This window comes from Lasioglossum baleicum, chromosome 20, assembly GCF_051020765.1.
Source record: "Lasioglossum baleicum chromosome 20, iyLasBale1, whole genome shotgun sequence".
Lineage (NCBI taxonomy): Eukaryota > Metazoa > Arthropoda > Insecta > Hymenoptera > Halictidae > Lasioglossum > Lasioglossum baleicum.
In genome coordinates, this window is record NC_134948.1 from 5,960,120 (window position 1) to 7,113,552 (window position 1,153,433).

General features: G+C 39.0%; 38 protein-coding genes, 10 long non-coding RNA genes and 2 other non-coding genes across 112 annotated transcripts in view; 29 read left to right on the plus strand and 21 right to left on the minus strand.

Moving 5' to 3' along the window:
* Positions 1-584: 584 nt before the first annotated feature.
* LOC143218581 (constitutive coactivator of PPAR-gamma-like protein 1 homolog) lies at positions 585-9,036 on the minus strand. 2 transcript variants are annotated; one of them, XM_076443830.1, is made up of 17 exons: positions 8,890-9,036; positions 7,741-8,127; positions 7,495-7,667; positions 7,308-7,421; positions 7,085-7,231; positions 6,142-6,517; positions 5,543-5,803; positions 5,061-5,441; positions 4,848-4,986; positions 4,647-4,772; positions 3,748-3,865; positions 3,366-3,666; positions 2,548-2,792; positions 2,342-2,470; positions 1,676-1,776; positions 1,303-1,585; positions 585-1,246 (listed from the first exon to the last, which is right to left on the minus strand). In XM_076443830.1, exons 2-16 carry the CDS (start codon positions 7,946-7,948, stop codon positions 1,303-1,305), a joined length of 3,102 nt encoding a protein of 1,033 aa, XP_076299945.1. In that variant the 5' UTR covers positions 7,949-8,127; positions 8,890-9,036; the 3' UTR covers positions 585-1,246. The 2 variants fall into 2 exon arrangements, with proteins under 2 accessions (XP_076299945.1, XP_076299944.1); XM_076443829.1 differs by having other exon boundaries at positions 585-1,585.
* Positions 9,037-9,390: 354 nt separating this feature from the next.
* Gp93 (heat shock protein 90 Gp93) lies at positions 9,391-13,222 on the minus strand. The gene is made up of 4 exons (XM_076443844.1): positions 13,060-13,222; positions 12,873-12,959; positions 11,891-12,497; positions 9,391-11,547 (listed from the first exon to the last, which is right to left on the minus strand). Exons 1-4 carry the CDS (start codon positions 13,103-13,105, stop codon positions 9,870-9,872), a joined length of 2,418 nt encoding a protein of 805 aa, XP_076299959.1. The 5' UTR covers positions 13,106-13,222; the 3' UTR covers positions 9,391-9,869.
* A 1,669-nt stretch (positions 13,223-14,891) lies between these two features.
* On the plus strand, positions 14,892-17,874 carry LOC143218601 (calcyphosin-like protein). 3 transcript variants are annotated; one of them, XM_076443880.1, is made up of 5 exons: positions 14,892-15,041; positions 15,883-16,039; positions 16,127-16,304; positions 16,391-16,600; positions 16,925-17,874. In XM_076443880.1, the coding sequence occupies exons 2-5, from the start codon at positions 15,885-15,887 to the stop codon at positions 17,024-17,026; spliced, it is 645 nt and encodes a 214-aa protein (XP_076299995.1). In that variant the 5' UTR covers positions 14,892-15,041; positions 15,883-15,884; the 3' UTR covers positions 17,027-17,874. The 3 variants fall into 3 exon arrangements, with proteins under 3 accessions (XP_076299995.1, XP_076299997.1, XP_076299994.1); XM_076443882.1 differs by lacking the exon at positions 14,892-15,041 and adding an exon at positions 15,583-15,716; XM_076443879.1 differs by lacking the exon at positions 14,892-15,041 and having other exon boundaries at positions 15,608-16,039.
* LOC143218608 (uncharacterized) lies at positions 17,186-19,790 on the minus strand. The gene is made up of 2 exons (XR_013011123.1): positions 19,536-19,790; positions 17,186-19,191 (listed from the first exon to the last, which is right to left on the minus strand). It is a non-coding gene; the product is annotated as an uncharacterized LOC143218608 (long non-coding RNA).
* Positions 18,513-18,583, minus strand: Trnag-gcc (transfer RNA glycine (anticodon GCC)). The gene has a single exon. It is a non-coding gene; the product is annotated as a tRNA-Gly (tRNA).
* LOC143218600 (27 kDa hemolymph protein-like) lies at positions 19,755-24,825 on the plus strand. The gene is made up of 4 exons (XM_076443878.1): positions 19,755-20,216; positions 23,037-23,522; positions 23,606-23,777; positions 23,856-24,825. Exons 1-4 carry the CDS (start codon positions 20,174-20,176, stop codon positions 24,064-24,066), a joined length of 912 nt encoding a protein of 303 aa, XP_076299993.1. The 5' UTR covers positions 19,755-20,173; the 3' UTR covers positions 24,067-24,825.
* Positions 24,826-25,181: 356 nt separating this feature from the next.
* Positions 25,182-29,373, plus strand: LOC143218595 (interferon-related developmental regulator 1-like). The gene is made up of 6 exons (XM_076443873.1): positions 25,182-25,458; positions 27,083-27,561; positions 27,637-27,890; positions 27,970-28,213; positions 28,300-28,515; positions 28,600-29,373. Exons 1-6 carry the CDS (start codon positions 25,425-25,427, stop codon positions 28,684-28,686), a joined length of 1,314 nt encoding a protein of 437 aa, XP_076299988.1. The 5' UTR covers positions 25,182-25,424; the 3' UTR covers positions 28,687-29,373.
* On the minus strand, positions 25,319-32,473 carry LOC143218591 (uncharacterized). Of its 5 annotated transcripts, none has more exons than XM_076443861.1 (6): positions 32,115-32,473; positions 31,183-31,913; positions 30,981-31,103; positions 30,746-30,910; positions 30,516-30,680; positions 25,319-29,931 (listed from the first exon to the last, which is right to left on the minus strand). In XM_076443861.1, exons 1-6 carry the CDS (start codon positions 32,152-32,154, stop codon positions 29,653-29,655), a joined length of 1,503 nt encoding a protein of 500 aa, XP_076299976.1. In that variant the 5' UTR covers positions 32,155-32,473; the 3' UTR covers positions 25,319-29,652. The 5 variants fall into 5 exon arrangements, 3 of the variants coding, with proteins under 3 accessions (XP_076299976.1, XP_076299974.1, XP_076299973.1); XM_076443859.1 differs by having other exon boundaries at positions 31,183-32,032; XM_076443858.1 differs by having other exon boundaries at positions 31,183-32,473.
* Positions 32,474-33,073: 600 nt separating this feature from the next.
* LOC143218599 (uncharacterized) lies at positions 33,074-35,233 on the minus strand. The gene is made up of 6 exons (XM_076443877.1): positions 34,921-35,233; positions 34,514-34,699; positions 34,137-34,439; positions 33,789-34,044; positions 33,239-33,436; positions 33,074-33,160 (listed from the first exon to the last, which is right to left on the minus strand). Exons 1-6 carry the CDS (start codon positions 34,983-34,985, stop codon positions 33,104-33,106), a joined length of 1,065 nt encoding a protein of 354 aa, XP_076299992.1. The 5' UTR covers positions 34,986-35,233; the 3' UTR covers positions 33,074-33,103.
* A 645-nt stretch (positions 35,234-35,878) lies between these two features.
* Positions 35,879-37,167, plus strand: LOC143218603 (NADH dehydrogenase [ubiquinone] 1 alpha subcomplex assembly factor 3). 2 transcript variants are annotated; one of them, XM_076443885.1, is made up of 4 exons: positions 35,879-36,019; positions 36,296-36,379; positions 36,444-36,558; positions 36,699-37,167. In XM_076443885.1, exons 2-4 carry the CDS (start codon positions 36,327-36,329, stop codon positions 37,101-37,103), a joined length of 573 nt encoding a protein of 190 aa, XP_076300000.1. In that variant the 5' UTR covers positions 35,879-36,019; positions 36,296-36,326; the 3' UTR covers positions 37,104-37,167. The 2 variants fall into 2 exon arrangements, with proteins under 2 accessions (XP_076300000.1, XP_076299999.1); XM_076443884.1 differs by lacking the exon at positions 35,879-36,019 and having other exon boundaries at positions 36,189-36,379.
* Positions 37,168-37,278: 111 nt separating this feature from the next.
* On the plus strand, positions 37,279-42,150 carry Rrp5 (Ribosomal RNA Processing 5). Its single transcript, XM_076443826.1, has 5 exons — positions 37,279-37,412; positions 37,489-37,554; positions 37,618-41,320; positions 41,396-41,561; positions 41,833-42,150. Exons 2-5 carry the CDS (start codon positions 37,489-37,491, stop codon positions 41,999-42,001), a joined length of 4,104 nt encoding a protein of 1,367 aa, XP_076299941.1. The 5' UTR covers positions 37,279-37,412; the 3' UTR covers positions 42,002-42,150.
* Positions 42,151-42,291: 141 nt separating this feature from the next.
* On the plus strand, positions 42,292-61,012 carry LOC143218582 (uncharacterized). Of its 5 annotated transcripts, none has more exons than XM_076443831.1 (8): positions 42,292-42,498; positions 47,597-47,945; positions 48,192-48,275; positions 51,192-52,656; positions 56,660-56,755; positions 56,933-57,285; positions 57,374-57,699; positions 58,541-61,012. In XM_076443831.1, exons 2-8 carry the CDS (start codon positions 47,695-47,697, stop codon positions 58,855-58,857), a joined length of 2,892 nt encoding a protein of 963 aa, XP_076299946.1. In that variant the 5' UTR covers positions 42,292-42,498; positions 47,597-47,694; the 3' UTR covers positions 58,858-61,012. The 5 variants fall into 5 exon arrangements, with proteins under 5 accessions (XP_076299946.1, XP_076299950.1, XP_076299949.1 ...); XM_076443835.1 differs by having other exon boundaries at positions 51,192-52,092; XM_076443832.1 differs by lacking the exon at positions 42,292-42,498 and adding an exon at positions 42,511-43,002.
* On the minus strand, positions 60,082-72,186 carry Coro (protein coronin). 6 transcript variants are annotated; one of them, XM_076443865.1, is made up of 6 exons: positions 72,044-72,186; positions 67,995-68,200; positions 66,913-67,394; positions 64,473-64,851; positions 63,636-63,872; positions 60,082-63,251 (listed from the first exon to the last, which is right to left on the minus strand). In XM_076443865.1, the coding sequence occupies exons 2-6, from the start codon at positions 68,190-68,192 to the stop codon at positions 63,072-63,074; spliced, it is 1,476 nt and encodes a 491-aa protein (XP_076299980.1). In that variant the 5' UTR covers positions 68,193-68,200; positions 72,044-72,186; the 3' UTR covers positions 60,082-63,071. The 6 variants fall into 6 exon arrangements, with proteins under 6 accessions (XP_076299980.1, XP_076299982.1, XP_076299979.1 ...); XM_076443867.1 differs by lacking the exon at positions 72,044-72,186 and adding an exon at positions 71,820-72,037; XM_076443864.1 differs by lacking the exon at positions 72,044-72,186 and adding an exon at positions 70,124-71,782.
* Positions 72,187-72,455: 269 nt separating this feature from the next.
* On the plus strand, positions 72,456-76,768 carry LOC143218592 (uncharacterized). Of its 2 annotated transcripts, none has more exons than XM_076443862.1 (5): positions 72,456-73,036; positions 73,460-73,840; positions 73,917-74,195; positions 74,463-74,956; positions 75,347-76,768. In XM_076443862.1, exons 1-5 carry the CDS (start codon positions 72,866-72,868, stop codon positions 75,498-75,500), a joined length of 1,479 nt encoding a protein of 492 aa, XP_076299977.1. In that variant the 5' UTR covers positions 72,456-72,865; the 3' UTR covers positions 75,501-76,768. The 2 variants fall into 2 exon arrangements, with proteins under 2 accessions (XP_076299977.1, XP_076299978.1); XM_076443863.1 differs by having other exon boundaries at positions 72,899-73,374.
* Positions 76,769-77,062: 294 nt separating this feature from the next.
* On the minus strand, positions 77,063-80,424 carry Tpr2 (Tetratricopeptide repeat protein 2). Of its 2 annotated transcripts, none has more exons than XM_076443871.1 (10): positions 80,098-80,424; positions 79,707-79,795; positions 79,509-79,633; positions 79,251-79,439; positions 79,064-79,182; positions 78,432-78,585; positions 78,204-78,368; positions 77,933-78,098; positions 77,689-77,835; positions 77,063-77,296 (listed from the first exon to the last, which is right to left on the minus strand). In XM_076443871.1, the coding sequence occupies exons 1-10, from the start codon at positions 80,133-80,135 to the stop codon at positions 77,097-77,099; spliced, it is 1,392 nt and encodes a 463-aa protein (XP_076299986.1). In that variant the 5' UTR covers positions 80,136-80,424; the 3' UTR covers positions 77,063-77,096. The 2 variants fall into 2 exon arrangements, with proteins under 2 accessions (XP_076299986.1, XP_076299987.1); XM_076443872.1 differs by having other exon boundaries at positions 79,866-80,422.
* Positions 80,425-80,944: 520 nt separating this feature from the next.
* LOC143218588 (phosphatidylinositol-3,5-bisphosphate 3-phosphatase MTMR6-like) lies at positions 80,945-85,327 on the plus strand. The gene is made up of 13 exons (XM_076443854.1): positions 80,945-81,116; positions 81,326-81,439; positions 81,530-81,692; positions 81,762-81,919; positions 82,216-82,341; positions 82,399-82,533; positions 82,862-82,994; positions 83,068-83,294; positions 83,786-84,036; positions 84,115-84,255; positions 84,515-84,641; positions 84,719-84,991; positions 85,067-85,327. Exons 1-13 carry the CDS (start codon positions 81,072-81,074, stop codon positions 85,208-85,210), a joined length of 2,037 nt encoding a protein of 678 aa, XP_076299969.1. The 5' UTR covers positions 80,945-81,071; the 3' UTR covers positions 85,211-85,327.
* Positions 85,328-85,446: 119 nt separating this feature from the next.
* LOC143218589 (calnexin-like) lies at positions 85,447-90,765 on the minus strand. 3 transcript variants are annotated; one of them, XM_076443857.1, is made up of 8 exons: positions 90,527-90,765; positions 89,297-89,552; positions 88,933-89,228; positions 88,206-88,865; positions 87,462-87,602; positions 86,764-86,886; positions 86,422-86,631; positions 85,447-86,341 (listed from the first exon to the last, which is right to left on the minus strand). In XM_076443857.1, exons 2-8 carry the CDS (start codon positions 89,541-89,543, stop codon positions 86,285-86,287), a joined length of 1,734 nt encoding a protein of 577 aa, XP_076299972.1. In that variant the 5' UTR covers positions 89,544-89,552; positions 90,527-90,765; the 3' UTR covers positions 85,447-86,284. The 3 variants fall into 3 exon arrangements, with proteins under 3 accessions (XP_076299972.1, XP_076299970.1, XP_076299971.1); XM_076443855.1 differs by having other exon boundaries at positions 90,154-90,761; XM_076443856.1 differs by lacking the exon at positions 90,527-90,765 and adding an exon at positions 90,006-90,147.
* Positions 90,766-92,025: 1,260 nt separating this feature from the next.
* On the plus strand, positions 92,026-101,426 carry Set2 (SET domain containing 2). 3 transcript variants are annotated; one of them, XM_076444006.1, is made up of 15 exons: positions 92,026-92,521; positions 93,041-94,664; positions 94,793-95,449; positions 95,728-95,847; positions 95,928-96,056; positions 96,140-96,341; positions 96,548-96,645; positions 96,725-96,890; positions 96,959-97,613; positions 97,688-97,745; positions 98,019-98,380; positions 98,497-98,631; positions 98,911-99,287; positions 99,383-99,718; positions 99,805-101,426. In XM_076444006.1, exons 2-15 carry the CDS (start codon positions 93,067-93,069, stop codon positions 99,958-99,960), a joined length of 5,049 nt encoding a protein of 1,682 aa, XP_076300121.1. In that variant the 5' UTR covers positions 92,026-92,521; positions 93,041-93,066; the 3' UTR covers positions 99,961-101,426. The 3 variants fall into 3 exon arrangements, with proteins under 3 accessions (XP_076300121.1, XP_076300120.1, XP_076300122.1); XM_076444005.1 differs by having other exon boundaries at positions 92,026-92,291; positions 92,386-92,521; positions 98,497-99,287; positions 99,805-101,425; XM_076444007.1 differs by lacking the exon at positions 92,026-92,521 and having other exon boundaries at positions 93,046-94,664; positions 98,497-99,287.
* Positions 101,427-102,161: 735 nt separating this feature from the next.
* On the plus strand, positions 102,162-105,319 carry LOC143218685 (activating signal cointegrator 1 complex subunit 1). Of its 2 annotated transcripts, none has more exons than XM_076444043.1 (6): positions 102,162-102,931; positions 103,002-103,111; positions 103,760-104,078; positions 104,156-104,319; positions 104,533-104,663; positions 104,750-104,905. In XM_076444043.1, exons 1-6 carry the CDS (start codon positions 102,726-102,728, stop codon positions 104,756-104,758), a joined length of 939 nt encoding a protein of 312 aa, XP_076300158.1. In that variant the 5' UTR covers positions 102,162-102,725; the 3' UTR covers positions 104,759-104,905. The 2 variants fall into 2 exon arrangements, with proteins under 2 accessions (XP_076300158.1, XP_076300157.1); XM_076444042.1 differs by lacking the exon at positions 104,750-104,905 and adding an exon at positions 104,935-105,319 and having other exon boundaries at positions 102,169-102,931.
* A 2-nt stretch (positions 105,320-105,321) lies between these two features.
* Positions 105,322-105,939, minus strand: LOC143218692 (uncharacterized). Its single transcript, XR_013011143.1, has 2 exons — positions 105,803-105,939; positions 105,322-105,717 (listed from the first exon to the last, which is right to left on the minus strand). It is a non-coding gene; the product is annotated as an uncharacterized LOC143218692 (long non-coding RNA).
* On the plus strand, positions 105,936-110,003 carry LOC143218679 (uncharacterized). 5 transcript variants are annotated; one of them, XM_076444027.1, is made up of 5 exons: positions 105,936-106,085; positions 106,760-106,939; positions 107,297-107,350; positions 108,357-108,538; positions 108,629-110,003. In XM_076444027.1, exons 2-5 carry the CDS (start codon positions 106,766-106,768, stop codon positions 109,728-109,730), a joined length of 1,512 nt encoding a protein of 503 aa, XP_076300142.1. In that variant the 5' UTR covers positions 105,936-106,085; positions 106,760-106,765; the 3' UTR covers positions 109,731-110,003. The 5 variants fall into 5 exon arrangements, with proteins under 5 accessions (XP_076300142.1, XP_076300145.1, XP_076300144.1 ...); XM_076444029.1 differs by having other exon boundaries at positions 106,023-106,402; XM_076444028.1 differs by having other exon boundaries at positions 106,028-106,656.
* A 519-nt stretch (positions 110,004-110,522) lies between these two features.
* On the plus strand, positions 110,523-115,846 carry Eif4a (eukaryotic translation initiation factor 4A). Its single transcript, XM_076444036.1, has 8 exons — positions 110,523-110,683; positions 111,638-111,755; positions 112,921-113,068; positions 113,159-113,268; positions 113,359-113,634; positions 113,753-114,204; positions 114,324-114,517; positions 115,780-115,846. Exons 1-7 carry the CDS (start codon positions 110,661-110,663, stop codon positions 114,466-114,468), a joined length of 1,272 nt encoding a protein of 423 aa, XP_076300151.1. The 5' UTR covers positions 110,523-110,660; the 3' UTR covers positions 114,469-114,517; positions 115,780-115,846.
* Positions 115,847-116,347: 501 nt separating this feature from the next.
* Sting (transmembrane protein sting) lies at positions 116,348-153,967 on the minus strand. 2 transcript variants are annotated; one of them, XM_076444046.1, is made up of 2 exons: positions 153,951-153,967; positions 116,348-121,521 (listed from the first exon to the last, which is right to left on the minus strand). In XM_076444046.1, exon 2 carries the CDS (start codon positions 121,220-121,222, stop codon positions 120,233-120,235), a length of 990 nt encoding a protein of 329 aa, XP_076300161.1. In that variant the 5' UTR covers positions 121,223-121,521; positions 153,951-153,967; the 3' UTR covers positions 116,348-120,232. The 2 variants fall into 2 exon arrangements, with proteins under 2 accessions (XP_076300161.1, XP_076300162.1); XM_076444047.1 differs by lacking the exon at positions 153,951-153,967 and having other exon boundaries at positions 116,348-120,928; positions 121,016-121,594.
* On the plus strand, positions 117,772-119,863 carry Thor (eukaryotic translation initiation factor 4E binding protein thor). The gene is made up of 3 exons (XM_076444050.1): positions 117,772-117,913; positions 119,298-119,447; positions 119,516-119,863. The coding sequence occupies exons 1-3, from the start codon at positions 117,772-117,774 to the stop codon at positions 119,563-119,565; spliced, it is 342 nt and encodes a 113-aa protein (XP_076300165.1). The 3' UTR covers positions 119,566-119,863.
* On the plus strand, positions 122,495-132,227 carry LOC143218675 (macoilin-1). Of its 5 annotated transcripts, none has more exons than XM_076444012.1 (12): positions 122,495-123,402; positions 124,471-124,612; positions 124,705-124,831; positions 124,976-125,105; positions 125,214-125,286; positions 125,365-125,575; positions 125,682-125,943; positions 126,027-126,272; positions 126,585-126,743; positions 126,974-127,252; positions 127,550-127,743; positions 128,228-132,227. In XM_076444012.1, exons 1-12 carry the CDS (start codon positions 123,323-123,325, stop codon positions 128,488-128,490), a joined length of 2,166 nt encoding a protein of 721 aa, XP_076300127.1. In that variant the 5' UTR covers positions 122,495-123,322; the 3' UTR covers positions 128,491-132,227. The 5 variants fall into 5 exon arrangements, with proteins under 5 accessions (XP_076300127.1, XP_076300123.1, XP_076300125.1 ...); XM_076444008.1 differs by having other exon boundaries at positions 122,498-123,402; positions 126,567-126,743; XM_076444010.1 differs by having other exon boundaries at positions 122,510-123,402; positions 125,214-125,280; positions 126,567-126,743.
* On the plus strand, positions 136,837-151,992 carry Ugp (UDP-glucose pyrophosphorylase). Of its 8 annotated transcripts, none has more exons than XM_076444013.1 (12): positions 136,837-137,112; positions 137,181-137,382; positions 137,472-137,626; positions 149,054-149,293; positions 149,392-149,574; positions 149,656-149,861; positions 149,931-150,006; positions 150,074-150,220; positions 150,297-150,435; positions 151,130-151,267; positions 151,349-151,515; positions 151,604-151,992. In XM_076444013.1, the coding sequence occupies exons 1-12, from the start codon at positions 137,080-137,082 to the stop codon at positions 151,814-151,816; spliced, it is 1,899 nt and encodes a 632-aa protein (XP_076300128.1). In that variant the 5' UTR covers positions 136,837-137,079; the 3' UTR covers positions 151,817-151,992. The 8 variants fall into 8 exon arrangements, with proteins under 8 accessions (XP_076300128.1, XP_076300136.1, XP_076300129.1 ...); XM_076444016.1 differs by lacking the exons at positions 136,837-137,112; positions 137,181-137,382; positions 137,472-137,626 and adding exons at positions 147,571-147,787; positions 147,888-147,924; positions 148,899-149,006 and having other exon boundaries at positions 149,082-149,293; XM_076444019.1 differs by lacking the exons at positions 136,837-137,112; positions 137,181-137,382; positions 137,472-137,626 and adding exons at positions 145,035-145,176; positions 148,899-149,006 and having other exon boundaries at positions 149,082-149,293.
* On the minus strand, positions 138,139-140,558 carry Dcps (Decapping enzyme, scavenger). The gene is made up of 4 exons (XM_076444045.1): positions 139,364-140,558; positions 139,140-139,285; positions 138,741-139,080; positions 138,139-138,662 (listed from the first exon to the last, which is right to left on the minus strand). The coding sequence occupies exons 1-4, from the start codon at positions 139,719-139,721 to the stop codon at positions 138,478-138,480; spliced, it is 1,029 nt and encodes a 342-aa protein (XP_076300160.1). The 5' UTR covers positions 139,722-140,558; the 3' UTR covers positions 138,139-138,477.
* A 201-nt stretch (positions 153,968-154,168) lies between the features above and the next one.
* LOC143218690 (uncharacterized) lies at positions 154,169-158,267 on the minus strand. Its single transcript, XR_013011139.1, has 4 exons — positions 157,909-158,267; positions 157,314-157,536; positions 156,938-157,249; positions 154,169-156,855 (listed from the first exon to the last, which is right to left on the minus strand). It is a non-coding gene; the product is annotated as an uncharacterized LOC143218690 (long non-coding RNA).
* A 470-nt stretch (positions 158,268-158,737) lies between these two features.
* LOC143218678 (uncharacterized) lies at positions 158,738-168,295 on the plus strand. Of its 4 annotated transcripts, none has more exons than XM_076444025.1 (11): positions 158,738-160,089; positions 160,184-160,310; positions 160,797-160,972; positions 161,040-161,098; positions 161,178-161,361; positions 162,174-162,346; positions 162,440-162,556; positions 162,840-163,072; positions 163,235-163,345; positions 163,425-163,547; positions 164,016-168,295. In XM_076444025.1, the coding sequence occupies exons 3-11, from the start codon at positions 160,811-160,813 to the stop codon at positions 164,426-164,428; spliced, it is 1,575 nt and encodes a 524-aa protein (XP_076300140.1). In that variant the 5' UTR covers positions 158,738-160,089; positions 160,184-160,310; positions 160,797-160,810; the 3' UTR covers positions 164,429-168,295. The 4 variants fall into 4 exon arrangements, with proteins under 4 accessions (XP_076300140.1, XP_076300138.1, XP_076300139.1 ...); XM_076444024.1 differs by having other exon boundaries at positions 158,739-160,089; positions 160,184-160,301; XM_076444023.1 differs by having other exon boundaries at positions 158,738-160,310.
* Positions 164,873-167,577, minus strand: LOC143218688 (odorant receptor 10-like). 2 transcript variants are annotated; one of them, XM_076444049.1, is made up of 6 exons: positions 167,102-167,565; positions 165,877-165,975; positions 165,699-165,789; positions 165,408-165,553; positions 165,088-165,220; positions 164,873-165,012 (listed from the first exon to the last, which is right to left on the minus strand). In XM_076444049.1, exons 1-6 carry the CDS (start codon positions 167,290-167,292, stop codon positions 164,962-164,964), a joined length of 711 nt encoding a protein of 236 aa, XP_076300164.1. In that variant the 5' UTR covers positions 167,293-167,565; the 3' UTR covers positions 164,873-164,961. The 2 variants fall into 2 exon arrangements, with proteins under 2 accessions (XP_076300164.1, XP_076300163.1); XM_076444048.1 differs by having other exon boundaries at positions 164,962-165,220; positions 167,102-167,577.
* Positions 168,296-170,595: 2,300 nt separating the features above from the next.
* On the minus strand, positions 170,596-181,684 carry LOC143218671 (tetratricopeptide repeat protein 39C). The gene is made up of 18 exons (XM_076444001.1): positions 180,775-181,684; positions 179,629-179,766; positions 179,121-179,322; positions 177,822-178,032; positions 177,410-177,610; positions 176,392-176,560; positions 176,081-176,279; positions 175,598-175,849; positions 174,960-175,168; positions 174,025-174,142; positions 173,376-173,576; positions 172,834-172,937; positions 172,641-172,761; positions 171,763-171,894; positions 171,567-171,682; positions 171,122-171,289; positions 170,967-171,059; positions 170,596-170,904 (listed from the first exon to the last, which is right to left on the minus strand). Exons 1-18 carry the CDS (start codon positions 180,928-180,930, stop codon positions 170,782-170,784), a joined length of 2,913 nt encoding a protein of 970 aa, XP_076300116.1. The 5' UTR covers positions 180,931-181,684; the 3' UTR covers positions 170,596-170,781.
* Positions 181,685-181,899: 215 nt separating this feature from the next.
* Positions 181,900-184,146, minus strand: LOC143218683 (soluble calcium-activated nucleotidase 1). The gene is made up of 4 exons (XM_076444040.1): positions 183,471-184,146; positions 182,988-183,191; positions 182,758-182,915; positions 181,900-182,687 (listed from the first exon to the last, which is right to left on the minus strand). The coding sequence occupies exons 1-4, from the start codon at positions 184,105-184,107 to the stop codon at positions 182,475-182,477; spliced, it is 1,212 nt and encodes a 403-aa protein (XP_076300155.1). The 5' UTR covers positions 184,108-184,146; the 3' UTR covers positions 181,900-182,474.
* A 688-nt stretch (positions 184,147-184,834) lies between these two features.
* Positions 184,835-763,390, plus strand: Stet (stem cell tumor). 3 transcript variants are annotated; one of them, XM_076444038.1, is made up of 11 exons: positions 184,835-184,874; positions 185,554-185,653; positions 190,609-190,850; positions 190,954-190,977; positions 191,062-191,226; positions 593,306-593,418; positions 644,709-644,826; positions 715,701-715,843; positions 733,080-733,192; positions 756,146-756,301; positions 757,567-763,390. In XM_076444038.1, the coding sequence occupies exons 3-11, from the start codon at positions 190,671-190,673 to the stop codon at positions 757,806-757,808; spliced, it is 1,254 nt and encodes a 417-aa protein (XP_076300153.1). In that variant the 5' UTR covers positions 184,835-184,874; positions 185,554-185,653; positions 190,609-190,670; the 3' UTR covers positions 757,809-763,390. The 3 variants fall into 3 exon arrangements, with proteins under 3 accessions (XP_076300153.1, XP_076300154.1, XP_076300152.1); XM_076444039.1 differs by lacking the exon at positions 184,835-184,874 and having other exon boundaries at positions 184,952-185,653; XM_076444037.1 differs by lacking the exons at positions 184,835-184,874; positions 185,554-185,653 and adding an exon at positions 186,148-187,004.
* Positions 378,102-414,135, plus strand: LOC143218661 (uncharacterized). Its single transcript, XR_013011136.1, has 2 exons — positions 378,102-399,545; positions 399,588-414,135. It is a non-coding gene; the product is annotated as an uncharacterized LOC143218661 (long non-coding RNA).
* On the minus strand, positions 465,539-541,016 carry LOC143218694 (uncharacterized). Its single transcript, XR_013011145.1, has 3 exons — positions 540,522-541,016; positions 490,366-490,505; positions 465,539-466,044 (listed from the first exon to the last, which is right to left on the minus strand). It is a non-coding gene; the product is annotated as an uncharacterized LOC143218694 (long non-coding RNA).
* Positions 610,962-616,752, plus strand: LOC143218693 (uncharacterized). The gene is made up of 2 exons (XR_013011144.1): positions 610,962-612,290; positions 612,332-616,752. It is a non-coding gene; the product is annotated as an uncharacterized LOC143218693 (long non-coding RNA).
* Trnai-aau (transfer RNA isoleucine (anticodon AAU)) lies at positions 692,356-692,429 on the plus strand. The gene has a single exon. It is a non-coding gene; the product is annotated as a tRNA-Ile (tRNA).
* Positions 763,391-783,639: 20,249 nt separating the features above from the next.
* Positions 783,640-874,106, minus strand: LOC143218673 (midasin). The gene is made up of 22 exons (XM_076444004.1): positions 873,857-874,106; positions 873,513-873,739; positions 872,885-873,124; positions 871,770-872,803; positions 868,527-871,665; positions 868,073-868,445; positions 867,667-867,984; positions 867,242-867,544; positions 866,914-867,138; positions 866,437-866,565; positions 802,798-802,945; positions 802,071-802,300; positions 801,361-801,572; positions 800,445-800,912; positions 799,613-800,019; positions 794,230-799,504; positions 792,897-794,149; positions 792,463-792,819; positions 791,583-792,372; positions 791,240-791,480; positions 789,813-791,155; positions 783,640-783,780 (listed from the first exon to the last, which is right to left on the minus strand). Exons 1-21 carry the CDS (start codon positions 873,935-873,937, stop codon positions 790,973-790,975), a joined length of 15,633 nt encoding a protein of 5,210 aa, XP_076300119.1. The 5' UTR covers positions 873,938-874,106; the 3' UTR covers positions 783,640-783,780; positions 789,813-790,972.
* LOC143218680 (uncharacterized) lies at positions 814,200-865,859 on the plus strand. 3 transcript variants are annotated; one of them, XM_076444032.1, is made up of 8 exons: positions 814,200-814,754; positions 845,775-845,976; positions 847,087-847,339; positions 855,422-855,676; positions 857,253-857,357; positions 858,113-858,295; positions 860,176-860,475; positions 862,612-865,859. In XM_076444032.1, exons 2-8 carry the CDS (start codon positions 845,789-845,791, stop codon positions 862,783-862,785), a joined length of 1,458 nt encoding a protein of 485 aa, XP_076300147.1. In that variant the 5' UTR covers positions 814,200-814,754; positions 845,775-845,788; the 3' UTR covers positions 862,786-865,859. The 3 variants fall into 3 exon arrangements, with proteins under 3 accessions (XP_076300147.1, XP_076300149.1, XP_076300148.1); XM_076444034.1 differs by having other exon boundaries at positions 862,570-862,755; XM_076444033.1 differs by lacking the exon at positions 857,253-857,357.
* Positions 874,107-874,127: 21 nt separating the features above from the next.
* LOC143218691 (uncharacterized) lies at positions 874,128-938,605 on the plus strand. Of its 3 annotated transcripts, none has more exons than XR_013011140.1 (5): positions 874,128-874,186; positions 874,747-874,873; positions 883,566-896,261; positions 917,893-928,962; positions 929,649-938,605. It is a non-coding gene; the product is annotated as an uncharacterized LOC143218691 (long non-coding RNA). The 3 variants fall into 3 exon arrangements; XR_013011141.1 differs by having other exon boundaries at positions 917,893-928,609; positions 928,748-938,605; XR_013011142.1 differs by having other exon boundaries at positions 917,893-918,073; positions 927,965-938,605.
* On the minus strand, positions 926,279-941,114 carry LOC143218684 (uncharacterized). Its single transcript, XM_076444041.1, has 3 exons — positions 940,272-941,114; positions 933,007-933,464; positions 926,279-928,858 (listed from the first exon to the last, which is right to left on the minus strand). The coding sequence occupies exons 2-3, from the start codon at positions 933,223-933,225 to the stop codon at positions 927,983-927,985; spliced, it is 1,095 nt and encodes a 364-aa protein (XP_076300156.1). The 5' UTR covers positions 933,226-933,464; positions 940,272-941,114; the 3' UTR covers positions 926,279-927,982.
* Positions 941,115-950,100: 8,986 nt separating this feature from the next.
* On the minus strand, positions 950,101-971,803 carry LOC143218810 (uncharacterized). The gene is made up of 5 exons (XM_076444268.1): positions 969,501-971,803; positions 956,780-956,856; positions 955,846-956,058; positions 952,983-953,191; positions 950,101-951,379 (listed from the first exon to the last, which is right to left on the minus strand). The coding sequence occupies exons 1-5, from the start codon at positions 969,521-969,523 to the stop codon at positions 951,203-951,205; spliced, it is 699 nt and encodes a 232-aa protein (XP_076300383.1). The 5' UTR covers positions 969,524-971,803; the 3' UTR covers positions 950,101-951,202.
* On the plus strand, positions 958,831-961,661 carry LOC143218715 (uncharacterized). The gene is made up of 2 exons (XM_076444086.1): positions 958,831-959,037; positions 959,621-961,661. Exons 1-2 carry the CDS (start codon positions 958,877-958,879, stop codon positions 961,332-961,334), a joined length of 1,875 nt encoding a protein of 624 aa, XP_076300201.1. The 5' UTR covers positions 958,831-958,876; the 3' UTR covers positions 961,335-961,661.
* On the plus strand, positions 965,652-966,611 carry LOC143218882 (uncharacterized). Its single transcript, XM_076444444.1, has 2 exons — positions 965,652-966,059; positions 966,144-966,611. Exons 1-2 carry the CDS (start codon positions 965,652-965,654, stop codon positions 966,609-966,611), a joined length of 876 nt encoding a protein of 291 aa, XP_076300559.1.
* Positions 971,804-975,711: 3,908 nt separating the features above from the next.
* LOC143218944 (uncharacterized) lies at positions 975,712-979,575 on the plus strand. The gene is made up of 3 exons (XM_076444593.1): positions 975,712-975,937; positions 976,670-976,822; positions 978,860-979,575. The coding sequence occupies exons 1-3, from the start codon at positions 975,923-975,925 to the stop codon at positions 979,100-979,102; spliced, it is 411 nt and encodes a 136-aa protein (XP_076300708.1). The 5' UTR covers positions 975,712-975,922; the 3' UTR covers positions 979,103-979,575.
* A 4,408-nt stretch (positions 979,576-983,983) lies between these two features.
* LOC143218945 (uncharacterized) lies at positions 983,984-1,079,813 on the plus strand. Of its 5 annotated transcripts, XR_013011193.1 has the most exons (5): positions 983,984-984,421; positions 984,879-985,013; positions 1,020,647-1,020,767; positions 1,064,327-1,078,312; positions 1,078,882-1,079,813. XR_013011193.1 is itself a non-coding variant. In XM_076444594.1 (3 exons), exons 1-3 carry the CDS (start codon positions 984,416-984,418, stop codon positions 985,900-985,902), a joined length of 306 nt encoding a protein of 101 aa, XP_076300709.1. In that variant the 5' UTR covers positions 983,984-984,415. The 5 variants fall into 5 exon arrangements, 2 of the variants coding, with proteins under 2 accessions (XP_076300709.1, XP_076300710.1); XR_013011194.1 differs by lacking the exon at positions 1,078,882-1,079,813 and having other exon boundaries at positions 983,985-984,421; positions 1,072,181-1,078,497; XR_013011192.1 differs by lacking the exon at positions 1,078,882-1,079,813 and having other exon boundaries at positions 983,987-984,421; positions 1,064,327-1,078,497.
* LOC143218943 (metabotropic glycine receptor) overlaps positions 1,015,101-1,153,433 on the minus strand; it is a 157,317-nt gene continuing 18,984 nt past the window's right edge. The window contains exons 2-13 of the mRNA XM_076444592.1: positions 1,129,906-1,130,089; positions 1,092,442-1,092,565; positions 1,091,931-1,092,074; positions 1,077,999-1,078,199; positions 1,046,136-1,046,204; positions 1,045,600-1,045,709; positions 1,040,025-1,040,239; positions 1,029,399-1,029,537; positions 1,026,479-1,026,584; positions 1,024,715-1,024,876; positions 1,017,944-1,018,187; positions 1,015,101-1,017,715 (exon numbers count right to left, since the gene is read on the minus strand). Coding sequence (XP_076300707.1) covers positions 1,017,411-1,017,715; positions 1,017,944-1,018,187; positions 1,024,715-1,024,876; positions 1,026,479-1,026,584; positions 1,029,399-1,029,537; positions 1,040,025-1,040,239; positions 1,045,600-1,045,709; positions 1,046,136-1,046,204; positions 1,077,999-1,078,199; positions 1,091,931-1,092,074; positions 1,092,442-1,092,565; positions 1,129,906-1,130,089 — 2,003 coding nt within the window. The 3' untranslated portion in view covers positions 1,015,101-1,017,410. The remainder of the gene's footprint in view (positions 1,017,716-1,017,943; positions 1,018,188-1,024,714; positions 1,024,877-1,026,478; positions 1,026,585-1,029,398; positions 1,029,538-1,040,024; positions 1,040,240-1,045,599; positions 1,045,710-1,046,135; positions 1,046,205-1,077,998; positions 1,078,200-1,091,930; positions 1,092,075-1,092,441; positions 1,092,566-1,129,905; positions 1,130,090-1,153,433) is intronic.
* On the plus strand, positions 1,083,274-1,091,058 carry LOC143218695 (uncharacterized). 2 transcript variants are annotated; one of them, XR_013011147.1, is made up of 5 exons: positions 1,083,274-1,083,392; positions 1,083,578-1,086,563; positions 1,087,271-1,087,386; positions 1,087,527-1,089,856; positions 1,090,096-1,091,058. It is a non-coding gene; the product is annotated as an uncharacterized LOC143218695 (long non-coding RNA). The 2 variants fall into 2 exon arrangements; XR_013011146.1 differs by having other exon boundaries at positions 1,087,527-1,091,058.
* Positions 1,092,131-1,116,268, plus strand: LOC143218946 (uncharacterized). 8 transcript variants are annotated; one of them, XR_013011196.1, is made up of 5 exons: positions 1,092,131-1,092,145; positions 1,092,292-1,093,089; positions 1,097,060-1,097,289; positions 1,114,225-1,114,554; positions 1,115,940-1,116,268. It is a non-coding gene; the product is annotated as an uncharacterized LOC143218946 (long non-coding RNA). The 8 variants fall into 8 exon arrangements; XR_013011201.1 differs by lacking the exons at positions 1,092,131-1,092,145; positions 1,092,292-1,093,089 and adding exons at positions 1,093,401-1,093,565; positions 1,096,638-1,096,810; XR_013011198.1 differs by lacking the exons at positions 1,092,131-1,092,145; positions 1,092,292-1,093,089 and adding exons at positions 1,093,661-1,093,675; positions 1,093,758-1,094,110.
* Positions 1,150,652-1,153,433, plus strand: part of LOC143218948 (uncharacterized) — a 26,936-nt gene continuing 24,154 nt past the window's right edge. The window contains exon 1 of the long non-coding RNA XR_013011203.1: positions 1,150,652-1,153,433. This exon is cut by the window's right edge and continues 4,476 nt beyond it. This is a non-coding gene — a long non-coding RNA (uncharacterized LOC143218948).

Sequence of the window (1,153,433 nt, forward strand, 5' to 3'; positions counted from 1 at the left end):
AGTAAACAATCACTCGAAATCCGACAAGCACGCTTTCTCTCTCTCTCTCTCTCTCTTTCTCTCATAGAATATATGTCACGCACGCTCTCGCTCGTCGAGCATTCACAACTTACACAGATATATTATGCTATATATCGGAAACCTCTAATCTAAATCATATATAAATATATATTTTACCTATATGAAAAGCATCAGTCTCCATTTGCTAATGAACGTCTCAGTATTCTATCCCGCATATTCTGTCCCGTCCTGTCCCTCATTGTAAAAGAACAATGTTTCCGTGAAACTCGTCGTTCGCGTGTCTCCATCCGGTTCGCGGTCGATCAGAGTACTGAGACCGTCAATGCGAGCATTTCATATAATACCGGAAAATATATATTTTCATTGTAAAAAAAATAATCACACTTCTTAAGAATTAAATACTTATTAGCAGCTGACGACGACTTGTTCTCGTTTTAGTAAAATTAGCGCACGCATACACTAATCAGTCGAGTTCTCATTCCATTGGTGATTTTCGAGCGCGGAGTACGGTTCGAAACGACGCTCGTCTAGCACAAGCACGATTTTATCTTGCGTATCTCTTGTTTTGTTATTTTTTTTTTCCTTTCGTTATTTCTAACCGTTTTCCCCATTTATTCATTTTACTGTTTTTTTGTTGTTGTTTTGTTTTGTTTATTATTTCTTTCGCGTTTTCTTTTATCTTGTTGTTGTTGTTGTAGTTGGTTGTTGTTTCGCTTTGTTTCGTATCTTACGCATTGAATGGTACGTTTTGGCAGTGAGGACATCGTATTGTGTACGTCGGAAACGGGTCACTATCCTGTGTATGTGTGTGTCGCATAGTCTCTTCGACATCGTTTAACCGATGCCTTGTCTCCTATATTAGTTTAATTATTTTGGCCCCATCAGAGCTTTAGACATTATCGAGTGATTCTGCGCGCGGACATTTGAGGAGTCTCTTCTCCGGCACTGTTGTGCAATTATAGCGACTTACGTTAAGGCGATTTTCGACGAAAACGTATCGTCTATCTGCATCTCGAACACACTCGCGAGAAACAACGAATATCTCTCTCTACCATCTCCCCATTACTCGGTAGCGTTTTTACTCGGTAAAAGGGAGAAACGAACAATGTACATACATGGATCGAGGCTTGTAAACATTGCGTTCAAATGTCGTGTGCCGCACAATCACCTCGTTACACGTATAATAAGATTTTTGATTGCAGTCTTAAGTCGTATCCGGGAGTGTCTAAAAGTCGATAAAAAGTCATGTATATATATGTTTATATATATATATGTAAATACCTAATTCTTGGCGGCGACTGCACCGATCGGAGCAACCGGAGCGACGGGAGCAATCGGAGCAACCGGAGCAATCGGAGCAACCGGAGCTACTGGAGCCACCGGAGCCACCGGTGGCACCGGAGGAACCGAACCGACCGTAGCGACGAGAGACGCATCACCCTGGCCTTTTTCTATCCCTTTGCAATTCTCGACGGCGTCTTCGAATTGGCCTGGCACCGGCACCAGCACCGGCGCCGACAGCGCTACCACATCCTTCGTCGCGTTCGTGCTCGGAATCGTATCGCTGTTCGCAACAACAACGACAATGCTCGTGAGAATAGTTCGCCCCTCAACGTTGACATAGATCGGAGCAATTACAATTACTATCACTTACTTGTAATCGGTGGTCCCATCCACACCGTTACCTCGTCCCCTGCTGTCTTTCTTCTCACACTCTTTACTCTTCTTCACGGTCGTCTTCTTCTTACCGGTCGCCTGAAAATTCAGCTCGGTGAGACTAATAGCGTTTTACCAATGCTAATCTTTTTTGAAACGTGCCTCGATGTTTTCCATATACAGCGAGCCACGAATGTATTAGAGAACGCACTTTAAAACAATATAACCTTTTTATAATTGTACCAAACAACCTGATGTTTTGTAAGCAATTAGAAGCATTGGAGCAATTAGAAGCTTTTTTGCAGATTTTGATCTGCAAAAAAGACTTTCCAAAAATCACAATTTACAAGGTTGCAGGCAAAAATGAAAAAAGCGTTTATATATTATAAACCAGCTATGTTCATGGAAAATTGATTGCTAGACCGCGGATCTTTATGCAAAATAAAAAATGTCTAGATTAATTGCAAGACACAGGAGCGAAATAAAAATTTCTTTCTTCTTTGAATTATCTGAATAAGCTGAAACCAATACGCTAATGTCCTCAATTCTTTTTTGCCGTAAATGCATAAGATCCGCAGTCTATCGATCACTCTGGCAATGAAAAAACGAATTTCGCAGTTCGGAATTGGTTTTTTGATTCGTTTCTAAAAATCCTATCGTTTACCTTCATTTGAGTCTTTTTCCCGCGTCCCGCTATTTGCGTGCGATTGCTTCCACGTGTTGGAAACGTTGATCGACCCATCGGAGCGAATCCACGTGGAAGACCGTATTTCAGACCGCCGATCGACGTTACCTAAAGCGAGACGATATGTGGTAACTCAACACCAACGTATACAATAAAAAACCAACGTATGGAATCTTTTGATCTACCTGCGGTGGAAGTCGTCCACGAGGATGGCCTTGCAACGGTTGAGGCAGACGACCGGGTTGTCCGTAGTTGGCACCCCATTGACCAACCACGACTCCAGCAATCTCCAATTGGCCGCCGCGCGACGGTATAGGTCGACGCATCAATCCGCGTTGAGGCATCGTTGCGTTTCCACGGCCGCGCATCAAACTGTCGTTGATCGTGCAACTGGCGGCTAAAATATTTTGGGGCACCGACACACGTATACCTGGGGAAACGGATCTACGGTTACGTAAACAAATCGCACAAAACGGCAGCTTATATATTTCCCTTGGGAACACCTTTGGGAACTTGTATTCAAAATTGCCATAGCTTTTTCGATTCGCTGTATGTTGTGTATGCATGTACATTCGAGGCCTAATCAAGGTGTGACGACCAGGAAGCAACATGTCAAGGTTTTTGACCTAGATTATTTGTTGACTATTTGTTCGACCTAGAATATTTCCATTCGCTATGATTCTTTCAATTTCATGGGTATGAGATCGATATAATAATTTCTATAATTATTTCTTTATGCAAAATAAAAATTTTCTAACAATTTTATTTTCTTTCTTAATGTGACCAATCGGTTGAAAATAATGTGACAGTATTTTTTAATGACACCTACACATTTCTGTCATAAATGCATAAAAAATTCGCTATCTATTGATACCAACATGTTTAATAGTGTAAACAATAGTTTGAATGATGCTACAGCAATTATTCAAATGTCAGATGTGAAAGGCAAGATCGAAAAAGCTGTAACAAAACAAAAAGAAAAGAAAAATTGATCGACAGTTACCTGGAGCAACAGGCATCGGGGGTCGTGCAAAAACAACATTGATACCCTCCAGTACAGCTTTCCTCATCCGTTCTACTTTCACAACACGTTCTATATGGCCACTGCAGAGTTCCAATAGATTTTTCGCTATCGTAGCACGGGCTAACGTATGGTGAAATAATTTACCGTCGAAATATAACCATGGGCAACACATTAACCACGGGATTGGTGCGCCACAAGCATCGTTAGCCAAAAGAGCGGTTTCGACGCCAGCCATAAACAATGTAGCTAGCTGTACTCCGCGCGATGTCACTAAAGGAAGCTACGGAGGAAATAAGGTTGATCAGCAATTTATCGGATGGAATTGACTACGTTCATGCGTCGTGTGTTGTAGCCTCGGTACCTGAAGATCTTGTAAATACTGAGCGTTCATGAGTTCCGGTGAAAATGCTTGCGCGATGAAAGCGTCTAGCTCCTGACGACGCAGTATCTTGATTACATCTGAGAATGACATGATATATCTGGAAGAGAAACAGGCCGCATTAAAGCAACACGAATCTTCGCAAGGGAAACATTCGATCGTGTCAATTGCAGGGACTTAATACCGGTATTATACCAGGAGGCTGGACCGAAACCGAAATAGTACCGAAATGGATGAAAACCGAAATCGTTAAAATACCGGTTCCGGTATAACCGATATTCTACCGAAGCCGATATACTAGCGAAACCGAAATAAATACCAGTATTTTTCGGTTTTTCAATGCAAAAGATGCCCCAAATAAAAAGGGACTGCGTTCCACTTACCCGAGAACCGTCAATAAACACAGCCACCTTAATTAGGTATACACAATATAAATACGTTCCGTCGTAAAACCCTCCGTGCGAAGGAACAGGAGCGAGTTCAGGTAATCTATCTACCGTGTCCGTCATAAAACATGAAGCCAAAGACCTTCCAGATGTACCGCTCAATGATTTTTAAACATGTCTAATAATTCTATATATTTGACAAATATATTTTATTATTATTAATAAAATTTACTGAAATTGTATCAACATTAATTATTAGTAGTACATGTGTGAGTCGCGGAATACCTCGTTTATGATCGTGAAGCAGTTAATGTATCCTATACATTGGAAAAACCGAAATTATTACCGGTAAGTGTATGCAAATATACCGATATTCCCATATTTCGGTTTCTATAACGTTTATAAAGAATTAACAGAAAAATACCGGTATGATATCGGTAGTTTACGTCCCTGTATAAGTCCCTCCCTGTATAAGTTACCTCCCTGGTTAATTACCTTAAGACACAAGCCATGACCAGCAAGTGTTGGGGTACGTAGGTCGTATTTAGCATGAGAGGAGTGTCGGACATCATGCAAGTCAAGAATCCTCTAAGACGGCGGCGTTTGTCATCGATACCTGTGCTGAAGGATGCAAAGCATCATTTTTCTGCGTGTTCGATTGATTTAAGAGATGCAACCAAGATAAAAGTGTCTCACCCAAACCACAAACGTTGAATCGTAGGAACGCCCCAACCGATTTGTTCCGCCTTGACCAATTCCGGGGCCTGATACGGATTCGATTTGGACCATACCCACTCTTTTATCAGAACGTCCGGGACTTCGATCTTTTCGCTGTCTGCGGGAGACACACCAAGAGAGCGTAGCAACGACTTCAACGAGATCGAGGAACAATCGTTCTACAATACTTACCACCTTTCTCTTTACTTTTAGCTGCTAAATACATTCGATGATGCAGATTGAACAATATCGCGTACACCATCTGCCTAACGGGTCTGTAAATCAGATGAATAGATGGGAATTCACGATGATTCTCGTCCTCCAGAAGGACCGGTAGTTTAATCTCGCCGGCGATAAGAATCTGGTAGATATGGGGAGACATTAATCCTTTCTGGTGTCTCTCGGACGCGGTGCGCATCACTTCTGGCACAGTGGTAGGAATACTAGTCGTCTTCTCAGCTTGTCTAGCAGAATCGGCCGTTGCGTGGGATGGCGATGTGGCGGAAGAACTGCTACTCGAACTCGACGAACTAATTAAAAGGTTGTGGGTACCGTTTATAGCGTGTCCATTACCTAAACAACGTTTCGTCGGATTAGAAAAACAAAACAAAAACACGGGAAAAACGCTAACCACGGTTGTTCGATCGTTCAACCGCGTTCGTATCCTCTCTTACTTTGTTCCGTTTCTTCCGCTCTAATATTATCGGCATCTCCATGACCCTGAATACCGGGTGGGTCTATCACAATTTGCGGGGCAGACTTCGCGTTCACTGTAGCCTGCTTGTACGCATTTAAACTCTCGCGTTCGCTCTCCACAGTTTCGGACGCGAATCTCGACGTTTCTAAATTCGAATCGGCATCGGAGGTTGCCGGCGTTTCGGTCGAATTCGACGTTGGGGTTTGTACAGCGTTTTGCTTCGAGTCCAATTTATGCACTGAAACACAAGTTCGTTTGCTTCACGTTACTCCACCTTACGGAATTTAGCCCTTGTGTTGTCAACCACAAACTGTATAGATTATTTAAAACCTTTCAGTATTTAACATGTCTGCACAAATTCTCATTATAAGACTATAAATTAATATATTAGCGAGTAAAGAATGGACATTCAAAGAAATTTTTGTAATATTTTTTAGAGGAACATTAACAATTGTTGAAAGAAATACAGTAAATGGGCACCGGGTTGACTACATAAGGGTTAACTGAAGAGAGAGAGATAGAGAAGACTGACTGACGATAGAAGCGACCACACGGAATTGGAGCAAAACTTCTTACCTCTGTTCTGTTTCACCGGTTTATAATGCAAGAACCCTTCTTTCGTTCCATTGATGTAGTACTGAACGGATTGTCGCAGTTTCGAACACCTTGGATCCGACAAAGTGCCGAACACTTTTTGCGCCACCACATCCAGTTCAACGGATGGAAGGTCTTTGACGAAATTGGCGATCGCTTTTATCGTAAGTTCATTTTTGTCTGTGTTCGCTTTGTTCAAGTTAGCGTTCACGTTCAGTTTCTTATAAAAATCAGCCAAATCCTGCTCGGTTAAGATATAATTTCCAAGTAGTGCAGCCAACAAGCATAATCGATCGGATGGTATGTTCAATGCTTTTAGAAGTTCGGGGAGTATGTATTCCTTCGTGTCGAGGGAGTCCTTGAAGAGAAATTTAATCTCGCTTAATCGTTCCGCTAAATACGCGAACAACAATTATCTATAGCAGTGACGAGCAACCTGCAGTGGGCCAAAAGTGGAAACCTAATAGCCGGGAAGTAACAACGATGTATCGAAAATCGTGCGGACCGCCGGTTGCTCATCACTAGACTCCGGATGTTTATGCAAAATAAAAAGTTTGTACATCAATTGCAAGACACAGGAGTTAAATATACATTTATATTCTTCATGAATAATTTTAATGTGGTGGAAATAATATATTAACCCTTTGCACTTGGAGCTATTTTATTTAAAAATATTAGAAAATTAAACATTTTTTCCTAGCTAGTATAATTCCATTCTATATGATTTTTTTCATTTTGTGGATATGAGATTAATATAATAATGTAAACAACATTTTGAACAATGGTACAGCAATTTTTAGTGGTGACTCAGAGTCACCACTCGGGTGCTAAGGGTTAACACTCTTGAAATCTTTTAATATTTTCACTGTTTTAAACTGCAAATCCGGAGTCTACTCATCACTGATCCAAAGAACCATGCCTATACCTTGTACGTCAGCTTCAACTGTTCCGACGAGAAATATCGTGGAGGATCGAATACCGCGTACTCCGCGTCATCGGCGATCAAGCCGTTGAAATTATTTTCTCGACAATAAGCAATTACTTCTTGATGATGGTCGTCCATACTGCATAACTGTTTCAACAACACGGTAAACAATGCAATGCCAAGACATATAATGTAACGAGATACTTTAAACAGTTCTACTTACAACTGTAACGTTTAAATGTCTCAAAGCCATTCGCAGACTGGTTCTTAAACAAACAGGAGGAGTCCACCAAATTTTTGGTGGTGGAGTACCTTTTATCGAAATGTGTTTCAATACCTGTACAAACGATTATCTTGGATTAAGTAGATATTCTAAGAGTTGTATCGTGTATAAATTAAAATTTGCTTACATTGTTCACTTTAATCCTGACTTGTAGTTGATTCTGTATCCAATCTGCGCGCCGGGAAGATTCGAAACATCCATTGAAGAATACAGCTAATTCCAAGCCTGACATTTCTGTTTTCTGTATGAGGACTGCCAGAAACTGTAGCATTCGGTTCCATTGTCCTCCGCAAGTCCAATCTGAAGGGCAAAAAATCGCTGGCTGATACTCGTTCGGATGCAAACAATATGGTGAACAGGAGGAAATGTGTACCTGAGAAATAGCCGCCATATAATCTATCTAAACAGCATTCTCCGTCAAGTACCAATTTCAACTTTCCAGAATGCAATTGCTGCGCTTTACCAATACGATTGTGCTGCCTTTGCGTAATGGTACGTGCGATTTTCAACAGATCGACTGGTACCGATCCTCCTTGTACGTAGTTGCTATCCAGAAAGACTTGCAAATCTTGGATGCCCATTTTGATCACGATTCAGTTTACGACGTAAAGTTACTACTTAAATGCTTAAGTATTACGTACGGTGTTATCACTCTTTTTTTGCTTATTTATTAACTACAGATGAGAGTGTTTGTTTAATGTTTTGCTTGAAATACTTTTACAACTTGAAGAAATCTGATTTCAATTTCAATAATTTCAACCTGAAATAAATACCGTTCTGTCAATAACAAGATAAAAATTTCTTTTCCAAAATAATTTTTCTGTATATGTATCTCCTAAATTTTGTTCGTTAACAGGTGTGTTTGAAACACAGCCGATACAAAGGGCAACGTTAGGAATCTATTAAACTATTTAGTATAGTTACGTCGCGTGCTCGGAGCATTAGAAACTCTGGTAAAAGAGAGCCGCTCGTTAACAAATACGTGAGAAAAGGAAAAAAGCGAAAAAACATACACGACGTGTATATAATATAAATTCCGGCAACGATATTAGATGATTTCCATCGCGTGTAAGGGAATACGTTTCTTTTAACGTAGAGCGTCCCATAGACGAGTCGGAAAGGAATGAGAAAAATACTGAATGATCGAAAATTTGTCATATTCGGAGCCGAAGTATGCCGACGCCATTTATTTTGTTTATATGTGGTGATTTGTATATCGTCGGTGAGTTCTTTATCTATCGACGGAAGATTCGATCATGTCAATGCTAAGGATGACACGCGAATGGAACAAAGACAATCGGTTTCGATTAATCCCAATGTTTCTCGACGAATTGAACGTGCCCGAAAAAGAAGGACTGCTTTATAGACCGGCATGGCGAGTAAGCTGTTCGCTGTTCAGTGGGAAACTTACACAAAGGAATTCGCACGGTTTCGTGACCAGTCTCCTTTTACAAACGACACCGCGCGAATCCCACTGTATCGAATCTACGCGATTTCATCCGGGAAACGTAATGATACTTACGTTAAATTAGCGATAATCATCGTGGCCCCAAAGAAACACAAAACACACGGGTTTTCAGAGTAGGTGACGTCGGATTCGAAAACGGAAATGAGCGCTCGGCCGCGCTCGGATATCTACGCCATTTGTCCCGGTTCCAACGGAATCCAGCATTCCCATTGGCTCATCACCGAAAGCGACAGCCATGCCGGAAACGAATAATTTTACATTGTTTTAAAATCACCGACAACAGAAATGCAAAATATAACAGAATTATTATAGATATTTCACCGCGATCGCGTACAAAATGTACTCTTGAACGCGAGCCACCGAGTCAAAAAATTTGGTATACAAACAATAAACCGTGCTAGATAAAACAAAATTTTTGCCCGTCTTTTACACAATCGTTGTTTTCGATACGTGTGCTACGCGCGCGCTTTATTTAAACTTTCGAAAGATATTTCTGTAAGAAGAAATCCAGAGAATAAAAAGTAACTCGGTAATGGTAAAGTATGAAACCATAACGATAGTGTGACATGATCTTTTAATATGTCCTTTTATACAAACACATTCATTCGCAGCGCAAACATGCTATCTTTTATTATACTCGATGAATGATCCTTCTGTTGGGTCACTATAAAAAAAAGTGAGAGAAAATTGAACGAAATAAATTACAATAATAATAACAACTATAATTCGTTATCAAAGATGTAGCCTACGACGTGTCTACAATATTGTACGCGTATTACGATGGATAAACTTAAAAAAGGAAAACGCGGATATTGTACCCTTCGAATTTGTGTCTTTGTAATAACGCCGTTATCATTACAGAACACTTTAAATGCTGTGAGAGAAGCATCGACGAACACTTCTTTCCTTTTCTGTACAATTACAAGAGTTCGTTTTCGATTGCAACGCGACGCAATCGGACACTGTGTAACCGTACATTGTACGGTTATTTATACAGTGACAAAGTTAGTCTTATGCGATACAGTTTTCATAGGTTACAGTTCCTCGTGCTTTTTCTCGTCTCTCTCTTCCTCGCTCGCGTCCATATCTATAATCTTCTCCGACTCGTCTTCCTCGTCGTTATCCATCGAAGCAGATTCCTCGTCTTGCATTTCTTCTTCTATTTCTTCTTCCGGTAGCTCATCCAGAGGAATATCCAATGTTCTCCTCATCAGTTCTTCGACGCTCTGAGCAAAGGTTGCAGTTTCCCTGAGCATATATCCAGATCGAAGAGTAGCCGTTCTGAACATCATCAGAGCAATCTCTTTCGCTGTTTCATCGGCGGTATCTGCGTGCACGCGTCGCAGCAGTTCTCTGATCAATGGATGCCTCGGATTGATCTCCAGCGTCTTCTTTTGATTCAAGTAATAAGTTTTCTGTGGGTCGTCGCTTTTCTGATGAGCGTTCGAAATCGCGAGTCTCTCCATGTTTCCGGTCCAGCCAAACATACTGGCGATCAACGCGCACGGCGAGTCCGTTAGACGCTCAGAGACTTGAGCTTTGCTGATATGATCCTTCAAGATGTCGTTCAACCATTTGATCAACGGCTCGTACGTTGTCTTCAGATATTCCATTTTCTCCTTGGCTTTGTCGCTCTCGTCAAGAGAGAAACCTTCTTTCGCCACGTTCTGGAACTTCTTGCCATCGAATTCGGGAAGAGCTGAAATCGCGTACTCGTCTACGGCTTCGGTCAAATATAGCACCTCGTATCCCTTCTTGTCCAGTCTTTCGACAAACGGAGACTTCTTCACCTCTTCCTCGGAGGAGCCTGCAATATAATAGATGTATTTCTGACTAGGCTTCATGCGGGAGACGTAATCTGCTAGAGTCGTGGTGCTTTTCTGAGTGGAGGAGTGGAAGAGCAACAGTTTCGACAGTCTAGCTCTGTTTTGAGCGTCTTCGATAACGCCCAGTTTAATGTTTGTGCTGTATTCTTTCCAGAACTTCTCGTACTCTTCTCTAGGAATCTTCTTGATCATGTCTAACACCTTCCTGATCAGTTTCTTCTTGATTACCTTGATCAACTTGTGTTGTTGCAAGTTCTCACGAGACACGTTCAGCGGCAAGTCATCGCTGTCGACGATACCGCGAATGAACGACAAATAGTTTGGCATCATATCGGTGAATTTGTCGGTGATAAACACTCGCCTAACGTATAATTTAATGTTATCGGACTTGGTGCCGTAACGATTGAAGCTATCTCCAGGTTGTACTTTCGGAATAAAAAGAAGCGACTTGAAGGTAACTTCGCCTTCTGCTACGAAGTGAATCTTTCCCAAAGGTTCTTGAGTGTCTTTCGTCAACGCTTTGTAAAAGTCGCTGTAATCTTTCTCCTCGACTTCCGATGGTTTCATGGTCCATATAGGCTTCGAATCGTTTAGCAATTCCCAATCCCAGACGGTTTTGTCGACTTTCTTCGTCTTCTTTTCTTCTTCGGCATCCTCCACCTTCGCGTCGTCTTCCTCGTCCGATACTTTATCCTCGTCTAACTCTTCTTTCTTGCTCTCGTCTTCCTTTATGGGTTTCTCGTCGTCGTCTTCTTCTTCGTCCACTTGAATAACTTTGCTGCTCCACAGATATATGGGGAAGTTGATAAACTGCGAGTACTTCTTCACCAAGTTTCTGATAGTGTCCTCTTCCAGGAAATCCAACGCTTCGTCCTTCAGATGAAGACTGCAACCACAAATCAATTAATTCATTGAATAACTTTACTTTAATATTGAAAATATAGTATTGGGTTGGCAAATAAGTTCGTTCGGTTTTTGTGATTTATTCCAATGTAAAAAACCGAACGAACTTATTTGCCAACCCAATACATAATAGCTAGACTGCAGATCTTTATGGCTTATGAAAATTTTCAAAAAATGCTAGAATATAATATTTGATAGGATTTGGGTAAATTTTTATTGGTTTTGGATCTCTACAGCTTCTTGCAACTTTCTTAAAATTTGTCTATAAAAATTGAAAATTACATAAACATCCGCAATCTAATAATAGCAAATGTTATTTTCTGTACCTGACTGTTGTTCCCCTCTTCAAGGAATCCCCTCTCGGATCCTCGACGATACTGTAGCTGGAGCTATCCGACTGCCAAATGTATTGTTTGTCGTCGTTGTGCTTGGACGTGACAACCACAGTGTTAGATACTAAGAAAGCAGAGTAGAAACCTACTCCAAACTGACCAATCATATCGTTTAGATCCTGAGTGTTCGAAGTCTCTTGCATTTTGCCCAAGAATTCAGCTGTGCCAGACTTTGCGATTGTTCCCAGATTATTAATCAGTTCTTTCTTCGTCATACCGATACCAGAGTCAGTTAGACTCAATATTTTGTTCTCTTTGTCCGATTTAATCCTGATCACCAACTCGGGATTATTGTCTAGGACATTCTTCTCTGTTAGGGATAATAATCTGATCTTATCCAAAGCATCGGAAGCATTGGATATCAGTTCTCTAAGGAATATATCTTTGTTGCGGTACAGTGAATTAATAATAAGTTTCATGATACGATTGACTTCAGTCTGGAATACAAATTTTTCAGCCTTTTCTCTCAGTTCCTTCATTTGCGCTACATTTAATCCATCCAACTTTATCGCTTCCTCTTCTCTCTGAACGGCTTGGTCATCTACGAAACACATGAGCAATTATTATTGATGTGACAAGTTAGTTTCAACAACGAGTTAACTGTTTGTAAACAGCATAAACGTGAGTTGCACAGTCTATTTAAATCTAGGATAATCGAGGGAAGGAGACATTCCTCTACCTGCTTTAACACAGTCACCAGCAATTATTATCGATGCAACAAGTTAGTTTCAACAGCGAGTTAACTACATATTTGTAAACAATGTAGACATGATTACAACGGTCCATTTAAATTTGACCAGAATAATCGAGCGAAGGGGGCGTTTCTATGTCTGCTACGAGTAACTGTGTATCAATCAAAGATTGGCGAATAAAACAAGGTGGGAAAGTAAAAAAGAAAACAGAAACTCTGTATAACCTGTTCGAGATGCTTCCCGACTGACGCCCAAATCGTTTTCCACGGTTCCAACATCTTCCTCGACTTGATCATCTGCTCTGGCGAATCCTAAACAACAACGAGCAGGAAAATTTTTATTGCGATACGGTTAACATGTAAGTCTGAACACGTTTTTCCTCGATAATTATCGTTGTACTGTGTAACGTACCTGCCAGAAGAAACAGGACCGACACCAATATTAACGCTTTTTTCATTGCTGTCGTGAAACGTTCACGAATAATCGCAGGAAAAATAGCGGAAACGTACGGGACCCGCGACAAACACTACGCTTCGTTGTTTCAACACCGACTGTCATACAATCCAGCCACGACGATGTGTTATAACAAGAGGAATCCTGGAAGATCCACCAATCGGATGGACCCACGCAATGTAGAATAACCAATCAAAGATAAGCCGGCTGCAGCTCGGTCCAAATGTCCTCATCCCATTGGCGGATAAATGCAACACATGGCATTCGGCAATTCCAGAAGTTTCTATTCTAATTCTGTTAATTTCAAATGAAATTCCTATTAACATGCTTGTTCCATTAATTTTCATTGTATCTGTTCGCTCATAAATATATAATTATCCGAAAGAAAGGTAATTAGAAGAAAGGCGATTAGATTATTATCGATTGCGCGTCGAATGGTAAGTTAGCGACTACTACTCCGTCGGTAACACAGATTACTGTAACGACCGCCGGTAATCTTTTCCCGCCAATATAATTCGTATATGAATACGAATTTATGGTTCCTTATCGTTTCACGTTCGTTCATGTCGGAAAATACATTAATATTAAATGTCCTTTGATAAGAACAAGTTGATATACGATCGATTCAACGTTACAGATCATTGATCGCCGGCAGCGATAGAAACAAGTCGTTGAGGAAGCAGATCATTTGAAAAAACAAAGACCGGATATTACCGTTGCGCGCTACAAAATGACACCAAGGATATTGAAATCCTAATAGGTTTTATTTATATTCTACATGTATATATGTGCATATGTGTACAAGTATACGTGTATTATATACATATATAGAGTCTATTATAGGATCTATTTATCCTGATCCGTCTCTTGCGTCAATTTGACACAGTTTTCCCGAAATAAGTTATACCGTTCTGTTATTTGTGGGTAAACCTGCTCGAAACATCGTGACTTTTGTTTTCTTAATACGATCGACACTCGTAACTAGACTACGGATTTTAAGCAAAATAAAAATTATCTCTCTCTCTCTATCTGTTGCAAAACTTTCAAATTGTTTTTTTCCTTTAATTATTTTAAAAGGTCAACAATAACATATCCCCACTCTTTTCAATTCTCTTAATCCTTGCACTATTTCAAACTATAGCGACTCAATTTTATTATAAATGCATAAAATCCGCAGTATAAATGTAAACTCGTCGATTTGAATAAAAATATGTACATCGAAAAATAATAACTGTTTACCATATTGTTATTTCATCGATCTTTTACCGCTGTGTCAATTTGAATCCGAGTACGCTAGGAGGTCCTGTTTAGGGTAGTTATAGCGAGTCCGAAGGAGGTCGAGCATCCATGAAATTGTTTAAATAATTGTCTATGAAAAGAGAAAGAAAAGGTCGCGTCGTTCGCACAGTACGTAGAATGATTCTTCCGAAGAGATAGAGCGAGCTGATGCATAGAGTTTTGCCCTGCACGTACTAGGGATCGTCCTATGTCCTATACTATACACTATATGTGTATATATGTATGTACGAACATGTACAACACATATATATAGCAAACCACCGATAGGAAATCGGTATTGGGAATTGATCACGCGTGAAATTTTTGCCGATACACGTGTTGTGGCTGTTTGGTCGTTATGGATACGTTCTACAGACTATTGTATGGACATTGTACACGACAGCACACCTTGTTTTCCTATGTGAGCGTGGTGTCGATCAACGTACGTACATACATGTGGTGTGATCCACTGTATGTCGTCCTATCGAATGCGACCAGCCGCGTCAAAGGGACCATCTACCGTCATTCGCCTTCCGGTCTTCTTCGGAGTAGTCACGAATTTTTCCTGCTTCTTTATCCTGATCCTCGACGGTTGTCGTTCCGTCAAGAATCATCTACAAAATTGGCGCGCATGATTCCGACTTCCTCCTCTTAGGATCGAGGTAAGTACAAAGTAAACGTATAGAAGATAAAAGACTAATTAAGAGACTTAATAACAGCTCGTAATTAGCGTTTTACAATATTTTCGGCAACGGGTGTCCACAGCGTTCTAGAACAGTATAAATATGTATAATTAACGAAAACAATTTTGGTATCTAGCTGATCACGAGAAAAGGTGCGCGCGGTACGCAGATTATGCTAATCGATCGGACGTACGACAAATTACATTAGAATCGAATCGATACTTTTTCCTCCTACTCTTCGTGCAATTGCGAAATTGAGATCCGCTCGCAGCGTTTCGTCCTTCGTCGACATTTCATTAATTAAATATAGGCCGGGTATTTGATAAAGCCAGACCATTAGCCACGCTCTGCAATCGAATAAAATGACACGTTTGTTTTACATTATTTCGCAAGAGCTCGTCAACAGGGGACACCGCGTATTCCTCGGTGATTTGAAAAAATGAAAAAAGTCGAAGCGGCAGGTGCAGTAAGCCTGGGATTAGCGTGCACATCAGAGCAAACCAGACCGATACCGCAACTCCCACTCTTCGCGTAAATCCCACCAGTTCCGCTCCCGTTATCTTTCTCTGTCTTTTTAGAACGACTGCGAATATTGAAAAGCATTTAGCAAAGGATTCGACCGTGCACCTAAATGGAACGTTCGATGGTGTAACTGTAGGTTCGCTCGATATTGCCTGTGTCGTACGTGTATTGTTTGTAGAGTAGATTAAACTACGTGGCACAATTAGCTATCTCTTTCCTGGAGATTCGGCGTCATTCTTGTCGCGTGAGTCAACGCGTCATGTTGCAACGGTGAGGAGAACGGGTTTTCCTCTTTCAGGGATGTTCTTTAACAGACCGCAGAGCGCGACGACCAGACAAGAGACTGAGATGATCAATAAGGCCCAACGGGCCATACACACAGCCACGGATTCTATAGAGAAGCTGCGTTTGCTCTGCCTGGCCAGAGGTGCCAATGGTATTCTCGGTTTGGGTAGGTGAGTTGACAATAAACTGCTGAAAGCGATCCTGAAAGCAAAAGACAGCCGACTCCCATTATTTTCACTTTTGATTTTCATTTCCAGAGCGTTTCGTCGTATGGACGACGATGGGAACAAGAAGCTGAACCTCGAGGAGTTCACGAAAGGTCTGGGGGAGACGGGCCTGGACATTTCCGAGGATGAGGTGAAAGAGATGTTCGAGAAACTCGACACCGACGACGACGGGAACATCAGCGTCGACGAATTCATCGTTGCCATACGGGTACCGGAAGTTCTAGATCTCGATGGCCGCGGTTCTCAAGGTATCGGATTGCGATCTCGACGATGACGATGCGTTTTGTTGCGCAGCCTCCACTGTCGCAGAGCCGCAAGAACGTGGTGGATCAGGCGTTCAAGAAGCTGGACAAAACTGGCGACGGTGTGATCACGATCGACGATCTCAAAGGAATCTATAACGTCAAATGTCATCCTCGTTATATAAGCGGGGAGGAGAGCGAGGAGAGCATCCTGAACAAGTTCCTGGGCAATTTCGAGCAAAACAATACCAGGGACGGCACCGTGAGGACTGTTTTACATACATTATATCCGTGGTTGCCAGGAAAAACAACGCATATCACAATTTTGAGCTTTATAATATCGGATTTACGTATTTTACCAGAAAAAAAGTCATGAAAACAAATTCGAAAGGCTCAAAGCATTAGTGAGGCAATACCTCGGATGTGGAAGTATGCGACATGCGGCGTTCTTCCTTGCAACCACAGATATATTTTCCAAACGTTCTCCTTCTTGATACATATATAGCTGCGCCTATAAGCAGAACATCTCGTACCGATGAAACATCGATCTTTGATCACCTGAAACTTAATTCCACGTTAATTTCAGGTCACCGAGGAGGAGTTCATGAACTATTACAGCGCGATCAGCGCGAGCATCGACCATGACGCGTACTTCGATTTAATGATGCGGAATGCTTACAAGCTGTGAACTTTGAACGCAACTATAGCCTACACGGAATTATCGGCTTTATCAAGGACGTTAAGCTTTCACGGTCAATGCCGACAGCAAACCTATGCAGCTTGGTTATCCGCGCAGCACACTTGTGTTCATTATTTACGAACCGAACAGTAAACATACTCGGTCCTTTCTATCTTTATTTATCTCTTTCTCCCTCTCTCTCTCTCTCGAATGCTGTAAGGCCTCCTTTATGTAATAATGAATGATTTAAAAAAGGTTAAATGCAACCCGGTTTTCTCGGGGCGCAGTTGATCGGTGATTCAGCCATTCAATAATGAGGGCACCGAGCAAATAATCTTGCAAAATAAGCTCCATTGTTCTTCATAGACGTTCGACAGCGGTTCTCAGTCGAGTCTACGAACCACGGATGTTGCTCGACAATCCGCAAATAAAATTACTCCGGGAAGCCGGCTGCACTGTGTTGATCGTGTTGGGAACCTCTGCAATTCAATTATTATCCCATTATACAATTATATGAATCATATGTGTGCATAGTGTATAAGGAACAGAAGTTGGTTACAGGGTCCAATACAGCATAAACATGTATGTATATCTACAATCTACATCGTACACTTATACTTGCTTACCTACTGGAAACGGCGAGATCCTAGAGACACACGATCGATTATACCCTTGTTAAAGTTTGATTGCTACTTCAGCCTGTGTTTTATCAAGTTCAACACGTTACACTTTACACGCCGAAAGAAGTAAAACGTGGAAACTCAAATGTACTGCTTTACATAAAATACAATTTTATTATCATTCTGATATTATATGAAACGTGAAATATTCTAATAAACGTTTATACTTAATCTTAATACGTGTACCATGTCACATAATTTGCCTAACGACAACTTATTATCGCTATTTTTTATTGCCAGCTTGCAATATAAGCTTTTACCGCTGCGCGTGCGGTTAAATATTATCGCGTCGATGCACAATCCAACGATTTCTTGCAGTTATTCAATATTTATTAGCCAGCTTGCGGTATCAGAGAACAATCTTATCGTGGAAGATAAGGAATCAAATGTCCACCTAAATTGTATCTGAAAGGTTATCGCGACAGAATGTACCTAACTAGTTAGGATATGCTTAGAGTTTATACTACACGCAGAAAATTATCCAGATGGTTTAATTAGCTTCAAAAGGCACTGAGAATATACATATGCATACGAGCTCCAGATGTTAGAGACTTTAACGATCTTCTTACATTTATGTACTTGTCGCGCGTTTGCATCTAAATCGATACGTAAAATACTTTTTTTAGGTGAATCCCGTTTACGTAATATTTATAACTTCCGTCTGTCAAAGTATTGCATACATTAGCAACGGTGACTGGATGAAATGAACGCAGACCGCGCAAAAACAAATTCTCCGTGGAGTACCTCCTACATATACGTTTCTTTATCGGATCAATACCAAATTAACTAAAAATCGGATGAAAAGAAAAAAAATTTGCATCGGCCGGGAATCGAACCCGGGCCGCCCGCGTGGCAGGCGAGCATTCTACCACTGAACCACCGATGCTTGTTGTAATCACATTCTACGGAGTACATACATCTACGCAACAATAGTTACATTTATGACGATAAAACTATTTAAAGCGACTGAATAGTTGATTACCTTCTGCTTCTACCGTATACAAACATTCGGCGTAACCTACACAAATGTTCCTACATGAACATGGCTCTTTGAAATGCATAAAAAATTTTCGGACCCAGCGCCGCGCCTTTTCAAGCATTTTAAAAGCCTAAAGCCCATTAAACTAATTACGAGCGGCCGATGAAGGTATCGGAGACCCGTAAAGGATTACACGCTTTATAAATTCCGTCCATAAAATCTTTCGAGTTATCGGAAGCGTGTAATAAAAAGCATATGTAGCATTCGCCGTCGCGTCGGTTCGAATGCAAGGACAATGAACTCGTTGTCCTTTTATCAAAACTATGCAGGTTTTGCAAAAATAAATTCTTCCCGTTCGCTCGATGACTGATCGCTGTGTACTATAAAATTCGAGGTATTCGCCGCTCCACAACTGATCAGGATTCGTTCGAAAACCAGACAATTATTTCCGCAAAATCTTCGCATGTTTTATCACTGGACAGCGGATTTTATGCGTTTATGACAAAATTCAGCACCTGCAATTTGAAACGGTAAAAATATTAGAAGATCTTAAAAATACTGTTATATTATTTTCATGTTATTAAGCATATTAACACATCACCAGCCAGTGATTATTTCATAATTTTGAAAAATCTGTGGTTCACGGCTAAACGCTTCTCAATAAAACCTTCAACAGTGACAGCAATTTTCATTGGGAACTAACAAGTCACCGTTAATAACGTCATCTAATACTTTCATTTCAGATTATAACGTAAAAGAAAATTTCTATACTTTCTTTTGGTACAACACAATTATTGAAAATTCGATAGGTAAAGTGCGTTAAGAGTTTGCTACGATTCAGGTAGAACATTATTTTTACTTTGCATAAAGGTCCAGTAGTATTCTTCCAAGCGATCTGTGTATATCTCTGGCAGATGTTTGGAATAGCGCGGCGGGAACCTGTAAAATCGAAAAGAACTTTGAAATATTTCGTCGTAAAATTGAAAGGAAACGTGGTAAAATTTCGTGCGTGCATGTGTGCGCGCACTCGAGTGGAGAGGGTAAGAGTATTCCCATCGAATTTATATAAGTCGAGCGCACGCGCTCAGCGGTTCAGTATCGGAGTAGCGTTACTGCGATCGTCCGAAGTCTTGTTGTTGCGTGCTCCGCTTCCGAATTCACGTCTTGCTCTTTCACCTTTGCCCCCCTCGTCTTCGCTGGGTTTCCGTGCGTCGTGTTACAAGTCAGTTTGTTATAGAGCTTTCATAAGAACAGAGGAAAAGCGGGCAACGGGTACGGAAACGGAAGTAATAGCGGGAACTTGGATCCGTCGAGCCAGGCGACACGCTCGTAACAGTGATGCGCATCTGATCAGTGTATATCCATCTTGCTCGTACAGCGGCACGTATTCTTTCGCCGTCGCGAGTAAACGCCGCGCCGTCTCACCTCACGGCGTTTCGGAAGATAATCTCCACGGCGAGACGTGTGCTGCTCCGTGAAAAATCAAGAGAACCTGCAATGAACAAATACTGGACAGTCACTGCTGTGGTGTTCCTTTGCGGTAAGTCTGCCCTCGGCGACTGTCTCCGCCCTCGTCCCCGTCTCCGTCCCCATCTCCGTCGACGAGAACTGGGAAACGTAAGAGAACTCACGCGTTTTTGTTTTCCATCCACGTTGACAGAGTTCAAGCTGGCATGATTCACGACACGCAACGCATCGCGATAAACAACAAAGGAAGAAAACACGCGAACGAGAGAGACAGTAGTATATCGATGGCGAATTCGATGCGTGTAAAACGATCGCATGCACAAAATCATATAGGTACCTACGAGAATGCTGTGCGATCTTTTTTTTTACGTTCGCCTCGCTCGTTGCCGGATTAGATGTCAGGGACTTCTCGTTTACGTTCGCTCAGTCAGATTCAATTTGTAATACGACCGTTTTCTGTTGCAAGCGGCTCGTTGTGTTTCGAGCTGTCCATCTATCATGGCATTGTTTCGACAAGAACGGTACTGTAAACTTGAATCATAGTCGATTCACGATTGAAAGGAACGATAGAGCGACCTTCGATCGCATTCGCATAATCGATAAGAAGCGATTGGTCGTGGCATGGAATCCGACAAGATTGAATCGAATTCTCGATATGTATATACTTACAATTAGAATGTTGCTTTTCATCAATGCAAATTCCATAAATGTTTATGAAATAAATGATGATTGTATTGTCACGATCGATTTGATCGAATCTGCTTCATTGCCGGGTGTGTGCAGTGTGCAGACATTAAGTTTGCGATGCACGTGTGACGAATGACGAATACTTAATCTGCTCGGTTTCCGTACTTTGTACCCCCTTTAGATGCATTTTGATTTGCTCGATTGTATTTCATGCAACCGCCGTGCTTAACAATGACGTACGACAAAATGATACCGATACCAGTAACGAAAGTAGATACCGAAAGCAGATATACACGGTGGAATTATTAATTTGGATCGAGACTTCTTTTGCTACGGGCTCTCGATTTCAGTGTTTCGTAACTAAAGTACTACATAGAGGTACCTGACGCGTTATATTTCCGCCTTCGTTGCGAGGAACAAACATTTATATGTATTCTAAAACGAAACTTTCGAACTTCAACAGTTTAATTCTTATTAGATCGTATTGCGGGATAAAAACACTGACCACGTGTGGAAACGAAACAAAACAGTGTATACATGTATACCACGGTGCATTATACAGGTGTGCCGACTTCCCTCAAAAAACTGAGGCAGATGAGTCGTAATTCTTTGGCCGCCGCCAGACGGCGCATGGTCCCAGGTACTGTACATGTGCGAATGAGATTGAATGAGATTGCGCTGCTGAATACACACAATCGCACTCATTCACACACGTACGGTACCTGGGGAACCATGCGCCGTCTGGCGGCGGCCAGAGAATTACGACTCATCTGCCTCCAAATTTCAGCATTACAGAGATGCTAAGTCGGCACACCTGTATAATGCACCGTGATGTATACCATATGTACACATATTAAAAATAAACACAGAAACAGAACACAACGCAATACTCTTACTTCAGTTACTTCTAACTCTGACTCTGCTGCACCCTGCACCTCGCAGGCTGGCTGAAGTTCACCACGTCACGTGTGCTTACGTGTGCTTTTCTCTCGACTGCCAAGAAAACGCGCTAAGCTTGCACCAGCTTGCACCCTCCACACACACATATACACACACACAGTTCCTGAAAACTAAACAGTCCAGTTGTCCAATTCACTGATATATACATGGTGTCCCAAAACTCCTGCAGAACCCGGAAATGGGAGGTTCCTGAGGTCATTTGAAACGACATTTTCCTCCGCAAAAATGTTGTCCGCGGCTTTGTTTAGGAGTTATTACCGAAAAACACGGACCAATCAGAGCGCGACCTAGACGCGAGTTGACACAATCAGCCAATTGACAGTTGGCGCGCCGGGCCGACTCGGCCAACACGCATCTAGGTCGTGCTCTGATTGGTCCGTGTTTTTCGTTAATAACTCCTATATATATATATATAAACAAAGCCGCTGACAACATTTTTGCAGAGGAAAATGTCGTTTTAAATGACCTCGGGAACCTTCCATTTCCGGGTTTTGCAAGACTATTGGGACACCTTGTATACTAGTGATAGTATATATATGTATATCAGTGTTCAGTGCTATATACACTATATATTAGCCTAAATTCTAAACAGTCGGGGTGTCCCCGAAATCGACACCACAATATATTACTTATGCAAACTCGGCTTCAAATAACATGCCTTCTTCTAACAATAAGATTACATTGTCTATCAAATGATGGTTGTGGGCAAACTACTATATTTATGTATTTAGAAAGTATTTAGTATTAGAAGGGAAAGGAAAATCGTCGACGTATCTCATTCTGTATAAATATTTATGGAAACTGTACATACTTTATTTTATTACTCATTCATTTTTACTTTATTCTTACAAATATGTAGTGCTAACTCATTTTGTCAGGTATAATTTAGAAACCGTGAAATTCTAATGTATGTATATTAAATAGATGTTGATAATATGAAATCTGTATTTATTTCCTCACAAATTACTTGACTTAAAAAAAAGAGTAGTAAATTTACGATATTGTCAAAAACGAATCGTTAGATATTTAGTGCTTGTTATTCCTTTCCTTTTAAATACCTCGAAACAAGAAATACACGACCAATTTCATAATTATGGGCACATATGTGGTCTAAATAAGGTTAAAATCGAAGCCGTCAAAAGGCGGCTAAACTGGCTAAACACCCCGTGCAGGGGTTCATCTTCCCTAGCGAGGCCTGTAATGTTCTGTATTGGATTACTTTTAACAAGATGAATTTTTCTTCCAGGTCTCGTTGGGCACACTAACTCTCAAGAAAATGTCGACGACGTGGTAAACAAAGTTTCCAACCTTATAGACCCGAAAAGTCTCAACGCATCCGGGATCGACTTGGCCGCTATAAATGCATCCGCAATACCGGCTCTCAATGAGGCGAAGAATTTGTTTAAACAAAAATGCGAGAAGAACGGAGGCGAAGGTGCATTCGAGAAAGCTACCAAAGCTAAAGATAAAGTGGAGGAATGCATCAAATCGTTTGTAAACCTGACGCAGCTCGAATCCGAGATGGAAAAGTATAAACCTACCGGAGACTTGGACGTGGTGTTCAGAAGATATTGCAGCAAGACCCCTAAGCTTAAGAAGTGTGTAAGCGATTTCACGGATGCAACGGAACCCTGTTTGGAAGCATCGGAAAAAGAGACTAAGAAAACACTTTTGAACATCACCGATTCTCTCTTGAATTTTGTTTGTTTCAAAGAAGGAGATCGTATTGCTCGTATGTATACGAATACTCAAATATTTCTATTCGCAGAAACTTTCTATGGAAACTCTAGCTAATATAATTCTTATTGTTTCTAGTTTTCATATCTGCTAACGGACCAGAATGTTTGCAGTCGAAACAACAAGAAATTGAAAACTGTATCAATGCTACTTTTGGCAAATACATCCCTCCTATGGATGCGAACAATGGATCTTTGATGGGATTGGATCGCATCAACCATCTTCTCGTACTTGGCAATAAAGAATGCGGGTATGTAGATGTTAAAATAGTCAAATAAAACAGAATTATGCTAATGGCAATATATTAATTCTTCCAATGTATGTGCAGGGACATTTCTACTGTCCAAGCCTGCATTGTTAACGATTTGGAAAAATGTTCGGATCCCACACCTGCCAACATCGTGGACTCTATATTCAACTTTATTTTACGAGCAACACCTTGTAAAAATGTGGTACCTGGTCTAAACGCTGCTCCTACGTCTACGATTAGTTTATTATTGACTTCGAGTCTGGTGCTCTTGTCGCTGAGACTCGTTTGAACGAACTATTTAAAATTTTGCATTGTTCACTCCAATGTCGGCAATTGCGCATGGTCGATCGTTGTTTATATTACCTTCTTCTTTTTCTTACCTTACGATTCTACGTGGTGCATCGTACGATGCAACAGCATCCTCTTTTAATGTAATATATTTGAAAGTTGTACAAAATCACTGAGAAAAATTGTATAACATATTCAAAACATAGTAAAACTCTTTCCTCTTCTTTCGTTTTTGGATGTACCGCAAAATTGAAATGTAATCGCGCTGCCTTTGATTGCCAAATTTGCTGTTCTAATGTTCCAGGTGCTTCGGAATAGACTGACATATTCATAAGCGTCCATCTATACTGTATACATAAAGAAGAATTACGGTAAAACCTAATTCTATTTTAACTTTTACTACACTTTGAATATGTTAAATTTTGTACCATAGCAATGTATTCGAACGGATTGATACAATCTTGTAATATATAGATATTATAATGTATGTATATGTTTGTATTCGCATTCATCCTTAATTTTATCATTCGATATGTATACACGTATTTACATTCTGTTTCTTTGAAATATTTAAAAGCACAGCATATTAATTATCAAATCGTATATATATACGAGATAACGAGATATCATTCATTGTTATTCTTTGACACCATACCAAAAGTGCGTCGTTCTTATGAAGAACTTAAAGAATGGTTGTTTATATTTTCGTAAATGTTGTTTTTATATTTCAAGAGTACAAAATAATAGTCGATTGTTTAAATTATTGTGTTTGATCTTCTCCTTGTACCTAATACATATTATCCTTTCTAAATAAAGTAAATCGTAATTAAAAACGCATTCATTTTGATCAGTTTCAATCATTTCATGTACGAAGGTTCAACATGATCAGGAATAATCAGGATAAAACAAAATAACGATGGCGGCAGTGTGGTCACGTGACCGAACACCGATTGGTCGATTCCGTGCATAAGCTTCTTGGAAATTCAGTTTCCCGCGCAAATTTTCAATCGAGTTCTTTCAAGGCACGTTACGAAGATTCTGATTGGTCAATTCGCAGCGACACGATCAACGGGCCGCATGCGCTGTAAACGTTTCAGGGAGTTTCGTCTGGTTTCGTCCGTGTTCGGGTACATTCGCGATTTCGTGGAAGACAGTGCACTTGAGAAAGCCCGTCGAAGGCTGTCTCGACGTGTATGTTTTGAACAGTTCGCACCATGTTAATGAGTTTCTATCAAGTTTTTAATAAAAGTTCATGTGGTGCGTTCAGTATACGAAGGAAAGCTACTAGTGCAAGACATTTACCCTCTTGATCGAGTATTTTCGTTAGTATCAATTGTGCAATAAGGAAGGTGAAGAACGATGCCAGGCAAAGGGGGTAGAAGAGGAAAATCCGGTAAAAACTATTTAATCGTTTTTTACGTTTCCTGTTCGCGTACTTATCGTTCTCGAACGAAATTAACCTTGTAAGCTTGAAATCGAGCACATGGCCCGTTGAATTATCAATCTTCGCGACAAATGAGTCATCCTGTGTGCGTATAAATTTTGCTTATTCTGTCTTACGTCACTGCTAAGTACGTTCGGTCAAACGTAACATTTTCGTTTAAACATCTGCACCGACAAACGATGTTTCGTTTATTCCCTTGGCCAAGAAATCGTCTATCGATTTACCGAGAGTATCTTTAAATATATTAAAGCGAGCCAACGTTGTATCGATACCAGCACCAGTACCACCTACCCCATGTGACTTTCATGCTTTTCTCACATGGATCTCTGGGTTAGACGCAGCAAAGGCGTTCGGGAAAATTCGATATAACGATTATCCATGCTACTTCGGCTGATATTTTCTTATTAGATTGCATTCGAAACAAACCTGATTTTCGATAATCTTGTCCCTTGGCGGACAACAAAGAAATTACAAGGTTTCGTATTACTTTCGTTTCTTTCTCCACGTTGCTCAAACGCAACAAAGGTTAGATGGCTGAATTGTTCTTTTCGCGACAACCAATCGTACGTTTTCTTCTAAATTTAGATTGTGCTGTCTCACATAGCATGAAATCGAAACTTCACCGTTTAATCAATCGTCGAGACAAATATTTAAAAGATTTCTCGTCGCTAGGTTCTCTCGTTTGCAAAAATAATTGTTACTTTCCTGTCACTTAAAACGAACAGAGATGTTTTATGATGCGTTGAACGACGATTAACGTTGCAAACACGTAATTAATATTGTTTCCCTTTCCTCATGAAGTACCAAATTGCAGGATAAAATTGTCGATCAATGGAATTACTATTCTATTCTGTTCGATAATCTCACCTTATATGTACAATAATAGTCACATATGGTACAACTATAGCTGTTTAGACTATGTAATAAGACATTCGTTTTGAACAGCTGTTACCTTTTCCTTTCACTGGATCTACAGATTACGCAAGAGTATTAATTTGTTTGGTATTAGTGCTGTCCGTTTCTATCATGTTTATATTTCGTTAACACTAGGTTTACAGAGCTCTAGAAATAACCATTTCACATTATTTTATAAACATAACAAGAATGTGTCTATCCAAATTTTTGGCCATTCTTTCTATACCCAAAGAAATAAATTTGATACATAATTCCTCAGGAAAGCATCTTTACAAACTTAATAATCGCAAATTAAGAATATTAGAACCTGTCATTTTGACGGGTCCTGTAAACCTACTGTTAAGGGGTAGCGTTTCCAGTTCTCGATAATACAAAGATGGGCTTTTTCAGTAGTCAAAAGGACTAGATGAAAGTAAACTTAAAAGCACTATTTTTACATTTACGAGCTGTAATTTGCAGCTTTATGAAAATAGCTACACACTTCAGCAGCTTTATTACATTCTGAATAATGTAAATTATGCTGCCGAATAATGCAAATTATGCCTTGTATGCGTAAAAATAGGACTTTTGAGTTTACTCCATCTTTGAAAAGATTTTTTTATTGGAAAAATATGTACATATCGCAAGAAGTCTGTCAAACAAAATGTTTCTTAAATAGGTCACAGCGGAAAAAGAGCTGAACTAACATCCGATGAAGATTCAGTTAACAACGATGCGTGCAGCGTTACCAGCAGTCAATCCGATAATCGTAGCATGTTGGACGATGTGAACGATAACGAAGTGGATGAGTTTACCCAGCAAGAAGCGTTCGAAGAAAAACTAAAAGAAGCGATAGATGGTTTAACTCAACGAAGCGCGAAGGGCAGAACAGTTTGCTTCAGCGGACTAGAGAAGATATTTGCCCTGAAATATGTTCCGGACTTTGTGGAAGACAGAAAAATGACTATCACCGATTCCATAGAACGAGGTCTGAAGAAGGGTCGTGGGGAAGAGCAGTCGACAGCAGCCAGATTGAGTACTTTGCTTTGCGTTCAATTGGGAGCATTTGAAAGCGCGGAAACGGTATGCAGAGATCTGAAAAGTACTTTGATTTTCATAATTAACGATACATCTGCGTCGACTCAAGCTCGCTCCGAGGTAAATAATAATTCTTGAATGGTAATTCTTGATACGAATTGAAAAAAAATCTTCAACGATTCTCCTGTTTTACAGTGTTGTTGGGCTTTGAGTATGAATCATTTCTTATCGAGCGACGATGCTGCGGACACTTTCGAAATTGTACAATTACTGTCTGGTATTTTCGCTGGTTCCTATTTGAAGGGAAATGGAGCTGTACCGATCATTTCTACGGAAATGGCGGCATTGCATGCGGCAGCTATTTCTGCGTGGACTCTTCTGTTAACAATTATGTCTCCAGCCGACGTGTATAATTTTGTTGCGAGCAATAGGTCCAACAGTTACATGCCGTACGTACTTAATTTTATATACTTAAATACATGTGGAAATGTCAGTACGGAACAGTAACCAGAATCATGTGTATTTTAGATCTTTGAACAGATTGCGCGAATTATTGGATTCACCGCATTTGGATGTAAGGTTATCGGCTGGAGAAGCTCTTGCTGTGATATTTGAACTTGGTAGAGGCTTCTGCTGTGATTATGAACAAAATTGGTCATTGGATTTAATCGAAGTATTGAAAGATTTAGCAACAGACTCTAACAAGTACAGAGCAAAAAAGGATCGTAAACAACAAAGAGCCAATTTTAGAGACATACTTCGTTATATAGAAGTAAGATAGAAAATAGCTAGAGAAATGAATTACATTCGATCGCTTACCACGTTAATATTAATCATTATCGTTTTACCGATTATCAGGAAGACACAGTATCAGAAATGCACGTAAAATTCGGCCAAGAAGTTCTATATTTAGAAGGATGGTGTGCACGAACTCAGTATAATTCATGCTGTAGATTATTAGGCCCAGGTATTAATATTCATCTTGCAGAAAATCAACTGTTACGCGAAATTTTCCATCTTGGTAATAAAGTTTTACCTGTTAAATTGAATCAAAAAACTACCAAATTGGAGAGGGTAAGTCCATGTTCCATAACAATACGTGATTAACTTTCACACATACTTTACGATGCTAATGATATATCGAAATTACATTTACAGACATTAATGAATGCAGCTGCATTTAAGGCTCGCACTATTTTACGCAATAAGAACAGAGATAAACGATCAGCAGCCTTGGCACCGTAATTCTTCAACTTTCTGCTTTTATACATTAGATAATTTGATTTAGGATAATGAAAAGTCGAATATACTTTTTAATTTATTATAACCACCGTTTGGTAATAAGAGAATCCATTAAATTGTGTTGGGTTTACCGCAACCAACTAGAAAAATTGTAAATAGAGATAATCATGAACAAAAAGATAATACATGAATTTCGTTTGTTGCGATGCAATTAAAAATTAGTTTTAGCCTGTTTTTTGTTAGTTGAAAACAATGCTATCATCCGATGTCATTTTGTGTTACTTACGTTTTGTATATACGAAACTGAAATGTATTGTATGTACATACTTACAACTAAATACTTGGTACAGTAACAAATTATTGTTTTCTATATACATATACATATAGTAGTAGTAAAATGATTAATATCAATGATTTTGTAAAGTTTTAACGAAGCGCAAACGTGTATGTTTACGACGCAGGAAATTGTTAACTTTACTTGCTTGTTTTATTTCAGATAAGCAACATTTTTTTTTTATTTGAAATGTACGTAAAATCATATGCTACATTTGATTGTATTAATTCGATGTAATCTCTGAGTAAGTTGTTTCATTGGAAATCTATAATGGCATTGTACATAATTACATAAGTTATGACATAGCATAGGATTCCTCATTTTATTACATAATAAAATACAGTGAAATACTTGCATTTCTTGTACTTTTATTATATAACAATCCACATGTACTTGTAAATAACTCAGTTCCCATATATATTTATATATTTAGATCACAGCTGGGTCAAATGGGTGTAAATTATTACAGTAATTGTATCGAATAACTATGCACACAATATCATTTATATCCATGTACTGTATAGAGGCACACAGTTGTTTATACTTGTATGTGTTTATGTATTTGTGTGTATATTATATATATGTAAAAAGGGGTCCGCGATGCTGATAAAGTTTGATGTAAAGCGAAAAGCTTACTACACATGTAATTTCAACGTTTGATTCTTAAATTCCTTTTCGGATAGCATGTGCCACCTGTAATTCAATATTCTCGAGACCGCTCTTTCTGTAGTCTCGTAGTTGCGACTATTCGTTTTAATCCATTTGTAATGTGCCGAGGACCAGTTCGTTACTCTCAGCCAATCCCTGTCGCATCTTTTCAACACTGCGTTTCGTCGAACATACAAGCAGCGCAAGGCCTTAGCGGTGACGACGATTTCTAGAATCGTGGCTGTTGATATCTTATCACGGATCATCTGTAGAAAAAATATTTTTCCAGTGTGAAACTCGATCTAACGATTATTCGCATTTCAACTACTGCAAACATCTCTCCACAATTCGGTAGTTAGTTCTACATTTGTATATCGCAATCGCGTTAACCATGATAAGAGAGAAAGTACAAAACATATCAGGGATATTTGGCTTTGTTAGTCTGACATCGATAATTCAATCCTCAGCCAAGTTATTAAATGTGTCATGGTGAAGTATTCGCCTCCCACTGACTGGCTTCCAAGTCATTGATACAATAATCGGTCTCTATATAAATCTGTTGCCTTGTATACTATTCACAGATCGTCGATATTGCCACACAACATATGTACATAAATAGATCTCTAAAAGGTTCGAGATGCCCTTTTCACATTTTCTACATGTACTTATTTTCAAAAGAATGGGTTACAGTTTAGTTAGATGGAACTTACGCAAACACCGACAAAGCCTTTTGTACAAGAAGAATCTGAACGCATGCCGTCACACCGTGAAAAGGTTGTTAGGATCATAGCATTTTAGGAAAGCTGTCATATAGATTATATTGGAAGTTTGTTCAAACACAAAATGCTACCAGTGTGTGAAGATTTGGACACATTCTGCAAAATTGCACCAATGCTTCGTCCAATCTTTGTGCAAAGTTCCTATGTAAAAAGTATCTTGTCAATCCCTTGAACGCGTATACTTCTATCGTTCTTTCGAAAAATGTTCCATGAGTTAAAATAGTGGCGGATGAAATCTGTAATATCGATTAAACTATTAAACGACGAACAAATAGTATTATACGCAATCGTATACACTGACCTGTGTATTCGGATTGTCCAGAACAATACTATGACATGGAATAGCTCCGTGTTCTAACAAATCGATAGGCAAAAGTATATCGGTAGGTTTGAAACTTTCCACTTCAAAATGAACTTTGAGATAGGGATTGTTCTTTCTCATTTTTATCCAACATGCTCTCTTAGGCTGAATCAAAGAAGGTTTGAAAATCAAATTTCAGAAAGCACATTCTAAGCTAATGGAATACAGCAATTACCAATCGCATTGTGGTATCCTTCGGGCTATATCGATTTTGAACAATATGAAGATGTTCCAATTTAGTGTAGCCGATTAAGTCTATCACATCCTCATGAAGATTTTGTGGACTGATGATCAACACCTTTGCAAGCCAAGTGAATACTTCAATTTAAAGAGTTCACATCTATTTTACCAAAAAGATAATTGAATTCAGAACTTACATTCAGATTAAGGAATACTCCCACATGAAGAAGGGGGCAATAATACCTTGTGGTATTGATCAGTACCAATTTGGATAATGTTTGCGTACAATTGGCGCAAATATCATCCATTAAGTGTAGAGCTTCTTTACTATCCAGCATAAGATCTATTAATTCTAAACACCGTATGTTACATAAATTGCGCATAAGTCTTTTCAGTTCCTCTAATAATTTCCCACCGGTTCCGAAGAGCCTAACATGATCGTGATCATCTCTGTTCGCCATGTTACAAGGAAATGTGAATTTCAGTCGTCTAATGTATGTACCAACTCCTGCCACTGATGTATTATCGGATCCTTGTCTTTCGGTATACCAAGATACCATATTCATAAACTCGAAAAGATTATAAAAATTCAACATTGGTTCGAAGACCAATGTTCGAAAATTTCGTCCAACTTTATTCAAACATGCAGAGGTTCTCATGTGATCCAGGACATACTGCCAACCGCTGTAATAATTAAACTTGCCCCGAGTAAGCGTGGTATCCTCCAAAGTGAAAGTGGACCAAACATTTTGTAATTTAAATGCACGATACCACGATTTGCACACCAACGATGCATAATAACGTTCACGAATAGTTAAATAGGAGAAAATTTCCTCTAGGAGTATATCAGGAGTTTGATCCCACTGGCTATATACTCTCGTTTCTTTATCTTCCTCGGTTTCTTCGTCGTCGAGGTCTACGTACAACGCTACATGAGAAGTTTCTATTAAAACACAACGATATAGGATACTTGTTCGAAACATATACCGTTCTCTAACGTAGTGTAGTCTTTGACCGGTATGTACGCCGGTAACGCATGAAATGTAACTACAGAAAAAAACGCGTATCTAAAATTCTTATTATTTCTGACACTTATCGTTTTCTAACCTATAACGGTGAACCTGCTTACCTCTGTCCTCGTTGTCGAACTTCCAACAGCCCTTACTCATTTTCGTAGCGAACTGTCGCCGATATCTTGTCAATATACAATAACTGTGCGCCCGTGATTAAGTATTTTCTATGCGATATTTCTAAAAATACATTAAAATAGGAAGGGGACGTCGCAACTGATCGAACAACTCCATGATGCAGCCCGCAACGGGATATTCTTAGATCTTAGATTCAATTTGCCGCCGTGAACTTTTATATTTTCGTGCCGGCGAATTTCTGATGCTATTTGAATCAGCCAATCAAATGTCATCAATAATGATCACAGATTACGAGAAACACCGACCTGTGCCAATGAGTATACGGATCCTTTGATGCATATGGTTGTATAGGCACGCGGGAAATTTAAATCGACTGGAAATATATGCTTAGAAGTATGGTGGAAGTATTTATGTTAATTTCACAAGATCGAAAAGTTAAAAAACGAAGAAATATAATATGTAAAATGAATCACTACAGAAAATGTATTTCAATTTTTTTTGTAATTATTACTAGACAGCGGATGTTTATACATTTATGACAAAAATGAATAGGTGTAATTAAAAAAAAATGTAAAAAAAAGAAAAACTTCCACTTCACTCCACCTTGTAGCAATGAAGGAACAAAATTTTTATTTTGCATAAACATCCACTGTCTAATTATTACAAATATGTTAGAAATAAATGATCACAGCATAGATTGAAAACATTACTTACTTATAATGTAATTTTGCTTATAATAATTTAAAGATACTACAAATATATATTATAAAATATACAGGTTGTCTCTCCCAAAACTCCTGCAGAACCCGGAAATGGGAGGTTCCTGAGGACATTTGAAGCGACATTTTTCTCTGCAAAAATTGCTTTGTTTAGGAGTTATTAACGAAAAACACGAACCAATCAGCATAATATTTGCATAAATATCTTAATAATACGAAACTGTTCTCCTTCGTTTCAATTAGAATAAGCTCTATTCGTTATTTGGTGTTCTTCGTCGTGGTCCGTCGCGAACCATCACTGGCTTGTCCTGCAACGAAATGTTCGTTCGATTGAATATTTTACAATGTAAAAAATATTGAAGCTTTGGTGTGATCTTTTTACTAACGTTGTCTTCGCTTTCTATCAACTCCTCGATCTCCTCATTTTTATCAGGTTCGTCCACCGATTTCTCAGTTTCGTCCTCCTCCGTCTCAAGTTTTACCTCAGGTTCAAACATTTCAATCTCATCGTCTTCCTGTTGCGAAGTCGCTTCCTCATTTGTTAGCAGAGGTGGATTATCTTCATCTTTCAAGTCGCACTTATCCTACGAAACGAACTAGTCAGTTTTGTACTTACTCCATAATTCGATTACTTTTTCCATTGCATGCTCTGCATCGAATAACATAAACGTCTGCGAGCAATGGAAAAGTGTGTATAGTTCTCGTTTTCTGCTCTCTAGTGCGAGAAGTAGATACTTTATGCACCGAGTGTGTAAAGTAGTTACTTCATGCACTACTAAATTGTGAGATGCTCAAAACGCCTTCTTCACGCACTAGTTCGGTAATATACTATTTTATCTGCAGAGACCTTGCTCTCAAATATTCGTAGACATTAGAATAAATATAAATTGTATACAACATTTTTAGTATTATGATTACTTTCTATAATTCACTCACTTCTAATTCCATAGATCCTTCTGTTAATCCATTTTCCTTGAAATGGTCCAACAATAACTGTAAACTTCTCACTTTCTTAATTAGTCGCCTTACCTTTTGGTTTAATACTTTTTGTTTTTTCTTATGGTTATTAAGGTGATCATTGACAGTTGTATAAGCAATATCAGAAGTGAAGTCCTCTCTTGTTAAATCTCCTAAGTAACGTGGATTATAAACACGCTTTACTGACATTAGAGATTGAGTATCGCTACTTTGTCTGAAAAAAATTAATTTTTTAAAACAGTCATCACTTATTAAGATATGCATAGTATTGTACATACGATATTTAAGTATCATATATTTAACTACCTTTTTAATGATAATTTTTTCAATATTGTTAAATCTTGTTGGTTTTCCAATGTGATATCATCATCAGAATTCTTATTTGATTTTTTGGCGACCAAGACATTTTGTTGCTTGACCTTATTAATTTCTTTATCAGAAAGTGTATTGAATTGAGATTCATGGGATTCATCCCCTTTCATACTTTCATAATTATGAGAATCGATGCTTAGATTAGTTTCTGATATCAATGACTGATCTACTTGAGGAATGGATACATTATTATTATCCGAGTTATTAGGCTTCATGGTCTGTCTTTGAACACTTTCACTACAAAAGTATCGAACAGGTTTAATATCAAAATAGAATATTATAAGCACTATTTATAGTATATATAGAAATACCTGTCAGAATGACCATGTTTCATTGGAACAGCTTTACACGATAAAAATCTTTTTACATTATCTCCAATAACTTTATAAAAAAAATCTCCTTCAACAAAATGATTGCTGCATACTCTACTGTTTTTGTGTACTTCTCGACCTATGACCGCTAACCATTTCAACTTTATCTCTTCCCTTTTAGGAATACTAAACATTAGAACAAAACAGTTTTACATTAATATTAACAGATAAATTAGTACAATAATCATACTACATGAATATAGTATAAAATAGCAAAAAGGATAAAACAAATTTTGTAAACATAGTATTTATAAGATAGCAAAAGGATAAAACAAATTTTGAAAACATAACCTATTATGAATGTAAAAGCTATTTACAAACAATATTATGTCTTTTGTTTTACTTACTTATGAAAAGAAACATCAGGAACAATTCCCCATTCAAGTTTGCAAATACAGCACGAATGTACCATTTCTAAAATAAAGAATACACTGAATACACTTTGTCCTTTGTCCCACGAGAGTCCGGACTCGTTTCGCGCAGCTTGGAAGATAATGGGGGCGCAGCGAGCCTATCATCTCTCATTCCACTACCCACTTCCCACTTTCTTGAACCAATTAGAGCGAAGATGCGCAGCGACGAACGAAGACTGGTCCAGACTGGTCTTTACGCGAGTCCGGACTCTCGTGGTACAAACATAGACTTATAGATGCTTATAGAGATAGACTGCGCGGCACTGATAAGTGCTGCGCGGCCTGTACCAGCCTGTACGAAGCAATATATCCAGCTGTATCCAACTTGATCCAACTATATCCATGGTATTTACGAGTGGTACGAAGCGTTGAAGCCTGCCATGGCGGCTGGTTGTATATTTATCTCACTCGCACACCGATAGTTGGTGGGGGCGCAGCGAGCCAGTCAACTCTCACTTCCTACGCACTCCCCACGTTCATTGGTCAATTAGAAAGAGAGCGCCTTACGACCACAACAGGTTCTCTCTCTGTCATTCTTTATATCCCGACCTATCCCAGGGTGCGTTCCGTTTCACGCTTCAACGCATGAATCGCTTAGAATTCCCTAGATCCCCACCACTTCTCGCGCATCAGCTACCACAGCTCTGAAGTGAAGTGTTTGATGCGAAGTTAGTAGCGCTAAATTTGAAAGCAGTTTTTGTCAAGCGATTAAAACAAAATGGACAATATTACTGCTACGGAATTACGTGAGGAAATTGAACACCCCAACCCCAACAAGTCATTCACGTGGCCTGATGGGGCAGTACTTCTACTAGTAGATCTATATAGAGAAAAGGAAGCCGAATTTAAAAACGGCTTGAAGAGGAACAACGTAATTTGGAAGGAGATTGCAGCCCAACTGCAGCAATGTAATTATGCTGTAAATGGGCTGCAATGTTCGACAAAATTTGCCGGTCTACGTCGCACATACAAAAATATAAAAGACCAAAACAATAAAAGCGGCAACGCGTATAGCAGTTGGGCCTTTTATTCTGTAAGTATATGCTTATGTGTATAATACGTAAAAATGTAAATCTCTACAAGTCTGATTCCGGAGCTATATTCTCTGCATGTATTATGCACACTGATACCACTGATACTTATCAGTGACTGTAATATGTATGTATTTAGTACTTCATGAGCCGACTTTTAGACGCATGCGTACTATTATGCGCATGCGTACGTAATCGTACTATTTGGTACTATTGCGTACAGGAAATATTTTCTTCTGCTTTTTCATGTTTTACCAATGAAGTTTACAATTTTTTAGCATTTAAATATTAATTAAATAAGTCAAGACAATGACCTCGAACAGAAATGTATTAGCTGTGACGCGACTACTGCAAAATTTCAGGTGAGTAGTCAAAATGTGTGCACCTTTCTATTGATAAACGATTAGAAAATTTCATTGTTTACAGGCAGTTGCATTGTTCGCACGTGAAAAATCGAGCATACGAAGGGCCTGGTAGAACAACGGCTACGATTCTTAACAGTGAATTTACCTCTAAAATTTTAATAAACAAATGTTCACCGGTACGTAATCCCGAAGGTTGTTTATGTTTACTTTATTGAGAATCTAATGGAATCCTTGATATAGTAAGCGAATTTCTGTCTGAATCTATTTTGTCTAAGCCTGTATTGTCTCTGTCTACCTGGAATTGTATGTTTTACAGATGGGATTTGTATTCAACAATAATTCTAGATTGATTGGTCCTCTCGCACTTTTCCCAAAAACTGTGTTGTGCTGGGATATTGGGTCTGGAAAGGATATCAATGAACAAACGTTATCCTTATTTCTTATCATCGAACCGAAACTAGATATATTAATTTTAGGTCTGGAAAAGAATTACGAGTACCAGAAAGTTCAAGAAATGAAAAAAATACTAATAGACAGAGGCATTAAAGTGGAAATACTTCCTGTAGATCAAGCATGCGGTATCTATAATTTCTTATGTGAAGAGGGTAGATATGTTGCAGCAGGTTTAATACCACCGTTACCAGAAGAAACCTACCAAATGAAATTGCTCAAAGAGAGTATACAAAAAATTAGTAAAGAAAGAGCAATGTTAAAAGAATGAATTGTAAATATGACTCTACTGTATATACAAATACTAAGAAATAAATAATATTAATTTATCGTGACACTGTGTGTGTGTGTGTGTATTTGCAATTGAAATAAATAATATTTATCCTAAACGTAATCTGTTTTATCATTCGAAAGAGTGGTAAGTGTAAATAATTACTGAACTAGTCGCGCACGCGCGTATGGCGCTGACGAATCCTCATATAACCTAACACATAATAGTAAATGTGACACAGGGAACATGTGCGAATGTGACACGTTTTGAAATCATTTTGTGTTTTAAACTGTTCTCTAAACTGCGAAGGTAAATTTTCTATAAAATTTAAATAATCATGATTAATGTTCTTCCACATCTTCTGAAATATTAAATATATTTTTAGATGACGTTAAAGAGCTTTCCAAGAGGAGGGAAGAAACTGCAAGAGAAAAAGCCGATAACGAATTTAGTGAGTGAAATTATTTAACTGCAAGTTTAATTGTTTATTAATATATTACTTTTATTTCAACAGCTAGGAAAGAAACATGACAAAGTCAATAAAAAGAAACGCGAGAGAGGAAACACAAAAAAAGACGAAGCAGAGGAACCCAATTTTGTGGCGAATACAGCAGAACGTTTATCATACGCTACGATATGCGAAGGATTAGTAGTACTGGGATGCATTTGCGAAGTAACGGAGTACGATCTGATCGTATCCCTACCTGGTGGACTGTTGGGTCAAGTTCGAGTTACAGACATTAGCGAATCTTACACGAATTTATTGGAAAAGCTAATAAAAAATAAGGACGATCTACCAAGCGAATTCAAGCAACTACCTGAACTCTATTCTCGTGGAGATCAAGTTGTGTGTTACGTAAAGAACATACAGCCTCAGGAAAAATGGCAAATTATGCTATCCCTTGATCCTAAATTGATAAATCATAATTGGAATGTAGACTACCTGAGCAACGGTTCAAAAATAACATGTACCGTTAGTAGCATAGAGGATCACGGTTACGTTGTGGACACAGGCTTAACGAATGCGAGAGGATTCATACCAACGAAAGATCATGTTAACGATAAGTATTCGTTTCCAGGTAGGCAGCTCCTGTGTCACGTAAAAGAAATTAAGACAAACGAGAATATGTCAACTATAAAGTTGTCTTCGAAACTGGGGCTAGTTCAAGCAGTAAGCAATATCGAAATCAAATCGTTGGACAGCTTGAGTCCGGGAACTAACTGCAATTTGCAGATAAAGAAGGTACTTTCCAATGGATTACACGTTTCCTTCGGCAATAATTATACAGGCTATATAAATCAACTGTATTTGAATGAACCTTTGTCCAAATATTCGAAGGGAACAAAAATTACTAGCAAATTGCTTTATGTTTTACCAACCCTGAAATTTGGATACTTCAGTTTATTGTCGAATAAACCTAAAGATGATTCTATAAAGCCAGGAAGTACAATAGAAGAAGCTACAGTTTTATTTAGGGAGTCTGGAGGAATCGTGTTGCAGTTAACGAAGAGTGGAATCCGAGGATTTATACCTTTGAAAAGGACAAACGTGAACTTTGACAAAATTATTGAAAAATTTACACCTAGTAGTACACATAAGTGTAGAGTCTTATCGTATTGCTGGTTGGATGGAATTTACGTTTGTACAATGCAACATTCGTTGATGCGAGAAAGATACTTCTCGCTTTTCGATTTGAAACCAGGCGATTTGGCTAAAGTCAAGATCACAAATATCAATACAGAAAATGGTTTCATTAATGTTCAAGCTGGTAAACTGCATGGTCATGTTGCGTCGGAGCATATATCGGATGCTGGAATAAGCGCACTGAAAAAATTGAAAGTCGATCAAGAAGTAGAAGCGAGGGTATTAGCTGTTGACAATGGACGAAACAAAGTATACTTTACTTTGAAGAAATCGCTCTTATCGAGCGACCTGCCTGTTTTATGCGATATTCAAACAACGAATCCAGGATCCAAACACCATGGCACTGTAATCCAAATAAATAAGAATGGTATATTGGTGAAATTTTTTGGCGATGTTAAAGGTTGGATTCCGCAGTCTGCATTGAATAAAGGAGCATCCACCGAAAACTGGAATTATTCCATTGGCCAAACAATTATGGTGAAGATCGAATCCGTTGATAAAAATTTGGGGAGGATACTGTTATCTATAGCAACCAAGGATAAAGCTATAGAAGAAACTGGGTTTGTTATTGGAGAACGTGTGGAAGGAACAATTACAGAGTCGTCTAAGGAAGGTGTATATTTGAGGATAAGTAAAAACAATGGACAAACTGTTAGCACAGGATTTTTACCCGCAGGACATATGTCGCCGTGCATAGAAGTCGCTGCTATGCAGGCATTAAAATGTATTCCTGGAGATACTCTTTCTGCCCTAGTGTTTGCTACAGCACCTAGTCTGATTTTGTCCAGAACTTTCTTGCCAGAAGAGGAATACAGAGAGTTTAGCCAATTGAAAGTAGGCGATAGTATACCTTGTTCGGTCAGAGACATAGAGCCGGATGGTGTGAGAGTTCTGTTACCTGTCACAGGATGTTCATCGCCGTTCTCGTATGTCTCTTACAGCAATGTTAGTCATTTTCAGGTTTTATACAAGCATCAAATTCTATTTGCAAAAATCATTTCCATTAATAAACAAAACAAACAATTGTTTTTATCGTTAACACTGAAGAGAATTATCGACGGGTTAACTGATCCTACGAGTAGAATGATGATAGCAGTGGATACGTTAAACTTACACCTGAACAAATTAGCAGAATTAACAAAAAATTCTTATTACGAAAGCAGGCCAATCTCATCGGTCGCTTTAGGGCAAAAAGTAACGGGAAAGGTTGAACAAACTACGGACAGCGGTGTTGTAGTTCAATTGGAAAACAATTTATTGGGAATAATACGAAAAGAGCATTGTTTTCGGATTCCAAAGGTGGGAGATACGATTTCTGGAACAATTATATGGAAAGATTATGTGCTCGAAGTTGTTGAAATGACAATGGTACGTGCTATAATGAAAGGTATAAACGAGAAACAAAATACATGCCTACAGATTCCCGAAGGAAAAGTGATCCGCGGTAAAATTTTAATGGTAACAGATTGGTTTCTTATAATCCTCTTAAAGGGTCATGGTAAAGGCTCCTTGGCGGCAATGCCCGTTCGACGACACATCAATGATATAAAACCGGACCTCTCGCCCTACGTTGTTCACGCAAAAATCAGGTGTTACGCGATATTACATTCCGGTGAATCCGATATTGTACCTATTTGCATGGTGAAATCTGCATTCGAATCGAAATACATTACAGATACGAAACCGAGCAACGCTACCTTAAAGAGAAAGAAAGAGCCAAAGCAGGATAAAGAAAGACCTGCTAAAAAGATAAAGACCGAAGAAATTCAGCCGAAAGTTGAATGCTCGACGGAAGATTCGAATAGAGAAGCTTTAAGTGAACAGCAAATTCGAAAGGAAAAGAAAAGAAAATTGAACGAAGTTAAGAAAGAGGAGCCTAAAAAACCAACGATACCAGAATGTGGTTTCTTCTGGGACGAGAAACCAGATATGAGCCTTCTTGAAAACAAAGAATCGTCCAGTGACACGGAGGATGAAGCGGAGCAACAACCAAAGCGTAAGAATAAAAAGTTAAACGCTAGCGAACGCAGAGAACAAGAGAGACAAAAGGAGCGTGAAATTCGTCAAAGGGAAGAAGCAAATGCCAGTAATCAGTTACCGAACTCTGTTGATCAATTCGATAGATTGGTGCTAGCAAGCCCGGACAGTTCCATAATCTGGTTACAATACATGGCGTATCATCTTCAGACAACAGAGATTGAGAAAGCAAGAGCAGTCGCCAGAAGAGCCGTGAAAACGATCAGTTTCCGAGAGGAGAACGAAAGATTAAACGTGTGGAACGCTTGGCTGAATTTCGAATCGAAATTCGGAACTTCGGAATCGTTGAACGACGTTTTCCAGGAGGCAGTGCGAATTAACGATGCGTTAAAAGTGTACACTCACATGTTAACTGTACACTTTGAAGCTGATAGACAGGCTGAATTAGAAAAACTAATCAATACTATGCTTGGTAAGTTCAAGCACGATCCTCAAGTGTGGATCGACTGTGGCACGGTATTGTTAAAAATGGGTTTGAAGGAAAAATCAAGACATATTATGCAAAGAGCATTGCAATCTTTGCCACCGTTGGAACGTGAGTATGTGTGGACGAGGAGTACGATACAGTGAAATAAACGGTTCTATTGTAAGTCTGATTTTTTATGTGCAGATGTCAACTTGATGACGAAGTTCGCCTTTCTGGAGAACAAATTTGGAGATAAACAAAGGTCTCAGACGTTGTTCCAGCAAATCTTGTGCTCTTATCCTAAACGCGTCGACATATGGTCGTGTTACGTGGACTCGTTGACCAAATCCAACGATGTCGATATTGCGAGGTAAACGATGCTTTCAATTAAATCCATTCGCAATCTATGTGCAGTAATCCTGCGATCTGAGCCGATTTTCAGTTCTGTGCTGTGACAGAGATCGCGACGTATCATATTTGGTATCATTTTCATTAGAAAAATGCCACGAATATGTTGGCGCAAGTTCCATAAAAAAATAATTAAAAATAAAGAAGTTTTGGAGTAGGCGAATTGGCTTAGATCGCGGGATTCCTGTATAACGTGGCGGAACATTTTGACAAGACGATTTTCGTGAACGCAGGGAAGTACTGGAGCGAGCGGTTGTTCAGACGTTGCCACCGAGGAAGATGAAGACTCTATTCAAGAAGTTCATCAGTTTCGAGGAGCAGTATGGCACGCAGCAGGATGTTGAGCACGTTCAACAAATGGCTGCCGAATATGTAGAGAAACAATGTAACAAAGATTCGTAATCATTGTAAATTGTAGCGTGTACTAAATAAATTGTTTCTAATTATGTACCTGTAAATGATTACTGAAAGAATAAATTTCGACGACACGCAACTGGTTCGATACATACTGTTGATACCAGCTTTGAATTGAATTTTCCGCGGCAACAGTTTGGCGGGCGACGCCGAGTGATTGTCAATTCGAAAGGCGCGCGCAGTGGCTGCGCAGATGACAGTACCGATAAGTCGCGCCGCGGCTCCACTCTACCACCAGGGGGATCCGAAAACGGCATTTTGATCTGCGCTAGCGCAGAATGCGGTAGTCGCGGAAGCGATGACTGTCAACGCGGAAATCGGTAACCTTGTAATCGCCATATTGTTTGCACGCACGTTGCGTTAGCGAAATCGTCGGAGTGGTGTTAATCCCGTAGTGGTGTGTAGTAAGTGTTGTTGACGCGGTGTTTTATCAAAAAAGAAACGGGGAAAGAGAGATAGAGCGTGCACAAGTGTGAAGAAGAAAGGTAATTTAATACACGGTTTACTTCGTTTAAGTTTAAGAGAAGTACGAAGCTGCAGGCGTGTACGGACGGTATTCGGCACGGTGTCAGTACGGTGTCAGCACGGTGTCGGCTGGTACGGTGTACAGGACCGTACAGGATTCTGTTAGTACTCCGACTCTAGCGTGATCGACGTAAACGTGCCCGTAAATCGATCGTGCCCCTCGAGGTTCTCGTCCCGCGACTATCTCCTCACCTCAGCTGCATCGAAAGTCTCTCGAGTATTGGTCGCAGTGACGTCACGCCGAAAGCTACGAGCTATAAGGGATGGCCTATGCCTCTCTTCTCTTTTTTCGTCCTTGTAACGAGTCATCGTAAATTTCTCGCGTGCACCATACACGATGACCGTGACGAGGAAACTCGTTCGTCGCTACCTTTTGTGAGAATCGTCGTCGCGTGTTGGTAAACTCCCGACACGACAGTCTTTCGAGTGAAACCAAGTCGCTTCTTCCACTTTCAGAACCTCTCGTGAGTATCCCATTATACTCTCTGTATTTTCTATTAACAACTCTCGGTGTACGCGGCCGAGCTGAATCACGATTTCCCTCGGATTCTTGCGAGAAATAACTTTTGAAACGCGAGAAATGCCAAAGGCCGCTCGAATCGTCGAATCTTTCTCCTTCTATCTCCTTTCTCCCCATCTTTCTCTCTCTCTCTCTTGCTCACTCTGCTCGTCCGCCCCACTCCTTTCTCTCTCTCTCTCTCGCGCGCTCTCTTTCTTCCTCGTTTCTCTCCCTCCACTCACCGCATCTGTCTTTTTCTCCCTGGCCTCGTGAGCACGGGGTTAGGTTACGAATCGGAACAGCTCGATAAAAATATTCGAAGTGAGAAACGCTTTCGTGTTGGAAATTCATTTTAGGTACGAGGAATTCGAAGGATGTCGGTCGTTTCGTGTGTGAAACATCCCGGATCGAGGCAATACGAAGAATGTTGAATCGTTACGTTTGAGCAATGTTTAAACGTGTTATCAGTCATGTTCCGGGAGATGGTAATCGAGTGCCAGTGAAGTCTTTCTACCGCGTAAGCGACCCTACCATTTTCGTTTTTCGGTGTTACGGTTCCTGGAAGACGGGCGTTACTCGTTAATCCGTTAGTCGTGAAAGTAGATACGGCGCAAGGGGGCAAAAGGGATTTCGATCACGTGACTGACGCAATTAACCGATCCGGGTGAATCGTTTTACTGATGTACTATATTTGTAGTAAAACTCGATATACATATGTATTTAGGTAGACGATTCTGTTTGAAAAGTCCGTTATCGAGATATCGTTGTGCCAACGAACATTTACAGGTAAAAACAAACAAATGTCCGAGCGACAAGGCGACTTTCTCCGTCGGTATTCGGCGTTCACCGTATTTTCACAATTGTCGCGCAGTAAACTCCGTAATTCCGCCATTCGTTTCTCGCTGGCCAGATCGAATTACAATTTCGGTAGGTTCGAGATCCAACGGTTTATTTCCTTCCAGCAAAGTAGTGTCGCCATAAAATTAGACATGATCGAGCGTGTCCTTATATTATGTAATACGATACGGTACTCACCTACTCACGCATTTGGTTGGTCGAAAGAGACTCGTCCCGCTATAGACTGAATTCGAATCGATTTTATTAATCGCGTTACTAGTGCAGTTGCACGCGAGAACGGTACCCATAGTATTTCTCGTCCACGTGCACCCATTCAGTCTTGCGGCGATTACTTCTTTACAGTGCCCCGTTCCCCGGAAATTTTTCAGCTACATTTTTACTCGAAATTCTGACCATGAGAATGGTATATCTACATCGCTTCCCATACATTTTCCATCGTGATTCAGCAGGAAACAGCAGCAAAAAATATTGTACTGAATTTCCGTTGTCCGTTGGTCGCACGTCACTGGCAACGGTTTCATTTGAATTATTAAGAAGCAGAGATTCAAAAGGAAATCCACGGTCTTGCTTTCATTGTGTAAATAGGTAACCGGCTTTCCAGGTAGTCCACGTATATAAATGCACTAATCTTCGTGATGCAATAGACGTGATTCATTCGTATCTCTGTCGTCCCGGGTACTTGAAAAAGCGGTAGTTTGTCTATATTTTGAAAAGAAAAGAATGATTAATTATTAGTAAACTATACGTTCGATGTGTGTTTTCCCGCCCGTTCCCCGTTTTGCAAATGATGGAGGGCGTCGGGAAACCAGATCCTCCGAGCTGAAACTTTCGTTGCCGGTTTGAGAAGATTAAATGGAACGGTTGACCCGCAATTTATCGTAGGTTCGCGTCACAGGATTGGTTACATAATTTCAATTGTGCTCTTTACGTTATTACATAACCTCGTTATTGACTTCGCCCATAACGCGAAACGTAAGAGATAACCCACGCGCGACGTCTTACCATAATTAGGTTGAAAACTCGGCGTGACTCGACCGTTCCGTTTCGATCCAGCCGAGAGACGGAGAGTGACCGGTTTTTCTTTTTCTACCGTTCGCTCGGAAATAAAGCTGGAACGCGTCTAAAGGCCAATCTTACGAACGATTGACGTTCGATCACGCTGTTACCCTACTACGGCATTATTAGTCGCGTGATCGTTATTTCGAACAATTCGAAATCGCGATGGCAGCCGCGCGGTGGTACAAAGGAACCACGCGACGCTCGATCGGTAAATCGAGTCGTTTCTACGTTGTTGGGCGATCTTCGGTGAAATCGAACCGTTTCGTGTATTTGTTCTGCGCGTCCGATTCCGGTGAAAACTGGGCCGTTTGCCAAACTCGAGGAAAAATGCGAATCGCGGCTGCTTTCTTGACGCCAGCTATTTGGCAAGACCGACAATTTTCCTGTTAAACGTACCGCGCGACGCCTCGTGTCGCCGAGAAGCCGTGAACCGTTGGCTCTCGTGATTTTTCGAAATCATTCGGAAACTTTTTACCGACCGCGACGCCATTTCTCGACCTAATTCAGCTACGGAACACAAACAGACGCTGCTTATTTATTAGCAAATACGTGTTATCGGGTACACTACTATATATGTATACATCAGAAATTTTTGTTCGCCTGCCCTTCTGTATTTAATCCTTGTGTAGTGAAACGGGTACCCATTTACGGTTTCTTTCAACAATTTGTTAATGTATCTCTAAAAAATGTTACAAAATTTCTCCGAATGTCCATTCTTTAATATATCAATTTAGATGGTCTTGTAATGAGAATTTGTCCGAACATGTTAAATACAGAAAGGTTTTAGATAATCTATACATTCTGGTTGACTATACAAGGGTTAAGACTAGAGATTCAGATTCGCGAGAAAGTACGTGAAGTCTCATATATGTACTTTCGCTCGAATGCACATACACACGCCCGTTGACTCATGAATGAAGTTAATTGTGTCTGGGAACGGTAATGTCGAATTGAATTCGCGCTCCGTTACGCAAGAGGTGTTGTTTGATAGTGTCAGCCGTAGTATATCCTCTAAATTTAGAACCGCAGATATCTCTTGGCTATCTGTGTGTTTTTTTCTTTCGTCTCTTCTTCGATTCGCGTAGAACGTCGATTGTGGAGGTCGTTTACACGATTGCGTTATCTGAATAGAATATTTCGCGTCCGATGACCCTAATACGTATTTAAATATCCATCTGCAGACGATCGACTGCGATTCTGTACGAGAAGATAAGATCAATCCTAGCCGCGTTCAGGATCTCTCTGGAGAACCTCGTTTCTGGATGATCGACACGATTAAAGTTACTGTCGTCCGTGTCTGAATTCGAAACCTTTTGGAAAATGGTTCCGCCTTATCGTTCGGTCGCGCCTTACAACGGTGTTAAAAGTCATGGCGTTTGTGCTGTATACAGGGTGTATCCATTCAACTGGCCCGTAACTCCCGAACGTTCTACATTTTTCCTGGCTCAAGGTTGGCCCGTTTCTTTTTTTAGCCCGACCCAGTGACCTTTGGCATTTCGTCGTTTTGTGTTCACGTTCGCGCGAGAATTGGACACGGCGGTCGCGGTAATGGTAAAACGCATCGGGTCCACAACAATCTTCTTACTTCTTTCCTTTTTATTTCTTGGCTAACGGCGATCTCGCGTCGCGAACGGACAAGCGCAGTGGATCGATACTTCCGGTTCACCGTTTGAGCAGAACTCTCGCGAAACTCCTGCCAAATCGAAGGGAAATTGAACTGTACACTACAGGGTGGTTCTTATTTTCGACTGTGAACGTCGAAGAAAAGTAACGAGACGTACAAGTTCTGTCTAACATGTTTCTCGGTAAACCGTTTCAAAGATATTCGAGAAAAACGATTTCATCAGCATTAAATTAATTATTTCGATGTTTAATCGTCTTGGGACACGTTTTCCCGTTATCCGATCCAGCTGAAACTTCTGCACAGGTTTTGTTTTGAATTATTTGGAAAAATCCTGGGGGGGGGGGTGCCGTAAAAGAAATTCAAAGAGCCACCCTACGGTACACAGTATAGAATATATATTTGACTTGATGATTCGAGTCCGAGTACTGCATTATGTTTCCCGGTTTTGGCCCGGTTTACCCCTGGTAACTTAAGAATGAAGGAAAACGTGATCAGGGCTGAGAATCGTACCGCGGCTAGGTTTTTCGCGCGAGAAAAGGGGAAAAGGGGACAAGGTGAAGTGGCGCGGCCTACTCGCGCAAGGTCGACCTCGGGAACTAAAGCTGGAACGCGACTTTTGAGCGAAGGTTCCAGCTGATGCGATGGCTGCGCGTCGTTTCCTTTCTCCTCTTCTTCTCCGGAACATTGTCGAAAACGAACTTCCTAGGGAGGGCTATCGATCGGACCGATCGAGGACAGTCTTACGGGACCTTATGAGTGAATGAGCCGGTGGCTCGGGGTGTCCTTGATACGGTGTAACACGCGTAGTAACCTCGACGATTCTTCAGATTCTTGAGAATCAGTTCGCGACGAAGTAACGCGCACGCAACGTTTTTCCGGAACGGGAAACGTTGTACGATCAGGCTACGGTTGAGATAGGCCTTATCAGTTACAACCGAGTTATACCGATATACGATAAACGATATGTATGTGTGTTATGTTTACTCACCGTTCTCTCTCCGAAATTGTTGGGATTCAGGAAGATTCGGGTCTCTAAGGGAAGATAGAGACAGAGACAGACAGAGAAATAGAAAGAGTGAGAAAGAGAGATTGAGAGACTGGTGAGCCCAGGGTGCAATGTCATATCACCGTGGGGGCCAGGCGGGCGCCGTAGCAGTCTCGTACAGCAGCAGCCCAATGACACCGCATTCTCCTAGCAGGCGATGTTCCAGCGGTAGCAGCGGAACCGGTAGCTCCGCGATCGGCAGCTCTTCCGCCAAGCTGAACACCTACCGACCCACCGGCTCGTTTTACACTTCGTCCACCAGCTCGAGCTATCGTTCGAGCTATACGTCCGAATACAGACGACCCTACTGCCCATCGAGCAGGTGAGCTCTATAAGTCTCTCTCCACATCGGGAGAGCATTCTTATTCTTATTCTTATTTTGTTTATTTTCATTTTTATGGATACTCTCTCGGGATCGGCAGCCGCTCTATTCGCATGGAATTCTATCCCCCCGCATCTTCCGTCCCAGCGGGGCTAACGTTTCTTTTCGCGGACGCTGCCGATCCCGAGCCTCGTTCAACTGGCGAATATGCAATGTTAAATAGCTCGTACTCGATCGGCCCTACAGTTACTACTCGTTAACGTCGACGGGTTCGAGCATCCGCAGGAACTACTTGTCGGACTACGGCCGTTCTCGTTACTCACCCGCAAGGTGAGAGCAATCCCTGATACACGTGGGCGCGTGTTAAGATGCGGGCTCGCCGGCTACGAGTGTCAACGGTGTCCGCGACACGCGACGTTCCCGATAAGTCTCGACAGTTTCATTTTTCAGTCTCTTTCTTTACAATTTCCATAATCCCGTTCACCGTGATCAGTGGACTATCCATAACTAATAACAATCTTCCCCCCCCCCCGCTCCGAACAATTGGCTAATGCAAGTAACACCCGAAACGCGATTAACGAATAGAGGAGGGCTAGAGCGAACGAGCTAGAGTGAAGTAAACGTTGGCTCGGCGAGTTTCGAACACCTGTGAACAGATCAACTGAATCTGTTCCCAATCCCAATCGGTTTGCTTTAACTTCCGGACTCTATAGTCCGACTGCCCTATACCATAAAAGGTCGGGGTCAAGAAAAGTTATGCATATCGGGCGCGATGGTAGTGACCCAGGGCCGATAACCTGAACTAGACACGACAAGTTCGCATTTGCTCTGATAGCGTCCAGTCATTGTATACGTGCATGCGTATACGTACGTTTTAGGCGCATCTACACACATCCGTTTTTCTAACGTGCGCTACCGGTATTGTGGTCTGAAATTCTATGGATTCAATTTCAAGCGCTCCACATTTGTTCGAACCAGGGCTTCGGAGTCGGTAGACAAAATTCTTAACTCCGACTCCAACTCCTCTCTTTTTTTTTTTTTTTTACCTCCGACGCCGATTTCGGGTCCGACTCTCCAAATTGAAAAAAATACGTACTCAAAGTAATTAAGAGTTGTAATAAAACTGAATAAATAGTTGAAATATTGTATTAAAGTCTAAGAATATGAATTTCCTATTTAGGAAATAGTTAGAAAATACTACCACCATAACTTTAACGGTTTCTTTCTCAATACTTCTATACTGTAGATCAAATATTAGCAATTTATTTATGTATACATAAATCTATTAATGATTTATAAACAAAAGTGCCAGAGTTGTAGTCGATATGTTTTTTTTCGACTCTGACTCCGACTCCGGGAGTCGATATATAGCTTTTTCTTACTCCGGCTCCGAAGCCCTGGTTTGAACAAGCTCATGTCGCATTCAATATTTGCCGCAGTTCCCCAAAGAAACCCACACTCGCCGCAATCCCATATACCGTCAGCCTCGTATGAAAATTGCCCAAGTCCAAAAACGTAAATTTTACAGGAGACGACAAAGAGAACGATTTAAAGCGAAGTTTTCAAATTCTGATATGTATTGTGTGGCGCTACCTAACAATTTATCGCTGAGCTATTGCCCTCAAACCGTAGAAATTGAAGTACCTAACACGGCGAAGCTGAAAACCCAATTTTTATAAAAAAAAAAAAGGACTTGGGCAGTGTTTTCTGTTAGGCCGACGATACGCGATCGTCAGGACATTATCGCATATCGGTCGATGTCCGTTATTCTGTCGCACGGTCGCCGCACGTTAGAAAAACGGATGTGTGTAGCGGGCCTTAGTCGGCAGCGTAGCTCGACGCGTTCATTGTACTTATTTTAGCGATTCCAAAATGGTGGATCCATCTGAAAGAGGAGAAAATGGTGGCAAACGCGTCGAGTATATCGCCCTATACGCGGTATACGCGCGAACGATGTTGCGCGCCCGATTCGTGATTCAGTAACCCTGAAGATCCAAACCCGAAAGGGATGGTTTTAGTCGGCGAGTACGCCAGCTCCATCCACCGATCCGAGCGAAAAGTTCCTAGCGATGCTTTCGCGTCGGTAAAACAGATTTCTCTTGGAATAAGATTGCCTTTTTGTTTTTTCTTTATTTATTTTTTTTTGTTTGCTACTGATGACCGAATCGCGTTACAGTTGATCTACCCGAAAAACCGCCGAGATTCTCCGTTAGAAGTACATAAAGTGGGCGTACAAAGTATTCGCACACCGTTTAAACACGAACAACTTTCTCGAAATTGGACTCAGCAGCTTGAGTTTTTGCGAGGCGTTAGGAGATGTGTAAATCATTTTTTAAAAATTATAATAATAAAAATGAAGGCGACGATCTCTAAATGTCTTGTCTGTGCCTGTAAGGAAAATTGCAAACATGTATTTTGTAAATCTAAGTCAGCTATATGCATGTACGAAGTTTCATTGAAATCGGTTCACGTATAAAAAAAACCATTGGGCATTGTAAGATGTAAAGATCTTTGAATTTTTGCTATTTTCAATCATATTTTCAAACTTTGTACACGTATATAACTGACTTACATTTACGAAATACATGTGTTGAACTTTCATTATAGGCACAGATAAAAAATTAAAAAGAAATTATTTACACATTAGCTGGTGAACCAATCCTCCTAACGTCTCAAAAAAGAAAACTCGAGCTGTTAGGTCCAATTTTGAGAAAGTACTCGTTTTTAAAAGGTGTGCGAACACTTTGTACACCCACTGTAGTTGATTCCGGTGTTCGGCTGTATCCTACGAATAATATGGATCAGAGACGAAACTCCTTACGGTCTCCTGGTCGGAGGAGAAGATTGTCGTAAAGTGTCCTAGATTGTTTTCTCCGAAACCCGCGAGATAGAGGGAGAGACAGAGATGGAACCCAAAATGTTGACGGGGACGAGTTTCGCGTCTGGTCCAGAGCGATCTGTGCCGTTACTAACATATACCCACGACGATGGCGCTGCTTTCATATTCAGGCGACACGAGTTTGTGCGCGTGCGTGTGTTTATATGCCGAACGGGTTGCGTGTATGCTCGCAATCATTGCATAACTTGAAAAAAATTAGAGAAGCGGCGAAGGGGTGAGGGAGAGAGAAGTACGAGGAGAGAGAGAGAGGGAGATAGAGAGGATGGTGTGCGGAGGGTAGCCCTTGGCCGCGGGCCCAGCCGAACGAAACGATGCTTGCAATATTCACATTGGACAAACGTTTGCAGGTCAGTTTCGTCGTCGGCGTACAACAACACGGGCAGCAGTGGCAGCTGCAGCGCGGGCACAAATGTAACAACGAACGGTACTGGCGGCGGTAGATACGGATTGTCGACCTCTTCGTCTTCCTCGAGTATCTCGATCGCCGGTTCGTCTTCGAGGGAGAGGGGATCGGCGCAGGATTCCTCGTCCTCCAGACAGTTGGAGTCGACGTCACCTACCACAGCGGAGATCATCAGCAGGTATTCGCCGTCCGGTTACGTGCCGAACATCCGGCAATCGACGAACATCACCGGATCCTCCGGTAGCAGCAGTGCTAGCGGACATCATCATTGGAAGCATCACGCAACCGGTTCCTCGTTGACCGAGCTGTTCGGCGGCGACGAGAGGGAGATAGTCGAACGGAGCAGGGACCTACGGCCCGAGTCCTCCCTCTCCTCCTCTTCGTCGTCGTCATCGACGGCTGCCGGTACCGGTGGTAGCGGCGCGACACTCTGGTCAAGGTCGAAGAGAGGAGGGTCACTGGCCAGCAGCACGGTGTTGACCAGCGGGCATGCTCGCGCGGACAATGCCGCCGCGTCCCCTGGCGAGGTAACGATTGACGAGCGCGGCACCATCCGCGATCTAGATCGAGACGAAAACAACGACGACAAAGACAATGACGAGGACGAGGACGACAATAACGATGACGATGACGACGATGACCAAGAGAACGAAGACGCGGACGCGGACGATGATCGGCACAACAACAACAGCAACGATCGCACCACCAGCAACGCCGAGGACGCATGCAGCGGATACGGCGTGAACAACAACGACCCCGACGATAACGACGAAGACGGCGACAGCAACCTGAACAACCGCCATCACCGCCAACAACGCGCCGGTGCTCATCGAACCGCCGACGAGGTCTCACTTAAGCGTAACCTCCTGTCGTCGTCTATACCCGGTGGTGTTGGCGGTGCCGGTTTGATCGGTGTTAAGCTCGATCTGCTCACTAACCTTGCCACTAATCCGAATAACACGGAACCGCTGACTAATAACAACGGCCAAAAGAAGCAGCAGCAGCAGCATTCTATCAACGACCGGATCGAAATCGTCGAGGACAATAACGAGGTAATGCGCGGCATAGAGGATGCCATCTCGTTCCTGCAGGGCGGACGTGCTGAGGATCCGGATATTTTGGACGACGCCGAACAGCCACGGAACAACCACCCATCCTCCGCAAACGCGTCTTATGATATCGATCACACCAGATTCGGGGGCGGTGCCACTCCGCCGCCCGTCATGCGGAACGGCGTGGCCGGACGACCTTCCGGTACCCACGGAGACGATCCAGCCGTCCCTTCCACCTCCAGAAGACCGGACAGTCATTTTTCAGGGAACACGAACACTGCCAGTAATCTGACCCCGTCTTCTACGGCACCATCCACGGCGCACCAGAGTCTCTACCGCGGCGTAGCCGATCAGTTTGTGAGTGTCCCAATCGTCCGGTGCCAATTCATCCAAGGTAGCTACGCGGCTAGGATAACGAGCACGCGAACAGGAGCAGGGCTATCGAATCTCAACGGTTGCGTCCCCGGCACCGATGCTTTTGGCATCGGTTCCGATCTAGTCGACTGCGTTATTGCTTCTTATATTCTTATGCTTATTATTATTCGTATTCTAGGGCAGGCATGTTCGACCAGTCCGATCATCCTAATTCAACGGATTCCAGAAACCAGATACACTTTCACTGACATGCGGTGCTCGCCCTATTAGAAATAGAGATCGCGGCTTTGAACGTATACTAAAATACACGTGTACGCGTGGTACGTGAACCGTGTAGTACGAATTTAAGGATCCGTGAATACGAATCCGTGTACCCACACGGATCTGCGAATACGGATCCGTATTCGCGAATCCTTAGATTCTTACTACACGTAACACGTACCACGTGTATTTATATACACGTGAAATAGGGATCCCTAATTAGGAGTCGCTTCGGACTTATGATCGGACATCCCTGTTTTAACGAATTTGTCCACCCTGATCTTTCAGCTGCGAACCGTATAACGATCGATAAACTACATGTTTATAACAGAAACAAAGGACATCGCGTTCGTTCGAGACCTCGGTAGCGCACGGATCAAAGGATCAATGGAAAACGGGCAATCGATCCTGCACGCGTTTTATTCGCAGCGAACACATCTGTCATCCGCCCTCGCTAGCGATCGCGCAACGTCTTCGGCTATGCAGCAACAGCTGCGTAGCTCTCGGTGTAGCGCCAAAAAAACACGCGATGTCGGAACGAGACCGTTATGTCCTCGAGGTGCACGCGCGCGCGCCATTGCAGACCTTAGAAAAATATTTGGCGTATACTTTTTCGAATTGTTCGTATCGCGAAGAGGGGGCGAAACGTGTCAAATGTTGTTGCTAGAGAAGTTTCCGAATTCCCGGGAAGTTGAACGTGTAGAGCGAAGCCGCGGGAAAAACGATACGCGTCGAGAGGTGTCTGGTTTAGTTACCCGCTCGACCTCCCGCCCGCTCGCTAGCGGTTCCATCCGTTACGAAACGCAGTTTATCGAGCCGTCTCGTGCACGCGTTTTCGTCCCTCGAACGTCTTCTTCGAGTAGTTTCGCACGACGGTCGGTTGTCGCGCCGACTGCCTTTTATTAATAGACCAAAGCTCTCTCACCGGGAGAGTGAGAGACGCGGGTCCTCTCATAACATAACGGTACCCCGTGTAACGGCAAGAAACGCGCGTGTTCGCGTTCACGCTCGTGCCCGTACGCGTACCCGTGCTCTCGCGCACGCGTTACCACACCGAGTGCATGAGCTGCCCTACTCGCGCAGCTCGTACTGGAATGTGTAGAAGCGCGTATCGTCGCCGTTTCTAATCCAGTGATCGTCGCGATCGCTTTTTCCCGCTGGCGTAGCCTTACGACGACTGACCGACCGTCCCGTGTTCCGAGGAGGTTCGCCTCGCGCGTGTCAGTTTATTAGTGTATCTCGTCGCTCGAGGGTGGGGGGAACACCGCATACTCGATTCGTGCAGTTTGGCAAAGGTGACTTTCGGGAGGAGTCAATACTCCGAGGTAACTCGGTGCCTCCTTAGGAAATCATTTCCCCAAGCGTCGTCGTATTCGCAAACACGAATCGATTTATCGATGCCAGAAACAACAAAAAAATCTGTTTGTCACGTTGATTATCTGTTTGTACGCGTTACCGTCGCGGCATATCTATTACGCAAACGTTACAAGTACATCGTATAGTAGAGGCTGTTCGAAATCCCTCTCGCGGGTCGATTTTCACTGTTCGACCACTTTGTGTACACCGCAAGCGCGCCAAATACGCAGTCTGATTGTTATTAGAGCCGGGACCTGTTCCTAGTGGCTAACCGTCTACTTTATTGTCTTTGTAACACGTCGCGGTGCGTAACCTCGTTGTTTATACTAATCGCCGCCCAGATCTTATCAACACGATCGAGTACTTCTATCGTGCAGACTAGCGAGCGGGCACCTTATAAACTCCGTATAAACTGGCTTACACCCAGTACGTGGGCTGGGGGTTGTGGTGTTTGTGGCTAGCGATCGCTCTGCTCCTCGTTTATGCGTTCGTGTTGGGTGTTTCGGCGCCTCTGACGCCCCGGAAGCATACCGTCTCGCTCGGTCTCGCTTCCACGCGGTTCTGCGGATCCGTCGTGACCGTACACGCCACTCTTCAGCCTCCGGCTAGCAGTCGCGAAAAGGTGAGTGCTCGAGGAGGGGTTTGCGAGACTCCTACTTTGTAGCGGGGACCGGCCGAACGAACCGAAAACAATGACGTCCACGTTATGCGCCGCTTCTTTCTCACGGCTGCTCGATGCCCTCGATATTTACACCGTTGTCCCTTTTATTAATATATTGTGTTGGGTGTACTTTCTGTTCGGAACTATCCACACGCTGGGGTCGAACGCAACGGGAAACGTACGTACCGTGTGTGCGTGTGTTTGTACTCGTGCGAGTGCGAGTGGATCGCTGTGATATCGAACAAGCGCCTCCGATCAAGACGGCAACGCGTACTAACGCTACTATCGTGTCTCGTGTTGAATCAAGTGCTAACCGATACCCTAAGGTCCGGTGCGGATTACCGGTTATAAGGTTCGATTATACGCGTACTCGACAATTTTATTTCTTCTATTTTTAACTAGCTTCCAGCATCCGGTATTGCTTTGATATACTCCCCTCTGGTGCAAGCCACCGCATTGTCATAAGACCGTAGACTTTTCAACTTTTAGTCCTTGAACGTTATTTTTATTTTCTGGATTTCACAAGCGTAGCGGAAACAACGATCTCTCGTGGCAACGGATTCGTGATTACAGGGATCTGCGAGAACCAGAAATTGTATCGGGTCGGGAACACGAAAGAGTCGGGATTCTCGAAATAATTTATTCTTTATATATTCGCACACATAAATATATTGTATGTTTAATATAATGTAAATATTTCATTATTGTACGTAATTCTTCTCGTTGGAAGAATGTTGTCCATCGCGAGTTCTCTTCAAGAGTGTCATATCGTCGGCCTCACATGAAAATTATCCAAGTCCAAAAAAGTAAATTTTAACTATTTCACTTTACACCGAGATTTGTTGAAACTATGTTTATATTTAGACACTAATTACAGCAGTTAACAAAAAAAGTTACCCCCAAACCGTAGAAAATAAAGTTCCTAACAAGGCGAAGCTGAAAACCCAATTTTCATAAAAAAAATGGACTGAGAGAGAGTTTTCATATGAGGTAGTATGTCATGTTCTCGAAATTTTTGGGAACCCGACCTGACTCGTCCCCGGTCATCGTGATTCCCGAGATTTTCAGTGACCAGTAGAGATTACTCTGTAATTAGCTGTCCGATCGAAAATGTTTTTGTCAGGTATAGCATGGTTTCAAGAGAGCTTTCACGTGATTATAGCAAATTTTTTGTAAAAAAATACATACAATTTTTTTGCAATTTAGTTTATGCTACGATCCTTACGGAATTCGCTTTGAAATCCTCTAACAAATAGGCGTAAAAAAATTATGGTTGTATTTGCAAAAGATTGAAGGTGACCTTAAAAAATCACGAAAAAAAGAATCCCGATTATTTCGGGAAAAAATTTCGTGTTCCTGCCCTGATATTTCGGGTTTTCGCCCGCCCTTACGAGATTGAACTTAGTTATACCGCACCGGACCTCCTTTGATTTTTCACTCCGACGTTAACTCGCCGCCTTCACTGTCCAGTATCGTCCCTCGGGAGTGTTTCCGTTAGTTCTTGTTGCAAGAGAAGTAGAGTGTTACTTGTTACTCTAGCAAGCTTTACCTCCTCAGCGCTTAAGAGCCTAACATTGTCGTGCTTTTACCAAAGAAACACGACGACATCCGACGATCTTGAAGCCCCCGTAGAAACAGTCCGTCCACTACTCCCTTTAGAGCGCGCGTGCCAGATTAGGCGAGTGCTGACCGTGATTTACTTTACAGGACGGAAGCCCGACAAACAAAGCGACGCGTAATCGGCTCCAAGCGCATCGCGACGAGCGATGTGGACTGAACGGATTGAGGAATATTGGAAACACAGTAAGTAGTGTACACTGTGTTCTTGATAATTGTCCAAAATCAACGAATACGAAGACGCTAATACGAATGGGGTCTAAAGGCCAGACAATTTGGAGACATTTATGGAGAAAACACTGTACTTGGTTTTACTCTGTGTCGCTGTAAGCAGTATACTATATGAATTTCTTTCTCTTTCAGTGTTTCATGAACAGCGTGATCCAATGTTTGAGCAACACGAGACCGTTGCTCGAATACCTACTGGACGAACAATACCTGGCGGATATCAACGTGACTACATCCAGTATGAAGGGTGCCCTGATCAAGGCGTTTAGCCAGGTGATACACGAATTGTGGGAGGTGGGCGGTGATCATGTGGTGAACACAACGGCGCTGAAGTCACAGATACAGAGATTCGCGCCGAGATTCATGGGCTACAGTCAGCAGGACGCCCAAGAATTTCTCAGATACCTGTTGGAGGGTCTCCACGAGGACGTCAACAGAGTGACGGTCAAACCGCCGCCGATCCACACGGATATCCCCGATATGTACACGTAAGGAACCGTTGCACCGACTTCGATATAATTTGAAAATTGAAAAATTGAATTTTGGCAATAAAAAGAATATTTTCCGATCGCACAGAGACAGCCAGAAAGCCGTGGAGAGCTGGAAACGTTACCTGCGCAGCGAAGACAGTATGATAGTGGACGTGTTCGTCGGTCAGTTACGCTCGTCGTTGCACTGTACAGCCTGCGACCATGTATCGGTAACGTTGGATCCTTTCTGGGACCTGAGCCTGCCGATACCGGCCCGAAGCGGTACGGTCAAGTTGAATCAATGTCTGGAACACTTCACCCGAGAAGAGGTTCTCGACGGTGACGAAAAGCCGACCTGTTCCAAGTGTCAGATGAGGAGAAAGTGCACTAAAAGCTTCAGCATACACAAGTTCCCGAAGATTCTTGTTATTCGTATCCTTTTCAAATGACCGCTAGAAAATACGGTATGCTCTTATCGTTAAGGTTGCCCGCGTGCTCGAGTGAGAGTGCGGTGGTGCACTCACACATCGCTAGATCCGCATATACGTATATGAAAGTCAGAGGGATTTTTTTCTATGCATACTGACGCTTTAAAGGGGTAGATTCGTTTTTCCAGGATTGCAAGGATGTGGGATGCGCCTTCTCATTTCTCGATAGCGCAAGGATGGGCTTTCCCAGTAATCAAAAGTGCTAGATGAAAGATCAATCTAGACCTCAGTCGCCCCCAAATTTCAAATTTAATTAATTTAGTAACTTACAATAATCGGAAGCATGCAGTAGCTATTTTTATAAAGCTGCGACAGCTACATGCTACCGAATCATGCAAATTACGCTTCGTAAACGTAAAAGTAGGATTTTTTAGGGCGATCGCGGCCTAGGATTGATCGTTTATCTAGCGCTTTTGACTACTGAAAAACCCGAACTTTGCATTATCGAGAAATGAGAAGGCGAAATGGAAAAACGAGTCTACCCTCTTGACACTAAACCTACCGAGCACTAAAAGCGATTAATATGTTTTAGTTTGAAAAAATGACTAGGCTTGATTTATTTCGATTTTCTGCAATTTTTACAACAATAAGTGCTTGGATATAGAATTTTATCCAATCAATTTCCACGTAAGCAACTTCATAATTTCAATAATTATGAAATGAAAAATATAAAACCGGTCATTTGACCGGCAATGGTAGGTTTAGTGTTAAAGGATCTTGAGCGTACCTAGACGTGGAATGTGGTTCGGGCGTCGATGTTTTCCTTAACGGAATGAATTCCGTAGATTTGAAACGTTTCTCCCCGATGGAACGATTCCGCGGCAAGCTGAACGTGACGGTGGACTTTCCATTGACCGGATTGGATCTCAGTGCCTTCGCCGCCCCCAGGGTTCCGGGCTGCACTTACAATTTGTATGGTGTCGCGAACCATTCGGGAACCACGTACTCCGGTCATTACACCGCGTACTGCAAGCATCCGTACTCAGGCGAATGGCACGAGTACAACGATAGTCGGGTGTCCGTGGTTCCGGCGCGGTCGGTGGTCACCAGCGAAGCCTACGTACTGTTTTACGAACAGCAGCCTCATAGTTCTCACTTGTAACCTTACGCCATTGCCTAGAGTTTAAACGACCATCTTGCCTCTCGATACCTCAGTCCAGCATAGCGTAAATGCAGGGGTGACGAACTTGTTCGAAGCTTGGAATCGCACGCGACCTATTATCATTCAACAGATTCCTTCATCGGTAGTCTGTCTGCTGCGTGCCTGCCTGTCTGTCTGCCTGGCCGTTATATCTGTGGTCGCCAGGAAAAACGCCGCATGTTCAAAATTTCAAAAAATATAAGTTTATGCATTACTTGAGCTTTATAGTATAGGATTTACGTCTTCACCAAAAGAAAAATCATGAATAGATTGCGAATCTTTATGCAAAATAAAAATTGTTCGCATTGTTTGCGGGGCACAGGAGCAAAATAAAAATTTTATTCTTTTAATTATCCTATTAAACCAATGCATAATCAATTAATTATCCTGAAACCAATGCATTGATGTCCTTAAATATTTAAATTGTGCGCGCCCATTTTCGTCATAAATGCAACAAATCCGCAGTCTAGTCATGAAAATAAATTCAAAAGGCTCAAAGCATTAGTGATGAAAACGTTAAACGGCAATGTCTCGAAAGTATGTGACGTACGGTGTTCTTCCTGACAACCACAGATATTTGAACCATCGTTAGCGCGCGGAATCATACGAAACGGTGAAGCTTAATTCTTTGTCATCCGTCACGCGTCTAATTTTAAGTTAAATACAGAAAGGTTTTCAATAATCTATACATTTCGGTTGACTACACAAGGAGAAAATTCGGCGGAACAGGAGAAAGAAAGTAGAGCCGGCAGGAGAGCCTCGTGCGACTTACGGGCCAGTTAGTTCGTTATCCCTGGTCTAAAACGAAATACTACTTTATCGTGCGGTATTGAAAAGCGACTAAACACTGAAACACGACGGCGTACCAGGTCATTTTCCGCATTGTGTCGAGCACAACAAGTCGGGGATTGCGTGCGCGTATGGTGAGACATTGGCGATAATCATGACCTCCTTCAACCCTCCTCTCCAACCCCTATTACCCTACCTCGAGCCGATTTGCCTTTTTCTGCGGATCCCATACCCCCTTCAGGTTCTATACCCGTCTTCTTCATCTATCATTCGATATATCTTTTTTTTTAGAAGCAAAATAACACAAGTGACGCTTTCGTGTGTATGTATAGGAGAAGGAAAATGTATGTGTGTGTGTTTGCGCGGGTGTGAGAGAGAGAGAGAGAGAGAGAGAGAGAGAGAGAGAGAGAGAGAGAGAGAGAGAGAGAGAGAGAGAGAGAGAGAGAGAGAGAGAGAGAGAGAGAGAGAGAGAGAGAGAGAAATGTGGAAACCTTGGATGTGGTATAGAGGAATGTATCGAGAGCTGGTAAAACTGTGTGTGTTGACCCAAGGTGTACTCTCCTAATTGTCGCGCATAATTTAATTGAAATTTTATTTATCTTTTGTTTTTGCTATGGAATATACACTGAAAATCGGGCAATCGCGAATCGCGCGTTCTAGAGAGCCTCGACAAAACGCGATAAACCAATGTATACATACACATATAGATATCTTGTGTATATGTATGTATATATTATGTATGCATGTACTTTGGTATTCGATGAACAAACTAAAGAATAATCATGAGTTCGCCAAAGATCACACGTATATACGGAGTAATACGCTTCGGATGTCTAGTTACTTTTGAATAGACGATATAGTAATAACATGTATCCTCGCACTTCACCTGGCAATCTACAGCTAATTTACTTTTGTAAAATATTTTGTTTAATAATATATCACAGTCAAGAGTTATTTATTTAATTTATGGAAAAGAGAAATCTGATAAAATATTAATATATTCGATATCGACAAATATATATATACATATATATATAAATAAAATAAATTATTATACGTACTACATACCAATAAAAATAACAGAGATTAAGAGGAAAAGAACAAACGAACGAAGCAAATATGTATATATAATATGTCCTTCTCATTTTTTTCCATAGCTTTAACGAAAATTTATGTCCACGTTGTTTTCCTTCCCCGATCGGAAAATACATCGAGAGGACATTAGACCCGATAAATTATTACTTCTCGTGATTAATTCAATAAAAGTCTCCTAAAACTTAGTCAACTTATTGGTCTTAATAATAAAGAATTGTGGTTGAAAATCGATTTAATTAGTTTTATTTTGTTGCATGATACTGTAACTGCTTTATGCGCATGAATTTTAACCATTATTATATACCCAGTCAGCCAGGCCTGCCTCGAGCAGACATCGAGCACAGTTTAGCGAGCAGATGATGGGCATTATCCTGTCAGAACGACGCTCGAAGCATAGGATGCTCGGAATCTGCTCGATTCTGCGGGGTAGATGGGAGGCAGCTCGATCCTGGATTCCGCCTCGCAGTAAGATGGCAGCAATGTGGCGAATTAGTGCCACCGATGAGAATAGCTCGTCTGTGTTAGCGCAACGCAGGCAGAACAGTGCTGTCAGATTGGGGAAATAGATGACCATGTACTAATGATACTAAACGTGACCAGTCTACAGTGTAGTGTGGGATGATGGAGTATGCCGTATGCTCATGGCGCTGGAATGGGATAGTGGAAGAAGGAAAGGAGGACAGAAAAAAATCGACCAGTTTTGGTCGATTCTGGCGGCACTGCACGCGTTATTGACAGGTGACAGTGGATGGTTAAATACTAAATACTCAATGAAATTGTTATTGAAGGGCTAAAAAATTGGTGGGTGTCTACTGGAGAATCATTCTGTATCTGTATTATACAATAAAGATAATTTATTCACACAAAATGAAAAATATTGGATATTCATTACAGCAGCAAATGATTCGTGCCGCTTTTCCCATAAGATGCAATGTTAATTCTGACACGAATTATTCGCTCTTAAAAAATTAAGGACACATTCATAATCGTTGATAATTGTTCATAATCGTTCATAATTGTTGAACAAGTTTGGTGTTGGACAGTGTAAATCACACAAATCGGAAACTTTCTTCCAGCAGTTCTAAAGTTTTTTCCGTGTAACATTTTGTTTATTTTCTCGTTTCTTTGTTATAATAAATGGAAGCTTAGGTTATTTTGTTGTTTTTCATTCTTTAATAAGCCCTTTTCAATTTCCCATCAGTTTTAACTCCATAAAATACTATTTTATACTTATAAAAAACATTAATGTTTTCTGTAAAATCAGTATCAATGTCTCCGATCGGAAACGTTTTGCCACGGGTTGTATAAATCAACACAAATAATTTTCTAATTATTAGACATTGACACTTCCTGTTAACACTGTCCCATTAATTTTCATTGTATCTGTTCGCTCATAAATATGTAATTATCCGAAAGAAAGGTGATTATAAAAAAGGTCACCGACGAGATCTCGTTGGTGCTTGAACGTTTTACCACGAGTGGTGCCACTATCGACCATTTACGAAACTGACACAAGTATTGTTTATCGAATAGTAACATTTATGTAAACATAAATGTAAACGTCATAGATACATACATATTATACTAATTAATATTATATTAATGTTAGAACTATTTATACAAGAAAATAGAGATTTATTTTCAATCAGTTATATATTATGTATTCACATTTTTTGTACAAAATGTATTCTTTTCACAATGTTGAAAAAACAAGTTAGTTAAATATATAATTAATACCATACATATTTTTTGTTATACTCATTATAATAGTAAAATAGCAATCTTTGTTTATTACTTTTGCGAATCGCATAATTTATATACAAAACAAAATTATGCGTCCCTTCAGAAGATATTACGTGTGTGCACACTTGACGCTATACTACGATAAAAGTCATTTTTTTTTCGTTATATTACAGTGGTATGTCTGTACAAATTAGGCACTCGTTTATCCTCATAGAGAAATATACATAGAAGTCTCGAGTACTGGATGTTAACAAAACAGCCGATATCTTAATGCTAATAAACAAAGCACTGTCACGTGTTAGATACAGTCTAATAGAAATAGAAGATGTAAAACATGATACAAATGCAAGCGATGTATGATGAATGGATGTACAATAAATAGCAAAGATCGTTCCAAAGAATCAAGACACACGATGTAGCTAAAACCTACTATTTACACAAATTGTTATATCAAAATATATGATAATTTTTTTGTTTTTATTACATTAATTAGTTATCTTTTCGTAATATTTGTCGATTTTCTCAGCTCAAAAAGTAGATTTAAAAAGTTAAACCTCGTCGGATGCAAGCACCTCGGTCGTGGCAGGCGAAGCAGCCTTCTCTTTTCTTTCCTCTTCTTTCATTTGAAGAGCAACGGCTGACTCGAGTACCCGTATCCTTCCCTCATGCTTCACGATCACCGCTTTCAATTTTCTGATTTCCTCGGTGAATTCTTTCAGCAAATCCTCCTATCGAAGAAAACGTTGTCATAGCATCGTTTAAGGGAATATGTAGCTCGTTTCCAGGATTGCATGGGTCCGGGAGGCGCCTTCTCATTTCTCGATAATGCAGAGATGGGCTTTTTCAGTAGTGACAAGCACTAGATAAAAGATCAATCTAGGCCTTGATCGCCCTCAAAAATCCTACTTTTATGTTTACGAGGCGTAATTTGCATTATTCGGCAGCGTATAGCTGTCGCAGCTTTATGCTTCCGAATAATGCAAATTAGGCCGCGTAAACGTAAAAATAAGACTTTTATCTAGCGCTTTTGACTGCTGAGAAATCCCATTGCAATCCTGGAAACGAGTCTAGAGAGCAGCGATTTCAAACAAAAACGAGTGTCAAATACGTACCGTAATTCCTGCGGACTGCGTAGCATTTTGTGCATTGGACGCAACCTTCGCTCCTTTCCCGAGTATGTTCGATTTCTTATTCACTTTGAGGTCGTTCTTGGCTACCGTTGGTTGATAGCCGTCTCGCATTGAAATTAATATAGGTTCTGCGTCTGTTCCGCTTGCCCATTCCTCTGCAGAAATCGCAGCCGTGTCACCGGAAGTATCTGGATACAAATCTTCTTGGAATAGGTCAGACTAAAAATTGATGAAAATTAACATCGATCGATAATTAACATTTCCATACGTTGACGTTGACTAACGTACTGGCAGCTACGTAATAGAATTCAGTTTTAACGAAACAAATGCTAAAGAGTCACAAGATATCTTTTACTATGTACATATTATGTTAGAAGATGAATAATTACAATATAATTAACCCTTAGCGCCACTAAACATTGCTGCACCATTATTTAAAATATTGTTTACACTATTGAACATGTTGGTATCTAATCGAATGCTAAACATTTAACCCTTAGCACTCGAATGGTGACTCTGAGATGCCACTAAATATTGGTATCTAATCAAACGTTTCAAATAAAATTTAAAACATCATAGGGAATGGAAATATTCTAGCTAGGAAGAAATGTTTAATTTTCTAGTTAAAACAGCTCCGAGCGCAAAGGGTTAAATATTGTACGAGTTATTATATTATATCAATTTCGTACCCCCATGATATTTAAAAAATCATAGAGAATGGAAATATTCTAGGTGGAAGAAATGCAAAGGGTTAACATGATTCGCATACGAGGCGGCCAATAGTCAACGCGTTAATAATCGTATTTGTATGAACTCTACCCTTCTCGGTACTGTCATAGAGATGACCTGGCAGAAGCCCGAGTTATTCAGCCGGTAGAATCTAGATATTTCACAGCTCTTAACATCGGAGCCTCGTTTTGGCATCATTCCTATGCCCCTTTGTGGATCAGGGGTTTGAAACGTATTGATATAATGAACGAAAGGAGGTTCGGGAGTAATTTCAAAATAGCGAATCACAGAATCCCCTTTCCCGCACAAATACACCAGATTCGTGTCGGGATCGTACAAAGGGAACATTACTCCGTTGCTCGTATCCAATTCTACCATAACTATGGGCTCGCCTAACATATCGGGGGCACGCAACGAATACTGCCTCTCGGACATTTTGCTGAAACCTGTAGTAAAAATCAAGCCTCCCCTGAAAACATAGTAAACCTTACGTGGATACGAAGCTTCGCTCGAATCGGATATACAGCGTGAGTATCGTAACGATCTCAAATAACTCGTAAGTTATTTTTTGTACGAAAAAATATTTCCAACAAAAGTTGCATGGTTTCCTGGGGGATATACAGTGCTCCAATCTCATTTTTATTACTTTGCCTTTTTATCGAGATATCAGGGTCACTGTACTGAAACAACTACAAAAAGAACAGAAGTTCGAACACCGCTTGAAATGAAAATTCATTTTAAGTCCCACTTTGTATAACACATTTTTACGCAGACATTCCATTTAAAAAACTGAAGGTGACCCCGATAGCTCTATAAATAAGCAAAGTAATAAAAAACCGATTAGAACAGTGCATGTCATTTTTTCGTACAACAAATAACTTACGAGTTATTTGAGATCGTTACGAGACTCATCCTGTACATGTGTGAGTACTACCGATACTCTTAAAACATACACTCATACATACTATACAAAAAACGGCCTACAACTTAATTCTAAGTATGGTATGCTTACACTATTGTAATCCTTCGTTTATAATATCGTTTTTCCAAGTTCTCTCAAGTTAATCATCAAAACCGAATAACATCCACCTTGTTACAACTTCTAGGCTGGTATTAAGTACACACATATAAACAGTATAAAGTAACACGAAGAAAGTACAGTGATGATTAAAAGAGAAAAAAACAAAACTTGTTCGTTTGTTGTTCGTCTGAAGGTCATCGTAAATCATATTTCGATGAAAAAATGTCAGTGTACCGGCTGAACACTGTGCCCGTAAATCGTATTACTCCAAATACAAAAATCACATCTGGTTGTTACGATACGTTGTTTCGTATTAGTGCAGTTACATCACTGTCCATCGTATTTATTACACATGTTCATCGATCGACGTGTACAAGATGTTATGCTTTAAGGTAATAACTTGAGATACGATACTTACTGTAACGTTTTATGAAGATGTTACACAGCGGACATCTTGATATTTGTATTTATTAAGCTGACATCCTCCTGATGTTGTATTTTCAATCTTGCGGTATTCCATTAAAAAATACCATACCTCGCGCTACACAAATTGGAAAGACCATGTGATAATAAAAAAATAAAGGTATCGCTTAACGCGCGAGTGAGAGTATATCGTTTAATAGGATCTTTATGAATGCTTCTTCTAAGAGATCTAGATTTACTTGTACGCTTCTAATTCTAATTAAACATATATCCATAGAAATATCATTCTTCTACTTGAATTCTTTGAATTTTTAATTCTCGTACGCTTATCGTGTAAAAAGGCGGATGTATACTGTTTGATGATTATTCAATGTGAAAGGTATGTTGATAGTGTATCGCATAGTAGAAATAGTTGTTATCGCTAGAAAGATGCCGACAAAAATATTTCTCCATGATCGATTCGAATCGTAGAGAAATATTAAACATGTATGTATGTGCAATTCTGTGAAGGTACCAATCGCGCACCTGTGAAATAGACGCATCAAATAGTTTTCTATACAATTTTCACAGTTGCTCGCACCGATTAGTAGCATCTAGTGGCAATCGTAATTCCTTTTCAACCCTCATCCGTCCCTCATGTCGATTTCACACAGTTTCCCCGAAATAAGTTATACCGTTCTGTTATTTCTAGGTAAACTTGCTCGAAACTCTTTGACTTTTATTTTTCTAATGCGAAACGCATATCCGAGAAACCTAAGATGTAAATGTTAACTCATCGACAGACTGCGGATCTTTATGCGCATTCATAGGAAAATTTAAAAAATTTAAATCCTCCTCTATTAAAATCATTGAGGGAAGAAATAACATTCAATTTGGTTTTTATCCCTTGTAATCGATGCAGACAATTTTTATTTTGCATAAAGATTCGCAGTCTACTCATCTATTTAGATAACAAAACGACGGACGGACGAGAGTTAATGTAACAAAGAAAACAACAAGAAAAAAACATTTGCCAAAAAAAAAAAACATTTGGTATAAGCAAGCAAAGATTAGTTAATCATACTTGGAAATATCATTGGTACGCACCTGAGAAAGATAGCACGGGTAGCTTTGCTGCCTTCGTGCGCGATAGCCTCTTCCAATATTTCTCCCGAACGTGGATCCAAGATTCGAATCTTTTTATCTTTGCACGTAGTTACCAATCTGGATCCGTCCCAGTTCCAACACGCCGAATAGATCATGTCTGGGTGACAATCTATTTGTACTATTGGTTCTCCAGTGCCGACGTTCCAAATTAAAACAAGATTGTCAGAGCCAGCTGTGAGCAGCACGTTAGAGGCAGTTGGATGCCATACGACAAGACCTACTCTACGTTGGTGCAATTGAAGGTCTACCACCGACTCTGTTAACGTCCTGGAGATCCCTCCATCAGGTATTTGCCATACTTTGACAACGCAATCTTCCGAGCCCGAAGCTATGACATTGTCGTTGTGAGGACACCACGCGATATCCAGCACCGGACCTTTGTGTCCACCAACTAGAGGATAATCTGCCGGTATTCGACCGATCTATAATAAATTCAATGTTAAACATTTTTCCTATATCAACACAAATAACATTTCACGAAAACAAGGATGTATAGTTTGTTCCACAAGGGCGTGTCTGCGATATCTTGGGAGATAAGGATAATGTAAAAAACACAGATGTCTTTAATACGCCTTGGCTGAATATTTGTCAGTTTTGTTTCTGAGTGAAAAGAACAGAGCTTTTCGAGATGACTGCAGCGTACACGAAATCATTAATTTATTACCAAATGGAAAGTGGAAAACGCCATCACCATAATAACTTTGCCATCCCAATCCCCTGATGCAAACCCAATAGAAAATGTGTGGTTCATAATGAAGAGCAAGCTGAAAGGGAAACATATTACCGAAACAAGAACTATTGTATACCATATTTGGAAGATATGGAGGTCGCTACCTATAGCATACGCCGAGAAATTAGTTGATAGTATGCCGAGACTATAATAGAGGAGATTGGACCCCTTACTAAGTAAGAGCGTATGAATGTTTGATGTATGGATTCGACTAGTATAAAGTATTTTACAAATACATGAGTATCTACAGAAATATCGTTGACATGCTCTTGTGGGGCAGACTGTAGCTTACCTTGTTATGGGGCAGAACTATGAAAGCACCACCACCAGCTGACTCCACGATGATGGCCAGAAACTTTGGGTTCACAGCGCAGAAGGTCGAGTCCCAGGAGGACTTGGATACTCTTATGTTGTCGTAGCATTGTTCACGTTTCAAAGGTGTTCCATACACGTGGCGGAACTTGCTGCTGCGCACAACACGGAAAGACATATCTGCACCTATTTTCGTTCGACGAAACGTATTCGAGCGAACAAACAAACAGAAAAGAGGAATGAGTTACGAAAAGTGACAGAGATTAACCTAAAGAGAACGGAAAGGGGTTCCTTGGTGTACCTTCGTTCGCCGGTTATTAAAGCGAGAAATATTTTGTTTAATAAATTATTATTCTTAATGTTGTTATTGTTGTTGTTATTATTATTATTACTATTATTATTATTATTATTACGTGCCCACTGTCGGCGTGGGTGTCGCGTGGACCATCCCCGTTTTATAAATAGATTCCCCACCCTCGGCGTTGAAACGAGCGCGACTCGGAATAAGAATATTTTCGAATCCCGAGACTTTTACGGATTTACAGAGTATAAGTCTTGTCCGGTTTCGAAGCGCACTAATTCTACACTACAGTGTTGCCAATTATCTCGAATATCACCGGAAAATCTCGTATAAGCCATACTTGGCGAATCGAGAAATAGATCGGATCCACCCAAAAATAAACCAGCCGCGGCTTTTATATGACGATGATTCACACCACCTCGATCGTTATAGCGTTCCTGAATTTGCATTACTCGCTTTCAAAATAGCGTTAATGTCGCTCCTTCATTTTTCGTATCGAATCCGATTCACGAGCAAACTCGACGATATACTTATTGGCGTATAGAATATAAATGTATATATGCGTTTATTCCGATATTATTATATTAGGTATATTTCGCGACTTTTATGTGGCGATGATTCACACCACCTCGATCGTTATAGCTAGACTGCGGGTCTCTAATGCATTTACGAAGACATTGGTTGGGTGAAACATAAAACAGTAAAAGATTGAAAAAATTCGAGAATATTCTAATATTGCTTTTAATGTAACAAAATCGTTAAGGGATGAAATCAATGTTTATGTTATTCCTGTTTCCCACAATCAATGCAAAACATTTTTATTTTGCATAAAGATCCGCAGTCTAGTTATAGCGTTTCTTGAATTTGCATTGCTGGCTTTCAAAATAGCGTTTAATGTCGGTCCTTGATTTATAAATTGATATAAATATATATTTCGATATTATCGTGATATGTATATTAGGCATATTTCGCTTGAACTATTCGGCCAGGATAATCGAACATCGAGGTTCCGTTTCGATCGAAAGGCGGTTTCGGTTAGGGGGCGTATCGAAATTTTAATCGCTTTACCGAAGAACGCGTTTATAGGTCAACCGCATTCAATTTAATATCTTTCACGGTGAAATTCATTCGAGTTGACTCCTCGTACGCGAACGGATGAAAGCGTACGCGCGTGTTCGCCGAAGAAAAATTACCGAACCATCTATACCTACACCAGCAAATACCAACATCCCCCTTTGACACAGATTTCCTTATTTCGGATCGACGCACCGACAAGAATAATTGAATCTCACCGACGGATGATTTTGAAATACAGAAACGCAGTTATTCGGCGTATGAATCACACGCTTCTTTAGAAAGCTGAGTAACGGAATAAGTTCTGCGGCTCGTTCTGCTATCGTCGACAGATTGACGCTGACTGTTATCCTTTTGCTCGCTAACTGTATCTAATCTACGAAACCGCATTTATGTCAATGCTGTTCACTATTCTTTTCGTAAAGTCTCCACCGTTTCCCGACTCCGTGACTCATATTACAGAAAATCTTTTCAACGCGAGTTTTTCCTTTTTCGATAAGAAAAACGTACATGTAATCTAGTTGAATAGATAGCACTCGGCAGAGTTGCACACGTTCGATCTACCAGCGTGGAAATAATTTGAACAAAGTTGAAAATATATTCACAGGCAAGCTCGCAATAAATAACGATGATGAATTAATTGTTCGAAATCGATTTTCACTATCGAGATAGAAGAAAGTTCGACAACTATGGGGAGAACTATGAAATTTCGAAATTTCAATCGGGAAAATCACCTTTCGATTCAGCTACGCCACGAGATATACCACACTTCGAACGCAGGATGCATACGCGCACAGAAAAATGTTTAAACGTATGCACGGATGTATGGCTCACGATCGAACATTACACCAGCGTACTGTTGATAAGAATGCAAGGCTGCATCCGTGACTACGTGAATACTTTTGAAAGCCAGCACTTCGGAATTTCAACGTTCCCGCCGCGCCGGCGAATATCACAGAATTTCTTCCCGAGTGTCGCGCTTTGCGACTGTTTGCGACCTCTCCGCCGTCGCATTTTCCATCCCCACTATATCGCTGCTTGTCCCACAGCGCAGCCATTCGTGCGCAACTCTTTCGAAGAAGGAAAGAGCGACGAGGGAAAAACAACGGCGACAGAAACTCGGTTTTATCCATGAAATAGGTTCGAGTGAACGAAATATTAATTTAAAAGAGCGTCGCTACTAAAAATTGCTGTACATATCATTATTCAAAGTATTGTTTACATGATTAAATATGTTGGTATCTAATCAATTACTAAACATTTAAGTATTGTATGAGGTGTTACATCAATTTCATATCCATCGAAAGAAAAAAATTCATATAGAATGTAATTATTCTATGTTGGAGGAAATGTTTCATTTGCGAGTTAAAATAGATCCGAGTACGAAGATACTGATACATACTTTGGTACTGCTGACAAATATAAATGAATAAATTGTCTATGAACATTGTGTTATTGTCTATTCAATTGCCTATGTCTTAAATATTTCGGATTGATGTGCACAGTGGGTGTACAAAGTATTCCTACATCTTTTAAAAACGAATAACTTTTTCAAAATTGGACCCAACTAGTTTACTAGCTAATGTGTAAATAATTTTTTTTTAATTGTTAGTGATCGCAATTGCGAAGGAAAAAGTAAAGGTGACGATTTTTAAATTTTTTGTCTGTGCCTGTAATAAAAATTGAAAACATGTATTTTGTAAATCTAAGTAAGTTATAGATATACATGTACAAAGTTTCATTGAAATAGGTTGACGCATAAAAAAGCTATGGGCATTGTAAGATGTAAAAGTCTTTGAATTTAGGGTTTGCGATTCATTTGAATCGCAGATTCTTACAATTTTTGCTATTTTCAATCAATTATATTTAATATAAACTTTGTATATGTATATAACTCACTTAGCCTACTAACGGTACCGTCTACATTTTCATTACAGGCGCAGATAAAAAAATTAAACCTTTATACTAGACTCAAATCTGGTTAAATAGTTTTAGTATTCTAAGGCAGATATATGTAGGTTCGTTCGAACTAATACATACTCGAAAATATTTTCAAAGAATATACGAACTTCGGCCGAGTTTATTATATAAATCTCTTATTCGGATATAGATCCGAATTTCTATCGGTAATGTTCCTTCTCGCTCGTTTTGAAATGAATGGACGCGTGACGGCCAATGAATTCGCAAAGAAAATGTTTCTCGGACCTCCCCGGCGTCGCGCTGCGCCTCCCGCGGTCGCAAGACGTTTGAGAGATAAAACCGTAACGTTTCGCGTCGTAATTCAGCCGACGATCACGTAGCGGCGCTATCGACATGAACTGGCTGGATCATTTGAGAGCACCTTATTTGGAAGCACCTGCTCCCGCGAATACCTACCCCCCGAAGCTACCGATTTTCTCACGTTATTATCACTTCCAACATGTTCTCTACCTGTAAAACGATCCTAATTATCGATCGTACGTCACCTCTCTCTCTCACGTCTTATTCCTGTATTCCCTGATAACACTTTTGCACGCACGAAACGGAAGAATTGTTGCATACGCCACGATTGGAGTCGAACGGAATCATTCGGCGAATATTACAAGGAACTCGCGCGTGTTCGTCGGATAATTTTTCTTTTTCATGTAGAGCACACTCGGCCGAATGTATCTTACCGATCGAATTTTTTCCCGATGACAGACGATGCACGCTTTTGGAAAAAGAAGTCTCCCCACCCCCCGAAGTCTCACGCGTTTACGAGAATGATAGCTGCGCGCGCTTCTTCCACGCAACATGGCGTCCCACTCGAGGAACATTTGAATGCGCTCGAGTTTCCGTAATTCTAATTTACTTCCACATTCTTTATTTTTTAATTATTGAAATTATAAAGATGCTTCCATTAGAAATTATTCAATAAATTTCTTTATTGGAGCACGTATTATCATAAAAATTGTGAACAGTCTAAATAAACGCTCAGTCTTGTAATTTTTATAAAACAATATATAAAAACAACACATTTTGTAACCGGTACGGTTAGTGTTACCCATGTTAACCTCATCCGTCCCTCGTGTCAATCTGACACGAATTCTAATTAATTACACATTAGCTAAGTAAACTAACCCTTTTAACGTCTGAAAAAAGCTCAAGCTGCTGGGTCCAATTTTGAAAAAGTTATTCGTTTCGAATACTTTGGTACACCGACTGTAAATATACTATCAGAGAGGATATTCTCTGATACTATACAATACATATATATTTAGTATAGAAGTTGTATTGTATATTCGATAAACATGTATGCAACGTGTCTTACGGACCGTCGTATACGTCGTACGAATGCACGCACGCACCACTTACCTACATACCTTTCTATCATTCGTGACGATCTTCCTGAAAGTTGCATACGGTTATATGCATGCTTTGTTGTCGTGGGCAATGTTATGTCTCGATGATAAGACAGTGAATTTATTATTACTTTAATACACGCTAGCTGGAAAGAAATGGGTAATCAAGTGGCACGTGCTGGACACGCATCCTCCAAGAAAACTGAATCCGTTGTACATACCGGCGACACCACCACCAACGCAGCTAATCTTTCGAAAAGTTCCTCGGGAACCGAATTAGAAAATCATTCGCACATGCAATTCTTTCCGATTGAGAATCTGGCGAAGGTATGAGGATGTTGCCGTATAATTGCACAGTCCTATCATGCTTATTAGATTAGTTTTGCGAGAGAGGATCGATTCGCTATTTATGACTCATGGAGGGATCTGTGAATTATTACGAAAAGAACGTTCGCGGTTCGAACAATTTCAACTCTCTCGTCTGGTTTCCGAATGAATGATTTGCAGGTCGTTTGTCGACATTCATTCTTGAAATGTCATCGTATATTGACTGTAATGTACATAACCTATAATGTTATGTATAAGTGTTCCTGATGTATGTAATCAGGAAGCAATGCAAGCATTATACAGAATGCTATATGCATTATCATATATACAGTCCCTATGTAATACATAGCTATTAGTGGTTTTGTAATGTTAACAACGAATCTTAACACGTATCTGACACTGTATTGTATATATGTTTTCCAGACCTTATCTCATTTGACGCACGACGAACAACGTATAAGTGGCATTACCAAATCTGTATTTCAACGATACCTTTTCCCTAATTATCCAGAGTTAGGTGAAAATTTGTTCAATTACCTGCACCATGCTGCCAATGTCAGCACCGCTCACATGAGTGCCAATTCTTTTAAACAACAAGCGGAGAAGTTTCTTTCTGTGATGAGCGACCAAACCGTATTAGAAAATTATGTAAAAATGTACTCTAATCTGAAAGGAGATGGAAACGTTACTCCTGAAGGTTTAAAAGGTTTATTATATATCTCCTATAAGATTGCCATGGACAGCAGCGCGACTCCCGCTTGCATTTTCGCGGAGCAAATAATGAATACGGTTGTTGTCTCCTGCGTTAGTATATTCATCTAATTATTAGGAGATCATTTTTGAACTTGTACGGTTTCATATTACATAATGCAAATTACAGTTTCATGGCAAATATATTTTGTCTGTGAGTTACGTGAGTAACTGGATCGGACAGCACTGTCCACGTATGATACATGGTCCCCATCATTATGTAGTACACGTATTGACAACTGCGTATCGAAGCGGCGCAGCTCTGTTGTCCAAAGAGCAACCGCAACCGCATTTGGAGATACCGACACCAATATTGGAACAGCCAGATTCTATAGATTTCCCACAAGTTTTACTACCTGTGAGCTATGTGTGGCTGCTGTCGAGTACACTACCCGAATGTTATCTCGAGGTAAATCTCTGATCGTGACTACTGAACTGCGGATTTTATGCATTTATAATAAAAATGGGCAGGTATAAATTTTGATAGTAAAACTAAATTATACGAAATATTATCTTTAACCTGTTAAACATATTCTGCAAGAAATTAAATATCTATTTCACCCCAGCTTGCTGCGATTCAGGTAGAAAGTTTTTATTTTGCATAAAGATCCACAGTCTAGTGATTACTGTATTTTTAACGTGTCGTTAAACACTAAAATAACGAATGTGTTTCTAGGCAGAGGAATCACCGAAGGATATTCCTCATGCTTTGATAGCAAAAAGATTAGGCAGCGTGTGCCCAAAACATTGGACGTTGCTGTATAACAGCTCAGAGCATGGCACAGGAGCGAACCGTTTTCTGCATCATGTGTTAGGATACAGAGGTCCCACCTTGTTGTTCATAAGAGCCCATAGTCCGGACAAGGACACGGTACGTCCTACATACTGCATATGCACTTCTGTGGAATGGCGTGAGAGCCACCTCTACTGGGGTGACGAGAATTCCGTGGGCATCGAGTTGTTCCCATCTTACAGAGTTATAGAGAAGGGAGCTAAAGTATTGTACTTAAATACCAACATTAGGGGCTATCCTCACGGATTACGATTTGGCAGTAATCCACGTTCACCGTACATCAGCATAGACGAATCGTTTTCATCGGTTAGTATCGCAGGTGCGCCTTATCCGCTTGCCAGCTTGGAAGTTTGGGGCTGTGGACATACGCAATTGAGGTAACTAAAATGTTACAGTCATTTAAGGAGGTAGACTCGTTTCCAGGATTGCATTGAATGCGCCTTCTCATTTCTCGATAACGTAAAGATGGGGTTTTTCAATAGTCAAAAGCGCTAGATAAAAGATCAATCTAGGCCGCAATCGCCCTCAAAAATTCTACTTTACGTTTACGAGGCGTAATTTTCATTATTCGGCAGCGTGTAGCTGTTGCAGCTGTATGAAAATAGCTACATGCACAGCTTTATGCTTCCGAATAATGCAAATTACGCCTCGTAAATGTAAAAATAGAACTTTTGGACCTCAATAGGACCCCATCTTTGCAATCCTGGAAACGAGAGTCTACGCCCTTAAGTCTACTTTGATGGTAAGCTAATACATATGCATTATAGGGAGCGTCAATTAGAAATCAAAAAATGGCAAGTGAAGGAAGCCGAGAAACAAAGGATTGTCAAGTTGAGCGCCAGCGATTGGATAGATCATCCTGATCGCTACCTGCTGGAATTGGCCGGTAGAGCATCTTATAATAACGAAACGAATAAATAATCGTAATCGAACAGATGTACGATAACGTAAAAATTAATTGCGGAGATAATAGTAAATTGTTTGTATATATGTATATATTACTAAACATACTATTGTATCAATACGTGGTACTTATGTCGTTTGCGTAAGATTTGCGGACATTTATGTTTGATCTTGAGGAATATCTTATTTTAAGCGTATGTACTTATATACGAATGCGCAACGAGTGCAAGTTTGTATTTTGCAATTTTGCTTGAATTATCTTACACGATTTTACGCATCATTTGATTTTTTTCTAACTCATGATAGAAACATTCGATGCGTCACGTCGCAAAAGAATAAGCACTAGCGAAAAATTTATGTGATGTTACACAATAACTGGAAGAGGTATTTTATTAACTTATTATTTTATCGAAGGGTGGACTTGAAGTTCAAGTCCAAGTACTTACTGAAAAGACCTAAATGCAGTATCTTTAAAATGTATTTGAAAATCGTATTTTTATGCTCAATAACATTAGGTAGTTGTAAATGATACACGAGTGAAATACTTAAAACGATTACAAACGAAGGCATACCATTTTGTGCGACGACGATTTATTCACGACACATGCACACAAACGAAAAAGTAAGAGGCAATCGAACGTTTCCGAGTGAACGAACCGCCATTAGACTGAAATTTTAAATATATTTACTCGCTGGAGTTAGATCTCGGCGAATATGTGGGTGCTGTTACATATTTTCATGTGTCTTCGCAAATATGTACATTTTGGCTACTGCGTGCCTTAACGTCCCGTGTTGTTTTTAACACAATTTCGAAGAATGCGCATAATATCTACGTATTTGCATATTCTTACATTGTTCAAGTTACAAAGATTACCGCATGCCTTATGCACATATTGTCCAGAAGCAACATAAACAAAGAGTCATCAAATGTTTAGTATTGATGCGCGCCTAAACGAACGTTTGATGCTATTATTAATACGTTTTCGAGTCTTGTCATTTGTGCCCTTGACATTGGTTTCCCCTTTTTTTATAAAATTACCAATGTTTAATAACTTATTCTAAACACAAGATTTGTATTTACATAGACAATAGAAATATGAAAAGATCTCGATTTTATTTTGATGAATAAGCATCGCGAAAATGTTGCTCTTCAAGTTGGAGAAATGAATAAGATACTTAACAAATGAATTTCCTTATTCTTCTAGATATCCTATTACAGATAACTATACACACAACAAAGGTATATACTTAATTAAATAATATATTCTATCAGTATGCTTTCCAAACATCGTATTATTTATATTATTCCTAATCGTCTATCACATTCTTTGATTCAATTGAGTACCGCAAATATGATTCAGTACTTTTTTTTAAAAAGAATTCATTTTATCTTAACGTAACGATCCGTCTACTTTTCCAATGTGGAAAAATAGGGACAACGATGTCCTGTGTGAAGGATGAGCACGATTATTGAAATAATGAAAGAGTCTGGTTATACTAACCCCGGTATAACCAAAATACTCTGTTCAAAACCAACGTTTATAAAAGGATACACGAGCCGTATCGAATAAAATACTGTGTAAAATATGCAACGCACTTAAAAATTTATTAAGATCACCAAAACGGTGCGTCAGGGTATTTGAATAACACGGTGTCGTCATCTTTGTCATATCTATTATATTCATGTATATCATGCTCATGGTCGTAGCGCGATCGCTTCTTAGGATCGGATAGAATTCCATAGGCTTCTCCAACTTCTTTGAACATCTTCTCTTGTTCTTTCCTTTCCCCTTCCGTTGCAGTCACGTGACGATCTACAATGCAATATTATCAGAAAAATATGTACTTGGCGATTTAAGGGAGTAGACTCGTTTTTCCATGATTGCAAAGGGTGCGGGATGCGCGTTCTCATTTCTCGATAATTAAAAAATGAGGTTTTTCAGTAGTCAAAAACGCTAGATAAAAGATCTAACTAGGCCGCTATCGCCCTCAAAAGTCTTATTTTTTCGTTTACTAACTACATGCTGCCGAATAATGGAAATTACGCTTCATAAACGTAAAAATAGGACTTTCGAGGCCGATCGCGGCCTAGATTGACTGAAACATCCCGTCTTCGTACTATTGAGAAATGAGAACGTGCGTCCCGCACCCTTGTAATTCTGGAAACGAGTCTACCGCCTTAAATAGTTGACTTTCGTAAACATACCTGGGTGATGCACCATTACTCTTTTTCTATACGCTTTCTTAATGTCATCGGTCGACGCGGTTTTATTGATACCTAAAATCTTATAATAGTCTTTCCTCTTCGACCTGTTCAACGCAAATTGCGCTTCCATGAGTAACCGTTTGTGTTCTGTAATGCAAATCGATATTAAAGAAACCTTGTACAATATGAACAGTGAAGCGATTTTTTCATAAAGCAGTAGAAACTTTATAATCTTTTTTTATACCTCGGATGTTGCACATTCTGCATACTTTCTCAAGATCGTGAACAGCTTTTTCGTATTCCGTGAGCGTCATGTACGTCGACGCTCTCCTTAAAAGAGCTTTCAAGTAATTTTCATCTAACTTCAACGCTTCCGTACACTCTGCGACCGTTTCTTGTAAAAGACCACACTAGAACGCATTCAATTGAATTAACGACTTTTTCCTGAAAAATTTGCCATTGGCAAAGAAAATAACTAAAGATCAAATAAAATGAAAGAGAATCACACCACATACCTTCGCGGCAGCTGTTGCTTTATTGAAATGAAGCTTTGCATTCAATACAACATTCTGGGGATCTATAGTCAATGCTTCCGTGTACAACGCATACGCCGTATGATACTGATTGTTTTTATACGCTGTGTTTCCTTCTTCTTTTTTTTTCTTCAGGTTTTTAGCTCGCTATAAAATTGCCAAACAAATATAGTAAACTACTGTAAATATTTTTGATACTGGACTCTCTACCTTGTATATCTCCATCGCTTTGGTATGATCCGGTGCCAATCTAAGCACTTGTTGAAAATGCGCGAACGCTTTCTCGATGTTCCCCTGATAATACAAACACATAGCACGGACGTATATAGCATCCAGATTCTGTTTGTCGATGTGTAAAATATTACTGAAACGGAATATAATGCACGAATAACACGCGATAACATATTAATAATATACCGGGTGTTTCGTAATTCATGGTACAAGTCAGGTCGATTCTATGGCTGGAAATAAGACGAAAATGAAGAATAACGAAATTGTGTGGGAGGCTTCGTTTTCAAGAAAATTAAATTCACACACGCGCGCGTCCTTAATAACATGTTTGTACATGGTACAATGTCAGGGTTTGTTTACATAATAAACTATTTGTTTACATGGTAAACAAGCCCTGACATTGTACCATGTACAAACACGGTCGCAATAGTTGGTCCGTTAGACTAATATTTGAATTTAATTATGTTCAAAACAAAGCCTCCCACGCTATTTCGTTATTCCTTATTTTTGTCCTATTTCCAGCCATAGAATCTCGACCTGACCTAACTTTTATACCATGAATTATGAAACACCTGGTGTATACTAAATTAATAATATGTAACAATAAGCACTTTGCGATTTCTTGTGCTTCTTGGTATCTTCCCAGAAATACTAAACATTCTGCCTTCATCAATTTGAACTTTGGACAATAAGTAGCGACATCGCAGCAACGGTCCATACAATACACAACCTTTGAAAAATGTGAAAAATGAATTATTTGTCATGTCCATAGTAATGTTGCACACATATTTCTCTCACCTTACGAAAATCCTTGTTAGCATATGCTGCATCTCCTTCCTTAATATAATTCTGTAAATGCGTTAGTTGGCTGGTTAGCGTAGGAATCGCCGTGTTGCTGGAATCCAAGAATTTCAATACGGAGATAATACCCTGAGCTGATTCAAGCGATCCCAAGATTAAATGGCATCTAGCCATTCTAACATGACTCTGCAAAAATAATTACATGAAATATGTATTTGTTTAATTTGTACATATCGAACGCATTATACAACATACTTTGTAAAACCTCGGGTTCAACTGGAGAGACTTTCGCGAGTCATTGAGAGCGTCGGAATATTTGTTAGTCATTATATAACAGGCAGCTCTATTTCCATAATGACGAAAATCATTTGGGCATAACTCTACAAAGGTAATCAAGCCACCAATTAATTAACTATTGCCATAACAGGTATTCGAATCAGAGAGAATGCTCACCGATGAGATCATTGTATTCTTTTAATGCTTCCTTATACTCTTTCGCTAAATAAAACTTCTTGGCAGCTTCGTTTTTCTGTTCCAACACTCTGAAATTAAATCTTTTACAATATATAACATCGAGACAAGTTCCAATGACATATCGAATACTCAATATACAATTAGTGTAAAACGTTGTTTACACTCTTCCTAAGTGTATAGAAAAAAATGGCTTGCTGCTTGCAGGTCGACATAATACTTTTTCAAGGAATCTTAGAATTTCATTTGTGAAATGTGTCGTGTCATTGCGAGACGATGGATCGATCGTATTAAAGAATTCAAGTACTATTCGTACACATTGAAGCGTTTCATGAAACATCTTGTTGCGTACTCGTATAATTCGCGTACTTACTCCTTGGCAGGTTTTTCCCAATTCGAGTTACTAGCCATTTTTGTTTATCGAGTTAGCGTCAACGCGTGTAAACCGTTTTCGTGTTTAATGTCGCAATTACGATCCCGTTGAAATGAGACGCACGAAGTTTGAAGCGTTCCGCTGCCCTTCGTGCGAGTGCGAGAGTTCCTTCGCCTTCGCCCTGCTTTACTTCTTGAACAGTGCCAATCGAAGGGGCCTGGTTTGTAATAATGATCTTGGGCTTGGGCTTTCCTCGCCAATCCTCGGTTGTCCATGCGTTCCGAAACGCATTTCAACCAATTTATTAAAGATTCATTACACGACGTAACTATATACATATATATATATATATATATAAGTACTTTTCATTTACAGAATACATATATCGCAATCGACAAATACGAAAAGTGTTGATTAATGATTTTTTATAATCCTCAATAGAAATACAAAAATATACAGCTAATATATAACATCTATATATTTATATACATGTATCAGGTGTTATATTCATCAACGAGTCGTTATCGTTGAATTATTATGTTCAATCGAGAAAATATGTCAGTTTAGTAATCGGATATATCAAAGTGTCAACAAGGCAAGCTTAGGCCGTCTATAGGTTTATATGGTCTATGGTCTAAAGTAAGTCTAAAGTTCAAATGTGTGTACAGCGCCATTTCGCATTTCGGCAAAACCCTCAAACTACCAGCCAAATTTACCGACAGGTATATATATATTATATATATATATATAATTGTAATTGTAGGCACAAACTTGTAGTGAGTCAGTCAGTAGCAGTCAGTAGTGAGTTGAGTACAGTTGAGCACCACTGTCCCGAAAGATTGGTCTAGAGTCTAGATCAGTCTGGATTGGTCAGTGTTGGTCAGTGTTGGTTGGTGTTGGTCAGTGTCAGTGATAACCAGTGGTAGTGGTAGCGACAATTTTCAATTTGTCAGATGTTCCGTCGAGTGTAAACAATGGCGAACGGAAAGAACAAGCTGGATAAAATAACTATTCCAAAGGTATTCCGATGTAACATTTCCTCGTTTACGCGCGGGGCTGTTTTGAACGATTGTTTCTACACGATTCGCGACACCTGTCAATGTTTTGTATTCGACCATTCTTGTTTTCGTTAGCCGTGAAAGAAAGATAAAAGATAGGAAGATTTCCGTTGTATTTAGTTATACACTCTGTGAAATCTATAGATTGATATTATTTATTGTCTTTCCAGGTGGAAAATGTAAGGATTTTAGACAAATACAGTAACAATCACTCCGTCGGAACTCTTTATTTGACTGTACCTCATCTTATATTCACCGAACGAAACGGAAAGAAGAAAATTTGGGTACGCATAAACGTTATCTCTGCTACGCATAAGCTTCTAATTTATTCTAGGTGTACTGGTAACGAATGTCAACGATATATTATATTTCAGGTTCTATGCACGCATATTTCCAGTATAGAAAAGCAACCGTTGACCACAACAGGTTCGCCGCTGTGTATTAAGTGTAAACACTTTTTCACTGTGACATTTATCATTCCGAAAGAACGAGACTGCCATAATATATATCAGACGTTATCCAAGCTGTCTTGCCTGGGTAAATTGATCGTAGAAGAGATTCTTGAAAGAATAGTCATCTTGAAACTTTGCTTTTCTTTATTTTCAGTGAATTTAGAGGACCTCTATTGTTTCTATTACCAACCAACCGAGGATACCCTACCGCAGCACGCAGGATGGAATTTTTTTAATCTACAAAGCGAGTTTCAGAGACAAGGCCTTCCCAACGAAGAATGGTCTCTGAGCTATATAAATACAAATTACGAGGTAAAAATCGAGTAAAATTTAACCCTTCACAGTCGGAATTATTTTACAACTCGAGAATTAAGCATCTCTTCTGACCTAGAATAATTCTGTTCTTTATCATTTTCTTCATTTTATGGATATGAAATTGATATAACACCTCATACAATACCTAAATGTTTAGTAATTGATTAAATATCAATATATTTAATAATCTAAATAATATTTTGAATAATGGTATCGAGTGCTAAGGGTTAATTGTAAGATTTACAACTGTAAGACATCTTACCGATATGTACTATATTTATTTATGGTTTCAGCTTTGCGATACTTATCCCAAGTATTTATACGTGCCCAGTACAAGCAGCAACGGTACTTTGATAGGTAGCGCGAAGTTTAGAAGCAGAGGACGGTTACCGGTTTTAACATATTTACACTCTAACAAGGTTTGTGCGACGAATAAACAGAATTGGGTTACATAAGCAAGTACAATTGTTCCGTAGGCAGCCATTTGTCGGTGTAGTCAACCTTTATCAGGATTCAGTGCCCGATGTCCCGACGACGAACAGATGATGTACAATATATTGTGTACGAATCCTAATTCCAAGTACATGTATGTTGTAGATACACGACCGCGCGTAAGTCTATTAACATGAGCCAAGGTATTTTCGTAATTGTAAATGTTTTCAATGTTGTGATCGAATGTCGTCGATAGACAGCAGATCTTTATGCATTTATTAAAAAAATTTTTTAATTCTGTTACATCACTTTCAACCAGAGTTGGGCAAAAATTTTATTTAAATAAAAATTTTTGCCCAACTCTGCTTTCAACCTATTAAACATATTAAGAAAGCATTTCGATTTCATTCCAGTTTGTTGCGATTCAAGTAGAAAGGTTTTATTTTGCATGAAGATCCGCTGTCTAGTAATCAGGCAAAATTAACGTTCACGATGCGATTTGCGTAGATCAACGCGTTTGCCAACAAAGCTGCGGGAAAGGGATACGAGAACGAGAATTTTTACGATAATATCAAGTTTCATTTCTTCGGTATTGAAAACATACATGTAATGAGGACCAGTCTGAACAAGTTGATAGAGCGTGAGTCTACCGTCTAATTCGATGAACGATAAACAAAACTTCGCTGTTACAAATGTACCCGATTCATGTTCAGTGCAAAGGACAACTTCGATGAACGCGTTTCTAAGTGGTTTGGAAAGCAGTGGATGGCTCAAGCATATAAAATCTATATTGGAGGCCGCTTGGTTCATTGCTCGAGCTGTGTCGAGCGGTGTTAGCGTAGTGGTGCACTGTAGCGATGGTTGGGATCGTACTGCTCAAGTATGTTCGTTGAGCGCGCTCTTGTTAGATCCGTTTTACAGAACGATCCAAGGTTTCCAGGTATAATATTTCTCTAATCAACTACTACAATGTTTTCTTGATAAGTGTCCCAAATGTCTGGCGTTTAAAGGGGTAGACTCGTTTCTAGGATTGCAAGGGTGCCTTCTCATTTCGATGATGCATGCGATGGGGTTTTTCAGTAGTCAAAAGCGCTAGATGAAAGATCAATCTAGGACGCAATCGCTCCCAAATTTCCTATTCTTACGTTTACGAGGCGTAATTTGCAATTTTCATAAAGCTACAACAGCTTATAAATAGACTGCAGATTTTCATGCAATTTTTAATTTTTGCAAGCAAAATTTTAAGAAAATGGAAACAAACAAAATATTATTTTAAGTGGTAGTAGCCTTTACAGATCTGATATAAATAAAAATCGTATGAAATTCTGTGGAATTTTATATTCTACCATTTTTTGAAAATTCTCAGAAGCCATAAATGCATAAAGATCTGTAGTCTACTTATAAAACTTATGCTATATTCTTTTCACATAGGCGTTGATCGAAAAAGACTGGTTGTCGTTTGGACATAAGTTCAGTAACCGTTGCAGCCACATCAGCTGTGATAGTAAAGAATTAGCACCAATTTTCACACAGTTCATTGATGCGACGTATCAATTGTTGCAACAGTATCCGCATAAATTTCAGTTCAATGAATATTTCCTGTTGACCCTTCATGATCATGTGCACAGTTGTCAATATGGTACTTTCATAGGGAATTCTGAAAAGGAGAGACAAATGCTCAGGTATAAAAATGATTCGTTTATTATACAGAAGTTGTAATACCCTGTACATATGAACGAGTGGAATTTTTATTGTTTCAGAGTATCGGAGAGAACGTATTCCCTATGGGGACATATGGCGAACAATATGCACGAGTACATAAATCCACTGTTCAAATGTAGTCGTCTGAACGACGAGTCTGGCAGCGTTCTTCAACCAAAGTTAGCTCCGCAGAGCATCATGTAATTATATACAGAATTACTATTCCTACCGAGCGAAGAGAAAGAATTATATCGACATACAGATATTTATTCATAGATTTATTCAACAACATATTTTCCATTCTGTTCTATTACCTTTTGCCATTTTCGAGGTAACTTCTCGTGTTATTGAATATAAACATATGAATAAATACCTTACTTTTATTTTTGATTCTTAATTTGAAAACGCTACGAACTTTCTTTCCAACACAATATATTAAATACACCGGTAACGTTGCAGTTTGTGGCGAGGGATGTATTTCCGATTCGAGAATGGTATTCACCCTAGGGAAACGTATGAAGATTACTTGCTCACCATACATGATCACACCAGTTGCCTGGAAGATCACGTTAAGCTTCTCGTAAAAGTACACAATTGTCTGATTTTTTATCATTTCTTCTTGCTCCTTGTATATTATATTTAATGTTTATATTTAATGTCCAGAGAGTAGGTGCCTTGAAATCGATGCTGAACATAAACAATGTTCAGAACAAAGGTACGCAAGGAAAACACAAGTACGATAATAAATATACGAAAGATCCTTTGTCCGAAGCGATCATAGAAAATACAGCGAACAACCACGAGGAGAAGAATAAGAATAAAATACAAATTAGTCGGTTGGAACACGAATTGAAGACGGTCGCTTTAGATTGGAAACCAGCGAGAAGTATGGATGAGTGTTTGTGCGCCACCACGTTCGATGCGTTCGACAGAAAGGTACGCGACTGCGTTCCTAATTTCGATCATTCGATTAGATTAGAGTGATTCAATAATTGAACTGCAATATTTTAGCACCATTGTTGGTCATGCGGAGAGGTACAGTGCACCAAATGCATGGGTGCACACACAGCTCTCCCTGGGCATCTTTCGCAACGCGCGGTACCGACTTGTAAGTCGTGTACTCAGAATTCCAGTATTCAGTCAACTAGTCCCTAAATCGACATTCTCTCTAAACACATTATTTTTGTGATCTACACCTAAGATGTATGTATATTAATGAGTTAAGCAACGTGTCGTTGAAGTAAATCGAACGGACGAGAATCGAAATATTACTTTTTAAATAAATGTTTCATCTTGACATTATATGTACAAAGATATACGTGTCTCGCATTGTCTCTCCCTTTTCAAGCACGTTCAACATCGGATAAAAAAGAAAAAAATATACGAGAAAGTATTAAGAATAAAAATACAATTTTATTTTAAAATTGTCAATTGTAAATCGTGTTATAATGTTGTTACTTTCCTACGGGTCCTTGTAATATATTAAATTAAATCATTTCTCTAGAAAACAAACTTTCCACAGTTTGAAAGATTCGAATTTTCTCGCGATCTATTGTAGAGAAAAGAGATTTTTATAATGTATTCTTTAATTATTCTTAAACAATTCCAAACTTAACAGTTATAAATGATATATAACATTATATGATACATAAAATTATCTCGTTCACAGTGTACACTTTATTAATGTAATGGCAAAAGTAATTAAACATATTATTTAAGAAAAATCAGTTACATCGAATAACATAAACGTCTGCGACGGTGACGATAACTGAAGATCGTTCGTTTAATTGTACGTTATTCTTTTTTTCCTCTCTTTTTTTGTTTTGTTCTTATACATAAGTCGTGAATAAAATCTATTGTATTATATTCACGTTCAATATACAATAACAAAAGTTCATCGACTACATATTATCAAGGCATAAATAGTTACACCGAACATCATTCATTACAAATTTCTTTTTTTGTTTATCTTTCTGTATGTTTTATGTATTATCATTCATACGTGGAACATGCTCAACCGTGAAAAATCATTCGCCTTCGAGTATGATTGGGGCAAATTTTGATTTTGGGGGGCAGAAAACTGGTTCCTAGTGTTATCGCATTGCATTCTATCGGGCGCTGAAAAAACCCTAACATACACAATGGCGAGTGTTGCGTGGAATGTGAAATATTTGCATAAATATCTTAATAATACGAAACTCTTTCCCTTCGTTTCAATTCGAATAAGCTCTATTCTTTATTTGGTTTTCTTCGTCGTGGTCCGTCGCCACCCATCGCTGGCTTGTCCTGCAAACGAATTGTTCGTTCGATTGAATATTTTACAATGAATAAAAATATTGAAGCTTTGTTAGGATCGTTTTACTAACGTTGTCTTCGCTTTCTATCAATTCCTCGATCTCCTCATTTTTATCGGGTTCGTCCACCGATTTCTCAGTTTCGTCCTCCTCTGTCTCAAGTTTCCCCTCAGGTTTTTCCTCAGGTTCAGACGTTTGGATCTCATCATCTTCCTGTTGCGCAGTCGCTTCCTCATTTGTTAGTAGAGGTGGTTTATCTTCATCTTTCAAGTCGTACTTATCCTACGAAACGAACTAGTCAGTTCTGTACTTACTCTATAATTCGATTACTTTTTCCATTGCATGCTCTACATTTAATAGGAGCGAGAACTGTATAATTAGCAATTTGGAAGATAGTTCATGGATTCTTTATACCTGGGAAGCAAAGCAGCAACAATATATTACTAGCATTATGGGTATAGCAGCAGCTATTATATATACAGCCCACATCCATGGATGTTCCGCGGTAAATGTGCCAATCTGACGCCATACGCTCCACTATGTAAAATAATTGTCAAATTATAAAACACAATTACGATCGTGTACACGATCAAACTTCCGGAGAGTATTTTCGTTCTATGTACTTTATAAATGCAGTTGATCGATACATATGTACATGATCTCGGAGAGTATTATCGTTCTACTTTATAAATACAGTTGATCGATACATATGTACATGATCTATGAGACTAAGACTTCCATGCTAATACGCAGGTGTATCGATATCAAATCACTTAGCCCTGGTACAACAACGATACTTTTATCAAATACTATATTATTAAGCAAGTAATTCGAAATAACCGGCAGTTGTACCTCACGGAATCGTTTGAATAAGTACCAGACGTATAATACGACTGGTACCGCGCAGTACAAGAAGTACAGTGCCCACCAGCCTGGTTTATAATTCGTAGCTTTTAAAATGCGACCCCACAGTGTTACCTGCATGGCACAGCGCACATATATTCATCAAATTTATCGCTCTCCTATTCTTCGTTTATATCCTTCTCAAACAGTATACGCGAATATGACTGGATCACACGCGATCGGTAACCAGCAAATAAAACATTACTTACACTCTCTTCTGCGATTCTAGCACGACGCACTTCAAAAGTATCGTCGGCCCACTTCTTTCCTACTTCTTCATCGTCGGTAATTAACATATTGTCGAACATTGTATCCGCGGACATAGACCAGAGTTCGAAACCAACAGCAAACTGTGAACATGGAACAACACATTCTATGCGGTGTTTGCACCATGCGATCGTCAAAATAATTGCACTGTCCAACAGCAATTTTTGCGTTTCGATAACCAGTTTAAATACTCATATACAGGGTGTTTCGTTTATCTGACAATTGAAATATCTCGTGATGCACTGAAGTTAAAAATGAAAAAATTTTGTACAAAAATGTGTACACAAAAAGTTTGTGTAACCAGATACTGCCATTGCCTACTTAAGAAGTTACAAATTTCTAATATAATATCTAATGTTTTGTAACAGTAAATAACATAATGTGATATGTCGTCGAACTCGTCTCGTGTTACGACAAAAAAAAATATATGGTTCCATTTAAAAAAATTAATTTGACTTTGAAATTTCTCCTCCCACCATTCGAATCCTGAAAAAAATTACACCATATGATTGTTCCCTTCATACCGAACAATTTTTGTAAACTAATCTTTTTCGTAAATTCAGTGCGTCACGAGATATTTCCGTTATCAGATAAACGAAACACCTTGTAGATTTGTAATGCTCGAAAAATAAAGAAAGAATTTAAATTCGTTGAATACTATTATTACACAAAAAGGTATAACATACGATAGACGTCATTCGGAATGGCTGCTCATCGTTGAAGTAATTAGGATTGTGTATCAGTCTAGGCTTCCATTTTCCTTTGTAATTGGGATTGTTGATTAGTGGCGGTGACCATTTGCCCTTGTACCGCGGGTTCTTCTTCATCTTCTGTTTGTACGGACCGCACCCCGGTGCGTCGGTACACTTTGGATTTGGTATGTCAGGCGGTTCCCATTCCCCATCCATTTCAACGTCCCAATCTTCGGGTTTAACAGAATCAGGATTAGGTATCATCGGTGGTTCATCTTCGAGCCATCCATCGGGCATAACATCGTCTTCGTCTACGATTTGTGCCGGTGCATCTTCGTCCCAATCGTCTGGTTTAACAACCGACAAATCTGGGATCTTCTCCCTGTCGTCCCAATCTTCAGGCTGATTATCGGTGGGGTCTTCGATCTCTAAAGGTGGGTTCACAGGTGGTGTGAAGTCGTCCAACAGCGAACCAGAATTCACAACCTTATTGTCGACTTTGATCTCGAAACTGTTGTCGGGACGAACGATCAAGGTGTAAAGGTGAGATTGTTTGTCTTTGAAAAAGTCTTCCAACCTCTCCCTTGGCTTTTTACAATGTTTCTCCTCCACTGAATTGTTCAGAGGATTTTTATGCCGGAATATAAAGCGCAACTGGATAAGCATAAGCAGAGATTAGTGTACAGAATGACTACAAGTAAAATAGACTTTTGCTTTTTACCTTGTGATCATTTCCACACTTGTCAGGTCCGAACATTATAGTGTAGGGAGTTTTGTCGTGGAAATTTTTCAAATCTGCGTGTTCCGGGTCCAACGTGAGGAGCTTCACATAAGCTCCACCGCATTCTTGACCCTCTTGGAAATTTACTTCGTATTGTACCACTAACGGTTTGTCTTCGAAATGGAACGGTTTAGACAACGCCTTGGACACAGCGGCATGTCTAGCTTTACTTTTTAGCACTAATCCTAGGTCACCTTCTTGCGCATGTTTCTTAGGTTCTTCTATAGACCAGATTCCTAGAACAAATGATCAACGTTTAGAATCCGTGCTTATGAGATATATATGTAACAAAGAGGAATTGTACCATCGTATTTTGCTATGTCTTCGTCTACAGAGTCTTTCTTGGCCTCCGACAACACCCACGTTTCCTTGAATTTCTCAAGATCGTCGAAGGTTTCCACTAGATACGCGAAACCGGATACCTCAGGAGTTTTGTACACTACTTCTGATACTACTACATCCTGAGGGTCGTTGTCGTTGCTTTCATTAGCTCCGATAATGGTACACAGTACGCACAAATAAATGATTCCGTTCGCTATGAGTCTGGCCATCTCATATTCCTGAAACCCAGAACAAATTTATATAAAAATTTGACTATGAATTCTATTAAATAGGCTATCCGTGCAAGTCGTACAGAGATTTTTTTATCCTACAATGAGGAAATTATTAAAAATTCAACCTGAGAAAAGAGGAAGTGGAAAATAGAAAACAAGAAAAAACAGATAGATAAGAAGTGCCAGTTTTGAGAGATTACTTGCATAGAAAAATTTGACAACGAATTCTACAGGCAACGTGTGTAAGTTGTACAGAAACTTTTTATCCTACTATGAAATGGAAAATAAAAAACAGATAAATAAGAAGTGTCGGTTTTGCGAGATAACTCGCATAGAAGAATTGAGTATATCCAATGAGGAAATCATTAAAAATTCAACTTGAAAAAAGAGAAAGTGGAAAATAAAAAACAGATAGATAAGAAGTGCCGGTTTTGCGAGATTACTCATATAGATACGTACGCATATATACAGTCGCGTGGTTTACTCAGAAATCTGATTTTTTACGATCAAACACAGCTAAGCTAAACACTGAAATTTCGTGGCGGCGGTTACGTAGGACACCCTATATGTAAGAGCCACCATAGTTATTAATGAAATGCTTTCTTACCGAATTCGTGGGAGTTCAGTCGCGGAGCATCGATTTCCGAACAAATATCGCATCCAATGAGAAAGCTACGTCTCAGGCTCGACCTAGTCGCGGCTTATTTATTCAATTAAGTAATAACAGTAATTGAATTACGCGTAAATCGACTGTCTTTGCAGGCGTGCGTTCCAAAAAGTAGCAAGAATGCCGGAAACAGGGGGCGAGCTTCACGGGAAGCACACGGGAAAACCGTGTGTGTTCCACTTATAATTGTAATTCAATTAATCGAGTTGTTGAAGGGTTCCCGTACGAGAGCTTCTCGGTTTGCTTCAGGTACCGATTTTAATGTCGATTCACTGTCGACAAGAATGTATATATGTATTATGTATTTATGTACCTCACAGTGGAGGAAAAGAAATTACTATCGAGCCTCGGAACGAATTTCGTCCGTTCGTTTATTCTGACGTGTGATATGCATGTAACGTAACGCATACATCGTTTTCCCTGAACATCGTTCCCAATAGTTGCATAAAACTCAAGCGCCAGTGATTCTCAGTTGGGTACGGCGAGAAATTGTCCACGGCTAACGCGCGAACAATACATAGAAAACAGTTAACAAAAAGTATTTCCACGATCGATTCTTGAGCAAATAATAAGATAGGCAGTTTCAAATGAAACCTCCGAACTATGCGTTGATCGATAATTGTATGTATACATATATTCTTTGGCAAACTTTATACACATTCAAGAGAGAGACAGAGGTGGTTAAGAACCACTGAACTCGAACATTGTTGCGCCATCTATGTTTGTTATCGCTACTTCCTCGTCCCGGAAGATAAAGGATTAGAGGGTGATTAGCAGTGATTAGAGCTAATTGGAAATTCCTTAGGCCTTAGACCATACAGTATAAGGATACACACCTATCATCCAACATACTTTTGCTGCTCACTTTTGTGGGGTTAGTTAACCCCATTACTATTTTCATTTCACCTATTTGCATGCAAATAAAGCGACCCAGCACGAAAAACAACGATTCAGAACAGAAATAGACTTATTTATTTATTTGTGTTACGGAGATTTTGGCATAAACTCGTCTAAATTGCGTGAAATACAAATGATAATGGGGTTACGAGGCCTCACAAAAGTGGGCCGCAAAAATACATTGGATGATAGGTCTATCCTTATACCTAGTCGATGCGAATAGGTTGGAAACAGTTGGAAAAGGCGGCACACATTCTATGTATTTAGATACGTAGATACAAATAAGTTGTGGGGCTACATTCATAGGAAAATATTTGCGAATTTTGGGAGTGATGCTTTCTGAAAAACTACCGTGCTTACTTATATACAATCTATATTTGTTCCACCTGAAAGAAACATGTTCATTTATATAAATAATAAACAATAAGTACACGGCGACGACGACCAATTAGAAATCGCGAAGAGTCTAGTTGAAAGCAAAATAGACCAATGAGAGACGGAACACGTACCGTGCGCGCGCCAAATCATGGCTAACAAAGTGTATTCGTGCTAACTCTAATACAATTTTTCGACCAATAACGATCCCCTATCATCGCACGTTTTATCGCTATTGGTCGAAGAATCGTGTTAGAGTTAGCACGAATATACTTTGTTAGCTATGATTTGGCCATCTTGGTCATGATCAGCCATGATTGGCCATGATCTGGCGCACGTAACTGCACGTAACGTAACTGAATTACGTTCAAAATATGTCCGATTTAATGAAACACAACATATTTTTGAATAGTAAAAGGGAGATTCGATAAATTCGCATGGGAAAAGAAAGTGATTGATATTCACGTTCTAGTGATAAAAGAAAAGTCTAGTAGAATTGTTAACGTAAGAGTCAGCCCTGTGTCATATCCAGCCACTACATGGCACAACAAGCAATGTTCAGAGGCAACTACTTACGCGGTTGAGATACACACTTTATCATTCAAGTATCACGCATCCTTTGCACTTCTTCATGATGCGTTCATTCAGGTGATTAATGTTTGCCTAAACAAATCTGTAAGTTGACTTGGGAAGTATTAATTGCAATAGAAATCTCGAACCGTTTCTGTCGAGAGCGATGAACGGAAAGTGAAAAACAGTCAAAGACTGGGACGGATATCTCTACATTGGCGACAAAAGTTCTATCAGTGTGTAATGTATAATTCCACATTATTGAACAGCGAAAACTCTGTAATAACGCTTAAACATTTAATGAACATAATCATTGTTGCAATGGTTTAGAACGAGTCGAGATTATGTTCACGCTTCCCCAGGAAGACTGAGATCTAGAAAAAAAAAGTGTTCATTAGAAAACTACATGAAACATCTTAAACAATGATCATCTCTAGCTTACAACATATTATTTTGAAGGCATATGGTAAGTGTTCGATCATTTTATCCTCTACAATGTGCGATTTAACCGAAATGTGTTGCAGCATGTATAACGAAGAAAGAATGCTATCCGTTTGTTAATACAAATATGTTAATGCAATATTCTTATATCCCCCATAGAAACAGTCGATATCAAAGATTTGTATATCTTTGATCTGTATATCGTTATATTTATCGAAAAGTTACAAATTAATTTTGGTTTTCAAACGATTATGTACATCCCTTAGAAAGTGGTAATATATTTTAGTATTACTTGACAAAATCATATTAAAAAGTGTATGCGCGATCTTCAACGATTGCTTGATTGCATTTTTATGAAATTATTATCGTCTGCTATTCATTATTGAAATTATAGATTGATAAAGTTATTATTTTTTTACTCTTGAATAAAAGTCTGAATTAAAGAATTAATTACAATTTGTCTGTCACATGTATCGTTGCCCCTGTGCAGTCACGATACTGTACTCTCCATCTTTCGATGTAATATTCCCTTTAAATATTACAGATTAAGAGAATATTTATGGAATCAAAATGGCACGCAGACGCAAAACTGAAATGAAAACATCGGTGAAATCGACAGTGAAATATGTACCTGTTCGAAAATCCAGTAGGCAAATAGCTAAGAAGCAATTGGAAGAGAAGAAAGTGAATGGGGATATTTTGCAAATATCTTATCCGAATGACACGGAAGATAGCAAGAGTACTGGGGACGAACAGAACCAGCTACTTCCTAGAAAGAATCAAAATTCTTTAAGGAGACCCAATAAGCATAAGCATGCCTCAAATAGTAATATACTTCTAATTAACGAGGAGAGCGAATATTCGACGTTGCAATATAAAAAGGACACTAGCGAAAGCGATAGTCAAGATGGAATAGACGCTATAATCGATCACTCCGAGAAACTTAGTCCAGAGGATGTCCACCAAGTAGTTGTTGGCAATCCTAGTAAAGATAATGTAGTGGAAGCGAATTCCAACGAGATCGAGATATGGTCGGAAGATGTGATAGAAGAAACCATAATATGCGAGGAGATGGAAGTTAAAGAAGATGTTAAAGATGATAATTATAATTTGAGACAGGAGGACGATATGATAGTGAAAGAAGTGTTATTAGTAAGCAACTCTGCATTGCAAAGAAAAAATTTCGTTGAATACACTGTGATACAAAATGAAGATGGAACAGAGTCCATGGTTGTAGATACATCTAATTCGAAAGGTACATCCGATACAGAGTACTGTCTGGAGCGGAAGGATATGTGTAACTTGAACAGAGACGAATCAGAGAATTCCCTATCAACCTTGTGTATAGACGTGCCAATGACTTCTAGCGACGCGAACGATAAATCGTGTACTTTAGAAAAATTATCTATTCAGGATAATGAAACGGCTAGCGATCAAAAAGACTTATATACAAGTAGACATACGTGCGCAAAGGAGCTGGAGGAAACTCTGTCTAAAGATGATGCATTTTGCAGAATCGACAACAGATTAGCGGATATGCAAATTAGCGAATCTTCTAAAGAAATAGAAAAGTTAGTCAATGATTTATCTAATACAGAAAGTATAACGTCTCCTATACAAATTGCCAGTAATACAGAAAAAGAGATTCCCATGAATATCGACGACGAGAGCAGTTCATCGATATTGGATAAAATAGAGCAGTTACATCATCCTAACAATTTCGTTTCTTTACCCGATAGCATTAATAAAACCACAATCGAACAGAACAAACCCACTGCCCTCAATGACAAAACGGATTATGGTAATCAGTCTTCGTTAAAATCAAAAGTTGTACAAGACAAAAAAATTGGAAATCAACAGAAATCTGCACAATCGCAAGCTAACGAATTGCTGTACGGCGATAGTGAGACAGATAATAAAATCGATGGGGAGGATTCAAAGTTGTCGAGTAGCAGTGAGAATAGTAACGACACACTATTGTCCCTCAATAATTGTAAATTAACGGAATTCGAGACAAAGTGTAATAGTAGTTCTAATGATATCGATAAAAAAGTTGAATTTAGGAGTCGAAGCGGCAGCACCGATACAACAGGTTCTGAAAGCGGATCTAACAGTTCTGGAGTCAGGAGAAGCAGTAGAATTAGATCGATCGGGTTAATGAAGCAAAGGTATGTATCAGAATTAGATTAGCGGTGTGCGAGAACCCGTCCCGATTCTGAAAAAAATTTTCGAGTTCTCGCACACCTCTGATCATGATGTCTAAACATGTGTGAGTACTTCTACTATTACGTTTTAGGTCTCGAGGACGTGGTTTGGTCTCAAAACCTAACATAGACGTATCAAAATCAAGTACTCAGCAAGAGCGCGAAAAAACGTCTAACAATGCTGCTTTAACCGCTCAAGAAATAAAAGTAGATAATCCACCAGAATTACAGTCGGACAAAGAGAATAACGTCAGCAAAACAGTGAACACATTCGATTCGTTGACACCGCTAGCGACTACTTCCAGTACCACTGGCTACGATTCAGATTCCTGCAAACCGGTTAAAGTGAAGTCTCGTTGGCAAAGGTCTAGCGAACTTGAAATGAGTGGATTGAGTACCGGATTTGGATCCACATCAACAGTCGGATCTACATTTGGCACTGTACCTGCGAATGCTAGCGAATCTGGATCGTCGATGTTTAAATCTGTGTCTGGATCCGTGATGGACGTCGGTTCTTCCGATTCTGGATCTGGATCCGTTGTAATAACGACGAATATTCAATCCGCTGTTGAAACCGAACAGACGAAAGAGTCTTCGGCTGTAACTAACACCGTCGCTGCTGTGCATATTCCAAAAACTGTAGGCGCGAAGATCTCGTTATCTATGGTTCCTGAACTAGAAGATAGAGAAATGGAGGAGAGATTAAGCCAGTTTGAGTATTTACGTGAAAATTTATATCTGACTGAAAGGTAAATAATAAGAACATTGTCAGTCGAAAGTATGAAATTACAACAATATTTCAACTAATTCACTGCTGAACACATGTCAAAAATGAGTACTATAAAATACTCGAAGACTTATGAAGTGACTTTATATTTTGTGAAACTTATTTTTTAAATTAAAATCTTCTTTTAGCTTTCTTTAAGTTTATGTAAGTTAGCGTTTGTCGTATTCTATAGTTACTGATCCCATACTTTTGACTACTATTACATGTTTATAAAATATTGACGGTAACGAGGTTTTCCAGGTATACAAATAAGGAAACCAAACGCATGGTGTGCGACTGCTTTTTAACGGAAGAGGATATGGAGAGAGGAGAATTAGGTTGCGGCGAAGATTGTCTTAATAGACTTCTCATGATAGAATGGTATAAAATGAATATATTAAAATGATCTATAAAACAATACGAAGTAATTGATGTAACGAAACATGTTATGGTAATTCTAGTGGACCTAGATGCGTGGTCGGGGATCGGTGCACGAACAAACGATTTCAGAATTGTGAATATGCTAAATGCGAGGTATTCAGGACAGAGAAGAAAGGTTTCGGCTTACGCGCCATGGTCGATCTGTTAGCGTGAGTTTTCTCGATAATACAGATAATAAGATGGAAACATGCAATAATTTATTTTGTTGATGAATCCAATTTCTAATTATTAGGGGGGAATTTATAATGGAATATGTAGGTGAAGTAGTTGATCCAAAAGATTTTCGACGTAGAGCTAAAGAGTATTCGAAGGACAAGAACAAACATTATTATTTCATGGCGTTAAAGTCCGATCAGATTATCGACGCCACCATGAAAGGGAACGTTTCTCGATTTATAAATCACAGTTGCGACCCGAACTCTGAAACACAAAAAGTATGTACAATTAATTAACACTAGAACTGCTGAGCCCTAAACGAGACTGAATAAAGACATATACTTAAAAAATTCTGTAACTTCACGAATTGTAAATGAAAAAATCTGAAATTCGTCGTTTTTACGGGCTCGGTAGTTGTAGCGTTAAACAACAGATTATAAGGAACGTATATATTCACGTATGTAAATGTCTAATGTTTGTGTAGTGGACGGTGAACGGAGAATTGAGAATAGGATTTTTTAATAAAAAATTTATAGCCGCCGGGGAAGAGATTACGTTTGATTATCATTTTCAACGTTATGGGTAAGTGTAGTAGATATGATTAAATTCTTTTATATTTAATAAATTCCTAAACATTTATATTATTTCATTGGCAAATTAGTAAAGAGGCACAGAAATGTTACTGCGAAGCTCCTAATTGTCGTGGTTGGATCGGTGAAACGCCAGAGGAAGAAAAGGAGAAGACAGAGAAGAAAGAGAAACGCGATAAAGATATGAGGAAGAAGAAGGGAGAAAAGAAACAGACTGACTATATGGAAGATGAAGATGTAGGTCATTGTAAACTTTTAATATATTTCGCTCTGGATTTGTTCACATATTTTATTTACTTTACCAGTTGGAAGAAGAGATAGACAAATTGTGTTCCGGTGGTTTGAAGAATCGAGCACACACGTTGACGTTAAGCAGACTTATGGTACGTAGCAGAGAATTGGAACACAGGACTCGTCTCTTGCGGCTCATACAAAGCGGAGAACAACCATGTCGAAGATTATTTTTGGACTATCATGGTTTACGTTTAATTTGGAGTTACGTGATGGACATTTCCACAAATGATTCTGAAGAGGCGCAACAGTTCCGATTAGAAGTTTTGAAAACGCTGAACACGCTTCCGATTCCGAACAAGACTATGTTGATGGACAGTAAGATTTACAATGTAGTAGAAAAATGGTCGAAACGTTTGTATTTCTCACCGAACGGAGACTCCCCGGAAGACGACCAGGGAAAATCAAAATTAGGCACCGAAGAATTGCAGCTCGGTTATGACAGTAGCGAAAAAAAGAGTTCCTATCAATTGAACGATGCCGAGAAAAGCGACGGTAACGTCGAGAATTGTATAGCGATCGGCGAAGTGAAATCGGACAATGCGGATCAAAATTTTATACCTGAAGTAGCTCTAAATCTTCTGGCCGAGTGGTCAAACTTGAAGGAAGTTTTCCGAATACCTAAGAAGGAGAGAATCGAACAGATGAAAGAGCACGAAAGAGAAGCCGGTAATGTCATTATAATATTAATTTCACGTGCATACACTTTTTCAATGTGAAATCAATGTGTATTTCATTTTTAGATCGTGGGTATAGAGAAGAACTAGAGAAGGAAGAAAAAAGGGGAACATCATATGACAGGTATAAACAGAGACAAAAATCGAAAATTGCGGAATTTATGCATTTATAACAAAACTGAGTGGGTGTAATTTAAAACAGTAAAGAGATTAGAAGAATTTAAAAGTACTGTTATATTATTTTTTTCAACCTATTAGACATATTTAGGAAGAAAATAAATTTCCATTTCACTCCAGTTTGTTGCAATTCGGGTAGAAAATGTTTATTTTGCATAAAGATCCGCTGTCTACTGATGAATTTTCTTTCTTCCATGCCTTAATGATTATTATTTTGTAGACATAGGTCTGACAGATATGGAAGAAACGAACCGGAAAAACGCAGCGACCGAAGACGAGGGCGTGAATCTCCAGAATCTGAGTACACTCGAACGAAGGACAAACGAATAGAAGAGAGAAGTAGCTTAGTTCCTATTCCACGAATGACGAAGTACGAGCGCAGACAACTGTTCGCTATGAAGGTCGCTAAAGAAGAAGAAGAGCGCCAACGTCGTCAGCAACAGGAATCATGGCAGGATCACGAGAATAGATGTTTGGCGTTAGGTATAGACCCTCATACGACTGCTATGGTGGATCCTCAAACAGGGTACCCTGTGTTTTATAACCCATCGCTTGGGCAGTGGCAGCATTACACTACACAGGGTACGTGTTACTTTATTCTGGATCATTCAACGTAAAATCGTACACTTCTCGGATCCGCGAAGAAAAGTGTTTTACTGTGATGAAATATTATATATATTAGATATTTGTTATTACAGAAGGAGAGATGAGTCAACAGTGCACTCCGGTCTACGTAGGGGGGCCTCAATCAGTATCTGGACATTCTCAAACGACAATACCACCACAAAACTCGCATGTTCTACCGCCGTCGATCTCTTCTGAAATATCGCCTGGTATGTCTAGCAGCATACCTTCTGGTGTACCACCGGTGGTGTATACGTTAAGCCAAACGCCTGTCTTCAATCAAACCACAACAGCCTATTCTTTACTACCTCACTGTCACCAACAATATCCCGAGAGTCAATTGCCACTGTCAAATAATTTAGTTCATAGTGGTACGCCGCCCATAGCCATTCAAACACAGCCCCTTTACGATCACGTTGAAAAGCAATCGGATCAGCAGTTCTCCGCGAAATCGTTCAAATCACCGCAACCGGAAATACCTGCCATAGATCTACCTCCGAAGTGGAAGAGTGCGACCGACGCTAGAGGTAGAACATACTACTATCACGTGAAAGAACGAGTGTCACAATGGCTGCCGCCGCCGCCGGACCACATTGGAGTTCAACCGGACTCCTCCTCGTCTTCAGAGTCCAGCGAGGACTCTAGCTCGTCGAACGAAGACGAGGAAGACATTGAAGATGATAACAACGAGGATCAGAAATCTGAAGAGTTAGAGTTAAATAATACTTTACTCGAGAAATCGTTAAATGGCTCTAAACATAATGTATCGAAAAAAGCTTGTGTTCAGAATGCGGCCGGAAGCACAGTGGCTGTCCCCGAGGGGAAGAAACGACGAGAGGGTTTGGTTCAAGAAAGGATTATCAGTGTACGTTGAGTACAAACGTTTCTTTGGACGCATTAAAAATTTTTCTTTTTATGTTAAGTTATTTGTACTTATTGTTACTTTGCTACGTTTTACAGCCACGCAGAGAAGAAGATCGTGTAGACCATAAAACGCACAAGGGTATTAAAGAGAAGTTACGCCGTCAAAAAGAGAGGGCAAAGTTCAAGGAGCACGTCGATAAAATACGAAGACATAGACGTAGCAACAAATCGAAATCACATTCGCGTCATAGCTTAAATAAATTGCAATCGCCTTCGACGGATTTATCCACGATGTCGGAAAGGAAGATCAAAGATACTTTCAGGATAAATATGGCGAACGTGATGGTACACTTTTTGAATCCGTACAGAAAGAACGATTGTAAACAAGGTAGAATAACTAACACCGAAGATTTCAAACATCTTGCAAGAAAGGTACGCTCTGAATACAGTCACTGGAATTAATACACAAAAGGTAATATTAGATTTCTACTAATTGGAAGTTTGATTTATTGTTTCAGCTAACGCATTTTGTACTTGCAAAAGAGTTGAAACATTGTAAGAGCGTCGATGAATTACAATGTAATGAGAATGTTAAACATAAAGCTAAAGATTTTGTACGTAAGTATATGAATAAGTTTGGTGCAGTATACCAGAAAAGTACAGACGACGATTAATTATGTAACTTATAACGTGAAATTGTTATTTATTACGTGAATCCTTTACCTTGAATATTGTAATATATCTAGTAGAAATATATTGAACTAATGCCTATATGTAGATATATTTGTAATTATTACTATTGTAATATAGGTAAATTTGTACATGCTTCAGAAACATTCTGATAATTTAGCCATTAAGAAATTATTAAATTTCTAACTGTACGCAATCAATGTATAAACTTAATATTTTCATTTAGTATAGAATAATATGTCTGTTCTTTTTTTGAAGAAAAAAGAAAGAATTGCATTTTATGTCTTGCTATTATGTATATGTACATCCTGCATAGTTAACTTAGATATTGACTTTCATCCCTTGCATTGGTTTCACGAGGAATATTCATTCTTACTCTATTGTTAAACATTATAACTGAACTTTCGTATATTGTAAATAGTATAATACTGTAAAAGAATTTTTAACTGTCTCGTAAAAGTAAGTTTCAATCTCTAAATTGTTTCATATACATATAGAAAAAACGAAGAACAAGTGATCTGGAAAGACAGTAAATGCACCCATAAAATTACTTTCTATATTCTTAAAAATTTCTTCTACATGGTACAAAAATTCATTCTGTGATGCATGATTTTTAAACCGAAAACAATGTACGATTTTAAATAAAATGAAATCTATGTTTACCGCCGAATCTTTATTTACTATTCGAATATGTTTATTTCTTAATTATAAACAAGCGATGAACATACAGATAATTGAAATTTTTAATTCTTCTATCGATAAATGCAAAAATTCGATTGAACATTAATGATGGAATAAAGAAACGAAAATGTCGGAATTGAATGTTATATCATTAAACTGATGCGGATGTTTATGCAATTTGCAATTTTTGTAGACGAATTTTCCGTGGTAGTAGCTTTAAATTCTGTCGTATATTTTATATCCTAGCATTTTTGGAATTTTTTGAAAGCCACATTGCATAAAGATCCACAATCTACATAGTTATCATTTTTCGCTAAGTACTTATTGTTTAATATTGTTAAATAAATTTGATTATTTTAACGTAACCATGCCAGAATTTATTGTTCCATGAAATCTTACGTCACCTGTCGCTGGAGTCACTGGTAAATATATATGGATAGTATACAGTATAAATACTATACAGTATACATATACATGATACATAAATATATATAGTATAACTGATTGTATAGAATAATAGAATAGAATCACTGATCTATTCGATTAGTTGTATCAGGATAAATGTGTGCATGCGTGAACATGGATACGTGTAATTCGTTGTTGAACATATTGTAGGATATTATGTATATATATTCTCTCGTACATGTATACAAAATACATATATTACATAAATGTATGTATATAAATATTTATTCATAAGTTATAATAGCATAATACCAACTGAAAACAAAATTTTGCGACATTATGCGGGGTGACAAAGGTACTCCATTTTAGCCCAACTTTGTACTTTACCGATGTTTACCAACCCCGACAGCACAGTCTGCCCGAGCCCACCGCCGGACCCAGCTAGCCGAGCCCCAGCCCGACACGTTACGGGCTAACGCAATGCTTGGCTCAGCGTTGAGACCAAATCAGGACGATTTAGCCTGGCCCCTGTGCACAAAAGGGCGCGATTTTCACCTGCCGGGGGCTCGAGCCCAGAGCCTGACAGCCGGGCTGGGATTCAGCCTGTTTTTGAGAGGGCAGCACGGTATCACACTAATGTGGCCAATCAGTGCTTCGATTGGGCCCAACTTTTCTCGCGCATGCGCGACACAGGGCGGGTCGCATCAATGTGGCAGTACTTTGCAAATGCGTAGCAGTCTCCCTTGTTACCGACAAAAGTATAATAAGTTAATAAATAAGACCTTTGAGGGCGATTGCTGCCTAGATTGACCTTTATCTGGCGTTTTTGACTACTGAAAAAACCCGTGTTTGTATTATCACGCAATGAGAACGCGAATCCCGCACCCTTGCAATCTTGCAAATCGGCTGAATCCTAGCCCGGCCGGCAGGCCCTGGGCTCGAGCCCTCGGCAGGCGGAAAACGCGCCCTTTTGTGCACAGGGGCCAGGCTGAAACCGAGCCGGTGTGCCGTCGGGGAATGTTTACTGACGCTAAAATCGTCGTGCATGCGCGAAAAAAACATGTGTCGGAGTCGGAGCAGTGTTCCGATTGGTTCCGATTCCGATCTAAAGCGGACCCTACACGGTCAATCGGAATGACAGTCACGTCGAAGATTGACATTCGGATTGATCGTAAAAGGCGGATTGATGAAATGGACTGACGGATTTTCAGATATTTGGAAATTCGAAATCCGAGCTTCAATCACAGGAAGTGGAGGAGAAACTATTTAACAGTCTTCAATAGGCTTTCGTCCATTCGAAAATAATTTTTATAATCATCAGAATTTGTTACCGACATCTCACGGAGCAAATTTACATGAATTTATTTTGATTGAAGTCAGGATCACAGTCAGGATTGACAGTCTGACTGTTCAATCAGACTGTCATTCCTGATTGACCGTGTAGGGGCCGCTAAAGAGTTTTGTTCCGATAATGGTGCATCTTTTCTCGCGCATGCGCGGCAATTTCAGCCACAGTAAAGTTATTAGATTCTCGATAAAATGAGATACTTTGAGCACCCCACAGAATTTTAAAAAATGAATATACATATACATTTGTAGTGTGCAGCTTCTAATTGTGTGGAAATTATTGTGAATTGTTTACATACTATTAATTTGTTAAATAATGAATGTTCTAAAGCCAGACTTAGTTTGGGTAGACGGTCGGTGCTACAGACACTTTGGGAAGAGAAACTCTAGCGATTATGCTACTACTCCATATGTTGAGGATGATGATCTTGACATTGAAAATGGAGAAGAATTTGACGACACTGATATTGAAATTGTCTCGTTCGGGTCGTCAAGATACAAGCATACTTTTTCTGTAGCAAAGTAAATTTGATTTCAATATATTATAAGAAAAATTGATACACTAATATTAATGTATGTTACGATATTTTAGATTATTTTTCCCAGTCATAATTGGTGCTAAACACTCGACGCGTAAAAAAATTGAAGCCGAGACCAAAACAACAATACAAATCCCAAAAGTAGGTCAGGACGGTGATATTGGTAAATATTTTTGTAACATTTGCTAACTATTTAATTATAATTTTTTAACTGCATTATGCCACATGTGTTTTTCATATAATTTTGTTCGACTTACATATGGAAACTAAAACATAAATTACATGAATATGTTCTATCTTGAACAAAAACAAATGTTTAAAAATATGTATTCACAGATTATTTCATGTATAACAAATGTTTATGTATTATGATTGAAAACTATGATTGTTAGCTTTTGTACATTTATTAAAGGGAAATAAAATACGTTTATTTTGTATTTGTTTAAGGGTTCGGAACATGGTTTTTTAAATTATATATCATTAATTAAACGATAAGTCATTAATTGTAATCATTTGTTGTGTTAACTCTTTCAAAGAAATCTGATTGATCAGATAAGAAAGAGTTACAACTAGACTGCGGATCTTTACGCAAAATAAAAAGGTTTTGCATTGATTGTGGGAACCAAGAATAACAAAAATTGATTTCATTCCTTAACGACTCTGTTACATTAATTTTTGAAATCTTTTGCTGTTTCATATTTCACCCAACCAATTTCTTCATAAATGCAGGAAGATCCACAGTCTAGTTATAACTATTGTATGATTCTGACAGAGAGCTTGTTTATATATGTATTTCCTAATTATTTTATAGTGATAATTGGATTCTATCATAAGGGAATAATAAGCGCACGCCGTAGAATAGATTTATTAATAGCAGCAACAAGGAAAAAACACCCTTATACACATTTCTTATCTGTTCCATTGAACGAAGACCACATAATGATGAAATTTAATGAATTTAAGAATGATATACTCGCAAACTCAGGGAAAACATCTAGAGGTGTAGATGAAACAATTTTTCAGACACCGAGCAAACTACATATGACCATTGGGATGTTAAAATTACTCGACGATGTAGAAAAAGAACAAGCTATTAAAGCCTTAGATTATTGTAAAGAGACTATTGTGATGTATGTCAAGTTTTGTGCAATCGTTAAAATTTTAAATATCTTTCGAATATTAATCATTTTTGAAAATGGAACTATAGGCCTGCAATGAAAAAGTATGGTCAAATTCCTATATGTTTGCAAGGAATTACAATGATGAACGATGATCCTGAAGAGATAAAGATTCTGTACGCAAAAGTAACTGATGGGAATAATGTTCTGCAAGAAATAGCAAATGAAATTGAAAATTATTACGCTAGCATAGGTAAAAATAAATATACATAAATCTTTTAATAACAGGTAGGGGTGTGCGAGAACCCGAAAATGTCGGGTACCATTGGGTTAGGTATAATAAAATAATAATCTGATAATTTAGAATAAAATTCTCAATCCATCCCAACCCGACATCTTCCGATTCTCGCACACCTCTGATAATAAGCTATTAATGTACATATATAATGGGAGACATATTGTTTAGGTTTAATAGTGAAATACAAGGAAAGTGTTAAATTACATGTGACGCTTATGAATACAAGGTATAAAGCAACTAAAGAAGAATTCAAAATGAAAGTACCTTTTGAAACATTCAATGGAACGGAGATATTCAAAGTAAATATATATTATTTATTTATAATTAGACCGCGTTTGTTTATGCAACTTTCAATTTTTGAAATCATGCAAAATCTTATTTTCAGTGGCAGTAATCTTTGTAGTTCTGAAATAAGTAAAAATCGTACTAAATTCTGTGGAATTTTATATTCTATAATAGAATTTTTTCAACATTTTCAGAAGCCATAAATGCATAAAGATCCACAGTCTATTTATAATCATGATACATATATATACAAATGTGAAATTCTAATATCTGGTCACTTTGCAGGTCCATGAAAATACTTGCTTCGGAGAAACAGTATTGAAACAGATTCATATATCGACCCTACACGAAATCAGTAGCAATGGATACTATCAAGCAATAGCAAAAATTAATTTAACCGAGGGCTCCTGAATAATGTGTATTATATATTCATTCACAACAATTAATTATATAGAGATAGAGTAATCGAACAAAACATTCTGCCTTTTTCCACAGCTTGAACAGCAAACACGAAAGAATCAAATTATATTATAAATTTCAACAAAAAAAAACAATTTATTTTTGGACTGAAACGATTTATATGAAACAGCCAAACTTCTGCAATTTTTTCTTCTTGATACATATAATTTTTGTATGTTCTTGGAATAAAAAATAATTGTGGGTACACATATATATGTTCCTTTTTTTTTATTGTCCTAAAGTATAAAATAGCTGTAACAAAATCTAAATACAGTACGATATTTTACAAAGTCCGTTTACTTATGTTGGTATATTCCACGCCTACACAAGTTAGGACAACTTGATCCAATATCTCATCTTCTTCTTTATGCGGCTCGATTTTGAAGACTACACCGAAAAAGTCTCTCATCCACATGCTCGTTGCACGTATCGTAACACCCAGTTGCAGGCCGTTTCTCGAACGGAATTTCAGAGTTGTAATTAACCCCGCGTTTCCGTTTATTCTTCTGCGAGACAGTAATATCAGCAGCCCTCAATTCTCTGCGCTTTTGTATGGTCTGCGCATTGGTTCTTGCCATATTTCATTACAGCGGCTTTCAGGATTTCATCCTGCAAACACACACGCACCATGTCAATTGATGTAAATATGTTTTACAATGAAAATGTAAATTCCAGGTTAGAATTTCTATCTTACCTCGGTGTTCAGCCAAACACCGCCTTTTATCATAATACGCGGCATCTTTTATGTAGCTTTTGTTGTCGTATGAGAGGAAACAAACAATTGTATTTACAACCAGTTTACCAGTGTTCCGATATCGTCCAAGATGGATGCCGCTGGTGCCAGCTGGTGGTGCTGGTGCGTGGTTACATTCATGCGCATTGTGTGATTAAAATGAGCTTAGGAAAGAGGGCCTGTCATCTCTTCTCGCCGCTGTCTGATATTGCATCGAACATGTTTCTAAGATTAAATTATCAGTGTGAGTGTACGAACAATCACACTTCAGTTTCAGTTTCCGTCTTTTATCATTGCAAAACCTCTAACCTCTCTTGCCGTAAAATAATTTTGTTTTGTTATAAAAATCGTATTATGTGTTTAATGTATTTAATCTCTATGTATACTGTGAATTAACATCTTACATAGAATAATTAATTAATCGTTTAATAATTATTGCTTTTCTATGCATCTTTAAAAGATAATAGTCTTCGACTACAACACTTTTCTTAGATAACTTATTGAACGTCATAAATTCAATAGAAAACAAATGACGAACATATTTGCTTATCTTGTCGCACAGTATGTATTATTTACATTCGTCACTCTGCATTTCATTTATTGCCTAATTCTCAAAATTATCGTTAAAGAAATTATTACTAACTTTGTACTTAATATATATTATAATCACTTTTCTCTTTCATTTTTACCATAACAATTTACATATACATATCAATCATTTCATTTGGGATAATGTTTATAATACTATAAACAAGATATCTTGTATACGGATTTTGTTAGAATAAAGAGGAAGTGAAATATATGTTACAACATAAGTAATTATTTAATGATATTTCTAGATTTAATTGTTTGTATGTATATATATTATGTATTTGTTTATTTTTATTCATACATTTAACATCTGTTTCATGATTTTAGGTAAATATGCAAGGTATCAGAAGGATATTAGTTTTCTGCATATTAACGACAATATTACCAGTTATACTTCTTATTATACCGCTGTACCTACGACATAACTTCTATGCTAATGTTGCATATACTGTGACTGAATCTGATATCTTGGAAATCACTGATGGAATTTCCTCAATATTTTGTTCTGTAAGAATCTTTCATTATATCTATAAGCTCATGTTACGCGAGTAACACTGTTAACAAGGGAAGATCTCCGACTAAAAAATTCAGATCTTCAAAGTTTTACAATTTTCTGAATTTCTGTGTGCATTGAAGATCTTTCCTTGTACGTCTTAGTATCTTAAGTATCTTTTTCATATAAATGAACAGCGTAGATAAAGTTTATAGACAATGTATAGTCGAGGACAAAATTAAGTGGACACCTTTCAAATACTAATAACTAGATTGCAGATTTTATGCTTAATCATAAAAATAGGTAGGTCTATAATTTTTGACAGTAAAAAAATTTGAAGAATTTAAACATACTACTATATATTATTTTAGGATATTCCGCAAGAGATTCAATATTTATTCACCCCAGACCTTGTTGGAATACAGGTAGAAAGTTTCGATTTTGCGTAAACATCCGCAGTCCACTAACTTTTTCTTAAATTAAACCAAACCAAGTTTTTTTGAGAGGTTGAAAGGATTAGTTCACTAAGGGTAGTTCACCACTTAGTTTGCAAATGTTTTAAACAAATGTTTCTATAGCAGAGGAAAATTTGAAAAAAAATGAAGATATAGCCCCAACTGTCCCCGTTATGTTCACGTCTTTAGAAAATCGAAAACTTTAGAATTGACGAAATGAAATAAAAGTAAAAGTAAAAGCTGCACAGCAATAAACCGTTTTGTATAGCCGGCGCGCTACGGACAGCAGCGGCTAAGCGGCTATACCTGCTATGTATTCCGTTAGACAAAGTACTTACCTAGGTATGCGAAATGTTTCCAACAATTACTATCCTCGACGAAGAGTGGGTTTCCCAATGATTTATGATGGTCGCCAAGGTAAATAAGTACATTTTATAAGAAGGGTAAGCCAGGCTAAGCGGCTATACCTGCCAATCCGTTAGACAATGTACTTACCTAGGTATGCCAAGGTATACGAAATGTTTCCAACAATTACTATCCTTGACGAAAAGTGGGTTTTTATGATTTAGGATTTATGATGGTCGCATAAATAAGTACATTGTATAAGAAGGGCAAGCCAGGTATATCCACCCAGGCCGCCAGGTATGGCCGTACAAAACTGTATATTGCGGTGCAGCATTCACTTCAAATAATTTTCATTTCGTCAATTTTAGAATGTCCGCTTTTCTAAAAGAAAGCACGTCCACAAACTTTTACATTTACTTCTCTGCTATAAAAACATTTTTATTAGATATTCTTGTGTTTCCACAAGAGATGTGAGAATCTTCGAATTTTGGTCTTACGATTGATCTAATTCGCAGTTTCTCTAATTGTCCATAGCTCATATGGCACTCTTAATTGAATGTTATACAATATGCAAGAGCTTGTTTATATTCTTCTCCAATGAATAACATATATATTATTGTTATTTACTCAGGAACACACCATACAAATGAACAGAACCTTTAATGCGTTTCAAGTGTCGCAAAAACCGGAAATAACTTCTTATAAGAAACATATACGTCTTAAAAAGAGCATGTCGATACCAGACGACACTTTAGAATATTGGGGATTTTATCTCTTGCAAGGAGCAAGTGTAGCGCTTTCTGTATGCTCAAGGTACAAATTTATAAATTCCATTAGGTATTAAAGATTCTTTCTACGAAACAGTCCAAGACTTCTAATCTAAGACATTGAAATTTCACGCAGGTTCGAAGGAGCTTCGATACTACTTGTTAAAGGAGAACGTAATCTCCGAACATGCGGTATGTTAGAGCATAATCACGGGGACCAAGTTGTAGAGGGTATATTTATGCCGGAAGCACAGGATCAAGTTAAAGTGGTATTTAAATCGGACAATGAAGATGCTACTTCCCAGGCAGATTTAACAAAAATCAACGGTTTATTAACAAGCGCGAAAAACAAATTTCCACGTAACGCCACTGTGAAAGCTGCGAACGAAGACGAGGATCTTGATAACTTTCACGAGCACGTAAAAAAGAATATATTGTCTAACAAAGAAGTTCGTGGGAATGATTCGAAGGAATCTATTCATAAAAAGAATATTGCATATAGTACAAGAAGATTGAGGCATGCGAGAAAGAGGCAGTATTCCAAAACAGCGAAGGAGAAACGGAAAAATATGCTAGAAGAAAGTAATATAAAAGACAATTTAGAAAGACACGGTGTGAATGATCCTGAAAAGTATACAGGGGTGGGAAATACGATGTTAAATAAAAGAGTCAAGAGAAGTCCGGACCTTGTTAAGCCACCGTTTTTACTTGATCAAGGCGTTAAACATGGCGGAAACGCTGTTATGAATGCAACAAACATCGACGATGCTTCTTCCGTGTCCAGCTTCGAAAATGGCTTGTTCAAATGTTACGGCGGTTCGATTTTAATTGCGCAAGAATTCGCACCTTCCGAACAGTGCACTAATGTCAGTTATCTGCTCAGCGCAAAACATATGCAAACAATCCAGAATATTGTGGAATCTGGTTACTATTATTATATCTTTTACAGCGATAACGATATTGTTTCGAACGACATACACGCGGTGTTCGATATTTATAAACCCATTCTTCAGTACGAGAACATAACAAAGTCTTGCATGAATCAAACCAAATGTTCCTTTCCAGTCAATCTACTCTCTTCTGATAGAGTGATAGTCGAAGTACCAACCAAGGATGATGTTGAATATGAAATAGATGATAGTAGCCTGCTTCTATCCGTCTGTCATCCACGAATGGGTGTTTACATTATTTTTCCTATTGCAGTATTATTCTTAATTCTAACATGTGCTTTCGTGTAATACTCTTTTCTCCTTCTTTCTATAAATGCAACGGTTCCATTGATCACATACTATGTATGTGCTACGGAACAGTAAACTTATTAAGAATTACATTATATAGAGTAATTATATAGAGTATTATACTCAATTTGTTATCGTCTTTTTAAGAGTATCCGAATGTTATTGTGACTGTATGTACCATGATTTAAATATAAATTCATCGCACATGTCACCAATCATGTGCATATATATTTTTGTTAAAATGTTTTAATAAAAAGCGAAAAGTATTTACGGTGCATACTCGTCATATTCAATCTGCATAGCAGTTTTTCGCTTACCCTATTTTCATCTTTCTAATTTACGAAATTACCATTTATTGGAATTATTAAATTATTTTCTACGATTGTATACGTTCTATATTATAACAAATCTATTTTTTACTAATACTATCTTTCTTTATTTGATCAGTTTGCGTTTCGACGCTATATTTAAAATTCTATTGTATACGCTAAACGCGCATAATAATTACAAGTAAATTTTTAGCTAATTTATTGTTCAACTGATTGAAATGGAATGAAACTAATTATTAGAACAGATAATAGAAACTTTCGTATCTGGCTTGACAATATATTCGTATTTCCCTCGCGCAACCCCACTTAGAGCTACAGGGGATTGTGGGTAATTGACGCACTTCCCTTATGCGCAATAAGCATTCGCGGCGAAAAATAATCGAAGATTGAATAAATTGTTAGAAACAAGCCGCGGGGTATTAAAACCGCGTATCTTGAACAGTTTCATTACTGTTTCGAATACATTAAACAAGTTAAAACACTTCGAAAGATTAGTGAAATTTTGAAGAGCGATCGCAGCGCCAGTCCACGGCATTCGTAAGAATATTCCTTGTGACGCAATAGGAACTCGTCCTTTCCGTCGACCCAGCGCGAGTGGAACATGTCGCATACGTCTGAGCGAAGGTAAGTTCGGTTTTTCTCGCGTAATCGCCAACGGTGTTTGCCTTTTTTGCGTTCTGCGAATTTTTCGTCCACCCCGTGGTCCATCGGATTCTCTGTTCTGCAAAATTGGACGTTCGCGGTTCGGGAATATTCAAGAAAATAGTGCCGCAATCGACGAATTCATGGACATGAGACTGACAACATGGCGTGCATTCGTTTTTGTCACATTGTTCACAAATTTAATATCAATCTCTCGTCAAGAGCAAGTTTCCTAACCTTCTATCCCGCGAAATTCGTGGCTATCGAAATTAACGACGCCCGTCGACTCTCGCCGCGTTTTTCCTGTATTTTGAACTTGATTCTCGGGGAAAAACCAGCATGTTAGCTCGACACGCAAACACGTTTTACTTTACCGCCGCAATTACGTAATAAAAAAATGAATTTCTCGGAAAATCCGATGAGAAAACGTCGATCGGATCACCGTATCCCGTGAAACACCGTGGAAAATCATCGATACGATGTCTTCCTAATTAAAACGCGCCTTACCTGTTCTACGGGCATGCTTTCGCGTGAGTCACTGTCAACGCATCCATCAAGTCATCAATAAAATCATTATCATATCTATTTAACGGTTCCTTTGTAGCTGCGGACTGTTACACGTGTACGTCATCATTGACATTTTGACGATAGTTTGCTCGATTTAAATGCTGTTCTATTAATTTTTATTTTCCGTTAAGATGGAAAATTGAAATGATGGCATCAGAATTTTCATTTCAGCGTTATCGATTCAATCGAGGTGGAATAGATAATACCGTTAAAAATTGCAATGTAATTTTGTTTATCTTCTTTTTCGAAGAATATAACTGATGTGAGAGTAAAACTTTTTTAGAATTGTAGACTGTGACACACATGCATAGATGCTTTGACATTGCGAAACATTCGAAATCCTAATGCATTGTTCTGCTTGTATTTCAGAAATGATGATCAATGGCCAGGAGACTCCAAAAATGGACCTAGTGAAAGTGAGCAATCGTCGTACGATGGTCCCTCTGGCATGGACCCGGGTGGGATCATCGAGACCAACTGGGATCTCGTAAGTTAATAATTTTATTGTTTGATGTGATTGTGTAAAGCTGATGGTTATTCGTTCAAATTGAATACGTCGACTGCCGAGCGTATCGAGGGTGTAGTTTGCTCCATGTTCACTTTAATTTATAATACTGAAAAGAAAAATGTTAACACATTTGCATTTACATTCATCATTTTAAAGCAAGATTCTAGTATTAAATACGTTCACTGCCGAGCGTATGAAGGTGGTATTAGAGTCGCATCATATAAATGTATGTTTATTTCAGTTTATAATACTAAATAGAAAAACGTTGATATGTTTGCATTTACACTCATCATTTAAAGCGATATTCTAGTATCGAGGTTGTATTAGAATCGCATCATATATAGACTGCAGATCTTTATGCATTTATAGGAAAATGGAGTAAATGTAATTCAAAATGATTGGAAAATTCTAAAAATTGAAGATGTCAATATATGATTTCTTCTCTATTTAATTATTAAGGGAAGAAATAATTTAGTTTGTCAGAGATTTGAGGCTTTCACGGCCCGGCATCATACAGTTACTTCTGTTGAGGCTTTCGGGTGTAAGCCGTGTCCTAAAGGAAGAAATTTCCCAACGTTTCGCAAGCATTGCAACTAGCTTTATCGGGGGGTCGGAAGACACACTGATACTGGTGTGTGCCTGATTTGTGCTCCACTTATATAGTGGAGGTTGCTCATGTTCTGGTTCGGTGAGCACCAATCAAAGTAGACTTTTAATTGGGCAGCCGAACAATTAAAATTGCGAAATGTTGGGATATTTCTTCCTTTAGGACACAGCTTATACCCGGAAGCCTCAACAGAAGTAACTGTAATTTAGTTTGGTTTCTATTTCTTTCAATCGATGCAGACAATTTTTATTTTGCATAAAGATCCACAGAGTCTAATCATATAAATCTATGTTTATTTCAGTTTATAATACTAAAAACAAAAATATTGACATGTTTGCATTTACACTCGTCATTTTAAAGCGATATTCTAGCATTAATTACAGTTACAAAATTATATATTGTTTGCAAACTTTGTGCATTTTTATCGTTCGGTTGCACCCATCGGCTATGACCACAATGGCAGTCAACGTGTCAGTTTGTTTATGTTAAATATTGAACTAATTACAATTTTTCTATTCATTGTTCTGTACAAATTAGGTGGTCGACAACTTCGATGAAATGAACTTGAAAGAGGAGCTCCTCCGTGGTATTTATGCTTATGGGTTTGAAAAACCGTCTGCAATTCAACAACGTGCGATTTTGCCGTGCATTAGTGGACACGATGTCATCGCACAGGCACAGTCAGGTAAATTGTTGGCAACAAATATTTGTTATTTGTCTGTTGTGTGCAGTAGAACTGGTTAACATCGATTCTTCTTTGTGCAATGTTTAACAGGAACTGGAAAAACTGCAACATTTTCTATCTCCATCCTGCAACAAATTGACACCAACGTCAAGGAATGTCAAGCCTTGATTTTAGCCCCAACTCGTGAGCTGGCTCAACAAGTAAGTGTCTTTATGAAAAGTTAGAATCACAAGAAATTGGTGTGAAATAGAATTGTGTCATTCAATTATTTTGGTATCTTCTTTTTTTAGATCCAAAAGGTCGTTATTGCTTTGGGAGATTTTATGCATGCCGAATGTCATGCATGCATTGGCGGTACCAATGTACGTGAAGACATGCGGAAACTCGATCAGGGTGTTCATATAGTGGTTGGAACACCTGGCAGGGTCTTCGATATGATTAGCCGACGTGCGCTACGCACCAACAATATCAAACTGTTCGTTCTGGACGAAGCTGATGAAATGCTTTCGCGTGGTTTCAAGGAACAGATTCATGATGTATTCAAATTATTACCTCATGAAGTACAGGTACGTTGAGTTTGCAGATACGCTTGTTTTATAAAAACATAAAACAAGCGTTCGAAATGTTCCGTATTTGAAATGAAATACGACTTTTAATGAAAAATATGAAATTATTGTTTTCCAGGTTATTTTGCTATCAGCTACAATGCCAAATGATGTGTTGGATGTGTCTCAATGTTTTATGCGAAGTCCAATTCAAATCCTGGTTAAAAAAGAAGAGCTCACGCTGGAGGGTATCAAGCAGTTTTTCGTGAACGTTGAGCGTGAAGAATGGAAGTTCGAAACTCTCTGCGATTTGTATGATACATTGAGTATTACCCAGGCAGTTATTTTCTGCAATACACGACGCAAAGTAGATTGGCTAACGGATAATATGCGCAACCGTGATTTCACTGTATCCGCTATGCATGGAGATATGGAGCAGAAAGAACGAGACCTGATCATGAGACAATTTAGAACTGGCTCATCTCGTGTCCTCATCACTACCGATCTGTTAGCACGTGGTATTGATGTTCAACAGGTTTCGCTTGTCATCAACTATGATTTACCTTCCAATCGTGAAAATTATATTCACAGGTGAGTGTACATTGCCGACCCGTAATTTTTACAGTTATGGAGCGAGAAATACCTCGTTAAAGTGTCTATGTGTCGTGAATAATTCGGAAATAAAATAATTCTTTGAAATTGTGTTACAGAATCGGCCGAGGTGGTCGTTTTGGTCGTAAAGGAGTGGCTATTAACTTCGTGACAGAAGATGACAAACGGGCCTTAAAAGATATTGAACAATTCTATAACACTCGCATTGATGAAATGCCAATGAATGTTGCAGATTTAATCTAAATCTGATTATTGGCTATAATTCATTATAATTACAAAAAAAGAAATAAAAGTAAGTGAAATACGGAGCTCTCAGCTGATCTCTCATGGTGTGTGAGTATATATAGAGTGAGTTGGTGAATTATAATCGCTTATGTAAACGCGATTTATCAAAATATTCCAACGTTCTCGTCTCAATTTCATTTTATAACAGTAGATTACAGGAATAGTTATTCGCTACCCTAGAAAAATTAGTAATATTACATATAATAATTATTACAATTATCAGTACAGATATATATATATATATAAATTATATATCATACTACTGTTTCTACCACTCTTCGCTCGTACCGCTGTTATATTACCGTTAACTGGTGTGTATACTCTTACGCTTTTTTCTTCTCATTCTGTATTTATTCCTCCATTTCCTGCTACTATTTCTATCTCGTATATATATATATATAAAACTTCTATTAATATTCCTGGTACTACCCCTCTATTACTCTGTCGCAGAAACTAAAAGTCCTCGCAATTTCGCAGAACGAATTTGTGGATTTAATCATAATCCTAATAATAATATAAATATACAATCGTTGCGATTGTTACTAGCGCAAGGTGATAAAAAGAAAAAAGTGTGGAGTCAGGCATTTCACCCAGTTCGGTTGTTTTTCACCTCTTTGCTACTACCCTTCCGAGACTTTCTATTGTCTAGATGCAACCGCCGTATTATCCCCCCCTTCTGTGTCCAAATTTAATTATGAACTTCAAGTATTTTGTCTTGAGTCATCTTATTGTTTCGCCGTTTCTTCTACGCGCCCTCTCAAATTGGATGATTCATTCAATGTTCTGTAGACCTTCTTCAACAATCCTACCACCGCGATTGCAACGTGTTCGTCTAGGCAGAGGTTTAGTTGGGTATTGGAAGGGATACTTTAATCACAAGCGTTGCCGAAGGAGATGTACAATTCAGACTTAGACGATATGAATTTTTTGTATATCCCAAATCCCACGTACATACCTTCATTAAGAAAAATAAAGTGTTTGACCTTTTAATTGTGGTTTTTGTTATTACATTCATTGATTATGCTCGAATATACACACGCGCGCGCGCGCGTTTCGCTGAGAACATTAAGATGTTCCCATATTAAGATAATAATAATTAAACAAAACTCTTCGGAAAAGAAAGGAATTAATTTTTCGGCAAGTACACGCGGCGTATATCTAAATATCGAATTTGAGTAAAGTGTTATCACCAGATCGAGTCGGGAACAAGTTCTATGAACTGTGTACATTACTAAAGAAGTTCTCACAGTTTTTTATTTGTATTTGCAGGCAATTTTGAGCAGTCCAGAAATGAGGGAGATATTTTTGGAAAATAAAGACCAAATTTCGAATAGAAGTTTTGTAAATCGATTACCTTTCTAGTTTCCTGCCTTTTGTGCAGGCTATCAGCAATATATAAATATCCATTTATTATTTATATATGCTTGCATAATTTATTCTTAAATAATCATGGAACCTTTCATATAATCATTTTATATCTTGTCAATAAAAAGCTATGAAAGTACTTTCTATCGTATTAGTTGTATATTTTTGTGTCTCGCTAGAAATAAAAACAAAACTCGAATCTGTTTCGGACGTGTGTTATGTGAGAACTTTCGTTTTTAAAATTTAATTAAAAACAATAACTATAGGAATGATTTCATCGTATCATGGTTTTCGGAAGTTTGAGTATCTTCTCATGAATTCTCGAACAGGAAGCAATGAACAGGAATTTACGAAAACTGTTCAATATTAAATCATAGAATATTACAAGCAATTCTTTAAATTGGCATCGCATTATATAAGTTTCTTCTGTTTATCCATTGTAAAATGTCAGTGATCAAATTGAACTAACAAATTATTATTTGTAAGTATTCATTGCTTCTCATTGTTCATTCCAAATACATGCAATATCTGTTCACCTTACCATTCTGTACAGTGGATTAATATGTATCTCGATATTAGCGATTATATATATACTTTTAAATGTGAGGTTTATATATTGAATGAATACACGTTTAAAACATCTGTAACTATACGTGATTTATTTTTAATGATGAAGTATAGTGATTTATAAAACAATAATTTAGGAAGACTATTCAGATCAAAATACCTCTGCTATGCATTTGAACAGTTAACATAAACATGTATTTGTACAGACATATACTTTCTTTGTTCGTCCTGTTAGGTTTTCAGTCATGAAATAGTACGTTCAACTTTTGCAATATATCTCCTCATTTATAGATTATATTATATTTGGCATATCGAAGATTGTACATTAAAATACCATAGTCGAATCTAATTTCGTTTGTCCTGACGAATCTAATGTAAGCGATAACACTGATTTATCAATTTATTTTCATAATCATTATATATATGTGTAAACAAAAAATGTATCCTTTCAAATAAGTTCATATATATTTGTATTATATTACATTTTAATGTGGTGACAATTTTGTAACAATGGAAATGTGTATAAATTCAATATTTACTGATGAAATAATCAACGAAGTATTTTCATTTTACATAATCTATAATTTTCATTACTCTAGACAGGGTTTAGTAGAGGACCCTTACAAAAGAAGAAACATTATTTTAATAAAAACTCTCATCGAAGGCCTGTCATTTCTAAAAAAAAAAATCGATACTGGCAAAATAATGACTTTAACCCCCCCCCCCTTTATAATAATTTAAATTATTATAAAGAAGAGGTTGCGATCAAAGTGCACGTTCGAATATGAAATCCTTTGAACAAAGGAGTTACCAAGCTTCAACAAGTTTGTTCTCGGATCGTTTCATAGACGTCGCTAAAAACGCTTTCAGAACATTTCCATAGTTTCTGAGAAGTTGGAGAGGGAGGCGACGTGAAATTACATAAAACAATTACTTATCGCGTGGTGTTAACGAGTCACGAAATTCTAGTGCGCGCGTGAAGGTTTGTTTTCTTAGTTGACGTGCATGTTTATCGATTGTTCAAGGTTAGAATAACATAGAGTAACTTTTGTATAGTGTTTAAAAATCGCGGGCACGGGCTTCTGTAAGATTTATTGTGGCGATTTTTGTTTTTACTTTTACCCTTGAACGATCGAAAATACATGTCCAGTTTAAAATCGGTGCGCAGAACGTGCCGTTTTACAGAAATTACGCAGTAAATACATGCATTCTGTTGTCAACAAGATAGACGTATCGTCGATAGACCGCTAATCTTTATTTCCCGTCTAAACCGATAGTATTAATTCCGTGTTTTTCTTTTTCCTCTGCGAAGAAATCAAAAAATCAAGTATGTCTGCGTCACCCATTGCAAGGCAGGCTACACAAAGCCAGAGCATACCTTTGAAGAAAATATTGTTCACCGATCCTAGTCAGTTACCTGCTGATTATTCCTCCACCCCTGGTGGAACACTTTTTTCAACGACACCTGGAGGTCAGTGATTTTGTTTTTGTTAATACGATCTCGTTCGATAGTTCGATAATTAATAGAATGTGGATGTTTATGTATTATAAGATAAAAATTGTGAGAAATTGATGAAAATATACATTTTCTCTGTCAATCCCCTTGAAAAATCGAGTATAATATATAACCGTACCTGTAAATTCTTCTTTGGAGTTTTTATTTTTGTACTTGATCTATTGACTTCTGTCAGAAATGCATAAAATCCGCATTCTACACCGCGGATCTCCTACATGAACAATCCTCTGCGAGTTGTATATTAATCGATCTATGAAGTGGCTAATAAACATTAGTATAGCTACAGAAATCTCTCTTAATTGATCATAATTGAAACTTCTATATATACGAACGTGATTTTGAAAAGATTAAACTTACAATACACGTTTTGAGTATGATAGCTTTGAGTAAGCTTAATTTCAAAGTTCCTTTACCATGGCAGGAATAAAAATTTAGATGTAATATTTGAAAAAGATTAAATGAGTTTTTATTGATTATTCTTTCATTCCGAATGTACAACTTCTACATAAAAGGATAGCTATAGTTTTACTTATGGGACAAGTAGAATTTATAACTGCAAAAAAAATTTTTTTAATTCATAAAATAAAATATGTAAGGTTGTAAATTTTAAACAAAGATTTTGAAATTTTATAACAAACACATAGAATATAGAATTATTGTATGTAGAGTAGATAGTAAAGATAAATCTTGATGAAACATTTCATAATTACAACTATACTGTTATAATTTTATAAAAGCTGCAGATGAAAGGAGAATAAAAATATTTAATGAAAATGCATATTCATTTGTGTTGGTAAGTACATATTGATTTAATTTCTATTAGATCAATGTAGAAACGCAATCACACAATTCTTTCCTGCACTCAGTTCATCATCTATACTTTTCTAAATAAATTTATATATTTTTATTATTGTAGTGTAGTGATAAAATAGACAATTGTTAGTTTAGTAGAAGAAATAGTTTTCCCAAAATCATCTTTCTCTGTAGATACATGGTTTCTATCACATTTAATATAATTAGGTATTTTTTAAATAAAAATATTATAAGTTTTGTCAATTGAAGAGGTACAATGCAGTTATAAAATTAATCTTTTACATACGAACACAATAAAAATTTAAAAATATTATAGAATTGTGCCCTGTTAAGAAAGTTTCATTATACAAATCTTCTTTGTCTAAATTTTATAACTTTTTTATGCCAACTACATCGAGTTTTTATTAATACTTATGCACTCCTCACGAGTTTTTGAGATGTATAAAGAATACAATGATTATGATTATACTTTTTAGACGATCAGACAGTGATTTTATCAATTTCAATATAAATATAAATTGTACAGGTACCCGCATAGTTTATGAACGTGAGTTTTTGATGAACTTACAAAATTCTCCCATATCACGAACACCACCACAGAATATATCTGCGATACCGGCAGAATTGTTAAAAAACACGTCTTCGAATAGTACAACACCTGTGAAAACTAACAGAGGTCAGTATACTGACATAATTTATAAAACATGACATTTTCTAATAAATTTTCTAATAAACTTATTGCAGACACACCAGCAATAGAGGAGTCTGCAGAACAATTTGAGATGGATATGTAATAAACTCTGTGATTACAATGTGTTCGCATTGCATTGGCCATTTATATGAATAGTAATAATCAAGTTAATTGAGGAAAACGTATTAGTAATGTACCCTTTTGTATAAATATACTATTGGACCTTACAGATGTAAGTCTTCAAAATAGTTTCGTTAAAATGATTAATCATGGTTGATACAGTGACAGCAATTCATCATTCTATTTGCCAGTAAAGATAAAAAGCAATTTTATAATAAATTATTTTATATTGTACTACAGGCAATGGAACCATTATCAATAAATAATATTTTGACATGACAGTCAGCTACTATATTTATTTTACATTCTTCAGGTTCAATACTTTAATTTACAATTATGTAGAAGGTAAAGATTTATGCATGAGGAATTATTTAAAAAATTTATTTCTTTGGATACAGCTCCGCAACAATATTACAAAAATAAATAGCTAACAATTTGGACAAGTACATTCTAGTTATTTTGATAAAGTAGCATAAATTAATTACTTTTAGTGTTGCATAACTTTTTTAAAATCGCTTCTCCCACTGTATCTTTCACGTGTTTGTAAGAATTACTTTAAAGACAAAATGGTTTGTCTCCACTCTTACTTTCATACCTGAGTCTAGTAATATTTTATTCTAATCAGTTGATCAGTTGTAAAGATACACTCTTTATGTTAACCTTTCTAATATGACTTTAGCAACGTTAACTTTGGTTCCGTCATCATTGTAATCCTCATAATAAATTACTTCACAAAGATCTTTACATTCCAGGTCATTGTCTACTAACTCTTTCAACTTCTGGTAAAATTTATGTATAATATCTATACGATGTTTTTTGTAGAGATTTGTTTCAGGATGAGAGTGCTTCTGAACTTCGAAGAATGTCAAGATGGGTGTAGCACCTTCTGCTACCACATAAACAGGGGTAGAGTTTGACTTTATACCGTCAGGATAAATTTTATAGACATTATTGCGATATCGTCGTCCTTTTACTCCTGCTCGGTTGCGTACTTCCTCTTCTAACTCGACTGCGCTCTCCATCCATTGATACGAAATTTCTTTAAAATCTGGTGGGATGTATGTAGACGAAGGAATTAAAATAAATAACTTATGGGCAGCTATTGTTATATTATTGCGGTCCTCAAGGTTTTCAATCTTCTCGATTAGACCTTTTTGAGCTGTTCCCGTTGAAGGCAGTACCAGTTTCAAATATCCATAGTAATAACTATAAGCCATGCCAGTTCCATAGTCTAGACCTTGCATTGCATCAACCTTAGGAACAGTTCCTTTGTTCGCATTGATGCATTTTACAAACACAATTGCGAGTATACTCCAACTTATGAGTAATAATGTAAATGTTTCCATCTTTTTGTAGAAGAGTTCGTATATGTAAGGACAAATAATTGCAAACATTATTAAATGAATAATGTAAATTTTCATAAAAGTGTCTACCTTAAAAACCTCTGTCATTGCATCTTGCAAAGTACTGTTAGAAGAACTGTCACACAGATTACGAAGAAATCTTACTAGAAGATCCACTGTCATATAAAACGTATTTAAACTCACTATCATAAGTACGAGATCTTTCCCACGAACTTCTGAATTTTTCATATCACATATATAAGCCATTGCTGATAATTTCGCTGCAGTGCAATTCATAAAGATAACCTTATCTTTTAATCAAAATCTTTTTCAATCTCTCTTGTAGAATATATTTTATATATTCCCGTAAGTATAAATATATTTACGTATGTTTTCAAACATGGTCCACACTGATCCACACCGATAGGCTGGAATAAAATGGGTGGGAACGAGTTTATAAAGTGGAGGAGAGAGAATGCCAGATCGAAGGAATAATGTGGTGGGGTAAATAGTGTAAGTGATGAACAGTGATGAATATGAACACTATCGACTAACAATAAGCAACAATAAGTCGATAGTAACTGTTACGTCTGTTACTATATATGTATATTTTCAATCGATTGGTTTTACTGAACTATCCGACTACATTCTGCAGGGGGGGGGTGGTACTATGTATTTTCAATCGAATGTTTTACTGAATTTTACGATGGTGGAGTAGTGGGAGGTCCATGAGTGGGAGTCACCCGTGGTGGGAGTATTACCATATGTATATTCAATTGTTCTACCACAAATATTCTTCTAACATATAAATAATGTATATTAATTATTAGACTGCAGATTTTATGCATTTATAACAAAAATTGGCACGTATATATAAAGTGTCAACGTATCAGTTTCAGTTTAATAAAATAATTAAAACAAGAAAGAAATTTTAATTTAGCCTCAGCTGTGTCTTGGAACCGTGCTTGGAACCGACGCAGACGCATTTTTTATTTTGCATAGAGATGTTATATTATTATAATAAACCAGCCGTTCTCCCGTGATGTCGTGACCAACGAACAGCATTTGATTTTTATTATATAGATAGACTCCGGATTGTATGCATTTATAACAAAAATGAGCAAGTGCAATTTAAAACAGTGAAAATATTAAAAGACTTTAATGAAGAATATTTTATATTTATAAGCTCTTGCGTCTTGAAATTGATGCGCAAACTTTTTATTTTGCATAAACATCCGGAGTCTAATAATAAATTTTAAAAATCAAAGAATAGTATCCCTGGCCGGATCCGTGTTTTGGACAATTATCGAGAAAACACGTATGTATATATTATATATATATATATATACGCTGTATATCATGCATGAAACTATCGACTAAATACTATATTGTCGATAGTTTGAATTTAGTCGATAGTTCCCCCGCCACGTACTGATGTAAACGCGGCTTTATCAACAATATGACGTCACGCAATTGGTCAACATTTGAATTCGAAGTGTATTGGTGTTTAGAGCAAGCTAGATTTTAAATGCGATTTATATTAAAAAGTGTTTGTGTTATATTAAAAAGTAGTGTAGTGTGTCCTGCTGAGTGTGGCGTTGGCATTGGCTGAGTCAGAATCCGTCTGGTGTAGCCGCGCTCTGATTGGTCCGTGTTTTTCGTGAATAACTTGTTAACAAAGCCGCGAAGAAGATTTTTGAGAACGAAAAAGTGACTTGAAACGATCTCAGGAATCACCCTTTTCAAGGAAGTACAATATTTTCGAGGGTGCGGTAATGTGAGAAGAAACATAACCTACAATGAAATAGAACGGCATATGAAGACGATACAGATGGCATTGGAGGTATTATGACGTATGTATAAGTAGGTAGTAGTGGTAGTGGCACAGGCGGAGTAATGGTGGTCTGGTGGGGGTGACGTAGATGCTAAGGGAAAGGGAAAAATCCCGCGAACAGGGAATTCTCCCGGCAACCCTGAACGTAAGTGAAACAAGTCGATTGACCTATGGTGCAATCGAAAGCACACACGATCGATAAAGGCTATAATCCAGACTAATCTCAAGCAACAATTCGCACTGTGAAACACGAGTTTGTTCGTCGGTACGTGAAAGAAAAGCCCGTGGTAACTTGTGAAAAAGCTTGTCGTGAAGTAAATATTCCAGCAGGTGATATTTGCTGGTGATTAGCGCCATGTCCGACAATGGACCAATCAGCTGCTTGGTAAACCGCTGTAAAACCTCGAATCTGTCCGCAGACGAATGACAACAAAAGAGTCTGATAGAAGTCGCGCGCGAGACAGTGGATTTTTTCACGAGTCCGTAGAAAATTTGCGGTTTTTTCGGTTCTGTTGCACGCCGCGAATAACGTCGCTTTGGTCGTAGTGAAAGTGTCGAGGAATATGAAGAGAAGAAATGTCGAGTGCGGTAAGCTTCGGAGGCCCTTGAAACGCAACAAGCTCACCGAGGGAATCTACGGAAGGTAAATTTTTCGCCGCCATATGTCTCATCGAAATGGCTAATTTTCAAAATAATCAGAACCCTTGCGGCACAGTTCTCTCGAGTGCTTCGAACTCGTCGAGATCAGATGCTTCTCTGTTCACCCCAATCAACCATAAGCTTTATCAATCGCCGCGATACCCTTGTGTCGGTGCGAGATTGTCGGCCGCTTTTCAGAGGCTGGCATGACATAACTTGACATTTACCAAAACTCTGACCATGTGTGCCTGTTTTCGTAGAACCAGCCAGAACATTACGTGTTTATAAACCCCCGTTCGAAATACCAAACAATTCCGATCAGTAACAATCACGAAGATCGTTCGGTACACGACAATACACTCGTCTTCGGTTTTTTACTCGTTACCGGTTCTCATTGTATATATAATTATGTAATTAAACTTTTATCAATGCAATCGCACATTCAGTTCTTTACGTTTACTCGTGTGCATGCACATTATCCGCATTCACAGCATTCGTTGTTTCTGAAACTGTGCGTTTGTAATGTTTCCACTTGTTAAAGCAGCACACAGTCGCATACAAAGAAAGATGTGTATTCATCACTGGAAGAGATGCAATAAATGATCATTCTTACATCTGGCTCTAGATCCAGATCGAATGTGTCATAATTTTTCTTTACTTCGCGGCAGGACACAGTATTTTTTCAAAATAAATGCAATTTATTTTACCATCAATTATACTTTTTCTTACCAGAAATTTATAAGCATTAAGCATTAAATTAATGATTCCTTCATTTTCATATTTTCTCTACTAACCGTTTCAGTTTTACGCAGCGCGACTGTGCTGTTCAAATTTCATGTCGATCATACTACTTCGCATTTATCAACATAGAAACAAAACAGCACGATCGCACTGTTTGGCACTATTCAACATGATTTTTGAAACAACCCCTAGCACTAAAATGATTAAATATTTTGATAATGTTTTACGAGTAGATACTGTAAACTGTTTTGGTACGCGTAATATAATTTCTCTTATATACATATACACATCCTTTTATACTGATAAGTAATAGTTTCATTTTTTATTTCAGTACATTGCTTTATCTAAAATTTCTTCTACTATGGGCCATGGTAATTTTGGCAGACTTCATTTTAGAATTCCGTTTTGAATTTTTGTGGCCATTTTGGCTACTTCTCAGAAGCGTTTACGATTCTTTCAAATATCAAGGCTTGGTAAGTAACTAGATTACATTACAGAATTTTATCCAACGTAATCAACTACATACAATTAACTTTTACAATAACGTAAATTATTATGTTTTCAGGCCTTCTCTGTATTTTTTATTTGTATCGCGCTTACATCAGATATGATTTGTTTCTTCTTTATACCAGTGCATTGGCTGTTCTTTGCTGCCAGTACTTATGTTTGGGTACAATACGTGTGGCATACAGGTAAACCTATAAAACGTAAATGAATATTTTTTTAACCTGCGGATTGGGGACGATAAATATGATCACCCAGTCTACATGTTAAATAATATTATAGCTATATCTAAATAACGATACAAATGCTAATATAATACTGTTGTTGAATAGACAAAGGTGTGTGTCTACCGACTGTGATGCTATGGTTATTATTTCTATACATAGAGGCAGCAGTTCGATTAAGAGACTTACGACATATGCCCTTCCACTTGGATCTGTGTCGACCATTTGCAGCGCATTGGTATATATTTATTTTTTTCCTATAAATAATAGGAAAACTTTATATCGTTTAATATTCTGTTGTTCCAAGGTATCGATATCAATACTGTAAAATACTGTTCGTTTTCAGCATTGGTTATCCTGTAGTCACATTAGGTTTTGGTTTTAAAAGCTTTATCGGTCATAGGATGAGAGAGGTAAAAGTAAATTCAAACTTATAACCGATATCCTACAGAGAAACAATGTTACAATGTCTACATGCTAATATTTCTTTTCACCAGAGAAAACAAAAAGATGTGGCAAAAGAGAACGAATTTTATTTACAATTATTGCAGCAAGCACTGCCTTTAGAACAACAAATTACAACAGTGCAACAAATTCAGCAAGTTCAGTCACAGTCGCACGTTAACTCATCGTTCGAGCAACACGTGAAAATACAATCTAATAAATTTTGTCCACAGTACAATCCAAGTCCCGAAAAGAGCAGAGGTAGTTTGTATTTATTTTCATTTTTCTGTCTGCGTTCTGTCTATGCGGTAGTCCTTTATAATCGAGCACTGTTTGATAATTGATAATTGATAATTGAATGCGTTTATAGGATGCAGTAATAACTCTGCGGAAGTAGGTATACAAAATGGTAATTTACATATAGGTTCACAAATTCTAGCGCAAGCTCAAACCGCTACGACGAAGAATAATCACAGAAAGTCATTAGACAAAGGTGAGAAACAAGAGGAACAACAACACAATAAACATAATATAACGAGTATATCACAGTCTGATAAAAATGACAAAAGGTTTATACATACTAACGGGAACACCGTTACACACAATGACATACAATTCATTGACAGGGTCGGGTAAGTAATCGTCTATACGCGTCTGTGAATGTAATTCGTGGTGTTCGGAGAATTGACTAAACTACAGAATATGTAAAATACAGATCTGTGAATGATTTCGATGTGAATGAAATAGAGAAAGACAAATTTGTCAAAGGTGGAAACTGTGGGCACACCACAGTCAAGTCACAGACCAATGGCTCTGTGACGGGCAAGTGGAATAACATTAAAGAAAGTCGAGAATCCTCGTCCACTGTTAATACTCAACGTGAGCGTAAAACTCGTCAGATTAAAACCCCAGTTGATAATATAAGCGAACAACAAAAACAGCAAGACGAATATTGTCAAAGGTACATCGCTTGTATTATTCAGTTATATTATGACCAAAAAAAAAAAGAGATATTACAGTGTTTCAGTTTTTTGTATCCTTCTTCTATATAATAACGAATCTTAGGATGAATCTTCGAACTTGATATACTTTTTATTTCTGATATATATACATATATATAAACACTCGACAAAAGAAGAAATTGCTATACCTAGGTTTGAAATTTTTCACTAAAGACTTCTCTCTTACCGAAATCGCAGAGCATTAAGTTTATGTCAATATTTTTCTTTAGTGTAATCTGATATCATTTAAATAGGTTACTGATGTGTCGCAGGCTCGAGGCTGACATTAAGCGCTTGAAGTCAGACTTGCAATCCAGCCGACAGCTGGAACAGGAACTTCGTTCGCAAATAAATACTCTACAGAATGGAGAACGTCAAGCTAAGGACGACATAGAGCAACTTCAGCACGACAATGATCAGTTACAAACCAAGTGAGTAAATGAATATTTAAAATTAAACACCATTCGTTGAAATGGGATTGTACAGAGTGAGAGAAAAATAATATTATCATTAATTACCATGTTCGTTAAGTTAAAGTTGAATACAAAATTTGTATATAAAGATGCATTTAGAAGACACAATACTCTCTACACATTTATAAAACAGTGTTTCAATTTTTCCAATGTATGCGCAATTTTTTTTATATTTGTGTACTTAATAGATTAAATGGATTAGTAATAGCTCGTCAATCAGATAAACAAACGATGACGTCATTGGAGAAAAGAATCGCAGAAGAAAGGAAACAGCGAACAGCTTGCGAAGCGACTTTAGTTTCCGAAAGACGAGCAAGACGAGCTGCGGAAGAGGCACGATCTGCAATTCCACCACCTCCTCCGCCGCTTATCAGACAAGAGTGTACTGAATCGTGTAAAAGTCGTAGAACACAAATGGAGCAAGATCTTAAAAATTTACGACGAGAACTTAAAACGAAAGACGAAAGGTAATTAGATATATTTCAACAATGCGCAGGCTGTTTACAAATCTCTGTCGTTCGAAATTACTCCCGAATTGTAGATGACTTATTTATTCTAGTTCATGCAATGCATATACTCATATAAATTAAGAAATGTTTCGTATCAGGAGATAACAACAATTAGAATTATGTTCTACAGCAATGCATTTTGTTCGTTTCCAAACACTCTAACTACTACATTCTTCAAGTTTCGAATTATGCTACCAACACGTTGGTCGTGTGTTCGATAATTTGATCTGTACAACATAATGATTTTGTCATCAGGTGCAGTGTACTGGAGAAGGACGTCTCACGTTGTAAGGAGAATCACAAAGAGTCTGAAATTTTACTTGGAGCACTGAATGCGCTTCAAGACAAAACTGCTCACTTAGAAGACAGTTTAAGTGCAGAGACGCGTATAAAGCTTGACTTATTTTCTGCACTTGGTGAAGCCAGGAGGCAGCTAGAAATTAAAGACAGTAAGTAACACTTGCAGTCTAGTCATAACTTTGCCATTTCAATGGATTTTAGTATCAAAGATTAGGAAAGAATTTTTAAGGTTCTATACTTTTGAAAAATCGATTTCTCGGACCAGTTACACGAGAATACCCCTTTAAGGAGTTATATACATTCGTAAATACTGAAACAATTGGTTTTCTCACACACAATTTCTAGAAAGAAAATAAAATTATATATTTATTTCCAAGAATTAACTTACCTGAGACTTTTTGCGATATACTTGCACAGGGATAAATAGCTTAGGAATATACAATAAATGACTAATAAACAAACACAAGGCGCAAAGCCGCGCTCAGCCAGATCGAATTAAAACTTTTACAGAATATTTTTTCAGAAAAAAGCATTTTTTAAAAATCTACTTCTCCAATCTTTACAAGTGTGTATAACCCCTTAAGGCAAACTGTAGGATATACATTATATATCGTACATTTTATGTTAAATCAGGTTTAATTAGATCTCAAGAAAAGGAAATTGAAATGCTAAAAACAAAAATAGCCCAAGATTTAGCTGTGATGCCACAAGACACGTTTGGTCCTGCGCCAACCTGTGCGACATCTAAGCTTCGGTTGAATAATGAAGTGCGAGTAGCAGTTACAAAAATACGTTCTAATGAAAGCCCCCGCCCAGGTTGTACAGTGTCGAACTTGGATCCAAACGCGACAGCATATACACCTAAGAATTCCCTGATAGCGTCTACCGAAGCTTAAAGAAATTGCAATCTTTTTTTGCCACAATTAAGACTTCACAAAAAATCGATTATAGATTACCTAAACATGTTTCAAGTGTGTTTCTCAATGGAGATCGAAACGCGAGCTTAGATTTTACACACACTTATTTTATCGTAATGGAAAAGAGGCAGGGGGTTTTACTTGCCACCGGATATTTCAAATTTATCTAGAAAACTTTCTTAATGCTTTTTGATAAAAGATACATATATACGTGTTATATGTTTACGTTTAATTTTTTTCAAATCTGAAAAGAAATAACAGTTTAACTGTAATGAAGCTTTTATAATTTAATCGCATACAAATTTCAACATCTAATATTGTTTTATTGATGATCAGTATGTAGTAGTTTTTGTTCATACTATCTTTCGAGTCGGATGCACGGAGATGAGATCTTTCAATGTCTTCCATGAGAGACTTCGAGAAACATGTTTGCATCTCATTTTGTCATCTCAAATGACACACACTGTTATTAACTATACATGACCATAGGGCGCGGCTACTACTGAGTTTAAAGAATATTTAAAAAGTTAGTTGCGTCCTGTTAAACAATGCTGTAGGTTGATCTTGCAGGTGCCCGTCTCATTTGTTTCATACAGATACGTGACAGAGAATTATTCGAAAGTTAGGAAAAACTGACATGGAGCAAAACAATAACATGTATACATAACCAATCATCGTAGATAATCACACTGACCTTTATATTAAACTTAGTACTTCTATGTAGATTTTATATATAAAATATTTTCTGCTGAGATCGCATTAAATATTAAACCAGTGAACGGTTCGTGAAAGAAAGAACGTGTGAAATTTCAAATTAATATACATATATATATATACACATATATATATATATATTTTATTAATTTTTTATAGTGCTTCAGTTGTATCACTTTTCAAAACACCGTAACTATAGATACAAAGGGAATGTGAAAAAAATAGCATTAAATTCGATATCAGCGTGTTAGTAGCGCTTATTTCTTACTTACTAGAAATATATATAAAAAGAAGACTAAAAGGATTTAGTATGTACGTGATCTTCCTACAGCATACGCCTAAATCTATGACGACTTGTTGTAGGCACAAATCTTTCTCAAGTCGTAATACGAAGCTAGTCCAGCATACAAACTGTATTTAATGTCTTTGGCAAGTGAAGCCATTTTAAGTCATGTGATCATCCAGAACCAGCCATTAATATACATTGAAAAAGAAAAAACACCTGCCGTTGTTCGTCATTCAAGGAGATTGATAAAAAAAAAAAACAAATGCCAGAAACGCCAAATTCATTTTGAAACGATCATCTCGTTATATATGTCGATACTCTTATTTCCGTACTTTTTTAAATATTTTTAAATGCCTATAATTTGTTAGTTTAGCGATATATATATATATATTTTTTTTTTCGTGTATTGGCTTTCGAACGGTATAAAATAAGCGTTGAAATATTTTGTAACTCGTTTTCCGAGGGTGTGTACAGTTTTTAATGTGATAACTAGACGGACTTGTAGAAAAATTGTTAAGTTAAACACACGCGGTATAAGTTTGTTTTGCGACGGAGAAAGCAAATTCGTTTTAATTCGGAAAATTGGTGGCTTAAGTGAATATTCGACTATCTTGTAAAGTATACTAGATAAATTATAGATTTAAAATTTGCATTATTTTGTAATGTCATTGGTAATCGGATTATACGGCACTTTGTTAACCTGTCCGAACGGAACAGTAAGACGAAGGATTTTCCTGTAAAACGATATATTTGCAAATGTTACGATTTACAATTGTTTTCTAAAAATACAAATTATATGGAATAAAACTTTTCACCACTCTTGACAGTGCATAGTAGTAGCAATTGTAGGATAAAATGTTTTTTATATTATTTTTATACTATAACTTTCCCTTTAAGTTTGTAGTTTTAATATCTAGTAGCACTAAATTGATATTTTTTTCTTCGTACATTTGGAGATCGACATAGAAAGCACGTGCATGTATAACAGCAATGCTTCATAGCTTTGTAAAGGTATTAGAATTTATGTTCCGATTCTTTCTTCTCACTTTTTTTAAAAACATCTAAGGGTTAACAATAACGTTACAGAGTGTGCTACTATGTTATCGTTTAAGAAATGATACGGTAATGAAAAATGAGAACAATAGAAATGGCATTACAAGTGAAAAGTTTTGTTTAAGATTATAATTCGGATTTTTGAATCCGCAAGAAAGCCAGTACCTGCTTACTTCAATGAACAATTAACGACTGGTTGATATATCATAAAAATCATTCTTCCATGATTGTATATATAAGGCACTGTCATGACAATTTACTAATAGCATAGTGGATCATGACCAACTAGTCAAATGGATTTCTATAAGCACAAATATTTATTAGGTATCTAATATTCATTTGATATTTCTGCCTTACCTGAAAAAGCAATAACAATTATTACTTTTTTCTCTCTTCTTAGGTTCCAAGCGATATTCACAAATATTTATGATTTTCTCCATTGATTAATTATCATATTTCTTGGATGATCCACATACTAACTCTAACTGCAGAATATTTATGCACCACGTAATACTTTCACAGGTATTCTTCAATTTACACGATGATTGTATTCGAAGCATAATTGTTATGTTTCATTATTTATACATTATATGATATTATATTGTTAGAAACTAAAAGACCGGCGCTTATTTTATGTTAACACGAATAACATATAGAAACGCGGAGAAACCGTTTTCGCTCGAAAAAGATTAAAGCATATCAATACAAAGGTCGTGTAACTCTGAGAAAGCCTTCGCTTCATTTTTATGTTTCACCATCGAGAAAACTATTAATTTCTCATGTTTTTTTATTTTTTTTTTTTTTAAATCATGTAAATATTTTCTTTTTTAATCTAACGATTCACCGATGTTGGCAGTTCTACTGTTGAGGGTTACTGTGCTTACTTCATTACGTCAGTGCGCCTTGATAGTTATAGTTTTGCAAAAAGAAAATAGTTCTTGAATCGTACACACAAGATTTTCTTAATTTCCTTCTTGGTTATTCTCTCACTTGATTCGGTGATTAATGTTTCATTCCTAGGCATTGTTTCTTCTTAGTTTAAAGCTTAATTGGACTGCTATCCGTGTCAACTTGTATCATTGTATGCATAAGTCCTTGATGTAATGAGACAGTGTAAATAATTACTTGAAATAGACCAAACGCAAACAAAAATGATTGAAATTGTTTGGGCACTTGCGTGACACAGTCAAAGTGCTATATATAAGAGTTGTTAATATAATTTATTGTAATAGAAAAATGCTTTCTTTTTTTTTTAATATACAATCTTGTTATTCGAAATCTTCGTTCGGTTTTCATTTACGATCGAAATATAAAATTAAGTTAAAATTAATCATTCAAAAATAATAAATGTTATACCGTTTTCGGGGTAGCGACAAAATGGTAACGCAGTATTATAATCAGAGACTGTGGACAAGCTGGAAACGTCATCATACTATATGTTTGTGTCAAATAACATGTAATAGTTCGTAAACAAAGGATGTTGTTTAAAAATGAACGTTTTCTACAACTAAACATTCTATTTGTACAAAACAAAATTCTATGCGAACTTCATTATTTACTAGATATTGTTTTATGTAACATATACATGCGATTGAGCATAATGTGTCGTTAAATGAGGAAAATGAAGAGCGTGTTTTTACATTAAAAAAGAAAAAAAGAATCATTGATTTGAGACGAATGGTTTCTTTCGAAAAAAACGACGTGCTTGCAAGTGCATGTTAAGTACCTGATCAGGGAACGCTCTATTAGTTTGTCGCTAATACAGAGTGGCTCAACAAAACATTAAATCGTTTAAACAATTCCGATTAATTTCGATGATGTGAGAAATAAAGTGTTTCTCATACGATTAAAATATATTTTAGGAGACAATATGCTGTACAAAGATTCGTTTATTAGTTAATCTCTTCTTAGAAAGCTTTGGATCATTATAGATTGGAAATCGAAGGATCATTGTTAACCAATTATATTTTATTGTATTAAGTTGTTAAAAAGAAAAAATCGTTGCATAATACTGACATACTGGCAAACATGTACTTTCTATGAAAATGAAAATAATTGAAAAATAGTAAAACAAAACTGTTTTTAATGAACTCCATTATTTGCATTTTACAATATAGTTCAAAGTCGAGCGCAGAATATTTTTTTTAATACGTTCAATGCTAAAGTTTATTTCTTTCGATGGACCATCTTCTCTATATATAATATAATCTATTCGCGGATTTAATTCGAACGTAAGGCTGGTTTCATAAACAATTTACTTTTACTATTCGATTATATTGATTCGTATTATTTGTATATTTAACTAATGTGATATTTTGAAAGCATACACACGCACACACATGTGGGCACATACACGCACACATTCATATTACATATATATATGCATATATATATGTCCACCTAACTTTCCTAGCATATACACGTACATTTAATTATATTCGCAAGAATACGAGGCAAATTATATAAAACGGTGCTTTTTACATCTATAGCATGATTGCTTACTAATTACATCTTACAATCTGTAGAGAATCTTCTGACTGTATTACTTTATACTTAAAATGTTAATAATATATATTATTTGTGTGGAAATATGAATACTGTGAGAATGATGATAATGATGACAGTTTTAAGTTGCAGAAATAAATGGTTCATACGAGAAGTAAAATATATGTAACAAATCTTTTGTTGACACTTGAAAGATTAAAAGAAAGAATTGTTTTTATTAAAAAGGACAATAGAAGAAATTTATTCGTAGATTCGAAATGAAAAGTTTTAATTGATCTGGCACGAAAGCTATTAAACTGTTCTAGGGAAATGACTATAATTAAATCATAGCATCTGAATAACTCTTGAGGCAACAAATATAACAGATGGAACAGAACGACGTAAAACCATGAATCAGAATATTGTTTCTATTACACATGCATTATACGAGTATATAATGCGTGTGTTCATGATAATTATTGTGTAAAATAGAGCCGCGAATTAATTAGGCCAAAGTTGGATTATATTGTATATTATACTTTGATGATCACATCATAAAATATCATTATCATAAGGAATATATAGATGATTATGCTGCTTCCTTTTCAATTACATACTAAAAGGATGTAACTGAAACAAATAAGTTATAAAGCAGGAAAATCGTAGTTCGGTTCTGTATTTTCATTAACGTGTATATATATAACTTTTTCTAATCGAACTTAAATGTGAACAAAGTAATTAATATATCAATTTTAATTGGTACATAATTTTAAATTAAAACTCGTTCATTGCTACAACTATACATACATACATATATATGTGTGTGTGTATATGTATAATAGTAGCTGTGTGATTCTTAGCTACACATTTTGTAAGAAAAATAATGTAATAAAAGGTATTGGATTCATTATACTTACAGTGGAATCTTGATTATGTGAACTCCAAATATATATATAATATAATATTATACAGGGTATTCACGCTACTACTAGCCAGCGTCCTTTTTTTGGAAATAATAAATATTACAAGAAAAGAGAAAAGTAATACTGTCGTTTGCATGCAACGTAATGACGTATGTAATTTTTTTGTGTTTGCGTTATTTTTTGGAAATGAAGGCGCACTTTGATTTTTTCAATGGAATGCTATATATTTTTTTGTATCGTATGCTGGCTAGTAATAACGTGAACACCTGTATACGTATACTCGTATAGATTCACTTTCTTCCTAATTTATTATTTTAGGATATTTTTTATGTCTAAAATCATGAACACCGATTATCAAAGTATATTCTTCCTTCTTATTCATATTTTTCGTCCTTGCTGATATAACTATATATATATATATATATAGTTATATCAGAGTTACTTATAAATCAGGATGTTTAGATAATCGTGGTTCTACTGTATAAAGATTTTATAAATAAATTGCTATCTAGGGAAACAGTTTCAGACTTGAAATGTTAGATATATACAGTTCACTGTGCTTTCTTGATAATGTATATAGTCATGCAATGTACTTGTATATGCACTTAAATATATACTAATGTATTTCTGTTTCTATAGTATTATACAATTTTTATTGTAATAAATTGATTACAAAATTCATTAATTTTACGTCGTAAAAATATATTTTCTGTGCCAAACAGTAATCATTTAAGCGCAGTTATAATAGGCATTCTGTTTTTATTTCAATCGTAATTATCAAATTCAATCGTAATTATGATTTTATAATTAGAGATTCTCAAGTTATCTAAACATCTTTCTGTGTTTTATAAAAGCAGAATAAATTCATTCAAGTTTTCTTGCAACAGTGTGTTAATGTACATACAGATTTCACTGTAAAAACTGTTTGTAGAATTATAAAAGTGAAGGTGCATTCATTATTGTAATATTCACACACTTTCTTTTTCTTTTACTTCATACATGAATATAGAGGAAACAGTAGAGTTGCATGTTCATCGATCCAAAATAACAATTACTCCTTCAGTGAAGATATATATTAGTTATATAAATATTTTTTCAAGCATTCAGTGCGTTCCTTTAAATGAAATTGTTATGCTTCCACCGTTTGACTTCCTGCTTACTAAAATTGTACTTTTAATTTTAACGTTAAGTAAACATTACAAAATTGAAATGATACTTTTGATCTCGTAATGTCATGACAATGCACGCAAATGCCCTTTTCCTTCATAAAAATAAACTATATCTTTAATGTTACTTTTTGTTTATCATGGCTCATAAAATTCACAGAATTTTCTTTATTTTGATTAAAGACTTGGCGCTACTGAAAATTTTCTAGTCTAACGAGTACGATATATATATAGTAAATTAATTTAATCTGTGAAACTTTTTCACCTATCAAATGATTAAAGGACGAACGATTTTATACAGAGTACAATTCTTAGTTCTTGAAAACATAATATTTAATTTACATTAATTCTTTATTATATACCAATGTGCGTACAAAACATATTCATGCATAAGTATACATACATTTCAATAATATACATGTAAGTATATAAGTACATCTTATGTCTTATGTAATATAACTATTTATTTGTTCCTTATACAGGTACTTATTTGTAATTAACCGTCTTGATCTCGAAAATGTACATGACATGAATGCATTGCGTTTATTCGCAAATTTCTTCTTCGTGTTAAGAAATAGACACATCAATTTTTGGCAGAGTGTGCGTTATTAATCTATTGTATTCTTGTAAAAAGGTTGAAAAATTACATTTTCAAGCTTTTCTTTAAGATATCTTAAATATATATTATTATTTTAATCCCTTGGTTTTTAAGTAGCAGTTCCTTTTCTTGCTATAGTTTTTAAGTTGTGCGCTGTAACTATAATTTAAATTGAAATCTCTCCCTTTTCATTTATTTCTCAGCTTTCAGACGGTTCCTGTTGTGCGCCATTGTACAATAACAGAAACAGTAACGTTAATAAACCATTACTTTTTTATATGTTCAAACTTCAATCTTCTTGTGATTAATCATTTTACATAATGTACTGTGTATCGTAATTTACGCATTACAATTTACAACTATCAATTAAAGTTAGTTTAAACTATCAGAAGATTATAATCTTTGCTCATCACTAATTTTATCATAGAATTTTTGTCCAAGTAAATACGAAAAGAAATTAGGTTGGCGAGTTCCTACGAGAGAGATTTATTACAATTACTATGATTAGACTACGGATCTTTATGCATTTATGAAGAAATTGGATGGACCTAATATAAAACAGTAAAAGATTTAAAAAATTTAAGAATGTTATAATATTGCTTTTAATGTCAATTTTTATGTTATTCCTGCTTCCCAGAATCAATGCAAAACATTTTTATTTTGCATAAAGATCCGCAACTATGATAATTGTGAATGACTCACGCCACGTGCTTCTAGAACACGTGGTGTGTGTACATATGTATTTATACATAAGTTCTCCAGACTGTTTGAGCCTTCAGCCTTCAGTAGGTTTGAAAGTGTTGAAAGTCTCGAGACTTTCGGAATCGAGACGAACGAGGTTCGAGCCTGAACGTATACCTGCAGACCGCAATCTCGAAACTCGTCCGTTTCGATTCGTCTCGAGCCAGTCTCGAAACTCGTCCGTTTCGATTCGCCTCGAGCCAGTCTCGAAACTCGTCCGTTTCGATTCGTCTCGAGCCAGTCTCGAAACTCGACGGTTTTGAATATTCGATCCGATTCGTCTCGAGTTTGTCTCGGAATTCGAGAATCTCGATTTGTCTCGAGCCAGTCTCGAAACTCGTCCGTTTCGATTCGTCTCGAGCTTGTCTCGGGATTCGAGAATCTCGATTGGTCTCGAGCCAGTCTCGATCCCATTCGGCTCGGATCGTCTCGATCTTATTCAGCTCGGTTCGTCTCGAAGATATACCACAATTTGTAAAGTATAGAATGTTTAATAAAGTGATATTAATGAGGAGAGATTGAATCAGAAGTACTCGGGTTTGGGCTTGTCTCGGGAATTATTTATTGAATCGAGCGTTGACTTTTTTTTTTGTTGCATTTTCAATGAGAAAATTTGGACTTTTGAAACAATTCAAGGTATGTAATGTGTCAGAGTATTATTATGTATATATTATTGTTATACAAGTATATTTGTAATGTATTAGATGAAAAGGTCATGGGTATGGCAATACTTCGACCAAGATGCAAACGGTGATGCGGTTTGCAGAGCGTGTAAAAAGAAATTTAGAACTAGTAGCTCGACTTCAGGGTTGATAAGACACGCGGATAAAGCGCATGGTGTGCACAAGACTACGGAGCCAGTCAAGGAAGCTGATCCGACCAATCATTCTGATATCTCATATTCTGGTAAGTATACAGTGTAGCGATGTAGTACTCTTGGAAACTAATCTTGAACTTATCGGAGCCTTAGTACATGTTCTGTTACATCTATTCAGATAGCGAGGACATCAAAAATGTGAATCTTATCGAAGTGGACCTACAACCGTTTAGTATTATAGAAGAGGTAAACTTCAAGGATTATTTCCAGAATCCTGAGTATCAACCTCCGGTAAAGAGGGTGAAAAAGAGTCATCATGAGCAACTGGAAGAGGTGAGTATACGTATTCACATCATGATGGATGCATGGAGGAGTATAATGACCATTCTTCACTTAGCGACATTGCACATTATCAATACCAGACCAATGTCAACGTGTTTACGTTATTATATGTACTTCAAATTAGGGCTGTTATTTTTCCAAAGCTTTTACTCTTCGAAGATTCAAAGGAACGAAGTGTACGAAGTTTCGAAGTATTGAAAAATCTTTCAAAATCTTCGACTTTCGAAGGAAAGTATCAGCCCTATATACTTCAAATGTAAATGTGTCCACTTATCCCTAACAGCACAGCATTGATAACCTTCCTTTCCGTTTTCCTCCTTGTAATAGAAATTAATACGTTGATATTGGTCTGGTGGACAGTCTTAAATATCAATAACTTTTTAACTATCTCTTGCCATGTTGCGCATGACTGCAATATGAAGATGACGAAGTTCAAGACTGTCTTAATTTATATATAATACCTATAAAGATATAAAAATAATTTAGAACAGGGAAAGAATGAACTATTTATTCTTCTTTTATGTTATTTATTATTTTGAAGTCTCCTATTTACTTATTGAATTAATAATAAATGATTTTAAATACAGAAATGCTTGATATTACCTATTTACTTCAAATGAAAAAGATAACAATAAATATTTAATACTCATTACAAAAAGTTTTTATAAACCATTTATATCACGATGACGAAGTACGAAATGCTTTGCAATCACAACGTTACAAATCACATAAATAATAATATTCACATTCGTATTCTCAGGATGCTATACGTGGTGTATTTCATCCCTTATATTAACATGTAGAAAATATATCGTTTGAACATGTATTACTTCCTAGCTGTACTATTTTTCAACTTCATCGGACTCAGATTTCACTTCTTTTATAATACCTTCCTCTATAAATTTAGTGCACAGAGGATCTTTCGCAGCTACCACGTACGAAAGCACAGCTTTTGTATAATAGTCAGACATTAATTCGAGATTTCTTATAACCATGGATAAAAGATGTGCTTTCTCTACGTATATACCTGCACAAAAAGAATATTCATTAATATATTATTTGAACAGCTTGTAAAAACATGCAGCCGTTTATATTTCGTATTTACCTGGAGTTTCGAACATTAGATACGCAAAATGTACGTGAAGATGATAATACGACGGTTGATAGTGCAAATATATCCTAAGCTGAGAAGGATTTATATCAAATTTTTTAGCGATTGCTTCTGTCCCAGCATCCCTAATATTTTTTAATAGTGGAAGATGAGACGCGTTCAACTCTCTTATCGATTGAATCCTTTGAAAAGGCAGTGCGATTAATTTCAAGGTGTTTTTCTGGCCATTCCATTTTAAATCATTTACTAGTACAAATCCAGTCTTCTCATCCTTATTATCCTCGAATACAACTTTGTCCTGTTCCGCCTTGTGCTCCAGAATATTATATACCCACTAAAAATTCATTCGAACAATTAGATATTCAACATTTCGTATTAAACAACCAAATATACCTGTAAAGAAAAATTGTTCGACTCTATATGCGGTAGAGTAATTTTCTTATAAAGTTCATACGTTTCATCAACAATATACAGTTCCTTCCTTTTGAATTTGTCGATATGCTTTTGCGTCGCAGGATGTATTAGCATCACGTTTAAACCTTGAACAATACGTAAATGCTTAACAAATATATAAAACGAAAATATTATGATGTAAATACATAGTCGCGACAACGTACCATTGCATTCTTTCAGTGCAAAACATTCGTAATTCCCGTAAATATCATTACTGTAAAGTTTCCGTATACTTGTGTCTTTACTGAACAATTGTTTCTGCAAAGACAGCGGGTCGTCTGAGAATTGCGACTTTTCAAACAAAATAACGCTAGAGCCTTTGTGACCCTTAAACACTCCTTCGACGCATACTTGTTTCCTCAAACAATTGTTTTGCAAGACCTTTTTTACTTCGAAGTCGCACAAACAAATGTCGGTTTCGTGTATATTGTCAACATTTTCAGACGCGTTCTCCGTGTCTACTTTGATTTTCTTTGCCGGACAACATTGGTCTCCGTCGTTGTTTACAGGCATCTCCGCCATTTTTAATGATGTCCAAGTGTCCAAGTAATAATCCTTTTACTTCTCGAACGAATTAGTGCAAAGTCTATTTCAACTGTGCGATATTACTCTGTTTATTCTTCTCAACAGAATACAGTGTAAATATATTTGATTGATCAAATTATTTTTATTCAGAAATTGCGGAGTTTAGTTTCTGAGGTTATGTTACATGAGACAAGTGGATTATTTACAGTAAAAATGTGAACATTTCCGTTCCATAGAATCGAACGTTTTCTTATTATGTGTATTTATTGAAAGTGATGTCTTGAGATGATGATTGTTTGACAAAAAACGCGTCATAAGTGTTACGTGTTATATATACATACAATACACGTGCGCATATTATCTAAGGAACTACAGGATCCGCAGATTGAGTACAACTGCCACATATAGATGTTGTACGTTGTACATACAAAATCCAAACACGGTGGCTTGGATCCAAAGCAGACACTTTATCTTTTTGTAACCTTTGCTACATTATAAAAGTCGTTACGTTAGGAAGCAACTTCTAGTGGATCTTAGTGGTTGATAACAATGCTGCAAGTAGATGATAGAAAGGTAATGCATCAATTCACTTCTTGTCCAGTACATCTGTCTCGATAAGATTAGCGAAAAACGAGTAACCGCATTATCAGTAATTTTCCATTCTCTATCTAAATATACAGTCGACTTTACTCTCCGTGTGATCCGTGAGATTTTCTAACGACATTAAAATGCTTCGTAATCGAAGCGTTATAAGTAATGTATTGTTCTTGTTAATTCATCCCCCCCTAATCCTTGCTCTCCTTATGCGTTTATATAATTTATTTTCCTGCTGTATTGAGGTTATGTATTCTTTTAATGAACAGCGTGTTATCAAGAACGGGCTACTGTGACCAGTACGATTGTCGTTTTCATTGTTTCGTCTATAAGTGTTATAAATAACATCTGTTTATTTCTTCCTTTTCCTGACGTTGCAGTAACATAGAATGTTAACATACAATTTCGTACGAGTTGTAAATAAATATGTGCATTTCATCAACATCCGATATATGTAGAAGGCCACCTATGACTGCATTATAAATACCGAAATTGAAATGTTATAAATAATGCATCGCGCACGATATGTAATATTAGCAATCGAAAATGAGTTTCGTCTGCTAATTTTAAAGTTATGAATACGACTGCTTCTATTACATCATTTATTAGTGATGATGAAACCGGATCACTGTTCGAGTTCGATTTATTCGCTCGAATTACGGCATAGTAGATCATGAATTTATTTTATTCCTCTTATTTAGTATTTTTGTCGTTTAATTTTTATAGTACAGCAGAGGGAAGTCTAAAATCCGCAGCCTCGTTGATCAGTGAAGGTCATCGACAAAATCGGTGTTTCCAAATAGTCAAGTTATTTGTTATTTCCTGCTAGAATCGTATACGTCGTTATATGCTATTATAAAAATATATATCGACTAAATATATAAATATAACTAAATATATAAACATATATCGACGATATACATAATACAGTTACGCACATAATTGATCACACACACTTTAAATCAGAATAGCTTTAAAAATGGCAGTTGTAAGCCGAAAATCATGAAAAATTGCAATTTTCACCACTTTTGATTCGTAATCCAATTAAGGAATTCCAATGAAATTTTCAGAACGTATGTAATTTATACGAGTTTACAAAAAACATCTTTGAAATTTTCGTTATTGGCCCAACTAAAAAAATTGTAAAAATCAATTTCTACTATTGTTTTTCGCAATTCCGACCAAATGCATTTTTTCAACACATTTATTAGACGTCATTTACTAAACTAATTCTTCTAGCCTTATTGAGAAATTGAAGTCATTTGGTTCATTCACAAAAAAGTTATTCTGATTTAATGTGTGTGTGTGTGTGTGTGATCAATTATTTGCGTAACTGTATATGTATACATATATTTGTATTCCTAATATAAATTATTTTTACAACGTCATATAATACTGATGACGTATACAATTTTAGCAGGAAATAAAAAATAACGACTACATATATGAAAACACTGAAATATAAAAATTAAATGATAATGTATAGATGTATATCGTCGATATATTGACGAAGTATATGGGTGGAAAATATTTTGTTTTTCCACTCGATAGGTTGTTTAAATAATATCTGCCTTCCTCGTTCCGCGTCCCACTGTTGACATAACGATAGAATAGTATTATCATCTCTTAGGAGTCTTGTTACATAACGTTATGTGGCGTAGATTGTCTGCGGTTACACTTCATTTGTCTATTGAAGATGCTTGCTTCCACAAACATAAGTGCTACACATATATCACCACTTGCCACTTGTGTACCTAAACGTACGCATCAGCAATGTATTAAATTTTGAGAATAACTGTACACGGAAAGATTAATTAATCTTCTCGAAGATATCTCGATAAGGAGTTCAAGTATTTTTACAATATTTGCACAGACAATACTACTCGAACCGAAGTTGATTGTTTCCTGAAAAATAAACCTTTGTTAGAACACGTCGTCCCTGATGTTTACGATCGTGGTCGAATCATAGCGTTCGATTTCTACATACCGATAACCTTCTGATTCAGTGATTAGTTCATTTCGGACGGTTTGTGAAACTGGCACTAGATTCGAGATCAAATAAGTCACTGTTTGTCTCATTAAATCCCTAAGATTTCGTTCGTAAATACGGCCCCTCGTTTAGAAGATTATAAATTCGATATTAAGTGACGGATGGTATTATTCCGAGCACAGCTGACGTCTTTTATACCGAAACGTCTGTTAGTATGCCGTCATTTAGCTGCTATCATTTATATCGGTCACAGTTCTCGTTGTTCATTCATTTTCTATAATTTGATATGCCAATTTCTTGGTCGATTTTACTGTTAATCAGTCAATTCAGTCGGTTTATATCATTTTATGAAATGATTGTACCATTAATTTCACGGTAAATGATGTTGTGAATTCGTGTTCGATAAGAAGCCAGTGAGGGGCTCTATGAGCGGTCCTTCCCCAACGATCTACAGATAAGTAGCCGCTAGGAACGTTCCTCGCTCACCATTCTAAATCAGAGAATAATGGTCCGCTCTATCTAAAAGCATCATTGTAAATTTAATCGATATCCACAATAAAAAATATTTTCAACAATTTGTCTTTTAGTCGCACAGTAATTTTCCCAAACATTTCTGGAGAAGCAAACAAAGTCGAAGGCTATTCTAATGTTTTCCTAAGCTCGCCCGAAGAATGCATAGTCAAGTAGATAGCGGATGCAAATTCCAACTGGGGAAAATTCAAAACACAGTACATAAAAAATACACGATCCTAACAAAATTAGCCGAGTGTGCACTTTACACGTTATATTTCTCCTTTTCTGTATTTATAGACAAAAATAGGCCATCCCCTGTGTATTTCTTAATGGCGTAGTTTCTTGGTCGCAGGATTTCGTAAAATTATCTTCGTAAAAATGAATTATGTTTCGATAACAAGTGTTTTGAAAGTGCTGATGCGCAATGCGGCGATCAATTGATAATAATCATTTGTGTTAGTACTTTAGCTGTTGGAAGCCTATCGATAGACTTTTCATACAGACTCTTTCATGGAAAATATTTTTCAGCACAATGAAATTAGCGAAAAATCTGTGTAGCATGTCGTTCGTTATCATTGCTCCCGTCATTCTTACGAAGCAATACGTGCCAGTCGCAAAAGGCTTCTGTCATGATTGCTATTGTAAATACACATTGCACAATTCTAATCGCGTCTATCTATAATGACTCGCATTAATGCTCAGGGATAACGTCTGAAACATGTGTGGATTTCGTCTTGTGTCTCTAACCGTCGGGTCCGCGACGACCCGCAAAAATATACGCATAGGCATCTCGATCAGATTTTTGTCTCGGCTCGCGTAATCGCTGGCGTGGGTCATGCGACACACCCGGCCACCGGCAACTAGTCGCGCAAGGGTCAACCCGAAGTACCGTGGGGTATTTCACGGGTGTACAAATAAAAAAAGAGCAATACCGAAACCTTATCCTTCATACCTTTAAAGGTAACTGTACCGCAACCGGTCAAATGACCGCTTTCACATTATTTATTTTTTAATCATTGAAATGATAAAGATGTGCTTTCATTAGAAATTATTCAATAATTTCCTTCATTCGAGCACGTGTTATTACAAAAATCGTGAAAAATCTAAATAAATTCAAACTTGTAATTTTTATAAAACGATATACGATTTGCACCCGGTACGGTTAGTGTTAACTACGTCGGATAATAAAAATTGTACGAGTTTTTCCCGACTTTTCGGGTCAAATAGCCTACTGCTGTGCGTCGCGTCGTTGCGAAATGTTCTCGCGCCATCTTGAAAGCGGTCTAACAAGGGTCCCATCTGTTCCATAATTAAGCGGAAGACCCTGTGTACCGATAAGAAATTCTAATGCCGTGACCTAGCGGCGATCCTATAAACTCTAACCTAATCGTTCCCGATAATAAAACGAAGAAGTTAGCCGAGGGAGCATCACGCGTCAATTGCGAAGTCACGTTGACCGATTATGATAGAGGAGCAAGCTCCCGAAGGCCGGGCCCTGATAATAATTGGAACCTCTAATGGACACGGATATAAATAGCCGTATTTTTATAAATGGCCCGCCGACGGTCCACACCAAAATAAACGATACATCTCGATCAACGTTGCTTCCGAGGTCCTAATGTTACAGAAACATTTACAGAAACATCTAGCTGACACTTTTCTGATTAAAACGAGGCCAAACACGATACAGCTTGTGTCGCGTTCACACGTTTAATCCACGATATAGTGGAGACCTCTCTTATCCGAACAGATCAGTGAAACGTGTGCTGTATTCGGGAGTTTTATTCAAGGACAAACGTACAAATTAGAGAAATCCTGGGTTTCACTTAACCTTATTCTCCAATGTGTTTTCGGAACGAAAAATTACAAAATATTAAAAAAAAAAGACTCGATGTTATTGGTTCTTGTTTCTTCTGATTTCTCAAAGCCTTCGAAGGCCGTTCGTTGACAATACGGGAGAAACAATGGTCCGGCACGCGGCTCGAGTCGCCTAGAACAGCGTGCTGATAGGCTGATAGCACAACTATGCCACATTTGATGATTTACGCGAGCGCAGCGCGTACACTTCGCGGTCAATCGTCGGCTCACGTGCCCGCGTCGTGTCGCCTGCGCCGCTTCTGGACTCTGAAATCGAAAACGAGAACTTCTCTCTCTCCCACTCTCTCTCTCTCTCTCTGTCTCTCTTATCAATCTGTCCTCTCCTTCCACTCCCTGTCCATCCCTAATCTCCCATATCCCCGTGATCACGATTTTTGGAGCCGTTCGGCGGGAAAGATCGCGCGCGCGTGCTCGCCGATTCGAAACCGATCCGAGACCGTTCAGAATCGGTTTACCCATGAGACAGCGTCGTCGAACGTAAGTGAACAGAGTGCGCGAACTGTTCGCGGAGCGAAACGATCCGATCGTCGGCCGTTCGATTTTTTTCCGCGGGCCAGTGTGACTTTTCTTCGCGCGTTTTTCCTCTCTTCTCCATTCTTTTTTCTGTCGGCGGACGAACCGTCCTTGACGCGGACGCTGTTCGATTAGCGCGAGTGCGATTAGGCTTGTTGATCAGCTAGAGAGCGTCTGTTTGTGTGCATGGAGATCATGGGCTACCGGGGTTCGCCTAACCAACGGCTGAAATTAACCGCCTAAAATTGCGTATTTTTGTTTGGGATAGAAGTGGGGACAGTGGATAATTGATCAATTTAGTGCGGAATTTCAGCGGCTGAATCTTCGCGTGACTGCTGTTTGTTTCAGCTAATTCCGATAACTTGAACATCAGGTTTATTTACTGTTGTACGAAGAGACAAGTAAAAAATACAATTTCTCCAGATACACATAACAATGGACAGAATCGTTCCAATTCGATTTTTTAAGATTTTTAAGTCATATATATATATATTTTTTTTAACGATACCTTATATTTCTTCGTAGATATTATTGTAGAGCCGAAAACGACGAATTCAACGACTACCATGACCATACCATTACGATCATTTATTCTCGAGATGATTCGTGTCTGAAAGAATGAGAACAAGTTACCTTTCAGACACGAATATCTCGAGATCGAATGATCGAAACGGTATGGTTATTATAGTCGTCGGATTCGCCTTCTCGCGCGCTACAATAATATCGAAAAAGAAACGCGAGGTTTCATTTTTAAAAGATACCAATGATTTTGAAGTTTCGTTAAAAGATGATCTTGAGAAATAATTCGTTTCACTGTTACATGTGTCTCTTGAGGTAGTACAACTTCCATAGTTGAAACAAAATTCGCACGCGTTCGAACCGCAAACAGCTGTTCAAAGTTCGGCGTGCCGAAAACTCGAATAAACATAAACAATCATTTAATCTCGTACGTCGTCTGATAATGCCACCGGCGTGGCGATATTTCGCTGGCTGATTACTATACCGAAGATCTTTATGCGAAATAAAAATTGTCTAACCATTTCTCTCATAAACGCATAAAATGATTTACTTGTACAAATCGTTTTGAAAGTGTAGAGAAATAATTGGTTAGTGTCTGATCGCATAAAACAAATACAAAACTATAGATATACTATTGTTTATTGTGTAACGAGAGAAAACGGGTACTGGCCTGAACGCCTTATCGACGGACGACTCAATATCGCGTCAAAACGAATATTGTCATCTGTTGCGAATGACGCGAAGTGCATCGGATGCATACCACGTGCACTTGGAATCTCATTCGATTGTTGTTAATATTTCTGTGCTGCCAATATTGCGGGTTTGTTTGCTATAAATTAACGCGCGAATTCATTAATTAACGGACTTACGAATTTCTTACGGAATGATAATCTTACACATTATAATGATAAACAACTGTTCGGGTCATAATTGCACGCAAATTTTTGCAATAAGGAAGACAGGATTGCATGTAATTGTTTAAAACATTAGATAACATGCGAGGACAGTGAATAAAATTATCGGGAGTGAAGTTAAAACTTAAATATGCATATTCCAAAAATATATCAAGATCGCGAATAAGTGGTTGAAGAGGCGGGTGGGGGGAGGAGGGGGGGGGGATACGACATAGAGCCTTCAAATTTTTCTAAAAATTTCGAAAATCACACTTTTTTTTCTTAATGCATAAAGATACATAGTCTAGTTTTCAATCAAGTTTAGATCGGGAACAATTGATGGTCGCGTTACGTCACGATGCACCGAGTGCTCGTGAGCAACAAACTAATATTGTTCGGTGCAAAGAAATCTGCTGGTCACCGTAATTATTAACGATGCTCCGCTGAATATGCTGGTCAGTGCGAGCCCGCGTCATTTCATGAGAATTGCCTTTACAAAGACGTAAAGATAATGGCTAACGACGGGCTGCACAACTGATAAACGTTATGCGTGGACTTTGCAATTAATTTCAAGTGCTGACTTATCCAGACAATTCAATCATCGAAGTCATACTTAAAATGAAAGACATTCCCTCAAGTACAATTAGTAAAGTAAAGTTTTGATCTGAGCCGGACGGAGCAGCACGATCTTAGTCAGTTCGCCTGCCCCTTCCACTTTACTAATCCAATTCTTCTTTGAGATTATAGAAATATAGTTGGATTAGTAATTATATCAAAATATGAGAATGATTGACGGGTTTGTTTGCCTCGTCAACGAGAACACATTCTCGTCGAATCGTACACATTTATTCAGGGCAAAATTTAATTTCAAATTCAATCAAATTATTTTCATCTGAATGGGAAAAGATACCGCAGTAATAGGTACGTTTACCCTAATTTCTGTCCAGACCTGTCCAAGCTTTGCTTGTAACACACAGAACCCTTAACCGACGTGAGCTTACAATGACTAATGTCCTCAATTGAGAAATAGAATTGATTACACGCGAAGAAGAATCGCCTAGCGTAATTCCTGCAAACATTTCGTAATGCGAGATAATACATACCGCGATTTGTCGTCATCGATGAGAGGCTTTAGGGGTTTAATCGTCACATGTTATCATCTGGTACGAACGAGATCTGTCGTTGCAATTTAAGGAAGCGAACGTCAGAATGATTTGCACACTCTGCTATCATTTTCTATTTTTCTCTTTTCTCTTCAACAAGTTCATTATCGAGCGCACGGTGGATTTTCTGAACGAAGGTTACGAGAATTCCTTTTGATATTTAAAAATTAATTTCAACTTTTGGAATTCCCTTTAATTTAAATCTTAGTTTCTGCGACATTTTGGTAATTTTAATAACCATTTCCTCAATTTTCTAAAAACAATATTCAATCTTTATTCTAATTAAGAATATAGACGGTGTTCCGATTAATTGGGATACGCATTCGAAATAAAAAAACATTACATTGAGTAATTATAATTAAGTATAACTACTCAAGGATCAGCTCGGTTCACGTTTGTCTTACATACGTACTAACATGAATATTTATGTCTAATACTTTGGGTATTATTTAATGTATCGTTTCTCGGTTTCTTTTTTTTTCGCGTAACTGATATTTGCAGCATGCGCGACGACGATAAGTTATCTCTACCGTAATTCTCCGTCCGTTATCTCGGATGAAAGTGTAGGGGGAGAAAATTTCTCGGCTAATCTGAAATTATTATACATGGAAAATTCGGAAACTCTTTTCTATGTACATTGGCTTTGGTGATAGACACGGGTGACGAACAGGAGCATCTGCGATACTTGGAGAATTTAATTATCAATTGGAGAACAACATTGTTCGATGCATATTCGAATTTGCGATAGAAATCTGTAAATGCTTTATTAATTTCATTTTTGTCAAAAAATCTACCTACTCATATGAAATAAACAGTTTAGCTAAAATTGCATAAAAAAAATTAAAAATTATAAAATAAGTTTGTAAAACGCATGAAATCCGTGTTCTCATGACTTGCTGTGTGAGACCGTGTCTCGGAGCCGACAGAAAAAAAAAAAAGAGAGAAACAATTTTCGAAGCGTTTCAAACAAAACCGAAATTGTCCGCCACGTTATCGTAATTTTGCGAAAGATTTCGTGCGTCATATCGTGAATCGCATTCTCCGACGGAAACGATTGTCCGACGACCCGTTTCGCTCCGAATTTCATCCGGGATCTGTTCTGTTTGATTAGACATCGAAAGACAAAAGCGAATTAAGCGAAATAAACCGGTTGCCATGCACGATTACGCAAAATTGAACACCGGGAACGGCGGGGCTGCGATGATCGCCAAGGGGAAAGGTATTTATCGAATTCAGATTCTATCGGCCCGCTAAATAAATTCGCAGGCACGTGGTCATCAACGCAGTCCCTCAGATACACAGGCATTTCGCGAGAGGACCAAGAGGGATGCCCTAGTCGAGCTGCAAACAGAATTGGAGAAGCTCCAGGCCACAGCAACCACCGATGAAGTCAAGGATCTATTCGAGAGGCAGCTAGACGGATTCACGCACCTGTTTAAACGGTTTCTGCAAGAAGAAGGACCTTCTCTAGAATGGGATCGCATTCAGAAGCTGCCAAACGATGCGGTGAGATTTGCTTCATCCTTTTTCCTTCATTCCATCCGATGAGAAAGTCGTTTGAGTATGATTTGAAATAATATTTGAAAATGATCTTTTATTTCTAGATCAAAGATTACAATTCTTTGCCAACCCCGGAAGGAGAAGAAGTGAAGAACCTTTTAAATAAGTTAGTCGTTATCAAATTGAATGGTGGCCTTGGAACTAGTATGGGATGCCATGGACCAAAGTCTGTGATAGCTGTTCGAAATGGACTCACTTTCCTGGACCTCACGGTCCAACAAATTGAGGTAATCTATACGTAAACTGTGCACTATTAAACGATGGTAAAGACTGTAATTTGATTTCTATCTATTTCTCTTTGTAAACAGTACTTGAACAAAACTTACAATGCCAATGTACCTCTCATCCTGATGGACTCTTTCAACACCGACGATGACACGCAAAGAATTATCAGAAAATACAAAGGGATAGATGTTGACATCGAAACCTTCAATCAAAGTTGTTATCCTCGCATTAACAGAGACTCCCTACTTCCTATCGCAAAAGATTGCGATGTGCAAGAAGATATCGAAGCGTAAGAATACCAATAATATATTTTTATCCCGTCAGTTATCATGATCGTACATTTACATTTAATTTACAGGTGGTATCCACCAGGTCACGGAGATTTCTATGAAAGCTTTAGAAATTCAGGTTTATTGAAGAGGTTCTTGAAAGAAGTACGTTTCTTTCTAACAATTTCTACCGACGAAAGTGACAAAGGTAATGACTGTTTTATTTTTGCAGGGCCGTGAGTATTGTTTCATCTCAAATATCGACAATCTTGGCGCAACCGTGGACTTTAAGATTTTAAAGTTATTGTTGGAAAAACGTGAGGCATCACCCCTTGAATTCGTTATGGAAGTTACTGATAAAACTCGCGCCGACGTCAAGGTAATGTCAGCGGTAGAGCAAGGTTTTGAACTTTCCCATCGAGCAAACGTTTCTATGGATATTTTTTCAAATTTAGGGTGGTACATTAATTAAATACGAAGACAAGCTTCGCCTTCTTGAAATTGCACAAGTTCCGAAGGACCACGTGGACGAATTTAAATCTGTGAAGACCTTTAAGTTTTTCAACACGAATAATTTGTGGATCAAACTTAGTGGTACGTATGACCGTGCTCCTTCTTGTAACCAGGGACTTCTACCGAAATGTGAAATTCTGGTCGTACCCACATAGCACAGCCTGGCATAGCTACCAACTGACCCAGCATGCAGAGCCCCTGACCTGCAGGTTACGGGCAAACACAACGCTTGGAGCTGCTCGAGGCCCAGGCAGGTCGATTTTGTTCGGGCCCCTGTGCGCACCAATGTGCCGCATATCACCTGCAAAAGCTCGAGCCCAGGGCCTGCAGGCCGGGCCGGTTTTTGAGAGGGCAGCACGGTCACACTAATGTGGCCAATCAGGCCGATGCCAGTATACAGAACACAAGGCGGGTCGCATGAATGTGGCAGAAGTCATTAACTTAAAAAAATAAGACTTTTGAGGGCGATTTGCCTAGATTGATCTTTTATCTAGCGTTTTTGACTACTGACAAAACCCCGTGTTTGTATTATCACGAAATGAGAACGCGAATCCCGCACCCTTGCAATTTTGCAAATGGGCCGATTATTACCGGCCCGGCCTGCAGGCCCTGGGCTCGAGCCCCTGCAGGCGATATCCGCGCATTGGCGCGCACAAGGACCCGGCCAAAATCGAGCCGGCGTGCTATCTGGGTACTGTCTCGTAAAAGTATTTTGTATTGTCACAACTGAAGAAAATGTTTAGCCAGCTAATGTAGACACAAATTGATTTTACAGCTATTGAAAGGGTTGTTTCGACAAATTCTCTGAACATGGAGATTATCGTGAATAATAAGACCTTCGCGAATGGTCTGAACATTATCCAGCTGGAAACAGCTGTAGGAGCAGCAATGAAATCATTTGACGGGAGTATTGGTAAGAAATGTCGCCTACACACCTTGTAGAGCTTGTCATCTGTACATTCGTTATCATGTAATTTTTGTAACTGCATTATAGGTATAAATGTGCCACGTAGCAGATTTTTGCCAGTAAAAAAGACCTCAGATTTAATGCTTGTTATGAGTAATTTGTACACTCTCCGCAATGGTTCCTTAGTAATGAGTCCTCAACGAATGTTCCCAACAACACCCCTTATAAAATTAGGCGATAATCATTTCTCCAAGGTTATTATTTTTATCATATTTTACACGAACTTTACCGATCTATCGAATAAAAGTAATTGCGAATGCCTAATGGGAAATTTTCTTCCAGGTGAAAGAGTTTCTTACCAGATTCCCAACTATACCAGATCTTTTGGAGTTGGATCACTTGACGGTGTCAGGTGACGTTACGTTTGGCAAAGGTGTCACTCTGAAAGGAACAGTGATCATCATCGCAAATCATGGAGAACGCATAGATCTTCCATCGGGCACAATTTTAGAAAACAAAATAGTCTCCGGCAATCTACGTATTTTGGATCATTAAATGATTTATATTTTTAATAGTATAATACGTTTCCTATGAGAAAACTTAATTGTGTCTTAAATGAGAGTATGCATGTTATAATTGTACATTGGAAGAAAAAACTAACATAGAAGAACCTATAGGCGAGATAATTTAAATTTATAATGCAAAAATAAAGAAATACTATTTTGATCGTAGTAATGAAGAGATAGTGAAAGTTTTAGTCAAGCGTTATGTTAAAATTTTTGTTCTTTATATTTCTTTATCCTTTATATAGTTATTTGTTTTGAGTTGATTGAATCGCAACCACAAGCTTCGTACTATATATATATAATTATATTGTATATAATTTATATAATTATTATTATATAATTATTACGTTGTACTCGATTACTTAGTAGACTAAAATTTGTTAATTGTTCCTCTTATTTTCAGAACATTGAAAATATCAATATTAAATATTGTATACCTACGTGTTCATTAACTTTATCATTTTCATTTCTCAGTACAGGGAGATTTGTGACAAGTATACAGTATGTGTTATATTTTATTCTGTGCGAGAGCTATAGAAATGAAAAAAAGTGAAATATATAGGAGAACTGTATTTAATATATATATTTGTATGTTATTATAAATGCATAAGCTTGTCCCGTTTAGAAAACAAGAAAATGTACATATTTCAGTGTTTCGTTACAGAATCTTTCGTAAAATAAAAACTCGAGTTGTATAGAAATTGGAATGTAACAAAAATATCTTATAATATCGTAGTATCATTGTTCAGTCAGAAAATCTGGAATACGGTGAGACACCCTGTATAAGTTACCCTCTCTCTCTGCCTCTCTCTGCCGGTACCGGATACCGGATCGGGCACGTGACATTGTGACACATGCATGACCTTATATAGTGTTAGATATATCACTAATCACACTGTTCAAAAATGGAATATCTCATGAGAAAATGAACATCCGACGTTGATTGGCTTCGGGAGATCTCAACGGGACGATTTCAATTTGAAAGTCATCCTATTTATCACTGAAAAACAATAAACATTTCCCTTGTGTCGAAAAAAAAAACACTAAATGACATAAACATCATAAACGATGCCGAGTCAGCTAACTAACAAGGGAAGGACCCCAAGTGTCCGACTTCGATTTTGATAATCTTTTGTGAGACGATGGTATATGGATCCCGAATGACGTCTGCAAAATATTAGGTGTAGTTACTCAATAGTTTTAAAGATACATATAAACAATTATACTCTTTATTATTTTATTAAAACAGTCGGAATCAAAAGAACCGTTGCACTAATAATATGCATACTAATAATTTATCTCTATCTACACCCAATAAGCAAGAAGTTTCACTTCTGTCGCGCGTAGACTCCACGCACACGATTTTTAAAAATTAATTATGTATTCAAGCGAGTATCTCGTCGGTGATTTGAACTCGCGTCGTTTCATAGAAATCAAGTTTGTTTAATTTCCGTTCAAATTAATTTTGATGTTATATTCAAATTGAATTGTTTATTTATTATTAATTCTGATTGTCTGTTACAGATTTCGCGGGAAAAGAATCCATCGATCGAAAAACCATATTCATAGCCCAGATCGATACTACTCGATGCTTTCGATAATCGAAAGCGTAACGTAGTGTCATGGCGCACTTTCTTCAAAGCAGGAGAGGACATGAGCGTGAGTATTTACTTACAAATTATATTTCGAATTATACTACGATATTGAACACCTTTCTTAATACCCTTAATAATAAATATTCAATTTGAATTATTTATTTCCTATTAATTCGGATTTATTCTTGTGTCGAGTCAAGGTTATTTATTTTCGATTGGAACTAATTTTGATTTTCTATTCAAAATGAATTATTTATTTATTATTAATTCGGATTTAGTCTCTGACTGTTGGTCAATTGAAATTAATGAAATTATTCTTTCTGTTACAGATTCCGCGGGAAAAGAATGAATCGTTTGAAAGAGCCTCTTGGTACATATAGATACGTTACTGCTTTGGCTGCGCATGCGGGAGAAAAGATGCACTATATCGGAACATTGGATTCAAACTGCATTGAACTGCATGTTGACCGTGTTCAGTCATCTGGAAATTACATTTTTTGGCATTTAGCATAGAAGACTCTCATATACATACCCAGCTAACCAGGCGTGCCTTGGGCAAGCCGTGCCTAGGGCACAGATCGGCAAATCCCAACCAGCACAGATACAGCTCAAAGATAGCAGAAAGATGTCTGCCGCTAGACATTCAAATGTCTGAAAGATGTCTGCGAATGTCTCCGGAAAGTCTCTACAAGGGCTCCGGAAGGTCGTTTGTTACAAAGTTGCCTGTCTTAAAGTGGTCTTGAGAATGACTGTTAGTCGTGTTTCAGGCATTGTAGAGACATGTTCCACGACTCTGTCGGGCATCTTTTAGGCGACTTTCAGAAGTCTCTTGAGCTTGTTAGAGAGACGTATTTATGCGAAAAGGGAGTGGGAGGGAAAAATCAATTTACGATAATAGTTTAAAGTAAACGAACAAATAGTTTATTATAATAATATATGTACTATTTATAAAATAAAAAAATATATAAAATAATATATATAAAACATTAAAATTAATATATTAAATTCTAATATATATTAGAAATAAAGTATTAAAATTAAAATACAATATCACGCACTTAAAACATTAAAATTAATATACTTAAATTAAAATATAAAAATTGAAATGAAATATACAGTTGAAACATCAGAATCAGTATACAGGGTGGTCCACGCAACTTGCACACCAATAAATAACTTCCAAAGTATGCGTAAAATAAAATACTACATTCAGAATAAAATATCACGCACTTAAAACATTAGAATTAATATATTAGAAATAAAGTATTAAAATTAAAATACAATATCACGCACTTAAAACATTAAAATTAATACACTTAAATTAAAATATAAAAATTGAAATAAAATATACAGTTGAAACATCAGAATCAGTATACAGGGTGGTCCACGCAACTTGCACACCAATAAATAACTTCCAAAGTATGCGTAAAATAAAATACTACATTCAGAATAAAATATCACGCACTTAAAACATTAGAATTAATATATTAGAAATAAAGTATTAAAATTAAAATACAATATCACGCACTTAAAACATTAAAATTAATACACTTAAATTAAAATATAAAAATTGAAATAAAATATACAGTTGAAACATCAGAATCAGTATACAGGGTGGTCCACGCAACTTGCACACCAATAAATAACTTCCAAAGTATGCGTAAAATAAAATACTACATTCAGAATAAAATATCACGCACTTAAAACATTAGAATTAATATATTAGAAATAAAGTATTAAAATTAAAATACAATATCACGCACTTAAAACATTAAAATTAATACACTTAAATTAAAATATAAAAATTGAAATAAAATATACAGTTGAAACATCAGAATCAGTATACAGGGTGGTCCACGCAACTTGCACACCTATAATAACTTCCAAAGTATGCGTTGCACGAAAAAGTTTTGTATACAGAAGTTGCATGGTCTGAAGGGGTACATTATGTAGTGTATTATTTTTTTACAGGTGGACGCGTAAAGGACATGTGAAGGTCAACTTAATTTTTTTAAATGGAATGAGGTATTTTTTAATACATCAATGATGCAGCTGGACCTATGTATGTCGAAAAGTTAATAGTTCAGGAGATATTTCAATTTAAATAACTCTAAAATACCATTACTGTCGTACTAAGACGTTACATAAGTAAGTAAACATTAACGTCTTAGTACGACAGTAATGGTATTTTAGAGTTATTTAAATTGAAATATCCCCTGAACTACTAATTTTTCGACATACATAGGTTAGTACTTTTTTATAATGAATGTCCAGCTGCATAATTGATGTATTAAAAAATACCTCATTCCATTTAAAAAAATTAAGTTGACCTTCACATGTCCTTTACGCGTCCATCTACAAAAAAGCTACTAACATCTGATTAATGCTTATTCAGGGGGCCTGTTTCTGGCGCCTCACCCTGTATACTAAAATTAAAAAATATAAAAATTAAAATAAAATATAAAAGTGAAAATAAAATATTACTGATAATGTCTGTAGTTGTAAGGAAAAACGCCGCATGTCACAATTTCAAAAATTCGAGTTTATGCATTCATTGAGCTTTAGACTTTAGAGTATAGGATTTACAGTAGCGGACAAAAGTTTAAGACCGCTCTAAAGAAGACGATAACTTTTTTAATATTGTACTATACGATTTGAACTTTTTTGGGAAGCTAGAGCAATTAGTTTACTAAAGGATGTGAAAAGAAATTTTTTCAAAAATTGCAATTGATCGGAATTGTTGAAAAATAACTAAAAGTTGATTTTTTAATTATTTTATGTGGGCCTATATTGAAAATTTAAAAAACACGTTTTGTGTAGATCTGTGTCAATCAAACATATCCTGAAAATTTCGTAAAAATCGGTCGACGTTGCAATGAGCTACAAACGTTTAAAGATGGTAGAAATTGCAGATTTTCACGATTTATTGCCGAAAATCTGCAATTTTTACCATCTTTAAACGTTTGTAGCTCATTGCAACGTCGACCGATTTTGACGAAATTTTCAGGATATGTTTAAATAAACAATCAACTTTTAGTATTTTTTCAACAATTCCGATCAATTGCAATTTTTGAAAAAATTTCTTTTCGCGTCCTTTAGTAAACTAATTGCTCTAGTTTCCCAAAAAAGTTCAAATCGTATAGTAAAATATTAAAAAAGTTATCGTCTTCTTTAGAGCGGTCTTACACTTTTGTCCGCTACTGTACATATTTACCAGAAAAAAAGTCATGGAAACACGTTTGGAAGGCTCAGACAACAATGCAATTTAACCAACCTCCTATGTCAAAGTATTAGCGATCGAAAGTGAAAGTATATGTGACATGCGGCGTTCTTCCTGATAACCACAGATATATTGAAATTAAAATCACTTGGTCACACTCGCTTTGTTCATGTTTCTTGCGGCTGCCGTCCACTTTGGCTTTCTCCGCTGCACCTTGAATAAGAATATCTTTGTTTATTAATTTGCACATGAATAATCATTATAATAATAATATTAAAATAAGGGTGATAATTACATATAACAAGGCTGGCCGTTCGATAATTTGCAAACGGTTTTTTGCCCTTCCGGCCCAATCAGCTATAGCAGACTGCCATGCCAGCACGTCAGTCATAATGATACCTAGACTTTCCTGGCAAAGTTGTAGCTGTTGTGCCCCCCGTATTGTGCACTTCTGCTGCCTAAAATAAAAAATTGTTATGTAGCATATCACATTCTGTTAATTTAATGAAAATGAAAGATAAACGTCAGCTATTTTAAGTGTATTTATTAAACAAGTCATTGGTCTCTTCGGCCTCCTTTGCTTTTCTTCTAGCCTTCGTGTAGCCGTCTAGAAGCATTATATAATTATTATTTTAATTATACATGTATGGTGTGTAACTACTTTAACTTACCAAAGGTACTGTTTTTGAAGATCTTTACAGAAAAGTGCTCCCACGAAGGTTGAGGCAGTTCACATTGTTGGATTGCGTTGCTCAATTTTGATTTGTGTACCGGTGGCCAATAACATTTGTCGCCTTCCAGCCAACTATTTGGCACCGCTTCTACCGTTCCGTCCGCCAAAAATTAGACAACGGTCCATGTATTTGTAGGCATCTCCATTTGTGTGTATATATTCTAAGAATTGAAAAGTATGGTAAAATTTAGAGACTAATTTAAACATATATGTAATTACGACGTAAATATATTTAATTAAAGAATATATTTAGAAAAATAGCAAATAGAATGAAGGAATGGAAATATGACCAATTTTTGTTCATTTTTTGACTTCACACTTATTTACACATTAGGGCGGTAGACTCGTTTCCAGGATTGCAATCAATTGCAATCCCGCACCCTTGCAATCCTGGAAAAAGCAGTCTACCCCCTTACAATACCGAAAGTACTTTCTTTGACTTTCTTGCCAACCCCATAGTAAACTCGAATATAGCGGAAGGGCATCAGCAAAAAACACTAACGGTAACAAATAACAGCAATGGAAGTACTTACTTTTGTAAATATACACTCGTCGGATAAATTATCACTATTACAATACACTAATACAATTAGACACTTCTCTAAACCTGGTGTCGACCGGTGTCGACCATGTGCGCCGGACCAAAAATAGTAACTTCAACAGCGCCACTCGGGGTGAACTACGAAGACAGAGAAGCAGATATGTTTCTCGCAGGAAAGACACTGACAGAGAATATATGAAACAGCTTGATTTTTTCGATCACGCGGGTAAGCCGCATTTCGCGAAGAAGCAATATTTTTTTATGCTCTTTGTGTTGAAATATTCTCTGCATTATTGCGGGGTCCCGTACAGAGCCCTTTTTTGGATTTGGCTCTTGGAACTTTGTAAACAACAAAAGTGTACATTTTTATGGAAGAACTTTTTTTCTGTACACTTTTTCCAAATGCTCTTTGCGTTGAAATACTCTCTGTATTATTGCGGATTAGCATGCAGAGCTATTTTTTCGAAAAAGTGCACAGAAAAAAGTTCTTCCTTAGAAGCTGTATCCCCCTACTCCACCCCACTCTTTACCGGCGGCGTAGGAAAAACAACGTCTCCGGAAAATGTCTCTCAGTCGCCAAAAAGATATCCTTTATGGAGACGTTGCATTTACGACTGAAATGAGACAGCTGAAAGACGTTCACCCTCTGCTGTGAAAACAACGTCTCCATAAAGATATCTTTTTGGCGACTAAAAGACGTATCTTTGGGACATAGACGTTCAGACGGGACGACGACATGAAACAGACATCTATGAGACGATGTGTGCTGGTTGGGATCATTGTCCAATCTACGCTCGGAGGTGCTCAAGTCCCGATTGGCTTAATTTTGGACGACCGTAGGACCAGGGTTTGGACATGGGCATGAGGTCGGCATCAGGTCGGCACGAATCGGCCGAATGTGCCTTTGTGGCAGCACTGTCGCACTGATGTACCGCATGCCGAATATCGTTTTACAGGTGAAACAAACAATTCCAATGCCGCTTTTGCAAAATTCACATGTTTTTCTATAAGCGAGGGTGAAACTAATATCCTAATCGCGATATGGAGCAACAAAAAATGAGTATACACATTCGGAGCTAATATCCCGTACATTACTACCGGGCCGGTATATAAGAGAAATTGGCGAAAAAAAAAATACAAATTTTATTTATTTCTCACATTTGTTATTTTTCCTAGACTGCGGATCTTTATGCGAAATAAAAATTGTCTGCATCGATTGCAAGAGACATAATCTAAAATTTGCATTGCCGTACAATTTTCTTTACAGTTCAATTTCAACTAATTGAATACACTTATATTTTAAAGATGATAAATAAAAATGATTTTATCATCTCCGCGCGAATGGCAGTACTCGATAAGTACTGTCCATCTGATTTTTCTAGACGCCCGAGGCCAATAGAAGAATATTCAACTTTTAAAGCAACCGAGTTTCGCCAATTTCTCTTATATACCGGCCCGGTAGTAATGTACGGGATATTAGCTCCGAATGTGTATACTCATTTTTTGTTGCTCCATATCGCGATTAGGATATTAGTTTCACCCTCGCTTATAGAAAAACATGTGAATTTTGCAAAAGCGGCATTGGAATTGTTTGTTTCACCTGTAAAACGATATTCGGCATGCGGTACATCAGTGCGACAGTGCTGCCACAAAGGCACATTCGGCCGATTCGTGCCGACCTGATGCCGACCTCATGCCCATGTCCAAACTCTGGTCCTACGGTCGACACTAGCTCGGCATATGCGCGCACAGGAGGTCGACCAAATTTAGATTTTTGGTTGGCTGGGTAGTTACGTTAATGTTTTCGCCGCGCATGTGCGTGCAATTTTGCACAATATCTCAGAACTGATCTCATCACTGATGCCGGGTTACGGTCACGGGTGACTCACGGATCGTGTGCCGTGTGCCGGGTCTACAAGTATTATGGTCTAAGGTGTAAGTGCACAACAGTGACAGAACGCGTCACGTGACCGGGCCGCGGCGGAAGCGCGCCGAATAGTGACGTAGAGGGAAAGGGTAGAGTGGGAAAAAAGTCTTCTTTATCATAATTGCCCGGTTTTGAACCATTTAGCCTTTATCCGAAAATTATTAGACATCGGCAATTAATTATCGTTACCGAGATTCATAAGCTTTGCATCCGCGTACACTCGCAGCTTCAGTGACCTCTATTTAGGTATCGATTATAAATACTCGGCATCGTTTATGATGTTTATGTCATTTATCTAGTTTGTTTTTTCAATGCAAGGGAAATGTTTATTGTTGTTCAGTGGTAGATAGAATGACTTTCAAATTGAAATCGTTCCGTTGAGATCTCCCGAAGCCAATCAACGTCGGATGTTCATTTTCTCACATCAGAAAATTTCACTGCGGAACATCGGTAAATAGGTAAATAATGTGAGTTGTTGCTAACTTTCGACCGGTGAGATATTCGATTTTTGAACAGTGATTAGTGATAAATATATCGAACACATTGAATTTCTTCTGCTTTCGAGTTGAATTAAAACAATATTTAATTATTAGGATCTTTATGCAAATTAAAGATATTTTGCGACAATTGCGGGCAGCAGGAATTAAATAAAAATTCGCTTCGTCCCAATAGATTGTTTACATTGAAAACATCGTAACAATATTCTTAGATTGTTCTAAACTTAAACTGTTTTAGTATACTACTGTAAATGCATAAAAATCCGCAGTCTATTAGTTATATTCAATTTAATGCTTGCGATAAACAGTAGATAACGAATGCAAGTAATCACACGTTTATATAATTTCGTTTGTCTGTAACGATTTATTAATTATATATGGAGATATATTATAGGGTGTATTTACACATGTTCAGAAACCAGACAAGAATAAACAAGATCTGCTAAAATCTTTCAGATTCAGCCAAAGGTATGATCGAGGAAAAATTATCACAATTTCACTGCGAACAGTCGCGGAACATCTTGCGCTATTTAAGGCATAGAGATATTGGACTATGCACGGTACACAAATCTCGTGCACAGATAGACTTCATAGCCGAAACACTACTTGTCTTAAAAAGACACAAAAAGTTGGTAAGTGTTTCATAATTAATTCGAATATTGGTATGAAATTAATTGTGCTGTCACTGACCTTTTAAAGAAATACAATCTACCTGGTGTTCCTAAGGCAACATTTTTAATGGTTTCTAGTCCTGATGGGTAAGAGCTATTGTTAATTTTATATATAACAATTTGAAGTACTGTCGAATTACGTTGTAAACAGAAAATCTTGTTTCAGGACCAAAATGGCATCGACACATGGGAACCATAAGATTTATATTACCGAAGTTGCGACTGGAAAACATATTAAAACACTTGTTGGTCATCCACGCACTCCATGGTGCATCGCATTTCATCCGTCTTCCAGCCAAATCTTGGCTTCTGGTTGTTTAGGTGGTCAAGTTCGTGTTTGGGACATAAACGTTAGTATTCCTCGATTATTCGTTTCGTTATAAAAAGATTTTTATGCTACAGTTTCATTTCTAATATCGCTTCTGTAAGAAAGAACCTACTTGCGGTAGAAGAAAACTTTGTATATTTATAAATAGACGGCGGATGTTTATGCAATTTTCATTTTTTGTAGAGCAATTTTAAGAAAGTGGTACCAAATGAAATCCTATTTCCATTGGTAATAACTAGACTGCGGATCTTCATGCAATTACGGCTTTTGAAAATTTTCAAAAAATGTTACAATATAATAATACGACAGAATTTAGTACGATTTTAATTTATTTCAGATCTAAAGAGGCTACTACCACGGAAAATGTGATTTTATTTGATTCGAGTTTCTTAAAATTCGTCTACAGAAACTACAAATTGCATAAACATCCGCGACATTTGTAGGTCCAAAATAATTAATAATCGTACTAAATTCTATCGAATTTCATACACCATAAATGCATAAAGATCCGCAGTCTATTTATAAATCATTTGGACAACATACGGCCGGAGACAAAATTAACTTTTAATTACTCGCATATGGCACTTAGAATCTCGTAACTTTAAAATTAGTGTTTCAAGCGTAAACAAAGGTGTCGACTACACCAGAAAATATCTATTATGCATTATAGTAGTTATTTTATTGACTGAATATTTATTTAGTCTACTCCGTTGAAAGCCAACAGCATTTGTAAAATTGGACCAAACGTCTTGAGTGTTTTTTTTTGAGATTTTAAAATGATTAACTTGAACAAAATATATATAATTGTCACTTACAATATACTTCGTTGTATAGAATGGTTGTCAACTTTGGGAAACAGAAAATCAGACAGTTATAGCTTCGCTTGCTTTTCACCCGACCAAAAGGTTACTTGTTGTTGCAACATGTAATCAAATATATTTTTGGGATTGGACTACAGCTGAACCCTATGACATAGCAAGCACTACGACCGACGATCAAAAAGTAAGGTGAGAGCTACACTAAATTATAAGTTGCTAAAGAAATATATTCATGTTTTCTGTTGGAAAATCTGATAATTACTTCGTTATATGTTCTTTCAGATATGTAGCATTTGACAATTTAGGAAGAAAGCTGGTTACAGGCATTACAAACACTCCACAAATGCGAATGCGTGTAACAAAAAGTGAAGAAAAATATGAAGATTATAGAGACATGCAGTATGTTTATGATTAGACTGCGGATCTTTATGCAATTATGGTTTCTAAGAATGTTAAAAAAATGCTAGGATATAAAATATAACAGAATGTAGTACGATTTCAATTTATTTCAGATCCAAAAAGGCTACTATCATGGAAAATAAGATTCTATTTTATTCCACTTTCTCTTAAAATTCGTCTACAAAAGTTGAAAATTGCATAAACATCCGCAGTCTTTATGACTAACGAAGATTTTCAAATGCAGCCTCAAATCCGGCTTTACGAGCAATGTTTTTCGTTTCAGCCTGCTACTTTCAGCATGCATCGGACACATAGGAAGAGTGACAGACCAACGAATAAGATGTACCAATATGTTAGTTCCTAAACGAAGTGCGAATAGTTTACACAATAATACCGAACTTAGAAATCAATCGCAAAACTCGAGTGCGGAACCTCCTGTTCCGAACGTAGAACCTTCGCGAATTTCTACGTCTCGGTCACCTGTACATATTAGGCTCGACGCGATCGTCAACGAAGGTGAACATAATAATTTATTCATGCATCTTCAAGGCAGTGAAATTATTGTTTAATAGATATCAAATGTTTTGGAACGGTTAATGGTTTGGAACAATTAATTGTGATGCACACTGTGCAACTGTTAACAGTACTGATATAATTTCTGTGTACTATACTTTGTAGATGTAGCAGATGGTTACATATCTATATTCAGACATAATCTCCATGCGGTCCAAAGGTATCGTGTACAAGCATGGGACTTTTCGAACGGAGAAACGCCTGATATTACGGACTGTGAGTATTTCTATATATACATATACATATAGAATATAGAACGTATTCAACATCTGTTCCCGACACTTGTTTGTTTCAGACAGCAAGAATATTGTTGTTCGAAATTGCGACATTCGTAACGATGCCACCATAGATATTTCTTCGGATGGAAAGTTGTTAACGGCCATAACGCCGGCGCGTATGTTACAAGTGACTACCATAGGTAAATGATTTTTGCAGACAATTTTAGAACAAAAATTATTAAAATTATTATCACAAAAATGAGTAGGTGTAATTTAACACTAAAACTACCGAGCTCTGAAAATTATTAGAATGTTTTACCTGATAAAATTGACAAGGCTCTATTTATTTAAATTTCGCGTAATTTTTTATGAATGGAAAAATGGAATCAATTTCAATAATTACAAAATGAAAAATGTAAGACGGGTCATTTGACCGGCAGTGGTAGGTTTAGTGTTAATCAGTAAAAATATTAGAAAAATTTAAAAACACTTTTTTATATTATTTTCAATCTATTAATTATATATTAAGAAGGAATCTATTTTTTTCATTTATTAAGAATTCTATTTCACTCTCCAGTTTGTTGTAATTCAGGAAGAAAATTTTTATTTTGAATAAAGATCCGCTGTCTAATAATGAACCTTCTTATTAATCTTTAATCATTTTGCAGCAGTGTACAGTTTGCAGTGGGAGACTCTAGGAAAAAGAATTTGTTCTACGGATATAGACTGCGAGTCCGCCGTTTCAGTAGCATTTTCGCCAACGCAGCAGCACCTTGTGGTGGGTGTTGCAAGAAATTGCAATTCGGCGGATGCTAATTACATGGCTCATATTTATCGATTAATAGACAATAAGGACCAACCTGAAAAACAAACACCTTACAGATATTTTTACCCATTATGCCGTTACATGGAGCATGTGACACGTGTTAGTAACAGATATAGAATGACGTCTATACGACAAATACTGCACAGTATAACGGAGCCTAATAACTCGAGTCTGAACTGCATCAGATGGCTGCCACAACCTGGACAGGGTTTGGTTTATGCCACCAATACCGGAGAATTAAATATTATTTATTAACTTGTATTATGTTAGATGTATAGACAAGAAATGATAGAATTTATACAAGAACAAAGTTTATTATGAAATGTAAATGTTGCAAAGTACACACCGTGTATCCGCGTATTCAGTTGGCGTGTATTCGAGATAAAAATTGAACGACAAAATACCGTTGGAGAAGTAGAATTGACGCGTTACAAGATTCATACGTATGCCACTTGTTGATCATTGTAATAATCATTCTTAAGAAACTCGTGATTCAAGGAACATGTACGAAATTGTGAAAGAGAAAAAATGAATATTAAATCGCAATCTACTTATCATAGACCAGTTTAGTGATTTAACAGTTTAAATGCTTTAAATGAATAAATGGAATTTCTTTTTATAACATCTGTATTGTATTATTGATAGCATGGATTTATACTTATATAATTGAAAATATAGAGTTCTTTGACACATTGCTTGAGTAGACATCGGATACTGGTTTTGTGCGATCATCGATGAATTCGATAATTATCTAACGTAAAAGTTGGCCACACAGTATTCCAAAGGTTCTAGTGAACCGAGCAGAGAAGGGTAAAATACGAAAAAGACGTGCTCATCATCTGAAACAGTCCGAGGTTCATTGTTATCCATAAACAGACACGTTTCAAAACATCATGGACGACGAAGAGCCTTACCGTCGAAAAGCCTTCGAAACATGGCGTGAACAAACCGGCAAAACTAATCTCGAGCTTGGCCTGCGCTTTTATCATCATGAATAGTATCAGTTTTTGCATCTTCGGTGGTAGACGGTACCATAACGAATCATATCTATTTATTAAAATATGAAGACAAATCATTTTTTTTAAATATTGATTCTTTCGGAAAAATTATTATTTTAATTAATTGATTCTTTCGGAAATTTTTTTTTTTAATTGATTCTTTCAGAAAAATTATTTTTTGTAAAAAGAAATTAAAAACCGGTTTTCTCGACGTTGAAATGGTAGTTCGCACTTACGTTGCATGGAGGATCTCCACACTAGTGTCCATCGCTATTTGCCCACTATAGTTGCTCCCGAATATGATCGCCAGATGCGCCAGTACCACTTGTATGTTAAACATCGTGTTATCAGTCTCTTTCACCACGGTGATGCTCACAAAAAGCTGGCGCGCACCGTGAAAAACGTAATCATTGATTTATAAATAAAAAGTTACTTAAATGAAACGTTCTGGTTCTTATTAGTACATAATTTAGTAGCAATTTGTAATTATCTCCACTGTTCTTCTTCAATATTCGAATGAAACTTACGCGGTATATGTTCACACCGAACGAGACGACAGCTACGAGTACTAATGCCAATGATGCCATCATTACTCCGTCCTGGTAGTTTTTAATCTGTCTTCCGAGCGTAACACGCAATAAAAAATATAATGATTCAGACACCGATGATACATCCGGATATCCGAATTATATTTAAGATACCAACTTGATAGCTTGCCGATGCATATCCACAGCTGAACGGATATCTAGCGGCTTCATTCGGTCCGAGGTCACTGCGTCGGCGACTGCGTTTTTTATTCGATTACTGAAAACAATTTGTTGTTTTAGATTTAAGGGCTGTGCCAAAAATCTGACGGTTTAAAATTAAAAGAATTCGCACATTACTAATTTGTATGTATTGGGTTGGCAAGAAAGTAATTTCGATACTTTAAGGTGAAATAGAACTCAATTTTTTTTATTCAAGCAATGATCTTTAATCAATAAAATATTTTCCAATTTGTTCGGTGATCTTTTGCCGTATTTTTGGTAGCTTCACAATTCCGCGCTCATAAAACTTCTGGTCCTTCTCGGTGAAAAACTAATCCAATGCGATTTCAGGTCATCATCATTTCACCTTAAAATACCGAAATTACTTTCTTGCCAATCTACTACAACAGGTCTGTCCAACTTCTTCTTCGTCGCGAGCCACACTGTCCCCACCATCAATCAGTCCGTTCCCCCACTACATACCGTGCACTTTGATGTTTAAACATGTTCATAGATAAAAAAACATTTATACTCTTATATATGTAGATATAAAAAGTTTAATATTTTCTTAACGGACGGTTAACGAAAATGTTAATATAACATTAAATTTGTGATCAGTAGACTGCGGATCTTTAAGCATTCATGGCTCCCGAAAATTTTCAAAAAATGCTAGAATATAAAATTCGACAGAGTTTAGTACGATTTTGATTTATTTCAGATCTACAAAGGCTACCACCACTGAAAACAACATTTTATTTGATTCCACTTTCTAAAAGTTCGTCTAAAAAAATTGGTATTACATTACCGGAACGAAGGAGTGGGGGAAACGGGCCGGAGTTGGACAGGCCCGTTGTACAGTAACTATTTCGGAGTATTATAAAACTAAATTAATTTTCATCTAGTCATATCAAGACGTAAAAGAATACAGACAAGTCAGTAACATTAACTATTACTAGACTCCGGATGTTTATGCAAAATAAAAAGTTTGTGCATCAATTGCAAGACGCAGGAGCAAAATATAAATTCACATTCTTCATTAATAATTTTTAATGTGGTGAAAATAATATATCGATACTCTTAAAATCTTTTAATATTTTCACTGTTTTAGATTGCACATGCTCATTCTTGTTATAAACGCATAAAATCCGGATTCTAACTATTACAAAACACTATTCTCCACGTACCTGGCGATATGCAACAGTCCACTGACATAAGTGGAAACTATAGTGAGCGTGCCTTCGGTGCATACAAACGTCAACAAACCGTACAGCGTAGCCATGGTCATGTGTAAACAAGTCAGATTGGTATGCATGCTTCTCTCGTTATAAAAATATCCTATTAACCGTAGATATCGAAGTTGTGCGTCCGATTGCATAAGCGTAGGCACCAGTAAGAATCCGCCCACCAGAAGTGTGCCTGTAGTACTCAGAGCTGGAGCCCAAGATGGGGTGTTATTATTATTTTACAATTTACATATCATTGTAGTTATTTTATGTTTTGCATTTTCTTTTACCGATGTCCACCGTGACAATGCGCTTCTGCACTATTGAATCCTTCATCAGCATCTTCACCTCGAGGGGATCGTTTAGCGTGACGAAGTCGTGTTGCAAATTGTCAAGCAAGTATTTTAGCTGAAGCCGCGTGAAAAGAAATTCTCGCGTGGATTTATTAACACTAGATGTACCGGCAATTAAGATACACCTATTTCTACCGAAATCAGTCGAAATGACTGGTCTTTTGAAAAACTGCTTCGTTATATTTACAGGGTGGCCGGAAATCGTAGTACAACCGGGCAGGGGGAGATTAAACATGCAAAAATAAGTCGACAAAAAGGAATAACATTTTTTCGTTTGACTCCTCGTGTTCGAGAAAATCGAGTTTAAAGTTCCGCCAGGTTCGTGTGCTGTAGATGCAGGAAGTAGAATTGGTTGATCATGGTCAGACGCGTCAGACGATTCCTATGCAATAGCACGTGTATTCGCTGCATTTTCCAAATCGATTCTTTCGAAAATGAAGCTTCGGATAAACAAATGTTATACCGAATTTTTTTCTTACTCTTTTAGGTAGAATCACCCCCTGCCCGATTGTACTACGATTTCCGGCCTGAATACAGGGTGAACCTCGAATCGTGATCAGTAGAGATTACTCCGTTATTAGCTGTCCGATCGAAAATGTTTTTATCAGCTTTTGCATGGTTTCAAGAGAGCCTTAACGTGATTATAAAAAAATTTTCGTCCACTCTTTTTGTAATGTTTTTTCAAGGTCACCTTGAATTTTTTGCAAATGAACATATAATTTTTTTACGCCCATCTGTTAGAGGATTTCAGGGCGAATTCGGAAACGTATTATAACAATTAAAAAATTGCAAAAAATAATGCTTTTTTAACTTTTTTTACAAAAAATTTGCTATAATCACGTGAAAGTTCTTTTGAAACCATATGTGTAGGTTTCAAAGGTAGCCGTGATACAAAATTATTTTGTGATTCTGTATAGATAAAACAAAAATAAAATTCATTATATTACACCCTTCGTTATCGCTGTGAAAGTCATCACATCGTTGCGGGGAAAAAAATGAAGTAGGAAAAAATTTCAGAATGAAATTGTAAAACCAATCATTTTGACTGGCGTGGTAGATCTAGCGTGTTAATTGCAACTAAAAAGAATTATTTGTTGTCGTACTTACGGTCGAGAACATGCAGACGGAAGAGATGTATCGTAAACAATACATCATTACCGGACAGGCGTTCGACAACAGCACAACTACATCGTACAGCGACGGCTCTATATTCCTTAGTGATAATAACTGTAAAATATTTTACTCGCTGTATTGTAGGAAAAATAGTCTATTAACGTGAAGCAGACGTGTATCTCGGCAAAAATGAAATTTTGGCGAAAAATGTTTCAGACGAAAGTGGTGAAATGGTTTCAAGGGGGACATAAAATGGTGTCATTGATTTGACCTCGGATAGTCGTTTGAAAATCACGTGAAGGTCATCTTCAATTTCTTAAATAGAACTCCCCATTTTTTATTTGCATATTCTTGTAGCTTGCTTCGAGAGCTTTCCAAAACACTATAATAAAATACTTTTCCTTAAATAGTATTCAGTAATATAATCTTGAGGACAGCGTATGGCAGCGGTTTCGAACCTGGAAGGCGCCAAAATTTTTTTGCGCCAGTATTTCTTGTAACAAAGTTATTATTATTAAAAACGTGTCTATATATTATTCTATTATATCTAATAAAAGATAGGGGGACGCGGAAAAAAAATTTCTTCTAGGGAGGCGTAGTGTAGCATAAAGGTTGGAAACCGCTGGCGTATGGGAAAGAAAGAGACGCGGATAGTCGCCGTCGCCGGCACAGTTCAAAGGCCCGCATGTTCGCTGTCCTTCCACTCCTTTGCGCCCGAAACTTTCATCGTCGATTGAACCACTAAATACAATCGAAATTATATCGTGTTTGGTGTTATTTTAATCAGAACAACGCCAGGAACAAGTTGGTGAAAGTCCCATAAAAAAAATAATGGAAAATAAAGAAGTTTTTGTACATTCGATTAGCAGTGGTTCACACCGATACGCTTCGGCCACGCGATCCGTGTTTCATGCTGTCCTTCTCCACGTTCGGCTTTCGTTTGAACTTTCGGCGCGGTAGACGCAGTCATAAAAAGATAATGTCGGTACGCGATAGTTGTCCGTGCAGAACACAGGCTGTTTAACAAGAACCGCGACTTTATTGTAAAAGTTTATCATCGAATCGAGTCACCTGGTTGATCAGACAGCTGACCAGAAGTGTAGAGAAGAAGATCCTCTTGATTCTCGCGCGGATAGACTGATCGTAGGGCCACAGTCCAAGGAGGCACATCAGAAAATAGTAGATCTTATAGTTCCCTTGGAACGCGTCCATATTACTCGAAATGTGGGAACGTCTGCAAGAACAGTGTCCGGCCATCGTCCCATTTCACCTTGTCGTCATGTTTTATTCAGCTATGGTACAACCATCATTTTCTACCGATTGCACTGTTATATTTTATTCAGCTGGACACTTTTATCTCAATTTTCTGTCCACTGGCTCGTCCTTGAGAAATTGACCATAATTCACTCCGATTGGATACAGAATTATACGATCGATCATCAGGGAAATATCAAAACGCTCTTGCAAATGCAAGTCGTGACGTGTTCTATGCATTTCCTCATGTTTTCTTAATTTTTCCAGTGAAACGAGTCGTGGGTTTTTCATTTCGGAGCAATTTTGCCTGTGCCAGTGCTACTTGACATGCAAAATCGGTCTGTCACATTTATAAACTCGATCTTGGAACCATGTTGGGGGATTAGTATTGTCCGAGACGGTGCACAGTGGTCCCAAATCGTCAAAACGTGGGTGATGCCTCAAGACGTTCTTGTATTTCATTGAAAATTTGTGATACATACAATGTTTTCAAAGCCGCCGATTACGAATCTGAACTTAGAATTTCGAGAAACAATTTCTCGAAAAATTGACGACACGATGTTATCGGGATCTCTGATTACGAATCTGAATTGAAGAATTTATTTGCAATAAATTCTGACAAGACACGATATTAAAATATGTATTCAACTAGCTCGGTATTATTCTACTAAAAATAAGTGGACACCATCTTGGAATTGGGAAGGCTAACAATCCTGACAAGATACGGTATCAAAATATATTGTAGGTCTTTATTTACTATACGATAAAGTATACATAATACATACACACGTAAATCCTATCGAAATCGATATTATATTATTGATATTGTAATACGTGGACGCCATCTTGGAACTACAATTCCCTCGGTCGCGAAAGTCATGCTGAAATTTCTACTTTATTTTCTTGATCGTTCTTTTGAAATTATCTATTCATCTGACTTAGGGTACCGTGGACCCGTATTCGATAAATGCAGGTGTATTCGTTGTTACCACTGTTCGTGTGAACCTTCAGTTCGACTATTTCGTACGGCTTTTTCGGTTCTTTCTGTAAATGAGAAAACATGTATGTGGAGAATGTTCAACAATTATTGTTGTACAACAATTCACCTGAATCTCAAAATATTGTATGGGCTGTCCAGCGTTGTCGTACATGAATTCGCCGAAGAAGAAGGGGTGTGTATCATCCACGCAATCCAGCCCCTAAGAACGAATGGTATCAGTTTCATTATTATCGTTAGTTTCCCGTCTATAGAGAAGTTTACCCAAAGTGAGAAATCCTTCGGAGCAGTGCTTGTTTCTCCTGTGGGCGATATAGATTCTGGAATGTGCTCCAGACTGACTCCGGAAACGAATACAGAGCCCAGTAACTGTATAACAACGTTGCCAGTGCTGCCTTTGAATGCCCAACACTCGCCCGGTAGAACGCCAGTCTTCGAGAAACAATTTACGAGCATAAGCGCGACATTCTTCCGATTAAAATGAGTCCAAACACGATACCATTCGAACTACAATTGCCTGTTTAATCCACGATTTAATAGAACCTCTATTATCCGAACCGTTCGGTTACTCAACTACCGAATCGTGAATTACACAGCAAATATACGTCGAACGATGTCGTGCTTGGGCTCGTTTCAATCGGAAAAATGTCACTAATAAGTTGGCGAATGTTTCATTGTATATAAACAAGTAAAACTAGCTTCTCACAACCTGAATTATAGTCTGCGGCGTGTTCTGTTGTTGACAAAGCGGGATTCCGAAGAGTTTCAATACCGGAGCACCAGCTGAATATGTTTCTGTGTTTCTCGTAGAGAGGATGATGCCTCCTAAATGTTGAAAAGTAATTCAATTTGTTTAACCCACGGCCAGCATTTAATTTATGGTTGGTACATTATAGCACAGAAACCTGAACTCTGAAGGGCATAGTCCGTTCTACCGGTTTTGTCGGCGTCGTACGTCTGCAATTCGGTCCTCACCAAATCCTTCACCATTTCCGGGGACATGGCCTTCAACAGTGCTTTCATGTGCATGTCCATTCCTATTTGCATCAACATAATTTACATCAACATAACAAAAGCCAAATATTATTTTGTTGGACATATAATTTCATTTAAAATCGTCAAACTTAATTTGCCTGTCCTAAAAGAACTTCTCAGAAGTTTTACAAAACCTGCCTGTCTTAAAGGAACATCTCTGAAGGTTTACAAAATTTGCCTGTCCTATAGAAGAACTTGTCTGATGTTTTACAAAATTTGTCTGTGCTAAAAAAAACTTCTCTGATGTTTTACAAAATTTGTCTGCCCTAAAAGAACTTTTCTGATGTTTTACAAAGTTTGCCTGTCTTAAAGGAACTTCTCTGATGGTTTACAAAATTTGTCTGTCCTAGAAGAACTTCTCTGATGTTTTACAAAATTTGTCTGTCCTAAAGGAACTTCTCTGAAGTTTTACAAAATTTGCCTGTCCTAGAAGAACTTGTATGATGTTTTACAAAATTTGTCTGCCCTAAAAGAACTTTTCCGATGTTTTACAAAATTTGCCTGTCCTAAAAGAACATCTCTGAAGTTTTACAAAATTTGCTTGTCCTAAAAGAACATCTCTGAAGTTTTACAAAATTTCCTTGTCCTAAACGAACTTGTCTGAAGTTTTACGAAATTTGTGCGTTCTAAAAGAACTTTTCTGATGTTTTACAAAATGCAGCAGTAGATATAAACAGGCTTTATTTAGGAAACTATTAGGAAATTATTAGGAATAATAATGTAGTCTAATATTGGAGACTTCAATTACCTTCGGAAATCTCGTTCCTCAAATACAGAATGGCCTCCGCCATTTTCGGGATCACGTATCCAACTTCTTTCAACTTACTCTTCACGCCATCGCGCGTTTCCATCACGTTCTGCACTTCCATCTGAGCAAAGATCGCTTGAAGATACAATTCCAGAAGTTTACAGTAATGCGTGAACAACGGTATACTAATTACCGATAGGGTATTCAAATGAGCTCTCAGATTCACCAGATCCGATCTGATCACTTTGAAGGTGTAGCTCGCGGAGTATTTGTCGCAGATATGGGACACGGACATTGCTGAAATGTTGTGTTCACATTTGTTAAGTATGGTGATCATTTAGGCAATGTTTTCCAAAATAAAAACATTCATTGTGACTGGATTGCAGATTTTGTGCGATTATTTGAAAAATGAACATAAGAAAAAACACAAAAGGGTAGCAAATAATAACAAAAATCATACATCTATTTAATCCTCAAAATATTCTTCATAATTAAACTGCAAAGAGCACACGGTGTTTTTACTAATAATGGAACATTTCTCAAATATAATAATTAAAGCATCGGTATACGACATTTTTATTCATAAAATTAAACAACCATATAATCTGTCAGGTTAAAAGAAAGTTCTGAGGAGTATAGCGATCGAGATACCGGGACAATTAGGGAATTATGATTGTGGAACGTTAGAGGGTAACGTGTACAATGTTTAATTGTTTAATCACGAGTGAGACGTACCTAATAACGACGTAATCACGCAAAATACAAATGGTTTGATGAGTTTACAGTACCAAGGGGATGGGCGAGAGGAATTTAGTATAACAGCTGGACAGGTTCCTCCATTGGCGCAGCAATGCGTGTTTCTCACGCTCATCGGATCGTCCTCATAATCAGAATGTTTAAGGACCTTATTAATTATTAACGTTGTTTCTCTCTCGGCTTTGTCAAATTAGATGGTTTTGTTAGGTTCACCGATAAACGCCTAACTTCCGGTTCGATCGATCTCGAGCCAGATTTCAGATAACTATATTGTACAAATTACAACCATAATGAAAACGAGTAATATTTTTTTGTACTGTTATCCAAACTTTCATTCTTATAAGAGATTTATAAAGTTTTTCGATAATTGTTTATTGTACACCAGAAAATATCGAAGCATTAAACCAATAAGCAAAAATATATATTGAATGTGTTTCTCCCAAATATTATTAAACTAATTATACATATTATACAATTTGGAAACCGTTACTTGGACGTATTAGTTCTAGTGTTAAACGGTTAATTTATATAGCGACGATTAGCCAGTATTTGTTCTTTATTGATTAGCGTGAGGATACTATAGTTGCACTATGTACAGAAGGGGTGACGGAGTCATTGAACGTTCATTAATCGTCATTGAATCTTCTCAGAGTGCTACGTATTCGTACGCTGAGCAGACTCTCGAAATCGTACTCTGTGTAGTCGTTCAGTGCTTTCAAGAGGACTGTTCTTCCTTCCTCGACGTTCTGGAAAGTAAATAAACAAATGTCACTATTGGCTGGGACTTCAAACAATGTAATTTTTTCATTTCACAGGACGTCAATACTGTGCAATTTTTATTAAACGTTTTCACTGAACGTACTCACTAGGGTGGCTCCTATTTTCGAGGTACCCCTCAGGGTTGTTGCAAATAATTTAAAAAAATCTTACATTAAGATAAATTAATCCAGATAGCACACGACGCGACGTTTTAAAGATGTCCACTTTACGTCTATTTTAGGTATGAAAGTCCTACGTCCTAAAAAGTCGTCTTTAAAACGTCTTTAAGACCATAAATTGCAGTAAGTATTTGCATTGGTATTATTTGTTCGAGTTAGTGTCTTTGCTTCAATTCCAATTCCAATCTCAATTTTAATTTCAATTTTAATTCCAATCTCAATTTTAATTCCAATTTCAATTCCAATCTCAATTTTAATTCCAATTTCAATTTTTATTGTGATTTTAATTGTGATTGTAATTTTAATTTCTATTATTTTGATTGTGATTGTAATTGCAATTGCTAATTTTATTACACGTTTTATGTCAATTTGTGCTATCTGGGAATGCTCATAAAATCGTTTTTTCTTGAACATTTTCTAAGCTATTTACCGCGTCGAAAAATATGTTAGTTAAACCCGTAGATCTGGACAGGTCGCGCGCGTCTTTTATGCCTTATTACTTTATTTTCGTTCGTTCAGCTCAAACTTTGCACAGATTTGTTGTTAAATTATTCGGAACAACTCTGGGGGGCTGGTGTAAAAGAAATTTTGTCAAGAATGCATAAGAGCCATCACTAATACTCACATTAGTGATGCAAAGCGCGCTACCAAGCTCGTACAGTGCAAATGCGCTAATATGTTGATCGAACAAATCATTGGACGGACTTCGTCGTCTCAGGCAATTCCGGAAACTCTCGATTGATGACTCCTTGTCTCCAAGATAAGAGTGAGCTGCACCCTCGATTAGGTCAGCTAGTCCAACCATAGGTTCGTCGGATCTGTTACCCTTGCATTCTGACAACAAATCAGCATTCCGTCAGATCGGTTTTTTACCGAGCTATGACTTTAGAAATGATTTTAAAGAAAAGTGGAGGCAGGGCCCGCTCTAGGGACGGGCAACCCGGACATTTGTCCGGGGCGCCAAAATTTAGCGCGCCATTTTGGCTGTAAATATGAGAAAAATATTGATGTGCTAAATACCCAATTAATAGAAAATTTGCTTTTATTAAAATTTAAATAAAATGATTGATTTTTATTGAAAATAAAAAATATGCACCTTTATTTTAAAAAAAATATATATATATATATATTCTTAAGGGGCGGCAATTTGACTTTTTGTCCGGGGCGATGTAACCGCTAGAGCGGGCGCTGGTGGAGGCTTCCAACTTGTTATTCGTTGTGTTAGATTTTAGAATAAAAATTGTGATTAGAAGTTTCGATTACCCAAAAGCACTTTTCGTAATGAGTCCGGAGTACAGGACGGCATAGCATTCCACAAGTAAAGCAGCTCGTACACGAGTAATCTGTAGTATAACACTGTGTACGGTTGCCCAGTTTCTTGGTCCACGAGCTTAGGCGAACGGCGCTGGATGAACAACCCTAATTGCGTCTCCCGGTTCCTTCCCTTCGCGAAATAACGAATCTTCTGATAAGTTATGTCTAGCTCGTCTAAATTACCGATTGCCCCGCAACAGACTGCGAATACAAATTAGTTCACTGAATTAATAAAAATAATGGACTAAATTCTCGCTTTGCTGGGAAATACTTTGATTAATGAAATACTAACAATCGTGTCGACGCAGACGCAGTGTTTTCGTTAATTGTATAAATTAATTTATGTTGCAACAATTTAAACGATTCCGAAGCAATATAAAATGTAGTTATTCCATCGTGGTAAGTGTATTATTAATTGTAAACTCTTTTTACCAGCTCCCAAGTAAGCGTACAAGCTCTTCGACCATCTGGACTCGTAGCATAATCGCGACAGCGACGGATAAGCTTTGTCATAGTTGAAACGGATTAGGTAACACCATGCCATTTCGTGCAGGCATAGTAACTTCACTTCTCTCTGGTTCGAAACTTCCACGGCCTTTTTGTAAGCATCGAGAGCGCCAGCGACGTTCGACTAAAAATTTGATCGATCACTGCATATATTTAACCACTACGCGCAACATAAAATTAAGAAGAAATTGATTCAAAATCGATGTTTCGATTTCAGGTTTGGTTTTCGAAAATACCTCGAGTCTTTCGATTCGGCCCGTGAAGAAGAGGAACAGTGCAGACTCGCTGAATTCAGGATGGCACTCTACAATTAATTGTTTCACAGCGTTCACGCCAGCTCGTAGGTTGTTGCCGTCAAGACCGAAAAATGGACGTACTATTGTGTGGTACCACAGTAACGACAAACTGTAATAAACAAATTCTAGGTAATAAAAAGAATTCTATAAAATCCACATTCTGTATCTTCAATCATATCTATTTCATATTAAAGCGATCCAATAAATATGGATGATTCAATAAGAGTCGATATACAGGCTGAGTCACCTAACGTTGCCACCTCGAATATCTTTGTTGTTTTTAAAGACACGTCAAACGTCTGAAGGACAAAGTTGAATGGTAAAATGGGGCTCGTACGATAGCAAAAAAATTTTTGTTTTTATGTAATTTTTTTATAGATATGAAGGTGAACCTTTATTTATTTAAATGGAATGAGGTATTTTTTAATACATCGATCAATGCAGCTGGACATTCGTTATAAAAAAAACTACTAACCTATGTATGTCGAAAAGTTAGTAGTTCAGGAGATATTTCAATGTAACTAATTCTAAAACACCATTACTAACTTTTCGACATACATAGGTTAGTAGGTTTTTATAACGAATGTCCAGCTGCATCGATCGATGTATTAAAAAATACCTCATTCCGTTTAAAAACATGAAGGTGATCTTTACATCTCTAAAAAGAATTACATAAAAACAAAAATTTTTTGTGGTCTCGTACGAGCCCCATTTTACCATTCAACTTTGTCCTTCAGACATTTGACGTATCTTTAAAAACAACAAAGATATTCGAGGTGGCAACGTTAGGTGACTCAGCCTCTGCATGTATAGTTATTAATTATTCAGCGAGCTTGTTTCGTACGACGATTTCGACAAATAAGATTGACAGATCTCTCAAGGTCTCTGGAGTTGATTGATAGTTCGATTCGAGCATGACAGTTCCTGTTTTATTAAAATGATATGCAGGAGGTCTTACGTTGCCAAAGGAGCTCGCATGTCCTCGCTGAGACGTGCATTTTCCAAGGCAGCAAGACTCGCTTCTCTGTCACCCTTGAAGCCAAGAAGATGGCTCACTTTTACCAAAGACGGTGGCAATAAGCTGACACATAACTGGTAAATACCATAGCCGAAGTTCACCGCTGACATCAATCGGGAGACCTCTGCTGGTGCCACGAATCTGCCAACAGAATTGTTTAACTGGTTTTCGAACGCTACAGAATGTTTATTTCCACGTATTTTACAATATTCGAAATGTTAACTCCTAGCAGTCGAGGGGTGACTCAGAATCACCACTAAAAATTGATGTACCGTTTTTTATTCACAATATGTATATTGTTTATCGATGGAATTATTCTAGGTCAGAAGAAATGTTTATTGAAAATAATTACGGAGTCTGCTGTTCATAAGAGAAGCCAGTGAGGGAGAAGAGCATCGACAATGTGCTTCTCAGGCTCGATGGCGAAGATACCGGCGTTAGGTTGTTCGCCGAATCATTGCATGATGATATGGACAATTCTGATGATCCTTGGCTGTAGGGACTATGCAGAGAATACGTGGAATCAATGGAGGAAGGTGTGCTGCATCTCGTGTGAACACCCGCTGAAAAATTGCAATATAAAGTTGCACATTAAGGTATGATCCGTTTCTCGGAAAAAGAAAAATTAAAAATTGATTTGTATATATCAGAGAGCCGGGGAACTGGCGCATGGCGGCACCAAGGTGGCACACTATTGATTCTCTCCCGTTTTCAGTGCCTAACAGCGTCCCCCCCATTTGACCGGTACCCTATGAAAGAAATAGCGTGGGCCCTACGTACATTGCTGAGGAGTGGGAGACCATAGAATTAATGGTGGGGATCGCGCAGCAGGGAAGAATTGCCCCGGCTCTACTGTAGGTCAGAGCCGGGCAAGTGGAGGTCAGAGTTGGGCAAAATGTAATTTCAATTACGATTACAATTACTTGCCAATTACTGTAATTTGGAATTGCAGAAATACAATTACAATTACATGTAATTGTAATTGGTAATTGCAATTACTTGACGAATCACTGTAATTGTAATTGGTAATTGCAATTACTTGACGAATCACTGTAATTGTAATTGTGGTCCGCAATTACAATTACTGGTTGAGCGAAAGTAATTGCAATTCCAATTCCAATTACATGTAACTGTAACTGTAATTGTTAGTAGCAGTTACAAGACTTACAAGTAATTGCAGCTACCGGCTACAATTACTTGTAACTGCTACTAACAATTACAGTTACAATTACATGTAATTGGAGTTGGAATTGCAGAAATACAATTACAATTACATGTAATTGTAATTGAAGATGTAATTAATTACTCATGTAATTAATTCCTGCCCAACTCTGGTGGAGGTCCGCGGGCCGTACACCGCTTCTTCCCCCACTTCTCACTGCCTACCGATGTCTCCCACCATTCGGACTTATGAAGGAAATAGCGTGGGCCCGCGGACCGCCGCGCCAGTTCCCCGCCCCTGGAAATAAAATGAAGCTAGCAAGAGTGGGGGACCAGAAAATGAATAGTGGAGCTCGCACAGCAACGAAGAAGTGCCCCGGCTCTACTGTAGATGATCCTCTCAAGGAAAAAACTGCATCGAGAGGATGCACTGTCAGAGAAATTAAGAACACTCGAGTGTCGAACAATGCGGATGCAAACTACTGCATACCGGAGGGCTTTCTGCCGAACGTGTGTTGATACAGTTGCCAGATTTGCGAATGTGCATACTGATAGACCTTCCATGCTTTACGTAACGTCCAACCACCGCGAACGTAACCAGTGATCTCTTGTTGCAGCAACGTTAGTATAGCTCTGCAGAACATCGAATCTGCCAGGACTATCAGGCTCTCCAGTCTGTTCACGTAATCCGTCTGCAATGATCAACATTTTTTTCGGCTGGTTCTATAGACCCTTTGAACACTTGGTTCATTTTTATTCGAAACGAATAAAACTTAACCAGCCTGTACTTTCAGATAAACGACATGATTGTTAGACAGCGGATCTTGATGCAAAATAAACATTTTTCATCTGAATTGCAACAAACCGGAGTGACATAGAAATGTATTTTTTCGGTTAATATATGTTTCATAGGTTCAGAATAATATAGAAGTATTTTGGAATTCGTTCATAAATATATGCATATTAAAATCCGCTGTCTAATGATTATAAATAATTACTCCTGTTTCCTCCGTTCTGAAGACTTGACTCTTCATCGACTTGAGCCATCCTATGTCCATAGCACACTCCCTTTCCATGCTTTTCAACAGTTGTATGGCTGCGTCGAGATAACCATCCTCAAATGTCATTAACGCATTCTAAAAATTATTGATTTCATGTCATCGAATCGCGTTATGTTTGTTGAAAATTATGCGAAATCTTTCGATCATTAATCTCGATTTAATCGAGCAACTATATGTATCCATAATAAGATATACCTAAATATAAATTACAATAATAGGAAAAAATGGCTTAGAATGAATAAAAATACTAGCGGATAAATTTATAACAAGTTAAATATATAAATTACGGTAGAAACAATATAAGGGGAATTAAAAATTTTTTAATAAACACGAGAAGTTTCGTTAGCTATCATATTAAAAATAGTTTAATATTAACTTGTGGAGTGTACGTGCTTCCTCCAAAATTAAAAACGAAAATTGGAGAAGAAAATATAGTCTTGTTAGGAAAAAATGACGGATACTTATAAAGAATGTGATAGCTATAATCACAATACCGAAGTGGCCTATATTTTCTATGTAAGACGTCATCAGGACAGATATTTAAATAGCTCTTTAGTCAATAACGTTAAGCCGCCTACGGTGGCACGCGATGCAGGCCTTCCTTTAATGTTTTACGCGAGCAAAAGCCATATGGTCGTGTGAAACCATGTCTCTGAAAGTCATTAGATTTATTCTTCTATAAACAAATCCAGATTTTAAATGGTCCGGTGACTTATTTTGGGACACCCAGTACACGCATCTTACATTTTCGCACCAATAAATTACGCGAAAAGACAACACAACGCTATTCTGTTTCCTCCTCATCGTGTAAATACATATATATTAAATTTCAAAATAATCTAAAAAATCTGAAACTCAAAATTGCTTAACAAAAAGCAACAAAACTTCACATCTAAAACATTTTCTAATCGACCCAGCGATCAAAATTACACGCAGCACCCTATATACGCAGACTGCCCGCAGTTCCCATGACCTTGGACACCCCCTCCCCCGGTAGCCCCTGATCACCACCGAACGAAATCCAAAAAACGCAGAGATACCTCTGCTCGGAAAAACAGAAAACTAATGATCAACATTTCGTACCATAAACGAGACGAAGCAGCGGCTGGCCCGTACATGGAAGCTGTTAGGGTATTTGCTAAACAGAGCTTTCGCCTCCTCGGTCTTATTATTCAAGAACAAGGAAATCCCTTCACGGGCGATCCTCCATTCCTGCACGTCCTCCGATTTCTTAGCCATGGCGTATTGCAATGATATAATTGATCACACGAGTTCGTTTAGATCACGGGGAGAGGTACACTATCTTCCGCGTTGTACTGATTGCCACGTGAGGGTGCGTCAGGTGGCCGTCTCTGGCCATCGACGGAAAACGTCGAATTTCTAACGGAGTGTTTAGCAATTAACAACCACGTTCCCGAATTTTCAGAGCGGTGTCAGCTTCGCGGTGCTATCATCGTGGGGTGCGAGCGATCATCCAAAGACAATGGTTTCGCGGCACACAATAGAGTGACAATGCCGGCGAAGACATCAGCCGTCATCCGGAAGAACGATCCGCGAACGAACAGGAAAGTCTTGTTTATCAGGTCCTCCCCACCAGACAAAACCACTTTCGACGGATATCAACCGCAACGTTCTACGAGGAAAGTAGCTAATATTATGTAATGTAGACTCATTCGGCTGGTGACGGACAATCCTTCGATTTTTCTTCCGGTGACGACACTGCTTTCCGAACTTGATCCTCTCCCTGCAACTTTGTTTTTCTATTGTTTCCCGTCTTTCTACCGCCTGGACAGAGTCACGTGTTCTTTTTCAAAGGTCTCGGACACCATCGAGGAGGATCGAGATTTGTTTAACGAGGGGATGTTTACGGTTAGAAATGAAAGGGAGAGGGTGCTCGGTGTCCGGGAAGGTTTGAATTCGTGTATCGAAGGAAGCCTGCTCACTATGATGCCACGAATTGACTAAATCCTCTCGGCGCAATGCTGCTGCCACCACCTCCGGTTTCCAGATGTACGTGTATATATAGATGTATCTATATGCATATATATATATATTATTGATTTTACAGTATGTACCGTGGCAGCCGTATATTTACCGCACAAGTTGCATTTTCATTCGAATCGCTGGCACTTATAAGTAATTTTGATAAGAATCTTCGAACGCTCGAGATTGTCGTTGAGGTTTCGAATAAAATAGAAGAAAGGAGTTACAAGAATAAAGTCATTTATTAGAAAAACATCGACTAGAATTGGTGTTACAAGAAAGCTATTTACCTTTGGTAAGTATATATATAGATTCGATGGAACAATGTAGCAAAGAGCGCCGATGGTGTTGCACTAACTCAACGATAAACTGAGGCGGCGAATCTTGTTCGAGATGCAATACCCATAAACGGTGTTGATCCAATTCACCGGATCCGGGGAATTATGGATCGATATATGTATATGAACCAGCGTTTAACTCTAGAGGAACTCTTAAAGATATATTCTGTCCTATAGAATAACTAAATAATTTATTTTTCGTCGCTTATCACCAATTCACAGCAGCGTGGAACTACGTAAATGAATTATTACCTACATACCAATTAAATATATTTTATATTTAATTTATATATATCAAAACTTATTACTAGTTCATTATACACAATTATGTATAGACAGTGTGTGTAAAAGATAGCGAGTCTTTTCCCGTGTGATGTTCTATAACAATGTTCAACTAGAAAATCGAATACAATATAAATAATCGTTTGTATTACAAGTGATAATCCTACGTGGAATGTTCGTCTATATAAATTCTAGACCTTCGAATTTTTTATCTATCACCCTGGTGTCCGGCATTATTATAACACCTTTAATTGTGAACGCCATAATGTACGTGGCAGTTTGGCCTAGGTATTCTTCCGTCTTCAGTGCGACGATAATTAAATCCTGCGAACCTGGCAAGAATTTGAAGCTCGAGAAGCCTCTTATTGGCACTATACTACCAATTTCGGTGACCTGCAAATGCATTGTTCAATAAACACTTGCATTTCACGAACGAATGAGTAATATCAAAATTAAATGGCACCTTAACGTCAACGAAATTCTCATCCACTGTTAACAGAACGTTACAACTCATTCTCTCATCTGTATCATCGTTATAACGTTCGCGAGAACATCGTCTGGGCAAGAAGAACCAACTTTTGTGTATGTCGCTCCAAATCCCTGATTCGTGAATCATGTAACCTGCGGAATATCAACAACCAATTTTAATACACGTAAGAACTAGAGCTGCATTCGATAGAAACAATTATATACCTGGAAATTCTATGTTGATCGCTTGCCTCAGTCGTTTGTAATTCGCAATCCAGTTTAAAGAGGATACATCGCCGCGAGGGGACACTACTTTTACCCAAAGAGGATCATTGTTCTCAAACTCTCCTGTAGAAGAGGTCCATTCCTTTCCCATGCTGCCGACGTATAAATGTTCATCTTTAACAGTGGCCCATTCAGATTTAAATCCTGTCGATAATTTAGCATGTGTAACATGAACCTTAAAACCAGTAAATACACTAATCAAAGCTGAACTGTTTTAGCACCACACAGGGCGATCCCACTGTTCAGATTTCATGTCAAATAATGCAGTGGCATAGGACTTTTGAGGGCGATAACGGCCTAGATTGATCTCTTATCTAGCACTTTTGACTACTAAAAAACTTCACCTTTGCGAATCCATCTTTTGCAATCCTAGAAACAATAGTCTAGCCCCTTAAAACGGTTCAAATCAAAACCCGAGTATACCTTTAGTGTTCTTCCCGTTGCCGTTCATTAATATAATCCAAGGGTAAACTTCCTCTCCCTCGATGGCATATACTACTCCGGTACGGTCATCGAAAGACAACAAACGTCCGTCGAAGGTAACCAACTCGGATAACTCCATACCACGCCCTTTCATAGTTAAAGACGTTGTCAAGATTTGAGTCTTGTCATCCCAAACAACGGAGATGAGCGAGGTGCTAGGATTCCACAAGAGACTTCCAGTTTTCATAAGGCTGTGCCATGTGTTTTTTTTATCCAAGATTTTTGAGTCATGATCGAGATCACTTACTATGGCTATTCTGTAGGTGATGCCTTGTGGTGTCTTTGCAGGAGGCGACAAAGGATACGTATTATTGTACTTGTAATAGCGGCATTGTGTTGAAATTTGACTCGACGAACTAATGGTTCTGTGCAATAATGGAAAACCGATTAGTAACATTGGAACAGATAACAATAGGAAAATTAGTGCCACATATTGGTTCTGAATGCGAAACGTGCTGTTCGCAACTCTGTACACGTGTGGTGCTCGTAACGCTTGTCTCCAGTCGTGTAAATATGACATCTTTAGGTTACGGTTCTTCATTCTATTTCTAACCTCCGCTTCCATCACGGATGTCATCGGTGAAAGGGGTAACGTTGACAACCGCCCGTCGCGCCATCTTTGTTGAATTCAAGATTACAGCGGTAAAAATGAAAACGGAAAATTTTCTACTTACAATTAACCCTTTTTTTGATTCCGAAATCAAGATAACTCTTACAACCCAGATCATTTTTAATCTATATAATCTGTTTTACATCGTGCACATCGAGTTGAACCTGTTTTCTCATACACACACAACAATCGAGCTTTTTACAATTTATAGAATACAGACGAATTGACTAATTTACTGTTTTGAACCAGTGCAGAGATATTGTGCAAGGTTTATCGCGCATGCGCGGCGATTTGAAATTGACTACATTGATCATCCCGTAAAATTTTTAAAAATTGTTATGATTTGATTGTGAAAATTTAATCTATAACATGTGTATTTGTGTCATGTATATTTTGTAACTCGTAGGACACGTCCTGGAGTCTTTTTGTCCGGAACAGATTGAGTTTCGGTACATTCCCGCCAATATAACTGTCTCAGGGCTCTGCTACGTCATCATTGTAATATAAATACATTACTGTTTCGGCCGCGCATGCGCGTGAAATCTTGCACAATGTCTCTGCACTGTTTTGAACAACGGTATGGCAGTTTTTAATGGCGCCTGGGAGTCACCGTTCGAGTGCCAAGTTGTGTGTATTTTTTTCGAAAATTTTGTTCGGTGATCGTTTGTAGAAACTTTTGTAAGGAATAAGTAGAAAACCAAGGGTTAGTCGACGGTAAATGAATGATAGCAAGGGTAGGTACAATTTCAAATAATGGAATTAAAGAAGATTCATCTTTTCAGTTGTTTTCGATATAGTTTTTGTTTAAAACACATTTTTATGTAATTGTTATCGCAGGTTTAGAATGATTCTAGGTATATATGACATATGGACAGTTTTCTAATACACGTTCCAGCCCCTTTCCCCATTATGGTGATTTACCCTTTGCAGCTGCGTCTATTATTCCATCTCTACTCGACTTTCGTAGTCAATTTACCCCAAACTCCACGCTTAGGGTGCACACGTTTTGTATTGCTACAAACTTAGGTCACCGTGGGACCATGGAAGTCAAAAGTCATCGTTCTTTATCACAACATCGTATATTTGTTTGTTATAAACTTGCTATCATGTTTATAGCAATAATAACTATCGATACGACGAGGTTATGTGAAAACTGTAACGAAACTGAATACTCTAGAACTACCGAACCGAAAGAACTGATTCCTAACTTTTTCTTTCACAATTATTGATATTTATTGATTATATTCATTGTGAATCACATGTTACAATAACAATTGTACAAAGTCTCAATAGATGCAGCTTCGTCTGCAAAGCGATTAGTCGCATTTATTACTTGGCCGTTCTAGCGTGAACAATTATACCAGCTAGATGTTACTTAAATGCCTGATATAATTAAAAATATTATTTTTGCAGAAATAACATGAGTTGCAGAAAATCAACGTGCGTGAGAACAGCCTCTAACCTCGTTAGCTCTCAGGAGTTAACCAAGAACAAATCCGAAACATTTTTAACAGTAAGTGAACAAATTCCAGATAGAATATCAAGATAGTATAATATTATAGTAAATAACGAGTTCCGCTAACTCCTACGTAGCTATAACCATTCTGAATACAAGTTAACAAATCCAGAATTCGCGTAGCCTGACATTTTCCCAGAAATGCCTTTCTCATCGATAGCGTTACGTAATGTTATTTTAAGCCGCACGCGATCATATAAAGGAACAGTTTTAGTCCAGGTTCGATAATGCTAGTCCACCTAGAACATCCGATGAACATCCACACCCCTGTGAACAATAAAAGTTTCTGTCCGAAAGACACCGATTCGTCTTGTGTCAATAACGATGCTTGCATCGGCCTTGCATATTCTTGAAACGTTGGGGTTGAACGAACGAGTCTGGGGTGAAACGAATCGAGGGGGTGGCGAAATGAAGGCGGAGGTAGGGATCGGGGGTGTGTGTGTGGGAGGGAGGGGGGGGATAGGGGGTGGAAGGGGAGCCCATGAGGGTGGCAAAGTGCTCCGGCAGTCGTGTAACGCGTTTCCCGCCGACAACATCGACTATATCGCCAATAATATTAAATCGCGGCCGCGTTTCCACGTTTCCACGTGCTCCTCGCGTGTCTCCGGCCCTAGCCCGATCGCCCATTGGTCGAAAACCTGTATTATCGATCGAACGCGCATTGCGCACGTTGCCGCAGTTCCCCGTGACACACCGGGGACCTGTCTACCGCACCTACGGCACTGGGCTTGTTTTGTTGTGGCGACAACCGTGAAAAATCGCCGATTTTCCGCGTCTCGTGCTGCACGCCGGTGCTCTGCGAGATTAGGATGACCTCACGGTGCCGCCACTGCGTCCACGCTGCCTGTCAAAAACGCCGTCCGACCGCCATTGTTCCGGTTCAAATCGCAACAACGAAATCTCTCGCCATCCAACCTAGACAACTCGTTCGTCTCGTGGAAAACGATACTTCGTTCGTGAACGCGCCACAGGATTTTTATAACGTTCCCTGTTCTTCGAGGATTTCGGTGTAACAAAGGCTCGAAAGTCGGCCAGCGATCACGGATCGATTTCGAAACTGTTTTATCGGTATCGCGATTTTTGAACACTCTGGCGGGAAAGCTGTGTTGTTGGTGTTTGTCAGTGTTCGAACGATCTACGTTCGATCGGCAGCAATTCGTCCTTGTAATGAAAGTTTTCTGTGCCTTCGGTCCACGTAGACGCTGCTCTCGAGCGTGTTTCTTGTGACACAAAGTTCTCGCGAGATTATGGTGTTACTGTCGTCGTTAAGTGGTTCTTGCTCTCCGCCGTTTGTGGATGGTCACTCACGGAAAACCGCCGCCGAGTCTCCGAATCCACATTCCAAAAGGTAAGTGTCAAGCTGAACTGTAAAATTAGGGACCGAAAATTTTCAACTTCTTTGAATGTAATATTATACAACTCGACGAGGAAATGATGAAACTTGAAATTCCAGTGCGCGGAGTTCACTCGTTTGAAAGTTATACGCGAGCAAAGTTGCTCGAGTTCTAGCGCGCTTTAGAGGTTAGAACGCTGCCATATTGGTTTTCGTATGCATGCACTACCGGCCAAAAGTTTGGAATCACTTGCTGATTTTTGTAAAATTCGAATATACCGATAAATTCTGAAATGATTCATCGTTATAATATCAAATATTAACTAGTTGAATAAACAGATGTCATCATTTTCTTATGTCCATAATACTCCTGTACAGTTTGTACACCCAGTGTAAGACAGTGTTAGCAATGCATGTCTGTGAATGCGTGTTTTTAATGAAAGAGCAACCGGAAAAAAGTCATGAAAATAAATTCGAAAGATATGTGGCCTAAGGGAGCGGGTACGGATTCCTCGCGCTAGAATGTCAAGTTTTATCATCTTTTCGTCGAATCGTATAATATTACGTTCAGAAAAGTTGAAAATGTTTGGTCCCCTGAGCGAAAGTTTAACCAAACGTTACATTGACTTGCAACCCGACACCTGTTCTCTCTGGATCCTTTTTTTTTTTCTCACAGGATCATCAGTTTTTTTTGGAGCTGAGTTGTTAGCTGACGTTGTAGGTTTGTTTAGGCGATCCCCTACACGTGTACCCAGTTTCGTCCAAAAAGCGCTTATCCGATTGGCGATCTCCCCTTGTTAGGGTTAACCTCTTCGGCAAACTTTGAGTCTATTTGAGGTGACCACGTTTATCAGAGACTCGAGATATTAGGTCTTGTGCATAGAAAATTGTTGGGTTGCTCACTTTAACGATTATGTCAGTCCCAGACTGTCAGTCTTAGACCAGTTTGTAGTCTGCATTAGTAATTGTTACATTAGTGATTAATTATTCTAGCTCCTATTGGGTTAGGGGATGGTGGGAACAATTGTTTCTTAATACTTGGGAAGTTTGGGGGTTACCCAGGATAGATTGAAACAGAGTTTACCCAAAGGGTAGCTAACAGCAATCTCTAAGATGGGGGTCTGGACTATCTCTGAGGCAAGAAGGGTTGCTGCAACTAAGATGTAAACAAACTAAATTTTTCAGCAGCCTTTGGAATCAAAGCTTGCACCATCCACCTAATCCGTAATGATCATCCCAAAGTCATCAGGATCACACAAGAGATAAGGTCACCGACTCGAAGATCAACACAATCGTTCGCCTGAAAATATCTCTAACTCTCGCTGCAGACGTTGAATCACAGTTATCACGGTAGCCTGCATCAATAAAGTTCCAGGTTGCATCCAGCAAACTCGGTGACATATTGACCAGCGTGTGTAAACAGCGAACTCGGTCAGAGCGATAAGGACTCGCGGTAAAAACTGTTGTCCTATTCTCACAATAGCGACCCAGAAACAATTCCGTTGATAAAACACAGCTACCATGGGGGTGGGTGAACTTATCGGAGCAAACCAATTAAAACCGGCGTTTGTTTCTGTAAATTACAAGGTGGCTCGGCCGGGCTAGCTAAGCAGCGGCCAGGGTAGACGAAAGGTAAACCTGCCGTGCTTCGCGATAAGGGGTGGGCCCGTAATCTAACCCCAAGACGAGGGTTGTAAGAAGACACCGGGCATCGTACACGATGACACGTCGTCGTCGTCGGAACGGTTCCTCAAGGTCGACGACCTTAGCGTCTCGTATGAACGGGTCTGTGCTTGCACGAGACGTAATTGTGCTTGGAAGATGGCGCGGGAGGGGGATAGATAAACGAGATGGCACATTGAGAGAGAGGAAGGAGGATAGATAAACAGAGAGAGGGGATAGCAGGCACCAAGCGTGCGTCAGGACAGGGGGTGACTTTGTGGGGTTGGTTGGTTGGTCTATTCGAAGGGGCAGGGGGTGCAGTTTCGGTGACGTTGTGCCGAAACCGAGGGCAACGAATGAGCGCTGGTGTAAAGGAGCCGCCGCGTCGGCTGGGGAAAGGGAAAGTGACTGCACGTAGGGGTGGCCGCGTGGACGCTTCGGTTGCATCGCGGTTATGGTTTCGGGAATCCTTGCGACTAGAGATATCAATTTCACGTGTATTGAGAATACACGTGTACAGGTGTAATTAATATAATCCGTGCAGAAGTCCGGATACTACTCGTATAACTGTGAACTTGAATATATACGGGTACACGTGTATTATCCGTGTATTTTGATACACGTGGGCCCGTGTATTCAAGTATTGTACACCAATCGTACATTGAAATGTGCAAAGGTTTAACATGATAGCTTTCGAAAATGAACAAACAGCATAACTTTTGTTATTATGCTATTTTATAAAATTATTTATGAAAAAAATATAATATTTTATGAAAGGGGTCATTCTGGAGTAACGACGAAAATTGATTTCATAAGAAATTGTGGAAAATTGGCGAAAGTTATTGGAACTCAAAATGGGTTACAGACGGAGACGAAAAGAGCACGTAGTCCTTGCACTGCAATTTATTTGATGAAGGTGTTAATGCTTTGGGTATACGTATGTACCCTCTATGTGCACATGTATATTTCACCCTGCGGAACCGTAATACCATTACTGGGTGCTTTTAGGTATATTCGAAGACAATACATTCTTCCCTCTTTCCCAGTACCACTTATTAGCACGTGACCGGCTTCTGCGACCACGTGTCAGTGCTTCTCAACCTGTAATTGTTAGTAGCTGAAGCCGACACCCATCAAGTTTCATATACAAGTATTAGAAGAAAAGCAAGTGTCACGATTATCTGAATTTTTGAAAGTCAAATTAGTTTACCGTCCCGGGGGGCGGGGAGGGTTTAACCCTTAGCACTCGAGTGGTGACTCAGAGTCGCCACTGAAAATTGCATTATTCAAAATATTCTTTACATGATTAAAAATATGGAATTCCTCTAGGTCGGAAGAAATGTTTAATTTTCGAGTAGAAATAGTTTCGAGTGCAAAGGGTTATAGTTTGGATACTCATTGTGCATGTATGCACAACAGCTATGTATACTTGGATGACTGGTCTGTACCCGGTCCTATCGACGATGCATCGCCATGGAAACGGCACCGTCGCACCAACGTATTATACTGCATAGTTCGCAGAAGTACTGGCGTGAAGTACAGACATTTTCAAGGCCATCGATCTATCGCCGACTCAGGCGTAAGGGTGATTTCAAGAGCTTCGAAAAATTCTAAGGGCACTCGCGCTGTCTAGAGAGAACAATTTCTTTTCAAAGTACACCTTGAACGTATATACATACCCACGTGCACGATACAAAGTGTTCAATGCAGCTCAATAAGAGCAATAAAGGAATAATAAAGAAAGAAATCTTGGTTTTTGGATACCTTGCATTTTCTGAAGTGTCAAGGCCACCTTGAGTCTTTATTTTTGAACAGAAAAGTATAATCTAGGCACTCTGAAGAGACGAATTCAATGACCTATAACATAATGACCTTCGGTTGACCTAGAACCTCAAAATTCTTCATTCTGTGACTGGTAGCTATTGATAGTGATAACGGGGATGGTATGGTGTTTCAGGAAACGGACGAAACTGGGTGGAATGAGGAGATTCATCCGGTGACCTCGTGCCACACGTGGTAATGCTACTGGCAAGCGGTGCTCCGATACCGACCATCGCCGGTGCAGTCGAGGAGGAAGAAGAATATGCACGCAGCGAGGCGAACAGCGCCCACTATGATGGCTATGTCACCGACCACACGGATCTCGCGTCCGAAATCGACATCGACGAGTCCGAGTACCGGCGGGAGCTCCTCAACGACGTAAGCAACAATTTTTCTAAACCGAAAACCGATCTGCTAGCCCTTCATAGACGGAACATATGACCCAGTTGCTAAATAATCGTTTATCTTTATTTGATTGTAGAAATGGCGAATGCTATTTGACAAGGTACGTGAACGTATTTTTCTTGGATTACTCAGTGCCAAAAGATTCGCTGAGGTACGGGGAGCTTGACTGATTCTTGTTCTCCAGTTTGATCCGGAGGGTTTTGGCGAGATACCAGTGGAAGATTTTCTGGCGGCTTTGAAAAGTTCCGAATGGAAAGCCGAGATACCGCCGAATAAACGAGACATTCTGCTCGCCAGGGCGAAGGAGTCGCGTGTTCAAGCGGTGACGTTCCAGGATTTCGTCAATGTGGTGAGTGATCGCATTTAGAACCTCACAATTCCTCCAGGTCTTTTTATTCATGCTGTGGATTAACTATATCAGCCGACGAAATGATTTTGTGCTTAATATTATATTAGCTCCCTATGTTATTACTTCATGATTGCATTGTAGAAACGCTACCAACCGATTGGAAATGATCTCTCGATTAAAACAAGCCTACACACGGCATAAATAGAATAATAATTGCCCTGAAAAGTTTTGTGCAAAACAATTTCGGAACTACTCAAGTGGCAACGTTGTATTTTGAATGCCGACAACGTTGTCAAATCTGTCCTCTCTGTCTAGATAACTTTTTGTGTTGCAGTCTTCTGTAGTTCAGTAGTTGACTCTTCCGCGTTTAGGTAGATGGCGTCAGGGACACTCTCTGATTTTTAGATGTGTCGGTATTGCAGATTCTCATTACCTCGTATGGTAATTAGTTTATTCTTGTATAGTTTGTGAAGCGATAAAAAAAAGATACATTGGGTGATTAGTCTATTCTTGTATCTTGCTTATGGTTTGTAGAGATCTTAATCTCTGTGGCCCGATTACTATTTTTTATGTCGCGTCCGACGTTACCGACACAGTAAACATTCATACGGCGCGCGAATTTGAACGATATTAGTAATACTTGCGCTTTCCACATGATTTCTACACAGTAATTATTTCCAATTATTACTAAAATATATGAAATATAAATGTTGTGAAGTTGTTGAGCACATAAATAGTTCTTTTCTATTATTTTCGTTATGTTCAAATCAATTTCAGAGGTTGCATCCTATAAAATCAAGCAAGACGAAAAATTTGTTAACTTATGATTCACCCTAAGGAAAAAACTATTAATTTGTTGAACTTGTTGCACTCAAACGTGCGCTTAAAATGTTTCAATTTCTCCACCGTTTTAAGCTTCCCCTTTACCCAAAGGTACCCAAAATGTTCGGTCTAATGACACTCGACTGAACCTCGAGTCTTTCAAGCATTCCCGAAAGTGTATCGAGATCTGTATCGTCAAAAGCTGCTAGGAAAGGTTCGCGACAGTTAAATAGACTTATTCCACTCGACGGGCAAGTTCGAAGCCGCTCATTGTCCGTTTTATTTGTCAATCGGGGGTAAATGCGGAATTCCGTTTCTCCACGGAACTGGGACGACAGCTCGTAGGCGAAGCGGTTTTAGCGACCAGCAAACTGCTAGATAAATATCGGGACAACGATAATCTCGCCATTTAAAGGCACCCTTTGTTCGCGTTCGAAACCCGCTGACAAGTTTTCGGCGGTTTTGCGACCGCCTCTCCTTTCCGGTGTGGGTATGCAGCTCTGACGTAGAGTGGCAGAAAATTGTCTGCGTACAAATCGAAATCATTCGAATCGCAGGTTAAACGACGTGTAAAGGGAGCTGCCGCTCCTGGTATCGACATTCCGCGGAGATCGTGCCACTCGCGACTGCACTCGAAAATTATCTCGGCCCCTTTGTGTTTTTGATTATGCTCGAACGACCACCGAACGCGCGCTATGTTTTACTATCGGTCAGACGAAAATCACTCGGAAATATCGCGACCAATTCAGGGAAATTTTAGAAGCGAATCATCGGGCTTGGGTTCTCGTTTTTCGTTTCCGTAGCTGTTTCATCCGTGACGCTATTCCGTTTAAAATGATACCCAACACGACCAAATTCCGATCGTATTTATAATAAATGTTTCCTCTCTATTATAAATGTTTTCCTTCTGCGATTCGATGATCCCGAACCACACAATTTATTCGAAAACCGTTTGTCTTACGAAAAATAGTAACACGACAGAAAAGACGCGGTCTGTCCAGATCCAAAGATCTAACATAATTTTCGACGCGGCAAATACATAGTTCAGATCGTTCGAGGTAAACGATTGTTATGAGCATTGAATTAATTACATTTTCTTGTTTGAACGTCTCGGGGCACGTTCCCCCGTTACTCGTGGGCCCTCAAACTTCGCACAGATTTCTTTTTTAATTATTTCGAACAACCCTCGGGGGTGCTGTAAAAGAAATTCAGAAGTCGAACCCTAATGATGATTGTTCCCATGCTTAAGAACTCTGGCCTGCTCCCGTGGAACGATTCTGCGGACTGTTCGCAGTTTAAACTCCGTGTAGGAAAGTAGTGAGACAATGGATTAGGGTGGCGCATGATGAATGACCTCGGCGATGGCGATCGCCGTTGTCCAGGCTGAAGAGCGAACCCCGCGCGCTCGCCTAGCCCGTTTTCTTCGTGGTTTGTTATCCACGGTTGAATACCAGGAATTTAGTTCTTTCGCCGTAAGAGACGACACAGGATGATAGGATTAAACCCGCAGGTGGTTAAAGGTAGACGCAATTATTCAGGAGCTTGGAATCGCAAGCATTCTCCCCACGGTAGTATGATTTACGGTCGGCGGGATCGAACGACGGAAACCAGGATTTCCGTGGCATGCGTCCCCCTCCACCATTTCGCTCTCTCTCTCTGTTCTATTCTCTCTATTACTCTCTCGCGCGTTGCACCATATACCCCTCTGCATACTTATTATTTCGCCGAGCCACGAATGAACGTGATAATCTCGTTCCTCGCGGAACGAGCACCACGTACATATATATCACCGGTGCATAGGGTCTCTCTACGATTTCAATGGAAAAACGCAAAATTTCCCAATTATCACCAATTATTTTGTCCCGCTCCTTCGTTTCTTTACTGCTCGGCTAATTAAGAACCGTCGACTACTTGCGAGAATAATCGTGAAAGCCTCGCGAAGCCATTTCACGATTCGTTTGAATTCGAAGAAATGTATTTCTCGCGATCATCGACGAGTTCGGATAGCAGAGGCCTCCAGTAGATCGTGGACTAAAGCGACGAACGTGATCCGAACAGTGCCGTGTTTGGTATCATTTTAACCAGAAAACTGCAAGGCACGCGACGATATCGATGTAAAGGGAAAATCATTACCGACAAATGTGTTATTGTCGAATTACTAATTGTTGTATATGAATCTTCGCCATCGGGTCGCAGCGTTCCCGCAGAGGAACTAGTCGAGACGAGGCTCGGTAAATGAGACATAAGAGGCCGATGGAGGGGCGCGATTGGTCCTGGGGGTTTCGCAGGAGTGGGAGGATCATTTGGTGAACTGCGATTAGCAATTAGTCCGGTCGGAGGTGGTGGTGGGTCAGTGGATGTTTGCGGAGCGGTAAACCGTCCATTAAAGAGGACCGGGTTGACGTAGGCCGAGAAGAGGAGAAGATAGGAGATCTATACTACAAGAAACCGACAGAGAGAGAGAGAGAAGAAGAGAATGAGAGTGAGAGATCGGCGAAGGTAAAAGGGAATGGAAAAGCATAGTCGGCGCTTAGGTGGCCTTTGGAGTTTCGGCAAGTCGGCGATTCTGGACACGATCTCGGTGGTCCTTCTTCGTTTTCGGTGTCCCTCGGCCTCCTCGTCCCTTCCTCTTCTTCCTCCTCCTTTCTTGGTCTGCGTAAGATAATTTTTTCCTCTGTCCGGGTTCGAAAGGACTCTCTGTCGGGTCCATTCTTCTCTCGTTTGCTCCCGCCGGATATCAATTATGTCCCCGTGGGCCTACCATGGAAGGACCCCACTGATGTGTGTCTCACCTCCGCGGGGGTGGCCACGGGTGGGGTGGGAAGCTGGGTTTCTTCAGCTTCAGCCTCGTTATCCCTCGCCGTGGGCGTCGAAATCCCTGTGTAAGGTCTCTCAGGAGCTACAAAGTGCAATTTAAGAAAATTCTCGACTCTCGTCCCGCCTCTCCTCGTCCCCCACGTCTCGTTATGCTCCCCTCTCCCTCTCATTCGCAAATCTCGACGATAAATCGCGCTACTGTCACTCAGCCGCGAGCGGACTTATTTACCGAAGCTTTGGGACCTTTTTCCCCCCCTTGGCACCCCCTCTTTCTCCCTCTCCGACTCTCCTGGTCATCCTCGCGACGATCGTGTGACATTGGTGCCACTTTCCGGCGTCCACTCCAACGGCTACGATTAATCAGACACACTTAAGAGACACCCTGTACATCGACTTACACAATCTTTTATACCGATGCAACTTCCTCGTCGCGTAAACAAACTCGCCAAAGTCGATTTCCAAAGATTATACGAGATCCTCTCCGTTGGTTCAAGTATTGCAATAATAAATACAGCAGATCGAGAGGTAAGATCCGAATGTGAAATACTTTGTTGCTAAGAATACGACAGAATATACAGTACTTTCGTTGCTTTAATATACTAGTTGGCAAAAAGGACGAATGTGTACGTCCACGTAGAAGCGAGTATAGATGTGCAGCATGTTGACCTTCGAGTGACCTTTACATGACGCGCACGACATCGATTATGTTCCATTGTTCTAGCCGAAGTGCTAGTAAGCATGCGCGCTATCATTCTATATTAAATCGATTCTATGAAACATCGGGATAGAATAGGAATGAGACAAGCTGGAAATCTCTAATCTCTTGCATAATAATAATTAGATCCCAGATGCTATGCTACCGTAAATAAGTGTTTATTCCATAAAATATACTTACTTTACTGCAAAACAAATATTTGCTAGAAACACTGAATTTATAGATTCGAGATTGTAAGTATTAAGGGTACGATATTGTATTGTTTGTGACTTATTGAAATCAGGGCCCGCTCTAGCGGTTACGTCGCCCCGGACAAAAAGACAAATTGCCGCCCCTTAAGAATATATATATTTTTTAAAATAACGGTACGTATTTTTTATTGTAAATAAAAATCAAATCATTTTATTTAAATTTTAACAAAAGAGAGCATATATTTAGAAAGAAACATATCACACGACATAACACAAATTGTTAACCATATAATTTTTTACATTTTTAAATACTATTAAAAATGTGCATTATTGCACAAACAATCAAAATTCTATTATTTTGAAAATAAAAGAAGGTAACATCGACTACGTTAAAATCACAAAAAACATTTTTTTCTTACTTTCAGTTCTGCCAGCTATTTTATTACATTTTTTAAATTTAAAAGAGGAAATAAGCAAGTCTATGCATGTTCAAAAGCTCGCGTGCTAATGCTATTCTGTTCAGAGAAGTATATGCATGTTCAAAAGTGTGTTCAAGCAGCGTCCTTTACAAATTCCGCGTTAATTTTTCAATAATAGTGTAAATATTTTTAGCTTTTAGACATAAACAATATAAATACGCTACGCACTGTAAATTCTTAGCGAACGAAACAATCGATATGTGAAATTTTCTTTTAATTGGATATTTAACACATCAATATTTTTCTCACACAGCCAAAATGGCGCCCCGGGTTGTCCCCCCCGCCCCTAGAGCTTGCCCTGATTGAAATGATGAAATTACATAAATGTCTCTGCAGCTTTTAATTCTCGCATAAAGATCCGCGTTCAAATAAATATACATTTCACGAGAGAATTTATGATTGATAAAGCATAATCTTTCGAACTTGTACAACTTTTAAAAGAAAGCAACTTCGTATGAGAAAGGAGAAACCCAGTTGATTCAAGTCGGAAAATATTTTTCCCCGACTCTGGGGGATCCTTACCGGCGTTGCTTCGCCATCCAGCCGCAGAATTATTCAGAACGCTGTGCGTTTTTGCACGTCGTAATCCTCGGCCGCGATCCCGAGCACAGCGAGCTCGCTAGACCGTCGGGTGCCGCATCTATAAATTAAGTGTAACTAGCAAGAACGTTATTACCCATTATGAAAATCCATCCGGCCGCAAAAAGGTCCTGGAAAGCCTTTGTTCCATCGGTGATCCTGCGGATCGGAAGAACAGCAAAGAAGAATTCCGCGCGAGGCGGTGCCGACCTACGACCCCATTATGCACGGCCTGGACAGGGCTCGTGATTCATAATATTAGATTCGGAGTCAGGGCCGAATAATGTACAAGGTGTGTTCGAAAAGTTCCGGGGATCCAGAACTATTTTATCCCTGATGTTACACATATTTATGTGTACCCTTCCAACCAGTCTTCTTCGGACACTGTAGAAAATCCACCTGGAACGTCGAAGCTGGAATTGTCAATACTAAGTCATTGATAGAACTGCTTTATGGCTAATGATTTTATCGCGAACCATTTACCTGAATAACCGTGACATTTCTCCGATTAAAACGATACCAAACACGATACATTTTGCATTATGTTTGCCCGTGTAATCGAAGGATTTAGTAGAACCTCGACTATCCGAACCGAGATCTTTGATCTGCTGTAGCGTAGAAAAAAATGATCGAAGAATGTCTTGATTGGGCTCGTTTTAAAGCTCGAAACCTCTACTTTCGACACACCTAATTTACATTTTGTTGCGATACAGTAGAACCGATTGTAAAAGCGTCAACTCAAGTAAACCGTTGGACAATCTATTCGTCAGCCATCAGACTGGTGCATCGCGTTCAACTTTTAGAGCACACCTTGTGAATGGCACGCGTGTAAGGGGTCCTCGGGGTGTGCAACGTTTTCAGAAGGGGACAGGTCGGAACAAGCGGAGGGGCGTCACGTTGGCGGCGAATGTAACGATGCGGCGACAACGACGAGGACGAGGACGAGTACGACGACGACGACGACGACGACGACGCCATCGGCCAGAGAAACCCTGCAGTCGCCACCCACACGTCGGACCCTTAAATCTCCATTCTCAGCCGCGCCTCGATCTCTTTGAGCCTGCTCTCTCCAACCCGTGATCGTGGCCGACGAATATACTCGCGTTCACACGAGAGAGAGAGAGAGAGAGGATGCGTTTCTATCCAGCCGACCGGTGATTTAAACTGTGGAACGCTTTTGGTTCATTTATGAGCCTTTGTCTGTTCCAGCTGGACCGGAACCGACCGTGCATTATTAACGAATCGTTGATTTTCCTGAAATATAAGCGGATGCCACCGGACTGTTATCGCTACAGTCCGAGGTTCGAGTTTGCCCCGCTTTCTCTCTCTCTCTCTCTCTCTGTTTCTCTCTCTCTTTCACGCTGTTCAGGATGATACCCGCAATCGGACGATGATACGAACGAGATCGTTCGCCGTTTACCGAGCTGCTCTCGTAACAGACGGCTTTCACTCGGTTATGGCGAACGCGTTTCGTTTATGGGGAACGGAATTAACTTCTGCCGCTGTCGAAACTCCGCTGCTGCTAACGCGATTTGCGCGACAACAATCTGCAATTTTGACTCTGCTTTATCTACTGACTCGCGTTAGCTGCGCCAATTCACTTCTGAACGGTGCCCCTTTGACGGATCAATTCACACTGATTATTATTCGGGAATTTGATACCGGCCAGAAGTCTCGTATTCGCGCGATCATGTTCCACTGATTAACTCGGATCATCGCGGTTCTGCTGCACCGCAACAAAATGTAAATTGGGTGTGTCGAAAGTAGAGGTTTCCAGCTTTAAAACGAGCCTAAGCAGAACATCCTCCGATCATTTTCTTCGAAGTTACAGCACATTGAAAAGTCTCGGTTTGGATAATAGAGGTTCTATTGAATCTTTCAATTACACAGGCAAAAATAATGCAAAATGTCATCGTGTTTGGTATCGTTTTACTTCGGAAAGTGTCACGAATATGTTGGCTACAACTCCACTAGCAAATGATTAAAAACATACGTTCTACCATTAAATTAATAGTTCATAGATATTGCTTGTGACGCAATGTTCCTCTTGCAGAGTGGGAAATACATTTACAGTGACTCGTGACCGACTTATAACAATTTCACGTTGTTCAAATAGAAAGTACCGACGGCAAGAGCAACTGATAGAACTATTTACAACAGAAATTGCTCGTAAAAATTAGATTATTTAAAAGGTACATCTCGCGGAGGCGATGTAATTCGTAGGAAAATGTATTTCCTCCCGGAAACAGCGGAAATGGAAATCCAGCGCGTCGGCTATGGGGAAACTGGCCGGCGAATTCCTAAAGAAATTTGCAAGTGAAAATTTTCATTGTGCGCAATTCCCAGTTCGTAACGAATATCAAAGCGGGCTGCTAAATATGTCGCAGCGAGTTACTTTTGTCGGACTGGCCAAGTTCTGGCGATATTTTCTGCGAACCGAGGGAAAGAGGAATTTTGCAAATTCGGAGGATTTACCAAGCGGACGAATTATTTGGTCCCTGGACGATCGATTTCGGAACTTTCTTCGACATTATAAGCGGAGAATCACGGTGAAAATTCACGTTGGAACGTACACAAATGAAAATCGATTTTTCAAATACAGATAAAGGAGGTATTTTTCGGGATCGCACTATTTTGAAAGAATGGTAATTATTTTTCTCGGCGCACAGGTTCGATCAATTTTCTACATTAAATATATCTCAAGCTACACTGCGGTGCATAACTATAGCACCGTTTAAATTTTTACCCGTTTCAGAATTCAGACTGAAAGTGCGAAAAAATTAATTGTAAAAATCGAAAGGGTATGAAAAATATTGAAGTTTAAATTAATTTTAATTTAAATTCTCCTCTTGTACAAAACGATACAAACAATAGTATGAATTTCACTGTTGCGTAACAATAGCACCACATCAATAAAAACAATGATAAACGATTTTAATATCTTGTAGGACCACCTTTTTTTGAAATTAACTCGAAAACTCTATCTGGTACGCTATCAATAAGTTTCCGAAAAATGTCTCTGCTGATTTTTTTACTAATATCGATTATGGCGCTTTTTAATTCGGAAACGTTTCCGTATTGCCGATTTTCTGCATAAACGTTCCTGACAATTATGCCCCAGATATTTTCCATGGGATTTTGGTCGGGTGAACATGCTGGCCATTTAATATTGTTAATATCGTTTGCTTCGAACCATGCCATCACTTTTCGACTTGTGTGTATAGCCGCGTTATCTTGTTGAAACGTCCAATTTGTAGTACTATTTTCTTGTAGAAAGGGTAGCAAATTGTTTTCCAAGATACCAATATATTCATCACTATTCATTTTCTTCGATGGGAAAGCTAATTGTAACATGCCATCACTGTGAAAAGCCCCCCAAACCATAAGACTTCCTCCACCGAAATTTCTTTTCGTGAAATACCGTGGTTCCTTGCGGAGATCTCGCCAGTAGGAATTGTACCCATCAGGTCCATCAAGGTTGAATTTTTTTTCGTCCGAAAAGATAGTCTAATTGTCAATAAAAGAAATTACAATAAGCTGGGTTTAGAAGATTTTCAGAAATTAACTTACGTTATGCCAGTTCCGATGCATGTTTGCTCGAGCGTATTGAAGTCTTGCAATCTTATGGCGCGGTAGAAGTTTGGGTGCAGACTTTAATTTTTGTCTCACGATGTTTCCATTTGCTTGTAAAGCTCGATGTATAGTCCACCGTGAAACATCAAGATTAAGTTCTTTTTTAATTTGGTTACAACTTTTTAATGTGTTGCTGGCCGTTTTCACAATTATTCGTTCCGTACGTGGACTCAATTTCTTCTTTGGTCCACCCGTTTTATTCTTCCCATAGTTATCTTGGTCACGTAAAAAGTTTATAACAACTTTATGTGACCTTCCTAGCCTACGAGCAATTTCGCGCATGCTAAAATCTATTTCCTTCAGGGCTAAAATTTTACCCCTCTCTTCTTCCGTTAAATATGTACCACGCGGCATTTTCAAGATACAAATTTTTATATTTACTGTGGAAAATTCTTTTTTCAATTTCTATTTTCACGGATACTTCGTTATGATACTTTGTTTAGTGAAATTAGTAAATAACAACGACGGTGCTATAGTTACGCAACAGTTGAAAATCACATTTTCGATTATATCGTCTTGTATAAGAGGGCCATTTCAATATGATTTAGTCTACAGTCCATTTTTTTCATACTTTCACAATTTCTACAATAAACTTTTTTGCACTTTTCACTTAAAGTCTGAAACTGGTAAAAATTTAAACGGTGCTATAGTTATGCACCGCAGTGTATATTCATTTAATGTAGAAATTGATCGAACCTGTGCGCCGAGAAAAATAATTACCATTCTTTCAAATACAGAGTATGAGATTCTATTCAGAATTTATTAGTAGATTGTGGATGTTACGCATTTTTCGTAGACACGAATAACATAAAAGTATGGACTCCTGTCTTTTTTTTTTTATTTTTCAATATATTAGGACCTTGAATAAGTTCTCGCTGTTTCTTCAAAGATGGCAGTAGCAGTACCCCGTTCGTGAAATTTCGAATGGTAACACACATGCAAGGCAGTAGTGTATCTAACCTTAAATTTCAGTGTATGGTAGTTCACTTTAGTGTAAACAAAGTAATTTTTTCTTAGTTCTGAAAATGTCTACTTTTGTGCCAAATAAAGTGTATTTGCGGGGAAGTTTATTGCACTACTTTATTCAAGAGAAATCTGCAGCTGAAACACATAGAATTCTTGTTGAGACTTATGGTGACAATGCTTTGTCGGATACGACATGCAGAGACTGGTTTCGACGCTTCAAAAATAATGATTTTGAACTTGAGGATAAAGAACGTTCTGGCGCACCGAAAAAATTTGAAGACGAAAAGTTTGAGGAATTACTCGATCAAGACCGATGTCAGACGCTAGCAGAACTTGGAAAAACATTACAAGTAGATGAGTCAACTGTTTCAAAACGTTTAAAAGTTTTAGGAATGATCCAGAAGCAAGGACATTGGGTACCGTATGAATTGAAGCCGAGAGACGTCGAACGGCGTTTTCTCACGTGTGAACTACTGCTTCAACGGCAGAAAAGAAAAGGTTTTTTGCACCGCATCGTGACTGGCGATGAAAAGTGGATACACCACGTTAATCCAAAGCGTAGAAATTCGTGGGGTAAGCCCGGCCATGCATCAACATCGTCTGCAAAACCAAATATCCGTGGTTCGAAGCTTCTTCTCTGTATTTGGTGGGATCAGCAGGGTGTAATTTATAGTGAGCTGCTCACACCGAATGAGACTATCACGGGGGAGCGCTATCGACTTCAATTGATGCGTTTAAGTCGAGCCTTAAAAGAAAAACGGCCGCTATACGAGCAGAGACACGACAAAGTGATTTTGCTACATGACAACGCTCGGCCTCATGTTGCAAAACCAGTGAAAATCTACCTGGAAACGCTTCAATGGGAAGTTCTACCCCACCCGCCGTATTCACCTGACATAGCCCCTTCTGATTTTCACCTATTCCGTTCGATGGCACATGGCCTAGCTGACCAGCGCTCTCATTCTTATGAAGAAGCTAAAACATGGATCGATTCTTGGATAGCCTCAAAAGACATGTCGTTTTTCCGGCGCGGAATTCATATACTACCAGAAAGATGGGAGAAAGTGGTCGCTAGTGATGGGCAATACTTCGAATGAAATGTTTTTGTTCCTTATAATTTAAATAAAGCTTTCATTTTGTAAAAGAAACAGCGAGAACTTATTCAAGGTCCTAATAAATTAAGGGGGCCGTCTCCTAGCAGACGACGGTCGCGCGTGAACACTCCCACACCGCTAGACCACGTACACGTACGCGAGAATTGCTAGGATCAGGGAAATGCCTTCTGATTTCTCGATAATGCAAAGACGGGGGTTTTTATTAGCCAAAATCGCTAGATGAAAGATCAATCTAGCGCGCTGTTTGCTTCAAAAGTCGTTCTTTTACGTTTCCGAGCAATGATTTTGCAATATTCGGCTGCATGTTGCCCGTCGGAGAGGCTAGTACGCCGGCGTGACTGCAGCGCCATCTGACGGGCAACATGCAGCCGAATATTGCAAAATCATTGCTCGGAAACGTAAAAGAACGACTTTTGAAGGAAACAGCGCGCTAGATTGATCTTTTATCTAGCGATTTTGACTGATAAAAACCCCCGTCTTTGCATTATCGAGAAATCAGAACGCATTTCCCTGATCCTAGCAATTCTCGCGTACGTATACGTGGTCTAGCGGTGTGTGAGTGTACTCTAGCGGTGTGTGAGTGTTCACGCGCGACCGTCATCTGCTAGGAGACGGCCCCCTTAACTTAAGATATATGACATTGAAACGATGCAGTCCAACAACAAATGAGCATCAGAAAACATATCGAGTACTGAAATTGAAGGTTCATCATCAAACAGACAGTTAAAACAAAATGGTGGATACCGTTGAAGGACAAGGTTCAGCAGGTAATTACCTCTAGTCTAGTTAAAAGCATTTTTAAATAGTACTTTATCTGCGAGGATCGAAGGTATGAGGATCGTTGACTTTTCCCTGGCTCGTCAGCGAAGGTCTCTGACCACCCAGACCACCAAACCCTTAAATAGGGATCGGAAGGCTCACCCTGTGTGCAGTCTAGAAGTCGAATAGACCGTGAAATGAAGAAATGCTACCTCTGCGTTATCGTGTGCTCGATCGGCTTCAGTCAAACTTCATTTGGAACTTAAAAGCCCGGGCGACTTCTAATTAGGGGACAGCCGAAACAAGACATGTCCCAATCTGGGGGACACAGGGTTTCTGAGATAGGGGACATCGGTCTGCCCAACGTTTTCTAGTTCCACGAACTGCTATCGTTTTTCCATGATGTTCCCCTTTTTGTTCACTTATCGACGTCTTTAATTTCTTAACTTGTCCAATCAATTTGGTGGTGATAGGCGTATCTTGGCAGTAGACATCTTGCTGTTCGGTTCGACTGTGTCGGCTAATTAAGGGTGCCAGTGAGTTATGCCTTTGGAGAGAGGTGTAGAATATTATTTATTATTTATTACGTAGAATGTGTGATTCCGAAATAAAAAATATGGGTTTATGATAAAAAAAGAAAGACAAAATGACCTTGAAATAACCTTGAAAACGACCACGCATTAAAAAACTAGTAGTGCCATCTCTGACTCCCCACTCGAAACACTAAAGGACGTGTGTCAGTTTGTTTCTTTTAAATCACATGTCTTCGAGATTTTTTACAATCTCAACTTATAAATGGGACACCCTGTATATCTTATTGTTATATTATTTTCTTAAATGTACCCGAGCAATGCATTACCACGTTATTTATTAAATGCATTTAATCAACGTATTACCATTGCAGACTGTAGGTTTTCATGCAAGATAAAAATATTAAAGATTTTCCTCGACGAATTCAGTATTTAATGATACTTGAATTTGAATTTCGCGCGCACGAAACGGCGCCACAATTTAAATTTAAAGCAGCTGATTCCCGCGACAACTGGTTCAGTACGTGCTGCCATCTTCTGGGTGGTTGATCGAAGTAATCACAGGGGGAAGACTGCACCGTGTCGCCAACTGACGACAGTTACGGAACTTTCGTTGAGCAACTCTTTTTCTCTCTTATTAGTTTGCAGATACTCGACTTTAAATCTTGCTATCGTTTTTCCTTTTTTATAGTCCGCGCAGGTGTTTGATCTTTAAAGCTACTAACACTAGAAGGATGCTTGCATAGTTTTAACGATTACTAAAATGTATACAAGCGGCGGTAACTTTCTTGCTCGAAAGTTCGAGCGAGGCTCGTAATTTTTTATTACGAACACAAGAGAATTATGAAATACGAGAGTATTCGAAATTTACATGTAAATTCACGTAGAGGTGAAATCGCTTTAAGTTTCAGGGTGAACTTTATACGTATAGTAGAAGTTTTAATTGAATCAGAAATCCGTCGTTTCTACCAATGACAGTACATCCAGTTCGAATTTTGCATTTTTGATAAAACAAAGAAACTCAACGAGAAAACAAATATTTGCGAAAATCGTACGAAAGTTTTCAAAATTCTCAAGAGCATCGTTTACGCCAATCCATCTTTAAGAGAACAATGAAATTTGTTGTTTGAAATTAGAAGAGAATTTTTCATCTCGTAGAGATTACGAAACAAAGAATTAATTTTATTTTTCTGCTATTTTCTTTTTTTTTACGATTGATGCAGAGAATTTTTCTTTTGTATATAGCTGGTTATGAGGATTGGTTCCAGTTCGAATTTAGCATTTTTGATAAAACAAAGAAATTCAACGAGAAAACAAATATTTGCGAAAATCGTACGAAAGTTTTCAAAATTCTCAAGAGCATCGTTTACGCCAATCCATCTTTAAGAGAACAATGAAATTTGTTGTTTAAAATTAGAAGAGAATTTTTCATCTCGTAGAGATTCTGAAACAAAGAATTAATTTTATTTTTCTGCTATTTTCATTTTTTTTACGATTGATGCAGAGAATTTTTCTTTTGTATATAGCTGGTTATGAGGATTGGTTCCAGTTCGAATTTAGCATTTTTGATAAAACAAAGAAATTCAACGAGAAAACAAATATTTGCGAAAATCGTACGAAAGTTTTCAAAATTCTCAAGAGCATCGTTTACGCCAATCCATCTTTAATAGAACAATGAAATTTGTTGTTTAAAATTAGAAGAGAATTTTTCATCTCGTAGAGATTACGAAACAGAGAATTAATTTTATTTTTCTGCTATTTTTCTTTTTTTTACGATTGATGCAGAGAATTTTTCTTTTGTATATGTATAGCTGGTTATGAGGATTGGTTCCCGTTCGAAGAAATGGCACATTGTGCGTCGAGAAACGTCTCTATTTAACGTGTTACGGTCTTGTTCCGTTTCCTTACGACACGTCAGGTCGTCTCAGGCCGAAAGTGGCCTCTCCACCTTGCAATTCACTCGGAAAGCGCGGTCAAATCGATTTTAGCCGGTCGACTGGTAATAGGAAATCGTAATAAGGTCCCTCTGAAGCAAGAGAGCCGAACCAGGGGCCATCTGTTGTCGGCGCGGGCTGCGACAAAACAAACAGCTTGCCAATTACCGAGTGATTTTCGGCCCGCTCGACATCATTTCGTCCGGCGCTGAGGACAAAGGCGGCTCGCTCCTTCCACGCCTACCGTCGTTAAACCTGAACACAAGGGGACTACCACTTTCCTATTCTTCCCTCATTTAGTATCTCTATGTACGCCCACTCACCGGCTACTCGTTCCTCTTCTAAAGAACCACCGTGCCCTCGAACGTTTACTGACAAAAATTGCTAACCTTCAGGGATCTTAATCACTAATACTAATTCAGTCAGAAAAAGCTTTATTTCATACAATTCTCAAGTAAAATCATCACCAGCATATTCGTTACATCTTTCTGTTTAAAATGATACCAAACACGATACGGTTTGGATGTTATTTACTTGTTTAATCCCTTGCCCTACGATTTATTTATGGTTTTAGAGATTAGAACCTTTTTCTAGTTCGTAACTTCCTGAAAATGGAGAAAATTTATATGTATTGTATGCCTATTATATTCTCCAATAGCTGTACATTAACGAAACCAAAGTAGAATTTTTTATTTCGGTTTAAAGAAGATAAATATACAATACAGTGGATGTACAAAATATTCGTACACCATTTAAAAACTAATAACTTTTTTATAATTGTACCGAACGACTTGATTTTTTGCACTGAATAAGAACCATTGGTTTACGAAATGATATGCAAAAAAGATTTTACAAAAATTATAATTTACGGAGTTACATGCAAAAATAGAAAAGGCACTTTTTAAAACTTTTTTGTTTCGGTCCTTAATGAAAATTTAAAATCTTCAGCATGTGTATAACTAACATAGATTTGCAAAATATATATATATTTTAAATTTTCATTAAGGACCCAAATAAAAAAGTTTTTAAAAATGCCTTTTTTATTTTTGCATGTAACCTTGTAAATTATAATTTTTGGAAAATCTTTTTTGCATATCATTTCGTAAACCAATGCTTCTAATTGATTATAAAAAAATCAGGTCGTTTGGTACAATTGGTACGAATACTTTGTACACCCACTGTATTACATTTATTAGACTCTGTTCAGAATCTTCATCACGAGTCTCACACGATATTGCAGGGCAAGGGTTTAATATTCCAAAATGCTCTTTTCTCTACGAAGTAACAACAGATCAAAAATCTCGGCTCGGATAATCGAGATTCCACTGACTCGTGAATTAAACTGGCAAATAAGCTTCAAACTATGTCATGTTTGGGTATCTTCTTAATCAGAAAATTCTTACCGATATACTGGTAAAGAATTCATAATAAAATAATTATCATGTTACAGACCTAATAATCACAATTTTCTAAGCGACTAATATGCCACTATATTATCGCGAAAATTTGATAAAATTCCAAACAATTTATCTTCGAATCTGAATAGACTGATACTTGTTTAAAAAGATTTTATTTGACATTTTAAGCGAGATACGTTTGAAGGATCGAGCTCGGGTAAATCGTTACTTCGGGCGCACAGTATATGTATACGGGAGAAGCAGCACACCGCGGAAACAGAGGGACAGTACACGAGGGAGGAAAAAAACAATGATTTTAATGGCAATGAAACTTTTACCGCCCACCGATAATTACGGGTTAACGAGGCGGCGGTAAGTGCCCACTCGTTCGAGCGATAATTGCTCGCTGATCGATTCGTACCGCGAAACAACCCCGTAGTCAGTCCGCGTACAAATGCGAAAATCTCTCGGCCGCTTCTCCGGCTGCAATTTAGAACGAGTCCGACCGACGACAGTGTGCTCCGGTTTTACAAACAGAAAATAAATAGATTTCGGGCGCGTACTCGCGTTCGATTTTTGTATTTTTTAACGACGTGCCACCTACACTCCACGGAACTTTAAAAAAAATTTCATTACGAACTTTCAAATAATCACGGCCTTTCAAAACGAGACATACATGGAGCGAAAAACTTTTGAAATATCGTCGATCATAGTAAATAGACTGCGGCTCTTCATGCATTTCCGAGTGAAGTTGGTTGGTTGAAATATATAAAACACAGCAAAAGATTAGACAAATTTAAGGATGTTCTGGAGGTATATAAAAACGCAACAAAATTTTTGAAAATTTCACAAGGTATGATTCCTACTAAATTAATGCAATTACCAAAGTTTGGGTTCGATTCACTGCACCGTTTAAGAATTATAGCAACCTAAAGTTTGCACATTTTAACACAGTCTTCTTATGGAGAATTCATAAAATTCCACTTGAAACCCTATTTAAACCTTGAAAAAACGCAACAAAATTTTTGAAAATTTCACAACGTATAATTCTTACTAAATTAATGCAATTACCAAAGTTTGGGTTCGATTCACTGCACCGTTTCAGAATTATAGCAACCTAAAGTTTGCACATTTTAACACGTCTTCTTATGGAGAATTCATAAAATTCCACTTGAAACCCTATTTAAACCTTGAAAAAACGCAACAAAATTTTTGAAAATTTCACAACGTATAATTCTTACTAAATTAATGCAATTACCAAAGTTTGGGTTCGATTCACTGCACCGTTTAAGAATTATAGCAACCTAAAGTTTGCACATTTTAACACGTCTTCTTATGGAGAATTCATAAAATTCCACTTGAAACCCTATTTAAACCTTGAAAAAACGCAACAAAATTTTTGAAAATTTCACAACGTATAATTCTTACTAAATTAATGCAATTACCAAAGTTTGGGTTCGTTTCACTGCACCGTTTAAGAATTATAGCAACCTAAAGTTTGCACATTTTAACACAGTCTTCTTATGGAGAATTCATAAAATTCCACTTGAAACCCTATTTAAACCTTGAAAAAACGCAACAAAATTTTTGAAAATTTCACAACGTATAATTCTTACTAAATTAATGCAATTACCAAAGTTTGGGTTCGATTCACTGCACCGTTTCAGAATTATAGCAACCTAAAGTTTGCACATTTTAACACAGTCTTCTTATGGAGAATTCATAAAATTCCACTTGAAACCCTATTTAAACCTTGAAAAAACGCAACAAAATTTTTGAAAATTTCACAACGTATAATTCTTACTAAATTAATGCAATTACCAAAGTTTGGGTTCGATTCACTGCACCGTTTCAGAATTATAGCAACCTAAAGTTTGCACATTTTAACACAGTCTTCTTATGGAGAATTCATAAAATTCCACTTGAAACCCTATTTAAACCTTGAAAAAACGCAACAAAATTTTTGAAAATTTCACAACGTATAATTCTTACTAAATTAATGCAATTACCAAAGTTTGGGTTCGATTCACTGCACCGTTTCAGAATTATAGCAACCTAAAGTTTGCACATTTTAACACGTCTTCTTATGGAGAATTCATAAAATTCCACTTGAAACCCTATTTAAACCTTGAAAAAACGCAACAAAATTTTTGAAAATTTCACAACGTATAATTCTTACTAAATTAATGCAATTACCAAAGTTTGGGTTCGATTCACTGCACCGTTTCAGAATTATAGCAACCTAAAGTTTGCACATTTTAACACAGTCTTCTTATGGAGAATTCATAAAATTCCACTTGAAACCCTATTTAAACCTTGAAAAAACGCAACAAAATTTTTGAAAATTTCACAACGTATAATTCTTACTAAATTAATGCAATTACCAAAGTTTGGGTTCGATTCACTGCACCGTTTCAGAATTATAGCAACCTAAAGTTTGCACATTTTAACACGTCTTCTTATGGAGAATTCATAAAATTCCACTTGAAACCCTATTTAAACCTTGAAAAAACGCAACAAAATTTTTGAAAATTTCACAACGTATAATTCTTACTAAATTAATGCAATTACCAAAGTTTGTGTTCGATTCACTGCACCGTTTCAGAATTATAGCAACCTAAAGTTTGCACATTTTAACACGTCTTCTTATGGAGAATTCATAAAATTCCACTTGAAACCCTATTTAAACCTTGAAAAAACGCAACAAAATTTTTGAAAATTTCACAACGTATAATTCTTACTAAATTAATGCAATTACCAAAGTTTGGGTTCGATTCACTGCACCGTTTAAGAATTATAGCAACCTAAAGTTTGCACATTTTAACACGTCTTCTTATGGAGAATTCATAAAATTCCACTTGAAACCCTATTTAAACCTTGAAAAAACGCAACAAAATTTTTGAAAATTTCACAACGTATAATTCTTACTAAATTAATGCAATTACCAAAGTTTGTGTTCGATTCACTGCACCGTTTCAGAATTATAGCAACCTAAAGTTTGCACATTTTAACACAGTCTTCTTATGAAGAATTCATAAAATTCCACTTGAAACCCTATTTAAACCTTGAAAAAACGCAACTAGAAACTCCAGTTTTTTTGTATATGTAGTAAAAATTACGTAATTAATTATGTTCAAAATTTATTAGGATTCACTAAACAGTTACAGAGTAAGAAAGTTATAAACTGCTGCAAAACGTCAAATTTATCGTGTCGTCTACAGAGGGTACAGTATTCGCAAAAGTTTAATGCAAAATATACTCATGAATGGGGCTTTCATTGCCATGTATTGATGGATTTCGAGTTTCTTGTACTTTTGTCTCCCATTGTACCTCCAGAACATCCTTAAGTCTATCATTTTGTACCTTTATATTTCGTTATTAGAATTCTACTTCATTCAATAAATAGATAAGTTAATGGAGCTTCGTTTCACTTCATTCATATAATGTTAAGAAAGACTAATGTTCAATAAACAAATCACATTAATCTCAAAGCGTGCTATCTCTCCGTGCCCGGAGTGTAACACTATCGGAAAGTGTAAGCTCCATTATCCCAAAAATTCCTCCGGGCTTAATAATTCAGACAATGTAGGCTCTAGTACAGTTTAAAAGTGACCAGCAACTTTTTAAGCTGAAAACACATAATCAAGTCTCGCGCGAAGTTCTTCTAATTAGCTCCCAAAGCGCAGTCAGGCGCGGTGACCATACCGTGAATATAAAATGGCCGATTACGGAACTCTTTTGTGCAGATTCTCCGGAAACGATCGGCTTCCGTCGACACCCTAACCGTGAGATCTCTTTGCTTTTCATTTGCTCAGTTTCACCACAAACACACACGAAATCAGGTGGCCATTCATAATAAATGTGATTGGTTGATTCCGTTATGATTCAATCTAGAGTTTGTCCAAGTATACCAGTTGCAGTAAGATATTCATTGGGAGACTTCGGAAGCGCATTTAACTTGCAGAAGCTTTTTCCGAGGATCGTGGGGGAGGAATACTTGGACAACTGGCTGCAGACGATGCTCAGGTAAAATGTTCGATGTTTTGTTGTCGGAGAAATCGCATGGAGGGTCCATCGAAGGTGTTTCCAACTCCATTAGAGGCGGCAGCTGGGCCACGGAGGGTCGAGGTGCTATCCTTGCACCCTCTAAACTCGGAAACCGGCTGCACCCTTTCACCTTCTCCCGGGAAAGGTGTCCCGATTGATCTATGGATGCGCACTACTCCGACGCATCGATCCAGATTTAAGATAATTTTAATTTCCTTCTTATCGATATTTATTTTTACCCATTAATGCTCCAGACACGTGGCTATTAACCCCTAGCCGTATCGTTCTCCTTACAGTTACAGCGATTAACACGTCGTTATTAAAAATGTCGTAAAAGAGAATTATGTAGAAACTGTGATCAAGTTTTATCTCATTTAAAGAGAATGAAGTGACATTCATATTTACTAGGCTTTGTTTAAAATCATCATGACGACTGTTGACTCGTTAAAATACGGCAACAGGTTAAAATAATAGGGACTTTTCTGTAGGTATCCTAAAATTAGAAAAAATCTTTTTATTTTGTTCTAAAACAATTCTGTGCTAAAGAAAAAGCCAACGCGAAAAAATCATACCGTTCGCCGGCCAATTTTGCGAGGAATAAATCCAGAAAGGGGATGCTCGTCGCCGCGAACAACACGTTGCCCCGGCAGCGTAGAAATGGCGCGAAAGAACGCCTCCATCACATGGGAAAACTCGGGGCGCAATCGATCTTGTAATCAAGGGAACGTGGAAAAAAAGAAGGCGGCGGCGGCGGCGGCGGCGGCTGGTTTGCGACAATATGCCAATATGGCAATAAAGCCAACACCCCCGCCCCGACTCCTCTCGCTCCCCACCCCCTGCCTTTCGATATAAACAGGGGGTACAATGTCGACGCAAAAGTGCCGACAGATGGGATTCTATCCTCTCTTTTCTCCTTTTTATCGGAGGCCCCCTCCGCCGGGAATTCTCTGGAGTACATGCGAGACTCCCACGAAACCACCCACAACGTTCTCTTTCATGGAATTTCATCGTTTTTCGTTAGTTTCCCCAACGCGCACGGGGGCTGTGCTGCACACCCCTGAATATCCTCGACGGAGGAGCGAGAACACATGTGCCCCGGGACGGGGATATCGATTTTTTTTTTTCTCCACCCGGGCTGGGAAAATAACAGCATGCTAAAGCGGAATAATTGCTGATTCTGGCGTAATCGTGTCTGCGATGACGGTTATGCAGTTATGCACACTGGCCATTTCGGTGTTTTATTGTGTTTCGTTGTATTTTACTATATTTTATTCAACTGAATTTTATTGGATTCTATTTTATTCTATTTCCGTCCATTTTAGCCTGTTTCGTTCCACTTTCGTCAAATCTATACCATTTTATTCGATTCTAATCGATTACATTCAATTACAGTCGATTTCATGCGATTGTATTCGACTTTATTCGATCCCATTCGATTCTGTTCGATTTTGTTCAATATTATTCGATTTTACCCGATTGTAGTCGATTTTATGGGATCGTGTTCGATCGTAGTCGATTACGTTCGATTTGTTCCGACCACATTCGATTTTAATCTATTACATTCAATTCGATCGCATACGACTTTATTCGATCCCGTTCGATTCTGTTCGATTTTGTTCAATATTATTCGATTTTACCCGATTTTAGTCGATTTTATGCGATCGTGTTCGATCGTAATCGATTATGTTCGATTTGTTCCGACCATATCTATTACATTCAAGTTTATTCGATCGTATACGACTTTATTCGATTACAATCGATTTGCTCCGACCGTAGTCGATTTTAATCGATTACATTCAATACAGTCGATTTCATGCGATTGTATTCGACTTTATTCGGTCCTATTCGATTGCGTTCGGTTTTGTTCGATTTCATCCGATTTCATGCGATTGTATTCGACTTTATTCGAACCCATTTTATTCTGTTCGATTTTGTTCAATGTTATTCGATATTACCCGATTGTAGTCGATTTTATGGGATCGTGTTCGATCGTAATCGATTACATTCGATTTGTTCCGGCCACATTCGATTTTAATCTATTACATTTAATTTTATTCGATCGTATACGACTCTATTCGATTACATTCGATTACAATCGATTTGCTCCGACCGTATCCGATGTTAATCGATTACATTCAAGTTTGTTCGATTTGATTCGATCGTATTCGACTTTATCCGGGTATTAAATCTTTAAATGTTTTCGGCGCTACGGTTCGATCCTTTATAACAATCAAAGCATTTTTGCTAATTTATTCAAAAATCATCAACGTTTCGATCCCAAGTTTGGATCTTTCTCAAGATTAATAATTTGAAATTGCGCCTGTATAATAAATGTGTTATGAAAATGTTGAAAAACAGAATCTATTTAGTGAATTGTTGTTATTGAGTAATTTGATGTAAAAAATATTTGAAAGCAAAAATGCTTTGATTGTTACAAAGGATCGAACCGTATAGCGCCGAAAACATTTAAAGATTTATTACCAATAAATACGATCGATAGACAAAAACATATTTATCCGAGTATATTCGATTTTAATCGATTCCATTGAATTTTATTCGACCGTGTTCGACTTTTTTTCGAGTTTATCGGACCAATCCAAAATCTGGAATCCGCACGAGGTGTCTCCTCGTAATCCGGACACGAAGAACTCGTGTCCAGTGGTTCTTTCGCCGAGGAAGACACAAAGCCGGTTGCTTAGCGGATAAAGTATGAGCACGCGGCGCGGAAAATGGCTCATCGTGGCACCGCAACAAGCGCCGGTGCCACCGGGCTGGTTCTTTTCCCCGTTCTTTTACCTCGCCCGGTGAAATTGTCCGTCAGCCAGCAGAAAACCCTTTTGTCGCGACGGTCCAGGCAGCATTCGCGACAGCGTAAACAGCTGCGACTGCCATTTCAATAACAACAACTAGCCCGGTCAGATAGGATTTTGGTGGCGGTCCTCGTTTCCCTTTGATCGGCCCCGAAAACCCCGCTCGTAGAATAAATTTTCGCGTTCCTCCCTCTCGACCTTTCTCTATCCTGCCCCACCAACCCTCCCCTGCTCTATGCAGCTGTCTCGCGAATGAATCTGCATGCAGCGTCTTTTAAGTCTCCCGGCTAACTCCGGTTTTCTCTCGCGTCCGACGGCCGACGCTGCATCTGACAGGCCGCTGAATGGAAAAGTCCGTTATAGCCTCTTTCGAAGACCAAAATTCGGATAGGTGATCGTGAATTATCGGTTACGGCTCAAGTGGAACTTCTAGGTCTTATTCTATTTAAAAGAAAAAACCTCTCTGACATCTCAAATATCTCCTGACCTTGATCTTGGCGTGGATGTTCGACTGCGTTAAAAAATTATTTCGTTAGAGGAGTTAATTCATTATAATTATACCCTCGCCAATATGTTCCCGTCGGTTTCCTGATTGAAACGAGTCCAAACACGACACAGTTTGGACCGCAGTTACCCGTTTAATCCGCGATACAGTAGAGCCTCCATTATCCGAACTGGTAGAATAGTTACCCACGTACACTACTTCGCCATCGCACACGTAATAGATACAGTGGCGGACCAAGGCAAGTGGGAGTCCTAAGCGGTCAAAAATTTCGGCCCCCCTCCCCCCCGCCCCAACAAAAAGTTTTAAGAAAACTCTCATTAAGTTGTAAACAAAAAAGAAAAGTAATCAGAAATTCCATACCATAAAACATTAAATAAATTTATTAAAAAACATATATACACATTTTACACATTTTTTATCTTATATGAATTTCCGTCTTGCTTTGTTTCTTGCAAATTCATGAATTATTTTGGCAGTATCAATTCGGCTGAAAATTTTCTGCTCCATATACAGTATACAGAGAATAGCCATATTATTTAGCATTTCTTCTCCCATAGTGAAGATGTGCGTGTCCGCGCATTCGTGCGCGCGGTCGTTCCTTGAATTGATGGATCGACCGCGAGCATTCACTCGATAAACCCATTAAATCGCATTATTGCTTGCTCTAACATATTTTATAACAATATCGATTTTTTTAATGGCACGTTACAGGCATTCAAAACAAAATTGCGCGATACTATATGTTAATCGTACCTGTATTTGTTTAGTTTCGCACGGTCCATTTTTATGTAAATTTTAGTTAAGACTTGGGTTAAGATTTTATGTCAAGATTTTTGTCATATCTTCTTTTTGTTATATCAGTTATACTGTCAAAACTCTACACATTTGTATAAAAGGACCTCGGTCTGTATATAATAATAATAATAATAATAATAATAATAATATTTTCTGTATTTCGCGACTAACGCATAATGAGTATAAATATACACCGCTGCAGCTTCCACACTTAGTTGTTCGCAAGAAATTCTGGAAATTGCACAAATCCCGTTCGCCGTTGTGCGCGGTTCGTCGAAATGTTCAGGTTTGTACGAGGCATTACGTTTTTTTTTTCACGAGAACATAAATATTGTAACAAAAATAATCGCATAATATGTATTTATTATTTATATTAGATTTTTTCGATTATTTTATGGAGGGTTTTTCGAACCTTTTCGGTCATTTCCAAAATCTTTAAGTTAAGATATTTTAAGAGCTCGGGGCCCCTTGGTATCCGGGGCCCCCCGCGACCGCTTAGTCCGCGTACCGTTAGATCCGCCTCTGAATAGATACAATACGCGACCCAATCGTTCGGTTCGGATAATCGAGGCTCCGCTAAAATACGATCCGAACCCTATCGTGTTGGGTATCATTTTAATCGGAGAAACGTTACGAATGCGTCGATGAAGGTTTCGCGGAGGCACGATTAGAACCGGAACCAGGTCTGCGACTTTGTCGAGTTTCCGTGCAGGTAAAGTGACATCGAATGAGTTCGTAGGGGAGCTAAAATCTGGATAGAGTATCTGCGTCGGGTGGCAGCACTGGCGACGGGCCGCGGTATTCGAAGAGATAAGACACAAAGGCGCGACACGAACGCCTTAAAAACGTTCGGAGACCTCGGGAAATGGGTAGCCGAGACAGGTAGCTTCTCAATGCACAGAGAGGCCACGTATATACATAGATTGCGGATCCCCCGCAGCGTCGTATCCCGGGTAATCCCTGAAACGACGCTGCGAGCACGCACCGCATTCTACATGGATATTCTCACGATTCCTTGGTCGCCTTCGGGTCGACCGAGGTTCCATTCTTGTGTACACCCATCCATTCGAGCCCTCGATCGTGTGTCCCCGTGTTCGCCTAGCTCAGGTGTATTCCGATTCTCTGTTTGCTCTCCCTCTGTCCCTCTCTCTCTCTCTCTTTCTGTTACTCTCTATTGCTCAGCTTTGCCCGGGGGCCACGGAACGACTGGCAACGACACCAGGTAGTCCTTCAGGATTCGCACGAGACACCCTGAATAGCCGGACGACGTTTCGGAAATTTACAAACCAACCCCCGCAAACACGATTGTCCGGCGACCCCTGTAAACCTATAATGGGCGAGTCGTGATTGGGAATAACTTAAACTGATTTTCCAGTTTCGAAACGCAGCTTTCCAGAGGTTTTGTACACCGAGATTGCACAATGGCGACTGCTGGCGTCCCTACGTGTATTACGGTTTTTCCTATGGTGATTTATGGAGTTTTATGGATTTCTGTCTTTTCTTCTGACAGAACTCTCTTTCGTCATTAATTGATTCCCTGGCGAAACTTCTACCCACGTGTTCCTGACACTTTCCTAGGTGGAAATGAGCCCAAGCACGATACAGTAATACTCTAAGAACCTCTCTTATCCGGACTCATCAGAGGGATGATGCACATTCATGTAAAAAGTATACATTTTCTCATGAATATGCTTAATCTTTCTATGAATTATGAGAAAATGTTTACTATTAATGTTCTGCATTTATTGTGGGAATAGAATGAACAAAGATATAGGGAAAAAAAAGCTTTTTGAGAACCACGCTTATATTAAAATGCACTAAAAAGGAGAAAATAATTGTTTGGGCATTAGTCGCTATAAATAAAACTACGTGGACACTCCACGCTTTTATTTATGGTCACTGATGCCTAAAAAAATTATTTTCTCCTTTTTAGTGCATTTTAATGTAAGCGTGGTTTTTGGACAGTTCTTTTATATATTTTTTACTGCACATCATTTCGTAAACCAATGCGTCTAATTGATTATACAAAATCAGGTCGTTCGGTACAATTATTCTGTTTTAAAGTTATTATTCTGTTTTACAGCTATTCTGTTTTAAAGGGCGTACGAATATTTTTTACACCCACTGTGTAATACACTTGTAACTGATACAGTGGTGGAGTTGTTGGCGTACTATATGAGTCACTAGGCTGGAGTGCAAATTGTTAGCCCTAATATGTACTGAAACATTGAATCTGTGTCTACTCGAATTAGTTTTATAAATGAAAATAATTGTGTCCATCTTGGAAGCTCGTTGAACGTTGTTGAACTTGTCGAGCACCCGGTATAAGAATTCAGAGCAGAAATTCCGACGCATTCCAGCCGGAGGATGCTCGGTAAGTATAGTTGTTGGTTCTCCGCTTCCGAAACCGGGGAAACATCTGTCGCGGGTGCGAAAGAGCGGGCAGGTTGTGCGTACACGCGGTTCTCTCGCATTTTCTCCGCCTACTTCTCTTTCTTCGCTGTTTTCTCTCCCCCTTGAACCCACCCCGGTGTCTCGTTACCGACAGCATGCGAAACCACCTGGACTGCAAAGGGTTGCGTATTAGTAGCCCCTCGCGAGCCTTTCTCCGTTGCTTCTTTTCTCCCTTTTGTCCATCTTCTTGCCTCGCAAAGATCACGCCTAAAAGTGTCCACTGTGTTCAAAGAAGTTTTCAATATTCTCTCAATGTGTGGACAAATTTTTCTCTTCGCCTTCTTTTGGGTCCTCGAGTGTTTGTATAACAGAACGGCTAACTTAGTCACAGTGCCAGGTCCAGTCTTCATTAATCTGAACAATGAATCGCGTTGTATCAAATAGAACTGTTTCATGGGGAACTCGAATGCCCCATTTTCGGGGGCAAGTGCGTCCTAGTTGTCACTTTGTACAATAACCTGTCAAAATGAAAATTTTCAAGCAAAATTAGAGAATCCTACATAATACTAACTCATCAGTAATAACTGTGGCAAGAGTTTGATTACCAAGTACGTGAAGCTTTTACATACCAGACTGAAAGTACATCAGTTTCAAGTCCAACTTTGCGAGAACTAGGACGGACTTACTCCACTCCACCTTAATGTGCGTGAACATTTTAAAAATAATTCTTCACGGATAAAAATGGCTGAATTAGTAAAACTGCGAGGACGCGAAACGTTACATCGAGAACGTACATAATAAATTTCATGCATCGGCAACCAGATGGAACGAAACACGAGTAATTTCATTAGAAAATCGTGCGACGGTCGCGAGGCACGCGACCATGGTCTCCGGAGAAGGGTTGAGCCTGAACAATCGATGCAAGAATGCAACAGGGAGCGTTATAGAAGAGGGGGAATTTTTCATCGTCCCAGCCCGGCTAGCTATCAAATTATCGGATGCATTGAAGAAGCTGGACAGAGGGAGGAGATCTCGCAAGAAAGACGAAGAGGAAGAGGAAGAGGAAGCAGAAGAAGGAAATGGGGGCACGTGTTCCTGCGGCTATCCGGTGAAATAAGAGACCGGAAGCATCTGGGGTGAAGCCGTATTGTTTGTTCGAGTGCTTTATTCGGCCAACAGCGGCGTCCCGATGCTGCAGAGAGACCGTTTTCGTTTCTCGCGTCCTCTTCTACGGGGTGACTCCACCGAAAACGAGCTCGATCCACTCGAATCCGCGCGATACCGCTTCCGTTGTCCACGAAGACAAAGCCGCGTGCAAACTTCTTTGTCCTCAGCTTACCAGCTCGATTGCCTGCCCTCTAATATCTGGTCCCTACCCAGAAGGCTATTCTATTAAATGCCGGATAACCCTGTCCCTCGACTTCTTCCACCCTTCGAATCGTCACTTTCGATATTTACGACAATGCCAGTCCACCGGGGACGTGTTAGGTCATTGTTGCCCTTTGATCGGAACGGCTCTGGCAGGTCTCAGACCTAGGATGATCTTCGCGTGTACACGTTGCATCATGGGAATGTTTTAACGTGATTTTTCATCATCGTTACGAATATTGTAAAAAATCAGTAAAGCTTGAGGTAACTGCTCCGTTGTTCGTGCGCGTTTTTATCCGTTCGGTTCGGACAATGGGAAACGTGATTCGAACTGTACCAAGTTTGGGCTCGTTTCGATCGGGAAAGCGTCACGAAGTTGTTGGTAGATGTTCCACGAAAATATCAATACACATAAAACGGTATCGTTAATGATTAGACTGCGGATTTTTATGCATGTACGACGTATAAATATTTTGTACAGTTTTTATTTGTTTTGAATCCACAAAAAGGCTGTTCCCATTAGAAATAGGATTTGATTTCATTGCACTTTCTTAGAATTTGTCTACAGAAATTGGAAATTGCATAAACATCCGCAGTCCGTTAACCCCTTGCCGACTTCGAGGCTTCGAAGGATTCGAAGGAACGAAGGGAACTTCGAAGTTTCGAAGTTTCGAAGTTCCAAAGCTTCGAAGTTCCGAAGCTTCGAAGTCTTCCAAGTGCTCGAAATTTCAAAGTCTTCGAAACGTATGAAGTTGTAACTTACGAGTTCCATACCATGTCACGATTTTTGATAAATAAAAATATTAACTTTCAGTCACCGGTGGCAGACACTGAACTTTCCGTTCTGATTTTTCGTAATTAAATTAAATCTAAAGGAGTGCATTCTATTAATAAATTTCTGGATCATATCACGAATGTACTTAAAAAATAATACTTTGCAAACAAAATTTTAATGAGTTTTATTAAATTCGGTGAAATCGGATATCGCGGACTAAATGAAAAGAAAGGCAAGACAGGCTTGGCGCTTGACAAAACTCACGTATTCAGTAGGACTGTAACTTTCCTTCGAAGGTCGAAGATTTCGAAGCTTCGAAGCTTTGAACTTCGAAGGTTCGAAACTTCGAAACTTCGGAACTTCGAAGTTTCTGAAATCGAAGCTTCGAAGCTTTGAACTTCGAAACTTCGAAACTTCGGAACTTCGAAGTTTCTGAAATCGAAGCTTCGAAACTTCGAAACTTCGGAACTTCGAAGTTTCTGAAATCGAAGCTTCGAAATTCTAAGCTTCGAAGCTTCGAAGCTTTGAACTTCGAAGGTTCGAAACTTCGGAACTTCGAAGTTTCTGAAATCGAAGCTTCGAAACTTCGAAACTTCGGAACTTCGAAGTTTCTGAAATCGAAGCTTCGAAATTCTAAGCTTCGAAGCTTCGAAGCTTTGAACTTCGAAGGTTCGAAACTTCGGAACTTCGAAGTTTCTGAAATCGAAGCTTCGAAACTTCGAAACTTCGGAACTTCGAAGTTTCTGAAATCGAAGCTTCGAAATTCTAAGCTTCGAAGCTTCGAAGCTTTGAACTTCGAAGGTTCGAAACTTCGGAACTTCGAAGTTTCTGAAATCGAAGCTTCGAAACTTCGAAACTTCGGAACTTCGAAGTTTCTGAAATCGAAGCTTCGAAATTCTAAGCTTCGAAGCTTCGAAGCTTTGAACTTCGAAGGTTCGAAACTTCGGAACTTCGAAGTTTCTGAAATCGAAGCTTCGAAACTTCGAAACTTCGGAACTTCGAAGTTTCTGAAATCGAAGCTTCGAAATTCTAAGCTTCGAAGCTTCGAAGCTTTGAACTTCGAAGGTTCGAAACTTCGGAACTTCGAAGTTTCTGAAATCGAAGCTTCGAAACTTCGAAACTTCGGAACTTCGAAGTTTCTGAAATCGAAGCTTCGAAATTCTAAGCTTCGAAGCTTCGAAGCTTTGAACTTCGAAGGTTCGAAACTTCGGAACTTCGAAGTTTCTGAAATCGAAGCTTCGAAACTTCGAAACTTCGGAACTTCGAAGTTTCTGAAATCGAAGCTTCGAAATTCTAAGCTTCGAAGCTTCGAAGCTTTGAACTTCGAAGGTTCGAAACTTCGGAACTTCGAAGTTTCTGAAATCGAAGCTTCGAAATTCTAAGCTTCGAAGCTTCGAAGCTTCGAAATCTTCGACCTTCGAAGGAAAGTTACAGCCCTACTACAAACCAATATGGCGGCGCCCTTACCTGTCAAAAACACTGCAGTTTGCTCAACTTTAAGCAAGCATAACTCCTGAACCATTGATCCTAGAGGTGCGAAACTTCGATTTGCATCCGCGCCGGGTACAAATCTACTAGATTACATACCAAATACATCATAATTCGTAGGAGAAAGGCAGAAATCTTGAGTCCGGTAAAGTAAAGGGTAGCCCTCGTAAGAATTCGGAGTTCCACGAGTAGAGTTTCGCTGAAAGGTGACCTTGTCTCTAGTCGCAATCGCGAAGATGGCGAGAGCACGGGAGAGCGGGTGTGGATAGGGACAGTCTGCGAACGTAGGAGGACAGTGTCGCGCGAACCGGGTGGAACAGGACGATGGAAGGAGGAGAAAAAAAAAAGAGAAACAGAGGAGAGAGGAAGAACGGCAGACAGGAAGCAGCTGGCCACCGAGTCGCGTGCCCCGCAGGAAACGCTAGGCTCTGATCCTGGCAAGGAGCAGTGTGTACACACACCGTCTCTGTGCCCTCCAGCATAAACACAAGCGGGGGAGGATCGAGTGGCTTACGTGGAGAGAAAGAGAGAGAACGAGGTCAGAGTCTAAAGGGGCCATTATTGCTGTACCTATACAAGAGAACCACGTCCTGACACGTGCTCCGAGGATATCTTCGTTAAACGTTTACCAACGGGACTCGTAATGGCACGCGACGACATCCTCCAGGTGGCCGGGACCGTTTCCTTCGTTTGCGTAGCTGCAATCTGCAATCCCAGAGACCCCGACTATTATTCACGATTTTTTTATCATTTATTTATTTATTTATATTTACAGTTTGTCTTAATTAACACTTTACCTACCGGGAGCCTATTAACCCATTTGCCGTAATTTGGCGAGCCGGACTCGTAATGAAGGTTGTTATTAGGTTGTAAAAGAAAGAAACGCAGGATTTAAAGCTATGTTTTTAAAGCGTTATGTAACTCGCATAAAAAACAATTTTATGAAAATTGTTAGAATAAAAACAATTATATGTATGAGAATTAATTTTGTAGAAAATTTAATATTTTAACATTCAATTATTAGGAGAATTGATTTTAATATTATCGAGGGGAATAGTATTGAAATTAATTTTACAGAGAATTTAATGTTATTTAAAAATATAAAGCTGTGCATTCGTTGACACTTCCTTCGCACCATACTTCGATGATATTCCGAGCCGTTTGTGCGGCACTTCGGCCTAGTTTGAACTCGTAGAAAATTATTTCTCCGAAACGGATAGACTTTTTAAAAAATTTTTCTTGAATAATGCATTGTCGTCCAGTTCTGAGCTACGTTTAAAATTTCAAGCCTCTAGCTCATCGGGAAGTTAGTTTAAAATCAATTGCAAAATTTGCCACCGAACAAACAGACAAACAAACAAGAAAGCGAGCTAATAAAAACGTGGTAAAAATAAATGCGAAAATCGCGTTTTGACATACTGAAATAAAAGCCAAATGATGCAATAAAAATTTGAATAAAATTAAATATCAACAGCATAATTAAATAGAGCGTAAAACAAGCTTCAAAATGTGACATACAACTCATTAAATTAAGGTAAATATTTATTGGTATAAAATTGCAATTAAAACAAAGGAACAAATATCCTGCATTTCTTTCTTTACAACCTAATAACAAAGCCTAACAAATATGAATGTTACGCGTTTCATTTTAGACGAAATAAAATTTCATTCGATTGTAATCAACATTTAAGCATTAAAATAAATGTAGCCATACAAAAAATGTAAATTTTCTCTTCTCTGTAAAAGGTACGGTAAAGGAGTTAATAGGATTTTCAATAATTGTGCTGTACCAAAAGAAAGCATAGAAATTTTCTTTTACATTGGAGAATGTTAAATGAAATTATTCGACGACGTTATTGAGGGTGGCTTGTTAGTTCACAATGAAAATTGCTGTTGCTATTGAAGGTTCCATTAAAAAGTGTTTAGCCATGTACCATAGATTTTTCAAAATAATGCAATAATCACCGCTCGGTAATGTGTTAACATGCTTCCAATTTTTCATAGACAAATTTTTAATGGGAATTGTTAAAAATCTCATTTTTAACGGGAACAGCCTTTGCAGATCCAAAACAAATGAAAATTGTACAAAATTCTATCGAATTTTATATTCTAGCCTTTTTTGAAGATTTTTTGAAGAAGTTATAACATATATTAGACATGTAATTTGTGTTTCTGATTTTTCGTTGACGTGGAAATTAGGGGTTCTTCATTTCCGAAAAATCGATTTCTCAATATTTATATTCAGAAATGTTAAATTTTGTGTTTCCCAAGGGTCTTTCTCGATCAATTAAAAGAAGTAAATGCGAAAATAGATTTATGAAGAATTTGTAGGAAAGTTAACACTGAACAGGAAGCCGGTGACCGTAAAATTTTCGTGTACGGACAAATGGTATCTCCCTTCCTGCGAGTAGTTGATGTTTTATAGTACCCCCCGTGAAATTACATTTCATTCGTAATATATAATTGGAGGCTGGGGTATCTACTCTGGGATTGATGGCAGTAAACTTTCAAACGGTGTTTAAAGTTTGATTTAACGGGCAGTCGCAAACCCTTATGGGTAACATCAAAATTTAAAGTCCAATTCAGTTTTAAGTGGAATTTCGAAGCGACTTCGGGGATAATGGTGGAATCAGCTAAAGTCTTTTTTATGATTTGGAACGTTTGCACATTCGAGTTCTCATTTTTCTGTCATTGTTATGACGATTTCTTATTACGCTTTTGATAAAACTCGATTGGTGATTTCTCTCAAAATTGTAAAATAGTCAAACTCGATTTTTTAAAAGTAAACACCGACGTACCTTGTTAACAATTTTATTCGAATAAATATTTTCATCGTCCCCATTTTGTTGTGTTGAGTACATTGTTACGGCGACAGACACAATAATTTATCTTCGACAGGCGTTCCTGTTGAACTCCATTAATTATAATAAATTCATAAATTTATTGTGCGTAAATTGACTATGCTATCTATGATACAATAGAACAATAGAAATTTAGACGGCTAATTAACACATTTTCGGATAGGAAAATAGACCATACATATATTATGTATTATCAGGCATTATCATATTTCCAACTACCTTGTGCTCATTAGCGTTATTATTATGCAATATGCTGTACTAATTAGTTTCCTGAATCGAACAGAGTAAAAGTAAGTAAATGAAAATCTTACTTACAATCAAACCTGTGTTTTCGTGCGGCAGATAGGGACCGCAGAAAAAAAACCGCACAAAAAAACGTTCACAAACTTCATAAATAGCTATAACAAATAACTTTGCACGACATATTAAAGAAAATTTTTTTACTCGGCGGAGAGGGACCTACTTGAATTGAATATTTGATTGTTTAATTCAACCCAACTAGTCTTTTTTAAATTTACCAACGTTAGATTACACAAACGTTTAATCGTAAAATATATCAATAAATTTAATCCTCTTTCACATTTTCCAAACACGAAACAACATTCTTCCTCCTTTCATATTTTCCCAGCGAAAAAAATAATTGCTTGCTTGTAAGTAAACTCCATAATGTTAATCATATGGGCGCCATCTTATGGTGCAATTCCCCCAGTTCTCCAAGAACAGCCATCGTTCGTCTTAATTGAGATGCCAGTGATAAAAGACGAGGTAACTGCAGCATAAAGAATTTAGAGTCATCATAAAATTATTTTTTAAGCTGTCCTGCATAATCTTATTTACTCGTATCTTCCGAGCCAGAGAATATAATTTCAGCTTCTCCCACGTAATTTGATTCGTTTCGATTCTTTGAAATGAAAGAAAGTAATCTAGGCTAAATAAATTGTTCGAAAGCAATCAAGACGCCATTCCAGTGGCGCGCCACGATGCAGCAGCGGCCGAGGAACAGGTCGGTTGTTTGTTTAAACGGAGATGAAAGAGGTGGAAGGTCAGGGAATTACAACGTAGGGCGATGTATATGGGGTTGAAATAATGGTGGTGGCGGTGGTGGTGTAGGAAGGCAGAAACCGCAACGTAAACCGTACAACGTAGAGTTGATGTTCGCTCTGGCACGCTCTCGTGTTGCTATTGTCGTTAGCCTGAGGGGGTGGAGCTTGCAACAACTGCCGACAGGTGGCGACACAGGTACGCTCGCGCGGCACGCGCCGCCACTTTTGACTCCGCCCCTTACATTGGCGTGGCAATCTTAACAAGAAATTCTGCTTCGAAGTCCCATGTTTGCATATAATACCAATCTTCAAAAATTTCTCTTAGCAGCACTATCAAACATTTAGAGCATCAGGATTATACACACATGTTCACGGATATTCGAAGTACACGCAGTATTTTTTTCAATTTAAAAATAACAAATATATTCTTTCGTTCGGATAATCGAGGTTCTACCACGTCGTGGATTAAACAATTAAATATGATCCGAATAGTATCGTGCTTGGGCTCATTTTAACCGGAAAAGAGTGACGAATGTGTTGGCAAACGTTTCATAAACAAATCATTGGATACAAAACAGTTCTGTTCAAGAGACAAACTAGCATTTGATTTGAACGTTCGCGAAAATTGATTTTAAAAGATTCTGGAGACCAGTGTAGTATAGTGGACAACAGAGATAATTTATTGACCACTTTCTCACAGGTTTCCGGAAGAAGAGCGCTAGGTCTGAACAGCGGTCTCTAATTTTCGTCAACGGCGTTGTAACTCGGAGGAAGCATAAATCCTCATTTGGTTACACGACATTTCAGCCCCCACTTTTCGCGGCATAATACATCGGCGAAGTTCCTAGGGAAATCTGCGGGACACTCTGTATACAATTTAACACAATTAACGCCGGGAAAGCTGTGTGGCTCCCTATTTCTTAATAAGGAAAGCCTGCGCCTTTGCGGTTGACACGAGACAAATAACAGCCTCCTCCTTACTCTCGGCTCTTCCTCCTACTGTTGCTCTATACCGGCCGTGTTCACTTTGACATAGCAGTCCATGAAAATGCGCGCCGCAAACTTGCAATTCAAACGGCGCGGCGGTATCGATTGTAGTAATTTGTAATTAACGGACCGCAACAGGCACCGTGCGTCGCGTGCATCGCGTGCGCATCGTCGCCGATGTACACACGGCGAAATCGCATTTCACCGGCGCGCGGCGGCTGTTTTCGTAGTTATCCTACGGGAAAGTCTTGCCGAGCCGGGCGTTCTTCGTTTCCGGATCTTTTAACCGGGGAAACCAGTGTGACCAGTGCAGGATTATTGTACAGGCGGTATCATAACGCGTGCACCGAAACGATCGAAAATTGTGAATACTTCTCTTACCGTTACGTTTCTCTGATTAAAAGGAGTCCAAACATGGCATAGATCGAAGAATATCGACGAGACAGTGTAATCACTTTTTTATTTATAATTATTTCTTCGTGAAATCGCATTTCACCGGCGCGCGGCGGCTGTTTTCGTAGTTATCCTACGGGAAAGTCTTGCCGAGCCGGGCGTTCTTCGTTCCCGGATCTTTTAACCGGGGAAACCAGTGTGACCAGTGCAGGATTATTGTACAGGCGGTATCATAACGCGTGCACCGAAACGATCGAAAATTGTGAATACTTCTCTTACCGTTACGTTTCTCTGATTAAAAGGAGTCCAAACATGGCATAGCTCGAAGAATATCGACGAGACAGTGTAATCACTTTTTTATTTATAATTATTTCTTCCGGAAACCTTTTTGTTGGCACATTCGCGACATTTTCCTGATCAGAATGAGCCCAAGCACGATACATTTTGCTCGATATTTGCCTGTGTAATCCACGATACATAGCGGAGCCTCGGTTATCCGAACCGCGATCTTTGAGCTGCCGTAACTTCGTAGAGAGAAGTCGCAGGATGACGAACCCGGGCACATTTTAAAGCTTTAGACCTCTACTTTTAATGTACACGAATTATAATATGGCGGCCAACGGCCAATACGATTTTCTTTCCTTTTCTTTTCGCCGTAATCAAAACCGGTGGTTCAAGTAACAAGTGATTTACCGGTCGAATTACGCTGGGCCGCGTGAAAGATCGCGGCGTTCATTGAATTTCGTGGGACAAGAACGCGTGTAAATAATCGTCCGGATGATTTCAATCGGCACAGGCCCCGTGCACAATGTATCCTCTGCTCGGTGTCTCGGGACTAATCGATCCTTTAAGGTTCCGCGGACGCAGAAATAATGCGAAACCCGGCGAGAAGACGCTAAAAACCAGCGAGGTAAAAGCGCGCCGGTAATTTCAGGATATCCGACCGCGTTCGTAAGCCTGTCCCCCACGCCATGGTAGGGCCAGGTAAACGTCGATGTGAAAAATAACAAAAAAAAGAAGAAAAAACAGGGAAGAGAGAACGGGAGGCCGAGACCTGCCAAAAATCCAAAGCGAGACCGGCGGGGAACGAACGAGCCTCCCGGGCCGCAATTTCACGCGATCGAATCGGCCCGAAGCAAATTAAAAACTAATCGTTTTCCCGCACCCTGCTGGCACGCGCTTTCGCCGTGGCCCGAGCCACGAACACCACCACGAAAAAAACAACCAGGGGAAACAGCGCATCACTGGCCTCGGGGATCAACCCAACACCGGCCGACGCTTGATCTTAGACCCTGCCCGACAAATTGTTTCACCAGTGCCCTCATACTTGTTCGTCCGACCCCTAAACCCTTCCACGAGGTTCGATAAAAAAAAATACGCGGAATTTGTAAATTTCTCGGGCTGTATAAATCCAATTGCTACAATGTTTTCTTGTCGTGTCGGCACACACAAGTTGCCGTCTTTCGACGAGCCAGACTCGTGATGGAGATTCTGAACAGATTCCAATAAAAATGTAGGGGGAGTTCCCCTAGCCCCGGACGGCACCTAGTATCGGACATTAGCTGTAGGGATTGCAATCCCGCGATGCGGGATCCCGCGTCATTAGTCCAGTCAACGAAAAATCGTAGAGGAAAATGGAAGGAACACAATTTTTAATTTTGGGACTTTGTTTGGACTAGTTAGGAGGTAAACATACTAAAAGTCCCCACTCCTAGGAGGTGAGCGGGGTGCAGGGGGCACATAGTTTCCGAAATATAAGCGGAAAACCGAAAAAGGGATCTTCTACGTGCCCCCTGCACCCGCTCACCTCCTAGGAGTGGGGACTTTTAGTATGTTTACCTCCTAACTAGTCCAAACAAAGTCCCAAAGTTGAAAATTGTGTTCCTTCCATTTTCCTCTACGATTTTTCGTTGACTGGACTAATGACGCGGGATTGCAATCCCTAATTAGCTGTATCTCAATAATCTGAAATGCAACAAAGTCGTTTTAACCGTCGAAACAAAGGAAAGGCTAAAACAAACGACGTGCGGAAATTGCACGTTTCTGTCGCGCGAACAAAGCCATTAAAATCATTCGACTGTTAGCGTTCGACGTGAAAGCAGTGTGTCGTATCAATTATAAAGTGTTATATCTATCAGATTGTCGTGTATAAAAGACATCTGATCAGTGTTATTGTAAATTCTGGCAAGTACTTTTCCATTTACTTTTTGTTTTTTCTATAAAGTGAACTGCTTTTCAGAAAGATATGATTTTTCAGTGCGTTCACTGTCCCCTAGTATCGGACAAAATATTGTCCCCTATTATCGGACAGTAACAAACTCATTATTGTATGTTCGTGTTTATAATAATGTTTATTATCTTACTTTCAGTCGTTAAAAATACACCTAAGCAACGACATGGACATCAAAAAACGAGGTTTATGGAATGAAAAGGAACTTCAACATTCGAAGTTCGTTGTGAGAAAAGTCCAAAAACATTAGACGTGCATCCACCTAGTACCTCTCTCCTGCTGATATTTATAGATCTATTTTAAAATTGTCTCCGTTGCCTGATGCAACAAAAAAGCGATCAGAATCAAGAAAAAGAAAATCAGAAAAGTGTGAAGTTCTTACTTCACAATCTCATCAATTATTGGTCGAAGAAAAAGAAAATAAAAAACGGATAAGAGAAGAAAAGAAGAATTTAAGAAGAAACTTTAAAACAACGAATTGAAAAAATAAAATAAAGAAAACTCGAGCAGTGAAACCGGAAAATACAAACGAGAAGACAGTTTGTGTGGTTTGTTTGGAAACCAATAATGAGAACTGGATACAGTGCTCAAAATGCCAAGAATGGGCTCACGAAGCTTGTGCCGACATCCCTGAATGTTTCGACGACTATATTTCTGATCATTGTAAATTATTTTAAAAGTATTATGCGTTAATTTACACATGTTTACTATGTCCGATATTAGGGGCCATTCTAGACTCACTCTAAATCAATGACCTATATTAATGTCAATGTAATTTAAATATTATAATAATGTTGGTTTGTTTGATAGTTTACTTTGATTTCTATTACTGCTATCTTGTAATTAATGCAAAAGAAATAAAGATAAATCAATATTCCTTTTATTCATTTAAGAAAAACCTTAAGTGTCCGGTACTAGGGGAACTCCCCCTATGTTAATAATTTCCTTCAAACCGAAATACAATTATACTTTGGTTTTGTTGATACACGACTATTGGAGAACATATAGGAATACAATTCATATGAATATTTCTACGAAATTACGTTCTACAAAAAAAGTTCTAATCGCTGAAACCGCAAAATAAATCGTAGGGCAAGCGGTTAACTATTAGATTTATGATATACTCAGGTAAATACTTTTTTACGCAGAATTTTCTGCTTCATCCGAGTGAAAAAAAATGAAGTTGACCTCCATATGTCCTTTATTACGCGTCCACCTACAAGAAAGCTACTAACATCAGATTAATTAACCCTGTATACAGGGTGAGGCATTTAAAACAGGACCAAACTCGCTTGGTATCGAGGGGCTGATCATCCGATGTTACCATGATAGTTTTTTCATAGGCGGAGGCGTCAAGGAGATATGAAGGTCAACTATGTTTTTTCTCTTTTAATGGAACACTATGTTTTTTTACTTACAATTCTGATAAGAGTATTTGATCGATCGCGTTCGCAATTTTTCACGCGTTTCACTTACGAAATAATGCGAGGATGTGCGACAGCATCTAGCGCGTGGCGTAAGGTTAGGTTCGGCTATTATAAAAAAAAATTGAAGGATACCAGACACGTTGACATTTCTGTGTCATCCGATCTGCCGTTACAGGTCGCGTGAGCGAGCGTTACGTGTTCCGCGCGAGCGTGTCGCGTCGCGATCGATAGCTTTGAAATTTCATTATTAAACGGAACATTAGAGTGATGTTTATTTTCCGCGGAAACGAGAGGCGGTCGAACGTATGGCGTCTCCCTCTCACATGGTCGATGGCCGTTTGTCAATGGGAAGGGGCGAGAACGTGGAGAAAGAGAACGCGATCGACGATTCGACGTTTGTTTTCCACGAGCAACTATGACGCGTTCCGAGGAAACGTACTTGCGAACAGCAGAGTTGGGCGTTATTCGAAGTTCCGAAACTTCGAAGTCTTCCAAGTGCTCGAAATTTCAAAGTCTTCGAAACGTATGAAGTTGTAACTTATGAGTTCCATACCATGTCACGATTTTTGATAAATAAAAATATTAACTTTCAGTCACCGGTGACAGACACTGAACTTTCCGTTCTGATTTTTCGTAATTAAATTAAATCTAAAAGAGTGCATTCTATTAATAAATTTCTGGATCATATCACGAATGTACTTAAAAAATAATACTTTGCAAACAAAATTTTAATGAGTTTTATTAAATTCGGTGAAATCGGATATCGCGGACTAAATGAAAAGAAAGGCAAGACAGGCTTGGCGCTTGACAAAACTCACGTATTCAGTAGGACTGTAACTTTCCTTTGAAGGTCGAAGATTTCGAAGCTTCGAAATCTTCGACCTTCGAAGGAAAGTTACAGCCCTAATACAAATCAGTCACTTTTGATGATCGGTAGGTTTAGTGTTAAATATGTCATACCCGTGTCATACACCCCTGCTGAAAACAATAAAAATGACCATAAAGCTGATAAGAGTCTGACAACTGGCGATGACCATAGAAGCACCACTAGAACTTCAGCACGGACTACAATTGACCCAGTATCGGCTCTTCACATTGTTGCACAGGTTGTTACACCGCCAATAATCTCGCATCGATACCGTTACTATCGACAAGTCATCACCGGAACGATAACTACACCTAACTATACTTCCTCGAAAGGTCACCTCGCGAGATTCGTCAAATACGATTTCAAGGCGAGGAAAGAATTATTAGAAAAACCGTGTGTCAGCGAATTTCCGTAATGGCGTATTAATTATTGCGGAAAGTGCTGGCGGAAGGGAAATTACGCGAATATTGCGCTGTTAATAAGTGCCCGAGGGTTGATCAGCTGTGAATTATAATGGTGCTCGGCTCTCGCGCTCTATTTGCACGATGACGGAGCTGTCTACGGTGCGATAAAATACGGGAAATTATTATATAGTGGCAATTATAAACAATAACGGCGAATTTATTGCGAGGGAAGCTAACCTAGGAGATTATACGAGAATTTTCGTATTTATGTTATTTTCACGGGAGTTTGCAAAATGATTGTACTAAAAAATTATAGGCTACTCTCTAACCGAATTTATAAATTATTCAAACGTTTCCCAGCGAGATATCCGTGATAGTTTTCCGATTAAAATTAGCCCGAGCACGACCTCGTGCGACGTATATTCGCAGAGTAATTCACGATTCAGTGGATAGGCAACTGAACAGTTCGGATAATCGAGGTTCTATTAAACCGTGGATTAAACAGCCAAATACGATCGAAATGTCATCGTGTTTGGGCTCATTTTAATCGGGAGAGTGTCACGAATATCCTAGCAAATGTGTCACAAAAATATCATCGGTAACAAACAAGCATTATCATTGTTAATGACAAACTTCCCTGCGTCTTTCAAATACAATAATCATAACTCACGGCCCTGTCATTTCCGTTTTATCTGTTTTCTCGAAACGACAATATCTTCTCCGTTCAATCGAACGATACGTGTCCCGATAAAACTCGTCTAATTACTTGGGTCACGACATTCCGCGCGATCCTGTTCGCCAGTGTTGGGCAAAATTTTATTTCGAATAACGAATAAAGAATAACGAATAAATCCCAGGATTTATTCGAGAATAACGAATAACGATTTTATTCGCTGGAAATTATTCGTAGCTAACGAATAACGCTTTATTCGTTATTCGTTAGTCACGAATGAATCCCGGGACTTTTATTCGTTATTCGTTATTCTAAATGACGGCAGCGAATAAGAATAAAAGCCGGAGAATATGCGCAGCGCGCAGCCGGCGACAATCGACAATCGACAATCGACACCCGACACCTCGAGGCTGAGGGCAGGGATCCTAACCGTAACCGTAACCGTAACAAATAAAAAATAATAAATAAAATATGAGGATTTATTCGTGAATGTAATAATGATTTCATTCGGTGTAAACAATTATTCAGTAGTAAATTATTCAAAAATAACGCTTGACGCCTAAATAGTAGTGGTTAGTGATTAGGTTAGTAGTGGTGACAGACCCTAGGTCCGGGACTGGGACCTTCGTTATCTTTACACATACTTTGTTGCCACGATACACATACACGTCGCTGGTGCCGACTGTCGAACCGAGCGCCGCGTGCGATGTCGGTGACGCGATGTCATTCGACACCATGATTCGCTGGCTTATTCGAATGAATCTTTATTCGCTGGGTTGTTCGAATAAATTTTTATTCGCTGGTGTAAGATAATAGCCTACTAACTAGACTATTTTAAAAGGTGTGGGCGGTAAATGATACAATGATCGACGGTGAAGCCGTCCGCAAAGGTGCGATTTATTAAAGGATTCTTTCAGTTCTCGACACTCCGAGCGTCACTGGAAGAGTGACCGCTCAGGTAAACTCTAGTCTTAAGGACACCTTGTTGCCAGCGTGTTTTCTACCTGCACCCCCAAATGTGCACTGGGTTTTTACCTGAAGGGTACGCGTCGCGCTGTCGAGCCGCACGCTGTCCGCTCTCGACATTCGCAATTTCGATATTCCTTACACTGGGTTTTTACGAATAAATTTTTATTCGCTGGGTTATTCGTATAAAAATTCATTCGGATAAAAATTTATTCGAAATAGAATCCTTCGAAGCTTCGGAAAAGTTACAGCCCTAATTTGTATAGTATTATAAAAATAACAAGATTAAATTTATTTATTGTTTGTGCGATTTTTACTATAATATAATACTGGAGTCAAAAAATATATTCAATAAATTCCTATGAAAACACCTTTACAATTTCGTTAATTGCACTGTCCAACAAATTTCAACTTTTTTTACCACGCTTATATTAGCTTGCCGAGTTGTCGTCGTTGTTGTTGTATGCATAAAATCTTGTAATCGAATTTTAAACCACCTCCCGATGAGCTAGAGACTTGAAACTTTAAACATAGCCCAGTAATGGATGACAATGCAACCGACAATTTGACAATTTGACCCTAACCTGTATCGAATGTGAAAAGTGTTGGCATTTCGTTTTCCGTATAATAATGAATATTGTATATATAGTCTATGTTTTTGTGTGGTCAACATTTTCAAGTATCGCTTATTGTATTGTTTTGTTTTTATTTCTTAGCTTTCAGTGTTTTTATACTCGGTTCATGTACACTGAGAAGAAAAAGTAGTTACTTCAATAACACGCGTGTTATTGTAATTGTTTTACTTCGATGAATATCAATGTATTCTTTTCAATATGAAAAGAGTATGAGTATTCAGTATGAAATTTGGAAGCAAATCGTGATGTATTTGAATTGTCTATCATGCAATGATTGAAAATATTATTCGATTCAATACCGTACATTATTATTTGTAATATTTCTCTTTTCCCTTCAATCAGATATGTTGTTAAAAAAAATTTGAGAAGTGTATTGAATTGGTTTGAGGCCATATCTTATTTTTTTGAAAACATTGATGTCAAGCTATCCGCTTATATGATTGGCGGAAATGAGTTTTGCTATTGAAATTCAATAGTATTAAATATTAAAATAAGTTCATATGATATTGGCACTATACAATAGTGCATCTTATTGAATCAACATATATTTTTTTTCTTTCGACAGGATTTTTTTCTCAGTGTACTTGTACTGTTTGAATGCGGAGGTAGTCTGCGAAACGGGGAGTTGAATTACTATTTACTATTTAAAATACTATTTTACCCAGCTATGAATGCTACTAGTTAGTCTGGGAAAGTTGTCTCTAGACCTCCAAATATCTCTGAAGAGTCGGGTTCGCAAAATTTCGAAAGAGGAACACATCAAGTTCTGGTTTGGCAAGGGGGCTGTCGGTCGTCGTTCTTTTTCGCAAAACTTTCTTCTCGGAGGATCCTAAGAGCCGACAGTCTCGGGTATACATCGACCCTGCAGACTGCCTTCGGCCACGGGTCAGATTATACATTGCGGAGCACGTGCCTGCACGCGACATGTTGCACGCCACGAGCTGAAGCCACGAGCTGAAGCCACGAGCTGAAGCCACGAGGCCAGTCAACCGGAGTCAAGGAGCAAAACCGGACGTCCACCTTGTTCAACCTCTCGACAGACCGATCTGTCAAAGCTTGCCAACATGCGCCGACGAAAATGAACAGGGCCCATGTAAATAAATGTCGTTGCCTGTCGCTTATCGAGCAATATGTACTCTAGCGTTCTGGGATTGATTAGGTTACCGAGTCTTGGTGGTCTTCCTGGCTTCGATAGAATAGTAGACGCCCTCTTGTCCGGTCGGTTGTCATTCTTCTACGACAGTGAACTTCTACATAGTTTTGTTCATTTTTATCCTACATATTTTTGTACGTTGGTTTGCTTTTCTTCTACATTATTTTTCGAAATTAATATAAAATGCTTATCAATGTAAAAAAGTGTTTACAGTTTGAAGAATCAGCTAAAATATTTAACATATTTCTGTTTTTCTTCTACATTATTTTTCGAAATTAATATAAAATGCTTATCAATGTAAAAAAGTGTCCACAGTCTGAAGAATCAGCTAAAATATTCAACATAGTTTTGTTTTTCTTCTACATCATTTTTCTAAATGAATATAAAATGCTTATTCAATGTAAAAAAGTGTCCACAGTCTGAAGAATCAGCTAAAATATTCAACATATTTCTGTTTTTCTTCTACATCATTTTTCTAAATGAATATAAAATGCTTATTCAATGTAAAAAAGTGTCCACAGTCTGAAGAATCAGCTAAAATATTCAACATATTTCTGTTTTTCTTCTACATCATTTTTCTAAATGAATATAAAATGCTTATCAATGTGTAAAAAACTGTCCACAGTCTGAAGAATCAGCTAAAATATTCAACATATTTTTGTTTTTCTTCTACATTATTTTTCGAAATTAATATAAAATGCTTATCAATGTAAAAAACTGTCCACAGTCTGAAGAATCAGCTAAAATATTCAACATATTTTTGTTTTTCTTCTACATTATTTTTCGAAATTAATATAAAATGCTTATTCAATGTAAAAGTGTCCACAGTCTGAAGAATCAGCTAAAATATTTAACATATTTCTGTTTTTCTTCTACATCATTTTTCTAAATGAATATAAAATGCTTATCAATGTGTAAACAACTGTCCACAGTCTGAAGAATCAGCTAAAATATTTAACATATTTTTGTTTTTCTTCTACATTATTTTTCGAAATTAATATAAAATGCTTATCAATGTAAAAAACTGTCCACAGTCTGAAGAATCAGCTAAAATATTCAACATAGTTTTGTTTTTCTTCTACATTATTTTTCGAAATTAATATAAAATGCTTATCAATGTGTAAAAAACTGTCCACAGTCTGAAGAATCAGCTAAAATATTCAACATATTTCTGTTTTTCTTCTACATCATTTTTCTAAATGAATATAAAATGCTTATTCAATGTAAAAAAGTGTCCACAGTCTGAACAATCAGCTAAAATATTCAACATATTTTTGTTTTTCTTCTACATCATTTTTCTAAATGAATATAAAATGCTTATTCAATGTAAAAAAGTGTCCACAGTCTGAAGAATCAGCTAAAATATTCAACATATTTCTGTTTTTCTTCTACATCATTTTTCTAAATGAATATAAAATGCTTATACAATGTAAAAACGTGTCCACAGTCGGAAGAATCAGCTAAAATATTCAACATAGTTTTGTTTTTCTTCTACATTATTTTTCGAAATTAATATAAAATGCTTATCAATGTGTAAAAAACTGTCCACAGTCTGAAGAATCAGCTAAAATATTCAACATATTTTTGTTTTTCTTCTACATCATTTTTCTAAATGAATATAAAATGCTTATTCAATGTAAAAAAGTATCCACAGTCTGAAGAATCAGCTAAAATATTCAACATAGTTTTGTTTTTCTTCTACATTATTTTTCGAAATTAATATAAAATGCTTATCAATGTGTAAAAAACTGTCCACAGTCTGAAGAATCAGCTAAAATATTCAACATAGTTTTGTTTTTCTTCTACATTATTTTTCGAAATTAATATAAAATGCTTATCAATGTGTAAAAAACTGTCCACAGTCTGAAGAATCAGCTAAAATATTCAACATATTTCTGTTTTTCTTCTACATCATTTTTCTAAATGAATATAAAATGCTTATACAATGTAAAAACGTGTCCACAGTCGGAAGAATCAGCTAAAATATTCAACATATTTTTGTACATTGTTTTGTTTCTCTTCCACATTACTTTTTTCTGCATTAATATAAAATACTTATTCGACATACAAAATGTTTCCACGGTTCGAAGAATCAGTCAAAATATTTAAAACCAGGAAACATGATGCCCTCGTTGATACCAAAATGAAATGATTTTTGTCGCATAATTTCGAAGTTATTGGTGAAGTTATGTGGCTCACGCTGTACACATAAATACAGCGAGCGTTGTTTACCTGCGGAGAGTCCTCTTTGTTCAGGTCGGAGAGCTATCGAAACCGCTGAGCCATGCGACGTCTCTCTGCCCAGGTATAGCAGCATCGGATGACTTTGCGGTGCCGTATCATCGGCAGTAGCTGCGAATGAACCGATGAAAGGGCGAGCGATCGCGGCTGATTGCCGATTTCAAATAGCAACGGGATCGGCGTGTTTGCCTTTCACGACGCCGGCTTCCGCTCTCCGAAATTGCCTGTTGATCCTTGCGCGCCCCCTTAGGACCGCCGATACAACCGGCGGTGTCCTGGCCCCGGGAGTACCACCTTTGTTTGAACACGTGGAAAATTATCGTTTGACAGTTTCTGTTCGCCTGACACGATCCCCTAGTCCAACGAGCGTTATCTTCTTTGCAGAGCGCTCCGGGGCTTAGGCGCGCTCAGGTACCGTTTGCAGTAGACTCGAGGACTAGTCTCTTCGATTTCGCCGAAGGATTTTCGAAATTCTCTTCGGAAATCATTAAGAGAGTTCCTTTCTCGACGTGTAAAAACAAGAAAACGAAATGTTCGTGGTGGTTCTACGGTGAGACAATACTAATTTAGTGACGTTACGCTTTTCCTTTTAATTATTCCTTTGCGTCACCTTTATCGATACATGCGCGACTCCTTGCTGGTTAAAATGAGCCCAAGCACGGTACCATTCGGATCACGCGTGCTTGCGTAATCCACGATAACGTGGGACCTCTGCTATCCGAACTGGGAAGCGTTCTGGGCTTTCAAAAAGATCTACAAAAATCCTGGAACACAGCGTGAAACATTCCGCGCGTTACGGAAGACACCATCGGCCCGGCGACGATCAACGAAAAATCCCCTCGAAAACGTCGCGGGGAACTCTTCGAAACGGGCGGCGAGGCGGGACAATGGCCCCGGAATAACAATGGGTTAACGAGGAAAAACAATGGGGGGATTTTCGAAATTCTCTTCGGAAATCATTAAGAGAGTTCCTTTCTCGACGTGTGAAAACAAGAAAACGAAATGTTCGTGGTGGTTCTACGGTGAGACAATACTAATTTAGTGACGTTACGCTTTTCTTTTTAATTATTCCTTTGCGTCACCTTTATCGATACATGCGTGACTCCTTGCTGGTTAAAATGAGCCCAAGCACGGTACCATTCGGATCACGCGTGCTTGCGTAATCCACGATAATGTGGGACCTCTGCTATCCGAACTGGGAAGCGTTCTGGGCTTTCAAAAAGATCTACAAAAATCCTGGAACACAGCGTGAAACATTCCGCGCGTTACGGAAGACACCATCGGCCCGGCGACGATCAACGAAAAATCCCCTCGAAAAAGTCGCGGGGAACTCTTCGAAACGGGCGGCGAGGCGGGACAATGGCCCCGGAATAACAATGGCCTAACGAAACAATGGGTTAACGAGGAAAAACAATGGGGGGATTTTCGCACCTTCGGGTACAGTTAGCGCGCGGACAACCGGTGACGCGTAATCGTCGCGCGGTGATCAACACCGGCGCGGCGGCGATAAGATCTCCCTGCGCCTCGCTGATAACGATCGGGAAGAGGGTGTTTGAATAGTCTTCCCAGAAGCTTATGAATCTCTCTCGCTTGGCGATGAAAGATGATGGCTTCCTGTTGGCAGCACTGGTCCTCCTCGCTTTTTGTCTTCCCTCGATTTTGAAATTCTGCGCAAACATTACCGCTACGTGCCCACGGTGGACAAACTGACCCATAAAGCTGACATTAGCGCCGATCCGTATCTCTCCAGCCACTGGGACAATGCCGAGGACGAGCGTGAGGATGATGCATGGTCGAGGATTCCCAAAAATTAGATGGGGATCGATTTTCCTTGGAACCTCGCCAGCTAATTTATCCAAACAAACAAATTTTCTTCGGAGGGTCAGACCAACACAGATTCGAAGATTGCACTTTCCCCGTTAGAATCACGTTTTGAAACTTGATGTACGATTTTTTTATCACCGACTTGTTGAATTTTTCATGGGAGGACACGAACAAGTTTTTGAAACGAGAAGGTGGCTTCGGTTCTCCGCTGTTTCGCATGATGCGGAAACGTTTCTCAAAAAATTTCATAATCTGTCTGAAAGCAGATGCTCTGCGCTTCAAAACGAGCCCGTAATGATTGCTCTACGATTTTTTCTCACGAAGTTATAATCGTTTAAATATCACGTTAAATATCAAGTTACCCCCTCTCTCTGCCAGTAGCGGCACGGTCACGTGTCACGCGCGACAGAGTGGGAACGCGTCACGTGACCGGCCCGGAAGGGTGGGGGCATTTGCGTCGGAGAAGGGGAAGTCTTAATCTGGCGACTGTGATGCGCTTTGTTAACTGAACAATTCGCGAAACGTCGTACAGGGGAAAAATACATCGTCTGCACATTTTCGAGCATGGTCGTCGAACCGAATCGTCTCGGCGCCGGTTGTCTCGCAAGTGGTGCACGTACGGGGATCGTTAAAGCGCGATGCGCCGCGGAACTCGCAATCGTTTCGACTGAATTACGTCACGTGACCTCGCCCGATGACATTGTTTGGGCGAAGAGACACGGTGCACACGGCTCTCTTATTCCCCGGCACACTTCTTAAGGCATTGTTTGAGGGGAGAAAGAGAAAGAAGAAAGGAGAAAGAGAGAGAGAGAGAGAGACGCAGACCGGAAGCACGATGCACTCAACTCCTAATCCCCGGCGCGGCGTTTTTCGAAGCAATCTTTTTCTAGCTCCATTGTCGCTTTCCGCTATTCCCCAAGTCTTCCGGGCGCGCGTATCTCGCGAAATTTAATATCTCGAAAAGCCCCGGAAATACAGGTGACATCGGTTCACGGCGCGTTCCACGAGCAGTTTCGCCCAACGTTGTCTCTCTCTCTCTCTCTCTCTCTCTCTCTCTCTCTCTCTCTCTCTCTTTCCCTTGGTTTTCTCGAGGTTCTCCTCCGAGAACGGTCGATTAAACGTACGACATCGGAACGATCGGCTCGAATCTTCATTGTGCGGAATCTTTCCACGTAAATGTGTCGTTTAGAGAACGTTCGGAGGGCTCGGCGGCAGGAATTACTTTGATCGAGAAGCGGATTAACGGTAAGAACAGGGACGATAGTCTAGCAGCTGCGTTGCTGCGCTCGAGACTGTCCCGACAGGTATTCGCTTGCCCTGGAATTTAGCGTGGTTGCTGTTTAAATGACAGTTCTCCGCCGATACCGTGCAAATTAGAAAGTTTATACTGTAGGACATGTTCTTACTGTACTGATACGTTGACAAAACTTGTTTGTTTTCAATATTTTTGAATGGAACCTCTTCAGCGATGAATGCGTGACGTTTTTCTGATTCAAACGAGCCCTGAACGTGAACATTCACACGCGACGCGCGAGCGTCGTCTGTTTGGAGTTTGGAAAGGAATTGCAGCTACCAGCTACAATTACTTGTAAGTCTTGTAACTGCTACTAACAATTACAGTTACAGTTACATGTAATTGGAATTGGAATTGCCATTACTTTCGCTCAACCAGTAATTGTAATTGCGGACCACAATAACAATTACAGTGATTCGTCAAGTAATTGCAATTCCAATTACAATTACATGTAATTGTAATTGTATTTCTGCAATTCCAAATTACAGTAATTGGCAAGTAATTGTAACTGTAATTGAAATTACATTTTGCCCAACTCTGCCACAAGCACTGTACTGAATGACTAAATTTCAAGTGATCGCACCCCCGTACGGAAATGCCGAATCGGGAAAAAACCGATGGTTTATTGACCCTCCAATATTCAACTTTTCCAGGTAACAACTCATTTTTACCTCGGATGAGTTTGACGAAATCGACTTTTGGCCAGCTAGATCGGCCAAATACCCCACAGTGCGTCGCGGTTTAGGTTCTCGGTTAGGTTCTCAATGGCCTTGCGCATTGTGGAGCTCCGGTTTGGTCCCGCGACGAAAATAATAGTATCGTTGATGAAGACAAGAGACTAATCTTGCGAGACCGGCTACGAAAACGTCAAGGAGCGAGCGTGCGGATAATAGTCGATCACCATATGGACGGGCGTTGCATCGTCGAGCTGTAATTTGCATGCGCACAGCTGATGTCTGCCGGGCTAGGCCGGTTAGTCCTCTCCTCTAGTGAAACTCGAGAGGCTTTAAGAGTCGGTATACACTCCATGGCAACACCATAAGACGCTATACTAAACCCTACGAGTGTGTACTACAAAAATTCTCCCCTTCTGTACACGTACAATATATGTATTATCCATATACATCATACTCATGGAGGCAGTGAGGGTGTGAGTAAAGTTAGGTTGTACAGTTAAGTGACCAACACAATGTGTATTTATGAACCATTTTTGAAAACAATTTACAGCATCCCGAACGATTTGGATGATTTTATAATAATTATATTTGTCATGTGAGAGTAAATTTAGGGAGTACAGTTAAGTCACCAACACAATGTATTTATGAACGATTTTTAAAAACAATTTACAGCATCCCGAACGATTTGGATGATTTTATAATAATTATATTTGTCATGTGAGTAAATTTCGGGAGTACAGTTAAGTGACCAATTCAATATATTTATGAACAATTTTTAAAAACAATTTACAGCATCCCGAACGATTTGGATGATTTTATAATAATTATATTTGTCATGTGAGAGTAAATTTAGGGAGTACAGTGAAGTGACCAACACAATGTATCTATTTGGATGATTTTATAATAACTATATTTCTTATGTGAGTAAATTTAGGGAGTACAGTTAAGTCACCAACACAATGTATTTATGAACCATTTTTGAAAACAATTTACAGCATCCCGAACGATTTGGATGATTTTATAATAATTATATTTGTCATGTGAGAGTAAATTTAAGGAGTACGGTTAAGTCACCAACACAATGTATTTATGAACCATTTTTGAAAACAATTTACAGCATCCCGAACGATTTGGATGATGTTATAATAATTCTATTTGTCATGTGAGTAAAAGGTAGCACAGGTAAGTGACTAACTGATTTTATAATAATTATATCTTTTACAATTAATAGTCTTAAATGTATCAACTTCAGCCCAGTCCATAATTATCAAATATGTTTCTATTCGACTCCCATTTGTTGTAATTTGTAACCGATAAACAGAATGTATATTTCGCACAAAGATCGACAGAGTTCGCAACGTGGATGTGTACACACCGTTTTATGCAGAGTGTCTTATAGTATTGCCACGGAGTGTACAATACACACAGCCGTGAAATCGGCCCCGGCTGGCCGAGCCGAAACCCGTATAAAGGAAAATGGCCGGTAGTTCGAATCGGCAGCTCGTTAACATGTGCAAGACGAGCGCACGCGAGCGCCTCGATTATTCGATTACTGGTATTAATGCCAGGCTCTCGCCTCGAGGTACAACCTGCGAGAGCCACGAATCGGCTCATTAAAATTGGCCGACCTGTACCCGGCTAAACCTCTAAAAACGTTCCTGCGTCTCTCTGCTCATCCCTTGCCCTTTCTCCGCCCCTCCATTTTCTTGTTTTCTTACAAAAACTTTCTGCTTTCCAGTAGAAACGTTCGTGAACCTACTCCTCACATTTTCCTGTGATCCATTCGAATAATATGTAATGCCTAAACTTTTTTGTTGTTAGTCATTTTTTTAATAAGAACAGTATCAACACATGCGCGGCTCTTTTCCGATTAAAATGAGCCCAAGAACGGCATCGTCGGACGTATAGTCGCAGAGTAATTCACAATTTAGTAACTAGGTGACCGGTCGGTTCGGATGAAAGAGGTTCTACTAAATCATGAATATACGGACTAAATACGAACGTAATTACATCGTGTTTGGACTCATTTTAATCGGAAGAATGTCGCGCACAAATAATATGTAATGCCTAAACTTTTTTGTTGTTAGTCATTTTTTTTAATAAGAATAGTATCAACACATGCGCGGCTCTTTTCCGATTAAAATGAGCCCAAGAACGGCATCGTCGGACGTATAGTCGCAGAGTAATTCACAATTTAGTAACTAGGTGACCGGTCGGTTCGGATAAAAGAGGTTCTACTAAATCATGAATATACGGACTAAATACGAACGTAATTACATCGTGTTTGGACTCATTTTAATCGGAAGAATGTCGCGCACAAATAATATGTAATGCCTAAACTTTTTTGTTGTTAGTCATTTTTTTAATAAGAACAGTATCAACACATGCGCGGCTCTTTTCCGATTAAAATGAGCCCAAGAACGGCATCGTCGGACGTATAGTCGCAGAGTAATTCACAATTTAGTAACTAGGTGACCGGTCGGTTCGGATGAAAGAGGTTCTACTAAATCATGAATATACGGACTAAATACGAACGTAATTACATCGTGTTTGGACTCATTTTAATCGGAAGAATGTCGCGCACAAATAATATGTAATGCCTAAACTTTTTTGTTGTTAGTCATTTTTTTAATAAGAACAGTATCAACATATGCGCGGCTCTTTTCCGATTAAAATGAGCCCAAGAACGGCATCGTCGGACGTATAGTCGCAGAGTAATTCACAATTTAGTAACTAGGTGACCGGTCGGTTCGGATAAAAGAGGTTCTACTAAATCATGAATATACGGACTAAATACGAACGTAATTACATCGTGTTTGGACTCATTTTAATCGGAAGAATGTCGCGCACAAATAATATGTAATGCCTAAACTTTTTTGTTGTTAGTCATTTTTTTAATAAGAATAGTATCAACATATGCGCGGCTCTTTTCCGATTAAAATGAGCCCAAGAACGGCATCGTCGGACGTATAGTGGCAGAGTAATTCACAATTTAGTAACTAGGTGACCGGTCGGTTCGGATAAAAGAGGTTCTACTAAATCATGAATATACGGACTAAATACGAACGTAATTACATCGTGTTTGGACTCATTTTAATCGGAAGAATGTCGCGCACAAATAATATGTAATGCCTAAACTTTTTTGTTGTTAGTCATTTTTTTTAATAAGAACAGTATCAACACATGCGCGGCTCTTTTCCGATTAAAATGAGCCCAAGAACGGCATCGTCGGACGTATAGTCGCAGAGTAATTCACAATTTAGTAACTAGGTGACCGGTCGGGTCGGATAAAAGAGGTTCTACTAAATCATGAATATACGGACTAAATACGAACGTAATTACATCGTGTTTGGACTCATTTTAATCGGAAGAATGTCGCGCACAAATAATATGTAATGCCTAAACTTTTTTGTTGTTAGTCATTTTTTAAATAAGAATGGTATCAACACATGCGCGGCTCTTTTCCGATTAAAATGAGCCCAAGAACGGCATCGTCGGACGTATAGTCGCAGAGTAATTCACAATTTAGTAACTAGGTGACCGGTCGGTTCGGATAAAAGAGGTTCTACTAAATCATGAATATACGGACTAAATACGAACGTAATTACATCGTGTTTGGACTCATTTTAATCGGAAGAATGTCGCGCACAAATAATATGTAATGCCTAAACTTTTTTGTTGTTAGTCATTTTTTTAATAAGAATAGTATCAACACATGCGCGGCTCTTTTCCGATTAAAATGAGCCCAAGAACGGCATCGTCGGACGTATAGTCGCAGAGTAATTCACAATTTAGTAACTAGGTGACCGGTCGGTTCGGATAAAAGAGGTTCTACTAAATCATGAATATACGGACTAAATACGAACGTAATTACATCGTGTTTGGACTCATTTTAATCGGAAGAATGTCGCGCACAAATAATATGTAATGCCTAAACTTTTTTGTTGTTAGTCATTTTTTTTAATAAGAACAGTATCAACACATGCGCGGCTCTTTTCCGATTAAAATGAGCCCAAGAAGGGCATCGTCGGACGTATAGTCGCAGAGTAATTCACAATTTAGTAACTAGGTGACCGGTCGGTTCGGATAAAAGAGGTTCTACTAAATCATGAATATACGGACTAAATACGAACGTAATTACATCGTGTTTGGACTCATTTTAATCGGAAGAATGTCGCGCACACGATGATAAAGGTTTCGCGTAGACTCGAAACACCACAGCACTATCAAGCGCCGCTATTTGTTGAAATAATCGAGCATTCGGTGGAACAATAGCTGTACTGGACAATCGATGACCTTCTGTACACTGTAACATAACCGATCGTTCGAATAACAGGTGTTCGCATAACGGAGAGCCATAATGGTCGCGCACTGTGCTTCGGGAATTGAATTTTGGCCCTGCCTTTCGCGAAATGGCGCCACCGTGCGGCGTCGTTAGTTCGGGCTGTCTCGTGAATCTCGTTCCGTCTCGTTGCGCCGAGAGCTTGGCATCTTTCATGAATAATTTCTTCCATGCATTTACATGTTGCGCCCGGGCCACGTCTTCGCCCGGTTTTCCTCCGACTTCCAGCATTTTTTCCCTCCTCTTCTCTTCTTTTTTTTTCTAAAAAGAGGGGCGGGGGCAGGGTTTTCTGTCGTCCGTTGCCTCTTCTCCGTTTCCAGACGTGCATCCACTTGCGCGTCTCTTTGTTCATTCATAATGCAACCCGATCCCTTTAAATATTTTTCGTAGTACCGTTGCCTCTCCGTCCGCGTCGCCTAATTTCTACGGCGAGTGCATCCTCCGTCGTTGTCTTTTCTGTTTTTTTTCTTGGCCCCCGGTCGACGTTGTCCTGAAAACGGCGGCCGAGAATTGCGAATTGTTGCTCGGGATTGAGGTGTGGTTTATTCACGCGGTTCTCGTACGAGCCGCGTCTTCTTCGGGTTGCGTGTCAACCCGTGATCGACACACGTTTTCAATTTTTCTTTTCTTTTGCTCTCCGAGATAGGTCTACGAACGATTTAACACGTGCCTTGCACGCTCGGGCATAATAGTCGCGAGAAACGGCTCGTGATTTTGCATGGTAGTTTTATTTCGCTCTTTCGGCTCATCGAGCGTGTTCAGAGTTTTCTGCTTCGAAATAAACACGTTGGATTTTGATAAACTTCCACCAACATATTCGCGACACTTTTCTGATTAAAATGAGCCCAAGCGCGACACCGTGCGACGTATATTCGCCGAGTAATTCACAGTTTAGTAGCCAGGTCATTGAACGGTTCGGATAGTCGAGGTTCTACTAAATCGTGGATTAAACGGGCAAATGCGACGCTGATCGCATCGTGTTTGGACTCATTTTAACCAGAAAAACGTCGCGCATACGTTGGTAGTGCCTATTACCGTCTACGAACCCCTGCAAAGTCTTGGGGCTCCTCGATGTTGATTTAGATGATCGGACGGCGTGATTCGAGCAGCCATTCGGTGGGCGATTCGATGCAACCATCGGAGACGTTCGCGTCGGGAAACTGTTTTTCGTCGCGCGTGTATCCCGGAATCGAGAAAAAGAAGATGCCTCGGCCTGATAAGAAACTACTCAAGTTCTTCGCCCCCTTTTATTTCCGCGCTAGGCCGGCTCGCCATCGTCGGCTCCATCCCCTAGAGAAAGGACCGCGCGAGGAATCGTTTAATTCGATCTTCGAGGTCACCCAGCCACCCTCGACGACGCTCCTCGAGATCCATTTATTCGGAACCCGTCCCTGGGCCCGATTCCATTTTCTCCTGGCAAGATTATCCTGAATATAAGCGGGCAGGCTGCGCGCTGTCTGGATCCCCCGGCTCGATTACTTTACTTTCTCGTGTCTGCTGCAACCGTTCTGTCTTTACATCGATCGTGTCCACCTGTAAGGACGGTTTAACACTGCCGTAACACCCTGTTCCGTCGGCTTAACAACGCTCAGGGTCGTTTACTGGAAAAGTCCATCAATTTTCCGTTATTTTCTCTTTTCCGACGTAGTCAATTTTCTGCGAAATTATAGTAACGTCTCGATACGTGTGGAAAGGGTACAGCCGGATAAGATAGTCAAAAATGCCCTTGAACCGAATTTTATCGACGATGTGCCATTTTCGATAGAGCACCGCAAGAAAAAACATACTGTGCAAAATTTCAACCCTGTATCCCGATCGCTGAGCTAACCGAGTTGTTGGAAACGTAATTGATATTTCTAGATGTAATGGTTGTACTGTAGAAATATTAATCAAGTTGATTTCATTTTTCAATTACTTCTGTGGAATGCTCAATGTTCATCGGAGCCTGATAGACTTACAGAATAAATAGAAAGTAACAATTTTAAGGTTAGCTTAGTTCTTCGCGGAAAAAACGTCGAAGAAATCGGTTTTTATTTTTTTTTTAACGACGGCGCACCAAACCGAAAAATCTGAAAAAAATTCATGAACAATACTTGTAACAATATACTGCTACTGTACAAATATAAATGTGGACACTCTAGAACTTCCATGTGAAATCTGCATTTTTTCGATTTTTTACAAGCAGGATTTCCATTTTAAAAATCTGAAACTAGTTGCAAAGTATGTATTTGGGTTCTTGACATGTGTCAGATTTTTTTCAGAATTTCTAAACGTCATTAACTAGGGAAAATAGGCCAAAAACTGATTTTTCGATTTTACCCCATAACTACCCTCCCGATCGAGATACAGGGTTGAAATTTTGCACAGTTTGTGTTTTCTTGGTGCTCTATCGAAAATGGCACATCGTCGATAAAATTCGGTTCAAGGGCATTTTTGACTATCTTATCCGGCTATACCCTTTCGGGGGGCCAAAATGTTACTTATATCGTGTACTGCAAGTGTTCCTTGGTTTCTTGGTGGCATAACTTTTTCGTTGTTAATTATTCGTTTATGAAAACTTCACCAGCACATGCGCGATACTTTTCCAGATAAAACGATACCCAACACGACCCAAGTCGAATCAGGCATACCTGTTTAATCCACGATATAGTAGAGCCTCTACTAACCGAACCGCTCAGTTACCTAGCTACTGAACCGTCAATTACACTGTAGATATAAGGCGAATAATGTCGTGCTAGGGCTCATTTTAATCGGGAAAGTATCGCGGATACGACGACGAAAGATTCATGAAGCAATAATTCGAAACGAAAGTGTGTTAACAAAATGTTCAGCTGCACGATTTTTTCCAGAAAATGTCCAAAAAAAAAAAAAAAAGAGAACACAACGAAAGCGAGTTATTGGCCCCATTCGTTGCACAGTGGATCGGATCGAAAGCAATAGGAGTCGTCTTTCAGCGAGCTCCGAGGTCCGGAAGGGAATGGAATCACTCTGATCCGAGATCGACAGATTCGGATCGGAGTCACGCGAGAATCGGTTGCTCGAAATTCGTCGATTCCGATCGGGAGCCGCGATACCCTGTTACCTTTGCGCGATCTACGATAGTTATCTCGCAGCGAGAGTTCTCTTATTCGGGAACGAATGAACGGGTGCAACGTGGGGGTGCAGTCGCCGGCACCCCGCGGTGCACGAGAATCGCCCGGAATCGACGTCAGAATGTCCCAGTCCTTTTCGAAATCCTCGTTGATGGGAATCCCGGGCCGGTATTAGTCGGGAATCCGCGTGGGCGGCCGCTTATCTGTGTTTGAGTCATTGTTCGGGGGCCGAGTGGATCCTTTTCGCGGCGACAATGTCGCTCATTCCCGCCACTTCTCTATTAGAAATCAACTCGCCACCCCCAACCGTCCGGTTTCTTGATTGGCGTCCTGTTATCGCGATTCTGGAGTCGAAACACTCATCGATCAGGCCAGTTTTATGAAAATTCTAACGTTGCTGGGGTGTGCTGGTTATAGTAGGTACTACTGATATATTCGTAACAGTTTTCCGGTTAAAATGAGCCCAAACACGACGTAATTAGGTTCGCATTCAGTCAAGTAATCCACGATTTAGTAGAACCTCGATTATCCGAACCGTTCAGTCACATAACTACTAAACTGTGAATTACTCTGCAAATATACGTCGCACGATATCGTGCTTCGGCTCATTTCAACCGGAAAAGAGTTATCTCGTTACGAGATATTTGGAAACAAAAAAGTTTTCGAGAAATTATGGTGAGAAATGGTTATTTCGAACACTATAGCTCGCCTCTGAAACGGTTGGCACCAGAGCTGGGGGAAATAGTATTTTAAATAGTAAATAATAGTAAATAGTGCTATTTATTTTATAAAGTATGTGTACAACTTTGAAAATAAAATATTTTAATGTATGCAGTAATTTTCGAAAATAAAATATTTTCTTTTATGCAGTAATTTCTGAAAATAAATTAATTCATTCGAGGCAGTAATATTTTTGGAAATAGTATTTTATTCGAAGAATATTGAAAACATTTGTATTTTGTCTTTATTTTAAATTTCAATTTTAAATATTATTATTGCTGCAAACATAATGGTTCGAATTCAATGCATTTATGAGTAAATCGTTTCTCAACGATAAGACAGACTGTATGTTTATGCGGTTTCTCAGAGTATTACAACAACGCAACAAGTAAAATATTTTATTTCGTGTTTCTGGTTGTTAAAATCGAAATATTTTATTTTCGAAATTGTATATCTTATTTAAAATACTATTTTCTTTAAGCAGACTAAAATGGAAAATACTAAATAGTATTTGAAATATTAGTTTCGCCAAATGATGCCCACCTCTGGTTGGTAGCTCGTTGAACCGAACCTAAGCACGAGCGACGCAGTATCCGCAAACCTCGGAGGGTTGATAAGCTTCCGGCAGGGAAACTATAAAACGACGTATCTACTGGTTCCCTTTACCGAATACATATTCGGCGCATCATAAATTCCAAACTGCAGACTCACGTCGCAGCGAACAGGGCGCAGTTGCATCCCCGCGGGCCCGAGAAGCGCAGTTATTCAGCGGCGTGTTACTAATCGCGCGATCGAGCCTCGGATAAACAGGTAGCAGAGTAATCCGGTAAGAGAGGGAGAGAGGGACCTCGAAGAATTTCGAAATCAATTTATTCTAGAAGACGAAGAGTAAAGAGAAAGGGGAGAGAGAGAGAGAAAGAGAGGGATAGAGAAGAAGAAAACGAAAGTAAGCACGAAACGTGGCCCGGGCCAGACGATGAAATAAAAGGACGAAGCCAGAGATCAAGCTGGCCTAGCTACCTAGCGTCGTTGCACGCGATGCGGCCGGTCCGCGCTGACGCGAACATAATGAGCCGCAGTGGCAATTTGGAGGTTTGCGAAAGACCATGTCCGACACAAGCTCACTCTCGTGCTGGACCACCTGATCGAGGCCCACGGGCGTTTCCTTTGTCCCGCGGCCCTGCACCTGATACACAGTTACCTCCTCAGCATCGTCGAACCGGAACCCGCGCCGTGTCGTTCACACAAAAAATTCTATTGGCGACAATCCTTTCTGTTTATTTTCCGCGACACCCATTTTTCCGATTCAATCGACCCCAAACACGGTACAGTTTGCGTCACGTTCACTTCTTCAATTGAACTTCTTGAATGGAACCTCCGGTATCCGAGCCGACGTGAGTTGACAGCATTTGTCTTGCTCTACAAATTTTTCACGGACTGTTCTGAACGAATTTGTTTAAAAAATGTTCCACGAACGACGTCATTAATGCACTTCGAGGAACAGTTTTCTCGCTTCACTTATTTTTCTCCCGTTTTAACTGCACACGCTCGTTTAATTGAATCAGTTCGGATACTGGAGGTTCTGCTAAATCGTGGATTAAACGAGCAAAAGCGATGAAAACTGCATCGCGTTTGGAGTCGTTTTAGTCGGAGAAGTGTCGGTCAGTATTCTAGGGCATGGTATTAATTGAAAATAGTATCGTTCTCATAAAAATCTTGATTATTGCGAGTTCGTCGAGCAGTTTCTCGTAACACCTTGTAGATAGAGGGTCGGAACAATAAGATGGAGGAGCGTAAAGGTAAAAAATAAACTGGCGGAGGTGGAGTGGAGGACGGGTGACGACAAAAAAGGACAGCTAGACGCGATTCGTCGGGAAGGGGAAACATTAAAGCGCGAGTATGAAAGAAGTCCCTTTGTGTTTCCCAGGTGAGCGTTATAAATGAGCACTCGAAGACGAGGGTGGCGAGCCAGAGGGCCGACCACACCTATGGCCTGGTCCAGGACCACCAACCAGCCGAATCTGCTACCCGACTGGAACGCATTTTTTATGCTTTTAATTATGGTGGGGTGGAACCGAGGAGAATGCGAGCTCCATAGGAAAAAAGCGTATCGTCGACTACTGGTGCTATTGTTCCCGTTATCGCTGTTGTTTGCAAATTTGCAATGAATTATACCCGCGGTTTGCGGCCCCGCTGAATCCCCGACAATCTTCTGATGACTTGAATCATCCCCTAAAAACAAAAACTCTTAACCTCTTGCCGTTATTGTCATGAAAATTTTAACAAAGTCTATCAAATATGAGTGTCACGCGTCTCTTTTCAGACAAATACAGTCAAACCTGTTTTTGCGCGGTAGATAGGGATCGCAGAAAAAAACCGCACCGAAAGAAATATTTACAAACTTCATAAATAGCTATAACAAATAATTTTTCAAAACATATTAGAGAACATTTTTTTTATGCGGTGGAGAGGGTACTCGGACATTTGTCCGGGGCGCCATTTTTGCTGTACAAGTGTGAGAAAAATGTTGATGTGTTTTTTGAATACCCAATTAACAGAAAATTTTTGCTTTTATTCAAATTTAAATAAAATAATGTGATTTTTATTGGAAATAAAAAATATGTACCTTCATTTAAAAAATATTATATATATTCTAAAGTCTTTTTGGCGATGGTACAATAAACCGTGGAGAATGTGTCCAAACAGAAATAATTCAACAAGGCTGTCAATTAAATACTTCTGAAATTAATCATGATATACAATATAACAAATTTTTGGCCGCACTAACCGCCCCGAAAGATGGCAAAACGAGGATGCAGCGAAATCCGCAATAGCGCCGAGTATAATTATCAAGGTTCCAGCTCGGTCACGAATTTCCTGGATTCCGAGTCGACTTTTGTATCGCCTTGTATTTTCCAACAGAGTCTCCTCATTATTTATAATACGCGGGGCTGCTTACTCCGCAGGCGGGAGAGTAAATCTTCATTCTCTTCCGTCCCTCTTAATTTCACGGCTCCCGTGAAAGTCGAGCCTTGGGGGCGGGGGCAGCCACGCAAATTCCCCGTGAGAAATTCCGCCTTTGATTGCGTCGCAGCCCTGGACGAGTCCGGCGGATATTTATGTTGCACGCGTGTGCCTCTTGTCACACAATAGGCCGGGAACCTCTTCGGATTCTATGAAATTTTGGTTACACATTCTCGAAAGCCCGGACACTGTGTCCCGGCCGCGCATAAATCTCGCTTAACCGTGCCAGAAACTTTTTGACAAACCCCCGAAAATGGAGACAAATGGCTGGAAAAAATTGCACTTCGTCGGAAATCGGTGTAGTTCTCGCTGTTGCGTTTGAGTGGGGGTAAGAGGTAACGTGAATCGGAGTGTACCGCGGCGAAGGATGTGCTTTCAACACTGTATTCATGCAATTTGAAAGCGATAAACCTGGTAGAACGGTTTCAAATGTGGTCCCTCGCGAATCCCAGTTTTCGGGGATTAACCGCAAAGTATGCTGTTTTAAGAATTTCTCCTGTGAAAATGATGCATCCGATGGCACTGGGACGTGTTACGTTACGTTCTCCGTAGTTCATTGTACAAATCTGTAAAATTTCAACCTCCTGTCTAGCCTGGAAGCTATTGTATCATCCGATACCCAACGGCACTCCGAGCAGTTCGGATAAGCGAGGTTCTACATTATCGTGGATTACGCGCGTAATAGTGAAGCGAATTGGACCGTGTTTGGGGTCATTTTAATCAGGAAAATGTCACGAATATGTTAATAATGTCGTTTGAAATATCGATCGCAAGATAATGAAATGTGTAATATTCAAATGTGGTCCCTCGCGAATCCCTGTTTTCGGGGATTAACCGCAAAGTATGCTGTTTTAAGAATTTCTCCTGTGAAAATGATGCATCCGATGGCACTGGGACGTGTTACGTTACGTTCTCCGTAGTTCATTGTACAAATCTGTAAAATTTCAACCTCCTGTCTAGCCTGGAAGCTATTGTATCATCCGATACCCAACGGCACTCCGAGCAGTTCGGATAAGCGAGGTTCTACATTATCGTGGATTACGCGCGTAATAGTGAAGCGAATTGGACCGTGTTTGGGGTCATTTTAATCAGGAAAATGTCACGAATATGTTAATAATGTTGTTTGAAATATCGATCGCAAGATAATGAAATGTATAATATTCAAATGTGGTCCCTCGCGAATCCCAGTTTTCGGGGATTAACCGCAAAGTATGCTGTTTTAAGAATTTCTCCTGTGAAAATGATGCATCCGATGGCACTGGGACGTGTTACGTTACGTTCTCCGTAGTTCATTGTACAAATCTGTAAAATTTCAACCTCCTGTCTAGCCTGGAAGCTATTGTATCATCCGATACCCAACGGCACTCCGAGCAGTTCGGATAAGCGAGGCTCTACATTATCGCGGATTACGCGCGTAATAGTGAAGCGAATTGGACCGTGTTTGGGGTCATTTTAATCAGGAAAATGTCACGAATATGTTAATAATGTTGTTTGAAATATCGATCGCAAGATAATGAAATGTATAATATTCAAATGTGGTCCCTCGCGAATCCCTGTTTTCGGGGATTAACCGCAAAGTATGCTGTTTTAAGAATTTCTCCTGTGAAAATGATGCATCCGATGGCACTGGGACGTGTTACGTTACGTTCTCCGTAGTTCATTGTACAAATCTGTAAAATTTCAACTTCCTGTCTAGCCTGGAAGCTATTGTATCATCCGATACCCAACGGCACTCCGAGCAGTTCGGATAAGCGAGGTTCTACATTATCGTGGATTACGCGCGTAATAGTGAAGCGAATTGGACCGTGTTTGGGGTCATTTTAATCAGGAAAATGTCACGAATATGTTAATAATGTTGTTTGAAATATCGATCGCAAGATAATGAAATGTATAATATTCAAATGTGGTCCCTCGCGAATCCCTGTTTTCGGGGATTAACCGCAAAGTATGCTGTTTTAAGAATTTCTCCTGTGAAAATGATGCATCCGATGGCACTGGGACGTGTTACGTTACGTTCTCCGTAGTTCATTGTACAAATCTGTAAAATTTCAACCTCCTGTCTAGCCTGGAAGCTATTGTATCATCCGATACCCAACGGCACTCCGAGCAGTTCGGATAAGCGAGGTTCTACATTATCGTGGATTACGCGCGTAATAGTGAAGCGAATTGGACCGTGTTTGGGGTCATTTTAATCAGGAAAATGTCACGAATATGTTAATAATGTTGTTTGAAATATCGATCGCAAGATAATGAAATGTATAATATTCAAATGTTCTCGGCGCGACGGTTCGATCAGTTTATAGGAAAAAAGCAAAATTTGCACGTTAGTTTGGAACCTTCAACGGTTTCGATCTTCATTCAGATCATTTTCAAGAAAGTAGAAAAACTGCGTCTGAAAAATATATTTTCACAATGTAAAACCATATTTTAAAGTTTCTGGTTTCACATTGTGAAAATATATTTTTCAGACGCAGTTTTTCTACTTTCTTGAAAATGATCTGAACGAAGATCGAAACGTTGAAAGTTCCAAACTAACGTGCAAATTTTGCTTTTTTCCTATAAACTGATCGAACCGTTGCGCCGAGAACATTTGAATATTATATGTTAATAATAATTGCGCAATAAAGGTATTCGGTTGTTTTTCGTTATTAAACTCGAGATCGAGGGTTTATTAAGAGATATTCTTCGCGGTACAACGAGGGAGAAGCAGCTTTCATTAAAACGTACTTCGCCGAAGATCCGGAAGTTTCCTTTTGAATTGCATTAACGAGGAGTTGCACGCGGATGTCACGATACGTAATAACCGTGTGCCCGATAAACAAGGCTCGGGGAGCCGCTTGTTACGGGGTTTCACAGCGAGCACCTCTCGTTTACGGCTCCTACAAGTGCACTTGAAGGTGTATCGTTTTTCCTGCGCGATCCTTTCATACTTGCGTATCGTATTTACGCCGGACATTAAAAGTTTCCCGGAGGATAGAGAGAAGCTGTCGCGTATAGGGAATAAAATTTTATCAAGGACAGTGAGCGGTAGAGAGAAAGGGAGGGGGAGAGAGAGAAGTTTCATGCGCGTAAACTGCGGTTTTAACGGCTAATTCGGATCACGGCGATTCTGTTGCTCACGTGACTGGAAAATTTGTCGTACGTTATGTCAGAAAAATACCAAGACATCTTAAATGAAACACACAAATTTTCAATTTTCCTCGAAATTTATTTTATCGCCTTCAAAATAGGCCAATGCACTTCTGCCACACTCTTGGGGCAGACTGATAAACTCTGCAGCTGTAATAATAGGCTACATTCCTACCAATTTCTGGAAACGAAAAATTTTTTGACAGCTCTTACGCTCTTAAATGAGGATGTCTCGGTAGTTTTTTTACAAAATGTATGGACAACTATGACAACATCGAATGCAGATGAAATGGAAAGTGGGAGATATATTTTCGGTGACCTACCCCGTATAATTTCAATTAGAAAAATCATTTCCACCCCACAGCACGTCGCCGAAGGCGATTAGCCATCTCATTCCACGTCCCGTTACTTTTTCCTGTTCGCTCGCTGACCGTACTTCGATTGAGATGTAACCCTCGTGCCGGTATGCAAAACGATTTCCACCGTTGCCAGTAAGTCGGCCGTCGGGTCCGTCAGTTTCCCCCATAGAAATTACGTAAATCGCTTCCACCGGTCCCTTCATGGCGCCTCGATCCTCCTCAGATAGAGCGAGAAAAGCTTCTGCGAACCCGAAGATCCCGAGATCGTATCCGAATTCAGATACCGTTCGAAGACGGCACTTATGCTCGACACTTTTTTGCCGATGCCTTTACCCGGACTGCATATTTACTCCCCGGAAAGCGAACGGCATATTGAATAGCTCTCCGCGTGTCCATTTTTGATCATTGTCGCCTGTAGAATACACAGCTCTTTGCGAATTCGAAACGGAGAATAATAAAATTCAAACGAGTCGGCGACGTTAAAAATATTTTTGGGTGGTTGTGACCAACGCAGATTCGAAGATTGCACTTTCCTCGTTAAAATGACGTTTCGAAACTTGATGTACGATTTTTCGTTATCGAGTTATTGAATTTTCAATGGAGGAACACCACTCAGTTTTCGAAAGGAGAAGGTAGCTTCGGTTCTCCGCTGTTTCGCGCGATGCAGAAACGTTTTTCAAATAATTAAATAGCCTGTCCGAAAGTAGATGCTTTGCGCTTTAAAACGAGCCTGGAACGATCGCTCTACGATTTTTTTCCACGGAGTTATAATTGTTTGAATATCACATTCACATATTGCAGCCGCCAGATGAGGGGAGGGAGCACGATTTGAGCACAATTTCCCTCTAAAATAATATTAACCCTATAGATTTATTTAAAAATTTTATAAATAATATAAAAAATTCATTTTTCAATAAAATTTTCATGCAAAATTAATTTTTAGTTCTAAAAAAGCTTCCTCAATTATCTATTACTTAGTGAAGTTAATGAATAAGTAAAGTTATTATTATTAATTTAAATAATAATTATTTTAAATAAAACTTCTTATAATAATTTAATTTTATATTATAAATTAATAATTTTCAAATAATTATTTATTTTATTGTATATTCCTACTATTTTTTTTCTTCATATAAATATTAAATATTATTAATTATATATATATATACATATATATATATTTGAGGGAAAACGTTACCCCCTATCTGCCAGTACCGGACTAGTCACGTGACATATACGACAGAGACTGGCCGCGTCACGTGACCGGGCCGCAGCGGAAGAGTGGGGGATAGCTTGGTAGAAGGGGAAGGTAGAGTGGGGACACAAGTCTTAATTTGGCGACTCTGATTACAGGATTCTCAGAGGCATTCGCAGAAATCAGCGGGAATTCATCGAATAGCCGAACAGCGATGGAATCGCAAGCATTTACACAATATACAATATACATATGCGTCTATACAATTTACCTTAGGTACACGCGACATGCCTCGCATAATTGATCGATACCCCGGAAATAAACTGGATCTGATCAATATTCGCAACATATTTGTCGGTTTAATGGTTAAACGCGCGGGGTGTATAATTTCTAAAATGATATCGGTTCCTCGTTGTGGGCGCACATGGCCGCGCCGCCGCATCGGTTCTCTCTGTTGTGCTCCGCGGTTCTATACTAATCGATTAGTTTCATTATCGCGCGGTGATCGCGATGGACACACTCGTACGCGGCGGCCGTCGTCCCGGGGAAAGAATTTACGCTTAGCGGAGATCCACCGAGCATTATGCTCGATTACGCCCGATGAAATCGCGCTCGATGCCTGTATTAGTTGCAAGGTAATCGCACGGTGCGGCACTCTACTGCTCCTTTATACAGGGTGTCCCAAAAAAGTGTACTCCCTTCAAAGAGTCGATTCCTGACATCATTTGAAGTGATTTTGTCCTTTGCGAAAATTTTCCCCGACGCCCCGTTTAGGAGTTATTAACGAAAAACCATGGACCAATCACAGCGCGGTGGTTTCCGGCTCGGTCAATGCCAACCCCTGGCTCAGCGCGAGCCATCGTAGCCGCGCTTTGATTGGTCCAACTGTTTTTCGTTTGTAACTTCTTAACGAAACCTCGGAGAACATTTTCGAAAAGGAAAAAGTTACTTGAAATGACGTCAGGAATCAAATTATTAATATTATTCAGACGGCCTGTATACATATGTTACTTTTTACTTAAAATTACTACAGAAAGAAACTTTTACACCACTCCTCTGGCCGGCATTCGATAAAGAGAACGTTTAGAATAATTGTTATTATTGTTTCATAGATAAATATCAAGTTTGCGGAACGCGAATTCAAACGAGCGTATACAATTAGTATATCCTGATAAATAGACTGCGGAACTTTATGCGAAATAAAAATTGTTCGCATCAACTACAACAAACAAGGGCCAAGTAATAATTTCTTTCATTCTTTAATAATGTTCATAAGCTGCAACTAATAATAGATTGATGGTCTTACATTTTTTTAATTTGTCCATTGTGTGTTTTAAATTGCACCTACCCATTTTTGTCGTGAATGCATGAAATCCGCAGTCTACTGATAAAATTTCGTTTTCGAGATCAGTAGGAGAATGGCAGTAGTTATACAGGGTGTCCCAAAATTCGTGAAAATCCCGAAAAGGAGTGGTTCCTGAGACCATTTCAAGCGACATTTTCCTTTGCAAAAATGTTATCCGCGGCTTTGTTTAGGAGTTATTAACGAAAAACACGGACCAATCAGAGCGCGACCTAGACGCGAGTTGCCACAGTCGGCCAATAGACATTTAGCGCGCCGGGCCGACTGTGGCAACACGCGTCTAGGTCGCGCTCTGATTGGTCCGTGTTTTTCGTTAATAACTCCTAAACAAAGCCGCGAATAACATTTTTGCAAAGGAAAATGTCGCTTGAAATGGTCTCAGGAACCACCGCTTTTCGGGATTTTCACGAATTTTGGGACACCCTGTATACCATGACTGACGTAGCAGTCAAAGTGTTAAACAATGGCATCCTCGATTCCTGTCGACGTTTGCCGCGTTGCGCGGAATGAAAAGGCCATTAGTAATGCAATTATGTTTTTTGGGGGGGGGGGGGGTGAATTACGGAGGTCCAGGGCGAATTGGGTCGGTCCTGGCTTGGACAAAAGCGATTAGGATGGCGGTGTTATGTGGGTCACCCGGTACATGTTACACATTTTTGTTTTGTTCTGGCGGTGCGGCAAAATGGACGGAAGTTTTGTTTTATTTCGAACGTGCGGTGAAGTGAACAGTATTTTCGCTTGGCTTCGAGTGCGAGACAAAATTAAATGTTTATTCCGGTAATATTTATTCTAACTACATTATAAAACGCAATGGTTAAATCTCGGATGAAAAAAGTAGAGAAAGCAGACTTTTCAAGTGGAAAAGTCAGCAAGCCTCGACTTGTTTGGTTAAATTATAAGAATTTTAAAAAGTGAAGGCCGATATACTATATCGAAGTCGACCAAATGGAAAAATGCCCTAAGCGTTCAGAAGGGCAACAGAGGTTCATAAGGCCATTAGTAACGCGATTATGTTTTTCGTGGGTTGAATTGCCTCTGTCGTAAGGTCGAATTGGGTCGGTCCCGGCTCGGACAAAAGCGATTAGGATGGCGGTGTTATGTGGGTCACCCGGTACATGTTACACATTTTTGTTTTGTTTTGGCGGTGCGGCAAAACGGACGGAAGTTTTGTTTTATTTCGAACGTGCGGTGAAGTGAACAGTATTTTCGCTTTGCTTCGAGTGCGAGACAAAATTAAATGTTTATTCCGGTAATATTTATTCTAACTACATTATAAAACGCATTGGTTAAAGCTCAGATGAAAAAAGTAGAGAAAGCAGACTTTTCAAGTCGGAAAGTCAGTAAGTCTCGACTTGTTTGGTTAAATTATAAGAATTTTAAAAAGTGAAGGCCGATATACTATATCGAAGTCGACCAAATGGAAAAATGCCCTAAGCGTTCAGAAGGGCAACAGAGGTTCATAAGGCCATTAGTAACGCGATTATGTTTTTCGTGGGTTGAATTACCACTGTCGTAGGGTCGAATTGGGTCGGTCCCGGCTCGGACAAAAGCGATCAGGACGGGGTTGTTATATGGGTCACCCGGTATACGTTATACGGGCAAGAGCATACGGGCTCTATCGGCCTTTGGAGACGAATTACGATCGAAGAACCGCACGCTCTATGTCATAAAGCTGTGCCCTACAAGCGGGCAGTTTGTACCCGGGCCCGAATGCTTTCAATAAGTGCTCTCGTTATCTCTATCATTGATATCGAACACAATCAAGTCGGGCCGATCTCGGGCTTCGCTACCCGAGGAGTTACGGCGTCCAAGAGATATTCTCCTTCCCTAAATTGACCTACTGCGTTTAGGGCTGGCGATTTCGCGCGGATACTTGCTCGTTAAACGGCGAAGAGACGTAGTTGATAATGTATAATACCTACAGTCTCCGACTCGAGTGCACTCCGAATACGTTTGAGCGTCTGAGAGTGACCTGAGAGACGTTGCACTTACATTCTGCCGTGAAACTTTTCATTTAAGAGTTTTTCCAGGATTGCAAAGGTGCGGAATCCGCGTTCTCATTTCTCGATGATACGAAGATGGGCCTTTCACTAGTCGAAAATCGCTCAAGTCCTATTTTTACGTTTACGAGGCGTAATTTGCATTATTCGGAAACGTACAGCTGCGCGTGCAGCTATTTTCATAAAGCTGCGACAGCTACGTGCTTCCGAATAATGCAAATTACGCCTCGTAAACGTAAAAATAGGACTTTTAAGGGCGATCGCGGCCTAGATTGATTTTTTATCTAGCGCTTTTAACTACTGAAAACCGCCATCTTTGCATTATTGAGAAATGTGAAGGCGCACCCAGCACCCTTGCAATCCTAGAAAAGAGTTTACCCGCTTAATACTAAACCTACCGACCATCAGAAGTGAAAAATTCGTAAACTTTTGTGTCATTTCGGCCGCCTCACACAGCCCACAATTTGTTCTAATAGGGTCAATCAACGTCTGGGCGCAGATCCATGTTTCGACCCATTTTTCTAGTAAGATTCTAGTTATTTGCTAGACATTTCATAATATTAACTTCATCAATCGATTAAATCAATCGCCAATTTCGATGATTTCTTCTTTTAATCAACGATTGACGATTAACTTCATCAATCGATTGAATCAGTCTCCGATTTTTCGACGATTTCTTCTTTTAATCAACGATTGACGATTAACTTCATCAGTCGATTAAATCAATCGCCAATTTCGATTTTATCTATGGTAGGTTAACGTTGGTTTGCAAGTTGAAACGATTTAAGGGGGGTAGACTCGTTTGGATGATTGCGGCTGTTCTAATGCAAAAAGAATCTGCGATCTGATGAACGACTGAAAATAACGATATTAAAGAATTGTTGAAATATGTATTGGTGTAGATATCGATGCGAGGAGTTGATTTTCCCAGGGAGGTGTCACTAAAAATTCGTCGATGCGCACAGCACTGGCCGACGCGACGCGACGCGACGCGGCGATAACTTTCATTTCAAAACGCATCCCATCGGTCACTCATCCGTGACAACAAAATCCGAACGTTTTCTCCGCAGAGGCATATATTTCCCAAAACACAAATGATCTTTCTCGTTCCCAATATGGCCGCACGTGTCCGACCAGATCCGACAACCTTGCCGAGTCGATTTATTCCTCTGCTTGATTCCGAACTGGTTTGTGACCGTACAGCGTTTGCAAAAAGTATTCGAATCGACTAGAAAATTCCTTATACTCGAATCGTTTTGATTTCGTGACAAATAATCGCACGGTCATCGCAATCTGGGCTCGTTAAAAGAATATTTTAGATCGTCGAAACATCGGAGACTGATTCAATCGATTGATGAAGTTAATCGTCAATCGTTGATTAAAAGAAGAAATCGTCGAAACATCGGAGACTGATTCAATCGATTGATGAAGTTAATCGTCAGTCGTTGATTAAAAGAAGAAATCATCGAAATTGGCGATTGATTTAATCGATTGATGAAGTTAATCGTCAATCGTTGATTAAAAGAAGAAATCGTCGAAACATCGGAGACTGATTCAATCGATTGATGAAGTTAATCGTCAATCGTTGATTAAAAGAAGAAATCGTCGAAAAATCGGAGACTGATTCAATCGATTGATGAAGTTAATCGTCAATCGTTGATGAAAAGAAGAAATCGTCGAAACAGCGGAGACTGATTCAATCGATTGATGAAGTTAATCGTCAATCGTTGATTAAAAGGAGAAATCATCGAAATTGGCGATTGATTTAATCGATCGATGAAGTTAATCGTCAATCGTTGATTAAAAGAAGAAATCGTCGAAACATCGGAGACTGATTCAATCGATTGATGAAGTTAATCGTCAATCGTTGATTAAAAGAAGAAATCATCGAAATTGGCGATTGATTTAATCGATTGATGAAGTTAATCGTCAATCGTTGATTAAAAGAAGAAATCGTCGAAAAATCGGAGACTGATTCAATCGATTGATGAAGTTAATCGTCAATCGTTGATTAAAAAAAGAAATCATCGAAATTGGCGATTGATTTAATCGATCGATGAAGTTAATCGTCAATCGTTGATTAAAAGAAGAAATCGTCGAAACATCGTAGACTGATTCAATCGATTGATGAAGTTAATCGTCAATCGTTGATTAAAAAAAAAATGCACTAAAAAGTATGAAATCATTTCCATTTAATTTATGTGAATACACACGAACTTAAATACAATACAAGATGAGATACATCAATATGTGAAAGCATGTAGAAGAATTTAAGGATTTTCGTAATTTCCAGCGTCGAAAGTTTTTAACTTTACTTCGTCTCCGAAAAGATTGTACTGCATTTAAGTTCGTGTGTATTCACATAAATTAAATGGAAATTATTTCATACCTTTTAGTGCTTTTTTAATTACAAAATCGGTTTAATTACAAAATCTATCTATTAAATACAAAAATAGTCACAATTTGCGTCATAATGAAAAGATAACCTAGAAACGTAAATATTAGAATTGCCAGCTTGATTTTTCTCGAACATGGACTCAGGGCACTTTCAAAATAAACGGCTCACTTATGTTTATCTAAATTAAATACAGAGTGTTCCAGAAATGTACTTCCTTGCAAGGGATGATTCTCGACGTCACATTTGACGTCATCAAGATCTTCTTTAATTTTGCCGAGCAAAATTAAGAAGAAAATAGGTCTCGTCGATCTGTGACAGTTGGAGAGAGGCACAGCATGAACGTTTTCTGGGTTAGGCGATACGACGAGTGCACGAACTTCCGTAGCCTATAATAGTTATTGCTCGGAAAGGAGCGGAGAGAGAAGAAGTTGTCGGCGAGCAAACAATTGTTCAATCGATTAGATCATTCGGGTAAACGGATAATCGCGGTTTTCCGAGAAGTGGTCGCGTGTTGAGAAACCGCGTGGACCGGATGGAGGTCAAAGGAAGACTCGGTGTAGGAGAAGCGATTATGCTATAGAGAATAATTTGTTCGCCTCATTGGGTAATGTCTGTCGTGGCGCCAGCCACTGACTCCTTCATACCGGGTGTCCCATTAATTTATCAATCAAACCCACCCTTACACTGTTTTACTACAACAATGATTTTATTACAGTTTATCTTATTACAGTTATTTGAGGACGTTAAAAATTAAAGAAAAATTTTAACTTTATATGCTTTCAATTATGATAATATATTTTATTTTGTTTGCGACTGTTATACAGGGTGTTTACCTACAGGTGGGAGAAAATTTTAAGGGGTTGTTCTCGACGATAATATAAGACGAAAATGAAGAATAAAAAAATTGCGATTTCGGCTTCGTTGTTTAGTTATTATCAATTAAAAATCCGCCTAAAATGCTGCAACACTTCTAACAAAAGTATACGTTGCGTACGTCACACAAATTCTGATTAAAATAAACATCGTTAGTTACGGTAATTGTCTTACGTTTTGCAAGTTAACCTCCGTAGCGTGCTTTCAATTAAACATCGAAGAACTTGGCAAATAATTACGATTTGATACGCTCGCCGGGGATAAACATAAAATATTAATTATCGACGGTCAAGTGTTTCGATAATTAGCACTGGGAATGTTTATGCATAGCGGAAACTTTTTGAAAGGCCGGTTTATGAGAGGGCAGGTTCCCGCAACGAAACTTTCTTCATCCAATTTGCGAAGTTGTTTTAGGTTAAACACAAAAGAAAAGTTTCCCGAACCGACCGAAACTTCTTATTTCATTGTATCTTCGACACTCGCGACTGCCATAAATGCAGAAAATCCTCCGTTACGTAACAAATGCTCTTAACAAGTCATTTTTAATGAAATTCCTTCCACATCCACCACAATTTCTATTCTAACAAAAAGTTATATAAAATTCTCGTCACATTGGATGATCGAGGTGATACGAGATAAAGGGGATTGACTCATCGTTATTAACATCAACTAAAAAAGTAGCGTTACAATTTATTTATCCAAAAATGAAAATACATAATTTACATTTAAATTGAAAAATTGATATATTACCCATAACTGACGAAAACGTTGGTTTAAAATACAACATTTCACATTAAGACTTGTGTCCGCACTCTACCTTCCCCTACTACGACGCTAGTCCCCACCTATCTATCGCTCGGACACGTGACGTGTTCGGTACTGGCAAAGAGGGGGAAACTCTGGCCTGAGTTCGTGCTCCCGGTGATTCTGACTCTACATTATTTATTCTTATCTTCCGTCACCCAGTTTAGCACCTTAAAAAATCCAAGCATCAAAAACCAAAGTCAATTTATCCAGTGGTGTGGTTAGACAAGCCAAGACGATCGAGTGAGATCGGAGGATCACGAGATCGAGATCGAGAGTGTTAACGCGTGAAACCGAGCCGATTTCGAATTGGTCGATCGTCTGTTCGAGACAAATCAATCCCTCCAGATGGGTTGAGGAGGGGTAGGGGCGGGAGGGGAGGGGGCGAGGCAGAGGATGCATTTAGGGGAATCGGAGCGTGGTCCGAGTTCTCCTTTCATCGTTCGCGGTAACGGTAGCGGTCTGCGGCAGATGTTTTTAATGAGACTCGGGGCCTCCCCTTCTACTATAGTATTAGTACTATATACTATAGTGTACCGCGGTGCCTCGGCCCTTGAACCACCACAGACAGCCGGTGTTTAACCACACTCTGTCGGGCGCAACTTTTATGCCACCTGCCGAGACACAGGCGATCCACGAGCCTGGATTTTCGATCGTCGTCGATCCCGCGCCGCACCGTTCGCCCCTGGATCGACCAAGAACAAAGGAAGTCGAGGTCGATTGATCGGGACACTTTTACGCAACGAATTTCGGCTTTCTCACGGTTCGGCTGACACGTCGAACGATCTTCGTTGATCAACACCGAGCAATTAACGGCGTGTTGCAGGCCTCTCCGGTGTGAAAGTGATCCGATTTTCTGTGGGCAATGACACTCCGCATGCGTCAGTGCCAGCGTGTCGTCAGATTCAGACTTGTCCCCCACTCTACCGTTCCCATGACGTAATTCCCCCATTTCCCCACGTCACGTGACGTGATGCGCGGATGCGATTCGCGTCGCGGCTCCTCACTCTATCCTTTCCCTTCCACGATGTTATTTCCCCATTTTCCGGGGGCGAGCATCCCCACACTTCCTCTATGGACCGATCACGTGACGGATGCGCGTTCTCAATTCGCGTTGCGTCTCCCCACTAGTGATGGGCACCATCGACTAAAAACTATCGACTAAATCGATAGTATTCAACTACTATTTTCAGTCGACTGATTTTTTAAACTATCGACTGAATTTAGTAGTGGTGGGGTTACTATTTCCAGTCGATTGTTTACACGTCGCCATCTTGAAATTTCAAATGTCAGTGTCAGACGATGAAACGAAAAGGGTAGAAATACATAATTATGACAGGACGTGCAAATATGCAAGTAATGAAATATGTAATAGATATTTCAATACTTTAATTCATATTGGATGTTAAAATCTTATTGCTATTTATGCAATATAAACTATATATGTGATATAAATAAATTGTGTACATTTATATTTATAACGTAGTGTATGAATTTATTATTAAATAAAGACAAAATCATTCAATCACGAAATTTAATATCTCTGTACTGTCCCATACTGTCCTACTATTCGTTTAACTAGCGAACATCGAGAATAAGAGTAAATACGAGAATAACCTGTAAACGACTGAAAACTATCGACTAAATTCAGTTACTGAATCAGTCGCTTAAACTATCGAGCTATTGGTTGAATTTTAACGGCGGATGTTTTGAATAAATTTTATAAGATTTACTATCAAATACATTCACTCATTAGCGATATCGAATAATTCGTTCAATAAGCATGTGTATTTAGCATAAATAATTATTATACTACAAATATTATACAATTATTAAATAACAATAAATACTTATATATTGCACTTATGGGAATAAAATATTAATCATAACATAATGAAAAAATAGTATTTTATAATTACATCTATCGGTATTAGATATTTTTTTAAAAAGTTCATTAACATTTGCCTTTATATTGCATTATTATTAAAGGATAAATAATAATTTATATACATTTTTAAATTATTGATTATATTTATTTATTATTTATAATTAGACTTATAGATTACAATAATTATAAATTAATGTCGAAAAGAAATTTTAAATTACAATTTTTTAACAAAAGACATATTTAACTGGAGAAAAATATGAATGTGAACCACCCCCTTTCGGGATTTTCACGAATTTTGGGACACCCTGTATATCGACTAAATTCAGTTACTGAATCAGTCGCTTAAACTATCGAGCTATTGGTTGAATTTTAACGGCGGATGTTTTGAATAAATTTTATAAGATTTACTATCAAATACATTCACTCATTAGCGATATCGAATTATTAAAAATTATAAAAAAATTATTTTTATTATTATTAATTATTTAATTATTGTCTGGTATATTTACCCCAATTTACTCTTACTGTGCCTATAATACTAAGTGAGCACTGCAGTACAATGCTGTAAGACTGAGTGAGAAATGAGATCTATACGTAGGCATAGACTATGGCCCGCAATCTAGACGTATAACCACTAAAACGAAATTTCAGTCGACTAAAAACTATCGACTAAATATTCGATAGTATGTAGTAACTAAATAGTAATTAGTCGATAGTTGAATTTAGTCGATAATGCCCATCACTACCCTGTACTGAGGGGTCCCATGGAAATCACCGACACAGATTTCTCCGACACGGTTTTCGCCGACAACATTTCTCCGACTCCAGATTTGTCCGACAATAGCTTTGGCCGACAACGCCTTTAACCGACAACGAATTTGATCGACAACGATTTTGACCGACAACGAATTTGATCCACAACGACTTGAGACACAGTATGTCCATATATTGTATGATAATACTGTATGATAATACATACTGTGGTCGTCTGAAGTTGTTGTGGATCAAATTCGTTGTCGGTCAAAATCGTTGTCGATCAAATTCGTTGTCGGTTAAAGGCGTTGTCGGCCAAAGTTATTGTCGGAGAAATGTTGTCGGCGAAAACCGTGTCGGTGATTTCCATGGGACCCGTACTGAGTTGGGGGGATATTCTTGGTCGCATCTATCGTATAGAAATGGTTGTGCCTATAGAGAATTTACTGTACTCCAGTGCTCACATAGCTTTGGATCTCGCCCACGCCTGTTCTTGTCGTATGGGTCACTCTGTCCTCTCGATTCGAGGCAATTCCCCCGATCTGGCGACTCCGGGTTGCCGCCTGCGGTAGTGATGACGGAAGCTGGGTTCGATGGTCTTTTTTTTCGGGGCGATTCCCATCGTCCCGGCTCGCGGGAGGTCGAAACCGGAAGCGGTCCAGGTTTCTTACTGGTCGATCGCAATAACCGTTCGAATTTCGGCGAGTTTTTTTCCCTCCGCGGGACCGGGGGAATCGTTCCCCTGTAGTTCTGTGTAGAGGTTTATCGTCTCCACGCGCCGGTGCAAATGGAAAGTGACGGCACGTTAAAGTTGAAGTCCCGCGGGAAAGGAAGTCGTGCGGCGTCACGCGAAGGCAGATGGAATAACGAGCATTATAATGGTGCCCGCGGCCCTTTTCGTGTAGGATCGAACGTATAACCCCGATAGGCCCCGGAGCCCCTCGATCGCGCACCGCAAAACCTTCCGACGGATCGTAAAAACGTTAAATTGGTAATCGAGATGCCTGCAACAGCTTTTTTCTACCGGCCGTCCTCTCTCTCTCTCTCCGCCCCTCGCCCCACCTCTCTTTTCTCCAGTAGTAATCTCTTCGAGGGCGCATGGACTTTCGGGTTCTCGGACCCGAATCGACTCGATAGCGATCGACTTATTAACGTTCTCGGTATGGAACGAATTAATGGGCCGAATAGGGTAAACTAGAGACGTCGAGGAGGATGTAGAGAGGGCTTTATCCTTGGGCGAGGCCTGGCCGAAATGCAGATTCGTTTGCCACCTGTCGAGCCAGACGCACGTGCCACCACCTGGAGCACTGCCATTCAGCCGACACATGTGTGGGTAATGCTTGCTGTTGGTCGGAGCCTCTTCAATGACTCTGTTCCGAGTCTTTTAAATCGGACTCTCATGCGGTAGTTCGGAGGTAGAAAGCTTTGCACTCCGAATTGTTTTTCAATTCCATTGCCAACAACTCCCTACTATTTTCAGTGTTTCATTTGAAATTTACTTCAGACGACAGTGACCTTGACTGCTACTTATTTTAAACAATTTTGTTTACTGATTATATTAAACATAGCTATCTAAAATAAGAAATTAGATAAACAAAGGAAGAACCAAACCGTTTCATTTACATTTTACCACGCTTATATTAGCTTGCCGAGTTGTCGTTGTCGTTGTTGTATACGTCAAATCGTGTAATCCAGTTTTAAATCACTTCCCGATAAGCTAGAGACTTGAAACTTTAAACATAGCTCAGAACTGGATGACAATGCAATATTAAAAAACAAATTTAAAAAAAAACTGTGCGTCTAGGAGAAAAAAAATTTAAATATTAACCGTCACACCTCGCCGCGCGACGCTCGGTAGTACGTAATCGCGTTCAGCGATCCCCACTCCGCGCGCCAGCGCTCCCTACTCCACTACGCGTTCCCACTCCGACTCATCCCCACTCCGCTGACCCATTTCGCACCGAAGGAGCTGTCAGTGTGGTGTTGTTCAGTTCATTCAGTTCTATTTCGGACAATTTCGGACTTCATCAAGAGACGTCGTCTCTCGGAGTCATCCCCTCATTCTATTTCGCGTATTCCCGTATCTTGCGTTTCTATATCTTACTATGTCATACCAATATTACTATATCTTGCGTTCCATTTAAAAAATACTAAAAGGTTTAAAATAAAAAGATATATAAAAAAAACTTTTTAAATACCACGCTTATATTAAAATGCACTAATAAGGAGAAAATCATTTTTTTCAGACATTGGTGACTATAAATAAAAGCGTGGAGCGCTAAACTATATTGACGTAATCTTCGCGGGCGCTCCACGCTTTTATTTATAGTCACAAATTATTTTCTCCCTTTTAGTGTATTTTAATATAAGCGTGGCTTTTAAAAAGTTTCTTTTTATATATTTTTTTCTTTCCCTGACGTCGAGTCACACTCGACAAAGCAGTGGCACAACAGGAGTGTAAACATCGGAGATGCATATAATGTCCCCCAATTTTGCCACACACTGTACACCCTGTCAAGTTGGATTGCGGCGATCGCGTCCCGCCAGGGGTATAGATCGTCCCGGGTGGATCCCGAGACACTTCGTCATGCTAGCTCGCGGAGTTGTGCGCTCGAGTGAACAGTAGGAATTTGACGCGGTTATGCTTCTCCCGTGGCGAGTCCTCTTTAGGAACAGGGGTTGAAGAGGAGGGGACCGTCTCCTGGCGACCTCCCACGCCGCGACACCTTCACGATCGGCAGGTGCTCCGCCCCTCATCCCTCTTCTTCTCTCTCCCTCTCTCTCTATCCACGTAATATCCGCAAAAGCCTTATCCCCTCCCCACTCTCATCTGTCTCGAATATTTTTCCTTCATCGATTATCTTCGTTTTCGTGTTCGCTGGATCCTGCGATACTCCTGACGGGACCAAATGGCGTCTCTATTCATGCATCGACGTCATGTACTGGGTGTCCACTTGGTCGCATTCTGGAAATTGCTGTCTATAAAAAAGCTATCATCTTTCCACGTCCTACAGGTCGCGTGGCTCGGAAACTTACGAGCAACTCGTCGCCATCACTAACGCCCTCACCTGATTGCAAAAAGAACATTGTTTCCTCGTTGTTAACATTGTCAATCGCATCTGTTTACATAAATCCAGCATCCTGTAGCATCTTTAAGGGCAAGTCTAACTCGAATGCAACTCGGCGCTGTCACTAGCCCTCATCTTTTTGCAAAATAAACGCTGCTTTCTTGTTGGTATCTATCCTTCAACATCTTTGGGGGCAAGTGGTTCACCAACTCGAGCGCAACTCGTCGCCATCACTAACGCCCTCACCTGATTGCAAAAAGAACATTGTTCCCTCGTTGTTAACATTGTCAATCGCATCTGTTTACATAAATCCAGCATCCTGTAGCATCTTTAAGGGCAAGTCTAACTCGAATGCAACTCGGCGCTGTCACTAGCCCTCATCTTTTTGCAAAATAAACGCTGCTTTCTTGTTGGTATCTATCCTTTAACATCTTTGGGGGCAAGTGGTTCACCAACTCGAGCGCAACTCGTCGCCATCACTAACGCCCTCACCTGATTGCAAAAAGAACATTGTTTCCTCGTTGTTAACATTGTCATTCGCATCTGTTTACATAAATCCAGCATCCTGTACCATCTTTAAGGGCATGTCTAACTCGAATGCAACTCGGCGCTGTCACTAGCCCTCATCTTTTTGCAAAATAAACGCTGCTTTCTTGTTGGTATCTATCCTTTAACATCTTTGGGGGCAAGTGGTTCACCAACTCGAGCGCAACTCGGTGCCGTCACTAACGCCCTCACCTGATTGCAAAAAGAACATTGTTTCCTCGTTGTTAACATTATCAATCGCATCTGTTTACATAAATCCAGCATCCTGTAGCATCTTTAAGGGCAAGTCTAACTCGAATGCAACTCGGCGCTGTCACTAGCCCTCATCTTTTTGCAAAATAAACGCTGCTTTCTTGTTGGTATCTATCCTTCAACATCTTTGGGGGCAAGTGGTTCACCAACTCGAGCGCAACTCGGTGCCATCACTAACATCCTCATCTTTTTGCAAAACAGACATTGTTTCCTCGTTGTTAACATTGTCAGTCGCATTTCTATACATAAATCCAGTATCTTTGAGCACCTGTAAGAGCAAGTGGCTCACCGACTCGAACGTAAGTCGACGCCATCACTAGCGCTCTCGTCTTTTTGCAAGAAAACGCTGTTTTCTTGTTTGCTAGCATTATTAGTTGGGATCTATCCAAAAAATAAAGCATCATTTAACATCTTCGAGGGTAAGTGGGTCTAATTCGAGCGCAACTCATCGCCATCGCTAGTTCTCATCTTTTTACGAAACGATCGTTGTTTCTTTGGCGAAGCAGCATTATCCGTAGATACGACTGTTGGGTCACGGTCCAGTTGGCTCGGTTAAGGGAAGCCAACAGCTTCGTAGCTTGGCCCGACTCTCTCCCAGTCTCTCCTCGTCCCTCTCCGGTCAGGAATTAGACTCTCCCCGTCGATCCTACGGATCCTAGTGGATCCTCGTTCGTTCGCTAGCCGCGGCACGCTCGCCAGCGAGGTAAGTACCTAATACAGTTTTTCAGCTGTTGTTCTCCCTCAAAATTCTATCTCCGCGGGGAACTCGATTTCCAGGTGGACCAACGGGAACAGTAGTTCAGTAGAAACATTTTTGGGAACACAAGAGGAACAAGTAAACCCAGCATGAAAAGTGAGTTGTATACAGTGGCTCACGAAAGTGTTCGAACGACTTCACTTTTTTGAGCAATTGAACGAATTGGCGAAGCAAATGATGTCGAAAAAATATTTTGGAAAAATTGCAGTTGGTAGGAATTACGTGAGAAAAGAAAAATGGCACTTCCTAAAACATTTTTATTTGCGTCGTGATTTTGTCATTGATTCGGTATGAAATTAGTGAAAAGGTGAAGACAGAAAAATGGCTCACGAGAATGTTCAAAAGACCTGACTTGTTTTGAACAGTTAGACGAATTGGTTTAGCAAATGACTTTGAATGAAAATTTTCAAAAAATTGCGGTTGGTGGAAATTACGAAATAAAAATGGCACTTTCTAAAACGTTTTTATTGGCGTCGTGATTTTGTCGTTGCAATGAATTTCGGTATAAAATTAGCGGAAAGGGGTGGAAACATACATAAAAAAGAAACAAGATAAAGTGGGGAATCGATTTTTTGGACCAATTACACGAGAACCACCCTTAGGAGCGGCCGGAAGCCGCGACCTCACCCTCGAGGAGACTCTCGACAGGAAAAAAACCCGATCTGCCGTGTAATCCGACGCTGTACAACCCTGTTAACGAACATTTTTCTCCATTTCTATCGTGCTCTCATATTCTTCTTTGTCTTTATCCGTCTTCGAGAACGTTAGCTCTTTATTTCAGGGAAATTCGTTTTCAGTTTTCGATGAACGGAGGAGCTCCCGAGACTCTCGACGCGAAACTTTCCAGGTACAATTTCGGTGTCGATGTACAAAGACCAGGCTCGTTTGCTTTGTACGAAGTACACGTCCTGCGGAGTTCATTTCCCATCGCGCGCCGCCGTGCTAGTCGCTCTTTAATACTTCTCGGGAAATTATGGGGGCTGGTGTTTCTTTCGCGAGTTTAGGGAGTAATTGTAGGAACCCTTGGAATTGAAAATATGCGTGTTATAGAAGTATTGTGAGATTGTTTATACAAAATTTGCTGCGAAAAGGTAAAATGGCCAAAAGATGACCAAAAAGTGGCCAGAATGAAACACGAGTATCGAGACCACGTGTACAAAATTTAAGGTGAAGCGAACAGTATTTGTAGAAATTAGAAACAATTCATTGCAGAAAGGTAAAAAATTGCGTTGGAAAGAAAGTTCGTAGCGTTTTCAAATTAAGAATCGAAGATGAAATAAAGGTATTTATTCATATGTTGATTCAGTAACACGAGAAGTAACCTCGAAAATGGCAAAAAGTAATAGAACAGAATGGAAAATATGTTATTAGACAAATCTCTCTATGAATAAATATCTGAATTTTAGCTTTCAATTTTAATTTACGAACGCTGCGAACTTTCGTGCCAACCCGATAGCTATAAAATTACCAAGAAGTGGCCAGAATAAAACACGTGTACAAAAAGTGGATCGGACAATATTTGTAGAAATGACAAACAATTTATTGCCAAAAGGTAAAATGGTCAAGAAATGACCACGGGTATTAGAATGCTCGTTATTAGAAATGTAGATAGTAAAAACACTAACGTTAGATCGAAACGGTAATTTATTTTCCAGTAAGTGGATAGAAAAAAAAAACAAATTTGCACCCCTAGCATTTGCATTTCCTCGCGACAAAGGCACTCTTTGATAATTCATGATTGGACAACGTTAATTGGCAATTTGTAGGCGCGAACGCGACGCACCGCGCCACCGCGATGACAGTTCAAAGTGACCAGATAATTATGCGATACCCGTCAAGGGTCGTAGAAAATTCGAACAATAACAAGTGCCGAGCGAGTGGAATTGCATTATGGTGCGTGATGGACATAAATTTTTCCTTGAACCCTTCACTGTTTAATTTATTTATTACTCGCGTATCCAATACTCTAGTAATATTTCAATAATCCATCCGACACTGTCGCGCTCGCTTTATTTTTAATCACATTCGCTAACCTGTTGTTATTTCTCTCAATATTTTAAATTTAAATAACAAGCATTTTGAATCTCCGTTCACTTCTGCTGTACCAATTATAAGACGAAGTACGGTATTCGTGTCCATTATAAACTATGGATTGCTTTCGTATGAAATGTGGGCCGTGAATATAGCGGTTCGGATAATCGAGGTTCCGCTAGATCGTGGATTAATCAAGCAACTGAGTTGCGAACTATATCGTGTTTGGGTTCATTTTAATTGGGAAAATGTCAGGAATGTTCTACCGTAGGTTTCATAAAAAAATCAGGTAATTATACAGAAAAGTACTGCCCACTCTGATTTTGATAAAATTTAAATATGTTATAGATATTGACATTTTGAACAACTTTTTCCTTTTCTAATATAGGGGGGTCGCTTTTAGTTTTCGAGATATTTGCAAAAAACTATCGCGAATACTGTATTGAAAATTTTTGCAGTACTTTTCTGTATAATTACCTGATTTTTTTATGAAACCTACGGTAGAACATTCCTGACATTTTCCCGATTAAAATGAACCCAAACACGAAACAGACTTACGTTGCAGCGCAGCGTGCAGGAATACGAAAAATTCAATACAGTATTCGCGATAGTTTTTTGCAAATATCTCGAAAACTAAAAGCGACCCCCCTATATTGGAAAAGGAAAAAGTTGTTCAAAATGTCAATATCTATAACATATTTAAATTTTATCAAAATCGGAGTGGGCAGTACTTTTCTGTATAATTACCTGATTTTTTTATGAAACCTACGGTAGAACATTCCTGACATTTTCCCGATTAAAATGAACCCAAACACGAAACAGACTTACGTTGCAGCGCAGCGTGCAGGAATACGAAAAATTCAATACAGTATTCGCGATAGCTTTTTGCAAATATCTCGAAAACTAAAAGCGACCCCCGTATATTGGAAAAGGAAAAAGTTGTTCAAAATGTCAATATCTATAACATATTTAAATTTTATCAAAATCGGAGTGGGCAGTACTTTTCTGTATAATTACCTGATTTTTTCATGAAACCTACGGTAGAACATTCCTGACATTTTCCCGATTAAAATGAACCCAAACACGAAACAGACTTACGTTGCAGCGCAGCGTGCAGGAATACGAAAAATTCAATACAGTATTCGCGATAGTTTTTTGCAAATATCTCGAAAACTAAAAGCGACCCCCCTATATTGGAAAAGGAAAAAGTTGTTCAAAATGTCAATATCTATAACATATTTAAATTTTATCAAAATCGGAGTGGGCAGTACTTTTCTGTAGAATTACCTGATTTTTTCATGAAACCTACGGTAGAACATTCCTGACATTTTCCCGATTAAAATGAACCCAAACACGAAACAGACTTACGTTGCAGCGCAGCGTGCAGGAATACGAAAAATTCAATACAGTATTCGCGATAGTTTTTTGCAAATATCTCGAAAACTAAAAGCGAACCCCGTATATTGGAAAAGGAAAAAGTTGTTCAAAATGTCAATATCTATAACATATTTAAATTTTATCAAAATCGGAGTGGGCAGTACTTTTCTGTATAATTACCTGATTTTTTTATGAAACCTACGGTAGAACATTCCTGACATTTTCCCGATTAAAATGAACCCAAACACGAAACAGACTTACGTTGCAGCGCAGCGTGCAGGAATACGAAAAATTCAATACAGTATTCGCGATAGTTTTTTGCAAATATCTCGAAAACTAAAAGCGACCCCCCTATATTGTAAAAGGAAAAAGCTGTTCAGAATGTGTTGCTGCATAACATATTTAAATTTCCACAAAATCGGAGTGGGCAGTACTTTTCTGTATAATTACCAAAAATCATTGAAGACAAGGAAGTATTTTGAACATTTACTTTTCCGAGGTTAATATTAAATTTAATTTTCCCGGTCTTGGGAGTTGAATAACTGGATACGTGCAATGTTAATGCTTCTTTTAGAGTGACCAGGTGCTAGATAAGGCACGGAACAAGGCTATAGTAATTCTTCGGGCTTCCGACTGCCTCGTACCGATCGCCATTATCGTCGATACAGAGGAGCGGTTCCTTTTCGAAAAACCTCGGGGTTTTCGGTAAAATTCAACGGGGAGAATTTCTTGCTGGGACACGTAGTACGTGTTCAGAGAGAGAGGGAGAGTGAGAAAGAGAGGTGGGGGCAAGGCAGAATACGTGACACGCGGTCCGGCTGTTTCGCGCGGGAAACGCTCGTTTCCCCTCCCCGTCGAATGTCACGCATTATTTTCGGCGTTCACCGGCTCTTGATATTCGATTTGAAAAATTCGCGGCAACGTGAGCGAAATTCGATGCCCCCCGGACCCGCGCGGCTCATTCGCCGAACGACCGGATTTTCCCTCGTATTTAACTTACAAATTTCTCATATTGTTGACGGGGCTCGATGTGCCGCCAAAAAATAGCGAACCGAAACGCGCCGGGAAATTGAACGCTTTTTTTTTTTTTAGTTTCCACTGCTGTTCTCCGATTTTTTCCCGGGATTCCTTGACGTTGATTCTCTCACTCGTCCGCTCCGGGAGAGGGGGGAATTTTCACTTGGAACGTTTCCGTTTTCAACACTGCGTTTACTTTATAGAAAAAATGTGTCTACAATATTTTTGGATTCTTTTTATAATACATTGACTACCACTAATATTCGGACACTCTTAAAAGCACCATAACTTTATTAATATTGGAATATACGACTTGAAATTTTTGGAGAAGTCAGAACAATTGGTTTGCTACAGAACGTGACAAACATTTTTGAGAAACACTGCAAGTTGTCGGAATCGCAGGGGAAATACTAAAAGTTGTATTTTTCAACTTTTTTATGTGGGCTTATATGGAGAATTTAGAAAATTTTATATACCTCCAGAACATCCTTAAGGAAGCAAGCGAATTTGTTTGGACGTTGGTGGATGTCCAGGGGCGTGCGAGTCGTCGACGTCGACAATAGGAGTAATTCAAATTGGTAACCGTCGTAGAAGGATTGAGAGCTGTTAGTGGCCTTAGGACGTGATCGTTCACGAATCACCGAGGCGTTCGATTTCGAAACGGGCTGTGCGTTGCGACGACGACGACGACGGTGGAAAAAGAAAAAAAAAAAAGACCGATATTATTGCCACCGTCGGTTCCCACGTAATCGGCTCCTTTGCTTCTCTTTCTTAATCCTGTTCCCGCTGAGAGAGTGCGCGCGCGCGCGCGTGTGTGTGTGTCAGTGGGAATTCGCGCTTGATCAACTTCCGTAGTCGCGTTATCGCGTGGAAATTAAGCGACGCAATTAACGCTCCACTCGCTCGTTATTCATCGTCAAAAGTTCTCGTCTCGCTGCGAGGACACCGGCGCTTTTGTCGACGGGACCCTGGCCTTTATTGGCAGCCTTGCGGCGGCCAACACTGACGGAAATCGGCTGTGCTTATGGCAACGAGCACTTTTATATTTGCCATTCGCTGCAGAAGTAGGAAATCCAAACTATTTAACTCCTACTATTTATTTGCTTGGTCGGAAATTAATGTCAATTTTTAAACTTGATCTTTAAAAACACATTTCGAATCGGAAGAAACTAACAAGGGAAGGACCCCCCAAGTGTCCGACTTCGATTTTGATAATTTTTTTTTTGTGAGGTGATGCTATACATATACAGGGTGATTCACGCGATTGTTACAAGTCATAACTCCGTTATTATTGCATTTACAAAAAAATGCCAAAGGAGAAAGATAAATGGTTCGAAGAGAACTACATCTGTAGGCCTTTAGATTTTTTTTAGATGCAGCAGTGCATGTGCAATTAACAATCGCATAATTTCTTTAAATAGAAATGCACATTGTTTTTTACACAGATCGATTCTTCTGTTCATTCTACTTTAAAAAATGATTAGGATACACATGGCAAAAAATTATTAGATCTCGAGATATTTTCAAAAAATGTCTTTATTGAAGAAGATGCTCAAACGCTTCTCCATTACATTCTAAACATTTCTTATAACGTTTTTTTTATTGTTTGCATAACTTGGTCTTAATGCTCTTTGATATAATTAATCAAACACCTGTTTCGGCATTTTAAAAAATTGAACCCCTAAGGGGGTGAAAAGAGGTTGCAACGTTTGTATGAGGAATATTTTGTTCGTGGTCGGATTTACTTCGTACTTGGTCTTAATGCTCTTTGATATAATTAATCAAACACCTGTTTCGGCATTTTAAAGAATTGATCCCCTAAGGGGATGAAAAGGGGTTTTGAAAACTAAGATTGCGGCATGACATAAAATCAAAACTCTATAGGGGTGAATGGGGGGTTAAAAGGTTTTATATGGAGAAACAATATCAATTTCCGAGGGCATTAAATTGTTTTATACATTAGGGCATACATTAGTTTCCTAGCAACCTAATATTTTGTAGTGATTAGAGATTCTTCATTAAAAATTTCATTGAAAAAGAATATGTTTATTGTATGCCAATGTTTTTTCCTCCAAATCGTTTTTCTGTCGATCGCCCAACTCTTGCGAATTTGTTGTACGCAAGGTCACGTGCAGCCGAATGATAAAACTTCCGGTGCCAACGTTATCGAAAGTTACATTTGATGGCGAGAAATAATGTTCGGGATAACTGTCAGTTTTGTTCCCCGTAGCAAACGCTTTTCCGATCGAGCTTCTTCGAGCAGCTCAGAAGCGGATTGTCGTCGAACCGGAAGTCCCCGTGGAAGGTCAGCTTGTCACCATGTCCCGGGGAACGTATCCGAACGGAAGAAGAAGGATTCTGGTCACGAATCCTCTTCAGGTTCGAACGAGTCACTCTCGCCCGCGAAAGATCGAACCTGCCCGACCGTTCTCGCCATTCTCAAAATGAAATTGCACGATTACCTTTCGTTTCACGCTTCTACTTCTTCTCGCACCTTGCAACGTGCCCCGTCCCCTTTCAACCCCTCCCCTCTCCCTTCATCTTCGACGTCACCGATAGAATATTTTGCAATTTCCAAGATGAAAGAAGCACGACGATTCCGTCAGCCGCGGTCGTAAAACGGTCCACGTGAACGTGTTCCTTGAAATTCGGCGGAATTCCTTTCTTATTTGCATTCCAGCCTAACTAGTTACTCGGTCCTTTATGCAAAATAAAAATTAATTATTACTTTTGTGATTTGAACACGCTGAAAACAATAGATTGGCATTCTGAAAGCATTTTAACCTTTCTGCCGGTCCTAATTCGTTTAATTGTTCGCTGTACGGTGTCATTTTTGGGGTCGGGACCGAATGCGGACACTTAACTGTGGCTTCTGCGAATTCAACAAAAAAAAAAAAACTAGCTCGACTTTCATTAGATTTTTATTTGTTGACGTGGACAATATTACCAGAAAATGTTTCACTGATCATTTTAATGCGGTGAAAATGATATTTTCACTGCTTTTATGATTTGAACACGCTGAAAATAATAGATTGGCATTCTGAAAGCATTTTAACCTTTCTGCCGGTCCTAATTCGTTTAATTGTTCGCTGTACGGTGTCATTTTTGGGGTCGGGACCGAATGCGGACACTTAACTGTGGCTTCTGCGAATTCAACAAAAAAAAAAAGAACTAGCTCGACTTTCATTAGATTTTTATTTGTTGACGTGGACAATATTACCAGAAAATGTTTCACTGATCATTTTAATGCGGTGAAAATGATATTTTCACTGCTTTTATGATTTGAACACGCTGAAAATAATAGATTGGCATTCTGAAAGCATTTTAACCTTTCTGCCGGTCCTAATTCGTTTAATTGTTCGCTGTACGGTGTCATTTTTGGGGTCGGGACCGAATGCGGACACTTAACTGTGGCTTCTGCGAATTCAACAACAAAAAAAAAAGAACTAGCTCGACTTTCATTAGATTTTTATTTGTTGACGTGGACAATATTACCAGAAAATGTTTCACTGATCATTTTAATGCGGTGAAAATGATATTTTCACTGCTTTTATGATTTGAACACGCTGAAAATAATAGATTGGCATTCTGAAAGCATTTTAACCTTTCTGCCGGTCCTAATTCGTTTAATTCTTCGCTGTACGGTGTCATTTTTGGGGTCGGGACCGAATGCGGACACTTAACTGTGGCTTCTGCGAATTCAACAAAAAAAAAAAAAACTAGCTCGACTTTCATTAGATTTTTATTTGTTGACGTGGACAATATTACCAGAAAATGTTTCACTGATCATTTTAATGCGGTGAAAATGATATTTTCACTGCTTCAAATTGCAGCTGAACGTTCTTGTCAGAAACGCATAAAATCCGGGGTCCACTTATGGTATTGTTGCTTATTTGGACACTTTGAAATAGCAAGTGTTCGCAGGATTCCCAGCATCGGCCGAACGGAATACCCCCTATCCTCCAGTCTTCCCATCGTTTGACAAAACAAACTGGTCTTCACGCCAGGACGAGCACCGACTATAATTCACCGTAGCTTTCGGCGCGGTTCAATTGTATCTGTTACGGTCGGCGTCGCCCACAACGTCCGTGGCCGTCGGTGACTCTGATTATCATAATTATATTTTCTCTGGCCGGAGCGGATGAGTCAGCGAAGAAACAGAACGTGGAGGAGGAGGAGGAGGAGGAGGAGGATGGTGGTCGGGAGGGGGTGGGGAGGTGGAAGAAAGGAGGATATCGCCATAATCGAGCCAATCCGCAGGAGATCGACCAAGATCAAGCTATAGCGGCCTGCAGCTTCGGGAAGAGAGCAGACGAAGTTTTACGCGCGGCTAACCAAGCAATTTTATCAACCGTGAAGTTAAAACTTTACTCGTTACTCCGTATTCGATTAATTTCGCCGGGGCGAAACGGCACTGTGCAACAAAAAACAAAAAAAGAAGAAGAAGAAAAGAGAACATCCCGGCCTGTCTCCCACGGTGCCCTAAACTTCATGGAATTTCCCGGCAGACTATCGCGATCTTACAATTAGAACTCTACCGATAGTGTATGGGACCTATCTATGTTTCATGCACCCATCTTGGTTAAGAATTATAAGATTTTTGTCGCTAGTCTTTAAGTAGACGTCGCAAGTTTTGTAGAAAACACTTATTAGTAGATTTATAAATTTTTTTCTGTGCGCAACCGGGACAGAACGATCGATATTCTTTTAGAGCATAAAAAGACGAATTCAACGACTACCATGAACACACCATTCCGATCGTTCATTCTCGAGATATTTGTCTTTGAAATATTTTTTTTTTAGTTTATCTAACTTTTCCAGACAGGAATATCTCGAGATCGAACGATCGAAACAGCAGAGTCATTATAGTCGTTGGATTCGTCTCTTCATGCTCTATAAGACTATCACAGAAAAACTATAAAATTTCTCCCAAAAATATATCGATGACCCCGGAATCTCCTCGAGCTGATTTTTCGTGTAACAGTGAATAAAACAGATGTTTAGCTGAAACACACTGTACAGAAACCTATGGGGCTTCAGATCTCTTTAAAAGCAGGCGTGAAAATAAATTCGAAAGGACGGAGAACTCTTTTGAGGCTGATAGGGAAGTCCCTTAATCGACACACACCCTCCGCTACCATTTTCGATCCGAGTCAATTAAACTAATGGACGTGTATTTCCGTGTTCCTCCGTATTTACGCTCCCGTGTTTGTACGTATCACTGCTCTTTAACTCCATTTAAATGGACCACGTACGGCGTGTCCTATATACCGGTCCTCGCAAAAAGTATTCGAATCGAACAAACAAGCTTCTGTCATAGTAATTATTCCCGTATTGGACGTGGAAAATATTTTTATTAGTGGCGCGGCCCCGGACTGCGACAACAAACGTCATAAATAACGTTCGAAATGAATATGGACATACCATTTCCTTTCGAAAATATTTCTCACTTTGTTTCTGAAATATCATGTCTTCTCTCTTAAAAATTGTTTATTCAAATGTTTCTAAAATAATGTTGTCCACTTGTTATTCACTGTTTAATAATTGTTGTCCACTGCACAGAGTGTTTGTTTCCAAAAAAGTGTTAACAATCAAATAACTCACCTTTTTACTTATAATTAATCAATTAATTAAACAATTCATCGTATAATTGAATTTATTTTTCAATGTTGCTTTAATACTAGGGACCAAAGCTAACAGTTATTATTGAAATTTAAGACAATGTACACAAAGCATGAAGAAAAAAATTCGAAGAAGAAAACGATTATTAAAAATATCGATTTTTATACTTTTTTCGTTACAAGTAACAGTTATTAGGGTCCAAAAAAATTGATTCCTCCTCGATAACTGTTATCGACGAAGAAAAACTGTTTCGATTGCTCAAAGCAGTTATCGATGATCGAATTTCTTTTCTCTTGTTCATAATAATTATCGATGAGAAAATTAATTTTGGTTGCTTATTTATTGAGTTGTCCACTTGTTATTCACTGTTTAATAATTGTTGTCCACTGCACAGAGTGTTTGTTTCCAAAAAAGTGTTAACAATCAAATAACTCACCTTTTTACTTATAATTAATCAATTAATTAAACAATTCATCGTATAATTGAATTTATTTTTCAATGTTGCTTTAATACTAGGGACCAAAGCTGACAGTTATTATTGAAATTGAAGACAATGTACACAAAGCATAAAGAAAAAAATTCGAAGAAGAAAACGATTAAAAAATATCGATTTTTATACTTTTTTCGTTACAAGTAACAGTTATTAGGGTCCAAAAAAATTGATTCCTCCTCGATAACTGTTATCGACGAAGAAAAACTGTTTCGATTGCTCAAAGCAGTTATCGATGATCGAATTTCTTTTCTCTTGTTCATAATAATTATCGATGAGAAAATTCATTTTGGTTGCTTATTTATTGAGTTGTCTACTCTTTTTTCGGATGGAGCAAGCCTGCGAAATTCATTGAGAAGGTTTCGTACAATAAGACGAATTAACAGACCATAAGAACAGCACAAAATCTGTTTGTTCGTCACATTAAATATTGATTGTAGCAATTAATTTTACGAGTATATTTATGAAATAATCGATTGTCTACCATTTGAAAGTTGTACTATGTAATAGCAACTATTACAAGTTTCCTTCATCAATAACTGTTATGAGCGATCGAAATGAATTTCTCTCATTGATAACTGTTACAGGTGATCGAAATGAATTTCTCTCGACGATAACATTTAGCAACAACAGAACAAATTTTCGGTTACTTATAATCCTTATTTGTAACCAATACGATTTTAGTCGATGAAATACTTGTTGTTCTATGACTTGTTCTCTTTTTGGTTATAACAGTTATGGTCCCTGTTTAATACGGTGTAAAAACAATTCTAGAATATTATTCAAAAAATTGACAAATGAGTTATTTTACATATTTACTTGATTTATTAGCTTGTGTAAAGAAAATTAATGGAAAAAATTTGGACTGTCGATTAATTGAATTATGAGATTGTCAGAAGGGAGGAGCGGGTAAAAGAGTGGAAGAGCATATAGGATTCTCGAAGACTATACTGCGGCCCTGTCAATCGCTGCGCGATTACTTTTGCTTTCGAAGGTGTAGGTAGACCACGTAGGCACCAGCGGAACTTTTGTCGTGTTACGTGGGTCGCGTACATGTCTACAATCGTATTTTTCTGCCGTACAATAATGGCCATTGTACCGGCAGCCTGTTAACGCGATACGTGAGCGAACGAAGCCACTGCGGCGAGAGCGGAATGACAGTGAGCGTAGTTTAGGGCTTGACAGCGGCGCTACCTAATCCAGCTGTTGTCCCGGACACCTTCCGCTTGGAAGATCAAGGCTAGAATTTAATCATCCAAATTTCAAAGTCCATTTACTTGAATTGATAGATCAGACACGTCAGCGCGTCGTATTAACACGATTTAAAAAAAATTGATTTTAGCAGCAGGTTTATATTTTTACGATAACAACATATTGTTACAAGTGTTATCCTGAAATTTTTTCAGATTTTTTGCTAAACAGCTTTGTTGTTAAAAAAATCATTTTGCAGTAACTTTCCCGATGCGAACGTTATTGTCACATTTTTCAAAAAACGTTTTAGAGAGAACTAGTTCAGCGACATCGTTAATATTTTTATAGTAACACTATACTGTGATAAGTATCGCTCTTGAATTTTTTCAAATTTTTTACGAAACAGTTTTGTTGTTAAAAAAATCTTTTTCAGTAACTTTTCCGATGCGAATATTATTGTCACATTTTCCAAAAAACGTTTTAGAGAGAACTAGTTCAGCGACATCGTTAATATTTTTATAGTAACACTATACTGTCATAAGTATCGCTCTTGAATTTTTTCAAATTTTTTACGAAACAGCTTTGTTGTTAAAAAAATCATTTTGCAGTAACTTTCTCGATGCGAACATTATTGTCACATTTTTCAAAAAACGTTTTAGAGAGAACTAGTTCAGCGACATCGTTAATATTTTTATAGTAACACTATACTGTCATAAGTATCGCTCTTGAATTTTTTCAAATTTTTTACGTAACAGCTTTGTTGTTAAAAAAATCTTTTTCCGATGCGAATATTATTGTCACATTTTCCAAAAAACGTTTTAGAGAGAACTAGTTCAGCGACATCGTTAATATTTTTATAGTAACACTATACTGTCATAAGCATCGCTCTTGAATTCTTTCAAATTTTTTACGAAACAGCTTTGTTGTTAAAAAAATCTTTTTCAGTAACTTTCTCGATGCGAATGTTATTGTCACATTTTTCAAAAAACGTTTTAGAGAGAACTAGTTCAGCGACATCGTTAATATTGTTATAGTAACACTATACTGTCATAAGTATCGCTCTTGAATTTTTTCAAATTTTTTACGAAACAGCTTTGTTGTTAAAAAAATCTTTTTCAGTAACTTTTCCGATGCGAATATTATTGCCACATTTTCCAAAAAACGTTTTAGAGAGAACTAGTTCAGCGACATCGTTAATATTTTTATAGTAACACTATACTGTCGTAAGTATCGCTCTTGAATTTTTTCAAATTTTTTACGAAACAGCTTTGTTGTTAAAAAAATCATTTTGCAGTAACTTTCTCGATGCGAACATTATTGTCACATTTTTCAAAAAACGTTTTAGAGAGAACTAGTTCAGCGACATCGTTAATATTTTTATAGTAACACTATACTGTCATAAGTATCGCTCTTGAATTTTTTCAAATTTTTTACGTAACAGCTTTGTTGTTAAAAAAATCATTTTCCGATGCGGATATTATTATCACATTTTTCAAAAAACGTTTTAGAGAGAACTAGTTCAGCGACATCGTTAATATTTTTATAGTAACACTATACTGTCGTAAGTATCGCTCTTGAATTCTTTCAAATTTTTTACGAAACAGCTTTGTTGTTAAAAAAAACTTTTTCAGTAACTTTTCCGATGCGAATATTATTGTCACATTTTCCAAAAAACGTTTTAGAGAGAACTAGTTCAGCGACATCGTTAATATTTTTATAGTAACACTATACTGTCATAAGTATCGCTCTTGAATTTTTTCAAATTTTTTACGAAACAGCTTTGTTGTTAAAAAAATCTTTTTCCGAAGCGAATATTATTGTCACATTTTTCAAAAAACGTTTTAGAGAGAACTAGTTCAGCGACATCGTTAATATTTTTATAGTAACACTATACTGTCATAAGTATCGCTCTTGAATTCTTTCAAATTTTTTACGAAACAGCTTTGTTGTTAAAAAAATCATTTTGCAGTAACTTTTCCGATGCGAACATTATTGTCACATTTTTCAAAAAACGTTTTAGAGAGAACTAGTTCAGCGACATCGTTAATATTTTTATAGTAACACTATACTGTCATAAGTATCGCTCTTGAATTCTTTCAAATTTTTTACGAAACAGCTTTGTTGTTAAAAAAATCTTTTTCCGATGCGAATATTATTGTCACATTTTTCAAAAAACGTTTTAGAGAGAACTAGTTCAGCGACATCGTTAATATTTTTATAGTAACACTATACTGTCATAAGTATCGCTCTTGAATTTTTTCAGATTTTTTGGTAAAGCCCCGCATTGTTAAAAAAAAATAATAATAATTAATTTTCTCGATGTTTGAGAGTTTGTTTTCCAATTAAAAGAGAACATAGCAAATATTCTTTGATGATAATAATTCCGCAGAGAAATGTTGTTTTTGGTCCACAAATAACAATCGACGAAGAATCTGCGGGAGCTTCGGTAAACGCAGAGCGTATTTGTTTATTCAATCACGCGAAAAATTGTGGGTTAATTGGACGGGGAATTTTTGAATCATGTTGCGATATTCGCCGCGTCTGACGAGCCCGGCCTATTTCGTTGCGCGATTCCGAATTCGCAGATTTGCACCGGAAATCAATCAGCCCGCTTCCACGTTCGTCGCCCGCCATTGTTTTCGCATTAACTGGGCAAATGGTCGACGGGATCGATTCGTATAGGCAAACACACACGATCACCGGCGAAAATTAAGGAACAGGGTAGTTGCTCGTGAATTGTTTAACCTGTTGGCGTTTTCATGGCGGCGCGCGTGACCCGCCGATAACTATACGCAATTTGCTGAAATAGTTCGCTGTCGCGAATTTCTACCGTTCGAATGCAAATGCCCGGTAAAAACGGGAATGATTCATTTGCGTCGCTGAATTGCGAATTTTTATGCGTGCTCACATTTTTTTTCTTCAAATTTTCGCTGACGCGCGAGCCATAAATTTACTTTTAATAAATAAGTGTCTTCTTTAAAATATGAATTATTACCAGGGGAATCTTTTTTGACGAGTCTTCAATATTTTGATGAACATAAATGTGAATTATAGTATGAATAAAATTTTGCGTAAACTTCTGTCTCGCTTGATATTTATGGTTTCTAGATTACAAATCATTATGCAAAAATTTGTATTTTTTCGTTTTTTCTTTTTACAGAGTTACGTTATTTTCATCCATTAATATTTTTATCATTAACGCATAAAATCCGCAGCCTGCTAATACTACTACTATAGTACCATAAATATAGATAAATTTTCATTTTGTTTAAGATGTATTTCTTTAAAATAGGTTCCTCAGGGTGAAGATTCCTCCATTTTCCTTTCCCGGACACCGCGAACCGTTTGTTTTCTTTCTATCTGTGTTCTAAGATGTATTTCTTTAAGATACGTGTTCCTCAGGGTGAGAATTCAGCCATTTTCTTTTTCTTAGACACCGTAAAACTTGATTTCTCTCCTTTCTCGAGCATGTTTTCCGTTCCCTTCGTTGTCTGCGTTCTAAGATGTATTTCCTTAAAATGAGACATCGGAAATAAGGTACGTTTCGCTGATTTGAAATGCAAAAGCAAAAATGGGCGATGTATTATCCCGGGATCTTTTATGCAACTGTTGCACAACTTTTATGTAACGTTTGAGACGAAAAGTGCATGGCTAATGCACCGACTCTCTCGGATACGTTGCAACTTCTTTCGAACAATGACGATCTCGAAGGAAATACGAAGAGAAATACCTACAATACATTTTGTATACATATTTCTGTAAATAAATAATTAGAAGCGACTTTCTCAACGTTCTTTCTACGATACTGTCGTACCTATTGTTCAAGCAATCATGATTATAGAGGCAACCAGTTTAGTGACGTCATTCATATTTTTATAGTGACAACATATTATCCTGATTATTGATCCTGAATTTTTTCAGATTTTTCGGTGAACCGCTTCGTTCTTAAAAAAGTAATTGACAGTGATATTTTCGGGGTTCTTTGAGTATCGTCACATTCACTTATTTTTAAAAAATCATATTTTTAATATCACCGGTCGATATTTTACCAGTGACAGCATATTGTCATGAGGATTTCTCCAGGATTTTTTCAGATATTTTTGTAAACCGCACGGTTGTTAGAAGAACAGTTAAAAGTGACTTCGTCCGACGTCTCTTGAATATTGTATGGTTTTTATATGAAATCGTCGAAAATTTGTAGCATCCTGTAGCCGGGCGGTTGGCAACGCCGGAAAGCGGCCGATTCGCGAGCCCGATATGGAGGCACCTGCGAAAAAAAAAGAGCATTTAGGCGAATCCGGCGCGCGGTTTCCACGTGGCTTGCGACTCGATAAAAGATAATGAAAACCAAACAGAGAATCCGGGCAAATTAGTTCGGCCGGTAATGGCGGCGATGCTGCTTCCCACGGGAGACCGGTAGAAACGCGTTAACGCGGATGATTAATCTGCCGAGCAAAGACAACCCTTAATTAAGCAGCCGTATTCCATCAAGCATACCTTCGTGACCGTTTCCCGGCGGAGAAATTCAAATTAAAGGGCTGGCTGGGTGAGGGTGTGGGGGTAAAAGCGAACTCTCAAGTAGATAGATAACTATAGCACCATAGCGTATCAGGACGCGTGTGTTTGGATCCACCAATGGCTGATTTGTATGCTAGTCTCCGAGGATTCATTGTAGGTGGTGTAAAATGTGCAAATAAGTCTTGTGTACCCGCCCTTAGATCAGCGAAGCTTTAAAGGTTTTCCGAACGATTGACCTCGCCGAAAATCAAGGTGATTGATTTTTAATGCTTGGATGGCGACATTTAACAAAATGTCAAGGTCGCTATAACTTTTTAATAGCAATCACATATTTATTCTTCGATATTTCTGTAGAGCGTGCAAAGGCGAATGCAACGAGTACCATGACCTTGCAGTTTCGATCATTCGATCTCGAGATATTCGTGTCTGAAAGAATTAAATGAAGAAAAAATTTTTTTTCGACACAAATATCTCGAGAACGAATGATCGAAATGGTACGTTCATGGTACTCGTTGGATTCGTCTTTTTGTGCTCTACAAGAAAATATTCAGTGTCGCACACTTGAGTGTTGTGGAGAAAACGTTTTTTCCCGTGCTGGCTTCCGACTGAATGAGAACCAGCGGTGGAAGATGAAGAGGGTAAGCATAGAGTGAGTCGTGTGTTGTAACAAGGCGCGAGAGGCGCGAGAATGTCTTCGATGAGTCACCGCGTGAACGGAGGAAACGCGTGGCGCGTAGGTGGAGGCGAAAGAGTTTCTGAATGAACGCGAAGCGGAAGCGAGCGGACACGATCGTTGGCTCGGACAGGTACGAGAGCTCTCCGAGTTACATACCTGCTCGTGCACAACATACCGGCGCTTCTGGAAGCCTGCACCTTTCCTGATCGGCGAGACGCGTTTTCCTGTCCCGACACCGGACGTCCGGTGCGTTCCACGGAATAGTAATATCACGAGGATGAGGATCAGCTTGTACGCTGCGAGTCTCACTGCGATCACCCTAATCGCGCGCGTCCTTCGACGCTGTCGTCCCGATATTACTCGATAAAAGCGAACGGCTACGTTTAGAATTGCAGTGGCACACCGGGTCACGCGATCCTGACCACTTCAGTATCCTCCATAATACACTGGGTGTCGATTTAATGCCAGTTCTACCCATCGCGGGGACTGCGGCAAGGTCTCGATATATGTGTGATGCGTGCATATATTAGATTGTTTCCTAGTGAAACCTTTATCAACGTATTCGTGACGTTTTTCCGAGTGAAACGAGTACCCACATGATACAGTTCGGATCGTGTTTGACTTCTTAATCCACGAGTTAGTGGGATCCCGATTATCCGAATTGTTATCTGAATTCCTCGTTATCCACGTGTTCAATCTAATGCGACTCAAACCACTTCACTATCCTCCATAATACACCGGGTGTCGATTAAATTCCACTACTACCAAGCGCTGAGACTGCGGTAAGGTCTCGATATATGTGTGATGCGTGCATATATTAGATTGTTTCCTAGTGAAACCTTTATCAACGTATTCGTGACGTTTTTCCGAGTGAAACGAGTACCCACATGATACAGTTCGGATCGTGTTTGACTTCTTAATCCACGAGTTAGTGGGATCTCGATTATCCGAATTGTTATCTGAATTCCTCGTTATCCACGTGTTCAATCTAAAGCGACTCAAACCACTTCACTATCCTCCATAATATATCGTGGGTGTCGATTAAATTCCACTACTACCAAGCGCTGAGACTGCGGCAAGGTCTCGATATATGTGTGATGCGTGCATATATTAGATTGTTTCCTAGTGAAACCTTTATCAACGTATTCGTGACGTTTTTCCGAGTGAAACGAGTACCCACATGATACACTTCGGATCGTGTTTGACTTCTTAATCCACGATTTAGTGGGATCTCGATTATCCGAATTGTTATCTGAATTCCTCGTTATCCACGTGTTCAATCTAAAGCGACTCAAACCACTTCACTATCCTCCATAATACACCGGGTGTCGATTAAATTCCACTACTACCAAGCGCTGAGACTGCGGTAAGGTCTCGATATATATGTGATGCGTGCATATATTAGATTGTTTCCTAGTGAAACCTTTATCAACGTATTCGTGACGTTTTTCCGAGTGAAACGAGTACCCACATGATACAGTTCGGATCGTGTTTGACTTCTTAATCCACGAGTTAGTGGGATCCCGATTATCCGAATTGTTATCTGAATTCCTCGTTATCCACGTGTTCAATCTAATGCGACTCAAACCACTTCACTATCCTCCATAATACACCGGGTGTCGATTAAATTCCACTACTATCAAGCGCTGAGACTGCGGTAAGGTCTCGATATATGTGTGATGCGTGCATATATTAGATTGTTTCCTAGTGAAACCTTTATCAACGTATTCGTGACGTTTTTCCGAGTGAAACGAGTACCCACATGATACAGTTCGGATCGTGTTTGACTTCTTAATCCACGATTTAGTGGGATCTCGATTATCCGAATTGTTATCTGAATTCCTCGTTATCCACGTGTTCGATCTAAAGCGACCCATGTTCAACACGAGCAATTCTACAAATCGGTAGAGATTCGATCTAACACTATGTAACTGTTCCCGTAGTTCGGATAATCGAGGCCCCATCTTATCGCGGATTAAACGAGTAAATACGATCCGAACGGTGGCGTGTTTGGTATCATTTTCATCGGAAAAGAGTCACGAATATGCCGGTATAAGCTTCGCAAACAATCAACAACTGTCTCTCGAGGTACAGCTGAAAACGTTTTCAAACAATTCAAAGAGAATCTCGAGATAGAAAGATTTGGAGTACAATATGGTGGAAAATTAATAATTACCGGGATAATAGCAGAGAGTGTAACATACTTATTGACTGATCCCCGTAAATACAGCGTGGCTCGCGAGTATACACCGTCGGGTCTGCAAACAACGGGCCGTGTACAATAAAAAGGGAAAACATTGGCGTAGCACGTCGATGGTAATTATCGTCGAGCGAAAGACACGGTGATTTACGAATCACGGGACACTCGTCTGCTCGCAGTTTATCATAATGCTCCCGGGGAAAGTTGATCTGCTCGTAAATCAGCTTACCGTCGAGTGTATCACTGTGATACGTCCCGGCGCTCGCTCGCGCGCGCGCGGGCGCGTTAGAATTGATTCCGTTCAACGCAAATAACACAATTTAACGAAACAATACACAAAATATCGCCGGCGTTCCGCGCCCGAATATTTACTGCGTTGTGTAACCGTTGCTGGCCGGGCATGCCGAGTCGTGAATATTAGTCGGATTTAATATTCAAATATTCAGGGCCGGAGTAATCGGGGCATCGATAATCCTAATCGAACACGGCTCGCCGACCAGCAACGTAAACAATGCGAAATGCTCGCGCATTTGATCGAGAGGATCCACCAACGACGGATCCACCTTTCTCGAACGATTTCCCCGACTGCTCGGAATTTCCTATCCGCCCGAAAATCAAGAGTTGGGCAACTTTCTGATGGCTTCTACTGGTCACGTGGACCGCAGAAGATTTTTAAAGAATTTTTCCATCTTGGAAATCCCAGTGGCACCAAATGAAAAATTTTGGGAAATTTATTGCGATCAGTCTTAATCAGTATTAGTAACATTATTAGCAGTAGGCTTGTATCCAACATAATTGATAGAGCAGTCTGTATTATAGTTCAATGATTATGTGAAAGATCAATTATGTACTGTTTATATGATAATATAAATGTTCGATATAATTGTTTACACCTACTCGAATAATCCTATTTAATTTTTTCGTTCCACATGGAACGCAGAAGATTTGTAAACCATTTTTTCATCTTGGAAATCCCAGTGGCAACAAATGAAAAATTTTGGGAAATTTATTGTAATCAGTCTTAATCAGTATTAGTAACATTATTAGCAGTAGGCTTGTATCCAACATAATTGATAGAGCAGTCTGTATTATAGTTCAATGATTATGTGAAAGATCAATTAAGTACTGTTTATATGATAATATAAATGTTCGATATAATTGTTTGTACCTACTCGAATAATCCTATTTAATTTTTTCGTTCCGCATGGAACGCAGAACATTTGTAAACCATTTTTTCATCTTCGAAATCCCAGTGGCAACAAATGAAAAATTTTGGGAAATTTATTGCAATCAGTCTTAATCAGTATTAGTAACATTATTAGCAGTAGGCTTGTATCCAACATAATTGATAAAGCAGTCTGTATTATAGTTCAATGATTATGTGAAAGATCAATTAAGTACTGTTTATATGATAATATAAATGTTCGATATAATTGTTTACACCTACTCGAGTAATCCTATTTAATTTTTTCGTTCCACATGGAACGCAGAAGATTTGTAAACCATTTTTTCATCTTGGAAATCCCAGTGGCAACAAATGAAAAATTTTGGGAAATTTATTGTAATCAGTCTTAATCAGTATTAGTAACATTATTAGCAGTAGGCTTGTACCCAACATAATTGATAGAGCAGTCTGTATTATAGTTCAATGATTATGTGAAAGATCAATTAAGTACTGTTTATATGATAATATAAATGTTCGATATAATTGTTTACACCTACTCGAGTAATCCTATTTAATTTTTTCGTTCCACATGGAACGCAGAAGATTTGTAAACCATTTTTTCATCTTGGAAATCCCAGTGGCAACAAATGAAAAATTTTGGGAAATTTATTGTAATCAGTCTTAATCAGTATTAGTAACATTATTAGCAGTAGGCTTGTACCCAACATAATTGATAGAGCAGTCTGTATTATAGTTCAATGATTATGTGAAAGATCAATTAAGTACTGTTTATATGATAATATAAATGTTCGATATAATTGTTTACACCTACTCGAATAATCCTATTTAATGTTTTCGTTCCACATGGAACGCAGAAGATTTGTAAACCATTTTTTCATCTTGGAAATCCCAGTGGCAACAAATGAAAAATTTTGGGAAATGTACAGCAATCTGTTTTAATTAATATTAGTAATATTAGTAGCAGTCTGCTGCGGATTTTTATGCATTTATGGCAAAAATGATCGATAAAGGAAATTTTTATTTTGCATAAAAAAACTGCAGTCTGTATTATAGTTCAAAGATTCTGTGAAAGTTCAAGTAAGTACTGTTTCGTTATAAATGTTCGATTTGATGGTTCATACCTACTCGAATAATTTTATTTAATTATTTCCTTAAGAGACACTTTTTATAATTTCCATAATTGTGGAGGAAAGGTGGGTCGTTTTGAAAAAAATGTTGATACTAATGGAATAACCAATGTAGACAGAAGCAGTGCATCTGTTCTTATTGTTATACCTCGTCGCAGAAGCTACAGCCATCACTTCCTGTTTTATGTGTCCCCATAAAAAGAAGTCAACTGATGTTAGATCTGCTGCACGAGACAGCACTGCCACGTCCAATCCATTTCTTTTCAAATTTTGTTTTGTAAGACTGCATCTGTATGTTTCTAGCAGTGCATGTGCTGGGGCATCATGAGTCCTGGTACCTCTTTTGTATGTAATGGAATATTTTCGAAATGCTTCGGCAAAATGACGTACTCTTTCTCTGTAACTATATTATCCAAACGCCAAATGCCATGTCCAGTAATAGTGACACAAATCTTATAAATATAATAAACAATTTCGAGAAAGTTTTATTCCATGTTTTTGGATAAAAACTAACGTAACAATTACAAGCAATTTGCTTCTACACTTTCCATTTTCACAAAATATTAATATTTGCAATTCTCAAAAAATTGAATTTTGCAAATATCAACTTCCACTTCTACAAAAATATGTTATATTCAATTTACATGTGGGTTATATAATTTGTTAATCTTTCTCGTTAACAGTACTCCTCAAAAAATTATTTAATCAACATGGAAACAATTTTTTGACACGTACCCTTCACATTTACTATAAAAAAATATTGAATACTTATACCTTAACATATTTTTATGAAAGTGTAAATTGATATTCACACAATATTAACTTTGCAATTCTCAAAATATTGAATTTTGCAAATATAAACTTCCAGTACTATAAAAATATGTTATATTAAATATTGTTTATGATTGGCATATTGGTTAAATAATTTGTTAATCTTTCTCGTTAACAGTACTCCTCAAAAAATTATTTAATCAACATGGAAACAATTTTTTGACACGTACCCTTCACATTTACTATAAAAAAATATTGAATACTTATACCTTAACATATTTTTATAAAAGTGTAAATTGATATTCACACAATAATAACTTTGCAATTCTCAAAACATTGAATTTTGCAAATATAAACTTCCACTTCTGTAAAAATATGTTATATTCAATATTGTTTATGATTGGCATATTGGTTAAATAATTTGTTAATCTTTCTCGTTAACAGTACTCCTCAAAAAATTATTTAATCAACATGGAAACAATTTTTTGACACGTACCCTTCACATTTACTATAAAAAAATATTGAATACTTATACCTTAACATATTTTTATGAAAGTGTAAATTGATATTCACACAATATTAACTTTGCAATTCTCAAAATATTGAATTTTGCAAATATAAACTTCCACTTCTGTAAAAATATGTTATATTCAATATTGTTTATGATTGGCATATTGGTTAAATAATTTGTTAATCTTTCTCGTTAACAGTACTCCTCAAAAAATTATTTAATCAACATGGAAACAATTTTTTGACACGTACCCTTCACATTTACTATAAAAAAATATTGAATACTTATACCTTAACATATTTTTATGAAAGTGTAAATTGATATTCACACAATATTAACTTTGCAATTCTCAAAATATTGAATCTTGCAAATATAAACTTCCACTTCTGTAAAAATATGTTATATTCAATATTGTTTATGATTGGCATATTGGTTAAATAATTTGTTAATCTTTCTCGTTAACAGTACTCCTCAAAAAATTATTTAATCAACATGGAAACAATTTTTTGACACGTACCCTTCACATTTACTATAAAAAAATATTGAATACTTATACCTTAACATATTTTTATGAAAGTGTAAATTGATATTCACACAATATTAATTTTGCAATTCTCAAAATATTGAATTTTGAAAATATAAACTTCCACTTCTGTAAAAATATGTTATATTCAATATTGTTTATGATTGGCATATTGGTTAAATAATTTGTTAATCTTTTTCGTTAACACTACTCCTCAAAAAATTCTTTAATCAACATGGAAACAAGTTTTTGACACGTACCCTTCACATTTACTATAAAAAAATATTGAATACTTATACCTTAACATATTTTTATGAAAGTGTAAATTGATATTCACACAATATTAACTTTGCAATTCTCAAAATATTGAATCTTGCAAATATAAACTTCCACTTCTGTAAAAATATGTTATATTCAATATTGTTTATGATTGGCATATTGGTTAAATAATTTGTTAATCTTTCTCGTTAACAGTACTCCTCAAAAAATTATTTAATCAACATGGAAACAATTTTTTGACACGTACCCTTCACATTTACTATAAAAAAATATTGAATACTTATACCTTAACATATTTTTATGAAAGTGTAAATTGATATTCACACAATATTAACTTTGCAATTCTCAAAAAATTGAATTTTGCTAATATCACCTTCCACTTCTACAAAAATATGTTATATTCAATATTGTTTATGATTGGCATATTGGTTAAATAATTTGTTAATCTTTCTCGTTAACAGTACTCCTCAAAAAATTTAAATAAATTAAATATCAACATGGAAACAATTTTTTGACACGTACCCTTCACATTTACTATAAAAAAATATTGAATACTTATACCTTAACATATTTTTATGAAAGTGTAAATTGATATTCACACAATATTAATTTTGCAATTCTCAAAAAATTGAATTTTGCTAATATCACCTTCCACTTCTACAAAAATATGTTATATTCAATATTGTTTATGATTGGCATATTGGTTAAATAATTTGTTAATCTTTCTCGTTAACAGTACTCCTCAAAAAATTTAAATAAATTAAATATCAACATGGAAACAATTTTTTGACACGTACCCTTCACATTTACTATAAAAAAATATTGAATACTTATACCTTAACATATTTTTATGAAAGTGTAAATTGATATTCACACAATATTAATTTTGCAATTCTCAAAAAATTGAATTTTGCTAATATCACCTTCCACTTCTACAAAAATATGCTATATTCATTTTCATAATAAATGCGACGGGTATGTGTCAAAAAATGATTTGCATGTTGGTTAGACGATTTGTTAATCTTTCTCGTTAACACCGCTCCCCTCGTTGTGAATTACAGCTGTACGGGCTTAACAAACAAAAACACATGTTCAACATTTGTCATTTTGCAAACAGCAAAGAATGCTCGCGAGGAACGTGATTGCAGAAGGCGCATTCGGTCTCGTTAATGCGAAACGCGCTCGCATAAATTATCCAGAAAATCTGCAAAAACAGCAGCCATGTAACCATTGACAGCGCGCGCCTTGCGTCCCTGTGCCCGATGTTTATTGCAAATAAAATGACTAACGTTGAATCAATATGCGCCGGGCGATCAATGTTTCCAGAAATGCGTTTTGAATACGAGATAATCTCGACGGAACAGATCAAATGATATTGATGACGCTCTGCGCAGACTGTATAATTATACGTATACAAATAATATGTATTTCTAGATATAAAATGCTAAACAACAAATCCCCCCTTTTAAATAATAATAATATTAACATGTCTACAGTAAATACTGTGTCATTCGATTTCTCACAATATTCTGATCGTATCAGCGGATGCGAATAAATATTGTAAATAAATAAATGCACTGAGAGACGGAGAGCCGGAAGTTGTCAAATCAAATGGATAAATATTGTTTTCAAATGGATAACTATTGCAACGAGGAATAATGCCAAATATTAGGCAGTAAACGGCGATCAATTGTTCAAATATTTATTTCGATCAAAATATTTGTTTAGAGCTAAAAATTAATACTAAAAATAATCACTTCAAAAAAGATCTTACTGGTGTAAATAATGTACTTACATATATTATTGCACACTTATATAAATGCTCTTTATACTAGAGTGTTCGTATTGCAAACGAAAATTCCACGATAACAATTCGCTCATATTTCGTCAGAGGACGTCTTTAATGGGCGAGCAGCACTCATAACCTTTGCCTTTGTGGAAACGTTGTTGCTCCGGCACAAACAATAAAGCTTGCAGGGAGCCTCGTAAATATTGACAACATAGCCGAACACATTTGCATGCCAGACACACTGGAATTTTTAAACAACACGTCGCAATTGGAACCGGCGAAATGGTATCGACTGTTTCTTACACCACGAGAGTGTCGATACAAAAGTATCTATGTATATTCATACACGGTTCGCGGCGTTTCAATAGGAATACCGAAATAGATTCGTTATAGTTGCTTTTATATGGAAAACATTCTCAATACGAGAAGTCCCTCTATTTCAAGATACAAATCATCTTCTCTAAATCAATTAACGATACTTTCAGACTTTCTTTAATGACACCCTATATATTTTCCTCGATATTCTGATAGAGCTTGGAAAGACGATTCCAACGAGTATAATGACTATACCGCTGTGACCATTCGTTCTCGAGATATTTGTGTCTGAAAGTTAATTTTTTAATACTTTCAGATACTTCAGATTTCGAACGCATATATCTCGAGATTGAACTGTACGGTCATTATACTCGTTGGATTCGTCTTCTCATGCCCTGCAATAATAAATCAAAGAAAATATACAATCTCGTCTAAAAAAATATAATTTTAATTTTCAAACAGAGTGCATTGAGAGATGTGTGTTCCCATTTAAATGCTATACCCTGTATATTTGTAGCTGACACCGTCCCGTCATTCATGCACGGGCCCCGCAGTAAACACTGACGTCATTCATCCATGAATAAATGTACGAATGACGTGTGGCGTTTAATGTGTTGATTAAGTGAACGCTCAGGAGTGTCCATTAGGGCTGTAACTTTTCCGAAGCTTCGAAGTTTCGAAGTGCTCGAAATTTCAAAGTCTTCGAAACGTATGAAGTTGTAACTTATGAGTTCCATACCATGTCACGATTTTTGATAAATAAAAATATTAACTTTCAGTCACCGGTGACTGACACTGAACTTTCCGTTTTGATTTTTCGTAATTAAATTAAATTTAAAAGGGTGCATTCTATTAATACATTTCGGGATCATATCACGAATGTACTTAAAAGATAATACTTTGCAAACAAAATTTTAATGAGTTTTATTAAATTCGGTGAAATCGGATATCGCGGACTAAATGAAAAGAAAGGCAAGACAGGCTTGGCGCAGAGTTGGGCAGGAATTAATTACATGAGTAATTAATTACATCTTCAATTACAATTAAATGTAATTGTAATTGTATTTCTGCAATTCCAAATTACAGTAATTGGCAAGTAATTGTAATTGTAATTGAAATTACATTTTGCCCAACTCTGGCTTGGCGCTTGACAAAACTCACGTATTCAGTAGGACTGTAACTTTCCTTCGAAGGTCGAAGGAAAGTTACAGCCCCAGTGTCCATTGATCTTCGAAAAATCGCATGTAAAGATATGGAATCGCATTGCCATAGAAAGGGGCCGATCGTAAACTGAAGCACAGGTGAAATAGAACACGGGTAGCTCGGCATCGTTGATGCGGAACAGCGACTGCATGCCAGTGGACGCAACGAAATTGTTTAATAACGGATGAAACTTCCGGGTTGCGTTTACAGCGCACCGGATGATCCGCAGCGGCGTTTCCGCGCCGCACGAACGCAGGAGATCCGCTCAGCCGGCGACATTGTGTAAAATATCATTGTTTGATAGTGCTGCGGACGGTGGGGGGGCAGAAGGGAGTTGGAACAAGGGGACTCTACCTATGACCTGGACATTTCCGGTTTCGTTGTGAAACGTCGAAGGGTCCGATCAAAAAATTGATGAAAATCTTTTTTCCAATTTCCAAATGTCTCAGCAAGAGCTACACCGTATCAATAATCACGTGTGACGTCGCGTCGGAAAGAATTTTTCTCCAAGGTCATCCTAATATGTCAAGGTCATATGATTTTATATGAAACCTTATTCTATTTTCCTCGATATATTCCTGTATGGTATGGAAAGATGAGTCCAACGATTACCATGAATATGCCATTTTCATCTCGAGATATTTGTATCCAAAAAATCTTTTTTGAAAGAAATTTAATTCTTTCACATAAGAACGATCGCGAAACAGAAAAGTCATTATACTCGTTGGATTTGTCTTTTCATGCTCGGCAAGAATACAGAGGAAAATACACGGTTCCCATAGTTGCAAAATTAACGGGCTACTGTTAATGGATGGTCGACTCCGTCGAATATTGAAAAAGTCGAAAAATCCTGTTTCGTCGCGATGTAACGGCTCGGTTCCAGTGCGGCGCGGGCTCGTTGTAATTTCATCGGTGCCTCCGTTGTTAATTAATCGACTCCGTCGATATTTCGTTGACCGTCACGCGGGGAAATTATTCCGCGGGCCCCGCTTGTTTCCGGTATAATCGTTATTGCCGTGTATCGGCCGTGTAAAGTTAAATACACGGGGGCCGTAACATTATTCCGTGATCGCAAATAGCACGTTGTCGAAAGCGCGGGGGTGTCGTTACGCGACTGCTGAATTATTCGCGACGCTAATGCGACTTATTCGGCGTCCGACGTTCCAAAAATTCATTGAAAACTAAAACAACTACGAAAATTACTTCGACGTTCAATCATTGATTTTCGACAAATTCTGCATATTCGAACCGCCATAACTACTGAAAAAATGATCGCACGACAATAAATCTGCACTCATATTGAAGCTCGAAGCCTCTGCTTTCGTTTCCCATCAGTCTTTTCATTTCAAGATTTTTTTACACGATATAGCAGGCGAGAAACTGAGAGCATGTTTTCTTTCTCGAAAATGGTACAAATGGTATTAATGAAAAAAGCGTGTTTGGAGCAGGGCTTGAAAACAGTTATGATATCGGTTTCGGTCCTTGAAACAGTTACGAAGGACCGATATTCTGAATAACTGTTACGAAGGCCCGAAATTTTGGTTGATATCGCTTTCGATTACGGTCCTTCGTACATGGATATCGGTCCTAGCATAACGGTCTAGGACCGTTATTTTTTCGGTCCTATATCGGTCCTCATATCGGTTCTGAGTTCTAAGTTTCAAGTTATAGCAATCAGGGCTTGAAACGGGTCCGAAAATAACTACCAACATTAAAAACGATTATATTTTGGTCATAATTCAAAGTTGTTTTATTATAACAATAAATGTATACATTATTGACTATTTTTGAAGTGAAACTTCATTTGGCAGGGTGTAGGCCTAATTCGCGTCACGGAATTCGCGATACGAAAATGCGTAACGGAAGTGGTGGGGATGGTTAGCCGAGCTAGTCTTAAATCAAAAATGGCTGTATCTCGAGAACGGTGCGTCCTACCGCAAAAATAACGAAATTTTCGAAAGGCTCAACCCCGAAGCATATAGGGTACGCCCAACCACATGACGTACGTAGTCTTTTGAATTTAAAAAAAAAACCACGTGCGGCAAAAGTGAAACTTCTTGCAGTCTAGTAATGTTTAGAAGTAAATTAAGATTGGAAATGGTAAATAATCCTAATGAAGCGACAATAAGATCAGGAGAACTCCGAAAGTTGCTGAGCTTCTCTCTAGGCTCTAGGTTTTCGCTTGCAGAGTGGTGAGTCTTGTGTCCAAGAGGATGTGTTTTGTTTTACCAGAGATCGTTCTGATTGGTATCCCCGCAAAAGCGTCGCCGATGACGTCGAGTCAACAGTCGCGTCGGCAATCGACAATAAGGTGCCGGTCTCTTTGCCACCGATTACAAAGCATCGGCCGACCCTTAGAAGTCGCTGTGCCTAAAGCATCGGCCGAGCAACAAAGTATTAGAACCGATACGAAGACCGATATAGGACCGAAAAAATATCGGTCTTAGACCGTTATGCTAGGACCGATATCCATGTACGAAGAAGGACCGTAATCGAAAGCGATATCAACCAAAATTTCGGGCCTTCATAACAGTTATTCAGAATGGTAATTATTTTTTTCGGCGCACAGGTTCGATCAATTTCTACACTAAATGAATATAGCTTGAGGGGCATGAAACGTTATAGTCCGGGTTCGAACCAAATAACGCTTCCGATTCGGTTTTGAATCAGCAAGATGCCAAATGCTATTTTATTGGAGGAAAACAAAGGTGGAGTGTTTCGTCCCAGAGAAAAATAATTACCATTCTTTCAAATAGTGCGATCGCGAAAAATACCTCCTTTAAGTTATTCAGAACATCGGTCCTTCATAACTGTTTCGATCAAGCCCGAAATGAAACAGTTTCAAACAGTTATTTCCGGGCCCGTTTCAAGCCCTGGTTTGGAGACGGTGGAAAATTTTTTACCGCGCTTATATTAGCTTGCCGAGTTGTCGTTGTTGTATGCGTCAAATCTTGTAATCGAATCGAAAGAGTTTTTTTTTATATACAGGGTGTCCCAAAATTCGTGAAAATCCCGAAAGGGGGTGGTTCCTGAGAGCATTTCAAGCGACATTTTCCTTTGCAAAAATGTTATCCGCGGCTTTGTTTAGGAGTTATTAACGAAAAACACGGACCAATCAGAGCGCGCCGGCAAGCGAGTGTCGCGGTACGCCGTGACATCGCATCGTGACGGCGCGCTCTGATTGGTCCGTGTTTTTCGTTAATAACTCGTAAACAAAGCCGCAGTTGACTTTGGTGCAAAGGAAAATGTCTCTTAGAATGGTCTCAGGAACCACCCCCTTTCGGGATTTTCACGAATTTTGGGACACCCTGTATATTTTTTTCTACCTGATATCTTCGAACGACCTTGAGCTCCATTAAAATCCTTGGCCTCCCCATTAAAAAATAACCGGTACCGTTAGCTTCCGAGTAAAAACGGTTGGAGCGTGGGCAATCGATAAACTCGCAGAGGGAAATGGAGGAGAGGTGAAAGTTGCGAGATATCGTTCTCGAAAATTGGATATCAACGATCAATCAGTCGCCACGAGGTACACGGACCCTGCAGAAGGTCTAATTGTTCCGCTCTGCTCGAGGCATCGAGATTTCCCAAGAGCGATCGGATCGTTGGTACCTCTACGGAAAAGTTCCGTCGATAATTCTGGAACTTGACCGGGAGGGCCTGGGAACTTCCGGGAAACTGGGAACACAGGGACTGGGAACGTTGGCATAACGTATTTATGACAGTCGAGCCCGGTTTTCTGCGCGGGGTAACCGGCAGTTAGCGCCACGCGGTTGTCCGCTGCGCGTCCTTTCAGCGAATTTTTCGCGTAAATATTCAACGCGTCGAAGTGATCCGCCCGAGGAGGAAAGTTTTTTAAGGGGGGTTTTTTTTCTTTTTTTGGAAGAAGAGTCTACTCGAGAGAGACCCTGTCGACAGTCTTTCTTCGACGTTCGATGGCTGATAAGAGATACCGCCCGGGGAATTTAGGTGCGAAGTTAGGCGAGAGCGGATGACGTCAGCTAGCAGACGCTTTTGTGTCTCTTCGGCGGTGAAGAAGTCGGTAGAAAGTGGTGTCAACCCCTCGACCTATAAATTAGGTGGAATTTGATGCGACCAAAGGTACTACGGTGAATATTCCATCTGTACGATCTAAGAAAAACGAATATTCTCTCGGCAGAAAGTCGGTCGAATGTGATGTCAACCCCTCGGAATATGTACTACAGTAAATATTCCATCTGTACGATCTAAGAAAAACGAATATCCCCCCTCCATTGGGATCCCCTCCACTAGTTACTGCCTTCAGAATTCAATAAAACAAATATAGTGATTACTACGATAACTCTCACCAGTTTATTCTCCTTTGAAAAGTTGTATCAATTTTGTGGTATTTTTATTTTTTATCGCAATAGACTGAGTTAAAACCTGTTATAGAAATATTTCTAGAGACGGTTTCTTTAGTCCATGCAAATATTGAAGAGGGAAAGTTGTTGTGTTCGATATAAAAAGAGCAAACGCTCGTGCAAACATGTAACGGCTTTCTCATAAACTGTGTGCACTTAAACTGATGAAAGAGCAATTGACGTCTCGCGCAAAAATTAAAACTTTGCCGAGTGACACTTCAGCGCGTTCGAGTCGGTACAGAACAGGCGGGGAACAACGATCATCAATCAACGATGAACTAGAAAAATAAAAGGGGATATGTTGCCGGCGCTGTAAAGAGATATTTATTGAGAACATATTTCAAACACGGGCTTCATTTGCAACAGCCATTGCAAATAGTTCAACCACAATTACACTTAATTAATTATACAAATCAATTAGCATCATACAGAAGCGGTCTACGATGAAAAAATTTTTAATTATTTTTCAATGCATTTTGCAACAGTAATTTTCTGATGACAGCTTCTTCTTAATTACCCAAATAATCAAAATAATATGAAAATATAAAGAAAGAACGTGAAATTGAATACAAAATTTGCACTATTTAATTAGGCTAATTAAACACGTCCTTGAATGAACCCATCCAGTTTCATATTAACCTTATAACATCACGCGAACTGTAAGAAGGAGCAAACCGTTTGGAAGTGATTATCTCGACGAAGACGATGAATAAAGTGACACCCCTTTAATCCAGTTGTTAATATATTAGATGGGCGTTGTTGAGCTGTTCTCGCTGAGCAGAACTCGCGGAAAACGCATCAATCATCAAGGGAGCAGAGAATGCTTCCTATAAAATACATATAAACGAACGTTTCCCCCCCCCCCGTATCTATTTATTTTACATTTATTGATCTTTATTTATTATTGCGAACTGGATGCCGAATCGCAGCTAACTGACGTCCGTCTATTTATTTTATTTCCATTTATCTTCGTGTTGCCGCACTCTTCGTGTTCCTTTATTCATTGAATTCGAAAATAAACCATTTTTATCCGACCGTCCGACTCGCTAGTAGTATGATCATATCAATTCGAAATTTAGTTTGTATATATACAAATACTATAAATGTACATGCGGAGTGTCCTCAAAATGTACTTCCTTGGATTCCTGACGTCATTTGAAGTAACTTTTTCCTTTACGAAAATGTTCTCCGTTGCTTGGTTGAGGAGTTATCAGTGGAAAACCACGGACCAATCGGAGCGCGGACGGATTCCGACTCGTCCAATGCCAACGCCTCGCTCAGCGCGAGCCATAGTAGCCGCGCTGTGATTGGTCCGCGTTTTTCCCTAATAAGTCGTAAACGAAGCCGCGGAGAACATTTTCGTAAAGGGAAAAGTTCCTCGGAATGACCTGAGGAATCACTCGTTTCAAGGAAATAAATATTTGTATACCGTCGACACTCGTCGATAAAAAACAAATGTTAATTTTCCCGAGACCAAACTAGGGCTATAACTTTCCTTCGAAGGTCGAAGATTTCGAAGCTTCGATTTCAGAAACTTCAAAGTTCCGAAGCTTCGAAATCTTCGACCTTCGAAGGAAAGTTACAGTCCTACTGAATACGTGAGCTTTGTCAAGCGCCAAGCCTGTCCTGCCTTTCTCTTCATTTAGTCCGCGATATCCGATTTCACCGAATTTAATAAAACTCATTAAAATTTTGTTTGCAAAGTATTATTTTTTAAGTACATTCGTGATATGATCCCGAAATTTATTAATAGAATGCACTCTTTTAAATTTAATTTAATTACGAAAAATCAAAACGGAAAGTTCAGTGTCAGCCACCGGTGACTGAAAGTTAATATTTTTATTTATCAAAAATCGTGACATGGTATGGAACTCATAAGTTACAACTTCATACGTTTCGAAGACTTTGAAATTTCGAGCACTTGGAAGACTTCGAAGCTTCGGAACTTCGAAACTTCGAAGTTCCCTTCGTTCCGAACAAAATTCCATCCGACAAAAATTCCATTTCCCTCTTTGCAACTTATATTTGTGCAATAGCGTTCACGTTAATTGCGCTACAAGTTGCATGACACGGCGAATACCAACGCAGCCGAGCGAGAGGAAGAAGAAGAAGATCCCAGAGAACGACTTCCGGATCGTAATCACCGTAAAGGGTCGACCGGGCAGCTAATTAACGGGCTGTAATTAGAATTCAGGATCGGGATGCGTAGGATGGTTGCGGGGCGCATCGCACAATGCCGGTTCGCTGGCTCGCTCGAAATTGGGTTTGAAATGAAATGGACGTATGCAGAATGCATGGCGCACTTTGTATTTCGGCGTGAACCCCTCGCCCCCACCTACCTCACGTACTACCGGTTTGCCTTGGCCATCTTTTTGATCGCGGATGTCGCCGCGCATTCCATTACTTTATGGCCGTTAAAATGTTTCCGGTAATTCGACCAAGCATTCCGAACGTTGCTTCCCTATTGTTGCCTAATTTCCTAACTTTCCGAGCACTTTGCTTCTATTTGCCGGACCAGCGAAACCGTTCCTCCTTGTTCTCCTCCCCTCCTCGACGCCATCGTTTGTTTCCTGCTCTCTGTTCGAAGAATTTCAATGGATCCTCATTCGGACGTTGACGCGTTTACATTCTGTATTTGTTCCCGTTTATTGAAGCGAATATGTGAACATAAACAATTTTAAGGTGTTCCTCTCAAAATCCGGGGAGGTGCTTTAATGGATCCACGGGAAACGGCTTCCGGTTCGCAGTTTTTCCTGGCCGAAGTGCTTTTCCCACTGGTGTTTGCGGGAAGCAGTTCTGTTTCGTTGTTTGAACGAAATGTCGATTCTATCTGGTGCCCCTGCTGTCCTACCTTGTTCACCCTGTGAAAATCGTTCTGAGACACCCTATATATTTTCTTCAATATTCCTGTAGAGCACGAAAAGACGAATCCAACGAACCCCATGAACGTACCCTTGCGACCATCCAATCTCGAGATATCTGTCTCTGAAAAATCACTTTTTAATTACTTCAGATTTTGATACTTTCACATCTAGATTTCTGGAGATTGAATGGTCGTAAGGGCACACTCATGGTACTCGTTGGATCCGTCTTTGAACGCTCTACAAGAATATCCTCCCCTATCTCGACGCCATCTTTTGTTCCCTGCTCTCTGTTCGAAGAATTTCAATCGATTCTCATTCGGACGTTGATGCGTTTAGATTCTGTATTTGTCCCTGTTTATTGAAGCGAACATGTGGACATAAACAATTTTAATCATTTATGTTTAATTATTGTAATCATTGTCAGATTTAGACTGTCTCCCCACTCTACTCGTCGTGCCTGCGTCACGATGTCACGTGACTAACCCGGCACTGGCAGAGAGGGGGTAACTTTTCCCCTCAATTCGTGCTCCCTCCCCTCATCAGGCAGCTGTAATATGCTAATGTGATATTTAAACAATTATAACTCCGCGAAAAGAAATCGTAGAGCAATCATTCTAGGCTCGTTTTAAAGCGCAAAGTATCTACTTTCAGACAAGCTAATGAATTTTTTGAAAAGCGTTCCTGCATCATGCGATATAGCGGAGAAACGAAGCTACCTCCTCCTTTCAAAAACTGAGAGGAGTCCTTCCATTCAAAATTCAATAAGTCGGTAACAAAAAATCGCACATCGGGTTTCTAAAGGTCATTCTAACGAGGATAGTGTAATCTTCAAATCTACGTTAGTCTCATTCCCCAAAAAAATTTTTTGACGTCTTCAGACTCGTTTAAATCTGATTTGTTGTTTGCTGATTGAGGCGAATATGTGTGAACATAAACAATTCTAATAATTTATGTTTAACTATTGAACGCATTGTACTTATTGAGTGTCTCCCCACTCTACCTTCCCCCTCCGCACGGTCACGTGACGCGTGTCGTGCTAGCGTCACAATGTCACGTGATTAATTCGGTACCGGCAGAGTGGGGGTAACTATTTTCAGGAAGTACGTCTATTTCTATTCAATCTTCCCGTATCCGAGTGACCTATTACAGTGCAGCATCCCTAATTCAGCTGTTCAAAGATGGCCCACCCCTACAACCGGCCTTAATCCGAAAATCCCTCGAATTTATGCGACCCAGAGTCGATACATCGCCTCTCGAACGATGATCCACGGTTCTCGCTAATTTTTCCGGCTCATTGAGCCCCTCCTAAGCCCCGAATTCCAATAAAACCCGTTTCCACTTGCAGTTTCGTTGGATTTCTATTTGGCAACGGTTTTTCCGGGATTTCCGGATTTAATAGAATTTCCTGGTGCCGGCCCCGGTGTCGATCAATTCCGAGTCAATGTCTCCGGAATGGCAGTGCCGGTTGTTCCGATATCAACTGCGAGTCTGGCCGGTGGCCAGTTAGCATCATCCTGGCCCTCGCTACCATGATCCGACTGTATTTCTATGGCTATTCCGCATTCGCTAGTTTCTCTATAAAACTCTTAAAGCGAGAGGACCAGGTGGATATCACCGACATGTCGTAATTAGCGAGCCCAACCAATCGGCCGAATCGCCGATAAAATATCGACCACAGTATCGTAATCGCGATCACGATAACGCAGCTCGGCGATCGTCATTGCACCGACCGCCTACCCCGTTTCGACGATTATCCGTGAAATTGCCTGTTTTCGCGAACTTGCCTGCTGCCAAAAGCTTGGACCCTGGCAAACGCTGATACAGTCGATCGAAAAAATAAAATTCCAACACAGTTACGATAAATCGGAAATTTAGAGTCTTCGTTTCCCCAGCTGTGAAAACATGCAAAAATTTTTCATGGTCAGATTAGTGACAGCATGTGAAAGTAGAGGCTTCGAGCTTTAAAATAAGCCCAAGTTTATCATCGTACGATTTTTTCTCACCGAATTATAACAGTTCAAACAGCATCGAACATTTTCTAGAAATCGCATATCTAATGTCTTCATTTCCCCAGCTGTTAAAACATGCAAAAATGTTTGATGGCCAGATTAGTGTCAGCATGTGAAAGCAGAGGCTTCGAGCTTTAAAATAAGCCCAAGTTTATCATCGTACGATTTTTTCTCACCGAATTATAGCAGTTCAAACATCATCGAACATTTTCTAGAAATCGCATATCTAATGTCTTCATTTCCCCAGCTGTTAACACATGCAAAAATGTTTGATGAGAAGATTAGTTGCTGTCCATGAAAGTAGATGCTTCAAGCTTTAAAATAAGCCCAAGTTTATCATCGTACGATTTTTTCTCACCGAATTATAGCAGTTCAAACATCATCGAACATTTTCTAGAAATCGCATATCTAATGTCTTCGTTTCCCCAGCTGTTAACACATGCAAAAATGTTTGATGAGAAGATTAGTTGCTGTCCGTGAAAGCAGAGGCTTCGAGCTTTAAAATAAGCCCAAGTTTATCATCGTACGATTTTTTCTCACCGAATTATAGCAGTTCAAACATCATCGAACATTTTCTAGAAATCGCATATCTAATGTCTTCATTTCCCCAGCTGTTAACACATGCAAAAATGTTTGATGAGAAGATTAGTTGCTGTCCGTGAAAGCAGAGGCTTCGAGCTTTAAAATAAGCCCAAGTTTATCATCGTACGATTTTTTCTCACCGAATTATAGCAGTTCAAACATCATCGAACATTTTCTAGAAATCGCATATCTAATGTCTTCATTTCCCCAGCTGTTAACACATGCAAAAATGTTTGATGAGAAGATTAGTTGCTGTCCGTGAAAGCAGAGGCTTCGAGCTTTAAAATAAGCCTAAGTTTATCATCGTACGATTTTTTCTCACCGAATTATAGCAGTTCAAACATCATCGAACATTTTCTAGAAATCGCATATCTAATGTCTTCATTTCCCCAGCTGTTAACACATGCAAAAATGTTTGATGAGAAGATTAGTTGCTGTCCGTGAAAGCAGAGGCTTCGAGCTTTAAAATAAGCCCAAGTTTATCATCGTACGATTTTTTCTCACCGAATTATAACAGTTCAAACATCATCGAACATTTTCTAGAAATCGCATATCTAATGTCTTCATTTCCCCAGCTGTTAACACATGCAAAAATGTTTGATGAGAAGATTAGTTGCTGTCCGTGAAAGTAGATGCTTCAAGCTCTAAAATAAGCCTAAGTTTATCATCGTACGATTTTTTCTCACCGAATTATAGCAGTTCAAACATCATCGAACATTTTCTAGAAATCGCATATCTAATGTCTTCATTTCCCCAGCTGTTAACACATGCAAAAATGTTTGATGAGAAGATTAGTTGCTGTCCATGAAAGTAGATGCTTCAAGCTCTAAAATAAGCCTAAGTTTATCATCGTACGATTTTTTCTTACAAAATTATGAGAGTTCAAACATCGTCAAATATTTTTCTCAAACTTGTATTCGAATATTTTTTGGAATCTAGTTTGACGATGTTTAAACTGTTGTAACTTCCCAAAAAACAATCGCACAACAATGAACTTGGACTTATTTTGAAGCTCGAAGATTCTACTTCCGCACTACGTCAGTCATTTTCCTCTGAAAATCGAGGATTTCATATATCGAGGATTTCATCAAAACTAGAGATTTAGTGCCGAAATAATATTTGCATCCACTGTGCAAGCTGAAGCTGTGAATATAAGCTGGCTTACGAAGTTAATTTACCAGAGTAATTGTTCCCTGATAATAATTGTTAGACCTTTGGTGAATACCCACTGCTTTAAGCTTTCGCAAATTAATAGTATTATGATATTAACTCCGCAAACGTTCCAGTAAAATGGAAATAAAAGAAAAATTAAAGGGAATTTTTGGTCCAGCTAGGGCAATTACAAAAATGTACACACACCTGCTTTGTATCTCTAGAAAATTTCGTTTGGAGCATAATCGATGATGAAATTGCATAACGTGGACTGTTTGCTGGATGAATAATTCGTGGATGCATTCAGAGAGTGGTAAATTAAATTTCTTTTCTATTAAAAAAGGCGGGCCGTTTCTCTCGAGCATGTATTTTTCGTATTAAAACGCAATCTACCAACAGAATTCCCAGAGGTCCCATTGAAAAATCGCGGGCGCCGAGGAAAGCAGCTTATCATCAAAGAACTTGTCCCTCTGATAAAGCCAAATGGGTCACGGGACCGCATTACGACCGCCATACATGCACTGTATATGGTCACAAGCACTGCGACACGTGTTGCAAATGGCAAAATATGATATTCCATTTTCTCCTAATTTTTATTATCCCCCTATTTACACGTATTTCCTCGGATTTTCGTATTCTCCATATTTTTATACACTTCCAGAAAGTTCCTACTGCTACATCCTTTTAATATTTTAAGTTGTAGAGGATCGAAGTGAAAGGTAGAATATTCAATCATGTAATTTTCTGGTCTCGACTTGCTAACACGATCCCATAAAATGTGACACAGCTTTTTTGTTTCTAACAAATTCATTACGAATTCCTGACACTTTTCCGATTAAAATGAGTCCAAGCACGACATTGTTCGACGTATATTTACGGAGTAATTCACAATTAAATAGTGAGCCGCGACTGATCGGTTCGGATAATCGAGGTTCCACCATACCGCGGATTAAACGAACAAATATGATGCGAACTGCATCGTGTTTGGGCTCATTTCGATCAGAAAAACGTCAGGAATATGTTCCCAACTGTATCCATAATACAAAAACCTTCAGTGCCTTGTAATGAGTCGTTTTACGTGTCAGTGTCGCGAAAGCTAATTTCCAAACCACCGTGTAGAATCGCGGGAAAAAATCCGCGCGTCGTGACCTGGTAGCCGAACAATTGCAGGCTGAATGGGGAGCGTCTCCGGAAGCGGAACGCCCGCTCAGATACATAATACTTCGGAATCAGGGGGAGATAAGGGCGGGGGCGTAGCAAAGTGGCGTCGAAAAAAGGAGCATTTCTCTGGCGGCGATACGGGGCGTCCCGTCTGTGAAAGGCCGCGAAAGTATGAGCGAGAATTGCTATCAGCTCGTGTGCATCGCTCGCAAAAAGTTTTCACGCGCGCGCGAGCGACCCTACTCGAACCTCCGCGATATATCGCGAAAGTAACTCTCGCGGAAGCCATCAAGCCCCTCCCACCACTCCTCCGGTGGGCCAAACAGCAGCCAGCTGGAAGACGAACGCGAATATCCCTCGGAGGGATATCTTCCAGGTGGGCGGTGTGGTTCGAGTGCATCGGACGCGGCCGAGTGTGAGACAGTTCGACAGGTGTTCCTCCAAAAATCCGGAGAGGTGGCTCGCACACGGTGTTCGTCTGTCGCAGAGTCTTTAATGGATCCACGGGAAACGGCTTCCGGTTCGCAGTTTTTCCAGGCCGAAGTGCTTTTCCCGCTGGTGTTCGCGAGAAGCAGTTCTGTTTCGTTGTTTGAACGAAATGTCGACGCCGGAGGCGGACCTACCTCACTGCCCAACTAGTTTCAACTTCAAACTGGTGCCCCTGCTGTCCTACCTTGGTCACTCTGTGAAAATCGTTCTGAGACACCCTATATATTTTCTTCAATATTCCTGTAGAGCACGAAAAGACGAATCCAACGAACCCCATGAACGTACCCTCGCGACCATACAATCTCGAGATATCTGTGTTTGAAAAATCATTTTTTAATTATTTCAGATTTTGACACTTTCACACCTAGATTTCTGGAGATTGAATGGTCGTAAGGGTACACTCATGGTACTCGTTGGATCCGTCTTCGAACGCTCTACAAGAATATCGAAAAGAATACATTGGGCGTCGATTAAAAAAATCTAAAGTTGAAAAATCTTATTCCGCCATCGTCAAATCTGTGATCCTAGTTTCCATGTTTAATACGAGTCATGTTCGTTCACTGGACAGGTCACTCTGTTCCAGATTCATTTAAACAATGGCTGCCCTCCATCACTTTTCAATTTAATCCAAAGTTTCAGCTTCCAAAAATGTTTGTGCTTGCACCAAGTTGAACGAACGTTCCACGCGGATGATTCTGCGGACCCCCTGGAACGGCGAAAATATCCAAGGAGGGAAGAAATTGCGAAATTTTGAGAAATCTTCGCGCAGCCGAACACTTTTCACTTCTGTAATATCCATCGGTCCGGAGAGGTCCAAGTGTCACGAAACTGTGGAAGTAGTTTAAGAACGATAAGCTCCTCGGAGCGGTCACTCCGGTATGGCTTAGCCTCTCCGGGGAGGGTTGCTTTCCGAATGAACCAAGTTTTAAAGTGCATCGCGAAATTGTATATTACAATCGCGAGTTCCCGAAGTGATTTCGACAATTCAACGAGGAAAGTCTCTGCGTAATAACGTCCCGAACCTCGCCGAGGACTATTGAGACCTCGCAAGTTCCAGCTTAACGTGATCGACTATATAAATATAAAGGCTGCCATTCCATCGGCGAGGCCGAATGTTTGGTCCTGAATGGCGGTGTCTGTTAGGGAAGGAAGTTTTCGAATTTCCCACTTTCTCATTTTAACGATTGGGAACGGTCCTCGAAATTCGATTATCTCTCGAAAAGTTTTTGGTCTTGGAAAAATATTTGGAACGGTCTCTCGGCATTTTTGTCGACGATCTATACCCCTTATTTTTAGGGATTGAAAATAATTCTCGTTTAACTTTCTGGAACTGAAAAATGTAGAAAAATAAATGTTCTAAAATTTTGAATTCTCAACAAAGTTAAAAAGAGGTATAATAAAAATTGCAATTGTGAAGTATTACAATTTTTTGTCGGTAATGTATACTCCGTATTTTTAGGGATTGAAAATAATTCTCGTTTAACTTCCTGGGACTGGAGAATGTAGAAAAATAAATGTTTTAAAATTTTTAATTCAACAAAGTTACAAAAGAGGTATAATAAAAATTGCAATTCTGCAGTATTACCATTTTTTGTCGGTAATGTATACTCCGTATTTTTAGGGATTAAAAATAATTCTCGTTTAACTTTCTGGAACTGAAAAATGTAGAAAAATAAATGTTCTAAAATTTTGAATTCTCAACAAAGTTAAAAAGAGGTATAATAAAAATTGCAATTGTGCAGTATTACCATTTTTTGTCGGTAATGTATACTCCGTATTTTTAGGGATTGAAAATAATTCTCGTTTAACTTTCTGGAACTGAAAAATGTAGAAAAATAAATGTTCTAAAATTTTGAATTCTCAACAAAGTTAAAAAGAGGTATAATAAAAATTGCAATTGTGCAGTATTACCATTTTTTGTCGGTAATGTATACTCCGTATTTTTAGGGATTGAAAATAATTCTCGTTTAACTTTCTGGAACTGAAAAATGTAGAAAAATAAATGTTCTAAAATTTTGAATTCAACAAAGTTAAAAAGAGGTATAATAAAAATTGCAATTGTGAAGTATTACCATTTTTTGTCGGTAATGTATACTCCGTATTTTTAGGGATTGAAAATAATTCTCGTTTAACTTTCTGGGACTGGAGAATGTAGAAAAATAAATGTTTTAAAATTTTTAATTCAACAAAGTTACAGAAGAGGTATAATAAAAATTGCAATTCTGCAGTATTACCATTTTTTGTCGGTAATGTATACCCCGTATTTTTAGGGATTGAAAATAATTCTCGTTTAACTTTCTGGAACTGAAAAATGTAGAAAAATAAATGTTCTAAAATTTTGAATTCTCAACAAAGTTACAAAAGAGGTATAATAAAAATTGCAATTGTGCAGTATTACCATTTTTTGTCGGTAATGTATACTCCGTATTTTTAGGGATTGAAAATAATTCTCGTTTAACTTTCTGGAACTGAAAAATGTAGAAAAATAAATGTTCTAAAATTTTGAATTCAACAAAGTTAAAAAGAGGTATAATAAAAATTGCAATTGTGAAGTATTACCATTTTTTGTCGGTAATGTATACTCCGTATTTTTAGGGATTGAAAATAATTCTCGTTTAACTTTCTGGGACTGGAGAATGTAGAAAAATAAATGTTTTAAAATTTTTAATTCAACAAAGTTACAGAAGAGGTATAATAAAAATTGCAATTCTGCAGTATTACCATTTTTTGTCGGTAATGTATACCCCGTATTTTTAGGGATTGAAAATAATTCTCGTTTAACTTTCTGGAACTGAAAAATGTAGAAAAATAAATGTTCTAAAATTTTGAATTCTCAACAAAGTTACAAAAGAGGTATAATAAAAATTGCAATTGTGCAGTATTACCATTTTTTGTCGGTAATGTATACTCCGTATTTTTAGGGATTGAAAATAATTCTCGTTTAACTTTCTGGAACTGAAAAATGTAGAAAAATAAATGTTCTAAAATTTTGAATTCAACAAAGTTAAAAAGAGGTATAATAAAAATTGCAATTGTGAAGTATTACCATTTTTTGTCGGTAATGTATACTCCGTATTTTTAGGGATTGAAAATAATTCTCGTTTAACTTTCTGGGACTGGAGAATGTAGAAAAATAAATGTTTTAAAATTTTTAATTCAACAAAGTTACAGAAGAGGTATAATAAAAATTGCAATTCTGCAGTATTACCATTTTTTGTCGGTAATGTATACCCCGTATTTTTAGGGATTGAAAATAATTCTCGTTTAACTTTCTGGAACTGAAAAATGTAGAAAAATAAATGTTCTAAAATTTTGAATTCTCAACAAAGTTACAAAAGAGGTATAATAAAAATTGCAATTGTGCAGTATTACCATTTTTTGTCGGTAATGTATACTCCGTATTTTTAGGGATTGAAAATAATTCTCGTTTAACTTTCTGGAACTGAAAAATGTAGAAAAATAAATGTTCTAAAATTTTGAATTCAACAAAGTTAAAAAGAGGTATAATAAAAATTGCAATTGTGCAGTATTACCATTTTTTGTCGGTAATGTATACTCCGTATTTTTAGGGATTGAAAATAATTCTCGTTTAACGTTCTGGAACTGAAAAATGTAGAAAAATAAATGTTTTAAAATTTTTAATTCAACAAACTTACAAAAGTGGTATAATAAAAATTGCAATTGTGCAATGTTACAATTACTAATTTTACTATTTTTCGTCGGTAATGTATAATGTATACTCCGTATTTTTAGGGATTGAAAATAATTTTTGTATAATTTGCTGGGACTAGAGTACGCAGGAAAGTAAATTTGTCTGAAAAATCAGAGAGAAAGTGTAATAAAAATTGCAATTCTGCAATATTCACAAATTTTGCAATTCTTAAATTTTACTATTCTTTCAATTTTGCAATTTTTCTTATCGATCTCTTGTTAATAAATTGTATAAATTATGAATAAATGTGTGGGGTGGGGGGTTGCCTAGTCCAATTAATACAATTTTAGCAGGATATTGGATTTATACCCATTTAATTCAATACCATCCATTTCATCCGCTGTTACTTTTTATCATGTTTCAATTATTTTTCACGGGACTCCATTGTTCTCGGAGTGAGCGTCTCCGGTGTGTAATGCAAGGAGATGCGACTGCACTTAATGGTGCATTGATTGGACTTTATTCCGTACGATCGACTGAGAAAGTTCGCTATTTAATTGCTCTCTAATGTTCCGATTAAAGTGCGCGTGCTACGAATCGATAAAGCTTCTTTATGGGAGAAGAATTTAATTTTCCTTACGGAGATAAGAATGTGTTGAACGTAGACTTTCGAAAAATATTTATTCTGATTTCTCACGCGGATTTGTAAAATTTTATTCAACTATTATTCTATAGTAAATAGTATAAATCAAGTATATTTTATCTGGTTCTGTTAGATGCTTTCAGCTTATATTTATACACAATATTGTTATGTATTATAAAATTACGTCATATATGGAGATGATTAATTCTTCTAAATAATACCTATTCATTCTGCTCCACGTTATTCGCTAGTGCAAAATGTAGTTCAATTACCGTGATCATTTTAATAGGACAGATTCTCGATGACACGCATGTGTGACGGCGGACTCTAATGAGAATTAATGTGTCGCATAACCTATACGCGATAAGATTGATGCGCGCTGGCGACGCTGTTAAGCACGACGCCACTCTGCTTTGCATGGATTAATATATTAACACCCAAAAACGTTATATTCGTCAAATTCTCTTTTTTCAAATTTCATATTTGCCTATAATCCTTCGATTTTTGCCAACATACATGTAACATTTTCCTGATTAAAACGAGCCCAAACACGATACAATTCGGATGATATTTCTGTGGTTTCAAGGAAAAACGCCGCATATCACAATTTCGAAATATTCGAGTTTACGCTTGTCAATACTAAACCTATCAACCATTAAAAGTGCCTGATGTGTGTACAGTAGTATTATACAAATAACAAGATTAAATTTATTTGTGTTTTCTGCGATTTTTACTATAATATACAGTTAGGAGCAAAACTGATCACACATACTTTAAATCAGAATAACTTTTTTATGAATTGACAAAACGACTTCAATTTCTCTGTAAGGCTAGATGAAATAGTTTAGCAAATGACGTCTAAAAAATCTGTTGAAAAAAGTATTTGGTCGGAATTGTAAAAACAATAGTAGAAATCAATTTTTACTATTTCCACAATTCCAACCAGATGCATTTTTTCAACAGATTTTTTAGACGTCACTTACTAAACTCATTCTTCTAGTCTTACAGAGAAATTGAAGTCGTTTTGTCCATTCGTAAAAAAGTTATTCTGATTTAAAGTGTGTGTGATCAGTTTTGCTCCTGACTGTATACTGGAGTCAAAATATATATTCAATAAATTCCCACGAAAACACCGTTACAATTGCAATAACTGTCAAATAGAAAATCTAAAATGGATGATTTCACTCCTCGTGCTGGGTTGAGTGTTAATTAAGCATTTATAGTATACAGGGTGTCCCAAAATTCGTGTAAATCCCGAAAGGGGGTGTTTCCTGAGACCATTTCAAGCGACATTTTCCTTTGCAAAAATGTTATCCGCGGCTTTGTTTAGGAGTTATTAACGAAAAACACGGACCAATCAGTGCGCGACCTAGACGGGAGTTACCACAGTCGGCCAATAGACATTTAGCGCGCCTGACCGACTGTAGCAACTCGCGTCTAGGTCGCGCTCTGATTGGTCCGTGTTTTTAGTTAAGGGGGCCGTCTCCTAGCAGATGACGGTCGCGCGTGAACACTCACACACCGCTAGAGTGCACTCACACACCGCTAGACCACGTATACGTACGCGAGAATTGCTAGGTTCAGGGAAATGCGTTCTGATTTCTCGATAATGCAAAGACGGGGGTTTTTATTAGTCAAAATCGCTAGATAAAAGATCAATCTAGCGCGCTGTTTGCTTCAAAAGTCGTTCTTTTACGTTTCCGAGCAATGATTTTGCAATATTCGGCTGCATGTTGCCCGTCGGAGAGGCTAGTACGCCGGCGTGACTGCAGTGCCATCTGACGGGCAACATGCGACGGGCAACATGCAGCCGAATATTGCAAAATCATTGCTCGGAAACGTAAAAGAACGACTTTTGAAGCAAACAGCGCGCTAGATTGATCTTTTATCTAGCGATTTTGACTAATAAAAACCCCCGTCTTTGCATTATCGAGAAATCAGAACGCATTTCCCTGATCCTAGCAATTCTCGCGTACGTATACGTGGTCTAGCGGTGTGTGAGTGTTCACGCGCGACCGTCATCTGCTAGGAGACGGCCCCCTTAATAACTCCTAAACAAAGCCGCGGATAACATTTTTGCAAAGGAAAATGTCGCTGGAAATGGTCTCAGGAACCATCCCCTTTCGGGATTTCCACGAATTTTGGGACACCCTGTAGGATTTTACGTATCTACCAGAAAAAAAGTCATGGGAACAAATTCTAAGGGCTCGAAAAAATAATGCAATTTAACCGATGTCCTATGTCAAAGCACAATAGGGATGAGAACTTCAACCACTTGTCCAAATTCATGATTTAGTGGAACGGATAATTGGAATTTATTTCTGAAATAAAATTTTTTTCACGAACAACACTTTTCACGACTCATTGAGAAAGCTGCCGATGATCGGAGTCATTGGCGTGCGGTCGAGCAAATCTCAACTTTCGAACAGCGGAACACTAGTGCTCCCGTGACGTATACACAGAAACGAATCCCCGAAATCTCGATGGAGAATGAAAAGCCGGTTGAATCTAATTTACGACGGGCTACGTGTCTCGCGGTACACGGTCTCACACGAGATCATCCGTGGCAGTCGGTGTGCACACCGAGAGACAAGGGAGAGCTCGGCAACGGATACGGAATCGCGGCCGTAATATTTCTTCGATGCGGCTTCTTTTACGATTCTTGCGGGACACCGTAAGAAACGAACGGGGTTGCTGCACGGGTATAATAAAGCGTCGCTCCTCCCCCTCCCCCGCCCCCCTACGCCGAAGGTTCCACGGTTTCCGGATTTTCTTGCTCTCTTTTCTGCCCGCTGTAACTCTCCGCCGAGAGATGCCCGGAACCCGCGGAAACCCGCCACAGGATAGAAATTGATGGAGCACATAATTTCCGCGGGAATCACGATTTTTTTTCTCGAGCAGCTGCTCGACGACTTTCTGCACCTCGGCCTCGTTCCAACCCCTCGACCCTCACGGCACCAACGAAAGTACACTTTATCTACACGTTCATTAAGGAAAATTCACTGGCTGATTGCGTCATTAATACTTTTTTCATCGACACCCCGTATATTATTGTCAATATTCCTGTAGAGCACGAAAAGACGAGTCCAACGAGTATAATGAGTGTACCATTTCGATCATTCAATCTCGAGATATTTGTGTCTGGAAAGTATTTTTTGAAAATATTTAACAATTCCGGACACAAATATCTCGAGAGTGAATGATCGTAACGATATGGTCATTATACTCATTCGATTCGTCTCTTCGTGCTCTACGAGAATATGGAAGAAAAAAGTAGAATTCATACAAAAATGGACGAGGCAGATATTTACCACTTCTACAATAAAAATGAAAATTGTTCTGCAAAAATTCCACAGACCATCGTACATTAATCTAATACCTCAAATGAATAAGCAACCACAAACATGGCCCCAGTTTCACCAAAATGGCCATGTAACGGCGCGCAGAGCTCAATTCTCGTTCAGTCACTCGACAGATCTTGACCTTGCGGGTCGCCCGGGGCTTATTCAAATTACGCAGAAAATTCTTCCGAAAACAGTTCCATTCAATTTACATTTGGCGAGGTGGCGGGGCGTTTTCCTGCTAAACGCGAGCATAAAGCATCGACCTGATCGTAAAGAGCATAAAGCCCCGGAGAAGGATATCGAAGTCGTCGTCGGGCCGGCATGGCACTCTCGCCGCAGAAATGCATCGGGGAATGATCCGATACCGTTTCGTCGGTTGCGGCAAGATACCGGCCGATATGGGAAATCGATGGGAAAAATCGGCGGCCCGTAGCGAACGTGACAAAGGTGCCCCCATACCGTCTCGCTGTTTCCACGGTCTGTCCATTTCCGCGGGCCAAGGAACCCGCATCGGGACCATCGGGATACGCAACGGTAATGCTCGCGATACGGATTTACTGCGGCATGCAAATTTATTGGTATATTATTCACGGATTTTCCTTGACCACCGTTTCCACCGCCTTCTTTCCTCCAGAGGCGCTGGCGACTATGAGTAAACTAAAATTCGACCGAAAGTGCCATTTTTCGTGTGCACCTACCGCTTATGGCACTTGGAATAACTCAAGTTGGAGTGTCTCCATGTATGTGTATAAGCTGTTTCATCTAAATGTTTTTAAATGGAGTTTTGTATTTTTTATTTACCATTCTTGTAGATTATAGAGCTTGGAGAGACGAGTCCAACGACTACCAGAACCATATGGTTACGATTGTTCGATCTCGAGATATTCGTGTCTGAACAATAAAAAAAAATTTTTCAAATATGAATATCTCGTGATTGATCAATCGTAACTATATGTTCATTGTAGTCGTTGGATTCGTCTCCCCATGCTTTATACGAATATCGAAAAAGACATATAGGGTGTTGATTAAAAAAATATCGGTCATCAAGGCGGTATACTATATAAAATTGTATAAATGAAGGCAGGAAGAGCAACGTTGTCCCGAGTGATCACGAGTTAATTGACATGCTCTGCCAAGAGAATTAGGAAAAATTAGATGCTCGTGTTGCAAGATGAACGGCTGTTGGAGTGTCTCCATGTATGTGTATAAGCTGTTTCACCTAAATGTTTTTAAATGGAGTTTTGTATTTTTTATTTACCATTCTTGTAGATTGTAGAGCTTGGAGAGACGAGTCCAACGACTACAAGAACCATATGGTTACGATTGTTCGATCTCGAGATATTCGTGTCTGAACAATAAAAAAAAATTTCTCAAATATGAATATCTCGTGATTGAACAATCGTAACTATATGTTCATTGTAGTCGTTGGATTCGTCTCCCCATGCTTTATACGAATATCGAAAAAGACATATAGGGTGTTGATTAAAAAAATATCGGTCATCAAGGCGGTATACTATATAAAATTGTATAAATGAAGGCAGGAAGAGCAACGTTGTCCCGAGTGATCGCGAGTTAATTGACATGCTCTGCCAAGAGAATTAGGAAAAATTAGATGCTCGTGTTGCAAGATGAACGGCTGTCGAGTCGTTGGAGTGGCTCCGCTGCTGGTGTTCGTCATCTTGCGCGCCTCCTAATTGCTTCTTCCGTAATTGTCGTTAATTAAACGAGTCGCCGAAGATTGTGTCCGTTGCCGTTTAATTACGGCAAGGATTCATTAACGAAAAGGTAGGTGTCTAACAAGAACAAAACAGCGTTCTGACGTCCGACAGGAGCTCATTCTGCTCGTGGTTAGCGCAGGATAGCAGAGCGTCAAAAGATCAACTGCGTGCTGCAAACACCCTTTTGAGTTTGGAACTGGCAAATTATACTAGAAACAGTTGTTTCAGTATGTTCTACCTTGTGCTACACCATTTCCATTTCCACCGTGTTATTCGACTACGGATTTTAGACGTGCGAATTTTTAATCGACACCCCGTACATTCTTTCCGATATTCCTGTAGAGCGTCAAAAGACGAATCCAACGAATATAATGAGCATGCCATTACGATCATTCGATCTCGAAATATTTGTATCTGTAAATTATTTTTTGAGAATATTAAACATTTTCAGACACAAATATCTCGAGATCGAACGATCGTAACGATACGGTCCTTATACTCTTTCGACTGGTCTTTTTGCGCTCTACAATAATATCGAAGACAAACTTGTTGAAAAATGATAACCTTCCTTCGAATTAGCCGAGGTACATCAAATTCACGGTTCTATAAAGTCCCACCAGAGTCCGTTCCGACAAACCCGTAACCAATTAAAACCGGTTGACGTACCCGTGGCGTCATATAATAAACGCGATCATATAATATGCACGCAATCGGTGGAGGATATATCCGAAATTGCCCCGGTGTCCGGGATTTCATTATTCAAGCCCTCCCCTCGTTACACACCCCCGTAGCAGCCCGTTCAGGACGTATTTTCCCCGTGCGGGCGTGCGAGCGTCACAAATAATTCCGTCTCTGCATAAATCGTCGGGACAACGTTTCCCCGGGCCTGGGTTCGAATTACACAGGATAGGCCGGTTCCGCCCTAAATACGTCGACCTTTTTGTCCCGCGCGTAAAATTCCTCCTCTGTCCCTCCCCGTCCGGTCCGTTCCGAATTTACTCTCCGTTCCTCCCGCGCTTTTCGATATTCAATTGTGTTTATCTCCGCCCCACGATCGACGGTCTCTTTCGGGCTGGCCTCTCGCTTCTGGATCGCGGAACAGGATACAGGAGGATACAAACGCGGGCCTCCCCGCCCCCCTCCCCGTCGTCCATACGGGCCCTCTCCTGGCCCGCGTTCCTCTCCCGCTTCTGTTCCACGCTCGCAGCTTTATTGCCCGAGCGAGCGAAAATCCCCGTGCGAAAATTCCTCTCGGACGTCGCTTCCGCATCCGCCGCGGAATTGGACATAAATTTACCCTGGCTCTCCACGCCCCGTGCTCCGCCAAACCCTTCTTCCATTTTGTTTCTAGTTTCTCTTTTTTTTTCGGTTTCCCGAACCGCGACGTTCGAATGGGTTCGCGCGCCAGGTTTGATTTTACGCGCGAAAACGCGGCACGTTCGTGGATTTGTGTTGGATTTGTATTTTGAGAATTTTTGTTGCAAACTAATAATTATTTAAGCCAGTTTTTAAAAAACTGTAGTTAGGTGAAGATGTGTGCGTTACCCTTTCGGTCATTTTAATGAGCAGAGAATAATTTCTCCATTTATCAGATTCGCCGTCTAATTACATACGTTTATTGTCATGACTAAATAATAAACGTTCTATTGCCTCTGTGTACGTGTACACCATTGTTCGTCTCGTGTATTTTCATATTTTGCAGATTTCATTTGAATATTTCGACATATCCCAAGCGCACGAACATCCGCTCCATCTAGTAATTACTGTGCATTAAGCTTAACAAACCATGTATAATTGTCTGTTTTCCAAGTTGCCCGATGTTTCCCCGGTATAGCGAGCGTCTCAGGAAACACGTCGCCATTAAAGGTTACTTGACAGTGGATCGCGGTGGTGATTTTGCATAAATAGGCGGATCATATGCATAAATACACGACGGTGTGCGAACACTTCCGGTCAGACAGATTGCACGTCTTTATATTCCAAACAATTTTGATCAAGCTGACAAGAAATAAAAAAAAAAGGTTTAAATAAAGATCGGAAACTCTATTGAACTTTATTAAATTTTAAATATATATTAATTATAGGAGCGACTTTAGTTAAAATTTTTAAAAAATTTTTTAATATGAGGAAAAGTAATAGAACAGAACATATATGCTGTTGTAAATAAATAACTGAACACCTTAATTTAATTTACCAATATAGAATGGTACTAAATAGAATCGAAATTTTTTTTGAAATGTGGCACCTCCGGATATTGCGTTATTAATATTGTGCGTAATTATGTTCTCGAATTTTGCACGTTTTGTTTCAGTGTTCCGACTGCTCGTATTTCAGTCGCATAAATACGCCGCAGTGTAATGTTTTTGCCAGTGATGGAACAAGTACAGTGGATCCATAAAACGGCGGGGGGTGCTGACAGCGCGTTTGTATGCCGGCGATCTAGATCCCAGGGGTGAGATCGAACGAGTGATTTTCGAGGTTCCGGGGAACTTACGAGAGGGTGGCAAAATCTAGTTTCAGGGCAGGACAATGTCTGACGTTTCAGCAATCTAGGTGGACAGGGTTGAATTTATGTTTTTTCGACTCTTGTTACTTTCTCTGCTTCGGCTACAACAGTATTTGGGAATGAAATTTGTAGCATCAGTAACTTGTTTCACGTCATTGAAAGATTTTTAAATCGACACCCTGTATATTCTTTTCGATATTCGTGTAGAGAATCGAAAGACGAATCCAACGAGTATAATGAGCATATCATTACGATCATTCGTTCTCGAGATATTTGTATTTGTAACGTATTTTTAAAAAATATTAAAAATTTTGAGACACAAATATCTCGAGATCGAATGATCGTAACGGTATGGTCATTATACTCGTTGGATCCGTCTTTTTGCGCTCTGTAATAATATCGAAGAAAAACTATAATATTGCAATGTCGAAATACCAGTGACTTTGATTGGACAGAGTAACTTTTATCGGAAAGTGATCTTTATTGAACGTTGACCATCGAACATCGAGCATCGACCATAGCCATCAGTAATCGTATCATCGATAGTCCGGTTGCAGACGGTCGGACAAATGGCTGGATAATTCATATCCGTTCGATTCCGCGCGGCGTGTGCGTTGCACCTTTCATCGGGATCCATGCAGCAGCGTCGAAACAGATCGGAGATATGGACAAAGGCATCCGTTCTGTTACGTTCTGTTGGCTACATTTTAGGTCACCGATGTCACTAGCCGGGCGTTGCGAATGACGCTCATTGTTTCGCGGTGAACGGTGTTTACGAAATGTAGGCTGCGCTATCTGCGAAAGATAATCGAGCTTCGTTTCCCTCCGAGGGCGCCGCGCCGCGCAGAAAAGATCGATACAGAACGCGATCGAGATTAGTGAACCGTGATATAAGAACACGGCTATACTACTCTCCGCGACTCCGCTTCTCGCGCCGACACGCCGATCCAATGGAATGCTATTGAAATGATGCTTATTGATGAAGCTCGGTTCCCATGACTGCCACACCGAGATCTCATTGTTTTTTTTTTCTGCTCTTTCACTCGTTTTCCCCATCGTTTCCTCTCTTTCACAAAAGTGCCACACTAAAGTTCCCCGAAAGAGAATGTCAAAATGCCTCGGAAATTTAGGGGCAAATAGCTGCACAATTTTAGGATCTACCCCCTTGTTGCACGGTATTCTGGAAATACCGTTTCGATAGAACACGACTTTATTTCACACGGGTTCGATAGAGCACGATTTTATTTAACACGGTTCTCATAGAACATGATTTCAGTTAACATGATTTTATTTTGCACGATTTTATTCAACTCGATCTTATTTTACTAGATTTTATTTAACACGATTTTATTTGACTAGGTTTTATTTTACACGATTTTATTTAACTCGATCTTATTTTACTAGATTTTATTTAACACAATTTTATTTTACTAGGTTTTATTTTAGACGATTTCATTTAACACCATTTTATTTTGCACGGTTCTCATAGAACATGATTTCAGTTAACATGATTTTATTCTGCACGATTTTATTTAACTCGATCTTATTTTACTAGATTTTATTTAACACAATTTTATTTTACTAGATTTTATTTTACACGATTTCATTTAACACGATTTTATTTAACTCGATCTTATTTTACTAGATTTTATTTAACACAATTTTATTTTACTAGGTTTTATTTTAGACGATTTCATTTAACACGATTTTATTTTGCACGAATTTATTTTACACGATTCTAATATTGGTTTCGATAGAACACGATTGTATTTAACATGGTTTCGATAGAACACGATTTTATTTAACACGGTTTTCTCAGAACATGATTTCATTTAACACACACAATTTTATTTTGTACAAATTTTATTTTACATTATTCTAACACGATTTTATTTAACGTGGTTTTGATACAACACGGTTTTCATAGAACACGATTTCATTTTGCACGAATTTATTTTACATGATTCTAATACTGGTTTCGATAGAACACGATTTTATTTAACTCGATCTTATTGTACTAGATTTTATTTAACACGATTTTATTTGACTAGGTTTTATTTTACACGATTTCATTTAACACGATTTTATTTAACTCGATCTTATGTTACTAGATTTTATTTAACACAATTTTATTTTACTAGGTTTTATTTTAGACGATTTCATTTAACACGATTTTATTTTGCACGAATTTATTTTACACGATTCTAATATTGGTTTCGATAGAACACGATTGTATTTAACATGGTTTCGTTAGAACACGATTTTATTTAACACGGTTTTCTCAGAACACGGTTTCATTTAACACACACAATTTTATTTTGTACAAATTTTATTTTACATTATTTTAACACGATTTTATTTAACGTGGTTTTGATACAACACGGTTTTCATAGAACACGATTTCATTTTGCACGAATTTATTTTACATGATTCTAATACTGGTTTCGATAGAACACGATTTTATTTAACTCGATCTTATTGTACTAGATTTTATTTAACACGATTTTTTTTGACTAGGTTTTATTTTACACGATTTCATTTAACACGATTTTATTTTGCACGAATTTATTTCACATGATTCTAATATTGGTTTCGATAGAACACGATTGTATTTAACACGGTTTTCTCAGAACACGGTTTCATTTAACACACACAATTTTATTTTGTACAAATTTTATTTTACATTATTCTAACACGATTTTATTTAACGTGGTTTTGATACAACACGGTTTTCATAGAACACGATTTCATTTTGCACGAATTTATTTTACATGATTCTAATACTGGTTTCGATAGAACACGATTTTATTTAACACGGTTTCTACATATACAACACGATGTTATTTAACACTGTTTCTGCATATACAACGCAATGTTACTTATTACCATCCCATCCACCATGCGTCGTTCAGAAGCGAAATTTCCCGAGGACAGATCGGCGGTCGCGTTTTTTTCCCGGCCCGTTTCCCGAAGATTGATTCTAAAGATCCGCCACCAAATAAAAGAAAACTCGTTACGGAACGTCGGAAGGGAACGGCAAAAACAAAGAGCGTGAGAGAGAGAGGTAGAACGTGGAAATAGCCGTCGAGGGTATTCGGGGTGAGGGGTGGGGGGGCAGAAGCCCGGCGTTGTTTCGCGTCGAGATCGACGCGCAGCTCCAATATTTTCTCGTTAGAAGTTTTCAACGTTCTATTAATTACAAGCTATCGTTTCCCGATCGTGACGAGGCGCGGAGTTTTCGTCTGGCGGGCATCGGCCGTCGGGCGTCGTTAATTCCGAACGGCGCGACTCTCTCTCTCTCTTTCTCTCTGTTTTCGAGCCGGCTCGTTGATTCGGCCATTTTTCACGCATGCCCGCGTCCTTTTCCGGCAACGTGGCCGTTTCCAGCCACGGTCGGCATCTACAGAGTGGTTCCGATCCGATGGTGCAACCGGAAGAGAGACAATATGTCGATAACCTGGAAATTTAGTCCTAGGAGGCCTCTTGGTCAGGATTTTAGGATTTTTGGATCGAAGTGTTTCTTACCGACGTATTCGTCACAGTCTCCCGTTTCCAACGATACCAAACACGATACCATTCGGTTCATTTTCACCCGTTTAATCCACGATTTAGTAGAACCTCGCCTATCCGAACTCGTGAAAGAGTTCGCAGAAACAGTTGTTCAGTTACAAAATGGATCGATCAGAGGAAAGAAGCTCGCTTAAAGAACTTGAATGTACTCTACTGCATTATTACCAAATAATTTAAACAATTTTTATTTTCCATAAAAATACACAATCTATTAACAATAAACCTAACCGAGTCTTAAAAGTAACTCAAGATTCATTTTAGTTAGACTTTGTGCAGCTCCTATTGTAATATGTGCTCTACTAAAGATATCTATGTATATATTTACAATCATTTCTTATGAAATTATTTTTATTATATCAATAATCGTAAAATAAACAAAATCTGGATCCGGTCATTTTGATTGTAGGTTTAACATTAACGTGTACAATGAGTCCTACCATATATGAACACGCTGTTTATTGAACTATTTATTGAACTACTCAATGACGAATGTAATGGAGAAACAGACATCGCGCATCGGTTCGGATAATCGAGGTTCCACAAACTCGTGTACTGCTCTAGCAAAAAAGCTCCGAACTATGCCGTGTTTGGGCTCGGTTGAATCAGAAAAATGTGAGGAATAGTTCGCTAAAAGTTTCGTTGAAGAATTAGTGATAACAAGAAAGTTCTATCAGGTTTTGTCTCAGTTAGGGCTGTCTCCAAGGACATTGCAGTAGTTCTCGCTGTGGAATCGTCGCGTTCGCGGCTCAAGGTGCCACCAGATCGGAAACAGCCTGTACCCAGTAGGCAGCAGCAACGATATCGCGTGCCTATTTCCACGAAAAACCACTGATGAAGACGAACAGCCGCGAGCAACCGGCAATGCGATAGACCGTGAACAGCCGATAACGCCTGCCGCCTCGTTGCTTCTGTCACGCACTTGCGCGCGTACTCGCGTAATTATGATTAAGAACCGTTGATAGATGGCTGGAGCATTTTCTCCTGACCGGCCAATCAACGTTGCTACATAACAAGTTCATATATATAGAACTTTCTACGTGATTACGGCCGGTAATCGTCATCTGACTAATTATATCGATCACGACACGGTTTGTTGATTTCGGCGACCTTGATGTGGGTCGCGAAGGTTAATGCTAAAAAAATGTATAAAAAAACTTTTTAAAAACCACGCTTATATTGAAGTGCACTAAAATGGAGAAAATCATTTTTCTTTAGACATTAGCGACAATAAATAAAAGCGTGGAGCGGTAAAATATATTGACGCAATCGTCGTGGGCGCTCCACGCTTTCATTTATTGTCGCTAATGTCTAAAAAAAATTATTTTCTCCTTTTTAGTGCACTTTAATATAAGCGTGGTTTTTAAAAAATTTTTTTATACATTTTTTTATTTGGAAAACAACGGAGGGGCAATAGTAGGCTATGGTGGGGGTATGGTTTAAAGTCGGTTCCATCAGAGTCCATAATTGCGGACGAACCGGTTTTCGTTCGTTCTTGCGCATCTCCCACTCCATCCGCCCCCTTCCCAATGTACAGCTTATGTACAGCCCACCACCCAGCGCCACCTCACCGACTTCCGAGATGCGCGACACAGTTATGGACTCTGATGGACTAAAGTTTAGTACCACAGTACCACAGCCTTGGCATCGGTGGCTCCTTCTATGCGAAGTGGGCCAGTGGAGTGGGGATGAGTCGGAGTGGGAACATGTAGTGGAGTAGGTAAGGCGCTTGCGCGCGGAGTGGGGATCGCTGGCCGCGATGACGTACTACCGAGCGTCGCGCGGGGAGGTGTAATGGTTAAATTTTTAATAGTTTACATCTCCTAAACGCATAGTTTTTTTTACAAAATTTGTTTTTTAATATTGCATTGTCACCCAGTTCTGAGCTATGTTTAAAGTTTCAAGTCTCTAGCTCATCGGGAAGTGGTTTAAAATTCGATTACAAGATTTGACGCATACAACAACGACACGGCAAGCTAATATAAGCTTGGTAATAAAAAGGATTTAGATGGTGGATAAATAACCAGAAATCAAAGGGAACATTTGAAATAGACATGGGAAGAGAATATAAATTCTATGTGCCGAACCATGCGCAGGGGATCCACGTCAAAACAGAGTGGAGTAGCTCTATTTCTCCAAAAGAAAAAGGTGGATGGCTTGTTCGTCTCTATTTTTGTTTAGTTTGAGGGCCGGCGACACACCGGGCATATTTATAGCACGCATAACATTATATTTCCGGTGGAAACAGTAGAGACGCGAGGGCGGCCTGGGCATATTTCAAAGGGAAAGTAAGATGTATAGACGCTTTTAAATTGAAAGGAATCGTCCGTTCGGGGATACACAAAAGTGATGGTTATTGTAAAATCGTTCGCGATGCTTATGTTTCTGCGCGATGGCTACTCGGACCACCGAAAATGTTCTACACTATACATATACGAGGGCTTGGATTAATCAGGGACGAATTTATGGTCCCGCCGCCTTTATTGTTCGCTGCATGAAAGCTGGAATATATATGGTCCGCTGGTGACGCGCCCTTATTTATAAACGACATTTATTATTATTTTTTCCAACACAATTCTTTACCGTTTTATATTCAATCCGATCGATTCGTTCGGCGAATAAAAGGCGCGAAACGTAATATTGTTTCTGAGTATAGTAAATGGAAAAACGAGTGGAAACGAGCCTTGTATTGTACGGTTTAATAGATTTAATAGATTTTGTTTTATTATTTCTGTCCGTGATTTCGAAAGTGGTGTAAGGCAAAATTCCAAATTGTTTTTATGCGTTTCGTCAATTGATTTTACCAATGATTATAATAATTGTATAACCCAGACGAGAAAGAAAAGTTGAAGCTTTTTGATTTTTCACTTCCAGAGAATATTCTGGCTACCTGGCTATCCGCGCGACATCTGTTAGATTTTTTCCGAGAGATTTCCCTTATGATTAAATAGGGTAAACAGGTCAAAGCTGAATTCACCCAATTTTTTGATGGTGTCCGATCTCTCACCACCAGGATGTTCTACTTAAAAATCTGAATTAATTACAGTACATGTACAATCAAACCTGTTTTTGTGCGATTTTTCTTATGCGGTCCTTATCTACCGCACAAAAACAGGTTTGACTGTATCTGGGTGTCCGACATCTGTTACATTTTTTCCAGAACTTTCGCTTCGAACTAAATAGGTGAAAACAGGTCATAAACCGAAATTTCCATTTCGCCCCATAACTACCCTCCCGTCTGAGACACAAGGTTGAAGTTTATGACAGTTCATCTAATCCGGCTGTACTTTATTATTATTATTACCACGCTTATATTAGCTTGCCGAGTTGTGTGTCGTCGTTGTCGTTGTCGTTGTAATCGAATTTTAAACCACTTCCCGGTGAGCTAGAGACTTGAAACTTTAAACATAGCTCAGAACTGGGTGACAATGCAATATTAAAAAACAAATTAAAAAAAACTGTGCGTCTAGGAGAAAAAAAATTTTAATATTAACCGTCACACCTCGCCGCGCGACGCTCGTTAGTACGTAATCGCGTTCAGCGATCCCCACTCCGCGCGCCAGCGCTCCCTACTCCACTACGCGTTCCCACTCCGACTCATCCCCACTCCACTGACCCATTTCGCATCGAAGGAGCTCAATTTACTTACTGAGTTGGTTAGGATTAGGTCGGGGTGGAGGGCGACAAGGACCATCCAAGGGCGTTCGTCACTACAAACCAATATGGCGGCGCCCTTACCTCAAAAACACTGCAATAGCTCCTGAACTATTGATCCTACAGAATGGAAACTTCGATTTGCAGCCGCGAGAGATGACACAATATTTTTCCTTTTACAAAAGACGGTTGAATTTACAGATCGAAGTGGTAATTAAAGTCGATTACAAGATACGTAAAGACTAAAAAGTAGAATATAAAAAAACTTTTTAGAAACCACGCTTATATTAAAGTGCACTAAAAAGGAGAAAATAATTTTTCTTTAGACATTAGCGGCAATAAATAAAAGCTTGGAGCGCTAAATTATATTGAAGCAATCTTCTTGGGCGCTCCACGCTTTTATTTATTGTCGCTAATGTCTGAAAAAAATTATTTTCTCCTTTTCAGTGCACTTTAATATAAGCGTGGCATTTAAAAAGTTTTTTTTTATATATTTTTTTTCATAATTATGACTCGTACCACTTTCATAAAATAACCATTCATTAAAACCGGTCACCACGAGCGTGCGAAAATGATCGCGAGCTAATCGCCGAAAATCAAGAGACAAGAGACCGAGGAAGCTAGACAGTCGCTCGACAACCGAGTTAGTTAACGGATCGAAGATAAAGGTCGTTTCCGGTCCGCGATTCGTTCGCCGACGCAGAGTGCGTGCGCGTGTGTGTGTGTGTGTGTGCTGTGGCCGTTCTCGGGGGTTGTAAGTTCACGTATCAGCCGTTCCGGCTGCAAGTTTCATGCCGCAGCAGCATTACGTGACACAAAGTCCCGGTCTCGTATTACGAGCGTTGTGGGGTTCGAAAAGGGTGGGGGTGGGTCGCTTGCGGGCTTATAACAGGGTACGCGTGTCCCGTCAGGCCACCCGTTGCACATTGTGCCACCTTAGACGCGGTCACGTCGGCGGCGGGCGGAGGCGACGGCTACGTTATAGTTCGAGGACCAGGGACAAAAGCACCGAAGGATGGCTTCGCGTTTTCGAAAGTTCCCTCGGAGCCCGAAACGAGCCTGAAAACCGCGGGGCCAGATCAGTGTGCCCAGATTCCACGTTTTTTTTCGCGCATGCGCGTCAAACCAGTAACGTAGCTATGTTGCGGCCGATGCGATGATGTAGCAGAGCCCTGAGGCAGCTACAGTCAGCGGCGATAATAAGTGGACACGCTTAAAAATCGCATAACTTTTTAGAAATTGGTCCAAAGGACTTGAATTTTTTTAAGATGTTAGACCGACTAGTTCGCTAGAGAATAAGTAAACTAAAATTTATTACGATTGCAATTGGTAGGAATTATACAAAATTTCAAAATATAATGTTTTGCCAACTTTTTTATCTGGGCCTGTTAACGATAATTTAAAAAATGTGTTTTATAGATTTCGGTAACTTATATGCATACTGAAAATTTCATCGAAATCGGTCAACATTGCAATGAGCTACAAACGTTTAAAGATGATCACGTTAGGGCGAAATGCCCTGGCAAGGCTGAAAATCTACGACTTTCACTCTTAAGCTCTCATCTTTAAACGTATGTAGCTCATTGCAATGTTGACCGATTTCGATGAAATTTTCAGTATGCATATAAGTTACCGAAATCTATAAAACGCATTTTTTAAATTATCGTTAACAGGCTCAGATAAAAAAGTTGGCAAAACATCATATTTAAAAATTTTGTATAATTCCTACCAATTGCAATCGTAATAAATTTTAGTTTACTTATTCTCTAACGAACTAGTCGGTCTAACATCTTAAAAAAATTCAAGTCCTTTGGACCAATTTCTAAAAAGTTATGCGATTTTTAAGCGTGTCCACTTAATATTGCCGCTGAAGAAGTCGTGTATTGAATTTGCCAAATAAAATATTTTGTTGTTCATTATTTATGTTGCTTAATTATTTTAGCACTCCTTTCCTCTTCCCCATCCTCTAAATACAATAGAATAAGTCGGAATTATATTATTATCTGAATATATATATATATATATTATATTTCAATATTTCATATGTATATACGAATATATATACAAATACACTTGTCATTCATTCGTTTTTCATAATTAGTTCCATTCGGCATGGCGCTCAAGGTGCCACATTTCCTCGCGAAGCGTACTTTATTGAGGCTGAAAAGTCGCGCATGCGCGAAAAAAAACGTGGAATCTGGGCACACTGGGCCAGATTCCGGTAATTTTATGCCGGATAGATCGTCTACCTTCTCTGCCTTCACCCTCCCCTCCCCCCCTAACTGCCACCCCCCTTTTAGAATTTTTAAACGAATTAGCCGGGGCCCCGCTCGAATTTCCAGGCGCCCTTCAAACGGTGCCGATTTATATTGTCCGGGCCCATTATCCAATTGTTGGCGACGCCGATCTCTTCATTGTCCGCGGACGCCACTGCGAGAGCCCAGGGGTGCCAAAACCTTTGTAACCCGACGGATGAATGGCCGGTGAACTGACCTAACCAATTGGCATGTTCGATTCTTCGATGTTTCTGCGTCGATTCCTCGGGGCATTGCGCCATTCTTCCGGGGATTAACGCTTTGTGCTCGGACGGGGTGGGATAAATGGCTCGTTTAGGCTAGCGAGGTATACGTCGCTGCTAGAATTACAGGTATCACTTGTAGTTTCGAGATCGCCGAGAGACGAACTGGCTTCGCGCTGCGACATCTTTTCACCCAACTTCTTTATTCACTGGGTGGGTAACACTGTCTCCGGTTGCCATTTTTCTTGTTCAGAAATCGAACGCTAGTTGTCGCGAGCAGAAGGTACCGTGGTTCAATCGTGTCGGATTACCAGGTAACATATTTGAAGTATTTATTTAGGGAAGTGTCCTCCTCAACGATTTTGGCGAGCTTGAAATGTGTCGCCGAGGTCGACATTCTGAACAGTTTTAAACAATCGAACGAATTACACTCCCAAAGAAAAAGATAGCACACGCGTGCTATCTTTGATTTCTCGCGTTATAATTATGGTACAGGAAATGTGCAAATGATACAGAAAGACTACCTTCTGCTAATATATAAACATAACTTTTAGTGACTTTTCTTCAACGAATTCTCGTCGTAAAAACAAGAAAAACCCAAATGAATACAGACAAAATGATAGCACATCTGAAAAATATTCCATGTTATATGAATTTAAAATAGACAAATATGCCGTTTGCCCGGCGCGCAAACTGTCTATTGGTCGACTGTGGCAACTCGCGTCTAGGTCGCGCTCTGATTGGTCCGTGTTTTTCGTCAATAACTCCTAAACAAAGCCGCGGATAACATTTTTGCAAAGGAAAATATCGCTTGAAATGGTCTCAGGAACCACCCCCTTTCGGGATTTTCACGAATTTTTGGACACCCTGTATAATAAAAATAAATTATATTAAATTTTGTGAAAATATTATTAATCATTTAAATGGATTCGGTATTTCATGGAGAACCAGGAAAAAAATTATTTTATCCTTTTCACTCCGTTTTAATATAAGCGCGGTTTTTAAACAGTATTTTTTACAGATATTTTTCCTTCTAGCTTTACAGAGACTACACTGTATACTCTATGAAAAGTTGTTCAGAATGAGGACCTTGACAACACATTTCAAGGTCAACGGTGAGGATCAAAGTGAAATTTCGATCCCTGTTTCTCCCAAGGCAACCCCTAACTTGACTTTTGAACTATGCCGGAGCGTACCAGGAAGGTAATCCGAAATTCCGTTGACGCGAGCCTCTCTATTGAAGCATCCTGTACAGCGCTAGTCCATTTGCGTGGCGATTATCGTTGGGCACGGCCAGTTCGAGCGTAATCAGAGACGAACCGCAGCCCTTCGGTCACTTCGCGTCTTACGTATATCGAAGGTAACGTCTTGATTCGGAGCGGCCACGTGGGCCGCGATTAAACGACGTACACCAGGGCCCAGGGAACTGGTTATCCAACTAATTGGATGGTACGTACCGCCTCCATCTTCTGCCGTCGGTGAGCGGATAGCCGGCGTGAGAATTAATCCGTTTCTCTCCTCGTTCTCTTTACGCACCAATAAAGGGACGGGCGTACTTTCATTAACTCCCTATATCCGAAATTGCTTCCACCGGATAACCGTGGAATTTCTTCTCAGCCAGATCTACCGTGCCATCCTCGAAATTATCTATTAGCGAGCTTCTGCTCCCCATGAATCCTCCGTTCTCCGCCATCGGATCGCTACTCCTATCGAACCGTGGTGCTAACGGCCTTAACGAGCATTAGTTTCGTGGCATTCTGCTGTAACCTTGCTGTATTCCATCGTAAGCAAAGATTGCTCAAAGTCGAAGGTTTTTTGGAAACATAACTACGTAATTATATGGAATCGTAGATTTTTATTCAGGCGAGTTTGTAGCCCATTTCATGGCGAGTCTATCGATATACAGGGTCATCGGTTTTTAAACGGCCAAACGTTAACCAGCTGTAGAGGACCCCAAATGGAACAATTTTTACCCCCATCACTTTTTCTGTTTCGGCCTTGATTTCCAGATAATTGCAAAAAACCATCATTTTTTGAGTTTACATAAAATTAAATATCGCAGGACCCGAATGATGAATCTTGATGGTTTTTCCTTTGTTTCGTTTAAAATAAGTAGGAGCATCTTTTTTATTGAATAAACTTTTTTGTATGACCTTCGGATCATGGTTTGAAAGAAATAAGTTGGAAAGTGGCGATGTGCCCCACGCCAAAAAAACCACGATCCGAAGGTCATACAAAAAAGTTTATTCAATAAAAAAGATGCCCCTACTTATTTTAAACTAAACAAAGGAAAAACCATCAAGATTCATCATTCGGGTCCTGAGATATTTAATTGTATGTAAACTCAAAAAATGATGGTTTTTTGCTAATTATCTGGAAATCAAGGCCGAAACAAAAAAAGTGATAGCGGTAAAAGTTGTTCCATTTGGAGTCCTCTACAGCTGGTTAACGTTTTACCGTTTAAAAACGGACGACCCTGTATAATATGTTTATCTTTGGAGGTCGTCATTTTATTGCTATAACTTTTCTGTTCTCAGTGATATTTCTATGATATTTTCACCAACATATCCGCGACATTTCCCCGATCAGAACGAGTCCAAGGACGGCGCAATTCGGGTCAGAATTACTCGTTAAATACACGATTTAGTGGAACCTCGATTATCCGAACCGTTCAGACACTTTTCTACCGAATCGTGAATTACTCGGCAAATACACGTTGGAAGTGGTTGTGCTTCGGCTCGATTTAACCCGGAAAGACTCGGGAATGTGTTGGCGAAGGTTTCACGAGGAAACCATTCGGAAAAATGAAGTTGTATTCAAAAAACGAAATTACTGTTTCGCGTGGAATAACGAAAATGAAAAGGAGGAAGTTTCTCTTTTTCTAAACAGCGTAAACACGTCGGCCCGAGTCGAAATAAGCTCGTAAACCGAAGTTTTATGAAAATGGAATTTATATCGTTCCGGTATCTAACGACAGGCCGCATGTTCTCATTCGTAGCAGAAGGGATGACTTATTCAGAAGCAATTCGGGATTAGAGGTGTCCCAACGAACGGGACACGCCGATGAATAAATAATCCATGAGTCAGGGGTCCCCAGATCCCGACAGTGATCCCGGGGTTTTGAACTCCGGGGACCCAGTTCGTAACGGTGTGTGCGGGGGAGAGTGCGTTGGACCCGCGGCTCGGCTCGGCGCGGCGGCGGCGCGCAGGGGCGTAGGAAATTGCCATAAAAGACTATTTCATAAATTCAAGCAAGTAATCGAGACAAGTTCAGACGGCCGGCGCGATGCGCCGAGACGAGGATGAGACCGAGGCGCGGGTGTTTCAGGGACACGTACGCGTGGGTCGGACCGGAACTCGCATGATTCACGTCACGGAGGAGCCGTGAGACCCGCGGAATACCGGCTCCGTTTCTCTGGACCGTATTCGTGCCCGTTCTTCTGCGCCCCCCACCCCCCTCCGTCTTCTTAACACGTCCGCTGCCGAACCCACCCACGGAAATCACGCGAAATCGAAGCAGCGAGCTCGATCTCCAACGAAGCCCACCGCCCATTTACGGTGATATTTCGATATCTGTGCAAAGTTCGGCCCCGAAATATAATTGTTATTATCCACAGACGTTATTCGTTGATCTCCGAAGGACGAGGACAGCTGGAAAACAAATTTCGATAACACAGGGTCAGCGGGACAACGATAATTTATTGATAAATCTGTTTTGTTTATGATTATTTCCGTATGGAAGTTCTAGCAGGATGTGCGTGAAGATTTTCTGATTAAAATGAGCCCAAACACGATATAGTTTGGACCACATTTTCGGCTTGAATACGCGATTTAGTGGAACCTCGATTATCCGAACCGTTCAGTGACCTACCCACTGAATCGTGATTTACTCTGCAAGTATACGTAGCACGAGGTCGTGCTTGGACTCGTTTTAACCGGAAAAGCATCGCGAATAATCTAAAATGAAAATAGAATTTTTACCGTTCCAGTATCCGAACTAATCAGTGGCGCGAACAAATTCGTACAACTTGATGTACGCATTCCAAGACGATTACGCTCCGGTGTTTGAGGAAGCAGGCACTCTCGAGGAACTCTCGTTCCTCAGCTTCGGATTCCGATACGTCCGGCAACGTCCTACGTATCTGCCTATCCGCTTATAATTTCAGCGGGACTTTTTCCCGGGCTGAAACGTATCCGCGACTACGTATCTCGTTCCCTCTTACATCAGCGCACGTCGTCCCGAAAGAGAAGACAATGGCGCGTGGGTCGAGGCGATGTATCGAGGCGTAGCCGAGTTCGTAGATACAGTGTGGGACAAAATAATAGCAATAAACCTCGAGGAATTCTTTATTTCCGCGGCTCTAAACTAGGCGGAATAATTATTTCCGATGTACGATTTTCTTATTAGCTTCGCGCCGACGCCATTGTCTCGGAATTTCGCGGCCATTTTTAATACGGCACCGTCGTGAGTCACGAGACAGCATAAATCGTCACTCCTGCAAATTAACGAATTTCATAATGAGGCAGGTTTGTATAAATGATACTAATTAAAAGACGACGAATATTTTTTTTCGGTCCGATTTCATCAAATAACAGATGAAGTTCAAATAACGAAATAATTTTGAAAATGTGATTTGTCCGCTCAAAGAAACCAATATAATTATTAAAAAAAAAAAACCGAAAGTTGTCCACCTGAATTTTAGCAAACTTGGTATGAAATTTCTTATAATAAGTTGAAAATAATACAAAAATACGTTTAAATTCTTGTAATGTTTGATTGATTTCATGTTGCTCGTTAATAAACAGCGGATCTTTATGCAAAATAAAGATTTTGTTTTGTGAATTTCAACAAATTTGATCGAAATAGAAATTTATTTGCTTTCGTAATATCTTTAATCGGTTGAAAATAATGTAATACTATTTTTAAATTCTCCTAATGTTTTTAATGTTTTAAATTACACTTACTCATTTTCGTCACAAATGCATAAAATCCGATGACCACGAGCGACATACATAGCTAGATATATTAACCCCTTGCCGTACCATTTTCTTTACAGTTACCGTGATTAAAACGAAAATTTATATTTTTAAATTAAATATGGATTACGAACGAGTCAAATTTTATTTCATCTACAAAGCAACACACAGTGTTGGGCAGATTTTATTTTATATAATAAATAAACATGTGATTTTAATCGCAAATAATAACTAAACTTTTTATTTAAATAAATTATTACTTCTTATTTGCAAATAGAAGATTTTATTTGGATTGTGGTGGAATTCAAATAAATAGTTTTTGGTCGTCTCTTATTTCTTGTATTTTGTGTATACAATGAACACGTGCGCGTTTATAAAAAAATACAATTTATTTGTATATTGACCAATTGAATATTATAATAATATTTTATATTTTATAATGATATTTGTATTGACTGTTGAAATTGTATTTGTAAATAACAATTAACCTCATTATTTTAAGTAATACATTTAGACTTGATTAACTAATAAATAACTTAATTACATTTTTATTGAAATAATTATTTACTTAAATAAATTTATTTATTGCCCAGCACTGTCAACACATAACATTCACATTTTGTTAGACTTTGTTGAAATCGTCACGGCGCACAGTGCGGACAAATGGCCTAATATTCGGCACTTCTCTAAATTTTGTTATTAATGTATATATAGGTAATTTTTTTTACAGAAAATGATATTTGTCAATATAATTAATAAATTTATTAAGAAATTAACAATTTTTATTTAAACAAAAATATATTTTTAGAAACTAACAAATTTAAAACGAAATTAATAATAAATGAACCATATTTAATATTAATAATAATAAACTTAGACAGATTATAATAGTATAAACAAAATTAACCAACTTAACAAAACGCTATTCCCTATCCGAGTCAACCTCGGTACTTTGAATGTGATCCAAAATGAATCATTCAATCCCGTGATCTTGCACATTTCTGATTAAATATTGATCAATTTCAGTAAAATCGCAACATTTGCTTTTTGTTGTCGTTTCTCGAGATATTTCAATCTCTTCAGATAAATCGTCCACCCTGTATAATTATTGCAAAATTTTATTATGCATAAAAATGATTATTATATGATTATTAATAACAATTTCCACCCTAATACGCATTTTTTGCAAAAGAAATGTATTTCATATCGTGATATACACGAGTATTGAATTTTTCTGTGGCGGACAAATGGCAAAATTTTGTACAAAAATCCAAATTTGTTTACGAATGTATATGTATTGGTAATTATTCGCAGAAAATGAAATTTAACGATATAACTAATAAATTTAAAAAGAAATTAACGAATTTTCCACAATACAACATGAGGGCAAGGTACGGGCACTTATTAAAAAGTTTATAAAATTAAGAGTAGCAGTTAGTTGCAGGCTAAACTGTGAAATTCTTAAACTACAACAAGTAATATATCAGAATATGTCAAAATCTCAGGATATTTTTTTGCCTTTCTCGAGATATGTTAATTTGAGGTTTTATACGCAAGTGATAAATAAAACCACCGTTGAAAATTTATACAAAAAATATATCTACTTTGTTAAATGTAAAAAGAATGCATATACCTCGGTGAGCATTTTCCATTATACAGAATTATTATTGCAACACTGATTTACAATTGATGTGATGTTATTTGATTTTTTGGACTCTAGAGAGTGCGACACATGGTCAAATTTTTTATAAAAATCCAAATTTGGTTACTAATGTCAATGCAATAGTAATTACTCACAACAACAACAAAAAATGTAACAGTAAAATTAATAAATTAAAAAAAAAAAAATTAACAATATTTATGCATAAAAATTATTGTTATATGATTAATAATATCAATGACCATCTAGTAAAACGTTTTGCCAGAGGAATTTATCGTACATCGTGTAGTGAGATATGCCACGTTTGTCCGCACTGTGCGACGAGTCTGATCCGTTAAAATACAGCGAGGGGTTAAACAATTTATATCGATAATGTGGCCGGTATTGGGGGGGTCGTGTGGATTAGTAGAACGAGAAACAGCGTTATCCCCATCGCTAGACGGAACGCGATCCCGCCGTGACGTAAGACGAGGGCCCCGGGTACTTAACGATCGGTGCCATTGCACGTTAAAACGATTACTTCCGGCGCGGAGGTGGAGAGATACATTCGTGGAGGCTCCTCCACTCTACTCCTAGCCCCGTGAGCTTTGTCCAGGCTGTACTACGTGCTTACGAGCCGTCCAAGAGCATCCTGGTGCCGTGGACGTGTCCCCCAAGGCGAATATATTCGAAAGCTGTGCTCGTAATGCCCGGGAATGGCCGGTTTCGGGGGCCGATATACTCGTCAGCGGCCGCGCTTTTGTCCCCTTCACCTGTGTTAGGTCCCGGGGCTTGCACGCTCGTTAAACTTACCTGTCTTTCGTAGCTTTAAACTTCCGAGGCTCTTGCGGCCCGGCTGAGTTGCGACACGGCGGATAACGTGCGACTTACCGTACCCACTATCACGCCAAAACTCGACGAAACCTCCGTTTGTACCGGGTTTCGTTTGAAATGCACCAGCAATTATTCGCCACCCTGTAGCTGGCCTGAAAATACGATTGGTCGAATCCGTTGATGTACGATATTACGAGTGGACTGCGGATCTTTACGGGTTTGTAGCAAAATTGAGTAGATGAGATTCCAAATTGTTGTAAAATTTTCAAAAATAGTTATTATTTTCCTCCTCTATTAGAATTAAACATCCGCAGTCTAATTATGACCTCCTGGAGGCCATTTGGGCCCACCACTAGCCGGTTAAAACGGATCCTCCGATAAACATTCTCGGAGTCGTTCGTCATTTTTATTACACAACTTTCTTGTTTACAATGATTTCTTCACGGAACTTCCACCATCGGATGCGTGACATTTTCCCGATTAAAACGAGCCCAAGCACGATATAGTTGTGATCATTTTTACCTTTGTAATTCGCGATTAAGCAGAACCTCGACTATCCGAACCGTTTAGTGACCTACCCACTGAATCGTGATTTACTCTGCAGGTATACGTCGCACGATGTCGTGCTTGGGCTCGTTTCAACCGGAAAAGTGTGGAGATCGTGCTAGTGGAAGGTCCACAGAGAAACGATCACGAACAAAAGAGTTCCATCAACGTTTTCACTGGGCTGAATGCGTGAGTCAATTTTTTGGCTAATCGAGCGTCTCACGGCTGTAATTCGCGAACGCGACGATTAGGCGAACGTCGCGGGTTAAAGTTTTGAGGAGGGTGGAAGCCACTAAAATTGTAGCGGACTGTGTGTGTGTGCAAACGAAACCGGGGGATGGCTCAGAGGGAGTGAGAGAGAGAGAGGGGAGAGACCATAAACCCCGCGTCTACTGCTTATCGTCGGGAACGTGAGATTTTACCGAGATTACACAGTCGGATACGGTACAGGAAACCATCGTCGACGAACTGCTGCATTGCCAATCGTAACGTCTAACGACTTGGACGTTTAGATGCCCGGAATATCGAACCCGGCCCAATCTGACAGACACAGTCGCATCTATCCTCCGCAGCTGACTGATTTTCCGGGGGATCCTGTAAATCCTTGCTGTCCAGAGTTGCTCCCTGGACTCGAAGTCGATTCCAACCTTCTCTCTCTCTCTCTCCCCCTCTACGTAGGATCTCTGACGGATACCATCACCGGGCAACGTAGCTCGCCATCGTATTCTATTATCCGTCCCGCGCTATCCTTGATAGAATGCGGCTAGTCCGCTGCAATTATTTATACCGGGTGTGTCCACGCAGACACCTTCCACCGATTCCCGTTTATGCATTCTGGACGAGAACGAGTAGATCCAAGACAAAACTAACAGTCTACTGGAAGATAACGTCGAAGAGAGAGAGAGAGTTGAGTCTCAAGGTCAGCGAAAAATTAGCCCTTTGCAGTAAGAATTATTTTTCAATTTTTTTGCCAACAACTGCCTACTGTTTGAAGTGTTTTGTGTTTGAAATATACTTCAAAGGGCAGTTCTTCGACAGAGTTGGGCAGGAATTAATTACATGAGTAATTAATTACATCTTCAATTACAATTACATGTAATTGTAATTGTATTTCTGCAATTCCAATTCCAATGACATGTAATTGTAACTGTAATTGTTAGTAGCAGTTACAAGTAATTGTGGCTGGTAGCTGCAATTCCTTGTAAGTCTTGTAACTGCTACTAACAATTACGGTTACAATTACATGTAATTGGAATTGGAATTGCAATTACTTTCGCTCAACCAGTAATTGTAATTGCGGACCACAATTACAATTACAGTGATTCGTCAAGTAATTGCAATTACCAATTACAATTACATGTAATTGTAATTGTATTTCTGCAATTCCAAATTACAGTAATTGGCAAGTAATTGTAACTGTAATTGAAATTACATTTTGCCCAACTCTGTTCTTCGACTGCTATTTATTACCACGCTTATTATTACCACGCTTATGTTAGCTTGCCGAGTTGTTGTTGTTGTTCTATGCGTCAAATCTTGTAATCGAATTTTAAACCACTTCCTGATGAGCTAGAAATTTGAAACTTCCAACATAGCTCAGAACTGGATGACAATGCAATATTAAAAAACAAATTTAAAAAAAACTGCGCGTTTTTAGGAGAAACAAAATTTTTATATAAACCGTCACACCTCGCCGCGCGGCGATCGGTAGTACGTCATCGCGTTCAGCGATCCCCACTCCACGCGCCACGTGTTCCCACTCCGACTCATCCGCACTCCACTGACCCACTTCGCACCGAAGGAGCTCGCGTCAGTGTGGTGTTCCGTTCATTCAGTTCCATTTCGGACAATTTTGGACTCCATCAAGAGACGCCTTCTCCCGGAGTCATCTCCTCATTCTATCTCGCGTATTTCCATATCTTGCGTCTCTACATATACATATATATGTTACTATTTCATACCAGTATTACTATATCTTGCGTTCCATTTAAAAAAGACTTCAGTCTTTTTACTGGAAAATGAAAAAATATATTAAAATGCACTAAAAAGGAGAAAATAATTTTTTTTAGACATTAGTGGCTATAAATAAAATCGTGGAGCACCCTCGAAGATTACGTCAATATAGTTTAGCGCTCCACGCTTTTATTTATAGTCACTAATTTCTAAAAAAATTATTTTCTCCTTCTTAGTGCATTTCAATATAAGCGTGGTTCTTAAAAAGTTTTTTTAATACATTTTTTTACATCCTAGCATTGTTTGAAAATTTTAATTCATATTTGTGGAACCTATATTTGTTTTAACGAAAAAACAAGACAATTAAATAAATACAGGAAGAACCAAACGCATACAAGAACCCGTTTTAAAGGGTTAATTTCACCAGCTGTACAGGCTGTTTCAAAATTATATGTCGGGACCGCTATAGCGAGGTTGTGCATCTCTAGATTTGTTAAAAAATGGTCTGTGACCTTGATCCTTCTTTTTCAAGGTCAATAATGTTTTTCATTTAATTTTGAAACACCCTGTACAATCTCGGCCGAGAAACTATTATACCGACGGCGTAACCACTTCGTGGACTCGCGCGGTTTATTTCAAGCGTATACAAATAGTCGAAATACAAGGTGGAATTACAATAAAGTTCCAGGAATAACTTCGAGGGTTGACAGAACCGTTGGCCGAAGTCCTTTCGCAGCGCTTGACCATCCAGGAATGATCCCCCAAAATAATCCTCTAAGACAATATATGCGTTCCAGTATTTTGATTGGGGGGGGGGGAGGAGGGGAGAACAAACTTATGGTTTAGTCGTCCTAACGGATACGGTATGCGCAGAATTCAAATTTTGACCCTTAGCACGCCCGGGTTTCGCATAGTGGTCGTGCAACGAAAGTTATTTTAGAAATTCGATTAACTGGGACCGCGACGATACATTGCTGCGTGCGAAATTGTTTACAAATTCTTAATACTTGATATGTACCCCTCTTCTACGTCTTGACAAATGTTCAACTATTCTGTCGTATTAAATAATAATGTTGTAAGGTAAACGCACCATAATTGACCTCGTATCAGTAGTTGAACATTTTTCAGGAAAACGTGAAAAATAATGTTTCTGGATTGTAATACATTTCTCATGTCAAATAGAGAGACCGTATATGCATAAAACTGCTGGCTGAACTTTTCCAATTGTGCAAGAAAGCTAACTTTTTAAAAATAATTGTCTCGTTCAAATTTTACAGACATTTCTGATAATTCAATAATTATGTCAGAAGTTGACCATCCCTGAAAACGAGAAACCTATTAATTAACCAAACGTGCATATGTGCAGATGTGCATAGTGTCAATAGGCCAAATATCAGGCAAGAATATTTTTATCCGAAGGTCATTTTTTTCAGAGTTATCAAGGTTATCGATGTTTTTTGATACATAACTACAATTTTTGTTTATTGCATCTTTTGTAACTGATCGAAAAATACATTCGGATATGTATAATAACATGGCATTGACCTTGATCTGAAGGTAAAACTTTAATTTTCGAAGATCAAGGTCGTTTCAAGGTAATGTTATTATACATATCTGACTGTATTTTTTCCATCAGTTACACGATGCAATAAACAAAAAATGTAGTTGTGTATCGAAAAACATCGATGACCTTGCTAACTCCGAAAAAAATTACCTTCGGAAATAAATATTGTTTGCAATATAATGGCTCCTTAAAAAAAAACCCCCATTCAAATAGTACACAAAATATTGTTTGTATCCCCACAATATTGGAGGAGATATTTAGGTGGACCACCCTGTATATTTATGTATATTATATTATATATAATATATTTGCTATTATACAGGGTGTCCCAAAATTCGTGAAAATCCCGAAAGGGGGTGGTTCCTGAGACCATTTCAAGCGATATTTTCCTTTGCAAAAATGTTATCCGCGGCTTTGTTTACGAGTTATTAACGAAAAACACGGACCAATCAGAGCGCGACCTAGACGCGAGTTGCCACAGTCGGCCAATAGACAGTTGGCGCGCCGGGCAGACTGTGGCAACTCGCGTCTAGATCGCGCTCTGATTGGTCCGTGTTTTTCGTTAGTAACTCCTAAACAAAGCCGCGGATAATATTTTTGCAAAGGAAAATGTCGCTTGAAATGGTCTCAGGAACCACCCCCTTTCGGGATTTTCACGAATTTTGGGACACCCTGTATATTATATATTCACGCGCAGAGAATTTTTCTTAACTCGTTAACACAATTGGTTCTTTTACCTTAGCTCCATACCAATAATCACCGGGTGAAATTCCTTCAAAGCCATCCCAGATCAGAGACACCCCCAAATTCTCCCAATTGTTCCGCGGACCGCCAGAGGGTTAACAATGTCCCAATGTTGTAGACTGCGTGGGGGCGTGTCTGTGTGTGTCTCTGTGTGTGGCTCTAGCCGCGAACAAAGTGGGCATAAATGCACGGCTGGACCGTCCGCAGGTTCGTTATGTTGCGCGGAACACTCGGAGCGGGTTGTTTCGCGTGGGTGGGGGGTTTGGCGCGTGTACCCGCTCCGCTCTACACGTGTACCCATTACCGAACGGTCGGTCGGCGAGCACACCGGCATTCCGACTGCATTCCACGACTCGACTCCCCCCTTACTACCCCCACTCTGATATCTGCCGCACCCCCTCGCTATCATCCGCCGAACTCTTCCCCCACATTGGGTAGCACTTCCAGGGGAGGCCAGTCACGTTGTAATTCATATTACAGCTATTATCGCAAATTTGCGTACTTTTCCGAATTTGTTAATTATGAATTGTTTTATATTGTTTATTTATTTATTTAGAGTTTGTTTTAACGTGGTCGCATTAACAGCGAGCTCATTAGCTACAGGGTTTACGCTTGATTATAAATAACCAGACTGCGGATCTTTATGCATCTACGAAGAAATTAAAATTTACTAGATGAAATATAAAACGGTGAAAAATTAGAAAAATGTAAAAATAGTGTTGTGTTGTTTTCAGGTGTAACAAAACTAAGGGATGAAATGAATTTTTATTTAACTCCTGTCCACACAATCGTTGCTGAACATTTTTATTTTGCATAAAGATCCGCCGTCTAGTTATAACATGTTTGACATGTTATTTGTCAAAAGTATGGTTAATATAGACTAATATATTATAGGCTAATATAGTAGGCAGTTCATACAGATTTTTTTGTGTAATCTTTAATAATTTTTCGAATGATTTTCTGTTTAATCGTGGTCCAAAGTCAAATTGTTACTTTCGTTCCCGATCTCCCCTACTCCTACCATGTACTCTGTCACCCCCTCTCTAGTTACCCCTCCCACTCCCCTTTCTTCATGTATTTCCACGGCCACCTCCTTCGATCCCGAGATCCTCTTACGAGATCCCATTGCAGCCTCTACTGATTCCTTTCCGCAACACTCCTCAGCCTTGGCCATCCTCCTTGCTCTCGTAATCCTACCAGCTATCTCTCTCTTTCTCTTTTTCGCTTTCTCTTTCCAGTCTCTTGATCTTCTGCCACTTCTTTCCCTTAAGCTGTGCTCCCGCCCCGTTCTGTAATCTTCCTCTGTTCGCGGGTCTTACGCCGACACTTGTCGGCGCGATGGACCTTCCGCCTTTCTTTTCTGCCTCTTTGCGCCGACGACTACTCCCAGCCAGCTCGCCGAGGGCTCTAGCTACGCTTCCGAGTCGATTCGGTCCTTTGGTAATGAGCAGACCAAGGATTTTAGGCGTTCCAGACGGAAATTTCTGTGGGTATCGTTGAGGTGGCCACCATTTTCTTAAATGGTGACGTAACTGTTTTGGTTTTATAGATTTTTCACGAATCTCCAACGTGTTGGTTATGTATAGACACCGATGATTTATTTACAAAATTGTTTTGTTTGTAACTATTTCTTCATGAAAGTTCTGCCAGGATATTCCTGACATTTTCCCGATTAAGATGACACCCCACACGGTACAGTTTGGATCATGTTCGCGTCTTTAATCCACGATTCAGTAGAACCCCAACTATCCGAACACTCCAGTAGTACATATATCGAGGATTAAATGAGTAAATGTGATCAAAATTGTGCCATGTGGGGTATCATTTTAATCAGGAGAGTGTCAGGAATAATTTGGTCCAATTTTAATAATAAAAAAATAATTCAGTGCAACCTCAGTTATGCGAACAGTCGTGTAAATATGATCCAAATTGTGCCATGTGGGGTATCATTTTAATCAGGAGAGTGTCAGGAATAATTTGGTCCAATTTTAATAATAAAAAAATAATTCAGTGCAACCTCACTTATGCGAACAGTCGTGTAAATATGATCAAAATTGTGCCATGCGGGGTATCATTTTAATCAGAAGAGTGTCAGGAATATGTTGGCACGTGTTTCACAAAAGAATAATTTGAAAAAAACATAGTTTAATCATTGGATTTGTTTTCGGAAAAATCATTTTGGCAGTTTGTAAGGCATGCGTGCCAGGGGATAGGTATTGGCTAACGTGTCTGTTCATGGCTGGCTGGTTCTACTTCTTTGTGTACACCAATGTGTGCTCGATTCATTTTGGAAGTGAATTTTCTGGAAAACAAAAAGCTACCTGCTCGACAATAAAATTTTGTTCTACACTTTTGATTGATTTCTTTTGTGTCCAGTGAGTCCATTCACTTCCGTATCAGTCCTGTCGTGAGCATTAGGACACCCTGTACGACCAATGGAAATATTTACAATATTCGTTCGAGGCGCGCAACATCGATCTACGCAGTGTGAAAACATAGTTGGCCTTAAATATAAATCTCATGAAATCAGTAGTTCACTGTATATTGTATACTCTTGAAAGACGAAGAAAAAACGAATTTCATGGCACCTATATTTTGTAACGCAGGAAGCTTTCTTTTGTTACACAGAAAGAATCTTAGCCGGAACAGTCTACTTTTCATACAAATGTTTTTACCTCTCGCAAACTGTTCCCAGCGGCGCAGCAATCGCCCAAACGGCGCTATCGACTTTAAGAGCTGATTGTGCCCCTTCAGCCTGAATTTCCGCAGAAAAGAAATATAATTCTCCTACGCCATAAACTCTCATTAAATTCCAAATTTTGCTTAGGGGACTCTGCTTACAGACACTGTGCAGCATCGTGATACACAGGGTGTGACGGTTGATATTGTATTTTCGTTTTGATATTCTCGTAGAGCGTTAAAAGACAAATCCAACGAGTACCATGATCATACCTTTCTGATCATTCCATGTCGAGATACTTTTAATATTTTTTTATGAACAACTTTATACTTTTTCTTCGATATTGTTATTGGGCATGAAGAGACCAGTCGAATGAGTATAATGAACATATCATTATGATCATTCGATCTCTAGATACGTGTTCGAAAGCATTAAGTTAAAAGAAAAAATCTTTCTTATATCTCGAGATTGAATGATCGCAAAGGTATGATCATGGTACTCGTTGGACTCGTCTTTCCAAGCTCTACAAGAATATAAAATGTAAAAGACGTATATTACCATATGAAAAATTATCTCTAACAGTTTTAATATAGTGCAATTTTGTCCTGAACATATATTTTTGTGGAACTAAAACTGGTGGAGGTGTTTGGCTGTTCTTATTTAATTTTCGCACCCAGTATAAGGCGAGGTACCGTCCCGAACGTCGCCCAGCGAAAATCGGAACGGACAGTTATGCAAATCGGCGGGCTACCTGTACGAAAAGTGCATAACCGCGGAAACGTTTCCGCCGTACGTCCAGCAGCGCTCCGGTCCTCCGGGAAATTGGCGAGGATCGAGGAAAGTGAGCCCCGAGGGCGCAACCGAGTAACTGACGCATTTCTCTTAAGCGGAAAACGGGCCCTCGATATTCGACTCTCGTTGCATCGATCGATACGACCACTTTTACAATCTCTTCCGACTACTTTTAAGTGGATTGGATAGGACGTTCGACGATCAACGTGCCCCGTAAAAAGAAACTCCTCATTTTCCACAGAAAGCGAATTTTTTTCAAGCTCCCCGAATATCTGTAGCAAATGCGAATCGCAAACAATTATCGACCTCAATTCCGCCGATTTAAGATCGTTACCATTTTTATCGGCCATTCTACCAAGTACGTCATCATAATATTCTTTTCATTTTATTTTTCATTTAATTGCGGGCTCTTTGTGGTGAAAGTAAAGTGAATGATATTGTTGGAAGTCTTAATTTCGCGTTCACGTGGAATAAATAAGTCAAAATATTCTTTTAGAGTGTGATAATTATTTTTCAATTTCTTTTCATTTAATTGCAGACTCTTTGTGGTAAAAGTAAAGTGAACGATGTACTTGGAAGTCTCAATTTCGCGTTCACGTGGAATAAATAAATAAAAATATTCTTTTAGAGTGTGATAATTATTTTTCAATTTCTTTTCATTTAATTGCAGACTCTTTGTGGTAAAAGTAAAGTGAATGATGTACTTGGAAGTCTCAATTTCGCGTTCACGTGGAATAAATAAATAAAAATATTCTTTTAGAGTGTAATAATTATTTTTCAATTTCTTTTCATTTAATTGCAGACTCTTTGTGGTAAAAGTAAAGTGAATGATGTACTTGGAAGTCTCAATTTCGCGTTCACGTGGAATAAATAAGTCAAAATATTCTTTTAGAGTGTGATAATTATTTTTCAATTTCTTTTCATTTAATTGCAGACTCTTTGTGGTAAAAGTAAAGTGAATGATGTACTTGGAAATCTCAATTTCGCGTTCACACGTGGAATAAATAAATAAAAATATTCTTTTAGAATGTAATAATTATTTTTCAATTTCTTTTCATTTAATTGCAGACTCTTTGTGGTAAAAGTAAACTGAATGATGTACTTGGAAGTCTCAATTTAGCGTTCACGTGAAATAAATAAGTCAAAATATTCTTTTAGAGTGTGATAATTATTTTTCAATTTCTTTTCATTTAATTGCAGACTCTTTGTGGTAAAAGTAAAGTGAATGATGTACTTGGAAGTCTCAATTTCGCGTTCACGTGGAATAAATAAATAAAAATATTCTTTTAGAGTGTGATAATTATTTTTCAATTTCTTTTCATTTAATTGCAGACTCTTTGTGGTAAAAGTAAAGTGAATGATGTACTTGGAAGTCTCAATTTCGCGTTCACGTGGAATAAATAAATAAAAATATTCTTTTAGAGTGTAATAATTAATTTCAATTTCTTTTCATTTAATTGCAGACTCTTTGTGGTAAAAGTAAAGTGAATGATGTACTTGGAAGTCTCAATTTCGCGTTCACGTGGAATAAATAAATAAAAATATTCTTTTAGAGTGTGATAATTATTTTTCAATTTCTTTTCATTTAATTGCAGACTCTTTGTGGTAAAAGTAAAGTGAATGATGTACTTGGAAGTCTCAATTTCGCGTTCACGTGGAATAAATAAATAAAAATATTCTTTTAGAGTGTAATAATTAATTTCAATTTCTTTTCATTTAATTGCAGACTCTTTGTGGTAAAAGTAAAGTGAATGATGTACTTGGAAGTCTCAATTTCGCGTTCACGTGGAATAAATAAATAAAAATATTCTTTTAGAGTGTGATAATTATTTTTCAATTTCTTTTCATTTAATTGCAGACTCTTTGTGGTAAAAGTAAAGTGAATGATGTACTTGGAAGTCTCAATTTCGCGTTCACGTGGAATAAATAAATAAAAATATTCTTTTAGAGTGTAATAATTAATTTCAATTTCTTTTCATTTAATTGCAGACTCTTTGTGGTAAAAGTAAAGTGAATGATGTACTTGGAAGTCTCAATTTCGCGTTCACGTGGAATAAATAAATAAAAATATTCTTTTAGAGTGTGATAATTATTTTTCAATTTCTTTTCATTTAATTGCAGACTCTTTGTGGTAAAAGTAAAGTGAATGATGTACTTAGAAGTCTCAATTTCGCGTTCACACGTGGAATAAATAAATAAAAATATTCTTTTAGAGTGTAATAATTATTTTTCAATTTCTTTTCATTTAATTGCAGACTCTTTGTGGTAAAAGTAAAGTGAATGATGTACTTGGAAGTCTCAATTTCGCGTTCACGTGGAATAAATAAGTCAAAATATTCTTTCATAGTATAATAATTTTTTTTTCATATAATCGCATATTCTTTGTTGTAAAAGTAAAGTGAAAGATATTGTTGGAAGTCTCGATTTCGTGTTCACGTGAAATAAATAAATAAAAATATTTTTTCTAATTCTTCTTGTTAATTGTGGCAATGTTCACGTGGACTGAATAAATAAAAATGTTCTTTTAGACGGTAATAATCATATATTTGTACATAACGCAACAATATTGTACTTCCTAAATACACCATTCGGTTGGAAGCATAAATGAATAAATAAAGGAGACATTAATCATTGTTTTGTGCAACAGAGCTCGCCAGTGCCGGAAGAATGAAAAAGAGCGGGGGAAAAAAATCGAATTCCCGAGACCACAACCACTTCCGGTAACATTGTTCCGGCGTACTCTCGCATCCATCCGCAAACGAGGGAGAGATAGCCGACTTTCTAACGCGATTTGATATCGGGAAAATCTCCGCAGTGAATTGGTACGTGGTCGGAATACATGCGAGTCCTCTTAGCTTCGAAATCTATCGTCGATGCAAAAGAAAAGATCGCGATTTTTCAAGGCTACCTCTCCCTCTCGCGACACGTTCATTTTGAAAATTTCGATTTATTCCAAAGCAAACGAATGTTCAGGGTTTGATCAGGCGAATTCCGCAAGGGCGTTAACGCGAAAGTTGCAGGCTATGGTTCCACGTAATAAGACCGATTGCAAATTACAATATCGCTCGGTAGTAGGATCCAAGGCGGGACCTCAGGTCCAGCGAATTCCCGTGTAATTACGCGTTGCGGTCAACGAAACGTTTTCATTCGGGATCGCCAGGGCCGTCTGATCCTGTAGGTACCTTGAACACTGGGTTGCGAAATTTCGCAACAAAATTTTGTACAAAATTTACCCTCTATCTTATCATTTTTGTCGAGTAACGCAAAACAAATTTTTATTGAACCGAAAACCTCGTATCCAGCTGTTCAAAATAAATTCAATCTAGATTTTGCAGATCACTTAATTTTTAAACGATTGTCAATTGAGAATATGCCTCAGCAGTTTCATTTTGATGTTCTGTGGCTGTGTTCCGCAAAATTGGAGATATTCACATATAAAATAAATAAATAAATTCTAATAAATAGTCTAAGCGTGAATTAAATTTTATAATTGAAATCTACTAATATAAAACTACAAGATGAAACAAGCTAGCTACATAAAATAAAAAGGCAAAGACCAACAAAATTAATGAAAATATAAGTGTAATGTTAAGATTCAATCATGAATTAAATATATAAAATCTATTAAGATGATCCTGCATGGAATAAAAATGAAATAAAATTATTGATGGTCTAGCTAGAATGAATTAAATGAATTAAATATATGAATCTACTAATATGATTACAGCATGGAATAAAAATCAAATAAAAATATTGATGGTCTAGCTAGAATGCACTAGCTGCATAAAATAAAAATGCAAAGACCAACAAAATTAATGAAAATATAAATGAAATGTTGTTGAGATTCAATCATGAATGAAATATATAAAATCCACTAATTTGATCCTGCATGGAATAAAAATGAAATAAAAATATTGATAGTCTAGCTAGATTGCACTAGCTGCATAAAATAAAAATGCAAAGACCAACAAAATTAATGAAAATATAAATGAAATGTTGTTGAGATTCAATCATGAATTAAACATATAAAATCTACTAAGATGATTCTGCATGGAATAAAAATGAAACAAAAATATTGATGGTCTAGCTAGAATGAATTAAATGAATTAAATATATGAATCTACTAATATGATTACAGCATGGAATAAAAATCAAATAAAAATATTGATGGTCTAGCTAGAATGCACTAGCTGCATAAAATACAAAGGCAAAGACCAACAAAATTAATGAAAATATAAGTGTAATGTTAAGATTCAATCATGAATGAAATATATAAAATCCACTAATTTGATCCTGCATGGAATAAACATGAAATAAAAATATTGATAGTCTAGCTAGAATGCACTAGCTGCATAAAATAAAAAGGCAAAGACCAACAAAATTAATGAAAATATAAATGAAATGTTGTTGAGATTCAATCATGAATTAAATATATAAAATCTACTAAGATGATTCTGCATGGAATAAAAATGAAACAAAAATATTGATGGTCTAGCTAGAATGCACTAGCTGCATAAAATAAAAATGCAAAGGCCAACAAAATTAATGAAAATATAAATGAAATGTTGTTGAGATTCAATCATGAATTAAATATATAAAATCTACTAAGATGATTCTGCATGGAATAAAAATGAAACAAAAATATTGATGGTCTAGCTAGAATGCACCAGCTGCATAAAAGAAAAATTAAGATACTTCAATCATGAATTAAATATATAAATCTACTGACATGATTCTGCATGGAATAAAAATGAAACAAAAATATTGATGGTCTAGCTAGAATGCACTAGCTGCATAAAATAAAAATGCAAAGGCCAACAAAATTAATGAAAATATAAATGAAATGTTGTTGAGATTCAATCATGAATTAAATATATAAAATCTACTAAGATGATTCTGCATGGAATAAAAATGAAACAAAAATATTGATGGTCTAGCTAGAATGCACCAGCTGCATAAAAGAAAAATTAAGATACTTCAATCATGAATTAAATATATAAATCTACTGACATGATTCTGCATGGCATAAAGATGAAATAAAAATATTGAGGGCCCAACAGAATAAAATAAAAATTAATAGAACCGATAAATAGTCCCATGATTCAGCAGGTGCATTCCTATTTTAGGGCGAGCAAGATCTCGCCGAAAGAGAAATGCGAGATGGTTAGAACAGCTTAGTTGTATAGAAGAAAACGAAAAAATTCTGAGGCGAACGGATTAAAATAATTGCGTGAAGGACGTTATAAAAATGCCTCGGGCCTTCGAGCGCTATGATGCGGCTCTGAAGTATCGTCCATCTGTTCGGGGGATCGTACACTAAAATTGCCCCCATAAAATCGTTTCTTAACTACAATGTAGCGTATAAATTGCACTTAACTTAAACCATACGCGCGCCTTTTAACATCGGGCCATGGTAATTCCAAGACGATCGTTTTCCGAAGTTACAACTTTCTTCCGTCGTGTTTTTACCGTAGAAATTTCAAGAGGAGACTCGCATCGAACTCGCCGCAACACTGCAGTCCGACGGTAAAAAGTAACATGGATAAATTCGGTGAAAAACTCGAATGAATTCTAATGATCACTGTGTTACCAGATTATTTTAATGGTCAATAAATGTTCCACAAAATGTTCTTCAAATTTAAACGATATAAATAGCAAGACGTATAGATGAAATACAAAACCGTGAATACATTACTTTCAACTTATTGCAATTGATTTCGCGCAATTTTCTTGTTACTAATAAAATAGCGTGGACCCTAATACATTATTTTTGACTATTTAAAATTGTCAAAAAAAAAAGAAACACAGTTTTATTTAATTTTTGTGCTCTTTAATTGATACGGGATATTTTTATTTTTTATAAAAATCGACAGAGTCCAATAAAGAATGTTTAATAAGAGGTCATTGAATATTTACTTGGACGTTTTCAGCATTATGCACTGCAATAAATATTGTTTGATGATGAGAAACATTTGTGTCAATTTTATAGTGAGTCTAATATTCAGTCGACTGTTATGTTTCGCAGACGAGACGCAACGGAGACCGGCCTTCGAATAAAACGTTTACTATATATATATATATATATATATGCTATCGAATTTTACTACTGGTTCAAAAAATAGCTATAGAACGGTTCTGCAGGTTGGTAACGTTTCAATGGTGAAAGCTTTTTTAGTTCCAAGGTATCGATCACGCGAACCGGAAAAGAGTGGTTTCGAGAGGATTGCTTTGAAACTTTTAACAATTTTTCCAATCTTTTTTCAAACTGTCCGGAGACCATAAACGACGATAAAATATAACAAAAAGAAAATATGTTACGGGTAAATGCGAGCGAATGAATAAGGTACAGTGAGACTCGATTTACAGCTTTTTGCATCCAGCACGAACATTTTCATTTCGAAAATGGTCCGATAAAACATTCAATGAATTATACTGTCAAATTGTTGGAAAGCATTTCTATTATTTATATATCGTATAGAAGACAAGAGAATACTGTATACAGCTGTGCATAAACATTTCTATTCAAAGAGATATAAACCGAAAAATAGTACAAAATAGTCACTGAATAAAGTGCAACAAAATATAAATAAATTACACGAGACTTGCAAGAGAATGTAGAATAAAGTTTTTTTGTGCATAAGCATTTATATTCGTACTGAATCGTTTAGAAAAAGAGTTGCGTTTTAATAGGAAGCTAAATGGTCGAATTGATGACGGAAAGAAAAATGGCCAGTTGATTCTTCCGCGTATCTCTTACTGGTTATTGGAAACGCTCTATCTGAATAATGAAATTGGCCATCTCTGCACTCCGGCAGTCCGTATAATCGCGATTTCGCCGCATTGTCCGGAATCGATATAATAATTTTTTCAGACACCGAATAAAATCTAGGTCGCATAAATCCGAGCCACATTTGCATTATTTAACTGCGTCCAATTGATATAAAGAACAAACTGGAAGGGGCCGATAAAGCAAATTCTCTTAAGTGGAGCTTGGACGCTTATGCGAATATAGATTTTCCATTATGCAATTTGTATAAATTTCAATGCAATTTCGAAACGTTTTTCCGATGAAATTTATCAGTTTCTGAGGGCTTCAAATAAAGCCAGAAAATCACGCTTAATAATAGGTTCATTTAGGTTGATAGAAAAACTCGAAATTACGTGGGGAAAATTAATAAAAATATATCGGTAATTTAGGGGACGTTGATTGGTTCATTCTATCTCGCGTATTTCCATATATCTTGCGTTTCTATATCTTACTATTTCATACCAGTATTACTATATCTTGCGTTCCATTTAAGAAAGACTAAAAAGTAGAAAATAAAAAAACTTTTTAAAAACCACGCTTATATTAAAATGCACTAGAAAGGAGAAAATAATTTTTTTAGATATTAGTGACTATAAATAAAAGCGTGGAGCACCCACGAATATTACGTCAATATAGTTTAGCGCTCCACGCTCTTTTATTTATAGTCGCTATAGTGTCTAAAAAATGATTTTCTCTTTTTTAATGCATTTTAATATAAGCGTGATTTTTAAAAAGTTTTTTTAATATATTTTTTACTGCTATTGCTAATTTATCATGAAATAATAACACGTGCAAGCATTTTATAAATCATTCTGAATACAAAGAACACATTTGCCGTTGGAAGAGGGGTCACCACAGAACCAAAGAAACTCCATCAAATCTCCTATTTTGACAAGTCTAATACAACAACCAACCCACGCAACACCTTAAAGAAAACATTCTCGCATCGACCCGTGAAGAGCAGCCCTAAACCGTCCCCTTTACACAAGCCACGACCCAGCCGAACGAAAATGATTTGTCCCGACGCACATACGGCCGAATGACCAAATTACTACGACAAAAATATGAAATGAGATTTTATTTGTCATATTCTGGTTAGAAATGCTTATAAGAAGACTGCTTAATAATAATCATCGGAAAAGTAGCTACTTAGGGTTAATTGGTGTCATAAAAAAAGGGTTAAGGGTCCATATTATTTTAATTAAAACAGAATTAAATAAATTAAAACACTAAATTATTTCTGCAGTACTTGTCACAAGAGGGTCCGAGGATACCAGCATCCAGTTAAATATGTCACTATTGGTGTTGATTCTTGAAGTTCTTCTGGAGTGATATTGTCTTAATTTCTTATACTCTTTATGGCCCGCCTCAATTACATCTTCTGACAGTTGGCCAACTGGTAGAGGTAAAGATTTTATAATATCAGCTCCGTGTATTAACAATTTATGAACACTGGCGCTCATTTTGTACCAACCATAAAGTGAAATAGCCATCTGTGCTGTTTCGAAACAATATATTTTAAACAAATCTTCTTCAATATAGTGTCCGCAAGATATAATGGAAAGTATATTTGAAAATCTTTCTATTAAATCGCTATTGATTCCAGTTATTTGGGTAACGAGCGGAGGATTCTTAAAAAATTTCCGCGCTGTATTTCCATCGTTACTATTGCCTCCACCTTGTTTAGGCTGATCCACAACGAGTCCCATTTTTTTATAAAATTCAGTCACTATTTTACTTGTTCACTTCTTAACACTTCAAATAGTTCTTTTCTCGTAATCTTTATCTCCTGTACAGCACGATCGACGCGACTACCTGTAAAGAATCCGCTCTATTGATCGAAGGGACAAAGGGGGGGACTCATTTTTTAAATTTTTTATATTAGTTATAAGCCATTTTTTCGAACTAGTAAAGAAAGATCGGGGTACTCTTTCGAACTTTTTTTGTAACTCTAGCTAAAGTAAGCATATCAATAATTTCCGAACCAAGAATAGTATATGATACAATATAGTATACAGGGTGTCCCAAAATTCGTGAAAATCCCGAAAGGAGGTGGTTCCTGAGACCATTTCAAGCGACATTCTCCTTTGCAAAAATGTTATCCGCGGCTTTGTTTAGGAGTTATTAACGAAAAACACGGACCAATCAGAGCGCGATCTAGACGCGAGTTGCCACAGTCGGCCAATAAACATTTGGCGCGCTGGGCCGACTGTGGCAACTCGCGTCTAGATCGCGCTCTGATTGGTCCGTGTTTTTCGTTAATAACTCCTAAACAAAGCCGCGGATAACATTTTTGCAAAGGAAAATGTCGCTTGAAATGGTCTCAGGAACCACCTCCTTTCGGGATTTTCACGAATTTTGGGACACCCTGTATATTAACAGTATGTACAACTTATCTTTGTGTTAACAATAATTGCAGATGAAAGTACGAACCTGACGCTTCGATATCCATGTGGAAAACTTAGCGAATTTCAATTGGAGAAAACAGGATTAACGCAATTACGTCGTCAAAATTACTGACGCGGACAACTTAGATTCACCGTCCGAACCATAGCCTAACTTTGCACAGGTGCACCGACTACTGCCTCGCGTTAACAAAAACAATTTTCACGCTACATTGTGGGCCGTTTCTTGGAGTACGTGATGATGGTATTTGAAATTAGTTTAGAGAAAATTGTTAAATCGACTTTTGTCGTCGTAATTTGGTCATTCGGCCGTAACTGCGACGCGACAAAAGAGGTAAGTGCTCATCGTCCGTTCGCAGGATCAGATTCCATTCGGAATTATTTAACTCTCTATCTCTCTTTCTCGGTCTCACTCGTTCTTTGGTGGCGAGGGCTCCTTTCCCCGGGAAAAGTATCGGTAAATTACTCGAGTCTCATAACGGGGGTGCTGGTGGGGAGATTTCTCTTTGTCTCGGCCCCTTTTTATCACTCTTCGGTTTCACGGGCTCGTGCGAATCGCGCGCGCTTGCAGTCCGCTCCCCCCAAACCCCTCTGCGGAATCTTTATTAAAATGCACAGAGGCTTGAAGGCCGGTCCCTCTCGACCTCTTTGCGGGCTTTTTCATGTCAGCCTGAATTCCGTCCGTCGTATCTCGCGCCTCTCGCTACCCGAAACTCATTATGCGATCTTCGCCACCCGTTTTCGAGTGGAGCCGCCGGGGTTGCGATGACCGTAATTCCGATTCGCGACCTTCTATCCGCTTTGCCACCTCACCGGGCCAACTTGACAAACTAAACAATGTCACACCCCCTGATACTCCATCCAACTTCGCTTATACCGATGTTCATATGTTTTCGTTTCGCAAGATTTCAAGGTGACGACTATTTTTTTACACGCGACCTTATATTGTTTCTTCGATATCGTTGTAGAGCATGACAAGCCGAGTCGAATGAGTATAATGAACGTACCCTTACGATCATTCGATCTACAGATATATATGTTTGAAAACGTCAAATATTTTTCAAAAATCCTTTCAGGCAGAACTATCTCTAGATTGAATGATCGCAAAGGTATGATCATGGTACTCGTTGGATTCGTCTTTCCATGCTCTGCGAGAATATCCGAAAATATATACAGGGTGTCGATTAAAAAAACACAATACGACTACAATACACAAATTGAACACTGAATAAATAAATGAATGGAAAGGGAAATTTCTGTATTTAAGCGTGCGGCTTCTTTTTACCGCGGATAGCAATTTGCGCGACAGTGGTTCGACGGTGCTCGGTAAAATTGGTCGAGGACAAAACCGTGGAAAAGAAAAATCGAAGGGACGAGTTCTAAGGGAACGAGGGGGGGTAAGAAGGAGAAACGGGAAATGGCAACGGGAAGACTCGTTGATAAGAATAGGATCGTCCGCGTGGGAATTACGCGAGCGTGTCTAGCCCCTGCTCGATAACGAGAGAACTATCCAAGGAGGTGGCCTGATAAAACGCTCCAGGGGAATGAGTCCCGCTTTTGCCTTTTAGAAATGCCGAATCGTCGAACAAAAGATATTTCATCGCATCCGGCCGCGGACGAGAATTCCAAAGCGACCCGCGCGCACGTCTCCTACCGTAATCCGTCCACGTTCCGACGGCGATTAGGCTAAAATTGTGGACGGTTGTTGCGAGACTTTCGAGATTTTGCGATAGAAAATCCTGGCTGTGTTTCATTGTTTTATTCGCGATTTTGAATGATACTACGTGCAAGAGTGACAGGATTCTTTTCACGAGATCTGAAGGTCATTAATATTATTTAAAATAAAAACATTCATTTTTCGTATATTCCTACAGAGCATGACAAGACGAATCCAACGAGTATAATGACCGTACCGTTTTGATCATTCAAGTTCGAGATATTCGTATCTGAAAGATTTTTTTGAAAAATATTTAGTGCTTTCGGACACAAATATCTAGAGATTGAATGATCGGAACGGTATGGTCATTATACTCGTTGAATTCGTCTTTTCATGCTCTAGAAGAATATCGACAAGAATATACAAGATGACGTTAAAAAAATATTTGATAATCTTGAAATTTATTAATAGAAATAATATCGATGCGCGCTTGAAAGAAATACATTTCAAATTGTTTGAAATACTAGCATTATCTATTGCGAATAGCAGTTGATTTTCTTTGTTGTTGTAAACAATACTAGTATTTGGTTGAAACAAATTTTACACAAAGCACGGAGGGCGCAAAAAGAGAAATAGTTTAACGCAAACTCGCCGGCAGTGATTACCATTTTATCGAGCTACAAAAGGGCCGGAATCACCGCGCGATTCAGCACGCTTCAGCGTCGAAAAGTGTGTCGTTTAAGCGGGATCGGTCGTCCATCGCATCCGCCCCTCGAAAACTCAAAGATAACACGGGTAATAGCAACGGGATCAGAGTGATAACCTCTCTATCCCCGATGCTTCAAAGCGTTACAGTTAGAAAATCGCGTTCGAGGTGTGCGGGAGAATTCAGAAACCGTGTCGAGCCGTTTGATTTTTTTCCGGGTCACTTCCATCCTTTTTTCGAGGGATGAGGGTGGATGAAAGCAGGCACAGCGCGATTCTCATTATCGACGTCTCGATAAGTGTCGGCTCGTCTTATCTGATCTTTTCATCAGATAACGTTTCAATCAAAACTTTTAAAGTCATTTACGAAACTTGAGGCTTGAGGCTTGATGATTGAGGCTTGAAATTTGAGACTTGAGGCTTGAAATTTGAGACTTGAGGCTTGAAGATTGATTCTTGATGATTGAGGCTTGAGGCTTGAGACTTGAGGCTTGATGATTGAGGCTTGAAATTTGAGACTTGAGGCTTGAAGATTGATTCTTGATGATTGAGGCTTGAGGCTTGAGACTTGAGACTTGAGGCTTGATGATTGAGGCTTGAAGCTTGAAGCTTGAAATTTGAGACTTGAGGTTTGAAGCTTGAAATTTGAGACTTGAGGCTTGATGATTGAGGCTTGAAGCTTGAGGCTTGAAGATTGAGGCTTGAAATTTGAGACTTGAGGCTTGAAGATTGATTCTTGATGATTGAGGCTTGAGGCTTGAGACTTGAGGCTTGATGATTGAGGCTTGAAGCTTGAGGCTTGAAGATTGATTCTTGGTGATTGAGGCTTGAAGCTTGAAGCTTGAGGCTTGAGGCTTGAAATTTGAGACTTGAGGCTTGAAGATTGAGGCTTGAAATTTGAGACTTGAGGCTTGAAGATTGAGACTTGAAGATTGATTCTTGGTGATTGAGGCTTGAAGCTTGAAGCTTGAGGCTTGAGGCTTGAAATTTGAGACTTGAGGCTTGAAGATTGAGGCTTGAAATTTGAGACTTGAGGCTTGAAGATTGAGACTTGAAATTTGAGACTTGAGGCTTGAAGATTGATTCTTGATGATTGAGGCATGAGGCTTGAGACTTGAGGCTTGATGATTGAGGCTTGAAATTTGAGACTTGAGGCTTGAAGATTGATTCTTGATGATTGAGGCTTGAGGCTTGAGACTTGAGACTTGAGGCTTGATGATTGAGGCTTGAAGCTTGAAGCTTGAAATTTGAGACTTGAGGTTTGAAGCTTGAAATTTGAGACTTGAGGCTTGATGATTGAGGCTTGAAGCTTGAGGCTTGAAATTTGAGACTTGAGGCTTGAAGATTGAGGCTTGAAATTTGAGACTTGAGGCTTGAAGATTGATTCTTGATGATTGAGGCTTGAGGCTTGAGACTTGAGGCTTGATGATTGAGGCTTGAAGCTTGAGGCTTGAAGATTGATTCTTGGTGATTGAGGCTTGAAGCTTGAAGCTTGAGGCTTGAGGCTTGAAATTTGAGACTTGAGGCTTGAAGATTGAGGCTTGAAATTTGAGACTTGAGGCTTGAAGATTGATTCTTGATAATTGAGGCTTGAGGCTTGAGGCTTGAGGCTTGAGGCTTGAGGCTTGAGACTTGAGGCTTGATGATTGAGGCTTGAAGCTTGAGGCTTGAGGCTTGAAGCTTGAAATTTGAGACTTGAAGCTTGAGACTTGAGGCTTGAGGCTTGAGGCTTGAAATTTGAGACCCACAGTTCCTTGGAGACTTTTGTTCCTCGCGATGTAATGAAAACAAAAACTTGAGAAATGGATCAATGTCATTTTTTAACAGATCTCCACCATAATTTTGATACAGCCTGTCCACTTTCTTCCGATATATGGCAACACAGAGAAACGAACGATGTGCTTTTCTTAACGTACGATTTTCTTTTTATTCCTTGAAACAATGCAGACTTATCCATAACATTTTCCCACGGACCAAAGAACAACGGAAGCTACAGTATTATTTCGGTAACTGTCGCGAAGATCTCTACCGTAAGTGTTCGAGCGGTAAACAGAACGCTCGAGCCAGGGAAATACGATGCTACAGTTACAGAGATACCGGTGTACACTCTTAATTTTCCGTTTCGGGTCGAATTGACCCAAAGAACAGGCAGCCAAGTAGGTGGACGATGTGCGATCGTTTCGTCGCCTGGCATAAGAGCCGCGTGCGAAAGGAGCAACGAGGTAGGATAGGAGAGAATCGTGTGCTCCGGGTACAGGGTCCAAGGGGCGCGTGAACATTCATGGACCGTCATGGAAACACGGATGTGTAACAGTAGCTAAGAAGAGTAGTATAGCTTGGTGCGGGAGGGGACGTCGGCGGGGGAGGGCAGGATGAACACGATGGTAAACTCGGAAACGCTTTGTCCGGTGGCTGAGTCTGTCTGGCGTCGTTTTCACGGCGGCTTGAGCCCGCTTTTCGTGTAAACCGCTTACGGGCAGGGCGTAAACGTAGCGGGAACGGGGTGATCCAAGGCGGGAATTAGGGAGAAGGAAATCGAGAGGCGTGGAAACGGCGCCTGTTACGTGTTACACACGCGTGCGCGTTCCCTCCACGACGTGCACAACAACCAGACCAGACAGACAGCGTGTCCCGTCATCGACGAAGTCGCAATAACCGCTCGGCAAATATTTAACCGGCGCGCCGATCCTCGAGCGTGGGAAACCCCCTGGATGCTCCGTCCTGTTTCCAGGACCGTGTACGATGTGTACACTGCGAAAAAAGACTGTGCGTCCTCGAAGCGACCATGATTTTTCCAGCCCGATACCGATCTACCAGCGCTGTTCAACCGAGATGACGACCGTTGCCCTTGTTCGTCGATACGTTCGTTCGTATAACTTCTTTGTCTGCAGTGGTACCTCCGTGGAACTTTTATTGACATGTCCGCGACATTCTCCCGAGTAAAATGATACCAAACACGATACAGTTCGAGTCGTTTTTCACTGTTTAATCCACGATTTTAGTGGAGCCTCGCTTATCCGAACCGACCGGTGAAATGTAAATATTTGGATAATGGAACTACTGTTCGAGCTAGATCAAATCTGTACTGATCTGTACAATTAACCGTGCTGCATATGTGTCCATTTATGACTGTTCGGATAATCGAGGTTCTATTAAATCGCGGATTAAAGAAGCAAACATCATCGAAACTGTGTCATGTGGGGTATCATTTTAATCAGAAAAATGTCACGCATATGATGGTAAAAGTTTCATAGATAAATTGTTGAAAAGAAATAGGTGATGTAATAAAAATTACAAACAATTCTAAATGCTTTCGTTTGCAGTAGCGAAAGATATGAATGTCTAGCTCGTCATTTCACGTAACACCGTGACCGGAAACCGCGTATTATGTCAGGAATAGTGGATATCATCGCGAAAGAGACACTATGAAAATGCTCACGATGATTTTTCCAACCCGCTGCCAATCCGAGCGCTGCCATTCCCCTATTCAACCGAGACGGAGCCGATCGCTGTCTCTGTTGTTCTTTCGGTTCATCGGCTCGCCGCTACCAATGCTACCTTTGTTACTATCCTTTGATTCTTCCCATAGAATGCCGGGCAGTCGGATGAGAAACCGACGGAACGATAGTATGTTAATTGCGGTACATTCAGCCAGGTCTGTATCTCCCTGCAAAAGGGCCTTGTGCTTCTGTTTGATTCGGTTTGAATGCAAGCTAAACATTTTCGAAGTCGGAGAGAAAATGTTTGTTTGACGATGTTTGAACACGTATCATTTCGCGAATAAAAATCGCACGAAGATAAACTTGGGCTCATTTCAAAGCTTGAAGCCTCTATTTTTCGCACACTACCACTGATTTGCCCACAAATAATTTTTTCTTGTTGTAACAGGTGCAGAAGTGAGGCACTAAATTTCCTGTTTGCGAAAAATGTTTTCGAAGTGTTGTAATTTCGTGAGAAAAAATCGCATGAACATAAACTCGGGCTTATGTTAAAGCGTGAAGCCTCTACTTTTACAGAGTGCAACTAATTCGCCCATAAAAAATGTTTGCTTGTTGTAACAGGTGGGGAAGTGAAGGCACTAAATTTTGCGATTTTTATGGATGGTGTAAGGGCTCATTGTGCACAGAGCTGCAGGTGAACGATAACTCTGGGAGGTTTTTGCAGTGATCTCTCTCTCTCTCTCTCTTTCTCTCCTCTCGTCCGGAAAGCGGCGATCGACTGTAATCGGACCGTTCGACTCTAACGTATGAAAATCGTCGGGCTTATTACGCCTGCGATATTGCCTGTGCCGGAGCGAAAGCGCGCGAAAGACAAAAGGGAGCTGGGAACCGACTCGATGGAAACACCATCGGCTCGATTTTAATTCCGACCGGAAACGAAACCCTCTCGTGATGTCTCTCCCACTCCCCGACTTTTGTTCTTTTGCTCTCACTCCCTCTCATTTTATTTTTCTCTCTTTCTCTAGCGATGCACGCGCGGTAATCGTACCGTGGAACAAGATTCCACCGGCACTCGACGCCATCCTGCCTTTTATACTCATTCTACCATATACGCCGAGAAATATTTACCGTTTCCCAATAATGCTCACTACCCGGCTCGCCTTTCTTCCAGTTCCGCTCCTTTCCGGCTCTATTCGCCTTCTCTCTAGCTGTACGTAGAGATTCGAGGGCTTCCAGCTCCTCCTGCGATCAGAAAATTCATTTTTTCTGCGCGTTTAACTCCATTTCTACTACAGTGCATTCCAAAAATGACCAGACACATTTTTCAAGGTTTTTACAGACCCTCTAATTTGTAATACGTTGGGGCAGAAAAGTTGCTGCATCATAAAAAAAATATTTTAGATAAACATGCACAACGGGTGGCGAAAGTAGAAGCTTCAAGCTTTAAAATAAGCTCAAGTTTATCGTCATACGATTTTTATTTACGAAATTACAACAGTTCAAACATCATCAAATATTTCATAAAAATCGTAAATTTAGTGTGTTCACTTCCCCACGTGTTACAACAAGAAAAAATTTTTTGTGGAAGAATTAGTAATAGTATGCGAAAGTAGAGACTTCAAGCTTTGAAATAAGCCTAAGTTTATCGTCATACGATTTTTATTTACGAAATTATAACAGTTCAAACATCATCAAATATTTCATAAAAATCGTAAATTTAGTGTGTTCACTTCCCCACGTGTTACAACAAGAAAAAATTTTTTGTGGAAGAATTAGTAATAGTATGCGAAAGTAGAGACTTCAAGCTTTGAAATAAGCCTAAGTTTATCGTCATACGATTTTTATTTACGAAATTATAACAGTTCAAACATCATCAAATATTTGATAAAAATCGTAAATTTAGTGTGTTCACATCCCCACGTGTTACAACAAGAAAAAATTTTTTGTGGAAGAATTAGTAATAGTATGCGAAAGTAGAGACTTCAAGCTTTGAAATAAGCCTAAGTTTATCGTCATACGATTTTTATTTACGAAATTATAACAGTTCAAACATCATCAAATATTTCATAAAAATCGTAAATTTAGTGTGTTCACTTCCCCACGTGTTACAACAAGAAACATTTTTTTGTGGAAGAATTAGTAATAGTATGCGAAAGTAGAGACTTCAAGCTTTGAAATAAGCCTAAGTTTATCGTCATACGAGTTTTATTTACGAAATTATAACAGTTCAAACATCATCAAATATTTCATAAAAATCGTAAATTTAGTGTGTTCACTTCCCCACGTGTTACAACAAGAAAAAATTTTTTGTGGAAGAATTAGTAATAGTATGCGAAAGTAGAGACTTCAAGCTTTGAAATAAGCCTAAGTTTATCGTCATACGATTTTTATTTACGAAATTACAACAGTTCAAACATCATAAAATATTTCATAAAAATCGTAAATTTAGTGTGTTCACTTCCCCACGTGTTACAACAAGAAAAAATTTTTTGTGGAAGAATTAGTAATAGTATGCGGAAGTAGAGACTTCAAGCTTTGAAATAAGCCTAAGTTTATCGTCATACGATTTTTATTTACGAAATTACAACAGTTCAAACATCATCAAACATTTTCGCAAACAAGAAATTTAGTGTTCGACTATTTTGGAAGTTTGACGATCTTTAACTCGTTGTAATTCCGTAAAATATAATCGTACAGCAATAAACTTCGACTCATTTTGAAGCTCCAAGATTCTACTTTCGGACACCTTTATTAATTCTTCTAAAACATATTTTTACATAATGTAGCAGAGGAGAAACTGAAGACCCATTTTCCACAAAAGTGCTACAAATTGAAACCTGTGTAAAAACCTTAAACAAATTTTTTTCTCGAACGAATCTTCCACAGATTTGAAGATTGAAGTCTCGCCTTTACAACGACACCTTAAACATTGATTTACGATTTTTTTCTCACTGTTTTATGGAAGAAAAATGTGGACCATACTAAGCCCCTACACAATTAAAGACGTGGTTTAGTGTGTACGCAGCTTTAAAGGTAGAACAGCATATAAACTCGATCTTGCACGTGGCCGCTTAAATGCATCGGTTCGATTTTAATGCCCTCCCCATTCGGTTCTAATACCTCATAGAATTTTTCTTCTACGTGGAACAGAAAAAATTCGCTCTCCCCTTGGCCGCTGGGTAGATTCCCATAAAATATCGGGGGCTTTTCGACGTAACTATAAAACCACTATAAAATTTCAGTTGATCTGGTGCGGTAGTTAAGAGAAACACGTTTTCTACTTAAATGTAATGGTTCGGACTTACAAGATATTTTTATGAATTGTCCATAAAACTTTGGACATTTTCAGATGTTGCGTGCATTTTGTGGCGTGTGCGTAACCTATTTCTACAAATGTCTTTTATTAGTAATAATTGAGATGGTCTCTGCATTTTTCTTTTATTAACAAATCTATTATTTCTCTCTGTTTCAGGTAAGTCTCTTCACAATAGGATTTATTCCGTTGACAAATTAAATCTAATTAGCCAGGTAAGTAAACCACGTCCAAAGTGATCAATATTATTAATTTTAAAAGGTCCATATATCGCATGCATGCAAAATTATCCAACAATTACAAATAATCAATATAAGCTCTCCCCCTTATTTTATATGTGTAAAGCGATTCAATTAATTATTCAAACGTTATTTAAATTTTATATTAAACACAGAGTGTTTCCAAAGAATATCATGTTTTACAATATCGGTTGTAAAAGTGTACGCAACATGAATTAACAATATTCATCCACATCAATGTTACATAATGCTCAATCAATTATACGTTAATCGTGTGTGTAACCATATTCATTATACCGTATTAAAATAATTTTATGAACCTTCGAAAAGCAAAAGCTCCAACGAAACCACAGTAAAAGTTCATGTTTTATTGCTAATATACAAGATGCAATTAACTGAATTTTCAACTGGAAAATTCTTCTACCCATTTAAATTCTCATTATTGTCAGAGTGTCGCATTAAAACGTCTGTCTCTCTGTCGACCATATTTTTAATACTTCGTCAAGATAATTTCATAACTCTTCAAAAAGCAAAAGCTCAGAAGGGCACGCATTAAAAGTTTAAATTTCATTAAGTTCTACATGCACGAGATGTGTTGTACTGTTCTGGTTCTGAAGTAAAATTTCATTCTCGTGTGTCATAGTATTTATAGCATATCCAGAGTTAATTGATAAATCTCATCAGAACAATGTTGTAATTCTCGAAAATCAGAAAGAGCAATCATCAAAACACCCAATTTTTATATATTTTATTGTACATACGAAATGCAATCAATAATTCTTATAATTTCTAAATGAAAAATCTCGTCTTACTACTTAAATTTTTATATTCCATGTTTATCAAAGAGTACAAATGCTTCTGTCAAACATATTTTTAGTAAATCTCTTCAACACAATTTTATAACTTCCCGAAAATCAGGAGGAGCAAATGGCAGTCATCAAAAACCCAATTTCTTTACTCGACTTCTAAAAATTCTCCTACTACTTCAATTTTTATTTTCCATTTTTATCAGAGAGTTAAAATGCCTCTGTTAGCCATATTTTTAATAAATCACCACGAAACAATTTTATAATTTCCCAAGAATCAAAAGCAGCAAATACCACTCGTCAAAGGCATAAATATGAATACATTCTGCATGCAGTGGACACAATGAACAACTCAAAAGCTTCAAATAAAAAATCCTTCTGTCAGGCAGCATATCATATTTTATTTTGATCAGGGCAGTAGCAGGAAAATATTCTTCTCCATCGAGTCTGAGATAGTCGGATATCTTGGCCAGTCGCGTTTTATGCTTTTTTATCCAGTATCCCAGAGATCTCGGTCCCCGGCAATATTTTCTTGTTTCACTGTAAGTGAGGAGTTTGACAAGTGTCAGTTTGATTGGCGGTAACAAAGAAAATACGATCTCCCCGGTATGAAATCGCCCGAGGGATGTGAACAAGAATGTCGGTACCATCTGCCTTCTGTTCTCATCGTCGGAATAAGCATACTGTCACCGACTGACTTCTTACCTTAATATACTATAATAAATATCCCCGGTTTTTACGATATCTTTTACTGGGCTAGAAATTACAGAGAGAGAGAGAGAGAGCGCTGCCGTTTTTATCGCTCCAACTATAAAAAAAAGGAAAATACTCTACCGAGGTCATAAGACAGTACGCACTCGACCCTTCCATGCCGATGGCTGGGTCCATTCAGACCCTGCATCAGAATTCCACTTGTTTGATAACGCTGAACTTACCACGACTGGTTATATATAAATTCTTTAATTTAAAATTATTAAAATCATACATTTTTCGAGGTCACCTCCAATAAGCTTTCACGATCATATGTTCTCTTAGATATTCTGGTAGAGCATGAAAAGACGAATCCAACGACTACCATGAACATGCCATTCCGATCACTCGATCTCGAGATATTCGTCTCTGAATGGTATAGGTTTTTGTGTTTTCAGACTCAAATATCTCGAGATCGAATGATCGGAATGCTATGTTCATGGTAGTCGTTGGATTCGTCTTTTCCTGCTCTACAAGAATGTCTAAGAAAAAATATGAGGTTTCGTGAAAAAAAAAAAAGAATTAAATACACGATTATTAATTGAGTATATTTCGTATGGTTCAACAAATCGGAAAAATTAATTCCACCAGCCAAAATTAGAACCTGCATCACAATTCCACTTGTTTGATAACGCTGAACTTACCACGACTGGTTATATATAAATTCTTTAATTTAAAATTATTAAAATCGTACATTTTTCGAGGTCACCTCCAATAAGCTTTCACGATCATATTTTCTCTTAGATATTCTGGTAGAGCATGAAAAGACGAATCCAACGACTACCATGAACATGCCATTCCGATCACTCGATCTCGAGATATTCGTCTCTGAATGGTATAGGTTTTTGTGTTTTCAGACTCAAATATCTCGAGATCGAATGATCGGAATGCTATGTTCATGGTAGTCGTTGGATTCGTCTTTTCCTGCTCTACAAGAATGTCTAAGAAAAAATATGAGGTTTCGTGAAAAAAAAAAAAGAATTAAATACACGATTATTAATTGAGTATATTTCGTATGGTTCAACAAATCGGAAAAATTAATTCCACCAGCCAAAATTAGAACCTGCATCACAATTCCACTTGTTTGATAACGCTGAACTTACCACGACTGGTTATATATAAATTCTTTAATTTAAAATTATTAAAATCGTACATTTTTCGAGGTCACCTCCAATAAGCTTTCACGATCATATTTTCTCTTAGATATTCTGGTAGAGCATGAAAAGACGAATCCAACGACTACCATGAACATGCCATTCCGATCACTCGATCTCGAGATATTCGTCTCTGAATGGTATAGGTTTTTGTGTTTTCAGACTCAAATATCTCGAGATCGAATGATCGGAATGCTATGTTCATGGTAGTCGTTGGATTCGTCTTTTCGTGCTCTACAAGAATGTCTCAGAAAAAATATGAGGTTTCGTGAAAAAAAAAGAATTAAATACACGATTATTAATTGAGTATATTTCGTATGGTTCAACAAATCGGAAAAATTAATTCCTCCAGCCAAAATTGGAACCTGCATCAAAATCGGTCAACTTTCGAAAAAATCCGTCCTGGGGGACGTTAAACATTCTGGAATATTGGATGCTCTCGGTTCGAGGGATGATCGGGCTACTCAGCGCACGCGACTATACAATCGATTATCCGCACGGACGTTAACGAGCGCGATCTCTCTTTCGTTAGCGGGTCCGGAGGCCGGGGCTCGTACTTCTCTTCACTTTCCTGCGAGCGTTGCGTAAATCTTATACAGTCCCGAGCCGTAGAACCCGGGAGTAACACCTCTCGCTCGTAGGTCGAAGCGCCGGCCATAAATTTTTGAGAGTTCGAACCGATCCTGCCCACCCGGGACGAGAGACACAGAGAGAAATGGAGAATCTTGCCGTCTCCCTCCGTAGAATTCTCTTGGATGTCCCTTATTCCCCCCTTAACGTCTCCCCCAGTCCCTCCTTTAGGTCCTGCGCTCCTTTCTGCCCACGGGGAACGTCGGGACACGCGCCCAGTCTGGACCCACGCCCACGCGTTGCATACCGTACGCCCTTTAACTCTTTTTATTCCTTTTGCCATCCACCTCCCTTTCGTCCTCTTCTTCGTCTTCCTCCTCTTCGCGCTCTACCTTAGACCCCCTTTCTTTCGCTCCTTATTTACGGCTGTAATACAAATACACCGTGTGACAAAAGAATATCTTGCATTTTTTTCAGGTTATGGAATAACAATTAGTGAATTTTCCCATATTTTTACTTGCTTTTAGCATATTCAGTCCGATTCGTAAGTAACTTCAAACAATTTCCTCGAAATAAAATTGATTTACGATTAAAGTAAAAATAAAGTTGGCTATGCAATTCCACAGATCAATACAAGTAACTTTTTCCTTTGCGAAAATGCTCTCCGCCGCTTAGTTAAGAAGTTATTAGCGAAAAACACGGACCAATCAGAGTGTGGATACAGTGAACGGGCCCCGCCTCGACGTCAGGTCCCGCCCACCGTGGCGTCGGCAGTGTTTTTCGTTAATAACTCCTAAACAAAGCCGCGGATAACATTTTGGCAAAGGAAAATGTCGCTTAAAATGGTCTCAGGAACCACCCCCTTTCGGGATTTTCACGAATTTTGGGACACCCTGTATTTATATAATCCATCTTTTACCAAAATATTCTGGTACGACATTATTAGTTTCGGTGCGACGAAACGAATGTTTCTGATTTAATGAGCATTTCGTGGGTGTCCGGCGGTTAGCGTCTTAATTACCGACATAAACCACGAAGCGGTGTGCAAGATGTGTTAAGTAACGGCTCGCTAAATACTGTTGAGCATTGTTAGAGAACAGGACTGGGCTGTGTCTCTCTCTCTCTCTCTCTCTCTGTCTCTCTGTATCAACTCGGCCGGGTCTCCATTATCCCTTCTGAGCGTTCATTAACCGCTTCAGGACAATCCAAATTAATTCGGTTCTGATGTAATGTGACAATTCCTTTATCCCGAGTTAGCTGGGTAATTAGTATTCATAGCACAGTGGGACATGAAGACCGATGTCTCCGGGAGCCCACATAGGCGAAAGCCTGATTCATAATTGGCGAGATGCTCGCTGACTTTGTGGCTGACTTAGGGGAGGTATGCCAATGTGTGTGTGCTGAATACATATGTGTGTCGATATGTTCGTAATCGAAATCGAGGCTCGCATATTGAAATGATCATGTTGATTTGTAACCATTATGCGCATTCGATATATGAAATACTATAACATTGTCAGTATGATCATTTATTAATCATTACTGTAATCAATGTATCGAATCATTACAAACATTAAAAACACCTAGGCATGTCACAAAATTGATGTTACTCAAAAATTAAGAATCACTCTAATTGAAGGGAATTATTTGAGTCATTTTTGGAACGTGTTCCGGTAGAAATCTTGAAACGTTCGAGTGCTCAAATTAAAGCTGGAAGACTGTACTTCGTGATAAGTGCATCTAAATTCAAAAACAAATACGTAGGTGTGTCGCAAAATTGATAAAACTCGGCAGTCAACTCGATTAAAAATCTCTTGAATTAAAGGACATTTTTGAGTAATTTTTAGACTGTATTACGGTAAAAATTTTGAAACGTTTGAGGGCTTAAATTAAAGCTGGAAGATTGTACTTTACGATAAGTATCCGTGAATTCAAAAATAAATACGTAGATGTGTCGCAAAATTGATAAAACTCGGCAGTCAACTCGATCAAAAATCTCTTGAATTAAAGGACATTTTTGAGTAATTTTTAGACTGTATCCCGGTAAAAATTTTGAAACGTTTGAGGTCTTAAATTAAAGCTGGAAGATTGTACTTTACGATAAGTATCCGTGAATTCAAAAATAGATACGTAGATGTGTCGCAAAATTGATAAAACTCGGCAGTCAACTCGATCAAAAATCTCTTGAATTAAAGGACATTATTGAGTAATTTTTAGACTGTATTCCGGTAAAAATTTTGAAACGTTTGAGGGCTTAAATTAAAGCTGGAAGATTGTACTTTACGATAAGTATCCGTGAATTCAAAAATAAATACGTAGGTGTGTCGCAAAATTGATAAAACTCGACAGTCAACTTGGTCAAGAATCACTGGAATTAAAGGACATATTTTACTAATTTTTAGAACGTGTTCCGGTAGGAATTTTCAAACGTTCGAGGGCTCAAATGAAAGCTGGAAGATTGCACTTTACGATAAGTATCCGTGAATTCAAAAACAAATACGTAGATGTGTCGCAAAATTGATAAAACTCGACAGTCAACTTGGTCAAAAATCTCTTGAATTAAAGGACATTTTTGAGTAATTTTTAGAACGTGTTCCGGTAGGAATTTTCAAACGTTCGAGGGCTCAAATGAAAGCTGGAAGATTGCACTTTAAGATAAGTGCACATAGGTTAAAAAGAAACACTCATTCATGTGGAAACATTCAAAATAACAACAATTATTAAATTTGTGCAGACTATAAAATGGCATTAGCTTTGTTATTCTATCAATTTTATAATACATATATCAACAATAATAAATTGATCGGAGCAAAAGCAATGGACTAAAAAATTCATGTAACGTAATGTCGCGTGCACTCTACAGATATATTTCGGTAAAATGAAATATAATGTGTGCGAGTGAACAGCGGATGTTTGCGCGAATGTGAAATTTTTATTCATCCGAAATAAAAAAAAAAAGCTAAACAGCCGTGTGGCAACGTGCGGAATTTTGTAACCATCGTTCATCAACATATGAAACCGTCACGTTCGAAATGTATATTTTTCTGCCGCCCCCGAAAGATAGTAAAAGGTTCGGCCATTTACATGCAAATATTATCATTAACTTTTCATGCACAGTCGCTGACGTTTTTCAGTGAGAGAAAATTCCCCTTTGATTGAGAGATAGGACACGCACCGGCTCCGCAAAAATGCAGATTTTTCGCGGAAATTAAAATGTAATAACCAGTAGCAACTTTTAACTTTCGTTCTTCTCCAGAAAAGAAATAATTTCGTTAAAGTATTTGCTTCGTTTGATAGATTACGAAATATGAAAATTCATTTCGTTTCTCGTTCGAGTTTGACAATTCGAGTTTGAAAAATATAATTACGCTATAATTTAATGCTCCCATTTCGAAGTAAATTGTTCGTAAACGAATTATAATTCAATGAAAATTGCGATGTACTGGCAGCCATTGTTTTAAGTGGTGTACTTTGCAGAAAACTTTACAAACGAAATAATAAAATGAAATTTATCATCGCATTTTTAACCTAAAAAAAAATCCAATTTATTAATTTTGTATGTTTGGAAACGGTATGTACATTCAAAAGTTGCATTTTTCTAACAATAATAGCTGGACAGCGGATTTTATCCATTTATAACAGAAATGAGTAGGTGTAATCTAAAACAGTACAAACATTAGAAGAATTTAAAAATACTGTTAATTTATTTTCAACCTTTCAACTATATTAAGAGAAAAAATAAATTTCTATTTCACTCCAGTTTGTTCCAATTCAGGTAGAAAGTTGTTATTTTATTTCAATAATAGCATTCAACAAAGTTAAAGTTGAAATATCTCTTAAATTAATCATTTTCGACATACAGGACAATTCTTTTTCATACAAAATGGCAAGGTGCACCGAATAGTACGCAGAAAAATTTACATACATATATTTCTATAAAAAAATTGAAGGTGACCTTGAAATCTCCTTAACCTTGTTACCCACAAAAAAGCTGTTATTGTATAATTTGGTGTACAAAATTTCTTCATATCTTCAAAAACAGCTAATGATGTGTTACTCTAAAAATCTAAAAATTTTTATAAAGCAATATAAAATAGTTAGTGCTCCGCGAACCTATCATCAACCCCTTGAATATCGTGTATGACTCGTGATAAAACTTCTGAACAGATGCTAATAAAAATGTATGTCAATAATTTCCTATGACCGAAATAAAATTCTATTTTGGTTTTGATCGGAGAACATATAGGCATACGATAGATATACAGTGGCCCATAAAAGTGTTCGTACGCCCCTTAAAACAGAATATCTTTTTTATATTTGTACCAAACAAACAGATGAAATTTTCAGTACGTGTATAACTAACATAGATGTACAACACATATATTTAAAATTTTCATTAAGGGCCCAGATAAAAACGTTTTAAAGAATGCCTTTTTTCATTTTTGCCTGTAACCTTGTGAATTATAATTTTTGGAAAATTTCTTTTGCACCTCATTTAGTAAACCAATGCTTCCGATCGCTTACAAGACATCAGGTTGTGTTTTGGGGTACAAATATAAATAAATTATTCTATTTTAAAGGGCGTACGAGAACCCCTCTCTGGGCCACTGTAAGTTTCCTCAATCTTCAGGAAATTGCGATCTACAAAAAGGTTCTGATCATTGAAACGGCAAAATAAATCGTAGGGCAAGGGGTTAAACCCGTTGCGAACGCCGCCAATCGTCAAAAGGGTCTCGCGGCGCTCGAGGTCAATTAAGAAACCATAACATCCAATAACTTAGAGAGGGTATCACGTTGTCCAAGCGTCGGGTCGCGTCGGGCCGAGGCTTTCCGAAGGAGGACAGAGCCAGTTGTACGGGGCGAGATAAAAATCATGAATCTCTAAAGAGTCTGGGAACCTTAAGCTCCCCGATTGGTAGGGTTTAAGTGTATTTTCTGTCCTTTCGCTTGCCACGGGGCCACGGTCCCGCTCCTCCTTTTTCTCGATCGAGTTTGCTTTCCTATTCGTCCTGTTGCCTGTCTCTCTATCGTGTCCATTGATTCCGAAATTCCCCGTGGTCTTTTTGCCCCGTCTGCGTTCTTCGCGGTTCAGGCGGTCGTTTGCTTTACCCTCCCCCTCCCCTCTCACTCACTCCCTCTCTCTTTCTCTTTTGTCACGGTTCTTCGTCCGATCGGACAGCGTGTTTCGAATAGAGGGAGGGGGGGACCACGTAACGCCTTCATTTCGACTGTTCGGAGACCAACGGCCTGCTACGGCCGAATATCTTACTCGACGACGGGCCCAGGCGCCGCGTCGGGCCCCGAAGAGGGAATCGAGAAGCCCGAAGCGAGACCCTGGGAAATACGCCCACGTCTCAACTCCGAGATTCTTGTACTCTTCTTACCAGACACCAACCGAGGGGGCCTGTCCATCTTCCCAGGCTGCGACACGAATCGGGACTCTCTCCTTCAGCTTCTATAATTACTTTATTTTCGTAGAACTTCTTCGGTTTTAATGATTTTTTTTTATGGAACTGTTATCAACACATTCGCTGTCTCTGTCCGGTTAAAATGATACCAGACACGATACGGCTCGGATTGTATTCGACCCTTTAATCCACGATTTAGTGGGACCTCTGCTATCCGAACTGACCAGTGAATTTTCGTACTGTACAACGATTCCGTACTCTTTTACAGTAAATCGTTTTCTAGGTATTATTGAAACATTTGTCCGGGACGCCATTTTGGCTGTAAGTTGTGAGAAAAATGTATTGATGTGTTAAATTTTTTAAGTTGTTTAAGTTGAAATTAATTAAGAACTTTTTATTTAACGGTTTGGCCATTTTGGCAGTTGAGCATGAAATTACTGATCAAGTAAAAAGACGTAATAAAAAAGTTTGCAGAACTGAAAGTAAGAGGAAAAAGTTTTTTGTGATTTTAGCGCAGTTTTATCTTCAAAATAATGGCATTTTTTGATTGTTCGTGCAGTAACACACATTTTTATAATAGCATTTAAAAATGTAGAAAATGATATGTTTCACAATTTCTGGCTAGGTACGGATATTTTTGAATTCGTTTCTACTGTTTTGTACTGCTTGATTATCAATGTTATGTTATGTTATATGTTTCTTTCTAAATATATGCTTTTATTAAAATTCAAATAAAATTATTTGATTTTTATTGAGAATAAAAAATATGTACTCTTTTATCTCTAAAAAAATATATATATTATATGTTCTTAAGGGGCGGCAATTTGTCTTTTTGTCCGGGGCGACGTAACCGCTAGAGCGGGCGCTGCATCCGGTTCGGATAATCGAGGTTCCACTAAACCGTGGATTCAACGAGAACGTTTTATCGAAATTGTATCGTGTTCGGGCTCCTTTTATTCGTAAAAATGTGACGGATATGTCAGTGAAAGTTTCACGTGGAAATGATTAAACGAAGAATAAAGATGTATGTCGCGAAGAAATTTTCCTTTCATTTTCCAGAAAATCGTCCACGACGCGGGTTTTATCCGCAGATCAAGTAATTGGTGGTGAAGAATTATCTGTCCTCGTTTCAGTCTTGGCCGCAGGAGAAGTATTCGACAAAATGTAGAATATCGAAGTTCCGTAGAAACTCAGGGGAATTCTGTCGGAACTTTACGATATCATCCCTCATTCTTATCTGTCGTGCACTGTGCCACCGTGCAGGAAATCTTCCAAGAATAGTTCAATACTGTTGGAACTTGCTTGAACAAATACTCCTGGAGACTAAAACTAGCTCGGCTGACGCAAGGCGTTTCCCCCTGCATGTCCATTTCGATTTAGTGACTCTGGAACTCGCTATACGTGCGCCGGAACACCGGCAGGTAATTGAATCATTGCACAAATTTTTATCAGCGCAGGACAATCGTCTCAAAATATTCCCTAAATACATCAAATTCATTTAGTAAGTACTCCTTCCAATTTCTAAAATTTAACCTGTAAATTAAAGTTGTGAACAATAACGTGTTCCTCATTGAATTGTATTATTAGAGAAATCATTTTATTAATTCTCTACTGAACTAAATTTTATTGGATGAAATTTATTGTCGATATATGTAGAACTATAATATTTTTATCTACATTAAAATTACTCTAATTTATAGTTAAATCCTTCTAAAATTTTATTATTATACAAATCAACTATATTTTATTAATTCCCTACTGAACTAAGATTTTATTTGATAAAATTTATTGTCAATGTAAAATTATAATATTTACTCTCATTATAATTATTCTAATTTATAGTTGAACCCCTCTAAAATTTAATCATTTTACACATCAACTATATTTTATTAATTCTCTACTGAACTAAAATCTTATTTGATAATATTTATTGTCAATATGAAACTATAATATTTACCCTCATGAAAATTACTCCAATTTCTAGTTAAACCTTTCTAAAATTTAATCATTTTACACATCAACTATATTTTATTAATTCTCTACTGAACTAAAATCTTATTTGATAATATTTATTGTCAATATGAAACTATAATATTTACCCTCATGAAAATTACTCCAATTTCTAGTTAAACCTTTCTAAAATTTAATCATTTTACACATCAACTATATTTTATTAATTCTCTACTGAACTAAAATCTTATTTGATAATATTTATTGTCAATATGAAACTATAATATTTACCCTCATGAAAATTACTCCAATTTCTAGTTAAACCTTTCTAAAATTTAATCATTTTACACATCAACTATATTTTATTAATTCTCTACTGAACTAAAATCTTATTTGATAAAATTTATTGTCAATATGAAACTATAATATTTACCCTCATGAAAATTACTCCAATTTCTAGTTAAACCTTTCTAAAATTTAATCATTTTACACATCGACTATATTTTATTAATTCTCTACTGAACTAAAATCTTATTTGATAATATTTATTGTCAATATGAAACTATAATATTTACCCTCATGAAAATTACTGCAATTTATAGTTAAACCTCTCTAAAATTTAATCATTATGCGCATCAACTATATTTTAATCATTCTTTTTAGTTATTAATTCTTTCTAAATATTTAACAAAATTGATTGTCAATACGAAACTGTAATATTTACCCACATTGAAATAATTTGTATAAACATAATTAAACTCTAAAATCTCAACGAGATCGTAAACAAAGATTAGTGAACATTCGGTAAATAAATGAAACAAGCTGTGGACACTTAAAATTTCCGAGAGTCTCGGAATAATGGCGGAGGAAATGATCAAAAGTTTCGCACTCAGCCAACAGCGAGTGGATATTACCCAGTTTGCCGGGGCGGACGTCTTAAATATTTGGATTTCCGGTCGATCGAGATTTTTGATACGACAGGCGTTCAAAAGGAACGAAGACTGAAAGTTTCTCGACGACTTACGGAAGTTTCCCGACGCAATTCCGTCCCGTCCCGTCGGCGTCGTCCCAACGGTAAGAAGAAGAAGAAGAAGAAGAAGGCGGTTTCTTCCGTTTCTCCTTCTTTTCGTCCCCGGTCTGCTTTGCTGTAGCGACTAGATTTAATTTAGGAGTTCATTTGCATCGCGCGAACGGTAACGTTCGTTGTCTTTCCGGACGACGGAGTTTCTATTGCTCGTGTTCGTTTCCTGGCCCCTTACTTTTCTTTTACCTTCGATGGAAATTCCTCGCTCATTCCAAACGAATTCTTTGTTTTAGACCGACGCCTCTTTCAATTACTCCTGCACCTCCTCGACCGCCGTTTTCTTAAAATACACGATTTCATTTCGATCATCACCTTCAGGTCAATCTTTTTTTCGCACTGCAACATATTTTTCACGAATTAGTAAATTCCCCGAGTCAATTAAAACAATATTTCTTCTTTCGACAATTTTAGTGATTGGTAAATAATTCATTAATATTCTTTAAATATGTGTGTGTGTGTCCACAACGTACACAGTGAATCCAAAAACATTTTATTGAAAACAATATAATATAACAATAAACCTAATCTCACTTTTGGATGAGTGTTAAATATGATTTAACGGTTGGAGGGGTGGAAAAACAACCCCCACAGTTGGGGTTCGGAAAATAAAATGTGTAAAATCGCAGAAATGAAAATTAAACTTCTATTTCAAGATTCCACTCTGAAATTAATTTATTGATTAGAATTAATTAAAATCTTAGCACAGACATTTTTCTACAATAAAAATTGATTTTCCATCAAAGAAATTGTTAGACCTAGATAGTCCTATAGTCATGGGCAATGTCAACATTGAATAGATGGGACACCTTAGTATAAGGTGTACACGTGAAAGGCGATCGTGCGATTTCCAACTTCGCTGACCTGATTGCAGGAGAAATATTTATGGTCGAAAGGGTTGCTCGAGATAGAAGGGGTAACGCTGGAGGCAATTAGTGTCTGGAGCATTGGTTAGCCTCGTGAAATTGACATTATTTAATCGATCGTTTACACACGAATGGTGTTTTTTTTTCAGCGTGGTACAGGGTGCAAAGAAATGTTTGCTTTTGGCTGCCATAGGCGTACACATCTTCGGGTCGATGAAGATCTGTAAAAAGAATTTCCGGCAGAATTGTCCCTGGCCTTAAATTTCACTCTAAGCATCGTGCATTTTAGTTCAAGTCCAGTAAAAATTTTTAATCGTATTGTATTCTACTCATCATGCAATAGAAAACAAATTTGACTTTGAGATTTAAGGTCAAGGACAAAATTTTTGCGGCAACCTTTCTCCACAGATCTTCATCGATCCTGAAGTGAATCGGAAACGAGCTTTGGCTATCTCGAAAATTCGTTGCGCTTGATCGTCACTCCGTAAAATCGTTTCCACGGAACAAAGCGATGGCGGCGAATTTCTCCGTGAGGGGAGAACGGCCGCGTTTTGTTTCCGATTCTGCCTCTCTTTCGTTTTCCCTATGTCTGTACAGTGTGTCGACGTGCGCGCGTGTTCAACGAGGTAAAAGGGAACTGATGCCGGGGCCCTGGAAAATGGAAAACAAGGAAAAGCGCGCGAAACAGCATCCGTGCATCACCTGCGCGCTCGGCTCAATGGATTTTAACCGCGCGAAGGAAGTAGTTCCCCCTGTCGGCATATATCATGCTCGTCCGTGTACTTTATCTAGCGGCATCCTCGCCAGCGTCTGATCCTTACAGTGGCAAAACTGTAGTTTTCTTGGTTTATCGCCGCGACCTTGGTCTTCCAACATTTTTTATTTCATTAGATTCGACTTCTCCGGGGAAAGTGAATCTAGAATTCACTCAGATTTGATTAGAGAAGTCCCGAAACTGTCGGAGTTATCTATAGTAACTTTGAATATATATTCTAGGGACATTGAAGAGTATTCGAGAATTTTTTCGGAATTTTTTCAAAACCGTGAAACAAAAAAAAATTACTTAAACGACTCCTGGTGTTAAAATACGTTCCCGTCAAATTTTGATTTATTTAAAAAGATCGAGGTTACGTAAGTTAATAAAATTTACCGGATAATATTCTAGGGACATTGAAGAGTATCTGAGAATTTTTTCGGAATTTTTTCAAAACCGTGAAACTTAATAAAAATTACTTAAACGACCCCTAGTGTTAAAGCACGTTCCCGTAAAATTTTGATTTATTTTAAAAAATAGAGGTTACGAAAGGTAATAAAATTTACCAGATTATATTCTAGGGACATTGAAGAGTATCTGAGAATTTTTTCGGAATTTTTTAAAAACCGTGAAACTTAATAAAAATTACTTAAACGACCCCTGGTGTTAAAATACGTTCCCGTCAATTTATGATTTATTTTTGAAAAATCAAGGCACCACAGGGTCATAAAAATTACTGCATAATATTCTAGGGACATTGAAGAGTATCTAAGAATTTTTCGAAATTTTTTCAAAACCGCGAAACTAAAAAAAAATTACTTAAACGACCCCTAGTGTTAAAATACGTTCCCGTCAAATTTTGATATATTTAAAAAGATCGAGGTTACGTAAGGTAATAAAATTTACTGGATAATATTCTAGGGACATTGAAGAGTATCTGAGAATTTTTTCGGAATTTTTTCAAAACCGTGAGACTTAAAAAGAATTACTTAAACGACCCCTGGTGTTAAAATACGTTCCCGTCAAATTATGGTTTATTTTTTAAAAATCAAGGCAACGCAGGGTCATAAAAATTACTGCATAATATTCTAGGGACATTGAAGAGTACCTAAGAATTTTTCGAAATTTTTTCAAAACCGCGAAACTAAAAAAAAAATGACTTAAACGACCCCTAGTGTTAAAGTACGTTCCCGTAAAATTTTGATTTATTGTAAAAAATAGAGGTTACGCAAGGTAATAAAATTTACCAGATTATATTCTAGGGACATTGAAGAGTACCTGAGAATTTTTTCGGAATTTTTTCAAAACCGTGAGACTTAAAAAGAATTACTTAAACGACCGCTGGTGTTAAAATACGTTCCCGTCAAATTATGGTTTATTTTTAAAAAATCAAGGCAACGCAGGGTCATAAAAATTACTGCATAATATTCGAGGGACAATGAAAAATATTTCAGAATTTTTTTGAAATCCTTTCAAAACCGTGAAACTAAAAAAAAAATTACTTAGTCGACCTCTAGTATTAAAATACGTTCCCGTGAAATTTTGATGAATTTATAAAAATTGAGTGAACAAAAATGTAAGGATTGGTTGAATGTGAACACGGCTTAAGGCAGTCTTCCATGATCAATGTTGAGTTAGCGTATCCATCGAGTGAATGGTTAATTATCATTTTAGGTCTGTAAACAGGCCTCGACGGATCTCGGCGAGACAAGAAACGAGGCGCGCTCGGCGTTTATCGAATTATGGACTATCGATTTACACAATTGCTCGGTGCGGTTTCGCTCCGCGGAATGAGAATGGAACGGGAGCAGCAGCGGTGGCGCGGCGCGGCGGCAGCAACGGGCGGAGAACGCAAGACAGGTGTCGCGCGACGAAGTTAAACGGATAAGGGACACACGAGACGCAAAGTAATGGAAGTGTCAGCGGCAAGTGCATTTGTCCTGTCGTTTGCAGAAAATCAATTTCGCAATGAGTGGCTTGTGTCTCTGTTACGAAACCGGTGGAAGAACAACGGGATAGGCGAACCACCCGTCATCCTATGGGGAAAACTGCGTTTCCTCAGACGGGATACGTCTTCCTCGTTTTTTTTATTTTCTCTTCTCGAAACAGTGCTCGAAATATGAAAGCGTTTCTTGTACTGCAAATTTTGAAAATCTAAAAATCCCGGTATACATTTACACTCTTTTAAAATGATTAATAAATATAAATTAATTTCATTATATAGCACAAATTTGATTGCCATAGATTTAGGTAGTATAATAAAGAATTCGAATCTGTGGGATTTTTAACTTGTACTGATAATATTATATATTTTATACTACAGTATACGTCGCAATAGCACAATCACCAAGATTATAAAATTTTGTCATCATATGTAAATTAATTTCTGCGGCAACATTGAATATTTTCTGAACTTATTGAATTCCACAAATAACAGGAAAATTAAGAAATGGCAACATACATTTACACCTGTAAAATTGTTAAAAAATATAAATCAATGATTAGCATAGATTTGATTAGTCTATCATTATATCAATGAAAATATATTTTACTACAGTATAAGTCACAATAGCAAAATAACCAACATTCCAAAATGTCGCCACCATATAAATTCATTTCTGCAGCAATGTTGCTCGATTCGATGTCGAACATTTTTCTGAACTTATTGAATTCCACAAATAACAGAATCATTAACAAAAACTTTAAAAAGGCGACATACATTTACGCTCTTGTAAAATTGTTAAAAAATATAAAATAATGATTAGCATAGATTTTTGAATAGTCTATCATTAAATCAATGATAATATATTTTACTACGGTATACAATCGCCGACATTCTAAAATGTCGCCACCATATAAAAATTAATATCTGCAACAACATCGAATATTTCTCAGAACTCTGTATATTCCACGGATCGTAAATATAAAAAAAAATTTCATTCCTAACAGATTTTCGCCGTCGTGTCAATTGGACAAGGGAAGAATTGGGTTGGGAAAATGAGAGACGGATGGGGGTTAATTTTCGAGTGCAATCTTTCGTGGCCAGGTTGTACGATGACAAAGATTCAGACGCCATTGAGCGGATAGGAGTAATGGCGGCGGCGAGGGGTCGGAAAATCTGTAACTGTAGAGGACAAGATGAGGGGATGAGGGTAGTTCTCCTTGTGGCCGCGACTTTCCTGAAAAATGATGGGATTCAATATCGCGGCGTGCTCGGAAGCGCGCGGGCAGTTAGCTGGTGGTGGGAGGAGCCTAGCTTCGCCCTCTATTTTCTTTATTATCGTCCTGGTGGCACGTGTGCGGCTGGATAGAAGGTATCGCGACCGTTCCTGAGAAAGGAAACGCGTATCTACCGCGTTCCTCGGTCCTCCAGGACCGTTCCATTGGACACGATTTCAAGGCTGACTGGTCGTGTAAAGTGAAAAAGTTTCCCTGTGCTGTAGTTGTACGTACTACATGTCCTAGAGTCCTAGAGGCTCTGTCCATCTTCAATTGCAATACTGTCGGATGTATCAATTAGATATATGTACCATGGATACAACAAATTACTATTCTCGATGAATATTGTAATTTTTGTGTAATAATTGTACTATTCTCATTTAACATTGTAATTTTTTGTGGAAAAAATAAAGAATATTAGTTACAACATATGTGTTCTTTCTTACCCCAGCTTGTACATGACTACTCGATAGAGAAAATTAGGTAGGTGTCTCCTCCTTCGCTATCATGTTCTTCTAACACAAAAATCAATTTTCGAAATTTTTGAAAATTTTCGCCAATTTTCGACCATCTGACTTGTCATTGAGTTGCACTACTGAATTTCGAATACCTCCTTCGATATGATGTTCTCCTAATACTTTTTCAATTTTTCGAGATTTCTGAAAATTTTCACCAATTTTCGATCGTCTGACTTGTCGTTGAGTTGCACTACTGAATTTCGTGCCACCTCCTTCGACATCATGTTCTCCTAATACAAAACTCGATTGTAGAGGTTTTTGAAAATTTTTGAAATAATTGAACTTTGTATTAGGCGAACATGATGTCGAAGGAGGTATTCGAAATTAAGTGGTGCAAGTCAACGTCAAACCAAACGGCTGATAATTTTTCGAAAATCTCGAAAATTGAAATTTGTATTAGGAGAACATGATATCGAAGGAGGTATCCGAAATTCAGTAGTACAAGTCAACGACAAGTCAGACGCTCAAAAAATTTCGAAATTAAGTGGTGCAAATCAACGTCAAGGCAGACGGTCGAAAATTTTTCGAAAATCTCGAAACTTGAGATTTGTATTAGGAGAACATGATATCGGAGGAGGTATTCGAAATTAAGTGGTGCAAGTCAACGTCAAGCCAGACGGTCGAAAATTTTACGAAAATCTCGAAAATTGAGATTTGTATTAGGAGAACATGATATCGAAGGAGGTATCCGAAATTCAGTAGTACAAGTCAACGACAAGTCAGACGCTCAAAAAATTTCGAAATTAAGTGGTGCAAATCAACGTCAAGGCAGACGGTCGAAAAGTTTTCGAAAATCTCGAAAATTGAGATTTGTATTAGGAGAACATGAAATCGAAGGAGGTATTCGAAATTAAGTGGTGCAAGTCAACGTCAAGCCAGACGGTCGAAAATTTTACGAAAATCTCGAAAAATTGAGATTTGTATTAGGAGAACATGATATCGACGGAGGTATCCGAAATTCAGTAGTACAAGTCAACGATAAGTCAGACGCTCGAAAAATTTCGAAATTAAGTGGTGCAAGTCAACGTCAAGCCAGAAGGTCGAAAATTTTTCGAAAATCTCGAAAATTGAGATTTGTATTAGGAGAACATAATAACGAAGGAGGTATTCGAAATTCAATAGTGCAACTCAACGACAAGCCAGACGCTCGAAAAATTTCGAAATTAAGTGGTGCAAGTCAACGTCAAGCCAGACGGTCGAAAATTTTACGAAAATCTCGAAAATTGAGATTTGTATTAGGAGAACATGAAATCGAAGGAGGTATTCGAAATTAAGTGGTGCAAGTCAACGTCAAGCCAGACGGTCGAAAATTTTACGAAAATCTCGAAAAATTGAGATTTGTATTAGGAGAACATGATATCGACGGAGGTATCCGAAATTCAGTAGTACAAGTCAACGATAAGTCAGACGCTCGAAAAATTTCGAAATTAAGTGGTGCAAGTCAACGTCAAGCCAGAAGGTCGAAAATTTTTCGAAAATCTCGAAAATTGAGATTTGTATTAGGAGAACATGATATCGAAGGAGGTATCCGAAATTCAGTAGTGCAAGTCAACGATAAGTCAGACGCTCGAAATATTTCGAAATTAAGTGGTGCAAATCAACGTCAAGCCAGAAGGTCGAAAATTTTTGGAAAATCTCGAAAATTGAGATTTGTATTAGGAGAACATGATATCGACGGAGGTATCCGAAATTCAGTAGTACAAGTCAACGATAATAAGTCAGACGCTCGAAATATTTCGAAATTAAGTGGTGCAAATCAACGTCAAGCCAGACGGTCGAAAATTTTTCGAAAATCTCGAAAATTAAGATTTGTATTAGGAGAACATGAAATCGAAGGAGGTATTCGAAATTCAATAGTGCAACTCAACGACAAGCCAGACGCTCGAAAAATTTCGAAATTAAGTGGTGCAAGTCAACGTCAAGCCAGTCGGTCGAAAATTTTTCGAAAATCTCGAAAATTGAGATTTGTATTAGGAGAACATGATATCGAAGGAGGTATTCGAAATTCAATAGTGCAAGTCAACGATAAGTCAGACGCTCGAAATATTTCGAAATTCAGTAGTGCAACTCAACGACAAGTCAGACGGTCGAAAATTGGCGAAAACTTTCAAAAATCTCGAGAATTGAAAACGTATTAGGAGAACATGAAGTGCAAGGAGGTGGCACAAAATTCAGTAGTATAAATTGACGAAAAGGCAGGCGGTCGAAAAATTTTCGAAAATACGTACTACAATTAAAATCAGGAGTACACCTCAACGACAAGTGGGACGCTTGGGTATAATTGGTGGTTCGATAAATAAGTACGCAGATTTGTATTTTTAATATCATTGTGTTTATTTATCCATTGCAAAATCATACATAAAATGACCATCATCTAACACTAATTTGTCCACAATGTCCATCTTGCATGTTTTCAGGAAATGATAGCAGGTTGTTCATTTAAGGATATATTGCACACAAAGGCTTGCATTCGTAGAATCTCGTTCCAGCTTTTTCCACGCGACGTTTTTCCATCGTATGTTTGGAGACCACTATTGTGCAGTGTTGCGAAAGCTCTTTTGAATGGGACCAAATCAGCTAAAAAAGCAATAGCAAACACTGTTATTCAATGGTAAACAACAAGGGTAACCACTTCGGGAGAGGGAGCTCGAGTTTGAGTTTCTGAAAGCAGAAACCTGTAAATGCTAAATATTACGACACCTTTTAACAATCTGTCGCTTTAAACGCGTCTCACACAATCACGCAATTGCTCGTACGTGTTTAAAACATTATGTAGAAACAGTTCTATCATTATTCAAACTGAATTACCTCGTCCTATATAATTAAAACATTTATTGGCTGTAATGTATGCGAATGTTCCACATACAATATTTAAAATAAAATTACACAGAATTTACTTTAAAAAATTATTTTACTATTTCTGAATATCAGAACTAGTGCACATATTAATAATATAATGAAACATGTAAGAAATGGATGCAAATATTGGGAACGTAATAAAAAATGTTGCTGTTATATTTTGTTGAAAGGCAAAAATTTTTAAATTGTTCTAAGTAGATGAATCTACAAACTTTTGCTTTAAAAATTACTTTTGTGTCACTCATCGAAATTAGTGTAAATATTGACAACATAATAAAGAATGTTACTCTATTATATACATATTTTGTTAAGAGGAAAACTTTTTTAAATTGTTCTAAGTAGCTGAATGTACAAATGTTTGTTTTAAATTATACTCTTATGTCACTCATCGAAATTTCAGTAAATATTGACAACATAATAAAAAATGTTACTCTATTACATTTTGTTGAAAGGAAAATTTTTTAAAATTGTTCTAAGTAGCTGAATCTGCAAATTTTTGTTTTAAATTATACTCTTATGTCACTCATCGAAATTTCAGTAAATATTGACAACATAATAAAAAATGTTACTCTATTACATTTTGTTGAAAGGAAAATTTTTTGAATTGTTCTAAGTAGCTGAATCTGCAAATTTTTGTTTTAAATTATACTCTTATGTCACTCATCGAAATTAGTGTAAATATTGACAACATACTAAAAAATGTTACTATTACATTTTGTTGAAAGGAAAATTTTTTGAATTGTTCTAATTGAATCTACACATTTTTCTTTTATAAATTACTTTTATGTCGGTCATTGAAATTAGTGTAAATATTGACAACATAATAAAGAATGTTAATATTATATTTTGTTAAAAGGAAAATTTTTTTAAATTGTTCTAAGTAGCTGAATCTGCAAATTTTTGTTTTAAATTATACTCTTATGTCACTCATCGAAATTAGTGTAAATATTGACAACATACTAAAAAACGTTACTATTACATTTTGTTGAAAGGAAAATTTTTTTAAATTGTTCTAAGTAGCTGAATCTGCAAATTTTTGTTTTAAATTATACTCTTATGTCACTCATCGAAATTAGTGTAAATATTGACAACATACTAAAAAATGTTACTATTACATTTTGTTGAAAGGAAAATTTTTTGAATTGTTCTAATTGAATCTATACATTTTTCTTTTATAAATTACATTTATGTCGGTCATTGAAATTAGTGTAAATATTGACAACATAATAAAGAATGTTAATATTATATTTTGTTAAAAGGAAACATTTTGAGAATTGTTCTAAGCAGATGAATGTACAAATTTTTGTTTTCGGTGATTTATTCTGCAGATTTCGCTCGACCAAAGCGTCGTGAAATTCGTCCGCGAAAGATGAAGGACAAAAGGGAAACAGTTGCACTGCACCGGCCGAAAATAATCCTTATCACGGTGTGTTTCTTCTGCATAAATTACGATCCACGTTCATTCTGCGGATTACAGAAGTTGCAACTTGTCCAGAGCGCGCTGGCTGCCATGCCGCTGCGCTCTTGGCAGTTGTATATTTACAGTTGTATTAAACGTACCGCCACTTGCGATATTGTTGCGTAAATTGGTTCCCAAGTTCGGAACTTCAGCACGTACCGCGGGGGTTTAATTACGACGTACAATAATAATTAACGAGTGCATTTGATTAAAATCGAACTTTGCATCGCCCGCTCTGAAACAGTCCCGTTCAAATTAAGGCACGTCGCGAGAGTCCCTCGGTTCTGCAACTACAAGACGATTACCAACCATAATCGACTACTTTCGATGCAATTAATCTTCCGTATACTCTGCTGGTCGAACGATTATACCCTGCGGCGGTTCAGTAATAAATTCAAAACGCAAAAGAGAACAAGTGCGATTTTTGGGAATTTTTTCCGAAAAAATTAATGGATCTTTTTCAAAAACCAGTGTCTTAGATGAAAGTATGTATATTGGACTACATGTAGTAATTTTTTCGTTGCCGAATCTTGAAAAATATCCGAGTAAAAGTGTACGACACTCACGTTGACTGACCAGTTCGGATAACAGAGGTTTCACTAAATCGTGGATTATAGGTATAATAGTGGACCGAATTGAACCGTGTTTGGAATCAATGGAATCGGAAAACCTTCCCGGACGTGTTCCGAAATACTTCATTAAAATCCTAGCAGTGTAACAGTAACGTAGCAATCGAATTCGGGTCCCGGGACCATTTTCGCGAGGAGGGTACGATCTGGTATCTTTGATCGTTGGTGCTGGCGTGTTCGTGAGGTATCCATAAAATATCAGCCGGAAATTCGCTCGAAGGTTCTCTGGATATCTCTCGGATCGGTAAGTAGCGAAATCGGATATATCGCATCGAAAGCAGCTTTTCTTTTCGACGAATTGTTCGCCGACGAATGTTCTGTGTTTGTCAGGAAAAATTTTCAGTTTATGCATTAATCGAGCTCTGTAGTATAGGATCTACGCATTTACCAGAGTAAAAGTCATGCAAATAAATTCGGAACGCTGCAAAATATAATTCAAATTGAAAACTTTAACACTAAATCTTCCGACAATCAAAAGTAACTAATGTGTATGGTATTGTAAAAATAACAAGATTAAATTTATTTATATTTTGTGCGAATTTTACTTTAATATATACTGGAGTAAAAAAGTGTATTCAATCAATTCCCATGGTACCTTTAGAATCAAATAATTGTCAAATAAAAAATCGAAAATGAGTCATTCGACTTCTCGTAGCAGGTTTAGTGTTAAACGGCAATACAGTAGGACCTCGATTAACCGGATCCCGATTATAAACAAATATGCGTTTAAATAAGACTATATTATGAAGGGAAATCAATTTTAAAAAATAAAATCTTTATTTTGGAATATAATGTACATTTTAATTATTTCCTCGGGAATCGATTCTCCATCGGGACATAATTTATCCGGACTGTTTATATTCCAAAATAAACTTTTCATATTCTACAATTTATTTCCCTTCATAATACAGTAGGACCTCGATTAACCGGATTCCGATTATAAACAAATATGCGTTTAAATAAGACTATATTATGAAGGGAAATTAATTTTAAAAAATAAAAATTTTATTTTGGAATATAATGTACATTTTAATTATTTCCTCGGGCATCGATTCTCCATCGGGACATAATTTATCCGGACTGTTTATATTCCAAAATAAACTTTTTATCTTCTAAAATTTATTTCCCTTCATAATACAGTAGGACCTCGATTAACCGGATCCCGATTATAAACAAATATGCGTTTAAATAAGACTATATTATGAAGGGAAATCAATTTTAAAAAATAAAATCTTTATTTTGGAATATAATGTACATTTCAATTAATTCCTCGGGCATCGATTCTCCATTGGGACATAATTTATCCGGACTGTTTATATTCCAAAATAAACTTTTTATATTCTACAATTTATTTCCCTTCATAATACAGTAGGACCTCGATTAACCGGATCCCGATTATAAACAAATATGCGTTTAAATAAGACTATATTATGAAGGGAAATCAATTTTAAAAAATAAAATCTTTATTTTGGAATATAATGTACATTTTAATTATTTCCTCGGGCATCGATTCTCCATCGGGCCTTAATTTATCCGGACTGTTTATATTCCAAAATAAACTTTTTATATTCTACAATTTATTTCCCTTCATAATACAGTAGGACCTCGATTAACCGGATCCCGATTATAAACAAATATGCGTTTAAATAAGACTACATTATGAAGGGAAATCAATTTTTAAAAATAAAATCTTTATTTTGGAATATAATGTACATATCAATTAATTCCTTCTTCGTCTTAATTTATCCGGACTGTTTGTCTCCCGCGCGATCAAGCTGGTTAATCGAGGTCCTACTGTATCTCGAAAATGAAAGTATGTGACATGTGCGGTGTTCTTCCAAACAACCACAGATTTAATAACGCCGGTTCACGCGATTTTTGGACGCAGAAGACGTTGAGCCGAGCGGGCTTGGGGGATCCATTCGCTTCGGTATCGGCCGATCATTAACCTCCTCGTAGGACCATTAGCCAGCACGTCCAGATAAAGTAATTAGCCCCGACCTTTTCGGCGGGCCCGAGCTCCTCGGGACCACGGACGGATTCTTTCGGACGGCAATTTCAGCAATTAGCTTCGCGCTAACATTGCTACCGTATCGATTCGTTTCCCGGCTGCCATTCGGACGCGAACGACTGTTATTGGCGATACAGCTCGTCCCCATTTGCATCCGGTGGGAAATAAAATAAAACCGCCGAAGCCGCTGGTTTTGTATCGTGGCTCTTACGCTTTTTTTCGAACGGCCTCTCGGAATCGGGCTCCGCCGCTCCTCGTTTTTCCTCCTGCTTCCCGACCGACAAGTTGTTTCGGCAGATACCGGCGCGATCTTGCGCGATGTTGACTCCTCGATCAACGAGAATACTGGTTTCTGCCGCAGAGGATCGCAACGGAAGGAACGTAATCCGATGGGTCATTGAAGATTGCGGATAAGCCGAGATTATTGACGTAATTCGGGACAGGATGTTCAGGGTATACTACGTTATAATACGCTCCTGTCAAATTCTTATTTATTTTAAATGATCGAGGTAAGGCAAGATGATATAAATTACTGGATAATATTCGAGGGACATTGAAGAGTATTCGAGAATTTTTTCGGAATTTTTTCGAAACCATGAAACCCAAAAAAGTTACTTAAGCGACCTTTAGTGTTATAGTACATTCCTTACAAATTTTGATTTATTTTAAATAATTGAGGTAGGGGACAAGGTGATAAAAATTACTGGATAATATTCGAGGGACATTGGAGAGTATCTGAGAATTTTTTCGAAATTTTTTCGAAACCGAGAAATCGCAAAAAAGTTACTTAAACGACCCTTAGTATTAAAGTACTTTCCCGTCAAATTTTGATTTATTCTAAATAATCGAAGTAAGACAAGGTGATATAAAATTACTGGATAATATTCTAGGTACATTGAAGAGTATTCGAGAATTTTTTCGGAATTTTGTCGAAACCATGAAACCCAAAATAGTTACTTAAACGACCCTTATTGTTAGTATTAAAGTACGTTCCTGTCAAATTTCGATTTATTTTAAATAATCGAGGTAAGAGGGGCAAGGTGATAAAAATTACTGGATAATATTCTAGGGACATTGAAGTGTATCTGAGAATTTTTCGGAATTTTTTCGAAACAATAAAATCCGAAAAAATTACTTAAACAACCCCTAGTATCCACAATAATGTTTAAAAATTCCGAAACAGTGCTGAACCTCTACACTAGCGACGCTCTATAAATAATACTAAATAATCAAAAATGAGATCCTTTCGAAATTTACTGTACCGTGAACGCTCGAAGTGTATACACGCAACAAACGAAAAGTTCAGGTTCCCTTAAGGGCGGGGAAACGCATCCGGCGAGCGTATTTATCTTAAATCAGGATTTCCATTTAAATGGATGTCGAAAGTTCTGATGGGATCCGGGGCGGGATTGGATTTCGGAAATCGGCGGGCCGTCGTTTGAAAAAACACACCGGTTGAAATTTGCCGGGATGTATGGAAGGGAATTTCGATCGGGTCTGGGTAGTACGTGCCAGGGAGAGGAGAATGTTGCCAATGGTCTCTCCCTCTCAAGGAGCGCGCTCTTTCCCTCTCCCTCTGTAGCGGCTCGAGGCGACCCGTGGGAGCCACGCGCCTGCCGTGCGCCATCTTCCCCTTCCACCGTTGCCTGTCCGCTTCTTTCCCCATAGAGCCCCCCCGTACACAGCCCATGAACGGACCTTCCTTCCGTTCGCGCCTCTTCTCACGACCTCCTCGGACCTCGCCGGTCCGATTCAGCGAGGGGAATAAGCGCCGATAGTGATGGCACCGAGACGCAAACGAACAATTCACTTCTCCAGCCAGCGCAGAAGCTTATTTAACACTCTATACACCAAATATCAATTGTAGAAACCACACCATGCCGATTTACCGAAAGGAGCAAGCGTTTGTAGTGATGGCTCCGAACTGCAATAGAACAAATAAACAGTTTAGGTGACAAAAACAATTCTAAATAAATGTTTAACCTTTGCCTCTCCTAGTTAGTGAGAGGATTGAGAGTTGCTATTGATGGCACCGAGACGCAAACGAACAATTCACTTCTCCAGCCAGCGCAGAAGCTTATTTAACACTCTATACACCAAATATCAATTGTAGAAACCACACCATGCCGATTTACCGAAAGGAGCGAGCGTTTGTAGTGATGGCTCCGAACTGCAATAGAACAAATAAACAGTTTAGGTGACAAAAACAATTCTAAATAAATGTTTAACCTTTGCCTCTCCTAGTCAGTGAGAGGATTGAGAGTTGCTAGTGATGGCACCGAGTGTCCATCGAACATACAGTTTTTCCAGGTGATATAAGCACGCTGGTTCGATGCAGGGAGCTAAAAGAGCGTTTTGTAGTGATGGCGCCGTGTGGAAATGGAACAAAAAACGTTGGTAGTGATGGCGCCGATCCGGAATAGAACAAATAGGCATTCTAGGTAACAAAAATTGAAAGAACCACCCGACAAAACCGAGTTTAAAAAAATCCCGATTCAAAATGAAGAATCTCTACAAGTGGAAAATCCTTCACTGTAGCTTTATTAGGACGAAAAACGGAGCGAAGTCGTTGATCTCTGACCGCAGACAACAAATCGTGTCGCTAATGAGTGACCGTCAAGCTAGTCGACTCGTTAATCCCATCGCAGCTTATCAGTTAGCCGTGTCATTAGACGCTTCGTTATGTTTGCACGCCTCGCTCGAACACGATACGCCTGCATAAAGGAGAGCCGCAGAGGCTTGTAACGCTGTTCGCGAGCCCACAGTACTCTAATTGTAAGTGATAATTTCCAGCAAACAGCTGCCGGCTGCGGCGACTGACGTCCAAAGGGTGTTCGCATTCCCAAAAGCAAGGAGACGATACACCAGTTACAAGACGGTTCGCTCCGGTCGAGACAGTGACGCTTGCGGGCGAACACTATGCCGAGCTCCTCTGTGACGTCGTTATGCCAGCCTCAAATGGCCTGATGAAAGAACAACACCTATTTCGTAACATGTTCACCCGGTGGCAAACACTGCGATCGAATTTTTTAATTAATATCGGGGTTTATTTATTAATTTATTTATTCAGACAAATTTTTATGACCAGAGACTTTGTTCTTCATTTCGCTATGAAACCCCTACCGTCTCGTTTGTTACATTTTTTCCGAGTAAAACGAGACCAGGCACGATGCCATTCGAATTTGTTTGTTTAATCCAGAATGTTATTGTTTATAATCCGAACCAACACACCTGGATTCTAAATTGAGACTTTGAAAAGAGACCTTGTGTTTTTCATTTCGCTATGAAACCCCTACCGTCTCGTTTGTTACATTTTTTCCGAGTAAAACGAGACCAGGCACGATACCATTCGAATTTGTTTGTTTAATCCAGGATGTTATTGTTTATAATCCGAACCAACACACCTGGATTCTAGACTGATTTTGATTGATTCAGAAGCGATCCATTTGCAGCAATATATTGACTATGCAAATCTGTAACAGCGTAGTCTTATATTATAATTACTGGAGTTCTATTGACTAGTTCGGATAACAGAGGTTCCGCTGAATCGTGGATTAATCGTGCAAAAATCATGCAAAGTGTATCGTGTTTGGTATCATTTTAACCAGAAAAGAGTCAGGAATATTCTGGTGAAAGTCGTCGTAAATAAATCATTCGAAATAAACAAATCACGTCACAGAATCATCATGGTGTCACTGATACACAGGTGTCGATATCTCGTCTCCCCGATATTATTTTCTACATTCTAGCACCAACTCATGTCTTAGCTATTTAAAAATCACTGGACAATCACGAATTAAACATTTTCTCTGAAATCATATAAATTTTGCTTACTATCCCAGTAAAGCCACTTCGGTCGCGGGTCGAACCAGCACAATTTCCCATGGCCGTGACTCAGAAATGGCCGGATGGGATGCCCAACGACCCCATACCTCAGACGACAGGGTCCAGATCCCCCGTTTTTGGATTTCATTTGCGGGCTCGTAATTTTTCCCGATTTCATAATGCCGATATTGGCTGGTCCCGGTCGGCCCAGCCGTGGTTCCTCAGCCGTCTAAAGGCTCGTCCACACTGTTCCGAATACCTGGAACCAAAACAAGCGTGAAACAATCTGGATAAATAGAATGGGATTCGTTAAAATAAAATTCCATTGGTCGGTAACAAGATTCAAGGGGGAACTATACCCTCGGATTGTAACTAGAAAATAACTAGAATCTTACTAGATTTTTGGTCGAAACATGGGTTTGCGCGCCTGGATTTTTTGTCGTTATTTGAGTATATTTTGAGCTGGGTGAGGACTCATTCTGTAGAGGAAGGTTAAATACAGGGCGCTCTTCTCATGATTTAACTAGATTATGTTTATATCTAATAATATGAGTGCCCAAAGTAGAGAAAAAGTCGAGAAAAATAACCGCAGATTTCAATGTATTTTTCTGTCTCAAAGAGACTTTTTTGACTGATATGACGAGATGAGCGCCCTGTAATGAACCCTCCTCTATCAAATGAACCTTTGTGCAGCTCAAAATATGCTCGTATAAGGTCAAAAAATCCAGGCGCGTGATTTCATTCACATTAGCATAGATTTCCCCATGAAGACAGTGGTCCTCTCTGATGCAGAGCCAGTCTAGAGCCAATTTTAGTTCAGTTCGCTTAGACGAGATGGCGCCTAGTCAGGAGGACTGTCAACCAATGCTGCGATATTGTGCAACATTTCACTGCTGCACTGCTATCAACGTGGAATCATAGCAAAACTGACACAGATGAGTTAGATATTCTCATCGGTGGCACTAATATTAGTGCGAGCTGCCCTGTGTAACGGCATTCGCGACGAGCTGAATAGAATATGGAAATAGCAAGCAACTCCATCTCGTGTTCATTAGGCAGTTGCGTGTTTAACAATGTTACCAAACTTTTTTTTTGTACAGAGGTTTATAACATTGATAAATAGTTCCTTTCTAGTTACAATCCGAGGGTATAGTTCCCCCTTAATTAACTTGCCGGCTGGTTTCTGGTGGACTTCGACAAATCGTCCGGGAGTGTCGCGATGAGAACTGGACTTTAAAGGCGCGAGGATCGAGATGGCAGGAAAGAAAGGCGAGAGAAAAGTGTTGGAGGATCGACGAGGTCGTTTGATCCCTTTGTGGAGGCGTTCCCTTTTTCCGCTCGCGTTTCATAAAGACGGATAAATGGATGTCCCCGGGAATCCTTCAGTTTTCGCGCCCGAATCTATCTCGCGGCATGGTCCACTTTCGACCCCCCGGCCTCGCAGCCAATAAACAGACGGGATATCACAGATTCCTGCACGGGAATCCTGCAGGAACGGCCCCTTGATGGACGCAGTACAGCGGAATATTAAATGCGAGGATGTCTGATCTTCGAAGAGACCGAGTTTAGGAGACGAGATTCCTCACACCGACGACGTGATTCCGCCGCTGCTGGCTGCAACGAGTGTCTCAATTGTGGGGGTTTTAGAGCCTTGGGATCTATAAAATTTTGAGGATCGCGGTGGTTGAAGACTTGAGCTGGGTGAGCACGCATTTTTAAATGTAAGGTTTGTATCGTTTAGAGCTGGAGGATTAGCAACCTTGAATTTTAGAGTCTATCTATTCCGAGGTTTATGGGCTGGGAACTTTGAATATATGATACATCTTCGAGTCCTGAAGATTTAGAATCTTTGCGTATTTAAATGCTGAAAATACAGAATTTTTGAATCCTAAAGATATAGAACTTTTGAATCTTTGAATCCTGAAGATGTAGGGTCTTCGAATCCTGAAGATGTAGGACCTTTGAGCCTTCGAATCCAGAAGATGCAGGACCTTTAAATCTTTGAATCCTGAAGTTCTAGAACTTTCGAATCTTTGAATTCTTGAATCCTAAAGATACAGGGTCTTCGAATCCTGAAGATGGAGAACCTTTGGGCCTTCGAATCCTGAAGATGGAGAACCTTTGGGCATTCGAATTCTGAAGATCTGGAACCTTTAAATCTTTGAATTCTGAAGATCTAGAACCTTCGAATCTTTGATTCCTGAATCCTAAAGATCTAGAACCTTCGAATCTTTGAATTCTTGAATCCTAAAAATCTAGAACCTTCGAATCTTTGAATTCTTGAATCCTGAAGATCTAGAACCTTCGAATCTTTGAATTCTTGTATCCTGAATGTCTAGAAACTTCGAATCTTTGAATTCCTGTATCCTGAAGATCTAGAAGCTTTGAGCCGTCGAATCCTGAAGATCTAGAACCTTCCAATCTTTGAATTCTTGAATCCTAAAGATCTAGAACCTTCGAATCTTTGAATTCCTGAATCCTAAAGATCTAGAACCTTCGAATCTTTGAATTCTTGAATCCTGAATGTCTAGAAACTTCGAATTTTTGAATTCTTGGATCGTGAAGATCTAGAACCTTCGAATCTTTGAATTCCTGTATCCTGAAGATCTAGCAGCTTTGAGCCGTCGAATCCGGAAGATCTAGAACCTTCCAATCTTTCAATTCTTGAATCCTGGAGATCTAGAACCTTCGAATCTTTGAATTCCTGAATCCTAAAGATCTAGAACCTTTGAATCTCTGAATCTTCGTATCCTGAAGCCCTAGAACCTTTGAATCTTCGGACCTCCGGATCTTTGAATGATTCCTGTTCACTATTCCCCATTTTACGAAATCGATAAATTTGTGATCCAAGTGGCTCGCTTCCCCAAGATTTTTACCTCTTCCGAAACCACTCTCAAAGTGCCCATCTGTTCGACAATGAACCGTGCGTTTCGAGTAAAGTCTCCGAACAAACGGAAACAGATAATCATAGCCGGGAAGGTTGATGGCGGGATGAGGAGAGGGGAGGAGAGGACGAGATAGAACCTCCTATAGAAGAAATAGGCGATGGTGATTCGAAGCCACGTGGGTGGTCAATGGGCGATTCGCAGCGGTCCACCGTACGAGATCTTTATGGTTTACGGTCCTGTCTACCTACAGGGTGGTCCACCTAACTTCACCACCTCGGACGTCTCCTTTATTATTGATAATTAGGTTGTGGATTTTCGCGCAGCACGAAAATCGCCCACCTCGATTGCCACACAAACGGGCGTGTCAAATATAAATTCCCCCAAAAAATGTATTTCTATATTTCAAGGTCATCGGCATTTTTCAGAAACGAGGATACAGTACTGGACAAAATAAAGTACGCACAATGTCGCATAATGTCGATAATGCAAACAGACGTCGACAACGTAAATTTCTATTGAAATATTGATTAAAAGCTACGACGTTCGTTTTTTTGTTGTATTGAAATATGACTCAAAAAGGACTTCTGGTTTTTCCCGAATTTTCCAATTTTCCGTGATACTTTTCCAATTTTTCTTATCCTATAATCTAGTTCGGACTAATACGAACATTTTAAAAAAACGTAGTAAGATTAGTTATATGTATAGAAAGATACATAGATTATACCGGGTATTTCACCTAACTTGACCACCTTGACTATCTTTGTTGTTTTTAAAGATACGTCAAATGTCTGTAGGACAAAGTTGAATGGCAAAATGGGACTCGCACGATACCATAAAAATTTTTGTTTTTATGTAATTTTTTTTTTTAGTGATATGAAGGTCACCTTCATTTTTTTTAATGGAATGAGGTATTTTTTCATACATCAATCGATGCAGCTGCACATCCGTTATAAAAAAGTGCTAACCTATGTATGTCGAAAAGTTAGTAGTTCAGGAGATATTTCAATTTAAATAACTCTAAAACACCGTACTAAGACATTAGCGTTTACTTACCAGTGCATCGATTGATGTATTAAAAAATACCTCATGCCATTTTAAAGAATGAAGGTAACCTTTATATCTCCAAAAAAAATTACATAAAAACAAAAATTTTTTTGGTATCGTGCGAGCCCGATTTTACCATACAACTTTGTCCTTCAGACATTTGACGTATCTTTAAAAACAACAAAGATATTCAAGGTGGTCAAGTTAGGTGAGATACCCGAAAAATCTTCACTATTGTATTCACCGGTGAATGTCTAACTGGTGAAAGTATTTTTCTTTTGTGGTAATTTGCCTTTTTTACTTACGTTTAATTTTCCATGCAACCGTATATTAGTAAGGATTACGGATTGCGAGATACACGCGACCCTTTTCTTCGTTATCTGTCTTCAGCCACGTCCTTCCCCCAGCATTCCCTGATGGAATCTTCTAAAGGAACGCTTGGACTTTGGCTCAACGGTGTCGTTTCGTCTATGTCCACGCCGTACACTCGGTAAATTAATCCTAGTGCGACTTCCGCTGGTTTTGGGGTCCACTGTTCTCCTCGGGTCATTTGAGATTCCTCGTTAAGTTGTTGGGCTCGTCGGATACACTGTACCGACGTATCGACATTTTTCAGTCAGGGTTTTATTTTATATACAATATTTAATCGACACTATTTTGGCTATCTCATAAGCTGAGGATCTTAGAATCTTCGGAATTGTGGGACAGTTTAATCGTTGACTCTGTTTGTACTCTGGGGCTTTTGTACTTTGATGCTTTAGTATTTTGGGGCTTTGAGGTTTAGGGGTGTTGGGACTATTGTGTTTTGAGGTTTTTGGGGGTTTTGGAAATTTAGGACTTTGGAACATTGAGGTTTTGGTGCTTCGGGGCTCTGGAGATTTAAGACTTTGGAGCTTTAAGACTTTCGTGTTTTGAGACTTTGGGGCTTTAATGCTTCACTACTTTGATGCTTTAGTATTTTGGGGCTTTGAGGTTTAGGGGCGTTGGGACTTTTCAGTTTTGAGGTTTTGGGGGTTTTGGAACTCTAGCACTTTAGAACTTTGAGGTTTTGGGGCTTTGAGACTCTGGAGTTTTAAGTCTTTGGAGCTCTAAAAGACTTTGGAGCTTTGGGACTTTGATGCTTCAGTACTTTAATGCTTCAGTATTTTGGGGCTTTAAGGTTTAGGGGCGTTGGGACTTTTCAGTTTGAGGTTTTGGGGGTTTTGGAACTCTAGCACTTTAGAACTTTGAGGTTTTGGGGCTTTGAGACTCTGGAGTTTTAAGACTTTGGAGCTCTAAAAGACTTTGGAGCTTTGGGACTTTGATGCTTCAGTATTTTGGGGCTTTAAGGTTTAGGGGCGTTGGGACTTTTCAGTTTGAGGTTTTGGGGGTTTTGGAACTCTAGCACTTTAGAACTTTGAGGTTTTGGGGCTTTGAGACTCTGGAGTTTTAAGTCTTTGGAGCTCTAAAAGAATTTGGAGCTTTGGGACTTTGATGCTTCAGTACTTTGATGCTTCAGTATTTTGGGGCTTTAAGGTTTAGGGGCGTTGGGACTTTTCAGTTTTGAGGTTTTGGGGGTTTTGGAACTCTAGCACTTTAGAACTTTGAGGTTTTGGGGCTTTGAGACTCTGGAGTTTTAAGATTTTTGGAGCTTTAAGACTTTGGAACTTTAAGACTTTGATGCTTCAGTACTTTGATGCTTTAGTATTTTGGGGCTTTACGGTTTAGGGGCGTTGGGACTTTTGAGTTTTGAGGTTTTGGGGGCTTTGAAACTCTAGCACTTTGGAACTTGGGGTTTTGGGGCTTTGAGACTCTGGAGCTTTAAACCTGAAGCTTTAGGACTTTGATGCTTCACTACTTTGATGCTTTAATATTTTGGGCTTTGAACTTTTGAATCTAAAATCCCAGAATTCTTGAACGTCCAACACATTAAACACTTATATCCCATACTCCTAGAATCTTAGAAATCCAGACCCTTGATACATTTGAGTCCGCATCTCATCCCACAAAGTGCCACTCTACACATATACGCACAATACTCTCCGCAACAAAGAAAACTGGTCATCACAATCAAACACAGTAACACAGAAACGTAATACAAACCCTCGGGCAGTCCGAATGGGACTCTATCATTACACTTTCAAGCCACTCAGCGAATTAAGATTTTTGCCTCTTAATCACCAGTTTTGTTCCTCTTTTTCCCGTCAATAATTTCGTTCCATCATCGCGCCCGGTCAGCCAAGTTACATTTCTTCGCGAATACAAAGAATTTCCCATCGAGCGTACAAAACGTCTTCCGCCGCGATGCGGCGCGGCGGCCTGTCTCTTTAATGAGCGATTCTTTTTCACCTTTGAAAGCGTCAGTCGGTCAGCCAGCTGTAATTATACCAGTGTCCTTCGCTCCTAATCGTAAACACGTCGTATCCTCGATCGTGCGATCCGACAAAGACGGGACGCGACGTCTTGCGGCGCTGCCTCTGTTAATTGCCACTCATTTGTCGCGCTTAAGGGACAACTCTCTTCCTCCCTCATTTTTTTTTTTTTTATCAACGAAACTTCTTCGTCAATCAGACAATTGCTCGACGCGATACGATCTTGTCTGAGTTGTTTGTTTTTTTTTTTTTTATATTTCAACGTGCTCCCTCGAAGCACTACACGGTCACTCTTTTTCATACGGTTTTGAAAAACCACGGTATACACGGTGGATCCAAAATAATTCTATCTGTTCAATATATAAAAGGATCCATTAAATTATATATGTGTAGTCACCTCATCAATATTATCTTATTAATGCAGAATTATTATTGCAAATGATTATATTACAATTTGACAATATTGTATTTGCATAAACAGAGGTTAGTAATTCGTAAGAATATGGATATCGAGTAAATAATTCAATAATAAACGTAAGTTGTACAGGGCGGCTCAACAGTCACTGGACCATTTTAAAATGCAACTCTATAATTTTCTTCGATATTCGAGATTATACATTTTTAAACAAATTCAAATTTTAAATTAGTAACAGTTGGCCATTTTTTAAACCATTTTACTAATCTTTGTTTATTGAAATATATTGCAATATCACAATTCTCACTAACACAGGTTAGTAGTTCATAAAAATATAGATGTCGAGTAAATAATTCAATAATAAAAGTAAGTTATACAAGGTGGCAAGAACTCTATAATTTTCTTCGATATTCGAAATTATACATTTTTACACAAATTCAAATTTTAAATTAGTAACAGTTGGCCATTTTTTAAACCATTTTACTAATCTCTGTTTATTGAAATATATAATATTGCAATATCACAATTATTACTAACACAGGTTAGTAGTTCATAAAAATATAGATGTCGAGTAAATAATTCAATAATAAAAGTAAGTTATACAAGGTGGCAACAACTCTATAATTTTCTTCGATATTCGAAATTATACATTTTTAAACAAATTCAAATTTTAAATTAGTAACAGTTGGCCATTTTTTAAACCATTTTACTAATCTTTGTTTATTGAAATATATAATAGTGCAATATCACAATTATCACTAACACAGGTTAGTAGTTCATAAAAATATAGATATCGAGTAAATAATTCAATAATAAAAGTAAGTTATACAAGGTGGCAACAACTCTATAATTTTCTTCGATATTCGAAATTATACATTTTTAAACAAATTCAAATTTTAAATTAGTAACAGTTGGCCATTTTTTAAACCATTTTACTAATCTCTGTTTATTGAAATATATAATATTGCAATATCACAATTATTACTAACACAGGTTAGTAGTTCATAAAAATATAGATGTCGAGTAAATGATACAATAATAAGAGCAAGCTATATAAATGGCACCTTATCATTCTTTTAAAAGTCAAATTTATTCTTTTATAAACAAAAATGCTAAATTAGTGACTCACAATCATTTTTCTAAACATTTTAGAAAATTTCCTTTTGTACTTTTTTCTATATTTCGTAATTGTTCACGCGAGGGTTTTAACCCTTTACTTCACCGTGAGACATCCAAGATTTTTCAAACTCAATTTACAACGAATTTGCGCCGTCCACAGGAAATTGATTTGCAACCTCGACGAACAACAAGGTAGCACGTTATCGAGACCGATCGATCCACCAAAATTGCTGTGGAATTGTCAACACGGGACACCGTGGTAAAAACTGATGGTCGGCTAGGTACCCACGGAAAGAATTAATTGTAAGGTTGACGTTGATGTACAAAATCCTCTGGCCGCAGGACGATCCTTTGATGGTAAAATGTCTGGTAGCTAGACCAAGGACAGGCCAACGTTGCTGAGTGATTGATGACACTTGTAATTAAACACGCGGGCCCGTGACTCCCCCTATCCGTGTCATTAAACGAACCATATTTTCTTCTCTGTGTTCCATTTTTTTTCCCCTGTTCACTTAATAACGAGCATTTAATAGTAACGAACGAAACCGCGGTGGACGTGTGGCATTATCGATGGGAAATGATCGACTGCTGGCAGCTGACAAATATTTACCGTCATTGGGTTATAACCAGCTCGCCGGAAATTCAGCCTATGGCAATTCGTATCCACGTAATAATAGAGATAAATCATAGTACGCGTGTTATCGTATTTTTAATCCTACAGTTGCGTCAGCTACCTTTTTATGTTGGCACATAGGCAATTTTGTATTATTTAATGACATTAATGCTATTGTTATTTAATATTTAGACACACGGAAATTTATTTAACTATTTTTTATTTGGAACGTTTAATGAGTACATTTATTATTAAATATTATTATCTATATAATTTGTATCAGCTACTTTTTTATACTGGCACATAGGTAATTTTGTATTATTTAATATATTTAACATTACTGCTATTGTTATTTAATATTTAGACACTCGGAAATTTATTTGACTATTTTTTATTTGGAACGTTTAATGAGTACATTTATTATTAAATATTATTATCTATATAATTTGCATCAGCTACTTTTTTATACTGGCACATAGGTAATTTTGTATTATTTAATATATTTGACATTACTGCTATTGTTATTTAATATTTAGACACTCGGAAATTTATTTAACTATTTTTTATTTGTGACGTTTAATGAGAATACATTTATTATTAAATATTATTATCTATATAATTTGCATCAAGTACTTTTTTATAGTGGCACATAGGTAATTTTATATTATTTAATATATTTGACATTGCTGCTATTTTTATTTAATATTTAGACACTCGGAAATTTATTTAACTATTTTTTATTTGTGACATTTAATGAGTATATTTATTGTTAAATATTATTACCTATCATTTGATATTATTTAATATCTTTAATATGGCAATCACGTTATTATTTAGTATTTAGGTACTCAAAAATTTATTCTACTGCTTTGTATTCGAGATTTTTTAAATTTGGTAAGTTGTGACGTGGAAAAATAGACGGTTTGATAATATTGAACACGACAATTGAAGGGGTGGATGGATAAAGGTGTCAAGTAACAAATTGTGAGTTTTACAGAAAAAGATACAAAAAAAGATAATAATTATCCTCATCCATCAAGAAAGGACAACATATTTTGTTAAAAACTCTTTTACAGAAAACAAACTTGACACCTTTATCCATCCACCCCTTCAATTATTTTACGATTTAATATTCAGCTACCCAAAAATGTATTTGAAATGCATTTTAAATGTATTTTATTTGAACAAATTATACATTTATACGAACCTGCAAGCGAAAGTCAGTGCTCTTCGAACCTAAGCAAGTGTCCGCTTGAAGGTGGGATGTGATACAAGATGGCGGACGAGCAAATTCTATTCCCATGAATTTTTTTTCGAAAATGTCGTATCTGCAGACAGCACTAGAAACAGCTGTTCAGTCGGGGACATCGATCCGTCTGTCGTGTCGCGACATCCGACACTGAAGTCTGAATAGAAGCCATTGTACCGCGACATTGTAACGACTCGATCGAACCAGTATCGTAACGGTCGAACGACTTTGCAATGCCAGCGACTACCGCGAGAAATTGTTTCGCAAAGTAGTTCGCACAGGTGGTGCCGGATGATTCGGTCTTGGTTCGAGGGACATTTCTATTTTCCTTGCTTCTCCCTTCTTCAGCCTCTCCCCCCTCCCCCTCTCCTCAGAATCGTCCGCGTTTCTTCCTTGTTCCCACCATTGTTTGAGAAACGCCAGTCAAACTTGATGAATCTTTCATGCGAACGGCCGAAACCTGATGGAATTTCTTATGGCACTTCGAAAAAGTTCCCGCCGACAGCCCCGGCTGTCGAACAACTGCAACACGCGAGCCAGCGGTTCCGCGAGCAATTATCGCAATTTTACCGCGAATTTCTGCCGTTAGTTTCCCCATCGACAGGTTGGACAGTTGCGAAAATTTCTAAGTGGGGATAAAAATTGTAGTATTTTTAGTTGGAAGATTAATTAATAATTTTCTGGGCAAGCTAACGCTGTGGTTTAATCGGCACAACCTTCAGAAACAATAGGATATTATCAAAAAAATAGTTTTGCGCCATTTATGGATGCTTCATTGGCATTATGTGTACCATAACTTTGTTATTGATAATTATTTTTTTATGGAACTTCGATCAATTTATCCGTGAGATTTTCCCGATTAAAATGAGCCCAAGCACGATATAATTCGAAGCACATCCTCTATTATACGAACCGTCGATTAAAAAATTTTCTACAAAAATTCCAAAGTGGGGATAAAAATTGTAGTATTTTTAGTCAGAAGATTAATTAATAATTTTCTGGGCAAGCTAACGCTGTGGTTTAATCGGCACAACCTTCAGAAACAATAGGACATTATCAAAAAAATAGTTGTGCGCCATTTATGGATGCTTCATTGGCATTATGTGTACCATAACTTTGTTATTGATAATTATTTTTTTATGGAACTTCGATCAATTTATCCGTGAGATTTTCCCGATTAAAATGAGCCCAAGCACGATATAATTCGAAGCACATCCTCTGTTATACGAACCGTCGATTAAAAAATTTTCTACAAAAATTCCAAAGTGGGGATAAAAATTGTAGTATTTTTAGTCAGAAGATTAATTAATAATTTTCTGGGCAAGCTAACGCTGTGGTTTAATCGGCACAACCTTCAGAAACAATAGGACATTATCAAAAAAATAGTTTTGCGCCATTTATGGATGCTTCATTGGCATTATGTGTACCATAACTTTGTTATTGATAATTATTTTTTTATGGAACTTCGATCAATTTATCCGTGAGATTTTCCCGATTAAAATGAGCCCAAGCACGATATAATTCGAAGCACATCCTCTATTATACGAACCGTCGATTAAAAAATTTTCTACAAAAATTCCAAAGTGGGGATAAAAATTGTAGTATTTTTAGTCAGAAGATTAATTAATAATTTTCTGGGCAAGCTAACGCTGTGGTTTAATCGGCACAACCTTCAGAAACAATAGGACATTATCAAAAAAATAGTTTTGCGCCATTTATGGATGCTTCATTGGCATTATGTGTACCATAACTTTGTTATTGATAATTATTTTTTTATGGAACTTCGATCAATTTATCCGTGAGATTTTCCCGATTAAAATGAGCCCAAGCACGATATAATTCGAAGCACATTTGCCCGTTTAATCCACGATTTCGTAGAACCTCTATTATCCGAACCGTCGATTAAAAAATTTTCTACGAAAATTCCAAGCAGGTTCAAATCAATACCTATGTGTTCGGCGACTTTTTATATCAACTTTTAAGAATCCTAAGGGTTTCAGTAAGCCAGCTTTTCGACCAGCCGAACTCCGAATCGATAAAATCCCGAGCACACGTTCGCCGTGTCGTCCCGTCTTTTGTTCAGCAGTCCGTGAAGTCTCGAAATTCGCGTAAGCGCGAAACTCGATCAATTATGCAGCGCACTGCAGCCAGGCAAGCAGGCGAACTTGGAGGATTCCGTTGGATCAACAGGACGCCCAAAGTGGCTAAGAGAAAAGCATCGGATAAAACATGGAATAGAAACCAGATTCTACAGACGGACGGACGGATTCCTGTCAGGTGAAATTCACCGTTCCCGTTGCCGAAGTTTCCCCCTATGGAAGGTAATGGCGGCGTACACACACGGGAAAACAGACATCACGCTCGGATGGATTAAGGCTTCTCTGCTTAACCAGCGGATTCGTTTGCCTGGCAAGTTTCGTCGAGCAGTTACGCTCGCCGCTCAACGCGCTTCGTCACACTGCTCTTATAGCGGTTACGGGTAACCTAAGACCAGCCGCCTAACTATGTACTATAGCTGCGGCTGCTAAGCGAAGTGTTTGAGGCCGACGTCCCCGATTCGGAGTGATCTAATCATTTACTTTTGTATCACAGAACTGTTTAACCGGACAACCTTTTCAGGCTACCATTCTTGTAGAGCACGAAAAGACGGGTCGAACGAGTATAATGAACCTACAGTTCCGATCATTCTATCTCGAGATATTAGTGTCTGAATATTTTTTGAAAATTGTTTTAGATTTTCAAACTAAAATATCTGGAGATGGAATGGTCTGAATGGTATGTTCATTATACTCGTTGGACTCGTCTTTTCTTGCTCTAGAAGAATATGGAAGAGAAGATACAGGGTGTCGTAGAAAAAAATGATGCTAATCTTTAAATCTCGTGAAACGATTGGTTTTGGGTAAAATGCAGGGCAAGTTCGTGTATTTGGAGGTCACTGAAGACGTTTTCATGTAAATCTAGTAGAAATGGTCTGACGAGATGGCGAAGCAAAAAGAAGGTGGTCAGAAACGAATGAGAGTCGTGTTCCTACAAATGATCAGTTCGCGAATGTTTTATTGGGACGTTTGAGAACAGAGAATAGCCCGGTTGTTCATGTGTATCCTAAGCCATTGAATGACTATGGTACACACAACAGGTGAACCGTTTAGCACCTGAACGAAATCGTTCGGTGGTGCCCGCGACTGCTAAGCGAAGTGTTTGAGGCCGACGTCCCCGATTCGGAGTGATCTAATCATTTACTTTTGTATCACAGAACTGTTTAAGCGGACAACCTTTTCAGGTGAACAACCTTATATGTAGTTTTCTTCGACATTCTTGTAGAGCACGAAAAGACGGGTCGAACGAGTATAATGAACCTACAGTTCCGATCATTCTATCTCGAGATATTCGTGTCTGAATATTTTTTGAAAATTGTTTTAGATTTTCAAACGAAAATATCTGGAGATGGAATGGTCGGAATGGTATGTTCATTATACTCGTTCGACTCGTCTTTTCTTGCTCTAGAAGAATATGGAAGAGAAGATACAGGGTGTCGTAGAAAAAAATGATGCCAATCTTGAAATCTCGTGAAACGATTGGTTTTGGGTAAAATGCAGGGCAAGTTCGTGTATTTGGAGGTCACTGAAGACGTGTTCATGTAAATCTAGTAGAAATGGTCTGACGAGATGGCGAAGCAAAAAGAAGGTGGTCAGAAACGAATGAGAGTCGTGTTCCTACAAATGACCAGTTCGCGAATGTTTTATTGGGACGTTTGATAACAGAGAATAGCCCGGGTGTCCATGTGTATCCTAAGCCATTGAATGACTATGGTACACACAACAGGTGAATCGTTTAGCACCCGAACGAAATCGTTCGGTGGTGCCCGCGACTGCTAAGCGAAGTGTTTGAGGCCGACGCGACGTCCCCGATCCGGAGTGATCTAATCATTTACTTTTGTATCACAGAACTGTTTAAGCGGACAACCTTTTCAGGTGAACAACCTTATAGTATTTTTCGACATTCTTGTAGAGCATGAAAAGACGGGTCGAACGAGTATAATGAACCTACAGTTCCGATCATTCTATCTCGAGATATTCGTGTCTGAATACTTTTCGAAAATTGTTTTAGATTTTCAAACGAAAATATCTGGAGATGGAATGGTCTGAATGGTATGTTCATTATACTCGTTCGACTCGTCTTTTCTTGCCCTAGAAGAATATGGAAGAGAAGATACAGGGTGTCGTACAAAAAAATGATGCTAATCTTGAAATCTCGTGAAACGATTGGTTTTGGGTAAAATGCAGGGCAAGTTCGTGTATTTGGAGGTCACTGAAGACGTGTTCATGTAAATCTAGTCTAGTAGAAATCGACTGACGAGATGGCGAAGCAAAAAGAAGGTCAGAAACGAATGCGAGTCGTGTGTTCCTACAAATGACCAGTTCGCGAATGTTTTATTGGGACGTTTGAGAACAGAGAATAGCCCGGGTGTCCATGTGTATCCTAAGCCATTGAATGACTATGGTACACACAACAGGTGAACCGTTTAGCACCCGAACGAAATCGTTCGGTGGTGCCCGCGACTGCTAAGCGAAGTGTTTGAGGCCGACTTCGCGATTCGGAGTGATCTAATCATTTACTTTTGTATCACAGAACTGTTTAAGCGGACAACCTTTTCAGGTGAACAACCTTATATGTAGTTTTCTTCGACATTCTTGTAGAGCACGAAAAGACGGGTCGAACGAGTATAATGAACCTACAGTTCCGATCATTCTATCTCGAGATATTCGTGTCTGAATACTTTTCGAAAATTGTTTTAGATTTTCAAACGAAAATATCTGGAGATGGAATGGTCTGAATGGTATGTTCATTATACTCGTTGGACTCGTCTTTTCTTGCCCTAGAAGAATATGGAAGAGAAGATACAGGGTGTCGTAGAAAAAAATGATGCTAATCTTGAAATCTCGTGAAACGATTGGTTTTGGGTAAAATGCAGGGCAAGTTCCTGTATTTGGAGGTCACTGAAGACGTGTTCATGTAAATCTAGTAGAAATGGTCTGACGAGATGGCGAAGCAAAAAGAAGGTGGTCAGAAACGAATGAGAGTCGTGTTCCTACAAATGATCAGTTCGCGAATGTTTTATTGGGACGTTTGAGAACAGAGAATAGCCCGGTTGTCCATTTGTATCCTAAGCCATTGAATGACTATGGTACACACAACAGGTGAACCGTTCAGCACCCTAACGAAATCGTTCGGTGGTGCCCGCGACTGCTAAGCGAAGTGTTTGAGGCCGACGCGACGTCCCCGATCCGGAGTGATCTAATCATTTACTTTTGTATCACAGAACTGTTTAAGCGGACAACCTTTTCAGGTGAACAACCTTATAGTATTTTTCGACATTCTTGTAGAGCATGAAAAGACGGGTCGAACGAGTATAATGAACCTACAGTTCCGATCATTCTATCTCGAGATATTAGTGTCTGAATATTTTTTGAAAATTGTTTTAGATTTTCAAACGAAAATATCTGGAGATGGAATGGTCTGAATGGTATGTTCATTATACTCGTTGGACTCGTCTTTTCTTGCTCTAGAAGAATATGGAAGAGAAGATACAGGGTGTCGTAGAAAAAAATGATGCTAATCTTGAAATCTCGTGAAACGATTGGTTTTGGGTAAAATGCAGGGCAAGTTCGTATATTTGGAGGTCACTGAAGACGTTTTCATGTAAATCTAGTAGAAATGGTCTGACGAGATGGCGAAGCAAAAAGAAGGTCAGAAACGAATGCGAATCGTGTGTTCCTACAAATGACCAGTTCGCGAATGTTTTATTGGGACGTTTGAGAACAGAGAATAGCCCGGGTGTCCATGTGTATCCTAAGCCATTGAATGACTATGGTACACACAACAGGTGAACCGTTTAGCACCCGAACGAAATCGTTTGGTGGTGCCCGCGGCTGCCGTCGCGTCGGGGATCGATGATATTCTCGGCGCGGCGCGGCGCGAGAAAGAAGGAAGCCGCTCGCAAAATATATACAAGGGGTCCGTCTCGATTGTTATCGTGATAGGGTTATGCCCCCGTCGTCCCGGTGCGGTCTCGGTCTCGATCCCGCAGCCGAAGAAGAAAAACGCGATACGATCTCGTTCCGGCCAGCAGGTCGCTCTCCACGCAGCCGTTCCTCTCTCGTAATTACGAAATTGCCTCTTTGAAAGATCCGCTCCGCTCCGCACTCGCTCTCTCTCTCTCTCTCTCTCTATTTTCTTTTCCATCGGTTGCCCGTCGTTTCTCGCCGTGTATCCCCTCTCTCACCCTCCGACATTCCTCCTTTTTCCTCGACGTCATCGCGAAATCGGCAACGCATTATCCTCCCATCCCCCCCCCCCCACCACCACGATTACCTCTCCCCCACCTCCTTCGATGATCGTCCTCCTCGTCCTGATCGTTTGATCCTCTTCCATCTCTTCTTCTCAGATTCTTCTTCTCTGCTCCCGCGTTTTTTTTTTCTTTCTAGACCATCCACCGTTCCGAAACTCCCTCGCCGATAACAGTCCATCCTTCTTTCGTCGCTCGGGTTACCGCGATGGGTAATTTTAACGCCCGGCCAGTCCCGCCGAACGACTTCATCCTCCGGAACCAGCTGATCATCTCTCTGCCTCTGATCTTCGAGATCCGCGATCGTTTATCCCAGCCGTATCCCACCCCCGCAGACGCCGATTACCGAAAGGTGTCGACCGAACAGCTTCAACCCGAGTGCTCCGGATTCGATACTTAGCACTGTTTCGATGGAATCGCTCCGGGAATGGCTATGGTCACTTCGATGAGTCCTCGCTACTGATGGAAACGTTTAGTTCGCCCCACGAACACCCTATTCGCTATCGGATGGCAGAGAATGCGATCTTCAACGCTGCCACTTGGTCCATTAGAAGTTTTATATAGAATTGTCTATAATTTACACTTTTAATCGCAATTATTTTTCCAACACTGTTTTACCAACGTATCCGCGACACTTTCCCGATTAAAATGATACCAAACACGACCCAGATCGTCCTATATTTGCGCGATTGATACACGATTTTGTAGAACCTCGCTTATCCGAACTGTTTATATTCAAGCTGTGATAACTTCGTTAAAAATGATCGTAGAACTGTGAACTTGGGCTCGTTTCAAAGCTTGAACTTTCTACTTTTGCATGGCGTTGTTTAGTTTGTTCCAAGATGTTTATCCATAACGTAGCAAATAAAAGAACCGAGGACTCTTTTCGTCTCTGCTATATATTGAATTACGATCTTTAAAATCTTCTAATGTTTAAGTTTCTCGTTTTTTATGTTGTTGCAGTTCAGTAAAAGAGTGTATTGTCGAAGCTCGATATTGTTGATGGTGTATTGTCGTCACGTCAGATTTAAATTGGAGAACGATCGATCTAATTTATTATAACATTGTACCGACCCAGCTATTATGATCGACGAATGAATATCGCAAATCTCACTAACACCGAGAGTCCAGCCGAGTTTTCAGGACGCGTTAATACTCGAAGAAGCTTACCTTGGAATCAGATGGTGATTGATTGTACATGTCATCATTATAATTCCGCTTTGAATGCACTGCTTACTGCAACGATGATGAACTGTTCTGAAAGGGTCATTCCGTTTCTTCTTTTTTCTTTTTTTGTTCTTCTGTCGTTTCTTTTTTTTCTTAATAATTCTTCGCGCGTTTTGTGCCAACATTCTTTCCTCCATTAATACGGACTGCCATAAAAGATCTATGTTACACCGAGAGACCGACTGCAGATTCTCATTACATTCGAATCGCTGCGGGGAAATAAACTCGCCCCTAAAAATCGGTAATCTCATTTGCGTTTTTATCCGACATTTAAATGGAACCTCTGCGGGCTTTTTCTGGCGCGGCAACGGGCGCGTGATGTTTTATTATTATCATTAGTGTGTAGGAGATATTTCTCTGAAAGAATTTCACGGTCGGAATACATGAAATTCGAAATTCACAAAAAAAAAATGCTTTGAACACGATTCTTCCGAATATTATTAACCAGCTTTTATCATATTACGGCACAGCGAATACTTGGAAATTTTCTTGGGATGTTTTGCCACGTTTTGTAATTTTCCAGGTGCTTCCGGACCGTTTTCGCTCACAAAGAAAATTCAGCTCTACTCTGAAGAACAGTAAAGCTCAAATAGTTCAGACAACAAAGTTATGGTACCTTCAAAGGGCACACTGCGAAGTCAAATTCACTTAGTATACGAAGTCCCTTTTAACGTCTCTGGAGAACTTGGAAAAACTCCAATCATTTTGCATTCATTTAAAGTGTGCATAAATATTCATATTTAATGATCGATTTTTGTAATAAAGATGGAGCAGCGAATATTGAAATAGAGAATTAATTGTTTATTCGGATATCTTAAGTAAGACCGTGGTAAGTAAGTGGGGTAAGTCCGTTTACGGGGCAAGTCCGTTAATTGGTCATTTTTGTTATAACATGAACGAAATTTCTCCAGCTTGTATTTATTAATGTAGTATAAGTTAGTATGAACTATTCTACATAGATGTCGCCCAAGAATAAAGGTGTTTTCCTCGCTTAAATCAACCAATGGCAAAAAGTCAAGTGCGAGGTACACGTACAACTTTGAGGTTACCCTGAACGTGCAATAGTTTACAAGTTATTAATATATTCTGTGTTATTATTTTAGATAAGTAGAAAAAATATTGATGTAGGTTTACATTAAATAAACCGTTTTTATTATTGTATTTTTTAAAATTTATTGAGAAAAACACTAAGACGCACTTGCCCCGTAAATACTACTACACGGGGCAAGTGCGTACGATCACGGTGGGGTAAGTCCGTACTGTATGGGTAACTATAAAACTAAACAATATATTTAATGTAATAAAAAGCATTTTGTAGCACTACCCACTTACTAATTGTAAGTTTTTGGAGGAAGTGTTACCACTCCCTGTAGTATCCCATATTTAACTGTGGTCAAACTATGGATAAACTATGGAGCTAGTGTTAATGTTAAAGATGGGTGAAGGAAAACAATCCCACAGTGGCTTATTTGCCAACAACACCCGGTGAACCAGGCGGTCACCCATCCAAGTGCTGATCACGCTCGACGCTGTTTAACTTCGGTGATCGCACGAGGACCGAGTCTTGCGGCGAGCTGGATAATATTAATAATGTAAATTCTTTTCTTGCCCCGTAGCACTTGAAACAAGGTTCGACAGCATTTTACCACGTTTTTTTTTTAAAACTTTGTTTTAATATCACTGTATGCCCTTTCATATTTCAGCATAAAAGTACTTGTTTGTTTAAAAATGGATGACTATAAAACTAAACAATATAATTTAATGCAATAAGAAGCATTTTGTAGCAGGCTTGATAATAATACTTTTCTTGCCCTGTAGCACTTGAAACAAGGTTCGACAGCATTTTACCACGTTTTTTTTTAAAACTTTGTTTTAATATCACTGTATCCCCTTTCATATTTCAGCATAAAAGTACTTGTTTGTTTAAAAATGGATGACTATAAAACTAAACAATATAATTTATTAATGCAATAAGAAGCATTTTGTAGCAGGCTTGATAATAATACTTTTCTTGCCACGTAGCACTTGAAACAAGGTTCGACAGCATTTTACCACGTTTTTTTTTAAAACTTTGTTTTAATATCACTGTATCCCCTTTCATATTTCAGCATAAAAGTACTTGTTTGTTTAAAAATGGATGACTATACAACTAAACAATATAATTTAATGCAATAAGAAGCATTTTGTAGCAGGCTTGATAATAATTCTTTTCTTGCCCCGTAGCGCTTGAAACAAGTTTCGAAAGCATTTTTAACTATCACAGATGGACTTGCCCCATTTTCGGGGCAAGTGCGTCCTAGTTGACACTTTGTACAATATCCTATCAAAATGATAATTTTCAAGCAAAATTAGAATCCTACAGAATACTAATCCATCAGTAATAACTGTCGCAAGAGTTTGATACCAAGAACGTTAAGTTTTTACATACCAGACTGAAAATACATCAGTTTAAAGTCGAACTTTGCAAAAACTAGGGCGGACTTATCCCCCTCCACCTTAATAAATAGTAGAAAACACAGAAAAGTAGTTCGTTAAATGAAAATAGTAGTACAAAGTGTTTATGAATGATGAAAAGGTACCTTATAGCACATCTGATGGCCTTATAAATTGTCAACAAGTTTTTACGTTAACTATAATGACTTTTTACCTAAATTGCGCTGGTACAACGGGAAATCGTAATTTTACTGCACGTCATTCGCCGTCGTGTCGGTCGCACGCCATAATAGTTTGTTAATTAGCTAAATTTAAAGGGGCTGATAAAATTAATTCACATTTAAATGGCCAATTAGCCCGAAGATTAACGCGAGCTGATTACGTCGGGCCACTCTTATTCTCTTCAAGCTCTTTCAAAATATCGTTTCCGTATTATTGGAGCATTTGTGACACGCGTCGAGCATGATCATTATATTTGTATTAATATCTTGAAAATGTTGCTGAAAAATATAGAACGGATCAGTTAAATTTGATCATTCGGAATGTCTGTAATCCATTGTCCGATTATGCGATGCAAATATAATTGTCTTATTTACATTTTACATAAAAATTTCCCAGATTTGTTTATTAACATTTACATTATTTTTGAAATGAAGACTAAAAAAGCTTGAAATTCAAATTACATAAAAATTTCCCAGATTTGTTTATTAACATTTACATTATTTTTGAAATGAAGACTAAAAAAGCTTGAAATTCAAATTACATAAAAATTTCCCAGATTTGTTTGTTAACATTTACATTATTTTTGAAATGAAGACTAAAAAAGCTTGAAATTCGAATTACATATAAATTTTCCAGATTTGTTTATTAATATTTACATTATTTTTGAAATGAAGACTAAAAAAGCTTGAAATTCAAATTACATATAAATTTTCCAGATTTGTTTATTAATATTTACATTATTTTTGAAATGAAGATTAAAAAAGCTTGAAATTCAAATTACATAAAAATTTCCCAGATTTGTTTATTAACATTTACATTATTTTTGAAATGAAGACTAAAAAAGCTTGAAATTCAAATTACATAAAAATTTCCCAGATTTGTTTATTAACATTTACATTATTTTTGAAATGAAGACTAAAAAAGCTTGAAATTCAAATTACATAAAAATTTCCCAGATTTGTTTATTAACATTTACATTATTTTTTAAATGGAGACTACAAAGCTTGAAATTCAAATTACATAAAAATTTCCCAGATTTGTTTATTAACATTTACATTATTTTTGAAATGAAGACTAAAAAAGCTTGAAATTCAAATTACATAAAAATTTCCCAGATTTGTTTATTAATATTTTTTACATTATTTTCGACATGGAGACTACAAAGCTTGAAATTCAAATTACATATAAATTTCCCAGATTTGTTTATTAACATTTACATTATTTTTGACATGGAGACTACAAAGCTTGAAATTCAAATTACATATAAATTTCCCAGATTTGTTTATTAACATTTACATTATTTTTGACATGGAGACTACAAAGCTTGAAATTCAAATTACATAACAATTTCCCAGATTTGTTTATTAATATTTACATTATTTTTGGCATGTAGACTACGAAGATTGAAATTCAAATCTGAATACTGCAATAGCATTATTAATTAATGTATCAGCCATATTTCATAAATTGTTATTAATCAGCACATTTAGGAATTTAACAGATTCAAATGTTAATAGATTTAATGTGAAATAAAGTCAGGAGAATATAACAAGTTTATACTTCATTTTTTACTTCGATCTCAGTCTCGTTTCATTCGATCGAACTGGATTCCACTTGTTTAATTAAATAATTTATTTAAATTATTATCAACCAATCAGGAACCTAGTTCAGCTTATTAATTATTGAATTATGTATTTTACGAATTCGTAATGCGTAACATCGCTAAACTGGAATCGAGACGTAATCTCGTGGATACTAATTTAATAAAAATATTGCTGTGAGAGGAAATAATTTACTATTTCAACCGTTATATTTATTAAACAAACTCGGTTTCGCGAGAGCTTCCGCAATCTTTATGAGAAATCTACCGATTTTTAAATCTACGAAAACCGGTTCGTTAACTAGAACGATTTCAAAGATCAAATCGAGATTTAACGATCTACAGTTAACCTGAAAGACGTTCTGTAACACGTTTCCGCCGTATATCCTGAAACTACCAATTAAAATCGCTATCTCGATCCTCGATCGATCTTCGAAACAGACGACGAAATCCACGATCGGAAGAATTCTTTTTCAACCGGCTCGACACATTTCGATCGTAGGGCAGATTGCATTTCTGCGTTTAATTGCTTCGAACGTCTAAATAATAAGAAAACGTATGTATACAATTATAATCCTACATGTTGACCTGAAGGGTAGTTTTTTATTAATTTTTCCTATTTGGACATAAGCGAAAATTCTGAAAAAAATCTGTCGGATGTCAAACACCCAGATACACATATTGTAATTAATTCAGATTTTTATGAAGAACATTCTAGTTGTAAAAAATTAGAAACTTTAAAAAAAAATTGGTGTGATGCAGATTTTGACTTGTTTACCCTATTTGGTCATGAGGGAAAATTCTGAAAAAAATCTGACGGATGTCAAACACCCATTCACTTACACTGGAATTAATTCAGAATTTTAAGTAAAACATATTCTGGTGGTAAAAAATCAAAAACCTAGAAAAAAATTAGAATAGTGCAAATTTTGGCTTATTCACCCTATTTGGACATAAGCGAAAATTCTGAAAAAAATCTGTCGGATGTCAAACACCCAGATGCACATACTGTAATTAATTCAGAATTTTAAGTAAAACATTCTGGTGGTAAAAAATCAAAAACCTAGAAAAAAATTAGAATGGTGCAAATATTTTGGCCTGTTCACCCTATTTGGACATAAGCGAAAATTCTGGAAAAAATCTGTCTGATGTCAAACACCCAGATACACATACTGTAATTAATTCAGATTTTTAAGTAGAACATTCTGGTGGTAAAAAATCAAAAACCTAGAAAAAAATTAGAATGGTGCAAATATTTTGGCCTGTTCACCCTATTTGGACATAAGCGAAAATTCTGAAAAAAATCTGTCGGATGTCAAACATCCAGATGCACATACTGTAATTAATTCAGATTTTTAAGTAGAACGTTCTAGTTGTAAAGGATGTAAAGAGTCAGCTTCAGTACCGTAGTTTAAGGTAGAAAGGGGAGCAATATAAGGAATCCTTCGAATCCAAGTCTCGGATTTGAGAAGATTCGCAGTGACAGAAGACGTAAGCAGTCGGATGTCGTACACACAAGTGCAGACACATAAATGGATGGCATCGGGCACGGTTGGCCATGGACGAAACTGGTCGTGAAACCTCCTGGGACGAGCATGGCTCTCCGTGGTCTGTTGGTCTCTTCGTCGTAGTCGTAGGAACCCCTCACGAGATATTCGACACTAGAAGCCATGTTACGCAGTCGGCGTCGCTGTCAGTATCGGTCGTCGTTCACCCTTCATCATCGTCAGCTTTAACCGGTCAGTGGAAGTATCGATCGCAGTATCGGGTTCCAACGAACGCCTGCCCACGCGACAACTTCCTTTCTTTCACCTCGGGTTCTTCCTGCTGTGATCAGAGTGTCTACGACCGCGTAGAAAACCCGCGACTGATATATTCCTTCCGTGTATTTAATCTATTTTAAAGACAAAACGTATCCCCGGTTTTTAATTTTTTTATGTCATGGGAAAATATCTTGGAATAAAATGAACAACGCCATGCAAAAGTAGAAGGTTCAAGCTTTAAAACGAGTCCAAGTTCACAGTTCTACGATAATTTTTTACGAAGTTATGACAGTTTGAATGTCAACAGTTCGGATAAGCGAGGCTCTACTAAATCGTGTACTAAACACGCAAACATAGACCGACCTGGGTCGTGTTTGGTATCATTTCAATCGCAAAAATATCACGGATATGATAAGAAAAGTATTACAAGGAATTCATTACTTCCAATTGAACGGTATGCCAATTTAGTCAGTAATTACGTTCACCGTTTCACGAAAGAAAACAGACAGGTCCGCTTCGAGTGGAAGAACTTGGTATCGACTGGGGTCCCTGAAGCAGTTCGAACTCGCGAAAGAGCGTCCTTATTACCAGTCCGGTAATCTCGATGATCGCGGTAATAAAACGCCACCGGGTAGAAGGGAAAAGTTTCCAGCTATTCAATTACAGCAATAAATCGCGAAGTAGCCGATGCTCCAATAAAATCGACGAATGGAGACGAGTGGCGGGCTGATCGTTGTTGGTAGAAGGTAAAAGATAGAAGAAGAAGAGGTAGAGATGGAGGAAAGGAGGGGGGGGGGGATGGGCAGGTAGCAGGAGCAAAAGGAATCAGCGACCTTGCCGGAACACGACGGAGGCCGCGGATTCCAGACAGGTCTCTGTCCCCTTTCCGTCCTCTCCCGGTCTCTCTGTTTTCATGGTGCACCACGGTGGTGAGATCGCCCCCGGCGCGAGAAAGGATCGCAGGTGATTATGGGAAGGCCCCCGGAGCCTCCGGGCCGGGAGGCAGATCAGACGTGCCGCCTTCTGCGATGACGGAGCGATCCTCGCAAAAAATCGGCCGCCGGGTCCTGTGTTCTCTTCGCGCAGCCCGGCCAAAGTATAAGGTTCGGGCCCTCTGGTGTGAGACCGAGGCCGATTAATCACCTGGCAGCTATGGAAACACGTCCACAAGACATCGGGGGCAAGTATTTTGCATCGTTCCCCCCCTTTCACCCCCTTTGCGTCGCGCTCCTTCTCTCAGCTTTGTTCGAGCCTCCAGTCAATAACCGAAAATTTATGAATCTTCGAAATGTCAACTGTTCTGCGTCGTTCCCCCCTTTGCGTCGCACTCCTTCTCTCAGCTTTGCTCAAGTCCCCAGTGAATGTGAGCAAAATTTATTTCGATGACGATTCTTCAAAATGTATTTTGCACCATACCCCCTTTGCGTCGCACTCTTTCTCCAGCTTTGTTCAAGCCTCCAGTTAATAACCGAAAATTTTTATGAATCTTCGAAATGTCAACTATTCTGCGTCGTTCCCCCCTTTGCGTTGCACTCCTTCTCTCTGCTTTGTTCAAGACTCCAGTTAATCAGCAAAATTTATCTTGATGACAATTCTTCAAAATGTATTTTGCATCCTACCTCCTTTGCGTCGCGCTCCTTCTCTCAGCTTTGTCCGAGCCTCCAGTCAATAACTGAAATTTATTTATGAATCTTCGAAATGTCAACTGTTCCGCGTCATTCCCCCCTTTGCGTCATTCCCCCTTTGCATCGCACTTCTTCTCTCAGCTTTGCTCAAGTCCCCAGTGAATGAGCAAAATTTATTTCATTGACGATTCTTCAAAATGTATTTTGCATCACACCCCCTTTGCGTCGCACTCCTTCTCTCAGCTTTATTCAAGTCTCCAGTCAATAAGCAAAATTTATATTGATGATGATTCTACAAAATGTACTTTGCATCATACCCCCTTTGCGTCGCACTTCTTCTCTCAGCTTTGCTCAAGTCCCCAGTGAATGAGCAAAATTTATTTCATTGACGATTCTTCAAAATGTATTTTGCATCACACCCCCTTTGCGTCGCACTCCTTCTCTCAGCTTTATTCAAGCCTCCAGTCAATAAGCAAAACTTATATTGATGATGATTCTACAAAATGTACTTTGCATCATACCCCCTTTGCGTCGCACTTCTTCTCTCAGCTTTGCTCAAGTCCCCAGTGAATGAGCAAAATTTATTTCATTGACGATTCTTCAAAATGTATTTTGCATCACACCCCCTTTGCGTCGCACTCCTTCTCTCAGCTTTATTCAAGCCTCCAGTCAATAAGCAAAATTTATATTGATGATGATTCTACAAAATGTACTTTGCATCATACCCCCTTTGCGTCGCACTGTTTCTCTCAGCTTTGTTCAAGCCTCCAGACAATAACCGAAATTTATTTATGAATCTTCATAATGTCAACTGTTCCGCGTCATTCCTCCCTTTGCGTCGTTCCCCCCTTTGCGTCGCACTTCTTCTCTCAGCTTTGTTCGAGCCTCCGGACAATAACCGAAATTTATTTATGAATCTTCATAATGTCAACTGTTCCGCGTCATTCCTCCCTTTGCGTCGTCCCCCCTTTGCGTCGTCCCCCCTTTGCGTCGTCCCCCCTTTGCGTCGCACTTCTTCTCTCAGCTTTGCTAAAGTCCCCAGTGAATGAGCAAAATTTATTTCGATGACGATTCTTCAAAATGTATTTTGCATCACACCCCCTTTGCGTCGCACTCCTTCTCTCAGCTTTGTTCAAGCCTCCAGTCAACAACCAGAATTTATTTTGGCGAGATGTGGCGCAATCCTCCGAATCACACCGAAACCAATCACCAAACCTCATCAAGAAAAGATCAGCCAACATTTCCTGGACCAAGTACCAACTCGGTCCGCCGCACACCCAGGATTCGCCTAATCAAGTCGGATGTAACGATCCCCAATCCGCGGGGCTCTTAAAGAGTCTCCGGGCTTCCTCAGAGACGAGATAGAAAAAGATGGAGAGCAGGTGTTGAAGCGGCTGTCAGCGCGGGGGATAAGTAGGTGTGCCAAACTAATATTTTTGCAAAGTTCGCGGCGGAACGAGCCGCCATATTTTCCGTCGCGAGTGCCTTACAGAGCATTCCGAAGAAAAAGACGGAGCTTTTGAAGAAGAGAGAAGTAGGTGGAGAGGGGCCACGAAGAGGATCTTCCGGCAAAGTGGATAGGTAATAACCTTCTTGCCTCGGTGAGAAATGATTGGCAATCAAAGTTGGTATTACACGTGGAGGCGACGACCGAACCTCGCGGACCGCGAGTGCATTCGGTCCCGTTTCCAAGAGAGACTCGTTAACCACCACCCCCCACCCCCTGGAAAACCCGAAGAACCTCCGCATAGACCTTCTAGGAGCTAGCTTTCATCCACCCCCGCGTTTTTCCGTGGCCGCAAAGTCGTAGCAGCTCGACCGGAAACTTGGCCCCCGGGCTCTTCTTGCTCCGGCGACGAGCGAAAGCCTTTTCCCGCATTTCTCCACCCCTCGCGCCTCCATCCATCCAACCATCCCCTATTCTTCTTCTTCTTCCTGCCCCGAGAATGGAAAGATCCCGCGGATAACGGACTGATCCTTTGTATCGGCGAACATTCGATCCCCTGATTGATGCACAAAGACTGAGGGACGCCTCTTCTTTGTCTTCCGCGACCCCCACACCAACCTTTTTCTTTCGACCCCTGTTGTTGGTTTCCCGTTCGAGATCTAACTCGCGACGACTCTGCCAGGCACCGAGAATGGTCTCTGAACGTGGATCTGTGTGGTTCTTGTCGAGACCGAGAGTTTTTTGAAGATCGTACATTTTTTTCGGGGAGGGGATTACAGACGTTGTCTGTGAAGAGGATGCGGCGATTTTTAAAAGCTGAACATCGACAAAAACATCTTTAAAGTGTGTACGAATATGTTATCAATGTAACCGTTGATCACCTGTGCAGTAGCGTCTCGATACACGCGAAAGAAAACCCAAAAACATCCGACATATCGATGTGACGATACTAATTTATTGACACAACTGTCTTCTTGTAAACTATTTCTTCGTGACACTTCTACTAGCATATTCCCGACACTGTTCCGCGTAAAATGAGCCCAAGCACGATATGGTTCGAAGCTTATTTCGCTGTGTAATACACGATATAGTAGAACCTCGCTTATCCGAACTAAGACATTAAATCGTGAATTACAGCGGAAATATACGTCGAATGACGTCGTGCTTGGGCTCGTTTCACCCAGCGAAACGTCACGGATATGCTGGCGAAAGTCTCGCGAAAATATGACTATTAATAACAAAGTTATGCAATTGAAAACCGAGTCCTGATCAGACCCATCGCGGTTGCAAATAAGCTAAACGTTCGGACAGATTGTCTCGCCGATTGATGTTGTCAAACGATGTCGTTAAAGCGGCCGCAAACGCGAAAATGAAAGTACTTCGGCGTTAAATGTTTAATGGTGGATTCGAATGACACGAGAGAGCGTGGTGGTGTGATAGCAGCACGCAGCACGGTGTCTTAATTGATCACGGCACACAAATCTTCTCGTTCCCCGGTCAAATGACTGTGTATTAACCGCTGCAAATGACAGAGCGAGTGTCCAAGACGGATTGAGTGCGCGATGTGCGTTTGATTGTTGACGAGCAGCGTGCAGGCGTGCGCTTGATGAACGCGCGTGTGCCGCGCTGTTTACAGGTGACTATGTTTAACTGACTGTTTACGACACTCTGTGTGACCGAAACGTGGTCGTGGAATTCCTCCAATGACAGTAATTTTCTCCCACCCCGCTCCGGAGAGTGCCCATTGGAAACCAATTAGGCCGCTCTGTTGATTATGTGTCGAATGTTACCCAGGGGGTGTAAGCTGCAATGGAAATAGGTGGTCCAGTATATGTAGTTCGGCCCTAGCAGGCCCTGGTACTGAGGTGGCGTTGATGGCATGCCAGCGCATGCGCACTGATCATGAACGACGTGACGTCACCAAGCGGAAGCCAACCACAGCCAAGGAAATAGTTGGTCCAGTATATGTAGTTCGACCCTAGTACTGAGGTGGCGTTGGTGTCGCTGCAGTTTTTGCGATACATATACCAAAATTTTCAATGCTTTTATAAGATCGTCGGTGGGCCAATCAGCTAAAGAGTTGGACTACCAAGCGGTAGACCGAGGTTCGAATCCTGTTGGGGTAAACAGTTTTTTTTACAACCGTCTACCGCTTTATATCTATATACAATACTGCCATTAGTTCGGCCCTACTACTGAGGTGGCGCTGAAATACTGGCCACTTCTTTAACACGGCAGCTTGCACCCCCTGATGTTACCTGCACAGGGTGGTCCGCAGGTCACCATGGAAACCGAAAACAGAAAATCATTTTCAAACATCTGGCCCAACAATAAATTCACATGATCAATTACGAAGTATCAGTATTTATTTAATGTGTATTATAACAGAGTTGGGCAGGAATTAATTACATGAGTAATTAATTACATCTTCAATTACAATTACATGTAGCTGTAATTGTAATTGCAATTACTTTCGCTCAACCAGTAATTGTAATTGCGGACCACAATTACAGTTACTGGTTCAGCGAAAGTGATTGCAATTCCAATTACAATTACATGTAATTGTAATTGTATGTCTGCAATTCCAATTCCAATGACATGTAATTGTAACTGTAATTGTTAGTAGCAGTTACAAGTAATTGTGGCTGGTAGCTGCAATTCCTTTCCAAACTCCAAACAGACGACCAACAGACAGTTTGCGCGCCGGGCCGACTGTGGCAACTCGCGTCTAGGTCGCGCTCTGATTGGTCCGTGTTTTTCGTTAATAACTCCTAAACAAAGCCGCGGATAACATTTTTGCAAAGGAAAATATCGCAAATTTTGGGACACCCTGTATGTAGATGAATATTAAGTATGAGTCAGGAAGGATTGGGATGGATGAGGATCGACCGGAAGAGAGGGATCGCGGTTAGGGAAGGGGGGGGGGGGTGTATGTAATAAAGTACATATAATTTTAACAATAATTTAATTAAACTATTGTATTTTCAAATTACGTTTTGTAGGCCCACTTAGTGGTTAAATATACACGCAGTCAAAAATGTTGCAATTTCCATCAACCCTGGGATCGTAGTTGTCGGTGGCTGGGTCTCACGTGACCCTGGCGACAATAAGCGACAGTCGAGATCCACATGTGTGCACTGATCAAAATGTGTGTGTTGAACCGATGAATTTGTTTTAAGGTACGTCTCGATAAGTGAGAATCGAGGGGCTCCGTCGAGATAGAAAGTGCACAGAGACGGAACTTCCATGTTTTATGGAAATAGCATGGAGCCTCTTTTTTCCATCTTCAGCGTTTCTAAGAGCCGATATAGGCACTTTCCGGAGACGCCTGCAGCGATGGCCGGGATTCTGTAAATCTTTAGGATGCGAACGACAAACTTTTTAATTAAGGTCGTTACCTCGGTGCGAGAAAGCTGCCATTCAGATTTTAATAGGGCCACCCTCGAGGCTCGAACGCCACCGAATTTCTTATGTACTCGCATAGAACTGAATGTATAACTGTATATTCTGATTGGATCGTGGACAAAGGTGGCCTTCCGACAATGATTCAATTTTCCTAGAATTTAACCCGCCGTTTTGGTCTCGTTGGAGAAATGTTTTCAACAAATTCGACAGAAATCTAATTCTCTATTAAACATACGAAGAAAGAAAATAATTTTCTATTTATTAGAACTGCATATTTTTTCTTGGATATTATTGTAGAGCATGAAAATACAAATCCAACGAGTACCATGATCATACCATTTGGTTCATTCAATTCGGAGATACTGCCGGTTGAACCTAGTGAGTAGTTCTCCCTTCAGACACGAGTATCTCGAGATTTAATGATCGTAATGGTATGATCATGGTACTCGTTGGATTCGTATTTTCCTGCTCTACGATAATATCTAATAAAAAATAGATGTTACTGTTAAAAAAATAAATGTCCTCAAAACTTGTTTCGTATAACAATAATTCAGGCACCCTGTATAATAGTATAATGATTTTTAGTTAAATCAGGATCGATAAATACTTCATGCAATTTTTCTGACCACCCGGCAACACTTTTAACGTAACGAACATAAATAATGGAACACTGCGCGATCAACTAATTCGTACAAAGGTCCGATTTTCATTTTCTCGCGTAGCCAACAGCTTTGGAAATCGTCGCGTGACAGGGCGAGCTATATTTTTCGGAAATTGGCACGCCTAATGAAATTAACGTTTGTCGTGTAATTGAACGCCGTCCCGTGCCGCCGCGTTAAAAGCTGTTTTCAATAATAGCGACGCGTGATTTATCGAAAGTATTACATTCTCGATGTAATTCCGCGTGCGACGCGTCGTTTATACTTAACGAGCGCAAATAACTTGTAATTAGGTCGAAATTTGGCAAATGTTTCGCCGGACACGTTACGAAACTGGTTACAGCTCGTACACAGTGTGTTTCGCGAAAAGTGGATCATGTCACGTTTGTACTCATTTTTAAAACTGGCGTATGTTCAGTTTTTTTTATTTATTACGATTTTTATTAATAAGACATATTTCATTTTTCTTTAAAATAGTTCTTTCAATAGCACTTTGTTATTCAATAATATTTTTATGGCATTCACTATTTAACAATAGCACTTTTAAGAGCACTTTGTCATTCAATAATATTTTTATGGCATTTATTATTATTTTAATAGCATTTTCCAGAGCACTTTGTTATTCAATAATATTTTTATGGTATTTACTATTTCGTAATAGCACTTTACAGAGCACTTTTTTATTCAATAATATGTTTATGGCATTCATTATTTAATAATAGCACTTTCAAGAGCACTTTGTTATTCAATAATATTTTTATGGCATTTATTATTTAATAATAGCACTTTCAAGAGCACTTTGTTATTCAATAATATTTTTATGGCATTTATTATTATTTTAATAGCATTTTCAAGAGCACTTTGTTATTCAATAATATTTTTATGGCATTTATTATTATTTTAATAGCATTTTCAAGAGCACTTTGTTATTCAATAATATTTTTATGGCATTTATTATTATTTTAATAGCATTTTCAAGAGCACTTTGTAATTCAATAATATTTTTATGGCATTCACTATTTAATAACAGCACTTTCAAGAGCACTTTGTTATTCAATAATATTTTTATGGTATTTATTATTATTTTAATAGCATTTTCAAGAGCACTTTTTTATTCAATAATATGTTTATGGCATTCACTATTTAATAATAGCACTTTCAAGAGCACTTTGTTCTTCAATAATATTTTTATGGCATTCACTATTTAATAACAGCACATTCAAGAGCACTTTGTTATTCAATAATATTTTTATGGTATTTACTATTTCGTAATAGCACTTTACAGAGCACTTTTTTATTCAATAATATGTTTATGGCATTCACTATTTAATAACAGCACTTTCAAGAGCACTTTGTTATTCAATAATATTTTTATTGTATTTACTATTTCATAATAGCATTTTCAAGAGCACTTTGTTATTCAATAATATTTTTATGGCATTTATTATTATTTTAATAGCATTTTCAAGAGCACTTTGTTATTCAATAATATTTTTATTGTATTTACTATTTCATAATAGCACTTTCAAGAGCACTTTGTTATTCAATAATATTTTTCTGGTATTTACTATTTCTTAATAGCGCACTTTCAAAAATAGTCTAGTATTTTCTAAAAATATTATAGCAGTTCGACATACCACATGAAGTCCTATATATGACGGAATTAAATTTATTTTTAGGTGGTAACATAATTCTAACAGCGCCTGTATAATTCATGTTATATGACCCCAATAAAAAGAAAGGCTATAGCATTAGAATTTAGTACCCATGGAATTTTTTAAGTGCTCAGAGAGGCTCTAAATTTTACATTTGTATAGTCGATTTAATGGACAGTGAATAATTGAATTCGTACACTTGATTGGTGTGAAGTGCTTGCATTGTTTATATTCCTTATAATTCAGCGTTAAGCTGCTAAAATGTTTCTAATAATTAGTGAATATATATATATGTATTCGAATATTTGCACATTTTCATTTTTCAAATTTCGGCCACGTTTCCAGAGGGGCGAGGAATTTTGGTTCCTCGGCTGTTCACCGTTTCGCAATCCTTACAGTATATTACGTCTCTTGTTTGCGGGATTATCGCGTCGTGACATCGTGTTTGTCAGAGAATACCGTAGCACGAATTGAAATTAACTCAGACTGCTACCGTTACACTGATACCTCTCTACACATTGCGAGCTATCTACCATGGAATCTGAACTACTATACAGTGTCGTGCTGAATACGGCTGACAAGTTACTGAAAGCGTTAGTCGCAGCTGCGCATCGATTCGAAAAGATAGCGATCTTCGTCCAGCTATGAAATCGTCATTTTTGCTGCAGTTGTCCGAAAACGCTGGAACTGGCTCAAATAAAACATTTGAATAGCACACTGACTCTATGCGACATTCCAAAAGTGACAGGAAATGTTCTATAAACGCGAAAATCTTTCAACGATAAACGCGAAATAAATATCCCCTCCAAACTAATACACTGACTCGGCTCGGTATATCGGTGTGAACCACTACAAACGCGACGCGGAGAGTCGCAGTCGTCGGCACAGTTCAAACGCGCCCGTGAGTCATCATAACGTTACACCAACAGTCAAACTTCTTCATTTTCCATGATTCTGTTATGGGACTTTCACTACCTTATTTCTGGCATTTTTCTGATTAGAATGATACCACACCCGATATAATTTAAGCAGAATTTAGTGGTTTAATTGACGATGAAAGTGTCGAGCGCGAGGAAGGACAGCGTATGTGAAAGAAAGAGACGCAGAGTCGCAGCTGCGCATCGATTCGAAAAGATAGCGATCTTCGTCCAGCTATGAAATCGTCATTTTTGCTGGAGTTGTCCGGAAACGCTGGAACTGGCTCAAATAAAACATTTGAATAGCACACTGACTCTATGTGACATTCCAAAAGTGACAGGAAAGTATCGCAAACAAAATATATGTATATACAGTAAATGTTCTATAAACGCGAAATAAATATCCCCTCCAAACTAATACACTGACTCGGCTCGGTATCTCGGTGTGAACCACTACAAACGCGACGCGGAGAGTCGCAGTCATCGGCACAGTTCAAACGCGCCCGTGAGTCATCATAACGTTACACCAACAGTCAAACTTCTTCATTTTGCATGATTCTGTTATGGGACTTTCACTACCTTATTTCTGGCATTTTTCTGATTAGAATGATACCAAACCCGATATAATTTAAGCAGAATTTAGTGGTTCAATTGACGATGAAAGTGTCGATCGCGAGGAAGGACAGCGTATGTGAAAGAAAGAGACGCAGAGTCGCAGCTGCGCATCGATTCGAAAAGATAGCGATCTTCGTCCAGCTATGAAATCGTCATTTTTGCTGGAGTTGTCCGGAAACGCTGGAACTGGCTCAAATAAAACATTTGAATAGCACACTGACTCTATGTGACATTCCAAAAGTGACAGGAAAGTATCGCAAACAAAATATATGTATATACAGTAAATGTTCTATAAACGCGAAATAAATATCCCCTCCAAACTAATACACTGACTCGGCTCGGTATATCGGTGTGAACCACTACAAACGCGACGCGGAGAGTCGCAGTCGTCGGCACAGTTCAAACGCGCCCGTGAGTCATCATAACGTTACACCAACAGTCAAACTTCTTCATTTTCCATGATTCTGTTATGGGACTTTCACTACCTTATTTCTGGCATTTTTCTGATTAGAATGATACCAAACACGATATAATTTAAGCAGAATTTAGTGGTTCAATTGACAATGAAAGTGTCGAGCGCGAGGAAGGACAGCGTATGTGAAAGAAAGAGACGCAGAGTCGCAGCGCGCCGGCACAGTTCAAACGTCCGTGACTCATCATAACGTTACACCAACAGTCGAACTTCTTCATTTTCCATGATTCTGTTATGGGACTTTCACTGCCTTATTTCTGGCATTTTTCTGATTAGAATGATACCAAACACGATATAATTTGAACAGAATTTAGTGGTTTAATTGACGGTATGTACATATGAAGTGACTTTAGAACATAAGAGTATGTATAGCGAGTGAAAAAGAAAGAGAAATTGCGATCTCGACGCTAGGCAAAGATTAAAAAACGAGAAAAATTACTTTATAAAATATGCTGAACTGTTTTATATTTTTATCATTTAACGTTCGGTCTCGCAAATATAAAGACGCGATGAACTATGACCGATCATGTCGCAAAACCGAACACCGTGTCAAGTCACGCGGGTCGCTCGCTCCATTACAATTTTTTGATAAGAAACAAAATTAAATAAATCTTAAGTACATTACTTAAAACAGTTGAAAAACTACAAAAAGTGTGCCTTTTCCTGACGGATGCAAACGCTCCAATTCGATAGGTTTCCTTCGATGGTATTTAAACTGTAGAGGTTTAAATGACGACGGACGTTTCGGGCGCAACGAAGGATAGCGCGTATAGAAAAGAAAGAGACGCGGAGAGTCGCAGTCGCCGGCACAGTTCAAAGGCCCGCGCGTGGTCTCGCTTTACACGCGCTGTCCTTCTCTACGTTCGGCTCGGCCTTTGAAGCTCGAAAAAAGTAGGATCACGATCGAAAAACGCGAAGAAATCCCCCCGATGCGTTCGCGTTTATAGAACATTTACTGTACAGTCAATATTATGATTAACAATAAAATAATCGTAGTTAATGTTCAAAGATTGCTTCCGAAAATTTATCAACACATTCCTGACATTTTCCTGATCAAAACGAGCCCAAACACGACATACAGTTTGCATTACACTAATTTCTACAATCCACGATTATAATAAAAGACTAGTTCGGATAATCGAGGTTCCACTATATCGTGGATTACGAGAACAAATATCATTCGAATTGCGTCGTGTTTGGACTCGTTTTAATCAGGAAAACATCGCGAATCTGCTGATAAATGTTTCCATAATATTAGAACATTTAGTGTACCTGTGTGAGTGATTTTATACGTCGGTGTCCAGAGTAGGTTAACTCGAGGAGCAGTTCCCTCGAGTCCAGCAATACAGATCTCTAAAATATCACTTCGCGGGACTATGTAGAAGGACTTGGGGCTCTTCAGGGGCGCAGATGGAGGGGGATAGAGAGTAAACAACACGTGGAGGGGGTCGGCCGAATAAAATTGCGGTGTAGCCGGTCCTGGTTTGCGACGGTGACCGCAAATTAACGACCGCGACGCTCGAGATAAAATAACAAGCCGCGCATAAAGGACCGCCGATACGTACCGATTACCTCGACCTACCTCCGCGATAGGGGGCCCCATAGGCCCCCCTGAAGCACTGGTCCCTTTCCCTCGCTCCCCATGGCTTTGTCAGCGCGACAGGATCCTCCCACGATCGCCACGGAAACGGAAGGATTCACGAGGATCGAGAAATCGGCCGTTTGCGAATTGATTTCGGCGACCGCCTAAGTATAGCTCCCCCCTCGACGACCGTGACGTGATCTCGCGATCATTCTGCAGACGCCCCTGGATATAAATGTCCGCCTTATGGCAGTCGGTCGCCTGGGTCCTTTGCGATACAGGGTGGTCCTCGCGATCCGGCTGATCGAGGGTCTTGAAGTGTGTTTGAAGTGTTTCAAAGAAGTCGAACAATCTTAGAAACGTCGATAAATTATTTCGAATTTGTGGAGATCGTTCAATTCAGAAGGAAAGTTTAACTTTAACCCCTTGCCTTGCAATATCGAGCCAGACTCGTGATGAGGGTTCTGAACAGAATCTAATAAATACAGTCAGCGGCAATAATAAGTGGACACCCTTAAAAATCGCATAACTTTTTGGAAATTAGTTCAAAGGACTTGAATTTTTTTAAGATGTTATACCGGCTGAGTTCGCTAGAGAATAAGTGAACAAACATTTATTACGATTGCAATTGGTCGGAATTATACAAAATTTTTGAAAATGATGTTTTGTCAACTTTTTTATCTGGGCCTGTAACGATAATTTAAAAAATGCGTTTTGTAGATTTCGGTAACTTGTATGCATACTGAACATTGCATCGAAATCGGTCTACATTGAAATGAGCTACAAACGTTTAAGAGGGCCGTCTCCTAGCAGATGACGGTCGCGCGTGAACACTCACACACCGCTAGAGTACACTCACACACTGCTAGACCACGTATACGTACGCGAGAATTGCTAGGATCAGGGAAATGCGTTCTGATTTCTCGATAATGCAAAGACGGGGGTTTTTATTAGTCAAAATCGCTAGATAAAAGATCAATCTAGCGCGCTGTTTGCTTCAAAAGTCGTTCTTTTACGTTTCCGAGCAATGATTTTGCAATATTCGGCTGCATGTTGCCCGTCGCAGAGGCTAGTACGCCGGCGTGACTGCAGCGCCATCTGACGGGCAACATGCGACGGGCAACATGCACTGGTGGTGAGCGCCACTGGTGACAACTCATGTCGGGCGAAGATATTTTGCTTTCTGGTTCGAAGAAAACGTCGACCATGCAAACTTCACAGGGGGGTTTCTCAAGATAAAAGTCTGCTCTTTCGCGTGGTATAGTTCAATTTTTCGCTGGACCCTTATTTTTTCAGATAAATTCGAAAATATCCGCAAAAATTGGTGCAAAAGTGGTGCATCTCCATCTTTAATCATTGTTTAAACATGTTTAAACAATCATAATGTATTAATATTGGATATCACTGTATTCGGGAAAGTCAACAGAATCTTTTGCTGTAAAGAACAATTCAATATCTTTTATAATAACATCGCAATATTTGTTTAAAGTTGAAAAATATGTCTTTTTTTTAAACTCCATTTTCTCAAAAACTGGACGTATAGGGAAAAAATTAAAACCAGATTCGGAATCAGCGCGGAAAACTCTATAAGAATCGCATAGTGGGAATCGAAATACTTTTTGGCTGTTGGACAGTGTAATTAGGGATCCATATACCATCATCTCACAAAAAATTATCAAAATCGAAGTCGGCCACTTGGGGTCCTTCCCATGTAAGATCCCTGGTCTAATAATTAATAATGTTCAAGGAGACGGAGGATTTATGCAATTTCACCTATTCGAAATAATGGATGATCCCGTTGTCATTAAGAGCGTTACAGCAATTTATACCATAAGTCGACGTCATTACATTGTTATCGCAACAATGCAATTTACTATCGCCTCGCAATTACGCTAATCATTATAATTACTGCGTACGTAGAAACGGACACACCTGAAAACAGTGCGAATCATTTAGTATGTAATAATCCGTGCATAATAGAACAATAGAATGCAAATCTGCGTTATCTGTGTCAATGTATATTAATTCGTGTGCGTTGTTATATTTCTTTAAAATAAAAACTAATATTTTCGATAAAATGATTTTGTCATTATTTCGATTACATTTTGTCACTGTAAATTGAAATTTCGGTGAAAGTGTCTGCTAGAAGTAGGAAATTTATATTAAAATTGTAATTTATGAATGGTATTAACAACGAGCTCTGTTTTAGGAGCTTTATGAATAAATTATCGAATACCGTGGTTGGTTATTTGCCGTTTTTTGGTTCTTTTTATGCAACAGTAATTTTCCCTGGCAAACAGAGGTAAAACAAATCTCAACTGTTTATGTGTGCACATCTGTCGTTCTTTTTCCAGAGGAATTGTCAAAAGATTGAAGAGCTCTGTGTCACGGAACCGCAGCTTTGCATTCAGACCGCAGGTGGCCATTTAATGCACTTCGCGTGAAGCTAAGTAGCTGTACAAAGTTGCGCTACGAAAACTGCTGTGGAGCCGGGAACTAGTGGGACATACATTCAAATAAAGTTCTGCCATTATTTCTGTACTCTATGTTCATCGTCGATACGCATTCTGTGACTTGTGGCATATCGTGTGTATGCAAACACCGATTTCTTTCATTTGTCAATTGACGATTACGAAAACTATTATATGTTATTGTGCTATTTTTTTGTAGAGGAATTGCATGAAATAACATAGACTGGCATTAAATCTTGCTTTTTAAAATGCAGTGGATTCCAATAAAATAGAAAATGGCACTAAATTTTGTTTATTAAAATACAATGGATTCCAATAGAATATAAAATGGCACTAAATTTTGTTTATTAAAATACAATGTATTCCAATAAAATATAAAATGGCACAAAATCTTGTTTCGTAAAATACAGTGAGTTCAAAGAAAATATAAAATCACACCAAATCTTGTTTTTGAAAATACAGTGGATTTAAGTGGAATATGAAATGGCGCCAATTCTTGTTTTGGAAAATACAGTATGGTCAAATAAAATGTAAAATGGCACCAAATCTTGTTTTTGAAGATATAGTGCATTTAAATGGAATATGAAATGGCACAAAATCTTGTTTTGAAAACATAGTGGATTGAAATAAATTATAAAATCGCACCAAATCCTGTTTCTGAAAATATACAGGGACCAAATAAAATATAAAATGGCACTAAATTTTGTTTATTAAAATACAATGGATTCCAATAAAATATAAAATGGCACAAAAGCTTGTTTCGTAAAATACAGTGAGTTCAAAGAAAATATAAAATCACACCAAATCTTGTTTTTGAAAATACAGTGGATTTAAGTGGAATATGAAATGGCGCCAATTCTTGTTTTGGAAAATACAGTATGGTCAAATAAAATGTAAAATGGCACCAAATCTTGTTTTTGAAAATATAGTGCATTTAAATGGAATATGAAATGGCACAAAATCTTGTTTTGAAAACATAGTGGATTGAAATAAATTATAAAATCGCACCAAATCCTGTTTCTGAAAATATACAGGGACCAAATAAAATATAAAATGGCACTAAATTTTGTTTATTAAAATACAATGGATTCCAATAAAATATAAAATGGCACAAAAGCTTGTTTCGTAAAATACAGTGAGTTCAAAGAAAATATAAAATCACACCAAATCTTGTTTTTGAAAATACAGTGGATTTAAGTGGAATATGAAATGGCACCAATTCTTGTTTTGGAAAATACAGTATGGTCAAATAAAATGTAAAATGGCACCAAATCTTGTTTTTGAAAATATAGTGCATTTAAATGGAATATGAAATGACACCAAATCTTGTTTTGAAAACATAGTGGATTGAAATAAATTATAAAATCGCACCAAATCCTGTTTCTGAAAATATACAGGGACCAAATAAAATATAAAATGGCACTAAATTTTGTTTATTAAAATACAATGGATTCCAATAAAATATAAAATGGCACAAAAGCTTGTTTCGTAAAATACAGTGAGTTCAAAGAAAATATAAAATCACACCAAATCTTGTTTTTGAAAATACAGTGGATTTAAATGGAATATGAAATGGCGCCAATTCTTGTTTTGGAAAATACAGTATGGTCAAATAAAATGTAAAATGGCACCAAATCTTGTTTTTGAAAATATAGTGCATTTAAATGGAATATGAAATGACACCAAATCTTGTTTTTGAAAATACAGTGGATTTAAGTGGAATATGAAATGGCACCAATTCTTGTTTTGGAAAATACAGTATGGTCAAATAAAATGTAAAATGGCACCAAATCTTGTTTTTGAAAATATAGTGCATTTAAATGGAATATGAAATGGCACAAAATCTTGTTTTGAAAACATAGTGGATTGAAATAAATTATAAAATCGCACCAAATCCTGTTTCTGAAAATATACAGGGACCAAATAAAATATAAAATGGCACCGAATCCTGCTTCTGAGAACACAGTGGATTGAAATAAAATACGAAATGGCACCAAATGCTGTCTCTGAAAATACACTGAAGACAAAACAACTAAAATGACATGAAACATACCTTTCCGGAACATAATACTGAACTTCCTGCATGTACTAATAATAACTAGACAGTAAACCAATAACGATAACAGACATAATTAATTGTTAACCATCCAGAGCATCGATGGCACCAATCAAACTGAGGAATAATACTCGTGTCACAGTTGCAGAGAATTTGGCAACCGAGTTAGCTTTATCGGAATAAAAATTACCGAACAGACAGGGACGATTCAAACAGCCATTCCTGTTACAGCTTACAGCGTTGCATACTACGATGTGAATTTATATGATACAACTGATGGTGTCGTAAAGTTCTGGCGTGCACGTTGAATGTGATTCGCTGTAAAATATTGGCAAATGTGATTTCAGGACAGTAACGTTGCAGATAAAAACTGGAAGTCGTGCTTGTTTCCGAGTGGTGTTCCGTTCCGGCGAGAATGCGAATGACGGTCTACCGTCGCGTAACTGTTCGGTTGATCTGTTAACGATTTCGTCAAATGGTCACATTTGATCAAGTTATAAAATTACATCTCATCAAATTATAGAATTGATGTCTGTTGATACTCTGTTATTCTACCAAAAAAATTATTATAAACAATAAATAGTAAAATTTTAAGTTCCATTTAATTAGACTGATTTGAATTTAAATTTTATATTAAATAAAAGATAATACACGAATATTATGATGAATTCAAGAACACTTAATATCAAAAACTAGTGATGCCATGGGCAATAAATAATAAATGATACAATGTAAATTTCAATTCAATACATTTTAATTTACATTGAAATTTTAATTCAATTAAATTTAATTTAATTTACATTGAAATTTTAATTCAATTAAATTTAATTTAATTTACATTGAAATTTTTCTTCAATTAAATTCGATGTAAATTAAAATTTCATATCGAATAGAAAATAATAAATGAAAATTATAATTAATTCAAAAACATTTCATGTCAAAAACTAATAACAACACATGGGCAATAAATAATAAATAATAACATGTTAATTTCAATTCAATTAAATTTAATTTACATTGAAATTTTTCTTCAATTAAATTCGATGTAAATTAAAATTTCATATTTAATAAAAACTAATAAATGAAAATTATAATGAATTCAGAAACATTTCATGTGAAACACTAGTAATATAACATGGGCAATAAATAATAAATAGAATCTAAATTTTAATTCAATTAAAATTCGACTCGATTGGGCAAATTTAATATTAAATAAAGAAAATTACAATAGATATAGCAAAAAACTAGTAATAACATGGGGACCGTAAATTTAAATATTTTTGTCACACGGTGCGGTATCAATTTCCGAAAGAGGATCGAGGAGGTTCAGCTGGAAGAATGGCGGATCGAAAAAGTTGATGGGATTCTGTTCGAGGAGCGTTGCCTATAGCGATTCCTCGGTCTCGGGACAAAGGAATTCGATAACGGTTTATAGCGGCCGATTAGAAGGTACCAGCGCACGCAGTCCGTTGTTCTAAAAGCAATAAAGGTTCGCGGGTACGAAACGGCACGTAAGAAGGCACGATGCACGATGCACAAGCATAGGGAGATGCATATCGGCCCGAGAGGGACGCGTTCTGTCCGACGAGCTGCACGTAGAAGGCGGTTTGATAGTCCTCCTAGCGGCGTTCTCCAATTCTACGATCGTCCCCTTGTATCCCCGGTGCTCCTCATGGTATTTGCAATACCGTCGTGACGGCGTTACAGTTATGACCGCGTAAAGGCGGCCCGGGAACGCTCCTCCTCGTCCCACAAACCGGAAAAAAACGCGAGAGGACGTAGATGCAGGGATGCAACGACACACCGGGACACCATATACTTTTCTTCGGGAACGAGCCTCGAAGCTCGCAATCCCCTTTCTTAACGGAGCCATTTCTCTCGCTCTTTTGTTCCTCGCGTCGATCCACCTCCTTTCCGGCGCGGCGCGGCGTATTGGTCCGACAGGGTTAGGTTTTATGTGCGGAGGTACCTTCGGTTTTTCATTTGCTACGTCGTGGGAAAGCATCTCAGGGGAAAATGAACGACGCAGCGCGAAAGTAGAAGGTTCAAGCTTCGAAATGAACCCAGGTTTGTTGCTCTGCGATTGTTTTTTGCGAAATTATAACGCGAAGTTCGTTGAATAGCGGCGCAGCCAACCAAATTTTTCCCCGTCCGGTCGCTCATGCTATTCCTCTATGGCTGCGCCAGGTCGTTAATCGCGCTCCTGGAGAACGCTTCCGAGCGCAGACACGCGTACTTGCGCCTACGTAGCTTATAAATAACGTAATTAGCCTTCCTGCCTTCCCTTCTCGCTTTCAGCTTGACCGTCTTACTTCCTCTTCGCAGCGATCCGACGCTTCCGGTCTCTCTTTCGCGATCTTTTGTAATCCTCTCTCGGCTCTCTCGTTCTCGTTTCTTCTCTCCCCTTTCTCTGAATTGTGTTCCGCAAGTCGGTGACGTAAGAATAATTATTACCGACCAGATTTTCATTGCTGTTTGCTCTGGTTCTTTTCAATCCTGCGATTTTTTAACGAAGCAGTTTTCGAGTAAACTGCGGATTAAAATCCGACCCGCAATGTGTTGTGTTTGGACTCTTTTTAACCAGGAAAATGTCACAAATATATCAGGCTTCACAAAATTATTGAAAGCAAAAATGTTTTGACGAAGAATTCTTTTCTTTTTCTTTTACACGTTCGCCGCCCGCCTCGCTCTTACTCGCGCGTCCATTCTTGCCAGGGTATTACCTGATACACCTAAATGACGGCGGTTCGGGTAATTGCGTTTATTAAAATGTTACGCGTTCTAGTTCTCGCGTGTACACCTATAGAAATCGTGGCCAGTCTACCATAAGACACCGTTAAGTCGCTATCGGGACTTAGATTCACCGTGAATATTTTCTCTATAGTGGATTAGAGTGGGGGCGACGCATTCCTCAATTTTCAATCTCCTTTGTTACATGGAATACGAATTAAACATTTTTTTCTCGTTAGACTCGATTTTTGAGGAACTTGATTCTGAAATGGAATTTTCTACTTTGAGAATTTTTTCTGCTGCAACCATAAAAGCTATTTGAACGATTCTTATTAGAATGATTCTGTACACTTTTCTGAACATAATAGTATTTTTTTTGTAGCGTTATGAACCTTTAAAATTGTTTAAATAATGTTTCTAGCCGAGGATACCAAGAATGATAAAACGAGATTTTCTCTATGGTGAATTAAAGTGAATTTCCTACTTTGAGAATTTTTTCTGCTGCAACCATAAAAGCTATTTGAACGATTCTTACGTAGAATGATTCTGTACACTTTTCTGAACAGAATAGTATTTTTTTGTAGCGTTATGAACCTTTAAAATTGTTTAAATAATGTTTCTAGCCGATGATACCAAGAATGACACAAAAGGAGATTTTCTCTACGGTGAATTAAAGTGAATTTCCTACTTTGTGAATTTTATCTGCTGTAACCATAAAAGCTATTTGAACGATTTTTACGTAGAATAATTCTGTACACTTTTCTGAACATAATAGTATTTTTTTTTGTAGCGTTATGAACCTTTAAAATTGTTTAAATAATGTTTCTAGCCGATGATACCAAGAATCACACAAAAGGAGATTTTCTCTACGGTGAATTAGAGTGAATTTCCTACTTTGAGAATTTTTTCTGCTGTAACCATAAAAGCTATTTGAACGATTTTTACGTAGAATAATTCTGTACACTTTTCTGAACATAATAGTATTTTTTTTTGTAGCGTTATGAACCTTTAAAATTGTTTAAATAATGTTTCTAGCCGATGATACCAAGAATGACACAAAAGGAGATTTTCTCTACGGTGAATTAGAGTGAATTTCCTACTTTGAGAATTTTTTCTGCTGTAACCATAAAAGCTATTTGAACGATTTTTACGTAGAATAATTCTGTACACTTTTCTGAACATAATAGTATTTTTTTGTAGCGTTATGAACCTTTAAAATTGTTTAAATAATGTTTCTAGCCGAGGATACCAAGAATGATAAAAGGAGATTTTCTCTATGGTGAATTAAAGTGAATTTCCTACTTTGAGAATTTTTTCTGCTGCAACCATAAAAGCTATTTGAACGATTCTTACGTAGAATGATTCTGTAAACTTTTCTCAACATAATAGTATTTTTCTGTAGCGTTATGAACCTCTAAAATAGTTTAAATAATGTTTCTAGCCGATGATACCAAGAATGACACAAAAGGAGATTTTCTCTATGGTGAATTAAAGTGAATTTCCTACTTTGAGAATTTTTTCTGCTGCAACCATAAAAGCTATTTGAACGATTCTTATTAGAATGATTCTGTACACTTTTCTGAACATAATAGTATTTTTTTTTGTAGCGTTATGAACCTCTAAAATTGTTTAAATAATGTTCTTCGCCTTTAGTAGCAAGAATGGCACAGCAGGGGAAGGCCATTAAAAAATGTTGTTAAATTAATTAAATTCGCCCGCGAATGGTTTCATGGACAATAGAATTTCCACAGCAGCATAATCCCGCAGGAGTCTGCGTTCGCAGGATGCAAAGCCGAGCGAAGGAAAAAATTTTTTTGGTAATTAAAGTGGTACTTTTGGAAAACTATGCTGCTCTGCAACAGCATGTTTAATATTTATTCAACTGACCGGAAACGGTACTTCTATTCATTTAACGATGCACATTTTCTGCACCAGATTTTATTCATAGATGTATAAATCACTGAAATTTTCGAAAATTCTAAACATACAATGTTCTACAGATTCTAAAGCAAATCCTTTAATTAGACTTTACCAGCGAAAGCAGGTATTATACGAATGAAAATTCTGCTGAATTCCACTTTCTTGAAATTTCTCCGGAAGTGGTAATTTGCATGAACGTCCGCGGTGTACTTATAGTATGCAAGCAGTAAACTGAAATAATGCTGGTTTATGCAAAAGGTAAACAAATATAAAAGTCGGAGATAATCGTCGTTACTCGAGTTTGGATGTTCTTGCGTGTCTAAAGAACGAAAGTCTGCAAAAATTTGCAAAATTTACTGCGAGAGAAAATGTAGAATTGTTTCATGATATTTTTAGTTCATTAAAATCAAGCAGCAGTAAAAATTGAATCTAATTTTCATCAGTTTAACATCAGACAGCTAAAAATCTACATAAATTAATTTTTTATATTTATTTCATAATTAACAGGTGCGCTAAAGTTAAACCAGCAAAAAATCTAATTTTTCATCCACGAAATGAAAGTTCTCACCTCCACGTGATAATAATGCTGAAAATAAACAGCAATATTTTCGAATAGTAAAATTAAGCGAGCAACGCAATTGAATCCAATTATATCTCGTGTTCCATTGCGTTCGCAACGCCCGCATTTGCTTAAAAATCCGCAGGCCAATTAGAGCGTTTAAAAATTTGCATTTTAATGAAAAACGTTAGAAAATATTTGCGCGAGGTTCAACGAGGAGCGTTTCAACGAACGTAAAAACGAACGACAACAAAAAAAAAAAGATTTTCGTTTGATGGTAATCAAACGCTTATGGGATCGCGCTCGGCCGGGAATGCAACGGTACAAACTGTGCGCGCACATTTTTCTTCATTTCTCAGCAATTTTTCTTCCGGGGCGTTGCCAGTTTTGCAACCGGCCCGGCTCGCAGTTTTAAAAATTCACACTTGTTGCTGCGATTCGTACGCGTCTGATTATAAGTTATACGCTCTGTATACCTATTCGTTTTAATGTACCGGTTTTTAATTTGGCCCGCCACGCCACCGGCGAATTTATTTCAGCTGACTGTGTCGTTCCCGGGGCGGCAACATTGCGAAGAATCGCGAATATTATCGTTCCTTGAAATACGGATGATTTTACGCAACACGTATTATATAAGAAAACTCCAACATAACAGTGAAATTCCAAAAAGAAATAGGAAAAAATGAATCCATACAACGTATCGCCTTGACTGTGTGGGAAACCATACCAGAACCCTTCCTGAATGTACAGTGAAAATTTCGAATTGATCGGCCCAGTACTTTCTTTTTAATCGTATCTAGAAGAAACCCTTATTTCCTCGAAATTCCCCAGTTCGGATAATAGAGGTTCCACTAAACCGTGGATTAAACGTGTAATTGCGAGCCGAATTCTATCGTGTTTGGTATCATTCTACTCGGAAAAGAGTCGCCAACATAGCAGCAAAAGTTTCACGAAAAAATATTTACAAATAGACGAGTTATGTGAACTTTTCTCCGTTCGTGTTCAAGAGAAAAAAAAATGTGAGCAACTTTTGGGTGCGGAATTTTTTCACGAGCATCGAGGCGATGCTGCACGCGAAAAATGCGTGAAATATGAATGACCGGAAATTGATAATTAATCTGGTAACAGCTATACTTTCTTAGTTTCTCAGGGCCGGGGGCGCGCGGGGGTGTGTGGCGGCATAACGGAGTAACGCGGGAAAAGAATGGCGGCGGGATAAATTCAGAATAAGAGTTTAGACAAAGGACAAGGAGAAGGGTGGCGAGAAGAACAGAAAGAGAGAGAGAGAGAGAGGGAGAGAGATTGTGGACTGCGTGTCTGGCGAAATCCGTGGCCATTATTTCGGCCGGAGCCCTGTGCACGTCCGCCAGAAATGAATATGCAAGAACCTACCGGCGAATATTTACGGGTGGACTGGTGCGCGCCTATATACAACAAGTTTCAAAAGATGAAGCCGACCAGAACCGCGGTTCTCTCGTTCTGCCTCGCTCCGCTCCGGCTGCTTTCGATGTCGGACTTCGACTCGAAACGGCGTTCCGTCGATTTGCGTTGGATCAACCGACGTTTCCGAACCGTCTCCACGGAATACTTGCCGCCCGTTGCCGTTACCCGTCGACGATTCTGGCCTGCGCGTCGCTCGAATCACGTCCCGTTCAAAATCGTACTCGGGTCCATTTTGACTCAGTGTTACGAACGTTCAGATTCTACCTTCTCATCCGAGAGTTTAAATTGCAGTCTGTTTTTCGCAGGAGAATCCTCGTACAAATTCATATTTTTGCAGGAACCACGTGCAAAAACGGGTTTTGTCATCGTACGGTCCTGAATAAAGAGTTACCACTTCGTGTGAAAAATTCCGGACCGAAATGTTGCTTATATCGTGTACAGACACGACTCTCTCTCTGATCCCTGACACGCGCGGAGAAAAGTTAACATAACTTTTTTATTTCGAATTATTCGTTCATGAAAGTTTTACTGGTATATCGGCGACTCTTTTCTGAATAGAATGATACCAAACACGATGGAATTCGGATCGCAATTACTCGTTTAATCCACGGTTTAGTGGAACCTCTATTATCCGAACTCGCGAAGAACGGTGTTTTTCAGAACGTTCGCGATTCAAATAGGGAAACCTAACCTAAAAACTGATAATTCGACCCTGCGAGGGGAGATAGGGGTTGAAACTTGGCACAAAGCGTTTCGTCTTGATAAGGCACTATCGAATGGCCAGTTTAATTTGGTCCCGGGACATTTTTAAGCCCCTTATCGGACTACATTCTTTACTATGCTCCATGACTGATGGCCCGCCGGTTTAAAATATGTTTCCAGAGGATTTAAATGCATACGGCGAACAAAAATTGTAGAAAATCTGGAATAGAAACTGCGGAGACAACGAAATCTCTAATATCCGAACAATTAGCTCTATTTTCGTGTTCGGGAAGCGCTGATATTAATAACGGTCTGTGCTAATGTTAATATCGCGCTGAGCTCCTCCAAATCAGTATTCCCGGCCCAGCCGTATCGCTTATTGTCTGCAATAATACGTGAGATCGATCGAGTTCCCGACAAAAGCTGTTTCGAGGACTCTTCGAGAGCCACCGTACTCCCAGCGATGATTAAATGTCGGATAATTACGCACTTTCGAAAACGCCCATGCTGTTTCGATGAAACGGACGCGCGTCAACCTTCTTCTTCCCGGCTACTCCACCTTTTAATTAAATCTTAGTCGACCGTCTTGACTTAATTAACATTAGCTCGCGGGTGTTCGGAAGTTCGAGCTTCGATCCTGCCTTTACTTCGCTCCGTTCTGTCCGCGGACAAAAATCGTCTTGACGTTAATTAACGACCTGCAAATGGAACGCCGCGAGCCCTGAAATTGTCGCTCGACGTGACGTCACTGCAAGTTTACGTTAAATTTTCGGCCGGACTCGCGGATCCGTGAGTTCGCTGTGTCGGCCGATAAAAAAATGTGATAACGCGAGATCCTAGATTGCACGTGTGTACTTTCAATTATTTCTTATTGTATCATGTTTAATTTTAATCGTAGATGCAAACGAAGGTCTCACCAGCATATTCCTGACATTTTCCTGATTAAAAAGAGCCCAAACATGGCAGGATTCGGTGCATATTTGCCTGTTGATTTCGAGTTCGGATAGCAGAGGCGCTACTATTTCGTGGAATTAAACCAGCTACAATGATCCGAATTGTATCGTGTTTGGACTCGTTTTAACCAGAAGAATGCGAGCAATATGGTGGCGAAACTTTTACGTGAAAAAACAGCCAGACGATAAAATATAATATAAACATATTACAGCGAGACTAAACGTTTTTACTAAATTGATACCTAGCACTGATGTCACAATTGGAAGTGAATAAAAATTGATGGGTAGTTTACACACAGTGAGTGAGGGAATTAAAGGTTGTCAGTGATTGCGTTAATTAATGGAAACCGGATAGTGAGGCGAAATCCAAGTGGAAAGGGTTCGCGCAATTGACACTGGCCGTCTCGAAGCAGTAATCGCGGTTGATGAAAGAAAAGAATGAATGAAAGAGCGAGAGAAGAAAAACTGGAGGGAGAGAGAATGGAGAGAGAGAGAGAGATAGGACGCGAGAGACAGGGTAGACAGAAACGAAGAGGAAGAGAAGGTTCTATCAGCGACCATATTGTAGTTTCTCGCCCGTGCCGGCTAAGCGTGTCGCAACTTTTTACATCACGTGCCTGCACTCGCGTTATGCCGTTATGCTTCGTCGTTCCGCGGATATATATGCATCCACACATGCATCCACACATTGTCGGGAAAGGAAACGCGAGAGCTGGCCCTCTCTCTATGAAAAATGCCTCGCGCAATTGTACGTTGTGCTGCGGGAGCCTCTTTCTTTCTTTTTTTTTAATGAACGCCCACCTAACCCCGGTTATTTTCCCAACTATAACTGGATTAATTTCGTATTCCGGTGATTCTACAAGCTCGCCAGATGGACTCGCCCGTATTGCACAGGAGAGACTCGTGTTTCGTCATACAGTTTCTACTAATTACGCGAAGCGTTAGTTACATTACCTTATCTTGGATTTCTATGCTCGTATTTCTGTTCGTGATACTTGCCTGATTAAAATGAGCCCAAACACGATACAATTCCGGTCGACGAGCGATTTTCATAGCTATACAGGGTGTCTCAAAATTCCTTCAACATCTGGAAATGGGAGGTTCTTGTTCTTCGATGATATTCCTACTTCGTTACCATTTCAATTATGCCGTAAATATTTTTGCCGCCATTAAAATTAAAGGAGATATTTAGGTGGCCTCCTTCAGCCGAGACACCTTGTATATTATAGTAAAAATCGCACAAAATATACACATCGGTCACTTTTTATCCACTTTTAATCCACGATACACAGTGGAACCTCAATTATCCGAACTGACCAGTGGAAGACGGTTGCTCAATTTCATAGAACAAGATAATCTTTAGATAAACGAACACGTCCTGGCACAATGGAGTATTTACGACAGTTCGGATAATCGAGGCCCCGCTAAATCGTGGATTAATTAAGCAAATATGCTCGGAAGTGTATCGCGCTTGGACTCATTCTAATCAGGAAAATGTCACGAATCTGCCCGCGAAACTTTCATTTACATAATGTTCTGTTGCAATTAAAAGATTGCAATTTTTCCGCACGGTCCCAACCGACTGGCCAGCGACTGCAGTGGACCACCGTGCTCTGCGCATTGACGAGAAGACGAGTCCGTTCGTATTCGTAAACGAGGGCAATAAGAAACGACTAATTAGCAACTAGCCGAAGTGGCAGCCGAAGAAAGGGCCGCGCTTCGTTGCTCCTTAGCCGTGCACTTTATTTCGGTAACCAGAGCAGAGACGAGGTACCATTTCGCGGACGGAACAAAGGAGTTCGCGATTCTTTCGGGTTCGATTTTTTATTTTGCAGACAAATCCTCGGTTCAATTACAGCGACATTGACCACAGTACTACCGGACGACCAACAGCAATGATTACTTTTTAAACAAAATTTCCCTTCGACCAAAAGTTTCAGGGTCTTCGGCCTAAATAAAGACTCGGTACAGAAATACGTGCACTTCCGGTCGGTTGCTTTCGAAATGATTTTTTTCCGGGACTCTTTCTACAGTGGACGAGTCGGGCCACGTGACGAAACCCTTCCAGTTTTTAAAATAGAAACCTCCTCGAGACGGACGAGCGGATTTTCGCGAAATTTGTTCACGTTGCCGACGAGGAGGAAAATCATTTTCGAAATCTTCGGTGAATATCGTTGCAAGGCTCTGATGCAATTTTTCGCAAGCAAAATCATGTGGCAACATGGTTCGGAACAATGGGTCGACCATCGAACGGAGCGTGCACGTCGGAAATACTTTTCCTGGCCGGCGAAGTGACGTCGCATCATAATTTCAATAGCACTTCCGCTCGAGAACTCTTAGGTCCGGTGGGTGGGGGCAAGGTAGAGGACATATCCCGAGGTACAGTTAGGCGAGGTATCTCATTAATTGCGAGCGCTATTACGCGAGATACGCCGCGCCGGTTAAAGAGCTGCCGTCGCTCATCGTGAATTTTTACGCAGCTTTTAACTCGTTTCGCTCCGCGATAAAACACCGCGCGAACAGAGAGCAGAGCTCCCGGTCTCCCTGTTTCGACGAGAGAAAGGACGCGGTTTTAATTAGGTGGAATTTTACGCGTACCTACACTGGATTACCTTCTTTTATCGCTGGAGAAGGAGCCCGGTGCCGCGCTGCACTTGTCCATCGCGCACCGAGCATTTACCGACAATAAACCATCCTTTAGGATTGAGCCATATATATTAGTTCAATTTTTACCATTAGCCAAGTTGCTAAAAAAAATTTTTTCGAGATCAATACTAGGAATTTCAAGGTCGTCGATATTTTTTTTTCAAGGACATCGTGTATATTCTTCTCGGCAGTCTTGTAGAGCTCAAAAAGACGAGTCCAACGAGTATAATCACTATACCGCTGCGATCACTTAAACTCGAGATGTTCGTGTCTGAAAAGTAATTTTTGAAAGTTACCGAATTTTTGAAACTTTCAGACACGAATATCTCGAGATCGAATGATCGCAGCAGTATAGTGATTGTACTCGTTGGATTCGTCTTCTTGTGCTCTACAAGGATATCCAGAGAAAATTGTCCAACGTGTGTGAAATAGTTATATTCAATTATTATTTATATTTTATATTAGCAGAGGCACTTCGAGGAATATGTTTGAAAGAAAATTGATAAATGAAGTCGTGAGTGATACGAGAGGTTCCCGAACAAAGAGCACGAATTTCTATAAATAATCGCGAAGCCTATTCATTCGAGGGACTAACTCCACCGTTCCCGAGGCACATTTGTCAGAAAAGAGAAATTAGTCGCAAGGATTATGATTTATGGCTGATCAGGTTGTGGGATAGCGTGTCGTAAGGGTGAAAGAGTGGAGATTCGGCGAAGGCAGCAAGGAATCAAAATGGCTGATCGTTAGCCTGACTCCTTTTACGCTGACGCTGGCAGGATAGGCTAAAACCGAGGCCTCCGAGCTCCAGGCAGGAAGCACGTGATATTTACGCGTCGTGTTTGCCTCCGCTGATTGCTGTTTGACGTGCCTTCGCTGTCCCTGCGTTTCCATGCCGGCGTCTTATGTCTTATTTCTTGTCTTTTTCCCACCGTACTAGAACACGCTACACTGTTTCCACCAATCCCTACTTCCCCGGTTACGAGTATGCGAATAAGCCGCGCACGCCCTTGCCGTTGCTGCTGCTGCTGCTCTCTCCCCTACATCTCGGGGATTAAACGCACGCGTCTACCGGGGAATTTCTGTTAATACGAGACGCTTCGAGAGGGAGAGAGAGAGAGAGATGCAAAATAGTTTCAACCCCCTCCCCCTGTGAGCCAGGAGGGATTACAATTATACTGCACTTTCAATTTCGCCTCAAAGACCCGACAAGCTCGACAAGAAATCGTCCTGAATTACCCACACCGCCGTTTGTTGCACACGGAGGAACGGTAGTCGCGTTGCACTGTTTTCTCTGATGCACAGGGCATCGTTATCTGTTGGCGTTGAGCTGATTTAAACTAATAAATTAATTTATTGTATAGAATATAGAAAATATTGAATTATTAGAGTGTACAATATAAAAATAGAATATATTGAATGTAGAATGTAAAATATATAGGATATATTGAATGTTGAATATATAAAATATAGAATATATTGTATAAAATATAGAATATATAGAAATAGAATATATTGAATATAGAATATATTGAATATATAGAATACATTAAATATAGAATATATTGAATATAGAATATATTCAATATAGAAAATATTGAATAATTAGAGTATACAATATAGAAAATATTGAATAATTAGAGTATACAATATAAAAATAGAATATGTTGAATATAGAATGTAAAATATATAGAATATATTGAATGTAGAATATATAAAATATAGAATATATTGCATAAAATATAGAATATATAGAAATAGAATATATTGAATGTAGAATATATAAAATATAGAATATATTGCATAAAATATAGAATATATAGAAATAGAATATATTGAATATAGAATATATTGAATATATAGAATACATTAAATTGTAGAATATATTGAATATAGAATATATTCAATATAGAAAATATTGAATAATTAGAGTATACAATATAGAAAATATTGAATAATTAGAGTATACAATATAAAAATAGAATATGTTGAATATAGAATGTAAAATATATAGAATATATTGAATATAGAATATATTGAATATAGAATATATTGAATATAGAATATATTGAATATAGAGTATATTGAATGTAGAGTATATAAAATATAGAGTATACAAAATATGGAGTATATAAAATATAGAATATACGGAGTACAGCCTACACTAAAATAATTAATTGAAATTCCCAAGAACGCAGCGACGAGGTTCCACTCGCATCAGCCATCAAGACCAATTGATTCCTGCCGCTTGGCGTATTAGCTAAAACGCTGAAAGCGGCAGAAATCATTTGGGCCGCGGGAACCGAGCATTTTCCGGGAATATCCGGCTCTCGTCGAAGATCCGAAAAGAACTGGCGGCGCATCTAGGCAACAGCTCCTTTCATTTCTTCAATGGACCGTGCCCTTTCCCCATGACGTCAATCTCTTTGCGCATTCTAATTTAATTCGCAAAAATGGCCACGGGAATCTCGAGCGTTTCCACGAGTCTCTCTTGCTCTTGCTTTTGCACTCTTGCTCTCTCTCTTTCTCTCTTGACACGCCCTCGAGCTTCAGCCACGTTCCCGAGCATTCACCGTTAACAACATTTTCCCCGGATCCGCGAATTTGCGTGTATATACCCGGTACCTTCGTAGTCTGGGTCCCTGGTTTGAAAAGGGGTTTTATACGTACGGTGAAACGCGCCATCAATTTGCGCCGCGCGCCGCGCCGCGTCCGTAAACTTGGCTTCGCGCGACTAGAATCGCTTTTGACCCGGTACACCCTCTAAACCCCTTCGGTGTTCTATGACACGAATAAATATGCAAGAATATCCTTGTGTACCCGGTCGGGGATTTCCGTGAAACATGCGGAAACTGAATTACAAGATGTTCTTGAGCACGTGTAAGTCTCTGGTGTACCCGATTCTACGCGGTTTCGGAGATACAGGGCGCGTCAAAACACGGGATATTTGATGGGCCTGTGGCTTGGCACAGTGCAATGAATTATTCATCAGCCGTAACGAAGTACCGAGCTTTCATAAATTTAATAGACACCCAGTAGATTAGGAAAATATTCACAATTTTATACAGAGAATATTCTACATTTTTAATTTTTCACTCTGTATTCTATATGCTAACTTTTTTTGTATCTATGTTCTATATTCGCTATACTCTTTGTGTTCTACAGGATGTCCCAAAATGTTGTACGTCCTCGAGTGAGGTGATTCCTGAGGTGATTTGTAGTAACTTTTTCCTTTCAGAAAATTTTCTCCGCGGCTTTGTTTCGGAGTTATTAACGAATTTTTGGAACTATAACTACAACTATACTTTATATATTCATATATATGTATTTTATATATTCTATATTTTAAATATTCTATATCCTATATATTCTACAATATTTTATACATATTCTATATTTCACATATTCTATATTTTATACATATTCTATATTTCACATATTCTATATTTCACATATTTTATATTTCACATATTCTATATTTCACATATTCTATATTTCACATATTCTATATTTCACATATTCTTTATTTCACATATTCTATATTTTAAATATTTTTTATCATATATAGTCTATATTTTAAATATTCTATATTTCACATATTCTATATTTTATATATTCTATATCATATATAGTCTACATTTTAAATATTCTATATTTTATATATTCTATATTTCACATATTCTATATTTCACATATTCTATATTACACATATTCTATATTTCACATATTCTATATTTCACATATTCTATATTTCACATATTCTTTATTTCACATATTCTATATTTTAAATATTTTATATCATATATAGTCTATATTTTAAATATTCTATATTTCACATATTCTATATTTTATATATTCTATATCATATATAGTCTATATTTTAAATATTCTATATTTTAAATATTCTATATTTTATATATTCTATATATTATATATTCTATATATTATATATTCTATATTTTATACATTCTATGTTTTATATATTCTATATATTATATATTCTATATTTTATATATTCTATATTTTATATATCTATGTGTATTCCATGTTCTACATTTTATATACATTCTCAATTTCCTCCGAGAAAAGTATTGGGAAAAAATTGAATATTTGGGTCAGACGTTGTTTCGAGAGAGATCGTGCCGGGCACGAGCACGGCCGGCCGATAATAATTCGCGGGCACGCGGCACGCGCGCAAACAGTATCTCCGTGGAACGTATCATCCGGCTGTTTGCTTCGAAAGCAGGTCGTACATGCGGGTACACCTGTGCAAGTCAGCTTTATCCGCGGTGTTGCGGTGCACGGTTATCGGCATTAGCCGTGATACGCGCCGGCAAACGAGGATGAAACGGGTTTCCCAGCGGTAAAAGAGTTCCCGCTTTCCGTTGCCGAATATTTCGAGCATCAATCACCAAATTGCGGATACACATCGGGCCCGTTTATTGGCCGAAGCGGCGGATTGCCCGATACCAATCCGATCGTCTGCCCCCGTTTGCTCCCTCGATCATCGATACTCGCTGAAACGGCGGATTAATGTTTTCGCTTTATATCTAATTCCTTCGAAATCCTCTAATGAATGAGATCAATTTTTCTTTGATACCGTATTCTGTCAAACTTACCCGCGCAAATGGAAACTTGCACAAACGTCCGTAATGCATCGATCACCTGGAGGCTTTCCGCGAATTTTCTGTGTCCCGTCGGTTTCTTTTTATCTTAATCAATGGGTCACCGATCCGCTGACCAGCCGGATTTTTCTATTGAAAGACGCTTCAGTTTTTCGAATGCCGAAAAATGCTGTTCAGCGCGCGCATAGTAATTTCTCCTCGTTAGCAGCCGCTCTATTCAAACCAATATTTTTATATGTTTTATTTTCTACTTTTATCGTCATCGGAAGCAAGTGTGTATTGAAAATTTCAGCAAGATTGGTCTATGGCAGGGGTCGGCAACCTTTTGAGTCGGAAGAGTAAAAAATTACAATTTACAAAATTTCAAAGCTTTTAAAGAGCCACCAAATTTTTTCTTGCCAACAATAAATAGTACTCGCATAAATAAAGTTTTTCGATGAAAAGAAAAAACTGATCTATTTATTCATAAGAAGAAACATCTGTTTATTCATAGATAAGTAGTGTTTTCCACAACAAATTAGATAATATATTAGGTTGTACCAGAAGTTCCTTCCGGAATGTGTTCCTTTAATGTTGCTAAATAAATACAAACAATGCGATAATCTTTATGTTGATGTTTTAGTACTTTCTAACATGAATTTGCATTATGTGCGTGAATCGAAAACCAACTTTTGGGACAACCTAATATTTATTTAGCAATATTAAAAGAATACGTTCCGGAAGGAACTTTTGGGACAACCTAATATATGTATATTGTATATGTATATGTACATACATAACTTTGAGAAGATAATTCGCTTCCAACTCTTTTACTTGAAACAACAAACTATACGTCACAGCCAAAGCACTGGTGAAGACGCCAAATTGTCTTGCGTCGAAAGCGAATTAAAACCTACATAGAAAAATCCGACGACGGCGTCATTCGAGAGCTTCCGACGGACTGACGACAGTGACGACGCGTGTCACGGGGGAGGGGTGCGGTGAAAAGCGAGCACAAGTGGCTGAGAGATAGAATCGGTGCCTAATCCTCGTTAATCAGTTCAGAACGATTTTTAAATGTTTTTTTTTTATATAAAATAAATAATATTTGCGTATGGAACTAAAGAGCCGCAGCATCACATCCAAAGAGCCGCAGGTTGCCGACCCCTGGTCTATGGGAAGAGGTTTAAAATTCAATTAAAATATTTGACGTATAGAACAACAATAACGCGGCAAGTTTTAATATAAAAGCGTGGCGAGAAGAAAATTACTTGGATATTTTACCATTTTTGGGGTCATCGTATTGGCAATCGTAGGACCAATAAGAGCAGCTCCATTTCCCTGTGAATCTGCTAATAAACGCAAGGAAGGCATGGCCGTATTCATACATTGCATACAACACACGTTGGAAATGTTGTTTGAAATATCGATCGCAAGATAATGAAATGTATAATATTCAAATGTTCTCGGCGCAACGGTTCGATCAGTTAATAGGAAAAAAGCAAAATTTGCACGTTAGTTAGGAACTTTCAACGTTTCGATCTTCATTCAGATCATTTTCAAGAAAGTAGAAAAAACTGCGTCTGAAAAATATATTTTCACAATGTAAAACCAGAAACTTTAAAATATCTGCGTAACCAGAATGTAACAATGTAACAAGATACTGCAATAATTTACTTACATTGCTTTATAAAGATTATAAATACGGAATTGAAATTGTCTTAGCACATGCTGCTTTCATGTCGTCAGACAGGATACTGGATCATAGACCATCAAAGTCATTAGACACAGAACGTAACTGGTCGATCGATCAAAACAAAGTCAATCGTCAATCGATGTTTGAAAATGATCTGAATGAAGATCGAAACGTTGAAAGTTCCTAACTAACGTGCAAATTTTGCTTTTTTCCTATTAACTGATCGAACCGTTGCGCCGAGAACATTTGAATATTATACACGTTGGAAATGTTGGAATCGATAAGATGCGCCCGGCCCGCGACGCGACGGCGGGTGTAGTTAATAAATTTCGAAACTGCGAGCGGGCTCAGCGCCGGGGTAAACGTTCATTCGCGACGATGCTTCATCGCCATTTGCATTATAAATGACAAAACGTTCGGTGGAAGGTTCTTAGAGCGACGGGTATAAAACGACGGGGACGTCCCGGCGACAAGTTTCGCAAAATTTATCGAGGATTTCAACGTCAGCGGACACGGTCCCGATAAATCGCGTCACGAAACACGAAGAATCGCCGCGGGAACACGAAGATTAAGTGCCCGTACGTTTAATTACAAAGGAAAACATTCGGCTACGTGCCCCCCTACAACACACATTCTTCTCGCTTAAAACCCCGCCGGACAGAGCTGCCGATCGGAAATTCAGACGTTCCCGTGCGTTCAACAACGATTTATCCGAGCTCGCGTTCCACTATTCAAATCGAGTCGCAGCTACGCCCACTGTTCCGAGTCTTTCGGCGAAATGAATGCCGTTCATTGCCCGAGAATCACGAAAACGTCTCGATACGAGCGAGAAACTCGCGTCCGAATCGTCGCTCGCATCGTGTACCTACACTAATTTTTTTATTATTATTATTAACTTTTTTATTATTAATAATTTCTTCTCGAAATCTTAAGCGACACATTCCTTGTACTTCTCCGTTTAAAACGAGCCCAAGCACGATACAATTCGAAGCTTATTTGCCTGCGTAATCCGCGATATAGTAGAACCTCGACTATCCGAACTGTTCAGTTACCCAGTTACTAAACCTCGATTTACTCGGAAAATATACGTCGCACGATGTCGCGCTTGGACTCATTTCAATCGGAAAAATGTTGCCAGTGTGCCCGTGGAGGTTCCATATAAAGAAAAAAATATATTACAAAAAACTTCTTGAAAAGCACGCTTATATTAAAATGCACTAAAAAGGAGAAAATAATTTTTTTATACATTAGTGATTATAAATAAGAGCGTGGAGCGCTAAACTATATTGACGTAATCTTCGTGGGCCCTCCACGCTTTTATTTATAGTCACTAATGTCTAAAAAAATTATTTTCTCCTTTTTAGTGTGCATTTAATATAAGCGTGTTTTTTAAAAAGTCTTTTTTTATATATTCTTTTATTTTCTACTTTTTAGTCTTTTTTTAATGGAGCGCGAGATATAGTAATACTGGTATGAAATAGTAAAATATAGAAACACAATATATGGAAATATGCGAGATATACTCTATCCAAGGAAAGAACAGTACCGTGTGAAGACCAGTTTTCGTTCGTCGCTGCGCATCTTCGCCCTAATTGGTTCAAGAAAGTGGGGAGTGAGAGATGATAGGCTCGCTGCGCCCCACATATACAATAGATATACAATAGATATACAATAGAATGAGGGGATGACTCCGAGAGACGACGCCTCTTGATGCAGTCCGAAATTGTCCGAAATGTAACTGAACGAACGGAACACCACACTGACTGAGCTGCATCGGTGCGAAATGGGTCAGTAGAGTGGGGATGAGACGGAGTGGGAACGCGTAGTGGAGTAGGGAGCGTTGGCGCGCAGAGTGGGGATCGCTGAACGCGATCACGTACTACCGAAGTGTAACGATTAATATTAAAATTGTTTTTCTCCTGAACGCATAGTTTTTTTCTGTAATTAGTTTTTTTAATATTGCATTGTCCTCCAGTTCTGAGCTATGTTTAAAGTCTCAAGTCTCTAGCTCATCGGGAAGTGGTTTAAAATTCGATTGCAGGATTTGACGCATACATCAACGACAACGACAACTCGGCAAGCTAATATAAGCGTGGTAATAATAATTAAAAAGAAAACAGTTCTGGCATTATTTGCGGTACACTTACGAAAGATTAATATAATTGTGGATTTCGACTCCAGGGGAAAATAATTTCCCGTTGATCATATTTCCCCGGAGTATCAATTAACATCGACTGTCAAGTATCGCGGCCCCAAAGGGCCTGTAATTACCATTTCCGGCGTTCTTTGAGGTTCGACGGTAAAAGAACCGTTTCTACGGTCGCCGGCTCGCCTCGGGGCGATTATGCTCTCGGAGAAATGTCAGTTTTTCATACGCAGCGAAGGAGGTTAGCTCTTCAAAGGTCACGCAGAAGGGCTGCGGTCTCGGTTGCCGTGAAAGGGGAATTGAAAACACGAGGTTATTGCGAGCTCTCTCTCTCTCTCTCTCTCCCGCCCTCTCTGGACGCGTGTAGAAGTGTAGACGCACGATTCACGCGTCCCTTGTGTACAGGTTGAAGTGGTTGAAGAGGTGGTGAAAGCCCTCAGACGCATCGGTCCCCTTCTCCTCCACCTCGCCTTCAACTTCTCTCCTTCATCCTTTCGACAAGGTAATCGCCAATTTCTTTCAGCCCCCTCTTTTCAGAACGTCTCGCGCGCTCGGTTCAGAACGCCTGCATATCGTATTCGGATCTGTCCGACGGACCCTGCCACTCAAACCTTCGGATTTTAAACGAGAGACCACCTTTCACCACCGAAAATTCGCCGGGACGCGGCGAAATTAACCCTTGAAATTTTCAAGTTCTCCACGGATGAATTTTCTCCTTTTTTGGGGGGGGAGGGGCGAGAAACAGCAATTTTTCTTTTTTCGTGATGGCTTTTTGCATGGTTAACTGGCCGTTCGCGAATGAGAGGAACGTCTATTTTTTTTTAGTGAATTTCTTAATATTTAATCACCTCAACATTTGAACATTTGCAAATTTAATGCTCGAAATAGTTTAACCATCCAGCGTTGATCTCGCGAAGGAAAGTTTTATTCCTCGAGTCGGCGATTTCGCCGGAATATTTTATGTTGCTCTCGTGTCGGATCTTTTAATGGGAATATATCAAGAGTAATTGCATCGGCATTAATCCAGGAAACTTAGTTGTTCGGAATTGTCGTAAATATAAAAGGCGGGGCCGTCTCTATTCCGTTGCACACCTGCGTGTAATGATACCTTTCTTCCCATTTAGAAAGAAATTACAACTGTCTTAGACGGCCGTTCTTAAAGCACGTGTTCTTAATGAGTGAAAAGATGTAATTATAGTGGATCGCATCCCAGAAAAATATTCCTCTTAGCTTACCCACTGTGTAGCCCTCCGGTAAAACGTTTTCAACTAAAACACGAATAATCTCGCTGTGCGCGTAAATGGAAACCGCGAATGTATGAAAAATAATATCTAATGTTACGCAAGCTCTAATTTACTGTAACGACACATATTTGAATTAATTACATTTTCCTGTTGCAGGTGAGTGTCGAGGAAATCACACTGCTGCGGCAAGCCATAAGTGGGATCAGTATGGTGCACGCGTTACAAGTAACAATTATACTATATCGTTTTAATAATTGTGATTAAAGTTTTCATAGGAAAATTATCGTAAGAATAATCACTATCTTCGTAAGAAGACAGCTGAAGTCATAATAGATGTCCACACCACTCCTATTACTTTAGGCTTAGATCATACGTGTGGGGTGGACAGCTATTATGACTTCAGCTATCTCGAAAAATTCACGATTCACTAAACGTTCTTATTATGTGTGAACGACTGTGTATATACTCAATATTTTCAGAAAATAAGACTTTTTTTAAGGTGTCTACTTCTCAATCAGAGTGTTGGGCAATAAATAAATTTATTTAAATAAATAATTATTTAAGTACAAATTTAAATAACACATTATTTGTTATTTGGGTATTCAAATAAAAAGAACTATTTAAAATAATAAAGTTAATTGTTATTTAGAAATAGTAATTTCAATTATTACTTGTATTGACAAATAATGAAAAGGTTGCTATAGCAGACAAAAAACGCGCACTTGTTCATTGTATATACAAAATACAAGAAATAAGAGAAGACCGAGAACTATTTATTTAATTTCCACCTGAATCCAAATAATAAATAACTTTTTATTCGCAAATAAGAATTAATAAATAGAACACTTTTGGAATTATTGAAATTACTTTTATTTAAATAAAAAGTCTAGTTATTATTCGCAATTAAAATCACGCGTTTATTTATTATTTAAAATAAAATTTGCCCAACACTGTTCGCAATCCTTGTAAAATGAACCATTCGCAATGGCACTTTTCGACGGAAAAGCACAAATCAAAAATACATATGCATTAAAACAAATTCACTGTGACTTTATTAAGAGAATCATTTCTCGAAACTGTTCTTCATCACAATTTCTGGCCGATCGAGAACGGAGCAACTTTTGTTGCAGGGCATATCTCTGTTGGATAACCGGAAGTGGCAGAAAAATCGCGGCGACGGTCCGTTGGTGGGGGTAGTATTTGCGATTTCATACGGGATTACTCACTTCTTAAATATCGTCGACTTATATGTACTCTTGAAGATTGTTTGCTGAATAATACATGCTCTCAGCTACTCCACTCTTTTCTGCAATCCGTGCTCCACCCCCCTCGGTGCTCCACCCACAGCCCCCGCCCACGCACCCCCATCCCCGCGCGTCTATCGCGTTCCAGGCCCCCTCCTCCCCCCGCTCTGGTAACCGTTCTCGTCCCGGGGCTCGTAAATATTTACGCACCAAGTGCTCGATCGCATTTGCATGTGGGATTCGCAGTGATTTCTAAACGCGGCCCTCGGTTATGTAGGTTGCAGACAGAATATACATACATCCGAGCGAATGATTCGCTGCGGTATCCGAGGAGAAACCTCCAGTTCGACGGCGACAATGTGCAACCTAAATTTTACATGCAACCAGCCCGTTCGTTCGATCAGCCGGTTTCTTTGTCGCCTCGGTGGGCGTGGCTCCGGCGAACTACTGAATCCCCGACGGCCGCTGTCACGGCCGCGTGACTTCGTTAAGCGATTACTTTAACGCTAAACCTAACGCTGCCTTATAAATAAGACAGCGGATTTTATGCATTTTATGGCGAGAATGAGTAGCTGTAATTTAAAACAGCAAAAACATTAGAAGAATTTGAAAATACTGTTATATTATTTTTGACCTATTAAACAATATTAACAAAGAGGATAAATTTCTACATCACTTCAGTTTGTTGTAATTCGGGTGTAGGAAATGTTCATTTTGCATAAAGATCCGCTGTCTCTACTTGTAAAAATATTATGACAAGATTAAATTTATTAGCAATGACATTAAACAAACGCAATTTCGTACCCAATGTATCCTATCCACAAATTTCACGTTTCTTGATCGTATTAAAGTGAAAAAAGATTTCTTGATCGAAACGTTTTATAAGAGTCGCATTCTAAAATCGGACATTTCGTATGCAACCAAACCTAATACAACACCTGCTCTACCAAATGCACTTATTTAATTATTTACCACGACAACATTTTTATAACTTCGATAACTGTGAAATCAAAAATCTGGTAGCCAAAAATTTTACCGATAGGTTCAGCGTTCATCATCGGACCACAAAATGGCGAGGTCCTGGGTGCTTTTGAATATCGAGATGGTGCTCTTCAAGGTTAAGTCGCGTCAGTAATAAAATGGTGGATCTAGGGAAGAGGGCCGGAGGAATCTCGGGAAAAGTTCGACCGCGGCTCTGACCATCGTTCCGTATCTTCCTCGGATTCCTCGGTCGATCTTTCGCTTCATAAATCGTCGGCGCAACGGACCGCGAAGCCATAACTCGTGGCTGCGAGCCTGAAGAGGAGGAGGAGGCGTCGGCGTCGGCGTCGAGCCGTCCGTCTCTTGGCCTCCGTATCCCTATCCGTATCCCAATCCGTATCCGTACCCACGCGACCGTACCGTGCGAGGAACAAGTCGAACTATACTGGGTGCTCGCCTTAGTACAGTAACGCCTCGCTACATGTCCAAAGATGTGCACGATATTCGATATAACTCTATCTCCTCGAACGCGAGGTCTTACACGGTACAGAATGATTTATAATCATTTTTAATTATATTTTTCATAATTACTAACGATTCTTTTCATGATCCAATTTGTACCCTGTTTGGACTCATTTCAATCAGGAGAATGTCACGAATACGTTCATATACAAATTTGTAAAAATAAACTGATGAAGATACTAATTTTCGATGTCGCTAACAAACTTGTTACTACCTTCGCCAAGGGATAAGGCTTTATCTCTTACACGGTTTATGTTTTACACGGTACAGAATGATCTTCAATCATTTTTATTCTAATTTTTAATCATTATTTTAACATGATCCAATTTGTGCCGTGTTTGGACTCATTTCAATCAGGAGAATGTCACGAATACGTTCATATATGTATAAATTTGTAAAAATAAACTTGTGAAGTTGCTAACTTTCGATGTCGCTAACAAACTTGTTACTACCACCGCCAAGGGATAAGGCTTTATCTCTTACACGGTAAAGAATGATCTACAATAATTTTTATTCTAATTTTTAATAATTATTTTAATATGATCCAATTTGTATCATGTTTGGACTTATTTCAATCAGGAGAATGTCACGAATACGTTCATATATGTATAAATTTGTAAAAATAAACTGATGAAGATACTAATTTTCGGTATCGCCAACAAGTTTGTTACTACCTTCGCCAAGGGATAAGGCTTTATCTCTTACACGGTTTATGTTTTACACGGTACAGAATGATCTTCAATAATTTTTATTCTAATTTTTAATAATTATTTTAACATGATCCAATTTGTATCATGTTTGGACTCATTTCAATCAGGAGAATGTCACGAATACGTTCATATATGTATAAATTTGTAAAAATAAACTGATGAAGATACTAATTTTCGGTATCGCCAACAAGCTTGTTACTACCACCGCCAAGGGATAAGGCTTTATCTCTTACACGGTTTATGTTTTACACGGTACAGAATGATCTTCAATCATTTTTATTCTAATTTTTAATAATTATTTTAACATGATCCAATTTGTGCCGTGTTTGGACTCATTTCAATCAGGAGAATGTCACGAATACGTTCATATATGTATACATTTGTAAAAATATAATAAACTGATGAAGATACTAATTTTCGATGTTGCCAACAAGCTTGTTACTACCACCGCTAGGGTGCTATTATATTTTCTACAGAATGCGAATATTTTCGGTAGTAACTGGAAGTTGGAAATGGACGAAAGTGCACGGACCGGAACCGTCGATTTACTCTTTTTTCCAGTGAAATCGAACGATCGGCGACAGAAATCACGCGGAGTGGGCTTACAAGCGGGGCATTTCATTGCGCAACGCTGTTGTGCCGTGTCACACCTACGTGCGCGCGCGACAATGAGAACTTACGCGAGCCGAATGTCCGGCGAAATAAAAAAAAAGTCGCTGGTATAAATAAACGCGAAAGAATCGATTCGGTTTGTTTGGCGAAATCAATCGCGGCGCGGCGCGTCGTGTCGCGCGCGCGGTGTAACGACCGAGGGAAAATCAGAAATCGATTGTGTCCGTCCAACTAGTTTTATTAACAAGTCCTTGATGTTTTTTAACCGTGTTTACACACGCAGTGTACATTCACTTTTTCCCGTCAAATTATTGACCCTTTGCAATTCCACGAACCTTCAAAGTCATTTATCCAACCCTCCGCTGATAGTATTCAGGAATATCCTGGATGTCCCATTGAATTATTTAAATTAATTCAATTGAAACATTATCACTATTATTTACCATCTTATTCGTCGCATCTTCCTGATTAAAACGAGCCTAAGCACGACATCGTTCGACGTATATTTCCTCTGTAATTCACGATTCAATATCTGCGTAGCCGAACGGTTCGGATAAGCGAGGTTCTACTATATCGTGGATTACACAGACAAATAAGCATAGAACTATATCGTGCTTGGGCTCGTTTTACGCAGAAAAGTGCAAGGAATATTTCAGTAAAGCTTTCATTAAAAAAATCATTGAAAACAAAGAAGTTTTGTCAACTTTTCCAAGTTTATGCCACCGACAAGAGATGAGTAAATGTAAATTTATACTCAACATGAGAAATTTGTTCGTTAGCTCAAGCGGAAATTACAATCGTATCGACAAGAGAGTGTGACGTGGTCGTCGGTTCGGATAATCGAGGTTTCGCTATCACGATCGGAATTGTGCCAAGTGGGGTGTCATTTTAACGAGAAAAATGTCAGCAACATGTCGATAGAAGTTTCATTGGAAAATTGAGATGGCTGTTGTGGGTGTACGAGCCTACTTTATAAGGTCAGGCTGACGCCCTTAGCGGCCAGGAACGGCACTCGCGTTTCTTCGCGGTGACTCACGGACCGCCCATCATCCCGCGGGCCTGCCATCCTGGCTGGTTCCAGGTATTATCCTTTTATCCTACGCTAAACTTACGCGCGGCTGCACCTTCACCTACTCGAAGTGCGGGAAACGTAGGCCGAGCTGAACGCGGCCGGAAAAGTGTTGGCCGGCGCCCATTCACCGGCCATTGATGCGACCGCGTTCCTCCCGGCCATTTCATCGCCGCTGCCGCCAGTCCACGCGCGCAATCTGCATTCCGCGAGTTCTGTGCAGGTGACGGAATCTCGGGGCACGCGCGCGCGTTCTTCCCGTCTTAGGGTGCGGTTACACAAGCCTCGATTAGGGTAATTAATCCTCGGATCTTTGCGTCGTACACAGTTATGACTAGACTGCGGATTTTTTATGCATTTATCACAACAATGGGCATACATTATTTGAAGCAGTGGACATGTTAAAAATATTTAAGGACACCGATGTGTATTAGTTTCAGCCAGTGTTGGGCAATAAATAAATTTATTTAAATAAAAAGTTATTTTTTATTTGGATATTCAAATAAAAAGCAAAAATAATTATTCATTATTTGAGCAAGTGTGAATGAATTATTTGAAATAATAAAGTTAATTGTTATTTACAAATACAATTTCAATTATTATTTGTATTGACAAATAATGAAAAGGTTGCTACAGCAGACAAAAAACGCGCACGTGTTCATTGTATTATACAAACTACAAGAAATAAGAGAAGACCAAAAACTATTTATTTGATTTCCACCACAATCCAAATAATAAATAATCTTTTATTTGCAAATAAGAAATAATAATATAATAGATCTTTTGGAATTATTTAAATTACTTTTATTTCAATAAAAAGTTTAGTTATTATTTGCAATTAAAATCACACGTTTAATTATTATTTAATCGTTTATTATTTAAAATAAAATTTGCCCAACACTGGTTTCAGCTTAATAGGATAATTAAAAGAATGTGTTATGACTAGACTGAGGATGTTTATGCAATTTTCAATTTTCGTAGAAAAATTTTAAGAGAAACTGGAATTAAATAGAATCTTATTTTCAGTGTGGCAGTAGCCATTGTAGATCTGGAATAAGTAAAAATCGTACTGAATTCTAAAAATTTTTGAAAATTTTTAGATGCCATAAATGTACCAATACCATACCAATAGATGCCATAAATGTAACAAAACCAATGTCATACCGCGAACACATTAAAAGGATTCAAGAATTTATGACACAAATACTTTAAAAACTATTTTCAACCATGAAACATATTTTTTAAAAATTTCTACTTCGCACCAGTTTGTTGCAATTCAGGTAGAGAATGATCGAAGGAGAAAACAAAATTTTGATTCCACCATTAATTATTAATTATTGATGTAATTATTATTTTGTAAAACTTATGTCAGCATATTCGTTACACTTTCCTGCTTAAAATGAGTACAAGCACGACCCCATTCGGATTATAATTGTCCATGTAATCCACGATATAGTGGAACCTCGAATATCCGAACTAACTGTCAGTATACAAAGAATCATGTATCAAACGAGTAAATGCGATCCGAAGTGTATCGTGCTTGGACTCGTTTTAATTGGAAAAATGTTAGGAATACGTCGGTAAATGTTCCATAAAGAAATTATTAAAAACAAAATGGTGCTCTCATTTTCTGTCTGATGTTTGGATGATTTCAAAATGTATTGGGATAAATTGGAGCAGTTTATGATAAAATAATTGTAAAAGGAGTAATGAGGAAACTTACGTACAGTGTAACTGCAGCCTTAATTCCAGCCTGTTCTTTAATGCATCGCCGGATGCACCGATGACTCTGCACAGGATGCATCAGCGGACGACGTTTCTGCGAAACCGAGGATTCTTGGAGGCCGTGTGTTTCACTCCCGAGAAAATGCAGGGTGAATGACACTTTCACTGACTGTACGAGATCATGAGATTAGACATGGGCACGCTACAGTAATTTTAATTCTAAATAGTTACTGAAATAGCAGACTAATTTCCTGGAGTTTTACAATTCCAGATTACAAGAGTTTGAAAAATTTAAATTCGTTCGATTTTGTAACAGAATTCCTGACAATAATGAAATTTGCTTGTGATAAGAAAATAATTTTAGTGCTCGAAAACAAAACGGTGTTTTCAAATCCCAGTAACCGTGAATATTCCCTTAATTAACGCGAGAGAGAACGAAAATTAAAACTACGTAATCTATTGGATTATCGGAAAAGTTTTAAACCATTTTTGTGTTTACGCGTAACCTTAATGAGGTTTAAGACTTTTCCGATAATCCCGTATTAATTATACGCGTAACGGAAAATGGTAAAATTGTTCGGTAAGAATCGGAATTTGTGTAATTATTACTTTTCGATATATTTGATGGCGCGATTTATATTAATCATGGAATCCCATTTTATCCAGTTTCGCAGATAGGAAATGTGAAAAATTATATTAAGCTCGTGCGCACAAAAATTTGTATTTTGAACATAGACTTCGTTAGCGAAATTGCAGGAATTGTAACAATTTGTCTGTTATTACTAGACAGCGGATCTTTATGCAAAATAAAAGTGTTCAAGCTGAATTGCAACAAACTGGAGTGAAATAGAAATTTAATTTCTCTCTTAATATGGTTGATAGGTTGAAAATAATGTAACAGTCTTTTTACATTCTTCTAACGTTTTTACTCTTTTAAATTACACCTACTCATTTTTGTAATAAAAATGCACAAAATCCGCTGTCCAGTTATTACAACGACAAGAATTGTGAAAAATTATATTAAAATTGACATTTTGCAAAATTATCAAAAAGTTTGCCGGTGGATAAAAAAGATTAAAAAGAAATGAAAACCGGCTAAACAAAGTTATTCATTTTTGAGCGACCAACACCTCATCAAAACATTAATTTGCTAATTTCCGCGCGAAAATTCGCAAACAACGAACCAGGGAATAATCGGTCGAGCACAAAAGCGGATTTTTTTCGGGAAGCTGTTAATTTTTATAAACAATAAATCGCGCCGGCCGCAGAAAAACCGCTGGCACGTTGAGAGGGAATAAATCAAGATAGGGAATTAAATTTGCTTGTAAAGAATAAATAATATCGAAACAATAAAAAGGACGTTGCTGTGCTGGAAACGGTAGGCGGACGAGAAAGCATCGCGAGAGCATGGGGAATTTATATTTAAAAAGGGGCGCAACTTCTGCTGAAATATATGACTGGACCGTGAAGCTAGAGATAAAGCCCTGGGAAGAAAAGGGTGCTGCGTGGGAGGACGAATTCGCGACACAAAGGGAAAAGGGCCGCGAGCATAATCGCGCGGGAAAACTACAAGACTCTAGTGAAACAACCAAAGACAAACGTAGGAAACGCCGATGATAAATCAAATAATCAACGTTTAACTCATATTTAACATTTAAAAAAAATTAAATATTTATGGTCATGTCGAGGTTTGCGATTTTCCATAAATAAATAAATAAATTGTTCATTTTTAGTTGCGGAAATCTATTGAGAATTCGTCGCGACACCTTTTAACAATTATTTCAATGGTGAACAGAATATTTCAATATAAAGACGCTATCACTACTGTTAATAAAAAAAAGTGAATAATCTTTGTCGGAAAGCCCGGAAAGACGAAAATTCGAATGTTTGCGAAGAATCGCGTCAAATATTCATAATTTCGCGTGAATGTATTTTTTCAGCGGGAACGCCGGTCGAACCTCTCGAAAAATACGGCCGACGAATGTTGCAATAATCGCGGACGACGCTGTAAAAACACTAACGGCGCGCGGTGCAGAATGGGAAACCGGTCAGAAAACGAAGAAAAATACTGCCGGGTGTGTGCGTGCGCGCGCGCGCGCGCTTTATTTTGGTAGCCGAGTAGGAAACGCGCAATTTAAATGAAAATTTTTCGTTTAGACAATGGATTATAGAACGCGGCGCGTCCGCTGCAAAAAAAAAAAAAAGAAACGCACAAAAAAAAATATACACCAGTCCTCCATGAATATTCCTGTATCGAATTTTCGCTGTTTTGTCGGACAAAGGGGAACAAATCGCTGAATTTCGTCGAATTTGTACGTCCGACTGTTTCGGGTTGTTTCGGCTATGCGCGCTCCTCGGAAATGTAAACTAGGAAACGATCGTTTGGATAACATTCGCTCGGACGAATCGTACGAATATTAATTAAGAGGCCGCGAACCAACAGAAAATTTGACCATTTCGACCGATTGCATTGGCGACGTTTTTAGGCGTGAATTGTAGTAAAAATAATGGTTGAAAATGTGCAATACAGTTTCTGTGGACCCTGTACTCTTTGTGAACAGTATTGTATTGTAAAGAAATACGGTAGAACCTCGATTATTCGAATTCTTTATCGTCTGAATACATTCCACAAAGAATTAATTTGGGATAAACTTTACACAAAATCTGTGCCTTTCTTCTATAAATTATGATGTATTTGGTATGTAATCCAGTAGATGTGTACCCAGGGCGGCTGCAGATCGAAGTTTCGATCCTGTAGTATCAACGGTTCAGGAGTTATGCTTGTTTAAAGTTGAGCAATCTGCAGTGTTAGGCAAGGGCGCCGCCATATTGGTTTGTAGTGACGACCGCGAGCCGCTTACCAAGCAAAACCGCCGGTCCTTGCCACCCCCGACATAATCATCAACCAATTCGGTAAGCGGCGCGCGACCGTCACTACCAATATGGCGGCGCCCTTACCAGTCAAAAACTCTGCAGATTACCTCAACATTAAGCAAGCATAACTCCTGAACCATTGATCCCACAGGATCGAAACTTCGATTTGCAGCCGCCCCGGGTACAAATCTACTGGATTACATACCAAATACATCATAATTTATAGGAGAAAGGCACAAATTTTGAGTCCGGCAAAGTAAAGAGCTACACAAACGCTACACGATTCACTGCACACTTCAATAAGGATTAAATCGAGCATTGAAACCATGTAATTGTTGTATTATCCGAACAATCATGTTCCACTAATTAGTACGGATAATCGAAGTTCCACTGTAATGTAAATAATTTTTCTTGAAAATTACCATCAGTACAAATTAAACACGTGGCTGTACTCACAGGAAAGGTCGTTCACCGGCAGACCTGGGCAACTGAGTGCTCGCGGGCTCCCGTCGCCCGAGCAGAGTTGGGCAGGAATTAATTACATGAGTAATTAATTACATCTTCAATTACAATTACATGTAATTGTAATTGCAATTGAAATTACATTTTGCCCAACTCTGCGCCCGAGTCGCTCCCCACTACCGCTCTTGTACCCCCACTACCACGCTCAGGCCCGCGCGAGACGGATACCTAGGACATAGAAAAAAATATGTAAAATTAATTTAAGGTATATTGACCCGAATAAAATGTCACTTGGAATTATTAGGTAGCTCGGAAAGCAATTTCGTTTTTCTACCTCATTGCGAATAAGAAACTTTTGCCTTATTTGACTAGTCTTCAGCACAATTAGTGAACTTCGAGCGCGGATATCTCGGAAACTATGCGAGATAGCGAAAAACTGAATCGAATCAATCTTGTGGCACATTTTATGAGCTTTAATTTTGCATAGAATGGTCTTATCGCTAGGACACATAGTTTCTGAGATACAAGCAGAGAACCGAAAAATGGGACATTCTACGTGCCCCCCTGCACTCCGCTCACTTCCTAGGAGTAGGAACTCTTTTAGTATGTTTACCTCCTAACTAGTCCGAACAAAGTCCCAAAGTTAAAAATTGGGTTCCTTCCATTTCCTTCCACACCCCCCCTTATGAGCATTCATTGCCCGGAAAGAATTATGGTTCAACCAGAAAAAATGTCAACACCGAAGGCGATTGTGACCTGACGTCGCCCTTTCCATTTGACCCGCAACGGTGCTCGGTAACCGATCGCTTGATCGTCAGATAATTTTCTCGCGATTGTTAGCCGTTCCGATAATTTAATAAATAACAACAATTCCCGGTCCGTGGGACGTAATAGCCCGTTCGGCGGGCGCGCGGTATATTCATAGGGTATCGTTGAAGGTAACCAGCTCTTGGAAATTACAGCACCGGGATTGCGGGGAGAACGGCGGGCATAAAATCAAATAATTAATAACGAGGAATGGATTCATAGGTAATCAGCCGGCGCATTGTTCCGTCGGGACGCGCATGCTTCCTTCTATTGTTACCGGCGATTAAGTGCTTTTGTGTACCTAGACAAATATGGCGGACGGTGAAACGTATCGCCGCCGAGCCACGCGCACCGTAAAACTCCTAGTCCCTTTCATACGGCATTACGATTCATTTCGCTGACGGCTCGCGCTCGAAACCCCTCCATTCGCTTTCCAGTTTCAACACAATTTCATTATATTAATTGCCACTCCGTCGCAATTCGTTGATATTTTCGTCACTACGCGCCCGGACTTCTTTGAAAGCAATTCTCTGAACGACTACGCGAAACGCTAATTTGTTTTTTTAATATAACTTTGTTGTTCCCGAGGTTTTTTTCATGAAATTTTCACTGACGTATTCGCGACAGTTTCCCGAATCGAATGAGCCCAAGCACGACCTCGCACGATATATAGTCGCTCTGCAATTCACGATTCAGTGACTAGCTGACTGAACAGTTCGGATAATCGAGGTTCCACTATATCGTGGATTAAACAGGTAAATATAAACCGAATGGTGTCGTGTTTAGGCTCATTTTACCCAGCGAAGCGTCACGGATACACTGGTAAAGGTTTTATAAAAAAAGGTAATTGTTAATAACAAATTGATTTGTTATATTGAAGAAGAAATTGAAAACCGAGTTGTTTTCAGGGTCATCGAGGCTGAAAATAATGCAGAATTGGTTTGAACGGTACACTGTTGTGGTAATTAGGATCTGTAAACGAAGGTTGAGCTAATGCCCCGTCCACAAGTCGGACTCGTGCGAAACCGTGGAGGCCTGGTTCATGAAACAAGGCGTGGAATAATGTTTTCGTACACGAGCGAAAGACAAACAGCTGGGGATCTTCGGCAGGCAGCCACCAATTTACCAGCAAACGAAGACACATCGAGTTCCGCGCTATCCGTGCCGCTGGAAGGACCAATTTCGCCGTTTCTCGGTCGCCCGCTGCCACGTTAATCGTTATTTATGACCGCGGCTACTTTTCGCGTGCGATGCGAGGCCACCGCACACCTTCTATTTGCTTATCGATCCCACGGACCCCGCGAGATTGCCCCTCGCACGATACACCCCCGCAGAGTTGCCTCTACACCCCTCAGTCTCGATCCTCGGTCTCGATCATCCTCGAGATCGCCGCGCTGATTTATCGCTCGCGTTCCCTGAGAAAGACGTTATTACTTCCGAGCGTGTTTGCAATAGAGCTGTGTCCGGCTTATTACAGTGAAACGTCCACTTCTCGAGATTTTTAATTTCTTTAACCCCTTGCCGCACTTTGACGAGCCAGGCTCGTCGTTTTTAACAATGTCTAACAAATATGAATGTTACTCGTGTCATTTAGATGAAATAAAATTTGATTCGTTTACAATCAATATGTAAGCATTAAAATAAATGTAGCCATGAAAAGAATATAATTCTACGACATTTTTGTACATAAAGACGTTCTAATCACTGCAACTGTAAAAGAAAAGGTATGGCGAGGGGTTAAATATGGATGCTTGACTCGAGAAATCTGAAAAATACACGTTGATAACCTGGTCACCCTATAACTTCGATACAAAATCAGCAATTTTGAGTTTCCGGAATTTTTTAAAAATCGATTTTCCCAGACTAGAATTTTGAAAAAATTCACAGACGTGTGTACGATATTAGGGAATGTTCGTGAATTTTTCGTAATTTTTATGTCGAGCAGAACAGAAGAAACACCATAATTCATTACATCATGTTCCCCCTATAAGTACCTTCTCTTACAAAAAAATTACAACAAAGTTGTAGACTTTTAAAAAAATTCTGAAAAAATTCACAGTCGTCTGTATGATATTAGGGAATGTTTGTGAATTTTTTGTAATTTTTTTGTTAAACAGAATAGAAGAAATAGAGCATAATTCATTACATCGCGTGTTCACCCTATAAATATACCTTCTCTTACAAAAAAAAAAACAATAAAGTTGTAGACTTTTTAGAAAAATTCTTAAAAAATTCACAGTCGTCTGCGTGATATTAGGGAATGTTTCTGAATGTTTTTTTATTTTTTTGTTAAACAGAACAGAAGAAACAGCATAATTCATTACATCATGTTCCCCCTATAAGTACCTTCTCTTACAAAAAAATTACAACAAAGTTGTAGACTTTTTAAAAAAATTCACAGTCGTGTGTACGATATTAGGGAATGTTTATGAATTTTTCATAATTTTTTTGTTAAGCAGAACAGAAGGAACAGAGTTGCATAATCATTGCACCGTGTTCACCCTATAAGCACTTATGAAAAAATTAGAATAGACTAAAAAAACATTCGTAAAGACCCATTGAAAAGAATGGTATTTTGCTAATGGAATCGCGTGGGGGGGGGGGGCGGCAGTTTTCTTTGGTCGAGTGTGCTTCAGCATTTCGAAAGCTGGTTGGAAATGTGAGAATAAGGTAGAGGGAGGGATTGACCCCTGTGTTCCGGTAATTGCTTGTTTTATCCGAGTAAGCGTATACACCAGCGTAGCACCAGTTACATCGTCTAACGCATCCCGTTTAATTAAAGCACGTTGCCCGAACTAAAGTGCCCGTTCTCCGCGACTCCCTCTCTCTCTCCCCCTCCCTTTCGTCGCGAGATTTTCATCTGATTCCGTGTCTTCCACTTCCTCTTTGATGCCCTCTTCCATTATTAAGTTGTTCAAATGAGTTGTAAAAAGAAAGAGGTTGTTCCATTAAATGACCGGGCTCGCTGATTAGTGCGTTCCAGTGAAAATCGTGTGTACGTGTGCGATGATTATCGCGCCTGCAGTCTGCTTCTTCCCCGAGATCCCGATCTCGTTTCGCGTTTGACGCTTCCTCCTCCGCTGATATGATGAAACTGTGGAAATCGACGTTAGGTGAATCATTCGAAAGTTTCATTTTTCTTTCGATTTTTATAGAAATATTGGCTGCTCTTTACTACAGGGTGTCCCAAAATTCGTGAAAATCCCGAAACGGGGTGGTTCCTGAGACCATTTCAAGCGACATTTTCCTTTGCAAAAATGTTATCCGCGGCTTTGTTTAGGAGTTATTAACGAAAAACACGGACCAATCAGAGCGCGACCTAGACGCGAGTTGCCACAGTCGGCCCGGCGCGCCAACTGTCTATTGGTCGACTGTGGCAACTCGCGTCTAGGTGGCGCCCTGATTGGTCCGTGTTTTTCGTTAATAACTCCTAAACAAAGCCGCGGATAACATTTTTGCAAAGGAAAATGTCGCTTGGAATGGTCTCAGGAACCACCCCCTTTCGGGATTTTCACGAATTTTTGGACACCCGGTATATCGGAGTCAAAATTTGTGCCTTTTTCCTATAAATTGTGATGTGTTTGGTATGTAATCCAGTAGATTTGTACCCGGAGCGTCTGCAAGATCGAAGTTTCGATCCTGTGGGATCAATGGTTCAGGAGCAATCTACAGTGTTTTTGAAAGTTAAGGCTGCCGCCATATTGGTTTGTAGTGACGGTCGCGCGCCGCAAGGACCGGCGGTTCTGCTCAGTCAGTGATGCCAGAGCTGTGGTACTGTGGTACTAAACCATACCCCCACCATAGCCTACTATTGCCCCTACGTTGTTTTCCAACGCGCCCGCGCGCTACACTCACCAGCGTACCTCTACGAATACAGTAGAGTGATACGCTGGTGAGTGTAGCGCGCGGGCGCGTTGGAAAACAACGTAGGGGCAATAGTAGGCTATGGTGGGGGTATGGTTTAGTACCACAGTACCACAGCTCTGGCATCACTGTGCTCAGTAAGAGGCTCGCGGTCGTCACTACCAATATGGCGACGCCCTTACCTGTCAAAAACACTGCAGATTGCTCAATTTTAAGCAAGCATAACTTCTGAACCATTGATCCTACAGGATCGAAACAGGATGGCGGTGGACATCTCTACCTCATAAGCTTCTTTTATAGTTGTTTTGTTAAATAAAAAAGAAAATTGTTACGCCGAACAATCTTCCAAATGGAAAAATGTATGAAATATTTTATGTCAAAAATTGTAAAGATTGTTCATAGTTTGTTAATATTACCTAATTATTATTTACGAAGCGATTGAATACAATTTTATAGTTGTTATCTTGCAATTTTGTTGTGTAATTTACACTGTAAATCGCTATTAATTTAGAGAAACCGAATCATATGGGAATTTATATGCTATGCTGAATAGTAATCGTTTATCTGATCATTATGACTGACAATATGGCATTTCGCTGAACAATATTTCATTATTAACTTATCTATAAAATCGTTTCATTCGATTACAATATCGGAATAATGATATGAAATTATGACCACATCGAAATAGTGATTTGGAATGATGATTGTATTAATGTGTGAAGTGACAAACCTGAATTACAGGATTTCCAAATGAACTAACAGAAAATCTCATTTTAAACAAACCTTTCTTATTTATAATATGCAATTTTTTGTACATATTTTTTCTGAAAAATTGCTGTGAAAAGATCATATTTTTATCATTAAAAATCAAAAGAAATGATTGATATATTGCCAAGTAAGAAATTGTTTTGTGATAAAAATACGAATTTCAAAATGTACCAAATTTTAAAAATTTATGCATACTGTGTGAGTACAGGGAATTTATCTAATTTACAATGAAATTTCCACGAGGGAAGTTATCGAAACGAAAATCTCCCCTTGCGAAAGTTAAATTTCCCCAAGTGATCAGCCCATCCGCAAAAAATGGCACACCTTGAATAAAACAAGAAATTCCCAGGACACAGGGCTCGTCTCCAGCACTCTCTCTCTCTCTCTCTCCCTCCCGACAATTCCAGCCGGTTTTTGGAATACTTGGCCGCGAACAAAAGACGATTCGCTATTCCATTAGTGAAAGGAAATTGAAAACTTTTACGGGCAGGTCTGTGCGACTTTCTCTGCTCTTTCGTCGGGCGTCGGATAAAGTCGCGAAAGGAAAAAATTGTAACTGCGTCGGGATAATGGTTTTTCCCATCAAAAGCTGTCTGATTGATGGACACGTGACTTACGGCCCCCGGGATCCCGTCCGTTTCGCAGAATTTCGAAAAGTTTTCGGCCATTTTGTCGCTCGTTCATCATCGAAGAATTTAAAAAATTTTTCTTTGTTACCAAACTCAATACAGTTCAATTAATTAAGTAGTTACTTCTCTGAGAATTCATTCTGCCTCTACAATATTTAGAACAATTTAGACATTTGTTCGATTAGGAATTATGGAATTATTTAATGATAAATGTCTGGTAATAATTGTAGCACAATTGTTTTAGCATTATTTGATTAAATAAAATCCATTACTGTTTAAAAAATTTTAATTATACATTTTATAGTCTAATATATTATATAATAAATTTAAAAGTTAAAACACAGTACAAATATATTTTTAAGGAAACATTATACGATCAGATCCACTGAATTAATTATAAAAATGGATCGTATCAAAAACCATGTTTCCACACAACATAAAATTAAAGAAATATTCATAAGTGAAAACGGGTGTATTAAGTGCCAAAATGGCGGCCGCCAAGGCCAGTAATTAATAAAAGCCGTCGGAGAGCTGAAGATAAAAGTTGATAATTTAGCGAATTTCTAATGAGGAATGTTTGGAGAGGAAGTTTCTATATGTTAGTTGAAAGGATAAAGGGTTTAAAGATCTCATAAAACACATATGACTGACACCGAGGTAATTAGTTTACAAATGGCGTTGTGGCTCTCGGTGTATGTATACGTGTAATTTGTAATGAGGACCGGAAGTGAGTAGGTGTCGAGCCCGTTTCTAGACACAACGAGGTCGTATCCGTGGAAGTATCCGTATTAAAACCATCCGCTGGCATGTTTCCTGCGTTGCTCACGAAACACATTAGTGTTCGTGTTAACTTGATTAATTCAATTAGGAAAATTGCGTTTGTATGGACGCGCGGTCGGCTCCTACGATGCACTTTGGTTCTTTCGCTAATTATCGTTGCTTTATTACAATCTCTTTCACCTGGCTCTGACATTATTTGACATTCTATTATATTATTCAGCCATTTTTATTATTATTAGAAAATCCTCGAAGTACATTTCCCATTATTATACTTTTTTCACTTCAACCTCCATGATTTATTTTACTGTATTTCGTGATTTTATAATTTTTATCACTGACTTGCTATCCTAAATATTAATATTGGGTTGGCAAATAAGTTCGTTCGGTTTTTTACATAGGAATAAATCACAAAAACCGAACGAACTTATTTGCCAACCGAATAGTTTACTTTATTATAGTTTTAGAATAGTTTTCTTTATCATAAGATTTTTACTATTAATTTGTTGCCGTATAAATTAAATGGCGATTTATAATTGGAAAATCAGGGAATCAGCAGTTAATATTTTTCTCATTATTTTTGTTAATTAATTTTCATTACGATCCTGTCGCATGTTCTCTTTTTTCTTAACACAGGGATTGCAATACTAAATTTTAGAATAGCAAATTAAAAGAATCTTCGATAGCAAAAATGATTTAAACTAAATAGCTGTCTAATTGTAAGCTATTTAAGCTGAATAATTTTTTTTTCATTATGTTTCTTAATTTATTTTCATTAAAATCGTTAGATCCTGTCACATGTTCTCTTTTTTCTTAACACAGGGATTGCAATACTAAATTTTAGAATAGCAAATATTAAATTTAGAATCTTCGATAGCAAAAATGATTTAAACTAAATAGCTGTCTAATTGTAAGCTATTTAAGCTGAATAATTTTTTTTCATTATGTTTCTTAATTTATTTTCATTAAAATCCTTAGATCCTGTCACATGTTCTCTTTTTTATTAACACAGGGATTGCAATACTAAATTTTAGAATAGCAAATTAAAAGAATCTTCGATAGCAAAAATGATTTAAACTAAATAGCTGTCTAATTGTAAGCTATTTAAGCTGAATAATTTTTTTTCATTATGTTTCTTAATTTATTTTCATTATAATCCTTAGATCCTGTCACATGTTCTCTTTTTTCTTAACACAGGGATTGCAATACTAAATTTTAGAATAGCAAATATTAAATTTAGAATCTTCGATAGCAAAAATGATTTAAACTAAATAGCTATCTAAGCTGTTCAAGCTGAACAATTGCTATAATGTTAAAATATGCATTTAGCTGGCAACACGGTTGTTACGAATTAATAAATAATTTTCTTGAATCACTAAAAATGGAACTATACAGCGTGCGCGCGAATGCTAATCGACACACATATTAAATTGATTATCGACTGCACTCGCCGTGTATTTAGATTGTATTGATTGCACGAAGAACAAATGCAAGTGGAAACAGTATTTCAAATATCGTGCTGCAAACATTGGCAGGCCTGTGTTTTCGAATAATTTAAATACAGCCAGTGCCTCGATGATTCGGACACTGTTTAACCGAAAGTTTGATCAATCGGATATTTGATTATTCAATGTTCGATTAACTAGACGTTTCATTATCCGAATAATGTTATTTAGAACACCGGGGACAAACGTACCGTTTTTCGTAGCATAAACGCCGCCACCGCCGCGCCGCCATGCCACCAATCCGTTCACGTATGCCAGTCCATTATCCAATTTTATTAAAAAATCTCTTTGTTTTTTTTACTTGTATGCACATATCAATTCCATTAAAATTTTCATTTCATAATTTTTTAATTTATATACGAAGTGTGTGAACATATATTATATACATATAAATAAATCATAAATTGTCTAATTAAGTACAAAATTAAAAGTAAAAATCTCTTTGCAATGAAAAAAATCTTTGTATACACATATCAATACTATTAAAATTTTTATTTCTTGATTCTTTAACTTGTATACGAAATGAACATAAATTATATATAAATAAATCATAAATTGTCTAATTAAGTACAAAAGCAAAAGTAAAAATCTTTTTGTAATTAAAAAAAAAATCCTTGTATACACATATCAATTCTATTAAAATTTTTATTTCTTGATTCTTTAACTTGTATACGAAGTGAACATAAATTGTATATAAATAAATCATAAATTGTCTAATTAAGTACAAAATTAAAAGTAAAAATCTCTTTGCAATGAAAAAAAATCCTTGTATACATATATCAATTCTATTAAAATTTTTATTTCTTGATTCTTTCACTTGTATACGAAGTGAACATAAATTATATATAAATAAATCATAAATTGTCTAATTAAGTACAAAATTAAAAGTAAAAATCTCTTTGCAATGAAAAAAAATCATTGTATATGTACACATATCAATTCTATTAAAATTTTTATTTCTTGATTCTTTAACTTGTATACGAAGTGAACATAAATTGTATATAAATAAATCATAAATTGTCTAATTAAGTACAAAATTAAAAGTAAAAATCTCTTTGTAATTAAAAAAAAAATCCTTGCATACACATATCAATTCTATTAAAATTTTTATTTCTTGATTCTTTCACTTGTATACGAAGTGAACATAAATTGTATATAAATAAATCATAAATTGTCTAATTAAGTACAAAATTAAAAGTAAAAATCTCTTTGCAATGAAAAAAAATCCTTGTATACACATATCAATTCTATTAAAATTTTTATTTCTTGATTCTTTAACTTGTATACGAAGTGAACATAAATTATATATAAATAAATCATAAATTGTCTAATTAAGTACAAAATTAACAGTAAAAATCTCTTTGCAATGAAAAAAAATCATTGTATACACATATCAATTCTATTAAAATTTGTATTTCTTGATTCTTTAACTTGTATACGAAATGAACATAAATTATATATAAATAAATCATAAATTGTCTAATTAAGTACAAAAGTAAAAGTAAAAATCTCTTTGTAATGAAAAAAAATCCTTGTATACACATATTAATTCTATTAAAATTTTCATTTCATGATTCTTTCACTTGTATACGAAGTGAACATAAATTATATATAAATAAATCATAAATTGTCTAATTAAGTACAAAATTAAAAGTAAAAATCTCTTTGTAATGAAAAAAAATCATTGTATACACATATCAATTCTATTAAAATTTTCATTTCATGATTCTTTAACTTGTATACGAAGTGAACATAAATTATATATAAATAAATCATAAATTGTCTAATTAAGTACAAAATTAAAAGTCAAAATCTCTTTGCAATGAAAAAAATCCTTGTATACACATATCAATTCTATTAAAATTTTTATTTCATGATTCTTTAACTTGTATACGAAGTGAACATAAATTGTATATAAATAAATCATAAATTGTCTAATTAAGTACAAAATTAAAAGTCAAAATCTCTTTGCAATGAAAAAAATCCTTGTATACACATATCAATTCTATTAAAATTTTTATTTCATGATTCTTTAACTTGTATACGAAGTGAACATAAATTATATATAAATAAATCATAAATTGTCTAATTGAGTACAAAATTAAAAGTAGAAATCTCTTTGCAATGAAAAAAATCCTTGTATACACATATCAATTCTATTAAAATTTTCATTTCATGATTCTTTAACTTGTATACGAAGTGAACATAAATTGTATATAAATAAATCATAAATTGTCTAATTAAGTACACACAAGTATATGTATGTATAACAATGTGTGTTGTAAAATGGAATTTATTGAATCAGCAACGAAATGAAATATTCATTTAAATTGGACTCATTCGAAAAAATCGTTCTTGTGAAATTGTTTCATCGTGTTCGATGTAAGGGTCTGTTTCTTGCAGTTCGACTTGCAGGTTTCTTTCGCGAGGTTCACACGTTCCTCGAGGCGTTGTTCTCACGTGTTTGTCGAACGGTATGGTTAAAATGTTCGGAAAAAGAAATGTAAAACGTTCTACTAATTAATTAGTACGTCACGCGGCGTCTGCCCTTGTTACATTAATCTGATCTTCAGGCTTGTTAAACGCATAATTCGCCGGTGTGTACGTGTATGTATTTCAGCGCATACCGACCGGAACAATGTTGAGTTGAACGCAGAAGCTGGAGAAAGTATATCAATTAAGCTCCGCGATACATAAAATTGCGATTAGCTCGCGAGAAGTAGACTGCGAATTCTTTCTGCGATGTTCCTCGTCCTCTTAACTAACTTGCGAAAAATGGAATAAACAAACCGATTGTTTCGCCGAGTTATTCCTCAGGGAAGAAGCGAGATTTTATGCGTTTATGGAAAAATTAAGTGGATGAAAATTAAAACATTACAAAAATTTAAGCAAGCATATTTTATTCCAACTCTAGAAAATATTTAAAGTTTCTTTATTTTTAGACCATTTTCATTTTGCATAAAAATCCGCATTTTAGTTTAATTTCTTAATGTTAATGTTTTCTAGTATTTTACAAAATTCCATTCTTAGTTGAATTTTTTGAGATAAAAATTGAATTTCGCTTTCAATCGTTTTAATAAGAAAATAATATTCCGTTCTTAAATTCGTTTGATGGTTTTATTGAGTTTTTATTTAATGAACTAATTTCTGTCATGAATGAATCAAAATCCCAGATAAATTTTTCATCGCTAAAGGATTTTCTACATTTTATTCGTCGCTAATAAATTATGTCGTATGCATTTTATATGAAACTCGAGTAGACAAGTATTAAACAGCTTTTAATGAGCAAGAAATCTTTCGAACAAGAAAGTTGTATGATATTGACTCTGAATATTTCCATCGAAGTTTTTCTTTAATATTTCCACTGCTTTGGTGGCGCATCATACTTGCATGAATTCAAAACAGCTAATATACCTCCGAGGTAGGAGGAAAACATTAAAGAAAAATCCTGGCGAATATTTTATATCGGTACACCTGCAATGACCGCTTAATAACTCTTCGTGGTGAAATAAAAAATTAGCTTCTACCAAAACGAATATTAAACCAACGAACCTGAATTATTTATTTACTTAAATTGCTCGATTTTATTCCAAAGGCAAAACTATTTTATCAGAAATATTTTTATAACACAAATAAAAATAATTTCTATTATTATTCGATTTTTCTATAGTCACAATTTTTTCTAATCATTTGGATCAATTATTTGTACTCTTTATTGAATCTTCTGTGACTATCTGTATTATGTACAGTAAGGACCATAACTGATTCACACACTTTAAATCGGAATGACTTTTATATACGAATGGACCAAACGACATCAATTTCTCTGTAAGGCTAGAAGAATTATTTTTACGACGTTTTTAGCTGGCCCAATACCGAAAATTTAAAAAATCTGTTTTGTCAACTGGTATAAATTATATACGCTCTGAAAATTTCATTGAAATTGGTTAATTGGTTTACGAATTATAAACGATCAAAAGTGGTAAAAATAGCAATTATTCAAGATTTTCGGCCTTTTTACCACTTTTGATCGTTTATAATTCGCAAACCAATTAGCTAATTTCAATGAAATTTTCGGAGCGTATATAATTTATACCAGTTGACCAGACAGATCTTTGGAATATTCGTTATTGGCCCAGCTAAAAAAGTTGTAAAAATCAATTTTTACTATTTTTTTTCACAATTCCGTCCAAATGCATTTTTTCAACATATTTTTTACACGTCATTTACTAAACTAATTCTTCTAGCCTTACAGAGAAATTCAAGTCGTTTGGTACATTCATAAAGAAGTTGTTCTGATTTAAAGTGTGTGGAATCAGTTATGCTCCTTACTATAAATCTTTGATCTGTAAAAAATGTGTAACAAAATATGTCAGAATTTCACCCAATTCGATAGATTGATGGTAGAACAAAATTTTTATTTCAATAAAACATTGGATAAAATTATTTTGAGAAATGTGCAGCGAACCACGAAAGTGTTTGAACGCACTTTAAAACGGTATAACTTATTGTTAGTTTTACTGTTTTAAAGTGCGTTCAAATAATTTCGTGGTTTGCTGTGCGTCGAGGTTGAAATTCCGTGGCCTACTATCATTTCCATGGAATTGACAAGAATAATTATGTATGTTGAGGTATGTTGTGTTTTTGCGTGGCAACGCGAACAGCTGGAAAAACCCGAGGCGCAGCTGCGGTATTAGCATTAAAACAGGAATGATACGGAATGAGTTACGGCGCAGATTAACAATTATTGATGCGTGACCAAAACCGAAAATTCCCCCTTGCAATCGTATCGGATCTTGGTGAATTACGATCAGAATACTCAGGTCGGAAATAACATCCCTCGTGAGCATTAGGGTCAGAGTATCGGTCTCGCGGAATCACCGGCAGATAATTGTAACCGAAAATGAAATCTCTCGTGTAACATTACGAGCCGAATATCGCTCTCGCCGGAATTACGGTCAGAAAATTTTCGGGCCCGGGGAGAAGGAAAATCTCGTTGGAATTACCGTTAGAAATCTCGAACGCGGAAAATGGGGAAAAATGTCTTCCATTGTTTCTGCTGCTCGGTTCTTTCAGAATATTTTCGCTTTTCGGGGCTGGCGAAAATCATTTTTACGACTTTCCTCTTTTAATGGAACGGCTAAAAGTGCACCACGAATATTTCATACAATGGCTTTGTGTAACTCTTAAACGCGAGGAACGCAAAACCTCCGAAAATTACTACGGAATCTGAATTTGAATTTCAAAAATGTGATACTTATATTTTCATGAAATATTCATGGGAATATTCGTCGCATTTTTCTGGTTAAAATGAGCCCAAACACGACATCGTTACATCAATCCAAAATTTTTTAGAACCTTGATTATACCCGAGTCATTGCGTTCGGATAATAGAAGCTCCGCTATTTCGAGGATTAAACAACCAATAATGATTGAAATTATATCGTGCTTGGACTCATTTTAACCGGAAGAATCTCGGAAACGTGTTGGTAAAACTTTCATAAATAAATAAATAAATACAAAAAAGTTATGTCACAAAATGACTATTATTCTCCAGCGGTAAGGATCAATACATACTGTTTCTACGTGAGGTAATTAGCATTTCGGGCCGGAAAATTTGAAGTACGTTGATGAATTACTGTATAAATTTTCTGTGGAGTGAAAAAGCTTCCTGGTGTTAGGAAAAAATGTCCATTTTATCGCCCGAAGGGTGGAAAAGCTTAACCAGAGGCACGAAACCGTAGACAAACGAGCTCGTAGCCCATTGTCTAACGGTCGTCGATTTACCGTATCTTTTCGGTGACATATAACAACCTTGAACGCACAAAAGCTGGCGCCAGCTTTCATTCCGCCTCGCCGAAAAAGCTCTGGTTCATTGTTCCCGAAACGCAAGTGACGAAACATTTTTCTCGTTTCTTTTATTTTTTTCGCGAGCGCGCAGCGGTGTGTTTACACGTCGCAGCTTTTTCACTTCATTCATCGTTCCTCCGGCGCGGCGGTCTTTCCTAAATGCATCCCGATGCACAGATGCAACTCGTCGCCGAGTCACATGGCGCTCATTCATGGTGTGCACGTCGGGCACGTGCCCAATCGCGGGGGTTCGGTCGAAAATAGCGGCGAAGACCAAAGAGACCGCGCCTTTATGCTGCAGACTTTTTCCCGTTTCCCTCTCGTCAGATGTTGCGGAATCCGTCATGCTAACCGGGAAAATCATTGCAGTAAATACGGTGAACCACGAAAGTATATGAACGCACTTCAAAACGGTAAAACTGTTTTATGATCGGACCAAACGACCTGACTCGTTTCGGCAATTAGAAGAATTGATTTACCAAATGGCATGCAAAGAAGATTTTGAAAAATATATAAAAAACAACTTTTTAAAAACCACGCTTATATTAAAATGCACTGGAAAGGAGAAAATCATTTCTTTCCTTGTTCTCCGTAAAATACCGAATCCAGTTAAATGATTAACAATATTTTATTTTTTCCTAAAATTCTCAGATGTTGCGGAATCCGTCATGCTAAACGGGAAAATCATTGCAATAAATACAGTGAACCACGAAAGTATTTGAACGCACTTCAAAACAGTAACACTTTTTTATGATCGGACCAAACGACCTGACTCGTTTCGGCAATTAGAAGAATTGATTTGCCAAATGGCATGCAAAGAAGATTTTGAAAAATATATAAAAAACAACTTTTTAAAAACCACGCTTATATTAAAATGCACTGGAAAGGAGAAAATCATTTCTTTCCTTGTTCTCCGTAAAATACCGAATCCAGTTAAATGATTAATATTTTTCCCCAAAATTGTAAGCAATTAGTTCAAGATTTCTTCAGGTATAAAATTAGTGTCGGAATAGATAGAAAAATTTAATATAAATTTAAATAAAATCATGACATTAGTGAGTATAAATAAAAGCGTTAATTTGATAACAGAAGAAATTTTGAACTAATTACTGAAAATTTTAGGAAAAAATAAAATATTAATCATTTAAGTGGAGTCGGCATTTTATGGAGAACCAGGGAAAAAATTATTTTCTCCATCTTATTGCATTTTAATATAAGCGTGGTGTTTAAAAAGTTCTTTTTATTATATTTTATTTTCTACTTTTATTGTCATCGGAGCAAGTGTGTATACAAAATTCTATTACAAGATTTGACGCGTACAACAACACGGCAAGTTAATATAAACGTGGTAAACAATTGCACATTTTATATATTACATAAACTAAATTGAAAAAATTAATAAATATCTGTTTTATATATAATTTAGGTGTTTTTTGGGTTATGTGTTACGCATTGAGAAAAATAAGAGTCACAAAGTTTCGGGCAAATTTCAAAATAACAGAACAGTATAACTTATTATAAGATAAAGGAGGTATTTTCGCGATCGCACTATTTGAAAGAATGGTAATTATTTTTCTCGGCGCTCGGGTTCGATCAATTTCTACACTAAATGAAGTCAAGCTATATTCATTTAGTGTAGAAATTGATCGAACCTGAGCGCCGAGAAAAATAATTACCGGTATAACTTATTTCTGGAAAACTGTGTCAAATTGACACGAGGGACGACGGATTGAGGGTTAACTGTCCAACCATTCCTCTAACGAGATTCCAGCAATTAACTCTCAATCGAGTAACTATTGTTCGAACTGATTCGATGAAAAAACGTTTCTGTGGTTGTACTTTTTGTGGCTGAAGTGTAGTCTAAATCTCATCAGCGCAGCAAGGATGCACCTGCGCCCTTTGATCTCCATTGTCCGGAGCCCGAGGCTCAGGGCCCCTTAATTGAATCGTTAGACAAACGGGGGTATCGTTCGGTGCATCCGAATCGAGAAAATTATAGCGTTTTGGCAGCGGTCTGCGGGACCGTCTGCCGCAGCTCGTCTGGTTAACCGTGTTTGTCCTGGACAGGGAACGGGAATGAGACGCGAATACGAAGCGGAACGAGTCGAGTTGAGTCGAGTCGAGGTCCGATGCACAACCTCAGATAAAGGCCTATTGGCTTGTTGTATTCTCTGGCGATCCAGAAACGTTCCACGATTTTCGGGCCGGATACCGCACACCCCGGGGCGATGCGCAACGTAAACGAGCTACAACGCCGGCCGCAATAGTTCTGCAAAGTGATCTAAAGCTGCGGAGCAGATTATTTCGGTGCGTTCCCGCGAAGCACTGACCCTCAATGTTACAAACGATATTCTCTACCGGTACGGGTCTAAAATCAATATGTACTTTACCAGGATTTTTTTTCAGTGTTTACTACACGGATACTGTGCACGATGGTACATGTGGGTTCGAGTCAGAGTTGCGTTCAATTACAATTGAATTATATCATGAATTATAATTACACAGAGTAATTCAATTTACATTGTATTCGATTATTTTGTAATTCGAAATTCAGCCACTTCGTTCGATTAAATTACAGTGTAATTTGTAATTCTGATCCCTTATTCGATTAAATTACAATGCAATTCGATTTTACAATTGAACGATTGAAACACAAAGTACAGTGTAATATGATAGAAGAAGAATAAGAGGTGGGAAAAAAGAAAAAGATTAGTAGCATTGATGAACATGGTATTACTCGTACATGCATGCTGTGTGATCGAAATTAAACTTGTTTATTACGTTCGTTTCAGAAAAAACATATAAATTGTAGAAAGGCATAGAAAATTATTACAGGAAAGAAGTAACATTATTTAATAGAATGGACCTAAAACAAGAACATTATTCGTGTGGTACTAATCACTTATGCGGTCATATTCACTTATGGCAATTGTCAGCAAGTTTGAAATTATTTTAATGAACACTCATTGTTCACACATCTTGTTTATTAATTAATGAGATACAAAGTGGAGTAAATCTTTAGATGTCTCCTATTATTATTAACACACTTTATGTCGACTTTTTTTATTTTGTTCTGGAAGAAAATTGATAAAAATATATTAATTATTCAGATCAAACTGGACGTTAACTTTGTTAAACGTCTCCCATATTGTTAACATATTTTACGTTGACTTTCTGATTCTTCTAAAATGGAATTCATAAAAGTACGTTAATTATTCAGATGCAAAATGGAGTGAATCTTCAAGTGTCTCTTATCTTATTAATAAATATTGACTTTTTGATTACTGCGAAAGAAGAATGTCAAAAACGTATTAATTATTAAGATTTAGATAGATGTAACTTTTTATATTGGCTTTTTAATCCTTATAAAATAGAATTTATAACAGTACATTAATTATTCAGATACAAAATGGAGTGAATCTTCAAGTGCCTCTTATATTATTAAAATAAACTTGGATAAGATACATTGATTGTTCAGAGCAAACTGGACGCAACTTTTTAAATGTCTCTTAAATACCTAATGCGTTTTGTATCGGCTTTTTAATTCTTCCACAATAAAATTCATAAAAGTACATTAATTATTCAGATACAAAACGGAGTGAATCTTCAAGTGCCTTTTTCGTTATTAATAGATATTATTGGACACAATATTAATCATACAATTGACACGTACAGTGACTCCCACTAATATTCGGACACTCTTAAAAACACCGTAACTTTTTAAATATTGTAATATACGACTTGAAATTTATGGAGAAGTTAGAACAATTGGTTTGCTACAGAACGTGACAAAATTTTTTGAAAGAAACTGCAAGTTGTCGGAATTGCAGAGAAAATACTAAAAGTTGCATTTTTCAACTTTTTTTATGTGGGCTTATATGGAAAATTTAAAAAACACGTTTCGTAGATCTGTATCAATTAAACATATTTTGAAAATTTCATCAAAATCGGTCGACGTTGCAATGAGCCACAAACGTTTGAAAATGGTAAAAATTGCAGTTTTTCACGATTTCCGGCCTTCAAAACTGCAGTAATTCTAAGGATTCTTAAATCTTTCAATGCCCGCCGCTTTCTCCCGCATCAACCGATTTCGATGAAACTTTCACAGTGCATATAATTGTAGTCCAGTCGGCAGGTCGAAAAAAAGGCGTCTATTCGGAAAGTATTCCGAACTTAATGAAATTTTGACACGTCATTTAGGGGTATTCTGGGGTGTCGAATCTCAGTTTTCGACCTCGAGGACCCTGTGCTAACTTGGGGAGGGGGGAAAAACCACGATTTTTATTACCTTGTTTTGGTTTTTCGCCTATTACTCAAAAACTGTGGGTCCTATGAACTTTTGTCTTCCATTTTTGGAAAGAGCATTAAATTTCCTTCAAATTTCACTAGTCAAACGTATTTTTTGATACCGAGAAACAGACGTTCAAAATTAGAAAAGGTTTCTCAAAATGTCATTTTGAGCCACACATTGTGACATTTAGCAGGAAATTGCAGGTTTTTGGCTCACAAATTTAGTTTTTCAACATACCTACATATAATCTATACATATACTATGTAGACTCTTATTTTTTTTTTTTTAAATTGAAAAATATCCTCAAATATGTGTACAAAAGTGATGCCTCTCCGTCTTTAATGATTGTTTAAACATGTTTAAACAATCATAATGTATTACTATTGCACATCACTGGATTCGGGAAAGTCTAGAGAATCTTTTACTGTAAAGAATAATACAATATCTTTTATAATAATATCATAATATCTGTTCAAAGTGGAAAAACGTGTTTTTTTTTCGAACTCAAATTTCTCAAAAACTGTGGGTGTAGGAGAAAAATTAAGACCAGATTTGGAATCAGCGCTAAAAACTGTATAAGATACACCCAACAGTTATATGGAAACATTTTTGTTGTTGGACAGTGTAATTTGCTCCGTCTTTCCCTATATTCGTCAGTTGCCACTTAAGTTCCTAATTTTGAACGCCTGTCTCTCGGTGCCTATTTGGTCGAAAAAAATGATTGACCAGTGAAATTTGAAGGAAATTTAATGCTCTTTCCTAAAATGGAAGACAAAAGTTCATAGGACCCACAGTTTTTGAGTAATAGGCGAAAAACCAAAACAAGGTAATAAAAATCGTGGTTTTTTCCCCATCCCCAAGTTAGCACAGGGTCCTCGAGGTCGAAGACTGAGATTCGACACCCCAGAGTACCCCTAAATGATGTGTCAAAATTTCATTAAGTTCGGAATACTTTCCTATTAAAAGTACCTGGCGACTGGACTATTGATACAGATCTACAAAACGTATTTCTTAAAATCTCAATATAGGCCCGCATAAAAAAGTTGTAAAGTGCAACTTTTAGTATTTTCTCTATAATTCCGACCAAATGCAATTTTTGAAAAAATTTCTTTTCACATCCTGTAGCAAACTAGTTGCTCTAGCTTCCCAAAAAAGTCCAAATCGCGTAGTCCAATATTAAAAAAGTGATGGTGTTTTTAAGAGTGTCCGAATATTGGTGGGAGTCAGTGTACGTCTTTAAAATGACGAGTATTAATTTTGGATATGATTTCGAGGATTCTCGACACGGTGGCGACGGATCCCCGACACGTTTGATCTCTTCACTAGCATTGAATAATAAACGTATGGTTGTGTGCGTCGGGGGTGTTGTCGGCGGAGGGAACGTATTCCCCTTGAGAAGCGTGTATTTTTATTTCGAAGACCACTTGAAGAGCGACAAACGGACGTGCCAGGGACGTACGATACTTATTTATAACCCTTGTCGCATGAATTTCACGATATGCAGACGAAAGCACCCCAGGGAGCGGAACGTGTTTCCTTGCCCGCGCGCGAGTACTATGTCGGGCCAACCGAGTCGATAAATAGGTATACCGCAAAACTGTCGACAGTATCCGGCCCCGAATCCTCTTCCTCTCATTTGTTATTATTAGGCTGGCGAGCGTGATCTGTCGTCTCTGACCGAGTCTACGTTTTTCGAAATTGCTACACTCTTGATCGACGCGATGAAATGTGGTACGCGAGTTACGAAACGTTTCTGTGTAACCATTGAATTACGAGGAATAGAAATTTTTACTTGAGTATGTTTCAAAACAATTGCTGTTTTACTATATTTAATACTAGCTTTTGCCCGCGGCTTCGCTCGCACAGAAAACCGTTTAATGCCCTCGGAAATTGATATTGTTTCTCCATATAAAACCTTTTAACCCCCCATTCACCCCTATAGAGTTTTAATGTTGTGTCATGCCGCAATCTTAGATTTCAAAATCCCTTTTCACCCCCTTAGGGGATCAATTTTTTAAAATGCCGAAATAGGTGTTTCATTAATTATATCAAAGAGCATTAAGACCAAGTACGAAGTAAATCCGACCACGAACAAAATATTCCTCATACAAACGTTGCAACCCCTTTTCACCCCCTCGGGGATTGAATTTCGAAATATCCTTTTTTATCCCTTGTATAGATCATAAGGGAAACCTCTGTGCAAAATTTCAGCTTTCTAAGTCAGGACTTCGCTTTTATATATATAGATAATACATTTTGTGTATTTGTTTGATTATTTTTTTAACGATTTTAAACATTTTTTTACTCTAACATATAGTGACATTTTTTGGTGTAATTTTTTAATTACAAGGAATATTTTAATTATAGTAATTTTTCCTCGAGAACGCGTTTAAAAATAGCTACTTCTTGATTATATGAAATATAATATATTTTGTATTTCTTTGATAATTGTTTCATCAATTTTTTAAATTTTCTTTCTTTAGTACTGACACTTTGTACTTGTTTAATTATGAGAAAAACAAGAAATATGTAAACAAGAAATTATATAAAAATTAAACTTTTTGATTGTACGCAATATCATATATTTTGTATTTCTTTGATAATTGTTTTATCAAGTTTTTGAATTTTCTTTTCATAAAATAGTGCTCAGTCTGTAGTACTAACACTTTGTGCTTGTTTAATTATGAATAGACTAGATATAATAGTATACTATAAATATAATAGTATGTTTAAATGTTTCTAATATTTTTGCTATTTCAAATTACACCTACTCATTCTTATATAAATGCATAAAACAGCTATTTTTTGATCATATACAATTTAATATATTTGCATTGGTATTATAATTATAATATCAATTTTTTTAATTTTCCTTCCCTAAAACAGTGCTCTTTCTCCAATGACATTCTGTTGCAATTTTGGAATTGTGAGGAATAGAAACATTTTCACTTCGAAATGTTCGGAATGTTATAATGTTTAATATATTTTCTGTTTATTTAATAGTCCGAAAGAAAAATCGCCGCGAGTATTCTGCGCGCTTATAATGTTTATTCTCCCGCGAGATAATACGAGAACGCTGCGCATAAAAACAGACGAGGACTATCCCGGCGGACCGAACGTTTTCATTCGAGCAATTATTCCTCTTTTATTTGTCGCGATTGTTTTAAATAAAAACGTCCCCAATCCTGGCAAATCCGATGCTTAGCTTCGGCGCGAGCCCGGTTCGCGTTAATCCACGATGAGGGCGGGGCGGGGGGGGAGTGGTCGGGGACGAAGAGGACGGGGGAGGGGATGAACGCGTTTAATTTCGCGATACGGCCGTTTAATTGCTCTTGCGTGTACAGAGAATATCTTACCTGCTGGTCCCTACCCGAATATCCACCGGGCTTTACGAGGACGCTCTGTTTATTGGTAGTTTTAATTACGTGCGATACCTCCCACACATACGCCACGCAATCCACACGGTAATACAATTTTTACTGATAAATCTTTTAGTGTACCCTGTCCGGTGATAATTCTCGATAATTGAGGATGGTGATAGAAGCTTACTGTACTTCCCACGAGTGCTATTGTTGGCATATATTAATTCACATCCTCCGTGGCCGATTTTTAACCCGAAAATGAAACGTTTCTTCCGTCCCAGAATATTTCCATTCCCAGCGATTTTTTTGTAGGTATGTGATATTAAGGTTTCATTTTAAATATATGAAGAATTTTTATATCAATTGAAAAAAATTTATATGAATTTTATATTTATTTAATATATAATATATAAGACTTAATTTAATATACAAATACAGGTAAAAATTATTTTCTAAAGTAATAATAATAACTTTTTTGGTGCATTAAAAACACCAAATAATAAAATATTTACATATGACATATTTAATACCGTGAACAATATTTTGAAGAGTCACCATTCGTGTGCTGAGGGTTAAAGATATTTTCTCCCACGTGAATGAAGTGATGTTTTTATAGGAAAAATGGTTAAGACGAGGTTGTAGTATTTTAAACGACACATATAACGGACAGAAGAATTTTTTCTCTAGGTTAGTACTTTTGCAAAGTTTCAAGGTCACCTTCGTATTTTTTAATGGAACAACATATTTTTTCTTTGATATTGTTGTAGAATGTGAAAAGACAAATCCAACGACCTCGATAACAATACCATTCTGATTATTCAATACCGAGATACTCGTGTCTGAAAGTGTCAAACAATCTATCTTTCAGACACAAATATTTCTGGATTAAATAATCCGAATGGTATAGTTATACAGGTCGTTGGATTCGTTTTTTAATGATCTATAAGCACGTTGAAACGGAAACACGATTTCATATAAGTAGCTACATATATAATCAGAACACTTAATAACAATAATACCGTTTCATTAAAAGAACTAATACCTTCTTATTACTACGTACAATATGCAGGTACCTAAATTAAAATAAAATGTCCCGAGCTACAGAATGAATTTCTTAAAATGCATTTATAACAAAAGTAACAACAACGGACTAATCTTTTGAGGATTATATGCGCCTGAACTATTTTCGCCGGAAATCCCGAGGCTTCATGCAAATGCCGGACCGCATTCCCGCTCGATAAAGGCGCGGATTGCGGGCTACTTATTGGCACGCTTAACAACGGCGTTTTAATGGCGCGGAGTGGGAGAGGGATAGGAGATATCGTTATAATATTCCGGGGAACGGGCAGTAACAGTCGCCAGAGACTGTAAAACGAAGTGCCGCGTAAACGACGCCGGGCGTCGGCATATTGCCACACCGTGGCCAATTCGTTCCGCGACGCCCTAAAGAATACACGGCTCTCTTTTTTCCCGTGACGCCTTTCTCTGCTGTTGGCAGACCGTCCTCCCGGTTCATTCGATTAAATCAACGGGAATCTCTGCCGTTTTTAACTGGCCGCTCGGGGAAACTGTTCTCCGCGTTTACCTCCCGCTAATTTGTTAGCGACGTTTCGCTCGACGCTTCGCCCATCCAATCGGGGACTCTGCGAACAAATCTCATTTTTTCCGCTCTATTTTTCCTACAAAAATAACCATTCTGCGAGAAATTCCACTTTCGATTTCGCCAGTCCCTTCCCTTTTAACAATTATGCGAACGGGCGACCTTTACGAATTTTTTTAAACGAAACTAACAAATGCATCGATATGAAACTTTGCAAGTTTGTTTACCAATGTTTGAAGAATACGATCACAATTTTGCATGCAAAGATAACCATTGTGTCAGAAGTGCCATTTTCGAATACTCGATCTGAACAATTATCAGTCAAAGCAGTATTTCTGAATTTTTTTAAACAAAACTAACAAATGCATCGATGTGAAACTTTGCAAGTTTGTTTACCAATGTTTGAAGAATACGATCACAATTTTGCATGCAAGAATAACCATTGTGTCTGATGTGCCATTTTCGAATACTCGATCTGATCATTCTTCAGTCAAAGCAGTCTTTCTGAATTTTTTTAAACAAAACTAACAAATGCATCGATGTGAAACTTTGCAAGTTTGTTTACCAATGTTTGAAGAATACGACCTCAATTTTGCATGCAAAAATAAGCATTGTGTCAGATGTGCCATTTTCGAATCCTCAATCTGAACAATCATCTGTCAAAGCAGTCTTTCTGAATTTTTTTAAACAAAACTAACAAATGCATCGATGTAAAACTTTGCAGGTTTGTTTACCAATGTTTGAAGAATACGACCTCAATTTTGCATGCAAAGATAACCATTGTGTCAGAAGTGCCATTTTCGAATACTCGATCTGAACAATCATCAGTCAAAGCAATCTTTATGAATTTTTTTAAACAAAACTAACAAATGCATCGATGTAAAACTTTGCAGGTTTGTTTACCAATGTTTGAAGAATACGACCTCAATTTTGCATGCAAAAATAAGCATTGTGTCAGATGTGCCATTTTCAAATCCTTAATCTGAACAATCATCTGTCAAAGCAGTCTTTCTGAATTTTTTTAAACAAAACTAACAAATGCATCGATATGAAACTTTCCAGTATTAGTTAACAATGTTCAGAGAATACTTACAAATTTTTTCATAGGGAACTGTGCACTGAATTAGCAACAGCGACGTCTTCTATCCATGTCTTGCTGCGAGAGGATATCCTATTCCTTGACGTTCCGTGTAATCCACGATCGAAGCGATTTCGAGTGTCCGGCCGAAGATCCTAAGGGGGCAGATAAGCGATTAGTCGTGGATAATTACGCTTAAGCCCACGTCGATCAGCTAGACAAGGAACGACATATCCTCCGATAGAAAACTAGGAAAAGGTATCGGCACGCAAAGTTCATATATCGTGCTCTTAGATGGTATCTACCTTCTCCTGATTCGACGTCCGCGTTTCCTGGCTATCGGGCGCTAGCTTGTCTGGAATCGACGTGAGCCTGTAGAAAGGGAAAGATTAGAGCCTGATTGCCTCTCCGTTTACTATATCCGTCGACCCTTAACCGATCCTCGAACGACCTGTCCTTCCCGCTGTAATTGCACGAAATCATTTCTCGAAATACGTCTAATTGGAAATAAATACTAAAAAGTCAGACACGTAAAAATGTCTTCGCGCTATCTTCCAAGGTACAATTTTTACCATTATTTTTAGACGAATTTTGAACAGAATTTTTTTAAACAAAACCAGCAGATTTGTTTACCGATGTCCGAAGACCACTACAAATCATAAAACAGGAGGCCGAGGTTCTATTTTCTCTCTGTCTGTGTTCGTACACCGGCAAAAAAAAAACATATTTTTGAGTTTCCAAACGGAAACACACAGCGGGAACGGTCTGAATGAATTCTCTCATAGGCGGCCGCGCGTGTAACTTTTCCCCGGGAAAATTACCTGGCCAACGGGATCGAGATCTTATTCGCCGCATTAATCTCGCGCTTTAATATCGCACCGGGGACCGAAATGAAATTTTCATCGATCATCGGCCGCAGTGGCCCGGCGGAAATAAATTACGATGGCCGGCCGAGTGTACAAACTCATCAACATTACTATCCATTGTCTCTCTATCGTTCCTAAAACACTCTTTCTCCAATTTTTATAATTTTATTTCTCGATAACTCTTTCGTTTTTCATTATTTTTTCCAGAGACTATTATCAGCACATTCGCGACATTTCCCTGATTAAAATGATCCCAAGCGCGATATCGTACGACGTATAGTTGCCGAGTAAATCACGATTTAATAGATAGGTGTCCTAGCTGTTCGGATAATCGAGGTCCCACTATATCGTGGATTACACAGGCAAATATAATCCGAATGGTATCGTGTTTGGTATCATTTTACGCAGAAAAGAGTCGACAATAAATTGGTAGTGACATTGTGCGAGCACATTGTTAATATTAATGAAAAATTTGCAATAATATCTTCGGACTGTCCAGCAGAATGTGTAAAAATCCTGTTGTTTCGTTGTCTGGACCACAATAATGACGTGATTTACGATTAATTCTTGATTAAGACATTACATTTCCGCTGATAGAAATTTGTTGCGATATTAACGGTTAAATGGGGGTTGGTCCTTTCTTCTGCATTGGTTTTCGTAGGCGCTGCATCAGGAGCGGAACGGAGAGCGTATATCTTTCGAGGTCGGGTCCCCTCCCTTCGGACGCAGTGTTTCGCCGGGCGAAAGCCCGCGAAACAGAAAGTTACCGAGAGTGACGAGTCCCCGGGGAAATTTCCAAGTTTCCTTTTAATGGAATTATAAAGAGGAGCGGGAGTGACCATGTGACAGCCGGCGGACTCACGAAAATTCCTCACGGGAGACACGCAATCCTCCGGCCCACCTCCCCTCGCAACAAATTTTTCACCCTAACGCCCACCCCCATAGCCGACGTGTTCCTCGCGTTTGATCGATCCTGTCGAATTAGCGGGACACACGCTGCCGGCTGTACAAACGAATTTTCCCGTGTACGGTTACAGCCGAATGAAATTTAGCAACTGTTTTTTTTTTTTTTTTGGACCGCTGTTTCGAGTCACACGATATTTTTTAACTGGATCGAGAAATTACGTTTCGCGACGATTGATTTTGCGGAAATTGAATCGGCGTGACGGTTCGTGGATGCCGGTGACCGGGTCTCGCGCGACCCGTACCAGTCAGTATTGTTCAAAGAGGGACAAAAAAATAATCGAGGTATACACGCATGTTGTCGGTCACCGGAGACCCAGCCATCGTCATGCGAGAGTCAATTGTGAAATTTGCATACAGCATGAGCACCACTGTTACACGAAACCCGTTACGATAACGTAAGAAAAGAAAAAAATTTATAAAAAAAATTAAACCGACTTCGAAAAAACGCACTAAAACACGTATAAAATAATTTCCATTTAATTTGTGTGAATACACACGAACTTAAATACAACACAATCTTGTCGAAGGCGGCGCAAAATTGAAAATTTTCGACACTGGAAATTAGGAAAATCCTTAAATTCTTCTACATATGCTTTCACAATATTAATGTATCTTCTCTTCCCACCTACTTTCCAATTTCCAAGCCCACCATATTCCAATGAAATCATAATCAGCAACATCTGTCATTCGGAAAATTTTTAATTTATGCGCCGCCTTCGAAAAGATTGTATTGTGTTTAAGTTCGTGTGTATTCGCATAAATTAAATGGAAATTATTTTATACTTTTTAGTGCGTTTTTTCGAAGTCGGTTTAATTTTTATTTTTTATAAAATTTTTTTTATTTCACACTTTTTATCCTTTTTAATCGAAAGCCGCAATTGATAACGGCAACGACGTCGCGTCGTTACTGTTCCTAATATCTAACATTCAGCGGAGTTCACAACGGCATCACCACCCTACATTTTCGCAAATAAAATCGTGATTAATAAAAAAATGTAAAATCTTTTTTGCACGGGACCACCCCTTAACATACTCTACAAGATGCAAAAGGTTTCGTTCCGATTGGTCCATCCATCTCGGCGTAATCGGTGAACATACATAGAAAAAAAAGGCACATACAGATCGAATTCAGTAACCTCCTCCTTTCTCGAAGTCGGTTAAAAATGGAATCGGTTCATAGATCGAGGCTTCCATTAAAAATAATGGCTACTGTGATGCGTTTAGAAAGTTTCGAAACGACTTGGCTGTACATCCGACTTCTGAAACTGTGTAACACCGAAAATTGGTACGATTCCAATGGAAATGATAATAATAATAATGATGATAATAATAATCTAGCTTAGGCGTAGGCTAGAATGAGCGTACAGTAACGCTCGTTGCGGTGATTGTCTCGAAGAAGAATTCAATGAAAAGAAACTTTTGGAACAGGTTAGTGGAGATAGCGCGGTAGTGGGGGTAGAACTGGGTACTGGAGGTAGGTGAAAAGTAATTCAGCCGCATGGCTAACGCAGTAGTGGGGGCAGAATAGGATACTGGAGGTAGCGCAGTAGTTTGGGCAGAGCAAGGTAGTGGGATTAGCTCAGTAGTGGGGGGTAACGCGATAGTGGGGGCAGAACAGGTTAGTGGGGGTAGCTCACAAGGAGACCCCGCGTATCGAGACACCCAGATCTGAACGAAATTTTGTGTGAACATAGCTTAGACATCCTCATGAACTATCCCATTGGCTTTCTCTTGAATGGGCAGCCGTTTTCGAGATAATCGATATTGAAATGCGACATGTAAGTTATATTACATGAGTGAAAGCCTCTTGTCACAGAGGTCCGTGACCGAGTGGGTTGAGCGAATGTCTACCACGAGGTTGGTCGGGGTTCGCGTTGGAACTGCCTGGCGTAGACTGTACACAACGAAGGGTAGCGTATGCCAGCCCTGCTCCCAGAAGAGGGAGCAAAGCTTCTGGTCCGTGCCCCGGTATTTATCTCCTCTTCAGGGTTATAGATCAGTATATTAGTCATTGCTGCGTCCAATATATTTCCCGTGGCAGGAGAATTGAAAGATATGGAGCAGGAGACTAGGAGCATGCTGGACACCCTGAGGACGATCAGATCCGTCAGCGGCGTTGTCCGTAGTCATTCGACATTATTCGACCAGGAGGGATCGTATTTTTCCGGGATCGAAGATCCGCCGAAAGTAATATTAATAGCACGATATAAACGGGATAATCCGCGGCGCCCGGCTCTTCTTCAGCTTCTGCTATTTATAACGATCAATACGGCACCGTTGTCCGGCAGGGTCGTTTTTCAAGTAACGGCGCTCAGCGCATTTTTCGCTCGTCTAATAATCCCGAGGTCGGTGAAAAACTGGCCGGGATACCCTCCTTGATTCATTTAAAAGGATATTCATATCGCGACGGCCGAACGACCTGCCATTTTTCACGCGCGCGCACACACAGACACAGACACACAGCCACAGAGGGTAGAATATCCTGCGCCGATCCGGTCAAAGGAAAGTGTAATTCAGCTGACAGACCATCACACGGTACACAAACCCCATTCTCGCTTCTTCCTTGCGCTGCGAAATATTGCGAATAAGTTCGCAGGGTGTGGCATCCTAGAAAGGAAAAATCCTTAAGAAAAGATGCACTAGTTCAACAGAAACATATAATGGTGGAAACATGTTTTTCCTCCGGCACTTTGTTTTAGGAGATTTCAAGGTCACCAGTATTTTTTGGAAATATTTTGTCGATTTTTTTAATATATTCTCGTAGAGCCTGAAGAAACGAATCCATTGATATAAATAACTACAGTGTTTCGATTATTCAATCCCAAGATGTTTATGTCTGAAGGCAAATTTTTTAATGTTAAATAATCAAAACGCGATAATTATGGTATCATTAATAGATGTCATTGGATTCACCTATTTACGTTCTATAAGAATATCGAAAACAAACAACAAGATTCCATTTATAATAAATCTTGATATGTTAAACATCTTATCATTCAGACACGAGTACCTGGGGATTGGATAATCGCAACAGTACGATAATGGTACTCATTTTTCTCGTCTTTTCAAGCTCTACAACCTCGCCGAAAGAAAACTGCAAGATTTCATATTTTTTAGTGCGACGTACGGAAGAGTTCTATTTTGTATTCACTGGGATCGACGCGACGTCCGGCGAGACGTATGGCCCGAAACCGTGCGTCCCCGCGAATGAAACAGACGAAATGTTTCATTTTCTTTAAGAATTGGAAAAGTGAAAAAAGTGGGATCTGTTGTAGGGCGACGTGTATGCACGAGCTCACGCACGATTTACAGATTTCCACGGCGAGGAGACGTGAAACGCGAATGGAAGCCGAGAAACTGACGGCCGTATAGTATTCCGCAACGATGGAGAAGATTTCGGGCGAGAGAGAGAGAGAGAGAGAAAGGAAGCGAGAATACGGATGCAAGAGGGGCCGTGAAAAATGCATAGCCATCGACACGAGAGAAACGAATGTTCGACCGTGCGGAAGCTGTAGGAGACGCGTTGTCGAGCGAACGACATTGTCTGCCAACTCGTACTGCGAGTTACAATAACGCAGCTCGCTTTGTCTTTAGCATGGAGTCCTGGTTTTTTTACAATTACACATTCTACAATGTACTAAACCAAATTTTGTACTTCTACCAGTCCTTGATTGAGTACACTTATTTTCGTAAAATGTCACATTTTTCGATTTGTGCATTCTTTCTGCTTCAATCGGAACAGATAGAGGGATGATTTTCACGTAGAATTATTCTGTAGACTCTCCCAAATACAATCATATATTTTTTCATCACATTATGAGTGTCTAATCACGTTCAAAAATATGTTTAAAGAAGGACACCATTAACGCCCCAATCTTGAGGGCCATTTTTAGTTTAATAATTTTTCTTGCTCCAACCGGACAAGATGGAGGGATGATTTTTACGTAGAATGTTTCTGTAGAATTTCCCAAGTACAATCATATTTTTCTTATTACATTATGAGTGTCTATCCACGTTTTAAAAAATGTTTAGTGAAGGACACCATTAACACCCCAAACTTGAGGGCCATTTTCAATTTAATAATTTTTCCTGCTCCAACCGGACAAGATAGAGGGATGATTTTTACGTAGAATTATTCTGTAGACTCTCAAATACAATCATATATTTTTTCATTACATTATGAGTGTCTATTCACGTTTTAAAAAATGTTTAGAGAAGGACACCATTAACGCCCCAATCTTGAGGGCCATTTTTAGTTTAATAATTTTTCTTGCTCCAACCGGACAAAATGGAGGGATGATTTTCACGTAGAATTATTCTGTAGATTCTCCCAAATACAATCATATATTTTTTCATTACATTATGAGTGTCTATCCACGTTTTAAAAAATGTTTAGTGTAGGACACCATTAACACCCCAATCTTGGGGGCCATTTTCAATTTAATAATTTTTCCTGCTCCAACCGGACAAGACAGAGGGATGATTTTCACGTCGAATTATTCTGTAGACTCTCCCAAATACACTCATATATTTTTTCATCACATTATGAGTGTCTAATCACGTTCAAAAATATGTTTAAAGAAGGACACCATTAACACCCCAATCTTGAGGGCCATTTTCAATTTAATAATTTTTCCTGCTCCAACCAGAGGAGATAGAGGGATGATTTTCACGTAGAATTATTCTGTAGACTCTCCCAAGTACAATCATATTTTTCTTATTACATTGTGAGTGTCTATTCACGTTTTAAAAAATGTTTAGTGAAGGACACCATTAACACCCCAATCTTGAGGGCCATTTTCAGTTTAATAATTTTTCCTGCTCCAACCGGAGGAGATAGAGCGATGATTTTTACGTAAAATTATTCTGTAGACTCTCCCAAGTACAATCATATTTTTCTTATTACATTGTGAGTGTCTATTCACGTTTTAAAAAATGTTTAGAGAAGGACACCATTAACACCCCAATCTTGAGGGCCATTTTCAGTTTAATAATTTTTTCTGCTCCAACCGGAGGAGATAGAGCGATGATTTTTACGTAAAATTATTCTGTAGACTCTCCCAAGTACAATCATATTTTTCTTATTACATTGTGAGTGTCTATTCACGTTTAAAAAAATGTTTTAAGAATAAAATCGCCATTAACACCCCAATCTTGTGAGCCATTTTCAGTTCTATACAATTATTCTGCCTCAAGCGGAAAAAAATACAGGTCCGTAGAACAATTCTGTAAACTATCGTATACATATACAGTAGTATTTGTTCAAACGCTCCCCCACGGGGAGCGTAGCATAATAAGTTACACGCGTGCCAGTTCGTCAACGCGGTCGATTAGAAAATAAACGAACGAATGCGATTTCTCGTGCGCATTGTCGCACTCGTTTGAATAGAAACGAAAATAGGCCGATGGTCCCTTATTAATGGCCGGCAGCGGGTGTCGAGTTATCGGTTTCAACTAGGCCAGCCAGTCGCGATTTTACATTATTAAATATAGCGGGACGCAAGTTTCGTCCTGATAAAGCCGCGCCTTGTTATAGTCGTGCATCACGGGACCGTACATCTTTTATTATTAACCGTGTTAGGCTGTAAAGCATTTCCACGGCGCCCGACGGTGGTTCATTAATTCCTTTTTTTATTGAATTTTAACGGCCGACGTCGTACAACAAGATGGCCGCGTATACGCGACGTTCTCTCTCCTTCTCTCTCCTGCTCGCATAGTTTCATGCTATTTGCACGCCGACTATGGTCAAGACAGGACGAAATCGACTCGCGCCGTCGTCGACGAAAGCGTCACGCCAACCGACGAGAATTACGTCGACGATTATCCTCCTTTTTTCGAAACCCGGCACGCTTTTAATAAGCGGCTGTTTTTTCCAGAAAACTGCGGCTTTAACAATAACTTTACGTTAAGCAAAAAATTTTGATGGGCATATTTTCGTTGGTTTCATAAAATTATGTAAAACAGTCTTAATATTCGAATAAACATTTTCTAAAGTGATCTTTTCCCAATAGTTTATACAATAAGTTCGTATATCATATATTCGTACATATATCTATATTTATTTAAGTTTGTGTATATTTATATTTATTTCGATTCTATACATATTTAATGGAATACCAAAATTCTGATAAATATTTTTAAAAGCGATCTTTTCCTCAACAGAGAATTTATAAATTATATATAGATTATATAATTATATAAGGATTATGACAGGATTTTATATTCATGTTCGTATGTATTTATATTTATTTCTCTATTTTGTATTTAATCGTGTATTAAAATAAACACCTCCAAAGGTGATAATTTCCCAAAGTTTTATGAAAATTGGCTGACTACAACTGATCCGCTAATCAATGAGGTTCAAGAACGGAACAAGAAGATAATTTCCAAGGGAACCCATTGTTGTCCATTACCCAAGAGCCACTCTTATTTCCCGTTACACGGGACCGCTGTTTACAACGCAATAAACCGTACACGTCGGCGCGACTGTTCGTGTAAACGGAACGTTACGGGCCGCGCGGTGTCATGCCAGGCAATAAAAAATAGTTAATGCAGAGATGCGCAGTCAGCGAGACACACGGTCAGGCCCTCGTCAACGTTCCACTTCGATAATTATCGCGAATGAAATTTATGAAAGTGTTAGAAAGGTGTAACGGCTGCGGAGAACGTGATCGATACGCACGGTGATCCGAGTCGAAGAATTTTCTATAACTTTCGAACTAAAAAAGCAATTACTTTCCAATTGTGTACGTTGCACAATATAACGTGAGAGAATTGTGACCCTATAAGAGCGTCAAAAAAATAAAACTCAATAGTATAAATACTTTTCTGATTTTTTGTTGCTGACACTATTGTATAAAAGTTGACATAACGTTTTTATTTCTAATGATTTTTTAATGCGACCTTCGTTGACGTATCCTTGACACTTTTCTGTGTAAAATGATACCAAACACGACACCATTCGGTTTATATTTGCGTGTGTAATCCACGATATCGTAGAACCTCGATTATCCGAACCGTTAAGCTACCTATCCACTGAATCGTGGATTGCAGAGGAAATATACGTCGAATGATGTCGTGCTCGGGCTCATTTCAATCAGAAAAATGTCACGAATATGTTGATAATAGTCCTTTGAAAAAATAAAAACTATTAATAGTAAATAAAATCAGTTTTAATGATCCTAATTATTTTCGGATCACTCTATTCAATCAGTGCAGCCGAAAACAGGATATCGATCGTTAGTGTTTCAGTGGCAACAAATTTTCTATAAATAACCACCATTGTGCACGCACGTTATGGCTACAATTACCCGCTCTACGAGAAACTATGCCCGAATGAAATTTGCGAAACATATTAATGCATAATTATCGCGCAAACGCGTACCAACTGCGATCGTGAGATTTAATTTGAAAGTCGATACAAGTGAAATTGTTTGCTCGAAATTCTGTTGAAAACATTTCATCAATTTTTTCGTGTTCCACTTTGAAAATCCCAGAACAATCAGAAGTAGTAAAACAACCAGAGTTACAGACGTATCTGTATTAAAATAATGTATCGAATGGCAGATCTGCAGTTTAATTTATACGCAATTTGCACAAGCAAGTAAATACGACTGCTTTCAGCGGATAAACACGAGTCACAGCAGTTTAGTGTATATACGCGGAAATGAGTCGAGAATGTAGAATAATATTTGTTTGTACGATGACTCGTTTCGATGATGATGGAATTGGAAAATTCGTCGAGCACACTGTTAGACAGAAACCGGTCAGCCTGTCTGATCATGGCTGGCCGTTTCTACTTGCTGTCGCCATTGCATGAATATCGAACTTTCGGAGTCGATTATGTCGAAAACGCACCGCCATGGGAACGAATTTTATGTGCACGTTGCTGGACTTATTCCGAAGCGTGAAATAACATTATTATAATATGTTTTTCATTACGTGTCCAGCATTCGTCAGACCCTCCGAATTTGAATATTATACAATTTCAATTCCGGATTTACATCGAAAATATTTTCAGGTTCAAAATTTCGTCAAATAATTTTTACGATTTTCCTTCTGATTTTGACGTTTAAATAATTGCAATTAAAACGAGTTAAAGGTAATTACTTTATTCTGTTAATGGTAGACACTTGTTTTTTAGTAGTTTTGAATAGTCTCAGCATCATTTTAAAATTAGAATAATTTTACGCTTGTTGTTGTATACGTCAAATCTTGTAATCGAATTTTAAACGACTTCCCGATGAGCTACAGATTTGAAACTTTAAACATAGCTCAGAACTGGATGACAATGCAATATTAAAAAACAAGTTTAAAAAAAAAACTGTGCGTTTAGGAGAAAAAAAAGGTTTTAATATTAACTGTCAGACCTCGTCGCGCGACGCTCGGTAGTACGTGATCGCGTTCAGCGATCCCCACTCCGCGCGCCAGCGCTCCCTACTCCACTACGCGTTCTCACTCCACTGACCCACTCACACCGAAGGAGGTCATGTCAGTGTGGTGTTCCGTTCATTCAGTTCCATTTCGGAAAATTAAAAAAGACTGAAAAGTAGAAAATAAGAAACATACTTTTAAAAAACTTTTTAAAAACCACGCTTATATTAAAATACACTGAAAAGGAGAAACTAATTTTTTTAGGCCTCGAAGATTACGTCAATATAGTCTAGCGCTCCATGCTTTTATTTATGGTCACTAATGCCTAAAAAAATTAGTTTCTGTGGTGGTTTTTAAAAAGTTTTTTTAAGATAATTTTTGCAAAACATTTGTCACTGAATATTATAAACGAACGTATTATAATACGATTGTCCGATTGATGCAATCGCCGACACCAGTGCCTATTTTATTACACAAATTATATATTAAATTTGCCAACAATATGCATATAAATTTCAATTTAACTACAAACATTAATTCAGCTATTATTAATTGCTCTGCAACAATGATTACGCTAACCGAATAAATTTTTCTACCGAATTAAACAGCTTTGAAGAGCGTTCTATCAGAATGCCATGCTTAAATAATTATACTGAAGATGAAATTGCGAGTTCTATTGGTACATGGTCTTCATAACTTGAAGGAGCATCAAAGTTAATTTTAATACGCTTTTAATAGAGTTCTTTCTCTTTTTCCAGCGTAATGAACAAGGGCCGAGGAAAGAATGAGTTTCTGCGAAAATTTCATTAGCAACAATTATTCCATAAGGAAGCCAATTTTCCATGGGAGGTCGCAGTCTACCGGGGCGCATGATTTCTTATTTATTATCAGGAACGCCCCGCGCATTCTAGAATTCTATTTAACAATATTACTGGAGGTATTCTCGCGTAGAAAGGGAGGAAGGATGGTAGAAGATGAAGGAAGATAGAATTGGGGACAGGAAGGAAGGAAGGAAGGAAGGAACAAGCCCCTACTGTTCTCTCCAGTCATAATGCTAGGGAACCGTGCAGTAGGAAACGTTCTTACCGACCTTAAATAATTGAAAAGGTGGTTCGCATTTATTCGACCGTGCGAATAATACACGGTACCCGTGATAAAGGAATAATAGATAGCCGGGCCAATCGTAAATCGCTGCAGTTCCTGTGCATTCCTTTCTTTCTTGAATCTCAATGCTGTCACCTACGTAATTCCGTTGTTGACAATGTAACTGTCCCCCTTATTTACATTTTATACTCATTCTAATGTTAATTGCGTTTCGTAACAGTCTGAAATATTTTTTTCACTCTCTGCATGAAAATGTTGCATTCTTAATTTATAGCTTGTATGTATTGATTTTTATGTTATATTTATATTTACTTTATATTCAAGTCTGTATGTATTGATTTTTATTTTATATTTATATTCACTTTATATTCAAGTTTGTATTTATTTTTATTTTATATTCGATTTTGTACATCTATATTTATGTTTATTATATTCAAGTTTGTATTTATTTTTATTTTATATTCAAGTTTGTATTTATTTTTATTTTATATTCGATTTTGTACATCTATATTTATTTTTATTATATTCAAGTTTGTATTTATTTTTATTTTATATTCAAGTTTGTATTTATTTTTATTTTATATTCGATTTTGTACATCTATATTTATTTTTATTATATTCAAGTTTGTATTTATTTTTATTTTATATTCAAGTTTGTATTTATTTTTATTTTATATTCAAGTTTGTATTTATTTTTATTTTATATTCGATTTTGTACATCTATATTTATTTTTATTATATTCAAGTTTGTATTTATTTTTATTTTATATTCAAGTTTGTATTTATTTTTATTTTATATTCAAGTTTGTATTTATTTTTATTTTATATTCGATTTTGTACATCTATATTTATTTTTATTATATTCAAGTTTGTATTTATTTTTATTTTATATTCAAGTTTGTATTTATTTATATTTTATATTCAATTTTGTACACGTATATTTATTTTTATTTTACATTTAAGAGTTCGTATATATTTATCGTATAAATTCATTCTTATTTTATATTTAAGTTTGCATATATTTTATTTATTTTTATTATTGTTTGTATATGTGTATGTGTGTGTCAGCTTGAGTCAGCCTCGCGTATCTGATATCACGGAAGTGGAACCGGAAGTGCGAGGAGAAACAGAGCGGTGGCCTTGATTCCTTTCGGGAAAGGGATCATTTGTTCCCGGACGAGGAAGAGGCGAGGATCAATGTACTCCTCGCGTCCAGACGCAATAAATAAATAAATAAATGCTCCAGACTTTCCTTTCGTCTCGTTTTCGGCTGCTTACACCGTGCTCCCTCGTCCGACTATTTATATTCCAAAGCCCATTGATCGGCTTCTGTTTTCGACGCCTTTCCGCGGCGCGTTCCCAGGAAAAACCACAGAGCGCCACAAAGTAGCACCGTAACTTCAAATAAGCACAACGCAAGGTGGAATCACTATTTTTAACGCCGCGAGGGCGGAGGGCTATCCAGATGGCACTGTTTACATTTTGATAAACAATCATCGAGATTTTTGTTTCGCGACAGCTTTACGAGCGCTTGGGGTACCGAATTATTAAGGAATATAAATATTTTTTTGAAGAATAAATATATCGACGGAAAAAGGAGAATTCAAGTTGGTGACGCGATGTAAATTCAATTAACCGTTCGAATTTTCTAGGGGAACGCGTCGCCGGTTATATTGCGACCGACTGCGCATTATTTCGGAATATAAATATTTTTTTGAAGAATAAATATATCGACGGAAAAAGGAGAATTCAAGTCGGTGACGCGATGTAAATTTAATTAACCGTTCGAATTTTCTAGGGGAACACGTCGCCGGTTATATTGCGGCCGACTGCGCATTATTTCGTAATATAAATATTTTTTTGAAGAATAAATATATCGACGGAAGAAGGAGAATTCAAGTTGGTGACGCGATGTAAATGTAATTAACCGTTCGAATTTTCTAGGGGAACGCGTCGCCGGTTATATTGCGACCGACTGCGCATTATTTCGTAATATAAATATTTTTTTGAAGAATAAATATGTCGACGGAAAAAGGAGAATTCAAGTCGGTGACGCGATGTAAATTCAATTAACCGTTCGAATTTTCTAGGGGAACACGCCGCCGGTTATATTGCGACCGACTGCGCATTATTTCGGAATATAAATATTTTTTTGAAGAATAAATATATATACAGAAAAAGGAGAATTCAAGTCGGTGACGCGATGTAAATTTAATTAACCGTTCGAATTTTCTAGGGGAACGCGTCGCCGGTTATATTGCGACCGACTGCGCATTATTTCGGAATATAAATATTTTTTTGAAGAATAAATATATCGACGGAAGAAGGAGAATTCAAGTTGGTGACGCGATGTAAATTTAATTAACCGTTCGAATTTTCTAGGGGAACACGTCGCCGGTTATATTGCGACCGACTGCGCATTATTTCGTAATATAAATATTTTTTTGAAGAATAAATATATCGACGGAAGAAGGAGAATTCAAGTCGGTGACGCGATGTAAATTCAATTAACCGTTCGAATTTTCTAGGGGAACGCGTCGCCGGTTATATTGCGACCGACTGCGCATTATTTCGGAATATAAATATTTTTTTGAAGAATAAATATATCGACGGAAAAAGGAGAATTCAAGTTGGTGACGCGATGTAAATTTAATTAACCGTTCGAATTTTCTAGGGGAACGCGTCGCCGGTTATATTGCGACCGACTGCGCATTATTTCGACAATCAAATATAATCAGAACACGGCGGCGGGCTCGGTGGATGAGGAACTTTCAACAAGTTCCGGCGAAGTTATCGTCGAAGTCAATTTGGTGAAGTTTGAAGGGATAGAGGCTGATAATTAGGTCATCGGTACCGGTGCGCTCCGTCATCTCGTAATCGAATGGCACTCAGCTGAGTAAATACTCGGACCATGCCATATTATAGTCTGCTATTTGGTCGTCTGAAAAGTTCATGTCCGTTTCAATATGCATGGCCACCCAGTGGCCACGGGTTGCAATTTGTATCTCGTTCATCCCTACGAAGTCGAATGCCGCATTTACATTTCAACTACCTCGTGTTCCCGAACTATTTCCTTGTCTACGTAATTTTTCATCAATATAAAAGTCTACTCTTCGTCTAATAGACATTTCACTTCACTCCATTTTTTTTTTTTTTTAAATTTAATCTCCATTCATTTATCTGTCCAGTTCAAATTAACCCCTAGCCGTAATTTAACGAGCCAGACTCGTCATGAAGGTTTGAACGAAGTCCAACAAATATGAATGTTATGCGTTTCTTTTTCAGATGAAATAAAGTTTGATTCGTTTGTAATCAATATTCAAGCATTCAAATAAATCTAGCCAAAAAATATGAATTTTCTTTTCCCTTCTACGACATTTTTGGGGATAAAGAGTTTCAATCACTGTAATTGTAAATTGAGAATGGTGAAATTTTGATTGGAAAGTATTTAAATTTATTATTATTGTATGCTGCTGACACTTTTCTGATTCGAAGAACGAGCCCAAACACGCTGCAATTCGGAGCTCATTTACTCGTTCAACCCACCCCCGATTTTCCTAACTGACCGGTTCGGATAACAGAGTTTCCAGAATATCGTGGATTACTCAGACAAATGTAGTCCTAATTGTGCCGTGTTTAGGTTCATTTTAGTCAGAAAAGAGTCGCGAATATGTCAGTATACGTTTCATTTAAAAATACATTTAATATCGCAAAAAAACTATCGAAAAAAAATGTTCCGAGTCCTACAAGGTGAATAAAAATATTGAAATGGCTGTCGGAGCAATGCACGGAAAAGTACAATTTAATCTTTTTAGAGAACGTTTTCTCGCGGAATCGCATCCAATGTCCCGGGGAAAAAAAAGAGGGGGAAAAATAGAGCGTCGTCGCCCGTTTAATGGTTAATAACGCGCGATTATAATGCGGCCCGTAACCGTAATCGTTAAACCGCATTATAAAATTAAAACAGCCGCGTTGGATAGGGGACGATGCAGTTGCAAATCGCGGGGAATAGAGTTTCGAGCGGACTGCGAAAAGCGCCGGGGAAAATGGCGTTGCCGGTGTTTAACGGGAGGGGGTGAAAGGTGGGGGGGTAGAGAGATTGGTCGACGGTTGGTCCCGTGATAAGGGGCGTAGGAGGACTCCGAAGGAACGTCCGGATGAGGTTCGAGATAAAAAGCCGCTTCCTTCCGGCGCGGCCGACTATTAAAACCGTACCATTATGGGATATGTATAGTGGTGTATCCTCGCCGACGCTTTTATTTCATTACATCGTTCGCGCGGCTAACAAAATTACCGCAATTCCGCGGCGGCGTCCCAGCCACTGAGCCCAAAGCGACCTACTCGAGACACACCGTCTTCGGCCACCCAGGTGGGGGGCAAGTTTATGGAAAACAGGACCCACCGGTTTTTATTTCAATTAACGTATTTGCCTACCAAATTCCCTGGAAACTGGTCTCTGATTGGAGTCGTGCACACTTGCACGAAATTTAAGGGATGGACCACTCCGTGGGAAAAGATCTGAGAACATTCTGCCTGCGCTTATTTCGAAAGGTCAATCTTCGTATCCCTGAACTCAATTTTTTCAAAACCTTCTCTGGCTCATTGTAAAGTCGAGAATTGAGGGGGTGGTTTGGACCACTGTAACTTCGTGGAAAAAAATCTGAGCACATTCTACGTATGCTCATTTTCAAGGGTGAATTCTGTACTTTCGTATCCCTGAACTCACTTTTTTTTAAAGTCTTCGCTGTCTCCCCGAAAAAATCGAGGATCTGTCTCTTGTATGGATCTGGAATATTCGTTCGAAATTTAAGGGGTGGTTTGGACCACTGTAACTTCGTGAATAAAAATCTGAGCTCATTCTACGTACGCTCATTTTCAAGGGTGAATTCTGTACCATCGTATCCCTGAACTCACATTTTTTTAAAGTCTTCGCTGTCTCCCCGAAAAAATCGAGAATTTGTCTCTCGTATGGACTTGAAATATTCGTTCGAAATTTAAGGGGTGGTCTGGACCACTGTAACTTCGTGAATAAAAATCTGAGCACATTCTACGTACGCTCATTTTCAAGGGTGAATTCTGTACTTTCGTATCCCTGAACTCACATTTTTCGAAAGTCCCTTCTCTTTCGCACAAAAAATCTTCTAGTTCCCCATTGACCCCGTTGCATATTCGAGAGGGTAGTTTCTTCCTTCCTGGCGAATAAAATCAATTTTTCTCGTAATCGAACTGTTCGGTAATTGCCCTGCTGTAAAAAAAAAAAACAAACGAGGAATGGTCACGGAGTTCCCGCCAGAGGAAATGAGAAAACGTCCGTCTTAACCCGGGGTGCCAGGAATATTGGACCCCGCGAGTGGACTCGTTCTCTTTGCCACGATGGCGGCTGCCACAGGCCGTGTCGATCGCTTGAATTTATTTTGGGGCGGCGACCCGGTCTACGTGACGCGAAATTTTCAATGGTGCGTGCCGCCGGGAAAAATGGCCCAGAGCGACCGAATAGACGGACGGAAACGTCTGCCGAACCGGGCTCCAACGGCAGCTAAATTAAAGGATTGTCTCGTGTCACCGGACGAAACGTGAATGCGCTCCGAACTGTTCACCGAAAGGGTCTTTGTGTAACGTTTAGATCCTGTATTTTGGATATTTATTACCTCCTGCCGATAAATCAGCCTCCGTTCCCCGTCTTTGTCACTCAATTGGCTCGGTGCAATTTCTGTAAAAAGTTCCATTTCTGTTGGTGATGGTACCAGTTCTTCTGGAATTGACGGACCTGAGCCTCTTTCGATCTTTTTGTGCCCTTATGGCATTTTCTGAATTGATACATTTTCAGATTTTTGTTCTTGTTCATAATCGAGAATTTTATAATTTTATAATTGTATATTTTAGAATTTTATACCTGAGCTTTTGTGTAATTATAAATTTTACAATTGAGCATTCTAGAATTTTATGATTTTATAGTTGAGCTTCTATAATTCTAAATTTTACAATTGTGAGCATTCTAGAATTTTATAATTTTATATTTGAGCTCTTGTAATTATAGATTTCACAATTGGGCATTCTAGAATTTTATAATTTTATATTTGAGCTTATGTGTAATTATAGATTTTACAATTGAGCATTCTAGAATTTTATGATTTTATAGTTGAGCTTCTATAATTCTAAATTTTACAATTGTGAGCATTCTAGAATTTTATAATTTTATATTTGAGCTCTTGTAATTATAGATTTCACAATTGGGCATTCTAGAATTTTATAATTTTATATTTGAGCTCTTGTAATTATAGATTTCACAATTGGGCATTCTAGAATTTTATAATTTTATATTTCAGCTCTTTTGTGTAATTATAGATTCTACAATTGAGCATTCTAGAATTTTATGATTTTATAGTTGAGCTTCTATAATTCTAAATTTTACAATTGTGAGCATTCTAGAATTTTATAATTTTATATTTGAGCTCTTGTAATTATAGATTTCACAATTGAGCATTCTAGAATTTTATAATTTTATATTTGAGCTTATGTGTAATTATAGATTTTACAATTGAGCATTCTAGAATTTTATAATTTTATATTTGAGCTCTTGTAATCATAGAGTTTACAATTGGGCATTCTAGAATTTTATAATTTTATATTTGAGCTTATGTGTAATTATAGATTTTACAATTGAGCATTCTAGAATTTTATGATTTTATAGTTGAGCTTCTATAATTCTAAATTTTACAATTGTGAGCATTCTAGAATTTTATAATTTTATATTTGAGCTCTTGTAATTATAGATTTCACAATTGGGCATTCTAGAATTTTATAATTTTATATTTGAGCTCTTGTAATTATAGATTTCACAATTGGGCATTCTAGAATTTTATAATTTTATATTTCAGCTCTTTTGTGTAATTATAGATTCTACAATTGAGCATTCTAGAATTTTATGATTTTATAGTTGAGCTTCTATAATTCTAAATTTTACAATTGTGAGCATTCTAGAATTTTATAATTTTATATTTGAGCTCTTGTAATTATAGATTTCACAATTGAGCATTCTAGAATTTTATAATTTTATATTTGAGCTTATGTGTAATTATTGATTTTACAATTGAGCATTCTAGAATTTTATAATTTTATATTTGAGCTCTTGTAATCATAGAGTTTACAATTGAGCATTCTAGAATTTTGTAACCGAGCATTTCTTACAATTAAGCAATTTTTACAATTGAGCTCTCTAATGGAGGACGTTGTTTATAGAAATGTGTATAACAGAGCCTCCTACAATAATTCATTTGTAAATAGAGGTAAACTGGGTCTCCAGTGACCAACTCCGAGGAGGATTCCCCGACACGTAGCAAACCGGAAAATCTTCACGCCCCTGGCGATGTCTCGATATCACCCTTCTTACTATCGATTGCTCGTTAACTACGGTTATTATACCGAACGGCAGAGTCAAGACGTCAGGGGAGCGATGCATCAAACGGAGACCCGAGATTTCGATAGGGAATACGAATATCACGAGGAACTTGTACTTCCCTACCACGTTGCCACGATAACTAACTTATTTTCAATCGGCCCAGTTGCATGTTAATTTAACTGCACCGTGGTCAGCGAAGCTGAAGATATGCAGGGTGTCTCGGGTATATTATACAGCACTTAACTACTGTACAGTTCCGATTATTTGATCCCCAGATGCTTGTGTCTGAAACATAAACTACTTACTGGAAATAATTATTTAATATAATTGCATTTATTTATAATAATATAGTTTCGTTCAGATATTCTCATAGAGCATGAAAAGACGAATCCAACGACTATAATGACCATACCATTCCGATCATTCAATCTCGAAATATTCCTGTCTGAAAGTTTCAAAAATTTGGAAACTCGAAAACTAACTTTTCAGACACGAATATCTCAAAATTGAATGGACACAAAGGTATGATCATGGTACTCGTTGGACTCGTCTTTCCGTGCTCTATAAGAATATCGAAACAAAAATAAAAAAAAAAAATTGTCGACGACCTAGAAATATTCTAGAAAGACCAATCTTGAGAAAAAAAAAATCTTGTTGTGTGTGCCCTTTAGATCAATTTTCTTTAATCCCGAGTGAACGAAGAGAATCCATATCTTTTCCGACAATGGGACCAGACACGGTGCCAACGTGCGCTTAAGAGACACGAATAATTATTCGCCAGTGTGGCAGTACGTTCGGAATATTCAACCACGAATGGTCTCGTACGCATCGTCGTTTCCGGTCTTGTTTTATCCTCGTCGCAATCGCCGATAAACTTAAACGGACCCCATCAAACGGTTCGTGCCAAGTTTCCCAATTCCATGTCCGTTACAATTTCGCTCACGACTTCTACTCTCGACTATTTTCTTTCTGTCTGCCGTTCGCAATTATTGTTAGAATGTAGCTCATCCGCGCATGTCTTCTAGGACGATGCAGAATTAGCTGGAGCAGAGCCGCGGATATGCTCAAAAAAAAAAAAGATGAAAAAAATTGTTCAATCGAATTGCGTTGTCGGGGAGCGAAGTTATTCGGATTTCGGGAATGATCGTGGCCGATGATTTGTGTCTCGCCGCGCTGAAAATAAAAGGACCGCGTCGCGCCGGGACGTGGAAACATCCGGCAAAGATGTTTCGCAAGACAAATCCGCGGCAATTTATCGTGCTCGCTCGTCTCTGAAAGGCACGGGCGCACAACAACGAGCGACTTCGTGGCCGAGTTCTGCCTTCGCGTCGTTCCGACGCCGTATGCATGGCCCGCATTCACGCGTTTCCCCGGAAAAACAGGCTGTACGCGGTGAAGCGTACACGCGAATGTTCTCGCCGGGACACGTTCGCCTCTCCGCTTCTGTGCTTCTGCCTCGTGCATGCACTCTGTCCGCAGTTGCATCGACGCAGCCCGGAAAATACTGCTCTCGAGAGCCTCCCTTGTCCTCGTCCTTCGACACACCGGTCGGAGCGAATCCGCCCATTATGATCGCAAGCGACCAAACGAGAGGATTTTTACGTGCTTTCTCAGAATTTGTCGTTGATATGCAATCAGTATCCAGATATTATTATTACTGACATATTCGCGACAGTTTTCTGTTTAAAATGATACCAAACACGATACAATTCGGACTATAGTTGCTTGTGTAATGCACGATATACTGGAACCTCGATTATCCGAACTGAATCATCGATTACCGATTACACGGTAAATATACGTCAAAAAATATCGTGCTTGGGCTCGTTTTAATCGGAAATATGTCACGAGTATGTTGACAACAGTCTCGTTAACAAAATGATTAAATGTTGTATAATTTGTTTGTTGATATGCAATCAGTATCCAGATATTATTATTACTGACATATTCGTGACAGTTTTCTGTTTAAAATGATACCAAACACGATACAATTCGGACTATAGTTGCTTGTGTAATCCACGATATACTGGAACCTCGATTATCCGAACTGAATCATCGATTATCGATTACACAGTAAATATACGTCAAAAAATATCGTGCTTGGGCTCGTTTTAATCGGAAAGATGTCACGAGTATGTTGACAACAGTCTCGTTAACAAAATGATTAAATGTTGCATAATTTCTTTGTTGATATGCAATCAGTATCCAGATATTATTATTACTGACATATTCGCGACAGTTTTCTGTTTAAAATGATACCAAACACGATACAATTCGGACTATAGTTGCTTGTGTAATCCACGATATACTGGAACCTCGATTATCCGAACTGAATCATCGATTATCGATTACGCGGTAAATATACGTCAAAAAATATCGTGCTTGGGCTCGTTTTAATCGGAAGGATGTCACGAGTATGTTGACAACAGTCTCCTTAACAAAATGATTAAATGTTGCATAATTTCTTTGTTGATATGCAATCAGTATCAAGATATTATTATTACTGACATATTCGTGACAGTTTTCTGTTTAAAATGATACCAAACACGATACAATTCGGACAATAGTTGCTTGTGTAATCCACGATATACTGGAACCTCGATTATCCAAACTGAATCATCGGTTATCGATTACACGGTAAATATACGTCAAAAAATATCGTGCTTGGGCTCGTTTTAATCGGAAGGATGTCACGAGTATGTTGACAACAGTCTCGTTAACAAAATGATTAAATGTTGTATAATTTGTTTGTTGATATGCAATCAGTATCCAGATATTATTATTACTGACATATTCGTGACAGTTTTCTGTTTAAAATGATACCAAACACGATACAATTCGGACTATAGTTGCTTGTGTAATCCACGATATACTGGAACCTCGATTATCCGAACTGAATCATCGATTATCGATTACACGGTAAATATACGTCAAAAAATATCGTGCTTGGGCTCGTTTTAATCGGAAAGATGTCACGAGTATGTTGACAACAGTCTCGTTAACAAAATGATTAAATGTTGTATAATTTGTTTGTTGATATGCAATCAGTATCCAGATATTATTATTACTGACATATTCGTGACAGTTTTCTGTTTAAAATGATACCAAACACGATACAATTCGGACTATAGTTGCTTGTGTAATCCACGATATACTGGAACCTCGATTATCCGAACTGAATCATCGATTATCGATTACACAGTAAATATGCGTTAAAAAATATCGTGCTTGGGCTCGTTTTAATCGGAAAGATGTCACGAGTATGTTGACAACAGTCTCGTTAACAAAATGATTAAATGTTGCATAATTTCTTTGTTGATATGCAATCAGTATCCAGATATTATTATTACTGACATATTCGCGACAGTTTTCTGTTTAAAATGATACCAAACACGATACAATTCGGACAATAGTTGCTTGTGTAATCCACGATATACTGGAACCTCGATTATCCGAACTGAATCATCGATTATCGATTACACGGTAAATATACGTCAAAAAATATCGTGCTTGGGCTCGTTTTAATCGGAAGGATGTCACGAGTATGTTGACAACAGTCTCCTTAACAAAATGATTAAATGTTGCATAATTTCTTTGTTGATATGCAATCAGTATCAAGATATTATTATTACTGACATATTCGTGACAGTTTTCTGTTTAAAATGATACCAAACACGATACAATTCGGACAATAGTTGCTTGTGTAATCCACGATATACTGGAACCTCGATTATCCAAACTGAATCATCGGTTATCGATTACACGGTAAATATACGTCAAAAAATATCGTGCTTGGGCTCGTTTTAATCGGAAGGATGTCACGAGTATGTTGACAACAGTCTCGTTAACAAAATGATTAAATGTTGTATAATTTGTTTGTTGATATGCAATCAGTATCCAGATATTATTATTACTGACATATTCGTGACAGTTTTCTGTTTAAAATGATACCAAACACGATACAATTCGGACTATAGTTGCTTGTGTAATCCACGATATACTGGAACCTCGATTATCCGAACTGAATCATCGATTATCGATTACACGGTAAATATACGTCAAAAAATATCGTGCTTGGGCTCGTTTTAATCGGAAAGATGTCACGAGTATGTTGACAACAGTCTCGTTAACAAAATGATTAAATGTTGTATAATTTGTTTGTTGATATGCAATCAGTATCCAGATATTATTATTACTGACATATTCGTGACAGTTTTCTGTTTAAAATGATACCAAACACGATACAATTCGGACTATAGTTGCTTGTGTAATCCACGATATACTGGAACCTCGATTATCCGAACTGAGTCATCGATTATCGATTATACAGTAAATATACGTCAAAAAATATCGTGCTTGGGCTCGTTTTAATCGGAAAGATGTCACGAGTATGTTGACAACAGTCTCGTTAACAAAATGATTAAATGTTGCATAATTTCTTTGTTGATATGCAATCAGTATCCAGATATTATTATTACTGACATATTCGTGACAGTTTTCTGTTTAAAATGATACCAAACACGATACAATTCGGACAATAGTTGCTTGTGTAATCCACGATATACTGGAACCTCGACTATCCGAACTGAATCATCGATTATCGATTACACGGTAAATATACGTTAAAAAATATCGTGCTTGGGCTCGTTTTAATCGGAAAGATGTCACGAGTATGTTGACAACAGTCTCGTTAACAAAATGATTAAATGTTGTATAATTTCTTTGTTGATATGCAATCAGTATCAAGATATTATTATTACTGACATAATCGTGACAGTTTTCTGTTTAAAATGATACCAAACACGATACAATTCGGACTATAGTTGCTTGTGTAATCCACGATATACTGGAACCTCGATTATCCGAACTGAATCATCGATTATCGATTACACGGTAAATATACGTCAAAAAATATCGTGCTTAGGCTCGTTTTAATCGGAAAGATGTCACGAGTATGTTGATAACAGTCTCGTTGACAAGATAATTAAAACCGAAAAAATTATTAATTTTTTCATTTCAACTATTCTTAAATATTCTCTGTACCGTTCAAGTGTATCAGCTTGTGACTTGTCGTTTGCTTTGGACCACCCAAACAGACAAATTAGAGGTAAAGCCCGGTTCATATTTGACTGGTAGAAGTCACCGGTGGCAATATCCGAGCAAGGATTAGGTGGCCGAGAGAAATAAAGCAGGATTCCGGTCCGAGAGAAACGCTTCGGATTTGGTGCGACGCGACGATGTCCACGGGCACGCGTTTCCACGGGAGCAATTTTCCCGTCGCTTCGATGCAAACGCGGGCCAGAAATGAGACTCTCGATCATCGGGGCTCGCGCGCGGCGTGTAATGGCGCTACGTGGGCGCGTCGCGAAAGAATCGCGTGCCTCTCTCCCGCCGCCACGCCAAAGAAGATTGTCTCGAGGATAAGTCGGGGCCATTAAGGAGGGACGCCTCTCTGCTCTTTCATTAAGCTGCCCCTCTGACAGGTAGCCACGAAAGCCTCTCCTTAAACGGAGACCGCGCTCGCCTTTATTCCGACCGCAATGCGGAAACGCGCGGTGTCGATGAAGTAGCTAAACGATCCCCTCTGCCCGACGGATTCGGAAAAATTACTATTACGGGGTGACGTTGTTCGACACCGATTTTCCATTTGGAATATCTAACAGGCGATTCTCATTGAAGAACAATTTAATTTAACAATTTCTTTTTTGTTAACAAAACCTGCAGACGCATCACTGTGAAACTTTACATATTGGTTTATCAATGTTTGAAGAATATTACCACAATTTTTCATGGAGAAACTTGCCTGTTTGTGGCAGATACAGAATTATTGAATTTGGACAGTTATAGAATTCGATGTGTGCTCGACAATTTAATTTAATTTAATATTTTTATTTTAAACAAAACCTGCAGACGCATCACTGTGAAACTTTACAGATTGGTTTATCAATGTCTGAAGAATATTACCACAACTTTTCATGGAGAAACTTGCCTGTTTGTGGCAGATACAGAATTATTGAATTTGGACAGCTATAGAATTCGATGTGCTCGACAATTTAATTCAATTCAATATTTTATTTTAAACAAAACCTGCAGACGCATTACTGTGAAACTTTGCAGATTGGTTTATCAATGTTTGAAGAATATCACCACAACTTTTCATGGAGAAACTTGCCCGTTTGTGGCAGATACAGAATTATTGAATTTGGACAGCTATAGAATTCGATGTGCTCGACAATTCAATTCAATTCAATATTTTATTTTAAACAAAACCTGCAGACGCATCACTGTGAAACTTTACATATTGGTTTATCAATGTTTGAAGAATATTACCACAACTTTTCATGGAGAAACTTGCCTGTTTGTGGCAGATACAGAATTATTGAATTTGGACAGTTATAGAATTCGATGTGTGCACGACAATTTAATTTAATTTAATAATTTTATTTTAAACAAAACCTGCAGACGCATCACTGTGAAACTTTACATATTGGTTTATCAATGTCTGAAGAATATTTCCCCAACTTTTCATGGAGAAACTTGCCTGTTTGTGGCAGATACAGAATTATTGAATTTGGACAGTTACAGAATTCGATGTTGCAAACATCTCGGTAACTTGGATTTTCCGCGAGAAACGAAAGTCGTGTTCGTATTCAGCATATTTAAACGAGTGGAATGACGTGTAACAGGCGCCAGTAGCTTTGGGGGTGTGGGGATTCGAGAGTCTCACCAAAAAGTCTACCCTCAGTGAAATTATGCGCCTCCCGAGGTTATACACTTTCATTGTTAGCTTCGCAGCTACCCGGTGGATCGATTTAAACGGCTCAGTCGTGCAACATTATACCGAATATTATATAATATACGCGCACAGGTCGGAGTATATTGAAATTGTCACGTGGGCTGAGTATACACAAGTGTAGGCGCACGTGAAACGCGGCAGAGCGTGAGTATGCGCCCGGGAACAGGCACAATGACAACGGGCTGCTCGGCTGACAATGAGCATGAGTGGAGACGCGCGCTCCCATTGGGCCGTCTTGACGTGCAACACTAGCATTCGGTTAATGCTCCATTGTCCTAACTGGCGAAGATGACACGAGCTACCTGGCCACGCCATACCTCCGCAAGGTGCTTCCATACAGCCAGAAACCATAACTGTTACACGAGGGTCAGTCAAATGCAAACTGGACTTTTTCCCACCACAATAATTTTCATTATTCAAATGCTAAAGTTCAAACTAGAAGATGAAGTGTTGAACTATGAAATTACATAAATATTTTGTTTCAAGATAAAATTGTCCTGATCACCTTTAGTTCGTCTCCAGAGATTATTCAAATTAGAAAGTTCGTGTTGAAATACGTCAAAGTGAATCTGTTGTTTCACTCAAGGAACGATCGATTTAATATTTGTATAGTTCAGTTTATTTATAAACCCGTTATTTATTTATTCGATGTATCGTTCAATTTCTAGCCTGAATGATTCTCAATTGGCGTGTGATATTTAAATAGAATAGACGTGTTTTCCTTGTGCTCATAGATGTGTTAATTCAATGTGTTAATAAAAGTTCAATAAGTTAATTTGTTTAATTAAATACATAATCTAATTGTTCGAATCGAAAGATGAAGTGTTAAACAATGAAAAGACGTAACAAATGTTTATTTTCAAGGTAAGATTGCACGTAGGCCTGATCAGCTTCAGTTCGTGTCCAGAGCGAGGTCAGTTTGCGAGAACTTGGTCAGCGCCCTCTAGGGTCACTCAGTGATTGCTCGAGATCATTGACGGTCCTGTAAGCTAGCATCCCTCGGTATATCGATGACACAAAAGGCTGGACACGCGGGGGATTCATTAAGACTCAAAGGCGGGTATTATGTGCGCCAATAGTGAGATCGAAGGAGGAGTGGATGGTACATCTGTATTATACAACCTCAGGAAAGGATTGTCAAGGGAAGCTGCCGTTTATCAGAAGCGGGGACGGTGCAGCTGACAAGCTATTACTGCACGTGAGATCGCCTTTGCATCGAGATTGAATAGATCAGGACTCCCGGAAAATAGGTAACGGCGGAGGCGCACCGATGCCCCGGAGAAAAACGACTGCAACTGAGACCCGTCGATCGCTAACAATCGACATAGTTCGTCGCTGCCTTCCTCAGATAACTCTCTAAACCATAGAACTTTGACGCATTCGACATACAACGTTCTGTAGCTACTATGACACACTATACTGAGCATAAACTGTGACGTAACTGTTTTGTTTTTGCTTATTTTCTTATAAAACTTGCACTGGGATATTCCTGACACTTTTCCGAATAAAACGAGTACAAACACGATATAGTTCGAATCTTATTTGCCCGTTTAATCCACGGTTTAGTGGAGCCTCGTTTATCCGAACCGCTGACCTCTAAAATGACCTCTAGTAAATGCGATCAGAAATGTGCCGTGTTTGGACTCGTTTTAATCGGGAAAGCGTCAGGAATATACTGCCACGTGTTTCGTAAACACGCTGATTACAGTTTCAATGAAACACACTATGAAATGAATTCGGGCTGCAGCGATGTTCGTCCCGTTCCAAAAATTAATTAGCCGAGCCTCGCGATCGCGAGGGCATTCGAGCATCGCGCAAAGAAGGGAAACGCTCTCCGACGAAATTCGCCAGTAAATTCGCGCCCCGGCATAACAGCTGTTAGGGGTGCAGCCGGGGGTGGAGGTGGAGGGGGGTTACAAAGGGAAAGTTGCAGGGAAACGAGGGCCTGCAAATGACACGTACCGCCCGAACCTTCGCACAGTTGGCGCATTTTCGACGACAAGGATCTATTTACCGGAGGCGTTGTGTGCATTTTCTCGTTTCGCGGAAAGGAATACCGGTCGCGGGGGGTATGCCGAAGAAAGGGGTTGGCGGGGGGTCGGACTCCGGAAGCAAGCAGCCGAAATACTTTATGCTAAACTTAGTTTATGCCGGCGAGCGTTATTGAAACTCCGAGTGGGATTACGCTACCCGACAGAGATACGAGGCGTGCTTCTTAAGGTCACTGGCGAAACACAATATCTGCACCCCTATTTATCATCCCCCGAACAACCTTCCATATTTTCTCCTCTCGGATGTTGAATTCGCGATTAACTGTCCTGCAGGATGATTAAGGATGTCTCGCAGGTTCCATGGATTTTAAGGATTTTTTGTCAGAAGTATAAATTTTCACCCCCCCCCCCCGATGTTGATTCTAGCTCTCGAAGTTTTTTTTTCAAATAACCAATTCCTTGCTATCGCATCAAGTGAGTAGTGAAAAAATACATTCGGTCTATTATGATATGACCCCCCTAAACGACCTCGAACCCTGATAATGAAGGATCAGAATGGACCCGGCACTGTGATGAAAATATTTATCAAAATCCAATTAGTAACACGCAAGAAGCAACTCAGATAAACGAGTAAACAGTAACAATGGACACTTGAAACTGGATAATCGGTATTTAATTCGATAATCAATATTTCGTCGTACATAAGCTCTGGCTAATTTTATTGACGTTACTCCGACCGTCAATTTAATATCGGCTAACAAATTGTACAGAAATAAACAAGTTTAATGATCTGCTTTGTAGCGCATTATAATTAATTGTGATTCCAATAGAAATATAATTATTTAATCTTCCATTGAAACGCGTGCAGTTACACTTGTGCTTAATTTCGTTTCAATTTTGATTTAATTGAATGAGCATTCTTGCGAACAAATAATTCATAAATTATTATATGAATGCGAGAGTTAACACGATCAAATGTGTTTGCCTCTAAAATTACCTTTATTTCTAGTAAAATGGGGACTAAGAAATATTCTACCAATTATATGGATTTTTTGCAATAGTAATAAGATATTTTAAAAATAAGAATAAAAAAACATACAATAATACTGCTAACAACGATAATAAAAAATAATATCGTCGCTAGCAGCTTCTGAAAGAAAACTACGTTCGCGTCCACAACAAAAATAAGAAAAATTGCTATGCACTCAAGAGAATTTCCCGATAATCTCCGCAGTCGCCTAGCAGGTCCGCAGTATTAAGAGTGTTCCGTTTTCTTTCGCAAAAAAGAAGGGCGAGGGATGGAAGATAAATAAACGAAGTTTAGCTAAGGGATCAGCGTAACCTAATTAGTGCGGGAGTCAAGAGCCCGTCGCCGTTTAAGTATCAACTGGCAACAACACAGAAGAGGGTGGCCTCGTGGAACCGATGCACAAGTGATGCACGTCGCACGAAACGACCGCACGTTTTGCGGAAGGTGGCTGAGTAAGTAAGTAACGAAGCATGAGTAACTAACCCTCGTAAAAGCACGAAACAACGTACGAGCCCCGCGCTCGTAAAACGACCATGCGCGTGTTCTGTTCGTGCCAGTGGCGAGCCACTAACGTCTTTCTAAAAGCTAAGACACCAAACACGACGACAGTCACTGCACAGAACCAATAAACTCCCCGTGGTAGTCCGAAAATGATCATTGAAATCGCTGAAGACACAAAGTGAGTCATTTACATGGAAATATGACAGAATAACTCCACTATTTTCGGTTTTGTGAAAAAATTATCGACACGAGGTTGCAGTGTTTCAAGGGATACGTATAATTACGGGGAAAAAATTTTCTGCAGGTCATTTTTATTATGAGATTTCAAGGTCGCCGATATTTTTCCTGCGGAATTATATGTAGGCTTTTAGATAGTCTTGTAGAGCGTTAAGAGACGAATCCAACGATATACATAAGTATATGGTTATAATTATTTAATCCGAAGATATTTGCGTCTGAAAGGTAAGTATCCTTCATAGGTTTTCAAGGTCATTGGTATTTTTTCAATCGACACCCTGTCTAAATTTTTGGACATTCTCGTAGATCATGAAAACACAAATCCAATCAGTACCATGATCATACCATTTGTACAGTTTAATTCGGAGATACTCGAGGTTAAATATATTAAGTAGCTCATTTTTCAGACGCGGATATCTCGAGATTGAATGGGCAGAAAGGTATGGTCATGGTACTCGTTGGATTCGTCTTCGCATGCTCTGCAAGAATATCTAAGAGAATGTACAAAACTTTATTCGACAAAATGTCAACTTGAAATATTCTTCCACGGTTACATGTATACCATTGTTCAAGCAGATGATCCCATTCAACTGGGACATGCTGTATGTCCATTTGTTCCACCATGAATCGGTTTCTTTTGTGAGCACTCTTCAGCAGGAAGGAGTCCCAGTGTCCTCTTCTTGCGCGACGCACATCCCTCGGTTGTCCAACGTGTTTCCCCTCCGGTTTCATTAGTGTCCGCAACGCGCTATACCACCGATTAGTTTGTTCGATTTCGACGGTGGTCGCTTTGTTGTCGCATCAGAGAACTCGTTGCTCTACTTTCGTGGGGCCCGGCCTTCGCAGTTCCACGCTTTGATGTCCCGTCAGCTGCCCTGTCCGGCGACTTCCTGTTCGAACGCCGCCGGGGAAACGGATTGGCCGGTGCTTTCCCGATCCCCTGGCTTTTACCGTGCTAGCTTCTTTACCCTGTCAAAGCCTGTGACGTCGGGGAGACAGTAATAACTGTACTGAACCGATACGCGAGGTTTTTAATGCTGGCCGAGGCTAATTTTCGAACGGAAACTCCGGATGCGTTGTGGCTCTGGATGTTTGTGCGACTTCGACTGTGTTTGGAACCATTTTTAAGAGATTGGATACACTACCGGGTCTATCAGCTCGTTCTAGATCGGGTCTCGATCCTCTATAATTTTCTACCCCTCGTGGAGCCTGGAGAGTTTTTTATTTTTAATTATTCTCCATTAAATTTTTTCATGAAACTTCTACTGACACATTCACGGCTCCTTTCTGATTAAAACGAGCCCAAACACGGCACAATTCGGGCTACATTTGGCTGTAGAATCCACGATATACCGGAATGCGTTTGGATCAATTTTTAAGAGACTTTATATAATTTTGTACTATTTATTTTCTAATGAATTTTCTCATGAAACGTCTACTAACATATTCGCTACAATTGTCTGATTAAAACGAGCCCAAACACGGCATACTTCGGGCTACATTTGGCTGTAGAATCCACGATATACCGGAATGCGTTTGGATCAATTTTTAAGAGACTGTATATAACTTTGTACTATTTATTTTCTAATGAATTTTCTCATGAAACGTCTACTAACATATTCGCTACAATTGTCTGATTGAAACGAGCCCAAACACGGCACAATTCGGGCTACATTTGGCTGTAGAATCCACGATATACCGGAATGCGTTTGGATCAATTTTTAAGAGACTGTATATAATTTTGTACTATTTATTTTCCAATGAATTTTCTCATGAAACGTCTACTAACATATTCGCTACAATTGTCTGATTAAAACGAGCCCAAACACGGCACAATTCGGGCTACATTTGGCTGTAGAATCCACGATATACCGGAATGCGTTTGGATCAATTATTAAGAGACTTTATATAATTTTGTACTATTTATTTTCTAATGAATTTTCTCATGAAACGTCTACTAACATATTCGCTACAATTGTCTGATTAAAACGAGCCCAAACACGGCACAATTCGGGCTACATTTGGCTGTAGAATCCACGATATACCGGAATGCGTTTGGATCAATTTTTAAGAGACTGTATATAACTTTGTACTATTTATTTTCTAATGAATTTTCTCATGAAACGTCTACTAACATATTCGCTACAATTGTCTGATTAAAACGAGCCCAAACACGGCATACTTCGGGCTACATTTGGCTGTAGAATCCACGATATACCGGAATGCGTTTGGATCAATTTTTAAGAGACTGTATATAATTTTGTACTATTTATTTTCCAATGAATTTTCTCATGAAACGTCTACTAACATATTCGCTACAATTGTCTGATTAAAACGAGCCCAAACACGGCATAATTCGGGCTACATTTGGCTGTAGAATCCACGATATACCGGAATGCGTTTGGATCAATTTTTAAGAGACTGTATATAATTTTGTACTATTTATTTTCCAATGAATTTTCTCATGAAACGTCTACTAACATATTCGCTACAATTGTCTGATTAAAACGAGCCCAAACACGGCACAATTCGGGCTACATTTGGCTGTAGAATCCACGATATACCGGAATGCGTTTGGATCAATTTTTAAGAGACTGTATATAACTTTGTACTATTTATTTTCTAATGAATTTTCTCATGAAACGTCTACTAACATATTCGCTACAATTGTCTGATTAAAACGAGCCCAAACACGGCATAATTCGGGCTACATTTGGCTGTAGAATCCACGATATACCGGAATGCGTTTGGATCAATTTTTAAGAGACTGTATATTATTTTGTACTATTTATTTTCTAATGAATTTTCTCATGAAACGTCTACTAACATATTCGCTACAATTGTCTGATTAAAACGAGCCCAAACACGGCATAATTCGGGCTACATTTGGCTGTACACAATCCACGATATACTGGAACCTCTATTATCCGACCCGGTCAGTTACGGCAACTGATTTAAATAATTCAAAGCAAACGATGTGCAACAATCATTGTACAAAGCAGTAGAGATTTCATCAAATCGTTTTTAGTTCAAATACCAGTTCGGATAATCGAGGCTCCACTAAATCGCGCATTAAACGAGTAGCAATGATCAGAATTATGCCGTGCCTGGTATCAAACTGGCCGGAAAAATGTCGCGGATACGTCGATGAATGTTTCAAAGTCACCTAAAAGCTTGTTGCAATCGTACAACCACGAAAGTGGGTGTAATAATTCGACGATCCTCGCTGTTCACAAGTGTCACGATTTGTCGTCGCACCCCAACGAAATCTGTGACACTGCTCAATCAGAGTGGCCCAGTTAAACAGGATGACACGGTATGTTTATAGACAAAGAGTGCGGGTAGTGTAGGTTAGGCGCGTCCCGGAAGGAGAAGGTCGCGCGACAAAAGGTCGAAGGGTAATACGTCAGGGGACGACCGGGGAAATTAGTTTTTCCCCGGCCGAGGCTGTAGGTGCTGGGATGCGGTATTAAAAGCCCCCAGGGGCCCGCGCGAGTCAGCAAAACCTTTTCGGCGATTCGTTCTCCCGTGTCCGGGCCGGGAGGCGTCGTCGTATAATTTATATTCTTTCATATTCAAGCCACCCCTTACCAGTTTACGGGGCATGGGCTGGCCACTCGCAGCCTATAAACACCGAAAGTATTCTCGTTCGCGAAACGCTTTGATAATCGCGGCCATTTATATGGGCTGCGATACGAACCTGTCCCGACACGAACTTACACCCGCGAACTCGATTAAACTCGTCGTCTTTCCCGCTTCGATTGCCCGATAATAAACAAACGTTGCTGTTTCCCGAACAGGCGACGTTGATACGAACCGTTTCGTTTATAGCCGGACGTAACGACTCCAATGTTCAATTTTTATCAGAAAATATTCGAAACTGTTATTGTTCTTTATGAAACATTTGGCAATACATTCTCGACGCTTTCCCGATTAAAACGAGTCCAAACACGGCACACTTCGGATCGCGTTTGTTAGAGGTCATTTTAGAGGTCAGCGGTTCGGATAAACGAGGCTCCACCAGATCGTGGATTAAACGGGCAAATCAGTTCCGAATTGTATCGTGTTTGGACTCGTTTTAATCGGGAGAGAGTCGCGGATATGCCAGTAACAGTTTTATGAAGAACAAAATAACAGTTCCATCAATAAATAAATAATTATTTCTCACAGAGGAAAACGGTTCGTATCAAATGTTTACGCATAATCGGCACACAAAATTGTACACAGTCACTTCAAACATCCCTGAACAGCAGCACCGCGATCACTCACATCGTTTGAAATTTATACGAAAGGGCTAAGGTTAGGGACACGATATTAAAATCTCCGTGGCGTCGATCCATTGTCGGGATACTTTGTTTTATTAACCCCGTGGCCCCGGGTTAACGTTTATCTCCGTCGTACTACATACTTATCGTGTCTCCGTCTAGACCGGCTTGTACCCGTCCGTTTCGTTTTTTTTTTCTTTATCCCCGGCATTCATATATCAACTATGCTGCCATTCATTATCTTTGTCCTGTCACCGCGCTCCTCGTTACACCGGCAACGTTCGGGTTCCTCGTCGTCTTGTCGATCCGATATCATAGAGCTCCGATGCGGCGTTGTTTTAATCGCGTCTTCAGCCCCTTTCATCTGCCGAGATCTTCCTCCCCCCCCCCCCTTCCCACTCCTCCTCCGCCTGTAATCCCGGCCCGCGTCTCGTTAATTACGAAAAGAACACGAGCAAACCCCCGTCCCGAGCGGAAAAGATGGATACCTGCTCGAAAATAATGAGGCGTTCCACGGATAAATATTGGATGCAGAATCTGAGAAACGTCGCTCCCAAAGCAAGACAGCTCGCGATTAAAACGGGACGAATCGATGAATCTGTCCCCCCGCAAGATCGAGACGTCGCCCCTGGGGTCCCGATTATGCTGAATTCGCACCTCCTCCCTTCGCGATCACAGTGGAGTCAAATATCTATTTTTTATCGTATGATTTTTTAGAATCATTTTTAATAATTGCATTGTTTTGAAGGATGGATATAATGACGAAAAGAATTTTTTCTTGAGACTTTTATACGAGATTTCAAATTCGTTGATATTTTTCCTGCGGAATTATATACGGATTTGTAGATATCGTTGTAGATCGCGAAAAGACGAGTCCAACGATGTGTGTAAGTATACGGTTATGATTATTTAATCCCGAGATACTTGTGTCTGAAAGCTGAACTACTTGATCGTGATTAATGTAGTCAGACGCGGTTATTTTTAGTAGAACCTTGCAGGTTTCTTTTGACAGTCTTGTTGAGGGTGAAAAGACGAATCCGACGAGACCATAAACATGCCATTTGGATCATGCAATTCAGAGATACTCGCGTTTGAGTATGCTAAGTAGCTTGCCTTTCAGACGTAAGTATCTCGAGATTAAATAATCAGAATCATGTGGTTATGGGGGTCGTTGGATTCGTCTTTTTACGCTCTGCAGGAATATTGAAAGAAAACGAAAATTCTGTTTAAAAAAAATACCGACGACGATTTCGTTCAAAACGGCCTTGGAAAAAATTTGTCGCGCCCAATAATCAAACATGCTCTTTCGAACAATGCAATTCTGTCCTAAATATTCTTACCATAAATCCAAAAATAATGGACTTATAAATTTATGACCTGCACCACTGGATCATTAAATTGACAAAATAAGTTTGCCATGTATGTGCATCATTTACTCGTCAGGCAAACCATCAAGAGTCGAAACTGGTATCCTGTGTGTGACGACTGTTATTAACAATTGAGGGCCTCTACACCTTCATTATGCGCTATAAACACGAGCCAGGGTTATAAACGTTTGCATAACACACGACGATGCTATCTAACTTTGTTTATATCTTTAAAATTATCGAGTAACTGCAGCTATTATTTCACATGAACTGCACGTCCCAATTTTATCATAGTTGCACTTAAAAAATAAATATGGAAAAATCCATTGGCCGAACGATTCTCCTAAAAAAAAATTGCCAAATTCGCCCTAATTTCTCAGAGACGAAAGGATGTGTTTTGCACAAAATGGCGCAGTCCTTTCTCACAAAAAGCGCAGCAACGATTTAGAATAGTTCCCTCTGTTTCCCGAGAAAACGTCACCGAATACTTTGACCGTGTGTCGCGCACACAGCGGCCGCATTTCGCGGAGCAGCAACTTGCGAAAAAGCGATCTTTTAGCGAAATGTCAATTCGCAAAATGGAAGGGGTAACCCGACACGATGTTCCCTGGAATATGTTCGCCGATGAAAGCAGCTGACCTCAATTTCGATTCAGTTTGCTAAGAGTACTCGGCGCCACATTGTCCCAGGATCTCGAGTACTCTTTGTGCTCGTCGGCCACATCCATCGTCGATATCCTCCGTCCCCTAATCGTCCTTATAGGTTGTACCACTTGTCGCGTCGCTCCTCTAATAAGAGAAAAACCTCCACCTCTAAAAAGAACTATTCGACGAGCTTGTGCATTATTTCTTGCAATTCTCTGCATCGCGTTACATTATTTTCAACGTGCAGGATTCAATCGAAATGTATTGAAAATAATGAAGCATTCAGTATTGAAAATAATGAAAGCTGTCGCCTATTTTTCTCATTTAGCTGAGACACCCGGTATACAAGATTCAGTCGAAACTTGCATTCGCTCGTATTAAAAATAATGAGGCACCCAATTTTTCAGTTAAATCATTTATTTATATCGTACCATAATAATAAAATATTCATTACATCAAGGTACCAGCTTTCCTGAAACTGATTTAATTAACTCCTTATCTAATGGATAAAAATATTTTTACATACTCTGATAAATATAATTATTACCATAATAATAAAATATTTATTGCGGCTTTTCAGCTTTCCTCCCTCAAACTGATTTAATTAACCCCTCATATAACGAATAAAAATATTCATGCATAGTCTGATAATTAATTAAATTCGATTATAAATGTATAAATGTATATGTTAAAAAATAGAAGCCGAATTTTCTGTCCTGAAAATGGAGATTCAAGCGAGCTCTGATTTAAAAAGATCGGACAGCAATAGAAAGCGTCGACTACAAGATTCAGTAACGTAAATAAAATGTGTGCATGAGGCACCCAATTTTTCAGTTAAATCATTTATTTATATCGTACCATAATAATAAAATATTCATTACATCAAGGTACCAGCTTTTCTGAAACTGATTTAATTAACTCCTTATCTAATGGATAAAAATATTTTTACATACTCTGATAAATATAATTATTACCATAATAATAAAATATTTATTGCGGCTTTTCAGCTTTCCTCTCTCAAACTGATTTAATTAACCCCTCATATAACGAATAAAAATATTTTTGCATAGTCTGATAATTAATTAAATTCGATGATAAATGTATAAATGTATATGTTAAAAAATAGAAGCCGAATTTTCTGTCCTGAAAATGGAGATTCAAGCGAGCTCTGATTTAAAAAGATCGGACAGCAATAGAAAGCGTCGACTACAAGATTCAGTAACGTAAATAAAATGTGTGCATGAGGCACCCAATTTTTCAGTTAAATCATTTATTTATATCGTACCATAATAATAAAATATTCATTACATCAAGGTACCAGCTTTCCTAAAACTGATTTAATTAACTCCTTATCTAATGGATAAAAATATTTTTACATACTCTGATAAATATAATTACTACCATAATAATAAAATATTTATTGCGGCTTTTCAGCTTTCCTCCCTCAAACTGATTTAATTAACCCCTCATATAACGAATAAAAATATTTTTGCATAGTCTGATAATTAATTAAATTCGATGATAAATATATAAATGTATATGTTAAAAAATAGAAGCCGAATTTTCTGTCCTGAAAATGGAGATTCAAGCGAGCTCTGATTTAAAAAGATCGGACAGCAATAGAAAGCGTCGACTACAAGATTCAGTAACGTAAATAAAATGTGTGCATGATGTTGTATAATAAATTCGATTTTAAGCAACACACGCGATCCCGTGCATTCGTACCGAGGATATTTGCATAACATAGACATGCATAATCACGGGGAGGGGGGAGCTGGTTCATGCACGCGTCTCTACACATGTATAATAAATCTGAAACACAATAGCCCGGCGCTCGATCCTAATAATGTTGGTCGGAACGTTTTAATAATATCGCTGAATTTAATCCACATTTTTCCGATAACCGATACACATAAGCTGCTCTGTCAGAGATTCCGGCACCGTTGGGCATTAGCATCGTAAGAATGTAGATTTTAATAACATCGACCGGTGCTCCAGGCAAAGCCAAATTAAATTTAATCATTGGATTCTGATGGCCGATGTCGTGCATTACGTTATTCAATTTCTGTCGCGTACTCGATGCCTATTTTCTCCACTCTATCAAATGTCCATTAAAATTTTCATATTTCACTGGACGCGGTCACGTAACATCGCTGTCAAACCAACACGATTTTTCTTTCACGTTTATACATGCTTCTCCGAGATTATTTTCTCATTTTTATGTTGTCCATAAAAATAAATATACGACAGTTTATCATATCACTGTGGAAAGTGACACATTGATGTTTTTAATTAGTTTGTCATTCCATCAACGCATCCGGCGCTCTTCTTTATTAATTAATTATAAGATTATAATTACTACAGTGCAAGATCAAATCTGTACTGATTTGTACGATGAATCTTCCTGAACATACAAGGTGCTCCAAAAACGTCATTTGTTAAAATTCCCATCGCTTTAGTTACCTTCTCCAAAGTTCATTTTGAGATTAGTTCGGATAACAAAGGTCCCACTCAACCATGTTTTAAACAAACAAACGCGGTCCAAACAGTGCCGTGTTTGTACTCGTTTCACTCAGAAAAACGTCGCCAACGTGAATACAAAAGTTTCCTTAAAAAATAATCAAGTTCCAACAATCTCAGATTAGTTCGGATAACAAAAATCCTCCTCTATCATGTTTTCAAAAAACAAACGCGGTCCAAACAGTGCCGTGTTTGTACTCGTTTCACTCAGAAAAACGTCGCCAACGTGAATACAAAAGTTTCATTAAAAAATAATCAAGTTCCAACAATTTCAGATTAGTTCGGATAACAAAAATCCTCCTCTATCATGTTTTCAAGAAACAAACGCGGTCCAAACAGTGCCGTGTTTGTACTCGTTTCACTCAGAAAAACGTCGCGAACACGATGACAACAGTTTCATTAAAAAATGATTAGGTTCCAACAATGTCAGATTATTTTGGATAACGAAATTTCACTCTACCATGTTTTAAACAAACAAACGCGGTCCAAACAGTGCCGTATTTGTACTCGTTTCACTCAGAAAAACGTCGCGAACACGATGACAAAAATTTCATTAAAAAATAATCAAGTTCCTACAATGTCAGATTATTTTGGATAACGAAATTTCACTCTACCATGTTTTAAACAAACAAACGCGGTTCAAACAGTGCCGTGTTTGTACTCGTTTCACTCAGGAAAACGTCGTCAACGTGAATACAAAAGTTTCATTAAAAAATAATCAAGTTCCAACAATGTCAGATTACTTTGGATAACGAAGTTTCACTCTACCATGGTTTAAACAAACAAACGCGGTCCAAACAGTGCCGTGTTTGTACTCGTTTTACTCAGAAAAACGTCTCCAACGTGAATACAAAAGTTTCATTAAAAAATAATCAAGTTCCAACAATGTCAGATTACTTTGGATAACGAAGTTTCAATCTACCATGTTTTAAACAAACAAACGCGGTCCAAACAATGCCGTGTTTGTACTCGTTTCACTCAGAAAAACGTTGCGAATACGATGACAAAAGTTTCATTAAAAAATCATTAGGTTCCAACAATGTCAGATTAATTGGGATAACGAAGTTCCACTCTACCATGTTTTAAACAAACAAACGCGGTCCAAACAGTGCCGTGTTTGTACTCGTTTCACCCAGAAAAACGTCGCGAACGCGATGACAAAAGTTTCATTAAAAAATAATCAAGTTCCAACAATGAAAGCTATTCTATAGTCAAAAATTGGTTTTAGTAAACCTGGTGTGTACACGCGAAACGTCGTCGGGCAGACGTTGGTGCGTTGATCGAGCAGATCGCGATTCCCTCGACCGCGTAAAATCAAAAAATGACCGAACGCTGTGAGTTCGTTAATCTTTCGAGAGGGAGAAATTTCCCAGCTTGCTCCTCTCCTCCCTGGCCGTCTCTTTCGAGTGCCACCTCGTCATTAATCACCCCTGTACGCTTCTTATCGAGCTCGCAGCTCGGATTCAATAACGCGGCGCGCCGTAATTTCGCGGGGGTTATTAGGGGCACAGAGAGAGAGAGAGGGCACCCCTCGAAAATCGTTAATCGAACGATCCCAAGCCGTTTCCGGAGTCCCAGTCGCCTCGGGTCCTCGCCTCTTTTTCACTATCGTGGATCCGATCGAGGATCTCGTGACGTGCTTGTACCTCGGTTCCACGCGAATAAAAAGAAACGACTTTGTTGTTCCCAGACTTTTTCCATTCTGCGCAGAGACGCTGTGGCCGAACCATTTCCCTTTTGGATCGTCGATTTCAACATGTCTCGAGGATCACCGGAAATTAAATTTTTCATTCACACACTCGAAACCTTTTCAATAATCGTAACAGGAGACGTTCCTGGAAAGTGTACGAAATTAATGAATATCTCCGCCATTTTGTGACATTTCGACTTGAAAAAATTGGAACGTGATGCTGCGAGGTGTGTTTGCGTGGCTTGAATAAAAGTGGAATTTTTCATTCAGCGATTGCCTTTTTAAAAAAATTCGTAGTGCAGGGCTCCGAGGCATTTGAAAAAATAATTTCTAAAAAATTGTGGGAGGATTAAACTAAGTGATTACATGAGAAATTACGAGAATGAAAATTTCAATACCGATAGAAATGATTTGGAACAGTGCTTGCCGCAGTAGGAAGCCAACGCAATTATTAAAAATGGTAGAACAATCGCTCGAGAACATTTTCGAGAACGACCAGTGGCGTAATTTCGCGAGAACTCCATCGCAGGAACGTCTCGAGAATGTTCCGTTCTGAGATGAAGGTGTAACTTGGTAGAGGAATCGCGTTACTCCCGGCCAGGGTCATTTCTGGCACGAAGTTGTCAACCGTTTCGAGGTATCTCGAGTACTTGGCATTGGCCCTCGTCTGGGCCGGTCGTCTCGTTTCGTTTCGTCTGGTCCTCGCCCCATTCCGTCTCGTCTCGTCTCTCCTCGTCTCGCTCTGTCCCCCCTCTCCCCCTCTCTCTCTCTCTCTCTTGCCTCGCGTTTGATACCGGAGCGTTTTCGTCGATTTGGATGGCCGCGCCGAGGCCAGTTTCGTCTCGGCTATTTCCTGTCGCATTTTCCACGAGAACAGAACACCGCGATCGTCGACCGCATTTCTCCAGGGGCCGTTTTAAACTTCGCGCCGCGGATCCACCCCCGCAAATCGACGGTGGGTCCATCTTGACCCAGAGTCTCGGTACAACATTCTCCACTACACCCTTCGAATCGTCGACGAATTCTTATTCGGCACAGTAACCAAATCAACGTTGGTTCCATGAAATTTGTCATTTGATTGTTTTTAATATTTTTTTACGAGACTGTTGTCAGCATATTCGCGACGCTCTCCCGATTAAAATGAGCCCAAGCACGATATTTTTTCACGTATATTTACTGTGTAATCGACAATCGACGATTCAGTTCGGATAATCGAGGTTCCAGTATATCGTGGATTAGACGAGCAAATGCAATCCAAATTGTGTCGTGTCTGGACTCATTTCTATCAGGAAAACGTCACGAATGTGTCAAAGTGTATAATAAATTTCGATTGTGATCATTGAATTTTTTTTAAACCATTAATTAAATATTTAATTTGTAACAATGTTAGAGATAAGTATTTTAGGGAATTGATGGCAGTGAACGATAGTATTATAACGTCCCTGTCCCAGTTTAATAACTCGTTGCACCAATCTGGCATTTCAATAGGACGTCAGAAAATCATGATTTATGTCATGTTATATGATTGTTCCAGCAAATGAGCAAAATGCGTGATAGATTGCCATTAAATTCTAAAGTACCATCGATAAATATACATTCGGAAATGACTGATAGAATTCACCGCGCGTTTCGAGAACCAGTGAAATCGTACATTCTATAATACGTATCAAGAATATTAATAAAAATGAGGCGATTCTGGTTACAATATGAGCAGCAATTTTATCGCACGATTTTTCCGATACCGCAGCCGTTCTAGTAAAATTACGATCGTTTTGGCATTGCTATTCTCTTTAACGTCTGACACATTTAAAAATATTTCTAAATGTCAACACTTAAATTGACATTATAAAATGTCACTACAATATAAAAAATGATAAAATGGTTTTTAAAAAATAACAATTCATTGTAGTGCGAATAAAAATGTTATCTAAGCACGGTAAATGAAATGTCCTCATTTTTGTATCTGTAAAATCAGTGTTGGTCGGAGAATTATGGTCGGATATGAAAACCATAAAAAGTGACACTCGACATATCAAACATCCACGAGTTAATCCACGACCGTATTAATTAATATCATATTTTACTATGTTACCTAAACGTTGCGTGTCGATGGAATTTCTTCCTCGTATAGGCGCCGTGTCTAGCTAATTAATAATTACCGTATAAAGGCGCAGGTATTAATGGATTACTGCGGTAATTAATTTCAATGTTGATTTCATTGCCGTTTTCAAACAACCCGAACGTATCAAACGAAGGGATTTCCGTGATATTACATGGCGAAGTAGACACTCTAATAGAAATGATATTAAACATTTTCTCAACAGCGATATTCAAGCACCTTCAAAAACAAATTCTAATTAGGCGACATCGAAATTAATCAACACGATAATAAAAATAGCTCCCAAGTTAAACAATTCCTGTGGGAAATTATGGAGAAACGGTCAAAAACACTGGGAAAATCGCTCAACTTTGAACATTCATAAGTTTTCAACCATTGATGCTGCGTGATCGAAACTTGGATTTCTCACATCTCCTCGCGCAAATCTACTGGGTAACATAGGAGAAAGGTACAAATTTATGGGGAGAGGGCAAGAATTTCTGGTTACCCAAGTAGAAGAGCAGCCTTTCTAACGGTTGGCCAACTAATATTGCAACAACGACCGAACAAAATGCCAATCACAGATGCTGCTAGGCAAGAGACACCCGGTAGATCGAATTCTGAGCATGTTCGCCGTGGTCGTCGGTGACGAATCACTTTTTCCGGCGGGCCGGTAACATCGTCGCGGGACACATTCTCCGGGAAACATTGAAAGTCACCGGGGCGAATTTCCATATGTAAATCGGCGTGGCGGCGTACTCGGCCTCTCTCTTCGGCTGCGAAAAGGCCGAATGGGGATGGAAAAATTCGAGAAAGCCACGGGACGGACAAGACGAAACGAGACCGGGTAGAGTGGCCGAGGGCCAATGCCAAAACCCCCGGTACACGGTTGACAACCCCGTCTAAACGAAACACGAAGAGAACGACGGGACGACGACGACGACGCCTCGCTAGAAGAAGAAGAAGACGAAGAAGAAGGAGAAGAAGAAGCCTAGCAGAAAGAGGATACGCGCGAGAGAGAGAGAGAGAGAACCAGAGAAAGTTTTAGGCTGCGTTCACTGGAGAAACGGACGGACGTCCTTCGTTGTCGCGTAAACTGCAAACGATTTCCAGGGACGGTGGACGGACGAAACAGAAGAAAAAGCACGGAGAAACGACCTTCTGAAACTTTCCTGACGTTTCCTTCGGCGGCTCTCTCTCTCTCTCTCACTCTCGAGAGAGAGAAGCGAAAAAGAACCGTTGCTCTCGCTGTCTCCGAGCGAAACGGGACGGGGCCAAGAATGGGGGCGGGAAAAAAAAAAGAATAAGACGGAAAAACGGCAGAGAGGGGCTTGGGCTTCGACCATTTGGGAAATGAAATGCTACGGAATTGGAAAAGTTTAAATGCGCCGGCGAGGACGCTTATGGAAATCGTCGCTCGTTCGGGAAGAAACAAATTTTCCTGACGGAAGTGCGTTTTGACGACGGACGCCAGCACTAAAAGTGGATCTGCTTCTGTTTTTGGCCGGCTGTCGCGCGTTCTCTCCGTGCTTTATTTATTGGTGCGGTAATGTGCACAAATCTCATCCAACGCTGCAGCAGCCAGTCTCTAAAACGCCGAGGAACTCGATTGCTGGAGAGTGCAACACGAGACTCGATCAGATAAATCGATCGTACAATATTTATCCAATGACTGAACTTATTTGTTTTGTCACTGTTATATTCGTGAAATTTTTCCGGATGAAACGATCCCAAACACGGCCCAGTTTGGATCATTATTATCCCTGTAATCCACGATATCGTGGAACCTCTACTATCCGAACCGGTCATATCCAACCTAAAATTTAAAAAATAAACTGTTCGATCTAAAAGAGAAACATACACAACATAAAAATCATAATTTTTAATTGAAACATCAGTTCGGATAATCGAGAGAGGTTATACTACAAACAAATAAATATAATCCGAGAAGGGTCGTGTCTGGTATCATTTTAATCAGGAAAATCTAACGAATGGTATGGTAGAAGTTTGTGTTAGGAATCTCAGTTCAAACAATAATAATTAAATTTTATAACACAAAGGAATACTATAGAAATATTTTATCAGAAGGTTATTTTTAATGGATTTAATAACAAGAAAATGTTACTGAGCAAGCTTTGAAATACTTCTCTTTTATTCTTGACCAGCCACTGTAGGAACTGGGTCATTGATTAATCAATATTGTTAATACTTTATATTATTTATATTTTTTGCGTATACATTATTATCTTGGCAAAAGAAGTATCAAGGAATACTAGATAAAGCGTCCGGATTATTAAGATGAATCATGGTAGAACGAATTCGTTCACAATTCGTGGATAATAAGGATTATTATGGGTCAGTAATAACAAGAAGAAGAACGTGGTTTCAACAGAAGAAGAAGTTCCCTTCTTTAAATGAGAACATAATACAGCTTGAAACTGATTTCTACGTCTTTATTGCACAGAAGATATGAAACTTAATTATTACTCATTATAAGCTCGTTGCTGGACCCAAACCCATATTTATTTCAGAATATAATATATTTATTAATATAAAATGCTTTTTAATTATACTGAACATTTATATATTTTTATTTCGTATTTTTTATGGACTCGTGTTCCAGAAATAAAATTTGAAGGAATTTTTGAAGCTCATTATGTACATAAATAAATCTTATTTAGGTTTGGGCAATTTTTTAAAAAAATTGAATAATTTTATTTTTAGCAATTTTCCAAAATTCTAGTATATTTCAGAAATAAATTGTATCGTGTTCTTTTCTTTTCAAACTGTGACAAATAATTTTTGCTAATTTTCACGGAAACATTCGAACTGTATTTCGCGAGAAGCAGAATATAAGACGCAGCCATAAGTGTTTCTAATCTGGCACATTAAACTCTGTCGCACACAGCTGTACACGTTCCCGCAATTTACCAAAACAATTAAAACGAAAATTCGCGACACTTCACTCGAGTTATGAAAAATGGATCCCTCAGGCATTTATATCCCAGTTAATCCGGCGAATGGGTTAAGCAGAAGCTTCATTTATCACGCGAAATGTGCTTGATAAGAAAGAACATGCACACGATCGGCAGAATCGCCATTAAATAAATTCACTTTTTTTATTACGCCACCCAGCGAAATAACATTTAATCGATCGAACGAAATTCCGTCTAAATATTCGTGTAATTCAAGCTTGTCTGATAACATAACCTCATTTCTAGCGATGTAGAAAAATCGAGTAAAAGGATATTTATTTTTATATTGTGCTTTTATTTGACATAAAATGAATAACATTTGATCGTGCAGAAAATGATCGAACGAAATTTTCTCTTAATATTCGTGTAATTCAAGTTTGTTTGGTAACATAACCTCATTTCTAGCGATGTAGAAAAATCGAGTAAAAGGATATTTATTTTTATATTGTGGTTTTATTTGACATAAAGTGAATAACATTTGATCGTGTAGAAAATGAACGAACGAAATTTTCTCTTAATATTCGTGTAATTCAAGCTTGTTTGATAACATAACCTCATTTCTAGCGATGTAGAAAAATCGAGTAAAAGGATATTTATTTTTATATTGTGGTTTTATTTGACATAAAATGAATAACATTTGATCGTGCAGAAAATGATCGAACGAAATTTTCTCTTAATATTCGTGTAATTCAAGCTTGTTTGATAACATAACCTCATTTCTAGCGATGTAGAAAAATCGAGTAAAAGGATATTTATCTTTATATTGTGGTTTTATTTGACATAAGATGAATAACATTTGATCGTGCAGAAAATGATCGAACGAAATTTTCTCTTAATATTCGTGTAATTCAAGCTTGTTTGATAACATAACCTCATTTCTAGCGATGTAGAAAAATCGAGTAAAAGGATATTTATTTTTATATTGTGGTTTTATTTGACATAAAATGAATAACATTTGATCGTGTAGAAAATGAACGAACGAAATTTTCTCTTAATATTCGTGTAATTCAAGTTTGTTTGGTCACATAACCTCATTTATAGTGATGTAGAAAGATCGTATTTATTCTTGCATTGCACTGGGTATCAAACAGAAGTTCATTCGATCAAATACATAAATAACATTAATAAAAGGTACTTTTTCATTAGAATTTATTCTAAAGGGAAATTTGCAAGATTTTATGTATGAAATAATGTTTTGTCTTGTGGTTTAAAAAATCCCAACCAATAATGATATCTCCATTTTTATTATATTTTCCTGAAGAGAAGAATGTTTAGATGTTGGAAAAATTTTCAAAAAATTCGGGGCTCACGGTTTACAAGATCCCGGACCAATAGGAGAATTTGCATTTACAAAGAAACCTTCTAGTTGATCAGAAGATCAAGATTGCCATCTGTTTCCCAAATGCCAGTGCAATTCGGGGGTTCACGGTGAACGTGACTTAATCTAAGGTCGTTTAAAAGCGATGACGAAGGTGGTGGTTGAAGAAACACAGAGAGAAGAGAGAAGAAAAAAAGAGAAGCGGAGCAAGTAGCGCGAGCTTCAAGACGAGGAATCCTCGTGCCTGACTCAGAATCCAAGACTAAGTCAGCAACTGTAAGCACAGATTTCTATTCCTGGCGGACTCAGTCATGGACCCCCATGGACTCTCACTTGGCGTTCCCGTTGCACGACTTTCAGCGCAGAGCCCCTTCATCTTCAGGGACTTACAGTTCCTTCAAACATTTTTTTGTAATTTCACAACACGGCGAGACGAAGTCTCTAAAAATCCTAAAAACTGGATTGTCGAGGATCGTAACGTGATTTTTCCGTGGTAAAATGTTTATCCAATGATTGAACTTATTTATTTTGTCACTGGCATACTCGTGACATTTTTCTGAATAAAATGATACCAAACACGATACCATTCGGATTATATTTGCCTCTGTAATCCACGATATAGCGGAACCTCGATTATCCGAACCGCTGAATGACCTAATACCGAATTTTGGATTGCTTAGCAAATATACGTCAAATAGTGTCGTGCTTAGGCTTATTTTAATCAGGAAAATATCTCGGATTTTATGATCAAAGTTTCTTATTAAACGTTCATTATTATCTAAAATAAATTTAATTAAAATGATTAATGTTAACTTGTGGATACAATAATGAATATAACAGTAAAGCAGAAAATAAATTTCTACAGTTCCTTCACCCGTCAATGGAGTCACGCTCTCGAAGAGATTCGAATTCGATTGGCAATCGTTCGAGTTTGATCAATGACTGCCACTTCAGCATAAGTTACACCGTCGGGTTCTGCGAATTTTATCGATAAGAGTAAGTGGCTCGAGTGTTTGGAAAGCTTCGAAAAGATACTCGAATTTCGCCGTTCTCCGCGAAAAATCAATTTGTTTAAATGTTTATCAGAATTATTGACGTCTCTCGATGCTGCAACGAACCTGAAACAGTTGAAACATTCTACTGAAATAATATCTTCGATCAATGTTGATTCCTTTCCTTTGTTGCACGATCAATATTAGTGAACATCATAATATTTAAATTTTTAAAAATTAAAATTCCAAAATTCCAAAATTCGACAATTCAATGGTTGAATGGCTCAAAGATTCAAGGACTGAAATATCTAAATTTTCAAAAATATTTCAATACCAAGTTGCATATTGAAGTGCCGAATATTTTAATATTTATCTTATTTAAAATGTTTAATATTAAACAAATTTATCAGAAAAAGCAGTAAGACTATTCGAAATTTTATCTTGCATAAAATTTTGTACATACCTCCCCGTTTATTTATCTACTTTATTATAAACAGTTTTGAAATGGAATATAACACAAAATCAAGCACACAAAATTAAATTTCAAATCTACATATTTCTCTCCTTTAAAGGTTCGAAATTTTCGAACAAATTTACATCCACCGAAAAGCATCTTCATCATTACAAACTTAATTAAGCATCCCGTGTGGTTCCGACGCATAATCAAAATACAACTCCGCGTGCATTCGACATTTTCCCCAGAAATGTGCAACTCAAATCTACGGGGAAACGTTTAAGCGTTTACGATGGGCGAGAGAGGGGGGAAGTTGGACATTTTATAGACGAATGTGGAAGTTGCTCATTAAATAATTAAGGTCGTCCCGGAGTCGATACGAGAGCAGAAGAAATCCGGATAGCATGAATATCAGCAAGGGAACCGGAAAAGCCTCTTACAAACGGCGAAGAAAGAACTGTTCCTGTTAAAAATAAACGCGAGAGGTAAGAGGTTAAGCTGGAACGTAAGCTTCGATCGAGACCAACTGCCATTGGTCGACGGGACTTGTTGAACAGATCTTTCGGTCTCGAAAACGAATAAACAAAAATACAATCTTTCACTCTCCACCCCTTTCTGCTCTAAATATTTAGGACAGGCGTAGTCGCGTTTGTGTGCTCCGGTCTTGTAATAGATGAATATGAACATGGCAGGTTATTTCAATATTTTACTGTATCTGTACTTTAGTAGTTTAATATTTCTTTCTTTTAATTATTTCTTTTAATATTTCAATACTTTCATTTTTCAATATTTTAATATTTCAATATTTTCATTTTTCAATATTTTCATTTTTCAATATTTTCATTTTTCAATATTTTCATTTTTCTATATCTTAATATTAATATCACAATATTTTCATTTTTCAATATTTTAATATTTCAATATTTTCATTTTTCTATATCTTAATATTAATATCACAATATTTTCATTTTTCAATATTTTAATATTTCAATATTTTCATTTTTCAATATTTTAATATTTCAATATTTTCATTTTTCAATATTTTCATATTTCTATATTTTAATATTTCAATATTTTCATTTTTCTATATCTTAATATTAATATCACAATATTTTCATTTTTCAATATTTTCATTTTTCTATATCTTAATATTAATATCACAATATTTTCATTTTTCAATATTTTAATATTTCAATATTTTCATTTTTCTATATCTTAATATTAATATCACAATATTTTCATTTTTCAATATTTTAATATTTCAATATTTTCATTTTTCAATATTTTAATATTTCAATATTTTCATTTTTCAATATTTTAATATTTCAATATTTTCATATTTCTATATTTTAATATTTCAATATTTTCATTTTTCTATATCTTAATATTAATATCACAATATTTTCATTTTTCAATATTTTAATATTTCAATATTTTCATTTTTCTATATCTTAATATTAATATCACAATATTTTCATTTTTCAATATTTTAATATTTCAATATTTTCATTTTTCAATATTTTAATATTTCAATATTTTCATTTTTCTATATTTTAATATTTCTATACTATAATATTTCTATATTCTAGTTTCTCTATTTTTTAATGTTTATATTCTAACATACTCGAATACATATAATTACAATAAAAAAGAACCATACAGAAAGTAATATTGTAAATTGCACCAGTCACCCTCTGCTGAAGGAGGCCTCCAACAAGGAGGCCGTAATATTTTAAGGAGTGCAAACGATACCGATCTCTTTATTTATCTAATTCCACGTGTCTAAAAGAAGAAGCAATTCGGGATTACACTCCACGAAGGACGTGCATAATGTCAGGAGTGTTCTGCGCGGGGAAACTGTTTGCCTAACCCAGTTTTCGAATCAAAAATAGCCTTGGTGTTCCCTGCTTATACGTGTGCACCACTTCGATACATATTTCCCCTTCCCAATATTTCACGAAATTTTGTCAAATATCTCAACGGTTGCCGTTCGACTGTTACCTCTTCCATTCGACGCCATTTCGAATGCTCACCGTTGCACTTGCACTTGCTGTTGCAACCCCCCTCGAGCAGATTTTCATTTTTCTTCGGAGGCGTCGCTGGGACAACGCTTCAACGATCAAAAGGGAAATATGTTTCACGCATTCGAACCGAACATTATTCGCGTTCAATTTTTCGCAATGGAATTTTTTTTATAAATCGCCATCTCGTTATTTTTACATTATATTTTTACATTGCTGACTAAATGCCCAAACACTCGATATTTCAATATTATTAATATTTTAATATTTCCAATATTTCCAATATTTGGTTCTGTAAATCTTGGAGTATTTATGTATTTGAAAGTTTGAGTCTTTGAGTATTGAGTCAGCAATGTATAGAAGTAATATGTAATAAGATATTAAAATATTATAATGTTACAGAATATTGTAATAATAAAATATTTTTTGGAATATTGGAATATGAAATATTGAAATATTGAAATAATCAAAGGTCCAAAAATTCCATCATCCATACATTCGAGTATTGACACGAAATATTTAAATATCCAATAAAAGTAAGATTAGTCTTATTAATCTACTTACCCTGTAATTTCGAAAGTGTTCAGCAACGTTGTTTAATAGGCTGGCGAACTCCGGATTGCGAAAATCGTGGACTGTGTACCTCCGCAAAACAAACCACCGTTTCCCGGTTAAGTCGTTGCCATGCTAGTCCCTTCAATTACAGTGAGTAGCGGCGAGGGATGCAGAATAACAGAGGCTGTGATGATCAAACGTGGAAGGCGCGGCCGAGTTTTTAGGAAATTGCCGGGCAGCCGCGATGCACCCACTGCATCGTCCAGTCGTTTCTGTGACAAAATCGTACAACTTTTGATGGAGTTAAGATAGAACGGTGGGACTTTTTTTAAACGACTGCTCAAATATCGTGGGATATGGGAAAAATACCGAGGAAGATTCACGGTTGCGTTGGGGGTTGGAAAAAATTTAACGAAGCTGAAAAACTTTAGTTCTCCACGATTTTAGACAATGAAATCGTTAAAGTAGAAAAAAAAAGTTTATAAATGTCGCTATATTATTTGTCATCTGTTCATTTACATTTTCAACCCGCTGAAATTATTTTAAACATATATATTAAATATCTGTACACTTTCAATAAGATGTACTATTGAATAGTGCCAATATCATATGAACTTATTTTAATATTTAATACTATTGAATTTCAATAGCAAAACTCATTTCCGCCAATCATATAAGCGGATAGCTTGACATCGATGTTTTCAAAAAAATAAGATATGGCCTGAAACCAATTCCAGTATAAATCAATACATTTCTCAAATTTTTTTTAACAACATATCTGATCGAAGGAAAAAGAGAAATATTACAAATAATAATGTACGGTATTGAATCGAATAATATTTTCAATCATTTCATGATAGACAATTCAAATACATCACGATTTGCTTCTAAATTTCATACTATTGAAAAGAATACATTGATATTCATCGAAGTAGAAAAAATTACAATAACACGCGTGTTATTGGAGTAACTACTTTTTCTTCTCAGTGTACGGTCCCCGTATGTTGCAAATAATGCAGACATTTTTTATTTGGAAGAAAAATCAGCAATTGTCGAAAAAATGTGGAGATTCGTGTTGAGCTGGGAAAAAATTGATCAAAGGCTATGCAGAGAAAGGTAAAAATTCGCCGCGCAGCGTCACGAGAACGGGACATCCGTCGAATCGTTCGGCCATTTTGTTTAGCACGTTTATATAATTTTCGGGAACACGGAGGCGCGGCGTCGACAAGCGGCCATCAAGCCCCTGTTAATTCGATTCCTCTGTTCGATTCGGATGTGCCCGTGGACGTCGCCGTGTTTCATACGCGGGATTCAACAGCCCCGTTGTCGACGACACGGCGACTTGCGTTCAACGGTAGTTAGTGGACCGTGCGGCCGTCGCATAACCTGCAGGCTGATGAGAACATTTACGTATTATACTGGGTGCCGCGTTCAAACGCGAAGCATCTCCCTTATTCTCCAGTTTCATTCGAACCACTTAACTGCACTGCTCCAAAAGGCATGTATGGTGGTAGGAAACAATTTTATCTCAGTCCCTAAGTTTTTTTCAACGGAATCATGTATTTTCTTTGAGGTGTGCTTGTAGAGCGTGAAGAGACAAATCCAACGAGTACCATGATCATACCTTTCCGATCATTCGATCTCGAGTAATTCATGTTCGAAAATCTGCTTAATATATCCGAACGCAAGTGTTTCAGGATAGAATGATCCAAATAGTACGATCATGGTACTCGTAGGATTTGGCTTGTCATGATCCACTAGAATATCCAAAAATATAGACAGGGTGTCGATTAAAAAAATTGCCGATGACCTTGAAATCCTATGAAGGACATTACCTTTCAGACGCAGGTATCTCGAGATTGAATAATCAGAAACATATGTTTATACAACTCGTTGGATTCGTCTTTTTACGCTCTACAACAACATCGCAAAGAAAATACAGGCTTGTGCTGAAAAAGTACCGAGGTTCTTGATATCTTGTAAAATAGCAAACTCACGTGAAAATTCTTTCCACCATCTTGTCTACCCTTTTGAATAACCGAACTTTGAGCTGAGTATTTTCTCTGTCAAACCAAAAAACAATGGAGATATTTCGTTGTCGGTAGTATATGGGTTATCTATTTGAATCGAGCACCCTGTATACGGGACACCGTAACACAGAACGCTCCAGTCCCAGCAGAGATAGCGCAGGTCTCTAAATTGTGGCCAAAATGCCTTCGGCTATCCGGACGATTGCTCGTCAAATCGATTCATTGGATTGCCCTTTGCCAATTCATTCCCAAACAAACTGATCGATATGAAATCTACGTTAGGTGCGCTGCAACGGAATCGACGGGGAACGTCAACGACCCCCTTTACTGATCATATTAGATAGGTGCAAAACTAATGCCAGTTTCAAGTCGGCAAATTTGAAGTAGTATACTATAGTCGGCCACAAGTTTTTGAGATTTCTCGTATATGTATTCACATTCGGTTTTAAAGCGGCTCAAGATTCATTTTTATAATGCCATTTTGCGGTTTTTCGACGGCTCTTCAACCCTTCATATGCGACCCTGTTTTGTTTGGGGTATTTTTTTGCTACATACTTTATAGTTTCGTGAACCGCGTTTAAATTTGGACAATTTTTTCAAAGATAATTTTCAAGAATCCTTAAATTCCATTTTTAGCATTTCTGCAGATATTCGAATATTTAAGCATTCGGAGACGGGAAGATTCAAATATGCATGGTGTCTCAGCTGAAGGAGAGGCCACCTAAATATCTCCTTTATTTTTAATGGCACAATTTAAATGGTATCGAAGGAGGAATATCGTAGAAGAACAGTTTCTTTTGTACGGTTATTATATCATAGTTTTTCCAAGGTCATCGTTATTTTTTTATCGGGAAAACTTATTCTTTTTTATTCCACCTTATAGCGGTTGGAAAAATACACCTGAATATGTGTAAGTCATCAACAAGATGGAATTTTAGAAAAATAAATTTTCCCGATAGAAAATAACGATGATCTTGGGAAAACTATGAAAAAATAACCGGACAAGGAAAAATTGTTCTTCTATGATAGTCCTCCTTTGATACCATTTGCCATTAAAAATATTTAGGTAACGTCCTTCAGCTGGGACACCCTGTAAAATGTTCGTGAAAATTAAATTCTACAGAATATTCTTATTTGTCCAAAGTTTGTCTACCGCTTCAAAAAATCTCGAAAAATTGATCTGCAACTTTCCAATATTAAATAAATAATTGATGAGTCAATATAAATTGATCTAGGCCGCAAATTAGTGTGCAAATTCGAAACAATTTCAGATTAGGGATCCGCACATAAATTGCTATACTTTCCATCTAATTTGGCAACGCGTGTCACCTTCTGTCAGATCCCGGAGTCGATCAGATATGATTAATTCCGATCGAACGACTCAATTTCGATCGTTATTAAAAACCAACTTGAAATTCCTCTTTGACCCGGCGTTATCGAGTATTCTACGGGGGTGAATACCGTGGAAAGAGGTTCGCCCCGAAGGCTCGAGAAAAAGGAGGACCCGAGACTAAGGGGCAAAATAGCGGGGGTTGGAAGGAAGATTTAAATTACATCGCCGGGGAAAATTTTCTTTGTCGATCGGACGCTTGTGAAGCGTGCGGAGGAAATTTTGTTTGACGGAACAGTTCTACGTCCGAGCTCACAAAGCAACTGGGCGCTTCGGTTCTTCGCGAAATTAATACATAAACACAGAGAGAGGATTTTCTTCTAATGAAAAATCTTCCTTTGATTCGCCGTTATGGCAAAAATCGGTTTTTTGGGGAATCCTTCAGTCGTGGATAAAATGTTAACATACTTCTCAGCGTTTTTAGCTAAAAAGAAGCTCCTTCGATCGAATCATTTGTCAGCCATTTTGCAACGTTTCGCAACAAGAGAATTTCTACGAACTACCCAACATGTGTACTATTAAACAACGTACTTGTTTAAAGAATAAGTCGATTAACTTTCCGAGAAAAAATGCCTAAAAATGTCTTTTTTAGCCCCTTTTTAGCCCCTTGCCATTTCCTTTACAGTTACGGTGATTAAACTATCTTCATCCCCGAAAATGTCGTGGAAGGGAAAAGAAAATTTATATTTTTTGTGGGGCTTTATTCTAATGCTTAAATGTTAATTAAAAACGAATCAAATTTTATGTCATCCGAAAGGAAACGCGTAACATTCATATTTGTTAGACTTTGTTAGAATCTTCATGACGAGTCTGACTCGTTAAAATACGGCTAGGGGTCAATATTGTTCAGGAGCTTCAGGAAAAATGGCAGGTCAGAAACCGATCACTACGGCAAGATGGTAGAGATAACGTAATGGATAGCATTAGGTACGAGAGACCCTGTTGGGTCCGAAGTGCTCGTATAAATAAATTATTGTCGTTGTTTACGGGCCCGGGGGCCGATAAACGAGCTCGTTAGCAGTCAAAGTAACAGTGTACCTTCTATATAATCTTCTTAGCTCGCCTTTCTGTTTCGCCGAGGTGTTTTCTATTGGAACATTTTCGTTAAGGGTGTAGTAAGGGTACACCGTAAATGGGGTAAAGAGAGGTACGGCCCTGTAATGGCGGTTAATTGCTTTCGCGTTTTCCCTTTGCTCGCACCTGTCATATTCGCTAATTGGGAATTTTCGACGACGTCGATCGAGCTTGCTGCACAAGGGGATTAGAGTGATATTCGGATCTACATATTGTTGTTTTATTGGCCCATTCGTTCTTTTCGCAAATTTGTCAATTTTATTATTTAATTTGCAATTTTCTGGCAGAATTTATATTAAATTAGGATCAATTTCATTCATAGACATTAGAGTTTGTTAGCAATTTTATTGAGCACCTGATTAACAATTTTTCTAAAATGATATAAAGAAAATTGTAGTTGATCAAGTTTTTCTTTTGCTACAAAAATTACACAAATTTCTAGATCTGTTTATACTTGCAAAATTCTTTAGTTTATCTTGTACGTATGTATAGTTGCAAATATGATTTCTGAAAACATAAAATGATTACTGGGTTGCGATTGGCGTGTCTGTGCAGCTACATATGTATGTAGAATGAGTTTTACAAGTTCATCTGGGTAAACCAGTTTCGAAACTGAGTTTTTAAAAGCTGACAAATCCTAACGATCGCACACTAACAAGAGAAGTTCTGTAACTGGAAAATTCCGAAAAATTGTTAAAACTTTGCAGAAATCTGGTTCATATTGTGCTGCGTACAGGAGAATTTTTTTTATATACTGGAAAATTGCCCATGGAGTGAGAACACTTTTCCAAAGAAATTTTGAGTCTCCATATTACAGTGAATATTTCGAAAACTTTTAAGTACTTTGATATATAATTAATTTTGAATATTTAAATACTTTTTATGGCGAGTACTGAAAAAATAAAACTATAGAGATCAAATAAATATAAGTCCTAATACACAACAACATATTTACTAGGAAACTCGTATAACAATTTATAATTGGTAAAATTTAAACTCTTGTCGAATGAATATTCTTTTGTGAATAATAATTAGCAACTTATTTGGAACTCCACGCACCCCTTAATGAATAATAAATAAATTCATATTTCCACCCTCATTAAAATTCATTGAAACACTAACCCTCTTGCTTATTAACTAACGAAAACCAATCTCCCTTTTTCTCTCATGCCATTAAAACATGAAAAATGTTGTTAGCAATTAATTTATAAAAATTCTTTATTAGTAACTCGCGTAACCATAAAAGAAGATTTCCATACCAGGTGTAGAAAGCTTTATACGATTCGTATACAATATCCACTTTACTAGTACGTTTATTGAAATGAAAAATACAAATACTCGTTACCTAATTGCAAAGCTTCGCTCTAAGGAAGCCTGACAAAACCAGGCAAATTAAATTCATTTAAAAACGCTATACGTGAAACTCAGTGTTGTATAACGCACGCAGAAGTCGTATGGAATATGTTGCCGGAAAATTAATTTTGGTTTCCAATTCCCATTTTCAAATCGAGATAAAATTAAATGGATTTATCAACCGACTACAAAGTAATAGAAAAAATACCAGCGATGTGAATAACAATTCAATTGATTTAACAAAACAATGAACCTTGTAATATTAATAATGTAGATAGTGCCATTTTTACTTTGTACAACCTCCAGAATTTCTGAAGAGTTAGTTTACCACATGATCTACAAAAGAATGTCTATTAAATGATGTGCAAAAGAATGTTTATTAAATGATGTGCAAAAGAATGTCTATTAAATGATGTGCAAAAGAATGTTTATTAAATGATGTGCAAAAGAATGTCTATTAAATGATGTGCAAAAGAATGTTTATTAAATGATGTGCAAAAGAATGTCTATTAAATGATGTGCAAAAGAATGTTTATTAAATGATGTGCAAAAGAATGTCTATTAAATGATGTGCAAAAGAATGTTTATTAAATGATGTGCAAAATAAAATGTTTCCACAACATTTGCATGGACATGAAGCTAAATAAAGATTTATTTCTTGTGTAAATAATTGCAATTGACTGATAGTAAAGTCTCCGCATTTTTACATTGTTTGAATACTTTTATTGTATTAAGTTTCACCTACTGATTTTTGTCATGAATGCATGAAATCCGCTGTCTATTTATAACGAGACAGCGGGTCTTTATGCATTTATGGCAAAAATTAGTAGGCGTAATTTGGAACAGTAAACATATATAAAAATTTCAAAGTACTGTTACATTATTTCAAACCTATTGAACATATTAAGAAATGAAATAAATCTCTGTTTCACTCTGGTTTGTCGTAATTCACATAAAAAAATTTTTTATTTTGCATAAAGACCCGCTGTCTATAACTAACATTAATCTACAAAACGTATATTTTAAATTTGGAACAGTAAACATATAAAAATTTAAAAATACTGTTACATTATTTTCAACCTATTGAACATATTAAGAAATGAAATAAATCTCTGTTTCACTCTGGTTTGTCGTAATTCACATTAAAAAATTTTTGTTTTGCATAAAGACCCGCTGTCTATAACTAACATTAATCTACAAAACGTATATTTTAAATTTGGAACAGTAAACATATAAAAATTTAAAAATACTGTTACATTATTTTCAACCTATTGAACATATTAAGAAATGAAATGAATCTCTGTTTCACTCTGGTTTGTCGTAATTCACATAAAAAATTATTTATTTTGCATAAAGACCCGCTGTCTATAACTAACATAAATCTCCAAAACGTATATTTCAAATTTTCATCACAGGCTCAAGAACTTAAAACTTGTCTCGCACTAAGAGTTGGGAAAATATTTTATTCAAACAAAAATTTCGAATAAAATGGGGTTTTCCCAAGTGAGTTTTAAACCCACTTTATTCGGAATTTTTATTTAAATAAAATTTTCGCCCAACTCTGGTCGCACTCTACCTTCCCCTTCCACGACGCAGTTCCCCCACGCTTCCGCCGGGTCACGTGAGGCGTTCCGCCGTGCGCGACGTCACGTGACTAATCCGGAAGAGAAAGAGGGGGTAACTTTTTCCCGTAGCGACAGTGTGCGTGCCTGGAAATAATAAACGCGTCAAAGTTAATGCTTACGATCGACGGCGAGTCGGACTAAATCGAGGTGAATCAACGCATTCCTGCCGCGAGCTTGATTTACGACTTGCTATTAGCCCGCGTGCTTTCCTTCCTCCCCCTCTCTCCATCCCTCTCTCTCTCTCTCTCTCTCTCAGCGCCGTTTATTCCCCTTTGTGTCGACTGTATCGAAAAACCGGGCGACATTTTTCATCGTCGTTTTCCCCATCCCTTCCGCGTTTTGGTATCGGCGACCGTTCCGCGGCCAGTCATCGTTTTAACTCGATAAAATGAGCACGTGGGAGCCCGCCGTAGGAGCCACGGAATGCAAATACATACTATACACGAGCCTATTGTGCCATGACGCGTGTCGGGAGCATTGGGAGAGGGGGAACACTCCGAACGAGTTTTTCTCCATCTTTGTATGTGTGCGGATCGTTTATTCGCGGTTACTAGGCGCGCCGCGACCAGACGCTTTTGCTTTTGCGCTGCTGAAGATGCGCCTCGGGAAAAGATGACGGAAGAATTTATGGCTCAGCGCCGTCTATAAGCGCTTCGTCACACTCGTTTTAGAGCGACTGTCTCTCTGCGAAACAGAGAGAGAGAGAGGACCTCCTCTCACGACGAAAATTGCCGCGCCGAGCTTTCGGAGAAAGCGATTTACACGTCTCCAAATTCTTGAGGGACTCTCAAACGAGCCGAAACGCGCATGTTAGAAATATTAAATATGTCGCGAACACTTCTGTGTTGGGAATACGTTTTTCGAAACTTCATCCGAAAAGGAAGAAAGTTTTCATTGTAATCTGAACAGGATGGTTCGAAATTGAAATTGTGGTCCCTGTGGTGGCATACATGAAAAAAATCTTTAACCGTGCACCACGGGTTTGTAAAATTTGTAATCACCGATAGGTAATGCGTTAATAGCGAAAATCAACAATTTGGAAAGATTCAGAATCTCCAAAAACGAATTACAAAAATGTTTGTTTCAATTATTCTGCTTTGTACAGTTTTAAATTACACCATTTTTGTCATAAATGCTTAAAATCCGCTGTCTTATAACAAGGAACAGGTGACTACACTTTAGCACTATCGAATGGCAACGGGGACAAATGTTTGATGTGGACACACTTTAAAAGTTCGCTCTTTCGTTCCCGTAGCTCGCCTGTACATATACACACTTTCTCTACTTAATAATTAAAAAGCAGCTAGCTGGTTACAGATTGATTCTGCAAAACTCGATAGAAACTTGGCCGGCAAATCTTTGATGGAAAGAGCACACTCGGAAACTTCGGTCCCTTGTTGCGGAGTTAAACCTCTGACGGATTCCGGATAGTTCGGGTAGGGAAACAAAAATTTTAAACTGTTCTCGATTGAACTAGATAAATTATACAATAAAACGACGTTACGTATTTATTCCATATTTATCTGTTAGTTTATTTTCGGCAACTTCAATTTCAACAATAAATAAATGTATAATATAAGTATATTAAATTATACAATATAAATAAATATATGATAGAAATATATTCAATTGAATAAAAATATTTCTAATAAATTTGCGGCTTTATTGAACACCGGCAGGTGTGTAACATTGATAAAATGTGGATCGCAGAGGGAGAGAGTCGCCTATAATTAAATAAAATTCGATGAGTGCTCGGTACGGGGCCTGACGGCACACGACGTCAGGTGACAAGAGAAGGAGTTAGGCGATCGCCGTTTGACAAGGCAGGAAATAAAAGCGGCTCGGAATCGATGGGAACCCGATGGAACAAGTCTCGGACGTGTCCGAGGGAAAAACTCGGCTCCGAGATTCCAGGGCTCGGCGGAAATTAGAATTTTCACGGCGGATGGAACAACGGGTTTTCCCGTGGCCTTCTAGGAGGGCGAATCTTGGCGGTCGGAACGAGTTTGGCGTTGATGGAACGACAAGAGGGTGGGCTGACTTTAGGTGGCCCGTCAAAACGAGAGGGAAGGACGTGGTGCTACGCTCCTGGAGCCGTCCTACCCCTAACTGCCGCGACACGATAAAGGACGAGGGGCCCACCCCTGGATAGACCTGACAGTCTGTCTTATGTGCCGACTGACGTGACGTAAATGTTGTTCCAAATAGTAAACAGTGTGTTCTCTGGTTCAACGCTTCGTAACACAATTTTTCAATTATTCGACTGAATGCTTGTAATCAGACATTTTTATACAATAAAGAACATGGACAATTAGGCATTTTCTCTTGTATGAAGTACTTGTTCAAATAATGTGACTGATCAAGCCATTATAAGTTTCCAGACGACGCAACAAGATGGTTTCTACCCACTTTGTCAGACAATCGGAAGCTTTTGTTGTAATTTTTCAATAATATTAACAAAATGCTCAGATATTGTTGTCACCACTTTGTTCCTGACGCTTTTCTGTTTAAAATGATACCAAACACGATACCTTTCGGATCAAGCATGCTCGTTTAATCCGCGATTTAGTGGAACCTCGATTATCCGAACCGCTACGGCACCTATGTATTAAATTTTTCAATAATATTAACAGAATGCTCAGATATTGTTGTCACCACTTTGTTCCTGACGCTTTTCTGTTTAAAATGATACCAAACACGATACCTTTCGGATCAAGCATGCTCGTTTAGTCCGCGATTTAGTGGAACCTCGATTATCCGAACCGCTACGGCACCTATGTATTAAATTTTTCAATAATATTAACAGAATGCTCAGATATTGTTGTCACCACTTTGTTCCTGACACTTTTCTGTTTAAAATGATACCAAACACGATACCTTTCGGATCAAGCATGCTCGTTTAGTCCGCGATTTAGTGGAACCTCGATTATCCGAACCGCTACGGCACCTATGTATTAAATTTTTCAATAATATTAACAGAATGCTCAGATATTGTTGTCATCACTTTGTTCCTGACGCTTTTCTGTTTAAAATGATACCAAACACGATACATTTCGGATCAAGCATGCTCGTTTAATCCGCGATTTAGTGGAACCTCGATTATCCGAACCGCTACGTCACCTATATATTAAATTATGAATTACACAGGAAATATACGTCGAACGATGTCGTGCTTGGGCTCGTTTTAATCCGGAAAAGTTCAGGAATATGACGACAACAGTCTTATAAAAAAAACTAATTAAAAACAAAAAGTCAAGAAATTTTTCAACATAGTTTGCTCAGCTGCCGAGCGAATCGGCGTTCGAGAGTTTCGATTACGAGCCCTATTTAGAGTTCGAGGGAGTCTGCGACCCTTAAAATGTAGGCACAAACCACGCCCCGGCGGAATTAATTAACAAACACCTCAAACGGCAAACCAGCCCCCGGCAAACATTCGGAGTGCTTCATGCCTGTGTGTGACGCTAGCAAGTCAACGCGAAACGTCCATAAACTTCTCTCTCTCTCCCCCCCCCCCCTCCCTCTCTTTCTCTCGTTATCTGTTTACCCGCGGGACACACGCATCTCGCAGCTAAGTGCCAGACTTCAGAAATTCGGAAATATTGTTCGATTAAAAACGAAAGCGCTGGGGATCGAGAGCTGCCTAAGCGGATTAGCTCCCAATTTATTAAGCCCAATTTACCTGAGGAGGTAAATTCAGTGATAAAGCTCGTTGTATATAGAGTACTGTATTTAAGGGAGCTAAATGGTCACGTTATTTTTGGTTTTATGGGAAAAATGTCAAAGTTCTTGGTATTTTTTAATATATTGGGTTTAATTTTCGGTGCTCTTGTAAAGCGTCAAAAAACGAATCTAATGACTATAATAAGTGTACGGTTATGGATATTTAGTCTTGAGATATTTGTGTCTGAATATATTAAGTAGTTTTATTTTCAGACACGAATATCTCGAAAGTGAATAATCGAAATGGTATACTTATGGTAGTCGTTGGACTGGTCTTTTCATGCTCTACAAGAATCTCGAGAATAAAATGCACGGTTCCATCAACAAAAACATTGATCATCTTGAGATCTCGTGAAAAAATGAATTTGGGAAAAAATTCTTTCCAGCATTGCATGTGTCTCCTCATATAGTGCAATTTTTATTTTATTATAGTGCAAACAAATATTTCTACACACAACACTAGCTTTCATTTTTAATATACATATACATAATTTCTATCGACTTTGATTGAATCGAATGAATCGATAAATCCGAACGTATCGTATAAAATTTATTTAAATTGTTATATCGGGAAAAAGTGATTGAGGAACTCTGAAAATTTATTCTTTCCGAGATCGACTCGGTAATGCTCCTGCAAAAAAACTCGGTAAATAAGAAATGCATAGTCTATGCATTTTAATTAAAGGCGAGGAACTGCGTCGGGTAATTGTATTCGCGAAAGTTGCAAATATATTCATCTGTCTTTGCCTTGAAAGAGAAAGTTGAAGCATCAAACGTCTACATAGCTTTTCGTCTACCCTGTTTTTCTTTGTCTTCGTTACTTCTGCTGTTCTTGCTGTAGATTCGTCTAGAAGTTCTACAGAGACAGTTAAGTGGCGTAAGGAAGTCTATCTCTTTCCAGCTTTGAATGGCTTCATAGCTTTGAACATGAAGCTTCTTCTTTATGTTAAACAGTACTTCAAAATATGTTTCAGTAAATATGCACATACATACATGTATGTAATATGAGTTCGAAAAATAAATATTTAGAACCAAGAAGTTTCACTATAAAATAATTTAATCTTATTCCATAATTAATAACGATTCCTTTTGTAACGAGTCGTGCAATAAAAGTTACTATTTTCGGTCAGATCTGTCAAAGTAAAATGTTAACGAGTAACCAAAAATATTTTTCAGTAAATATACACATACATAGATGTATTAAATATGTGTTCGAAAAATAAATATTCAGAACCAAGAAGTTTCACACACAATAACATAATTTAATCTTATTCCATAATTAATAACGATTCCTTTCGTAACGAGTCGTGCAATAAAAGTTACTATTTTTGGTCAGATCTGTCAAAATAAAATGTTAACGAGTATCCAAAAATATTTTTCAGTAAATATACACATACATAGATGTATTAAATATGTGTTCGAAAAATAAATATTCAGAACCAAGAAGTTTCACTATAAAATAATTTAATCTTATTCCATAATTAATAACGATTCCTTTTGTAACGAGTCGTCCAATAAAAGTGACTATTTTTGGTCAGATCTGTCAAAATAAAATGTTAACGAGTATCCAAAAATATTTTTCAGTAAATATACACATACATAGATGTATTAAATATGTGTTCGAAAAATAAATATTCAGAACCAAGAAGTTTCACACAAAATAACATAATTTAATCTTATTCCATAATTAATAACAATTCCTTTTGTAACGAGTCTTGCAATAAATGTTACTATTTTCGGTCAGATCTGTCAAAGTAAAATGTTAACGAGTATCCAAAAATATTTTTCAGTAAGTATACACATACATAGATGTATTACATATGTGTTCGAAAAATAAATATTCAGAACCAAGAAGTTTCACTATAAAATAATTTAATCTTATTCCATAATTAATAACGATTCCTTTTGTAACGAGTCGTCCAATAAAAGTGACTATTTTTGGTCAGATCTGTCAAAATAAAATGTTAACGAGTATCCAAAAATATTTTTCAGTAAATATACACATACATAGATGTATTAAATATGTGTTCGAAAAATAAATATTCAGAACCAAGAAGTTTCACACACAATAACATAATTTAATCTTATTCCATAATTAATAACGATTCCTTTTGTAACGAGTCTTGCAATAAAAGTTACTATTTTCGGTCAGATCTGTCAAAGTAAAATGTTAACGAGTATCCAAAAATATTTTTCAGTAAATATGCACATACATAAATGTATGTAATATGAGTTCGAAAAATAAATATATAGAACCAAGAAGTTTCACTATAAAATAATTTAATCTTATTCCATAATTAATAACGATTCCTTTTGTAACGAGTCGTGCAATAAAAGTCACTATTTTCGGTCAGATCTGTCAAAGTAAACTAATGAATTTTAAACGAGATTATTATGCATTTATATTTCGGCCATTGGCACTCTGTTATGCGAGAGTATCTTCCTTTCGGTGCAGCGACTGACAGCACAATAATTTTAATTAATCAAGTTTCGCTCGGCCAGTTTAATTATGTCGCGCGCTGCCGTAATTAAATTACAATGTACGGCGTATAGTCGGAATGCGAAAACTTAAATTAAGCCGATGGCTAGGAGCCGGGTAGACAGAAGTTTGCTGTTAATGAGAATATTTTCTAAGTGGTCGATAACCCCTCGGATCCGTGGGATATCGAACCAGGGGATGACCTTGTCAGATGGAAATTGCCTATGGCGGGGCTCGTGATAATTACGCCCGCCATAAGCTTTAAGTGTCCGAAGAGATCTAGTGGATAATTATCTCGTTCGGCCGGGATACGAAAGTATTTTCCTTCAATTTTCCTGTCGGATTAAGAGCGTCGAAAATGCCATAAAACGGCAATTTATACAGGGTGTTCCATTTCGAACGATCCCCTCGAATATCTCTGAATTTACAAACAATAACAAAAAAATATTTCCAACGAAAATTACGTGGTATCGAAAAAGATAATTCTGTAGCAGCATCTTTTTTTGTGATGGAGACGTAGAGAGCACATGAAGGTCACCTTCAACTTTTTTAATGGAATCATATAATTCTCAATACACATAAAAAGTTATTAACCTTGAAAAATAACCATTAGTCCAGGATTCTAAAGTATATGAATTGAATTAGAGTATCAAGTGAATTGGATATTCGAGGCCGCCATCTTGGACCCTCGATGTACACACAGACCGTCTCTCATTAATAGCAAGAATCTGTAAATTGGCGGTGCTACACCACCGTCAGAACTCCGTGTGTACACGCTGTAAACAAATCTTTGATCGGTGGAAGACCAGCCCAACTTTGGCCGCTCATTAATAATAAGAAACAGTTGGTCGATTACACTTTGACACTGTGGAAGCGCGAGCAAACCTTTGATGAGCCGGACGCAGTACTCTAACTTCGGTTCCTCGCGATCATTGTATGTAATAACGCCCCGTCTCATTAATAATGGATAGAGAGCCCGTTCATAGACTGGGCGCACTCTAATTAATTGGGAGATTTAATTAGTCATATAGAAATCTTATAAAATGTGTCAATTCTTGTGTCTGTGATATATTTTACTTCTTAGTCCATTCTATTTGATTTTATAAATATAACTTTTTTGCAATGACAATAAATTCTCTAATATAACTTTTACAATAATAGTAGATACCTTGACTATATAAATAGAATTCTATTTAACTGTATAAATATAATGTCTGCGATAGTAATAAATTCTTAAATTCCTTAATGTAAAATTATGAGATAATTTTATTTTATTTAATATAAAATGTTTAGGTGTAATTTATTAATCAGTATAGAAAGAATTTAATTGTGAAATAATTCGACATATTCCTCCTGCAAAATCAGAATCTCCACAGAGCTCTATCATCAACGGGTCAAAAGAGACCCGAACCCACTCACTCGGGACGTAAAAATGAGCTTAATTAGATGTAGGAGGTTCGTTAGCTTAATGTTCGATTAAAGACGCGACAGATCAAAGGTTCCGGTCAGCGATAGTGAATTAGCCTTAATTCAAACGGAAGGTGCTCTCCGTCTCCTTTGTCTCCTCTCTCTCTCCTCTCTTTCCCGTCTTCTTAACGGGCACGAGGCGTTCGCGAAAATCCGCCACTATAAATAGTGCGAACCCGTCTGACTGCGTGTCTGTAATCTCGTGAAATGTGCTCTCGAGTTCCTTGTCGAAACGGCGCGGCGCCGCGCGTCCCGACGCTGCCGAGATGCCGAGATAATTCACTGGGCCAGGCTTTTCTCGCGGCGCGACTCGTCGTTAAAATTAGCGATACGACAGATTTCGCTGAAACGGACACCGCCCGGCATTGTTCCTTTTTTTGCAGGTAATTCATGAATCAATGGGACCGCTCTTGGGAAAATGGCAACCCTCCACTGTCGTTCGACTACGGGACGAGACGATCGCAATTAACGAATGGCGTCTGGCGTTAGGCCGATTATACACTTCTGTTGCGCTCTGCACAGTTTACACGTTCATTCCAGGAGTGTTCAAGCTAGAACAGGCCTGTGAAACTGATTGGCACGAGATAGTGCCTCCGCCTCCGCGCTTTAATTCGCACGAGCTCCCGACGCTCGAGCTCCCGACGCTTGGGCGTACTCCCACCGCCGCGATCCGGCTCGCACGAGCTCTCAACGCTCGAGCATACCCCCACCATCGCGCTCTGGCTCGCACGAGGTCTCGACGCTCGAGCCAGTGTCACCAGATAGATATTCAGATGGATATCTCTTTCCTCTCCTTCTTTCCCCTTCCACTGTCCTATTCCAGCACCATGCGCACACTCCAACATCCCCCACTAAGACCTTAGATCACGGTGCCCGTGACGTAGACTGATCTGTGCATCAGAGAGGGGGTAAACTGTATTTCCCTCGATTTCTCCGACCTGGCAACACTGGCTCGAGCTCCCGACGCTTGGGCGTGCTCCCACCGCCGCGATCCGGCTCGCACGAGCTCTCAACGCTCGAGCTCCCGAGTCTGGAGTTCCCGACACTCGAGCATACCCCCACCGTAGCGCTCTGGCTCGCACGAGGTCTCGACGCTCGAGCTCCCGACGCTTGGGAGTACCCCCGCCGCCGCGATCCGGCTCGCACGAGCTCTCAACGCTTGAGCGTACCCCCACCGTCGTGCTCCGATTCGCACGAGCTCCCAACGCTCGAGTTCTCGACGCTCGAACGTACCCCCACCGCCGCGCTCCCATTCCCACGAGCTGTTTCTCCCACTATTCGCGGTCTAACCCCCACTACAGTACTCCAACGAGCCCCTACCTCCACTACCGACTCGCACGAGTCGTGATTTCGGGGATTTGCCGAATTTTAGTTATCAGATTGTAATATAAATTCGTTCGGTTGTAAATATAAATGTATTCCAACCTAAAGAAGTTCCTGAAGTAGTTCCTGACGAGATTCCAGAAGAGTAATCGTGTTTTTATTATATTTATGGAAGTTACTATTGAACCTAGCACTACCATAGACAACCGAGAAAATTCCTGAGCGTCATCAATGCCACCGCGTCGTCCTCGGCATCGCGTCCCCGCTTATTGTATCCCGGAAAATGTAGGACGCGCACTATCATCCGGCTTTGCCATACTCTCGAGGGTCTACTACAGGGTTGAGGCAGCCAGAAAGATATTAGCGACTCAATGTATCTTCGGCAACAGTCTGTAATCCGTTCCTCGGATGAAAGCAGGTTGACCAGAAAGAAAAGAAGAAAGGAAAAGACTGTCAGGAGGAACGGATGAAGAAAGAGAGACACGGATGACAGAGACAGGAGAGGAGGAAGGAAGGAAGACGAAGATTATATAGGTAGCTACACGATTTGGGTTAGCGCCAGCGTCGTTGGCAGCGACTTAGGGGGTCCGTCACTTGGCGCCGCAATTGCTATACTGCGGACCCTTCCAAATTCTAAAGGACAATCCACATCTGCCGACCTTCGCTGCGACCCTATCGTTCGCCGTACTTCGTCAACGTTGATGGGTCAACAACCCTGCAGGGACGTATAAAGTCTTTTTCCTGGAGGCCCTCTTCTTCCGGAATTGTTTTTCCGTGATATAGTATGAAAAAGTGACGTGACTTTTTTGTTCTTAATCATTTCTTTGTGCAACTTTTACTGGTGCATCCGCAACATTTTTCTGGTTAAAATGAGTCCAAACACGGTACAGTTTGCATCGTATTTGCGTGTTTAATCCACGGTTTAGTGGAGCCTCGATTATCCGAACCGAACAAAACCGATCATCTCGTTATACACATTTATACGGCTTGAATTCAGGTAACTTTAGCTGGACAATTGTTCCATTATCGAGACTATCAGTTGCTCCATTGATCAGTTCGAATAGTAGAGCTTCCACTATCTCGTGGATTAAACGATTAATTAAACGATGGAGTAACTATTGTGCCAACTGTATCGTGCTTGGACTCGTTTTAATCGTGAAAGTGTCGCCTATAAAATGGTCTACGTTTCGTGAAAAAAAATCATTAAAAACAGAAAGGATTTTTTTACAAGATGAACTGTGAAACGAAGTATGGTAACGGATACATAAAGCAAACTATGTACTATAGAATTTCGTTTCCGTTTCTCGCATTGTGCTCCGAAAGAAATCGGTGGCGCCTGCAGGAGAGACCGATAGGTCTAAAAATATCGTTATCTGTTTGCATTCTTCGATTTTAAAACAAAGAACAGCTGAAAATTTCGTTCTCCCGGATACACATAGCGCGTCCGATGATTGAAGCTTGAATTCCAATGGCGGCACCCGGAATCGCGAGGAATAAAATCACGGTCGTTAGCTACGTGGCTGCCATTTTTCGGATTTTTTTCGGAATTTTTTCCTACGCGATTTTCGGATTTTTCTGACATATTTGTCGAAATTGTTTCACTTCCTTTCTGCCCCAGCCCCTAAAACGGTATTTAGATTGCGAAAATTCCAGCTGATTCTTCCTCAATGTTAACAACAATATTAATGTTGTAAAGTACGTTGTTTCAAGCAGAGTAAGTTGTAAACGGAACATTTTTTTTTTTTTAAGCATACAGCACCATTTTGAACTACCCTATTGTCCAGTAATACTAGCTCCATAATGAAATACTTTCAGCCTCATTTAAAATGTTGACATTATATAACCTGTTCCAGCACCGTGAACATTTCGCGTCGGCATTATCATAACTACGATATAAAATCCCGGAAATTCACGTTTGTTCAAAAAGCGAAACGAACGTAACGTTGCGAATAAAAACCGTAACATTGTTATAACATGAAAATTCGAGTTTGAATTTCCGTGTGTATAACCTCGAAGGAAACTTCGTTCCGTGAGAAAAGATTTTCCACCGCTCGACTTTCAATGCCGACCGTATTTCGAGACCGGAAAAACTCTTTTCAGGCTTTTCCGAATTATATGCGGAGCAGTTATGGCAGCGATATTTCCGTACAACGCAGCGTTAATTTGAAAGGTTATTTTCATAAAAGATTTACCGTGTATCAAGCAATTGGAACTGTGCATTTACTGTGCAGCAACCACTAAAATTTGTAAAAATTGCGCAAGAAAGCTTGGAAAAATGTTGTAAAGAAATGGAAACAACACAAATAACATATGTCTAAACTGGCACATTGAATTCCATTTTTAATAGATAATTTTTTTTAATCGATCAATTTTATGTTTAAAACGACAGAATGCAAGAATAAAGTTTGCAGAAACGAATTTGCACGAACGGTACAACTTCGTAAATACTTCTCCAATTTTTGCGAGGACGATCCAGCAACAATCTCGCTGATTGTTAACGAAAGAGATGCATCAACGAAACGTTGAGCGACAGTAAGAGCGGTGGAGGAAGATTCCACCGTGTTTGACAGTTGACGAGGTGAAAAAAGGCTCGGGTCGAAATAAAAAAAAAAAAAAAGGAACGGCGGAGGGCGACAGGGATGGGGAGAGAAATCGGTGTCCATGATCGGGAGGATGCAAGCAAATTCCGTGCTGGAAATTCCGGGAATCGCAATAAATAAAAACGGCTGGGACTGGCCGGGGACATGGATTGAATGGGAGAGTACGGGCCGGTGGAAACCGCGTACCTCATGATTTTTCAAGCCCGCCGCGCCGTCGTTTACCAAACAATTCCCAATTGCCTTGTCAAAAAGTTCCGGCCAAAAATGGCCGCTGATTTATAAGCCGCGGATTTATCACCCGCGGAAGGCCGCGGCAAACAAAACGGGCGTCCGCGGAAGTAGAATGGGCTGCGCGGGACATCGGAAAAGAGAAAGTGCTGGTTCGAGTCAGAATTTCGGAGGGGGGGGGGTCACCGCGCGACTATAACGGGAGTGACACCGTCACGTGTCGCCGAGGCGGAGTCTGTCCGCTGTAGCCGCGCCCTGATTGGTCCGTATTTATCATTTAACGCGTTCCGTGCCACGTGTACCTACTTATTTGCCACGTGTGTTCATTTAATGCGATAAAGACATACGTTTTATAACAAGTTTAAGACTGTAGAATATATTTCCACCAAGAGAATGAGGCATTATAAAAAATGCAGTATAGAACAAAGCACATACACTACTATGCAGAAGAAAGAAGCACCAAGTATAATTATGAGATATCATGACAAGCAATATCTTCGTGTAGAAATTGTATTGTACAATGACTGATTTATTGCATTTAAAGTGTTAAACAATTAGAACTATTCAATTAAACAGCGGAATCGTTTTTATTAAAAACTTACTGTGTTCTTCTTTGACTTTTACGCTTTTCTATTAAATATGGCCGGGTGCTTCTTTCTTTTGCACAGCAGTGTAAGTTTACCATCATTCACTTTGTTAAAGCAAGGAAACTATTGAGCAATTGAATGCCTAGGATTGAAACTTGAATTTTCCTACTACTATCTGTCTATTACTACTACTTGGAAAATTTACGGGATCATATAAAAAAAGTGAACAATTCGTGGTCTCCTAAACCGAACAGCGGCCGATGAAAGAATAAACTATTGAAACAATGAAAGGGTATAAAAGGACCTTGTTTTCCAACAAAGACAAAAATCGATTGAAAAACAAATGAAAAATAAAAAATGTTATCTTCGTATATTTACCTATTTCTTCTTATGTTGAAAAGTTAGAATTGATTGCAGCGCCATGTGTACCGCGCATGGTACACGATCTGATAACTACTCTATCCAAGCTGATTACTTATGGATTGATGAGGTAATGAAATAAAAATTTTCTGCATTGATCGTGGGAAGCAAAAGTAAAACAAAAATTGATTTTACCTCCTAACGACTTTGGCTACATTAAAAAGAATATTACAATGTTCTTAAATTTTTATAATGTTTTGCTGTTTTATATTTCGCTCAGAAAAATTTTTCATAAATGCATAAAGATCCGCAGTCTAGTGATAATATGTATATCAATTTTTAGTCAGCACATCGAATGGCCTGAATGAACAGTCGAACAAAAGGACTTGGCACGGAACGTGGTAACACTAAACCTACCGACCATTAAAATTGACTGATGTGTATAGTATTATCAAAATAACAAGATTAAATCTATTTATATTTTGTACGATTTTAAATCAGAATAACTATTTCATGAATGGATCAAAGGATTTCAATTTCTCTGCAAGGCTAGAGGAATTAGTTTAGTATATGACGTCTAAAAAATATGTTGAAAAAATGCGATTGGTCGGAATTGCGAAAAACACTAGTAAAAGTTGATTTTTACAACTTTTTTAGCTGGGCCAATAACGAAAATTTAAAATATGTGTTTGGTTAACTCGTATAAATTATACATGTACGTTCTGAAAATTTCATTGTAATTGGTTAACTGGTTTTATTGATAAAAATGTCAATTTATCAAGATTTTCTGCCTTTTTACCACTTTTGATCGTTTATAACTCGTAAACCAGTTAAACAGTTTCAATGAAATTTTCAGAACGTATATAATTTATACGAGTTAACCAAACACATCTTTCAAATTTTCTAAAAGATCTCTAGGAGATCTTTAAGGTTTAAGAATCTAAAAAAGTTGTAAAAATCAATGTTTACTATTGTTTTTTACAATTCCGACCAAACGCATTTTGTCAACATATCTTTTAGACGTCATTTACTAAACTAATTCCTCTAGCCTTACAGAGAAATTGAAGTCCTTTGATCCATTCATAAAATAGTTGTTCTGATTTAAAGTGTGTGATCAGTTTCGCTCCTAACTGTATACTTGGAGTCAAAAAGTACATTCAATAAATTCCCATGAAAATACCATTACAATTTCAATAATTGTCAACTAAAAAATGGGTCACTTGACCCCTCGTGGTAGGTTTAGTGTGAATAACTCCTCGACAGATCAAGATAGAGCATTTTCGCAAAGGAGAAAGTTGCTTCAAATGACCTCAGGGATGTCCTGTTTCGAGAAGGTACATTTTTGGGACACCCTGTAGACGTACACATTTTTGTCCAGCGCAGCGTTAGCGTTAGCGAGAGCAGCAGCCTGTTTCGCCTATCCGTTCTATCGTGAAACACGACGAGACTCGCGATCGCTTCGTTTCCGAGAGTATTTTAAACTCTCGTCGGTCATTAATACACATCCGTTGGCCGGTGCGGAGGCCGGCGCGGGGGTGGAGAACGGCAGAGAACGCGAGTACGGTTCTGCGAATGAATTATCGCGGGAACGCGTCGCGAAATCGTTCCGGGCTCCCTTGTACGTGTGTCCCTGCCCGGGGCCCGCCTCGATATATTCGCATTTATGAATACGTAAGCGGACGAGAGACCGGCGAAAATCGTTGTAGCACTTATTCCGTACGCGCGGGTAACACGCCGCCGATGAATCATCGTCCTGGGCCTGTTTAGCGGTCCCGCGAACCACCGCCTACTGCGGAATCTTCGCGATTCTTCCGGAAACTGGCGTTACCCAAGTCGAAGGACCATTTTTGACGAGTAGGATTCGTTTGACGACTTTCAGACGGTCCGTTTGTACCGTAACACTCATTGAATTGCTTCCACCATTGTTATATTTGTTATCAATATTTGTTTATTTTTTATTATTTTTTTTATGACAGCTTTATCATCGTCTTGGTGACATTTTTCTGAATAAAATGATACCTGACACGATGCAATTCGGTTCACAATTCCCTGTTTAATCCACGGTTTTGTGGAACCTCTACTTTCCGAACTGAACAGCTGATAAGCTGGTATTTAGATAATGCAGCAATAATTTGGCGAATTTAGTGGATTAATTCTTTAGTGATTGGTACAATGAATTGTATGAGATTGAACACTTTATTGAATGCAATTTATTGCAGAATTTTTATGGTTCGGTTAATCGAGGTTGTATTCAATTGGGGATGAAACGAGCAAATATGGTTCGAACTGTATCGTGTTTGGACTCATTTTAATCACAAAAATGTCACGGATATACTAGTAAAGGTTTCATAACAAAATATTTCATCACCTTATGCTTTTCACTAGAAATTTTAGCACCCCAGGCATCTTTTTCAGTAAATGAGAGTATTATTCAGTTTTTCCAGGATAAAATATTAATGGTATTGTTTGTTTCATGGAAAATGTGTATAAACTAGGTCGGATCTATCTTTTAGAAGAGGAACGTTGAAATAGAAATTGGAATCCATAGTAAACCATGAGATCAGTTAAGGGTTGGAAGCGACACCCTTGGTCGGTATTTCTACTGCTAAAGATTTGATCAAGATAAAAATTTTCAATTTTCGCGCACAAGATTTATCGCATATTTCTAAGCGTTTTTTAATCCGACGATGTATACACCGTCGTTGCTCAAAACTTTGTAACGACTTCTATTCTTCCGGTAAATGACAGGTTTTTATATTATATTCAACTTTCGATAAATTCAATGAAACTAGAAAATGTGTCAATGTGTTTTCCCATTATTCAAGTACGAACGAAACTGTCCGATGAAATTGCTTATTTTATTATACTGTACTGCAGGATATACTTTCTACAGTGTTCACCAGCAATAGACAAAAACCAAGGCAAATTGTTGTATAATGAAATTTCAGTGACATTGATTACTGTATAAAACTCCCATGAAACTTTTAACTGTATTATACTGTGGTGCAGTACACACGTTCATATTGCATACAGCAAAGGCACCATGACACATTTTGTCATATTTTTCATCAAACAATTAACTAAAAATAAAAATGTTGTTTGAAATATCGATTGCAAGGTAGTGAAATGTATAATATTCAGATGTTCTCGGCGCAACGGTTCGATCAGTTTATATAAATATATAATTATATATAAAAATAAAAATCTATAAAATTCAATTCAATTTATTGTTTTTCAACTCAATTACTACTACCATAAAAATTCGAAAAGACAGCACCAAGAAAATACCTTGATTTATGCACACTTAATATTTAAAATAATTAATATTGTCATTTAAAAGACACCAAAGGGACTTTATTATTTTTTAACTAAACAACCAACTGGAATAAAAATTCGAAAAAACAGCACCAAGAAAATACCTTGATTTATGCACACTTAATATTTAAAATAATTAATATTGTCATTTAAAAGACACCAAGGAGACTTTATTATTTTTTAACTGAACAACCAACTGGAATAAAAATTCTAAAAAATAGCACCAAGAAAATACCTTGATTTATGCACATTTAATATTTAAAATAATTAATATTGTCATTTAAAAGACACCAAAGAGACTTTATTATTTTTGAACTAAACAACCAACTGGAATAAAAATTCTAAAAAATAGCACCAAGAAAATACCTTGATTTATGCACACTTAATATTTAAAATAATTAATATTGTCATTTAAAGGACACCAAAGAGACTTTATTATTTTTGAACTGAACAACCAACTGGAATAAAAATTCTAAAAAATAGCACCAATAAAATACATTGATTTACCCACACTTAATATTGAAAATAATTAATATTTTCACTGAAAAGGCACCAGAGAAATTCGAAAAAATACGAGCAAGAGGAGATGGCGTGAATTCGTGAACGTTTTGCTAATATTAAAGCGACTACTTCGTATTGTTAGCAAAAGGAGCCGCCAACAAAGCGTTTGCGTCGGAGCCGAGGCAAACCAATAAGAGGGAATTGTGTAACGCGAAAGGGGACGATTTGTCATATAGACTAATTTGCGTTTGGATAGGGGGACGAAAGCAGAAACTGTGGCACGTAATTAGTTCCTGCCGCGGAATGGCGACGAGATTCGGAGTCAAACTTTCCCGATCACCCGAGGCGGTCCACGGTTAATTTTGTTCATCCTGCTCCCAGAGCCGTACCCACTGTATCAAATAATGTTCGACTGAAGGAACTCGCGACGCATTCTACGCCATCCACTCTAATCCTGTTAATCCTTCGTCGCGTTATGCCGACGTGGAAAATTCCCTCTCATCTGCGCGGAATAATAAACATGCGTTACCTTTAGGGTTACAATCAATACCTGATTCTATGTACATATAGATATATCCTTCGCGTACAATACGTATTGCTTTATTTATTTAGCGGGCAACAATCCTGCCAACCCTTAAACGCTGCTCCACAAAACCAAAAAAAGCTGCTCATAAACAAGTGATCTTCGTCAATTTTTTTCTAGGAAGCTAGTAACAATATGGAAATGAACTTTTATGGAAAGTATAGGTGCATCCTTAATCTACAAGAAAACATTTTTTTAAATTACATTTGTTTATTTATTTATTTCACAAAATGCAATCATGTCGACCCTCGGCCACTGCTCCATGAAACCAAGAAGAGCTGCTCATAAACAAGTGATCTTCGTCAATTTTTTTCTAGAAAGCTAGTAACAATACGGAAATGAACTTTTATGGAAAGTATAGGTGCATCCTTAATCTACAAGAAAACATTTTTTTAAATAACATTTCTTCATTTATTTATTTCACAGAATGCAATCATGTCGACCCTCGACCACTGCTCCATGAAACCAAGAAGAGCTGCTCATAAACCAGTGATATTTGTCAATTTTTTCCCAGGAAAGTATTAACAATACGGAAATGAACTAATATGGAAAGTATAGGTGTATCCTTAATCTACAAGAAAACATTTTTTTAAATTACATTTGTTCATTTATTTATTTCACAAAATGGAATCATGTTGGCCCTTGACCACTGCTCCATGAAACCAAGAAAAGCTGCTGACAAACAAGTGATCTTCATCAATTTTTTTCTACGACACTATTAACAACATGGAAATTAACTTTTATGGAAAGTATAGGTGCATCCTTAATCTACAAGAAAACATTTTTTTAAATTACATGTGTTCATTTATTTATTTCACAAAATGCAATCATGTTGACCCTTGACCACTGCTCTATGAAATCAGGAAGAGCTGCTAATAGACAAGTGATCTTTGTCAATTTTTTCCCAGGAAACTATGAACAATACGGAAATGAACTTTTATGGACAATATAGATGCATTCTCAACCTACAAGATAACATTTTTTAAAGTTGCGTTTGTTCATTTATTTATTACCCAAATGGCACTCATGCTACCCCTTAGCCGCTACCCCATAAAATCAAGAGAAAAGCACCTCCGCGTTTAGAAGGTTGTAAAAAGGTCAAAACGCGAGATAAAATTTTCAAATCTGCTGGAGCACATTGTATACTTGAAGAGCTAACGCGGTATACCCTAAACTGTGGAGAGAGTGTCGAGGGGAGGTAAGTGTGCAAGAGGAAAGGAGAGCGCTCGCAAGGCCAGAGAGTCGGACGTCTCCCGAGTGGCTCGGGAACGGACAATCTCGAGGGTGCAGGATAATTTATGCGCGCAATTAGGCGGCGGCGAGGGCCTGTAAATTAATTGGGAAGATGGTAGTAAAAGTTAATTTGGTAGGTAGCCCGGGTACAGTCGTTTGGCTCAGGTGGCGCGGGTTGCAGCTCCCCCTGAGCAAGAACCTTAGGTGAACGGGAGAGCCTAAGTGCCTGGGAAACGGACAGTTTTGCGAAAGAACACGTAACCTCTTAATCAGAATGCGCCCGTTACCGATCCGAGTGGACCCCCACCGAGTCGTTATCAAGGATTCCCAAATACCTGGTGCCGTTTACCCTCGGATGAAACGCCCGTTTTGCCATTTTGCAACGGGATATGGCGACGTTAATGGCCGTGCACAGATTGCATCCTGGTTTACTGCTCTGCTTTACGCTTTGCAATTTTTAACGTGGCCGATAGCTGTGTCATACAAGATGCTTTATGAGTGATGTCAATGTTTGGACCTGTGAGAATTGATAAGGATCACTTGTTTGCGCGCAGCAATGTCTATGCATTCCTCTTCGTTTATAAAGGTTAAGTGTCGACAGGATTGCATTTTGTGCAACAAATAAATAAAACGGTGCAATTTAAAAAATATGTTTTTATAGATTAAAGATGCGCCTATACGTCCCGTAAAAGTTCACTTCCGTATTGTTACTAGCTTACTAGAAAAAAATTGATGAAGATCACTTGTTTGCCAGCAGCTTTTCTTGGGTTTAAAGATCAGTGGTCAAGGGTCAACATGATTGCATTTTGTGAAATAAATAAATGAAGAAATGTAATTTTAAAAAATGTTTTCTTGTAGATTAAGGAAGCACGTATCCTTTCCATATTAGTTCATTTCCATGTTGTTAATAGTGTCCTAGAAAAAAATTGATGAAGATCACTTGTTTGTCAGCAGCTTTTCTTGGTTTCATGGAGCAGTGGTCAAGGGCCAACATGATTCCATTTTGTGAAATAAATAAATGAACAAATGTAATTTAAAAAAATGTTTTCTTGTAGATTAAGGATGCATCTATACTTTCCATAAAAGTTCATTTCCATGTTGTTAATGGTGTTCTAGAAAAAAAATTGAAGAAGATCACTTGTTTACGCATTTGTTATAGAAGCACCTTATCGATTCAATTTTTTCAAAAGCATGCTGCTTCTCGTCGGGTCATCCCCGACCCCCGCAACACTTTTTACCTGTTCGTTTTGCAATAAACATCTCGGATCCAATAACAAGTTTAACGAGCAGGGGAATTTTTTTCCACGTTGTCTCCGTGGAGGCGGCATTTAAGTTTGTTTCGACAAGGCATGAATATTACCACCGGGCAAACTCTGTAATCCCGTTTGCCGGGTCCCAAGTGGCGCGTCTATAAGCAGGGAATACTATAATACCATAATCCGGGTGAACGAGTTACGTGGCTCAGACGCCGCGCCGCGTTCGAACGGCCAGCTTGCACTTTTTTCCTCTCGCTGCTGTTACAATACACAGAAAGAGTGAGAGAGAGAGAGAGAGAGAGACAAGGTGTCTATGATAGGTAGCTAACCCATCCTCGCTCCATTTCCTCATCATCCCGGGACGAACCTGAGGATCCATCTCCCGTCGAAGCATTTTTCATCCCCGAGGCTTGATGGGCGCCGGCTATATCCATTGCCGTGTCATCTTCGATCTCTCGACGGGCCAAAGAACGGGAGTTTTCTTATTTCCGGGTTATTCTCGTTTGCTTTCCACACTCCCCTTGAATGCCAGTTTTTCGAAACCGATAGTCCGTCCATTAATTTCCGAGGCCGGGCGCCGCGCACCGAATGCCAATGCAATTTCGTGTTTCATTATTATGGCGGCCGTGTTGGTCCGTATCATTGCGGCGCTTCGCTCGTGAATTTCAGCCGAAAGAAATTTCATCTTCCTATGTAAAGACACTGTTAGCATGTAACGAATATTTATTTATTTACTTTATGATCAAACTTTCTTGTTTCTAATGAGTTTTTAATGAAACTTTTACCAGCATGTCCGCGATGTTCTGCCGATTAAAAGGATACCCAACACGATGCGATTCGGTTCACATTTACTCGTTTAATCCACGATTGAGTAGCTATCCGAACTAGCCCGAGAGCTGTTCGATTTAAGTAAATCTGAACGGAATTGCACCGTGTTGGGTATCGTTCTAACCGTGACGGTGTCAGAAATATGTCGGTCAAGGTTTCACAAAGAAATGATTAAAATGAAAGCAGTACCATACAACAATACAATCTCGCAGTTGTTCGAATTTTTCATGCATGTCGTTATAGAATTATTTTCGCAGCGTTTTGTAAATCCATCGCGAGATACAGGGGCGAAAATAATGACACGTGGAGTATAATAAAACGACAGAGTGACCCCTGGTTGAAATAATTTAAAAGGCGCGAGAATTTTGCTGGGCCGAAAAAAAGAAAGGAACCTCGTGCCTCGAATCAATTAACATGTAAGAAGCGCAGCGGCGGTGAGAAACAAAAACGAACCGGCGTCGGTTGAAAAAGACAGGGAGAGATGGAGAAAAAAAAATAGAGGAAAACATGTTAATTTCAATGGTGGAAGGCGTATAATAATGACGGTCGGTTCACATTAGTCTAATGCATTTATTACGCGTTTCATTTTAATTAAGCCCGCGCGGACGGGAACAAAGGGGAGAAAAAAGCGCGGCGGGAACGAGTCAAAGCAGCAATTTTAAAGCACCGAGTCCGCGTGAAAAGCATAAAATTTATTCTTCGTTTACTCGGCCGAGCTGGCTGGCTTTGTCTTGCTGCCTAGCATTTACCAGCCGCCGGTTGGTTAGCTCCTAACTAGGACGAAACCAAAAGGCCGGCTCTTTTCCGAGGGCCAATGCCTCTTCCCGCTCGCGCGCGGATTCCGCGACCGAATCGCGAATTCTCCCGTGAAATTCGATTTATCACTTGCGAACACCCTCCCGGGACGTGTACAATAATGTCTCGAGATGTGTGAAAGAGATCTGCGAAAAATGTGCCCCCAATGCCGCAGGGTGTAGCCCTTCAGAGACCCGCAAGATTAGATTTATCGGTGAGACTCTACGGAAATTGTTAAATAACTTTTTGGTTTATAATTATTTGTTCGTGACACTTTTACTAACACATCAGCGACAGTTTCCCGATTAAAACGATACCAAACACGATGCGATTCGGTTCAGATTCACCCGTTTAATCCACGAAATAGTGGAACCTCGATTATCCGAACCGCAAGGCATCTTACCTCAAAAACTCAAATATCTCTGAATTGAATGATTGTAACCCTTTGGTTATATAGGTCGTTGGATTCGTCTTTTCACGAGCAACAATGCTGTCGAAGAGAAAATGCAATTGCAATCTTTTTAAAAATTCATTCTCGCCCAAAATCGAAGACTCAAAGGGCGTTCGGATATTAACGCGAGACGCCGCGTGTGAGGAGATCGATTTTTCAGCGGGCTGTCTGTAAATCTCTCGATCGGGAGCACGTCGGTGAACAGTGGAATCTCGTCGGGTTCTTCTTGCGGAAGTGACGCGCTTTCGAAGGTACTGAAACGCACCACTTCCTTCCGTGTCGTCGTGGACCGAAAACGAATGGAGAAAGTTCAACGCGAAATTCTGTCGTCGGATAGCACTGTGCCGGCGGCGATGGCGGGTCGGGTGGGGGGGAGGGAGGGGGTCGCGCAAAAATTTACGGGCTCGACCGCCATTGAAATCCGCCGGTGGAAAACCGCGAAATCGTTGAAATAGCGTCGCGCCGGAAATCTCGCAGAGATTCGATATCCGTGCGATCGTAAAGAAACTGCTCTGACCGAAAATTACGCGAATTCCACACGCCGAGGATTTATTATACGCTCTGTTCCTCTTGTTGTAACACTTGTTGTTCGTATTTTTCGTGTGTTGTTCGCTTTCATGTGCCTGTGTGCTTTTGTTGTTGTTTTTCACGCAGTCGATACCCATCGCCCTGCTTTTGGTGTTGCTCGATGTTTTCGGCCTCGGAAGAACGCTTCTCTGAAACGAACGGTTTTGTTTTGAATTGAACAATTGATTATCGAAAATCTTTGACGATTCTTTTCCCTGCCAAAAATGTGCGAATTTACTAAAAAATTAATCACTGAACAATTTCTCGGACGACTCCCCTCCCCTTCCAAAAATCCTGTGGGGTGGGGAGGGGCAATATGAAATTTTAGGTTGGCAACTAAATTCGTGTTTCGTTTCGTAATTCTTTTATTGTATCATTATAACCTCATTCAGTGATCATTCCTTTTGAACTGCACATCATTGGAAAGCTCTAAATTTTGCGATTGATTTGATATAAAATACTCGTGCTTAAAAAATATATATAAATGACTTTGTTTGAGAAAATGTGGAGGTCACGAACTTACACGGGACGGACCTCAATTATCCGACTTTGATTTTGATAATTTTTTGTGAGACGATGGTACATGGATACCTAATTATGTATGCAAAATATTCGGTATAGTTACTCAATAGTTTTAAAAATATAAACAATTAAAGTTACATACCTTCCATTAGCCGTGTAAGCAGGTTGCGTGATTCACAGGTATGAAACTTTAACTGTTTATATCTTTAAAGCTATTGAGTACCTACACCTAATATTTTGCATAAATAATTAGGGATCCATATACCATCACCTCACAAAAAATTATTGTTAGTTCTTAGTGCCCTTGTTAGTTGCCAACCTAATAGTTGATAGTGGGGGGGCAGCGGTACACTGGTAGTGGGAGTCCTGAAGCAACCGAGGAGGAGGAAAGAGAGAGAGTTGCCCGTTCTAAACATTGAACATTCAGGAAATAATCGGTATAATTATTTGATCGAATCGATCCGCTCGAGCGTTTAGTAAAACATCGCAGAGAGATATTCAATGAAATGCTTCGGCGCGGCGAGCGAAAACCGCCTCGAATAATTCAGGCAGCTAATTAATGTTTAATTAAATGCCTTCTCATTCGTGTTCCGAGCACCGTTTATGCTCTTCGGAAGCGGAAAAAGATACCGAACTCCGGCATCAATTTAATTTATCCTCTCCGCATTTACTTTCCGTTTTCCACCGCGGGGATCTTAAGACGCTCGCGAACTCTTTTATCCTCTTCCACCGCATTAATTTCATCCTTAGTTAATACATCGCGTTGCAAAGGCCGGGTAGTATTCCCCATCGGGAATGAAAAGTATTGAGATCGAACGGTGCATCGCTGCGGATCGCTTTTGTCGACGAAAAGAACTTTCTCAATTTTTTCTGGAGGAACTAATGAAGAGTTTCTCCCAACAAGAACGTTATTAAACAGTACATATAGTGTGCCACTTGTGGTAATTTTTATGTTCCGAAATGTTAACGAACGTCCGAGAGACAGCTCCTCTCTTAGGAGCTGTTTCCTAGATCGTGGATCAGTTCGGATAGTAGAGGTTTTACTATTTCGTGGATTAAACAGGCAAATCTGAACCGAATTGCATCGTGTTGGGTATCATATTAATCGGGAAAGTGTCGCGGATTTGTTAGTAAAAATGGCACAGAGAAGTAATTAATACTAACGCAGCTATACCACCAAATTGTTATTGTCTGAAATTGCAGCAGTGTGCAAATCGAGCAAAACGCCGCGCGAAGGCTAATTCTGCGGATTCGCGGATTATGGGAGCGGTGAAAATCGCGTCTAGTCATAGTGAAAAGTTAAGTAAACCCGTTTCGGGTGACTGATTGCGCGCTGATAGAGGGGTCGCCGCCGAAATTTCGTCGTCCACGCGTTGAAACTCGTCGCCGACTTGAGCGCAGTCACGGCCGTAAACTTTCGCCGGAGTCTGGCCCGAAGTTTCCGGAGGGGTTTACTTTGTCCCCGTCTGCGCATTTGCCACTTTCCGTGTTGTCCAAACGTAGCCTCAAAACGCCGCTAAACGAACTACCAACTATTCGAAACGGGAACCTGGTTTGCGGCTTGTTTCGCCATAACTGGATAAATCTTGGCAAACAACTCGATCCCGCTGCCGTGGCTCCTTTCTGAGACCCGCCATAACGCGTTCCCCGAGTCTTGTACCCTCGAGTCGGCTAATTATTAGCCTGACTCTCCCGTTGCTTTATCCTTTTTAACGTAATAATGCACACGCAGCTCGTTAACCCCTAACAGACATTGATCTCGAAGAGTTGCACAATGATTTTTCAACTACTTTTCAATACTTATTTCTAATATTTTATTTTTATTATTTTTCATATTAAATATTTATTTAACCGAGCTCCACGAGTTGCAGAATGATTTTTCAAAAATCCACATTGTAATATTTTATTTTTAATATTGAATATTTATTTAATTGAGCTCTGAGAGTTGCAGAATGTTTTTCAAAAAATCTTCAATATTGATTTATTTATTTTTGGTATCGAATATTTATTTAATTGATCTTCGAGAGTTACAGTATGTTTTTCAAACAATTTTCAATATTGAATTATTTATTTTTGATGTCGAATATTCATTCAATTGAGCTCCGAGAGTCGCAGAAGGACTTTCCAAAAATCCACATTGTAATATTTATTAATAATCCTCATCGCACTAAAAACTTGAAACGGGGAGAGCTACTTGAACCGTAAAACCGAAAAGAAGCAATCGCATTAATTTTAGTAATTAAGGAAGTAGCTCGCAGCAGAGACGAATTAGTTCGTTTGTTGGTGTCTGTTGAAATTTTTTCAATTCGCTTCGCGTCTCGTTTTCCTTAATTACGCGTTTTAATGCGGCCGTCCGCGCCCCTATCCTCATAATTTCCTACGGTTCAATTACCAACGATAAGCAATTTCCTATCGTAATATTTTCCTTCGATGTGGCGTAATCTTATTACCAAAAGCGCGTGTCCGAGGAGCGATGCTGGCCGCCAATTTTATTTCTTAGGCGCCCGGGGTCCAAGCCGCCATCTCGTCGAAATTACTAATATCCGGCTATGTACACGCTGCCACGGGTCAACCGATCGACTAATCAATTTTCGGTGCGACCTGCCGATTTTTTACTACGGGTCAGAGCATGAGAAACGTCGAATCATCTGATTCCGTCGATATTTGATTCTCGCGCGTTCCTCGAGGGGAGAAGCCAATTTTCTTTCCCAGAAACTGTGCGACGTTCGATTTTTCTTAATTTGCGACGTGTACAGTAATTTGTGAAGATATGTGAAACAGATCTGCGCGATATCTGTCCCCATCATCGCTGAGCGACCCATTGGAGACTCGAAAGATTAGATTTATAGGTGGGACAGCAATGATATTATTAAATAACTTTTTTGTTTTTCATTATTTCTTCATGACACTTTCACTGCCACATCCGTCACACCTTCCCGATTAAAATGATACCAAACACGATGCAATTCGGTTTCGATTTACTCGTGTAATTCGCGAGATAGCGGAACCTCTACTATCCGAACTAGTTCAATTTCGAGCTCAACTAATTCGTTCAGTGAATCGTGTACTAGTTGGACTGCTTCAGATTGATTACACTGTCCAACAAATTTCAACTTTTTAAAAGTATTTCGATTCCCACTATGCGATTCTTGTAGAGTTTTCCGCGCTGATTCCGAATCTGGTTTTAAGTTTTTCCCTATACGTCCAGTTTTTGAGAACATGGAGTTTAAAAAAAAGACATATTTTTCAACTTTAAACAAATATTACGATGTTATTATAAAAGATATCGAATTGTTCTTTACAGCAAAAGATTCTGTAGACTTTCCCGAATACAGTGATATCCAATATTAATACATTACGATTGTTTAAACATGTTTAAACAATGATTAAAGACGGAGGTGCACCACTTTTGCACCAATTTTTGCGGATATTTGCGCCACTGGTGACAACTCATGTCGGGCGAAGATATTTTGCTTTCTGGTTCGAAGAAAACGTCGACCATGCAAACTTCACACGGGGGTTTCTCAAGATAAAAGTCTGCTCTTTCGCGTGGTATAGTTCAATTTTTCGCTGGACCCTTATTTTTTTAGATAAATTCGAAAATATCCGCAAAAATTGGTGCAAAAGTGGTGCATCTCCGTCTTTAATCATTGTTTAAACATGTTTAAACAATCATAATGTATTATTATTGGATATCACTGTATTCGGGAAAGTCTACAGAATCTTTTGCTGTAAAGAACAATTCCATATCTTTTATAATAACATCGCAATATTTGTGTAAAGTTGAAAAATATGTCTTTTTTTTTAAACTCCATTTTCTCAAAAACTGGACGTATAGGGAAAAAATTAAAACCAGATTCGGCATCAGCGCGGAAAACTCTACAAGAATGGCATAGTGGGAATCGAAATACTTTTTGCCTGTTGTACAGTGTTATTTACACGTAAAACAGTGTAGAACCTGGTCAGTTCGGATAAGAGAGGTTTCGCTAAACCGTGGATTCAACGAGCAAATCCAATCCAAATTGTACCGTGCTTGGACTCGTTTTAACCGGAAAATCATCAGTAATTTATCAGTGAAACAGTCACGAAGAAATAATCAGAAACAAAAGAGTTCTACCAACTTGTACATATATCGAGGCATTACCGCACAACAATTCCGACTCACGTAACTTCTCTAGGGGTAAACGTTCGTCGCAGAGCTTCCGTTTTCAGGCGGCTCGAGGATCGCCGGTCCGTCGACCGTCTTCCTCCTAGAGAGCTCGGAATCAATGGTACTCGGCGCGAAGAAATAATGTCATCGCCTTAACAAACTTTCCGCGCGCGCGGCGTTCTCGTTTTATTTCCGCCCGTCGACAGAGGCGTCGAGCAAAACCCACGGGCTCTCTGTCGCGGACTCCGCCGTCCTTGTCTGGCTCGTGAAACAGAGAGTGGAATAAGAGAGAGCAAGAGAGAGAGAGAGAGAGGAACAGAAGTGGCAGGAGAGGAGCGGAATCGCTCGAGAGAAGAGCTCGCCAAGCTTTTACTCCGTACTTCATTACGACTTAATTCACATCCGCAAGGAACTCTTTCTCGCCTGTGTAGCATGAAGGGTGGCTCCCCCCTCCCCTCGTCCAAACTCTTTTACCCCCCTCCTTCAACCACCCCCTCGAAGGAGAGGGAAAGTGCAAAGGGAAGAAACGGGGAAAAAGTGGAACACGGTTGCAAGCTGAATTATCTCCGTGAACCAGATAAAAGTGATATTTCAAGCTTTACTTACCGTGATTTCCCCTAATTTTTCTATCTCTCATCCGACCACCCACCCCACCCTTCCACCGAGGGGCGGGGTTACTCGATTCCAGTGGTAACTCAGTTTTCCGTGATCAATTTTCAAGGTGCATCTAAGTGAGAGAGGAACGAGCTTTTTAAACTGACTAATCTCGTTTATTTACGGCTCGATTAGGCTGATTGGGGGCGTCAGAGAAATTATGCTCTCTCTCGCTCCCCGGGGGATTTTTTTACGATTTTTATTCGCCACTTGGGGAGGCTTCCAATTTAGGATTATACATGGTTTATGTGAGTTTCAAGGGAAATTCATGTATTAAATATTGTAGCTAATTCTTCTATTGTAAATTATATGTTAAAAATATTATCCGCATCAATTATAAATAAAATAACATAAATTTTTAAAGAAAGTATAATAATATGAGTAAAATAAAAATGGATGGATCAAAAGCTATAAACAGTAATGCTATAATTGACAATTATGGAAATATAAAAATTGGGATGATAAAAGTGATGCAAAATTTTTGATGATTTAGCGGTGTTCTCATTAATCGCGAAATTTGAATTCGCGGATTGCATTCGCGTAGCGAACGAATCAAATTTCACGATGGAAATTAACACCCCTCCGGCATTTTCGAATAATTTATTGAAATCAGTCTTCATTACTCGGAACGGGAATAGTCCGTTGAGAAGTTGTAAATTTTCGCGGGATCTCGTTCGATATTAACGATTTATTGGATTGTGCCAGTTAATTACTTGGAACGATTAGGTTGCGGTCGAATTCGATACGAACCGTATCGTTATTATATAAGAGGATTTTGTCGAAGCGTTCCAAACGCTGATTAAACACGAACTAATTGTAATTTAAAGCTCCCGACATTTCGCCTCTGAAATACGACGAATTAATATTATACAAGAATCCGTGAATTATTTCCGCAGTTGAATCGACGATATCTTTCAATAAACTGCACAAACAAACTCTTGTATATAAACGAACTCGGAAAAATTATTATTGCTAGTTATGTACAACTTAGATTCTAATTTTATAAATAAACTATGAAGTTTATACGATTGACCTTGATGGTATATTTCAATGTCACTGAAATTAACTGTGTTCAATTTAATTTGTAAAAAAAAATATCAACGAATATAACTCGAAGAGTGATGATCAGGGACCATAACAGTTATAACCAAAAAGAAAAAAGGCATAGAATAACAAGTATTTCATCGACTAAAATCGTATTGGTTACAAATAAGGATTATAATTAACCGAAAAGTTTTTCTCTTGTTATTTACAGTTACTAATAACTGTTATTTTTAAACAAAAAGTATAAAAATCTATTTATTCTATCTATTCTAAATATATTATGTGTACATTATCTTAAATTTCAATAATAATCAACTTCTTATTAATAATTTCTATCGCAGAAAATTTTAGAGTAACTGTTATTTTTGGTCCCTGGTGATAATTATGTATAATGTTAAATTCCGTTAAAAATAAACGTTCATCGTTGATAATAAAAAATGTGTATAATTTTCAAATCAAGCTAAACATTTCGTAATCAAACACATTCTGTGTTCAAACATTGCCCAAGTGATTAAAATGGCTTCCAGCGTGCGGAATAATAGAATTGCTACGCAAGAAAGCGTTTCCACTATTTTTGCGAGAAAAACAGCGGCAAAGGAGGCAAGAATACGCGTTAATTTCCTGTCGGCGAAAAGTTAAACACGCACCGGGTGGCAATTTGTATCGCTGCGAATTTAATTAAATTGATAATGGGATCAGAATGTAACCGCATACAGCTGTAGGTTTAGAGAGGCGACCGTAATCATGGCCGCCGTAACTTACGCTGATTCATAGTGTTGCCGAGTCCCCGGGGGAATCAAATTGTAGTTACGAAATAGGGGGGCTAACAGTAATGACAGTAATAAAAAGACGTTTTCATTGTTTCCAGTTTCCACCGCTCTGTACATAATATCAATTGTAGATTTGAAGAAAGACAAATGGCGACCTCGCCTACAAATCGAAACGCGTCGCTCCTTACATCGTACTTTCTATTCATTTGAAAATAATGCATTTTAAATGAACAATCGTAAATTCACGTAAAATTCATTGAAATAATCGTTGCAATAAAATCGAGTGCAAGTTTAAACAGCCATCGATCAAAAAATCAATTGATTGCTCTAATTTCGTCGATGGGTCCCTAAAAACGTGGAATCTGACGAAGAGCTTCAATTTTTCAAATAACACATCGGAAATGTTCGGGAAAAATAAATTTCGAAGATGCTCTTTCCAACTAAAAAATTGTACAAGTTAAATTAAATCGTAAGACACAGAGAAGTCGAATAAAAATGTATTTGCTCGTTCAAGAATTTTAATGAATTAAAAGTAATAAATATTTCATAAAAACGAATGGTTTACACATTTTGAAAATTGGCCTGTGAATCTCACACAATGCAGAGATATTTTAGAAAAGGTAGTGCCGGATATGTGTTATCTGGAAAATATTTTCCGATTTTTCGGACGTCTCTGTCTGGAAAATGGCTTCCGATCGTCTTCTAGAGCCCGGGGAAGTAACGATGTTTTCTGGCAGCGGCGTAGCGGCCGTATTCCACGAATCTCATCCGTGACAAATCTCGATCTCGTTTCTCAACCACCTGTGGAAAGTGAGGCTTTCATCCCTTTCAGAAGAAGTTGTAGAAACGACCACTTCCGGCGAACCTGGCCCGCCTTCCGATTCGATGATTCCTGCAGACACCATTTCTGCGCGTATTCCACTCGTATCTCGTTCATCGCTTCGACCTGCACCGTTAACAACAATCAAATAAATAATTCAGTTAACACTAAACCTTATGAGGCATGTGTTGCCTCATAAAAGTGACATAGAATTTATATAGATTTTCTGTGATTTTTATTAATAACATGTGCTTGGATACGAAAATGTGTATAATCATTTCCAGTGGTAAGCATCGTTGTAATGTCAACAATCGCAAAATGAAAAACGAGAAACCAGTCATTCGACCAGCGGTGGTAGGTGTAGCGTTAATGTCGGGGTATCGATAAATTAATATTCTCCTGAGGAGGATCTCAACAAAACCGATTTATATCAACTTTCATAAATTCGCTCTTTTTCTTGTCTCTCTCGCGTGGAAAATATTTATATTAACGACAAAGATAAATGCAATGACAAAACCCGTTGCATCCAGTTCACGCGCGTGCCAATAAATAAGATTGATTACACTGTCGAACAGCAATTTCGCGTTCCGATCACCAGTAAACAATTTCTTGATATCATACACCGAACGTGACACTGGAAATCATTTTTCTCCATCAGCCTCATTTTTTAGAAATTCAATATGTTAAAAAATATCGAAAATGTTTAAAATGAAAAACAGTGTAACAAAATTTCCCCTAAAATCGGCTGCAGTTCGAGAGATAAACAAAACGCGTTTATCGAGAATACTGTTGAGCAGCTCAAATATCCAACATGGCCGCCGCCGCCGCCGCGCCGGTAGCCATTAAGCCGGGTCATATAAAACCGGTGTTCGCCATATTTCATTAAATCGGGAGTATCGGGTGTATGCAACGAAAATTGTATATTTTTCAGAACGTTATCGGTTTAACGGGGCAGTCGTCACGTTAAAAATGGCGGACATGCAGAGCGAAGATAGGGCAACGTGTGAAACGGCCGAGAACGCGAGGGAGGCTAAGGCGAGGATGTTCGAAGTGCAGGGATTCGAAACTATCGTAATCCTTTGTTAGCACGGATTATAGCCGTTGAAACGTCGGTAAGCTTAAGGTAGTTCAGGCGTCAACTTGCTATCAAGATTCCGTGTAATTGTCTCGATAAGTACGTTTAATTGGTGCGATGTCCTGGCCGCACCGCGAATCCGTTCGATCGTTCTCTGTCCGCGAATACGGCTAATGCACTCTCCGTTCCAACGACTCGAATGCGCCATATTGTTCGCCGAGTTTCTGTTACAGTGCATCCTACCGGTTGCACCTGCTCACCCAATTTGTCACGAGCTGATTACTCCTTGATCCTCCGAATAAGTGAATCGGTTATAATCCTCCGTGGGCTGCGGCCGATTTGTCACGCGGCCCGGCGCGGCGCGGCGCCGCCATTCGAAACTCCCGCTGTTTATATTTATGCTAATTACCGCTATTCAGCGATCGCTAAATCTTCCCCGCGTTCATTTTCGACAAGATTTTCATGTTCCAATTGGTGGCTATTCTACAGCGCGAAATTTGCACAGGGTGTACAATGTTTAGCCCAGAGGCGGATCTAACGGTACGCGGACTAAGCGGTCGCGGGGGGCCCCGGATACCAAGGGGCCCCGAGCTCTTAAAATATCTTAACTTAAAGAATTTGGAAATGACCGAAAAGGTTCAAAAAACCCTCCATAAAATAATCGAAAAAATCTAATATAAATAATAAATACATATTGTGCGATTATTTTTTGTCACAATATTTATGTTCTTGTGAAGGATGTTTGGGAAGGATGTTCTTAAATCAGGAAGGATGTTCTTAAATCAGGAAGGATGTTCTTAAATCGGGAAGGATGTTCTTAAATCAGGAAGGATGTTCTTAAATCGGGAAGGAGTTTCTTAAATCGGGAAGCATGTTCTTAAATCGGGAAGGATTTTCTTAAATCGGGAAGGATGTTCTTAAATCAGGAAGGTTGTTCTTTCTTAAATCGGGAAGGATGTTCTTAAATCAGGAAGGATGTTCTTAAATCAGGAAGGATGTTCTTAAATCGGGAAGGATGTTCTTAAATCGGGAAGGATGTTCTTAAATCGGGAAGGATGTTCTTAAATCGGGAAGGATGTTCTTAAATCGGGAAGGTTGTTCTTTCTTAAATCGGGAAGGAGTTTCTTAAATCGGGAAGGATGTTCTTAAATCGGGAAGGATGTTCTTAAATCAGGAAGGTTGTTCTTTCTTAAATCGGGATGGATGTTCTTAAATCAGGAAGGATGTTCTTAAATCGGGAAGGAGTTTCTTAAATCGGGAAGGAGTTTCTTAAATCGGGAAGGAGTTTCTTAAATCGGGAAGGATGTTCTTAAAAAATTGTTGGATCAAATAAATTTGCAGATTGAAAAAGTTGTCGGATTAAATAATTGTCTCTTCGTTTCTGTCGACACGCAGAAGAATGAAAAGCTGAGAACATTTCAATAAAATTCCACGGTCAGGCAGCATGGTACATCTCGCGGAGAAGATTGCTCAGGTGCGAAAAGAACGGGAGGGAGCCTCGAGAGGCCTCGGTAAAGGTTCGTTTACGGCTGGCGAACTGCTCGAGATTCTATCTTCTAACGACGTCTTCCCGTTTCTTTCTCTCTGCCGGTCCCCGGCCGGGCCGTTTCCTTTATTTCTCTTTTCCCCGTCACGATGCGTGACCGGCGTCAGGATGGCACCGTTAGAAACTGTTCTCACGTGTGTTCACCCACTCGTGGTGAACACGTACCGCCGCGAAAATAAGCTTCGGGGTTAGAAACGTTCAGAGACGCGACACGACGCCTCCTCGGACCTTCTGCCGCGTTCCTCCTCGTCTGGCAACGTCTTGGCTGTCGGTGGCTCCTTTCTGCACGGTAATGACTCGGTATGGCTCCCTTATAACCGTGCAAGGAATTATTTATTGGCCCGGATTCGACCAGCTGGGAAATTTCCTGGTTCCACTGGTTCCGACGAATTATTACGATGATTTTGTTCATCTGGGTCAAATTTCTCCCAGACGAATCGTCGGAGGGTTGGAAGTGAATTTTACGCGTTTTATACAACGTTTCAACCGATTGTTGCTAATGAAAATTAGTAATTGCAATTTAATATAATACCCAAGCCGTTTTTGTTCGACTTTTCATTAAGGCCATTTGATGTTTTGACTAACAAGATTTATATACTATCACTAGACAGCATTTATGACAAAAATGAATAGGTTAAATTTAAAATATTGAAAACATTAGATGAATTTAATAATACCATTATATTATTTTCAACCTATTGAACATATTAAGAGAGAAAATTTCTATGTCACTCTGGTTTGTTGTAATACAGGTGGTAAATTTTTATTTTGCAGAAAGATCCGCTGTCTAATTATCACACAATATTTCATTACCTCATCAATCCATAAATATTAGGTTGTCCGAAAAGTTTCTTTCAATGTTGCTAAATAAATACAAACAATGCAATAATCTTTATGGTAATGTTTTAGCACTTCCTAACATGAATTTGCAGTATGTGCATGAATCGAGAACCAACTTTTGGAGCAACCCAAAAAATTTATTTAGCACTATTAAAGGAACACATTCCGAAAGAAACTTAAAAAATTTTTTTAATGTAATCCTGTACACTTTCCAAGTAGTACAGCAGTAATAGATAGATAGTAGTAAAAATCCAAGTTTCAATCCTAGGAATTCAATAGTTCAATCATTGTACGTAATTATTAATTATTGTGTACATAACAATTAAACAAACTTATGTGCTTTGTTCTACAGGGTGTCTCAAAATTAGGTCCGGAGCCGAAAATGGGAGGTTCCTGAGAAAAAAAGAAATTTTTATATGGTCCCCGTTTGTCGCAGTCGATGCTAAAAAAAATGTTATTTCGCGTGTAGTTCCGCAGTCTATTAATAACAACGTTGTAAAATAAGAAACCTGTGATGCGAGGTTTCACGGCAGCTCCAGTGTCAAGGCTGGCTATAGAGATTTCGTTTTACAACGCTACTTTCCTCGGCGCCTTTCGGTGTAAGTGCATCGTAACACGGAATTAGTCTGGAGTTCATTACATCGAGTTCGAAAGAGAGCTCTCAGGCCAGCGGATATAGTACACGGATCAGACTCTCTTTGCGTCCAAGTGTAGCCGTTCATGGTCGTTAGAAAGGGTCGTCAATTGTGCCGGACGTGGGCGCCGTCTACGTATGCCACGGGCATACGTAGGTAGCCCCGTGCAAATCATAGAAATCAGATAACAACGTTGCCCGCCTCTGCGAATTCGTCGCCGAAACCTTCTCCTTCTCTCCCTATCCGCGGTCACGTGCTCCCTGCATTACCCGCCTCCGTCGTTTACATACCACTGAAGCCATTTCAGGTTCGATTGTGTTCTACAATTGCATTAAATTTCGTATACAGAGTCGATAAAACAAGTTTCATTCACTTCTTGTGGGTAGTTATTCTTTTTCGTGAGATTTCAAGGTCGTCAACATTTTTCGACCAACGGCGTTTTGAGATTCTTGTAGAGTGTGAGAAGACGCATCCAACGAGTACCATGACCATACCTTTCTGATCGTCCATTGAGTTTCAGTATATTAAGTAGCTCACATTATTTTACATAAGTATGTCGAGATTGAACGATCGGAATTGTATGGTCATGGTACTCGTTGGACTCGTCTTGCAACGCTTTATAAGAATATCGAAACGAATTCTGTTTTTATTGAAGATTGTAATAATTTTAATCTGTCATAGATTGACACAGTTAATTTTAATGTCTGAATTTTTGGTGCTTAACAATGTGAATGTTCGTGGTCGAAATTTTTCCGTGAATTTAGAAAATTGCTCGATGGCGAACGAGCTCGTGCGCAACATGGCGGCGGAGCCGGAAACGCACATGGCACTGGCAGAAAGAGAGAGTGCGAGGGAAAGAGAGATCTGTTTGCACGCGTTAATTGTAATTGTAAAGCGGTCGAATCTCCAGGCGACGTTATATGCGGCTTCGACGACCGCGGCAGAGTCCCGGAGGTTACCGCAGCCTGGTTATCCGCTGTTCAATTAACAATTACGAATGAATATTAATTGCGAACACTTCAATTTTCGAAAGTGACGCGACAACTTTGTCAGGTTAGAAACATTCGCTTGTTCCCGATAACGAGGCACCCGCCGTTGCTGGATGCGAAACTCTGACCAACTATTACTCGATCACTATACCACCGTTAGAAAATTAAATAGGAATTAAATATGCAATGCAAAAGTTCCAGGCCAGCGATAGAAATGGATACATACAGTGGGATAGGTTTGTTCCAGGATACGACGCTTAAACGGAACCACCCAATATCCATTATTTTTGGTCTGATGAAGACAATCTTCGGGACAAAATTGAACTATTTTAAAGGCTACGATTGGTGACGGTGGAAAAAATATTTTTTGAACGTCACTTTTCGTAGAATCTCAAGGTCACAGGTGCATTTTTTAAACGAATTATATGGTTTCTACCGATATTCTTGTAGAGCGTAACAAGACGAATCCAACAAGTGCCATGATGGTACCATTTGGTTCATTCATTGCGATTGAACATATCTCGAAATTGACTGATCGGAATGGTATGATCATGGTACTCGTTGGACTGGTCTTTTCACGCTCTACAATAATATCAAAAGAAAATTTATAAAGTTCCCTGAAAAAATGGACCCTGTGTTACATAAAAAAAACGGCTATTCGCATTTGGATTAACATTTTTACTTTTTATTTTTGCTCCTTCGAGTATATCGAGATTTCTCTCGCAATCTCCAATAAAAATCCGAGGCTTCTTTTTGCACTCGACAGCCCTAGCGACTCTCAGATTAGCATTTCCTCGATTCTCTTATACACTTTCCCCGGAGATTACGGATCTCGCATAATATTATATCGAACGGCAGCGAGCGTTATCGGGGAATACGTTCGTTAGAAGACAGAAGGGAATTATTATGTAAAGAACGCCCGGCAGAAATGGACGCGAAGGAGAAAGGAGTCACGGGGAACGCTTCTCTGCGAGTAATCGTTGCATTACACCGGATAAATAATTGCCTTATTTCAATTGGTAACGGTATTCAACGATTATTGCCGATACACGGGAAAGTACTTTAATGTCGACGACGATCCTGCCTCGAACGGCCGGGAGATTTCATAAATAAAAGATGAAAAGCGGTTCGACTCGACGAAATTGAGAATCCTGCCGAGGAACAGAGCCGCCCTTTCCGCGGGATAATTTTGCTTTAACGTAAACACTGTCTGCGATTGCTTCAAAGAGTTACCCGGTGACTAATGGCGAAAGAACAAAACAAATTTGCACGAGTCCGAACAATATTTAATCATTTTTTCTATCCAAACTGCAAGTGATTATAAAAGAACGTACTTTTGTAAACGATTTTACAAATGGCAGAACTGAATGAAAAATCGAATCGTTTGTTCAATTAATTTTTATTATAAAAACAGCAAGTCTATCTGTCACTCGATAGGACGACTCGATAATCTAATTTAACGAATTCTTTCGGGATCGATGTTTAGGAAAAATCTGTTACAAAAATTGCCCATTTTTTAAGCAGCTATATATTCGCTAAGAAAATAGTGGAACAATTTTCTCAATCTATCATTCATTTTTTTTAGTGGAAGAAGTTACCTCTCCGCCATTATCGGATTAGTCACGTGACCGGGGCGTGGCTGAAGAGTGGGGAGTAGCGTCGTAGAAAAAGAACACACAGTCCTAAATAGAAGTACAGTTCAGTGACTGTAGATCCCCTGAATAATGAAACATTGAACCTCTAACAGTACGTCGAAAATGATTAGAAGCTTTTACCAGCACCTCAAATAATACATCAACATCTCGATCTCTGCAAACCAGATTAAACCGCAAGAAATTCGGCAAAACGGCTGACAGTTGGTCCGGTTAACGTTATTCGAGGTGCCAAAATTGGCAAAACCGAATCCACTTGTCTGAATTAGAGTGAAGTTAATAAAGTTCCGGCGCTAAACGTTTTAATCCGCGCTCGAATCCATGACTGATTAGACGGGTTTTGAATCAGTACTCAATTACGCGCGTTATTGCACATTTAAACACGTTCTCGAAATAAGTGATACCGTGGCCTGTCCAACATTCCCCGAGGCTCGTTAATTATACCTTCCGGTGGTCCGTCGATGGCGAAAACCTAGCGAGTTCCGAATTTTTCCGAACATTTCCACGACAGATCGAGGTGGGGTTTAATCAGATTTATAGGCCGCGCCGCGCCGGTGCAAAAGGGAAGATGTTGATCAAATTTTACGGGTTAAATCTGTCGCGAGTTGTTTATGCCCGCATAAACCAGTCCAATTATCGTGAAAGCTTGAAGCGCATCGCCTAGTAGTGGATTACTTTTGCGCGCGCGGACGTGCACGCTCGAGGAGAGCAGGTTCTCACGTCGATACGCTGGAATCCCGCCAAATCTAATTTCAAAACGGAAAAATAATACATGCCTCCTTTCGGGCTCTATCTCGAGGAAAAAACATTCGACGCTCAAAGCGAGCCGTTCCCCGTCTGTGTTCGGCTCCGGGCGGAAAAAATTCCGAGCCGCTTGAATTAAACGAAACGCGGCGCGGGCGGCGTCGAAAGTCTTTCGACTCGAAATGTCCGATACGAATGTTTTTCGTTCTCCAGCGAACCGTGCTACCGACAAATCCTGCTGGAAACTTCGGCGAAATGTCAGAGCCGACGCTTTTTTGATGGAACTGCTCGAGGGACGAGATAATTGTATTGGATCGCTGGGTTCGGAATTTTTAAACTGAATACCGGGTGTCTCGGTGAATTCGAATCGACTAGACATCTGCTTCGTTTATTATTGTGTGGGAACACTTTCCAGGGCAACGTTATAATTTCTAGAAACGTACAACAGTGGAAAGAATCTATTCTCGAGACATCAGTATTTTTTTTTTTTTAAGAAAATTGGATTTTGATTGAATCTTGTTGTAGAGCGTGAAAAGTCGAGTCAAACGAGTACCATGACCATATCATTCCAATCATTCAATCTCGAGATACTTATGTAAATAATATAAGCTACTTAATATATTCAGGCGCAATGCATGATCCAAATGGTGTCATCATGGTACTCGTTGGATTCGTCTTTTCATGCTCTACAAGAATGTCCAAAGAAAACTATAGGTTGCGTTCGAAAATTTTTCGATATGACAAATTCTACAGTTTTATAAAACCTTCGGAATCGTTATTCGAAACAAATTTTTATTCCTCCAGCTGAACATATCTACGCGCAGTGACGTCAATACAGTGTTATGCTGTCTGCAAGCTTCAACGCTCACTATGACAAGGGAAGCGTGCACCTACCCCTCAACAAAACGTCAGCCAATTAAAGCTACCTTTTAATTAACATACATTTTTTGCCTGTTCGTAGGAAATTGACAGAATAACAGTTGACAGGAAAAATATTTCAATTTGGAAATTAATGCTTTCGACGGATATGGTGCGAGCGCGTTTTACATTACGCCAGAGATGTACTTTCCAATAGCTGTTATTTAGACAACAATTAAATAAATGTAACATTTATGTTATAAATCTCTCGATTTTTGAAAAAAAATATCGAAATTCTTATGTAAGAAATATTTAATTTATGTAATGTAAATCCTTAGTATTTTACGTTCGTAGTATTCATAAGCTTAGGATGTCTAAAATTAAATAATTAAAAGTTTGCATTTTTACGATTTGCAAACTATTCGTAATTGATTCGTTTATGGTTACGAGACATTCTTGACATTCTCGACATCCTGTCAAGCATCTCGCAGAAGGTCCCAGGCTTCGTTTATAGACTTTGACCAGTATCCTCCAACTTTCCTGTCCAGGTGATCCCAAAGCACCTGTCCAATCTGCAGATAATGTAAATAGGCTTTCAAACTGAGAGAAACATCATAAACAGAGAATGGACAATGTCTACAGAACGCCCGTATACTAAGAAAGTTTACAGTCACGCACAAAAGTATTGTCACATCTAACTTTCAATAAAAAATACAAGCTTATTATTATTTTTTTTTAATTATTTGGTCCCCTCAGGGTTTCAAAATCCATTTACCAACTCCCTATCTTTCCACTTCCACTACTATCGTCTTTTCAGCGGGGCCTACAGTTTACAAAGGTGGGTTCCGAACCACCTTGGGTCACCACAGTTTTTAAAAGGCACATGGAATATTTCCAGAGGTGCCAGCATCGGGGATTGAACCTGCGATCACGCTTCACCCACTGAGCCACTGCGAGCCCTACAAGCTTATTATTTAAAAATATTAGGTTGGAGAAAAAGAAATTCATCATTTCTCCCCGCTTGAGATAACGTAAAAATAATGGATTTCTTTTTCCCCAACCTAATATAATTTCATTAAATTATTCAACACTTGTGATGTATGTCAAACCGATCAAGATTCATTGTACAAATCAATACAACGCAGCTAGACAATTTCCATTATCAAAATTATGAGAAATATATGTTACTGATCAGTTCGGATAATCGAGGCTCCACTACATCGTGGATTAAACGAGTAACAATGACCCAAACTATATCGTGCTTGGACTCATTTTAATCGTTAAAGTGTCGCGAACATGTCGGTAAATATTATTATGACCTTCGGATAACCTTGAGAACGAAAAATTCAACAGACTAAAATATTAACGGAGAAACATGGATTTTACTAGATTCTGCTAATATAGGATTTTATTCAAAGTAAAATAGAAATTAAAAAAAATATGTCGGATACACTAAACACAGGACTTTACTAAAAGTAAAATAAAAATGAAAAATGTCGGACACACTAAACACAGGATTTATTTAAAAGTAAAATAAAAATTAAAAATATCGGACACACTCGAAACACACTAAATCGAAAATCTTCGCTTCACCTTCGATCAATCCAATAAATCTTAACATTCTCCTTTCTCTCATGGACCTTTCACGCGAGAACACCGCAAGAAGAAGGGTCCGAGACGAATCCTGAAGGAACAGTCGTGAAGATAATCGCGCGTCGATCGATCGAACGATCACAAGCGAGAGAGACAAACCATACGTTAGTTCTCGGTTGTGCGGGATCGTGCCGGAGCGAATTGCAGTCACGCGCGCGGACAAAGAAGGGGGCAGCCCAGTGGTCTCGGTCACGTGTCCGTTTCATTGAGGGGTGGGGGAGGGGTGGGCGGTGTAGTAACACGTATACACGTGGGGCTGAATTTTCCAGAGCATTGTCGAGGAGCACGGCGGCGGCCGCTCTATTCGATTCCGAATCGAATCGGATGAAGGTGAAGGGGGTCTGGGGTTAGGTTTTGGACCGGATGAGCGGGAAACCGACGTTTGGCCGAGCTGCAGGATTTACCCCATTGGCCAGCCTAATGGCACGGATTTCATTATGCCAGGTTTACACGACGGCGAGCCTACATTACGCGCGACAAGTCGTCGGCCCTCTAGCCGACGATTCCGAATGCAAAACTGTTATCCGTGGCAAATTTGCTCGCCGGAGAATATTGGCCCGTCGGGAATGGCTCGGCCCTGTTGACGAAGACGACTGGCGTTTGCACCTCTGACAGATTTTATTGTAATTTTTAGCTGATGTCTTTGAGCATTCGTTATTCGATTCTTTATTGATTCGCTGAATCTACGGGGTGAACCACGGATCGTGACCAGTAAAGATTACTCCAGTGTAGCTTGCTTTCAAGAGAGCTTTCACGTGACTATAGCAAACTTTTCGTCAACTCTTTTCTTTTCATGATTTTTCAAGGTCACCTTCAATTTCTTGCAAATACACCTGTAATTTTTTTACGCCTATTTGTTAGAGGATTTCAAGGCAAATTCGGTAAGTACCATAACATTAAAAAATTGTAAACAATTGCTTTTTTCACTTTCTTTTACAGAAAGTTTGCTATAAGCACGTGAAAGCTCTCTCTCCCTATCGATCGGACTGCTAATAACAGAGTAATCTCTACTGGTCACGATTCGTGGTCCACCCCGTATACATTTATTGCTTGATTATTCTGAATTTTCACGCGTCAAGGTCACCTGAAGGTCAATAAAAAAACATATTTAGAATCTCAGCGATCCTGTGGCGGTCAAATAAACTTGATTAGCGTTCAAAGACTTCCTGCAGCGATTTAATTAGCGCGATGAAGAGGGTCAACGGGAAAAACAGGATCGCGGAAGGAGCTCGGGTTTCATAGGGTTCGCGCGCTCTCCCCCGCGGAATTCCGGATTCCCTTTGCGTTCTGCCGCTTTGATTCCTCGGTAATTTCGGGCGCGAGTGCGTTCATCAACGGTGCGTCCCACTTCGTTGACCGATCGGTGTTCCGTGGGGCCGCCGATTAGATTTGCAGTGCGCGCAACAGCGCGAAGTTAGGCGCGCCGGAGTATGAGAGGCCGGGGGGATTTCGCTGCCGGACGATCGAGCAATCCGATGATCGAGCCCTAATCGAATTAAACTGGCCCGGTTGTAGTCGTGTTTACGACGGGCTGACTCGTCGGTTTGGATTTGCAGCGTGAGCGCGATAATGGCTGCACACGCGTTCGCTCGCCCCCCCTCTCCCTCTCTCTCTCTCTCTTTGCTCCATCGGAAACCATCCTCTCTCGACACGGAACCGTTTCCCTTGACCAATCTTTGGTTATTCGATACGGATTTTGGCGGAACCGTGTTAATGAGGTGTTCGAAGATGTTCTATTTTTTAAATCGAATCCATTTAAAGCGTTATAACTGTTTTCTTTCTACCGATTTCTTTGTGGAGCCTTCGTCAATATATTCGTAACACTTTCCCGATTAAAATAAGCCCAAACACGATACACTTCGAAGCTTATCCGTTCGTTTAATCCACGATTTAGTGGAACCTCTACCATCCGAACCGATGATACTCGATTGCTTTTATTATTCGAACACGCGTTTGAAACAGCTTAATCGAAAGCGATCTATATACAAGAGGATTCATTGTAAAAACTCGTCATTTACCGTTCGGATAATGGAGGTTCTACTATGTTGTAGATTAACCGAGTACACATGTTTACCGTTCGTCCAAGCTCCGTCGAATCCAAACTATAGCTACAGCCCTTCCAGAAGCACCGGCTAAACGAATTTCCGTTCCACTGGATCTCGAGGCTGTAGCACTACGCTTCCGTTAATCGAAACCGCAGAGAATCGGTGCACAATGTCTCACCCTCCATCTTGGTCCAATCGTAAACGGGCGAACGTGCCGCGTTTAACTTTAAATATTCCTTGGCCACGGTTTTAACAGCGACGGGGACCGGATTGGATTCGTTGCCGGCCACTGTCCAGGTCTAAGTAAACTAAATCTTCAACGGGAATTTACGATCCCGTCGAGACGCTTGGATCCGCGCAGCACCGACCTGCGGCCAGGGATCGATAGAAACAGGGATCCAGGGATTTCTATCAACCCCTCACCTGTTCAACACGATTTTTAAGTTGGGACACAACTACTAAATAATTAAATAGAAAACAGTCCCATCAATTTAACGATGACGATCTATGTGCTCTCATTAGAGGAGCACGGTGACCTTGAAATTTCGAAGAACGACGGCTTCGAAGACATTATTTACTATAATTTATTAAATGAATCGAAAATCATTAGATTGCCGATATACAAATGTGTCCTAGATGGTTCCCAAACATATTGGTAAAAGTTCCATAAGAGAATCTCTAAAAACAACAAAGTTCTGCATAGTTATACAGGGTGGGGCAATAACTATGCCCACCTTGAATATCTCCGTTATTTGTAACAATATGGAAAAATGTTATGAACAAAATTTGCACGGTACAGAGGGGGACATGTTGTAACACAAACATTTTCTGCGTGGGTGGGGGCATAGAGGAGATTTCAAGGTCACCTTGATTTTTTAAGAATAGAATGTCCTATTTTTATACCATACATCGATAGAGTATCAAAGTCTGAGTATGAAAGTGTTGACCTTCATATATCCTACACCTAATAGTTAACGAGATATTGTCCAAAGAAGAACGAAAATTATTTCGATAATATCTCAACTATTAGATTTAGGACATGTGGAGGTCAATACATTTTTACTTAGAATTCGATAGTCTATCGATTCATGGTACAGAAAGTAGGTCTTTCCATTTAAAAAAATCAAGGTGACCTTGAAATCTCCTCTATCCCTCCACCCACGCAGAAAATGTTTGTGTCACAACATGTTCCCCTCTATACCGTGCAAATTTTGTTCGTAACATTTTTCCATATCGTTACAAATAACGGAGATATTCCGCTATATCGCGGATTAAACGAATAAATCGAAACCTAATTGTATCGTGTTTGGGCTCATTTTAACCGGAAAAGAGTGAATATTATGTTGGTAAAAAGTAGACATAGATATCATTGTAAACAACAAAGTTATGCAATGTTTTATACTGGCATGCGCATCGAGACCTTAGCGTTTATGGTGCGAAAATGATAATTTCCTCGTGTTTGGGGTGACTGACTCGTTAGAAATGAATGCAGATCGATGGATATAGATCAGAGGAATATTACTTTCCCGTAAATCTCTTCAATTGAATCGTGCCTGGTATCCTCACCGAAAAGATTCATCTGAACATCATTATAAACGATGACAATGTATGCGGTGCCTAAGGATCACGATGACCTTGATATTTCGAAGAACGCCGACTCTGAAGAGATTATGGCCGAACACGTGATGGTGTATCGGTCGTTAAGCGGCCAAGAAATCTGTTCCGGGGGATGGGAGAAGCGACGAAGACGAAGTCGAAGAGACGAAGACGCATAGGGTGCTCGCATACCGAGCGAAACTCACGATTCCGGAGTGGCAGTAAATTTAATTTTCTCCGTCAACTAGACGGAAGTCCCTCCTCCGGATTCTTCGATGGTGTACCCTTACTCTCTTCCGGGCTGCCTTTTGGCAATCAAACGAGCAAGAAACGCTGCGGCTTCCGGCAGCTGGTTCCCCCTGGCCAGAACTTGCTGCTAAGAAACTTCATCCCGCGGGCCCGCTGCCATAATCGCCGGGGAAATTCGTCGGGGACTCGACGCTGCTCGTTAATAGCCTGCCGATGCTCTTCCGAGCTTCCACGATGCACTCTGACGCCCAAAAGTGCATCACATAATGCTGCGAGACGCTGCACCGTTGCATTCAAGTTGTCTCGTTGAGGTATCTCATTTAACCCCCGCGGCCGCAAAGAAATTCTTTAAGTATTGTGGTTTTGAATGGCAACGTTTCAAGAAACGAGCACGCGTCGTCTAATCGCATCAAAGACTCAAGGCCGCAACCACGGTAAATATAATAGGGAGCGATCCCCTACTCGAGAGGTATAGTGATGCATCCGGGGCTCTTACCGCGGCTGTACACTATGCTGATAGAAACTGCAGCTCGTAAGACGGCGTGTTCGCCGATGTTTGTCTGTGTCACCGGCGGTATAGACTCTATGTACACGACTTAGCTCCGAAGAGGAGAGGAGAGTTTGCTATAGCGTTCTTGCTTGCATTTGCCTAACCGCGTTAACGGATCCTGATCCAAATATCAGCCGCCCGTGCCTCGAACACCGTTCAGCAGAGCCTTCTCAGCCAAGGATCGTGCCAAGAACTGGCAACCATACTCGCTCCCTTCGTCTCCCCTCCTCCTCCTCTTCGTTTCCAGTCTCCGGTTTTTCCGAAAACGTTTTCCGAAATCTCCGGAGGCGCTTGCCAGATACTTTGGGACAACAGTCGAACTTGCGTTTAGGTTTTTGCTGGTTTTTATGGAAATTTTTTTTTATTCGATGCTCTTGTAGAGCGTGAAAAGACGAATCCAACGACTACCATAAACGTATCATTGCGATCTTTCCACCTCGAGATATTAGCACCTGAAAGATTTTTTTTAAAGATATTTAATTCCTTCAGACACGAATATCTCGAGGTCGAATGATCCGAACGGTACGTTCATGGTACTCGTTGGATTCGTATTTTCATGCTCTACAATGATATCGAAGAAAAAGTACAAGGCTCCGTTAAAAGAAAATTAATTATTGCAAAAATTCATTGTTACAGATGAGTGGCAAACGAACCAGGAGCTTCAAGTGCGCGGTTCACCATCGTGACCGTGAGGTCTGCTCGGAGAACGATTTTCATCTACTCGTGCACGAGCCTCCGTTCTTCCGCAGGTAAGATTATTCGAATTAAGATCACCCTCGTTTCCTTCAAATTTTCACGTTGTCTGATCATTTTGTCAAGTAATGTTTGAAAAGAGTATTTTCCGCGATCATAATCTCTTTTTTCCTCGGTCTCGTCGGCCACGACTCGCGGATTCCGTTATCCGGAGCGTGTACACTTCGACGATCTGCTCTCAGCTATTCCATAATCGAGCATTCCGCCACGGAATTAAAAAAAAAGGAACGTCTGCATCATAACCGGGGGACATTCCGATCCAGATTCCGGGCTGCGTCGCCGATATTAGGCTGCGGTTACATTGGATGCAATTTCTGCCTCAATCAATACGCTTGCAAAATGACATTTTTACGACAAGACCATGTGCATGAATCGACGAATTTGCATCAGAACGATTTTTATATGAAACAGCGACTACACTGGATTCTTGTCATTTGTACAAAGTACAGTAGGACCTCGATTAACCGGATTCCGATTATAAACAAGTATGCGGCTGAATATGATTATATTATCAAGGGAAATAAATTTTCAAAAATAAAAAATTTATTTTAGAACATAATGTACATTTTAATTATTTTCCTCGGGTCTCGATTGTCTATCAGGCCTTATCCGGGCTGTATGACTCCCGATCAAGCCGGTTAATCGAGGTCCTACTGTATTAAATTGCAAATTAAGAACATTAAACTGTCTAAAAACAAATAGCCGGTAAATTTTCGTCCTAACATTTAAACCATTGCGATTTTTTACCACGCGTATATTAACTTGCCGTGTTGTTGTATGCGTCAAATCTTGTAATCGAATTTTAAACCTCTTCCCATAGTCCAATCTTGCTGAAATTTTGTATACACACTTGCTTCCGATGACAATAAAAGTAGAAAATAAAATGTATAAAAAGAACTTTTTAAAAACCACGCTTATATTAAAATGCACTAAAAAGGAGAAAATTCGTTTCCTGGTGCTCCATAAAATACCGAATCCAATTAAATGATTGATAATATTTTTCCCCAAAATTTTAAGCAATTAGTTCAAAATTTCTTCTGTTATAAAATTAATATAAATTTAAATAAAATCATAATATTAGTGACTATAAAAATAAAAGCGTGGAGCGCTACACTATATTGACGTAATCTTCGTGGGTGTTCCACGCTTTTATCTTTATAGTCGCTAATGTCATGATTTTATTTAAATGTATATTAAATTTTTCTATCTATTCCGACACTAATTTTATAACAGAAGACATTTTTAACTAATTGCTTAAAATTTCGGGGAAAAATATTATCAATCATTTAACTGGATTCGGTATTTTATGGAGAACCAGGAAAAAATTATTTTCTCCTTTTTGGTGCATTTCAATATAAGCGTGGTTTTTAAAAAGCTTTTTCTTAATAAACAAATACATTCGGCCTAACCATTGCTAGCAGAAACCACTTCACCGAGTTGTAAAAATACATTCACCGTAACCGCAGCCTAACCGTCGCACTTTGCGTCGATTAATCGTCCAGGCTGCGTGTATGAAAGATCGGAAAGGCGCCTCGACCGTGGTCAATTTGACTTGTTTCGTGCCACCGTTCATAAATAATTCATCGTGTGGCCGAATCGCAGAAAAAATAGAACAGAAAGAAGAAACTGTGTGGGGGGTGGAGGGGAAGAGCGAGCGAGAACGCGACGTTACCGAGGAAATATGCGATAAATGCGCACGCGATGCCAAAGAGGGGGGCGAAGCAGAGGGGGAAAATAAAGAGGAAATTGCAGACAAGAAACCACGAAACGAGGGAAATAACGTGTACGTACGCAGAGAACGAGAGAGGGAGGGACGGAGATCAAAGAACGAGATTCAAAGGAAAACAAATGGCGGAACGTGCGGTCAAGTCTTTATGCTAGTTTTTGAAATAGTTTGTGGCTCGTACTAGAATTAACGCTTTGACTTCCACTTTGATCATACACGAACAGTGCACAATCTTTTTTAGCAAACTTGAAAATCAATTTTTACTACAATTTATTGAGTGAATCGAAGTCATTAGATTGCCAAATATGTTGGTAAAAGTTCCATAAAAGAATGTCTAAAAACAACGAAGTTCTGCATAATTATATCCTCGTCTACAGACTAGTTCGGATAATCGAGGTTCTACTGTATCGTGGATTAAACGAGTAAATCAAAACCGAATTATATCGAGTTGGACTCAGTTTAACCGGAAAGGAGTGACAATTATGTTGGTAAAAGTTCCATAAAAGAATGTCTAAAAACAGCAAAGTTCTGCATAATTATATCCTCGTCTACAGACTAGTTCGGATAATCGAGGTTCTACTGTATCGTGGATTAAACGAGTAATTCTAAACAGAATGGTATCGTGTTTGGGCTCATTTGAATCGGAAAAGAGTGACGATTATGTTGGTAAAAGATTGATATAAATATCATTATAAACAACAAAGTTATTGAATGTTTTTTACTGGCATGTGCATCGAGAACTTCGCGTTTGCGGTGCGAAAATGATAATTTCCTCGTGTTTGTGGCGACTAAATCGTTAGAAATCAATGTAGATCGATGGATATAGATCAGAAGAAATGAACTCTTTTGTAGAAGGTCCCCAAAATCTTCGATCCGCGACGCACAGTGCGTCCGGAAAATCGTCGCGGTGCAAAACGGAGAGAACGCCGCGAGACTTAAGGGCTTTACTCGCGTCGAATTCCAAGCGTGCTCGCGCTACCTGCCTGGAATATCCTCTCGTTATATTTCCACCCTCTTCTCAACCCCCCCCCCCGATTCTCTCTTCTCACCCCTGTCCGCTTGACGCCTGAGCGATATTTTATTTGCAAAGAGCCTGCAGGTTGCCGCTTGCTTCTTATCTTGTGTGCACAGGAATTTCTCCCTGGTAACGTAGAGATTTCATGCTATAGATGAATGAACCAGAGAGAGAGAGAGAAAGAGGGAAGAGATATGGGGGTGTCGGTGCACCATGGCGGAGGTGTGAATCACGTTTTGTTCTATTCTTGCATTTGATTCGCGACGCCCGCCTACGGTTTGACGACGTTTTTATTCCCGGCGTCCGCTCAGTCGTTTCTCTTCCCTCTTTCAATCTTCTCAACGTGTTTCCCCTTTTTCCAAGTTTCTCGATCACGCCAAAGGGAACTTCGAACAGCTTTGATGGAATTCCGAGCGACGCTCGAGGACCCTTTGTGACACGCGACGGCCCTTTTTCATTTGTCTCCGACGAGTGCGTTAGCGGAAAATCTTTGGCACGAGTGACCCCATACAGTTCCCGACGTTTTTCCTCTTTAGCAAAATCGAAATTTCACACGTTCGCGATCTCGTCACTTTCATATGGATACATTGTACTGCTTAGAAAAGGTTTTATCCATCTCCGTATCTAAATAACCGAATATCCTCTTCGACGAGTTCGGATAAGCGAGACTCCACTATTTCGCGAATTACACGAGTAAATCTAAACCGAATTGTATCGTGTTTGGTATCGTTTTAATCGGAAGAGAGTCAGCAATGTATGTACCGCTAAAATTTTGATAAGAAAATAACGGAGGAAAATATAAAAAAACTTTTTAAAAACCACCCTTATATTAAAATGCACTAAAAAGGAGAAAATAATTTTTTTAGACATTAGTCACTATAAATATTATAAAAGCCGAAATGGAACTGAATGAACGGAACACCACAACCACACTGAGCTCCTTCGGTGCGAAGTGTGCCAGTGGAATGGGAACTCGTAGTGGAGTGGGGAGCGCTGGCGCGCGGAGTGGGGATCGCTGAACGCGATTACGTACTAACGAGCGTCCCGCGACGAGGTGTGACAGTTAATAAAAAAATTTTTCTCCTACACGCACAGCTTTTTCTTTAATTTGTTTTTTATGTTTAAAGTTTCAAGTCTCTAGCTCATCGGGAAGTGGTTTAAAATTCGATTACAAGATTTGACGCATACAACAACAACAACTCGGCAAGCTAACATAAGCGTGGCAAAAGAGCTACGTCGCTGAATTCATGTTGTCTCACCGATAAGCTAGAGTTAATTGACGATGTCCTCGCTATTCTTTTCATACAGTCGACGTTGAAGAAGAATAGTGTCTGTACATTATATAAGTTACATTTTGCAATGTTTTCATCCACATCAAGGCATTACCGTAATTGGACGGAAGATTCCCGGCAACTCCGTGGCCCATAATAATTCTAGTCCGCGTTCTCCGAGCTCCCCCATAGCTTTGGCACGCGAGGGACGTTTTTAATCGCGGTTTCCGCGGGGCGTGCACCAACCGGAAAATTTCGACGAGAAACATGGCTATTAAACGCGGATTCCTTTCTGTTCCCGGCGTCGCCGTACCGCTTTACAAATCCCGACGCGTCGGCGTCGGCAAGAGAGTTTTACACTGAACCCTCATAGAGTCTCGACTTTCTCGCGGTGGAAACAGGGTTTTCTGCGTGGGTCCCGGAACACAGACCGTCCTCGAATAGCATAATCCGCAACGGAGCCGCGAAAACAAAGATCTCAGGCCCCCCTTCGCGACGCTCAACTTCCGCTGAAACACGCCGCACGTTAACACGACCGATTTCATTCTTCTTTCACCCGCCCGGGATTTTCGCACCCTTGTGGCCACGATCCTTTTTAAGCCCGCAAAAAGCTCCGAGGTGTGATAAGGGACGATCCATCCGGCCGCTCCATCCGCGGATTAAATTCTGCGACGCTAAAGGGGGATCCTCGCGCTTTTCACCGTTTTTGACTTCATCATTTTTTTGGAAAATATCTACTAAACGAATCGATCTAAAACTTCACATACATTTTCAGTCCACTGTGGAAGAGGTACTTGAATTTTTTCAGCCCCATCCACTTAGAAATACAGCTTGCACGATCATTGTTTCTTCGAACATTGATTGTTCGAGTCGTTTAACTTTTTTGTCTGGGCAGAAATTTTTTTGGAAAATATCCACGAAACAAATCAATCTGAAACTTCACATATATGTATTTTCAGTCCACTGTGGAAGAGGTACTTGCATTTTTTCAGCCCCATCCACTTAGAAATACAGCTTGCACGATCATTGTTTCTTCGAACATTGATTGTTCGAGTCGTTCAACTTTTTTGTCTGGGCAGAAATTTTTTTGGAAAATATCCACGAAACAAATCGATCTGAAACTTCACATATATTTTCAGTCCGCTGTGGAAGAGCTACTTGAATTTTTTCAGCCCCATCCACTTAGAAATACAGTTTGCACGATCATTCATTGTTCGAGACGTTCAACCCTTTTGTCCGTGCAGAAATATTAATTAAAATACGTCTTGAGCTTCTGCTTTTTATGTAAACGTATGAAATTGATAAGAGAAGATTTATCTGGATTTTCTTAGTTCTATTTGAACCAGGATTTGATCCTGCTCTTGCAATTTCGATTACCCTGCCACGGTGACAAACCACAGGAGCCATCCTTGACACTACCGGATCCATTCTCACGTACGCATGACAAATCAACGCATGGCTGTGCTGCTCGCTATCATGAATTCACCGCCGTTGGTCCACGATTGTTCCCGCCGAAAGAGGAATCGCCGGCGATAAAGCATTCTTAGTTTCCCTTGGACTGTCAAAAACGCGAGCTCCTTTATATCTTTCCTTGGAAAATGGCTCCGGTCCCTATTGCTTCTTATTATTTTACACTTTAAAGCTGAGAAAAATTGAAGAACTAATCTCCCAATATCTTAAAAGATTTTTATGGAATATATGCCATTATATTCGTGACACTTTCCCGATTAAAATGATACCAAACACGACACGATTCGCATCATGTGTACTCGTTCAATCCACGATCGAATATAACCTCTATTATACGAACGCTCGTATCAACATAGGTGCTCCGAACTATGTCATGTTTGGGCTCATTTTAATCATGAAAACGGCACGAAGATGTTAATAACAGTTTCATAGAGAAATTATTACCGATATCTGAATGACAACAATGTAAACGGAAGAACACGCAAATGAGTATCGAATTAACATTATCAATAAAAAGATAAATCGGTACATTACACAATTGGTGCGCCGAACAATATTCAGAGGAACAACTAATTGTTTGTTTCGCGGTCCGGCGGGAAATCACATCATCCGCGAGGAATTTAAATCCCGTCGAACGTCGAGCGTCTCCCGGGCATTAAAATCATCGTCGGAAAGCACAACTGACGCAAATTGACGTCGCGGCGAATACAGTTTTCCGATCGATTGACGCAAATTGACATCGCGGAGACTTTTGCACGCGGGGGCTCATCAAAGATTCAAAAGAATCGCAAACCACCGAATTCCGGATCGCTTCTGCCGCATTGCGGAGAACCGAAGCCGATTAATAACAATTATTCCCAGCGTCTAATCAATACCATTACAACAATCTAATCATAGTTATCGGTAGACATCACTTCACAAATGAGCAACATTCGATTGCACTAACAATTGATTTACATTCAAAGAATCTTTGCAAATGGAAAAATAATGGGAGATTCCTGAGATCATTTGAAGCAACTTTTTCCTTTGCGAAAATTGTCTCCGCCGCTTTGTTGATGAGTTATTAACGAAAAACACGGACCAATCAGGACGCGGCTACAGGGGACGGGCCCCGCCCTCTGGTTCGTCATTGGTCCGTGTTTTTCGTTAATAACTCGTCAACAAAGCGGCGGAGACAATTTTCGCAAAGGAAAAAGTTGCTTCAAATGATCTCAGGAATCATCTCTCCAAAAAAGTACATTTTTGGGACAGCCTGTATAATAAACCTGTAGATTATAATAGTACTTCTCCATTAAAACAGTTCGTGAGATCCAATAAACAACCCATTAAAGGGGACGGTCTACCAAAAGAAAAAAAAAGAATCATCGCACAACTCGATATGCAAAGGTGGATCTTCGCCCGCGATTTCTGTGTTTCTGGTGGTCGTAATTTAACGCGTCGAATTAAGTCGATATCATTAAACTCTCGCAAGGCGTGCTTTTTTTTTCTCTCTCTCTCTCTCTTTTCTGGTAATCGCATCCTTCCGACAATTTCACCGAAAGCAAAGGGGAAGCAATATCAGCTAATTAGGAACAAAGGCGAATTTCCGATAATTAACTAGCAGCCAGTCGCGCTCCGCGGAACTGAATTAATTTCGCGTCGTTATAATTTTGTGGCATTACGATCCCCGAGTTCTTTCGTTTCAGAATCGTGGCCGAGGAGAGCGCAATAAAGAATGTAACCTCGTTTACCGCGTTTTACCGCTGAATGCCCTACGTCCCTCTGTTCGCGTGTTTTCCTTCACCTGTGTACGCTTAATAACCCACTTATTACCGTCGGATTCGTAATAAACGTGAAACAAGTGCGGACCCGGTACGTTATACGCGCGTAAACAACGCCGTTAAATTAATTGTAACGGTCGTAAACGCGTTCGTATTCGAACGTTTAAACGTATTAACAAATGCCCCCGATAAATACGCGGGTCACCTCTCAGGAACCGTGGCTTGGCTTCCTGGGTCTATTCTAACCCAGCTAAAATTATTTGAACATTCTACCTAGCAGCGCACGTAACCTTGAATTTTTTCCGAATTTTTCGAAGCAATATCGATTTTTTAAAAATCCCAAAACATCAAAATTAGTCGATTGTAGTAACGGCAGCTATAGGGCGAATACAGTTCTAATGTTTTATTTCTTCTGTTCTACAGGTAAAAAAATGACAAATAAATTCATGAACATTCTATCTAGCATGACTCGTGACCACGAATTTTTTCCGAATTTTTCTACGCAACATCGATTTTTAAAAAATTCCAAAACATCAAAATCGCTCGATTGTAGTAACGAGAGCTGTAGGGCGAGTACAGTTCCAATGTTTTATTTCTTCTGTTCTGCACGTAAAAAAAATTACAAATAAATCCATGAACATTCTATCTAGCATGACTCGTGATCACGAATTCTTTCCGAATTTTTCTACGCAACATCGATTTTTAAAAAATTCCAAAACATCAAAATCGCTCGATTGTAGTAACGAGAGCTGTAGGGCGAGTACAGTTCCAATGTTTTATTTCTTCTGTTCTGCACGTAAAACAATTACAAAAAAATTCGTGAACGTTCTATCTAGCAGGACACGTAACCACGAATTTTTTCCGAACTTTTCGACGCAACACCGATTTTTAGAAAATTTCAGTATCTCAAAATTGCTCGATTGTAGTAACGAGAATTTAATCAATTCTGCTCTATTTCTTACTCCAATTAATTGTCACTGAAATACAAAATGGCGGGATTAAACCCAGCAAACAGAGGCGCGAAGTACTACGGAGATCCAGGGTGCGGCCGTCAGAAAGAACATCGAATAAGAGGCAAATAGCTTGATCAGCTTAGTCGTGGCTCAAAGAGGAATAACGCTCAGAGGTTTCTGCTCCATCAAGGGCCGTCTCTTTTCACGGGAATGTTATCGAGAGAGAGAGAGAGAGAGAAAAAAAAGCGAGTGTAAGGGGGTTGGAACGCATGGAGAACTGGGCCGTGCGTTTGCAAAGAAGCACAAACCGCATTGTCGTCTCCGGTCTCTAATTTGCCGTTGCTACTTCCCGGTTCCCGACCGATCTTTGACATTACTGTGGAGAGGGCTCTTTGTGGTCCGACAATGAACAGAGGACTGTATAGATCGTCAATGATAAAGTTACCATTGGACGACAGTTTTCCGTCCCTTGTTAACGGGATCCCACGATTTTTGTCTAAATCGAATCTTCCAGTTTACTGAACATTTTTCTATTTTTTTTTGAAAATGAGTAGGTGCGACGTGAAATAGAAAGCTAAAAGCGATTTAAGAGTACCGATATATTATTACTAGACTGCGGATCTTTATGCAAAATAAAAAATGTCTACGTCGATTCTAAGACACAGAGATTAAATAAAAATTTCTTTCTTGCTTTAATTATTTTATTAAAATGGAACTGATACGTTGATGTTCTCAAATTTTTTTAATATGTCCACTGCTTTACATTATACGTACCAATTTTTGTTATAAATGCATAAAATCCGCAGTCTAATTATTACCGACTTATTGAAATAATGGAAGGAATAAATTATTTGACTGTACCTTGTAATTGTGATGCACGTTTCATATTTCCGGTGAACGTTTTTCCCGTCCGAATACATAGTAGCTGGTTTCACTGGTTCGAACCTAATCGGAAGAAACACGTCTCCCGGTGGCCGAATCCGGTCATAAAAATAGATTTGCTTCCTTATTGTTTCCCGGTCGGGCAACGCCAAGTTTCCCCGGGCAGTTTATTACAATTCCTTTTGACCTGGAATACATCACGCGTCGAATGTAATTGAATTTCCCGCGCCGCGGAGGATTGCACGTCACGGTGGACAAACGCGGTGGGTGGGGGTAAAGTGGGCGGGAGTACGTACGCGGGTGGGGGGAGGACGGAGGATGGGCGTTGAAGTTTACTCTTTCGCGAATGCGACTAGAGTTTCCGGGGCTTCATTTTCACACCGCGGCCCCGCACTTTATAGAAATAACGAGCTGGCCGAAGCAAAAGGGTAACGAAAATTAAATTCTCGGCTCTTTGATACACAGCCGCGTTAGCAGGCGCAGGCGGGATTTCTACTGAAAGAGCTGCTCGCGAATTATTCCGATACCTTTCGAGCCCCGTCTTGCTTCGCCGCCATTTATTATGCTGCTCGAAGTGCACGTCGATGTACAGGGTGCCACATAGAAACATGTCACACACAATTTTTGATTTTCTAAAGAAAACTAACCGGCTCGCATTGTTCTCAGCGCATCACAATAGACAAACATTTATTTTTGTCAATTTCCAAGGACATCGGAATTTTTTTCAACGACACCTTATATGGTTTTTTTCAGTATTCTTATGGAGCATGAAAAGACGAATCCAACGAGTACCATGATCATACCTTTCTGATCGTTCAATCTCGTGACCGAAATGTGGTCTACTTAACAGGTATCTCGAGATTAAATGATCCAAATGGTACGATTATGGTACTCGTTGGATTCGTCTTTTCACGCTATGTAAGAATATCGAAAGAAAACTATAGTGTTCCATACAAACTAAACGCACCTTAGGTGTTTGCTAACTGCCTTACCTTTCAAACGCAAGTACCTTGGGAGTGAATGATCCCGAATGGTATGATCATGGTACTCGTTGGATTCGCCTTTTCACGCTCTACAAGAATGTAAAAAAGGTTTCTGCTTTCTGCAACCACAATTTGAATAACAGAACGATACACGCATTTTTGCAAGACACATTTTTATTTATATTCCTTTCGTACAGAATTGTTCATTATTTCTACTTATGTGAGTAGTGCGTAATGAATTGTAGAATGTTTGTCGTTGAGCGTGCGTTTGTGTCTAGTAGATTTCGTGTTTAATATAAACTCTGTGTAACATGTTAATGCTAGAGCTGATTATCGCGTGAAAATTGCAAGATCAACCTGAAACCGTGACCGATTATACGTGAATTAATCTGCGAGAGATTACATAGACCTCGTTTAACATGTAAACACGGTTTACATGAATTACCGAATCCAATTTCCATACGACCGCCGGTAGCTATCAACTGTTTTACAACAAACGTTTAGTGGAATATTAATCTCATCGTGTTGACCTGTCCTCGTGCAATAATAATAATTCTTACACAGTAATACAAAAAGTGTGTAGCTTATAATTAGCATGTCAAGCATGTCCGCTGACATTTAACATTAAAGAACGTTATTATTAACAATGTTGTTATTAAACTCAACCTTGCTGTTCTCATCGAATCTATACGACTAAAAATGAAACACTGAGGGTGTAGAATAGAATAAATAAAAATAGTAATATAACTACGAATATTATAGCAATGCATACATAGTTAGAAGCTAGACTTAATTATTAATAAATTTAGCTTGCCACTTGATAATAATAATTATTTTAGATTTCAGATAGATTATTATTGTAGACTGAGTCAACTTCAATCATTTGTTATTCAATCCGTTAACTACGGAGATTGTCATAGTTTTGTAGGCTTTCACGCTTGGCGAACTGTGAAAGAAAGACCTTAGCTCACAGTTCAGAGCTTCTCACGATCAGGAAGGCCATACTTTTATAATTATGCTATCAAGTGGTAAATAAATTTCTTGCCTCGTGTTTAAAAAAGATTGTTCTTCTACGTTTTTGTCGCAGAGACGTTTCCATCGCGGCAGACAACAAAGAGAATAGTTTGCGACAATGGAAGTTATGTAACTAACAAGAAAATGTCTCGAGTATCAGTTTTCTTAACAAAAAGGTTTAAAAAAAGGAAAAGATTCTCAGCAAATTTTTGAAAAATTAATGTTCAACTCAGTGTTTGATATAAATGGTTTAAATCGATGATAATTATATATTGAAATTAAATATTAATTCTATTTCTAGAAAGAGATGCGATGGAAAAAATAAGGCAATACTTATATTATGTTAACATTAAGATACATTTAAAATTCATCATCTCATAAATTTCATCCCGTGACTCATCTCGCCCACTTGCGGTGAGTCCCACACACCAAATGACACACACAAAATCGCTTTTTTATACTTGATCGCTTATCTGGATCCTTCGTTACTAAGGAAAAATATGTTTTCTGTTTGCAGACTAAAAAATTCGCTTCGGCTATTTTTACAAGTTACGGATATTTTTCTTTTCCCATCTGTAAGCGATAAAGTTGCACAAAAGTACGCTCCGAAGAAACTCTTCAAATTTTGCAGCATCGTCATAGAGTGAATTAAAAATAAGTCGCCAGAAATATGTGATAAATTGTAAAACAAACGTTATGTAAAACAAAACAGATATTTATAAATGTTATATAACAGGTGGAACGTTCCGATAATTGTAAAACTGAATTTTCTTTAACTTGGTTTGCCAAGTTCTATCGTTATAGAAATAACGGAAATCTAATAATTATCTGATTGGAGACTACATAAATTTAGAAATCTCAAAACGAAAACTACCTTCCTAAATAAAAAGGAGAAGGGTGAAGGTGTGCTCCAAACAAAGCCGAGAAACAAGCCCAAACACAAAACAAAATATTCACAAGAATTCCCAACAAATCTATCAATTCCCTACGACAACCCTAAGTTCCGAAATTCAACAAAGTATAACCTTGTTAATTCTATAGCAGTTTGAAAGGGGGGAGATAAAGGGTCCGGTCTCGGACTCCAAATCCGAGGAAACTCGAGCCAGTCACGTAGCGGTGGAAGTTAATAAAGGACATAAAGGGGCCGTTGCGAACTACCGGCTCGTGAAAAACATTTAGGGGCCGCATTTAGGGCCCTGTCCCGCGGCACACCTGGTCACTGCTGAACGATTTGCAGGCCAGAAAGGCGAAAGAGAGCGAGAAAATTTCGCCGAGAGCACGTTTCACAGGTACACGTTTCATCGTGCACGCTGCCGGGCAATTTACTTTTTCCAAAGCGGCTGCTAACCGTCTGGGACCTGTCAGGACCTGTCCCGGAACCTGCCAGCATTTGTACCTGCGCGACACTGTCCACAGAAAAATTACGCGTGTTATACCTCCCATCGTAAATTATGGTCGAAAAACGTGCCACGGACAGAAGCATGGTTATTTAACGCTGCAGCTTCTGGATTATCACTTCCGACCAAAATAACGAAATTTTGATAATACTTGAAAGGTTTTTAACATTTCTATATCGTTCGATTCAAAGTTCAGTTAATTTCCCCCCCCCCCTTTACTTGTGATTTTAGAAAATTATTCAATGCTTCTAAAAAATCGTTAAGCAAACCAAATTATATCAAATTTTGTTGGGTCTAACATTTTGAACATCTTTAAGATTTATATTAATTAATTTTTAGCATTTAGAATTTTTTCTATGTTCAAGGTCGCCTACGATATTTATCTTCGGCTGTCTAAATTAAAACATTATATTGCACGAAGGAGCATGGAGCAACGCATGTGTTGCTTTGAAACATATTAATGACAAAGTTATTAATAACTGGTCATTCAAGTTATTAATAACTTTACGCCCCTGCTAACGTCACATAATTTACTACAAAATCCACTTATGAAAGACTAAACGGTAACGACGAACGCTCTAATATTAGACGCATTTCCGTTTATTTAAAAAAACATGTCAAAATCCCCGACCGTCCGAGTGCGCATCAACTGTTCAAATACCACCGACGCCAATTGGCGTCTTGGGTGCAGTAACCTCGGCGAGATGAATGTGAAGTGTAGAACACACTGTCGGTCGTATTTTTCAAAAAGTTCCACATATGTAATAAATAATTGTCTCAAAAATCTCACGGGTCAATGATTCCGACATCTTCATGCACATATTCTGCATAATTTACCAAATATTATATTAGATGTAAAATTGCAACACAATCCCCCCCGTCAATTAAAAAAAAATTACTCGCGTTACAAGAATTTTCTAAATAATTCTTCACATTGTGAAGATTGTTGTCGTGTCGTTTTCAGCTGATTATCCCATGCATTCAGAGAGCACGGATCTCCACTTCGAAATGAAAATAATTGTCAGAAATTATTCCAACCATTCTGTACAACATTTTACGAAAAACCAAAGTTTCATAATGAATTTTCGCACTCCACGGCTACGTAGTAAATCACCGACTAACAGCGACAGCAGTGTTAAACCATAAAAAGTTTATATTACTTTTTCCCCGCATATTAGAGGCACGCGTGCCGGAAGAACAAAAAGAAGGTTAGAACAGTCGACTGTCGAGTAAATAGTCGGCAGTTATGCCCTTTCATAATAACCGCTCGCCGCACCGCAACCACCGCGTAAAACCCGGCCGTAATAAAAGAAAATATTTTCGAGCATTACACATCCAAACTTCGAACGTAATGGCAAGAATAATCCAAAACTAGTTACACGAACCCAACAATAGCCCAGTTTGTATGAAAAGGTTAAAAAAAAAATTAGAAAACATTTTTCCAAATAAGAATTTCTACATTCCCCGACTCGTATCTAACGAAGAAACTATGTCGTGCATCACCGGGGATCAAAATAATAAAATCGATTTGAAACGAACAAGTCGGTCAAGATAAAAAATACACAAAAAGTTGAAAATTTCCATTTCAAAAACGGAAATATTTCCCGCGCTCGTACAACGAAAACGTAAAAGTTCTTACAAAAATCAGTCCCAGACTCGCAGAGAACGGTAATCGACATATTCGCTCGTACATAAACACGCCGCGTCGATCACGCACACACGCTGCCACAACTTTGTAACAATTCTCATTCACTGTCCTTACAAAATCCCCGTAGCAACCAAATCAACTGTCCTATCGAACACCACTGTTTTCTTCACTGAGCCCGTGTTTACAGAAACACGCTTCTCTAGCGAAACGTTCGCGCACGAACCACGTCCTCTAGATCGACCTCGCCATCGTAGAAATAAAACGCAGGAATTGCACCATAGAAATAAGACCAAGAAAGTTCACTTGCGTCGAAGAATTCGCGGGTTCACGATCACTCGTTCCGAACGTCCAGAACCACAGAAAACGGAACAATAAACAAAACCACTGGATGACACAACAATTTTCGAACGCGACGAATTCGATGGTTGTCAGGAAGAAAACGTCGCATATCACATTCTTTCACTTTCTAGATATTCTCTGAAGTTTTCATCACTAATGCTTCGACATAGTACATCGGTTAAATTGCATGATTTTTTCAGCCTCGAATCTATTTTCACGACTTCTCTTCTGGTAAAGACGTAAATTCTATACTATAAAGCTCAACCCAAATGTATAGATTATATGAAACCTTTCTGTATTTAACATTGTTAAGACTATAAATTAATATATTATCGAGTAAAGACTGGACATTCAAAGAAATTTTGTAATATTTTTCAGAGGAACGTTACCAAACAGTTGAAAGGAATACAGTAAATGGGTCGACTGGACAAGGATTACTGCGTAAACTCAAATTTTTTGAAACTCCGACGTGCCGCGTTTTTCCTGGCTACCACAGAATTAGCGAAACGAATGGAACGGATGAACTGACTAGAACGAACGCGAACAAAGAAAGGCGACACGCACAGCGCGGCGACTCGCGATAGAATGCTGGGGGATCGGCGAGTAGGGTTCACTCGGAGGCGCGGTGGTGCGCGGTGGCAGTTGATTGGTTGTCGCGCGCCCCACTCGAGCGGCAGGGAGGTCGTTGAGCCAATGAGCGTTGGCGATGCCCCTCTGACTCGCTGGACCGCGTGTGCACCCACGCAGGGTGGCTCGTGGCTCGTGGCTCGTGGCTCGAAGCTCGCGGCAGTCACTCAGTCAGTCAGTCAGTCACTCGGTAGGCCCGCGGTGCGCTATGAGGTGGGATCTGTGAACGAGCCACGTTGTGTGTGTGCGTGTATGTTGTTTTTTATTATAATTTTGCACCACCATATCCTGCGCGGGCCTTTATCGCGTTATCTACCAGTGCGTGACACACAGCCGGTCTTTTGATATGCGTACCCGTGCGACCCGACCAGTCGAGCATCCACGCCGGTGCACACGGTCCACTATAAGCTAGGCCTCGGATCTCGAACCATAAGTCTCGCTATTCTTCGCACGCATGATAACCGTCAAACGTAACCGCCCCCTCTCTCCCCCGTACTCGCGCGACCCTCAATCGTGACCGATATTGTTGTTTGTTGTCGTCATCGTCGTCGTCGTGGTGGTGGTGCGTCGACCGATTTTGTTTTGTTTCTCGCGTCTCTACGAAACCGGTGTTTCGCGAGGGGAGTGTGTGCAAAGCGGTCAAGATCTCTCTCTCGCTCTTTCTCTTTACGCCACCCGTCAAAGTGCGTGCTGCCAAGGTGACCGTGATACCGCGCAAGACAATGTGCGTGACAGCCACGCCGCTCAGCGCGACCAAAATACTCAAGGATAGCGCGAGACACCCGGCAAGGACTAGCATCGCCAACAACGTACAGGTGCAAGGATTCACGCCGGCACAAAACAATGCCGGTGACACCGACAGACCACAGCACACGTCGATCATGTAAATATCACTTGTTCCGATTCATTTGTTAGTCTTCTTGAGCAACGTTGTAGGCGTTTTTCTTCGGTCGTTCGGGCAGTCTACGTGAAGTGTATATGTATCAGATCGTTAAGTATGAAACTTGACAAATGAAACACGAATTTCAAACTCATTTGTCGACGACCAGATACATGAGGACTCGTATTTGATTCCATAACAAACATCCTTATTTAATAATTAAACAGCGGATCTTTGGGCAAGATAAACATTTTTTACACGAATTGTACACGGAAGTGAGATAAACATTTATTTTCTTTCTTAATGGATTTGACTGTTAGCAGTCGAGGGGTCACTCAGAGTCACCACTACAAATTGCTGTATTCACAATATTGTTTACACACATTCAAATGTATTGTACATAAAATAAAATTATATACAATGGAATTATTCTAGATCGGAAGAATTGTTTAATTTTCAAGTTAGAATAGCACCGATTGCAAAGGATTGATAGGTTGAAAATAATATAACGGTATTTTCAAAAATTCTTCTAAAGTTTTTACCATTTTAAGTTTCACCTACTCATTCTTGTCATAAATGCATAAAATTCGCTGTCTATTAATAATGCAAGAATAGAAAAGACAATTTTTCCTACGTTCTCACACCTTGTTAAAAAAAAAAATGATTGTGAAAAATGGTTCTCCTCAGCATCGAAATAAAACACGCTCAGTACTCGGAACAGTGTAGAGAAACTTGCACATTTAGGATGACATTTACAGTCTTGGCAAACTTTGTTTCCAATTTGATCGACAATAAAGTTTTAATGTCTTTCTATCAGGCAAAGTTAATGTCCCCTTACTTTCTCTATTAGTTTTTGGTGATCCCGAACAATTGTAATTTTACACATCATCCACTACATAGCTGTATTTATGTCACCTTGTGTTACATTTTATGGAAATGTCGCGTTACTTTAGTTTATTACGAACTACGTCTTCAGCGATTAGCTTATCTGAAATGTTAGCTACGGCTGCACCTCTTTGACCTTGCTTGTGTTTTCTGTTTTTCATTCTTTTTTCTGCATATTGTAACACAAGTCGCACTCCCACTAAATAGAAAAGTGACACACGTCAAAAAATGGCAATTTTGAGGTTGTCATTGAAAAATATCATCATTGATCGCCATTGATTTTTCTCAAATGCTGCACTTTTGAATTGTGTCACTTTTCTTGCGGGGGCTTTGACGTTTCTTTATTTTTATTCAATATAAATGTGTTTTACGTTTGAGGTGGGGTTAAAAAAAATTGATGAACAATTATATTAAATATTTTGAAGTAAAAACTTGTAGTAAAACTAGCATAAAAGAATGAATTTGACTGTGTACTATAAAAGACATTATAATTTCACTGAATAAAATAAGATAAAAATTTATTTTACACACACACACATCTATCAAAATAAAATACAAATTTATTTTAGGCACTAAAATAGTTCTTAGAATAAAGAAAAAATTAAAGATCACATTGCTGACTAATAAAAGAAAATCCTTGCATTTGTGGAAGTACATACTTAACTATTTACCGTCGCAACAATAACTGGAACCACTCTAACAACTTTATTCAAATTAACACTAGAACTACCGAGCACTAAACGCAATTGTGGCATTGCCTTATAATGATAAAATTGCATTTGTTTAGACCTTGTACCAGTTTTGTTTAAATATGTACTTCAATAGAGAAGTAGACTAAAAAAATTTCTTAGAAAAACATATTTATATAATTTTAATATTTCTAATAGAACAAATCAGTAGCAACTCATTGTGACTCATTCGGTAGTTCGAGTGTGAAAATGGCGGTCAACTTTGTACGGAGAAATTTGATCTGTCGACATGGAAAACAAAATCCTTATTTATCGGCCGAAGGAAATTTCGAAAATTTTCATCTCGTGTCTCGGGATCAGCGTGTGTCAGGACCATCGAAACCAGGTGTCGACGATGGAGCACGATTAATTGTATCAGCATCGCGCGGGAGTTAATTTGCCGAAAAACGCGACGCAGAGGCTCTCGACATTACGAGTGCCGTGCTCCGCGGTCGCGTTAATTGCTCGAGTGTTTCACGGTAATTATTTTTTCAATAATTGCTTGTGCCGACGTCTCACGGTAGAGGTTTGATAGAACGTTTCGTCCGAATATGATCGGACGTGACACGCGTCGATGAACCTTGGAAACGAACTCTTTGAAAAGACACTGGCCAGTACTGGCCACCCGAAAAATCTTTGATTTGCTTCCGCACAAACATGTATTCTTTCCTCTTTTCATTGCGTTTTTTTACGATTTTTCGGGAAAATTCACAGGATTTGAGCCTCGATGCTAGAACTTAGGGAATCGTCTGGGAAAAATTAGGCGTAACTTTTTTATTTTTGCATCAGAGGGGTTGATGCTTCGGGGGAGCAATGTTCCGGATTGTAGGAAGGGATGTGTGTGTGCAAAAAGCAATAATTTTACAGTTATCTTTGTTAAAAAATTAAAAAGTCGTGACTCAATTGGCTTCGAAGCTACAGATGACTTTCAGGAAATGTTCTAAAGATAACTAAGCAAAACTTGTTTATTTCTTGTTGAAAGGGGACAATAATTTAGTACAACAATCTTACACGTTCTAGGAAGAGATACGTGTGTGCAAAAAGCAGTAATTTTACTGTTATCTTTGTTAAAAAATTGAAAAGTCGTGACTCGATTAGTTTGGAAGCTAGAAGAGCTTCAGTTGGTGCCGAGGAAAGTTAACTGTAACTTTTTTACTTCTTGTTTGAAAGGAACAATATTTTAGAGAAATAATCTCAGACATTCTAGAAACAGATCTACGTCGACAAAAAATAACCTCGCTGTCATTTTTGTTACAAAAAAAAAATATAAAAAATTCGTAACAAGATATTGTAATGGACCATGGCTCGAAAAACAGTTTTTTTTACACGAGCAATAAAAAATTTGATAACAGTAACAGGCCCCAATGCATCTCTCTGTTGAGAAGCATCCGTAACAAAGGCTCCCATCGTGCTCTCTCTCTGATTTCCGATCGCTTTTCCCGTTTTATGGGGCTCGTCCCATTAGTTGCGTGTTATGCAAGCCTTTCTACGGTGAATAAACAGCGCCGAGGGCCCCTGGCGATGATGAATATTGTCTCGACGATTCCAGATGCACGGGAAAAATTGCATCATCGGCTGATCGGAGATCAAACTCGGCCATTATTCTGTTCTTTCTCTGTATCCGATTCGTGTTCTCCTTTGGTTCGTTCTTAATTTGCATCTCACCGTTTTGGTTATTGTCGAGCAACAGTGTCGCGGGGTTTTATGCAGATGCAACGACTGTGCATCGGATCCTAGAAATTGCATAAGCTGAGGCGATGGAATGAAAGGGTGAGGTGTTTCGAGGAGATTTTTTGCGCTCTATCTCGGGCAATTGTTGTCACAGCCGTGAGGATTTTATGTTTTGAATAACTTTATTTATGACCCTTTCCTGACACCTCTTTGTTTCATTTGTATGCCGAGATTGATTTCGCGTTTGGTAGTGAGCTTTTATTAGGATTTATTAATATTTTATTATTTTTGCACTGCGCAGACCTTTATGCGTTTATTATGGCTCTCACTTTGATAAATATGAGAATTGTTCGTATTGTCAGTTTCGCTGTAAATATTATTTTAGTGGAGACAAGTAAATCTTCCTTCATTCTGATGTTTAACTGAACAAGAATTTAATTTATAAAATTCACCATTAGGAAATATATTATTGTAAAGAATTTTGTGTTTCTTTAAAGCAGAAAAATCGATAGTGTTCGACAGTTTTCAAAGTTATTTAAATAAATTAGCGAGAGATATTCTCGTTGTTATTTTATGTGGCAAACACTGTCCCCAGAAAAACACGTCTGCCAGAGTGCACTTCATACTTACTATGTAATACTTCTTTTATGCGCTCACGTAAAGTCGTCATTTTCACGAATTTTTCAATAAAGTTTTTTAGAGGAGACATTTTATACATACTTTTAAAACATCGACTTTTTTAATCCGCGTATTTATAGATCCTCCTACGGCTTTCGGGACGTCCTTTTTAAAAGGATCACTCTGACATTTCAGTTTTTATATTAGAGGAGCGTTCCTTCTAGTTATGTTTTTTACTTTCTGACGTTTGCAGATGGTACAAAAAAATTCTACTGATATTTTATATCGCTATATTTGCACACAAATGCACTATTTTGGTTTGGCAACATTTATTAATATACAGTGTGTGTAAAAAGTATTCGTACACCCTTTAAAACAGAATAACTTTTTTATAACTGTGCCAAACGACCTGATCTTTTATAATCAATTATAAACGTACGAATACTTTTTACACAGTGTAAACAATTTCTAGCTAAAATTATCGATCATCATTTCTGAAAATATTCAATTTGTAAAATAAATTCAACAACATATTAAGTAGCACAAAGTGTTAACGACACTCGAATTCAGTAACAGAAATAATTTGCATAAAAAGCCACCAATTAGAATTTCTAAAAGTAGTACTCGATCCGCAACGAGGGGATCGACACACAAAGTGCAACAGAAATATTTTTTGCCGCAACGATCCAGTGTGTCCATTAGTGTCCCATTGATCCTTCGAGTATGGGGACTGCGCAGAGCTCAAGTGCGAGACAGAGAGGGCTCCTCGAGAACTTTATTTCATCCAATTGCACATGTTGCAATAAACCTGTATTTGCAGTGTCATCGTCCGATAGCTGGACCAATTTGCCGGAGATTGTGCAGAACAAGATCGTGAACAATAGTTCCACGTATTGTATTTCGTGAAATCGAACAAAATAAATTCCCCCCTAGCAGCTTTTCCTCGGTTCTGCCGACTGCGACCATAGGTCGGTTCTGAGAACATTATACCGAGAAATCGTGCTGAGATCATGAAGTACATCTCCATTCTAATCTTCGTCGGGTGGGAACATCCTCTTGAACGCCCATTTGCTCTAGAATATCATTTACAAGGGAAGGACCCAACTGTCCGACTTCGATTTTGATAATTTTTTGTGAGATGATGGTTTGTGAATCCCTAATTATGTATGCAAAATATTAGGCGTAGTTACTAAATAGTTTTAAAGATATAAACAATTAAAGTTTCATCCCTTCCATTAGCCGTGTAAGCAGGTTGCGCGAAAGTTCAATTGTTTATATTTTTAAAACTATTGAGTAACTACACCTAATATTTTGCATATACATATAATTAGGGATCCATATATCATCATCTCACAAAAAATTATCAAAATCGAAGTCGGACACTTTTGGTCCTTCCCTTGTTAGAGGCTGACTTTGGGAATTCTTTTTTGCGGATTTGGTGAAGAATTTTGCGATGAAATTTTGCATGCTTATTTGCCGTCATGTGTGGAGCATATAACATATAACTTTTTCGGGCTAAAATTCTTAATATTTTACGAGTTGTATCTTCTTGTTTGTCGCTTTTTTTTAGCTACAGAGTTTTCTTGTTTGTGCAGCTGACATAGTGTAAATTAAAATTAAAAACACAATTAGCACTTCATCAAAGCCTAACGGAATCTCGATCTTGATAATTACACTTTATTATAGAAATTACTATGAAATCGGGAGGCTCTAATCACCGTATATAACAAACCCTTTAATTCCTTTGTAATTTACCATGAGAATTCTCTGGCCTTAGAGTCAACCAATCATACGTGTACAGCTAACTGAGAAGATACGCTGGTTCCAAACCTAATAAACCGATCTGCTTGCATAGTTACAATAATATCAACAACCGCCGGCATTGTAATTATTATTATCCGTGCAACTATTGAACATTGTAACGGGATTGGATAGTCCGGGTTGCTTTCGCACATTGCTGAAGTTAGTTTGCACATAATTCTCCTGGGCGAAATGTTGTAATTTAAATGTGCACGATTTAAAATAATTAAAGAGGAAATTAAATGCCAGGAGGCCCCATGGATTCCAGCTGGAGCTTGTAAATTTTCTTTGTGCGAAAATTTAGCGGAAACGGCTGCGAAACAGTAATCACATTGTTGATTTTTATGATAATATAAATTGAAACATTTTTTAATTATTTACTTTAGCGAGTTTTAATAATAATCCGCGAATAAATAAATGCTTTCTTTCGAATTCTCATAATAATTATGATTATTGTTGTCATGATTTTATTTGTAAATTTAATTAGAGGTTGATTTTGAGAATATTCTTTCTTATGGTCGCGACTGTTTATTTTTTGATACAACGGGGAAAGGAAAAAGTGAAAAATATGTATGTCGGATTAACTTTATCAGGATTTAGCTCTCCGTTCTAATTATATTTCCCTCGCAAATAACTTTCAACTAGCGACAGACTGAAAACAATATTGCCAATTTAATATTTTCCTCTGACACAGTGTGCTCGAGGATATCATTCATTTCGCCGCCATTTTGCAGTATTTCGACCAATTTCACAGTCGAACTGTGCACCTGAAATGTAATTATTTACACAGGACATTATTATTCTAGTTTTTTGCTGAATATTTTATGTTTTCAGCGAAGAAATACGTGGACGATATTTTCAGATATTTGTAACACATAAAAATGTTTAAAACACGGAATGTAGCCCTTCTACCTTGAAATTAATGCAAAAAATTAGAAAATTAGGAGAGAATTTAAAGATTATTTCCTATAATTGATGTAGACAATTTTTATTTTGCATAAAATTCAATCATTATTTTTAGATCTTCGTCAAAGAGAAAATATAATTGTCTAACACATTTCCATAATTTTGGTAGATTATTAAAATCGGAAATGTACAGTATTTTACTCAAAAAGTGAAAATTAATTCCACACGTTTCATTTAAAAAAAATTCCTTTTTACAACTTTTGCAAGTCCGTTGGATATCATGTGTAGTTGAGGGTCCTCTATGAAAATGAGAATGCCGACATGGTTAGATTGTAGGTATTGTTTACGTTGGGACGCCGTAACTCAGCCAGCAGAGTGTTTTCGTTTCATTCGAGCCAAATGATTCGGACAAAAACATACACATCTATACATTGGAGTCTCTTTCGTGCCCTAGCGTACTCGACTTTATTTATTTTTCTTGGAACGACGCACAGAGTGAAGACATTGTAAGAACTATATTGGAACCAGCGGTTTTTAGAATTTATTTCCACGTATTTCAACGAATTAACACGTCTCTGGACGAATATTGCACACGCTCTGCAGTCTATTAATTTTGCATCATTTTTATAATGTAAATTCTTTAATTCTAATAAATTGAAGATAATCCGATTTGGGAATTTTTAAAAGTTAGTCCGTTTAATTGAAATTGATAAAATAAATCCTATTTCATTCTGTCAATCCATGAACAATTGTGATTGATTTAAACAAAGCGTGACTATAAAAAATATATTACACACAATCAAACAAAAATGGGTGCATGCAACGAGAATGATGAAAGGAGTAGAAAAATATTTGAAATTAATATGTACCGTGAACACGATATTATTTTGATTCGATGGAAGTGATATTCCATCAGAGTGATATCGTGTTCGCTGTTCATTTTACTCTCACGTATCGAATTTCTTTTTGTTTATTCTATACACGTAGATTTATATCCTCGAGATCATTTTAGGCGTTAACGTAAACCCTAAATCAATAATTTAATTACGCGAGCCCTAAGTTAATTAGCAATTTATTGTTCACTTATAGACAACATACAAATATTATTTCTTTGATTCACAAATTTAGATATATGCTTGCGTATTTTTTAAATAAACTAGGAATAGATAATTATATCAAATGTGTCAAAATTATGTTATAAATTACACGCAGGTATAAATATATTAAAATTATATATTGTAAATTACAATTTTATTTAACATTTTTCTGGAATTGATTTCGAAAGTTTTTATTTCGGATCACGATCTGCAGTTTCTAGTTGCAAAAATTAATTTTATAGGGAACGATTAGGGTGATCAGTGCGCATGTGACAATTTCGCTCTAGACCCAGCACTTGGCAAACAGAGGGGACGGTGTAAAACTATCAATAATTCCTGAAGTGTCATTAGCTTCAATGCTCAGAGACAATTCATTAGAATAGTTGAGAAACGTGCACGGTTGTCGGACGTAAATGGTACTGTTTCCGGGTGTCGTCGTTCATAGTGGACAAATGAGTATCCACCTGACGGCGAATATCATTCTAACTGCTCTTGATGAGCTTCCAGTCTAAACGTCTCGCGTGCAAGAACAAAGTCCTCCTGTCTTCAACTCACATCATTTACATAACACCATTAACTACAAAAGAACATTAAGCAACTTCAAAATTTTCTAAATTTTTTGGTGGTGCCATAATTCGATACTGAGATGGGCGATCACATCCCTTAAAAATAATTTAAAATTCATTCGATTATATAACGTAATCGACAACTTCCAAAATTAAAAGAATATTAAAACTGTGCGTTTACAATGCAACTCTATTTTTTGGTGGTGCCATAATTCGATACTGAGATGGGCGATCACATCCCTTAAAAATAATTTAAAATTCATTCGATTATATAACGTAATCGACAACTTCAAAAATTAAAAGAATATTAAAACTGTGCGTTTACAATGCAACTCTATTTTTTTGGTGGTGCCATAATTCGATTCTGAGAGGGGCGATCATTTCTTAAAAATAATTTAAAATTCATTCGATTATAACGTAATCGACAACTTCAAAAATTAAAAGAATATTAAAACTGTGCGTCTATACAATGAAACTCTATTTTTTTGGTGGTGCCATAATTTAATTTTGAGGGGTATCATCCCTTAAAAAATGTTATCGAAAAAGATTATTAAACATTCGTTTGATCATAATGTAATGGTCGTTTCACAGATATCCGTTATTATATTTATGAGTACATATTATGTATATGTATGCATGTATACAGCACATTCCTGTCCATAACTATTAGGACACCTGTTGCGTTTGAAGAAAATATGCTATCTCATAAAGACTGCATTTTTAACAATTTTTTCCCTTAACACCTTCAACGATCAATTTTTAAAAGATGCATTATCTAAAATGGATAAATAATATGGCTACACAAAATTTTAATAAACTTGGAAGTGTTAGTATTTAAATTAATTCTGAAGGCCATCAGTTTTTTGCAGATGGTTGTTTATTTCGATACAACAATGCCAAACGATTCAACCGTTATCAGTTCATCGCAGAGATTTCCATATAAACTCCCATTTCCTAGTTCTGTTTTTCTAAAATCAAATTTCGACCCACCAAAAAATCGCTTGAGGCAGAAACGAAATACGACAACTAAATAACTGTGGACCAATTTCGATAAAAATTTGCAATAACATTCTTCAAAGTAAACATCCAATTCATACTTTTTTTTTTCATTTTTACATACAAAAAACAATTCCGATCAAAAATTCACGAACTTTTGCAAAACTATGTACCACGTCCTTCCAATTGCAAATATACGACTAAAATTTTTAAGAAATATTGTTCAAACTCCATACAATAATATGTATATCTTGACTTTTCAAAGAAACATAATTTTATGTATTTAAAAAATTGTTGACTATCGGTAGAAACAAAGGTAGACATCGTAGTCAGAATAGCTGTCCACACGATTCCTATTGCTTCAGGCTTGCAATATACGCGCAGGGTGGACAGCTATTGTGACTGTGACCGTTCATCAATCAAAAATTGATTTTTCCGAAAGCGGTTTGGGCGAGTACTAGCTTATATTGTCTAGCTTAATGCAAAATTAACAAAATAATAAATTTGCAATCTTGGTCCTCTTAATAACAAATTTATAGACAAAATAAATTTTTAAAAAATACCACATCTTTAAAACGGACTAAGAAGTACAAAATAATTTTTCCTAGCCCCATACAGATTCCTAACGAGTGGGAACGCGATCACGTACTACCGAGCGTCGCGCGGAGAGGTGTAACGGTTAAATTTAATAGTTTATATCTCCTAAACGTATAGGCTTTTAAAATTTTTTTAAAATATTGCATTGTCATCCAGTTCTGAGCTATGTTTAAAATTTCAAGTCTCTAGCTTATCGGAAAGTTAGTTTAAAATAATTGCAAAATTTGTACCTAACAGACAGACAAACAGACGGACAAGAAAGCGAGCTCATAAAAACATGGTAAAATCAGAAATCGTATTTTGGCGGGATATACTAATTCGCGGTATTAGGGGTGGTTCTCGTAGTATCGCGGCGACCATACTGTCGCAATTATAGAGATATCGAGGATCGTGTTTGTAGAGGGCGGACATCGCGCGCTCGGCGATGTCGACGACTCGATTGCACACGACTTGCAGTGTTTTATCGACGCAGCCGGGGTTGTGGGATATTTGCTGTAATATCAACGGTGCACGACAAAGTCGTTGACAATCGGTAGACAGTAATAATCTATTGTGTTTATGCGCCGGGGACGATTTGTCGTCTATTCGCCGACAATACGGCAGTGGTATCGGCACAACATGCGAAACAGGTCAGAAATTATTGCGGCCACCTACATCCATCGTTACAACATCGACATTTTCGGTTTCGAGTTGTGCGAGCCCGGGAGATTGGTGAATTTTGAAACGAGAACGAAATGAGTCGTGATTCGTGCCATTTGTTTTGCAAATGTGCATTTTGACGGGCCGATTTTCGTGTAGAATCACTGTCCACGGGTAGAACGAGTCGCCTAATTATGCTTAGTGCGGTGGCAGTCGCGACAGCTGTTGGTGTTAGAACACAGGGGTGAGTTTTGGCAATATACGAGAGCTTTTGGTCTTGACAGTGACTGATGTTTATTAGTTAAACGAATAAAATTGAATTGTATATGTGCAGAAGTAGTTGAACATATTTTTTGAAAATTGTAGTTCAAAAAACTATATGAAAACTATATTCAATCTATTAAAACAAAATAAATCTAGTGACATAGAAATTGTTTTGTTTTCTAGCTCCTATGCAAGTCTACAAAAATTTGCAACCCTTAAAAAGCTCGACATAATTTTTTTTTTAAAATGATTTTCCTTTTCTAAGATTATGTTATAGCAATCTTTAAAGAGCCATTCAGTATCAAGTTTTATATCACACGACGCCTACTAATTTTCCATTAAATTTTGAATTGCAAAAATCATTTTAAAAGAATATTTTCCCCCACTTTTTCATTCAGAAACTCTAGAATGGAAATTTGAATAGAGCAGCCGATTGTTTGCAGTTCCGGTTTCGATCATCGGGCCGGGTTAATCGGCCTAATAATTTGCATCGTTAAACGGTCATCCCCCTCCCCACCCCACCCACGCACCGAAGTGTTAAGCCTCTCGTATTTAATTATCTATTCTAACAGGCCGCGCGAGCGAACGCGAACGATAAACAGGCTTTTCGGTATCCGCGATCGTTGTTAACGTAATAACGATAAATCCCGACGGGCCCCCGAAATCGCGGTGATCTCGATACAGTGAAATATCGGCAGAATATCGTCGTGAATTTTTACACCCCCCCAAAAATCTGGGAGGAAATTATTTTGAAAATTACTATAGTTCGGATTTTGTTCGACAATAAAATAAATCTTGCAGTTCTAATTAAGGTCAATTTTACGCTTATAATAAAATACAATTAATTTTTACACCCCTCTAAAAATCTGGGCGGAAATTATTCTGAAAATTACCAGTTTGGATTTCGTTTAATGTTAAAATAAATCTTGCAATTCTAATGAAGATAAATTTGCCAAAAATGATCCGTTTGAATTTTGTTTGATAAAAATAAATCTTGGGTTTCTAATTCATTGTTACGCTTTCTTCTAATGCAATAAATTGACATGAAATACTATACATAACATTGCGTATTACAAAGACGTCACTTCGCGTACTTGTCGACTCGCGAACGAATGTTTTTGCAATAAATATTCCGCAAAACGTCGGATCTACGTGAAACGCGCGATCGTGTGCACACACGTGTCAAACCAATGAAAATATTTAGTAAAATAATAATTTCATCTGTTGAAAACACACGTCCTGTATCGCGATGTCCGAGGTGCGTTTTTCGAGAGCCGAAAGTTGGTCGTGTTATTTATTATCTGTGTTTGAAACTCGATTACAGTTTCATTGCGAAATCTGCTCGCCAAAATGAAAAACAGCAGATGCGGAACGTGCGCCGCTCCGCAGTGAATTTAATCGAAATAAAATCTGTAACAAGGTAAACAGCCGCGCGATCTTTATCTGGAGACAGGAAACGCACAAATGGCTTTGGCGAATTTTCCAAAGAGGACGCAGAATATTATATTTGAAATACATAAATTTGAAATTGCACTACATCTAATGAAATTCTGTGTTATTCCAATCTTTTTCAGATTTTTCTAACCCCTTAAAAGTAGACTTTAGCAAAAATTTGATGAAATTGAAAGGTCTGTTTTGTGGCGAACGTGAATAATCATTTTGGGGGATAAAGCTCCATTTTTCGCGAGAGTATAAGCGAAAAAAGAGGGGCCTCGGGTGAAGGTAGAAATTATGGATTTGTTCGAGTAACGAAAAGAACTATTTTTCAACCCCCATTTCTCCGTATTCTTCGCCGTCTCGTCCGCAACTCCGGATAAAGTTTCACATTTTCTTCGAGACTACATCCCATAACGGCTCGCCGTCCAAATAGAATACCCGACAGACTACCACCACTGACGGAAACCAAGTAAATACGGCGGCCGAAGTGTATTCAATTTGCAAATCCCTGTCGCGCCGCGTAGTTTGCAAAGTGGCAACGACGAAATTATTACGCGGCAACGAAAAAGTTGTCGATCCCCCGGTATCTCCGTCCCGACGAGCCTTTTACTCTGCTTGTTGTCAACTAACTAATATCTCCGATGTAAATCAATTTAATTCGTCGCTTTGGAACACTATGATGAAATTTTTAATACCATCAATATTTTTTCAATGGGATCGTGCAAATTATTTTCGGTAATCTTGTAGAGCATGAAAAGACGAATCCAACGACCTCCATGACTATGCCATCCCGACAATTTCATTTCGAGAAATTCGTATCTGAAAGATAAAATTTTAACGCTTTCAGACACGAATATCTCGAGATTATGTAATCGGATTGGTGTAGTTGTATAGGTCGTTGAAACCGTCTTTTCATGCTCTACAAGAATATCAACGAAAAACAGTCGGGTTCGATTAAAAAAATGTATCTGAAAATATTAAATATTTTAGTATTTTTGCTATTATCTTAAAAATTGTTCCTGCCATCGAGAAACAATTGACACAATCAAATTGTATGTAGGAAACCAATCAAACAAACTATTTCGTTGTTTCACCTTTCACGAATGTCAATTATTTGACGACGAGCTTTCATCGGAATAAATGTTTCAGCGTTCGAAAAACTATCTCCAACGGTAAAAAATGCTTTTAATCTAGATTTCCCGGAGATCGATAACCTCATGAATTTTAATCGTTACTTCTAGTTAGGCGAGAGCTCTCGCGACGTCGCGTCCGGAAAACGAAGAACTCGAAAGTTGATGTTTACAGACTATTTCAGCGAAGAAATGAGAAGCGTTAATGGGTATTCACGACCAAATTACACGGTCCCGCGGGTAAATTGATTTTAATTTTATCGGAACCACGCCGGGGGTAAAATCGTGGGGAAGAGAAAAAAAAAGCGAAGGGAGAGAAAGGATGTGCAAGCTCGAGTCGGCGAAAAAATCGACTTCGGAAGGGACCTTCGTCGTTCTACTTATGCCGACAGCGGAATTTTTTAGCCGTCGATTTTTGGGTGATCGACGACAACCTCGAGCGCACTGCAAATATTATCGAAAGCTGATCAAACGCCATTTTTTCCTCACACCTCACTCGACAATGACAAGTCTGCCGTAACGTGCTGAACACTTTCGATCAAAAAAGATCTTCCACCATTTTTTTTTCTCAAGAACCGCTAAACTTTATGCAAACAATCTTTTTGAGGTTAGAAGAGTATATCAGAATTTTTTTTATTTCAAAATGTTTAGCTATTGAGAAGTTATGGTCGATTTTTGCGCAAAGTAATAACAAAATTTTACAATTTTTCAGCAGAAATTACCACAAGTTGTATAATTTTGCCAGATAAAATTTATAAAAACCACGCTGCTTTGATATTGTTAACCAGCTATGACCCCCTTAATATCATCAAAAACGGAATCGTTGAGCAATCAGGCGCGTTTAAACGCCATCAGCTTCACACGCGAATAATTCATTATATTACCATATTGATACAGTATTGAAAGCCAAATTTTGTTATTGAATTTTGCGAGCAAAGGCCCATCAAAACGGCCATATTTTTAAAAATGTTCGATCGGATAATCTCTGTTTAAAACGATTAAAATTTAATCAATTTCTTATGGTCGTCCTCTCTGCCGTATAATGGCGAAGCGAATCGCCATTTTGAAAGGGAATTTTATTAACAAGTTTCGAAACGTTGATAAATCGAGTTTGGAAAAATATTTTATCGGCTCTGCTCTGCTTTAAACGATTATTTTCGACGTAATTCATTGATGATCGCGGAATTTCGTTTGAATTTACGGCTTTACCCGCCAATTTGCTCCGGGAAAAATGGAGTACGATATTTTCAAAATGGTCAACTAAACAGAGAATGCGAATAATTTCAGTCGCATCGAACAAAGGTAGATTAATCGTGAAACTATGCGTTTTAAGCAATAAAAAAAGGTTCCGGTTTTTGGAGTCGTACTATACGGCCGGCAAAAATCCATCCGAGCAGAAGTCGTGCGCCAAACAAATAACGAGTTAACGTCTACAGAGCGAACACAATAAATTTTGCAAACAAAAAATTTGGGCATTTTTTGTTCTGGTGAAAATGGAAGGAGCGAGAGCCGGGCGATCAATGCTTGTCAATTAAAAATTATCCGGAACAACGTTTCACCTGGGTTTCGCGACTTCAGCTTCCGCCATTGCAGTTTTCCGAAACGTGAATCCGAGAAAAAGGAAAATTCGTGTTGCCAATTAACGCGGGGGTATGTTATACTTTCAACAAAAAGTGACGCTTCGAAGCATTTTACATTGTTTCCTTTTTTTGTAACGTAACAGTGTAGAATATTTATACAGGTTTTTTATATGCGGAGATATTCACACGAATTTGCACTATTTCAAGAGTTTATCTCGGTATCTTTTTAGAAAATTCCTTTTTTTTTATACGATCGTATAAATTCTATTCGATAATCTTATAGAGCATGAAAATACGAATTGAACGAGTACCATGATCATACCTTTCTGATCATTCAAACTCGAGATATTCGTGTTTGAAAACACGGAAAATTGTTTTTTCGAACATGAGTATCTCGAGAATGGTTGATCAGAAAGGTATGATCATGGTACTCGTTGAATTCGTCTTTTCGTGCTCTATAAGAATATCGACAGAAAACAGTAAGTTTAATTTATTTATTCAAAGTCGTATTGTAAATTTAACCATTTCATCCGTTTATATTCTTTTTGAGTAAAAAATCCGTTGTTACCATAATTATTAAAAAAGTTACAGCAATTTTTGAAAGAATGAACAAGCATAACACGTTGAACACGTACATTAAACCCGGTCAGTATTTTAGCAATCTCTTGTGGAAAGTGGATACATACAAATCTCTTTTGCTCCTCTAGAGAGCCTTTTTTCCCCTGTCAGTTACAAAAAGGTCATATTTCATCGCGCATGAAAGTCGCAGCAGGTTTTACAGAGTGCCATAAATGAGATATAGGCGACAATAAAATTTAGATACGTCTTTATAGGTGTTCGATGATATTTCTTCGGGTGGAGGAACAAGGCGCCTCGACGTCCTGGCTTTTCCGAGGGCGTCAGGTGCATACGAAATCTATTTCGAGTGCATAGATGCAGTCTGGCCTCTTGAACATAGTTTGCTTCGATCGATTCTGTCCTTTAAGGAAGGTCCTCTAACCTTGAACGAACTCATATTTCTTCTATTTTCCAATTTTACTCTCACCGAAAATTGAAAATTTGTTTTCGAAAAAATGATTACCAGGAAGGGGTCTGGTTAAATCTCGTAATGCCTTATCCAGTCTGAATTATACCACAGTTTATCATAGTACATTGTACCCTAGCATATACAGTGCTGTCCCATTTTAACTGTCGCACAATAGTCCCGCTTAGCTCATCACAGTCTTTGCTCGGTCAATTTCAATTGTTCCACTGAAATTGATACAACCTCTTCTCGCTCAACCGAGTGCATCACAGCCCGTCATATCACATCATAGCCCAGGGTATTGTTGTCTTATTTAACTGCCGCAATATAGTCTCACTTGGCCAAGCACAATCTTGCCTCACTCAATCGTCCCATGCAATATGTATAAATGATACATAGCAACCTCTCCTAGCTGAACATAGCACATCATATCCTCTCATATCACCTATCCTCTCTATCAAGCCGTCCTCAATCCTACAATCTATTTTCCACAGTTTATCATACTATTATATTTACCTTGTACCCTGGCATACAGTGCTGTCCCATTTAACTGCCGCCCAATATGTAGTCCTGGTTAGCTCAGCACAGTCTTTGCTCGGCCAATTTCAATTGTCCCACTCAAATTGATACAACCTCTTCTTGCTCAACAGAGTACATCACAGCCCGTCATATCACATCATAGCCCAGGGTATTGTTGTCTTATTTAACTGTCGCAGTATAGTCCCACTTGGCCAAGCACAATCTTGCCTCACTCAATCGCCCCATTCGATATAATTGATACATAACCGCCTCTCCTAGCTGGACACAGCACATCATATCTAACCTGTCCTCTCTATCCAGCCATCCTGAATCCTACACAATCTATTTTCCACAGTTTATCATATTATTTACATTGTACCCTAGCATACAGTGCTGTCCCATTTAACTGTCGCCCAATAGTCCCGCTTAGCTCATCACAGTCTTTGCTCGGTCAATTTCAATTGTTCCACTGAAATTGATACAACCTCTTCTCGCTCAACCGAGTGCATCACAGCTCATCATATCACATCATAGCCCAAGGTATTGTTGTCTTATTTAACTGCCGCAATATAGTCTCACTTGGCCAAGCACAATCTTGCCTCACTCAATCGTCCCATGCAATATGTATAAATGATACATAGCAACTTCTCCTAGCTGAACATAGCACATCATATCCTCTCATATCACCTATCCTCTCTATCAAGCCGTCCTTAATCCTACAATCTATTTTCCACAGTTTATCATACTATTATATTTACCTTGTACCCTGGCATACAGTGCTGTCCCATTTAACTGTCGCCCAATATGTAGTCCTGGTTAGCTCAGCACAGTCTTTGCTCGGCCAATTTCAATTGTCCCACTCAAATTGATACAACCTCTTCTTGCTCAACAGAGTACATCACAGCCCGTCATATCACATCATAGCCCAGGGTATTGTTGTCTTATTTAACTGTCGCAGTATAGTCCCACTTGGCCAAGCACAATCTTGCCTCACTCAATCGCCCCATTCGATATAATTGATACATAACCGCCTCTCCTAGCTGGACACAGCACATCATATCTAACCTGTCCTCTCTATCCAGCCATCCTGAATCCTACAATCTGAAGCGGGTCCGAAGTGACTCGAAGACAACCCTTCTGTTCGAACACGCTCGACTCGACTAGCCATCGCTAGCGGTCACACAGCAAGCAGACAACCAAGCAACCAAGCAGGAAGCAAGTCACAGCAGGCGGGGCCGGCGCTCGTTAGCGCCGGTAATTGTCACTTGTTAGGTGGCAGGTTGTCCTCTGGCCGGTAATCCCCAGTTTTGCGTCAACTACCCGCCGGTTCGCCACTCGAAAGGAGCCCGCGGCCGAGGCCAGAGAGCTTTTTCAAAAGCGCTTCACCGACCGAAACCTCGACCGAAAGCCTCTTGTTGACAAGTCCTTCTATTTACCCACCCACACGCCCACGCCCGCATACCACCCTCTATGCTATTCTTTCCACCCTCGTATACTCTCCGCATCCCCACCTCTCGCTTTTTCAAACTGACCAACCTTAGATCGAATCGAGGTGGTCAATCGAGGGTGGAAAGTCACTGTTCCACTTTTTTTTTTTCTCGAGAGGAAATTTTCGCGAGAACTCCGAGAACTCGCCTCTCAGGTTGGACGACCTCATTTCCTGCGATTTTTGACAATAGAACTGGCGCTGGTAATTGTTGGCAAGTGACTGTTGGAAGCCAGCTGTTTCTGAGTGTGCTTAGATTGTTAGTGGCGCGGCACGAGAACCATATTTCTCATCCACGTGTGACGAGTGTGTTAATAATATTATTTTGCGAGACTGCGTTAAGGCTAGTGGGTCTGTTGGACGACACTTAAAATTGAAAGCTAATGTCCATTTCGATAAATTGAATAATGGATATCTCTACACTATATCTCTACAATTTTTTAATATCATTTAACGACAATCCGAACTAAACCTTTTCCCTCGAACGTTCCATAAATTGGTTCCGAAGGGTTTTTAATACATTGAGAACGAAAAATTCACAGTAACTCGACCTGTGGGAAACGGGGGGAATAACTTCAGTGTTTCAGATTGAATGTAGAGTAAATGTTCATGCAGTCACGTAGCCTTCGCTGAAGTGAGTGACTTTCGCTCGAAAAAGTTATTCAAACTTGAGCGCGTATGAAAAGTTCGAACAGCTTTCACTGGACTGAATCCCTTTTGTTCGGATATTATAAAAGAGCTGTTCACGTCGCGAACTTTCGAAAAATCATTCCGATACTATTAATAGGCTCGCGGTTATCGATTCAGTCTTGGCGACAGAATTATTATTGTGGCATTTATTCAAGCATTTCTTTCAATTTTTCAACTCGTTCAATATATGTAGAAGCATTAGAAGACTTGAAGGAAATTTAATTTTTCAAGATCTATTTCGAGATGCCATAAGTTTAAATGTATGCAGCAACAAAAGGAAGAACTGTTGAAGAAGATGTTTTGCCAGAAACTCTGGCAAAGTGTTTCTGAAGAAATTTCGTATGAAAAAGGAAGTAACAGATAGTTCAAGACGAGCATCCTCACTGACTACCTCATTCCGCCATTTTCTCGCCACAAGCTAATTCACGTTTACCAACATATTCCTGACATTTTTCTGATTGAAACGAGTACCAACATGCCATAGTTCGGAGTACATTTTCGCATAGTAGAGGTTCTGCTTAAGCGTGGATTACTCGGGAAAATATGACGCGAGCTGTATCGTGCTTGGACTCATTTTAACCAGGAAAGTGTCACGCATATGCTAGTAAAAGTTCCATAAATAAATTATAATAAAGAAAAAAGTGATGTCACTCTTTACCATTCGATGTTAGCAGCGCAGAAGTGTCTGAATACATATACTAGTATGATTCGAAGACGTAGGCGTCGATGACACGTCAGTCGACGTGTTAACGAGTTCATTAGGCCAGGCAGACTCGTTTTGCGCCGGTGACTCTCCGAGGCATTCGACTTATGGGATTATGAGAACCTATCAACGTGGTTCTAGAGTATAGAACTGCTAGAAACTTTGGGAGGACAGGGGTAGCTTCGGAGACGATCCAAACAATGAACCCCGGCGCCGGATTCGAGTTGCCGAAGCTGACTCTTGTTTGCCGGAACCGGTGCAGGCTCGAGTTTCAAGCAGCTCGCACTTCCGGCCCGAGTTTTGGCCCGAAAACGCTCGGAGACTCGGAGACCCATCGCCTGGATTCGAACGCTCGTTGACGGCCTCTCTGGCCTTGGCCTTTATCAACGACGAGTGTCCTCGAGGCTTCTCTTCCTCCATTGTGCCCTCTTCATCTTCAACTCTTCACGATCTCCCTCTTTCGCATGCATCTGGGTCTCCATCGCAATTTTGCTGAACTCTGCGAATAAAATTCTTCGATCTCTACCGAACACGATTCGTTGTACACGGTTGTCTGTCTTCCTCCGCTGCGATATAGCCATAGGTTTTTATTGTTTTCGAAAAAAAGTTTTTTCGAATCGGCCGCATCGGAACGGAAGTTCCGAAACTGATTTCGAAACCAATGTTCTGGAAAAGTTTCTTCGAAATACACCGGCTCCAATATCCGCCGCTGGCCGAATTGCTTTGTTGCCTGGTCGATACTTCTAAAACCCGCCGCCGAATATGGTCTCTAATACTGCCTATAGCGCTGCGAAAAATTCTAGCGCCGCCAAACGAAAAATTCGCTTATTTCGAATGATTTTTTGCATTGTTTCTAGTCGGCGCGGTGCGAAATTGATTTTATTTCGACTTTCCGAAGAGATCTGCACTTTTATTCATCCTGGTTGGACTCCAAAATTAAAGAACCTGTACGATCATTCATAATCTCAAACAAAAATTTGTTTATTTCAAATACGTGAGATTTGTTGCATTGTACTAGTCGGCGCAGTGCGAAATTGATTTTATTTCGACCTTTTAAAGAGACCTGTACATTTATTCATTCTGGCTGAACTGCAAAAATGAAAGAACCTGTACGATCATTTATAATCTCAAACAAAAATTTGTTTATTTCAAATACAATATTAAAATTTAAAAAATGAAATGCAATTTTATTTTGACCTTTTGAAGAGACCTGTACATTTATTCATTCTGACTGAACTACAAAAATGAAAGAACCTGTACGATCATTCATAATATCAAACAAAAAATTAATTTATTTCGAATACAATTTTAAAATTAAAAATATAAAATGCAATTTTATTTTGACCTTTTGAAGAGACCTGTACATTTATTCATTCTGGCTGAACTGCAAAAATGAAAGAACCTGTACGATCATTCATAATCTCAAACAAAAAATTAATTTATTTCAAATACAATTTTAAAATTAAAAATATAAAATGCAATTTTATTTTGACCTTTTGAAGAGACCTGTACTTTCATTTATTTTGTTTGGACTACAAAAATGAAACAACTTGTACAATCGTTCATAATCTCTTTGGTGTACAGGCAGTTTTATAGGATTCAGGAATTACAGAGTTTCATACTGTTCTTTTACGTGGACATTGTTTGACCACGTGATCCTAGTCGCTTAAATTGAATCACCCTGTACATTACCGGAGTTCAAGGCGTGATCTGCTCGATTATATTCTTCCAAGAAAATTGCGTAATGTGTCGCACGACACGACGAAACGGAAAAACGTGTACTGCAGCAATGTTGACCCCGTTAACGGTATTCTCTACTTGTACAGGCGTCTGACTGTTTATAGGACTTACTACTTGGAATCGACTATTCAGGTATTCCAGATTCAATTAGAATTTCTTGATCCGATGCAACGCGTTCCCAACGGTCCGTTTTAGTCGACCAGACTAGTTGCTCACTAAACAAATGATTTAAAAATTAAAATAGACAATCTCTATTTCCATCTCCGAAAAGTCACTTCTATTTCCATTTGCAAAAAATATCAATTTTTATCTCCACTTCTATAAAGTAAATCTTTATATTCATTTCGAAAAAGGTCAATTTCTATCTCTATTTTCGGGAAGTCCATTTTTCTTTCTATTACTATTTGCAGAAAATCAAATTTTATCTCCACTTCTATAAAGTCAATTTTCATATCCATTTGGAAAACGTCAATTTCTATTTCTATTTTTCCGAGAAGTCGATTTTTCTCATTTCTGAAAAAAAGATAATCGCTTTTATTAAAGTTAATTTTCAATTAACTGATTTTACTTCGCTGTTTCCATAGAACATGGTGATTCGATCTAAGTAATTGTTACGCGTACTAGCAGAGTTGAGCAAAAATTTTATTTAAATAAAAATTTCGAATAAATTGTGTTCAAAACCAACTCGGAAAAAATCCCCCTTGTTTAAAGTTTTTATTCAAATAAAATTTTTGCCAAACTCTACGCACTACTATACTCGAAACCCAATTTTTGGAAAATTCGTGATTCGAGCTAGGACGGGATGCAGCAAATGGCACATCTGATTCGTCAATCTCGCAGTGCATTCCTTGCAGCATTGCCTCAATGCAGCTCGACGGAGCTCGGTCTCCTTTTTCCCGCGGCGGTCGGAATATTCGTCGAATTAATTAGCCACCCTGTACGTAATTACACGTTCACCCTGATAGGAACTTACACGCGTGCTCGAGTTCTCTCTCTCTCTCTCTCTCTCTCTCTCTCTCATTGTGGAAGAAGGTACAGGGGGAGGTTAGGGAACGACGAAGATTCCGGTGTAAGGACAAGAGGAACGTGAATTCGAGTGGGGTGTGATGAAAAGGGGGGAACGGGGTTCCCAAGCTAGAAAGAGAGAGAGAGGGAGGAGCGAGTCGTAAAGGGGGGGAAAGGACAAGACCATACGGCTGGCGTGTACCAAGGATATTGGGCTATACGTCATACGTTGCATAGCTACGCGACCCCAAACGAGCTATTGTTCCTCGCGACGAAGTGTTTCTCCACCTCCGCACGCTCTTACCCCCACTCTCCCTCTCCAGCATCCGAACCCCTCGATGCGAGCTATTTCGTGGCGTGTCATCCCGATAATTTTGGAAATTTCGACGGTCGACTCGTACTATGCCGTGACCAATTAATCGTACCATAGGATCCGAGATATCGGCGTTGCTTTCACGATCGCATCCCCATCCCTCCGGAATATCTCGAGTATCCCTGCCGTTCTGTACCGTCGCTTTTCCTTCTCTTCATTCTTCGAAGAGCTTCCAACGATTCACCTTTGTCTCGGAGATTAGATTTTTAGTTAATTCTTCCGGGTTTACTTATGCGAGCCCTTAAGGGGGGCTGTGGGTGACTCCTTGTTATTTTGGAAATAGTATTGAAGTCAGAAGCTTTTTATTAATAGACAGAGCAATCTAAGAAATTCGACGATTTCACCGTGGTTTTTCTGCATCGAGCCCTTAAGGGGGGCTGCGATCAATTCACCCTCATTTTGGAAATAATATTGAAGTAAAAAGCTTTTCATTAATAGAAGGATAAATCTAAGAAATTAGACAATTTTAGCGTGGTTTTCCTATATCGAGCCATTAAGGGGGCTGCGAACAATCCATTATGAAAATAATATTGAAGTAAAAAGCTTTTCATTAGTAGAAGGATACATCGAAGAAATTAGACAATTTTAGCGTGGGATTCCTATATCGAGCCCTTAAGGGGGGCTGCGATCAATTCACCCTCGTTTTGGAAATAATATTGAAGTCAGAAGCTTTTTATTAATAGACAGAGCAATCTAAGAAATTCGACGATTTCACCGTGGTTTTTCTGCATCGAGCCCTTAAGGGGGGCTGCGAACAATCCATTATCCATTATGAAGGACTAATCTAAGAAATTCGACGGTTTTACCGTAGTTTTTCTGCATCGACCCCTTAAGGGGGGCTGCGATCAATTCACCCTCATTTTGGAAATAATATTGCAGTAAAAAGCTTTTCATTAATAGAAGGATAAATCTAAGAAATTAGACAATTTTAGCGAGGTTTTCCTATACCGAGCCCTTAAGGGGGCTGCGAACAATCCATTATGGAAATAATATTGAAGTAAAAAGCTTTTCATTAGTAGAAGGATAAATCTAAGAAATTAGACAATTTTAGCGAGGTTTTCCTATATCGAGCCCTTAAGGGGGCTGGGAACAATCCATTATGGAAATAATATTGAAGTAAAAAGCTTTTCATTGGTAGAAGGATAAATCTAAGAAATTAGACAATTTTAGCGTGGTTTTTCTGCATCGAGCCTTTTACGGGGGCTGGAAACAATTCACCCTCATTTTGGAAATAATATTGAAGTCACTTGCGGTTTATTAATGAATGGGGCAATCTAAGAAATTAGACAATTTTACCGTAGTTTTTCTTCATCGAGCCCTTAAGGGGGGAAAGATTATTTTGAAGAATTTAGACGTAATTTAATGCTAGAATAGTAGAATATTAGAACAGATAAAAAGCAAGAATAAAGTAGCGAGAACGATGAATTCCGATGCCACGGCCGAGAATCAGTAAATTAGGGTGATGCGCCTCTGTACAGTCTCTGTAGGCCATCAAGACGACTTGCATGACCGTAATATATGGTTTTGCACGGCGACTTGGTCATTTGATTGATTGCGTTTGATTGCGTTTGATTGCGCAATGTCCAATAGCCTGTATCAAAGATCGCTTATCTGGGCGCTTATTGGCTATATCGTATCCGTGTATCAGTATGAATATAGGATCTGCGTAAATGACTTTCCGCCATTCTTTGCAATGTTCGGTATTTCGCGACGTTGCTTCAAAAATTATGATTTAAAAGCTAGAAATTTAGATCGGCGAAAAAGTGAATAAATTATTTTTACGTTCTAAAACAGTTGCTTCATAAAAATGGCTAAATATCTTAACAAACTGTGTTCATAAAATAATCTAAAACAGTCGCTTCATAAAAATTGCAAAATATCTTAACACTGAAAGCGATTAAAATGTTTTAGCTGATAAAAATGACAAGGCTCTATTTATTTAGATTTCGTGCAATTTTTATTGCAATATGCGCTTGGATAAAGAAATTTATCGAATCATTTTCCATGTAGGCAACTAAATAATTTCAATAATTAAGTATATAATTAAAAATGTAAGACAATGCTAGGTTTAGTGTTAACAAAATATGTTTATAACATAATCTAAAACTGTTCCCCTGAAGTATAGTGTGAAATACTGTTGGTACTTCCTAGATCCACGACAAAAATAAAAATATCTGGGGATCAGAGAAGACCCAACGAACCCGCCGTATTCGATCCAGTCTAGTATTGAACATTGGCGAGTGGCAAAAGCGGATTGTTTTGCGCCCGGTTAGGCAGTTTCCCTAATAACGTACAAGGGTGCTGGAACGCGCAACCATGAACGCGAACGCTTGTAAAAGAAGACGCCATTACCGAGGCAGAGGCTGGTTCAGTTAGTGCATGCGTGGTTTACCGTATGGTCGTACATCATCGGCTGGTTTGCGTCGGTTTAACCACCCTTACCGCCAGTTGCGCCGGTTATCCGAGCATGGTGAGCAAGTCAGAATGATTCAAGTGCCGTGGTCACCGCGCAGGCACACACCTACACGCGCAGGCATACTTCTCCGCGCATGTACTATGCACGCACACAACGGCACTCCACGACGCTAGACCGGGGAAAATCGAGAACAATTCCCTTCTATCGTTGCATCCGCAAAACGCGAGATTAATTTTACCTAACGTTCTCTGATCCTGCCTGGTTCCAGTGGAAACGGTCTGAAATTGGCCGGACACAATTTCAGTAGAAAGCGACGTATTGATCAGACATCAAGGGACAGTCCAAAATGATTTTCACACGATCAACAAATTATTTAAAAATATTATATTTATATCTTCTTATTCGTTAAAATATCCTGATTAAAATGAGCCCAAACTGACTAACAAGGGAACATATTCAGATGCGAAATTCGGATTTTGATAAAACTTTGATAAAATTTTGACAAAATGCTTATATTTCGATGAAACAAGCCAGAATTCCCCCACACGCCAGGTGCAAGACTATATTCCATTATGCATAATTATTGTCAAATGGCAAAAAAAAAAGAAAATCCTGAAACATGTAACCCCTATTTTGGATCAAAGATCACGCACCCAAGTTTACATTAAAATTAACTAACAATAAATAAGAGAAACTACAAAAAGAAATCAAATTTTTAATATATTGTTTAAACAAAAAACTTTTGTTAAAATTTTCTTGCGCGACTACATTGCCCATTGAAAAACACACAATTTAAAAAAAAAATCAAATTTTTCCGACCTCTGGTTTCCGAGATATCTCAAAAAGTATGGTTTTGACCCCCAACTTTGAGGGCTGTTTTCACCCCTTCAAAGTGGATGGTTGCCGATAAAAAAAATACGTGTCAAATATTTTTCAAAGAACTATAAACTCCCAAAGTTTTATCAAAATCCGAATTTCGCATCTGAATATGTTCCCTTGTAAGTAAAACTTTGTATATCGATCGATTTAGATTGAACGTCACATCCACTTTTATACACTCTATTTTAAAATTTAACGACAGCTGTTAAATAATTACATGGAACGCTATCTGCTGCGCCAGTTTTTAGATAGCCAACTGTATTTATTCATAGCAAAACAGTTCGCTGTCGTCATCGTCCTAGTGTACGAATAACATAATTATACCTCGCTGTTCTTAATTCTTTCAATCCAGATACGTCTGTCACTCATTGCTCAATTTTAACCTGCTTTTTAGTTCCATCGCTCATCGACGAAAACATGACGACGTTCTTGAAAGATCAGAACTTCTGAATCGGTCTAAAAACAGAAATATATATAAACGTTACGCTTATTAAAAATTTATTCCAGGTAAACCAAACAGCATACGGCTAAAAAAGATTCTGGATTATATCCATGATTCAGTACTATGAAGACGTCACGTTTTCCTGCAGTATGATCAAAGAGTATCTACATTAAAAGAAATCTTCAAAAATTTATTCCAGGGGAACTGAACAAGATACGACCAAAAAACTTTTTGGAATATGTTCAGCCATGATTCAACACTGTACACAAAATTTTATGTTACTGTACGTTCGACTATTATTGCAGAATAAATTTCTAAACACGTCACGTTTTCCTGCAACGTGTGATCAAAGAGTATCTACACATTAAAAGTAATCTTCAAAAATTTATTCCAGAGGAACTGTACAAGATACGACCAAAAAATTTTTTGGAATATGTTCAGCCATGATTCAACACTATACCCAAAATGTTCTACTAGGTCGTGGCATATGAAATGTCCGATCTCATTGCACGTCACTTTGAGGTACAAAGCTTACGATTTCCTTTTAAATAGATTTGATTTTAACGTCAAAATCAGTACGATTATCGCGTGCGCTTTTTGTATGTGTGGAAAAGCAGCATACTGACGATAGCATTATGTGATATTTGGTGAAAATGTGGTGACTGATCGATAGACTGCGGATTTTATGTATTTATGGCAAAAATGAATGGGTGCAATTTAAAACAATAGAAAGGTTAAAATAATTTAAAAGTGCTAATCTATTTTTCTCAGCTTGTTACAATTATTAAAGTAAGAATAAACTGTTTATGTGGCTCTCCAGTCTACTAATCAACGCATTATTCGTCGATAGCAAAAAGAACTACAAAATAGATATGATAATCTTGTAAATGAATTCTACCATAATATTGGATTGGAAAGAAAGTTTGTAGCGCTTACAAATTAAGAAGCGTTTTCAATAATTAATCGAAGATACAATTAAGGTATTTACTCATATGTTTATTCAATAACACGAGAAGTTACCTCGGAAATGGAAAAAGTAATAGAACAGAATAGGAAATATGTTATTGAATAAATCTGTGAATAAATATCTGAATTGTAGCTTTCAATTTTTATTTACAAACGCTACGAACTTTCGTTTCAATTGGAACTTCCAGTTGGAACTTCCAACCCAATACAATCAAGAAATGTGTGATTCTTTGATCAATAAGAGATAGTTGTGGTTGTTTCACGTTACTGTTAAAAATCGGACATTTCGTACAGAACGACCGAATAGTATTCTTTATTTAACTACTAGAGCACAATAAATTCCCAAAGACATCCCTAATCAAAAAAGCCCCCACAAAAAATCGTCCATTTCTTTCACATAACAACCTACCATGAAAAAAATCTATATTCCACGAGCATCTAGACACGATGTAGAAAAAACACGGAGGGTGCGAACGCGTGTTTGATCCACATCGTCCGGCAGACAGTCATTTGTCGTAGACAGAATGATTGGAGGCGAGGTCCCTCGAAGAAGAGCAGGGTCGTCGGTGTCGTTCCTCCTTAGCGTCTCGCGTCTATACGGTCGCGTGTACACACTACGGGGAAACACAGACGAACAGGCGACGAGACAGAGCTTTTTTACGAGAGAACTACGTTTACGAGCTTATGGGGACGTGGATAACGGCGCAGACAGCTGCGCGTAGTCCGGGCACGTGTCCTCAGCTGCCAGAAGTCAATTTCCTTTTCCCAGGAAAGCAGTTTCCCCGTCGGTTTCCCTCTGTTCCGACGCCTTTTTTCCGTTTCCCGATCTCCCGACACTCTATCACGTATCACCCCCCCCCCCCCTCCTACCTCTGACACCCTAATGTCGTAGGCCATCCTCCACACACCAGGCCCACCCCGGTAACTTCCGGTCAAGCTTTGTTGTCCCCTGGCAGCCGAGAGAGGAGATATTGCCGTCGGTCAGAGAATTGAATCCTCGAGTGGACGTAATCCTTTCTCTTATTCCCCCCTGGGGACAAGGCCGGTGCTCGATGGCTGTTTGTAATTGCTTCGTTAAGTTAATTGTGAACGCGGCCGTTGATGCTGAGCTGTTTATACCGACGTCTCTCTGATCGATCGGCGCTCTGTTTTGTTAAATATCAGCAGCGATGCAGGAATTGGGCGATCTATTATTTCGAATTTTCGAATGGCGTAGTATATCGGGCTCTTTGTTATAGGGGAGCAGAATTTGAATTTAGTATGCTCCCTCCCGTTGAGCCCAGAAAAATGGCGCTCGAAGGAGGATAAGCCAGACTACAATACACAGGCTGCCTCTAGAAATTTATTACGTAATAATAGTTAAACGTACAATAGCATCAAATTTTGTATACAGTGTTCAATCACGGCTTAACATATTCCAGAAAGTTTTTTAGTCGTATCTTGTTCAGTTCCCCTGGAATCAATTTTTAAAGATTTCTTTTAATGTAGATACTCTTTGATCACATCGCAGGAAAACGTGACGTGTTTAGAAATTTATTGTGCAATAATAGTCAAACGTACAGTAACATCAAATTTTGTGTACAGTGTTGAATCATGGCTGAACATATTCCAACAAGTTTTTTAGTCGTATCTTGTACAGTTCCCCTGGAATAAATTTTTAAAGATTTCTTTCAATGTGTAGATACTCTTTGATTACATTGCAGGAAAACGTGACGTGTTTAGAAATTTATTCTGCAATAATAGTCGAACGTACAGTAACATAAAATTTTGTGTACAGTGTTGAATCACGGCTTAACATATTCCAAAAAGTTTTTTGGTCGTATGTTGTTTAGATCTTCCGCAATAAATTGTCGAAAGTGGCCATTTTTTAAGAAACAAGAGCAACGTAACAAAGCACCGAGAAAATGGTCGGAATTTCGGGATTGCCAAAGTTGCTACAGGATCAGGAAAAGCATCTTGTTTCCCCGACGGACATAGCCGTGGCCCGGCCACGTTTGATTTATCGCGAAATTTCCCCTGGCCTCTCATGGGGAATACAGCGGGACGACGCCGTCCGGATATGCGCGTGCGGAGTCCTAATAATCTAATACGCCGCGACCTGAGCGCAATTTCATGCTTTCTCGGGCATGCTGTGCACCCTGTGTCCTCCTCCATATCTGCTCGATACCCCCTTACCGTCGCGATCAAACGTTCTTCCCATCCCCCTGACCCTCCGCTTCCCTGTCGCGCGTTCTCGATCTCCGTTTCACCCTCCTCCGTCTGCTTAGCTATCCCCTAAATGGAATATACTAGCCGGTTCCTGAGGTCTGCAACCATAACTCCGGACGAATTTACGAAATAAATTGCAGACGGCAGCTGAGAGACGCACCCGAGATCCCCTTTTCCTTAATATGAATATTAGATGCCCATAAGTGTATAGAACATTTGAGACAGTAGAGTGGTGTCTCGATGTTTTTGCTGTATTTTTCTTTGTTCTCAATTATTTGTTTATGAAACATCTACTAACACAACCGTGACACTTTTCTGCGTAAAACGATACCCAACACGACACCATTTGGTTTCCGCGTGCCCGAGTAATCCACGATTAAATAGAACCTCGCCTATCCGAACGCTCGCGTCCCATCAAGCAGTGCTACCAACTTCGTGAATCGAACAGGTAAATGTGCTCCGAAGTATGTCGTGTGGGTACTCATTTTAATCAGCAGAATGTCCCCAATACGATGATGTCCCTTTCACAAAGAAAGAATCACCTGATCTCTCAGCTACATCATTTAGTTATCCAGCTGTATCTTCGAAGCAGTCTCGCTTGAAGTTTTCCAAAGCCGAGGAGAGTCAATTGTCCGGCTCTCTTCTGAAATCACGGACCCAATTTGTCAAGCCACTCTAGCTGCACAACCGCGTCCAAAACGGTGACTCTAACAAGCGTTTAACTCGGAACGGTTCCCGGATCGTGATGAACGGTTTTGTGCCCGCGAAATCGTCGGATTCCTTATCCTTTTCATCGGACGTAGTTTAAGGCGCCCGGTATAAAACAGCGAACGGTTGTGTCGCGTTTAACGATCGCCCGCTTCCTATGATCGGCTTTATGCACTTTGCACCGGCACACGTATGCGGCGATCGCATAGGTATTGCATCGCATATTCTGTTCCGTCGATCGGCTCCCAATCTGCACCGGCCGATCATCGAAAGATTCGATTTCCTGGCGGCTTTGATCGCGGACGGGTAAAATCGGATTTAAGGACTACTTATCCCCGAAGGACTCCTTGCCAGGACGCAGTCTGTAGGATAAGACGTCCGACGATTCTTGCAGGAGGCATTATGTTCGCCGATATATATACATATATATATATATATATCGTGTCCTCTTGTCGGTAAATTTGTAAGGACGCGTAATCCCCCCGTGCACGGGACGACATCGTTCTACAGATCCGCTGGGTTTTTCGCGAATTTCAGGTAATTTGATCGGGAGCCTTCCGTCTTTGGACGAGATCCTTCACAAAGGGGCTATCCAGCATCTGGCCGTGAAGAAATGCAGAAGACGCTTACGCGAATGCGTTTGAATTTTACCAGCTCGATTTCATTATACGGGCAAGCTCCTTTTGGGCTCGACTTTCACGTTCAACCCTTTAAACCTTTGAAAAAATTGTTTTTTTGTTTAATTTCTTCACTACGACGCATCCGACCAAGAAATCTGACAACAATCGAGTACAATGCTTATATTAATGTTAAACTTCTTCATTTTCTACGACCAGAGCTTGCATCGGAAAAATCGGAAGAAATTCCCTCATGCGGGGCCAGGTACTCGGAATGAGTCAGATTTTTTTCGGAATTTTTAGTCGTGATTATATGGGAAAAATGGGGCCAGCAAAATCGGGTACACATACATAGTACGTCCCTGGCTCCCTGACAGCTTCGTACGCCCCTGCACAACCGAAGTTTCGAGCACTTGAGAACTTTCTCGCTATCCATAGCAGCCCACCAAATATTTTATTATTCATTGTATTCACGTTCTACAGAAAAAGAAATGAAAGACTGGCTCCTCTATTGTTCTATGATTGATACTTCAGCATTTCTCTTGAGTTACGCTTGCCGGCTATATGCGATGCGGTGCATGGAAGCTCGAACATCCATTCGTAACCTTTCCATTGAAAAAAAGCCAGGTCCATTCTTCATCCGACAAGTTACCTTTGTTTTTCGACACAGAAGAGACCTGGACGCTCATTGTCATAATAACTGTCCACCGCAGTATATGCTGCAGGCTGGAAATAGTGGGGGTGGGGTGGACGTCTATTATGATAGGGGGGATTTCCAAATATCTAAATTTCCACAATATTTTTACTATAAAAATGAATTTTCTGTCGTTGAAAAATTAAACTTGAATGAACATAACCCAAAATCTCATTGAAGTACAAGGTCATCAAGATCTCGAGAACATCCGGCCACGGATGTTGAATAATTTAACACGATTCTCCTATCTGCCTCGAAAAAAGGGGTCCCGGTAATCAAATTGGCCCCCAGGGGCCACCGGGTGGAAAGTAAGGAGCACCGGTAAGTAAAGCTACCATAACTGCTTTAACTACCGTGTCACCCTATATCTCCTTTAATTACACAGTTCTGACCCTTCGCCAACGATCCCTTCGCGAAGTTCGCCCTTCTGAACTTGAAGTGGCAGGCTCGTGTTGCCGAGCAGCTTTGCCCCACGGAGCTCTGTGTGCGCGCTCTTACGTTTGCCCTCGCGAAATAATCCTTCGAAGATTAGTTTCGTCCCCCACAGAGTCAAGATCCCTGGAAATTTTGCTTACCGTGCATAATCGCGGGATGTTGGCCCTGGGAGCGCGGAGGTTGCCCCTGGGGGCCAAGAGTTCGCTGTTAATGATGTTCGAGTGCGTGGAGCTTCTCTGTAGGTTCGGCGAAATGTAGGATATGTAGAATGGTATTTATTTTGATCTATTTTTGGGATTGATGCTCACGAGTTTGCGGAGCCAAGGAAGTGCCCCTTGGGGCATTTTTGCTACCAGGAGCTCATTAATAATTTTATATATTTTAACTTATTGTTAGATTATTATTTAATTAAAAATACTTGATTTTAGACTGGATATAATCTTGAACTTATTGTTAGATAATAGTTTTACTGTGATATTAAATTTAGATTGACCATAACCTCTATACGGTAGCCTGATCTATACACACGTAATCCTAACCTCAATCTCAGCCTCTATGTGTAATCCTAGCTTCTATATCTAATCCCGGACCCTACACTTAATCCTGGCTCCCCTATAATCCTAACCTCAACATAAACGCGACCATAACACAATTCTGTGGTTAATATGTACTCTTAAACTAGAACAATTCCAGACTGAATAAAATCCTATATTCACCACGATACCCTAAATTTATCATATCTTGTTATTTTAAATAAATAAATGGTAAACTGTTCAACTACGAGACGTTAAGGGGGGGAAGAGTAAATAATACTCGAGGAATAACGACGTAAAAGTGTTTCGCCTCTGTAAGAACGCTCTACATGAAGAAGCACGAGTTCCCTCTCCACAACAATGTCTGCACTCCCATAAGAGCATTCTGAGCTCTAAAGGAAGGCTCGAAGCATAGTCCATAAAAACCCGTACAAATTGAAAACATCAGAAGAGAACAAGATTCGAAAGTGTGTTCAAAGGCTAAACGAGTTCGTGGAGGACAAAACGAAACAGAAATCGATTGCGCTAAACGCCATGTGCTCCTGTGGGACGTTACGGGGGGAAAGTTGCAGAAAGTCGGAGAGGCGCGCGGCTAGAACGATTCCTGGCGGCAAAAAGTGAAACAAAAAGCGATAAAACTGTTAAGCCGGTTGATTTTGTCCCGCGCGACGGTACGGGGGGGAGGGGGGCAAGGTGGCACGACGGTGTAGGAGGAAGAGAGTGGTATGTCCAAGCATCCATGAAATGGAAAACTAAGCCCGAGGTTGGCGAATCAGTGAAAATGAAGACGCGGTCAGAGCCGCGAGAGATATGGTCGCGCTCTCGGGTCTGAAAGGAAGAAGGAAAGGGTGAATATCCCGAATGCAGAGTGGGTTGGCGAGCCAGCTCGGCGTAGTCGCGCACCTAATTGCCAGTGCGCGCCTCGAGACACCGTAGATCGCACGAGCGATTTCCAATTAGCGATGTGACTGATATACCCGGGTTCAAGGAAACGGGAAAGGGGTCGCGCCTGTTCCCCTCTAGCACCTTCCTCTTCCTCTCTACTCCCTCCCTCTCTCTCTCTCTCTCTCTCTCTCTCGTTTCCAGCAGAGGCTCGTGTCTCCCGCGAGCGCAGGTGGCGCGACGTCTGTCAAGAACAAGAGCGACTGAGAAATATCCGCTCGGGGGATAGATACTGATTAATTGCGGCGACTACCTATATGTCCGACCTTCATTATTAACCGACGGGGGCGTTGAAGAGCGACGCTAATTTCCCGAGCACCACGGGAATGAGCACGATAAGCTTCCAGGATGAAAAATTTAGAAGCCGATGGTGCACGAATACGGTAAAGGGTTTTGGGTGAAAGACGTCCTTTCAGGTCGAAAAATTAGGAAGTGGATAGTGTGAATGTGCCGAAACCCCCCGTGTTAGCGTGCAGAGTGCTCTTATGGGGGCGAAGAGTATTTTTGTGTGGAGAATAGGTTTTTTTCTGCCGCGAAACTCTTCCTCTCAGTACTTTCTTGCAATTTCTACACCTTCTCCCCTTAGCGTTTCGCGAGGTCAAATGACGTAGCTTTAGATCTCTTTGGAGTCCCATTTAGGGTACAGTGCGCTGTTACGGGGTTAGAGAGTAGATTTGTCTAGCAGAAACCTAAATTTGTCTATGTTGGAGAATATTTGTCCAATCAACGAAACGATCGTCATCGACGATAGTAAATTGACAGGGATTTCTGACAGTGTCCCAGGGTCGTGCGATGAATTAACGATAATTAATATCGCGGGTGACGGGACGGGGACGCGTGGCGACTGCCAGATATTGACAGGCCGGGATAATGAGGAACTATAGACGCCAGAAGTCGGCCGTAATTGCGCGAAAGCGTGTTTCTCCTTTTCTTTCCCGGCGAATTGGCGAAGTTAATTCCTCGTTATTTCGCTACCTCTGGCGACGATTAACGAGGACGCCCGGTTATCCCTTCGCGCACGAGAATCGCTCCGGGCCGATGATTAGTTCGAGAATATCTCCTGGACCCGCTGATGGATTAATTTCGAAACGTATATCTGACTGGTCTGCAGATAAAAGTTCCCCTTTGTCGCGTCCCTTGACGAGCTTCTCGAAAAATCTGTTAATCACTGTCCCCTCTTCCGAAGAAGACACACCAAGTCATAATAGCTGTCCGCTCGCTCGCTATGCTGCAAGCCTGAAATAATAGGAGCGGGGTGGACATCTATTATGACTCGAGCGTTCTTCGAGTTCAAAGAGCTGTAACTTTTGTGAAAATTAACTTTTCCCGGATAGGTTTGGCCTAGGACATGATACTGATCTTTTAAGAAAGAATAATTTTATATATACAGTCACTGACAATTTAAAGTGGACACCCTTAAAAGTCGCATAACTTTTTAGAAATTGGACCAAAGGACTTGAATCTTTTTAAGATGTTAGACCGGCCAGTTCGCTAGAGAATAAGTAAACAAAAATTTAATACGATTGCAATTGATAGGAATTATACAAAATTTTTTAAAAATGATGTTTTGTCAACTTTTTTATCTGGGCCTGTAACGATAATTTAAAAAAAATGCGTTTTATAGATTTCGGTAACTTATATGCATACTGAAAATTTCATCGAAATCGGTCGACATTGCAATGAGCTACATACATACGTTTAAAGAAGTTACCGAAATCTATAAAACGCATTTTTTAAATTATCGTTACAGGCCCAGGTAAAAAAGTTGACAAAACATCATTTTCAAAAATTTTGTATAATTCCTACCAATTGCAATCGTATTAAATTTTTGTTTACTTATTCTCTAGCGAACTAGCCGGTCTAACATCTTACAAAAATTCAAGTCCTTTGGTCCAATTTCTAAAAAGTTATGCGATTTTTAAGGGTGTCCACTTTAAATTGTCAGTGACTGTATATAAAAAAAAATTGGGGAATTTTGCTGAATTCATCAAAGGAAGATATTTAACAAATTTATGGTTTTTTTGCAGGATGGTCCGCATGATCGGCGACGAGTTCCTGACAGAGGAGAGGGACCGGAAGTACTATGCCGATCACTACACTTGTTGCCCGCCGCCCCTCTTCATCATCCTCATCACCCTCGTGGAGGTCAGTGGAAAAAAACTATGTTCGCCTTTTGCAACGCGGTCGTAAAGGCCCGCATATAATTCGTAATTTACGAGCTTTGATCCCGCGCCGCACGATCAATTTTTCATGGATCCGCACGTACACACATGCGAGGAGCACGCGTGTTCTCGGCCAGGGCCGCGAAAATGGGGGCGACCCGGGGGGGACCCGGGTTATTTATTAAAAATCCCTTTGACACGACCCGGTTCGAATACCGGCCCGTGTTGCTCCTCTACCTTGTTGTGGCCACGCGTTCCCCTTTTTTTGGCGAACGTTTTCAAACGTTTTTCACCGAATGCGTAAAATCGTAGAGCAATCTATTCGATTTTTTCATACGAATTTTTCGTGGACATTATTTTCGTGTTTTAGACATTTCAGAACGGTAGAAGTGAATGAATATTTCGTTTATCTAGCCGGACGAAATCGATAATTTATTTCCACTAAAGAATTAAAGGCACACCAGTACTTCGATTTTTATTGAATAACATTGAGAGAATTCTACCTTTTTAAAGAAACATTGTCTTATCAGTCTCCAAGTAGACTGAAAATCGTATAAAATGCACCGGGTCCAGGAATCTTGAACTGTTTATAGAGTGCACAGAATGTTTTCTCGTTTGGCGTGTTTTCGTTCGCATTCCCGATGCAGTATAAACGGAGAACGTCGTTTCTGTATCGCCTGTGTTGTTAGGAAAAACGTTCCTCTATTATGGACGACTAAAACAACATCTGCGAATGTGATTGCAGTCGCAATGTTTGCAAAAATCAATTTTACACTCGCGCCATTTTTAATATTCGCGTTTGAACTGGAGGAGTTATTAATTGCTAAAAAATATATGTAACAATCAAGTCCTTCTGGTCTCACGTATTCAGCAGAATTTTTAAGAAAATACTAAATTAAAGATACACCATTTTATACATATGTCGTTGAACATCCCTTATTTCTTAACCCCATTCAAAGGTAGACATCGTAGTCATAATAGCTGTCCATACGATTTCTATTCTACCGCTTGTAATATGTATACGGATAGGGTGGACATCTATTATGACTATGATCGTCCATCGAGTTCAAAGACCTGTAACTTTCTTAAAAATTAATTTTTCCTGTAAAATCAGCGCATAAGAGTAGAATAAGATGTACACAGAGTTGGGCAAAAAATTCGATTCAAATATGTACATATTGTTTTTTCAAAGAATTTTTTGTATGTCTAAAAAATTCCTTATTTTTTGGGGACCAGTTAGAACCATTCTGCACCTTTCTCTAAACGTAACGACACGTTCGTCGCAAAGACGGACGCCTAATTTCGCACGTCCACAGCCCAAAATTGCAAAGTCGTCCACTTTGCAGTCCTTTTGAAGGCGAGAGCTATCCAGCTTTTTGTTTTCCACCCCCTCGTTGTCGCCCGTTTAACCGCGTTATTAAATTTCCGCGTGTGAATTTGTTTTCACTCGGTCGCGCGCACTGGAATCCGTTGTGTAAAGTGTGCCCGTTAATTCTCGTTTACATTGTGCGGGCCCTGGGCTCTAGAAAGTCCCGCAAACGGGCGACTTTATGGGGAAAAGTGTAAAATACCGCGGAACTTTCTGTAAAATTGGAGTAACACGCATTACGGTACACAGCATGGTATCCGACTTCATCTTAAATTATCCCGCCTACTACCACCACCGTATGGAATTGTTGCGATTTACCTGGCCAACAAACCCCCATAATTATACGTTCCATTCAATTCCATCCTTCCTCCTCTTTTTTTTGTTCTTTATTTGAGTCACTATTTATTTTTTCTTCAATCATTATATTCTAAACCAATTTGATAGTATACTTTGAAAGTTTTCTTTCTTGTTCGCTCTTACCCATCACTACCTCGCTCGTCTCATTTAAAAACTGAAAACCTCTTTCACTCGTCAGTCTAAAATATTGTGCTTCACCATATCACAACTCTTTTTTTCTTGTTCATTCGTACCCATCATTACCTCGTTCTTAAAAATTAAAAATTTCTCTCGTACGCGAAACTAAAACATTATACGTTCCTTTAACATTGAAACATTAATTTCCAGTAGTGCACAATCATTATGAAAATCTACAATACTGTAGAATTTTTTTTTCTGTTCATCTATGTAGGAAATGCAAAGGTAGCGCGATTACGGAATAACATTTGCGTGATTAACAAATATAAAGGAGCGAATGATTAATTCAGATTGTGCTTGCGGTACGCGTTCCGTAGTAAAAGGTTACATCAACGTGATTAAAAACGGAAAAGCAAGTACTGGTTAATCGGGCCTGTCTTTCGTCTTAATACTCGCAGCGCGTCGTCAAAGAGGTTAACGATGATGGCGGCGTGCTGGCCACAATGTACCGCTTGTCAACCGACTTTCCTCATTATTTTCCCGACTTTCGTGAAAGCCGCCGCCTAATGTAATTATCCTTTGCGACCAGAGTGGCCTGTTCCACGGAAAAGCCCACGTGTGTCGGCAGTGTGTCCCTTTGATCTCGGCCGCGTAGGTGTCGGCCATGATTAATCAATTTTTAACGAATCCAATTCGACCCCCGAAGAATTTTCATCGTTAAAAAATTCTTCCCGCCCGACTCTGTCATTCTATCACCGTCGTTTTCCACTGAAAATAATTCATTAATTTCTATCGACCCCTTGCCGTATTTTAACAAAGTCTAACAAACATGAATGTTCTGCGTTTCATTCTAGATGAAATAAAATTTGATTCGTTTGTAATTATTAAATTTTCTATAAAATTAATTTTTTTTATATAACAAATTTTCTTTTCCCTTCTACGACATTTTTGGAGATGAAGACGTTTTTTAATCACTGTAATACGTACAAGCGATTTCTTTGCATTTCTAAATTAATTGAAAAATCGAAAACCGAAAGGGCTCAAAATTTTTTGATCAATCTATAACAACAATATATTGAAGAACAAAAATTCGGTAAATTTTCTTTCAACATTTCAGTAAATGATTGCGATCATTTCTCGAATATATCTTCACTTTTCCACATTTCTCTGGATTTAAATGTTCAATGATTTTGGTAATTCCTTCGGGGTTGCAGAATTTCCCGGGAAATTCGCACGTGCAGATTTCGATATGGAAGCCGGAGTTAAGATCAAAGAATTTAACGAGCACGCTCGCGCAGTTTTTCCGCGCGTAGAGAAGCGAGGAATGTGTCGCGCGAGGGGAATCGTTTCCTGCGTAGGCCGCGGAACACCTGTAAAATCCGCGCGGATTCGCCTAAGTTGGCCGTGATATTTCAATTACCGGCTGTTAGGGTACTCGTCTGGATCGGTGGCCGCACGTGTCGCTTCCGGGATTACAGTCTACAACCGCGGGATGTACCTGGAGATTTAATTAACGAGCCAGCTCGATCGGAAAGCGTCGCGTGTACACGTGTAACTGCGCCGCACCTGAGACCAGCAGCCGTGTTTCGACGCCTATTTAAGAAATTCTGCCAGCCCCGAAGCTCTCGGGACGCTTAGGCTAAAACCTGTTCCACGGAGACTCGATTTAAAAAAACAGTATAGTGCGCCATTTTATGCTAAACGTGTCTGCAAGCCGCTGTTTTAAACCGACTTCGATTTTTGCGGGGAAGTTGGAGAATTTCTTGTACCGCCCCTGGAGGACGATGTATTTTCAGTGGAATTTTTTTTTATAAAAATTGTTAAGATCCTATACATCAGGGGTGACCAAATTCTTCTCCACCAGAAGTTTTCGTTCCGTGAAAAATGATTTTAAAAAAAGATCGAATGGTGCGGCCAATATCGAATTTTGTGCGAGTGTTTAGAGCAGTTTTAATGATCTGTAAAAAAGATTTTCAACTCGATTCAATCATGTATACGGGTACCAATAATTTCTTTGTTGCTACGGTCCACATCATTTTTACCTTCCGATCAAAAATTATGCAAAGACTAACAAACTAAAATTATTCTGTGATTAATAGAAGCTGGATTCCTTTTCATGCTCGCAAATTTTCAACATCGACGTGTGCGGTACGGCATTTTTCGGGTCCGTGAATTAATAAACGATAATGGCGGGTCGAATGGCCGGTTATTATTTCCTCGTTAGAAGTGAAACGTAACGCGACCGGTTCCTTGTCATTTGTTGCGGGACCCGGTAATAAGTATTAATTATTCACGCACGTTCGATGATACCTTGGGGAAAATTACAACGTACGTGGCCGGCTCGTTATGGCGTTGATAAATCTCCAGTATAACACGCGTTTTCCAAAGAATTAATTCGCCCGGCGAACGACGTATTCGCCATTTTCCGATAATAGCACGCGCGCAAAATTTTTCCGCTTTTCAATCCCGGCTGTCGCGTTCCTTTCGAAATAAATTAAAGAGGGCCGCTCGTGAAATTTTCATTCGCCAGCAGAAAATATTCCCCGTCGCTCCGACGGTTTGTTTAACCGGTTTAAATATTTGCAATTTTCCGAGTCGCGCATATACCGACTCCCGCTTGTTTGCTTACAATTAAACACACGGATTTGTAACTTGTCCCCCTTTTCTGCCTCGCCGCTCGAAAAACCGGCTCCACTTCGAATCGCCGTTGCTGCAATTTAAAAAACAAATTCAGTCGGACAGTACACGCGTGTGTACTTAAACATCACTTATTTGTTGTTCTGATCATTTTTCTCCCTTCGTTTCCTCCCCCCCTGTATGGTGTAGCATCAATCCTATTATTGCAGATACACCCCCGATAATAATAAGTTAATTAAATCGAATTAAAGTGTCGAGTTTGAAATATTTTTGGTGAACCTGGTAGATGAACTCTTCAGGAACATCTCTGTGAAGTTTCAAATTGTTGGGTCGGCAAGAAAGTGATTTCGGTATTTTAATGTGAAATGTAACCCAATTCGTTTTATTCAAGCAATGAACCTTTTGTTCGATGATCTTTTGGGAAAAAAGAATAAATAAGAAAATATCTTATTGATTCGAGCTCATCGTTTGAACAAAGTAATTCGGTTTTATTTCACCTTAAAACACCGAAATTGCTTTTTTGTCAACCCAATACAATATTTTTCAAATTATTGTTAAAATAGCGAATAAAATATTTGCCGTTCCTGCGAATTTGTTTCGACCTTCTGGCGCCCTTCGGGGGTTGTTGAAAAGTTGACTGAAAAGGTAAAAACAGGATTTTTTACTGGATCTTGTAGATGAACCCTGCAGCATCTCTGTAAAATTTCCAGAACGTACGATATTTTCCAAATTATTGTTAAAAGTTCGAGCGACGTTTATACCACAATCAAACCTATTTTCATGTTGTTAAAACGACGTGTACACGACAACATAGTGCATTCTTTCGCAAAGAGTCAAACGCGAGAAGTGCAGTGCCCCGGAATTGATTTCCCGTCAGAGCAATCGATCGCCAATAAAACCACATGCTTGCCTACAAGGAAATCGTGCAATTTCGAAAATCGTCCGGCACGACATGACAGTCTCTCCTCGACCGTGGTCTGTTTCGGACGTTCCCCTGGCATCGTTCGAAGTAACAGAAACGTCGATGCGAGAAAACCACCTTGTATACCGTCGGCAAATATTCTTCAATAAAATTATATTTCCCGGTTTTCCCTCTGTGTTGTCACAACCCGCAATGCTCTCTCGCTTCTGTTATTTCTCGTTTCGTTCCCCGGTGCTCGGTTATTTCGTTTTGCCTCTTCCGCCCCTCTGCCCTCCCCCCTCCTCCTCGTTTTCATATTTCTGTGTCCTTGTATTGCTCCCCCATATCACTTATTTTTCATTCTAATAATTCTTCTCTAGTACTCCCTTCGTTCCCTCTTGTTCCGAGGTGCAGCGTCAACCCTTCTCCGTCCCCTACTCGCATTTATTATTGAGAGTACACCTCTGGGCAGTACTAAATTAATTAATTAATATTGTGCGAATATTGTTAGAGTCACCGGGGTATACGATCTTGAATTAATCTGGTAAATTTGGAGGGGAGGGATCGAAATATTTTTTACTGGATCTTGTAGATTAACTCTTCAGGAACATTTCTGTAAAATTTCAAGTTGAAATTTACTATAGTTTTCATGTTATCGTCAAAATATGGAGCAAGGTTCCCAGTGAAGAATATTCGCTGTTTTCGAGAATGGTCTGACCTTGTGGTGCTCTTTGGGGTTTGTTGATTGAGAAGGTAAAAAAGTGCCACATTTATCTATCGGATCTTGTAGATTGACTCTTCAGGATCACCCCTGTAAAGTTTCACGATGAAATTCACTATAGTTTCCTTGTTATCGTCAAAAGATCGAGCAAGGTTTTCAATGAAGAATATTTGGCGTTTTCGAGAATTGCTCTGACCTTGTGGAGCTTTTCAGGGTTCATTGACTGAGAAGATAAAGGGATGCAATATTTATTTATTGGATCTTGTAGATTGACTCTTCAGGAACATCTCTGTAAAATTTCAAGTTGAAATTTACTATAGTTTTCATGTTATCGTCAAAATATGGAGCAAGGTTCCCAGTGAAGAATATTCGCTGTTTTCGAGAATGGTCTGACCTTGTGGTGCTCTTTGGGGTTTGTTGATTGAGAAGGTAAAAAAGTGCCACATTTATCTATCGGATCTTGTAGATTGACTCTTCAGGATCACCCCTGTAAAGTTTCACGATGAAATTCACTATAGTTTCCTTGTTATCGTCAAAAGATCGAGCAAGGTTTTCAATGAAGAATATTTGGCGTTTTCGAGAATTGCTCTGACCTTGTGGAGCTTTTCAGGGTTCATTGACTGAGAAGATAAAGGGATGCAATATTTATTTATTGGATCTTGTAGATTGACTCTTCAGGAACATCTCTGTAAAATTTCAAGTTGAAATTATCTATAGTTTTCATGTTATCGTCAAAATATGGAGCAAGGTTCTCAGTGAAGAATATTCTCTGTTTTCGAGAATGGTCTGACCTTGTGGGGCTCTTTGGGGTTTGTTGATTGAGAAGGTAAAAAAGTGCCACATTTATCTATCGGATCTTGTAGATTGACTCTTCAGGATCACCCCTGTAAAGTTTCACGATGAAATTCACTATAGTTTCCTTGTTATCGTCAAAAGATCGAGCAAGGTTTTCAATGAAGAATATTTGGCGTTTTCGAGAATTGCTCTGACCTTGTGGAGCTTTTCAGGGTTCATCGACTGAGAAGATAAAGGGATGCAATATTTATTTATTGGATCTTGTAGATTGACTCTTCAGGAACATCTCTGTAAAATTTCAAGTTGAAATTATCTATAGTTTTCATGTTATTGTCAAAATACGGAGCAAGGTTCTCAGTGAAGAATATTCGCTGTTTTAGAGAATGGTTTGACCTTGTGGTGCTCTTTGGGGTTTATTGATTAAGAAGGTTCTTGTAGATGGATCTAGAAGATTGACTCTTCAGGAACGTCCCTGTAAAATTTCAAGTTGGAATTTGCTATAGTTTTCATGTTATTATCAGAAAAGATCGAGCAAGGTTCCCAGTGAAGAATATTCGCTGTTTCCAAGAATTGCTCTGATCTTGTGGACCTCTTCAGGGTCCGCAGTTTCGTTAACGAACGTTTCAGACAAGTTAGGCGAATTTCCTAGTATGCTGAAGATTGCTGTACGAAGATGGGAAGAAAATAGTCCTGGGGCCCCGCAGTTCGATTTTTGTGGCAAAACGCAACTGATATCGTTCCGCGAGGACGAAACACGAAACTGAGGATCGCGCATACAGCAGAATCTCGCCAGCAGACGGACAAAGACGCGATGGCGGAAAATAAGAGAGCTCCAAGGACAAAAAGCCATCGGGTTCTGCACACGGTAGTTGCGAGAGTACGGAGAAAGAGGGAGTGAGAGAGATTGGCGCTGGACACACGCTGATACATCACGCGGCTCGAGATAAAAGTTTGCTGCTCATTGCCACGAAATATGGTAGCGGACGCTTACTTATGGATGCTAGTTATCGCAGTAAACAATGTTCCCAGTGTTCCTAAAACGCTTTGGTAAACTTATAGCCTGCTCCGATGGAGATACCACCGGCAAAAATGGCGCCGGGGATTTATACAGTCGCGAAATGGGCAATCACCCCTGCTGTGGCGTTGTGATAGCAATTCTTTCGTTTATGCTTGTCGTTTGACTGATTGCAAAATCTGCATTAATATTTGAACTGTGAATAAAGCGTTCTAATTTTTCAAATTTATAATCATCTCGTTAAATTATTTTATGCTAATAGAATTATTTATTATTATTATTATTATTGTTGTTGTTGTTACGGACGTTATATGTTTTAATATTTGTTGCGCGAACTAATATTGCACCATAGGGATGCGTCGTTCACACAGGAAATGAGAAATCATCCCTGTCACGCATCCGTGACAGCAGACGGTAATGAGAATTTTTACCACACATCATCATTGTGGAAAATAATTCTCTTGTTGCCATTCTCATGCAACCTAATAATAATAAGTAGCTCTGTGTTATTTATGAAGTGGTAGAGGATGAAATTACTATTGTGTCACGCTTTCGCGATGGCGGTCCCCACCGGCAAGTCTCATTTTAGTAATTGCTCTAATTACTGGTATTGTTCCTTTTTCTTTATACATTTTCGTATCTATTCATTTTCATTGAGAAATTAACTCCTTCTTCAAAACCTAATGAAAAAATACATAACTTGTGTAAGTTTGATTAATTTTCCTTCACACAAAATCACACATGTATCTCAAATATCGATGAACATGTGTGCAAAATCCCACTGCAAAAACATTGATCATTGTATGGCCATTTATGATCATTTATTGCCATTCAGAATCATTTTATGACCATTCATTACCATTCAGGATCATTTTATGACCATTCATTATCATTCATGATCGTTTTGTGACCATTCATTATCGTTCATGATCATTCTATGACCATTCATTACCGTTCATGATCATTCGATGACCATACAATATCATTCATGATCATTATATGACCATTCATTACCGTTTATGATCATTCTATGACCATTCAGTATCATTCATTGCCATTCAGGATCATTGCATGACCATTCATTACCATTCAGGATCATTTTATGACCAATCATTAGCATTCATGATCATTTTATGAGCGTTCATTACCATTCATGATCATTTTATAGATTTTCTTAAACAATCTCCAAAAATTCAAACGGTCTCGTAAAGCACCTAACTCTTTCTTGAAAACGTACTGTACAAAAAAATACGTAACTCCTGTAATTTCGGTAATTCTTACTTGAAAAAAATCACACAAACACTTCAAATACCGATGAATATGTTTGCAAAATTTCACTGCAAATGGTTCGACAGATTTCCCGGAGAAAATTCCAAAAGTTCGTGTAAGAAGTGTTTCTAAAAACAGAATACACCCTTAGCAGCCTCCTCGAAATCTCAATCTGAAGAATACGCTCTATCAAACCAGAAGCAATCTCGCCGAATCCAATCATCATTCCTCTCCAAGTCTGTGAAATCACCAAATCCACCATCGAGTTGTTAACGCTGATGCGATCGGTTCGAATATTCGTGACTTACTATACCGAAGCCGCGGTCTCGAAATCGCGGTGTTCCCTCCGTTGCGTGCTCTCACGCAGGGCTCGAGCATTACCCGAACGGAAATGCACGGAAAATTACATTTTCGTTTACAACGTCGGCGTAATGCTCTGACGGAGCTTCGTTCGCTTGTAAAAAAAAAACGGGGGCTAGAACGAAAGAGAGAGAGAAAGAACAGTGAAGGAAAAGGGGAAACAGAGGCAGGAAATTAGATGCATATCTGCAATATCATTCCCTTCCACGGAGAGCAGGACTTTTATATTTTCTCCCAAGATTCGACATCTGCGTTATGCAACCCGTGAAACTTTTTACGCTCGCGATTTGCAATCTTACGTAAAGCCCGCCTCGACGTCTGGGAAATATGATTCCGAGAAGGCGATTGTTCGTTAATTTTCTCCCTCGGCCTGGCTCTTGAACGGCGGCGTCGCGCTCGCGTGCCCTTATGGGGGGAACTGCCTCTTTCCGTGAAAATGATTTTTTTCTGAAAAATTGAACGATGCGATTTATCTGCAATTTTGTATGGATGTTCGACGCGCTTTTAGCGATCTGTATACATTTCTTCAACTCGATACGATCATGCCACAAATTAGGATACAATAAACAATTTTTTTATGTTCTTCAGTGCGCAGGGGGGGATCTTTCAGTATAAAATAAGATTATTTATTAGTTATTCGAATCGAAATATTGTGAATTTAAGAAGAAATATTATACGTACTTTAGCCACTAAAATATTATTTGTACAATGGGCGTAGACCGTTGTTTCTACGTTTCTACGTTTAAAGCAGACGGGGGTATCGACGTGTCCTGTGGAGTCCTGGAGGAGATCGTCTTCTGCATAGAGGACCTTTCAAAATTCAATTCGAGGCCACCCGCTGCTCTCTGCCTTCGGGAATTAAATTTCCATCTGCAGCTCGATCGCAGGCAGCCCTTTCATGGAATATTTTTCGTGGATTTGTATCGGAGCTCTGGGAACCCCTTCTTCCTGTAAACATCCGCGAGTTTTTCGCACATTTTTTCAACATTTTTGAGCGTCGCGATACTTGGTGTTTTATTATTGACAGCGCCGAATTCGATTTTCCTGAAAATATCTTCTGCGTTCTTTTGTGGAAAATGATCAGACACAAATTACTCTAAATATCAGGTCCATTAAGTATTGAACTTGACAAATTAAACACAAATTTCAAACACAATTGTCACGTTTCATACTTAACGATCTGATATTTAGAGTAATTTGTGTTTCAGAAATTATTTCTGCAAAAATTGTATAGAATTGTTTGTGAATTTGTATGGTATTTTTTGTTGGAATCTTTCATTTTCAGAGTACTTTTGTCTTAGATTTTAAATAATTTTTGCAAACCGTTCGAATCGGACAATAACGCTGATATAGAAATTGTTAAACTGTTTCCGGAAGCACGTAATTCGCTTTCGCTACATAATGACGGTCGCGAAAAGCGACAGAAACCGCGTCTCAATGGCCGGAGCCTGTTTCGCACAGTGGTCCGACTATTTTCTCTTTGTAGGAGCGACTCGGGCGACTATTATTCCGCTAGCAACGTCCGGATCTACATACGCAAGTGGGTATTTGTTCGCGAACGAGTAACGGTGCTGTCAGTGCAACGCGTGCCACGCTTTTACAATGCACTCGTTAGTGCCGCCATTTTCCTAGCCCGCGAAATTGCTCATAGTATTGGCAGACGATCCGTAGACCCGTGGGATTATATCTGACCGAGAAGAAGACGAAGGACTAGATTACTGTCGACAACCGGTTGACCCCTTTCGCGACCGCGTTGTGACTAATTTAAGACTATTTTTTACCACTTTGTGACAATTGATGACCATGCGTGACCGTTTAGCATAATTTTATGACCATCCACGACAAATCATGATCATTTTATGACAATTCAATACCATTAACGATCATTTTATGACCATGTATGATCATTCGTGATCCTTTCATGACCATTCATGATAATTAATGATCATTTTAAGGCCATGTATTACAAATGACGATCATTTACAATCCTTCTTGATCATTTAATGACCAGTTATGGTCATTGTGCGATCGTTAATTATCATTTTATGATCATCAGTGACCATTTTATGGCCATTCAAGATCATTAATTATCATTCATGGTCATTTCATAATCACCCATTACCATTCATGATCATTATATGACCATTCACGACCATGATATGACCATTCATGATCATTTTATAATCACTTATTACCATTCGTGATTATTTTATAATCATTTATTTCAATCCATGATAATTTTATAATCATTAATTACCATTCATGATCATTTATAACCATTCATTGCCATTCATGGTAATTTTATGACCATTCTTGACCATTTTGTGACCCGATGGGATTTCACTGAGCCAACAATGATTTTTATTTAATTCACGATTGCCTCCATCGGTATTGAATGAAATGCATAACAAACTGGACAATAATTTTAATCGCCCACAGAGCATTAAACTGTAAGCAATTCGCGAAAGTGAATCATACATAGTCAATGATGTATTTTATTAGTAGAAATGCTGATAAAACCAAACAAAATTAATCTTCCCTTGACGCGCTAATTTCCTCTCGTTAAATTGCAAATTGCTGCGAGGGAAGGAGGGAGAGAGAGAGAGAGAGATTTCAATTTTATTTTTCCCAGTTATTACCGCACGGCGTGTAACATGAATATTTCATGTTTTCCATAAAGTAGGCGCGGATGGTCCATTGTTATCGTCCCAAAGTGTTTCGAGAGCAAATCCGCAAAATGGCATTGCAATAACCGTGCAATTTCTATCGAATGAGCTTCTTAATGCGAACACTAATTTATCCCAATTTATTCATAAAAAAACACGAAAAGAATTCCAGAATCCCTAAAGAATTACTATTACGAGTTTTATGCACTAGTGTCAATAATGCATAAATACAATGGAACATTATTAATGTTACAAGAATTTAATTTATATTATTTTGGATCTATTAATATTATCAAAAGTAAGAATTTTTTAAAATTTGTGTTTCAATATCTTTTTCTTCCAATTAATCTAGAAAATTTCTGTTCAGCAATTGTGATTTTAATGAGGATTATTAATATAACAAGAATATGATTTCTTTCGTTGTCGACCTATTTAAATTACGAAAAGAATTTTTTACAGTGCCCTTTAACTTGTTTTTCATTTATCTCCGTGCAGTTGATTTAAAAAATTAATTTTAGAAATTTCAGCGAAGCAGTAAAATGTCGGTGAGAAGCGTGTCGATCCGCTGCACCGTTTCGTCGACAGAACGTTTACAGCGTGTTCGAGTCGTAACGTTTCGGAAAGGGACATAAAAGAAAAGCGAAATGATAAACACCAGTGACGACTAAATTCATTTTCAGCAGCTGCATTGCGACAAAGTAGCTTTTAAGGCATCCCCGTCAGGCCCGGGAAACATAACCGGAAGTTCGCTGATATTTTGCAAAAGTTCTCGTAACTTTTAACGCCGGGCCACAGGCAAGAAAAAAATAACATACGTCTACTCAAAAATGCGGGAAGTTTGCGCGTTATAATGCGTTCGCCAGATTCAGCACGGTTTTACGAGTTCTTGAGAGGGTGTGGGGGCAGGCTGGCCATATTCTTCGAGAAGTTAACGTGTACACGGTTTTTTCATGATCTTAATAAAAAAATTATACAGCCGAGCCCCCCCCCCGGTTGTTGTTGCTCGAGTATTTCCGCTGCGCTGAATTCGTCGACTGTTTCCTTTTTTAGTTTATGGTTAAACTGGTACTAGTGGTGAAACAGAATTCAAATAAATTGACTATAATCGTTTGTGATTAATGGAATCTGTAGACAAAATTCCATGGCTTATTTTTAAAACTTCCGAAATTCTAAGATTTCAAGATTCTAGGATTCTAAAATTCTAGGATTCTAGGATTCTAGAATTCTAGGATTCTGGGATTCTAAAATTCTAGGATTCTAAGATTCTAGGATTTAAAAATTTTAGGATACTAGAGGATTCTAGGATTCAGGGATTCTAAAATTCTAGGATTCTAGGATTCTAGGATTCTAGGATTCTGGGATTCTAAAATTCTAGGATTCTAGGATCCTTGGATTCTAGGTTTCTAAGATTCTACAATAAAATTCTAGGATTCTAAGATTCTAGGATTTTAAAATTTTAGGATTCTAGAGGATTCTAGGATTCTAAGATTCTAAAATTCTAAAATTCTAAAATTCTAGGATTCTAGGATCCTTGGATTCTAGGTTTCTAAGATTCTACAATAAAATTCTAGGATTCTAAAATTCTAGGATTCTAGGATTCTAGAATTCTAGGATTCTGGGATTCTAAAATTCTAGGATTCTAAGATTCTAGGATTTAAAAATTTTAGGATTCTAGAGGATTCTAGGATTCTAAGATTCTAAAATTCTAAAATTCTAGGATTCTAGGATCCTTGGATTCTAGGTTTCTAAGATTCTACAATAAAATTCTAGGATTCTAAGATTCTCAGATTCTCAGATTCTAAGATTCTAAGATTCTCAGATTCTAAGATTCTAAGATTCTGAGATTCTGAGATTTAAATCCTGAAATTGTGTATTCTAACATTCTGAAATTCCAAAATTTTTAGAAATGTGCAGCGTTCACAATAAACGCATCCGTCTGGTAATGAATAGACTTCTGGGAGCTTTGTTTAAAGTAAAAATCGCGTCAAGAACCTGGACACATTCAAGTTTCTTTTAATATCGTAGTCTATTCTCTTCGCTGGAAAAATTTCTAGAAAAATCATGTTTGAGTGACACGCGTCTTACACGGATTTTCATGTAGGTAGTTGTCTCGGCGCATAAATGTTAAGTAGCAAGACGGGAAACGTCGATTCGTCGGGCTTTCTGTACGTCGTACTGCCGAATGTATTGTTTTCTCATAAAATTAAATTGAACGTCGCTCCATATTCTTTTATACCTCGCCCCTTTTGTTCAACATGATGTTGGAATTTCCTTTCCATTGTAATAATACGGCTGCATGTACATACGGGAAATTCATTTTTCCTTACGATCAAGAGGAATTTTTTCCAACCCCGCTTCTTCGTGTATAATAACCGCGGCTCTAAACGTACCAATGTAGAAAAATTCATGAATTTACCCTAATCATATATTAATATGTTGTCTGGACATTTTTGTGAAAGTATAGTGCATGGTTTTATTAAAAAATTCCCAAATTGCACGATGCGTGGGATGTTGGAAAACGCATCGCAAAACAAAAGTGCAATTCGAGAAATGAAATGGCGACATATCAGCCATTGTTTCCGGCTTGTTCGCAGTATTTTCACTTGTTCGCAGCATTTTCACTTGTTGGTAGCATTTTCACCTGTTCGATGGAGGTCGCGCAGAAAATTCGCAGTCCGGTAAGATGTTAGGCGAACCGTGTAAACGCAGCCGACTTTTCAGTAAGGCAGCTTTTAGCGCGATAACCGAGGGAACACGACGTTCGAAATGACATCCCCCAGGGCAGAACTAGATCGGATATCGGTTCAAGAGTTCGCGGCACACGTTTCAACGTTAATGGAGCTACCGATGCGCTTTCGGGGGGGGCTCCTATTACGTGTTATATAGACGGAAAGCTACCCTTAGTGCATATCCAGAGCCTCGATTTCGTTGCCGATCATTATTGTTCCCCGGAAACCGGGGATGAATATTGTCGGCGGTAAACTGCTCCCGATTCGAACCCCCTACCATTTTTAGTCGGATCTCGTAATGGCTGAAAACTTGGATAAGAATTAACAGCGTTCGAAATTTTACACGGTAATCGAAAAATTAATTTTTCTCGCAATTTTATACAGAAATCAAAGAGTTAAGATTCTTCTCAATTTTACAGAGAAATCAAAAAGAGATCATTGAAATTTTATACAGAAGTAAAAAATGTATATTCTTTCAAATTTTGTAGAGGAATGAAAAGAGCCATTAAAATTCTATACAGAAGTAAAAAATGTATATTCTTTCAAATTTTGTACAGGAATGAAAAGAGCCATTAAAATTCTATACAGAAGTAAAAATATATATTCTTTCAAATTTTGTACAGGAATGAAAAGAGTCATTAAAATTTTATACAGAAGTAAAGAATGTGTATTCTTTCAAATTTTATACAGAAACAAAAAATGAATCTTCTTTGAAATTGTATGCAGAAATCAAAAAATGAATGTTCTTTGAAATTATACTATACAGAAGTAAAAAAAAATGAATGTTCGTACATGAAATTTGGTGTAAATACTCATAAATTACATACAAATTTAAAAGCGTACAAAACCCATGGAAATCAACATCAAAGTCAAAAGGATTACATGTATGTATCCAACAAAGAGATAGATTTCTCTGGATTCATGCAAAAATGTGAAATAAAATGCGTTTAGCATGGTTTCAATAGTGACAGAGTTACCCGATTGTTACGGTACGCCATTGTCGTACAAGGTGGCATCGAACAGGCTAATCCACATGAGCGAAACTTTTTCACAGCTCGTTTCATAGTCAAACAAATTGAGTTTGAATTTTGGCCGAGCGAGCGTGTCATCGAATGGGGCTCCGCTAACGCGAAAGTTCATTATTTACCGTTTCTATTTACCATAAACGCGAATGCACGCGCAACAGGCAGATTTTCAACATGAATTTATTTCAAGAATCAGCTTATACAATATCAAAAATGTTTTACTAAAAAGATTTCGAAGAAAATGTATACTTTATTCGGCCTTGGATAATGTATAGTTCACTGTATTATTTATTTATCATATTTATTATATTATTTGTTATGTATACATACATGCATGTATCATACGAGATACAACTTAATTTGTGTTAGTCAAGTGAACTGTTCGAAAAGTGTTCGACCACTTCACAGATCCAATTTTAAATTTGAAAAAATCTCTGTAACAAACCCCTGTATCGTACCTCCAAAGATAGCATAAAAACTATCATAAATAAAATGACGAATCAATGTTTGATTTATACAAAACATACACTATTCCAAATAAGAGAAAAAAGACCAAATAAAAATAAAAATGTTGTAGAGGTTGTACATCTGAAAAATAGAGTACCAAATAAAACTTGTAGGAATAAAATGAAAGGAATAAATAAAAGGGGTTCGTGTATTTAAAAAAAACAAATGAGAAGTTTTAAGGTGTGATTGAATAAAAATGCTAACGAGATTATTCAAGCAGAAAATGCACCATTCCAAAGCTAAAGAGAACCAATAAAAAAATCCAATAAAATCAGGGTGCATACATTTGAGAATTATCAAGAGACAAACGAGCCAAAAAGCTGATAAAGTTCTCAGTCAATTTATCAGGAGTCTTAGTCTAATTCTCCAATTTTAGAAAAATGACACGTTCCCCGATGGAACTTTTGTGCGAATTCTTTCGCAGGTGTGAGAGGTTTCGCACCGTCTCGTAAAACCGTGACGGTAATGGCAGTGGAATCGCCGAGGCGGACAGAAAGTAAAGCGAATTCCCGCTGGCGTGTGCGTTGCACAGAAACGACCGCGGAACGGGAACGCGTTGCGTGCAGACGCACACAGTGTCCTGTCATCCTGATCCTACCTGGCCTCTCTGTATCGTATGCGTATGCGGTAACCACTTGAATAAACATCAATTTGATATCGTTCGCACATTGTATCGTCCGTGCGTTCGCCTCTGCCGAGGCGTCACAGCGCACATAAACGTCTGGCCGTTCGTGCTTCCACACCTGTGCGCCTGGCTCGCCTTTAGCACCCCCACCTTCCTCTTCAGTTTCCTTTCTTCCACATTTTTCATGCCTTCCCTAATTACCACGCTTATATTTTTTATTTTAATTCTCAAAACCGAAGCTTCGGTCAATATTTGCCGTTGAATTAGAATTGATTTGTATTCAAGAGTTTTCAGATGTAAAGATTGAATTTTACGAAAGTATTGTTTTATCAGAGTGAAAGTTTTCCACACCTTCGCCTTTAACACCCCCACCTTCTTCTTCGCTTTCAGTTTCCTTCCTTCCACATTTTTCTTGCTTTTCCTAATTTTTTAATTGTCAAAACCGGATTTTGCGGTCAATATTTGCTGTTGAATTAGAATGGGTTGTTTAACAGTTTTCAGATGTAAAGATTGAATTTTACGAAAATATTGTTTTATCAGAGTGAAAGTTTTCCACACCTGTGCGCCTGGCTCGCCTTTAACACCCTCACCTTCATCTTCACCTTCATTTTCCTTTCTTCCACATTTTTCATGACTTCCCTAATTTTTTAATTCTCAAAACCGAATTTTGCGGTCAATATTTGCTGTTGAATTAGAATGGGTTATTCAATATTTTCAAATATACAGATTAAATTTTATAAAAATATAGTTCCATCACAGCAAAAGTTTTCCTCGCCAATTTTCGCGATTTTATTCCGAAAATAATTGCAATTAAGAAGTTCCTTTATCTCCGTTCGAACATTTCGATTTCACAGAGACGCAACACAAGCCATTCGATTATCGCCGATCCGTTTTCACAAAGCCAGCAAACTTTTCTTGCTAATTGATCAACGAAAAACAAATTCAGATGGCCTTTAGCGAACACACAGAGCTTGTAGTGGATTGAAATGTATAAGATCGGTAGATCGTACATTGTTTTAAAATAACTAATGGAATGAGGCAGTTCAAACAGCAGAGAAATGTCGAAATTGCCTCCTTTTTTATGTATGTATAATTAGAACCAGAATCCATTTTTTTTGGAAAGTACCAATCCAGGAAAATTTTTTATTTCTAATCAACTGTTATAAAAATTGAAATAGATATGAATAAAAATAAGAACAATCTCATAGATCAACTATAGCACCTCAAGGTCAATATTGACCACCGAAAATTTGATTCTGGAAATTTTTTATTTCTACTTGACTATTATAAAAATTGAGATAGATATGAATAAAAATAAGAACAATTCCGTAGACCAACTATAGCACCTCAAGGTCAATATTGACGACTGAAAATTTAATTCTGGAAATTTTGTATTTCTAATCGATTATTATAACAATTGAAATAGATATGAATAAAAATAAGAACAATTCCGTAGACCAACTATAGCACCTCAAGGTCAATATTGACGACTGAAAATTTAATTCTGGAAATTTTGTATTTCTAATCGATTATTATAACAATTGAAATAGATATGAATAAAAATAGGGACAATCTCACAATATACATATACCTCGAATTGAATGGAGAATTTGTTTTTGGAGAGTTTCAATTAGGGATCATGTTCAGGATAAGGCCCGCAGGTTCCGTGTCCTAACAAAACCGTGTCGGATTCGAAACGTATTAAACCGGGTTCGATAACTCTGCCGTGGGAATCTGTTTATGATTAAACATCTATCAGGCTGACGTGCACGTGTACGCACCTGCAGCTGCGTGATTTGCGTCAGCGTCTTGAAGCTATGCACACGGAGCGACGCCATTGCGTAAATAGATTTCGGTAAGCTGTCGTCGGATTTGGTTAACGGTATCATGCTCAATGGGCTTTGTTGACGGTGCTTTGAGCGTCGAAAGTAAACCGGTATGCCATTTCAGAATGAAATTGAAATTAGTGACCAGCTCGCTTCGAATCGAATACATTAATAATTCGTTCATTCATAAGGAAAGTGATACAACTCAAAATATACAATGTATTTTGAATGCAGTATATCTACAATTCCTAAAACAAGTATAATAATAAATTTATAAATTGTGGTGTACTTTATAACTAACGTACATGACAATTTACCCTGTATCGAAATAACAACAAATTATTTTACATTTCTAAGTTGATTATATACAATAAAAAAAATTGTGGCAATTTTAGGTAAATGCCAATTTTCAAATGGCTCTCCTAAAATTTCCTTTTTTAACTTATGCCACTTTTCTTCTGAATGAACGATATACATATCTGAAACTGAAATATCTCGCGTTTTCAAAATTGTACTGCTTCTTTAGAGTCTACTACTTGACTATTGACCCTTAGCACTCGAAGGGTAACTTAGAGAGTCACCATTAAAAATTGCTGTACCATTATTCACAATATTGTTTACATTATTAAATATGTCGGTATTCAATCAATTATTACACTCAGTCAATTCAATAAATCCAATCAATTAAACCCTTAACACACAAAGGGTGACTTAGAGAGTCACCACTAAAAGTTGCTGTACCATTATTCACAATATTGTTTACATTATTAAATATGTCGGTATTCAATCAATTATTACACTCAATCAATTCAGTCAATCCAATCAATTAAACCCTTAACACACAAAGGGTGACTTAAAGAGTCACCACTAAAAGTTGCTGTACTATTATTCACAATATTGTTTACATTATTAAATATGTCGGTATTCAATCAATTATCACACTCAATCAATTCAATAAATCCAATCAATTAAACCCTTAACACACAAAGGGTGACTTAGAGAGTCACCACTAAAAGTTGCTGTACCATTATTCACAATATTGTTTACATTATTAAATATGTCGGTATTCAACCAATTATTACACTCAGTCAATTCAGTCAATCCAATCAATTAAACCCTTAACACACAAAGGGCGACTTAAAGAGTCACCACTAAAAGTTGCTGTACCATTATTCACAATATTGTTTACATTATTAAATATGTCGGTATTCAATCAATTATCACACTCAGTCATTTCAATCAATCCAATCAATTAAACCCTTAACACACAAAGGGTGACTTAGAGAGTCACCATTAAAAATTGCTGTACCATTATTCACAATATTGTTTACATTATTAAATATGTCGGTATTCAATCAATTATATTACACTCAGTCAATTCAATTCAATCAATCCAATCAATTATGAGGTATTATATCAATTTCATATTCATAAAATGAAAAAAGTCATACACAATGGAATTATTCTAGGTCGTAAGAAATGTTTCATTTTCAAATTAAACTAGATCCGACTGCAAAGGATTAATCCCTATAGAATGTTGTTTGTTATTCACAATCAGATTGATCGATGTTCCACGAACTAAGAGTTCGCAACGATAATTGAATATTCGGATCGCAGAAATTGCAAAAAAAGGGAACGCGATATGACGGCCATATCTCTTCCGCACGCGTAAAAATGGCAAGCGAGACGTAAACACCGTCGAAGCCGTAGCCTTTTGGCGTCTTTCCAATTCCGATAATCTCATCCCCGCTATCATTATTATGCCCATTATTGGCCTGGTTATTTAGTAGCCGGTAAATCCCAGGGAACCGCATCCATTCGGCCATCCATGGATATCGAGTGCGCGGGGGTGGAACCGGTTTATTGTTCGAGAGGGTAATACATTTCCCAGGGCCGAAAGAGTGCTAAAGTATCCCTTAAGCCCTTCCATCTCACCCTCTACCCCCTCCAATTTTTCCTCTCATTTTCTCATAACTCGTGCATGTTGCCTTTTTGTTTCACTTTGAACCAATTCGATCGCTTCCGCCATTTGCCTGCTGCCAAAATTGCGAATATGAACGTTTTGCAAATTTTCGAATTATTCATTCAGTATTCTTAGGTCACCATTAAACTGCAAATATCAACAAACACAATCTCTGAAAACGGATTTACTGAAAATGGCACCGCGTAAAAATTTATTTAATTTTTTAGGCAATTACTTTATTTGGTTTTCCATTTATTTAATTTGTTTTTAATTTCAAAATTGCATTCATTATACACTCAGTCAGTAAACAATTAAACAATCTATTATAAATTGACAGTCCAGTTTTATTTATACATTTCATTGTTTCGTATTTGCTAATCCATATTTTCGATTTTGTTCTTCAATCAGTGTACATGATTCTGCCAGAATATTGCACCGAACATTTTCTAATCTTTTAAAAAACAAATGTTCGGAAAATTGTTTGCGCGCACGGGTCGCAGGATGAAGTTTTCAGCAGCGATTGATTTCATGGAACTTTGACTGACGTCTATTTCCAGATTTCTATTTTTTCCTGTCCTGAAAAGTTATACGAACAAATATTGGAACGTGACAAATCAAATGTGTACCGGTTTTCTATCGGAATTAAATTTATTTAGATCGGATTTTTCCCCCCAGTAAAACTCGTCAGATCCTTCCGAATCAACTTAATAAAAACGAAAACGGTGCTGTGCATTCGCGAACAGTTTAACGAAAGTATTCGGGGATTTATTTGCGAAACGGATTCTCTCTAAATGCTAGCGCACGTTTCAATCGATATTCACGAATAAAAAATAAAGTAAAAATAATGTATTATGAAAAAAAAAGAACGTGAATATGAAATCGTTCTTAAAAAAGAGTCCAAAAAATTATACATTTTTCACATTGCTTTTTAAATTCTTTTTTAATGTGTAAAATGGTCCTTTTTATGTATTTTATCATTTTTAGACACGAGTAAAAGGATCATTATAAAAAAAATACGGACATGTTTTTCGATCGACAATTAAATACTCAAAAATATTTTTGTTCTAAAAATTGTGGAATCAGATAGTCAAAAAAATTGCTCCAGAAACCTCAACGCTCCCAAAAAGCGAAAGAACAATGTTTAAAATGAAGTAAAAATTGGAAAGTTAAAGTGCAAAATACGATTATTTAAAAAATCGTTAGTGTTTTTCAATCGTTAATGAAGCAGATAAAATTGTTGTTGTACCAAAAAATTGAACAGTTAGACAATAAAAAAAAATACATATGTCTGAGGTGGGTGCAAGGAAAGGTGTAGAGGCAGTTGGAACGTTTGACGGTGGTTTAAGGAAAATGGCGGTCGTTGGAGGCGGCAGCAATCCACGATCAAGAAATTTCGTAAATTGCATTAAGGCGTGCTGCTGGCCTATGGAATCGTTCGGAGTGTATAGAATGCGTGCGGAATGGTGTTCGGACGCTTAAGTTAACGTCGTCCGCCGTTACGAATATTAACGATGAGGTGAGGGCGGCTTAATTGCCGTCCAACGAGAAAACTTTCGAAAATCTAATTTCGCCCTTACAGCCGCCGCGGATACTATCCTGTCGGTTCGTAAGAAATTAACAAGCTCCGAGTATCGCTATCATCGGCGTAACCGTGCATTTATAATGCCTTGTTAGAAGGGGTTAATTTTACTAATTTCACGAACTGTCTCCCCTCACCCCCTCCATCCCACTGACTAATGAAACGTCGAAAAATTAGTGAACTTATCCACCGGACTCGAAACTTTTGCAAATTCCTCACTATTTGTTCCTAGTTGTCTCTCGTAAAATGTACAACTATCGAGAACTTTCCAACCGTCTTCGTTGCACAGTGACCTTGAAATTACCGCTGCGATCTTTATATTTTATAATTTTTTACCACGTTTTTATTAGCTCGCTTTCTTGTCTGCCGGTCTGTCTGTTAGATACAAATTTTACAATTGATTTTAAGCTAACTTCTCGATGAACGAGAGACGTGAAATTTTAAAAATAGCTCAGAACTAGGTGACAATGCAATATTTAAAAAATATTTTTTAAAAAACCTATGCGTTTAGGAGATATAAACTATTAAATTAAACCGTTACACCTCTTCGCGCGACACTCGGTAGTACGTGATCGCGTTCAGCGACCCCCACTCCGCGCTATAGCGCTCCCTACTCCACTACGCGTTCCCACTCTGACTCATCCCCACTCTACTGACCCGCCTCGCACCGCGAAAGACCCAATAGTTCTGAAATGGTCAAGAAAATTAAATCGACGAGCACATGCGATTTTTCGGAAAACACCAGAACGTTTGAAAAATGAAACACCACCAGCCGGACACCTCTAAATTGAATAGTCACCAAGGTGCGTAAAATATTTGCTCGGCGGCGCGCGGAGAACGCGTCGAATCGCGTCGAAAATATTAATTCGATATTTTCTTGGTTGTGCACTCGACTCGCATGTGGAGAGTGTACACGCAAAACAACGTAACTCTGTTTAATAATTAATCGCGAAAAATCTCCCCGGCAGATGCCGGGGGGCTCGGAGTATTACGGAGAAATGCAGAGCGGAGATTTTACCGGGAGAGCTAGTCGGAGCGACGGTCGTGAAAAATTCAAGAGAAGCATTTCATACTCCCAGCTCTCTCTCTCTCTCTTTCTCTCCCTCTCCTTCCTTTTGCTTTATTTTTTTTTTGCGAAGGACATTCATTTTTTTTTCACGCCGAACTCCGCACTTTAATCGGATGCGTGCGCGCTTCACGAGCCCGATATCCGCGGCGAATATTAGCTCGAATTGTCTCCCGTTTTCCTTCGATTAATGAGCCATGGTAATTAGGAATAATTACACCGTGCCGCACGCGAACCGACGCCTTTCAATTTCTTACCGATCCGAACACGAATACCCTCGATCTCCGACCTCGACGCGTCTCTCTTAAAGATTTAATTTGTTCATCGACTGAATTGCACAAGATTGTTTACAACAGTGTACTTTTACCGTTAGTAATCTTACTTTGTCGAAAATAGTGCGTGAACATTCTCAAATTCGTTTAATCCCTTCGCTGTTTCAGATTACACTCGGTCATTGTTGTAAAAAATGTTGTGTAACTTTTTCGTTTGTAATTATTTCTTAATGAGACTTTTACGAACATGTTCCTTAAACTTTCCCGTGTAAAATGAGTCCAAGGACGATACAAATCGGAGCTTGTTTGTCCGTGTAATGCACGATTTAGTAGAGCCTCTCTTATCCGAACCGGCCATTTCCGACTTTGCTGTGCGATTTTCGCGTTCAGTACGAGCGTAATTCAGTACAAAACGTTTCGGTAGGACAACTAGTTCGTTTATTCACAGTCCATAGTCCTTTCTTGCTTCATGTCAGGATCGCAAACAACACGATTCTCGACGGAGAGACAGGAATTTCGGTGGCGGAACGGATTCCCTAAAAATTCTAGGAGCAGAAGCAGCAGACCACGGCGAAGTTCCCGGAGAATTTCAAGTTCCGAGTTAGATTCACTTCGAAATTCCGCTTCATTACAGCGGCGGAAGGTTCCCGGTGCCTGCAGAGTCCACAGTGCGACCGCAGGAGCCGGGATTTCTCTCGCATTAAAAAGTGAAATCGTGTCGACAGTAGAGCAAACGGATTAAAAGCACATGCCGGACGCGAGGGAGAGAGAGGGAGAGAGAGAGAATTGTGGAGGAAAGGGAGAGACCGGAAACGGAAGAGGTTTCCTGTTTGAAGAGAAGAGCGAACGAGGCTGATTTTTTATCCGGGAAGGAATTTTATCTGGGAGCTAGAGGGTGGAAGGAATCCGTCGGTGGCGAGTGACGAGCCACGTGCCCCCCTCAACACCTACAATCTTATCGGCACCCGTTTATCTTGAGGGTTTAGCTCGCGTATCCTTCTTGCCCACCTTATTCGAAACCGATAAGCATGATTTGCGAGCCTAACCCAGACCCGCCGTTTGATTGTCCCTATCTGCGATGATAATTTATGCCGCAACGTGATGGAATTAAGGGGTTAACCACCGATCTGCGGAGCCACGGTACTCGAAAGTGTGTCCAGGAAGTCCATTCCGGCCCGTTCTTAACACTTCAACTGTTGTGCCGCACCAAATGGAAGCTTGAAAAATCTTCTTTTACGCAATAATCCCGAAGGTAGTCATTGGATTTTGTTATTGAGGGCGAGTTGTTGGTTTATGATTAAAATTGCTGCTATTGAGGGATTCTTTTTAAAATTCCTCAGCCATGAACCATAGACTTTCAACAATTGTAGAATAATCACCGGTAAGTATTTTATATTTTATACATATATATTATCAACATATTCTAGACATTTTTCCGATTCATTTGATACCAAACACGATATGTAGAACCTTCGTTATCCGAACCGCGAGAATTTCCGGGGGAAAAAATGACACAGCTTTTTTTCTTCTGACAATACGGTCGTGAAACCTTCATTGGCATATTCGTGACACTTTTCTGCGTAAAATGAGTACAAACACGATACACCTTGGATCAGTAAAGTCTACGACCTTCGGATGACCTCGAGCGCAAAAATCTACAATAATTGTGAGATTTTACTGGAAATTACGACTGACAGATTGACGAAGGATAATTTCTCGATTTTTGCTTCTTGCTTCTGGTGACTGGGTGAACTCGGAACTAAAGTGGGCCTAATCCAACCTAGTCGAACAAACGTTAAGCTGATCTGGGCGAACCGGGGGCAAAGTAGACAGTAAACAAGGATACGCAGGATCGAATTTGGCCGTTGAACGATGATTTACGCGATATTTAAGCGCGACCCGGGCATTTCCGTGGGGGTGTTAACATTGAAAGCTGTTGGTGGTAGCATTTAACAAGAGGCACGGCAGTTTCCGGTTTACGAAAGCTCATTTATATTACGTAGTTCACGAACAGTCTGCCAGGGGGGGGGGTAGGAAACCACCACCGGAGATAAGAAGACAAATAGGAGGCTGCGTAAACCAAGTTTCTGTTTCAGTGTTACATAGTAGCATCAGGGAGTTGGGGGTGGATGGGAGGGGCGGAGAGGGGAAATATAGATATTTTTTATACATAAGAATGATATATGCGCAAGCTTGATAGCCAATATTTATGTTATCATTAATGCAAGCTGGTCGGGAGGGTATAGGGCATCGTAAATCGGGGTCAAGCATATCTTTCAAGGAAATGTATGTATGTATACATACATCGGGACGTTCCTCATATACGTGATAATAAACCGCTCGAGATAAATAAATGAAACTGATAACACACGGAATAAACGGACCGTAAATAAACCTCCGCGAATCTCGGGGAAACGTTCCTTCCAGAATATACTACCCTTGTAATGTTTACACTTGTTTATACAAATACGGGTTACACGAGAAACCTGCTTCTCCTAGAAACGGTAGAAATTAAATGTACAATGTGCATAATTGAACGCGCGGATGAACGGCTTGTGTCTTAATAAAATGGTCACCCAAAATGGAGAATAAAAATGCAGAAATAGAAGCGTAAAGTATCGAAGATGATTTATTACATGCTTTGATAAGTTCTCCTGCTAAGCTGTTTCGTTTACAATGTACATAACACATACTAGGTGTGTAAATCAGTTCCTTCTGAATTCTGAATTCGACTGAATTCGAATTAATTCGTGCCATCTGAAAGAGCGTTCTTTTAGCTTTAAGGGTGACGGTCCGAATTTGACCTTGGCCGAACGCCAGTGTGGTAGTACCTTCACACACCGTTAGAAACTGTATACGTACACGAGGTTGCAAGGGTTTCGTAGATTCCACTATACGTCTCTATAATGCACATTCGGGGCCCGTACGTAGTCACAATCGATAGATGAAAGACCCACCATTGGTGCTCTGGTCCGAAAATGGCCTACTTTTGCGTTTTCGAGGCGTAATTTTCATTATTCGGCAGCATGTAGCGGAATTCGACAAATATTGGACGGCGCGACAGTGCTGCCACAGTCAAGACACATACACTTTCTTAAATATAGAGAGATTTAGGGTTTCTATAGAAGAAAATGAACCAGAGCACCAATTCAGGGACACATACAATGTCAATGCAACCTTTATTACGTTAAACTATACGCGTTTACACAAAAACACCGAAATCTACGAATACTGTGGAACTACATTCCTAAACGGAGGGTTTCGGCACAAGTATCAGTTCCATTTTGGCATTTTTTAGCTAGGAGCGCTAGTGTATTTCTGAAGTTTTACTCACTGTTTTACCGATATTTTACCGATACAGTGACTGAATCGGTAAAACAGTGAGTTCCATCGTACATACTTCGTAGTTTTCAAACTGTGTGTTTAAACACGTATAGTTTAACATAATAAAGGTTGCATTGACATTGTATGTGTCCCTGAATATGCGGCCAGCTTCATTTTTTTTCTATAGAAACCCTAAATCTCTCGATATTTAAGAAAATGTATGTGTCTTGACTGTGGCAGCACTGTCGCGCAGCCCAATATTTGTCGAACTCCGCTACATGCTGCCGAATAACGAAAATTACCCCTCGAAAACGCAAAAGTAGGCCATTTTTGGAGCTGACCGCAATTGGTGGGTCTTTTATCTATCGATTGTGACTACGTAGGGGCCCCAAATGTTTGAAAAGTGCGGAACTCTTGCAACCTCGTGTACGTATACAATGTCTAGCGTTGTGTGAGGGTACCATCACACTGGCGCTCGACCAAGGTCAAATTCGGACCCACACCCGAATCGCGCAAAACAGAATCGCGATGAGCGCTCTAACAAGGGAAGGACCCCAAGTGTCCGACTTCGATTTTGATAATCTTTTGTGATACTATAGTATATGGATCCCTAATGATGTCTGCAAAATATTAGGTGTAGTTACTCAATAGTTTTAAAGATATACAATCCTATGACGTCCAAAACATATGGTGCCATTTAAATAAGTCAAGGTGACCTTTACTTTTTTACATAAAAAGCATTTTTTCAGATTTAAGAATACGCGAACATGTAGCTCACCAAGTACTGAGAAACTTTTGTCTAAAACATTCTTTAATTACGCTACCGGAAATGCCTAAAAAATGGTGACATAACTTAACGGACACACCCTGTATGGACTTTGATAAGTTCTAAGCTGTTTCGCTGCTCAACAAAAGATTTCGCCGGGTCTGCTTTCATTACTTATACAATCCGTAACGTGTCGGCGGCTAGGGATGAAGAAGAGGAGGAAGAAGAAGAAGAAGCAGGAAGAGAGGAGTGACGATTTGTCGGGAGAACAGAGAGACAGGGGTAGTAACCCGGGGACCTTAATTAGACAAATGCCCGGGAAACCGTGAACGAAAAAAGAAAAGACTTACCGAGGAAAGTTCCCCGCCTTTTCACTCTTCCGTCGGGCACGAACGGAATGTCGTTCCGATAAAAACGACATCGATTCCTTTTTGAGAAAGCGGGAACACGTCGCCTTTCCGTCACGCGCGAAAAATACGAAGAGCAAAAATTGGCTGGCTCTGGCCGCCTCTCCGAGTCACAAAATTCCACAGAAGACATTGTTATTACGGTAACAAAGCATAAAAAGTTAGACGATACAGTGTTTGATGTAATTTATAAATAGGAACGTCGAATGAATTGATCGACTAGAAGAGTTCGGATAGCAGAGGTTCCCTTGTATCGTGATTTACTCAGGTAAATCAGATGCGAACTGTATCGTGTTTGGTATCGTTTTATTCGGAAAAGAGTCGAGAATGGGCCAGTAAAAGTTTCGTGAAGATATCATTCGTTGCAAAAGAGTTATATCAAAAAATACGTACTATCGCGCCGATAGATTTGACAAGTTTCCAAGTTTACATCGAGAACTTTCAATATTGGACATTATTTCTTCAATTGTCACGATAATGGTTCAATATACTCTGCAACTATGAGAGACTATCTACGCCTAAATAATCGCATTAGCTGGCCAGAATTCTGTGAAAAATGCAAATTTCCACAGCAAACAGGTCCCGAAAGCGAAGGTTCTATTAAAACACAAGTTCCGGGCTAACAACAGGGCCTCAGTCACCGGATAAGCGAGCATATAATTCACGAAATAGGAACCCGTGGCTCGCGATTCGTGGCATCTGTGATCATACAGAACGACAGGAAAGAGAGAGAGAGAGATAGAAAGCGAGAGAAAGCGAGAGAGAGCGAGAGAGAAAGACAGAGGACTCTCGATCTCTAACGGGTTCCTCTTCGTATCTCCTTCTGTCGTCCGTGTGCGCAAACTACGTGGCTCCAATAAGCTTCCGGAAACCGGCGAGCGGCGAACCGTGGCTCGATATATCCTGGTTGTACCTCGTTTGATCCTGCGATACCCGAGTTCCGAGATCATGGACCAACCACAGAGAGAATATCGGATAACGCGCCAGCCCACGTTTTGCCACCCTCGACATCGTGATCGCCGCCACCGCGAGAATACCAACCCGATGTGTCGGACCCGGGTGAAAGGTACCCGGCTGAAGTACCCGCAGAAGGAAGCCTCGAAGAGGATGGGGGCCACACCGTAGATAGAGGACGGCCCCCGGGAAGAACGGCTCCTTGAAAGTTTCGCCAATTAGGCAACCCCGTTATCGAAACGTTATTTGAGGAAATTTTGGGCTGGGTGAGGGCTCATTCGAAAGAGGAAGGTTCACCGCAGGGGGTCATGAGGTTAACGAGAATATGTTTATATCTAATAATATTAGTGTCCAAAGTAGAGTAAAAATCTAGGGAAAAAACGAGCAGATTTCAATGCATTTTTCTGTCTCCAAAAGACTTTTTGACTGATGGGATGACCAGAGCCCCCTGCGGTGAACCTTCCTCTTTCGAATGAGCCCTCACCCAGCCCAAAATTTGCTCAAATGAGGACACTAAGTGAAAACTACGAAACCCATGTTTTCGACTCAAAATCTAGTAAGAAATCTACTAAAGAAAATTTACTGTACCAAAATGGCTAGAACAGAACAACCGAAGCCCCCACTAAAATTGCTCAAAAATCATTGCAGACCTGAAAAAGAAAAATTTGATCGAAAATCGGTCGAATTGCGAAACCCGATCTCGTCGTAGTTACATTAGTGCGTTACGTGACGAACTTGCTAGATTCCCCGGCCCCCGAAAAGTGGCATAAAACGCGAAACGAAGAATGTCTCGATGAAAAAGAACGTGCGTGGAACCGGAAGCGAGACTGCTAGACCCGGAGAATGACAAAATGGTGGAAGAAAAGGCGCCGAAAGAGGCCGGCGGCGGGGGGAGGTGGTGGTGTAAAAATGGGGGAAACGGGTTAAGAGGATCGTAGTTTTAATTCGCCGAGAAAATAAAGGCCGCGGGCGAAATCGACTACTTCGCGGAGATTTTAAGCGATTGGCACCCCCCCGGGTTCCTTCTTATTGTTAGTTGGCCAAAATGGCCGCCCGCTCTAAAGAGAAGAATTAAGCTGCCGAGTTTTCCCGTCGAAAGTTTTCGACGAGAACCAACCCCCACACCCCCTCTTTCTTTTCCTTCTTCTGCTCGATGTTACTTTCAGTTTGCTCCCGGGATCTTTCTTCTCTGGATCATAGATCAACATCAAGCCATGCCGATGTTTTCGACATTCGCTTTCGCCCCGGTGGCCTCGTCCGTCTCGATTATAAAACCGAAAACACTCGCGAAATAATTTTTGTTCCATTTCGTTTTTCTTCGGCGAGCAAAAATCTTATTCTATTCCAGTTACCTAACAAGCGAAGGACCTTCGATTTTGATAATTTTTTGTGAGATGGTGGTATTTGGATCCCTAATTATGTCTGCAAAATATTAGGTTTAGTTACTGAATAGTTTTAAAGATATAAACAATTAAAGTTTCATACCATGTTGATATACCACGATTTGAGCTGTAGCTTAATTGTTTATATCTTTAAAACTATTGAGTAACTACACCTAATATTTTGCATACGTAATTAGGGATCCATATACCGTCATCTCACAAAAAATTATCAAAATCGAAGGTAGGACACCAGCCCCGGTTAGTGTTTCTAATTTTTCTCTGAATTTTGGGTGGGTCAATTATGACTCGCGGTGATTTTTTTTGTACAATTTGGTAGCAAATCATTGATATTTAATTTCGGGTTACAAACCGAACAAAAATGTATAGGGGAACAGAAGTCAAAGGGTAACGATAGCACGATAAATTTCGAGTATCGTGTTGTTTCTATCGAAATGGTTGATCGAGCGTCGGATCTCGACCGTAGGAAAAAAAAAGGTTTGGGTATTGGAAATTAATTAAAAAGAACGAATATCATTACGAAATCCATTCGCCGCGTAGAGCTGAATTCGAAAGTCTATCGCGATTTCGCTGGCCAATTTTTTTCTCGTTTCACCCCCTACTTTCTCTCTCTACCACCCCTCTCTAGCGTTGCAGATTACCTTTGAAATATCGCTGACATTTGTTCGGTTCTAGCCGCGAAAACGAGGCAGAAATAAATATAAATTTGATCATGCGTTTAGATAGTACATCCCCCCACCCCTCTGACGATTTTTTTTGCATGTTTCTTTTTCGTGTCTGTGAAACAATTTGTCTACACATTTTATTTCGTCTCGTTGTTATTGATTTTCAAGATTGGAACCGATAGAATAAACGAGTGGGTCAATTTGTTATTTAAGAAAATTTGATTGCTCGTTCAGTTTTGATTTATTTCGTAAACGTATACGTGTTGTAACTACATAATCGTTAATGCGACGTTGACGAACACAGTACGGTTTTTTAAAATAAACAACATTAATCGAAGTGTCGAGAACAGTAATTATTGGTAATATGTAATTTAATATCTCGACAAATAGACACTGCAAAATTATTTATGTTTAAACTGCGAGCTGTGCGTATTTGTTATCAATTAACAAACATAAACGATGCATATCAAATATGAAAACAATAAAAATACAAATGGACGGTGACCATTCACAGTTGTATTTAATTAAAAAATATATATATATAACATCATAAAATTCTAATTCTTACAAACGGTTTTCTATTTGTATTTTTAAATTAAAAATTGAGAACTGGTAAGAATATTCGCGACTGGAAAGTCGGGTGTTGGATCGAAGCACGGTTTGAAACATCGAAACGGAAGTTATTTGCTACTTCACCTAACATTATTGTCGTCCTGGCGTTTCTAATACAGGGTGTCACTGTAACTGATGTCGTTGGTCCTGTTATGCGCGACGGATGCGACCGTAACCGCAATCATGCGCGGAATGAACATCGCCGGAATGGGTGGGACAACCGAAAACGGATGATTCCATGCAGGATACAAATTTCACCCAGCAAGGACTCGGATTTTTTGCACACGCAGGCTTCCCGTTCGGAAAATATCGACGTCGACAGAATTAACTGGCCGGGAAAACAACAAACAACGAATTATCCACAATACAACTTTCGTTCAAAATTGTTCAATTCTCAATATTTAGACAATAGATTTTTATTCAACTCTTTCAAGATCATGGATATTTTTTTTGCACGTTACCTTATACTTTCCTTTCGATATCTTGGTAGAGCATAGAAAAACGAATCCAACGAGTACCATGACCATACCATTTCGATCATTCGATCTCCAGATATTCATGTCTGAAAGCTACCATAATTAATCCTCTCAGACACGCATATCTCGAGATCGCATGATCAAAAGTGTATCGTCATGGTAGTCGTTGGAATCGCGTTTTCATGCTCTACAAGAATACTGAAGAAAATGTATAGGGTGTCGTTAGAAAAAAAGAACCAATAGCCTTGAAATCTTGTTAAAAAATCACACTGAGAAGTTTCTCACGAAGAAACAGCAATTGCATCAAGATACTATCTTCTGACCAACGTTTTCATTAGTTCCAGACAGTTCCGGACATGTTGCCATAACTTGGCCGCTTTATCGATGATAACTGTCGATTGTAGCATTCGTAGGTAGCATCATGCGCCATTGTAATGCAATTTGGTCTGGCGCGGCCTTCGGAAAGCCGTTCCGGGACGCGACATCGACGTTTCCGCAAAGAGAACGCCTCCGAAAGTGGTCGGCGGGATGTTACGGGGGGTGCAACAACCCCTATAACAACCACCGGTAGCTACAGAACGTCGGATTATTCTCTTAAGGGCGCGAGGACGCGCCCGGAAACATAGTAAACGCCGCGTTCCTACATAGTAAACGTCAGCCGCGGCGTTCTTGCCTCGCCCGGGCACAGCGGATCCTTGGAAGTTTTGCCAATTAAGCACGGTCATTAAGTCGAACTCTCGCTTCATTAGCGAGAACATCCGGACAATTATCGATACCGAGGATGAAACGTGGCTGCGCGTTTCTTGCGCCGTTCGAAAACCGATGGAACTGCGCGCTTTATGAATACAGGATGTTCCGAACAAAACAAGCCATTTCACTGTGTCTTATTATTTTTTTTTCTATTGAATACGAGAAAGTACTCAATTCTTTTAGATTTTATTCTGCGCTGATATGGTTCGTTCGGATGATCGAGACTGTACTAAATCGCGGATTGCACGGGCATATTAGCTCCGAGTTGTATCGTGTTTGGACTCGTTTCATCCGGAAAACTGTCAGGACTATGTCAACGAAAGTTTCATTAAGAAATAAATAAAAATAAAAAAGGTATGCAATGTTTCGTGTGTACAACGATAAGCGAGTAGAGTTTGAAACGGTGAAAAGATTAAAAGAATTTAAGAATGTCACCGCACTATTTCGAATATACTAACACGTAAATCGTGTAAATTCGCATTCGATCGACAACGTTGTTGAAGGAGAGACCGTATCAGGAAGAAGTGGCGGCCATGTTTGTTCCCCGATCGGGAATTAATAGAGCCGAATGCGTGCACGGTGAAAACACAAGTCGGCTCCGTGAAAAATTAGCGAGCGCAGGGGAGGCAAACAGTTCGCCTCGCAGTCCTATTAAATCGGTTGATTGACGGAAAAATGGAATATCCGATTCTGTTTGTCCCTCAATTATTTCCAATAATCGAGAATTCTGCCGAAATTGACCGGCGAAGATTGCGAGGGCTCCCGAAACGGACGCTGAACACTTTTTTTCGCGTTGATCCTGCAACGTCGGGGATCGACGATTTTTCAATATGAAATATGAAAATAGCTCGACGAAACATCCAAGTTGTTTTTTAAGAGAACGGTTGACTCTACGAGTATATTTAGTTCCTTTGGGACTTTTGTTCTTCGCGACGAGTGCGACAGGATGCAGTGGAAAAACATGTTTGACCTTGAGAAAAGTGTCAAGGTCAGACCTGCGGTTCATTTTTTAAACAGATCCCCATAATTTTTAAACAGCCTGTACAGGGTGCAGAGAAATTATATGTCGCAGCTACCATAGGATGATTCTACACCCTCGATTTGGTTGAAGTTGAACTAAATAAGGTGTCATTTAAAATTCGATTACAAGATTTGACGCATACGACAACTCGGCAAGCTAACATAAGCATGGTGATAATAAAAGTCACAATGTTTCGGGCAAATTTACCTGCAAATAACAGAACAGTCAGGGCCCGCTCTAGCGGTTACGACGCCCCGGGCAAAAAAAAAAAAAGACAAATTGCCGCCCCTTTTTAAGCACTAAGCACCGCGCTGAACAAAATGACCTGTTTTTTTTTAGCAAAATTGTCTGGCAAGGGTAGTCTGAAATTTTCTATTAATTGAATATTTAAAACATCATTATTTTTGTCACACTTACAGCCAAAGCCAAAATGGCGCCCCGGGCAAATACCCGGGTTGTCTCCCCCCCCTAGAGCGGGCCTGGAACAGTATAACTTACATCGGGGAAACTGTCTCAAATTGACACGAGAAGGACGGGTGAGGGTTAAAATTCAAGGTCAAGGTCAATATTGCGGCACTTTCCCTAGTCCAATTTCGACCAAATCAAGGGTGCAGAATCATCCTATGGTATCCGCGACATGCAATTTCTGTACACCCTGTACATGAATACACAGCAGTTGAGCGCGCAGAAAGGTCGAAAACGCCGACTGGAGGATAGGAAGGGTGGATTCTCGGAAACACAGGGGCGCAGAAATTAAAAACGTGTAGGATCGCGTCGATAAAATTCCCGGGGGAGGATCGATCGGAATTCAATTCATCGTGCCCCGGTCCTTGCGCGGTCGCGTCATTCCCGGTGCATATTTCTTCGGATGCACCGCGCCGTCGAGGATGCAAAAGAGAGAGAGAGAGAGAGAGAGATAGTCTGCATACAATCGATTATACCACGGGGTGAGTTTACGAAAATTTGTAGGCGTCGGGCAGGGTTGAAAATTTAGGTCGATTTCGAGAGTCTCGACTAGAGAGTCTCGGCAAAAACGTCTAAATCCTGTGACCTCCGTCGTTCGAAAGGTTAATCGGCTACACGGTTATTACCCAGACACACCACCTCTCCCCCTTTCTCTCTCTCTCTCTGTCTCTCCACCGTTGCATGTTGCACAGTTCTCCCTGGAGGGCGACAAGTGCATTCCGGAAACGCTTATCGTTTTAATGGCCGACCGTCGCCGCGATTTCCTGGATCAGAGATCCGGCGAGAACCGTGGGCTTCGGTTTTACTATCAGACTGCGGATCTTCGCACGAAATCACCGTTACCCGTGGTAATTGGACTCCGGGAGTCTAATTAAAACGCTGTGGCCACTCTTACAGATTCGTCAATGTGTCCACGCCTGGCGGTTAGGTCCATCCCTAAATCAGTTGTCCTATTTCTGGGCCATTGCTTTCACACCGTCGAGAAGAACGAGGTGGAGTGATTTGGAGTTTTTCGAACCAATTTCTAATTTTGTTTGTTTATTCTACCCTTATGTAGTCTAGAAAAATATTGTATAGATTATTTAGAACCTCTTGCATTTAACATGTTTGCGCGAATCCTCATTATAAGATTGTAAATTAATACATTAAAGAATGGTACAGAATGTAGTAAAGAATGGACATTTTCAGAGAGGTTTTGTAACATTTCTAGAGGAACATTAACAAATTGCTGAAAGAAATACAGTAAATGGGTATCCGGTTGACTACACAAGGGTTAATTTTGCACTGTAGCATCGAGTCAGACTCGTGACGAATAAATACATGTATAACTACAGCACTGTACTTCACAGTATCGACGGATCAGGGGATTGAGGAGAATACAGTTACCCCCTCCCTTCTTACCGGGTCAGTCGCGACGCAGACGCAACGCGAATTGGCTGCGCGCATCACGTCACGTGACCGATCGTGGTAGGGGAAGGGTAGAGTGGGAGACAAGTCTTAATCTGGCGACACTGGTTTCATCTTACCCATTCGTTTATTTGTTATTATAATTCACTCGGGGCTCGCTGGGGAATCGAAAGCGGCTTAGGTCTCTCGAGAAAGTGATGCTGTAGCAAGTTCCCGGAGCGGACAGGTCGAAATTAGAGGATAAAGAGAGAGAGAGAGAGAGAGCCCATCGAACCTGCGGAACCAGAAAACAGCCACCTTCGTGGCCGCTGATAACGACCGCAGAGGAGGACGCGATATTTCGCAATCTGTTGACCTTTTAGTCGAGCAAAACTTCGGATCAGGGGGAGGAGGTGGTGGAGGAAAAAAGCAGCGGAGTCAGGGTCTTGGAAACTCTCCTTAAGTCCTCAACCGGATTTTCTTATTTAAGGGAATCGGCCGAGATTCGAGTTAAGGTCACCCGAGATATTTCACGAATACGAAAGAAAATGTTTAAAAAAAAAACTATTTTTTCACATTGGGATTCGAGTTACTTAATAGTATGTACAAATTCTTCTGGACAGTATCAGCATCGCCCAAACTCGCTTAAAGATGCAACAAGAAATATGGTTTGGTAGTTAAATGAAAATATTGGTTTTATCGTCTATCGGCGATTAATGTAAAAATAAATTTGACGCGTTTCGTGTAAATAGTAAATGAAATGTCAAAATGTTGTGAATCTCTGGTTTACATCACGTGCATTAATCTGGTCAAGAGCTGTCAAGAATATTCTCAAACAGCATCAGAATAATGTCTTCTCGTGGTGTGCAGTGTTCACTGATTTACAATTTCGCATACCGCCTTTGTTTATAATTATTTCTTTATGAAAAGTATATCGACACGTCCGCGGTACTTTTCTGATTAGAACGAGTCCAAACACGACGCAAATCGGATCGCATTTACCCGTGTAATCTCCACGGTTCAGCGGAGCCTCTGTTATCCGAACGGTCGGAGGATCCGTGGTACACTGAGAAAAAAAATCCTGTCGAAACAAAAAAAATATTTGTTGATTCAATAAAATGTACTATTGAATAGTGCCAATATCATATGAACTTATTTTAATATTTAATACTATTGAATATCAATAGCAAAACTCGTTTCCGCCAATCATACAAGCGAATAGCTTGACCATCAATGTTTTCAAAAAAATAAGATATATGGCCTCAAACCAATTCCAGTATAAATCAATACATTTCTCAAATTTTTTTTAACAACACATCTGATTGAAGGAAAAAAAAGAAATATTACGAATAGTAATGTACGGTATTGAATCGAATAATATTTTCAATCATTTCGTGATAGACAATTCGAATACATCACGATTTGCTTCTAAATTTCATATACTATTGAGAAGACTACATTGATATTCATCGAAGTAAGAAAATGACAATAACACGCGTGTTATTGAAGTAACTACTTTTTTTTCTCAGTGTATGAAAGAGACACGTGTCACGTCGAAGATAACCTAGGAACGTTTAGGATGGGTTTAGATGGTGGAGTGTGATCAGCCAATGATGGCCGACGTCGTTGTGAGAAATCGCGATGAAAATCGTAAGCTCGGCGAAACCGGAAGTTGGCCGACGAACCCCTCGGCCAGAGATCGGCTTTGCACGGTTCGCGTTCTCTGTTAGGGAAACAATTTTTCACACGAGGAGAGCCGGGATTGGTGCCGGCTCTAGCGGTTTTCCTGCGGGGGAAGAGGGGAGGGAGGGAAGGAAGCCGGCGAATCTGATATCACGAGATGAACGGAAGTCCGAAGGCGGGATGAAGATAAGGCCGGAGAATAACAGAGGGTAACCGCGAGGTGTCCCCGGTCGCCCTCGTGAATTATGCAAAATCAACGAGTCGGACCCGTGTCAGCGGGAAACAGTGCATCCCGAGCCGAAACTCTGGCTGCTCTCTCTGCCTGCCTGCCCGACCCTGCCGGAAGATGCCCCGACGCGCAATCCTCATCCCCCGATTTAAATTCGCCTAAAAGTCGGCCACGGCTTGTACACATCTTCGCCGAAACCCTCGTCCACGCCGTGAAACTTCGCCGACACATTTTTCCACGTCCCGCACGGCTTCCAGCCTCCAGGATAGCGTCTGCTGTCTTTAATTTCTCACGTTCTTAGATTTCTCGGCTCGTTTCTTGTCCGAGTGAGTTACGTCTAAATAAAAAAATATATTAAAGAAACTAAAACGCAGTGAAAAAGAGAAAATAATTTTTTTTAGTCATTAGTGACTATGAATAAAAGCGTGGAGCGCTAAACTATATTGACCGAATCTTCGTGGGCGCTCCACGCTTTTATTTATACGTAGTCACTAATGTCTAAAAAAATTATTTTCTCCTTTTCATTTCCTCCAAGTTTCTAGCTCATCGGGAAGTGGTTTAAAATTCGACAAGCTAATATAAGCGTGGTAAAATGGTCCCGTTTTATTAAAATTTAAATAAAATGATTTGATTTTTAGTGAAAATAAAAAATATGCGCCTTTATTTTAAAAAAATATATATATTGTATATTCTTAAGGGGCGGCAATTTGACTTTTTGTCCGTACAGGAACGATTTAGTCTAAGTAAATTGTTATTTAGTAGTAAGATTTCAGCTGAAGATCGAGCTCTCTTTACGAAAGTGGTTGCATCATATCCGGGACATTTTTCTGATTGAAACGAGTACCAACATGACATAGTTGAGAGCATATTTGCCTGTTCGATTCGTGAAGCTGGAGATCCCACTTAATCGTGATTTATTCGGGTGAATGTGACGAATATGTTGATATATAAGTTTCATAGAAAAATAGAATTATTTAAGTGTAGAATCTAACGCGAGTAAACATTCCACGTCTTATAAACAAAAGGAGCAGGAGGAAAGGGTTGGCTTTCGAGCAAAACGACCCTAAATTCCTCCCCCTCGATCCCGCAACGTTCTCTCGTCCCTCCGTTTTTTCCCGCGCCACCGAGTCTTTACGAGGCGACCTCCGTTTAAGGAGATTAGGTTTACACGGATCTTAGTTTTACTTGAATTTACGAAATCGCATCCCGCGACCGGGGGAGGGGACGCGCGCGAGAGTTTTATGCGAGTTTAAAGCGGAAAGTTCAGTTACGGGGGGGAAACGAATGGAGCGAGTGAGAGGGTTGAGGAAGAGGACTGAGGGGACACGATTGTTTTCGCTACATTTGTTTCGCGAATGCAACGCCACGAAGAAAAAATACGGTTCTCGCGCCAAGAAGATACGATCGTCCCTCCGAGTTTGCCTTTCAATGCACCGGCGGCTGCAAGGATAAACCCCTGATCCTCTTTGAGACCGGCACGAACTACCGAAACACAGTTTGTTGATTTCTCTTTGGTATGTTAATCCTCGTTACCGGCCGCTGTCGCGGATCCGCGACACTGTTGCTCACCTGCATGGCCGACACCGTGCCATTCGGAAATTGGAGAACTGACAATTTTCTAATTGTCGAGTCGAAGCATTTCTTCAAACGTGATCATATTTCAACAAGTTTTTAGAATTGGCAAATTCACCAATGTTGAGAACCAACACCTCACACGTCCACTAACTTAATCTAATAATTGGGATTATACATATAAATTACATAAAAATGAATATATTGTATAATTATAATAAAATAAGTATGTAATTATACGTATAAAAGATGGCTGGGTACAGCACAATTATTGAAAAACCTGTGAGTAGTCTTCCGGTGGATAGTGTTAATTTGTTGTATTTTAATTTAATTCATTTCTGTTTATTTCTCTATTGTGTTCAAAAGTGAAGGCGATCATATCTCAACAAGTTTTTAGAATTGGCAAATTCACCAATGTTGAGAACCAACACCTAACGTCCACAAACTTAATCTAATAATTGGGATTATATAAATCATGTGATTTATAAATGAATATATAAAATTATAATAAAATAATTATGTAAATTATACACATAAAAGATGACAGGACACAATTATTGAAAATCTAGCGAACAGTGTTAATTTGTTGTAGTTTGATTTATTCAAATTTATTTCATTTTCTCTGTTTTAATTTAATTTTTGAAACGAACAGAAAGATCACAGTAAGACAAATCTCTCCGAGCGAAGAAACCGCTAACGAATTTGTTAGAAAATTCGCCTAACGGCGACGGACTGCGCAATAATTTACTACGTTTTACAATGCAAATATGCAGCACGAGAATGAGAGAACAAATAGTTCGGGTCCTCAATCCCGCTCGTTATCGTCGAGGAGCATCGCGTTTAAATGCAATTTTGCTTCTTACCTCTTTGCAAAAACAAAAAGACGCGCGCGCCGTTTATCCCCCGCAACATGTGCCTCGGGTCGAATAAACGAGAGAAAACCGAGGGTTGTTAGTGCATACACGCGGGTGAAAGGAAGCTGGCAAAGAACAGAGTTAACGTTCTTTGTCCGACGAAGAAAGCGCGGGAAACACAGCCGCGACGCTCTTATTTGAATACACCGGGTCTGTCCATTTTGTGATTACCGTCCTCGTTAAATGCGACTCGCGACGATTTTTCCGATACGCTCAACCGACGGAAAAGACGCTGACGTACTCGATTATCGAGCTACGGCACTTGAAAAAGTATTTTTTTTAAATTTTTTATTCGTTCATTTGATGCACTGGAATTAATCTGCAGTTGATTAAATAAACAATAACTGTATCGTTTGCTGTCTCCCGTATCAGATTCTGCGAGAACACACTTTTTCCATGCTTAAGATCGCACACGAATGTTGTTGTATTTAATTGCATTTTGTTTGAAACTTCTAACAACTTATTTTATCTTATGCGCGACGCTTTTCCGGTTAAAATGATCCCAAACACGATACCATTTGCATTTCGCGTGCTTGGTAAATCCACGATTTAATAGAGCCTCTATTATCCGAACTGACGGGACACAGTCCTCAAAAATTTGATTTTAACTGCACATAATCGGTAAAATACAGTTGGTACGGAGAATGATTATACTGACAGTTCAGATCGAATTTTATTGTTAAATTCGGGCACTGTCGAAGAAAAATTTTCCTTCGAATCAATTTAATAGGAATGAATTCGGGGCTGAATGAAATTACACGTATCGCAATAATTGCCGCGAATTCGAAATGAAAATGCATGAGGGACCACCGGTAACAACCGGTCGCGCTCTCTATTGTCTCTCGTTAGAACATATAAATTCGCGAAGATCGCCGCGAGATTATAAATTTAAATATCGTTACGCGACACGTAACTCTCGGCCGCTACACCGGCTAATTATAACGTTCTCATTTTACTTCGTTAATTTCAATAGTCCCCGGCACGCGGAACAATTAATTTTCTCCGGAAGAAGGGGGAGAACGGGGTGGCAGCAAAGGGGTGGAAAAATCCGATCGGAGAACCGAAGAAAGTAATTGCCACGGGGGTCTAAACTCGGCTAGATCCGCACCGACGAAATTTACGGCCGGCGAATTTTCGCTCGAATTCGAAATCCACATTTAACGGCCATTATCTATCCTGTAGAATAAAGGGAAAAAAGGGATAAGGAGGTCCAGCGCCGGTTTAATCCCGAAGGATCACAAGCAGCGTCTCTCGTTCGACCAGGGGAAACGATAATAATTTCGTTAGGAGCTAGCGTTAAGGTATCTCTCTGTTGACCGCTTCATCCCCTTGTTACTACCCTCTCTCATCTGGTAATGCTGCACAGTTCTCGTAAATGTGGCCAAGACAATTTCCTTTTAATTTGGACGATACATTCAGTACGATTTTTAATGGATTTATTTAGTTGGAATGGCTGTTGAGTTATTGTTTTTCATCCCCTTCTTGCAATGCTATATAATTCTCTTTTGAGTGGCCAAGACAATTTTCTTTTAATTTGGATAATACATTGAGTACGTTTTTTAATGGATTTATTTAGTTGGAGTATCCGTTGAATTATTGGTTTTCATCCCCTTCTTGGAATGCTATACAATTCTCTTTAAAGTGACCAGGACAATTTTCTTTTAATTAGTACATACATTGCTTACGATTTTTAATGGATTCATTTAGTTCGAATTTCTTTTTCATCCCCAAGACGATTTTCATGTAATTAGTACAGCACATTTCTTACAACTTATGATGAACTTATTAAATAGGAATTGCTATTGAATTTTTGTTCTGCACCCCCTTGGGTTGGGCAGAAAAAAATATTTTCTTTATCCATACAAATTACCCTTTTAAAACACAGTACGTTATCAGAATTTTTCTCTCAGGCCAAAATTATAATAAACATGTTTCGCTGATCTCATTTAAATATATCACTCCACATTCGCATACATATTTTCGAATGTACATTTTCATTTCCGTTTGTCTGAAAATCTCCTGTTTGAACAACCCCCTCCCCCGCACGCTAAGCCAATCGTCTCTCGAGCGATTCGAGATCGTGGATCGTTGCGGATCAAGAGCGTAATTCGTATTTAACCGACGGAACGATAATAAGTCGCTCTTAGGTATTAAGGTATTTCCATGTTGGTCCCCTTTTTCCAGATAACACACGTACAAACACAGACCCACACATATACATACCCTTTCGAACCTCTTTTTCCTCGTTTTTCCAACGTGTTCACCTTCCTCTCCTCTTCTCGAGATAACAAGGATACGGGCTTTCTTTCCCCCTTTCAACCCCAACCCCCTGCGCGCTCTTTTTCGCCTTTTTTCGCTCCCTTGCCAAAACAAATGTTACCAGATAACCATCTCCTTCTTCCTCTTTTTCCACGGTGATCCCCTTCTTCGTGCTGCCTCGCACGAGATCCTCATCTCTTCCCCTCCTCTCCCTCACCCCTCTCTGCCTCTCTCTCTCTGTTCTATTCGGCTAATTCCACCCTCGAAATCCTTCGCAGGTCAATGACCTTCCGGTAGTCGGCTTCGAGGAGAACTCGAAGCTCTTATTTGATCTTCTCCTTCTCTTTCTACTGTTTTTTTCCCTTCTTCCTCTGTCTCTTCGATTCTCCCTCTCTCTTTCCACTATCCTACCCTCTCCCTTCTTCGTTAATGGACGAGTTTGTAGTAATGGCTGGATTACGGGTTTTCTTTATGTTTTCCCCTTTTTTCCCACCCTTCTTTCTCTCCCGTTTGTCCGGTCAGCTTTTAGCTTCCGCGGCGGTGAGCAAGGTTACGCGTGAGCGGGAACAACAGATCAGCATTAGGTCAAATACTTGTGTCTCTCGGGCTACGGCTACTTGAACGATGGAGATGCGCGGTCGAGGAAATCCCGAGGCGGATTCAACCCTGGTAACCGAAAATATTCTGACTCCGAGCGCTGCATTCGGAGAGGTTTCTGCGAGGATTGCTTCTAGAGTTACCAATTGTTTTTAATAAAGTCGGGGAGCGCAGTGTAGGTTTTTGTAGAGCACCCAATTTTTCAGCAGTAGTCGCTGAAATTCACAATCATCTACACAAGCCTTTCGTAACAATTATTTCAACGACTATTGTATCATCGAATATGTTCAAACAATTATTTAAATGACTATTATATTGTCGAGAATGTTAAAAGAATTATTTAAACGACTATTATATCGTCGAGAATGTGAAAACAATTATTTAAACGATCATCGTTTCGTGCAAAATGCAGAAACAATTATTTCGAACATTTCTAATCAGTACACTGTTAAACATATTTTCCACTTTCGTAAATAATCTACATTAATTAAGTAAAACTTTTTCCAAATACTTTCATGCATATGCATATGTATGAATAATTTAATTGTGTGTGTTTTTTTTTGTTCAAACATGTTCGATTTTATTAGAACTATTCTTGTTAGGATCAATTGTTAGGTTAAATAATTATTTCGACCATTTCCATGTTCATATTTATTCCACGCTGATCAAGTACAACTTCTCGGAAGTACTTTTGCAAATACATTCATATGCTTAAACATTCATGTGCATAAACAATTTGATCGTGTATATTTTAGTTTGGACAACTTTCCATTAAACGATTTGCACAAATTACGGAACTTTCCCGGCAGGTACAGCGTTTAGTAAGCCGTAGCGGATCTTCTTCGAAAAAGCACACCGTTGCGCGAAGTTACTAGCGAGTAAAAAGAACAAGATTAAAGAAAGAGAACTGAATAAAAAAAAAAAAACACACAAAAAGAAAGAAAAATAGAAAAAGAAAACTACGAGCACGATAGTCCGTGAATCGCAAAGAGTTTCCGAGTGGCACAAGCGTTGCTGTCTCTTCCTTCGCGCAAATAAAGTTTCTCGTAATGCATAAAACGCGCGGGCAAAAGTTTTTCTAATTGCATAAAAGCGAAAACTGAAACGGCGCAACGAGCTTGGCCTGCTGGATGCAACCCCCTGCGTAACTTTGAATGAAACTTGATAAAAATAGTATAACCATTATACGACCTGGCCGGGACTCTCGAGTGCCCTTGCTAACGAGAATAATTTATTTCCTTCGAAAAATCGTGTCACTGTCTCTATTTTTAGTTATGCGAGCCAGTTTTCAGTAGAAATTCTTTGCAATTGTTCGTTCGGTTAAGGTCATCAGTCTTTTTTTTAATGGTAAGTGATGACTTTCTTTCTGTATTCTTGTAGAGCGCGAAAAGACGAATCCAACGAGTATAATGACCATACTGCTTCAATGTTTCAATATCGAGATATTTATGATTGAAAATTTAAAAAAAAAAATATTTAATTCTTTCAGTCACGAATATCTCGAGATTGAGTGATCGAAGCGGTATGGTCATTATACTCGTTGGATTCGTCTTTTCACGCTCTACGAGAATATCGAACCAAATATACAGGGTGTCAATTTTGAAACTACCAATAATCTGGAAATTTCATAAAAATTCTTCTCACCATTATATCTGAAGTAATAGAGTTATTCCAATTCAAATTCTGCACGCTAGTTCTGCGAGCATACTTCTTTTCTCATTTTCTTCTCCATATCGTGTTTCCATCACGTTCCAGTGGGAGCAACCTTACAAACCAGTTCAAGAAAGCTCGATTTATTCTTGCTCGCGTGTCCCTTTGATTAAATCTTCGCAGTTTTTCTGAGAAACCGGAAGGAATGAGTCGGCCGCCATCTTTCCCGTAGTTTCTTTTCCATGCGATTTGCCCGGGCCTGGTCTTTGTTTTCGCGATGGTTCCACCGAATTTCGATCGTATGTGGCCCGGCCATTTCCCCCGGAGAAGAAAGTTTGTTGCCGAAGAAAGGTCAGGGTGAAAGTTCTCCGCCGGGCTCGCTCAATTTCTTTCGGCTTCTCCCCCGACGAATTTTTCTACTCGGCTTTTTCCCTCATTGTTTCCCACCGACCCTCTTCCCTGATAGTTCGCTGGAAGTTTCGCCTCCACTTCATCAATCAATCGGGGATTGCATTTTCGAGGAAGCCGTGCGGGGAGTCGTGTGAGCCCCGGCGCGCCGCGGCGCGAATTTCAAACGCGGTTATGGCCGATTCGCCTGAATCGTGGCTTTTGCTACTTTGATGCATCGCTTTATTATGAACGAACTGCCGAGGGTTTATGGAAATTTGCGATTTTCTTGCGAAAGAGAGGAAAGTTCGCAGAAAGTTTCCTTTTTCTTTCTCTGATGTTTTCATGGACATGATGAAATAAAACTCAGATGGGGGAAGCTGTTTAGTTGAGATTTATTACATCAGTAATGCTGAGATTTAGGTTGAGAAACAAACTGTGATTTTTATTTCTTCTTCGATGGTTTTAACGAATTACAAATTGTCCGTTATTGTTAATAAATCTTCTATATTTTCTGCAAGTTGTTTATACTGTTTCTAATGATCATACCATTTCTTCCTGACTATATTTTACAATAATTATTTCGTTCTGTCTGTTTCAGGTAAGTGTTCAGTTGCTATCGAAATATTACGCCGATCAATGCAAAGGTATATTTCAATTAATTTCTCTTTTCGGTCCCGATTGCTTTTGTGGCTCGCATTATCCGACTGTAATTAACATTCGGATGATAATAATAATCAACGTAATAACAATAAGCCGCAAACGATGTCATTCCCATTTTGCAAAATCTAATTAAATCAAAGGAGGAATTGTAGTGAATTTATCCACGAGATTCGTTACCGAATAACCATTTCCCTTATAACTAGTAAATAGAGTTTCGACGATAATTAACGTAACCAAAAAATACTAGAAATTACTCAAATTTTTAACCCACCCAAATTAAAAAACCAAAGGCTCCGGCGTGTTTCTTACATTTATTTATAAGTTATATCGTCTTTATCAGGGAACTACTTTTCTTCGGTCTAATTGCTTTTATGCAGATACCAAAATGCTCGCCGCGATAGTCCGTTTGACTTCCGTTCTTCCGCTCCGAAAGTTCTGTTGTTTGGCGATGTTTTTCTTTAATTTTCCCCGTAAAAGATAGATGGATCCCCGGCGTTTTCTAATATAGATTTCTCGCTCGGAAAGCGGACAGCCCCGTTGTCCGTGTTCCCTCTCAGCTTTCTTTAATTACCGGATTTTACGAATCCCCTTTCTGTCTATCTCTTTGTCTTTTTCTCTCATTTCCTTTTTCCCCTGTTGCTCGATAAGGGCCAAGACTGATGAGCCGGCCGCCATTGCTGCAGATATGCGCCATATTAACCGTTCTACTCTGTAAACGCTATTATACCGAGAACGTGTCCCGCAATCAATCATTATACACTGATTCCAGTCTTACAGTCTTTTTCGCTTCCGACCCATCGATTACACCCCCTCCAACCCCCGCGATCTGTTAAGGACGAAGTTACTCTTCTTTCGAATTCAATTAGCTTGCAATATTATTTCGCCATTTTATTCTCTCAGACCTATTATTCATTCCTTCATGTTTTTATTCAAGTTTTATATTTCATTAATTCAATGCGCTGTGTTGTTCTGCCATTTCGTTTACTCGACTTCGCTTTGTTTCTTCACGTTTGCATTCAGCTGGAATAATGTTAATGGCGAGATTAAATTCTAAATAATTTTTGCGGGAAGATAAAGGCTCATATGTTATTAACTTTATGTACATTAACATTCTGAATTTTAAATTCATCCCTTTCAGTTTTGTTTAAAAGAAAAATTGTATATTTAAATCGTCTGTACCTGTAACAATAATTAATACACATAAAAAAAAAAACAAATACAAATGTTAATTAGTATATAAGTTATAGATAAAGATTAGCTAAGACTGATAGGTTAAGTTAATGTAAAGATATGGTTGTGAGGGTCACTAAGGGACCAGGCAATAAACTCGCGTAGCTTATTCTCTATCCTGATCAATGTAATAACATCTGTATACATTGAATTTTTTAATAAAAATCTTCAAAAAAAATTAGAGCGTCGTGCTAATAACGCGAAGGTCGCGGGTTCGATCCCCTCATTGGCCAGTATTATTTTTGCTAAACTGCATATGCACTTTTCAACGAGAAATGTGCAAAGATATCAACGGTGAACATCGGCCCGTTAGCTCAGTTGGTTAGAGCGTCGTGCTAATAACGCGAAGGTCGCGGGTTCGATCCCCTCACGGGCCAGCATTACTTTTTTCGAAACTCCAGAAACAGTTATTTTGCAGTAAACATGCAACAGTAATAAAACAGCAATAAATAACAGCAACAGCGATAAATTGAAACATGTTTTATACACGGTATGTCAACTGATTGATTTCTATAAACATTGAAGTAAATCTCCTATTTTTGGCGGTGAGTAATCAGACTATCGATAATGAAAAAATCCGCTGAATCAGATTTCGTTTTAGTCTCATTGAACCGTATCAATACCGCGAATGCAAAATCATGGCCGGCCTCTTTATAATCGCGTTATCAGCTCCGAAACAGGGACCATATCGAGGAGAGCGACTGTATCGACGCCGCTGACGAGTCCAACTAATTGAAATGCAATTTAATAAAGAGTTTAATATTTTCCTGATTATGGATTCATCGTTACGCGCGCGATCGTTTATATAAATTCGCTGCGTCGGACACGAATTTGCAAAAATTACGTTTTATTACTAGTTTTATAATTCTGGTATCAATTTCATTTTTTTTTTTTTTGGAAGATTTGAAGGTCAAAGGGTCAAGTATGAAACATATTACAGCCTGTAACTTCCAAAAAATCACTGGTCAAACTTTTTTAACGATATACAGTTTGATCTATTTTTTTGTAATTCTTCACTTGTCAATTTTTAACTTTTGTTCCATTTCTTTTTTCGTTTTGAGGTTGAAACTTGCAATTCAATGTCCTGATGGAAAGTCTATCTTCAGAATTGTTATTTGTTATTTCGGAAATGTTATTATCCGAACACATCGATCAAATCGATTTATTTCTTCTGTTCCAGGTCTCGTTATGTAAATATCGCGAGCATAAATATTATCAAAGTAAACTACATTATTTACTACCACGCGTCAAATCTTGTAATCGAATTTTAAACCCCTTCCCATAGTCCAGTCTAGCTAAAATTTTGTATACACACTTGCTTCCGATGACAATAAAAGTACAAAATAAAATATATAAAAAAAACTTTTTAGAATGCACTAAAAAGGAGAAAACAATTTTTTCCCTGGTTCTCCATAAAATACGGAATCCGGTTAAATTATTTTTCCCCAAAATGCTAAGAAATTAGTTCAAGGTTTCTTCTGTTATAAAATTAGTGTCGGAATAGATAGAAAAATTTAATATAAATTTAAATAAAATCATGACATTTGTGTCTACAAATAAAATCGTGGAGCGCCCACGAACATTACGTCAGTATAGTTTAGCGCTCCACGCTTTATTTATTTTTATAGTCACAAACGTCATGACTTTATTTAAATTTATATTACATTTTTCTATCTATTCCGACACTAATTTTATGCCAGAAGAAAGTTTGAACTAATTGCTTAACATTTTGGGAAAAAATATTATTAGTCATTTAACTGGCTTCGGTATGTTATTGAGAACCAGGAAAAAAATAATTTTCTCCTTTCCAGTGCATTTTAATATACGCGGGGTTTTCAAAAAGCTTTTCTTATATATTTTATTTTACTGCGATTCGCGGATTAATGGCCGTCGGACACGCATAAATCGTTAATATAGGTAGTTCGACGTGACTTCTAACGAGGATGATGCAAACTGTATAAGGGGATCAGTTAAATATTAATCTAACTTTTATATTGGACAATTGCCATAGTCGTTCCGATTCATATGCGACCTGGTGTGACTCCAATGATAGCGAAGTTAAGAAATCAATATTCTATGTATTTTTTCAAAATTCCACTCGAGCAGGAAATCGTAGAAATATTGATTTCCGCAGATAATCGCGCTCAGTATGACATTTCGCGATTCGGAGTTCACGCGACCAGCTCCCCTAAGCGATTTCTCGCGGATTACTCCCCATTATCGCGAAACAATCGTACCGGTTCGATCGCGATTCCGATCTATCCGAGCCAGTGCGATGATAATGGCGCGCGAAATATTATACATCTGCGGAGAGAGCAATAACGTTATTGCATCGAGTGCGACGTAATTTGATAATTCGCGGGGGCCGGTCCTCTCAATGGCCAATAGCGTTAATGGATTACATTGCCGGCTGCGGTAATTCGCAACACTGTACACGACATAACTGCTCCCGTAACGCGTTTCTGCGGGTGTAACGGCCGGCCAAGAAATTTTCTCTCGACCGCCGCCGCGCCGGGAAAACTTTTACATCCGTGTTTTCCGCCTTTATACCATTGTTCCTTGTACGAGAACATCTCTGGAAAACACCACCATTGTTTTTATTATTTCTCCAACCATCAAGAATTATACAATACTTTTTTTACTGTATAATTTTTAGGTCAACTAAATCTCGTTACAAACATTCGCGTATTATTCGCCACATCTTCCCGATTAAAACGAGACCAAACACGACGCAGTTTGTTCAATTCACAATTAACACTTTCATCTTCAAGCATTCACAATAATCGCACCGAAAGATAGCATAGAAATTTTCTGTTACATCGCAATCTTAAATGAAACTATTAGATGACGTTACTGAGGGTGACTTGTTAGTTCACAATGAAAATTACTGTTGCTATCGAAGGTTCCATTAAAAACCGTTTAGCCATGTACCATAGATTTTTCGAAATTATGCAATAATCACCGATCGGTTGAATGTTAAGTATAACCACGATTTTCAATCTATGACGATCTATACAAGTCAGTGAACCCATAATTCATCACTAAACAAATTACCATTCTGTTTTCCTCCTGCCCAGGTTCGGATGGCAGAGGTTCCAGTTTATCGTGGATTAAACGAGTAAATACGGTCCGAATGGCATCGTGTTTGGTATCATTTTAATCGGGAGACTGTGGCTAATGATTACACTGTGTGTTCAAGTTCCTCTCGACTTCCCCCGTCGTGTATTTCGCAGACAAACGTCGCACAGTAGGGTATTTGGCCTGAAAAAGTGGAAAAAACTATTGTAGCGTTATTTATAGGCTCAAGGTTATAATATTGTATATCGTTGTGGATTCGCCTTAAGATCAGCTACAGCATTATGAAATTCAAAATACATTTTAGTGTTTGAAAAATCAAATTTACCTCAATTTTTTGAAAAAAAAATTTTTTTTTAAACTTTTATATTTTGAAATTTGTAGACGACTGAATACTGTTCCTCTTTTGTTCGAAACATTTTTTTCTCAGATGATCGAAAACCCCTGAAAAAGCGAGCCGATAGTGGAATATTTGCACTATTATAACTTGAAAAGTATTTAAGAAAAAAATATTTTATTATAGCGTTTCGGAAAGCTCTGAAAACAAGTTACAAGAATATGCAATAAAAAAAGAGGGTTTTCTATTTAAGAAATTGAAAGATGACCTTCGCGTGATTTTCAAACGACTATCCAAGGTCAAATCAATGACGCCATTTTATGGCCCCCTCGAAACCATACAACTTTTGTCAGAAACATTTTTTAACCAAAATGCTTAATTTCGAAGATATACGTCTGTTTCACTTTGAATGACTCACCCGGTATATATATTATAAGAACATTTTAAAATTATTACCATTAATTTTCATCCGAAAACACATCAGAAATTTCTACCTCGGATAATTACACTGTCCAACAGCCAAAAAGTATTTCGATTCCCACTATGCGATCCTTGTAGAGTTTTCCTCGCTGATTCCGAATCTGGTTTTAATTTTTTTCCTATACGTCCAGTTTTTGAGCTTTATTTTTATTTTTCAACTTTAAACAAATATTGCGATGTTATTATAAAACATGTTTAAACAATCATAATGTATTAATATTGGATATCACTGTATTCGGGAAAGTCTACAGAATCTTTTGCTGTAAAGAACAATTCAATATCTTTTATAATAACATCACAATATTTGTTTAAAGTTGAAAAATATGTCTTTTTTTTAAACTCCATTTTCTCAAAAACTGGACGTATAGGAAAAAAATTAAAACCAGATTCCTAATCAGCGCGGAAAACTCTATAAGAATCGCATAGTGGGAATCGAAATACTTTTAAAAAGTTGAAATTTGTTGGACAGTGTTATTTCTTCTTCATTTGAGGCCAAGCGTAGCCGGACATGCAGGCGTACGCGAAACGCTGCTAAACGCTTAATACTAAATTAGCTATAAAATTTGTTTTAATAATAAATACTAAATTATTTAGTATTTAGTAAATAATTTAGTATTATATAATACTAAATTAGCTATAAAATAATCACAAATCTTTACCGAATGTAATGACACCAAAAAGAGCACTCGATATCGCTTTATACTATAACAAAATTGTCAATAAAGTTTTGTAATTTTTAAAAAGCTCACAGAATGATTGGTAATATTCAAATATTAATAACTATACTAATTTAGATGATAACATAAAATAAAATCTATGGGAAAGTGCTCTGTATACCTACCTGAACAACGTTTGTAATACAAGAATTTACAGAATTTTCCTTCGAACACTTGAAAATCGCCAATGAACAGACGCGGTCTTAGAGACTGTTTAGAAACGCCCAGCGCGCCTTAAAATCTCTCGACTTTCGATGAAGTTTACTACTTCACGGGTGTACAAATAGAAAAAATAATATTGCAGCCTTATTCTTCAGACCTTTAACTACAACGAACAGCAAAAATTTTATGCCATACGCAAATATTTAGAAATTGAATTTTTTCCACTTTTTCTATATACCCCCACTCTGTGCGTCGTATAAATCGCTAAGCAGAGGCTGCTACGGGCAAGTAGGTTAAAGTCTGCTATTTCTAGGCGTGCCGCCTAACAACAGCAATGGAGGACACCCCACAGACATAGTCGTGTGACCTTCCCGGGGGTGGGTTGCAGGGAGAGGGGAATTGAAATTTTCTCGAGGAGCCTCGTGGCGATACTAATTTTACGATAACGCGTCCCGGCCTGACTCAATCGAGAAGGGAAAACGGCCAGGTCGGTGGATATTGGTCGCAACACCGGGAACAAGGAGGCCTACAGAAGCTATTCAATGCGACGTACGATGCACCTGAGGCCGGGAAAACTCCTCTTTCCTCTCTCTCTCTACCATGCAGATATCTTGGCCTCTAGACTACTCTTTATTCGAGCGCGCCTTTATCTTTTTCTCGGGGAAGGACGCCTGCAGAAATAAGGCTGATCGTAATTCGTTTTTATATCGACAGTATTCCTACCCCTTTTTTACCCTTCGCGGCTGTACCTTCCTTGTTTTATATTTCCCGGCACGTGACGGGATCCGCGCAACGACCGCCGCGGAAATCGCTTTTGGTTTTGCTGACGTTGTTTCGTTGTAACGCGCCGATCCTCTGCCGATTGCCTAATGCGATCCTCCCTCCGTGACATACTAATTGAAAGTGGACAGACGGTGTCCAATCTGCCGAGGGAATCTGTGATTTGTTGCTGGCATTTTATTTGCCACTTTGGCGTTTGGTTTTTGAAACATATTTGAGCACCCTTGGTCTCGGACTCTGTCGAGAGAGACCGCACAAATTTTATTATAACTTTTTCGGTTTTCATTATTTCTGCACGAACTTTTCGCCAATATATTCGCGACACTTTCACGATTAAAACAAGTATAAGCACGATATAATTCGAAGCTTATTTGCCCGTTTAATCCACGATTTAATAGAACCTCTACCATCCGAACTCATCTTATCGTTAAATTAGTATCGAAGGTTCAGTTAATCAACTTTTGTTATCCGAATTATGTGATCGATTGACTAGTTCGGATAATAGAGGTTGAAACCAAATTGTGTCACGTTTGGTATCGTTTCAATCGGAAACGAGTCAGGAGTATGTTATCGAATACATTTACTTGATAACTGACTGTCGAAAAATTCGATAATTGTGAAAACATTTGGGACTGATTTTCAACACACATATTCGACAGAGTGAATCGTTCGAATCCTGTGAAAGCAGATTAAATCTAGGCAAAACTGTAGAAAAATCTTCATAGAAACAACAATCCATGTTCGGAACGGTTCATTAATCCGTTGATTCCTCTCTCGAAACACGATGAAACATTTTCGAGAACGGCGTTGGAAAATTGTAAACCGACCGGCGGACCTTACCGCGTCAAAAATGTGCTGGCTGTCGGGGAATCCCGATCGGAAAGACCGTGGAGCTTCGAAAAATCTAATAATCCTCGGCGAAACAGTATATGAACCATTCGGGCCGCGTGACATACGTGTATCTATGCTGCTAACAAACACGAGTACGCGTCTGCCGTTTATACTGGGTGTACCGGTTAAGTGTTCACCGAAACGTACCCGGCACATTTCGGCCCATTTTCCTGCCACTAATTAATATAGCAGCGCATTAATTATACCTGTACAGGGAATAATAGGTGCCACTTAAGTGATGCTAATAGTGCCATTTAATAAAACAGTCGAGAGATAATCATTGTTTATTCAATACAGTTTGCACAATGACGGTAGATCATCAGAAAAGTCAAGACTAATTTAATTTGTTCGTAATAATTAAACTGCGAATCTTCGTGCATTTATTAAGAAATTTACTGGGTGAAATATAAAACAGTGTGGAAGATATAAAAAGTCTGGGACTATTGTTATGTTGTTCTTAACTTGAAAGGACTATCAGGCAATAAAATGAATTTTTATTTTGAATTAAAAAAAAGATGAACTCTACCATGAACAACAAATGTCTTGGCTTCAATTCGTAGCCAATTGGAGACTGGTTAACCTTTGTTCGGAACGTGTTCTCGTCGGGCGTCGTCTGGGAAACTGTGGTGACAGTTAAGTGGTACACCCAGTACGTGCCGAAACGCGTCCCACGCACGATGCTGTTTGCACGTCCACCTGAGAGCAATATTGACCCGACGAAAGGGGGCGGAGAGGAAATCGACGAGCGAAGAGGAGAGAAAGGAGCGTCGGTGGCCAAAGTAGGCGGTGTGAGTGGGGCGGGGGGAGGCGGTTGGTACGTGGGGGTGGACGGAAGTAACGCGCGACTCGGGTACCATATAAACTTGCCCGCATACAAATTTGCACGGGATCGCGTTAAACCGTTTTCAGTTGCGGACCGTGCGCGCGAGAGTGGCCACTACCCCCCCGCCCACCACCCATCGTCCGCCTCTCCGCGCCCCGGCCCCGCCTCGTCCCGCTTTCCCTTTCCGCCATTTCTCTAATCTCGAGTCGGACAAATCCTACAAACACCGCGCGGCTGAATTTTGCGGTCTGAGAGCCGGGGCTAACAGAAGCGGCGCGCGAGCCGTTTGTGCGGTCTCTCGCTCATCATCACGAGGAAAATATGACGACTGTATGTTTATTTCCTGGTGTGGGTTAGATTAGCTTTGAGAGTCTCCTGGTGAGTGGCTGCGTGGGCTTTGATAACTTGTAGTAGGGTAGATTGTACGTTGACACGGTTTGCGATGGGAAGAGGAGCGATTGGAGTGGGCGGGATTATTGTCTGTGGGTGGAGCGTGAGGGAGGAAGGGGTGGAGTGAGGGAAGAGATATAGGTATGGTGAAATTAGTGCGAGGGAATTGATGAATCAGACTGGAAGAGTGTTGGGGAATTGATGGGGGCAGGGATAGGGAATTGTGGGAGATAGTTGGGTTGGGCCAATGGGGCGGATCCGTGGGAGGAGACTAGGTACACTAAAGTGATAGGAAAAATTGGAACAAAACAATTCGTTAAGGAAAATGGAAGAACTTGCTTACTTAAGAAAATTAATGAGGGAAGATATGAGACGAAAATGGAAGAGAGAGAATTTTTTGGACCTGGTAGGAGGAGTTATGTAGATAGGCGGAGCTAAGGAGTGAAAATGGGAGGAGCTAAGCAAAGTAGGCGGTACAAAATGCAGAAACGAACGAAAATCTTGGAGGACTGTAACAAATTGATAGGAAAGTGATGGAAAATTGATAAATCAGTTGTTGGCCAACAATGCTCACAGCATTGTTTTGAGGAATCTTGGCGGAATAAAGTGACCGTAATTGGGACTTGCAAGATCATTCAACCTCGGGCAGACTATCGCCGGACAAGAGGTAGGTTTAGCCCGAGCAACGAGCTCGTTAACCCGGCATTATTAAAATAACAATCGATACAATCAGAGAAATAGTTGCCGGGCGGGCGTTCCCATTGATACAGTAGTTAGTGCCGATGCTGCGGCCAGACACGGTGAATCGGCTCTCGCAGTAGTCGAGTGCGTTCAATGGTCAGACCTAATAGCCGCATATTGAATGCGTTTAGCCGAGTAGTCAGGACTTTACGGTAATCGGAAGCGATCGAATTGTACATCGGCGTCGACCAGCGAATAAGAATATTCATTAGCCGATTGTGCCGCTAAACAAACAGCCCCATTTGCCGCGACTGATTTAATAAGGAAAAGGGAACCGAAATCGATACACGTTTAATCCACTTTAGGCCCATGGAACAATTTGAAAAAAAAAACAATGTCTACTCTGATCCGTAAAATATGAAAGAAATTTTGTTGCTACAGCAAATGTTTATTTTCATCCCCCGGTTTTGCTCGATCGCTTCAAGCATGCTTATTACGATAAAATAAAGAGACCTTCAATGTGGAATCGAGGTTTTACGCATTCTGCTTAATATTCCATGTTTATTGCCGGGAGATTGAAATTTTCATCAATATCGTACCAGTGTTTTTAGCATCCTCTTTAAACGAGGCTCTTCATATTTTTAATGAAAACAGGTTCCCGTTTGAATCCCATTCGTGGATGTTTTTGCTGATTACAAATAAATACGACCGTGCGCCAGAAGCGTCAAACGAATTGCAATGGAAAATGCGGACTGTAATTTTAAGCAATTCCTAAAAACATATATGTATTTACGATATTTCTTAGCTTTGTAGTCATGTTTCGCGCGCCAGCTCTCATTCGAAATTACATTTACTCGAATTTTTGGAACAACTTCTGCCACATCATTCGATTATAAATAATTATACTGTTTAATGACAATCGCACCTGTTGCGCCGATTTGGAACGCGAGCTTCGAACAAGCCAGCTGTTAATTTCCTTTTTTACAACCAAATTTTTATCGCCTTCAGCAAATATTGCTGTTCGGTTACCGAAAGCGAAAAATCTGCGAAATAAATTGAATTCTAAATCGCCGCGAGAAAAAAGAGAGAGAGAGAGAGAGAGAAGGGAAACACGCCGCGCGTACACGGTTGAACCAGAATCAGATTTGATTACAATTGATTACACGACGAAACAAAGATCGGAATTGATCGCGGCGGATCACGACAGGTGGATTACCGGAGCCGCGCGGGGAAAAAAATATTTCTGGAAACGGGATCGGTGTTTAAGCTGTCCGCTGGCAATTTTGATCCACCGTAGGCTCGCGCGGCCGATGAAAGAATAAATCCTGCATATTCGTCGGTTTACAATAAACCACGCCGCCGAGCCTAAGCTCCGAGTCGCCCACGCCACGTTGCCCGGAAATTATTGTTACGGTCAAGATAAACCATCGGCGGCCGTTCACAGGACATTAGCGGTGCATGCGAAACACCGTTGCACCCCGTGCAACGTGCACGCAATCCGCGATGCCCAATATTTCCTGCGGACGCAGAAGTCGGGGCGAAAATAACGAAATTTTTCTGCTTGTCGGATGTTCACAGTCTGGCGAATGTAACGAGTAGACTCAGGTCCCGCTCTAGGGGCGGGCAACCCGGACATTTGTCTAATTTAGAGGCGCCATTTTGGCTGTAAGTGTGACAAAAATATTGATGTGTTAAATGCCCAATTAATAGAAAATCTGCTTTTATTAAAATTTGAATAAAATGATTTTTATTGATAATAAAAGGTATGTACTCTTATTTAAAAAATGTATATACATATGTATACAGGGTGGTCCACGCAACTTGTACACACCTATACGGACTAATGAGCCGAAGGTAGAAAATTCATGGTCTTTTTGTCCGTCAATTTGTTGGAATTCAATAAATTTTCCGCAATTGGTAGAAAAGAGGATATTTCAGAGTTCGGATGCTAGAGGTTGGACTATATCGCGTATTACACACGTAAATACAATCCGAATTGCATCGTGTTCGGTATCATTTTGAACGGGAACGCTTAAGGAACATGCTTGTGAAAGTCCCATTAAAAAATGATTATAAACAGAGAAGTTATGCGATTGAATTAGTATTGTCTCACCGGTACGTTCTGCTAATTCGCAATTGTTTAGCACGTTTTACGATAGTGATGAGAGATTAATCAACTGGGTAAATTGAAAGTGTTAATCGGTATGCATCGAGAAACCGATGCACTCCGAATTATTTTTCAAATCCCGTCGTTTCTGTAAAGAAAAAATGAAAAAGTGTCTCGTGTGGCTCGACATAGTTAATAGTCATAAAATGCAGGTAGCGAACCACGCCGCCATGTTATCGGAAGGCGTCCGGCGCGGGAATTTCGAATCCTGAACGGAGCAATACGTCTCGAGCGGTGGCCGTAGAAAATCGACCGAGAATTTCGCCTTTCCCCCTTCCGCAGCCCATTTCTCCAACTCCGTCGACGGCTCCCCCTTTTTTTCCAAGCTCGGCCAGAACTCACGGAAGTTCATCAGGGCCTTTGAATGGTTTAATTTGCATACCTAACAATATTACATCGTGCGCGCGCGCTCGCGCTCCCCCACGATAGCTTTTCGAGCTACCTTCTTCGTTTTACCGTGTTGGAACTGAATTTTAAGACCAAATCGCGGGAGGATGGGGATCGCGGCAGAGAGTCTTCTGGCTCGCGGAAATAAAACCGGTCCGACGCGACGGGAAAATGTATTTTTCACGTCGGCCGGTGTCTCGGAGTTCCCTTCGCTTTTGTCGGCGCGTTTGCGTTGATTATCCCCAATTTGTCCGTCGCCTCTGCTGAGAGATGTTGTTCGACGAGGGAAAATAATGTCAACGACGGCGTAGATTTGCAAACAAGGCAATCTCGTTTGCCGGCTGCTCGGTGCTCCGCCTTCAATTTTCAATTGCTCAAAGGCAAACGTCCTCTATCGGGAAAAGGAAGCGCTCGAACGACCAATCCCGAAATTCCTCCTACGTATCGCGCCGGAGACATCAACCATAAGCTTCCGCGAGACTCTTGGAACCTGAGAGTCCTTGGAGAATATGCAGATTAATAAATTGATGCACTGGATTTTCCATTTACATGACAGTTGGCACGAGATAGGGGTCTAGTGCTTTGCTTCTTCTTTCAGCCTGTTCTAGCTTCTAGCGAGGACTGTGCAGCTATAAATAGTTCATATGATCTTTAAATGCGTCCTGGTTAACACTTTTAACTTACACAATAGATTAATCTCTCATCACAAGCGTAAAACGTGCCAAAGAATAGCGAATAAATTGAAGGTACCGGCGAGACAATACTAATTCAGTGCCACAACTTCTCTGTCTATACATAGCGTCATTCCATGCCGAATCGATCACTTTTTGCAGGCACCATCGCCGATTTTGTTCTAACTGAAATATGTTGTAGTCCATGCGAAATTAGGGGGGGTTTAAGTCATCATTTTGCCGGTTTCGAATTTTTTTAGAAATGGCAGGCCTTCAAAGTTTTCAATTTTTGCCCATTTCGGCGCAAACGGGCCTCACTTACGAATTATTATCTCAAGAACGGCTGGTCCGATTGAGCTAAATTTTTTTTTGTTTTATTCGGAAAGGATTGGGCTATTACAAAATAATTTTCTCAACCTCGACAATCAACTTTATAATGTCGAAAAATTTAAACAAATTCTTCTTTCGCGTTTTTTTTTCGATGATGGGGCCGAGTGATTTAAATTTTGAAAAAAATATGGTTATATTCCTTGAAGTTTCCCCTTTAAAATGAGCCCTTGAACAAGATGGTATCTTTAAAATTGGCATTACATTGAGCTGGTAAAGGACGCCGTGTACCTCCGTTTCCGGTAGAGGCGAGTCGAGCGCACGGCAAAAAGTGATCGATTCGGCATGGAATGACCCTATAATCATTTTTTAATGGGACTTTCACAAGCATGTTCCTTAAACTTTCCCGTTTAGAATGATACCGATCACGATGCAATTCGAATAATATTTACCTGTGTAATACGCGATATAGTCCAACCTCTACTATTCGAACTCTGAAACATCCACTTTCTCTATCAAAATTGAGTGTTCGAAGATATACTCGGTGAAGTATCCTACCATTTTAGAGGTCCTCAGCCGAGAAAAAAAATGGCGAGCGGTTCTCAGGAAGCCGAAGCGGAAGCGCCGCGAAAATCCCGTTCGCGGGAATAATATTCTCGTTCGGCCCGTCGATCCCAACGATATATTTCGGCCACGGCCTCCAGGATTTCTCCTTCGTCAGCGTGTGCGTCTAGGGTGCGGATGTGGGGTATTAGCAGGATTTATGCATTTATAGGATCGCGGCGGGCGATGGATGCGGCCTGAGGAGCGCGCCGATGTCGGGGAATCTCCCGATAATCGTCGCCGTGTAATCGCGTTTGCTCTCGAACCGACGATTTATGACCAGTCACGTCACTGCCAACCGTGCGTGTCTGCCTTCGCCAGCTGATTAATGCGAGCGGACTCCGCTGACGGAAATAGTATACAGATTTCCGACTGAGGAAAACGAGGAATTGCGAGCAACGGACCTTCGAAACTGTTTCTGAGATGATCCCGAAGAGTCTCTGGGTACATCCTGAACTCTCTACGATCAAACTCAACCATCTACGATCATCCTCAACCATTTACGATCCTCATAAACCATCTACGATCATCATGAACCATCTACGATCATCATGAACCATCTACGATCATCATGAACCATCTACGATCATCATGAGCCATCTACGATCATCATGAGCCATCTACGATCATCCTCAACCATCTACGATCATCCTCAACCATTTACGATCATCTTCAACCATTTACGATCCTCATAAACCATCTACGATCATCATAAACCATCTACGATCATCATGAACCATCTACGATCATCATGAACCATCTACGATTATCATGAACCATCTACGATCCTCATAAACCATCTACGATCATCATGAACCATCTACGATCATCATGAACCATCTACGATCATCATGAGCCATATACGATCATCCTCAACCATCTACGATCATCCTCAACCATTTACGATCATCCTCAACCATTTGCGATCCTCATAAACCATCTACGATCATCATGAACCATCTATGACCATCCTCAACCATCTATGATCATCCTCAACCATTTACGATCCTCATCAACCATCTACGATCATCCTCAACCATCTACGATCATCCTCAACCATTTACGATCCTCAGGAACAATCTACGATCATCATGAACCATCTACGATTATCCTGAACCATTTACGATCCTCATGAATCATCTACGATTATCCTGAACGATTTACGATCCTCATGAACCATCTACGATCATCCTCAACCATTTACGATCCTCATAAACCATCTACGATCATCATGAACCATCTACGATCCTCAGGAACCATCTACGATCATCACGAACCATCTACGATCATCATGAACCATCTACGATCATCATGAACCATCTACGATCATCCTCAATGATCTAGGTACATCCTGAACAATCTATATGTTCATCCTGAACCATCTACGATCATCCTCAATGATCTAGGTACATCCTGAACAATCTATATGTTCATCCTGAACCATCTACGATCATCATGAACCATCTACGATCATCCTCAATGATCTATGTACATCCTGAACAATCTATATGTTCATCCTGAACCATCTATTTAGGTGCATCCTGAACCATCTATTTAGATGCATCCTGAACCATCTAGCTTCATCCTCAACCATCTATTTTTGGGTTAGGGTCATCCTGAATAAATAACATGTGTGCGTGTGTCAATAATAAATAATAAATAATAAACGTAGTATGATAATAACTTAAATATTCTAAATGTATATTTAGAATATAATGTATAACATGATATCATACAATAATAAATAACAAATCCAGGAATAAATAACTATTGTCAGAGCGGGGGGGATACGTTGGTGCAAGTAGTGTATATTATGTATAATACGAAGAATATACATATGTACAGAGAGGGGCTGCTCTCCACTCCGTGCTGAGCTACGGAAGTTCTCGCATTATCGAACTTCATCCGTTTTCTCCTGGCGCGGCGCGCCGCCGGCGACTATAGTTTGCAAAAAGCAGCTAAGCCGAGAAAGATGGCGCGAGATCCTGGGAGCGTGAAAGAGGCTTTTTGTCGTCGACAACCGCCGACGACAACGGCGATGACGTTCACACTCTCGTCGAGATGAATTGGATGTGCTCGGGAATATATGGGGACAGGTAACCCAAGGTCGGAAATTCGCGATGGAGCCTGGCTAGTCGATTATCTTCGGTTCGCGGAAACAGAGCCGGGATTCGATTCCCTTACAACCCTGGATACTTGTAATTATCGTCAGATAGAGAACGTGGTGTGTATCAGTTGAATAGAATCGCCTGAAATCACTTCTAGACGAAATTTCAAAGTCATCGGTATTTTTTTACGACGTATTCTTGGATATTTTCTTCGATGTTGTTATAGAGCTTGAAAAGACGAATCCAACGAGTACCATGACCGTACCATTTCGATAATTCAATCCAGAGATATTTGTGTCTGAAATATCTTTTTTTAAATATTCAATTTTTTCAGTCACAAATATCTCTAGAGTGAATGATCGAAACGGTATCGTCATTATACTCGTTGGATTGGCTTTTTCGCGATCTACGATAATATCAAAGGAAAAACACAGTATCTATTTCATTTTCTGTCAAAATAACAGTGAGTAAGGCAGAGTTAATGGATTTCGTATTTGTGCCAAAGATGCAGCGAAGAGAACGCAAAAATGTATTATTCCATCGCGAATCAAATGACGGCAAAACCCGACCGGACAATGTAGTGATGGGCTCGAGGCGGGAGTTAATTAATTCCGAGGAGAAAGAAGCGTTACGGTCCCGGGGATTAACATTGGTACTCGAAAATCACAAAGAGATAATAACTTCCCAAAGGTACGGCGTCGTTCACCTGTCGCCGCTATGATACGCTGATATCACTGCGGCTCATTCGCGGTGATGAAAATTTTCCGCGAAAATTGAAAGAGCATGCAAACGAACTGCCCGTAAAGACTCCGGGAGTGTGCATTATTCCTGCGAGCATGATTTATTTGGGGCTCGTGTGTGACGGATAATACTTCGGGTACGCTTCCGTTGGCCGCGAAATGCAGGTGATACTGGCGCGGTATTATAATTAATTAACGCTGGCTATTAGTACATTGAAGTGTAATTAAATTAACAATTGGGTTGTGCTGGATTTATGTAGTACATCATAAAAATTTGTTTGGAGACATTGGAAGATTCTGATAATTTTAACAATCGATAGTAGTTCAATAAATATTAAATACTGCTCTTTAATGTATGAAGATTATTTATATTAGTCATATTTTAAAGACTGGGTAAGAAGATATATGTCGTACATTAAAATAATTAGTGACGTCAAACATAAAAATCTGGTTACAATGGTTTCGCTTTTTAAAAATTGCAGAACCGTGCACCGAAGGTCAAAGGAGAAACCCATCGAACGATTATATAAATATTTAATATTAATATCGCTTGCAATTGTGCTGCGGCGATTAATTCTAGCAGCTCTTTTTATGGACTTAATTATAGCTTCATGTAATTTCATGAGTTTAATTCGTTCTCATCCTATATTTACTGATGCACAGCGACTCGTTGATTTATTCATTGGAAAGGTTTCATATTTGCAGCTCGGCAATCGCGTATACTGTATCACGGTTTACAGAAAACTTGTGTGAACGACCGGCGATTTCTACGCTTAATTAATATTTCGAAATTACGTAAATAAAAATACCATGGGAAAGCATATTAGAAATATTTCTGCAAAAACTTCCGTGAACGCATTCTTTCTATATAGAGGTCGAAGTTATACTGTTTCGAGGCATACGTAATAATGATGGAATGAATTTTCTTCATCAAAAATATTTTTTATATGGATCATACATTTTACTTTCGATGTGCCTGTAGAGCATAAAAAGACGAATTCAACGAGTATAATGACCGTACAGTTACGATCATCCAATCTCGAGATATTTGTGTCTGAAGGAAATTTTTTTTAAATGACCATTTTCAGTTTTACCTTTCAGACACAAATATCTCGAGACTAAATAATCGAAATGTTATAATGACCGTACTGTTACGATCATCTAATCTCGAGATATTTGTGTGTGAAGGAAATTTTTTTAAATGACCATTTCCAATTTTACCTTTCAGACACAAATATCTCGAGACTAAATAATCGAAATGGTATAATCATTATACTCGTTGGATTCGTCTTTTAAAATCATATAAAAAAAGCAACTATATACTGTGCTAATACTGTTGTGACAATGTCAATATGGGATGCTAACAACAAAATGAATGACACCCACATGTGTCAGCGTAATTCGCGATGACGACATTCTCCGGTGCAAAAATCCGACACTGGCAGTATCTCGCATTTCCATGGAATCACGTACGCGTATGCATCCTCGTTACAAGAGGACCAGGGCATAATCCTGGAACGCGTGGTGGCGTCGTTACACCATTATCGTTCATCGTGGGAAAGAGAGAATGGAAAATGACAAAAAGAAAGAAGAACGTAAAAGAACAGTCTCCACGAGGGTTGCGTCGTCCCAGAATTCGGCTGGCCATGCTCTTCAATTCTGAAAAAAATTCTGGAAAGTCCCCCAAGCCTTCTAAGAGCCTGCCCACTGGTGCTCGTCCCGCGGGGAAAAAATGAAGCAATTACACAAAACACTGGCTAATGGACCTTAATAAGGGGTGCTGCTCATATTCCGCGTAGGCTTTTTCTTCTTTCTTTGTGCGGCTGTTGTTCAACCCTTTACCCACTTAGCCAGCCGCCCATGCAGCCAGATTTTTCCCTTCGAAAGAGGAAAAATCATTCTGCTCGGAAATTGGGTGGATCTCAATGTGAATTGAGCGAAGGGAGATATAATTCTATATTATTATTTTTAATGGAATTTGTCGATATTCCCATAGAGCATGAAAAGACGAATCCAACGAGTACAATGATCACACCATTTCGATCATTCGTTCCCGATATATCTGTATCCGAAAACATGAAGTATTAAAAAAACAAATTTTCAGACACAAATATCTCGGGATAAAATGATCGGAATGATACTCGTTCATGGTACTCGTTGGATTCGTCTTTTCATGCTCTACAAGAATATCGAAGAAAACAATATAAGCTACCGACTACAATAAAACATTTTGTAAAACAAATCTTTCAGACACGGATATCTTTAGAATAAGTAATCGGAATGGTATGGTCATGGTACTCGTTGGATTCGTCTTTTCATGCTCTACAGGAATATCGAAGAAAACAATATAAGCTACCGACTACAATAAAACATTTTGTAAAACAAATCTTTCAGACACGGATATCTTTAGAATAAGTAATCGGAATGGTATGGTCATGGTACTCGTTGGATTCGTCTTTTCATGCTCTACAGGAATATCGAAGAAAACAATATAAGCTGCCGACTACAATAAAACATTTTGTAAAACAAATCTTTCAGACACGGATATCTTTAGAATAAGTAATCGGAATGGTATGATCATGGTACTCGTTGGATTCGCCTTTTCATGCTCTACAAGAATATGGAAGGAAAAATGCAAAATTCAATGGTACACTAAAATACAGTGTACAATCGAACCAATCACGATCACGAATCAGTTATACATGAACGTTGGATGACAAATAGGTTTCCCATCGGTGTACCGTGGAATTATTTGCCCGATGCGCCCGTAGGACACCGTGTGCATCGCAAAGACGTATCCACCTTCGGCTAACGGTAGCACATACAGACTTGCATTCATTCCTTGAGCCGATGACGATTGCCTAGACGGTTCTTACAGCATGCTCTCTCCCACATAATAGCTATCCTAGTGAATAGCGGTCCCCGGTATCGTGTCCAACGCGCTCCGACGCATCGTGCATCGATGTGCATTATACGAGCTGCACGCCGGTGCAGTGTGGCTGCACTTTCCCAGAGAACACTCGCATCGGGGAATATACGTATAGACGACGACGCCTCTTTCCTCCTTCGCGTATTAAGTCAAGCGCGATCATTTGCATGTTGTTCACAGTCGACATAACCGAGAACGTTTGGGTCACTTTTTCCCCGACGAAATCGCGCAGAACTTTCGACAGTGTCGAGTTAGAACAACGAACGTTTTTTTTCTTCAAATAATTGTTAAAACGTTGCCGGACTAGGGAAAAATTCTATGTTCGTCGTGGTCGACGTGTTCGAGATGTGCGGGGATATTCGTGGGCAATGCGTGGAAACTTGCTAATGTTGTTATAGGACGGAGCATGTGATTAAATGCAATTGCGCTGGTGTGATTATAATTTGGGAAACTGATTCGAGTTCGTATGGTAATACCAGCTATTAGGGTAGATGCATGCAAAATTTCTAGGCGATTTGTCGATTCGTGTTTCCGTAATTCAGGAACGAATGAGTGGCAAGCGGGGCGTGCTGCCAGGAGATGGCGCATCAAATAGTTTTGATTTCATGTTTTTTGAGAGTGCTCGGAAAAATTGTATCATCAGCTACATACGCAATTTGAACTATCTTGAGCCACCGGTTGCTAAGCTACACGTCCAAAAAGCTCTCTTTTACATATCGCGAAGAAACAGTCCATCGACCACCACGATCTTCACCCAGCGTCAAAAGAGTCTCAGCAAGTGGTAACATCAATGCATGGTCCTCTATCCTGGGGCCCTCAGAGTACACAAGTGTTCAAAATCCCCAAGCATCATCAATCGACAAGAGAGGATTACTCTGACAAAAAGCAGCCTGGACAACAAAGGTTCTCAATTTTTCTTTTTTTTACCAACCCTCAAAATTCCACCTATCTCATCCTCTTTACTCAGTTGGCTATTCAGTTGGCTTCATCCTGCGGTTTCTCCTACAGTTCATCCTACGGTTCATCCTAAACAATCCAAGTTTGTCGTGAATCACCTAGGTTTGTTCTATATGTAGGTTCATCCTAAGCCACCTGGTTACATCCTAGATTCATTCTAGCTTCGTTCTGAACCATCTAAGTCTTTTTTTTTAAAGCATTTCGAACAGTTCATTAATCAGTATTAAGAACCAAACTTAAAATTAAGGCAAACATCCATAAACTAATACAAAATTGAACTATCTAGGTCTAGGTTAGGTTCACCCTGAACAATCCAGATTTACCAAAAGCAGGCTGGACAGCAAAGGTTCTCAAGTATTCCTCGAAACGATACGATATCTACAAGTTCTTTGGCAAACCCTACGCTAGCCTGCCAACCCTCAAAACTCCACCTGTCCCATCCTCCTAACTTACACACACGCGTACGCCGGTGCACTCCTCTTTCCCGGTTCAGTTGGGTTCATCCTGCGGTTCATCCTAAACAATTCAAGTTTGTCATGAACCACCTAGGTTTGCTCTATAGGATCATCCTAAGCCACCTGGTTACATCCTAGATTCATTCTAGGTTCGTTCTGAACCATCTAAGTCTTTCTTCTGAAAGCATTTCGCACAGTTCATTAATCAGTATTAAGAACCAAACTTAAAATTAAAGCAAACATCCATAAACTAATACACAATTGAACTATCTAGGTCTAGGTTAGGTTCACCCTGAACAATCCAGATTTATCAAAAGCAGGCTGGACAGCAAAGGTTCTCAAGTATCCCTCGAAACGATACAATATCTACAAGTTCTTTGGCAAACCCTACACCAGCCTGCCAACCCTCAAAACTCCACCTGTCCCATCCTCCTAACTTACACACACACACACACACACGTACACCGGAGCACTCCTCTTTCCCAAGTCACGAAGGACTATCTCTCGGTAGCATCTTCGATCCTCAGAGCCCGGCAGCTCTGTATTTATGCGACGTTGCGCAGAATTACTGAACTCTTTCGCGTCCCTAGCCAGCCCGGTAGACGTCTGTCTTTAAACGTTCGCTCTATATCCCTCGTCCTCCTTTGCGTTCCACGGCTCTTCGTTTTCTATCGTCGCCGTTGCCTCCGTCGACGTCGTCGTCGTCGTTTGATTCTTTCTCCCGTTATTTATCTTTGACTCTCCGTTTTCATTTCTTGCCATCCGTTAACCCGGCCACCCCTCCTTTTTCAAACGGGGATGAAAGACACGCCTCTCTTCTCTGTGCACGGCGACTACCTCTTCTCTCCCTCTCCCCGCCCTCTCTTTCTCTCTCTCTCCTCCCTCTCTATCGTCAGGGTAGTAGCCAACGTGGAGCAGCACGGTCCCGCGAATTTCTCTGTTCCATTAGCACAAAGGAACGCTGCCATGACAGTCACGCGCTCCTCGGAATTAAAGGACCTGCACACCCTACACCCGCAAGGCAGCTAGCTAGCAATTAAAGGGGCTTAATTGAAAGATGTACCGCGACCAGGATAATAACGAAACGCCGCCCGATAAGTTGGCTAATGTTACCCAGCACCCCTAATTATCGAGATACCATCTGGCATTAAAAAGTGCTAGGCTGATTGAAGCCTAAAAGGGGACCGCTTCTGTAAACAGGGATTCATACTAGGTTATGGCTACGGATTGCAATCCCGCGATGCGGGATCCCGTGTCATTAGTCCAGTCAACGAAAAGTCGTAGAGGGAAATGGAAGGAACACAATTTTCAACTTTGGGACTTTGTTTGGACTAGTTAGGAGGTAAACATACTAAAAGTCCCCACTCCTAGGAGGTGAGCGGGGTGCAGGGGGCACGTAGAAGATCCCTTTTTTCGGTTTTCCGCTTATATCTCGGAAACTATGCGTCCTAGCGATAAGACCATTGCATACAAAATTAAAGCTGACAACATGTGCCACAGGATTGATTCGATTCAGTTTTTCGCTATCTCGCATAGTTTCCGAGATATCCGCGCTCAAAGTTCACTAATTGTGAAAAAGAAATTTTTGCCTTATTTGTGAAGTGAACTTCGAGCGCGGATATCTCGGAAACTATGCGAGATAGCGAAAAACCGAATCGAATCAATCCCGTGGCACATGTTGTCAGCTTTAATTTTGTATGGAATGGTCTTATCGCTAGGACGCATAGTTTCCGAGATATAAGCGGAAGACCGAAAAAGGGGATTTTCTACGTGCCCCCTGCACCCCGCTCACCTCCTAGGAGTGGGGACTTTTAGTATGTTTACCTCCTAACTAGTCCAAACAAAGTCCCAAAATTAAAAATTGTGTTCCTTCCATTTCCCTCTACGACTTTTCGTTGACTGGACTAATGACGCGGGATCCCGCATCGCGGGATTGCAATCCCTAGTTATGGCTGTGTCCTTGATGTCACGGTTCTGTCAGAGTGCCTGTAGATCTTTACACACAAAGAAACGGACATCGGAATTGAATCCTACTCTTTATAATTTTAGTGCAAATAATGTACCCGCACATTTTGTGTTTTCATCGACAATACTCACAGTTCGGATGGCAGAGGTTCTCCACTATATCGCGTATTAAACGAAACAAATACGGTCCGAATCGCATCGTGTTTGGTATCATTTTAATCGCAAAAGAGTCGCGGACATTTCTGTGGAAGTTTCATTAAAAAAATTATCAGGAACAACGAAGTTCCAGCAACTTTTGTCCACGCGCTCTACCCTCTTCGCCAGCGGTAAGAACTGGAAGAATAACATCTGTGCACAACTCTACATGTAACTATACTGTATATCACGTTCAATTCTCAGTGGTTTCGATATGAAAATGATCAATATAATTGCTGCTCTACGTTGAAAACAACAGCGCCCGGGGAGCACGGCGTTCCTCTGGTTTTCAGAAACAATATGCCTAAGCGTCGCCGGCGCAGCGGCGTCGACACGATATTACAAAGCCTGATTTATATTGACCATTCACGCTCAACCACTGCCGTAATGCTGCACGCACAACCACCGAACCCCGATCCCCCTTTCTCCCTGGCTCTCACTTCCTCTCTCACCCCCGCCGTCACTTACATTCACTCGGAAACCCGGAAGTCCGGATCATTATGACGTAATAAACGTCCCAACCATGCCGTCTGTCACTCGCGTACCTTATTACGGTCCCAGCCCCGTTACCGCCACTCGGAAATACTATGGAACGATAGAGTTTCAACATTTTTTTCGCTGGAAATCCGAATTAACTCCAGCCTGATCGCTGACAACCCTAGATGCCTCAATATCAACAGCATCGCAATGTTTTCATTTATTTCATTTGTTTATGTTAGAATATAAAGGGTCCGCCAATAGGGAGGCAGTAAAGGGGTCGTCTATTTAACAGTGGCGCCATGTTTATTTTTATTACCACGCTTATATTAGCTTGCCGTTGTCGTTGTTGTATGCGTCAAATCTTGTAATCGAATTTTAAATCACTTCTCGATGAGCTAGAGACTTGAAACTTTAAACATAGCTCAGAACTGGATGACAATACAATACTAAAAAACAAATTTTTAAAAAAACTGTGCGTTCAGGAGAACAAAAAATTTTAATATTAATGGTTACACCTCGCCGCGCGATGCTGGGTAGTACGTCATCACGCTCAGCGATCCCCACTCCGCGCGCCAGCGCTCCCTACTCCACTACCCGTTCCCACTCCGACTCATCCCCACTCCACTGACCAATTTCGCACCGAAGGAGCTCAGTCAGTGTGGTGTTCCGTTCATTCAGTTCCATTTCGGACAATTTCGGACTCCATCAAGAGACGTCGTCTCTCGGAGTCATCCCCTCATTTTATCTCGCGTTTCTATATATCTTACTATTTCATACCAGTATTACCATATCTTGCGTTCCTTTTAAAAAAGACTAAATAGCAGAAAATAAAAACATATATAAAAGAAACTTTTTAAAAACATGTTAGAATGCACTGAAAAGGAGAAAATAATTTTTTTAGACAATAGTGACTATAAATAAAAGCGTGGAGCGCCCATGAAGACGCTTTTATTTATAGTCACTAATGCCTAAAAAAATTATTTGCTCCTTTTTAGTGCATCTTAATATAAGCGTGGTTTTTGAAAAGATTTTTTATATATTTTTTTTAATTTGCATTTACTTCACTGCGTCCCTATTGGCGGACTCTTTACCGATGTGTGTCTGACCGAGTGCTACTCTCGTGTAAGATATCCGCATTCTATTAAATATACATGTCCAATACACATACATATAAGCTACCGGTGTACCTAATTACTGATAGTTTAATTTATATTTAATTTTAGGTGAATGGCATCGTCGTATCAATTCATTTAGGAATTTGCTTGTACTCTAAGAAATTGTAAACTGCATGAATTGCGTTAATAATTGTTGGTTTTCCGTTTGTTCCAGCTGGGTTTCTTCACTTATTACACAGTGGCGATGGGAGAAGTGAATCCGTCGGGTCCGGTACCAATCGATAGTGTCTTCATTTACAGACCGGACAAACGTCTCGAGCTCTGGAGGTTCGCGTTCTATATGTTCCTTCATGCTGGGTGAGTACTAACTTTGAATTACGTTGAAGTTTAATCCACTCCATGGATTCCTCGAAATATTTTTTTAACGAAGTCTTGCGTTTTTCTTTGATTTCGTTGTAGAGCTTGAAAAGACGAGTCCAACGAGTATAATGACCATATTGTAACGATTATTCAGTTTCGAGATGTTCGTATCTGAAAGGTAGTGTATAGGTTAGGTCTGTATCTTACGTTTCACGCACGGATATCTCAAAGCTGAATGATTGTAACATTATGGTCATTAGACTCGTTGGATTCGTATGTTCATACTCTACAACAATATCCAAGAAAAAAAAAACAGAATATAAAAATTTTATTAAAGAATGCTCTTACATCATCCTTTTTCAAACAACAGCAAATAAAGCAAATGTTTGAACATCATTTAAAAATAAAGGAAACAAGACAGGACAAAATAAAATCGAATAGATAAAAAACATGTAATTTGCTTTTTGGAAAGGGATAGGTATATTATTAAAAAGCACAGTTTTTACGGTTTATTTGAACGTAAAATTTTTCGAATAATCTGAAAACGGAAAATAAACGTTTGCGGAGACGCATTGGTAAATAATTTCCGTAAAAAGCAATTAATATTAATTTGCAATCGCGCCCAGTGTACGTCGGAAAAGAGAACGCGAGCATGTAGAATTATTTATGGCAGAATTGGTGACGGAGCTCTGTTTTTACAAGCTTCATAAGCTGCGCCAATACTTTTTCAATGTTATGCCTACGTGTGTGTATGTTTGTTATACTCGCGTGTTGCGAAACGAAACGCGATGAATTTCGGAATACACGAGAATTGAAATTTATGAGTGATATATCGACAGTTTTAGCGTATAAATCCCAATTTGAAATGTTTGAAACGTCGATTACTGATCCTTAATGACGACGTTTTTGCGAGTTGTGTTGTTATAGCTGTTTATTAAAAGGTGAAATTATTTACTCGATACACGATCGACGAGACGTTTATTTTATTTGAAAAATGGGGATTAAATTTTAAAAATTCGACTGCAAAATCGGATTCTAAAAGAGTTCATAAAGGTTGAACACTAAATCCAAACGTTGAGACTCGAAACTGAAATAGAAAAATAAAATGAAGTATTATATTTAAAAAATACAAAATTAAAGATTAAATCACAAAAGCTTGCATTTACAAACTAAATAATTTCCTAAATCAAAAACACAAAAGCCTCTTAAAAATGCAGCAGCCCTCCAGTCTCCCAACAATTTCAATGCACCATTCAAACCCAAAAATCCAGAATCGAAATCTAGACAATAGTCGAACGTTGATCCCAAACAAATTCCGTCTCAATTGAATTTATTGAGAAGTGAAAAACCCCGTGGCCGCGATTAAACCGTGATGACGCCCCACCCATAAAAATGGCATAAAATGGCGGGTGAAAGGAAGTTCGCGATTTAAAATTCGGCTCGCGTGCCGCAAAAAAAAAAAAAATGGCCACGCGTGACAGATTGCACATTTCGCCGACCACTTTTCTCGATTGGCCCCGGCCCACGGCGTGAATGCACTCGATGCAACTGCCGCGTTAATCCTTGACGCTAATTTCGCTTTCCAACCCCACCCCTCTCTTTTGCACCTTCCCCCTTTCGCAAATCACGTTGGGATCTCCCATTGACCGACGAGGATCGAATCGAATTCAACCATTGTTCCGCTATAGTCGAACAGAATTATATGTATTTTCTCCTGATCATTTTTTAACGAGACCCCAAAGTCACCGGCATTTGTGTAAATCGTGACCTTAAACATATATTCTTAGAAATCTTTGCAGAGCATGAAAAGACGAATCCAACGACTATAATGACTCTACCGTTTCGATCATCCATTCTCGAGATATCCGTGTCTGAAAAATTGAACATTTTTTTTCAAATCTTTGAAATGCAATTATCTCGAAATTGGATGATCGAAATGGTACGGTCATGGTACTCGTTGGATTCGTCTTTCTATGCTCTATAAAAATATGCAAGAGAAAATGTATGGTTTCGACGAAAAAATATCAATGATTTTAAAATTTCGCGATTGGCTCCCGGTCTACGGCATGAACGCACTCGATACAACTGGGCCGCGTTAATCCTTGATGCTAATTTCGCTTTGCAACCCCCCTCCCCACCCTTTTACGCCCCTCCACCCCTTGTGCGAATCACGTTGCAATCTCCCTGCGACCGACGCGAATCGAATCGAATCGAATTCAACCATCGTTCCACCAGTCGAACAGAATTACGTAAATGTCCTGGCACGCGACCGGGTCCCACGCCGGAAAATACGGTTTCTTCCACCCCTTTTCCCCCTTTTCATCCCCGCTTTTCCACCCCCTCCAATGTCTACGCCATCGGCTATTTTTCCTAAAGAACTGTCTCGACGAACTTTTTACCCATACCATTCTCTCCAGCTCTTGTTTTATCACCGTTCCTCCACCCTCACTCTGAAGGGTGGGGGTCGAAGGGTGCTGAAATTTATTTAGGTGTATTGCGGATTTATAGTGATCGCTGTTATTACCATAGGGTCCGGTGGTACGTCTTAGATCGTGGGGTTGGGAGAAATATATTTATTTGCGGCCATTTTTGTGTGGGGGTTACAGCGTGGGGGGATCCGACATTTTGAATAAGGGAGTTCCCCAAAATTTAGTTCTTTGATCAGATGTTGAGGACGTTTTTATTTTTTGAGAAACGTAGTATATTTTTTATACTGCATCTGTTAAGCATATGTTCGTTAACATTAAACTAATAAAAATAATTGTTAATAAAAAATTAAATAATTAATAATAATTAAATAATTAAAATACAGTTAATAAAAAAAATTGAGTAGCATAAATAGTACAAATAATAAAAATTAAATATTATGAGTGATAAACAAGAAAGTAGTAAACAGCCATCATTCCACATTTTTGCAACTTCAAGAACAGGCGAGTAAACCGAGTTACTTTAAAATGAAGCATCGTGGAAAGTTTTTCTTATGGAAACGCGGCCGACTGTAAAGGAGTGAGTAATTTTTGTTCGCGATGCTTTACCTCGTACGGTTACAAAGTTGCATCCGAGAACCGTGAAAACGCGAAAATTTTTAAGGGATGATTTCACCCTTTCACGGTGAACTTCCGCGGCGGCGGAATGAAAAAAATGTTTTTTATCCAGCTCAACGCGCTTTACAATCCCCACGAAGCTTTATCAGCATCACAATTTTCGTGTTGCGGGCTTCCCGCGGAAGATTTTCAAATTATTTTTCGCTTTAGAATTACTGCTCGCTTGTCAGGAACACCCACACGAATATCCGATTTAACAAAATTACAAATTATTGTGCTTGTAACCTCATTTATTTACTGATCGGTCTACTCAATCATCATCATTATTATTATTATTATTCGATATTTTCACTGTTCGTTTTTTGTTTTACTATTTATAAATTATTACTGTTCATTTTGTTGTTTAGTATTTTTACCATATACTGTTCAGAGCACTCAATTTTTACTGTTCGCTATTCATTCTACTCAATTTTTTTTATTTTTACTATTTTTATACTATACTCAATTTTACTATTTAAATTATTACTGTTCATTGTTGTTTACTATTTTTACCGTTTAGTGTTCAGGGCACTCAATTTTTACTGTTCACTATTCATTCTACTCAATTTTTTTTATTTACTATTTTTATACTATACTCAATTTTACTATTTAAATTATTACTGTTAATTGTTGTTTTCTATTTTTACCGTTTACTGTTCAGGGCACTCAATTTTTACTGTTCACTATTCATTCTACTCCATTTTTTTTTTACTATTTTTATACTACATATACTCAATTTTACTATTTAAATTATTACTGTTCATTGTTGTTTACTATTTTTACCGTTTACTGTTCAGGGCACTCAATTTTTACTGTTCACTATTCATTCTACTCTTTTTTTTAAATTTTTACTATTTTTATACTATACTCAATTTTACTATTTAAATTATTACTGTTCATAGTTGTTTACTATTTTTACCGTTTACTGTTCAGGGCACTCAATTTTTACTGTTCACTATTCATTCTACTCATTTTTTTAAATTTTTACTATTTTTATACTATACTCAATTTTACTATTTAAATTATTACTGTTCATTGTTGTTTACTATTTTTACCGTTTACTGTTCAGGGCACTCAATTTTTACTGTTCACTATTCATTCTACTCAATTTTTATCATTTACTATTTTTATACTATACTCAATTTTCAGTATTTATCATTTTCATTGTTTCCCCTTTAAGATGAAATCTCTAGGAAATTTTACAAGGCTTATTTGGGAAACGCTGTCTCAAATCATGTCACTATAGGCGCCAATTCGACGCCATCTTGAACCTTCTCATGCACTCACTATTGTGCATCTTTGCTTAGGATTGCTAGATTATGTCTACTTCTACATACACCTCTGTAGGCTTCTCTGTTTCTACCTTTGTGGGTTTCCTCAAATCTGCTTTACATGTTGTCACACTTGAATCGCTAACTGCGACACGAGGACGTGTCACGGAACTCAAAATTATAATTTATAAAACACAAGAGGTCGATGTACAAAAACTTCGTATCCAACGAGAAAGCATTGAAATTTCAAGAAACGAACGAACCAGAGCTAAAAATCCGAGGGAACATCTGAATTTAAAGAATGAGGGATGGAATTTCGAATGCGAGGGGTATTGAGGGGCGTCAGATAAAAGGTTAAGCGTTCGGAGAGCGAGAGTTCGAAAAGCGATCGATCCGAGGAGGGCAAAAGAAATACGACTCATCGCATTAATAACCGGGCACGCTACAGTATCCTTTCGGCAACAAGAAAACTACTTTCACGGAAGACTGATAACGGCTGGAGAAGGATAGGGGAGCGGTGGCGATGGAACAAAGAGAAAGAAGAAAGGGATGGAAGAAAGTGTGCGCGCGGGTACGAGCAAGCGACCGAGTGAGTGGGAGAGCACACGGTCTATGGGAAAACGTCGGGTCACTCTTATCACCGTTTCCATACGCACGTAGGGAAAATGGTCGCCTTATCTGGCGTTTCCATGAATAATTTAGAGAGCTTCGCTGCTGAAAACTTCTCTCTACCGGCCTCGTTCTATCGTTCCGGCCTTTCCACCCCCCGCACACCGTCCGCGGGAAAAGAGAAAAGGGAAAAAGGCACGTCGGTGTGCAAGCAGCGAGAAGAGAGACAGAAAGAGAGAGAAAAAATAAGAGGATCGGAAAGAGGAGTCGCGAAGGTCGTGACTCTTACGGAACGAGACGGGTGAAAGTTCGTTCAACCTCCTCGGATTAGCGAGACGTAGTCGAAATAATTTCGCGTCGGCCGATTTCGTTCGATTTCGTATCGTTTCGCTAATCCGGGGAGGTAGAACCAGAGTCGACAGTTGAGGGGAGGGAGCACGAATCGAGGGGAGAAAGTCACGTGACCGGGCCGCGACGGAAGGGGAAGGTAGAGTGGGGACGAGGACGTTCACCTATAGCGCAAGGCTATTTACAATGATGGCGGATACTTTGAGTTGACAATAACGTAATATTACTCTGAAATATTTTTTATCTCCCTACTGTCTCACGTCTTACCTTTTTCCCCATGAATGTACAGGGTCATCCGTTTTTAAACGGCCGAACGTTAACCAGCTGTAGAGGACCCCAAATGGAACACACTTTTACCCCTATCATTTTTTTTTTGTTTCGGCCTTGATTTCCAGATAATTGCAAAAAACCATCATTTTTTGAGTTTACATAAAATTAAATATCTCAGGACTCCAATGATGAATCTTGATGGTTTTTCCTTTGTTTAGTTTAAAATAAGTAGGGGCATCTTTTTTATTGAATAAACTTTTTTGTATGACCTTCGGATCATGGTTTTTTTGGCGTGGGGCACACCGTGGAACCTGAAAGAAATAAGTTGGAAAGTAGCGGTGTGCCCGACACCAAAAAAAACCATGATCCGAAGGTAATACAAAAAAGTTTATTTAATGAAAAAGATGCCCCTACTTATTTTAAACTAAACAAAGGAAAAACCATCAAGATTCATCATCGGAGTCCTGAGATATTTAATTTTATGTAAACTCAAAAAAATGATGGTTTTTTGCAATTATCTGGAAATCAAGGCCGAAACAAGAAAAAAATGATAGGGCTAAAAGTTGTTCCATGTGGGGTCCTCTACAGCTGGTTAACGTTTGGCCGTTTAAAAACGGATGACCCTGTATAAAAATATGAATGACAAAAGCGAATGGGTCCAACACAAAGAAGGAGAAATATTTAAAGGATTTAAAAATCGTTGTAATGTTTTCAACTGTATAATTAAGAAATGTAATATGCACATGTCTGTGTAGCTCCTGTGATTTTTCTCTTGCATGGAAGTCCCCAGTCTATTGATCACAAGAGGGACACGTTTGCTCGAAGTCCACGCGGAGTAATGGCCGATCGAGGAACGTCAGAATAAAGGTGTAGTTTCAGCAAGTTGACTCGAATGTTCCGCAGACGCGGGTAAGGTTGTCAGCCGTTCTAACTACTTTCCAGTTGTTAATTACACCCCGAAAACTTCTTACTTATCGTACGAACCGTGGGACCAGTTTGTCGAGCTTGATGTCTCAGCGTTTCGCGGGTCCAATAACGAACCGATTCCACCGTTCTCCGCGCGATCGGCTCGATAATACTAATCACCTCGCTTCTATTGTTCTACGTTTAACTTGAAGCCTTTCACACATCTCCACCCCCTTCGCTTTTCTCTTTTTATTAGCTCGCTCAATTTATTGATGAACACGTTAGTACGTAGTACGAGTATCCTAGGACAAAGTTACACTGTTATTAAACTTATTAGATTTTTTATTGAACGACGTCATATATTTTTTCTTCGATATTTTTCTAGAGCATGGAAAGGCGAATCCAACGAGTACCATGACCATACCATTCCGATCACTCATTCTAAAGATATCCGTGTCTGAAAGATTTTTTTTTACAAAATGTTTTATTCCAGTCGGTAGCTTATATTGTTTTCTTCGATATTTTTATAGAGCATGACAAGACGAATCCACCGAGTACCATGATCATATCATTCCGATCATTTTATCTCGAGATATTTGTGTCTGAGCATTTTTTCTTTAATACTTCATGTTTTCGGATGCAGATATATCAGGAACGAATGATCGAAACAGTATGGTCATGGTACTGGTTGGATTCGTCTTTTCACGCTCTATAAGAATATCGAAGAGTAAGTATAAGTTACCGACTAAAAAAAATACCAATTAGCTTGGAAAGTTGATTTTTAAGATCTCTAGACGATTATTCGAAGATTACTAATGGATCAGAGAGTCCGTTCGAGTTTCTAATTGGTGGAATTTTTCCAACAGATGCCCAGATATGGTTCGATGAAACTCTCCCGACGGAGTCCCATGTAAAATGCAATTGTTCCGCGGAACAAGCAGAAGTTCGTCGCGCACGTGTCGCATCAAGGATGAGGCCTTCTTTTCTGCATTTATACGACATTAGGCGAGTCGGCCGCGGCATAATGGTTCCGCTCGTCGGGCATGCATAATGGTCCCTTGCATCGGTGACGAAGGATCCGCGCTCGCATATTTGCAAGATGGACGCCGTTATTTAAATCGAGTCCTTGTGTACCCGCCGATGTCGATTCCCCTTTTTCCTCGACGGGGAAACCCGCGGCAACTTCTGCTCCGAATCAATTCTTCCCGGGGAAATTTGTTTAGAACCGTGCGGCCGCTCTCCGGCCAATTGCATTTTTATAAGCGAATACAAAGGATCGGCGAGAAACGTGCGGGAACGCTCGCGAAATAGACTGTGGAGCGATCGGCTCGAATTTATGGCGGGTTCTAAAGCGTTCCAGGGGATGACGACTGGGCTTCGTTTCGAAACGACTTTCGCGAGCTTTTTTCGCCAGGCGGCCAGGGTAATTTGATCTGCCCCTCCCTTTGCAATTGGCAAAAATTCTGACTTTGGCGGACACTTTCAAGAAATTAAAAATTATAGGTAAAAATGGTAAAAATGATGTAATAAGTTCAACCTTAAAAGTCGATCAGAAATTTCGAAATTAATATTGACTGATATAACTAATATTCGTGACTGAAATAAGATTGTTATGCACCAATTCTGTAAATAAATTCAATTTAAAAATTAAATTCGAAATTTCAAAAATGAAAGTGCAAGCTTTGACTGAAACAACATTCGTGTGAACCAATCGAGCCAAAAAATTCAATACAAAAATCAAATTTGAAATTTCAAAATTAACATTGAATGTACAAGATGTATAAAAAGAAATGGTCATCCGTCCTAGTTTCTTTGACAAATGTCCACCGATCCAGAGGTGTAGATTCACCGCTTTGACCATTATATTTTATACACCCTGTACAATTTTTAGGTTGATCAAAAGTTAAAAAATTGTTATGATTTGAGTGAATGAGTGAATGGCGAAGACGGTACGAGTGAACGAGTGAATTGGCGGAATGAGTGACGCTCGAAGTCGATTTCGCGTTTCCATTTTCCCGGAATTGCGACTGACTTCGCCACTGCGATTGGATGGCGGGCGATGATCCGATCTTGGCGCTAATTCCGTTGTACGAGGAACGTTCCTCGGACGTTTCGCCACCCACACAGCTCGCTACTCGTTCCGTTCCTGTCCGCGGACGTGGCACGGAAACATCTTTTCGAGGATACCGTACCGCACCGGCATACCGGGCTCTCCTATTTTCGCGAACGCTGCGATACCATTGTCTGACCCGACCGTGTGCCGCGTTCACTTCCTGCAATTACCGCGATTGTCTCGATTTTTCTCGACTTGCACCTTTCTCACGGCGCCCTTGCTCCCGGCGAACCCACGGGACGCGTGGAGGACCGATGACGTCCTTTGGCGTCGGGCTGGAATTCTTTTCGAAAGCCGATGAATGCGTCCCGAGTATCAATAATTGAACTAGGCACCGCAACAATTATCTCCGAGTTTTTCCAGATCCTTTCAGAGTTCAGAAATTTAAAAAATTCGAAAATGGAGGTCTCAAGGTCGAGACAAGGTTACAGAAAAACAATACAAAATATTTATAAAAATCTCCAGGCATCAATAATTCAATTAGGCACCGCAACAATAATCTCGGAATTTTTTCAGATCCTTTCAGAGAAATTAAAAAATTCGGAAATGGAGGACTCAAGGTCGAGACAAGGTTACAGAAAAACGATACAGAATATTTATAAAAATCTCCAAGTATCAATAATAATTGAAGTAGGGACCGCAACAAATATTTAGAAAATCTGTCAGATCCAATTTCAGATCTGAGAAATTCAAAGATTCGAAAATGGAGGACTCGAGGTCGACACAAGGTTACAGAAAAACAATACAAAGTATTTATGAAAATCTCCACAGGCATTCAACCCAGACCGATTTCTGTTTCTCGGGAAAACCTGGAAAATTGAAGTGCAAATTTGGAGTTCCCGTCAAAATTCGCAACAGCGGAAACAATTAGCGTCGGTCGGATTCGCCCGCTGAAAAAACAGCATTAAATACATTTGTATATCAGCGGCGCGAGCGATGTTCATCTAAATAGGAATTTCGCGTTCCTTGCGGGCGTAATTTCAGGCGTGGGCTCAATCAAACAACGTCCGAACCGAGAGAGGTGGGGGGATGCGGCGGCGTAGAGGGGGGAAATTAAATAGAATTAATTATTCCATGTGGTGGGCGTAGAACTGAAGGTGTTATCGCAAACAAAAAGATCAAAAGCCGGCTTCCGCCAAGGGAGATCCACTCTGGATTGTGCGCCCATAAACAATTCCGTCCATTCGAGGCACGTTGCAAGGCAAATCCAAGTTCACCGGAGCAGCGAGAAAGCGCCTCGTGTTTCCCGCGGAACCGTGAAACGTTTCGAAAACAATTTTCCGAACAACTCTCGAATCGCGTTAAACATTTCGGGGCTGTAATCCGAACTAATGGAAACGGAAATAGTTCCGTTTGCCCGGCTCCTTTCAGCCCGGTTAGCTCTTTTCTTCCGGAAAACCAGCGTGCGCTCGCGTGCTCGCACACATACGCGCGCAACAGCGCTGCAACTTTTTACTGTCAAAAGTATTCCGACGCTTGTTCGCGAAATTTTCAGTTCGACTGATCCTCGATACTTCCCTAGTACTATCTCGGTTTATTTTGTTTTACAGTTCAGTTTCGAACGTGCAGAATTCCACATTAATATTATTATTATTATACAGAAGGTGACTTGCACAATTATAACAAGCTATATCTCTTTGTTATGGTTAAAGTTAGGAAAAAAGGAAGGGCTACAAGATGGTAGCGATCGTTTCTCCCTAGCTGGAGGCGGGTCACGTGAAGGTCATTGACATTTTTTTAAATGGACACCTACATTTCTTTTATACACATCGATTCTCCTCGTTATTGCACATAAAAAAGTACTGCGAGCGTGTGACCAAAAATTCACAGCTAACAAGGTTTTTTTTGAAAAAATGTCAACGACCTTCATATGACTGCTATGCCTCCAGCTAGGAGAAACCGATTGACATAACCGCGTGAATCACCCTGTATATTATAATGGGTGAACATTTTGTTCGAATATAATTTTTGAACAGTTCGGTTTCAAGATGGCCGCGATTATTTTATTGGTGGAGCATCGGTGGCTCGATAAGAGCAGCGACAAGACACGGTCTATCCATTGCGCATAATTTCGCAGTAACGTAAAAAGGTACGTTCACAGTACCTATACGCCATCGAGTATCCCTTATCAGCAACCCCCTGGCCGGTTCTCCCTTTCGAAACGTTATCAAACGATTCTGGTTATTAATGCGAAAAATGTCTCGTGATTCTCGGGCTGGTTTTTATCGTTGTTATCGCGCCGTTTTATGCGAGAGAGTACGTCTGGGGACCATCTGATCATGCGGTGTCTCGAATTTTTGGAGAACGAGCTTTGAATTATATTTATTTTCGTATTATACATTTTTGTATTTATCCATTCCTTGGAATCGCGAATATGTTTCCTTGGGAGGGCAATATTTGATTAAACATCGAGATTCGAGAATTTATTTAAATTCCAATGGAGGAGGTTGTATGTTTATCTTTAATTTATTGAAACTTGTACTGAACCAAGACATTTTTTCAGTATTGCTATATTTATATAAAAATATTTGTAGTAAATTAATTCTCCAAATTAACATTAAAAAGAACCGTGACTCATTCAATTGTTGGCATGCAATTTTACTTGTCAAAATTCGCGCGCACTGGCGGGAAATTCGAATCCCCGCCATACGAGCACAGAGAGACGCAAAGGGGGGGAAGGGAGGTTCAGACAGTTGCCGGTTAATTGAGCAGCAATTAGACTAGTCCTTCAACGTTGTCTTCGCGGACGAATTACACCGGATTGTCGGCCCTCCATGGATACGGGAGATGTTAAGCGCGACGCTAAGGGGGGGCCAGGAGACATTCCCTCTATCTTATCGTTTTTCCCTACCAACGTCCTCGAAACGGAAGTGCCTCCAGGAGACTCCATTTTTTGCGACGATCCATTTCGAGAATTACACACTCCCGCGAATCGATTCTCGCGCACCTTCCCCCTCCCCTCCCCCTTTCCGTCTTTCGCATTTGCAAATTGTCCCCAGACAGGGACTCGAATACGTCTCTTCGGCTGCCTCCCGAAATATTCGCGACGTGAATAAACTTTATTCCCGTCCTCTTTATTTTCTCGTTCGTTTACGCTTCTAACCTAATCTCGGTTCACGGCGCGGCGCGAGACGAATTGCGCGTGCAATGTCGAGTTGCTGTCGATAGTGTCCATCTTTCTGCGACATTGAAATTGTTTGGTTTAAGTGCGCGCTACAGAAACTAGCTAGGAATTTAATTATCTTTCTTGTTGTTTTATTACGTTGTTCTCATAATGTCTTACCATTAACAAGTTCTGTATTATTGGATAAATTGCTGTGCGACTTTCAGTGACTTTTATGGGGACGCTCGCGATTTAAATATTTGAGTTTACACATTTTCAAGTGGATAAGAAGAATTATTTGGATTTACACATTTTCAAATAGATGAAAACAATTACTTGAATTTACACATTTTTTTAAATTAATGAAAAGAATTATTTGAATTTACACATTTTCAAATGGGTAAAAACAATTACCTGCATTTACACATTTTCAAATAGATAAAAACAATTACTTGAATTTACACATTTTCAAATGGATAAAAAGAATTACTTGAATTTACACATTTTCAAAAGGATAAAAAGAATTATTTGGATTTACACATTTTCAAATGGACAAAAAGAATTACTTGAATTTACACATTTTCGAATGGATGAAAACAATTACTTGAATTTACACATATTTTCAAATGGATGAAAACAATTACTTGAATTTACACATTTTCGAATGGATAAAAACAATTACCTGAATTTACACATTTCCAAATGGATAAAGACAATTTTTATTCTTCCAACATTTTATTTTTATAATAAAAACAATTTAGCTATCCAACGATTTTGCAAGGAAAAGGTGCAGAAATCCCTGAAGAATATTCCACAGGACCGCAGAAGATGAGAAATTGTTTATTTAATTTTGCGGAGTAGTTTCTTGTTAGGACTCGAAATTTTAGCGGATATCGACAGCTTTCTCCGCGAGTTCCCCCTAGCCAGGGAAAGCAGAAGAAAAAGCTGCGGCGAGGACGGAATTCCAGAAACCGGGGGCCGACTCGGCTGACATGCAAGCTGAGTCGCTCGAGCAAAACGTGAGCCTATTAAGCGCACAATTTGCATCCTCGACGAGTCTGAGCACCGTCGCGTCTAGTTGCAATGCGGTCGACGCACCGAACACACTCTGCGATCGGCTGTTCTCGAAGTTCTCCTGTTTCCCGCCATTTTGCGTCGCATCACGTTTTAAACCGGCTCTGTGACCGCGAAAAATCCAATATGTATTTTTAACATCTTTTTACTACATTATTTTACTATTTCTTAAACGTCCTGAACCTCTCAAAGTTCTTCCAAATATTTATACAAATTACAAAATTCATTTTATTCAGGTTTTTCTTGACGGAACGTTTACCAACATGTACCTGAGATTTTTCTGATTAAAATGAGTCCAAACACGACGTCATTCAGTCAGATTCTAGTAAAATCTCGATTATCCGAACTGATGGTATTTTAATATCCATTTACAAATTACAAAATTCATTTTATTCAGATTTTTCTTTACGGAACGTTTACCAACATGTATCTGAGATTTTTCTGATTAAAATGAGTCCAAACACGACGTCATTCAGTCAGATTCTAGTAAAATCTCGATTATCCGAACTGATGGTATTTTAATATCCATTTAAACAGTTCAATCTAATTAGCGATCCATATACCTCAGAATTCTTCTTTAAATCGAAAGAACTATTCTATTATCTTCATACTCACATCTGCTAGATCAGTTCGGATAAAAGAGGCTCCACTATATCACGGATTACACAAACAAATATGACTCAAACCGCATCGTGTGGGGTATCGTTTCACTCGTAAAAACGTCAGCTATAAACTGGTAAAGGTCTCATTTAAAAATTCTCAAAAACCACAAAGTTATCATCGAATTTCCATGATCTCGCCGATACAAGCCCCGAGGAAAATCGTCCGGAAACAGGATAATTTCGCGAATTCTTCGGGAAGACGGTGCCAAATGGCAAAGTAGTTCACCGCGTAAGTTCCCCGGGGAGAAACAGATGATTAATCTCGGTGACCGACAGTTTTTACGAGACTGCGAGCGCGAGTTCGTCGGACACAAATCAAACCGGAGGTGGGAAGAGCTCGCGGAAAAGCACTGTGAAAAGATAAAAGGCGAGGTAGCGTGTTCGAAAGAACGACGTCGGGTTCTCTCACTGGCAAATTCGGCTATCGCCACAGGAATTAAAGCAATTATGAATTTTATCTGGCCGAAGCCCCGGGAAAAGTTTCCTCGCGGAAGCGAAGATGATCGCGCTCGCGCGCGCACGCTTATCTGTCGCGCTCGACGGCGCGGAAACCCTCTACGGGCGGCTAAGATTCCTTTCACGCGGCCACTTTTCTATCGTTCCCCGTTTCCGACCTGTACACTCTCCCATTCTGCCGATCTGGATTGCCTTTTCGATCCGGTGTGGTAGCGCGGAAACTGTCACTCGATGCACGTGACAGCAGGTTTGGGTTTGGCCTGGTTTGGAAACTCGTTTTTGTTTGTTGATCGACGAACTTTTCTGCGTTTCGGATGGCAATTGTGCTGTTAGGTGACATTTAAACGATGGAGAAATTAATACAATCCAAGAAAAAATTGTTTTTAATTTTCATATTAAAATTGTTTGGGCAGTGTTATTAATTTTTGTTAATCGTCGGACTATTTTGCGTTTAGAATGACAATTGTGCTGTTAGGTGACATTTAAACGATGGAGAAATTAATACAATCCAAGAAAAAATATATGTATTGTTTTTAATTTATTAAAATTGTTTGGGCAGTGTTATTAATTTTTGTTGATCGTCGAACTGTACTGCGTTTGGGATGAAAATTGTGCTGTTAGGTGACACTTAAACCGATGAGTAAATTAATACAATCCAAGAAAAAATATATGTATTGTTCTTAATTTATTAAAATTGTTTGGGCAGTGTTATTAATTTTTTTTAATCGTCGGACTGTTCTGCGTTTGGGATGAAGATTGTGCTGTTAGGTGACATTTAAACCGAGAGGGAAATTAATACAATCCAAGAAAAAATATATGTATTGTTTTTAATTTATTAAAATTGTTCGGGTAGTGCTATTCATTTTTGTTGATCATCAGACTATTTTGCGTTTGGGATGAAAATTGTGCTGTTAGGTGACACTTAAACCGATGAGGAAATTAATAGAATGCAAGAAAAAATATATGTATTGTTTTTAATTTTCATATTAAAATTGTTATTAATTTTTGTTGATCGACGAACTTTTCTGCGTTTCGGATGGCAATTGTGCTGTTAGGTGACATTTAAACGATGGGGAAATTAATACAAACCAAGATAAAATATATGTATTGTTTTTAATTTATTAAAATTGTTCGGGCAGTGTTATTAATTTTTGTTGATCGTCGGACTGTTCTGCGTTTGGGATGAAAATTGTGCTGTTAGGTGACACTTAAACCGATGAGTAAATTAATACAATCCAAGAAAAAATATATGTATTGTTCTTAATTTATTAAAATTGTTTGGGCAGTGTTATTAATTTTTGTTGAACGTCGAACTGTTCTGCGTTTGGAATGAAAATTGTGCTGTTAGGTGACACTTAAAGCGATGGGAAAATTAATACAATCCAAGAAAAAATATATGTATTGTTTTTAATTTATTAAAATTGTTCGGGTAGTGCTATTCATTTTTGTTGATCATCAGACTATTTTGCGTTTGGGATGAAAATTGTGCTGTTGTCTCGCTTAAGTGTCCCAGTTGCTCCCCGACTTTCCTTATTTTTCCTTGTTTTACCTTTTCTGTGCGACGAACGCGTCCGAAGAGAACCGTTGGAATTCCATTGGGACGACACCGCGTTAGCCTAATCGCGGCTCCTTGGCGCTGCGACTCATGTTTTAAAACGATAGTGATCGCGAGGAACTGTGTTTCACCATGATCATAATTTAATGAACACCAAACACACACACATGAAATGTGAAACTAAATGAATATCAAATTAATTGAAAAAACACATAAAATGTGAAGCTAAATGAATATAAAATTAATTGAAAAAAAACACATTAAATGTGAAACTCTAAGTGAATATAAAATAAATTAAAAGAAACATAATATGTGAAACTAAATGAGTATAAGATAAATTGAAAACACTATGAAGCCATTAAACAAGAATTTACATAAAAATTAATCTAGTGATATTTAATGCATTATTAGAGGACTGGATATTGTGTAATAGTATTTAAAAGAATGTGTAATGGGGTTTTAAAATTCTTTTCCGCGACTGCAAAGAGAATTTAACTCAGAAACGGCTCTCATAGGGTTTCGCTATGGCGGATAATGTACGACGACGATAATTAGCAGCAGTAAAGATTCGCTGACTAATCATAAGAACATTATAATTTCTGTTGGTAATTAGATCCGGGGGTTCAGATAAACCGACTGAGAATGGAACGTAATGGAAAACTTTCAGTCACGCAACAGCCACGATGTATAGATATACGGGAACGGTACAAAAAAGGAAAAAAAAAGAGGAACGCATAAAGGATGAATAATTATAGGAATCATAATAATGTGAGAACGGGGCAGGGTGATAATTTTAATTTTCATTCGGTTTAGCACGAAACTCCATACATATTCTATGCAATAATGAAAATTAGAGAAATCTCTTTGCTCTCGTCTACGACCATTATTCCACTCTGTCTGGCCGGTACACTCGCTGTCAAAAGTTAAGCAACAATCTAATTAATACAATACAGCGCCGGCTGTCTCACTTTGCCTTTTATGTTGCGAATTCTTCAAACGAAACTTAAAAAATTGCCCTAAATTCCCAGACAATAAATGTTCAACAATAATGTTATAAATTAATGTTTAAAAGCCCCCAAAAATTACATGAACAACATTAATAAATCTCGAAACAAATAAACTTGACTATTATTACTTAACAATTGAAACTCAAGTAAACGCAACTTAACAAAATGCCCTAACATCTAAATTCTCAGACAATAAATGTCCAACAATAATGTTATAAATTAATGTTTAAAAGCCTCCAAAAATAACATGGACAACATTAATAAATTTCAAAACAAATAAACTTGACTATTATTACCTAACAATTGAAACACAAGTAAACGCAACTTAACAAATTGCCCTAACATCGAAATTCTCAGGCAATAAATGTCCAACAATAATGTTATAAATTAATGCTTAAAAGCCCCCAAAAATTACATGGACAACATTAATAAATTTCAAAACAAATAAACTTGACAAATAAAATTCTTAAAAGAAAATTCAAGCAAATTCTTCAGTCGTTTCAAAACGGTCCGAATTAATTACTGTCGTGTCTGTGGCGGGAAATTCAAACAGAGCGCAGCCCCATTCGATAAGGACGCGAAGGTGGGATGCCCGACTGGTTTTCCAGAGCTAACAAACGCGACCAGGAGCGAAGTCGAGATTCTCTCCTGTTATTATACAAATTCTTTTGCATCATGGCTTTTAATGAACCGGGCGAGTTGGTCACGGACGTCGTTCGTTTGCACAAAGCGTGGGCGTACTGAAAACAGGGGAATACCCTATGCTTGCGTTTCAGGTGGCTTCACCTGCTGTTCAACCTGGGAGTGCAGGTGATCGTGGGACTTCCACTGGAAATGGTTCACGGAAGCCTCAGGATCGCGGCTGTCTACATGGCTGGTGTCCTTGCCGGTGAGTAATGAATATGCGTCGGGGAACCCCGAGATTTTATTTGCACGGATTACACACGGTGCCCTTCGTTTCTCCTGGAAACGATACCACCCTAACTTCGCGTCATACTCGACGGGAAATCTTCTGCGGATTTTACGACTGTTTTATTAACTGAACCGCTGTGCTAATCTCCACACTGCAAATATTAAGTCGGGGAATAAATTAACCGACTGTTTCCGTACCGATAAGATTTCAGTTCGAAGAATATTCCACCGTCATTTTGGTCTTGAAAAATTATTGAAGACCTACGATTGTTACTTCACAACAATATGTGTGTCGATAAATATTTCACAGCAGCTATTAATTCTCCTGACATTTTTCTGATTAAAACAAGCCCAAACACGACGTAATTCGAAGTGTATTTAGTAGAATCTCGATTATCCGAACCGGTAGCGTATAGCCAAAGACATTTGTCATATTCGCGATGCTTTCCTGATTGGAATGAGTCCAAACACGATGCAATTCGAAGCATAATTGCTCGTTTAGTCCACGATTTAATACGCCCTCGATTATCCGAACTGATGATAATGGTAATTATATAAAAAAAGTACTGCCCTCTCCGATTTTGATGAAATTTAAATATGTTATGCAGCAACACATTCTGAACAGCTTTTTCCTTTTCCAATATGGGGGGGTCGCTTCTAGTTTTCGAGATATTTGCAAAAAACTATCGCGAATACTGTATTGAATTTTTCGTTTTGTTTACATTTTGACGCTGTAGAGATAAGAGAGAAAACAGGGGGGGGGGGTGGAAAGGGCCAGCCTGACACCACACACACCCACCCAGTGCTTAACACGCCCCCACTGTTTCTAAATTATACTCTAGATTCCTACGTATTTTTACGTGCTGATTACGAATATGATATTGAAAATTTGCACAAATGTTAATTTCTTAACGGAAACCTTCTTTTTAGAAACACTGGGTGCGTGTTAAGCACTGGGTGGGTGTGTGTGGTGTCAGGCTGACCCTTTCCGCCCCCCCCTGTTTTCTCTCTTATCTCTACAGCGTCAAAATGTAAACAAATGCCGCACCGAAACAGTCTACGTTGCAGCGGAGCGTTCAGGAATACGAACAATTCAATACAGTATTCGCGATAGTTTTTTGCAAATATCTCGAAAACTAAAAGCGACCCCCCGATATTGGAAAAGGAAAAAGTTGTTCAAAATGTCAATATCTATAACATATTTAAATTTCATCAAAATCGGAGAGGGCAGCACTTTTCTATACATATAATTACCATGATAATAATTACATGATAACAAGCAGTTTGATCTAAAGCGTTCCGTGTACAACATCACTCACTGTACAGTTCAGTAAAGATGTAATTTAACACTGTGGATAAATAATTGTTTTATTATTCTCAATTCGCTCTGGCCCGTTCGGATAGCAGAGGTTCCACTTTATCGTGGATTAAACGAGTAAATGCGATCCAAACTGTATCGTGTTTGGTATCGTTGGAATCGGGAGACTGTCGCGAAGCACACAGTGTCTTCAAGTTCCTCTTACACCTTTACACTGTTGTATATCTCGTCATTTTTCTCATAGCTGTCTGAAATCCACAATTAACAGGATTCATAAGATAAAAATTAGAAGATTTCGGGTACGCGGTCAGCGAAATGAGTTCTGCCTAGTTAGATTTGCAACATTGTGGTCCATGGGGAGATTCGCAGTCCCCGTCGTTCTTTCGAACGGTTTCATCCTCCGCGTTTACGGCGTCCGACGTATATCCCAAATCTCCCCCGAGGAGTTTATTATTCATGCGCCCTATTTTGCAACGTTTTACTTTCATGACTGCTAATAACCCGGGATCTGCGTCTAATCGAATTTATGCAAATGGCAATTAGGTTTACACGACTGTGCACGCCCCTTTCTCCTTTCGGACCCTCTCTCTCTCTCTCTCTCTCTCTCTCTCTCTCTCTCTTTCGCTCTCTCGTAACACGCGCATAGTTCGCGTTGATGCTGCTGCACCCCCGACTCCCCCGCTTCCGGAATTTACGATCGGGGGTGGACGAATGTTTAATTTTAATCAAATTTAATTTGTTTACGGGAAGGCCGCACGCCTAATCTCGTGTTACGCTCGCGGAGATACAAAATGGCCGGCACATCGGGTTGTACGATGTTGAAACCGAGGGATAAAATAATTACGATTAATTACAGTTTAATCCTCCAAATTTTATTTTAAATAATAAATAAACATGTGATTGTAATTGCAAATAATGACTAAACATTTTATTTCAATAAAAGTAATTTAAATAATTCCAAAAGAGTGATCTATTTATTATTTCTTATTTCTATTTATTATTGTTGAATTCAGACATCACGAAAATCAGACATTCCTTCCGACTTAAAATATTTCCATTTTTTTTAATGAGATTTTTTAAATTTGGTGGACACGAGACTGATCTAATACCTTATGAAATACCTGAATGTTCAGTAATTGATTAGACACCTACATGTGCAGCAATTTTTAATGGCGCCTAAGAGTCACCAATCGAGTGCTAAGGGTTAATACCGTGAGAATGGAGGAAAAATTATAATGGAGTTTAAATTGGTTGAAAGAGATAGAGAACGGAGAGAGGATCGCGGAAGAAACAAAATGGAGGTACGGGGGAGTTAGCTCGCGTTGGAAAATCCGGAAACAGAGTAAATGGAAATAGGGACAAATTGTGTTATGGAGAAGAAATAGAGTCGTGGTGTGGTGCAGCTGCGTCGGCGAGCATTTATGCGGGTGAGAATCGCCGAGTGATTTAAATTTACGAATATTGTTGCGAGCATTCATGCATTACTGTATTACATGCCGGCGCATAATCACGCGTGCGGATTCGATGAGCCTCACTCTCTCTCTCTCTCTCTTTTTCTCTCTTCGTTCCACTCACAACATTTCCATCTCTCTTTCTCCCTCTCGCTTTAGTTCGCTGGAAACGTTTGCGTTAAATGCACTTGGTCGAGCTTTCGGTAAATCGCGTTTCGGTTCGTAATGGATCTCTCTCTCTTTCTTTTTGTCTCTGTCTCTCGCTCTCTTTCCCGCAGTTTTATTCTTTTTATTACACGTTATTCGAGCCGTCTATTAGTGCGGCGGATATTCACCGCCACGTAGCTTTTTTCAATTCTGACGCACGCTGATCCGAAATTAACGTTACAACATTTACGCACACGCGTCGCTGGAAATGCGACGACGCGTTTATTGCTCGTTTGTTTTATTTAATGAGGTATTCGTTAACTTCCCGATTGCTTCGCTAGCGTTATTAGTCCTTCTGCAACCGCCGTTTTGCGTCAGAATCCCGTTCTTGTGTAACTTACGACAAAAATGATAAAGTAAACAACAGTGGAAAGGTAAGAGAAACTTGAAAACACTGTATACAGGGTGTCCCAAAATTCGTGAAAATCCCGAAAAGGAGTGGTTCCTGAGATCATTTCAAGCGACATTTTTGCAAAGGAAAATGTCGCTTGAAATGGTCTCAGGAACCACTCCTTTTCGGGATTTTCGCGAATTTTGGGACACCCTGTGTTTGTTCACGACAGTCTCCCGATTCCAACGATACCCAACACGATCGTATTTACGCGTTTAATCCACCATAATTATATTTGTACATTGATTCGTGTCGTACATGGAACGCTTCAGATCGAACTGTTCATTACCATCGGTTCGGATAATCGAGGGCGTAATAAATCGTCGATTAAACGTGCAATTATGCTTCGAATTGCATCGTGTTTGGACTCATTTTAATCAGCAAAATATCGCGGATACGTCGATAAACGTTTCATAAAGAAATACATCAGAAACAAAAGCGTTACGCAAAGTTAAGGAAACATTGCACACCTGAAGAAGACATTAGTGTGATTCTGTTTGACAACGTTCTCGACAGCTCTCAGCCAGATTAATGCACGCGATGTGTACCACAGATATCCACACCATTTGACATCTAATTTAATATGTATACGAAACGCGTGAAATTTCTATTCGCATTAATCGCCGATAGAATAACGAAATTCTATCCATCCCAGTGCGCAAGCTTGTCGCTAAGCCCGCGTAACTATTAGAAAGGGAATGCTATATCAGTTTCTCAGCCATTACCGTGCGCTTCCGGTGGCACTGCAACTTTTATGCGAGCCGGTATACTAATATCTCGGGCGCATTAGCCGGTTGCGTACACCGTACACGCATACACGTTCGTTCCACGATTTTTCCGAATGGTTTTTAAAAAGCGAACGGGCGCTACGCGTTTTCTGCAAGGTAAACTGTCGCGTCTTAATAAGGAAACTGGAGAGAGCCAGTCCCGGGGAAGATGAGACCGTTTTGCATATTGCATTTTGCAATACTGAGGTATCCGCGGCTAACTTTTCTGTCCCGAGTACCTTTGCGCAATTTCTAGACACGTTACCTTTTACAACATTTACCGTTATTATCCGGAATCCCCTTGTTGATATATCTCGGCTGTCATACACGCTGTACACTGAGAAAAAAAAGTAGTTACTTCAATAACACGCGTGTTATTGTAATTTTTTTACTTCGATGAATATCAATGTATTCTTTTAAATAGTACGAAATTTAGAAGCAAATCGTGATGTATTTGAATTGTCTATCATGAAATGATTGAAAATATTATTCGATTCAATACCGGGCATTATTATTCGTAATGTATTTCTCTTTTTCCTTCAATCAGATATGTTGTTAAAAAAATTTGAGAAATGTATTGATTTATACTGGAATTGGTTTGAGGCCATATATCTTATTTTTTTGAAAACATCGATGGTCAAGCTATTCGCTTATATGATTGGCGGAAATGAGTTTTGCTATTGAAATTCAATAGTATTAAATATTAAAATAAGTTCATATGATATTGGCACTATTCAATAGTACATCTTATTGAATCAACATATATATTTTTTTTGTCTCGACAGGATTTTTTTCTCAGTGTACCATATTTATCTTAGGTCGGAGATAATTCAGCGAACACGCAAGAACTTCCAATCCCGGTGGCATCTCCACCATCTTTATGCTGTACTGACGAAATTACTTTCCCTCCGAGCCGTTTCTATTTTAAAAGGACCGACCGGCCCGAGCCAGGGGAAAAGAATTTTAATTTCATCTTTTTATTAAAACCCCGCCCCCGTTTTATTTTATGGCGCACGGTCGCGTATGAATCGCAGATTTTTAAAACCCTCTATCGATCGGCCGAGATGTCGTTCTGCAAATTGTATCGTAAAACAGGGGTTGATTGGGTCCGGGGAAATTGTGCAGGATTTTTCTGAATCCCCCTGTGGACCGGCCATATTGTCGCGAATCCAACTAGGCAGCAGTCATTTCGCTGACCGTGCCCGAAACCTTGTGATTTTCATCTCGCGAAGTCTGGTAGCTGTGGACTTTGTGCCTTTACGACGAAAATTATGAAATAAACAATAATAGAGAAGTAAGAGGAACTTGAAAACACTGCGTACTTGTTCGCGACAGTCTCACGATTTCAACGATACCAAACACGATACAGTTTGGATCGTATTTACTCCTTTAATCCACGATAAAGTGGAACCTCTGCTATCCGAACGGGTCAGAGCGACGCACACTGCGTCGGAATGCCCGTTTTTTGGACAAAATTCCATATCTTAAAAACTATAAGTCGTATAAAAAAATGTTTCAAATAAAAGTTATAGGGTATAAGGAGGACTATATGATGGTTGTATTTGTTTGGTATTGTTGTAACCTTGAGAAGCTCTATGAAGGTCACTTTTAAAATTTCATACGGCAATGTAGATTTTTGATTATGTATTCTAATAGGTGAGGTTAAAACATTTTCAAAACACTAGAAAAACATTATTTTTGCATAAACCGTTGTCAAGATATATGCATCCAAAGTTGGCGTACCGTCTACAGTGGTATTGATTGTAATTATCATCGGTTCGGATAATCGAGGGCGTATTAAATCGTGGATTAAACGAGCAATTATGCTTCGAATTGCATCGTGTTTGGACTCATTCCAATCAGGAAAGCATCGCGAATATGACAAATGTCTTCGGCTATACGCTACCGGTTCGGATAATCGAGGTTCTACTAAATACGCTTCGAATTACATCGTGTTTGGACTCATTCTCATCAGGTTCATTTATTTCATTCATTTTTGAACTTCGCTGAGATCAGCATTCTCTTGCGACATTTGGAGGCTGCCGGGAAATGAGGATGTTCCGGTGGAAACACGTGTCAAATCGACGCGGGACACGTTCGATGGAGACCAAGAAACAAGTGGAACCATGGCAAAAAAAGGTGTCAGGAGATAGGTGCCGTTGCACTTGCATAGTTACAATCGCATTACATCGTCGCGACCGCGATGCATACGAAGTAATCCTGTCGCGATGGCCTCAGACAAGCTGTCGCCACCTCGTGTTCTCACGGAGGAGGGGTTGCTGCGGGGGTGCTCGGGAAAAAAAGGACGGGGAAACCAGAGGGAAAGACGTTTTGCTCTCATGACGACACTCAATCAATATTCCGACGCCATCTACACCCCCACCCCATACCCAAGTTCAATGATTTAATGAAACTGCCTTGGAAAGAAAATGCAGAAATTCTTACCCCTCACAGCTATTATACTCAGTCCTCGCTAGAATTTCACGTCCTGACGTGATTGACGTATCCGTGATATTTTACTGATTAAAACGAGCCAAAACACGTCGTAATTCGATGTGTATTTAGTAGAACCTCGATTATCCGAACCGGAGCGTATAGTCAAAGGCATTTTTCATATTCGCGATACTTTTCTGATTGGAACGAGTCCAAACACGACGCAATTTGTAGCATAATTGCTCGTTTAATCCACGATTTAATACGCCCTCGATTATCCGAACCGATGATAATAATTAGATGATAATAAACAGTTTGATCTAAAGCGTTCCATGTACAACATTACTGACTGTACAGTTCAGTAAGGATGTAATTTAACACTGTGGATAAATAATTATTTTATTATTCTCAGGTCGCTCTGACGCGTTCGGATAGCAGAGGTTCCACTTTATGGTGGATTAAACGCGTAAATACGGTCGAAACCGTATCGCGTTTGGTATCGTTGGAATCGGGAGACTGTCGCGAACAAATATACAGTGTTTTCAAGTTCCTCTTACCATTCCGTTATTGTTTATTTCGTTGTTTTGGTCATAAACGCCTGAAATTCACAGTTGCCAATTGTTCAAGGGCTTGTAGAAATTGGTTGGAAGTTCAAAAATAGATGATATAAAATGGCTGCGAGAACATCATGCTCGGTGGCATTCAAATGAACTGGGATCATAGCTGAAGTTAGGGTACAATCGACAGTTTAGTTAAAGAAGAATAGATTCCCGGGAACGAGAGAGTATCACGACACCAGCAGAGATTCGCAGATAGCCGAGCATAATTTCCACGTAATTTCATTCATTCGTCGTGGCGACGGAGAGGTCCGTCGTCGACGGTAGGTACTTCGTGTCGCGGAATCGTCGTCCGTCGCGACGATTGCGTGACAAGGACAATTATACGACGGTGGTATCCGTATATCGCAGCGCGAAACTCCTCCGTATGCGTGATGCATTTTGCATGCGCAATCGGAGACGGTCCCTTTGATGCTAGACGGCCGTGTCCGGACTACCAGTCGGCCCCCGGCTTCCTTGAAAACTCTCTTATTGCCGTTAGCTACCTTCGAGGTCCTTTCCCCTTAACTCCGTTCGTGATCTCTCTCTCCCTCCCTCGCTAATTCGCCGCCCTTATCCTCCGCCAGACCATCCACCGTGGCCTCCACCGTGTTTCTGACACGACACTGGCTATTTCAGTCCGCAAGGTCCTTTTTCGCGAATCCAATTGCAAGTCATAGAGGATCAACGTTGATCCTCTTTTTCGTTGATCCTGGTTTACAATGGAACAGAATCTACACTTATATTTAGCATCGAACAGATCCTACGTATTTAGCATGTTAAAAGTGTAGGTTCTGTTCCATGGTAATCTTAGGTGTGCTGCTTTACTTCAAATTTAATAATAAATTTACTAATTTATATTATAATTTAAAATTTCCCCTCAATTTTAAATTTTATAATAAATTTACTAATTTATACTATAATATTAAATCTTTCTCTTAAATTTCATAATAAATTTATCAATTTACACTATAATTTTAAATTTCCTCTGAAATTCTATAATAAATTTAATAATTTATATTCCAATTTAAAATTTCCTCTCAATTTTAAATTTTATAATAAATTTACTAATTTACATTTCAATTTTAACCCCTCCTTTTAAATCCTATAATAAATTTACTAATTTATACTCTAATATTAAATCTATTAAGTCTATTAAAGTGGGGGCACTAAAAATTCCCTCTGTCCTAACCTCCAAACTCAGTGCTGCCATCTCTCACACCTTACAGTTGTACCAACTTCTTAAGATAAAAATAACTCAACAGAAAGAACAGTATTTTCATGTATTCCTTATTTTTAAATTATTATTACTCTTCCAGCAATTTTAATCTTTCGGGATGATAATTTCTGATTATTTTCTAACAACTAAAAAATTTCTATAGAAATGTGTTGTTCCTAGATGTTCGACGCGATCTTTCTCTTCGTCCTGCATTTTTAACGTTCTCCAATATTTATACCTTGGTTCGCTGTATCATAATGAATAATATTTTCAAGATTTTATATCTTGGTTCACTGGAAGTATTTCGAAATATGTGGAAGATATTTTTCCAACGTCGTCCGCAGCGAATTAGCAACAACTTCGATGGGGAAAATTCGTATCAGACGTTTTTCCATCGAGGGAACGAACATTCTAAAAATTGCGGACTCTCGTGATATTCTCTGTCAGGTGAACGCGACTCGATTTTCGACCTTCAGCCGGTCGCTCGTCATAAGGAAGCGTAAAATTGAAAATTCCAAGGATGCGGTCACTGATATCCTTAAGGAAAAATGCATCAACTGCGCCATTTTGAATTCCTCCAGTAATAAGTATTCCTCGAATTTTATTCCAGCTACTCTCTCTCTCTTTCTCGAATATTAAAATCTGGAACACATCGCGAAAGGATATACGAATAAATAATAAGAAATATATCTACGGGATCAACAAATACAATTTGACTGTTACTAAATTATAAAATAGAACAGTCCCACTATCTTATTTCTAAAAAACTGAGCACTGAAATTTAAAAAAAGAAAAAGAGTAACTACTTTTCGTTGTAAAAACTAAGTTTTAAACAATTTGGGCAACTTCGCAAAATTTTTAAACTCCATTATTTAATTTCTAAAAAAGTAAACACTAAATTTAAAAAAAAAGGGACAATTTTTCTTTAAGGGGTACACGCTTTCTCGAAGGACTGTTTCATCCAGCATTCATTGTTCCTCATAACTATAATAGATTTTAATAAGAATTTTTATTTTTCTTACCATTTCCCAAGACTATATTTCTAATTGTTCCTTGTTCCTTCCAGTTTCGTCAGATTTCGAAAGCAACAACATCGAAGCAACATCGAAAAGAACGTACAAGACATCCTCCTGATCTTCTCTACCTCGAATCATCGAGTCGGCAAATTCTGTTACACTAATCGAATTCCCATATGATTTTCACTGGACCTTAAAATATCATGCCTCTCCTCGTTCCATACACCATACTGCAGACTCGTGTTCCATTATCCTTGCGTCCCTCTTTACGAATGCATCGACGTGCCTGCACTCGCCTTCTAAATGCGCTCTCTATTTTCTCGCCGTACCAATACGCTCCACGCCTCTCTCTTTCCTCGCCTTTATTCGTTTCCTTTTCCCTCTGTATATTCCTCCTTGCCCTATCTGCATCACTATACCCGGTCTCTGTATGTAAAGCCTGTCGGTGGAACAGTCTACGTTCGCTCCATATATTCGAAATATTGGCCGAGTGCGAAAGTTTTGATGGATTCTTAATGGATCGTGTGATCCTCGCTGTTTGCACGGAACAATAGACTTGCTCGAGTATTATAGCTCTGCTTTCCATTTTCAATCATGCCGACAATTGGTCGTTAACTCCCACAAAAATTGGCAGCCTCGCCAATTAAATTTTGTGCTTGTGCAAAAAGCATGATATCGACAAAACAATCAACTCTCGTTCATACAGTTGTACTAGTTTGTAAATTTTGCTGTACATAAACGCTGAATCCGGGACAATTTTTTATAAATATTACAGAAACACGATCAGATTTGTTTGTAAAACTTTCACCAAAATACTCGCGACAATTTTCCGCTTAAAACGATTCCCAACACGACGCGATTCGATGCATTTTTACGCGTGTAATGCACGATTTAGTGGAACCTCGCTTATCCGAACTCGGATGAGAACACGAATACTCGAACAATAGAAATGCTTGATTAAATCTATAGTAATCTGTACAAGAAATCGCGTTGTATATACGACACAATTAATCTTCAATTTATAATTATTCAACAATTTATAATAATTTGTGAGAGATCAATTTAAAAAGTAATCACGCACAAAGATTCGCAGTTGAATCGCAATGGTTTCTTCGTTTGGTGCCAGTTAAACCGCTGGAAGCGTGTAAAAGGGAGTCAGACCGGTGATTTAACAGTGCCATTTGTTCTCCGCGCAACAAATTACTATACCGCGAATCTCTCTATTAGAGCGACAGCAAAAAGACCTCGTTCTCGCGAAGCACGCGCCGCCATGATCTTCGCAAGGACGACACGAGCGAGAGAAAGAGAGAGAGAGAGAGCTCTCTTCATAACGTTCTTTTTCCTTTTTCCTTTTTTTTTTTTTGCTATTGGATGGCGGTGTTCGTACTTGATTCGCTACACCTGTTGCTCGCGTTCTGGGTTGCAAGAACTATTACTGCGAAAAAGGTAAATGGTAGACACGGGGGAAAAACGAAGGATCGTTCAGCAATAATGTCTTTTAAAACGTGGAAATCAAATTGGCCGAGGCTACGCCTATGCTCTCCTCCGTTTTTTACGAATGTAACTGAATTATCTTGGTCGAGGTTTATTTAGCTAAACGTGTTTGTCCAAATTCGCGCGTTGTTTACGATTTTTTTTTGGAATTGCTTTGATTTACAAAATTCAAGATGTTTTCGTCTAAATCTAATCTTGTTCGCTAGTAAATTATTTGTTTGGAATAATTGTAGATGTAGGTTCGAATATGAAGCATTTTATTTCTAACAATATTAAATTCAATCATTTATGACAGAAAGTTTAATGAAATCTGAGACGTTTTACTAATAAATTCAGCGTCCACGAATGGAATAAAAATCGTGTCTCCTACTCCCTATAAGCTCGCAGACAGTCCCAAAGTATTTACTATGAATTGGAGAAGTAGAATGAATAAAAAATCAACGGTTTACTGAATTTAAGATATTTTAGTCTAAATTAAACTTTGTTCATTAATAAATAATTTGTTTGGAATAATTGAAGGTAGGTTCGAATTTAAAGCATTTTATTTCTAACAATATTAGATTCAATAATTTGTGATAGAGAATTTAATGAAATTCAGGACGACTTATTAATAAATTCAGCGTCCACGAATGGAATAAAAATCGTGTCTCCTACTCCCTATAAGCTCGCAGACAGTCCCAAAGTATTTACTATGAATAGGAGAAGTAGAATGAATAAAAAATCAACGGTTTACTGAATTTAAGATATTTTAGTCTAAATTAAACTTTGTTCATTAATAAATAATTTGTTTGGAATAATTGAAGGTAGGTTCGAATTTAAAGCATTTTATTTCTAACAATATTAGATTCAATAATTTGTGATAGAGAATTTAATGAAATTTAGGACGACTTATTAATAAATTCAGCGTCCACGAATGGAATAAAAATCGTGTCTCCTACTCCCTATAAGCTCGCAGACAGTCCCAAAGTATTTACTATGAATAGGAGAAGTAGAATGAATAAAAAATCAACGGTTTACTGAATTTAAGATGTTCTAGTCTAAATTAAATCTTGTTCATTAATAAATAATTTGTTTGGGATAATTGAAGATGTATGTTTGAATTTGAAGCATTTTATTTCTAACAATATTAAATTCAATAATTTATGACAGAAATTTTATAAAATTTTAGACGTCTTACTACGAATAAATTCAGCGTCAAAGAATGGAATAAAAGTCGTGTCTCCTAGCCTCTATAAGCTCGCAAACAGTCCCAAAGTATTTACTATGAATAGGAGAAGTAGAATGAATAAAAAATCAACGGTTTACTGAATTTAAGATGTTCTAGTCTAAATTAAATCTTGTTCATTAATAAATAATTTGTTTGGGATAATTGAAGATGTATGTTTGAATTTGAAGCATTTTATTTCTAACAATATTAAATTCAATAATTTATGACAGAAATTTTATAAAATTTTAGACGTTTTACTACGAATAAATTCAGCGTCAAAGAATGGAATAAAAGTCGTGTCTCATACTCTCTATAAGCTCGCAGACAGTCCCAAAGTGTTTACTACGAATAGGAAGTACTGTTCTCCATATTCGCTAAATATTTTAATCTCGAGGTATTTATTAAAGTTTATAGGACCTCTTACGTGCTAGATAGCGATTCTAACAATAAAACTTGCGAATCGCAGGAATATCAAATATATTGCGTCTTTGAGACGGCGCCATTTCACTCGATCCACTTTTATTTTCTCTCCACGGCTCTTCTCCTCGTGTTCTTCCAGCTTCTCTCTTCGTTTCACGTGAACCTACAGTCACTAACGAGGATTTAAGTGAATTTCATAATCTCTGGCAGTGCTCGAACTTTTTTTCTTACTTACTCTTTTCTTTCATGTACCGTACCGGGCTTTGCTTCACTTTCCTCTTCGACCTGTGCCCCCATTTTGCTCTTCTGCAACGCGAGAAAGCTGTTTGATCTCTTCATCATGCACTGACAATTATTTAGAATTTCTCTAAACCAGAGTATCATTCGATTAAAGTCTGCCCAATCGAAATTCAATAGTCATTATTTTTTCTGAAAATAATATTTTTAGGATACAGGATACTTTAAATCAGAAATTATTAAATCAGTTATCCAGGAACATTTTAATTTTTGTTTTTGAACAAATAAATATTTTATGACCCTAAATCATAATAGATATGTATAATTATTACACAGCGGATTTATTATTATTATTAGAAGAATTTCAAAATACTGTTATATTATTTTCTACCCATTAAACATCTTAAGAAAGGAAATTTGTATTTATTACTACATTCTAAAAGTTTGACATAAAAATAATTAGAAATAGAAAAGTTATGGCTAGACAGCTGATCTTTAGGCAAAATAAAAAATTTTCCGCGTGCATTGCAACAAACTGCAGTGAAATAGACATTTATTTTCTCTTTTAATATGTTTGATAGGTTGAGAATAATATAAAAGTGTTTCGGAATTCGTCGAATATTTTCAATGTTTTAAATTACACCTACTCATTTTCGACATAAATGCATAAAATCCGCTGTCTACTAATAATTATTATTCGCGGTCAAATAATAATTGTTGAAGAGACTCGCGTTCTCAACAAACTTTAATTTTTTACTGATGTGGAGGGTGATTTTTGTCCGACATTTTTTGAACAAATCGTGGAAATTATATCGCGGTAATACGATCGCGACATTTTAATCGAGAGTCTTTATTAACCGAGTCGAGTTTTCTACGAAATCGAGGAGGTTTCAGCGAGCCCTCGAGTAATGTCGATATTAAGTTTCTCCTCTGCCCCAATCTTCATTAATAGGGTACAAAATTAATTGATCCGCCGAAGGGGTTAAAATTACGCCCGCCAAGAGTGGATCATTTTTGCGAGTGAGCGAGACCGGCCGGCGGCCGTTGCTCTGCCTCAAACCACGGAATCCAAGGCCATTGTCTTCATTACGGGAACTTAATTATAATAGAGTTACTCAGGGCCGTGTTCTTCGAATACTTCGCAGAACTTTGCTACAGTATTTTAAACTCGGACCACACCGGTGTGTTACTGCGATGGAGAAGCCTCGATAAACAGTTCTTCCCCGAAAGTTTTTTCAAAGATGTATTATTTCGGATCTTTCGTTGCTGTGCTGGTTTGTTACTGAAAATTGTAAACTATTGTATAACAATTTTTCATTGTGGAAATGTCTTTTATCAGTATTTTTGACGAACGATTTTGTAAAATAATATATAGTTCGTGTTTATTCATTTTCTTTATTTAAACTTGTATTAAACAATTTCGACCCTTTTCCGGACTTTCAATGAAGAAAATTTTGAACACCCTGTGCATTAACTTGGCAATTCACTGAACGCAATTTATGAAATTGTATGAATAGTAAATTGTTCTGTTCTAGCTACACTGCTTTTTGAATGTTCGAGTTGGTACTACGAATTCCCTAGTGGCGGGTAAACATTCAAATTCAAAACAGAGTTTTCTAATTGATACAATATACATAGAACAACTATAAAATACAGAAAATAATGTAAATAAAATAACTAACATAAATTTATAATGAACAGTAATAGTATATTAAAGTGTCCACACAAGCAGTTGTAGCAAAATAAAATGTTCGTCGTTAGTTTTTATTTAGAACATGTGTTTCATTTTGGAATTTGTTTTGGTGTACAATGGTGGTTTGTGAAGTATTGATTATTTCGAGGCAACGGTCTCATTTTCGAATTAATTACGGGCGTTGGCCAGTTTGATCTCAAGCTAATGCGTTTCCTTGCCGCAGCAGAAACAGATATCCGATTTCCGGTCAGAGGAAACTCTATGCTGGTAATTTACGAGGTCCATAGGTCCCGAGCACACTTTCCCTATAATGCCTGCAAAACGATACAGGTCATTCGCTGATTAACGTAGTCTGTAATGCAGCTTGTAAATGGGGGATTCTTCGACGAGCATCATTCCACTTGGCGGGCTATTCAAATATCGAAGAACATTAATATTGTAATATCTCGTTAATATTGTAATTTATTTTGGTCAAAAATAAACGATATTAGTTACAACTATATTGAAGTGTTCTTTTTTCCCTACACTGTACATGCATAATCGGTAGTAGAATTAGATTGACATCTTCGAAAGTGGTACAACACAAATTCGAACATTTTAAGAACGTCTGGCTTGTTTTCCGTTGTGCTACAGACATTCGTGTCACCTTCGATATCATGTTCTCCTAATACTTTCTCAATTTTCGATATTTTCGACCGTCTGACTTGTCGTTGAGTTGTACTACTGAGATTAGAAAATTTTCGAGTTTCTGACTTGTCGTTGAGTTGTACTACTGAATTTCGAATACCTCCTTCGACCTCATGTTCTCCTAATACAAAGTTCAATTTTCGAGATTTTCGAAAATTTTCGACCGTCTGGCTTGTCGTTGAGTTGTACTACTGAAATTCGTGCCACCTCCTTGCACATGATGTTCTCCTAATACAAAGTTCAATTTTCGAGATTTTCGAAAATTTTCGTAAAATTTCGACCGTCTGGCTTCTCGTTGAGTTGTACTACTGAATTTCGAATACCTCCTTCGACATCATGTTCTCCTAATACAAAGTTCAATTTTCGAGATTTTCGAAAATTTTCGTAAAATTTCGACCGTCTGGCTTGTCGTTGAGTTGTACTACTGAATTTCGAATACCTCCTTCGACATCATGTTCTCCTAATACAAAAGTCGATTTTCGAGATTTTCGAAAATTTTCGCGAATTTTCGGCCGTCTGACTTGTCGTTGACTTGTACTACTGAATTTCGTGCCACCTCCTTCGATATCATGTTCTCCTAATACAAAGTTCAATTTTCGAGATTTTTGAAAATTTTCGCGAATTTTCGGCCGTCTGACTTGTCGTTGACTTTTACTACTGAATTTCGAATACCTCCTTCGACCACATGTTCTCCTAATACAAAAGTCGATTTTCGAGATTTTCGAAAATTTTCGCGAATTTTCGGCCGTCTGACTTGTCGTTGACTTGTACTACTGAATTTCGTGCCACCTCCTTCGATATCATGTTCTCCTAATACAAAGTTCAATTTTCGAGATTTTTGAAATTTTTCGTAAAATTTCAACTGTCTGGCTTGTCGTTGAGTTGTACTACTGAATTTCGAATACCTCCTTCGACCTCATGTTCTCCTAATACAAAAGTCGATTTTCGAGATTTTCGAAAATTTTCGCGAATTTTCGGCCGTCTGACTTGTCGTTGACTTGTACTACTGAATTTCGTCCCACCTCCTTCGATATCATGTTCTCCTAATACAAAGTTCAATTTTCGAGATTTTCGAAAATTTTCGTAAAATTTCGACCGTCTGGCTTCTCGTTGAGTTGTACTACTGAATTTCGAATACCTCCTTCGACATCATGTTCTCCTAATACAAAGTTCAATTTTCGAGATTTTCGAAAATTTTCGTAAAATTTCGACCGTCTGGCTTGTCGTTGAGTTGTACTACTGAATTTCGAATACCTCCTTCGACATCATGTTCTCCTAATACAAAAGTCGATTTTCGAGATTTTCGAAAATTTTCGCGAATTTTCGGCCGTCTGACTTGTCGTTGACTTGTACTACTGAATTTCGTGCCACCTCCTTCGATATCATGTTCTCCTAATACAAAGTTCAATTTTCGAGATTTTTGAAAATTTTCGCGAATTTTCGGCCGTCTGACTTGTCGTTGACTTTTACTACTGAATTTCGAATACCTCCTTCGACCACATGTTCTCCTAATACAAAAGTCGATTTTCGAGATTTTCGAAAATTTTCGCGAATTTTCGGCCGTCTGACTTGTCGTTGACTTGTACTACTGAATTTCGTGCCACCTCCTTCGATATCATGTTCTCCTAATACAAAGTTCAATTTTCGAGATTTTTGAAAATTTTCGCGAATTTTCGGCCGTCTGACTTGTCGTTGACTTTTACTACTGAATTTCGAATACCTCCTTCGACCACATGTTCTCCTAATACAAAAGTCGATTTTCGAGATTTTCGAAAATTTTCGCGAATTTTCGGCCGTCTGACTTGTCGTTGACTTGTACTACTGAATTTCGTGCCACCTCCTTCGATATCATGTTCTCCTAATACAAAGTTCAATTTTCGAGATTTTTGAAATTTTTCGTAAAATTTCAACTGTCTGGCTTGTCGTTGAGTTGTACTACTGAATTTCGAATACCTCCTTCGACCTCATGTTCTCCTAATACAAAAGTCGATTTTCGAGATTTTCGAAAATTTTCGCGAATTTTCGGCCGTCTGACTTGTCGTTGACTTGTACTACTGAATTTCGTCCCACCTCCTTCGATATCATGTTCTCCTAATACAAAGTTCAATTTTCGAGATTTTCGAAAATTTTCGTAAAATTTCGACCGTCTGGCTTCTCGTTGAGTTGTACTACTGAATTTCGAATACCTCCTTCGACATCATGTTCTCCTAATACAAAGTTCAATTTTCGAGATTTTCGAAAATTTTCGTAAAATTTCGACCGTCTGGCTTGTCGTTGAGTTGTACTACTGAATTTCGAATACCTCCTTCGACATCATGTTCTCCTAATACAAAAGTCGATTTTCGAGATTTTCGAAAATTTTCGCGAATTTTCGGCCGTCTGACTTGTCGTTGACTTGTACTACTGAATTTCGTGCCACCTCCTTCGATATCATGTTCTCCTAATACAAAGTTCAATTTTCGAGATTTTTGAAAATTTTCGCGAATTTTCGGCCGTCTGACTTGTCGTTGACTTTTACTACTGAATTTCGAATACCTCCTTCGACCACATGTTCTCCTAATACAAAAGTCGATTTTCGAGATTTTCGAAAATTTTCGCGAATTTTCGGCCGTCTGACTTGTCGTTGACTTGTACTACTGAATTTCGTGCCACCTCCTTCGATATCATGTTCTCCTAATACAAAGTTCAATTTTCGAGATTTTTGAAAATTTTCGCGAATTTTCGGCCGTCTGACTTGTCGTTGACTTTTACTACTGAATTTCGAATACCTCCTTCGACCACATGTTCTCCTAATACAAAAGTCGATTTTCGAGATTTTCGAAAATTTTCGCGAATTTTCGGCCGTCTGACTTGTCGTTGACTTGTACTACTGAATTTCGTGCCACCTCCTTCGATATCATGTTCTCCTAATACAAAGTTCAATTTTCGAGATTTTTGAAATTTTTCGTAAAATTTCAACTGTCTGGCTTGTCGTTGAGTTGTACTACTGAATTTCGAATACCTCCTTCGACCTCATGTTCTCCTAATACAAAAGTCGATTTTCGAGATTTTCGAAAATTTTCGCGAATTTTCGGCCGTCTGACTTGTCGTTGACTTGTACTACTGAATTTCGTCCCACCTCCTTCGATATCATGTTCTCCTAATACAAAGTTCAATTTTCGAGATTTTCGAAAATTTTCGTAAAATTTCGACCGTCTGGCTTCTCGTTGAGTTGTACTACTGAATTTCGAATACCTCCTTCGACATCATGTTCTCCTAATACAAAGTTCAATTTTCGAGATTTTCGAAAATTTTCGTAAAATTTCGACCGTCTGGCTTGTCGTTGAGTTGTACTACTGAATTTCGAATACCTCCTTCGACATCATGTTCTCCTAATACAAAAGTCGATTTTCGAGATTTTCGAAAATTTTCGCGAATTTTCGGCCGTCTGACTTGTCGTTGACTTGTACTACTGAATTTCGTGCCACCTCCTTCGATATCATGTTCTCCTAATACAAAGTTCAATTTTCGAGATTTTTGAAAATTTTCGCGAATTTTCGGCCGTCTGACTTGTCGTTGACTTTTACTACTGAATTTCGAATACCTCCTTCGACCACATGTTCTCCTAATACAAAAGTCGATTTTCGAGATTTTCGAAAATTTTCGCGAATTTTCGGCCGTCTGACTTGTCGTTGACTTGTACTACTGAATTTCGTGCCACCTCCTTCGATATCATGTTCTCCTAATACAAAGTTCAATTTTCGAGATTTTTGAAATTTTTCGTAAAATTTCAACTGTCTGGCTTGTCGTTGAGTTGTACTACTGAATTTCGAATACCTCCTTCGACCTCATGTTCTCCTAATACAAAAGTCGATTTTCGAGATTTTCGAAAATTTTCGCGAATTTTCGGCCGTCTGACTTGTCGTTGACTTGTACTACTGAATTTCGTCCCACCTCCTTCGATATCATGTTCTCCTAATACAAAGTTCAATTTTCGAGATTTTCGAAAATTTTCGTAAAATTTCGACCGTCTGGCTCGTCGTTGAGTTGTACTACTGAATTTCGAATACCTCCTTCGACATCATGTTCTCCTAATACAAAGTTCAATTTTCGAGATTTTCGAAAATTTTCGTAAAATTTCGACCGTCTGGCTTGTCGTTGAGTTGTACTACTGAAATTCGTGCCACCTCCTTGCACATCATGTTCTCCTAATACAAAGTTCAATTTTCGAGATTTTTGAAACTTTTCGTAAAATTTCAACTGTCTGGCTTGTCGTTGAGTTGTACTACTGAATTTCGAATACCTCCTTCGACATCATGTTCTCCTAATACAAAGTTCAATTTTCGAGATTTTCGAAAATTTTCGACCGTCTGGCTTGTCGTTGAGTTGTACTACTGAAATTCGTGCCACCTCCTTGCACATCATGTTCTCCTAATACAAAGTTCAATTTTCGAGATTTTCGAAAATTTTCGTAAAATTTCGACCGTCTGGCTTGTCGTTGAGTTGTACTACTGAATTTCGAATACCTCCTTCGACCTCATGTTCTCCTAATACAAAGTTCAATTTTCGAGATTTTCGAAAATTTTCGTAAAATTTCGACCGTCTGGCTTGTCGTTGAGTTGTACTACTGAAATTCGTGCCACCTCCTTGCACATCATGTTCTCCTAATACAAAGTTCAATTTTCGAGATTTTTGAAACTTTTCGTAAAATTTCAACTGTCTGGCTTGTCGTTGAGTTGTACTACTGAATTTCGAATACCTCCTTCGACATCATGTTCTCCTAATACAAAGTTCAATTTTCGAGATTTTCGAAAATTTTCGACCGTCTGGCTTGTCGTTGAGTTGTACTACTGAAATTCGTGCCACCTCCTTGCACATCATGTTCTCCTAATACAAAGTTCAATTTTCGAGATTTTCGAAAATTTTCGTAAAATTTCGACCGTCTGGCTTGTCGTTGAGTTGTACTACTGAATTTCGAATACCTCCTTCGACCTCGTGTTCTCCTAATACAAAGTTCAATTTTCGAGATTTTCGAAAATTTTCGTAAAATTTCGACCGTCTGGCTTGTCGTTGAGTTGTACTACTGAAATTCGTGCCACCTCCTTGCACATCATGTTCTCCTAATACAAAGTTCAATTTTCGAGATTTTCGAAAATTTTCGTAAAATTTCGACCGTCTGGCTTGTCGTTGAGTTGTACTACTGAAATTCGTGCCACCTCCTTGCACATCATGTTCTCCTAATACAAAGTTCAATTTTCGAGATTTTCGAAAATTTTCGTAAAATTTCGACCGTCTGGCTTGTCGTTGAGTTGTACTACTGAAATTCGTGCCACCTCCTTGCACATCATGCTCTCCTAATACAAACCCAACGATTTCCGAAAATCTCGAAAATTTAATTTGTATTAGGAGAACATGATGTGCAAGGTGGTGGCACGAATTTCAGTAGTACAACTCAACCACAAATCAGCCGGCCGAAACTTATCCCGAAAATTCAGTAGTACAAGTCAACGAGAAGTCGGACGTTCGATAAAACTTGGTGGTTGAATAAATAAATACGCGATTACATTTTTCCACAACATTGTCTTTATTTATTCACTGTAGATTCATACATAAGATGTGTTTCACACATGTACGTAACTTATATTTTAAACATTTATATAACAAGAATGTAGACTTTCTGAGACCGCAACGTTGCTGTTGCGAGAATCCAGAGCGCAAACAAATATTTAGCATTGTCATCGACATCCTCTCGGAGGATATACACAGAAGTAGTGTCTCCCGAAGGTGTTAGTAAGTAGAATAAATGGCTGCGAGGTAGATGATAGGTTGGGAACGGGAGCAGGCTAATGGAAATAAAGTTGCCGATGACAGGATAGTAAAACAGTAATCAACACTGCTCCGATATCGGCGCGGTGTAATTTGTTGACCGGTGTACCGAAAGAGAGAGAGAGAGAGGGAGAGAGAGAGAGAGAAGGATAGGAGGCCAATCGGTCAAATTCCCACGTGTCAGCCGATGGTTGTCTGTCTGCTGCGGAACGGCCAATAACTCGCAGTCCCGTGTGCGAAGAGATTAATGCCCGTTTGCCTGCGCGCGATACGCAATCGCGAATATTTCGCGCTGCCTCCCTTCATTAGAAAAGTGGCTGTGTCCCCGGAACATTCGAATCTGCCGCCGAAATTCCCGTGTGACCCACATTCCCGCGAAAGTAAAGTGTATACGGTCCATCAGTTTGAGTTTTCCGCCAAAAATGGTGCCTTCACGCCCAATGTCGCACGAAGGTCATTGTATAATACGTCATTGAAGAGGACTTCACCCCTACTATTACATCGCGATAAAAAAAATATGTATATAGTTCCATTAAAAAAAAAATTGATGACCTTGATATCTAGAAAAAAAATGACCTTGAAAAAAGTTTCTTCCCAATCATTATGTTGCCCCTTCGTTTAGGTTAATATTGTCCTGTAACGATTTTTTTCTGTTACTAAAACTAAGCGAGATATTCAAGGTTGTCAAGTTATAGCTGCGACACCCCGTATATGTATACAGGGTGGTCCACGTAACTTGCACAGCTATAATAACTTCGAAAGTATGCGTTGCACGAAAAAGTATTTTGTATACAGAAGTTGCATGGTCTGAAGGGATACATTGTGTTGTGTATTTATATTTTTACAGGTGGACGCGTAAAAGACATATGAAGGTCAACTTCATTTTTTTTTAATGGAATGAGGTATTTTTTAATACATCAATCGATGCAGCTGGACATTCGTTATAAAAAAAGTACTATGTATGTCGAAAAGTTAGTAGTTCAGGAGATATTTCAATTTAAATGACTCTAAAATACCATTACTGTCGTGTACTAAGACGTTACATAAGTAAGTAAACACTAACGTCTTAGTACAACAGTAATGGTATTTTAGAGCTATTTAAATTGAAATATCTCCTGAACTACTAACTTCTCGACATACATAGGTTAGTACTTTTTTTATAACGGATGTCCAGCTGCATCGATTGATGTATTAAAGAAAATCTCATTCCATATAAAAAAATGAAGTTGACCTTCATATGTCCTTTACGCGTCCGTCTGTAAAAAGAAATAAATATACTACATAATGTACCCCTCCAGACCATGCAACTTCTGTATACAAAACTTTTTCGAGCAACGCATACTTTAGAAGTTATTATAGGTGTGCAAGTTGCGTGGACCACCCTGTATATGGGAGTAATGGTTGTTATCGAATTCGAGGATGGGCTACAAATTTGATGGATTTTCGTTCCGGAAAAGTAATAAAATGTCGCATCCCTTTTACCAGGAAAACTCTAGTCAGCCGAAGGGTTGACGGTCCCCGACCACAAAATCGAGCGCCCCCCCCCCCCCCCGGGAAGGTAACAACTGGTGAGCCAGGTACAAACATCTTAATCCCCAAAACCTCGAAGAAGTCACGTCCCGATCGTAAAGCAGCACTAACCCGGCGCATCCCTGACAAAACTATTTATCGATCCCCGTTCATACATCCGTTTTTACGAGGGTGGCGAATGTGTACCCTCCCTTCGAGAGGAATAGTAGGAGGACAGAGTGTAGAACCTTTTATCGTTTGTTTCTACTTCAATGAAAATTCATCCGATCAAATCTCGAGCATCCGCAAAGAGGTTCCCTCGGGGAGTAGGGAAGACAGAGCAAACAGCAGAAAGAGAGAGAGAGAGAGAGAGCGGGCATAGACTAAATATATAGACCGAAGACGGTATTACCGTAACCGCGTAGCACTATACTACAAGTAGACGCAATGTAACAATGGGTTTTCTTGTTACGTTTACAGGCTCCCTGGGCACTTCGGTGTTCGACACGGACGTGTACCTCGTCGGCGCCAGCGGGGGCGTTTACGCTCTTCTTGCGGCCCACCTCGCCAACGTCCTCCTCAACTACAACAACATGGAGTTCGGCATCGTTCGGCTAATAGGCATCTTCGTTATCGGTAAGATACCTTCGTTAATTCACCTGATAAATGTAGAATAGCTTAGCTGTAGAATTAGGCGGTCCATCGTCTTGGGACTTACGCATAGTTCCCTTTCTAGGGAAGTAGCACGAATTGGGTATACTCACTCAGAGCAGTGCTTCGATTGAGCCCAACCTTTTTGATACGACGGATGGCCGCTAAAGGCGCTGCGAGGAAAAACAGTAACGTATCTACTATTGGGTAGCAGAGCGGCCAGAGCCCTGAGGCAGTTATATTGGCGGGAATGTATCGAAATAATCATACCGGACAAAAAGACTCCAGGACGTGTCCTACGAGTTACAAAATATACACAAATACACTTGTTATACATTCATTTTTCAGAATCAAATCATATAAATTTTTTAAAATTCTGCGGGGTGCTCAAGGAACCCCATTTCATCTACCCAATAGTAGATACGTTACTGTTTTTCCGCGCAGCGCCTCTAGCGGCCATCCATCGTATCAAAAAGGTTGGGCTCAATCGAAGCACTGACTCAGAGTCGCCAGATTAAGACTTGTCCCCCCACTCTAACTTCCCCTTCCACGACGCTGTTCTCCCACGCTTCCGCCACGACCTGGTCACATGACGCGTTCCGTCTCCGTTGTACTCAGTGTCGCCAGATGAGGTAGAAACCGGCTTCATTTTCTCTCCTCCTTTTCCCCTTCCAGTATCCCATTCCAGCACCATGCGCACACTCCAACGTCCCCCACTAAGACCGTAGACCATGGTGCCCGTACCGTGGACTGGTCTGGTCATCAGAGAGGGGGTACATCACCTCACCGTGATTCCCCTGATCTGACGACTCCCGGTGTATTTTAGTCTTAGATAGTTTTAGATCTACCTTTATCCTAGGGAATTTTGCTTTACCCAAGCTGAACGCTATGAGTCCTCAATCACGAGCCATGGTTACACCTAGATGGTTACTAGTTGGCCTAGTCTCTCCAGCCTCTAAACAACTCTAGCTGAAATAAGCTCCTAATGCTAGCTCATTATTTAGGTCCCCTAAAACTTGAAATTGCACGAATTGGATAAAAATGATGGGCAATTCTAACCTTCGGTAGCCTTAGATAGCCTTGGGTAGGGAGTCTTGCCATTTCGTAAGCTACCTACCTAGCTCCTCAATGTCTTAGAGGTACACCCAGGTCCCCTAGAACATGAAGTAGCACGAATTGGGTAAAAATTATGGTCAATTCTAGCCTTAGGTAGCCCCCTGCAATCTCCTAACAATCTGTTCCCTTTGCAGCGAGCGCGGACGTGGGGTTCGCCATCTACGACAGGTACGCAGCCGAGCAGATGGGTCCGCCTGTCTCGTACGTGGCACACCTGACCGGCGCGCTGGCAGGCCTGACGATCGGTTTGCTCGTGCTGAAGAACTTCGAGCAACGGTTGCACGAGCAGCTTCTCTGGTGGGTGGCGTTAGGGGTGTACGCGGCGTGCACGATCTTCGCGATCATGTACAACCTGATGCACCCGGACTACCCATGACGTGAGGTCAGCTTCGCGTACGGCCAGCCTAGAAGAACGTAACGCGAAGCTGAACGACGGCGGCCAGGGAACGTCGAAGAAGCCAACAACGATCCTCTCTCGAGGATCCTCCTCCGGAACGGAGGAGGGAGCCTGCGAGCAGCAGAGGAGGAGAGCCCCTTCGGAAAAACGCGTCGTTTTCCCGCCGCGGAGGACGAGGGGACCGATCGAATATGAATGAAGAGGAACCGGACGGGAATATTCAGTCTTCAGGGGTGGAGGAGGAGGAGGAGAGGGGATAAATCGAGCGGGAAAAATCCCGCCGAGTGGCCGGCGACCTCGGACAAACAAGAAGACCTCTAATGGCCGACCGATCGGAATATGGAAATCCGAGGAAGAGGAGGAGGAGGAGGGAGAAGGTGGTCTCGGGAGCTTGAAGGAGCACCGTTCGATTGCAAAAAACCATCAGGCAAAGGGAAACGATGGTCAGGACAGCCGATAAGAAGAAAACGAGGATCGATCTCGCCGATTTCTCACGGCACCCTCTCTCGATCCTCATAGAAAAAAGACACCGGATCTCGAAGAACGCCGTTAATTGAAACCCTGAAGGAGTCCTCTGTCGCGAGCAACCTTCCCGCCGCGAGAAAACCAAAGATTCGAGATACACCTCCCCGAGGGAGACGAGACGAACAACACGGAGGCTGCGAGAAACCAAAGATGTCGAGTCACCCTTTCTGATTTTTTTGGGGGGAGGACCTGGTCGAGGAAGGACGCGGACGAAGAGGACGCGCTGTGAAACCAGCGTAAGAGTTCCTGAAGAAGCGAAGAGGAAAATCGTCTCAGCGGTTCATTCTTCGATGAGAGTTCTCGATGATCGTTGAGAGATCGCTGGACACCTGGAGGCGATCGAGAGGCGATGATCGGAGAATGGTCCCAGCTGTTCCAAGGTCGTCGTGGCCGTCTTCCTCGGCGGCTCGGGCGATCGGTCTAACCTGTATACCAGAGTAAACTGTAAATAGTTCTGTACATAGATGATGATGGCGATCGCGGGCCTGCGTGTGCTTGTGTGCGTGTGCGTGTGTGAAGGACGAATGGAGAACGGGGCTGGGAATGATTAGATGATGATGAATGAAGTCACGCGATCTAGTCCGATGATCGCAAGGTCGTAAAGATGGGGACGACGCTTTGGGTATTTTGCGCGGGATCCTCTTCTGGGTATGAAGATACTATGAAGACGCGAAGAGGGACTTGGGGGGCTGTGATTTTGAGTCTAGCTCGGGGTTAGTGGTAGGTCTTTGTTCCGTGTGTTCGTTGAAGACGTGGGATTTTGAAACTGGAGGTACGCTTAGTCAACGTTTCGTTTAGTTTAAACAATATCCTGAAAATTTCTCTTGTTTCTCATCTACGTAACTTGGATATGTTCTGTCGAAATCACAGTCTCGCGCAGAGACACGCTATCGCGTTAGTGACCACACATGCTAGAGTTAGACACCTTCGAAGCTCCTCCCACAGAATAGTACTACGATAAAACTAGCGTGCTTGTACAAAGTAATCTTGCACAAGTGCCTAACTTACAGATTAAAACTAACGGAAACGGAAGAAATCTAGTTTCACTGTGTCGCTGAATAATAATAATAATGATAGATGTACTGTTCAGCTGTACACGTTTCTCCCTCGAGCACCGTTCGGTCGATCGTTGCATTAATGTTCTTGCGATTTTTGCAATTGAGCGAAGAAGAAGAAATTGATCTGTCACTCGACTTGTAATATACATAAACTATTTTTATTAAATTAATCCATATATTTCTATAACGAAAACTATTCTATAATTAGAAGGCAAAGATTAACTGTTAGGTCGGATTGATTCGAACGGTGCACGAGTATTGTGAGCGAGCAAAAAATTCCCACCAATTTTAAGCATTCTCGAATCGAAGGGGCAGCTTCTATACGTCCACTAGACCAAGCACTGGCAATAAATGCTCTTCTGGAGCTCCCAGATTGCCCCTAGGAGCCATTATTAAATTCAAATACAATTAGAGAAAGAAAAATCTCCACTGTAAACCTAGTTATTTTGCTGTTTCTTTTGGTGGACCGCCCTGAGTGGGCGTGGCTTAATTGCTCCTGGCTCTAGCAGGACCAGAGCGATGTCCCAGAGAGCAATTCGCCACCGAAGAGCAAGAAGACTCTCTATCTTCACTAGAAACACATTTGTCTTGTTTTCTCTCTGTATGGACCGCCGCAAGTGGGCGTGGCTTCGTTGCTACAAGTTCTAATGGAGCCAGAATGTTGCCTCAGAGGGCAATCTATCCTCCCACGAGTAAACTAGAAGGAGAAATTCTCGAACTTCACAGAAAAGCCTATGTATCTTGCTCTTTCCTTGATTGGACCGCCTCGAATGGGCGTGGCTCCGTTCATTCCGGCCCCCACGGGCCTAGAGTGGTGCCCCAGGTGGCAATCTGCGCTCCTGCTTGACCTAGGTTCTTTAAACGAACGTTTTAAACGTTCGAACAGTGAAATAATGCAAAAAATTGGTGCGATCTTAATGAAACATTGAAATACAAGCCCAAAGAGGATCCCCGCGCAGTCCGCAACAGCGTCTAAAGAATTCGCGGAGCCCCGTTCGCAAGTTTCGCGCGAGTCCAAGTCGGTGTGTGTTTGTAAAAGTCGGTTTCAGAGCGCCATTTTCGTTTGTCCCGCGTGTGTCGTTTAACTTATTCGCGTGTTGCCGTCGGAGCAACGTCGCCGCGCAGAGCTCATTCTATTTATTGATATAGTTTTTTCTCCGGTTCGGGGCGTCGGACCGACGCGACGCGACGCCGATTTTTCGTCGATCTCCTCGAGTCCGCTCGGCAAATTCCGTCTTCTTTCTCTTCTTGTCCCTCTTCCCCCCCCGAGAAGCGGAGCCAATTTATCCCGGGCGCCTCGTGTCGTACAAATGTAATCGGCGAGAAGTCGATTCGCCACCCGATCCAAGGATTACCTTTTATAGTATTTTTATCGGTCGATCTACCGTTCGTGGACGAGACGCGTCCTCCGCTCGATCGACCGATCCTCCAACCCGTGGAATCCCAGCGTCCCCGCTGTCATTTTGATCCTTTCTCGTCGCCCAAAAATGTTCTAGACAAACCGAGTAAATCCAGATTTTGCAATTTACAGAAACAATTGTTTTCTACAAATATGTATATTCGTAATTTATTTTGCTGGAACTGCTTGCATGGTTAAAATGGCGGAAGGGACGCTTCGGTTCCAGGGGAATTCCACTGCCGGTAAAGGGCCAGAGGAGCTATCCTCCAATCCATGGAATCCCAGCGTCCCCGCTGCCATTTTAATTCTTTCTCGTCGCCTAAAAATTTTCTAGATAATTTACAGTATAAAGAAACAATTGCAGTCTAGAAATATGTATATTCGTAATTTATTTTGCTGGAACTGCTTACAAAGTTAAAATGGCGGAAGGGGCGCTCCGGTTCCAGGGGAATTCCACTGCCGGTAAAGGGCCAGAGGAGCTACAACAAGCTCTTCGGGGTCCGATTACTCCCTCTGTTCCCCCTCGAGGAAGAAGAAGTTCGGTACCAAAGAGTCGAAGGCGAAATAAGCGAGCGAGTTCAAACCGAGAGTGATTAACGATGCTAGTCAATTAGTAGCGGCAAGGGGCAGCTAAAACACTAAGACATTGCCGAGGAGGAGCAGTTTTCCTTCTTCCGTTGATTACACGAAGGATAATGTCGCTTTCGTGTTCGAACGAACACAAAATGAAAGGCCGAAAGTCGCGATTTTTCGAGCGCATCTTTTCTCTTCAGCTTCTCTTTTTTTTTCTCCTTCCGCATCGAACGCTCGCAAAATGCTATTCCAAGGCGACTTCCGACTACTTTACGGTTGTGAGGCATTTTTTAACATCCTTCACCGCGAGTATGGCTGCGAAGAACTACTTCGAGTTTTGCGGAATTGCTTCTTCGTGAACGGGAAAATAGATAAATAATTTTTGAAGCACAGTGAGTGCTGTATTCTCCATTTTGTTAACTGTAGCAGTATTCGTGTTGGTTTTGATGGCGATTTCACGACAGTATTCTCTACCAATATGGCCGCCGAGTTTCTATCTAAAGTACAATAACAATACTTATTTTAAAACAGAATTGACATATACCTTTTACTACAAATTTATCCTAATTTGCAGAAAAAGGAAAACACTATTTTTGTTAGTCTTCACGATGATTCAACGTTAGTATTCTTTGCCAATATGGCCGGCAAGTGTCTACAGTAAAATGTCTGCATAATTGTTTTAAAATCGAAACTACACGAACCCTTCGCTACAACTTTGTCCTAATTTGCATAAAAAAGGGAAACACTATTTTTGTTAGTCTTCACGATGATTCAACGTTAGTATTCTTTTCCAATATGGCCGGCAAGTGTCTACAGTAAAATGTCAGCATAATTGTTTTAACAATAAGATCGAAACTTCACGAACCCTTTGCTACAACTTTGTCCGAATTAGTAAAGAAATTGGAAGAAGAATTGAAATCGATCGCTAAAAATCAAAGTAGTTCGAGGATTGTAAAGAGACCACGACTCTCACTTTACGGTACAGTAAACTAAAACGAGGAGGCAACGCTGAAAACTTTCGAGAACCCAGTTTTTGTATCGATTCGTTAGCAAACGTAATTAGTATTTATTCAACGCGTATACTTTTCCACAAGATGGCGTCTTCGAGCGAGACCAAAATGTTCATTAGAATCAAACATCGAATATATATATTTATTTCCGCCAGTACAATCATATTCGATAAATTTAGGAGAAGAACGTGCGAGTCAAAGAGGAAATTATTTTTCGCGAGCGGTTAGACTGCCGATAAACAATTGATAAACAATCAACTATGGAATATTGATTGCAGCGTTTACTTATTTATCGAAATCCTGCGTTCGTCGTTACCATAAGCAGATTGTAAGCAGCGTCGACGAGTGTTTCTCATCCTGATCGCCCATTAAATTATTTTTCTAAGTTAAAACATCGTCTTGTCGTCCTTTCTTGCTATCGCTGCTCAAATCGTCACACGATTATGATAATTTAATTGCGAAATTCGCAGACCCAAATGGCGGATGCTTATGCTAATAATCAGAGGTTCTGTGTGTAAAAACAAAAAACTAAAAACGCATAAAATTCGCTGTTTGGTATTCTGCTAGTATTATTATGCTAACTTTTAACTCCTGTTTCTGGGCATTGTTTATTAACTTTTAGATACGAGTATGAGTGGGGAGAATTTCGGCAGAGGTTTCAGACTTACATTTTTAAATTAGTCATGGAGGCCAGTCGCTTTGTTTTAGATAAATTTTAGTGAAATTCACTGGTCGATGGTCAACGAAAACCGCCGACGATATACAAATTGTAAAATTGTAAAATTTCGAACAAATGTTATGAACCTCGGAATCCGACAAAAATTAATTTATTGCATTAACGGCTCGTTTAACAATTTTGTGTTCCATTACTCTGAATTAACAGTAAGATAAAGTTGTTCTTTTCTTGAAGAAGTATTCTTGACAATTATTTTTGCAATATGTTTCTGGTCATATCATCATAAAACTTTCGAGATTATAAATAATTGAAATTGTTATCTAACCACGGTGGTTTTCGCATCATCGAGCAGGTTCCTCGCGAGTGCGAATCAACCGTAAGGTAGTCACGTTTTTTTAATTAGGGGGAAGCCGAACTGCTGATCGAGATCGAGCATCGTTCGCACGTTTATTTATTTATTTATACTATATTTACGGTCAGTCGTAATCCGTTCACAAGCCAAAGAGGCGGAGCTAGTAAAACGAGAGAAACAAAACGAACAGGGAAACAAACGCCGGGAAGAAAAAAAGATTCAACAGTTTCCCCTCGCGCGACTAATGATATTATCGTCGCTGTAGCTGTTACTTATTGTTGTCCACTTATGTAATAAATTATTCTAATCGTCGTCGCACCGTTCGCCGGCGTACACATATCTTCTTTATTCGAAATCGACGTATACTTTTTTCCGATCTGTTTGTTTCCGGCTATGAGCCACGATCCGTTTAGGATGATGATGATGATGATGGATGATGATGAGGACGATGGATCTTTTGTAAATTGTATAAAAATCGTAGCAAAAGTTGTAAAAGGAACGCGAGGAATGTGCGGAAAATAAAATTTTTGTGAAGAACCGACTGCTTTCTCTCTTCCCCCTGCAAAAATAATTTTAAACAATATTAACTGAAATATTTTTGCTTGAAACTGTTAAAAACAATTTGTTCGAAAATTATGTTGCGGCCATTTTTTCTCTTCCCCTTCGAAATTGTATGAAAATATATGATGCTAAATACTCTCAGAAATAGTTAGTTACAGTCACATTTATTTCATTCTCTTTTTATTCGCATTTTCGTTGAATTTGTTCCGAACTTCTTCCGAACGTCCTGAACGTCTTGGGTTAGAAAACGGTATGTCTTTAAGACGTCTGTTTGACATCTAGAAGACGTTCATGAGACGTTCGTGAGAGAAGTCCATAAATGTCGATTAAATTAAAAGAAGGTAAGAGTAAAAATAGATTTCGACAAAAACGAGTTTAAAGTTATACCTAGCTTTATCAGAAGGACCCATGTGGAATTGACATAAAAAGTGTAATTAAAATAACTATTGCAATTAAAATCACTATAAAAATAATAAAAATTGAAGTTGAAGTTGAAATGGGAATTGAAGTCGAAATTTTTTTATTTTAAGTTGAAATTGAAAAATTGAAGTTGAAATGGAAATTGAAGTTGAAATTGAAAAATTGAAGTTGAAATAGAAAAATTGAAATTGAAGTTGAAATTGAAGCAAAAACTGGAACAAATAATACCAATGCTAATACTTACTGCTAGCTTATGGGTATATAGAAACCACACTGTTTATGGTCTCAAAGACGTAAACGTTAAAGAGTCTTCTTAGGACGCAAGACTTCCAGACTTGAAATAGATGTCTTTAAGACGTCGTATGCTGTCCGGGTTCGAAAATGTAAATCTGCAAAAATCCTGAATAAACTACGGGTACGCAGAATCACGAGGAGGAGCAGGTAAGTCAGATAAATATATTTGTTCTCGTAAATATACAAATTGTCCTACAATAATATCAAGGAACAATATGTTCATTCGATCGATGACTCTTAGTTGATCTGTTCTCATATCACGAATCAGTGCGAGTTTGGTTAAGGCTAGTGACGGGATCAAGCATTGTTCTCTACTCGACACAAAACGAAACATGATCGATTAACTCTTACACGGAAGTATTTCAAAACAGAATGGCAGTACGTGGAATTAATAATAATTTAATTAAAATCTAATGGAATGACGGCGAAATAGTTCTTACGAAATTAAAAATCTTCACGTAGACATTTCTGTAGAAACGAGATTGGTTAAAAGTATCATATAAAATATAAAACATTTTAGTGCGTTAGACACGTTCGTATGGCATGAACACACAAAATCCGCAGTCGTATCAATCAAACTCTCATGTTTAAGAAATATAGTTAATTAAACAGAGCATTTGCAGTCTTAATATTCACGTAGTTCATTTATTATTCAATTGCAAATTTAAAAACACTCTGAGAGCTTGTGTAATGTTGCGTTCTCCAAGATGGAGGACCATGCGCCATCTTGGAAAATTCGAGTCAGACGTACCCAGAGCTTGAATAATTATTTAAAGTAGCATATTTTTCAATGAAAAGCGATTTTGAGCAATGTACAACGAAGGTAGCAAACTCGAAGACATTCGGAAGAATTTCGTACAAGATTCGTGCAACATATGCGCTGATTTTTCATTTAGAAAATCATTGTATCGTCAACTTGATCCCACCACTAGTTAAGGCCGCCTTCCGAAACTCTCGCTCCCACGTCTCTCTCTCTTACAGTCCTACTTACTGTCAAGTCTGTCGGAATCGTACACACGGTACTCGATGTAATAGACGAAAGTATTATACATGGGCTACGATATCGGTTAATGATCTATTTAATTAACGGGACGTGGGGGGGAATTAAATTAACGAGTCGGGCCAAGCTTGTTTCGAATCGCTCGAAATCGCTTGGGCATAGTTTCCCAACCTTGACTCATAGCTCTTACAAAAATCATTTTTCCCCATTTAACTATCAAACTGTCCAAGAACACTTTCATCACTCCGAATTTTTCTATTCCCTAATCGTCGGACTTAATCGTAAACCGAAATTCCAACAAGTCCCGTTGGGAAACTATGGGTTTAGGGTATCTATACTTGAGAACTGTGTCCGATCCCATAATCTAGACTGCGAATCCTCCTGCGCATAGTATAAACTCGAATCCTACGGGAACGAAATCGATTAGGTCTCTCTCTCTCTCTTCCTCTCTAGTCTTACTCCGAAGGAAAAATCGCATAAACATTCGCAATCCACCGACAACAATCGAGCCTGTGACGCTAACAAACGAGCACGAGAAAAATAGATTATATCCACGTTGTCATTTACATATCCGTAACGAGCAACAATAGGCATCGATCTCTCTATTATCATCAGTAAATCCTCTGTGTGTGTCTGTTTGTTTGTGTACGTACGTGTGTATATGTGTGTTTTCACTACGATAAATTCCGACGTTTACACTAACTGGATAAAATCGAGCTAAATTCGAAAGGAATAAAAGACAAGTTCTGCTTGGAAGCTACGAAGTCGGATATCGTTCTATTCGTATTTTAAATATCAAAAAACCGACCGGGCGCCATTGGGAACGCGTTCGAGTCACGCTGTTCACGACGATCTTCACGTTAACCATTAATTAATTACAAAAATATGTGTATATGTAGTACGATTCTCATTCGAACGGCCGTCGAAAGTTAGTCGTTTCACATCGAAGCGAGTAGTAAACGTTATTGTATGGCGTTAAAGCTTTCGGTAGCATCCTTACACTCTAAAACCGCATCGCTCAACGACGATGCACCTTTCTCATCGACGTCATTCAATGACTCGATATTACCTTATCGTCCATGAAACACCGGACAATGGAATAACCTTTCTTGTTTTTAATTGTTCCGTTATGAAACTCTTAGCAACGTATTTCCTGATCCTTTCCCGAGTGAAACGATACCCTACATCACATACTTCCGAGCATGCTTACTCGTGTTATCATGGGCACGTTTCAATCAGAAAATTGTCACCGATACGTCAGTAACAGTCCCATAAAATAATAATCAAAAGCAAAAAAGTTTCACAGCCCCCGTTGTAATGGGGGTAAATTTTTCACAAATATTTTCGCACACGTTTTTCACAAATACCGAGACATTAGCGTACATTTCGAACCACCTATAATCATTATCGTGTTACAGCGTGTTTTTCCATTTTTTCGAGTAATTTTCTTTTACAAATTTAGAATATGCATTTTCGTCTTTTATCTAGCTCTATAGTCGCTCGAACAATCGTGTTCGATAGTATTTGAACATTGAATATATATATATATATATATATATATATATATATATGTCTATACATATGCATAATGATCATTGGAAATATTTATTTCACATCTTTTTCCTCGCAAAATCTTTAGGAATATTTAAAATATTTACGACGATACGTTTTCATCGAACGTACGATCTTTGTACTGGAAAGAAAATGTTATTTAACTTGACTATAAGTATCTAGACTCGAGAAATTACGTTACATCGAAAAGTGTGATGAACACAAACTATCATTGAACAATCTGGAAGAAGTAGTATGTATTAAAAATCGATTTCTCTTCAGAATCATTGTTTTAACTTTTTTTTTTGTTCTGCTAATATTTTCTAATATAAGTATTTATAGTTAAAGTTTTTGCCATTTTTGGTCGCCATGTTGCAATGAGGCGTATCACAAAACTATATTACAATGTGAAACTATAAACACTCGAGGAGAACACGATACAAAAATTTGTTTTTCTCTTTCGTAGAGCTCTGATACTAACTCTTCTTCGTTTAGAAGGAGGATTTATCGACAAGCTTAACAGTGTCTTTCTTTTTTATACAGATTCACTGGACCTCTCTTTACACACGTGTCCCCTGTTTTATGGACGATAATATGCGACAATAGAGATTTAGAATTCAATGTAAAATTTACGAAAAGGGAAATGAGTTCTCTAGAGTCCACGATTCGTGATTTACGAATCGTTCTACAATTTTTATGAAAAATTGTTCGCAGAACTTGATACATCCGAACTGTGGGCTTCCATTTTCACGTAAATATTACGTCCTTATGTTTGAAATCGTCGAACTCCGAGATTATTTCCTTCGTGGCAGTAAGAATTGTTATAAACTTAAATAGAAAAATTTGTTCGATGTTGTTGTGCTTAAAAAAATTGTAAAATATACTTTTGTACCTTACTTAGAAATATAGTTTGTGGCAGTGTGTGCCCAAGTTGTTGATCATTCATCAAAGTCTCTAATGTCATGAAAAATCATCACAGATTTTTTTAATTCGATGTTAGATCAAAATTTATCTACTGAGTTCGTTATTCGAAGTGTGGGCAGTGACATTACGTAAGCGAAAACTGCGTAAACTAAACTTTGACTTATTTGAAAAATGTATGATACAAAGAGCCGAAGTCAACAAAGAAACTGGGAAAAATTGTTATAAATTTTCTGGCTCTGTCAGACAATAACCTCGGAGTTCTATTATCTCTGATGCTCTGGCCCCGATGGTGAATTTAATCTCAAAATGGGATGTAACTATATCCCCTGAGTATTGTAATTCTGAACTGCCAGAAGGCCAGGGATGTCTAGCTGATCCAGCTGACAAATATTCTACAATCTCATCTAGTGGCCAATGGAGTAGAACAGGATGTTAATACTAGCAAGTAATACTATAGTGAGTACAAGTAATACTTTTCATGTTTGCCGAGCGACGGAAACATTCGAACACCCAAATAGTTCACTATTGGTACATAAACTATACTCATTTATAGCACACGTAAAATTTTAAAATCGAAGAAAATGTGTCTATAATTTTTCAAAAATCCCTTATTTAAGTTTTTATCAAGTCAAGAATGAAACTAGGAATTGGAGTGACTCACCCCTCTATTTAAATGTTTCCATAGCTCGCAACCCGTCCACACGAACAAGAAACATCTACGCTCCCCCGTCGAATGAGTCTTTATCGTCCTGTTTATCACCAGTTGCGAAAAATATGTCCCCACCATGGAACGTTTGTTTGTGCGCACGCGAATTCGTGTCCCTTCCCCGGAAAACGCACCCCTATTATCTCGTTCCCTATTTATATATCACAAAGGAAAAGCAGTTGAAACGCCGGAAGATAAACGTTCAGCGAACACGTGTTCGGAACACGTGCCTCGTACCGGTACACACTTATCAGTTCTACGATTACAAATCCGCTAATTCGACCGGCGACCGCAACTGTCGCTGGATGCTCGATTAGCTTCGACCGCAAAACAGCGTCGATTTACCAGCGCCTGTAAATGGCACGGCTGCGTCGTCAGCCACGCAAATTTGCAAAACCGCTTTTGCAACACACGGTCGCGCATTTTCGTTACGCGCTTCGCTCTTTCGGCGTCGGTGTGCTCGAATATTACAGCGTGCCAACGAGAGCGCAACGTTTGAAACGCACGCCACTTTTCGAACATTTCTTATTTTTCACGATCAGAATTCTCAATCAAAAAATCCTGAAAAATTCTCAAAAATGTACGTTGATCGCGACTACTCGCCAGATTTTTCTTGCGGAATTTTAATACACCGCTAAGTAAGGAAAATCGAGCAAAAATTGATTATTCGATTTTTCCTTGTAACTACCCTCTTGATTGAGATAGAGAAAAAAATTTAAAGAAATAAGAAAAGAAGTTAATTTTTGCGCTCTTGTTGGAACACCTTATATATATTTATCGACGTACTCGTTCGAGACAACATTTCTTAAATTGCGCCGAATGTTCACACTTTGACGGCCGTGGTTTTGCCGCCATTGTTCAAACGGTGTCTACAGAAACAGATGTGCTCTCTTTGAATACTGATAAGGTAATTATTGTTTGACGTTCGAGACACCTTACAACAAGATTTCTAGGAGCATGAACTTTAAAAGACTACGATCTTGCTAGTTTCAGAGTAGCTTCTAGGGTAACTTGTGGCAATTGTCACGTTTGAATACGATCAAAAAGAATTCCCAGCTGAAAGCTGGTTCAAAGATTAATATTTCTATTTTTGGCACGTTCCAAGTGAGATTATCACACTACCGATTCTCGTGCACAATCCCATTTCGACAAACTATAAAAATATTACTTCGTTAGACGATCTCGAAACATTCATGTAGGATATAAATTCATAAAACTGGCAGCTTTCACCCATTAGCCGACTCTATAACGTTCCCCCAGATGTGAACGTAGCCTGCTAAACTGTGGATCTTTATATAATCATATCATATGCAAACATCTAAAATACAGGAAGACATGTACATACATCAATAATATTATTCTATCACTCCTACCGTAAGATCTACGAAATCTTTTTAGCCAGCGAAAGAAATATTTCAGTGTCCACATCAAGTACAAAAATTCGCGTAAAGATCCACAATCTCTAGACCACCCCAAAAAAAGACTACCCTCAAAAGTTCAGCGCCCATGATCAATATTCCTCCTCAATGTTCAAACCAAAGCCAGGCACATGCTTCCAAAGACCCGTGTCGGTAACTGAGGGTGCCGACTATGCTGCGACGAAGAAGCAGGCTCAGTTTAACCGCAAAACTCGTCACGCGGGCCGTCAAAGCGCTCGCAAATCCGTGTTCCCGGAAGTTGGCGCACCGGAAGCGTCCCGACTGCCAAGTCGGGCTCAGCGGAGGCTGCCGTCATCGTGGAGGGACCCTGAAGAGGGTCGTATTGCACTGCGGGGTAATCCGAGTGTCCCCGTCGATCAGGTCGACAGCTGTTCGCTTCAGCGAAGGAAGATCCAGCAAGCACGGGGGTAGCATGATCAGAGGTGCGCCAGCACTTCGACCGCGGCGACAGGAGGTGTCTGGTCACCGCTGAGGATCACGGGCTCGGACTCGGTCTGAACGATCCTGACCAAGTTCGCGTCCTTCTTCGAAGGCGCGATGTTCGTGCTCGACGGAACATTCGATCTGGCGCAATAGCTCGGCGGTCTGCTTTCTCTAGCCGTGCCCGGAGTCACGATACTACCGGCGTTGGACCTGTAGGTCGGCGGAGGCGAGGACGTCGGCTGCAAACGGTCCAGAAGCAACAGTCGCAGCCTGTACTCTTGCATGCTCGCCTGGAATCAGATTGCTCGTTCAGTTATACTGTTACAGTTGGCTCAGCATTCGGGAAACTCATTCTGCGCCTTTCTAGCGCAGGCTCTTGGGAAACCAGGGTGGGACGGGCTTCTAAAGACCTCTGGTTTATTAGTAGACTGCGGATGTTCGATTTTCAATTTTGGTCAATAGCCATAAGTGGACAAAGATCCGCAGTCTATTTATTGGGACTCAACTATTTTCGTCTTTAATTATTTTATTATGGAACTTTTGTCAACATATTGCATCTTTTATCCGCATTGTATTTTTATTACATCTTTATCTTGTACTAATAGTTTGAAATTGAATGCACAACTTGGCAATTACAATAGTGAAGCTGGCCTATCTTAACTTGAAAAATTTTTTGGAAAGTTGCCATGAGGCAAGTATGATTAGTCAGTTATTTCTACAGAATGATAACTGATACTTTTTGCCTAGACTGTAACGCAGATTGCATGCGTAAACAAGTTGCGTGCAGGTCTGCATTTGATCAAAGTACAGCGCCGTTCGAAAGTATATCGACATTTGTTGAAACCAGTCCGAAAGTGCAGTAATACGATTATGTAAAATAGTTTTCTGAAGAATCACGCCGTTATAGTGTGGCTTTGAAAGTGATCTTTCTACTGATTCACATCCTCGAATCTCACTTTCTAGTAATTGCTTCCTCGCTCGTTATTACTTCGTTAAGATATATGTTCTTTTCCTTCACCTTAGTCGTAATTAAATGAGTGCACGTTTCCGATCTACACGTGTAACAACAGAATCTACACTCGGATATGGTCTTTTTCATGTATGAATTACTTGTGCTAGTCTAACCTTAATTATTCCGAAGTTATTTATGCAATATGTTAGATGTTATCGTCGTTATTCAATACTGACATATCAATGAGAGAGGAGAACACAATAACCATTGTTTCATTCGAGAGATTAATTAGAATTTATTAGTGTTTGTTTAAACTTCCGGGTTTCTCTTGTTTCAAAATGACGGACGAAGATAGAGGAATGAGATGTGGACTTTTTCGGAAATTTATATAGACAGCAATGCACGTAGAAAATTTTAAATTATATTTCTCAATTAGTTTCCGGTCAAGATAAAATTGCTTCTGTTATACCGAGTGTCCTGAATGTTGTGGATAGAACCACACAAATTCTGAGGCTCTGAGGTGCCGTTAAAAATTGCTGTACCATTATTTAAAATGTTGTTTGCATTATTAGTAGACTGCGGATTTTATGCATTTATGGGAAAAACGAATAGGTGCCATTTAAAACAGTGAAAAAGTTACAATGATCTAATAATGCAAATAAAAAAGAATTAAACGTCTATCTGGTTCAAGTCTCTTGCAGATGGTGCAGACAATTTTTATTTTGCATAAAAATCCGCAGTCTAATTATTAGATATGTTGGTATCTAATCAATTATTAAACATTTATCCACCAAATTTGTATCCATCAAATTTAAAAAATCATTGAGAATGGAAATATCCTCTACAATCAGTAAAATAAGTCTCCGTACACCCTTTAAAACAGAATAACTTTTTTATAATTATACCAAATGACCTGATGTTTTGTAAGCAGAAAATATTTTTTTCACATCATTCAGTAAACCAATGCTTCTAATTGCTTACGAAACATCAGGTCATTTGGCATAATTATAAAAAAGTTATTCTGTTTTAAAAGGTGTACAGAGACTTATTTTACTGAGTGTAGGTCGGGAGAAACGTTTAATTTTCGAGTGAAAATAAATTTGAAAATATTCCTCTTAGATGCCGAGAGCCCGGGAGACCATTTTGCGGTGAACATAATCCAGTTATACCGGGTGTCTCTTTAAGTTTCGAGTTATAGCACAGCTGCAAAGTCGCCTGGGAAGAAAAAGGTCCGCTGTATCGCGTTTATTGTGGAATGATAGTTGCAAGGAATTTCGGAAATGTCACCTGGTAGCTCGGTGGCGGCGTTCTGAACTGGAACTCCGGATAGATCATGGCAGCGTACGGATGGATCGGCCTCGCTGGCGGGATCCTGCCCGAGATCCCCGTGAAACCAAAGAAACTACCGCAATTTTCTCGACTGGACACTCGCCACGCTACAGCGCTCACGGTTACCAGAACCACTCCTATACCTGCAACAGAACACGCCTTGTCAGCATTGGTGTGGACACCCAGCGAAATTAAACAACACGCGATCCACCGATAATGGGATCGGTTTCGATCTCGACCGTCTTTTACATTTACTCGCGCACCCTTGGCCAGCAAACTTGTACTTTCATGGTTTCCACGTTCCTGGGAAAATTGGGTGACCTGAACGGACTCTTATTGGAACGTTCGGAGTTTATAGGTAGCAGTTTTTACAATGTATACGTTCACTGTAATAACGAAACCAGAGACCGACCGGAGAACCTAAAAAGTTGGACTTAGGAATGATTCAGAATTTTATACTACGTTCATAGTTGAGTTGGTCGTGTTGGGCAATATGGTGGCGTGATAAAAACCTAGCTGCTTAAGTAGAGGTTTCGATCTCGACCGTCTTCCTTGCGGATCGAGCCAACGTTCCTGGCAGAGTTGGGCAAAAATTTAATCAACGATTCATGAATAAATAAAGAAAAGATTCAAAATCACAAAATCACATAATAAACAATAAACTGCGGAATAATAAATAATAAATACCAATAAAATAAATAAAAATAATCAATATATCACAGAAAATAAATAAATTCAATAAATAATAATTAACCAAAGAAATAAATAATAAACACTAGAGAATCAAAGGAAATAAATAACAGCAAGAATAGATAATACAAGAAAATGATTCGAAATTATTAAGACAATAAATAATAAATAATATCACGAAGTAAATAAGTTCAATTTCTACTTCGATCGTTAATCGTAATTAACAATGAATCTCCTAGTTTAGTCGTTAAAAAATTGCGGTTAACGATTAAATACTTATTAATCATTAATTGGGAATAACGGTTTTCCTACTTTAGTCGTTAATTACGATTAACGATTACATTCCTATCCTATCCTATATATCACTATAATAACGAAACCAGAGACCGGACCGGAGGACCTAAAAAGTTGGACTTGGGAATGATTCAGAATTGTATACTACGTTTATATTTTAGTTGGTCGCGTGTTGGGCAATATGGCGGCGTGAAACAAAGCCTAGCTGCTTAACTAGAGGTGACCAGACACTTTCATCAGCAACCGTGCCTCGCGGAGCGAAGAATTGGCCGCGTTTAGTTAAGGAATTCCATCGTCCGAGGCGGAAAAGTGGAAAGATCGGCAGCGGGTGTAGATGGGTGTGCACGCAGCCGCGAAAACTCGTATAATTATGTTTCCCCGTAGGATGTTTTCTCAGCTCTCACTATTCTCGCATGCTGACTTTCGTGAGAACACGCGACAATGACTGACGACACCGTCACCTCCACCTCCTGCTGAACCCGGCATGTTTCCGCACCGCAGGTTCGCACAGTTTTGCACGCTTTTGGACCTTCGACCTTGCCTTTTCCTTCCACCTTTCAATTTTCAGAGCGTTACAGGAATCTGCAGTCCCTATACTAACCATGGTTCATTACAAACTGTTATTGGTTGCTCGTGTCAACGTAATAACTAAACTGCGGATCTTTATGCAAAATAAAAATTGTTTGCATCGATTGCGCGAGAAATAGAAAACAAACAAAATGTTATTTCTTCCCTTAATAATTCTAATAGATGAGAAATCGTATACAGGGTGTACCTGTTAAGTTATGTCTCCATTTTTTAGGCATTTCCGGTAGTGCAATTAAAAAAACTCTTTCGATTAATCGTATAAAAAAATAGGACATTCCATTTAAAAAACTTAATTTGACTTTGAAAACCCCCCTATTCTAGTCCTACAGTGGGTGTACAAAGTATTCGTACCAATTGTACCAAACGATCTGATTGTTTATAATCAATTAGAAGCATTGGCTTACGAAATGATATGGAAAAAAGATTTTCCAAATAATTATAATTTACAAGGTTACATGCAAAAGTAGAAAAGGCATTTTTTAAAACTTCTTTATTTTGGCCCTTAAAGAAAATTTAAAATATATGTTTTGTAGATCTAGGTTCGTTATACACATGCTGAAAATTTCATCGAAATCGGTTGACGCAGGAGAAAACGACATTGCTTCGAAAGATGTAAAACTACGATTTTCACCATTTTTAACCGCTTGTAACTCGTGTGTGTGTTAATCGATTTCGATGAAATTTTCAGCATGTGTATAACTAACATAGATCTACAAAACGTATATTTTAAATTTTCTTTAAGGGCCAAAATAAAAAAGTTTTAAAAAATGGCTTTTTTCTTTTTGCATGTAACCTGGTAAATTATAATTATTCGGAAAATCTATTTTGCATACCATTTCGTAAACCAATGCTTCTAATTGCTTACGAAACCTCAGGTCGTTTGGTACAATTATAAAAAAGTGATTCTATTTTAAAGGGCATACGAATACTTTTTACACTGACTGTATATATCCCACAGAAAATATGGAATTAATAATTCCGATACGTACGCAATAAAACATTCGCAAATATTCTTGCACATGAAACGAATACAGTAAATCTTGAAAAACGATGTTACGCAAATAAAAGTATATGTAATACATACTGCAGCTCTCCGAGACAGCAATATCGCAATTTCTATTTTCTTTAGTATAACCAGGTGTCCGGTGACTTATGGTCGCGAGTGTAAGGCGCAAGGTGCCCGATATAGTGGTGCAGGGGAGGCGGATAGAATGGAATGAGCACATAGAAAGGACGGAGTCGAATGGGATAGACAACATTGCTCAGGATAATAAAGCGTTGGGACGAAGCGAGAATAAAAGACAGAGAGTGAGGGAACTATACTGCCTCCGTCTCTCACGAACACGAGCCGGTTGCATCATGGCCCTGGAAAACGCATTAAAACCTCTCATATCTGGATTCATAGCGACGCATGCGAGTCCTTCGAATTTCCCGATAATGGCGCATTCCCTTTCCGAATATTAAACCTCGCGAATTTTCCTATGAAATATTCTATTCGCTCAATAGCCATCCAACTAATTGTCTAAAACAAACTATGGCCCTCGTAGCTTAAACTGTATTAATTTTTTCCAATCGCGTCCTGAAACGATAAATTTAAACAGTGCTAGTCCAAATTTATTGGAAAATTTTGAAAATTCCGTTGCAACAGATTATCTGAATTTGCATGAATTTTGTTTAAAATGAATTTACTTCATTTTGAAAATTGAAATTATTAAATTGACTCAATTTTAGGTCATCCAGAGTGGGCAGTTTTTTTGCAAACCTTGACCCATTTGTGCCCGACGTCGTCATAGATAAATGAGCCATTAAAAAAAGCACTGTAAAATGACAATAATATGTATTTATAATTTACTTGGTTTCAAGCTACAGGTTGTTGTTCGAATGAGAAAGTGAAAAAGCTCGTTGGGGAAAATGGAAGCACGTTTCCACAGCGCAGCAAGATCGTTGACTGCGACAGATGTTATCTGCAATTTCGAGGATGCTAATTGGCGAACATTTTTTTTTTCTTCATTCTCGATTTTCTGCTCGAATCTCACGGTTGTTCGACGTGTAGGCGTACGACGTCAGTCTCTGTAGGTTAAAGCTTTCTCCCATTGTGAGAGCCATTCTATGCGGGTCGCAGGTTACATGCCCACGTTTAGAAAGTAACCGTTGCGAGCACGATTCCCCTTCTATCGTCGCGCCGCGATCGGCAGATCTGACCAACCGGGGATCCCCTAACAGTTTCTTACCGTTGCTACTCCCTTATTTCATAATTCCCGCTTCGCGAACGTGGGGAAACGCGATTGGAAAATATACAATTACAGTTTCCCCCTTTAGCGTCGCGCGAGCTTAGGCTTATTAGAGGTTCAGTGACGTCGCAGAGGTGAAAGAAGATGTGTTCGTGTGTTCCTTATAATCAATGTCAGGTTACAAAAGTTCTTTTTTCTAAAAACAAGTTATAGTGATGTTAATACGAGACGGTAAAGAAAATGTCAAGCTTACCGATCATGAGGAGTGCAACGGCAATGTGATCACGGCCCGAAGCCCTCAGGGCCCCCAGCAGAGCGCCAGCACCCGCGCAAACAAGGCCCACAACGCCCACGCCTAAAATAGACCAGCGTACAGGTGGGGAACCAAGGCCGCAACATTGCTTCGGCACCGCGTCCCTGGAAACAAAAAGACTGCATTGTAGTGGCTGTTCGGTAACTAGCCGCTAATTTGGCTCCCTCCATTACTACATTCTGCAGTCGTAAAAAATTTAACAATACATATTTAACAAATACGCAGAGAATACACAAAGTAATACAATGGAAAAATGGGAAGAAAATAAGGTCAGATAAGATGAAGACTGTTCACACCCATCTTGAACAATGAGCAGTGTGCATATTGCACGAAGAACGCGAAGTTGCAGAACGTGTCGCAAACACCTCTTTCAGAATCGGTGCAAAATGTGTCGAAGTGGCACCAGGCGCGGACGAAGAGTCTACCGGAAGGTTGTTTACCTGCCAAAAGCAGAGACGCTGGTTGAGACAGGGAAAGGTAGCCCGAGGCTGAGACCTCTAAGACCCAAATGCGGGGGTGGAGGATGCAGGAATCCCCGAGGCGGTGTCACCAATGGCACCCCAGGTGCTGTCGAAGCTTGGCAACCGGGCGATGTCCCAGGATAAGACGGTGGCATCGAACAGGACCTCAAGGCTCGACGATGTTGCCTTCGCAACCGCCTCTCTCTTCTTCGCGCCCCTCTAACACCGTCCAAATCCTCAAGCGCCTCTGGACCGCTTTGCAACGCCAGCTCCGTCTGTGCTTCCGTCGACGTGTATGACCTCCCATTTTCACGCGGCTCCTGAAACAATTTGCGAAAGTTATAATTAAGCTTCTGGCGGTGGCCGGGTCTGTTCTGGCCCGGGGTATCAAAATAGTTATTTTTTGAAAAATGAACATTCACGGCGGTTTGCAGAAGCAAATTTACTCTACGACAATGGCTGGGTTTGTCTTGAACCGGAGTATCATTTTCCGCGGAAATCAACAATTCTGAGGGCTGTTTTCACCCTTTCATCGCGGATGAACATCGAGAAAAAGATATTTTTCCGAAAACTGCTTCTCACAGAAATTTCATCGAAATCGAGTCGTCAGATTCTGCATCATAGACTGTATTTGAGGGGGTAGACTCGTTTTCCAGGACGACAAGGGTGCGGAACGCGCGTTCTCGTTTCTCGATATTACAAAGATGGGGTTTTTCAGTAGTCAAAAACGCTAGATAAAAGAAGCAGATAGCTGTCACGTCTTTATGAATAAAATCGACTAAAAAGTATAAAATAATTTTTCCTAGCCCCGTACAGAGATTCGTAACCACGTACAGATAATCCTGAAAATTTGTGATTGTGAATTTTAAACAGCTACGCAAATACTTGTAAGATTTAAAACGAAAAACATGGGGCGCAAGATAATAGTAAGGGGTATAGAGAGTAGCAGCCGTTGAGAAATCTCACACGACAGTTCATATCATTTGCGAAGCAATAAAATTTTTAGTAATTTGGGTGAACTATTCATGCATCAATTATCTATTGCGTGCGCCCCACGTTTTTCGTTTTAAATCTTACAAGTATTTGTGTAGCTGTTAAAAATTCACAATCACAAAGTTTCAGGATTATCTGTACGTGGTTAGGAATCTGTACGGGGCTAGGAAAAATTATTTTATACATTTTAGTCCATTTTAAAAACGTGGTATTTTTAAAAAATTAATTTTTATTTAAATAATTATTTTCTGCTTTTTAGTCTTGTCTGTGTGAAATTTTTGAATCGATTTTAAATATTTTGATGAGATTATAACAGAGACATGTAGTAAATTTCAGACGGTATTGCAACCGCGTCCTATCGAAAACAAACACCGTGGTAAAATGTCAAAGATAAAGGTTCGACGTTCAGTGGAGTGGGGATGAGTCAGAGTGGGAACGCGTAGTGGAGTAAGGAGCGCTGTCGCGCGGCGCGGCGATCGCTGAACGCGATGACGTAGGTTTCGCGGGTAGGTGAACAGGTAAATATTTAATTGTTATTTCTCCGAAACGGATAGACTTTCTAAAAAATTTTTTTTGAATAATGCATTGTCATCCAGTTCTGAGCCATTTAACCGATTTCAAGTCTCTAGCTCATCAGGAAGTTAGCTAAAATCAATTGCAAAATTTGCCACCGAACAGACAAACAAACAAGAAAGCGAGCTAATAAAAACGTGGTAATAAAATAGCTATGCTCGCAGCTGTATGATTCTGAATAATGAAAATTACGCCTAGATCAGTGGTGGCGAACCTACGAAACGCGGGTCAGATACCGACCCACGAAAGTTTTGTAAGTGACCCACGCGTTTATTGTAATATCGACCTGCAAAAGTTAAAGTTATACATCAAAAAGGAAACTAAAACCTTTTTTTGATTATTTCAAAAGTGAAAACTGAGAAGATTCAACTGTCAACTTTATCTTTTAACAAAATGTTTTATGTTTCCAAATAATTGGCACTCCCCCCCCTCTAATTGAAGCCACTGACTTATGACCCACGGGCTAGTATTTAAAAAAGAAATAAAAATAATTGATCCACTCTTCAAAAAGTTTCGCCATCACTGGCCTAGATTGATCTATTATATCTACCGCTCTTAAGTACTGAAAAACCACATCGCATGCATTATCGAGAAATTAGATGGCGCATCAATGGTGGCACAAGTCAAGGGAGGCCCTAAGCGGTAAAAATTTTAGGGCCCCCAACCTCAAGTTAGAAATAGAAGTGCAAGAAAACTCTCATAAACTTATTTAAAAAAAGAGAAAAGTAATGAAAAATTTCATGCCGTTACACATTACATAAATTTATTAAAAAATTCATGAATTTATTTAAAATCCGGGGCCCTATAGTATCCCGGGACTCCACGCGGCCGCTTAGATCCGCCACTGAGGCGCATCCCGCACCCCTGCAATCCTGGCAACGAGTCTACCCCCTTAACGGTAAATCAAATTTAAAGATTTCGTGTCCATTAAAGAATTAAGAGGCATAGAGGGGCACCGTACCCTCAAGATTAGTGAAAACTGTGTCAAATAAAATTTCTAGCCTGGCTGTTCCCCAACGTGGTAGTCGGGTTCGCGTTTCCCAGCGACAGGCCAATAAAAGTCGAGGAGGCGCGATGTGAATAGTGTTCCACTTGCCGCGGGATGGCCCACAGCAAGAAAACGTGGTAAAAAGGGCAAGCTTCTTGCCTGTTTATTTGTGTACGTCCCGTGAGCGCCCTCGGCTCTCGTCCCCACACTCGCAGTCTCGTAGTATGCCTGTTGGGGACGTTGGGGTCTGCGGCCGGTCGAAACCGGTACAGGCGATCGATTCGAACGAAACAGCGAGTAGTGGGGATGGGTGAGGAGCATCACCGTAGCCTAGGCGGGAGGGGAGCATCGCGGGGAGTTGGATGGGAGGGGCGCGCGGGCAGAGGGTATGGAGAGGGGGCGAGCAGTAACAAAGAGAAGAACGCAGTAGTCGGCTGCTCGCTGCCCGTTTGCGCAGGTCGTTATAGCGACTCGTCTCTGTTTTGCCGGAAGAGCTCGGCCGTTGAAAGAACATGGCGGAGTTCGCGTTCAGGAAACTCTCGTTCAAGGAGAGGTACGAGATCATCCAGAGGTTGTCAGGTGGCGATTTAGCGAGGGACCTGGCTCTCGAATATGGGGTCCACGAGACCACCATACGACGGATCAATCGGAACAGGGACAAACTGTTAGATCTCGTCCGGCAGAGTGGGGAGGATCTGAGAACGCGCAAGGTGATGCGGCAGCCCGTGCACGCTAGATTGGACAGTCGGCTAAACGCGTGGTTCCGCGAGCGGAGGAGAAAAGACAAGTATGTAACGAATGCGGAGATGATGGATATGGCAATGCAGATCAATAAGACAATGGGTGGACCATCGGATTTCAAGGCTAGCATGGGTTGGTTGTATAAATTCAAATCCCGGAACGGGATCCCGGTGCGCAAGGTGCACTGTAGACGCAAGAAGATGATCTCTGACGATGTGGCTGCCATGATATTACTCGAACAATCTAGCCTCTCAGATATCGATAGCATCGGGTACGAGAACGTCTACAATATGGCGGCGACCGTACTCTTTTGGAAGGCTTTTCCCTCGAAGGTAGAGCCGAGTGACGAGCAGCGATTGGCAGAGGAAGCTAAGTTGAAGAAGGACCGAGTGACCGTTGGTCTTTGCGCTAATGTCCTAGGTAGCCACAAGTTGGACCTACTGTTCGTTCACACGGACGAGTCAGCGAGAGTAGTGGGGGCAGCCCCCACCGTGTTCGAATCAGAGCCTAGAACTTGGCTCGAGCGAGAGTTGTTTATAGCATGGTACATCAACTTCTTCAAACCTGCTGTTCTACAACGTCAACTGCAGCTAGGCAAGGTCGGGAAGGTTGTGTTGGTAGTGGACTCCAAACAGGGTAGTGTGGTCCCCGAGGAGATGCTGAAGCAGGAGAACTTCGAGATTCTCTGCTTGCCAAGCAGCACGGCGTCGCTTCTTCAACCCATGGAACAAGGTATCATTGAGAAGACGAAGGCGATTTTCAGATTGAAGTTGCTGCAGCATATGCTGTCCCTGAACAATGAGGCGCCACGGTTTGACGATAGCTTTGGAATTAGCAACTGTATGACTATGATGTCCGAGGCTTGGACAGCTGTAAGCGCTACGGATATTCATAATTCGTGGAGGAAGATCTTCCTGAACCTGCCTGAACGGACTGTGCCCAAGGTGGAGACAGAGGACCCTTTGTTGCCTACCATAAAAGACGTAATTGGTGCCATTCGGGGAAATGAAGCGACCGATGATGACGAGAGAAAGTTCCTCCGCAGGTGTATTGACATGGAGAATGAAGTGACCGATGATGAGGATAGCGAAGAGGATGACGAAGATGTGTACGAGCCTTTGGACGCCATCGTAGGGGAACCAAACATAGAAGGTGAATCGAGAACGACGATGCTTGATTCGGATTTCAAGTTCAACTCCCCACCGAATCAACAGCAGATGAAGACTATACTGGCGGGGCTTATGAGCTGGTCGAACGAGGAACCGAAGCATGTGCAATTGTTAGTACAAAGTTTGCATAGTTATTGCGAAGATAAATATAAGAATAAACAGAGTTGAGAAAGATAATTGCCACGAAGTTCTTACTTCTTGCACACGGCGTATACTGAACAGGGTGCCCTGCCCCCTTCCACCCCCAGCTTGAGGGTCTTGAACACAGTACGTACTGTGTACAGTAGTCTACCATACGGTTAACACTAAACCTGTCGGTCAAATGACCGGTCTTGCATTTTTAATTTTATTATTATTGAGATTATGACGTTGCTTACATGGAAAATGATTCGATAAATTCCTTTATCCAAGCACATATTGCAATGAAAATTGCACGAAATCTAAATACATAGAGCCATAAATTTTCATATTAATTTAATGACATTTTAAAACAATACTAAATTCTATATAAAATTCTTGTCATTTGTATCAGCTAAAACATTTGAATCGCTTTCAGTGCTCGGTAGTTTTAGTGTTAATTCGAATGATATACTGGGTGATTCACTTCACTTGTATCGCGTAACAAGTAATAAAATCACATTATCTGTAGAAAAATGGCCTTGAGTACTAAAAATAAATGAAAATAGAATTTTGAATTTGTAACGTGTCCAAAAAATAGAAATCCGATAGTAGGTTCTACAGCCATTGTTCTCAAATCGTGACTTCTAAATGACGCTGGGGTTCTAAAGGATTAAAATCGCGCCCTTAGACTAAATTAATTTCTGATTTGAAAAACGCGCTACCTGGGGTCCGCCGAGCTGATTGGTCCTCGGAGTGTCAGCGGTCGCGCCACCTACTGTGACGACACTGACGGGTCTCGGGGCATTCTCGGACAGGGCCCCGGCCATCGTACGACACTGCACATCGGACTCCGTGATCCGCCTTCCCTTTTGCTTTCACGAGTTCTCTCGCTATCGCGCCTATCCTAAACACCAGTTTTCCACACTTCGCTCTTATTCCCCTCTTCCCACCGTTCCCTGTCCTTTCTCCTCTTGGGTCTATTGGGTCCCTCCCTCCCTCACCCCCGCTCTCTGTCCCTCTCTCTCGATCGATCGAGTACACTTCTCGCCGCGTATCTCTCTTCTCATTTATTCCAATTGAAGCGTTCTCTTTCCACACGAAACGTCCGTCTCTATTCCACTCGTCATTCCTCCTTTGTCCATCCCATTTCTCTCTCTTTCTCTCTCTCCGACTCACAGTCTATCTCGCTCTCCTAAAATCCGCGCACGGTGTACTCCACCGGCTTTGTGTCTGTCTTCATTCGCGCCTCACAGACGGTCCCGACTCTTGCTACGTCCCTCTGTCTTCCGTTATCCATGTGCGCCGCCGCCACCTTTGTCCAGAAAAAGCACGAATCCGTCCGCTTTTGTACCCGGAGCCGATCCCGGCCCGCTTTAATCTCTCATTTACCCCCTCGACGCCCTACGTTGCCAACCCTAGAAACGTTTCGGACTCGTCAAATCCCCTCTCCTTCCGTTTCACTCGTGCAACCCCCGATGACCACCCCAGGCCATTGCCTTCTCGATCCACCGAGTCCGGATAAGCGAGTCAGGGAAGTTGGTTCGCAGCTGGGTCCTCTTCCGGGCTGATTAGGTCCTCAGGGTTCAACGAACTGACACCTGTAATAAGAAAATGCGATTATAATCAGTGTTGGGCAGTAAATTAATGTATTTAAATAAATAATTATGTAAATAAAAATTTTAATAAGTTATTTGTTATTTGGATATTCAAATAAAAAGCAAAAATAATTATTTATTATGTGAGCAAGTCTAAATGAATTATTTAAAATAACAAAGTTAACTGTTATTTACACACAAATACAATTTCAATTATTATTTGTATTGACAAATAATAAATTAAATTGTATTTTTTTATAGACAGCTAGGCCCTCCGGACGGGCCCATAATCAGCATCGGATTGTAAACGGTGCTATCGAGAGTGGTCAAACCCCAGCAGCAAAACATTTTAATACTAGATCTACCAAGGAGGCTCCAACATGACTTGCTTCTCATTTGACTTTCAGAAATTTTAAAATTATAAATATGCTTTACTAAGGAATTGTTTTAGTAAACTTCACACATTTAACCCTTGGCACTCGAATGGTGACTCTGAGGGGCCACTGAAAATTGCTTTACCATTATTCAAAATATTGTTTACATTGTTAAATGTGTCGGTATCTAATCAATTACAAACATTTAGGTATTGTATGAGGTATTATACAAATTTCGTATCCATAAAATTTGAACAATCATTAAAACAGCTCCGAGTGCAGAGGGTTAAACAAAACACGTACGTAATCTAAATAAATGCAATTTTGTCACTATTATAAGGTAAAGTATGCGAACTGCGTTCGGTGCTTGATAGTTCTAGTATTAAGCTTGAAATCAATCAATATCAATTGCACAATATCTCTATGCCCCCTCCATGATTTCTCACATTCAACCGGTGCATGCACTCTTTTATTACAGCCAGTGCATTTCGGTCTCGTTCGTCGAGAAAGACGACAAAGCCGGTCTTCAAGTTTAACCCGGAGAGCTTTCGCATGTCTGTGTGCCGGCGCGTTCTCTACGAGACAGTGTGGTTTTATTCAGAGGGCAGAGAATGAAAAAAAAAAAAAGAAAGAAACAAAATTGGTAAAAATGTCGAGGCAGTCCGTGACAGACACGAAAAGTAGACGTCTGAATGGCGGCCGGAACTTAGGAAATGGAAACGCGAGGACCAGAGATGTCCTTTCTTATTCCCCGTGCATAGCTACCCGTCGTCGTCGTCGTCGTGGCTCGAATAAGCGACGAGTCGGGCGAAATTGACGGAAAATCGAACGCGTCCGATGATGAGACGGTAGGGAGGGACGCGGGGGGAGTTTTGTTAATAGAAGGGGGAGCGGCTAATATCGTCTGCTTGAGGAAGAATGACAGGGGACTGGCGACTCTGATGAAATTGGTATTGCTCTCGGAACAATATTTGATATTTTCATCGGATACTGGGGAGGGGGATGACCACGAAATATTTTCCTTATGTCTTGGACTAACCTCCTAGACTCTGGGAAGTTCCAGGACTTAAGTTAGACCTAGACTTTGGGACGTTCTAGGACCCACATCAAGGGTTCCCAACCTTTTTCCTACATCGACCTCTTTGAAAAGAATGATTTTCTTCATCAACCCCCTCTTACATTTTTCTCTATAATGTACAGCATACAACATAATATCGCACCCCCGCAAGAAAAGTCACACAAGGCAAAAATGACAATTTTGAGGTTATGTCATCGAAAAATATGTACGAAGTGCCCCAACATGCATGAAAAGCGTTTTTATTTTTATTTTATTTTTATTATTTTTGAACTATTTTTTTGTACTATTATTTGTATTTTTGTTTTATATTTGTCTTTAGATGGATGACACCGCCCTGTATGCACATTATCATCTAATAATTACATTCCTTACATATATATATATATATATAATTTATATAATATATATAAAATTTAACACAGAAAAATTTATCATCGACCCTCAATAGACCCCTGAAATACTAAAGACCCTTTCTACACTACCATCGACCTCCAAGGGATCCTCCTGGACCCCATTGGTAATCCCTGAGGTCACAGAAAATTTTCTTCAACCCTACGCTTTTGCTTCTAATTCTAATTCGTCTTGATGGCGTATAAACATTAATTTGACGTCAAAATCAATGTACATACACTGTGATCTAATTTAATGCTCAAGAACAGTGCACTAATAAAAACAAATGACAAAAATACAATTGTTATTAGACTCGTATTAATTCCACCAGTGTAGGAGCCTTCATCTCCACCTGGAAGTTTGACGAAGAAAACTTTAGAGGAGTGTTCAGAAGCCTAGAATTGTTTTAAAAAAATGTCCTCTCGGTTTAGGACTGTTGGCCAGTGTCGTACGTTAAAATATGGGCACGAATTCTAGGGGGTCGACCTCTAACGGAACAAAAGATGGCGTCTCGGACCCGGACTAGCCTAACCGTTAAACCGAAGATGCCGATTTGCGTACAGAAATTCGTTATGCTCTCATTTTCTACCCGTCGGCCGCGCAACAACGACTCGACCTCGATATATACCGGTGAACGCAACGAGCTCGCATCAATTATCCGGGGAGAACAATTCAGCATTTTCTCCGTCGCCCGAAGATGAGACCTCTCCCGACTGACCTGAAACTCTAACTGTACGGGGCCGAGAGACGTTTACGTTGCAAATTATCGTCGCCGCCGCGCTCGCTCGCGACCGTTTTGACAAACGGTACTTCTCACGCTTGCGTCTTTCTACGTCTGCAGAAGCGGTCGTCCGAGAGCCATTCAGCCGACAGTGGTCACTGCCCAGGACGGTCAAACCCGTTCCCCGCTGTCCCCCTAAAGTTTTCTCATAGGCACCGTCACGCAGTGCCGACGAATGAAAATTTTCAACAAAAGTCTAAATTTGCTTACAGTGGGTATAAAAAGTATTCGTGCACCTTTTAAAAACGAATAACAGCTTGAGTTTTTTTTTTGAGACGTTATAAGGACCAGTATACTAACTAATATGTAAATAATTTTTTTTAAAATTATTATTGAGATCGCAATTGCGGAGGAAAGAGTGAAGGTAACGATTCTTAAATTTTTTATCTGTTCTTGTAATGAAAATTTAAAACATGTACAGTAGGACCTCCATTAACCGGATCCCGTTATAAACAAATACGTGTTTAAATTTTAAATATGATTGTATTATGAAGGGAAATAAATTTTCAAAAATAAAAAATTTATTTTGGAATACAACGTACATTTTAATCCATTGGGTCTTAATTTATCCGGGCTGTTTGTCTCCCGATCAAGCCGATTAATCGAGGTCCTGCTGTATTTTGTAAAGCTAAATAAGTTGTATACATGTGCAAAGTTTCATTGAAATCGGTTAACGCATAAAAAAGCTATGGACATTGTAAGATGAAAAATCTTTAAATTCAGGGTTTGCGGGTATGTCATATCCAATAAATTCTGCACGTGCGTCAGGACAATATGTATACAGTCGATGGAAAAAGCCATTGGAGACACCCTCCGAGGTCGGTCTGACCATGTGGATTAAAAAAATTAATTCCTTTTCCTGTGTAATTCTGTGAGGGTCGTCTGAAATCGTCTAGGTCAATTCAAAACATCTTCTGTTATTATTTTTTGCTGTTTTATTGTGGCTATATAAAACCAATTTGGGGGGATCGTCAGGTACCATTTTTACATACATATTTGTTGATGTTCTCTGTACAACTACTTTGTTAGCCAACATTGTTTATATAATATACACGTTCATCATTGCAAATATTTTGGCAAAAATGAAAATTTTGTGTTCAAAGTAGTACTACACAATTAAAAACGCAACAAGCAATTAATATGTCTAAATTTTTTATTAGTAATTTATCAATAAAATATTTGTAGCATTGTCACAATAAATTTCATTTGTGTCGTCCATATTACAAACCATTGAAATTTTCCCAACTCTGACATTTAAACTCCGACAATGGCGGGAGAATCAATAACAAATGCCATCCACAGTCGCTCAATTAATGAGCCTCGGGGAAAAATAATTTTACACAGAGCTGAACATTCATTGATCGAAAACCTCGAATTTTATTGATTGACTAATGATTTGAACGCGATTTCACAATAATTAATTGTCTAAAATCTCGACCGATTAAATAGATTAATGAAATTACCGATTTACCAGTCGACGATCGTCGATCACTGATTGAAGATATTAAACGCTAATTACAAATTGTTCATTTTCAATTGAAATTTAAATCAAATTCTATCTACCTTTCCAGTATATGTACTACGCAAAAATTATTGTCATACGACTGTTACGTCATGAGACATTAGATTAATGTCATCATTCAATTGTTAATGTCTTCACTGTGGTACGTGACCAATACATTTCTGTTATAAATGCATAAAATCCATTTATAATTTTTATCAGTATTTATACTGCCATAATAAAACAAGAGCATCCGGAACCAAAATAGATTTACTATTATTAACAATGCATATACGTATATATTTAACAATTCATTTGTGTGTGTGTGATTCACTGAATAATTCATTTATCAACCGAGTCGACGACTCATTCCACATTTATAGTCATACACCGTAATTACCCCTCTGGCGGTACCTGGGTCTATTTTGACCCAGAGCATCAAAATTATTATTAATGAAACAAATAAATGGCTACTTGCAAACAACAAGAAGGTTGCGTCTATGAGAGATACCGACAAGAATATATTTAAACAATTTAATAATTAAGGACCTAACCTAAACATTGTCAATCATACTATTGTTGTTATAAACTTTTTTATAAGTGCCCGCACCTTTCCTTCAGGATCAATCGTGGAAAATTTGTTCATTTCTTTTTAAATTTAGTATTGTTAAATTTCATTTTCTGCGAATGACTACCGATGAATATACATTAGTACCCGAATTTGGATTTTTATCAAAAATTTTGGAATCTACTGGAAAAATTGATATACAAATTAGTATTGTACATCGCGAGATGAAATATATTTCTTTTGCAATAGTTATATATCAATCGTTGCTTTGTATTCTTAATTTGTTTTTAATATATGTATTATACCTATTGTGGAAAAGCAATAAGGATCTAAGCATAGATCGAGATTATGTATTTGGAAGAACGTCAATGAGAACCATTGAGGACTAGCGATAGAAGTGTGAAAGACAAACTAAACACTTTAGGCTTCTATCTGAACAATTGATAACGGTGCAGATGATGCAGGTTCGTCTGTAGTTATTTAAGTTGATTGTTATTAATTTTACGTATGGTTCATTCATTATTAATTTCATTTTAAAATTGTACATTAGTAGACAGCGGATTTTATGGATTTGTGACAAAAAATGAGTAGGTGTAATTTGGGACAGTAAAAACATTCGACGAATTTAAAAACACTGTTACAATATTTTCAATCTATTAAACATATTATTAAGGAAAATATATTTTTATTTCACTACAATTTGTTGTAACTCAGATAGAACATTTTTATTTCGCATAAAGATCCGCTGTCTATACATTAGTAACGCAATTTAAACTTTTGTCCAAGATTTGTTCATTTGTCTGCACTGTGCGGCTGGCCGATTACAAGAAACGGTTTCTAAAGTCAATAAATACTGATTTATAGCAGGAAGCGATCGTAATTGACTCGGCCCGTGTTTCTCCGTGGCGTGACAACTGGACGCTTCTACTGTTCGAAAACACAGTGGAATATAGGGCATAGCGAGGAAAGATGTCGTAAAAGCTATTTATCCCCCTAATTTTCTGGGACGTTAATTTATTTCTCAACCAGTAAACTCTTGATATTTTCCCTTTGAGAGCGAAACAAACCGTGCCACGGCTGGCATCGCCGATACAGTTGGGGACAGTCGATAATCACAAATGCGAAATTCTTGACAGCTACACGCATGCAACTCGAGCAACGTTGCACTCGAGAAACAGGTTGGTTATGCACTTTCACGAACAGGGGAAAAGAACGTCTGAGGCCAGATTGCTAAATCACTTTGTACCACACTGAGAATCATCGAGATTCGTTCGGGTAAAAAAATGCATCCAACACACAATCTAGTATGGAAGACGATCGAGCACCAAGAAACCATGTTTTACCTCGGATCCGCCAGAAGCACAGGTCCAGGATTATAGATCGTTGTTCGAGGATGTGGATCGTCGTTCACGGATTCACTATTTTACATTTCTTCACGTGTCCAACGAAACTCGCACTGTGTTTTGTGGAATTGGGTCGAAACCACGGTTTCGAGACGAACACCATTGAAAACAACGCGACCCGAACCCATAGAGCGGGTGTACTGGTGTGCGGCGTAAAGTGAACGAGATGCGTGCGCCGCAAGCGCGCCCTGGTGTCACGTGATCGAAGTTTCGCCGAAAAAACGGGCCAATCAGAGCGTCTTGAGATGCGCACGAAATTCGAATTTATTTAGAGGATACATATAGCGGTTTTCGGTAGATTTTATATTGAAAATAGACTTCTAATTTGTTATGATGCTATTTTAGAGTACTTATTGTTCTTCCTCTTGCGAATGCATTTTGAATTCTTCAGGCTGGGTAAGGGTTTATCTTGTTTCAAAATGATTACGCAAGTTGTTTTGATTTAAAAATCAAAATTGGATTGGAAATTTAATTTTTACTGAATGATTGCGTCGATTAAAAATGTAATGTAAATATTGTCGTAATTTCTATAGTTCGAACAAACTGGTGTCTGTTAAAATACTAACAAGAGACAAACGTTGCTGCTCAGTTTATCGCAAAGTCTGCGAAAGTTTTACTAATTTCTCGTTTCCCTACTTGATTCTAAAGGGAGAAGCTGGAAATGGCAAGTGTAATCAAATATTAACTACAACGTTGTTATTTTAAAAGAACAATTTGAACTATACCTGGAGACAGCGCCACAGCTAATGTTATAGGGGCGTCATCTGTTAGGACATGTTCGAAACCTAATGTAGATTCAGGCAAAAATGACTTATTTGGTCAAATTACAGACAGAACCAAATTAAAAAAGAAGAAGAAATTTACTTTATAAGATTATTATATTATCACTGTTAGATGCGTGAGTATTTACATGTCAAATAACTATTCGCACATTTCTTGTTGATGATGATTCTGCTGGTTCTGTAGAATACGTGTACATAAATTATAACAATCTAGATTTTGGGAAAGCAAAAACTTTTCTTCGCGTTATATAACATTTAAATAATAGTTCGTTTAATTACGTGTCTTTTTATCTGTAGGATGATGACATTTATACGACTTCACGTATCGATCCTACCAACAATTTCAAACCACTGTCGCAATGCATCGCTGAGAACCACCGGCAAAGTATCCAAATCTCGTAGAACAATGTAAAATGGAAATGGGAAATTGTCCATGTAAGAACGTATGCCCAGCAATTTTCCGTTTTCAAAAACTGGCATTCGTATATCAAGTATCGAGTCCTATAAGATAATACAACATCAATACTATTAGTAAAATTCGTTAAATTAATTTGTTTTACATATACCGATGTATTTATCTCTCACCTTGTTCAGAGGATTATCAACGATTATGAAGACCAAGAAAATATTTAGTAATTTAGCTCTCCTCACAGCTGAAGTCACTTTCTCTACTCCCTCTGAAAATATTCCTCTGCCATCAGACAGAATCGCCAACAATTTCGCGTTATCAGTAGCACTTCCCTGAGCTGCGAACATGTCTGTTGCATACTCTAACAACTGACCAATCATCGTCTTCTTCTGCTCAAATTTCATGTTCTGGATCAATCTGAAAATCAAAATTCTTGTAATCGTTGACCTAGTTTCATTTGTTGATGTTAAACTTAAAAACTGCGTTAAAACTGCTTTTCGTTTAGTGTTGAATACCTACCTTGCCCCGCTCTCTTCAGTGAAATTTTCCCCGAACGGATGAAGGATATTCACTCGTTCCCCAAAGTTCATGACAGCCAGCTCTCCAACTTCTAAATAAGTCATAGCCTTGCCAATTAACGAGAGCGACTCGAAAGCTAATTCTTTGGAATGATTATCAGCCATGCTACTAGAGTCATCGATTGCCAGCACAATTTGGTAGTCTCTCTTCGACGGTTTCGTGCGCCTCAACCATATTTTATCCTTGCGGAATTCGCTAGCAATGTAGGGGATCACTTTCCTCATGTTAATACGTCTGCCAGTCCTATAATCGCCTTTTAACCTAGATGTTAGCGTTGGTTCCAACACTAAACGCAATTTTTCACTGAGTTCCCTGGCAGCTGACTCTGTCAACGCACTGATAGAGCTCCAAGCATTCGCTGCTTCAACTGACGATGCTTGCCGAGTCCAATGACCAAGCATATTCTCGATCTCGGATCTCTTCTTTGCAATATCCTCTGTCGAGACACCGTATAGATCTGTCGCTGATAGTTTCGTGTGAAAGGTGGACTCTGTGCCACGCAAAACACGACTTGTCTCTGCTGTTTCACCCTCAACTTCACCAACCATTTCAACTTCTTCAACGTCATCGGACTTTTCACCCTTTCCGCGACCTGATTTATCCTTTTCGCTGTCTGGTACTTTAGAAGACTGCTCCTTCTCCACTTTCTCCTGCTGTTCCTCTGGCTCTGGATCTTCATGCATCTTCACATCATCATCCTCTGGCTCTTCATCAATTTTTTCTTCATTATCTAAAACCAAAACATCAAGTAGCAGCAAGGTAAATTACGAAAAAATTGCACATGGAACTAGGCTAATTTCGCGGACTGTAGCCAACCTACCTTCCAAATTGGACGCTTGTTTCTTAACTTGCTCCTCAGTCGCAGCATCAAAGACAACTTCATCAAACTTCTCAGACTTCTTGATGTGCTCATAAGTCTCGCTTGCGCCTCCATTCTCAGCATCGTTCTCCTTTTCTTCGTGCTCATCCCGCTCCTCCCGCATCAGTCCAGTTTTCAATTTCTTTGCTGATGGTTGGACATCGTCATCAAGCAGACTGCGATTTTCATCGCTCTGACCAGGTTTCCTTCGTTTCTCAATCGGCTTCGACGACTTCTCCTCACCGGAAGTGGGTGCGTTCTCTTCTTTCTTGGACCCAGAGTGACCTTGGCGCTTTTCTGTCTGTGACTGACCCGTTCCTGCAACGATATAATGAAAATTGTAGACATCTATATTTTACTTAATACAGAGATGCCTGTTACTGTGTTAAACCTACCTTTGTCTTTGGTATCATCTGCGCTAACCTCTGTAGGATCAGTCTCCATATTTTCATCATTCGCTTGGCTCGCCACAGCATCTCTGGAACCATCTTTCCTTGCCTCAACTTCCTCAGAAGCATCCACTTCTTTGCTGCTTGCGTCCAAGCTGGGAGACACCTTCTCCTCCTCCTTTGTCTGTTCTTCCTCCATCTTCTGTTCCTCTGAATCCTTTTCCTTGTCCTCCTCGACATTAGCTTCCTTGGTATCCTTCTTCTTATCACTGTCTGCTTGTGGATCTTCCTCTACATCACTATCATCTTCATCATTCATAGGTTCATCGGCTACATCTTCCTTGCCCTCCTCTTCTTTAGATTCCTCAGGCTCTTCTGGCATCTTAGCATCCTTCATCTGATCAATGTCGAAAGGATTCTCTTCCTGCTGGTCAGTTTCCTTGTCCTCTTTCATTTCGTCATCCAAAGCCATGTCCTCTGGGAGATCAAACGCCTCTGGCTCGATCTCTGGTTGCTGTTTCCCATGATAGGGGTCTATCTGATCATCGTCCACCTCAGGTTCATTGAACTCATTGATCTCCTTCTTCTCTTCTTCTTTCCTCTGACCTTCCTTCTCTGGTTCCCTGTCCTCAGTCTCATCTTTCTCCTCGTTCCCATCTTTTGCGCCCATTTCCTCTTGCCCTGTCTCCTCCCCACTTCCCTTCTTTTCTGTTTGATTCTCTTCACCTTGCTCTTTTTCATTTTCCTCTTCCTCCTCGTCATCCTTCCACATCTCTTCGTCGAGCTTCTCAGCAGTCTCATCGGTCTCACCCATTTCTTTATCTAAGTCCTCGTCCTCTTCCTTGTCCTTGTCCTCTTCATCTTGTTCCAGGTCTTGTAAGTGGCTCTCGAAGTTCTCTGACATCTCGATACCCTTATCTTCCTCTTTAGTGTCTTTCTGTGCATTGTCCTTTTTCTCGTCATTTGGACCCTTTGTGTCCTCCAGTTGATCCTCTGATTCTATTCTATCTGAGACATCCTTTTTTCCTTCACCCTCAGCTAAGCCCATTCCTCCCTCGGTTGGGCCGGCGTCTTGATCCTCTTCGGTAGCATCTGTGTCTTCCTGTTGGCAAAAACCATTTGCAGCTAGGTCTAGAAAGACGTTTAGCTGAAGGTAGAGGAACTTGCAGGTCAAACGGAACGAAGCCACTTGTTCGTACAGGTAATACTGAAGAAGAAGGGTGTATTGCTTGAGAAGAGGCATGTGCTCTAATAGTAACCTAGGAATGAAAAAATGTGAATGAAATATAACAACAAGTAGGTTATGAGTAAATTTAGTCTATCATGGAGAGCAACTTACCTCATACACTGATTAGCAGATTTAACATCCATTTGATAGACAATGTGCAACAGTTCTCGAAGGATTTTCGATACTGTCCTCAGTTTCAAATCAGGGATAGCTGTCCTCAAAGACTCTATCAACCTCTCCGTCATATAATTCTCCTCGAAACTCTCTTCAATCTCCTTCTTAGACTCCTCTGTCCCTTCACTAGTCTTCTGACTGTTCTGTAACTTCTTCTGAATCGCAATGAGTACTTGTGTGATCAATACATCCAAACGTTTCTTATACACCTCCACGTCTTCAAGGTTTTCATCTTCCTTTGTTACTGGCTCGCTCAATACGACCTCAAACTGTTCAACATTCTTATTAATCTTGTTCACCATGAAGAGAAGGCTCTCAGTGATAGGATGATCTACCGTGAAGATCGAGCTGAGATCAGCTAGCTTGTCTTTAACTTCGTTGATCTTCCGGTAGCTTGTCTTAAGGAAATCAACGTGTCGTTTATGGAAGAAGAAGATGTGCCCAGATTTTTTAACTTTCTCAGACATTGTCATCCATTTGTTCAGTTCATCGTCTAAAGTCTGTATCGATTTCAAGGAATCCTTCATAGACATTGTTGAATCTTCAACGACACTGTGCTCCTTCAGGACAGGTCTAACTATTCTATTTAGATCAAGAAGTTTCTCCTCTTCAAGGGAGTCAGGTGGACAACTTTCTAAAAAGACAATGACCTGCTTCATGCTTAGCTCCAGCACCTGCAACAGGTCCTGGAAATTAGACATTAGACCCTGCAGGTCACTCTGTCTCGCCACGGCGCCAGCATCCTCCTTGGATGACTCATCCATCATCTGTGCAAGGTTCGATAATTGAATTCTAAGAGGAAGGAAATGCTTAAGCAAGTTAAAGACGAGTTCCTTCTGCTTGTGAGCTAATAGAATCAGATGAACGGAGAATCCTCTACAACGTTCAGCATTCTGAGGTCCTATATCGCTTCTTCCAGAATTCAAAATGCCATCGAGGAAGTTCAACTTGATCAGAGACTCATAATAATACTTGTCGCAGCCTGACCACTGATCCAGCAACCCTTTCAGCACGTTCTCATCCAAATCTTTCCGGAACTGGAACCTCTGGATCTCCAGCAGATTCAATGGCATCGATCCATGACACGTGATCTCACTTTTCCTGTTCTTCCAGGTCAGAATACCGGTTCTATAAGAGAGTCCAAGCTGACTCAAAGATTTGAAATAATTCGCGAGCGCCATCTTCTTCTGTTGAAGTATGCTCTTCGAAAGAGACTTCTGCTTGCCTTTCGTCAGGGTCTTATCCACTTCTAAATTCTTCAATCGTTTACTCTCTTCAAGCATGTCTTCTATGAACGACTCAATATCAGTCCTAACTTGAGAGTAGTTGCAGTTTACAACAATGTCCTGACAGAATTGACGAGCCTTGCGAACTACCTTCTCCATTCTACTAAATTTTCCAGTCTCAAGCTGGATCAAGAAGTCTGCAGGGCTTAATTCTCTCTTGTTCTCAACGCTCAAGGTCTCTGTCTTCATCTTCAAGGCCAGATGGGCAGCCACGTTCTCCAACAAACCCTTCTGGAACTCTTTTACGAACTTGTGCAGAGTTCTACGCGTCTTCTCGGCAGTGTTCTTCACTGACCAATAACTAATATCATTCCATCTAGTGATCTTGATGGTGTCCTTCAATTTCTTAGCAATTGGCTCTTTCAGAGTCTTTATTTTATTACTAACATCGCCTAGGAAACAACTATAGTAGTGATAAATGTTCCAGAAAATGGCAGACAGTTCCTTTTCCCTCTTGCTTTCGCTGAACATCGAGATATGTTGATAGAATAAGTAGATCAGATGGAGTCTCGACTCAAATTGGATCAAAGATGATTCCGTAAGGAAACGTTCGAGGTTCTCATGAATTTTTTCCTTCGTAGGACCAGTGACCTGGATCTCTTTACTGTCTTCAGGGTGACCAGGGTCAAGGTCTTCGGCGAGATACTGGTCCACCAAGTCGAAAAGAAAGAACCACCACCTGGAGGCCTCAGATTTCATGTCATCTTCAAGGATTTCTAATGAATCCTTCCATCTGGAGAGCTCTAGCTTCCTCCAATGAAGGATTTTCTTGCCGAAGAACTCTATGAACTCTGCCAGGCTGACGTCGTGACGAGCATTCTCCTCCCATTGTTGAATTTTTGTTAACAACAATTCGACACCAACTAGGAACCTCAGCAATGATGAATTTATTGGAAAACTGAGTACTCTTTCAATGATCGTTTTTATGGTGTTCAGGATGGGGTTCTCTGACCACTCAGTCAGGAAGGTTTCAATCTTTTCTGTGAGTTTCTCGAAGTATGGCTGACACTCTTCAACTTCAACTATGTTTGGGTCCTTGTAGAAATCATAAACATCTCTGCTGGTGGTTTCAAAGCTACATTTTCGAGACATTAGGACATTCAGGCTGCAGATTAATTTCGAAGTTAAGTTCTCCGGCCATGTTCCAACTGAGTGTCCGAGCATCTCGAACCTTTGAGCCAGGGGCCTTACAAAATTAGGTTCTTGGCTTCCTGTGTGATCTAACTGATTCTTAGACCTTTTTGATCTGTTCACAGAATTTTTATTATTTGAGAAGCCTTGAGCTGAGTTTTGTAAGATGTTCCAGTGAATCGTTTGAATCTCCCGTGCATCTTTCGAAGATATCAGCTCAAAGAATTGGTCCTTCTCACTTTGAGCATTGTTTGATAATTTCTGGAGCTCTGGGAACTCCTGCTGGAAGCCAGGAAATATTTCCACGAGTTCCAAGAAGTCCTGTTGAAAACCAGGGAACATTTTCCTAAAGTCTATCTCGTCCTCTTCCTTTTCAGACTTCATCTTAAAAAGACTCTCCTTCTCCTTAGCTTGCTCTTCTCGTTGTTTCTCTTGCTCCCTCCACAAAATTCGAATTTTTATCAAAATCTTGCTCAATTCTTCCCAGATTGACTTAGAACCTGATCCAACAACAGCAGACAAATTTTCTAACTCGTGCAAAGCGATCATTGTCATTGAGAATCTATCTTTCTGCACAGTTTTTGATCCAGACTGTCTCGCTAGGATTAAGATCATTTTCTCAGAGGCGCATAACTTAACTAGATCCAAATAATTCTGTTGATAAAGGCTGGCAACAGGAAAACGCAATAGATCATAGCAAATATCAGAGTTTAGGCTCTCATGCTGCAAGCTGGAGATTTGTTGGACCAAAATAGAGACTCCATGGTGCAAATTCAAGATGGCGGCGATCATGGGAGATACCAAATCGGGGAATCCTACTAAGTAGTTCTTTTCCAGCTTGCCAGCAAACCTTTCCAGCGATTTCTTCCACATCAATGCCTCCTGCAGCTGCTCTCGATCTAGATTGATCAGTTCTTTTCGCTCGGCTTTATCAGCGATGACATTTAGATGATCCAGCTGCCGGAAGACCACTTCAAACGAGCCGACGTTCCTCGAAAAGTTCTCCATCTCTTCTCTGAGGTCTTGGAAGCTTGAGGAAGGTCTTGCAGCTTGGAAATTTTTGAAGTTCTTCACTTCTGCTGCTGATTTCGTCATATGATTCAGCCTCGACCACAATTGATCATGGAGAGTAGTAGTTGCTCGAATGCCGTCCTGTAGATGCTCGATTAACAATATGTGCTCCAGTTCTGACACGTCCTCCCGCATATATTTTGTCTTCAAGACGATCTTTTGTACTGGATCTATGGGTCCCAGGTCATAGAAGAGGAACATCTGGAGGTAGCCGAGAATCAGCCACCCTTTGCCTCTTTCCACGTCGTTTTCTTTCGATTCTAAATTTTTGATAATGTCTTGTAACGATTTTAAGGGTTCGAGGAAACGAGTCGAAAAATCTTTTTCTTCGTCCCCTTTTAATGCTAGTCCCCAGCTATGTATCACGCGCGTGATCACAGAGGTGTAATAGTTGGAACAGAATTGAAGGAGCATCGAGTCGTTTGTGGAGAAATTGAATTCTCGGGTGTTTAAGACTAACGAGTTCCTCCAGAGCATTGTTTGAATTGTTTTTAATAGTTTTTTCTTGTTTTTGTGGTTCCCAAGATTGATATTGTACATCTTGTTCCCAGATTTCGTTAAAAACAACTCAAAAATCAGTTTGCACAGATTCGATTTGCTGATGAAGTTTGTCTCAAAATTACTGTCGTCATCTTGAATTTCGTCTTCCCTGTGCTCAAACCATTTCAAAAGCACATCAGGGCCTTTTACAGCAAACGACCTCTCAGAAAATTCCTCAATCCGCAACAATAATTCGAAAAACAAACGTAATCGTTCTTTTCCTTCAATTTCGCCGGAATTTAAGGATTTCATTAAGCCAATCAGATGCGCAGGTATAGTTGGGACTTCCTCAAATTTCTCAAACATGTAGTTTTCAGAAACCTTTTGGAATTCCCCTTCAACAATTCTGCAGCTGAACACAAAATCAAAGGAAAATTGTTCGGAAATCTTCCGTTGGAAATGGTACGCGAAAAGCAAAAAGAAAAACTCGTAGATCGGCCATACTTCGATTTCCGATAAATTCTCGTTGCTTCTAATTTGTTTGACTTCGTCTTCTTTGAGTGTTGTGATTTCTGTAACGAGATCATCCAGTTCCTCCGAGTCCTCTGTCTTCTGGTCGTTCTTGTAATTATCTGAGCAAATATTAATTAACTTCCGTCTCGCCGATAAATTCTCTGCCAAAGCTAAAGAGGCTATTTTTAATCTTGTTTTCGAAACTTCGATCGAGTCCTCGTCGGTCACTTCGATTTTCCTCAAAATTGACCTTAATTTATCGTGGAAGTTCCTCGAATTTTCCGAACAGTGCGGCGAAGGAACTGTCAGAAGTTGCTTTTGGATTCTCTTCCGGGTTTTTCGGAATTTATCCGTGTTGACGAGCACATTCAAATAGTTCGCAGAGAAATCGTTCACCTCGGTTCGTAATTTCACATCGCACGATTTTTTGTTCAGAATCGCGAACATTCTTTTGAAATGTTTCACAAGCCATTTATAGTGGACTTTCACGGATGAAGAAATGTCTCGGAGATCCAGGAACGTGCCTCGAGATCTATCGATCAATTCGATCGATCCTAGATCGTAGTATCTTTGAAACGCTAACAAAGTACCCCGCAATCTAACGTATTCTACGGTGTTGAATAGACGATGATCATTACGGAGGATGAGATCGATGATTCTTATCGATTCGTCGAGCAGTTTCACGAAGTTGATGATTAACGGCTCGTCCTTCAAGTTGCTGGTCAATTTCCCTGAAAAAATTACACGAAATGTCATTTTGTAGTCGTCAAACTGCAATGCAGGAGAATTTTGTTATTACAGAAATGTTTACAGGATTTAAGAAGTGACATTACACATACCAGAACATACAGCAGAGGAATATTCCTCGAGCAGCATAACATCTTCATTTCCACTCTGTTTCCTCTGCTGGCAGTCGAAAATTATCGCCCGAAAATACAAAGCGAGCGACAGATTGTTCACAGCTTGGCTAAGTTGATCGAAGTTGAGAGGAATCTCCGCTTCAGAGTTCTTTTCAAACAAGATCCTCAAGTTCCTCACTTCCCCGTGCAGGATCTCGCCGAGTTTCTCGAATTCGTCGAACCGATTTTTCGATAGTATAGAAGAGCTCCAAACTCGTCGGAGCTCGACGTCCGTCATCGATGATCTCCCGTAGAAGTCGAGCAAAAGAAATTTCAGAAATAATGACGTTTTCGTCACCGGGTTCCGCATGAATAGAGTTCCCAAATCGATTTCCTGCGAGCCGCTCCTGGAAAGGTTGATGGAAAGCAAATATCATTTCCTGAACATTTTTAATGAGATCGGGGACCGTTTGAACTGTTGAAATTGATTTACCGTGCGAAAAGCTTTGAGTTAATAGATTGCAGAGAATCTTGTTTCACATAAAATCCGTAATTTATTTATTATATTTAAATCTAGAAATCAATGAAATAAAATCATTTTCACAGACGACAAATTTCCCTCAATCTCGAATTCACATAACCTCCTAAAGATTTTTCATAAAAATTTGTCGACAACAATTTATCAGAAGTGCTATATCCATAATACCTCGAAGGGCCTCAATTAATTTTACAAAATGTTCACCATGAGATGCCCAGTTTTCCAATAACAATTTAGCAAACGTGTCACCCATAGTGCTCCGAAAAGCCACAATTAATTTCACGAGAAACTCACGCTAAGGTCTCCACAGTGAGTTTCAAAAGGAACCCCTGCTGTTCCACCATGGCCAGCTTAGAGTCTTTCCGTAGACCGGAAGTGCTGAGTGTAATGGTGGCCAGGTCGCAACAAAGCGTCTCATCCTTCTCGTAGTCCTCTGACAGAATCTCATCGACCTTTCTCATCGCCTCATTCCTCGATCTATAGTCGAGGGCTCCGTAAATTTCGCGATACGAATTCCTCAGTGATTTTTCAAACGGGAACCCTTTGGCGATTTGTTGACTGGCGAACGATGCTACTCTTAGGACGTCGTTCAACCTGTATTGTTCGTCGTGTAAGGTGTCGTAAATGTGTAATAATAAATCTTGTTGGGTTACTTTTTCTATGCCACATTTGTATAGCAATGATCTGATGTCTAGGTAGTTGTGCATGGTTCGTAGAGGAGACTGAAAGATGGCGATTTCCACTCCTCTGTTTCGCATCGCTCTGGAATCACAAATTAAACAATCAAATACAGTCAAACCTGTTTTTGTGCGGTAGATAGGGATCGCGGAAAAAAACAGCACAAAAAAAGATATTCACAAACTTCATAGATAGCTATAACAAATAACTTTTCACAACATATTAAAGAAAATTCTTTTTTATGCGGTGGAGAGGGACCGCATAAAAAAAGTCTCGCTTAGAAAAATAAAGAATAAAAAGGGATAAAATTAAAGGATTTTAGGAAAATTTCGTCGGGTTTAATTGACTTTGAAGATTTTTCAGTGAATGAAACGAATGATCGGGAGTCGATAGTGCTGCGACTACCGAATGAAAAATTGATGATTTGGAGAAATGGCGTCCCTTGGAACCGTAGTATTCCGAAAGGGGCAATAGAGGGTGAAATGAAAAATGATTGGAAACCAGAGAAATTGATTTAATGGTTTCCCATTACCTGGAAATGTCGCCGTAACGAGGGTTCATAGTGAGAAATAACCGGAAGTTCTTGTGGGCCCTCACAGTGAACACATTTCCGCTTTCGTCGACACCTTTCTCACCTATCGTTAAAGCACCGTTAGGCTCCAACAGTCCATTCAATCGGTCCAATATTGCTGGACTGCAGAGGTTTACTTGGTCCAACAGCAGCCACGTGCCATTTTGTAGACACTGCAAGAAATAGTCGAAATTGCGAGCTACACATAACACGTCTCATTCAGAAACAGTTAAGACAGTTTATTTTCCTCACTGAATTTCTTATTTTGACGGGAAATTCATGTTTCTATTTCATTTAATATTTATTGTTTTTAGAAACTCATGAATTTAAAATCAATAATTTACCTTACGAATTTCGAATAAAGAATAGCTTTCCGGAATTGTCGACATTTTACTTGTAATAAAAATTTTGAACAAAGAATTGGCTTTTCGAATTCGCATTTTTTCTTGCTGTTCCGAGAAGTTCATTAAATTTGATCCTCTACAAACTGTTGTTATTTATACATATTATGTACCTGACTAGAAATCTAACTAAATGATTACAAAGCACGATAAATAAAAGTTTCCTTCCAGTCCGTCTTCGGTGGAAATTTGCACAGTTTGCAAATATGTCGTGTACCGTGTTTGCAGGTGACGGGGGCAGTTCTTAACTGAAACAAAGGCAATATTTACCTTGACAAGCACGCTGTCAACCCACTCGAATTTTCCGCCGGCGTTCAAACATTTGTCTTTTTCCACGGCGATCGATAGATCGGTCAGTTTTTTCTCGATCTCGTGCAGCTCCGTTTCGCGTGACGACGCCAATGTTTTCATGGCCGACACCAGCCTCGATAATTCCTCGGCTTTGCGGAGGAACAGTTTCGTTTCCGTCAACATCGTTGTCTCCGTTGTTTTCCCGTCATCTGGCAACGAAGAAGAATTGATCGTGCGAAACATAAGCGGCGAATCCGGTAAAACATGTATTGCAAATATTGACGGCGCCTGCCAACGACATTTGCATCGTCACTAAACTCCTTTGCCCTTTCACTTCAATCTTTCGGCACTCGGATATTTTATGGATTCCAATTAATGTGCCATTTAATTTATATATTTACTTATTGCGTTTTAGTTATGTAAAATATAGTGAAATATTTTTTAGTTACGTAAAATAAAAAATGCAATGAAATATGAAAAAAATAGTAGAATAAAAAATGCAATGAAACGTGAAAAAATAGTGAAATATAAAATGGGATGAAACACGGACAAATGGTATCGTAAAGTAAAAAAATAAAAAATGCGACTATGAGATATTTCTGTTTGGAAAGTGCACGAAACTTTTGTCCGAGTGTAGACGTATAAGTAAATTTGGCAGTGGAGAAAGTAATTTCTGGCTCTCGAGTTCACCGAGGAGACAAAGTACCTTTGGACAAATGTCGAATGTTTTCGAGAAGAGCATGATAATGGGACACCTGATCCAAGTTCTCTTTCCGCAGTCGTCTTCTCAGGGTTTCGATTAACAGTGTCTCCGTGTGCTCGAGCAATTCCTCGAAGTGTCGATCGTAATCCGTCTGTAACATAAAAAGGTTGTAAAAAACGTTAATTCGATTCCTGTCCGAGAATGGCTCTATTTGTTACTGTTTCCCGCGACAGGTGTTCGAAACCCGTGAACAAGGCTGTGCTGGCACATCCCTTTGAACACGTTTCCACACTTTCCACGACTTGACAGTTCTCTCTCATTTTCTCATAGAAACTTTTTGATAAAACCATTACTGTCCCAATGGGAACGCTAGTATTTTTATGGGTAGTCGTACTCATTTATTATTGAAGGCGTTACGTGGTTATTGATTAGTTAGAGTTTAATGTGGTATCTGGAACACATTTTTATATTTTTACATCATTATTTTTATATTTTTCAAACCTCGCCCTACGATTTATTTTACGGTTTCAGTGAATTGGAGCTTTTCTGTAGATCGTAATTTCCTAAAAGAGAAGAAAATTGGTATAAATTGATATAAATACATATACTACATGCATATATACATTTTTATAAGAGTACTTTTAAATATACGTTTTTACAAAAGTAATTTTACACATAAATTTTCAGAAATGTGCTTTTAAATATTATTGCAAGATTTGGAATATGAAAGATAACCTAATTCGCTCACTGAATCACGATCATGACACGAAGCAATAAACTTGATTGCAGAACTACTAAATTTCGTCGAACGGTGCACCGCGTCGTACTTAACCACTATTTACGAAAGCCATAAATGCGCAGTCATTCACAGTCCCGCTGTCATTGTAAGCACATAATGGACCAGAATAAAAGTCGAAAGTTGTGCCAATAGAACTGTTACTAACAGCTACTATCATTATTAATTACGAGACGAGCCGAGGTTGCACTAAACTGCGTTGCTCTGCAGTAAAACATGAGTTTATACTGAATTTGTTGCATTAATTCGCAGGTTAATGATTCGTAATAACGACTGTTTGAGGTCGGGACAATTCGAGGAGGAATGTTGTCCACAAGCTATAGATGAAAGAGATGCGGTCTCCGCATTGCCGTAGAAAATCAATCGCAGAGAAGGAAAAGGGTGGAAAGTATGGGGTTTAACATGCTGAACCTAATCTGCCATCTTTAATTCATCGGTCTCGTTCAAACAACTCTCACTGTCAACATATACATATTTTATACTTCCGCTCTTTTTCTGTTCGACCAGTTTAACTTTATTTCTACGGTACACAATGATAACCATAAATAAACTTATTCATTTATAAACATTCGTGTCAAAAGCTTAATTTCCTGAATTTGTATTTTATCATTTGCAAAATGGGATTTTCAAACATCTATTAGCAGAGGTTGAATTGATTAAAATTTTCATCAAAATTGTCTTTTTTGTAGTCCACAATGTTCAATTTGATTTCATTTATTTCTATAAATTGCAGCGCGGGCAAGTTAATTTGCATAAACACGCGCATTGTACTTTCAGATACTATAGAATACAATAAATCAGGATAACGTCATAGTCGGAGCCTGATAAATGAGACCCACTTCAAACGATCCGGGATTTATTAACATTAATACCATCGGGTTTATTGTTCGAAACTTTTTCCGCGATCAGCAATTTAATATAGAACCCTAATACGCTGTATCAGACTTTTAGAGCACGTGATTGAATAATATTCCGTGATAATAAATTGAATATAACAATAAATGAATATACTCCTAGATTTCGCAGGTACGGTTTCACTATGAAAATGATTTATTCATCGCTATCGTAGTCCGAAATAAATAATTCATACACACGTAAACGTTGCCTGCTCGTAGAATATTTATTCAATATTTGTCAATTATTCTTGTTCGTCTTGATTTGGTTATCATCGATCAATTTTCGCGACAATTCTCAATCTTGTTTGCATTTGTTCGTCGCTGTTAAATAATTTTATTTCGTTCTCTTTATTCACTCGTCGATCAATTATTTTCAGTTGATCTCATTTCATTATCATCGATCAGTCAAATTCTGGTTTATCCGACAAAAATCGAATTTTATGGAGAGGGAACTTTCCTCGGGTAAATTTTTTCGTCCCGAAGGAAGCTTCCTTCGATCCCTTTAATTTCGCCGGTAATTAAGTGCCTAATGGCGGCTGTTATGCAGAGGAGAGGGGTGGGGGGAAAGAGATCCATCACGATTATTCTTGGGAGGTCGAATCAAAGTGATTGATGCGTCTTCGTTGACCCTAACCCTCCGAGTATGGATTTTTCGGCGTCCATCTTTGCAGCGAGATTCCCTCCTGTCTCTGTGTGTAACAAACCTGATAACATGGCATTCGACTCGCAAACCCATCACCGACTACCATCTCCTGTTCCCTCTCGATAGATTTTCGGGGAAAAACTAGATCGTGTTCGGTGCCGTACACGGGATCGATGAAGTAAGAGCTACACGAGTCTATCTTTGCAGGACAACTGTTTTTTATTCTGCGCTATTTCGCCGATTCGTCCCCAATGATTTTCCAATAAAAGTTTTATGGATATATCCGTGACGTTTTCCCGATTAAAATGAGCCCAAACACGACGCAATTATGTTCCTATTTAACCGCATGATCCACGTTATAGCGGAGCCTCTCTTATCCGAACGGGTCAGTGACCTTGAATTAAATAATTATGCTTCGAATTGTATCGTGTTTGGGCTCGTTTTAATCAGGAAAATGTCAGTAATATGTTGGCAAAAGTTTCGTTCGGAAATAATTAAAAATAAAGCAGTTATTTATAAAAAACTGGAGTAGATAAAATTGTATCGACGATTATGTGTTACAAAATTTTTCAAGAAACATTTACAAAGTAATAAGTTAAGAACTACACAAAATTTCAATAAAACAGCCAGAGATGTAAATTTTCCATCTCGTTTATAACCGTACTATCGTATCAGAACACACAACTTTGGCGACACTCACGAAAAACCCTAGAAACTTTACATACGAGCTCGCGATCTATTTATCACTCGGCGTAGCGCCCGGCGATCCCCGACAAAACAAACGACATCGTCCCAATTTCCCCGGATAGGAAAAGAAACGTGTTCCGATCGGTCTAAACAAGGATCGCGCTTTAATGACCGTCGCGTCAACTGTTTTTCGTTTTTGTCCGTGCCCGCGCGGTATAGCAAGAAACGGTCGACCATCTTGCGGCGAGAGAGAAACCGGTGGCACAGAGGGAATCGCATTTAGGACGAGATTTCATTCTTTCTAATTTGTCCTTTCGCCCCGGTAAGACTGAAAGGCGGCTTCGTCCTCGTTAAATACTGAAGGGCTGCCGTATGCCTCGCGGCCGCGTCGAATAAAGAATTTGTCATTAAAATAATTCAAAGGGACAGAGAACCCCTTGAAACAGTCGAACACGGGCTCGTTAACGTCTCCGTGTCCTCTCCATTCAATATTGTTGCTATTGATATTAATAAGTGGAGGTCAGATGCAACGGGGTGCTGACCAAAACTGTTTTATTTGACTCCAATTAATTTTACGAGGCCAATAATAGGGTTGACGTACAACCCTTTGATCCAATTATTATTAATTTCTATTCTAAACGTGTTTTGTGAATCAGTTTCGTACTGTTGATATGCACCCCCGAAGCAATTATTATTATTCATAAAAATCTGTCTTGCTCTTAATTATTTCGTAATGGAACTTGAACCAACACACTTCTGACATTCTTCCGATTAAAACGAGCCCGAACACGATATAATTCGGAGCATAAATTAATTTCATCATCCGAATATATGTTTTATTGACTGGTTCGGATACTCGAGGTTCTAATAAATCGTGGATCAAACGATCAAATGCGAAGCGAATCGTGCCGAGTTTGGGCTCTTTTTAATCAGAAAAATGTCACGAATATGCCCGATAACAATTTCACAGAAAATCATGAAAAATATAAAAGTTCATTTTCCGAGTCTCGTTAACTGGGAGTCGCACTTGAAGATCGGAAGAAGAAATCAATTTTGTCAGCTTCGCGTCGGCAGCTCTCGATGGAAAAATACTTTTCCTTCACTCTGATTGTTTCGATGGAGAGTAAAAGAGAGAGGGAGAGAGGGAGAGAGAGAGAGAGAGAGAGCCAGGCGAGTAATGAATTAGAACCGGGAGTGCCGGCGTAAATTTAGAGCCTGAAATATTCATGCCGGCTTCGAGGCAGGCCTGAAAAGTTAAACGTGACTGTGCGCGCGGCAGGCATTTCGCCCGAGAAACCGGCATCCGGGACGTCTTATTATTGGATTCGGTGCTCGACAATCATCGAACAGGCACGAATAAAAAAATAATCAAACTGGGCAGCGATTCAACGGTCCGGCGGGAAAAATGGACACCGTCGTCCACGGAATTCTGCCATTTGCATTGCAAAAATTTCCGCGCCGCACGGATTTGTTTTGCAACCGTCCTACAGACCGATCTTCCGTAACTGTACAAGGCTTTCTCATTCTTTTCATTCATTCATTCCTTTGCACTTTCTCGAGGTAGTTTGAACTTTAAAGCCCACTTTACTAGCCTAGAAGTATTCCAATGTAGCCATTCGTTTGGTTTAACGAATCAGACGCTATTTTCTTATCTGCACCCGCCGACGGTGGACGGAAAATGTGACACAACTTTGTTGTTGTTAATCATTTCTTTGTGAAACTTTTGGGAGGATATTCCTGACATTTTTCCGATTAAAACGAGCCCAAGCACGATGCACTTCGGTTTCTATGTAATTGTGTAATCCACGATAGAGTGGAACCTCTCCTATCCGAACTGTTAGCAAAGTTCCACGAAATTGTGGATTTACTCGGGGAATAATGATGCAATTGGATCGTGCTTGGGCTGATTTTTATCATAAAAATGTCAGGAATGTGTTGGCGAAAGATTCGTCAAAAAATTATGAAGGACCAGAAAGTTGTTAACAATCTTGGCATGAAGATATAGTAAATTGTGGATTTGCTTGAACAATAATGACGCAATTGTATCGTGCTTGGAGTCGTTTTATACAGAAAAATGTCAGGAAAATGTTGCCAGGAGTTCTTTTGTAAAATTGTAATAGTTAACTAGCAATGAATTTCGTCGGTTACTTCGTTAAGAGTTTTAACAGTTAATGAGAATGCCGCCGCTCCTCCACATAAAAAGACGGTCGGGCGAAAAAGAAAAAACATCATTCGTGGCCTGAATTCTGCATTTGAATTACAAAGTTCCATCGTGGTGGCGGGAACTTTGAAATTAGTGGCACGGAAACAACTGTTTGTGATTGTTCGGCGAGACTCTTCAACAAGCTTAACTTTTTTTTGCCTCTGTTGGATCGCGATGGACGAACGAGTGTCGTCAAGAGAAGGACGAGTCTCATTTCCCTGGTGATTTAAACAATAAATAAGTAAACGATGTAACAGTGTTCCGAGTATTATCAGTATTTCGGATATTATGGTTGAAGCTTCGCCACGAACGCATAAAACACGCGATCAGCGCATAGCGAGTGAAATTCTGCGGTTCGGGGATCGAGGGAGGAGAGTTTCGTTTAACGGATGACTTCCTGACGTTTCGACAATAATTTCGCAGCTGATGGAACTATTCCAAATGTAATCGGTTGGGAATGAGCGCAACATAAACGTGTTTATGAAGTTGCCGCGCCCCGTGTCCCGGAGTTTCGCAGGCAAGTGGGTTAAACTTCTGGCCAAAGTCGAACTAATAAGATTCGCGCGATCCCAAATGATATTTCGGATTACTCTTTGCTAAGACTGCGTAATCGTTCGGGTACACGAGGCTGAGAATCACTCAACCGTCGCCCGCGAAAATAATTACATTAAACTCCGGCCGAAAGAAACTTCGCGGAAGTTCGTTAACTCTTTGCCCGAGGAACTGCTGCTGCCTCGGGTTTTGCCTGGTAAATTTCGAGTCGAGTTATCGATCAAAAATATCTCCGAGCATCACGGTACAGGAATGCATCGACGTATGCAAAAAATGCGAGAAATGTCGGTTACATCGTGTGCAACTACCATTTCTTAACGTTTCACTGCTGACGTTGGACGGAAAAACAGGTACAACTTATTTGTTGTTAATTATTTATTTGTGTAACTTTTGGGAATTTGTTCCTGACATTTCTCCGATTAAAACGAGCCCAAACACGATATGATTTGAATTGTATTTGCCCGTGTAATCCACGATATAGTGGAGCCTCTCCTATCCGAACTGTCAGCAAAGTTCCACAAAATTGTGGATTTACTCGGTGAATAATGATGCAATTGTATCGTGCTTGGGCTGATTTTTATCATAAAAATGTCAGGAATGTGTTGGCGAAAGATTCGTAGAAAAGATACGAAGGGCAAAAAAGCTGTTAACAAAAGTTCCTTTCAAATTTTCTGCACGATGGACATTAACGTTGGAAAAGGACAAAATGTTGGATTATTTGCGAGACGGCTATAATAAAGGTTTCGCAAAATAGAAACAGGGAAGTATACAGGCGCGATTTATGAATGAGTCGGTTGCAATTGGGCCGGGCAATAAAATTCCTAGGAAAGAGGGCGCTATGAAGGACAAAGGAATTTATCAACGCGTCGTTAACGAAACGGAAGGGTAGGGACGATTGTGTGTAGGTGTTACAGTGTACATCGTCGGAAACACGCGAACCTAAAGGGGAATGCAAAAAAAAAAAAAAGAGAACGAGAGAAGAGGTGGCCGAAAATTTACCGTGGAACAATGGGGAGGCTGGCAATTAAGAACACAGAGAGGAAATATTTATGTCCGGCAATTTATCGGCGGATTATCGCGGGCCGGAAACCGAACGACCGATCGCTGGACATATTTACGTCCGGAAATTCGCATTTCGTGGCGGGGCCATCTGCTTCGTATATCAAAGATATACTACTAACGTTACATTAAAGTTCTATCGATTTCCTTGGGCCGGCTGCTGTCGGGAATTATGGTCGCGCGACATGCCGAACAGAATTATCTCGGATAAATTTTTGACTAAAAATGTTCAGTTGGACCAAAAGTTTTTTCCCTTTTTGTTTTTAGTGATTCAATTTTTCAGAATTTTTTATCGGTTGTCAAGTGCAAGGATGAAATTCGTAACAGCTCTCTATAAATAACTTTCTTGTTTTGTTCTCTTTTGAATGTGAAACTTCTAGCAAAACACATTTCTGACATTTTTCCGTTTAAAATGAGCCCAAGCACGAAACAATTGCATCATTATTACTCGAGTAAATCCACAATTTTTGCAGATCTTCACGCCCAGTTCGGATAATAGAGGTCCCACTATATCATGGATTACACGGGCAAATACAATCCAAATCATATCGTGCTTGGGCTCGTTTTAAACAGGAAAATGTCAGCAGTTAGTAAAAGTTCCATTGAAAAATATTTTTTTATGTTATTTCCCTCTCGACATTAAATTTTTAAACGAATGGCTGCATTAACGTATCTGTAACGAAACAATCTACAATTTGGATCATATGTGCTCGTTCAAGATGTAGTAGAATTCGAAGGGAATTGAAAGAAAATCGAAAGAAAATGGCATCCCGATGAGGCTACATTATCGAAATGAAGTTGTTAGGCACGTAGAAGTTGTTTGTAGTTGGAACAGGAGCTCGTTACGAGGTAGAACGCGCCAGACTTAATTAATTCCCTAGGTTCGGCGGAGAATCGGGCTTTCGTTTCCGGTTCTCAATTTGTTTTGTTGGCTGCTGGACAGAGCTCGCGTTTTACAATTTTACGCATCAGAGGCTTCTCTTCTTTCCTCCTTTTCCTTTTCACCACAGTTTGCTCGCGTCTTCTCCGCGAGCAAAGCTCTGTCCCTCTTTTCTGAGATACCGTTAAATATTTGTTCGATACATACAACTTTCGTCGGTCGTTCTTAAGTTTTTCTGTGAACTCTTCTGACGGGAGGATTCGCTGCAATTAATATTCCAGCTTTGTTCCGGATCGCAGAAAATATTTCTGTGCTGATTAAAGAGTGGGAAAACATACTTAATTTATTTATTTTTGAGCTATGTACTCTATGGAAAAACGCTTAAACAGATTCCAATTTAATACCCGTAGAATTTGAGCTAAATGTAAAAATAGTACCGGTGACCTTGAGATTTCGTAAGATGACCTTGAGAGGACATTGTATTTTTTTCTGTAAATATGAAAATAAGGAAAACATTTAGGTGTTCCTATTTAAACTACATTTAATTTTGTAATTAAAGTTATCTTTACTGTTAAAAAACACAATGAATTTTATTTTATTATTGTATAATTCATTCGCTGATTTCTCCGAACATCGTCTGGACTTAAATCGCACGAGTCACTCCCTTAATTATACAAATATTAATGTACAGCTCCGCGTTGATTAGTATCAAGTATTAATTAACCCACACTCTCGCCACACCTGTTACTTCCCTTAATTTATTTATCGTCGCCTCGAGCTCGCTTCGAAATTCATCTGTCGTGCTGTCGTAAACTGCGACAATATTGCAAGTGCACTCAACAAATAATACAGAAAATGTATTTATATATTTTAGTATTATTTAACATTCACAAAAATGTATAGTATACACTAAAAAGTTGAATATAATGTGACGAACATTTTAATGTATTAAACTGTTGCATACGTTACATGTTTTTGCGCCCGAAACTTTCATCGTCAATTAAACCATTAAATACAGTTGAAATTATATCGTGTTTGGTATCATTTTGCATTAGAAAAATGCCACGAATACGTTGGTGGAAGTTCCATAAAAAAATAATGGAGAATAGAGAAGTTATTCATCGGATTAGTTATGTTTACACTTCTCGGCGACCGAGGCCGCTCGAGCTCGGCTGTCCTCCTCTACGTTCGGCAAAACTCAAAGAATAGTATCCCTGGCGTGTTGGAGACTTTTATCGATAAAATACTGTATGTTTAATAGGTTGAAAATAATACGACAGTATTATTAAATTTTTCTAATGGTTTCGCTGTTTGAAATTACACCTACTCACGTTTGCCATAAATGCATAAAATCCGCTGTCTAAATATCACTAATATTTTCACGAACAATAAAACCATCATAAACGTTCATAAATTGGACAAATATGCATGAACGCAGTTTACGGTCGTCTGCAATCTCCGATAGAGAGTAGCCATAGTCTTTTCCACCCCCCAGTGAAGAATGGCCCGCAATTCATTTCGATTAATGAATTCGCAGAAGTCAGTATCCCGGGGCCGAATTAACCTAGCCGATTAATTCCAGCCGGATTGCGACAGAAATTACAGAGAAATTGATTTACGTCCGTTTCCTCCGCGTATCGAATTTCAATGTTCAATATTAGTCCAAGAATTCTCGGCGTTGGCTTTGATCGCGTCGCGAATTACAGCGCTGGACGATCGTTTTCGCGGCTTTTAATTAACGCAGCCATTAGCGGCCTGTCCCTCCCCTTCCACCTCTTCTTAAGAAGTGCCAAAAGAATTTCTCATTTTGCTAAACATTCGAGGAATGTCCACCGACTTGATCCACTTCATCGGGGATTGTCAACTTGCAGCGCAAAATCATTTTTCCGTGGGAATCGTGCTTAATGTTTTGTGCGAAATTGCGCATATCTCGCACGCGTGACTGCGGCATTTCACGCGATCCTTGCGGGCACGTGAAATGAAAATTTTGATCGAAATTTCTGTCGAATTTCTGTGCATTATTAACAAAATTGTATACACTTCGTTGTGTGGATTTTTTAATTTCTATACACCTCAACAATAATGATAAAGTGTTATTATATAATGTTTTATTATTATTATTTATATTCGATTATTATAAACATTATATAATTATTATAAATTTTATTATGGACTGACTGTATTTAACATAAATTATGCACATTTAAATTTCTGTCGAATTTCTTTGCATTGTTAACAAAGTGATTAATTATTAATTAATGTATAAAATAATAATGTATAAAAATAACAATTAATTTTTATACACCTCAACAATAACAATAAATTGTTATTATATAATGTTTTATCATTGCTATTTATATTCGATTATTATAAACATCATACAATTATTATAAATATACACATGTCTAAACTGTTTTTTATTATGGACTGACTGTATTTAACACAAATTATGCACATTTATTTATTAATTATTTTAAAATGTACCTGCTTTGTATGATTATTTATTCTATATTTACTCATTGCATTTATTCATTCATTCGTTAATGATTTAAATAGCGACGCGAATTGAACAATTTGTCATTGATTTTATCATTGATTGAATTCGTTTTGCTTGAAGCACGTGCAGGAAAGTGTATTGGAATTTAATTATTGTTCGTACGATCGTGAATAATTTGAAACTGTAAAATATTCGGTCCGCGCAACAATGCAATCAAGTTAGTGTTAATTGAACGGGGTTGAGCATCCGACGAAAAAATATGTTGAATCTGCAGAATAGGATTTTTGCACACGAGGCTCCATTTTCGAGGAAATTGAGTTTGAATATCCGTGCGAGTAATCGCGCGAGTTCTCTTGTCCGACTATTACCAGGCTGTTCTACTTATGGCAATCGTGAATCTATATGTATCTGCTGGAGCATTTAGCATAATTAGATTGAGCAGTGTGCTTCTGTATTGGTTCTGGAATTTATGTTTGCTCGATAATGTTCTTTGTGTGAATTATTGGAGCAGTTACATATTTCATGTAATGGGGTGGCACAACCCCTAAGATTATGATCGTATTTCTTGGTCAGCTCTTGAAACATTAAAATGAATATATGTCCTCTTCACTTTGCATAATTTTTTCAAAATTTTTGGTGTACTATTAGGAGCAGAAAAAATCTGAAACGACCCCTTTAAACAATATCAAACACATTATTAGCGTTATTATAATTTTTATGATAAAAATCTCAAAAAATTCCCAACTGTGCATACCGAAACGAACCGTCAAACTTCCTAAAAAATTCCGACCCCGAGTTTCCCCAAAATAAATTCCCGGAGACGAAAATGTCAAAACAAGAAACCCCGTGAAGCTCTCCGCGAAGCAATCTCGTTGGCGAAACATCGAAACCGAAGCAAGCCCGCAACCTATCTCAACGAAATCACTCAAGTACAGGGGGGGGTGGACAGCCGAAAATGATCAGGAGACCGTTATAATCCGAGGCGTCAGAAATTCGTCGAACATCGTCGCGGGGGGATGATTCGCGGGGGTGTATTCGAGGTCCCGAGTGCCACTAGACGAGCCATCGGTATCCCTCTGTTAAACCCACCCTCTCATCGTCGAAACAACACCGAGAACACGCTCGAAATACGCGCGCGCGTCGATCCGCAGGAGGGGGGGAGCGTGCACATCCGCCGTATCCTGGGCTCCATCCACTTGGAACTTCAGTGCTCTCTCGCACCCCGAGCCGAGAGAATCGCGGGAACCCCCTAATACCTGGTAGCTCGCGAGAAAACCTCGTCACGCTGTTAAAAACCACCCCCGAGAAACCGCCTCAAACCACCGCAAAACAATTTTTATCTCTCGGACACTGATCTCTGTCAACCCTTTCGATAATTTCGACTGTTTCTGAAATTTAAAAAAAAACCACCCCCTAGGTTCTGAGTGTCTACACCCCCCGCCCGACCCCCGGGCAAAAAAGTGACCGACCCTGGGGGGTTGGTATCCTACAGGGGGTGAGTAAACGTGGCGGCGGTGGCGAGGACGTCAACGTTTGTGTTTGTGACGCCGGTGGTGGTGGTGGTGGTGGTGGTGTTAGTGGTCGGAGGGTGGTGGACGTTCTGATTTGTAAATATGGTGAATTTTCACGGAGACACACCCCCGGAGAGGACGTGACAGAGAAACGCCGGGGGATGAAAGGACGGCCGATTATTAGCACGGCCGGATTAGAGTCCCGCAGGAAGGGACGCGATCTAGGGGTGGACAGGGTGAGAAACACACCACCCCCCGTTCCCCCCTACCTTCTCGCTCTGTGTGTATCCCCAGAGGTAGTTGATCCATTCGACGACCCCGACGCTATCTGGGTTAATGCTTTATCAGGCATTATTCGCGGACTTTGATTAAGTCGGGACACCCCCGCGGCCAAGGGAGTTGCGTTAACGAAGGGTGGTTTCGCGAGAGAGATCGAGGGATTAATGGGAGCGTGATCGGGAGAGGATCCGATCGGAGAATGAAAGAGGACTTCTGAGGAGACTCGTTTTGGGTATTGGGGATGCTCGAGGGAAAAAGGGGTGGTTCGAGTTAGGGGTGCGTAGATTTCTGTTTAATTAATGGGAGTGAGGGTGATCGGGGAAGGATCCGATCACAGGATGAAAGAGGACTTCTGAAGAGAGTCTTTTGGGTATTGGTGATGGTGAAGGGAAAGGGGTGGTTTGAGTTAGGGGTACGTAGTACATTTTTGGTTAATTAATGGGAGCGAGGGTGATCGGGACAGGATCCGATTGGAGGATGAAAGAGGAGGACTTTTGGGAAAGAGGATGCTGGGTGCAAAAGGGTGGTACTAGGGTGCGTGGATTTTTTTCGTCAATTAATGGAAGAATCTGGTTGATCCAGGGATGAAAAATCACTCTCCCGCAGGATTATCGGGGAGGTTTTCGACCAGGAAAATGTTGGATCCTTTGAAATGGGGTGGGTTGAGCTAGGGGTGCGTTGATTCTTGGCTACTTGAATAGGGGTTTGTTTGAGGAATGATGGGAGGGAGTACTTTGAGAGATTGTGGGTAGGGGTGGAATGTGCTTTTCGAGGTTTTGAGATGATTTGGAGGGTGCAGGATTTTTAGGAATGGGGTGAGGCGTTGATTTAGGGAGGAGGCATTTCTGGGAGCATTTCAAATTGTTTTATGAATGTAAGGTAAAATAAAATTTACCTTCTGGAATTTTAGAACTTTGTATTATTTAAGAATGATTTTTGGAAAGTTCACATTTTACGATTAGCAATTATCGAAATAATTGTTCAATTCTTTTTAAGACCATCATTCTCAATTAAAGTAGTGAAGCGAATTTTATTTATTTAATCAAATCCGGCTTTATACGATCAGGACTTTCCGCGGAGCAGAGGTTGGTGTTAGGTGACTTATAAACGTCAGTGTAGACGAGAGAAACGTGTACCGATCTTTTGCTACGTGGAATAATTAAATTATTTGTTCGAAGTTGTCGAAATAAGATAAATAATGGCCTGGATGTGCTCAATATATCTCAATATTTCTTTAGAAAAATGAAACCAGACGAATTTATTTATTATGTTAGTCCCCTGACTCGATTAATCATGAATAATTCATTCTATTGATAGCAACTACTTAAATACATTCTTTTGTTTCCCTCAAGATTGTGTTTCCTGTGACACGAATCTTCACAGAAGCATAACTATTTTTAGCCTAATGGGGCCAATCTTTTGTCAGGACGACGTTGATATCATTGGGGATTTGCATGCTTTCTTGTGCATGCTGTTAATAGACTCGATGGAAACTGTTTTTCATTTGTCCAAAAGCGTTGCGAGGCTCTCGAACAATGTGAACCGATATTTTCAACAATTGACAGCCTCTTAAAAATTATACTACGCATAGTTAGACAGGAGTCTACTGTGCATTGCGATATAAATCCAATGATAATTTGTTTATTTATAAAATTAATTACCAAGTTATATATATTAATACATTTTTCTGCATATTTTGGGAAAATCACTTTTGTTTGAAGTTCATAGGCTGTACAGAGAATATTTCTGGATGCCTGCCAACAGTGTTTGTTAAAACGATTTTAACCAACAGGGATTTACGCGTTTCATGCTGATTTCGCTGTTTCTGTCCCGGTCGAATTTGTTTCGCGTGGCGTTACGGGGATTTAAAAAATTAAAGAGACGTCGTGTTTTTTAGATTAACACAGGTTTAATCCCATGATCCGGGGGTATTAATTATACGGCTGCGATGCGGCGCCTGTTTATGCGATTTTTATCTCCTGATATTATTCTTTTGTGGATTTTTTAAAGAAGCTTGCGAACGTATATTTATGGATTAGAGGAGTTATCCTCTGATGCGGAGATTTTCACTGTAATTTTATGCTTTCACGTGGTTGTTAGCTTTGCCATTACTATTAAAATTTATCGTCTCACAAAGTTGTTGAGGTTTTAATCCTTTTAATTTTCATGTTTCTGCGGACATAATTAGACGCGAATGAAAATAATTTCATTGACTTTTGTATAATTTGCTATTCTATTTTTATACTATTATTTATATACAAAGAATCAGAGATTGAAAATATTGATATAGCGTTTTCACACTCGAACAACAGTTGAATAAAAATGTGTACTTGTATGAATGAATATCATGTTTACAAAAATAGAAAAATAAAATAATTCTCTTTATTTTTGCATAAAATCATTTAATGTGGATATATTTCATTCAAATAACAGTTGAATAAAAATGTTTGCTTGTATCAATGAATATCATCCTTACAAAAATAGAAAAATAAAATAATTCTCTTAATTTTTGCATAAAATCATTGAATGTGGATATATTTTCACTCAAACAACACTTAAATAGAAATGTTTACTTGTATGAATGAATGCCATGTTTACAAAAATAGAAAAATAAAATAATTCTCTTTATCTTTGCAAAGACAGAAAACGGAATATTTTCATTTGTACAAGAACAGTTAAATAAATATTTCTCGAGTTCGTAATAGAAAAGTTTTCCCTCCCTAAAATAGGAAAACAAATATTGTCTGTTTTTTTTTTAAAAGTAGTAAAATACATATATTGGCGATCCAAGTATTTCTAGAATAGGCGTTAATATTATCTTATCAGCGAAGTAGCGCGGATAAGAATATTTCAGCCGGGGCAAGGTGATTTTAATGAAACGCCTTGCTCGTCGCCCGTTTTCAATGAAGAATTTCGCAGGCAAACTTAAATAGCCTTTAATTCCCCTTTTTAATGCTTTTAAAGAGTTTGCCGCGATGAGCGGTGTCGATATCGATACTGAATCGATAAGGATCGGCTACACGATGGAAAAAAATATCGGCCGTCCGAGAGTAACCATTCTTTAAATTAGCTTACGAAACTCGTTTAACCTCTTGCAATATTTAACAATCGAAGTGTGAATTTCTCGCTCAAATTCATACCGTTCAATATTAGGTTCGATTATACAAGATTTTCGTTGATTACACGCTGTATTAATAGTTCTGCTAAAATCATTTTGTCAATCGAGGAAATTATTAAAGCTTTGTGCTAAACATTACATATTAAAACTTGAAAAATTTCGCTTTATACTAAAATTTTATAAATTTGCTTGCAACTTCACAATCGAACAAAGGGAACTGTAAATTGTATGAAAATTGTTATAAATATATGTTATAATAATTTTATTTTAATGATTATAATGTAAAAGCTGTATTAAAACTGTGAAATTAATGAAATTACAAAATTGTTGTTCTGTGTGGCACTGTCTATTAAATAATATGAATAATAAAAAAGTCAATAAATAAATTCTAATAGATAAGAAGGATATTAAAAGTTCGTATAAAATAATAATAAAACGCATTAAATTCGCTGTTCGACCTATATCATCCTTGATGGAATTAATGAACGCAGAGTGCAAAACATTTCCTGAATCGATAAAGTTCGTCGTGATAGCCCACGTGAGCAAGTGAATAACTTTCAGTTTTTCTAGAAGTTACGTAATGTTGAAGAAACGTGCGAACTTCCCTTTATTATCAACTGCTTGGCCGAAGCACTTGAGGCTAATTAACCTTCAAGTCGAGCTCACGCGAGTTTCCGTCATAATTAACATTTAATTAAGAATCGCGAGGCTATCGACGCCATTATGTCTCCGTTTCCGCTCCCACTTCTGTCGTAATGTCGGCTCATGTTCGAGTGTATCGTAATTTAGGCGAACCCGTGGAACACAAAAGCCTTCTCTACGTTGGTTAATTAACCCTCACACACGCTATCCCGGGTAATTGTTGCTTTAACATTTTGCGAATTAAATCGGCTCGAAATTGGAAGCGGATTTACGTGTCAAAATGTTATCGAACATATTAGATCCTAATCGTTTTCAATAAATTCGATTTCGTTCGAGCTCGTTAAATTGCATTTTAATTGGGCTCGTTACGCCATATTCTGATTGTGCTCGATAAATCATGTTTCAATCGTTTTTAATCGATTATGCTTCGGTTGTGTTCAGTGCATTATAAACTTAATCGATTTTAGTGAATTACGTTCTAACGGTAATAAATAATTTATGTTATTTAACATTGAAGTCAATTATTCTTGGTCTCTGACAATTTTAAGTGTTATTTAATAATCTTGTAAAAATCGGTGGTTCAGCAATTTTTGCCTGCATTCTCAGCAAAAATAAAATGATCGTCCGTCGTCACCTAATTTTCGAAATTCACGGCCATTAATTCTCGCCAAAATATCCGTATCGCGTAATTTGTCGCACGCGAACCGATGCAGAAATTGTTAATGAACATTTAACATGCAATTTAGCGGTGAATTATAAGTGTTAATAAATTATCCTTGTGGATAGCATTATTAGCTTGTTGGCTGTTAGTGTAGCTGGTTTGAACAACCAATACTTCAACCACGAAAATATAAATTATATTGTTAGAGGGGCGGTTTCATCCCCACGACAAAAATGAAATAATATTCCAGAGTACTCATAAACACTGAAACCCCACAAGATGAAAATAAAACAATAGATTATATCGTTAGGGGTGGCATCACCCCTTGCATCATAAATACAACAATTCGTCTCGATAGTACGAAGGCAGTCTCAACCCCCCGGTAAAAATAAAATAGTAATTCGCCTCTAGTGCAGACATAAACTTTAAAGCTATAAGGAATGGATATAAAGTCCAGATTATATCTTTAGGGGTAGTTTCGCTACTGTGTCAGAGAAAATTGTTATTATGTTTGCATATGGACAATTACTAATAATACACGATGAGAATAAAAATATAAATGATGTATTGATGCAAATTATGTATAGGTAGGGGGTAGTTTCATCCCCTCAATAAATCCATATTGAATCAATCGTGTCTGTTATACAAACATTGAAATATTTAATAGAACAAGAAGGTCCACGATGAAACTACATATTATCCTGTTACGGGGGTAGTTTCATCCCCTCGAGAAGCATACATTAATAAATCGTCTGTATTGCACACACTCAAACATTTAATAGGATCGAAATTAAATAAAAGACGAAAACAATAAATTACACTCTTAGGGGTAGTTTCATCCCCTCGCCGAGAACAAAGGATTAATCTTCCCAATTCTCGTTCACTGTAAAAGAGAACGCTGAATCAGCAAGATAATTATCAACAGAGCGGGGACTGATGCTCCACACAGAAACTTTTTTCCTACGAAATAACTTGTCCAAGACAAAGTTTCTCGGTTTCATTGGGGGACACCTTGCTGACACCAGGGGAGGGAAGAATATCGTCGAGGAAGGTCTCTTTCAAGTCGAAGCTATTCTCGCTATGAACGAGAGAAGGAACAAAAAAAAAAGGAGCAACTGGAAGGGAAAAAACAACACACGCTAGAAAATAAAAGAAACGAGTGAGAGAGAGCGAGCGAGAGAGTCAGCCTCGCGCCTTTTGCGTTCCATTTCTGCCGCTCATTGTCGCTCGCGCTGGGTTTTCGTGCTCCGGGAAGCTTTCCCGCTTTGAGTCACCGGCTCAGAACGACGGACAAAGTTGCAAACGTCGTTCTGCTACCAGTCACCGATTGTCGGATCCTCCTGATCGACCGTTTTCGCGCTCACGGCGTGTCAAGCGAGAAATATTCGGTGCCCGGGTTCGATCGCGACGCCGTCCGAATGTATTAGGCCATCGTGTGACGTCGCGACGCCTTTACGACGACAAGTTCGACACTGGATATACAAGATCCGTCAGCATTTCTTGTTTCAACGGAATCGAGACTGTACAACTGCTTTCGTACGGAATTATCTGTACTTCGACCGTACACACTGTCGTACAAATGCAATTATAACTTTTTTGTTCGTAATTATTTTTCCGTGAAACATTTACTGTGACATCCCTGACATTTTTCCGGTTAAAATGATGCCCAACACGATACCATTCGGAGCCGATTTGCCTGTACGATCCACGATATAGTAAACCCTCTGTTATCCGAACTGCCAGTGAAGTCCTACTAAATTGTGGATTTACTCGGGTAATTATGGCGCGATTGCATCGTGCTTGGGCTCATTTTAATCAGGAACGTGTCTCGAATGTGTCAATATAAATATCGTGATGAAATAATTAAGAACAAAACAGTTATGAAGTGTTTACTCGATAACGTTGTTAAAGGAACGGCCAGGCCAAATGGTTTCTATTTCGGTCTAGTTATTTGCGCGAAGTTCCGAATATACTCTCGCAGCAGCCACTGATTTCGTTATCCCAGGGGCTGAGGGGAGGGGGAACGATTTGATCTATAATACATCCTCGGTCGATCCGACGGCGACTTCCGGCGACGCAGTCTCGACGAACGCGAAGGTTCGAACGCCGCCGGATCGTAACGGGTCCGTAAATTGCGCGGCGGCGGGTAATACGATAAATCAGGGCGTGCGACCCGGCGAAATTGCGGCCGTTATGGCTTGAAAAATGAATGACGAGACCAGCGGGGGCGGAGGGAGACTCGCGATACACCCACGCACGGGTCAAATAAGCTGCGGTTTAGTGAACCGTACTCCATCGGACCGCTTCGTCTGGACGATCCACGCGAGAATCCTGCTTGATTAAAGTCTTCATAACTTTTTTACTTCCAATCGTTCTTTTATGAAACTCCCACTAGCACATCCGTAACATTTTTCTGATTGCAATGAGCCCAAGCACGATACAATCGCACCATATTCGCCTGGGTAAATCCACAATTTAGTAGGACTTCACTGACAGTTCGGATAACAGAGGGATTACTGTATCGTGGATCGCACAGGAAAATCGGCTCCGAATTATATCGTGTTTGGGCTTGTTTCAATCAGAAAAATGTCAGGAATATCGTGGGAGAAGTTTCGTAGAGAAACAATTAGAAATAAACAAATTATTACTCACGGGAAATAAAAATGATTTTGTGCAGAGTCTCAAGTTTTTTCGAGTTTCCCAGTTGTTCCGTTCCGTTGGCAAGCGCGGAAGGCCGATAGGGAGGGGATGCAGTAAGAAAGAGGGGGTGGAACTCGAAAGACAAATTCGCCGGAATCGGTAAACAGACCGTAGAACCGGAAAAGCCACCGAAAGGATTTCCCCCGAGGATCAATTGGATCGCGCGCGCCAGTTCTTCGCCGAAGTTCGTCTCGGAATTATATACAGAGTGTCCGAGAAATACGGCCAAGCGTGAACCGGGAATTAACGCGGATTGCAGGCGTCGTTTGTTAGCCGGTCTGTCTTCCGAAGTTATAATTAATCGAGCCGTGAGGCGGCCAAGTGAATTAGCCGCTGAGATAAGGGATGGCGGCGAGAGATTACGTTTATTGCAGTAGATCTTGTAGTTTTCGGAATTTTCGAAACACGCGTTGTCGAGCGTAGTATAAAGAGACTAAAAATAATAAAATATTTCCGAAATTTTTTAAAAGGAGACAAAATAAATTCGAGCCTTCTAAAATACGATGAAGTATAAATTAGCGTAATATCAAGTTACACGAGGGCAATCTCGTAGAGATTGCAAACTATTGCCACACAAGACAAGGTATAATAGCGAAGGGATATTACAAAATAATTGTTGAACATACTGAGCCGGATACACAACTTGAAGTGGCTGCTAAGGACACTCTAGAACTTTTGTTAACTTCATGAACAAAGTTTCCGGCGACAAGCTGCTATGTTTGTGCTCAGTCAGTGTGTATCGAACACTAATACTCACTCATGTGCACACGATGTTAACAAAATTTAACTATGGCTCTAGTACATTACATGGTACAACAGAGTACATGCACTACAATTTTTCGTAACATTCATGGTCAATATTACCACGCTTATATTAGCTTCCCGAGTTGTCGATGTTGTCGTTGTATGCGTCAAATCTTGTAATCGAATTTTAAATCACTTCTCGATGAGCTAGAGACTTGAAACATTAAACATAGCTCAGAACTGGATGACAATACAATATTAAAAACAAATTTTAAAAAACCTGTGCGTCTAGAAGATAAAAAGAATTTTAATATTAACCGTCACACCTTGCCGCGCGACGGTCGGTAGTACGTGATCGCGTTCAGCGATCCCCACTCCGCCCGCCAGCGCTCCCTACTCCACGCCGCGTTCCCATTCCGACTCATCCCCACTCCACTGACCCATTTCGCACCGAAGGAGCTCAGTCAGTGTGGTGTTCCGCTCATTCAGTTCCATTTCGGACAATCATCCCCTCATTCTATCTCGCGTATTTCCATATCTTGCGTTTCTATGTATATATCTTACTATTTCATACCAGTATTACTATATCTTGCGTTCCATTTAAAAAAGACTAAAAAGTAGAAAATAAAAAAATATATAAAAACCACGCTTATATTAATATAGTTTAGCGCTTCACGATTTTATTTATAATCGCGAATGCCTAAAAAAATTATTTTCTCCTTTTTAGTGGATTTTAATATAAGCGTTGTTTTTAAAAAGTTATTTTTTATATAAATATTTTTTAAACATATTTTTATAGTATTAAAACTGTAAAAAATTATAGTATTAACACTACTGAATTTTTTGAGCTTCTACTTTTACTCAGTATCGCAAAATAATCGCTTTCGGTGTTCCGTAAATTCAGTATTAAATGTTTCGCGGCCGCAATTTCCGGTTCGCTTCTTAAATCGTAAAAATCCGCGTAGGAATCAGCGGCTAATTATGGTAGGGCGTTTGCGAAATAAGAAAAAAATGCCCATTCACTATCTCGAACTTTGCCGTGGCCTGTGGATAATAATATTCCGTAATTCTGTCAAACTTCTGAGAATAAAACTTCTCTCGTCAACTCTAACGTTGCCCAGTTTAATTTTCCCGCGCTTAATTCCTCCTACCACTGTAACGAGACTTGACTTAATTCAACCGCACCCCAGTTTTTTTCATCCAGAGAACAAATTATTCTCGTTCATTGTAAAATAAACCAAAAATCATCCCGACGAGTTTATTCGTAAAAAGAATCGTTTGTTGTATCTCGAGGAGAAGGTTAATTACACGTTCTGTCGTGCAGCCGGAAATTAGGCGAAGAATTGTCCGAAGCATAATTAACAAACGTGGAACAGCCTCGCAGTTAAATAAAATATTTTCAAAAAATCTTCTGAAGTTTCAATTTCATTTCATTTGCGAAAGTTCGTGTATTTCATCATTGGGACGTTTCGATTCGACGGGAAATTTGAATTACAAATTAGTTCTGTCGATTATCCCCAAGAAAGAATTGGTTGAACATTATCATAATTGGCAAAGCATAATTAGCACACGTAGAATAGCCTCTCTCGCAGTTAAATAAAATATTTTCAGAAGTTGTTACGAAGTTTTAATTATACATTTTATTTGCAACAATTTGAATTTGAATTACAAATTAGTTCTGTTGGTTTTTCCGAGAGAATTTTTTGAAAAATAATCTGTGATATTTTTCGATAGATTTCTCGGGTGTTTCAAGTGAGTTATTGGTGTTTGTGGGCGATGTTTGCGAGAGAGGTTCAGCGCAAATTACCGCCGCAGTTATATTAATACCAGCTTAATACGATATCACGCGCAAATAGCAATTTCGCGGAATTCTGCGCGTGCATTACACGTTCGTATTAGTAGACAATTGTCGCACCTGTTATTGTTATGCTCTAAATTGTTCGGGAATTAGAGGAGACTGGTTGGGTATCTACGGTAATTACGGTGAACAAGAGTTAAGGCGATCAGCGGTTTACCGTGCACCATCAACACAGAAATTCCGAACCGCAAAGGAGAATATAAAAGACTTTTCGTGAAAACTCTGTAAATGAAATCCTTAGAGAAAGAGGAGCAAGTAAAAACAAATTCTTTGTGCAAACTAGAAATGTTCAGCAGCGATTCGAAGCAGGAGTTCAATAAAATTTCATTTCACTCCCTAACAGTATTTTCACACTGAAAACAACAATTATCTTTATACTTTGCACATAAATGCGTAAAATCCGCAGTCTACAATGTAAAGAAACCTGCAAGCTATTCGTACGAGCAGCATCGAGACACAATACCATCGTGCTTCGATTATCTTCTTGTAAAAATGCTGCATTTCCACGACAAAAGAAATTCCCGATGCTTTCACAAAGAAAAAGATTTAAGAACAATTCAACCAATCGTGCAACCTCTGAAGGACCACTAGAAATCCTTACGAACCCCATTTCAATTTTACCAGGCATTCAAACTCCGCAAAATAAACCTTGAATCCTTCATAGCCGAGCCTCGATGTCATGTCAAAACAACGAAAAAGGGAGAAGAAGCAGCGTAGAAATTAATTCGGTCAAGGGAGAGATAAAATAGACGCAGAGGTAGAAAGAGTAACCGAAGGAGAGACAGAGAAAAATAGAGAGAGAGAGAGAGAGAGAGAGAGAGAGAGAGAGAGAGAGAGAGACAGAGAGAGAGTTGGATACCGCGCACCCGATACGCACCGAACGGAAAAGGAACAGAGCAACTTGTCGCCGTGGAAATTCGTTCATTAAAGTCTTTAAAAGACTCGGTTTCCGAGCGAGGCGAGATAAAATCAGGACACGTTGGAAGGGTGTGTACACGGGAGAGAGAGAAAGAGAGCAGGCCGGGTTGTTCATTGGTCGATTTACAGGCTTGCAGAAGGATGGGGCTGCGGCCTGTATAATATTTAGAGGATCGGGGACAACTGGTTCGTCTCCCAGGGGTGGAATAAAAGGCGAACACCCGGAATTTACGGCCATCATTTCCCATCCATCTCCCTTTTCCTTCCCGTCGTCTGCGTCAATGCGGAATTATCGTTAATTAATAAATCCTACAATTTCCCTTCGACTCCCTCCATCCTTCTACACGCTTTCGACACCTGTAAATACTTACTTTGCCTGCGATCGTATTCACCCTTTGTTTTGCTGTTGAATTTTGCAACGAGCTTGCAACACCAGCAACTTTATTATTGTGTTTGTATCGGGGACCAAAAATAACAATTATAAAATTTTCCACGTGAAAATCATTGATAAAAAGTGGATTATTATTGAAATTTAAGATAATGTAGACAAAATGATTGAGAAATATCGATTTTATACTTTTTCATTACAAATAACAGGTATTAGTGTCCAAAAAATTGGATCTTCCTCGATAACTGTTATTGATGAAGAAAAACTGTTTCGATTGCTCAAGAGAAATTTATTTCGATCACTCATAACATTTATCAATGAGAGAAATTTATTTCTGTCGCTCATAACAGTTATCGATGAGAGAAATTTATTTCGATCGCTCATAACAGTTATCAATGATCGACTTTCTTTTCACTTGTTCATAATAATTATTGATAAGAAAATTCATTTCATTCAGAGAAAAAATACGACTTTAGTCGATGAAATACTGGTTATTCTATGACTTTTTTTCTTTTTGATTGTAACAGTTAAGGTCCCTGGTTTGTATACGCACACGTATATTGGCAGGGGTAGTTTCATCCCCTCGATAAATGTATATTTAATAAATCATCTCTAGTGTACACATACGAGCATTAAAACAGTTAATAAAATAAGAGTTGAGTGGAAGATCACAATGAAACTACCAATTACTATTTTTACGGGGGTAGTTCAAGCCCCTCAGGAAGTGTAAGTACATTAATAAATCGCCCCTATTTCACACGTTCTAAAATGTTCAACAAAATAAAAGTTGGATGGAAGACGAGAATAAAACCACTAATTAGATATTAATAAGGGGTAGTTTCATCCTCCCAATAAACAAATCTACTACATAATAGTACATATACAATCGCTAAAACATTTATTACAGAGTTGGTCAAAAATTTTATTCAAATACAAATTTCGAATAAAGTGGTTTTAAAAAACCTTAAATTTTTATTTGAATAAAATTTTTGCTCCGATTACAAATTATAGTTTTACAGGGGTAGTTTCCCTGGTACACCCCCGCTTTCGAAACCCGTAAATATTTCCGTTTGCCGCGATCGTATTTGCTCGCCCTTTGTTTCGCTGCTGAATGTTACAACGAACCTCGGCTTGCAACACCGCCGGCAACTTGGAAGCACGTTGTTTGCCAGAGAAATTAAGGAGTAATATTTTATGCCACAGGCAAGAGAGTGACGGAGAGAGAGAGAGAGAGAGAGAGAGAGAGAGCTTTGTTGTTTGGCTTTCGACAACAATTTTCGGGAACTCGATGGCCGAGTTGTGTTACGAGTTGCGATGCTGGTGGGTTCCGGAATTATTTATTATAGTCACTGATATTTAATACTCTCCTGCAAGGCTTTTAGTACGATTGCTGGAATGTTTTTCGTACGAGTTTTTCAGCTGCCACCTCGGAGGATTTTGTTCCTCGAGTGTTTTGCAATGCAAATTATTTGTTGCTGATTAATATTTGCTGTAGTTGATTTTTTTTTGAATTGTTACAACGATCATTCTATGAAAAAATTGTTTTCCAAGGGGAATTGGACGATTTTCTTGATCCATGGAGAATTTGGAAATGAAAATAATTTATTAGTTAATTAAATAATATCAATTTGAGGTGCGTTTAAAGTTGAAAATTGTTTATGCGAATCCTCGTAATTCTTGATCCGTGGAGAATTTGGAAACGGAAAGTGCATTTAGAGATAGAAATTGCTTATGGTTGTGTATCCCCGTAACCTCGTTTTGTGACTTTCAAGTAAATAAAAATTAATGTTGGAAAAACTCGAATAAAAATTAAATAATATCAATTCTTGATCCGTGGAGAATTTGGAAACGGAAAGTGCATTTAGAGATAGAAATTGCTTATGGTTGTGATTCCTCGTAACCTCGTTTTGTGACTTTCAAGTGAATACAAATTAATGTTGGAAAAATTCGAATAAAAATGTTGTCGGATGGAATAGATAAATATGTTTAAACTGTTGAATGTTGTACCAGTGGACGGAACAAAGTCAGGCTAATTCCGCAGCGAACAACCGGAAATGTGCAATTATTTTTCAGGGAAGTTCCTGCAGCTTTCTGGAACGCTCTGGTTTAGTTCCCACCTTGAAGCTAGCCTTAAATTAACAATTTACTTTCACGGCGGAAGGAGCTGCTGCACTCCCTCCTGGCTACGATTGTTTTTCTTCTGGCTTTGCGAAGGGTTGAAAGGAGAATGATTAGGGAGAATTCAACTAGAATTCGGGAGCGCGGAAGATAAACGAGGAACTTCTTTGTATCATTTTCGGGGCCGTAAAAACACGCCGTCTCCGGGAGAGTTTCCATTTCCTATCTCTCCAACAAATACAGGAAACAAATAACAAACGCTTTTTCGCAGACACCTCTATGCATCGGAAATTTTCTGCGTCGCTCTTATCTTGTTTGTTTAAATGAAAATTCTGTTTCGCGAAAATATTTTCGTATAAGCAAAAGTAATAAATATTTTACCTTGAAACTTTATAGATTTGTTCATCAATCTTCAGACGAGTCTTTTTGCTGTGTATATGATGATGCTGTTCGAAGTTATGGCAACGATTTTATATGAAAATTAATGTTTAATATTTATTATCTGTACACGTGCCGCGCATTAATTTTTCAAACAGACTGCAGGAAAATGTCTCGTTAATCTCATTCTATTTTGCTTAATTAAAATTTCACTTCCGTGACGTTAATTATTTTTTACTCGCCCTCTCTAGGTTCGTATTAGCGGCACTCGGAACCATTTTGTCCTAACACTTGCCCGGTTCTCTTTGAGAGATCATGTAATTAAAAATGATGTTGGAACATTTCAAACTGCTCTGTGCCGGGTGAAACGTTCAAAAATTGAATTTCGAAAGTCTCCCTTTGCCCGCGAATCCGTTTTTGCATTGTTGAACATCTTTCATAAATTACTTCAACAATTATATCGATTTTTCACGCAATGTTTAATTGATTAATCTCGTAAAGAGTTCAGCAAAATCAAGAAAACGAAATGGTTGTACTGGGAGAAGTAATAATTATTGATTTGTAAGAACAATGGATAATTATTATACAATTGTTGTTCATTATTTATTCGGCAATAATTTGCAATTGGGATCGCGGGGTGTAAAGGGAATATTGATTCGAGTTTAGACAATAGATTGTAATTTACGCTCATATTGCATGATATTATTGTTGTACAATTGCGATTATAATCATTTGTGTCGTGAATTTTATTTGTGATATTCTAACAAGTAAGACTAAAAGTGAAAATGACTTTTATAAAAGAAATAAAACGAAAATTATAATGAAACGCGAAACAAAATAAAAATATGGAACACAACAAAACTACATGGGTGCAAAGCTGAGAGAAACGACAGGGAAGTAATGCGGGGGAATAAAAATCCAGCTATTTCATTTAAATAATACATTAAGCTTCAGGGAATAATGGTTTGCTTATGTAAATGGCTCAGATTCTCATGCAAGTTTAATTGCCGCCATCTTGGAACAGTAAGAAGCACCGCCATTAACAGATCTAACGGCAGGAGGCGACAATATTTACGAGAGTTTTGGGAATAAACTATTTTATTCCAGAATGAATATCTTAACAGAGCCGTGAATGTCCCCGTTTGGAATGTTGGCAGTGAAACGGAATGAAATAACCCAATAAATTATTTACAACGTTGTACATGCGAGATCAAAATCGCGTCTGTTGACGACGTGAGCAACATTTCGGTCCCGATATTTTTACATACGTCAACACATTGCACTATACCGGATCTGAAAAACATTTTTACTTCAGGGAGGGTAAACAACCCCTGAACTTCATATAACAGTTCGAGCACCAGAATCAAACTTTTCTGCCACTGAAAAATGAAGAAATTTCCCCATTTAACCTTCTCTCTGTTTATGGGGTGTAAATGCACCCCAGGCTGTCAAAAACGGAAATAAAAAATTTCCAAAAATTTTCTAAAAATGCTATGTATGCCATGTTTCAAATTTTTTAAGTATTGCATACTTATCTTTTAAAAATCAATGAAATTTCACAAATACTTCGAACATTTATGGGATCCAATTACCCCCCTGTACACAGTGTTGGGAAAATTTTATTTTAAATATTAAATAAACGTGTGATTTTAATTGTAAATAATAACTAAACGTTTTATTTAAATAAATTATTATTTCTCATTTGCAAATAAAAGACTATTTATTATTTGGATTGAGGTGGAAATCAACTAAATATTTAGTAGTTTTTGGTCCTCCCTTATTTTTTGTATTTTTTTATACAATGAACACGTGCGCGTTTTTTGTCTGCTATAGCAACCTTTTCATTTGTTATTTGCCAATACAAATAATAATTGAAATTGTATTTGTAAATAATAATTAACTGTATTATTTTAATTATTGTATATTATTTAGACTTGCTCAAATAATAAATAACTTGTTATTTAAATTTTTATTTACACGGTTAACATTAGAGTAGTAGTAGACAGAGAGAAGGTTAATAATAAGTCAATTCAATTAAACCCCGATGGGCCAGTCGATCGATATTAAAACGCAATGGCGAGGCCTCCTCAAATATTGGCGCGGATAATTTCGACGGAAGATGACAGGTGTGAAAATATTAGTATTGGACGGGAATTGGCGAGCAGATCTGGCGACAGGGGTGCGAGAGTGTGGGAGAAGTTAGGGGAGAGGGGGGTGTGGACTGCAACGGGTTACACTTCTGCATAGAGGCGGAAGGAACGAGGGAAAATCGATTACATTCTTTTGAGGGGCTTTGAAAGGATCTTTAAAGGGCGGGAAAAGATATCGGATCCCCCTTTGGAATAGCGCTACACGGGAAACTCAAGACGGTCGCTTACAGTCCAATTTTCTCGGGACCTTTGTGGAAAAAAGGGGCCATCAACAAAATTTTTCTCTCTCTCTCTCTCTCTTTCTCTCGGTCTCCCCCATCGCGAAACCTCCTCAGGAGAGAGGAGCTAAATTGTTCATGAAGACGGAATCTCGGAATTGCGGCGCATTCAAAGGCTAAACACATTTTCCGAGGCACTTAACCGTGGCTAATACACTCGTTGTTACTTAAGAGTCGGGGATGAAGTGAGCCTCTGGGCTGGTACGCGCTTCTCAGAAGCTCCTAACCGTTTTGGAACCGCTCCCCGAGAGAATGATCGAAATTGTACGGTGTATATGCCCGTTGAATATTTTATTCGGATTTTGCACGATTTTTATTGTGCAGTTTCCAAGATTGTAATTTAAGTAAAATATTAAACATTGGAAGAATTGTTTTGTCTACTAACATTGTTAACAGCTGTTACATTAATAATAACCAGACTGCGGATCTTTATGCCAAATAAAAATTTTCTTCGTCAATTACAAGATGCGGACACCATATAAAAATTTCTTCCTATCTTTAACAATTGTAATAAATTGAAAGTAACATATGGATGTTCTAAAATCGTCCTAATGTTTTTACTGTTTTAAATTGCATCCACCCATTTTTGTCATAAATGCATAAAACCCGCAGTCTAGTACATATAATAATAACAGACGGACTAACGTGTCTGCAAGTACCACAACAATACGTTCTAAAACATTGATAAATTATGCGAAATAAAGATTTTTTTTCAGGAGCCAAGGAAACGTTCTTTCGTAAATTGAAACTAAATTGGACTGCGGATCTCTGTGTTTATGGCTTATAAAAATGTTCAAAAAATGCTGCAGTATTAAATTCGACAGAATTCAGTACGATGTTTATTTATCTTGAGCTACAAATGCTATTGCCAATGAAAATAGAATTTTATTTGGTACCGCTTTCTTCAAAGTCCACAAAAAAAGAAAATTGTATAAACATCCGCAGTCTAAAAATAATATATCGATCTTCCCAAGTTCTCTTAATCTTCTCACTACTTTAAATTGTTTTTTAGAATTTTTATTTTGCGTGAACAGCGTAAACACGTCGATACGTTTCGAATTAACAGAATGTCTGGAGTTTTTTTTTAGAACAGATGGAGACTCGTTGACAGGTTTACTGTGCCAATAACATTGGAGCGGAGGGTGCTAAAAATCGCTAATTAAATCGAGTCCACTGTTCCGGATGCGAGGCAAACGATTTTTGGGTCGCGCGCGCACACCGAGAGAGAGAGGAAGAGTTGTTAATGATTTCGCTAATTTCGATTCGCCGCGTCGACACGCCGTTATTATTTCAGTCAAATAATTCACGCGATACCATTGTCCCATTTGGATGAGCCCGTCATTATCGGCGTCGTCGATCGATTAACGCTCGATTGGCTCCTCTTTAATTGGAAACCACCGTCCTTTGTTTGGACACGTGTACCCTACTCCATTCAACAACGCGCCGCCTATTCCGGACCAATAGGTGTTAACATATTCCAGGTGTGCCATAACGGCGTTCGCCTAAACAATTCCGCAACCCTAGACAATCTATTTCAACCCTTACACTCTGTGTTCACTCAATTCACTTCATTTTATTTCAACTAATTTGGTTACACTGTAATTTTTATGTCCTGCGACGAGTTCCAAACAAATAGAGGAACTAATTCGAAAATTGAAAAAAATAATGCATTTCTTTTTAATCGAATTATTAAAACAGGTGTATTCGTGACATTTTTCTGATTGGAACGAGTCCAAACACGATCCAAACCGGATTATGTTTACTGGTTTAATCCACAATCGAGTAAAACGCATGATCGGTTCTGATAATAGAGGTTTCACTGTGTCGTGGATTAAATACGCAAATACACTCCGAATTGTGTCGTGTTTGGACTCGTTTTAATCAGAAAAATGTGAGCAATATGTCAGTAGAAGTTTCGCTGCAAATAATATTTTGGAACATTAAGTTCATTTATTTATTCAACGGATAAATATACGTACATAAGAATACGAATTAGTAAAAGAACATGATAATATTCCGTGATTAAAGATTGATGATTCTGCATAACTATAAATATTCCATGTCAACTTAACTCGACTTCCGTTCCAGTAGATAAAAATTGATTAACATTCGAGAAGACGCGGAGGAGTGCATTAATCAAAATGTGCGAAAGTTCCGGTGCAAGTTGTGTTCCTGAAACTTTTAAATTCGAAAAATGAATGCCAGGCAAACTTTCCGGGGGTGGGGCGTGGGAGAGACGGGCGCGGGAAATTCAACTCGGCACCGGCGAAGAAACGAAAAAGGACAAGAAAAAACAAGAATGAAACGACGGGGTGGAGAGAGAGAGTTCGACGACGGAGAATTTTTGTTCGAAAGCAAATTTCGAAGTGTAATTCGATTCGCAAATGGCGCCGAGACCCGCGGGAGCTCTCGGAGATTGAAAAATTCTGCGAAATACTACATCGTTCAATTCCTATTTACCGGGCGCCATTACCGACGAGCGAAAACGCTTTGTTTTCCGGGATTTTCGGCGGAAATTATCGGATACTGCGTTCCATGGATTAATACGAGCGATTGCAGTGTGGTATAGTGTATTTATAGTGTATTTGGATTGATAAGGATACTTCACGAAATGGCGCGAAATAATATTAATTTGAAATGTTGATGATATAGTAATTGGAGAATGGATATTAGCGAGTCACATTAATTACAATGCTTAATCCGTAAAGTATTTGTGATACAGAGATATTATTGCAATACAACGTTTATATGTAATGTGTTATATAAATCGGATATAACAAATTAAATTCAATTTTAGGGAAAGTAAACGAGACGCAAAAATAAATAGAAAAATCACGATAATTACTTTGGCAATAAAATTGGAAATGGAGAATAAACAAGATTGGAAGGTAAAAATCGGAATAAATAATTGAGCAATAAAATTGAGAGTGGAAATAAACATCGCGATCACTAATGTAGCGATAAAATTGAAGTGGAGATACAAATGATGAAGTAAACAAGATAAAAAAATAAAAACCAATTACTCAAAAAATGAATGCAAAATGAATATAAATTATAGTGATTGATGAACCAGTATGGTAAGATAATGAACACTGAATGGCGGCAAGTAACGAAGAGAATGGGGCAAAATGGCGTTCGTAAAAGTAAAGAGGAATATGCGTGTGGTTAAAGCAGTGGAAAATATAAGATTTGTTTCACATTATAATAATTGACGTAGGTCACTCTTGGACCGAGAGATGAACTGTTCAAAAAGAGGATATTATTTCGACTGAAAGCGACACCTCGAGCGACCATTAATGATAAAAACACCGGCGTCAGCCGTCGACGAATTAAAACATTAAACGATAAAAGGATTGAAAGAGAAACGCGGCCGCCAGCGACGTTTCAATGGAATTTCGACGGGTGAATATCTATCGCACACGTGTGCGTGTACTACGTATAAATTGATGGTATTTTCATGATGGAGAGACATAGGATCCGCAGACTTTTACGCAAAGATTTTTTATTCTTTTACTGGACTGTTCCCGACACTGTGCAGTTTCAATTGTTTAATATTGAATAATGGATCACGTCGAAAGCTAGCTTTGATATTATACGGGACGGTGAGCACACTATGGTCTTTTTATTCGATCAATCTCGGCGCAAATTGTTTAATAATTCTGGAGGAGTTTCAATTTCATTTCAAACTCTCCGAGACATTAAACAAAGTTGAAAAATAGGTTGAGACTTACAAGTATCTCTTAAAAATAAATATTTTTATATGTGTATTCTTGAAGTTATTCGTTTATCGAATGTTGTGCGCGGCATCGGGAATTTTCGTATCGAGTGTTAAAATAAATATTGTTTCGAGCAAATGTTTACGATAAAATCTAAAATGATTAATCTGAAAATGTCACAATTGAACACGAGAATTAAAAAAATATTTAAATTCGACAAAGAAACATTTTCGAAAAAATTTGAAATTGTCGAAACGATTTAGTCAAATACTGCAAACAGGATCATCTCTGAAAATGCAAATCAGCCGTAACGGGAAAAGTTTCTTTCGAAATCGGAAAAGTATTCGTTGATCGAGTCGATTTAATTCGTGATATTTGCCCGGCAGTTGAAGCAGATACGCGAATGCAAATCGTCGGCAAATAAAGTGTTCTTCTGTGAAATTGTATGCGCAAGCTTATACAGACGATTTAACATAGTGCAATATTTCCGTGGCGCGGCCGCAGTGGATCAAATCGCGGGTAAAAAATGGAAATCGTTTGCCGCAACGTTTTCTTAATCAATTTAGTTTGGCGCGAGCCGGATTTCACCGGTGGAAAACGAAATTCCACTGGAAACTGTACGATCGACCCGAAAAAAGCCCGAATAGGTGAAACGATGCAAGTGCAGGGTTGAAACGGATTCTGGAAACTCAAAGGAACTCTACTGGCTTGAGTGTTTCGGCACAATGCACTGGCCCCGTATTTGCGGAAGTTATTGGACGAGTAACATGACTTTGGTTTCAGCATAATATGCCAGCTCTCGTCGTACATCATACGTTGTTGAAACATGCGACTGCTTTATTGGCTTATTCCTGGCGAAATTACGGTCTTCGCACTTTCAGCACACCGTCGTATTAACTGCGGTTACTCCATTAGTATTGCGTTAAAGAGGAACGACCATCATGCATAGAAATTACGTTTGGAGCTCTGCAAACCGAGCTCGCCAATGACTTGTGCCAAGATTAGGTCAAAATTCCAATTCGTGAAAATTCATTTTGCATGATTTTATGAAGTGGAAAGCACAACTTTTTACAAGTCAACGTAACGCTAAAAACGAATTTTTCAATTTAGGTTTGCATAGAAATTTTAATTTTAAATGCTTCAAAAATTTAATTCCAAAATCAACATCAAGCATTTAATTTCTAAAAGGAGACCTTAAAAATACTATTAAATTGAGATCAATTTTAACATAAAAGTTGCTGTAATGTAAATTTAATAAAATATATAAAAAGAACTTTAAAAACCACGTATTATATTAAAACGCACTAAAAAGGAGAAAATAATTTTTTCCTGGTTCTCCATAAAACACCGAATCCAGTTAAATGATTAATAATATTTTTCCCCAAAATTTTAACTAATTCGTTCAAAATTTTTTCTATTAGAAAATTAGTGTCGGAATAGATAGAAAAATTTTATACAATAAATTTAACCCTTCACTGTGCATGATTTTTTTAATTGGGATGAAAAAATTGAAAGGTCAGTTGAAAATAATATAATAGTATGCTTAAATTTTTCAAATATTTTTGCTATTTTAAATTACACCTACTCAGTTTTGTCATAAAACTGCATAAAATCCGCAGTCTAGTTACATATAACTCTTCAATCCGGAAAAACCCACCAAACTCCTGACAAGTGGAGGAGGAGGTGGGGAGACTAGGAGTCACGTGCGGCAATATAAATTGTTGATACTGGGGGAACCCAGTACAATGGTAGTGGGATTCGTGGAGCGACAATATTAAAATTGGGTACAAAAAATAAAAATTCCAGTCTTCTAGCATTCCACAAAATAGAAACTTTAATTCCGATAAAATTGTGTGACCGAAGGTGAACTGTAAGTATCATAACAAAGGCCAATAAAAATGATTTACTAATGTCGCGCTCCAGTAATAACGCAAAAGCATTCTTACAGACCATTCCCATTAGGAAATTAGTTTCCATATTTTCCTGTCCTGTTTTTCTCTTTTTATTAATATCTCTGTTGCTCCAGGTATCGTCAATTAGCTTGTTTACTCCGATCGGTGCAGATATCAACTTTTTCGAAATATCCAGTCCCTTGTTTTCCAGAGTTCGAGCAGTGCTGCTCTTTAACATTTCCGTTTGGATGATCCCAAAGCAACTGTGCACTTTATAGATAATATAAACAGACTTGAAAGCAGACGGAGAGGCATAAAAAGGAAATGGACGATGAATGCGGGCTCCTTTTGCAGAACGTTGCCACGTATTATACCGCGTATCTTTCAAAGATGGAAAATCGCATGGAGGTTTCACCCTAACGGCAGAAATAATCTGCAGTGCACGTCAAACATTGTTTCACAAAGAACTACGGTCAAACTTTAATAAGAGAGCTGCGTTTTAGCGAACATTGGTCACATTTGGAATTTTTTGCGGCTGTAATTTGCGACGGAAAAATTGCAAAAAATTCTGCAATATGTGTCTCTGTAACTGGAACGGGGTACATTTTTTTGGGAAATTTTTGAGCGCGATTAGGTTCTGAAAATGATACGCATCCTCAATAAGAGATATGCGTTTTGGCGAACATTGGACACATTTGGAATTTTTTGCGGCAGAAATTTGCGAAGGAAAAATCGGAAAAAATTCTGCAATATGTGTTTCCGTAACTAGAAGGTGGTAAATTTTTTTGAAAATTTTTGAACGCGATTAAATCATGCAATGAAGCCCTCTAATGCTGATTTTAATTTGGAGACAGTTCTTTGTGCGATATGTACACTATAAAAATTGTAAAAAAATTTGTTCGGCGATGACAGGTGTTGTAAAAATTCCAAAAATTTGTTGGAACTATGGCACACGATATGAAAATTATAGAAAGGGTATTGGCTCCGGGAAAATGTTTGTGACAGTTGTTTTTCGTGTCGCAAGTATCAAAATTGGCAGAATTACAAGCGGAAGGATATTTTTAATTGGATTAGTTGGTAAAAAATTGTACAAAAATTTGTTGGGCGATGACAGGTGTTGTAAAAATTCCAAAAATTTGTTGGAACTATGGCACACGATATGAAAATTATAGAAAGGGTATTGGCTCCGGGAAAATGTTTGTGACAGTTGTTTTTCGTGCCGCAAGTATCAAAATTGGCAGAATTACAAGCGGAAGGATATTTTCAATTGGATTAGTTGGTAAAAAATTGGAGAAATGTAGAGAGAGATTAAAGCCGACGCCGGGAACAACGGGGATCAGGAAAATAAGCTTACAGAGGTAGAGATATGAGCGTCCGATATCTTCCCCGAGGAACTAAATTCGAAAAAGCTGAACAATCTGTCTCGATCTCGCGGCTATAGAAATATGTGTTGGACTATGGCCAGCCCTGGCAGCCGTAATCGCAAAAAGAAACCAATAGAAATCGCCGATTCTCCTCTCGTGCCCGTCGCGAAAATTGATGAACGCGACTCGGACTGATTAAACCTGTCCGGAATCGTTATCGTGGGCTCGCTTGTCCCAGTCAATCACTCCCGGCGGATTTGTCTATCTTCACGACCTTAACAGCTCGCATTTCTTTCAGCCACTTCGCAAAAAAATTGCAATCTTCCTCGAACTAATTAACTCTAAAATAAATGAGAATTTCATTACTGAAAAATTTTGTAAAAACAATTTTATATCATCAGGCTACCAATTATTTATATTTCATAATCAGGTTACGAATTTTTACGAAAATTCCAGTTTCTCTGGACTGTCGAAAGAAACTTCTGTCAACAATAATCAATTTTTTTACACGATGGAAAAACAAAGATGCACTCTGATGCACTTTGTAATATCGCTTTCCAATTAGTTAATTACGGACAAACAACCTTCGAAAAGATGGACGCGCACCCGGAGTGTTTAAAATCCACTCCAGTGGCCTGCTTGGGAATTTTTTAAAACAAGCCTGGTGAAATTACGAGATTGAAACTTTGTGAGTTTGCTAGACAATATTTGGGAAGTGTACAGGATTTTTTTTTTATATTTGTATAATGATTTTGTTCGGAGAAAAGTTACAATTTTTTCGAAGCAAAAAATCGAATTTCGCAGATATCACTTTGGTTGCAAATCTGTCATCATAGGGTACCTCCACTACTGTAGATGTTTGCCAAGTTTCAACTAAATCGGATGATCGGTTTACGAGATATCTCGTTGGCAAACTCGAAGAACCTCGTTTCGAGAAAATAGGGTTCGAAGTGATTTTGTTATACTGTAAATATTTATAGCAAATAAATGTGCAATCGACAGATTGCAGATCTTCGTGTATTTGTACGGGGTGTATAAAAAGTAACGGTTTCATTGATTAGAACCTTTTTTATAGTTCGTAATCTTTTAGAGAAAAAGAAAATTTATATGTATACATATGTGGTATAGTATATTGTATGCGTACATGTTCTCATATAACTACACATTAACGAAATCAAAATAGAATTTCATCTCGGTTCAAAGGAAATTAATAACATACACTCGTAATCAGTAAAATAAGTCTCTGTACACCCTTTAAAACAGAATAACTTTTCTATAATTGTACCAAACGATTTGATTATTTGTAAGCAATTAGAAGCATTGGTTTACTAGGTGATGTGCAAAAAAGATTTTCCAAAAATTGCAGTGTTGCACAAATATTATCAGACGAGTCTCATCACTGCTGCTGTGTGTGTGCCAGGCTGTCTCTCTGTGTGTCTGATTGCTCGAAGTATGTGTCATCGTGAATACAATTTGGATTTGAGCAACATCATGCTGCGCAATAATTGTTGCACAATATAATTGATAGGTAATAGGCCCCTGTACAAATGTCCACCGATCCAATGACCATTACTTTTTATACACCCCGTACATTTATAATAATTTGACAGTAGCAAATAATTGAAATTGCGAGCAATTCTGCACTGCCTCGTGGTTCTATTGAAAAAGAGGAAGATAGCCGAGCAACACAACAGCGTCACAGCATTCGAGGTTTCTGCGTGGCTGGTTAAAGAACGCGCGGTTTATATGGCCGCGAACCAGATTTCGATTTAGATTCAATATCATGCGAACCGTGCTAGATAAAATTCACTTCCGCGTGGAACGGGGCAAAAGGCGCAAAGTTATTTTAAACTTTCGGAATTTCGTCGATGAAATTGGATCGCGAGTGCTCGAACATTATTACAACTACACCCCGCAAATTCTCCGACGGGAAACAGCACGGACGCGTCGCGGAAAATGTGTTTCCGGAACAATATCACTGCTTTTAGACTAAATGATTTTCGGCTGAAACAGAGAAATGACGGTGTACACACAAACTTGTTAAATTCCAAAACATTATCCTGTTAAGGCCAAAAGTAAAAGTGGAAGACAGAAAATTAAATATATTACTCTTTTAACCAGATTATTAACATAGACATATTCGTGACATTTTCCTGATTAAAATGAGTCCAAACACGATGCCATTTCGATCGCGTTTTGTCGTTTTATCCACGATTCAGTAAAATATATTATCAGTTCTGATAATCGAGACTCCACTATATCGTAGATTAAACGAGCATTCTATCGTGTTTGGACTTTTAATCAGAAAAACGTCAGGAAGACATTCCTAAAAACCTCATCAAAAAATACTCAAAACCAAAAACGCCACATTCAAAATACTGTTGGGCTTTGTTTGTTCAGAACGAAGCAATTCTCAAACAACTGTTGGAACAACACTTTGAATTCCCATTCGCAAGTTTCGAGCAAGCTTAATATTCAGAAGGAAGTCCGAATCGTTGCTTAAGAGACACAGAAATCAAAATGTCTGTCCCCCACTCGAGATTTCATGCGAACTCGTGAGAATCGGTCCATTTACCACTGAAACTGCTGTTTCCAGGCAGTTGAGCTGTCGCGAACTCTATTTGAAATCCAAGAAATTCCTCTCGAAAGAAAATGTCCCCTAAATATTTTTTTTTGTTTCACTCTTCGGTTGGTTACACGGATGTTGAAATTCATTGCGCCCCATGAAGCTGGCAAAAGGCAAAAAAGGACGAGGAAACTTCTGGAGCGACTTAAATAAACTCGCAATTAAATCATAGAAGCCGCTGCGCCGCCATGTTTCTAAGTGGAATGCCGTCGGAAAGAGGACGCGGGAAAGTTCACTGTCTATTTTGGCGTGGTAATCCGTGGAACTTGGGCCATTTAAAATTTTAAAGAGCCTCCCGAATTCCGCGCTGGACAAGAGCCATTCTAGCCTGCCACTTTTCTTCCGCGAGATTCCCCGCCATTTTACTCTCTCGCTCGCAGACATTCTCTGCATTCTTACGCCTCGATTCGCTTCTTTACCTCGCCCGGAAAACTTTCTTTCGACTTTGACCTTGCCGCGAATCAGCAAAGCTTGCGCAAAAAATTTCTCGAAATGGAAGATTGTGGAAATTTGATACGGTTTTTTGAATGTGGCGGTTTTGGGTTTAATTGTTTTTTTTATGAAGCTTTTCGGAATGTGTTCGTGACAATTTTCTGGTTAAAATGAGCCCAAACACGATAGGATTTGGTTTACATTTGCGGGTTTAATCCACGATGCAGTGAAACCTCGATTATGCGAACTGATCATGTGTTTTTACAATATCGTGGATTAAATGAGTAAATCTGATCCGAACTGTGTCGTGTTTGGGCTCTTTTCAATCAGAAAAATGCCAGGAATAATTTGATTAAAAAACAATATATATATATATATACTGATTAAAAAAATTTTGAATCTTTCATAATTAATTTTAACAGGGAAAAATTGTATTATACAAATTTGTGGAAAATGAATTATTTTACACAAAGCACCGTTTTTCTGTTTTCTAAAAATTATATTAATGTTAACGTTCCAAAAACGTATTTTCACCGTCAAAAGAACTGTTTTCTCGTGCGTCACGGAACGAACAAAAATTAGAATGACGCAGCACGTTCGCAGATATGAATGTTTGCGGTAGTTTTAATGCGTCTTGCAGTGGATATCGCGAAATTTTTCATGTTTTTAGCAACATACAGTGAGGGCCAGATAAAAAGCTTAAACTAAGAATTTATGGGCGCAAACCCAACATTTCCAGAGGCTGTGGCCGACGAATAATAGCATAATAAACGATTACGACTTTAATCTTGACAAAGTTTGCACGTACAACAGGCTGGGGAAGGAATTTGTTCATGGAAGGTTGCCTCGTTCTGAATTTTTCCTTCTGCGAGGATTATTCCTGGGATATTGTTAAACTGTGAATGGGTTAATTGAAATTAAATAAACAGCAGTTAGAATTAACGCAGTATATTAATAAATAAAAATAATATCGTGTGATAAACAATGATAAATATCGTAACAACAAATGATAACAAATTTAGTATTGCGATATCTTTTGAAAAAATGGTTTGCGGAAATATTTAAAGTGTAAAATAAATAATTTCGTCGAACGACTAAAAATGCAAGAAGTTTTTCGCGTTCGCAAGACAACGCGTCACCGTGCGATTTATATTTCATACCGATAAATTATGCAGGTTGTTCAGGAATGATGTACGCGTTTGCACACGGTTAACCGTGTCTTTTCGCTGCGTAGTCCTTTTTATCCTGGGCGCAGGATCACGCGGAAGAAACAAGAGAGAAACACGTAGACGCCTTTAGGAGTTTTCATGTCTCTGCCGGCGCAGCAGCCAGTGCATCGGAAAATAGGCTCGTAAAGGAAGATCGAAGGCGGAAAATCCACGATAGGTGCGCACGGTTCGTGCACACAGGATTTTTCTTTTATGCATGAGAACACAACTGACCTCGAGGTCTTCGCGGGAATATCCTCACGAAGCCCCGAGAAAAATTAATTAAACATCGTCCGAGAAGGTTCTCTCCCCGAGAGACCGAAGATTCGAGAGCGCGGATAGACTGCGCGAAAGAGTTGCTGTCAATCTTCGCTTCTCGATGCATTCAATTATTTTTTAAATCTGAATTGTTATGGAAATTTGCGAAACTGGTAATAGGAGTTTATTGTGGTCTACAAGGTCCATTTTGTTCAGAATGTTCTGAATAATAATTTTAAAAATCCCACAAACTTGATACGAACCTTGATTAAATTTCAAAAACTGATTTCACGATTTTGTTTTGTTTAAGAAAGAACATTTTCATATAATTCTTTAGGATTCTATTAAGGAAGAATGTCCAGAGTACTATTTATAAATGGGATAATTCATAAAATAATGTAAAAAATCACACAAAGCGGACAAGAATTATGATAAAATTAAAAAAATAAATTTGATGACTCGATTGCGTTCTAAAGGACCCATTTTTCTTTGAGAGAGAAATGTTAGCACTGTTCCTAAACTCTTGCAAGGACGAAACAAAATTTCTGGTTCATTCAGACGAACAATACCGGTACTAATTAATGGTTAGTTGAATCATTGATGAGACAAAATTTCCCTTCGGTCCCCTGAATAAAACACAGGATTGTTCTTGGCCGGGGATGTTTTAATGAAGCATGAGAACACTTTTTCCAGAGTTGATTCAAATTAATTTTCCTTCTCGACCCGTGAAATACTTCTTCGATGGAAGTTTCTTATCAGCTCAGACAGTGTTACACAGAGATCTCGAGGAGAGAAAGGGGTGGGGATGGAACTTTTGAGGGTAGTTTTATTGAATCTACTGCCAGGGTAATCTCTATGGCCCATTCCCAGCCGCAAATAAAGCAAACTGCAAGTGGAGCAATCGTAAGTTCATGCCCGCGGCTCCGTGGAGACAAGAACTTCATTCTACCAAGTACAAATGGCATTGTTATCGCAAATAGTATTGCTTTGGCGTTTCTTACGGGATCCCCGGGGCGCCGGCGACAAAGACGTGTCTTAATTCGGAAACGGAAATTAAACCTTCAGTATGGGGATGCTCCTTTCGTTGCTTGCCAACTGCTCCTTCATTCATGTAATCCTCGCGAGAGCATCCATTCGTTTAAAAGTTCGCCACGTTCAATTATCGCAAATTATTATTACTCTTCAGTTTATCGGGCCTCGGAACAATTTCATGCACTGCTTTCCTATTTTACTTTGCACAACGACCACAATAGAAATACTTTACAGCATTCCTTTGTGGACATGAAATTTTTCAGAATTGTTTGTAACAAACAGTGTGAACTAGTAGACCGAACAAATAATATATGTACTCGTCTGCCAATGCGTTGACTTGTCCTACTGTCTGTGTGGCATTTTCAAAACGAAACAATAAAACAACAAAATAAATCAACACAAGGAGCAATAACTACCATAAAAATATTTTTGAGCATTCCTTCGTGGACATAAAATTTTTCGAAATTGTTACGAACATACAGTGTGAACAAGTGGGAAGAACAAATAATACTAGTCTGCCAAAACGTTAACTTGTTTCACTGTTTCTACGACATTTCCAAAACTAAATATTAAGGTAACGAAATGCATCAACAGACAGAGCAACAACAATCAAAATATTTTTGTGCAGTTCCTTGTGGACATGAAAATTTTCGAAATTGTTTATAACAAACAGCGTGAACAAGTGGACCAAAGAAATAATATATGTGCTTGTCTGCCAATGCGTTGACTTGCTCTACTGATTGTACGACATTTTCAAAAGTAAACAATAAAATAAATCAACACAAGGAGCAACAACCACATTAAAAATGTTTTGAAGCATTTCCTAGTGGAGATGAAAATTTTCGAAAACAAGTGGGAAGATCTGCTCCACTGTGTCGCGAGTTTCCTCTGGCGAACGGCCGGAGGTGTATTGACCTGTACCACTGTTTTGGTCAGACAGTTTTATTCTACTGGTTCGAGCAAAGATCGATCCCTTCGAACTTGTAAAGCAGTCTCGTGCACAGGGTGGCTGCGTTAGCGTCTCGGCAAACGCGTCGGAATAGAGAATAGTTCCATGGAAGTAGTAGAGCAGGTCAATACTTCGACTGACCAGTAGAATAAACTTGCGTGGCAACGGCAACGGGATAGCCTCGGTGCATGGGCAAACCAAGGTCTATTCTACTGGCGTTTTGTCCGGATAGTTTATTCTACCGATCTGTTGAAACATCGAACTCTCGCTGGTACTTTGGCGGAATGGGTTTGTAGTAGCTTGACCGCGATGCTGTTTGTTTGAACTCCTGTTTGCGACTCGGTTAACGAAATAATAGTACTAAAGTTCAGTTAGGGCGATGCAATAGAAACATGTGTACTGAAACAGGTAGAATAGAATTGGCTCTCCTGCAAATCGAGGTGGAAGTCTGTTTGACGATGTTTGTGTGGAACATGTTCGACTGATTTTCTCCGTTTATTAAATCCAGTGAAATATATCAATGATAGGGGCGAGAAAGTATTTAAAACAATAGGTAGAATGGTTGTCTGCCAGCTTAAGTAGAAACAGTCATGTGACACGAACAATAGTATAAGTCAATGTCTGGCAGACAGTAGAATAAGTCACAACATATCAGACATTACTATATCACTTATTTTCGACGAAAATATTGTAAATCATATCCTTGTTACTACTTTCAGTTCTCCAATCTTACTTTAACATCCAAAATTGTTCATTAGTATGGTAATGGTGCCACTTTCTTGATTAAATTGGCGTGGTCAGGACTGGTTATTCGAAATCGCTGGTTGGTCACTTTTCCCGACGTGTCTTATCAGAGACGATCCCATCGGATCTATACCCACTTCTCGGATCGCGTTGATGCACGCGAAACGTCGGGTCTTTTTACCCCACCCCCTCCGGAACATTGCATTCTCCTCGAAATTTTCATCTGCATAATTTACGCCGTGACTTATCGTCGTAATCCTAAATGCCGATTAAATGCTCCTCGCCGGGTTAATCGGCCGCGAAATATTTTTAAGCCTGCCCCTAGCTATTTATGTAGAACCGAGCGGACTAAAAATACGAAGTGCTATTAGACTTTAATGCACCGGCAGTCGCGATGCGTTCACCTGCCAAATGTCGAAAATCCAAGACGGTGAAACAAAGGTTAGCGGAATTGTTTAAACGTTATTTCATCGGTGCTAGTTAGGCTCCCTTTCACAATACTTTTTCACGCACGAGAACGTGTAGATAAATTACGTCACGTAAGAAATTAATAAAATTTCAATTATCGTAATGAAGAATTGTGTAAAACAAATTCTAAAATATCATGTTTTTTCACATAAAAAAAAATCCCGAGTGTCCCTCAGACAATCACCAACAACCCCACAAAGTTCCAAGCCGCTGCGTCAAACAGTCTCCACAATGAAAATTTCGAAAGACCAAAGAGCAACTCCCGGCCCTAAAGTACCCTAAGCAAAAGTTTGAGATTTTACGATGACTAACGATGACCGATATTTGTGGGACAGGTGAATCGGTGGCGATGATAGGGGCCAACTTGAGATTCGGGATCGGCGCCTCTGGTAACGTGTCGTCGAACGCATCGAAGGTTTTCCAGTGCCACCCGGGCGGCGCCACCGAGGCAACACTTATATTCAGCCTCGGCGCCCTCGGCATGGGGGCTAACTTTGTCCTCATGGCTCTCATCCTGGCTAAACGACAGTTACGCAGGTAATCCCCGAGGAAGATTCACCGGGCCACTTCTACGACCAGCTGGAGGCCAAGTTTTGAGGATATGAGCACCCATCATCCCGAATATTGCGTGAACAAACCCGACGACGTTCAAACCCTTCGTCAAAACTTGGATTTATCCACACCTCTCTATTGTTTCAATATTATAATTTTAAAAATCAATTTTTTTGTCACGTTCTTTTCTCTTTGGTTAAGTTTGATCAAGTTTGCTTTTACGATTTAAGGGATGATTTTTCAAAATCATTCTCACACTAAAGTATGCATGTATTGTTTTTATAAAAAAATGTTTGTTTGCCTGTTTGTTGAAGAGGATTTTTTAATGTCTAAAGTCGAGCATATTTCGTGGAGACTTCCTATTTCAATCCCGTTATTAACATTGATTGCTTCGAGAATGAAAAGAAAAGGTTATTTTAGAAGTACCATTTTAGAAGCTTCTGAAAGCTTTATTTCATTACAGACATTCAAGGATTTATTATTTCCGACAGCTACATTTTATGATAATCGTTTTAGTACCTATTACTTTTAGAAGCTTCTATTATAGTTTTAACGATCATCACTTTTAGAAACTATGTTCTATTAGAGCCATTTTAAAACATTAATAGTTCAGTCGTGAATGGTTCGTTCCACTTTATATAATCGCTTTATATAACGCATTATTTCTGATATGCTTCATTTTAAGATTGATTGACGCGACTTTCTCGCTTCAATTTTAGATTATAGATTCTCCCCTTGATCGAATCATTCGGCGAAATCGATACAAAATTTAGAATATTAAAAACAACTCATGTTTACCCGAAATAAAGTAGTTAAAATCGATCATGTGACTAGTGATGTCAAGTTTGCTATTAAATAATTGTCAGTAGATGACGAAGCGACGATGAAAAAATTGCTAAGAAATTTTCTACAAAATTTTCCATCTATCTAAAACAACATTGCTCAAGTGTACCCTTAATGAAGTACCTAAAATTGATGATTTGACCACCGGTGTTAATTTCAATCTGACGCCAAGGCCAGTAGATGACGCCTTAATGATTCAATAGTAGCCACAGGCGCAGGATCTAACGAAGAACCTTTGATCCCGTGTCGCAGGTGGTCGCAGGGATTATTGTTCCACCAGGCGATGGTGGATTGCGCTCGAGCCGCCATTTTATTGCCCCTTGGATCGAGCATCCTGAACTGTCAGCCAATGACCAAGTGTTCCCTGGTCGAGACAGCGTTTCTCCTGTTGGTGACAGTTTCCACGGTGAACATGCTCACTACCGTTCTGAACGACAGCCCGATTTTTCCGGAAACCGACGAGGAGGCCGATCTGACGGCACCATTGCTCATGGATTCGCCCCAGGCAAGTCTCCACCACGCTTCTTTATTTAGATTTCCGTTTTCTTACGATGTATCGATCCCCACTGCGCCGGCACATTCATGCAAACTCGCCACAAAGCCGATAAGCAACCGATAACTGTGCTTGGCAACCGAAACTGATCGTTTTCCTTCCTCGGAATCACTTTTCCACCTTATTCGCTGTCCCATCAATTGAAACCCGCTGCCACGGATTTAACTCCAACATTTGTATTCTTAATACTTACACAGATGGCTCAGAAAAATTAACAGAAATTGTTATAATTTTCTCGAAGCTACTTTCAAAACGTAGGGCAAGTATGTATTAGGTTTACGTATTAAGTAGGTTTACGTATTATTGTCTGCCATAAACCAGCCTCATTATAAATCCTGTCATCAAGTAACTTTATTTCAATTTCCTTATAATTTTCTGCATATGTTTGGTGGTTAATCTTTGCAAGTAGATTATTGATAAAATTACGTTCCTTATTAAATAATAAATTCAGTAGAATTTACGTAATCGTTTGGTCGAAACGAAATCGTATTGATTTTATTCAGTTAGGTTATATTTACTTTTTAAATTTAACTTGTGCCGTGTCTTAAGTCGTACCCATATGAGATTCCTAAGTCGTGCTACTTCGTCAGTCGAAATAACGTCAACGCAGAATAAAGAAAACGCAGTAATTAATAGAAAGGAATTGTCATTAAAAATTAAAACGAAGAAAAGCGATTGGTTTCCCAGGTAAACGTATTACATTGCCCAGTCGCCACGTCTCGTTCAAAGTTCAATAAAACCACTAAAAAAAAAATCGTACATCAAGTTTCTTGCCTTTGTTGTAAAGCGGAAGCTTCAGTCTTCAAATCCGCGGTGAAATTAGTCTGTTGGAAAATTTTCCTGCGTCTCTGCACGCGTTACAATTTACAGTACGAGAATTCAAAGCACCGGGACTTGTAACTTGAAAAAAAATGCTAACCTCGCGATTTCTCGGAAACCAAAAGTACGTTCGTATTCGTCGAAGTTCACTTAACAAATCGCCGCAGAAAACTTTTCGATTCACCTGTCCGTTTTTTCTGCAAAAAATCCCGCCGTCTCGGAGAGAATCAGTGGAACGCGTTAGAGCCGCGAAATTCGGCGAGAAACAGGCCTGAAAATTGGCGGAGGGTGTTTTCTGAAATCCGAAGGGGTCGCGCGGCCGACGGAAAGCGTATAAATTGGCGCGATTCCGCTGGCGTATGTGTGACGCGTACGGACGCGCGATCTCCCGTGTGCCACGTGCATTTGATGGAAGAATTTCCCTTCCGCGAAACTGAAGTGTAAAACGGGGAGAAGAGAAGCTTAGGGGGCGCGGGCGGTGGGTTGGGGCGGATGGAGAATATAATGGAAGCGTCACATGCATTGTTAGGGCGGACACCCATGGCGGCCGATTGCGGTGTAAACTGTCCGCGACGAGATGACTGCGCTTTCACAACGGAATTAATTGTGACACAATCGTTTAGACGAGCCGCGGCCGCGGCGGACGCGCGACACGTTGGACGCTCGTTCGATTAACCAAACAGCAATTAATCAAACTTTCAATTACGCCGATAAGGGAAACGGCCGTTTCATCAAACGCGACGTCCCGATTTCTCCGGAGTCGTACGATTCATTCGAGAGCTCTAATTTATTGCAGCTCGATGTCGAGCGGTTCGGAGAAGGTGCATTTGTTGTTTAAAGATTGTTCATCGGCGAGATTGTGGTGGATTTGCGAGTGAGATCAACGTGATAGGATGAGAATTGTTCGGACGAGTGCGAGGAGGCGCTGTGTATGAGGGTTTAAGTGGAGGAGATCAAGCTTTAGTCGGACGAGTGATGCGATTCTTGCAGAGAGTTGATAAAGTGAAGAGAGTCGGTGCTGGTCGGACAAATGAAACGTGGCCTGTGTACGATCAGCGAGGTAAAATGACTCGAGTGGTACCAGGACAAAGGGAATGGAACACGTGGGATGAGTAGAATGGTTCATGCATTGATCAGGGTTGGCTGATCGCTGGAATAGTAGAATAGACCAGCTATGCTCAGACCAGTGGAATAATTCATGTTTCTGTTCCTGTGATTAGTAGAATACATCGAGCAATGGTCAAACCAGTGAAATAAATTAAATAATGATCAGACAAGTAGAATCAATCCAGCAATAATCAGACCAGGTGAATAAGACTATCCCAAACGAAGATCAGACTAGTGGAATACATCGAGCAATGGTCACACCAGTCAAATAAATTAAATAATGATGAGACAAGTAGAATAAATCAAGCAATAATCAGACCAGGTGAATAAATCAAATCATGATCGGACAAGTAGACTATGTCAAACAATGATCAGACTAGTGGAATAAATCAAATAATAATCAGACAAGTAGAGTATATCAGACAATGGTCAGACGAGTGGGATAAATCAAGTAACAATCAGACAAGTGATATAAATCAAACACTAGTCTGACACCCGGGACATTATGCAAGTGAAATAAATCAAGCACTTGTCACCCGAGTAGAATAAAGCAGACATTCGGCCGGCAAGTAAAATAAACCATCCAGCGGGCAGACGACCAGTCGTATAAATAAAACAGACACACGAATGTAATAAATAAAACATGTCGCCGCTGTTAAAATAAATAAATCCTGTGTTGAACAAAGTGGAATGAATGAAACATTAGTCTGGCAAGTGAAATAAATGAAGCATTAGTGAAACGAGATGTGTACTGCAATCGGTAAAGTAAAATAGTTTGAGGATTGGTCAGCCTAAGCAAATAAGGCCAGTGCATCATTAATCACGTAGAATAAATTGAACGCTGGTCAAACAAGTCGAATCAGGTCGCTGTATCATTAATCTCGATCAACTAGAATACGTTGCACGTTGATCAGACCAGTCGAACGAGATTTGTGTGATCAGTAAAATAAAATTAATTAATTTATTAGAAAAATCGAAAAATATTATAAAACTGATTTGCCTTCCTGCTCATAAAGTGGAATAGGTCAAGCATTAGTCACACGGCAGACACAAAGCCAATGAACAATTAAGAAATCAATATAAATCGAATAATGGCCAGCAGAGAACAATCAGAAATCCATAAACGCATCAGCGGGACAATCGAAACAAGCTTGCGATGCCTCGAAGGGAATCAATAAAATATTAATCGGACAACTAAAATAAAATCTCAATACACACTGGATCGATGGAGTAGAACGTAGTCGTTGCACCAGCCGGTCGAAGACAAAAGAAATGGAAGCTATATGGGAGCAGCGGAGCAGAATGAGCTTTCGCAGAAGGCAACAAACCGAAATGAAATTCGCAGAGAATTAGTGAAGTAGAACGAATTGTTCCAGTGATCGTATGGAAGTAAGATGGAGGTTTCATCGAGCCGGTGAAGTGGATCGAAACCATCCACAGACCGGAGAAAATTGAAATTGCACGTGATAAGAAAAGTGGAATGAGGGTCCGCGCTAATCAGACAAGTGGGGACAAAGTAACAAATGCTTTAAAAAGAGTAGAACAATCTTGCATTGGTCAGACAAGTAAGAGAACCTAAATATTCCATCGATTATAATAGAAATGAGAAAAATAAAAAATAAATATTAAATATCAATCAAGTAGAATGAACTCCCAACTGCCAGGCAAACGAAATTAAAATATTGGATGTAGAACAACCTTGGACTAGTCAGTCGAGCGGATGAAATGAGGATATCATCTTTACAAGTAGAAAAGGACTGTCCAGCTAAGACATAAAAATCCCACACGAAGCAGCCGTAAGCTTGCGACTTCCGGGCAAATGAAATAAAAGCTCCATAAAGAGTAGAATAACGTTACACTAGTCAGCCAGCCAACTGGAATAATGGAGGATTTTCCCTCTTGAAGAAGCATAAGCTAGGATTAACTAGACAGGGGAAATAAAAACTTCACATCATATGGGATAAGCTTGGATTGGCAAGACAAGTGAAATAAAAATCCCATTAAACGGAGGATAACTATGGTCGTCCAAGAGAGGGAAATGCTGATTTCCTCCCTTCGAGTAGAATGCGTTTGCATTTGGCAGACGAGGGAAATAAAAATCTCTCGTCAAATGGGATAAGCTTTCACTGGCCAAGTGGGATGAAAATCCAATAAGAAGTAGAATAAGCTTGCGCTCGTCAGACGAATGAGACGTTTCTCTTATCAAGTAGAAATAAAATAAAATGTTCCTGATAAGTAGAACAGCCTCGTTCTGGTCAGCCAAGTGAAACAAACGAAGATTCTATCATTGCAAGTAGAATGAACTGGGATTGGTCAAACAAGTTAAATTAAATTCGTGTTTGAAGTAGTATAACCTTTCGCAGGATGGCCATCCGGAAATAAAAATGATAAGTAGTATTGCTCTGGTCAGCCAAGTGAAAGGAAATAAGTATCTCTTCAAGGTGAAATGACACCGTGTTTAGTCAGACAGGCGAAATGAAGGCTTACGTGATCGCCCTAGCAGAATAAGCCCATAATCAAAACGAATCGAAGGAGCACAACCGGCCGAGTAGAATGAACCGGAACTAATCGGACAAGTGAGACAAGACTGGCGGCGGCGTGTCGTCGGTGAAAGTAGAATTGGTCCTGGACTAGTCAGCCGATTGGAATGGAATTTGTATGTCAAGCATTATTTGTATATCAAGTAGAATGAGCCGCAGCTACTCAGACAAATTGAATAAAATCTGGACAAAGATAAAGTGGAGGGTACTCGTCATCACAATGAAAATGCAATGGGTCACTCGAATATGGGAAAAACAAGTTGCAACCTTTATTCCGTCGAGCAAGTAGAATGAACTCGAGTGAAAGAAATATAAAAAGCTGAATGAAGGGGCTTGCGAGTGTATACGAAAATGGGCTGACGTTTTTCTTGGAGTGACTGAGATCATGGTTGGCATTAATCACTGAAGCGTATTGAATACCGTTTCTTACTAGACAAGCAGAACGAGGTCCGCTCATGGCACTGTACAAGTAGGATGAGTCCTCGTTCCAGGCGGACAAGTAAAATGAGGTCTGCCCTGCGGCTATCAAGTGAAATAGCTCGGTCGCTGATCAGACCGACAGCTCTGACGACTAGTAGAAGATTTCCCTGGTCAGAATCACGAACTGCCATCCATTCAGGAATTATCCAATAAATTGTGGTAACTTCTCTTTTTATCTTCTCTCGTTTATCACTTGCAATAATATAATATTTCCTTTGTTCAATTAACACGATTTTGGGGAAAACAAATAAATAAATCGAAGGAAAATGAAAGAATATAGTAAATGGTATTAAATGAATTCTCATACAAAATTTTTAAAAATAATAGTTTTAAATAATTGTAGATATATTTTTCGGTAAAATGTTGAAGAGCCTTTACTAGATTTTCTCGTTTAATCGGTTACATGGAGCTTTTTAAGTGGGGATCGGATAAAGTTGGGGAATTTAATATATTTTTTAGAGAGCCAGTTAGTTGTAAATAAATGTTTGAGTGGCACTTTCGACTCCCGTTTTACCGGCGAGACACGGTTTCTATTAAAACGCGGGGCGTCGCTTACACTTGTTAAATCGATCCGAAACTTGAGCTCGGTTAAAAGGCCTTTTATGTCACTTAAGTTCCTAATTAAGTTCAGCGGGAGACCGGTGCGCTGAGAATGTATGCAGAAGTGAAAGAATGGCAATTTCGAAGAAACACGAAGGAGCTGTGCTTTCAATGTTTCTCGTATGGAAAATGAAGTAACGCTCCTCGGAGCTGAATAAATTATTTAAAAAAAATATATTCATCCTTGTTCTTCCCGGAAAGTTTAAAAACATTTTTAAATTCACCGAACTACTAATCAAATCTGAAAAGAGGAAACGTATTCGGAGAATCTTTTGTTTTCAATTTAGCAACGAACGTAACGATGCAAGAGTGATTGCCAGTATCTGTCGGAGAGACGCGATTAGGCGAATCAGATTTATTTTTCGTCGCAGCCAGGCCGCGGTAGTTCGACCCAGTAAGACAATCGATCGACTGAATCAACTTGTCGTCCAATTAGCAAGGATAATCGTTCCTTTGTAAATCTTCCTCGTTCCTGGAATTTCCTCGTTCCCCGAAGTTTCTTCATTATCTCAGATCTGTTCCTTATCCCTCGAACCCTTTGTCCGATAGGTTCTTAAACAAAGTTTCTCTCTTAAACAAATCGGTCCGTCACCAGACTTTCGCGAACTTTTTCGGCCTCTCTCCTTGCCACTTTTCTTTTATCATTCCCGACTCATTCGAAGTTGATCTAGACCTGGAATTTTTCTAAAACTTCTCGGTTTCACATTAACAAATTTCTACATTCGTGTAAATTACAAAAGAAATTTCTCTTCTTGACAATCTCAACAAATTGGAAAAATGTACCATTCTAAATTCTTCCAATTTTCTCCCAGTTTCAAATTTCACCTCGGCCATCTCACCCTCGAGCAATCAAGGGAAATTGAAATGAATCGTTCCTGCGTCAAACGCATAAAATTCGCAACAATGGCGAGGCGCGTGGTTGCGGAAAAAAGGGCGCATCAAAGGACCGGGATCGCACTTCGAAGGAAATGTGCAAGATGGCGGCGGTATTGATCGCGTAATTGACCAAGGAACGAGGCACTAGAACGTAGCATTTACTCGCCGTGTTTCTGCTGACCGCGTGCATCTCCCCTGCATCATCCGGGCTCCGCGTTCGCCTTTGATACCGATTGACGTATCATAAACCTAATTTTCCGACAATCTTCGCCGGCGACGCGGACCTTTGTGCCGCATGCGGCAGGATCTTGCGGCACGGAAATCGCTGCTCGACATTTCGGTCGCCAGCTGTTCACGGCGATTCCGCGCGGCGTGTCACGTAATGGGTCAGCAGACGCAAGTTTTCGGATCGAGGACACGATGCGGAGATCTCGATCTTTCGCTACTCGGGCCCGGAAATTGCGAGACACAGATGGCGACTTTTTGTTTCGGCGAAAACCAATTTTATCGTAGAATCATGCGTACATCCTTTCCCGTGTACTTTAAACGGTCTTCGAATTCGAACAGAATTGATTTTTGGTCACACACAAAGGAAACCTTCTGTGATAAGTTTCGAGTTGGTATCTCTACCTCAAGGGTAGTTAGTACAGGGTGGGCACAGTTTACTGAATCATGCTCTATATTTCTGCTAAACAAAATATTACGATAAAATTCGTGAACATTCTAGATAATAGCACACACGACAGTGAATTATTTCAGATTTTTTGGATGCAGCATCGATTAAAAGAAAAACTTTTTAAAAACCACGCTTATATTAAAATGCAGTAAAAAGGAGAAAATAATTTTTTTAGGCATTGGTGACTATAAATAAAAGCGTGGAGCGCCCACGAAGATTACGTCAATATAGTTTAGCGCTCCACGCTTTTATTTATAGTCACCAATGCCTAAAAAAATTGTTTTCTCCTTTTCAGTGCATTTTAATAAATATAAGCGTGGTTTTTAAAAAGGTTTTTTTTATATAATGTTTTATTTTCTACTTTTTAGTCTTTTTTAAGTGGAACGTAAGATATAGTAATACTGGTATGAAATAGTAAGATATGGAAACGCAAGATATGGAACTACGCGAGATAGAATGAGGGGATGGAGTCCGAATTGTCCGAAATGGAACTGAATGAACGGAGACCATACTGAGCTCCTTCGGTGCGAAATGGGTCAGTGGAGTGGGAACGCGTACCGGAGTAGGGAGCGCTGGCGCGCGGAGTGGGGATCGCTGAACGCGATGTCGTACTACCGAGTGTCGCGCGACCAGGTGTAACGGTTAATATTAAAAAATTTTTTCTCCTGAACACAGTTTTTTGAAAAATTTCTTTTCCAATATTGCATTGTCATCCAGTTCTGAGCTATGTTTAAAGTTTCAAGTCTCTAGCTCATCGAGAAGTGATTTAAAATTCTATTACAAGATTTGACGCATACAACGACGACAACGACAACTCGGCAAGCTAATATAAGCGTGGTAAAAAATCCGGAAGCATAAAATATCCGATTTTATATCGAAGTTTTCAGAGCACCACGTTTGTATTGTTATGTTGGCATATACGAATGTTGATTTCAGTGCGTTCTATTCGGCACGTTCATGATCTGGTTCGCGAGCATCACCATAAACCTGGGGCCGACGTTTTTGAGCGGAGCCCTCGCAGCAAATACAGAGACAGGACACAATGCGCCGAGTTGCCCCCTGGTGCACGGCCCTTTTCGACATTACATACTGAACGCCCTGTGGATCGCTATCAACATCATCTGCGTCGGCCTCACACTGATCCATCTCAGGAAACTGCACAAAGATCTCACCAAGGCGAACGTCGAAGCGGTACGTCACTCCTTTCACTGATCTTTTTCGTACAGCGTGGGCTGCAGCTTATGGTACAACTCGAATACGACGGATCCTTCGAGAGCAGGAAATAAGGGAGAACGTGGCTGACGGATCAGGTTCTTTTCAGTACACGTTCTTCTTAAAATGGAGGTTTACTTATTGTTACGATCATATTTTAATATTTCGATGTTGGTTTTGGATTGTTTAATTGTATAGTTGCATTTTCCTAATTCTACAAGTGCACTTCCCTTGTTTGGGAAGGACTACCCTTCCATTTTTCAAATGCACATTTCCCTAATTCTTCAATATTCTAATACCTTCTCAATTTTCTAATTGCAATTTCTCGATTTTTCAAGTATGCATTAACAACTGTACACATCTCCAATTGCACTTTTCTAATTATATTCTAATGCCCTCTCAATTTTTCCAATTATATTTTCCTAATTTTCTCATTTCACCTTTCAATTTTTCAATTGCACATGTTTCCAATTTTTCAAATATATTACTTTAGAAATTTCCAATTGCACTTTTCTAATTTAGTATTAACCTTTCAATTTTCTATTTTCATTATTCTCCAATTGCACCATCCAATTATCCAATTAGGTTTCAATAGCCTTTCAATATTTTCATTGCACTTTTACAATTTTCCATTGTTACATTCTAATCTTTCTCACCTATTTCTCTAATTCTACAAGCATACGTAGGTACTTAGTCTTCCACTTGCACTTCTCTAATTAGTCAAAAACATGTGTTCTAATTTACAGTTGTACCATGAACTACATCCCAGCCTGTAATTAACGTTCCATCAACTGGTGTATACGATTTCCAGCGATTACTATTGAACGTCAAATTTGCAATTATCACCTATTGGCTACTGAAAAATATTCTTCCCGACAATTCAACACAACAGAGATTCTTATCTACGATACGATACCGGATGTAACAATATTTCCCAAACTGCACGACGATCGAAACATTGCTCGCAATTTATCTTACAAAAAGATCTATGCATGTCACAGAAGGATGACACACGTCCAATATGGAATTCTATTGCATTCAAATTTTATTTGAACATGCTCTGAATGAAACATGACTTCGAGTGATCTTCTGTCAGTAACTTTTTATTTGACGCATTGGGCGGTTTCAATAAAACCACAACTTTCGCGAAACTTTTCCGCAAAAGCGCAACTCTGGTACCGTTGCTCAATGAAATAAATGATTCAATACCACTTCTCGATAGAACAAAAAAATAAACTCAACGTTTCAACAAGATTGTTTTTTGAAATTTTTCATAAAAGATTTTTCTAAATTCATTTTTTCGAATTTGTTAATTTTCCATTTCATAGTTAATGTCATTCTTAACATTTATTTTGGCCCAAAATACAATTTTTTTCTGAGAATTTATGCAGAATTTTTTGCTAATTTTCACTTGCAAACTGGTTACAAATCGACAGAACATTCTGGGTCATTTTTGGGCCCGCGCGAACAAATATGCAATTATTACAGAAATTAGATAAAAGAGTGCAGTCGCAGAAAATAATCTTCTGTTTAACATAAATGATTTCTGTGTCAGGTAAAAGTAGCACTGCTAACGATTCTCGTGAATGCGACGGGCAATCAGCAAACAAACGCGGTTCCTGAAAATTCCGCCGCATCCGCAAACGGTGGCACGCCCAAGGTAACAATCAAACCTATCAAAAAATCATTTCCGCCCTGTATATACCAGCTGATGAAATACCGGGTGTCTCAAAACCAGTGTCGAAAACTGTTAATAACACAAACAGCAAACTTCTCTTTTACTTAACAAATAAATCTTGTATTAAACAACAATTTTAAATAATTATCAGTACTACTCTTCTTCCAACAATATCTTTAACATTCTACTATAATACTATATTTATATTTAAATAAATATCCTGTCGTTAACACCATTGATTAAATCACATTTATTCTAAACAGAATTGTAAACCAATTCACCCATCTTTAATTTCTTAATGGAAGATAGAAATACAATTTTCTTGTAGAAGAATGAGAAAATTTAACCGAAGAACATAATACCGTACAAATTAATTAACGTTGACGAAACTAATGAAAATTTTATCCATTTTCACAAGTGTGAATTGACGAAGTAAGTGATTTTAACCAATCAAAGATTAACAAATGCCACTGTAAAAATTCATCAGGAAGTTAGTCACTTTCCGATGTCTGATGTTGAAGGATCAGACACTCAGTCTTCGAATCGTTTGAAGCCGTTTAAGCCATCAGGAACCGTTCGCAGCGGCGAAACTAGCCTAATTGAGTCGGGTGAAAGATTCAACAGAAAATTTTTGCCCCGCGACCCGAGACGAGACGTTTTTGATGCGCCCGGTTAGAATGGTTTCTTGCCCGCGAGTTGAAAAAGAGAAGCCTCGGTAAAAAGAAGTTTCACTTCAGAGAAGCGGAGCGGCGGAGGAGCACCGGAAAATGAGGAACTACTTGAAGAGGATGGAGAGGGAAGGTGTGCAGAGGGTGAAGATGTTTCTGGTGATAACGGCCGCCTACGGTATCTTCTGGGGACCACTGTTCTTTGTCACCCTGGTGGATCATCCTTCCATTGGGAATCCGACCAGCTACGAGGTAAACCAAGCCAACTTTCGCCGCTTCGATCGACGATCAATCCCCACACACACTCCCTAATTTTTTTAAATTATCATAGTTATGCGACGCAATTTCTTTGTGGAACCTTTGTGGAACACTGACACATTCGTCGCGTTTTCCTGATTAGAATGAGCCCAAACACGATGCAGTTCGGTTCTCATTTAGTGGAACCTCTAGTATCCGAACGGACCGATTGGACAATTTCTTCCCTCCATTACTCGCATTTTCCTGATTAGAATGAGTCCAAACACGGTACAATTTGGTTCCCATTTACTCGTTTAATCCGCGATCTAGTAGAATCTCGCTTGTTATTTAAAACAAGTGATCAGATAATGGAGAATTCGATTCGGATAACAGAGGATCTACAAAATCGTGGATTAAACAAGTAAATGCGATCCGAACTGTATCGTGTTTGGACTCCTTTTAATCGGAAAAACTTCGCGGATATGCCCGCGAAAGTTTCATAAACAAATAACTAAAACCAACAAAGTTCTGTCACCAAGTTCTTACTGTCTCACCGAAATATCAGAAATCACCGGCGATTGTACGCCGGCTCGTGCAACTTTCCAAACTGTAAATTGGTAAAAACCATGGCGTTCGAAGTTCCCCATTCAAATTGCCCGAGAAATCAAGAAAAGAGAATCTCGCGAAAACTGCTTCCACGGCTCGCCGACATTTCCCGGGCAACAAAAGGCGGCGATAAAGAGCGTTCGTGCAAGAAGGACAGCGGCGGGTGTACCTCTTGTATCATATGGCATAACTTGGGAAGATAGATCGGCAAGTCGCCGTGGCCTTAAGAGAAAGAAAGTCTCGAAGTTGAGGGCGGTATCGAAGTATCGAGCGCGGCCGCGATCAAATATATCAGGGCACCAAGTCTCTCGGTGAACTAAAATTGAAAAAGTAATATCCCTTCTATAAATTTCGCGATCTCGTAACGTACTAGAAATTTCCATCGACTCAGTTCACAGAAAAGTATCGTAGTCGAAGAATTAATTTGTACATCAAATATTCTCTCTCTCTCTCTCTGTGTGTGTGTGTTTCTTTTTTTGGGGTTTTCTTTTTTAGGGTTCCCCGCTCGTTGCCGGAAGAGCGTTGACCCATTTAGGAAACTGTGGCTGCGCCAGTTGCACTCTCCACTGACTGGCTGCCAACGACTTCGTAATCGTACTGGCAGGCCGCATAGATTATCCGAACGATATCCCCCGTTGGCAGAGACTTTTTCGTTTTTTCGTTTCCTATGATTTTTTTGGGGAAGCCACGGTGGCTGGTTCCGCCGATTAGAAGCTCGATTTCGGTCTTGGGAGGCTGCTTTATTCAACGGGGGTTATTTATGCAAAAGATGGCCCGAGATGGGCCCGGATATCGAGGCACATACATTTGGCAAAGACCTTTTCGTTCTTTGATACGATTTTTTGGGATGCTCCTAGTGGATGTCGATTAGGACTTCGATTAGGGTCTTGGAACAACGCCTGGCATTGCTACTGCTTGATATCAAACGAAGTAGTTGGCAGGATTTATCGGCGAGGCGGTAACAATTCAGTAACAGAACTTTGTTGTTCATAATGATTTCCGGTTTGGATAATAGAGGCTCACAAAATCGTGGATAAAACAAGTAAATCCAAACCGAATGGCGTCTTGTTTGGGCTCATTGTACCCAGAAAAATGCGACGAATGAAAGAAAGCAGATACAAGTCCATCGTTCGTTTCGGATAATAGAGGTTCCACAAGATCGCGGACAAAAAGAGTAAATCCCAACCGAATGGCGTCGTGTTTGGGCTCATTTTACTCAGAAAAATGGGACGAATTGAGAAAAGGTAACGAGGGAAGGGGAAGTGACCCGGGAACCGATTAAATTGCAGGTGACTCTACATATCGCGTACATCCACGCCTTCGTGAACCCGGTGCTCTTTCTGAGCCTACACCGGGGACTGCGGCAAGGACTGTCCGAGTTTTTCTGCGGCTGTTGCGAGAGCATCGCCAGCTGGATTCTGGGTCCAAGCATCCCCGTGGAAACAGTACAACCACCGCGATACCAGGAGCCCATTGAAGCCGTGCCCTCGCCTCCAGAACCGCCCATGGCGCAGCCAAACAGCTGTCCGGACCTCACCGACGTTGCTCTCCTGAAACCACCCCTGCCGCCGACGGGCAAACATTTACTGGTATTCGAGACACTTCTCACGGGACACTTCTCTCTCTCTCTCTCTTTCTCTCTATCTTCCTCTATCTCGTTCCTCGTTATCCTCGGGGAAAACTTTCAACACCCGGGTCTCCACTCTCTTTCTCTTTCTCTGTCGCATGCTATACACTGAACGAACCAAACTGCTTCTTTCCGTGCCTGCTTCTCGTGGTTGCACGCCGCCTGACACGATGATTGAGCTTGCTGCTTTTGAGGGGCTTCTGCTACTTTAGATCGACCGCTCTTTACCCTTTTGAGACCGCCCGGACCTTTTGATTATGGCTGTTTGCGGAGGACCTCGTCGGCCAAGTGGGAATGAAAATTTCGAATCTGACCAAAATTCTCTTTACCCTTTGTCTACTACACGTTTAAATAATCATTCTTCAAATTCAAACAACGAACTGGTTCGTGGGAACGCGTAGTGGAGTAGGAAGCGCTGGCGCGCGGAGTGGGGATCGCTGGACGCGATCACGTAACTTGTACCGAGCGTCGCTCAACGAGGTGTGACGGTTAATATTAAAAATTTTTATTCTCATGAATGCAGTTTTTTTCAATTTGTTTTTCAATATTGCATTGTCATCCAGTTCTGAGCTACGTTTAAAGTTTCAAGAGTCTAGCTCATAGGGAAGTGGTTTAAAATTCGATTACAAGATTTGACGCATACAACAACAACGACAACTCGGCAAGCTAATACAAGCGTGGTAATAAAAAGACCACGTTCTTTTCTAATGAATAGTCGATTTCGCCCGAAGCATCCAGCCACGGCTAATAATACGCGAAAAATTAGGCCAACCTGACCATCCCCGTGGCGAATAAAGGCAATCATTTCGAAAACTAAGGCAAACACGCTGATCGATAGCCGGACGTGCACTGAAATATGTAAACACACTCGTCATTGATACCGGAACGAACGACACTGTCCCGGAAACGTCCCGAAACTCGACAAATACGTCACTGATTCGTGTAAATAGACCTTTTTATGGTTCGAGCGGCTGCCACTCGAAAAATCAACGTCGCGGAAATCGGTGGTATGTATTCACTACCTATTTCCAGGCTGGGGGTTGTCACAGCGGGACTGTAGATAGCATAATGAAAAGCAAATTTCACTGGGGATTGTTCTTACGGCGGCGGCGAATTGGCAGGTGAAAATCGGGCCCGGTCGAATTTTTCGTGAATTATGTCGTTCAGAGGGACGCGAGAATAATTGAGAAAAATTGCCGGAGCTTGCACTGTTTGCTCGAGGCACTCTAGGATGTCGAATGCGGCGTTTGTTTTATTCTCGAGTCATTATTTTAATTTTTATGACACTCCTCCGCGTGCGTTTTTTGTACGTACGTTCTCAGTTCCGTGCACGTTGTTTTATACGTTTTTGTCCAGGCACGTTGTGACGAGTAGAGGAAAATGTTGTGAACGCCGTTTTCGTTGGTTGTTAAATACGAGAACCATTTAACGACGAAGTGTATTGCTTTGAAGCGCTTTGATATTCTTCATTTTATAATTGCATCGAGGGCTTTTTAACGCTTCATTGATTTCGGAGTGAGTATGACATTTATTTTGGAAAATTGTTACTGTAAAAATCGTTTGCAGTATTGTCTGGACTTATGCGAAACCTTCTGGACTTGATCTTTTACATTTAATAATTAATTAATAATTGTATATAATTATTTTTCAATAAAACTTCCGCCAGCATGTTCGTGACATTTCGCTGATTAAAATGAGCCCAAACACGATACAATTTGGATGATATTTCGAATAGAGAATTCAGACATCATCAGTTCGGATAGTCGAGGTTCTACTGTGTTAAAAGAGCAAATGTGATCCTAATTGTATCGTGTTTGGACTCGTTTTAATCAGCGCGATGTCACGAACAGGCTGATAATGGTTTGACATGAAAATGATGAATAATTACGAAAAATGTTTCACATATATCGAGACAATACTGTACTTCGTTTGGCCTGTTTGCACGAGACTTTCAGAGAGCTCCGTTTTGTCGATGCTAAAACGAAACCGCATGCGACTAACTCAACAGCTGTGTGTCACAAATAAAAGGTGTCCGTTCTCACGATTTCTGTTTAAGATTAACTAGTCTAAATTAATCGCGGAATTATAAAACGTGCAGGACGACTCCATGATCATACCGCCGGATCCATGGACGCTGGTTACAAGATCGAAAGGTACATCGACCGCTTACGAGTCGGACAGTAGTAGAAGATCGAGCATTTTGTTACCGCCGTTGTTAAGTAACTCGAAAGTAAATGTCAGTCCAACTAGCAGCGATTCTCCTAGCGAATAAATTCTCCATTTAGATTATTACCGTTATATCCCCACCTCCTTCTTTTCCCGAGCACGGAGGAAATTCTGAAGAATTTGATGGACCATCGATATTAATATTAATTCACCGTGAGAAATTGTTTACGAACGATTCACTAATTTTCATTTCGGGTTTCTTCCACAGTAATAAATAAATTACATTGACGCAGTTCAAAAATCAGTTTTCGAATTTCAAGCCAAATTTTTATATCTAATTGTTTCATTAGCCAAACACCCGAATTGTTTGGAATTGATCCACAGGGTACAGTTTAGTGAAATTAATGTTTAACATTGGTGCCAAATAATTGTGATTAACAGCTAGATATTTTCTATGTGATTGTTAATTGTACATTCATGAATATACAAATATTTCTTTGTACATACAACTACAGCCGATACTGTTTTTATTAAAACTGAAGAGGAAATAGTTTTTCATATGGTCACTGTTATCTATATCACGAGCCGGATGATTTTTAATAATAATCTGTTACTGTTTCTATCGAGGAGAGAACAATCAACAAACTAGGATTGTTTTAATAAACTGGGAAATGGGTTAACCAAAATTTTCTTTTGACTGCCGCTAAGAGATCATTAACGAATTAACATTCTTTGCGAAAAGACGTCCAAAATTTTCTTGACTTCAACCGAAGATTAAAAATTAGAAATTCTTCGAGAAAATGGTAAATTTTGTGAAATTGTTATTTTGCAAAATGAGAAATATGAAAAAAATGGAGACACGTTTTAAATGAAAAATTTTCAAAATTCACGTCAGAAATTCCTCCTTTGAGCAAGCGATTTTGAACATCGTTCAGAGACATCCGAAAATTTTTAAAATTACGAAAGGAATGGGATGGCCGACAACTTCTTAGGAAACCATTACTAAAAACCGGTTCTTCACGTGAGGGACTGGAGAAATTTCGAAAAGTTGCCAAAGTGTTTTGTACAGCTGGAGAAAGACCGTTTGTGCATCGTTCCAAATTGACAATGTGCCAAAAATCGAGTGCTAGATGCCAAAAATCACTTGTTAACAGACTTTTTTATCTACCTATTCGCTTTTTTAAACCTTCTGAATTGTGTTCAATAAAAATAACGATGAAAATAGAAATGTCCTCGTACGTTGCAAATAAACAATCAAAAATTGTAATTTTATGTTTTAAAATTCCTATTGTTTCTATTCATAAAACATTTTAATCGAATCCTCCTGAAGCCTCAAGAACCAGTTTTAATTAATTAATTTTTAAGAACCTGGTGATCTCAAATGCAACGAAAATTGCAAAAATGCTTTCTTCTCCCGCTGTATAAAAAGATGAAAGAGAAAAGGGTTACGTAGGTCCATCGATCGCCAACTTTACGCACGTTTCCACGTAAAACTTCGCTTTTTAGATGACTATATTTAGGTATCGGCAATAAAATGGCGAGTTGCGTCGCCAGATTCTAGCGGAGAAAAGAATGGTGGAAAAAAATATAAAACACAAAAGAGAAACCACGAAAAAAATCGTAGCGAGAAAGATACTGTCACCGACGAAGAATAGTTCCTTTAATGTGAATCGAAACAATATTAGGCGCACCAATTAGGGATATTTACATTTAAATGATCGTTTTAGAGATTAAAGTTAGCCTAGTTTGCACCATTTAAATGAGCTTTCCACTCAACTGGGGGACTCAAAAGGCCGAGAGGTTTTCTCTCGGCCGTCAGTATTGTATTATTTACTATCGTCGTTATTATACACTTATTATACAAATATATTATACATGGGTATGGACGCGCCGTACACATATACAGGGACGTTCGATTGTGTGCGATGGAAAACGCATGTTGCCAAATAAATTTCATTAAAAAATTGTTTTATCATTTTTTTTTTTATATATTTGTTCATTTGAAATGGAAATTATTTTCTTCGATATTTCAGTTACTGAATTATTTTTATTGATTGAAACATTTTTTCAATTCTAAGCAAAATTCTTATCCGAAGATCGGATCAACAATTATTTATTATTGGCGTCCACCGTAATAATTTTTTGTTTCATAAATGAATATTATGCCACAAAGTAAATAGTAATCACGAAAGTGTCGAAGCAGTATTAGAATCAAATATGAAAATAAAAAATATCCTGATGCCAAAATAGGATAATAAGACTTTCTAACGAGGAGACCATCCTGCATATGTGTACCCGTTCGTAAATAATATATACTTATATACATATATATTTTCTATGCAAAACTTTAGGGATTTCCGGACGTGCGTTCTCTGTTCTCTTACGGATTTGTATAAGTTAAGAGGATTTATAAATTTCGTTTATATATATATATCATATATACATATAAATTCATAGAGTTTATAAATTATTTGTAAATTAAATACACGTTTAAACGCAAGCGATTTCTTCATTTTCTATGACAACTGTAAGTGAATAAACAAAAAAGGGAAAACACTATTCCCCCTCTCCACTGAATTATTTGAAAATTTTAATAATATCAAATACGACTTTCTGAAAATTGAATGTAAACAATTATTTTATATTACACAATGTTAACAAATAAGTTTAATTACACATATTTAAGAAGAGAGAACAAATTTTATCTTATATTCGAGTATTTTGAAGATAGCCCTTCCAAATGATATTAACGCGATTTATCAAAAAAATTTGTTTCTCCCCGTGTGATGTTACAAAGTTGCACAAAATTTTTGTTAACCGTCAATGTTGTCTTTATCTCGCTATAACTTTGTAAAAAACCAACATAGCAAAAATTCGGAACAGAGCATCTGAAACTAGAGGTTTCACGCTTTCAAACCATTGTTTAACGATATTGATACAGCCATTTTGGCCGGAGTTATGATCATGTAAACTGGTAGCAATTTTTCGGGTTTGCAGAGGTGATACCTTAATTATTTTGAGGAGTGTATTTTTGATGTTTTAAAAGAAAAATTTGTTTGTGTACAACAAACATGAAATCTCTGTAGATATTATAAAAACAATTTTCATTGTCTTTTATACTGCATGAAAAAACATATTTATTGTAAACGAACAATAATAAATATTTGCGAATGAAACTAAGTGGTTACGATTCATTTCACTTTCGTGGATTTAACTTAAATTTTCTTGGACTTTTTTTTATTAAGCGATCGAAATTAAGTCCGGAAAATCCCTGAAACAATGTCAATTTCTCTTGAAAGACTTTTCGTAAGGAAACGTGGAAATAAAGAACCTTGCGGGTAAGCTTAATCATAACCGATTAATTAAAAGTGAATGTTATCTGAACGAAGATAGCGTTAAGGGTATTATAATTTCTAAGTTGATTGATAACCGGTGCCTGGCGGATTGAGAATAGACATTTACGAGAATCGTCCGACGAATTGATTGCAATATTTGTATCGCTGATTATACAAGCACATATATTTGCGTCTGTGAAATTAAATCGATGTCATTGTATGTGTAAATAAAGATAGATTATCTTTGACAATTGCGATTGCCAAGTTTCCTTCCCCATATTTCTATCATCACTCATTTTCAATTCTTTAAAATTCTCTCTTGTTTTAGTGGTCTCCATAAAAAATACATATATGAAATCGTACACTTTTTGTGTAGCATTTTATGCTGAAAAGAAATATAAAAAATAATAAAAAAGACTCACCTGTTCGAAGCCGCCCAAAATCTCCGTGGTGTCCATCGCAGAATTTACGACGATCGATTTCAGCTTTTGTCCAGCCAAATTCGCGAGAAGATGAACGAGACTCGTTTTCCCAGTTCCGGTATCCCCGACCTAACAAATAATATCAAAAAAGACACACCTTTAAATAACAGTAAAAAACGAAAAATAAAATCTTCGTTGTACACATTCAAGTCACAAATTATTGGCATTAATTCTTCAACGTTCTTTTTATGAAACAATTCTTCAAAATAGTTATCGTACTTTCCAGGATAAAGATCTTGTATTTTATTTTCCCCCTTCTCATGGCTTTGACTTTTCCCATAAAAATGTAAATTTGCATGAAGTTCCACGGTGCGGTTATCACGTAAGTACTTCAAGCATGAAGTTTCATTCGGGAGTGAAGAGAGAGAGAGAGAGAGAGAGAGAGAGAGAGAGAGAAAGCATGGGCTGTAGACTTACAAGAATAGTCATCCAATTCATGTTAACGCAGTGCGCGAGATCTTTCAAGAGAGGTTTCTGGTCCCTGAGGAGCAACAGATTATCGTCTTCATACACCGCAGAGTCACCGCGATCCAACACTTCGTCTCCTAAGAAGATCTTCTCTTTCGTAAAATGAACTGGGAATTCTGGGTCTGGCAAAGGATAAATTTCCACCGGGAATGTTTCATAGTAAATCTCCATCACCTATAATTAAAAAAAAATTTCTGAAGCCTGTCACAATAATTTCCACAAGGTTCAAACAATTCGTAATCATTTATATGATGCTAGATGATCAGAAATAAATTACCTGATGTTTGTCGTCGTCTGTTCTCATTCTATTGACATAAATTAGCTGAGCACCTCTCCCAGGATTGAAATCGTCCGCTGAACTATTTTTTGCAAGAGCTGCCACTGTTATTTCACACCACCTGGTCATGTCTCTGAGGTTCATTTCCCATGGGGAGCCTGAATGGCCCCATCTGATGCCAGCTTCCGAGTTCAATCTATCATTGAACATAATCATTCTGTTCATTAAATCATATGGTAACATTGGAAATTGAGCCTTTAAGATGAAACTCAAGTCCTCTTGTTCCAGGACATCAACGAACACCTGAAAGAAATAAATGTTTCTTTCAATAAAAGTTATTTTTATGCAAAAGAGAAATTGTTTGTATTAATTTGAAGCTATAGGAGCCACGCACTCATGTTTAGTATGTCAGAATTGCCACCTACTTGTGTGAAACGATTTAAAAACGATTTTGGAAGTCCCCTTCTAGCTCCACCCTGACGCAGAGGATTCTGACAACCGAAGAGTCGTGTGCCAGGCTTGACAGCGAAAGTCATCCCCAGTTCTGGAATGTAGACTTCTCCACGATGATCCAGACATGCGTTCAAGCCTTCTAGAACCGACTGAGAAGCAAGGTTTAACTCGTCGAGCAGGATCCAATCGCCATTTTTCAAGGCTCTCAAGAATGGACCGTCTCTCCAGGAAAATTCTCCAGGTTTTCCTCCCTCGACTGGCAAATCGGCTCCAAATAAATCGGAGATGTCCTGCGCAAGATTTAAAACAGCAATATTGTATCGACAGTATACTGGACGAGTCACTTAACTCAATTACACTTTAATTATACATATTTACCGTCTGATCACTAAGATTCAGCCTGAGAAGTCGATGACCAGAGGCTCTAGCAAGAGCAGACACCAAACTGGTTTTACCAACTCCAGGACTACCCTCTAACAAGATAGGTTTCTTCAACTGCAAAGCTCGTAGAACCTTCAATGTATTTATCCTAGTCGTTGGACTCTTAAAAGCAAATCCTACATCACTTGGAATTTCTTCATCGCCTTTCTTCACATAGAATGGCGAGATACCAAACTTATCGTCAAGGTTTTCTACATCAGACTGTTCACAGTTTAACATCAACATGGACTTATAACACAACACAGTGTCATCTACTTGACATTTGATGAACTTCACTGCTGACGCCTTGAAATCCTTAAACTTTGTTGTACTGAAAAATCATATAGTATTGCAGAAATTAATGACGAATTTATATATTAATTGTTATAAAATATACTTGCAAGTTGCTTACTTTTCAGTAGCAGTCGCACCCGATCCAAGTCCGTCGATGTAGCTCAACGCTGCGCCATGGAAGAAAGCATCCCCAATTTCCAAGTTCTCACAGCAATTAATAAAATTCACCCAAGTCAGCACATCCCTGACACTGACAACAAGCTTCTTCCCTATCTCCGTCGTTTGCAACCATTCAAGAAACGCTATAATCGCTGTAGGAATATTTTCCTTCAATTCGTCACGTAGATTGTGTGCCGCGATGCACTTAAGATCGTCGAAAGACACGCATCCCTCGCACCAAATTTCAGTGAACCTGTTCCTGAGTGCAGGCGATAGTTCCTTCTTCCCATAATCGCCACCAGGGTTCATTGTACCAACAAAAATGAAGTCTTCGCTAGCAGAAACTGTAGCATTATCATCGCTGGATGGCTTCTCAGCAATTAAGAGTTTGCGCTCTGGTTCTAACAGAGAGTTTAACCTTTCAAGGACACTGTCGTCCGCCAGAGAGATTTCATCCACCAAAAAGAAGCCTCCGGCCTTCATGGCCCTCACTAGAGGACCGTCCACCCATTCGAACAGCTTCTGACTATCTGTATGATCTCTGACAGGACGCAGACTGCCAAGGAAGTCTGAGGCCTCTGTGTGCATGTGGCAATTGACAATACTGAGCTCCTGCTGTCTGATCGCTGATAGAAGCTGGCAAACCGTAGTCTTGCCGCCACCTGTCTCACCGATCAGAAGAACCGGCTCTTTAAAGTCGCAGGCCTTTGTAAGAAGCACCGCCATCTTACGCATTGGAAAAGTCCAGACAATGTGCTCGAACCCTGGAATCTTCTTTGACAGAAGAGACTCTAGGATTGGTTTTGTAACCGGCGAAGTTTTATCGGAAAGTGAAAAGAGGGAATCAGCGTCAACGTCTCTTTTCAGATGCTTCTTCAATACCTGTACGATCTCCAAGCACTCTTCTGGATGTCGGACTTTGGAGGACAGCACCAAGTATCCTTCGTCAGCCAGGTGTTGGCTCCAGTCGTATAAAGTTCCTTTGTGCTCAGGTGCAAGACGGTACCTCTCAGCCCAGCGAAACAGGTCCCTGAGAGTTATGAACCCTTTCTTCCCAGCAAACGTGGCTGTGCCCTTCCTCCTGACTTGAAGCTCCGTCATCACGCTGATCACCTGTTTGCAGTAGGTCTCTGGCATCTTACATCTCTTGTGCAGTATTACTTGCAACTCTTTCGGCGGGATCTCATCGAAGTGCAGTTCAACGAATCTGTTTCTAAAGGCTCGAGACAATACCTTCCTTCCTCCGTACAGTCCTGGAGGATTCTGGGTAGCGAAGAGCATGAATTTATCGTGCGCTTTGACCACTTGTTGTGTTTCTGGAATGTACAATTCTCTGTTATCATCAAGTACTCTATTCAAAGCCTCTAGAACATCGCTGGGAGCTAAATTCAGTTCATCCAGGATTATCCAATATCCCTTGCGCATAGCGTCTACTAGAACACCCTCTTTGAAGACTAGCTTCCCAGTACAGTCAGCCACATAAGTGCCAACATACTCTTGCAAATCGGTGTGCTCATGATTGTTAATTCTGACGCACATGTGCCCGGAGGCTTTCGCCAGGTATGTGATCAAACTCGTCTTCCCGACGGAGGTATCTCCTTGCAACAGTACAGGCATCTTTCCAATGGACACTACTCGCACCAAATCCTTCAGATTTTGCTTTACCGTTTCGGTTAGTACGTAATTCTCTGGTATCTCGGGGCTGAGGTCGCCTCTAGGGATCCAATACCCTTCAAAACAGATGAAACTGTCGGATGCACCCTGTGGCCTTGGAATTGGGGTTTTGAGGATCGCACTGGCAGCCTTCTCGCCTAAAATAGCCTTCACGATCATCTTCAACACCAACGGGTACGACTGGCTATCCAATTGCGTTAGGAAGCTCAAGCAAAATGCTTCGTACAGAGATCTTAATGCATTTACACAAGGATTCTGCGAGGACACGCTCAACGCCCTACACAGGGTTCTCAAACTGTAATGTGGCTTGTGACCTGTTCCATCTAAGAGATTGCTCTCAGCCTCTTTTCTGACATTTAAATAGAACTTGACGATGCCGTCGATCTTCTCACGTGGGAGGTTCAAGTCTTTCAAATAGGAATTCACGAGAAGTTGCAAATCTGACTTCTCTGTGAGTTCGTCGACAAAGAATTCCGTAAACCTATTCCTCAGTCCGACGGGAAGATCCTTCTTCCCGACATCAGTGGCTGGGTTCATGCAAGCGAAGATCGCAAAGTCTGCGTGTCTCTTTAGCGGCTCTTTGTCCCCGCGTTCTAGCAAAGATAACGATCCACAGGAGTCCTCTAGTAATCCAGAGAGACACTCCAGCGTTTCAGCGGTAGCTAAATTGATCTCATCTAGCAAAACCCAATCCCCATTCTTCAGGGCTTTGACCAGGCCACCTTCGACGAAAGAGAAGGCCAAGGAATAGTTACCCTGCACTTGAGACTGCAGTTTCTCCAGTTTCCTAGCCATAACGTCCCACTTCGTCAGAAGTTGCACCGCGTCCTGATTCTTTGGATTTGCTTTCAGTCTTTTCATGGCTGCGCTGGTGCTATGAATCATCAGGCTAGTCAAGGTCTTCCATTTCCTCTCTTCGAAGCAGTGACCAATGTGGCTCAGAAATTTCTTGTTTGGCTCAATCGCGAAATAAGAGCGGAACAAGATCTCAAACTCCTCGCGGATTGGGAGAATCAGAAGCTTGAAGTCCACTGGCTTGTAACCCCCAAGCAAATCAGTGCTCTCACTCTGTTGATTCATATTTATTACCACCAGTTTGTGACCTGTTATTTGTGCGAGGTACTGGATGCAACTTGTTTTCCCTGTTCCTGTCTCGCCAACCAGAAGTACAGGCTCTTTCTGTGCTACACAGCTGGTTATACGTTCTAGGAGACACACCGACGGCCTTGTGTAAGAGAAATTTGAACTTTTCACTGCGAGTTGTACCCTCTCGGACCTTTTTATCTGTAATTTTGCTCTGCCAACTGTTAGGATCTCCTTTTGGAAGTCCACTGAAGGCTTGTGCATGTTGCAGAAGTACTCTGCTTTTGTTTTCACTATGCCTAACTTGTGCGCTACTGATATCGCTAAGCTTAGTCGTTGAGCTGAAAGAACAGAAGTGTTGAGTCGCCAAAGACACCTACTTTCAAAAGTTATTTATGGATATTTAAGGATAATCGAAAGCAAATTCGAAGTCAATTATACGTACCAAAATTGGGCACAGAGCAGCAAAATATATCCAAAGCATCTTGAAAGATCTTCAATGCAGACACAGGTGAAGACACATCGAAATCAACGATTGCTCTAAAACACCACTTGATCAAATCTCTAGTAGATATTTGTCTAGCGTTTCTCATGCAGATCTCAGCATCCTCTTCATGTTTGCCGACGGAAAACAATAAAAACACATCCACAATTCTCGTGGCCACTGTGTGCAATACTGGAAATGAAGTTTGTACAACTGTTACAAGTTCTTCTTTAGATAATGGTTCCACATTAACGCAGGACCAATGTTTCTGAAACGGTAGAGACATTTTGAGAGACTTCTGTGATCCTTCAGCTGTTGATCTCACAGTGACGAATAATTGAAATCCACTTTTTATGTGAACAGAGTCTCTGTATCCAGGAACTGATAATGTTTTGTTCTCCACAAGCTGTCCAATGACACTGATAACATCTGTTGGAGCACAATCGATGTCCTCCAGAAGCAACCATTTGCCAGATAGCACAGCTTCAGTCAGAATTCCTGGTTGCCACAGAAATTCTCCAGGAATATCGGTACACAAGTACATTCCTAATAGCATTTTAGAGTCCGTTTGGTCACCTAATTGCACTTTTGCAAAATTTGCTGTATCGCGGCCTGTCGCCGCTGCTAAAAAATCCACTAAAGCAGTCTTTCCAGAACCAACAGCGCCTTGTAGACACACACATTTGTTAGAAGACACTGCCAAAGCTAAGTTCTGTAAATTTCTTCTCGTAGATGATACGGGAACTAAGTTCTGCTCCTTTTTAGACTTTGATGTTTTGAAGACTGGAAGGAGAATTCCTCCTATGGATACTACCGATGGTAAATCATTGACCATTTGATCTATTTCTTCGGTTTCTGCTGATGTTACAGTATCTTGGCTAGTTTTTTGGCACAATGTAGAATATTTGTGGCTGTTTGGAACTAGGCTGTCCATATGACTTAACGTACAGGATTCTGACATGCCTAATACGATTGCGATACAGTTAATTGATACCCTGAAAAAGAATTGAAAATAATTATACATATTTTTTAAATGGATAGTCATAGCATGATAATCATTTGAGTAAATACATTACCATCTAACGGCTTCGTCATCAGCTGCTAAATATTTGTAAAATTTTGACCAATTCCATTTGTACTTGAAATGTGTTGGCGCACTGCATAGAATGTCGTAGCAGGCTGTTACTAAATCATAATCGGAAACTTCATAATATGACGACACTCCTTTTTTGCTACGCCTCTTAGCTGAAGGAGTATAATCGTCTTCTATTGACTCGAATGGTGCTGGATTTGCATCGAAGTAGTGCAGAACAAATCTATAATTAGGAAACAAATCATTTTTCTCAAATTGAACGATATCTATATTTTTTTATCTAAATTATTGTCTAATTATGAAACAGAAATTAAACCTCTACTGTCTACACTACAAACACAATTATTATAAATACTATAATACTACAAATACATTAAAAATGTATATTTGGTATGTTAAGATTAATGCAACTATTTAATGCAACAACGATTTGCATTAGAATCAAATTTAATTTCCTTCAAGCAACAACTACATTTGTTACACATTATCTGATGTAATGAATAACAAAATGTTTGAATATAAATTCACAGATACGTTGATTCCTTGTCTGAAATCTTCCAGACCGCAACACAGCACCTAAAAATAAAGAAAATAATTACAGACATACGTACGCTAATAGATCACGATTCTTGCAGACAAGTTTTCCCAGGACAACGCAATTCAATTTATGCAACGTGTCCCCATCGTTGTAAGACACTTTTCTCGTCGATATGCTTGCAGAAACCAATGCGGGTAGCAATTGTGGGAAATACTCAGCAACATCTTCTGTACTCTCCGGATTCGTCAAGAACTCGCATAGAACGTCCAAAATCTTTTTGTGGTCATCCTTACTGAGCTCCTACAAACACAATTACGGTTGAAAAATTGAGGCTGTTTAGACGCCGGGGAAAAATTGAAGATGTTTAGACGCCGGGGAAAAATTCAGTGAAATAAATGTGAAGGAAATAGAATTCACCTTGCAATTTTTGTAGGGCGCAAGCTTTTCTTCATAACTTTTCTTCCGTTCGGTGAAAACCCTCAAACTTTGCAGCAACATGTTTGGAAAAGAAGAGACCGGATCACATGTGCAACTTCGTGTAAACGTTCAAAGGTTCAAATCGATGGCTAAGTGCCCACGTGCTTTTGACGGCTACGTCTGAAGTTAGCACACAAATGCATAATTGGTATCGTAAAAAAATTCCCTACATTAGATTTGGAGTTTATGCAAAATTCCCTAGAGTGTCGAACTTATCAGCAAGTTCACACCAATCAATGAAAGCCGCCGCGAATTTCCAAATAGACGTATGTAAGTACACGTACAATGATTTACTTAATTTTTGTGAAATTTTGAACATTTAATAGATCGTTCAATTAATAGAATAACGTGCATTGGTCTTTATATTATCCACTATCGTATTTAAAGACTCGTTTCCAGGTTTGCAAGGGTACGAAATGCGCCGTTTCATTTCTCGATAAGGCGTAATTTACGAATAATGCAAATTACGTCTCGTGAACGTAAAAATATGACTTTTGCGGGCGAATGCGGCTTAGATTGATCTTTTATCTAGCGCTTTTGACTACTGAAAAGCCCCATCTTTGCATTATCGAGAAATGAGTAGGCCCCCTGCAAACCTGGAAACAAGCCTACCCCCCTAATCTAAGTTTAAAAAATCTTTATTAATTGGTATTACAAGTCAAAGTAGCGTAGAACATGGTTTGGATCATATTTAATGTAGAATACAAAAGGCGCAATTCATTTTTGTACATATATCACACAATTAAGCAGAAGACAATTTTGAATTGTACTAGCGAACGTTAAAAGGCCTCTGGATGAACAGATAATTCATCTTTCAATTTCGTTTCCAGCGCACGCATAGAAGGAGTGTCAATCTCAACATTGAAGCTGACGTAGACAGGTTTTGAAAGTTTCTTGGATAGCCTCTTGGCAAAATTGCTTGACGTCTCATCAGAAATGGGTCCCATAATCTTTGTGGTAAGTGGTTCCTTTCCATACGGTGATACAATAGCGAACGATAAGTCATTCATGGTTTCTTTCTTCGGATCACCCACCCATAAGTAGAGACAATTGTCCATTTTAATTGTATGACAGGCTAAGGTGGTGCCAATGTCTATCACAAACTCGTGGAACTTAAAACTACATTCACTTTCTGTCTGCTCTTCTGTGTGATTCTCCATTTTGCTTTGATTTTGTGTACAATTCTCTATGTGATTATTAGTTGTTGTTGCTGTACTTCACTGAGAAAGTGCTGTGCTGTCATAGGAACATAACCTCTAAATTTTGGACAGCCGGCTTGTATATAGCAACAATCATAAATTGTACATTATTCTGCTGTGAATGTGAGGGTCACCATATTGGAAGTTGGTGTTGGATCACATATCCTCTCTGTTACTAATTACTTCCGATTTTATGAAGGCTCATCTTATCTTAAAAATATTATTAAGGCCTATGCAAGCTCGGTTGTATTCTAAATTTATTTATGTTTTATTTTTTCAAGTCTGTAGATTCTTTTATCTTTCTATTTTTTCAAAATTGTAGATTTTTACCTTTAGAAGTAGTTTGTGGCGCCATCTACTAGGAAACAATAGTGTTAATTGGCTACTAGTTTCACCATTTTGCCATGGATGGCGCCATAAGTCCTTCAGAGAGAAAAGCAGAAGAAGTAGAATACATTTGAGACGGAAGATGGCGATATCATACGCTTTGCAATATTTTTGAACAGTTTGAACAGATGTCATTATTAAATTAATAAATTTTCTATTAGTTGTTTCAAATATTTTAAAACATGAATATCTTCTTCTATTTTTTTGGAATAATTTACAGTAACTAATTTCTATTTTCAATAATAAATCATTTCAATATATCTTCAAATTGAATAAAAAAATATTCTGCTACCCCAGTCGACAAATTAAGAAATGTATAATTTCTTATAACATGGTAGGAAATTGAATTGATTAAATGCAACTCTATTTTAAAAAGTTATGTTATCGTGTAAGTATACAATGGCTGATAACATATATGATCTAGATTTCTTTGTTAGTAAACGTAATGGTGCTTGAACTCCGTAGCAGATCGTAATATTCAACAAAAAAATTGAAGTATTAGTTTTTCCGCGTCACCCGGTATGACAACTACACATCTACCCAGGCTTATTGATATACCTGCACCGGAATCACCTTCATGTGCAGTGAGCTGTATACCTAAGCCTCTAAACGATCGCGGCGCGTATAATTTATGAATTATTATTTTGTGCTATAATGTTGGCCCCACTGTACGCGCGGCTGTTTCAAGCCACACCAACGGGGAGTCCCATCTTGTTGGAAACTGAGATAAAAAGCACTTTCATTGGCGTAATCTCTCGGAAATGTCCAAAATATCGAAAGAGCGACAAAACCCCCTAGATGCACAATCCCCAATAATTCTAACCACCCTATCTTCTCTATGAACAAGACCAACTAGCGCATCATCCCCTCCAATCAATCCTCTGCAACCATATCAACCACCAAAGTGCTTCATAATCTCTCACAATGGAACCGCACTCTTCACCATGTTCATTATCAGATTGCGGATTTTATGCTTTTATGACAAAAATGTGTACGTACGATTTAAAACAGTGGACGTGTTAAAAATATTTAAAGATATCAATGTATTAGTTTCAGCTTAACAGGATCATTAAAAGAAGAATACAATTTTTATTTGGCTCCTGTATCCTGCAGTCAATGCAAACATTTCTTGTTTTGCATAAAGATCCGCAGTCTACTCATTACGCTTTAACCAGCTGCCGTAGGGGAGTTATCTTGTCTCAAATGAATGGGGAGTCCCCCTAATGAATCCCCACCACCTTAGATCAACCAAAGAGAAGGGGGCCGAAGTTATTCACGATCCTCGAACGATGCTCGTGTCTAACCAAACAAGTCTTCTTGTCCCGATCTCGGCCCGATAGAATCTCAGGCCAATGGTTACGCCAATGGTGCCGCCGCGCGAGGAACGAGCCTCATAGAGTGAGTGAGAAGGGGAGGAAGAGAGAGGGAGAGAAGAGAGACCGATATGGCGCGGCCAGGTAGAGACGAGGGGGCCGAGCCCCGTGTATACTATAATTACGAGTAACTCAGCCACATTTGCGTTGATCCGACACCTTAAAGATAACATTTAGCGGCCCCTTTTATCTCCGCGGCAAACAAACCAATTTATACCTCGGGTCGCCTTTTGTGCGCTCCCTCCGTCCCCCTCCTGCCTCTCTTTCTCTCTCTTTCTTTCATACTTCTCTTTCTCTCCCCCTCTCCCTGGAAGGGGGAAAAAGACCCCGCCCCGAACTACGAATTAGGAGCGTCCTTCTCTCCTCCTTTTACCACCTTCTTCCTCGCCGAGTCCCCTTTGGCTTCCCTTTCGCGCTTCGTTCGACCCTTCGTCGTATCCGCGCTCCTTTTGCTCTTCTTCCGAGTCTGCTGAGCGTGGTTCGTCCGCTGAGGAGGATTCCGAGTCCTGAGATTCCTCTTCCGAGTCTTCTGAGGCTGGCTGATCTTCATCGGAGTCTTCAGAGTCCAGATATTCTGATGTCGTGTCTTTTGAGGATAATTCTTATTCTTCTGGGTTGTATTCTTACGAGTCCTGATGTTCTTCTGAGGCTAGGTCTCCATCAGAACCTTCTGAGTCCAGTTGCTCTTCTTTGGAATCTTCCGAGTTCGAATCTTCTTCTTCTGGGGCTAAATCTTTCTTCTTCCGAGTCTTATGAGTCTTCCAAGTCCAGTTCTTTCTCTCCCGAATCTTCTTCATCTTCTTCAGGACTCTTCGTTTTTTCTGGCCAGTCTCTTCATAATGTTCTTGAAGAACGATTTTCCAGTTTCAAGCTCAGTCGGTGCCAACAAATGTTGCGAATGAAACAGCTCTAATATAAAATTTTGGCTATCAGTATCTACTTATGGGATTCGCAATTTGTCGGTAATGGTGCGCATGGGGCCCCGCGGAATAAAGGAGACGGGGAGGAAGGAAAAGCTAAAGTGCCCGATCTCTTCGGCTCTGTTCGGCACAGCAGGAGATACGATCTCGGGGATCTCGCCGATCGAAAGCTTGGAAACTGATCCTGTGGTCGTGATTACGGCATCATAAGCGGTAATGGGGACGCGGGGGATTTGAAATTTTATTATCGTCGACAGTTACCACGTCTGAAGATCTTCTTCGCCGAGTTTGGTCGATTGCTCTGGTCGAGATTTGGGTGAAAATACTGGTGAGTCTTGATTTTGAAAATATTTAAGACCTTGCACCAAATGCTCGGGAATATACATATAGACTTTTTCTTTTAGTATTACGCTGGATCTGGACAGAAGAGACCTAGAAGTGGGAAAGGTATCAGGCTCCCCATCACCCTGAGCGTTCAAGATCAGCTCATTCGTAATCTCCTTTCTGAAACTTGCCTCTCGCACACCACAAAAGCTCGAGATCCACCGTGTACATCAGGTCGAATACACACCAGCGATCCAGAGATCTCTGAAAACTCGTATACTCAGCGCATTTAAGTGAATCAAACGCCCATCATTCCAGCAACGTTGACCATCACCATCCGGGAGGGGTGCGGAGGAGCGCGAGGGAAAGCGGTTCCCGCGATTCCATTAGCATCCCGTTAATTACAGAGTCCGGGTGGATCCCGAGACAGCAATAATCCGCGGCAAAGCAAACAGAGAGAAGGGTTCCTCTCTCCGTCGGCGCGCGAGGACAGCCCGCAAAAAGAGCAAACGGCGGCGCTGGCAGCAAAGTAGCAGAGGGAAAGAGAGAGAGCGCGAGAGGAAGCCCCTGAAGAATAAAAAAGGACGAACGTGCGGGGAACGTGCCGGTCAGAAAAACTGCGAAACGAGGAAACGGGGAGACGAAAGTCCCCATAAACAGCGTGAAGACACTTAGACGAGGAAGGAGAACGAAGAAGGAACAGGACTGAGGACAGCAGCAGAAGAAGAAGCTTTGAATATCGGAGATAAAAAAGGTGTAAGATCAACGAGGAGGACGCGAAGTCGGTCAGCCGAGGACCTCAAGATAGGAGAGATCTTCGAGATCGGGGGAAGGGAGAGGAGAGAGGATTGAAGAAAGAAAAAAAGAGGAATCGACTCCTCTCGCCTGGGCGCAAAAGGATTAAAGCGAAGGATGCTGAGGAGGCGAGAGAGCCGAGGATCGAAGGTGTTTTTCGGGGCGTGGCGAGGGCCGCATGATTACCAGGAGGATCGGTTAGCGCGGTGAGAGTTCAAAGCATCAAAGAGGCCCGACCAGCGAGAAATTGCTTAGGATTCATCTGCCGGCACGGGACCCTCCGGACGTTCGTTCCTTCGTTCGTATCCTTCGTTCTGTTCGAGCTATGTATTGTGCACTCGAGAAGAACTCTCTTCTCTCTTCCACCTTGCTGGCTCTCTCTTGCTCTTCTTTCTCTTCTCTTCTATCCCTTGCCCCCCTTTCTCTGTTTCTCCTTCGTTCTTTGGTCGTTCTCTTTCTCCGCACCTTTAACGGATTGCCCTTTAACTAACGATCGAATGCCTTTGCAGGAATACCCTCGTAGAAGTCGATCATCCTCTTTGTTCGCCGCGCAAGACGGCTCCGAGCTGTTTTCTGATGGAACGGGGTGGATCGAGGTGGATATGGATTGCTGGTTGCTCGGGGTGCTGGGGATCGTTTGGCCGGATTGCTTTGGCTGCGATTTCGGATTTCTTGTTAATTGATTACCGGCGGCAGGGTGGGGCTCGGGTGGAGAAGCGCGGTGTGGACTTTGTAAGGGGTTTTGCGTTGGTCCGGTGGGATTGTTGGAGTTATAGTTGGGGATTTGTTTCAGCCAATTCTCCAAGAGATGTTACACTTATTGTGTGGAATTGTGAGAGTCAAAGCTCAGGATTTGTCTCGTTGTCAGTCAATTTTCCAATAGCAATATTTATTCTACGAGATTGTAAGAGTCAAAGCTAAAAATTTGCATTAGTCAATTTTCAAATAGCAATGATATCTATTCTGTAAAATTGTTAGAGTCATAGCTGAGGATTTCTCGTACATTATATCTATTTTATAAGATTATTGAAGTCTGAATACAAAGTCAATTTGCATTGATATAATGAAGAGCGTTTGAAAATCACGAGAAAAATGAAGAATTGATTGACTGTGTTCTATGTATATCTGTAGTAGTGGCTAAAAATTAACATTGAATGTTAAAAATGCAACCAGTAATTACTACTTCCATTTCCCGTGTACAGATAATATGAAAATTGAAATGATTCACCTGCCAGTTATGGTTAGTTTATTTTCTTTTTACGGTTTCCTCGCCGCGCAAATGCTATTGTCAGTTGCATATCGTTGTGGAAGAGGGGCAGAGGGAGGGGGGAAGGCAAGAGGGAAAAAAAATACAAGGGGGAAGGAGCACACGTTGTGTGCACGCACTGTTAACACGTGCATCACGTGTGGCGGTTGGTTTCCCTTTATCAAAAATCAGATAGAACGCGTTTGATTGCTTTACAAGCTACCCGCGTGTTCTGGATCCGTGTGTTTGCTTAGGATACAATTAATATTAATAAGTTACGCGGCCACCGAGTTCGAAACCTTCAAAATGGCGGACGCCAACACCGATCACCGTAATTGTCTAGTAACAATTCAACCGGAAATGTACTGTAGCCATTTTCTTTTTCGGTTTTTAATTTTTTGTTCTTTTTTCTTCGTCTTCTTAGAGTTACTGTTCGGACCATTTTCGAGACAAAATTGTATAACTTTTGACTGAATTGAGGTAGGAAGATAAGCCTTTTTGTAAATTGAAGCTAAACTATCGCAGAATATGCGAAAAATAAAAGTGTGGAATCATTTTTGACCTTCAGAATATTTATTAAAGGTCACCTTCGTTGAAGTTTTGGTTCTTCTCAAGAAAAGCCAACTTTAATCAATATTTTCGAGGTGAAAGCATATTTTCTTCGGGAAATAAATATTTTTCTATTATTCTATAACAATTCAGCTTTCAGTTAAACAAAGTTTCATCTCTCTACCTTAATTCTGTCGAAAGTTATGCAATTTATTACTCAAATGGACACACGTTACTATTATGCACCGTCGGTCGACTGAATTGAGCGATGGTCTTTTACAGGGTAGTTTTATTAAATATTGTTTATCACAATTGATTTTGCAAATTTGATGTTTACTGTTTGTTATCGCTTCGTTTGTTGTTAATATTTTTATAAACATTCAATGTCTTCAGAAGGTATTAAGAATGGTGCTTAAAAATTAATTAAAAATGCTACGATAAAAATGTATTAGAACTCGTAGGTGCTCTTAATTGTTATATAATTCTTAATTTTAAAATATAGTAAATATCAATCATTCGAGTACAACATTTACAATTCGAATCTTGCACAAAATCTATAAATCTCGCTATTCAATTTGTTTTATTGGAGATATCAAGCCGTATTGTATGCAAGACTGCAAATTGCGTAATTTGGCATAATGTTTGAGCTAATTTGAAGTTTTGATTGTCGATTCAAAAGGACTCTCAGCCACGGTTATCCGTCAGAGCCTCATGACAAAGTCGTTTCCATTTGTTGTGGAATAAGCCTTCGCCGAGGTGTTAGAATTTGTTTAGAGCTGTTTGTATCGATTCAGAAAATTACCGTCGAGCGATATCATTGTGTTTCTGTGGTCGAAATGATCGATGGATCGTTGGATTTTCTTGTATCCGACGGCCGCTTTCACCGCGATGACGTTGCACAAGCCGCCAAAGGAACTTCTTTCAGAAGTTACACTGGCCATTGCGATCAGAACTATCGAGATAGATCAGTATATCGTGTCGATCTTTCAAACGAAATTAATTTACGAGCCTCGAAACTAATGAATCGAACGATCCCGATCTTTTCCGAACCGATTTTTATCAGACACCGCGCCATTTTTATCACTTCTCATCAAAGAAAGATATTTCTACATTCAAATTTTCGTTCAACATTTTTGGACAGCTTCAGTGGAAATAATTATTTAAACAATCGAAATTTAGAAAACACAATTTCTGAAAATTGTAAATTAAATCTTTTCCAATAACTATCATACTAAAGTTATAAAAGTAAAATCGAAGTTAATATTATTAGCTTAATCCCTCGTATAAACAAGTAATTAAACGCATGAAACTAGTAAATAAACAGAACACGTTTTTCCCCTGTTATGCAGCTCGTAAAAAGAAAACCAAGTCGAATTTAAATCGCCTGATAGTCGCATTAAGCGTACCGAGTCATTTATTCCTATATATTTGTTCCAGGCAGTTCATCCTAATTGGTAAATTACGAACACGGGGCCGGAAGGCTTAGATTAATACTTTCTCACCCAATTGCCACTCGAGGAAATGAATTATGGGTGAAACGCGATTGCATTTCGCGAATTTTCCGATTTCTTGCGCAAAGGCATTCGAAAGTAATTGACGTAACATTAAATTAAGAAATTTCGTCTTATTAATCGTCAATAAGCACACAGTAAGATGAGAATAAATTTTGGAATTTTTTAAAGAGTAGAATTATTCAGAATTTTTAACAATGGCATAATTTCCATTAAGATTTATTTAACAAAACTGATATTGAGTATATGTATACAAGTTGCTATCTGTCATTGTTATACATATTCTTTTATATTGTATATTTCTATTCTTTGGTTTGAAATTATTTTTAGTAAATAAATGTCACAATTTAATTTTTAGATAAAATTGATGCTGAATACATGTATTAAGTTTTACTTTCGAGTAAGGTTAGTTTGTAAAATATTGCAAATTGTAACATGGAATGGCAACTACTCGAATGTTATGTGATATTGCAATACAACTTGAAAAGCTTGACCATTCCAAGATGGACACGCGATACTAACGTTTACGCTTTGCCGAGTCCTAAAGGCGTTGGCATACCGTTGAATTATGAACACCTGGTTTTCTTGTCAACCCTTGACAGTTTGAATGAAGAACAATGCAATTTTCAGACGTGCCTTCAAGTGTTGCATTGTTGAAACGAGATTCTTTAACTGGATTTCAAAGACCCGAGCTTTTGCAAAAATTATTTACAATTTAAATTAATACTATTTAAAGATTGACTCAGCATCGATATTATTAAATATACCATAAAACGACGGGCATGGTTGAAAATCATGCAAAACGATTTCGCTGCTTCAACCCTCGTCCGACGGATCCCGCGACTCCATTTTGGTCCTCCAGCGCGGTCACTATAATAATAAATATTACGTCTCTCTTGTACATTTATATAGATATACAAAACATTGAATTGTAGGTGCTTCATAAGATATTCAGCATTTCAAACAATTTTTGATAGCGTTATACCTGTCCACTGTACATCGCGATATTCATCTAGTGATAACATTTTTGTTTATAATTATTTCTCTACAAAACTTTTACCATTCTATTCCTGGCATTTTGTCGGTTGAAATGATACCCAGCACGACACCATTCGGTTTACGTACATTCTTGTAATCCCGGATATAGTGGAACCCCTGTTATCCGAACTGTCAGTGAAGTTCTACTAAATCGTGGATTTACTGAAGTAAATATTAACCGAATGGCATCACGCGTAGTATCATTCTCTTCAGGAAAATGTCACGGATGTGTTAACAACAGTTTCATCAAGGTATTATTAATTTATTATTATACATTAATTTACAACTAACCTTTTTACTGTTCTAGGCTCCCAAAAAATCTGAAGAAATTCTGGAATATGCACTGAATTGTTGGATAACACGTGAAATGTTTACGCCATTCATGGGAAAAAGATTGAAGAGTGAAATTTCGCTGCGGACATAAACGGCCCAGTCTCACCGCCAGAGTTACAGTAACTAAAATCTCAATTGTCTATAGTATATTAAAGAAAGGATTGGAGTTTCTTGTGGAAACCATGACTTCCTTGCTCGCCTAAACGGCTCGTAAACTGTAGATCGGAAAGGTTTTCGCCGTTCCGGCGTTCGGTTACGGTACGATAACTGTCGATTGCCCGGAATCGACAACGATCTCCGGGGACTCGTCCCACTGCCAGCTGTGTGGCAGAGTCCCTTTTTCGTTTCAGCTGGCCTGGAATTGAAACTTCTTCGACGTTCTGTATTACGTGATTGCCGGTCGACTGAATAATGGCCGACTACCGGCCCGGGGAAACACGCGACCGCTTTAAATGTTGTTATTAGCCCCTTATTTGTACAAGGAATGTCATCGGCTTCTTTCAGCGGATCCGACAACCCTCCGGACACAACCAAGACTACGTTCTGCTCTGTTTCCCCTCATCGCGGAGGAGCTTTCGTTTGTCCGAGACCATAACGGAACACCTTCGCGACGGGCCCAAAGGGTTACACACTGTCCACACATTCGGTCGAGTTTACCATTTTTTTTTCTGACGCAAATAATATAGCTTTGGACATGGGACTTGTGTGTACTTGTTTATTTGCGATTCGAGGTAATTCATATATTTTTGCACCGAGGAGGAATTGAAATTGAGATCTCGATGAGTGATCAACTACGTCAATGTTTTTCGGCGATTCAGGGAGGATTTTATTGAGGAAAGTGGTGGATTTGGTCAACTTTGGGATTGTTTTTATGGCAGAACTGTGAAAGCTATCCATCTGGGACTTTCACGTACTCTTTCATCTAGGTTTGAAGTACATCCACGAATTTTTCGACAGTAACAAACTCAATATTGAGCTTGCAACAACTGATTTGGTACGCAACAGTCTATTGACAATTTAGGGGTTCAATTCTTAAACATGATGAATTGGGACAACTTTGGGATTTTTTTACAGGGAAATTAGAAAAGTTATTAACATGGGACCTTCATGTACTCTTTCAGCCAGGGTTGAAGAATATCCTCAAATTTTTAGACTCGAACAAAATCAATATTGAACTTATTATACCTGATTTATTACACAATAGTCTGGTGACAATTTAGGGATTCAATTCTGAAACCTGATATGTTGGAACAACTTTGGGATTTTTTTACAGGGAAACAAGAAAAGGTATCAACATGGAACTTTCATGTACTCTTTCATCCAGGTTTGAAGAATATCCTCAAATTTTTAGACTCGAGCAAAATCAATATTGAACTTACTACACCTGATTTATTACACAATAGTCTGCTGACAATTTAGGGGTTCAATTCTGAAACCTGATGAGGTAGGACAAGTTCGGGATATTTTTACAGAGAAACTAGAATACTTATCAATTTGGGATTTTCACGTACTCTTTCATCCAGGTTCGAAGAAGTTGTATGAATTTTGTCACCGAGGAGGAACTGAAATCGAGCTGGGCATAAACGATCAATTAGTCCAGTCTTTTCTACTCTGTTCGTCCACAGTTAATCGTTAACAACACGTCACAAATTTTCCAATATCCTCAAAAGCTGACTAAAAACGTCCACGGAAGTCCCACCTCAAAAGGCCCATCATTTCCGCCACAAAAAAATGCAGTCACCGCTCATGAAGTTTCCGATTTGAGTGACTGCATACAATAAAAATCAATCACTCGCATGTTTCCACATCAGAGAAGACGACGTCATTTTCCTGCGGAAAAAAGATTCCTCGCTAAGCAGTGTTTGAATCACTGCCAGCTCGCATCGAGTTTTATGACGGTCGTCCGAAGGGGTTGCAGTATTGCGGAGAGCTATGCATCGAGGGTTGTGTAGGAGAAGAAGCGTGGGGCGGGGAGGGGGTGGTGGTCGAGGAGTATGGTGGAAGTAACGACAATAGGTTGGGACCGTAAAACATGCACATTAACCGCGCTCGGATACATGCGAGCGGGTTTTAAGAGGCAGCTCTAAACAGTCCGGGCAACCGTGTTTCTGTGCTCGTCGAAAGAAACAATGTGTTGTCTCAACTGCGAAACAGTTGAACGGAAGAAAAGAGGCTTCCTGGGGTGAAGAAGAGGAAGAAGAAGACGAGGAGGAAGAAGAAGAAGAACAACGGGGCCATCGAGGGGGTGGAGGAGGAGGCGGAGGAATTCCGGGCGAAATGTGCACGCGCAACTGCATCGGAATGGCACATCGCCGCGGTATTAATTTCCGTAATGCGCGACTGGAAACGACCTGGAACCCGCGAAATAACCGGCTCCTCCGCTTCCTACCTTCGTTTAATTATTGGCATTTCGACGGGGCCGGGTCCCGACCGTGGGTAAAGCCGTTTCCACGGTGGCTTCCTCCGCCGACGCCGCTTTTCTACCGCTAATTCCCATAATGATCCACCAAGTCGACGGGGGCGGAAGACCGTGCACCGGTTCTCTTTTCTTTTTTTTTTCTCTTTTCTTTTCTTCCCCGGCCATTTTCCCGCGGGCAATTAGACTTTCTTTCGGTCTAAAAAAGGAATTAACGGGGTCACGCGACGCTCCGGATGGTTTGGGAGTCTTTGATCTGTGGGAGCTCGGATGATTTTTACTGCTTGTGTTACGATCTGCTTCAGCTTTTTCCAGGTATAAAAATTTTGGGATATTCTGCAGACCTGGACGAAAGAGGACATGAGGTCCCATATTGATAACTTTTCTAGTTTCATTGTAAAAAAATCCCAAAGTTGTCTCAACTCATCAGGTTTCAGAATTGAACCCCTAAATTGTTGTGTAATAAATCAGGTGTAGTAAATCCAATATTGATCTGGCTCGAGTCTAAAAATTTGGGGATATTCTTCAAATCTGGATGAAACAGTACATGGAGGTCCCATGTTGATAACTTTCATAGTTTCCCTGTAAAAAAATCCCAAAGTTGTCCCAACTCATCAGGGTTTCAGAATTGAACCCTTGATTTGTCAGCAGACTATTCTGTAATAAATTAAGTGTAGTAAGTTTAATATTGAATTGTTCGAGTCTAAAAATTTGAGGATATTCTTTAAACCTGGATGAAAGAGTACGCGAAAATCGTAAATCGATAACGTTCCTAGTTTCAATGCAAAAAAATCCCAAAGTTGTCCCAATCCATCACTTTTCATAATAACAACAGTTCTTAATTAATCGTTTATGACAGGCTCAATAATAATACCCCCTGTATGAAAAATTTGTATAATACATACTGAATGTTCAGCAGAACTTCTCGAGTACAGGACAAAATTTTTCAAGGATTGAAAAATTGAGTAATTAATGATTCGTCAAGGCGAAATTTTTCGAGGCTGCATATTCAGGAGAATGGAATATTTAATGTTCAGCTGCAGGAGTGAGAGAGGACAAAAGAAAAATCCTGCGGAGCGCGAATGAATCGCGAGAAATTAAAACGAAAGTACGGTCAAGTAATTAGATCACACAGGCCCCGAGCATAATTAATAACTCCCGGGTCGAGTTTTTTTCTTCCTCCCCCCGGGGGTAGGAGGAGGGCTGATTTATGATATCGGCCACGGCACTTATCGAAACTTTAAGGATAATAAAAGGTCGGGAAGGAGCTGGAAAGGATTAAGGAAAGTGATGGACGATGACCGATCAGCGCCGTCACAATAATGATCCGCGTAAATAATAAGACTCGTTATGGCTCTACCTCTCCCTCTCTCTCCTTCTGCTTCGTCCAAGGGACTCCCACCCTGCCGTCTCTCTTTGTTTTTGATCCTTAATAGCGATCGGCCTACGTTAACTCCGTCGGAGTTGAACACGAAATTACGGTAGTAAGCGTGACTGGCGGGAAAAAATGTCGTTCTCTCGTGCCGATGCTACGTCAGACCCTAACGTATTATTTTCAATGGTAAATAGTAAATTGCAGATTTTTGCGAGGCCCTTTGTGTCCAGGATTAAGTTATTCGCATAAGTTTTGCAATGACCAGCACTCGATTATTGCTCGTCGCGAACTCAATATTCGTTCTTTCTTCGTAGAAAAATTTGAGGATGAAGTTAAAACCTAGATTGTAAAGTTCATTGAGATCCCTTTGCGAAAAATCGCAAACCTAGCCCAATACGTGCAAACTAAATTCATTCATTCTTACCATACCTAATCGCTCATAGCGCGGTCATTGTTGATCCCCCCTAGGTGTAAAAATTTGAGAATTTCTACAAAGCCGAAGCAAAAAAGTACGTGAAATTCTCATTTCAAAAGGTTGAATAGTTCCGCTGCAAGAAAATCGCAAAGTTCTCCTGAAATATCGAATTCTGAAGGAAAGCGACCCCTCAATTTGAAGACTACTCGATCGCCTATAACAAGTCTAATTTCGCTTTCTCCTCTTTCCAAAAATTTGAGAATATTCACAAAATGTAATCGAGCAATCACACGGAAGTTCCATATCGAAAGAACTTATGGTTCCGCTATTAAAAAATCCCGAAGTTGTCCCAAATTCCTCCTCGGTGTAAAATCATCTCTCAAAGGACAGTTTCGGGCTATTTTTGCAGGACAACTGGAAAACGCTGGCGCCCTTTGACCGTATTGTACTGTTACATTTAGGCTTCGAGGAAATCCACAAATTTTTACACATCTGAAATATCAAAAACTGCCTCCGAAATAAGCTTTCACACTTCGCACCCCTAACAACACCCACCGAGAAATCTGACCGAGAGTCCCCATGGAACTCATCAAACCCGAAACATCGTCCCCATCGCAATCCCCATGTAAACACCGAACTACCAAAATCGCACTAGCGCAACTACATCGATCGGCTCCGTCAAGGGTGGCGGTATAAAGAGGCCTTAGTCCATTATATACGAATTACAGACATGTTTTCGGGGGGGCTAACATTGTTACGGATTGCGGGCTCGTGTGTCTACGAGGGTGCTCCCCCGGGCTCGAACACCATGAGCACACCATGAACACCGCGGTGTTCAACGAAAGGGGCTGCGGGCTAAGGGAAAGAGAAGAAACGGAGAGGGGCAGGGGGAGGGGGCACCCTTTTAATGCCCAGAACAAATCGGACTCGGCGAATCGGGCGGTTATATTTAAAATAAATTGCCCGTGGCTCGTTTTTCTTGCGAACCGCCGAGTTGGCGCTTTGTCGACGCCGGACCGTGAATCATTCCGGCGAATCGGAGCCCAGTGTTGCCCCAACATATTCCCGATCTCTCTCTCTCTTTCTTTCTTGCTCTTCAAGCACACAGGACCACCGAAATTTCCTGGCCCCGGCCATTATCTAGATAATCGGCGTGAATGCCCCTCCGCCTTTTCACAGCCACCGCTCGCGCCCGGATCGCTTTCACGGAAAACTTTGACCTTTTCAAGGCAGGGGGGCTGTGGTTTACATCGGGGGGCTGTGGTAACTCCTGGGGTGTTCACTTTTATTGCCTAACTGCGGCCCGGGTTGGCGGTGTTGCTGATAATTAGTATATTCGCTCATGATTGCGATTCTGGTGAGAGTAATCTTTCAGCGAGCTTCTGAGGCAATGTTCAAACTTTTGGATTGAGGGGGGATCAAAATTAAGCGATTAATTAAAGAGTTTGTGACTAATATTGAGGGCCGATTTTCCGAACAGTGGGACAACTTTGTAATTTTTTTTATAATAGAACTGTGGTACTTTTTGATGCGGGACTCTCATGTACTTTTTCATTCAGGCTTTAAGTATGCATACAAATTTTTTTGATTGGGGATGATATCAAAAGTAGGCTTGCTACACAGGATTAATTACAGAATTCCTGACTAATATTGAGGGATGATTTTGCGAACAGTGACGAATTGGGACAACTTTGTGATTTTTTTACAACAGAACTGTGAAACATTTTGATACGGGACTTCGATGTACTCTTTTATTTAGGTTTTCAGTATGTCTACAAATTTTTGGATCAAGAAGAAACCACTATTGAGCTGTCTGTGAGCGATTTAGTATGTGATAAGTGAAATATCGATCTAAGTAAACCCAGTATGAAAAGATCGTATTAAAAGATGTCTAACTTCCGTAAACAGATTGAAAAGTCGAAGAGGTATAGTTTCCGTCGGTTTTCTCGACGATTATAATGCTCGAATCGAAGACGGAACGGTTCCGTAATGTATGAAGAGCGAACATCTTGATAAGTACGTGCGGTCGGTGCACCATTATCCGGAAACAAGTCTATAATTTGAGAATAATGGCGTTCGATTACCGTTGTCTCTCCACCAATCACGTTTCTGTGGTTTTTCCAAGTATATCGGGGACTCTTTTTTCCATCGAAACCCTTTTATCGTAAATTAGAAAAACCACACGGGACCCGATTGAGAATCCCGACGGAGCGTTCGCGGGCTCCGCCATTTTGAAATGGTGGACGTAATAACGATAGGAGAAAGTTTGCTCGGAATAATGCACATTTAACACAATTTTCAAGCATGATCATTATATCTAATAATCTAATATTATTAAATGTATTTTTGCTGATTGCTTTCAACATGGCAAAATGTCAAGGAAAAGACAAGTCACGAGGTTTGTTTTCTCACGTTTTGTACGAAACGTTGCTTCAAGACGTCTATTGACGATGTAATGATACTGAGTTGCAGTTTTACCAACGAAGTTCGCAGAAAAATTGCATATCATCTTTTCCGAAAATGAATATTTATCATTGAAAAACGCAACGTCAAGCTCGTGCTTCAGGCGCGACGCCATTGCTCCGTTTGAATACTCGTCACTTCCGGCTGTTGCATGCTAACAATGTCGCATAATCGCGTGGACAATAACTCAGTTTTTGACATTTCCGAGAAATGGGCACTTCCATTCTTAACCTTCAATTTTAATGTTAACATCTCTGGCCATATCATTTTTGATAAATAGTTATACAAATTTACTAAAATTCAATGCAAATTTGTATGTTTGCTGAGCCATTTGCAAGGTTGGAAGTTAAACAAACGCTCCATTAAATGTTTTACTAATCAAATATATCTTTAATAATTAAAACAAAATGATTACCAATCTTCATATGTATATTCATATATTCAAGATATAAAAATACAAAGGCTGCAAATCACTTTTTTTCGAAAACTTCAGTGACAGAAATGAAATGAATATTATTTATACAAATAGTATTAAATAAATAGAACAGGTTTACCCGAACAAATTTGGCTCGCTTTCTCATTCTAGCTGTTATTTCAAATTTTCGCAATGGCGCTCGATTTCGAACGGCCGCGCGAACAATGCGGTTTCTTCGAGCATTGTGCAACGTTACAAAAGTAACGTCGGGTTTTTTGACAAGCGGAAAATCAAATTTCCCCAACAGAGAGGGGTGAGAGAGGGGGAATCAATTATTCGAGCACGGTCGGGAACGAATGGATCGCAAACGCGGCGGATTTTCATTCCGCTGCCGGTGGTTTATTAAAACCCCACTCTATTTTCGAGAATTATATTTCGACCGGGACGATAAATCCAACACGGGTCCCCCGGATAACACGCGGATTTAATTTATCACGACCGAATTAATACAACCAACTACCCGGTGGAAAGTTCGATGATGGACGACCTGGAATTTACTCGGGTGTTAGGCGAAAGGCAAACCTTGAGGGGTCCTGTACACCTGGGAACGAAAAACACTTTTTTATTGCTCATTTTATTTTGTCCTTTTCCTATTTACCACGCTTATGTTAACTTGTCGTGTTCTTGTTGTATGCGTAAAATCTTGTGATCGAATTTTAAACCTCTTCCTATAGTTCAATCTTGCTGAAGTTTTGTATACACTTTTGCTTCCGATGTCAATAAAAGTAGAAAATAAAACATTTAAAAAAACTTGTTAAAAACCACGCTTATATTAAAATGCACTAAAAAGAAGAAAATAAGTTTTTAATAATATTTTCACCCAAAATTTTAAGCAATTTTTCCAAATTTCCTCCGTTATAAAATTAGTGTCGGAATAGATAGAATTTAATATAAATTTAAATAAAATCATGACATTAGTGACTATAAAAATAAAAGCGTGGAGCACCCTCGAAGATTACGTCAATATGTTGTATAGTTTAGCGCTCCAAAATATTAAATTTTTCTATCTATTCCGACACTAATTTTATAACAGAAGAAATGCACTAATCGCTTAAAATTTTGGGGAAAAATATTATTAATCATTTAACTGGATTCAGTATTTTATGGAGAACCAGGAAAAAAATTATTTTCTCCTTTTTAGTGCATTTTAATATAAGCGTGGTTTTTTAAAAGTTTTTTTTATATATTTTATTTATTTCATATTCGAATTTGTGGTCAATTTTGTAGTTGAGTAATTGCTGCTCGATTTTAAATATTTGTGTGACAATTTTTAGTAAATAATAGAGTAATTTTGTTGCCTTTCTAAATAATTTTTGAGCTAACTGCTGTGCTTGTAAACAAAATTCTTATAATGTCATTTTTAGAAATGGCTTTGTAGGATATTTCCTGATAATTTTATATGTTATTGTCTTCAATGAAAATGACAGTACAATGTCTGTAAAAAATTTGTTTAATGACTATGATAACATCGATGATAATAATTATATGTATAAATAGCCTGAAGCATTTAAATATGGCACACGAGGGAAAATGATGAAATGTGGCCCGCGAACGATGTGTCTCGCTTTACATACTCATTAACTTTCCTGATCGTATCTTCCGGAGCTTTTTCATTTACAAGCAAATGAAGTTAACTTTTCGCGTCGTGTACCAGGAGTAATAACCCGGAGAGAATATTGTTGTGATTACTATCGTCTTTTGCAGTGTAAACCTTGCACACGTGTGACCCAATTTAGAGTTGCTGTGGCAATAGAAATTAATTGACTGCGGATGTTCACGCGACCATTGCCAAAAGCGACCATTTTCCAGCACGACAATATAAAAAGAAAATTGTGTTTATTATGATTTCTCAGAGTCAAATATGCTATAAAAATTATTATTAAATTAACAGGGGGGATGCCAATAATTAAAACTTATTTTCTTTACGGAGGATTTATTTCAACAGAAACTGGTACCTACTTTCTCAATATGCAAATTAACAATATATTGTGCCACAATTGTGGATATTTACACCGCCTTAAACTTGTGAGAATATACAGCTCGATATTAAATGGAAACTTACTTTCTTCATTGAGGATTTTAATACATTGCAATAAAGATTGTACGAGTTTTCATTTTACTGTTTAATTTATTATTTATTATCAGAGTGAACTGCGCTATAAACTTCGTAATACGAAGGCATAAACGTCTACAATCTTGGAATTTATTGGAATTATACGCATCGAACCAATTTCACGGCGCCGCCATTTTGGAATCGACGATAGCCGAGCCTTCGTTCGCATACTTCAATTAAAACATTATTCTTTGACTCGTATTCTAATAAAATAGATAACTGTTTAATTTAAATTTCTCTATTATGAACTTGAACTCTATTTTATATTCATTTAGATTTTAGTGCTTATTTCACACATTTCAATCTTATACCTCCTCGTAAATTTGTTGTCGAAAAAACCCATCGAACAAAGTTTTCAAAAGCATATTTGGTAACAGTGAATATGTTTTATATTTTATTAACTAATTGTCGACTGGTAGGCACACCATAACAGAGCCCCATACAATTATAATAAAATTATTCAAGCCGCTAGGTGCTAAATTAGCGTTTAGCATATAATTATGCTAGAATTCGTAAGGAAATGTTGCCGAGCAAGGGGAAACACATACGCAATTAACAATAATTATCTATGCATTTATACAGACGAAAAAAGTAAGAAAACTAGAAAATTCAATCCTTTCTATTACATTTTTTAACCTACAGAAGTTCATAATAAAACGGGGCGTTCGACCATTAAATTATAATTATAATATGCTAAATAAGTATTTGCCAGTGTACACCGTAGAACCACGGATATTTATGCAAATATTGACTTTTGTGAACCGGTTTCGTAGAAAACGACGGAAACGAGAGAGCTCGAACGCCAAATAGAATCAAAAGTTGACGGAATTTCAATTAACTTGTTTGTCGCACAGCTAGCCGGTAGTTCAGCAAATTAGAAATGCGTTAAAAAACATGTTCGAGCCAATCGTCATCGGAGATGACATTAATCTTGTGTAGAAGATCTACAAATTTACTGGATGTTAATTTGGGAGACTACTGATGTATAAAATCTCTGTGTAGGCCTCAGTTATTTACATACATACAATCTAGGTACCTAATTTTAATAATTTAAAACGTTCTTACTAAGTGATAAACAATCATGTACCAGGGTGAAGGGGACCTAGCAAACGTCACGAGTCGAATCTTCCACCAGTGAGAAATTAATAAAATAAAATAGTTTAAAATAAGATTTGAATAAATCTAGGTATAATTATGGTAGTTAAAATTGTTCTTGCTCAAATGCAAGTTCTTGCAAAAATGGGCACGTGCAATTTAAAGCAGTGGACGAATTACGAAGATTTAAGGACATCAGTGTATTAATTTCAACTTAATAAGACAATTAAAAGACTTGTCTATTTGGTTCCCGTGTCTTGCAATCAATGCAAACGTTTTTTATTTTGCGTAAAGATCCGCAGTCTAGTGATAAACAATTACCAGGCTGAAGGAGACCTAGCAAACGCCCCGAGTGAAAGCTTCCACGACTGTGAGAAATGAATAAAATAAAATTGTGTGAAATGAGATTTGCATAAATCTGGGTAAGCTGAAATTGTTCTCGCTCAGCGATAAACAATTAGGAGAGCGAGGTGGACCGAGCAAACGGGGGATTCGTCACGAGTCGTATTGTTTCGGTGAAAAAGCTGGCGAAATAAAAAAGGCGAGCTGGACAGATATAGGCGGAGAAATAAACAGAGAGGCAGATCTGAAAGGCAAGAAGCCGATGGAAGAAAGAAACAAAGAAAGGGAAGGCTCTCGCCGTAAAAGGGTGGCTCGACAAAATGGCCTCGAACGGGCTCCTAATGGCCGGCACGGGCCGTTTGCGCGGCCATGTTACATAACTCTCCCAAGGAGAGCGTAAATACGCTCTCTCTCTCCTAAGGAGAGCGTGTTACCAGCTATACACTGTCTTTCTCACTCTCTCTCTCTCTCCCTTTCTGCCAGAGCGTTGCGCTGTGCAAAGCGGCGCGTACGATTTTACGAGCGACGCTAATGCACCCCTTCTCGACTGCAACCCTCTGTGACCCTTCCGATGCCATCGATTGCTATTGCTGGACCTCTGGGACCAACTTCGTTCCACAATTTTTATCCTCCGGTTTATCGTTATGATTAATATTTACGGTTTATTGAATTAACCCTCCGCTTTCTCGGTCCTGGTCGCTGCCTAATTGATTCTCGCTCTTCGGGTTACCTCGAGGTAAGCGAAAGCTTATGCACATAACATTAAAAATCATATTAGATTTCATTTCAATTTTGTGCTGTTTTGCAAGCAATCATTATCTTCTTCCACTTCCATATCATTTTTCATACTGTGATGCTATGCACACAACGTTAACATCATATTAGATTCCACACGCAATAATTACTTTCTTCCATATTATTTTTCGTACTGTGAATAGAGCTTGAAAATTTAGTCTCAGCCAGAGTCGGGCAAAAATTTAATCAACGATTGACGAATTTCTACTTGAATCGTTAATCGCAATTAACAATTAATCTCCCAGTTTAGTCGTTAATTGCGGTTAACGATTACAGTCTTTTCAATTGTAATCGTCAATCGGATAATTGATTAATGATTAACTGCCGAAAGAACTAATATACGGAATCAAAACTGCATGCATACTGAAAGAAATGTAAACCGAGTTTTTGTTGAGACATATTTCTATTAATTGTTGTTTCTATTATTATAATTGTTTCCATTAATTGACCGTGTGGCGATTAATTTCAACAATTGATTAAATTAGTCTCCGTTTTTTCGACGATTTCTTTTTTTAATCAACGATTGATTTAATAGATTTAATCAATCATTACATTTTTTAATCGTACACGTTAATTAATCAATCTTCATTAAAATTTTAATCGATTAATGCCCAACTCTAATTTCAGTAACTAAAATTATTTATTAAAAGTTAAAATCAGAGAAGAGGAACGACACTGTTTATTTCGCGATAGAATGATCAATTAGAGCTATTAATTGATTAATTCCTCGAAGAATCCACTCAGCCACGACACAGTCACTGTCATTCAGGACCGTTGACAGCGGACAAGGACAACGGCAGCGTTGACACGCGCCGGAGAACAACAAAAAGCTGTTCTACCTGTGTTCGGGGCATAGTGAACCGTTCAGAAGCGAGTCCTCGTGAAATCGCCGGTGGTGGGGGGTTTATTATTTCGATAGCATTGTTATTAATTCAGCGTGCGCTGCCTAAGAGCGTAAGCTTGTCACGGATTTCCTCTTTTACAGCCACCCTCTCTACGAAAAGGCAGGCCTTGTTCTTTGTGGAATTCATTAAATCATCGGCATTCCGCTCGGCACGTGGCCACCCCCTTCCCCGACCCTCGAGGAACTAGGAACCCCATAAAGAATCGGTCCTTTCTTGCGCTTTTTGAAACATTGTGGGGCGGACAATAATAACACTGTCATCTCGGGAAAATTGTGGGTAAGTGCTTTGAAAATAATTGTTTAACCCTTACTCATTTTATGACAATTTTGAAATTATTATTCGACACCTATTGTGTATTACTGCCTAGTGGTACATTAGAGTTTGTAATAAAATCTATTGCTATAATTTACAAACAAGTTACATGCACACAAAATATATTGAAACAATATTTACATTTGTTACGGTCATCTCGGGAAAATTGTGGGTATGTAAGTGCTTTGAAAATAATTGTTTAACCCTTACTCATTTTATGACAATTTTAAAATTATTATTCGACACTCATTGTGTATTATTGCCTAGTGGTACATTAGAGTTTCTAATAAAATCTATTGCTATAATGTACAAACAAGTTACATGCACACAAAATACATATATTGAAACAATATTTACATTTGTTACAGTCATCTTGGAAAAACTGTGGGTATGTGCTTTGAAAATACATATATTGGGTTGGCAAGAAAATAATTTCGGTATTTTAAGGTGAAGTATAAAACCGAATTTTTTCATTCAAGCGATGAACTTTAATCAGTAAAATATTTTCTTATTTATTCTTTTTGGCAGAAGATCATCAAACAAAATGGGAAATATCTTATTTATTAAAGTTCATTGCTTGAAGAAAAAAATTATACTATTTCACCTTAAAATACTGAAATTACTGTCTTGCCAACCCAATAATTGTTCAACCCTTACCCAGCTTACGTCAATTTTAAAATCATTATTCGACACTCATTGTGTGTTACTGCTTAGTGGTACATTAGAGTTTGTAATAAAATTTATTGCTATGATTGACAAACAATTTACCTCCACTTTTTCAGTTAATAGCTTTAAAAAATAGTAACAACTGCTCCAAGGAATTAGAAAATTGACATTCGAAATACCTTATTCAACTGCCTCTGTAAATAATAGTCTCATTCTACGTTTCATTCCTCGGAACAAAAGAGCCAGCAACGTTCCTCCAGCACAATCCGATCATCTTTATTCGAATTTTATACGGTGTATCTGTTTTTCATAATTATTTCACGCGTGCATTATCATGGTCCCACGAGTATTAAACTGTGTTCTGAATGTTAATGTAATCGCCCGGTTACATTGTATTCACACGAACTGTGTTCATGCGTTTAAATTTCCCGACCGTGTGGTATCTACCGAACGTTTTATTAAAATCAATGTAGCGATTGTTTTTTTTAATACCAATATGGACGGGGCTGCATTTTATCAATCGGGGGGATCGGAATAGTGGGAAACACAGGTTGCACTTTTCAGATTTCAATGGCGGAACGAAGTGGATGTTTATTAATACGCGAAACGAATTAATTGCGCTGAGAATGCTCGGGATTAGGCGGGGAAACCTTGAAGTTTTAAGGAGGCGAGGTAAAAAAACACGAGGAGCTAATTAAGAGATACATTTGAAATGTAAACGTGATGAAAAGAGCATCGTATAATAATGGACGGTTCACGTCGTTTGCAACTTTGGAATTATCGTTTTGATTTCTGAGGCAAATGTTCTTCGACGCGTGAACGAAATTTAATTAAGTTTAGCTGCATTTTTAAATTCGGGCGCTGAGAAATATAATTGAGACGTACATATAGAAAGACAGTTATCTAGATTATACATATTACTAAATCAATTTTATTCGCAAATTTGAACACTGATAAACATAATTGGAAAATACATATAAGCTTCATTCACAAATTTGAACACTGGGAAATATAATTGAAAAAAAATATAAAGAGTATAATATGCATATTAATATAAATATAAAATTGTCTGCAAAATATGAAACAGAGAAATATATTTATAATTAAACAATTTTAGAATGCACTGTATCATGTCCAAATGTAATTCTAAATTGTCAAAATATTTTACGTGTACTTTGTAAATGAACAATCCAGAGTAAAACATTAATGCAACAATACAGCAAAAAATGCTATAAAAAGATCACGATCTAATTTGTTACTACGTTCCATAATAGTCTTGAAAAATGGTGAACCTAGTAATTGTCAATAATGTAATTTCTTTCGCTGTTGTTAAACAATAATGACAGATCTTCTTTGCTTCTTGCAAAAAACTTGATGTGTAATAGTACAACCGAGTGAGACTATGTATAATAAATTGCATTGAACCGATTATTTAACCATTTTACGAACACCTTTGCGCGCCGTAAATGTCCAGAGTTCCGCAGCCTAACGATGTGTAATTAAAACAATTAGTTCCGCTTTCAGCAACGCGATTTTGTCTTGGAAGAACGCTGTATCTTCGATCGCGGAATCAGCTGTAGGGACTAATGTGTTTGCATTTCGAAACTTCAAAGGGCTGCCGCTCTTCAAACTGGACATTTTTCCGAGAATTATTCACTTCGAAGTAACTTAACATAAACATTCTTATGATGAACGGTATACTTTTACGTCTTGTTTAATTCCTCCACAGGAAATTGCTGTGGCAATTTAATGGACTCCTATAAATGGACTGCATTGTTCTGCGTTTGTGGTCATTCGGAGTCATTTTTACTTCATCCGCCACTTCACTTTTTACTTAATTTTCCACTTCCTCACTTCATATTTTACCCGATTGTTGCAAGGAATATTTAATGGAAGGAACGGGGATTTTATTTATCGAATCCCTGTAAGTTCAAGAAATTACTAGAATACTTCTCGGATTGAAGGGGTGAAATCAGCCCTTGAAAAAGTTTCAATATTTTCTCAAGAACAATAGATGATATAAAAAAAGTCCCATGGTAATATTACATCTACCAAACCGTGTGAAAAAATTTTTATTCAAATGTGTTTCTTCAAAAGATGTTAAAAAATGGATTTGAAAAATTTTCTTTTTTACATAGTTTAACAGACACGATAATACCATGCAACTTTCGTTCCAACTTTTTTAAAATATCGTTTGTTGTTATTGAGAAAATATTGAAATTTCTTCAAGGGTTGATTTCATCCCTTTATTTGTTAAAAAGTTGACTAAAATGACAGAGAAATTGGGATTACGCTGAAGCGTATTAGGGAGAAATCTCGCGACCATAATATTCGAGGGGAACCCCTTGAAGGGACCGATCTCACAATGAATTCCCGAACAAATTATTAAATCGTTCTCTCACTATCGATCAGTGCACTTGCTCCCTTCCCGGAAACCCACCGCAATTTCGACCCATCGAAATATACATTTAGGCGAAACAGTGTATGGGGGAGGGGGGATTCCCCCAAACCTTTTAACTTCAGCGTTTGAACGATAGTCGATGGTAGTTATGGTTGGCAGCAAGCGGTAAATTGGATCATTCAAAACCTCAGTGGATTCTTAACGGTCCACCGAGCCTCGTGGTTTGCGAGATGTCACTCTAAAAGGACATCAACGGCGAAAAAATAAAAAAGTGAACGAACAAAAAGGAAAAACCAGCCGCCTAACCGTGAAAGATGAACGCGAGCTACGATTCTGCTCGATGGGAACGGATTACGAGGTATGAGCCGCTTCAAACAATAACCGCAATGACGACTTGCGAACCCATAACTCCATTATACCTCCTACGCGTACAATGACACCGTTTCCATCGTTCATGAGATTTTTCCCCGGGATATAATACGGTTTTGCACGTTTGTAGATCTGTATAATTATTTAAACTATGATTCTGCGCATTTGCATCTTTTAACGAATTTTCTGACAATTGGAACGAGAGAAAAATTGTTAATGTTCACTGACAGAAAATAATAAAATGATAGTATTATTTAGTTTTATTTGCAGAGACCACTTCTTGAATTTTAGAAAAATTGCTGAATATTAACACTGACCAAAAATTCACACATCATTTTAATTTTAGAAAAATTGCTGAATATTAACACTGACCAAAAATTGAACCATCACTTTAATTTTAGAAAAATTGCTGAATATTAACACTAACCAAAAATTAAACCATTGCTTTAATTTTAGAAAAATTGCTGAATATTAACACTGACCAAAAATTGAACCATCACTTTAATTTTAGAAAAATTGCTGAATATTAACACTGACCAAAAATTAAACCATTGCTTTAATTTTAGAAAAATTGCTGAATATTAACAATAACCAAGTAGAATATTACCATGAAGTATATTTGTTTTTTTAAATTTCAAAATGTAGAGAAAATAATGGAGAGTTAGTGTGAACATAGCGAGCCTAATTGTCACATTATGTGGCCCCAAGTATCACCAAGACGACATCGTCCGGATACGAAAGACGGCAACAAAGAGTAGAATGCTAAAAGCCATCGCAGGGGTCGAAACGATCACGTTCTACACATGCTCGGGGTTAATGGTACGGGAATATTAGATTTGCACTCGGTAGGGTAAGTTCTGGGGGGATGAAAACCAGGGGGATGAAAACCAGATGCTTCTTTATGGGCCGACAGTCTGCCCCCACCTACGCTGTTATACACTACTATAGCATAGTGGTATACGTGGCAGCGATCGTCCGGATGATCTATAGCTCGGCTGAGAGTTAACGAGCCGATACATTACCACGAATAATAGGAATACATGGCGGATTTTAATGTCGTGTTATATCTCTTTCGGTCCCTGGACCAATTACCTTCCTCCCCACACAGTACAATACATTCAGATTATTTTATTATTTCTTTTCTATTGTATATTTTTGAACGTCATTCTCTAAAATTTAGCGAAATTTGGGACGATTGTTGTTGAAGAACATTAACATTGTGGGCTATTCTTATAACAAAATCCATGATGTCTAAGAAAATTCATTGCCTTATTTACCAATTTAAAAAAAAATATTTTTTAGAGTATATCTGGTAGACCCATTAATTCATTAGCTACTTACAAAGGGAAAATGAATTTCAGCCCAAACCAACAGCTGACTAACATTAATATAAATAAACCGACACTACAGATATGTTCAACCATTTCAAAATCACTTACCTTCCTCGAAAAAGATACAATCGAAAATCTGACCACAAAAATATTCAACACGTGGAGACACAACTGGCGGAGGATCGATACCTTACTAGAGTGCCACTTTTCCTTTACAAGATATAAGGTAGTGCCATAATACGCGACTATACCATATTTGGGCACTTTACCCTATGTGTTCCTTTTTAGATGAAATCAAATTTGACTCGTTTGTAATCAATATTTAAACTTTAAAATAAATGCAGCCATACGAAAAATATAAATTTTCTTTTCTACGACATTTTTGGGGATAAAGACGTTTTAATCGCTGTAACTGTAAAAAAATGGTACGGCAAGGGTACAGGCAATCGAATGACGATTTTTGACACTCCGGGTCAAAGTTAACCCGGTCTCCGCCGTCGGAAGGTTAAAGGATAATAGTGTCTCTACCATTATTACAATTCATACACTGGTCAGTGGCCGTCGTTCGTTTCAGGTTCTTACGTCAGATAGGTTCGGGCTTGTATAAATATTTAAATAAGACCACCAAATAAACAAACAAATATCCCCATTCGGTAGGAACGAGAAAAGAACGAAAAGAGACAAAATCCACAAAAGTGAGAGAGAGAGAAAGGGATAAGAAAGAGTGAAATAGAGGGAGAGACGGTTGCGTCTAGAGGCGAGCCGCCTCATGCGAATAAATAAATAAATGATTTTCAGCGTGTCGGCATTTAGACAGGCGGGGATGGCTTTTTATTTGTAGGAATTCGGGCCTCGCTGAGTTCGCCGCCTAGTAATCAAAACCCGCCGAAATTCCCAGGTTTCGCAGCGGTTATTACGCCTTCGGGCAGCCTGCTCTTTCTCTTTCTTTCTCTTTTTCTCTCCTCCTCTTCTCCTCTTCTCCTCTCTCTCTCTCTCTCTCTCTCTCTCTCTCTCCCTCGCTCACTCTATCTTTCTCTTTCCGACGCCTCGGATCGTTGATACGATTTTTCCGTCACGGTGCTTTGGCAAATTGCACCCTCGAAATTCCACGGCACCTTTCTTTCTTTCCTTGCACCTTCGGCCATCTCGGACACATCGATCCCTTTCGATTTCGACCTCTCGCAAGGACACCCTCAATTGTGCAACGAGCCGTTCCGAGTGATTTTTTTTGATCGCCGGTTTGCTTTCCCAGCGGTGAGCTGTGCTCCTTCGGTTCGTCAAGGTTGAGCCTCGCTGGTGAATGTTTGGTGATGTTACACTTTGTTTCAGTGGTTTTCGTTGATGTTGATATTGAATTTTACATGAAACCATAAGCTTTTTCAAAGAACATTTTTATGAAATTTTGGGGGTTCATATTGAGGTATATTTAATGTAATAATTTTAACAGGGGTAAATATTAAATTAGATATTAACAATGAATTTATTTTAGCAGTAACCAAATACTGAAATGAAATTTCACAACACCAAACACAGAACCAATTAATAACCAAATATTGAACAGCAATAAATATATAAAACAAGAACACAACACCATATCAAACATAAACACATAAAAACAAACAACCAATATACAGGGTGTCCCAAAATACGTGAACTTCCCGAAAGGGGGTGGTTCCTGAGACCATTTCAAGCGACATTTTCCTTTGCAAAAATATCATCCGCGGCTTTGTTTAGGAATTATTAACGAAAAACACGGACCAATCAGAACGCGACCTAGACGCGAGTTGCCACAGTCGGCCAATAGACACTTGGCGCGCCGGGCCGACTGTGGCAACTCGCGTCTAGGTCGCGCTCTGATTGGTCCGTGTTTTTCGTTAATAATTCCTAAACAAAGCCGCGGATGACATTTTTGCAAAGGAAAATGTCGCTTGAAATGGTCTCAGGAACCACCCCCTTTCGGGAAGTTCACGAATTTTGGGACACCCTGTATGTGTAACCAAATATTGAACACCAAATACCAAAAAAAAAGTTCATCAAATATTCAACACCAATAAATATTAAAAGAGTTCACAACGCCATATGGAGCATAAGAAATCCGTCGAACAGAGCGAACAATATTATTATTTATCTCAAAGAACAACCTTGCAACACCATATGCATATGAAACATCAGAAACCCTCGAAACAAAGCGGCCCGGAGGATCAACAAAGTCCCGAAAAGCCTATCGAAGGCAAATCTGACTGGTCCGCACCAACAACCACAGTTTGCAAAAACCAACGAACAAAACCTATGGCAAACGTGGCCGACATGATCCCCGGACTCAGAAAACAAAAGACAAAAGCCGCCTCGATAGAGGGGAAGATACAGAACAAAATGGTTATCGAAGATCATCGTCGATGATCCTGAAGCAAAGGAGTTCGAAGGGTGATGCCGAAGAAAGAGAGGTGGAGGGGCGAGAGGAAGAGAAAGAGAGAGGAGGGGAGTGGGGATGATGTTCCCATGATGGTAGGTGCGGGTTCTGGTTCCCTCGGTCGAAGATGAAAAGATGAAAGGCATCCGCTCTGCTTCTGCCTCCCTAACCCACCGGCTGGACCTAACCATCCTGTCTGGTCATCAACACCTGACCGTCTTGCAACATCGTCTGCCGGCCTCCTTCTCTCACCTCTCGGCTCTGTCTCTGATCCTTTTTCTCCTAACTATGCGCAAAACCTCTCTGTCTCCTTCTTCTCTCCTCCCTTTCTTTCTTTCTTTCTGTCTCTTTCTCGCGCTGTTGTGTTCGAGTCTTTGGTCTCTGGTCTTTCGTTTCTTCCACTTTCTTTTTGTTCTTCAATTTCGCCTCTCCTCTTGCACACCTCTGTCGATGGCTACTTACTGCCGGAGTCGTAGAAACTGTAACAACGCTAGCCATTAAGCTTTTGAATAGTCTTCAGGTGCTCATGGCAATTTTTAGTTGTTGTTATTAATCAGTGGATCGAGGAATTGCTGTTTTTCATAGTAACAGGAATGTGTTATGTCCCATTTTATTATTTTCCAACTCTGTAAGGTTGTAATCTTTTAATTTCGTTTCATCAAAATTAACGTTTAATTTCATCAAGATTGGGTAATTGGTGTGCGAGTTGTGAACGATTAGAAATTGTGGAACTCGCAAAAGTAGGCTGACCTTGAGAAACTGTGATTTTTGCCATTTCTAATCGTTTGTAACTCTTGAGCCAACTAATCAACTTGCATGAGATTTTCAACGTGTATAAAATGAACGAAACAAAAATTAATAAAATATTCGAGAAAAATAGTTTCTACTATTTTTGTTCAAATTCGGACTGAGCGTGATTTTCCGGCAGGTAAGTTCATTTTTCAAGAAGCTATCTTGCCGTCAAGTGACATCAATTACGAGACTGAAAACCAACTAGAGCGTCGGGGTCGAGATAGACCCAGCTACCGGAACTGTACGTCCGCAGAATTTATTCTACACTATCTGGAAGAGTTGGGGAGAAAATTTAATCAACGATTGACGAATAAATTTCTACTTCAATCGTTTTCAATCGTACTTCAATCGATTACATTCCTTTCAATTGTAATCGTCAATCGGACAATTGATTAATGATTAACTTCTGAAATGTCGAAATGAAATACGGAATCAAAACTATATAAATAGTGAAAAACATGTTAACTGAGTTTTTTTAGGTGTATTGTCATTTGGTCTATAATACAAACTCTGTTTACGTGCTTTTATGTTTTTTTTCGATGATGATCTTTTTTTAATCAACGATTGACGATTAACTTCATCAATCGATGGAATCATTCTCCGATTTTTTGATGATTTCTTTCTTTAATCAACGATTGACGATTAACTTCATCAATGGATTGAATCAATCGTCGATTTTTCAATGATTACCTTTTTTAATCGTACACATTAATCAATCAATCTTGAATAAAATTTTAATCGATTAATGCCCAACTCTGCTATCTTCTGCCATTAAAATGGCAACACCGAGTGTAAACACGAGTGTCGCGTTGCATATCTTGTCGCCGGTGCAGGGAACACGGTGCAACATCGCGTCCAAAGGAATTCCATCCGTCAAACGAGGCGGCCGAACAAAGTAGGAGGCTGTTGGAAGAGAGTGTGAGAGCATGTTTCGAGCACGTTTCGAGCAGAGAGAGGCTCCAGGCTACACGCATTCCTCTCTCTTTCCTTCTGCCTCTCTGCCTATTTCTTCGTACACCTCGTAAAGCTGGTCCAGAAGGCAGGTCCTTCTTTCGGTATTCTTTCTATACCCTCTCACCCCCTCTCCACCATTTGTCACGAGCTTTCTTTTTTCATCCCTTTCTCCCCCTTCTTTCTCGATGATAATTCGTTAATTAAATACCATCGCCTTCTCTTGTTTATGGAATTAACACCTACCGGAAGAAATTATTGAGACTATTTTGGGATTTTTTATGGTGATGCGAGGAATGCTTTTATGGTAGGTTTATGGAGAGGTTTGTTTGGCTTTTGAGGATGCTCAAAAATTTTTATTTTTGTCCTTGCATATAGGTTACAGTTAGACAGCGGATCTTTATGCAAAATAAAATGTTTATGCATTTGTTTCTTATGTAAATAATTTTACTGTTTTAGGTTTCACCGACTCATTTTTATCATAAATGCATAAAATCACATGTCGATGAATCAAGGAACGTTTTTATTCAATCTGACAAATATCTATTTTGTATAATATTTTACATTTCTGAAAGAAATATTGTATAAAAATGTACATATTTGTATTTTATTGCACAAATCGATGCATAATAAAATATGTGTGCTATAAATTGCTGCAGGACTTTCGTCATCGATATTCAAGCAGCAAAGTCGCGTTTAGCATACACACACGGTCTCTGATATTTTAGTGCAGTAATTCCGTATTGTTATATGGCAATTTGTAAGTAATAGATTGTTACGGAGTCTGCATGCACTGCTCGAAGCTTAATTGTTGGGAAAATTGCCCAGTAGCGTATATAATATTTGTTGCATAAATAACTGACCCATAATTTCCTTTAATAAGGTCGCTCAATTTAAAATGGCGCGACGTTGCCGCGAAACAATGGTGGAACAACACTGTTCACGTGTCATAAACTTTTTGTTGGCTTCGGTATACACACAGTCCTTGTCGGGGATCGATGAATTATTCATTAGTGTCTCGTTAATAATTTCTATAATTTTCTGTAATTCGTAATCTGTGTAACAAGACCGTTGCTGGTCGCAAACATTTTACAAGGAGCTGTCGCGAAATTAAATGGCGAATTATATTTTACTATATTATATTCAAATTGATCTTCTATAAAGTCACGTTTTTATAAATTATCTTCGTGAGTTCTCCATTTTACTAAAAAGATATATTCTATTTTTATGAGTGTGTTTCGCATTTTACAGGAACAGTGTACTATACAGTTAGGAGCAAAACTGATCACACATGACCAAACGACTTCAATTTCTCTGTAAGGCTAGAAGAATTAGTTTAGTAAATGACGTCTAAAAAATATGTTGATAAAATGTATTTGGTCGGAATTGTGAAAAACAAAAGTAAAAATTGATTTCTACGACTTTTTTAGTTGGGCCAATATCGAAAATTTAAAAGATGTGTTTCGTCAACTTGTATAAATTATATACACTCCGAAAATTTCATTGAAATTGGTTAATTGGTTTACGAATTATAAACGATCAAAAGTGGTAAAAAGGCCGAAAATCTTGAAAAATTGCAATGTTTACCACTTTTGATCGTTTATAACTCGTAAACCAATTAACCAATTTCAATGAAATTTTCGGAGCGTATATAATTTATACAAGTTGACCAAACACATCTTTTAAATTAGCGTTATTTGCCCAGCTAAAAAAGTAGTAAAAATCAATTGTTACTATTGTTTTTCACAATTTCGTCCAAATGCATTTTTTCAACATATTTTTTAGACGTCATTTACCAAACTAATTCTTCTAGCCATAAAAAAAATGAAATCATTTGGTCCACTCATACACAAGATATTCTGATTTAAAGTGTGTGTGATCAATTTTGCTCCTAACTGTAGTATTATTATATAATTTTTTTTATTAATAATACTAACGTTATATATAAAAAAAACACTATGTATACAGTATGTATATATCTCGAATTCTTCCAACTCTCACAAATTGTACTCATCAAATTGTAATTATCACAAATTGTCAACTTTCACAAATTGTAATTATCGCGAATTGCAAGACGCCCCAAAAACAAATAACCGTTTGAAAGAGATAAAGAATGTTCGTAGCGCCGGTATTTTCGCAGTAGAAATTGTTTATTTGTCGCGGAAGGGTCCAATTATAAATTACCAAGGGCCGTGAACACAATATCGGCGTTCACGGACCAAAATGGCGCTTTTCAAAGACAAACCGACGGCGTGCACCGACGTTTCTCAGGGAATAAACGGGCAGACGAAAGGAACAAATGATTTGTTTGTAAATAAAGGGACACGCCACCGTCGAATCACGGTTCAAAGAATTAATTAGCGCCGGGCTCCAGGTTTGTATCCTATTGAAATTCAGAATAAAAGGGAATCCTTTCGGCGTTTCGGCACGCAACGGATATGCGGATCCATTCAAGCCTCACGCGAACGACATGTTTCTCCGGGGGCCCCGTTTCTCGACTATGCATATAATTGTACTCTATCTCTTCTCTCTTCTGTGTGTATATAGTATATTATGTATCAATTTTTCCCTTTTTCACCGATCCCCACCCTCCGCGTCCTCCGCCGTGGCTTCGTCGTCTCGAATCCTCTTATTTCTGAGGCCCGTTCCACCTCCGGTGGATCTTTCAACGGCAGGAAACCGTAAACTCGACGATTCCCCTTTTCAGCGTTTTGAGAAATAAATCCTCGACGACCCTGATCACACGGCTACAAAATGATCGCTCGCATGATCTGCGGTGAAGTTGACTTTTATCCGTGGGAAGGTGTGAACTGATTCTAATACGTACATCAACCACTTACTGCAATCGCTCTTTGTTCTGTTGATATTCTTCCATTCAATTTTGGGAAAATTGACATTTTTACCACGCTTATATTAGCTTGCCGAGTCGTTGTTGTTGTTGTTGTATGCGTCAAATCTTGTAATAGAATTTTACACCGATGAGCTAGAGACTTGAAACTTTAAACATAGCTCAGAACTGGATGACAATGCAATATTAAAAAACAAATTGAAAAATAGAACTGTGCGTTCAGGAGAAAAAAAAAGTTAATACCGTTACACCTCGCCGCGCGACAGTCGGTAGTACGTCATCGCGTTCAGCGATCCCCACTCCGCGCGCCAGCGCTCCCTACTCCACTACGCGATCCCACCCATTTCGCACCGAAGGAGCTCGGTCAGTGTGGTGTTCCGTTCATTCAATTCCATTTCGGACAATTTCGGACTCCATCAAGAGACGTCGTCTTTCGGAGTCATTCCCTCATTCTATCTCGCGTATTTTCATATCTTGCTTTTCCATATCTTACTATTTCATACCAGTATTATTATATCTTGCGTTTCATTCAAAAAAGACTAAAAAGTAGAAAATAGAAAAATACAAAAAGAACTTTTTAAAAACCACGCTTATATTAAAATGCACTGAAAAGGAGAAAATAATTTTTTAGACATTAGTGACTATAAATAAAAGCATAGAGCGCCCACAAAGATTATGTCAATATAGTTTAGCGCGCCACGCTTTTATTTATAGTCACTAATGTCTAAAAAAATTATTTTCTCCTTTTTAGCGCGTTTTAATATAAGCGTGGTTTTTAAAATGTTTCTTTTTTACATATTTTTTTAATACCAGCTCCAGAAATTATTTTTTTGGCATTCTTGAGTGAAACATTTCGGAGTTTCACCTTTAGGAATTTTTTATCGCAAAACTTGTCACTACAAGACTTGAATATAGTCTTTTGTTTAGGTTCTGAGAATGTTCACAAATTTTTACATAGCGAATGAATCAGCATTGAGCTGACTGTGTGCGGTTTAGCATTTGATAGTCTGCTAACAAGCGTAGCATTTTTGACTAACTAAAACATAGACAAAGAAATTCTCAATTTCCGAGAACAAAAATAATTATCTCTGCGGTTAATGCGGCTTAATGTCACCCTACTCAACAACCATAAACAAACCGAGTCGAGGATCCCCGAAAAGTCTCGAAATCGTGTTACACCTTCGATCGCCTAATCGTCCGTAGCAGTATAAATAGCGATCTCTATGGTTCCCGGTGGAAAGATCGAGAGAGAGCCGTGGATCCGTGGATCGCGTCCCGGCGCAGCCTGGAAGCCTAACCCCGACGGATGATTTATGGTCGCGGGCCTTTGTTGGCTGGCCTGAAACCGACCGCGTCTCTCTCTCTCTCTCTCTCCCTCTCTCACCATGCTCAGCGAGAAGAGCAGAGAAGAGGTGAGAGCCCGAAAACAGGATCGACCTTCCAGACAGCGTGGCTCTTGTTCGCCACAGGTGTGCCACTCTTTCCACCGCTCTTCATCTTCCACGGCAGCTTCCTTCCTTCCTCTTTTGGGGGCCCTGTGCTTTGCTTGCGCTGTCTGTGCCATTACCCCGCGCGCCGCCACCCACACCAAAGAATTCTCTAAACTCCATTACTTTTTCGGCCGCGGCGAATTACTCCTTGGCCGCCGCCCTTTCTTTCTCTTTTTCTCCCGCACGATCTTTCTTTCGCCGTCTTCTTCCTCTGTCTTTGTCCCTTTCTTGTCCAGCGGATTCTTTTTTCCCGACTCCTTCTCGAGAGGATCCCGACGATACCTGTGCAGGTGATTCCCGGCGTCGAAACTCGATCATCCGAGAACCGTCTCCTGTAAACGTGCTATTAGATCATGGCAGATCCAGCCAGAATTCTCGGGACATTTTTAGCGGAAGGGGGATATCAATTTTTCATCCTGGAACGATAATTTTTCATCCTAGTACGCGATTCCAGATGTTACATAATTCTTTTGATGATTTCATACATTTTAATCTTGTAGGTCGCCATCTTGGAGTTTCTAAAACATAAAAGTGAGCACATTGATCTATCAAAATTATTTTTGTTCAATTCGATTGAATTTATCTCGCTGAGAAATTTGTGGTAGTCCTTACCTAATTCTTTTAATAATGCATCCAAAGCACAATTTAATCCTGTAGGATTTTCTCTATTTTCTCTTTTGAATTTATCTCACTGAAAAATAATAAATTTCATATTATTGTGGTAGTCCTTACCGAATTCTTCCAATAATGTATCTAAAGCACAATTTAATCCTGTAGGATTTTCTCTTTTGCTGTCTTCAACCGTCGGATACTGAAATGTTTGACAATTGCTTCTGCCGACGGATAGCGAGTGTGGAAAATGCTAATTTTTTACGTAGTCCATTTTTCTGAATTTTAGTATACTGTTTGAAAGTCTATTTTAATCATTTCAATTAATTTTGATTCGTAAGCAGTAATAATTAGTAAATATTTATAAAACCGTGATTGCATTCACATAGTAGATATGCTACTGCACTGCAACACCCCTAATGAACACTCTACAAGCTTACTTTACTAAAGATAGTGGAAAAAATTTGGTAAAAATTTGCGATTGGAATTACAGAGAAGATACTAAAAGTTGTTTTAGGTGGGTCTAATATTAAATTGTGCCAATATCATTTTATACATATGTATACGCTGTAGCTTATTAGAGCCAGGAAAAAATAGCGCAAACAATGCTAAGTCGCAGCACATCGTAGAAGAAAACTGCATAATGGTGCGTGAAATTGCCAAGCAGAACGGCGATTAAAAAAGGAAAAAAGAAAGATCGGCGAGGTGGGGGGAAGCGGTAGTAGCCGGCAATGAAGGTGCGAGAGCATACATTGCAACAATATCAAGATAATTGTTATCTGTCGTAAGAGCTGTCCAGTCGGAACAGCGAATTTATGCGAGGGTATCGTTTTCGCCGGAGTTCATTAGCCACGTATGGTTATAAAGTTGAATATTTTAATGGTTTTCCGTGACTCCGGTTGGCCGTACATTAGATCGATCGATTTACTACACGTTATACACGTTGGTGTCGGTTTCTGAACAAGCATGCCGGTTTAATTAAAACTTTACAGGCGTATTATTTCTCTGGCCGAGGCATTAGGCTCTCTGCCCCTTATCGCAAAGTAAATTTCTCGGCTGTTTTTCTCTCTTTCTAATTTTTCCTTCTCTTTCCTCTCTCTTCTTCTTCTTCCTCCTTGATCTTCGTTTTTCGTTTTCTTTCTTAACGCGACCGGTGTTTAAGTTTTCTGCTCGAGGAATCACAAGCGAGATTCCGACGCTTAATTTCCAATTAAACAACCTATTACGAGTTCCATGCGCGCATAATTGTTATCTGCTTTTTTAACCGGCCCGTTTCCTGCAAAAACTCTTCCCCCCCTCGTCCGGGGACGGTCTAAAAGCTCCTCGTTTCAGCTGCACGTCAACGGCTATTTGCCATAATCTGGTGCAAAAGCTGTGCGAAAGTTTTTTTCTTCAGCTAGACTGATTTCAGCGGGAAGTTGCGATATAATTACTTTCAATTTTAATTGCTCGCGAGTACTGCTGTCTGCGATCACTAGCCGCCATTTGTCACTTCTTTTAATAATTCATGCAACCCTGTGGGTCGTCATCTTGGAATTTCTAAAATACAAAAATGAGCACATCAAAATTATTTTTGTCCGAGTCGATTGAATTTTGTCTCCTGGAAAATACTAAATATTATTGTTGCAGTCGTAACCGAATTCCTTTGACAATTTGTTTCAGTCTAACTGTGTAGGTCGCCTCTAAGGCGACTCATCTCAGAATTTCTGAAATACAAAAATGAGCACATTAATCCATCAAAATTAGCTCTGTTCAAGTAAATAATAAAGTTCATATTATTGTTGCAGTGATAATATGATCACAATTTAATCCTGTAGGACACCATCTTAAAATTTCTAAAATAATGAACACATTAATCCATCAAAATTAGCTTTGTTCAATTAAATAATAAAGTTCATATTATTGTTGCAATCATAATCTGATTCTTTCAATAATTTGTTTGAAGCAATTTAACCCTGTAGGACACCATCTTAAAATTTGTATTCAATTCAATTTCTATTCAATTCAATTTATCTCCTGAAGAATACTAAATATTATCGTTGCAGTCGTAACCTAATTCTCTCAATAATTTGTTTAAAACACAATGTAACCGTGCAGGCCGCCATTGTGACGAAATCGTCAAGGGAAAATTGATGTTTCTCGGTTAGGTATGGCCGTGCTTTCCCCAGTAAAATCCGTTTGCGGTTTCTAAAATGGAGTATGAGCCTACCGCTTCCGTAAAGGAAACAGGCTAAAGAATTCGCGGAAAGGAAGTATGAGTATAGTAATCTCTCGAGTAGCAGCAAGCCGGAGGAATAATTTAGTTCGTCTGGAAGTTGATTTTGCTTGGGGTGAATGTTGAATCAGGTTTGGCTCTGTTGAGCCAATTTCCTCCTTTTTTAGGAAATTACGATCTACAAAATAGTTCTAATCACTGAAACCGTAAAATAAATCGTAGGGCTGGGGCTGTTAAACAAATTAGCTGTCTTTTCTCTTGGGGAAAAATGGTGTTTTCCCAGTTGAAACTAGATGGGTCTCGAACCAATTTTTAAAAATATTAAATTATTATTTGCTACTGTACGAAGAGAGAGAATTTTAAATGACAAAATTGTTGCAAGCCTTCTTTTGAATTTTTTAACTTGGGATTTCGATCGTTTGAACTGAAAATTCTGGAGTAATAACAAATTTATTTTTGTAAATTGAACAGTGCTTTAACAATTAACGTAGACAAATTTTTATTTTGCATGGAGATTTATAATTATGCTATTTTGTTGCTGGAGGAAGTTAGCTTCTGTCTGATTCCGGCTCGTCTCGAACTATGTAGCGCTGTAGAAATCTAGAATTTGCATAAACATCGGCAGTCTGATCATTATTCATTGAATTTCCACTAACCGTGTCGGAACTTATTTCCGACAGGATCCAATAACTATGAAACAATACGCTACTTAGATCTGCCAGCAACGGCTGATGTTCCGCTATAGCTAGCAGTGAACGAGGACTTATTTCTGGGATTATGGCGATTTCTCGGTGTCCGACGGATCGCTGATCCATCCCGGATCTTGTTCGATCGATCTCCCTTATCTAGAACACGATTTTTCGTCAGACAAATACAATTCTTCAAGATTTACCGCTTTTGATTGTGTCAGATAGAAGTTTACAATCATTTCTCATTTAGTGTAGATGTTTGTTGATCTATCTTGGATCCATCGATTGCTTGCAAAAAGATCTAAAAAACGATCTTACGTAAGTAAGACTTCTACAATCATTTTTCTTTTACATGGAAGGTACTCTTATTTTTATCATTTTTATTTATATTTGTGGATCTATCTGGTTGTTCCTGGATTGCAAATATCCAATTTTTCGAGTTAAATTACCTTCGGTCAAATCAGATATAAACTTAAAGTTCGTCTGTCTGCAGGACGAAATACTCAATAAAATCTGCAAACAAGAGAATGCGTGTTAAAAAAGGTTTCCGCCACACAGTTTATGGAGGAAAAGAAAGATGGCTGGGAGAAAGACAGCCGACAATGGACCACACCGTAGATAATTTATAATTTTCCATCGATCCACCATAACACGGGCCAGTACAAACTCCGTTGTCTTCCGTTTCGCAGATTCCCGGTTCCTATTGTCTTGTTTCTAGGTTCTTCAGCCTGGTATTTGCTGAATCAGAACGAATCTATTGGATCTATAAAACGAAAAAGAAAAAGAACGAAAAACGATCGAGATCTACCGCTTCCATTCCTCTGAATCCTGCGTTTTTTTCCATTGAAAAATAATATCCACAAACTCTCTGAAGAAAACCTGTAACTCTCGATTTTTAACTAAATTCACACAATCTTTAAATTTTCATTCGGCAACCTTTTTTTTGAATTAATTTGTATAGGACATTCATAACTATAAACTTCTAAATAAGTTTATATTATATAACAAATGTTTTATATAACAAATTCGATATAAATTTGTCTTGTTAATTATTCATGGTCAGTTGCATAATTGTTGCGAAATAATTTCGTAATGTCGGTCAATGGTAAACGTTATGGCAGCGGGCGCGCTAATTAATTTTCAGCTGAGATAAAACCGAGCGTGACAAGAACAGAAATAACAGAAAAGTAAACCGAAATGATCTACGAGCGATCTAGCACTGTAGATAAAGAAGTAGGTTGATGAGAATGGTTGATAAGATGAGCTTAGACGTGCAGAACGATGCAGATGCGAGTGAAATGGAGTAGCATGATTCAAATTGGAGTCAATAATCAATGTGCAGAAGCTCGAAATAATTAGGTGCGAAAACGCAAATTAGTTGGAGAAACATAAATTGAACACATTGTTAAGAATTTGTTTTATAAAATGGCAATTCCGTTAACTCGCTTCTAGTGATTGGCTAACAGAAGTGCAATAATAATTTTAATCGTTCCATCGCATTTGTTTAAACAAAGTGTACACGGTTACTTTTCGCGAAGCATGATAGATTAAATTGGACATGCAACTTGTTTCATTTCATTCGTGTTCGAGGCGCAAGCCGTCGCTTGGAAACACGAAAACTGATACTGCGTTTACAAATGGGCTGATGGTAAATAAACAACATTTAAATAACAATTCACACAATTACAGATGACACTCTGTGATCGTAAATTCTGATCTCCAAATTCACTAATTCCACATTTTACAAATATTACTTTATACATAGATAGCAAAATTTACAAATTTCACAGTTCAAAAATTCGCAATTTTAAAGTCTCTCAGTTTTACAAATTCCAAATTTTATAGACCCCAAATTCCCCAATTCCACATTTTACAAATTTTACTTTATAGATGGCAAAATTTACGAATTTCACATTCAAGAAATTTTTTATTTTAGTCTCACAGTTTTACAAATTCCAAATTTTATAGACTCCAAATTCCCGAAAATCACCACATTTCACATATTTCACAAATCTCAAATTTTCCACATTCCACAATTTCCCAAACTCCGAATTCCCCAGTTTCTCACAAATTGCACTTTAATGTTACAGTCTGTAAAAGTCACAATAAATTTCACAATTTAACTCAAATTTCAATGTCACTGCAATAGAACAAAAATATCCAATGAATAAAATTAATTCGCAAGTCAATTTAGAAACTGATTATAGCACGTTATCCATACTAAATTCGCATTCGGCAAATGAAATAGAATAGTGAAATCCACAATCCGGCGATATAATCAAGTTCATTCGTTCAATCCACTGAATATATTAAATCTATAAGAAAGGAGAAGATTATTGTTTGCACGCAAGAGCGCATCGAGTTTGGATAACAGATCGCTCTCGGCCCATAGAATAGCAATTCGCAACTGCGGCATAGTTATCCACGTTTGGTCGCCCGATTTAATCGATCTCGAAAGTCACACGCGTGCGTGCGCTCGCAAAATTCCGCAACGATGCCCGAGATGTGTTTCTCTTTGGCCTGCGAATCGATAATTACTACAAAGAGCATAATCGCGTGCCGGCGCGGAATTAAGGAGCTGCTCTTTGTATGCTCGCGTACGGTGGCCGTGCGAAATTTCGTAGTCAAAATTTGCACTTGATTTGCAATGCTTCCACAATTTAAAAAACAAGGTATTTCTTCTTGCAAAATATTTGCAATAGCTGCAAAAAATATTGAAACAATGGATTAGCCCAGAAATATTTGCGACTGATTTTAAAAATCTTGAAATTTAAATACAGTAGTTAAGTAAGGTGGAGTGGGGTAAGTGCGCCCTAGTTTTTGCAAAGTTGCACTTTAAACTGATGTATTTTCAGGCTGGTATGTAAAAACTTAACGCTCTTGGTATCAAACTCTTGCCACGGTTATTACTGATGAATTAGTATTATGTAGGATTCTAATTTTGTCAACTACTACGCATTTGGCCCGAAAATGGGGCAAGTGCGTCTCTGAGAGTTAAAAATACTTTCAAACCTTGTTTCAAGTGCTACGGGGCAAGAAAAGAATGATTAACAAGCCTGCTATAAAATGCTCCTTATTGCATTAAATATATTGTTTAGTTTTATAGTTACCCATACAGTACGCACTTACCCCACCGTGATAGTACGTACTTGCCCCGTGTAGTAATATTTACGGGGCAAGTGCATCTTAGTGTTTTTCTCAATAAATTTAAAAAAATACAATAAAAACTGTTTATTTAATGTAAACCTGTATATCAATATTTGTTGTACTTACTTAAAATAACAACACAGAATATATTAATAACTTGTAAACTATTGCACGTTCAGAGGGTAGCCTCCAAGTTGTACGAGAGTACCTCGTATTATTCTTTATTCTTGGGCGACATCTATGTAGAATAGTTCATGCTAACTTATACTACATTAATAAATACAAACTAGAGAAATTTCGTTCATATTGTAATAAAAATCACTAATCAACGCACTTGCCCCGTTAACGCATTTACCCCACTCCACCTTAGTTAAATAAATAATTGAATGATGTGTAACATGCGTATTTTATTAAAACCTACTATTTTCGTGTTATTGTTACTATTACTACTACTATTCGTGTATTTATTATTTTGTATTTATACTACATGTAATAATTACACTTTGTTTATTATTATTACTATACATACTATTACTATGTATACTATACATACATAATTATTAATACACACATGTATTTTAATAAATCTGCCATGCGAATTCAAGCGAATAATAAAATCCAATTTGAGAATGACACTCCGGTGAAGCAATTTATTAAGTTATAGCAAACGATGTGGAGTATAGTGAAGTTTATGCGGCTGTATTCTCAGTTTCTTCTCAGACAGCATCGCCGCCCATGAGAAACTGGTTCCACAGTTGCGCTTGGCAGGATATAATAACGCAGTCAATTTGCAAAGCACATTGACTGATGTTTATTGACCGTATTTGTTGCAGTTCGGCTCATAACCAGCGCCTCGCGTCAACCTACTTGGTCGTTCGTTATTAAAACATCCACGAGCTTCTGTGTAATCCTTGTTTCTGTCAATTAGTTAGTTAAAAAGACTTAAATTTACATAATGGTGTCGTCGTTACAATGATTATTAATATGTAAAGTGCAAATTTTATGCAGTTATGACAGAAATGGAATTATAAAATCTCAGACAGCAGGATGATTAAACACGCAATAAAAATCTATTTGGTGGCAAATTTTGTAAACCCCAAATTTCACGAGCTTCAAATTTTGCAAACCCTAAATTTCACGAGCTTCAAATTTTGCAAACACCAAATTTCACGAGCTTCAAATTTTGCAAACCCCAAATTTTACTAATCCTAAATATTGCATCCCCACATTTCACAAATTCCAAATTTTATTAATCCCAAATTTCATTAATCCCATATTTCACGAACTCTAAGTTTCATTGATTACAACTTTCACAAAATCTAAATTTTGCAACCCCAAATTTCACAAATTTCATAAATTCCAAATTTTGCAAACCCCAAATTTCACGAGCTTCAAATTCCACAAACTCTAAGTTTCACTGATTACAACCTTCACAAATTCTAAATTTTGCAACCCCCAAATTTCACAAACTCCAAATTTTACCATTTTCAAGTATCACTAATTTCAAATTTCCTAATTTTGAGATTGCGTCAATTCCAAATTCCACAATATCTAAACGTCTCGATCTGCAAAATCCATTTACCTCACAATTGTCTACTACTGTATTATTTTTAACCCACACGTTTAAAGGTACACCTAACAAGTCAAGTCTCAATTCCGGTTAATGAAATTTCGTAGTGACAGTAGCCCGATATTCGTCTACCATACCAAAACGCAGCGATGTAATAGCATAAAGAAGAAGGAGAAGAAGAAGAAGAAGAAGAACTTGAAGACCTCGAAGAAGAGCCGAAAGAAGCCAAAGAAGACGACGAAGCAGGCCTCTCGGAGTCGTGCGTCGAGTGGCAGGAAGAAAACGGGCGTAAGTACCGAGACCGGTCATTATTTATGCCATTATAGCTCAGTCTGGCCGGTTGCTTGGTTGCTTGGTTGCTGGCCGCGTAAGCTCGAGACCGCTGCCACGGACTTAACGAGCCTTCGTTCGCGTTCGCTCTCTCGAGACCCTGATAAAAGGACTACCTTCGAACCCGCCTCTCGACGATCGCGAAAGCTACTCCTCTTCTTCATCTTCCACCTCTTCCACCTCCCCCTTCCCCTTCTTCCTCAATATTTTTTTTCTCTCTCCCTTTCTTCCGACATTATTACTCTTCGTCTCTGTTTCTCGAGCCGCGAAAAACAGAGAGATCTTCACCGAGAGTTTCTGTTTAGATGATTGATACCGGCCCGAGACGATGAAGAATGGAGTCGCCTTTCATCCCGGTTTCGTCCTCATTCTTTCGCCTGGCCACTCTCTCGCTTCCTCTACGTGGCGTCCAGGTTGATTTGCATTTACCCCCGGCACAGAACGGCGCGCGGGACCCGTTTGCCCGCGAAATTGATTGCTCGACAGCATCCGCGCGAGATTGTCTCTCGGGACCCGCTGAATGATCCGAATGATCCGATGCCCTGCGATGCACGGTGAATGGAAGCGAATAAACCGCGAGATTGCCTCCCGGGAACCTCGCTTTGTCCGATTCCAGGGCACTCGGATCACCGGGGGACGCGTTTCGACAGTTGCCGAGGAGATCTGATCACTGCTGCATGTGCACTTGGTCTTAGCTTTCGATTTTCACATCTTAACCCACCTCCCTCTAAATTGTGGCACTTAATCAGGGAATATGAGAGGGGTTGAATTTGAATGCTGTCGACCTTTTCCCAATCTTTTTCTAAATTGTGACACTTGACAAGGGAATGATGGACATAGGATGGATGAAATAGGACAACGGGGACCAGAGTCGCCGTTTTCTTCCGACTTTTCCTGGTTTTACTCTAAATTGTTACACTTCATGAGGGGATGATGTGTGTTGAATTTCGATGCAATCGGACAACGAGCACCAGAGCCACCGTTTTCTTTCGATTTTTCCTGATCTTACTCTAAATTCTGACACGTCATGAGGGGATGATGTGTGTTGCATTTCGATGCAATCGTAAAACGGGCACCAGAGTCGCCATTTGCTTTCGATTTTTTCCTGATCTTACTCTAAATTCTGACACTTCATGAGGGGATGATGTGTGTTGCATTTCGATGCAATCGTACAACGAGCACCAGAGCCACCGTTTTCTTTCGATTTTTCCTGGTTTTACCCTAAATTGTGACACTTAATGAGCGGATGATGTATGTTGAGTTTGGATGAAATCGGACAACGGGGACCAGAGTCGTCATTTGCTATCGATTTTTCCTGATTTTACCCTAAATTGTTACATTTGATGAGGGGATGATGTATGTTGAGTTTGGATGAAATCGGACAACGTTCTCACCGGTACAGTCTGTGGCCAAGAAGTTAGAGCTGTAGACGTACGAGTATAAACAGTGAGTCCAAGAGAGTGAGAGAGAGACAGAGAGTGATCCGTGCGAGAACACGTGCAAGAGCGAGAATCTTGTCTTATAATCATTGCATACATTCATTCATTATCATATTATTTAAATATACTATTAATTCTTTGTCAATTCACAAGTGAACTTATTGAGATCCACCCACAAGAGCCATTTGTAATTTTTCAAAAATTGATTGAACAGTAACATTTATTACCCCTTGCAAGTACATAATACCAAGTCAGACTTATTATTAATAGATTGTATGCATTTATGACGCAAATGAATGGGGTCTTATTCCGAACAGTAAGAACATTAATCCGCACTTCATTAAACTGCGATAAAACTTATTTGGTTGTGGAATGAAACAAGTGTTATATTTTTTTCCATTTATATCAGTGAAACTGCCACAGAACAGAAATCAGTAGAACGATTCTGCAGCACGACCATAATCCCGGCGGTAGCGGGGTCAGCCCTCCGCGTCTCGTAGACCACCCTGAAGATCAAAAATCCTTTCATCGGGCTCAAAATTAGCCGGTCACGATGGGCCCAGATGGAGGCATGGAACAGGAAGCGTACATTGATCGGGGCAGAAAAGCCTGGAATACAAAAGTGCAACTTTAATAGTCTGTCGGAAAGGAAGAAAAACGAGACACTGCGCCGCCGCGGCGAGGAGAACGAGGAGAAAGAAAATGGCGGCGGCGCAGGGATCCGCGGCAGAAGCGAAAGAGAGAGAGAGAGAGATAGAGAAAGAGTGAGAGAGAGAGAGAGAAAAAGAGAGAGGAAAGCGCGAGAAACAGGCGTGTCCGTGAATTAAGTGGAAAAACGTGTTGATTTCACGCACGGCACCGAATTAAGAGCACAAAGGCGACGGTTTAAAAGGGGCTTTGTCCTCGCAAATGGGAAACCGTCGGGGACACGGCCTCCGTGGACGAGGATACGCCGCTGTTATCAATACGATTATACCGTAATCTCGATACCTTCGAGATTTAATAACGAAACGAGATCGTTGGTGGTCTCTCTGACACCCCTACCGAACCCCCGGGGGCTTTTTATGGTGTGCTGGAGACGTCACGGAAGCCCACAATCTTCACACTGTTCTTCGTCTCTTCATCTTCTTTGACTGGTCTCCCCTGTGAAATTCTGGCGGCGGAGTTCAGACTGTGGCACAAAATTGAAAGACAATTAGTAGACCGAGCATCTTTGTGTAAAATAAAAATTGTGTGCGTCGATATTGTGAGGCATAGGAACCATATAAAAATTCTGGGAGCGTCGGGACAGTGGTGGAAATTACACTGAAAGACAATTTTTAGTGGAGCGAGCATCTTTATGTAAAATAAAAATTGTGTGCGTCGATATTGTGAGGCATAGGAGTCGATTAAAAATTCTAGGAGCGTTCGGACAGTGGTAAAATTATACTGAAAGACAATTATTAGTAGATCGAGCATCTTTGTTTAAAATAAACATTGTGTGCGTCGATATTGTGAGGCATAGAAACCATATAAAAATTCTGGGAGCGTTGGGACAGTGGTGGAAATTATACTGAGAGACAATTTTTAGTGGAGCAAGCATCTTTGTGTAAAATAAAAATTGTGTGCGTCGATGGTGAGGCATAGGAGTCGATTAAAAATTCTGTGAGCGTTCGGACAGTGATAAAATTATACTGAAAGACAATTATTAGTGGAGAGAGCATCTTTGTGTAAGATCAAAATTGTATGCGCCCATTTCAAGACACAGGAGCCAAATAAAAATTCCGACAGCGTTGAGACAGTGGTAAAATTCATTCTAACAGAGTGATTAACAATTTGTGGGTCTTCCTGCAAAATAAAAATTATTCCTATGCCAAAGCAAGGACTTGAGGCTACTAGTTGGGAAATTTTATGCGATAGACGCCATATTGGACTCGGGAGTCTATCCCCTGAGGCTGCAAACGAATAATTGAACTGTGTTGAGACTTTGATATTGATCTAATTTCGCGAGGAGGATGATGTTAGTATTTTTTAGAAAATATTTACTTACAGAAGGAAAAATGCCAAAATTAGCTTTATTGTATGAAGCGTCCCCCCAATTAAAATTAGGATTCCGGAGGACATTTTACTTGACTGAACACAATGTTATGGGAGGAAACTTGTAATTTTTGAAGTTCGGAGGCTTCCGAAGCGGAGGATGGTTACGATCGATATTCAAAGCTCGAAATTTCCGGTGAACCGGTTCGCAAAGAAGAACGTTCACGAGGAATTCGCTCGGCGGGCTCGTAAATAAGGTATTAAAAATGCTTCCAATGTTTCGCCGCGGCCGGGCAATTATTGCTATTAAGCGAAAAAGTACGAGCTTGCTACTTTCCAGTTCGAAATTCCGTCTAATTTAATATCCTTCGCCGATAAATCATCCGGGGCTTTCTAATTTGGTAGGAGGTCCTGTTGGCCCGAACCAAAATTGGCCCTTTGTCGGAGGCCTGGCCGAAGTGCGAAGAATCCCATTAAACGCCATAAAGGAAGAATTTCTTTTTTCTCTCTATCTTCCTCCCTCTCTCGCACCTCCCCTTCCTCCTGCTCCCCGCTCGCTCTCTCTCTCCCTCTTTCTCTCTTTACCTTGCTCCCTTTTCCTCTTTTGTGGCTCCTCTTCTTCTACCTGTGTTCCAGTTCTTCGACAGTTCTGCTCAGTTATTCCGTGTATTAATTATCTCGCGATTCAATCGACCGATTACCAAAACTATCCTGATTCTTCATTTGAAACGCTGCTAAACGCTTAATACTAAATTAGTTAGAAAATTTCAATTCACACATAGTCGTAATCAAATTTTGTTGGCTTAAAATCACAAATCTTCACCGAATGTAAGGAGACCAAAAAGAGCATCTAGACTATTCTAGACTCGCACAGAACTAATAACAAAATCGTCAATAAAATTTTGTAATCGTAAAAAAACTTACAGAATTATTGGTAATGTTCAAATATTAATAACCATACTAATTTAGATGATAATAAAATGAAATCTGTGCGAAAGTGCTCTGTACACCTACGTGAAAAACTTTTGTGATACAAGAATTCACACAATTTTCCTTAAAACACTTGAAAATCGCCAATGAACGGACGCTGTTTTAGAGATTGTTTAAGAACGCAAAGCGTGCCTTAAAATCTCTTGACTTTCGATGAAGTTTACTACTTCACGGGTGTACAAATAGAAAAAACAACCTTATTCTTCAGACCTTTAACTACGACGGATAACAAAAATGTTATGACATACGCAAAAATTTAGAAATCGACTTTTCTCCACTTTTTTCAGGCCAAATAGACCACTGTGCGTCGTAACCATTCTTATAGCAAAGCAAAAAATTACGTCAAATGACCTAAGGAACCACCCCTTTCAAGGTTCTGCTACATTTTTGGGAAACACTGCACTCTTAATTCTTTTTCTCATGTTTGTGAATGTCGAACAAATACAAACAATGAATATAATCATTTCTCTGCACACTAATAGGAAATACATAAAGTGTAATAATTAGACTGTGAATGAAAAGACGCAGGAGCCAAATAAAAATTTCATTCTTCTTTTAATTATCTGATTATTAGATTATGTAATTAAATAAACAAAATTAACTAAACTGAATTTTATTAACACAAGCAAACGAACTAAGGAGCACAAAGAAAACACGTCTTTTAGGTTTAAATGCCACACGTCAAGTGAGGATCACTCGGGCTAGAAAGTAGAACGATGCATCAAACAAACAACCAACTATTTCATAAACAAACTGAAACATACCAATATTGAATCATATCGAATCGATTATAATCGAACATTAGATTAATTTTTACAAGTTTCAACACTGATTAAGCTGAAGCCAATATGCTGATATCTGTATAAATCTTTTTATTATGTCCATTGCTTTAAATTGTGCTTACCCATTTTCGTCATAAATGCATAAAATCCGCAGTCTAGTAATAATAGTTAATAAACATAGCTAATGTGTTCCGAACACTATAAGCAAACATTTACAATAAATTACGTCAATCAAACTAGACTAATTACACGTCAACACGATACAGTAACTCAATCAAGAAAAGAAATGAAGATCGCATTCACTCGTAAATCATCTATAATAATAAATAAAAAATTTGAAATGCGGCTTCCATTGAAGCTGTCGTTGCGGACAATTAACGGATCGCGAACTTTTGTGGAGGATCTGCGCAAATAGCCGAGTTCAAAGGAGATTCGCCGACACAATACACCGCGGCGCGCCGCTGACGTAGCACGTCGATGCAATAGCTGTTTGTACCTACATGCATATGTAACCATACTACACCTATAATAACCGTGTGCAATGCTTTGCCAATCATGGCTCGCGAGCTTGACAAGCTCGAATCCCTGTTACGTTCCCGCAAAAGAGAAAAGTTCGGGATCTTGACGTGAACAAGATGGAGGCTCTCTTGATGTATTGACAACCGCTCGCGCGAATTTGAAACGTGCAATTTCCCGATCAAGCGGAATCTTGATTAACTGAATTTCATTTAACACTTTTCTTGAATAACCACCTGCCCTTGTCGGTTTCTTGTTTTGTAATTAACGCGATCGCCCGAACTCCTTCAGGAAATAATTAAAATGGCCCGATGCTGTTGCAACATAGAAGTCGAATCTTGTTAATGCCACTCCGTAATCTTCGTGTCGTTGTTGTAATTGGGTTCTTCTGGATTGATGACGTGCATTTTCACGGATTTGGTAATTCGTGAATTTATGAGGTGTGTGGTCTTCGGGATTTTAATGGCACACGAAGAGTTATTATTATTATTATATACGGACCGAGGTCCTTTTATACAAATGTGTACAGTTGGGAAACGGCGGAAGGCTTTCGAATAAATTATGAATGGATTAAATGGATTATTAAGTAAACGAAAAAATAGGACTTTTGATAGCGCCCTAGATCGATCTTGTATCTAGCGTTTTCGACTAGTGAAAAACCCCGTGTTTGTATTATCGATAAATGAGAAGGCGAATCCCGCATCCTTGCAATCCTAGAAACCAGTCTACCCCCTTAAAAATTACTTTCATTGCTGAAATAGCGATCGCAATTTTTGGAAACGGTAGGGGGACAGAGACCAACGCAGTTTTCTCAGGTATATACAATAATTTATTTAACCACGAAGCAATGTTTACAGTTACGGGCATCTTCGTGTGAGTACGATCGAGTACATTAATTATATTGCGCTTGCAGATCATTCGTCAATCATTCGCGGATCATTCTCGTATACGACGGACTCGCAAGCAATCTTATTTAAGAAAATCATTTTACAGGCAGATATAAACATTCGTTGTATAAATTCGGACACTAATCGAGCAAACTTATTCGTACTATTTTTGACAAATATTTTTCGTACAACGAAAACTCGAGATTTTGTTAAATGTAAATGAAGGAATCGACATGTTCGAGGTCTTTCAGTCGTAAAAAATGCAAACAACATCAAAATTGTACAACAAGTTCATCAACTAATGTTAACTTTGTTTCAAGTTGAATAATTATTATCCTTAATAGTTATCTTGTTTTTTTTCGGAACATTGGAACAATGGCTGGCCTGCAATGCTGTATCCGCCATCTTGAAAATCGAGAAGGTACAGTTCATTTCGAGTCTGCGCCATTTTACGTGATCGTTATTAGTCGTGGAAATGATTTTTCCGACTCGATTCAATACTTCCTGCGGTATATTCTCTATAAAATAATGTACAAAATTTCAAAATCTACATTACATATATTATTTTTACACGAAACGAAAGGGGATCTTATTTGTGTAAATAATTTTGCCACTGTCTCTTTATTCGGTATCGTTGAACAGCTGGTCCAACTGGAAATTATACAATTACCTATGAGGGATGATAGAGTGACTATTAGGAGCTACAAGTATACATACATATTATGTAGTTACGAGCTTGTTCGATTCTCACAGTGAATTCTCAAGTTTCGAGTGCTTGCAATCGCTTGCGGGTACAGTCGTCGACAAAAATACCCACAGAATGAAAAACACAGACTATTCTTCGAATTTTCAATTTTCCATGAAAATACAGATCGATTAAAATCATGTTCGTGAGAAATAATGTGAAGATAATATTTCACGAATACTTTTTCCTCCGACTGTACCTCGAATAACACGTTTTTAATACTTCTTTACATATTCTGCGGTTTTCTTGAGCGTTTTTAACTGTCTGTCAAGTAAACTTCACATTTCTCGTCATTTTCCGCCATCAGTATACGATTTAAGTACTCTTACCGCGTGTTACATAACCTCAAATATTGTCAGAATGCTCGAGGAATTTCTTTCCTCAGAGACTTCTTGCATCGGAATTGTTTGCCGTCAATTTTTTATGTTTTTACCGTGTCTTTAGCACGGTGAAACCTCTATTGTTCAATACTGTGACATAATACTATGGCGGCGCCCACGTTATGTCCCACTTTAATTTACAAACAATCCTTTATTATGAAAAAATTGTACAAAACTTGACTACTCGTTTACGAGTTTCTAGTTCTGTAATATTGTTTTTTGACACTATAACTTCGAAATTTTTTACCGAACGAAATACTATTTTTGTTAAGCAAACATCTCTAGAATTTCTTTTGATTTTAACATTTTTATAAAATGGTCCATTTTCATTAATTTCGCAATGGAGGATTTACTGCGCATTGTCAGACGTATTCAAACTTCGAACTCACTTCGAACATTCAAATATTCAAATATTCCCGCGTGTTCGACCATGATTCCATATTTTCACCGTCCCATAATTCTTCGTTGGGGTACGCGCACGTGATACAACGTCACGAGAGAAATGTCCGTGTTTCCGTTCGTTAAATATGTTACTAAACTTTAAATATATTATTATATTCAATTTATCTCGATTTATACCTCTATCTATCACTTCCCATCATACTTTGTGCTATCATGATGGCGTGTCAGAGAATGATCCACCTTGCTTCCGTATCCAAAGTCTAATTTAAATCTCCAACAGTTGTGAGATAAAAAACAGCACAGAATATTGAAATTGAAACATTAAAATTGCATAAATATTTGCTGGTTCAAGAAAATGGCGGATCAGTCGCTCGCACGTCACACAGAACTCGGCTCCCTTCAAGTTACCAGTTCGCAATGTTACGTTTCGATGGTCGTCGATCCTCTCGAGTACGCTCTAAGAGAAAGCTATTTATTAAATTACGCCAAGAAAAGAGAGGAGAGGGCTATCTTTTTCTTACTGTGTAGCAAAGATCGGCCGGTTAATGGAAGGGCGAACTTTCGAATATTCCAGATTCGAAGAGAAAGCCGGCAATTCGAGGAACGTATGTAGGTACAATATTTACGTTTCTAGAACAAAAAGAAAACAACACACGAACATACGTACGTTCGGTCTACGCTCGATAGATAAATACTGAATTACTTTTATGTACACCCACGCAGCCGAGAACATCGTCAAGTCTTTCCGACGAGTACAAAAAAAAAGTCGTTTTCGCGACGTGATCCTGGGTCTGGGCCGAGTGTCCTCGATCTTCCTCAACTTCAATCACGATACAATTATACAATTTTTCAATTGTTTAAAATATTATAAATACTTCTTCTTCAGCTCCCAGTACTTTATCAACAAACTGCCCCTTTAGATTGACTCTTCGTCATCTCTTCATCAGCCATACACCTTCAGCAACTTCCATAAGCCAGAATATCCCTCAAAACCTAACCCAGACCAGCACCCAGTAGCTTAAGTATCAGTCTGACCAAGCAGCACATTCTCAACCAACTATTCTCCAAGTCTTCTTCAACTCTTCAGCAACCCCCATAAGCTAGAATATCCCCCAATCAATCCCTCCCCTAATTTCAAAACCTAACCCAGACCAGCATCCAGTAGTTCAAGCATAAGTCTGACCAAGCAGCACATTCTCAACCAACTATACTCTTCTCCAAGTCTTCCTCAACTTCTCACCAATTATACAACTTCAGCAGCCCCCATAAGCCAGAATATCCCCCAATGAATCCCTCCCCTTATCTCAGTAAACCTAACTCAGACCAGCATCCAGTAGCTCAAGCATAAGTCTGACCAAGCAGAACATTCTCAACCAACTATACCTCTTCCCCAACTCTTCTCCAACTCTTCAGCAACTACACAACTTCAGCAACTCCCGTAAAACACGATATTCCCCAATCCTCTAACCTCAAAGAGTCCACTCCAATCCCATCACAATCTTCAACACCAACACATCCCCCATCATCCCCGAAGAACACTGACACTCAGCCCGGAAGTAGACCGGTTACCTCATCGTCCACCGGAAGTCCGCCATGTCGGTCCTCCGACGAACCCCCGTCCCCATGAAAACCCCAGCTGAACCACACGAAAAACACACAGGCCAAGTCTCGCAGCGAGTCCCTTGATCATAGGTGCCTAGATGACGAGATTCAGGTGGCAGTTTCATAAGGTACCTTCGCGGCAGCCAGCCCGAAGGGGAATCCAGCAGCATAGAGAGGCCTCGGCGCGAGAAGATGGCCCCTCTTGTCCTCCATGTTCCTCGAGATCTGTTCATCATCGGGTGCCATGATGTTCTCGATGGTGAACGGTTTCTTCTTCTTCTTGAGCTCCGGTTGTATGGTGGTCTGGCTGGGCAGTGGGTCCATGGAGAGACATGTGGGTGCCATTTTCGATTCATCGGCGGCTGAGCTCCTGGCAACGTCCACGAAGTTCCTGGGCTCTGCTTTCACCGATGGTACGTTGGCTTCTGCGGTTGCTGGGCAGATCTGTCTGCTGTCTGGCAGTTCAGTCTGGAAGTAGGACAGCTGGGAGACGTAAGGGGACACCTGGAATCCTGGGAAGCTCCAATTTCCAGTTTGCAGAAGGTTGCTGCTGTCGTAGCCGCGAAGGATCTCGTCGGTTCCAGCCAATCTCTGTCTAACTTCCGGCGAGAGAAGGTAGTAACTGGACCCGGGCTCAGGTGTCGGGAACCCTGGGGAGCTGTTCCCTCCGGAGGTCATCGTTTGACGGTGTTCCTGAAGCTCCCAGCGAAGGAGATCGTCCCGGAGACGGTACAGGTTAGCTACCGTCAAGCTGCTCGATTGGACGCTCGGGTTTATCGAGAGGACCGGCGATGATTCCGAGTGCGGAGGCGGCATCGCTGATGCCAGGGCTTGCAGTTCCGATTTTAGCAACTCTTTGTCGGGCTTGTGCAGCTTGAAACGCTTCCGGCGACGCAGCAGAGACCCGTTCTCGAACATCGACAGCGCCGCTGGGTGCAGGGCCCAGTAGGCCCCCTTGCCTGGACGGTGAGGACCCCGAGGCACCTGGAATGAAAAGGTATGGCTGCAGTTGGGCTGCCAGAGGTGTTCGTGAAGGTTCAAGGTTTGAGGGAGGCTTCAGGGACTTCGGGAGTTGGCGAGTTTGACTGGTAGGTGCTTCTTTTTTGGAGGTGCGTGTATGCAATTCTTAGACTCAAATTCTTCAGAGCTGATCAGTGCTGCATTTTTACGTTGCTCTTATTTGACTGAAATTTCGATCAATTCATTCGTGACACTTTTCTGATTAGAATGAGTCCAAACACGATACGATTCTGGCCATTTGTACTGGTTTAATGCACGATAGAGTAGAACCTCCATTATCCGAACTAGTCGGTAGAATACTAGTGTTCGGATAGAACAAATAAATATGCTTCAAATGTGTTTGGGCTCACTTTAATCAGAAAAATGTCGCGAATGATAATTGAGACGTTGTATTAATAGTTTGAAAAATTCCCAAAAACAGTAGTACAAAAAGTCCAAATTAAAGACCGACTTTTTAATGTCAATTTTCCAATCTAGTTCGATTGAGCTGAATTCAAATATCATTGGTTCGGATACTAGAGGTTCCATTAAATCGTGAATTGGAGAAGCAAATATGCCTCGAATTACGTCGCGTTTGGGCTCTTTTTAATCAGAAAAATGTCACGGATGTTATAATGTAAACGTTTGTAACACTTTGTATTAATATTTTGTGAAATTGCAAAAACCGTGTTACTAACTAAGCGGCTACAAGTAATATTGTATAATATAAGTCTCGTTTGTCAGAACGAAATGAAATACTGTTTCTAAAATACAGATGAAAAAGTGAGGGAGGCCAAATGGATTTTAAGGGACGAGAAAATTGAATTGGAGGAGCGAGAAACGACTCGGTGCGTAATGCCACGATACTGCATCGGTTTTTGCTCTACGCTATAGCCCCCGACCATCTGTTTCGCACCTGCCTCGACCTAAATCGATGAGGAACACGATCGCCTCGCGGAAGAAGCATCACGAAATTGTTTTGTGTTCTATTTTCTTCCTTGCTTATACTTTCCGTTTGCAAAGTTTCCATTCGCGTGCGCGCGGTACGCGGTTCTCTGCGTTACCTGCGATTCGACGCGTTCAATAATTGCTATCGCGAATCAATACTGCTGATTCCGTGCATTATGCTTACCAATCCGACATTTATTCGCAGGTTCTTACTCAAAGTTTACACGAAAAGTTTACGCACAAACTTGTCAAATTAACAACAAAATCGGAAAAATGTTTTGTAATGATACTGTTTCTAATATAAGTGTCTATTTATTATGTATATACTTTCAGAAATTTTATGTTTCGCCAAAAATTAATGAAACAAAAATTTATTTTTCGATTTATTTTCAAAGAGCAGGAAGCGTCATTTAAAAATAGCACTCTGACACATTTTTCAATTTGTTTATCCACGTTGTTTTTTTCATGTACATATTTCCCTTAATTTTAATAGATCATTAATGGGCGCGATATTTTCGGAAAAGCAATTCAGCACCACCGCATCCACTCGAAAAGCAATAAATTATTTCCCTCAGAATTTCCACGTCCATCACGCGATCCACAAGATGGTATCAAGGATAATTTCAATTTCAATCGACGGGAGATCTACAACTGTAAATTGGAAAACGGAAAAACGACTAATTAAGAAGCGCGTTTCATCGAAACGATTAAAAGACTTCCGACAAATAAATATGTATATCGACGGATTAAAATTCTCTCGTCGGGTTTTTGCACACGTCGCGATACGATCTCGAACAAATTGCATTCTACAAATGGAACTTCGTACTTGAGCGTGTAGATTTTATCGAATTATGTGTCCGTTTCGCGTTCGCCTGCGTTTTCAAGTGAAAGTGAACATGTATAAATACACAGTGCACATCGGGTCGCCCAAAATGGCGGCGTTTCTTATTATTGACTGCCGGAAATTATGCGCTGCGGAGAGCTTTTTGTTTTGGATCGATAGTACATGCAGATAGCAGATAAACTGGCGAAAAAAAAGGAACACGGTTAGGATAGTTTAGATGAGAGATTCCGCTGACATTTAACCTGCGCTCGCTGATTTATCTACGGGGTGTGCTGGAAATTATTGTATATTAATTCGCAATTTTCCCAGGTGATTTCATGCTCTTTTCAAATGAATTATGCTGCAATTTTATATTAATAAATTTGAAAAAATCAGTTTAGAAATCTAGAACTTTTGAGAAACAGGGAACACTTTCGTTGTTCATTGTATTAAATATTTTTATAATGTTTCGAACGCGAGAAGTTGATGCACACACACACAGAGTGTGAGAATTGACTTCCCCATGGTTTTTTGTGTGGCTTTTAGCGTGTAAACAATGACTTCAAGTTATAGAGAGGAAGAATCGTGAGCCATCAATCATGTTCCCACTTTCTTTATCAACGCTTCGATCGCGCGGTTACTAAGCGGAAAAGAATTACGCCCCCTCTTCGTATCATCGCCATTGTTTCCTAATATTTTTGTTTACGATGACACCTAACTTCGTTGTCCAAGTTCGAGCGGGAACGTAATCGGTAAATAGCATTATGTAATTAATCACTTTTAAAATACGGACAAAATGGAAAATAATTTCGACACAATCGTGGAATCTCCAAAAATTAATAGAAATACCCGAGTTCCGCATGATTAATATCAGGGACATGCCTTTCTTTAGCCTATTAGAGGGTCAAGAACCCCAACTGTCGTGAGAAAGACTAATGGCTTCTAACATGCGACCAAATTTTACCCGCCATCTTTAATCGTCTCGGTGAAAAACGGATAGCTGCATTTTCACTAAACCATTGATCTACAAATAGATGAGAAAGTTTCGTCTCGCTGCACTGGCAATTTGCGACACAAACATTTTTTTAATGTTAACAAATAGCAATTTATTAAATAGTGAGATCTGGTGGGGAGCTTTGCAATTTTTACACTCTTCGATAGATTAAACAAGAATGAGGGAACAATCGTGGGAAAGTATTGACGAAATAATTGAATATTGATAGATAATCTACTACACTAAAAACTAAATGAACAGGAAATTACTAGCTATAGATCCTGTATCTATCCGCAATCTTTGATAGATTAAGGTTATCGATTACAGAAAATTCACTGTCGAAACGGAATTCTATTCGCGAGGTTCCCATAGTTGCATAAAGTAATAACAAGCCAGTTACTGTTACTGTTACAGTACTGATTCAAACACAGAATAAAAGAATACTAATCGACATAGAGATTAGGCAGATCAGGATAGATTAACATTCAGTCTCGCTTAAACACGAGACTGAAAGAAACGAAAGAAATTGGAAATCTATTTGCAACAACCAACAAAATCAAACCGTAAATAAAATGATCCAAATCGTCACATAGATGAGATAGATTAAGACACTTTAACATCCAGTCTTATTTGAAAACGAGACTGAAAGAATCGAAACAAATTGGAAATCTATTTGCACCAACCACAGAATCAAACCGTAAATAAAATTATCCAAATCGTCACATAGATGAGATAGATTAAGACACTTTAACATCCAGTCTTATTTGAAAACGAGACTGAAAGAATCGAAACAAATTGGAAATCTATTTGCAACAACCAACAAAATCAAACCGTAAATAAAATGATCCAAATCGTCACATAGATGAGATAGATTAAGACACTTTAACATCCAGTCTTATTTGAAAACGAGACTGAAAGAATCGAAACAAATTTGAAATCTATTTGCAACAACCAACAAAATCAAATCGTAAATAAAAAGATCCAAATCGTCACACAGATGAGATAGATTAAGGCACATTAACATCCAATCTCGCTTGAAAACGAGACTGAAAGGAACGAAACAAATTGGAAATCTATTTGCTACAAAAATTTACAAAAAAGATCGGAATCGTCACATAGATTAGATAGATTAAAACAGATTACAACCCCTCTGCACAACAGTAGCAAGCCCTCGCAGTACCTGAGAGACTGTCTAACCATTAATTACCCCCAATGACAGATTAAAAATCCTAACTGATAGATTATGCTCCACCTCGCCCAATCTATCAGCTCTCCAACAACTCGTACAACAAATATTGACACAGAATCGAACCGGCATTCTACCGCACGCGGTACGTTCGTCGATAAATCAACAAAGATCTCACAAACCTTGATGAAGCAGTCATTAAAAGACAGATTGTGCCTCAGCGAATTCTGCCATCTTCTCGTGTCCTTGCGATAGTAGGGGAACCGGTCCGCGATGAACTTGTAGATCTCCGCCAAAGGTAGCATCTTGTCCCTGGACGACCAGATCGCCATCGCTGTCAACGAGATGTACGAATAGGGCGGCTTCTGGTCGCCGTAGGTGTCCCTCGACGGTCGAGGCATCTTTCGCACCTCTCCTTATTCTTCGCCTGACAACTGGACACGGATCACTTCCGGCTGGACGGCTTCCGGTTTGCTCGTCGACGTTGGTTCGCGTCGAGCACGGATTTCCGTCACATTTTCTCATCGCATTTCAATCGAGCGCCACGAAACGATCGTTGAACCGATAAGAATGCCAGTTTCCGATCACTTTGAATTGTCGAGGGACATTTTAGAACCTGGCGATGAGCTCTGCGACATCCCTGGAATCATAGCAATCGTTTCCGCTCTTTTATTCGACGTCATTTTGAGAGGTGTTAGAAAACGGTAATTTTTGGAGTCTTTCGTTTCGGTTGAAAGTTTGTTTTCGGATAAGATATGGTAAGATGAACACAATAGCGAACAATTTCTAACAAACAAAATAAAAATGGTGAGATAGTGACCACTTTTGTTTGAAGTATTGTTTTTGGATAAGATATGGTAAAATGAACACAATAGCGAACAATTTCTAACGAACAAAATAAAAATGGCAAGACAGTGACCACTTTTGTTTGAATTATGGCGAAAATGGTCAAACGATGAACATTTTATACCAAATATGTTAGAAATGAACAAAATGATGAACACTTTGTAGCAAACATGTTACGAATGGACTCAGATAGTGACAATTTTCTATCTGACAAGTTAAAAATTGACAAAATGAGACATGCAGGAAAATTGTGACATTTATTATGCGACAGATTGACAAACGCGCAATAAAATTCACGAGGGTTGGTCCGCTTAGGTCAGCACCGTCATCATTTTATGGGAAACCTAACACCATTCCGATTAACGACGGGGGCCTTGGCTTTATAGCTTCACCAATTTCCGAGATCTTTATTATCCGATCTGTCCCGAGTATAATATCGTTTAGGTCCAACAATGATCTGCAAATAGCATATCTATATAAATAAAAATGTAAATGTTTGTTTGTTCATAATCTATGATCTCCGAAACGGCTGAACGTAGAAAGCTGGGGTTTGAGCCATTAGACGCAGCGTTTCTTCGGGAAGGTTTCAGGGCAATCCGCATTCGAAAATGTCCATTCGTTCAAAAGTTGTGACGTCATTAGTGACCAGAGACGACTTTTTCGCCCTCTTTTGGGCACGTTTCTGCTTATAACTTTTGACTGGTAGCACCAATATTCAATTTGAGGTACTCATTGGATTCAGCTCGCCGAGTTCTTTCAAATGGCCACTGATCCGATTCTGTAGGTTGCATCGTTTAGCAGTTATAACACAAAAGGTGTGCGTTTTTCTTAAACTTTTTCGTTTACCGACTTTTTAAACAGCTGTAGCTTTTCAACGGTAGGTTTTAGGAAAAATCTGGGACCATCTTGGCGATTGGATATTTGATTCTCTACAACTTTCATATGTGTCACTTTTTTCTCCGACGCGATCTAAGGGGTCAAAAACGATATAAACTCGAAAATAATAGTTTTGCTTTGAGGTATTTTCAATCGTAACTTTTGAACCGTTTGTCGGAAATAAGTTTTGGACAAACAGGCTTATTTAGCGTGCGAAAATGTGTCCAACAGTTTTACAGAAGTTAGAAGCAGAAATATGGTCAAAACGACTGACAATGAGCCACAGCGACGCGGGGCCGGGTACAGCTAGTTTATAATAGCTGTTTAAAACGACTTGCATTTATAAAGAAATGCATCCTCATGAATAAATACAAGAAGCCATTATCAAATTTGAACAATTCTTTTTTTATACATACCTAGAGACGTATAGTACCGTTTCAAAGATAAATGAACCCCTTGCTGTGTCAGTATCTTTACAGTTTCGGTAATTAAATCATCTTCATCCCCAAAAATGTCGTAGTTTTTAAACATTGACTACTAAACTGCGGATCTTTATGCAAAATAAAAATTTTCTTCGTTGCTTACAAGATGCAGGAACCATATAAAAATTTCTTCCCATCTTTAACAATCCACCAAATTTTGTCATAAATGCATAAAATCCGCAGTCTATTGATTACAAACCAATCAAATTTGATTTCATTTAAAAAAGAAGGCATAGCATATTCAGATTTGTTAGACATTGTTTAAAATCTTCATCACGAGTGTGACTCGTTAAAATACGGCAAGGGGTTAATTAAACCAGTAGTTTTTTTAGAAAATCATCCAATAAGAGTTCCAGAACAAATTGCCATAACTACTTTCAAGATTGTGCGAAGTTTTTAGGACACATTTTTAAGAGAGTATGGCGTGATGGTGTACTCGAACAACTTTTGTAATTTTTGTTGCTACTCCAGAAAAAATGATGCCAACCTCTCAGCTTTTCGGGAAGACAATCACTATAATTTTAACGGTAAAAACGTATAAAAATTCACGGATGTAGGCCGAGTGTACGTAAACAAGCTTACAAAGTTTCACGAAAATCATTCGCACGAGTGGGGAAAAAAAATCGGGGAAAGCTGGAGGGAGGATAATAATTATTAATTTCAGGAATACACAGCGATGCAAAAATAAATGTTGAGCGCACAAGAAAAAAGCACACATGTGAGATCGTTCCTCGGCCATCAGTCGTTCCGACGATGCCGATGGAAACGGCGGCTGTTGCCAGTGACTGACACGATAATTGGCGACTGACACACTCTGTGCACATTATTTCTCACAAATCATGTTCCTGAATTGTACGTTCCAGGGCCCGTAATTTCTATATCGGTGCTCTTGTAATGTAATGTAATGAATTGGCCGAAAAGAAGGAAAAACGAGTTCCGCTCCGTTCAATCAATGATTGTTTCACTGTGCTCGTGCGTGCCACAGTGTTTACTGTGTACGATTAATCGCGAAAGTCGGCCATCTTGGATATTCAGTAGAATTTTGACATTATAAAATTATATGCTGGCAGATTAGAGTTCTTGTATGTAGTAAGTGTTCATAGTAAATTGATTTTGATTTAGGTTTTCCAATTCCACCATCCTGAATGTCGAGCTTGAGAAGATTTATAATTGAAAATTGAAAAGTAAAGCAGAGTTTTAACATATTTCGTTCATTTTGTGAGATAAACTGATAGATCTGTGTTAGAAATAAATTGTTGGTTTACTTGTTTACTTGTTTACAGATGGTCGTGTGCTTTTGCGATCAGCTGATGCGAAATGCGGCCACCATATTGGAAAAAGAGACTATGCGACGGCTCTGATAACTCTGATATCTTAATTAACATTTAAACAATTGATTGTCAAGTTTCGGTTCTTGAAGGATTGTTAAATCAGTGATATCTTATTACTGAAGATTTGTAAAAGATTGTGTGTTTGATTAGAAGTATAACGATCAAAATAGTTGTGTGATGGATTTATTATTCTAGCAGTCGGACAGCGTAATCCCTTCGGTAGCCTAAAAGGATTATGTCAGGATAAGTTACATAGAGGTCAGATTTAAAGCAGATTAGGTTATGTTAGGCGAAGATAGGGTCGGCCAAGAGATAGGGACCCTTATAAACTGAATATCCGGTTTTAACTCATCTGTCCGTGTTAAGTCTCTTGCTGAAGTAGGTCAACAAAGACTGACAGCCTGTGTATACACACTCGAAACACTCTATAGCAATTATTACTCAAGAAAACATAATTTTTCAAATTTACCACTACTTTTGGAAATTTTTTTATCTAAAAGTTTGAAGATTTAAATGACCCCGACTATTTTCAGACTGCAAATGTGTAAATTATTGAACGTTAAAATTTGGCGAGTCCTCGCATTTTTGAGAGTTATTTAATGGAACCAATAATTTTGAAAATGTGTTTATTATAAAAGTTCGAAGATTTGAATGAGCCCCGACTATTTTCACTCTGCAAATGTTTATGTAAATCGTTGAATGCTATGATTTAGTGAGTCCTCGCATTTTTTAGTTATTTAAGAGCCAATTAATCGGAGCAATAATTTTGGAAATTTGTTTCTATAAAACTTCGAAGATTTAAATGAGCCCCGACTATTTTCAGACTGCAAATGTGTAAATTATTGAACGTTAAAATTTCAGAGTTATTTAATGGAACCAATAATTTTGAAAATTTGTTTATATAAAAGTTCGAAGATTTGAATGAGCCCCGACTATTTTCAGACTGCAAATGTTTATGTAAATCGTCGAACGCTAAGATTTAGGGAATCCTTGAATTTCCGAGGGTTGTTTCGCGATTTTCGCAAAGCTTCGCGTAAAATCATTTAGGGTAACGACAAGCGTTGACGTTTACGATTATTCAGGGCGTTTTGAGTCCTTTTAAAAGCTGTCATCAACCGGAAACGGGTTCCGTGCACCAGGCTGAAACAATACGGCGAAAAACTGTGACGAATCGCGCGAGTGACGACCTCCTTTTTGCAACGCGTACCTACCGCGGAAAAAATGGACCGTTGCGAATTTCTATACATTAATTGGACTCTACTTAATGCACCAATTAGTTCATCGTGCTCTCGATGCGAATTGGAATCGCATTAATCGCTAAATACCTCCGGAAACTTGATAGAAAACAACCAATTCGTGAACTCGATCAAATTTCATTTGTAAATCAACTCGAACATTATCCATTAAATAAAAAGCAATTCTTTGCACTTCAATTAACTTCAGAACAGACAAATCAAAAATACAATTATCAAAATATCAAATAAACTATTACTCGAAGTAAAAACATGTTCGTTATCGAAATTTTCAATTATTTTGTAATCGAATATAAATTAATTGAATGCAGTAATACAATCAGTAGTTGATTTGACTGTAATTGTATAAGTAGCCAGTTCACTTGTATGAAAAAATGCAATTTGGAACGAGAACAGTAAAAATTATGATGTTAAATGCACAAGTGTCCAGGATGACTGAAATTCATTTGAAAATTCTGGCATAGTAATTACACACTCGGAACTATCTACTGCACTTCTTGCTGTATCAACATTTATGTAATTTAACGCCAAGCTTACCAGACCAGTCCGAAATAACTGGTTTCAGGTTTCCTATTTAACAAATTCTAAAATTATACCGGCTGCTTTGTGGAAAATCATTGGATAAATTCTCTTATCTTGACATACACTAATTGCAATACTCGTTACAGTATAGACAGACTGCGAATCTCCGTGAAAAATAAAAATATTCTGCATTAATTGCAAGAAACAGTAGCCACTAAATCTCATACTCTTTCCTTAATAATATTACTAGTTCTTTTTCCAATTTTCTCAATATTTTTACTCATCTTTTACATTTTACACACTCATTTTTGTAGTGAATGCATGAATGATCATTTTTGTCTCAAAAATACACAAAATCCACGGTCTAATTATGAATAAAAATATTAACAATTGATATTTCTACTATTAGGTTGGCAACTAAAAAGGGAAGGACCCCAAGTGTCCGATTTTGATAATTTTTTGTGAGATGATGGTATACATATAGATCCCTAATTATGTATGCAAAATATTAGGTGTAGTTACTCAATAGTTTCAAAGATATAAACAATTAAAGTTTCAAATCACGCAACGGTATGAAACTTTAATTGTTTATATCTTTGAAACTATTGAGTAACTACACCTAATATTTTGCATACACAATTAGGGATCCATGTACCATCATCTCGCAAAAAATTATCAAAATCGAAGTCGGACACTTGGGGTCATTCCCTTGTAAGTTCGTGACCTCCACATTTTCTGAAACAAAGTCATTCATATATGTTTTTAAGCATGAGTATTTTATATCAAATAAATCTAAAAATTCAGAGCTTTCCAATAATATGTATACAGTTCAAAACGAATGGTCACTGAATGAGGTTATAACGATACAATAAAAGAATTACGAAACAATAGATCGCGAATTTAGTTGCCAATTTAATATAATAAATGACAGCGGATCTCTCATTCTCGTAAAAGCAATAATCACAAGCCAGTAGCTCCGGCAACTCAACAACCCCATCATCAACATTACTACTCCACAAAAATCTCATAAATTAATTTTACAACACGCGAAATTCCATTAAATCATAATCAAAACGATCGTGTCATCAATTTCTCCGTTCACATCCCGCCAAGCATTGTAACATCCTGCTGAACAGTCTCCGACGGACACGGAGTTGGTCGATCGCACGAGTCGTTTACGCCTCGTCGAATAAACAAACCGATAAAAATCCAACAGTCGTTAACATTTACATGGAAGAACGGCGAAGAACCTCCTCTGCAAGCGTCTGTTAATCATCGTCTATTAATTAACCCTCTTTTCCAGAACGTTGCAATCGATGATGTCATTCAATCGACAAACTCGCGGCATCATTTATCAGTTTTCCCAACGCTGGACAACCATAAATCAATGCGATCAAACGATGCTAATCGGAAACACGAAGTTAATCAATTTATTAAAAAAAAATGAACAAAATCAGAAAGTGCAAGAGGATTGTTTAACATCGCAACATGTCAACCATCATTTTTATAAACAAATAAATTTTTCCAGGTACCTCTCACGGACCCATTATAATTAATATTAATGGTTTTTCAATAAGATTGAAACACGTCAATCGGCCATTTTCAGGAGAGATCAATGATCGAGGATCAAGATCTATCCTTTATTCGCATGGATCAACCAAATACTCTTTATATCATTAAAACGAGAAAGAAAAGGAAATGTATATCTCTTGTATGGCTACATTTATTTCAATGCTTAAATATTGTTCACAAACGAACGAATTTTATTTCATTTAAAATGAAACGCGCGTAACATTCATATTTGTTTGACTTTCTTAAAAGCCTTTATCACGAGTCTGGCTCGTCAAAAGACGGCAAGGGGTTAATACAATCATCGGGAACGATTTTCCAGCTCGGGTCACAACCGACCCGGGCACCGCCGGCGACGTCCACGCGGTTTTCCGGTCGCGGAAAGCTACTTCGCGACGTCGGTCATTAATCCACCGAGCCGACGAATGATTGATTGTTCGTCACGATCCGTCCGGTTCTGTTTGCGGATGCAAATGGCCCGGTCTTTTAATCATGCTTCGCTGTGAGGCGCGCCGGCTAATCGCCGCGAAACAAGTCCCGGCCGGTTATTAAGTTAACCCGCACCTACCTGCCGCGTCGGGAGGAATTCTTCGGAACTCGTTCCCGCAAGTTATCCCCAGCAGCCGCCAACTCACTGAATCTCGTTTTACTGCGAACTGCCGGCCCGGCGAGTCCCATAAACCTTTTTTTTACCCAGCCGGAGTCTCGTCCTTGGATCACTATAACGCTCACCGTCGCTTCCAACCTTTTCAAACCGTCCCAAACATCACGATACCGTCCTCCTCTTGATCAGGAGCCTCGTCAAAAGGAAGCGAATTGCATCGGGCATCTCCAAATTCCGCAAACACCCTCGAACTCCACCTCAAACTCTGTCCAACCTCACTGAACCGTCAAGAACCGAGCCTGGGGCTCGGACTAGTACTCCAGGAGCCCCGTAACTCCACGATAACTGTCCCAACTTGGCCTCCAAACAACCTCAAACTTGTTGAAACTCGTTCAAACTCGGTGAAACATCGTCCTCTTCGATCTCATCCTCGAGAAAATTACGATTGCCCACAAGATACACACAGCACGGGGTCCAAGAAAAAGAAGACGTGTCCTCGGCGAGTTTACAGGCCCGAGGTCCATCAAATACACAACCCCCCTGGTCCTCGGAAGTGTACAGTCCTCGGGATTCAACGAAAATTTTCAGAACTTTGATGGCTGAGCAATGTTCGCTGATAATTTGCACTTCCAGATGTTTTAGGACTGAATCGTGGGCACTGAGCTAGGCTTCTGTTGGTTTTCCTCGACGAGGATCACGTCCAAGGACGACGGGGAAACGCACGCGGCCGGAAACCGAGAAAAACCGGAAAGGAATAGGAAAATCGAGCAACCAGCGCCGCGTCTCCAGGGACACTGCGCTCGAACGATACCCACACTACCGATGCGACTGTTTCCCCCCCGTCCCGACGGCCCTGGCACCGTCTACCACGCGGTTGGCTCCCAACAGCCCCGCCCACAGCCGCTCACTCGACGCACGGGCCGAGTGGGCGGTGTCTATCCCCTCCACGCTCTCCCCACTCCGATTCACTGCCACGGCAGGTCTTCCAGCGGTCTGCGAGGCTCCGTCGTCGCACCGCACCGTTTCACCTCCTCTGTCGTCAAATCACCGGTTTGTTAACATTGCTTTCGTTAGGCATTGAAAGTCGATGATTTGGACTTGTTGGTGACGATGCCCCGGCCAAACACGCACCCAGGATTGGCAGACGAACACTGAATGCTGGGTTTCGTCGGTTTATGGTGTCCGATTTTGATGGGTTCTGTGGTAAACGATTTTGAGGTGGACGCTTCCAATGTGAAGGGGGTTTCTCGTAATTGGGGACCATGGACTGATTAGAGGGCTCGGTGCTGGACGTTGAATGGTGTAATGCGAGGGCTTACTTTGTTGTCATTTTTTATTTGGAGACTTTTGGAGGAAAGATGAATTTTGATGGATTAATTGGTTTGTTGTGTGTGGGTACACATAACGTACTTCCTTGTTGACTAATGATATTTTTTATGGCAGGGGATTTGTTGAAATAAATTAAACTTTATTGGGACTCATTGCAATTCAAACTTAATTTATTGTGGAAGTTATTTAGTGACTGAATGTAAAATACTTATATCCACGTTGTAATTTCGAGTTTTCGCAAAAGGGGTGACCGGAAAATCAGAGAAATTTTGGTCATTATGGGAAATGATTTTTTCAACCAAGTTTTTGCTACGAGAATTGAATTAATATTTATTAGAATGGGAATTGGTATAATAAGCTTATACATATGTATTGGTGAGAATAGTATGTCTGTCTGTGTTCTTGTTTATTTTAGTCTTCAACCAACATGTTGACAATTTTTACCAAAACTTTTTTAATATTGATCGAGTATTCTATATTTCTGATTGAATATTCAATCATTGTTGTAGTTTACTTAATATTATTAGTCAGAGTGCATCATGTCAGAAATAATTGCACAAAGATCATCGAGCAATAAGTACGATAGAAAAAAACAATGTTTACGTGAAGTATAATAGACAGTAGTAGCACTATTGATTGAATAATGGGATTATAAAGAACAAGGGGATAGAAGCGTTCTCCTACTTTAGCTACTATCATCAATTTCATGACCACACGAACATTGTAAATAAAAAATGATAAGTTTCCTGGAAGTACAAAATAATGACAGATTCCAAGAAAAAGTTCAATGAAGTTCAATACTCACGTTATCTATGTATAGTCAGTTTTATTTGTCTCTCAAAAAGACAATAAGGAAAAATTCACCATAGTCTAACACTAAACAAAAATTGATTTTGCTAATAGAAATTTGGGGGCATTCGAGTTAACACAAAAATGATTATTCTTCTTCAATAAATTATTTTCCTTCCACTTGAATAATATCAAAAATACATTAAAAAACATCTTGTTTGATGAATCCCATGAGAAAAAATTCTCCATATTGAAAATTACCAAAAATTCATTCCAACTTCAAGTCCGATATCAAATCTACAAAAAAAATTGTACAACATTTAAATTCGTTGCCCCATAATATTCTCTCGCCTAACCACCCTTTAAGATGCAAAAAGAACTCCATGAAAAATTCTCCGAACATTACCCAAAAATTGATTTTAATTCCAACTTCTAGTTCGATATCAAATCTACAAAAAAAATTGTACATTTAAATTTGTTACTCCATCATTTTCTATTGCCTATAACTAACCCCCACAATGCAAAAACAACCCCACAAAGCAGCAACAAAAGCGGCCACCGTCCTCTGAAAAACCAAGTCACAGACCTCTCCATCAAAAGCCGATCAGTCTCGGAATCGTTAAGAAGGTCCGCATCTCCGTATTTTTACGGGCGTCGGTCCGGAGAGAGAAGGTGTTAATAAATCCCGGCCCACACGAAAGGGAACACACATCCAACAAATCATGTACAAAAGACGACGAGCGTATTTTCTGCCGGCCCGTAAGTCCTTCGATTACGCGCATATTCAATCTCGTGATCCGACTAATCCTTCCCTCGTCGGCGCAAAAACACACATTCTGCCCCCACCCTCCATCCACTCGAATCGCGTCGAGCGACGTCTCCGCCCCTTCTCCACCCCTTCCCCGCGCTCTCCGCCCCGAAGCCACTCGCCGTTAATTATTTTCGGTCGCGCCTCTATCCCGCTGGCCCCTCCACCCGCGCGCCAGGACTCCCCGCCCTGTGGGTGTGGTCTACGGCCAATTAGCGCGCAGCGTTGCCTGAGCTGGCACGTGGGGGGCCGTGCTAGAGTGGTCCGAGACTTCAATTGGCCGTGGGCGTGGCTAAGGAACAGCGGAAGACCGAGTCAGCAGGTCTCGGCCGGAGTTAAACCATAAAAAGTTACGGGATGATGATGACGGGGACGCAACGGGAGATGGGAACGGCAACAAGCGTTCTCTCTCCTTCTCCCTAGGGAAACCAGCACCGCCCCGGAGAAACGGTAGCAACCACGCGCGAAATATTTTGATCGATCGTCGCCCGGATTCGGACGGCACGTCGTTAACCGGCCCGACGAAGGAGACGACGACTGGGTCCATCTCAACCCCTGATAATCACGGTTCCTGAATATGGAGGCTGAGAAGAATAGGGTGTAATGGTACGTAGAATGAGATCAAGGGGATTATGGGGATGAATTGAGGAGCGAGGTAAATTCTTTCAATTGGATTTTTGGAAATTCGAGAATTAAACGAGGCATTCAATTTTATTGTATAATACATGTTGGAGAACGCTGGGACGATGTTGTTGGTGTTGACTAATGGTAGCTGTTTGGAAGACAATTTTGATTGAGTTCGGGGTTGTTTTTAAGTTATGTTAAAAAATTGAAGAGGTATTACAGTATGCCTTTATTGTTATATTGTTTATACAGGGTGGGCCGGAAATCGTAGTAGGGGGTGATTCCACATTCAATAATCAGTCGACAGAAAGGAATAACATTTTTTCATTTGGCAGCTCGTTTTCGAGATAATCAAGTTTGACAATGCAGCTAATACTATTTTCTCGTAGCTCAAGAGTATTTTCTCGAAAATGAGCTGCCAAACGAAAAAATGTTATTCCTTTTTTTCGATGTATTTTTGCATGCAGAGTCACCGCCTGACCGGTTGTACTACGATTTCTGCCCCCTCCCCCTTGTATTGTTGTTATTACAACATTTTCTTTGTCATCACTCATTTTTATATTGTTGTCATATAATATCATAATGAATAGAATCGAGGAATTTAGTAAGGTATTAAATGACACTGTTCGAAGAATATTGGTGGGGAATTGTTAATGTTTCTCGGCAGTTAATGGATTCTATACATTCAAAGTAGAATGTAGATCATTTTTAACTGAAATAAGTGAAATTGTGTGATCAAATAAAAGATGTTAAATTTAATCATTAAAAGAATATTAAATTATGAAATTATTTTAATATCAGTCTTGTGAACTGACATGGAGATTTGTGGTTTTAATTGAGACACACTAATTAAAGAAGACCAGAGGATTTGATTCATAGTAAATTGTTTTATGTAGCTATGTCTTTTATATCTCATCGACCTGTTCTTAAACAAATTAACTTTGATATGCTTCACATATTTAACTATGATATATTTTACACATATTTTAAATATTAAATCATCACTCTTTAGAAATAATACCTCATTCATTTTTTCATCAGAATTCAAATTAATAAACGTATCCTAAATAATGTATAAATCCACATTATAAAAATTTTTAACAAACGAACACATTAACAAATCTCAAATCTTACGACTCAATAAGAGACAAATTAAACATCCCAATGCATATATCTAAAAAAATGAAGAAAATCGTAAATAAAATTCCCAAAAAGAAATCTTTTAAACTGCAATTCCCACTGCATTCCTAAAAAACAAGCAGCAAAAGATTGCCGGTTAACCGATCTCAGAATGATCCGGGGTCGGTGCAACAAAAAGTGGAGGCACTGTCCAGTAACAAATTACGTTTCGTGCGTAAACACATTAACAAATCTCACAACTCAAAAAATGAAGAAAATAGTCAATAAATTTCCCAAAAAAAAAACTTTTAAATCGTATAAACACATGAACATCAGTGACTGATTCAGTAGTTATTAGGGATGTTAATATTTCTTCTTTCTCAGTTACGAATTCAGTAGATGTTGTCGTGTCTTCAACATCAGTGATTGTGTATACATATTTATTTAGTAGTAGATGTTAACGTTTCTTCAACATCAGTGACTGCAAAAACACATAAACTGCAATTCCCACTGCACTCCTAAAAAACATGCAACAAAAGATTGCCGGCTAACCGATCTCAGAATGATCTTAGCTCGATGCAACAAAAAGAGAAGGCACCGTCCAGTAACAAATTACGTTTCGTGCGATTTCAATATCGTTAAAAAGCCGGTTCCCATCCTGCAAACAATTTATCCACGCCGATCAGCCGGCCGACGTGATAATCCGGCCTCGCCGGTCCACTTAGGCTTCCACCTGCCGAGCTGTTTAGCATATGCAGTCTTCCACAATAGCCTTGGACTGTACCAAAACGAGTACCAGTACCGGCGATCATAGTTAATGCATCGATCGGTAGCGCGGTGTGCCCTAACTTCCGACCGTTTATCCGCAGATCTGCTCGTCCATCCGTCTTTTTGCGCAAAGCTGCCAGCCAATTCGACGAATTCAATAACTTCGGTGTCCCGTGCTCTCGAGCAACGACCTTGCCCCTCCCCCTCAGCGACCTGTCATCCCCTCCGACGACCTGCAGAGAGCATAGAGGCGCGTCTATTGGTCGAAGGGCGTGGCGGCCACGCATAAGGGCGTGGTTAAGGTATGCGAAACGTTTGGGCGAACGCTAAAACCCATGGACGTGGTGTCACGCTCCAGAGAACCGGATCGGCGAGCCGCACGAGGGATTATGCGAACCAGGACCAGCCCCTAACTGCTGCACGGGCCCCAACGAGGAAAGCGAGTTATCGTTTCTTCGTATTGATTCTGCCAGAGCGATTTGCTCGATCGTCAGCATCCTGTGAGGGATTCTTTACTGCTTTGGGATCTTGTTGATGTAGGATTTTAGATTTTTATGGGCTAGGGGAATGGAAACTATCGGGTGTTCTGCAATTGTCCACTCTTCTGATACCTGGATTCAATATGTAGAAGCTAGTAAGCTATATTAAATGAAATGAAAATTGTATTCAGAATGTTGCTTAATATTCTGCTACACTAACGTGTATGTAAACAATCGTGGACTCAGCTCATAACATTTTAATTCTCATATCGCTTATTGATTCACTGCTATTTTATTAACAAGAAATGGTTGACGAATAGTCATAAATAATAAAAAATTGTACTGTGAACAAGGTATACTAATATTTGAAGTGCCTAGAATGGCAGGAATTTATTTCAAATATGCTTTGATGAATTTAAAGGTATTGATTACTTGCTGTGTGTACAGCCGCAAATGATTCTTGCCGGTTTTCTCATAAGATGCAATGTAAATTCCGGCGCGAATCATCTGCTGCTGAGAATCTCAAAATAGCGCCATTTGACGTAGCGGCAAAACGCTCAAACTATTCGCTAAATTTTACCATCAGCAATAATTTACCGACACTGATAGATGGCGCCATTTGAAAAACACCGTAGCGGATGCTGAAAACGTAGAATTCTAAATTGTGGACATTGCCGCGTTGCTTAGAATAGGATTCTACATTATCGTTGAACCAAGAACAGGCGTGGTTTCGGGCCGGTAAGAATACCTCCGCTGAATGCGGACAAAAAAAAGTATTCTACATTATCGATACGCGCCACATTAATATAAATAGGATCCTACATTGTCGACATTCGGTACAATGAATCAGATAGGATTCTGTGGCGGATGCAGATAATGTAGATTCCTGATGTAGATATGAAGATAATGAAGATTTTTGTTAATGATAATTGTATCGATTAATTTGTTAACATTTATTTTGTTTTTGGTTTCCTACCAACAAATCTATTTATATAACAAATTAGAGCAGATTCTATTTCTTATTTAGAGGACTATCTTATATCCTCTACAGTACGTTGCAAGTGGCGCCATCTGTCGTTCTCGGTAAATTATCGCTGATGGTAACATTTGGTGAACAGTTTGAGCATTTTGCCGCTACGTCAAATGGCGCTATTTGGAGATTTTCAGCAGCAGATGATTCTTGCCGGAATTTACATTGCGTATTATGGGAAAACCGGCAAGAATCATTTGCGGCTGTCTGAACTAATTTGAAATATTAATAAAAGCATGGTAAAAATAATAATCGCTGTGAAATCAGTTGTGAAACACGTATATATCGAAAGAAAATGGTGCATAATTATTAATAAACTCAGAATTTAATTTTCCAATGAAGATTTTATTGAAACAACAAAAAAGATCGGACTGGTTCGTTTGACGCAGAGTCGCGTTAGAAGATTGATATAGGCGACAGGACGCCGAGGGAAAAGCGCCGGCTGTAACAAGCTCATAATGACTGGTTACGACGAATAATTATTTTGATGAGCTGGAGTGTACTAAATTAGTTGGCTAACGCGTTCGGCAGCGAAGCATCGCGGCACCTTTGCTACGTCAGACCTTTCTCTTCTGTTCACATGCCTCACGACTAACTAAACTTTACCGGGGGTTTATAAATACTGTGCACTTCCACAGACGACGCCTCGCACGCTAATTAGTTACCCTCCACTATCGTGGAACAAAACGTGGCCGTGTCTTGTCACAATTAATTCGCTCCTGAAAAACGTCTCTCCCGATGGAAGGCTGCTTCAACATCCCCGATCGACAGGTTTCAGCTTTCCGTATAATAGTTCGTCAAAAATGATTGGAAATACGAAGCCAGTCGAATCGTAACAAAATTGTTCAATTTAACGGAACTGATTTTTCTCGTAATAAATTTATTGAAATTTATTCATCATCACTGATGGAAAATGAAGAAAGAGAGGAGATTTTTCTCGTAATTTTGTTTATTACATACATTCCCGATCAATAGGGGTAACTTTCCGTGTAAAAGTACGTCAAAAATTATCGAAAATACGAAAAGCCAGTCTCATCGTAACAAAATTATTTAATAACAACGGAGCCGGTTTTTCTTGTAATCAATTTATTTAACAAATTTATTCACAAAAAAAAAAGTAAAAAGTCAAATTCTGAACCAGTTAATAAATTTAATTTTGTATTTCACTCGAACTTGTTGCAGTCGCGATATCAAATTTGTATGCGCCCCAAATTTCCTTTGATGGAAAATGATTATCATAAAGTTCGAGAGGAGATATACGGCAATCGCGAGTTTATTTTAGGAATATCCCAGGATCCTCTTCGATCGCGCTGTAAAAGCGCGAAATAAAAGAGCATGGCCACGGAATATTTTCATTTTAATAACGAATTTATACAAATGCCCGCGGGCCGGTCCCTGATATCTCGAATTCCGGATATTTCCAATTCCAAATCGATAGGAATATTAACCGGCATTAGGACGAACGTTCGCCTAATCAGCCGCCATCGGAATCACCGAGCTTCCGGAAGAGGCTTTAAACATTTATTTCAACTGTGCTGCTTTCTTTAATCACTACCTCCTAAATATGTAAACTGCTCTCAGGTATACCTTCGAATTCTTTTATTAGAACTGGCCGGTCACGTGGAAGTCTTTTCTTTCTTTATTCGAAACTAGAGTTTCTTGCGACTGTAAATTCAATACAAACTCGGGGACTGTCCAGAAACATATTTTCTTGTGTATTACTTTAGTCATTTGATTTTAAGCAGGGACCAAAAATAACAGTTAGTATAAAATTTTCTACGATAAAAATCATTAATAAAAAGTTGATTATTATTGAAATTTCAGATAATATACACAAAACATAAAGAAAAAAATTCGAAGAACAAAATGATTAAAAAATATCGATTTTTATACTTTTTGGTTACAAATAACAGTTATTAGTGTCCAAAAAGATTGGATCCTCCTCGATAACTGTTACCGAAGAAGAAAAACTGTTTTGATTTCTCAAAGCAGTTATCGATGAGAGAAATTCATTTCTATCGCTCATAACAGTTATCGATGAGAGTAATTTATTTCAAACATTCATAACAGTTATCAATGAGAGAAATTTATTTCTATCGCTCATAACAGTTATCGATGAGAGAGATTTATTTCGATCGCTCATAACAGTTATCGATTATCGAATTTCTTTTCGCTTGTTCATAATAATTATTGATGAGAAAATTCATTTTGGTTGCTTATTTATTGAGTTGTCTACTCTTCTTCGGATGGAGCAAGCCTGTGAAATTCATTGACAAGGTTTCGTACAACAAGACGAATCAACAGACCATAAGAACAACACAAGATCTGTTTGTTTGTCACATGGTAGCAATTAATTTCACGAATAAAAAATGTATTAAATAATTGATTGTCTCCAATTTGAAAGTTGTACTATTTAATAATAACTATTACAAATTTCCTTCGTCAATAACTGTTATGAGCGATCGAAATGAATTTCTCTCAATTGATAACTGTTATGAGCGATCGAAATAAATTTATTTCATCGAATAACTGTTATGAGCGATCGAAATAAATTTTCTTTCATCGACAACTGTTATAAGCGACCGAAATAAACTTCTCCCATTGATAACTGTTATGAGCAATCGAAATAGATTTCTCTCACTGATAACTGTTATAAGTGATCGAAATGAATTTCTCTCAGCGATAACATTTATCAGCAAGATAAAAAATTTTGGGTTACTTATTTGAAATACTTGTTATTCTATAACTTTTTTCTTTTTGGTTATAACAGTTATGGTCGCTGATTTTAAGTTAATTTAAGAGTATATTGTTTAGCCTTCATACTAATATTGACGCTATTAAAATAATTTCTTACATTATTAAATTTGCTCTAGGGTAATGAAGTTTGGTTTTGGGTTCGTAAAATTTACTGAGTCGTCATTGTAGACACCAAGCTTAACCCAAGGTGACCGTCATCCTCAGAGGACTCTCCGGGAAATCATGTATAACTCTGTAACTAATAAAAGTTTTCAACTAAATCAGATGCTCTCTAAAATGTGTCACATCAAATGCACAAAGATTTTCTGAAGAATCTCTTACAGTTTAAAGAGAAAAAATTCCCAAAAATGAGTTTCTTCACCAACCTCCTTAAAGCTCTCGATTCAATCTTACGTTATTAAGAAATGTTTTCTGCTTTTTCTGACGAAGTTCTCACAGGCTTTATGTGAAGATTGCCGCAGTTTTACGTCGATTGCTATGAATAGAACCATGCTCTGCACTCGATACACTATTCTTGCCACACTTAGTCCTTTCGATCAAACACTCTTCGCCAGAGGTAAGTATAGTACAAGCCCTATGGCCTCGAACGACGAAGAGTAATCTACTTTACTGCCATTTGGATTAAGTGTAGCTTCGTCGTTTCTCTCCGTCTTTTTAACGGACATTGCAGGTACCTACGCGGCGGCCTCCCGCGAGTTTCTTTAACGTCTCAACATAGATTACTATCTATCACATAAATCATTAAATGCGCGGAGCCCCTTCGTCGACGAGAAGACAAAATTTTGTACCGTTAAATGAAATTGCTGTTCTCTAATCAACGGCGACATTTTTACGCCTGATCCTCCGCTTAGATCGTTCTGAAGAATCATTCTTCAAGTGCCGCCATTCAAAATTCAATCACAATCAATTTATTAATTAATTTAACTTCCAAATTATTCTTACAAGATAATGATTATTATTACCTTGCGAATCGAAATAATATCTCGATACATATTTGCTAAAGTAATAAATTATTTTTACGAGTTGATCAATTTTGTTGTTCGGTGGTTTCGATGTGAATTAGAGACAGCACAAGGTGAGTATCGAATTAACATAGAATCACGCCACGTTCTCTTTCCTGCTTGTTCTTTATTTTACCCTTGGGCGAGGTTATCGAGAATCTATATTTGTTTTTTCTTATTCCTTTTTTTTTCTACGTGGCCAGCATGCGATTCCGGTTTCTTAAGTCGTCGGACGCGTTTCCGTCGTTGCCGTCCACTGATTCCGTGTCGTGTGATCGATTTTCATTCAGCTGCAGTTGGTCAGGGGCTTCGGTAATTAATTCGCTGAATCTGGTCGCTACTTGCTTCCATTTCAGCAGGTCAGCTGGCTGCAATGGGAGACGATCGATCAATCCCCGGGAAAATCAATGCGATTCACTCGCCGATCTGCTTCTCCAATCAAGATATCATCTTAAACGAACGACAATTCATTAAATATAAATCGAACCGCGTGTGGAACACTGCAAAATAAAACTATCCGGATCAATAATATCTAAGACGAGCCAGGACTGATCATTTTTGGCACCTGTAGATAATTACAGAAGCTTCCTAACCTACATTCGCTCATTAAGTTGCCCCAGAGGGCACTGGCCTGGGAGCAAATGACGTCAGAGGAGGAAATAGATATCTGTTTCACACTCTTTCAGTGTGAAATTTAAATTCTGGTTTTGTTGCTTTTAAGTTTTGCGGGGCCAGGACGGTGCTCCGTGGGGCAATTTCTCGGCTCTTCATTGTTCTGGGGATAAAGAAAAATTCACTAGAAAATATTATTAGGGATATTCATATTTATATATTTTAGAATCAAAATAATAATGATGGGGAGGATATGGTAACTTTTTAAACCGTAGGAATTAGTTTGGTTAGCTAGAGATTTAAATTTACTAGATCCACAGGGAGGGTCTTGAGAAAGTCACTATAATACCGTGAGGAAAGATATAAACTGATGCTTCCGGAAGCTCGTGTGAGCTTTAGCTTGTGGTGATTAATGGTTTCAGGTTGGTTACCTCGCTAGCAGACGACAGAAAGAAAAAGTGCCACCTAAATCCACTCAGCAAGGCTCACCAGGGCTCTAGGGGCAAAAACGAATCACTAGAAAAAATGGTGCTTATAGTAAGAGCGTCTGGTAAGAGGCTTTTTGCTAGGTTAATTTAAAAAGGGCCTTTAGAAAGTTACTATATGACACTGACAACAAAAGCAGAGTAATTCCCTTGAGGACGTGCGAAAAGTTTCGATCGACGTGGTTGATGGAGTTGCGTCTAACCTAAATTCATTCTGCAGGGTCTCGGAAATCAGGAACACAAAAAGTCACTAGACTAGTAAGAATTATATTAGATAATCCTAGGGTTCTACATTATTTTCTAGTCAGGGGTGCCACAATACAGGGTTACCAACTCCAACTCGAAGCTACCAAAATCTAGGGATTTAAAGTTTGTTAAAATGTAGGGTGCTAGTCTTGGAAATCAGGAACACAAAAAGTCACTAGAATGGTAAGAATTATACTAGATAATCCTAGGGTTCTACATTATTTTCTAGTCAGGGGTGCCACAATACAGGGTTACCAAATCCAACTCGAAGCTACCAAAATCTAGGGAATTAAAGTTTGTTAAAATGTAGGGTGCCAGCCTGTAACATGTTGAATTCTAGGGTGGTATAGTATACGATCCCAAATTCTAGGACAACAAAGTTTCGAATCTCAACTGTACGGGTACCAACCTCTAGATTACGGTAATCTAGGGTCCCAAGGTTCCAGAATGCAAGATAGGAAAAAGCCTGAATAGGTACCAAAAGGTAGATCAGTAAGGAAGGGTCTGAGAGTAGCACACAGAGGATAGTTTAGGTTCGGAAAAGGAAGATAGTCGGAGAGGAATGTGTGCCGGTGGGTGGGGGTAGATGGGTGGGGGGTGGGGCTGGGGGTTAAGTCCCGGGGCTTACCGTTAAAGTGAAAAAGACTGGGAGCAGCGCTATCGGAAGTGGCGAACCGCGTAGTTCCGATCTCTCGGATGGAGGTCCGGAAAGAGTCAAGTGTCTCAGTAAATCAAGAAGCTCGGCCAGCAATTCTCCGTGACGGCCTCCGACGTCCTGTCGTATTAAGCCCAGGGCGTCCCTAGCAATCACATGGGCGGTCACCCCTGGATTGTCAGCTGGTCGATGCAAAATTACCATTTAATGACCGCTCTTACGATTCTCAGCCGGTCTAAGGACCGGGGGAAACGCGGAATTTATGGTAACCATTGGCCTCCAAACTGTTTCCCTATACGCCGCCTCCGTCTGTGCTACTTTATGCTCGAGACTATGGAGGTTAGGTCAATGGCACTGCTAACCCAAACGTTTACGTCAAGTCGACTCGCTGAGAATTTCATAAGTATTGAGAAAGTTCATTTTCTACAGGTCAATGAAAGTGACACAACTCATTCGTTTTCGATCGTTTCTTCCCGCAAGTTTTATCGGCGCGTTCCTGGCATTTTTCTGAAGAGAATGATACCCCACACGATACAGTTCGCATTATATTTAGTAAAACCTCCATTATCCGAACCGATCGAATCTAGACGAATCATATATGTAGAACTCACTAAACGAGTCTGTACAGATTTAATCCACCTCTGTATTAACTGTTCTTTCATCCGAACACTCGCGTTTCACTGACCAGTTCGGATAGAAGAGGTTCTACTAAATCGTGGATTAAACAGGTAAGCATGATCCGAATCGTTTCATGTTTGGTATCATTCTCTTCAGAAAAATGTCAGGAATAGGTCGGTGAAAGATTTACGAAGAAATTTTTATAATCAAAACAGTTATAGCTAAAATGAAATCAATATTTAATTTATTCGCTTATACTTTTCTATACTCTCGAGACATCAACGAATAATATTTGTACATGATATAAGCGACATTTTGGTCCCGAATCGTTCATAAATATGGCGGAGTATAAACAATTAGTCGATCGATTTTAATGAAATGAGGAACACGCTGACTGATCCGAGTTTAATGAGATTCTAGATGGATATAAAACGTTCGAGAAATACTTTCAGGAACGCGGCGTACGTCAAAGACGATATTGGAACTGGAAAATCTAATTTTACAAAATGTCTGACTCAGCGTGACCTATCAATTATCGAGTATCATGTCGAAACGCGAGATCTCGGGAACGTACATAGTTGGCCAACAACGGCGGAATTATTGCAGACTTCAGCGTTCTTCGTTTACTTGTTAATTTCATCAGCGTCGCGCAATTCCGAACGTGTAATCTAAAAGATTGCGTTTCGTCCTCGCCGAACGGCCAAATTAAAAACACATTAACACTTTTCCACTTGCGCTCTGTTCCTCGCCCGCTCAAAAACCTTTTGCGACGTTCAATTAATTTCTAAACTCTGATTGAATTCTCCAAGGCGTTGTTCATTCGTTCGATTAAATCTACGAGTTGTTTTACCCATTTCGTTCCGTTTTACGGCGACGAATTTTACTTATTTTTGTCGGAAATATGTTTTCCACTCAACCTTCATTTATTCCTTAATAAAAGATCGAATTTCAACAATGCTTTGTTTCTCGTCCAAAAACGTGCAGCCCTGCATTTTTTTTACCTTTTTTGATAAAATTCATGAATTCTTGATACTTTTTCGATTGAATTTATTGTATGTATAGATACCTATGCACTCACTTTTTCAATTTTCAAAGTATTATTTGTTCGTCTCGATTTTTCATGAAAGCTTGGAAATATTTCTTTTTTTTTCGTAGTGTTTTGTAGACTTTTTAATAATTCCAGCGGAACGGAAAAGGTCGATTTTTCCCTCTTTCTGTGTGTTCGAACGAGGATTCTTCTTTGGAATGTATTACGTAGAAATCGGGGACGTTGCGATATGTTTATTTTATTCATGGAACAAATTTTTTTTGAATTTCAAGTATCCCGTCCTCAATAATGTTACCACTGCGAATGTACAGTAGTTCCAGGAATTATTAGATACTAAACACCCTATTCTCGAAAAAGTGCCTATATTCAACCCGTGATAATTTCGCAAAAAACGATCTCACGACGCTAAATGTGGACTAATTCCAAAGCTAGAACTCTCTACCTTCATATCCCGTCATTCATTTTCTCCTCAGATCACTTTCCCGATGGAGGGCACGAGAAACCGAAGACGCGTTTTTCCTAAAAAATGCCACACATTCGAACGTCTGTGGACACTTGGAAAAATTTTCCTCATCACTGTAACTACCACAGATTCAAAGACTAAAGCTTCTTCTTTCCAACGACGCTTTAAAAAGCAACTTCCGATTTTTTCTGATCGTTTTATTAATCTTCGAATGAGATGTGTGCCGCTAACAATAGTGCATAGTGTTCGTCATTCTCCTTGCACAAAATGGAGAAAAAAAATCGTACATCAATTTTCAGAAAGGCGTTGCAAAGAGGAGGCTTCAGTCTTCGAATCCACGGAGATATTGTTCGCGAGAAAAATTTTTGAGAGTTTTTGGAGATGTTTGAAATTGCGGCATTTTTGAGAGAGAAGATATTACCTTTCCAAAAAAATAATTAAAATAATTTTGTTTGGCGAAAGTCTTATGGTTGTACCTTTTTCCAAATGATATCGAGGGTATCGAAAATTTTTCGAGAATGTTTACATACTTTTTGGCTGCACTGTGGTTTAAATGTAATTGACGATGATGATAATGGGGAATGGACGTAGCGGGAAGAATTAACATAAGACAATAATGCGGGGATGTTTTCGGGGTATGGTAATAAGGACTATGGGGTAGTATTGGATGAAATTTAGAGTGGTATTGTCGGGGAATATAGAATTACCAAGTAGCAGCTCCTGGACGTGCTGAGGCATCACTGGCTTCTTTAAATGGCTGAGGAAGAGCTGCAACGCCGCGGCGCACTCGAGGGCAGCGTTGCTGTTGTTATTGTTGCTGTTGCCAAAATGAGGTTTCTCCCCCCTCTTCAGCGAATTCAAGATTCGCGTTCTGAGCTCGCGGCGTCCGGCACGTCGGAACAAACCCTCCACCCTCGCATCTTCAATGAAAAGTATATCAGCACTTTACGCTTAAAACCCCCTTTCGCAAAAATGCACGCCAGAGAGGGTTGCATACATTGCACTTTTTCCCCCAGACACGCCGAACGCGTTTCGCACGAACGTATTTCGCATACGAGCAGCGAAGGAATAAATAAGAAATAAATTGTAAGAAACGAGGGAAGCTCTTTGGAAACAAAACAGGGTTGGTGTCTGATACAACACAGGGAGAAAAGTATAAAACCGCATCCGGTGTATCAGAATCCGTGTGAATACTTACACGTTATCGAAATACAAAATTAATGTTGAACAGTATATGTAACACTAGGTTTACGGGACCCGTAAAAATGGTGGGTTCTAATATTCTTAGTTTGCGATTATTAAGATTGTAATTGTAAGATTGTAAACAAAAATGGGCGGATGTAATTTAAAACAGTAAAAACATTAAAACAATTTAAGAACGTTAAAAATAGAAAGAGTTTTTTTATAGTGTTTTGTAATTGATGAAGAAAATTTTTATTTTGCATAAAGATCCGCAGTCTAGTAACGATGCTTTCCTGAGGAATTATTTACCAAATTTATTTCTTTGGGTATATATTATTGAAAAATGGCCAAAAATTTGGATAGATACATTCTTGTCATTTTCATAAAATAATGTGAAACAGTTATTTCCACAGCTACGTAAACCTAGTGTTGGAAAACAATTTTTTTGTTGTTACGTACGCTTTTTGAGGAAGATTATGGTCTGTCTGACCGACTGCAGAGATTTCTGCGATATTATATCGTCATCTGCATCCTGCCTGCAAAGAAAAGTATGCCTGCTATTATTTTCTGAGGAAAAGAATATAGTATTCCATTAAAAAAAAATTATAATTATTATTATTATTATTATTATGTTCCATGTAACAGAACATTGTTCTTGAATTTTTTGGAAGTGGTCACTTGAAGGGTTGCTTGCGATCCCCATCCCGAAAAAATTAAATGATTTTTTTCTACCCTTAATAATTTCATCACAATTGCGAACAAAATATATGTTATGAAGGAGGTAAGTTCGAGTATTCTCGTTATTTTTCCGTCTGAATATTTTAATTAACAACTGAGAAAAAAAATGATACAGTTAAGGGTATATTTACCCTCGTATCATCTGGTAATATGAAGGGTTAGGGACTTAAAATTTTAAGGGGTTATCTTTTAACCTAAAACCATTGTTTTCCACACAATATCAATAAAAATTGCGATAATCAAGATAATTCTTTTCCTAAAATCCACAGCAGATTGAATCCCGAATAAAATTGGTTCGGAAAGGTTTATCCGTTCCTCTTTTTTGTATTTTCAGGCGTTGAAACAATGAGAACGTTCGTGTTCCAAAAAGTAAGCACGAGAGCGCTCCCGGACAGATTATTGCGCGAATCGGGCTGGATAAAGAGTTTGAATATTCTCCGGGGGATCATGTTACACGTGTGCGAAGGTTCATGTGTGCGCTTAATTACCCGGCAGCGGCGTTGATTAGCGTAATTGTGCGAAGTCGGTTCGAAACAAACAAACGGCCCACGAGGAAACGAGAAATGGAAGTCCCTTGTAACTGGGTGGCAACTTTCGCGATCGTGGAAACAGGCAGGCTGCTCGGTCGCGATATTTCATGCAACACCGTTGTTATTTATTATTGTTATTTCACGGCTCATGACGCCTGACGCTGGAAAATACCGCAAACTGTCGCAGCCGTGCGATTGTTTCATGCACGGGGTGTCCGGAAACTTATGATCGCCGTTTCCCGGTTGATTTTCTGTAACATTGTTGCAAATTTACATAAACTGCACCCAACAATGCTGATTTTATTAGGGCAGCTCGAGTGCCAGGCACATCCTTTTTGAAAGAATTCAAAACGAGACACATGTAATTGTACAACATTGTTGCATTGTTTCGTAAATCAATGCATCAATGTTGATTTTTAGTAAAATCGTACAAGTGCCAGGCACGTAAGTTTGTTTTTAAAATTATTCAAAACTACAATGATTGTATGACATTGTTGCAGATTGTTCGTAAAGTGACCCCAAGAGAATGTTGATTTTATTAGGGCAGTCCAACGAGCGTGTAACTCACGGTTTTAAAGCAACAAATTTATTTATAATTGTCTGGATGAAAGAATGTTTGAAATTACTATAATCGTCTAATACAACGTTGATCCATACTAACTCACAATTTTAAAGCAACAAATTTATTTATAAACTTCTGAATGGAGAAATGTTACTGATATATGAAATAAAAATCTATGAATAAATTTTTTCTATAAAACGTACCAGAGAATGATTAATTCATGAATAAATATAAATGGTCCACAACGAAAAATGCACGGGCTAACGCGAAAAATGGAAAAGAATATTAATAAAATGCGCATACTGATTGAAAAACTCTTCTCCTGCGAATATGTACATTTTAAATGAGATTTTAATGCTGTTCCAGTGAAATTTTAAAAAATATTCGTATTGACAATCTTTTTCGAAACATCATTTACAAAATGATACATCGCTAAGTAAAATTAACCGATTTAGAGAAAGAGTGGATTCAGTATGTCGAACTTTATCATTTGCATCACTGTCACAGTTCCCCGAAGTGGATCAAGGTCGAGCGGAAGAGTCCATCGCGGACACAAAAAGAATCAATCGTCACGAACCTTGATAAGTTAAATGAAAATACAGCAATGATGCAACGAGGAAAGTGAAGGTATAACGATAACATTGCGTTGAAAAACATTAAACACTTTGCGGCAATCTTAGCTTATAAAACAGCAGTGGATCAGGCAGCGTTTAATATTCCGGTAGCATGATCGGAGGAACAATACGAAGAATCGTTCTGCTTTGTTTGGTGAACGCGATCCTGGTTGCAGGATCGTCGCGGATCTACGCGGAGGATCTACCGAGGAACCGCAGGGATGCTTCCTGTCCCTCGTGCAGCCGAGATCGCCCAGATGCCTTGGCCAATTGGTGAGAGAAATCAGCCGTGACATATTTTTTCTTTAATTTTGAGAAACTTTTCCAAGAAAATTAAAGGATAATACTTTTAAGCAATTACCACATTTCAAAGTACACACAGGGTGAACCACAAATCGTGACCAGTAGAGAATGTAGAGATTACTCTGCTATCACCAGTCCGATCAGAAATGTTTTTTCAGGTATAGCATGGTTTTAAGAGAACTGTCACGTGATCATAGCAAATCTTTCGTCAACTCTTTATTTTCATGATTTTTCAAGTTCACCTTTAATTTTTTGCAAATACACCTATAATTTTCTTACGCTTATTTGTTAGAGGATTTCAAGGCGAATTTGGTAAGTGTCACAAAATTTAAAAAATGTGCTATAATCACGTGAAAGCTTTCTTGAAACCATGCTACATCTGACTGCTAATAACAGAGTAATCTCTACTGGTGAAGGTTCGAGGTTCACCCTGTATATTAACAACCTGTGGTATTTTTTGATACGAAAATCTCCAGAAGTGTCACTGTACACAATTTCCCTCCAGGTTAAAGATTCATCATGGTCAATTAGTCTAACAAAACTTTCGTTGCAGGTCCTCGCCGCCAAGGGAGTCCCGTGAAGCATCATCCTCTTCCTGGGCCAGCAGCATCAGCCAGCCCCTCGACTCTGTGCCAACCTCTTCCTGGGCCAGCAGCATCAGCCAGCCCCTCGACTCTGAGCAATCCTCACCTATGGTATCCTCACCTTTGCAACCCCAATCTTGGCAATCCTCACCTTTCCAATCCCCGTCTTTGCAATACCCAGGTCTGCAACCCCCAGCTTCACAATTCCCGCAGCCTGGCAGCCCCTATTCCCTCAATCCCCTTAATCCATATCGTGGAGCCATTGGAGGCAGAGGTGGCCCAGGAGTCATCAGGCCCTGGAGCACCAGCAGACGCGAGAATCCCTTCTCTTTCGGGACCAGGGACCTCAATTCTGACCTGGCTCCTGCACCAGCCTCCTCTCTTTACAGTTTGAATCCTCCAGTCTCACCCGTAGTACCTTTCCAACCCTATTCCCCAGTTATTAGAACCTCTGATAGGGTCCCATACGGGAGATCTGACATCTTCGGCCTGTCCAGATCTCAATCCTCACAGCTGAGCCAGGGGAACGTAGATTATTCTCCGATTCAAACAGGATCAGTGTTCAACAACCCCAAATCGAAGCTATCTGTTGTCTACAGGGCTGACAAGTACAGTGACGACTCCAATGAAGACGATAACGTCCCTCTTTACCCTTCGGACTATCCTAGAAGACTGGTAGTTGGAGGACAAGATAATGTTTATCCGTCGGGCTATCCTAGAATATGGAGGGGTCAAGGACTGGTGAATAGAGGACTGCAAGATAATTCTCCTTCTTTTCCTGTGGACTATCTCAGAAGAGTGGCAACCGCAGAGAGTCAAAATGCTAGGAACGTAGCAGCAGTTCAATTGAGTAGAGCTGAGACGATCGTGAATCCTCAGAGGGAGCTTAGGGTACTTAATGGAGCTGGTAACATCGTAAGTCCGTTTAGGGACACTAGGATGGCTGATACAGTCACCAATCCACAAGAAGATCTTCAGGATGCTGTGGTGGGTGCTGCATTGAGACAATCCCAAACGGATCGGGTCCAGGATGCTAGGATGACTGATAGAATCATGCAAGGGGATCAGTCTAGAACTGACAGGATCGCCCAACCACAAAAACATCAGCCTAGGGACTCTAGGATGGCCGACAAATTCGTGCAACCTCAAATAGACCAAACCCAGGACGCTAGGGTGCTTCAGAGTCTTGCTCAATCCCTGAAAGATCAGCCTAGGGAATCCAGAATGGCTGGTAGGTTTGTCCAACCTCAAGATCAGGCTAGGGACACTAGGATGGCTGAGCAGTTCAGCCAACCACCAGCAGATAATCCTCGACTGTCCAGCATAATGCAGGTTCCAGAAGGTAGACCCCGAAACCTGCCATCCGAAATGGAGATCTTCAAGGTGATACAACAAATTGGAAACATGTTTGCCAACCGTAGCTCGCAGGAGGATCCGCAGAAAGAACAGGAACGTGGTCAGCAAGGAGTTCAGCTTGCTAAGCAGACTAATGAGAACGATCAGGTTCAAGAAAGTAAGGTTTCCCCAGGGCCAGGGGAGGTTAAGGAGAAGAGGGATGTTGCAGATGGAGAAAGAGTTCCAGTGATGCAGAACGATATGGTGGAATTGGATTCTCTCGAAGGGATTATGCCCATGACCACCTCCAAGATTCTAACTATATCGCCCATAGAGACTATGGATTAATTGTTTATGACTATACTATGTATGGGGCGAATCTAGGGAATTATTTTTTTGGGTTGGCAACTCTTATTTTTATTGACGAAATAATAACGGGAAGTTAGTAAGTAGATTTCTGTTAAACAGATGGTATACATATTAATTTGAGATGTAGATAAAGACAGATATTAGACAGTTTTCGTTGGACAGTTGGCAACCCTGTTACATTTAAATTTAAGTATAGGGGAATTATAGTAAAATATATCCATTTGTGTCTTCTTTTTCTTAAGGTGGTGGTTACTTTAAGATATATTGTTATTGTATTATAGAAGGCTAAATAAAGACGTAATGACATAGAGACATTAATGCAAATGAGTGTAAAATAATTATCCTAACAAAATGTCTTCCCAAAAATAATTATAATAATATTGTACCCTATTGTTGTTAGGTGTTCTGAGTGAAAATGAGCAAAAAATTAAATATCATGCAAAAATTAAGAGAATTGTTTACAAAAAAATGTTATCAATAAAATGACTCCAAAAGAAGGGAGCTAGGTGCCATTATAGTCATTTTCTCGCTACAATTTTTGAAGAGACATAGATTCAACGATTTCAATTTGTGAATGTTCCAATGTCTGACCAACTGGAAGTTGGATTCCTAGATCGGTTCCGTTCACCTTAAGCGATTCCACCAGGATTCTCTCGTCCAGCAACACTGTTCTACTTTCTCCCAACTCCTCCCTGTAAAACTAAGTCTCAATCTCGAGTTCTTCCTTTCACCGGAAACCATGAACTTTTCTTATCTCCGTCGGTTTTGATTAGAGCCATGCCGTAAGAACAGCAGCGAGGAAGCACATACCCGGCCGTTTCTATTAAAGAGCCGTGCTTAGTTAACCATCTACGAAGAATCGCTTCCTTCTTCAAGTCCGTGTTATCAGAAAGATTTCGTTTTATTTATAACGATTTTCATATCGCTTTCGATTCTATGTTCATTTTTTTATTTGCGTCACTGATGAGAACGCTCTTTTCTGCAATTAAGAAAATTATTTCATATTTTATTTACTTTTGTGTGATTTTTAATTTTTCATGCATTTTCAGTCTAAGTCTTGTTTATCAAATTCGGGACTCCATAATGATGCATAGCTTCGTTTTTTGACGTGATTTTATTAAGAAAATTCTTTTATATTTGTGATGATTTTTGTATTTATTTTTCGTTATTTTTGGACTATTCTGTTTTATCTGAAATTCTATTGTTAACGTAAGAGAACAACTATGTATAAATGATTCAGACGGAAGTCGATAATGGAAAGTTTTTTGAATGGAAAAGTAACTTTGTTTTTTATTTCGTCTGGACAGAAATTCTGCTCGCTGTGCGTGGGGATATATTCCATGCAAATCATGCAAGCCGTTATTGCTTCAGCTGCACCGAGTTTTTCCGAGCGGAATATCGCACGTGTTGCGGTTAAAACCGAATGGAAGCATTATTATAATGAAGATCCCAGATGAATGGCTACTTTCTCCAATAGAGCTCACTAACATCAATTATTTATTCAGCCTTCAAATATGAATAAATTCAAACCACTGCACATACATAATCATTCATCTTTTAGAATTTATTTTATATGTAATTATTCATATTTTATTTGGAATTCATTTTATACACCATTATTTTGTTTAAGATTTATTTTGCCTATAATTGTTAATGTTTCGTTCACATCATTCAGTGAAATGAATGAAATTGTTTTCTGCTCAAAAAATAGAATGAATTAAATAATAACTTCAGATTTGAATCGTTCTTTATAGATGTAAAATTTTGGCTAGCAAAAAACCAGTTCTTCTGATAAAAATCAAATTTCCGTTTGCAGCAATGTCCACTTTCTCTCCCCTTTTCTAGCATTTTTTATTTATTCTGGGTCGGAGAGCAGCCTGCAGATTAACAATCTTTTTGTTTTCCTCTCTTTCAAAGGACTGCGGTGGCTGATTTTATGGTCGCCATGCAATCTTTCCAAAGCGCTCTGCAGGAAGCAGTATAATTTCGAACGAAAGCGTTGTCCTAACTCGGAAAAATTTTTAGACACTCATTTCATAGTGGCGAACGTACCTGTAAAGTCTTAAAATTGTATGTTTCTTATTCTTGCTGGGAAAAATTCCCAAAAACCAATTCGTTCTTTAATTATTAAATTGGACATATTTTCAATGTGAATCCTACACAAATGACAAGAGTACATCACAATTCATCAATTAATATTCTCAAAAATGTTTTCTCACCAAATAATCTATCTATATAAATAAAAATCAAATGCTGTTCGTTGGTAAGCGCATCACTTGAGAACGGCTGGACCGATTTGGCTAATTTTTAAAAAAATATTATATCGTAATAGTCCGAATAAGGTTTCTAGGGAAAGAAAAATTGGAAAAGTTGCCCGGAAAATAATATAATATAAAATAGAAAAAATAATAAAAATACAATATTAAACAATATTTCAATAGCTGCAAAACGTCACGTCACAGTCGTTCCAATCGCTCGTCTTTATTTTCAAAATGAATGAAACTCCTATTTGAAAAGTGCTAACGATCGCCAAAAATCGAAATTCTAGAAATTTGCAGCGAACCCAGGATTGTTAATGGTGAACTGGGTCCCACGGTGCGTTACGAAAGAAAATCGTCGAGCAAGATATTAAAATTAGAGCGCTCGCCGTGCCGGCTCCGTAGTCAATATTCCATTAATATTTCGCCGTTGCGAAAGAACTATGAATGCGAACCTCTGCGACATCGTCGTTATTGTGCGTTACGTATTACTGTTTGAAAACAACGCAGCCGGGGGATAAAGGGGACGCACCCGTTCATAATGCTGACGCGCGACAATGAACAGCGTGCTGTGCCTGAGAACGGTCAAACGTGCCCTAAATTCGGGCGGAATACCACGTGTCGAAACACGATGAAACGGCAAATAACTTCGGAATCCAGAAATCGCAACGCTATTTGCGAAATAATGCGAACGGAAGCGCCTTGAATCGCGAAATATGCGAGGCCCTGCCAAAATGCATGTGCTTTATTCATACAAATGTTTAATTGTTTATCAAACTTTTTTATACACGATTTTGAAATACCACGGTCGAAAAGTTATCTATTCACAATCCAAAAAATTTTAATTCATTTACAAAAAAATATATACAGTGGCCCACAGTGTTTGTACACCCTTTAAAACAATAACTTTTTTATAATTTTATCAAACGTCCTGATGCAATTAGAAGTATTGGTTTACAAAATGATGTGCAAACAAAATTTTACAAAAATTATAATTTACAAGGTTGCGTGCAAAAACAAAAAGGCATTTTTTAAAACTTTTTTATTTGGGCCCTTAATGAAAATTTAAAATATAAGTTTTGTAGATCTATGTTAGTTATATACGGATACTGAACATTTCATCGAAATCGGTTGACGCAGGAAAGAACGACTTTTTAAGCAGAAACTGATCAAAAGTCGTGAAAAACTACGATTTTCACCATTTTTAACTCGTGCGTATCTCAATCGATTTCGATGAAATTTTCAATATTTGTACAGCTAACATAGACCTACAAAAAATATATTTTACATTTTCATTAAACGCTCAAATAAAAAAGTTTTAAAAAATGCCGTTTTTATTTTTGCATGTAACCTTGTAAATTATAATTTTTGGAACATCTTGTTTGCATATCATTTCATAAACCAATGCTTCTAATTGTTTATAAAAAAGTCAGGTCGTTTGGTACAATTACAAGAAAGTTATTCTGTTTTAAAGGGCGTACGAACACTTTTGTGGGCCACTGTATATGTATTATTTACAAATAACACTAAATTTTCTGATGATTCCCTTGTGTATATGTATTGTTCTGTAATATGACTTCCCAAGGAAACGCAATTATACCCATAATGAATTATTATCAATATTAATTATACCTGTACTGAATTATTATCATTGTTTCTCACATCCATAATTGGAATTTCATTACAAATGTAATAGGAGATACTTCATGCAATTGTAATTAATAAATCTGTAAGCTACAACCTTCCATTGCATCTATTGCTCTTCTTTCACAAAGTTCGGCGATGTAATTTTTATTAACATAATTATTATAACGATTTATAATCATTATTTCCCCTAAACAACCTGGCAATTCGATTGCAATTAGAAATACTCATTTTGATTCAATGACGTGTCCCACCACGTCGAAATTCCGCCATGTCAGCAGGCGTTGCGTGTCCAAGAATCATGCGTATGCAGTGACGACACCCCAAAATTCAGTTTAAAAGCGGCCGGGACCAACCGAATCCTCAGTTCAGTTCGAAATCCTCAACCTTAACAATGTATTCCAAAATCTGTCTGTGCCTTCTACTGGCGGTAGCCGTGGTACAATCTTTGCCAGCAGGCAAGGTAGAAAAGGTCTCCGAGGCGTCAGCGATAGCTCCCGAGGAGCTCGAAGGCCTTGATCTGGAGGGTACAAGTGACGAGAAGGAGAGGTTGAAGAAGCAAGCATCATTCCTCGTGGAGATTCGGCCATCATCTGAGAATGGACAACAGGCGTCTCAGGATGGGTGTCAGGGACAGGTGCAGAGCTTGAACGTGGTCCAACAGTCTCAGGCGGTGCCACAGATGCAAACCTACATCCAACAGGCTCCACAACCAATGCAAGCTATGGGAGTCTTCCCAGCAGCTCCGGCTTACATGGTCCCTCAGTCCTTCATAGTACCTCAGCAGGTGGTTCCCCAACAGGTACAGCAGTGTAATTTGTAATTTTGAGGGCCCAGGGAATTATTGCTTCGTATGATGTAATGTATTTCTATTGTAATTCCCCAGCAATTGGTCCAACCGCAATCGATGCAGACCCTTCAAATCATCCAGCCCCAGCAGCCTTGTGCCTCAGAGCCCAAGGTCCAAGTTATTGAGAAGAAGGTCGAGGTCCCAGCACCCACACCTGCCCCTGAAGTCGTCACTGTCAAGCCACAACCTGAGAGGATGGTCGTTGAAACCGTCAAGCTAGTCCCTGTGCCACCTGTCTGCAAGGACAAACTGGTTGTCGTGCCCTCCAAGCCTATGGTGGTTTACCCAGAGCCCACTGTTGTCAAGGTGCCTCATTGCACTCATCAAGGAGTCAGCGAAGACGTCGTCTCCCAGTGCGACTGTCATCGACCGGAAGGGAGGGCTGCTGCTATGGGACCTGTTGATCCCATGCACATGATGGCCATGAGGGCAAGGCACATGCATATGCCTATGCCCTTGATGAGGTCAAGTGCCCAGCAGTTTGCCAAGGACGTCAAGGCTTAAAGGTGGGGGTTTTTGTTCCTAATTTTATGGTTGATTGGGATGGGACTGTATAGGGAGCTTGTAGTTCATGGGGTTGGGAAGAGACTTGGTAGTCTAGGGTATTTTTGTTTTATGCGTCGATGATAGTTCAAGGGATTTACTGTACATATTTTAATGAGGGAGCTAGTGAATTTCTGGTTTATAAGTTGGTAACAGTTCAGGGGATTCCCTGGACGATGTACTAGGGGAAATTAATTTTTGCAACTGGGTTTATGCACAATAGCTTATAACTCTATGTAAGTGGAAATTTGATTTCTTTTCTTCATTGTGATTTAAGTGTTCCTGTTTTATATACATGATCCAGGGTATGCCAGTCTGGGGAATTTTTGCTCAACAATTTAATGAATGAAACGCGAGAACATGAATTGAAATGAACTCTTCATTGCCGTAACAGCGAATTTAATTCTGCCTCGTTCTATGTACCACAGGTGTAACACACGTTGAATTTGATGACTCTACAGCGACACGATGACGATCAATATGGAGGACTCTAAAGTGGATTTCCAATGTACGCCTCTGTACGCTTTCGAGAGCAAATAAAACGAAAATATTATGAGATAATTCCGTTCTTTGTTAACTCATTAGCCACCGATCCTCTATAATGAATTTTGCGCTCAGTTAATTCCATTTTTATCCAAAGCGTCCTAGCTAATGTATGAAACAATGAAGTCCTCTTAATTTTTAATTACACGGCCGCGGGATTCAGAATGTAAAATAATTAAACGTCAATCTGAATTACCGAGCTCCCTTAAGCGATCGCATTATGCTCGTGTTCGTGTTACGCACATGTCGATTATAAATATTTAATTAAATACCGCGTCGGTATACTTTTAATAAGTGATCGAACAAGTAGCTCGATTTCAATGAAATTTTATGATGCGTGAAGTATGTATAGTTTAATTTTAAACGACCATTATAATTTCGCAAATAATTTTTTGATATAGAGAATTAATCGAAAGAAGGTACGCAAAGACTTATTACAGAAAAAGGCTGATAAAATTTCTACAAACTTCGCAAGTGAACGCACGGCTTGATCGTGGTGTTAAGCTGCGTTTCTACTTTTCAATTTATTAATTGCATCTCGTATAGTTATTTGGATATGTACGACAAGAACCACTGTCCGATGCAGTATTTATTAAAAAAGAAAAGCCAAAGTAATTGCTAAAAATTTTACAATTCGCAAAATCGTTCAAACATACCATACAAAATAAATCCGCACGAACTCGCCCGGTGCAAGCGCAGCTTAATACTCTGCCCAACCACAAGCCCGTCTTGATGACATCGCCGATAAAATAATTAACGAATGTGGTCGGTCGGTGGCTCATCAGCTTGCAAAAAGTCCCGATTAAAGGTCCGGACCGCTTCTGAATTTTTAAAAGCCCGGTAACATGTCCCCAAAGGGGATCTCCATTCGTTCGGTGCATAAGCGATCAATGATTCAGCGTCGCTTTAACCCTGATATATCTTTCATACGGCCGTGTAAAAAGCTAAGCTGGCCGATCATCACCACGCGAGGAGATTAGGTCCTCGAATCCACCTTCCAGCGAGCCGAGTACCGATAACGACGCAGAGTAGGGGCTGCGGCGTCGTTGGCACCGCCCCCTTCCCTTCACCCCGGCCACTTACCCTGTCGTAATCCTAGGTGAAAAACCGGGCATCGATCGCGGACCATTCGAAACTCTTTAACAATCGTTCCCGGCATTGATAAATTGACCTGTGCTCGGTCTTTGCCACCTGACAGCGGTCCTCCTTTGCTATCTGCGCGATTTCGATGGCCAACGTCTCGCTATTCGGAACTAGACAGCCGTGGCGCGTTATGAACCAGGCCGGTGACACGCGGTTTTATGGATTGAGATCGATTGTCCAGATCTGGAAGCACCCCTTGGACATCGGCCAATGGACCGACGGCATTGAGAGGTTATGTCCGGCCGATGATCGTAGGGAGTTAACGATTCTTTTGATGCCGCTTTCAACAGGGTGGAAGTGGCGATTTCATTCTACTCTTTCTCTGGCGGATTTCGTTCTACCATTCTCCGGCGATCTTTATTTCTACCTAGCGCGGCGGGCTATTAGGAAAAGCCAAATATTCAATATAATCAACGATTTTATTTTATAAGGGAGACTTTTTTAACTTCCCGATTTTATAGGGAAGTTATTGTAATGACCCCGAAAATCGAAAATCGATTTTTTAGCAGATCTTCACGTTTCATTGGTCATTGCAGTCATTTTTTTTTTTAAATCCGGCAGCGACCCATTCATTTGCATTAACAGTTGTGTAAATTTGTATTAACACTTTGATCGCCACGTCACCCGTATCTGGGTGACGGGTATGCTTCCGTGGGGGCCCCGTCACCCAAATATGGGTGACGCTCTTCTTGTACGAGTTAATTAAAAAAATAGGATTTTATATAATAGGATATACAACATGAATTCTCGCTTTTCGCTGTGTTTACGTTTTGTGTACCGACGGTCGGATTTGGTCCCCGCGGGAAACTTAGCCGAATTACGCTGGGCGATCAAAGTGTTAAAGCCCATTCCATGTAGAATGATAATTTATGCCATAAATTATAGAGAATATTAAGATCTACAATGATCGTTGGCTCGGCCCATTCATTTATATGTATTATGAATTATAGAATTTATATCGGAGCTTCCTTTATAATGATCTTTTACTATATTCTGTAATGAACGATTATATGACCCACTCGTTTATATTCGAAATTCTGTAAAGTCATATTAAAGCTGTCTCTATAATGATATAAAAATAAATTATAACTAATTTCGCAATGATAATTGCGAGAAGTGTAACCGTAGCCTAATAAGTGTCCTCAAGCGGGTCTTCCCACTCACCTCTTCGAGCTCTGCGCACCCATCGCGTAATCTCCGCGGCGGGAAAATTTCAAACACGCTTCGAAGCTTCCGGTCCACGAGGGACGTTGTACCCGTGGCAATCAACCGAATAATTTAAGGGTCCATCGAGATCGGTAGGTTACGACAGCTCCGTGGCTCTATTTCCTGTCATCGACGCGAACCTATCCGCTTAACGAGCAGATTTCCCACGATGCACCACGGTATACACAGACGTATACAGGATGTCCCAAAAATGTTGTAGAGGTGATTCGAAATAACTTTTTCCTTTGCGAAAATATTCGCCGCGCCTCTGTTTTCGAGTTATCGCTGAAAAACACGGACCAATCAGAGCGCGGTTACTACGGACGGATTTCGACTCGGCCAATGCCGACGATGCGCTCAGCTGTAGCCGCGCTCTGATTGGTCCATGTTTTTTTTATTAATAACTCCTCAACGGAGCCACGCAGAAGATTTTCGCAAAGGAAAAAGTTACTTCGAATCATCTGAAGAATCACCCCGTTGAAGTACAACATTTTTGGGAGACCCTGTATACGAGAACTGGTTCGAAGCAGTCTTTTGTCCCCGTTAAATAATGCGACAGGCCACGCCAGGTATAATAGAAACACCGATGGGATACAGGGGGGCCGTGACGATTTTTCGATTTGCTATTCACCAGCACCAATATGGCCGACAACGAAATGATGGGACAGCGGCGAGATACGAGTATCGCGCTCGAACAGAAATCGAGGTGTCCGCTGATACGATGGTTTTATGTTTTATGCACGGGAATCAATTCACGAGATTCCATTCGAAGCGAGATCGGTTTTCTAGCTGGTCTGTGCTCTCGGGATTTTCGAATTTGAGCTTGTCGACGATCTTGATAAAGTGTCGGACAATGTGTATTCTTAGAAACATTTACACATATAGAAAGTATGTATTCCTATATAATCAGTGTACTTATAAATTATTTATTAGATTCAATTAAATGAATAAAATCAATAAAATTAATTAAATCAGTAAAAATCTAACGAAGCTAATTAAGTTGTTTTGTAAATTGAATCCGCTTAAAATATTGCCAGATTCAAGCCACCGAAGTTATTTTTAAATTTATGTAAGTTCTGTATTGTGTCTTGGAAAAATTGAAAAAGCCCTTTTTTGGTTTCTTTATCAATTTTCTAGACTTTGACGATTTACGTTTTCGCTAGTGGGAATTGCTATTATCAAACGTTTATCGGTTCTCGCGTTCAAGGCCTCGATATGGCTAAGAATAATTTAGGCGTCATTTGTGGTATGAATAAATTCTGAATGAGAGTGTGTTAACGCTTGCTCTCACGATTAATTCCGCTTTCGAGGTCCCCTCGGATTTTTTAGAGGCGCTAATAGAGAAGCCATTAACTGCTTTGTAAGGGGAGCACGTTCATTCATCATTCACGTCTACATATCGAATATTGAATGGCTAAAGCCACGTGTCCACTTCGCGATGTTTGTTCAATGCTTTCGCGGTCGATTTTGTATAATAGTCTGATTCCCATCAGCAATTTCGTCACAGTGGTTAATGACGTCGTTGCCAATGCCACCGTTGGCCAGAGATTTGTAGTTTTCGGGCCGAAACTAGTCGGTGGTTAATCGAACCTTCATAATGTCTCGCGCTCACTAGAATTACGATCGTATAATTCCGATCCAATTTGGCCGCTACGTTAAATTTCATTTACAGGGGCGGCTCGCGCGCGATGCATTTGATTTGCAGAAGCGATTCGGTCGGCTGCCGTTTGTTTAGATCGCCCGATTCAATTTGTAAATCCGCCTGAATGCCGGATCGAGAGGCTTCGGCCAAAAAGTGGTGCGCACGAACACGCTGGACATTGTGCAGAAGAATCTCCGTGCTCCTCCTTTGTTTATTGCTATATTACTAATAAATTAATAAGTTGACTTCAAACTTTTCAGTAAAATATTCGAGGACTTTCTCAGAGGAGACTGTAATTTAATTTGAGTTCGATGAAAATAATTTAATTAATTTTATATTACAAGAACATGAGAATTGAACAAATTGTTGATATATATTTTCCATTTGTAATTTCATTGTAGTTAAATGAAATTTAAAAAAAAACAATAAAAAGAAGTTTGGGATTCCATAAACATAATCATATGAAATAAGTAAATGCTTGCAATTAAACGTAATGAGACCTGTCTTCAGATAACATATTTCATAATGAGGTTTCGCGTAATGAATTGTGCAAAATTGCTGGCACGTTACCTCGATTTTCCCAGAAATAAATATTGACGCAGAATTTTCATAATTACAATAATACAATTGTGGCAAATAAAATGTTGCAATTCGATTGCACGCTGTCCAAACAGATAGATTTCTCCTTTCTGTGACAACATGTAAATGCAATTGTATTGAAAAGAACTCTATTAAATTCTCTAGACGATTGGATTATTGTTAAAATTGATTTGATTGTGATTATATCGAAGTATTGCACGCTTCCGACCATCATGGCCGTTCACGTTGCAATTTCTGGACTGTATCTCGATGTAATAGATCAATAGGAGCTTGCGATTTCGTGTTGAACCGGATATTAACAGATTCTGGCTAAAATAATCAATTAAGCCTCATTAATGAAACTACATTTAGACACAAATCCAATTAGAGATTTGATCGAGCTTGTAATAGTTTCCTCGATCTGCATGGAACGATTATACTAATTGTAGAACATACTAAAAATATAATACGAAAATCCCACAATTTCTTAAAACATTAGAAACAGACGATGTATAAATATAATTGATTGAAAACAGACTTCTAGAGCTATTTAATAAATTTTAAGTGAATTTAATATGTAACCCTATTTTTTCATTTTATGAACAACCACCACGACACACATAAATAGACAAACGATCTGAAAGCAAAAATACAACAGAAGACGCTTTTGATAATCCAGAAAACCAGTATGTAACAAGAAATTCGCGTGCGCGTGATAGCGGCCGTTGATGGCATCAAGTTTTCGGAGTGCCATCGCGGATTTTTCGTCTCCAGGGATTAATGTTCAGTTCCGGGATGTCCGAACCGCCAAAAATATTCGTGAAATGCGATTATCATGTTCGCCACGACCTTTACAAGGGTAGCTCGCAGGGGTTGGCCGGCGATCGATCACGGTCGCCGAAATTCAATTCAATCGGCGAGTCTCGGTTGATCCAGCGAATCAGAACTCGGTGAAATATCGTTGTTGCATTTGCTACACTGCGCCGCACATTGTGGCGAACGTAACGAACATCGAGACACTAATTACTTAATCCTCTACAGGAGCAAAGTTTTAATCATGTAACTGATACAATGGGTGTACAAAGTATTCGTACACCATTTAAAAACTAATAACTTTTTTTATAATTGTACCAAACGACATGATTTTTTATAATCAATTCGAAGCATTGTTTTACGAAATGATATGAAAAAAAGATTTTCCAAAAATTATGATTTACAAGGTTATATGCGAAAATAGAAAAGGCATTTTTGGAAACTTTTTATTTTGGGCCCTTAAAGAAAATATGAATTTTAAATTTTCACATTAAGGACCTAAATAAAAAAATGTTTAAAAATGCCTTTTTTATTTTTGCATGTTTTTGTAAATTATAATTTTTGAAAAATCTTATTTGCACATCATTTCGTAAATCAATGCTTCTAATTGATTACAAAAAATCTGGCCGTTTGGTACAATTATAAAAAAGTTATTAGTTTTTAAAAGTACGAATACTTAGTACACCCACTGTATGTGTCCATAATTATGAATCATGGACACATATTCCTCATTTCAAGATATTTAAAGGAAAAGGAATATTATACTAATTCACTAAAACATTAGTGATGTTTTCTTATTGGATTTTGTTGAAAGTTTTGCAGGAAAATTTATAAGTATCTGGAGCTATACGAAACATTTACAACATTATAATAAGAGTGGCTGAAGGGGGAAGTTTTGTTTATGGGAAATTAAGTGGTCGATGTGGAACGCAAACCTTGTTAGAAAACTTAAATTCTTCGGGAACGAAGTTTCAACCGTGATGTAAATTTTTTAATGCGAAAACAACCCTTGTCGAAATACATTAACTTCCGGAGCATTGTTTTTGTCGTAAATCAGGAAGTTTCTTAGTGAATCCTTTCTGAATGAACTGCCTGGGAATTTTAAGACAAGTTTTAAACGAGGAAGGAAACTCTATTAAAAAGTTTCAATTTTTCAGAGAGTTAAATTATTTACTCCTATTAATTATCGAATTATTTCAGTTATTTTTTGGATATACAAAGTAACTGTCTAAAATTAGTAACTATTAAAAAAAAATTAAATTATTTATTTTTGTACAATTCATTGGTTAAAAACAATATTACAACTATTTTTGCTTCTTAACACAGTAAATCTAGCTTTGGTAATATTCAAACACAACAAGTGAATTTATTTGCATACTGAAGGTAGTATCAGTGCCTAGAGAATAATTACCATTAATGACCAGCATCACATGATTGCTCTAATCAAATTTTCGAATCATCGAAGCTCTGGTATAAGTTATCGATAATTCATCCTTATATTACATCTGCAGAGGAATAATAATTACCAAACAATGTTAATTATAATTATAGTAGAATATAAATATATTTATATGAATTTTCTGAAAAATAATCGTGCTTCTAAAAACTTTTATGGAAACAAAATTATATAATGGACGAAATAAGAATACAATACATCGTTATTGATAATACGATCTTTGAACGGAAAATACTCCCATATGTTGAAACGTAATCATTTCATGTTGAATTAATTTGTAAAGATTAATTACACGTACAAAATCTATCATTAAAATAAAATAATATAATTGAATTGTAGCATAATTATTGTTGCAAATTAATGATAATTTCTCATGTTTATCGTACACATAGAAAATCCAATTCCTTCCGAGAGGTCTAATCATACATAATTAAACATTCAGGAAGCCTGCAGCAAATAATTCTGCAGTTCGCTCATTATCAACCCCCATCAATCCCATACCCCCCCCCCCCCCCACCACAATAAATACCTCATTGTCAGTTCGAAAGTCGATCATCCTGTTCCTCCGCGATCGATAACACCGTCCAGCTTCATAAAACTCCCAACCGCGTTCTCGCTTTAAACAAATTCCTGTGTCCAATTTATTTAAACGCTCCCCCCACCCTCGTTCTCGGCCCATCAAATAATAAATTGCCCCGAAATCGAAAATCAATCGTCCTTCGCGATCTGCTTCATCAACTTCATCCGAATATCAACGGGGAGTCAAGTTTTAATTAAAAATTTAAAATTAGTCATTTGGTAGACGGTAATAATAACAACAATAGCAATTCATCGGACGGGCAAAATTGCATGTCGACAAAAAATAATTAATAATAAATTGCTGCACGATGTAACTCATAATTAAAATTGTCAGCATCGATTGCAAAAAATAGAAACGAAATTGAATGTTATTTCCTCCCTTAATGATTTTAATAGAGGAGAAATCATACATTGACATCTGCAATTTTAAAAATTTTCCAACAAATTGGAATTTTATCAATTTTGCTATAAATGCATAAAGATCCGCAGTCTACACATAATTAAATAAGTCAAATAAAATCATAAATTATGTCATATATACACGCTATAAATGTTGTTAAATATAATGCTATAAAAGTACTATACATGCGCACAATATACGTACCCAATATACTGTAACAGTATACAGATTGCACATATTGATTTCAGTTAACCAAACCAGCAATTACAGTCGCATTACGCATCTCGCACCCTCAAATCACAATCACAACCGTCAAATTCCAATCAAATCGCATTACACCATCTCCCCGTCCATCCACCCCCCACCCTCGACCCACTAAAATCGATCAGCAAAGTCAAACAAAGCGACAAAATTGAAAAAAATCTATCAACAGCCTCGTGTTTCCAATAACGAATTGTCACTCTCGAACCTCGACGTCGACGAGTGCAAACACTTGGCGGCTGCATCATCAACGATGTTAGGGGCCGGGGTGGGGGGGGGGGGGGCAAGGAGGTTTGAAAATAAACGATGCAGCCTCGACGTGCTGAAGATAGAAGCCAAACAACCCCGGAGGATTTCCGGTTTCCTTTTGTTTCGTCTCGTGCCCCTTCTCTTCTCCTCTCGGTGCCCCTCCCCACTCCCCATTCTTTAACGTCGAGTGTCATCCGAGGGACTGTGCAAACGCCGGAATACAAATTCACCTAACCCCTCTTTCGGCCGCAGTTCTACTCCGGGAACTCCTTATTTTGTTGTGAATAAGGGGCGAGAGGGGGGCAAAGGAGGATGCAGTCGTCGAACCCCCCTGACCCGAACCTGTGAAATGAATTCGAAGACTTCGACGCTATAGCAAAATCGACAGTAACCGAGCGACGATGACGATCCTCTGTGTAAGTTATTACGACCCCCCTAAATTAATTACCACCCTGAAACAACCCCCTTTTTCATGCTGGAAGTTACTTCTTGTTGGGGCTGACGGTGTTGAGTGACTGTAATTTTCCTGAAGATTTTTGCGTTAGGTTAGAACACGATGGATGGGTCCTAGTGATATAGTTATTGCAACCCCCTAAATTGATTACCTCCCTTTTACTATTCAAAGGGCTTTCAGTGGCTGCGACTTTTTCTGAGGATTTTTGAGCTTGTGAATTAGGTTAGCCAGACGGTTTTATCGAGAGGGAAGAGATGTTGGGATAGGTTGGGGTGAGTGGTTAGGGAGGGTGGAGGTTTTTATGATTTATGGTGTTTTGACGAGGTTGTGGGTACTGCGATTTTTATGGCCTCCATTCGGGAGAGGGGTGGATTTTGGTGACTGTGATAGGGGTTGATCGGGGTGAGTTTGTTATGGTGGCTGTTTTATTAGTTCTTGGGAAGTTTATTGTTTTCGGATTTTTTCGGAATTATTTTTGTGGAGTGATAGGGTTGGGTGATAGTATATAATTTACGAGGGTGGTTTATCCTAAAGGTGAATTTTTAGGGCGCCTGATGTATGAGCTTTCAAAGAGATTGTCGACGCTGATATTTTTGTGCGGGTGCATTTATGGTACCCTGGAATTTTCATAATGTGATAGCGTATGTACGTCACCAATGAAAAATGGTCCTGTTAACTGCATTTAATATTCTAGGCGGTAGCAGGTCTGTTGCAACTGGTGACACTTCTAGTTCTAACCGGATTTCTATTCTCCCTCGCTGCTGTTACACGTCTGATGGAGCTGACTGTCAGCTTAATCTACCCGGTGACCATCTTCATACTCAGACAGTCCAGCAAACTGGTCGTTGTGAGTATACTTAGGGAGTTTTAATATTTGATACTATCGAAATTACTGTACTGTCAGGATATTTTAAAAGCAGGAAAATCATTTTAGAATGGTCATTTTTTAACCTAGTAATTTTGGAGCTTACCCAGTAACTTCTGTGATCTCAATAAAATTTTTTTAATGCGTATATTTTTAGAGACTGATTCGCCAAAATTTAATTCAAATAAAAATATAAAAATTGAAGAACATTAAACTCATGTTAAATAATGGAAACACTAATAATTCATTGGATTAACTATAATAAAACATTCTATATAAACAAATTTCTATATAAAACAAACATTGTATATAAACAATTATTTTATATTTAAAATGACTAAATCGTAAACTATTCCTAGGTTCTACAAATTGTCAAAGATTGATCGGCTGTGTTTTTTTTTAGAAAATTGGTCAAATTTCATCGCAAAGATGATAAAATATGACTGTTTGAAACAATTTATTCACCAACACGTTTGGAAAATATCCGAAACGTCATCCACCGGCGGCAACGCATAGAAACGTGCTTGATAAACAGTTCTCAACGGTCGGTTTGCAATAATAAGTGGCCTAAAAGCGTCCGGCGGACACTTTTTATTTAAATATCCGGCCCGGCGTCGGCACTATGCATTTCTCGTGGAATAAACGCCGGGGAAAATGGAAAACTGTCATCATGACTGAGGGAAGTCTGGTAAAATATTAGGTTATTACGCGATTTGGTAATCCAACGTCGTCCCAGAATCCGTCGCGCGAGTTATTCGGTAAAATTAGATCAGCCATTATGCCGATCCGGAAATTCCAGTTTGAACGAATTATTTCTGCCGTTCGTGGATCATGTTTCTCCCGATTATGCTCGAGTTCGCTAAACCAACTAATTGAATGTCAGCTAAATAGAAGAGAATTAACTTATCCTCGATTCTCACAAAATATGAATGTTCATATTTTATGTACGTCCTGATTATATTTATAATTTAAGGAAAAGGCAAGAATTGTTGATTCATATACATTTAAGTGGAATTTGAATGGTTTCCGAGGTAATTATTCTTGAAAAATCGTACTTTTGCGAAAGCAGAGTTGAGATTACATATTAATTAAATGTTTGAAAGAGAAGTTTATGTGGATCGCAGCAAAATAATAATTAAAGACATTTGGTCGATGTATAATTAACTCGAGAGTTTCGAAAAATATTTTTCGCCGGCAACATTCAGCACCGGGTAAAGAAGTAAATATATTTATTTAAATAGCATCGAGTTGCACAGGTTCTGTAATAAGCTTCTGCTCGGAACAGTATTAAGTGCTTTCTCTTGCATCTTATCAAAGAAAACCCGTCCAGCACCTTTCTCGTCGTTAGAATAAGTTTAATAATTCGACAATGCTGCGACTTAGTTTCTTAATTGTTCACTGGTTGATTCACTGAACGAAGTATTTAAATTCTTTCACACTGACAATTATGCCATTGTCATGCAACAGCTCGATTTCATTATCATTCAATTAGGGATTCATAGCAGCGAACAATATGCTAAATAATAATACAAATTGCTATTAAATTTAAAACAGAGAATTAATATTAAATTTATAACAAAATTGCATAAAATTAAATGATATTTAATTTATGTGAATAATTAGTCTGTACTTAGTTCACCAAATGATGTAATTGAATCAGTATTTATTCAATATTAATGGGATTATCAGATAAATCAATTTTCGGACTCACGACAAATATTAACAATTACAATCAGCTATGTTATTAATGGAATTATAAAAATTATATTAATGTCAAACGTATGTAGTATGATCTATCCAGCAGCACATTAAAATTTTAACAATACTACATGCTAATCCGTAAAAGTAACAGAAGCTTCGATTATGTGTTGTGTAGACAAATCGCAACGCGACGGAAAATTAAGGAAAATAACAAGATCGGTGTTCTCGTACGTTCGCATAACTTTTTTTGTACTGGAAGTGATAGACAGGGCCAGGAAGTCCGTGGCCAGTTAATGTTTGAAACCTGGCTGTCCTCAGTTGATGGTTAGTCGGTCAGCGACCTTGACATCGAAAAGACTCGGCCGATTGTGTACAATGGACTGCGGGACAGCGACGCTCGTGATCAATCTGAGGGCACCAAATGTCGATTATGCGAGGAGCGTGATTCCCGGTTTGGTAGCGGAAACGGTGCCAGTGGTAGACATGGCGCAGGACAACGTGGAACCGATCATTCCCATTGAACCAATAGCAGAGGAGATATCAGAAACGGAAAATCCTTAGGCCAACCAACAATTTTTCCACGAGTCGGATGAAAATTATTGTCATGTGACGTACACAATTTATATCGACGTAAATTATTGTTATTATTGGTGGAGATTTTAATAAACGAACTTTTTGCCATCGGAAACTGTAGTTTCGGCAATTTGTGGTTCTTATTTGAGATTTTTTCGGACGTTCTGCATTTTGTTAATTTTAGTCAAGTAAATTCAATACTAAAAGAATTTCGCAAACGAAAGATTGATAGATTGATAATTACTAGACTGCTGATCTTTATGCAAAATAAAAATTGTCTGCATCGATTTCAAGAAACAGAAAAACTACATTGAATGTTATTTCTTCCCTTAATGATTTCAATAGAGAAGACATCATATATTGACATCTTCAATTTTGAACATTTTTCGATAATTTTCAATTTCGTCTTCTCAATTTTGCTATAAATGCATAAAGATTCGCAGTCTAATAATTACAATTAAACAGCGGACTCTATGCATTCGTGACAAAAATGTGTAGGTGTAATCTAAAACAGTGATTAAATATACTGTTATATGCATATTATTATATTATAATAATTATATTATAATGGAATAAAAAAACAAGTTTTCCCGATAAAAAAGTAACGATGACCTTAAAAAGACTATGAAAAAATAACCGGACAATAGAAATTGTTCTTCTATGATATTCCTCCCCTTCGATACTATTTAAATTATTCCATGAACATTTTTTTTGTGCCATTAAAAATAAAGAAGATATTTAGGTGGCCTACTTCAGCTGAGAGACACCCTGTATAATATATAACAATATTAAACGTGAAAACAGTTTAGGTCCATTACAATTTGCCACTATTCCGTTGGACTAGAAATGGCGGTGCAGTGGCTCCAGAAAACTAAAATCGTTCTACAGTAAATGTTCTATAAACGCGAACGCATCGGGGGGATTTCTTCGCGTTTTTCGATCGTGGTCCTACTTTTTTCGAGCTTCAAAGGCCGAGCCGAACGTAGAGAAGGACAGCGCATGTAAATCGAGACCACGCGCGGGCCTTTGAACTGTGCCGGCGACTGCGACTCTCCGCGTCTCTTTCTTTTCTATACGCGCTATCCTTCCTTGCGCCCGAAACGTCCATCGTCATTTAAACCTCTACAGTTTAAATACCATCGAAGGAAACCTATCGAATTGGAGCGTTTGCATCCGTCAGGAAAAGGCACACTTTTTGTAGTTTTTCAACTGTTTTAAGTAATGTACTTAAGATTTATTTAATTTTGTTTCTTATCAAAAAATTGTAATGGAGCGAGCGACGCGCGTGACTTGACACGGTGTTCGGTTTTGCGACATGATCGGTCATAGTTCATCGCGTCTTTATATTTGCGAAACCGAACGTTAAATAATAAAAATATAAAACAGTTCAGCATATTTTATAAAGTAATTTTTCTCGTTTTTTAATCTTTGCCTAGGGTCGAGATCGCAATTTCTCTTTCTTTTTCACTCGCTATACATACTCTTATGTTCTAAAGTCACTTCATATGTACATACCGTCAATTAAACCACTAAATTCTGTTCAAATTATATCGTGTTTGGTATCATTTTAATCAGAAAAATGCCAGAAATATGGTAGTGAAAGTCCCATAACAGAATCATGGAAAATGAAGAAGTTTGACTGTTGGTGTAACGTTATGATGACTCACGGGCGTTTGAACTGTGCCGGCGCGCTGCGACTCTGCGTCTCTTTCTTTCACATACGCTGTCCTTCCTCGCGCTCGACACTTTCATCGTCAATTAAACCACTAAATTCTGCTTAAATTATATCGTGTTTGGTATCATTCTAATCAGAAAAATGCCAGAAATAAGGTAGTGAAAATCCCATAACAGAATCATGGAAAATGAAGAAGTTTCACTGTGGTGTAACGTTATGATGACTCACGGGCGCGTTTGAACTGTGCCGACGACTGCGACTCTCTGCGTCGCGTTTGTAGTGGTTCACACCGATATACCGAGCCGAGTCAGTGTATTAGTTTGGAGGGGATATTTTTTTCGCGTTTATCGTTGAAAGATTCTCGCGTTTATAGAACATTTACTGTAATAACAGAACACGAATGTTTGCCTTTTGATCGGACAAAGTATAGGCATTGTGTCGGTCCAGTCGGGGGAAGGAGATACTGTGCAATTTATTTGCACAACAGGACAGGAAATTCAATATCAAAAGGAGGCCGTTAAAAGCGAGATAAATGTAGCGTATCTACGCTCGAGCAGCCATTTCCCAAAGATCAAACAATACCCCAATCATTTAAATGGCGCTCGGCAACGACAAAAGAGCGTGCTCCCACCGGCGCGGCGCGCGGCGTTCTCTCTTCTAAAAGACTCCATTAGAACAAACTGCGCCACGATAAAAGCGAAAAATTCACCTTTTGCACGGGGCGAAACGCCGGCGAGAACACGTTCCGCGCGGGGATTCCCCGAGCTGGCTTCATCAAACCGTCGACTATGGCAGCGATAGAGAACGGCGGCGACACTCGACACGGATAAGAACCGAAGATTGCAGAAGATGCACCGAAGATGCACATTCCGGAGATTGTTTCGACTGCCGTCCTGTCGAAGGAAATCGAATCCCGAGTCCCCTTGGAAGACGTTTCAGCTCCCAGGACCAAAAAGTTGAATTTATTTGCATGCCCGCCATTTTTCCCACTGGGAATTTCGATTTGCACCTTGATCAATAATTAACGATATTTGTCAATGCGTTGTGACGATCTTTTCTACGCAGGAAAATAATTTATGCAATACTTATCCAAAATAAAAATTTTCTAACTCGACGATAGAAAATCGAAGCTAGATAAAAATGTATTTCTTGTTACAATTCTTGTAATTTTAGAAAAATTGTATACAGTCTTGTGTTTAGAACGTTTTTATAACCGTGGAAGATTTCACGAAATGTTTTCCTCGTCGCTTATAAATTCATGAGCATGTTTTATGGGGATGTGGTCGCACGTCACGACATTGTCGTCGCGACATGATTAATTTTCCCGTGTGAAATATTAATTAAAAGCCCGTCAAATCCCTCGTGAGACGGCGATTTAAGTAATGAACGATTGTCGCGAACAGACGTTGACAATGTGTTGTGAGAGGTGGGTTTAAATCTGTGGTAAAACGATGATAATTTACGTTATTGTGTGCAACATTTGGAAAAATGTTAATAATTCTTCGCATGATTTATGATTATTATTATTATTTATTACCGTGGTATATTTCTCCAAATTATTAACGATTCGATGCACATTCGTTTATTCTCCGAGTTTTATTAGCACAGAACTTCAAGTAAAGTAAACATCGTAAGTTTTCATTTTTTGTAAGCTCGGGTTCCTTTCAGATACGATCCGCCACTGCCACGGAAAAAAAATAAAACCGCCAACTCCCATATTTGCGAACACATATTTCTTGTGCAGAAACGCCGAAAGGTTTTGTTTGGCGAAACCATCGCGTCGCTTTGTTGCAAAAGCTGCGAGTAAATTCGCACACGAATATAAATTTTCCTCGGGAAATTTCTGGAACATTTTCCCTGTACGCTCGTAATTCCGCGAAACGCATAATTCAAAATTAAACTCTTTCGGCTGCGAAAGTAGCGAGACTTCGTGACAGTTCTCAATTAGCGACGAAATGATGTTACTTTTCGTGAAAATTTCGTAAAACTCTCAGCTGTAATAAATGAACTATTCTTACATATTTTTACGATTTGATGTACACACATGCAGTGACTCCCACTAATATTCGGACGCTTTCAAAAAACCGATACCTTTTTTGGTATTGGACTATACGATCTGAACTCTTTTGGAAAGCTACAGCAATTAGTTTACTACAGGATGTAAAAAGAAATTTTTACAAAAATTGCAATTGCTCAGAATTGCAGAGAAAATGCTCGAAGTTGCATTCTACTATTTTTTTATGTGGGCCTGTATTGTAAATTAAAAAAATACGTTTTGTAGACCTGTGTCAATTATTTGCATTGTGAAAATTGAAATCGGTTGATGCAGAAAAAGACGACAGACATTGAAAGATGGGAGAATTCTTAGATTTACTGTCATTATAAGCCGAAAATCGTGAAAATCTGCAATTTTCAGGATATGTGTAATTGACACAGATCTACAAAACGTATTTTTTAATTTTTCAATACAGGCCCACATAAAAAAGTTATAAAATGCAACTTTTAGAATTTTCTCTATAATTCCGATCAATTGCAATTTTCGAAAAAAATTTCTTTTCACATCCTGTAGTAAACTATTTGCTCTAGCGTCCCAAAAAAGTTTGAATCGTATAGTCCAATATTTAAAAAGTTATCGCTTTTTTTAGAGCGTCCGAATATTAATGGGAGTCACATGTGTTCATTAATTATGTTCAATCGCGACATAATCTTGTAGTTAGCCGTTTTGAAATCGGATCAAGGACAAACCACAAATACAATAAAGCTTTAAGAAACGAGTTCGCTTATTCCAGTATTAATCCTAATTTTTAACAGTAAACATGTACCGCATATAACCTATTATTCGAGTATTGTAATGGAACGGAACTCTTTACGCAACTTCTGCGAGGTTATGTGAGGTTAGGCACGCGAGTACGCTGCGTATAAGATACTTACTTGTGAGAAGATGTATTTGTAGCACAGTTTATTTAGTTTTTTATAATTCTTCATGTAACAAGTTTGCGCCATGTTTCCAATAAATGCTTACGAAATAATATATAAATATATACAATGTATTTATCTCGCTTTTATGTCGCTGTCCACCATATTGAATTATCTTGTGACGTGACTTGTGGGCACCAGATATTCAGTTATCTTGGAACACTGCGCCCTATGCATATCCTAACATAACAGAACATAACATAACATAACATCGACCAGACAGTTAGCCTTACGGGAGATTGTGTCACAAAAAAGTTCTTAGTCTAGTTATATCTTTTCGAAGTTCAAATATATACAATGTTATGTTGTATCTAGTGTAATATTGTTCACGGACCAAATCCTACATCCTCGTTTTCAATGAACAACGCCAGTCGACGTTCAATTAGTTTTTTGGTCCCCGGGTAAATTATCGTCACCCGAGGTACATTGTTTCGCACGCGTGTTGTTTCCGTCAGTTTTGATCGACCCGATTTCCCATGTTACGTTCAACAACGGGCATTTAATAAACTCGGACCAGATTAATTTATTGTTCAGGATTGACAGTGACGTTTCCGACAAAAGAGGGACAGAGAGCGGTACGTAAAATGGAGCTCCCCGTAATTGGCAGCGTTAAATTCTCGAGCCGATAGTCGATTGGGAAATTTTGCGAGATGAACGTGAGTAGCACAGTTTTTCTATTTTAATTACGCGATATCGACGGAGTTTCAACGAGTCGGTTCGATTCGTTTGAATATTTTCGCCTTAATCAGTAAGCGTTCACGATCACCATCACCTGACGATTTCTATCATGTATATAATTCATTTTCATTGGTGCCGGTAGTAATGTCGGTTATTTAAAAATGGTTCGGGATAAATTGATTTTTCAGTTGCTAAATTTAATATCGGATTTGAAGATGCTTATTTTAATTGCTGGTGATGTTTTGGTTGTTTGAGAGACATTTTTATTCTTTGAGGTTATAATTTGCATGTATACGTGAAACTATCGTAAATATACATTTTACATATTTTGTGTGCGTGTATCAAATTAAACATTTCGTACAATGTACCTACTGAATTTGTATGTGGAAAATTTTTAATTTAATTGTTTGGATTTTTAATGACCCGTTAAAGCAGTTCGAGAGCATGCTGACGGATTTGAGTGGTAAATTCCCGTGCTTGCAATATATTCTGCGGCCAGAGTACGCGCCATACTTGAATACAGCCGGCACCGTATTATTAGGGTGGCTAATTGTGTCCTGGATATCTTACGTACGTATATTAAACCTGTTACTATACATAGAATTTACCGGATTCGTTAACGCGGTCGTTTGTTTACGTTACGCGGCTGCTGTTTATTTATTAATTAGAGGAGACTGTAATTAGCTGCGCCCGAATACTCGAATTACAGCCAGATAATTGCCATAACACTCCTTCGGCAGCTAAAAACTTGTCTGCAATCCAAATTACGAACCCGAACAACATCAAAATTAAATTATTCTCATGTTTACTGTAGCTTTTTATCTGCTACACGGATTCATCCTTTTATTTTTAATTAAACATTTATTATATCGTGTTATTGATGCACTGGTTCAATATTTAATTTCTGTGGTCGTGTTCATGGAATATTTGTAACATGGTTTTATAAAAATTTAAACGGATAAGGAACGAATGTAGAAAAAAATATACTTTTTCATTTTCTTAAGTGCTGTGTAATCTTTCAATAGTTAACTTGTTCATTTTTTGAAGGTTAAAAAGTTACGGTTTAAAATTACGGAATTCTGTGCAAAAGTATTTTTAAGGAACGAGACAATAATGAAAATAGCTGTCTTCCTACAATTTTTGTTTATGTTGTCTGCTACATTGTTGTCAATTTAACGGCGAAAGTTACGGTTTCTCGGAGAAGCACGATCCAAGCGTCATGTCTTCATCGTTCCTTCGGAAGGGCTTTTAATTCAGGCAACCGAGGCAATGTAATCAAGAACAGTGTTGTTTTTAGGTTGTATGGATGCTAGTAGCCCCGTTGATGATGGGCGTCGTCGCTATTTTTCTTATATGCCCGGCGACGGCAAAATGGTGTCTTAAACAAACTCTCCCTGGCCTGCAAGCCACTTTCAACGACTTCTTGGAGACACAAAATATGAGCTCTCGTCCCATTTAACTTTGCCGCTGAAAATATCGTTCCTCATCGAACGCATAATCGCTTGGATGCCTCACCTTTCACTAAACAATACTACAAAGTTCATTTATTTGAACGAGCAAAATAATGTACAGAAGAGGAGACAGCATCAAATGAATTATTAAATAATAAAAAAGAACGTGTCAACGAATGTTCAAATTTTTAGATAGAGACAGCAGAATATTTACACAATTTTTGTTTCGAATAACCGTTTACAATAATCTAATGTGAAGTGATTTGAGGAATAAAGAAATAGCGCGAAATTCAAATCTTCCCACAGAAGCAAGCCAATTTTTAGTGTTTTAAGTTGAGTTTCTCCACTAGAAAATTCAGATAAAATATTTGGATTGCGAGTTTTAACTGAAGAAGTCAAATGTTAACAATTCCGCTGAGTTCTACCGGAGAATTTTGTAGTTTCCGTGTTAAACTGCGAAGACAAACGAAAGCAGGGAATTAAATTCTGCAGAGGAGCCTGTTTCCTGTAACTACAACTAGGTATTTACACCTGCTCGATTCGTTGGACGATTCCCTCCCGGCAGTGAACGAATTTTCAACGGTCGTATGCAAAGTTGCTCAGCCGTTCATCAAGCCTTCGTCAAGCCCGGATTAGTTGCAACAATTTCGGTGTTGTGCGTCTTTGTTTCAGGCGAAATCGTAACACGATGCATTCAAGAACATTAATAGCGTCTAGCTCGAGTAAAGTTCCCCATACGATCGGATCACGGTTATTAAACTTAGCAAATTAACTTCTTTACTCGACCATGCTCCGTATACCATTAAACATTTAACAATTTTCCATCGCACCTCACATCGCAAAATTAAAATATTCATAAACAACGATTAATTCTTCATTCTGTATTCACAGTTTTGTTAATAATGAAACGAGAATTTTTTGTGGAAATAACTTGTTTCAACAAATAATAATAAACAATTTTCATATAAATTAAAAAATTTCGAATGAGGTTTATATCGAATTTTTCGATATTGCAACATTGTGTGGTTCGATTCAGTAAAACCAATTTCGATATATTCGATTCGAGCCGCCCACCCAAAGTTTGAGGAAAATTTCTAATTTCGTGTGTTGTATAAATTCTCAGCTGGCGAGCAGATGGTTAAATTTATTTGTGTATTTTGCAGAATAAATTTACGTGGGTACACGGACTGAAATAAAACGGGAACTAGCGCACGGTTATTGTAGGCGAAGTTCTATAGAATTTCTATTTTCGAAAATCGTTCGAAAGAAAAGAGCTAAATAGAAAGCAAATACGGGCTAGCGCGTTGGTGGATCGAGCGATCGTTGTTCTTTCACTGCCGGAAGCTCGCTTTGAACACGGAAGAATCAGTTAACTTCGCTTAACTTCCCCAGGGATTGTGCTATTCCTGGGATCGGCGGAATTCTTTCGACGATCCCGTACGTGAGCGAGTGAAAACCCCGTTCGAAACCCGCGACAATCGCGTCTTTGTTCGACCCAGTCCGCTGGAACCGAATTACGAGCATTTGAATGCGCCGCGAAACTTTTGCGACTCGTAATCCGATTTACGGTCCTGATTTCGGACGCCGTTAATTTTTGCGAACACGGAAACAACTTCGCAAAAATCCTGCGATGCCTCCTGAACGAAACCGCGGCTCAACAACCCGGAAAACGAATTTTCAGGGCGTCGCTGGATCGAGAGATACGATAGAAACTCGGGCGTAGTCGTGTAGCGCTCGTCGAGGGGATAAAACTTTCCCGAAGAACCAATTCTCTGCGACGAACCGTTTTCTTGGAAAATGCTGCTGTAGTTCCGCTAATCTGGCGCTGCATCTACGATCCGCCCACTCTGCAATCCTCGCGTGTCACTGGCCGTCCGCCGCGCGGTGGAGGACACGCTGCGCTGTTCAATTGGCCGAAACTTCGTTCGCAGTTTGCTGGAGAACGGTTTATTTTAGAGAAATGATTCTTTTGGATTTTCGGATCAGTTTTTCGAGCTGAACACGAAGCGGTGAGAAATTCTGTGCTTGCTATTTCAGAAGTTAGTTAGATTTTGAAGTTTCTGAATGAAACTTCTGTTTTGTGGTTCAGGCTAGTGTAACATTATCAGTAGAGGGTTTATCAGTATTGTCACGTGGCCACGACCGACCAGTAACATTTGTATTTGCACGGGCGCCACGCGTTCGATCACAGTTAATTAGAAATTAATTTCCCGGCCTTTCGGCCGTAACGAGCCGGGCGATTCGCGTGGCTCAGGATAACGCAAATCCGGGCATTGTTCAATTAGTATGCTTGGAAATCAACATGTAAATCGCGTGGCTTAATCGCTTTCGAATGAACCGTATCGGTTCGGCTTTTTTGACTCGCTGTATCGTTCGTGACAGTTGCGACTACATCTGTGCGTTTTTTCTATAAAAGTATAATTAAAAATATCATTAGAAATAAGTTGAACGTATTATAATAGGTCTCGTATTAATTTCCACACGTTAGAAAAATTTCAGCACTCTCTCTCTCTCTCTCTCTCTCTCTCTCTCTCTCTCTCTCTGTCAGCCATCCAAAGATTAATTAATTAATCTCTATAATGACAACCCACCCTCCTACTCTAATAATTACTCAGTGTCTACAAGAAGCCACATTTTTGCCTGCTCATTAAAACGTTCGACAAGCTACACGTGATACCATAAGCAAAGATTTGAGCAGCTGCTCTTATAGTATCCATTAATCACAGCACGTGAGGTGAGAAGGAGCTGAATGGGGTAGTTTCCGAATCCGCTTTATGAAACGACGCGACGTCGTGTGAACTCGTAAACAGTGTCTTCTGAAAACTTTGACTCGCCTAATCGGACTAACGACGATAACAATTAATTAAATTTAAGAGGCATTGTTCGACCACTAGGGGCTAAAAAGAAAATTCCATTGAGCCGGGCGCAGGGTGAAACGGGGACTTGTAAGGGGTGGAGTCGTTGAAGGATAGGAGACGATTAATTTGCGGGTGGTGTAAATTGCGGCTTCATTTCGCGATGGAAAAATTGCTCGAGATAAATTCGAATGAGTGGATGGGGGTAACGAGAATTTATTTATCGGAGAACTTGCGAACGAATTAACCAGGTTTAAGCGCTCTATTGTGGGAACAGATTTCAATTGTTAGCCGGTTCGAGGTTCCGCCCTTTCTTCCTTGTTGTTGCAAGGAAAAGGGATGTTTATAGACTTTAAAAAATAAAAATAATCGCCGATGATAAAACATTTTGAATACATCCGAATATTATGACAATTGCAGAGAACTCCTTATTTTGCAATTTCTGTCTCCAATTAATTACTATACAGGGTGTCTCAGCTGAAGGAGGTCACCTAAATATCTCCTTTATTTTTAATGGCACAAAAAATATTGATGTCATAATTTAAATGGTATCGAAGGAGGAATATCATAGAAGAACAATTTCTTTTGTCCGGTTATTTTCTCAAAGTTTTTCTTAAGGTCGTCGTTATTTTTTATCGGGAAAACTTATATTTTTTTATTCCATCTTGTTAATGACTTAAGCACATTCAAATATATTTTTTCAGTCGCTATAAGATGGAATAAAAATAAAAGTTTTCCGAATAAAAAATAACGATGACCTTGAAAAAACTGAAAAAATAACCGGACAAAAAGAAAAATGTTATTCTATGATATTCCTCTTCCGATACCATTTAAATTATGCCATAAATTTTTCTTTTGTGCTATTAAAAAAAAGATATTTAGGTGGCCTCCTTCAGCTGAGACATCCTGTATTTATATGCGAGGAGATGTATGTACAGCAAAAACCGATTATTGATTAACGAAAGTGCATCACGGTTTCAGAAATATTGAGATATTATTAAAATTGGAAGTGTAGGGTATTAAATCATATCATCTCCGAAAAAATTCGAGAAATATGAGACCGTCTCCGATTGGGGACTCCATCAGAAAAGGAAATGGCATAAAAGGCATCGCGATCCGCCCCGTCAGCAAATACTCTGATTAAAAATTCGATCACGAAAGGGAAATAAGAAAACCGTGTACGCGCCTCCACCCCCACGGCGAATCGATAGAGAGGTAACCAATGAAACGTGTTTGGCGAGAATAAAATGAGAAAAAAGTGTGAGAGGAGGGTGGTGGGGAAAAATAAGAAAAATGAAAAAATTGCCGTATCCACTTTGGTCCGCGGTCCATTGAGCACCGATCGTGACCGCGACACTCGACAATTTGTAAAACTCTAACGGACCGGTTCGAGAACCGCTCGGAACTGACATTTCGATCGGGGAAATTGATCCGAGCTATTCAGTGGCCGAGTGCCGATATTTTAAATAATTGAAGTGCGGCGAAAAAAACTCGGACGACCATCTTCCTGGGCTTATTTTAAAGCGTGAAACCTCCACTTTCAACCCCTTGAACGGTCTTTATTTTCAAGGTCGTTTGTAGATCACAGTGTAGGCTGAAATGATCTCCATTTAGGGGATGATACTTTACCCAATAGAATGGACGAATTTAAATCCGTCTACGGAGACTAAACAATTTTTTGCGGTCGTGAAACCCAACGTGAATTTCAAGATTAACGTTTCCTCTTCATAATGATACCAGATAGATGACAGTTCGATTTTTTTCATGAAGTTATAATATTTTGAACGCGTACATTTTTTCTCCTAAAATTTAACGGCCCCTCTATCTTTACGGTCTATATCCCGCAGTCTGTAGCCTATAAAAAAATTTTTCTCGGTCCGAGCCAACGAGGGTTCAAAGATTGAAGTCTGCCCCTGCCAACGACACCAGAAAAATCGATGTGCGATTTTTCCTTTGGGTTTTACTGCAGCTTGAGTGAAAGGGGTGGATTTGTTAGTTCGTTCCCAGAAACTTCTACGCGCCGCTGTACGTTTAATGGATTTTCAGGGGAAATACTAACACTCGCGGACGTGAGCATTGTTGTGTAACTTACAAACTTTTTGACCGTTCGCTCGGCTGCAAAAACAGCCGTCGCACGGTCTCGGATCTGGCGGAATGCGGTAGCTCTCTCGGGGAATTTGGGTTAAGTCACAGCAAATTAGTCCGTTTTTTGCACGGGCATAGATCGTCTTGATGCGATTGTCCGGTCCACTGTTGATGTCTGATCCGCCGTAACGAATGCCAACAACCATTGTTTACAAACGAAACGGCGGGGCCGTTGCGTGGAACAACGCTATTCCGCGTTTAATTGCGTCTGTCGGCTCGAACTCGTCTGCACCGTCCGTCCGCGGGGATATTTTGCATTCAAGACGGAACCGCATACGCGAACGTGGAGTTATCAAGCTGAACTAATTATTAGCAAGGTAAATTAACCGTGTACTGATGTATTTTTCCGCTTTTTTTTCAGAAAATGAAACACGCCATGTTCCCAGTACCGCTGGTAGTAGCTTGTCTGGATTCTATCGACCAGTTCTACTTGCACGGGAGCTGCGCAATTTATGGCTCTTTAAAACATGTTCAAAGCTTCAAAAATTCTGCACTGATAAAATGATGGAAAAGTGACTGAACTGGTTTTTATAGTTGTTTCATTTAGTTATTGTTTATTGGAAGTATGTGCACACAATAAAATGTAGGAGATTAAAAAAGGTTAAAATTGGGCTGCTCTTTACTTTACCGGACTCAAAATTTGTGCCTTTCTCCTACGAATTATGATGTATTAGATATGTAATCCAGTAGATTTGTACTCGGCGCGGATGCAGATCGAAGTTTCGAACCTTTAGGATCAATAGTTGAGGAGCTATGGTCGTTTAAAGTTGAGCATATTTCAGCAATGTGGCGGCGCCCTTATCTGTCAAAAATGTTCGACTTTAAGCGACCATAACTCCTGAACCATTGATCCTACAGGATCGAAACTTCAAATCTATTGGATTACATACCAAATACATCATAATTCGTAGGAGAAAGGAACTAATTTGGAGTACGGTAAAGTAAAGTTTACCCTAAAATTGAAATAAAAGAGATAGGTTGGGTAGAAATGGTCAGCAATGGCCAGACAAATTAGAAATTTAAATGCCTCTTCCAAATTAGTAATTATCCAATCAAATCATTGCAGAGATTGTTCGATTCCACACTTCTGATATATTCTATGTAATAATTCACGAGTAGAACTGGCTGGTAATGGTCAGACGAGTGGAGAATGAATATTGCATTTTCCATAGTACGTGCTTGACATTACACATTCAGAGATTCAATCGTGTTATGTTGTAACCGTAAGAAATTAATGGCCTAAAAGCTATGATAATGAAAATTTAACAGAGGATTCGAGCGCCCCTGTAAACAATTTATGAAAACGTTTAAAATAAAAGCCAATACTGGTCGAGCCAATTAAATAATGTCATTGATATATCTCATACGCAGCAATTATTTTGTGTGAAATTGTAAGATGTAATCAAAGAAACTTTAATTAAAAGATAACAATTTTAAATCTTGCTTTAAATTTAAGAATTCCTTAAATTATCAAAAAAAAAAAAATTGCTTCCACTATTATCATTTTCTTAACAATTATAATGTTATTTATAATTTTTAATTTATTAAAAATTGAAGGAAAATTAAAAATTAAAATATAAATTATTAAATTTATTGTGATTAATATAAAATTTAAAATTGAGGGGAAGCGCGGATCCCTTTGAAATTTGCGAACAAAACTTTACAAAATTTATAAAAATGGAAAATCAAATTATTTCAGGTAGAACTTAAATTTTCTTTTTCTCAAGAAACCAAGATGGAGTAGTCAGTTGGCATTAAGAATTGCATGCAGTCTGTGCATCAACGTCGACACTGGCATAATATTTGCACCAGCCTGTATAATTAACAGATTAAGGGGGGCAGTGAGATTAGTTGGCTCGTTGATAAGCAATTCGAGGCTATCGCCGTAATTTTTCGGCAGATCTGGCCGCGAAACCGGTTCCCCGAAGCTGCAGGAAACGAATCCGGGAAATCCTGGGATAGACCGGAAACGGGGAAGTTACAACACCACCCCCCGCCCCCCTTAAAGACGCGCACCCTCGGATTATTATATCCGCGTCGCACGCGACCCGATCGCGTGTTACCCACGGACCGTATAATCCGGACATTAAGCGTTGTTTCTAACTGCTAAGCAGTCTGTTTAACTACTACTTAAATCAATGGATTAGGGACTCTTCTGCGAAGAGAAATCTACGGTAGATTTATTCTGTTAGATTCCGCCAATGCTCTTCTTCACCGCGAGACACGTTCCAATTCGTTGGAATTAGCAGCCCGAAAATTATGGTTGTTCGTTAAACCATAAAATTAGACTTCATAAAATTATTCCTTTCGTGATTTTTTAGTAAGTAATTTGTTTTATTTGGGAATATAATTAAACGACTTTGTTCTTTAATTTATGCTAAAAGATGGCAAGAATGAATATGCAATGGTTTTTTAACGTTTCAGGCAGCTCAGCAAAGTGATTTTTAAAATGCGTCGGGTGTATGGAGCTTTTTGTGAATTTTTCGTTTTATTGGACATTAATATATAATTCTCTTTCATAAGGAGGGAGTTGACGGGCATTAAAGTTTCAGTGTAATCATTTTCTCGTATCTATCGCACAGTTTTCGTGGAGATATACGGGAAAGTAGGACGTCAAGTATTAAGATTCAGAGGGTGTCGTCTCCCTAAAGAATCAAAAAGTAGTAAGGAAAAAATATTACATGACAGTTTTACTGAGATCCCCTACAAACCTGGAAAATTGAAAAGAAATTGGAATTTTCCGGGTGCTGGAGTTCTTTTCGGAAGTCAGTGATATAGGTCAATATTCCGGCTGACATTGGGCTGATTTATCGTTGACTTGTTTTACCGAATTTAACACGTAGTTCACGAATATCGAAATTGAACCGATTGAAATCAATTTTTCGGATATTATTTTTTAACGTGGATAGCAAAAATATTCAATGTACAACTCTTCTGAAATTATTATTCTCAGGAATGTTTTTTTAAGAGTATATAGAAAATATTGAACCTACAACTTTTTTTGTTTATTTATCAATCTTATTATTCTTTGTACAATAATTATCATTCTTTTTGAGGAATTAACAGGAATACTTTTATGCATAAATAATCCTTTGGCTTGATGTGATATCGATTTTACGGACACGGGTTTGTAGATGGAATTATATATAAAATTGTTTAAATTCCACATTCAATTTCATTTCAGTAAATTTTTAAAATTACTTAAAATTTAGTATTGGAGTTACGGTAGCTGCTTTATTTGAATGAATTCTTTCAATATTGAAATTATTATTTGTGTGACATGATAATTTTCATAAATTGAAAAAATGTTGATCAAAGTTAAATAAAATTGAGTTTGATATAAACGAAAAATTAATTTTATAGCTTCGATCGTTTTCAGTTGATGAAAAATTGACGGGAACGTTTAACGGTGATTAAAATTAAACAGGAACGGTCATGTCAGTAACTTTATTTCATTCCGTTGATTTATTCTGAATGATTTGTCGGTAACATTTATCCGCTTTCCAATTTTATACATATATGAGCACAATATTACAACAAAGTTGTATAAAATTGATTCTTCTAAAACTACCCTTAGAAGGTAACAAAAATTGCCAATAATTTTCACATCTACATGAGATTAACATTTTCACAAACATTACAAACTCCATTAAAAATACTTATTGGAATAATTAAATAAATTCCTCTTAAAAAGTACCCTTATTTGGAAAATCCTCTACAGACTCGAACAAAATTGCCAATAATTTTCACACCTACATGAAATTAACATTTTCACAAATTTCATTACAAACTCCCTTTATCACAACCCTTATTGGAATAATTAATTAAATTCCTCCCAAAAATTACCCTTATTTGGAAAATCCTCTGCAGGCTCAAACAAAATTGTCAATAATTTTCACACCTACATGAAATTAACATTTTCACATTCATTACAAACTCCCTTTATTACAACCCTTATTGGAATAATTAATTAAATTCCTCCTAAAAACTACCCTTATTTACAAAATCCTCTACAGGCTCAAACAAAATCGCCAATAATTTTCGGAGCTGCATGAAATGAACATATTCACAAACGCCCTAACAAAACTTCCACAGGAGCCACCTCGGGTACCTCCACTCTCCACGTACCCCTATAAAAACAACTTTCACGCTCCGGCAATCCCTTTGACGATTCACCTGGTTCTTCGGAACACGTTCGAGAAAATCTAAACAAACGTGAGCATCGCGACCAAAAAAAATGAAAGAACACGAACGCCACCGTGTTTCGGTGAATTTTCAGCCCCGGAGCGAACAATCGCCGGATATCAAACGCAATATTCTTTTGTGCGTTGACGAGTGGTACACGAGTGTCTCGGTCGGAGCGAAATAAAAAATAGGAAAGCCGGGTGTCGGCGGAACGAAGAAAAAGAGGAAAAGTAAAACCGTTGCACCCTGGATTGCACTTCTGCGGTGCATATTCGCGCGAGCGCCAGCCTGTTCTGTGCACGCTGGCACGTATAATAGTGCTCTCGCGAGTATGCGCGTTTTCGCGATATTGTTCGCGGCATGGAAACGAGCGGAATCTGAATAGATCCGGCGTCCCGTGTTCCTTACGAGCACGCCGATCCGTGGATTACTCGGAGCGTATTGCGTTCTCGGATGGCCGCATATAGTCGTCCGCGAATTTATACGAACGCCTGGAGCTGCGGCGGTGGTTCTCTGCCGCGGCGCGAGATGCAAAGTGGCTTGTAAATTCAAGTGGGGCGGTTGTCGCGTCAAAGGAGGCTCGCGGATCGTTGCGAATTTGACGACAAAAGTGAGGCTGACGATGGGACGATGCTGAAGTGTGTGGAATTTTGTTTCGCGCGCGTGGGGTGAGTGAAAGTGGCCTGCGGTGTGGTTGGACGAATATAAAATTGTTACTTGTGTAGTCCATTCGGAAATTTTATGAAATATAACATTCTACAGGGTGTCCCAGCTAACTTGACCACCTTGCATATCTTTGTTGTTTTTAAAGATACGTCAAATGTCTGAAGGACAAAGTTGAATGGTAAAATGGGGCTCATATAAGATACCAACAACATTTTTTTTTCATGTAATTTTTTTTAGAGATATGAAGGTCACCTTCATTTTTCTTTAATGGAATGAGGTATTTTTTAATACATCAATCGATGCAGCTGGACATTCGTTATAAAAAAGTACTAGCCTATGTATGTCGAAAAGTTAGTAGTTCAGGAGATATTTCAATTTAAAAAACCGTAAGATACCATTACTGTCAATATTAGACGTTAGTGTTTACTTACTTATGTAACGTCTTACAATTAGTACGACAGTAATGGTATTTTACGGTTTTTTAAATTGAAATACCTCCTGAACTACTAACTTTTCGACATACATAGGTTAGTACTTCTTTATAACGAATGTCCAGCTGCATCGATTGATGTATTAAAAAATACCTCATTCCATTGAAAAAAAATGAAGGTGACCTTCATATCTCTAAAAAAAATTACATGAAAAAAAAATTTTGTTGGTATCTTATATGAGCCCCATTATACCATTCAACTTTGTCCTTCAGACATTTGACGTATCTTTAAAAACAACACAGATATTTATAGCATTCTTTTAGAGATCTCAAGGTCACATTTTCATTTTTTAAACAGCTACGATGATAGTCCCTTTCATTGGGAATTCAGCGATTATAATTGCTGTAGGTCATTCAAGGCCATGTTAACGTTATCCCGAAGACATTTGACGTATCTTTAAAAAACCAGAAGCAAGGGATTCAGAACGGAACGGGTCAATTATATCTCGCAGAACGTTTCTCCATTAATTTCTCCGGCGAGTTAATTCCAGGAGAAACGACTCGACGTGCGAGAGAGGAACCGGCAAAGCCAGTTTTCCGTCACGTCAGACGCGTGCCATCAATTCCGTCGACCGATAGGAGATAAATCCTCCCATCCAAGTGTCTCGAAAGTGCAACGATATCGGATCCGGCGAGGAGGTAAAGTTGCAGAATCTGTTGTCAATCGTCGAGGCGCAACTATCGGGAAAGATCTCTCGAACGAGCAGACGCACCGCGTCAGGAACTTCTCTCCGACTGTGTATGCTCGCTCGTGAGTGCACACCTCTCGGAAAAATAAACTGGTAACGAGATTTCCCTTGAAACGACGTGTACGTGTCCCGCGGAAAATTACCGGACCAGAAGACAGCGTCTCTCTCCCCGGTTGTTGAACGGAACAAGAAGCCCCCGAGAGTGTAGAATTTACAGCGCAGCGACAGGATGAAGTTCGCGGAGATAGTGTAACGCGAGCTGCCTGCAGCTAGCTAAATTACTGTATCAACAAGTAATGCCCGCCGAGCGGAAAGACCGAGTCAAGAACTGGAAATTGCGTCGTCTCATCAGCGACCATTAGTCATATTAATCGCGACCCTCCATCCTGCGCAAACGACCTGATTGTGCCAGGACCCTGTCGATTTTGCACTTAAAAAACGCGAGCTTGGAGACTCGTGAGAAGATTACAAATGTTGCAAAACGGAGTTTAAGATTGATGAACAATTCAAATCGGAACTTCTGGTCAAACCTGACCCGGCCACCGCATCGCTCTCCAAGATTACTATCGAAGCTAACTTTGTTGTCTCATCAGCGACCATTGCTCATATTAATCGCAACCCTTCATCTTGCGCAAACGACCTAATCGTTCCAGAGCTCTGTTGTTTTTGTCAGTTTTCTCGAAATGAGTTATACTGTTCTGTTATTTGTAGGTTGTCCGAATCATCGTGACTTTTATTTCTTTAATGCAAAACACAACCGGAAGACTTGAGATGTAAATGTTCACTCATCGATTTGAAGAAAGGAAACATCGAAAAATAACTGTTTACCTTGTTATTTCATCGATCACTGTGTCGATTTGACATCGAGGAACAGATTGAGGTCTCGAGAGGAGATCACAAATGTGGCGAACGGACTGAGGGTCTTGACCCGGCCACACACATACAGCAGCTAATAGAGGCCGTAGGCAATCTTAGAGTTCGAATCCAACTATTTTTTTAAGATCAAGATTTCCGAAGAACCAACTTTTCCCGAGAAGATAGCTAATGACTATTCAACGTTCGGTTGATAGAACGGGAAAGCGCGCATCACAAGAGGATTTCCACGGCGGGCAAAGAGAGCACGAAGAAAAAGGAGAACGCGAAAGTTGAGTCTCCTTTAACTTCTCCCCGGCGGCGGCGGCGGCTATTGGAAGTTACTTACTCGGTCTGGTAGTGTGCGAGGTATCGGGAATTTCGAGTCCTCGGCACGTACGATTTATGGTAAATTCAGTTCAACCTGTTCCCCTTCATACTTCATTTCGCTTTCAGGCGCGGCCGGCTTAAAACGACGTCATCAATATTTATTGCTGTGTTGGGGGGAACGTGTCTCGCCGGCGACGTGCACCGCTCGTCGGCCGAACTTTTCAAAGCGGCCGCTCTGCAAAAACCAATGAACGCGGCCGAATATACCCCACCCGGAACGTGATTCTAATGGGACTTCCGGCGAATGTCAACACTTCCGCGCGGGAATTCACGATGAGTTTCGAGCTACCAACTTCGAATTCGCGCGATTAGGATCGTTCGATTACTGGATTGCTGTATGCAAATTGAATTATGCTGTGAACGTATTCCGAAATTGACTTGACGAAGTATGATTGTTCGGCCGTGTTTGAGCATTTCGATGTGAAAGTTTGAAGAGATCTCACCAAATGCACGTGGCAGGTCCGGTTCAAATACTTTCGGTCTAAGCAGTAGATTTAAAAATTTAATAAAATTTGATAATTTCCGTCGTACGTTTTCAAACATAGCACAAGTGGATTGTTGGGATTCTTCCGATTCAAACGAGTCCAAACACGGCACAAATCGGCTCTGTTTTATAGACTAGATGTAAACAACAATTAAGAATATCTGTATGATTGTTATATACGAAGACCATAAAAGTAGACCGATCTACGTCGTGTTTGGACTCGTTTGAATTGGAAGCATCGCAGCAATTGATTGGTACCACGTTTCAAAAGGTGAGACCAAAATTACGGAATTTGAAATTTTCAATCCACTCGACGAGCACGATGGATTATTGACCGAGAGTATCGAATCGAGAGGCAGTTTCGCGCGACACCGAGTAACACGTCCACCCCCAGGGGGCCACCCTCGTGGCCCCGTGGCCCCCATGAATACTTCCTTCGTCCGCGGAATTCGTACCGCGGTCACGTGGCCCGCTTGTTACTCGAGAATTCGGAAGAGACACGCCCCGGGAAAATTGGCGAGATTTCACGGATAGTTTCCGTCGGTTACGTAAGGGTCCCGCGACGTGAATTTTTACAAGGCCCGGAATTGGCCGTTTCGGCCGCGAGCCCAGGGACTCGTCCACGGAATCGCAAATCCGCGGCTCTCGACACCAGGGAGCTGTACAGTGAGAAGAGAAGTCGCGGAACAGGCCAACTCGCCGAATCGAATTATGGTGTTAACGGTACTTTGCATTCGGGACACCCTATATAGTCGTCTGTAGGGAAGATGTTCGTTTCCGAATCTGTTAAAGGTGTTGGAATCTTGTTTTATTCAGAGCGTGGTCAAAGTTTTCGAAATAAAATTCGCAGTGTTTCTTTTTTATTTTGAGACACCCTGTATTGTCGGCGAGGGTGGGAATCATTTTTTAACCGACTTCGAAAAGAGATTGTATTGTATTTAAGTTCGTGTGTATTCACATATATTAAATAGAAATTATTTTATACTTTTTAGTGCGTTTTTTCGAAGTCGGTTTAATTTTTTTTTTTTAAGTTTTTTCATAGATAGTTTAATACTGTTTTCATATTATTTTACATTATGCAATACATTTATTGTAATTCTATATTACGTTAATTTTAATATATCATTTAAGGTTGTAAATTGAACAGGTCCAATTAATTGACAAATTTATTTCTGGATAAAATTATATATTTTATAGGAAAATTTACTGAATTACTAGAAGGGGAGTGCAGTTACAGAGGAGACTGAGGAGTCGGCTAGTAGTTTTATTTGTTTATAACAAGTTAGATAGGAATATATTCAATGTATTTCTTAGCAGATCGCAAAATGCTTTTCTCCCAGGAGACGCTTAAAATAATAATGTTACTGGTGGAAGCCAAGAAATGAAATATTCATATTCTAAGGGGGAATAACGATATTACAGTGCGTTGCACGTATTCCAGACAGGTATATGTACCCATAATCATGAAAGTGATCTAAGTCAAAATTTATAAAGAATTGAGTATATCAGTTATTTCACATCTCATTATTTTAAACTAAATTGATTCTAAAATCTGAAAATTCATTTTTTATGTACCCTAATTTGCATGGGCCACCAGGTATAGAGGAAGGAAAATTATAAAGCGCCAGTAAATAAACCACACAGACTCCCGGTGGCTTACAATTACCTTGCAAACAAATTAAATAGCAAACGAAATTACGTTTCGCACGAGGCGTAGGTAGAAAGGGGCGCGTGGCCAAGTTTTAATTAACCACTCGATTAGCTGTTCAAAGGGCTCCGAAAAGAGCAGGCGGGAACGGGAGAATACTTTAAAGCAGGAGCTGGGCTTGCAAGAAGTTCGCGGAAGTTGAAATCGGCCGCACGGGGAAAATTGTCAAGATCCGACACGTATTTCCGCGAAACTTTTTCCGGGCCGCGTGATTTTAGTCGAACGGTTTATTGGCGGTCGATTTGCCGCGTCCCGGGACAAGCCCTAGGAAACAACAGCCGTCAAGGGAAGATGAAGGGAAATGACTCGAATCATCGTACGACCCCGATCTTCGGAGAAATTGCACGTGAAACAGCTTCTTTTCTGCTACTTGAAATTTCCGTTTCCCCTTCACTGTTTTCGACGCGGCAAATTTTACTAGAGAACGGGGATGCCACCCTCGTAACGCTTCAAATTATGTTCGTTTCCGATTTTAAATCGAGGAAGTTTGAAGTTAAGAGCATGTTTGAAAGCATATTTCTCGACACTGTGTAAACGTGTATAAAATTAAGGAGCACCTTGAAAATTTATTTTAACAAAATCTTAGAAATTTTTTTGATGAAATTGTTTGTTTCACTTTTTGCTTCAGGGTTCGTTTGTTGTGCGAACAAACGGGGATATTTTTAACACCAATATTTAATTTTTAATCATTTTTTAGTCTGAAGAATTTTCGAATAAATTACTTTTCACTTTTCTAGCCGAGATTCTAGATACATTTTCTGATTTTCTTTCACGGAGATACAGCATCTGATATCTTTATAAATATTAGATGACCAAATATTTCGGAAATAATTCTCGGAGACTTTGAGGAGGAAAATTTCGTCTGGGTTTAATTCGAAAAGTGCGTGCAGCGTTTCGCAAATTGGCCATTCCGTTTAATTAAAGAGAAAGCTCGCGTAGACGAGGCCATAAAGCGTCCAATGGCTGGTGGCAAGTAAGACGAAAGGTTACACAAGTTAATTAATAGCGAGGAACGGCGGGTCTTCTATGAACAGGTGAAATTTCTGCAGGTGATCGCGAACAAAGGCTACCTGTTGGCTGCGGGACCTCTGACCGCCAAGAAACGAACTTGGGACGTCCTCTCGAATTCTATGAACCCGGTCTCCTCGTACGGGCTTCCATTACCGCGACGTTTACTGCGAAGAAATTAAATAAAGCTCATCCGAGTCTCGGAATGGACATCGAAACTTCCGAGAGGGAAGTTGTTCATATCCACCCACAGTTCCCATGTTAATTCCCAAGTTCCAGCGAGCTGCTGCGACTCCGGTTCAGCTCTCATTGTGTTTGAGACGTGCCGGAGATGCAGACTCTTGGTTTATTAAGTGCTCGGCGATATACACCGGTGCACAATTAAATAACATTAACTAATTACTAAACCCACTTTGTACCACATACACTGTCGCCAATAGGGCACGCTAGGTGGTAACGGCTAATAGAATTGTACTATTGATACGTTCTTTTGAATCAGCCTGTATATTGATTTTATGTCCAAAAGGTTCAGCAGCATTTGGTTTGGTTAAATAGTTGCTGAAAATTTTTCTATTGTGGTGTTCTGTGTTGTACATTGGGTATGTAGATACTTTTGAAACAGCCTGTATATTATACTCTTTAATGTCTACAGATAGTTGGTAGAGAAGTTAATGTTCAGTTCAAGGCCTGTAATTATACAGAATAATTTTTCTGATAATGATGCTGAACAGCCTTGAAATTCTTTTGAATCAGCCTGTACATACATTTCCGACAATCCCCAATTATTCATTCAAAAATTGCCTTTTGAATCACCCTGTATATAAGCTTTTGTATTTTTGTATTTTGTATGCAACCTCAGAAATTTATTGAAAAAGCAATATTTCTCTTATTACTATTAACTTCCCTGAAAAATGAGAATAAATAGGAAACCTAAAGTTCCTTTTGAATCGCCCTGTAGGTGGACTCGAGAAACTCAATGCGAAAAGAAAACCTTTATAAATGTTACATGCCATTTTCGTAAGGAGGGTCGAGACTCCACCGATTGCTACGTGATTCGCGCCATTAAACTGGATCCCCGCCCCCTACAGGATCTGTCAAAACCATGCGCGAGCGACTCGAAAGTCTTTTCACTGCGGGGATTCATGGCCCTCGTGGTTTCACTCGCTTCGGAAGTTAATCAACCGTCCTATCGTATACCCCCCTTGCCCCACCCCCTTACCCCTCCAGCTCAGATTTACCAGTCAAACCGGAAGTGGATCGAAGACGACTGTAAGAAAACGCAATGAAAGATTCATGCAGTCTCGATTCGCGGGCCAAGAGGTCCTCGCGCCTTTACCATTTCGTATGCAAATTCGTTTCCAGTCTCCCGGCCCCGCCTCCCCTCGACGCCACGCCCACTTTCCTCCCAGCCAGCTCGTCGGCCGCCCGCATTCCTCAATTTCGGTTGAAATCTTCCGCAACACGGTCGAAATTATAACAGTGTGAATCCCTGTCGGACCAGCGCAGCGCCGGAGTTCAATTAGCTTAATGTTTGAGTTCATCCGGCGGAAAACGAGTACTGTGAGAGAGGTTGCACAGACCAACAGCGGAGAACTATCGCAAATGATTAATTAAGCGACCATAATTGACCGAGTGATTCGTGTGCTCGGCATCGACTGTGGGGTAGCCGAACCTTGTACCAGTATGTATCGGTGAATTAATTGCGGTGGTGCACACTTTCGCGACATAACAGCTAGGGTTTATACAAAAACCGACTTTTTAAAAAACCGGTTTTCGGTTTTAATTTATCCATGAAAACGGTTTAAACCGGTTTTGAAATTTTACAGATAGAAAACAAGACATATTTACAATTTAAAATAGAATAAATTATAGCGGATTAATATAAGTGTTATGTATAAATTTAAAACCGGTTTTTAAAAACCGACAAACCCTAATAACAGCTACAAGACGTTCCAAAGTTGAAGAAGCGTTTTCGTGGTATTTGGCAAACTGGCGTGCCTAACATTTGGTGACTAATTTTATGAGGGATAAGGATCTAATAAACTAGCGACACTTCATGAGAAAATAATTAATAAAGAAATTAAAAATTAATTTTTTTGAGAAGATTTCTCGACAAATTTGTCTGAAGTGAATTTAATTACGATTTCTAGTAATCGATTTAGGATCGCGATGACCACGATCAATGGTCTCGGCGGGCAGTAAGAACGGTTCGGGCACTTCGACAGACGGCGAACTCGTAACTTCGTTAACCGGATAATTTTGCAACTGTGGATCGCAGTTACCATGGCCAGCCATCGGTGAGCGCAACGTTTATTGGGAAACATCGTTAAATCGTGTCACGGGGATACTTTGAACGGGCTGCGAACACTTGTACAACTAATTGGCGGGATCGACTGGCGTTCTAGTAATTAGCTGCGCGGAGGGCATCGCGATGGATGACCGTGAGGTTCGAAAATTCACGCGTGCGACTAACGCTCGAATTTGCGAGTATTCAAACGGAAAATCCACATAAAGTTTGTGATAAAAAAATTAACCAACTAAAATTAAAAATAATTTCTACAATTTAATTAGCCAATTTGTTAAGTTTAAAAGAAAATATTTGACACTTCGATAGTGAATGGACTAATAGTGGACACTTAAATGTAACAACTGTCATTAGTAGACTGCGGATGTTTGTGCAAAATAAAAATGTTTTGCACTGATTGTATAAAGCAGGAATAACATAAAAATTTATTTCATCCCTGAACGGCTTTGTTACATTAAAAGCAACGTTACAACATTCTTCAATTTTTAAAATCTTTTACTGTTTTATGTTTCACCCAACCAAATCTTTCATAAATGCATAAAGTCTAGTCGGCGCGATCTTATAGAGGGTTAGAACATATTCAACCCTCAAGTCGATCCTCAAAAATGCAACAACCCTCAAAATTATCAAAATTATTTTTGCTTCGCAATGGTTTTTCGAATAGACTATGTGAAATGGTCGCGGAGCTTTTGAATGAGCCTGTAGGAAGAAGTCGGCTCCGATTACCTAATCGGATGATTTGTCGAGCAAAATGTCGCCGTTTAAAATTTGTCGAAGTGAAATTGAAATTCCTTTGGGGCCCAGCCGGTGGGGGGATAAGACACGGGAGCCGCGCATTTTTCATCGGATGAAGACAAGCGAATGTCCCCGATTGAATGACAGATTGATTAACGAGCAATCGAACGTTCCAGGAGCTCGTCTGTGTCGCTGATTGAACGTCGGCCGAATGCTTTCCATTCCTCCGCTGCCAGTCGATGATTTATTCTGACGGGGATGAATCTGAATGTACTTTTTTCCGCTCGGCATCGGAAACAACTCGCAATTAATTGTCAGCTTGCAATCGACTCCGTTCATAACGACACTTAACGTAACACTCGATACCGATATGCTCGCGTAATCGTTCGCTACCCCGGAAAACATTTATTATTCAGCTCGTAAACATTGATCGCGTTACAAAACTGTTCTACCGAATTTGACCATTTACTCCGGTCCAGTTATGTAAACGATCGTATTCTTTATTAATCATCAGTTGTGATAATTATGTACAGGGCGTATAAAAAGTAATGATCATCTGTTCTAGGGGTGAATCTACACCTCTGGATGGCGAGTGGACTTTTGTAAGAGACACTTGCCGCAAAATTGTTTATACATATTTGAAAAAGTTTATATATTCGCGAGGAAAGTTGTTACACTTAAGCGTCTACTATAAGTTCCACTAAAGGGGCCTATTCACGATCAAGCATGTTGCGCAACAATGCCTATTGCCCAACGTGATCGTGACTGATAGTGATCGACTAATTAATACAATGTGGATTTGCGTAACATAATGCTGCACAATAATTGTTCCGCAATATGCTTGATCAAACAACATAGCCATTAATCCAAAAGACTCATTAATATTCGTAGGAAAAATTCCCTAAAATTGCATTTCGATGCAGATAGTGCGCTAAGCACTTAATAGTCCGATCCCATAATAGTTCAGGCATTTATCATCTGGCCTCGACTATTATTGTCCGATAAATAATTAGCGCCATTTAAACGAGGAATTCGATAAGTGGCAATTAGCATCGTGGGATAATAAACGTTTCTCGTAATTCTCGTTCCTAGAGGACCCGGGGGGGAGAGGGTTTGCAATTTATTTCGTAGAATTAAAATTATTGGCCGGTAAATCAGCGGTCGTGGACAGTTTGCGGCCGCATAAACAACAATTACAAAGCCTGGTCCCCGCGATAAACAACGATTAATGACTAGATAAATAATGCGTGTGGGAGAAATCGGTTACAGCGTCGTCCAGGTGCGTCACGATTACGTTACATTTCTAATTACACGGGGTGGTTGCCGCGATTAGTGGAACAGGGTGGGGGGGTTAATGGGCCGCGGCAATTAACGCAGATCGTTTTATTAATTGTCCGCCATTTCGGATTTCTTCTTCGCCGCTAATTAGTACGGCGCGGTCGGATAATTAGTTCTTCGCCGCTAATGATACGTGAAGAGGCCGATTAAGTGTATAATGACTTTAAAGTGAGGTTAAAAAGGCTTCCCCGCGGGCTTCAAGATGGCGGGCCAACGTGACGACGCTGACACGTCCTTTCGATCCATTAATGATTTATTATCGAAACTCTATCATTGAGAAAAAAATTGTAATAGTCTAAATAGTTTTTTGAGGAAAGTGGAGATGTTAGTTTTTGAATGACTTTTTGGAGTCGCTGTATATGGTGGCTATGCTCGAGACACGGAAAAGAGGAAAACGTGAATGAAACAAGATGGTAGAAGTTAACGGGGAGTGGGGGGAAGGGATGGAAACGAGGCCGCTATTTCGTTGGTATTTTTATGTCGGCGGCGAAAAAGCGATTAAAAGTTTTGGATTAAAAAGCTGGGCGCTGCATTGGTCGGTACTTGTTTTCGGCGATTTTTACACGGGTACCGTTATCTCGCGGGAGAAAGGCTCGTTCGAATGATAAAGTATTATCAGTGCGCGGAAGTTTGTCCGTCTATGTTGGAAATGTTCGGAACAATGTACGCGATGACGTAGGGGTGTACACTTGAAAATGATCAAAACCTTCCTGGTTATTCTGTAACGAGGAATATCGTTTAATTTCATTGTGAATATTTATTAAATTTAATAAATTTAAGACTGTGGACATTTATTTTTAGTTAATTAGGCGAGGTTTTTTCCGAAACTTTCTGGGTTAATTATACACGCTTAAGTCTACGTGCATGAATTTTTATATCCTGTTAAAACAGTTATTATGGAAATTATTCATCAACGATTTTGAACGGTTGCAACGCTTTATGAACTTCACGGTATAGTTTGAGAATTTTTTTTGCATCAGCTACACGTTTTTATGAAACTTATCAGGCTCATATGCATAAATTCAAGCTACGCTCATGAATTTTTATACATCGTTATCGCCATTAACGCAGTCATTATTCATCGAAAATGTTGAAAGCTTGCAAGAGTGTGTAACATTCTCAGTATGAGAATTTTTCTTTTCCAAACAAGGCAATGTTTTATAAAAAAATATTGCTTACTTCGCTAAAAAAAAATTCCCGAAGTATACAACGTTACAGGCTTCTATAAAATTTGCTAATCAACTACAATTTTATTAACGCAAATTGTAACGTACAAAAATTCACGAATACAGCTTAGACATGTATAAGTAACTGTGCAAAGTTGCGTTAAAAAATGTTGCTTGGTTTAAGAAAAAAAATTCTGAAATATCACCTTACTAAAACAATCCGAGTGTATAGAAGGGTGAAGGGTCAAAAGCGACCCGCCACTGGCGGCGCGAGGTTTAATTTTTCGGACGACTGGTTACAGAATCGAGAGGCGGGCTCTTTGGAGTATATATCGATCCCGTGGACGGACGACCCGTCGAACCGAACGAACGGGCGATCAATTTTTTCGCTGGTCCTCTAATTGAAAGCCATCTTCCGGCGAACGCCTTCTCCAATGGGACACATAAGTTCTCAGGAAACGGGACGTTCCTCCGGGTTCGAATGGCTCTCGATTTACGACTCGACACGGTTCGAAAGGTTTCTCGGACGATCGGCGTGCGTTCACCGTTTGTCATCCGGACGTGACCATTCCGTTAAACGCGGCTCTCCCTTTTTCCGGTCTGATTTTTTGTTATTTCCCAACAGCTAATGACTGCTCGATAAAATAACAAAATGATTTACGCGATCGGAAAATATTTCGTTTCCTGTTGCGCGCATCGTTCAATCGCAAAAGGTCGCCTGTCATGCCTCGATTTATTTAAAAAATGGCTTCCGCAGGTTGATTGGTTCCTGAATCGACAATCTTTCTATCAATATTCTATACATTTTATAGAGAATATAAACAAACTGAAAATATCATTTCATTATTTTTCATGTACCATCCGATCGATTTCATTTAACTTTGATGGCTCGTACATTTATACGATTTTTATGGATCAATTCTTTGTTAATATTTGTTAAAATTATGTTCATTCCTACACTGTCAAATATTGAGCATTTTATACAAGTCGAGCGATCAGCTTTATTTTTCTTTTAAAATTATGTTCATTCGTAAACTGTTAAATATTTAGCATTTTATACAAGTCGAGTTATTAGCTTCGTTTTTGAATCTGTGCAAATATTTGTATAAATGGTTCATTTATACGATTTTTATGGTTCGATACGTTGTTAACATTCGTTAAAATCATGTACATTCGTAAACGGTTAAATATTGAGAATTTTATACAAGTCGAGTTATTAACTTCGTTTTTGGGTCAGTGAAAATGTTTGTATAAATGTGTATGATTCGGGAAGGAGGAGGAGGGGGGGGGGGCAGAACGGAATAACGTAACAAGTCCAAACGCATCGAGCCTCGTCGAGATACCGTGTTCTCTGTTGATAACAACCAAGCCGGAACCCGGTCACGCGTTGTTTTCCCCCGCTGTTCAATTTTGCCTCTCGAGAGACTTTGTCGGTTAATGTCGAACGCCATGCCATAAACGCTTCCGCGAAGTGATTATGCAAGGGTACGAGGGACGAACAATGGACTCCGGGCGCTCGATCGTCCAACAAAAAGCGTCGATACGTGCCTCGAGCCAGTTCGAGGCGTGACTGATTCCACTCGGTGTATTGATTTTAACGTAAGAACGAGTTTAAAAGCGTCTTTATCCTCTTCCGGGTCGTAAAGCGTCGCTTCCTACCGCGGATGTTAACAGGGTACCGGCACGACAGTTTTCCACGATCGACAGACTGAAATCCGAAATGATCCACAAAATGGTCCATCCGGCGACACTTAACCGTGACACGCCGGTTCCTGTACAGTTTTTTTCGAAAAACTCTTCATTCATATTTTACAACAATGTTTCAACAGTGGACCGAATAATTTCTTTAAAACAATCTATTGTTAGATGGATTATTATATTATGTATATCAATGTATCGGCGACGTTTTTCCGAGTAAAATGAATCCAAACACGAAATAATTACATACAACTATTCGGATAATGAAGGTTCCACTAAATCGTGGATTAAACACGTAAAAATAATCCAAATTGTGTCGTGTTTGGACTCATTTTAATCAGCAGAACGTGACAAATATGCCTGAAAGGTTCCATAAGAAAATAATTAAAAAAAATATTTTCCAATTTTTTAACTTTTTCTCAGGAACGAAGCATCCCACGGAAAATCTTCTCTGCACAACATTGACTGATTTTTGTATGAAAAACCGGGAATTTCGAATTTCGAAACCGAGAAGGGTGGGAGAAGAGGCGGAAAAGTACGAATTCTGGGAGGATCTAGCCGACTCGGCCGTGCGATTGCTATGAGGAGTCGATACGATACGGCGTCGTCGGTGGATTTGTCGGGCGCAGGCCTCGCAACGCGTCCGTCTGCTGCAGAAAATTAGAGCATGCGGTGCGAATGACGGGGCCGCGGCGGCAATTAATATCGTCGAAATCGCTGGGATCCGTGCCGCGGATTATTAACACTGTACCACGTGTATTCGCCGCGGACGAATTATTTGACAGCGCGCCCCGGTGTCTGTCGCATCCCTCCGCTCCCATTGTCAGAAAGCGGAACGTCCCCCGCTGAAAAATTAAACAGAACGTCGACCCTCAACCACTGAACGTGCCGGGAACTAAGAATTACTGGCATGTGCTGCCCTTTAAAAATGGCTAGAACGAATTTATGAGTATATCGAGTTAACAATATTTAGAACTTGGAGACATCAATTTTTTATTTTTCTGTTATTTTCTTGTGAAACTTCTATCAAAATATTCCTTACATCTTTCTGATTGAAATTAGGGATGAGATCAAGTTCAATATGTACTCACGAATCCGAGTCAATTTCAATAACCAAGTTTAATTTCATGCTTTCGATTACTACTTAAAAGCAATAATGTTTCAATGATTTTATTTGAGAAGTATTCATTTTATACAAACTGATATCGAACCTCCGAATGACTACTCACAAGTTTCGAAAAGATACTTATAAGTACTTCGATGTTGAATTTTGGATATCAGATCTGCATTGTTGGTTTTAAGCACTTTCTTTATTAAATTCGTAACTACTTAAGAATAATATTTCCGATAGATTATGAAAGTTATAAATGTTGAATTAAATTATGCACTAGAGGACAACATAATTGATTTTAAAAAGCTGAATCAAAGTTCAAACGTGTTTGCGAGGTACTTGATCCCATCCCTAATTAAAATGATATCCAACACGACCCAATACGGTCAAATTTATTCGTTTGATGCACAGGAGTGTAGAACCTTTATTATCCGAACCGATCAGCGGAATATTCAGATGACACAATCCAAATGTTATCGTGTCTCGGCTCGTTTTAATTAGAAAGAAGGAAAAAATGTCACACATACTGGATACATAGCAAAAAATTGTTTAAAAAAATTATTGAACAATTTTGTAATTTTTTGAAAACACTATTTTATACCAGCCATTTTTACTGCTCGGTACCCCTTTAGTATTAATTCTTATAATTATATTCTGATATTCTCCAAGCAAAAGCGATCTGATTACGTGCTCAAGAGATTTTTCATAAGGGGATTCGTTTACGAGAAAATTGTTAATAAATGTTGCAAAAAGCACATTGAATCTTTTGCGACTTAAGGGATCATTTTCCTTTCACGAAAGTGCAGAAAGATTATGCGGAGAGATTTTTAATAATACGTTCCTCTTTCGATAAAATTGCGTTTCTTTACTATGATGCGAGAGACACCAGAAAATGGTCTGACTATGGCTGGGGCGTTTTTACCTGAGCAAAGGCGTGTAATCACTGCTTTTAATTGCCATATACGATAGCAATCTTGGTATAAACTCGACTATACGCTATAGCATAATATTACGTTTCCTGCAAATGGGTTCGTTTTCAATGGAATTGCTTTCGAATTGGAAACACATTGTCTGATCATGACTGGCCATTTCTACCGGAAACAAAGGTTACCATAGCTTTCAACTGCAAAATGTTGGTTTTCGGTATAAAACCGAGGTTGCAATGTTGTAGGAATTATTTTTCTGTTAACTTTCATTTTCGAGTGTCTGGCTGTTGTTGGCCCATTCTACTTAGAACAGAACTGCGACAACACCCTTCATTCAAAGTTCAATAACTCGACCAAAAAAAATCGTGCATTACTTTTAGAGGCGGGATTGGAAAGGAGGAGCTTTAATCTTTAGATCCACGTTCAATTCAGTCCCGAGAAAAATTTCTCAAAGCTTCTACAGACGTTTCAATCTGAAACATGTTCTACACACCACATGTCCTCAGTTTCCCACCTGCAGTAGGGTGTCAAAGTTTCTCGGACAAAAATGAACGACACACTGTGAAAGTAGAGGCTTCAAGCTTTAAAATGAGTCTAGAAACTTCACTGTACCAGGTTTTTAAACCTAGCAATCATTGTTTAGATATCAACAATTCCCGAGTATTTTTGTCTATTGGTGTTTAAGACTTTTATCCGTTGATCTCCGCCGACGTACCTGCCCAGTTTGCGGAAGAGAGCATAATCTGTCGCGTCGGCGAACAATGGTATTACAGGGCGGTGAGGCAGCGGTCTCTCGGCCGGGTGTAATCTTTCGCCTGGCCGCGGTAATTAACTCGATGTTGCTAAAGGGCGTCGATAAGCTTCGAATCGGATGGCCGATGGTAATTAGCGGCCTATAGTCACCACCGTCGGGGCCAGTGATTAATTCTCAATCTCTCTCTCTCTCTTGTTCGCACAGGGAGTATCGGGCCTAGTCGGGTTTCTACCCGCGGCGCGGGTCGGTTTCTACCGGCATGAAAATTGATTATGCAAACGAGACAGTGTTTCTCGGGCGTGGCACGGTGTTTGTATCGCGATTCAATGATCGTTGTCACCTCAGCGCGTTCCGGCACGAGGATGTTTTACAATCGATGATTTAATGATAGCCCGCTGTTAACGAGCCGGCTAGCCCGTTCTCGTCGACGACGGCCGCAGTCATTCCGCGCGTCCCGGGAAATAATTGATTTCTAAGCGGTGACCGATGCCCGCCGCGATTTATCAACGGGAACAACGAAATGGAAACTTTATGCAGGGCCAACCACGCCGCCGTGAATTAATTGTGTTGTTGAATTTATGCCGGCTTTTATTCATATCGTGCGACCGACTGAAGCGACGTAATATGCAAATGTCGGTCAATAAAATATTCGTATACGCGGCGGAATAGAGTGGATGCGATGGATCGTGAAAGTAGAGGCTGCAAGCTTTCAAATGAGTCCGGGCTCGTTGTTCTATCTTCTTTCTTCGTGGAGTTATCGCGGTTTATGTATTGACGATTTTTTGGATATGGGTTCGAAATACTTTCTAGGGAATTTCATTAATCACCAGACGAAGTCTAGTGAACATGGTGAGTCATGGGGTCCCTGAAATTGATAATAGAATTTCCTAGATATGCTTGTGTCATTGGGTAAAACACTAGTCGAATTAATGAGTAACTAAACTTTCTGAATCGCTGGTGAATCACTAGATAAAGTCACTAGATAGTCTCTAAATTGAATAAGTAACTAGACTAAACTTCCTAGATTTAGTAAGTTACCAAAATAAGATATATTACAAATGAACGATATCCTTCAATGAACAACAGTAGATAAAATTACTAAATTCTGGTGGAATGCATAAGTAACTAGATGAATATACCAACAAAAATTTACAAATTACAAGGCATAAATAGTATCCAATGTTCCCTACATACAATGACCAGCTCGTTAACTAAAATATTGTTGAACGAAATTACACTGAAATAAATAACCAGAGAATACTTACTAAAATTAAGTCCCTAGATACAATACCAGCAAACTTACTAGCCAACTCTCTTCTCACGCAGCGTCTGTAACAAACGAAATGAAATGAAACGAAACAACAAAAAAACGATCGGTTATAAGACAAGATAAGACACAATGACGTTTTCGATAGATTCATCCGTTTATTTATTTCTTTATTTAATGACACGCTCGTCCGGCGGTCGTGCCCGGTTACAGTTTTAAATCGAACCGACACACTCAGGATCAGTTACTCGACTCGATCGATCGAGTAATAACAATGTGTACGCACGCACACATATACTCACACACAGCTCGGATCGACCGCTGAACGACCAATAATCGCTGATATAATCACTCATCCAACATCCGTTTTTCAACATTCTTGCGCGACCCCGCGGAAAACGCAATCGCCGGTATATCGATTTTCAACGAAATTATTCCCCCTCCTTATCGAATATCGATAATTCTTATTAAATCCGATGGTATCCCGGGTTTGCCGGAAAACAAACCTCCACTTATTGCGCGCGATGCTCCGGCTGCAATTTTCCAACGGAGCACAGTGGTTCATAATGTTTCAGCAGTTCAAGCGGCTAATTGGTGCGCAGAAACGGAACGAACGGAATTATAATATTGAATTCGGGGGCGAGTGAAATCAACCGTGGAAAAATTAATTTTCATCGTCCAAAGTGCCATCGTTCGGAAAAAGTAAACATACCGGTTTTACTTCTCTCGAACTTGCTCCTTTTGACAGTGAAACAAATAATTCGGATATTTTAAAATAAATTTTAAATTATCCATTTTTCAATATACAAATTAAATAGAGATTCTAACAATCGAATAGCTCGATATACTGAAAAATAGAAGTACCAGTTCGATAACAACAATTTAGTACCATATTCGTCACTCTCCAGTACTATAAGTTTATATCTCTTTTAATTTTATATTCTACATCAAGTTGAACCACGATGGGTGAACGTGATTCACAAACATTTATACACCCTAACAATACGTCTTTCGATTTTTCAAAGAAGTCACATTGTTCCTGAACTGTTGAAACCTGATTCCGCACCACTATGAATCGTGTCTCGTAAAGATCCTTTCAACATTGTTCAACGAGCTTCTTTGGCAAAAGTGCACGAATTTGCGACAAAACTCCATCTCCCAGCATCCCTCGCGGGTAAGCCTCGTTGTTTCACATTCGAAAATTACAAAAATTCTGTGAAGAACACCCAATAACCTCTATCTAATCTCTAGAAACATACAATTTGAAAGAATTCGGATTTTCTCGATGTACACAATTTTTTAAACGCCCTGTAGAGCTGGATATTTACTTTAGAAGGTCGTCGCAAGTGAATTAACAAATTACAACGCGAGGTACCCGCGAGAAACGCGTCTCCGATTAATTACGAGGGTAGGTCGGCGCTGGCCCAGCCCAGCTCGCTCAGGCCCTGCCCAGGCCCCGCTCCGGCCACGCCCCTACCCCGCCCCGTTTCGCATCGAGAAAGCGAATATTGCTGGTACTCGTTACATCTACACGGTGTTTCCCGTTATTATAGGGGTAACGCGATCCATCCCCGTCCTCTGGGAGAAGAACGGCTGCGTGATCCCAACCGATATCGACGAGTTTATCTACACCGGGGGCAATTCCGCCGGAAACCGGCGTCTTCCCTTTCCGAGAGTCGACTCTCCTTGGCTCGACCATCGACATTCGACACGATTATCGGGTTTCGACGCCACGGGCCATGAGCCGACACGTTACGACTTTGATCGAGAGCCGGAACTCACGTATCTCATTGTCGTAGTGCTATCTGGTTACAAATTGTGATTGCGTTTGTTGTCGATTTCAGACTTTGCTGTTTCAGACAATTTGAATATTTCCAGCCGGTGAAAGAACGTCATCAGGGCCGTAGTCACTCTTCTCCCAGAGAGCGCGGCCTCCCGAAGACCGATATGCATAATTAAAATGTTTACTTAATAAGTAGAGTCTCGAGCTGGCGTTGATGAACAACGTACGCGACTTAGCTGAAGATCGAGGTCCACGCGTTCGTGTAATTGGTGTCCCTCCTTCGAGGGCATTATTCAAACAGTCGGAGATAGGAAAAACTGATCGATCCCTGGAGTGGTGCTTGTGAACCAGGACGTTTAATTAGGACGATAATTAATCTCCATGCGGAATTTGTCGGCCGGTAGGTTTACCGATCCCCGGAACAGTTAGGCGACTCAGGTGGTAAATGATTGACGAAGTAATTAATTACCGTTCCACTTGGGGAACAGAATTACCTGGGGACTGCTCCGCCAGTGATTGGAAAAAGATACTTCGTCTTCGTCAACAATTTCGTTCGTTAAGATGATAAAGACAACAATGTTTTCTTTCATTAAGAAGAATGAAGACGAACGAATTTTCAAGCTTGCTCTCGTTGAAGTTTTATTTTTAAAATGGTTTAATTATTTTATCATTTAATAAACGATATAGAAAATCAAATTATTTCGGGAATGCGTCGGCAAAGCTACACTCGATAAATACTCGTGCCTCATCAGGGTGTGTTCGGCTCATTAACTTGTTGCACGTGGAGCGGTACATTATTTTTCTATATTAAGTGCATTGGAAAATTGATTGTATGAATTTTATCTGAAATTTCTCATATCGAATCTCGTTTATTCTTCTCGGCGGAGTTTATTTGTTAAGTAATTCCACGTTAATCCGATCGATCGTTGAGATAACGTTCTTCGTTTATCTAAATTGATAATACTTGTTAACGTCGCAATGTAATAACCGAGGGGTCATTAAAACGTCCGCCATTTTGAACGCGAGGACCTAGAATAAATTTCAGATCGATAGATGTTACCATCGCAGCTCGTCGATATATCCCTGTCATCATCATTCGTTCATCAACGCCGCGCGACGAAGAGTCTCCATTGTCGCGTGATCATTGTTAGGTTGTTGCACATGACCGGGGACGCTTGAGCGTCATCGTGAATCATCGGAAATCATTATCTGCTTGTTCGAATCAAGAGTGAACTCCCGCCCGTTCAATGCTACTTCGAACGAACGGTCGCCAGTCATCATTAGGCTAATATATTAAAATTTTAAAATTGTATTAACCCCTTGCCGTATCATTTTCTTTACATTGATTCCAAACGTCTTTATCCCCAAAAATGTCGTAGAAGGGAAAAGAAAATTTATATTTTTTATACGGCTACATTTATTTTAATGCTTAAATATTGATTACGAACGAATCAAATTTGATTTCATCCTAAAAGAAACACATAACATTCATATTTGTTAGACTATGACTATGTTAAGATCTTGATGACGAGTCTGACTCGTTAAAACACGGCAAGGGGGGTTAATACCTCAACAATGAAAATAAATTTTTATTTCACTCGAACTCCGCATAAACTTATTTTTACACAATATTTGTAAAATTCTGGTCGACAAAACATTTTCGAAATTTTTCAGAATTTCCGCGAGAGAGGACAGATTTTGAAACGATTCGGAAGGACCGCTATTTTTCGCGTGCAACAACCGAACGAAATTCCCCGGTTAGCCTAACGACGTCCGCGATAACCTAACGCACGATCATAACAACGAAACTCGATCGTTAGTCTAGTGGCAAACTCGCGTCACGTGGTTTATGTACAACATATTTACAGTTGGACTGATATGACGAGCGCGTGGGAGGGGCAGTCTCGCTCCGTCCACCAGTTCCCCGACCACTCCCTCCACCCCGCCCCTCAGACACGCTCGATCTCGGTAAAACGGTTTCGATCCGCTTCGGTCGTATAACTAGCGAGCGGTTGCATTATTTACAAATCAACTTACGCGTGTACGGCAGAAGACTTTGAATAAGCGGCTAGGGCGATATGTACAGAAGCTGTGTCCCAGATAGAAATTATACATAAATAACGCCCCACAGATTTACAATTCCACGATAGGTCGCGCTGCTTCCGTTTGAGCGAATTTCCTGCATTATATTCGAAAACGTCGACAGAATCGAATTCGTCGTCCGAAAACAAGTCGAAAATTTTAGTAGAATTTTCTTCTAGGACGCTTCTGTGCTGAGAAAATCGAGATAGAAGATTCTACTAACCTGCGCGCGTCGAAAGGGGCGTGGCCGCGAGCGCTCACGCGATCGAAATCTTCAAACGCGATTTACTAGAGAACGGTGCGTCCTAGAGAGATGGTCTATGGGACGTTTTCGATATAATGTTGGGCGACAAATCATTCTGTCGATGTCTCGGTCTCGAATCATGCAGTGTTGTGCAGTAATGGTGAAATACGTATGGGGACGTTACGCGGGCCTATTCAGACTGGTCTGAAGACGAGAGGTTCCCGTAAAAATCGGTGAAAGTAGGGGAAAGGTGCTGAACTTTTCTATCTGGGACGGATCGGATGCATCCGGATAAAGTGCATTCTCTCATATCGGCTGCAAGTTTCCTCGTTTGCCCGAGGAAACGAGAAAACTCCCTGTACTTACATATTTTACTTTTTAGACGATTTCCCAGAGTGCCTTGTTTCCCGAACGGCGGGAAAAGCGAGGTGCCGTGTCCTGGGGAATTTCCCGACGGTCCACAAGATTCCCCAAGCTTTTCGGAACTATCGGCAAACAATTCTCCAAGGGAACTTACATACTTTTTCGATGAACACCTTTTCGAACAATACCAAACCCAACACTGGCCACTCGAAACGACGAACTAGAGTAGCTTATAGAGGTTCACAGAACGTGACGAGGTTCGTGGGGTCTTTCTACACTGTGACCTCTTCGGAAAACCTGGTCTTGTCGTCCAGATTGATCACTATGTCGCGCGTCCTGGCGTGGCCCGACTTGCTTTTGCTTTTCTCTCTTGGTTCCTTTTCTTCCGGCTTCGTCTCTGTGCCGATGTCTTCGGTGGTTGGTCGACCGGAAGTGGACACTGCCACGTCAGCTGTTCGAGGAGTCTTTTTGGCTTCTACTGTGACCAGGACATCGCTGTCCTTCGAGGAACTGGGGTCCTTGGACTTGATACCGTTCTTCTCTATACAGGCCTGGCACCTCTTCTCCTCTTTCGCTTCTGCGGGTATTCAGTGATTCGATGAAAAAATTATTTTTTGAATTTGTAATTTTAACTCGGGTTGAAAAATAATTGCAACTTCAATTGGTATACAGGTAAAAAATATTGCATCCCCAATTTGTCCGGCGGGAACGTAAAAATTTAATGCCAGAAATATTATTTTGGAAATATCTTTATGAAGCAGAACATTTTGGAAACTCCTATGTTGAAACTGGGATGCAGACTCACCACTTTTCTTGCCGCTATCAACCTGATACGATCCTCCGACGTTTGTCTCGGCGATCGCCGTGGATCCATTTAGATCATTCAGTCTCATGCTTGAGGAGATCGCCTGGATCGTGGACACCTGTGTTTCTGCGCGGTTAGCTGCCTCGTGCATCGCTGCCAATTTGTTTACTAAATGGTGGTTGCCGAGCAGAATATTCTTTTCTTTGAGCACCTCCAATTGGTTGATAAATCGACGGAACTCCTCCTGGAAAATTGGAAACAAACAGGAATGGTCAGTTGTAGATTTTTCCAAATCCCATATTACATGTAATCGTTATTATTTTCTTATATTTAAGTCTACAAAAGTTAAAAAAGAAATTCTTCTCTAAATGTCAAATAGAACTCCTTACGTTTCTTATAAAGAATCTTCTTTTCATAATTGATAGATTTTACATTAAATCTATATTTAATCAAATTTATATTTAGGAAAATCTATATTTAAGAAAATCTATATTTAATCAAATTTATATTTAATCAAATTCATATTTAATCAAATTCATATTTAAGAAAATCTATATTTAATCAAATCCATATTTAATAGAATTTACATTTCATAAAATCTATATTTAATAGAATTCACACATTATGAACGTACTTCAGTTTTCAATACTAATTCCGACAGCAAACCAGGTGGTTTAAAAATAAAGGATTCGAGTAGCAGTTACTATGACACGGCCATTACACGGTCCAGTGGGTTCTTGACATCCAATAGCAGCCTATAGTTACGTATAGAATTCTGGGAATGCAATGGGAGCATCGAGTGGCGAGAAACGAGGATTTAGCAATGGACGTACTAATGCCTGAGATGAGGAACGTCCTAGCCGACCTGTAGAGTTCGATAACGCCATATTAGCTGGCTCGATGAAAGCAAAGCTCACAATTAATAGTGTTAGATATAGGGGATCGGGTGGCGTACACGCAGAACAGTCCCTCGAACACGGTTGTTCCTATAAAATCGGTCGAAACCATAACCGGAAGACCATAAATCACCTGGATAAATATATAAACTGGTAAACGAATTTTTTGAATAATTTCTGAGAAACCATCATGGCGCCTAGAAACTTTATATGCACACTTACTTATAAGAGATTTAAACTAGTGGGGTAATAATAATTCATAGGGTAACGATCATTGTCAGAACAACATAAATCACCTGGACAGATTTATAAATTGCTAAATTGATTTTTGGAATTGTTTAGAAGTAGACTGCGAATCTTTATGCAAAATAAAAATTGTCTTCATCAATTGCAAGACACAGAAGCCGTATAAAACTTTCTTTCTATTTTCAACAATTTTAATCAACCGAGAATAACATATGGGCGTTCTTAAATTGTCTTAATGTTTTTATTGTTTTATAAGTTTTATAAGTTTTACTATTTATAAGCAACAAGATAGCGTAAACAGGTTAAGCTTATTATACAGATTAAGGCATAATGACATGAGTATATGCTAGAGTCCCGGAGAATCTAGAGTACGTCAAAGCCTCGACCGAAGTATACGGAAATTTAATTTGCCCGGACTATAGCAAAGTTCTTACTGTACGGGCATGTCTCGCGAACTAATTGACCTAGACCGTGCCCGGCGCTCTGAAGAACAAACATTATAGCAAAGTCTAGTTAACCCAGATTAGGGCCAACGAAATTTCTACTGTGTACTTTCCAAATTGTACGGTAATATTTTTCGTTGTTGCTAGACAGCGGATTTTACGAGGCTTGCAAACATTATTTCAACGGGTTAAACCTACATTCCAACCTGCAAATTTTTAAATTAAATTATAATAGAAATTTGATTCATGATTATATATTTATTTTTTTAATAAACTCTCGACATGGAAAACAATATTTTCACTGAAACTATTAATCAAAAATATGAACAATTTTCTAAAGTAGAAATATAATTAAGATATAAATTGAATGTTACTCATTCCGGTTTAATTAATTAAAATGTTGAGTAACCTGAACATGGTGAAGTTTAGATGTTCCAGGTGAAAAATTCGCGCGAGGCTAACGAGAGGTGCGGTGGACGCGTCGCAAATGTGATCTGCCATTTAGAATTCGCAAACGATCCGCGTCGTCGGGACGATTAGGCGATTCGGGCCGCCACTGGCGAAGAGAGTTCGGCCCGGTTGCATTAACCCCGACAAAAGCCCGCGCGCAAAAATGTCATCCGCCGGAGCTTTTAGAATGGCGAAGATTACTAGCGAATCGCAAAAAGCCTGGAAAATTGCGTCGACCTCGAAGATACGATCGTTGGAACTGCGACGACGAAAAAAAAAAGAACGAAAAATGGCGGCTATAGAGCGTGAGAGAGAGAGAGAGAGAGAGAGAGAGAAAAAGAGGTCGAGCAGAGGCGTCTGTTCTGACATTTGACTGATGACGATTAGCACTCGGCCCTTCAGGGCCTCGTAAATGGAATTTACACGCGACACCTAACACAGAGTGATGGAACGAGTCCCCACTTTTGTACAAGATTCATACCCTTTCGTTGTTACGGGCTCGTGTTCCGCGCATCGATCAAAGCAAACGCGAATTAAGGGCGTACCTTCACTGTCCAAACACGTGTTGACTTTGGGAATTTTTTTAAAGCATAATTACTACATGGAAAATTCTGGCTTTTGACAGTGACGTTGTCGCTACTCTTGACTTTATTCTCAATTTTTTTCAGGACGAAATGTGAAAAAATGGCGGAGTTAACCGAAACATCCTTTTATCGGTACATTGATGGATGGCCCCCGTTGCTAACGAAAATTGAAACGTCTCGGATCAACAATACTTTCATCCTGAAAGTAAGTATGTAGAAGGTATTATCTAGAACGCAGTGTAGAATTTTTAAGAAATTCGGTCGTACGTAGAAATCGCAGCAGTTTGCCATCAAAGTCTCCACAACTTTTTTGTTCTTAATTATTTCTTGGCTAAACTTGTGTCAATTTTTGGGGAACAGTCTTGAACGAAGAAAATATATTGTATATTTCTTTTTTTCTTGACACGGTTGACAGCTGGTTGCGACGATGACGTGACAAGATAAGATGTCCCGACCTACATTTGGCCTGGTAATACGCTTGTAGCAGTCGCCGTGAATTTATCAGTATAAGTTTCATAGACCGTGTAACCGTCCTTTAGAAACTTCATTAGGGAGATTTGCTTCTTAAGCGGATTTCCTGTAAGGTTGCCCTTTACAAGACCAATGAAATTAAGCAATTATTTTTAATGGCGAGTTCCGTGATCTTGCTGCACGCCTTCGGCAACGTTACTTCGAACCAACTACCCGTAAACTGGTCGGGGTAGAGGGGTTTAATTACAGATCTCTTCAGTGAGATGCGAAAAGAATTCAATAACACTCGCGTAAACAGCACGAGCTACTTCGATACTGTGGATTTTTATTCACCCATTTGGTACACCAAATTGTTGAATAATTAAAAACATATTAAAGAAATGTCGTTGAAAATATTATAGAAATGTTGATAAATTAAAGTTACGTCACCGTTAACAGCAGTTGATAATCACCGAAGAAGAGACAATAGACAATCAGGGGTGAGATCGGGGATAACTATTAATTTGCAATGTGCACACACTAAATAACGGGTAATTGGCAATTAGTCGAAATCCGTGGGGAGATGAACCCGCCAGCGAAAGAATCGACGCGGGTATAGTCAACATAACGAATGATTCGGGGATGATTAGTGACGTGTTTCCCTCGACTACGTCACGCGAATGCATATCCGTCCGTGTGCTCGTTGAATGCCCGCGTAATTCTAAATGCAACACCATGTCCATAACTGATTTAAACATTTCGCATAATCGGATCACCGTTCATAATTCTCAAAGCGGTAATTTCGCCGATAATTGAGTGCAATCGGCGGTCGGGCCCCGTATACGGCGCGATTCGTTATTACTGTCACTCAGCCAAGATCTGAATGATAATTAAATCTCGAGGTTTCAACAATGTAGTCATCGATTCGGGTACGTCAATACGCCACTATGCAGTAATCATTTCACTGAAGAACGTTTAAAGATCAGTGGTGATTTCTGTTGATCCTTTGAATGCACTGACGAGGCTCTATGCAATTGTTTTGACATATCCGGGGCTATTTTCACATTTTGACCTGCTAGGCTAGGTCTAGCCATGACTAAATCAAGTTCAACTACGGCTAGTTAAGCTCAGATTGACCAGGTTGAGCTCAATTATGACCAGGTTAGATTCAACTATGTCTAAGCTAGGCTTAACTATGACTGAGCTAGGTCCAAACAAGAGTACATCAGTTCTAACCATGAGTAGGTCAGGTTCAACTATGACTAAGTTAGACTCAACATGAGAGAATTCAATTTTCCTAATAACGAGGATGATACTAATGTAAGGATGAAAAACTAAAGTCCCTGAGCAAGGATGATATATTACTCTTTGACCTAGATCGTTAGATCATCCCGTAGGTGACACTGTTTCCAAGTAGGCTTATGGTAGATAGAGAGCCCGTCTACTTTTCTAATAGATGGGATCGTGGACCTCCAATCTCATCAGCTGATTCCTCAATCCTCTTCAACTATATCCCCTAATCCTCATCACTGATGGAAGCTGAAAAGTTTCCGCGCGGATTCTAGATCTTGGTCAGACCCCTTCGACCATCATCCTGAGACACGTGGCTAACTTTTGTGAGAAACGAGGCCAGTTATGCATTGATTCAATATTAGCTGTTAGGCTTGCTCCCCCCCCCCCCCCAAAGACTCTGCTGTACATTTGGTGTCCTGTTCATTTTCCTGCTATCGAGTCGGTGAGTCAATATTTGTTTATTAAATAACTGGTTCGATTAATTAATATTGCAACTACAATATTTGCCTCTGATGAATATAATAATTGAATAGTGAATGCAATAATAAGATAATTCTGCGTGGTTCCGTTAATTATATTAATAATCAGGAAACGAATATACTTGCGTGTAGTTTTGTATCGTATTAAAATGTGAATTTTTGGACAAATATCAATCCATTGTTAATTACGAACATCTACTCACGCTACAGAATGAAAAGATTCTATTGTGCTATTGTGTTGCTAAATTGAATCCCTCCAGCCGAATTTTCTCGTTTTGTACAGCCTTTTTTATGCCTCTTTGTGTCTCGATAGTACTTCATTAAAGAGCCTCTTTCACCAGTCTATTGCTATGAATCACAATCATGCTTTGACGTTTCGCAAAGTTCTAGTGTATGCAAAATTTCAGATATATTCATTAGAGGAAGATTTGCATGTAATTTAACATCTGTTATATTATTAAGTACACAATACAATAAAAATAACAAAGTCAACACAATTTTAACTAAAGGGAGGCAGAGAAATAAATTTCTAATTTTGTATTGAATACCACAAGGGATAAGTATGTTTCTCAAGAAAAATATTCAATATAATACAGTTCTAAAAAACATTTATTCAAAATTCTCAACTATGTTCTTCAAATAACATAGTAGGTTATTCTTAAAAAACGTTACTCGTAATTCTCAACAATTTTTCAAGTATTACTCACAGATAATGTAGTACAGTATATTTATTTTAATTGGCATTTCGGTTATAACACAATTATTGGAATATTATAGCAATGCTATTATTTAGATTATGGATCAGAACGCGTGAAGGCTAAGATCGCTAGCAACACGTCTGATTAGGTGTGTTCGCAATCCTGTACGTGATGTCTGAACGTTAGCCTCGATTTCGTAGGAGCAATGGTAGATCGGCTTCTCCGATGTCGATATCGTAATTAACGCAGCCGAGTGTGAAGCCTATTAATCGGCTTTTCGTACAATAGCCTCGCCGGTCCGATATCTATTAATCGGCGTACGATTGTATGGTTGCGGGGGATGGTGAACATATGGGGTGTCGTGTGCCAGATAGACACCATTGATTTTACATTGACCCATTGCACTCTTATCGCATCAAATGCACACTCAGGCCGTTTGAGCTGAGAGAAAAATTGACTTTGAAAACTACCTCTTGGGAATAAGACAAACTTTCACAAAACTCAGATGTAAAAGAAGAGGTTCAAGTACGTTTCAATAAAGTCCTCAAAACAATTCTTTACTTCAAAAACTACCTCTTTAGAATAAGAAAAGTTTTTTTGAACAAATGTTTGAACAAGTGTAGATTGTAGTCTGCGATATTCTCTTTACAGTGAAACATTTTTAAGACTTCGAGAACTGGATAAGAATTTTGTTCGTTTTAATGGACCATTAAAAAAATAGTAATAAAATAATCATTTAAGTAAACGTAGATTAATTCTTCCACGACATTTAGTGCGCAGTAAAATCTATTTATAGACACACAGTGTTCTTTATAATAATCGACGAAACCATTACCTCGCAATTTATACTGTGAAAATTTGCATATTATTTAATAACAATGATTACTCGCTACGTCCACAGCTATAATCCCGATGCAAAATTGCTGAGCTTATCGCGGGAGCTGCGGAAGTGGTTGAAAGGGGGTGCAGGACTCGTTATCCTAATCACTTAATAATGATCGGGAAAAATGTCCGGTATGTGGAACGAGTGGAATTACTGAGAGAGGCATAGTTCGGCTCGCGGGTTGATGAAACATCACGCGAGAATACCATTAAAGACATATTTTTCGTGGGAAGTGGCTGGCACGACGGGAATCGGAAAAAGGTCACCGCTGCTGTTTCGGAGGGTTTGCGGGTGGATAGGGGTGGTTAAAGGGGGTAGTTTGAGGGGGTGGTTTCCCGAGTGCACTTACCGTGGCTCCGTCGCTCTCGTCGGTGAAGTTTCCCTGTTGAAGCGAGATCGAGTTCGTCTGGTTGCTGGTGCCCGCTGGGCGACTGCTCTTCCCCAGATATTTACCTGTGGCCCCGGAGTGCTTCGCGTCGTCCTTGCCCCCGCTACGGAACACCACGTAGGCCTACATTTCACAGGCAAGCTTCAATACATGTCACACAATTCTTTTGCCAAATCTATTTTTCATTGGAAAATTCAATTTTAAGAGGAAAAATAGATTTTTATTTTCAGGGGTTGTGAATTGGGGATTACTGTGCTAGGGGATGGTCGAATTAACATTCTGTACTGTATAGTACCACTTTCTAGATTATAATAAAAAAAGATCTAATGGAATCCGACTGATCGTTTACGAATTAAAAATTTGAGAGGACAGTGTACTTTTGTAACTGTGTCATGTAGTCTTACATTTAACAGGCGAGCTTCACATATCGACGATTTTTTGTGAATTTATAATGGAATGTACTTTCTTAAAAAGTATAACTGAAAAGTAGTAAATAAAATTTGATATTTTACAATCAAATTTTGATTTTCAAATGACAAGATTTAATAGTTTTTCATTTAATAAAATATTTGTTGAACAGGTTAAATTTTGTTTTGTTACAGTCTAGAAGGTATGGTGTATTATAGGAATTTTTGTCGAATCCAAAAACAGTGCTTTTTCTCTCCGAATCCCGAGGTCCGATCTATCAAACCAATTTCTCTTTATTCGAAACGTTGGAACGAAAACGAACGACACATTCCCCCAATTTCAAACGCCAATAAAATTCAATAAACGCGTTCGATCGCCAATTCTGCGCCATCCTGTAGACCCCTAGCTATATCATCAAGGTTCCCGGAGTCAGTATTTCTGCCTCGATCGCTGTTCCCCACTACTTCCGGATGAAATATGTAGTTTAAAGAGCCCGGTTTTTCGCGCAGCCCGTCGAGCGAAATATATTATCTCGCGTACGCACGCGACTAGTTTACAACTTTCACGGTCCCGTACCCGGTGTTCCCAATGATCAATATTGGACGGAAATAAATACATAAAAATGCCAATGGGGGTGGGGGAAAAGCTGTCCGCGAACCGTCTGCTAAAGAAATTTCCAATTTTCCGCGACATTGTTCCCGTAGAAAATTTACAACTTTTTGCAGGACTAAGATACAACAATGAAACCAATTTTAAACAAAAGCTGGAAAATCGCAGAATATGCGAAAAATAATGAGAAATGCGATTCGACCTTGAAAGGAAAGTCAACGTTCATTTATCATTTCTCGCCCCTATTTTTCCTTTATTTTATGTCGTTTCAGTTTACAGAAGCTTTCAACACTCCATCTACATTAAATAATAAATAATAATTGCTCAAGACAACGACAAATCGGAACTTTCCTCATCACAGGTTCGCTTCGAATAAATATTTCCAAGGTCAAAACTCGATCATCACGTTTCCACCCTACTTTTTTTATTCTGCATTCTTTCAGCTTTGAACAAAGTGTTTCGTCGCTTTATCTGCATTAAATAATAAATAATAACTGGTAGGAGTAGTGGGCTGCGAACAATTGCAAGGTCAGAACCAATTTGTCATTTTTTCCCTTTATTCCGCATCATTTCAGCTTCAGTCTGGAAGAAAGTTTCGTCGCTCTATCTCAATCCTGTCAGAAGTTCTATAATTTTGTCACGGCGAAAAGCGAATGGCAGACGTGTATCGCATAAAACCGGTAAACAGGGGATCGGTATCAGGCTTACCTTGCTGCCGAATATGAGGCACAGTAGCAGCGTGACGGTGAGCTGGGTGTGACAGAAAAATATCACGTACAATAAATCCGGATTGGCCGGCGATTGCAAGAACAACCTGCAACGAGAAAGATTGCACCCGGTGAGAGTTCCGTTTCTTGTTGGCGTGGCGATCGGAAATTCCCCAACCCCCATCGACGTCTGACCACATTCCCCAGTATTCACCCCCCCCCCCCTCCCTGGAGGTTGTGTTATCACTGGCTGACAGGGGAAACGAATCGACTTATGCGTATATTTCTTCCTGGAAGCTGCTCGTGCATAGAAAAATCGGGCGGCGACTATGAATTTTTTAAACTCAGCAAATCATGCACCTGGTCATTTTTACGTATTATGCATTCATCGACGTTTGCCAATAAATTTCCAAGAGTTTACCGTGTTATTTTACACTAAATATCACCTCGATGCTGTTTCCAGTCAAGGGGAACACATTTTCATCGATAGTTCCGGAACCACAGTTCTGAGGAGAAATGTTGTCGAAGCGGGATTGTTTATTGGTTCGTAAGGAACAGTTTCCGTCTAAGACGGTTTGTTGTGACTTCAATTGTGGCTGAGATACTGAGGTGGTTAGGCGAACACGCCGCGCAATAGAATCGTACCGGGCCGGCCGTAAGCCGAGCAGTCGCTAGCGGCAAGAATCAATTGACCGTAGTTCACCGAGCGATTTGTAGCGGTTGGTTCGAAAGTTTGGCGAGTTTCCGAGGAGACCCCCAAAGTTCTGCTACTCAGTTTTCTCTTTCGCAAGAGGTCCTGGATTCCGGGGCAACTTGCTCTTCTCAGACTACGCTTGCAGCCTTGGTTTACCGTTCAACACCAACAGCCTCTCAACTTTCATGGATAATTATGCGCATGATTAAGTCCGCCGCGAATGACACGTCGGTCTTGCTGTGGCCTCCATCTTGGACCTGTGCTTCTTGGAAACTTTCGGATTCAGTGGGTCGAATTACTTTTAACGGCACAACTCTCCAAATTAAAGGGTACCAGTAACTCATAGGTTGGCAAACCTAAGTGCACAATTTTCCGACTCTCCTTCAAAAAGTTACAGCGACTTGAATTTTATTGTTTCAACATCGAGCCGAAATATCTGGAGGGTTCGGAGTAGAATGACATTCCCAGAGGATTGAGGAGTTAGCGAGAGTTCGAAACACCATTAGAAACAATTGATTTGGCCGATCAAATCCGACGGACCGTCGAATTTTAATCGTCCGAAGTCTTAACCGTGACGAAGATCGTTCCGGCGAATTCGATGTAATTCCGAACAGTAGTTCGAGGCGACAAGCTGTGGCCGCCGGTGACGTCATTTATTCAGGAATATGTGCACTTGTGCGGAGACATAATAGCTTCCGGTGTTCTGCTCCAGTTCGCGGTGAATGTGGCTGGGTATCAGCGGGGATACATTATTAAAATTAACGATTCGTAGCTTCCAGCCAACGTTACACGTTCCGCGGATGCGTTGGTTGCGCGTCACCATCAACGTGTGCCTGGGGAACAGGCCAGGCTTGGACCACACTGACTGCCTTCGTCATTCGTGGGTCACGTGACTTCTCCGTACCATAAATTGTCCAGAAACCGAAGAAACTGATGGAAATGTACAGTGAGATCAGTAGTACAGCTCGAGGCTGGTAGTGTAGCTCGAGGTATGGTCAGCCAAGAAGTACAGATCAATGTCGTCAGCCAAGTAGCCGGAGTCGATGTGAGTCAGTCAAGTAGTACAGATCAATGTGGTCAGCCAAGTAGCCAAAGTCGATGTGAATCAGTCAAGTAGTACATATCAATGTATAAATCGGACAAGTAGTACAGATCAATGTAAACCGGACAAGTAGTAAAGATCAATGTGAAGCAAAACAAGTAGTACGAATCAACGTATAGCGAGACAACTAGCAACGACTGATTAGGTTGTTGCATATGAACTGTCTGGTGTTAGAATACATATCTTGTAAACCGTTTTTATACAGGGTGTCCCAATAATGTTGTACCTCCTTGAATGGGGTGATTCCTGAGTTTATTTGTAGTAACTTTTTCGTTTGCAAAAACGTTCTCCACGTTCTCCAAAGTTGTGGAGAACATTTTCGCAGAGGAAGAATTTCAAATCATCCCTTTCGAGCATTTTTTGGTCACCCTGTGTGCAACTTTGTGGCACAAAGATAATCCTTAATATTCTATCTACAATTATAATTAATATGTGGTGTATTGCTCTTAAACATTGTGGAAAAATAATGTGATTTTTAGTCAACATGTGGTGATTAATTAACGTACTATTCGTCGATGGTAAAAAGGACTGCAAAATGGAAATAACAGTCTCACAAATGAAGACAAATGTAATACAATAAAGAAACTTGACATTCGTTTACAGAATACTTTGATTACATTGGTGTTTACTTTGATCAGTAAATTCATTTAGAATACCAGTTGAATTTGTCTAATGTTACTGTTAATGATCGGACATTTCATATGCAACAACCGAATACAATCTGGCAAGTAGGACAGATCGATGTAATATAAATCCGATAAGTAGTAGAAATCAATGTAAATCCGACAAGTAGTGAAAGTCAACCAACAGCAAGTGATATGGATCAGGATACAGTCAGGAAAACCATGGAGCATTGCAGTACATAAAAGTGATCCGAGGCTTTGAAATTCCACCGGCACGTTTCCACCTTTCCGGTGCGCTCTTATTACCAGCACACGAGAAAGAATTACGAAATCGTGTATTACACCCACTTCAAAGAGCGAACTTAATATTTTGTGGCTTCCTCCTCCCCTTGCGTAAGAAATTACTGTGACACACACCGGTTGGGAATACTGTTTCACTATATATTTATATATAGGGTTTTCGCCGGAAGAGGACGAAATTAGAAGGGAGAAGAGAACTCACATCGAGACGTTGAGGAAGACTGAGAGTAGAAATTCGTTGTAGATCGCCATCGAGATGAACCGGCTCTCGTTGAACTCCGACGGGGTTTTCCGCACCACGATGCACAGCCTGATACCCCAGATTAGGAACATCACCTCCACTGCAACAGATTTTAATTATTTTCCTCGGCAATTGTGAAATATCACTCCAAGAATCCAGCGTTCAAATATTTTTCATTTATTCAGGCAGGAAATATTTTTCACTGAAATCTCATTTGGGAAGCTATGAAATTGTATTTTTCGACGACTTAAGATCGAAATTAAAAAGCTGCGCTTCGACAAAATTTCAATTTCATCCTCCTAGATCTTTGGAAATATTGTCTCAATTATTCAAAATAATGGAAAGTCCTGGAATTAGAAACTTCTACAAACTGAGTGAAAAAGCTCTGGAAACAATTTTAATTTCAGTTAAGAATAAAACGCTACGCAAACATTTCATTTGGAGACTATTCCAACATCTCAAGCACATGCCGAATAAAGCAACCGCGGTCTTAGAGTCCACACACATTGTAATTTTAATTAACAGTAAACCTCAGAAATTTCATTTTAAAAATACCATTCTTCACGTCAAAGGAAACGAGAAGATTGGTTCTTCATTTTTTAAAACAATGAAATATACGACTTCCCATAAACCTCCACGAAATAAAATTTCAATCTGAGTACGGGACAAACTATTCCACTAAAAAAGTTAAATTAAAAAATATTACAACTTTCAAGAAATGAGATGTTACTTCCTAAATCCTTCATAAAAGGATAAACCATCTGTAAAAAGCAATTTTCACGAATTTAGTAAAAATATAAAAATTAAGGTGTAAAGGACCACTGCCCTGATCCCTCGCAAAAATTTCAGTTTCAGCTAGAGACAGTTTTACTCCACTAAAAATTAAAATTAAAGAATATTAAAACTTATAAGCAACGAAATATTACTTCCTAAATGCTAACAAAATTATCTCTAGAAACTACAGACCTTTAATACCCCCGCTATATTTTCTCGATGTAAGAGTGCCGTGTCCCAAGTATCCCCGCAAATATGGTATTAATCAACAACCTCAGTTCCACGTGAAAACCGCTATGCCAACTTTTCAGGGCATCAAAGGGTCCAGAAATTAGTTCGCGGAGTAAAATTTCACTTTTTATGCAGGGCAATGAATTACGTTTAACGTTTGCATAAATAATTTCTCGCTCTCGAACCGGGGGCAAAGCGTTTACGTCGAAACACGCCGCGCCACTTCGGTTATTTTTCCTCATCAGGAGAGCTGTCTACGAGAACGGGAAAAACTCGAAGGAAAACAGTTTTTCCCGGGGTTACAGCGACGATATCGAGCCATCAGCGTTTTTCCTGCCACGGCTAGCCGTTAACGACAGTCGTCGAACAAGTTCCCAGGGAGGTTTATCGGCCTGGCCAGCCACCGGATTCGCTTTTCTCGTCGGAATACGTGGTCGAGGTCGGAGAAAAAATCCTCGTAAAGCTGCCCCGGCTCGATCGAGTGATACCGTCTGTCGCGAGACTGCCGGAAAAAATTCTGTTACGTGCCCGGACTGTTTTATCCGCAGACCGTTTCGTTTTATTTTTGTGTTTGGGATGGACGTATGGTGGTGAGAGCGTGTCTTTTGGTCGGAATTCAAGTGGACGTGGCTGGAAGTTCGTCCTACCAGAGGATTAGTTGTTGGTATTGTGATTTTGTAATGTTTCTGTGTCTGTGCTCTTCTGGTTATTTGGAAGCCTGTTCGTACTCACTTTGTTGGCTTCGTTCTATTAAATACCGGCTTAAATATTTTTAAACTTTTTTCTTGACTGAAAATACTGTGAACATCTAAATTGTCAGACAAGTAGATTAAATCATTATGCGGCACATGGAGTGCATGGTCAGGGAAGTGCTGAATACATGATCGGACAGTCAGCCCAGTAGTATCAGTACAGATATGGTCAGCCCAGTAGTATCAATACAGATATGGTCAGCCCAGTAGTATCAGTACAGATATGATCAGCCCAGTAGTACCAGTACAGATATGACAAAACGAGTGATACGGATCACTGTATAGTCAGACACATATAACAGAACAGTGCATCATTAAGTGAATAGTATCAATGTTGACATTTCTCGGGAATCAGGGACCTATTTATTCGATAATTTATTTTCGTAAAACGATGTAAATACATCCTCCTCGTCTTCGCGCGATTGACAGTTGACGGTAGATTAGCAACAATTCTACCGCGAATCATCGACGTTAAAGTTCATCCGCGCGGCGCGAATCAATCATACTCTTTGCCGGAATCGTTCCGGAAATTTCATAAACGTCACGTCGTCGATGATCACGTATGATTAAGCGACCGGCTCGTGTAATTTCGTTGAAAATTTGTAATCAATCTCTTGCGTACAATCCCGTGTAATTTTTGCGCGTTCTGATTCTGCAATGACGTGGTCGAACGAGATCGTGCTCGATAGCTCTGCCAGCGAGAGCAATGATTTCCGATGTAGTCATTGTTCCATTGGTAAACTGATTTTGCTTACAGTTCCCTAATTAACTGCGCATTTTGATTGTTTTCCATATGGTAATGACCCTTCACGTATGCCTAGGCTGACCGTACCGGTGATTGTACCACTTGTTCATATTTACCGTTTAATGTTCCGTGAGTTTGATCTGGCTAGAATTCGTACTGCGTCGCAGTTCTTGCCTGTTTATGCAGCAGCTCGTACCACTGTTCTCGACATGCTTACGATAATACAGCTTGTCTGACGATACGCGGGCTTGTACTACTGAGCTGATTATACTCGTACTCGCGGTAGTCTCCTGACTATACATGAGCTTGTACTACTGCTTTTACTATATTTAGGTTCGTATTACTGGTCTGACAATAGCCATATTCATGCCACTTTACTCTGCATACACGAGCTTGCACTACGTGGCTGACCATATCTACATTCATACTACTGGCCTGACCATATCTACATTTATACTTCTGTTCTGGCCATATATCTGCGGCTGCCAGAAAAACGCCGCAGGTCACAATTTTTAAAAAATTGTGTTCACGCGTTAATCGAACTTTATAGTATACAAGTCTAGTAAAGTTTAGTACTACAAGAAGTATAGTAAAAAAGTCATAAAAATAACCTCGAATGGCCCAAAAAATAATGGAATTTAACCGATGCCCTATGTTAAAGCATTAGTGATCCAAAATTTAATCGTAATATCTTGAAAGTGAAAGTATGTCACATGCGGCGTTCTTCTTGACAACCGCAGATATACACTCGTACTACTGGCCTGACGATACGTATGTTCACACTACTTCCCTGCCTGTGTACTACTGTACTACTGTGCCTACTACTGGTCAGACCATGCACAAGTTTGTACCACTGGCCTGACCATGCACAAGCTTGTACCACTGGTCTGGCGATATTTGCATTTATGCTACTGGTCAATATCATCGGCACTTCTACGGCCAGAAATCGTTTCATTTGGTCAAGCTGTTTGCTGTGTAAATTTGGAAACGAAATATTAACACCAGAGCGTGATTTTTCAGCTGCATCATTGCAGTTCGCTTCGAAACGGTACGTAAACAGTTCCATTACGGTGAGGCCGTCTATCGGCTAAATATATTTGTCGGGTAACTCGGCGGTTGTTTTGAGAGACGCGCTGATCCGATCGATCCGTGACGGCCGAATTAAAATTCCCTGCTGCGTGGATTTCAATTTCCCGTGAATCCCGCGCCAAGGAAAAACTTGGTTCTCTCGCCGATTTCAAACGGCGAGTGTCGCTTCTATCGAGGCGATTATCGCGGACCTCTCGATTCCAGACCGCGCTTTTCAACCCGGAGAGAGAGATTGAGAGAGAGAGAGAGAGACCGGCTATTGGAACCCTGGAAATCTCCGCGACCGATCGACGGATCCTGTAATACTTCGATTTGCATTTCGGGATTCAGGTACGGCCACGCTCGAGCCCCAATCCACGCGATTTTTCTTCTAATAACAGCGAATCGAACCAATGAATAAATCTATTATTCCGCTCTCGTGCGGCGCGCTTTTCATTCCGCGGGTCGAATGATTTTTTATGATTTTGTTGGCCATTTCCCGCTGAATACAATTTTTATATCGGGAGAAAAATATCCAATACTCAGGCTCCAAAATTGTTTACACAGGCTTCAATAAATTTTTCGAAATGAATATTTATCCAGTCGACAAACGAATATTTATCCAGTCGACAAATGTCAAAATGAAATCCGTAGCATTCCGTTCGAAAGGGTTTGAAATAGTTCGTCCTCGTTTCCACGCACCCAGTCTGCGCTCACTTTCGTGTCCTTAATCGGTAGGGAAATATTATTCCGCGTGGCAGAAATATTGGAATTTGCTTGGCCGACATTTCGATAGTTTCCGACGAATAATGTTGGGTTTAAAGAAAATTTTCAAGAAGTATATGCCGCCGGAAATTTGCTCCCCCCCGCGTCGGTCCACCGGTGAATGGAGAAACCCAGGAGGAAAGAATTTATTATTATTTCCCATAGGCAAAGTTTCGCGCGAACCTCCGCCAGAATAAATTCCCCCTCAAGCTCAAACACCGACCGTTTGCAAATAAAGGGTGAAATGGGGAGGAAAGCGTAAGAAATGATACCCAATCTTATCGCGGAATGAAAAGTAACGACCGCGGGATACGATTCTCATTCCGCTCCAACGATTCCGCGGTTCTGAAACAGATTATCCAGCGGAAGTTGATCATCGAAACAGCCCCGCAATACATACTCGTCGTGTTCGAAAACGCGCTGAAAATGCCGACAGGAAATAGCGAGGCGAGCTGTACACACACAGCCGCGCGTGTTCGTTTAATGACCCACTTTTAATTTACTATCCGCGGTACTTTGAATTGAACGTGGAAAAGTTCGCAATTGGCCAGACCGAAATCCTTGGCAGACCTAATCTCACGTGACCTAACCTTACGTTCCCTAGCCTGGTCGTTATATGGATCAAACACAAACTCATTAAATGTACACTTTATCGAATTTTTTAAATATTTTTATTTTTCTAGTTCCGCGAGATATTTCGCCGAAAAATCTGAAAAAATTTTCAAACCTGCGTATCAATACTGGCAAATAAAATTGAGAAAATATTAGCTGATCTTCCACCTCTGATATTTTTGATGTTTTGCCTATTCAGTATTTTCATTTTTCACAGCCGCAATTTCGAGCCAAAAAAACGTAAAGAAAATCTTGAACCTGTGAGTCTATCTCAGAAAATTTAGCACGCGATTAAATAGGCAAAATGTAGCATAAACTGATGTTTTGATTTTTGGGGTAACTACCCCCTCGGCGGAGATAGAGGGTCGAAGATTGTACTTTTGGTTCAATTTAGTCCAGGGCAACAGTAAAGAAAAATTGTTCATTGCAATGTGTATGAAAATATGTTCCAATTAGACTGTAAAAGTGCTCATCACAGCACAAACAAAATTTACTGTTGTTTCTTCCAGCTACACAGAATTCGCGAAAGCATATTAACGAGAATTCTCGTCCGGAAACGATATAATAAAGTGTGTCTGGTTGAGGGAGTCCAGGGGACCGTGCCTTTGCTGCGTGGGTGTAACAAAGCCGAGTTTTTCGGTCTCCGCGGCACTAAAATTGCGGAAAAACGAACGACACACGCATTTTCACGCTTTACGATGGTGGAACCCAACCAGGCAGCGGCGGTGGCGGTCTCCGACCTGCTGCCCCTGGCTAAATATTGAATTAGTCGGTGTTCTGTTTTTGAGAAAGCAGAGCCGCTGTATAAATTGGATTACGATGCCTCCGGGGTATTGCGAAACGATAAGTTTATTCGAGCCATCTTTAGCAATAAATTTCGTTCCGCTCCATTAGTTGCCGAATATTCTTGCCTGGAGACGGCTCCGCGTTACAGAACCGGCGGGCTAACGAATTTTACGTCCGTAGCCATAACGGTCTAATAGACCGGGATGAAAGTCTTTCTCCGAGACTTCTCTCGTTTTATCGGGATAATATACTAACTGCGGAATCTACGATGTTATTTGAAAATTATTGGGCACAGTCACAAAATTACGACATTGTTTGGGAAATATGAATATTCTCGGCATAAAAAATAGTCATCCGAGAGGGACTGTGAGTCATGGAAAATGAGAATGAGTTGTGGAAAATTAAATAATGAAACGTAATAGCATGAAAGGTATACAGTATTACTGAACTTAGTACACAGAGTCATTTCTATTATTTTCAATAATAGTAAATGGAAAGTAAGAAACATTTGAACCGGTTCCTAGAGGGATACACGCATGACAATCACCTAAATAATTATTGATCGTCCCGCCAGTCAAATCTGGGGCCGTTAACCGGCGGTATTTAGAATATATCATTCTTCAGTTTGCATGTCGAATAATTCGACGGGATGAACTCAATCTAAGTTGCCAAGCTGTGTGTGCCATAGTCCCGGCCTAACTTTCTTCGCGGAAAGTTCCAGAATATCAGTTCCTACTGATTCGTAGTGCAACCTTAATTGCTTGGAACGCTCCTCGGTTCGGGGTAACCTATCCTGAAAGTGATTGCTCCCCAGAGGTTTGAACGGGGCTAGACTGAGGAATCTTCGGTGATAAATTTATTTGTGACCGATAACCGGTTCTATAGCCTGTGCCCATGAAATGCAAATTCTTTTTTTTACCCAGAGAAAGAGAGAAATACCGTGGGCAGGTTAAGGTGATGGACCGCCGTGTGGCTTTGCGTCTGGGAATAACGCCAGCATTTTAACAAATAGAAGCTTTCACGGCTGGGGGGAGATGGGGGAGGGAGCTATTGCTCCCTTTTGGCCGGCTTCCAATGCAAAACGCGCGGAAGATCCTCGGTGGCCACGGAATAGTCAAAGCCCGAAATTTTTCATAGTCGGTGGAACCGAATTCAAGACGTTCTGATCATGCGACCCGCGATATTTCAGGTATTGTGCGTCCGCTTAACGAGACGACGTTCGCGGACCTCGTAAAAACTCTGTGGTATCTGAATTTTTGAGGCAGAAATGTAGAACGATGAAATTGACAGAATTTCTCGCATTAGTAACATCTATTCTGTTTATTATTATTTTTCTTTAAGTTCTTCATAATGAGATAATAATGCGAATATTAGTCATGCTGAATTAGAAAACGTCAACGTTTTTCTAAATTGAGTCGTCGGAAGTTGTTCCGAGTCATGGAAAATTATATCGAATCATGAAGAACTGTTTTGGCTGATGGAAAATTGTTTTGAGTCATGGGAAGTAATTACGAGTCATGGAAAATTGTTTCAAGTTATGGATAATTGTTTCCACTTGAAGAAAACAGCCTGGGAAAGTAAGAAAGTGTATAATCGAACGACTAGTATAAGAAACAGTACAGCAACAAGTGATATATACAGATTTTATCCAGATTGCCAGTAGTGCAAGCAGTTGAAAAATCAGACAAGTATAACTGGAACATTGGGAAACAATCTAGCCGGACAAATGATTAAAAAGAATAGACAGTGCGATTACGCGGTGTAATAGTCGGCTGCACAGCCCCACAAGTGGTGCTGGCGTTTCTATAGACAGACAAATCGATGAAACGGGGTATCCAGAGCACGCCAGTAGTATAACCGAACGTTTGCTCGGACAAGTAGAATGAGTGGGTATATGGAGCAGTAGAATCTGCGTGTTTGTCGTCAAACAAGTGAAACAGGTCAGCGAATCGTATAACCGTAAAATGACTAATTGTATAAAACGACGAGTGCTGTAACTATTCTCGGATGGGCCGGAAACGTTTGCTTGATCAACAAAATCACAAAGATGGAAAACAAGATAAAGGCTTCGGCGAATGAGTTTCACGGTGCAATTATTACGTCTGGCAATGGGATCAGGGTACGAACACCGTGGTAAAGAATCACCAGCAAGAAATTACGGGATTAGCTTCGAAAAAGGGGTTGTGCAATTAAGTTATGAGGCTAATACGGTCTGATTTAGATGCCGGAGCAGCGACTACGTGGCTCGCCATACGTTCTGGGATTCAATGATTATGAACCACGTCAGGAGCATCTAGAATATTAAAGCCACCTGGAAAACGACGAGCCTGGAGCCCCTGATGAGCTCCGGAAATATTACCGAGTGGAAAGCACTATGATATTATTTACAGTACTCGCAATATTTACTCGCACTGGAAATCGATAGGAAGAAAACTTTTTTAAGATCCTGTTTTTTTTATATTAAAGCAATGAATGAAATTAGCGAGAGTACGCAATGGACAATCTCAATTTGCACAACCGCAAAATTGTAGACCTTCTGAGGAGAGAAAAATTTGAAATAAAATAAAATTAAAATTATAAAATCAAAATAAAATTTTTCTGTACCGCGTTTTAGGGGGATAAAAATATTAAAAAATTTTAAGATAGGTACTTCGAAAAATTTGAGAAAATTATTATATATTGATTTTCACCGTCCTCTTGCCACGAGCACAGTGAAGAGGGTTTCGAGGAAGCATCTGTCGTCGAACGCGATCGGAATTCAGATACGAAGGAACTTCGCCGAGAAGGTGGTTCGAAGAATTTTTCGAGGGGTCATTAAAAGCTGAAAAACACAGGGGAATTCCCGGCAATTTCGGCGAACGACTCATTGAAATTCCAGACGGTGACCTCTTCGCGACACAGACAGCAAGAAAGCGAACGGACGTTTCTAAAGTGTGCCGAGTAGATTGGTCCCGTGTACCAGGATTGGTATCCCGGGAATACTGATGAATATGATTGATACTAAACGTTTCCTCAGAATATAAATTATTTCTTATTTTTCACCTCTGTGTGAGACAAGTAGAATATACCAGTAATTTATTAGACACGTGTTACTTGTATGTGATTAATCAAGTACTAGTAGTGTGTTATTAACGAGACAAGTAGAATGTGTCTGTTATTAATCAGACAAGGCCTGATTTCCCTGTTGATTTAAAGCTATCCTTTGCTTGACTGGCTTAAAATATTTTGCTCCTTCTCGTCTTACTTAAGATAGACTGATTTCACTTGGAAATATCTACTTTAAAGAGATTCCCCTTGCACGTCTGGTTTAACGCAGACTTTCCACATGTCGGCTTCAACAGAGATTCACCCTTACGGGTCTGATTGAAAGCAGACTCGTTCCACTTGGCTCCTTTGAGCCACTATTGAATCAATTACACGCCTTAAAGTCGAGCGTACCGTTTTCAAATTTCGGAACTATTAACTTAGTATGTTGGACCGAATAATCCGTTCACACAGTTGGCTAGAAGATGGTTTGCAGGTATCGATCTATCGCCGCGAAGCGCAATAAATTGGCCGACACTTAGAACGAAGGGAACCGCATATACGGTGGATCTCCTCTCGAAGTTGCTCCCCTTTGACCCTACGTCAGAGGGATCCTCGAACTTCGTAAAGGGAGATAGCGGGGCAGAACGAGGTCTCGGTGTCCCGGAGAAGCTGGCGCAAGTTCCACAGGATTTCCTTTTATCCTGTCACCCTTCCATGGAAGGGAATTCTTTGGAGCCAACGAGCCTGAACCTCGGATGGCGAAGAATGAAAGAAATAAATGTGAAAGGGAAAATATGAATCCGCCCCGGCGGAACCGGATTCCTAAAACATATAGAGGCAGAATTCTCGGACCGGGTTGCGCGATAAAAGCTTCTAGAAAGAGTTACCATAGAGCGCGTGGAAATACCGGGTCCGTCTGAACATTGAATCCCACACTGGGATTAAGCAATCTGGCCACAGAGTTAAGTACCTTGTTCTGTTCTCCATGACGAATACTTAACAACCGCTCGTTTATTTCCCGAGCACGGTCCCCGGACTGAAAGAAATAATAAGACAGTCCCTTTGCGAGCTGTGCAAGTGCCCATTAATCAAATTTCTTTTTCATTCAGATTCTACTGAAAATTAAAATTAATTAATCTCTGACCAATTCTACTGGTCTGATTAGTGACACACGTGCACGTTCTACTTGTCTGAAGAAATTATAACAATTCAAGAATGGCAGTATATTATTTTCACCTTTAAAAAATTGTTATTTGTTTCCAATCAATGTACCACTGTACAACGTAACCCCTTGCCCTACAATATCGTGTCAGACTCGGGATGAAGATTCTGCACAGAGTCTAATAAATATATGTATGTTATTAATTTCCTTTAAACCGAGATGAAATTCTATTTTGGTTTCGTTAATGCATAGTTACTGGAGAACGTGCAGGCATATACAATAGATATAAATTTAGAAAATTTCGTACAGCAAAGAAAGTTCTAATCACTGAAACCGTAAAATAAATCGCAGCGCGCAAGGGGTTAATAACGTACCACGTTATTTGCGGAATTAATGGCAGCTTGTAACTCGAATATAATGGCGTGGCAAATACATGAGACTGTCAGGGCAGCTTCTAATAAGGCAAATAGAGTTTCCATGGAACAAAGTGTTTGTCCACAATCGACGACAGCGTGTAATTGTCAGGATACGCCGGCTAGTCGGATAATTAATAGTTATTCGCAACGACGGGCGAACAGCTTCAGCCGAGTTCGAAGAGTTCTGGAGACCGGTATCGGGATCGGTGTGTGTTCACTGACTCGTGGAATACGGCGAGAGCTACTCACGTGTGGTAAAGCTGTGATCCCACCAGTCCGTCCGGCACAGATAAGCTTTCAGGTCGTCTGCAGTCCGGGCGACTATCACCACCGGTGGCGCAACTAGAGTCCGGATACCCAGGAACACGCTGAATATCATCACGATGATGCCAAGCCGCTTCAGCAGGCTGCCGTCTGTTATTTTCACTGCTCGAGCCGATTTCACTCGGAATATCACCGATATCCTGCGAACAAACAAACATGTCCCCTATAAGTGCATAGAGCATACAAACACGTCCCCTATAACACATAGAGCAAACTGTACCTCGAAAACCGCGGAGAATAGTAAAAAGTATTTCGAGTCAAAGTTCAAACCCCGAAAGTAATCCTATGCACTTCCGATCTTCGGCGCATCAGATATATGCAACTGAGTATCAAGGAACTTATGCTTTAAGATTGTTAGTTTGGAGAAGTTGTTTGAATTTTTTACTATTCTCTGCAGTCGTGCGATTTACCCTGGACCTAGCCCCAACCTAACCACAACAGCCAGACCGAAAAAAAAACTGAATTGCCCCTATTTTCCTAAAGCTTTGAGCCGTTGACAGTCGCTCTCATCCTCCACCCGTTCCCTTAGATGTACCCGTCTTTCAAAGACCGCGTCGTGAATCGAGATTCCGCCTGGCAGGAAACGCCGTATCTCTTTTACTGTCGGGGGAATTTTCGAACTCCGCTACTCCGTTGGTCGCAGATAAAAATGGTCATAGGGACGATCGCATCGTGGTTCACGGTATTTTTCCAAGAGGCGGACCTCGCCGGTTCGCTGCAATGTTATTTGTTTCGAACGGAAGTGTAGTCCGAGTAAAAGCAATCGCCATTAATGGACGTTTCTTTTGTGACGGGGAAAGAATTTCCAATTTTAGATTGAAAAGGGTCATCTCTGCCAAATATATTATTCCCTGACTGGAATAATAGAACTTTTGATATATCTTCGATGAGATTCCACTTTCCGAAATCGATGCCACGGAAAGCTATTTATCTTGATGCGATGAAAAATTGTCGGAGATGCAAGCTGTCGTGAAAAGTTGCGCTGACAAATGCTAACAACGATTTGCATTTTGGGAAATCATTTTGAGTATTGGAAAATCATTGTTTAGTCATGGACGACTACCTTCGGACCTGGAAAATTGTTCTGAGCCATGGGAAACCATATTGACTCGTAGGAAAACGTTTTGAGTTCAAGAAAGGATCGGTGAGTCATGGAAAATTATATCACGAGTTACGGAAAATCACCGTAAATTGTGGAAATCTGTTGCGAGATCATGGGAAATAGTATCGAGTCGAGGAAAGTCGCAGGCAGTCAAGGAAAATGATTTTCTGCACGGAAGATCGCCTCGTGGGAGGAAAACAATTTCAAAGGACGCATCCTCTCGAAGTTGTTCGGTGGAATAAAGGCGACCCCGTGAGTAGCAGAGGCAACGTGGGAGGATCGGACCTTTTTCCGGAATCGTCGCAGGGTCCATTCAGAAGCTGCGCCTATTAGAAACCCGCCGGTACAGCTGAATTTACGTAATGAAAGCCGTGGGAGTCTTACTACCGCTTAAGAAACTGCGTCAGACGTCCCGGAGCGAAGTTTCCCCCGTCCTCGGACAACTCCTGGCGTTCTACTCCTTTGGAGAAAGAGTTAGCATTAATAGAGACGTGGACCCGTTCCCTCTACCTCGTCCCATCGAATTCAGGACGAACCAGCTTTTATACTTTGTCCTTTAATCCCGGGTATTGCCCGGCATCGGCTGAGAGCGGGCCAGATACGTCTCTATTGAATAGGTAAAAAGGTTACTGGGAGGATTACATGACATTTGCAGCTGCATCTCGCTCGAGGAGAGACGTTGACTGAGTTATTCCGGATCTGTCAACCGGAATAAGCTCTTGGGTTATTGTTGGACGATTACGTCCATCGCTCCTCTAATCTTTAGGATAGAAATTGTCCCGAGCTGCGACAGACTGTAGCCTGGGTTAGGGCGCAAGTCAGCGGTGGGACTTGGTTAGCTCCGAATTCGGTTAGGAATTGTTCAAAAGGATGTTCTGTGAGGTGAAAAAGAAGAATGAGTCGTGGAAAATGTGTCGGAGTCGTGGAAAAGTAATATACGATTCATAGAAAAAATTTTTTGAGTCATGGAAAAGAAACGCGAGTAATGGAAAATCACCCTTGATCGTGGAAAAGCACTACGACTCGTGGAAAATAAATTTGAGTCATGGAAAATATGGTCGAGCGACGTAAGACAACATTTGCTGTTATATAAAGGAACTATTACTCATAGAAAACCGATTTGAGTCGTGGAAAACTACATTGTAGGAAAATTATACTGGACCCCCGGAAGAGCATCGTGAGAATAGCCCGTGTTGCTCGATCCCCTACTATCATACAAGTGGTAGTTACGTGGTATGACAAGCGATGTCAGGCTCTCTGGCAAGCTGACCTAGCAAACACTATCGATCTGACCTCAAGTAACAAGTCGGATGCAAGTTTCTTGACGTGTGTACCAGCTGCTACTTACTATAACGCTGTCACCGGTATCCTCGGAGGGGTTCGAATCAATCTAGACATACATCTAACGAACCACGCGTTTGTGAGAAGATACTTAAGCGTTGCAATCCTCTTAAATCATTATCGTGGTTACAAAGAAAATGAGATTGCTTCAAACCGAAGCAACAAATTATACTGTAAATGACGTCTAAATTACAAACTGGGAACCTGTTTCAATTTAAATCAGTCGCAGATTGAGATCCTATTGTCTGATTACAGTATCAATCGATTCGTCGTTCGATGGAGTCGAGTTTCTGTAATAACGAAATTTATTCAAAGCGTGGCACAAACGGTTCACCTCGAAACGAGATTCTCCGCTGTTTCCAGCGGATGCTAGTCGTCCCTCCGAAGCAGATAAACAGCGACCGATTAAAGAGCCATTTAATTAATGGGGAAACTCGATCGAAACTTTTCAACTAGATGTTTTGAACGATATGCAAAATATGAATCAACGGCAGGGTGGAAGTTGATGAAGAATAATGGACTCTTGATTACGCGGGAACTATTCAATGTACTCGCGAGTACGCGCGACTTTCAAACTTATCTTGTCCGCGCGAGACTTTGAATCATTCTGACGCTTCAACTTAATTCAACTTTTTAAATTACAAACTCGCAGCCCGGAACTGCTCGATCCATTCAAACGGTCCGCGAATACTTTACAGCTTTTGATCAGCTGATTAATGAAAAGCAAAAGTTTCGCTGAAAGCTGCCACGGTTCACAATTTTCGAACGTGGACCTGGCGGTTACGCGATAATTAATTATTTATGATTTATGACCACGAATTTTCTAATATTTTCCTGTAGGGGTCAACGTGATTTTGCAACTTTCAAACAATGTTTCTCATTAAGATTTCCCACCTCTCTTTCCATGCAATTTGCGTTAAAGACTTGAAGAACATGTTTAATATTTATTTTTCATGCCAAACTCATGAGGTTTTCCATAATTCAAGATAGTTTCCGATGACTCGAGTTGTTTTTCTACGACTCAAAGAATTTTCCACAATTCTGAATTTATTTCTGAACTATTTCAAGACCAATGAATGTTCCAAGACTCGGTTAAATAAATTTTCAGTAGTTCATAAAACGTTTTTCCCAGACACAGATGATGTCCATAAAGCGTTCAGATATTTTTCGATGGATTGAAAGACTCGAGTGCAGTGGTGCAGCGTCAGAATACAGCTTTCAAAATTTTCTTAGATTTTCGACCCGTTCTTTTTCCACATACGCGTCAGCTACCGAATAGGGATCGTCGACGATTGACTCGAATCGATGGGTTGAAGTAGCCCGGCGATTGCTGGTCAGCCAGTGTATAACTTCCGCTTCCCTTCTTTTTCCCATCATGCCCGCGAAATTGTTCTCGTCGATGCTCGCCGGATTTCCGGTACTCAGGAAAGTCCGGGATAAAGATCACCGCCGGTTTCATCCCTTATTTTCCTCAACGGACGCGACTGCCCACCTCCGGGCCTCTCCCACCCTTCTGATCGAAGCGAAGAAAAAAGTTCGCTGGAGGATCGCTCGTTGAATTCGTAAGCCAGTTATCGAATGCTGCCTGACCAAGGAGGACCGCCTGGCCTTCCGCACCTTCTGTCCCCTATATAATGATAAAACTGATCCCTGCTACCAGTAAAAATTTCTTCAGTCAGCTTGGGAGGATTGAAGAGGGCAGGGTAATTCCTAAATTTAAAATCTTCCTATCTCCAGGGACCGTAATTTCTTAAATTACTGGACTGATATTAACTTTGAAAATTGATCTCACCTTTTTAAATACAGAAGAATATTATTTGTCATGGAAAATACTTTTGAGTTATGGAAAAGCCATGTGAGTCATAGAAAAGTCTTACGAGTCATGGAAAATCAGTGTAAATCATGGGAAATTATTTTGAGTTATTGAAAAATATACGAATGAAACTTCAGAGGCCTCGGACAATATACGTTATTGATTCCCTCTTCGAAGTATGCTAAATTCTGTTCACAATGCTGGAGAATGTTAGAGGCACAGATGCGATTATAATTTAATGCGGAATGTTTCAGAAGTATCTTCATACCTGACGTGAAAAATTATGATATTCCGTCAAACTTTCCGCGCCGGGTATTAAATCGGGCTCGAGTTCCATGAGTTTCAAACGTTTCGCCAGGAATTCATTGCGCAGGTGTTGCAGGAAACGTGAATGTGATTCACGATAACGCGGAGATTAATATTCACCATAGAAATTCGCATGGAAACGATTGATAATTCATCTGGTTGGCTTTTATTTCCATTCTGATGATGAAAGAGTCGCCTCAGGCTTTATATTCTTTAGAGCTACGTTACATCGGAGCGTAGACGTGCGAATAAAATACTGCGGGTTTATAAAGTCGTATATCAACTCGTAAGAAAATTATACAGGTGAAAAATCGCCTCGACTAATGGAGAATTGTCGTGAGTCATGAAAAATTAGCGTGGACTCGCGGAAATTGTCTGGAGTCTTGGAAAATTGTCCCGTATCAAGTCATTGAAAATTGAGTTGTGAAAAATCATCTTGACTCTTGGAAAATTGTCTCGAGTTGTGAAAAATCATCTGGAGTCATGGAAAATTGTCTCGAGTTGTGAAAAATCATCTGGAGTCATGGAAAACTGTCTTGAGTTGTGAAAAATCATCTTGAGTCATGGAAAATGTAGTCTAGTTATGGAAAATCGTCCTGACTCCTCAAGAATTCATCGAGCTCTTAACAAATAGTTCCAGAATGCCAAATACCGTTTGACAGAAAAATTCGTAAAAGCATGTAAAATCGTTTAGGTTGGCAACGATGCTACTCACAATCCGGACAAATTGGTTATGGGTTGTGCACACTTCAAATATTTAAAGTGGTTTGCAGAAGCTATTAAAAATTTTCAAGACCAACATGAAACTTTCAAGTTTCTCGGTCGGCTAACTCCTCGTACTTGGCCGTCGTTTTAAAAGGTTTCTGCGAGCGGCGGATCACAGAAACAGCTCCCAGCAGGGTCAAATATTGTTCGGTGGGACGTTGGTTCGTACTCACCGCCAGGTTTTGAGCATGAGCGCGCCGTAGGTGAGAGAGAATCCAATTTCTCGCAGCCATACTCGCACCGTGCACGTTATGACGTTTGGACGGGGGTACATTACAATCGTCTGAAACAAAAGGAAATTGATTCCCGTCAGTCCCCATATAATTCACCCGGTCTTCCTCGAACCCCATTGATTTTCCCACGAGATTTCCGTGGGAAAAATCGTTTGCGATACATCCAATATGTTACCGTTCTGAATTGTTTCGATTATTATCAAACAGTTTTCCTCGCGGATACCGTAAAAAATTGCCGGAAAATAATCATTGTTCGTTCGGACTGACGGAGATGGCGGTCTTTCAATTTTCCACGACAAAATCGCCGTGCAATTGTTTATTTTACCATCGTCGCCACCGAAAAGAAATATCGCAGCGTTTTACGAGAGTCATAGAGAACGTTTCAGCCGGCGCGGCAGGGTTTCCAGCGCGAGAAACCTGTGCCAGCGATGGCTATTCTTCAGAGAATCGTAAAAAGTAAAGAGGGGAACACTTACTGTGCAATATATGAAAAATGCACCCAGCACGATCACGCGGAGGAGTACCGGGCTCGCAGCTCTCACCACCTGCAACCAGCAAGGTTACGAATTTCATTAGTATGCTGACCTGCGTGCAAGCATTAAAAGTTACGACACCGTTATTATTAATAACTGTCGCAGGGGGTAACTTGTTCAGTGACACAATGGGTCGAAATGTGAATAAATCAACATTACCTTGATCTTTTTGAAGAAACTGTGTTAAAACGTACGAGTGTCATGGGAAGTTGTTTAGAATCGCGTTAGTACACGTCAAGCTCATGGAAAAGCGTTTCTAGTTACAGAAAGTGAGTTAGTGAAAACACTTTCAAGTCATGGAAAATCGAATTAGGAGTAAAAGAGAATTGAGTTATGGAAAATCGTACAATGGGTCATGGAAAATAGTGCCGAGTTATAGAAAATCGTTTCAAGTCCTGGCGAATCCAATTAAATTCAGGAAAATGCATTTGAGTCATGGAAAATATTACCGAGACCTGAAAAAAAGCTTTGAACTCGTGGAAAATTGGAGCACACGAATAAAACATCTTACAGAGATTGTGCTGGAGAATTGTCTCGAGCCATGAAAAGTCTTACCGAGTAATACAAAATTGCTTCGACAGATGAAAAATCTTGCAACTTTCGCGGGAAACTGTTCCAGATAATTCAAGCCGCATAATGAAAAATCGTGGACGCTTTAGGGTAGGTCGGAGCATTCAGCAAGAACTTCTCGATTGTCTTAGGGAGAAATTCCGTGCGCAGCCATTAAAATGATTTAAGCTGTTCGCAGTTTTGCACGCGGGCCGCGATATAATAAACTTCGGCCGTAAAACGGTATTCGATTTCATGCGGAACAATCCGTGTATACGGTACACACACACACAGAGAGGTTGAGACGCGACGGTCGCCCATTCAGAATCCGCTGCTTGCACAGCCGTGGCTCTTTAGGGTTTTTAATCGTCCCGAAGTTTCACCTCAGACCTTTCCAGCCCCTTTCACCCGTCCCGTGACACAGTTTGCGCAAGAAACAGACACATTATCAAGACCGGAGGGCTGTTCGTTAAATAGGAAATCAGAACTTCGGGAATTGCATTCGTCGCGGAGAATCTACGGACGGTCTGAACTTCCTCGACAACAATGGGATCGTTCCTCGTCGTTTGCAATCCGCCCAAAACTCCTCAACCCTTTCGATCCCCACCTCCACACCCTCGAACGATAGAACGCTTGATGTTTTTAATTCGGCGAAAATTTGTAGCCCCCACTTTTCAGACAGCGGCGAACAAGAGACCCAAAGTAACTTCAGCTGTAAATTCAATGCAACGGATTATCCTTACGTATTGCGCTCTTAAATTGTTTCATCTCCCTCTGGATTTGAACGCGGAAGTTTCTCGTTAGAAACTATTTATTACGAGTCCACGAGTCGATGGGATACTACTGCACTTTGTGGTACAAATGGTGTGGAGCCATGTAAACTAAAGTGGTTAGAAAACTTAGTGGAAAGTCGGATAGACTCGTGGAAAATTGTCTCAAGTCATGGAAAACTGTCTTGAATTATGGAAAATTTTTTGAGCTCGTGGAAAATGGTCTTGAGTCCTGGATAAATGTTCTCCTTGGATCTCAGGCTGAAGACTCCACTGAACGCGCACAAAGTATACTTTGCTCCGTGAATCATCTTTATCCGCCACATCATGGATTTGCTACGATCTGGATCTCATCGATTTAAAAGCCCCGGATTTCCTGTCCCATTGCATGATTTTCCTCCACCTGATTCTGCCCTGCATTATCTAAAAGGCGGAGTGAAACAATTTGCATTATCGACGTATACGCCATCGGGTTTTCATAAAAATAAAAGTGACCGCCCCCGCTCTGTTACATGTAATTCGAAAGCATTCCCGTGCGAATTCTTCTTGTTTTATTCAGACTTTTCTTTTCCGCTACCCTCGTTTTGCCAAGGCTGGTACCTGGCCTTTCTCATGCATTACATTTAAATATTTCCTGACCTTACTTATATTTCTCTTGTAGCTCATTGAAATGCATTGTCTTCTCTTGACTGTTACTTAAGCGGTTCCCCGGCTGTTAGTAGTTTCTTTTGCTCGTATATCTCGCATGAGCGGCTTCCTCTACGCTCGCTGGTCCTTTCAGTGGCCTGTACTAGGCCAGGAAAGAATGCTATCCTTCGTTTGTATTCAAGTGTTATCGCCGCCTCAACCTAACTATTCCCATTCCCTTTTTTGCAAACGGTTACTTAATCTTTAATGTGAGCCCTCAGGAAGGAGACCGAGACTCTAATAGTAATCCTAACGATCGAAGTTTAGATGGAATCTCGGAGGATAATCTCGATTCGAAGCCTCAACTATTAAGGGGCTCCTGATATCCTGAAAAGTAAAAGATCGTATCTGAAATGTATTAATTTTCTTCATTTAGGAATTTTTAGTTTTTAATCCTTTAAGTTCCCTATGAAAAATTCCGCAACCCTCCTGCCCTCGTTTTCCACTTTGATCAAAATAAAACACACGACCCCAGAGGCAACGCGAAATTTGAGCATCGTTGACAGGGCTATGCATGGAAAAGTATGGTGCAGCAATACGTCTCTCGATTAGCCTACAGCGGATGCTGCAAAATGCAGACGTATATTGCAGACTTGTTTTTGAAATGGATCCGTGCTCACCTTTTGTCCTCCACTTCGTGTTTGATAGAATGCAGAATGAGAATTAAATATTGTGATGAAGTTAGATCGGTTCGTTTTTGTGCGTGTATGTGGAACTGCAATTCCCCTTTCCAGGCAGTCCAAGAAAAAATTCATCGTAAATCTGAAGGTGTTTTCATTGATTAGAAATCCACACAGTTTTCCATGAGTCTATACCATTTTCCCATGAGTATGTGTTATTTCTCCATGACTCAAGACAATTTTCCATAACTCAAAACAGTTTTCCATGACTCAAGGCAGTTTTCCATGACTCAAAACAGTTTTCCATGACTCAAAACAGTTTTCCATGACTCAAGACAGTTTTCAATGAGTCTAAGCAATTCTGTAAAAAGACCAAATAGACATACATGCATTCACACTTATAAAATATATTAAACATACGTTCATAAAATTTGAGGGAGGGCGTATTTAAATGTCTCACTATTTCAGATGGCCGAGTTACTTTTTCGGGACATAAATCCACGCGCCTCTCTAAACCAGGCCGACGAACAGCAACCTTTCCTGGGACATTTTTTGCCCTGACTCCGGTAGCCGAAAACATTTATGGCCAGCTGCTCTGGTAACGGGACACGCGTGTAAAATAAAAGCGGCCCCCCTACCCCCAGGGATTCGCATTGTGGTAAAAGACATAAAGCCTGCGACCACTTTGACCGGGCGCCCTGCATTTTATATCGACGCACATTACCATCACCGGGCGCATGTATCTGCACGTGCTCGTCGTTACTTCTTGCCATTTTCATGACAGTGCTGCGTGGGTCTCTGAATATTGTCACGAACCTCGACCTCGTTTCGACGATTTTATAATATTAATTCAAATGACAGGTCACGACAATAACTTATTGCTCGGATGTTAAAAATTAAAAATGGAGTAATATTATGACATTATTCTCTTCGGATTAGTATCAAATTTTCGTTGAGAATTCGCTGGGAATTTTTTTAGACTCGTGGAAATGGGGTAGTCTTGGAAAATGGCGTAGAGTCATGGAAAATTGGAGCTAGCCTCATAGGAAAATGATATATACTCCTGGAAAATTTGGTAGAGTCGTGGAAAATGGAGTAGAATCTTGGAAAATTGTGTAGAGTTTTGGAAAATGGAGTAGACTAAATCCACAATGGGTTTAGAGAACGCCAGTAAATATAAAAATTATCTGACATATTACTGCATAAGATTAACAAAAAATTGATTGCAACTGCAGCCTAATGCAATGAAAAGTGGGGATGCATTTTAGGAGTCGTGGATTCGAAATCAGAATCGAAGTTCCGCAAATCCAGCTCCATTTTAAAGGGATTCCCGGGGTCCCGTGAAAATACGATCGGACGTGTCCGTAAAAACGAATACGTGCCGCGGCGGTCCACGTAAAATTGCATAAATATACATTTTTGTTTCGAAACCTGGCGTCCCCATAAATCTCTCGCTCGGCGGAGTTACTTTCGCGGATAACTCTATATCATCTCGCCTCTTTTTATTGTGCCCGGACAAACCCGAGCGGGTTGTCACATCGTGGATTAACTTTCTTGCGGCGTTGCAAAATGGTGCTCATTCCTTCGCTGTATGGACCGCCTCGATTCGTTCTTGTAGCATTCAATTCGAATCTTCTCTGCCTTAAAAGGCCATCAGCGGAATGTTTGTGAATTTATCACGGAATTCATCATCGTTTTTAAGGGCACAGAGGAACAACTGAGAACACCAAAAATTTAGTTTTCACATGTATAAAATAATTGTGTTCAGCAATTTTTATGTGTCGGTCGAAACGAAGATAATTATCAAAGAGCTTCCTCCGCATCTTTTGTAAAATTTTTTACAAATTGCATTTGTAAAATGAATATTGCTAGACGCGAATGAAAGCCAGATTTGAATTATAATCAATTTACTAAATGCACAGAGAAAAAGACACTGAACTATAAAAATTTATTAATGAAATTGTACGAAGCGAATCTGTTATTAAATAGATTTGTTAAATTCGCTTTGGGAATAATGCTGCCTCGCAAAATTAAGAAAATGTACAATGATTTAATTATTATAATATATTCGCTATGTGTACCAACTTTCACAGTAATATTAGTCAGCCATGAATCGGACATTCATTCTAAAAATTCAAACAACTAGTACGAACTCAGTGTATAATATCTGCCACATCTATTCTCATGTTCAGTAGTTTAATTTAACAATAGTCAGCCGCACGTGGAAATGAAAGCATAACATAATCACTTGAATATTTCTATAGCGTGAATATTTGACGGTTCACATTGAAATAATGTTACATTTTGCATGGTTTCACAGAACAGTGGTACAAAAGACGGAACAATTTGTTTGTTGGTGCCAACTAACAAAATTCGTACAGACATATACCACGATTCCGCTGGTTCCAAACTGATGCTGCGCTTTCGTGTAGTTAGGGATGAAACTAACCGTAGTTGAGCAAATTTGGCGGTGAATATTTCACGACTAGCTGCGATAATGATGTAGTTAGCCCTTCAGAGTTCCGATTCTGCAGTTAGGATCGTTTAGAGGGCTGCTGGTAGCCACGGCAACCGGAAGTAACTTACATATTCTGCCAAGGGGATACAGAACTAGAAATAAACAGTACCGGAACAAAAAGAAACTACAAGAAACGTACAAACTTCCAAATCGCAAAATTAAACAATTCAATACCTCCGGAAAACTAACAACAATTAAACCACAAAAATAACAAAAAGCTAGGATAAGATAGCAAATTTTCGTCAATTGGATACTGCGAAATTGATTTTAAAAGAATTGAAAAGCTATCTGCCTTCCATTACAGTATAATCTAAAAATTAACAGTACTAGTACAAAATGAAACTACAACAAACGTACAAACTTCGAAATCGCAAAATTAAACAATTCAAAACCTCCGGCAAAGTAGCAATAATTAAACCACAAAAAAAAAACTAGGAAAAGCTAGTAAATTTTCGAAAATTGAATCCTGCGTAATTGATTTAAAAAAAATGAATAACCTATCTGCCTTCGATTACTGTTTCTGCACGAGTTCCAACAATTATTGAACAACAGCTGAGTTGCAAGTAATTACCTGTACAACGCACTGCATACTAATGCTTGTCGCTGTTCAAATATTTGCCCCCTAATTGCGATGACCATTCACACACACACCGCGGGACGAGAAATGCAGTGGAGGAATATTGGGTAAATTTTAATGGAACGGTATTGCAAAATATTCGCCTGCCGTGTTCTGATATTTTCGAAGGCATTTTGTTTTTCTCTGCCGGGGAGGCAACGAGTTTTGAATCCGCGAGAAATTTACTGGGAGTGTACGTCAGGCGTAGTGGTATTGGACAGACGCGGGGCAGATACGTCAAGGAAAAGGGCACTGAAACATCTCCGACATTAAAAATTTCTCTGCATCCCAGGGAAATTATATCTCTCCGCATATTACGCGGCTTCAATTCCCCCAGGCATTTGCCATACGCCTTTTACAAAATCCGATATTTTCAAACAGTGACTGTTTGCAACAAACGCTCTATGGACTTTAATCAGCAGATGATGGTTACCAGACCGCGGCACCACTGGCTCGAGAAATTAAAAATTTCTGTACGAATTCGGTAGCAGTAGTATCAGTCGGACAGGAGTCAGACACACAGGTTTATGTACAACGTAGACAGCAGACACGACTTCACTGACTTGAAAAATTACGAATTTCTACTGCGAACTAAATTTCAGAATATCTTCGGTAGTATCAGTCAACCATTTGTCAGACACGGTCAATAACTTTGCAAAAAAAAATCGTATGCTAATGTAACTGGGCTAATTCGAAAGGGTGAAATCTCCACTATCACCACCGCATGTTACAATTTTGCAAAAAATTTTGTCACATAGCTGCAAGAGTGAGTGTGAAAATTCATTTTTTCAAAAAATTATTTCATTTGAGCTGTTCTATCAGGTTTGCAAAATTTTATTCGATATTCGCATCACCATAGATTTGAAGATTGCAGTCTCCGCTTTCCAAAAAGCCCTGATAATGTGCCATACAATTTTTTCTCGACGTTTTATCGAAATCCGAATGAAAAATGTGCCACAAAAAATTGTACCCCAAATTTTCAGGGCTCGTTGAACCGCAGCAATTTCAGTTGAGGTAGAATTTGAAATATTCTCAAAAAAGTCCTCCTTCATTTTTTCGTCTGCTGTGATGTGCATAAAAATCCCTGCAAAAAACATATTACAGTCTTGAAAGCAGAGAGATCACTTTGTGAAATGAGCTAAATTAAATTAGAAGATTTTCCGATGATTTTTCACGAAGTTACAATAGCAGAAACACAAGTGATTCCTCACCCTTTAATTTCGTCTGTCACCCACAATTCATCCAGCCGAACATTCCGTTTCTTTGCACAAAGACGTTCTTCTAATTTAGAAGAAGAAAGGTAGAACCGGGCCGAGCGAGATCCCGGGGAAGAACCGGTTTATTTATAGTTCGAAGGCGGAGGAGTTATCATAGCGCTGAAGCGAGGAGAAGAACTAATGGAATGATACGGCGTTTCTGTACTTATTAATCGATTCCCGTACAGAAATCTCGCGGACGAGGCAAAAAAACGACGACTCCGAGGTCTCGCCTCGCAGCCCCCACCCCACACCCCTGACTCTGGAGAGAACAGAGTGCTCGAACGTTTTCACCTCGAAACCATCTTTCAACCCCCTAACGGCCACCCCCAGCGCTGAGGGGGTTCGAAAGGAGAACGGCGAAGGCGAGAAATAACATCCGGGGAAAAATAACAGGAAACGGAATGCCTGCAGTTTGTTTTACACGGTGCAGGCGTGACCGAGTCCATCGCCGAGAAACTGCATACAAATCGTCGGCCATCGGGCATCCGACAAAACGGAATTTTCGCCGACTATGAAACGCGAAACCCGCGGATTGATTCCCTGCGAAAATCCGCACCATCGTTTGTCCAACGGAACTCTCGATGCCCGAGGGAAACCGCCCCAAAACGCGGATATTCTGTCCCTGTTTAGTCCGACAATGTTGCTTTGTTTGTACGTGCATTTTTCTAGTTGTTAACATCGTTGATTGGATGTTTTGCTGCGGGGATTTCCGCTTCAATTAAACTGACTTTTTCAGATGTTATTTTATCTGGCATTTGAGAGAGAATTGTTCATAATAATTCTATCTACAATCGTTTCATTTATCATTGTTTCATATTAATCTGAATCTCTGTAATTTTCATCTTAATATTCATCTAAATCCAGAGTGTAGATAGATGAACAGCAAAAGCAGTAATATTGTATTGAAGAATTGACAATTTTTTATTACACGAATTTTTACAGTATTTGCAATATGAACCCCATTTTCAGTAGTATTACACAACCATTTATCAGACACAGGTATCAGCAGATATTTGAGTGATTGTAACTACGTGAAAAAAAAATTGGACAGCAACGTAACTAGGTTCGTTTGAAAAGAGTGAGGTTTCTCTACTATCACCACTCCGTGAGATTGAATTTCGAAAAAAAATTTTCTACATGCCAGCGATCGCGAAAGTGGAAATCGAATTTTCCCAATATATTCTTCCAACTCGAAAAATGAACATTGAGGGTGCAGGATGGAATTATGGTTTTGATCCAGGCCAGGTAGAAAAAGTTTACCGATAAATACTGTGCTGAGAAATACGTGACCGACATTTTACAGAAACAATTACGGTCTAATAAATCCCGGTAAACATGCCGCTGATAGATAAAACGAGAAATGAGAATAGTTTGTGAAAAATACTTGTTATGAAAGTACATCTTGCACTGCAATATCGGTTAGAGAGTAATCTGGATGAAACTTTTCTATCAGTTTCGTGCCGTTTGGTAAACACGCTGCGGCAAGATCGCGGAGCATATGACTTTAAACAAAAAGTTTGCTTCGCTCCCGGGAGAACAACAGGAATTCGCGAGCAGAATTCATCCGGCGTTGGTCGGTGTTGCTGGGGAAACGGTGGGGCTTCTGTCCTGTTAGCAGAAATGAAATCACAGAAAATACATATCGCAAAACCTAGTACATTTCTAATGTTTCGTTTTTCGATTGTGTAAAGAGTACTTCAATCTTCGTGTAAAACATTTCGAAACGGTCTATCGGGTTGGTAAGAAAGTACAGTAAAGTCGCATTTACTGTCCAACAGCTTGTGTTCTGCACGGACAGTGATCGCATACCGACATCATTTTTTTATGACTGTGTTTACCGCGCCGAGAGTTCAAAAGAAAGCAGAACGTAGAGAAGGACAGCATGACAGTGGAGTGGGTAAGCTCTAGACAATGATCGCGTACCTTATCGCGGACAGTAAACGCGACTTTACTGTAATTTCGTTATTTTAAAGTGAAATGAAACCGAATTTCTTTACTCAAACGATGAACTTCAATCAATAAAATATTTACTTATTTATTCTCTTTTGCAAAAGATCATCGAACAAAAGGGAAAATATATTATTGATATATGTAGTTCATTGCTTGAATAAAAAAATTTGGGCTCTATATCACCTTAAAATACCGAAATTACTTTCTTACCAACCGAATAGTTTGACCATGGAGAGAATTCTTTAAATAGGCAATTCAGTAGTATAGGTCAACGAAAACGGAGACAGGGTAATTTAATTTAATTTTCAGGGAGACCGAAAGGACAAATCTGATTAATTGTTAGCTGAGTCAGCTCAGATCTTAAAAATAAATGCAATGTGCTGGCCAGATAGTGTCGGTGGCTTACTGGGTCAGTGAAGGAGTAACTCGCTTTTTCCTTGGTGGCGAGGACCATTAATTTCAAGGTGGGAAAAAATTGATTCTATCTGGGAATCCCTCGGTAAAGCGGAATCAAAAAGGGCAAACGGATGCAAACAATTGTTGCTGTACACGCAACGACGCATTATCGCGTTATGTTCTCGTTAATCATTCTGCTACGTTCGACGAAATGAATTTCTATTTTTACGGGGTTGACCCAGTTTCCACGACGGTGCCAGCTAATTGTTTCGTTAGACTTACCATTCGGTTTCGTTGAAGACCTTTTTACCCACAATGAATTTTCTACGCAAATTAAATTCTCTACTGTAGCTTATGAAAAAGCCGTTTATATTATTACTGGCGGTATAGCACCTTTGATAGTTAGCGGAGGGTACACTGAACTTTCCGATGAGGGAAGCGTTGTCGAGTTGGTGGGGATTATGAACAAGCAGGCTTCATTAAAAGAGTATGGTCCGGGCGTATACACCGGGATGATATATCAGTATTACATCGGGATTTTTCATTGAGAAAAGCCCCCAGGGAAATAAGAGGGTTGAACGCTAATACAGATTGAGTCGAGCTCGTTGTTCCGAGTTGCTGGAGCTAACTATAGTCTCGATTGGATTCGAATGTAACCGATAAAATTTCGAGAGATTTTTCAAAAATTGTTCTCTCCCAGTCGAGGGGTGATTCAGAATCAGAATCACCAATAAAAATTGCTGTACCATTTATTCACAATATTGTTTACAGTATTAAATATACAGGGTGTCCCAGTTAACTTGACCACCTTGAATATCTCGCTTAGTTTTAGTAATAGAAAAAAAAACGTTAGAGGACAATATTAACCTAACCGAAGGGGCAATATAATGATTGGGAAATAACTTTTTTCTAGTTATCAAGGTCATGCATTTTTTTAATGGAACTATATATTTTTTTGCCGCGATGTAATAGTACGGGTGAAATCCTCTTCAATGACATATTATACAATGACCACCGTGTGACCTTGGCTATGAAAAATCCAAAAAGCATTACAGGTATTATCAGTGATTAATTTACTACACTAATTGGTTTCGTTGAACTACTTTATTTCAATACATTTTTGCATACGGAAAATAAATGATTCTCACTGATAATACCTCTAATGCTTTTTCGATTTTTCATACCCAAGATGAAGAGGACTTCACCCCTGCTATTACATCGCGATAAAAAAATATATATAATTTAAAAAAATGGATGACCTTGATATCTAGGAAAAAATGACCTTGAAAAAAGTTTTTTCCCAATCATTATATTGCCCCCTCGGTTAGGTTAATATTATCCTATAACGTTCTTTTTTTTCTATTACTAAAACTAAGCGAGATATTCAAAGTGGTCAAGTTTCCTGGGACACCCTGTATTGGTATCTAATCACTTACTACACATTTAAATATTGTATGAGGTACTAAATCAATTTCATATCACAATGGAATTATTCTAGGTTGGAAGAAATGTTTAATTTTCACGTTAATCTATCGTATGGTCCATTAGAGAGAGCTTATTTAATTTTCTTGTTAGGAAATGAAAAATAAAAATGTTCCCCAACTTTTTTCGGTGTTAATGGAACGTTTTTGCTTTAACAGAGTGGCGCGGCGGCGAGAATAATAGAACCGTGCGATATCGTTGATCGAAGAAATGCAAAGTTTTCAATTTGAGGGCCGAGATTGATACCCACTCGCAATTTCGAGATGACGAAACCGTCGAATTAAACTTCCACGGATTAACTTATAATCTGATTGCAGTTGCCTTTCGGGAACTCGGTATTGATTCCATCAAACTTCTCCTAATAGCCAACCGTGAGCGATCCTTTTCGCTGGGTGACTAACGTTCTCCGATTTTACAAGCTTTTTACATCGAAATGCACGCGGACTGGTCGATGAAAGCTTTTAGATTAATAAACTCCCGGTTATTTAACATAGAACTCGTTGGAAGTGATATCGTAAAAATTTTCCATTGTTCTTAACCCACTCCATTTTGTTGTTAATATAAGAAACCCAAAAATGATTCAATTATAAAATTATTAAATATGCTGTGCACATCACTTCTCAAAATTGGAATTAAACTTTTTTTTAATGTTTGGTGTGATTTATAAATTGTTTAAGCGTTTGACTTATACTGCTGCAGGATAATTATTCTTTCATTTCATGTGTACGAAACAGTTTTCAAATCGTTTTTATGAATATCAAAGGGTGTCTACTTTTGAAATGAATATCGTAATCTGTTATAAATCGTTGCTCGATCAGAGCTAATTTTCGCAGAACTGACTTCCTGATGGAAACGTATAATTACTAGATTGCGGATCTTTATGCAAACTAAAAAATGTTTGCATTGATTGCAGGACACAGGAGCCAAATAAAAATTGCATTCTTCTTTTAATTATCCGATTAGCTGAAACTAATACGTTGATGTCCTTAAATATTTTGAACATGTCCACTCCTTTAAATTGTACGTGTCCATTTTTGTCATAAATTCATAAAATCCGCGGTCTAATAATTAGAAATCAAGTACACTGGACAATGATAATACGATTGGATGAATGGCAGGATGAGTGACATAAGTCAACAATAAAATGCAGAAGTTGGAAAATGACATGTCCCTCGGAACGATATTCCGCAAGGAACTCTGCGGTTGATGGAAAAAAAATATTACCCAAGGATATCCATTAAACAATGAAAATATTGTTGAAGGCAGTGGCATGACAAGTTCCATTTTTCGAAAGCCAACTGTCCGATGAATTATGGATGATAGTGTGTACACTGGGGGAAGTCTTCTAAGGAAAAATTCAGTATCAAAGACGGTGAAATATTAAAACGGGATAGAATGACTACAGTAACTAGGGAAAAAGGGGAACGGCATATCCGAGGGAGAGTCTGGCCGCGCCATTCGAATCAGGAAGCCAGCGGGAACAGTCATGCAGTTAAGCCGCTCGACTTGGAACAAGAGCCCTCCTTTAGCTAATGATTTCCCCTGTCTTCTTGTCCCGCACCAAAGGGTTTCGCCTCTTAATTTTCCGGCAACGGGCGCCTCTTTTCTCTGTCTCTATCTTCTATCTCGTAGACGCACGGTTGTGTTAATTTTACTCAACTCCAGCCGTCCCGATTCTCGAAACCATCCATACAGAAGAACCCTGCCTGCAATCCCGGCCAGCGACCGTGCTCCGCCATAACTGCGTCGTACAATTTCATTTTCCCCCCACACTGCTCCGCAACACTTGAACAATAATAAATATTTTTTTCACAATTTTTGAAACGTTCTTTCTATTTTACATCTCGTCATGAAATTGGTCTTTTTAAAAAGAGATGTGAAAATTAGATTTAGAATTAAATTTTATTCAGGAAATGAAATGGACAATCGTGTAAGATTTTTTTGGTCCATTAGGCTAATTTTGAAGAGCGCGTGAGAAATTTTTCAATAATTTTTGAACGTCCCTCGAATTTTTACAAATGGCCATATCGAAAATCGCGCGAAAGGTGATCGTATCAAAATATAATGAACTCGCCAAAAATTGATTACGGACTTTTTGTCGCGCCACGGAGTCGGTAAGGGATTTTTCAACGAACCGTGGAATTAATTAGAGTTTCCCCGGGAGTTTTGAGAAACCGGAGATTAAAAAGTTTCGATTGTTTAAAACACGCTTTATTACGAAGACGACGGCACTTCGTCCTAATTAAAGCCTCCTCAAGAGTTCCCAAGCTGGGGCGCGATATTATTCATGTCCAGCCGGTTGATCTATGCGTTCCTGGAACTGATCCTCTCCCTCTCTCTCTCGGCTGCGAGTTTATATCAGCCCGAGAGAAGTCATTAGTCGATAATCCTGGTTGGCCACATTTCATCATTGCGACGGCCACGTTATACGGATCGTGAAGTATGTTCGCCCAGCTACCACCGTTAATAAGAATTTATATTAGAATTTTCGCGCGAAACAGACAATCCGATGCTCGCCTGGACGGAATTATTAAAATTGAATTTAATATCCTGTACAGAGACAAATCTCCTGTTAGAGGAGCCTTGTGCTTTTCATTTCGGGCTTTAATTTTCTATTTAACGGTTTCAATGGTCCTCCGAACAACATTCACACCGACAAAGGACACCCTACACCGAGAAATTTCTCGAATGTCTTTGTAGACGTTGACCCACACCACTTCGATGCTAACGGAGAATTCTACTTTGTATACTCTCCGCAACGTTCTCTGATTTTCTCCATTATTGCATACACTCTTCCTTCAAAGGCCCGTGGAAGATCACAAAGGAGCACACTTGTGAATTTCTTTTATTCGAGGACGTTTATTGATTCGGTCGTAATACTTGCTGGTGCTGACAAGAGTTAAATTGATGGGTAAGTACAATGAACGGTAATATGCTCCTTTATGCGCTCTATGTAACTTCAACAGGAAGTGGAAAATATTAAATTATAGTGTTGTTCGGAAGAGACCGTTGTTCGTATATTGACTTGTTCTACTTGTTTAAACAATCATAATGTATTAATATTAATAAGAACAATTCAATATCTTTTATAATAACATCACAATATTTGTTTAAAGTTGAAAAATATGTTTTTTTTCAAAGCCATGTTTTTCAAAAACTGTGCGTATAGGAGAAAAATTAAGGACAGATTCGGAATCAGCGCAAAAAACTCTATAAGAAGGACCCAACAGTATATTGAAATCATAAAAAAAAGTTGAAATTTGTTGGACAGTGTAATTTTTGTTATAATTCCAAAAAGACCACAAGATTCTACCACGAAAATCCAATGTCCGACTTAAATGCCCTTAAAATGCGCTTAATTAAACCGGCAATTTTACGCAACAATATAAAAGCATATTTAAATTACAAATTTTAATGGCCCCGGAAGGCAGGAAATGCAGTGTCTGACCACAGCCAGTCTCACACTACAGACTCCTTGCCACTCCCACGGAAGTCGAAGCGAAACGGGTCAACGAAAAATATTACTTCAATATTACCGGGGCGCATTTAAATTACAAATGTAGATGACGGCGAAGTGCTATTACAGCAAATCCGTGTCTGACCGTTTACCGTCCCATTCTACTGGCCGTGCTGCTTATTAGAAACTTTCTTCTACGGTGCTCCTTTCCAATTGCCAATAAGATGGAACTGGGATCAAACAAATTAGCGAAATCTGTGTCGCAGCTTTCATCGACTTGTACTACTGATTTCGCGGAAGTTCGGGCATACTTATTCTATAACTCTGAAATTCGAGGTACCATTCGCAGTTTCCGCAGCGAAACTTGAACAAAGGTGGGGGGTTGGCCACCCATTTTCTACCCCCTTCCGCCCGGCGAAAACTTAGTTGCCTCAACACCTGTCTGACCATTGCACGGTTCTTTCTTTTACTGTGCCAGGATCGTGACTGGCCCGTCTATCGGCGAGCAACCGACATTAATTAACTGAACACGGCTACGGCTGATGTTCGGAAGTATTTCTGACGTGAACCGCCCGACTGGCAGACTAATTTTCTTCCGTTCGAGCGGAAGCCGGGACCTGCTCTACGCAGCCCGACGAAAAATGAATCGCCCGATCGCGTTTTTGCACCGAAGTGCCCCGTGTCGCCGAGTGATCCCCTAATTAACGTGCTTTTAATTTTAAACGTCGAGTGATCATTTTTTATCATTAAATTCAATTTAAATTAACTGGAAAATGAATGGTACTGGTCGGAATTTCGGACACGGTATTATTATCCGGTTTGAATTTGCTCCGCGGATTTTTTGCCACTCGAATTGACTGAGAATATTGGAAGTTGTTAGCTGAGTTCGTTGAAAAGGTCTTGAAAAATGGCTGATATAATGGACAATAGGGAGGAGCCAGTCGCGGCGGTCGATACATGTCGAGACGTGGTCTCGATTGTTGAACGGTATCTCGATATTCCATAGTTTAGCCGGCCCGGCTCGCAATTGGGAATCGGTGTTTGCGTAGGTCAATGAATACAGTGAAAAAAATTTGTTGTTCCCGGTTTCGGTGGGATTATCGGGGAAAGGGGAAACGGGGATCGATAGGTGTATGGTATCCGATGATACCGGACGTTAATTCCAAATCTACAATAGTGGTCCAATTTAAATATAAAAGAAACCTTTTGAAAACCACGCTTGTATCAAAATACACTAAAAAGAAGAAAATAATTTTTTTCCTGGTTCTCCATAAAATACCGAATCCAGTTAAATAATATTTTTCCCCCAAAATTTTAAGCAATTAGTTCAAAATTTCTTCTGTTATGGAATTAGTGTCGAAATAGATAGAAAAATGTGATACAAATTTAACCCTTGACTGCATGATTTTTGAAATTGGAATGAAAAAATTGAAAGAAGGTCAGTTTTTGTTTTATTTAAGGGGAAAATATTTTTAAAAAATTAAAGCGACGTTTTATCGAATGAGATAAAATGTGTAGAATAGTAGTATATACCAGATTTGTTAACTGTATCAGATATGATACACTATGCAGCGAAGGGTTACATAAAATCATGACATTTTAGTGACTATAAAAATAGAAGCGTGCGGTTCTAAACGATATTGACGTAATATACGTGGGCATACAGGTTCGTGTTCAAGTCTTCAACTAAGCCCGTGGTGGCCAAGCTTGAGCCCTTTATATGCTAGTGAAATTGCTCAGAAAATAGTAGTGGGGGTAAACGGAAATCTGGAAGATTGTCTACGTTTCCCAGATGTATGCACTTTCCCATAAGGGGAAAAACTGTTTATTTGGGCATGCGAGCTGGACCTCCTGCATGAACACGTGGCTTCAAGTAGGGGGTAAAAGTCACGTAGGCAAAGCCTCCGTACGTAACATGTTGGATCTCCAAAATAATATTGGAGAGTAATCCCTCATCATTTTTCCAAAAAGAAAACCAGTAGTATAAGCCAACAATTAATCGGCCACACCTTTTTAAATAGAAATAGAGAATTTCAATTTATTCTTGAATCTTAAAAATACAATTTTATCACTTCCAAGTAGAAAATCAGTAGTACACACCAACACATGGTCAGACACCATTCCACAAAATGAGATAGAACACTATATCGATCACCGAATTAATTAAACCTACTCTCCATTAATCCTAACAGCAGCAGGCGATTTATTTTTAATGTACGAGCTCACAACCGAGGGAATTAATGTACAACACTTTCGGGCGTAATTAAAAACAATGCGCACCTGCAGTCAGCTGTTACTAGTAAATAGAACAATCGCGTTGGCGTAGTTTCAAAATAGCCGGCGTGCAAATTTTCGCGAAATAAATATCGTGAACATGCAATGTGAATGTGCAACTCTCGAAAATGATGAAAACTTCAAAAAAAACATGCAGATCCCGTACGCATAATGAAAACTGTCTGGAACAAAAAGTAAATATCTTTGCGTACACGTACAGGACAGGTAAAGACTAAAAAATTCTTTTGTCAACGCAGAATTTAAAAAATATTATTTAACTCGTCGCTGTTCGTTTTCGAGCTTCGCAAGCTTTTCGCTGCCAACGTTGTGCGGGCATTTACAACTTTTATCAACTAAATTTTCACTGTTTCGGTTAGATCAGTTTCCACGATCATGGTCTAAGATCATGGTCTCGAACGTAATGCCTGGCGTCTTATGGCAGGCTGAAGTCGACGCGATTTAGGTCAACAAGTAACCGGAACGGAGAAACGCTTTGGTAACCGGGTGTAATGGAAAGGGAGGGGGGAGTGCAAAACAGAGGAACGGTTCACGATCAGGGTGGTAATGAGACCGCATATGTGACGTGTACGTAGCCCATTAGCGTAACAAGTCGCCATAGTTGTGACGGTTACCATCCCGGAAATTATTACACGACGCCCCGAATCACGTGGACAATTGTGCGGACTATCTGCAAACGCGAACGCGTGCCAAACTGCCTGGAATTCGCGCTCCTGGAAAAGCCCCGTCGTTTCACGGCGTTGGCTCTGTTGCGTCAGCAACGGACCCCTCGGGCACCACGTGTACAGTAGGGTGGACCTTATTTTTCGACTTTCGAATTTTTTTCGGGACACCCCCTAGAATTGTAACACTTTACGCAAAAATAATGTGTGCAAAATTTGAAATCGATCGGATAACGGGAAGTGCTGCCGCATCGACTTTGAAAATTTTTTAATTTTGTAACTCGACTTTCTCCACTGTAGTATATCATTAGTATATATTTTTATATATCGTTGAATTTGTCTTTTTACGCACTATAATAATGTAGAAACAAAATGTAGCATTAATTTAAAAAAAAAATTCGTGACCCTGAAATCTCAAAAATTGACTTTTCAAAAAATTTTTTTTTCTTTGCATTATATTTAATTTAATAAACAATACAACTTTTGTCTAGGAAATTTTTTTATATTTTTATAAATATACATTATACATATAATACAGTACATTATACATAAAATAATTTATTTATCTCGTAATGACTTTTTTGATACATCTGGATATTGTTTCCTATTTTCGGAAATAATTTGTAAAATATATTGTTTCTCCTCTTCATTTTTTGATAATAACTGATTATAGTCTTGAATAAGCTTAATACCGCGTTCAGCAGTGTCATTAACAACTTTTAATTTTCGTACAATGTTTAGTCCAAATTTGAAATACTCGTCATCTTCCCATGAATCGGGATCTTTTTAAAAACATTCTATAGGAATTGAAAATCTTCAATCCACACAATGACCTCAACCACACAATGTCAGCTAAAATCACCTTTTATTTTTTAGAACACAAGAAAAAAAAACTCCTCTCCAGTTCCATATAAGGCGGTTGAGGGGAAGAGTATATACATCTGGCTTCCCGAGCTCCGCACGAACCTCATCCGTTTTCGCCCCCACTCTCTCTCCAGCCGAAAACGAAGCCAAAAATCGCCAGAAAAATGACCCGAAAATTTATTTGAAAGCGTGACCGGTCTGGCACACAGCAATGTGTCGCACGTAGCAGCATTCCATTCACGCGCGATCCAATCGAGCTGATCGGCTGCGTCACGGTTGGCTCACTGCCACTGCCACTGGCGAACCGAGACCGTCTGAAGCCCAAAGATAGCCGGAGAGAGCGTGGCTCGCTATCAATCACGTAAATCCCGTACGAGATGCTTCCGCCGATAGCCGGTTAAACGCGGCTACGATGCATCCAAGCAATTCCGCGGGAGTACTATGCGGCCGCACCGTATCATCATAAGTTCTCATCGGTTGATCACCTAACTTCTAATTTCATTTCCGGCCATCGCGCAGCTGCTCCGTGCGAGTTCCACGAGGAAGAGATGAGCTAAAGGAAGAGGATCCAGAGCAAGACGACATCTAACGTTGTCACCTAATCCTGGCGAAGGATAACGGCAGATGGAGAAATTCTACGGAGATCGTGGTGGAGCTTGAGGCCGCTTTATCCTCGGAATGAATAGATTCTACACGGCCGAGAATGCTACTTCCGCCGAACTGATCCGTGTTCTAAAGAGAAGCGATCTCTTCCCGCCCAGCCTCTCATCTCTCCTATTTCTCTCCAACTGTGTCTCTGTTTCTCTCTGTTTCTGGTTCGTTCGTCGACGATCTCCTCTCTCAAGGAATTCGTCGGGACCTCTCTCCCAGAACCCGGAACAACCTTCACGGCATTAACGAGTTTCTTTGATGTAACAGCCCGCTCGATGAAAACCGGGCCGCATTAAACCGGTTTACGAGCGACCATGTAATATGCGCGTCCACGTTTACGAGCGCCGTAATATTCGCGTTTTCCTCCACGGCCTAACGAGCCAGACACGCCTGCATCCCCCGAGAGCTTCAGCGCCAGGACACGGTTTATCACCCGGGTCCAGCGACGCCAGATACATTAACCTTTTCGCGGGTCGATTTTACACTGAAAACCCGCCTCTACTTGAATGAACCTTACCGGCGCGGTAGTTCATCTAGGTCGCAGCGACATTTTCTAACCGTGAGTTGCAAAGTTGACCTTGATCCTTCTTCCTCTCACGGTCGAAGTTTCCTTTCTCATTTAATTCTGGCGAACTAAATGGATTTGAAACTCTGAGGGGATCAAATATCATTTATTTATTTATGCCAGGGACCAAAAATAACAGTTATTCTAAAATTTTCTACGCGATAAAAATCATTAATGAAAAGTTGATTATTATTGAAATTTAAGATAATGTACATGTGAAAATATAAAGAAAAAATTCGAAGAACAAAATGATCAAAAATATCGATTTTTATACTTTTTGGTTACAAATAACAGTTATTACTGTTCAAAAAAATTGGATCCTCCTCGATAACTGTTATCGACGAAGAAAAACTGTTTCGACTGCTCAAAGCAGTTATCGATGAGAGAAATTTATTACGATCGCTCATAACAGATCGATGATCGAATTTCTTTTCACTTCATAATAATTATTGATGAGAAAATTCATTTTGTTTGCTTATTTATTGAGTTGTATACTCTTTTTCGGATGGAGCAAGCCTGTGAAATTCATTGAGAAGGTTCCGTACGACAAGACGAATCAACAGACCATAAGAACAACACAAAACCTTTTTGTTTGTCACAATAAATTTTGATTGTAGCAATTAATTTTACGAATAAAAAATTTATGAATTAATTGATTGTCTACCATTTGAAAGTTGTACTATTTAATAATAACTATAACAAATTTCCTTCATCAATAACTGTTATGGGCGATTGAAATGAATTTCCCCTATCGATAACTGTTATGAGCGATCGAAATAAATTTCCTTCATCGACAACTGTTATGAGAGACCGAAATAAACTTCTCCCATCGATAACTGTTATGAGCAATCGAAATAAACTCTGATTGATAACTGTTATAAGTGATCGAAATGAACTTCTCTCATCGATAACATTTACCAACAAGAGAAAAAATATTCGGTTACTTATAATCCTTATTTGTTTATTCTATGACATTTTTTCTTTTTGGTTATAACAGTTGTGGTCTATGATTTATACTGATTTTCTGCTGAAGCTCGCTGAAACTGGTAGTTCTGCGTTGTGATCCGTCAACTGAAAGTTACGTTCCTGTTCACACACGAACTTATAAAAAAAAACTTCTAAACCAACTTCTACGTAAACTAGCCTGCAGTGGATTGAAACTGAGAGCTCGAGCGGCCTACCATAAACACTCTGCCAATTTCCTCTACGAAGAACAGTGCATGCCTATCTATAACAACAGATCTGACAGACAATATTACTCTAAGCTCGGAACAACCAACAGTGGCCTCCTGTGAACCGAAATCCAGGCAGTCGGTCTCGGTGAATACGCGTATGCAACGTCAAGGAATCCGCAATTCACGTCATAAAGACACGTTCGCTGGATCGCGAGGAAATCGGTTACGGTGTCAGGCCGATCTACGATCGTTGACGTTAAACGCACAACGCTGCGACAGGAAAAGGAAGGAGGATTGGAGGAGGGGGGGCTAAAGCAACATTCACGTGCTAAACTGTTGTATATTGCCTGGAAATATGGCCCCCAGCCAACCTCTGTATGCACATGTTTATTCCGCTTGCGTTCGCGCGCGGCGTACCCGTACGTGCGTGCCACTTGCGGATTTTAGCGACTCGAGGTGTCGGGGAGCAGGCGATTTATACGCGCGACGGTATCGAGAGGAACGGGGAAACGACCTTTCCGCCAAATCGCGTCGCTTCGTCGAACCATTGTTCGCGGATGAGAGAAATTAGCCTATACGATTTAAAACAGTGGACAGATTAAAGTGATAATTTTTTCAGTGGGAAAAATCGGTCATTCACGCGGAATTTTTGGGTCGAATTCTTTGGTATTGTCTGTGGAAAGTTGTGGTAAATGTATGAATTAATTCGTGAATAATTCGAATTTTTTATAAATATTTTTCAATGACTCGTAGTATTTTTTCGAGTCAGTTTTATCTGAAAATTAAGTAGTACGAGTCAATGCTTTCGGGGACATTCGATTTATAATAAATATTTGTTAATCAAAATGAAAGGGACATAAATTGTTTGTTAGTGACGCTCGAACTGTACATTAACGGACAATTTAGTCTATTATAATAAACAATTCCATTAAATGCTTAAAATCCACAGTCTAGTCAGGTTCTCTTCTTTTAAGAAAAGTTTCCGGAAATTCGTATGACTTCATATGCAAGTCTATTGTGTTATCATTATCTTCGTCGTAACTAAAACCGAGTGTAACTGTAGCTGAGAGCAGAATCAATAAGACCTCGATTAGAACGGAGTTAGATTCAGTTAGGAGCGAATCAAATTAAACTATGATGTACTTTCGCATGAAGTTTGTATTTAATCTGAGTTACGCTCTAGCTAACTCTAACTGTGGCTCAGAAGTGGATTAGGGCGGGTTTGCACTTGAATTGGTGGTTGGCCGATTGGCGGTCAAGATCGGGCGACGATAACGATTAGGGGAAACGGAGGTTCGAAGGTGTTTATCAATAATAATACTTTTTTTATGAACATTCCACCGACATATTTGTGACATTTTTATGAATAAAATGAGCCCAGACACGACACAATTCGCATCGTATTTACCTGTTCAGTCCACGATATAAGGAGAACCTCTATTATCCAAACTAATTAGGGGAGCACGAGTGGTCAAGTAATAATTATTTAGTTACAGTGCTAGAATAAATTTTCACTGATTTTTCACTGATAAATACTTGACAATAGAGAATTTGGGATTCGGATAATCGAGGATCTACTAAATCGTGAATTTAAACAAGCATACGTGCTTCGAATCGTGTCGTGTTTGAACTGATTTTAATCAGCGAAACGTCGCGAATATGATGATGCAACTTGCTTAAAAAGAAATCAAGAGCCATAACTGTTATAACCAAAAAGAAAAAAAGTCATAGAATAATAAGTATTTCATTGACTAAAATCGAAATAAATCTGTCTCATCGGTAACTGTTATGAGTGATCGAAATGAACTTCTCTCATCGATAACTGCATTGAGAAATCGATACAGTTTTTCTTCATCGATAACAGTTATCGAGGAGGATCCAATTTTTTGGACACTAATAACTATTATTTGTAACTAAAAAGTAGAAAAATCGATATTTTTTAATCATCTTGTTCTTCGAATTTTTTCTTTATATTTTCTGTACATTATTTTGAATTTCAATAAAAATCTACTTTTTATGAATGATTTTCAACGTAGAAAATTGTATAATTCTTTTTTTTGGTCCTTAATAGAAATTTTCATTGTATAAATATATTGAATAATATGTCCACTGATAAAAAGTGAGTAATTGTATTAAATGAAACCAGTACAGCACAGTGTCGAGTGCAATCTCTGAAAATGCTCCTGCTATTTATATTGAGTCACGGGAAAAATTGCTCAAAAAATACCGGTCTCAAGGGACCATAGTCGAGTTTTTTCCCCGAAAGTTGACTCAACGTGTTCAAACATTGAAGGGGATCCTGATTTCTTGCCCGGAAAATGGTATTCACTGGGAGCCAACTGGAGATTTTATTTATCGACGAAAAATACAATTCCCCGGGGTTTATGGAGTCGCCGGAACTAACGAGAAACTCGCCGGGGGTCTGCTGACCGTCGGAAAAACGGGCAGCCGCGATAAATTTCGTTTTCAATCGGCGCAAAAATCGCTCGGGGACGGGAATTATGTTTACGAGGCTGCTTCGATGACGTTTTCTGCTCCTCCGGGGAGAAACTACGAGCCGGAGAACGCAAGAAACGTCGCGACACGTGAAATATTAGTCGAAGTGAATTCGTTCGCGTGTTCAACGGAATTATTGATAGGTGTCCTTCGCATTAGCGATCGGATGACGGGCAATGGGAAGTTTTCTTGAAAAAGATTCTTCATACTTGGAATTTTATTCCCATTGACGCACAAGATTCGCTTAATTTTTCAAAAATCGCTTATACACAAACATTAATTTTTCTAAAATGAATACGCGATAAAAATTAGAACTGTTCACATACAGACGCTTCAGTAATACGTATCAATTAATAATCCAAAATCAATTCTCAAAAAATTCCAACAACACCTAAAAATTGTTTATCTCTAAACACTCGAGATTTCAGCGCAATTTAAAAATTGAAAATCCGAAGTTCTCGACGTGCTGTGAAAACTGAAATTGCAGTTCGACAGCGACACTAGGTTTTCGGATATATAAAACCCCTTGATTTACGCCGGCAGGTTGCGCGAGATATTTTTTTCAAATCCGTCGAGTGCGAATTCCAATTAATCGCAAACAAAAAAATACCAGAACGCACTGGTATCTATGAATGAAATTTGATCAGCTCCCCGAGGTTAGAAGTGCGTCGCGATTCGGAAACGGCAACGGGTCACGTGCCGCCCGACAAATCGAATTGCAACGCGGCTGCAGAGTGCAACAAGTTGCCGAACTCTCGAACCCGAGGCCGGGAGCAACGCTGTATGCGTCTGCTCGCTGACTAAAGTGGATCGCTCCGCGCCTAATGGGAAATCCACGGTGCTTGGTGACCAGGGAAACGGGTTCTCTGCTCTCAGCGTCGGTAATTAAACAGAATAGGGTAAAAACAGGGGTGAATCCGGACCACGAAGTGCATTTTTGTGTCATTATTTTTTATGATCATTCACTTTTTATCATAATACATTTTTGATCATCGTTCTTGATCATAATTCATTTTTTATCATCATTAAATTTTTTATTATCATTCATTATTGATCATTATTCATTTTTTATCATTATTCATTTTTTATTATTATTCATTTTTTATCATCATCCATTTTTGATCATCATTCTTGATCAGCATTCTCATCAAATCGGTAGACACAGTGTATGTTAACTGTTCCCAAAATGTATACGTGGCATAAATATTCAACAATGTACTGGCAGCATTAAATTTTCAAGCAGACACGTAGCATGAATGCTCGGAAGTAAAAACCTGGTATAAATATTTAAAAAGCTACATGTAAGTTCTGTTTTAAGGGAACATTTTGCATTAATACTTTAGAGGTTGACAAGATACATCATAGTTACAGACAATTTGAATTGCACTAAATATTTATTAAAAATATGTATAATTTCTCGCAATAATTTGATCGAAATCAATAGCCAGACGGGAGGAGATCTATGGAAGACAGAAGAGACATTTTATAGTCTTCAATATTGACAGCAAGTAGAAACAGCCGACAATAGTCAGACGCGATTTAGAAGCACGTGTGTTCGACACATATTCGAACTCGATTTTCTCTGAAATGGGACGTCACACAAACATGATTTATTGAACCTTCTGCGTCCAGATTTCCCTGTAAAATATCATGCCAGTTATTCTACCACTGCATAAATAATTCATTTAAAAATATATTCCAATCCATTACTTCTGTCGAATTTAAATACTTCTTTTTAACAATTTTATAACCAATTTTTAAAACAGCAAAATGAGTAAAATAAGTTTGTGAAAATAACATTTTCTATTAATAGAATCGAATAATATTAACATTGTTTCCCAGTGACTTGACAAAATCGAAATGTTAATATTTCAGTGTGTACTACATGCATGTTTGGTATATTGGCCAGAATCATAGTTGGCGAAACAAAGATGGTCGCATCACAATTTTTGCGAGGGTTGGTCAGCGGAATGTGCATCGCGGATGCAACAATAAAATTCGTAATTTCTGTCGGAACGGCCAAACCCGGGGAGCAAAGTGCCATTCACGGCTCTCAAATTTCAATTTCTTCGTCGCAACGACCGTTATTATACCAAGGCCACAGATACTTTTTCAAAGAGTCCAGGGAACCGTGTTTCGCCACAGCTCGTAAATGCAAATTCTCTTAAAAAGGACAGGGAGAGAGAGGAAGCCACCCAAGGCTGCGAAACGCGAGAAACCCATTTTCGTAAATTCTTCCAGCTATGTACACGCTGAAATGTACTGGGTGAACTACGGAGCATGATTAGCTTAGATTACTCGGTTGCCAATGGACTGATTCAAAATTTTTCTATCTCGTAGAACATTCAAAAATATCGAAGAAGTTTAATTGACAGTTTCGCATTCAAGGTCATTTGAAGGTCATTATTAGACTGCGTATCTTTATGCAAAATAAAATATGTTTCCATTGATTGCAAGACACAGAACCAAAATGAAACATTTTTTCTTTTCTTAATTATCGTATTAAACTAATGAAACCAATATACTGATGTCCCTAACTTTTTTTAATACGACCACTGCTTTAAATTGCACGTTCCCATTTTTATTATAAGTGCCTCTTTATTATGACCTCCATAGGTCCTAAACCTAATAGTCAACGAGATATTATTCAAAGAAGAAAGAGAATTGTTTCGATAATATCTCGTTAACTATTAGATTTAGGACATATGGAGATCAATACATTTTTACTCAGAATTTGATAGTCAATCGATTCATGATACAGAAAGTAGGTCTTTCCATTAAAAAAAATCCAGGTGACCTTCACCTCACCTTGGAGTGTCCATCGGGAAAAATAAAAGTCCCACCACATGATATCCCCCTCAGTACCGAACAACTATCATGTGAAACATTTTTGCGTATGATTAATATTTTTGGAGATATTCATCTGTAACGCTTTATAAAATGTTCACCTTGTATGCCATTTTTTTTGCGTTTCTGAAGATTGTTACGTGGTACACCCTGTATACACGTGGACGCAGAAGACGAAAAAAAGAGGACACGATAAACGTGTCGTTCTCCCCCACGAACACGATGGGAAACAACGGAAGGAGAAAAATCATGAAGAAAGAACGCAAGAAAAAGGCATTTCAATTTAATGAGACGCTCTTTTCTACCTTCTACATTCCGGCCATCCGACGGGAAGCCGGCTGGAAATCTCCGAAGAATTTTTCGTTCGTTCTGTAAACGATTCTGGAAACATTTTTTTCTGCCATTTTAATTAACGACTTTTCCGTTCGCGTCAAATAACTTTCTTGGGAATTCGCTGCTGAAGAATAACTGGAAGAAAAGAAGCGAGAAAATCCAGGCTGAGAAATAGTAGAAGGGTCCGAATTTTTACTGCAATCGTTGAAATTTTTGTTGAACATAAAAATTGTCTACGTTGTTTGCAAGGAAAAATTTTTTGAAAAATTCAATTGTTATTTGAAAAACAATTGAAATTTGAAGTTGAAAATAATCTTGCAGATTGATTTAAAGAATTAATTTGGTAAATTAATTTGGCCAACCATTTGCAAGGTCAAAATAAACAGGTCAAAAATGTAGAACGAAATCGCTTCGTCCGGAAACCTCGTTTTCGAGAAATTAACAAATTTAGTATTTGCGCGCACGACCCTTCTTGTTACCTCCTGATTAACCACAGGTGGTACGACCTAAAAGGTCATTTCTCGCATTAAAACATTGAACGTGCAATTTCTTTGCACTTGATCTCATTTCAGGCACTAGACGAATTTTTTAATTGCAATTTTCTCGTGTACAGTTCGAAAAAAAATTGGAAACGTACTCTGTACTCTGTACTGGAAAGTAGTGCATATTAGTCGCAATTATATTTACTATATTATATTAAATGAACTAATACGTGATAGTTGATCTAATAGTTCTTTGAAAAAATCATTTCTATTATTTCATAAAATGCTCGTTAACAAGCAGGGCTGAGTTACTGCTATTCCCTCTAAAATTACCATCAAATAATTTGACTATATGAAGAATAATATTAGGTGTGCAAATAAGTTCCTTCCCCTTTTTTTCTACGAATCATAACTTTTGACTGAATTCGAATTACTTCCCAATTGTGGTGCCATCTGAAAGAGCGTTCTTTTAGCTTTAAGAAGAGTCGTAACGAGCGCTCTAAGATTTTCCAGTCCTACGCAACAATTTCAAAGAATATCGCGTGCGAGAAGCATCATTTGCGTCACTGCTTACTCTTTGCATTCCAGCTTAGGAAATCAGCTGTTGAAGCTACTAAATAGTTCGTGCGGCACTCGGAGAGAACGCTGTATCTTACAGAACATGCAAGAAGTGGTACCAAAGATTTAACGTCGGAAATTTTAATTTGGAAGACGATGATCGTTCAGATGCACCGAGAAAGTTCGATGACGGTGAGTTAGACGAATTGTTCAACGAAAATCCGACTCGGACGCAAGAAGAATTGGCAGAAAGATTGGGAGTCACCGGACAAACAGTATCTATCCGACTGAAACAATTGGGTAAGATTCAGAAGTTAGGGCAATGGGTCCCACATGAATTAAGCGAAATGAATAAGAAAAACAGACTCGAGATTTCCGCTGCCTTGCTTTCACGGCATTGCCGTTGCATTGCGGCATTTTCACTTCTGCTCAGAGGAAGATATCCGAAAATATATTGATAATTTCAAAACCAGCAAGCAGCGGCTATTCTTCAAGGATGGAATTTATAATTTACCCACCAGGTGAGAAAATGTTATAGAGAATAAGGGTGATTACTTTGAGACGTAATCTTATACCGTATTTATATAATACAATCGGAAATTTGGAAAAAAGGGGAAAGAACTTATTTGCACACCGAATACATCAGAGTCAATAAAATGTTAGTGGCCAACAAAATTCTCGTCCACAAGTGGTTAAGTTTCCAGTAGAATGGCAGGTTAAGGATCAGACAAGGTTCCGGGCGATCAAATTCCAGCGACGAGAACGTTGTCGAAGCTCCGTGTGCGGAACGGTTGGGGAACGGTTCGTCGACTTGGGGGACGATTAGGGTCGGTAATCCTGATCGCCGGGCGCATCGAAATCTTATCAGCGGTGACTTCGGAGGAGAAACTCGAGCAAGAGCCTCGACGCTACGAAGGGACGGTTCTGTCTTTGGGCGATTCGTGTAATAAATTTCCGTAACAACTCGTGCCGGTAGTTCGGAGGAAGTGCCCGGGAGCTTAGGTTTCGGGCCGTTTCCGGTTAATTAAAGAGAATTTATTAACCTGCGGCGGTGCCGGCCGAGCATCGACAATGTCACTTGAACCCGGCTTCTTCGGATCAAGGATCCAGATATCCTCGATCATCCTGTATCAGCCATCTCCAGTCACTATCTCCGACTATGAACCTGTCCCGCGAACTGCTAACTTTCCACATAACATTTCTAATAAAATCTAAATTATCACTCGCCTGAGGTTCCTCATACGAAATCAAATTTCCTTTCTTTTTTTAATGCTTTTGATACGTTCAAGACGTCGGGACCGACAGTGTACTTCTCGCAACAAGCTGAATATTTATTTGTTTTTCATTAAAATATTCATGGACATCACTGACACATTAACGAATCAGTACAAAAAATCCCATAAGAAAATACTTTGTAATTCTCCAGCAAAAAAATCCCAAAAATCGAACTTTATCGAAATAATTGAACGTATACCACAGTGTAGTCATTAATCGCTCACAGAAAGCTCAATCTTAATTTCTATTTTACTAAAAAATTGATGGACATCACTAAGACATTAACAAATCAGTACAAAAAAATCCCATAAGAAAATACTTCGTAGTTTTCCAGGACAAAATTTCCCAAAATCGAACTCCATCAAAATAATTGAACTTACACCACAGTGTAGTCATTAATCGCTCAGAGAAAACTCGATCATAATTGCTTTCTCATTAAAAAATTCGTGAACATCCCTGACACATTAACAAATCAGTACAAAAAAATCCCATAAGAAAATACTTCATAGTTCTGCAGGACAAAATTCCCAAAGTCAACAATAAAATCGATCGTCACCTCCTGATCGTTCATCCTCTTAAATCGCGACGACTGGAAAAAATGGAACCCCATGGAATTATGGGAGGACAAGCGACCAAACTAATGGCTCCCGCAGCCAATTTCCGGTGCATGCCGCGTCCGGCGTAGGAGAATCGTTTTATTCTCAAAAACGCTGCGCGTGAAACGAGCAATTGGCCGAGCTACGCGAAGTAAACGCATTCGTCTTTTTAATTGCGCCCGATGATTGAACCCCCCTGTCAGGCTCATGATCGTAAAATTCGTTAATTGCGATTGCCCGGGACGAACGAGCAACGTCGATTCTTTCGTTCGATTCTCGATTCGACTTTAAACATCATTATGCCGCGATTTTCCGTGCCCCCAGGTGTTCTAATGCACCTGTTCGCTCGGGAGCCATTTCGTGTTTAATTTCCTGCATCGCATGTACTTTTTTTCGAATTGCTGTTTTCGATGCGACCGACGATAAAGATTGGCATTTTGCACGATTTGAATCACTCTAACGAGATTTTTAATTTTGGTAGTGATAGATTTAAGTGGACAACGAAAGCTTGACTTTTTCGAGGGACAAATAAAAATTAGGCCTCCCCTTCTAAATCCCTCCAAATGATTTAAATCCAAAATGGTTGCTCAAAATATCCACCTATAGTTTTCATCCATTTTTCCTGTCCACTTTAATTTGACCGGTTATGCATAGAATCATCTGTTGTATATTTTGATATTATCTTTCGTTGAGCTCTATCTGTCGTCAATTATATACCAAGGGATTCCCTATCGGTGAACAAGAATCAAGAAGTCGCACTTGAAACCGAAACCGGTTATTCGAGGCATCGATTACCATCGAAAACTACACCTAAAGTTTGCGATGCAGTCGCGCAATCTGCATCCAGGAAACACGACACGAACGGACCAATCCACACCCACCTTGCGAAGTGCCCCGGTGTTGGTCCGTCTCGTGCAGGACTTCAATTAATTAATTTCGAACGGTTCTGAGAGCAAGTACTCGTTCTACCCTTCAAACTTTCGAAACGACCCCGTCGCGTCAGCGAAATGTTCCTCGGGAAATTTAAAACTTATTTACAGGGGTTTAACGTTCCATAACCTCAATTAGAGTGATCAACAGATAATTAAAATCCGTACTCGCAAAATAAAAAATGGAACAAACAATTCAACTATCTAAACTGAATATTTACATTAATAGTTTTATCTGCGTGGAGCCAGGGGAATTTTTATATAAAGTTTTATATAACTGGTTGGAATATCCATAGAAAAATTTTTAATTGATATTTATGTGTATACATTAGTGTGTAGTACTTAAACCCATTACTAGACTGCGGATCTTTATGCAAAATAAGAAATGTTCGTATCGATTGCAGGACCCAGAAGCCAAATAAAAATTGTATCCCTCTTTTAATTATGCTATCGAGTTGAGACTAATACATTGATGTCCTTAAATATTTTTAACATGTCCACTGCTTTATAATATACGTGTCCATTTTTGTTATAAATCCATAAAATCCGCAGTCTACCCATTACTAATTTCTATTTGTTCGAAATTGTCAAGAGAACGTCTCTTAAACCCATCACTAGGAAAGATCAGATTACGTAAAATTTGTCGAATCTCGGCGAGAAATTTTAGGATTGTTGATTTTAGATCAACTCGAACATATAAATCTCCAAAATAAGTTACAGTAAATTAATTCCTAAATATTATATAATATTATAAAATTAAAAATGGTGTTTCTGATGTTCTTCGACTCGTGGACATCGCAGTGAAACACGCGTACATTTAATCTCGGAAAGGAATTTCGAAGCTGACACTTTCCCGTCGATTTACATATGTATAGGTAGTTAATACATCCCTGAAATTACGTCAACAGGTTATTTAACTCGCAACAAAGGATGCTGTGAAACATGCAAGCGTAATTCAAAGGGTCAACTTGCACGCAAAACCAACAATTGATGCTCACGTAAACTCTGTGACCTATTCTACCTTCGCCCTTTGAAGTTCGCACCGCGCATTAATATTCTATATACTCCAGACACATAATGTATCATTGGTATCTATAGCCTGATTTTCATAATTTAATGTACCTCCGTGGATGACTATTGCCCGCTATTGTTCACACTATACATTACAAATTATCCATTGCATAGTATCGCGCGAAGTGCGACAATTCATAATTCATTACTCACTGTTAAATTTGTTATTCATTTACCATTAACGTTTCAACATACTAGTATAGTATTCAATGCTAGTCGTACCAGTATATAAGTGGACCAATCAATAATTCATTCCTCACTGGCGAATTCATTATTTAGTTCCAATTAATATTAAATCATATTAATACTACAATGTTCATATATTATTCAATAATACTTTACTCAATACTAGGATTCGAAGCTATGCGTCAAATGTATAAATCAGAATGCACTACTCGCATTCATGATTTATGTTCAATTAATATTAAATTGCTTTGGCATATTAATATATTATTCAGTGAATACTATTTATACTAAACAGCAAAATGATTAAATAAGTGTATCGTCACTGTTGAATTTGTTTTATTACAACAAAATTCATCGATAATAGTCTGTTATTCCAGAAGTCAAAATAAGAATAGATTAAAAATTAGATCGTCAGTGTAATCAAGTAATCGAGGCCTCATCATCGACAAGGAACTATAGTACCGAAACGACGAAGCAGAAGTGCAAACAACATTCGAATCCATCAGCAATGTCCACCTACCTTGACGTTGCCGTACTTCCAGGTAAACAGGACGACAGCTGGCAAACAGGCGATGACGCAGCATTCCAGGATCAAGATCGCCGTCCTCATCAGCCAATTCAAGGACACGACACACGGCGAATCATCCTCACAGGACTCGCAGCCCTCGGCACAAGGAAGACACTCAAAGACATTCTCCACATCGTACTGGCTCTCCTCGCCCTGCAATTACAACCACGCAAACATGGTGCACATTATTCTTGAATGCATACAGCGTCTCCGAAATCGTGAAACAACAATCTAGAGCTGAAAGCATGAGGTTACCTACTTCTAAGGTAGGCAGACCTAGTACGGACGTTGGAGAGGGGAGATGATGTTCGCTTTCCTCACACCCAGCCTTGTCAGACATAGCTAGCAAGCCTCAGGCCTCTGCTATCCCCACTCCTAACCTTAGCAGTCCTAGTAGCAGCGTTGTAGAGGGTATAGCAGATTCTAGGGCTCGCTATCCCCACTCCTAGCCTTATTATGCCCAGTGGGACCGTTGGTTTGAGGATAGCAGGGGTCCGAGTGTCGACGTCCCTATTCCTATCCGTAGGAGAACTGGTATCAGCGCTGTAGAGAGAATAGCGGAGGCCTGGGTGTTGCTATTCCACTCCTAGCCTTAGTATGCCCAGTGGGATCATTGGAGAGGGGATGGCAGGGGCCTGATGCTCGCTTTCCTCACTCCCAGCCTTGTCAGACCTAACTAGCAAGTCTGAAGTGTCTGCTATACCCACTCCTAGCTTTAGCAATCCTAGTAGCAGCTCTGTAGAGAGGATAGCGGAGGTCTTGAGCTTGCTCTTCCCACTCTAAGTATTTACAAACCTGGTAGCTTCGATGAAGAGGGGAAGGATTAATTTTTCAGTGCTGGGAAGATAAAGTCCTGAAGTATGCAAAACAAATAAGGGACATCCGGGGGTTCTGCAGCGAACAGGACACCCGCGGGAGACCGAAATAGCCCGAGCACAATGGCAGCAGGTAAAAGCGAGCCCATCAAGGGCGGCCGAACGTTTATCCAACCTACACAGACTATACGCACACGAGTTTAGGTAGTACAAGGACCGTAGTTATTGTCTTGGATATGAGTGGGGAGATTTGATGGGCTAAGCCAAGTTCCACTAAGCTTCTTACTTTTCATTGTTCGGAATTGTGCGAGTACGAGCCGCCGCGCGGCGACGTCCCACAATAATCGCATAAGCTCGGATCATTTATCAAGTTTCGATGCTGTTAATCCTATACCGTGCTCGTAATTCAGGCTGTCCGCTGGCCGGTTCATTAACGTCCACCGCTGAAGCCCCATTAAAAGGAATATTGGCCCGGAAACAAATTTCCTCCACCATCAGCTTCATCCCCCCACCCCCTCTCGATAGCCTACTCTGTCTCTTTCTCTCTCTCTCTCTCGTGACCAGTTATAACGGACTAACGATGCAGGACAACTTATCCTGCGACCGGGGTATTATAGTTCTCCAGGGAAATCCCGGTGACTACAAATCACGACGTCGTAAATCGTATTCACGATCGGGACTTAAGTTCCAGCGGATTTATCGTTCGCACAAATCACGGTCGCGGGCGTTATGGTTTAGGATATTAGAGGCGAAGAACCACGCCTACACGACGGCCGGTACAATCGTTCCCAACTTGTACGCGTCACCGGGATCCTAGGGAAATTATTTTTCCCCTACGGACCCAGGCTATTCCCTGTTTCAGCGGGTCCCATGGAAATCATCGACACAGATTTCTTCGACACGGTTTTCACCGACATTTCATTAATTTTTTTATTTATTAACTAATTCATTCAAGAACACTCGGTGTCATATTTCGTTTTTCCACTGATTTTCATTCAGTCCACATTAATTAATTAATTGATAAATAAAAAATTAATGAAATGTTGTCGGTGAAAACCGTGTCGGAGAAATCTGTGTCGGTGATTTCCATGGGACCAGTTTCAGCACCCAAGTGGGTTGGAAAATATCAAATCCAAATTAATCCTCCGACGGTGGACCATTTGTACAACTGCGCAGTGGACGTAGTTAGAGAACATTTACAGCGTTGCGTACTTTTTGAAACCCATTTGTCAAGGCACTGTTCATTGAGCTGGCAATGAAAATTTTTTCCAGCAACTGAGCAATGAAATAACGAGTTTTATTTTCTGGGTCAAAATGGAGCAGGGGTAAATAGAAGGGGCCAAAAGTCACTAGACAATTCTGAAATGGAATGACCCTTTTATTCAGTCAAGCAAGTAGTATGGGTCAGTAGTACAGTCAGTGTATAGTCAAACAAGTAGCGTAGGTCAATGCTTGATGACACAAGTAGTATAAATTAATATCTAGTGGGAGAAGTAGTATAGGTCGGTAGCATAAACCTAGTAAAAAAATAGTATGGGTCAGTATCTAGTCAAACAACTGTGTATACATCAAACAAGTAGTATAGATCAATATACAGGGTGGGCCATTTATCCTGGCCACCTGGAAAACTAAATTCCAGGGAGAAAAATATTTCAAATAAAAAGTTTAAGTCAAGCTGGTGCAGCAGTCATATCCATTTGAAATTTTCATTATGTTTTCAAGGTCATTCGAAGGTCAACTTTATTTTATCGAATGGAAACATATATTTTTTATTATAGATTCTAAATCTACGACTTCTAGCAAATAAATTTTATTTGAAACATTTTTTCTCCGGGATTTAGTTTGAGATATTCCAGGTGGCCAGGATCAACGCCCCACCCTGTATAGTGAAACAAGTGGTACAAGTCAGTGGTATAAGTCAATATCGAATCCAACCAGTAGCGTACGCGATTAGAAACAAAAATTTAAAAAATTGCAGATGAAAAAATGATACAATTTAAACAGGCCATGTATAGGGTGTCACAAAATTATATCTCGTGGACACCATAGCGCGATTCCACACCCCCGATTTAGTCGAAAATGGCGTAAGAAACCCCCCGCTAAATTGACCTAGAACGTGAAAAACAAGGTAAAGAAATCAACAATTTTTTTAAGGGTTAAGATTTTTTAAATTTTTATACCAAAATTTTCTTTTAAAATCTACGATCTTAAATCTTAAAAGAAAATTTCGGTACAAAAATTTAAAAAATCTTAATCCTTAAAAAAAATGTTGGTTTTTTAACCTTGTTTTTCACGTTCAAAGTCAATTTTGCGGGGGGTTTCTTACGTTATTTTCGACTATTATTTTATACGACTATTATTTTATACCACGACATATAATTTTGTGACACCTTGTACATAAACAAAAATGGACGCCGTTAACCTTTCCTATTACCTGTGGAACAAATTCCCAGGAAGATTCCCCATTGAAACAATCAGCATCTGCAATCGCAGGTCGCAGCATCGTTCGCAGCAGCTCTGGTAACAATGGCCGCCGGTTCCTCCGGCCACGTAGCGTCACTTTATTGCCCCATTTCTTGTCGCCGATGTGCCGGCGCGCATTCTGCCCGGTTAATTGCGCGACCTTCCATCAATCACCGAAAAGTGGACCTGGTGGCTCGCACTTGCTAAATTTCGCGAAACGGTCGAACAGTCGCCTCCTCTTCCAAACAGCTCCAACGGAGCATTTCCCTAACCGATTTACCTTCGTTTCCGCGCTATCGGAGCAGCCTATTTTTTCAAGACGTCGATCGCAGCAGCCATAAATCAACCGCTGTGCGACAACCGACTTCTTCGATCATTCTTCCAATGTGGTCCCTTCGCGTTTCTGCTGCGGCTTTTTCCGCTCGGTCTCTCGCCGGTTTGTAGCTTCAGCTGCGTTCGGTAGCACGTACCGCAACAGCGGTTTCTCACTGTTACGATTCCTCGTCCGGCCGTGGGGATTCTAATCGGAAGGCAATCAGCGCCGGTCGAAATGTCTCGGTCCAATCAGAAATGACAAGCCGCGTCCCACGGAAGATGTAACATCGAGCCAATATCGATGATTCTCTCCTGGCGATTCGATGGAAATTGCATGCTACCCCGGCGACGCATTTGCCGGATCGGGGAATCGCTGTATAGCGTTCGCAACGTCACTTCGATCGTCCGGAATAACAGTCGCCGCTCTCCGTGTCGCAATGGCTCACCATCGATCACTGTTCTTTCGAATTACGAGCCGCTGCAGTCGGGCGCACGCGACAAGGAATTAGATTGCATCGAAGACGAAGGTCGCTTTTTCTCGAGATCAGTGGCGTTGCGACAGTCCCGCATTTCTGTACGGGACAGGATTTGGATAGGTCATTTGAGGGTGAGTATTGATAGGATGATTGCTGGCGGCGATGTTCCATTTGGTAGGTTTCTATTGGATGCTCTCTCATTGCACGCTGAAATGCGGTGTTTGGTTTAGTCGATGCCCATGTGCAGTGTTTGTTTTGGGGAGCGATGGGTTTCAGTGGCTGAATTGATACATATTTGTTCTATTTACAGTAATTTCTCGTTCGTTGCGAAACTGCCGGGGGTTTGAGTTCGCAACGAGCAAATAGGGAAGCCTTTTGTGATTTATGACTGCGTCCAGACACACGCCGACCGCGCCGAGCGAGACTTCAATAGGGAGCCGAACATAGAGAAGGACAGAATGAAATACGGATCGGGTGACCGAAGCGTGTCGCCGCCGCCGGCACAATTTAAAGGCCCGTGAGTTCTTACAATGTATGTAATGGCAGTGATGGAATTGTTAATTTTCCATTAGGCTTTTATGGGACTTTCACTGACTCATTTCTGGCATTTTTCTGATTAAAATGATACCAAACACGATACAATTTGGCCAATATTTAGTGGTTTAATCGACGATGAAAGTTTCGAACGCAACGAAGAAGAGCGTATGGGAAAGAAAGAGACAGCGGACAGTCGTTGCCGCCGTGCGGAGCGACTCGGCCGACTCGGCGTTGACAGGCAGCGGAGTGGGTAGGCACGTCGCAACGAGCGCGTAGTACATTATTCGCAACGAACGAGAAATTACTGTACCTGTGTTACCTAGTATTTACCTTACAAGGGAAGGACCCCAAGTGTCCAACTTCGATTTTGATAATCTTTCGTGAGACGATGGTATATGGACCCCTTATAACGATGTCTGCAAAATATTAGGTGCAGTTACTCAATAGTTTTGAAGATATAGGGGGAATTCCCCTAGCCCCGGACGGCACCTAGTATCGGGCATTAGCTGTATCTCAATAATCTGAAATGCAACAAAGTCGTTTTAACCGTCAAAACAAAGGAAAGGCTAAAACAAACGACGTGCGGAAATTGCACGTTTCTGTCGCGTGAACAAAGCCATTAAAATCATTCGACTGTTAGCGTTCGACGTAAAAGCAGTGTATCGTATAAATTATAAAGTGTTATATCTATCAAATTGTCGTGAATAAAAGACATCTGATCAGTGTTATTGTAAATTCTGGTAAGTACTTTTCCATTTACTTTTTGTTTTTTCTATAAAGTGAATTGCTTTTCAGAAGAATATTATTTTTCAGTGCGTTCACTGTCCCCTAGTATCGGACAAAATATTGTCCCCTATTATCGGACAGTAACAAACTCATTATTGTATGTTCGTATTTATAATAATGTTTATTATCTTACTTTCAGTCGTTAAAAATACACCTAAGCAACGACATGGACATCAAAAAACGAGGTTTATGGAATGAAAAGGAACTTCAACATTCGAAGTTCGTTGTGAGAAAAGTCCAAAAACATTAGACGTGCATCCACCTAGTACCTCTGCTGCTGATATTTATAAATCTATTTTAAAATTGTCTCCGTTGCCTGATGCAACAAAAAAGCGATCAGAATCAAGAAAAAGAAAATCAGAAAAGAGTGAAGTTCTTACTTCACAATCTCATAAATTATTGGTCGAAGAAAAAGAAAATAAAAAACGGATAAGAGAAGAAAAGAAGAATTTAAAAAGTAACTTTAAAACAACGAATAGAAAAAATAAAATAAAGAAAACTCGAGCAGTGAAACCGGAAAATACAAACGAGGAGACAGTTTGTGTGGTTTGTTTGGAAACCAATAATGAGGACTGGACACAGAGCTCAAAATGCCAAGAATGAGCTCACGAAGCTTGTGCCGACATCCCTGAATGTTTCGACGACTATATTTGTGATCATTGTAAATTATTTTAAAAGTATTATGCGTTAATTTACACATGTTTGCTATGTCCGATATTAGGGGCCATTCTAGACTCACTCTAAATCAATGACCTATATTAATGTTAATGTAATTTAAATATTATAATAATGTTGGTTTATTTGATAGTTTACTTTGATTTCTATTACTGTTATCTTGTAATTAATGCAAAAGAAATAAAAATAAATCAATATTCCTTTTATTTATTTAAGAAAAACCTTAAGTGTCCGGTACTAGGGGAACTCCCCCTAAACAATTGAACTTCACGCAACCTGCTTACTGCTATGGTATATCAACGAGGTATAAAAGTTTAATTGTTTATATCTTTTTAAAACTATTGAGTAATTACACGTAATATTTTGCAGACATCATTATGGATTCATATACCATCGTCTCACAAAAAATTATCAAAAGCGAAGTCGGACACTTGGGGTCCTTCCCTTCTTAGACCTGTGCTACTTGTTTCATTGGACACGGATTTGTACTACTTGCTTGGCTAGATACTGGTCCATAATATTTATTTTATTGGCTTGCCTGACAAAAACATTGACATGTACTACTTCTCTGGCCAGTTGTCTAGATGTGCTACTCGCCTGACCAAGCGTGTAACTGTACTGCAGTTCGACCAATCATCTGGCTCTACTACTTGCCCGACAAATCCTCGACATTTACCACTTGCCTAACCAGTAATTTAGCTGTACTACACGCCTAGCCGAGCATCTGGACACACTCCTCGCCAGGCAAATCGTTTACCTGCACTCCTCGTCCGACGAATCGTTTACCCACGCTACTCGCCCGACCAAACATCAACTTCTACCACTTGTCCCACGAAAAATATCGACGTACCACTTATCTCGACAGACGACGAACCACCCCGCATTCCATCAGCCCGAGCTACCTGTTGTCCCATCCGACAATTCAAAGTCGACGTGTCCCCCCTTTCGCTAAATATGATCGACGCATTTTCTCGGCTAATGGCCACCGGAAAATTTCTCCTTTCATCGCGGATTCCGATGAAAATCGAGCCGAGGCCAGGCTTTTGATCGATCCTGTCGGACACCAGGCGAAACCTATGTATGCAATCGCGTCACAGTGCACTTGGCCATCAGCTGGCGGTGTGCGGTATTCGTTTCCGTTCTACCTGTTCATACCATTCGATTCCCCCTACCATCCAGCTATTTCCCCTGTACAAGAGTAAAGAGGGGCGGGGAGGGGGAGCGGGCAGACCACGTTTATCGTTCATGGTAGGGTTACATGCACGCTCACGCACGGGACTCGAAAACACTGTCGGGCTCGATAGGAAAGTAATGGAAATTTCTACCAGCCGCCGCCGGGGCCAACGAGGATCACAAAAAGCTAGAAGCGTGTAGCGCAGAGTATGGATCGTAAGGGAAAGAGAGAGAGAACTGAGTGGATTGTGTGATCTGTAAATGAGAATTCCGACCTATCCCCATCGAATAGAATTTCTAGAGGGGGGAGGGGGATGATTGGTAAATAAATGAAACGATTCCACGCACACACGACGGCTTTTACACCTAGCACCTAGCGTTACGCTCGATGCCGGCCCTGGATTGCAATTACCGAAAAATTGTCCATTTGAGACCAATGTGTACTACCTGTTTTAATTAAACGCCTCCCGGGTTTTCGGTGTGTCGCGACCAGAGAGTTCGAAACGTGTTAGCCAGTGTTCGTACACGATTCGCAAGGTATGCGAGCCGGAAACAGCGCAAGATGCTGTGGAATATGGAGATCACGATCACGCTAAGTTCCACCGGTGTCATAGTACTCTGCATGCGACACAAACTACACCAAACGCCGGCGAACTGCTAGCCAGACACACTTGCCGAGCTCCTTTGGGAGACATCGCAGCAGACTATGACTCGAATCCGTAATGAAAAGCGCGGTGGCGAGCAGACCGCGGAATATGCTCTTATCTGCTGTTATTCGTGGCCCTTGCCTTCGGCGACGACGCTGGTTACGTTATTTTTGGGACAATCTGTGGCTCTGTCAGGCAGTTTTGTTGAGAGGACTTTCTGGCGATTCTCATTTCGGTCTAAAATACAGCCTGTTCCAGAAGAGCTTGTCGGCGATATCTTCGAAATATGTCACCCAATGAAGGGGGAGATAAGGAACAAACGCAGGTACGGAAGGTAAACAAACACAGATGTCTACGATACGCCTTGCCTGAATGTTTGTCAGTTTTGTGTCTGACAGTGTAAAGAACAGAGCTTTCCGAGATGAGTGCAGCCTACGCGAAACCATCAATTTGGTACTAAATGGAAAGCGGAAAGCGCCATCAACGTACTACCTTTCCATCCCAATCCCCTGATGCAAACCCAATAGAAAATGCGTGGTTCACAATGAAGGGCAAGCTGAGAGGGATACATATTACCAAAATACAGTGGCGGCCATATACTTACGTACAGAAATAAAAACAAAAATTTACGTACGTAAATATTGTGTTATCAGCTAAATTAGTATAGTTATTAATATTTGAATATTACCAATCATTCTGTAACCTATTTAAAAATTACAAAACTTTATTGACAATTTTGTTATAGTATTGAGCGAGATTGAGTGCTCTTTTTGGTGTCATTACATTCGGTAAATATGGTGATTCTATTCGGTGATTATAAGCCAACAAAGTTTAAATCCGAATATGTCCGAATTCAAATTTTATAGCCTATTTAGTATTAAGCGTTTAACAGCATTTCGCGTACGCCTGCATGTTCGGCTACGCTTGGCCTCAAATGAAAAAGGAATATTATCCGAGGAAAAAATTTCCGATGTGTTTTCGGATGAAAATTAATGGTAATAATTTTCAAATGTTCTTATAATATACCGGGTGAGTCATTTAAAGTGAAACAGACGTATATCTTGGAAATCAAGCATTTTGGAGAAAAATGTTTCGAACAAAAGTTGTATGGTTTCGAGGGGGGCATAAAATGGTGTCATTGATTTGACCTTGGATAGTCGTTTGAAAATCAAGCGAAGGTCATCTTCAATTTCTTAAATAGAAAACCCTATTTTTTATTGCATATTCTTGTAGCTTGTTTTCAGAGCTTTCCAAACAGCTATAATAAAATATTTTTTTCTTAAATACTTTTAAAGTTATAATAGTGCAAATGTTCCACTATCGCCTCGCTTTTTCAGGGGTTCTCGAGAATCTGAGAAAAAAATGTTTCGAACAAAAAAGGAACAGTATTCAGACGTCTACAAATTTCAATATATAAAAGTTGAAAAAAAAACTTTTTCTTCAAAAAATTGAGGTAAATTTGATTTTTTAAATACTAAAATGTATTTTGGATTTCATCATATTGTAGCTAATCTTAAGACGAATCCAACGATATATAATATCGTAACCTTGAGCCAATAAATAACGCTGAAATAGTTTTTTCCACTTTTTCAGGCCAAATACCCCACTGTGCGCTGTTGTGGTACAGACTGTAGCAGAGTCTGTGCAGGGATTGAAATTTTTGTGCGATGACTTTGTAAATTTGGCTCCAACAACAATGGAGGCTTCACAGTGAAGCTCGTTCGCAGTCGTAAACGTCCCCTTAGGTGAGGAAGAGATAAAAATCGCAGAGACACACGAGGATTTTAATTAAACGACCATTAACGCGAGAGTCCGCGGAAAAGTTCGCAGCGTAAAACAGCAAATTCCTTTCCGACGACCGAGCGGGACTAGATTCCTGGCGAGACGCCAGAGCAACAAATGTTACTTCTCCTAGAGACAGTTGGCGCCGAGCACCGGAAGCACGAAGGTCGAGTATAGTGACACTGGAACCCCGGGATCCCGAGCGATTTTTCATTCGCCGCCGCTATTGTGTCTCACCTTTCCCGACCTCGCTGCCTACCAAATTCTGTCTGCTCCGAAGAATCCGCTCTCGAGCATTTTACCACATTTTTTTCTACACTCGGCGAGAGACCCTACAATTTGTATTGCAATCAGGAACTCCGCGTATCCAAATATTTTAACTAGAATTCTAAACATTACTTGCTTATTGTTAACTATTTCTTTGTGAAACTGTCACAGACACCTGCGTGACATTTTTCTGATTAGATTGAGCCCCAACACGATATAATTCGGAGTACATTTAGTGGAACCTCTATTACCCGAACCCATTTTAAACACAGAAATATGATCAGAATTATGTCGTGTTTGGGCTAGTTTTAATCAGAAAAACGCCACCAGTACGATGATAAAAGTTCCGTACAAAAATGATTAACAATAAACAAGTTCGCGACATATTTCAAACAAGTAAATATGTGTATCGTTTTTGTACTCGTTTTAATCGGGAAAACGCCACCAACGCGATCATAAAAACTCCACGGAAAAATTATGAGAAATTAAGAAGCTCTCTGTTAAAAGAAATTATTTGTATGTAGAGCTTGGATTTTAAAAATATGCGAGTCATCGTGTATTTCAAGAGGGAGAAGGTGTTGCGAAAGGAGGTTCCCGGTTTCCAGAAAAATCGTTTTACGCGGAGCAAGTTACAGTGCGGCGACTGAGCCGGGCCTGTCAATTCGTTCGTCAGCCGGGAAAGTGGATATCGACAGCGGCAGAGGTATCGTCGCATATTGTCATCGGGAGTTAGGCATCCCGGGGGCGATTTGACGCAGCGCACCTGCGACGGACAGCGAAACGATTTTCCATTGGCGGTTAAGCGGAACGTTGTTAATTTGACGACCCGGCATCGACATTTTGAGCGGATCTCTTTTGTCGTCGGGCTGTTACGTCGCCGCGTTTCGCGCTGGACCTGTCTCGCCAGCGTCACGGAAAACCCGTCCCGGAGAATATACAGGTAATCCACGTGCAACGCGATCGAACGCATTAGCTAGCCCGTGTGAATATTCAAAATTCTAAACAATTCTATAAAACTGCGATCTAACTGTGTCCGTCCGAAACAAAAGATTGAAAATCTATCAGAACGCGTCGAAAAATTGTTTTTCGAAAATCGACGTGTAGTTCCGAACAAACATTTGTTGAAAACACTTGTATAAACCACCCTCTCCCAATTTCCTGTATGTTACGCTGCAATATGACGGACAAAAAAAGATTTTTTTTAAAATAGTATGACCAGTAGATATCCAATTGAAAAATTCGAAGCCCATGGTCAAAACCAAACGCATTAAAAATTTTCTTTGATCAACCAGGACCTGGTTTATTGTTCCGGAAACGGTGTTTCAGCGAAGCTTCCCGAGGAATCGCTGGGCATACGCGTGATTGTTCTCCGCACCTGTCGTATGCTGGGATGTGTAAGTGAGGGAAAAAATAGAGAAGGTGTCGAGAGATGAAATTAATTTTACGCCATCTACGTGGCTTCGCAAGCAAATGCGCGACCGGGTGGATCAAATTGAATTCGGCTGCATGGGTGCAAGCGATAGCATGATATACCCTGTCGCCAGGGCTGAATTAAAACCGCCTTGTTTTCTTTTACGGAACGGTTTATCCTGTTATCATCGACAGGGAGGGTGGGAATCGATTCTCTGGCGAAGCTTGCAACCCTTTTGCTCGCCGTCGCCTGAGAATCGCGGCCCATCAGGTGCTCGTTTCGCACGATGCTCGTCGCATGAGCTGATCTGATCCCTTCTTGCCGTGAATCGGAGGATGCCTGACCGGGTCTGGGAATTTTTAATTAATATTTTGTTCGAGGATTTCGAGTGGGTTTTAGTGTTGAGGTCGAGAATGGTGGGAACCATCGGATTTTCTGGTGAGGTGCAGTGGTGTCCTAAAGGGTAAATGCTATTCCTGTATTTGAGTCCGGTAAAATAAAGTTCACCCCTGTATTTTTGTAAATTTCAATATTTAAATATTTTTGTAAAAAGAAATTTCTACGTTTCTATATTTTTATAGATTTGTAAATTTTTATGCGTCTATATTTTGTAAATTTTATATTTTCTATTATTCAATAGAAAATGGCAAAGGTTGGCGATATTTTTGGAATAATTATTTCCTAATTGTGCATTTTACACAGGAGCTTTTACGCAGCTTAATACGGGTCTCCGTTAATTCTCATATTGCTGGATATCACTGCTAAAACAGTATTAACTCCATGTCCTGGCAAGTTTGATGTAAATGGATTCATAAAACATAAATCCGAGTAAGCTTCTGCAGCGTATGGTGAATAATATCGCCTGCAATGATACATTTCCTCGTTTGCATTTTAAATTATAATTTTCGTGTAAATCCGTGCTATCTTTATTTTTGTTAATGTTGACTTTCGCATGATCAAACGACATATTATTATACGTTAATATGATCTCTGAACTTACTACCTGGTGTTCATTTGGCATATATATTTCATTGTAACAATTTTCATCGCTCTTTATAAATAGAATGATACATTTAGTAATATCATATTATTTATATTAATTAATTAAACTTACAAAATGCTACATTTTATGCTACAATTTTAAAGTGGATTTGTAACTTTAAAACACCCGGTGGATACACCCTTTTTCCACCAATGAATTTTTGAACAGAATTTTTCGCCGTGGTATCATTTATCGAATAAATTTCACATGAGAGAGCTAATTGTGAGGTCCTCATGCCTTAATTAATTAGGATAGGGGTTAACCAGCTCCGATGATGGAGTATCCAATTGAATTATCCGTTCTACAAATTCAGTAGAAGTTGAAAGTAATGTACCCCGGTAACCTAAATTTTATGCTGATGCAACGTTACTGCTGCGAAAGCCACAAATGTGATATGATCTCTGGGATTCACTTGAAATTCCCCCAAAAATAAGTCACTTTTAAGAATGTATTACTGACGAACTAGATCACGCGGGGATAAAACACCTTTTGCAATATTTTCTAGCATGATTCAATATTGTATATGAATTTTTGTTGCATTGAACTATTAAGCCATTGTTACAGAATTAATTTACAAATTTAAATCTATTCAGTTTATTTTAATTCACTTTTCAATTCCTTCTTAACATCATTTACTACAATTTCATTGAATAATAAAGGAATAATATATAATTCCATGAAATATATATATATATATATATATATACACACACACACACATATATATATGTATATAAGAAGATTAATTCATTTGTTACAGCAAAAGTTACTTAAAGCTTTATTGAACTCTCTTGATCACATTCACGAGAAAATGCATTTCTGCATTTGCGTTTCTGTAATGGAATATTTGTATTAACATGAAAACGATTTCTTTTTTTCCGACCTTATTATCTCACGAATGCATTTTCCAGTAAGCATAAGGCCAGCAGGAAAACACTGGGTAGAAGTAATAATTAATATTTTCGACAGGTCCATTAACCAGATAACACAGAAGATATAATGTGCACCGGTGCATAATGCCGAGTCGCCTCATTCACACGAATAAATATTTGTGTACAATTAGACACAGGATATAATGGCGTTCGTTGTTTTCTTGCTACATCATACACCCGCGTTTATCAAGGATAATGACGGCAGAATGTGTGCTCGATTATATTATAAAATCATACTATAATTATATAAAGGAGAATCGAAGAATTTTGTTCCATAATGGTATTTACACATTCGTCGAACGTGTAACCAATTTATCATTTCTTATTGACTACACTCTTAATTATGATAAAATTGATCATAAGCCTCATTAAAGATTATATAAGCATGTTCATTGAATTAATACAAAGCACAATAATTATTGTGAAATTCATGCGATACAAAATTAATATATTATTTATACGTAAGTTTGAATTGTAACAATTGAAAAATGATTAAAAAGTGAGAAGGGAAAAGTGGATTTTCATGTAAACATTACATATATTTCAAGTGTAAAATGACTCACCATCATCAGCTTTTCGAACTCTTCCTCGATGACAGTGCCATTGTAGTATCGATTCACTGATTTCGTGTCCGGATAATAAAATCCACGTTTGCAGATGCATCTGTAGCTTCCTCGACGGAATCCAAGCCCAGGAATGGCGATACACTGCAACAGCAATTATGCATTCATACTTCGAACAATCTTGCATCCGCTGTGCCTTGAAATTACACCCCCTGGTCAGTGAATTAATTTCTGCGAATGAATTTACATGGGCAAGTTGCTTACTTGTTTTTAGAAAACACATTTTCATTTATCTTTATTCATACTTGACATAATGTACCGTTTGTTCCATGGAATTGCAAAGTTGAATTTATTTCTTCAGATGGATTTACACTGGAAATCCTGTTACTTCATTTTTGGAAAACAATTTATCGCTTAAGGTGGAGTGGTGCAAGTCCGTCTACGGGGCAAGTTTCTTTGAAAAGCAATTTATTCCTCCGATTAGTAAGAAATTGTTTAAACAATCACTCACCTCTGTGGTTCGCTTCTTGCACTTGTCACTGGCAGCAAATATGTTCAGCTGTGTGGATCCAGGTGGCAGTGGGCACTGGTCTATGTCCAGCCTGCGTAGATCTATGTCTATACCGCTTGTACCTCTGAAACAGAAGGAGAAAAAATATTCTAAATAAATCTGACGGTGAAACCGCAACTCCCAAAAGTCCCAACCGCCTAGACCACAATTCCGAAAAAAGTCTACCTCGAAAAATTGCCAAACATCACGATTTCTCAAGCCAACAGCAATTATTAATTAAAGAGCATGCAAATGTCTCTTATAAACAGATTAGAGAGTGCAACTTGGTTGCGTCAGTTTAATTGAGACAAAGAATTTCCGTCTGAAAACAAGAAACGGAAATGAATTTTCATTTAGTTTTCAGCGTAAATATTCATTTAAAGCTCGGAAAATACCGCGGAATTGGTGAGCCAGGAATTTGAATTTCGCGCCGCCGGAATTGAAGAGTCAACAGAACGCGCCGATAATTGGTTGCGCGCTTCCGGCAAGCGAATTATATGAGCAAACATAAGTTAGTAGCCCGGCGCGAAGGAGTGGAACGGCATTACGATGTGTTGAGCTAATTTCATGAAACGACACGCATTAATGAGAGTGCCGACTGCGTTTCTGGTAAGCATAATTAATTAGATTCCATCCACGCGAGACAGTATCGGTTTGCATTGTGCCAATTGTTAGGTGACATTCCGCTAAACATAGTGCCAGACATGGTCACAGAGCTAAGATCATTTACTCCTAGCCAAACATTAATTAATCTTTCTTAGAACTTACTATTAAATGATGGACCTTCTACGCAACTATACAATTCACTTTAAGATCTCTCATAGATTTACTTATCAAGATCTAATTATAGAAATTGAATAATTGACAATGACACGCACCTGTAGCAGGCCACATGATTCAGCAGGAGCGACCTAACTGCCGTCTACCGGTAGAGTCGGAACTTGATCATGTCAGTAGAGTTTGCGTAGTGTTCATTGTGACAATCATTTTATTCTGTATTTACCAAGTGACGAGTCAGTGGAACAAGTCAGTTGAATGTTCAGTCCTGCCATCTTGAATCGTGAATCTATTCGAACCTAATAAAGGTAAATGTATTACTGGGGACCGGAAAGTAATGTCGTATTTTTTTTCGTAAAATTAAAGTAGTAAATCAGTGAAATAGTCACCATCCTTATCAATAACTTTCTGTCACCTTGTAAGTAACTTTTCAATTTCTGATCGGTAGCATATAGTTGGTGGTTTTTGATAAAAAAAAATGTAGAATGTCCGGTTTTTAGCTCTTCTACATTTCGGAATTTTTTCCGCTTAAAAATGTTGCATTGACCTGAACGAATGATAATCAGAAGGTGCGACGTCGGGTGAATAAGTTGGTAACACTTCCCAACCTAACTCTTTGATTTTGTTCGAGTCTTTTTTGCAAATATTTAGCATACAATTCTTCTGGATTTGAATCGGTCAATTCGCACATAACCTCTAAAATACGATATTTTTATACAAAACAGTACTACCGAGTTGTTGACCATCAAATGTTGACTTGCGCAAAAACGACATTACTTTCCGGTCCCTCTAATAGAATGCTCATTGTCAACATCGTTGTTTTATGAATCTATCTCAGCTTAAAAAGTGAAGTGTAAGTATTACACTGTCAGCGAATAGCTTATTAATCGAAGGATGCACAAGACTGAGGTGGCATTTTCAAATTTGATTTTCTCAACCACAATGCCTCGCATGGTTAAACGATTTTTTACACTTTTTTCTTATTCCTTCGCTGTTCGCTTCGCTCACCAACCCCCGCGGCGCTTGGCTCTCTCTCTCTCTCTCTCTCTAGCTCTCTCGCTCTAGCTCTCTCGCTCTCTCTCTCTCGCTGAAAAATACACGCTGTCACGTCGCTCGGAATTTTCGCGTGACAGAACTACAGAACTATGTTACATAATACGAAGATAAGGAATCGCCTCGTTCCCGCTTGTACGTGTTATTCGGCCTCGTCCTGTAGAATGATTGCACGAATTATCTCGATGGACATCTTTAATCATAACTAGAAGTTAATAACTTGAAGTTCTGACTTCGATAGTCGATTTGACATACAAGGCCCATACACGCAGCCCGTTAGATCTTCAAACGATACAATAATTAGTATCACACAGCTTCATCAGTTATAATTAGATTTCTAAGTTGCACTTGACATATTGAGTCGATCAAATAGCAAAGCTTGCCAGCTGATCAAAGGCTTTTGATGTAACTGATGCGTATCCATAGTATTGGTAATTCTACTAACTCTGAATGATACCTCAAAACTATACAGGTCAGGTAGATCACGAATGCACATCTAAACCTTCATGATACTCCATAGAGAAGAGTTGTAAACTTTGATGGGAGAACTAAACCGCTAATGGTCTGTAGGTTTCAATAAACTATAGGAGCAAAGTGTACCTAGCATCCTTGCTGAGAGCATACTTCTCTGAAACAGTTAGATTCGAAACATGATCTAGCATTAGTAAAGCTATATCTCATACGTTTTGGCAGAGTTCTCAGAACTCTGTGCGGTGGCGCATTACCCTATGGGCAACTCGGGCAAATGCCCGGGGCCACAAGCAAATTCTACGTTTTTCTCATAAAGTTATTTAGTTGGGGTTAGGGGCCCCGAAATTCTACCTTGTCCAAGGCCCCAACTAAATAGTTATAACGCGCTACTGGGGCTGTGGTTAGGGTCTTGAAATGAAACAAAAGGCCTTGACAATTCCCAATTAACTATTGACACATTTTGACCTGTTCTGTCCCACTCCCTGACTGTCAATATTATTCCACACTGTCGCAAAGTTAGCTTCTTCCACGACAGAGTTTTGAGGCATGAATTAGCACTCCGCAGCAAAACAAGTGGCTCCAACGATTCCCAATAGACTTTTGACCCCCATGACCCATTAACCCCCATCGTTCCCACACCTCCCACTCCCAACGCAGTTCTATATTGTCAACTAATGGTCCCACTGGCTCCGTTGTCCTCCATTTTTCTCATTCCATTCGCCATCACCATTAAAATAGCGTTGCTATTAATATAATCACCGCCACCATCAACTTCTCCAAGGCACTTTAATGCTTCCATCAATACCGTCTCCATGCCCACTGGCATTGTGATGCATATTGCACTCCTTCCGCCATTAACGCGCTCGCCACCATCGTCTCGTCATTAGCGACGTGAACCATGCATCTTACAAAGGGAACCAAATCGATCTAGCCGCGGCGTGTGACTCTCCTGTCCTCTAAACTGGTGTTCCATTCCGGTTAGGTGTATCGAGCGCGCCCTAATCATTGTCAATTATCAACAGCGTTTGTGTATTTTTCTTCTGGGTACGTGCCTTGTGTGCTTCGTGGCTTTAATGTTGAAAGCATGTAATTCCAATTTGATGAACTAGAACTTACGTGCATTTATCTCTATACATATATAAAAATGCAGTCGTGACTCATTCACTCACTCACTGATCAACGCCTAGGCTAAACCCTTGGACCTAGAAAGCTGAAATTTTGCACAGAGGTTTCCTTTATGATCTATACAAGGGATAAGAAAGGATATTTCGAAATTGAACCCCCAAGGGGGTGAAAATGGGTTGCTACGTTTGTATGAGGAATATTTTGTTCGTGGTCGGATTTGCTTGAAACTTGGTCTTAATGCTCTTTGATATAATTAATCAAACACCTATTTCGGCATTTTTAAAAATTGAACCCCCGAGGGGGTGAAAAGTGGTTGCAACGTTTGTATGAAGAATATTTTATTTGTGGTCGGATTTGCTTGAAACTTGGTCTTAATGCTCTTTGATATAATTAATCAAACACCTGTTTCGGCATTTTAAAAAATTGATCCCCTAAGGCGGTGAAAAGGGGTTTTGAAATCTAAGATGGCGGCATAACATAAAATTAAAACTCTATAGGGGTGAATGGGGGTTTAAAAGGTTTTATGGAGAAACAATATCAATTTCCGAGGGCATTAAACGGTTTCTGTAATTTTAGAGGGAATAGCAGTAACTCAGCCCTGCTTGTTAACGAGCATTTTATGAAATAATAGAAATGATTTTTTCAAAGAACTATTAGATCAACTATCATGTATTAGTTCATTTAATATAATATAGTAAATATAATTACGACTAATATGCACTACTTTCCAGATAGACGAGTACAGGGTACGTTTCCAATTTTTTTTCAAACTGTACTCGAGAAAATTGCAATTAAAAAATTCGTCTAGTGCCTGAAATTAGGTTTAGTGCAAAGAAATTGCACGTTCAATGTTTCAACGCGAGAAACGACCTCGTGGGCCGTATCACCTGTGGTTAATCAGGAGGTAAGGCCTCGTACATTATCGAGAAATGAGAAGGCTCATCCCGCACCCTTGCAATCCTGGAAACGAGAGTCTACCCCTTTAAGCTACTATATTGAGTCGTTTCATAATATTTTGATATTGTACAACCAGTTCTATACGATATCGGGGCTTAGAACTCTTAGTGTTGATAGCCCGAAGTCTCTATCCTCCATAGAAGAAGAGCAAGTCCTGTCTGTGTGTCTCACTCTGTCGATCGCTTTCTGTTTTCAGCGCGTGCTAGCATTCCCGGCTGCTATTAGCGGAGATCGGCCGGCGATAATGTCAAAGCAATTTCATTAGAAGGAGCCCGAACATTGCTCGAAGGCCTGCTAGCACTGCTAATGGATGCTCAAGAAAATAAATTGCTCCTTTGTGCCGAAACCCAGAACTACGCTCCTCTTTCGCTGAATTCTTCCGCGACGGACCGGAGAATCTGACTGCCGAAATTGCTGTAATTAAAGGTACGTTCTCCTACATTTTCTCAGATTCTTCCATAATGATTACACAGCTCTTGGCGATCATTTATATAAACTGAAAAATTCATTCTCGCGACGATACACTCGGCACATTTCTCAGCACTTTTCAGTTTCGGTATCGTAACTGGAAAATTTCAATTTTTGGTAATATTAATTTATGAAAATTGCAATTTGCATAGAAATTTGCAGTACAGAATTTCTTAAGCAAATTCCTGCATATTTGAAGTGTTTTACGGAAGCTGGGACGGGAAAGGTTTAATTAATCGAGGAAATATTTCCCACGACGGATTTTCGAAATTCCCTCGTTTCCCAAAATCCGCCAAAATTAATCTTGCGAATATTCGCAAGACAGGATCCGCGGACGTCATAGCTCAATTCCAGCGCGATCCTCGCGTGCCAAGATGGCCGTGGTACGCAACAATACGGGCAGGATCCGCGCCAGGTTTCGAAGTTTAATTAAGAATTATTTAATACTGGCAGGATCTCGTTCAGTGAAAGGATTTAATCCCAAAGGCTCGCTCTTGTCGTTCTGTGCAAAATAATGCCGAGTTATTCGCGAACGCCCTCCGCCAGCGCCACTCCAGGAAAATGAGAAGGACAGTCGGAAAAATTATACGCTTGATGGCTAAACATAAAATATTTATTAAAATATATTCAACCTCTTTCTCTCATCTTTCAGTCTGAACAAATACTGGAACGTCTTACAAATAAAATTGTAAAATATTAATTTTGTTGAACCTATTATGTTTTAGAATTTATTTTAAAGGCGCTTCCACGTTCAGTTATCTTTTCGAATAAAATTTTAATACAGTGTGCGGACCTTCTGTAAAACGGCGCAGGTTAAATTGCTCCCATTAAGCGAGCAATAAGTAATATCTCTAAGAAAACTTCCGGACGATTCTTGCAAATCTGTTCAAGCTGTGTTTGAACTTTTCCGTGAAACATTGAAACTGTGCAGTTCTCCCGTGAGAAAAAATGCAGCAAAGGGAAACTATTGGAACCGTTCGTTCCGTGTTCGCGATAAAAATACAGAAGATTTCGCCCCAAAGGATCCATCGTGATCGTTAAAAATCGCGCGATGAACGAGCAAAAGATCAGCGAGCGAGGAACTTCTGCCGTTTTAGTAGCACAAGGGAGCTCGCCTCGATTTAACAAGACGACAAACGTTGTTAAAAATTTGTTTGCGTCAGCGAGTGGACTCGGACGGGTTCGCGTTAGAGGTGCTTTGGAAAGGAACGTGAGGGAGTTCCGACGGCGGAACATATTTGTTCATTTTTGAGCAAATACTGTTATATCCTATAACGTTCTTATAATCTCGTGTTACTAGTGTTCCTTCTCGAGAAATTTTATAATTGGTTATTTCTCATTTCTCGAGAAATTTAAATCTAGGAAAATTCTTATGAATTTCATTTATTTTATAACATATTTTCGGAAATGAACAAATACATATACAGTCGGTGTACAAAGTATTCGTGCACATTAAAAAAACGAATTACTTTTTCAAAATTGGACCCAACAGCTTGAGTTTCTTCTCAGACGTTAGAAGGATTAGTTTTTTATTTAAAGGAGGTCACATAATTATTCTATATTACTATTCAGAAAGAAGACAAATCCAATGATGTGCCATGTTCCATACTTAAGGTGAATTTCATCCTTTTATCCGATCGCACAAATTTTTTTCTCACCTAAAGGAACAATACTGGACAGTTGCGTGCATTGTATCTCGATAAAAATTTTTCTCCAAGTATAGCTTAGATCCACCCAAATGTACATATTAGACAGGAATAAACATTGAGTTAATATTTTGCGCTTTCGATAAATACATATTATTAACAATATTCCAAATATCAAGTTTTCCAATATTTTTTTATTTCATTAAAAATTCTAGAGAATTCTCGAGAATGCTCGAGAAATATAGTCTTATTTCTCATTTCTTGAGAAATGAAAAATGTTGAGAAATCAGGAACACTACGTGTTACGGTTGTAAGCCGGAGCTATCGTTAAATCATTTTGTTTTTTCGTAGTAAATTAACAATGCCGAGTTCAGTTTTCCTTTCAGGAGAATGTTTCGACCGCGATTTTTGTACCGCGTAACGGTGTAACGACGTCATAATGCGTCGTTGACGCGATCGCATTTTTCAACCCTTCGTCACAAAGGGGTTCCGACGAGTTTATGCGTCCGCGTTCCTCGCGAGGGCGCACGCCGAAGAAGCCGGCGGAATAATGGCATTTGCGTGGGCAACGATAACATCGTAAATCTCGTCGATTTGATTTATACACCGTCGTAAAAACGCGGCGGCGACGTCGGAACGCGCGGCGGTCCTTTTCCGCGGTTCGAATTAGATTTACGAGGGCGCGCAACCCGGATATCTTTTGTTGTCTGTGATCGATCGATGATTTACGGCTTAATCGGCTCGTCCACCTTCGATCCGACGCATACTGTCGCGGTTATTGTCGGATCCAGGATGCTCTTGCATTCCGATGCACCCGGGAACCGGTCTCCTCGTGATTTACGTACAGCAATTACTCACGCATTAAGAAGGAAAGGGATTTTTTCGAAAACTATTTCGAATGATCGATGATCGTCACTTTACATGAAATAGTCTTTCCGATACAATGCAACAGTTAGGAGAGGATGCAATAATAAGGGTGCAAACCAGAGTTGGGCATTAATCGATTAAAATTTTAATCAAGATTGATTGATTGATGGGTACGATTAAAAAAGGTAATCATTGAAAAATCGACGATTGAGATTCAATCGATTGATGAAGTTAATCGTGCATCGTTGATTAAAAAAAGAAATCATTTTTTATTATACACATTTTTGTTTGTCGAGGCATGTTTAAGTTTTCACTGTTAAGACACTTACTTCGGAAAATGATCGCTCTTAACTCTCACGCTGTGCAAAGTTACATTATTATGACTTCGGGTGTCAGAAGTTCCGCTACTAAACGCACAAGCTGCTCAAATTTTCATTACCAGTATGTACGTTCGTCGCTGAAAATTTCTCTATTAACGCGTCGATAGCGGGAATTATCGTTATTAGTGCGCAAGGTAAATGTACATATTCGTTATTGATTTATTAATTGGTTAAATACTCCAACTGCTCGCTTTTGATAATGGTTAAACATCTATTGTTTGATTTGTACGCGATTCTCTCATTAATATACAATTTTTTATTCTGTCAGACATTTTAATAAGCATGACACATTACTTTCATTTCAATTTTAATTAATCTCGTTTTGCTGTCATAATTAAAGGCAATAAAAAATTTCAGTAATTCATTTTCACTGTGACTTAATATTAATCATTTTAATTATAATTTAATCAATTATCTTATTAGAGAAATTCGTTTTCACTGCGGTATGAATGTATTGTATAAAATTTTTCTTGCAATTTCATTCTGTCAGAAATGTTACGTATCGCAAAGAAAAGGAATTTATACAACGTACAGATGGAAAAACGATGGATTTATGTATTTCCATTTGAAAACCACTCTCATGTTACGAACTGCTTATTGATGGACTGAGAAATGTTTGCGGATTCCGATGTGTGCTTACACGAAATCTCGTACAATTTCGGTGGGTTCATAGTTCCCATGTAGCGGAAGCATGAGAAATGTCAATAATTCAAGGAGGAATGACAATGTACCGGAAAGCCTTTATCCCTTGCGCCAATCCGCTCGGAATCGCTTCAGACCATCGCTCGGTAGTGATGGGTTCGACATCGACACGATCCCACCAATTCCAACCCACTTGTTCTAATAGCCTTCCAATATCACAAATAATCCCCTAAACCACAAAACAATTCACCGAACGTAAATGAAACATGCTTACAACAATATAAAAAAATTAAGTTAAATTAAATTTCACCCAACTTATTAATAATATACCAGATTCTTAGTAACTCTAACCTTTGTCAAACTAAAAATATGTTATAGGAACTGATTCATAAATTTTAACCTAGTCAAATTATATTAATTTATTTTAGTTCAATGCATTACTAATACATTGTTCAATAATAATGCAGATCAAAATTTTCATAATCGCCAGTTTGTGTGAACAGATGAACAGCAAAAGTAGAGTTTGATGAAACCTTCATTCGCGAGCGGCTTATACCCATCACTTCACACGGATCAAAGGGAAACGCCAGGCCTAATCCCAACGAAAAATTTTTCATATCTCTCCGCGATGGAATGCACGGCTATCACAGGAAAGGAAGGGGGGATTCTCAGATATGATTCCGGATTTTCGCACGTAATGAAGACAGGAGGTGTTTCATAAAATCCTAAGACCTTCCTGATTCTTCCAACATCATTATGGAGAACAGTTTCAACGGCCTTCATCCTTCCGTAGCTCATCCTACCACCTAACTTAGTGAGACTTGATCTTGATCTATCCTCGAGTTAAATCCAATCAAAACGTTTCAGCAAACAGGACTCAAAATTTGTCTGAAAATTTATTGCTAGTACTTGCACCGAACTTAATGAAACAAACTTTGAAACGTTGCACGTGGAATCATTTTTCATTAGATTTGGGCAGATTTGCATTAAGGGCAGAACTTTAATTATACAGGGCGTTTCAAATAAAGTGCACACGAATATAAATCTAAGAATTCGCTCAGAAATTTTTCGTATACTTTCTTCAGTTTTATACAGCATTGTATAAAATCGTATAAAACTTCTGTGAAAAATCCTATATTATACAGGGCGTTCCATATAAAAATTCTTGACCTAATTTTTCATGTAATGCCTTGTGTTTAACGCAGAATTATACGGAATCATACATAAATCCTCGAAGCAAATTGCTATTCAGAGCCTCGCCAAGGTGTTATACAGGGGGTTTAAAGAAAAATGGTCCACAAATACAACTGTAAAAATTCTTTCCAGCAATTTAAAAAATTTAGAACGCCCTTTACAACAGTTCCCAATGAAAAACGAGGCAACGGGCATGATAAATTCCATAGAAGCTGGAAATTAAGAGCGCCCGTTTCGACATCTCAGTGCCGAATAGGCGCATAAAGAATTATTTAAATCGGATGTCAGCGGGGAATCGATACCGAGGGTCTCGATGCACAGGCTTCTTCCGAATGCGGGATCGATAGAGGCGTCGAACTGCGGTGAACACGGTAAACCAGGGGCTACAGGGAACGGGCATCAAGTATGTTAATTCGCGTCGTTCAGGCAAACCGCCAATCGCCGCGCGAATCATTAAACTCCACCGATAATGGTCCGAGTAACACTTACCTGGCGGCGAAACGCCAGAGCACCGGAACCGAATCGCCACGAGGACCGACTCCAATATTTCCACGTTCGAACGGCTCGATAGGTCACCGTCGTTCGCAAATAATTCGCCTCTTTGCAGTTCTCCAATCCGCACGATTAAAAAATAAAACCAGTCGCGTCGATATATTGAACTTTGCCAATAGCAGTGTTCATTTATTTGGTGTTTGACTTATTCCATATTTATTTTGCATTTTAGTTGCACATTTTTTAATTCCACATTTCAGTATCTTTGACGGCGGCGATTTTTAAAACATTTACAGTCTGATAGCTTCGTCGATATTTTAATGTTTTCCCCGAATTTTCCAAATAGCAGTGTTTATTTATTTCGTATTTGATTATTTATTCTGTACTGATAATGATATTCCCGATTTTAGTACTGCGGCGAAATTTAAAGAGAAATTTACGGTTAAATTGCTTCATCTCGATAATTTATATTCAGTTCTGAACGTTGTAATGCGTTCGATTTATCTGTTAAAATAATGTGTAGTTGTACTTTCATTGTACCCATGATCTCAGCAGTTTTAAATCTGACGACTTTATAATACGCACATTTTTATTTCAGCATCTACATAATTAGTCTGCGGATCTTTATGCAAAATAACAAATGTCTACATCGATTCCAAGACACAGAGGTTGCTTAAAAATTTCTTTCTTGTTTTAATTATTTTATTGAACTGAAACTAATACGTTGATGTTCTTAAATTGTTTGAAAAACCATCCACTGCTTTCAATTGCATGTACCAATTTTTGTTATAAATGCATAAAATCCGCAGTCTATAGATAATATACGAGTACGGAAAATTGCCATAATGTGAACGTAATTAATGGCTCGGCGATCGCTCATTTCCGCCCGAGAAAATAAATAACCGCGGCGAAAGACAAATTTCCGCGGGTAGAATTGAAATCGTTCACCGAGCAGTGTTCCGCGAATGTCATTTGCATACGGCACGGATTCCACGGGCTCTAAATGGCAGAAGCCCATTACCGGCAGCATTTAAACAGAGCCGTGTGAGCGCGCGCGCGAGCAAGCGGATTCCTTACGTTCATTAAAAGCCGTTGATTAAAGCGTCAAGGATTTCCAGCGAGCGCTTCTTTTTCGGATTTTTTCTTGGTTTGCCGGAGCTGCACAAAAATGCCCCAGAGACCGCCGGCGTCTCTCACGCGCTATACATATTAGAGATCCCTATTTAACGTGTATGTAAACACACGTGAACACGTGTAGTAAACGAATCCGGATGTCAATTCGTGTAATTTTTAATACATGTGTGTTTTTGTTTCACTGGTACACGTGGCACGTGAAACGTCTTAAGAATCCGTGAAGACGTTCGGCACGTTTGAGTTCGACGACTCATGCGGATCTTTATGCATTTATAACAAAAATAGGCCCGTACAATTTAAAGCAGTGGACATGCTGAAAATATTTCAGGTGATCAATGTATTAGTTTCAGTTTAATAGGATAATTAAAAGAAGAACACAATTTTTATTTGGCTCCTATGTTCTGCAATCAATGCGGACATTTTTTATTTTGCAGAAAGATCCGCAGTCTACTAATGTGTATGGTATTATTGGTATTATAAAAATGACAAGACTAAATTTATTTATATTTTGTGCGATTTTTACAATAATATATATTGGAGTCAAAAAATGTATTCAATCAATTCCCACCTTTACAATCTCAACAATTGTTAAATAAAAAATCTAAAATGGATCCCTCGTGATAGGTTTAGTGTTAAACCACGATCTCTAATACATATGCCTGCGGAACGTAGTAATACGTTCGCGGGGAACAGCTAAAGTATCGCACATTAATCGTTGAAACTTACTCTCCTCCGCGAAACAACGAATTAAAGGGAGGCACTCAGGCCGCACCTCTTAAATGAGCCATCCGATTGTTTCAACGCTCGAGACACGAGAATTTCTCGCTGCAGGAAGGTACCTCTGTCGGTAACTTAACGGCGTGACTGAGACCGAGGAATCCCGAGTATCTAGGGAATTTTGATTTTTACCGAAGCTTACGCTCTTCTTTGGTGCTCCGTGTTTCTTATTACAGTTACAGGTATTCGGATGGAGGAATCTTTGCGAGTTTGGACTGTAGAGTACTTCAGCTTTCAGTCTTGGAATATTTTAAGTTTTCGACTGTATTTTATTTGGTCTTGGATTTTAGATTTTAATTTTTGGGTTGTTGGACTTTAGGATGTTTTATTTCTGGGACTTCTGCTTTTCTATCCCCGAACCTCCGAACTTCAAAATTTTGTTTGGTTCTCGGATCACAGGATTTGCTAAATTTTGGAACATTGGACAGATGGATTATGGAATTATTGGACTCTTGGCCCTTTGGATTACTGGATTTGTCAATCTCTGTATATCTGAGGCAGAGTTGGGCAAAAATTTAATCAACGATTGACGACTAAATCTCTATTTCGATCGTTAATCGCAATTAACAATTAATCTCCTAGTTAATTACGGTTAACGCGTAAATACTTATTAATCGTTAATGCTGTTAACGATTAAATTTCTACTTTAGTTGTTAATTTCGATTAACGATTATTAATCGTCAATCGGATAATTGATTAATGATTCACTGCTGAAATTTCGAAATGAAATACGGAATCAAAACTGTATGAATACTGAAAAGAAATGTAAACTGAATTTAGGTGTACTGTCATTGGTCTATATATATATGTAATACAAACTCTGTTTACGTGCTTTTATGTTTTTCTTTTCGATGATTTCTTTTTTAATCAACGATTGACGATTAACTTCATCAATCAATGGAATCAATCGTCGATTTTTCGATGATTTCTTTTCTTAATCGTACACATTAATCAATCAATCATGATTAAAATCTTAATCGATTAATGCCCAACTCTGATCCGAGGACTTTCTTTGAACCTATTGAATTTAGATCCTCATATTACGTGATCATTCAGATCTACAGAATTACCTGAAACAGCGTGCACATAAAAAAGAAACATTCCAGAGCAGAAAGCAATTACGCGATGCGATGGACGAATCCATAAAACACTTGGATCCCGGTGACATAAAACACAGGTATAGTTTATATCGGAAAACGTCGTCGTAATGACGGTGTCCAAGCCGTCGTCGCGGCGGCGTTCCTCCAGTCACGTATCTAATAAAGTGTTTTCGCGAGGCGGCGTGACTCGGCGGCGCGGCCACGGGAACGAGAAAAGGGACCTCTCTTATCGATTTCACGCTCCGATTACGTAGTTACGACAGTTGCCGATTTTCCCACGGCTTTTCCCGGAATCGCGTAAGCCAACTGAGGCAATCGTAGCCTCGATAAAAAGGGCAGCTAAGCCTGTCGTGAGAATCCGTTGCCGCTCGGATCCTCTTGTCGCGAAAATTCGTCCCGAGATTCACCGGTTTCCACATCGGTTCCTCACTCGCGTTTCCCCGCGAGCAGCAGCCGCGTCGGCTGCTTTTATTAATAATTCCCAGCGACACGAAGAACGTTATCCCGTCGTCGGATTTACTCGCAGGCGGCTCAGTTGCCGCGCCACTTTGACAGTCAACCGACACTCTCTCAGACTGAACCCGCGTAGATACTCGACGGAAAGTTATTACGAGAGAGAAAAAAATTTATTATTCTGCTTGCGCGAAACCGGAATTTCCAGGAATCACGAGGAATCTCAGCATCGACAGCATCAGCGGGACATTGATTATCATAAAGTAGGACAGATACAGCAGTGACAAAAATAAACATTGAAAACTCCAGCTGTGGATTTCTCGTGAATCTCGGTATCCTCAGCACGTGGTGCTACATTCTCAGCATTGACAGAAAGGTAATTAGTAGGTATGGGATCAAGTTCAATATGTACTCACGAATCCGGGTCAATTTCAATAACCAAGTTTCATTTCATGGCTCTCGATTACTACTTAAAAGCAATAATGTTTCAATGATTATATTTGAAAAGGATTCATTTTATACAAACTGATATCGCACCTCGGAATGACTACTCACAAGTTTCGAAAAGATACTTATAAGTACTTCGATGTTGAAAGGATTCGAATCTTTCACAAGTAGTACTCGAATATGGTAATTAATTTTTCGTGGCGCATAATTTCGATCAATTTCTACATTAAATAAATATAGCTGAGTGAGGCATGAAACGTTATGATTCGGGTTTGAAACAAATAACGTTTCCGATTCGGCTGTATGTTCACCGTTTACGCCGAGATGGATGGACCAATCGGAACGAAACCTTTTGCATCTTGTAGAGTATGTTCCCGAGATGGTCCCCCGTACAAAAAAATTTTACATTTCTTTATTAATTACGATTTTATTTGCGAAAATGTAGGGTGGTGATACCGTCGTGAACTCCGCTGAATGTTAAACATTAGGAACAGTAACGACGCGACGTCGTTACCGTTATCGATTGCGGCTTTCAGATATTTATAAATTACGATTTGGAATGTGACGGCTAACAGAGATAAAGAAAAGTGTGAAATAAAAAAAAACTTTAAAAAAAAAATTAAACCGACTTCGAAAAAACGCACTAAAAAGTATAAAATAATTTCCATTTAATATATGTGAATACACACGAACTTAAATACAATACAAACTTTTCGAAGGCGGCGCAAAATTGAAAATTTTCGACACTGGAAATTACGAAAATCCTTAAATTGTTCTAAATACTAATATATTTATATTTAAATAATATATTTGCGCCGCCTCCGAAAAGATTGTATTGTATTTAAGTTCGTGTGTATTCACATATATTAAATGGAAATTATTTTATACTTTTTAGTGCGTTTTTTCGATGTCGGTTTAATTTTTTAATCGGACAAATGTCGGGGACGCGTTCATTAAAGTTTCGTCAACAAATGATTAGCAATAAGATAAATTGTGAGTTTTCAGCACACTTTCTTTATTAAATGCATAACTATTTAAGAATAATATTTCCGATAGATTATGAAATTATAGTTATACATGTTGAATTAAATTATGCATTAGAGGACAACATAATTAATTTTAAAGGTAAAAAAAATAATGACTAGAAAAGAGTCAGAGAATTTCCGGTACGAGATTCATAAAAGTTTCGAATCTGTTCGACCAAGATTCGAATATACTTGCAAGTATTATTTCCGTTTACCAAAGCACTTGTAAAAGGTTCTATTTCTGTATTTCGAAGTACTTATAGAGAATTCGAATTCAATCAATCAAATTTCGAACCAGTTTGCGAGATACTTGATCCCATCCCTAGTAATTAGATACGGCAGTGAAAATATTTGGAAAACTAGGTAACTTCGATTTTCATGTTGCCGTTACTCGATATCCACCGCACGTAGCATTACGTTCTCAGCTGGAAAATCGACTGCGAGACAATAAAATGTAACAGTTAATCATTCGATGATTCTGCCGGCGTTACGGGAAGTGAATAACAGCGCGGGTTCGGTGGCGCGATGATTTAATAATGGAAGAAACGGTGTACCGACCGCTGTACATCCAAAACACGTAGCACTACGTTATCACCGTGAAACGCGCCGTTAAACCGGCCCGATATTATGAAACACGCGGCTCGGAAAAATTGCATGGATTACAACACCGGGCACGTAATATCGCGTTTACGTTCCCGCGGCTCGCGAATCAAATCACGTAATAGTACGTCATGCGGCCGGGTGCCATTGGGGAGAGATATTTTCCTCGGAGATATGTACGGGTTTCGCAGAGAACGCGGTCTACCCCCCCCCCCCTTCCGTCATGGTCGTCGTCGCCCCGTTTAATTTCGCTCGGGAGCTCAGTTTTACGGAGAACGCGATAAAAGCTGGCCAATAAACCAACCGGGACGAATGATCTCGGCGCGCCCGTACGATTCCATCAACGATCCCATCTGGAACTTCCGCCGTGGATCGTCCCACGGCGCTGCAAAACGACAGTTTCACCCCACGAAATATCCGCACGTTTTCGTTTCACTCATGATAAGCCGCGCGATAAACGTTCCTTCTGCTGTTTCCGTGTTTCAGATTCGTCCGGAATGCCAAGAACGCACATACATTGTGTATCTGCTAATTAGAATCGCCTAAACATTCACCCCATTCACTATTGTACGACAAAATTGCTCAGAACGAACAATCTCTCTTCTCTAAGGTCATTTATTGAAGATTTTTCAAGGTAGTTGGAATTTTTTTCAGTGACCCCTTATGTTTTCTTCAGTATTCTTGTAGAGCATGAAAAGACGAATCCAACGAGTACCATGAGCGTACCATTCAGTTTCTAGATTATTCAGCCTCGAAATATCTGTGCGTGAAGATATTAAACGATTTAACTTTCATACACAATTATCTTGAGATTGAATGATCGGAATGGTACGGTGATGGTAGTCGTTGGATTCGTTTTTTTAAACTGTACAATAATATCTAAGAGAAAACACGAGATTTCAATACAAAAAATATTAGTGACCTTGAAATTTCATTAACAAGTAATATTGAGAAAATATTCTTTCCGCTGTTTGACTGTACGACGTCGTTCGGAAAAGTTTTTTACTGCAACAGTAAATGGAGCAGATATTTATGTGACAGTTGTGCAAACTGCAATATTTTTCATTTCTAATTACAATAAAAGAAAACATAAAAATTGAACTACACCAGGGTCTCGATTTCGCAGTAAAGGAGAACATGAAAATTGTGAAAAATGTCACAGTGATGTATATTGGAATATTGTAGAACAAGATTATTAAAAAAAAAATACGACGTTTCGCAGTGTTCGACGTGGAATTACAACATTTCACGATCGCGACTGATATTCTCGTTTATAAAGCCGCCGAGGCAAAACGGTTTCCGTTTTAGCATCGGACACGCGTCCATTGGGACACGTTTATTATTTATCCGCGTCTCTGCGTCAGCGACGAGAGATCGGAACAGATTACGAATATAGCGTGGTGTGAATTTTTTCCCGAGCTGTTCCATTAATACCGGTCAGAAAGATGAGGGAAAAGGTTCCAGAGAACTTCTATATTGCCGATAATAATTATTTACGACTCCACTTTTTAACAGTCCCTCATCTTTCAACGTTCGGTATCATTTCCGGCAATTAGCCATTACGAAATGATCGAATTTTTAATTGCCGGATTTTATTATCGCATTTCATGTGAAGTTTTTCTATGTCAACAACGTAGTAGTACGTGAATACAATATTCATAAAATTTCTGAGCAGCTTTTCCTACTGAGAACGTAGCACTACGTCGTAAATATGATTAAATAAAACTATAACTTCAAGATAATGATATCATTCACAGCTTTTCCCTTGCAAAAATCAGATAGTATGAACACAACGATTTTTCCTAACGAAGTCACGATCGTGTCTAGAGAACATATATTTCCTGAGCATAGACTTCCGGCTCTCTTATCCGCGATCGTAAAATCCATATCCAGCTAATCCGGTGAGAACGAAGGTTAGCAACAGCTCTTACATAGCGCTCCACGCCTTCCTCGCCGATAATGTCACTCGAATTTAATTCTCAATTTTGCTCAGCCGGCTTAGTTCAATAGAGACGTGAAATAATGAAAAACAGAACGGGATAATAAGGAGTTGCCGTTCCGTGAAACACACGGCCCATTAAATTCTCATTATCAGGGAAAGTCGTCAAAGCGGTAGTCACTCAGGCAATGCATGCCCCGGCGGAAACTCATTTTTCGGGGGACTCCCCGGGGCTCGTTAATTGGCTTGCGTATCAAAGGTCCAAGAGACAGACTCTGGCACTAAGTGAGTTACCTGTTGTGAGTTGCCGAGAAAATTTCAACGGGAACCTGGTACATAATTCGTCCTTCGGACTAGCCAGCTACGTTCTACGAACATGGTCTATAGTTCGTCCGGAAAAGTGAGTCACGCGGTACATGGCAAATATACACTGTTTCTCCGTAGCTTTTGTAACTCGCCCACACAACAGTCATTTCGCAGCATAATTCGCAAGAAATTTCGCCGGGATACGATTCCGTGATGAAAATCGAGGTAATAACGTGGAAAACATTTTTCTCGTGCGAAGCTTAATTACCGAGATAATTGAGATTTACGTCGATGACTACGCCACTGCAGGCTCGACAATGGCGCCGACGGTCAATGCCGCGACCTACATCCCACATGTTTACATCAAGTTTTCTTGAAAACGAAGCATTGTAGAGGAAAATGTTGCTGTACATTTTCGATGTAATTCTTCTCCGAGAATCTGAAGCTGCCGTTCAAATTTAATTTGATAGCCCGGATACTGATTTATTTACAAAATTATTTAAATAAAAAAAATTTTTAATGTACCACGTTTTTAAAAAGTATTAAATAATTTTTCCTAGCCCCGCGTACAGATTCCTAAACCTATACAGATAGTCCTGAAAATTTGTGATTGTGAATTTTTAATAGCTATGAAAATACTTGTAAGACTTAGAACGAAAAACGTGGGGCGCAAGATAATAGTAAGGAGTGTAGAGAGTAGCTGCCGTTTGAGGAAACTCACACAACAGTTCATATCATTTGCAGTGGAATAAAATTGTTAGTGACTTAGGTGAACTATTCATGGATCAATTATCTATTGCATGCGCCCCACGTTTTTCGTTTTAAATCTTACATGTATTTTCATAGCTATTCAAAATTCACAATCACAAATTTTCAGGACTATCTATTAGATCAGACTATCTATATATTGTAGTCCATTTTAAAAACGTGATATATTAAACAAATTTTTTTATTTAAATAATTATTTTCTGCTTTTTAGTCTTGTGTGTGTGAAATTTTTCAATCGATTTTAAACATTTTTATGAGATTATAACAGAGGCATGTAGTAAATTTCAGACGGTATTGCGACCGCGTCATATCGAAAACAAACGCCGTGGTAAAATGCTAAAAATAAACGTTCAACGGAGAATCTCGGTGTAACTGTTCTTTCGCTTGGTAAACAAACATTATAGTATAACAATACGTAGTAACTTTGTAAACACCGCACGGAGCTCGAACGCACACTGAGCTCCTTCGATGCGAAGCGGGTCAGTGGAGTGGGAACCCGTAGTAGAGTAGAGAGCGCTGTCGCGCGTAGTGGGGATCGCTGAACGCGATCACGTACTATGGAGCGTCGCGCGGGGAGGTGTAACGGTTAAATTTAATAGTTCATATCTCCTAAACGCATAGACCTTTAAAAAAACTTTTTTTAATATTGTATTGTCATCCAGTTCTGAGTTATGTTTAAAATTTCAAGTCTCTAGCTCATCGGGAAGTTAGTTTAAAATCAATTTTAAAATTTGTACCGAACAGACAAACAGACAAACATAGAAAGCGAACTAATAAAAATGAGATAACATTGACCTATAATATCATCGAAGTTTGCCGTCGCGTTCTAACACGTTCAAGCTAACATTTTTCGAAAACAGTGCCTCGTACAAGAAATTGTCACAGCACGTATCCGATGCAGTTTTCTTTAAGCAATACGAAACCTATCGGGAAAATCGCTTCGGAGTTGCAGATCCGAAGTTATTCGCAACAGAGTCGAGATGGGGAACGAGGAGAAATCGTGAATCTTCCTTTCGTCGTCATTCCAGCCGCTTTTGAAGCACGAATTCACCAGTTTCCAGCCAACTCGCGCTTTGCGGTCCACCACAGTCCTTTGTCGTCACACCTATCCCCACGTCACGGTACGTCGACGGAGTCGTCATGCCTACTGCAACGTTACGGTCCGTCTGCAACTCTCACGCAACTGTGACGCGAACTACCACTCTCGCTAAAAAGTCGCTAAAATATCCGCGTAATTTTAACAACTTGTTTACATCGTTATTTCGCACAGACACTCTCCGTGGGAAAAAAAATTGGGAGAACTGTGGCGAAATTTCGAGCGAGTCATGCTGAAATTATTGGCCGCTGGACGGGCAACTTTTTCATCAAACTAACTTCAACATCTAAAAATGGTTTTCGATCGGAATGTACAGCAGCGTTCTAAATTGAAGGACGAATTGGATGGAAAATTGGTAGCATTCTGACTTCATGAAAAAAAATCGTACGGTGATCCAATCAGGCTCACTTCAAAGCTTGAAGTTTCTACTATGAGACCCTTGAGTGCAGTTTTTTTTTTCAAACGTCTGTAGAATGTTCAAAAAATTCTCTTTGACACTGATTTACAGAAAATCTCCCTTTTATAATGGCGCCTGGAAAGTCGATCTGCAACATTTTGCTACATTTGTTAGACAGATAAGATAGCAAGCTGTATTTTTCTAAAGTATATTTACTCTAGGCCTTAAAAAAATGATAAATATCTTCGGTCTAAGGAGTATTGAAAAATTGAAAACTTTCGAAGTCGTTAAAAATCGAATTTCAAGGCAAACATGACACACCCGTTCCAAGTTTTATATCGTTATGCGAGTTATCTCGATCAAAGAGGAGTTAGCAAATAATCTCGAAGATATACTAAGCCTTCCGCAGTATGTATCCTCTAAAAACTTCAAACCAGTTCTTACAAGACAGTTCTCCATTACGTATGTATCGTCAATCAATCGTTATACGACTAAATAATGTTCAAATAATTTTTATTTAAAGAATAATGCATATCTTAAAAATCTTGCAATCTACCAAAACAATATTGTTTTACTATGTTCATACTAGATGTGCAATGTAGAATATTGTAATGTGAAGCATTCTATTATAATGAATGAATTAATTAATTAACAACAACAATATTATTGGAAGAATAATAGTCTTTCTCATTAAATCTCATTGCTTCAATGAACAATTATTTTAACGTTCACAGTAATCAGAGGTGGGCATTATTTGGCGAAAAAAATATTTGAAATAGTATTTAATATTTTAGATTTTTTATTTTGTTTAAAGAAAATCGTATTTTATTTGAACAATCTGAACCTCGAAATAAAATATTTCTATTTGCACAATCTGAACCTCAAAATAAAATATTTTAACAATTTCATCCACAAAATAAAATATTTCTATTTTAATAATCTGAAACACAAAGTAAAATATTTCCATTTTAATAATCTGAAACACAAAATAGAATATTTTATTTTTTGCATCGTTATACCTAATGCTTTCAGAAATCGAATTACTTATTTAATATTTCTTATTTTAGAGCAATAACATAAAGATGAAATGGTACTTAATATAAGAAACTATATCATTTGCCACATTTTCGTTTTATTTTTTTGTTTGATTGCTGCTATTACTGCGTATATCCACTTCAGTTCACAGCATGTGCCTACTGAGGTTTGTTGATGAACATACAGTGTATCTTATCACCAGGAAACTATTTATTCTTGGAAATCTATTGAATGCGAACCAATATTTTGAGCAATAATATTTAAAATTGAAATTGAAAATAAAGACAAAGTCCAAATATTTTCAATATTCTTAAATTAAAATACTATTTTAAAAAATTACTGCAACAAATAAAATATTTTATTTTCAAAAATTACTACATCAAATAAAATATTTTATTTTCAAAGTTGTACAGACACTAAAAAAAATAAATGGGATTATTTACTATTTACTATTTAAAATACTATTTTCCCCAGCTCTGTCAGTAATTTATATTTTTGGTATTTGCAATTATTTCCAACACGTCTTAAAAGATACACAAGATGGTACAATATGTATTACAGTTGCTTCAATTAATGATTTGGTTTATTGTTGCAGGTGGTCGCAGCAAAAAATATGCAAACGAAACGGCAGTTCGTTTTTCGCGTTTCGAAATTGGCAATCAGCGTGAGATCAACGCTGGATCCTCCGCGTCCGATCTTGATAGATGTGTTTACCCGGTCGGTGGTGTTAGAGTGCCGATTTTTTTTCCCCCCGAGTGTCCATTGACGGACGTGTTCCCCCGTTTTACGAGCGCGATAAAATTTTCGAGCCGATAAGCTGACAATCTCCGATAACCACTGACAAGAACGCCAGTCCACGGTCACAATCGGACGACGACACCTGTGAAAAAACCGGCTCCGCCAAATACTTGTTCGCTGGTACACGGTGAGCTATAATTAACTTGTTTTTCGGTTTTTCGAACGCTGGAACTGCCAAGCATTGAACGCGACTGATATAATATTATTTTGTATTTCTTTTTTATTTAATGACAAGAGACCGGATTTTGTAGGATTTTATAGGATTTGTAGTGTATAGTGTGTACCGTTACAATGAAATATTCATCGACAAGATCCCTATCAAAAAATGCTTTTATAATTTCAATAATAATTATTATTATTATTATATACGGACCGAGGTCCTTTTGTACAAATGTTTACAGTTGTTTAGTAGAACTGATAAAAACAAAAAGAAACATGACAAAAAAAAATTCCTAACCTAAAATTTACATAAAAAGGGAACAGCGCGAAACTAAACAAATATAGGTACGATATTAACAAATAATCTTGCGTAATTTTCTTTTGAATTCCTGTAACGTGTCAATTAAAAAAATCAATATTATTATACAGTGTGTTTGAGCTTGCAATAATGCGATTTAAAGGATTTATTACTCCATATGTGGATTTGGATTTCATTGTTTGAAATCACGTTCAATTTCATTGTTTGAAATCATTGTTCAAAACACGTTCAGGTACGTAGAAATTGATTTGCCTCAGGAGTGTGCGGGACAATCTATATTATTATTTATCAAATTAAAAATAAAGCTCTGGTCGCGCGCGGATACTATTCTTCGATCAGATAATGTTTCCAGGTTGACCATGTTTAATATTTTAGACTAATCATGATCACAAAGATTGACATTGGATTGTTTGTCTTATATGCACAAAACCTTAGAAATTTATGCTGCACTCTCTCGAGCATGATTTCATACCTAACGCTTTTCGGAGACCACATAGTTGAAGCAAAATATATAATAATAATCGTAGTCGAGGAATTTGTTGAAATTTTATTGTGGTGTAATTCACATAGTAAATTTTTGTAGTAAATATGCAACTTTTGTAACGGTTTATTTGACAGCAATTTATTCAGTCAAACATAAATGTTTGATTATATTGACATAAACATAAATGTATTATTGTTAGTATAAGTCATCTCATTGTTAGGACGCTTAACAAAATTTTTTATTGCACTCCAAGCTAAGATAAAAATTAATTCACCGAATTATCGTGCAATCCAAAATGGAACTGGAAATTATCGAAAAAACAGTTCTCAACACAAATATGTAGAAATCGAACCTGCTTCTCTAAAGCCGTGCGGGAATCTAATATTCAGATTCTCGGAACTCATAAATAAACATGAGTCGGGCAAAGTGATGACTTAACTCCCCCCCCCCCCTTATTTTACAAGCACTATATCATACTGCGTCTTGAACGAGTCGAATTCCGAGGAATGATCGATTTATCGTCGAATGACTGTGGAACTTTTTTTTCCAGAAAGGAAAGTGATTAAACAAAGAGGAAACAATGGCGGAAAAACAGTCGTCAGTAGAGTCACAAATATCGAAAGAGGAGTGTGCGGACGACACTGCCAACAAGGAACAATGCCTAGGAATGAGAAGCATCATCGATGCTCCCTCAAGAGACGATATAAAATATATAAATGGCGTTCCACATAGACAGGACCCGACTGGCAAATGGAGACCAGTGATTAGTATAGATGAGAATGATTCTTAATTTTATATATTGATTAAGTATTTGACATGAGAAATGAATTGCACGAAATGTAATTAAATAAATACTTGATCACTTTTAATGGTAAATTTCTTATGGGTTGGTTTAATTTAATTCGAATGATTTTAATCCAACACGTTGTCTAATCTAACTATTCCAATGTTATTGAAATAATCAGATTAGAGATGCATCACTGTATCAAACATCAATCAACAAATATTACATATCCACAAATTATCCACGTGACCCAGTCAACATTAGAATAACAAATTACACGCACATAAATCAGGTGCAAATTTAACATTTATTTTAAAAAAAATAATAATTCACATATTTAAGTCGCATAAAGCATTGCATCCGAAGTCGTGTATCTTCTTCATTTAACCGTCAAAATGAGACTGGAAACTCCTGGAATCAAAAGAAACACCGCCATGCATGTAAAAGAATGATTTATCATTTATTATACCACAGTGTATTTCTTTTATGTAAATATGACGTCATCCGTGTACCAATTATTATCAGGATTATCAATTCACTGTTAATACAAACATGAAAATTGATATCGAAATAATCAACAAATTATTAGTCATGGAGAGTCGATCAATACAAATGATCAATTAATTCTTAATATACAGGGTGTCTCAGCTGAAGAAGGCCACCTGAGTATCTCCTTTATTTTTAATGTCACAAAAAATATTTATGACATAATTGAAATTATTAGAATATCGAAGGAGGAATATCATAAAAAAACAATTTCTTTTGTCCGGTTATTTTACGCAGTTTTTTCAAGGTCATCGTTATTTTTTTATCGGGAAAACTAATTTTTCTATTATTCCATCTTATAGCGGCTGAAAAAGTACATTTGAGTATGCTTAAGTCATTAACAAGATGGAAAAAATGTTTTCCCGATAAAAAATAACGATGACCTTGAAAAAGCTATTAAAAAATAACCGGACAAGAAAAATTGTTCTTCTATGATATATTCCTCCTTCGATATCATTTAAATTATACCATAAATATTTTTTGTGCCATTAAAAACAAAGGAGATATTTAGGTGGCCCCCTTCAGCTGAGACACCCCGTATAACATTTTTCATATAACATCACGGTACCAATCGATATCAGAAAAATTAACCAAGCAAATTACTATCAAAACATTGATCATTATTAGCATCCCACATCAACTAATACACAGATGAACAATAATTCTCGTGATTATTTCTGCCAGCACACAGAGCATTAAGAGAAACTCTCCAGACATCAATTCCCCATAGAAAACAACAATCATCATCAAAACTTAGTCGACTCACCTACCTAACGCAAGTTAATCTCAACCCGACACGTCCCGCTAGGGTCACGTCTCTGACCAGTAGGACACGGTCTGATAGGTGCAGTTATGATCGAAGGATAAAACTGATTACTAGGCGGAATTATAGTGGTGGTGGTGGTGGTGGTGGTTTGCTGTTTCGCTTGACGACCAACCGCTGCAGGATGCGATGGAACACCATCATCGACAGGCATCAAGAAAACACATTGCGCCATCATCATCATCACCAAGACCACAGTGAAAACGTGCTTCATGTTGTCGGGAGTATAATTTCCGCGCGAACGAACAGCAACAAACTAATCGAAGAGGCAGAGATGCATCCTCTTAAGTACCATTCGCTGCATGGATGATATCATTGGACCTCTCCAGTTCTGATCGCTGCCGGGAAACGAGTAGGACAGGTTGGAGAAGACCGGTCGATGAGGATCGCGTGATTCATACGCCGCGCCGGTTCATCGCCGGCAATTATGCGTGTGGATATGCTCGATACGATCCTCGCGATAGGGCGTTGTCGGGGGGGAGACCTTGCCTTGATGATTTCTTGACGCCTGCTCCGCACCGTTACCGTTCACGATTATTTATTGGCAAGGTCGTCGGGGTTACCTTCACCTTACCGGAGAGGACGCCAGCTATGAATAGTTACGATACAGGAAGCAGTGTCTTTGATCTACGGGGATTTATGTTCCTGGAGGTATGTACTTGTGGCTAGACGTGTCAGTTGGGAGAACTATGTCCACTATGAAACACACTGTGGTGATTTTTGTACACCCTGTATAGTATTGTAATTCCTGACCATTGAATTGAATTGTTTCAAGAGTACGAAGATAATCAACTTATACAAGCATTAACAGTTATAGCAGAAGGCCCAACAAACCTCAAACCAAGCAACAACTGAAACAAAACTTATGGTCCCAAGACTATCAAAATCCAGTCTCGGTGAGATCATCAGAAATGAAGAATGAAAATGTTCGAAAGAATTCTAATTGAATGTCCGAGGAGAACAAATATGGCGGCTCCAGCTCACCTGATTAGATGTACCCATATCCTCCATTCTGACACATTCCATAGGCACCAGGATATTGACCCGGAGGACAATTATAAGCCGGAAACGGATTGCTATACGGCGTGTCAGGGCAATAAGGTAGCCCAGTTCTTGGGTCCGTAATTCCAGTAGGCGCGCACGCAGGCTTAGCATAGGCGTCCTCCGTTATCAGCAACAATACAGCCACCAGAACCACGCACTTCGTCTTGCCGATCATCTTGAATCGCTGCTCTTCAACAACTGCGTTTGAACTGGTCCTCGTAAGACATCCCGCCTTAAATATAATCTTTTTTTTCACGGTGATGATGTCACAGTGTCCCTACCAGCGAGCATCATTAGGAACGTTGACGGATGACGATTACGTGAATCCTTTGTGGCTAACGACTGACGATTATGATCGATGTCAAACAGGATCTGCGTGATTATATTTTTACTTTGTTGAGCTATCAAGTGGAAGCTGAGTTGTTTGGAGGCTGAGTCAACTCGCTTGTTGGGAAACTTTGAGAGATCTATTTTGACTTACTTATCTGTAAGAACATTTACAAGGGGAGGACCCCAATTGTCCGATTTCGATTTTGATAATTTTTTGTGAGATGATGGTATATGGATCCTTAATTATGTATGCAAAATATTAGGTGTAGTTACTCAATAGTTTTAAAGATATAAACAATTGAAGTTTCATACCTTCCATTAGCCGTGTAAGCAGGTTGCGTGATTCACAGTTCACAGTTATGAAACTTCAATTGTTTATATCTTTGAAACTATTGAGTAAGTACACCTAATATTTTGCATACATAATTAGGGATCCATATACAGTCGGTGTACGAAGTATTCGTACACCTTTTAAAAACGAATAAATTTTTCAAAATTGGACTCAGCAGCTTGAGTCTTTTTGAGACGTTAGAAGGGTTAGTTTACTAGATAATATGTAAATAATTTTTTTTGTACTTGTTATTGGTCGCAATTACGAAGGAAACAGTAGGGACTACGATTTTTACATTTTTTATCTGTGCCCGTAATGAAAATTTAAAACATGTATTTTGTAAATCTAAGTTATGTGTATGTACAAAGTTTCATTGAAATTGATTGACGGATAAAAAAGCTGCGGGCATTGTAAGATGTAAAAATCTTTGAATTTACGGTTTGCGATTCATTTAAATCGCAGATTCTTACGTTTTTTGCTACCTTCAATCAATTATTGTTTCGTAACATCCTTGATCGATTTCCATGAAACTTTGTACAAGTATATAACTTACTTACACCTACCAAAGAGGCGCCTTCTAAATTTTCATTACAGGTACATATAAAAAATTAAAAAATCGTACTATTTCCTTCGCAATTGCGACCAATAATAATTTTTTTTAAAATTATATTACACATTAGCTAGTAAACTAAACCTTCTAACGTCTGAAAAGAAACTCAAACTGTTGGGTCCAATTTTGAAAAAGTAATTCTTTTTTTTTTTAATGTGTACAAAATACACCGACTGTACCATCATCTCACAAAAAATTATCAAAATCGAAGTCGGACACTTGGGGTCCTCCCCTTTTTAAAAGACCTGTCTTCGTCGAGATTAATCACAACTGGGAATTACTAGATACATACTTCTAAGACACCAATTAATATAATTAGGATTTGAAAACGTAGAAGCAAGTGGATCAGTTTCTAGTAAACAAGCATTATAGATTCACTGCGTATTGAGATAATTACTTTTGCTGAGAGTATGCATTAGCTATAATCACGGGAAACTTCAACTGAAATAGCTTGGGAATCTCCAGTACGTTTTTGTACACTAAATATGTGATATTTGCAGTTGAAATGCGCAGTATTGTGACAATGTTTGTTGACATAGTAAATGGGACTATGTAGTAAGGAGTGGCACGAACTTCATTGGTGTGAATAATATGCTTCATATGACAGCGAAACCGTAATTGGACAGACAGCTAGCAGCCTTTAAGAGGCAACAGCTAACGGAGCAGCCTCCATCATCTTTATCCGCTAATTACTCCTCGAGGATTACCTAACCAGGCTGATGATGCGGATGCTTATCTACCAACTGACGCGTAATCGCATTCGTGGATCATAGGAGAACTTATGCCAAGTATGGCTGTTATACCAACAACGTATTTTCACTTAATTATTAAATTAATAAATTCTATTACGGTCAATACTTTATTTGCTGTTACAAACGTGAAAAAATGAAATTCTGCTTGACTCTACTATCTTGAAATCTGCTTGAAAAAAAATGCAGACTCTCATAAACATCCACAGTGGCAAATATTTATGCTAAATTGTATAACAATCAGCGTTGAAATATGATTATAAAAATGACTATTAAAAAATGTTATTAATCAATCGATTGATTCGTCATCGAATGAGAATTGAACTGGCAATAAATGCAATGATCTGAAGCAATCTGCGCAACATTTCGATGCATCAATCCTGTTCGCTGTTTGTCAACGGAACATGCTGCCCACAATCGACGGCCGCTCGTAAAAATCACTATCAATCAACGTTAAACTCGCTACCAGTTATTTGCATCGATTAATGCATCAAGATACGCGGAATTCACACCGCGGAATCATTATGATTAATGGCAGGCGGTTTCCGTCATCCGGAAAAATTCTCCGTCATTTTTCACTCTTTTGGTAAACCAAGGATAAATCTTAAAGTTTGATGTCGACCCAGTGTTTATCGTTGCCGAACACTTGATAACGCTACAACAACTTCCATGAATTATTTACACAAACATCAATTCAAAATAATAACCAACAACAATTAAATTCATTAAATTATTAAAAGAAGAGACAAATTTTTTACTTGGTTCGCGATCTTTGAAAATGATGTAGAATATTTTTATTTGGCACGAAGGTTCTCAGTTTAGTTGTTATTTGTGTGAAAATGGAACGCGATACGTTTTACACAGAGGGAGCAGTATTTTTCGGTCGAAATTCGGCGTTCCTTTAATTTTGCGGACCAGCCTGATAATGGCCATTATAGTTCCACGAAACATGCCTCCGTTGCTGCCGAACGATCCCGTATCTTCACGTCTCCGACCTCGTGGAAAGCAGTCCTTCCACCCCCGGCACCTGTTCATTCGCATCAAGCTCGCCACTCGAACGTGACTTCCGGAAAACGAGCCCACTTCCGCGATCCGGCGATTACAGCGGCGAACACAGCAACGAGAAACCGAAACGAGGGGACACGACTGCTACCGGCAAACGTGCACATTAGCACGGAACACCTACCAAGAACGGTCAAAGACAGCTTGCACATGTCCTCGATGTGCTCACCTTATTATGCTCACGGTGTCACGAAACCACCAAAAATATACTCGGTCACGCTCTCAATGTTCATCATCAAACCACAGCAATGTCTGACTAATGTTAATAATAATGAATAAATATGGTTCTTTTTAATTATATATTTATGAAAGTTTTATTAGCGTATCCGTGACATTTTTCTGAAGAAAACGATACCCCACACGACACGGTTTGGACTATATTTGCTTGTTTAATCCACGATTTATACATATAGTAGAACCTCTATTATCCGCACACCCGGCCTCTATCATCAGGTAGGAATATCTTGAGAGTGACCGATCGAAATGGTACGATCATGGTACTCGTTGGATTCGTTTTTTCATGCTCTACAAGAACATCCAATAAAAAAGGAAAATTTCGTTAAAAAGTAAATTTGAGAAAATTGAAAAATTGAATCTAAATAATTGCCACTTAAAGATTTAAAGAGGCTGCCACGAAATGGTAAAAATTGCTGGTTCAACGTGGATTAGGTATGTGTAATTTGTTTCTGCGTGCAAATTGGACCGTCGAACCGCCGAAACTCGGTGGACCACGAGTAAAACTAAGCAGGTGAGAGTAGTGCAACGTCCGACGTGCAGATGCGAGAATTCTACGGTCCTTTCTCCGTGCCACCCCCGCAACAGCACGGTGGTATTTCAACGTCGCGTGACTTCCGGGCTTGAGGTGGGTTGATTGAAACGTGAGTGTGTCGGCTGCGGTTGCGTTCCGTGTGTACTCTGCGCCCCCGGATAACATCCGTCTACGCGGATTCCTAAATAACCTCGGTCCGAGGAACGAGGACAGCCTTGTCCTCCTTTGGATGCCTTAGCCTCTTCCTCGGGCTGCATTTTTCCTGTACTGATACCACCATAGTGGGGAGGCTATAGCAAACCAGATACATAGCTACCCTCCGTCAAAAAGATCTCCATACAATCCTCCATTCCTTGCAGTCTAAAGTGTTCCTTCTATTTTTTTTACCACGCTTATGTTAACTTGTCGTGTTGTTGTTGTGTACATGAAATCTTGTAATTGAATTTTAAACCTCTTCCCATAGTCCAATCTTCCTGAAATTTTGTATACACACTTGCTTCCAATGACAATAAACGTATAACATAAAATATATAGAGAAACTTTTTAAAAACCACGCTTATATTGAAATGCACTAAAAAGGAGAAAATAATATTTTTCCTGGTTCTCCATATTTTTCCCCAAAATTTTAAGCAATTGGTTCAAAATTTCTTCTGTTATAAAATTACTGTCGGAATAGATAGAAAAATTTAATATAAATTTAAATGAAATCATGACATCAGTGGCTATAAATAAAAGCGTGGAGCGCCCACAAAGATTACGTCAATATAGTTTAGCGCTCCACCCTTTTATTTTTGTACTCACTAATGTCATGAATTTATTTAAATTTATATTTTCTATATATTCCGACATTAATTTTATTTACAGAAGAAATTTTGAAGTAATTGTTTAAAATTTTGAGAGAAAAAATATAATTAATCATTTAACTGGATTCGGTATTTTATGGAGAACCAGGAAAAAAATTATTTTCTCCTTTTTAGTGCATTTTAATATAAGCGTGGTTTTTAACAAGTTTTTTTATTTCATAACTTGCTACAACATGATGTCACTCGATCATATTCCTGTATTCACATGTTTAATCCACGATTTAGTGGAGCCTCTCTTATCCGAACGAGTCAGGGAGATATAATTACAATGCTGGGTTAAATCTTTACTGATTTCTATGATAAATCGTGTTCTACAACGTGTACCTGGATAATGGAAGTATCGTAGGTTCGGATAATAGAGGTTACACTAAATCGTGGATTAAACAAGTATATTCGATCCAAACTGTATCGTGTTTGGTATCATTTTCTTCGGAAAAATATCACGAATATGTCAGTAAAACTTTCGCACGTTTCCAACAATTTTTTAAACGAGTTAGTCTAAACAAATAAATCTATCAAATGGGTCGCCCGTAGAAGCGTTTCTACAATCTCGACGAGGGTGAAATACAGAGTCTGAAGTTGGTCATTTTGACTGATAGTCCCAGTGCCGAAAGCAGAGAGCACGGGGAGAGCGGTGGGGAAAAATCTGCATTGTAAATCGCATATTTAATAATTCCGGAGCGGGCGTCGGGCTCGGTAATAAGATTTCCTCGGTATTAGCAGCGGGGCTGCATTCATGGCGGGCCATTCTCGCGGAATGTGGCTAAACACGTCTTGGCTCGTAGCCAGTACCTTCTCTCTCGCATCCCTCGCAGCTGTCGACGCCATTTATAATCTGTTAGTTTTATTCGACGCGGTTGTGACTCCGGGAACGGACTGGTGTTATTCCAGGTACCGGTGTCACGCACTACGCCGCAGTCACTATGCCACCGGCGACGGTGTGCCTCTTGATAACACCCGGGAAGAATCATAGCTCTTGGGAGTCGCCCCCGGGTTGTTTACCTGACGGCACAGGAAATTAACTCTCTGGGGTCAATAGTTATTAATCCAATGGTTTAATTCACACTAAACCTAGATACTTTTTCAAGCTTACGTTTCGTATACCGTATCGTACAGTTCTTAAAAATGTAACGGATAAAAAGGAAAGAGAAAGACAATTTTTTAAAATTATTTTTCTTATAAAACTTTTACCATCGTATTGCTGGCATTTTGCTGAAGAAAATGATACCCAACACGATACCATTCGGATCATATATACTCGAGTAATCCACGATCTAGTGAAACCTCTGTTATCCGAACACTCGTCCTCTATCATCAGACACGAATATCTCGAGATCAAATTATCGGAATGGTATGATCGTGATAGTCGTTTGATTCGTCTTTTTATGACCTACAATAATATCGAAGAATACGACGACGACCTTGAAATTTCGTTGAAAAATTACGTTGAGGAATAATTCTTAGCAAACATTTAAACATCCATGTTTCTTTTAATGTTTCAATTGTTGATGTTGATGGAAATCGCTTGTATTGATTTTCAACTGGTAAATTCTGGTTTTGTACCACCATGAACTGCCATGGCGTATTTATGGGCGTCTATAAACTCGGTCAGAGCGATGTTCGCGGCCAGCCGACGAATTGGAGCCTGTGCAACGTCCGTTTCCGATTGAAATACGCCGCGCGAGCCAATTAAGGGCCTCGGCTGCCGTTGTCAGCGCGCACTGTCAACGATATTTTGAGCGCGGACACGCGACCGATACGGTAACACGTTGCGTCACAGATGTACCTGTGTCCTCCGGACACGATCGAACAGGTGTAGTCATTTTCCAAAATACAGAGGGGTGAGAAATGGACTTTCTAGGGCTAGCTAGACCGGGGGATGTCTTTCTTATTTTTTCTACCTATGAAAGAGCTCTCTGAAAATTCTGAAAAAATTTGGGGATGGTAAGTGAGCTAGTGTGTCGCTCCCGTTAAAATATGAAAGTTGTAGATTTTCATTTTCAATGTAAAAGCAATTTTTAAAAAATTCTATCTTATTTCTGAAAAATTATTGAATTTTATTATTTTTTATGGTGAAAGTTTCGAACAGAAAAATTGGAAGGAATTCGGAGGGTTGTATGTCATTAACAGCAATGGCTCGGATATTTTTCAAAATTTTCGTGCGCGGTTGCCGGAAGAAAATGAAGGGAATCTGGATAATCCGGATTTCCTCTGTAGCTACCCTTCCGGTCAAGCTAGAGGGTTGAAACTTGGCACGCAATGTTTTTTCTCTGTTGGACTATCAGTTTAGGGGTACTTTTGACCCCTCGACTGAAGTTCGTGATTACTTTCAGCAGCGACACCTGGCAGTTTCATTAATGACTAAATTGGCCTATCCGATAAACTTTCAGTATAAAACTTCCTTCATATGAGGTCGCACGGGGTGGATCAACCCCGGATTGTTTAATCAACAGATTTCGCTCCGGGAATATTTGTTCGGGTAAATGAAGATTGTATTTAACCAAACGATATACGCGTTACATAGCTTGGCTCTGAATCCTTTGGAACCATTTATCATAATACGGTCCTTTGAATTATTTATCCTCATTTAGTCTTTTGAATTACTTATCCTTATTTAATCCTTCCAATTATACATCCTCCTTTAATCCTGGCAATTATTCGTTCTCGTGAAATCCTTTGAATTATTTGTCCCTGTTTAATCCTCTGAAAATTCTTCGTTCTCGTTCGATTTTTGGAATTGTTTATCTCTGTTTATATGCTTGGCGAATAAATTATTATACTGATCGGTTTAAACAGATTTACATAAAACTATGTCTGGAGTAGTCTAATTACTGAGAAGCCTATATTCACCATCTAAATTCGAATAATAATTTTATTATTAAAAATCACAGTCCAGTTTTAGGTCCGGAAACAATCTCCAATTTATTCAATTTTTTATGAAATTTTTATTCAATTTAAGATTTGAATAAAACATTGATTTAATTTAAAACGTGGTTAAAACATTGATTTCATTAGGCTTGAATAAAATATTTATCGGATCGACGTGGATAGAAAATTGATTTAATTAGACTCGCGTAAAATGCTTATTTGTGCGAAATGAGATGCGGTGATTTAAATGCAAATGCACCGAGTGCCAAGTTCGGAGAAATACTTATTGGAAAAATCGTATGGAAATGATTCTTTGAACGATAAATGTCTGTTCCTCGACGTCAGGAAGAGAAATTTGTTCAGTCATGCGAGGGACCGGCTTATGCTTGAGCCAACAAATCAGAGCCCGTCGACGGTAGCTTGTAGACCTTTCAAATACACAGTGAAACGACGCCGGGAGCCAGCCTGAACGAAAATATTGGCCGTTTTTCATGACGCGAAGACTACACTCTTCCAAACTCCTACTCTCCGGTCCGAGGAATTCATTTCGTACTATAACAGATATCTAGTGAGGGAAACTGACCGCTCGCGAGCAACGAGTTGGAACAAGCGCAGTCAACAAGTGGTTAAACGCTTCGTCCTTCAATAAAAACTATAATTGCACGAATCTGTCGGTCGATAACATTTTCGTACACATTCTAGAGTCATTTGGATTTATTTTAACGCTAATATATACATATATATTTTTTTTATTCAAGAAATTTATTTATCAGACTGTTCACACGCACACACACACACATCTGACATCTTCAAAATATAAGTCTTTCAGGTGTGCAAGTTTCTAAAAATGTTTACTTTCCCCAGTGAACGAATTAGTAGCTCGAGCGCGACTCGAAGCCGTCACTACCGCGCAGGAATCCGAATTTCCATCGATCAGAGGAGCAATTTAATCTCAAGCATCGAATGGAAATGAATACCGTCTTTTTCCATGCGTATATTCCTTCGGTGTGCTTTTATTGATTGATGGCGTGCCCGCGATAGATAATACGCACCTACACACACGCGCGTGCGCTCATGCAAAGGCGAGTACTATGAAACGTACGAAAGGAGGATCGCGCGGACGTGTACCACGATAAAGCCGAACGAATCGTTCATCAATAAAACCGTGACGTCGACAGAAATTTCGCGTGGACCCTTTTCAGAATCGCTGAATCTCCCGACTTCCGGCCGGAAGCTGTATTTCTCCGCGTCCAACGATCATAATCATAATCCCTGGACAGCCACAGACGCAACTTCGATCTCGCCGCGGCTTTTTTCGAAAATACGGTTCACAGAGCAAACGTACCCCGTCCCGATTTCCATTTTATGATTTTGAACCACTTCCCCATCGCTTGGCTTCTTATCTTGCTCGTGAATTGCAACTTCCGGTTTCTATGACGCAGTAAAAATGATTTTCCAGTAGTACGTAACCAGCAGTTTTTGGAAAATTTTTCGATAAGATACGAACTGGAAGAAATACTTCAATTTCAAGCCAAGACTTACTGTTAGTTGAAACTGTTCGATATCTCTTAGACAAACTGTAAGTTTTGTTATAAAATATTAATTTATAAAAATGTAGATGTTTTAGGACGTTCTTGGGCTCATTCGAATCCTTGAGAAAAACTGAACAGAAAATGTGATGTACAGTTTTGCTCTCAGAACTACAGTTTTCGAGAAATTTAGCTTTGAATATCCTCGCGTGACGTCATCTTTGCTTAAGCCTATCGCCACGCCCCTTTCAACGCGCGCATACATCGCGAACTTTCACAATTAATTTTCTCTGGATCTATACAGTCTAGGAAAAAACTGTTCAGTATAATTGTGCCTCAGTTTTGAACGAGGAATCCGATGGCAACTGAAATTTGTCAATAATTTGTCAGTGTATATATTGTCAGATAAAAAATACACGATGCATTGTTGTTGCAGATGCACATTGGAAATGTTTGTTAGTATTACAAACGCGCTCGAAAACACCGATACCATGTCATAAAGAGAAATCTGTCGCGCGAGATGGTTTTGTAACGTTGTTTTTCTCGCTGCATTAAATAAATAAAGTGACACAAAGGCTGCAATAACAGAAACGACAAATAAATGTGCTCTGGTCACTTTTTTATCATTGAAAAATCGAATAACTGTTTTTGGCTTGTGTGGTACGACCGCGTCTAGATATGATTAATTAAAATTTGAAAACTTGATAACCACCATTTAGATTAAAACAGAGAAAGAAATTGAATTCGTGTTTTATTGGTGCAATTTTATCGGAAAAATATTCGATGCAGTCAGAAATCTGATGTTTCACTTTACAAAATAAAAACAAGATTTCCGTAAATATCAAATTCAAAAACCTGCAAAAATTGAAGCCGAAACAAATTGCTTCTTCTTTTTTTTTCATTTGGCCTAGGTATCTTTTGGTTAGGTATGCCGAACGTAAATCGCTTACTGTTCCCGAAAAATAAATCATTAGAGACGCGAAACGTGGTGCTGGCACAATACGGAGCCAAATTGATTTAATGGTGAGAGCGCGGAAGTAATGGCCTATTATTTTCATTCTAAGTTTACTCTCTCCGTTAGCCGCGAATCCGTTCATAAACAATAGAAAATTAATCTTCTGATTTCTATCCTCCACAAAAAAGAAAAATAGGAAACAAAAAACATCACCGATAGCGAATCGAATATATACATATATTTTTTTTTAATTCCGAACTTCCGCGCTTGAGAAACGAGCGGGAAAAATTGAATCCCGCGAGCGCGAGTGTTGCTGGAAAAATTCGATAACTGTGTTATCAGTGTCGTTACAACCCTGTTCTTTTTTCTTTAATTTTCAATAAATTTCCGCGGATCATATACTGTTTTGCTAACGACTGTCGACGTATCGCGGAACAATGAGTTTGTCCGAATTGTTTCGCGGATATTTGTTAACGTTTTTTGGCAACACGTCCGGCCGGTTCCGAGAATTGTACCAGTTAGCTGCTACAGAGGAATGCTTTTTAGTCGGAAACCCGCGCTATCCATATTCATTCGAACGTGGTATCGACTGGTTTGACTGCGTTTGTAGAATTTAGAAAATATTTGCGCTGTCGTTCTGTTCAAATACCTTCAATCATCCTTTTAGGTACTCCACAACCAAAAATAAAACGGAACATTTTTGTTCAACATTATTCCTTTATGATACTTTCACCGACGTATTCCTGACTCTTTTTCAAAGAAAATGATACCAAACACGATACCAAACAATTTGCATCAAATTTACTCGACATAGTATACCCTCGCTTATCCGAACCAATGATCAATCTTCCTGAATTGTGTCGTGTGGGTATTCATTTGACTCAGAAAATTGTCAGGAGTACAGCCGTAGTATTCTCATTGGAGCACAGTTTGAGCCTGTTCGATAATGTTTGAAGAATTAAGAAAACCCCCAAAGGTACATTCTATTACCACATTTCCACTCAAGGAATGAATCTCGTACAAACGTTTCCCCAAGCTCTCAGGATCTCCAGCAACTTGAAACAATTACCGCCTCAAATTCGAAACCGTAGGAGGATTGAATTGCCGGAGAATCCAAGAAGAAGAGAGCAAGAGAGGTAGTATCGACCAAGCTTCTATCCTGGAAGCGCTGATTCAGTCGCGGAGGGAATAATAACGTCTAGTCCTGCTCCTGGCGTAGGACTAGCGGCCGATAAAAGAGTGGGTCCACTTACTTGAAGAAGTAAGTGTCGTTGACGTAGCCGAAGAAAGGAACGGTGTAAGTCAGCATCCAGATATTCCCGCCGCCGCAGTCGTAGTACGGTTTCGACCACCTGCCATCCTCGTACCTCACCGTCAGGATCTCATCCTCCTCCTTCTCGGTGTGGGCGGTCTCGTTCATGGTGTACGTGTGGTAGCCTGTCGGAGCAAAGAAATACATCAGTTACCCAGTCGGGGAAACAATCGTTCCCCTACTCCACCGTGACAGCTGCTTTTCTTAGGCCTCTTTCAATATTTTGTTATAAACAATCGGCAAAAGTGATTAACGTGGGCTCAATCTTAGCATGTTTATCCAGCCCTGGGGAGTATTCACAAATTTTTTTGTTCAGAAATACTTGCATTTATTGCTGGTAAAATCAATTATTCCTTATATCTAGACTGCGGATGTTTATGCAATTTTCAATTTTTGTAGACGAATTTTAAGAAAGTGGAATGAAATAGAATTTTATTTTCCGCGGTATTAGTCTTTCTGGACCAGAATTGAATTAAAATCGTAATAAATTTTGTGTCATTTTATATCCTAGAATTTTTTTGAAAATTTCCAAAAGCTATAATTGCATAAAGATCCGCAGTCTACTTATATCTCTTACTATAGTTGGCGCAAAACAGGTTTTGGAGGTACACTTTTTTTTACTTTTTTGCGTCTAAAAAAGGTTGTAAAAATTAGAAAAATTATCGTGACCTTGACGAAGATGTGTAAGGTAGAAATTTGAGTTTTAGTGTGCTATAGTTTCGTTACTTTTCCGAGAAAAATTATGAGGTTTCAGAAACGAACTCTTGAAATACTGTGCTTTGCATATATGCAAAAGCAAAATCGATATTTGCAGACCCGTTCCACTAGACTACCCTTTAAGTCAGCCGGACCGTTTCTTTCAGAAAGAATATCTTCTCATCTCGAGAGCTGGAAGGTGCTTAGGAGAGGTTCTCCACGGAGTACAGAGACCTCGAGGACGAAAAACTCGGGACCCTGTGAAATTAATGGAAATGTTCGACCACGGTAAAAGGAAATAGAGCAGGATGGCTCTGTTTTCCCTGGCACCGTCGACTTTCGGTACTCCAGAAGAGACCGATTTTTTGCGCGTTCGGTCCAATGCGAATCGATTTTTCAGGTGACCTGTCGCTGCTGTTTAAATACTTGATTGATTGAACGCTGGACCGAGTAATTGAAAATCTAGGCCGTTTAGCGGAGGTGAGGACTCTTCTCCGCTGTCGAGGAGGCTCTGCCGGTTTGGTGGCGTTTGAGACTCTTCCGGAGGATTCCAGCCCTCTTGTCCGAGACGCTGCTCGCGGTTACGGATTTAAGAAATTTAATGGAACTGTTCCGCGTTCTTCAGCTGTACACGTTTGAGATTTATAAAACGGACGTACGTAGTTCCTTGATTTGATAAGTTTGATGACGTTTGGAGCACTTTTAAGCTTCGATGTTCTGACCTAAATAATTTCAGATCATTGCGATCGCAATGTAAGGGTATACTCGATTTATAAAATTTAATGGAATTATATTTAATCAGTTTCAGTGAAATTGTGATGTGTTTAATTTTGCTAAAATTATTATTTCGTATTTAATATATCGAACTATTATTTACCTTATGTCATCTTTCCTGTTCAATATAACACTACGTTATTAAGTTACATCGAAGGCATTTTATATGGTCAGATATCCTCTTTGATCACTATCCAGGAGGCTGGTGGTACGGTATAGTTCTTTTCTGTGGACATTATAAGTCTAGATTCTGCGGCCATCCCGTTCTTTGGTGACTCATCTCGTGGGTGTCCCGGTGAGTACCAAAGCTCGACTTTCGAAAGGCATCAAAGGTTTCCTGAGAGAACCCCCTCCTCTGTCTAAGAAATCGCGTTTCTTCTTATTCTGTGCTCAGGGTGTACGTGCGATTTTCCGCGCATTTTCCCACGGTGAAATCCTTGCGAAACCGTATTTTCGGTTTCCGCCGCAACGAGAAGCGCGGCGACCGCCCGCCATCGCAGAATATATCAGGAGCCCGAATCCAGGATTCAAGCCATTCGCCCGGGAAGATTTACAGAGGACCACCATGAAAGAGGAAATACAGGCCGCCGCCGGGAGAAAACGAGCTTTAGATGCCGGGAACAAGACGCGCTGATAGAGGCCACCGAGAAATGAGATAAACAACTATAAGAGAATCGATAAATTATTTTTCACTTGCGGGACTCTCTATTCGGAAGAACAGTTAATTTCTAGCAGACAAAACGTTTCGTTATTTTGCAGACGCTGCTTAGCGACGTACTGAGACTAGAGACTAAACTGTTCGAAAAATTCGGAAAATGTGACGAACTTCTTTTGTTCATTTTTTAATAAAACTGTCACCGACGTATTGCTGACGTTTTTCCGATTAGAATGAGTACCCACACGATACCATTTGGAGTATATACATATGTATATAGTAGATATAGTAGATCCTCGCTTATCCAAATTGATCTTCCACTATTGTGAATTATTCGAGGAAATATACTCCGAATGATGTCGTGTGGGTACTCATTTTAATCAGAAAAACGTCAGGAATATGCCGTTGAAGGTTTCGCATAGAAATAATGAGAAAACAAAATGGTGGCCATTATAGTCGGCAGAAAAATCGGGTATTATCGTCCGAATTTTATTCAACGGCTTCAGGAGGATATTTTCGAAGGATCACGGTATTGATTTAAGAAAAGATATTGATTTCACCGAGTCAGGCTGTATCGGGCTGCCGATATTAACTGCGACCGGCTAGAAACGTAAACAAGCGAGGGTCGTGTCAGATGAAAGAAATAACCTCCGGCTAGCCCGTTTTGTTTCCTTAGCCGATCCGCACTTCCCCCTCCGCTGCCCCTACGCCGGATTTTCCCCGATAATGGTCTTATTTGACGTGAGCTTCCCCCCGCCCGGGAGAATAAAATTGCTCGGCTTTATCGCCCCCCCCCCCCCTCCTTCCTGGAATTCGAGAAATGTTATTTGCACGGGGGCGGGGGGACTACGACTGGCGCTCGCGTGCCGATAACTTTACATCGTGGAATCCCCGGGCTAGGATTTGACGATTGTACCCTTCATAGATTGACTCCGGGCATCCCTTCCGAGTTTTTATTGCTTTACGACGCTGCCCCGAGCTTGCGATGGCGAACGAGATCGCCGGTGACACGGTGGGATCGCGAAATTATTTGGTCGAGGACGTTCCCGAGCTTTCGAGGACGAATTGTTTATCAGTGGAGTGGAGACTTTCGACTGAGCTGGTTAATATTCCGAGGTCGTTCACTGCGAGAATGCACCATCAGGTCACGTAAGTAAATTTGCTTTTGCTACCGTACGGATTGTGAATTGCTTATAACCAGACTGCGGATTTTACAAATATTTAAAAAATTTAAGGACATCGACATAGTTGTTCCAGTTTAACCCTTTGTCCTGCAATTTACAGTGGGTGTACACAAAGTATTCGTACACCTTTTAAATCTAATAACTTTTTTATAATTGTACCAAACGACCAGATTTTTTTTATAATCGATTAGAAGCATTGGTTTACGAAATGATATGTAAAAAAGATTTTCCAAAAATTATAATTTACAAGGTTACATGCAAAAATAAAAAAGGCATTTTTTAAAACTCTTTTATTTGGGATAAAATGTAAAATTTTTTTGCACGGGACCATACTCTACAAGATGCAAAAGGTTTCGTTCCGATTGGTGCATCCATCTCGGCGTAATCGGTGAACATACATAGAAAAAAAAAGCGGAAAAAAGGCACATACAGATCGAATTGAGTAACCTCCTTCTTTTTCGAAGTCGGTTAAAAAATGCATCATAAAGTAAAGTTTACCCTCTGCAGATAATAAGGGCTTGTTTATGCCGGAATTTCTGCACGTCTTCGCGGTGTGTCGTTCGTGAAAACGACTCGCTCGGCTCGGATCGAAAAAAAAAAAGGAAAAACCCACCAAGAGCCATTATCTTCCGACGGCTCGTTTGTCAAAGGGACGAGGACAACAAACGACAGCATAATAGTCCGTGTAACGCGATCGAAACCGGTTTATCTCGTTCGACGATTAACCAGGCACCCGTGCGCAGATTAAAAAGTTCGCGGAGAGCTGGTGAGTTCGTTGTAAATCAAGCTTTATCTCCGCCCCTCTATTTCCTACTGTCCGAATTTCCGAGTTTACGGGGGCGTGGAGGCGCAATTTGCCGGCGGATGGACAGACTTTTGTTTCGCTAAAGATCCATCCTCTGTTAATGTTTATTTCCGACGCTGTTGCCGATGAGAAATACGCAACGATTTTCGTTTTCGGAAACCTCACCGCTACGAACCTTTTTTTAAGCGACTTCGAAAAAGGAAGGAGGTTACTCAATTCGATCTGCATGTGTCTTTTTTTTCGCTTTTTTTTCTATGTATGTTCACCGATTACGCCGAGATGGATGGACCAATCGGAACGAAACCTTTTGCATCTTGTAGAGTATGTTCCCGAGATGGTCCCCCGCACAAAAAAATTTTACATTTCTTTATTAATTACGATTTTATTTGCGAAAATGTAGGGTGGTGATACCGTCGTGAACTCCGCTGAATGTTAGACATTAGGAACAGTAACGACGCGACGCGACGTCGTTACCGCTATCGATTGCGGGTTTTAGATATTTATAAATTACGATTTGGAATGTGACGGCTGACAGACAGTTCGTGTGTATTCACATATATTAAATGGAAATTATTTTATACTTTTTAGTGCGTTTTTTCGAAGTCGGTTTAATTTTTTTTTTTTAAGTTTTTTTGTTTACCGTCTGCGAGAATTATATCGGAGAAAAAGAAAGGAACGATGGACATTCCAGCTCCTATTGGCGGAGTAAAGAGTCGTGTTTGCCTTCTCAATCAATGTTATTTTCGCAAAGAAGGCACGGCCCAGCCACGCCTAACATTCACATTCACAGTTGGCCTGCGTACATACACTGTGAATATCATCGGTCAACTATACTCGGGGAGACACTAGCAAAAGTGTCTTTCATACGGTGCTTGAATCATGTGTACAAGGTGGCAGTTTTGGGCAATAAATAAATTTATTTAAATAAAAATTTAAATAACAAGTTATTTGTTATTTGGATATTGAAATAAAAAGCAAAAATAATTATTTATTATTTGAGAAAGTCTAAATGAATTATTTAAAATAATAAGATAGGTCCGTGTTTTTCATAAATATCTCCTTAACAAAGCCGCGGACGCCATTCTTGCAAAGGAAAATGTTGCTTCAAATGATCTCGGGAACCTCCCATTTCCGGATGTTGAAGGAATTTTGAGACACCCTGTAGATATCTTTAGTAAAGCACGTATTATGTGTAGTAAGGGCCGCACAAAGTCTAAATAAGATCAATCTTGTCATTTTTATAGGGGGATTTGTACCAGTTGCTTTTAAGGCTTGGTAGGTTTAGTGTTAATCGTAAAATCGTAAAAGTGTGACTCGTATACGTTCCAGACGGCCTGAATGGAAAGTCTCCAAAAATCAGTCCGAAACGTGTTAACAAAGGAAAAAGTTTCTCCAAAATTGGGAATCCCATATTTGCAGGACACCATGTATAATTTACTAATCGTACTAGAAACCCTTTCGAAGCACGCTGCACTCATCCTTCAATTATTTCCCTCGCTGGAGAGGTCTTCCATCGTGCATAATTTCCCTGGGTCACGCAAAATGGCGGCGATAAAAACAGTCTGGCTCATCCCCGTTCGGTATCGCCGAAGATCAGAAACCAGTTGTCCTCTGAGGTCCGACAATCGGAGCGTTTCCGTTAATCCGTGCACGTTCTCCTTTTAATTAATTCGCATTAGCATCGGCCCGCGCGGTATTTGCGAGACCCGTGCCAGCCGGCAAAAGCCCGATCGGCACGAAATGAGCGGCGCATTTCCAATTTCACGATACGGCCGCCCCTGCGAGAGAGGCCGAGAGGGAGATAGAGAGACCCGGGGCAAATCCTGCTTAAGCTGGTTACACGCGACGCTAATATCGTTTCGTTATCGGCGCCGGAAGTGACGTTGCGGAACGATAGATACGGATTTCTCCGGGCACGACTCCGGACCAATATGGCAGCGACCGTACGTCGCAATGAGCACGATCCGCGAAACACAGCACCGACGACGCTGACAACCGTCGACATCCTATTGGGGATCGACTCGGTCTCCGACTGAATTTAGCTGCTCGCCTGAACGGAAATGATTGTCTATTACCGCCGGAGTCTTCATCTTGCCTTCCAGTACTCTCTTTTACCCTCGCCTTTTGTTCTACACCCGCGAATCTCCTCCCTCTTTCATCCCTCGAACCAGATTTCCAGGATATTCCTCTAGAGGATACCTTCTCCCTTCGATTTTGGAGAAGCGGCTTCGATTTTGATCTTGAAAGCAAGGAAATATTTGGACACTCTGGCCGACCGTTCGGGAACACGTGGCTAGAGGTTCTCTAGTGATGGGTTCGATGGTTTCTGTTCGAAGAATTTAGAAAATATTTGCGCTGTTGTTCTGTCATCATTATTTTTTCCTGACGCTTTCACCGGCCTATTCCTGATGCTTTTTCAAAGAAAATTATACCAGACACAATACAATTTGCATGAAATTGACTCGTTCAATTCGCGAGATAGTAAAACCTCGCTTATTTGAAATAATGATGAATCTTCCTGAATTATGTCGTGTGCAGTCTTTCTCGCAGGCAAAACGTTTTGTTGTCTTACAGATACTGCATAGAGACCTATCGAGACTAGAGACTAAACTGTTCGAAAAATCCGGGAAATGTAACGAACTTTTTTTGTTCATTTTTTAATGAAACTGTCACCGACGTATTCCTGATGTTTTTCCGGTTAGAATGAATACCCACACGATACCATTCGGAGTATATAGTAGGTATACCTATATAGATCCTCGCTTATTCAAATGAATCTGTCACTATTGTAGATCATTCGAGGAAATATGCTCCGAATGAAATCGTGTGGGTACTCATTTTGACCAGAAAAATGTCAGGAATACATCAGTAGCATTCTCATTGCAGCACAGTTTGAGCCTGTTTGATCATGTTTGAACAGATCCTGTAGTGATGGGTTCGATAGTTTTTCTTTCTGAAATTTTTCTGTCCGACTGTTTCAATTTCCAGATTTGCAGAAATTTGTAGACCTGGTTGAGACATAGGAGAAAGTATAAGCGAAGGTCCTGTAGTGGAAGGATTCGTAATTTTGTTGTGAAAAAATCTTAAGATTTGCAAATCTAGAATATCGACTGGGGTGATGAAATTTGTAGACCTGTGGTTGAAAACTAGTTAGATAATCCCAGTGACCCAGTTCTTTCTATCAACAGACCCGAGTGGCCATCAACTACGAAATCCCAGGGTGCCCAAGAAAGAAGTCAACAGCGAAATATCTGGAGAACCGACGAAAAAACGAAAAGAGCAGGCGCGCCTGCTCCATTAGCGCCTTAAATCGCATTTAATCGAGGCCAATGGCAATCTGCTTGGAAACTTCGGTATACATTTCCTGGCGTAGACCGACGCGCGAGAGGAGTTTCTTCTCGTTAACGTTTCTTGTTCTGTAACCGCGTGTTTGCGATAGCGAGCTAGGATTGCCAGGAACGTGGCTCGACACGATAAAAACTGGGAATGCTTCTTTGGGAAATTTGGGTGTTTAATCGAGCCGCGGCGTCGCTTGCATTTGCCGACGAAAAAACTAATAATTAAACTAGTAATTGTAAAAAATTCGACGAACATAATGAGTAAGACGTAATACATCAGTATTATCACCATCCCTTTTTCTCCTGAGCTCGGTGTTATCGTTCAGTTTCTCGTAATATAAGCATCGACCTGATCTTCCCGGTAAACACGTTTAATCGGATGTAAAATTAAATGGGATTACAATTAATTCGAATTATATTGCAAGAAACAAAGTTCCAAATCCGGAAGGAAATTACGTTTGTTACGGGGTCCAAGAAGGACGAATAAATCCGTTAAATGAACACCGCGATGAAAAAGACGGATCTCGGAATGTAATCCGAGGTAACGATCAAACATTCATCGGCTCTAAAACCTCTTAGCCTGACAGGCAACTTCTATTTCTGGTTAGACGGCCGCTGAATCATTCAGCGACGTTGTAGCTTCGTTTACAAAAGTGACTGCAACCTTCTTCACGAGACTAAATCCCCTTTTCCATCAGTCTTCTGTCTTCTTCGATGTTCGATAATCCCCCCCTCAGTTCAATTTTACCTACTCTGCTGCAATTTAACGAGGACTCTTGTACGACCGCGGTACTCTGTATATACAAGACCGTGCAAAAGCCCCATAGAATAAACCACCTCCAGTTCGCTTCAAACTTTGCACACAGTTACCGCTAAAGGTACCACATCGATCCACGGAATAACTTCTCCCCCAATCCCCAAGGTCGCATAGGGCGAGCGGCCAAAGTCCGACCTTTGAATAATTTAAAAACCGTTATAACTTTTGATTCAAACAAGATATCGGCTTGGGACCTGCCTGGAAAAATCATTAAAAAATCAAGCTTTCCAACGATATATCATTGTCCACACTTCGCTGGTTTTTTACACGAGTTTCGCGCACTTTTCGTGCCCCTCGGCATACAGAAATCCCTGTTGTGTGGTCAAGTTCTCCAAGAAGCAACCTTCGGACGCGAACGAAAAACAAATCATTAGTGGCGTATTTTACGAGCTTTCAAGCGGACCAGGTCCCATCAGGGCCGCTCGTTTCGTTCCGGAGTTACGACGCAAAAACCGCGCCGGATTCGCCGTAGACCCGCATTCTCTTCGACAATCGCGCGGAAACACGAAGAAACATAATGTACCCGATCTTTCTCATCCTGAGCGTGTACCAGTGAGGAGGTAGGAGGGGTGGGGGGGGGCGTGAATAGCCAGTTCTGCAACGGCTTACGTGCGCGAGCCTCGGTTTTTCCAGGTATAGTAGAACAGTCAGGTAATTACTCGGGGCCGGCATCCTCTTTCTAGGGGTCTATAGAGCCGGATGGTTTCCCCGGGCCGTTGCAAGACGTGTCCGGAGGCGCGGAATCGACCCGGCGATTGGTCAATACCGTGGCAGATCGATCTGCGAAGCAAGGCCGTACTTATTTTCGCACCGGCGGCGGCGGCGGCGGGACTACACTGACCTTTTCACTGAACCGCGTCCGACGTTTCTTGTCAGATTTCAACGGCTCGTTCGCGCGACGCCCGATTCGATTTCTCAGCCGGGCGCGTGAAATCCGGACGTCTTCCTCTTCGACCGGCTATCCGGCGCGGCACGACAGTCATCGGTAAAACGGGGTTAAACATATTTTGCGCCACCGGACGGTCTGTCGTTCAACAGTCAGTTTAACGCTGCCGCCGCCCACCTAATCGAATGATGCCCGACGCGACGCCCGCTGACTCTGCCCCCTTTTGTAATCGAATTCACAGGTCCAGCTTCTTCCAGATCTGGTCCGAGGAGAGGAAACGTCCTTTGTCGCAGCCGGGAAAGTATTCATTGAAGCGTACTCGATCAGCCAATGGACCGTACCCGACGGTCAAATAGGTCTAGTCGAGTGTCGATCATTCATTAATGCAACGCAGTCCTGACGAGGGCGACTCATCGAGGCTACTTTAGACCCTCTTTCCTGCAGAGAGCTCACTCCTTTTCGGAAACGGTCCGAGTTCTTCAGAGAACCGGACCTCTGTTTGACTCTCTTCTCTCTCCCTCTCTGGTAAGGGTGGGAGGATGTGGCGGAGGTTCGAGGACTTGAAGAGCGATCACGTTTGGAGACACTTGGCGATCTGATTGGATCGGTCCTCGAGGATCTTACAATCAACTGGGGTTGCACAGAAATGGTACAGTCTCTGCTTTCGCGAGGTATGTATCGTCGTTGGATCTGTAAGCTGTTTATGGTAATGGCTCGGAAACTTTTGATCACTAGACTGCGGATATTTATCCAAAATAAAAAGTCATTGAATTATTTCTTTGTGAAACGTCAACCGTCGTATTCCTGGCGTTTTTATAGAGAAAATGAATCCGAACATGACACAATTTAGGTCACATTGACATTACTTCGGTTCGGATAGAAGAGGCTCTACTATACAGGGTGTCCCAAAATTCGTGAAAATCCCGAAAGGGGGTGGTTCCTGAGAGCATTTCAAGCGACATTTTCCTTTGCAAAAATGTTATCCGCGGCTTTGTTTAGGAGTTATTAACGAAAAACACGGACCAATCAGAGCGCGACCTAGACGCGAGTTGTCACAGTCAGCCCGGCGCACAGTGTCGCAAACCATGGACAAAAATCGAAAAAGTCACATCTTCATATCGATTCAAAACTATGTTCATACTATGTTAAACTGTCCAAATAATCATTTCTTGAAAACAAAAATTTTAAAAATGCAGTAGAAAATTAGTTGCAGGCAATCTTGTAAGCGAATATTAGGAAGATCAAATAGTACATCAATTCTCAGCGTAACTTGTTTACGTTGTGATATGAACAAAACACGTTTCTAGGAAATAATTTTTTTAGGACATAATGGCTAGGGGTTGGCTAATTGTAATTCAACTTTAAAAATTTTGTAATACTTATATGCAACATAATAATTGACCTGAAATGAAACAATAAAATTTTATAGGTTTCCCTAATCTTTACCAGATGATAAAAAAAAACGTATCCGAAGGTATCGGTGATTTTGGTTGTGTCTATTCCTAAGATAGTATATTTTGATATTATATAAGTCTAATTTGCGACTTCCGGCGAACATCAGAGTTATTTAACAAAATATGTAGCAAGAACCGGTCAGCAGCCAAGTACGCGGATATCCTCTTGTAGATATATGAGATTTGACTACGGTTGTTGAATAAATAAAAGAATGTTTATATTACATAAATTACAGATATGATTGATGGCGTTTGATGATGATCACGCTGATTTTTTAATATGTTGTCCAGGTCAGCACCCCGAATAATGTTGTAATGGTGTTACTCGCTGGTCATTGTTTATAAAAAAAGTTATTAACAAAAAAAATTAATCTACTTTTTATATATTTTAAAAACACGTTTCACATTTTCTCCTAGGCAGATAACGTGTGTAAATTTTCCCGCAGTAAAATGAATGTATTATACGAATTCTGGTATCAGGTATGTCGTTCACTTGTAGAAAGCGAAGATTCAGATTCTGATAATTATGAATAATTTATAATTTATAATTGTAAAAATAAATATAAATATAGTTTATAATTTATATGAATAATTTATAATAAAATGAATAATTTAAGGGAAACAGTTGTTTTTTTAATATCTATATTTTCTATTATACTTATATTTCTATTATACTTACATATTAATTATGCTACTTAAAAATTGTAAATATCACGTACTAATAACGCGCAAAAAAATTAAATTTTGTTTATTAAAATCGTTTTTTACTGTTTAAATAAATTACTATATTTATAATAATATCATGTTCAGATTGCTTTCAATATAAAGAAGAAAACCCATTTTGTTTCATGTCTCTATCATGAACAGAACGAAAGTCCAAAAAACAGGCATTTCGCGACACTGTGCGGCGCCCCAAATGTCTATTGGCCGACTGTGGCAACTCGCGTCTAGGTCGCGCTCTGATTGGTCCGTGTTTTTCGTTAATAACTCCTAAACAATGGCGCGGATAACATTTTTGCAAAGGAAAATGTCGCTTGAAATGGTCTCAGGAATCACCCCCTTTCGGGATTTTCACGAATTTTGGGACACCCTGTATAGTAGATCCAATATAGTAGACCAAACAATCTGCATCGTGTTGAGTATCATTTTCACTAGAAAAGTGTCACGAATATGTTGTTAAAGGTTTCGTAAAAAAATAATTAAAAACGAAAGAGTAGCATGATGTTTTACAAAATGTGGTACGCTGTTTCGATAATAATATCTCTTGAAGGAAGGCACGCAAATGTGTCTGATTCTTTGTGTACATATTTAGGGCAACCCTGCAACCTAAAGCAAGGAAGTTAATGGTATAAATGTCCTGCCATAACTCCTCTCATTGGCTATCTTCGTCTATTTTTCACCAAAAGCAATTTCCCTGGCTCCCAGCAGCACGCATTCGATCGGAATCCACGCCAGCTGCATTTTAGAGTCCAATATGGCGGTTATATCGCTCTATCAACGTGCGAACATAGTGATAACCATCTATTTTATTCGGCCAACGATGGCGAGCTGCTCTAACAGGTCCCTCTGTCTGTATTGAAACGATTATGCGGCTATAAAGTCCATTATAGTTGGCAGCCAAGGTCCGTTGCGCTCTTCGTTTCGAACAGATTAGGGTCCTTGGATAAGGTTCGATTCGCGTGCCAGGGATCCTGATAGGCCAGCAGCGATGAATGAAACGCTGCCTTGATGAAGAAAGATAGTCAGCGTTTCACACGGCAGCTTTAATAACGGGTAATTAACGATAAACCAGCCTGGCATTAAAAGTCATCGGTCAGTGTTGCGTTATAAAAATTAAAATGTTCAACCAAACGTTCAAAGCTAACCTCTTAATTAATGCTTCTTTCTATAATTACTTCCAATTACTTTCTAAATCTTTATTCTTTTGTATTTATTTATTTTATTGTCGAAAAAAATTATTCTTCTGTTTGTTATGAGGTGAGACAATGCTAATTCAGTGGCAGAACATTTTTGTTTTTAATTATATTTATACGGACACTATTGCAAACACGGCGCAACTTGGATCATATTTACTATACGTATAATTCATGATGTAATAGTAGTACAGATTAATCGGTTGTTCGGTTCGGATAATAGAGGTTCCACTTTATCGTGGATTACTCGAGCACGCGTAATCCAAACTGCATCGTGTTTGGTATCATATTAATCAGCAAAGTGTAATGAATATGTTGTGAAAGGTTACTTCGATAAGTAATTAACAATAAAAGAGTTGCATGAAGTTTTAGAAAATTTGGAACGCTGTTTATGCACAAAATACATACGATAATAATGATTTTAGAGTATAAAGGCGTCGCAAAACGAATTCAGCGGGGTGAAGGTTGTTTAACCCAAATATTTGCAATTTTAATGGCACTTATTATGGGGACGACCCGGATAATCGCATTAGAGTAGCTCAAGCTGAAAGTATGAAGCTTCTTCCAGGAGTTATGGTATTAATATAGTTCGCTAATGGAATTCATTATAACTGATTAACGAAAGTTTAACTAATTCCTTCTACTCCCGAGCTTTAATCCTGGATAATTACTTCAGAATTTGTTTCTGTCTTATTGATTGACGCTCTGAAGAATTTATTTGTTGAGATGAGTGAGGTAATATATTTCGTGTGTCGTGCAAAGATGGTTTAGAATGCACGCTCCTTCGATGATCTGAAGGCTGACTATTGTAAGAACTAATGTCCGAAATTCACCTCGGTGGTTTTGCACGATGCCCGACGGTTTGTAAATATTCGGCGTTGTTGACCGAACTCGAACGTGTTGACAAATAGTGGATGTTGACCAGACACGAGATAAAATAATCTCGCTCCTCCGAAAAAACGTAGGTCGTCGATTTAAAAAAATATTATAATTGAAAAAAAAATTTGTTGCAAACAATGTCAGAATTTTTGACACGCGATAAAATTTATCTGTATTCTCAAACATTCAAACTAGTGTGCCTATTATTCGGTTGGCAAATAAGTTCGTTCGGTTTTTGTGATTTATTCCAATGTAAAAAACCGAACGAACTTATTTGCCAACCGAATAATAGGCACACTAGTTTGAATGTTTGAGAATACAGATAAATTTTATCGTGTCAAAAATTCTAACATTGTTCGCAACAAATTTTTTTTTCAATTATAATATTATTAATTTGATCTAGAGTGCAGACCAATTTTATATAAAGCTATGAAAATTTTTAAAAACCGAACTATTGGGTTGGCAAATAAGTTCGTTCGGTTTGTGTGATTTATTCCAATGTAAAAAACCGAACGAACTTATTTGCCAACCCAATAGTTCGGTTTTTAAAAATTTTCAAAGCTTTTATATAAAATTGGTCTGCACTCTAGATCAAATTAATATAACTATTAGTTTCGTTTTAAAAATACTGTGAAAAATTACGATCGTCCTGAACACAAAGTTGCTGCAGAAATCAGCACCGTAGCAATATATTGTTGGTCCTTGGGCTATGAAAAACAGAAAGAGCACCAAACTACCCCGATCAGAAAGAAAGGCCCTTCCGAAAGTGGTCTCATAATTTCCACCGACCCAATTAACCCCGTTCTCTCTTTTTCCCGGTAACATACAACGCTACTTCCCACAACAGTTATCTCTTCAGCTTTCGAGACTCTCGCATCCATTTTTCGAAAAGATGGGAGGGCAACAATGTTGGATAGGAGCGCGAGGGTGTAAAGAGAAGTTCGAAAGTCGCGATCACTTAAGAAAGTAATATCCAGACGCCATTAAGCGATTCAGGAACGAGCGGAGACGGTGTTACCCGAGGGTCCACCGTAAAAATGTGAGAAAGGATGCTCGCTTGGACAGAAACTATGGACAGACGACTGCAGTCATAAAGCGAACGACAGAACGCGCCGTAGACACGTAAGCTGTCTCCGTAAAAGCTGGAATAGAGGCTGAGCATCGTTAGGAACGACAGAATAGCCTGCGACGGTCATCCCCGACGGGTTTTATATGCGTGGGAGGCGATGTCTCATTACGACTCTGCCTCCAGTGTTAAAAAGCTAGACCCGTGGGAGCTCTGTACGCTGCTCGCAACTTTGTTTGTTCTGCTTCGCACCAACCACTGTCCCCGACGTAAACGCTAATGCGCTAGATTAGGACGCGCGACCGTAAACCGACAGAATTCCTTCATTTTTACCTAGAAACGTCCGGACATCACCTTTTTTAAACATGGAACGGTGCGACTCACCAATTTGAACCTTCTGGTAGACTGTTGGCACGCTTTCGGTGAGTAGCATGAATTTTTCCGAGCGGTTTTATTTGCAGATACGGGCTTTATTTATTGAAAACTGCGACACTTTCATACCCGCAGCGTGGTCAATAAAATTAAGTTTAAAAGAAATATTTAAAAAGACTTTTTAAAAACCACGCTCTATTAAAATGCACTAAAAAGGAGAAAATAATGTTTTTAGACATTGGTGACTACAAATAAAAGCGTAGAGCGCTAAACTATAAATATTGATGTAATCTTCGAGGGCGCTCGACGCTTTTACTTATAGTCACCAATGTCTACAAAAATTATTTTCTCCTTTTTAGTGCATCTTAATATAAGCGTGGGTTTTAAAAAGTTCTTTTTTAATATCTTTTTATTTTCTACTTTTTAGTCTTTTTTAAATGGAACACGAGATATAGTAATACTGGTATGAAATAGTAAGATATATGTATATGTAGAAACGCAAGATATGGAAATACGCGAGATAGAATGAGGGGATGACTGCGAGAGACGATGTCTCTTTATGGAGGTCGAAATTGTACGAAATGGAACTGAATGAACGGAACACCACGCTGACATGATCTCCTTCGGTGCGAAGTGGGTCAGTGGAGTGGGGATGAGTCGGAGTGGAAACACGTAGTGGAGTAGGGAGTGCTGGCGCGCGGAGTGGGGATCGTTGAACGCGATCACGTACTAGCGAGCGTAGCGCGACGAGGTGTGCCGGTTAATATAAAAATTTTTTCTCGTAGACGCACAATTCTTTTTAAAATTTGTTTTTTAATATTGCTTTGTCATCTAGTTCTGAGCTATGTTTAAAGTTCCAAGTCTCTAGCTCATCGGGAAGTGGTTTAAAATTCGATTACAAGATTTGACGCATAAGCGTGGTAAAAAGATCGTGAACTTTGCACAGGGTTAATTAGTTTTCTGTGAACTTTGGTTGTGTTTTCACACCTCGACGTATGAAAAAAAATGTTCCCGTGCTTTTAGGGGACAGTGTATGTCCAGTGGGAATTGGCAGGCACCCCAGGTTCTCCTTTTTCTGGGAAACACATCCCTCCTACCCTCTTCAACCCGTCGGGAACTGCGAATGGCTCAGTTCACCCCGATGTTTCACCCCCAACGGTATTTTCTTCGACCGTTGCTGGCCAGCTACGATTATTGGCCGGTATATTTCCGAAGGGGACATAAATTATTACACTGTCGAGCGTTCACGGGGTTGAAACCACCCCCGCAGAGACAGAAGACCCGGCCTGCTTGCCTCGAACGTCTTCAACCATTTCAGTCTCTCGGTGGCGGTTGCGGCGGGGGGTTGAAGGGGTGGAAAAAGGTCATCCCCCGATGCTACAACGTTCAGACTAATCGAGTGGCTCGCCACAAGAACCCCCGAGCTCCTTTTGCACCCCCGAAACTGCGGGAACACGCCGAAGAACGTGTCCCGGCACTGTGCTATTTGTTGGGAGACGAGGGTTCTCGTACAGTCCGTTGCGAAAATTTTCTGTGCCAATTGCTGGTAAGAATTATACGATTTTTTATTCATATCGCGTACAGTTGTATGAAATTACCAAAAGTTGTAAGTACATGCAATAATTAGACTGCGGATCTGTATGTATTTATGAAGAAATTGGTTTGGTGAAATATAAACCGGGAAAAGCTTTAAAAAGTTCAAGGATGCTGTAATGTTGTTTTTAATGTAACAAAAAGTCATTAAAGGATCGAATCAATTTTTTTATTATTCCTGCTTACCGCAATCAGTGCGAAACATTTTTATTTTGCATAAATATCCGCGGTCTAGTAATAATATATAATAGTTTGGACGAGAGCCTTTCGGTGAAACAGTTAGGGAAAAAAGTAGCGTAACAGTTTAATCAGCTGACAATGGGCTCGGGCATTAATTGCGACATACCCGCGCCGCGCTGCTTTGACGGCCGGTTTCACTTTGATTCAAGCCGGCAACTGCACGATCAATTTAGGCCGGCTTCATTGATCATAATGTAGCACTATTAAGCGATGGTTCGGTTCATTAGCGTCCCACCGCACCCACCCTCCCCCCCCCCCGGGAACGGTTCAACAATACTTATCGGCTTTGGGTATCGATAAGCTTTGAGAATCGACGATTTCGCGATTCTATAGTGATCGATATCCAAGAAAATCACCACCACTATCGATTGTCGAGTGTGGTTTCCAAAATTCTTTGTTTATTTATCTGGGGAGGGAAAGATTTTTTGAAACGAAAGAGAAAATATTGGAATCGATATAAAATGTAGGGAGTAATGTAAAATAAAAAGTTTTGAAGTTATTTGTAAAAAGTGGAACACAGTTTCGAATGTATTCTTTCCTTTAAAAAAATACAACTCGTGTAATTTTGATTATTTCGACTTGAAAAAAATCACACTTGTGCTTCAAATATCAATAAATATGTGTGGAACATCTTAATGGAAAAAGTTCAATAGTTTTACTGGAAAAAATCTCCGGAAAAATCGAAAATGAGAATAGTCCCTTAAATATTACGATTGCACGAAACCGACGACTTAACAATTATCTGGTATATCTACGTCATACCCATCCACTGAAATTCTCCTTCGGTCTCCATGAAATTCGTTGGTTTCGCGGACGTCTGACTGCGCATTTCGCAATGCGACGCGTGCATCTCGCTGTTAATTCGCGTAATGTCCACGATGCAGCCGATAAAGTACGAAATAATCGTCGAGCACGGCAGGTCTCGTGCTCGTTCTGCGTTCAACTTGCTTATTAAACGAGCCCGATAATTTTCAATTTGCGACAAATTAGAAAACCTCGTGCCTCCGCTGTCACGTGCTCGTCGGCGTCGCACGGTGATCCCGACCAGAAAATTTCGCGACCTTTCACCTAAGCTTTTAACCCGTAAACAACATTAAACGTGAAATCTGGACTGCGCGATCTTTTCAAAAAATAATTACGCGAATTACCTTTTATGAATGTTCTGACATTCATTTAATTTACTTAATAGGTCATTCAATCTTTTCAAAAGATACCTTATTTAAACAGGGGATGAAAGAACAATATTGAATAGCGTCATTACTAGACTGCGGATCTTTATACATTCATGAAGAATTTGGTTGGGCGAAATATAAAAGAATAAAAGGTTAACACTAAACCTACCGAGCACTAAAAGCGACTAAAATCTCTTAGCCTTACAAAAATTACAAGGCTCTATTTATTTAGATTCGGTGCAATTTTTATTACAATATGTAAAAAGATCTATCGAATCAATTTTCATGCACCAACTTCATAGTTTCAATAATCGTGAAATGAAAAGTATGAAACCGGTCAATTGAAAAAATTCAGGAATGTTGCAATGTTGTTTTAAATGTAACAAAGTTTTAAGGGATAAAATTAATTATGTTCTTCCTGCTTCTCACAATCAATGCAAAACATTTTTATTTTGTACAAAGATCCGCAGTCGAGTCATTACAGTATTCTAAAGGTAACTAAAGACTCGGAAGAGTGTTTAGACGAGTGCAGACGTTGCCAGCTATTTGATATTTCAGGTGAAGCTCGGTTCGCGGTTCCGAGCAAGAAGGGTTGGACCGCGGGTAGTTCTCTGAATAATTCGTTATCTAAATTATGGGGATGCTTTTCAAGCTCTGATCCAAAGCTCCACAATCATAAAATTTAATTCTTGCTTCTATTAGGTCGAGTTATAAATAACTTACGTTTTATTCGGTTGGCAACTAACAAGGGAAGGATCCCAAATGTCCGATTTCGATTTTGATCATTTTTTGTGAGATGATGGTATATGGATCCCTAATTATATGTATATGCAAAATATTAGGTATAGCTACTCGATAATTTTAAAGATATAAACAATTAAAGTTTAAATAGTTACGAATTTAATCAAGAAAGTGCTTGAAACCTACATATGTATGCAGTTCTGATTTCCAAGATTCGAGTACTACTTGTGAAAGATTCGATTCCTTTCAACATCGAACTACTAATAAGTATCTTTTCGAAACTTGTGAGTACTCATTCCAAGGTTCGACATCAGTTTGTATAAAATGAATACTTTTCAAATATAATCATTGAAACATTATTGCTTTTAAGTAGTAATCGAAACCCATGAAATGAAACTTTGTTATTGAGATTGACTCGGATTCGTGAGTGCATATTAAACTTGATCCGATCCCTACCGTTCACACACAAAAAGTTTATAATCTCTTGAAGAGAAATCCTATTCTACTTCTCGATGAGGACCACTGTATTGGTCCGCGATGGCTGAAATGAGACATAGAAGGATCGAGTGATTTCGATATAAAATTAGCAGGATTCCCGGATTCCGTGGCTGGGAACGGGGATAATTGAATTCTCCGGTTGGAAAGCGGCCGATATCACGGCGTCGGATCAGCTGACGGGCTCCGCACGCGGCTCTTCTATACTTGGATCAAATAATTAGCGGCGGATTGATCCCCTTGACACGCTAATGAGTCGAAGAAAGTGGATATTTACTTCGAAGGTTGTTGGAGGGTGGGGGATAGGGGGCCACCAAGATGGGAACGTGACCGATTAAATGTCAGACGGCTATGAATAGTTTCTCGGCCGCGTTCTTCCCGCGGCTTATCACCGCGACTGTATCGCGATAACATTGAAACCCGATATCAGCCGGGTTATTCCGAAATTTTCGGTTTGACGGCTGAGAAATGGGGCCGGCTAATGTTTCGAGCATAGATCCGTTCGAGAAGGTATCTGATCGAGTGACATTCCAAGGATCTCTCTCCTAATCGGCTGCTTACGAGGTTGATTCTCGATTAGGAAACCGGCGAGAGCTGAGGACCGAGCTAATGGAGATCGATAGGACCCTGGGAGGGAGAGAGGATCAAGAGACACCTGGAGAATTTACAGTCGTGGTGAGCAATTCAGACATTTTTAAACATTCCCTGTCGAACTTTCCTCGAGCAGATAAACAGTGTACTAGCTTCGAGTTGCTAAAGAAGATCTAGATTAATGGTAGTCTTAATGTTACAATACTACAAGTTAAATTTGTATTAAAATATTCCGATAAACTTTTCTTTACCGGACTCAAAATATCTGCCTTGCTCCTATAAATTATAATCTATTTGGTATGTAATCCATTAGATTTGTATCCGGGGTGACTGCAGATCGAAGTTTCGATACTATAGGATCAATGATGCAGGAGTTATGCTTGCTTAAAGTTGAGCAATCTGCAGTGTTTTTGACAGGTAAGGGGGCTCCGCCATATTGGTTTGTAGTGACGGTCGCGAGCCGCTTACCTTGCACCCTCACCCTCCGAGCTTATAACCAACCAACTACCACTTACAAACCAATATGGCGGCGCCCTTATCTGTCAAAAACACTGCAGATTGCTCAACTTTAAGCAAGCATAACTCCTGAGCCATTGATCCTACAGCATCGAAACTTCGATCTACAGCTGCCCCGGGCAATCTACTAGATTGCATACCAAATACATCATAATTTATAGGAGAAAGGGACAAATTTTTAGTCCGGTAAAGTAAAGGTCAGCCAAATGTTCTGCTTGAATTTCTACAAGATACAGGGTGGTCCACGCAACTTGCACACCTATAATAACTTCCAAAGTATGCGTTGCATAAAAAAGTTTTGTATACTGAAGTTGCATGGTCTGAAGGGGTACATTATGTAGTGTATTTATTTTTTTTTTACAGATGGACGCGTAAAGGATATATGAAGGTCAACTTCATTTTTTTAAATGGAATGAGGTATTTTTTGATACATCAATCGATGCAGCTGGACATTCGTTATAAAAAAGTACTAACCTATGTATGTCGAAAAGTTAGTAGTTCAGGAGATATTTCAATTTAAATAGCTCTTAAATACCATTACATACTAAAATACCATTAATTGAAATATCTCCTGAACTACTAACTTTTCGACATACATAGGTTAGTACTTTTTTATAACGAATGTCCAGCTGCATCGATTGATGTATCAAAAAATACCTCATTCCATTTGAAAAAATGAACTTGACCTTCATATGTCCTTTACGCGTCCATCTGTAAAAAAAATAAATACACTACATAATGTACCCCTTCAGACCATGCAACTTCAGTATACAAAACTTTTTTGTGCAACGCATACTTTGGAAGTTATTATAGGTGTGCAAGTTGCGTGGACCACCCTGTATATTACCAACAATCAAAATCAAAAGTGTAAGAATCTCCACAATTTATGCCACATGGTACAAACAATCGAAACAGTCAAAATTTTATTTCTTCTCTATGATACATTGTTACCAATCAGTAAATATACTTGAGAAATGTGGATAAAACTTTCAGTACAAACTTGTCGCATAAAAATAAAAATTTCGAAATCGTAAACGCCAAAGTGGGATGATATTCAACGAGTGACACGGTGCGACGAGCGATATTAACGGGAGAAGTTACGAACAGGATTTGTTTGATGATAAGTGCCTTTTTACGGTTTCCGCGGATACTTCGATATCTCCATTTCATCGCGCCCCCCGTAGAGGGGGTGTGGAACGCAGCAAAATCCCCCAAGAAGCTCGTGAAACTTTTACGGGGGAATTTCTTCTATTAGCGTGAAAAAATTTTTAATTGCTCAACTTTCCTTTGAAATTGCCACCCAACTCCTATTCTTTTACCACCCCCGTGGGTGGATATCTTGGAAATATTACACTCTATCTGATGACAGACCATCCCTTTAAACGAGAGTTGCGACAGTGTTGTAATCAAAATTTAAGTTTCTTTTAAACGATTTTTCATCGCAGCTTCGAAACAGAAACTTTTTACTGGCTTTTTATTATTCACGGTCCTTGGCTCATTTCAGAAAAGCGATGCGCCATTATGGCAACGTTATTTTCAAGAAACGTTACATTGTACATTATTGAATTTCTGATTTTACACATACTTCGAATTTTTTATTTATTTATTAATAGTCTGTAACAACATCGAGACCCGTCATTTACAATCTTCTTCATTTAATAATTAAATGTCTGAAGGTTAAATTACATTGGTAGCTGAAGTGGTTTAGGTGTTATAAAAAGGTCAATATGTCCGAGTAGGTATATTAAAAACTTCATATGAGATTTTTAATGATTTTTATAGAGTGATTTTTGTCGAGATCGGAATTGCCCAGGCTTTACTGTTCCAGAACCTTCGCGAACGAAAGCGAAAGTTATGAAAACGAGCGGGAGAAAGTAGCATAGTGTATGCAAGGTTGGTCAATAAATCTGATCCCCTATCTGCTGGAATGTATTTACATTCATTAACACTCGTTCTTGCTCACTTCTGATTACTCTTAATTGCTTCTTCCTGGCTGTTAGTCGATTTTGTTTGCATCTCGTTATTCTTCATTGCTACTAGCAGCCATTAATGGCCCTTCGTTGCTTTTTATGGCAATTCGTGACTCTCTATTGCTAATAATAAATATTGCTCCCGTATAACGCGACCGGAAACTTGTTTAAAAAGACTACATACGCAGTTAGAAGCAAAACTGATCACACACGCTTTAAATAAGAATAACTTTTTTAGGAATGGACCAAACGACTTCAATTTCCCTGTGAGGCTAGAAGAATTAGTTTAGTAAATGACGTCTAAAAAGTATGTTGAAAAAATGCATTTTGCATATATTTGGTCAACTCGTGTAAATTACATGTATACGTTCTGAAAATTTCATTGAAATTGGCTAATTGGTTTACGAGTTATAAACGATCAAAAGTGGTAAAAATTGCAATTTTTCAAGATTTTCTGACTTATTACCACCTTTGATCGTTTATAACTTGTAAACCAACCAACCAATTTCAATGAAATTTTCAGAGCGTATATAATTTATACGAGTTTACCAAACACGTGTTTTAAATTTTCGTTATTGGCCCAGCTAGAAAAGTCGCAAAAATCAATTTTACTATTGTTTTTCACAATTCCGACCAAACGCATTTTTCCAACATATTTTTTAGACGTCATTTACTAAACTAATTCTTCTAGCTTTAAAAAAGTTATTCTTATCTAAAGTGTGTGTGATCGGTTTTGCTCCTAACTGTATATGTATTGTATATTGCATTTAATATACAGTACACAGACAAAACAACGCGCAAGATAACTGTACACTTACTTCCACGAATAATATAGATACATAGTAATTTCAAACAATTTTGCCATCGCGTTATAGATAGAACAACTTATTTTGTGTAGAGTACGTTAGTTAGAAGACATTATAAATTCAAGGAACGTACTTTCACGACTGTAGTAAGTAGTAACACGTTCCGCAAACCTCAACGCATTTACGCGAAACAAAGGTAATCCGCCAAAACAAATAATCCTGCACACCCGAAAACAATTTGCAAACCGAGTGCGACATTTCGCGCTGTCAATCCGCGGCGAGGTTCACGTTCGGCAAACACGTGGGCGACGAAATCGTGGCAACTTAGGCTACGCTCTTCTTTTCGCGAAACGAATTGCCAAAGGCTTTCACACACTTTCCCGTGTTTGCATTGCATTACGGGCGGAAGTAACTTGCTCGGAAGTTCCCGTAAGCAACTTTCGCCGCTAATGATGTACGGTTATCAAGAAAATATCGCGTTCCCTTAGAAATTCGTTGCAACCCGG

Bases quoted from the DNA above. Each gene is read 5' to 3' on its own strand.
- LOC143218581 (XM_076443830.1), bottom strand. From the start codon at position 7,948: ATGGGCATCCAAGATTTGCAAGTCTTTCTGGATAGCAACTACGTACAA. The intron at 4,773-4,847 runs GTGAGACACTTT...TGCATCCTTCAG, and splicing joins ATTCAACGTTTGTGGTTTGG to CACAGGTATCGATGACAAAC. The intron at 2,793-3,365 runs GTAACTGTCGAT...CCGTTTCCCCAG, and splicing joins CCCGATGCCTGTTGCTCCAG to GTATACGTGTGTCGGTGCCC.
- Gp93 (XM_076443844.1), bottom strand. From the start codon at position 13,105: ATGAAAAAAGCGTTAATATTGGTGTCGGTCCTGTTTCTTCTGGCAG. The intron at 12,498-12,872 runs GTTATACAGAGT...TGTGTTTCGTAG, and splicing joins TCGGGAAGCATCTCGAACAG to ATGACCAAGCCGTTCAGAGA. The intron at 11,548-11,890 runs GTACAGAAAATA...TTGTGGTTGCAG, and splicing joins AAGAGGGGAACAACAGTCAG to TCTTCATCTGAAGGACGAAG.
- LOC143218601 (XM_076443880.1), top strand. From the start codon at position 15,885: ATGTTCTTTAACAGACCGCAGAGCGCGACGACCAGACAAGAGACTGAG. The intron at 16,305-16,390 runs GTACCGGAAGTT...TTTGTTGCGCAG, and splicing joins AATTCATCGTTGCCATACGG to CCTCCACTGTCGCAGAGCCG. The intron at 16,601-16,924 runs GTGAGGACTGTT...CGTTAATTTCAG, and splicing joins ACAATACCAGGGACGGCACC to GTCACCGAGGAGGAGTTCAT.
- LOC143218600 (XM_076443878.1), top strand. From the start codon at position 20,174: ATGAACAAATACTGGACAGTCACTGCTGTGGTGTTCCTTTGCG. The intron at 20,217-23,036 runs GTAAGTCTGCCC...TTTTTCTTCCAG, and splicing joins TGCTGTGGTGTTCCTTTGCG to GTCTCGTTGGGCACACTAAC. The intron at 23,523-23,605 runs GTATGTATACGA...TATTGTTTCTAG, and splicing joins AGAAGGAGATCGTATTGCTC to TTTTCATATCTGCTAACGGA.
- LOC143218595 (XM_076443873.1), top strand. From the start codon at position 25,425: ATGCCAGGCAAAGGGGGTAGAAGAGGAAAATCCG. The intron at 27,562-27,636 runs GTAAATAATAAT...CCTGTTTTACAG, and splicing joins CGACTCAAGCTCGCTCCGAG to TGTTGTTGGGCTTTGAGTAT. The intron at 28,516-28,599 runs GTAAGTCCATGT...TTACATTTACAG, and splicing joins AAACTACCAAATTGGAGAGG to ACATTAATGAATGCAGCTGC.
- LOC143218591 (XM_076443859.1), bottom strand. From the start codon at position 31,968: ATGTTTCGAACAAGTATCCTATATCGTTGTGTTTTAATAGAAACTTCT. The intron at 30,681-30,745 runs GTCAGTGTATAC...TCGATATTACAG, and splicing joins TGGACAATCCGAATACACAG to ATTTCATCCGCCACTATTTT. The intron at 29,932-30,515 runs GTAGCATTTTGT...TTTTTTCTACAG, and splicing joins GTCCAAATCTTCACACACTG to ATGATCCGTGATAAGATATC.
- LOC143218599 (XM_076443877.1), bottom strand. From the start codon at position 34,985: ATGGTACATTCGTGCTGTATTTGCAAACTTGAATGGGGAATTGTTCCT. The intron at 34,045-34,136 runs GTAGTTAAATAT...AATTTTTTTCAG, and splicing joins AAAAAATTATCATTAAAAAG to ACAAAGTAGCGATACTCAAT. The intron at 33,161-33,238 runs GTTAGTAAAAAG...ATTTCGTTGCAG, and splicing joins TGATAGAAAGCGAAGACAAC to GACAAGCCAGTGATGGTTCG.
- LOC143218603 (XM_076443885.1), top strand. From the start codon at position 36,327: ATGACCTCGAACAGAAATGTATTAGCTGTGACGCGACTACTGCAAAAT. The intron at 36,380-36,443 runs GTGAGTAGTCAA...CATTGTTTACAG, and splicing joins CGACTACTGCAAAATTTCAG to GCAGTTGCATTGTTCGCACG. The intron at 36,559-36,698 runs GTACGTAATCCC...TATGTTTTACAG, and splicing joins TAATAAACAAATGTTCACCG to ATGGGATTTGTATTCAACAA.
- Rrp5 (XM_076443826.1), top strand. From the start codon at position 37,489: ATGACGTTAAAGAGCTTTCCAAGAGGAGGGAAGAAACTGCAAGAGAAA. The intron at 37,555-37,617 runs GTGAGTGAAATT...TTATTTCAACAG, and splicing joins AAAAGCCGATAACGAATTTA to CTAGGAAAGAAACATGACAA. The intron at 41,321-41,395 runs GTGAGTATGTGT...TTTTATGTGCAG, and splicing joins ATCTTTGCCACCGTTGGAAC to ATGTCAACTTGATGACGAAG.
- LOC143218582 (XM_076443831.1), top strand. From the start codon at position 47,695: ATGTCATATCACCGTGGGGGCCAGGCGGGCGCCGTAGCAGTCTCGTAC. The intron at 52,657-56,659 runs GTGAGTGTCCCA...TTTACTTTACAG, and splicing joins GCGGCGTAGCCGATCAGTTT to GACGGAAGCCCGACAAACAA. The intron at 57,700-58,540 runs GTATCCTTTTCA...TGAATTCCGTAG, and splicing joins CCCGAAGATTCTTGTTATTC to ATTTGAAACGTTTCTCCCCG.
- Coro (XM_076443865.1), bottom strand. From the start codon at position 68,192: ATGTCTTTCCGTGTTGTGCGCAGCAGCAAGTTCCGCCACGTGTATGGA. The intron at 67,395-67,994 runs GTAAGCTACAGT...AATTTATTATAG, and splicing joins TAGTTCTGCCCCATAACAAG to ATCGGTCGAATACCGGCAGA. The intron at 63,252-63,635 runs GTACGTATTTGA...TTTCTTCGATAG, and splicing joins CGCAGTCCGCAGGAATTACG to GAGGATTTGCTGAAAGAATT.
- LOC143218592 (XM_076443862.1), top strand. From the start codon at position 72,866: ATGGGTAATCAAGTGGCACGTGCTGGACACGCATCCTCCAAGAAAACT. The intron at 73,037-73,459 runs GTATGAGGATGT...TATGTTTTCCAG, and splicing joins CGATTGAGAATCTGGCGAAG to ACCTTATCTCATTTGACGCA. The intron at 74,957-75,346 runs GTAACTAAAATG...TATGCATTATAG, and splicing joins TGTGGACATACGCAATTGAG to GGAGCGTCAATTAGAAATCA.
- Tpr2 (XM_076443871.1), bottom strand. From the start codon at position 80,135: ATGGCTAGTAACTCGAATTGGGAAAAACCTGCCAAGGA. The intron at 79,440-79,508 runs GTATGTTGTATA...TTATTTTTGCAG, and splicing joins TGAACCCGAGGTTTTACAAA to AGTCATGTTAGAATGGCTAG. The intron at 78,369-78,431 runs GTAGAGAGTCCA...GCAATTTTATAG, and splicing joins AAGCGATGGAGATATACAAG to CGAGCTAAAAACCTGAAGAA.
- LOC143218588 (XM_076443854.1), top strand. From the start codon at position 81,072: ATGGCGAACGGAAAGAACAAGCTGGATAAAATAACTATTCCAAAG. The intron at 82,342-82,398 runs GTTTGTGCGACG...ATTGTTCCGTAG, and splicing joins CATATTTACACTCTAACAAG to GCAGCCATTTGTCGGTGTAG. The intron at 84,992-85,066 runs GTACGCGACTGC...GCAATATTTTAG, and splicing joins TCGATGCGTTCGACAGAAAG to CACCATTGTTGGTCATGCGG.
- LOC143218589 (XM_076443857.1), bottom strand. From the start codon at position 89,543: ATGGCCAGACTCATAGCGAACGGAATCATTTATTTGTGCGTACTGTGT. The intron at 86,887-87,461 runs GTAAGTAATGTT...TATTTTACATAG, and splicing joins CTAGAATCGCAGAAGAGAGT to TGGAGCGTATGGCGTCAGAT. The intron at 86,632-86,763 runs GTATAAAGAATC...TTCGTTTCGTAG, and splicing joins GTTGCTGCTTTGCTTCCCAG to GATAAGTACGACTTGAAAGA.
- Set2 (XM_076444005.1), top strand. From the start codon at position 93,067: ATGGCACGCAGACGCAAAACTGAAATGAAAACATCGGTGAAATCGACA. The intron at 95,848-95,927 runs GTATAAAATGAA...TGGTAATTCTAG, and splicing joins AGACTTCTCATGATAGAATG to TGGACCTAGATGCGTGGTCG. The intron at 96,646-96,724 runs GTAAGTGTAGTA...TTGGCAAATTAG, and splicing joins TATCATTTTCAACGTTATGG to TAAAGAGGCACAGAAATGTT.
- LOC143218685 (XM_076444042.1), top strand. From the start codon at position 102,726: ATGAATGTTCTAAAGCCAGACTTAGTTTGGGTAGACGGTCGGTGCTAC. The intron at 104,079-104,155 runs GTATGTCAAGTT...ATGGAACTATAG, and splicing joins TGTAAAGAGACTATTGTGAT to GCCTGCAATGAAAAAGTATG. The intron at 104,320-104,532 runs GTAAAAATAAAT...CATATTGTTTAG, and splicing joins AAATTATTACGCTAGCATAG to GTTTAATAGTGAAATACAAG.
- LOC143218679 (XM_076444027.1), top strand. From the start codon at position 106,766: ATGCAAGGTATCAGAAGGATATTAGTTTTCTGCATATTAACGACAATA. The intron at 106,940-107,296 runs GTAAGAATCTTT...ATATTATTTTAG, and splicing joins TTTCCTCAATATTTTGTTCT to GATATTCCGCAAGAGATTCA. The intron at 107,351-108,356 runs GTAGAAAGTTTC...TTATTTACTCAG, and splicing joins CAGACCTTGTTGGAATACAG to GAACACACCATACAAATGAA.
- Eif4a (XM_076444036.1), top strand. From the start codon at position 110,661: ATGTCGCATACGTCTGAGCGAAG. The intron at 110,684-111,637 runs GTAAGTTCGGTT...CTTGTATTTCAG, and splicing joins TCGCATACGTCTGAGCGAAG to AAATGATGATCAATGGCCAG. The intron at 114,205-114,323 runs GTGAGTGTACAT...ATTGTGTTACAG, and splicing joins CGTGAAAATTATATTCACAG to AATCGGCCGAGGTGGTCGTT.
- Thor (XM_076444050.1), top strand. From the start codon at position 117,772: ATGTCTGCGTCACCCATTGCAAGGCAGGCTACACAAAGCCAGAGCATA. The intron at 117,914-119,297 runs GTCAGTGATTTT...TAAATTGTACAG, and splicing joins TTTTTCAACGACACCTGGAG to GTACCCGCATAGTTTATGAA. The intron at 119,448-119,515 runs GTCAGTATACTG...AACTTATTGCAG, and splicing joins ACCTGTGAAAACTAACAGAG to ACACACCAGCAATAGAGGAG.
- Sting (XM_076444046.1), bottom strand. From the start codon at position 121,222: ATGAATTGCACTGCAGCGAAATTATCAGCAATGGCTTATATATGTGAT.
- LOC143218675 (XM_076444008.1), top strand. From the start codon at position 123,323: ATGAAGAGAAGAAATGTCGAGTGCGGTAAGCTTCGGAGGCCCTTGAAA. The intron at 124,613-124,704 runs GTAAGTAACTAG...TTATGTTTTCAG, and splicing joins CTTTCAAATATCAAGGCTTG to GCCTTCTCTGTATTTTTTAT. The intron at 127,253-127,549 runs GTAATTAGATAT...TTTTGTCATCAG, and splicing joins CTTAAAACGAAAGACGAAAG to GTGCAGTGTACTGGAGAAGG.
- Ugp (XM_076444013.1), top strand. From the start codon at position 137,080: ATGAGAAAATTTGGACTTTTGAAACAATTCAAG. The intron at 137,113-137,180 runs GTATGTAATGTG...GTAATGTATTAG, and splicing joins GACTTTTGAAACAATTCAAG to ATGAAAAGGTCATGGGTATG. The intron at 149,294-149,391 runs GTGAGATTTGCT...TTTTATTTCTAG, and splicing joins AGAAGCTGCCAAACGATGCG to ATCAAAGATTACAATTCTTT.
- Dcps (XM_076444045.1), bottom strand. From the start codon at position 139,721: ATGGCGGAGATGCCTGTAAACAACGACGGAGACCAATGTTGTCCGGCA. The intron at 139,081-139,139 runs GTATATTTGGTT...ATGAATTTTTAG, and splicing joins CGAACAATTTTTCTTTACAG to TGGGTATATAATATTCTGGA. The intron at 138,663-138,740 runs GTAAATACGAAA...CTTTTTGTGCAG, and splicing joins TCTAATGTTCGAAACTCCAG to GTATATACGTAGAGAAAGCA.
- LOC143218678 (XM_076444023.1), top strand. From the start codon at position 160,811: ATGATCGAGGAAAAATTATCACAATTTCACTGCGAACAGTCGCGGAAC. The intron at 160,973-161,039 runs GTAAGTGTTTCA...GACCTTTTAAAG, and splicing joins TAAAAAGACACAAAAAGTTG to AAATACAATCTACCTGGTGT. The intron at 162,557-162,839 runs GTATGTTTATGA...TTTTCGTTTCAG, and splicing joins GAAGATTATAGAGACATGCA to CCTGCTACTTTCAGCATGCA.
- LOC143218688 (XM_076444048.1), bottom strand. From the start codon at position 167,292: ATGCAATCGGACGCACAACTTCGATATCTACGGTTAATAGGATATTTT. The intron at 165,790-165,876 runs GTTGGTATCTTA...TACGCTCGGAAG, and splicing joins ATGCATCGGCAAGCTATCAA to ACAGATTAAAAACTACCAGG. The intron at 165,221-165,407 runs GTAAGTGCGAAC...TTTAATAAATAG, and splicing joins GTGGAGATCCTCCATGCAAC to ATATGATTCGTTATGGTACC.
- LOC143218671 (XM_076444001.1), bottom strand. From the start codon at position 180,930: ATGGCTAAGAAATCGGAGGACGTGCAGGAATGGAGGATCGCCCGTGAA. The intron at 179,767-180,774 runs GTACGAAATGTT...AATAATTTTTAG, and splicing joins GCTGCTTCGTCTCGTTTATG to AATGCGTTAATGACATTTGA. The intron at 175,169-175,597 runs GTAATCGAAACT...ATTTGTTGTCAG, and splicing joins ATTACGAAAAGTGCTTTTGG to AATGCAAGGGTAACAGATCC.
- LOC143218683 (XM_076444040.1), bottom strand. From the start codon at position 184,107: ATGACATCCGTGATGGAAGCGGAGGTTAGAAATAGAATGAAGAACCGT. The intron at 183,192-183,470 runs GTATACTCGGGT...AATTATCGACAG, and splicing joins CAACGGGAAGAACACTAAAG to GATTTAAATCTGAATGGGCC. The intron at 182,688-182,757 runs GTGCCATTTAAT...ATGCATTTGCAG, and splicing joins AGAATTTCGTTGACGTTAAG to GTCACCGAAATTGGTAGTAT.
- Stet (XM_076444038.1), top strand. From the start codon at position 190,671: ATGCTACTGGCAAGCGGTGCTCCGATACCGACCATCGCCGGTGCAGTC. The intron at 190,978-191,061 runs GTACGTGAACGT...CTTGTTCTCCAG, and splicing joins GGCGAATGCTATTTGACAAG to TTTGATCCGGAGGGTTTTGG. The intron at 593,419-644,708 runs GTAAGATTATTC...GTTTTTTTGCAG, and splicing joins GAGCCTCCGTTCTTCCGCAG to GATGGTCCGCATGATCGGCG.
- LOC143218680 (XM_076444032.1), top strand. From the start codon at position 845,789: ATGATAGGGGCCAACTTGAGATTCGGGATCGGCGCCTCTGGTAACGTG. The intron at 847,340-855,421 runs GCAAGTCTCCAC...TGTTGATTTCAG, and splicing joins TGCTCATGGATTCGCCCCAG to TGCGTTCTATTCGGCACGTT. The intron at 858,296-860,175 runs GTAAACCAAGCC...ATTAAATTGCAG, and splicing joins GGAATCCGACCAGCTACGAG to GTGACTCTACATATCGCGTA.
- LOC143218673 (XM_076444004.1), bottom strand. From the start codon at position 873,937: ATGTTGCTGCAAAGTTTGAGGGTTTTCACCGAACGGAAGAAAAGTTAT. The intron at 867,545-867,666 runs GTAGGTGGCAAT...TATTTCTTTCAG, and splicing joins TTTTAAATCGTTTCACACAA to GTGTTCGTTGATGTCCTGGA. The intron at 799,505-799,612 runs GTATGTGTAATG...TAATTTTTTCAG, and splicing joins TTCCTCTGCTGTATGTTCTG to GGAAATTGACCAGCAACTTG.
- LOC143218684 (XM_076444041.1), bottom strand. From the start codon at position 933,225: ATGCCTCGACCGTCGAGGGACACCTACGGCGACCAGAAGCCGCCCTAT. The intron at 928,859-933,006 runs GTTTGTGAGATC...TTTTCATTCCAG, and splicing joins TTAATGACTGCTTCATCAAG to GTGCCTCGGGGTCCTCACCG.
- LOC143218715 (XM_076444086.1), top strand. From the start codon at position 958,877: ATGATCGGAGGAACAATACGAAGAATCGTTCTGCTTTGTTTGGTGAAC. The intron at 959,038-959,620 runs GTGAGAGAAATC...CTTTCGTTGCAG, and splicing joins CCAGATGCCTTGGCCAATTG to GTCCTCGCCGCCAAGGGAGT.
- LOC143218882 (XM_076444444.1), top strand. From the start codon at position 965,652: ATGTATTCCAAAATCTGTCTGTGCCTTCTACTGGCGGTAGCCGTGGTA. The intron at 966,060-966,143 runs GTACAGCAGTGT...GTAATTCCCCAG, and splicing joins AGCAGGTGGTTCCCCAACAG to CAATTGGTCCAACCGCAATC.
- LOC143218810 (XM_076444268.1), bottom strand. From the start codon at position 969,523: ATGGGTGCGCAGAGCTCGAAGAG. The intron at 956,857-969,500 runs GTGAGTGGGAAG...TTTTCTTTGCAG, and splicing joins GGTGCGCAGAGCTCGAAGAG to GCAGGATGCAGATGACGATA. The intron at 956,059-956,779 runs GTACGTAACAAC...TTTTCATTGAAG, and splicing joins CATAATCTTCCTCAAAAAGC to ATGCGAGGGTGGAGGGTTTG.
- LOC143218944 (XM_076444593.1), top strand. The intron at 976,823-978,859 runs GTGAGTATACTT...GGCTGTCCTCAG, and splicing joins AGTCCAGCAAACTGGTCGTT to TTGATGGTTAGTCGGTCAGC.
- LOC143218945 (XM_076444594.1), top strand. The intron at 985,014-985,740 runs GTACGTATATTA...TGTTGTTTTTAG, and splicing joins TTGTGTCCTGGATATCTTAC to GTTGTATGGATGCTAGTAGC.